Below are 1153433 nucleotides of genomic sequence, written 5' to 3'. Positions count from 1 at the left end.
AAAAACAAATGCCTCTAACCAGCCTAGCGTCGTTTTCGGACTCAAACCCTTCCATACCACATGACTCCTGTTTTAGAAAAGACAGTAGCCATGCCCACCACACCAATGGCCAGCACAGGGGACCAGTGTCCCCTGGGCATGGTCACTGCACTCTGTGGCATGCAGGGGGCACCAAGTTGGGCCCCGATAGCACTTTAATTACAAAAAAATACTTACCCATACTTTCCCCCACTTACTTGGGATGGGGTCCCCCATCATCTGGTGTCCCTCTGGTGTGGGTGGGGGTGTTCCTGGGGCTTGAGGAGGTGGAGGGCATAGTGGTGTTTAACCATGGAAATGGGTCCACAGGTCCCACAAACACCTGGTCTGACCCAGGTGTTAAATAATGGTGCAAAGTAGGCTTTGCACCATTATTTAGCCCCTCCTCCCACCCGTGCATCATTTTAGCACGGGGTATAAATATGGGACTATGGGGTTTGCACCATTTTTTAGATGTGAACGCCTACCTTGAATCTCATTGATGCAAGGTAGGTTCACGCATCTAAAAAATGGTGCAAACTCCAATATTTTGACGTTAGACGGATTTAGGGGGTCATTACAACATTGGCGATAAAAGCCGCTTACCGCCGTGCAGAAGACCGCCAATACACCACCGCGGCCGCGGAATTCCGCCACAGCTATTATGACCCACAGCACGGAATCCGCCGAAATTCAGACACCCACACAAGTCCGCCACACCAAAGGTCAGTGATAAACTGGCGAAAACAATTCCTCCACCGTCACGCCAATAGAAACACGCCCATGCTATCACGACCCACGAATCCACGCAGCGGTTTTTCAAACGCGGTATTCCATTGGCGGTACACACCGCCGCGCTCAAAATACACACACATCTCCAAAACACCGCCACATTGGACAATTCGAATTACACACACCTGATACACATACAAACACCACTCCCACACACCCAACACAATATAAAACACACACCCACATCACCCACAAACCCCTACGACCACTATTACAGAGAGAAGGCCAGAGAGAGACTACAGCAATAGACAACCCCACCACACAGAGGCACACAACACCATCACCCATACAACATCCACGCTCAAAACACCCCACACCACCACACATCACCACACTCATCACCACATACACCACCCCACACATCACCTATACCACCCCATGTCACGCCAAAGACACCCCTGGTTTTCCGAGGAGGAGCTCAGGGTCATGGTGGAGGAAATCCTACAGGTACAGCCACAGCTATTTGGAGCACAGGTGCAGCACACCTCCATAGCCAGGAAGATGGAGCTATGGCAAAAAATCGTCGACAGGGTCAACGCTGTGGGACAGCATCCAAGAAATCAGGAGGACATCAGGAAGAGGTGGAACGACCTACGGGGGAAGGTGCGTTCCGTGGTCTCCAGGCACAACATCGCGATTCAGCGGACTGGCGGCAGAACCCCACCTCCTCCCCCACAACTAACAACATGGGAGGTGCAGGTCTTGACCATCATGCATCCAGAGGGCCTCGGAGGAGTCGGTGGAGGAATGGACACTGGTAAGTCAAATCTTAACTATCATATCCCCCACCCTACCTGCATGTTATCACACACCCCCACCCTCACCCCCTCCCCTCTCTCTCAAACTCCTTACTAATGTACTCATAACACAAACCACACATCCCAACACCAAGCCCTGCATGACACAACTAAGCATGGACACCCAGCACTAAAGCATGCTCACTGCACATACCCATAACAACCCCCAACCATCACCATACAAGCCCCCACACAGGAATGCTTGCACTGGGGTACACGCACACCCACCCATTGCACACCATGACACACACACATGCAATAATCATGCTCTTATACCCCTGCAGGACCACTACGTAATGTCACCACACAGGAGGGTCCAGACATCTCCACTCCACCCACAGAAGAGGCCCACAGTGACGACAGCAGCTCTGGACAACTGGATCCAGATGACCAGCCCGGACCATCGTGGGCCTCGGGACAGTCTGTTCCCCTTGCACAGGCACAGTCCAACACTGACCTTCCACCCTCTGGTAACACCAGCACAGCACCCTCCCAGCGGGCCCATACCTCCGTACCCAGGACATGTCAATCAGCTGTGTGTCCACCACTACAGGGAACCCAGGGTAACCCACCACCCCAACAACAACAGGGACCTGGGGGCAGTGGTAGTGGGCACACGGTCCAGGGGACGGAGGCACAGGAACACAGGGGAACTGGGAGGGCTGCTGGGCGACAGGGGGCGGACAGGCCAAGGGAACCCACCCTCCACGAGGCCCTCTCCTCCATCATGGGAGCATACCACCACTCCCAGGAGACGATGGCTACGGTCCTGGCCAAGTTTCAGGAGACCCAGCGCCTGCAGGACGAACAGTATTTGGGGTTCAGGGAGGAGCTCAGAACCATCAGCTCCGCCCTGGGCACCATCGTAGGGGTGCTGAAGGACATACAAAAGACCATGAGGGACACCGTGGCACTCCAAGGGGCCCCTGAGACTAGCATGGACGAAGAACTGCCCACCACCTCCGCCGGCGCTAGTGGACAGGACGCCCCGCCACAGGACCACCACACCAGCACCCCACCCCCTGCAGATGGAGAACCACCCCGCAAACGGTCCCTGAGATCCAGGAACAGGACAGAGCAAGATGGCAAGACCCCCGCCAAGAAATTAGACCACCCTGATTGTCCTCCCACTGTCCCACTTTGTTACCCTGTCCAGATTGGAACTGCCCCAGCTCCACTTCCTATGCCCATATGGGCAGTGCACCTGTGAGACAAATAGACTGGACTCTGCCATAGACATTCCTCCACCATCACCCATCACCATTTTGCCACCCCCTCCAATAATTAGCACTTCAATAAACACCCTTGAACCACAAAACAATCTGGAGTCAGTCTGTGATTTTAAAAATGTGTATTAGCTATGACAGTGACAAAATGCATTTTCAAATGTAATGCCAACATACCTATGTCACATATCACAAGTCCATGAAGGATTCAAGCAGATGACACACGTTGCTAACCACACCTGTGAAACCGTAATGGAAATGTACAACTCAGTTACCAAATACTGCTACTAAATGACAGACAGGATAGAGGTAGAAGTTTGAAAGTGAATGTGATAGTAAAAAAATTGTTCTCACCTGTGTGTCACTGGAAATATTGCTGTATGACTGACTCCCTGTTGTCTATGTCTTCTTCCTCAGCTTCCTCCTCATCACTGTCCACAGGCTCCACAGCTGCCACAACACCGTCATCTGGACCATCCTCCTGCAGAAAAGGCACCTGGTGTCGCAAAGCAAGATTGTGAAGCATCGAGCAGGCGATGATGATCTGGCACACCTTCCTTGGTGAGTAGAATAGGGAACCACCTGTCATATGGAGGCACCTGAACCTGGCCTTCAGGAGGCCGAAGGTGCGTTGGATCACCCTCCTTGTCCGCCCATGGGCCTCATTGTAGCGTTCCTCTGCCCTGGTCCTGGGATTCCTCACTGGGGTCAGTAGCCATGACAGGTTGGGGTAACCAGAGTCCCCTAATAGCCACACCCAGTGCCTCTGGAGTTGACCCATCACATACGGGATGCTGCTATTCTGCAGGATGTAGGCGTCATGCACTGAGCCAGGGAACATAGCATTCACCTGGGAGATGTACTGGTCTGCCAAACATACCATCTGTACATTCATGGAATGATAACTCTTCCGGTTCCTGTACACCTGTTCACTCCTGCATGGGGGGACCAGAGCTACATGGGTGCCATCAATAGCACCTATGATGTTGGGGATATGTCCCAGGGCATAGAAGTCACCTTTCACTGTAGCCAAATCCTCCACCTGAGGGAAAACGATGTAGCTCCTTACGTGTTTCAGCAGGGCAGACAACACTCTGGACAACACGTTGGAAAACATAGGCTGGGACATCCCTGATGCCATGGCCACTGTTGTTTGAAATGATCCACTTGCAAGGAAATGGAGCACTGATAGCACCTGCACTTCAGCGGGTATTCCTGTGGGATGGCGGATTGGTGAGATCAGGTCTGGCTCCAACTGGGTACACAGTTCCTGGATTGTGGCACGGTCAAACCTGTAGGTGATAATCAAGTGTCGCTCCTCCATTGTTAACAGGTCCACCAGCGGTTGGTACACCGGAGGATTCCCCCATCTCCTCAAATGTCCCAGCTGACAGTGCCTAGGAAGGACAACAGCGACCACAGAGTCAACAAATTCCCAGGTATGTACCCACAGCTACACAAAACACGACACCAAATACAAAACTCTTCCTGTATGTGTGTTGAGTGTAGGCCTAGGTATGTGTGACGCAGTAGTAAATGAAGCCATGTGGGCCCCTGAAATGGCGGCTGCGTGACCTCTAAAGTGGGACAATGGGATGTGAGGTAACTGTGCTGGCGTTGTACACCGTCGCGGTAGGCGGTCGTAGACCACGGCGCAATGCTGCATTGGTTAACATTGGACCCTAAGGGTCCCAGGAGCCAATGATGAAGTGCGCCGGCGGTGATGATACGCACCGCCGCGGACGTGACCGACATTTTCTATCTGTTCAATCACTCAATACCTTATCTTTGACAGGAGAGGACCTACACTGCAAGTGCTGCTGTGACCTCGGTCTGGAAGAGACAATGGCTGCTGCGTCTGGGGAAAGGGCCCCTGCCTTCATTGCTCAGGAGTTGGAGAAGCTAGTCGACGGGGTCCTCCTCCAGTACACGCTACTCTACGTCCTACGTCTGGTCCTCCAGACCAACAGGTAAGTACACAGGGAGCACGTTGTATGGGCTATGCTGGATGGAGAGGGCTGGATGTCAGTAGCAAGGGGGCAGCGACCATGAAGGACTGTGAATGCATGTGCCACATGGCAAGGGTAGGGATGGAGGCCAGTCACTTCGACGATGCAGTTGGTAATGACTTCTCTTCTTCTCCTGTACATGTCATGTAGGTCAACGCCCACCAGAAGAAGGACATTTGGCGTGCCATCGCCAAGGACGTCCGGACCCTGGGGGTCCACCAGAGACGGGGCACCCACTGCCGTAAAAGATGGGAGGACATTCGCCGCTGGAGCAAGAAGAAGGCGGAGGCTCAGCTGGGGATGGCCTCCCAACGTGGGAGGGGTGCCTGTCGCACCATGACCCCCCTGATGTTCCGGATCCTGGCGGTGGCCTACCCTGAGTTGGATGGGCGCATGATGGCATCACAGCAGACACAAGGGGGTGAATACACTCTCATTCTGCGGACTTTGCGTGCAGTGGAGGGGTCTGGGTGGGGGAGGAGGGCTGTGGGTTTCCCTAGGCCAGGGCGAGTTCCATAGGCTAGGCCCCTCCGTAATGCAGGCCATGTGGCACTCCACCCCACCTCTGTAGAGTGTCAAGTACAGGTATACATGCCCCTGTGTCATCTATGTGTGCAGATGTCTACCATAGCCATGTAGGCCAGATCCCAGGAATTGCATCTGTAGAGGCCAAGAGCATGGCGTAGTGCAGGGGGCTGCTGTGTCTGTATTGTCCGCCAACGGTAGCGGTAAGCCATGCACTCAACCTGTCTTTCTTCTGTCATCTCCCCCCCCGCCCCTTTTTGTGCTCTCCCTGATCTTTTATGCATCAGCATCATCAGGTGGAGGTACAGTGGCACCGGAGCACGAGGGAGCTGCATCCCACATGGCCATGGAGGGCCACACCACAGACTCTGAATACACCAGTGGGACGGAGGGCGAGGGGAGCTTCACGTCAGTCACCGGATCACCAAACAGCGACACGGACCCGTCCGCCGATGGGAGCTCCCTTGTGGTGGCGGCACCATCTGTGCCCCCCACTTCTACAGGTACAGCCGCCCCCCCCTACCAGCACCGCCCTCCCAGCAGCCCCTCAGCCTTCACTCCGTGCCCGTTCACCCAGGAGGGTGGGCATCACCTTCGCCCCAGGCACCTCATCCCCTGCCTCAGTCACCCCTGCTACCCTCAGTGAGGAGGCCATTGACCTCCTCAGGTCACTCACTGTTGGGCAGTCTACCATTGTGAATGCCATCCAGGGTGTAGAAAGGGAGTTGCAACACGGTAATGCATTCCTGGAGGGCACTCATTCTGGTCAGGCTGCCCTTCATCGAACCCTGCAATCTCTGGCCTCAGCACTGATGGCAGCCATTGTCTCTGTGTCTAACCTCCCCCCTCCAACTTCCTCCACCCAGACCCAATCCCCTGTACCCCAGCCCATCCCAAGCACACAATCAGACAAGCATGCACACACCCCAACACACAAAAGTAGCTCAGGCAAACATAAGCACCACACAACCCACAGGCACTCACACAAGCATCACCCACATACAGACACAGCAACATCCACTGCCTCCACTGTGTCCCCCTCCTCGTCGTCTCCCTCCTCCCTCCCAGTGTCGTCTACACTCTCACCTGCATGCACTACATCTACTGGCACTAGGACTCGCACCAGAATACCCAGCACCACACCCCGCTCACCTGCACTCACCACCCCCACTACCATTTACACGTCCCCTGTGTCCACTCCCAGTGTGTCTGTGACGCCCCCTCCCAAAGTACACAAACACGGTCACCCACACACCCAACATCCACCCACCTCCAGTACCTGCACCTGCACCCAAATCACCTAAAGTGACACCTCCTACAACCACCTTCTCTTCCTCCACTCCCAGACCCCCTCCAGCTACCCATCCCAGTGTTCATCAGAAACTCTTCCTCAGCGACGTTGACCACTTTCTCACCACCCCCACCCCTCCAATTCATAGGTCCCGTAGTAGCACCTCAGCCAAAAAAAGTCCGGTACCAGTGGTGCGTGTTAAAGGTGTGTGGAGTGCACCGGCCACCAGGGCAGCCAGTGTGACACGGAGCCAAAGCACTGCTAGTCCACCCCCTGTAAAGCACCTTAAGTTGGAAAGTGGCCGATGGGAGAGGGTGAAGACTTCTGACAGCAAAACAGCTCACAAGGGTCCCGGGGGGAGTGCCGAGTCAGCTGTGACTCCTCCCAAGGTGGTGAAGGGGCAGAAGAAGTCTCCAAAGTCTGGGAAGAGCAGCACGGCGGAGAAGGCCGCCATCGTCCCCGCCGGCCGGGACGCCACCGCCAGCAGTATCGTCACTGGTCAGGAGACCACCACCAGAGTCAGTGCCCTGGAGGGCACCAGTATCGTCACTGGTCCGGAGACCACCGCCAGAGTCAGTGCCCCTGGAGGGCAGCAGTATCGTCACTGGTCAGGAGACCACCGCCAGAGTCAGTGCCCTGGAGGGCACCAGTATCGTCACTGGTCTGGAGACCACCGCCAGAGTCAGTGCCCTGGAGGGCAGCAGTATCGTCACTGGTCAGGAGACCACCGCCAGAGTCAGTGCCCTGGAGGGCACCAGTATCGTCACTGGTCCGGAGACTACCGCCAGAGTCAGTGCCCTGGAGGGCAGCAGTATCGTCACTGGTCCGGAGACCACCACCAGAGTCAGTGCCCTGGAGGGCACCAGTATCGTCTCTGATCCGGAGACCACCGGCAGAGTCAGTGCCCTGGAGGGCAGCAGTATCGTCACTGGTCAGGAGACCACCGCCAGCGTCAGTGACCTGGTGGGCCCCGGCAGCCACAGCCCCCCCGGGCACTGAGTGACCGTAATGCCACTCACCGCTGCACAGGTCAGAGGCAGCAAAGGCAAGCACCGCTGAACAGGGCAGAGACCGCCATGGCAGAGCACCGCTGAACAGGCCAAAGACCGACATGGTGAAGACCGCTGAACAGGGCAAAGCACCACTGAACAGGCCAAAGACCGACATGGTGAAGACTGCTGAACAGGGCAAAGACCGCCATGGCAGAGCACCGCTGAACAGGGCAAAGCACCACCATGGTGAAGACCACTGAACAGGGCAAAGCACCGCTGAACAGGCCAAAGACCGACATGGTGAAGACCGCTGAACAGGGCAAAGACCGCCATGGCAGAGCACCGCTGAACAGGGCAAAGCACCGCCATGGTGAAGACCGCTGAACAGGGCAAAGCACCGCCATGGTGAAGACCGCTGAACAGGGCAAAGCACCGCCAAATCAAGCATCGTTAGCCCATGTTCAGCTGGGACAGTGACGGAACTGGGACCGTCACGGGGAGCGTGATGCACTCTGGGCACCAGTCCCCCTCCAGAACCAGTGGAGACCTGCATCTACTCTGTCTGTCCTTCACAGGATGAAGCACTCTGGGCACCAGTCCCCCTCCAGAACCAGTGGAGACCTGCATCCACTTGAGAGACTGTGGCTTTGCACTCCCCTGGATTGAACAGTGGGCAACCCACCCACTGTAGAGACTTGAGAGACTGTGGCTTTGCACTCCCCAGGATGGAACAGTGGGCAACCCACCCACTGTAGAGACTTGAGAGACTGTGGCTTTGCACTCCCCAGGATGGAACAGTGGCCAACCAACCCACTGAAGAGACTTTAGAGACTGTGGCTTTGCACTCCCCAGGATGGAACAGTGGGCAACCCACCCACTGTAGAAACTTGAGAGACTGTGGCTTTGCACTCCCCAGGATTGAACAGTGGGCAACCCACCCACTGTAGAGACTTGAGAGACTGTGGCTTTGCACTCCCCAGGATACATCAGTGGGCATGGACCCCCGTCGTGGATCTGGTGTGGTGCTGTAATCCGGCTGAGGTGCCTGTGTATTTCTATCTGATGCCCCTGCAGTGCTCTCTCCGTTTGTGGACAGGTATCTAGTGTGGGCCTCGCCCATGCATTTTGGGCCCAGTGGTCCACGGACATTGAAATGTGCATGCCTGCACTACTAATCGTGATGTATATATTTTGGAGAGTGTATATATATCTGTATATAGTAGGTTACTGTATTTTGATACATTACAAAGTTTGAACTGATTTCCTTTTGTCTTTGCATTCTTCCGGGGGGGGGGGGGGTTGTGGGTTGTTACTGTGCTGTTTGGAAATGCATTGGTGTGTGTGTTGTAGTGGGTGAGGGTCGGGTTGGGGGTGGGGGTGTTGCATGTGTGTCCCCCTGACTTTTGCCTCCCCCCTCCCCTATGTCGTAGGTGCAGTACTCGCCGTTGTCTTCGGCGCCTACGTTGCTGGTGATCGTAGAGGAGCAGGAAGACAAGCGCAGGGAGTATTTGTAGTTCGGGCTCCATGGTGGCCTCCTTCCTTGTGGAGTGTGTTCAGGTGAGCGTTTTCCCATTGCAAAAGCTGTTTCCGCTGTGTTTTTATCCACGGTGAATCCGCCCCAGAAAAGGTGGCGGATTAGAGGGTTGTGATACTGTGGGCGGTACATTGTCTCCCGTCTGTCTGTTGGCGCTGCTTGTCTGTCCCGCTGTGGCGGTCGGAGTGTTAAAGTGGCTGTCTATGTTGGCGGTTTCCGCCACGGTCATAATTCCCTTTTTTTGTCCGCCGGCCTGTTGCGGTATTACCACAGCTTTAACACCGTCCGCCAGGGTTGTAATGACCCCCTTAATGTCAAAATATAAATATGGAGTTAGTATTGCGCAAAATGTGCATTAAAAAAAAATACGCAAATTCAGCACAACTGGAGTATAAATATGCCCCTCAGATTCTTGTTGTGGTTTACTGGTTTCTGCTATCTTTTGACAATTCTTTTCCAGGCTTTTTTCCATTGCATATGACATGTATCACTTGTTACAATCATAAAATATTTGATCCTCTTCACCCATCAGCTTGCAGCACCTTGAACTCTCTTCTGTCCAGCCGCAGTTGATGTTAGATTTTCTTTTGGATTAGTTTGTCATATGGCACATTTTTCTTTGTTGGAGTCCTCAGATTTTGTACTTAGCAAACCATGTCTGGTGGTAAAGATCCCTGCTACCACCTGCTTCCTTCATGTTTACTAATTTGAATCAATGGAAAACCTGAAACAAAAATAATATTAAAATACATTTCCAATATGATGGCTAAAACACATCATTATAGAGCTGTTATTTTGGAAAATGGCGGATGGGTTGCTCTGAGGATTTTCTTTCTCTATAAGACTACTTGACCCCAAAACCTATGTTTTGACACCAAAATTAAGTATATAGGACTCATGGTTCTTGAAATATTACATCATCACTGCAATACAGCCACCATTTTTAAAAATGACTTCCAGACAAATTGGCCCAGATTAACAATGTAAACCCAAGATAAATTACTTCTAATGATACAAAAAAACACATCTAAAATTAAAATCTCTGGACAACAATTTTTTTAAGGAGGTATATCAAGAGTTCAGGACTAAAAGCCCTTACTAGCCCTCACAAGAGACCGGAGGACGGCTGCCTCAAGCAACTACTGCTAGAAATGCACATGAGCTGAGTGTTGTTTCCACATTGCGACCATGGCGTAACACAGAGTGACGTCCTCCCCACTCCTTTACCCCTTGCAGAATGTGATGAGGGACTGCTGAGTCTTGCACATCTCACAGATATCCATGGACCTTGGGCTGATTAGGGCTCCTTTGGAGAGTTGGGGCCCCCTTTAAGGGTTGCCCCCACATCCCTTGCACAGCAGGGGGTGCCGGGCCCCACTTACACCTCTGCCTTGCGAGCACACTTCCTACCTGCAGAGACTGTTTTGATCTTCAGTTGACTCAGCGTTGATGCAGTGGCCCAGCACCTGTTTGGCCTGCGCCCTTGATTTGACCAGTGTTAGCTCTAACTGACTGTAGGCTAGCGCACCGCTGCACTTGTGAGTCAGACTGCGGTTTTCATAATCAAACTTGGTCCCCTTTGATGGAGCTGGCATTGACCCAGCGTCGCAGGAGCCCCATATCCCTTTTATATGAGACTGACATTTACTAACCAAAAACCGAGAGGTAGGCATGGCCACCTGAATCCAGTTACCACACTCCTAAGAAAATTATTTTATGAGCATAGCACAGTGAGTTACTGCACAAATGTGTGACAAATGTGGTCAAATCTTGGGATTCTTCTGCCAAGAGAATCTGGTGATAAGCTGAGCACAAATCAATAAAAGTGAAAACATTTGCCTGCCCTTTATTAGTGAATAAATCATGAACTTTTGGGAGTGGGTGGCAATCAACCACAATATTCTTATTCAAAGTGTGGAGATCCACACAAAGCTAAATTTCCCCAGATATCTTCTGCTAAATGACAGTGGGACTTACCCATTCTGCAGATTATGTGGGAACAATATCTTTTTTTCAGAAGTCAACTTTGGTAGTAACTTTATAAGATCTTCCCTCACACTTTACAGAACAGGACGCACTTTATGTAAAACTGGTACAAGGTAGAAACATAGTGAAGCACAGTAAGTACAGAATACAGAGATACAGGATATTACAGAGGGCTTGGTCTGAAGAAGGGTAGGGGTTTTTAACCTAACCCTCTTAGTATATCTACTGCCAAGGTCTTTATTAGCTGCCTCACTCTCAACGAGTAGGGCTCACCTTGAAAGGACAGACTGTGCATCCAGTAGATGGAAGCTTGACTGTTCAGGGGTGGAGACTGCCACTAACAGAGAGAACCTTTATCCGCCTGTGCTAATTCAATACCGTCTAATAAATGTGATTTTCACTCTTGTCTGCTGTGGGTCTCTCTGTCACCTGTAGACTGGTGAAGGCCAATTCAGCCTTACAGGTATATTTGACATCACAGTACCTTACCTTGCAGAGCTTGAAATTGTATCCAAGCACATCAGGTATCCTGTCCTTCCAGCAAAGAACTTAACAATAACTAGGAGTGGAGAGAACATTGTCAGCTAGTGAAGGGGGTGGCCAGGATTTGTTTTTGGATGCCTCAGGTTGGGACTTCACTGAGTGGGGTGCAACTGCTGGTCCCAAGTATGTATGGATCCTGAACCCCCCTAGTTTGCTAGAGACGGGATTCCCCTTCCGACCACTCTTGGTTTTCTCACCCCCATGCTACTCCTTCTTGTCCCACTGACAAAACAAGAGGAGATTATGCTGGGATTCAAGCGGCCGCAGTTTATTCAATGTAATCATAATCACAAAACATCTCATCTCATGCAGGTTTTAAGATCAGTAGAACATAATGATAATTAATTCTCCTGTCCTTTCAGTGTCCTTGTGGTAATGTTGCTATTTGCCAGTGTCCCTGCACAGCCTTTCCTCCCGATGGCCCTTGATCAGCGCTACTGCAGCTGGGCTTCTCTTGCTACCAATCACAATGGGTAGCCCCTTGGCCTTGCCTTGGCTCCAAGTGCTGTGTCCACCCGCTGCTGACTCTTGTCTGCTTCCTTGTATCCCTGCCATTAGGCATCCCAAGGACACTACCTGAGCAGCTCTTGTTGTTTTGGCTAATGTACTGTCCATCTGGCTGAGCTCTCTCGGCCCCAACCCCCAGGCAAAAGATTACACAGCTGCGATTGTAGGAAAGTACCATCTTGCCTGGCATGTTACCCCCATATTTCACTGTATATATGTTGTTTTAGTCTATGTGTCACTGGGACCCTGCCAGGCAGGGCCCCAGTGCTCATAAGTATGTGCCCTGTATGTGTTCCCTGTGTGATGCCTAACTGTCTCACTGAGGCTCTGCTAACCAGAACCTCAGTGGTTATGCTCTCTCTGCTTTCCAAATTTGTCACTAACAGGCTAGTGACTATATTTACCAATTCACATTGGCAAATGTCACACCCATATAATTCCCTAGTATATGGTACTGAGGTACCCAGGGTATTGGGGTTCCAGGAGATCCATATGGGCTGCAGCATTTCTTTTGCCACCCATAGGGAGCTCTGACAATTCTTACACAGGCCTGCCAGTGCAGCCTGAGTGAAATAACGTCCACGTTATTTCACAGCCATTTACCACTGCACTTAAGTAACTTATAAGTTACCTATATGTCTAACCTTCACCTAGTGAAGGTTGGGTGCAAAGTTACTTAGTGTGTGGGCACCCTGGCACTAGCCAAGGTGCCCCCACATCATTCAGGGCAAATTCCCCAGACATTGTGAGTGCGGGGACACCATTACACACGTGCACTGTACATAGGTCACTACCTATGTACAGCTTCACAATGGTAACACCGAACATGGCCATGTAACATGTCTAAGATCATGGAATTGTTACCCCAATGCCATTCTAGCATTGATGGGACAATTCCATGATCCCCCGGGTCTCTAGCACAGAACCCGGGTACTGCCAAACTGCCTTTCCAGGGTCTCCACTGCAGCTGCTGCTGCTGCCAAACCCTCAGACAGGTTTCTGCCCTCCTGGGGTCCAGGCAGCCCTGGCCCAGGAAGGCAGAACAAAGGATTTCCTCTGAGAGAGGGTGTAACACCCTCTCCTTATGGAAATAGGTGTGAAGGCTGGGGATGAGTAGCGTACCCCAGCCTCTGGAAATGCTTTGATGGGCACAGATGGTGCCCATCTCTGCATAAGCCAGTCTACATCGGTTTAGGGATCCCCCAGCCCTGCTCTGGTGCGAAACTGGACAAAGGAAAGGGGAGTGACCACTCCCCTGACCTGCACCTCCCAGGGGAGGAGCCCAGAGCTCCTCCAGTGTGTCCCAGACCTCTGCCATCTTGGAAACAGAGGTGTCTGTGCCACACTGGACTCCTCTGAGTGGCCAGGGCCATCAGGTGACATCAGAGGCTCCTTCTGATAGGCTCTTACCTCTCTTGGTAGCCAATCCTCCTTCCTAGGTAGCCAAACCTCCTTTTCTGGCTATTTAGGGTCTCCGCTTTGGGGATCTCACCAGATAACGAATGCAAGAGCTCACCAGAGTTCCTCTGCATCTCCCTCTTCACCATCTGCCAAAGGATCGACTGCTGACTGCTCAGGACGCCTGCAAAACCGCAACAAAGTAGCAAGACGACTACTAGCAACCTTGTATCGCTTCATCCTGCCGCCTTTCTCAAGTGTTTCCAGGTGGTGCATGCTCTGGGGGTAGCCTGCCTCCTCTCTGCACCAGGAGCTCTGATGAAATCTCCCGTGGGTCGACGGAATCTTCCCCCTGCAACCGCAGGCAACAAAAGACTGCATCACCGGTCCGCTGGGTCCCCTCTCAGCACGACGAGCGTGGTCCCTGGAACTCAGCATCTCTGTCCAAGTGACTCCCACAGTCCAGTGACTCTTCAGTCCAAGTTTGGTGGAGGTAAGTCCTTGCCTCCCCACGCTAGACTGCATTGCTGGGTACCACGTGATTTGCAGCTGCTCCAGCTCCTGTGCACTCTTCCAGGATTTCCTTTGTGCACAGCCAAGCCTGGGTCCCCGACACTCTAACCTGCAGTGCACAACCTTCTGAGTTGTCCTCCGGCGTAGTGGGACTCCCTTTTGTGACTTCGGGTGGACTCCAGTTCACTTTTCTTCTAAGTCCCTGTTCAGGTACTTCTTGGGTGCTGCCTGCTTCTGGGAGGGCTCCCTACGTTGCTGGGCGCCCCCTCTGTCTCCTCATCCAAGTGGCGACATCCTGGTCCCTCCTGGGCCACAGCTGCACCCAAAAACCCTAATCGCGATCCTTTTGCAGCTAGCAAGGCTTGTTTGCGGTCTTTCTGCATGGGAACACCTCTGCAAGCTTCTTCACGACGTGGGACATCCATCCTCCAAAGGGGAAGTTTCTAGTCCTCTTCTTTCTTGCAGAGCTCCAAGCTTCTTCCAACCAGTGGCAGCTTCCTTGCACCCTCAGCTGGCATTTCCTGGGCCCCTGCCCACTCTCGACACTGTCGCAACTATTGGATTTGGTCCCCTTGTCTTACAGGTACTCAGGTCCAGAAATCCACTGTTGTTGCATTGATGGTGTTTGTTCTTCTTGCAGAATCCCCCTATCACGACTTCTGTGCTCTCTGGGGGTAGTAGGTGCACTTTACACCTACCTTTCAGGGTCTTGGGGTGGGCTATTTTTCTAACCCTCACTGTTTTCTTACAGTCCCAGCGACCCTCTACAAGCTCACATAGGTTTGGGGTCCATTCATGGTTCGCATTCCACTTTTGGAGTATATGGTTTGTGTTGCCCCTATACCTATGTGCTCCTATTGCAATCTACTGTAACTTTACATTGCTTGCATGACTTCCTTTTGCTATTACCTGCAGAATTTTGGTTTGTGTACATATATCTTGTGTATATAACTTATCCTCATACTGAGGGTACTCACTGAGATACTTTTGGCATATTGTCATAAAAATAAAGTACCTTTATTTTTAGTACTTCTGTGTATTGTGTTTTCTTATGATATTGTGCATATGGCACCAGTGGTATAGTAGAAGCTTTACATGTCTCCTAGTTCAGCCTAAGCTGCTTTGCCATAGCTACCTTCTATCAGTCTAAGCTGCTAGAAACACCTCTTCTACCCTATTAAGGGATAACTGGACCTGGCACAAGGTGTAAGTACCTCTGGTACCCACTACAAGCCAGGCCAGCCTCCTACATTGGCTGTGCAGCGGTGGGATAAGTACTTGTAACTACTTACCACTTTGTCATTGTGTACTTTTCATAAGAGAATAATATACAAAACAAGTTTAGTGTATGGACACCTAACCAAAAAGTTTTGCTTTTCTCCTCTTACACTTTCTACTAAATGCTGAAAAGTACTCTAAAACTTCTAAAAGTTCCAAAAAGTTAGAAAAAGTTTTTTTCTCTGTTCTTTAAAAAGTTCTGAAACTTTTTATTTCTTCTCACTGTCTCTAAACCTTCTTTTATCATGTCTGATGTAGAGTCTGCCCTTAAAATGGTCAATACTACCTATGACAATTTAAATTACTAGAGCCTAAGGAGTCTCTGCTTAGATAGAGGTTTAGTGACAGGAAAGAACCCTACAAAAGAGTTTCTATATAACATGCTGATTGTGAATGGTGAGTCCCAAGCAGGCACTTCAAATGAGAAGTTAATAGATGGCTCCCATTCTGACTCAGGGGATCACCTTGAGGGAGGTGGGGAGGGTTCTGTTTCAAATCTGCCCCTTAGCAGACTACATAGCAATGCTGGGAGTAATAGAAGCTCCCATCATAGTAGGGGTGTTTTTATTCATGGAGGCCAGGTTGTTAGAGTCCAGTCAGTCAGGGACAGATCTCCCTCTGTTGTTTCCAATTTATCTTCTGTGTCCAAACATTCCCAACCCACCCACCCTGAAGACAACATGTTAGAAAGGGAACTCAAAAAGTTGAGAGTGGAAGAGACCAGACTGAAGCTTAAACAGCAACAGCTGGCTCTAGACAGGGAATCTCTAGACCTAGAAAAGGAGAGACAGAGATTGGGCTTTGGACCCCATGGTGGCAGCAACAGCAGCATTCCTGATAGTAATCCTGTTAGAGAGCATGCTTCCAGGAATCTGCACAAGATAGTCCCCCCTTACAAGGAGGGAGATGACATCAACAAGTGGTTTGCTGCACTTGAGAGGGCCTGTATGGTACAGGGGGTCCCTCAAAGGCAGTGGGCTGCTATATTGTGCTTATCTTTCAGTGGAAAGGTTAGGGATAGGCTCCTTACTGTTAGAGAATGTGATGCTAACAATTTTGCAGTTTTGAAGGATGCACTCTTGGATGGATTGGGCTTAACCACTGAACAATACAGGATTAAGTTCAGAGAAACCAGAAAAGAGTCCTCACAAGACTGGGTAGACTTTGTTGACTGTTCAGTGAAGGCCTTGGAAGGGTGGTTACATGGCAGTAAAGTTTCTGACTATGAAAGCCTGTATAATCTTATTCTGAGAGAGCATATTCTGAATAACTGTGTGTCTGACTTATTACACCAATATCTAGTGGACTCAGATCTGACCTCTCCCCAAGAATTGGGAAAGAAGGCAGGCAAATGGGTCAGAACAAAAGTGAACAGAAAAGTTCATACAGGGGGTGACAAGGATGGCAAGAAGAAGGATGGTAAGTCTTCTGACAAGGGTGGGGACAAAAGTTAACATACTGGGTCTTCATCAGCCCCACAAAAATCCTCTGGTGGGGGTGGTGGGTCCAAATCCTCTTCAAATCAAGGTAAAAAGCCTTGGTGTTATTTGTGTAAAGTCAAACACCAAACCTCCCACTACCACAACCCCTACTGCAAATTATAGTGCCCCTAGTAATAGCAGTGGTGGTGGGAGCAAACCTACTAATAGCCAATCCAAGGGAGTAGCTGGGCTCACGTTTGGTAATTAGTTGGGGTTGGGGTTGGTCTTGTTAGGGAGACCACAGAGGCTGTGTTAGTTTCTGAATGTGCCATTGATTTGGCCACCTTGGTTGCTTGTCCCCTGTTGGACTTTTGCTTTTGCAGGGTCATCCCCAGACTTTTTGCCTCCTGCCTCCTATATTTTTCTGACATGTTGCTGTTGGCTTTTCAACTCTGAGCACTGGTTGTGCCACCCACATAAGTAGCTCTGTAATCATGTCTCAGACCTGCCACTGCAGTGTCTGTGTGTGTATTCTTACACTGTAAATTCGACTTGGCAAGTGTACCCACTTGCCAGGCCTAAACCTTCCCTTTCCTTACATGTAAGGCACCCCTAAGGTATGCCCTAGGTAGCCCCAAGGGCAGGGTGCAGTGTATGGATAAGGTAGGACATATAGTAATGTGGTTTATATGTCCTGACAGTGAAATACTGCCAATTTCGTTTTCACTGTTGCAAGGTCTGTCTCTCTCATAGGATAATATGGGGGCTACCTTTAAATATGATTAAAGTGTAGATTCCCCTAGAGAAGAGATGGACAGGTGGAGTTTGGGATCCCTGAACTCACAATTTAAAAATGCATCTTTTAGTAAAGTTGATTTTGAGATTGTGAGTTTGGAAATGCCACTTTTAGAAAGTGAGCATTTTCTTGCTTAAACCATTCTGTGACTCTGCCTTGTTTGTGGATTCCCTGTCTGGGTCAGTTTGACAGTTGGGTTGTTTTTCACCTCACACCAGACAGTGACACAAAGGGAGCTGGGGTGTGATCTGCATTCCTGATTAGCCATCTCTGCTAGGAGGGAGGGGTGGAGTGGTCACTCTCATCTGAAAGGACTGTGCCTGCCTCTGACAATGCTGTCTTCAGCCCCCTGGTGTGTGTCTGAGGCCTTGCCTGGGCAAGGCAGGATTTCACAAGAAGGTGTGAGTCCCCTTTGAAGGAAGGTGACTTCAAAGACTAAAATGGGTATAAGAAGGGCACCCAAACTTACAAACTTCAGAAACACTTCTGGAATCAAGGGGAACCTCTGCCTGGAGAAGAGCTGATCGCTGAGGAACAAGTGCTGCCCTGCCTGTGACTGTGCTTTGTGGAGCTTTCCTGCAGTGCTGCTTCTGCCAGAGTAAGAGGGCAAAGACTGGACTTTGTGTGCCTTCCATCTTGAAGAAGAAATCTCCAAGGGCTTGATGTAGAGCTTGCCTCCTGTTGTTGAAGTCTCAGGGATAGCAAAGACTTCTTCCTGCCAGCACCTGGAGTCTCTGGAGAGACCCCTACTCTGCTCTGTGGTGCCCTTCCAGTTCCTGGGACCCTGAAAGGAGAGGCTGGCAGCCTAAGGACAAAAATACGCGCACCGAGCACCGTGCGGAGAAAAGATCGACGCGAATCCGATCGCGGCTGAGAAAACGACGCGACGCCGGCTCCGCAGCTGAGAAACGACGCCGCAGGAAATGCGACCGGAGAATCGACGCCCGGAGCAGGAGAAACGACGCGCAGCATCGCTGACGAAGGCTGAGAGATCGCAACCTGCGCCGCGGGACTTTCGGACCGTCGCGTGGCTGGCTTTTTCGACGCGCATCGCCGTGCCGAGTTGTTTTCGACGCATATAACCGTGCAGGGTTATTTTCGACGCACACCGCCCGTGCGGGGTTATTTTTGACGCAAACCAGGTACATTTACACGCTAGCAGCGCTAGTGTGTTGTTACAACTACCTAAAGACTCTTTTTATTTTAAACCTTTGAAAAATCATAACTTGACTTGTGTATGCTGGATTTTTGTCGTTTTGGTCTTGTTTTGTCTAGATAAATATTTCCTATTTTTCTAAACTGGTGTTGTGTCATTTTGTAGTGTTTTCACTGAGTTACTGTGTGTGTTGGTACAAATACTTTACGCCCAGCACTCTGAGGTTAAGCCTACTGCTCTGCCAAGCTACCAAGGGGGTAAGCAGGGGTTAGCTGAGGGTGATTCTCTTTTATCCTAACTAGAGTGAGGGTCCTTGCTTGAACAGGGGGTAACCTGACTGTCAACCAAAGACCCCATTTCTAACATTGGTGGCAGCGGTGGGATTGGACTTGTATTTGTACTTGACATACAGTAATTAAGTGTACACTACTGTTTTGATCTCAGACCACTACGTGACCACATACTACTTGTCTTGTGATTCTGCTTTTTGTTCTCTGATGTCCTCCTGGAAGTATTGATGATATTTTTGGACTTTGTTTTTTGGTTGTGAAGCCTTTGCAGAAATGGAAGTCAATTTCTGGCACCTATCTATGTATAAAAAGTGGCAGCTTAAAGCATTCTGCATGGAAAGGGGACTGGCTGTGAACAAGGAATCCAGAAGGGAGGATCTTGAGTCAGCCCTGTTTCAGGATGAATTGAAACGTTGTCAGGCAACACCACCAAATGAGTCTGAGGAGGATAACTACTCTGAGGAGGAGGACTACTCCAAAGAGGAGGGCAGTGGCCCTGAGGAGGGAACAGAAAGAGATGATAGGCTCCTAGCTCGAATCCGGAGTCTGGAAGAGCTTAAGAGGGCCGAGGAGAAGAGAGCCTTAGTCCTGGCAGAAAAGAGGAGGGACTTAGAGATTAAAAAAATGATTTATGCTTACGAGCTTAAATTGAAAGAGCTGGAAGTCATGAGGGCTGAGTCCAGCTGGAATGGTGGCAGCAACAATTGTATATCCAGTGATGCTGCAGAAGTACACATGCCCAGAGAGGTGGTGCCCTACTTGAAGGAGGGAGTTAACACACGCCAGGAGGTTCAGGGGTATGAGGTAGCTCCAGTGATGCACAGGGTCCCTGAGGTGGATTGGGGAACTGGCATGGGGAGTCATATTCCTACTGGTGGGAGGGACACTCTACTGACTCTAGTTGAGAGTGACAGGGAGAGGGGTTCCCCCCAGGTAGAAGTCCTGGTTATGGAGTGTGAAGACCTCCCAGAAGAGTGTGGGTTGAGTGTCAGGGACAGTCAGGTACTGTCTCACCAGTCTCAGGAGGGTGATGTGGGGTGCTTTTTCAAAGCAGAGTCACTGGATGGTTGGGTGAAGGGTACTTTGGTTAATTCATGTGAGGGGCTGAGTGATGTAATTGCTGGAGAGCATATGTCTAGTCCTTATTTTCCAGAGCTATGCCAACACCAGGTGGAGTGTGAGTTCTCTGACCCCAGGGAGCTTACAATGGAGGCAGACTTCTGGGTGAGTACCAGAGAGTCTGAAGAGGCATTTGGGGGTGCTCCTGAGAGGAGTGGTCTAGGTAGTTCCCAACCAGGTGAGGTAGGGAAGGATTGTAGTGTCCCAGGTAGGTCCCAGTGTAGTGGGATGGGTGAGGGACCCCATGTCCAGTCTCAGAGGAGAGGGAATGGGGATGGGTTGAGGCCCAAGGTGCCCGAGATCCGGTCCCAGGTCCTGGAGGGTTCCCTGCGGGAACACCAGGAGGGGAGCCTAGCCTGTACCATAGGGCCATCTGTTGAGGGAGACCCCACAGTGTCAGGAGAACTTGGGGGGGCGGCTGTAGCCAGCGTCCCACCAGTTCTGGTGTCTGGCAGTACCACTCCTAGTGAGGGGGTGCAGAAGTCCAGACAGAGGGTTGAGAGGGGGTTGCGGACCCCAGTGGAGAACCTGGAGGGTCAGGGGTCAGCTCTGAGAGCAGAGCCCCCCATGAATGACCTTGGTGAGACCATTTCTGGGCTGGGGGGAATCCAGACTCTGTCACATGGGCAGAGGTCAGGAGACCTGCGCCAGCCAGACTCTTGTGTGGCCCTTCGGGACAGTGTGTCCCTTGAGGGGGGTAAGTGTGCCCCCCTGGAAGTCCTGGTGTGCCAGGCAATGGTTCAACCGCAGGGTGGTGACTCTGGGTTGAATGATCAGGTTCAGGGGGTAAACTCTGACCTGATGGGGGGTAAGTGTGCTCCCAAGGAAGTCCTGGTGTGCCAGGCAGTGGTTCAACCGCAGGGTGGTGACCCTGGGTTGGATGACCAGGTTCAGAGGGTAAACTCTGACCTGGTAGGGGGTAGGTATGACCCCAGGAAGTCCTGGTTTGCCAGGCAGTGATCCAGTCTGTGGGTACAGACCCTGGATTGGGAGGCCAGGTTAAGGGTGTCCCCCCTGACCTGGAGGAAGGGGCTACTGCTAACAGTGCCCCTACCATGTTGTCTTCTGGGGGGGCCACTCCTAGTTGGGTGGTTCAGGACCCCAGAGGAGAGGGCAGGGGGAGGGAAGCCTCACCCCTGGCCCTGGTCCAACCTGAAGGTACAGACCCCAGGTTGGAGGATCAGTTGCAGGTTAACATCCCTGCACTGATGGAAGAATTGTGCAGGACTGCTTCTACAAGCACCCTGACAGTTTTTGACTCTGGGGGTGCCGCTTCTGTAGGGAGGTTACAGAGCCCCAGAGGGGAGGACCAGGGTCAGGTTGTCATCCCTGACCTGGTGGAAGAGAGAGTGGTCAAAGGGTGCCAGGCACCTGGGGCTACCACCCCCCACTCTCCACAGTCACAGTGGTTAGAGAGGCCTGAGGTCGGGCTCTCATCCCTGACAGTTGTCTGGGGCCACTGTGGCTTGCTGTCCTGGTGGACAGAGTTGCCCCTGGGGGGGGGAGGACGAGAGTCACACCCCGGGGGTGGAGTGGGCAACACCACTGTGTTGGCCCTGGTGGTACTATCTGCCCATTGCAATACATCTGTGAGCAAAGTAAAGTTAGGTGTTGCACAGATGGTGTCTGTAGATGTGGAGAAGGGTTCCCCATGGGTTAGCTTAGTGGGCCCTGAGAGTATGGACAGAGGGATCCAACTGGAGTCAGGAAGGCGTAGAACTGGAACATGCCCCTGCTGTTGTGGGCCTGGGTCCCTGTTCTATCGCCCCAATCAGGGAAGTACATCAAGGTATTGATTGTTCTCCCCTGGCTTTAGGCTGGTAGGGGGTCGTGTTGGACTTTTGCTTTTGCAGGGTCATCCCCAGACTTTTTGCCTCCTGCCTCCTATATTTTTCTGACATGTTGCTGTTGGCTTTTCAACTCTGAGCACTGGTTGTGCCACCCACATAAGTAGCTCTGTAATCATGTCTCAGACCTGCCACTCCTGTGTCTGTGTGTGTATTCTTACACTGTAAATTCGACTTGGCAAGTGTACCCACTTGCCAGGCCTAAACCTTCCCTTTCCTTACATGTAAGGCACCCCTAAGGTATGCCCTAGGTAGCCCCAAGGGCAGGGTGCAGTGTATGGATAAGGTAGGACATATAGTAATGTGGTTTATATGTCCTGACAGTGAAATACTGCCAATTTCGTTTTCACTGTTGCAAGGTCTGTCTCTCTCATAGGATAATATGGGGGCTACCTTTAAATATGATTAAAGTGTAGATTCCCCTAGAGAAGAGATGGACAGGTGGAGTTTGGGATCCCTGAACTCACAATTTAAAAATGCATCTTTTAGTAAAGTTGATTTTGAGATTGTGAGTTTGGAAATGCCACTTTTAGAAAGTGAGCATTTTCTTGCTTAAACCATTCTGTGACTCTGCCTTGTTTGTGGATTCCCTGTCTGGGTCAGTTTGACAGTTGGGTTGTTTTTCACCTCACACCAGACAGTGACACAAAGGGAGCTGGGGTGTGATCTGCATTCCTGATTAGCCATCTCTGCTAGGAGGGAGGGGTGGAGTGGTCACTCTCATCTGAAAGGACTGTGCCTGCCTCTGACAATGCTGTCTCCAGCCCCCTGGTGTGTGTCTGAGGCCTTGCCTGGGCAAGGCAGGATTTCACAAGAAGGTGTGAGTCCCCTTTGAAGGAAGGTGACTTCAAAGACTAAAATGGGTATAAGAAGGGCACCCAAACTTACAAACTTCAGAAACACTTCTGGAATCAAGGGGAACCTCTGCCTGGAGAAGAGCTGATCGCTGAGGAACAAGTGCTGCCCTGCCTGTGACTGTGCTTTGTGGAGCTTTCCTGCAGTGCTGCTTCTGCCAGAGTAAGAGGGCAAAGACTGGACTTTGTGTGCCTTCCATCTTGAAGAAGAAATCTCCAAGGGCTTGATGTAGAGCTTGCCTCCTGTTGTTGAAGTCTCAGGGATAGCAAAGACTTCTTCCTGCCAGCACCTGGAGTCTCTGGAGAGACCCCTACTCTGCTCTGTGGTGCCCTTCCAGTTCCTGGGACCCTGAAAGGAGAGGCTGGCAGCCTAAGGACAAAAATACGCGCACCGAGCACCGTGCGGAGAAAAGATCGTCGCGAATCCGATCGCGGCTGAGAAAACGACGCGACGCCGGCTCCGCAGCTGAGAAACGACGCCGCAGGAAACGCGACCGGAGAATCGACGCCCGGAGCAGGAGAAACGACGCGCAGCATCGCTGACGAAGGCTGAGAGATCGCAACCTGCGCCGCGGGACTTTCGGACCGTCGCGTGGCTGGCTTTTTCGACGCGCATCGCCGTGCCGAGTTGTTTTCGACGCATATAACCGTGCAGGGTTATTTTCGACGCACACCGCCCGTGCGGGGTTATTTTTGACGCAAACCAGGTACATTTACACGCTAGCAGCGCTAGTGTGTTGTTACAACTACCTAAAGACTCTTTTTATTTTAAACCTTTGAAAAATCATAACTTGACTTGTGTATGCTGGATTTTTGTCGTTTTGGTCTTGTTTTGTCTAGATAAATATTTCCTATTTTTCTAAACTGGTGTTGTGTCATTTTGTAGTGTTTTCACTGAGTTACTGTGTGTGTTGGTACAAATACTTTACGCCCAGCACTCTGAGGTTAAGCCTACTGCTCTGCCAAGCTACCAAGGGGGTAAGCAGGGGTTAGCTGAGGGTGATTCTCTTTTATCCTAACTAGAGTGAGGGTCCTTGCTTGAACAGGGGGTAACCTGACTGTCAACCAAAGACCCCATTTCTAACATCCCCTTAATATGGATAAGTACAAGCAACTTCCCCTAATAAATGGTGTTGAGTTTCAGGCCTACAGGGACACAGGTGCCAGTGTTACCATGGTAATAGAGAAACTGGTGCACCCTGAACAACACCTACTTGGTCAGCAGTACCAAGTGACAGACGCTCATAACAACACTCTTAGCCACCCCATGGCTGTTGTGAATCTCGACTGGGGGGGGGGTTAGTGGTCCAAAGAAAGTTGTGGTTGCCTCAGATTTACCTGTAGACCGTCTACTAGGGAATGATTTAGAGATATCAGCTTGGGCAGAAGTGGAGTTGGAGGCTCATGCAGCAATGCTGGGCATTCCTGGGCATATTTTTGCTTTGACAAGGGCTCAGGCCAAAAAGCAAAAAGGACAGGGTAACTTGGATCCTGGAACAATGGACCAAGTGCACCCTAAAGCTAGGGGTAGCAAGGGTAAATTCCTACCCACTATCCCTCCCTCTACAGATGATTCTCCTTCTGAGGAAGAAGAATTTCCTCCCTGTGCAGAACCTTCACCAGATGAGCTGGCAGCAGACACTGCTGAGCTTTTGGGTGGAGGGGGGTCTGCCAGGGAAGAGCTGAGTGTGGCACAGCAATCCTGTCCCACATTAGAGGGTCTCAGACAGCAAGCTGTCAAACAGCAAAAAGGGGATGTCAGTGACTCACATAGAGTTTACTGGGAGGACAACCTCTTGTACACAGAGGCAAGGGGCCCAAAACCTGGAGCAGCCAGGAGATTGGTCATTCCCCTGCAGTACAGAGAGTTCCTCCTAACTCTGGCACATGACATTCCTTTGGCTGGGCATTTGGGCCAGATCAAAACATGGTAAAGGCTTGTCCCCCTGTTTCACTGGCCTAGGATGTCAGAGGACACAAAATATTTTTGTAAGTCTTGTGTGACCTGCCAAGCCAGTGGCAAGACTGGTGGCACACCAAAGGCTCCCCTTCTTCCACTACCTGTGGTTGTGGTCCCCTTTAAAAGGGTAGGGGTTGACATAGTTGGCCCCCTTGACCCTCCTACTGCTTCAGGCAATAGGTTTATCTTGGTGGTTGTGGACCATGCCAAAAGGTATCCTGAAGCAATTCCTCTAAGGACCACTACAGCTCCTGCAGTGGCAAAAGCCCTCTTGGGAATCTTTTCCAGCATGGGTTTCCCAAAAGAGGTTGTATCAGACAGGGGTAGCAACTTTATGTCTGCATACTTGAAAGCTATGTGGAAGGAATGTGGTGTAACCTACAAATTCACCACACCTTATCATCCACAGACTAATGGACTGGTAGAGAGGTTTAATAAAACTCTCAAAGGAATGATAATGGGACTCCCTGAAAAACTCAGGAGGAGATGGGATGTCCTGTTACCTTGCCTCCTTTTTGCTTACAGGGAGGTACCTCAGAAAGGAGTGGGCTTCAGCCCCTTTGAACTCCTATTTGGACACCCTGTAAGAGGTCCACTAACACTTGTGAAGGAGGGTTGGGAACAACCTTTAACAGCTCCCAAACAGGACATAGTGGGCTATGTACTTGGCCTAAGATCCAGAATGGCTGAGTACATGAAAAAGGCCAGTAAAAACCTTCAAGCCAGCCAAGAGCTCCAGAAGCAATGGCATGACCAGAAGTCTGTTCTGATCTAGTACCCACCAGGACAGAAGGTGTGGGTATTGGAGCCTGTGGCCCCAAGAGCACTCCAGGACAAATGGAGTGGACCCCATCTAATTGTTGAATAAAAGGGCGAGGTCACCTACTTAGTTGACTTGGGCACTGCCAGGAGTCCCCTTAGGGTGATTCATGTCAACCGCCTAAAACCCTACTATGACAGGGCTGATCTCACCCTGCTCATGGCAACAGATGAAGGACAAGAAGAAGAGAGTGACCCTCTCCCTGATCTCTTCTCCTCCACTGAAGAGGGAGATGAGGTTTTGTGTAGACTACAGAGGTCTCAATCAGGTAACAAAAACTGATGCTCACCCTATACCCAGGGCAGATGAGCTCATAGATACATTGGCATCTGCCACGTATCTAAGCACCTTTGATTTGACTGCAGGGTATTGGCAGATCAAATTGGCTGAGGATGCTAAACCTAAAACTGCATTTTCAACTATAGGAGGGCACTACCAATTTAAAGTGATGCCCTTTGGGTTCAAAAATGCACCTGCCACTTGTCAGAGGTTGGTGAACACAGTCCTGCAAGGGTTGGAGGCTTTTAGTGCAGCATATCTAGACGATATAGCTGTCTTTATCTGCACCTGGGATGAGCACCTGGTCCACCTTTGGAAAGTTTTGGAGGCCCTGCAAAAGGTAGGCCTCACTATCAAGGCCTCAAAGTGCCAGATAGGGCAGGGAAAGGTGGTTTATCTGGGACACCTGGAGAACAGATTGCACCACTTCAGGGGAAAATCCAGACAATCATGGATTGGGTTCCCCCTACAACTCAGACCCAGGTGAGAGCCTTCCTAGGCCACACTGAGTATTACAGGAGATTCATTAAAATCTATGGCTCCATTGCAGCCCCACTTAATGATCTCACCAGTAAAAAGATGCCTAAAAAGGTATTGTGGACAGCTAGCTGTCAGAAAGCTTTTGAGGAGCTCAAACAGGCCATGTGCACTGCACCTGTCCTAAAAAGCCCATGTTACTCCAAGAAATGCATTGTTCAAACTGATGCATCTGAATTAGGGGTAGGGGCAGTCTTATCACAACTGAATTCTGAGGGCCAGGATCAACCAGTTGCTTTATCAGCAGAAGGTTGACCCCTAGAGAAACGCGTTGGTCTGCCATAGAGAGGGAGGCCTTTGCTGTGGTCTGGGCACTGAAGAAGTTGAGGCCATGCCTGTTTGGCACTCACTTCATTGTTCAGACAGACCACAAACCTCTACTTTGGCTAAAACAAATGAAAGGTGAAAATCCTAAATTGTTGAGGTGGTCCATATCTCTACAGGGAATGGACTATACAGTGGAACATAGACCTGGGAGTACCCACTCCAATGCAGATGGACTCTCCAGATATTTCCACTTAGACAATGAAGACTCATCAGGTCATGGCTAGTCTTATTGTCCTTCGTTTGGGTGGGGGGGGTTGTGTAGGAAAGTACCATCTTGCCTGGCATGTTACCCCCCTATTTCACTGTATATATGTTGATTTAGTCTATGTGTCACTGGGACCCTGACAGGCAGGGCCCCAGTGCTCATAAGTATGTGCCCTGTATGTGTTCCATGTGTGATGCCTGTCTGTCTCACTGAGGCTCTGCTAACCAGAAGCTCAGTGGTTATGCTCTCTCTGCTTTCCAAATTTGTCACTAACAGGCTAGTGACAAAATTTACCAATTCACATTGGCATACTGGTACACCCATATAATTCCCTAGTATATGGTACTGAGGTACCCAGGGTATTGGGGTTCCAGGAGATCCCTATGGGCTGCAGCATTTCTTTTGCCACCCATAGGGAGCTCTGACAATTCTTACACAGGCCTCGTTATTTCACAGCCGTTTACCACTGCACTTAAGTCACATATAAGTCACCTATATGTCTAACCTTCACCTGGTGAAGGTTGGGTGCAAAGTTACTTAGTGTGTGGGCACCCTGGCACTAGCCAAGGTGCCCCCACATCGTTCAGGGCAAATTCCCCAGACTTTGTGAGTGCGGGGACACCATTACACGTGTGCACTATACATAGGTCACTACCTATGTATAACGTCACAATGGTAACTCCGAACATGGCCATGTAACATGTCTAAGATCATGGAATTGTCACCCCAATACCATTCTGGTATTGGGGGGACAATTCCATGATCCACCGGGTCTCTAGCACAGAACCCGGGTACTGCCAAACTGCCTTTCCCGGGTCTCCACTGCAGCTGCTGCCAAACCCTCAGACAGGTTTCTGCCCTCCTGGGGTCCAGGCTTCCTCTGAGAGAGGGTGTAAAACCCTCTCCCTTTGGAAATAGGTGTGAGGGCTGGGGAGGAGTAGCCTCCCCCAGCCCCTGGAAATGTTTTGATGGTCACAGATGGTGCCCATCTCTGCATAAGCCAGTCTACACCGGTTCAGGGATCCCCCAGCCCTGCTCTGGCGTGAAACTGGACAAAGGAAAGGGGAGTGACCACTCCCCTGACCTGCACCTCCCAGGGGGAGGTGCCCAGAGCTCCTCCAGTGTGTCCCAGACCTCTGCCATCTTGGAAACAGAGGTGTTGGGGGCACACTGGACTGCTCTGAGTGGCCAGCCCCAGCAGGTGACGTCAGAGGCTCCTTCTGATAGGCTCTTACCTCTCTTGGTAGCCAATCCTGCTTCCTAGGTAGCCAAACCTTCTTTTCTGGCTATTTAGGGTCTCTGCTTTGGGGATCTCACCAGATAACGAATGCAAGAGCTCATCAGAGTTCCTCTGCATCTCCCCCTTCACCTTCTGCCAAAGGATCGACCGCTGACTGCTCAGGATGCCTGCAAAAACCGCAACAAAGTAGCAAGACGACTACTAGCAACCTTGTATCGCCTCATCCTGATGGCTTTCTCGACTGTTTCCAGGTGGTGCATGCTCTGGGGGTAGCCTGCCTCCTCCTTGCAGCAGGAGCTCTGAAGAAATCTCCTGTGGGTCGACGGAATCTTCCCCCTGCTAACGCAGGCACCAAAAGACTGCATCACTGGTCCTCTGGGTCCCCTCTCATCCCAACGAGTGTGGTCCCTGGAACTCAGCAACTCTGTCCAAGTGACTCCCACAGTCCAGTGACTGTTGTGTCCAAGTTTGGTGGAGGTAAGTCCTTGCCTCCCCACGCTAGGCTGAATTGCTGGGTACGGCGTGATTTGCAGCTGCTCCGGCTCCTGTGCACTCTCCCAGGATTTCCTTCATGCACATCCAAACCTGCGTCCCCGACATTCCTTCCTGCAGTGCACAACCTTCTGAGTTGTCCTCCGGCGTCATGGGACTCCCTTTTGTGACTTTGCATGGACTCTGGTTCACTCTTCTTCCAAGTGCATATTCAGGTACTTCTGCGGGTGCTGCCTGCTTCTGTGAGGGCTCCCTGAGTTGCTGGGCGCCCCCTCTGTCTCCTCCTTTAAGTGGCGACATCCTGGTCCCTCCTGGGCTACAGCAGCACCCAAAAACCTTTACCGCAACCCTTGCAGCTAGCAAGGCTTGTTTGCGGTCTTTCTGTGTGGGAACACCTCTGCAAGCTTCATCGTGACGTGGGACATCCGTCTTCCAAAGGAGAAGTCCCTATCTCTCTTCTTTCTTGTAGAACTCCAAGCTTCATCCAGTGGCAGCTCCCTTGCCCCCTCAGCTGGCATTTCCTGGGCTCCTGCCCACTCTCGACACTGTTGCGACTATTGGACTTGGTCCCCTTATCTTGCAGGTACTCAGGGCTGGAAATCCACTGTTGTTGCATTGCTGGTGTTTGTTCTTCCTGCAGAATCCCCCTACCACGACTTCTGTGCTCTCTGTGGGTAGTAGGTGCACTTTACACCTACCTTTCAGGGTCTTGGGGTGGGCTATTTTTCTAACCCTCACTGTTTTCTTACAGTCCCAGCGACCCGCTACAAGCTCACATAGGTTTGGGGTCCATTTGTGGTTCGCATTCCACTTTTGGAGTATATGGTTTGTGTTGCCCCTATACCAATGTGCTCCTATTGCAATCTACTGTAATTCTACACTGCTTGCATTACTTTTCTTGCTATTACTTACCTAATTTTGGTTTGTGTATATATCTTATCCTCATACTGATGGTACTCACTGAGATACTTTTGGCATATTGCCATAAAAATAAAGTACCTTTATTTTTAGTACTTCTGTGTATTGTGTTTTCTTATGATATTGTGCATATGGCACCAGTGGTATAGTAGGAGCTCTACATATCTCCTAGTTCAGCATAAGCTGCTTTGCCATAGCTACCTTCTATCAGTCTAAGCTGCTAGAAACACCTCTTCTACACTAATAAGGGATAACTGGACCTTGCACAAGGTGTAAGTGGGGACTTATGTCCCCTGGGCATGGCCATTGGGCACAGTGGCATGTAGGGGGGCCCAAGTTAGGCCCCCATATGCCACTTAAAAATAAAAATAAAATACTTACCTCTACTTACCTGTACTTACCTGAGATGGGTCCCCCCATCCATGGGTGTCCTCCAGGGGTGGGCGAGGGTGGTAGGGGGTGTCCCTGGGGGCATGGGAGGGCACCTCTGGGCTCCTACCGAGCCCACAGATCCCTTAACGCCTGCCCTGAGCAGGCGTTAAAAAATTACGCAAATGCGGCTGCACGTCATTTTTTAAGGCCAGCCCCCTCCCGTGCGTCATTTTTGCACAGGAGTTTAAATAAGGCGCAAAGGCCTTAGAGTCATTTTTAGCGTGGAAACGCCTACCCTGCATCTCATTAACGCAAGGTAGGCGTCCACGCTAAAAAATGACGCAAACTCCAAGAATTTTGACGCTAGACGGGTCTAGCGTCAAAGTATAAATATGGAGTTAGCTTTGCGTCGGATTTGCGTAAAAAAAAACGACGCAAATCCAGCGCAAACACAGTATAAATATGCCCCTCAGTGTTACAAAAATCAAGGTACTTTATTTTGGTGCCACAAATACAAAAAATACCATAGAGACTACTCCTTTAGGAGGTAATTAATACACAATTTATATACACTAGTATGCAGAAATAATCATAAAACAGAAAAAAGTGCAATTAGTGAAAATAGAGAATAATGTTCCTGGGGGAGCACAAACCATATACTAAAGAAATGGAATGCGAGAGTCAGTCTCCCACCTAGGTAAGTGTAGTGTGTAGAGGGGAGCTGGGAGTACTAGGAAAGCCCAAAGGTAAGTGCCGCAACCCACCCCAGTGACCAGGAAAGCAGGAGTAAAACACTGTAAATTCCCCAGAATACACAGAGAAGAGAAGAAGAATAATGCAAACCCCAGAGGAGGCTGCAAGACACCAACAGTGGATTCCTGGACAAGAGGACCTGTGGAAGTCTAAGAAGCACAGCAGAGTCCAGGAAGGGCAGGACCCCTTACCCACCAGACTGAAGGTGCAAGAGGTGAGTCGACGGTGAAGAAGGAGAGTCAGCACTGCACCCCAGAAGATGAAGTCACATTCCTGTAGGATGCAGGTAATTGCCCACACCGGAAGGAAGACTGCAGTCCGGTTTGCGTCTTTGGATTCTACCAACAAGCCTTGGCACATGCAAAACTCGTGGTTAGTGGAAAGTGAAGCTGCCTGGGACCAGGAAGGACCAGGTGGACTCTACACACAAGGGGGAGTCAGAGGGGACCCTCAGCAACACAGAGAGCCCACAGAAGCACAGGCAGCACCCACAGGAGTTCCACAGGATGGGGACAGGAAAGTCAAAGAAGGAGTCCACATAGCACTACGACAAAGGGTCCTATGCCGTCGGAGAGCCACTTTGGGAACTATGCGTTGCAGAATGGAGTGCTGGGCGCTGGAGCTTCAGGATGCCTGAAGATGCCTGGTGACTCCTTCACCCCAAGGGAGATTCCTTCTTCTTTCTGCTGAAGGCTGAAGATGGGCTGTCCTCAGAGGATGCACGACCGGGGACATGTTGCAGTGGCTGGAAGGAGCTGTGGATACAATGTTGCAGGAGGCGTCTTGCATCTTTGTTGCAGCTTGTCGGGTCCTGGAGTGTCCATATGCAGTTTCTTCAGTCAGAAGTCGAAGTGGAGCTTGCAGAGGAGCCCTGATGCAGTCTTGCAATCCGAATCTGAGGAACCACCCAAAGGAAAGACCCTAAATAGCCCTGAAAGGGGGATTGGTCACCTAGCTGGGTGACCACCTATCAGGAGGGGCCTCTGACATCACCTGCCTGGCTTGGCCACTCAGATGCTCTCAGAGTTCCCTGCCAATCTTGGATTCAAGATGGCAAATCCCAGGGACCCTCTGGAGAAGCTCTGAGCACCACCTCTGGGGTGGTGATGGACAGGGGAGTGGTCACTCCCTTTTCCTTTGTCCAGCTTTGCACCAGATCAGGGACTGGGGTGCCCTGAACCAGTGTAGACTGGTTTACGCAAGGAGGGCATCAAATGTGCACTTCAAAGCACTACCAGTGTCTTGGGGAGACTACCCATCCCAAGCCTGTAACACCTATTTCGAAAGGGAGAGCGTGTAACACCCTTCTCCCAAAGGAAATCCTTTGTTCTGCCTTCCTGGGCTCGAGGTCCTCTAAGGAGCCCCCAGAGTGCATGGAATCATACAATCAATACTTGCAAAAGTATTTGGGTATGATTCCGACATGTTTGATACCAAACATGCCTAGGTTCGGAGTTACCATTATGGAGCTGGACATAGGTAGTGACCTATGTCCAGTTCACGCAAAAAAAAGGCATCCCTGCACTCACAAAGTCCAGGAGAATGGGTCTGGAGTTTGTGGGGGTACATGTGCTTGTGCCGGGGTGCCCTCACACACAGGTACATGCACCCAGCCCTCTGGGCTGAGAGGGCCTACCATAGGGGTGACTTATAGTGACCTGGTGTAGTGACCTTTAGTGAAAATGGGTGCATGCAGACAGTTCACGCAGAGTGCAATGGCAGACTTGCAGAACCCTTTGCATGGGCTCCCTATGGGTGGCAGAATAACTGCTGTATCCCATAGGGATCCCCTGTGGAGTGAAATGGAGTGATAACAGTTACCAGCAACTAAAGTTAGGGGAGAGAGCATAATCACTGGGGTCCTGGTTAGCATGATCCCAGTGAACACAGTCAAGCATACTGACAAACAGGCCAAAAGTGGGGGTAACCAAGATAGAAAGAGGCTACTTTCGTACATATCACCTTGTATTTTGGTGCTAAAACGGCAATAACCTAACTCCATATAATTATATTTTGACGCTAGAACCGTCTAGCGTCAAAATATTGGAGATGATGCCATGTTTAGGATGCGCGAACCCACCCACCTTGTCAATGGGATGCAAGGCAGGCGTTTCCGTACTAAACACAATGCTAACTACATAGCGTCATATTTACCTCCTGCACAAAAAAGACGCGCAAGGAGGAGGCGGGTCTTAATAATGGTTCTAAGCCTGATTAGCGCTATTATTTCTATTATTTAACGCCTGGGTCAGACCAGGCGTTAGAGTGCAGGTAGGCCCATTTCCATGGCAATACACAATGGAATGGGCAAAAAGATGCCCACCCCAAGCCCCCAGCAACACCACCACCCACACCACAGGGACACTGCAGGAGGAGGGGACCCATCCAGGTAAGTGTATGTGTGTATGTGTGTGTTGTGCCTTAGATGGGGCCCCCTGCCTGGCACTGGGTATGTAGGGCTTGCCCAGGGGACACTGATCCCCTGTGGTGGCCATTGGGGTGTTGGGCATGACTCCTGTCTAAACTTAGACAGGCGTCATTTTTTGGCTGCTTGTGCATCAGAAAATGATGCCAGGCTGATTAGCAGGAGAATCTTTGCCGCTAACCAGCCTAACGTCATTTCTCACCCTCTAGCGCCATTCCCCCTAACGCCATTCCCCCCGACCCCCGGCTAGTGTCTCTTTTTTTAGGACGGTAGCCATTCCTTAGCGCCATCGTGCGTCATTACTTAAATATGGCGCACAGCTGAGGCTATGAAATGGCGCTAGCTTGCGCTAAAGAAAATGAGGCACAACTGAGTTAGCGCAGTTGTGCGCCATTTTCCATAAATATGGGCCTACATCTTTTGTGCTTGATGACAGCATCTTTCAGACATCTTACCATTTCATCCATACAAATTGCACGCCATTATCAGACATCATTTCTGATGGGAAACCCTCTCTTGAGAATATATCTGTCAAAAAGGTGAATACAGTTTTTGTATTAGCATCACTGACATACTTGACCTTAATTCACTTAGACAAATGCTCATTCAGTACAATGGTGAAACTCTTACTACATGGAAATGTCCCAAACGGACGAGACAAAATCCAGACTTACTCTGCTCCAAATATTATCTGGACTGCCAACGTCCCCCATAGGGGGTGTCACACTCTTAAGTTATTTGTCATTTTGAAAACATAGCGAACATTTCTTGACCACATTCTCGATGTTCTTGTCCATACTAGGCCACCAGTAGGTTTCCCTCAATCTTTTCTTATTGAGTCATTCCTAAATGTCCTTCATGATTAAGTTGCATCAATCTTTCTCTAATATTACATGGTGGAATCAGTTTGTTCTCTTTGAACAAAAGACCTGCTTCAAGTGATAACTCAGGCTGTAACTTACTGTAAGGTTGTAAAGTAATGGGTATTTTTTTTCTTTGGGACAACTTCTTATCATGTGTTCCACAACTTTTGTCAGGACACAGTCTTGTTCCAGTTCCTTCCTCAAGACTTCTTCACTGATACTTTTGGTATTTCCCCATACAATGTTTGCTACAAAACAATCTTCATTCTGTATATCAAAATATTGCATCTCTAGATCATTACTAGAATATGGGAGGCATGACAAACAATCAGCTTTTATATTCCTGCCACCAAGAATGTATTGCACTTTCAAATGGTAATCTAAAAGTTTCACATTCAATTTGATCAATCTGGGTGTAGTTCTTGTGGAGTGAACATTACAGCCACTGACGATTGGAACTAAAGGCTAGTGATCAGTTTGTAGCAGAAATTTTGTTCCCCACACATAAGCCTTGAATCTTTCCACTGCCCACACACAATCCAGCATCTCCCTCTCAATTACTGAATAGAGACGCTCCTGTAGTTTGAGTGTGCATGAAGCAAAAGCAAGAATATGTTCATCCGTGCTTTTCCCTTGTGATAGCACTGCTCCGTGACTAACCCCACTAGCATCAACAGTAAGACATAATGACTTCCCAGGTATGTAAGGACACATCAAAGGAGCTTTGGTTAATTCTTTCTTACTCATAAGAAAATATTTCTCTTGACCCTCCTATAGGAAAGTAGCACCTTTCTGACATAGTTACCCCCAATTTGTGCCTGGTGTCAGTGTGTTTAGACTGTTGTACACTGGCATCCTGCTAACCAGGACACCAGTGTCAGTGTTCTCTCCCCTAAATTTAGTTGTTTGGTAATGTTTGCACCCCACAATTGGCATATTGGTGCACCCATGTAAGTCCATAGTACATGGTACATAGGTACCAAGGCCATTGGTAAACCAGGGGTCCCCCATGGACTGCAGCATGCATTATGCCACCCACGGGAGCCCATGCTAACTGAGACTACAAACCTGCCATTGCAGCCTGTGTGAATGGCGCATGCACCTTTCACCAGATATAAGGTTTACCTTATATCATGGTCACTGCACTCTGACCCTGTTAGTCACCCCTAATGAAGGCCCTTCAGCCCAAAGGCAGGGTGCATCGTTCTAAGTGTGAGAGCACCCCTGCATGGGCAGAGGTGCCCCTACAAACCCCAGACTCAATTTTCTGAGCTTTATTAGTGCGGTGAAGCCATCTTAAGGTATGTAGTGGACACTGGTCAACTCGAGATGTCCAACTACCTAATGATTTCACCAAACCTAGGCATGTTTGGTATTAAACATGTTGGAATCATACAACTACACCGTTTCCAGTGTTAGTTGCATGATACCATGTACTCTGGAGGTTCCCAGGGGATCCACCAAGTCTGCCTGTACAGGGTCTGCATGCCAGCCTGTGCTGCTGCCGACCTTAGACAGCGTTCTGTCCTCCTGCCACTGAGCCTAACTCAGGCAGAAGAAGGCAGAACAAAGGATTTCCTGTAGGATAGAGGTGTGGCCAGCTCTTCCTTAGAAATAGGTGTCTCTGGGCTGGGGTGGGGGTGCATCTGAGCGCCACCAGACTGCTTTGAAGGGCACATTTTCATGCACAGTTTCATGTCCAGTTTCATGCACAGTTTAATGCCAGAGCGGTAACCCTGGTTACCGCTCTGGCATGAAACCACACAAAGAAAAGGGGAGTGACCACCACTCTGTCTAGCTCCTCCCCTAGGGAGGTGCACAGAGCTCTGCCAGGTGGCCACTTGATTCTGCTATATTGGAAATAAGATGAGCAGAGGCCCCTGGGAGCATCTGACTGACTAGCCTAGCTAGGTGAGGTATCTGTCCTCCTGTGATGGGTGATAGTCCAACCCCTTCCCTGGGTTACCTAAGGGCTCCCTGGAGGGTGGGACCCTAGATTACTCTGTGGCACCATCAGAAGAATTCTGCAAGACTCTTCTGCAACCTGGACATCGGACCGCTTCTTGACTTCCCCAGGACCCAAGGCAAAGCTGCATCTATTAGGAAGACTCCTGCTGCAACTTCGTTCCTTTGCATTGCAAGGACTTTGCAACCCCCATGGCTGTGCAACCTCCAGAGTCACAAGGACTCTGTTGGCACATAGAAAGCAAGAAGGAATCTTCCTTTGAGTGAAGGAATTACTCCCCTACATCTGCAGGCACTTCAGCGACTGGTGTGTGGATCAGATGGTCCCACAGACTCTTCAAGGCTTTACAACACAGGTGGTGGTTCTGTGGCTCTCCAGAAGTCTGATCTGTCTCCTTTGCATCTAAGAAGTCTGTGGTCTCTTTATGGAGCTGCTTGGCTGGAACCCTGGAACCCTGTGAACAGAGACTGTTTTTTGATGCCAAGGATTCTTGGCTCTTCAGTATAAAGACCTCCTAGTTCCAAGAAGCCCCGGCCTCCAGCACTCTTTAGCTCCAAGAATGACATCCTGTCTGCAACTCCTGCTACATGGGCATCCCTCTTGGCTGTGCTGCTGAGGCCTCCCTGCAACTCCCTGTGCCTGCTGCCAGAGGGTCCTCTTGGGGGCTCCAATGATTCCTCTGTCTCTCCTGCATACTGACGGCTGGCCCTGACCTCCCTGCCAAGGTTGGGTCACCTGGACCTTACAGGTCCCCAAAATCCATGCATTGCTTCCCTGCATTTGCCAAGGCTTGTTGGTGGTCCCGCTGACCACTGACCCTTCTAAAATTCAAAGACTGGCATGGGACAGCTTGTATATGACTTCAGGAGTCTTTCTGCATCGCCTGGACTCCACAGCTGCACTTCTTCATCCACCGTCCATCAGGAAAGCATCTTCTGAAGGGTGGGCATTGCTCTCTTGTACTGCCTGGGCACCTCCGGGTGGTCTGGACTCTGTCCCCTCTTTTCCCACACCTGGGTTCCCCTGATCTGGTCCATGGGTCATGACAGCAGCTGGACAACCGAGGTCTCCATTGACTTCAAAGGGAGGCTAGACACAACTTCACCCCTTTGCACCTGGGCTCCCTGGTATAGGAACTCAACTATTCTGGGTATCCACGGATGGGGGCACTATCCAACCTCCCATGTCCCAATGGGCATCCTCAGGGTCCTCTGAAAAGGGTCCTAAATCCACGAAACTCCAGCCACGACTTCACCACGTTGTCCTATGGACACCTAACCCAGGGTTTCACTTCTGCACATTGGCACCTGGGGAATCCTACTTACTTACCTTGGGTGTTCCTGTGGTTTCCAAGCCCTAAGGGTCCTTGGGTGGTAGTTTGGGTTTGGAGTGATTTCCGCATTCCATTTATTTAGTATATGGTTTGGCCCCCCCCATAGGGGCATATGTTCCTTTGTGCGTGTACATACATGTTTCTAAGTGCATTTTTGTAGGCTCATATTTCCAAGATAGGAGATAAACTAAAGTTAGTTCTATTGTGTGCGTTATAATAAACATTACATATTTTTCTAACACTGGTGTAGTTCTTTCTTGTGTGAACATCACTGGCTGACCTATGGTATTTACATCCACTTTACACCCTTATGGTTAAGCCATAGATGCTCGCCATGGGTTCCCACTGAGTGCTCTGGTTATCTAGAACCTCTAACAGTATCAATAAGGGTTCCTTGGACTCAGTACAAGGTCCCTCGCTTATAGGTACACACAATATACTGAGCCAACCTTCTACACCGCCTCACAAACAAATTTCACGTTCTTTTTCAGTAGGAACTTCCGCAATAGCCTTGAGCAAACCAGGCCGTGGCGCAATGCGCTCTCCAGATACCACATGACCTAGATATTCAACCTTACTCACTCCAAATTCACATTTATCCCGCCTTAATTTCAACCCCCTGGCTCTGCGTGCAAATAAGACTATTTAGTCTCAACTTATGTCCAGTATCATTTTCACCATAGACCAGAATGTTGTCCTGAAAAACCATGACTCCTGTCAAATCCTTCAGAATTCCCCAATTACTCGCTGGAATACAGCCGCCGCAGACTCTAGGCCAAACGGCATCCTGAAAAAATGAAATATTACTGATGGTGTCACAAATGCTGTTGGGTGCCTGGATTTCTTTTCTTTGCTAGTACTACTTGGAGATAAGCTGATTTCATATCTAGGTTCGAAAAGCTTTTAGCACCAGACAAAGTAGTAACAATGTCCTCAGTATGGGGCAACAGATGTCCATCCACTCATATGGCCATATTAGGACTCCTTAGGTTGATACACATCCTAAACGCATAATGTTTTCTGTGTCACTATGATTGGAGACAGCCATAAGGAAGTTTCCACTGGTACTGTCACATCATCATGACTTAATTGTGAAATTAGATCATCCAGTTGGCTTTTAATGCTGAGAGGAACACATCTAAGATTATGTTTAACCGGTATGCTGTCTTCTTTTAGTTTAATGACATGTTCAAATCCACTCAGTTTGCCCAGTTTGTACTAAAGGTTTTCCCCATTCACCACCAACACTAACTCCAAATCATTACCAGTAATAGGTTTTCTGCACTCATTCACCACTAATATCTGATTGTTTTTTCAGGGTTTTAAAACAATCCCCAAACACCTTTGGAGATGCCAACCTAGGATGTCAGGACCATCTTGAGAAACATAAACTTTACCTTGAAGCTCTAGGCCTCTGAATTGTATCACTCCATTGAAAAAAAAAACTTCCAGATCAATTCTTTCACCACTATACCCAAATGGTCTAATATCTGGCATTTCTAATTAGTTCTCAAAGTTCTTACTAGAATACGTATTTTTAGAAATTATCTTTATTTTTTATCCCAAATCAGTAAATAACTATACATGTTTATCATTATTGACAAAACCATCTACAGAATCCTTTGGGAAATCGTTCTCATGCACTCTCACACATAAAAGTAAATGATCAATACTATGGGCTTAATCTTGTTCTCATCCACAATGTTCACATTGTTTTCGCATGTTTGAGAACGACATACTCTAGTAAAATGGCCAGATGTGCCACATTTGAGACACTCTTTACCCACAGCAGGACAATATTTAAATGAATCCACATGAAACTTCGAACCACAACAAAAGGATGCACTGCTTCCACTTAGGGTTTTCCTCTTGTAAGTCACTTTGTTGGGCATAGATTTGGTAGGATTCAATAGACGTACTGTTTCTTCAGTGTACTTACTCAATCCTTTGACTGACTTTTTGGAATCCTCCATATTATTATCAAAGTCGACCACCTCATTAAAAAAAGGATTCTGCAGGTGAGTAAAGATTTCTGTATTTTTATTGTAACATCTAGTTATCAGTTGATCTCTGATGAGCTGGTCAGTGAATGTCCCAAACTCACATTTAGCCTCTAAAACTCGTAGGAAGCCACATAGATGTCAATTGATTCTGCAGCTGACTGTTTACTAGAGAAAAACGTATGTCTTCTGAGAATTAAGTTCGGAGGTTTGCAAAAGTGTTTCTCGAGTTTTGCTACAGCTAATTCATATACATCCATACCTTCTGTTACTTGATCAGGTAGGTGCACAAATATTTCTTGGCCTTCCATGGCCAGGGAATGTTACAAAAGCCACTTCTTCCTTTCTGGTTTAAATTTAAAACCATCAATTATTTCCCAAAATGCATTGAATGCTCTAAACCAAGGGCCTATTCCCTGCATATTTGAGTTTATTGTGCAATAAATGCACTAGTACACTTTGTTCCAATGAAAAAACAAACTCAAACCGTGTTAAAAAATGTCCTTATACATTTAATTATGAGTGTCTCTAGACCTTTTTCTTTTAGAATTTGCTAAAAAAACAAGAAAAGGAGAAAAAAATTAAGTTAAAACACAATCCTTATGCAGTATGTATGCCAGACTCTGAAATGTCCCAAGTCCAGGCAAACAAGATGGCCGCTGTGAAATATTGCTGATCAGACTACCTGCCTGACATTGTATTGTGACATAGAAAAGAAAAACAAGATGTTCGCTGAGTATGTGTATCAGTACGTGCATGCACGCTGTATGGTTGCCCCTAAAATTCTCCAAGCAGCAAGCAAAGGTAACGTATTTCTCACACTATACGCACACTTGTTTTCAATCACCTGAGATCCCACCTGAGAACATCTATGCCCTTCACTGTGGTACACAATGCACGCTAAGCCTCTTGTGCACAAGGTAGGAAAACAGTTCCGACAGAGGTAGTGCACTGCATTCACTCACCTCAGGGTTGCTGACAAGATTGGCTCGATCATCGCCAATATTATAAGGCATGTCCAGGCGAGTTTACTTACAATTGGCTTTATTGCAAGTACATGGTAATGGGGCAACCACCAGCCCCATGAGTGTCCTCCTTTCTCCTCTGTCCCTGAGCTTCAACCATCCTGGAATGCAGTTCAAGATTCCAAACTCCAGTCCGGCTCAAGACGCAGAGTCAGACAAGCACATGATATAGAAGGACATAACAGAGAGACCTGTGGAAAATTCTACATGAAGCCATTTAACTCAGACCATAAGAGTTATGAAAGCTATGGTTCTTAATTAACCTACAAGAGTAGGAAAAGTGCCATCACATGTCCTTTGACCTCCCATGGCATTAAAAACTTGAATGTTTGCCCTATCCATGGCTCCTAAAAAGCCTCTGTTTGAAGCTGAGGGTGTAGGAAATAAGGGCAAGTATTGCAAATGACAAAGGTACAGAGACCTCTCTGAGCCCTATTTACAGTCTGCTCTTGCAGTTGTCTCCTGATCTTTAAGTCAAGGTAAAACGTACAGTAGCAGTAGAATCAATTACCAAGTCTGTTGCAGCACCAGCTACCACCTACTATAAATTATTGACTGTCAGACCCCATTCAGAGGGCATGGGGCAAGCAGGGGCCACTGGGTCTCAAAGGGTGGCAGTAGAGGTTGTTTGTCTTTAATGTCCCTGGGCCATCCTACTATGGTTCTCTAAACTGGGCTGAGTATAACCGCTTCGGCACTTGACTTTCAGAGGTAGCGATGGTGAGCAGTTACAGCTTCCTCAGGGAGATAGTGTGGGGGCGCTTGCTGTAGGCACGCATCAAACACACATTAGCGTAATAAATGATTGTCCACCCCAGGGCTTTAATTTTAAGACGAAAAGTACTTTATTACACACTAGATCTAAATACTACACGTATAACACAAATAAAAGGCAACTTAGTGTCCGGGTCCTTGTGGATATCTGTGCTGTTTCCTGCTATTTCCCCAGTACCACCCTGTAGTCCAGACAGTTCTCTCCCAGTGTCAATATCAAGAATTATTAAGCTCAGGTGCTGATTACCCCCCTAATATGTGAATGCTCACAGTCTCTCTTATAATTCACTTTATCTTACAGAGTGAGGTTTCTCAGTCCATGCACAGGTCGGCACACTAGCAAGCCTGAAAGTCTCCTTCTCCACTCACCTGTTATCCCATTTTTGACAGAGTACAAGCCAGAGGGTTTGTCAAGGCCTCTTCCGGCAATCACATCTGTGACAAGGCAGCTGCTCCACATCATCACATGTCATCCTTGGGTGTCTTCCTGTAGGAAGGGACCAGTGGCATAACGAAACTTGAGGGGGTCCCCTGCAAAGTAGATGTGTGGGCCCCCTCCTCCATCCATATGGACCCATTCAGGAGCTCTCATGCCAGGGGCCTGCCATTCATGCACAGTGCCAGCTGTGCTGAGGAGGCCCCCATGAGGTCAAGGGCCCCCCCCGCTCCACAGGGGCTGCGTGGACTAATGTGACGCCACTGGAAGTGACAGGTGTTCCAGGACTCTGGATCACACATGGGCTGGGTGAGCAGGTCCTCAAAGATTGGAGCAGATCTGATCTGGGATGGTGGGCTGCGCACAGGCCAGTCTCAGGAAAGGAGGGCCACACACAGGGAAATGTCCGTAGGGTGCAAGGACCAGCACAAGCCTCACTCGCTGCAAAATGTTTGTTAGACCTGACAGCCTTACAGTGGTTATCCCCCAACTTTTTGCCTGCCTCCCTCCACTTTTCTGGCACTGTGTTTGCTGGTTTTAGGATTCTGCACACTTTACCACTCTAACCAGTACTAAAGTGCATATGCTCTCTCGGCTCATACCCAATTGGCATATTTAATTCATTTATAAGTCCCCAGTAAAGTGCACTTCATGTGCCCAGGGTCTGTAAATTAAAATGATACTAGTGGGCCTGCAGCACTGATTGTGCCACCCACATAAGTAGCCCCTTAACCATGTCTCAGCCCTGCCATTGCAAGGCCTGTGTGTGCAGTTTCACTGCCACGTCGACTCGCCATTTAAAAGTAATTGCCAAGCCTTAAAACTCCCCTTTTTCTACATATGAGTTACCCCTAAGGTAGACCCTAAGTAACCCATAGGACAGGGTGCTATGTAGGTTACATGTCAGGACATTTACATGTATAGTTTATATGTCCTGGTGGTGGAAAACTCCTAACTTCGTTTTCCACTGCTATGAGGCCTAGTCCTTTCATAGGATAGCATTAGGGCTACCCTCATATACTGTTTGAGTGGTAGATTCTGATGAGAAAGGGGTAACCAGGTCATATTTAGTATGGCCAGAATAGTAATACAAAATTCTGCTCAATGGTGAGGTTGGATTTTTTATTACTATTTTAGAAATGCCACTTTTAAAAATTGAGCATTTCTCTGCACTTAAAATCCATCTGTGCCTTACAGCCTGTCTCCAATCAACGTTGACAGCTTCCTTGTGCATTTCACCCAGACCACCACAAACACAGACACACAGTCAGACCTGCACTCATCTGCATTCTGAATGGGTCTTCCTAGGTTGGAAGGGTGGACGGCCTGACACCTCACACAATGGACTGCCAAACCCCCTACTAGGACCCTGGCAGACAGACCTGTACTAACAGGGGAAGGTCTGCACTTCAAAACCACTCTTTGAATTCTCCCCCACTTCAAAGGCTTCTTTGGGTATATAACTGGGTCTCTGACCCCACCAACTCAGACACTTCTGGACCTGAACCTGCAACCTGTCAAGGGGAACTGCCTGGCTGCCCAAATGACTCATCTGGACTGTTTTGCTGTGAAGGACTGCTGCCCTGCTGTTGCCCTGCTGCCCTCTGACTTTGCTGAGAAGTGCTCTCCAAGGCCTTGGATTGAGCTTGCCTCGTGTTTCCTGAAGTCTCAGGTCCAAAAACACTTCACCTCTTGAGGAAACTCTTTGTGCACTGAAAATCGACACACAGCCTGCCGAAAACAGCGCACAGCCGTGATGCGACCGAGAAATCGCTGCACAGCCGAACCGGAAGGACGCAGCCCGACTTCTCGAGTGAAGAATCAATGCAGTGCCTGCCTTGCGGCTGGAAATTCGAGGCACAGCCCTACCGGATCAACTCACAGCTGTACCAGAACGACGCAGCCCGACTTCCCGAGTGAAGAATTGACGCAGCTCCTGCCGTGCGACAGAAAATTCAACGCATTGCCATACCGGATCAACGCAACGCCTGTGACTTTGTCCAGCACGCCCAGGATTCCACGCATCATCCCTGGGCATCAAAAATATCCCCGCATCACAGTGAGGAACCAAGGCTGCACGCCGGAAATCGACGCAAAGCCCCCTGCAGCGCGGAAAGAAACAACGCATTGTCTGTGCCGTGCCGGAAAATCTGACGCACACCCTATTTTTCCACGCATCTCCTCCTCTGTGGTCTCAGTGTGTGTTATTTTTGACGCAAACCAGGTACTTTGGTTAAACAAGAGACAACTGTTGATTTCTAAGATTTAAGACTCTTTTTAATCTTGCAACAGTCGTATTTGAACTTATTGAATCTTTATTGTTTTGACCTTAATTTATTCAGATAAATATCTTATATTTTTCTAAACCTGTGTGTTTTTTTTTGGGGGGGGTTTCACTGTGTTACTGTATGATTTATTACACAAATACTTTACACATTGCCTTCTAAGTTAAGCCTGATTGCTCAGTGCCAAGCTACCAGAGGGTGGGCACAGGATAATTTGGATTGTGTGTGACTTACCCTGATTAGGGTTGTGGGACCTACTTGGACAAGGGTGTATACCTCTGCCAACTAGAGACCCCATTTCTAACAATGTTGATCAGGTCATACCACAATTTTGTCTTTGGGCGCAGTGTCTCAGGTCGTGACACAACTTCTTTGTTGGCACAGCAGCTCAGTTCAAGCTGGATCTTCTCTTCTGGTGCAGCGGCAATGACCAAGCTGGAATTTCTTTACTGGCACAGTGGCACATGTCATGGCACCGAGGACTACAACCCTGACTGGGCCCGATGATCTTTTGTTGCCCTGCACGGTTTGTACCAAGAAAAATCATCGGGCCATCATATGCGCACATTGGATCATCGCAGTTGGAGCTCATTCATGCATAAGAGTGCATTCCATGTTGTTATGTCAACATAAAGGTCAAATTCTTACCCATCATGGTGTTGTTTTACAAGGCAGGAATCAGTGTTGCTAAAATGGAAAGGAAAAAGTACTGAAGAGCAGTTGTGTAGCAAAGATGCTATGGGCACTAGGGCAAGCAAGGTAAATGGTCCCTTTGACTGCTGTTGCGGTAGTAAAATATAGAAATTATTAGGGTTCAAGCGGCCCCTCATGGCTCTGGGGCCCGATGCGCCGCACTTTTTGCACCAGTGATAGCTACGCCCTTTCTGAAAGGCAAATGTACCCACTTTTAAGGCAGAAGTAATGTGGTACCATATATAACCATTGTTGTGTCTGTTTTACAGATTACAATATACTGATGTAATTAATTTGAAGGGGCCGAAAAGTATTGTCAAACTTTTTGCAACTAGAAGAAAGGAACTTACTGAGAAACGGCCCAGTATGTGGAAGTCTGGGCCCTTTGCACTGATATATATATATATATATATATATATATATATGGTAAATAACAAAGCTTATAATGATATTCAAATGTTAAGCCATGTAGTTACACACAGCATCTAGTGAATCCTTTTGTGGAATAAGGAACAGAACTTTTTGAGCACCTTACCCCCATATGAATCTTGAATAGTGAGAGTTTTTCATTACTATTCAGAACATAAAAAACATGCTTATAACAACAATCAAATGTTGTGCCATGTAGATACGCATGTCTTATGAATGCAGCACCTATTGTGCTAGAATTTCATTATTTTCAATAGTTAATAAATCTACATCCCATATAATAATGCAAAAAAAATTCAGTCTATAGGATGTACTTGTAACAGAGTCCCATAGTGGAAGGTATGAAACTTAACGTATGATATGCATTTAGTAAATCGCACAGCACATAATCAAGTATGTTCAAAAGACTGTGAGTTCCAATGTTCTACTTATTAACCGGGACCATGGTATTTCATCATTTAATCCTACTCTGGGGGCGGTAACCTGAAAATCCTTCTTTGTTCTTTTTCTTACAGCCTTTTGTTCAAGCCAGACATGGGGTGTGGTTGCGGGGGTGAGTTATTTATCTATGTGTTACATTTTACCATAGGGCTTGACAGTGACAGTCACTATGGCTCCCACCCCCAGGAGAGCCTCTTAGATGCTATGTAGGGTTAACTTTCCAAGCATTCTATCTAAGTTATCCCAACTGGTTTGTCTCACTTGTGAGTAAAATAGCTGTGTGTGCATTGAGCACTTGCACAGTTCTTATTTCTAATGAGGTTTTAATTTAATTGTATCCACAACAAATTTGGTCTGTCTAAAGAGAAGGTATATGATAAGTTGTTTTATGTTACTTTTTGAGGTGTCATTGAACACCCAAATGACGGTTTAGAATAACAATATTTTTTTATAAATTTGTTATGATTTTCTTGCACAACCACTTTAATACAGAGCTAACTTTCTTGTTTAGTGTAAGGGGTTAATGTTTTGATAGGGCCCCTGTTTCTGGTCGTGATGAATGCAACTAACCCTTATGGGCAAGTTATGGCAGAAATATATTAACCACATGATAGGACTATAGGCAAAATAGGGACCATTAATGTCCATTTCACATTTTTAAGTCTTGCCTACTAGACAGCGCAAACCGTCCGTTTGCGCTGAACACCAATTGTTTGCTTACAGATGGTTAGAGCCCACCCATTGTTTAGCATTGGTTTACTTTATTGTCACTCTCATTTGCTTCCTTTTTATTTGTTAGTTTGTGTGGTATTTCCTTCCTCTTCTTGTGTATGTTTCTTCCGTGGAGCATGGCCTCATTACTTATGTCCTTCCACTGCTTAATTTTCAAGAACTACTTCTTTCTTTTTGGTTAAGCAATCCATAAGAGTGCATGTGTTTTCCAGCTGTCTCTCTGGTGTACTCGTCTTCCCCCTCCTCCATGCTAAATTTTGCTCTCCCACCCATGTGCTTCTCTCTTCTGACCTCCGGGTTGTACTCACCCTTGTGTGCTTCTAAGCCCAGTGTTGCTTTCTCACCTGTGAGCTTCTCCCCCACCAGTTCCACATTGTTCTCCCGAAGGCCATGTGCTTCTCTTCCCTATGCTCCATGTTGCTCTCCCTTGCCAATGTCATGTACTTTTCCTCCGCCCTCCATGTTGCTTCTGTCCCCCGTCCTCATTGTTGCTTCCCCCTAGCCACACCTTTCATATTACCTGCACCCACCTGCACCCTCCATGTTGCTCCTAGCCTTCTGTCCTCTCTTTTGCTTGAGTCCCCTGTCCTTTGTGTTTCTTCTGCCTTGCATGTTACTTCCCCACCAGTGGCCTCCATGCTGCTTCACTCCAAACTACTTAAAAAAATGCTTTCGTACTACTTTTTACATTGTTTTTACCGCTTCATTTCATATTGATGAATTAAAAGACAAACCGTGCCTGCACCATTTTCCAGGTGTGCACATGCGTGGTCCTTCAAAATGACATGGTTTGACACGCCACAAGCTTTTTTTCTCTTTTCTTTAGCCATGCTGCACAGCATTAGGGATGCGCTACAGCATCACTAAAAACGATTGACAAGGCCAGTAGGTCTACTATTGACTTTGCCAATGCTTTTTAAAATATTCATAGGAAGCTCCAGTTCACATTTCAGGTAATTGCATTTTTCCACAAAGGTCAGCAGTTGTAGCACATTTTTCCACAAATCTTGAGAATGTCCTTCAACAAAAAGATTTCCATTAAGTGCTATAACATACATGAACACCTTGTGGGTAAGAGACTCCATGGTCTTCCCACCAAGGTAGGGAACTTGGGGCCGTATGTACGAACACTTTTTCCCATAGACACAGAATGGGTAAAAACCTTTGCTACATCTGGCCCTTGATGCTTAAGCATGCCACAAAAGAGGCTGAGGGTTCTTGTGACCTACAAATAGCATTCCGTTAAATTTGGAACAACAAATATTCTCTTTCTCTCCCCGTGGAGCAGCGGGCTATCTGCTTGTGTGCTCTCCAGGCACAGCCTTTGTGTAGTGTGATGCTTTGCACGTTCGGGAGGTCTCCTGCCTGGATCATCCAGAGCAGAGGCACCGAGGCGGAGTGAGCCTTCTGCACCTGGCTGTCATCTGCCACACTGAACAGTGACCAGGGACAAACAGAAGGGGGCGTCATCCAGGAGGTGACTTTCACTGTACCAGTCGAAACTGCAGCCCCACCCTTGCCCAAGCATGTATCAAATGGCTCATCTTAGCAAAAGGACTAATTGAATTTTTAAAAGTTGCCTTTTCTTCCCTCACTTCGGTATCTAGTCCTCCTCCAGCCAGCATCAGTAGTGTCAACCGTCTGGGAAAACAATCACCCCCCCTCAGCAGTGCTTAATTTGTAAATAAAAAGGTGCCGGTGCTCAAAGCCCTCCTCTTAAACACGCAGCAGCTGCAATTAAATGTGTGAACATGTAATAGTGAGGCGGCGTAATCCCGATGCCATCTCTGACCTCTTCAATTCATTTAGAGCCACTCCTTGCCCCTTCAGCTCACTCTTGCAGCTTTCTGCTTTCTCTCATCGTGATGTTTTTTCGTTTTTCTCTTCCTCCGCCTTTCCCAAAGTGTCTTTTGCTGGCAGCAAATGCTTGAGGCAGAAGACTTAGCGCCAGCCCTCAAAAATAAGTGCCAGTGCTCAGCACCGGAAACAACAAGCACAAATTAAGCACTGCCCCTCAGCAAATCAGGATTTGGGACATCCAACATGAACATGAACACTAGATGCCTTCAGTACACTGGCTCATTCACACACCATCCATGCATGCACCACGCAGGCCACATACAAATACATGCACCCTTACACTTGGGATGTTCACGCTAAGATGTGGGCCAGCACATAGAAATAGAGCATTACACGAGTGGGCCAGTAGGCCTCCGCCCTAGTCACACAGATAGAAATGACTGGTCACAATTATGGATTCACAAAACACGTACACTGTTAACACCACTCTATGTATGAAACTCATGATAGGGACAGCAGTCCGCTGCTGGTTCAATGAGGGGATGTTTGCTGTGCCCCTTCAGGTCATAGGGCATGTCCAGAATGTCACTCATGTCAAGAGACAGGCCTAGGCCTCTGTGAACACACTACATCAGTGTGAGGCTAGAGCTAAAATCAACAACCCAGAAACCAGAAAACACGCAACTGGGCACTCAAAGCAGCTAAGAGAATTGTACACCATTGGGGGGACTTTTCCGTCCCAAGGACATCTAAGACGAAAATATGCAAAAAAGCAGGAGGACATAGAGGGGACAACACCACACTCATGGTGCCCTCACCTCTCAGTGACTTGGACATTGTTGACGGTAAGGGCAGATATATGAAGGAATGGTTAAGTTGGACATTACACAGAGAGAAAATAGAGGAACATTGTTGATCGACCAAGCTGGTAAATGTGCAGTGAAAACTTGTTTTTGTTTCGTTCTAGGAGCCTTCTGTGCCAACGAAATCTAAATACAGAGGGCGATACTTCGATGGAATTGGGGTCATTGGCACTTGCTGCTGGGAGGCTTTCAGTTCTAAGTGTAGAACCTTAATAAAAGAAACACAGACAACTGTCAAGTTTCATAGGCAAAAGTTTATACATGAATTTATGGGGACAAGTTGCTGGCAGCTGCATGCCCAAGTTGCAGAACTTCCATTCAGTCTCTTCTTCATGAAAACCACAAAAGGCGTAAAAATGCACATCCAATCATGGCACAGAAATAATGATGACTTTATCGCTATAGTTAGATACATGGCATGAAGATGATCTGAAGGTACAGAAATTACACAATCATCAAAATATCCAGCCAATCAAAATGAAAATACAATTCATGATAGAAGCGTGATCTGAGTCGGCTGCGGGTGTGACCTTTGCATGCCCAATAGCGAGGAGTTTCCAATGTGCAAATCCACTGATTCTGCACAATTCCCACCCAATCAAAATGCAGGTCTGTAGGGTTTTGGCTATATGCGGTCATAGATATGTCCAACTATTGGTGTTTCTGGGCAGGAAAGGCAATGCATACCATGGGAGATGTCCTTCTGTGCAAACCTTGCATTACAAGCTGATCAGCAGAGTATATTAGATTATCTGAGGTAATCTGACTTTAAACATGTCTTATAGGCCTTGTCATCACTGACTATCACAAACGTGAACAGGACAAGATGGATTCCACACAAGTAATTCAGAATCTCTCTTATGCTCCCAAAGCTACCGATGGTTGGTAGAACCACACTGGGATAGATTATTGACCACCTACTTACATTGTTAAAAGAGAAACTTCAACTCCCAGAATGCAACGTGCTGCTGGCTTACTAGCTAGAGCTGAGAGAGTAGGCCCGAGGTAAAAAGGAAGCAGTTGTGATTTGTTGATCTGGCACCAGGTGGTCCAACTGACCTTTAATTCCCAGCAGTTTCTCTCGCACGGATCACGCTGTCCCTGTCTAAAGGACAGGGTGTTGGACATTAGACTCTGTTAGAATCACTGCTGGGAAATGGCTCAGTCCTTCTGCTGTGTTGTGGACACAGAAGGCTCCTCACCTGTGGGGCAGAGCCCGCAGGGTACAAAGTACAGGGCAGCGGTCTGAGCCTGCCCAAGGGAATGTGCCTCCTGCCTGACACGAAAAGGGGGCACCTGAGCACTGGCTGCCAGGAACACTCTCCCCTGCTCCCCCAGCACCTCATGGGATTCCCCCTCCTGGTTCCCAGATCTGCCAGTGAAGCAACATGAGCGCTTCCCAGTCAGGTGCGGGAAGGGCTGCCAGGAACCAGAGGTGGCACAAACCCAGAGGGAGGGGCCAGCCTGCTCCATGCCACCTGGCTGCACACAGCGAGCAGGACAGGGAGAGTATTTGGCGAGGAAAAGACCTGATTATGTTAAAAGTGAACATACCTACGGGCACCGACGCTGTAGATCTAAAAATCATTGAGAAACAGGTCAGACCCCTGCAGGATTGCACAATGTTAGCACTGCTGCAGTTTGCACGTGCATGGCTCTGTGGACATATAGGATGTCAAGTTCTTCCTTTACATTTGCATCATACTCTATATGTACTTTCTCTACATATTGCTTAGTCGTTTTTAACTTAATATGAGGCAAACATATTATACAAACATCACAGTCCTGGATGCGGTTCTTCTGTTTTTATAACAATTCGAGTTGTAAAGTGGGCAAGAGGCACGAGCTATGCGTAGCATAACTTCAGCAACTTAAATGAAACGTGTGCACAGTCAAGCAAAAGAGCTGAGCCGGAGATACAGAAAACATGATGCTTTTCTAAAAGGGAGAATCAAGTAAGGGAGAGCAAGGGGAACCTAGGCAAGGAAGGAACACAGAAACTAACGCAAAACTAGCATAGACACTTTTCAAAAGTAAACGTGTTGAAGTGCATGTGCTCTGTGTCTAAAACATGGTAACATTGGCTTCTCCCTGATTGGCATATTTATGATTTACTAGTAAGTCCCCAGTAAAGTGCACTATGTGTGGAGGGCTTGTAAACCAAATGCTACTAGTGGGCCTGCAGCACTGGTTGTGTCACCCTCTACGGTAGCCTTTCAAACATATCTCAGACCTGTCACTGCAGAGCCTTTGTGCTTAGTTTAAACTGCCAGTTCGACCTTGCAAGTGTACCCACTTGTCAGGTCCAAATCTTCCCTTTTACTACATGTATGACACCCCTAACGTAGGCCCTGGCTAGCCCCAAGGGTAGGGTGCAGTGTATTTAAAAAGTTGGAGATGTACTTTTAAGTTTAACATGTCCAAGCAGTGAAAAACTCTTAAATTTGTTTTTCACTGTGGCAAAGACTATCTCTCCCATAGGCTAGTAGGGGGTTGCCTTAGAACATCTTTTAAGTGTAATTTCCAATTGGGAAAAGATAGAAAAATTGAGTTTTGTGTCTCTGGACTCACAATTTGAAAACACAGTTTTTGGTATATGTGATTTTTAAATTGCCGGTCTGCAAATGCCACTTTTAGAAAGTTGGCATTTTCTTACTTTAACGCTTCTGTGCCTTAGCTTGTCTCCAATCCATATCTGGTCTGTGTAAGGTTTAGGTGACAGCTGCATCTGTGCATTCCGTCCAGACAGCCAAAAAACACAGGACACTTCACCTCTGCTGCATTCCATCTGCATACTGGTGGGTATTTCTGGGCAGGAAGGGTGGCAGGGTTTTCACTCACACTTCAAAGGGTAGTAATCTGGCCCTGCACAAAGGACTGATAACCCCCCATAGACCTCCCGGCAGACAGGATTGGGCAGAAAGGGAGCTCGGGCACTTCCAAATCCCTTTTTAAAGTCTCCCCCACTTCAAAGGCACGTTTGGGTATACGTACTGGGCCTCTGACACCATGTATTCAGAACACTTCTGGACTGATGACATTTTACCAGGCAGAAGGACCGTGGGGCTGTCAGAAGGGACTGCTGCTTTGCTGTTTGCTCTGATGTGTTGGCCTGCTGTCTTCTACTTCTTGCCTGGGAGTGAGAGGACTGGATCTAACTCTACATCCTGCAATCTAAAATTTCTCCAAGGGCCTGACTGTGCTTGCCTCCTGTTTCTGAAGTCTGAGGGACATCAGAGACTTCTCCTGCATCTTGCTACCAGCACCTGGACTCCTCTACTGAAAGTTCTGCTCTGCCAATTGGTACCAAATCCAGTCCTGGGCCATTGGAGTTGAGTGTGGTGCTGCAACACAAGAACTGATGCAACAACACTGGCGCGTCACTTGAAACAGATGCATCCCTTTGCAGAAAAGATGCTTTTGCTGCTGCCAGCACCAAAGCCATGGACACCACTCACTGACTGTGCAACGCAATGACCCCGACTTACAACGCAGCTTCGGCTTGGTAGATGTAGCACTGACACATTGGAACCAGCACTTATCGTTTCTGGACCTCAACACATCACCAACGTTGTCCAATCAGGAAACAACACATTGCTTGCAAGGGCGACGCATTCCCTCCTTGGATCAACGCATTGTCACCAAACCTCAACGCAACCAAGGTACTGTCAATTGTTCTGCGTGACTCCTGTACTTGGCCTGCACTCCATCGCGGTCAGACTGGACTTTTGGATTTGCTCAGGCCCAGAGTGACCAAATAGCCCCAGGTGGGAGCTATTGTCTTCCAATCACTGCATTTTGATTTAATCTTTCAAAATTCATAATTTGGTTTCTGTATGTTGGATTTTTGTCATTTAGGTCTTGTTTGACCTAGATAAATATTGGCTATTTGTCTCAGCTGCTTTGGAGTCCTTTTGTGGTGTCTTCACTGTGCTACCGGGTGTGTGTGCAGATACTTTACACATTGCCTCTTTAGTTTAGCCAGACTGCTCTGTGCCAAGCTACCAGATGGTGAGCACAGGTAAACTTTTAGTATGCATCTTACTTGCCCTGACTAGGATTCTAGTCCCTACTGGGCCAGAGTACAAACCTCTGCCAACTAGAGACCCGATTTCTAACAGCTACTCAAAGTTGATGAATTCCATTCTGCTGTTCAGTGTCACATCCAGCGTTCATTTTTCTTGTTGCTGGAAAATAGTATAATGTTTACTTTCAAGCCAGTGGTGGGCTTCATATGTATGACTTTGACATACTCACACCACACCCCTCTGGATAGGCTCGGTAGCTGCGTGCGCTAGAGCCAGCTGCAAATAACTCAGACCACACCACTGTCATAGTCCGGGCATAAGACCCCTTGGCAGGTCTTCCCCATTTATTTATGTCCTCTAGCCCCCTCCTGGCCAGAGGAAGGAATACCTGGTATTCCGGTCATCCGGTCATGACCAGACCCTGGTGTGACACTAGACTGCGGCATGCCATTACATCCCATCTCATCCCAACTTTATTCGAATTCAACAGGGGAGGCAACATGCAAAGTCCTTCAGCCTCTGGACTGGTGTCATGTTTGGTCTGTGGTGGTATTAGCAAACTTTTGACCGCATCCCGTCGTCCCAGGTTTTAGGTGGGGCATCTTCTGGAGTTCTCATCTACTGGTCCTCCTCTCTGGTCATCTCGGGGTTCCGTGGTGCCTTGTTTGGACTCCTGGTGAGGCCAGGTCAGATCCGGCTCTGCAGCTTGGGGCTCCTTAAATGTTACCTTCCGGAACCACAAGATATTCCGGAACACCATCTTGTTCGCTCTCTGAGCTGTCACTATGGTGCTGGCTACTCTGCTGACGACCCATACTACTGGCTCGTGAACTTTCAACCAGGCCTTTGGTCTTTTATGATCACTCGGTCCCCTACCTGCAGGCGCCGGGTGGTTGCACACCGTTTTCTGCTGGCCCGGTCGTTTGTCTCTCTGTGCCTCATTTGTGTCTCTTCGGGGTGGTACCGGGGTGGTTGCCACCCAGGGAAGGTAGACGTAGTGTCTCTTCTGGTTCCTATGAGCTTGAGGGACCACAGGGCTTGTTTAGTGGTGTGGTGGGGCGTTCCTCAATACTCTCTAAGGAAATGGTGGAGAGATAGTTCTGGGTCATGCCCTTCCCATGTGGCAATCTGAAAGACCTTGTTAAGTGTACACATTAAGCATTCGACATCGCCGTTCGCTTGGGGCCACAGCAGTGTGATTCGGCGGTGCCTGATCCCTAGGTTTTCCTTCTCAAGGGCCAGTGAAACATTGCTGAACATGGTAGAGTCGACGATCTCGACTATGGGGTATTTCGAATACCCGTCTATTGGCACCAGTGTAACCCGGCCATCGGGGAAGCTTCCGAAGTCAAGGCTGATTTTGGACCACAGCACCATGCACTGCTCTTCGATTATGATGGGTGATGGCGCTTCCGGGGTGCTTGTTAACTGGCAGGCGGGGCATTGTCTTGCAAAGTCGTCCACTGCAGCTTCTAGGCTTGGGAACCATACTTTCTCCCACATGCGTGCTTTCATCTTGATGGTGCCTTGGTGGCCCCCATTTGCTAATGTGGTTACCTGTTGCTGCAAGCTGGATGGGATGACCAAAGACTGCCCCATAAGATGAGGCCCTTTTGGGTCAGGCTGAGTTCTTTCCGGACTTGCCTTAGTTTTGTGAGCCTCTTATTCTTATTGCTTGCCCACCCATTAGCATTCTTTAGAAAGTCCCTCCATGAGCCCCCTTCCAGGGCTTGTTGTACTTTTAGCAGGACAGCTTCCCCTGCGGTAGCTTCGGAGAGCTCTTTGGCATTGAGGGTTATAGGACAAATGGCATTGGCAAGCGCTCTTATGTGGGCTTTGGTCTCTTCGGTCTCTTCTATCTCCTTTGTTGGTCCTTCTGATGGCTCTGGCAGGTGCCGGGATAGGAAGTCGGCTGGATTCTTCGATCCAGGCTGGTATACCACTTCGATCCCATAATGCTGTAGCTGGTGGCCAACCTGTCGATTCTTGGGGGCGAGTGAGAGGCGGTCCCTTTGAATAGCGTCACGAGTGGTTGGTGGTCTGTGATTACCTTGAATGGTCTTCCTTGGAGATATAGATGGAAGTGGCCATAGGCCCACTTGATTGCCAGGGCCCCTCTCTCTTTTTGTGCATATCGTTGTTCGGTCTGGTTCAGTGCTGGCGTATGCAAGAGTGGCCCACTGGCCAGGTTCTACATCCTGAATTAAGACTGCCCTAGGCCCACGGGGCTGGCATTGACTACCAGCTTGGTACTTTTCTGGGGGTCAAAGTAGGCCACAGTGACTTCACATAGTAGTGCTTCCTTGAGCTTCTGGAACTCCAGCTCTTCATGAGCACCCTACACCCACGGGGCCTCGGCCTTTGTCAATGCTCGGAGTGGTTCAGACAGGGTCGCGAGGTTGGGGATGAACCTGCCACAGTAGGTGGTCATGCCTAAGAAGCTGCATACCTCAGTCACATTTTTTGGCACCGGGGCTTGTTTAATGGCTTGTGATTTTCTGGGGTCGACCTTTACTCCTTGTTGGTTGAGCACGTATCTGAAGAACTCAATCGATGTTTGGAAGAAATAACACTTTTCCTTGTGCAGGGTGAGGCCGTGTTCAGACAGGTGCTGGAGCATTGCCTTCAGATGGTGGTGGTGTTCTTCCACTGTGGTGGAGTGGATGAGGATGTTGTCACTGACATTCATCACCCCTTGTAGCCCTGACAGGGTCTTACGAATGACGTCTTGAAATACATCAGCAGCTAACGAGATTCCGAAACGCGGGCGCTTGTACCTTCGCAGCCCAACATGCGTTGAGAAGGTGATGATGTACCTGCTGTCTTCGGCTAGGTTCAGCTGATGGTATCCAGCGTTCAAGTTGATTTTTGAAAAACATTTAGATCCATTCAGGTGGGTGATGGTGGGTGTTATGTGCCTCTCTCTTTTGATCACTTTGTTGGGGAGGCGCATGTCGATGCACAGCCTGATGTTTCCCAGTTGCTTGGGTTTTTCCACGATCACCATGGGTGACACCCACCCACGGGTTGGGGTCTGAGACCTTCTCTATTACCCCTTGACATTCAAGTTTGTCCAATTCCTGCTCCACCAGTGGGTGGAGATGGAACGAGATGCACCTATGCCTCAGCGCCACTGGTTTGATGGCTTTGTCAATGTGTAGCTGGATGGGAGGGTCCTTCATGCACCCTAGGCCGGTGAATAGTTCTGGAAACTGTCCCAGCAGCTCGTCCACTTGGAACGTCCTGACGCTCCTCGCAAAGGATACTAGGCCGAGTTCTTCAGCGGAGTGGCTGCCAAGAAGGGTATACGTATCTTTGCTGACTACTTGGAATGCAGCCTGGAATTTCTTGTCATTCGATTTGCTGCTTACTGTCATTTTCCCTCTTAGCGGCAGGGGTGTGTGACTGCTGTATGTGAACATTTTGGTGGCTAATGGCATCATTGCTGGACGGGGCCTGAGGTGCATATACTTGTGTAGCCCCATTACGATGACTGAGACGCAAGTGTCAACTAGTGCTTTTACCCGGGAACTGGGCACTTCTACCACACACGTCGGTTGGGGTCACTTGTGCTTCTTGAGGTCATCTGTAAACGATATCAAGAACATGTCTCCTTCTTCCGGGGATGAGTCATCTGCCACCGTGAGTGTGGGTTGGTATCTTGTGGCATATGGTGTTGGTACCTCTGGTGACAACTGTCTGACTGTTCTTTGGGCCATGCCTCTTTCTCGTGCACCTCTCCCTTGTGGGTAGCTTCGGCAGTTGGTTGCAAAATGATTGAGCTTCCCACAGTTGGAGCATGTCTTCCCTTGGGTGGGACATTCTTTTGGACTGTGTCGTTCCCTTTGACAGTATTCGCAGTGCCTTCCTTGCTTGGCCGTGGTGTGTGTCTTTATTTTTCGTCTGGGGTGTTAGCACTGCATCCACTCATTTCACTTTAATCGTTGGGGGTTTCTCTGTTGCTTGGGTCAGGGCTAAGTCCATTTCTGCTGCTCGGGCTGTCGAGAGGTTGTGTGATTGGGCCATTATCAATATATCATCTAGACTGATATTGGGCTGCCTCAGGATGAGGCCTCCTGGTGTCTTGTTTCGGCACCCCTGGATTATTTGGGCCCTTATCTCTTTGGGCTGGTCATCGTCGGTGCTCGTGCTCGCAAGTTCCCTGAGTCGTGTGTAAAATTGGTCAGTGGACTCTCCTTCTTGCTGGTGTGCTTGGCGGAGTTTAAAATGCTCAAAGTCTGGGTTCAACTGTGGGTTGAAGTGTGCGTTCAACGCTGTTACTGCTGCTTCATAGTCATCAGTGGCACCGGTGTTCGGGAGGTGTCCGAACAGCTTGTATAGCTCATTTCCCCCAAAGTGCGGGAGGGGCGAACGTGTGACTGTGCTGTAGTGCTCTTGGGTGGCTACAAAATAGTTCTCCAGCCTGCCAACCCATATCCTCCAGCAAGGCGATGCTGTGGCGGGATCGGCGAGTTCGCTGAATGGTGGGAGGGCACCTGTCATAGTGTGTTGCTGGGGGGGAGGTGCGGTAGGCTGGGGCTTATTCATCAGCCATGGTGTGTTATGACTTGTTGCTGTGTTTGCGGGCTGGCTGATGTCACTGGGCCGCACTGGTAGCACTTTGAGTAAGGTAGGTGACACAGTACCTGTGGGTGATGTCTTGTGGATGGGCACTTGTGACTCCGCTGCTGAGTTGGGCGTCTGATTGTTCTTACGATGTCCTTGGATATTGTTACCAAGACTTGTGATTTGGTGCCCCCAGACGATTTATATACGATTTATATACGCACTGCTGAAATGTTGTCCAGGCAAAGCAGGATACAACAACTCGCTTTGCGAGGGGAGAGAGACTGAATTGCAAAGGCCCCCGCTAGAAGCTCGAGGCAATTGATGTGGAGCGTCTTCTCCTGAGAGGACCATCGTCCCCCCGTTTCCACCAAGCCTCAGTGAGCTCCCCAGCCCCAAAGACTGGCACCCGATTCTATCATTACTTCCGGAGTGGCTGTAAATATTGCCCTGCCATTCCTGGCATCCAAATGGGCTAACCATCAGGTTTTTTCCGCTCTGGCCTTGTCAGATAATAGGATCTGCTCCGAGTACGACAGACCCTTGCATAGATGTAAGATCTTTAGTCGCTGCAGAGCTCGATAATGAAGGGGTCCTGGGAAGATCGCCTTGATGGAGGAGGCTAGAAGACCCACTAGGCGAGCCAGGGTCTTCAAAGATTTAGTCGGAGAGACAAGGGCTCTCCTCAACTTTTTCTTGATAGAGGTCCGCTTCGAAAGGGACAACAACATTTGCACTCTAATAGAATCTACCTGGAAACCTAAAAATGTTATGTTTTGGGACGGAATCAGGATAGCTTTCTCTGGATTGATGAGGAAACCCAGATACTGAAGAAGTTGCATTGTCCATGACAAATGATTGGGCCATGATGAGGATGTCGTCCAGTTAGATAATGAGGCAAATGCCTCTTTCTCTGAGGAATTGAAGCACTGGCTTCAAAAGCTTGGTAAAACACCAAGGGGCTGATGACAGGCCAAAGGGAATAATGGTAAACTCGTTCCATTGACCTCCCCAGAAGAACTGGAGATACCTTTGATGCGGTCCATAAATAAGAAAAGTTAGGTAAGCGTTTTTGAGATCTAGCCGTACCAGAGAATCTTTTTCTTGTAAAAGATCTCTTAGAAGATGGATACCTTCCATCTTGAAGTGACGATAAACAATCCAGGAAATCTTGAAGATTGAGTACTAGACAGGAGCCCCCGCCTTTCTTTTGGACCAGTAAGACTGAACTGACAAAGCCTGAAAGATAATGATTTGTTTTAATCATAGCTTGCTTGCGAAGCAAAGCGAAGATTTCTAGGTCTTTTCTAGGGAAAAATGAATATCTCGAGGGGGAGTGGATTGCTGGGGAGAGGCGTAAAAATCCAGCCTGAACAGTTTGCAAGATCCATGGATCTTGAGAAACCGTCTCCTAAACATGCATATATCCCCGTATCCTGCCCTTCAGAATTACTTCTGAAAACTGAATGATTCTCACCTGTTGCATTTCCATCTGCTCCCGAGAAGCTGCCTTGGTTATTGCCTCTGAAGGTACGGCCACTTCTAGATCTGGAAGGATAGAATTCAGATGCGGTATAGGAACTGTCACGGCTTCTTTGGGAATAACCTCCTAAGATCTTATAATATCCACGGCCTGGTGCCCAACCCCTGAAGTGCCTGGCCTGAACAAAAAGCCCCCCACTGAACATTTTCCTCATTGATTTTTGGGCCTTTGTCTAAGGTCGAGAAGATAGCCACATACTTTCCTAAGTCCTTCACAAATTTCTCACCAAACAACATGCCGTTTGCCATGGTTCTGGGCTCGTTAGATGCCAACTCCACCAACTTAGGATCAATCCTTATCAGAAACCAACATCTCTGCTCAGTAGATATTGCCTAGTTGGCATTGCCCAACAGGCATATGGCCCTCTGAGCCCACTCCAAGATCGCCTCAACATCTAATGGAGAATGGAGAATTAGATTATTTCGGTTGTACAGCTAGGTCTGAGATCTTTGTGATAGTGCCGGAAATGTTGAGCAATTTGTCTTGACAGCCCTTCCATGCTCGGTCCAAGCATTTCTTGGGGTCCTTTGTGATCTTTTTTATGAAGGTCGCTAAATTGGGGTCCAACTCTAGAGTTTCCACCACTTTACCCAGTAATGAGGTGTAAGAAGTTGGCTCTGTATGTACTATTTCAAAGTAAGAAATAGTGTGCACAGAGTCCAAGGGTTCCCCTTAGAGGTAAGATAGTGGCAAAAAGAGATAATTCTAATGCTCTATTTTGTTGTAGTGTTTTCGAGCAGTAGGCTTATCAGAGGGTAGTGTTAAGCATTTGTTGTACACACACAGGCAATAAATGAGGAACACACACTCAAAGACAAATTCCAGGCCAATAGGTTTTTATATAGAAAAATATCTTTTCTTAGTTTATTTTAAGAACCACAGGTTCAAGATTTACAAACAATACTTTAAATGAAAGGTATTTCACTCAGGTATTCTAGGAACTTTGAATTATCACAATAGCATGTACAGTGTTGACAAAAATGGCAATAAGCTATTTTAAAAGTGGACACTGCAAAAATCAACAGTTCCTGGGGGAGGTAAGTAAATGTTAAGTTCACAGGTAAGTAAAACACTTACAGGGTTCAAAGTTGGGTCCAAGGTAGCCCACCGTTGGGGATTCAAGGCAACCCCAAAGACACCACACCAGCAGCTCAGGTCCGGTCAGGTGCAGAGGTCAAAGTGGTGCCCAAAACACATAGGCTTCAATGGAAATAGGGGTGCCCTGGTTCCAGTCTGCCAGCAGGTAAGTACCACTGGCATCAGTGTGGGTTTATTATTCTGAGAAGTTTGATACCAAACTTCCTAGTATTCAGTGTAGCCATTATGGAGCTGTGAACTCCAAGACCATATACTTAATATGGCCACAACTGTACTTACAATGTCTAAGAATTGACTTAGGGCCAGATGTAGCAAGCCGTTTGCATGGCGCAAACTGCGAAAAACACAGTTTGCGCCCTGCAAACGGCCTCACGCAATGCTCATTCACAAATTGCGAGTCGGTTACACTGGTGGTAACTCATTCCAAAAGTGAATGTCGAAATAAATATTTTTTCAGAGCAGGCAGTGGTCCTATGGACCACTGCCTACTCTGAAAAAAACGAGTAGTCAAACGGGCCGCAAAATGAACAAAGAAAACTGCTTTATTTAAAAAGCAGTCACAGACATGGAGGTCTGCTGACTACAGCAGGCCACCATCCCTGTGAGTGCAGGGACTCACTATGGGGTCGCAAAATGCAACCCACCTCATGAATATTGATGAGGTTGGTCTTTGCAACCCCATAGCGAGTCGCAGAAGGTGTCTGAGACACCGTTCTGCATCCGGATTTGCAACTTGCAAATTGCGAGTCGCTCAGACTCGCAATTTGCAAGTCGCAAAATTGGATTTTGCTACATCTGGCCCTTAAACACTGTAGGGGCATATTGCTCATGCAGCTATGCCCTCACCTATGGTATAGTGCACCCTGCCTTAGGGCTGTAAGGCCTGCTAGAGGGGTGACTTACCTATGCCACAGGCAGTATGTTGTGTGCATGGCATCCTGAGTGGGATGCCATGTTGACTTTGCCTTTTTCCCCACATCAACACACACAATCTGCAATGGCAGTGTGCATGTGTTAGGTGAGGGGTCCTTAAGGGTGGCACAACATATGCTGCAGCCCTTAGGGACCTTCCCTGGTCACAGGGTCCTTGGTACCACTGGTACCTTTTACAAGGGAGTTATCTGTGTGCCAGGGGTGTGCCAATTGTGGAAACAATGGTACATTTTAGGTGAAAGAACACTGGTGCTGGGGCCTGGTTAGCAGGGTCCCAGCACACTTCTCAGTCAAGTCAGCATCAGTATCAGGCAAAAAGTGGGAGGTCACTGCAACAGGGAGCCATTTCCTTACACAAGCCCCCCCAGCCCACAGGCCAGGAGACTCAGCCAAAGCTGGGAGAGTCTTCCTAGTCTGCCAGGCGAGGAAGAGTAGAGGAAATAGGCTGGTTTGTTGCAGGGCCTACTCTGCCTTACATCCTCCTGTTCAGGTCATTCCCTCTGGGGAACTGACCCACTTCCAGGGTGATAGGACCTAGTCTGAATTGCCTCATGTCTGTGCTTTTAATGTCTTCACCCATTCTATCTATTTTGGGGTTAGAGGTATCCACCTCTGCTAATCTTATCTTAGCCATGGTCACCCCTAGCCTCCCCAAAGAGGTTACCCAGAGCTGGAGTAACCCCACCATGACCAACAGGGTCAGGGGGCCTAACTTGCTATTTGGCATGGGGTCAGACCACCATGACAAGGATAGTGCAGCCATAAAGGCTAACACCCAGCAGAGGCCACTGACAGCTGTCAGTGCCCAGAACCACACCTTTAGCTCTTCACCTGCAAGGGAAGGAGCTAAGTTACAGGCTTCTTTGGGTTCAGGGTGCCTGTCTGCTGTGTAAGAGTGGGGGGTTACTACATCTTGTAGTAAACACCCTTCTTCCGCTCTTTCTTCTGTTAACTGAGGAGCCACCCACTCAGGTTTAACAGTGACCTGACTAGCCAGGACTTCTTGTGGGTCAGGTTGGACTTCATCAGTGCCATTTTTGGAGTTCTCCCCTACTGGAGCAGAATCTCCTTGGCTTGCGGGAACCTTGGCTAAAGGTTGTCCACCTTTCCTACTCTGTTTTCCTTCATTTTTCATTTGGGGCCTACTTGCAGTTACTGCAGGGGTAGCACCTCCAGAATCCTTGGGAGAGGACTGGCACTGGACCGTTCCTCTCTTGGGCTCTGACTAACCTCTGGGTAGTCATTTCCAAGGAAACAATCAATGGGGAGGTCTGTACTGACTACCAACCTTCTCCAGCTAAAAGTCCCACCCACTTCTATGGGCACAAAAGTCACAGGCCTATCAGTGACCCTGTCTGGGCTAACTCTTACTGTGGCAGTCTCACCTGGGATGTACTGGTTTGAGAACACCAGTCTGTCATGCACAATAGTGTGACTGGCACAAGTGTCTCTCAGGGCGGTGGCTGGGATTCCATTCACCAGTAGGTGGTGGAAGTGTCTACTTCCCTCTGGAATCTCCAACTCACCTGTTGGGCCCTTTTTCCAGTTGAAGGCTATGAAAACCTCCTCATCTGAGGAGTCATCCCCAATGGCTACACTGCTCACCCCTTGGATTTTGCTAGGGGGTTTGTTTTTGGGACAAGAAGTGTCCTTGGTGTGGTGCCCTGTCTGTCTACAGTTTTGGCACCATGCCTTAGTGACATCCCAGTTCTTACCCTGGTACCCACCTTTGTTTTGGGTTGTGTCTTGGCGCCCACCCACCTGGTCTGGTTTTTGGGGGCCTACAGAGGACTCTTTTTCTTTATTTCTCGTGTCACCCACTTTCCCCTGGGGAGGCTTTGTTACCCCTTTCTTTTGATCACCCCCAGTGGAAGTTTTGGTTACCCTAGTCTTGACCCAGTGGTCTGCCGTCTTTCCCAATTCTTGGGGAGAAAGTGGACCTAGGTCTACCAGATACTGAGGCAACTTTTCATTGAAGCAGTTACTTAAAATGTGTTCTTTCATACACAAATTATAAAACCCAACATAGTCATGCACTTCATTTCCAGTTACCCAACCATCCAGTGTTTTAACTGAGCAGTCTACAAAATCAACCTAGGTCTGGCTCGAGGATTTTTGAGCCCCCCTGAACCTAATCCTGTACTCCTCAGTGGAGAATCCAAAGCCCTCAATCAGGGTATCCTTCATGAGGTCATAGGATTCTGCATCTTTTCCAGAGAGTGTGAGGAGTCTATCCCTACACTTTCCAGTGAACATTTCCCAAAGGAGAGCTCCCCAGTGAGATCTGTTTACTTTTCTGGCTGCACAAGCTCTCTCAAAAGCTGTGAACCATTTGGTGAAGTCCTCACCATCTTCATATTTTGTTACAATCCCTTTGGGGAGTTTTAGCATGTCAGTAGTATCTCTGACCCTATTTAAGTTGCTGCCACCATTGATGGGAGCTAAGCCCATCTCTTGTCTTTCCCTTTCTATGGCTAGGAGCTGTTTCTCCAAAGCCAATCTTTGGGCCATCCTGGCTAACAGGAGGTCATCTTCATTGAGGCTGCCCTCAATGCTTCCAGAGTTGCTGGACTCCCCTGTGGGAGAAGCAGCACCTCTGACTATCACTTGTGGAGTCAGGGTTGGAGGAACCCTGGTCTCCCTAACTAGGACTGGAGGTGGGAAATTATCCTCCATGTCACTAGCTTCCTCCTCTGTAAGGTTACCTTCAGAGGGGTTGTCTCTAGCAAACTCTGCCAAGAGCTCCTGGAGCTGTACTTTGGTAGGGTTTGATCCAGTTTTTATCTTTTTGATTTTACAGAGAGTCCTTAACTCTGACATCCTAAGTTGCAGGTAAGGGGTGAGTTTGAGCTCCACCACCATCTCTTCTGTAGTAGACGTTATTTCTCTAAAAGTTGGGATACTTTTTAAGAATCTAAAACTATCTCTAGAACTTAATCCAAACTTTTACAAACCTTTTAAACTCTAAAAGAAATCCCAACAGGGACTAACATAAGGCCCTAGCAGGACTTTTAAACATTTAGAAAAATAGCTCAAATTTCAAAAATCAGTTTCTAATGACAATTTTGGGAATTTAGTTGTGTGGTCAGGTATTGGCTGAGTAGTCCCACAAATGCTAAGTCTTGTACCCCACCGCTGATCCACCAATGTAGGAAGTTGGCTCTGTATGTACTATTTCAAAGTAAGAAATAGTGTGCACAGAGTCCAAGGGTTCCCCTTAGAGGTAAGATAGTGGCAAAAAGAGAAAATTCTAATGCCCTACTTTGTGGTAGTGTGGTTGAGCAGTAGGCTTATCAGAGGGTAGTGTTAAGCATTTGTTGTACACACACAGGCAATAAATGAGGAACACACACTCAAAGACAAATTCCAGGCCAATAGGTTTTTATATAGAAAAATATATTTTCTTAGTTTATTTTAAGAACCACAGGTTCAAGATTTACAAACAATACTTTAAATGAAAGGTATTTCACTCAGGTATTCTAGGAACTTTGAATTATCACAATAGCATGTACAGTGTTGACAAAAATGGCAATAAGCTATTTTAAAAGTGGACACATGCCAAAATCAACAGTTCCTGGGGGAGGTAAGTAAATGTTAAGTTCACAGGTAAGTAAAATACTTACAGGGTTCAAAGTTGGGTCCAAAGTAGCCCACCGTTGGGGATTCAAGGCAACCCCAAAGTTACCACACCAGCAGCTCAGGTCCGGTCAGGTGCAGAGGTCAAAGTGGTGCCCAAAACACCTAGGCTTCAATGGAAATAGGGGTGCCCCGGTTCCAGTCTGCCAGCAAGTAAGTACCTGTGACTTCGGAGGGCAGACCAGGGGGGTTTTGTAGGGCACCGGTGGGGACACAAACAGGCACAGAAAGTACACCCTCAGCGGCACAGGGGCGGCCGGGTGCAGAGTGCAAACAGGCGTCGGGTTTCTAATAGGAATCAATGGGGAGACCTGGGGGTCTCTTCAATGATGCGAGCAGGCACAAGGGGGGGCTCCTCGGGGTAGCCACCACCTGGGCTAGGCAGAGGGTCGCCTGGGGATCGCTCCTGCACTGGAGTTCGGTTCCTTCAGGTCCTGGGGGCTGCGGGTGCAGTGTGGTTTCCAGGCGTCGGGTTCCTTGAAGCAGGCAGTCGCGGTCAGAGGGAGCCTCGGGATTTCCCATGCAGGCATCGCTGTGGGTGCTCAGAGGGGTCAACTCTGGCTACTCACAGGCTCGCAGTCACCGGGGAGTCCTCCCTGTAGTGTTAGTTTTCCGCAGGTCGAGCCGGGGGCGTCGGGTGCAGAGTGGAAAGTCTCACACTTCCGGCGGGAAATGTGTGGTCTTTAAAAGTTGCTTCTTTGTTTCAAAAAGATGCAGTCTCTTAAACAGGGCCGCTGTTCTCTGGAGCGTCTTGGTCCTTTAGATGCAGGGTAGTCCTCTGAGGCTTCAGAGGTTGCTGGACCCTGTTGGGTGCGTCACGGTTGCAGTTTTCTTCGAAGTAGGGAGACAGGCCGGTGGGGCTGGGGCCAAATCAGTTGTTGTCTCCGTCTTCACTGCAGGGCTTCAGGTCAGCAGTCCTTCTTCTTCTTTAGGTTGGAGGAATCTAGTTTCCTAGGTTCTGGGGAGTCCCTAAATACTGAATTTAGGGGTGTGTTTAGGTCTGGGAGGGCAGTAGCCAATGGCTACTGTCCTTGAGGGTGGCTACACCCTCTTTGTGCCTCCTCCCTGAGGGGAGGGGGGCACATCCCTATTCCTATTGGGGGAATCCTCCAAAATCAAGATGGAGGATTTCTAAAGGCAGGGGTCACATCAGCTCAGGACACCTTAGGGGCTGTCCTGACTGGTGGGTGACTCCTCCTTGTTTTTCTCATTATCTCCCCTGGACTTGCCGCCAAAAGTGGGGGCTGTGTCCTGGGGGCAGGGGCATTATAACACGAAGCCTGAGCCTTTGAGGCTCACTGCTAGGTGTTACAGTTCCTGCAGGGGGGAGGTGTGACGCACCCAGAGCAGGCTTTTGTTTCTGTCCTCAGAGGGCACAAAGGCCCTCACCACATGGGGTCAGAAACTCGTCTCTCAGCAGCAGTCTGCCACAGACCAGTCAGTCCTGCACTGAACAATTGGGTAAAATACAGGGGGCATCTCTAAGATGCCCTCTGTGTGCATTTTTTAATAAATCCAACACTGGCATCAGTGTGGGTTTATTATTCTGAGAAGTTTGATACCAAATTTCCCAGTATTCAGTGTAGCCATCATGGGGCTGTGGAGTTTGTTTTTGACAAATTCCCAGACCATATACTTAATATGGCCACAATTGTACTTACAATGTCTAAGAATTGACTTAGACACTGTAGGGGCATATTTCTCATGCAGCTATGCCCTCACCTGTGGTATAGTGCACCCTGCATAGGGCTGTAACGCCTGCTAGAGGGGTGACTTACCTATGCCATAGGCAGTATTTTGTCACTTCCCCCTGCCCGGGACTCGCAAAGCTGTAACACTTTGATTACAGTCAGCTCTTGGGGTTGGGATGGACAACTCCTTCAGCAGCGCCGTAATGCCAGATTGCTTGGCGGGACACCGGCGCAAGGACGCCGTCTGCCATCCAAACACACAAATAAATGTTTCCTTCCCAAACCCTAGAGACGAATTTCTTCTCCAACACCTGGATGGATCGTGAACGGCATGCCGTGAAGACCGGAGTTTGGTTTCAAACCAGCTGCCACAGCCAATGTTTCCATCACTTTGTCCAGTGAAGGATGAGCCGTGATGGGTCTTGCTTATGTGACTCTGTCAGTCTGACTTTATATCGGCCCCCCCACCTTTTTTATAGTTATTCAGGGCCTCAAATATATGGAAACAAGGTTTGCAGCATATTGCTTGGTAAGGCAGTTTGAAACCTCATTTATATGGGTCCCTCAAGACTTGAATAGTACAGCAGTATCATCCCTGATTCATAGCACAGGAGTATCATCCCTGATTCACGGCACAGCAGTATCATCCCTGATTCATAGCACAGAATTATCATCCCTGATTCACAGCGCAGCAGTATCATGCCTGATTCACAGCACAGGAGTATCATCCCTGATTCACAGCACAGCAGTATCATCCCTGATTCATAGCACAGCAGTATCATCTAACAGCAGTATCCTCCCTGATTCATGGCACAGCAGTATCATCCCTGACAGCAGTATCATCCCTGATTCATAGCATAGCAGCATCATCCCTGATTCATAGCGCAGCAGTATCATCCCTGATTCATAGCGCAGCAGTTTCATCCCTGACAGCAGTATCATCCCTGATTCATGGCACAGCAGTATCATCCCTGATTCACGACACAGCAGTATCATCCCTGATTCATAGCACAGCAGTATCATCCCTGATTCACAGTACAGCAGCATCATCCCTGATTCATAGAGCAGCAGTATCATCCCTGATTCATATCGCAGCAGTATCATCCTTGACAGCAGTATCATCCCTATTTCATAGCAGAGCAGTATCATCACTGACAGCAGTATCATCCCTGATTCATAGCACAGCAGCATCATCCCTGATTCATAGCACAGCATTATCATCCCTGATTCATAGCACAGCAGTATCATCCCTGACAGCAGTATCATCCCTGATTCATAGCACAGCAGTATAATCTCTGATTCACAGCAGTATCATCCCTGATTCATGGCACAGCAGTATCATCCCTGATTCACGACACAGCAGTATCATCCCTGATTCATAGCACAGCAGTATCATCCCTGATTCATAGCACAGCAGTATCATCCCTGATTCACAGTACAGCAGTATCATCCCTGATTCATAGCACAGCAGCATCATTCCTGATTCATAGCACAGCAGTATCGTCCCTGATTCATGGCACAGCAGTATCATCCCTGATTCATAGCGCAGCAGTATCATCCCTGATTCATAGCACAACCGTATCATCCCTGATTCATAGCACAGCAGTATCATCCCTGATTCCCAGTCACCAGCTCAAGCTTAAGGGAAGGGCAGAGTGAGTGACAAAGAAGCCACTGCTTGGAACTGCCTGGTGGGATAATTAGAAAAGACACACTGGGCGGAGACTGACAACATCCTCTCAGTCACAACAGTCTTGCCATGATTTTAGAAATGGTATTTATAAAAAATGTGGGGCACCTTCCTGCACAAAAACAATGCAGAGAGGCGTTTTCCTCTTTCTATGTGTGTGTTTTCCTCTTTCTGTGTGTCTGTTTTCCTCGTTCTATGTGTGTGTTCTCCTCATTCTATGTGTGTGTTTTCCTCTTTCTATCTGTGTGTTTTCCTCGTTCTATGTGTGTGTTTTACTCTTTCTATGTGTGTGTTTTCCGCTTTCTATGAGTGTGTTTTCCTCGTTCTATGTGTGTGTTTTCCTTGTTCTATTTGTGTGTTTGTGTGTTTTCCTCTTTCTATGTGTGTGTTTTCCTCGGTCTATGTGTGTGTTTTCCTCGGTCTATGTGTGTGTTTTCCTCAGTCTATGTGTGTGTTTTCCTCGGTCTATGTGTGTGTTTTCCTCGTTCTATGTGTGTGTTTTCCTCGTTCTATATTTGTGTTTTCCTCTTTCTATGTGTGTGTTTTCCTCGTTCTATGTGTGTGTTTTCCTCGTTCTGTGTGTGTGTTTTTCTCTTTCTATACGTGTGTTTTCCTCGTTCTATGTGTGTGTTTTCCTTGTTCTATGTGTGTGTTTTCCTCATTCTATGTGTGTGTTTTCCTCATTCTATGCGTGTGCTTGTGTGTTTTTCTCTTTCTATGTGTGTGTTTTCCTTGTTCTATGTGTGTGTTTTCCTCGTTCTATGTGTGGGTTTTCCTCTTTCTATGTGTGTGTTTTCCTCGGTCTATGTGTGTGTTTTTCTCTTTCTATGTGTGTGTTTTCCTTGTTTTATGTGTGTGTTTTCCTCGTTCTATGTGTGTGTTTTCCTCGTTCTATATTTGTGTTTTCCTCGTTCTATTTGTGTGTTTGTGTGCTTTCCTCTTTCTATGTGTGTGTTTTCATCGGTCTATGTGTGTGTTTTCCTCGTTCTATGTGTGTGTTTTCCTCGGTCTATGTGTGTGTTTTCCTCGTTCTATGTGTGTGTTTTCCTCTTTCTATGTGTGTGTTTTCCTCGTTCTATGTATGTGTTTTCCTCGTTCTATGCTTCTGTTTTCCTCGTTCTATTTGTGTGTTTATGTGCTTTCCTCTTTCTATGTGTGTGTTTTCCTCTGTCTATGTGTGTGTTTTCCTCATTCTATGTGTGTGTTTTCCTCGGTCTATATGTGTGTTTTTCTCATTCTATGTGTGTGTTTTCCTCTTTCTATGTGTGTGTTTTCCTCATTCTATGTGTGTTTTTTCCTCATTCTATGTGTGTGTTTTCCTCTTTCTATGTGTGTGTTTTCCTCTTCCTATGTGTGTGTTTTCCTCGGTCTATGTGTGTGTTTTCCTCGTTCTATGTGTGTGTTTTCCTCTTTCTATGTGTGTGTTTTCCTCGTTCTATGTGTGTGTTTTCCTCGTTCTATGCTTCTGTTTTCCTCGTTCTATTTGTGTGTTTGTGTGCTTTCCTCTTTCTATGTGTGTGTTTTCCTCGGTCTATGTGTGTGTTTTCCTCATTCTATGTGTGTGTTTTCCTCTTTCTATGTGTGTGTTTTCCTCGGTCTATGTGTGTGTTTTCCTCATTCTATGTGTGTGTTTTCCTCTTTCTATGTGTGTGTTTTCCTCGGTCTATGTGTGTGTTTTCTCATTCTAGGTGTGTGTTTTCCTCTTTCTTTGCGTGTGTTTTCCTCATTCTATGTGTGTGTTTTCCTCTTTCTATGTGTGTGTTTTCCTCGTTCGATGTGGGTGTTTTCCTCGTTCTATGTGTGTGTTTACCTCGGTCTATGTGTGTGTTTGTGTGTTTTCCTCCTTCTATGTGTGTGTTTTCCTCGGTCTAAGTATGTGTTTTCCTCATTCTATGTGTGTGTTTTCCTCAGTCTATTTGTGTGTTTTCCTCATTCTAAGTGTGTGTTTTCCTCGGTCTATGTGTGTGTTTTCCTCGTTTTATGTGTGTGTTTTCCTCGTTGTATGTGTGTGTTTTCCTTGTTCTATATTTGTGTTTTCCTCTTTCTATGTGTGTGTTTTCCTCGTTCTGTGTGTGTGTTTACCTCATTCTATGTGTGTGTTTTTCTCTTTCTATGCGTGTGTTTTCCTCGTTCTATGTGTGTGTTTTCCTCGTTCTATTTGTGTGTTTGTGTGTTTTCCTCTTTCTATGTGTGTGTTTTCCTCTTTCTATGTGTGCGTTTTCCTCGTTCTGTGTGCGTTTTCCTATTTCTATGTGTGTGTTTTCCTTGTTCTATGTGTGTGTTTTTCTCTTTTTATGTGTGTGTTTTCCTTGTTCTATGTGTGTGTTTTCCTTGTTCTATGTGTGTGTTTTCCTCGTTCTATGTGTGTGTTTTCCTATTTCTATGTGTGTGTTTTCCTCGTTCTATGTTTATGTTTTCCTCGTTCTATTTGTGTGTTTGTGTGCTTTCCTCTTTCTATGTGTGTGTTTTCTTCGGTCTATGTGTGTGTTTTCCTCTTTCTATGTGTGTGTTTTCCTCGGTTTATGTGAGTGTTTTCCTCGTTCTATGCTTCTGTTTTCCTCGTTCTATTTGTGTGTTAGTGTGCTTTCCTCTTTCTATGTGTGTGTTTTCCTCAGTCTATGTGTGTGTTTTCCTCGTTCTATGTGTGTGTTTTCCTCTTTGTATGTGTGTGTTTTCCTCGGTCTATGTGTGTGTTTTTCTCATTCTATGTGTGTGTTTTCCTCTTTCTATGTGTGTGTTTTCCTCGGTCTATGTGTGTGTTTTCCTCTTTCTATGTGTGTGTTTTCCTCGTTCTATGTGTGTGTTTTCCTATTTCTATGTGTGTGTTTGTGTGTTTTCCTCTTTCTATGTGTGTGTTTTCCTCTTTCTATGTGTGCGTTTTCCTCGTTCTGTGTGCGTTTTCCTCTTTCTATGTGTGTGTTTTCCTTGTTCTATGTGTGTGTTTTTCTCTTTCTATGTGTGTGTTTTCCTTGTTCTATGTGTGTGTTTTCCTCGTTCTATGTGTGTGTTTTCCTATTTCTATGTGTGTGTTTTCCTCGTTCTATGTTTGTGTTTTCCTCGTTCTATTTGTGTGTTTGTATGCTTTCCTCTTTCTATGTGTGTGTTTTCTTCGGTCTATGTGTGTGTTTTCCTCGTTCTATGTGTGTGTTTTCCTCTTTCTATGTGTGTGTTTTCCTCGGTTTATGTGAGTGTTTTCCTCGTTCTATGCTTCTGTTTTCCTCGTTCTATTTGTGTGTTAGTGTGCTTTCCTCTTTCTATGTGTGTGTTTTCCTCGGTCTATATGTGTGTTTTCCTCGTTCTATGTGTGTGTTTTCCTCTTTGTATGTGTGTGTTTTCCTCGGTCTATGTGTGTGTTTTTCTCATTCTATGTGTGTGTTTTCCTCTTTCTATGTGTGTGTTTTCCTCGGTCTATGTGTGTGTTTTCCTCTTTCTATGTGTGTGTTTTCCTTGTTCTATGTGTGTGTTTTCCTCGTTCTATGTGTGTGTTTTCCTCGTTCTATTTGTGTGTTTGTGTGCTTTCCTCTTTCTATGTGTGTGTTTTCATCGGTCTATGTGTGTGTTTTCCTCGTTCTATGTGTGTGTTTTCCTCTTTCTATGTGTGTGTTTTCCTCGTTCTATGCTTCTGTTTTCCTCGTTCTATGCTTCTGTTTTCCTCGTTCTATTTGTGTGTTTGTGTGCTTTCCTCTTTCTATGTGTGTGTTTTCCTCTGTCTATGTGTGTGTTTTCCTCATTCTATGTGTGTGTTTTCCTCTTTCTATGTGTGTGTTTTCCTCGGTCTATGTGTGTGTTTTTCTCATTCTATGTGTGTGTTTTCCTCTTTCTATGTGTGTGTTTTCCTCATTCTATGTGTGTGTTTTCCTCATTCTATGTGTGTGTTTTCCTCTTTCTATGTGTGTGTTTTCCTCGGTCTATGTGTGTGTTTTTCTCATTCTAGGTGTGTGTTTTCCTCGCTCTATGTTTCTGTTTTCCTCGTTCTATTTGTGTGTTTGTGTGCTTTCCTCTTTCTATGTGTGTGTTTTCCTCGGTCTATGTGTGTGTTTTCCTCATTCTATGTGTGTGTTTTCCTCTTTCTATGTGTGTGTTTTCCTCGGTCTATGTGTGTGTTTTTCTCATTCTATGTGTGTGTTTTCCTCAGTCTATGTGTGTGTTTTCCTCATTCTAAGTGTGTGTTTTCCGCGGTCTATGTGTGTCTTTTCCTCGGTCTATGTGTGTGTTTTCCTCGTTCTATATGTGTGTTTACCTCGGTCTATGTGTGTGTTTGTGTGTTTTCCTCCTTCTATGTTTGTGTTTTCCTCGGTCTATGTATGTGTTTTCCTCAGTCTATGTGTGTGTTTTCCTCATTCTAAGTGTGTGTTTTCCTCGGTCTATGTGTGTGTTTTCCTCGGTCTATGTGTGTGTTTTTCTCGTTTTATGTGTGTGTTTTCCTCGTTGTATGTGTGTGTTTTCCTTGTTCTATATTTGTGTTTTCCTCTGCCTATGTGTGTGTTTTCCTTGTTCTGTGTGTGTGTTTACCTCATTCTATGTGTGTGTTTTCTCTTTCTATACGTGTGTTTTCCTCGTTCTATGTGTGTGTTTTCTTCGTTCTATTTGTGTGTTTGTGTGTTTTCCTCTTTCTATGTGTGTGTTTTCCTCTTTCTATGTGTGCGTTTTCCTCGTTCTGTGTGCGTTTTCCTCTTTCTATGTGTGTGTTTTCCTCGGTCCATGTGTGTGTTTTTCTCATTCTATGTGTGTGTTTTCCTCTTTCTATGTGTGTGTTTTCCTCGGTCTATGTGTGTGTTTTCCTCTTTCTATGTGTGTGTTTTCCTCGTTCTATGTGTGTGTTTTCCTATTTCTATGTGTGTGTTTGTGTGTTTTCCTCTTTCTATGTGTGTGTTTTCCTCTTTCTATGTGTGCGTTTTTCTCGTTCTGTGTGCGTTTTCCTCTTTCTATGTGTGTGCTTTCCTTGTTCTATGTGTGTGTTTTTCTCTTTCTATGTGTGTGTTTTCCTTGTTCTATGTGTGTGTTTTCCTTGTTCTATGTGTGTGTTTTCCTCGTTCTATGTGTGTGTTTTCCTATTTCTATGTGTGTGTTTTCCTCGTTCTATGTTTGTGTTTTCCTCGTTCTATTTGTGTGTTTGTATGCTTTCCTCTTTCTATGTGTGTGTTTTCTTTGGTCTATGTGTGTGTTTTCCTCGTTCTATGTGTGTGTTTTCCTCTTTCTATGTGTGTGTTTTCCTCGGTTTATGTGAGTGTTTTCCTCGTTCTATGCTTCTGTTTTCCTCGTTCTATTTGTGTATTAGTGTGCTTTCCTCTTTCTATGTGTGTGTTTTCCTCGGTCTATGTGTGTGTTTTCCTCGTTCTATGTGTGTGTTTTCCTCTTTGTATGTGTGTGTTTTCCTCGGTCTATGTGTGTGTTTTTCTCATTCTATGTGTGTGTTTTCCTCTTTCTATGTGTGTGTTTTCCTCGGTCTATGTGTGTGTTTTCCTCTTTCTATGTGTGTGTTTTCCTCGGTCTACGTGTTTGTTTTTCTCTTTCTATGTGTGTGTTTTCCTTGTTCTATGTGTGTGTTTTCCTCGTTCTATGTGTGTGTTTTCCTCGTTCTATTTGTGTGTTTGTTTGCTTTCCTCTTTCTATGTGTGTGTTTTCATCGGTCTATGTGTGTGTTTTCCTCTTTCTATGTGTGTGTTTTCCTCGTTCTATGCTTCTGTTTTCCTCGTTCTATGCTTCTGTTTTCCTCGTTCTATTTGTGTGTTTGTGTGCTTTCCTCTTTCTATGTGTGTGTTTTCCTCTGTCTATGTGTGTGTTTTCCTCATTCTATGTGTGTGTTTTCCTCTTTCTATGTGTGTGTTTTCCTCGGTCTATGTGTCTGTTTTTCTAATTCTATGTGTGTGTTTTCCTCTTTCTATGTGTGTGTTTTCCTCATTCTATGTGTGTGTTTTCCTCATTCTATGTGTGTGTTTTCCTCTTTCTATGTGTGTGTTTTCCTCGGTCTATGTGTGTGTTTTTCTCATTCTAGGTGTGTGTTTTCCTCGCTCTATGTTTCTGTTTTCCTCGTTCTATTTGTGTGTTTGTGTGCTTTCCTCTTTCTATGTGTGTGTTTTCCTCGGTCTATGTGTGTGTTTTCCTCATTCTATGTGTGTGTTTTCCTCTTTCTATGTGTGTGTTTTCCTCGGTCTATGTGTGTGTTTTTCTCATTCAATGTGTGTGTTTTCCTCAGTTTATGTGTGTGTTTTCCTCATTCTAAGTGTGTGTTTTCCTCGGTCTATGTGTGTCTTTTCCTCGGTCTATGTGTGTGTTTTCCTCGTTCTATATGTGTGTTTACCTCGGTCTATGTGTGTGTTTGTGTGTTTTCCTCCTTCTATGTGTGTGTTTTACTCGGTCTATGTATGTGTTTTCCTCAGTCTATGTGTGTGTTTTCCTCATTCTAAGTGTGTGTTTTCCTCGGTCTATGTGTGTGTTTTCCTCGGTCTATGTGTGTGTTTTCCTCGTTTTATGTGTGTGTTTTCCTCGTTGTATGTGTGTGTTTTCCTTGTTCTATATTTGTGTTTTCCTCTTTCTATGTGTGTGTTTTCCTTGTTCTGTGTGTGTGTTTACCTCATTCTATGTGTGTGTTTTTCTCTTTCTATACGTGTGTTTTCCTCGTTCTATGTGTGTGTTTTCTTCGTTCTATTTGTGTGTTTGTGTGTTTTCCTCTTTCTATGTGTGTGTTTTCCTCTTTCTATGTGTGCGTTTTCCTCGTTCTGTGTGCGTTTTCCTCTTTCTATGTGTGTGTTTTCCTTGTTCTATGTGTGTGTTTTTCTCTTTCTATGTGTGTGTTTTCCTTGTTCTATGTGTGTGTTTTCCTTGTTCTATGTGTGTGTTTTCCGCGTTCTATGTGTGTGTTTTCCTATTTCTATGTGTGTGTTTTCCTCGTTCTATGTTTGTGTTTTCCTCGTTCTATTTGTGTGTTTGTGTGCTTTCCTCTTTCTATGTGTGTGTTTTCCTCGGTCTATGTGTGTGTTTTCTTCGTTCTATGTGTGTGTTTTCCTCTTTGTATGTGTGTGTTTTCCTCGGTCTATGTGTGTGTTTTTCTCATTCTATGTGTGTGTTTTCCTCTTTCTATGTGTGTGTTTTCCTCGGTCTATGTGTGTGTTTTCCTCTTTGTATGTGTGTGTTTTCCTCGTTCGATGTGTGTGTTTTCCTCGTTCTATGTGTGTGTTTTCCTCGGTCTATGTGTGTGTTTGTGTGTTTTCCTTGGTCTATGTTTGTGTTTTCCTCGGTCTATGTGTGTGTTTTCCTCATTCTATGTGTGTGTTTTCCTCGTTCTATGTGTGTGTTTTCCTCGGTCTATGTGTGTTTTCCTCGTTTTATGTGTGTGTTTTCCTCGTACTATGCCTGTGTTTTCCTCCTTCTATATTTGTGTTTTCCTCTTTCTATGTGTGTGTTTTCCTCGTTCTATGTGTGTGTTTTCCTCGTTCTCTGTGTGTGTTTTTCTCTTTCTATACGTGTGTTTTCCTCGTTCTATGTGTGTGTTTTCCTCGTTCTATTTGTGTGTTTGTGTGTTTTCCTCTTTCTATGTGTGTGTTTTCCTTGTTCTATGTGTGTGTTTTCCTCATTCTATGTGTGTGTTTTCCTCATTCTATGCGTGTGTTTGTGTGTTTTTCTCTTTCTATGTGTGTGTTTTCCTTGTTCTATGTGTGTGTTTTCCTCGTTCTATGTGTGGGTTTTCCTCTTTCTATGTGTGTGTTTTCCTCGGTCTGTGTGTGTATTTTTCTCTTTCTATGTGTGTGTTTTCCTTGTTCTATGTTTGTGTTTTCCTCGTTCTATGTGTGTGTTTTCCTCGTTCTATGTTTGTGTTTTCCTCGTTCTATTTGTGTGTTTGTGTGCTTTCCTCTTTCTATGTTTGTGTTTTCATCGATCTATGTGTGTGTTTTCCTCGTTCTATGTGTGTGTTTTCCTCGGTCTATGTGTGTGTTTTCCTCGTTCTATGTGTGTGTTTTCCTCTTTCTATGTGTGTGTTTTCCTCGTTCTATGCTTCTGTTTTCCTCGTTCTATTTGTGTGTTTGTATGCTTTCCTCTTTCTATGTGTGTGTTTTCCTCGGTCTATGTGTGTGTTTTCCTCTTTCTATGTGTGTGTTTTCCTCAGTCTATGTGTGTGTTTTTCTCATTCTATGTGTATGTTTTCCTCTTTCTATGTGTGTGTTTCCCTCATTCTATGTGTGTGTTTTCCTCTTTCTATGTGTGTGTTTTCCTCGGTCTATGTGTGTGTTTTTCTCATTCTATGTGTGTGTTTTCCTCTTTCTATGTGTGTGTTTTCCTCATTCTATGTGTGTGTTTTCCTCTTTCTATGTGTGTGTTTTCCTCGTTCGATGTGTGTGTTTTCCTCGTTCTATGTGTGTGTTTACCTCGGTCTATGTGTGTGCTTGTGTGTTTTCCTCAGTGTTTTCCTCAGTCTATGTGTGTGTTTTCCTCATTCTAAGTGTGTGTTTTCCTCGGTCTATGTGTGTGTTTTCCTCGGGCTATGTGTGTGTTTTCCTCGTTTTATGTGTGTGTTTTCCTCGTTGTAAGTGTGTGTTTTCCTCGTTCTATATTTGTGTTTTCCTCTTTCTATGTGTGTGTTTTCCTCGTTCTGTGTGTGTTCTTCTGGTCTCCTGTTCTTCCGGTCTTCCTTTCTTCTGTTCTTGCGGTCCTCTGTTCTTCTGTTCTTCCGGTCTTCTGTTCTTCTGTTCTTCCGGTCTTCTGCTCTTCTGTCTTCTGTCTTCTATCTTCTGCCTTCAGCTCTTCTGCCTCCTCTGTCTTCTTCTCCCCGCGCCTGCCCTCCTGCTCCTGCCTCATCCCCCTCCCTCACTCGCCTCCCCCCTCTCTATCACCCCTATCTAACCCGTTCGCTATCTACCTCCCTCACTCCTCCTATCTACCTATCTCTCTATCTCTCTATCCCACTATCTAACTTCCTCACTCTCCACCTCCTCCTATCTACCTATCTCTCTATCTATCTATTTCTCTATCTATCGATTTTCTCTATCTATTTCTCTATCTCTACCCCCCTTCCCGCCACCCCCTCTATTACCTATCTTCCTATCCTCTCACTCTACCTCTCACCCTCACCCACCTCTACAACCCCCTCCCCTATCTAAACAACCCTCCTCCTATCTTTCTCCCTAATCTCCTAAACCTCCTAACACTCACCCCCCTCCACCCTTAAACCACCCTCCCCCTGCTCTTCTCACTCTACCTGTCCCCCCCCTCCCTCGCGCTTTCCCGCCGCGACCTTATGCACGCCCCCGCCCCCCAGCTCCCATTCGCCCCCAGCTGACCCCTCCCCCCCTCCTACCTCATATGGCGCCCGCTGCGCGACAGTGGTAGCGACCCTTGACCCAAGGGTAGGTCGCTCCCCCTGCCGCTGCAGCTCCTCCACCTCCTCCAGGTTCCTGAGTTCCTGAGACCCACCTCACAGTAAGTACCCCCCACCTCCCAGCCCCTCGCTCTGCCCCGCGCTACTCACCCTCTCTCCTGCTCCTGCTTCTTTTCTTCTTTTCTTCTTCTCTGTTCTTCCTCCTCGCTCCTCGTCTGTAATCTTCTTCTGTACTCTTCTTTTCCCCGTCTTCTCTCTTCCTCCCCCCAATTCCTTATCTTCTTCTGTGGTCTTCTGCCTTCTTTTCTTCGTTTTCTGTATCTTCTTCTGTGTTCTTCTGTGTTCTTCTGTGGTCTTCTGTTCTTCTGGTCTCCTGTTCTTCCGGTCTTCCTTTCTTCTGTTCTTCCGGTCTTCTGTTCTTCTGTTCTTCCGGTCTTCTGTTCTTCTGTTCTTCTGTTCTTCCGGTCTTCTGCTCTTCTGTCTTCTGTCTTCTGTCTTCTGTCTTCTATCTTCTGCCTTCAGCTCTTCTGCCTGCTCCGTCTTCTTCACCCCACGTCTGCCCTCCTGCTCCTGCCTCATCCCCCTCCCTCACTCGCCTCCCCCCTCTCTATCACCCCTATCTAACCCGTTCGCTATCTACCTCCCTCACTCCTCCTATCTACCTATCTCTCTATCTCTCTATCCCACTCTCTAACTCCCTCACTCTCCACCTCCTCCTATCTACCTATCTCTCTATTTCTCTATCTATCGATTTCTCTATCTATCGATTTCTCTATCTATCGATTTTCTCTGTCTATTTCTCTATCTCTCCCCCCCTTCCCGCCACCCCCTCTATTACCTATCTTCCTATCCTCTCACTCTACCTCTCACCCTCACCCACCTCTACAACCCCCCTCCCCTATCTTCACAACCCTACTCCTATCTTTCTCCCTAATCTCCTAAACCTCCTAACACTCACCCCCCTCCACCCTTAAACCCCCCCCAGCTCTTCTCACTCTACCTGTCCCCCCCTCCCTCGCGCTTTCCCGCTGCGACCTCCTGCACACCACCGCCCCCCAGCTCCCATTCGCCCCCAGCTGACCCCCCCCCCTCCTACCTCATATGACGGCCGCTGCGCGACAGTGGTAGCGACCCTTGACCCAAGGGTAGGTCGCTCCCCCTGCCGCTGCAGCTCCTCCAGGTTCCTGAGTTCCTGAGTTCCTGAGACCCACCTCACAGTAAGTACCCCCCACCTCCCAGCCCCTCGCTCTGCCCCGCGCTACTCACCCTCTCTCCTGCTCCTGCTTCTTTTCTTCTTTTCTTCTTCTCTGTTCTTCCTCCTCGCTCCTCGTCTGTAATCTTCTTCTATATTCTTCTTTTCCCCGTCTTCTCTCTTCTTCTCTTCTTCCTCATCTTCTTCTGTGGTCTTCTGCCTTCTGTTCTTCGTTTTCTGTATCTTCTTCTGTGTTCTTCTGTGTTCTTCTGTTCTTCTTGTCTCCTGTTCTTCCGGTCTTCCTTTCTTCTGTTCTTCCGGTTTTCTGTTCTTCTGTTCTTCTGTTCTTCCGGTCTTCTGCTCTTCTGTCTTTTGTCTTCTATCTTCTGCCTTCGGCTCTTCTGCCTCCTCCGTCTTCTTCTCCCCACGCCTGCCCTCCTGCTCCTGCCTCATCCCCCTCCCTCACTCGCCTCCCCCCTCTCTATCACCCCTATCTAACCCGTTCGCTATCTACCTCCCTCACTCCTCCTATCTACCTATCTCTCTATCCCACTATCTAACTCCCTCACTCTCCACCTCCTCCTATCTACCTATCTCTCTATCTATCTATCTATTTCTCTATCTATCGATTTCTCTATCTATCGATTTTCTCTATCTATTTCTCTATCTCTCCCCCCCTTCCCGCCACCCCCTCTATTACCTATCTTCCTATCCTCTCACTGTACCTCTCACCCTCACCCACCTCTACAACCCCCCCTCCCCTATCTTCACAACCCTACTCCTATCTTTCTCCCTAATCTCCTAAACCTCCTAACACTCACCCCCCTCCACCCTTAAACCCCCCTCCCCCAGCTCTTCTCAATCTACCTGTCCCCCCCCTCCTTCGCGCTTTCCCGCCGTGACCTCCTGCACGCCCCGCCCCCCAGCTCCCATTCGCCCCCAGCTGACCCCTCCCCCCCTCCTACCTCATATGGCGGCCGCTGCGCGACAGTGGTAGCGACCCTTGACCCAAGGGTAGGTCGCTCCCCCTGCCGCTGCAGCTCCTCCAGGTTCCTGAGTTCCTGAGACCCACCTCACAGTAAGTACCCCCCACCTCCCAGCCCCTCGCTCTGCCCCGCACTACTCACCCTCTCTCCTGCTCCTGCTTCTGCTTCTTTTCTTCTTTTCTTCTTCTCTGTTCTTCCTCCTCGCTCCTCGTCTGTAATCTTCTTCTATACTCTTCTTTTCCCCGTCTTCTCTCTTCTTCTCTTCTTCCTCAACTTCTTCTGTGGTCTTCTGCCTTCTGTTCTTCGTTTTCTGTATCTTCTTCTGTGTTCTTCTGTGTTCTTCTGTGTTCTTCTGTTCTTCTGGTCTCCTGTTCTTCCGGTCTTCCTTTCTTCCGGTCTTCCGGTCTCCTGTTCTTCTGTTCTTCCGGTCTTCTGTTCTTCTGTTCTTCTGTTCTTCCGGTCTTCTGCTCTTCTGTCTTCTGTCTTCTATCTTCTGCCTTCGGCTCTTCTGCCTCCTCCGTCTTCTTCTCCCCGCGCCTGCCCTCCTGCTCCTGCCTCATCCCCCTCCCTCACTCGCCTCCCCCCTTTCTATCACCCCTATCTAACCTGTTCGCTATTTACCTACCTCACTCCTCCTATCTACCTATCTCTCTATCTCTCTATCCCACTATCTAACTCCCTCACTCTCCACCTCCTCCTATCTACCTATCTCTCTATCTATCTATTTCTCTATCTATCTATTTCTCTATCTATAGATTTTCTCTATCTATTTCTCTATCTCTCCCCCCCTTCCCGCCACCCCCTCTATTACCTATCTTCCTATCCTCTCACTCTACCTCTCATCCTCACCCACCTCTACAACCCCCCTCCCCTATCTTCACAATCCTACTCCTATCTTTCTCCCTAATCTCCTAAACCTCCTAACACTCACCCCCCTCCACCTTTAAACCCCCCTCCCCCAGCTCTTCTCACTCTACCTGTTCCCCCTCCCTTGCACTTTCCCGCCGCGACCTCCTGCAAGCCCCTGCCCCCCAGCTCCCATTCGCCCCCAGCTGACCCCTCCCCCCCTCCTACCTCATATGGCGGCCGCTGCGCGACAGTGGTAGCGACCCTTGACCCAAGGGTAGGTCGCTCCCCCTGCCGCTGCAGCTCCTCCAGGTTCCTGAGTTCCTGAGACCCACCTCACAGTAAGTACCCCCCACCTCCCAGCCCCTCGCTCTGCCCCGCGCTACTCACCCTCTCTCCTGCTCCTGCTTCTTTTCTTCTTTTCTTCTTCTCTGTTCTTCCTCCTCGCTCCTCGTCTGTAATCTTCTTCTATACTCTTCTTTTCCCCGTCTTCTCTCTTCTTCTCTTCTTCCTCATCTTCTTCTGTGGTCTTCTGCCTTCTGTTCTTCGTTTTCTGTATCTTCTTCTGTGTTCTTCTGTGTTCTTCTGTTCTTCTGGTCTCCTGTTCTTCCGGTCTTCCTTTCTTCCGGTCTTCTGTTCTTCTGTTCTTCCGGTCTTCTGTTCTTCTGTTCTTCTGTTCTTCCGGTCTTCTGCTCTTCTGTCTTCTGTCTTCTATCTTCTGCCTTCGGCTCTTCTGCCTCCTCCGTCTTCTTCTCCCCGCACCTGCCCTCCTGCTCCTGCCTCATCCCCCTCCCTCACTCGCCTCCCCCCTCTCTATCACCCCTATCTAACCCGTTCGCTATCTACCTCCCTCACTCCTCCTATCTACCTATCTCTCTATCTCTCTATCCCACTATCTAACTCCCTCACTCTCCACCTCCTCCTATCTACCTATCTCTCTATCTATCTATTTCTCTATCTATCTATTTCTCTATCTATCGATTTTCTCTATCTATTTCTCTATCTCTCCCCCCTTCCCGCCACCCCCTCCATTACCTATCTTCCTATCCTCTCACTCTACCTCTCACCCTCACCCACCTCTACAACCCCCCTCCCCTATCTTGACAACCCTACTCCTATCTTTCTCCCTAATCTCCTAAACCTCCTAACACTCACCCCCTCCACCATTAAACCCCCCTCCCCCAGCTCTTCTCACTCTACCTGTCCCCCCTCCCTCGCGCTTTCCCGCCGCGACCTCCTGCACGCCCCCGCCCCCCAGCTCCCATTTGCCCCCAGCTGACCCCTCCCCCCCTCCTACCTCATATGGCGGCTGCTGCGCGACTGCGCCGCTGGCGCGCCAGAGGCGTGCCAGAGGCAAGCCCGTCTGCGTCCGTCTGCGCCCGTCCACGCCTGGCCGGCACCCAGCGCCACGACCCCTGGTCCCCAGCTCTCCCAAGCCCCGCTGATCCGCTACGACCCCACCACCCTCCACGCCCTCAACCCAGGACGCTCCAACACCTGCTTCCAAGCTCACCCCAAACGCACCCATGGACCCTTCACCTGCAACTCCTGCAAACGCATCTTCCACCACGCAACTACCACGACCACAAGCCCACGCGCCATCAACCACCTCAAGTGCATCCTGGTCAACGCTCGTTCCGTCCACAAGCACGCCGTTGACCTCTGGGACCTCCTGGACTCCACAGCCCCGGACGTCGCCTTCATCACGAAGACCTGGATGAACGCCTCCTCTGCTCCAGACATTGCCACCCGCCATCCCCGAAGGCTACAAGATCTCCAGAAAAGACCGCACCAACCAAGCAGGAGGAGGTATCGCCATCGTCTTCAAAGACTCCATCAGCGTCACCACCTCCACCGAAGACACCCCTCTCGCCGCTGAACACCTGCATTTTCAGATTCGCACCGACCCGAGGACCACCCTCAGAGGATCCCTCGTCTACCGTCCTCCCGGACCGCGCGCCCCATTCAGCGACGCCATCGCCGACTTCATCTCCCCGCACGCCCCTCGCCTCACCGGACTACATTCTCCTAGGCGACCTCAACTTTCATCTGGAACAAAACAACGACCCCAACACCACCACCCTGCTCGACAACCTCGCCAACCTCGGCCTCAAACAACTGGTGAACACCGCCACCCACATCGCCGGACACACGCTCGACCCTATCTTCTCCGCCAGCAAACACATCTTCTTCAGCCACACCTCCGCTCTACACTGGACCGACCACAGCTGTGTCCACTTTACATTCCGACGCGAGACCCTCCACCTCCGCACTCAACCCATCCCTCGTGGACAGTGGAACAAGATCCCCCGAAGAGCAACTCTTCTCCGCACTCGCCGCCAACCAACCCACCCTCACCACCGACCCCAACGACGCAGCCCTCAGCCTCACAAACTGGATCTCCAACTGCGCAGACAACCTTGCTCCCCTCAAACGCACGCATCGACAGACCAACACCAAAAAACCTCTCTGGTTCTCTGACGCCCTCAAAGAATCAAAGAAAACTTGTCGCGCTCTCGAGAAGGCCTGGCGCAAGGACCACACCGCTGACAACATGACCGCCCTCAAGAACGCTACCCGCGAACACCACCACCTGATCCGCGCTGCTAAAAGGAACTTTTCACCGACAGACTGGACAAAAACAGCCAAAACAGCAGAGAACTCTTCAGCATCGTCAAGGAGTTCTCCAACCCCAACGCCAACGCCAACGCCGTCACGCCCTCACAGGATTTGTGCGAATCCCTCGCCACCTTCTTCCACCGCAAGATCAGCGACCTCCACGACAGCTTCGGACACCAGACCCAACCAAACACCACCGAACCCGCACCCCCGACCATCACCCTCAACAACTGGACCCACATCAACACTGAAGAAACCAAATCCACCATGAACTCTATCCACTCCGGCGCCCCTTCGGACCCCTGCCCCCACTTCATCTTTAACAAAGCCGACGACATCATCGCCCCGCACCTCCAGGCTGTCATCAACTCTTCTTTTTCTTCTGCTACCTTCCCCGAATGCTGGAAACACGCTGAAGTCAACGCCCTACTAAAGAAACCTACGGCTGACCCGAGCGACATGAAAAACTTCTGCCCCATCTCTCTCCTGCCTTTCCCAGCCAAGGTAATAGAGAAGACCGTCAACAAACAGCTGACCACCTTCCTGGAAAACAAGAACCTGCTCGACCCTTCACAAACCGGATTCCGAACCAACCACAGCACTGAAACCGCCCTCATCTCAGTCACAGACGACATCCGAACCCTGATGGACAACGGTGAAACAGTCGCCCTCATTCTCCTCGACCTTTCGGCTGCCTTCGACACCGTCAGTCACCGCACCCTAATCACCCGCCCTCCGCTCCACCGGGATCCAAGGCCAGGCCCTGGACTGGATCACCTCCTTCCTCTCAAACCGTTCCCAAAGAGTTTACCTCCCACCGTTTCGCTCAGTACCCACCGAGATCATCTGCGGCGTACCCCAAGGCTCATCACTCAGCCCGACACTCTTCAATGTCTACATGAGCCCCTCGCCAACATCGTACGCAAGCACAACATCATCATCACCTCCTACGCCGACGGACACCCAACTTATACTCTCCCTCACTAAGGACCCCGCCAGCGCCAAGACCAACCTACAAGAGAGTATGAAGGACATCGCAGATTGGATGAGGCTCAGCCGCCTAAAGCTGAACTCTGAAAAAAACGGAAGTCCTCATCCTCGGCAACACCCCGTCCGCCTGGGACGACTCCTGGTGGCCCACGGCCCTCGGCACCGCACCGGCCCCCGCAGACCACGCCCGCAACCTCGGCTTCATCTTGGACCCTCTTCTCACCATGAACAAGCAAGTCAACGCTGTGTCCTCCGCAAGATCTTCCGCTGGATCCCCGCCGACACTAGAAAAACCGTGACCCACGCCCTCGTCACGAGCCGCCTGGACTACGGCAACACCCTCTACAGCCAAACGCCAAAATCGCCTGCAACGCATTCAAAACGCCTCGGCCCGCCTCATCCTCGACGTACCCCGCAACAGCCACATCTCCGCACACCTGAGACACCTGCATTGGCTCCCAGTCAGCAAAAGGATCACCTTTCGACTTCTCACCCACGCACACAAAGCCCTCCACGACAAGAGACCGGAATACCTCAACCGACGTCCCCTCAACCGCCTCAGCTTCTACGTCCCCACCCGCCTCCTCCGTTCCTCTGGCCTCGCACTCGCTTCCGTCCCTCGCATCCGCCGCTCCACGGCGGGTGGGAGATCTTTCTCCTTCCTGGCGGCCAGGACCTGGAACTCCCTCCCCACCAGCCTCAGGACCACCCAGGACCACTCCGCTTTCTGGAGACTCCGAGCAGCAGTAAGCCCCTCTTTCCCCTAGCGCCTTGAGACCCGCACAGGTGAGTAGCGCGCTTTATAAATGTTAATGATTTGATTTGATTTGATTTTTTGTTTACCTCATTCTATGTGTGTGTTTTTCTCTTTCTATACGTGTGTTTTCCTCGTTCTATGTGTGTGTTTTCCTCGTTCTATCTGTGTGTTTGTGTGTTTTCCTCTTTCTATGTGTGTGTTTTCCTCTTTCTATGTGTGCGTTTTCCTCATTCTGTGTGCGTTTTCCTCTTTCTATGTGTTTTTTTCCTTGTTCTATGTGTGTGTTTTCCTCGTTCTATGTGTGGGTTTTCCTCTTTCTATGTGTGTGTTTTTCTCTTTCTATGTGTGTGTTTTCCTTGTTCTAAGTGTGTGTTTTCCTTGTTCTATGTGTGTGTTTTCCTCGTTCTATGTGTGTGTTTTCCTTTTTCTATGTGTGTGTTTTCCTCGTTCTATGTTTGTGTTTTCCTCGTTCTATTTGTGTGTTTGTGTGCTTTCCTCTTTCTATGTGTGTGTTTTCTTCGGTCTATGTGTGTGTTTTCCTCGTTCTATGTGTGTGTTTTCCTCTTTCTATGTGTGTGTTTTCCTTGGTCTATGTGTGTGTTTTCCTCGTTCTATGCTTCTGTTTTCCTCATTCTATTTGTGTGTTAGTGTGCTTTCCTCTTTCTATGTGTGTGTTTTCCTCGATCTATGCGTGTGTTTTCCTCGTTCTATGTGTGTGTTTTCCTCTTTCTATGTGTGTGTTTTCCTCAGTCTATGTGTGTGTTTTTCTCATTCTATGTGTGTGTTTTCCTCTTTCTATGTGTGTGTTTTCCTCGGTCTATGTGTGTGTTTTCCTGTTTCTATGTGTGTGTTTTCCTCGTTCGATGTGTGTGTTTTCCTCGTTCTATGTGTGTGTTTTCCTCAGTCTATGTGTGTGTTTGTGTGTTTTCCTCGGTCTATGTTTGTGTTTTCCTCGGTCTATGTGTGTGTTTTCCTCATTCTATGTGTGTGTTTTCCTCGTTCTATGTGTGTTTTCCTAGGTCTATGTGTGTTTTCCTCATTTTATGTGTGCGTTTTCCTCGTACTATGCCTGCTTTTTTCTCGTTTTTTATTTGTGTTTTCCTCTTTCTATGTGTGTGTTTTCCTCATTCTATGTGTGTTTTCCTCGTTCTATGTGTGTGTTTTTCTCTTTCTATATGTGTGTTTTCCTCGTTCTATGTGTGTTTTCCTCGTTCTATTCGTGTGTTTGTGTGTTTTCCTCTTTCTATGTGTGTGTTTTTCTCTTTCTATGTATGCGTTTTCCTCGTTCTGTGAGTGTTTTCCTCTTTCTATGTGTGTGTTTTCCTCTTTCTATGTGTGTGTTTTCCTCATTCTATTTGTGTGTTTTCCTCGTTCTATGTGTGTGTTTTTCTCTTTCTATACGTGTGTTTTCCTTGTTCTATGTGTGTGTTTTCCTCGTTCTATTTGTGTGTTTGTGTGTTTTCCTCTTTCTATGTGTGCGTTTTCCTCTTTCTATGTGTTTGTTTTCCTCATTCTGTGTGCGTTTTCCTTGTTCGGTGAGTGCTTTCCTCTTTCTATGTGTGTGTTTTCCTCTTTCTATGTGTGTTTTCTTCTTTCTATGTGTGCGTTTTCCTCTTTCTATGTGGGTGTTTTCCTCTATCTATGTGTGTGTTTTCCTCGGTCTATGTGTGTGTTTTCCGTCTTCTACATGTGTGTTTTCCTCTTTCTATGTGTGCGTTTTCCTCTTTCTATGTGTGCGTTTTCCTTGTTCTGTGTGCGTTTTCCTCGTTCTGTGAGTGTTTTTCCCTTTCTATGTGTGTGTTTTCCTCGTTCTATGTGTGTTTTCCTCTTTCTATGTGTGTGTTTTCCTCGTTCTATGTGTGTTTTCCTCTTTCTATGTGTGCGTTTTCTTCTTTCTAATTGTGTGTTTTCCTCGTTCTGTGTGATTTTCCTCGTTCTGTGAGTGTTTTTCTCTGTCTATGTGTGTGTTTTCCTTGTTCGATGTGTGCTTTTCCCTCTTTCTATGTGTGCGTTTTCCTCTTTCTATGTGTGTGTTTTCCTCATTCTATTTGTGTGTTTTCCTCTTTCTATGTGTGCATTTTCCTATTTCTATGTGTGCGTTTTCTTTGTTTTTTGTGTGTGTTTTCGTCATTCTATGTGTGTGTTTTCCTCTTTCTATGTGTCCGATTTCCACTTTCTATGTATGCGTTTTCCTCGTTCTATGTGTGTGTTTTCCTCTTTCTATGTGTGCGTTTTCCACTTTCTATGTGTGCGTTTTCCTCTTTCTATGTGTGTGTTTTCCTCTTTCTATGTGTGTGTTTTCCTCAGTCTATTTTCCTCAGTCTATGTGTGTGTTTGCCTTGTTCTATGTGTGTTTTCCTCGGTCTATGTGTGTGTTTTCCTCGTTCTATGTGTGTGTTTTCCTCGTTTTATGTGTGTGTTTTCCTCGTTCTATGTGTGTGTTTTCCTCGTTCTATATTTGTGTTTTCCTCTTTCTATGTGTGTGTTTTCCTCGTTCTATGTGTGTGTTTTTCTCTTTCTATACGTGTGTTTTCCTCGTTCTGTGTGTGTTTTCCTCGTTCTATTTGTGTGTTTGTGTGTTTTCCTCTTTCTCCGTGTGTGTTTTCCTCTTTCTATGTGTGTGTTTTCCTTCTTCTACATGTGTGTTTTCCTCTTTCTATGTGTGCGTTTTCATCTTTCTATGTGTGCGTTTTCCTCATTCTGTGTGCGTTTTCCTCATTCTGTGTGTGTTCTCCTCGTTCTATGTGTGTGTTTTCCTCGTTCTATGTGTGTGTTTACCTCTTCCTATGTGTGCGTTTTCCTTGTTCTGTGTGCGTTTTCCTCTTTCTATGTGTGTGTTTTCTTGTTCTATGTGTGTGTTTTCCTCGTTCTATGTGTGGGTTTTCCTCTTTCTATGTGTGTGTTTTTCTCTTTCTATGTGTGTGTTTTCCCTGTTCTATGTGTGTGTTTTCCTTGCTCTATGTGTGTGTTTTCCTCGTTCTATGTATGTGTTTTCCTTTTTCTATGTGTGTGTTCTCCTCGTTCTATGTTTGTGTTTTCCTCGTTCTATTTGTGTGTGTGTGCTTTCCTCTTTCTATGTGTGTGTTTTCCTCGGTCTATGTGTGTGTTTTCCTCTTTCTATGTGTGTGTTTTCCTCGGTCTATGCGTGTGTTTTTCTCATTCTATGTGTGTGTTTTCCTCTTTCTATGTGTGTGTTTTCCTTGGTCTATGTGTGTGTTTTCCTCTTTCTATGTGTGTGTTTTCCTCGTTCGATGTGTGTGTTTTCCTCATTCTATGTGTGTTTTCCTCTTTCTATGTGTGTGTTTTCCTCGTTCTATGTGTGTGTTTACCTCTTCCTATGTGTGCGTTTTCCTTGTTCTGTGTGCGTTTTCCTCTTTCTATGTGTGTGTTTTCTTGTTCTATGTGTGTGTTTTCCTCGTTCTATGTGTGGGTTTTCCTCTTTCTATGTGTGTGTTTTTCTCTTTCTATGTGTGTGTTTTCCCTGTTCTATGTGTGTGTTTTCCTTGCTCTATGTGTGTGTTTTCCTCGTTCTATGTATGTGTTTTCCTTTTTCTATGTGTGTGTTCTCCTCGTTCTATGTTTGTGTTTTCCTCGTTCTATTTGTGTGTGTGTGCTTTCCTCTTTCTATGTGTGTGTTTTCCTCGGTCTATGTGTGTGTTTTCCTCTTTCTATGTGTGTGTTTTCCTCGGTCTATGCGTGTGTTTTTCTCATTCTATGTGTGTGTTTTCCTCTTTCTATGTGTGTGTTTTCCTTGGTCTATGTGTGTGTTTTCCTCTTTCTATGTGTGTGTTTTCCTCGTTCGATGTGTGTGTTTTCCTCGTTCTATGTGTGTGTTTTCCTCGGTCCATGTGTGTGTTTGTGTGTTTTCGTCGGCCTATGTTTGTGTTTTCCTCGGTCTATGTGTGTGTTTTCCTCATTCTATGTGTGTGTTTTCCTCAGTCTATGTGTGTGTTTTCCTCGGTCTATGTGTGTGTTTTCCTAGTTTTATGTGTGTGTTTTCCTCGTTGTAGGTGTGTGTTTTCCTCGTTCTATATTTGTGTTTTCCTCTTTCTATGTGTGTTTTCCTCGTTCTGTGTGTGTGTTTACCTCGTTCTATGTGTGTGTTTTTCTCTTTCTATACGTGTGTTTTCCTTGTTCTATATGTTTGTTTTCCTCGTTCTATTTGTGTGTTTGTGTGTTTTCCTCTTTCTATATGTGTGTTTTCCTCTTTCTATGTGTGTGTTTTCCTTGTTCTATGTGTGTGTTTTCCTCTTTCTATGTGTGCGTTTTCCTGTTTCTATGTGTGTGTTTTCCTTGTTCTATGTGTGTGTTTTCTTCGGTCTATGTGTGTGTTTTCCTCGTTCTATGTGTGTGTTTTCCTCTTTCTATATGTGTGTTTTCCTCTTTCTATGTGTGTGTTTTCCTTGTTCTATGTGTGTGTTTTCCTCTTTCTATGTGTGCGTTTTCCTGTTTCTATGTGTGTGTTTTCCTTGTTCTATGTGTGTGTTTTCTTCGGTCTATGTGTGTGTTTTCCTCGTTCTATGTGTGTGTTTTCCTCTTTCTATGTGTGTGTTTTCCTTGTTCTATGTGTGTGTTTTCCTCTTTCTATGTGTGTGTTTTCCTTGTTCTATGTGTGTGTTTTCCTCATTCTATGTGTGTGTTTTCCTCGTTCTATGGTTCTGTTTTCCTCGTTCTATTTGTGTGTTTGTGTGCTTTCCTCTTTCTATGTATGTGTTTTCATCTTTCTATGTGTGTGTTTTCCTCGGTCTATGTGTGTGTATTTCTCATTCTATGTGTGTGTTTTCCTCTTTCTATGTGTGTGTTTTCCTCGTTCGATGTGTGTGTTTTCCTCATTATATGTGTGTGTTTTCCTCGGTCTATGTGTGTGTTTGTGTGTTTTCCTCGGTCTATGTTTGTGTTTTCCTCGGTCTATGTATGTGTTTTCCTCATTCTATGTGTGTGTTTTCCTCAGTCTATGTGTGTGTTTTCCTCGTTCTATGTGTGTGTTTTCCTCGGTCTATGTGTGTGTTTTCCTCATTTTATATGTGAGTTTTCCTCGTTCTATGTGTGTGTTTTCCTCGTTCTATATTTGTGTTTTCCTCTTTCTATGTGTGTGTTTTCATCTTTCTATGTGTGCATTTTCCTATTTCTATGTGTGCGTTTTCTTTGTTTTATGTGTGTGTTTTCGTCATTCTATGTGTGTGTTTTCCTCTTTCTATGTGTCCGTTTTCCACTTTCTATGTATGCGTTTTCCTCGTTCTATGTGTGTGTTTTCCTCTTTCTATGTGTGCGTTTTCCACTTTCTATGTGTGCGTTTTCCTCTTTCTATGTGTGTGTTTTCCTCTTTCTATGTGTGTGTTTTCCTCAGTCTATTTTCCTCAGTCTATGTGTGTGTTTGCTTTGTTCTATGTGTGTTTTCCTCGGTCTATGTGTGTGTTTTCCTCGTTTTATGTGTGTGTTTTCCTCGTTCTATGTGTGTGTTTTCCTCGTTCTATATTTGTGTTTTCCTCTTTCTATGTGTATGTTTTCCTCGTTCTATGTCTGTGTTTTTCTCTTTCTATACGTGTGTTTTCCTCGTTCTATTTGTGTGTTTGTGTGTTTTCCTCTTTCTCCGTGTGTGTTTTCCTCTTTCTATGTGTGTGTTTTCCTTCTTCTACATGTGTGTTTTCCTCTTTCTATGTGTGCGTTTTCCTCATTCTGTGTGCGTTTTCCTCATTCTGTGTGCGTTCTCCTTGTTCTGTGAATGTTTTCCTCTTTTAAAGTGTGTGTTTTCCTCGTTCTATGTGTGTTTTACTCTTTCTATGTGTGTGTTTTCCTCGTTCTATGTGTGTGTTTACCTCTTTCTATGTGTGCGTTTTCCTTGTTCTGTGTGCGTTTTCCTCTTTCTATGTGTGTGTTTTCCTCGTTCTATGTGTGGGTTTTCCTCTTTCTATGTGTGTGTTTTTCTCTTTCTATGTGTGTGATTTCCCTGTTCTATGTGTGTGTTTTCCTTGTTCTATGTGTGTGTTTTCCTCGTTCTATGTATGTGTTTTCCTCTTTCTATGTGTGTGTTCTCCTCGTTCTATGTTTGTGTTTTCCTCGTTCTATTTGTGTGTTTGTGTGCTTTCCTCTTTCTATGTGTGTGTTTTCCTCGGTCTATGTGTGTGTTTTCCTCTTTCTATATGTGTGTTTTCCTCGGTCTATGTGTGTGTTTTCCTTGGTCTATGTGTGTGTTTTCCTCTTTCTATGTGTGTGTTTTCTTCGTTCGATGTGTGTGTTTTCCTCGTTCTATGTGTGTGTTTTCCTCAGTCCATGTGTGTGTTTGTGTGTTTTCCTCGGCCTCTGTTTGTGTTTTCCTCGGTCTATGTGTGTGTTTTCCTCATTCTATGTGTGTGTTTTCCTCAGTCTATGTGTGTGTTTTCCTCGGTCTATGTGTGTGTTTTCCTAGTTTTATGTGTGTGTTTTCCTCGTTGTAGGTGTGTGTTTTCCTCGTTCTATATTTGTGTTTTCCTCTTTCTATGTGTGTTTTCCTCGTTCTGTGTGTGTGTTTACCTCGTTCTATGTGTGTGTTTTTCTCTTTCTATACGTGTGTTTTCCTTGTTCTATATGTTTGTTTTCCTCGTTCTATTTGTGTGTTTGTGTGTTTTCCTCTTTCTATGTGTGTGTTTTCCTCTTTCTATGTGTGTGTTTTCCTTGTTCTATGTGTGTGTTTTCCTCTTTCTATGTGTGCGTTTTCCTGTTTCTATGTGTTTGTTTTCCTTGTTCTATGTGTGTTTTCTTCGGTCTATGTGTGTGTTTTCCTCATTCTATGTGTATGTTTTCCTCGTTCTATGTGTGTGTTTTTCTCTTTCTATACGTGTGTTTTCCTCGTTCTGTGTGTGTTTTCCTCGTTCTATTTGTGTGTTTGTGTGTTTTCCTCTTTCTCCGTGTGTGTTTTCCTCTTTCTATGTGTGTGTTTTCCTTCTTCTACATCTGTGTTTTCCTCTTTCTATGTGTGCGTTTTCATCTTTCTATGTGTGCGTTTTCCTCATTCTGTGTGCGTTTTCCTCATTCTGTGTGCGTTCTCCTCGTTCTGTGAATGTTTTCCTCTTTTTATGTGTGTGTTTTCCTCGTTCTATGTGTGTTTTCCTCGTTCTATGAGTGTGTTTACCTCTTTCTATGGGTGCGTTTTCCTTGTTCTGTGTGCGTTTTCCTCTTTCTATGTGTGTGTTTTCCTCGTTCTATGTGTGGGTTTTCCTCTTTCTATGTGTGTGTTTTTCTCTTTCTATGTGTGTGTTTTCCCTGTTCTATGTGTGTGTTTTCCTTGTTCTATGTGTGTGTTTTCCTCGTTCTATGTATGTGTTTTCCTCTTTCTATGTGTGTGTTCTCCTCGTTCTATGTTTGTGTTTTCCTCGTTCTATTTGTGTGTTTGTGTGCTTTCCTCTTTCTATGTGTGTGTTTTCCTCGGTCTATGTGTGTGTTTTCCTCTTTCTATATGTGTGTTTTCCTCGGTCTATGTGTGTGTTTTCCTTGGTCTATGTGTGTGTTTTCCTCTTTCTATGTGTGTGTTTTCTTCGTTCGATGTGTGTGTTTTCCTCGTTCTATGTGTGTGTTTTCCTCAGTCCATGTGTGTGTTTGTGTGTTTTCCTCGGCCTCTGTTTGTGTTTTCCTCGGTCTATGTGTGTGTTTTCCTCATTCTATGTGTGTGTTTTCCTCAGTCTATGTGTGTGTTTTCCTCGGTCTATGTGTGTGTTTTCCTAGTTTTATGTGTGTGTTTTCCTCGTTGTAGGTGTGTGTTTTCCTCGTTCTATATTTGTGTTTTCCAATTCTATGTGTGTTTTCCTCGTTCTGTGTGTGTGTTTACCTCGTTCTATGTGTGTGTTTTTCTCTTTCTATACGTGTGTTTTCCTTGTTCTATATGTTTGTTTTCCTCGTTCTATTTGTGTGTTTGTGTGTTTTCCTCTTTCTATGTGTGTGTTTTCCTCTTTCTATGTGTGTGTTTTCCTTGTTCTATGTGTGTGTTTTCCTCTTTCTATGTGTGCGTTTTCCTGTTTCTATGTGTTTGTTTTCCTTGTTCTATGTGTGTGTTTTCTTCGGTCTATGTGTGTGTTTTCCTCATTCTATGTGTGTGTTTTCCTCTTTCTATGTGTGTGTTTTCCTCGGTCTATGTGTGTGTTTTCCTCGTTCTATGTGTGTGTTTTCCTCGTTCTATGCTTCTGTTTTCCTCGTTCTATTTGTGTGTTTTTGTGCTTTCCTCTTTCTATGTATGTGTTTTCATCTTTCTATGTGTGTGTTTTCCTCGGTCTATGTGTGTGTATTTCTCATTCTATGTGTGTGTTTTCCTCTTTCTATGTGTGTGTTTTCCTCGTTCGATGTGTGTGTTTTCCTCATTATATGTGTGTGTTTTCCTCGGTCTATGTGTGTGTTTGTGTGTTTTCCTCGGTCTATGTTTGTGTTTTCCTCGGTCTATGAATGTGTTTTCCTCATTCTATGTGTGTGTTTTCCTCAGTCTATGTGTGTGTTTTCCTCGTTCTATGTGTGTATTTTCCTCGGTCTATGTGTGTTTTCCTCATTTTATATGTGAGTTTTCCTCGTTCTATGTGTGTGTTTTCCTCGATCTATATTTGTGTTTTCCTCTTTCTATGTGTGTGTTTTCCTCATTCTATGTGTGTGTTTTCCTCGTTCTATGTGTGTGTTTTTCTCTTTCTATATGTGTGTTTTCCTCATTCTATGTGTGTGTTTTTCTCGTTTTATTCGTGTGTTTTCCTCTTTCTATGTGTGTGTTTTTCTCTTTCTATGTGTGCGTTTTCCTCGTTCTGTGTGCGTTTTCCTCGTTCTGTGAGTGTTTTCCTCATTCTATGTGTGTGTTTTCCTCATTCTATATGTGTGTTTTCCTCGTTCTATGTATGTGTTTTCCTCTTTCTATGTGTCTGTTTTCCTCGGTCTATGTGTGTGTTTTCCTCATTCTATGTGTGTGTTTTCCTCAGTCTATGTGTGTGTTTTCCTCATTCTAAGTGTGTGTTTTCCTCTGTCTATGTGTGTTTTCCTCGGTCTATGTGTGTGTTTTCCTAGTTTTATGTGTGTGTTTTCCTCGTTGTATGTGTGTGTTTTCCTCGTTCTATTTGTGTGTTTGTGTGTTTTCCTCTTTCTATGTGTGCGTTTTCCTCTTTCTATGTATTCGTTTTCCTCGTTCTGTGAACGTTTTCCTCGTTCGGTGAGTGCTTTCCTCTTTCTATGTGTGTGTTTTCCTCATTCTATGTGTGTTTTCCTCTTTCTATGTGTGCGTTTTCCTCTTTCTATGTCGGCGTTTTCCTCTTTCTATGTGTGTGTTTTCCTCGGTCTATGTGTGTGTTTTCCTTCTTCTACATATGTGTTTTCCTCTTTCTATGTGTGCGTTTTCCTCTTTCTATGTGTGCGTTTTCCTCGTTCTGTGTGCGTTTTCCTCGTTCTGTGAGTGTTTTTCTCTTTCTATGTGTGTGTTTTCCTCGTTCTATGTGTGTTTTCCTCTTTCTATGTGTGTGTTTTCCTCGTTCTATGTGTGTTTTCCTCTTTCTATGTGTGCGTATTCCTCTTTCTAATTCTGCGTTTTCCTCGTTCTGTGTGCATTTTCCTCGTTCTGTGAGTGTTTTTCTCTTTCTATGTGTGTGTTTTCCTTGTTCGATGTGTGTTTTTCCCTCTTTCTATGTGTGTGTTTTTCTCTTTCTATGTGTGTGTTTTCCTTGCTCGATGTGTGCTTTTCCCTCTTTCTATGTGTGCGTTTTCCTCTTTCTATGTGTGTGTTTTCTTCATTCTATTTGTGTGTTTTCCTCTTTCTATGTGTGCATTTTCCTATTTCTATGTGTGCGTTTTCTTTGTTTTATGTGTGTGTTTTCGTCATTCTATGTGTGTGTTTTCCTTTTTCTATGTGTACGTTTTTCACTTTCTATGTGTGCGTTTTCCTCATTCTATGTGTGTGTTTTTCTCTTTCTATGTGTGCGTTTTCCACTTTCTATGTGTGCGTTTTCCTCTTTCTATGTGTGTGTTTTCCTCTTTCTATGTGTGTGTTTTCCTCAGTCTATTTTCCTCAGTCTATGTGTGTGTTTGCCTTGTTCTATGTGTGTTTTCCTCGGTCTATGTGTGTGTTTTCCTCATTCTATGTGTGTGTTTTCCTAGTTTTATGTGTGTGTTTTCCTCGTTGTAGGTGTGTGTTTTCCTCGTTCTATATTTGTGTTTTCCTCTTTCTATGTGTGTTTTCCTCGTTCTGTGTGTGTGTTTACCTCGTTCTATGTGTGTGTTTTTCTCTTTCTATACGTGTGTTTTCCTTGTTCTATATGTTTGTTTTCCTCGTTCTATTTGTGTGTTTGTGTGTTTTCCTCTTTCTATGTGTGTGTTTTCCTCTTTCTATGTGTGTGTTTTCCTTGTTCTATGTGTGTGTTTTCCTCTTTCTATGTGTGCGTTTTCCTGTTTCTATGTGTTTGTTTTCCTTGTTCTATGTGTGTGTTTTCTTCGGTCTATGTGTGTGTTTTCCTCATTCTATGTGTGTGTTTTCCTCTTTCTATGTGTGTGTTTTCCTCGGTCTATGTGTGTGTTTTCCTCGTTCTATGTGTGTGTTTTCCTCGTTCTATGCTTCTGTTTTCCTCGTTCTATTTGTGTGTTTTTGTGCTTTCCTCTTTCTATGTATGTGTTTTCATCTTTGTTAGAAATGGGGTCTTTGGTTGACAGTCAGGTTACCCCCTGTTCAAGCAAGGACCCTCACTCTAGTTAGGATAAAAGAGAATCACCCTCAGCTAACCCCTGCTTACCCCCTTGGTAGCTTGGCAGAGCAGTAGGCTTAACCTCAGAGTGCTGGGCGTAAAGTATTTGTACCAACACACACAGTAACTTAATGAAAACACTACAAAATGACACAACACCAGTTTAGAAAAATAGGAAATATTTATCTAGACAAAACAAGACCAAAACGACAAAAATCCAACATACACAAGTCAAGTTATGATTTTTTTAAGGTTTAAAATAAAAAGAGTCTTTAGGTAGTTGTAACACCACACTAGCGCTGCTAGCGTGAAAATGTACCTGGTTTGCGGCAAAAATAACCCCGCACGGGCGGTGTGCGTCGAAAATAACCCGGCACGGGTATATGCGTCGAAAACAGCTCGGCTCGGCGAGGCGCGTCGAAAAAGCCAGCCACGCGACGGTCCGAAGTCCCGCGGCGCTGGTTGCGATCTCTCAGCCTTCGTCAGCGATGCTGCGCGTCGTTTCTCCTGCTCCGGGCGTCGATTCTCCGGTCGCGTTTCCAGCGGCGTCGTTTCTCAGCTGCGGAGCCGGCGTCGCGTCGTTTTCTCAGCCGCGATCGGATTCGCGTCGATCTTTTCTCCCCACGGTGCTCGGTGCGTGTATTTTTGTCCTTAGGCTGCCAGCCTCTCCTTTCAGGGTCCCAGGAACTGGAAGGGCACCACAGAGCAGAGTAGGGGTCTCTCCAGAGACTCCAGGTGCTGGCAGGAAGAAGTCTTTGCTATCCCTGAGACTTCAATAACAGGAGGCAAGCTCTACATCAAGCCCTTGGAGATTTCTTCTTCAAGATGGAAGGCACACAAAGTCCAGTCTTTGCCCTCTTACTCTGGCAGAAGCAGCACTGCAGGAAAGCTCCACAAAGCACAGTCACAGGCAGGGCAGCACTTGTTCCTCAGCGATCAGCTCTTCTCCAGGCAGAGGTTCCCCTTGATTCCAGAAGTGTTTCTGAAGTTTGTAAGTTTGGGTGCCCTTCTTATACCCATTTTAGTCTTTGAAGTCACCTTCCTTCAAAGGGGACTCACACCTTCTTGTGAAATCCTGCCTTGCCCAGGCAAGGCCTCAGACACACACCAGGGGGCTGGAGACAGCATTGTCAGAGGCAGGCACAGTCCTTTCAGATGAGAGTGACCACTCCACCCCTCCCTCCTAGCAGAGATGGCTAATCAGGAAATGCAGATCACACCCTAGCTCCCTTTGTGTCACTGTCTGGTGTGAGGTGAAAAACAACCCAACTGTCAAACTGACCCAGACAGGGAATCCACAAACAAGGCAGAGTCACAGAATGGTTTAAGCAAGAAAATGCTCACTTTCTAAAAGTGGCATTTCCAAACTCACAATCTTAAAATCAACTTTACTAAAAGATGTATTTCTAAATTGTGAGTTCAGGGGTCCCAAACTCCACCTGTCCATCTACTCTCTAGGGGAATCTACACTTTAATCATATTTAAAGGTAGCCCCCATATTATCCTATGAGAGAGAGACAGACCTTGCAACAGTGAAAACGAAATTGGCAGTATTTCACTGTCAGGACATATAAACCACATTACTATATGTCCTACCTTATCCATACACTGCACCCTGCCCTTGGGGCTACCTAGGGCCTATCTTAGGGGTGCCTTACATGTAAGAAAAGGGAAGGTTTAGGCCTGGCAAGTGGGTACACTTGCCAAGTCGAATTTACAGTGTAAAAATACACATACAGACACTGCAGTGGCAGGTCTGAGACATGATTACAGAGCTACTTATGTGGGTGGCACAACCAGTGCTGCAGGCCCACTAGTAGCATTTGATTTACAGGCCCTGGCACCTCTAGTGCCCCTTACTAGGGACTTACTAGTAAATCAAATATGCCAATCATGGGTAAACCACTTACATACAATTTAAACAGGAGAGCATATGCACTTTAGCACTGGTTAGCAGTGGTAAAGTGCTCAGAGTTGAAAAGCCAACAGCAACAGGTCAGAAAAACATAGGAGGCAGGAGGCGAAAAAGACTGGGGATGACCCTGCATAAGCAAAAGTCCAACACGACCCCCTACCAGCCTAAAGCCAGGGGAGAACAATCAATACCTTGATGTACTTCCCTGATTGGGGCGATAGAACAGGGACCCAGGCCCACAACAGCAGGGGCATGTTCCAGTTCTACGCCATCCTGACTCCAGTTGGATCCCTCTGTCCATACTCTCAGGGCCCACTAAGCTAACCCATGGGGAACCCTTCTCCACATCTACAGACACCATCTGTGCAACACCTAACTTTACTTTGCTCACAGATGTAGTGCAATGGGCAGATAGTACCACCAGGGCCAACACAGTGGTGTTGCCCACTCCACCCCCGGGGTGTGACTCTCGTCCTCCCCCCCCCAGGGGCAACTCTGTCCACCAGGACAGCAAGCCACAGTGACCCCAGACAACTGTCAGGGATGAGAGCCCGACCTCAGGCCTCTCTAACCACTGTGACTGTGGAGAGTGGGGGGTGGTAGCCCCAGGTGCCTGGCACCCTTTGACCACTCTCTCTTCCACCAGGTCAGGGATGACAACCTGACCCTGGTCCTCCCCTCTGGGGCTCTGTACCCTCCCTGCAGAAGCGGCACCCCCAGAGTCAAAAACTGTCAGGGTGCTTGTAGAAGCAGTCCTGCACAATTCTTCCATCAGTGCAGGGATGTTAACCTGCAACTGATCCTCCAACCTGGGGTCTGTACCTTCAGGTTGGACCAGGGCCAGGGGTGAGGCTTCCCTCCCCCTGCCCTCTCTTCTGGGGTCCTGAACCACCCAACTAGGAGTGGCCCCCCCAGAAGACAACATGGTAGGGGCACTGTTAGCAGTAGCCCCTTCCTCCAGGTCAGGGGGGACACCCTTAACCTGGCCTCCCAATCCAGGGTCTGTACCCACAGACTGGATCACTGCCTGGCAAACCAGGACTTCCTGGGGGGCATACCTACCCCCTACCAGGTCAGAGTTTACCCTCTGAACCTGGTCATCCAACCCAGGGTCACCACCCTGCGGTTGAACCACTGCCTGGCACACCAGGACTTCCTTGGGAGCACACTTACCCCCCATCAGGTCAGAGTTTACCCCCTGAACCTGATCATTCAACCCAGAGTCACCACCCTGCGGTTGAACCATTGCCTGGCACACCAGGACTTCCTGGGGGGCACACCTACCCCCCACAAGGGAAACACTTTCCCCAAGGGCCATACAAGAGTCTGGCTGGCGCAGGTCTCCTGACCTCTGCCCATCTGACAGAGTCTGGATTCCCCCCAGCCCAGAAATGGTCTCACCAAGGTCATTCCTGGGGGGCTCTGCACTCAGAGCTGACCCCTGACCCTCCAGGTTCTCCACTGGGGTCCGCAACCCCCTCTCAACCCTCTGTCTGGACTTCTGCACCCCCTCACTAGGAGTGGTACTGCCAGACACCAGAACTGGTGGGACGCTGGCTGCAGCGGCCCCCCCAAGTTCTCCTGACACTGTGGGGTCTCCCTCAACAGATGGCCCTATGGTACAGGCTAGGCTCCCCTCCTGGGGTTCCCGCAGGGAACCCTCCAGGACCTGGGACCGGATCTCGGGCACCTTGGGCCTCAACCCATCCCCATTTCCTCTCCTCTGAGACTGGACATGGGGTCCCTCACCCATCCCACTACACTGGGACCTACCTGGGACACTACAATCCTTCCCTACCTCACCTGGTTGGGAATTACCTAGACCACTCCTCTCAGGAGCACCCCCGAATGCCTCTTCAGACTCTCTGGTACTCACCCAGAAGTCTGCCTCCATTGTAAGCTCCCTGGGGTCAGAGAACTCACACTCCACCTGGTGTTGGCATAGCTCTGGAAAATAAGGACTAGACATATGCTCTCCAGCAATTACATCACTCAGCCCCTCACATGAATTAACCAAAGTACCCTTCACCCAACCATCCAGTGACTCTGCTTTGAAAAAGCACCCCACATCACCCTCCTGAGACTGGTGAGACAGTACCTGACTGTCCCTGACACTCAACCCACACTCTTCTGGGATGTTTTCACACTCCATAACCAGGACTTCTACTTGGGGGGAACCCCTCTCCCTGTCACTCTCACCTAGAGTCAGTAGAGTGTCCCTCCCACCAGTAGGAATATGACTCCCCATGCCAGTTCCCCAATCCACCTCAGGGACCCTGTGCATCACTGGAGCTACCTCATACCCCTGAACCTCCTGGCGTGTGTTAACTCCCTCCTTCAAGTAGGACACCACCTCTCTGGGCATGTGCACTTCTGCAGCATCACTGGATATACAATTGTTGCTGCCACCATTCCAGCTGGACTCAGCCCTCATGACTTCCAGCTCTTTCAATTTAAGCTCGTAAGCATAAATCATTTTTTAAATCTCTAAGTCCCTCCTCCTTTCTTCCAACTCCTTGAATCGGCGAGCCCTGTCTGCCCGTCTGTCCTGTAACTCTTCAGGAGTCAGACCCTTGGGTGACACCCTGCTATCCCTCCTGGGGACCCTCCCCCCAGGCGTAACAGGTACCTCCACTACACCACTGTGTATCCTCTGCACTTCCCCACCCACATTCTCCTCCTCTGTGTGCCCTCCAGCCTTCTTGATTGTCACCCCGGCCCTCTGTGCCTGTTGCAGCTCCCCCTCCCTGGTGGAGCTCTCAGTGGGACAGTCAAGATCTTTAAGGAACTGTTTCAATTGAGCAACTGAGTACTCCTTCAGTTTCTCCATTTCAAACACAGCTCCAGCTGTTGCATCTCCAGATTGAGACATGATGGTCACAAGTGCAAAGTTCCAAAGGCAGAAAAAAAATAATTTCCCAATGAAGTAAAAAGAATCAGTCAAGGGATCAGCAAAATCATGGAAGTAGAATAAAAAGAGTCCTTAAGAGAAAAATCAAAAGATCACCAAACAAGTAGTATGTGGTCGCGTAGTGGTCTGAGATCAAAACAGTAGTGTACACTTAATTACTGTTATGTCAAGCACAAATACAAGTCCAATCCCGACCGCTGGTCACCAATGTTAGAAATGGGGTCTTTGGTTGACAGTCAGGTTACCCCCTGTTCAAGCAAGGACCCTCACTCTAGTTAGGATAAAAGAGAATCACCCTCAGCTAACCCCTGCTTACCCCCTTGGTAGCTTGGCAGAGCAGTAGGCTTAACCTCAGAGTGCTGGGCGTAAAGTATTTGTACCAACACACACAGTAACTTAATGAAAACACTACAAAATGACACAACACCAGTTTAGAAAAATAGGAAATATTTATCTAGACAAAACAAGACCAAAACGACAAAAATCCAACATACACAAGTCAAGTTATGATTTTTTTAAGGTTTAAAATAAAAAGAGTCTTTAGGTAGTTGTAACACCACACTAGCGCTGCTAGCGTGAAAATGTACCTGGTTTGCGGCAAAAATAACCCCGCACGGGCGGTGTGCGTCGAAAATAACCCGGCACGGGTATATGCGTCGAAAACAGCTCGGCTCGGCGAGGCGCGTCGAAAAAGCCAGCCACGCGACGGTCCGAAGTCCCGCGGCGCTGGTTGCGATCTCTCAGCCTTCGTCAGCGATGCTGCGCGTCGTTTCTCCTGCTCCGGGCGTCGATTCTCCGGTCGCGTTTCCAGCGGCGTCGTTTCTCAGCTGCGGAGCCGGCGTCGCGTCGTTTTCTCAGCCGCGATCGGATTCGCGTCGATCTTTTCTCCGCACGGTGCTCGGTGCGTGTATTTTTGTCCTTAGGCTGCCAGCCTCTCCTTTCAGGGTCCCAGGAACTGGAAGGGCACCACAGAGCAGAGTAGGGGTCTCTCCAGAGACTCCAGGTGCTGGCAGGAAGAAGTCTTTGCTATCCCTGAGACTTCAATAACAGGAGGCAAGCTCTACATCAAGCCCTTGGAGATTTCTTCTTCAAGATGGAAGGCACACAAAGTCCAGTCTTTGCCCTCTTACTCTGGCAGAAGCAGCACTGCAGGAAAGCTCCACAAAGCACAGTCACAGGCAGGGCAGCACTTGTTCCTCAGCGATCAGCTCTTCTCCAGGCAGAGGTTCCCCTTGATTCCAGAAGTGTTTCTGAAGTTTGTAAGTTTGGGTGCCCTTCTTATACCCATTTTAGTCTTTGAAGTCACCTTCCTTCAAAGGGGACTCACACCTTCTTGTGAAATCCTGCCTTGCCCAGGCAAGGCCTCAGACACACACCAGGGGGCTGGAGACAGCATTGTCAGAGGCAGGCACAGTCCTTTCAGATGAGAGTGACCACTCCACCCCTCCCTCCTAGCAGAGATGGCTAATCAGGAAATGCAGATCACACCCTAGCTCCCTTTGTGTCACTGTCTGGTGTGAGGTGAAAAACAACCCAACTGTCAAACTGACCCAGACAGGGAATCCACAAACAAGGCAGAGTCACAGAATGGTTTAAGCAAGAAAATGCTCACTTTCTAAAAGTGGCATTTCCAAACTCACAATCTTAAAATCAACTTTACTAAAAGATGTATTTCTAAATTGTGAGTTCAGGGGTCCCAAACTCCACCTGTCCATCTACTCTCTAGGGGAATCTACACTTTAATCATATTTAAAGGTAGCCCCCATATTATCCTATGAGAGAGAGACAGACCTTGCAACAGTGAAAACGAAATTGGCAGTATTTCACTGTCAGGACATATAAACCACATTACTATATGTCCTACCTTATCCATACACTGCACCCTGCCCTTGGGGCTACCTAGGGCCTATCTTAGGGGTGCCTTACATGTAAGAAAAGGGAAGGTTTAGGCCTGGCAAGTGGGTACACTTGCCAAGTCGAATTTACAGTGTAAAAATACACATACAGACACTGCAGTGGCAGGTCTGAGACATGATTACAGAGCTACTTATGTGGGTGGCACAACCAGTGCTGCAGGCCCACTAGTAGCATTTGATTTACAGGCCCTGGCACCTCTAGTGCCCCTTACTAGGGACTTACTAGTAAATCAAATATGCCAATCATGGGTAAACCACTTACATACAATTTAAACAGGAGAGCATATGCACTTTAGCACTGGTTAGCAGTGGTAAAGTGCTCAGAGTTGAAAAGCCAACAGCAACAGGTCAGAAAAACATAGGAGGCAGGAGGCGAAAAAGACTGGGGATGACCCTGCATAAGCAAAAGTCCAACAATCTTTCTATGTGTGTGTTTTCCTCGGTCTATGTGTGTGTATTTCTCATTCTATGTGTGTGTTTTCCTCTTTCTATGTGTGTGTTTTCCTCGTTCGATGTGTGTGTTTTCCTCATTATATGTGTGTGTTTTCCTCGGTCTATGTGTGTGTTTGTGTGTTTTCCTCGGTCTATGTTTGTGGTTTTCCTCGGTCTATGTATGTGTTTTCCTCATTCTATGTGTGTGTTTTCCTCAGTCTATGTGTGTGTTTTCCTCGTTCTATGTGTGTGTTTTCCTCGGTCTATGTGTGTTTTCCTCATTTTATATGTGAGTTTTCCTCGTTCTATGTGTGTGTTTTCCTCGTTCTATATTTGTGTTTTCCTCTTTCTATGTGTGTGTTTTCCTCATTCTATGTGTGTGTTTTCCTCGTTCTATGTGTGTGTTTTTCTCTTTCTATATGTGTGTTTTCCTCATTCTATGTGTGTGTTTTTCTCAGTTTTATTCGTGTGTTTTCCTCTTTCTATGTGTGTGTTTTTTCTCTTTCTATGTGTGCGTTTTCCTCGTTCTGTGTGCGTTTTCCTCGTTCTGTGAGTGTTTTCCTCATTCTATGTGTGTGTTTTCCTCATTCTATATGTGTGTTTTCCTCGTTCTATGTATGTGTTTTCCTCTTTCTATGTGTCTGTTTTCCTCGGTCTATGTGTGTGTTTTCCTCATTCTATGTGTGTGTTTTCCTCAGTCTATGTGTGTGTTTTCCTCATTCTAAGTGTGTGTTTTCCTCTGTCTATGTGTGTTTTCCTCGGTCTATGTGTGTGTTTTCCTAGTTTTATGTGTGTGTTTTCCTCGTTGTATGTGTGTGTTTTCCTCGTTCTATTTGTGTGTTTGTGTGTTTTCCTCTTTCTATGTGTGCGTTTTCCTCTTTCTATGTATTCGTTTTCCTCGTTCTGTGAACGTTTTCCTCGTTCGGTGAGTGCTTTCCTCTTTCTATGTGTGTGTTTTCCTCATTCTATGTGTGTTTTCCTCTTTCTATGTGTGCGTTTTCCTCTTTCTATGTCGGCGTTTTCCTCTTTCTATGTGTGTGTTTTCCTCGGTCTATGTGTGTGTTTTCCTTCTTCTACATATGTGTTTTCCTCTTTCTATGTGTGCGTTTTCCTCTTTCTATGTGTGCGTTTTCCTCGTTCTGTGTGCGTTTTCCTCGTTCTGTGAGTGTTTTTTCTCTTTCTATGTGTGTGTTTTCCTCGTTCTATGTGTGTTTTCCTCTTTCTATGTGTGTGTTTTCCTCGTTCTATGTGTGTTTTCCTCTTTCTATGTGTGCGTATTCCTCTTTCTAATTCTGCGTTTTCCTCGTTCTGTGTGCATTTTCCTCGTTCTGTGAGTGTTTTTCTCTTTCTATGTGTGTGTTTTCCTTGTTCGATGTGTGTTTTTTCCCTCTTTCTATGTGTGTGTTTTTCTCTTTCTATGTGTGTGTTTTCCTTGCTCGATGTGTGCTTTTCCCTCTTTCTATGTGTGCGTTTTCCTCTTTCTATGTGTGTGTTTTCCTCATTCTATTTGTGTGTTTTCCTCTTTCTATGTGTGCATTTTCCTATTTTCTATGTGTGCGTTTTCTTTGTTTTATGTGTGTGTTTTCGTCATTCTATGTGTGTGTTTTCCTTTTTCTATGTGTACGTTTTTCACTTTCTATGTGTGCGTTTTCCTCATTCTATGTGTGTGTTTTTCTCTTTCTATGTGTGCGTTTTCCACTTTCTATGTGTGCGTTTTCCTCTTTCTATGTGTGTGTTTTCCCTCTTTCTATGTGTGTGTTTTCCTCAGTCTATTTTCCTCAGTCTATGTGTGTGTTTGCCTTGTTCTATGTGTGTTTTCCTCGGTCTATGTGTGTGTTTTCCTCATTCTATGTGTGTGTTTTCCTCGTTTTATGTGTGTGTTTTCCTCGTTCTATGTGTGTGTTTTCCTCGTTCTATATTTGTGTTTTCCTCTTTCTGTGTGTGTTTTAATCGTTCTATGTGTGTGTTTTCCTTGTTCTATGTGTGTGTTTTTCTCTTTCTATACGTGTGTTTTCCTCGTTCTATGTGTGTGTTTTCCTCATTCTATTTGTGTGTTTGTGTGTTTTCCTCTTTCTCTGTGTGTGTTTTCCTCTTTCTATGTGTGTGTTTTCCTTCTTCTACATGTGTGTTTTCCTCTTTCTATGTGTGCGTTTTCATCTTTCTATGTGTGCGTTTTCCTCATTCTGTGTGCGTTTTCCTCATTCTGTGTGCGTTCTCCTTGTTCTGCGAGTGTTCTTTCCTCTTTCTATGTGTGTGTTTTCCTCGTTCTATGTGTGTTTTCCTCTTTCTATGTGTGTGTTTTCCTCGTTGTATGTGTGTGTTTTCCTCGTTCTATGCTTCTGTTTTCCTCGTTCTATTTGTGTGTTTGTGTGCTTTCCTCTTTCTATGTGTGTGTTTTCCTCGGTCTATGTGTGTGTTTTCCTCATTCTATGTGTGTGTTTTCTTCTTTCTATGTGTGTGTTTTCCTCGGTCTATGTGTGTGTTTTCCTCTTTCTATGTGTGTGTTTTTTCCTCTTTTCGATGTGTATGTTTACCTCGGTCTATGTGTGTGTTTGTGTGTTTTCCTCTTTCTATGTGTCTGTTTTCCTCGGTCTATGTGTGTGTTTTCCTCATTCTATGTGTGTGTTTTCCTCAGTCTATGTGTATGTTTTCCTCATTCTAAGTGTGTGTTTTCCTCTGGCTATGTGTGTGTTTTCCTCGGTCTATGTGTGTGTTTTCCTAGTTTTATGTGTGTGTTTTCCTCGTTGTATGTGTGTTTTTTCCTCGTTCTATATATGAGTTTTCCTCTTTCTATGTGTGTTTTCCTTGTTCTGTGTGTGTGTTTACCTCGTTCTATGTGTGTGTTTTTCTCTTTCTATACGTGTGTTTTCCTTGTTCTATGTATGTGTTTTCCTCATTCTATGTGTGTGTTTTCCTCTTTCTATGTGTGTGTTTTCCTTGGTCTATATGTGTGTTTTTCTCATTCTATGTGTGTGTTTTCCTCTTTCTATGTGTGTGTTTTCCTCGGTCTATGTGTGTGTTTTCCTCTTTCTATGTGTGTGTTTTTTCCTCTTTTTGATGTGTGTGTTTACCTCGGTCTATGTGTGTGTTTGTGTATTTTCCTCTTTCTATGTGTCTGTTTTCCTCGGTCTATGTGTGTGTTTTCCTCATTCTATGTGTGTGTTTTCCTCAGTCTATATGTGTGTTTTTCCTCATTCTAAGTGTGTGTTTTCCTCTGGCTATGTGTGTGTTTTCCTCGGTCTATGTGTGTGTTTTCCTAGATTTATGTGTGTGTTTTCCTTATTCTAAGTGTGTGTTTTCCTCTGGCTATGTGTGTGTTTTCCTCGGTCTATGTGTGTGTTTTCCTAGTTTTATGTGTGTGTTTTCCTCGTTGTATGTGTGTGTTTTCCTCGTTCTATATATGAGTTTTCCTCTTTCTATGTGTGTTTTCCTTGTTCTGTGTGTGTGTTTACCTCGTTCTATGTGTGTGTTTTTCTCTTTCTATACGTGTGTTTTCCTCGTTCTATGTATGTGTTTTCCTTGTTCTATTTGTGTGTTTTCCTCATTCTATGTGTGTGTTTTCCTCAGTCTATGTGTGTGTTTTCCTCATTCTAAGTGTGTGTTTTCCTCTGGCTATTTGTGTGTTTTCCTCGGTCTATGTGTGTGTTTTCCTAGTTTTATGTGTGTGTTTTCCTCGTTGTATGTGTGTATTCCTCGTCCTATATATGAGTTTTCCTCTTTCTATGTGTGTTTTCCTTGTTCTGTGTGTGTGTTTACCTCGTTCTATGTGTGTGTTTTTCTCTTTCTATACGTGTGTTTTTCCTCGTTCTATGTATGTGTTTTCCTCTTTCTATGTGTGCGATTTCCTCGTTCTGTGTGCGTTTTCCTTGTTCTATGTGTGTGTTTTCCTCATTCTGTGTGTGTGTTTTCCTCTTTCTTTGTGTGTGTTTTCCTCGTTCTATGTTTGTGTTTTCCTCGTTCTATTTGAGTGTTTGCATGCTTTCCTCTTTCTATGTGTGTGTTTTCTTCGGTCTATGTGTGTGTTTTCCTCGTTGTATGTGTGTGTTTTTCTCTTTCTATACGTGTGTTTTCCTCATTCTATGTGTGTGTTTTCCTCGTTCTATGCTTCTGTTTTCCTCGTTCTATTTGTGTGTTTGTGTGCTTTCCTCTTTCTATGTGTGTGTTTTCCTCGGTCTATGTGTGTGTTTTCCTTGTTCTATGTGTGTTTTCCTCTTTCTATGTGTGTGTTTTCCTCATTCTATGTGTGTGTTTTTCTCATTCCATGTGTGTGTTTTCCTCTTTCTATGTGTGTGTTTTCCTCGGTCTATGTGTGTGTTTTCCTCTTTCTTTGTGTGTATTTTCCTCGTTCGATGTGTGCATTTTCCTCATTCTATGTGTGTGTTTTCCTCGGTCTATGTGTGTGTTTGTGTGTTTTCCCCGGTCTAAGTTTGTGTTTTCCTCGGTCTATGTGTGTGTTTTCCTCATTCTCTGTGTGTGTTTTCCTCATTCTATGCGTGTGTTTTCCTCGGTCTATGTCTGTGTTTTCCTAGTTTTATGTGTGTGTTTTCCTCGTTGTATGTGTGTGTTTGCCTCGTTCTATATTTGTGTTTTCCTGTTTCTATGTGTTTTTTCCTCGTTCTGTGTGTGTGTTTACCTTGTTCTATGTGTGTGTTTTTCTCTTTCCATACGTGTGTTTTCCTCGTTCTATGTGTGTGTTTTCCTCGTTCTATTTTTGTGTTTGTGTGTTTTCCTCTTTCTATGTGTGTGTTTATCTCTTTCTATGTGTGCGTTTTCCTCGTTCTGTGTGCGTTTTCCTCTTTCTATGTGTGTTTTTTCCTTGTTCTATGTGTGTGTTTTCCTCGTTTTATGTGTGGGTTATCTTCTTTCTATGTGTGTGTTTTTCTCTTTTTATGTGTGTGTTTTCCTTGTTCTATGTGTGTGTTTTCCTCATTCTATGTGTGTGTTTTCCTCTTTCTATGTGTGTGTTTTCCTCGTTCTATGTTTGTGTTTTCCTCGTTCTATTTGTGTGTTTGTGTGCTTTCCTCTTTCTATGTGTGTGTTTTCTTCGGTCTATGTGTGTGTTTTCCTCGTTCTATGTGTGTGTTTTCCTCTTTCTATGTGTGTGTTTTCCTCGGTCTATGTGTGTGTTTTCCTCATTCTATGTGTGTGTTTTCCTCGTTCTATGCTTCTGTTTTCCTCGTTCTATTTGTGTGTTTGTGTGCTTTCCTCTTTCTATGTTTGTGTTTTCCTCGTTCTATGTGTGTGTTTTCTTCGGTCCATGTGTGTGTTTGTGTGTTTTCCTCGTTCTATGTTTGTGTTTTCCTCAGTCTATGTGTGTGTTTTCCTCATTCTATGTGTGTGTTTTCCTCAGTCTATGTGTGTGTTTTCCTCGGTCTATGTGTATGTTTTCCTAGTTTTATGTGTGTGTTTTCCTCTTTCTATGTGTGCGTTTTCCTCGTTCTGTGTGCGTTTTCCTTGTTCTATGTGTGTGTTTTCCTCGTTCTATGTGTGTGTTTTCCTCTTTCTATGTGTGTGTTTTCCTCGTTCTATGTGTGTGTTTTCCTCGTTCTATTTGTGTGTTTGTGTGTTTTCCTCTTTCTATGTGTGTGTTTTCCTCTTTCTATGTGTGCGTTTTCCTTGTTCTGTGTGCATTTTCCTCTTTCTATGTGTGTGTTTTCCTTGTTCTATGTGTGTGTTTTCCTCTTTCTATGTGTGCGTTTTCCTGTTTCTATGTGTGTGTTTTCCTTGTTCTATGTGTGTGTTTTCTTCCGTCTATGTGTGTGTTTTCCTCGTTCTATGTGTGTGTTTTCCTCTTTCTATGTGTGTGTGTTTCCTTGGTCTAGGTGTGTGTTTTCCTCGTTCTATGTGTGTGTTTTCCTCGTTCTTTATGTGTGTTTTCCTCGTTCTATGCTTCTGTTTTCCTCGTTCTATTTGTGTGTTTTCCTTGTTCTATGTGTGTGTTTTCCTTGTTCTATCTGTGTGTTTTCCTCTTTCTATGTGTGCGTTTTCCTGTTTCTATGTGTGTGTTTTCCTTGTTCTATGTGTGTGTTTTCTTCGGTCTATGTGTGTGTTTTCCTCGTTCTATGTGTGTGTTTTCCTCTTTCTATGTGTGTGTGTTTCCTCGGTCTAGGTGTGTGTTTTCCTCGTTCTATGTGTGTGTTTTCCTTGTTCTATGTGTGTGTTTTCTTTGGTCTATGTGTGTGTTTTCCTTGTTCTATGTGTGTGTTTTCCTCTTTCTATGTGTGTGTTTTCCTGTTTCTATGTGTGTGTTTTCCTTGTTCTATGTGTGTGTTTTCTTCGGTCTATGTGTGTGTTTTCCTCGTTCTATGTGTGTGTTTTCCTCGTTCTATGCTTCTGTTTTCCTCGTTCTATTTGTGTGTTTTCCTCGTTCTATGTGAGTGTTTTCCTTGTTCTATGTGTGTGTTTTCCTCTTTCTATGTGTGCGTTTTCCTGTTTCTATGTGTGTGTTTTCCTTGTTCTATGTGTGTGTTTTCTTCGGTCTATGTGTGTGTTTTCCTCGTTCTATGTGTGTGTTTTCCTCTTTCTATGTGTGTGTGTTTCCTCGGTCTACGTGTGTGTTTTCCTCGTTCTATGTGTGTGTTTTCCTCGTTCTATGTGTGTGTTTTCCTTGTTCTATGTGTGTGTTTTCTTCGGTCTATGTGTGTGTTTTCCTCGTTCTATGTGTGTGTTTTCCTCTTTCTATGTGTGTGTTTTCCTTGTTCTATGTGTGTGTTTTTCCTCTTTCTATGTGTGCGTTTTCCTGTTTCTATGTGTGTGTTTTCCTTGTTCTATGTGTGTGTTTTCTTCGGTCTATGTGTGTGTTTTCCTCGTTCTATGTGTGTGTTTTCCTCTTTCTATGTGTGTGTGTTTCCTCGGTCTAGGTGTGTGTTTTCCTCGTTCTATGTGTGTGTTTTTCTCGTTCTATGTGTGTGCTTTCCTCTTTCTATGTATGTGTTTTCATCTTTCTATGTGTGTGTTTTCCTCGGTCTATGTGTGTGTTTTTCTCATTCTATGTGTGTGTTTTCCTCTTTCTATGTGTGTGTTTTCCTTGGTCTATGTGTGTGTTTTCCTCGGTCTATGTGTGTGTTTTCCTCGTTCAATGTGTGTGTTTTCCTCGGTCCATGTGTGTGTTTGTGTGTTTTCCTCGGTCTATGTTTGTGTTTTCCTCGGTCTTTGTGTGTGTTTTCCTCATTCTATGTGTGTGTTTTCCCAGTCTATGTGTGTGTTTTCCTCGGTCTATGTGTGTGTTTTCCTAGTTTTATGTGTGTGTTTTCCTCGTTGAATGTGTGTGTTTTCCTCGTTCTATATTTGTGTTTTCCTCTTTCTATGTGTGTTTTCCTCGTTCTGTGTGTGTGTTTACCTCGTTCTATATGTGTGTTTTCCTCGTTCTATGTTTGTGTTTTCCTCGGTCTATGTGTGTGTTTTCCTCATTCTATGTGTGTGTTTTCCTCAGTCTATGTGTGTGTTTTCCTCGGTCTATGTGTGTGTTTTCCTAGTTTTATGTGTGTGTTTTCCTCGTTGTATGTGTGTGTTTTCCTCATTCTATATTTGTGTTTTCCTCTTTCTATGTGTGTTTTCCTCGTTCTGTGTGTGTGTTTACCTCGTTCTATTTGTGTGTTTGTGTGTTTTCCTCTTTCTATGTGTGTGTTTTCCTCTTTCTATGTGTGCGTTTTCCTTGTTCTGTGTGCATTTTCCTCTTTCTATGTGTGTGTTTTCCTTGTTTTATGTGTGTGTTTTCCTCTTTCTATGTGTGCGTTTTCCTGTTTCTATGTGTGTGTTTTCCTTGTTCTATGTGTGTGTTTTCTTCGGTCTATGTGTGTGTTTTCCTCGTTCTATGCGTGTGTTTTCCTCTTTCTATGTGTGTGTTTTCCTCGGTCTATGTGTGTGTTTTCCTCCTTCTATGTGTGTGTTTTCCTCGTTCTATGTGTGTGTTTTCCTCGTTCTATGCTTCTGTTTTCCTCGTTCTATTTGTATGTTTGTGTGCTTTCCTCTTTCTATGTATGTGTTTTCATCTTTCTATGTGTGTGTTTTCCTCGGTCTATGTGTGTGTTTTTCTCATTCTATGTGTGTGGTTTCCTCTTTCTATGTGTGTGTTTTCCTTGGTCTATGTGTGTGTTTTCCTCTTTCTATGTGTGTGTTTTCCTCGTTCTATGTGAGTGTTTTCCTCGGTCCATGTGTGTGTTTGTGTGTTTTCCTCGGTCTATGTTTGTGTTTTCCTAAGTCTTTGTGTGTGTTTTTCTCATTCTATGTGTGTGTTTTCCTCAGTCTATGTGTGTGTTTTCCTCGGTCTATATGTGTGTTTTCCTAGTTTTATGTGTGTGTTTTCCTCGTTGTATGTGTGTGTTTTCCTCGTTCTATATTTGTGTTTTCCTCTTTCTATGTGTGTTTTCCTCGTTCTGTGTGTGTGTTTACCTCGTTCTATGTGTGTGTTTTTCTCTTTCTATATGTGTGTTTTCCTCGTTCTATGTGTGTGTTTTCCTCATTCTATTTGTGTGTTTGTGTGTTTTCCTCTTTCTATGTGTGTGTTTTCCTCTTTCTATGTGTGCGTTTTCCTTGTTCTGTGTGCATTTTCCTCTTTCTATGTGTGTGTTTTCCTTGTTGTATGTGTGTGTTTTCCTCTCTCTATGTGTGCGTTTTCCTGTTTCTATGTGTGTGTTTTCCTTGTTCTATGTGTGTGTTTTCTTTGGTCTATGTGTGTGTTTTCCTCGTTCTATGTGTGTGTTTTCCTCTTTCTATGTGTGTGTTTTCCTCGGTCTATGTGTGTGTTTTCCTCGTTCTATGCTTCTTTTTTCCTCGTTCTATTTGTGTGTTTGTGTGCTTTCCTCTTTCTATGTATGTGTTTTCATCTTTCTATGTGTGTGCTTTCCTCAGTCTATGTGTGTATTTTTCTCATTCTATGTGTGTGTTTTCCTCTTTCTATGTGTGTGTTTTCCTCGGTCTATGTGTGTGTTTTCCTCTTTCTATGTGTGTGTTTTCTTCGTTCGATGTGTGTGTTTTCCTCGTTCTATGTGTTTGTTTTCCTCGGTCTATGTGTGTGTTTGTGTGTTTTCCTCGGTCTATGTTTGTGTTTTCCTCGGTGTATTTGTGTGTTTTCCTCATTCTATGTGTGTGTTTTCCTTAGTCTATGTGTGTGTTTTCCTCGTTCTATGTGTATGTTTTTCTCGGTCTATGTGTGTTTTTTCCTCATTTTATATGTGAGTTTTCCTCGTTCTATGTGTGTGTTTTCCTCGTTCTGTATTTGTGTTTTCCTCTTTCTCTGTGTGTGTTTTCCTCCTTCTATGTGTGTGTTTTCCTCGTTCTATGTGTGTGTTTTTCTCTTTCTATACATGTGTTTTCCTCATTCTATGTGTGTGTTTTCCTCGTTCTATTCGTGTGTTTGTGTGTTTTCCTCTTTCTATGTGTGTGTTTTTCTCTTTCTATGTGTGCGTTTTCCTCGTTCTGTGTGCGTTTTCCTCGTTCTGTGAGTGTTTTCCTCTTTCTATGTGTGTGTTTTCCTCATTCTATGTGTGTGTTTTCCTCGTTCTATGTGTGTGTTTTTCTCTTTCTATACATGTGTTTTCCTTGTTCTATGTGTGTGTTTTCCTCGTTCTATTTGTGTGTTTGTGTGTTTTCCTCTTTCCTTGTGTGCGTTTTCCTCTTTCTATGTATTCGTTTTCCTCGTTCTGTGTGCGTTTTCCTCATTTGGTGAGTGCTTTCCTCTTTCTATGTGTGTGTTTTCCTCGTTCTATGTGTGTTTTCCTCTTTCTATGTGTGCGTTTTCCTCTTTCTATGTGGGCGTTTTCCTCTTTCTATGTGTGCGTTTTCCTTGTTCGATGTGTGCTTTTCCTCTGTTTCTATGTGTGTTTTCCTCAGTCTATGTGTGTGTTTTCCTCGTTCTATTTGTGTGTTTGTGTGCTTTCATCTTTCTATGTGTGTGTTTTTCTCGGTCTATGTGTGTATTTTCCTCGGTCTATGTGTGTGTTTGTGTGTTTTCCTCTTTCTATGTGTGTGTTTTCCTCGGTCTATGTGTGTGTTTTCCTCATTCTATGTGTGTGTTTTCCTCACTGTATGTGTGTGTTTTCCTCATTCTATGTGTGTGTTTTCCTCGTTTTATGTGTGTGTTTTCCTCGTTCTATGTGTGTGTTTTCCTCGTTCTATATTTGTGTTTTCCTCTTTCTATGTGTGTGTTTTCCTCGTTGCATGTGTGTGTTTTCCTCGTTCTATGTGTGTGTTTTCCTCGTTCTATGTGTGTGTTTTACTCGTTCTATTTGTGTGTTTGTGTGCTTTCCTCTTTCTATGTGTGTGTTTTCCTCGGTCTACGTGTGTGTTTTCCTCGTTCTATGTGTGTGTTTTCCTCGGTCTATGTGTGTGTTTTTCTCATTCTATGTGTGTGTTTTCCTCTTTCTATGTGTGTGTTTTCCTCGGTCTATGCGTGTGTTTTCCTCTTTCTATGTGTGTGTTTTCCTCGTTCGATGTGTTTGTTTTCCTCGTTCTATGTGTGTGTTTTCCTCGGTCTATGTGTGTGTTTGTGTGTTTTCCTCGGTCTATGTTTGTGTTTTCCTCAGTCTATGTGTGTGTTTTCCTCATTCTATGTGTTTGTTTTCCTCAGTCTATGTGTGTGTTTTCCTCGTTCTATGTGTGTGTTTTCCTCGGTCTATGTGTGTGTTTTCCTCGGTCTATGTGTGGTTTCCTCGTTTTATATGTGAGTTTTCCTCGTTCTATGTGTGTGTTTTCCTCGTTCTATATTTGTGTTTTCCTCTTTCTATGTGTGTGTTTTCCTCATTCTATGTGTGTGTTTTCCTCGTTATATGTGTGTGTTTTTCTTTTTCTATACGTGTGTTTTCCTCGTTCTATGTGTGTGTTTTCCTCGTTCTATTCGTGTGTTTGTGTGTTTTCCTCTTTCTATGTGTGTGTTTTTTCTTTTCTATGTGTGCGTTTTCCTCGTTCTGTGTGCGTTTTCCTCATTCTGTGAGTGTTTTCCTCTTACTATGTGTGTGTTTTCCTCATTCTATGTGTGTGTTTTCCTTGTTCTATGTGTGTGATTTTCTCTTTCTATACGTGTGTTTTCCTTGTTCTATGTGTGTGTTTTCCTCGTTCTATTTGTGTGTTTGTGTGTTTTCCTCTTTCTATGTGTGCATTTTCCTCTTTCTATGTATTTGTTTTCCTCGTTCTGAGTGCGTTTTCCTCGTTCGATGAGTGCTTTCCTCTTTCTATGTGTGTGTTTTCCTCGTTCTATGTGTGTTTTCCTCTTTCTATGTGTGCATTTTCCTTTTTCTATGTGGGCGTTTTCCTTGTTAGATGTGTGCTTTATCCTCGTTCTATGTGTGTTTTCCTCAGTCTATGTGTGTGTTTTCCTCGTTCTATGTGTTTGTTTTCCTCGTTCTATTTGTGTGTTTGTGTGCTTTCCTCTTTCTATGTGTGTGCTTTTCTCAGTCTATGTGTGTGTTTTCCACGGTCTATGTGTGTGTTTGTGTGGTTTTCCTCTTTCTATGTGTGTGTTTTCCTCGTTCTATTTGTGTGTTTGTGTGTTTTCCTCTTTCTATGTGTGTGTTTTCCTCTTTCTATGTGTGTGTTTTCCTCGGTCTATGTGTGTGTTTTCCTCGTTCTATGCTTCTTTTTTCCTCGTTCTATTTGTGTGTTTGTGTGCTTTCCTCTTTCTATGTATGTGTTTTCATCTTTCTATGTGTGTGCTTTCCTCAGTCTATGTGTGTATTTTTCTCATTCTATGTGTGTGTTTTCCTCTTTCTATGTGTGTGTTTTCCTCGGTCTATGTGTGTGTTTTCCTCTTTCTATGTGTGTGTTTTCCTCGTTCGATGTGTGTGTTTTCCTCGTTCTATGTGTTTGTTTTCCTCGGTCTATGTGTGTGTTTGTGTGTTTTCCTCGGTCTATGTTTGTGTTTTCCTCGGTGTATTTGTGTGTTTTCCTCATTCTATGTGTGTGTTTTCCTTAGTCTACGTGTGTGTTTTCCTCGTTCTATGTGTATGTTTTTCTCGGTCTATGTGTGTTTTTTCCTCATTTTAAATGTGAGTTTTCCTCGTTCTATGTGTGTGTTTTCCTCGTTCTGTATTTGTGTTTTCCTCTTTCTCTGTGTGTGTTTTCCTCCTTCTATGTGTGTGTTTTCCTCGTTCTATGTGTGTGTTTTTCTCTTTCTATACATGTGTTTTCCTCATTCTATGTGTGTGTTTTCCTCGTTCTATTCGTGTGTTTGTGTGTTTTCCTCTTTCTATGTGTGTGTTTTTCTCTTTCTATGTGTGCGTTTTCCTCGTTCTGTGTGCGTTTTCCTCGTTCTGTGAGTGTTTTCCTCTTTCTATGTGTGTGTTTTCCTCATTCTATGTGTGTGTTTTCCTCGTTCTATGTGTGTGTTTTTCTCTTTCTATACATGTGTTTTCCTTGTTCTATGTGTGTGTTTTCCTCGTTCTATTTGTGTGTTTGTGTGTTTTCCTCTTTCCTTGTGTGCGTTTTCCTCTTTCTATGTATTCGTTTTCCTCGTTCTGTGTGCGTTTTCCTCATTCGGTGAGTGCTTTCCTCTTTCTATGTGTGTGTTTTCCTCGTTCTATGTGTGTTTTCCTCTTTCTATGTGTGCGTTTTCCTCTTTCTATGTGGGCGTTTTCATCTTTCTATGTGTGCGTTTTCCTTGTTCGATGTGTGCTTTTTCCTCGTTCTATGTGTGTTTTCCTCAGTCTATGTGTGTGTTTTCCTCGTTCTATTTGTGTGTTTGTGTGCTTTCATCTTTCTATGTGTGTGTTTTTCTCGGTCTATGTGTGTATTTTCCTCGGTCTATGTGTGTGTTTGTGTGTTTTCCTCTTTCTATGTGTGTGTTTTCCTCGGTCTATGTGTGTGTTTTCCTCATTCTATGTGTGTGTTTTGCTCACTGTATGTGTGTGTTTTCCTCATTCTATGTGTGTGTTTTCCTCGTTTTATGTGTGTGTTTTCCTCGTTCTATGTGTGTGTTTTCCTCGTTCTATATTTGTGTTTTCCTCTTTCTATGTGTGTGTTTTGCTCGTTGTATGTGTGTGTTTTCCTCGTTCTATGTGTGTGTTTTCCTCGTTCTATGTGTGTGTTTTACTCGTTCTATTTGTGTGTTTGTGTGCTTTCCTCTTTCTATGTGTGTGTTTTCTTCGGTCTACGTGTGTGTTTTCCTCGTTCTGTGTGTGTGTTTTCCTCGGTCTATGTGTGTGTTTTTCTCATTCTATGTGTGTGTTTTCCTCTTTCTATGTGTGTGTTTTCCTCGGTCTATGTGTGTGTTTTCCTCTTTCTATGTGTGTGTTTTCCTCGTTCGATGTGTTTGTTTTCCTCGTTCTATGTGTGTGTTTTCCTCGGTCTATGTGTGTGTTTGTGTGTTTTTTTCTCGGTCTATGTTTGTGTTTTCCTCAGTCTATGTGTGTGTTTTCCTCATTCTATGTGTGTGTTTTCCTCAGACTATGTGTGTGTTTTCCTCGTTCTATGTGTGTGTTTTCCTCGGTCTATGTGTGTGTTTTCCTCGGTCTATGTGTGGTTTCCTCGTTTTATATGTGAGTTTTCCTCGTTCTATGTGTGTGTTTTCCTCGTTCTATATTTGTGTTTTCCTATTTCTATGTGTGTGTTTTCCTCATTCTATGTGTGTGTTTTCCTCGTTATATGTGTGTGTTTTTCTTTTTCTATACGTGTGTTTTCCTCGTTCTATGTGTGTGTTTTCCTCGTTCTATTCGTGTGTTTTGTGTGTTTTCCTCTTTCTATGTGTGTGTTTTTCTTTTCTATGTGTGCGTTTTCCTCGTTCTGTGTGCGTTTTCCTCATTCTGTGAGTGTTTTCCTCTTACTATGTGTATGTTTTCCTCATTCTATGTGTGTGTTTTCCTCGTTCTATGTGTGTGATTTTCTCTTTCTATACGTGTGTTTTCCTTGTTCTATGTGTGTGTTTTCCCTCGTTCTATTTGTGTGTTTGTGTGTTTTCCTCTTTCTATGTATTTGTTTTCCTCGTTCTGAGTGCGTTTTCCTCGTTCGATGAGTGCTTTCCTCTTTCTCTGTGTGTGTTTTCCTCGTTCTATGTGTGTTTTCCTCTTTCTATGTGTGCGTTTTCCTCTTTCTATGTGGGCGTTTTCCTTGTTAGATGTGTGCTTTTTCCTCGTTCTATGTGTGTTTTCCTCAGTCTATGTGTGTGTTTTCCTCGTTCTATGTTTGTGTTTTCCTCGTTCTATTTGTGTGTTTGTGTGCTTTCCTCTTTCTATGTGTGTGTTTTCCTCGTTCTATGTGTGTGTTTTCCTCTTTCTATGTGTGTGTTTTCCTTGTTCTATGTGTGTGTTTTCCTCTTTCTATGTGTGTGTTTTCCTGTTTCTATGTGTGTGTTTTCCTTGTTCTATGTGTGTGTTTTCTTCGGTCTATGTGTGTGTTTTCCTCGTTCTATGTGTGTGTTTTCCTCGTTCTATGTGTGTGTTTTCCTCGTTCTATTTGTGTGTTTTCCTCGTTCTATGTGTGTGTTTTCCTTGTTCTATGTGTGTGTTTTCCTCTTTCTATGTGTGCGTTTTCCAGTTTCTATGTGTGTGTTTTCCTTGTTCTATGTGTGTGTTTTCTTCGGTCTATGTGTGTGTTTTCCTCGTTCTATGTGTGTGTTTTCCTCTTTCTATGTGTGTGTGTTTCCTCGGTCTACGTGTGTGTTTTCCTCGTTCTATGTGTGTGTTTTCCTCGTTCTATGTGTGTGTTTTCCTTGATCTATGTGTGTGTTTTCTTCGGTCTATGTGTGTGTTTTCCTCGTTCTATGTGTGTGTTTTCCTCTTTCTATGTGTGTGTTTTCCTTGTTCTATGTGTGTGTTTTCCTCTTTCTATGTGTGCGTTTTCCTGTTTCTATGTGTGTGTTTTCATTGTTCTATGTGTGTGTTTTCTTCGGTCTATGTGTGTGTTTTCCTCGTTCTATGTGTGTGTTTTCCTCTTTCTATGTGTGTGTGTTTCCTCGGTCTAGGTGTGTGTTTTCCTCGTTCTATGTGTGTGTTTTTCTCGTTCTATGTGTGTGCTTTCCTCTTTCTATGTATGTGTTTTCATCTTTCTATGTGTGTGTTTTCCTCGGTCTATGTGTGTGTTTTTCTCATTCTATGTGTGTGTTTTCCTCTTTCTATGTGTGTGTTTTCCTTGGTCTATGTGTGTGTTTTCCTCTTTCTATGTGTGTGTTTTCCTCGGTCTATGTGTGTGTTTTCCTCGTTCAATGTGTGTGTTTTCCTCGGTCCATGTGTGTGTTTGTGTGTTTTCCTCGGTCTATGTTTGTGTTTTCCTCGGTCTTTGTGTGTGTTTTCCTCATTCTATGTGTGTGTTTTCCTCAGTCTATGTGTGTGTTTTCCTCGGTCTATGTGTGTGTTTTCCTAGTTTTATGTGTGTGTTTTCCTCGTTGTATGTGTGTGTTTTCCTCGTTCTATATTTGTGTTTTCCTCTTTCTATGTGTGTTTTCCTCGTTCTGTGTGTGTGTTTACCTCGTTCTATATGTGTGTTTTCCTCGTTCTATGTTTGTGTTTTCCTCGGTCTATGTGTGTGTTTTCCTCATTCTATGTGTGTGTTTTCCTCAGTCTATGTGTGTGTTTTCCTCGGTCTATGTGTGTGTTTTCCTAGTTTTATGTGTGTGTTTTCCTCGTTGTATGTGTGTGTTTTCCTCATTCTATATTTGTGTTTTCCTCTTTCTATGTGTGTTTTCCTCGTTCTGTGTGTGTGTTTACCTCGTTCTATTTGTGTGTTTGTGTGTTTTCCTCTTTCTATGTGTGTGTTTTCCTCTTTCTATGTGTGCGTTTTCCTTTTTCTGTGTGCATTTTCCTCTTTCTATGTGTGTGTTTTCCTTGTTTTATGTGTGTGTTTTCCTCTTTCTATGTGTGCGTTTTCCTGTTTCTATGTGTGTGTTTTCCTTGTTCTATGTGTGTGTTTTCTTCGGTCTATGTGTGTGTTTTCCTCGTTCTATGTGTGTGTTTTCCTCTTTCTATGTGTGTGTTTTCCTCGGTCTATGTGTGTGTTTTCCTCCTTCTATGTGTGTGTTTTCCTCCTTCTATGTGTGTGTTTTCCTCGTTCTATGCTTCTGTTTTCCTCGTTCTATTTGTATGTTTGTGTGCTTTCCTCTTTCTATGTATGTGTTTTCATCTTTCTATGTGTGTGTTTTCCTCGGTCTATGTGTGTGTTTTTCTCATTCTATGTGTGTGTTTTCCTCTTTCTATGTGTGTGTTTTCCTTGGTCTATGTGTGTGTTTTCCTCTTTCTATGTGTGTGTTTTCCTCGTTCTATGTGAGTGTTTTCCTCGGTCCATGTGTGTGTTTGTGTGTTTTCCTCGGTCTATGTTTGTGTTTTCCTAAGTCTTTGTGTGTGTTTTCCTCATTCTATGTGTGTGTTTTCCTCAGTCTATGTGTGTGTTTTCCTCGGTCTATGTGTGTGTTTTCCTAGTTTTATGTGTGTGTTTTCCTCGTTGTATGTGTGTGTTTTCCTCGTTCTATATTTGTGTTTTCCTCTTTCTATGTGTGTTTTCCTCGTTCTGTGTGTGTGTTTACCTCGTTCTATGTGTGTGTTTTTCTCTTTCTATATGTGTGTTTTCCTCGTTCTATGTGTGTGTTTTCCTCGTTCTATTTGTGTGTTTGTGTGTTTTCCTCTTTCTATGTGTGTGTTTTCCTCTTTCTATGTGTGCGTTTTCCTTGTTCTGTGTGCATTTTCCTCTTTCTATGTGTGTGTTTTCCTTGTTGTATGTGTGTGTTTTCCTCTTTCTATGTGTGCGTTTTCCTGTTTCTATGTGTGTGTTTTCCTTGTTCTATGTGTGTGTTTTCTTTGGTCTATGTGTGTGTTTTCTCGTTCTATGTGTGTGTTTTCCTCTTTCTATGTGTGTGTTTTCCTCGGTCTATGTGTGTGTTTTCCTCGTTCTATGCTTCTGTTTTCCTCGTTCTATTTGTGTTTTTGTGTGCTTTCCTCTTTCTATGTATGTGTTTTCATCTTTCTATGTGTGTGCTTTCCTCAGTCTATGTGTGTATTTTTCTCATTCTATGTGTGTGTTTTCCTCTTTCTATGTGTGTGTTTTCCTCGTTCGATGTGTGTGTTTTCCTCGTTCTATGTGTTTGTTTTCCTCGGTCTATGTGTGTGTTTGTGTGTTTTCCTCAGTCTATGTTTGTGTTTTTCTCGGTGTATTTGTGTGTTTTCCTCATTCTATGTGTGTGTTTTCCTCAGTCTACGTGTGTGTTTTCCTCGTTCTATGTGTGTGTTTTTCTCGGTCTATGTGTGTTTTTTCCTCATTTTATATGTGAGTTTTCCTCGTTCTTATGTGTGTTTTCCTCGTTCTGTATTTGTGTTTTCCTCTTTCTCTGTGTGTGTTTTCCTCCTTCTATGTGTGTGTTTTCCTCGTTCTATGTGTGTGTTTTTCTCTTTCTATACATGTGTTTTCCTCATTCTATGTGTGTGTTTTCCTCGTTCTATTCGTGTGTTTTGTGTGTTTTCCTCTTTCTATGTGTGTGTTTTTCTCTTTCTATGTGTGTGTTTTCCTCGTTCTGTGTGCGTTTTCCTCGTTCTGTGAGTGTTTTCCTCTTTCTATGTGTGTGTTTTCCTCATTCTATGTGTGTGTTTTCCTCGTTCTATGTGTGCGTTTTCCACTTTCTATGTATGCGTTTTCCTTGTTCTATGTGTGTGTTTTCCTCTTTCTATGTGTGTGTTTGTGTGTTTTCCTCTTTCTATGTGTGCGTTTTCCTTGTTCTGTGTGCGTTTTCCTCTTTTTATGTGTGTTTTCCTTGTTCTATGTGTGTGTTTTCCTCTTTCTATGTGGTCGTTTTCCTGATTCTATGTCTGCGTTTTCCTTGTTCTATGTGTGTGTTTTCTTCGGTCTATGTGTGTGTTTTCCTCGTTCTATGTGTGTGTTTTCCTCTTTCTATGTGTGTGTTTTCCTCGTTCTATGTGTGTGTTTTCCTCGTTCTATGCTTCTGTTTTCCTCGTTCTATTTGTGTGTTTGTGTGCTTTCCTCTTTCTATTTGTGTGTTTTCCTCGGTCTATGTGTGTGTTTTCCTCGTTCTATATTTGTGTTTTCCTCTTTCTATGTGTGTGTTTTCCTCATTCTATGTGTGTGTTTTCCTCGTTCTATGTGTGTGTTTTTCTTTTTCTATACGTGTGTTTTCCTCGTTCTATGTGTGTGTTTTTCTTTTCTATGTGTGCGTTTTCCTCGTTCTGTATGCGTTTTCCTCGTTCTGTGAGTGTTTTCCTCTTTCTATGTGTGTGTTTTCCTCATTCTATGTGTGTTTTCCTCGTTCTATGTGTGTGTTTTTCTCTTTCTATACGTGTGTTTTCCTTGTTCTATGTGTGTGTTTTACTCGTTCTATTTGTGTGTTTGTGTGTTTTCCTCTTTCTATGTGTGCGTTTTCCTCTTTCTATGTATTTGTTTTCCTCGTTCTGTCAGCGTTTTCCTCGTTCGATGAGTGCTTTCCTCTTTCTACGTGTGTGTTTTCCTCGTTCTATGTGTGTTTTCCTCTTTCTCTGTGTGCGTTTTCCTCTTTCTCTGTGGGCGTTTTCCTTGTTCGATGTGTGCTTTTTCCTCGTTCTATGTGTGTTTTCCTCCGTCTATGTGTGTGTTTTCCTCGTTCTATGTGTTTGTTTTCCTCGTTCTATTTGTGTGTTTGTGTGCTTTCCTCTTTCTATGTGTGTGCTTTTCTCGGTCTATGTGTGTGTTTTCCTCGGTCTATGTGTGTGTTTGTGTGTTTTCCTCTTTATATGTGTGTGTTTTCCTTGGTCTATGTGTGTGTTTTCCTCATTCTATGTGTGTGTTTTCCTCAGTGTATGTGTGTGTTTTCCTCGTTCTATGTGTGTGTTTTCCTCGTTCTATGTGTGTGTTTTCCTCGTTCTATATTTGTGTTTTCCTCTTTCTATGTGTGTGTTTTCCTTGTTGTATGTGTGTGTTTTCCTCGTTCTGTGTGTGTTTTACTCGTTCTATTTGTGGGTTTGTGTGTTTTCCTCTTTCTATGTGTGTGTTTTCCTCGTTCTATGTGTGTGTTTTCCTTCTTCTACATTTGTGTTTTCCTCTTTCTATGTGTGCGTTTTCCTCTTTCTATGTGTGCGTTTTCCTCGTTCTGTGTGCGTTTTCATCGTTCTGTGAGTGTTTTTGTCTTTCTATGTGTGTGTTTTCCTCATTCTATGTGTGTTTTCCTCTTTCTATGTGTGCGTTTTCCTCATTCTGAGTGCGTTTTCCTCGTTCTGTGAGTGTTTTTCTCTTTCTAAGTGTGTGTTTTCCTCGTTCTATGTGTGTTTTCCTCTTTCTATGTGTGCGTTTTCCTCTTTCTATGTGTGCGTTTTCCTTGTTCGATGTGTGCTTTTCCCTCTTTCTATGTGTGCGTTTTCCTCTTTCTATGTGTGTGTTTTCCTCGTTCTATTTGTGTGTTTTCCTCTTTCTATGTGTGCGTTTTCCTATTTCTATGTGTGCGTTTTCTTCGTTCTATGTGTGTGTTTTCGTCATTCTATGTGTGTGTTTTCCTCTTTCTATGTGTGCGTTTTCCACTTTCTATGTATGCGTTTTCCTTGTTCTATGTGTGTGTTTTCCTCTTTCTATGTGTGTGTTTTCCACTTTCTATGTGTGCGTTTTCCTCTTTCTATGTGTGTGTTTTCCTCAGTCTATGTGTGTGTTTGCCTCGTTCTATGTGTGTTTTCCTCGGTCTATGTGTATGTTTTCCTCATTCTATGTGTGTGTTTTCCTCTTTCTATGTGTGTGTTTTCCTCGTTCTATGTGTGTGTTTTTCTCTTTCTATATGTATGTGTTCCTCGTTCTATGTGTGTGTTTTCCTTCTTCTACATGTGTGTTTTCCTCTTTCTATGTGTGCGTTTTCCTCTTTCTATGTGTGCGTTTTCCTCATTCTTTGTGCGTTTTCCTCATTCTGTGTGCGTTCTCCTCGTTCTTTGAGTGTTTTCCTCTTTCTATGTGTGTGTTTTCCTCGTTGTATGTGTGTTTTCCTCTTACTATGTGTGCGTTTTCCTCTTTCTATGTATGCATTTTCCTTGTTCGATGTGTGCTTTTCCCTCTTTCTATGTGTGCTTTTCCCTCTTTCTATGTGTGGGTTTTCCTCTTTCTATGTGTGTGTTTTCCTCGTTCTATTTGTGTGTTTTCCTCTTTCTATGTGTGCTTTTTCCTATTTCTATGTGTGCGTTTTCCTCGTTCTATGTGTGTGTTTTCGTCGTTTTGTGTCTGTGTTTTCCTCTTTCTACGTGTGTGTTTTCCTCGTTCTATGTGTGTGTTTTCCTCTTTCTATGTGTGCGTTTTCCACTTTTTATGTGTGCGTTTTCCTCTTTCTATGAGTGTGTTTTCCTCGTTCTATGTGTGTGTTTTCATCTTTCTATGTGTGTGTTTTCCACTTTCTACGTGTGCGTTTTCCTCTTTCTATGTGTGTGTTTTCCTCTTTCTATGTGTGCGTTTTCCACTTTCTATGTATGCGTTTTCCTCGTTCTATGTGTGTGTTTTCCTCTTTCTATGTGTGTGTTTTCCACTTTCTATGTGTGAGTTTTCCTCTTTCCATGTGTGTGTTTTCCTCTTTCTATGTGTGTGTTTTCCTAAGTCTATGTGTGTGTTTGCCTCCTTCTATGTGTGTTTTCCGCGGTCTATGTGTGTGTTTTCCTCGTTTTATGTGTGTGTTTTCCTCTTTCTATGTGTGTGTTTTCCTTCACCAGGTGAGGGTTAGACATATAGGTGACTTATAAGTTACTTAAGTGCAGTGTAAAATGGCTGTGAAATAACGTGGACGTTATTTCACTCAGGCTGCATTGGCAGTCCTGTGTAAGAATTGTCTGAGCTCCCTATGGGTGGCAAAAGAAATGCTGCCAAAAGAAATGCAGCCCATAGGGATCTCTTGGATCCCCAATACCCTGGGTACCTAAGTATCATATACTAGGGAATTATAAGGGTGTTCCAGTGTGCCAATTAGAATTGGTGAAAATGGTCACTAGCTTGCAGTGACAAATTTAAAGGCAGAGAGAGCATAAGCACTAAGGTTCTGGTTAGCAGAGCCTCAGAGACACAGTTAGGCACTACACAGATATACACATTAAGGCCACAAACTATGAGCACTGGGGTCCTGGCTAGCAGAATCCCAGTGAGACATATAAAACACACTGACAAATAGGGTTTTCACTATGAGCACTGGGGTCCTGGCTAGCAGGATCCCAGTGAGACAGTAAAAACACCCTGACATATACTCACAAACAGGTCAAAGTGGGGGTGTAGTGCTTTCCTCTTATTTAGTTTCTAAGCACTAACATAACACACCAGAAATGCACTTCTGAGGTCAAAGAAGACTTTTATTGTTGTTAATTCTTCCCCAACCCCAATTTTTATGTATGACGAATTAGTAGCTTTCAAGTCCGCGTTAATCAAACAAAATATATCAGTTTGCAATATACACAGCAGGTTATATTTATAAGATATTGAATGCAAAGCAAAACAAATACTTCACCGTGTGGGAAACTATCTACAGCTTCATCTTTCTAAGGTCTGCAAGCTGATGACCCCTGTCAGCCGCGAGAAAGAGATTCATCTACCCACACGGGATTGCTGGCAGCTGGCGCCAAGCTCCAGCACGAGGTCCGGCAGATTCGAATCTGACTCTCTGCAGCCTGTTACATTTGTTACAACGGTGTGCCCCCTCCTCTCAGACCTGGGAAACTGAGCAAGCCTTTTGGAGACTGGCCAGGTCTCCAAGACTACTCCTGTTCCCAAGCTCAAGCGAAGAAAACAACACCCATGTACTCTCTCTTATCATGTCTAGTCTACTGTGAGAAAAACATCTTGGTTCTCTGGTGCAAAAACACAGCTTGGAAAAATACAGCTTGGATTCTCAACTGCAAGATCTAACTCCACGTTAAAGGCAATAGGCAGCTAACCTAAGTATCAAATGCAATGTCATGTTAAAGGCAATAGGCAGCTAACCTAAATATCAAATGCAATGTCTAGTGTCATGTCAAAGCCAATAGGCAGCTGAGCTGAATACAAAATGCAATGTATAATATCATGTCAAAGCCCATAGGCAGCTGAGCTGAATATAAAATGCAATGTATAATATCATGTCAAAGCCAATAGGCAGTTAAGCTGAATACAAAATGCAATATATAATATCATGTCAAAGCCCATAGGCAGAATATCTAATAGCATGTCAAAGTCAATAGGCAGCTAAATTGAATACATCATGTCAAAGCCAATAGGAATGCAATGTCAAAGCCAATAGGCGGCTAGACTGGATACAGCATGTCAAAGCCAATAGGCAGAATACAGAATGTAATGGCTAATGCAATGTCAAAGCCCATAGGCGGCTCAACTGAATACAGAAAGTAATGGCTAATGCCATGTCAAAGCCAATAGGCAGAATACAGAATGTAATGACTAATGCAATGTCAAAGCCCATAGGCGGCTAAACTGAATACAGAAAGTAATGGCTAATGCCATGTCAAAGCCCATAGGCGGCTCAACTGAACAAAACATACCATGTGCTACTGGTGAACATTGAGCAACTAATATGCGCAGTGGTGAAACACAAAGTCATTGGTCAAAACAAACTCCATCAAATGGCAGCACATTCCGCCCTTTGACCAATGAATTTTTGTTTCACATATCTCCTGTTTTAAACAAAAACACACAAAAAAAAAAACATTATCAGCAAGTCAGATTTGAATGATCAAAGCAATCCCTGTAAAGCAATAGAAGTGAATTAACACATTGATCTCATAACTTTTCACATCAGATACATCTACATAGAAAAGACTGGGCAATTTTTATACTCTGAATGAGTCTCTAACCCAACAGTGTTAGCAATTTGATGTGGCATGAGTTCTGCTCATGTAAAGATGCACGGTCCACCTGAAAGGTTTGCTGGAAGGTAAGCAAAAGTCAGAGTTCCATACGAGAGGGAAAAAAAAAAAAACACAGCTTAGTTCCAGTGGAAGAATGGAATCAAACAAGTTGAACTTGAACTGAAGGCGCAGTTTGCGCAAAATGGATCCATGGTGCTGGCACTTTACTCAGCCAGGTTTAGGTTGGGGATTCGGTCCCTTCCCCGACCCCACACGCACACACCGGAAGGGGGACCACACAGCACACTCAGGGACAGTGGCGAAACGTGGTAGGATCTGCAAAAGAAACAAGTATGACTTTTCTTGCAAATAACATTTTTCATTTAAACTGCACCCATTCTCTTTCTTTCCCTGTTTTATAATCAGCAGGACGTTTTTGGGGCCCTTTGTTATATTTTCTGCAGGTTCTGGAGGGTCACTTGGGGCTTCAGCCCACACATCAGTACTGAGGTTTTTATCTGCTGCGCCACAGCTTCCCTTTTCTTGCACTGTCAGAAGGGGTGGGGCAGACTCATTCTTTACCAAACCTCCATTCACTGCACTTTTGTCAATTTGGGCCATTCTGTCTCCAATTTGTATGAATGAATCAGATTCTTTTCTAGGTATCAGCATAATTTCGATTTTTCCTTGGTAATCTGCAGCAATCACTCTCCCTAAAACCTGATCAATTTGCCATTTCTGTTCTGGTAACTTTCCTCTCCCCAACTGCTCTGTGACTGCTTGCATGACAGATTGCTTTTGTGCGTGCTGCACAGTTTTTATCAAAACTAGGGGAATGTGCATCTCTCTCATCTCTGCCCACCTGTAAGTGGCTTTTTCTCTCAGCTGTTCACATTTCTGGGGCACCCACTTAGCCATCCCCACTAAGGCAGAATTCTGGGTGTACACTTCTCTCTCTGAATTTTTCTCATTAACATCTGCAAGGTAATTGAACCAATTAGGTGCTAAAACATTAGCAATGAACCAAAAATCAGCGTAAAAATGACACATCTCACGTAGCTCTTGCTTTAAAATCTGACACACATTATACAACGCTGTTCCTTCTACTGTGCCAGAAAACAACATTTCAGTCAATGAATCATTAGTAAAACAAACATGCTTTTTATCTTCAGTAGACACGAATTCAAATGGTGCACACAACTTCATTGATAACTCTTTTACCTGTGGTACTCTAGCCCTGTCTTGCAAGTACCAGATCCATTGTATGATTTTAGCTAGGGGCACTATTTTCTTTCCTTGTTCTTGATTTACATGTACATAAGTATTTTCCTCTTGCACTGCGCAAAAACCAAAAGTCTGCATTATTTCATTTGCCAAATCACAAGCGCGCAGCTGCATATAATTTTTCACAGTGACCATATACAAAAGTGTTAGGATTTCACTCAAATGAGAGCTATTCTTTTTCCAAAAATCAAACAAGCTAATGAAAGTCGGCTCTTTCTCTAAAATCTTTGGTTTTACTTGTGCATTTTGCAACGGTAACTCGTAAATCACATTCTGGTCTCTCTCTCGTCCGTGTTATCAGTTAAGGAATGCATTTTGGCTGCCAAAAACCCTGGCTCACACGAAAACTCAGTGCAGCTCGGAGCTGTCTTAACCCCCTCATTACTGGAATGGGACAAGAAAGATTCTTCAAAAACAGCATTTTTATAACTTTCAGAATTATTTTGAATTATTGTATCCTGGCTAATTTGCTCACGTAAATTCCTATTTTCATGTTCCAACTTCCTACATTTCTCCTGCATTTCTCTATAAGCAGATAAAGGTGTCCAGACCTTTCTGTCATCATTACTTCCAAAAGACACTTTTTCTACATATGTACAACAGAAATTATTTCTCAAAACATTATCAGGCATTTTAGCTACACATGCATTTTCAAAAATGGTCTGCTGTGCTTCTGTAATTCTCCAAACAGAAAACAATTCACAGTTTTTCTTAGCACCATCGGGCAGTTTACCAACACATGCATTCTCAGACATGGTCTGCCGTGCTACTGTGATTCTCCAAAAAAACAATTTCTGTAATTCTCCTAACAACAGAAACAATTACACTTTTAAAGTGTGCACTTAGAAATCTACCAACTCGTCAACACCCTCTTAATCACCTCTTAATGACCGACCCCACTCCTGGTACCAATTGTAGTGCTTTCCTCTTATTTAGTTTCTAAGCACTAACATAACACACCAGAAATGCACTTCTGAGGTCAAAGAAGACTTTTATTGTTGTTAATTCTTCCCCAACCCCAATTTTTATGTATGACGAATTAGTAGCTTTCAAGTCTGCGTTAATCAAACAAAATATATCAGTTTGCAATATACACAGCAGGTTATATTTATAAGATATTGAATGCAAAGCAAAACAAATACTTCACCGTGTGGGAAACTATCTACAGCTTCATCTTTCTAAGGTCTGCAAGCTGATGACCCCTGTCAGCCGCGAGAAAGAGATTCATCTACCCACACGGGATTGCTGGCAGCTGGCGCCAAGCTCCAGCACGAGGTCCGGCAGATTCGAATCTGACTCTCTGCAGCCTGTTACATTTGTTACAACGGTGTGCCCCCTCCTCTCAGACCTGGGAAACTGAGCAAGCCTTTTGGAGACTGGCCAGGTCTCCAAGACTACTCCTGTTCTCAAGCTCAAGCGAAGAAAACAACACCCATGTACTCTCTCTTATCATGTCTAGTCTACTGTGAGAAAAACATCTTGGTTCTCTGGTGCAAAAACACAGCTTGGAAAAATACAGTTTGGATTCTCAACTGCAAGATCTAACTCCACGTTAAAGGCAATAGGCAGCTAACCTAAGTATCAAATGCAATGTCATGTTAAAGGCAATAGGCAGCTAACCTAAATATCAAATGCAATGTCTAGTGTCATGTCAAAGCCAATAGGCAGCTGAGCTGAATACAAAATGCAATGTATAATATCATGTCAAAGCCCATAGGCAGCTGAGCTGAATATAAAATGCAATGTATAATATCATGTCAAAGCCAATAGGCAGTTAAGCTGAATACAAAATGCAATATATAATATCATGTCAAAGCCCATAGGCAGAATATCTAATAGCATGTCAAAGTCAATAGGCAGCTAAATTGAATACATCATGTCAAAGCCAATAGGAATGCAATGTCAAAGCCAATAGGCGGCTAGACTGGATACAGCATGTCAAAGCCAATAGGCAGAATACAGAATGTAATGGCTAATGCAATGTCAAAGCCCATAGGCGGCTCAACTGAATACAGAAAATAATGGCTAATGCCATGTCAAAGCCAATAGGCAGAATACAGAATGTAATGACTAATGCAATGTCAAAGCCCATAGGCGGCTAAACTGAATACAGAAAGTAATGGCTAATGCCATGTCAAAGCCCATAGGCGGCTCAACTGAACAAAACATACCATGTGCTACTGGTGAACATTGAGCAACTAATATGCGCAGTGGTGAAACACAAAGTCATTGGTCAAAACAAACTCCATCAAATGGCAGTACAGGGGGTAACAAGGCTAGAAAGAGGCTACCTTACTACAATGATATTACTGAAGTCTATGGGTAACATTTGTCGTGATCCAAGGCGCTTTACTTCATCCGAATAGAACTGAATTCCAGGTTCAGAAGGTGATGCAAGTGAGCATGTACATCCTGTTAAAGGTTGAAGTTAAAAATACTCAACCACTTACATTGCAGAGCCAGGGCAAACTATAAGTTACACTGGCGAAATCTGATTAATTTTGAGAATTTCATGTTATTTTTGTTACACAAAATTATTGAAATTACACCACTTTGTGCAATTATACTGCATTTGAGATTCACTTTAAAAATGTACTAGAAAGCACAGGAAGAACTGAACATGAGTAGCTGCTGTTTGCAGAGCTTTTCTTGGAAGCTTCCTCTTCCTAAAAATTGACTAACATGCAGTATGAAATGACAGATTTGCATTTCATGTAATTATGAGTAACTTTGCCGAAAGTTTCCATGATTATACAATGCATCCCACTGTTAGGGTACTCTAAGGCACTCTAGGGGTCCCCATAACCATGGACGTGGAGTACTGCTTACAATCACTACATGGCGATTTCAGATGGACATGAATGCACCAATTCCCAGTTTTCCATTTTCCATGATGTTAGCTATGATGACAACCTAAGAAATGTCATAGTGATGAAAATGTGATACCAACCCTAACCATAACATTTTGCTTAACACTTAGTCCAATCCCATCCCTAACACAAACAGAATCTTAACCCTAACACAATCTTTAACTCTATCTATAACATTACGCTCATTGCCACTGTAATTAAGCAATTGTGTGGCAGCAGCCTATTTACCATAGTTATAGATTTGCCGAATTTGCCACATAATTGATCATCTGCCACACAGGTGGTCATTACAATCCTGGCAGACGGTGTTAAAGCTGCGGTAATACCGCAAACAGGCCGGCGGACAAAAAAATGGAATTATGACCGTGGCGGAAACCGCCAACAAAGACAGCCACTTTAACACTCCGACCACCACGGCGGTACAGACAAACTGCACGGCGGTCACCGCCAACAGACAGGCGGAAGACAATGTACCGCCCACAGTATCTCAACCCGCCAATCCGCCACCTTTTCTGGGGCGGATTTACCGTGGATAAAAACACGGCGGAAACAGTTTTTGCAATGGGAAAACGCTCACCTTAACACACTCCACGACGAAGGAGCCCACCATTGAGCCCGAACTACAAATACTCCCTGCGCTTGTCTTCCTGCTCCTATACGATCACCAGCAACGTAGGCGCCGAAGACAACAGTGAGTACTGCACCTACAACATAGGGGAGGCAAAAGTCAGGAACACACACACACGCAACACCCCCACCCCCAACCCGACCCTCACCCACTACAACACACACACCAATGCATTTCCGAACATCACAGTAACAACCCCCAACCCCCCTGGATAAATGCTAAGACAAAAGGAAATGAGTTCAAACATTGTAATGTATCAAAAATTAGTAAGCACATATATACATCAATATATACACATTCCAAATATATACATCACGAATAGTAGTACAGGTATGCACATTTCAATGTCCGTGGACCACTGGGCCCAAAATGCATGGGCGAGGCCCACACACGATACCTGTCCTGGAACGGAGAGAACACTGCAGGGGCATCAGATAGAAATACAACAGGCACCTCAGGGGGAGGGGAAGGGGGGGCACCTCAGCCTGATGACAGCACCACTCTAGATCCACGATGGGGCTCCATGCCCATTGATGTATCCTGGGGAGTGCAAAGCCACAGTCTCTAAAGTCTCTACAGTGGGTGGCTTGCCCACTGTACCATCCTGGGGAGTGCAAAGCCACAGTCTCTCAAGTCTCTACAGTGGGTGGCTTGCCCACTGTACCATCCTGGGGAATGCAAAGCCACAGTCTCTCAAGTCTCTACAGTGGGTGGGATGCCCACTGTTCCATCCTGGGGAGTGCAAAGCCACAGTCTCTCAAGTCTCTACAGTGGGTGGGTTGCCCACTGTACCATCCTGGGGAGTGCAAAGCCACAGTCTCTCAAGTCTCTACAGTGGGTGGCTTTCCCACTGTACCATCCTGGGGAGTGCAAAGCCACAGTCTCTCAAGTCTCTACAGTTGGTGGGTTGCCCACTGTTCCATCCTGGGGAGTGCAAAGCCACAGTCTCTCAAGTCTCTACAGTGGGTGGCTTGCCCACTGTTCCATCCTGGGGAGTGCCAAGCCACAGTCTCTCAAGTGGATGCAGGTCTCCACTGGTTCTGGAGGGTGGCTGGTGCCCAGAGTGCTTCATTCTGTGAAGGACAGACAGAGTGGATGCATGTCTCCACTGGTTCTGGAGGGGGACTGGTGCCCAGAGTGCATCACGCTCCCCGTGACGGTCCCAGTTCCGTCACTGTGTCAGCTGCACATGGGCTAACGATGCTTGATTTGGCGGTATTTGCCCTGTTCAGCTGTCTTCACCATGGTGGTGCTTTGCCCTGTTCAGCGGTGCTTTGCCCTGTTCAGCGGTCTTCACCATGGCGGTGCTTTGCCCTGTTCAGCGGTGCTTTGCCCTGTTCAGCGGTCTTCACCATGGCGGTACTTTGCCCTGTTCAGCGGTGCTTGCTTTTGTTGTCTCTGACCTGTTGAGCGGTGCTTTGCCCTGTTCAGCGGTCTTCACCATGGCGGTCTTTGCCCTGTTCAGCGGTGCTTGCCTTTGCTGTCTCTGACCTGTTCAGCGATGCTTTGCCCTGTTTAGCGGTCTTCACCATGGCGGTCATTGCCCTGTTCAGCGGTGTGTGGCATTACGGTCCCTCAGTGCCCAGCGGGGCTGTGGCTGCTGGGGCCCTCCATGTCACTGACACTGGCGGTGGTCTCCGGACCAGTGACGATACTGCTGCCCTCCAGGGCACTGACTCTGGCGATGGTCCCCGGACCAGTGACGATACTGCTGCCCTCCAGGGCACTGACTCTGGCAGTGGTCTCTGGACCAGTGACGATACTGCTGGCGGTGGCGTCCCGGCCGGCAGGGAGGATGGCGGCCTTCTCCGTCGTGCTGCTCTTCCCAGACTTTGGAGACTTCTTCAGCCCCTTCACCACCTTGAGAGGAGTCACAGCTGACTCGGCACTCCCCCCGGGACCCTTGTGAGCTGTTTTGCCGGCAGGAGTCTTCACCCCCTCCCGTCGGCCACTTTCCAACTTAAGGTGCTTTACAGGGGGTGGACTGGCTGTGCTTTGGCTCCATGTCACACTGGCTGCCCTCGGTGGCCGGTGCACTCCACACACCTTTAACACGCACCACTGGTACCTGACTTTTTTTGGCTGAGGTGCTACTAAGGGACCTATGAATTGGAGGGGTGGGAGTGGTGGGAAAGAGGTCAACGTTGCTGAGGAAGAGTTTCTTAGGAACACTGGGATGGGTAGCTGGAGGGGGTCTGGGAGTGGAGGAAGAGGAGGTGGCTGTAGGAGTTGTAACTTTAGGTGATTTTGGTGCAGGTGCAGGTACTGGCGGCTGTCGTGAGGTGGATGGATGTTGGGTGTGTGGGTGCTCGCGTTTGTGTACTTTGGGAGGGGGCATCACAGACACACTGGGAGTGGACACAGAGGACGTGTAAATGATAGTGGGGGTGGTGAGTGCAGGTGAGCGGGGTGTGGTGCTGGGTGTTCTGGTGCGAGTCCTAGTGCCTGTAGATGTAGTGCATGCAGGTGAGAGTGTAGACAACACTGGGAGGGAGGAGGGAGACGACGAGGAGGGGGACACAGTGGAAGCAGTGGATGTTGCTGTGTCTGTATGTGGGTGATGATTGTGTGACTGCCTGTGGGTTGTGTGGTGCTTATGTGTTCCTGAGCTACTTTTGTGTTTTGAGGTGTGTGCATGCTTGTCTGATGGTGTGCTTGGGATAGGCTGGGGTACAGGGGACCGGGTCTGGGAGGAGGAAGTTGGAGGGGGGAGGCTAGACACAGGGACAATGGCTGCAATCAGTGCTGAGGCCAGAGATTGCAGGGTTCGATGAAGGGCAGCCTGACCAGAATGAATGCCCTCCAGGAATGCATTACCATGTTGCAACTCCCTTTCTACACCCTGGATGGCATTCACAATGGTAGACTGCCAAACAGTGAGTGACCTGAGGAGGTCAATGGCCTCCTCACTGAGGGCAGCAGGGGTGACAGGGGCAGGGGTTGAGGTGCCTGGGGCGAAGGTGATGCCCACCCTCCTGGGTGAACGGGCACGGGGCGAAGGCTGAGGGGCTGCTGGGAGGTCGGTGCTGGTAGGGGGGGTGGCGGCTGTACCTGTAGAAGTGGGGGGCACAGATGGTGCCACCACCACAAGGGAGCTCCCATCGGTGGACGAGTCTGTGTCGCTGTTTGGTGATCCGGTGACCGTCGTGAAGCTCCCCTCACCCTCCGTCCCACTGGTGTATTCAGAGTCCGTGGTGTGGCCATCCACGGCCATGTGGGATGCAGCTCCCTCGTGCTCCGGTGCCACTGTACCTCCGCCTGATGATGCTGATGCACAAAAGAACAGGGAGAGCACAAAAAGGGGGGGGGACGACAGAAGAAAGACAGGTTGAGTGCATGGCTTACCGCTACCGTTGGCGGACAATACAGACACAGCAGCCCCCTGCACTACACCGTGCTCTTGGCCTCTACAGATGCAATTCCTGGGATCTGGCCTACATGGGTATGGTGGACATCTGCACACATAGATGACACAGGGGCATGTATACCTGTACTTGGCACTCTACAGAGGTGGGGTGGAGTGCCACATGGCCTGCATTCCGGAGGGGCCTAGCCTACGTAACTCGCCCTGGCCTAGGGAAACCCACAGCCCTCCTCCCCCACCCAGACCCCTCCACTGCGCGCAAAGTCCGCTGAATGATGTTGTACTCACCCCCTTGTGTCTGCTGTGATGCCCTCAAGCGCCCATCCAACTCAGGGTAGGCCACCGCCAGGATCCGGAACATCAGGGGGGTCATGGTTCGACGGGCACCCCTCCCACGTTGGGAGGCCATCCCTAGTTGAGCCTCCGCCGTCTTCTTGCTCCAGCGGCGAATGTCCTCCCATCTTTTACGGCAGTGGGTGCCCCGTCTCTGGTGGACCACCAGGGTCCGGACGTCCTTGGCGATGGCACGCCAAATGTCCTTCTGGTGGGCGCTGACATACATGACATGTACAGGGGAAGTCAATACCAACTGCACCGTCGAAGTGAGTGGCCCCCATCCCTACCCTTGCCATGTGGCACATGCATTCACACTCCTTCATGCCCGTTGAACTCTGCCCCCTTCCTTCTCACAACCAGCCCTCTCCACACAGGCATAGCCCATACAAGGTGCTCCCTGTGTACTTACCTGTTGGTCTGGAGGACCGTAGAGTAGCCTGTACTGGGGGAGGACCCCGTCGACTAGCTTCTCCAACTCCTGAGCAGTGAAGGCAGGGGCCCTTTACCCAGACGCAGCAGCCATTGTCTCTTCCAGACCGAGGTCACAGCAGCACTAGCAGTGTAGGTCCTCTCCTGTCGAAGATCAGGTATCGAGTGATTGAACAGATAGAAAATGCCGGTCACGTCCGCGGCGGTGACGTCCGCGGCGGTGAGTATCATCCCCGCCGGCGCACTTCATCATTGGCTCCTGGGACCCATAGGTTCCAATGTTAACCAATGCAGCATTGCGCAGCGGTCTACGACCGCCTACCGCGACGGTGTACAACGCCAGCGCAAATACCTCACATCCCATTGTCCCAGTTTAGAGGTCAGGCAGCCACCATTTCAGGGGCCCACATGGCTTCATTTACTACTGCGTCACACATACCTAGGCCTACACTCAACACACATACAGGAAGAGTTTTGTATTTGGTATCGTGTTCCGTGTAGCTGTGGGTACATACCTGGGAATTTGTTGACTCTGTGGTCGGTGTTGTCCTTCTTAGGCACCGTCAGCTGGGACATTTGAAGAGATGGCGGAATCCTCCGGTGTACCGACCGCTGGTGGACCTGTTAACAATGGAGAGCGACATTTGATCATCACCTACAGGTTTGACCGTGCCACAATCCAGGAACTGTGTACCCAGTTGGAGCCAGACCTGATCTCACCAATCCGCCATCCCACAGGAATACCCCCTGAAGTGCAGGTGCTATCAGTGCTCCATTTCCTTGCAAGTGGGTCATTTCAGACAACAGTGGCCATGGCATCAGGGATGTCCCAGCCTATGTTTTCCAACATGTTGTCCAGAGTGTTGTCTGCCCTGCTGAAACACGTAAGGAGCTACATCGTTTTCCCTCAGGTGGAGGATTTGGCTACAGTGAAAGGTGACTTCAATGCCCTGGGACATATCCCCAACATCATAGGTGCTATTGATGGCATCCATGTAGCTCTGGTCCCACCACGCAGGAGTGAACAGGTGCACAGGAACCAGAAGAGTTATCATTCCATGAATGTACAGATGGTATGTTTGGCAGACCAGTAAATCTCCCAGGTAAATGCTATGTTCCCTGGCTCAGTGCATGACACCTACATCCTGCGGAATAGCAGCATCCTGTATGTGATGGGTCAACTCCAGAGGCACCGGGTGTGGCTATTAGGGGACTCTGGTTACCCCAACCTGTCCTGGCTATTGACCCCAGTGAGGAATCCCAGGACCAGGGCAGAGGAACGCTACAATGAGGCCCATGGGTGGACTAGGAGGGTGATCGAACGCACCTTCGGCCTCCTGAAGGCCAGGTTCAGGTGCCTCCATATGACAGGTGGTTCCCTATTCTACTCGCCAAGGAAGGTGTGCCAGATCATCATCGCCTGCTCGATGCTTCACAATCTTGCTTTGCGACGCCAGGTGCCTTTTCTGCAGGAGGATGGTCCAGATGACGGAGTTGTGGCAGCTGTGGAGCCTGTGGACAGTGATGAGGAGGAAGCTGAGGCAGAAGACATAGACAACAGGGAGTCAGTCATACAGCAATATTTCCAGTGACACACAGGTGAGAACAATTGTTTTACTATTGTAGTGTGGTTAGTTTTACGTATTCATTGCGCTTTAGCTTCAGGCTTTAGGCCTTTGTGCACTTTGCCCTGAATATATTTTATTCATTTGCTGACAGCTTAGAGCCTCTGTGTACTTTGCTCTACATGCTTTTTATTAGGCTTCGTACTGTTATTTTTCAAATAGCCAGTTCTACGGTGTTGTTTTTTATTCATATCACACTGTTTTGCCTACTTCAGCACTGGAGTTCTCCATAAAATATTTACTCTGTGCTTCAGTCAAGGATACAGTCTGGTAGATTGCCGATAGACGTGGTAAGAGTTTAGACTTGGCATTCCTGCGTAGGGACATTTTGTGATCACGATGACATGTTAGTTATAAAATCACTTCCTTGTCCCAATACACGCAAGAGGGAGATTCCGACCAGGGAACCACAACTTGACGCTGACTGCCTCGTTGCAGATGCTGAACCAAGATCACAGGTCTTTGCTCAGGTATGAGGGCTGATGTCTCCACAGTGATTCTAATAGGCAAGCTAGAAGCTTAACATGCTGTGCTCTAGATAGAACAAGCAGAGGGAGAGTAGAAACTGTTTGACAATATGATAGCTTTGTTTTTATGTTTTACTCTCCTGGTAACTATTACAATCCTACTGTGTTGTATCGTTCTGGTTATTGCGGCTCACGCCTTAATATCTAAAATACAGTCGTTTTATTAAAACATTATATAAAACTTATACTGTCTTTGTCATTTGTATATGAGATCATATTGGAAATAAGAGAGTTGGTTTGGATCTGAGTAACCACGACTTCCCTGAGAAGTTCCCAAGATGTCATGCGCTCGGCTGCCAAATCATTCCTTCCACATGGGAGAAATGAGGCACTGCTAGTTAGCCGGAGCAAAAACCGGATTTAGGGTGACAGAGTTCTTTACACGTGGGTCAGATTCAGTCCCCCACACCGTTATAGATCCTGCTACCTAGAAATCCAGTAGTCTCATTTAGAATAATGAGAGCCCACGCGACATGGCGCCGCCAACGTTTGGTCTGGCTCTAATGATTAGGTCCGACTGACTCTCTTGGTCGCATATATATTTTGACTCCTTGGTTCCGTATACGGAGACGTCCGTGGGGCTGAGGGTTTCCGCCGCCACGGCATAGGTGCTTCCTATTGCTTAGTGGTTGGTTGTTCAAGTTTGAACTTTGAAAGGAAAGACCCCGATATTGGTGTGCCTTTTCTGACCTGAAGCCGTTTTTTATAAAATGGCGAATCCTAATGTAGTGAACATAGCAATTAATATGCGACATCCGCTCACGGGACATCTGTTGACACATGGACTGACAGTCCAGGGGGGTCCAGTCACTTTTGTGGTGGACGCCCATGCAGCCTATAGAACGGAACATTTTTATTCTTGGGTCGCATTTCCAGCAGTGGATGGGGGAACAAATACTTTTCACGAATACACAGTTGCGAATGTCCCTGGACAATACAGGGCTTACGCTTATTTAGAAATACCTCTATCTTATCAAGAACACCATAATTGGCTTGATGGCACCCTCCCACACACAATAGCACAAGTTAGGTTAGGTCCACTGAGTAATGATGGTCCTACCTGGCCTTTATTGGCTACATATACACCACATCCTGCGGTTGCTCAATTGGCAGTGGTTGATGTTCATCGTTTATATACTGAATTAACAGCTACATATAGACGGTTAGTTCAGTTTGTGATGCAGACATTAAATACGAATGCAGCGCGTGCTGCTCCGGCACACCCACAGGCTGTGGTTCCGGGTCTTAATCCGGCCACTGTACACTCAGTTATGGGTAAGGTACCGGCTAAACGAGAGGAGACTCCGTTTTGGCTGACGCAAAAAATTAATACGCTGGAAGCAGTATTTCCCCATACGGGACCTCAGGATAAACATAGAATTTTGACGATGTGTTTGCCGTACGGGATGGTTCCTCCGGTGGACCTTTGTAATACCTGGGGCACGGTGTTTGCCGCGCTCTACACTACAGCACACGGTACACCGACATTAGCTAATTTACCGGATGTACTTAAACAGATTCAGGATGAATATGGGGCTGCCCCTGCCTTGGATTTGGGCATGCAGTTGCTGGGCAATTTTGCCACAGTTTCTTCTATTATTTTGAGTAATCTCAACGGAGAGGCAGTAGCACTAGCAGTGCGTATGCATCTTCGGGATGTACCGCTGCTTAATCAGGAGCGGAAGCTTCCGAGAATAATAGCGGAAACATATTCTAGTATTGGTCGTGATAGCCTAGGGGCTAGACCACAAAAACCCCAGTTACAGGGTAAAAATAATAAAGAAAATGCTAAACAGCAACAACCTGAGGGTTCGAAAAAGCGCTGGGAAAAGAAACAGCAAACACCGAAGAAAGATGGTGGGCAGTCTCCGCAACCGGAGACCCCACAGAATAAGTATAATCTCAGGAATAGGGATACTTTGAAGACGCCTGATAGATATCAATATACTGATACACGCCAATCTCGTTCCTTTCAGGACTCCTCGGAAAAGAGAAGTGAGAGAGGTGGGCGGTCAGAGCGGAGGACGGAGTACGTGAAACCGAGACAGGATTCACAACGCTCAGCGGAGGTTTCTATTAAACAAGAAGAGAAACCGCTGCAACAGAAACAGCAATTTAAAAAGAAGAAAGTGGCAGCTGTCTCAGTTAGACATGCCGCTCAAGAAGAGAGTTCTCTTGACGAACAAGACATGGGCGTTAGCACTGTTAGACAGCGCGGCAGAGGTCACGATAGTTCGCCGGAGTCTTCTAGAGCATCTGGAGGTGAAAGCAACTGATGACTTCATACAAGTCGAGACGGCGGATATGCGTGTCTCTGATCCTGATAGAGTATATGAAGTGACTCTGCGATTGGAAGGGGACATTGACCGTGTTATAAACGCCATTTTTTGGGACCATGTGGTAAAATCATATGATGTTCTGTTGGCCGAACAAGATTGGCCACCTGACTTTGTTCGCGACTGTCCAGTTGGGGAGGAGGTTATTACACCTTCCTTCTCACCACTTGTTCCGAGAGAACTCGCGGAGTCCTATAGTAAATCATGGGCTCTAGCACAGGCTCCCGCCTTGTATAGAAATAACGTGGGGTGGGACAGACAATCACCTTATCATGTAATTCCGATAAAGAGCGAAACTCAGCCACAACCGCAATATCCTATCAAATTTGAAGCTAGAGCATCGGTTAGAAAAATTCTTACACAATTGGAGTATCAGGGTGTAGTTGAGCCCTGTGTCTCGCCGATGAATAATCCCTTGTTTCCGGTTGCTAAACCGGACCATTCATATAGGATAGTGGTGGATTACCGACATTTAAATAGTCATACACGCACATATGCAATACAGAATTCACACAGCTCAGCGCTTATGAATAATATAGTGCGTAAAAAATACAAGACAACATTAGATATCTCGAATGGATTTTTCTGCCAGAATATAGCGCCCGAGAGTCGGGACTATACCTGTTTCAGTGCGTTTGGCTCTCAGAAATTTTTTTGTCGTTTGCCTCAGGGGTATAAGAATAGCCCAGGACTGTTTTCGGCTCGTGTAACTGAAGTGCTGCATGAGTTCGACCCTGAAGCATTATCATATGTTGATGACATATATCTGACAGATGATGAGATTCTGCAACATCTAAGGCGTGTATCGCGCATTGTTGTGGGGTTTGCTGATATTGGCTATAAGTTTAATTTTAAGAAATCAAAGATTGCCTTCCTCGGCGTCATTTTCCTGGGATATGAGTTGTCGAGTGAGGGCAAGAGCCTAGCGCCACATTTTTTGGAGAAATGTGCTTTATTGCAGCCTCCTAATACGGTTCGGAAGCTCCAGTCATTGTTGGGGTTTCTGAATTTTGGCAGAACTTACATTCCTGATTATGCAACGCGTATAAAACCCTTATACGAGTTGATTCGCCTGAATTTTTCGAGTAAATTTTGGACGATTGAACATACACACATACTGCGAGAATTACAGAGTGATCTTTTAGCAGTTAAACACTTACACACATGGGACAATAAGACACATTTAGTGATCAGGGTGATACCTGGGGCTGTTGGGTTTACTTATGTCACCTTTAATGAAGGGGAGACTGTCCCGATTGCATACAAGTCTCACTTGTATTCTGCTGCAGAGCAACGTTTTGCACAAACTGAGAAAATTCTCACTGCAGTACAGATGGCTGTTATTAAAGAAAGCCGGCTGGCCCAGGGTCAACGCATAGTTGTCGTTTCCCCGGTTCCGGCCTTAGAGGCTGTTACAAAAGCGAGTGTTCCTAATTCGAAAGCTTTACACCCGCGATGGATACAATGGGCTACGTCTTTGACAGCCACTGATGTAGATTATGTATTTGACCCTAAACTGCAGACTCAAGAATTTCTTCAATACGAAATAGAATACCCTGTTCCTGCTGGTACATTGCCTATTGACCAATATGAAGTGGTCATGTATACTGATGGCTCTGCGCAACCAGCGGTTGGGACTAAACAGCAGTATTCTGCTGCATGTGCGGTGGTGAGCGGCACTATGGAGGGGGAAGTGTTCTGCCCCCGACATACTTATACTAAAACCTTGGGAGATTGCACGGCACAGCTGGCTGAGCTCAAAGCTCTATTGTTAGCGTTGGGGCACGCGGATCCGGCACTTTTAACCTTACTGGTCTGTGACTCCTACTACTGTGTGCAGTCTTTCAACGAATACTTACACTATTGGAAAATGAATGGGTTCAGAGATTCTAAAGGCAACACCATTAAGCATAAAATGTTGTGGGGTAAGGTTGCGGATCTGAAGGAAACGCTTCCTAAAGTCCATGTTGTGCATACACTTGGACACCAGCGCATTGGAATACACGTTGCTGGAATACTTTGGCTGATGAAGCCGCGAAATCGGCAGTGGCTGTCGCCACTGTGGCCGCAGTGACTCGTTCGAGTTCCAAACCAGACACAGACATTTCAGCTGCCATAAAGGCTACGGCTGATGGTACGCCCTTTCCTAAAGGATTTCCTTCAAAATATAGTTACTGCTTGAATGGTGCGCTAAATGCTACTGTTACAATTCTAGGCATTGGTGTACATGAAATTCCCAATAAAATTGAGAGACCTCGATTAATTTCTGCAGCACATGAGGGGGTGGCTTCTGCACATGCTGGGGTGGCTGCCACGATTTCATTGTTACAGGCTCGTTACTGGTGGCCTGGTCTCTATAAGGAGACGAAGCAATATGTCCTTTGTTGTGACGTTTGTCAACAAATTAAAGCGTCGTCGGCTAGACGCCCGCAGCAGACGCCCCTTCTGATTTCAAATAAACCATTACAGTGTGTGTACTTGGATCTTTGTGGTCCGCTGACGCCAGATAGTGCATACAAATATATATTGGTTGCTGTAGATTCGTGCTCCAGATTTGTATGGGTATGGCCACAACGCTCTGCTGACGCTCGCACTGTTATTAAAGATTTGCGCATCTTTGTCGATATATTTGCAGTTGCAGCTTTTCATTCGGACCAGGGCCCTGCTTTTGCCTCTAAGGCATTCAGGGACACCATGGCTTCGTTGGAGGTCCAACTCCAATTCTCGTCTCCATTTCATCCCGAGGGAAATTCTGTCGTGGAGCGTTTAAATCGTGATTTAAAGCAGTCCTTAACGGCCAGAGTAATAGGTACGGGTCGTGGTTGGCTAGCCCATCTATATGGAGTACAGAGAGCACTTAATAACTTGCCTAGAAGGTCACTGGGGGGTCGTACTTCATATGAGTGCCTGTTTGGAACACAAATGTATGTTCCTGATCTAGATGGTCCTGGTGTGGAGGCGGCAGATACGCCCTTTGACATAAATGATCGTGTCACTGTTTTGCAGGATTTACAACAATTCCGTGAAGATAACTCTTCTGCCAGTGCTGCCTCCTCAGGAATTAAGGATGAGCCAGTAACACCTACTGGTTGGATACCCAGGATTGGGGATCTAGTGCGTGAAAAGGTCGCAGTTAAAAAATAATTTGGTCCTTCTTATTGAGAACCTGTCCCTGTGTTAGGGGTAAGCGGCACGAGAACTGTGATTTTACCGCCGCTGCGAGGGGCCAAAGGAAATCGCTTTGTTTCCATTGATAATGTCAAGTTACAACATGTGGCCGATTCTGCACAGCAGACCAAGAGGGACACCCAGTAATTCCGGAATCCCTCTCACTACTGGGGAAGAGGTCCCGCTGCAGGTGATTTTCACCGACTCTGTTTCCTCTCCGATCTTGGGGAGGGTGGATGATGATCTTGCGATTGTTCCACCGACGGCGATTAATATGGAATCTTGTGATCAAATTGCTGTACGTTCTACTGACGTTTCTGAACATGTGGTTTATAGCGTGCCACGGCGAGAGCCTCCATCTGCTTCTTCGTTCACAGTTGCACCTTTTGCTAGAACCGCTTCTGGCTGCTTCAACGACGCTGATAATGATGGGTCCGGCTCCTCGTCCTCGATGTTTTCTGTCCACGGTCCACGACGGCTGCTGGGATGGCTTAAACGAACATATTTTGTTTTTCCTTGGAACTATTTTTGGCTGTTTTTGGCCGTGATAACTATTTTATTATGGTTGGGATTTGTGGTTACTTTTTTTCTGATAATACATGGTCATTTTCTTCCTGATCGATCTGACATTGAGCACGTGGAGACTGTGTTAAAACCGCATTTTTCGTCTCATATGGTTCGAAGAGACTTGTCCACAGTGAACATTTCTGCTATACCAGTTCCGGATGGAATTGTGTGGGATAAAGTAATGTTTGATATATATGGTCCCACTGAATTGATTCAAATACCGTATGTCCTCAAATTATCAATGAATGATATTGTTATACCTGGCATTGTTTCTGATGATTGGGATGTGAAGACAGTAGATTCTATGCTAACGGATTTGCAATATTATACTGTCTATGACGATGAAGATGCTTACCAGTTTAGAGATAATCATGGTGACATGTTTTGTTACAACTATTATGGACACCACTTTATTCATAAAGCTAGTAGCCCTAAGCCCATGTTTAATTATGTGCAATGGGAACATTGCTCGACTCCTCCACAAGGGAGTTCAAAAACGTATTATGAAAAATTTGCATATTTTGCTGGCCATGATCCACGTAATGCTAGGTCCTACTATTTTAAAGTTACACCGTATTCTAATAAGCAAATGTTATTGACCGATACTAAATTACTGTATTCCAATTTGTTTGTATCTAAACTGTCGGTCGAGGGATATGAATACTGGTTCAAAACTGTTGACTTGAAAAGTGTTTGGGGTACGAAAAATTCGCAAATGCAAGGCAGGGACACGTTATTTAGAGCATGTATTATCCCTGTGCAGATGATTTTCCTCAATGACACAGTACAACAGATTAGCTGTTTGGGCTTAGCGACGATTAGGGAGTTGACTTTGCCTAGTATACCTGTCCCTTCTAAATTAAAGAATTGGCAGCACTATGTGAATGCTACTTTCAGTGACTTTACACATTGGGTCCAGAATGGTACGCTTAACACTTCATCGTTACATCCAGGCGGGTGGTTATTATGGCCTGTAGACACTAATATGTGTCATCAACGTTTTGTCACCTCTTCAGGGGGGTTCAGGACTAGTAGGGCAGACCCTCGTTACGTTTCACCAGAACATGCTGATATTATAACTACATACAGTGTGGGGAAGCTTTGTCAGCAATGGTTGAAGTCATCCACGCTGGATGCAGTTAAGTCACATCTCATGTTACTGTCTAATAATACTGATTTACAAGATTTTTTGTCAGGTCCCAAAGTACCACGGAAGAAAAGGTTCTTATACGAGGTTTATAATGAGATTTGGAAGCTTTCACAACAAGAGGCTGCAGCCCGGTTGAGGCAGATTGATCAAGAAAATCTGATGCAGACTTTGTCTGTTGTTGATAATGGCATGCATACCCTTTCTGAACGTGTTTACACGATTGACAGCATTGTTTCCTCTGCCATTGACATTATTAAATCGGACATGTCTTCTTTATATCATGGGCAGAGTCAGACGCGGTCCATCATGCAGCTGGGTTGGACTCTTCAGACCTTGAAGGCGGGTCGCGTTCCATGGCAGCACGTTCGTGCCAGAGAGATCTTTATCTCTTTTAATTTGACTCGTCAACAACAACTGATGGCTAAAAAGGAAGCGACATATGTTATGTTAAATATTGAGAAGTTAGAGAAACTGCCTTTCACGGTAGCTGAGATTCCGTCAGCTGAATGGTTGATCCATGGGGTTATTAATTTGCCTATCTCTACTTTGCAATTTACTTTGTGTTTGAAGCACATTCCGGTGGGTAGATATGAACTATTGGGAGACAGTTACATACACGAGGTGTGGGACCTTCCCTTTCAGTACAGATGTGTTAATGGTTTGAAGGAGGTTTTTCTTAGCGGCAGCGAATGCGAAGCTTCTGTCAGCTATTCAATGGTTTGTAAACAGCTGTCCTTGCACGGGCGTGTAACGCTTCGATTTCTAACTTAGCTTGTTATCTGAAGGGAGTTCCAGTCCCGGTTATTAAAAACACTTTCCAGGTGCTTTCTAACGGCAGTTACATTGTTCTTAACAGCGAACGCTGCTGTGGCATGCGTGCCGGAATAGTTTACATCGTCGTTGTCAACAAGGCCGTTACGTGCTGCGGGAATGTGTTGTTTCCCCCCACTCAATTTAGGGAGGTAGCGGACATCTGGCCTCATATTGCTACTTCCAAGGTTGATTTCGACAAGTTGAGTCGGCTAAAAGCTTTATTGTTTCAGAAGCATGTGGCCCTTACATCTGCTAGCGAAACCTACGCACTTCAGGTGGCGAGGTCATCGGCGGAGATACAGTCCCTTTTGAATACAAACTTTCCAAATCACTTCGGTGAACTTGTGGGATGTATATTTAATGGATCCAGCACTGCTGGTATTGCACATTTTTTCAAAGTCGTTGGTGTTGGTTTTGCTCATACCTTCTCTTCCATATTTGGTTTGATACCTTCGGCTATACATTCTATTTTCTGAAGCATTTTTGGGGGTTTCCCGATTACTTTGGCTTTATTGGCTGGAGTCTTGCTGTTGTTGCTATTTTTTCGCAATGGCTGTCCCGTCACGACGAGATCCTGTATTGCTGCTCCCATCAGCGCAGCTGTGTCGTGAACGCATGATGCAGCATTTTGGAGCGACACTCCTGGGACATTTGGAGTGCGACTGGTCTCTGTCATTCAGACCGGTTTTGGATTGTGTGCAACCTGTGTTTCAATGCCTTTGGTGCTCGTTTGAACATGCACTGGCTCTCTGTCTCTCATTGCAGCACCCTCCAATGGTCGATACTGATCTGTTGATGTTCCCGATTAGGGCTCATTCCCAGACTTGTGCACTACGGATACGTTTGCTTCGTGAGGCAGTTTATGAGATTCCCTTCCTGGAGGAAGATGGTATTGTCTCTTTCATAGGCCCTGCACGGGGTGCCGCCCTGAATGGTTTTGGGGCTTTGGATCACACCTGCTCCATGGTACTTTGTGGCGTGGATCTTCCGATATTGACATATATCGAAGTGGAGGAACTCCTGCGTTCTATTGCTTCTATCTGACGATTGGATTTTTTACGAAATTGACACTATATTGAATTTGGCTTTATGGTCACATGTTACCTAAATTTATTACTTTGTTGTCTTCTCACCTTGTCGAAATAAGTTTTTTAGGTATTGTTTATATTTAGGGCATCCTTTTATATTATTGGAACCACTTGCTACCGACAAGGGGAGGGTGTAGTGTGGTTAGTTTTACGTATTCATTGCGCTTTAGCTTCAGGCTTTAGGCCTTTGTGCACTTTGCCCTGAATATATTTTATTCATTTGCTGACAGCTTAGAGCCTCTGTGTACTTTGCTCTACATGCTTTTTATTAGGCTTCGTACTGTTATTTTTCAAATAGCCAGTTCTACGGTGTTGTTTTTTATTCATATCACACTGTTTTGCCTACTTCAGCACTGGAGTTCTCCATAACATATTTACTCTGTGCTTCAGTCAAGGATACAGTCTGGTACATTGCCGATAGACGTGGTAAGAGTTTAGACTTGGCATTCCTGCGTAGGGACATTTTGTGATCACGATGACATGTTAGTTATAAAATCACTTCCTTGTCCCAGTACACGCAAGAGGGAGAATCCGACCAGGGAACCACAACTTGACGCTGACTGCCTCGTTGCAGATGCTGAACCAAGATCACAGGTCTTTGCTCAGGTATGAGGGCTGATGTCTCCACAGTGATTCTAATAGGCAAGCTAGAAGCTTAACATGCTGTGCTCTAGATAGAACAAGCAGAGGGAGAGTAGAAACTGTTTGACAATATGATAGCTTTGTTTTTATGTTTTACTCTCCTGGTAACTATTACAATCCTACTGTGTTGTATCGTTCTGGTTATTGCGGCTCACGCCTTAATATCTAAAATACAATCGTTTTATTAAAACATTATATAAAACTTATACTGTCTTTGTCATTTGTATATGAGATCATATTGGAAAGAAGAGAGTTGGTTTGGATCTGAGTAACCACGACTTCCCTGAGAAGTTCCCAAGATGTCATGCGCTCGGCTGCCAAATCATTCCTTCCACATGGGAGAAATGAGGTACTGCTAGTTAGCCGGAGCAAAAACCGGATTTAGGGTGACAGAGTTCTTTACACGTGGGTCAGACTCAGTCCCCCACACCGTTATAGATCCTGCTACCTAGAAATCCAGTAGTCTCATTTAGAATAATGAGAGCCCACGCGATTCTACCTCTATCCTGTCTGTCAATTAGTAGCAGTATTTGGTAACTGAGTTGTACATTTCCCTTACGGTTTCACAGGTGTGGTTACCAACTTGTGTCATCTGCTTGCATCCTTCATGGACTTGTGATGTGTGACATAGGTATGTTGGCATTACATTTGAAAAGGCATATTGTCACTGTCATTGCTAATATACATTTTCAAAATCACAGACTGACTCCAGATTGTTTTGTGGTTCAAGGGTGTTTATTGAAGTGCTAATTATTGGAGGGGGTGGCAAAATGGTGATGGGTGATGGTGGAGGAATGTCCATGGCAGAGTCCAGTCTATAAGTCTCACAGGTGCATTGCCCATGTGGGCATAGGAAGTGGAGCTGGGGCAGTTTAAGGTTGGACAGGGTTACAAAGTGAGACAGTGGGAGGATCTCAGGGACCGCTTGCGGGGTGGTTGTCCGTCTGCAGGGGGTGGGGTGCTGGTCTGGTGGTCCTGTGGCGGGGCGTCCTGTCCACTAGCGCCGGCGGAGGTGGTGGGCAGTTCATCGTCCATGCTAGTGTCAGGGGCCCCTTGGAGTGCCATGGTGTCCCTCATGGTCTTTTGTATGTCCTTCAGCACCCCTACGATGGTGCCCAGGGCAGAGCTGATGGTTCTGAGCTCCTCCCTGAACCCCAAATACTGTTTGTCCTGCAGGCGCTGGGTCTCCTGAAACTTGGCCAGGACCGTAGCCATCGTCTCCTGGGAGTGGTGGTATGCTCCCATGGTGGAGGAGAGGGCCTAGTGGAGAGTGGGTTCCCTTGGCCTGTCCGCCCCCGTCGCACAGCAGCTCTCCCAGTTCCCCTGTGTTCCTGTGCCTCCGTCCCCTGGACCGTGTGCCCACTACCACTGCCCCCAGGTCCCTGTTGTTGTTGGGGTGGTGGGTTACCCTGGGTTCCCTGTAGTGGGGACACACAGCTGATTGACGTGTCCTGGGTACGGAGGTATGGACCCGCTGGGTGGGTGCTGTGCTGGTGTTACCAGAGGGTGGAAGGTCAGAGTTGGGCTGTGCCTGTGCAAGGGGAACCGACTGTCCCGAGGCCCACAATGGTCCGGGCTGGTCATCTGGATCCAGTTGGCCAGAGCTGCTGTCGTCACTGTGGGCCTCTTCTGTGGGTGGAGTGGAGATGTCTGGACCCTCCTGTGTGGTGACGTTACGTAGTGGTCCTGCAGGGGTATAAGAGCATGATTATTGCATATGTGTGTGTCATGGTGTGCAATGGGTGGGTGTGCGTGTACCCCAGTGCAAGCAATCCTGTGTGGGGGCTTGTATGATGATGGTTGGGGGGTTGTTATGGGTATGTGCAGTGAGTATGCTTTAGTGCTGGGTGTCCATGCTTAGTTGTGTCATGCAGGGCTTGGTGTTGGGATGTGTGGTTTGTGTTATTAGTACATTAGTGAGGAGTTGGAGTGATAGGGGAGGGGGTGAGGGTGGGGGTGTGTGATAGCATGCAGGTAGGGTGGGGGATATAATAGTTAAGATTTGACTTACCAGTGTCCATTCCTCCACCGACTCCTCCGAGGCCCTCAGGATGCATGATGGTCAAGACCTGCTCCTCCCATGTTGTTAGTTGTGGGGGAGGAGGTGGGGGTCCTCCGACAGTCCGCTGAATCGCGATGTTGTGCTTGGAGACCACTGAACGCACCTTCCCCCGTAGGTCGTTCCACCTCTTCCGGATATCCTCCCGATTTCTTGGATGCTGTCCCACAGCGTTGACCCTGTCGACGATTCTGCGCCATAGCTCCATCTTCCTGGCTATGGAGGTGTGCTGCACCTGTGCTCCAAATAGATGTGGCTCTACCCGTAGGATTTCCTCCACCATGACCCTGACCTCCTCCTTGGAAAACCTGGGGTGTCTTTGGTGTGACATGGGGTGGTGTAGGTGATGTGTGGGGTGGTGTATGTGTTGATGAGTGTCGTGAAGTGTGGTGGTGTGGGGTGTTTTGAGCGTGGATGTTGTATGGGTGATGGTGTTGTGTGCCTCTGTGTGGTGGGGTTGTCTATTGCTGTAGTCTCTCTCTGGCCTTCTTTCAGAATCTTTGGTCGTAGGGGTTTGTGGGTGATGTGGGTGTGTGTTTTGTATTGTGTTGGGTGTGTGGGAGTGGTGTTTGTATGTGTGTCAGGTGTGTGTGTTTGGAATTGTCCAATGTGGCGGTGTTTCGGAGATGTGTGTGTATTTTGAGCGCGGCGGTGTGTACCGCCAATGGAATACCGCGGTTGAAAGACCGCCACGTGGATTCGTGGGTCGTGATAGCATGGGCGTGTTTCTGTTGGAGTGGCGGTGGAGGTTTTGTTTTCACCAGTTTATCACTGACCTTTGGTGTGGCGGATTTGTGTGGGTGTCTGAATTTCGGCGGATTCCAAGATGTGGGTCATAATAGCTGTGGCGGTATTCTGTGGCCACGGAGGTGTATTGGCGGTCTTCTGCACGGCGGTAAGCGCCTTTTACCGCCAATGTTGTAATGAGTGCCACAATCTGCTGATTTTGACAAAAGAAGTTGTTTCTTGTTCAAATGGTTCAAAAGTTACTAAAAATGCAGAGAGACGTTGCAGCGCAGTGGAAGGCCATTTGCAAAGTTGTGGTGGGTTCCTTTCTGTTGTTTATTGCTATAGTTGGGTGTCAAAGTGATATTAATGAAGTGCAGCCAATGCTTATACAGTATTGCCAAGTTCAAAAATGACGAAATAATGAAATAATACTATTACAAAGTCTCCTGCATTATGCTGCTAATTTAGCTTTTCTTGCTGCATAATATCACCCTCGGCCTAATATAATTAGGCCGATCTGCCCCATGAGGGGCAGAAACCAGTAGACACCAGGGATTTTTTTTTTATGGTTAAGCATAAGGGGAGCCGCTCCTTGGGCAAGGGCCGCTCCCCTACGGGGGCAAAATATTTATAGGACTTTTTTGCCCCCCAGAGGCAGATCAGCCTAATATAATTAGGTTGATCTGCCCTAGACACCAGGCATTGGAAATGGCCTTTCTGCAGGGTTGTCCCCAGAATTTTTGCCTTCCTCTTTCCCTTTTTCTGACCTCATTTTGGTGGCTTTAGGACTCTGCACACTTTACCACTGCTAATCAGTGCTAAAGTGCATATGCTCTCTCCTTAAAACATGGTGACACTGGCTCATATCCAATTGGACTATTTAATGTATTTATAAGTCCCTAGTAGAGTGCACTATATGTGCCCAGGGCCTGTAGATTAACTGCTACTAGTGGGCCTGCAGCACTGGTTGTGCCACCCACTTAAGTAGCTCCTTAACCTTGTCTCGGGCATGCCATTGCAAGGCCTGGGTGTGCAGTTTCACTGCCAATTCGACTTGGCATTTAAAAGTACTTGCCAAGCCCAAAACTCCCCTTTTTCTACGTTTAAAACACCCCTAAGGTATGCCTTACGTAACCCATAGGGTAGGGTGCTGTGTAGGTAAAAGGCAGGACATGTACCTATGTAGTTTACATGTTCTTGTAGTGTAAAACTCCTAAATTCGTCTTTACACTGCTGTGAGGCCTGCTCCTTCATAGGCTAACATTGGGACTGCCCTCATTCATTATTTTGAGTGGTAGCTGCTGATCTGAAAGGAGTAGGAAGGTCATATTTAGTATGGCCAGAATGGTGATACAAAATCCTACTGACTGGTGAAGTTGGATCTTATATTACTATTTTAGAAATACTACTTTTAGAAAGTGGGCATTTCTCTACACTCCTACTGTGCCTTCCAATCCACGTCTGGCTAGGTTTAGTTGACAGCTCCCTTGTGGATTCACTCAGACACACCCCAAACATAGGATACTCAACCTCACTTGCATACATCTGCATTTTGAATAGGTCTTCCTGGGCTGGGAGGGTGGAGGGCCTGCTCTCACACAAAGGACTGCCACACCCCCTACAGGAACCCTGGTAGACAGGATTGAACTGAAAGGGGAGCTGGTGCACTTCTAAGCCACTATTTGAAGTCTCCCCCACGTCAAAGGCGCATTTGGATATATAAACAGGGTCTCTGATTGACCCTACCAACTTAGACACTTCTTGGGGTAGACACTCTACCTCACAGACACTTCCTGGAGAAGAAAACTTGAACCAGAACCTGCATCCTGCCCAGAAGAACTGCCTGGCTGCCCAAAGGACTCACCTGATTGGTTTCTGTGAAGGATTGCTGCCTTGCTGTTGCCCTGCTGCCTTGCTGCTCTCTAGCTGTGGTGAAGACGTGCTCTCCTAGGGCTTGGATAAAGCTTGCCTTCTGTTCCCTGAAGTCTCAGGACCAAAATGACTTCTCTCTTGCAACTGGACTCCTTGTGTGGTGAAAATGTGATGCACAGCTTGCTAAAACCAGCGCACAGCCTGCCCTGCGGTGAGAAATTCACCACACGCCGAACTGAAACGACGCAGTGCGACTTCGCAAGGAGAAGATCGATGCAGCGCCTGTGTTGCGACCGGAACTTCGGCACACAGCCCACCGGATTGACGCACAGCCGACCTCCAGAAGGGAATCGACGCAGCGCCTGCCATGGGGGAGAAATTTCCACACAGCGCCGACCTGAACGACGCAACGCTTGTGACTTTGCTCCGCAAGCCCAGGATTCCACGCACAGACCCAGGGGTGTCTGAAATCCCCACAACCCGAAGAGGACCCACGACTGAGCGCCGGAAATCAACGCACAGCCATCCGGGCATGGAAACTAAACAACGCATCGCCTTGTGCGGCCCGAGAAATCGACGCACACCCCTTTGTTTCCATGCTTCTCCTCTTCTGCGGCCCTTTGCGGAGATTTTTCATGCAAACCAGGTACTTTGTGCTTGAAAGAGACTTTGTTTGCTTTAAAAAGACTTAAGACACTTTGGGCCTGATTCTAACTTTGGAGGACGGTGTTAAACCGTCCCAAAAGTGGCGGATATACCACCTACCGTATTACGAGTCCATTATATCCTATGGAACTCGTAATACGGTAGGTGGTATATCCGCCACTTTTGGGACGGTTTAACACCGTCCTCCAAAGTTAGAATCAGGCCCTTTATATCACTTTTCAGTGATATCTCTACATTTACTTATTGCATCCTTGATCGTTTTGACCTGCAAATATCCAGATAAATATTATATATTTTTCTAAACACTGTGTGGTGTACTTTTGTGGTGCTATATTGTGTTATTGTATGATTTATTGCACAAATACTTTACACATTGCCTTCTAAGTTAAGCCTGACTGCTCAGTGCCAAGCTACCAGAGGGTGGGCACAGGATAATTTGGATTGTGTGTGACTTACCCTGACTAGAGTGAGGGTCCTTGCTTGGGCAGGGGGTAACCTGACTGCCAACCAAAGACCCCATTTCTAACACCAAGGATATATATATTTTTATTTACTTTATGTTTATATGTATGGGGAGCGACCCCTTAGGCAAGGGTTGCTCCCCTGGGGGGCAAATTGTATTTGGGCCATTTGATCTGCCTATTTTTGTTAGGCCAATCTGCCCCCATGGGGGCAGAAACCACTAGTCACCAGGGATTGGTGTGTGTGTATGTGTATGTGTGTGTTTTGTTTGGGGGGGCAGCCCCTTGTGCAAGAGCCGCTCCCCATGGGGGCACATTACTGTTGGCCATATCTGCCCGCCTATTTTTGGAAGGTCTATCTCCCCCCAAGGGGGGCAGAAAGCCCACCAGAGACCAGGGAAGATTTTTGTTTCAAAATAAGAGGGTGGGGGTATGGCCATACCCTCACCCCAAATAAATGGGGCCAAGGTTGTTCTGTCCACCAGTGGGCAGATTGGGCAATTACCCCCGATCCACACCTCGGGGAGCAGAAAGTCTACTAAATGTCAGGGAATTTAAAAAAAAGAAATTGTGGGGTGGTGGCTACCAACAAGTTTGGGCCTGGTTATGCCCCCACCCCAACTGAAGGGGGTAACAGTCTTTCAGCTCTCCCCCACACACTAAAACATCTTATCCCACGGCAAGCAAGAGGACATTTGATTATTTTGGGTTTTGGTTTTACATTTGGGCCATGAGAGCTTGGTAACTCTCAAAATCGTCCCACTTAGAATGGTGAGGGCTGCACTTTTTGGACTTTGGGACACTGCAGTGTAGAAAAATCCACAAGACCTACACACATCTGAAAACTAAACATCTGGTTGATTCCAGGGTGGTGTGCTTCACATGCACCCGCACCATTTTCTTACCCACAATGCCCTGCCCCCCGCAAAAACAGGTAGTTTTGTATTTTATATTTTTGATGTGACCAGATAGTGTTTTGGGGCATTTCCTGTCGCGAGCACTAGGCCTACCCACACAAGTGAGGTACCATTTTTATTGGAGACTTGGGGGAACACTGGGTGGAAGGAAATTTGTGGCTCCTCTCAGATTCTAGAACTTTCTGTCACCGAAATGAGAGGAAAAAGTGTTTTTGGGCCAAATTTTGAGGTTTGCCAAGGATTCTGAGTAACAGAACCTGGTGAGAGCCCCACAAGTCACCCCATCTTGGATTCCTCTAGGTGTCTAGTTTTTAAAAATGCACAGGTTTGGTAGGTTTTCCTAGGTGCTGGCTAAGCGAGAGGCCAAAATCCACAGCTAGGCACTTTGCAAAAAGAAAAGTCAGATTTCAATGTAAAAATGTGATGTGTACATGTTGCGTTTCCTGTCGCGAGCATTAGGCCTACCCACACAAGTGAGGTACCATTTTTATCAAGAGACTTGGGGGAACACAGAACAGAAAAACAAGTGTTATTGCCCCTTGTCTTTCTCTACATTTTTTCCTTCCAAATGTAAGACAGTGTGTAAAAAAACGTCCATTTGAGAAATGCCCTGTAATTCACATGCTAGTATTGGCACCCTGGAATTCAGTGCAAATAACCACTGCTTCTCAACACCTTATCTTGTGCCCATTTTGGAAATACAAAGGTTTTCTTAATACCTGTTTTTCACTCTTTATATTTCAGCAAATGAATTGTATACCCGGTATGGAATAAAAACCCATTGCAAGGTGCAGCTCATTTATTGGCTCTGGGTACCAAGGGTTCATGACGAACCTACAAGCCCTATATATCCCCACAACCAAAAGAGTCCAGCAGACCTAAGAGTATATTGTTTTCAAAAATCTAACAGCGCTGGAAAAAGTTACAGAGTAAAACGTGGAGAAAAATGGCTGTTTTTTTAACCTCAATTTCAATTTTCTTTTATGTCAGCTGTTATTTTCTGTAGGAAACCCTTGTAAGATCTACACAAATGGCCCCTTGCTGAATTCAGACTTTTGTCTACTTTTCAGAAATGTCTAGCTTTCTGGGATCCAGCATTGGTTTCACACCCATTTCTTTCACTAACTAGAAGGAGGCTGAAAGCACAAAAAATAGTAAAAATGGGCTATGTCCCAGTAAAATGCCAAAATTGTGTTGAAAAATTGGGTTTTCTGATTCAAGTCTGCTTGTTCCTGAAAGCTGGGAAGATGGTGATTTTAGCACCGCAAACCCTTTGTTGTTGCCATTTTCAGGGAAAAAAACACAAGCCTTCTTCAGCAGCCCTTTATTCCCATTTTTTTTAAAAAATGATTGTTATGCTGTATTTTGGCCAATGTTTTGGTCTCCTTCAGGAGAATCCACAAAGTCTGGGTACCTCTAGAATCCCTAGGCTGTTGGAAAACAATGACGCAAATTTGGCGTGGGTAGCTTATGTGGACAAAAAGTTATGAGGGCCTAAGCGTGAACTGCCCCAAATAGCCAAAAAAAAGGCCTGGCAGTGAAGAGGTTAAAAATCGTTCTTGGTGGTCAAAAGTCTACCAATTAATGTAATCGTTAGTGAGGTAAAAATAAAATCACAACAACTGCGCAGAAAAAGGATAGCCATTTCTAACCATCCAATAGTGTATGATGTATCTGGATCTGAAATCTGGATGTGTATTCAAAACAACACGTTACTGCTTGCCCGTCTTTTTCTGGCCCAGGTGACCCTTTGTTTGAAATATTTATATCATTCTGTTTCCCAATCATTTTTACACATATTACATCTATTGTTTTGTAGTTTTACACTCCTGTAGGAGTTCTGGCTGATGGGGGGTGAAAGCTCGACATGTTGCCACACACACACACACACACCCACACGCGCAGACACACACATTTATGCTTACCCACATGCAAGCAGACATCCATGCAAACGCTCGGTCACGTATTAATTCACTTACAAATGAAAGCCAGCCATTCATTCATGAAATCACTCAGTCTTATGACATGCTCACTGTGTCACACTCACTCACTAATGCAGTCTCCAGTTACACCTGAAACGCCCTCACTCGCTCCTTGCTCGCTCACAGTAGAAAACAAATACTGGCAAAGCCAATAGGTCTGTCTTTAATGTGCTCAAGAGCAGTACTTTAAATGGAAAAATAGAAATGCAAGTACTCTGTACCAGAGTACCTGCTTGTTTCTGAGAAGTGCCGGTACTCTGCAATTAAAAGTATTACGTTTTTCTTGAGATATGCCGGTACTCTCCCTCTCAAAATAAAAAAGTGCCGGTACTCAGTACCGGAGAGTACTGGCCCATTTAAAGCACTGCTCAAGAGGAAATCACTGCAGGAACCAGGAGAGGGGGTACTTTTCAGGGACCTTGCGGAAAGCAGCAGGGCTTTAGGTGGGCCGGGTCCCACTGGGCCTCAGACCCGGAAGTACTTAAATATGGACTTTGAAGTGGGTCGCTATCAGGGCCTACATTCATGTGGCAAAATACACTGATCGATGTTTGAGCAATAAATGTAAAAAAAAAAAATTTGGTAATCCCTGTCAGCGATTTTGTTTCCATTTATTTTTCAAATTTTACTGAATATTGCATTTCCTAATAGTGTTAGCTACTTCTAGGAAGTTGCATTTCTGTTTTTTATCCCCTGGTTTAACCTATTACTCTTGTATAGCACATTCTTCAACCCAGTCGCCTCCATATATTTATCATCTGCCGCGACTAAGGGCGCTAGAGTTGAGGCTGACGGCAGCACAAGTTCCTCACAGTGGGTCCAAAAGGTGTTCAGAACACATAACCATCCAATCTTTGGCCTCTGTGCAGAGAGCACAGAGCAATAGTCACACATTTCAGTTACAATTGTGATTCTGTACAAATGAGTGTGGTGGAGGTACACAGTTGTAGAAATATTGAGAAGGCGACTGTGAAAGAACATGCAGTGCTTAGAAGCGGATGCGCTGTGTGTTTTTGGGAGGGGGAGTAAAGGAGAAGAGATGGGAGGATGTGCACTCGGGTGGGAGTGAAAAGGAGGTGCTGAAGAGGAAAGAGGAGGTGTATGATATGCGGATGAAAGTGAGGGGGTGAGAAAAAGGCCGAACATGTGCAACAGAGTAAACCTAGCAGCAGTGACTGATACACTCTGTAGGCGACTAACCCTCCCACTGGCCCCCAGTGATGCTTAACTAACAGTCTTATCATCTCAGAATTGACACATTTTCAATAGTAATGATTTAAAACAAAATCACTGTTGTTACTCATTCATCTTAAACAGCTAACAACCATTGACAAAGCCAATAGTCCTGGCTGGTATTAGGTGTATGTTAGTTGTTGCATAATATAAATTTGCAAGCAATAACAGAAAGCACAAATTACCAACATATCAGTTGGGTGGCACACTAAGGTAAATATAGTAATTTGGTGGCACATCTAAGAGTCCCTTTGCCTTTCTCTTGCAGCAGGCAACGTGGTGCAAGAGCGATGCAAATGAAAATGGAGATTTATGAAGCCGCACAAGGCCTCCTTGCTTGGCCCTGCGTGACTTCATCTCAAGTAACGAAATGCAGAGCACATCTCTGCATAGCATTATTCTGTGCCAGGGAGGCGTTTCCATGGGTGTTGCATCGGTGTTCTCACACAAATCAATGGATTTTGATGCATTCCCATGTTTACAAGAGGTTTAGACCTGGGAATATGCCAAAATCCTGCGCCTCCCCTGGTGAGGCGTAATGTGGAGCAATATGTTTATTTTCCTAGTTACTTCTAAGATAAAGCACACACAGAAAGAGGAAAAAGCCTCAGGGGATTGTTTTTGTGCAGGAAGGTGTCCCGTTCTGGGCAGAAACAATCCTGCTTCCAACGAAGGCACCCATGCCCCATGGTGCAAGGGTGCTTGCTTCGATGCTAGGCAGCTCATTGTGCACCAGCGCACGGGAACGGACAGGAGTGCACCGTATGCCATAGATGCAGCACATTCCTGTCCTTTCCCCGTAATGCAGTGCAGCAAGGTGACTTGAGGCTGTGCACCACTTTTTCATAAATATGGGCCTTAGTTTACGTGTTTAAGCCATGCACTTAATTTAGCAGGCCACGCTTCAGAAGGAGGCTCTGCAGGAGGGTGCAGCGAAAGAAATGCTGGTGGTCAGAAGCCTTGAGGAAGCATGGGTGCTGCAGGCTGCTGGCCTGGGCACTGCTGCTAGAGGCGAGCCCAGAGACAACAAAGCACTGCAGGCACCTGAAGTCAGGGAAGCCTCAACCGCAGGAACCTGGAGGAACAGAGTGCAGAGGCACTCCCCTCTCTCTCTTAAGAACGGTGCTTGTCAGGTGAGTGCAGAGGTCGCTGTCATGGGACGTGGCTCTAAAAGAAGCCAAACAAGTGTGTGCCTAGAAAGGGTCCAGACCCACAGGCGCTAGACGACCAGTGTTAGACCTGACAGCCTTGGGGTGCTCATCCCCCAACTTTTTCCCTGCCTCCCTCCACTTTTCTGATGCTGGTTTAGCTGGTTTTAGGACTCTGCACACTTTACCACTGCTAACCAGTGCTAAAGTTCATTTGCTCTCTCCCTTAAACATGGTAACACTGGTTCATCCCCAATTGGTATATCTGATTTACTTATAAGTCCCTAGTAAAGTGCACTACTTGTACCCATGGCCTGTAAATTAAATGCTACTAGTGGGCATGCTGCACTGATGGTTCCACCCACATAAGTAGCCCCTTAACTATTCCTCAGGCCTGCCTCTACAGTGCCTGTGTGTGCAGTTTCACTGCCACTTCAACCTGGCATTTAAACGTACTTGCTAAGACTTAAGCTCCACGTTTCCTACATATACATCACCCCTAAGTTAGGCCCTAGGTAACCCATAGTCCACAATGCCCTGCAAACCTCCAACTTTTCTTGAAATCACACATTTTTCCCACATTTTTGAGATGGAACCTTCTTGAATTTGCAGGAATCCACAAAATTCCTACCACCCAGCATTGTCGCATCTATACCGATAACAACTCTGCCCCACTTGTCAGCCTAAAAACTTTTTTTCTCAAACTGCCCTTTTGGACCCGCTTTGGTTCCCCCTCATTTTTGACATGTTTTTGGCTCTTCCCTGTCACAGGCACTTGGCCCACCTACACAAGTGAGGTATCATTTTTATCAGGAGACTGAGGGGAACATTGGGTGGCAGGAACTTTGTGCCGGTGATCCCACACAGAAATGTTGGAAAAATGTGATTTTATAGCTAAATTTGAGGTTTGCTGAGGATTCTGGGTAATAAAACACTGGGGATCCATGCCAGTCACACATCCCTGGACTCCCTCTGGTGTATAGTTTTAAGAAATGTTTGGGTTTGGTAGGTTTCCCTAGATGGCTGCTGAGCCGAGGACCAAAAACACAGCTGCCCCCCCAAAAACAGGTGGTTTTGTAATTGATAATTTTGATGTGTCCACATAGTGTTTTGGGGCATTTCCTGTCGCAGGCACTAGACCTACCCACACAAGTGAGATACCATTTTTATCAGGAGACCCGCGGCAACGCTGGGTAGCAGGAAGTTTGTGGCTTCTCTCAGATTCCAGAACTTTCTATCAATGAAATGTGAGGAAAAAGTATTTGTTTGCCAAATGTTGAGGTTTACAAAGGATTCTGGGTAGCAGAACCTGGTGAGAGCCCCACAAGTCACCCTATTCTGAGTTCCCCTTTGTGTCTAGTTTTAAAAAATGTATAGGTTTGCTAGGTTCCCTAGGTGCCGGCTGAGCTAGAGGCCAAAATCCACAGCTAGGCACTTTGCAAAAAACAGGTCAGTTTTCTCTAGGAAAATGTGGTGTCCACGTTGTGTTTTGGGGCATTTCCTGTCATAGGCACTAGGCCTACCCACACAAGAGAAGTACCATTTGTATCGGGAGACTTGCGGGAATGCTGGGTGGAAGGAAATTTGTGACTCCTCTCAGATTCAAGAACTTTCTATCACCGAAATGTGAGGAAAGTGTTTTTTTTGCCAAATGTTGAGGTTTGCAAAGGATTCTGGGTAACAGAACCTGGTGCGAGCCCCACAAGTCACCCCATCCTGGATTCCTCTAGGTGTCTAGTTTTGAAAACTGCACAGGTTTGGTAGGTTTCCCTAGATAACGGCTGAGCTAGAGCCTAAATTCCACAGCTAGGCACTTTCCAAAAAACACGTCAGATTTCAATGAAAATAAGTGATGTGTCCACGTTGCGTTTCCTTTCGCTGGCATTAGGCCTACCCAGGCATGTGAGGTTTCATTTTTATCTGGAGACTTGAGGGAACACAGAATAGAAGAACAAGTGTTATTGCCCCTTGTCTTTCTCTACATTTTTTCATCCAAAGGTAAGACAGTGTGTAAAAAAGACGTCTATTTGAGAAATGCCCTGTAATTCACATGCTAGTATGGGGACCCCAGAATTCAGAGATGTGCAAATAACCACTGCTTTTCAACACCTTATCTTGTTCCCATTTTGGAAATACAAAGGTTTCCTTGATACCTAATTTTCATTCTTTATATTTCACCAAATGAATTGCTGTATACCTGGTACACAATGAAAACGTGGACAGAAATGGCTCTTTTTTTCACCTCAATTTCAATATTTTTATTTTATTTTAGCTGTTACTTTCTGTAGGAAAACCTTGAAAGATCTACACAAATGACCCCTTGCTGAATTCAGAATTTTGTCTACTTTTCAGAAATGTTTAGCTGTCCGGGATCCAGCATTGGTTTCACACCCTTTTCTGTCACTAACTGGAAGGAGGCTGAATGCACAAAAAATAGTAAAAATGGGGTATGTCCTAGTAAAATGCCAAAATTCTGCTGAAAAATTTGGTTTTCTGATTCAGGTGCAGGGAAGATGGTGATTTTAGCAACGCAAACCCTTTGTTTATGCCATTTATGATACCACAAGCTTTCTTCTGCAGCCCTTTTTTCCCTTTTTTATTTTTTGTTTAACATTTTCTATGTATTATGGCTAATTTTTTGGTCTGCTCCAGGGGAACCCACAAACTCTGGCTACCTCTAGAATCCCTAGGATGTTGGAAAAAAGGACTCAAATTTAGCATGGGTAGCTTATGTGGACAAAAAGGTATGCGGGCCTAAGCGCAAACTGCCCCAAATAGCCAAAGAAAGGCTTGGCACAGGAGGGGGAAAAGGCTTGGCAGTGAAGGGGGTAAAGGGACACAGCTACTAATTTCTCCAAGAAGGCTAGAGATGGTGAAATCAGCCCCAAAATAATCCACACAGGCCAGGGAGCCATCTGCACAGCACCTGTGAAATCCATACGGGGCGGGACTTCCAGACGTCACGTCCGGGTAGCAGATCCCACTTTACCCATTACTGTCATCTGAGAGGATCCCTGCGCTGAGAGGCCCTGCAGACCATTCTTGGTGCACTCCTGCCCTCCAGCGGCTTTTGTTGATATGACATTTTCTTTTTTCTGCCTGCAAGTGAAATGTGGGTTAACACACATTTCTCCGAGGCCTGTTTGGTGGTCACTCAGTCCAGTGGTTCTCTGAAGGAGTGCCCCATGGTATGGGACCTCGGGCGCCGGGTCTTTCTCTTGCTCCTTCCTCTTTGAACACCGCTTGAGAATAATGCAATCTGGCAGTGCCAGAAGGGCTAGTTTAGCATGTCAGGGGTGGTCTCTGTGTTATGGTCTACTGGGCCGGTTTTATTCTCTGATATGACCACACAAGCAGTCCCTGCAGCGAGCACAAATGCACCCAGTCTCCCATACTTTACAAAGCAGGTATACAGCCTGTCTCTATACCAGTGCTTAATGTGAGCCGGTGGTTTCCGGTGCAGGGCACCGGCACTTATTTTAGAGGGCCGGCACTTATTTTTCCACCTTAATCATTTGCTGCGAGCAAAAGACACTTATGGGAAAGGCGGAGGAAGAGAAACTTGAAAAAGCTTCACAAAGGGAGAAAGCAGAAAGCTGCAAGAGTGAGCCGCAGCTCAGAGGCCTGAGGTGGCTTCAGGATTACCCTGCCTCAGTATGCTGTGCTCACACATTTAATTGCAGCAGCCGCGAGTTTCAGAGGAGAGCTTTGCGCACCGGAACGTTTCTATTTACAAATCAAGCACTGCTCTATATGTTTTTTAGCTGTCTGATTCAATAATGGGGGGCTTGTTTATTTTGGTGTGTTAATGTTTTAAATGGGCAGGTACTATCTGGTGTCGAGTACCGGCACTTATTTAATTTGATATGGAGAGTACCAGCATGTCTCAGCATTGCTGCAATACATTTAATGGGTGAGTACTGTTGCTTCTCAGCGCTGCTGCAGTACATTTAATGAGAGAGTTTCAGCACTTCTTAGCACTGCTGCAATACATTTAATAGGAGAGTACCTGCAATTCTCAGCACTGCTGCAGTACATTTAATGGGAGAGAACCGGCACTTCCAAGCACTGCTGCAATACATTTAATGGGAGACTACCAGCCCTTCTCAGCACTGCTGCAGTATATTTAATGGGAGATTACCAGTACTTCTCAGTGCTGCTGCAATACATTCAATGGGAGAGTACCAGCACTTCTCAGGAACAAACAGGTTCTCTAAATAGGGACTGCCTGCACTTCCCTATTTCCATTTAAAGCACTGGGTGTGCGGGCCTATTTTCTCCCCACTATGACCCTGAGCATGACAGGATTAAAGGATACAATTTTCACCAGCATGGAATATGCTCCTGGAGAATATATTTCATCATCACATGCAGGGGTAGCCCCTCAACATGGGTGGAGAGCATCGGCCTTCCAAACAAAGTGCCCCCATAACGGAAAAATAAAATGGTATTAATAAACTTTGTTTATTACCATTTTATTTTTCAGTACCCCGTCCTGAACTGATAGTCAGGACAGGGCTCGGCAATTGCTGCTGAGTGGCAGGAGGGAGCTGTGCACGGCCAGTCTGACATGCACACTTTAAACATCTCTAACCCAGCTGTTTTAAGACAGCTGGGTTGGAGAAAGCAGAGGCCTCCAGCGCTCTGGTGAGTACTGAAAGAGTCCGCTCCCACCTACCCTGATGCTTCGTTCATGATGGTTACCAGCATGAAAGCAGCATCAGGATTGGCTTGTGCAGTTTCCTGGGTCCTGTGACCATCGCGCATCGGAGCTGGGAGAGATGACGAGACACGAGACGAGAAGATCGTTGACAGGTAGGTGCCTTTTTAGGGTAGGGTAGAGTTCGCAAGCGCACTGCCCCCTGTCATAATCTCTCTGTGGGCTTTTAACCACACCCATGTCTCGCCCAAGCCCATCAGTTTTGTTGGTTCATGGGCTTGCCTTTTAAAATTTGCTTGATTTCATTTGTCAAAGGCATACATACGTCATGCGTTTTCTGGTGTTTAGAACCTCCTCGAGAGCACCCGTAAATTGAAAACATACGAGGCTCCATGTTTTCCGCATGGCTTCTGGACTATTTTTTCTTTTTATTTCCTACACAGCGCGGTGTCACTGGGCAGTAGTCGAGCGCTTTGCATTCCATCGAGCCTGTTACATAAATAATTGCATAACTGCTGATACGTTTGACGGCGAACAAACTTCTGTTTCCTCTTGTGTGCTCCTTCACGCTCTTGGCTTTAAATCGACTTGCTTATGTAAAACTGTATTACTTTTCATTTTCAATATATGTAGCAAGAAAGGTCCAGTTAGGACTTTACAACGCTCATAGCTGTAAGTCAAACAAATGTGAGACCCACTGCATTGCAGCTTTTTATTACCGCCCTTCGCCCTGGCGTAATAAAGTTGTTCAGGTTCAGTGGCAAAGTAGGAGCAATCGGAGTTTTTGAGATCTTCTCTTGGGAAGGTAAGGTTCAGCCTCTGGAGCCTCTACCCATTTCTCCAGTGGACATTTATGCGATATGTCATTTCCCCCCTTCTACTGTGCAGTATGGGGGAGTCTCGGTGTTTTCCCCACAGACACTTAAAATCTCAGGGAGTTCAATGCTCCATAATGAAAATAAAAGGTTCACTCGTAGCTAAGGTACTGTGAATGTGGTAGTCCTCTCTCCACTAGTGGAATAAACTTGTATTAACACTGTCTCTATAATTTAAGATTACGTTTTCGAGTGTAATGACCTCACCTTCCATGCCTGGAAATTGTGGAAGTCACTCCATATTTTAGCAGACTAAGCACTCCCTTCCAGCATGCGTTTTTTTCGAAGTGAGAAATACACTAAAATAATCATCCATAAGTTAGACCAAGTGAGGAATGTTTTTGTCCTTCTTTGCTTTTTACTGGTGTGAGAACAAGGCGAGAGTATGCAAGGCAATGTGGTTTGTGAGAATTTCACTCTGGGTAAAGCAAGTGATTAAAGACAGAACCACTGGAATTATCTGGCAAGGAAGCACTAAATTATGTGGCATGGATGACAAAATTATTTAGCAAGATGAGGCAAATTATGTGGCTGGGTGTGGTAATTATGTACTAGTTATATGGCACAATGCACCACATTTTTTATATTATTACTCACATATTTTGTAATTTTTTAAACTGTAGTACTGTCTGGGCAACATATTTGCCTCATTCGTACCTGTTTAAAAACCAAATAGACAAATGAATGAAAGATGACCTTTGCAAAGGGCCTTCCACTGTGCACAAACACATCACTGCATTTTTGTAATTTGAGACCCGGTTAAGCAAGAAACAATTTTTTCTGAAAATCTGCAGACTATGAAGCGTTGATGAATTATGTGGCAAATCCATAATGAGTGTCAAATAGGCCATAGCTGCAGAATCGAATAATTCCAGTGGCCCTGGTTACAGAGATTAGAGGGGGACGCAATGGGTCACACTGACCCCCATCCTGTTAAGGAATACTTCTAGGATTCCAAACTTCAACTTATGTTTTAAGCAAACATCAGCAGACTGAAGTCTAAGACTGACCGGCTACCACTTTAGACGTGGCCATCTAGATGACAGATCTGTATTCGAAAGAAGTTTTGCAGCATGTTTCCTGGTAGATTTGATCGTCAGCGATTGCATTCTAAAGCTGGAGGTCACATTTTTATTTAAATCGCTCTTAGCATTTTTATCAGTTTGGTGCAAGTCTCCCATCTCACAAATTTTATAATTAGAAAAATTTAGTGAACTACTTCCTCTCCTCATTCTCTTAAGCACACACATGTGCAGTATATTTCATTTGCAAGTTCCTTGTAAAGTTTGGAAAAGTGAGCTCTTTTTCCTATTGAGTGCATGGAAACCTTGAGAACATATATGTTTTTTTCTGCAATGTGGAATTTTTTAATAGGCCGCAATTCCACTGTCCATATCATGTTGTGCTTTAGAATTATTGAGGGTGTGGCGCAATAATATGATAAAGGTGAAAAAAATGTTTTGTGCATATGGAGTTTGAAGCCAGATGTACAAAGGATTTTTCTGCTCACAAACGGCCTGATTCGCAGATTTAAGCCGTTTGTGCCCAGAGAAATGCTTTTTGGCATGTATAAAGCCCTGTTTGTGATTTGGTAACCTGTTGCCACATCCCAATTTGGCTTTGCGATTCGGTATTAGAAAGGGGCGTGTTTAGGGTGCCCCTACCTAATAACGAATCGCAGTGGTATGTGTGAATGTTTTGAAAAAACAATGCAGTTGGAAAACATTTGCATTTTACCACCAACTTTAGGTTGGTGGCAACCCAAATACAAATCAATGTTTGTCAAAACATATTTTGAGAGCAGGCTGTGGTCCCACGGACCATTGCCTATTTTAAAAAAATTAGAAGAAATGTTTTCATTTTTTTTTTTTTAAATTAATCCTGTTGCTGCTTTACAAAAAAAAGGGACAGCTTTATTTAAAAGCAGTCACAGATATAGGTGGTCTGCTGTCCCCAGCAGGCCACCATCCCTGTCATTTTAGCGATTCCCATTGGGTCACAAAGCGTGACCTACCTCATTAATATTCATGAGGTAGTTCTATTTGAGCTCCACTGGGACTCGCACAATGTGTGAGACACACATTTGTAGATCATTATTTGCAATTACCAAAATTCACTATTTGGTAATCGCAAACCACTCCCTATGTGCTGAATCACATCCTCACCTACTATTGGGGATTCTCTCTTCATCATAGGGGATTGTCTCTCTAGTGACAGACTTTGCTAACATTGTGCACGTATACTAGGTTATAGCCCCATTCCAGTTTTCCTGGTCAGAATGAGCCATAACTTGTTTTACTGGAGTCTGCACACCTTATTGCAGCATATTTTGCCTATTTTTGGGAAGTTTGTGCAGGATGAGAGGTCCTGGGGTTCGTAGTCAATTTCTTGTGCTTGTAGGTGCAGGGGCCACTGTCTGTGTGTAGTTTGTGCAAGTAACATTTGGCTTCACACCTGAATTTCAGTAACTCATGGATGGTCCATTATTGATCCATGATGACTCTCAAACATCACCTCTGTTCTTAGTTGCAGAGTATCCATTTGGAAATGTCCCTAAATAAACATGATTTTAGATCCGTTTCAGACAAATGGGCCTGGGATATACACCATTTGCCGCAGTTATTTTTTTCCTTGTGTGGTAACCTGCTAAACTGTTCTTCTGATCCTACAAGGTCTTCACAGATCAGCCTCTGAATATCTGAAAGAAAGATTGCAGATAAATGATCTGTCCTAGAACTATGTTTTGTGAGCCAGTGCTCTTGAGATAACAGACAGACCTTAGGACAGAACAGGGATAGAAGTTTTCATCAGTAGAGAGCGACATGGGGCCAGATGTAGCAATTTCCAAATTTGCGATTCGGAAATTGCGAGTCGGTGCGACTTGTGATTTCCGAATCGCAAATTTGGATCCAGAACGGTGTCTCAGACACCGTCTGCGAATTGCTCTCTAACTGGCTCTTTCGCTCTCTCGCTCTCTCTCTCGCTTTCTTTCTCTCTTTCTCATTCTTTCTCTCTCATTCTTTTTCTTACTATCTCTTTTTCTCTCTATTTTTCTCTTTCTTTGTCTATCTCTTTCTCTCGTCCTATAGCTTGCCCTCATTCTTACTATCTCTCCCTCCTCTAACTCTTTTACTCACTGCTCTCTCTTCTCCTCTACCTCTCTCTTTCATATTATGTTCCTCCATTTCTCTATTCCTCCTTTCTTTCTCTATATATATATTTTTTCTCTCTCTATTTCTGTTTCTTTTGTTCTCTCTCTTTCTCGTTTTCCACTCACTTTCTTTCTCTCTCTTTATCTATTTCTTTCTCTTTCCCCCTCTCTCTCCCTTTCACCATCTCTTTCTCTATGGGTTCCTCTCTTTTTTCTCTTTCTTTTCCTCTATCACTCTCTGATTCTTTCTTTCTCTTTCTCTCTCTCTGTCTCTCTCTCTCTCTCTCTCTCTCTCTCTATTGTTCTCTCTCTTCTCTCTCTATCTTTTTCCTTTTCTCTTCTGTCTTTCTCTCTCTTTCTCTGTTCTCTGCTTATCTTTCTCACTCTCTCTTTTTCTCTCTCCTTCACTTTCTCTTTCTTTTTCTTTGTCCCTCTCCTTCAACTCTCTCTTTATTATTCCTTTTTTGCTCTCCTTTTTTCTATCGTTCTTTCTCTATCTCTGTCTTTTCACTCTTTATTTGTTTCTATCTCTCTCTCTCACACTCTTTTTTTCTCTCTCTCTCTTTGTCTCTATCACTCTCTAAATCTCTCTCCCTTCTATCACACTTTCTCTCTCTTTCCCATTCTTTCTCTCTCTCTTTCTCTATTTCTCTATGTCTTTTTCTATCTTTTCATGTATGTCTTTCTCTCCCTCTCTGTCTCTTTCCCTCCCCTATATCTATCTCTCTCTCCTATCTCTTCTTCTCTTCCTCTCTACTTCCTCTCTCTTTTCTTCCACAGTCTCACTTTTCTCTCTCTTTCTCTCGCTCTCTCACAATTTTTTTTTCTTTATTTCTTTCTCTCTCTTTCCTTATCTATTTCTCTCTCTCTTTAACTTTGTTACTTTCTTTTACTCTCTCTCTTCCTCCATCTCTATTTCTCTCTCTATTTCTTTATCTCTCTCACTCTCTCTTTTACTCCTCTCTCTCTCTTTTCATCCTCCCTTTTCTCCCTCTCTCTCTTTCTCTCTATATATCTTTTTCTCTCTCTCCCTCTATTTCTTTATCTCTTTACACCTTACGGTGCTATGGAAAGCAGCTAAATTGATATGCGAATTGCTTAAACCTTTCATGACCTGTGAGGTATTTTTTCTTGCCACTGCCGTCTCCGTGCTCCCGGCTTTATGAAATATTTCACATGAACCCAAGGCGCTGCAGAGAATGGCCCCTTCAAAAAAATGCATACTATGCCAGCACACTGATGCCGGGGCCTTAAACTCACTTGTTTTCTGCGTTGGCGTCACTAGAACGTGGCACCTTATGTGGCCAGAAGAGGTCTTGGGTGCACATAGGGACAGCCTGTGGTACTGCACCCTTTCCCTGCTTTGTGCACATTAGATTATCTGTTCCAGGGTTTTACAGACAGATTATTATAAGTGTAACAGCGTTAATATAACCATTTTGTTTCTGCTTACATTTCACGTGCTTTACTTATTCTTGCGTTCTATGTGAGTGTTTGCCTATTCCAGGATGTTGTTACTTACTTTTTTTTTCTCAGCCAGCATATTACTCTTGTCTCCCCTCAATCATACCCTATTTTACATTTTCTGGTTCTCCAGTGCCACAAGGTCATACCAATTGCAACAACGCTATGCAAGTTTCATCACTCCACTGCATACAAAAACAAGTTAAAAAAATCCATTTTCAATGCCAAGAGCTTTAACCTTCACAAATGCAAGACCAATTGCATTGCAAATGCTTGTTTTAAAATGAAAGGAGAATAACTGAGTGAAAAGTGATCAGCAGTTTACTGGTAAATAAAGACCGGAAATGGAAATAAAAACAGCAAGGACTACATCTCCCAAGGTGTCTTACTGAGGGCAGTGTTACAGAAGGCCCACATGTGAGGAAAGTGCTTTGCGTCAGTGCTACCAGAATTAGGGCCTCGTTTACAAGCCCTTTTACCACCACTGCATCATTTTTCTTACACGCAGCAGTGGTGATAGCACTGCTCCATATTTACAAACTGACGCATTTGGCCTAATGCGTCAGTTTGTGAAGCCCTGCGTCACATTATACCTGTGCCAAATATAATGCATGCAGAGTACGCACGGGAAAAGCCACACAGAACTGACACGGTGAAATTTACATTTCACTGAGTCCTTCTGCGACTTCACTGCAGCAACATTTTACTGCCTGCTCAGAGCAGGTGTAAAATTGACGTAGGGCTTTTTCCAATGGGAGCATCCTCGCACTGCTGGAGTTGCACCATTTTTACAACACTTCTTCTGCAATGTGTGAGTTTAGTGCCAACAAATGTGTCAGAATTACTGACGCATCTGTGAAACCGTGCACCATGGAGCTCTGTATTGTAAATACAGTGCATCCATGGCACTGTTGACAGATCTTAGGGAAGCGTAAGAAATCGGACGCACCAATACCAACGCCTTAGATTCTTTCCAATGAGGCCTTCAGTTCCTTAGATCCTTTGCAAATTTCACCCTGTATGCTTTAGAAATGTATCAACATAAACAATAGAATACTACCAGCTTGCTTAGAGCCATTATTTAACGCCTGGGTCAGGGAAGGCGTTAGGGGACCTGTGGGAACACCATGGAATGAGTCCACGGGTGCCCTCCCCACGCCCCAGGGACACCCCCACCCACACCAGAGGGACAACAGAGGATGGAGGACCCCATTGCAGGTAAGTACAGGTAAGTAAAGGTAAGTATTTACCTTTTTTTAAAAAACAAAATGCCATTTGGGGCCCAGAAATGGGCCCCCATACATGGCACAGGGTGCAATGGCCATACCCAGGGATCCCTTGTCCCCTGTGCTGGCCATTGGGGTGGTGGGAATGACTCCTGTCTTTTATAAGACAGGAGTCATGTGGTACGGTAGGTTTATGGTCAAGAAATGACCCTAGGCTGGTTAGAGTCATAATTTTTCACTCTAACCAGCCTAACGTCATTTTTTGGTTCAAAACCCCCTTCTCCCATACACCCACCCCCACCCGGCTAACGTAAATTTTTGTTTACGCTAGCCCACCCTTTGCGCCAGATTGCGCCATTCCATAAATATGGCACCCGGCTGGCGTCTTGGAATGGCGCAAGCCGATGCTATACTTTTTGACGTAAAACTGCATTAGCGCAGTTTTGCATCAAAAAGTATGAATATGGGCCTTAGTGCCTCTGCTGTAACGCTACTTGAGGAGTGCTGTCATTTTGTGCGCTCGGTTGAAGTAAAATTATAGTCTCTTTTCTATTTTTATGAAATGCCTCGTTTTTTTACTCTAAAATTCTGTTCACCCTCCCTTCGAACACCTCTATAAAGTGGCCTTTGATTAAACACATTTAACTACTGGTGCTGGCCAATGGACTTTTAAACGCACCTTTCCTCGCACCTTTTGAAAACACTATTTGGGGAGAACTGCCGCTGGGTCTCAGAAGTTATTTTTAAAAGTCCCTGGGAAGGTTCTGACAGAGTCAGCGAGAAGCCTGTGTAAAGAATTAATGGCTGGAAACCCAAGCCTGCTGTCAGCAGGATAAGATGTCCTCTTGTCTCAGAAGAATGCTGATGCTCGCTGAAGGGAGGGCCATGCTCAGCTGTGTCTTGGGTTTAGAAGTGGACTGGGGTGGAAGTCTGGGATTTAGATGTGGTGAGCAGAGCAAACAGCCGACACCAGTGAAAACAAATAGCCCCAGAGGGGGAAAGCAGAGGCACCGAGTTTGCGTGGGAGTTTAGGAGGAAGTCGGGTTTTGCCTCCGTTCAACAAATCTATCTCAAAATAGCAGGAAAGACACGTTCCACGGAGACTGGAGTGTCAAGAGGGGAAATTCATTGCTATTTGTGCACATTTTTAATAATGTGGCGTGTGTGGGTCTCTTTGTGCTTCTGGGGCCCCTGAAGTCAACGGGAAATGCCTGTTCTTATGATAACTGATGGCCACCCTGGTGATAGACAGTGCCTCGGGGGTCTGTGTAGGGTAGGGTGGTCTGTCCAGCTGTTGGTTGAGTGAGTGGAGTGCGACTCACTAGGACACATAGAGCCAGATTTACGAGAAGTTTGCGCAACGCGTTGCGTGGTGCAAACAACTAAGTCAAAATTTTGAACCCACACAGAGACACTTTGCGTGGCTTTGAATGGCCCCAAAAATATGGAGACAGCCAGGACAGTGAAAAAAGCTGCGTTGCCATACTCTGCACCAGAGAGGTGTTCTACGGGCATTGTGTGGGTGTTCCCATGCAACTCCCGTGGTTTTGACACATTTCCAGATTTACCATAGCTGATAAATCTGGGAATGCGTCAAAAAGGTACGCATCTCCCAGAGAGGCGTTACGAGGAGAAATATTTGTATTTCTCTTTGTTACGTTCTCTTTCTAAGCGTGCTGCATTCTGAAATTACCCCCTCCTGCACAACAATAATCCTGCATGCAACAAAGGCACCCTTGCACCATGCCAGCGCAGGGGGGGAAGGACAAGAATGTGTTGAATGCCTTAAATACGGTTCATTTGTGCCCTTTCCCCGTGACGCAGTGCCGGGCAGCAAGGCCACTTGCTGTCCTGCACTGACCCACTTTCCCATAAAAATGGACCATAATGTTCCTATAGAGAGATGCACCAGTGGGTTCCAAAGGAGTTCAGAGACACTTGAAAGGGAAGCCACCAGTCGGCAGGGAACACACCAGTGGATGTAACTCACAGAACAAGGCATTTAGGGCAAATCAAAAGGGAAAAGCTTGTCTGAAATAAACAAGACTTCTTTTCTTCACCTGTGGGGAGACAAAGGTTAGTCATACAGAGCAGCATCCTTAGGAAAAGCCCATCCCTGGGGCCAAGTACTTAGTTCCCTCTCCAGAGATGTCCTCCTTTTCCATCAGTCCAAGAACGCTGGTGATCAGCATTGAGGCCACTGAAGATGCTTAGAGTGTCCCTGAGATATCGGGAGCATCAGAGATAGGTTGTACAGTTTGAGGCCACCAGCAGGGCCTGATACAAAGAATTCTGTGACGGATGAGAGGCTCAGCCTGGTCCAGAGTTTAGCAAGAAGGAGCGGTCAGGGTAAGACAGGGAAGGATGCTGTTGTGTTGCAGATGGTAACCATGTCAAGACCCCAATAAAGGTGCAAGGAATACATCAAGGTGAGGGCCAGCCTTCCAAAAGACCAGTGGCAGCTGCTGGCTTTGAAAGTGATGGGGCAAAGAGGTGTGAATACAATACTGTAGGAGAGTCTGACATGTCGGAATAAAGATTCACACCAGAGAAGTTCTAACAATCAAGACTAGTCTCTTAGCCGGAGACCTGACTCACGCCTGGAAACTCAATCTGACACCCCGTGAACTATGTGAATCTTAGAGTGCAATCTCACACCTTGGAGTGCAATCTCATGTGCAACTCAGGTGCTGTCTCATATCTGGGAGTACAGACTCATGACCGAGGGATTCCTCACACCTGACAGTTCAGAATGAGGTCAGAGAGATCAGTCTCACGCCTGGAGTGCTGTCGTGCCTGGTGGTACAGAATCTCACCTGCAGTGCTGCCTCACACCTGGGAATTCAGTGTCACATTGACTTCTGTTGATGGTCTTGTGGGATTCAGCACTCCAAGTCCCGACATTGCATCCTCCCGCCGCCTGGATGTTAAGATCTTTGCTATCCCGGGAAAAATAAACCAGTGCTCCCCAGCCAATCCAAGCACTGCTCTTATGCAGCTTATAATACTAACAAGCATAACAGCAGCGCCAGGACTGGCTGGGGCATGCAACCACAACGCTCCATAGAAGACTGATGGGTCTTTGGTCCCCCAGCTCCAAGGTAGCCTCGAATCTGGAAGACTGAATTGGGCATGTCAGGTTGGCCACAGCCAACATATCCGGCAATCTGGCACGTGCAGCTCAGTTAGCTGCCCATTCCACCCACCTACAACTTTTGTGGCCATGCCCCATCAGGAAAAGAAACTAGTGGAGGTACGGGGCTATTTCTAATGTCAAAATAATGAGCCTGTGGGTAGTGGCTCACAGCAATAGGGGTCAGTGCCCCTGCGCCCCTTTGAAGGAACCGCCGCTGAGTATCCGCCTCTTTGTCCCACCACTTTCAAAGTCAGCAGCCGCCCGCTTCCGGACACCGCATCCCTACCAGCTCTCCTTGGAACCTCACTCCAGGTGGGAGAGCAGCAGAAAAAGAGGGAGCCTGTGGCAGCAGGGTCTGCATACAGCTCTGTCCTCATGCTCACTGTTAGGAGCAACACCAGACCCAAGGAAAGGCAGGAACTAGAATTCACCGAGGTGGGGAGCTTGGAATCCCTCCTTCTTGTCGGAAGATTACATTGAGGCCTTCAGGGTGGGTAATCCTATGAATGATGGGACGATAGTGGAAGCTTGGTGGGACAAACATGATGCTACTGTTTAAATACAGGGACTGCTAGTGACATTCACAGGACATGTTTATTTAAACATATATACTTAATGCTAACTGATTGGATAAGAGCAGAATGTAGGAGACTGGCCTGGTGTGTGGTGGGTACCTAAAGTACTTACACCTTATACCAGCTCCAGGTATCCCTTATTAGTGAAATGTAGACAGTGTCTAGAAGCCAGGCTCTCTAGGGGTAGTGTGGATGAGCAGCCACGGCCTAACTAGGAGACATGCAAAGCTCATGCAATATCACTACAATCACACAGTACTCACACACATGAAAGTAAATACTCAGTGTTAAAAAAATAAAGGTACTTTATTTTGGTGACACAAATGCCAAAAATACTATAGAGACTATACTCCTTTAGGAGGTAAGTAATACACAAATTATATACACTAGTATGCAGAAATAGCTGTAAAAAAAGTTAGAAAACAGTGCAAATATTGAAAATCACAGCAATTAGAAATGGGCCTGGGTGAATACAAACCATATACTAAGAAAGTGGAATGCGAAGGTCGGTTTCCCACCTAGGCAAGTGTGGTGTGTAGAGGGGCGCTGGTAGTATTAGAAAACACCAAAGGTAAGTAATAGAAACCACCCCAGTGCCCAGGAAAGCAGGAGTAAATCACAGTAACTTTCCTAGAACATGAGAAAGAAGATTATGCAAGAACTTGAAAAGACCGCAAGACACCAACAATGGATTCCTGGACCTGAAGACTTGTGGGAGAAGGGGACCGAGTCCAAGAGGCACAGAAGAGTCCAGGGAGAACAGGAGCCCCTGCTAACCCAGATGAAGGTGCAAAAGAGGAACCAGCAGTGAGGAACAACGGTCAGTACTGCACCCAAGAACATGGATGCGGGTTCCTGGTTGGTGCAGATGATGTCCCACGCCAGATGGATGGTTGCAGTTTGGTTTGCATCACTGGATTCTGCCAACATGCCTTGGCACACGCAAAGCTCAGGGTTAGCAGAAAATGGCGCTGCCTGGGACCAAGAGGGACCTGGTGGACTCTACCCAAAAGGAGAAGTCAGACGGGGCTCTCAGCAACTCAGAGAGCCATCAGAAGACCAGGCAGCACATACAGGAATCCCACAGCATGGGACAAAGGAGGTGCAAAAGGAGATCCATGCAGCACTACAACAAGGGATCCCATGACTCAGGAAGCTATGTGTCGCAGGATAGAGTGCTGGGGGCTGGAGCTTCACGGTGCACAGGGAACTTTGTGGAAGGATGCCAAAAAGCCTTGGCAACTGCTAAACACGCAGTGCATGGGGCTACTGACTTGCATGGGGAGGCAAGCTCTTACCTCCACCAAAGTTGGACATTAGGACATCAAGAACATCGGAACCACTTCAATCCACCACTCGTGATGCTGGATCGATGCAACTCATCAGGAGAGGGGACCCACGCCACTGGTTGTCACTGCAGAGGGGAGCCTGCTGAAGCAGTGGAGTGACTCCTTCACTCCAAGGGAGATTCCTTCGTTTTTATGGTGCAGTTTGAAGACAGGCTGTCCTCTGAGGATGCACAACCTGGAAACAGTTGCAGCTGTTGGCAGGAGCTCAAGATACAATTTTGCAGAAGTCATCTTTGCTTCTTTGTAGCAGTTAATAGAGTTCTTGGAGGGTCCAGATGCAGTTTCTTTGGTAAGAAGGTGAAATAAAGAAAGCAGAGGATTCCTGCTGGAGTCTTGCAATCTGAATTTGAAGAACCACCCATGAGAGAGACCCTAAATAGGCCTGAAAGGGGGATTGGTCAGCTAAACAGGTAAGCACCTATCGGGGAGGGCCCTGATGTCACCTGCTGACACTGGCCACTCAGATGCTTCTAGAGTTCCCTGCCAATTTGGAATCCAAGATGGCAAAATCCAAGGACCCTCTGGAGGAGCTCTGAGCACCACACCTGGGGTGGTGATGGACAGGGGAGTGGTCACTTCCCTTTCCTTTGTCCAGTTTCACTCCAGAGCAGGGACGGGGGTCCCTGAACCAGTGTAGACTGGATTATGCAAGGAGGGCACCAAACCTGTAACACCTATTTCCAAAGGGAGAGGGTGTAACACGTCTCTCTCAAAGGGAATGCTTTGTTCTGCTTTCCTGGGCTCGAGCTGCTTGAGCAACAGGACGGCAAAAACCTGCCTGAGAGGTGGCAGCAGCTGGGGCTGCCTGGAAAACCTCAGAAGGATGGAATGGCAATACTGGGGGTCCTCTAAGGAACCCCCACAGTGCATGGAATCATACAACCAATGCTTGCAAAGGCATGGGGATATGATTCCTACATGTTTGATACCAAACATGCCTATATTCGGAGTTTCCATTATGTAGCTGGACATAGGACCTATGTCCAGTATACACGTAAAATGGCGTCCCCGCACTCACGCTGTCTGGGAAAATGGTCCTGGAGGTCGTGGGGGCACATATGCTAGTGCAGGGGTGCCCTCCCACACAGGTAGTCTGCCCTCTGCCCTCAGGACTGGAGGGCCTGCCATACGGGTGACTTATAAGTGACCTGGCACAGTGTAAATGGCTGTGAAAGGGTGCATGCACCCTTTCACGCAGGCTGCAATGGCAGTCCTGCAGAACCCTTTGCATGGGCTCCCTATTGGTGCCAAAAGATATGCTGCAGCCCATAGGGATTCCCTGGTACCCCAATGCCCTGGGTACCTTATTACCATATACTAGGGACTTACAAGGGGGCACAAGTATAGCAATTTTGGGTGAAATACTGCGTTACTAGTATGCAGTGACAAAATTTAGAGGGGCGAGAGCATAAGCACTGGGGTCCTGGTTAGCATGATCCCAGTGGACAAAGTCAAGCGCACTAACATCAGGCAGAAAATGGGGGTAACCATGGCAAAAAGAGGGTACTTTCCTGTACAGAAGAAGTGAGGTCAATTGTGGACTCTCTTGACAGAGAGGAGGAGTTTACAGCTAGGTTAAATTCTCTGGATCAGGAGATAGTGCCACAGAGCGAGATCAAGCGGGTGTGATTATTGAGTTTTATAATTTTATGCATCATACCGACAAGAAAGAATTAACATGTAATTGAAATGAAAAAGGTTTGTTGGTTGAACGTGCTTATGTTAATATTAGTCAATGTGGGACTCAAATTCAAAATGGCAGCTCTGCTTGCACTCATCTTCTAGAAAACTGTCATCTTTTCATATCTGTCTGTGCACACAGTTTATGCAACAGGAATGTGTAAAGACTACTTTGAGATGTAATGCCACTTTCCCAGGTATGCACTGATGAGCTCTGTTACACGCTGCTCCACTGAGCGGGACTCGCTTGAAGGGTTCACCTCTTGGGAGCGCATCGTGTGATGCTCATGAGAACTTAAGTAGCAACATTTGTACTATTGAGCGTGTCGGGCGCACCATGGATGGCGACTGCGTTATGCTAATTTGTGGGAAGTGCTGAGAATTGTGATTTCAGAAACTGTATCTTTCTTTAATGTGATTGGTCCGAATCGTGTGACTTTAATGTAAGTGTGTTCATGGGGTTTCTTGTGGTTTGCATTATAAAAGAAGCCCACGCTTGAGGGACCAGGGCTCCCGCACCCTTGTCTTATAGGCGACAACCCCACATCAGTCTCTTCTCTGACTTATAACTTTCATTTACTCCTTTGAGCTGAATTGTATTTGCTTCTGTTTGTTCATTTCCTGCCTTTTTTCTGAAAGGCGTAACATTACTGGATTTTAATCTCTAAAAGACTGATTCTAGCCATTTATTTTGCTTTTTGTAATGCCTTTGCCTCTTTTAAAAAATCTCCATGGTTTTCTTTCTAAAATTCCTGTCAGCCTTCATTGTAAAGCGTTATGTGCTTTACACTAATTTCTGAGATGTTATTGGATATTGCATCTAATTGTTGGACAGGTCCAGTTGAGGAGCAAAAAACTCCTAATGGGATTAACAGCATCCGAAGCACTTTAAATGTTACTGATTAGGGAAAGCTCTAGCCGTTGGAAGGATCCGCACCATGGAGGGATGGAGCGCAGAAGGCCTTGGCAGGGTGACCAGGCTCTAGTCTGCTCGGGCAGGGATGTGATGAGATTCCCGGTGAGAAGGTCAGTAGTGGATCCATGAGAGTCCTCGTGAGACACTTACTGACCTCCCTGAGGAGGGGTTGGCACCGGCCTCCATGGATCAGGACCAGAGGAGAACTCAGGGCCGGTTTTAGCGCTGGTGGCACCTGTGCGACAATCTCTCTTGGTACCCTCAGGATCTCCTTCTCCACTAATTCCCTCACTACCAACCTCCTGCAGCGCCCCTCATCTCTCCATAGCTCCTCTCTGACTTACATTTCATTTTTTTATAGCACCACTCACAGTTCACTCACACTCAGTTCTGTACCTGCATGGTAACTGTTCTTGCAGCAGGTGCATTAACCCTCTGCGCTACTCTGTGATGAGCCAAAACTACCACTAGACAAGTTATCTCACCAGTAGGAACATTTATCATCAGAGTTATCTTGACATTGTTTTTGTTGCCTCAAAAATGCTGGACAAGGAAGTTCTCTGCTTTTAAACCTAAAGTTATTTTTAGAGCTAGCGCCCCCCACACCAAATTCAACGCCAGATGTTGCTGCACTGGCCACACGGCAGTGGGTAAGGAAACCTGAGGGGCCCCCCTTGCACCGTCCCTGGAGGGGGACCCCTCCCCCCAGACCCAGTCAGGAGGCCTGCCGCCGGTGTACACTGTACTGTGGGGGCCCTCTGGAACTCCTCCCGCCCCCTCCCACTCAATGCGGGGGCTGCTGGGGCTGCGGGAGCCTTTGTTACGTCCTGGCAGACCTAGAGTACATGGATCGTTTCCAGTGTAGTCGAAAGACTCCTGAGCTCTTCCCTGTTCTGCCGCGTCAGAGGGGAAGGGATCTCAGAATACTGAATGGAGGCTGAGGGCAGCAGCCCCAGCCCCGCCAGCCTGCGCCAAAGCCATGGGTAGGATGACGGACCTTTCTCAGGGAGAGACTCATTCCATAGTTGTGACCGGCCTCTAAGGACCCCTGAGAAGCGCCCATCCTTGGAAGGGATCTCAGAATATAAAATGGAGGCTGAGGGCAGCAGCCCCAGCCCCGCCAGCCTGCTCCAAAGCCTTGGGTAGGATGACGGACCTTTCTCAGGGAGAGACTCATTCCATAGTTGTGACCGGCCTCTAAGGACCCCTGAGAAGCGCCCATCCTTGGAAGGGATCTCAGAATATAGAATGGAGGCTGAGGGCAGCAGCCCCAGCCCCGCCAGCCTGCTCCAAAGCCTTGGGTAGGATGACGGACCTTTCTCAGGGAGAGACTCATTCCATAGTTGTGACCGGCCTCTAAGGACCCCTGAGAAGCGCCCATCCTTGGAAGGGATCTCAGAATATAGAATGGAGGCTGAGGGCAGCAGCCCCAGCCCCGCCAGCCTGCTCCAAAGCCTTGGGTAGGATGACGGACCTTTCTCAGGGAAAGACTCATTCCATAGTTGTGACCGGCCTCTAAGGACCCCTGAGAAGCGCCCATCCTTAGAAGGGCGGCATGTCTTTTTACACAAAAGTGACGTGTAACGTCTGTCCGGGTTTGGACTGGTGCATAGGCTGCCAGAAGGGCTGCTCTCATTGGTCAGTTGTGAGACGGATTTTTGGCTGTTTTTGAGCCTGTTTTATGGTCTGGTGGGCGGGTCTTTAGTACTGATTTCCCTGTTATTACCACAAATATTGCCTGAAGCGAGCACAGAGGCACGCAGTCTGCCGCACCTTGCAAAGTACCCGCACAGCGTGTCTTTAGTATTTAAACGTGTTTTTAATTGATTTTATGAGTAAGTAAAGAAACACAAACTTGAGACACAAGTTGAGGATATCATTGTCCTGAAGAAGTGGTAAACGTAGGTTACACCGTCCAGATAATCACGGAATATTGGCTGCAATGACTCCAGCTTCAGGGATAAGAGTCTGTCCATAAACAACGAAACTGGAAGTTACAGACATCACCTGTACGGCGTGTCTTAAAGTTCAACTCGCCCCCTTTGATTTTCAGACTGGGGGACACCTTCTAGCTATCTGATTCACTAATGGGGGCCACTCCAGGTTGGTGCCCGGGCCTGTGTTCTGTCCCTGTCCGACCCTGGAGGGAGACTCCCAAGAAACCAGTCCGATGCCTAAACCATGTGTCCAGATGTTGGGAAGAATGCATGGAATGCATGGGCTGGGTTTGTGCTGTTAACCTTTACCTGGGGTGAAATTCTGCTTTATAGGGGAACGGTGCAGATAGAAACAGAACGACACTTTCAAAGGTACTTCTTGGAAGACACTCAGAGAAAGGTCAGAGAATAAATACCAAGATTCCTGTTGGGAATACCGGAAATAGGAAAAATAAATCCAATATACGGGAACCCCCCCCTGTGCTACTTAGCAAACGTCCCACATTTCAGAGACATATGTGTTATAGGAATTGAAAAGCCCCCGCTGTGGGATCCCAGAGAAAGAAACTGCGCTCTGAAATTGTGCCAAGATGTACCCCCCCAATCGCTTTCTGGAGTCTACTCACCCTCAGAAATAGAGAGGACGTGTGAGCCTATCCACGGGCTCTGAGAGGGGGTACCCCGAGTCTTCAAACCTTCTGATGCTGGGACCCCCTTCAAGAATCTGTAGGCGTAAGGACCCCCCCCGATAAAAAATTCTAGAACCTGGTACTCCTCATCATCGTCAATCATAAATGTCCCCATTTACCTTCGACAAATCATTTTTAGGGTGAATAAATAATATTAAACGGAGTTTAACAAACCAAAGGCCGGTGAGTGTGGGGGCGTGGTCAAGGGTGCCACTAAAAAAAAAGGTCCTCATTTATGAGGAATTGACGTAGGGCAGCGCCGTGAGTCTTCTTGCTACACTGCCCTACGCCAATATAAAAGGGCAGAAACGGTCCATATTTATGAAATACAGCACATTCCTGTCCTTTCCACCTCGCTAGCTCACACATTGCTGCCAAGCACCAACGTAGGGAGGAAGGGGCTCCTTCCTGCACAAAAGCAATCCATTGAGGCATTTTCCTCTTTCTATATGTGCTGCAGAATGCAACACACATGGAAAGAGGAAAAAACGAGGACCAATTAAAACTTTTCTCCTCATTATGTCTTTGATACATCTCGCCCTACGTCTGCTGTGTGGAGGCGTAAGGTTTTAGTACTGCTCCAGTTTGGGATTTGATGAATCTGCGGCAGCGTCAAAATCTATGGGCTTTGCGTGGGAACAGCCATCGCAACGCCCATGGAAAGCCTCCTTGGTGCAAAGTAAGGTAAAGCAGCGGCTCGCACTGCTTTGTCTCACTCCGTATCTATGAGGCCAGGCAGTCACGTAGGGTGGTTGTGCGTCGCGTCATAGGTGTGATTGAGAGGCTTGTGCCACAGGAACGTCAAATATGGGATGCGCCAGTGACATAAGCCACTTATAAATAAGCCCCAAAATATTGTGTACGTTTTTTAGGTCTTTCACCGTAAGGTAGCTACATATAAAATAACAGCCAGCTTAAATTAAAAATAAATAAAAGAAAGTTGTTACTCAGTGGGAGATGCACTGTAGTGCATTATGAAACCTCTGTTAGTTAATGCACTGCAGAGGTCTGTGTGTAACTGGAGAGGACAGAAAGCACTGTGACTATGTAAGTCATTCTTTTATATTTGCATTACACACAGTATAAAATAGACTGCTACAAAATGGGCAAAATGTTTACGGTAAAATAATACTTCCAAAATATAGATTTTAGCAATACGCAGACTATATGTAATACAATTTTTTTTACATAACTGTCCCTTCAACGCCTCCTTAGCCATAGTAAACTCTATGTAAATACATTTACAATTAAAAGCACACAGTTCACAGTTCAGTTAACTCTTTTTACTATCACTCAAAAAGGATAAACCTTTGTCATCACAAAGCTTCCGGTGACTCGATCAGTACCAGCCCCCAAGCGTCCTTTACATTTGCAGATTAACTGGTAGCGCATATTTGTATTTCTTTCAGGCAAGCAGGCGCTCTGGCAAGAAGGCTTCTTTGATGTCTGCCCCTCCCTCGGATTCACTGAACAGGACACTCGCTGATTGACAATTCAGCTAAAGGTTTTTAAACTATCTACATTAACCGTTCCAGGACGGTTTCCTTTTCCAAAATTGGATTCGAGGCAGAAGTGGCTGAGGAATACGCACCCCCTTCCGATGACTCCACGCCCCCCCCGGGGGTCGCGAACCACAGTTTGAAGACCTCTGGACTAACCTTTAGAGTGTGAATAGCTGGCCATGTTGTGGACTAGGCTCCTTGAAGCATCTGTTTGTAGTTTGGCTGCATTTTAAGGAACTATGGCACAAAGGGTTCTATAGTTACACTGTTATGATCCCTTAAATAGGAGGTTTGGAGCCAGGAAGCAATCCATGTTTTTTGGGAAATAGCAGATGCATTTGCTGGATGAAGAGGAAAATGAGGAATTATTGGTTAAAACAATAGCCCCGCTAATTCCTTACCAGTTAGTGGAACCTGAGGGTCTCACTTATAATACCTCATAACTCTGCATCCTCGTTTTATTAATTCCCGAATATTGGAAACTCTGGGAGTTACCAGATATTACATTGGGCCACTTGTAATACTCGGATTACTTACCGGTAAGCTTTATTACCCTGAGTCATTATCTTTCTCATCACAGTCTTCACCAAGTGAGTGATAGGGGTTCTGATCAGGGTTCCTTTGATTCCTTAGCGACATACTTCCTTAAAAAAATTATTTTACTTCCTGCCTTGGATTTTGCTCCGGTTTTAATTGTTGAAAAGAAAGCCCTTTTGAGCCTCTAAATTCAGTCCCTCTGAATTCCCTAACATATATTTCTTAGTAACTATTTCCCCTGGACAGAGGTGTGAAACATTGATTCCTTAATGTCCCATAAGCCTTTCATAAAACTTTCTGAGAATAAGGCAGTTCTAAAGCTCGGCCCCTTTGTTCTAGGTCTTCTCTGCTGACAGCTAATGCACTGTCGCTGTGATGGGTATTGTTTACTATAAAGGGCTTGGAGCCACCCATTCCTTACCATTTATTAACATCATTGTCTCTCTTGTTTGCTGTCTCCTAATTGGTCAGCGTGTGCAGGGCATCAGTTCCTTTTCTGTCTGTGGAGCATTGACCAAGCACAGATTTATTCCTCTTAACTGGTGTCTGTCCGCTGTTTGTTCTGTGATTGAGGTACTATTTCTTCTTCTCCTCACACCCCCAGTGTCTATGGTGCTTCTTTCCCCTCCAAACCAGTCATCCTCTGTGCTGTTTCCTCCCCTCCTACTCCCATCTCAATATACATCTAAGAGAGTCATCATAGAGCTCCTCAATTTTCAACTCTGGAATATCTTTGGTTAAACCTCCATCAGCCTGTTTTGTTCACCTCTTCTTACTACAAAGTGATTATTACTCACTATTAAGTTCTATCATGATTGAGTACTGAGCACATCCTATACTCCTGTTAGGAAACAGCTTTTAATATACTTAGCTCAACTGCACTCCGCTCCACTAAACTCCATTCCACACAATACTACTCCAGGCCACACGATGCCAATCTACTCCAATGAGTGCCAGTCCACTGCACTCCACACTATACAATGCCACTCCAACCTACTCCACACAATTCCACTCTACTCTGTTCAAAACCACTCCACTCAAGTGCCACTCCACTCTACCTAATGCTACTTCACTCCACTCCATGCCACTCCACTACATTCCACTCCACTCCAATCCACTCCACACTACACAATGCCATCCACCTCCATGCCATACAATGACACTCCACACCATGCCAAACAATACCACTACATTCCATGCCACACAATTCCACTCTGCTCCACACAATGCCACTCCACTCCACATTACACAATGCCACTCCACTCCACTTTACACAATGCCTCTTCACCCCCACTCCACTGACTTCACACCGTATAGTGTCACTTCACTCCATGCCACACTGTGCCACTCCTCTCCACACCACACAATGCCACTTCATACCACACCACACAATGCCGCTCCACTACACGCAACTTTGCACAATGCCACTTTACTCCAATCCACGCCACACAATGCCACTCCACTCCACTCTACTCCACACAATGCCATTCCACTCTGCTCCTCTTCACACAACACCACTCCGCTGTACTCCTCTCCCCTCCACGTAACACAGTGCCACTCTATTACACTAAATGCCACTTCATGCCACACAATGCTACTGTACTCCACTCCATGACACTCTGCTGCATGCCACACAATGCCAGTCCACTACACTTGACACCACACAATGCCAGTCCACTACATGCCACACAATGTTATTTCCTTCCATGCCACCCAATGCCACTTTAATCCACTTTACTTCACACAGTGCCGTTCCACTCTACTTCATGCCATACAATGCCACTGCCCTCCACATAATACCACTCTACTCCAACTCAATGCCTCTCTACTAAGTACCACTCCAATCCACTCCACTCAATGCCACTCCACTTCAGTCAATGCCCCTCAACTTAGCGCCACACAGTGGCACTCCACCCATGCCACACAATTCCAATCAACTCCACTCAATGCCACATCACACTACACAATGCCACTCCACTCCATTCCAGTCCACACAATGCTACTCCATACCAATTCACACAATATCACACCACTACACCCCCCATAATGCCATTCCACTCCACACCACACAATACTACTCCACTTCACGCTACACAACAAAATGCCACTCCACTCTATCTTACTCCACCCAGTCCACTCCACTCCACTCAATGCCATTACTACCAGGACACGGTATGGAAGTGCTTCATGGCTCATTGTCACTTTACTGTACTCCACTCAATGCATCTCCACTTCACTCCACTTTACACACTACCATTCCACTCCACTCCACTCTACACCATACAGTGCCACTCCATTTCACACCATGCAATACCACTTCACTCCTTGCCACACAATGACACTCCAGTAAATCCCACTTCACACAATGCTACTCAACTCCACTCCTCACAATGCCACTCCACTGCACGCCTCTTTACATAATGCCACTCCACTCCATTTTATGCCACACAATGCCTCTCCATCCCACTGCACTCCATACAATGCCACATAACACAATGCCACTCCCCTCTACTCCACTTCACAAAATATCACTACCCTCACCTTCACACCACACAATGCCACTCCACTCAATGCCACTTCACGCCACAATGCCACTGTACTCTATTCCACCACACTCCAATCCACGGCACACAATGCCACTCCACTTAATGCCACATGCCACTCCACTTCACACCACAAAAAGCCACTCCATGCCGCATAATGCCACTCCACTCATCTCCCTTGTAACACAATGGCACTCCACTCCACGCAAAACATACACACAGAGAGGGGCCCTGCCTTGGATCAACCCTCTTCACCATTTGGTTCAGCCTCCTTCAGCCATTGCTTGAAATAAAGTGTCATTCACGCTTTGCATTGGATCAGAGATGTGTTTTACGATCACCATTAGCTATTCTTTTTTAGAAGGAAAATAGAACATCATTTATGTAATCATGGTTTGCTAGAGTTTTGTCTGCTTGCAGAACTCAACTATTTGGAAAACATAAAACTGAACATTATGAAGAGTGGTCGATTTGTGTTTTGAATAGTGATTTAGGGCCAGATGTAGGAAACGATTTGCGACTCGCAAACGGCAAAAATAGCCGTTTGCGAGTCGCAAATGTGAGTTTCCTATGCAGAAATGCATTTTGCGAGTCGGGACTGACTCGCAAAATGCATTTCCGACTCGCAAATAGGAAGGGGTGTTCCCTTCCTATTTGCGACTCGCAGTGGGATGCAATACCATTTGCGACCACCATCCACTTCAAGTGGATGGTAACCCACTCGCAAATTGGAAGGGGTCCCCATGGGACCCCTTCCACTTTGTGACTGGACCCATAAATATTTTTTCAGGGCAGGGAGTGGTCCAAGGGACCACTCCCTGCCCTGAAAAAATACCGAAACTAAAGGTTTCGTTTTTTTTTTTAAGTGCAGCTCGTTTTCCTTTAAGGAAAACGGGCTACACTTAAAAAAAAAACTGCTTTATTTAAAAGCAGTCACGAACATGGAGGTCTGCTGACGTCAGCAGGCCTCCATGTTAGCGAGTGCCTATACTCGCTATGGGGCCGCAATTTGCGACCCACCTCATGAATATTGATGAGGTGGGTCATTGCGACCCCATAGCGAGTCGCAGTCGGTGTCTGAGACACCGTACTGCATACCAATTTGCGACTTGCAAATTGCGAGTCGCAGGGACTCGCAATTTGCAAGTCGCAAATTGGTTATTTGCTACATCTGGCCCATGGTGAGATGCCAGTACCACAGGGAATATAAAGATGATCCTAATGTGCCCCTGGTATGCCAGGTTCGCCGCTGAATTTGAACACAGCTCAGGTCAATCTCCCCTTCTCAGACCCTTTCGGTTCTACACATGGAATATTGTAATTTAAGAGGTACAATATCCACTCCCCAGGCACCATGGCTCACAAAAAGGCAAGAGAGTAACCTCATATCCCGATGTGTTTTTTTATTTATTTGTTATATTATTCACGGCTCTGTGCTGAAATCTTCACAGTAATGAATCATATTGATTTTCATTAACTAGTCCACAAATGTAACTTCTCCTATATTTTATTTTGTGGCAACACATTACCAAAAATATTTAGGGTCTTATTTACAAGCCCCTTGTGCCGCGTAGCGTCACTTGTTTATGATGCTGCGGTGGTGCAAGCAGTCCCCCACATTGTGCCACATTTACAAATATGCACAATGGGACCATTGTGCCATTTTGTAAAGCCCTGCACCACATTATACCTCTGCCAGGTGTAATGTATGCAGGGTGGGCGTTCTCACATTAAAAGCCACTTAGAAACGGTGCAGTGAAATTTACTGCATTTCACTGCGTCAGTCTGCTACTTCACTGCGTCAAAAATGTAACGCCTGCTCAGAGAGGCATTAAACTCATGCAGGGCTTTTTAATGGGAGCCTTCCACGCATTGCTGGAGTAGCATAATTTTAATGCCACAGATGCGTCATAATTTCTGATGCATCTGTGGAAACGTGCGCCATGGAACACTGTATCATAAATACAGCGCTACCATGGGGTCATTAAGCATCGATTCTGAAGCACCAGTTTCTTGTAAATGAGGCCCCAAGTGTGACTGGACCCAAATACACAATTTCATTTCCTTCCTGTACGGTTTAGACTTTCTTGGCATCGATTCCCACAGTAGCATCAGTTCTGAGACAGAGCCCCTCTGTTTTACAACACAACTGAGGGTAAGTGGTAGGGTTCAGTGTCAAGAAAATAGTTTTTCCCCTCCTGGTTGCTTTGTCAGCTCCTTGGACCACCAATGATGAGAAGTCTGGGTGGTGTTCTGAAATTAGTTTTGGACTCCTCGATTATCACTTGGGATGTCCCATAATATGTTTCTCACTCCAGTAAGTGGTTTGCTGGTTATGTGTTTCCATATAGTGGTTCTCACGGTTAGGTCACCTCTGAGAGTGATACAATTACAATTGTTTTTTCGTATGTTCCATCCTTTTCCAATGTTAGCTGTAGGATTTTCTACTTCACAACAATTTGGGTTTGGTCCTCCCACGATTGTCTTTCTTCTGTGATTCATTTTGATTTAAGGGTAATGTAAAGAAGGCATAGCTGATCTCCTGAAAGCATTTCCGCACTCAATGCTGCACCAACATTATATTAACATTGTTGTTCCACTTAAATATATGTTTGCTCCTAAATATAATCAGTGTTCCTAAAAGTCCTGCTGATGTTGTATCAGGGCACTCTGAGGATTTGGGTGCACTGTAGGATATTGCTGGGTATCCTTATTGTGCAGGACACTCACAACTACCATCGTGGGTCCAGTCAGGTAGGTTTAATCAACCTTAAGCTCAACTCTGGGTAGCTGTGACTACAAGCAGTAAGGCTTAGCAAAGGAACAATGTGTAAAGCATTTAACAGCACCAAACAACAAAATAAGAAAGTCACATAACACGAAAGAAACAAGACACCAATTTATAAAAGAAGATTTTATTTTTATGAATTTTTAGAGACCTTAATCATCAAAATCCGCCAGAGGGTTTCAGAGTCACAGATTTTAGAAGCCGAAAATAACTTTTAAATCAACCGCAAACAACCAGTGGGCAACAAAAAGTTTGGAAACTTTAGAAAAGGTTGAAAAAGTTAGTACACCAACTCTGATCCGAGTTGGGTGATCAAGTCAAACAGGACAAAGGTCTAGGAGGCCAGAATTGACACTTTGGACAGTTACCTGGCCACCAGAGCGTTATAAAGCAAGATCCAAACTTTTATAGGACGACCGCCATAGATGACAATGGAGGGGTCCTGAAGCTGAGGGATTGAGGTTTAAAGATGGTCAAGAATACTCCTGATGCTGTATGGCCCACAGGTGTGAAGTACGGTCAAGTCTTGGTTCCACAGGTGAGTGGACGTGACTCTGTCCATGGATCTTGGGGCACCACAAAGTCTTCTTTGCAGAGGTTTCAAGGGCTGCTAATGCAGACCTTGCGTTTTTGCAACACAGCAGACACGGTGCAAATCTTTGCTGGAGGCTGGTGTCCCCCTTGGGTGACGAATCCAGTCACAACCAACAGTCATGGGTCCAACAGACATGAGTGCACCTTTTGTCTATCTCCAAATTTTCCTTTGGGGTGCCCGGAATCCGGTAGCAGCAAAACTTCTTCAATGGCTACCAGGGATGCAACTTGGGCTCTTTTAGCTTTCATGCCCCCAGTGCCGGTCTGGGAGGTCGACCTACTGACATTTGAAGTCACTGTTTTGGACTGGGGCTGGGAATCAACTTTTCCTCAAGCCAGGCATGCAGAACAGGGTCCAAACTCCGGTAGCCCAAACTGCAGCATGTGAAGTCACTGCGACATCGCAGCCTCTCTTTGTGTGATTCCAATGGGTGCAAAGTGGTCATCTTCTTGTCCTCCTTCCAAGTCCAGTGAGTACTGAAGTCTTGGGTGCTGGGTTGGCCATGATATCCCGTCAAAGTGCCCCGAGTGGACAACGCGGTCACTAGCCAATGGGCTACTTGGTCCCCTCCTCTCTGGTGACACAGTTCCGGTGAGACGTGACATCTAGGTATCCCAGAGTGAAATATTCTTGCCACTAAGAACATGACAGAATTCTTCCTTGACTGCAAGGACCTTGGTAGTGCACCCCAAGGGGTGGCTACCATGGGGCTGCACGCTCCTGGAAAACTGGTTTGGGAACTGGTTTTCCCTTCTCTGTCCCTGACTCTACTCTGTCTGCAGGGAACAAAAGGCAACCTGCCCAAGAGTATGGTCACAGCGGCCCTTCAAAGATGGCTTCACTTTTAAATCTCACTTTTTGGGCTAACACCCAGGCAGCCATCCTGTGGGAAGAGGTCACATCTTCCAGTGTGGCAACAGCCTTTGTTCCTGGCCGGGGAGTCATTTACATGCCTCCCCTGGTGGGCAGAAAGCTGTCTGTGTGCCAGTGCCTTTGTGAGGCCACGGGACTAGCTGGGGCACAAAGTGGCAACTTCATAAAAGTTGATCACCTTTAAACGTGACATTAATTTTGACGACTATCAAGTGGCGTTTATTGCCATAGTTAATTTGATACCTTACATGACCCACTTTGGTAGTCCCAGTCAAACGTTTGCCAGTATGGGATGCCACCCGATAACTCTGTATTAGCCAATGGGGCTACGAACTTTACCCACAGCAAAACGACAATTAGGAAGTGTTGCTGCTAAGACATATCATAAAATATAAGTCTTGCTTAACAAAATACAGCTGCCTAAGGACTCCATAAGCTTTCCGTATGGGAGACTTGTATATAATGTTAAGGGATAGGATGGCTTTGCCATTGGTTTAAATGGCAAAGTCGAACTGACAGTCAAAGCACTGACCTTCCAGTCTGTAGTGGCAGGCTGGGGCCATTTTGTACCTTGTTACACGAAGGGTGGCACAAACAGTGCTACAGCCCTGAGTGGACACTCTGCCTTACATGCCCTGGGTACCATATACTAGGGACTTATGAGTAAGTTGGGCCTTGCCACGTGGGTGTATCCAATTCGACCTGCAATTTGTGTAGGGTTAGGACACTGGCACTCAGGTCTGGTTAGCAGGCCTGAGGACGCTCTCAGAGTCGAAAACCAGCAGCTAATAGCCCACATGGTGGGAAAAAGTGAGGGAAATCTGCAAAAAGGCTGTTTCCTTACAGGGCCTTTTCGCACCATAGTGATTTTGCACTTAAATGTAATTCCACAATTTCAATATCACAATGCTGCTTACATTGCACAAACTGTGATTATGCACCAAAAAGTAATTCTATCCCAAAAGGGACTTGAAACCAAAATGTGATTTTCCAAACCCATTCTGATGTTGTAGCAAAGGAGATTTTTCACTAAAGTGTGTAGTTCTATTGGGACACAAGTGTGAGTGCACCCGTCTCTCTAACTCTCTGCCCCAAATCTTACCAATCTAACGGGCAATGCTGGGATATTCATACTTCAACCCTATACGGCGAGATCTGAGAACAAAACAATGCTGGTGTTTGGTGATAGAAGCCTCTCAGGAGTGCCTGCACTCATATGCAAACAAAAGGGAAGCACCCAAGGCATGAAATGTACATGTGATGATGCATGAGTCACAAAGAGTTCAATAGTCATCGTAGAAAACTCTGTTCTTCTTGCTCATGAAAAATGAAATGACACATGGCATTCAATCACTTATGTCTCAATTTAGATCCAACTGTATCTATACACAGATTACTAAAAACTCTGTCAAGCTAAGTTTAACTGTTGAAAAACACTTTTTCAAGACTCCATTGTAGCAATGAAGTTTTACCTTTTCAAACCTTCACGAATTATAATACTTTTCCTATGTAAAAATCTGGCCACATAAACCAATACACCAATGCTTTAATGTCACTGCTGGTGTGTCAGGGGAGCAGAGCAGGCAAAATGAAAAGAATACAACACACAGACCTGCCCAAGGTCACACACAGAGTCAGAGGAGAAAAGGTATTCAGTGGGGAGCTGTTAGAAATTTGGTCTCTAGTTGGCAGAGGCATGTACACAGTCCAAGTAGGGACCACAATCCTAGCCAGGGTAAGTCAGATACACTTAATACAGTAACACAGTGAAAACACCACAAAAAGACTCCACACCAAGTTAGAAAAATAGATTATTTTCTATGAGTAAAACAAGACCAAAACTATAAAAACCCATTAATTATAAGTTAAGATATGAATAGTTAAAGATATAGGGGCACATGTACGTACCATTTTTCCTGTTGCAAACAGCCCGATGCGCAGAATCGGACCGTTTGCAACAAGAAAACAACATTTTGGTAAGTACAGAGCCTATTTTGTGATTCAGTAATCTATTTACCGAATCGCAAAATAGGTTTGCAAGTCGCAATTAGGAAGGGGCATTCCCTTCCTAATTGCGAGTCGCAGTGCGATGTAGCATTGCTTTGTGACCGTGAATGCCGTCAAAAAACAATTGCAGTTAGCATCTGTTTCAAACCGGTGCTAACCCATTCGCAAACGGAAAGGGGTCCCCATGGGATGCCTTCCCTTTTGTGAATGGCAGCGAAAATATTTCTTCAGAGCAGGCAGTGGTCCCAAGGATTCCTGCCTGCTCTGATAAACTGACAAGAAAACTTTTCGTTTTTGAAATGCACCTCGTTTTCCTTTAAGCAAAATGGGTTGCATTTAAAAAAACAAAAAACTGATTTCTTTAAAAACAGTCACAGACATGGTGGTCTGCTGTCTCCAGCAGGCCACCATCCTTGTGATGGTGGCCATTCCCAATGGGGTCGCAAATTGCGACCTGCCTCATGAATACTCATGAGGTAGGTCATTTGCAACCCCATTGTGAATCTCAAACAGTGTAAAGTACACTGTTGTACATAATGTTTTGAGACTCGCAAACCAGTCCCAAATTGCGAGTCGCTAAATTCGGGATTGTACATCTGGCTCTAAATGTAACTGTAGTGCTTAGAATCATAAAACGTCAACCGGGGCTATCTGGTCGTGCTGGACTAGGGTAAATCAAAAAGTTTAGGCTGACCTTGATGGAGCACGGCCTTGCTACAGGGACAGCACCTCTGTGGAGGATGCACTAAGGTTGAGGAGCGATGTGAGGAGCAGTGTGAAGGTGATGCATCATCATCGATCCTGGGGTTATAAGTGATGCGTCAGTTCCAAACCACGCAATCGGGGATTCTTTGATGTTGAGTACTCAAAGATGAAGGTGATGCATCACCGTCGAGTCGCGTAGCCGGCGATGCGAAGTCCTTGATGTATAAGCCCTTGTGATGCGTCAGCATCAAAGGGCGACGTGTCGGTTCCGACTGGAGCAGTGACTGCAATATGTGGGTTTTGATGCAGAACTTCAGCAAACACGCTTGCCAGGGCCCAAGGCTGGATTAGCACCACTTAGCAGGGCAAACTCACAGTTTGCAGAGTCCAGAAGTTGTAGGAGAGTTGATGGAAGTCTTTGATGTCCCTGAGACTTCAAAAACTAGGGGCAAGCCAGCAAGCCCTTGGAATCACTTTGGTTCTGGGGATAATGTGGATCTTGTTCTTTCCAGGCAAGGAAGCCAGCAGGCAGCAGGGCAGGCACAGCCTAGCAGGATTCAAGCAAAGTCCATCAGGATCCAACAGAGTGACAGTACTTTCAACACAGCAATCCTTCTTCCTGGCAGAGTATCCTCAGGTCCAGAAATGTAGTGATTAGGTCCAGTTCTTATACTCAGTGGTGCCATTGAAGTGGGGGTGACTTCAAAGAGGGGCTTTGAAGTGCACACAGGTCCTTCCTATCGTACCCTAGCTCCAGATACACTACAGAGGGGTGTGCAGCTCTTCGTGTGAGGACAGGCACAGCTCTATTTAAGTGCAGGTGTCAGCTCCTCCTTTCCATCCAGCCACGAAGTCCCATCAGCCTAGTGATGGTCCATCAGGATGTAAATGGCACACGTCAGCTTCGTTTTTGTGTGACTGCCTAGAGTGAATGCACAAAGCCCAGCTGTCACCCAACCCAGATGTATATTGGGGGCAGGCAGCAGGCTTAAGAGCAGAAAAATGGCAACTTTCTAAAAGTGGCATGTTTAAAGTTGTAATCATAAACCTATCTTTACCATTAACGTGGATTTATTATTACAAGTCTGTAGGTGCCAAACACGACTGTCTTACTCCTTCTCAATCTGAAATTACACTTAATAAAGGTATTAAGGAATTTCCCATGTTATCCAATGAGAGGGGTAGACTTTTGGGAGTTTTCCACTAACATATAAAACCTAAATGTACATGTCATTCTTTTTAGTTACATAGCATCCTGCCCTATGGGCTACCTAGGACCTCCCTTAGAGGTGACTTATATGTAACAAAAGTGGAGTTTAATGTTTGGCAAGGGGTTTTAAATGCCAAGTCGACATGGCAGAGAAATGGCACATACAGACTCTGCAGTGGCAGGACTGAAGCATGTTCATAGGACTACTTCAGTGGTGGCACAAGCAGAGCTGCAGGCCCACTAAAGCATTTAATTTATAGACCTTGGGCACATATAGTTCACTTTACTAGGGACTCACAAGTACATTAAATAGGCCAACTGTGGATGCACCAATGTTACCATGGGGCAAATTTACAAGGAACTTGAGCTGCTGTTGCGTCATTTTTTTTATGCCCCGGCAGCACTTTCTTTGGTCCATTTTTACAATGTGATGCATTTGGCCCAATGCGTCAGTTGTTTTAGACCTGCATCAGAAAAAACCTGTGCTGAAAAGGGCTGCACCACATAGTTTATAAGGTTTGCAGGGTAGGCGTTCCATCGTAAAATCTTACTTACAAGTGATGCAGTAATATTTACAAGTTTGGCAATGTGTGACGCCTCTTTCAGATGTGTCTTTCTAAGCCTGGAATGCGTCGAAATTCCTATGCCTCTATAACCCATGCATAGGAAATGACGCAGTGGCTGATTAATAGGAATCTGACCATCAGAAGTCACCTAACACTCTGTAATAAGTTATGAAATCACATCCCCTCAACTAGTAGTAGGTTTACACATGTAACAAGCCTGTTGTAGGACCCCTTAAACTGGCACCATGGCACCTATGATATCATCATTCATTGAAACAAGGCAATGTGACGTTGTGTACTCCATGTAAGGGACAGGCCTGAATTGTCACATTTCCATATGGAAATAGGTTCCCAAGTCCAGCCACAACAGGTAAGTACACACATAAGGTAGGTAACACGTGAACTGCCACTTTACATTACAACATATATTTGTATCCACTCATATGCAAGTGTCACTAAATATGTCACACATACTTAGGCCATGAGTCATTCCTTATAAATATGCCCACATGTTTTTAGGGGCATGAGCACATGCACTTTAGGTCTGGTTAGCAGTCGAAAGGGCCCAGCGCCCTAAGGCCAACAAAAACAGATCAGCAAAAGTGAGGCAAAGCAGGCAAAACGCTTGGGGGAAGACCACCTTAAGTCTGTCAGGTCTAACAGGGGTGGTCTGCACAGGGTACAAAGAAATCAAAGCTCAGTGGGAACAGGCACACAAGAAGAGCTTCAGCATTCAGAACAACTAATCTGAGAGTCCCACTTTTAGCCCCTCATAACTCCTGGATTTAATAAATCTGCAGTATTGGTAAGACTGGGAGTTAACAGGCATTACTTTGGGCTACGTGTAATACTCAGATTAGTTACTTGCTGGTAAGCTTTATTACTCTGCATCATTATCTCCCTTCTCACAGTCTTCACCAAGTGAGTGATAGGGGCTATGATCTGAGTTCCTCTGATTCCTTAGCAAAACACCTCTTAAAACGTTTGCTTTAAGAAGACCAGTGGTTCATGGTCCAGTTCATGACAGATGTTTAATGGAAAGCCCCTTTCCTTTGAGCTTCTACATTCAGACCCTCAGTATTCCCTGATATATATATTTATATTGAATTATTACCTAGTGCCAGTCACCACTAGGTAGTAACAGTTAAAGGACATAGGTGGTCATTCTGACCTCGGCGGTAAAAGGCGCCTACCGCCGGTCAGAAATCCTCCATAATCCCGCCGCGGTCGCGGAAACCCGCCACGGTCATTCTGACCCGCAGAAGGCAAACCTCCGAAAATCCGACCGCCACAACAGACCGCCAGACCAGCGGTCGGCGGAAAGGTGGAGGTGACCAAACCTCCACCGCCACGCCAACAGAAATACGCCCATCCCATTACGACCCACGAATCCACGCGGCGGTCATTCAAACGCGGTATTCCATTGGCGGGACACACCGCCGCGGTCAGAATACACACAAACGAACAAAACTCAGCCACATTGGACGATTTGAATCCCACACACCTGATACACATACACACACCACTCCCACACACACAATACAATATAAAACACACACCCACATCACCCACAAACCCCTACGCTAAAAAATTCGTCAAGAAGGCAAGAGCGAGACACCAGCATCCAAAAAATAACAGCCACAGCCACTCAACACCATCACCCACACACTATCCACACACAAAACAACACACACCACCACACTCAACTCACTTAAATACACATACTCCACCCCACACATCATACACACCACCCCATGGCACCCCAAAGACAACCCCGCTTCACAGACGAAGAACTCAGGGTCATGGTGGAGGAAATCGTTCGGGTAGAGCCCCAGCTGTTCGGCACACAGATACAATACACCAGCATTGCCCGGAGGACGGAGCTATGGCAGAGGATTGTCGACAGGGTGAACGCAGTGGGACAGCACCCCAGAAATCGGGAAGACATCAGGAAGCGATGGAACGACCTACGGGGGAAGGTGCGTTCCATGGTATCCAGGCACAACATCGCCGTGCAGAAGACTGGCGGAGGACCCCCACCTCAACCCCCACAATTCACATCATGGGAGGAGGAAGTCTTGAACATCCTGCATCCTGACGGCCTCGCAGGAGTCGGCGGAGGAATGGATACTGGTAAGTTGAAGCTTCAATACTGCTTCCCCCCCCACCTGCATGCCAAATCAGACCCCAACCCTCACCCCCATCCTCGAACCCCACCCTCACCCCCACCCCCATCCTCACCCCCACCCTCACCCCCACCACCATCCTCACCCCCACCACCATCCTCACCCCCACCACCATCCTCACCCCCACCCCCAGCACACCTATTCCCCGCCAATGTCTCACCATCACAACCCACACATCCCAAAACCTAGGCCTGCATGCGTCCACTAAGCATGGACACCCATCACCAAAGCATGCCCAATGCATATACACATCCCCCCCACAAGCCACCCTCACCAAAGCCCCCACACACGAATGCCAGCACTTGGGGACACGAGAACCCACAGATACACCCATATGCCACACATTGAAACTAAACCATACCTCTATACCCCTGCAGGACCCGACCGTCAACACACCGCGGCGGAGGGGCCAGAATTCTCCACACCCCCCACCCAAGAGGCCGTCCGTCAGCGATGACAGCAGCTCTGTCGACCTGGACACCGATGACCAGCCCGGACCATCGGGGACCTCTGGACAGTCGGTTCCCCTCACACAGGCCCAGGCCACTACAGACCCAAACCCCTCTGGGAACACCAGCACAGCTCCCACCCAGCGGGCCCATGCCTCTGTCTCCAGGGCGCGTCAATCTGCGGTGTGTCTACCACTACAGGGCACCCAGGATAACCCACCACCCCAACAACAACAGGGACCTGGGGGCAGTGGTAGTGGGCACACCGGCCAGGGGGCAGAGGCCCAGGGAAACAGGGGAACTCGGAGGGCAGCTGTGCGACAGGGGGGGGAGGAGAGGCCCAGGGAACCCACTCTCCACGAGGTCCTCACCACCATCATGGGAGCATACAACCGCTCCCAGGAGACGATGGCGACGGTACTGGCCCGGTTCCAGGAGATCCAGGTGCTGCAGGAGGAACACTATCGGGGGTACAGGGAGGACATCAGAGCCATCAACACCACCCTGGTTACCATGGTAGGGCTGCTGCAGGACCTCGTCAACAACAGGGCGGACACTGAACAACACCCAAGGGCCCCTGCCACTAGCCTGGACCAAGAACAGCCAACCACCTCCGCCGGCGCTAGTGGACAGGAGGCCCCCGCACAGCAGCAGCCCACCAGACCCCCACCTCCTGCAGGAGAAGAACCACCCCGCAAGAGGGCCCTGAGATCTCACAAGAAGACAGAGTAGGATGTCAAGACCCCCGCCAGCAATGGATACCACCTGATGTCATCCCACTGTCCCACATTGTCACCCTGTCCATCCTTGAACTGCCCATGCTCCATCTCTCCACAGGCCTCTGGACAATGCACCTGTGTGACTGTTACTCTGGACTCTGCCATGGACATTCCTTCACCATAGCCCCCACCCACTTGAAACCACCCATCCCATTTTGAGCACTTAAATAAACACCTATTTTGCACCAAAATATCAGGAGTCTGGCTGTGATTTCAATAGATTGTAATTGACATGACAGTGCAAATATGTCCTTGTACATGGTGAAGTCAACAAACAGCTGCCACAAAGCTGTAGTCCATGGGGAAATGAAGCACAGGACTCGTAGTGGGGACCCCAGATCTGAAATAGGGAGGGAAAAGCCAAAACTCAGTCATCATACACTGGGGCAAATAGACAGGCAGCAGAGATGCTGGAGAGTAGTTAGCATTTACTAAATTATCTTTGAAATGTTACCTGTGTCCTATTGGAAGTACTGTTCAATGATTCTGTCCCTGTTGTCTGTTTCAGCCCCGTCGTCTTCCTCCTCGTCACTCTCCTCAGGTTCCACCGCTGCCACAACACCACCGTCTCGACCATCCTCCTGCAGGAAAGGCACCTGGCGGCGCAAAGCCAGGTTGTGAAGCATGCAGCAGGCCACGATGATGTGACACACCTTCTTAGGTGAGTACATTAGGGATCCACCTGTCATATGCAGGCAGCGAAACCTGGCCTTTAGGAGGCCAAAGGTGCGTTCGATCACCCTCCTAGTACGCCCATGGGCCTCATTGTACCGTTCCTCTGCCCTGGTCCGGGGATTCCTTACTGGGGTCAGTAGCCACGACAGGTTGGGGTACCCAGAGTCCCCCACTAGCCATACACGGTGTCTCTGTAGCTGTTCCATCACGTAAGGGATGCTGCTATTCCTGAGGATGTAGGCGTCATGCACTGACCCTGGGAATTTGGCATTTACATGCGAGATGTACTGGTCAGCCAAACAGACCACCTGGATGTTCATTGAATGGTAATTTTTTCTGTTCCTGTACACCTGCTCCCTGTCTCTTGGGGGAACCAAAGCCACATGGGTCCTATCAATGGCACCAATTACGTTGGGAATATGTCCAAGGGCGTAGAAATCACCCTTCACTGTAGCCAATTCGCCCACCTCAGGGAAAATGATGTAGCTCCTCACGGATTTCATCAGGGCAGACAACACTCTGGATAACACCTTCGAAAACATGGGCTGAGACATCCCAGAAGCAATTCCCACGGTTGTCTGAAATGACCCACTTGCCAAGAAATGGAGTACTGACATGACCTGCACCAGAGGGGGAATCCCTGTGGGTTGGCGGATGGGGGACATCAGGTCGGGCTCCAGCTGGGCACACAGTTCATGGATAGTGGCACGGTTAAGACGGTAGGTCAGGATAATGTGGCGTTCTTCCATTGTCGACAGGTCCACCAGCGGTCGGTACACGGGAGGATTCATCCGTCTCCTCGCCCAACCCAGCGGACGGTTCCTAGGAAGGACAACATGGAGCACACAGTCAAGCAACCCACAGGTACGTACTCACAGCTAGCACAGTAAACGATTCTCTATGCAGTGAATGGCGTGTCTGAGTGGCTATGCAAGGCCTAGGCCTGTGTGACGCTGTTGAAATTGAGCCATGTGGGCCCTGGAAATGGCGGCTGCCTGACCTGTGAAGTGTGACAATGGGATGTGAGGTCAATGCGCTGGCGTGGCACACCGCGGCGGGCGGCGGGCGAAGCCCGCGGCGCAAAGCCGCATTGGTTAACATTGAAGCCTATGGGTTTCAGGAGCCAATGGCGAAGGGCGCCGGTGGTGGCGGGACGCACCGCCGCGGTACGCACCGCCGCGGACGTCACCGCCATTTTCTATCTACTTATCCACTTGCGACTTGAACTTTCACAGGAGAGGACCTATACTGCAAGTGTTGCTGTGACCTCGGTCTGGAAGGGACAATGGCTGCTGCGCCTGGGGAAAGGGCCCCTGCCTTCACTGGAGAGGAGTTGGAGAAACTTGTGGATGGGGTCCTCCCCCAGTATGCCCTACTCTACGGTCCTCCAGACCAACAAGTGAGTTTAATTCAATATGGATTTGGGGCCACTGGCTGGCTTGGGGGCCTGGCGGGGGGCCTGGCGGGGATGGGGGGCATGTTGGGCCTGGCGGGGGGCCTGGCGGGGATGGGGGGCATGTTGGGCCTGGCGGGGGGCATGGCGGGGGTCCTGGCGGGGGGCCTGGTGGGGATGGGGGGCATGTTGGGCCTGGCGGGGGGCATGGCGGGGGGCCTGGCGGGGATGGGGGGCATGTTGGGCCTGGCGGGGGGCATGGCGGGGGGCCTGGCGGGGATGGGGGGCATGTTGGGCCTGGCGGGGGGCATGGCGGGGGGCCTGGCGGGGATGGGGGGCATGTTGGGCCTGGCGGGGGGCATGGCGGGGGGCCTGGCGGGGATGGGGGGCATGTTGGGCCTGGCGGGGGGCATGGCGGGGGGCCTGGCGGGGATGGGGGGCATGTTGGGCCTGGCGGGGGGCCTGGCGGGGGGCCTGGCGGGGATGGGGGGCATGTTGGGCCTGGCGGGGGGCCTGGCGGGGATGGGGGGCATGTTGGGCCTGGCGGGGGGCCTGGCGGGGATGGGGGGCGTTGGGCCACTGGAAAGGAAAATGCTGAGAAACTTGAACGTGGTATTTCTCCCTCCCTGTACGTGTCACATAGGTCCGCGCCCATGAGAAGATCGGGATTTGGCGTGCCATCGCCAAGGAAGTCCGGACCCTGGGGGTCCACCATCGACGGGGCACCCACTGCCGCAAGAGGTGGGAGGACATCCGCCGCGGGACCAAGAAGACCGCCGAGTCTCTGCTGGGGATGGCCTCCCAACGTAGGCGGGGTGCCTGCCGTCAACTGAGCCCCCTGATGTTCCGGATCCTGGCGGTGGCCTACCCTGAATTGGATGGGCGCGTGAGGGCAGCACAGCAGACACAAGGGGGTGAGTACAAGCATTATCTACTCTGTTGTCGCGCAGTGGAGGTGTCTGGGTGGGGGAGGAGGGCTGGGGGGTCCCCTTAGGCCAGGGCGATATCTGTAGGCTGGGCACCCCCGTAAGCCCCTGTGTCCCCAGCCACCACCCTCAGTAGTTTGTCAGTACAGCCATCCCTGGGCCGTGTCATCCATGGGTGCAGTTGTCAACTCTAGGCGTGTAGGGCATGTTCCACGGAATGCGTAGCGGACCCCAAGTGCGCAACTTAGTGCAGGGGGCATCTGTGTCTGTCATGTCCGCTAACTGTACCGGAGATCCATGTACTCAATATCCCTTTATTTCTCTCTCCCCCCCCTTTTTGTTTGTCTTTCTGTGCTTGTGTGCATCAGCATCATCAGGCGGAGGAGAAGTGGCATCGGGGCAGGAGGGAGCTGCATCTCACATGGCCCAGGAGGGCCATGCCACAGAGTCAGACTGGACCAGTGAGACGGAGGGCGAGGGGAGCTCCACGACGGGGACGACTGGACCCTGCAGCGACACGGACACGTCCTCGGAAGGGGGCTCCCTTGCGGGGGTGGCACCATCCGTGCCCCCCGCCATTACAGGTACAGCCGCCACCCAGCGCACCATCTCCGCCCTCCCAGCAGCCCCTCAGCGTTCGCCCCGTGCCCGCTCTGCCAGGAAGCCGGGCATCTCCTTCGCCCCAGGCACCTCAGGCCCTGCCCCTGTTACCCCCGCTGCCCTCAGTGAGGAGGTCATTGACCTCCTCCGAACGCTCATTGTTGGGCAGACTACCCTTTTGAATGCCATCCAGGGGGTGGAGAGGGAGGTTCATCGCAGCAATGCGTACCTGGAGGGCATTCATTTGGGTCAGGATGCCCATCAGCGATCGTTCCAGGCTCTGGCCTCAGCACTGACGGCAGCCATTGTCCCTGTCTCCTGCCTCCCTCTACTAACTCCCTCCTCCCAGTCTCCTGTTCCTCTGCCTGTCCCACCCACACCATCAGACCAGCCTGCACACACCTCAACACCCAAGAGAAGCTCATCCAAACATAAGCACCACAGATCACGCAGACATTCACACACGCAACATTCCGATGCAGACATGCCAACAGTCACTACCACCTCTGTGACCCCCACCTCCTCGTCTCCCTCCTCCCTCCCTGTGACGTCTACACTCACACCTCCATTCACCTCACCATCAGCCAGTGTTTCCATCACCAGCACACCCTCCACTCCAGTCCGCACACGTGCAGTCACCACCCCCACTGCCATTTACACGTCCCCTGTGTCCTCTCCCACTGTGTCTGTCACCCCCTCTTCCACACCACACAAACGCAGCCACCCACCCACCCACCCAACAGCCATCCACCTCACGACAGCCTATCCCTCCTGCACCTGCACCCAAAGACAGCAAACGTGACTCACCTACAACCACATCCTCTCCCTCCACTCCCATTCCCACTGTACCTACCACTCTCCATTGTCCCAAGAAGCTCTTCCTCGCCACTACTAACTTCTTTCCTGACCCTGAGCCCCCCCCTCCTTCTCGTCGGGGTAAGAAGAGCACCTCAGCCACCACCAGCCCTGCAGCCCCCTTGACAAGGGTGCAGGGGTATTGGAGCCCGCCAGTCCGCATGTCTGGATCTTCGCCCAGCAGCAAGGGGACAGCCAGCCCACCCCCTGGGAAGAGGAGCAGAAGGCGGAAGGGTCGCCGCAGGAGCCCGCCTTCTACATCCCCCCCGGACACCACCCAGAGACAGTCACCAGCCACAGCTCCAAAGGGAGGAAAGGGCCACAGGCCCACGACTAAGGAGGGCAAGGGCAGCAAGTCGGAGAGGTCAGGCAGCAGGCCTGCTGCCCAGGAGGAGCCCACAACCCCCATAGCCGCTGCCCCGGGAGGAACCGGCACAGCTGCCCCGGGAGAGCCCACCACCCCCATAGCCGCTGCCCAGGGAGGACCCAGCCCAGCTGGCCAGGAGGGCCCCACCAGGCAATTAGCAGTTGGCCATAGACCGTCCGCCGTCTCAAGAACCGCTGAACTGGGCCCTTCAGGGCAAGGACCGCTGAACTGGGCCCCGCCGTCTCAAGAACCGCTGAACTGGGCCCCGCCGTCTCACGCACCGCTGAACTGGGCCCCGCCGTCTCAAGAACCGCTGAACTGGGCCCTTCAGGGCAAGAACCGCTGAACTGGGCCCCGCCGTCTCAAGAACCGCTGAACTGGGCCCTTCAGGGCAAGAACCGCTGAACTGGGCCCCGCCGTCTCAAGAACCGCTGAACTGGGCCCTTCAGGGCAAGGACCGCTGAACTGGGCCCCGCCGTCTCAAGAACCGCTGAACTGGGCCCCGCCGTCTCACGCACCGCTGAACTGGGCCCCGCCATCTCAAGAACCGCTGAACTGGGCCCTTCAGGGCAAGGACCGCTGAACTGGGCCCTACAAGGCAAGGAGCGCTGAACTGGGCCCTTCAAGGCAAGGAGCGCTGAACTGGGCCCCGCCGTCTCAAGCACCGCTCCGCTGGGCCCCGCCGTCTCACGCACCGCTCCGCTGGGCCCCGCCGTCTCAAGAACCGCTGAACTGGGCCCTTCAGGGCAAGAACCGCTGAACTGGGCCCCGCCGTCTCAAGAACCGCTGAACTGGGCCCTTCAGGGCAAGGACCGCTGAACTGGGCCCGCCGTCTCAAGAACCGCTGAACTGGGCCCCGCCGTCTCACGCACCGCTGAACTGGGCCCCGCCGTCTCAAGAACCGCTGAACTGGGCCCTTCAGGGCAAGGACCGCTGAACTGGGCCCTACAAGGCAAGGAGCGCTGAACTGGGCCCTTCAAGGCAAGGAGCGCTGAACTGGGCCCCGCCGTCTCAAGAACCGCTGAACTGGGCCCTTCAGGGCAAGAACCGCTGAACTGGGCCCCGCCGTCTCAAGAACCGCTGAACTGGGCCCTTCAGGGCAAGGACCGCTGAACTGGGCCCTACAAGGCAAGGAGCGCTGAACTGGGCCCTTCAAGGCAAGGAGCGCTGAACTGGGCCCCGCCGTCTCAAGCACCGCTCCGCTGGGCCCCGCCGTCTCACGCACCGCTCCGCTGGGCCCCGCCGTCTCAAGAACCGCTGAACTGGGCCCTTCAAGGCAAGGAGCGCTGAACTGGGCCCCGCCGTCTCAAGAACCGCTGAACTGGGCCCTTCAGGGCAAGGACCGCTGAACTGGGCCCTACAAGGCAAGGAGCGCTGAACTGGGCCCTTCAAGGCAAGGAGCGCTGAACTGGGCCCCGCCGTCTCAAGCACCGCTCCGCTGGGCCCCGCCGTCTCACGCACCGCTCCGCTGGGCCCCGCCGTCTCAAGAACCGCTGAACTGGGCCCTTCAAGGCAAGGAGCGCTGAACTGGGCCCCGCCGTCTCAAGAACCGCTGAACTGGGCCCTTCAGGGCAAGGACCGCTGAACTGGGCCCTACAAGGCAAGGAGCGCTGAACTGGGCCCTTCAAGGCTAGGAGCGCTGAACTGGGCCCCGCCGTCTCAAGAACCGCTGAACTGGGCCCTTCAGGGCAAGAACCGCTGGCCCTTTGGCAGACGTGGCAGGGCAGGATCTATCTCGGGCAGGGCTGCAGGATGTCCTCTGGCCAACTTGCCTCCTCCAGTGGCAGTGGCGTCTGTTATGGACTGTATGGACTGTGGCTTTGCTCTCCCCAGGATGGCCCAGTGGGCAGGCCACCCACTGTATGGACTGTTTGGACTGTGGCTTTGCTCTCCCCAGGATGGCCCAGTGGGCAGGCCACCCACTGTATGGACTGTATGGACTGTGGCTTTGCTCTCCCCAGGATGGCCCAGTGGGCAGGCCACCCACTGTATGGACTGTATGGACTGTGGCTTTGCTCTCCCCAGGATGGCCCAGTGGGCAGGCCACCCACTGTATGGACTGTTTGGACTGTGGCTTTGCTCTCCCCAGGATGGCCCAGTGGGCAGGCCACCCACTGTATGGACTGTATGGACTGTGGCTTTGCTCTCCCCAGGATGGCCCAGTGGGCAGGCCACCCACTGTATGGACTGTATGGACTGTGGCTTTGCTCTCCCCAGGATGGCCCAGTGGGCAGGCCACCCACTGTATGGACTGTTTGGACTGTGGCTTTGCTCTCCCCAGGATGGCCCAGTGGGCAGGCCACCCACTGTATGGACTGTTTGGACTGTGGCTTTGCTCTCCCCAGGATGGCCCAGTGGGCAGGCCACCCACTGTATGGACTGTTTGGACTGTGGCTTTGCTCTCCCCAGGATGGCCCAGTGGGCAGGCCACCCACTGTATGGACTGTTTGGACTGTGGCTTTGCTCTCCCCAGGATGGCCCAGTGGGCAGGCCACCCACTGTATGGACTGTATGGACTGTGGCTTTGCTCTCCCCAGGATGGGCCAGTGGTCATGGAGTCCCCTCGTGGATCTGGCATTGTGTACTCAAGTGGCTGAGGTGCCCCCCCTTCCCTTCCCCCTGAGGTGCCTGTCCTATTTTCTTTCTGATGCCCCTGCAGTGTTCTCTCCGTGGAGTTCTTGTCGTGGGACTGGGCCTTGCCCCTTTGCACAGGACCCCTGTGATCCACGGACAGTGGTTGGACTACATTTAGTAGCTGTATATATTTTGTACATAGTTTATTTATTTATTGGGATTACTGGTGTACATATTTCAATATATCTGCCCGTTTATGATCTCTTCTTTTGGTCTTTGCATTATTTCGGAGGGGGGTGGTTTGTGGGTTGTGACAGTGATCTGTGGGAATGCATTGATGTGTGTGTTGTAGTGGGTGTGGGTGGGTGGGTGTGTGCCGGTAATCTTTTCCCTCCCCTGTGTCGTAGGTGCAGTACTCACCGATGTCTTCCGCGCCGCCGGGCGTGCTCCTGGTATATGAGCAGGAATAGGAGTGCGGGGATGACCTGCAACTCTGGTTCCATACTGCCGGAATCTCGCGTGGAGTGCGTAGAGGTGAGCGTTTTCCCGTTTGTAGTCTGTTTCCGCCGTGTTCTTATCGGCGGTGCTCCCGCCCCGGAAAAGGTGGCAGATTGGTGGGTCGTAATAGGGTGGGCGGTACATTGTCTGCCGCCGGGCTGTTGGCGGGAACCGCCGCGCTGTTTGTTTGTACCGCTGTGGCGGTCGGAGTGTTAAGTTGGCGGGCTGTGTTGGCGGTTCCCGCCAGGGTCAGAATTGCATATTTTAGACCGCCGGCCTGTTGGCGGCTTGGCCGCCGCTTTATCACCGACCGCCAGGGTCAGAATGAGGGCCATAGTTTCTGTAGAAAAAGCATTTTTTTTTTGCTAATAACTTTATACATATATGTATATATATATATATATATATACATATATATATATATAGTCTTTTTCTTAGTAGCTTTCTTCTCTGGCTGAACGTTGGTAAAAATAGGGTCACTTATATTCCTATGAACCTTTCATAAAATGTTTTGATTATAAAGTGAGGTTACATCCTCCTTTTATTTATCACACGATTTGGTCCTTCCTGTTTCCTTGTCCTCCCCACCTTCAGAACAAGAGAAACTGTGACACAGACTTGGTCACCATAGACCTCGTTCCAATTATTTGGATAGGACTTCTTCTTTCAGACAACTAGACGCCCTGTTTGATACATTTGGTCTTTTCAGTAAAGGCTGTAAGCCCTGTACCTCTTCTTTCTGTAGGTGGGTAAAGAGCTACTCTGAAGCAAGTGTCCCTTTACCTTCCTGTGTTCGGGCTGGACCCACCTGGGGTATTTCCGCAACCTGTCCAGGTTTCAAGGGAGTTTCTCTGAAGGACATTTGGACAGTGGTAACTTCAGCTTCCATTAATTCCTTTATATCCCATTGTAGGCTACAAGTAGGGGAGGTGTTGTCTTCTTTTAGTGTGGCAGTGTTGTCTGCAGTCACTTGATTTTTGTTGTATAGGCTGATAAAGTTCACTGGGTATTACAGTAACTTGTCTATACTTGGTTCCTTCTTTCTGAAGCAATTTGATTTAGGCTTGGGTATGCGCTCACTTGGTGAAGATGGGTACGAGGAAGACTGATGAGGAGGTAATCCTCAGATTACTTACCGGTAAGCTTTATCACTCCAAGTCACTCTCTTCCTCATCACAGGCTTGCTTAGGGTTAGGTGAGGATGAAGTTGCTTGTGTTAAGTCTTCTGCTCATTGGACTTTAGTATTTCAGGAAGTGGAATGGCTCACCCCGCCTTTATAGGCTTGACACAGGAAGTACTTGCATCGCGCATGTTTTAGGGGTGAATCCTTTGTTACTAATATGATGACTGCCGAGGAGCAAACTATCACATACTTGGTGAACGAGGAAGACTGAAGAGAAGGTAATGGGCATCTCAGATTCCTGTTTACTTTGTAAGACTGGCTAAAGGTAGCTTTCGCTGTCAGAACTCATATCATCAGCACTAACAACAAATCCACAGTAGGAATTGGATCAGTGTCTTCATCATAAGGTTTATTTGGGTCAGCCTCCTTCAGCCATTGCTCGAAGAAAGTGCCATTCGCATTTTGGATTGAGCAAGAGGAGTGTTTCAGTATCACCCTTAGCTATTGGTTAATATGTGTCACACCTAATATCCAAACTCTACCTAGACACAATTGTATATATGGAATTCTCTCATAGAAGTAGGACAGAACACCATTTATAAAAGCATGCTTTGGTACAGCTGTGGTGGCTTGCAGAACCCAACCATTTGGATCACACAAAACTCGAGCTTATGAAGAGTGGTAGACTTGTGTTGTAGATGGAATGGTGGTTTAGTGACATGCCACTACTACAGGGAATTCAATCTGAAGATGATCCTAATTTGCCCCTGGAATGCCAGTTTCACCACTGAATTTAAGGGCAGCTCAGATCAATCTCCCCATCTGAGATCCTTTCTGTTCAACAGCTGGAATATTGTAATTTAAGAGATAAAAATGTTCTTTCCAGAGACATCATGCCTCATTAAAGGTGCAGAGAGTAGTCTCCTATTCAGAATTATCATTATGTTTATTTGTTATTAGTACTCATGGCTCTGGGCTCAAATCTTCACAGTAATGAACAAATCAACTTTCAGTAATTAGTTCACATGTGTATCCTCTCTTTTTTAGGTCAAAGCCTACCAAACAGTGCATTTTGCTAAAGACATCTTGGAGACATTCAGAAAGCTTCCCTGGTAACACATTTCACCCATAGCTTACCACTGGCATTGTGATTTGTAACTTACATTTTCTGGCTTTCTATTTGCTGAATTTATTTGTTTTAGGCTGTCCAGGGTGAGTTTGTCCCTCCCAAGAAGCAAAGCCTTTTCACGCTGCCTCTCCTTGTGTTCTTCCAAGAGTGCTCCTTTCTGTAAGCAAGCTTGTAAATCTTATTCTTATCTTGTCACATTTGCAGTGTATCCAAAGATAGAGGTTAAATGTCAATCTCTGTCTTTAAAGTGAGCTTTGGTGTTTACTTTTCTTTCTGTGACTTCAAAGTGAGATGATTTATGTGACAAGCTTGCTGAATACTGGGGATTGAAAAATATGTTTTTCTAGCACACAACAACATTTGAATTTTAAATGAACTGTGCGAGTATTTGTAAACTGTATAGTTTTATTAGTAAAACTGTATGTCTGTGCAAATGTAACAGTCAAATCAATTGAAAGTGTGTTGTCTGTAATGGCAGTGTGATACCACACCGTGCTCACCCCACTCTATGCCACTCCACACTCCTCTGCACCACTTCACTTTACATCACTCCACGCCACTGCTCTCTGCACCACTGCACTCTACTTCACTCTGCATCTGAACCACCCCATGCTGCGACACTGCACTCTGTAACACTTTACATTACAACACTCTACTCTAAACACTGCACTCTACCCTGCACCACTCCACTCTACTCTGAAACAATCTACTCTATGCCACTACACTCTAACCACTCTACTCCACTCTGTGCTGTTCCACCATGTGCCACTGCACTCTGCACCACTCTACTCTAAACCACTGCAATCCACACCATTGCATTCTACGTCACTGCACTCTACTCTGCAACACTGTACTCTACACCACTGCTCTCTGCCATTCTGCCCTACAACAATCCACTCTTCACCACTCTACACCACTGAACTCTACCCCACTCTACTGTGCACTACTGCATTCTATGCCAATGCACTCTATGCAACTCCACGCCACTCTACTCTGCATTACTCCACTCTACGTCTCTGCAGTCTGCAGCACTCCACTCTATGCTACTCTACTCTGTGTCACTCTACTCTATGTGGCTGTACTCTACAACACTGTACTCTACTCCCCTGCACTCTACGCCAGTCCACAGTATGCCACCTAATCTACTCTGCACGACTGCACTCTATGCCACTGCACTGAGCACCACTTTACTCTACATCATTCTGCTCTGTGCACTCTATACTTCACTATTTCATTCTATTCTGGATCAATCTACTCTACACCACTGCACTCGAAGCCACTCTACCCCACTCTGCGCTACTCTGCTCTATACCAATGCATTCTCCACCACTCTACTCTAAACCACTGATATCTATTCTGCTGCACTCTTCTGCTCTCTATGCCACTCTACTCTGCAACACTGCACTCTGTGCCACTGAACTCTATGCCACTCTTTTGTGCACCACTGTACTGTGCACCACTGCACTCTACTCTGCAGCACTGCATCCTGTGCCACAGAACTCTGTGCTACTCTACTCTGTGCTACTGCATTCATTGCCAATGCACTCTGTGCCACTGCACTCTACGCCACTCTACTTTGCATTACTCCACTCTACACCACTGCACCTACAGCACTTCACACTAACCCAGTGCACTCTATGCCACCGCACTCTTCACTACTCTATGCCAATGCACTCTCTGCCTCTCTACTCTACACCAATCTACTCTACACCACTCTACTCTGCCACTCAACTCTTCGCCACTGTACTGTATGCCTCTGCACTCTGTGCCACTGCGCTCTATGCCACTCTACTGTGCACCCCACTACTCTCCACAACTGCACTCTACTTTGCATCACTCAAATCTATGCCACTGCATTCTAAGATGCTGAATGGTACGCTGCTGAATTGTATGCCACTGCAATCTATGCCACTGTACTCTGCAAGACTCTATGCAATGCACTGTACACCATTCCACTCTGCTCTATGCCACACCACTGTATGTCACTCTATGGCACTGCATTCTACTCTGCGCCACTGCACCCTACACCACTCTACTTGCCACCACTCCAATGTATGCCACTGCACTCTATGCCACTCTACAATACTGACTCTACAACACTCTACTCTGCAAAACTGCAGTCTACGCTACTCAACTCTGCACTACTATATTCTATGTGAAGGCACTTTACACACCACTCTACTCTGCCTCACTCCATTCAAAGCCACTACACTCTGTAGCACTCTATTCTACACCACTGTACTCTATGCCACTGCATTCTATGCCACTGTACTCTACACCACTGCACTCTATGCCACTTCACTCTACTATGCAACACTCTTATCTGTGCCACAGCATTACATGATGCTGCATTGTATGACGCTGAATTCTATGCTGCTACACTCTACGCCACTGCACTCCATTCCACTATACTCTGCAACACTGTACGCCAATACACACTACACCAGGCCACTGTACTTTATGCTGATCCACTGTTCGGCACTCAACACAACTCCACTGAATGTCACTCTAATACATGACACTGTATGCCAATCCATTCTATGACACTCTACTCCACTCTTCACCATTCCACTCCACGACACTCCACACCACTCTCCTTTAAGCCACTAACTATTAGCCATGTTGAACAGCAACCACGATGATGAATAACATGGCTAAAACACAATGGCAAAACCAATAGCTCCTGCATGGGCAAGACCTATATGCTTTGCCAGTGCTTGTTTATTTTGTGCCAGAACACTACCAAACATAGTTTCTGTGACTGGACCCACTTTAACAAGTTTATTCTCCTTCTTGTACACTTTAGACTCTTTCTTGGCATTGATTCTCAAAACAGCATCAGTTCTCAGGCGGCGCGCCCCACTGTTTTACAACACAACTGAGGGTAAGTGGTAGGGTTCAGTGTCAAGGAAATTGTTTTTCCCCTCCTGGTTCCTTTGCCAGCTGCTTGGACCACCAATGCTGAGAAGTCCAGGTGGTGTTTTGAAGTTTATCTTGGACTCCTCATTTATACTCACTTGGGGTGTCTCCATGATATTTTTCTCTCTCCAATAAGTGGTTTTGATGTTCCGTGGTCTGATGAAGTAGTTCTCATGGACAGGTCACCTCCGAGGGCTATACAATTACAACTGTTAGGCGTAGGGCTTTCTACCTTACCTACCATAAACAGGCTGCAAGTCGGGCTGTTTCTGACTGCAAAAATGCTTTGTACATCTGGCCCTTAGTACCATTGTGATCCAACACAACATCCTCTGAATACTATGTCCCACTTAATTGGTAGTCGATGACAGTCTTCTAGTAAAGTGGTGTCAAAAGCTTTATTTCTTGCTTTGTGGCTAAGAGATTATCTGATTATACATACCTCCCTGAAACAGCTCTGCATTCTCCTTTCTTGCAACTCTTCATCTTGAAAAAGGACTAGTGCCTCCAGGGTCTTAAATGCAGAGGCTTTTAAAGGCATGGGCAAAGTGAGCAATTGTTCAGGGCCCCCATCTTCCAAAGGGCCCCCTGGGAAAGTAAACATTCTCTTTATCTAGCTCAACTCTGTCTATCTCCATTTCTCAGTCTCTTTCATCTTTTCCTACCTCTACCTCTGACGGGGTGGAGAACTTCACATATAAAAAGACAGGACAGGCTTATCTCTTTATGTGCTAAGTTCTCTGCTCTGACTGCTGAGTCTGGGCCGTTGTAAATTTATTGTTAACTTTATACTTTGTGAATGGCAAAAATAGTGAACTTACACAAAGGTTTAAGCTTAACTTTGAGACTCAGACCCACTTTCTCTCTTGTTTGGCCCGTGGCATCTTAATGATTTCTGGAGGCCCTGAAAAGACATATTTCAGATGTTTATGTTTGAATCCCATTTCCGAAAGTTTTTTGGGTGTTAAGCTGGCTTCGATTTTCAAAAAATGGGAAGTAAACATATGAACTCAGGACTCCATACTATGTCCCCTCATTATGACATTGGCAGTACCAAAGACTGTCGTGGTGGTGGCTGCCAAAAGACCGCAGTGGTGGCAGTAATCTGCCTGCCCAATTACGACACAAAATCAAAATCGCCAGAACACAGCCACAAAACTGACACCGTCAGGCCAAGCGACAGTGGCAGAGACGCGGTCCCACCACCCACACCACCACAACAGAAGAAGACCGCGCCCCCCAATACAACACAAATCAGTACAGCGGTCATAGCGCAGCGGTAATCCATTGGCAGTTGGGACCGTGGAAGCCGAAATAAAACCTCCACTACAACACAACACCATATTGGGCAATTCGAATACCCCACACCTGAAACACATACACAGACCACATCTCCCCCCATGAAATATGCAAAGAACCCATGACCCCTTGCCACAACAAAAAACTGACATATGTTGTATGACCCTGCTGAAGATCGCACTGCACACAGACATCACAGACACCTGCACACCTCTCACCCATCACACTTCACTTAAGATAGTTTATGCTCACACACTCACATCACACTCACCATGTCCCAACAAAAGCACCCCCGTTTCACCGATGATGAATTAAGGACCATGGTGAACGAAATTATAAGGGTCGAGCCACAGCTGCTGGGGCACGAGTCCAGCAAATCTCAATGGCAAATAAGATGGAGTAATGCCGGAGGATCATCAACAAGGTGAACAAGGTGGGAAGCCACCCATGCACAAAGGACGACATACGCAAGAGATGGAACGGCCTGAGGGGGAAGGTCTGGTCCATGGTATCCAGACCCCAAATCGCCCTCATGAAGACTGACGGTGGACCCCCACCTTCTCCCCTGGAGCTCACATCATGGGAGGAGAAGGTCTTGGAGATCCTGCACCTTGAGGGTCTCAGTGGAATCCCCGGAGGGCTGGAAACTGGTAAGTCACCTACAGTTCCCTTGTATGAAGTATACCTGTAATGCATGCATCCCCTGCATGCCCATCCTACAGCACTAACACCAATCCCAAAGTCCACACTCCCAAATGCACGCAATGCATGTACAGTGTGAAGCACTTTGACTCCCACAATGTATCACCCTTTTACCTCATAACAATGCACATTCCCCTCGCATAACTACACCTGAGTCCTGAAGCATGACACATAGCACTCACCTTGCAGGCCCTGAAAAGTACGTCAGGCAGATGTGATTAACAATCCCTGTCATCCACAGGTGCCACTGAGAATGTCGACAGGCAACCAGTGCCATATACAGCCAGTCCCCCAACTGATGAAGACCCCAGCGATGACTGCGACACAGGATGTCTGGAACTGGAAGACCTACCTGGCCCATCCTAGATCTCTGGGCAGTCAACCTCCACCAGCCTCACCCAAGACACCATGGAGCCCCCCACAACCTCTGCCACCACAACACCTGTCGTCCAACACCCCCACACCAGTGTCTCAAGGCCACATCAATCCATAGTGTGCCCATCTGTACAGGGACTTAAGTCAGCACCAACCACACTAGACGATGAAGGTCCTGGTGTAAGAGGGAGTGGGCACACTGTGCCGGAGACACAGGAACATGGAGCTAGGGCCAGTGGGAGTGCACCTCGGGGTCACAGGATGGGGCAACCCAAAGAGCCACCTGCTCATGAGGCTATAGCACAAATCCTAGGAGCATACATCCTATCCCAGGACAAGATGGGCCAGATATTAGACTGGTTGGGGGGAAAACCTGAGCCAGCAGAGAGAGTACCACCAGGAGGTCATGCAGGAGTGCCATGCCCTCCATGCCAGCATGGCCTTCATGAAAGGCTTGATGCAAGAGCTCATCACAGTCCTGCGTGAGTCCTCCACACACCAACAGGCACCTTCCACTGGCCAACTGACTGACCAGCCCTCTACATCTGCTGCAGGTGGGGTGGTGGTCATGCCTGAGGACTCACAAGCCACCACTGAGCCATCCCCTGTTTTTAAGGAACCCCCACTCAAACATGGTCACAGACCCAGACATCCTGCAGGGACAGAAGCCAAGACAAACCCACTGCCAGGAAATGAACCTCTCGAGAACTGTCTCCCTTGTGTGCCACTGAGACACCTTGTTGCGTTCCCAGTGCCATAGTCCCATTTCCAAATGCCACATGGATACTGGGCCTGTGCTCCCAACTGCTGGGCCTTACAGACTGATGGAATCGATCACCATGGTCCCACAGATTGCACCATATCCACCTTTGGTACACACAATAAATGCACTTGTCCACACGTTTTGGTATTATGTGTTTACTCATTGTAATAGTGCAACAAATGTATGACATCACAGAAATTGAGTCATAAAACACAGTGAAGATGTGTATGTAACATCCTGTCATCTGGTTTCCTGCAAAGTCAGTGTGCACACATCCCTGTAGTCCTCAGGTAGCAGATTGGGAAGAGTGGTGAAAAATCATCCATAGTACATCTGCAATTGATAGCACAGAATGTACATCACATATTATTTTCACTGTTGCCAACAATATGTAGCTGCACATCATGATGGTTAAACAATTTACACTGTAGGTTTACACATTGATAGTGTAGGAAAGTAGCCTCTTTCTAGCTTGGTTACCCCCACTTTTGGTCTGTTAGTCAGTGTGTTGGACTGTGTTTGACTGTGTCTACTGGGGTCCCGGTAACCAGGACCCCAGTAGTTTTTGCTCTCTCCTCTAAATTGTGCCTTTTTAGCCCCACAATTGATTGGTATACTGGTCCCCCATGGAAGTCCCTAGTATATGGTACCTCAGTAGCCAGGGCATTGGGGTTCCAGGGGATCCCTATGGGCTGCAGCAGTTATTCTGCCACCCGTAGGAAGCCCATGCAAAGGGTTCAGCTGGCCTACCATTGCAATCTGCGTGAACCGGGTGCATGCACCTGTTTTCACTACAGGTCACTGCACCAGGTCACTATAAGTCACCGCTATGGTAGACCCTCTCATCCCAGAGGGCAGGGGGCAGGTACCTGTGTGTGAGGGTACCCCTGCACTAGCAGAGGTGCCCCCACGAACACCAGCACCAATTTACTGGACTTCGTGAGTGTGGGGACATTATTTTCTATAAGTACTGGACATAGGTCACTACCTATGTCCAGCTACATAATGGTAACTCCGAACCTGGGCATGTTTGGTATCAAACATGTTGGAGTCAGACCCCAATACTGTTGCAAGTATTGGAAGTATGATTCCATGCACTCTGGGGGCTCCATAGAGGACCCCCAGCATGGCTACCACCAGTCTTATAGGGTTTCTCAGGCAGCCCAGCTGCTGCCACCCCTCAGAAAGGTTTAACTGATCAAGCCCAGGAAGGCAGAACAAAGGATTTCCTTTGGGAGAGGGAGGTAACACCCTCTCCCTTTGATAATAGGTGTGACTGACTTGAGAGGGGTAGCCTCCCCAAGCCACTGGTTTGCTTTGAAGGGCACATTTGGTGCCCTCCATGCACAAACCAGTCCTCACCAGTTCAGGGACCCCCAGTCCCTGCTTTGTCACAAAACTGGACAGTGGAAAGGGGAGTGACCACTCCCCTGTCCATCACCACCCCATAGGTGGTGCCCAGAGGTCCTCCAGAGGGTCCCTGGGTTCTGCCATATTGATTCTAAGGTTGGCAGGGAACTCTGGGAGCATCGGAGTGGCCAGGCCAGGCAGGTGACGTCAGAACCATCTCCTGATAGGTGCTAACCTGATTAGGTGACCAATCCACCTTTCAGGGTTATTTAGGGTCTCTCTCTCGGTTGGATCCCCAGATTCGGCTTGCAAGATTCCAGAAGGACTCCATCTGCAATCTTTACTTTGACTTCTGGCCTCCGGAACCGCGACTAGACCCTCCAGGAATCTACAAGCTGCAGATCCACGAGAAAGACTCTTCTGCAACATTGTATCCAAAGTTCCTGCCAGCTTTGCAACAGTTTCCATGCTGTGCATCCTCAGAAGTATTCAACTCTTTATCCTACACAAGATAAAAAAGGAATCTCCCTTGGAGTGAAGGAGTCACTTCCCTGCAACCGCAGGCACCTACAACAAGAGACGACCGTCTGCGTGGATCCCCCTCTCCTGCTGAGCTGCATGGATTCTGCATCATGGCTCATGGTCAGTAGTAGTCCTCTTGGTCCTCTCTGCCAGCTGTCCAACTTTGGTGGAGGTAAGCCTTTGCCTTCCCTCGCAGGACAGCATACCAGTGCACCACATCTCTTGCAGCTTCCAAGGCTTGTTTGTGTCTCCTCCAAGGGATCTTCTGGCAACGTGCAGCTCCCGTCCCCAGCACTCCTTCCTCCAAATCTCAGACTCCTGCGTGGGATCCACTTTTGTAGTGCTGCATGAGCCGTCCTCTGAGACTCCTGTGACTGCTACCTCTGCTCCTGTGGACTCTCTGCGACGCTGAGGGTCCCCTGTGACTCCCCTCCTGGGTTGAGTCCTCCTGGGCCTTGCTGGCCCCCTGCAGCACCTCTTTTCCACTAACCGCACATTTGCCTTTGCCAAGGCTTGTTGGTGGAAATCTTGCACCGACACCCGTCAGCCATCTTCCTTCCAGCGTGGAACATCTTCTGCATCCATCTGTAACTCTTCTCCGGCTCCAGGGCTGCAGTGCTGACCTTTTCTTCAGAACCGTCGACCAACTTCTGCATCCACAGCTGGGTGGGTAGTAGCTCCTACTCCTCCTGTACTCCACTGTGACTCCTGGACTTGGTCACCTCTCCCCACATGTATTTCTTCAGAAATCCAGAGCTGTTTTTCTTGCAGTTCCCTCTGGGTGTCTTCTTTTTCTTCTTTTCCTTCTTTTGGAAAATCTAGAGTTTTACTCCTGCATTCCTAGCCGCTGGGGGTACGTTTGTGGTTTTCTAATATCCCCAGCCCACCTTTACACATCTTACTTACCTAGGTGAGGTATCTTGTTCTCATTCCATTTTCTTTAGTATATCGTTTGTGCTCCCCCTAGGGTCACTATTGGGTATTACTGTTTGCACTGTTTTATAACCTTTTCTATGTCTATTTCTGATTGCTAGTGTATATATTTAGTGTGAGAAAACAGGGCTGATTGCAGAGGCCCCCTAACTTTTTGCCCCCATTTTTCAGTTTTTGCTGGTGTGTTCCTGACTCTGATGATGCCCTAGGTATTGCTAACCAGTCCCAGGGCCTGTGCTCTGTGTAAAAGTAGTATGCAAATTAGGCTAATTATAATTGTCTAAGTCAACCTACCTATAAGTCCCTAGTATATGGTAGGGCATGTAGGTTTAGGGACTCCAGCATATGTAGTGCACCCATAGGAGCACTGCTGAGGTGCCCAGTGTCATTTTAAAGGCAGGCCTGCCTTGCTGGCTGCTTTTAAATTAAAGTTACATGCAAATTGGAATTAAAAGTAGTTCCGAAGCCTTAAGCTACCTTATTTTTACATATAAGTCACCCCTAAGGTGTGCCCTATGTGCCCCTCGGGCTGGGTGCCATGTAACTATAAGCAGGGGCCTTATAAAAATAGTTTTAGAAGCCCTGGTGAGGGAAAACAGCCAAAACTGTTTTTCCCTCCTTGTAGTGAATGGCCTCCATAGGCTAGAATGGGGAGACTTTATGTTTATTTACAAAATCCCCTTAAGTAACAGTTACCAGATGTCTGGTATCAAATTAATTGTTATAATAAATCCCACAACTTCCAGTTGTTGGATTTAATATAACTTGTTCAGGTAAGGAGTTTTAAACTTTACCTGAAAAGTTGCCAACTTCAGACCTGCAGTGTTTTTGCTGCTTTACTCTGATTGGCCAGGCTGTCTTGATGAGGTGTGAAGTGGCCTTGCTCAACACAAAGAGATGTGCCTGGGGGAAGGAATCTCCCCTCAGCAGATGGTGAGGCAGGAAGGGGGAGGGCTGCCAAACTGTCTTCAAAGGCAGGGAAGGACATTTGGAGCAACCCAGTAACACCCTCATATCCTGCAAACCCAGACAATTAGGTGCCCCTTTGATTAGATTAGTAGAGGGCAGGAGAAGGGTGTGTTTAGGATTTTTAGTCACACCAGTGGGTGGGCTCAGCCAGATGTAACCTCCAAAAATCACTTTCAGCCATGATGGATTTTTTAGGAATGTTGCTCCCTGGGATTGATTTTTGCCACACTTCCCAGGAAGTGGTCATCACAGGGGAAAGGACCCTGCCCCTGATTGGAGAACCTGTTTTTCACCCAGGAGCAAGGATAAAACTGGCAGACCTGCACCGACACATCAGTTCCCTACCAGATCCCTATCAGATTCCAACAAGGAAGAACTACAGAAGAAGAAATACTACCCTGCTGGATCCCTGGCCTGCACCTGGACACTGGATTCTGGAGGACTGCACCAGCTGCACAATTGGGCTTCACCACAATAAGGATTTTGCATGGCTTCAACTGGTTCAAGGAGGGACTCCATGTTTGCTGCAGGTGAAAACTTTGTAACCAGAGTCCTCTGCACCAACTCCTGAAGAAACCAAGCAGCTGACCACTGTCCAGTGGCCAAAAAGGAGTTTTCGCCAGGTGCATTCTGGGAGTTGTAGTCCGCACCCCTCAAGGATCACCTCAGAGCTTCTGGAACCTTGGGGTGAACTGTGGACCTCAAAAGAACCTTAAAAGAACATCTGGAAGAAGATCCAGAAGTTTGGAGAACTTTTGGAAAAAAGCTCCATAGAGGCACTGACCCGCTGCGGCAACTGTAGCCGGCTTGCCTCAACCGTGGCCCGGTCTGACTTGCAGGTTCATCCCGGTGAAGAAAATCTCCCAAAAATTGACTAAGTCCGAAAGTAGGAAGTTGACCAGGACCTCCCAGGCAGTGTATCAGGAAAGGGTTCCAAAGACGTCGGATCAAGATTCAGGTTTGCCCCGGTCAAAGGATTTTCACCTCGGAAAAATGACTAAGCCTGAAGGTAAAAATCTCCACCGAGGGCTCCCACGATGCGAATCCGAGGAAGAATTCCAGGAGGTCAGATTGGACTGACAAGTTCATCCCGCTGAAGAAAATCTCCAGAAAAACGACTGAGTCCTAAAGTGAACTTTTGAACGAGGCCTCCCGCGGGCTGTAGCCGAGCCAGGCTCCATCACGGTCAGCCTTAGTGTGGTATTAATGCAATGTGGGTGCCATCTATGGCCCCAATCACCTGAGGGATATGTCCCATTGCATAGAAGTCAGATTTTACACGACACAGCAGCACATTCAGTGGAGGTGTTGATAGCTGGAGAGTCAGGAGTCAAGATACACTAATGTCGGTCACGCCGCAGCGGTCTGCACCGTCACCGCCGGCGGTAGTCGTCATTTTTCCCTGAATGCCATAGATGTCAATGTTAACCAATGAGGAGTTGCACTGCAGTTACGACCGCCTACTGCCATGACGGCATACGCAGGTGGAATGAGTTCACTGACAACTGTCCCCTGCATGCAGGGTAGGCAGAAGCCATTTTGCTCTGCAACTGTCATGAATACATAAATTCATAGTGTCACTACTCATTTCCATCATGGACATGTGATGAGTTATGCCGTGGGACAGTGTAAATAACAATCAGGCAGTATGAACTTGGAGGGTGCACAGATTCAGGAAATTACATCATGACAGTGTGGGAATAAACTTACTTATTGATGGTGACTGTACACTAGCAGTGACAGACAAGCATCTCAATGATGTCATCCATTGTTAATCCCAGATGTATGTGCAACTAACATGGGAATTACAACGGCTCGGCACATTGAGGCCTGCTTTGCATGCAAAAAGTGGTAGCATATGTGATGTTGATTCTCGATTTGTGAGCCTGCAGTAGAATGCACGAATGGTAATTGTTGACATACTTCTGTGATATGCCATGTGTAGGTTGTGACCACTGCAGAGGGTGAGGCATACACCTGTGTACCGGCCCCTGGTTGACTTGGCAACGATGGAAGAACGCCACATCATCTCCCACTATCGACTGAACTGTGCTACAATCAGGGAGCTGTGTACCCAGTTGGAGTCTGATCTGCTACCAGCCATTCGACAACCTACAGCCATTCCTCCAACTGTGCAGGTGGTCTCCGTCCTCCATTCCTTGGCCACTGGCTCATTCAAGGGGATAGTGGGAATGGCAACAGGCATGTCTCAACCAATGTTCAGCAATGTGTTGAGGAATGCCTTGTCTGCCTTAGTCAAACATTCAGTTTCCCAATCCTGTATATTTTGCCAGTGTAAAACCTGATTTCTATGCAACAGGACATTTCCTTCATGTGATTGGGGCCATAGATGGCCCCCACATTGCATTAATACCACCCAGGCTGTTGAGCAAGTGTACGAGAACCATAAAAGCTTTCACTCTATTAATGTGCAGATGGTCTGCTTAGCTGACCAATACATCTCCCAGGTGACTGCAAGGTTTCCAGGGTCTGTCCATGATTCATACATGCTCAGGAATAGCAGTGTCCCACGGTTGATGGCACCTCCACAAAGATTGAGGGCCTACCGCATCGGTAAGTATGATGAGTGTATATGTAATTACTGTTACCCCAGCCTTACTACTCAGTCTGTATGTGACATAGTGGAATGTGAATGTTAGTTTACCCTATCCACAGGTGATTCAGGTTATTCCAATCTCTCCTGGATACAGACGTGAGGAATCCAAGGGCCAGGGCTGCAGAACAGTACAATGAGGCTCATGGGAGGACAAGAAGGGTGATTGAAAATAAGTTCGGCCTGTTGAAGGCAAGGTTCAGATGTCTGCACATCTCTTGGTGGTACCTGCAGTACTCACCACAGAAGGTGTGCCAGATTGTGGTGGCCTGCTGCATGCTCCACAATCTAGCACTAAGGAGAATACCCCATTGTTGGAGGAATTAGGAGTAGGGGACAATCCAGTGGCAGAGGAGGTAGGAAATATGAGTGACGAAGATGAGGAAGATGTAGGCACAAGGACAGATCTCATCCAGTAGTACTTCAGCTAAGCTTCTGGTAGGTATCTCTCTAAGTTTAACACGTCACATGTTGGAGTACAGATTGGATGTACTTCATTATCCATTACTGATATGAGTAGGTGTTGAGCCCATTTGGTTTTCATATGAGTGTATACAAGAGTGGTCTGACAAGTAGGTCAACAGTGCCACTGTGATGTTAGCTAGTCCATCTGTCTGTGTTGCATATGTTAAGACATCCTATCTACTTCTTCACACATTTGTGACTTCTACATTCTGGTATCACGTGTTTGCTGCTGCTTGTGACTTCAAGTGCTGTTAATACTAGGCATTTAAGGGTGTGAGATGTGCAGTACAACTACAATGAGTGTCTATTACTCAGGTCATTACTGTTAGATGCAATGAGTATCTTGTCTCATAGTACCTGAATAGGGTTGTGGTCATGTGTGCAATAGCATTGGATTGTCTATCTGTAGGAATCTGGTCTGGTGTGTGGTGCGTACCCAAGGTACTTACAACTTTAATCAGGTCCAGGTATCCCCTCTTAGTGAAGTGTGGGCAGTGACTAGAAGCCAGGCTCTCTAAGGGTACCTGTGGATAAGCAGACAAAGACTTATCTAGGAGACATGCAAAGCTCATGCAATATCACTTTACTTTGTTTTTTTGGCACAGATTATCACAAATCACTAGACAGGTGACCCACCCTTAGGAGGTAAGTAACACTAAATATATACACTAGCAATCAGAAATAGGCGTAGAAAAGGTTAGAAAACAGTGCAAACAGTAATAACCAATAGTGACCCTAGGGGGAGCACAAATGAAATACTAAAAAAATGGAATGAGAACAAGGTACCCCATACCTAGGTAAGTAAGATGTGTAGAGGGCGGCTGGGGGTATTAGAAAACCACAAAGGTACCCCCAGCAACCAGGAGTGCAGGAGTTAAACACTAGATTTTCGACAAACCACCCAAAAGGAGGAAAAGAAGAAAAAGAAGACACCCAGAGAAAACTGCAAGAAAGCCAGCTGTGGATTCCTGAAGAAAGAAGACCTGTGGGGAGCAGGGACCAAGTCCAGGAGTCACAGTTGAGTCCAGGAGGAGTAGGAGGTACTACCCACTTAGCTGTGGATGCAGGAGTTGGTTGACGGTTCTGAAGAACAGGTTAGCACTGCAGCCCAAGAGCCGGTGAAGAGTTCCATATGGATGCAGAAGATGTCCCACGCTGGAAGGAAGATTGTAGATGGGTGCTGGTGTAGGGTTTCCAACAACAAGCCTTGGCAAAGACAAACGCGCTGTTAGTGGAAAAGGCCCAGAAGGACTCAACCGAGGAGGGGGAGTCACAGTGGACCCTCAGTATCGCAGAGAGTCCACAGGAGCAGAGACAGCACCCACAAGAGTCCCACAGGACGGGGACACAGAAGTCACAGAAGAGGCCCATGCAGTACTACAAAAGTGGATCCCACGCAGGAGGCTTGTATTTGGAGGAAGGAGTGCTGGGGACTGGAGCTGCATGTTGCTTGAAGATCCCTTGGAGGAGACACAAACAAGCTGCTTCTGGTGACTTGAAGTGCTGTTAATACTTGGCATCCAAGGGTGTGAGCTGTGTAGTACAACTACAATGAGTGTCTATTACTCAGGTCATTACTGCTAGATGTAATGATTATCTTGTCTCATAGTACCCGGACAGGCTTGTGGTCATGTGTGCAATAGCATTTGATTGTATATCAATATGTAAACCTACAGTGTAAAACGTTTCACCATCATGATGTGCAGATAAATACTGTTGCCAACAGTGCAATTAATATGTGATGTACATTCTTTGCTATCAATTGCAGATGTACTATGGATGATGTTTCACCACTCTCCCATTCTGCTACCTGAGGACCCAGGGTGTGTGGACACTGACTTTGCTTAAGGAAACTGGATGACAGCATGATACATACACATCTTCACTGTGTTTTATGATTCAATTTCTGTGACGTCACACATTTGTTGCACTATTACAATGAGTAAACACATAACACCAAAACTTGTGTGTAAGTGCATTTATTGTGTATGCCAAAGGATGAATAGGGTGCAAAGCAGTGGGACCATGGTGATCGATTCCATCAGTCTATAAGGCTCAGCAGCTGGTAGCACAGGTCCAGTGTCCATGTGCATTTGGAAATAGGGCTATGCCAATGGGAAGTCAACAAGGTGTCTCAGTGGCACACAAGAGAGACAGTTCTTGAGAGGCTCATTTCCTGGCAGTGGGGTTGGTGTTTGCGTCTGTTCTTGAAGCATGTCTGGGTCTGCAACCACGTTTGAGTGGGGGTTCCTCAGCAATAGAGGCTGGCTCAATGGTGGCTTGTGAGTGCTCAGGCATGACCACCATCCCACTAGTTGCAGCAGATCTAGAGAGCTAGTCAGTTGGTTGGCTAGTGGAAGGGGCCTGGTGGTGTGTGGAGGACTCACGCAGGACTGTGATGAGCTCCTGCATCAAGCCTTTCATGGAGGCTATGGTGGAATGGAGGGCATGCCACTCCTGCATGGCCTCCTGATGGTACTTCCTCTGCTGGCTCAGGTCTTTCCCCAACTGGTCTAATATCTGGCCCATCTTATCCTGGGATAGGCTGTATGCTCCCAGGACTTGTGCTATAGCCTCATGAGCAGGTGGCTCTCTGGGCTGCCCTGCCCTGTGACCCCTAGGTGCACTTCCACTGGCTCTAGCCCCCTGTACCTGTGTCTCTAATCCCACTTACACCAGGACCTTCATCGTCTTGTGTGGTGGGTGCTGACTTAGGGCCCTGTACAGGTGGGCACACTATGGATTGATGTGGCCTTGAGACACTTGTATGGGGGCGTTGGACGGCAGGTGTTGTGGTGGCAGAAGTTGTGGGAGGTTCCATGGTGTCCTGGGTGAGGCTGGTGGAGGTCGACTGCCCAGAGAGCCCCGATGGGCCAGGTAAGTCTTCGAGTTCCAGACATCCTGTGTCGCTGTCATCACTGGGGTCTTCATCAGGTGAGGGGCTGGCTGTATGTGGCACTGGTTGTCTGTTGACATTCTCAGTGGCACCTGTGGGTGACAGGGATTGTTATTCACATCTGCCTGATGTACTTTACAGGGCCTGCGAGGTGAGTGCTACGTGTCATGCTTCAGGACTCTGGTGGGGCATGGTCTTTTTTTGAGTGGCGGTGTGGATGGTGGGACCGCATCTCTGCCGCCATTGTTTGGCCTGATGGTGTCAGTTCTGTGGCTGTGTTCTGCCTATTTTGTTTTTGTGTGTCATAACTGGGCAGGTGGATTACCGCCGCCACTGTGGTCTTTTGGCGGCAACTAGCACAGCGGTCTTCAGGAAAGACCACCAATGTCATAATGAGGGCCAATATTTTTGTAAGACAATATTTAGTCCACTATATTCTGATACCGCACCCCACCGTTTCTTTCATTTTGTACTATGTCTTCATACTTAATGAAGTGACATGATGTACGTGTTCAGTATTTGCAATCTGTTGATATGTGTTGGGCGCCACTCCATGGCAAACACATAAGCTCACAATTTAGGATTGAATTTGCTACACTCTGGGGGTGTTCCTAGTCATCAACTCAGAACATCAGCCCTTTTATATATTTAGAGTTAATATTTTTAGATTGTACCCAGTAAACCAGGTAGTAAAGATAGGCTCTCCCTCAATAATTGTGCAAATGGCGTGCTCAGACTTCTCAATGGGGACTCTGATAGTCCATGTAGACTTTCACCTGGTGATTGGGTTCACAGTTACTTGACATTTTGGAAAGTAACACAACATATGTTATTGGGAACACCCCATCATTCATGCAGAGGTAAATCCCACACTCAAAATTAATCCTGGAGGGTTAATGGTGGTTTCTGTGACTGTGCATGTAGGCAAACACTTGGCAATCAGGCAGGAGAGCTACACGGAGTTATAAATTGCGATAGAAGGGGCTGGCTCAGGTGGTGGGCGCAGTCAGTCACTCAATCATTAGGTAGAAAGCACACAAGGAGTCAACATTTTACAATTGAATATACTGTCTAATGCCTCATACTGGGCACAAACAATTGCTTGGTGATCAGGTGCCAGCCTAAAGTTAAAACTAGAGATCAATACTGTTTGCTGTGTAGAGCTATACTTTGATGATTGGGTAGCGCACACATTCATAGGTACTATCTCTCGGTGTGACCAGCTGCTCACTCACTTGACAATCATGCAACACGCACAGTGGGAACACTTCAATACGGAGTGAGTGGACCCGGGAGACCTCAGTGTCTCTTGACCACTCTGCTTTCCAAACTGCTGTGAGAAGCAGGAAGTTACTCTTGCCACCTGCTTCTGTTTTTGATTGTTGATCAAAAACATCCTGGTGATCATTGAAGGGCTTCCTGGTTTCGATGGTTCTAGCAGCTGTGCTGCTCGCGTTCTGCCAGCTGGAGACCAGAGCTGGAAACCTTCCATCCTATTTGTATGCCAAGTCTCCACTTGGAAGAGGAGAAGAGTTAAATCACTATCAAGTGCTTTCAGTCAGCAGGAAACATGAGTTCACAGAAGACAAGTCGAAGCCGAGTGGAATGCAAGCACCATTGATCTGGAAGAGCATGCAGAGCTAACCTTTTTTCAAATGCGACAAGCCTAGGTTAGCAGTCCCTGCAGACCTATGGGTGTAGGCATTGCAAGCCCGGGTTAGTAGCCTTTGGAATCCTTTGATTCTAGTATCTGGAAGCGTAGGGTAGTAGCCTTTAGAATCCTTTGATTCTTGTATCTGGAAGCCTAGGTTAGTAGCCCTTGGATTCCTTTGATTCTAGTATCTGAAAGCCTAGGTTAGTAGACTTTGAATCCTTTGATTCTAGTATCTGGAAGCCTAGGTTGGTAGCCTTTGAATCCTTTGATTCTAGTATCTGGAAGCCTAGGTCAGTAGTAGCCTTTGAAACCTTTGGTTCTAGCATCTGGAAGCCTAGGTTAGTAGCCCTTGGAATCCTTTGATTCTAGTTTGGCTAGCAATCTTTGCAAATTTACGTTAGTAGCCTGTGGAAACCTAGGAAACTAGCTATGGGGTGCATTAGTAGTCTTGGAAACATGGACTAGGAGTCTCCGGAGGCTTGAAACCATAGTCTTTGGACTGTCTTCTGTATCAATATAAATTGCCTAGTTCCTGTTTCCAGTGCATGTGTTCATATTGTGAAAATACCACCTCATTTTGGTCTGTATTGCTGAATTATGGCATTAGTTTTTTTAAAGATCGAACATTCACGTTCAAGGCACTCCCACAGCATGGATGGTCCTTTTGAGAAAAGGTTAATACTTGGCTGCTTTTCTTCAGCTCTCACCATGGTGCCTGCTCGCCATCACACCACACAGATGATCCTCACACACATAAGCCCCCATTATGACATTGGCAGTAAATTCCACTTGCCCCCATGCCAACTGCCGCCAACATACCACCACCGCGGTGGATATCCGCCAACCATATTATGACACACACATACTAATCCATCACTATACAGCCACACACACAAGTCCGCCAGCCCAAAGTTCAGTGATAAACTGGCGGTATCCAAACCCACACTGTTAAGCCAACAGAACTATGCCCACAACATTATGACCCATGAATAACCGCAGCGGACATTCAATGGTGGTAAACCATTGGCAGTACATACCGCCGCGCTCAAAATACACACACACTAACAAAACAACACCACTTTGGACAATCCAAACTACACACACCTGACACCCATAAGCACACCACACCCACACCCGCACCACTATAAAACACACACACACATTACCCACAACCTTTTACGATTACTAACCATTGCCAACAGAGAGAGAGACAGCAAAAGCACACACACAACCAGAGACACATACCACCATCACCTTTACACTACCCACCCACCTCACAACACACACCCCAACACATCACCCTACACACCTTCACCCACACCACTCACACCACACACATGGCACCACAAAAACACCCCAGGTTCTCTGAGGAGGAGCTAAGGGTCATGGTGGAGGAAATCATCAGGGTAGAGCCACAGCTATTTGGAGCACAGGTGCAGCAGATATCCATTGCTAGGAAGATGGAGCTATGGCGGAGGATCTTGGACAGAGTCAACTCTGTGGAACAGCACCCCAGAACAAGGGATAACATCAGGAAGAGGTGGCACGACCTACGGGGGAAAGTATGTTCGATCCCCGCAGGACATCAACTAGCTGTACAGAGGACTTGCAGTGGACCCCCACCTCCACCCCCACAACTAACAATATGGGAGGAGCTTGTCTTGGTAATACTGCATCCTGAGGGCCTGGGAGGAGTAGCAGGAGGACTGGACTCTGGTGAGTGAACTCTCTATTACTACCACCCCCCTACGTGCATGGCATCACATACCCCACCCTCACCCTCACTCCCATTACTCCACCACCCCGACACACCCCACCATCACAATCCACTTATCCCAATGCCAAGCCCTGCATGCAACACCAATGCATGGACACCCCTCACAGACCTGTATGGACACCTATCACCACAGCATGCACACTAGAGAGAATCACCTAGCACACCACATAATAACTCACACAAGGAAATGCTGCCAGAGAAAATCCAACCGAAGAGGGCAACACACCCATGCACAATATGTCACACACAGAAACAATAACACTTCATTTACATCCCCACAGGTAACCCAGCCTATGTCACCCGCAAAGAGGTGCCAGAAACATCCAGTCCCCCCACAGAAGAGGCCCACAATGATGACAGCAGTTCTGCTTGCCTGGATCTGGATTACCAACCTGGCTCATCAGGGACCTCCGGACAGTCGGTTACCCAGCCACACTCTCACACCACCACAGAGCTTTCCCCCCTCAGGAAACACCACCACAGCACCCACCCAGCGGGCCCATTCCTCCGTCCCCAGGACACGTCAATCAGCAGTGTGTCCACCACTACAGGGACCCCAGGGCACACCACAAACACAGGACAATCAGGGACCTGGGGTCAGTAGCAGTGGGCACACGGTTCAGGGGACAGAGGCACAGGACAACAGGGAAGCTGGGAGGACTGCTGTGCAACAGGGGGAGGACAGGCCCAGGGAACTGACCCTCCAGGAGGCACTCACTACGATCCTGGGAGCATACCAACATTCCCTGGACACGTTTGGCCAGATTCTGGACAAATTGCAGGAGAACATGCAGCTGCAGAAGGGACAGTGCCTGGGGATCAGAGAGGACTTGAAGGACATCAGCACCACCCTGGTCTCCATTGCAGGGGTGCTGACAGACATGGCCAACAGTACGAGGGAGGCAGTGGCACACCACTGGGACCCTGTCACTAGCCAAACCACTGAACAGTCCTCCACCTCCGCTGCCGTAGGTGGACAGGAGGCCCCGCCACAGGACCAACAGGCCTCCAGCACCCCTCCCCTGCAGAAGGAGAACCACCCCGCAAACGTTCCCTGCGATCCAGGCAGAAGCCAGAGACTATTGCCAAGATCACCACCAGGAAATGAGACTCTCATGATTGTCACCCTTGTGTCCCACTCTGTCACCCTGTCCACCTTGAACTGCCATTGCTCCCCTTCCTATGCCCCCTTGGACAATGCACCTGTGCTACAAATAGACTGGACTCTAATCTGGACTTTCCTCCATCATCACCCCAGCTCATTCCACTACCCCCTCTTCTTCAGAGCACTGCAATAAACACACTTTGATAAAATACAATTATGGTGTATGTCAAATGTTTTCAAAATGTATTAGTTTAACCAGGTTCAAACATTGCAATTCAACTGTACAGTAATGTTTACATCGCAAAGACCTGTAGTTGACTGCACTGAACACACCAGGAGTGATAGTGGGGCACCAACATCAACAAAAAGAGATGCCAAAGGGTACAGTGAGTAGGCAAAGAAGTAGGAAAACACAGCCTGCCAGTGACAATGTCACACATCAAACTGTCAATGAAATGTGTACTAACACTGTCTTACCTGAGTGTCACTGGAAGTATTGACGAATGACTGCACTTCTGTTGTCCTCATCCTCTGCCTCCTCATCTTCTCTGTCCACAGGATCCACTGCTGCTATACGGCCATCTCCAGCCTCCTCCTCCTGCAGAAAAGGCATCTGGTGACGCAAGGCAAGGTTGTGCAACATACAGCATGCCATGATGATCTAGCAGACCTTCTTGGGTGAGTAGCACAGGGATCCACCTGTTAGATGGAGGCAACGAAACCTGCCCTTCAGGAGGCCGGAGGTCCTCTCTTCACCCATGTGCCATATTGTAACGTTCCTCTGCCCTTGTCCTGGGATTCCTCACAGGGATCAGTAGCCAAGAGAGGTTGGGGTAACCAGAGTCACCTGCAAATATTGAGGGACAACTGTTAGCCACACACTCACCCTTAGGGCCCACACCATACCCATCCACCAACATCCACTGAGTGGGAACCAGGGTTCACCTATTAGCCACACCCTGTGCCTCTGGAATTGGCCCATCACATTTGGGATGCTGCTATTCCTCAGGATATGCACAGATCCAGGATACTTTGCATTGACGTGGGAGATGTACTTGTCCGCCAGGCATACCATCTGGACATTCATGGAGTGAAAACCCTTTTGATTTATGAACACCTGTTCATTTCACCGGGGGCGGCGGGGGACAAATGCAAAATGTGTTCTATCGATTGCCCCAATGATGTTGGGGATATGTCCCATTCCATAGAATCAGCTTTCTCTTTGGCCAAATCCTTCACCTGGGGGAAAAGGATGTATCTGCACATGTGTTTAATCAGGGCAGACAACACTCTGGTCAGCACTATTGAGAACATTGGCTGTGACATTCCTGCTGCCAAGCCCACTGTCACTTGGAAACAGCCACTTGCCAGGAAATGGAGCACTGATAGGACTTGCACAAAAGGGGGGGTCCCGGTGGCATGACGGATAGCAGATATTAGGTCAGGCTCCCATTGGGCACACAGCTCTGTGATTGTGGCCCTGTCAAGTCTATAGGTGAGGATAATGTGCCTGTCCTCCATTGTTGCCAAGTCCACCAGGGGTATGTACACGGGGGATGTCTCCATATCCTATTCATCTGCAGTGGTTGCAATCTATGGGGCAAAAGAGTGAGCAGCTGCTCATTATCTCTACATTCCAAACTCTACAGTTCAATGCGTATTGTGATCGTAACATTATTTTGTTGGAGATGTCCAAATAATGTATTTGTGCACTGTAATGCAGTTAGGATCCATGGCCTGCACCCCCCCCCCCTTGAAATGGCATCCGCCTGTCCTGTATGAAGGGACAGGTGGAAATGAGGTAATTCCGCTGATGTGGTGCGCCGTTGCGGGAGGCGGTCGAGAACCGCCGTGCAATTCCTCATTGGTTATCATTGGGCCCTATGAGGTCCAGTGACCAATGGTGATGTATGCCTGCAGTGACGGTATGTTCCCTGTGTGTGAGTGTGTTGTGTACGCCAACTGTGGTGTTGGTGCCGCCACTGACCAAGTGTATCCTTTGTCTCTTCCCCCTCTTTTTATTTTGTCACCCTGTCCTTATATGCAGTAGCATCATCTGGCGAAAGAGCAAAGGCACCAGCGACGGAGGGAGCTGCATACTACAGGACCCAGGAGGCAGAGTCCACTGACACTGAGGGTACTAGTGGGACGGAGGGCAAGGGGAGCACCACGGCAGAGACTGGAGGGGACAGTTCGGACACGGATACCTCCTCCAATGGAAACCTCCTGGGGGTGGTGGACACCAGTGTGCCCATACCAGCTATAGGTACAGCTGCCACCCCCGTACCAGAACCGCCCTCCCAGCAGCCCCTCAGCGAGTTGCCCGTGCCCGCTCAACCAGGAGGGTGGGCATCTCCTTCGCCCCAGGCACCTCAGGCCCTGCCCCAGTGAGCCCTGCTGCCCTGAGTGAGGAGGCTCTTGACCTCCTGTGATCCATCTCTGTTGGGCAGTCAACCATTGTGAATGCCTTCTAGGGGCTGGCAGCCCAAATGCAACAGTCCAATGCATTTCTGGAGGGCATTCACACTGTCTTGGCGTCCCAACACATATCAATCCAGGCTCTGGCCTCCTCTCTGATGGCAGCCATTGTCCTTGTTTCCACCCTCCCCCCTCCAGCTTCCTCCACCCAGTCCTATTCCCCTCAACCCTAACCTATCCCAAGCACACAGACAGACGAGCAGGCACCCAGGACAACACACAAGAGTAGACATGGCAAACACAAGCACCACACTTCATCCCACAGGCACTCACACAGACACCATCCAGAATCAGACATACCAACATCCACTGCCTCCACTGTGTCCCCCTTCTCCTCGTCCTCCACCTCCCTCCCAGTTGCGTCTACACTCACACCTGCATGCACTACATCCTCATCCACTACCCCCATCACCAGCACACCTATCAGAACACACACCTCACTGGCAGTCACCACCCCCACATCCATGCACATGTCCCCTGTGTCCTCTCCCACTGTTTCTGTGCCCCCTCCTCACAAAGTACACAAACGCAAGCACTCAGACACCCAAAAGCCATCCACCTCACAACAGCATCCAGCCCATGTACCTGCACGCAAACACAGCAGACTTACACCTCCTACCACCACTCCCTCTTCCTCCACTCCCAAACCATCTCCTTCTTCCCGCCCCAATGTCACTAAGAAGCTTTTCCTCGCCAACATTGACCTCTTCCCTAGCCTTCCCCCCGTCCCGCACGTCAGGCCAGGGTGGTCAAAACCCAGGCAAGCACCTCAGCCACCCATTCCACGGGCACAGTAGTGTCCCCAGCTACTGCAGGTGGCAAAGGATCCCGGCCACCAGCCAGCCAGACAGAAAGGGTGCCTGCCTCAAGTGCTTCAAGGAAGGGCAAGGAGCCAGCCCCAGCTGCAGGAAGGAAGGGCAGGGAGGCAGCCCCAGCTGCAGGAAGGAAGGGGAAGGAGGCAGCCCCAGCTGCAGGAAGGAAGGGCAAGGGGCCTGAAACAGCAGGCAGTAGAGACAAGGGGCCTGGTGCTGGGTCTTGGTCGGAGCCCCCACCACCAACCATGGTGGTGCAGCTGTCCAAGGCTGCAGGAGATGTGCTGGAGCCTCCTCCCACCACTGCCAGCACTGCCACCAGCACCGCCACCAGCAGCAGCAGCCCAAGTGGGCAGCCATCTGAGGCTCCAGGGTATGGGTTGGAGCCTCCCCCCACCACTGCCAGCACAACCACCAGCACCACCACCAGCACTGCCACCAGCAGCAGCAGCCCCAATGGGCAGCCATCCGAGGCTGCAGGGGAATGGCTGGAGCCTCCCTCCACCACTGCCAGCACCACCAGCAGCAGCACCACTGCCACCACTAAACAGCCGTCACCGCCAGCGGACCATGTGTGGTCCAGCGTCCATGGGCTATTGTGCAGCCTGGCCCCTGAAAATCCTGTGGGTATGACACCCAGGTGAGAGACTGTGACCTTGCACTCCCCAAGATCTGCATCACTGGGCATGATGCCCCATCCAGAACCAGTGGAGAAGTCATCCACTTACCCCATCCTCCCCAGGATGGAGCTCACTGGGCACAATGCCCCCTCCAGAACCAGTGTAGAAGCCATCCACTCACCTCATCCTCCCCAGAATGAAGCTCACTGGGCACAATGCCCCCTCCAGAACCAGTGGAAGAAGTCATACACTCACCCTATCCTCCCCAGGATGAAGCTCTCTGGGCACAATGCCCCCTCCAGAACCAGTGGAGAAGCCATCCACTCACCCCATCCTCCCCAGGATGAAGCTCTCGGAGCACAATGCCCCCTCCAGAACCAGTGGAGAAGCCATCTACTCACCCCATCCTCCCCAGGATAAAGCTCACTGTGCACAATGCCCCCTCCAGAACCAGTGGGCAAGTCACCCACTTGGGAGACTGTGGCCTTGCACTCCCCAGGAGAAAGCACAGGGCATGTTGCCCCCTCCAGGACCAGTGGCGTTGTACCATCTTCAGGCTGAGGTACCGCCTCATTCCCAGTCCCCCTGAGGTGCCTGTCTATTTTCGACCTGATGGCCCTACAGTGTTCTCTCCGTGTTGTTGCAGTGAGGTGGGGCCTTGGACTTTGTGATGTGGCCCTGAGACCCACGAACATTGAGGACTGGGCAGTGTTCCTTGATTTGTGAATATGTATCTACTTTTGGATTTGGATGCACGCATTACTAATATATTTATCTTATTACACTCTTTTTACTCTATTTTGGTTGTCCTTGCATTATTCCTGAGAGGTACGGGGTGTATATGTAATGTTAGTGCATCTGCTTGTGGTTATGGTGTATCGTGTTGGGGGTAGGGATGTTGCATGTGTGTGTCACTCTCTTTTTCCTCCCCCCATGTGCTAGGTGGCAGTACTCACCGTGGTCGTCTTAGCCGGCGTTGGTATTCGTAGTGGAGAAGAACATAGAAGAGCATGGGGAACACATGCAACTCCGGCTCCATGGCGGCGTGGTTCTTCCTTGAGTCTCCAGAGGTGGGTTGTTTCCCTTCTGAGTTCTGTTTCTGCCAGGCTTTTGATGTTGTTGGTACCGCCCCGGAAAAGGTGGCGGATTGGTGTGTCATTATACGGTGGGTGGAACATTGTCTTCTGCCTGGCTGTAGGCGGTTACCGTCGTGGTGCATGTCGATTCCGCCATGGCGGTCTGTGTGTTGAAGTGGCTGTCTGTCTGAGCGGTTTCCGCCGTGGTTATGATTTTATATTTATTACCGCCAGCCTGTTGGCAGTATTACTGCCACTATATCACTGACTGCCAGGGTTGTAATGAGGGCCATAGTGTCATGAATTTGCCTACTTCTGGGAAACTTGCCCGATTCGCAGCCAAACTATTGTGTCAAGTTCTCAAGCATAGCTGGCAGAAAGTACAGTTCATGTCATGTTTCCTAAATGTGTTATGGAGTCTGTTGGGGTGTTTAAGGTCCTTGTTCAAACTTTTGGTGAACATTAACCAAGAAGTGCAAACTTTTGCAAGATTTCAACGCAGGTTCCTGCCTCTCCTAGGATTTAGCAGACATCTTGGGCATGGTTTAGTTTGAAATCTGCATCCATCCTGCCTGATTTGCTTTTCCTTGGTTAACTTTCTGAGAGGCATAAACATGAAACTGTAAGTTTCACATAATTTATACCCTGAGTCATTGCATGCGACCCACTTGTCTTCATCTTCATTGGCCATCATCCCTTGTTCATGTGATGAGTGATTGGCAGCTTCAGACATGCATGAACATCTACTAAAACAACACAAGTTAAATTGCACATTTGTTCAGAATTAACTAAAAAACACTTCTGATACAGCAGATGAGAGAATATTCTTGGCAATATTATTCTGCTTAAGATGGGAAAAATCTTCTGAAACGGAACGTTCACCTGTGGTCAAGGTGCTTGCTTTGGACATAGCAAATTACCCCTATCTGTAAGTCTTCTGTGACACGTCCGAGTGAATGGAGAAAGAATGGAAGTACTAGGAAACTGCTAATGACCTGAGGAAAGAAGGAACACCTAAAAACCTTCATGAGGAGCTGGTCTGCTAGAAGTGCCAGGAAGAGAGCCAAAGCCAGCTGACTGGATGGATCCATGATGGTAGAGACTGATAGATACACACATAACTAGTGCTACAGGTTTGCCCAGTGCAGTTTCCCCGGGGAAATACAGTTAACAATAGGACAGTGTACTGCACTAATTACATGATGAATTGAGAAATGTAAGCCTACCCAATCCCTAGACCCCCCCACCTCCAGGTCATGGGTTACCTGTTCTTACCACTTTTGGTTTCCAATAAAATAAGGGACTACTCTGGTTCCAACAGCTGAAACGAGGAGGCAGTGGCCACTGGTTCCTTTATTGCCTGTTTTGTTTGCCCCTGACCCATTGATCCCCGCCACCTTAACATCTTGATTTTAACCAGTGGTTCATGAGATACAGGCCTCTCTCCTAAAACAACACCTAAACAAACGGCTTGCTAGGTACTGTCTTCAAGAGGGGTTTCCTTTCTGCAGAACAAAAAAGTCAATGGTGTTGATACACAGGGAGATTTCTCCCTATGCATGACGACAATTGTTCATTGTTGCCTGTCCTGCATGATGGGCACTGGCATGGAAATACACATTGAAGAGCCACCCTAGATTTGTTGAGCCTTTCACCTCATAAACACTGACAGCCCTGTGGTGGATGGGCTCCGAGAAGAGCTTTCAGATAATGTGCCTTCTGGGACTCCATCATTTCAAACCTGGTGGTCCCCCACCTCTCAACGAGATATGGAAATGTTGTTTAGTTGAAAGAGAGCTCCACCGATTGATAGTGGGGTTCCCACTCCTACAAAGTCTTTCTAAAGCCCTTAGTTGTGAACCCTAACTCATTTTTAGCGAAATGTCATACACAGGAACGGAGATAAAATAACAGGTCCTCCCCTGAGAAAGGGTCTATTTTTGATGGTCTTATTTGCACTCTAGTTCTCCTGATGGCCAATGCACCACCAGTGCCCTGTTCAGCCTCACACCAGGACAAAAGAAGTTGGTAGGGAGATGCCACACAAATGTTAATATCCATACATTTGCAAATGTATGGGGAGCCAAAGATATTTTTTCATCATTTACAGGACTACAATGTCTATTGACAGTCAATACTGTCATGTCTTAACTCACCAGACTGTCTTCTAAGCACTGATTATTGTAGGATTTTCTATTTTTAAAACATTAAGCCCCATTTTTAAACCTTCTCTTATCCTTCTCACTGGAGGATGTGCAACAAACACTGAGTGCTCATTCCCTCTCCGCTTTGGCACTCAAACTCTGGAATGCTTTCCTTGTTTGCATTCAAGGCATCATTGGCCATCTTCTCCTGAGAAAAGCTCTAGAACCTTTCTGTTTTGTTAGCAGCTTCACTTCCTGCCTCACCTTCTTTACTCTGGTCCAAGTGCAATGATGTGATTGGTGAAGATGCACTTATGTGCGCCATAAATTTTCACTGATTTACTAATGAATTCTATCTTTGCTTCACACCAATTCTGAGCTGGGTACTCTCTATGTGGCACTGCTATTTTCCCCTCTCCAGTGGAAAGATCCTGACTGCCATACTTCATCAGACCAAAGACGACCTTTGTCAAAATACCCTCCTCTTTTGCTAAAAAATAAATAATATATATATATATATATATATATATATATATATATATATATATATATATATATACATATATATATGTATATATATATTTTTTTTAACCAGTGGATGTAGTTACACCTGCCTTTTCATCGGAAATGCACTGGCATCAGTGTGGGTTTATTGTGCTGAGAAGTTTGATACCAAACTTCCTAGTATTCAGTGAAGCCATTATGGTGCTGTGGAGTTCGTAATGACAAACTCCCAGACCATATACTTAATATGGCTACACTGCACTTACAACGTCTAAGAATAGATTTAGACACTGTAGGGGCATATTGCTCATGCAGCTATACCCTCACCTGTGGTATAGTGCATCCTGCCTTACGGCTGTAAGGCCTGCTAGAGGGGTAACTTACCTATGCCACAGGAAGTGGTTTGTGGGCATTGCACCCTGAGAGGAAAGCCATGCCAACTTTGCCTTTTTCTCTCCACCAGCACACACAAGCTGCAAGGCACTGTGCATGGGCTGAGTGAGGGGTCCCCCGGAGTGGCATAGTACATGCTGTAGCCTTTAGAGACCTTCCCTGGCCACAAGGCCCTTGGTACCATGGGTACCTTTTAGAAGGGACTTAACTGTGTGCCAGGGCTGTGCCACTTGTAGAAAAAGGGGACAGTTTTAGGGAAAGAACAGTGGTATTGGGGCCTGGTTAGCAGGGTCCCAACACACTTTCAATCAAAGTTGGCATCAACACTAGGCAAAAAGGGTGGGGGTAACCATGCCAACAGTGGCAGTTTCCTACATCTCTGATAAGCCTAACTGCTTGACCACACTACCACAAAAGAAAGCATTAGTATTATCTACTTTAGCCTCTATTAAGCCTCTGGGGAACTCCTGGACTATGCGCACACTATGGCCCTCATTATGACCTTGGTGGGCGGCTACAGCCGCCCACCAAGATCTGACCGCCGGGCGACCGCCAATGCAGCCGCACCTCCGCCGCAGTCATTATGAGATCCCCGCTGGGCCGGCGGAAACCTGGTTTCCGCCCGCCGGCCGAGCTGGGATCTCGGCTGCAACATAGGAGCCGGCTCCAAATGGAGCCGGGAGTGTTGCGGCTGTGCGACGGGTGCAGTTGCACCCGTCACGCTTTTCACTGTCTGCATAGTAGACAGTGAAAAGCTGCATGGGGCCCTGTCAGGGGGCCCCAGCACTGCCCATGCCAGTGACATGGGCAGTGCAGGGGGCCCCAGGGGCCCCGCAACTCCCCGTACCGCCAGCCTTTTCGTGGTGGTTCAAACCGCCAGGAAAAGGCTGGCGGTCGGGGACTCGTAATCACCTGGGCAGCGCTGCCCTGGTGGATTATCACCGCCGGGGCAAATTTGGCGGGAAACCGCCGGCCCCGGCGGTGCGACCGCGGCGCTACTACCGTGGTCATAATCCCCTCTGAAGCACCGCCAGCCTGTTGGCGGTGCTTCATCCAAAACAGCCCTGGCGGTCTTGGACTGCCAGGGTTGTAATGAGGGCCTATTTCTCATGTTGATATCCTATATACAGAATCAGCTTCCTATATTATACAATATGCATTTTTGTAGCAATATTTTAAAAGCAAGATAAGAGTCTAAACAAAAAGTTACAATTTACAAAGACTTGTGAATGAAGTGATAAGCTCATAAAAGACATTGGGAAATTATTTGTAGAAATATTAATAGTAGTGAAGGAGGTGGCAAGATGAGGGGTAATTTATTTTTGAGTTTGGGGTAAATAGAAGCACATCCTGATCTAAATGTGCTGCTTTCAGGAGATCTGCTTTGGCATACAATGGGCTAGAAAAAAGTGATCTTCAGGTGAAAACTGTGTAGCAATTCACAAACTACTGAAACGTGACTGTCTCATGTGTCAAAGTACATAAAAGAACAGAGATTTGATTGACCATCCTTCCAGCCAACCAGAAGAGGTCCCAGTGCTAGGACTATTTTGAAAGGCTGCTTTGAACGAACTTGAATCACTGCGGGTAGACCTCAACTTTCTCCATCACTTTTCGAGTTTAGGGAGGGCCTAGAAGTCGCTATATAGCCAATCGTGTTGTTTAAGTTGGCAGGGGAGGCAGATTTTGGATTTCTTTAAATCCAGTTCCACTGTACAAGTGAATAAAGAAAAGGGCACATTTCCCAATGTTGCTTTTCATCAAAACACATGATTTTACCCACCGTGGTGGCAGTAAAATCAGAATTATAGTCCATGCATGGAGATGAAGACACATCAAGCCAGGGGAATCACCTGTAGACGCTGGTTTGCACCTCGGTATCCCTGGCACCGGGAGGCTTCTGTGCTTAGTATCTAGAGATCCACCTCCTAACCCAACCCTAGCCCCAGTAGATGCTCGGATGCTGGGGTTAAAAATGGGACCAGATGTCAACCCTCAAAACCCAATGGGAGTTGAAAGTATTTTTGTGATTTGACGTCCATGGCTCATGATAGACCTGGATATATACAGAGGAAGGACAGAGCTGGAGACTAGCTACAGAAAAAAGTTACCAACACATCAAACTCCTATGCGTACTATGAGTTTGTGCAGCACCCGCTTTGTATTTCTGGAGCTGTCCTGGACTTGGCTCTGTTTTGCACCATGATGAGGAAGTCGATATGGGCCTCACCTCATTACAAGTGGCTCTGCTTGCTCGTTTTGAGGTTTGCAATCCTCATTAAGCACAATAAGATCTGGACTACAGGTACCAGGATGCACTGGGAATGTCTCTTGTTCCTGTCTCTCATCAGACCCACTGGTCAATCGCCACCAGCTGTGAGACCTCAATATCTGGCGGTGGTCTGGGATCTGGGTCTTTGTTCCAGAGTTTTCCACGTCTCTGGCTCCATCACCCCCTATAAAGCACCAAAGGACCGGTATGGAGGTGTGAACAAGGGTCTCACTGCGGGGATTGGCAGCAGCGCCCTGCATGCGACATCAGCGGAGCGCGGGAAGGCCAGCTCCAGTAATCCCTTCGTCCCGTTCCTTCTGGAAATGTAATAGGTTTAGGATTAAAGCCGTAAAACAGGAGGTGCTTGTAAGCGATGCAGGACAGATTATTGATGTCTCTTCAGGAAGAGGCAGCACGTGGAGCCCGCTCAGGCCTTCTGTTTCCACAACTTGGCAGCCATGTTGGATTCTGCGGGGATAGAGTTTCACGAGCCGGGCTTGGCAGCCGCCTGAGCAGGCCTTGGGGACAGCGGTCTTTGGTTTCAATCAACGAGCTCCAGCGCAGAGAGGGGTCACGGGAGTCTAGCAGCTCCCAGCTGCAAGACTCAAGGTAAAGAGTTTACAGGGTCGCAGTTGTATATTTAGTGAGGCTGGACCTAGCAGCATGGCAAAGTAAAGCTTCCAGGGTGCTGTGGTGACCCGGAAGTAGTGCAGACGAAACAAAAGAGCTTCCTTCCCATCCTGGGAGATATTAAACCATCAAGGGCTTGCACAGCTGTGAACATGCCAGCCTCCAGGCAGTTCCTGGATCTTGCCACAGGACTGTGACATCTGGAACTTAGAGAACCCAAAACAGCAGGTGGAGGTGCTGCAGTCATTCACTGATCACTTCCTTCACTAACAACCCTTTAACACCTTCGAGTTCCTATTGGATGATTTTCCTCTATTAACCACGAAGGCCACCAGAGTCCATCTCACGTCAGCCTCCCTGCACCCACCAAGCATTTGTATATTTATCCTGCGCTCTTTGCTTCACATCAGCTGGTGCCCACTGATGCTCATCACACCATGTGCACTGCTGCAGGCGGTTCTGTATGGCCCGGTATGCGTGTGCAGTGATGCCTGTGTTTATTTAGCTGGGTGCATGATTTATGGTATGTTTGCAGGACTTTGTGAAAATGGGTATCTGCAGGCGTGTTGGTCTGTGTTTATGTGTTCATGTTCTGTACTCATATGTTGTGTGACGTGTATGTATAACCTATACAAAATCCAAACCTATTGGCTTTGGCAGTTCTTCTTGACTCTTTCTTTCAGATATTCTTTCAAAGAACTCATGCAAGTATTTTTAATCATGAGGCTTCCCTTCCTGTACAGCCATGGTAACTATTTGCATTGTACAGTTGGGTAGTTTTACAGCTGCAGGGTGCAAATTCCACTTGCATCTTGGAAATAGTTTCCCATGTCATTATTCGCTTTCTACTTGTGTCCCGCAGTGTCATTCACATTACCTCCATCAGTGTAGTAGCTCGGAGCAGGCTTTAAAAGGAGGCTCCCATTGGTTTCAATGGGCCTCTGGGTGCTTTGCAGAATTAGCGTCAGAATTTTTTAGGCTGATCCTACAAAGCGCCGAACTAGCATCCAAAGGTCTGATGCTAGTTCCCTAACTACCACCATGGTGTGCCGTATATGAAATACGACACACACGTGGTGGTGTTAGGGGGGGTGCTAAGGGGCACAAGAAAACTTTTCATAAATCTGCCCCAATGTGTTTAATGTGTATTGAAGAGATCTTGTGGATTGGAAGATTACAGAGGTAAACTGCAGCCTTGGGGATTTAAAGGTAGCAGCTCAAAACTTCACCAAGGAGGTTCTGAGAGATCTAAGGAGTGTGGTGGAAGCTGACCTCCTCGATGATGTGTTGCTGAACTCAGAAATGGAATATGAAGTTTACATGTGTATTGCAGCCATGCTAGATTTATTGTATATATTGACACTATATATAATAAATCATTTTCGTTCAGCTATATCACAGAAGGGTGTGTCGTAATGTGTTGTAGCTGCATCTTTTAATACCAGTTTAATTTCATCTTCAAAGGTTTGAATGCATGGATGTTCTGGACCAGGCAGGATCATCACTGAGGTCCCTTTGGAAGCAACTTGTCAAATGTGAAGAATAAACCACTCTTTCTTCTCTCTATAGTTTGGGTGGGGCCGGCTTGTCATGTGCCACACCCTAGGTGGTGCACATTAGAGCACGGTTAAAGATCTCTCCCCTTATTTCTTACCCAAAAAGGGATCTCCCCTTGGCAACGCGCGGGTAAGGAATATGCGCTGGCCCAATGGGTATTATAGCAGGGCCTGTACAAGCATCTGAGACCCCTTCCGAAATACAGCAGTGTCCCAGAGGAGCAAACGCTTGAATAAATGCACACTATGGCTCCTTTTAAAAAATCCAAAGTTGCATGAGACTAAGACCGATCAAGACATAGCCCTCCCCTTTGACTGCCCAAAATCTCTGTCCCTCCTGGGTTAGACCCAGCCTGCCTCACCACAGCCTCAAATGAGCTCTTCGTAAACCTTCAACATTTAGAATTCAGGCAAGCCACACCCTGCTCTTTAAATTAGGATAGATTGCCAAAAACAGCATTTCAGGTAATGGAGAGATCAAGATAGAGCCCTCTTTTGGGAGTCAAACACCTTCATGAAGACAACATTTTAACAAGCTTTTACAATGCAACGGGTCTCGCGTTTGCTCATGTTAGAGCAGATCGCGTTGTAAACTCCTAACACGACTTTTCATCTATCGGGCAAAAGTGCATTTATGTACATAACCCGAAAAAGTGAAATCAACTATGTAAAGCGCTCGACTTCTGCAAAGCAAGATCGCGCTCGTAAATTAGAGAAAAAGAAGTCCACGAGCCCGATGGAAAACAGCGAGCCTCGCATGTTTTCAGTACTTGGTCGCTGCTCGAGGAGGGCTAGCCACCGGAAAAGGCATGACGTATGCGTGCCTTCGACTAATGAAAGCAAGCTGATTTTATTAGGGAAGCCCACGAACCAATAAAAAACACTGACGTGAAGTTGACGGGGCTCCGAGCCCTTTTATAAATACAGAAGAGTCTCGCTGCGAAACGCATGCGCGAGCGCCTGCAACGCAGGCTCGACCCTAAAAAGGGAGACCAATCAAGAGTGTTGTCACCATGTAGGGGGTTAGATGAAAAGAATGTTTTTTTTTCTATTGGACACATATGGGTTTATTGCACCCTGATCCTTCCGGTTTTGGTTGGGTGGTGGAAAAGCATCAGGACAGTGCTTGTTCCTTCCATAAAGAACACCTGCTCTATGGCGTCCTAAGTTGTGATGGTGAGTCCAGTGCTGTGGGGGTTTATTTCAAGATCAAATGGTAGAATTCTCATGATCCAATCTCCCAGCAGCCTCCAATGATGCCTCAGACGGAAAGGACCAATGCAGAATCAAACCCCACCCCTATGACATCACACCTGAAAAAGAAGACCAATGATAATCCATAGAGCGGCCTCCAAAGCTAGGAGGTTTTACGACCTGATTCCACATTCATTTACCATTACAACTCAGTTTACGTTACAGAGCCCCAATCCAGCATGGCGCCATGATTTCATGCACTTAAACCCCTTCCACGCTGCAGTAATTGTTCTGAGAAGCTGAGATATTGGTGATGCTTTAATATTGCACATATTCACAAAGTATGTACCTAAAGCCCAATAGCCGCACCCTGACAGTCATGGGTAAGTCCATTCAACCCAGGGCCACTGAGAATCAATCCGGATAGTCTCACAAACCTACGGACAATGCAATACTGACTCCAGGAGCTAGGACTAACTAGTCTGGAAGTGCCCCACACTGGTAACACAGTGCCAACCACTTGTTTGAAACCCCTGATGGTGGTGTGTTTCCATGTTGCCTTTGGACGCGTCCATGGAGGTCTTGGTGTGAGCTGTAAAAAGCGGGCTGGTGAATTTCACTGCTTCCCCAAGTATGATCCTCACCTTGTATGTGCAAACCCCTCATAGAATCCCTATATAAGAAATTAGATTTTGAGTACTCTCTGTCCTGCAGCCATCTGATGTCTGTCCATGCTTCAACGCGCACTTGGTATTAGGGGCTCACCGCAATCCCAAATAATATCTTCCAGGCTGCACTGCTTTCACCGTACAACCCTGCATACCATCACACCCCAAACATCAGGTATGGACCACACTTTACAAAACCCTGCACCCTGAAGAACCTTCGAAGCCCATCCCAATGCATTCAACATTGAGCGAAATACCTTTCTGAGCCCAGTAGCCATCACATGAGCACAGTCAGTGGTTCTCAGAGGACCAGTGTGGGCAGGTTTCTAGCAGCATTCCAACTGTGCAGCAGCTAAGAGAAGAAACATTGCAAAGCCTAGAGGTCTCAGTGGTGGATCCTGACCTTTTGGTTTTGCTAACGCTTTTATCCATGCTGTTCTGCATTCGCATAAAAAAAAGAAAAAACAGAACAGCAGCAGCAAAAACAATCTATGTGTGCATTATTTATTTATTCTTTTTTATAACTTTTCATTTACCTTTCCAAGAAGGCGGATAGAAGTACATCAAAGAGAAAGGAGCTGCATTGTAGCAAACAGCACCTGCTGGAACCTAAAAAACGAAAAGTAAACATTTGTTTTTCAAAAATAAGGTGACAGGAAGGAGCAGGGGGAGCTACAGAGTTGGGGGTAGGGGGTGTATAGGGCCAGTGGTCTGATGTCTACCCCAGAGTGGGGGACAGGGAGTGCTGAGCGATTGGGCGGAGGGGCCCTGGAATACAATGCAGTTTTTTTCGTGAGTTGAAAAATAAAATACAATAAAAAGCTGGGATGTGTTGGGGAAGCAACAAACAAGTCGGGTTATAACATAGACAAAGTTGGGCGTGATTTAAGGGAGGAAGAAACATACAAGGAGGGCACATGGAAACACATGCACTGTCATGGAATGCTGAAAGAAAAAGTAGTTCCCTTAATGTAAGCAGTGGAAGGATACAAGTCTGCCGAAAGAATGGTAAAAAAGATATGCTTCAGGGGAGAGACAAATACAGTAGATGGGTGGAAAGCCATGGAATAAGATGGAAGCAAATAAAATTGACAGGAAATACAGCTAATGATAAGCAATGGCCTGACCCAGAGCCCACTGTTAATACTGGCAGTGCTCTCAATAGGAATGTGATAACAGACATAAAAACAGTTTTCTGTAAGTGAGTTTTCTGTAAGTGAGACCTAAAAATCAGCGGAGCACAAAATTAAATAAAGTTTGAAGAGGAAAATAAAGTCTTTGTGAGAACACATCGAGAGAGGAAGAGAGAGAGAAAAAAAGGGAGATGATTGGATACAGCGAAAAATAAACGCATGAAAACAAATCCAGGCTGCAGATGGTTTGTCAGCAAAACAGGACTTAAAAGAGAGACTTTGCCAAGACTTATATTAAATTTGTCCACAGAGAAGGTAACAAGGGGAGCGTGAAGGAATACAACTTGAGACATACTTCTTGGAAAGACTGCTTGCATTGAAAATTGCTGAAGAAAAACATTTATCATGTGTTGATGTCTATGAGTGAATCGAACATTAAAGATATTTAACCTATCTCCTTGCGGTGAGCCTCGAGGACTCACCAGATGATTCTTGGCATTCTTCTTTTCCTTTTCCATTGAGAGTCCAGGCCAGGGCTTGCCTCGTGGTGTTTGATGTGAGCTTGGGGAGAGTGTGACCTATCCAGCCCCATCATCTTTTGATGATTTTGTCATGAGCAGCGAGTTGGAAAGTCCGCTGCCATAGGTCGATGTTGCTGATGGTGGTTTGCCAGCGGATTTGGAGGATTTTCCTCGGACAGGTGTTGGTGAAGGTCTGCACTTTGCTGGTGGTGGTCACAGTTATCCTCCAAGTTTCTGCTCCATACAGAAGGACCGATTGTATGTTGGTGTTAAAAAGCCTGATCTTGGTTTGCAGTGTTAGGTCCTTGGAGCTCCTAATCTTCTTTAGCTGAATGAAGGCAGCCCTTGCTTTGCCGGTTCTTGCCGTCACATTGGTTTCTGTGCCGTGCTGCTTTTCTGTGAAGCTGCCCGGGTAGGTGAAGGCCTCCACCTCTTCCAGTGCAATGCCTGCAAGAGTGATTGCACTTGTACTAGTCGTTTTAGCATTTATAACCTTATTTTTTCCTTTGTGAATGTTGAGACCAAATTGCGCTCATGTGGCTGCCACATTGTCGGCCTTCTTTTGCATCTGCAGATGGGTATGAGAGAATAGGGCCAGGATATTTGCAAAGTCCAGGTCATCAAGCTGCATCCATCACTTCAAAGGCTTCTGTGAGTTGTCCTCCATTCCCTTGTATGAGTGCCTGTTGACTCTTACGAATTTATCAGGCATACTGTAGTGGTGGAGGAGTTGCCAAAGGGTCTTTCTGTTCATGCTGTTGAATTCCTTCTCTTAGTCGATAAAGTTAACATGGAGGGGGGAGCTACATTCAATTGACTGCTATATGATAATGCACAGTGTTGCAATCTAGTCTGTGTAGGATCTATATTTGGGGAAGCCAGCTTGCTGTTCTCGCAACTGAGCATTGTTCCTTTATTCTGTTCAGGATGACTCTGTTGAACACTTTCCCTGGGGTTGAAAGAATAATTATCCCTTGGGGATTTGTGCAGTTACTCAGGTCACCTTTCTTGGGGATCTTGATGAGATATCCCTCCTTCCAATCTGATGGCACATTTTCCTCTTCCCAGATCCTGCCAAACATGGGTAGAGCATGTCTACTGATGTTTCAATGCCTGCTTTCAGTACCTCTGCAGGAATGTTGTCAAGTCCTGCTACATTGCCATTTCTCAGATGTTTGATGGCTTGCGGTATTTCTTCTCTGGTTGGTCTGCTGCAGTCAACTGGCAAGTCCTTGTCCGGTAGCTGTATGCCTGTGGCATGGGCTGTTTCAGCAGTTCTTCAACGTGCACCACCCATCTTTGTTGTTGGCCTTCGTTATCAATTACTGTCTTCCCAGCTTTGTCTTTAACAGGTGTTTTTGACCTGCAGCATCTGTGGGAGAGTTTCCTTGTTATATCGTAGAGTTCGTTCAAGTTTCCATGGCTTGCTGCTTCCTGGGCTACTGTGGCAAGACCATGATCTGCTCTCAAGCTTCTCTTTGCTTCATTGTTTGTTTTTTGTGTATTCACCTTGAGCATTTGCTTTTTCTGCTCTTGATCGTTTGGTGTTGACGGCAGCTTTCTTTTCCTTTCTCTCTTGGATTTTACAGAGAGTTTCAGTGGAGATCCATTCTTTATGATGGTGTTTCTTGGGACCCAATACCTCCTGGCAGGTTGGTGTCACTGGTTATTTAACCTTCTCCCACTGACCTTCTACTGGGTCTTTGTTGCCCTCTAGTTTTTGCAGGACTTGAAACTTGTTACTGAGGGTGACTGAGTTTCTGTGCATCTTTGAGGAGGGGTGGGTTATAGCGCTGGCGTTGGTTTGTTGGTTTCATCCATGCTTTCTTCAGCTTCTCCTTAGCCTGAACAAGATGATGGTTTGACACCATGTCTGCTTCTGTCATCACTCTCACATCCTGCAGATACCACCGGAGCTTCTTGGTAATGCAGACATGGTCGATCTGGTTCTTGGTTGAATGGTCTGGTGACACTCATGTTGCCTTGTGTATTCTTTTGTGTGGGAAAATTCTCATTCATGTCGACAAGGCCAAAGTTGCCCATGACTTCTTTGCATCCAGTGTTGTTGCTTCTAATCTTAGCATTGAGGTCCCTCATCAGTTTGGTGATGTCTCTCTCAAGGCATTTCTCCAGGATGGACTGGAGTCAGATGTAAAACTGTTCTTTTTCCTCTTCTTTGCTTTCATTAGTAGTTGCATAGCACTGGATAAAATTCACGTTGATCCTCTTTTTCTCTGTGCAGAAGGTTGCTGTGATGATTCTGGGACTGTGGTCTCTCTCCCCAAGGCCCGGATGTCTCTTGGTTGACATTTCTGTAGCTAGGATTTGTTAACATGGTGGGGTATCTAGCCCCATGCATAACCCTCCTCCTTTTGCAGCTGGACTTGGGACTGGCCATGGTGAAGCTTACCATTCCATTGCTCAGTATAAAAACAGAGGGGTACAAACCTGAAGGTCTAATGATGCTGGAGATGCATCTAAACTCTCTTGCGATCTGGGTGCATTGGTGAGAAGGACATTCAGAATTATTGAGGGATGTCTAATTCTGCAAGGCTCCAACATTAAGGGGGTGGTGCCTGCTAACATGCTCTAGAGGTGTGTCTGAGGGGAGTGCTTGTGGCACAAAAGCATGCGCAGCAGGTCAGAGAAGATGCTAATAGTGAGATTATTTCTTATTGAGCTGCTCATGATGACTAGCAGGCAGGATGGACCTGGTATAGGCCTGGGGGACTCCCTTAACACTCCCAGCTCCTCAAGAAGGTCATTAAGAATGATGAATACCTCAGTGAACACTTCCAACTCTCGCACAAACTGGAGGGAGGAGCATCCTTGTGGAAATTGGTTCTTAAAGAAGAAGATGCAATGTTTCATTAACATTTGGTGAAAGATGAGGCGAACAACAAGTCCACCCTCAGAGGTACACAAATCTGCAGACCACCCGGACTACGCCCCGCCTTCTGCGACACCATCGCCGACAGCATCAGCTCGCACGCCCTCACCTCCACAGACTACATCATCCTCGGTGATTTCAACTTTCACTTAGAAAACCCACAAGACCACAACACTACCTCACTCATAGACAACCTCACCAACCTCGGACTCAAAGAACTGGTCACCGCACCCACCCACTCAGCAGGACACACACTCAACGCAATTTTCACCGCAAGCCAACACATAGCCTACACCCACACCACCGAACTCCTCTGGACTGACCACCACTGCGTCCACTTCTCCTTCACCAAACCCCCCACACACTACCATCAACACACCACACCCTACTGCATGTGGGACAAGTTCCCCACAGAACGACTAAACTCCCAAGTGGCCCATAACCCCCCCCCCCACACCAACGACCCCAACACAGGAGCACACAACCTCTCCAAATGGATCACTACCTGCGCAAACACACTAGCCCCCCTCAGAAAACACATCGCCACCCGCAACATCAAGAATGCCCCATGGTTGACCCCTGAACTCCAAGACTGCAAGCGCAAATGCCGCCTAGCTGAGAAAATATGGTGACTAGAACCTTCCACAACCAACTTCTCCACCCTCAAAACCACCATTCGCACCCATCACCAACTCATACGCACCGCCAAAAGAGATCACTACAAGACACGCCTTGACAACAACTCTCAAAACAGCAAAGAACTCTTCACCGTCATCAATGAACTTGCCAAACCCAAAGCCAGCAACATAGACCCCACACACACACACAGCTCCTATGTGATGCCCTTTCCAACCACTTCCTCCACAAAATCCTGGACATCCACAACATCTTCATACCACACACACCCCTCACTCACCCACCAAACACACCCCTCACTCACCCAACCGAACCCCCACTCATGACCCCCCCACCACACTCTCCACATGGACCCCCACCACACACGAAGAAACCAAAAAAAACATGAACTCAATCAACTCCGGTTCCCCCTCTGACCCCTGCCCACACCGCATCTACAACAAAGCTAGCCCAACCATCGCCCCCATACTCTACAACATAATCAACTCCTCTTTCGACTCCGCCACCTACCCAGACCCCTGGAAGCACGCGGAAATCACTGCTCTCCTAAAAAAAACAAGCCGACCCGGAGATCCTCTCCAACTACCGCCCCATCTCCCTCCTCCCTTTCCCCGCCAAAGTTGCAGAGAAATTAGTCAACACCCGCCTATCCCACTTCCTCGAAGCAAACAACACTCTTGACCCCTCACAATACGGGTTCCGCAAAAACCACAGCACGGAAACCGCCCTCATCGCATGCACTGACGACATCAGGACCAAAGTAGACAAAGGAGAGACCGTTGCACTCATCCTCCTAGACCTCTCCGCAGCCTTTGACACCGTCTGCCACCACACACTCCGCACACGCCTCCACAACATAGGAATTCGCCACCAAGCCTTAGACTGGCTCACCTCCTTCCTCACCGACCGGACCCAGAGAGTCCGCCTTCCGCCCTTCCGCCCTTCCACTCCAACACTACCAAGATCACCTGCGGAGTCCCCCAAGGGTCCTCCCTCAGCCCCACACTCTTCAACATCTACATGATCCCCCTAGCCAACATCCTCCAAGCACACGGAATCACTATCCTCTCCTATGCAGATGACACCCAACTCATCCTCTCCCTCACCCGCAACCCCACCACCACCAAAACCAACCTACATGCCGCTCTCCTCGACACCGCCAACTGGATGACCACTAACCACCTCAAGCTCAACTCAAACAAAACCGAGATCATCATCTTCGGCCCCAAAAAAACCACATGGGACGACTCCTGGTGACCCACCGCCCTAGGCCCGCACCCACCCCTGCAAACCACGCACGCAACCTTGGCATCATCCTTGACCCCTCCCTCTCCATGACACAGCAAATCAATGCTCTATCATCCTCCTGCTTCCACACACCCTGCACTCTAAAAAAATCCTTTAAGTGGATTCCCCCAGAAACCAGAAAGACAGTCACCCACGCACTCATCAGCAGCAGACTGGACTACGGTAACGACCTCTACGCCGGCACCACACTCAAACTCAAACGCAAACTCCAGAGTATCCAGAACACAGCCACACGCCTCGTCCTTGGCCTCCCCCGCCACAAACGAATCTCACAACACCTCAAATCCCTTCACTGGCTCCCCATATACAAGAGAATCACATTCAAGATCCTCATCCACGCACACAAATCCCTCCACAACACCGGCCCCTCCTACCTCAACAAAAGAGTTAACTTCCACACTCCCACAAGCAACCTCCGATCAGCCGACCTTGCCCTAGCCACAGTCCCCCGCATCCAACGCACCACCACAGGAGGCAGGTCCTTCTCTGACCTCGCCCCCAAAACCTGGAACTCCCTCCCCACCTACCTTCGCAAAACCAAAGACCTCCTGCTCTTCAGAAAGAGCCCCAAGACATGGCTGTTCGATCAGTGACCCTCCCTGCCCCCCCGCTTGATTCCCCCCTCAGCACCTTGAGACCCTCACAGGTGAGTAGCGCGCTCTACAAATATTTTTGATTGATTGATTGAATCCTGAAGCTTTTAGAGCAGATGTAGCAGCTGCCCATTCGGATGATTCCAAGCTATTTGTCCTCTCACCTTGGGTGCACCATCTGTGGTTACAAAGGTAGGCAAGACTCTAAACTGGCCTGGAATCGAAAGGACGAACTGGCGATGACAGCAGGACCGGCTCAGGGGCTCACTGAGAGATTACCCTTTTACGGTAGATAGCGAAAAAAGCATGGTCAAACCCACAAAGAGACCCAAATGCAGAAAAGAAGTGACATTGGGGAAAGCAGACACAGCTAAAAGTTACATCAGGGATGTGTTGTTTTGTACCCCATAGGAAGGAAGCATGTGGGTATAGGATGTTATTCTGTTGCACTTTTGGAGGTCTCTGAAGAGAGGTGCTACTCCATGAAGGATGCTCTTGGGAGGGGTCTGGAAGATCTCCCTCATGAGCAGGATTGTGCTTCTGTCACAGTGGGAGAGGTCTAATGCAGTTGTGAAGTTGTTTTTTCTGGGGAACATGTTTTCACGTTTCAGAGAAAGGAGTTTGTGTGAGGTGATCTTAGTTTTGTGTGTGATGTGTGTGTTGAAGCTGAGGCTGAAATCTACATGGCATCTATGAGTCTTTTAACTGCTGCAGAGTTGTCGGTAGGTCCTTCCAGGTTCATTTCATCCAGCCATCCTTTGACCTGGTCTTGTTTGATGTACGTAGTAATTAACCTCTGACTGTGCAGTGATCCGTTGCTCTGCAGCTAACTTTCAGCTTTCTAAATCGACATCTGGGTTAGCCTTTTCTAGCTACCTTGTTGTGGTGTCATATTGTGTTTGTTGTGTTCTGTTCAGAGCTACTGGAATTATGCAGCAGGAGAGGGCCAAATTATCAGGGAGGGTTGAGTAAATTATGGGGCAAGAAAAGGAAAAGACAAATTATGCGGCATAACGCAGCACATTTTGTAATAATATTAAATCATTATTTCGTCATTTTTAAACTTGCCAACACTATGGCCCTCATTCTGACGTTGGCGGGCGGCGGAGGCCGCCCGCCAAAGTCCCGCCGTCAGGTTACCGTTCCGCGGTCGAAAGACCGCGGCGGTAATTCTGACTTTCCCGCTGGGCTGGCGGGCGGTCGCCTTCAGGCCGCCCGCCAGCCCAGCGGGAAAGAGGCTTCCACGATGAAGCCGGCTCGGAATCGAGCCGGCGGAGTGGAAGCTGTGCGACGGGTGCAGTTGCACCCGTCGCGTATTTCACTGTCTGCGCAGCAGACAGTGAAATACATTTAGGGGCCCTCTTACGGGGGCCCCTGCAATGCCCATGCCAGTGGCATGGGCACTGCAGGGGCCCCCAGGGGCCCCGCGACCCCCCCTACCGACATCCGGATCCCGGCGGTCGGACCGCCGGGATCTGGATGGCGGTAGGGGGGGTCGGAATCCCCTCGGCGGCGCAGCAAGCTGCGCCGCCTTGGAGGATTCAATGGGGCGGCGGTACACTGGCGGGAGCCCGCCAGTGGTGCCGGTCCGACCGCGGCTTTACCGCCGCGGTCGGAATCCCCATTGGAGCACCGCCGGCCTGTCGGCGGTGCTCCCGCGGTCCTCCGCCCTGGCGGTCTTTGACCGCCAGGGTCAGAATGACTGCCTATATGTTCATTGGTTGCACCTCATCAGAACCAGTTTGACACCCAAATATAGCAGTAAGCAACAGAAACGTTACTAGCCAGGTTTGCAAAAGGCCTTTCACTGTGCAGCAACGTGTGTTGCTACATTTTGGTGGGCTTGTGCACTGTTTGAGCTGGAGACACATTTTTTGGGTGTCAATCTGCAGATCATGCTGCAGATGATGGATAATGTGTCAAATGCAGCAAATATATAACTATGCAAAAATCTCCCCCGCGTACAATCGCATTATTCAAGTTGCCCTTGTTATATTTGTTATGTTAAGTGAGATATTTTATGTCCTTTCATTGTTATATAGTATTCTGCCAATGTCCTTCCTCTTGTCACTGAGGGCTCCCAGTGTTATTTTGCTGTGTGGATGAAGGTGACCTCTAGTTCTTCATGCCTCTTCTAGTGTTGACATCACTTTATCGAAGTCCCCATGGCTTGCCGGCAGTGGCTGTGCCATCTACTTTTTTTCTTATCCAAGTCTGACTTCTCTCTGCCTGATGTCTGAATCCTCGTGCTGCTTGCCCTCTGTGCCAATGCAAGCCTGCCCCAGTGTCTGCGTCTTCGTGTTGTCTGTGGGTACCAGTCCTATAGTATATTTCCCACAGAGCACTCAGAAAGCATTCACCCATTCATTCATTTGCATTGGAGAACCCAGGGCCTGTTTTAGCGCTGATGGTGGCCCAGGGCGACAATCTTTTTTGGCCCATGACCACTTCTTCAGATTCCCTCACTGCCAGCCAGCAAATGTGCCCCTCATCTCTCCATAGCCCTCTCTCACATACATTTCATTTGTTTTAAAGCACTGGTAAAGACTGGCTTTACTAATCCACTCAGCTATTGACATAAAATACAGATATGTTCTTTGTAGAAGGCATGTTAACCCTCTGCGCTACTTTTTAGAGTCAAAACTGAAACTAGAAAAATACTCTTATCTCTCCCTCTCTTGTCCTAGAAGGAACATTAATCACAAGAGTTATTGAGCACACAAGGAACTCTGCAGCTAGTGATTATTGCTTAAAACAGCGTGTGCTCCCTACACCCCCCCCCCCCCCCGGTCAGTGTCCCCCCTCCTGGTCAGCGCCCAGTGCGGCCGCACTGGTCGCACTGGCCCTGGGATAACACTTGCGTTGTGAAAGAAAGTACTCTCAGTAAAACACTTTTGATATTACATCCTCTCAGGGGCGCCCCTTCTGTTATGGCGGAGGAGCGTCACCCCACTGCTAATAAGGCAGCAGAAAAATTTAATTATAATACATTTTTATTATTTTATTTTTCTGCTGTCTAGGGTGGGGAAGGGCGGGGTCAGCATCCTCTGCATCAGGAGGGAGGCGGAGTAGTGGTGCACTCTAAGTGCACATGTCAGCCGGCCAAACTGACATGCGCACTTAGAACTCTCCACCCAAGCTTTATTTCACAGCTGGGTGGAGACCAAGTGCAAACTCCCACTCCCTCCCTGAGCGGCATTTCAGCCCACTCAGGCTAATCCCAGCGCTTCTCTCATGCTGTGTGACTGCCTGAGAGAAGCGCCTGGATTGGGTGGGGATGGGAGCAAAGGAAGCACTGAGGCGGTAGATCGGCAGAGGCAGCAGGTAAGTGCACTGTTTTATTGTCATTATTCCCCCCCCACTACGTGCCTGCTAGCTGCTGCTACTGCTTCTTCCCCACTCCCCCACCCTGTGCGCCCCTTTGAAGTAAGGATGCATGGCCACCTAGTTCCAGCCATCAAGACACAGTGGGCCGGATTCATGAAAAGTTTTCTTGCACCCCATTGCGCACCCCAACGCCATCATCTATATGCCGTATCTACGATATGGCGCACCATGGTGCACGTCGGGGAACAAGCGTCGAAAATGTTGATGCTAGTTTGGCGCTTTGCAGGATTAGCAGCAAAAATGTTGAGGGTAACCCCAAAAAGTAAAAGGAGGCCCATTGAAAACAATGCGAACCTCCTTTTAAAACCTGCCCTAGGCAGGCATTAAAAATGATGCTAAAGATGGCACAGTGGAATCTCTTAGATTCCTCTGCGCCATTTTTCTGGGCCTCCTAACCACGGAACACTTTGTGCCAGGAAAGCTGGAGCATCTGCTCCAGATACAGTTACAGCTGCAGGGAAAAAATTCACATTTCCGCACTCAAATCACTGATTTCATTTCAAAGCAAAAATACAAAGAACATAAATTTGAAGCTCTGATTGGCGTAAGCCATTGGAATTGTATTTTGGCTTTTCTGCGCCATTTTCTGGCATAGAAAGCTTGTAGCTAATCCCAGTTTAAAGCTGTTTACTACATTCATTATTTAGAAAGGACCAAAAAATAGTTCACAATTTATTTTGTCTGATGGAACGTGACAGCGCTGTAATGTATACAACACCAAGGGCCGGCAGAGGGCGCTCCACCACCGCAGAACATGAAATCATATGTTGAATCTAAAATGGCTTTCCCAGGAGCCACCGCCTGTTGTCCAGAACAAAGGCTGTTTGTGGCCGGGGTAGAGTTCCCACACTAAAACCGTGTGCACGTGTGTTGCTGCAGTGTGTGTCTGGGGTGTTGGTTGCTTTCCAGCTCATCTCCAGTTCCAATCATGTCTTTACTTCTTCCTTCAGCTGTATCTTCAGAGGGATGGGTTTTGGGCTAACTTGGTCTAAGCTGTAAACTCCACATCGTGTGGTACTTTCGGGCCCTTCATGGAAACTGTAGCCCTGGCTTCTCACGCTTGTCCTTTGACTCCCTTCCTAAGTAAGTGTATTTCGATTTGTTTCCGATTTTATGCTCCTTTGGGGAGCTTGCTTTTAAGTTTGATGTGTTGCCTGCGGAAGCTTTTCAGAGCTGTTTATAAAATGTGGGCATATTCTGACGCACTCACCCAGAGGGCACAGGGTTGGCTCCTGGTTGGATTTTTACCTGCAAGGCCTGCATTTTTAAGACAGGGCTAGTTTAAATATTGGGAAAAGCAGTGTACTTTGGTATTCATAGCTGCCAAGGTTTCAGGTTGCTATGTGTGACATTTTCATAATTTCAGTGTAATTATGAGTGACATCTCAACAACTATGAGTGACACTTTCTTGCAGGCAATATCAAGCGATGAAGAGTGAACCATATTGATATCGTAATGTAGCAAGCATGCTATACCTCTTGTTGTACACCAGCACCACCTTGTGGCCTTTGATAAACACTACTCGAAGCTTACCTAGCAAAGTGAGAAACTAGAACGAGAAGGTTTAACCACACTTCAGGACTTGTGACAAACTCAGGCATAGCGGTAATGCAGGAAAATGACTGGAAATGCGTTATTCTAATGCGAGATGCGTGACACTTGGCAGGGCTGGATATTTTATCCATTTTGAAACATAAACCGAAAACAACAAACACGGAAAGACAGAAGTATGTAAGAGCTGTCTAAATCATTTCAGAATGACTGTCAGAACAAACAAGGCATATTGCCATGTTCCAAAACAATCCTGATAATTTTACACAAATTCTTTTTTACCCACCAGCTTTTGGCTGTACTATGATAGTAAAACGTAAACAAATGGCCAATATTTTTTTTTAAGAAGGGTGGCTACCCTAGAATGGTCTAGTGACTGTGTGTACCTAACGGAGCCCGGTCTTGCACCTCGGGTTAGCCAGTGTGGAGTACCCTTGGAGGGTCTAGTGACTTTGGGTACCTAACGCAGCCCGGTCTTGTACCTTGGGTTAGCCAGTGTAGAGCACCCTTGGAGGGTCTAGTGACTGTGGGTACCTAACGGAGCCCGGTCTTGCACCTCGGGTTAGCCAGTGTAGAGCACTCTAGGAGGGTGTAGTGACTGTGGGTACCTAACGCAGCCCGGTCTTGTACCTCGGGTTAGCCAGTGTAGAGCACTCTAGGAGGGTCTAGTGACTGTGGGTACCTAACGCAGCCCGGTCTTGTTCCTCGGGTTAGCCAGTGTAGACCACTCTAGGAGGGTCTAGTGACTGTGGGTACCTAACGCAGCCCGGTATTGCACCTCGGGTTAGCCAGTGTAGAGCACCCTTGGAGGGTCTAGTGACTGTGGGTACCTAACGGAGCCCCAGTCTTGTTCCTCGGGTTAGCCAGTGTAGAGCACCCTTGGAGGGTCTAGTGACTGTGGGTACCTAACGCAGCCCGGTCTTGGACCTCGGCTTAGCCAGTGTAGAGCACCCTTGGAGAGTCTAGTGACTGTGGGTACCTAACGCAGCCCCGGTCGCGCACCTCGGGTTAGCCAGTGTAGAGCACTCTAGGAGGGTCTAGTGACTGTGGGTACCTAACGCAGCCCCGGTCTTGTTCCTCGGGTTAGCCAGTGTAGAGCACCCTAGGAGGGTCTAGTGACTGTGCGTACCTAACGGAGCCTGGTCTTGTACCTCGGGTTAGCCAGTGTAGAGCACCCTTGGAGGGTCTAGTGACTGTGGGTACCTAACGCAGGCCCGGTCGCGCACCTCGGGTTAGCCAGTGTAGAGCACTCTAGGAGGGTCTAGTGACTGTGGGTACCTAACGGAGCCTGGTCTTGTACCTCGGGTTAGCCAGTGTAGAGCACTCTAGGAGGGTCTAGTGACTGTGGGTACCTAACGGAACCTGGTCTTATACCTCGGGTTAGCCAGTGTAGAGCATTCTAGTAGGGTCTAGTTACTGTGGATACCTAACGCAGCCTGGTCTTGTACCTCGGGTTAGCCAGTGTAGAGCACTCTAGGAGGGTCTAGTGACTGTGGGTACCTAATGCAGCCCTGGTCGCGCACCTCGGGTTAGCCAGTGTAGAGCACTCTAGGAGGGTCTAGTGACTGTGGGTACCCAACGCAGCCCGGTCTTGCACCTCGGGTTAGCCAGTGTAGAGCATTCTAGTAGGGTCTAGTGACTGTGGATACCTAACGCAGCCTGGTCTTGTACCTCGGGTTAGCCAGTGTAGAGCACTCTAGGAGGGTCTAGTGACTGTGGGTACCTAACGCAGCCCGGTATTGCACCTCGGGTTAGCCATCAGAGAGTACTTTTAGGGATAATAACCTGGTGCTCTATACAGGTATCCTACGGCCAAAATCATGGATAGCTTGATCCCCGCAACTGATTTTTGGTCATGAGTAACCTTGGATCATGTCTGTTTGTCATGAACCAGGCCTGTCTCATGGTAATGTGGTCTTATTGGACCGGGTGGGGCACACAAGGGGTACTGCCCTTCCCTGGAGTTAAGCGCCATGAGCCCTGTTGTGGCAGCATTGCCATTTGTATGTAGTAGTGTTAACAGTTTTTTTTTACCTGTGTCACGGAACTGGTGATTACAGTCCACTCATGTAAAATTCTGCTCCTGTGTACTAAACTAAACCTTGGCCTGCCTGAGTTATATGTGACACCGGACAGTGTATGGTACTTGCGTGTAAGTGCTGGGACATATCTGTGCCTGTACATGATACATAACGTGGTGGCCTGTGTGTTCCATTTTGGAAGCATAGGGCCTGGAAAGGCTAGCGGAGGTAAGGTAAAGACTGCAACCCCAGACAGGAGACATGGATTGCTGACATTGCTGGGGGCTGGGAAGCAGAGCATCCTCTGTGCACACCATAGGTCTGTGATTTCAAGCAGAGTTACTGGTCAGTGAATCCTCGGCTCATTGGAAAATGGTGGGTCTGATCAGGTTGGCACTGTAGGACTTGGGAATCTTAATAGAGGGGAAGACTGAGGCCTTTGAACTTTTTTGAGGCATATTTCAGTGAAAGCTGACAGACAGGTGGCCTATGTTGTGACTCAGTCAGAATTGGAGCCACTCCTGCTCTACCAGACTGTCTCTTTCAGAAAGGAGAGAGCAGAGGAGAGAGCGCTTCAAAGGAGCTGACACCTACAACCCGAAATTCAAAGGTCCAGACACTGAATCACACCTGTGTCTGGACTATAGAGGTAGGAGAATGTGCCCCACAAGTTGTTCAACAGCGCTGTGCAACAGGGTAGAAGATCACCAAGACTTATAGTTGCTGGAACCAGGACTAGGGACCAAGGTCTTCTAGTTTACCTGCTGCATGAGAGACCATCACAGAGGAAGTGAAGACCAGCCTTCTGCCTGCATGCAAAGATCAGTGGACCCTGTGAGGAGGAGGAGGGCACCTGGAGTGAGTGAGACCCAGCAGGAATCCTGCCAAATGGATCACAAAGACGGAAGTGTGCGGCACTTGGTTTGGACAGGGCCTCTGCACAGACGAAATCGGCAACCCCTATGTGCCTGGATGGGTATACTGTGAAGTAAGGCTCATTATCTTTTTGCAGGAGCAGTCAGTGACCCCCTTGTGCCAGGATCGGGCCACTATGAAGTAAGTGCTGTCTTCTATGTGCAGAACCAGTCAATGATCATTGTGTGCCAGGTGGGGCGATTGTGAAGTAACGGCCATAAACCCTTGAGCAGAACCTGTTTGTGACCCCTCATGTGCCAGGTGGTGGCCATGATGAAGTATGAGCCATTACCCTTGTGCGGAGGAGATCGATGACCCCTGTGTGTCATGAGAGGTACACCGAGGAGGCATGGTTGTTTCCCCAGATCGTCATGCCCCTGCTGCTATAGAGAACAGTTACTGATTGCAGTGAGCTACAAAGAAGGATGTCTGACATTGATGCGGGCCATCCAGAGTCTGAGAAGGTGTGATACATCATCAGGGAAAGACCCTGAGAGGTCGCGGTCCCTCAGCATCAGGAAACTAGAACCCGCAAAGATGCACCTCATTCCTCCCGCATTCACTGCATGTGTTGCTGTCTGTGAACTTTGTGACCACTATTACAAACCCTGTAAAGCAGGTGAAATATTTCCTAGTTTTTGTACCTGTAAGGAAATGCCTCCTTGGCATGGTTACCCCCTGACTTTTTGCCTTTGCTGATGCCAAGTTATGATTTGAAAGTGTGCTGAGGCCTGCTAACCAGGCCCCAGCACCAGTGTTCTTTCCCTAAAACTGTACCTTTGTCTCCACAATTGGCACCCCATGGCATCCAGGTAAGTCCCTTGTAACTGGTACCCCTGGTACCAAGGGCCCTGATGCCAGGGAAGGTCTCTAAGGGCTGCAGCATGTCTTATGCCACCCTGGGGACCCCTCACTCAGCACAGACACACTGCTTGCCAGCTTGTGTGTCCTGGTGGGGAGAAAATGACTAAGTTGACATGGCACTCCCCTCAGGGTGACATGCCAACCTCACACTGCCTGTGGCATAGATAAGTCACCCCTCTAGCAGGCCTTACAGCCCTAAGGCAGGGTGCACTATACCACAGGTGAGGGCATAGGTGCATGAGCACTATGCCCCTACAGTGTCTAAGCAAAACCTTAGACATTGTAAGTGCAGGGTAGCCATAAGAGTATATGGTCTGGTAGTCTGTCAAACACGAACTCCACAGCACCATAATGGCTACACTGAAAACTGGGAAGTTTGGTATCAAACTTCTCAGCACAATAAATGCACACTGATGCCAGTGTACATTTTATTGTGAAATACACCCAGAGGGCATCTTAGAGATGCCCCCTGAAAACATGCCCGACTTCCAGTGTGGGCTGACTAGTTTTGCCAGCCTGCCACACACCAGACATGTTGCTGGCCACATGGGGAGAGTGCCTTTGTCACTCTGTGGCTAGTAACAAAGCCTGTACTGGGTGGAGGTGCTTCTCACCTCCTCCTGCAAGAACTGTAACACCTGGCGGTGAGCCTCAAAGGCTCACCCCCTTTGTTACAGCGCCACAGGGCATCCCAGCTAGTGGAGATGCCCGCCCCCTCCGGCCACGGCCCTACTTTTGGCGGCAAGGCCGGAGGAGATAATGAGAAAAACAAGGAGGAGACACTGGCCAGTCAGGACAACCCCTAAGGTGTCCTGAGCTGAGGTGACCCTGACTTTTAGAAATCCTCCATCTTGCAGATGGAGGATTCCCCCAATAGGATTAGGGATGTGCCCCCCTCCCCTCAGGGAGGAGGCACAAAGAGGGTGTAGCCACCCTCAGGGCTAGTAGCCATTGGTTACTAACCCCCCAGACCTAAACACACCCCTAAATTGAGTATTTAGGGTCCCCCAGAACCAAGCAAGACAGATTCCTGCAACCTGAAGATGAAGAAGGACTGCTGACCTGAAGCCCTACAGAGAAGACGGAGACACCAACTGCTTTGGCCCCAGTCCTACCGGCCTGTCTCCCCACTTCAAGAAAAACTGCAACAGCGATGCGTCCCCCAGGGTCCAGCGACCTCTGAAGCCTCAGATGACTACCCTGCATCTAAAAGGACCAAGAGCTCCAGTGGACAGCGGCCCTGTTCCAACGAAACTGCAACTTTGGAACAAAGAAGCAACTTTTAAAGACCACACGTTTCCCGCCGGAAGCGTGAGACTTTTCACTCTGCACCCGACGCCCCGGCTCGACCTGCGGAGAACCAACACTACAGGGAGGCCTCCCCGGCGACTGCGACCCTGTGAGTAGTCAGAGTTGACCCCCCTGAACCCCTCCAGCGACGCCTGCAGAGGGAATCCAGAGGCTCCCCCTGACCGCGACTGCCTGCTTCAAAGAACCCGACGCCTGGGAAACCCACTGCACCCGCAGCCCCCAGGACCTGAAGGATCCGACCTCCAGTGCAGGAGCGACCCCCAGGTGGCCCTCTTCCTAGCCCAGGTGGTGGCTACCCCGAGGAGCCCCCCCCCCTTGTCTGCCTGCATCGCTGAAGAGACCCCTGGGTCTCCCATTGAAACCTATTGCAAACCCGACACCTGTTTGCACTCTGCACCCGGCCGCCCCTGTGCCGCTGAGGGTGTACTTTTTGTGCTGACTTGTGTCCCCCCCCGGTGCCCTACAAAACCCCCCTGGTCTGCCCTCTGAAGTCACGGGTACTTACCTGCTGGCAGACTGGAACCGGGGCACCCCCTTCTCCATTGAAGTCTATGCGTTTTGGGCACCACTTTGACCTCTGCACCTGACCGGCCCTGAGCTGCTGGTGTGGTAACTTTGGGGTTGCCCTGAACCCCCAATGGTGGGCTACCTTACAACCAACTTTGAACCCTGTAAGTGCTTTACTTACCTGAAAAACTAACAAATACTTACCTCCCCCAGGAACTGTTGAATTTTGCACTGTGTCCAATTTTAAAATAGCTTATTGCCATTTCTGCCAAAACTGTACATGATATTGTGATGATTCAAAGTTCCTAAGATACCTGAGTGAAATACCTTTCATTTAAAGTATTGTTTGTAAATCTTGAACCTGTGGTTCTTAAAATAAACTGAGAAAATATATTTTTCTATATAAAAACCTATTGGCCTGGAATTGTCTTTGAGTGTGTGTTCCTCATTTATTGCCTGTGTGTGTACAACAAATGCTTAACACTACCCTCTGATAAGCCTACTGCTCGACCACACTACCACAAAATAGAGCATTAGAATTATCTCTTTTTGCCACTATCTTACCTCTAAGGGGAACCCTTGGACTCTGTGCATGCTATTTCTTACTTTGAAATAGTACATACAGAGCCAACTTCCTACAGTACCCATTTTATTTTTTGTACCTGCTATGAAGATAGTTTATTAACCTGATGAATCTGAGAGTTCTCAGTGCAGATTGTTTATATAAAGCAGATTAAGAAATGTTGTTGCCTGTGAAGTCATTGTTAGGTAAAGAGCATGTGATATCTCTTCCCCTAAGACTTTGTTCATGTGATTCCTATGAAGAAACTTGATGTGCTTTGAACAATTAACAAGAGGGAGTTTCATATTCTGGGCAAATCACTTACTAAGATTTCTCGGTCCAACATTGGGTGAAGCATCAATGGGTGGCTTTAGACTGTTCAAGCTTCTGGTACCCAGCATCCTCATCACAACAGCAGACAAGCCTGTGCACTACTGGAATGACACTTTTAATGATGCAGCACACGTTGCAGAGCCATATCTACAAGGCCAGTTAAAGCCATCCCGCGTAGCTTTTCATGGCCTTGTAGATATGGAGTGAGGCAACGCAAGCCGCTGCAATACCTCACGCTGAGATTGGGAGGTGTGTCATGGGCGTTACAGTGGGTGTTCACATGTAACACTCATGGCATTTGACACATTCCCAGATTTACAACAGGCTGTAAACCTGGGAATGCATCAAAAGCCTACGCCTCCCAGGGGAGGTGAAAGGATGGCACAACGAGGAGAAATAGCATTATTTCTCCTCCTTTTTTCCCTCTTTCTATGTGTGCTGCACTCACCTCCATTGATTGTTTTTGTGCACTAAGGTGTCCCTTCCAGCACAAAAGCAATCATACCTACAATGCAGACACCCTTGCACCACAGTGCAAGGATACCTGCATTGGCAAATGTCAGCCAATTGTGCACCAGCACTGTGGGAGAGGACAGGAATGCGCCTTACCTTGTGACTACAGACCATTCCTGCCCTTTCTTTTTTCAGCGCAGCAACAAGGCTTGCGGCGCTTCCCTGCACCAAAACTTGTAAATATGCCCTAAAGCTACAGAACCATGCCCGACCTTAAAGCCACTGTGGCAACCAGAACACCGCGGTGAAGGGCATAGGTAGGCACTGCTGGTCACACGGGGAGCGAGTGTCTGTGGTTTGGCTCCATTTACCGGTTTGCTGAACAACCCAAGCATCAAGGTTTTACACAGGTGCCGGGGACTGCAGCTTAAGACTAATATTGAAGAGAGTGACAAAAGTTCTGGGAAAAAGTATTGTAAGTGACAGAGAAAAAGGTGATTTAGTTCCATATAGTTTGGTGGCTCACCTAGAGATGTTAGATCTGGGAGACCTTGGCTCTAAATCTCACTTCAGTATGTAACCATTGATTGTAAAAAAAGAGTAACCTCACAAAAAGTTTAGACTTATGCCTATAATAGTCGTACAATGACAGTTCTGTGCATGAGCATTCAGACAAGTTGTAGGTTTCTATGCTTACACCTAATACTACCCGCAGGTACTGCTCATGCATATAAGCCACTTTATGCATATTAGTCTGCTTTTTCTTTTCTTCGCTACATAAAAATAATTGTTTATGTGGATAAATCCCTTTGCGCACATTAAGTGAAAAGATATGAGACCAGGCTTTGCAAACTCATGCTAATTCCAATGTGCAAAACCCATTTTATGAATCACAAATTGTTTTCAAACTATCATAATCGTTTTGCAACTGTTGGACCTGGCCCTTGTGGCAGGTTCCTCCCCTGACTTTTTGCCTCCTTCCTCCTATTTTTTCTGGCCTCTTGCTGGTGGCTCTAGGACTCTGAGCACCTTATCACTGCTGATCAGTGCTAAAGTGCAGGTGCTCTCGTTCTAAAGTTGGTATGATTGGCTTATACCTAATTGGCATATTTAATTTACCTGTAAGTCCCTTGTACAGTGGTACCTCTATACCCAGGGCCTGTAAATTAAATGCTACCAATGGGCCTGCAGCGCTGCTTGCGCCACCCACTGAAGTAGCTTTTCGAATCTGTCTCAGGCCTGCTAGCGCAGGGCCTGCGTGCGCAGTTTAGTGCCACACGGACCTGGCATCTAAATTTATTTGCCTGGCCCAGAACTCCGGATTTACTACATGTAAGTCACCCCTAATGTAGGCCCTAGCTAGCCCTATGGGCAAGGTGCTGTGTATGTAGAAGGCAGGACATGTGCCTAGTAATGTGGCCTGTCCTGGTAGTGACAAACAGCCAATTTGGTTTCTCACTGCTGTGAGTGCTGCCTTCCCATAGGAGTGCATTAGAAATGCCCTGTCTTATTTCTAGGGGGTATTGTCTGATTAATGAGGGGTAGCGTAGGCATGTTTGGTATAGTGAGAAATGCTGCTTACTGGTGTAAGTGGATTTTGTATTACTATTACAGAAATGCCACTTCTGGAAAGTGAGCCTTTCTCTGTGCTTATGACTCTGGTGTTTTGCAGCTTGACACCAATGTTTTCTGTGAGGCGCAAGTGACGCGTTGCCTCTGGGACCACCGGGGCACCTTCAACTGGAGAAAAGGAGTGAAGCGTGCCCCTATCGTGCCCCTGGGGCGAAGCGTGCTCAAGGAAGCGCCCCCGAGGCACAAACTGGCACCTACTTTGGTGCCGCTTCACCGTCGCGGCATGAGGGGGCTCTCTGGTGGTCTCAGAGTAGGGCAGGAAAGGAAGCCTCATTGGAGGCTCCCCGCCTCACCAGGTCCCTTCAGTCTCCTGCTACAGGACTGGCAGGGGGGAAGGAAGCCTCATCGGAGGTTCCCCCCCGGCCCCATCAGAGCCCTAATTGTCATCTGCTGAGACCGCGAGCGGGGCGGAAGCCTCGTCAGAGGCCCCCACACCGCAGGACTCCTTTGGGGCCCCTAATTGTTGGTTGCTGACTTTGGCTACCCCGCCTCTGGAGGACCAGTTGAGGCGGGGGGGCAAATATCGCGGGCCCATTTTGAAAACCAGAGGGGTTGCGTGTCACCTCCCTCCTCCCGAAATTGCCACAAGACCCCTGTTTAGCGTGACGGAGCGCCGGGGGCCTCCTTTGTTCACTTCTTGCTACTGGAAGTGCCTGGCATCATAGAAACAGGTACTTTTAAAGGACATACATATGTCATATGTTCCTTGCATGGGCATTCATGGTTTATATGTTAACCTGCCTATTTTTATGAGGTGTTTCATATATGTTTGCTGATGTTCCTTTTATGGGCATAACATGCCAATATGTTTTCCTGACTTGCCATATGTTTTATAATGTTCCTGATGTGGGCATTTATGATATTTCAATGACAAGTTCATTTGTGTAGTAATGTGATTCCTGACTACTGCTTATAGTGCAGAATAATAGGTAACCTGTGTGTTATATGTGACTACTGCTGGTTCTGCAGAGTAACTAATGTGTAACGTTCGGACAACTGCTTGGGTAGCAGGATAGCACTGAAATGTGATGTTTGGTCTAATAATTGCATTGTGTATAATACAGTATATTTTCATATAACTTGGTGTTGTGTTTCCTTTGTGGTGGAGATAGTGCGTCACGTGTGTTGTGTGTGTTGTGCAAACGCTTTACACATTGCCTCTGGGATAGGCCTGACTGCTCCTGCCAAGCTACCAGGGGGTGAGCAGTGGTTATCTTGGACGTGTAACTCCCTTGCCCAGACTATAGTGGGTGGGTTCTGTCTGGCTTAGGTGCATACCCTAGCCAACCAGAAACCCAATTTTTAACAGCAACCGAAGCTGAATTGCAATGTAGAAAGGGTGTGAAAAGGGCATTTCTTCCAAATTGTAATTTGGTATGGCATGTGTCCATGGTTTGCAACTGCAATTCCATTTGCAAATCAGTCACACAGAGCCCTCAAAGGAGGAGAAATGGAAGGGATATGCTTTGGACTTCTTCCCTTTTGGATATCCTAGTGGCAGCCTCAGGTGGAGTGGACAGTGTTCCGATGGACTACTGACACCCCTCCCTGATGTTGTCCCAAATTGGAAACTATAATATTTTTCAAAGTAGCACTGGTTCCTTTAAGGAAGTGTATTTGCTTTCAAAAAAACTTTCCTGTTTGGGAATGCAAACACAAGGGCGATGATATGTTGTTCCTTGCAGGCCACCATCCATTTCTTGTATCCAATCACAGCCTGTCACAAATTGTGACCAGTCTAATTAATATTCAATAGGCAGGTTGTTCTGCTGTCTCCTGCAAATGGTGATTTTGCAAAACGACCTACGTTCTTTCCATTCTCAAAACGTTTGTGTGCAATTTTCGACCAGTTTTTGTGAATTAACTCTTGGGAATTTTTCTTAGCTGATGTTCACACTTACTTCAGCATTTTTCTTCAGTTAAGTGTGCGATTCAGATGTGGAAAAGCATGGGAAATCTTTGTGAATTTCATTGCTCACAGCATTGCAATTTTGTGGATATTGGCCACGTTTTAATTGCCTGGGTTCCACCCCTCACAATAACCATGTTCTAGCCCTTAAACCTAAGCCTAGTATTCCAGAAAACTGTCGTAATTTAGATTAAAGGTAGGAACAATTCTTACATTTTGATTCTGTGAATTAGGATTTCGAGAGTGTGCTACAAATTAAAGCTTTTCTGTGGTTGTAACTGTAAAATATTTTGTGAATATGGCCCTTAGTCATTTCAATTTATCTTTTTTTATTTTTATTTCAGCTTAAAAGTGGGATATCCTGTGATGAACATAACTGTGTTTCATTTTTATAAGAGTGGTCCTTCTGAGGGTCCGTTGGTGGCTCATAAGGTCCCTGCCTTGCCTGTGACATTTATGGACCTCCCTTCTTTCCACGGACCAGACTGTCATCATGTCGCTGGCTTCAGGCCATGCTGGCGGGGCTCAGGGTGCAGTCCCCCATCAGCCTGGGGTTTGGTTAAAGGATCTCTTCCAGGGACACACGCTCACCGAGTTCACTGGATTGGCTGCAGCTCTAGGAAGGAGACTGGCTCCATGGTGGATCAAGGTCTGGTAAGCCTCACCTGGAGCTCTACATAGACGTAGCAGCAGGAGGACTATCTACTCACTCTGGATTGGAATCTGGGGATGGGTGATTGAGTGGCTTTCTCAAGTCTTCAGAAAAGAGGCTACAGTCCTCACCCTGGAGTCACATGATCTGTTGACCTTCTCTGTAATCTTCTGAAAAGGATGGGAGATCTCAGGTGTGGTCACTCAAACCCAAGTTGAATGAGAAACATTTCTCTGGCTTGGACTAGCTGTTCTTGCTGATGGTCAGGCCTGAGGAGAAGAGGGTAGATGAAGGTCCTGCTTTCAAGAATTCTCTCTCATCTCCTGCTTGTGTACCAGGAGCGAACACAAGAAGGGGGCTGCTGCTGTGCGTTGCCAAGGTCAAACCAGGCATCATTACAAGCAACAGCCCAGATTTCCTTAGGGCTTCACAAGGAGTACAGATCGTTCTAGGCTAAGTAATGTTTAGGGCACTTATGGTCCTTCAACTCAGAAACCAGTGACTCCCTCCCACTTCAAGCAAGTTGCAATTGCTAACTCAGGTCCATCTCATCAGAGGCCCGCTGCGGAAACAAACCATATAGAAAAAGGCTGTTTGCTTTTTTCCTGTTGCAAGTAATGTCCTGCATACCTCAGGCCATTAGCTTTGTTGAGGTTCCCCGGAAACCTCTAAACACTGCATCAGAGATTATCCGTTCGGGTCCCCAGTCCTTATGACTCTAATACATTAGTACCTGGTAACCAATGCAGGAGGGTCATGGTTCTAGCACGCCCTTTTCTCCTGCTCCAAAATGTCCCTATCTCAAATCCCTACTGGAACGGGCTTGCTAATTACTACCTTATCTACCACTTTCCAGACCCGCTGGCAACTCCTCTTGCCCATTGCCTGGACCATTGGCAGTCCGTCACTGAGGCATGCTGTAGCGTCCTCCCCAGCCTAGGTACTTGTAAATGATTATGTCACACACAGAGAGATTAGTCTTACACATCTTTATTGCCTTGCGTGTAACTGCAAAATCAACATTCTAAACATTAAATCTATTCACCACACCGGACACTTACGTCACTTACGTCACTGTTCTACAGAGTCCACCAGGGACCAAAAGGGTTCTGTCATTGCTAACTCACTAGACACTACATCATGCCACGCCTGAATTCTACTCCCTCGCTCCTCCTTCATTGCTGGGCACCAGGCTGCGTGCCGTAACTCTTGCAGCGTTTCATAGACTGCACCACTCATAGTGACCCAAACGGTGTGCCCAGAGAGGGGTTTAAGAGAAACTGTGCTTTAATTCAGGTCCCCAAACGTGGTAACTAATTACCTGAACACTGGGAAAAGGAGAGCAGCCCTGGAGAGGGAACCTATTGTATAGCGCCCTCTGTTGGGGGTTACACATTGTTTACTGCCCTATTGCGCTAAACTTGAACTTTGTACAGATGAAAATACAAAATTAAGTTTGTTTGTCCAAACATGCTTCCTCCATTGTAGTTTGTTGTCCATGACTTGTTCTTTGGGTGTTCCAGAATGTGTCTGCTGATTCCTGGGGTACGGGTAGTTCATTGCTGTCATTGCTCTGTAATGATATTATCTTAGGCAGTGACACACTTTTATGGCACTGCCAACAGTGATGGGGAGACCCTGAGGTCTTTGATTTTTCTGTCCCTTTGGCCACACCCAAGGGCGCCCGCCCTCACTAGGTTCAGGCTACCTGGAAGGTGGATCACAAGTAGAAGCATTTCATTTTAATATCAACGTGCCTGAAAACTATGGAACTGAGTCACAGAGCAGAAGTATTTTGTGGCTTACACTTGAACTTCCCACTCCTAACAATGAAAGGGTCATTGCCTTTGATGTATGTGAATTAATGGAAAAACAAAAACTGTGAAAACGCATTGAAGGGACCCAAATCAAATCAAAACAGCTATAAGGAAAAACTATTTTAAGGAAATAGACATTAAAAAAAATAAAGGAAAGATTTTGAAGGAAAGATAATTGTAAGGAAATCGATTCAAATTGAAAATTACATTAAAATAAAACAACTGAAATAATAACCAAACAATATTATTTCATCAAACTTAGAAATTAGAAAGTAAATTAAATCTGCAACTGACAATTCATAAAAAGGGGATGCTAGAGGGTCTTTCCTCCTCCCAAAAGACTTTCCTCTATAAAAGGGGAGATGCTGATAGACAGGGGGCGTGGTAAAGGATCTATGTGCATCTTGCAGAAAATCAACAAAGAAGATTGTTTTTTCAAGATTGCTGGCACCTTCAAAAATGCATACAAAAGTCAATTTTGTAAAAAGGAATTCCATGCACTGAAAATGATAAATGCCATTCATCATGCACATTTCTGTTAAATGGCTTACTTACTCAGTAACAGAGTTCCATGAAATCTTTTTTCGATGAAATCACATACAACCTGTTGCCTTGCCACAATCCACTGAGCTATCCAGCGCTAGTAATCTAAAAAATGGTGCTAACCCCATAGCCCCATATTTATCCCCCTGCGCTAAAATGATGCACGGATGGGAGGAGGGGCTAAATAATGGTGAAAAGCTTGCTTTGCACCATTATTTAACGCCTGGATCAGACCAGGCATTAAGGGACCTGTGCACCCATTTCCATGGTTAAACACCATGGAATGTGTCCACAGGTGCCCTCCTCAAGTCCCAGGAACACCCCCACCCACACCAGAGGGACACCGGAGGATGGGGGACCACATCCCAGGTAGGTAGGGTAAGTATAGGTAAGTAAATATTTTTTTAAAATTAAAGTGCCATCAGGGGCCCAACTTGGGGCAATAGCCATGCCCAGGGGACACTGGTCCGATGTGCTGGCCATTGGGGTGGTGGGCATGACTCCTGTCTTTTCTAAGACGGGAGTTATGTGGTATGGATGGTTTTGCGTCAGAAAATGATGCTAGGCTAGTTAGAGTCATTTTTTTTACTCTAACCAGCCTAGTATCATTTTTTGGTGCAAAACTCCCTTCTCCCATACTGCCAGCCCCACCCGGCTAACGTTATTTTTTTTAAGCTAGCCCACCCTTTGCACTGGCTTGCACCATTCCATAAATATGATGCTCGGCTGGTGCTCAGGAATGGCGCAAGCTGGTGCTAACCTTTTTGGTGCAAAACTGTGGTAGCGCAGTTTTGCACCAAAAAGTATAAATATGACCCTGCATGTTGCGAATCAAGCCTCGCAGACAGAGGGTGTAAGCAGTCACTGTGTTTGTCTCCATGATAACCCCATTTACAGCTGCTGCCCACTGATGAAGCTGTTCTGCAGCTGGGTTCGACATGACAAGGCGGCTGCAACTGGGCTTAGAAACCAGAGTTTAAAGTCTTCCTGGAGCAGCTGCGACAAGCAGGAAGAACCGCAGAGAGCGGTGGCCAGGCAGGAAACCAACTAGGTTTCAGGAAGATATTTGGAACAGAGCTCGGGCAGATGCGCATTTTTGCTTTCAGAAACATGGCTTTAAAGTTTAAATACCGATATTTTCAAGCACTGAATGTGCATTGAGCAAACCAACTTCTCAGTCTTTCTTCAACCCATGCAGATCTTAGGAGTAGATGCTAATCCTAGCATGTCCTTTGGTACCCCTGGTACTGCCATTTGTACCCCTGCTCTCACGGTCATGAAGGCAGCGGCAGGACCATTAGGACCATTGTGTGCATGGGGCCTTCAGAGCCATACTTACTTTCTGTAGGTTCCGCACTATGCCATGCTTTTACCTCTTTTGCACAAAAGTAGAGACTGTTGAGGGTTTACAGGCATGACAAAAGGTTCGAGTTATGATATCAGAGGGGTGGAAGGGCACATCAATCAATCATTCATGGATTTATATAGCTCACTAATCACCCATGATGGTATCCAGGTGCTGGGTCTGGCTGCTCAGTGTGTCGGGCAAAAAGCCAGGTCTTGAGCCCCTTTCTGAATTCCTGGAGGGAGGGTGCTGTTCTGAGGTGGATGGGGAGGTTGTTCCAGGCTTTTGCAGTGACATAGGAGAATGAACGGCCTCCACTCTTGCAGCCTCATATGTGGGGGGTGTGGGTGAGAGAGATGGGGGTGGTGCTCAGAGGCCTGGACGGAAGGTGGAAGCTGAGGCGGTGGTTGAAGTATACTGGTCCTTGGTTGTGAAGTGCTTTGTAGACGTGGGGCAGCATCTTGAATTGGTATCTTTTGTGTACGGCGAGTCAGTGGAGTTTTCTCAGGTGTGGGGTGATGTGGGTCTGCCTGGGAGGCTCAAGATGAGTCTGGCCACTGAGTTCTTTATGACTTGTAGTCTTTTTGTGAGGTGTGTTGTGATTCTGGTGTACAGAGTGTAAGAAAGTACCCCCTTTTTGCATGGTTACCCCCACTTTTTGCCTGCTGTCAGTGTGTTTTGACTGTGTTCACTGTGGTCCTGCTAACCAGGACACCAATGACTGTGCTCTTGGTTGTTCCTGACTTAGTACACCCCACAATTGGCATACTGGTGCCCCCATGTAAGTCCATAGTATATGGTACCTACGTACCCAGGGCATTGGGGCACCAGGGGTTCCCCATGGGCTGTAGCATGTATTATGCCACCCATGGGAGCCCATGCAAAATGTGTCTGCAGGCCTGCCATTGCAGTCTGTGTGAAAAGGTGCATGCACCCTTTCACTAAAGGTCACTGCACCAGGTCACTGTAAGTCACCCCTATGGCAGGCCCCTCCTAGGCCAGAGGGCAGGGTGCACGTACCTGTGAGTGAGGGCACCCCTGCACTAGCAGAGGTGCCCTTACGAACTCCAGCTCCAATTTCCTGGACTTCATAGGTGCAGGGAAGCCATTGTACCCGATGCCTGGACACAGGTCGCTACCTATGTCCAGCTACATAATGGTAACTCCGAACCTCGGCATGTTTGGTATCAAACATGTTGCAATGAAACCCCAATACTGTTGCCAGTATTGGTTGTATGATTTAATGCATTCTGGGGGATACTTAGAGGACCCCCAGCTTTGCTCCCACCAGTTTTCAGGATTTTCCCAGGCAGCCTGCACTGCTGCCATCCTACAGACACGTTTCTGCCCTTCTGCTGCTTGACCAGCTCAAGCCCTTGAAGGCAAAACAAAGGATTTCCTTTGGGAGTGGGAGGCAACACACTCTCCCTTTGGAAATAGGTGTTACATGGCTTGGGAGGGGTAGCCTCCCCAAGCCACCGGTATGCTTTAAAGGGCACATTTAGTGCCCTCCTTGCATAAACCAGTTTGCACTAGTCCAGGGACCCCCGTCCCTGCTCTGGCATGAAACTGGACAATGGAAAGGGGAGTGATCACTTCCCAGTCTAGCATCACCCCAGGGGTGGTGCCCAGTGCTCCTCCAGGTGGCCACTTGATTCTGCCTCCTTGAATTCAAGATGTGCAAAGGCCCCTGAGAGCTTCTGAGTGGCCAGGTCAGGCAGGTGATGTCACAGCCCCCTCCTGATAGGTGGTCACCCTGCTAAGTGACCAACCTTCCTTTCAGGGTTACTTAGGATCTCCCTCTTGGGTGGGTCCTCAGATTCAACGTGCAAGATTCCAGCAGGACTCCTCTGCATCATTCACTTCAACTTCTGGCCACTGGGACTGTAACTGGACCCTCCAGGAACCGACAATCTGCTACTCCAGCGACAACTCCGCTTTACAACATTGTTTCTCTGGCTCCTTCCAGCAACTGCAACATTTCCCTGGCTATGCATCCTCTGAGGGCAACAGGTCTTCAGCCTGCACCAGAAGCATGAAGGAATCTCCCTTGGAGTGAAGGAGTCCCTCCTCTGCATCTGCAGGCACCAACTGTAATGACGACCAGCTGTGTGGATCCTCTCTCCTGTGGAACTGCGTTGATCCTGCATCACAGGTGGTGGTCTGGAGTGATCCCCTTGGCCCTCTCTACCAGCTATCCAACTTGGGAGACAGTAAGCCCTTGCCTTTTCTTGCAGGATAGTATCCCTGTGCACCGCAACTCTTCAAGCTACCAAGGCTTGTTGGCTCTTCTTCCAAGGGATCTTCAGGTTTTTTGTAGCCCCGGCCTCCAGCACAATTACCTGCAAAGCACAGTCTGCTGCCTGTTGCTCCAGTGACGTGGAACTCCTCTCCAGGTGTGCTGAGTGGGCCTCACTGTGACTCCTGTGCCTGCTGCCTGTGAGTTGCCTGTGGGGGCTGCATCCTTGACTTCTGACTCTCCCCACTGCTGAGGGTCATCTGGGCCTCCCCTTCTTGGGTTGAGGTTGCCCCGGTCCTTCCTGGTACCTGGCAGCTCTGCAACTTTTCATCTGTAACTCTTGCCTTTGCCAAGGCTGGTTTGTGGTTTTTCCACACCACTGACTGACTACAACTCTTCTTCGGATGTGGGACATCAACTGCATCACTCCTGGAACTCTTCTCCTACTCCTGTGCTGCACAGTCGACTCTTTGTCTTCACTGTCAACCTGGTCCTGCAACTACAGAAGGGTGGGTAGTGGCTCCTGCCCCAACCGGACACTACAACTCAAACTGGACTTGGCCCCCTTCATTTTCAGGTCTTCTTCTGTGAGGATCCACCTTTGGTTTCTTCCAATCTTGCTTGGGTCTTGCACAGTCCTTTTCCAAAGTTTACCTGTGGGTTTGGAGAAAAACCAGGTACTTACCTCTTCTCTCCTGGTCGCTGGTGGGCACCCTGGTACTTACCTTTTGGGGTTCCTAGTTCCTCAAGCTCCCCTCTGCAGATTTCACTTCCTTGGGTGTGGGACTGACTTTCGCATTCCACTTACTTAGTATATGGTTTGGTCTCCCACTAGGGTCTCCATTATTTTCTGTAATTTCACTGTTTTCTATTGCTTTCTATTCCACTTCCTGACTTCTAATGTGTATATATTAGTGTGCTTGCTCACCTGCTAGTAGAGTATTGCCTATACAGTATTTTAGTATTTGTGATACCATAATAAAGTACCTTTATTTTCGTAACACTGTGTGGTTTTTTCATGTGTGTAAGTGCTGTGTGACTACAGTGGTATTGCATAATCTTTGCATGTCTCCTAGATAAGTCTTGGCTGCTCATCCACAGCTATCTCTAGGAAGCCCTAGCTTCATAGACACTATCTACACGCCACCAATACCTGTACCTGATATAAGGTGATAACACTATAAGTGCACACCACACACCAGGCCAGCTTCCTACACAGAGCATTACCATAGTCCTGGTGGCTGGTGATGAAGGCTTGTGTGACGGTGCATCTGGTGGACACCGAGATCCACTTTAAGATCTTGTGTAGCATGCGGAGGGTGAGGAAGCAGGCCGAGCAGACTGTGTGGATCTGATTCTTCATGATGAGTTTGTTGTCCAGGATCATGCCTAGGTTCTAGGTCTGTTCGTGGGGGTGGGTCCAAGGGTGGTGGGCCACCATGAGTTGTCCCATTGGCATGACTTCAGTCTTGTCTACGTTGAGTCTGAGGCAGTTGCCTTGTATCCAGTTGGCGATGCTGGTCATGCATAGGTGGAAGTTAGCCTTCGTGGTGGGGGGGCTTTGGATATCAAGAAAATGAGATGGGTGTCGACGGCGTATGAGATGGTGTTGAGCCCCTGGTTCCTGACAATGTTGGCCAACGGGGTCCTGTAGGTGGTGAAGAGGGTGGGGCTGAGGAATGATCCCTGGGGGATGCCACTGATGATGTTCTTGGGTTTTGATGAAAAGCGAGGTAGGAGGACACTTTGAGTTCTGTCGGACAGGAAGGATGCAATACATTTGAGGGCGTCATCTTGGATGCCGATCCGGTGGAGCCTTTTGATTAGGGTGTGGTGGGAGACCGTGTTGAAAGCTGTTGAGAGGTCGAGGGGGATGAGGGCTGCAGATTATCCTTGGTGCAGAAGGGTTCTGATGTTGTCTGTGGTGGCGATGAGGGCGGTTTTGGTGCTGTGGCTGGTGCAGAAACCAGTTTGGGTAGTGTACAGAAGATTGTTGTTCTTTAGGTATTTTGTGAATTGCTGGTTGATAGCTTTCTCAAAGACTTTGGCAAGAAAGGGGAGTATGGAAATCGGCTGGTAGTTTTTGAGCTTGTAGGAGTTGGTAGAATGTTTTGTGAGGAGGGGTTTGATTCTGGCATGTTTCCGTTCATCTGGGTAGATGGCTGAAGTGATGGATGTGTTGTAGATGTTGTTGAGTTTGCTGCTGATGGTGTTGATTTCGAGGTTGAATATGTGGTGAGGGCACAGGTCCAAGGGAGATCCAGAATGGATGGAGCACATGATGTCAGGGGTGTTTTAAGTGGAGAGTTGTTCCATCTAGTGATCATGTGGCTGCCGGGGAAGTCCACAGGGTCAAGGTGGCTGAGTGTGTCAGCGGAGGCAGGTTGGGTTATGAAGTTTCTATAGATGGTGGATATGTTGTTGTGGAAGTAGTCAGCAAGGGTGTCGCAGAGGTCCTGGAAGGGCATGATGCTGTTTTCTGCCACTGTGAGATTTGAGAACTCCTTGACAATGCTGAAGAGTTCCTTGCTGTGGTTGGAGCTGGCTTGGATGTGGTTGGCTAGTGCGTTCCTTTTGGTGTCTTTCAGGAGTCTGTGGTACCAGCTGAGGGAGTTGTTGAAGGCGGTCCGGTCGGTGGTCTCTTTGGTAGTGCTCCATCTCCTTTCTAATTGTTTGCAGTTGCATTTCGAGGTTCTTAGTTCCGGGATGTACCAGCTGGCTTTTGCGGTGTGTCTGTTAGATTTGGAGGTTTTGCTAGGGGTGACTCTGTTGATGCTATTGGGGATCCCAGGAGGTGGCATTGTTGACAGCTTGTTCGATGTACGAGGAGGTGTTGGGGGAGGATTGAAGATGTCGGTCCATTGGCTTTTGGATATTCTGTTCCAGCTGCAGTAAGTGGTGATGATTGGACTAGTGGTGCGGCTGGGGGCCGGTGTGTAGATGAAATGGACAATGGTGTGGTCTGATCAGGTGAGCTCAGTGGTGTGGCTGTATTTGATTCTTTTGCTGCCTGTGAAGATGGGGTCTAGTGTAAGTCCTGCAATGTGCGTTGGTCAGTGACTATCTGAGTTAGGCTAATGTTGTTCATGCTTTTCCTTAGGTTGATGGTGTTGGCGTCGTTGGGGTCATCGCAGTGGAAATTGAGGTCTCAGAGGAAGATGTAGTGTTCAGGGTTGATGGCTTGGGGATCGATGAAATCGGGCATAGTGCCATAGAAACTGAGGCAGGGTCCTGGGGGTCTTTAGGCAAGGGTGCCTTTAATGGTGTTTTTGCCATCTAATCTCAGATGGAAATGGAGGTGTTCCATGACTGATGTGTGTTCGGCCATCATGATAGTGCAGTGGAAGGATTCCTTGTGGATATTGGTGATTCCACCTCCATGTTTGCAGATGAGGTAGTGGTGAACAATCTTGTAGTCAGTGGGCGTATGTGTGGTGATGTCAGGTGCAGAGGTGGCATTGAGACAAGTTTCTGTGAGGAAGATGATGTTGGGGTGAGGGTGGTGATGGTATCCCATATTTCGGGTGCATGCTTGCTGAGGGATCGAACGTTGAGCAGGAGGCAGTGGAGCTGGTGGGGGGACGAGGCCAGAAGGGTGGCAGAGTTAGGGTGCGTTGCTGTGAGGGTCTTGTAGGAGAATGGGAAGTGGCGGCAGGTGGAGGGTCCCGGCTGTGGAGTTAGGAAAGGTTCAGCAGCAGTTCTTGCTTTGGGTATGAGGTTCACGATGGAGAGTTTGGCACTGGAGTAGCGATGGATGGTGGAAGATCTGGGGTTCATGGTGCTGGGCACGGTCCAGGCACGGATAAAATTGCCTTTGGCATGCCCGTTGCACGCATCTGCTGCCCAGCCACACAGCAGCCTCCATAAGTGATCCTGGGAGGTGGGAGGGGCTAGCAGGAAGGAGGGTGGGCGGGGAGTGGGAAGTGAGAAACAGGCTGGAAAATTGGCAGCAAACTGAAAAACTACAGGATTATCTGCAACAAAACAGCAGCAGCAACAACAATAGCAAAGAAGCTCCAGAAACTAGCCACTAGATGACAACAACAATGACCATGACAATGAAATAAACAATAAACGAAAATGACAAATAATAAACGAAAATAGTGCTGGTGAACAGAATACTAGCAGGGAGATCCCAGACGGGTCCCCACGGACTGAACTGGAGGGCTCAGGAACTGCAGCAAGGTCAACCAACCAGGGGAGCAATGGCAGCTCACGAGCGGCAGCAGGGGAGTGGTGAACAAGGCCCTAGGAGGTCCAAGGCTGCTCCAATGTTGTTCATGTCACTCTAGTGTCTTGCGTGATGCACCCACTTGTTGTGGGTGAGGGGCCAGACATAGGCATCCACGTCACCGCGACGCTGGGTGCAACCTCCAGGGATTGGTTAAAGGTAGTTAGCCTCCTTACACACGCGGGCCCAGTTGTGTTGGTGCAGCTCTGTTTTGCCTTCAGTTTGTAGCACACATTGGCAGCCTCTGCACGCGAGGTGAGACTGCACACTGGTGACAAGGATTGTCCTCAATGCAGAGAGACGTCTCTCTGATGAACCCCCAACAAGTGAAAGTGACACCTTGAGTGGAGTTGTAGCAACTCATCCATCGAGCACTCCCAGAACCACTTTTGAGTGTGTGATGTCCAATCAAACACTTCTGTGATCATGATCCCTAGGTATTTGAATATGTGAACTTGCTCCAGAGGGACACCATCCAGAGTCGGGGGGAATGAGCTGAAGAACAGGGGTTAAAAACCATGTACTTGCTTTTGCTGAGATTAACTTCCAGACCTCTCTGTTTGCAGAATGATCCAAATTAGTCCAAAAGCCTCTAAATCCCCATCGGAGATTCTGAAATCAGAAGCATATCATCTGCAAACAAGAGGGCCGGGACTTTCCAACCAGCAAGACACGAGGTGTCATTATCACAAAACCCAAGCTGGGATACTAAGGTGGTCATTCTGACCCTGGCGGTCTTTGACCGCCAGGGCGGAGGACCGCGGGAGCACCGCCGACAGGCCGGCGGTGCTCCAATGGGGATTCCGACCGCGGCGGTAAAGCCGCGGTCGGACCGGCACCACTGGCGGGGTCCCGCCAGTGTACCGCCGCCCCATTGAATCCTCCGCGGCGGCGCAGCTTGCTGCACCGCCGCGGGGATTCCGACCCCCCCTACCGCCATCCAGATCCCGGCGGTCGGACCGCCGAGATCCGGATGGCGGTAGGGGGGGTCGCGGGGCCCCTGGGGGCCCCTGCAGTGCCCATGCCACTGGCATGGGCATTGCAGGGGCCCCCGTAAGAGGGCCCCTACATGTATTTCACTGTCTGCTGTGCAGACAGTGAAATACGCGACGGGTGCAACTGCACCCGTCGCACAGCTTCCACTCCGCCGGCTCGATTCCGAGCCGGCTTCATCGTGGAAGCCTCTTTCCCGCTGGGCTGGCTGGCGGTCTGAAGGCGACCGCCCGCCAGCCCAGCGGGAAAGTCAGAATTACCGCCGCGGTCTTTCGACCGCGGAACGGTAACCTGACGGCGGGACTTTGGCGGGCGGCCTCCGCCGCCCGCCAAGGTCAGAATGAGGGCCTAAGTCATTAATGTATAAGAGAAAGAGGGTTGGAGTGAACAGGCACCCTTACCTCACGCCCCGAGTGACCGGGATGTGGTCGGTCAGTTCACCCCTCGGGCCACATCTAACCTGGCCAAAATTATTGGAGTGGAGCCTGATGAAAACATCGAGGAGGTATTTCCGAACACCCAATTCAGCCATAACCCTCCACAAGGAAGACCTAGGCAGGAGATCAAATGTGGACCGAAGTTTACCAAATACAACATAGAGACGCCCTCCCCCCAGAGTGACATCTTTCTGAAAAACCAGTTGGAGGCAAAGCACCTGCTCTATGGTGCTAAAGGCATCCCTAAAACCAGCTTGAGAAGAGGTCAGCAGTCCTATGACTGCCATCTAGTCCTGCAGTCTTCTCAATAAAACGTGGCTAAAGTTTCTGGTAGCTGTTGATAAGACTAATGGGCCTATAATTGGAAGGAGGGACCCCTGAATATGGAACCACTCATTATAAAATTAAAAACAAAACAAAATCAGGGCTCAAGATGTCCTTCTTGACATTAAAGAGTCCCTGAGAATCTTGTCAAGGCCGGGTGCTCTATTGGGGGAGATCCAATCAATTGCTTTGTTTACCTCCTCGAGGGTAATTGGCCAGGCTTCAGGGGCATCCATCTCTGGATTGATGTTACCTGGGGTAATGCTATCCATACTACTATTCCTATTGGCAAGGAGAGATACGTGGTTCTCACACACAGAGGAATCCATGCTGGTGTCCGAAGAATACAATTTTAAACAAGCATTTGCAATGCAACGGGTCTTGCGTTTGCTCATGTTAGAGGTGATAGCGTTGTAAACTCCTAACCTGACTTTTCACCTATCGGCAAAAGTGCATTTATGTACATAACCCGAAAAAGTGCAATTAACTATGTAAAGCGCTCGACTTCTGCCAAGCGAAATCGCGCTAGTAAATTAGAGAAAAAGTAGTCCACGAGCCGGACAGAAAACAGCGAGCCTCGCATGTTTTCTGTACTTAGTCGATGCGCTCGTGGAGGACTAGCCACCGGAAAAGGCATAACGTATGCATGCCTTCTACTAATGAAAGCAAGCAGATTTTATTAGGCAAGCCCACAAACCAATGAAAACTCTGACGTGACGTCGACAGGGCTCCGAGCCCTTTTCTAAACACTAAAGCGTCTCGCTGCGATACGCATGCGCGGGCTCGACCCTAAAAATGATAAACCCAGGCAACAAATGAAAGATGATTTTTTTCCCTTAGCAGCTGTTAACATAGCATCCCATTTGGCTAACAACCAGTCTCTCCTAGCACATTTTACAATGGCTTTATAAGAAGACCTAGCTGTTTGAATCGAGCATCTGTTCCCAGCAGGGCTAGCTGAAATGGCTGGTGACTGAATCAGTGTACAACCTTCACTATCGTCTGTCAGTAAAGATGTCACCTATGCACAGATGACCCAGTGCAGCCCTTGGTGTGCCAGCTCAGAGGTCCCATCACTCCACCACCTGCCACCAGCTCCAGTATCGCCGTCCAGCTGGTGGTTGCCATGCCCCGCCTGATGGAAAAGGCAAAGACTGCATGTTTCCTTGCCTAAGGCACGAGCGATATCTTGCCATATCTTTGCGCCTCGTGGTAGGCATATCCTTCCACAGACTGTCAAGCATACTAGGCCTACTGCGTCACAGTGGGGATAGGCGGACTATGTCTGTGGCACCTCATTGTGCAGAAGAATGTGAGCACTACACCTTTGCATCACACATGAGTGATGCTGCTCAGGACAGCGGCAAAGCCTGTGTTCCTGCATGCTAGGAGCCTCAACCTGACGCTGGCGAAGAAATATTCTGCCTGTTCCGCAATCTTCAAGACACCGGTGCAGCCTACGAGTATGGCGAGACAGTAACGGCGCCTAACAAGCACTTCCTGTAAATGACTCTGACTTTAGTGATTCAAACTGCACCATGCCCACCAGCAGAAGGGCAAATCCGTTGACACTTCTATGCACGGCTACGCAAGCTTGTTGGCACTTGCACCAACAATGACCTTCAGAAAGAGATGAAGGTCTAACTAATCCAAGGGTACAGACCGAGTGCCTTGAAGTGTCAAATTCTCAGACAACCAGGCATCAACTTTGAGGACATCCTCATGTTTGCAATTGAAAAGTATCCAATGAAAGGGCAGAGGTGATTGCGATGGCACTCACCAGGATCCCGCCTAAGGTGGAACCGAGGAATCCCACGCCCATCAAAGTAGAGGCAGTAGCAGCACTAGGAGCGGAACAGGCTCCATGCAGAGTCACCCAGAGGTCGGACACAGCGGCGACTTAGAGACTCTGAGGGTACTTTGGCTATGCAATGCATGCGCTGCAGGACTGTAGTGCGCGGGGTAAAAGGTGCAACAATTGCCAACACCTGAACCACTTTGCTCGTGTTTGCAGAGGAGGTGGTCTGGCCCAGGCACAGTATGCCAAAGACCCAGCCAGATGCTAGAGGATTCAAGCTATGTCATCCATGCTTACTACTGCATCAGCAGAATGGGACGACTCAGATCCCTTTGACAGTCCACATCTAGATGAGGAACACGGTGTTCCTTGCCTTGTGCATCATAGGGAGCAACAAACTACACGGGTGACCAAGACCAACCTGCCGTGCCACAGTGAATGGCATGCCTGTCACATCCCTGATTGACACAGGGCCATCCGTCAACATTATGCGCAAGAAAGAATTCAACTCCCTGCACCCACGACCTGCCTGCACCCAACCAAAGCCAAGGTATTCCTATATCGGGGTGACTCACCCATTACCATAGAAGGGACATTTAACTGCTCCGTTGACATGGGACTGCAGAACAAGGCTATTTGGTAGGAAAGACATATCACATGGACAATTGATAAATAAATTCAAAATCTTAATGGTGCCCATTGGTTTACCCCCTTGGCCTGATCGGTGGCCATCATTAACTGGAGCTCAGTGAAGACTGTCGCTACATCATGACCTTCTCAACGCATGGGGGCCTCTGATGATGCTGTCGTCTCAACTTCGGAATTTCATCGCAGCAGCAGTTTTCCAGATCACAGTGCTGGAGATGTTGTCAGGCCTTGATGGAATCTTAAATGCCAGTGATAACATTCTGATCCATGCATCCTCCGTCGAAGAACATCAATGGCAACTCACCGCCACGCTCCGGCAGATCACAGACGTGGGTCCGACTCTCATCGAGGACAGATACCATTTCCCACAGCAGGAGGTGAAGTTCTATGGTTACATATTTTCAGGGACGGTATCTGATTTGAATCTAATAAAGTGATTGACAGAAACATGGCAATGGAAAGAAAAAGGAGAGCAGGCATTCCACAGCATAAGAGATGCTCACTTGCATGGCACGACTGTGCCATATTTTGAACTGGCCAAAGAATCCGAACTAATTGTTGACGCCAGCCCTATTGGACAGGGTGCCATGCTAGTGACGGAATGATTTGCAACCTGTAGCTTTCTCTACGAAGCAAGGTTTGGGTTCCTGACATGGACAGTAGTGTTGATGATTTGGTCCCACACTAAGTATGATGCCAAGTGACAAGTTTGCCTGACCAATCGCCACCTGTTCTGACAGATGACCCCAGTGAGGGACTCTGGCAAGACCTCAGTATTGACTTCGGATCACTCATGGACGGTCACCACATGCTTGTGGTGTCGCATACATATTATAAATTTCCACAGGTAGCGGTCCTGGAGTCCATCAATTTCGCATGCACCAGTGAGAAATTAGAAAGGCGTTTGCCATGTTTGTGTTTCCCAGGTCCATAAAGACAGACAATGATCCACCAATCCCTGTCACTCACTTTAAGATCTACCTGGTGACGCTTAACATCACTCATTGATGGGTAACATGATGCTGGCCACAGGACAATGGGGAGCTCGTGAGGCTAATGTACACCCTAAATAAGGTCATCAGAATTGGTCTGTAGCAACATCAAGATATTGAAGACGTACTCAATGACTTGTTAGGGGCATATCAGCGCACACACCTCTTTGTACCCCGAAGAAATCTCCAGCCAAAGTCATGTTCGGGCGAGCCCTAGTAGATGTGACTGGGTGGTAGTTTGTAACCACCATGGAGGGGGGACGTTTGGTTTCCCGTTTGAAAGGCAAGCACTAATGGTCACCTGATGACAGCAGAGAAAGGAAATGATTGAGTGACCAGGAATGTCAGTATTCAGGAAGTGGTGCTCCAGTGTCCCCCTCCAAGGAAAGGTGTGATGGCTGGGATGATGAAATGAGTGAGGTACGTGAACCCCTGGACAGTGGGTGAACCAAGCCACTTCAAACTGAAATCTTATCCAACCAGGAGTCGCACACTAGCTGATAGACCTACCTACTACCTCTGACCTCACACCTGTCTCCCGCAGAGACTCACTGACTATGGGCCTGACTTAGAGTTTGGCGGTGGGGTTACTCCGTAACAAATGTGACGGATATCCCATCCGCTGTATTGCGATCCCATTATATCTCATGACAATCATAATACGTCAGACGGGATATCCGTTACTTTTGTGACAGAGTAACCCAAGGTAACCCATCCTCCAAACTCTAAATCAGGCCCTATGTTTGTGACGGTGTCCCAGGCTGAAGGGGTGAGCCCTCGTGAGCTGATCAGCATTGCATTAGGAAGCTAACACATGTAGTGTTTGTTTGAACTGTGTCTGGGCAAAAGAAAGGTTTTGGGGGAATGCAGTGTGTTGTGTGACACACCCACGTGTAGATGGGGAGGGGTCAAAGACACACACACCCACGTCATCCATGACACATCTCAGGGTTGAATAAAATTAGTTAGGCTCCGTGCTTGTGCGGGCTGGTTGTGTTACTCAGTGCTTAATTTGTAAATAAAAAGGTGCCGGTGCTAAAAGCTATCCTCTTACACACGCGGCTGCTGCAATTAAAAGTGCGAGCACATAATACTGAGGCAGCGTAATCCTGAAGCCACCACGGGCCTCTTCAGTCCATTTACAGCCACTCCCTGCCCCTTCAGCTCACTCTGTCAGCTTCCTGCTTTTCCACTTCCTGAAGCTTTTTTGTTTTTCTCTTTCTCTGTCTTTCCCACGTGTCTTTTGCTTGCAGTAAATGCCTGAGACAGACAACTAAGCGCCGGCCCTCAAAAATAAGTGCTGGTGCTCAGCACCGGAAACAACAAGTACAAATTAAGCACTGGTATTACTGCAGCTTACTCTTGCCTCCAGTTTGTACTGTGCACTGGGGCCTGTGCAAGCGGGGTGAGACTGCACTGTCACTACCGCTGTTTCTCGTATTTGTTGAATCGTCGGCCATACATTTACCCCTCACCCACTTTGTAGTGGCTCACATTTCTTGATATAAAAGAAATCTTGTTCTCAGGACCTGGTTAGTGATATTTACTGTAGGTGTCAGGATCACAGCCAGAGAGCACAGTGAAAGAATACCAGTGAAATACCCCACAAATAAACAGAAGTACTTAGGGGCATATTTACAAGAAACTGACGCTTCAGTGCTGATGCACCAGTTTTCTTGCATCACCTTTCCCCACCTAATGACACTATGGGTGCGCCGTATTTACAATACGGTGCACCATGGCACGTTAGGCCAATAACGTCAACATTGTTTACGCTCTTGTGGCGCTTTGCTGCACTAGCATCAAAAATGTTGACGCTAGTGCAGCAAAGTGCAAGGAGGCCCATGGAATACAATGAGTGCGTCACTTTAAAACCTGACTTGAGCAGGCGTTAACAATGATGCTTAAAATGGCGCAGTGAAATGTTGAAGACTTCACTGAGCCATTTTTGCAGGCCTCCAAATGCCTGAATGTCCCCCTTGCATACATTATGGTTGGCGCAGGCATAATGTGGCGCAAGGGGTCACAAAGTACCGCAATGCATGCATTGTGCCACTTTGTAAATATGGCGCAGCCAAAATTGCCTCCTTGAGTCACATTAGTGTCAAAAAATGACTCTAGTGTCGCACAAGGAGGCGCTCTGGCCTTGAAAATCTGGCTCTTAGTATGTAATGGGGTGGATAATCAGCTTGATGGATCTGCAGTGCCCTAACAGTGCCCCAGTGGTGTAACGAAACTTGAGGAAGCCCCCCCTGCAAACTATATGGACCCCCACCCAGTCAGGAGCTGTCAGGCTTCCCAAGAAAGAGAAGTGTATTCCATCTTTTTGGAACAAACCATTCACTGTATTCTTAATGTCCCAGAGCTTGGTCCTTTGGAAAACCTTAGACACACACAGATCCCTCATCTCAGTTTCAATAGTTCTTCTTTCTTTGTCCCCCGCATACGGCTTCAACACTCCCTCCATGCCTGTCTTGGTACCAGTCCAGAACAGACAAAATAGGCACAATCATCGCCTTTTAATCTCCCTCAAATACCTCTTTATCTGCTTTAGCAACATCTCCCCCATCAGATGTACCAGACATCACTAGCAATTCAGGAGAACCCTCTGCCATTATTGAATTCTACCACTCTGGGGTACAACCATCCACAATCCACTGACCCCTTTTACTTAGAATCTGACTATCCTCCGTTCATCTTAAAATCCAGCTGCCTCCCAAATGGTCTTCTCTCTGCTTGTCCAGCTGCCACTGTGTTAAATGGAAAATATATAAAGCAAGGAGTGAAAAGGGATGGGGGCAAAACAGGCATGTACCATCAGTATGGCAAACAAAAGTGCTATTACAGTTAGACCTTCAACTCCCTAAACCCTTCGCCTGCATAGGTAATAACCCAGTGTTGCTGGCCAAAGTTTAAGTGGATGCCTCGCATACAGTCGACCTGGTAAGCCTACGTTTCTCAAACATGACCTAAAAACCTTTATCCAAAACCTGTTAATGGGTAACTCCATCAGTGTCTTCACAGAGAGACCTACTCATTGCCCCTTAACCTGATGAAATGCCTAAGTGTCTTCTGTACCTCTCCCAAGGACCGTATCCTTAAACAACCTCACTTGGTCCATCTGCAACCTCTTCAGCATAATCTCTAGCTTTTTGCCCCATCAGCCAACATCTTATACCTGCAATCCTTCAGCAATACAAGCTTACAGTTCAGAATTCACAATGGTATCATAAACATCCCTACTTTGTAAAGCATGAAAAGGAAAGATTCCCACTTTGAAATCCAAACCTTTCCTGTACCCCTTGCACCTCCTTTTAAATCTCCAGTGCGGCTGCTCTTTTCTCCAGCTTATGTCTTTTAACCCCAAAACATGTGCTATAGAAAGTATGTTGGACACTCTCATCCCCAGACATTTCAGCTCTGTTGGGTCTGTGGCTTCTCACTCCTTTGCCCTACAATACCTCTCCCCTTTGCCCAAGAGCACAGAGGTGAACAAACCAATATTGCTTCCACCAACATATCTGAAAATTGTCTCGTTGATGTGCCATCTTCTACCTTTCCCTATCTCTTCCGCCAAGGCTAGCAAACCTGAATCCTGAACTTCCCTCAACACAGTAAAACCCTGTGTACCACAAATTACATTCCCTTCTTCATCTCCAACCAAAATAAATACTGCACTATACCCGCCTGCTCTACCAACCACTCACCTTCATGCATTGCCCTGTCCTACCCAAGCTTGGTCAGAATTTCAAAGCCCCCTGGTGCACAGGGATCATGCAAAAGAGGAACCATTTCCCTGCATACTCACATCTCATATATTTATTTGCATTTTATATATCACATAAACCACAGAATACCAAAGTGCATTACGTTGAAACTTGAGCATTTGAGATTCAGTGCAACAGTAACATGACTGGGATCGGAACTATAATGGAGGTAGGACAATAGTAACACATCTGCCAGACAGATACATCTAGAGACAGATCCAGCTAGAAATAGATACAGCAAGTGAGAGATCCAGCAAGTGATAGATCCAGCTAGAGACAGATCCAGCTAAAGATAGATCCAGCAAGTAATAGATCCAGCTAGAGACAGATCCAGCTAGAGATAGATGTAGCTAGAGATAGATAAGCTAGAGATAGATCCAGATAGAGAACAAAACAGCTAGAGGTAGATCCAGTTAGAGATAGATCTATTTAGAGATGGATGCAGCTAGAAACAGACCCAGCTAGAGACAAATACAACTAAATATAGATCCAGCTAGATGTAGATCCAGCTAGAGACAGATCTTGCTCGAGACAGATCCAGCTAGAGGTAGATCCAGATAGAAATAGATCCAGTTAGAGATATATCTATGTAGAGATAGATCCAGCTGGTATAGATCCAGCTAGAGTTAGATGTAGCTTGAAACAGATACAACTAGAGCTAGAGCTAACTAGATATAGATCCAGCTAGAAGTAGATCCAACTAGAGCAGGATCTAACTAGATATAGATCCAGCTAGAAGTAGATTCAGCTAGAGACAGATACAGCTAGAGACAGATCCAGGTCAAGGTAGATCCAGTTAGAGATATATCTATGTAGAGATAGATCCAGATAGGTATAGATCAGCTAGAGATAGATGTAGTTTGAAACAGATACAGCTAGATCTAACTAGATATATATCCAGCAAGAACTAGCTCCAGCAAGAGTTAGAGTAACTAGATATGGATCCAACTAGAAGTGGATCCTGCTAGAGACAGATCTTGCTCGAGACACATCCAGCTAGAGACAGATACAGCTATAGATAGATTTAGCTAGAGATAGATCCAGCTAGAGACAGATACAGCTAGAGACAGATACAGCTAGAGATAGATTCAGCAAGAGAGAGATACAGCTAGAGATAGATCTAGGTAGAGACAGATACAGCGAGAGATAGATCTAGGTAGAGGTAGATGATTCAGCTAGAGATAGATCCTGCTAGAGAGAGATCCAGGTAGAAGTAGCTCGAGCTAGAGACAGATCCGACTAGCGATAGATTCAACTAGATACAGATACAGCTAGAAGTAGATCCAGCTAGAGACAGATCTTAGTAGAGACAGATCCAGCTATGCCACAGATCTTCATCCACAACAGACTGGGAGGGGACTCAATTTATGGATGCACTCAATAATGGCTCCTATTCATTCAAAAGGACTTAATATAAACCAGGGAATACCCAGTAAAGGACAGTTCAAAACAAGCCAGGCATCCATTGCACTTATTGCTACCCTCCTGAGAAACACAGCAGCCAAGGCAAACTTGTCCATAAGTATGACAAGTATGACATCCCCTCCTAAATAGTAGTGACTCAACTAAGTAGTTGCCTTTCTGGAAGAGCTGATGGTTTCTACACGTGCAATTTCACAATTACTAGCGTAGTAATATGACATGATCGTTGAGCCTTCCAAGTAAGGGGATTAAGTGGCTGGCCCAGTAGTCAAATGGAGACACCAAGACCTCAACCCATGCAGATGATGTAACCACTGCTACACCTCACTTGGATGTTTTTCATAATATACTCTTACAAAACTAGGGGCCTGATTTAGAGTTTGGCAGATGGGGTACCTCTATCCCAAACGTGATGGATATCCCATCTGCAGTATTACAATCTCATTATATCCTAAGGGAATCATAAAACGGCGGATGGGATATCCGTCACATTTGTGACGAAGTAACACGTCTGCCAAACTCTCAATCAGGCCCTATTACACAATACATATTGAATTTCACACTTAAAGTGGAGGTCTTACCAAACACATTTTTTTGCATTGTGTAATTTAATATAACGTTATTTCCTGTGGGTTTTGTTTTTAATTCCCTATCTCCATTATTTTTTACTGGGTGGTGTTGCAGTTCCAGTGGTTAGCCACACGAGGTGCTGGACTTACTGCTGTTTTTCATGGTAGCAATACTCCTGTTTGGTGACTGAGGAAAAAATAACAAACATACTCAAAAGTGTAAATTACTCAAAACCGTAAGTTACCTTTGTGATTCAGGACCAGCCTGTTTCTCCTTGTGCTGTTTTTAGATTTTAAGCCTGATTTAGATCTTAACGGTATTACCACTGTCCTGGTGTGGTGGCAGACACAAGTCAATGGAGTTTAAAAAATGTATTGCGTCTAAAGTGCCGACCGCCTCAACGGAGTGTTCTTCCTAGCCGCAAGGCTGGCGGGCTCCCGCCGACTCTCTTTAGATGTTACAGTTCTTTAGGTGTTGTTCTGATGGAGGAAGACCGTCGCGGGGGCCAATGTACATTGTACAATGGCAGTGGCCAGGGCAACAAGGTAAATAACACTCACCCCATTAGCCATATATGTCCACCTGTATCACACAGCATGCTACACACACACACACCATGATCCATTGCCATTCCACTACATCACAACATGTACATACAGAAAACACAGAATGCCATGCGTTCTTAAACATAGCATTCACACACTTTTGATACAATACCCACAGACAACACAACCACAACTACAAACACAAGTACACACTCATCTACACAAACACATTCACACAAAAACACAACTACATACATCACAACAACCACAACAAAACAACAACATTCACCTGAATATTGCACACAGCAACACAACACACAACCAAACATACACAACAAACATCAGACCCACATGCAAGTGGCACACATGCAGACACAACCGCATCACCCACTGCAGCTCCCTCTACCTCAACCAACCAATCCACCCACACACACATACACGTACTGACTCACATACACAACTAGAAGCACAATATGACACTTACTGGTCACACTGCAAAGTGCACACATGGGCATAGTTTATAATTGTGATGTTATTTTTATTTTGGTGCAAGCATTCATTTTGTAATGAATACTTAATACCAAAATAAAATCACATTTGTTTATGTAATTGATTCATGTCATACGCAGATGTGTCTCCATTGATGTCTGACATAGATGTTTTACAGACATATGCATGCCGCAAGCTTTAAAAAAAAAATAATATTACTGTGACATGTCCATTTCTGCAGGGGTCCCAAGCTAGTGTGAAGTGACCAAACATCGCAAGTAATGTGGAAAAATTACCTTCAAGCCAGGAGACAACGGGGTTGTGTGTTCTCTATGGTCCAGTGGCAGCAGCAACTGCAGGTCTCGTCTAGTCGTGTCTAGTCGAAAACTGAAGTGAAAACATGAAAAAAGGTACTTTTTTACCTCATTCCCTTCCAAACCACAAGCTCATATATGTAGGTAACACTGCCACAGTTGCCTTGGCTGAAAGGCACATCGTGATTGGCTTTAACGGAACAGTGGCTGGAGTCCCAGCCACTATTTCCAATGGTGCATTTGACGCGGTTGGAGATTCCTAGCGAAGTTGTCGGGACTCGAGTTGTCTATCGTCTATGGTCCTGCCCACATCTAAATAGAGAGGGTGGACTGCCAAGGTGGCAGGCAAGTTTTCTGATGGAAAACCGACGGTGGGACCATTACCATCAAGATCTAAATCAGGCCCTTTGTTGGGAAGATATATCTATATCTATATATACCTATATCTGTATCTATATATAAATATTGCTGGTTCTATATTAGTTATCTGGAGACTGATGAAATAGTTACAAAATGAACTATTTGTCCGTTGCTGTTGCTGTAATTTCCAAGGTTCTTAGGTGGCATATTGGGTAACTCTAGTGTTTTATAAACTACTATTAAGCCATGGTGGATAAGACATTATTCTCAAGCGTACTTGATTTTTGTACACAGACCAAACCTTTCAAAATTCCAGACCTCCCCCAAATTTTGTGAGATTTCACAGGCAAGAAACCATTTGTGCCTGCAGAACACTGGTCCAGGCAGAAAGTATGTTTCAAGAAAAGTAAAACTGCAGCCAAGAGACCTTTTCTCCTTGAACCAGTCTCATCCCACCTCAGGTGACATTTGAAAGTGTGATATTACATTCTCTCCTTTAAGTGTATTTCATATAATTTTGAGTAATTCCTCATAATTTAGTGTAATTTTCAAAAAGTTTCACAAAAAATGGTAATGTTGGCTACTCCTAGTTAAAGCTGTGTATTCACATAGCACATATCACAAAGTGAAATGCCTTTTAGCACTAAAACAAAAGATGTTGTTACCCAGCTCAGTGGTCCTGGTTTAATCAACAGCTCAAGAAGGAAAGGCTGAGCTATCTCCGCCTTGACTAGCACCTATTACTTGTAGTTAATGAAGAGATATCTGCAACAGTGGCACGACTGGTTAAGTCATCTCAGAGTTGACCGGACTGTGTTTGTGGTCACTAAGGGCCTGATTTGGGACTCGTTGGACGGGTTACTCCATCACAACGGTGACAGATATCCGGTCCGCTGAAATCTAAATCCCATAGGAAATAATGGGATTAAGATTTCGGCGGACGGGATATCAGTCACAGTTGTGACAGAGTAACTCATCCACCAATATATAAATCAGGCCCAAAATCTATGAAAACGAATCCTTTCTTGTATGAGTTCAAATGTATCAGTTATTCTCCCAAGCATCAGCCTCTGTGTTGAACCCCTGCAGAAGGTGGCTGCTTCCTGCGTTGGCACGAAGCCTCTCCAAACAGTATCAGATGTAACTGTGCAGTGATGCCAAGGTTCACATCTGGGGTGATTAATTCGATGCTGTCCGCGCCACCATCTGTTCCCTGGCGCATTCTATTCACTCAGTTCACTTGCATGCTCTGTGTCCAGTCTGTTCGACAAATGCATGGCAGAGGGCCCCCTAGTGCCCATTGTCTGTGCATGTTGTTGGATGCTGAGTTGTTTCTCGAAATGAACTGTTATAAAACCTTATTGACCTAATTTTATTTTTGGAATTTATTCAAGTCAAGTAAACTTAGAGGGTAATTTAGAGGTTGGTGGATAGGGTGCCCTGATACAACTGTGATGGGTATCCTGTGTGACAAAACATTGGTCTGCCAGCCTCATTTAGAGTTGAGTGGACCACCAGCTCTCTGTTGACAGAGCCCCTGTTGGGTCTGATGATGAAAGGCTTCCTCCAACAACCCAACGTCTGTCAGAGTAAGAGCTTACACCACCCTCTCTATATACGGTGTGATGTCCTTTTTTAGTGTCTGACACTACCAGCTGAAACCTGGTGTGAGAAGCAGAAAAAAACAAATAATGATTCCCCCCACCCAGGGAAAAAACTCTCTCGATCTGGGGAGTCATTATTTTGTTTTTTGAAAACAAACTTCTATTTTGGGAGTTTGTTGTTAAAAAGCAAAATGTTTGTACAAGTAATGTGGATGACTGTCCAAACCGATGGCGGCTGTCCACCACACGTTTTGTACCTTGATAGGATCCACCATGACAGCAGTTCCTGTTAAGGTATAGAGATCACCAGCGGGCCAGCAGTGATCTGTAGATTTTGTGGACAGTGGTCCATGAGGATGGCCACCTTGATGCATGGAGTACCCTCCACCAAAACTTAAATGTAGCCCTTAATTTAAAAGTAATATTTGTTCTACAATTACAGGTTCTAGAAAGTAGTTGAAGTGTTCACACTTAAATATGTATATGTGCTCTACATAAAAAGTAACAACTTGTTTATGTGTAAAGGCGTCAATGAGGAAACCATCGATCAGCAAGAATTGAAATTAATAGTATTTTTTTCATACTTTAACAATGGAGCCCCTCATGCTGCCACCACCAGGAAGCCAGCATCTTTCTGCTCATAGCCCAAACCAGGAAAACAAAAAAATACACATTTATAAATGCATTGTACAAAAAATAAATACAGTAGATTTACTAAAAACTCTCTCAGTGCAGCACAGCAACCGAGTAGCTGCACTGCCTTACGTGACAGGGAGAGAGCAAGAAAGGACCAAACTACTAGGATATGGTAGTGTCCAGTTCTCTTCCTAGAGCTAGTGCACGATTAGGCTGCTCAATGCCATCCGTGCAGCTTTGCACCATAATGGAAGGTGTCTGCATCATGTCCATGAGAGGTTTTGTACTGGAAGGGCTCCATTCCAACACAAAATACTAAACCTAGACAAACTTTAACACTTTTCCTGCTTTGGATGTGTGCTGTACAATGCAGCACACATGCAAAGCTGGAAAGGTCCGGAGAAATGCAACCATTTCCCTAAGTTAATGTCATCTCAAAAAGGCATTATTCTTTGGAGCAAAACCCTATCTGTTATTGTTAGTAAATAGAGCTTTGCGTCGGTATCCATGGGAGGTTGCATCGGAACGTCTATGTACCACCCATGAAAAGCCGCCATTATGCAAAGTAATGCAGAACAGCTTGTGTTACTATTAGGCAACTTCTCAAGTTTTGCACCAAAAGGAAAATTCCAAAAGAAACATTTTGCACCATTTTACATCACCCTTGAGACACAAAACCAGCTCAAAATGTTAGTACTTATACGTAAATGGTGACACATTAAAGCATACAATGGATTTGGATGTGGCCAGAGCGAATGCCAGTGACTGAGGTTAATTTAAGCATTCCACCCATAACCTTGATGCTTTAAGTGCAACAGGTATGCCCAGAACTGGGTCCCGTGCTCACTGTGCCCCTGGAATCAAGCTATACCTGGCTGATGAGCTCATATCAGGGCGAAACTGGTCCTGGGTTGCTTGTGTTTTGGTTAAAGAAGGACCTGGCTTGGCAGCTCGAGCTGGACTGTTCCCATTGGAGCAGAGGGTCAGGACTGATTTGCATATGGCTGGGTCTAAACTGAGGTGACATGGTGGGAGAAAAATAATGGATTGGGGTGCGTCTCAAGTGATTGCCAGTGGCTGCGAATTCAAAAATTCCTTCCATCACATTGTTGTTGTATAGGCAGATGGCAGCATCCTTTCCCCCACCAATATCTCCCACCCATGGCTGTCAGCTTCATAGCTGCCATGTTTCCCAGGTCCATGAGTGATGGGCTGCTCCGCTCCAGGTTTTTTTCTTTGCATTGTGGGTTTTGTGGTCCTGTTTTATAATGAAAACAACAAGACTACAAGTCCCAGAATTCAAAGAAAAAAAACCTGGAAAGGAGCAGCACATCACGCATGTACCTGGGAAACTTGGCAGGACTGGTCAACACCTCTACAACTGTCTCAGAGGTTCTGAGACTGTGGCTAATTAAATAAATGGTTTATACCTGAACTTGTCCAACTTGCCTCTGTTAATTTCTTTTATCGGAAATAGTTCTTGTTCGAATGCTTCGAAGAGTTAAATTTGAACAGAAGAGGTAATACCTCAGAACTGGCCCTGCAGCCCAAACCTGCATCTCTGCTAATGTCATCCAGCGCGCGCTTCCAATGAGCACCGGAAGTGGCCAGAGATGTTCTTGGCTGCTTCCTGCACAGTTAGAACGTCGGGTCTCCAGTTACACGAATACTAAAACTGCTCGGCCTGCGCCAATTTCAATGATTGGAAATGAGTCTCTGTATCATGTAACGTGGTCTGGAGGGAATTTGGGAACTTCAGGGAAGGGGTAGAGATTGGTTCAAGGTTTAAAGTTTATGTCTATACCTGGCCGAGAAAACGATTTCTTGGCTACCTTGGTGTGTCGATGAGGACTGTGAAACATCCTTCTGTACTCTCTCCTGCGTATTTACAGTCTCCCTCCTGGGAGGCAAGTGTGTAATTAAAGCAAAGAGAGCCTGATGTGAAGGCTTTCTGGCTCACCCTCTGGTAGCCTGGCTGAGCTTATGGCTTAACCATGCTGATGACATGATGAATCCAAGACAAGGCATGGCATGCCTCAAAAACACTCAAGAAGTGAAGAACAAAGGGCCATATTTAAGGGCCCCTAGAATCACCTTAGTGCCGCCATGTATAATGCATAATGTATGCAAAAGGGACGTTCCCCTGTTGGGGGGGGGGCAAAAAAATGGTGCAAGGAAATCGAATAGATTTCCTTGCGTCATTTTTGGGCACTTTTAACGCCTGCTCGGAGCAGGCGTTAAAAGGGGGCTTCCATTATTTATAATGGGCCCCTATGTACTCTGCAGGAGTAGCGTCCAAATTTGAGCTCTACTCCTGCAGAGTCCATCAATAGCGTGAAATAAAATGACGCTATTGCCCCCTACTCTGCGCCATGGTGCGCTGTGTTTTAAATATGAAGCAGACATGGTGGTGGTAGGGGGGCACCACTTTTCTTAAATCTGCCCCCTAATATTTGCCACTAGTCACAGAACACAGCATAATTGAGAAACCGGGAGAAAATATCATGGCAGCCCATGTGAATTTACAGCAAATACCTTAAAATAAACTTAATTCTAGAAAGCTGCCAATACGTGGTGGAAAACTAGCTGGAAATTGGTTATTGGTCTGATTTAGAGAGGTGGATAATGGTAGCCCACATAAAGGGTCACAGCTTTACCGTTACCACAACCGGTGGGCTATCCAGCTGAGTTATTGCTCAGAAAATAAAAGCTATCCCACTGTCAGTAAATTCTCTTGAGTTGCCACCCTCTCTTCCATGGTAAAAAAGGTAACTTTGCCCAAAATGCCCAAAATATTAGCGTGTGAGCCACCTGATATCAACCACCATTTGTGGCAAAGTTACATCAGTGAAAGACCTGCGACGGAAAAGTGGTTATATTGTATCACACATGCGGAAGAAAAACCTCTGCATGTTGGCGAGATTACATATGTAGCCAACGACAAGGGAGCATCATATATGGACTGGTCCTTGAAAATGCATTGAAAACGCACATATACGCACTCTGTGTTTTTTAATACATTCGCTCGAAACTACCTAAACACACTACAGGGACCGGTCCTCATAATGCACGGCTCCTCACAAGGATGGTGTTTGTCTGAGCCTGTCAGGGTTTACCCATGCCATGAGGACCGGATTGGGTTATGTAGCAAGGGATATATATGCCCACAAACACATGAATATGTGCTCACCAAAACATACATTTATATATGTTTACCAAGCATTTAAAAGTAGTTTTGAGCCTTGAAGAAAGGTGAACCATCTCTCGTGAAGGCAGAAGTCCATCCCTTTCCATGGATGTCGACGGAAGCGCACACACACATATTCCATGGACGTGAAGTTAGTGCTCAATTTGCAAAAAAAATAAGTTCCCGTACCTGAAAGTGTGCAAAAGAACTTACCTACCACACCACTGTCCCCCTAGCCCCCCTGGAGTCTCCAACCACCGCAGCCTATGGCGAGCCTGTCCGCTGAGCGGTCAGCCAGGTCAGCGAGCAGCATCTACACTGGTCAGGTGAGAGAACAACAGTACTGCTTGAAGAACAGATGCCGATCAATCAGGATTTGTAAAGTGTGTCAAATCACCCGTGAGGGTCTCAAAGTGCTGGAGTTGAGAACTGCTTTGCAGTCATTCGAACAACCAGGTCTTGAGTCTTCTCCTAAACTCCGGGAGGGATGGGGGCGCTCCTAAGGTGCAGGGGAAGATCGTCCTAGGCTTTGGCCTCCAAGTGGGAGAAGGAGCATCCTCTGCTGTTGCTTCGGTGGATCCAGAGGGTGTCTGCGAGGAAGAGGGACGCAGAATGCAGGTGTCTGGTTGGTTGGTGGAAGGTCATTCATTTGTTGATGTATGCTGGTCTGCCAGTCAAATAAACTGAAATGGCGAAGGATCACTGTACTAGCTGTCCTTCCACCAGGGTCGACTGGCCTACATCGCACTCTGGTAGTGCCCGAAGGGCTGATGTCACAGATCTGAGTATGGACAGGTTTTTAGCTGTTTGTGGGCATGTGTTATGGTCTTGTGGGCTGATGTTTACTTTTGATTTCTCTTATATCACCACAAATACCTGCAGCAACCACAAGTATACACACTCCCATACCTTGCAAAACAGCTACGTGACGTCTTTTCAAGTTTAAAACTGCTCTAATTCGCAAATGTGGCCTACTTTTTTCACTATCTGATTTGCTAAAGGAGCCACTTTTAAGTTTGTGCCAGGTCTATTTTCCATTCCAGCCCATCCCTCCCCTTCTTTGATTTCCATGCTTGATTCAAACAAAAGAAGGACTAATCCAACATTTATTTTGCTCAAACAAGACAAGGACGGTGCAGAGGGTAGTGACCAGTCCTGGTCTCCTGTAATAAATGCAGTGGATTCCCAACAGCAAACCACCAGGACAAATTAAACACTGGGTGTAGGTGAAGGTTTCTCAGGGGGAATCATTTTACTCCTGTTAGTAGAAGAATAACACAAACATAAAATGTAAAATTCACATTTCAGACATGTACTTATGCATACATGCCAGCAGACCCCATTCGGGTGGGAGATTATTTTTTAAGCTGCTGTCTCCCACCTGAAATTCCCTCTGCTCTGCTTCAATAGAAGTCTATGGGGAAAATAAATTCCTCTTATTTTTTTCTTGTTTTTTTTTCTTGGTCTAAAATGTTGGCATGCATGGTCTTAGGTGTTCACCTATGATGTACAAATTTTTGATTTTCCAGGGGAAGCTTGGCAAATTGGGTCCTTACTAACTTCAGAGCAGTACCGTTGAGCACCGCAGCGCTGAGTTGTGGCACTCGTTTTGGGCTCTGTGGCAGCTTTCAGGCGTTTTTGTTGAGAGTGACAGGTGTTATGTTCTCTCTCATGTGGCTGCTGATTCATCAAGCTAGTTCATCTCTGTTTGGGAACATTGCCTTTGATAGACAGGTGCATTGTCCTCATGCACCAACACTGGAGTAGGGAACCTTGCATAAACTCACCTGGAAGCACTATTGTTTTTGTTCCTCCCACCGTGACACAAGGTGGCATATTTGTGAGGAATTGGCGTAGGGCAGCGTTGCAAGTCTTCTTGATGCGCTGCCCTACGCCAGTGTGAAAGGGCTGGAATGCACCGTATTTATGATACAGTGAAAGTTTCATTAAAAGAGTCAATACTCCCCAAAATCCAACCTTCAACTCCAATTCCGAAACTAAGACGGGCTATTGTTGACCCCAATCACTTGAAATCAAGCACACGTATTGCTCTGGCGGGCTCCAGCAGATTGCTGTTACACACGACACACAAGCTCGTGGCACATCGCCCAGTGCTCATATACACCAGACACATGGTGTCCATTAATATTTGTTATACAAATGCTAATTTCCTTTAATACTAACCATCACCTTCTGCTAAAGAAGAAACAGGTGTTGCTTCTTCACAGAAAACCAGACTACATTGTACCCTGAAAGATTCCCATGTGTGTCAGGATATCACCCGCAGAAATTGGCATAAGAAGATCACAAGTTTCCAAAGCATGATTACTATTGATAAGGCAGTATCTGTGGTCACTACAGTCGGTCGGAGCTAATCCTTGCTTGGCTGAGGGCAGCAGTATTAGTTACTTTCACAAGTCTCAGCCACTTGACTGAACCCTTGCATAAAATAGAGGTGTTTCCTGCCTCGATTGAGGCCTCTACAGATAGTAACAGACACATTTGTAAAGTCATGACAAAGTTCAGAGCAGGGGTGATCCACTGAGTGCTATCCACACCACGATCTCTTCCATGGTGTGATTGCTACTTGTGGTTGACTGTGATGGAATAACAGTTTGTCCAACAAATCCATGGCATTGCTGCCCCGGGTGGCCATTCCTTGTCTGTGCACATGCGCTTCTCTCTCATTCATGCCATGCAATGCGCATGCTCTCAATGAAGAGTGGAAGTGGCGGCTGATGTTTTTGCCAGCTGCCGCCAAATTGGATGGGAGGGCACTCAGTTAAGAACCGGTGAGACAATATAAGTGTGAGAAAGGCCGCTTTAATGAAACAGGTGCAACCTTTAACTTGTACGAGCTGTGGCATCTTGACATACAAATGAAACAAAGCCGGCCTCACTAACACATTTTAACAAATATCTGTCCACCTCCCTCTCCCCTAAGTGAACCTTTAAATTCCCATGCCACTCGTATCTCTCCAAACTCTTCTCACTCAAAACTTCATGCGTCCAACATGTTCAATGTCTTCAAAACCCTTGTCTTCCTGTAGCGTTTCAATTGCCTCTTCCTCCCCCTTCCTTCACTGCATCTCTGAACTGTGTCTTAATCTGATCAACTTCCAACCTGTTGAAACTACCCACCACCAGAAAAATCTCCTGAGTGTTTTCTGCTCCACCCAGCAACATCTTAAGATGGATCCTTCCACAAGTTTGACAAAAGCATCCTCAATTGTATTAAATACAAATCCATGCTTAAAACCGACAAATGCACCCCATCATCTCTAAAAAACAGACTTTCTTTGAACCTGATACCACTATATCCCACTACATACACCCCTTCATCTCTGTAAAATCTTTTTATGTCCCGGTTACACTTCTTCCTGGCTCTCTCAATCACCCCAGGCTTCCTGGTGTGACACCAACTCCACCTCTGCAAAAAAGCTGTCCATACCAATGTTGTTCCTGCCCCTGAATTCTTAATCTCTTGCAGGACCTCTTGGACACATTGTGTAAGGGTCAACCTTTCATCTGCACCAAATCATTCTCACCCAAATGCAATACCATCACATCCGGGCAATGAACGTTTCTCTGCAACTCCTCCAGACTGGGCAACAATTGCCTGCAGTGCATGTCGCCTTTCCCAAATCATTTCAATTGGACCTTCACATAATTAAAACCCAATTGTTTTCCAAACTTTCCAGAATCAGCCTGCTGTTCCGCCCATTTCACAAAGGAATACCCACAAATCCAAGCCTCGATGTTTTCCTGCTCCAGCCCTGCAATGCAACCTCAGTTGCCATTCCAATCCTGAAAGAATGAGTGCCATATTCTTTATCCACTATGCCCAGCCTGCACAAAGCCTATTGCAACACTCCTAAAACCTGTGATGACAGCACTCTATCCCCTGACTCATGTCGAAAAACTGTCCCCACCTATGCACCCCCTTCTGTGTAAATTTGCCACCAGTACACCAGGCACACTGGCCTGCCTCAGTAACTCTTGATATTCACACACTTCCCTCTGCCTTTCTGATCCATCTTCGATTTAGATATCCATACCTTTAGCTCTTCCTGCAACACATGCACATCCTCCCTTCGTAGTCCCTCAATCCCACACCATCAACAATGAAGAGAGCTTGCACTCTTGCAATCCATTACAGACTTGTGAAAGAACCCAATAAATTGCTTCAGTAACTGTACCATCATCTTTCACCCTAACCGTTCCTGCTGGCCTCACTCCCTAGCCCAACCTTCCAACAGTCTCTTCCCTAACTCACCTGCCGATGGTTCACAACCCCAGTGCAGTTTCCCGAAAAAAGCCAATCCTGCCAGCTTACTCGCAATCATCACAGACGACAAACCGTTCTCAATCAAAAATCATAATAAACTTCACCACATTTGCTCTGTGCAATTCCTCACCCTTCTCCGTCTCCCCTGAACACCTATCTTTCTGAACTCATTCCAGGCCTGACTGTATGTACACCTGTTAACAACCTGTACCACTGACAAATTGTCGAAAAGCACTTTTTTGTTGAAAAACTTGCACCCCCATAAGCAAACTGCCACCACCAAAGAAAAGAACTCCAGAAATGCAATGCTGTGGCCTCCATTCTTCCAAAGCTCAGGCCATTCTTCTGCACACCAATGCCCTTGCCAAAAGAACCTAAGCCGGTGCCGGTTGCCGTGTTTGAAAATAAGTCCAATGACCACTCGTGTTCTGCTCCTATACCTTCATTCAAAATAACATTGAAACACTTCAAAAAGGTTTACCAAACCCTCAAATCCTGCTTCCCCCCTGCCTTCAACCAAATTCTATGATGCAGGAGCAAAGCCCCTGACAGCGCTAAATCCAGCCTTCTACAAAAGGTTTGCCTTGCCTTGACTGCTCTGCAAGCAAAGTTGAGGTGTCCTAACAGCACCTGAATGTCGCATACCTTTGCTTTTTCTCTTCTTAGCATCTCACTCAATAAACCCAACACCACCAACTTCTTGTCCTCAGGAAATCTCACATCCATTCTCACCAAGTCCAGCTCCACGCCTAAAATGGTCAACACCTCCACTGGTCCACACGTCTTTTCCAGGGCTATATGCTCCCCTATGTCCTGCCACAAATCCTGAAATCTGTATAACAATTACTCACATTCCAAAGAACTCATGCTCCCACCAAGAACAAATAATCCAAGTTATGTGCCATTGCTTCTGAGCCCGTGACCACTTGAACAAACTCCTGCAATATTGTGCAGAAAGTCTCAAACAATGAACAAGAAACAGAACAGCCCATTGGCAATGCTTTATCCACCAATATGCAACCTGGAAACTGGATTTCCAACAATTCAAAATCCTTTGGATGGACTGCCAAGAGCCTGAAACCAGATTTGATGTCACATTTTGCCATTAGGGCACCCTGTCCCACCCTCCTTATCAACTCAGTCGCCGAGTCCACTGAAGCATAATGCACCCTGCTCTTTCATTCGGGGAGAAAATCATTGATTGACTGCATCTCTGGTCATGAAAGTTGAAGGATCATCTTAAACTCTCCCAGCTCTTTGCTCACTACCTCCCCAATAGGGGATTTAATCAATTGTGGCATTTGCTAATCAGAAAAAGGGCAGGCCATTCTTCTTTTTGCCAACATCTTTCATCAGCTTGAGTCATACCAGCTCATCCTGTTCCTGGATGGAACGCAAATTCTCAGCCCAGCAACACTCTCTTGGACCCTCATAGCCCAGCTTAAAACCTTCGCACAATCACTTTCCCTTATCTGCCAAAGTACAGCAGTTCATGCAGTATCTCAAGGTTTAAGTTTAACTGGTGTATGAGCCTTTTGCTACCCTAGCTCTAAATTTCTCATCATACCTCACCCATGCCCAGCCCCGAAGGTGATCTGAGCCTTACGCACCACATCCAGGTATTTAAATAATACCACGCATCGTTCTGGAAACTTTTCACTGTATATGCTTGCATATATCAAAAAGGCAGCAGTCCAATTTTTTATGTTAACAGGTACCTTAGGGCACCTGGACAGATCATATTCTCTTTCTTTGGACCCTTCTGTGGCTCTCACGTCTCTATTGAGCAATTTACACATCGACATATACTCACCCTTTCAAATTCTTTCCTTAGTGGCCTTGGTCAGATGAGCCCCTTTTTTTGACCTCCTCATCTTTGCTTACGGCTGTGTTACCCAAGTCAGTCCTGGACCCTTTCTCCTCACCCCCTTCAGCACCAGGTCACCCATGGCACGAATCATGAAGCGCAGACCACTATGCTGCTTCGTTGTCAGCATCCTCTTGTAGCTCGTCGTCCTCTAAGTCTTCCTCGTCATAATCCAACATCTTTTCCATTCCAACATCCAGTTTATCATACAAACCAGCACTCGTACCCGTCAGCTCTCCGTCACCCACACCACCATCTCCAAATTGCTCTTCATAACATTTGTCTGGTAGCTCCTTGCAATGAGTGGATACCGCAGAAAGCCTTCCCTGATAGCCAATGTCTTGGTCCCTCACCATCCTAGAACCGGTCACATAGGTGCATGTTCTGTCTTCGGTGCAGGGTCTTTGAGCCAAACCAAACTCTCCCTGCTGTGCGCGTGTAATAGCCAAAAAACTATTGATGTCCTCTACCTGTCCCATCTGGTCAGAAACACTTCTTGCACTCCCTGCACTGCTAAAAATCTCAACCTCATCCTCTGGCACCCACATCACTTACCCCTTTGGGACCTCCAGACACTGCTTACCCCCTCCGAGCTGGGACTACCTGTGTGGAAAGCATGCTGGCAGAAAACCGGCCCCAAAGCCCGAAAAGCCTTATTCCTGGTCTGCCTATCTGTCACTAAGATCCCATCTCCACCCTCCATTTACCTCTCCAGACCTGGCCCCGCCTGGATACCTGCTCTCACCCTTGCCCGACATTGCCCGCCGTAAGTCAGAGTTTCTGGGGCCTGGTCAACCCTATAAACACTGCCCCTGATATCTCTGCATTTGGCCTGTCCGGTAGCTCTCTTTCTTGCCAACTGAGTCTCCTGGCGCTCCCCGCCCCTGTGCGTACTGCATTAGGGGCACACTGCCAAAGGCTGTGCGTAAGGCATTGGGCCTCTCTGACCATGTCCACTGCCACTTGCCCTACTTGTCTCCCCATATCCAGATCACTAGCTGCTGCTGTGCCTGCAGCATTCCCTGCAAAACCCAATTCACACTGGGTGTGCTTGCTTCCTGCCGCGAGGTCGAGGGCAGGTCCAGTGCTATGTTCTCTTCACCCTCTCCTTGTGTTGGTGCTGCCTCACTGAAACGCACTGGCACCATGTTGCTACGTGACTTTTCCTGCTGAAAGGCCTCATCAGGCCTACGTTTCTCAGCTGTCTGTCTTGCCCCACCTAGCTGGCACCCTGCCCGACAAGCGGAATGCCGGCCCATCCACAGGTATGTCTGCCAGTGCTGCCTTCAAACATAAACCTTCGTCCGCCGGCCCTGAACATGCTGCCCCACCCTGTCCTTTCGCTTGCATCTGTTTTTGCAGCATTTGACACTGAGCTGTGGGGCCTCTCAGCCCTGAAGGGCTGGCCCGCTGAGGGTTCCACACTCACCAGCTTCTCTACGTCTTTTTTTAAGGTCGAGCATAGCAGTGCGCAAGCGCCTCTCTTCTGATGTGTTGTTATCTATTTGGGCTTTTAACCTAACTACGCCCACCTCACACCCTTCACTATCACTCGTTTATGGCTTTGCCCTTCAAAAATCCTTTGTTATCATTAGTAAATGCTTTACGTTTGTCCCTCCTTGGGCGGTTTGGTTACCGCCTTGGACATTGACACTGTTACCTGGGTAATTGCACTTTTGCCAATACGTTTGACTGCCAGCAAACTTCTTTTTCCTTCTGTGTGTCCTCTTCACGCTTATGGTGTGGTGCTTTGAATCAGCTCGCTTATCTGAAACTGTATTACTTTTCATTTTCAATTTGTGTGGCAGAAAAAGTAATGTTAGTAGTTTACAACCCTAATAGCTCTAACTCTAGCAAACGCGAGACCCATTGCATTGCAAATGCTTGTCTTAGTTTTCCTTTGGCCGGCAAGCAGGCCAGAATGGCTGCTGCCACACCACCAGCGGATCACTACTGCAGCTGCTGGGAACCCACACCTGGTCCAATACTCCAGGCTGCAGGAAGTCCATTTCCCCCTCTGCTTCCAGAGTCAAAAGTGCCTCATTGACCCTCTTACTCTGTGCGCTCATAATGGGCATGTAGAAACTGCAAAATTAACCTAAGAAAAAGCTACCTGTCTCCTGACCAACACGCCACTCCTACTCCTAAGTGACCTTCCTATTGCACCCTGACTGCCTATGCTACTTCCCTAGCACCACCCCCCCACTATCTTGACTCATACCTGTCTCCTTGGGGGTTCCGGCTTATGCCTACCATCCCCAAGCCCCCATTGTGAAGGCTCAGTTTTCTGTTTTGTGAATATAAGAATCACTGAGGCAATGCCAATGTCAAATGATCAGAAATGGTTCCCTGTATCGTGTAACAGGCTCCTCAGAGGGCCAAAAAGTAGCATGTAGGGGTGAATCTAAGTTCACTCCTGAGTAATCAAGGAATGTTTCTCTTCTGCATGCAGAGAGCCACCACTGGGCTGCGTCGGGGGCTGGATGGGGAGGACTGGAAAATATCCTTCGCTCATCTCTGGCACTGATACGTGCTCCTCACTAAACCAAAGACTACATTCATAACCAGGAATGTAAGACATGAAAAACACAGCACTGAATGATTCTGGTTTCTCCATTGCCATAACCGCTGAGGTCGCCTCCTTCTCTGGAAGAGATTCTTCCAAGCTCCCAGTTGCTTCATCATGCTCACTCATTGGTTATTAGACACATCCGTGTGCAAGGCACTTTTGCCTCATCCCTCTTCTGTGTTATGTCCATACAGCATGTGGATGGCACGATAAACAGTGCCAATACAAACATGTTACGGTATGTTATGTGTATCTCTATAGCACACAACTCACCCGGGAGCGTGTCTCTGAGCTGAAGCAGGAGCTGTATGGGCCCAGCCAGGCCTAGATGAAGAGCCAGTTTCAGGGTCTAGTGGAATTTCACAACTGAGGAGGCAGCTCTGATGTGCAGGAAAGGCCATTCCAGGTTTTAGGAGTGCGGTAGGAGAAGGCATGTTTGCCGGACCTTGGTCTCCATTGTCAACGTGTGTGCGAGTAGGAGTCGAGCTGGGCGAAGGTGTCTGGTACGTTTGTGGAAGTTTATGTGGTTGTTAAGGCATCTACTAGGCGTCTTGTGGCGTGTGTGGGGCTTTCCACTTACTGACTGAGTCTGAAATTGGATAGGACCTCGGGGAGGTTGGTTGTATTAAGATAGGTGAGGTATTCCCGATGGTAGTTGAGGTCACTGATGAAGATGAAGGTGCTGGAGTCCAGGAATCGGTGACAAAGTCCATGATGGTCCTGTTGAAGTTGGTGCGTGGATTAAGATAGTAGTGATGACGAGTTTGAAGGTCAAGTGTTCTATGTTGCTGGTGGTGGTTTCCGAGGTAGTGGAGCACTGGATGGATTCTTTGAAGATGACAGCAGTTGCATACCATTTTCTGCCAGAATCTCATCACAATACCATACTCTTATGCAGGTTTCTTCTAAGAAATCAGTCACAGTATGTGTGCACACATTCTCGACAAACTTGACCTTTGTCCATTTGAATATGTAGCCAACTAAGATCAGGGCAAATCTAGATATACCACCAATGCATCAAAATGATCCAAAATGTCAAAAACAAGATTACTCTAAGGTATTGCTGGGGCTTCTACAGGTGTTATATACAATGCAACAAGATGTTTGTGTTTTGTCACTCAAGACACTCTTCTCCACATGACACCCAGCAGCCTTGTTTGCACCTGACCACCAGAAGTCTTCCCTCACCCTTCGCTTCAGGGTGTAGATACCTCTATGTCAGTCATGCACAGGGTTCAGCACTTTGCTTTGCTGCCCCTCAGGCACCATTTCTCAAATCTCTAGTGACAAGGGTTAACTCCTCTGCTTACTCATTCCCTAAATCCTTCCAATGATGGCCATACCTTCATCACAAACTCCCTCACTCTCTGTAACACCACTTCATCTACCACACTCTCTATATCAGGTATCGCCTTGTGGGGAAAACTGTTTACAACCCTCCCTTGAAAGATGGAAGAAAACACTAGACAAAGCAGCTGCGTGGGAACAGGCAAAATGTATCTGGAGGTATCAAGGTTTGCTGGCCAGCAAGGAAGAAGGCAGTGGGCATAATGACGCTCTCAGACTCCTCCTCCCCAAGCTGCCAGAGTGCAGCATTTTGATACTCGTACAGAAACAGAATCATCAGAAAGCAAAAGATGCTCAGTGCCAAACATGGGCAAACATAAACATGGGACCCCTTCAACTTTGTGAATGCATGCAAAAACATTTTTTCAGAGCAAGCACTGGTCCGACAGACCACTGCCTGCTCTGAAAAAATGAAAATAAACTTTTCATTTTTGTTTTCGAAATGCATTCCGTTTTCCTTTAAGGAAAACGGGCTGCATTTTAAATAAAATACTGCTTTATTTAAAAGCAGCCACAGACATGGTTGTCTGCTGACCCCAGCAGGCCACCATCCCTGTGAGTGCCTCCATACCCAATGGGGTCGCAAATTGCGACCTACCTCGTGAATATTCATGAGGTAGGTCATTTGCAACCCCATTGCGAATTACAAACAGTGTCATTGACACCGTTGTACATCCGGTTTTGCGAGTCGCAAAACCGGATCTTCGTACATGTGCGCTCAGGTCACTTATAAGTCACCCCTATAACAGGCCCGCAGTCCTGAGGGAAGGGTGCACAGTACCTGTGTGTGAGGGCACCCCTGCACTAGCAGATGTGCCACCATGACCTCCAGGACCATTTTCCCAGACACCATTTTACGCATGGACGGGACATAAGTCACTACCTATGTACAGCTACATAATGGTAACTCCGAAGATAGGCATCAAACATGTTGGAGTCATACCCCAAGGCTTTTGCAAGCATTGGTTGTATGATTCCATGCACTCTGTGGGCTCCTTAGAGGACCTCAAGTATTGCCATTTCAGCCTTCTGAGGTTTTCCAGGCAGCCCCCTCTCAGACAGGTTTCTGCCCTCTTGTTGCTTGAGCAGCTTGAGCCCAGGAAGGTAGAACAAAGCATTTCCTTTGGGAGAGGGGTGTTACACCCTCTCCCTTTGGAAATAGGTGTTACAGGCTGGTGAGCGGTAGCCTTCCCAAGCCACCGGAAATGCTTTGAAGGGCACAGATGGTGCCCTCCTTGTATAAACCAGTCTACAGCGGTTCAGGGACCCCTAGTCCCTGCTCTGGTGTGAAACTGGACAAAGGAAAGGGTAGTGACCACTTCCCTTTCCATTACCACCCCAGGGGTGGTACTCAGAGCTCCTCCAGAGGGTCCCTGGGTTTTGCCATCTTGGATTCAAGGTTGGAAGGGAACACTGAGAGCATCTAAGGGGCCAATGCCAGCAAGTGACGTCAGAGCCCTCCCCTGATAGGTGCTTACCTGATTAGGTGACCAATCCCCCTTTCAGGGCTATTTAGGGTCTCTTCTTTGGGTGGGTTCTTAGGATTCGGATTGCAAGACTCCAGCAGGAATCCTCTGCATCCTCCACTTCAACTTCTCACTGAAGAAACTGCATATGGACCCTCCAAGAACTCTACAAACTGCAACAAAGAAGCAAGATGCCTTCTGCAACTTTGTATCTTCAGCTCCTGCCAGCAACTGCAACTGTTCCCAGGTCATGCATCCTCTTAGGATAGCTCATTTTCAGCATGCAGCGGACGAGCAAAGGAATCTCCCTTGGGGTGAAGGAGTTAGTCCTCTGCTTCAGCAGGCACCTACTGCGACGACAACTGGCTGCGTGGATCCCCTTTGTTGCTGTACTGCATGGATCCTTCATCACGGGTGGTGGACTGAAGTGGTCCTGAAGCTCTCGACGTCCTACTGTCCAACTTTGGGGGAGGTAAGAGCTAGCCTCCCCAGGTCTGACAGTACCCCCATGCACTGCGTTTTTTTGAAGTTGCCAAGGCTGGTTGGCATCCTTCCACGTAGTTCTTCATGCATCCTGCAGCTCCGGCCCCCAGCACTCTATCCTGCGAAGCACATCTTCCTAAGCGGTTCCCCGGCGACATGGGAGCCTTTGTTGTAGTGCTCTGTGGGCTTCTTTTTCCACCTCCCTTGTCCCTGTGCTGTGGGACTCCTTTGTGCGCTGCCTGGACTTCTGTGGGCTCTCTGAGCTGGTGAGAGCCCCTTTTGACTCCCCCTCCTGGGTAGAGTCAACCTGGTCCTTCCTGGTCCCGGGCAGCGCCATCATCCGCTAACCGCGAGCTTTGCGGGTGTGAAAACTTGTTGGAGGACTCCATCAATGCAAACCAGACTGCAATCATCCATCCGGCGTGGGACATCATTTGCACCAACCAGGAACCCAACTCCCTCTTCTTGGTTGCAGTCCTGAATGTTCTGCTTCACCGGTGGTTCTTCTTTTGCACCTTCATCCAGGTTAGCAGGGGCTCCTGTTCTCCTGGACTCTTCTGTGCTTCTTGGACTTGGTTCCCTTCTTCCACAGGTCCTCAGGTCCAGGAATCCACTGTTGGTGTCTTGCACTCTCTTCTGGTTCTGGCATAATCCTTCTTGTCATTTCTGTGTGTGTTCTGGGAAAGTTACTGTGTTTTACTCCTGCTTTCCTGGTCACTGGGGAGGGTATTGGTACTTGCCTTTGGGTCTTTCTAGTACTCCCAGCTACCCTCTACAAACTACACTTGCCTAGGTGGGAAACCAACATTCGCATTCCACTTTCTTGGTATATGGTTTGTGCTCCCCTGGGCCCATTTCTAACTATTGTGATTTTCACGGATTGCACTGTTTTCTCACGGTTTCTGTGCCTATTTCTGCATAGTAGTGTATATAATTTGTGTATTACTTACCTCCTACGGGAGTATAGTCTCTATGGTATTTTTTGTATTTGTGTCACCTAAATAAAGTTTATTTTTGTAACACTGAGTATTTTCTTTCATGTGAGTAAGTACTGTGTGACTGCAGTGGTATTGCATGAGCGTTGCATGTCTCCTAGATAAGCCTTGGCTGCTCAGCTACAGCTACCTCTACAGAGCCTGTCTTCTAGACACTGCCTACATTTCACTAATAAGGGATAACTGGACCGGGTATAAGGTGTAAGTACAGTAATGGTGGTACTATGGGCACACATAACGTGTATACTAGTATACACAGTGAATATGTACATATATCTGACCACAGCACACAAGCATACGTCGAGTTAGTGCGGTATACGAAGTAGAATCGATATGGGCTTCCGGAGTCCCAGGAAGCAGGTATCGGGTAACAACCATAGTACCAACATCAAATGTTCATGAAGAATCCAAGAGAACCATGGTAAGTCCGTAATGTAGTGGCGGCGTGTCAATAAATTTTGCCCGGTGGGACTCCGGAAGCCCATATCGATTCTACTACTTTTTTGGATGCACTTACAGCGCAAGTACGCTTGTCATCTCGTTTAGCCAATTCCTGGACTCTCTGAAACTTCATTGCCTTGAAACTGTCACTATGTGACGAAACACATGTTGGCTGTGCTTACGTGCTGCACATATTGGTTTACAACTTTTTGATGCAATTAAAACATCTCTCTGGAACATTAAGAGGAGAACCTTACTATTCATTATCATATGTGTATTACCTAATTCTAACTTCGTATACCGCACAAACTCGACGTATGCTTGTGTGCTGGTGTCATATATATGTACATAAGGTGTAAGTACCTTAGGTACCCACCACAAACCAGGCCAGCCTCCTAAAGTACTTCACAATCTTCCACAAATCTAGAAATGTTTCCTCCAGCTACAGGAATACCTGTTTGCATTGGAGTAATTTATGTGAGAAGCTGAAAACCCCTTGTTTACCTGTCCAAGTACCTGAGGTCTGCAAGAGCGGGAGTGCACAATGTCGCACATGAGACATAAGTGCATGAGGCGAGTGACTTAAAGTGCTATGCCCGAAAACACTCAAAATGGGCAAGTACTTAACATAAATTTCCACACAAAGTGCTGGTCTCCGATAAGTGAACAGTGGACACCTACAGGACGTAGTGAACGAAAGGCATGAACTGTCTGTGTCTGTAGCGGGAGCTTCTGCTCCCATGACTTTGGCATCCTAGAGTCCCTCGTGTAAAGGTCTGTGCAAGAACTCATCGCCCACCAGTACTCATGTTCCTACAGTTATCCATCGTCCAAGACTCACCAAAGTAGTGACCTGAGGGGTAGGATGTCTACTCTTTCCTTCAGAAGAAAGACTTGCTTGACGTGTCGGTGGTTTTGTCCATAATTTAAGCATTTGGCTTTAGGGTCATGATTTTATTTTAATAACTCAATATTCTCAATGTTCAGTGGATTCTTTTTAGGTCTCTCTACTAATACTTTTAGCTAAGTACCAGATATACATTTTATTACTAATTCTTAGAAATATGTACTCACTGGGCTTCAGAGGAGAATCACTCTCTCACCAAATGCTATTGGCTATTTGGTGTATCATTCCGCCTCCAACAGAATGGGTCTATTGGAATGCACAAGGCACTATTTGACATCTCAAACTACAGTGAAGCATCACACATTCTGCCACATTCTTTGCTCAGTGGAAACAAAGGAAAGACTAATCAACTGTCTCTTCTACCCAGATTGGGACAGTGAAGGAGTTGGTAAAGGTGAAGGGGTTCCGGCCCCTGAAAAACGTTCGGTGGGTGCCCACCAGCAAACACCAGAACACACTAACCAATTGGTGCAGGTTTTCTGGAGGGGGAATACAGTTTCTTTGTCAAGAAAAGAGTAATTCTAATACAAAAATGTACAAATGCATGTATATGTCACATGTACTAGTATGGATTTCCACCATGAAGACAACCCCCAGAACAGAAAACTCAGAAAAAGTTGTGTTCATGAAAATCTATGATTAATAGTAGGTTGCTATTTATACTCAAAAGGACTTTTGGGAATCCTTGCAAAAGTTTGCAAATTTAGGCAAATCAAAGCTGTACATCTATGATGCATGAATTTCTGACATTTTAAGGGAAACTTTGCTAATTTGACCCTTAGTCATTTTCAGGCTGGTACCTTCGAATAGCGCAGTGTGAACACGTGACACTTTCCTGGGCTCTGTTTTGGCTTTCGGTCACAGGACATCTAGTGTTATCTCTTATTTTGGTTGGCTTTTGATTCATTTAGCCCCTGCTGGTCCATCTCTGTCTAGAAGCATTACCTTTGGTAGCCAGGCATGCTCTCTTCATTCAATCAACACTAGATTAGGGAACCATGCACCAACTCTCCTGGAAACAGTATTCTTTCTGTGCCTCCCTCCACAAGTCAAAGTGCCTACCAGGGCGTAGCTTAGTCAGAGAGATTTGGGGTGCATGAAGTTCACATTTGGGCTGCATGGTGGAGGGGTGAGATGAGCAATGTTCAGGATGGATTGCATTAGATGGGCCTATGTCTAGATTAGCACAGTGGGCAAAAAATGATGCGCTGGAATGCTACCCAGAGGGATTGCCACTTGTTAAACTTTTTACAAACATTTATCCCATCACCTTTTTGGTGTTTGATTGTGAGTAGTACATCTGTAAACTCGATGCTTGCACACCTTTCCAAGCACACTACTGCCAAAGTTTGTGAATTCCAAAAATTAGAACATTTGCACCCATTCAAGGAACTGTTATATGGGTGCAGATTTGCTATTTTTTTGGTAAAAGGTTACAATACATATTTAGGAGCCTGATCCAAAAAATTAACAAATTAAAACATGTTAGTGAGATGAGAATGACAAGAAAAAGTGGTGCAGACATGGCAGACTCAACTCCAGGGTCTCAAACCCAACTGCTAAACCAAGAACGCATTTGATGGGTGTCACATCCCAAACACCCCCACTGAAACTATGCCTCTGTGCCCTTAAAGTCCCACCCAGGGCTGGTCGTTCTCCCTGGGAACTCGTGACCACTGTCAAGTACAACACAACAGCCTGGAGTCTCTGCCCTGGGATCTCTTATTCTCTCTGCTACAAAGAGCCATGATGGAAGAGTTGTCATATCAATGCATGCAGGCAGCGCTCTATGGGGCATATTTATAAGCCCCTAGCGACCTTGCGTCACATTAGCGCCATTTGTTTATGCTAATGTGGCGTTAAGGTGGCCTTTTTCCACCCCATATTTACAAAGTGGTTCAATGCATGCATTGGGCCACTTTGTAACCCCTTGTGCCACATTATGCCTGCGCCAGGCATAATGAATGCAAGGGGGCGTTCCCATGTTAGGAGGCCCGTAAAAATGTTACAGTGAAATTTACAAGCTTTCGCTATGCTATTTTTACCGTCATTTGTAACGCCTGCCTGAGGCAGGCATTAAAATATTCCCATTGTTTTTAATGGGCCTCACTTTACTTTAGAGGATTAGCAACATCATTGTTGGCGCTAATCCTGCTAAGCGCTACAATAGCGCCAACATTTTTGACACTATTGTCCTAATGACCGCCATGGTGCACCACATTGTTAATACGGCGCAACCATGGTGTCATTAGGTGGCGCCCCTGTGCCTCACAAGTGTGTTTCTAATAGTAAAACCACTAGTGAGTCAGCTGCTCTGTTGCTTTGCAACTAAGTTGGCACTATATGTCCCACACAGATAACCTGCCCTCTATTTCATGCGCTGAACATTTCCTCTGGTGGGATCTTTGGGGATAGATTTATCCCATTTGTAGGAAAGTGGGGTATTATTGAGTGAGTGCGGCAGAGAGCATTCGGGCTTTACCAGACGAACATGTGTTAAGCATTTCAGAGCAGCAACACGGGTGAAGAGTAATCGACACAACTCAAAAGAAATCTGACACTAATTCATAAAAATAAAGCAGATTTTTATATAATTTTAGGCACCAACAAATTAATACATTTGGATGAGTATAACCGGAGGTATGGGTTTTTAAAGGAAAAATAAATTGCATTTCAGTCTTGATAAACGTTTACGTTGCGGTCAATGGGGTGATGCACTCATTACAAACGGTCACTTGCAGGCCGAGTTCAGTGGAAACCTCTGGGTGTGAAGGTGAGTCGGGTCCCAGGACCAGGCTCAGTCAGTTGATTTTTACCCGGCTCCTAGGACCCAGGTGCAGAGTAGGCCTGGCTGTCCCTGGTGCTGAACACGTGAGCCACATGACCTATTTTTGCCATTTAGATGTTGCTGGTGAGGAAGGGGATGCAATCTCTTGACAACAGGGCTACTGGGGAGTCAGGCTGAAGATGCTGCCAGGTTCCCTCGAGGCAGAGCATCAGATAAAGTAGTAGTAGTCCAACTGGCCACCAACAGGCCACAGTAACGGCAAGTTCAGCCTTTGGTCACTTCGATGTCCTGGGGTCCGGGCAAAATAATAGCCTCCTGAAACTTGCTGGAGGTCAAGGCTATGTGTCCCACAATGCACAAGGCCATTTACTTATGGGCGATCCCTCAGTGTGCTCTATGGCCAGTGATTCTTTGGGTCTAGAATTGCGGTTTGCCTGCAGGCTGCAGGGGACTGGTACCTCCAGTCCAAGGGAGTTCTGCAGGTGTCTTTGGCTTGCAGAGGGGTTCCTCTTTCTTTTGGAACTTGTCTCTGGTCCAGAACGAGTCACAGTCGTGCAGGGTGGTTTCCACAGGTCCAGTCTTTGGTGCCTTTTCTTTTGCAGGTCCTGAAGTCAGAGGACCTTTGTTACAAATCAGTCAGATCTGAGTTTTGGGTGTCAGGGGAAACCCTTAAATCCTAGATTTAGGGGTGATACGGGTGTGGGAGCTAGTAGCCAATAGGCCAGGGCACAGGAAAGGGTGGGGAAACCAGGTGGGCAGCCTCTAAGGTAGCCACCTGGGTGCATGGCACATTAAATCCGACTTTGGAAAAAGGTCGGGTTTGATAACACAAGTTGTTTGATACCAAGCATCACACTTTTCAGTGGGATCATAATGAAGCTGGCACCCTTAGAATGCCAAGATGCCAGGCCATGTTATCCTACGGCCCGTGAACACTTATTGTATCCCCTAATGGAAGGAGGCTTCTTTAGGGAGATATAAGCTTGCACTTATATAACTACACTTTTAGTATAATGCACTGTGCATCCCGGGCTCAGGAGGCCTACCTTAGGGGTGACTGGCACATATTACAAATAGTGCTGTGCCTCTGACATTCATGGTGAGGGACAAGTCGAGTTTGAACAATTTCCACTGCTGATGCAGTCTGCAATGGCAGGACTGCTGTCATCATTTTACTTGGGTCACTCAGGGTGGCACAATCAGTGTGTCAGGCTCTGATGACCCCTTTAACTCTTATGCCCTGGGTACCACTGGTACCAATTACTAGGGAATTATATGGGTGTTAAAGTCCTTACCAATTGGGGTTACCAATTCACATGCATCATATTTTAGGGAGAGAACACTGGCACCGGGGCCTGGTTAGGAGGCTCCAATGCACTTTCAGAGTCAAAACCAACAGCCCTGGAGAAAGAAAGTGTTGAGGTGACCATACAAAAAATGCCACTTTCCTACATCATTAAATTTATTTTCAGTAACTACACGTCCCCTGCTTCTTCACTATGGCATAAAACATGGAATATAGTTTGCAAATTATCCAAACCTAGCTGTTCAGAAGAAGTATAAGTCTGCAGCCTAATACAACCCACAAAAGTACAGTGAAAGACAGCGACGAGAGCCAAGTGGTGTAACGCAAAATGATAGGGCAGGCTGCGGAATGCACAGAGAGGTCCTTCGGTCTCCCAAATGTCACAGATATCCATGGGCATTGGGATGAATCGGGGCCCCTGGAGGGGTTCAGACCTCTGAAAGAGAGGGAATCCCACTGCATCGCATGGGCTGCGGGGCTTGCATGAAACCCCTAAATAGACCCTATAATCTCAACTTCAACACTAGGGGCCAGATGTAGGTATATTCCAATTTGCGAGTCGCAATTCAGGATGCAGGATGGTGTCCCTGACACCATCTGCGACTCGCAAGGGGGTCGCAAAGGCCCACCTCATTAATATTAATGAGGTGGGTCGCAATTTGCGACCCCCTTGAGACTCGCGGCACTCACAGGGATGGTGGCCTGCTGGAGACAGCAGACCACCATGTCTGTGACTGCTTTTAAATAAAGCAGTTTTTTTTTTTGTAATGCAGCCCGTTTTCCTTAAAGGAAAACGAGATGCATTACAAAACTAAAAAATGAAACGTTTTCGTTTCATTTTTTCAGAGCAGGCAGTGGTCCATAGGACCAAAGTCTGCTCTGAAAAAATGTTTTTTCACGCCATTCACGGGACCCTTTCATTTTTGCGAATGGGTTAGCACCCATTTGAAATGGGTGCTAACTGCGATTGTTTTGCAACCGCGTTCACGGTCACAAAACAATAAAACATCGCGCTGCGACTCGTAATTAGGAAGGGGAACGCCCCTTCCTAATTGCGAATCGCAGTCCCGTTTGTGAATCGGTAACCAGGTTACCGATTCGCAAAATGGTGATTGGGCATCGCGATGTGCTTTTTGCACGTCGCAAACAGCAAAATTCGCTGTTTGCGGCATGCAAAAAGTTTTGTACATCTGGCCCTAGGTCCCAAACTAAGAATTTGGGGCAATTTTTGAGCCAAAGGCCGAACAGAAGCCCTTGAAACCATGCTCACAGATTGGCTGTGGCAGGCTCCCGCAGATCCCTACTACACATGACACACAAGTTTGTGGCACACCGCCCAGTGCTCATGTATGCCAGACACATGGTGTCCATTAATATTTGTTACATATATGGTCATTTCTTTTAATACTAACCATCGCCTTCTGCTAAAGAAGAAACAGGCTTTGCTTCTTCAGGCTACATTGTGTCCTGAAAGGTTCCCATGTGGGTCAGGATATCACCTGCAGAAGTTGGCGTAAGAAGATCGCGAGTTTCCAAAGCATGATTACTATTGACAAGGCAGTGTCTGTGGTCACTACAGGTGGTGGGAGCTAATCTCTGCTTGGCTGAGGGCAGCAGTATTAATTACGTTCACAAGCATCAGCCACGTGACTGAACCCTTGCAGAAGGCAGAGATGTTTCCTGCCTTGGAATGAGGCCTCTACAAATAGTATCAGAAGCATTTGTAGTCATGACAAAGTTCAGAGCAGGGGTGATTCACTGAGAGCTATCCACACCACCACCGCTTCCATGGTGTGATTGCTCCATGTGGTTGACTGTGATGGAACATCAGCTTGGCCAACAAATCCATGGCAATGCTGCCCCTTGTGGCCGTCTCTTGTCTGTGCTGCTGCACATGCACTCCTCTCTGGTTCACGTCATGCAACGCGCATGCTCTCAATGAATGGCCTAAGTGGCCGTTGATGTTCTTGGCAGCTGCCGACAAATGTCAAATGCTTAGTTTCTTGTTTCATGAATGGTGAGGTAAAGCCAATGTCAAATAATCAGAAATGGTTCCCTGTATCAGGTAACACACTCCTAGGAGAGCCAAGAAGCCACATGTAGGGGTGAATCTGAGTGTACGGAAGAGGAATCAAAGCATGTTTATTCCACATGCGGAGAGCCACCACTGGGCTGCCTTGGAGACTCAATGGGGGGGGCTGGAAAATATCCAACGCACATCCCTGGCACCGATGTGTGCTCCTCACGAAACCGAAGACTTTGCTTATAAACAGGAACGTAAGACAAGAAAAACATAGCAGTGAGGGATGGGAAAATCTTCTGGTTTCTCCATTGCCATGACCGCAGAAGTCACCTCCTTCCTTGGAGGAGATTCTCTCCACCTCACAGTTGCTTTGCGTGCAACCTGGTTGGTTACAGGACATATGCGTGTACACGTCACCTCCACTTCATCACTCTTCAGTGCTATGCCCATTGGGCATGCAAATATACACATCACTACAAACATGCGCACCCGACACTCACCCATGACCCTAAAGAGACCACTCAGTGGAGTTTCTGCCCTTGGGTGAGTTGTGAGTACTTGTCCACATTTGATGCCTGCTGAGTGCCCTCACACCAGCCAACTGCTTGCTCCTGTGTGCACAACCACAGCACATAGCAGTTGTGTCAAATGGATACAGAATTGCCTGATGCACTTTGCACTATCTATTATCATCATATAGATAGTAGATAAAGTTCCATTGCAGGATGTGGGGTGATGTCATCCTCAAGAATAGATGAGGCAATGTGCCCCTAACAACACCTAGATCATCAGAAAATCAGACAGAGTTAGATAGCCATAAGTCTCAATAAGGCACACAACCAGGAAATTCAGAATCCATGAGGATTTATTAAATATATCTAAGGTTCAGTACAGAAGGCAAAAATAATAGTCAAAATGCAAGGGGCATCTATATGGGGAATTAGCACAGGTTTCAACCAAGTACAGCAAAGAGTCTGACATGAAGTAAAGTTCTCAAAGCAAACTTCTTCTAGGTCTCAAGCAAGGGATGGTCTACCGAGGGTCCGCTCGCTAAGACGGGACCAACCAGGCCTGGCTCGCCTCCCGAAAGGAACATTTTAATAGAAAAATACACAGCGAAAGTTGCACTGTCAACCTAAGGTGATTGCATTGACAAATCAGAATACTGAATGTCATGCAGCATCACCTAACACCATCCCCTGAATGAATTTGAATTCATCCCCTTTTGACCTAATGTCATCGGATGTGTCAGTACAAATCTAGTTACACTCAAAACAATGACAGTCTCATACCATGAATAGACCCATAGAAACTCACACAGAAGGGCCTTACGTTTGAAAAATTATGAAGAAAACTTCCACTGGAGTTCTTCGAGAACAACACAACAGCACAAAGATTCGCATTTTGTCACATGCAATGGACAGAGGATTGAAAATACACACCATGGCTGCGTTACAATTTAAGACGAGGACTACACCTAGTTCGGTCCTAGTTTGGTCATGCACAGGAAAATACAGCTCCGCGAAGTGCAGCGTTTTCATTTTAGCGCAATAATGATCCTAATGCTAGGCATACAATTTTAATAATTTGAAATCATCTCTCTCATCACCACTGTTTATGAGGCAGCAATGGTCATGCCTAAATGAAGGCACCAAACGCCTTGCTCGCTGCTTTCAGTACACACATGGCACCACCTTCCTTGACACAATGGTGATAGCTAACAAACTGCTTTGTGGTGGTGAAGATGAAGGGGCGGGCAGCTACTCGCTACTCCTGCTGGAATTGAAGGGCACAAGTTCTTTCTAACGCTCACCCACCAATGATGCCCAGTGCAGACTTTGGGCCTTATGTTATTGTGGATTGTGACAAATCTGTTTTAAGCACACGCAACACAGTTGATAGACACTGTTCATGCAAGACTGAAGGAGCACCCTCAACCTCAGGGCATAACTCAGGTTCCTGCAGCCCCTGCAGCACAGGGGGACCTCAGTTCTTCAGTGGTCCCCATTCAGCCCAAGGCCAATGAATTTGTGTGCGGTATGGGAGACTCAAGGGCCCATCTTCTTATTCTGCAGGAGGACCCATCATTTTGTGTTACACCACTGGCTTGTAGCTTTACCTTGGTAGGCTCTGAAGATGAGAGAAGAGTAGAGGGGACCTTGTACTGCTGGTCACCCCAATCACACCAGCCATATTAAGAAGGTGGAAGATCTCTCTAAACACTTGCTGAAGGCTCTCAGGAGTATTCACGGTCCAGGGCAAACCACATGGAAAATGCAGGGGTCTTTTTCAAGCTGGAGGCACCTGATCCTATAGATAGGTCTGTTGCATGAAAGGAACATGAAGGTGAGAGCAGATGTTGAGGCATTCTTGTGACCTGACCAGGATGTGATCACTTCATGAAGGATCCTGTGCAGCAAAAGGGCACAAATGTTCAGGATGCCACAAGCTGTGCCATGATGAGCTACTAGTGAGGCTACTGCAGGATCTGCATAATGAAGGAAGCCACACCACCCCTTTACACAAGTCAAGAGAAGTTTCATGAGATTGTTGTGATTGCTTTAATTTCCATAATCATTTCTCTGGGTCTCCCTTCAGGATCATCACAAGCTACTATCAACACTTTCCCAGAAATGTGTACTTCTTCTTCTCCCACAAATCTAGACATGTTCCCTCCAGGTACAGGAATATCTGAGCTGGAATAAATACTGCAAGAAACTGGCACCCCTGATCTCTCCTCCAGGTACCCAAGGCCTGCAAGAGCAGCAGAGCACAATGTCGCTGATGATCCGCAAGTCCATGTGAGGCTGGTGAATGAAAGTGCTATGGCAAAGCTATAGAAAGGTACTATCCAGGCAAGTGCGTAAAATAAGTGCCTTCACAAAGTGCTAATTTACCATAAAGTGTACAATAGAAACTTGCAAGTTAGTGAACAATAGGCTAGAGCTGTCTGCAGAAGGGCTGCAGCTCACGTGACGGTGCCATATCAGGGTCTCTTGTGTGATGGACTGTGCAAAGAGCAGATGTCAGCGAGCAGCAGGGACACTCCCATACTACCTGGGCAGGAAGGCATGAGGGCTAGGATTTCTTTTCTTTCCTTCAGAAGAAAGAGTTACTTGGATTTTTTGTTGTTGCTCCACAATTTAGGCATTCAGTTTTCTGGATTCTGATTTTATTTTCATAACTCAATTCTGATGTCAGTTGAGTCTTTTTAAGTGTGGCTATCTGCAGCTCTCACTGTTTCTCACAGAGTCATTTTTATTACAAATGATTAAAATCACATAGTTGGTTGGCTCCAGAGAACAATTACTCTATCACCACAAGACAATCTCCCTGCATACCGACAATTCTGCATTCAACGCAGGCACCCTTGCATTATGGTGCAAGAGTACCTGCATTAGCACTAGGCTGCCAAAATGGTGCCAGCGCAAAGGAAAAGACAAGAATGCTCCACATGGCTTTAAACGCGTTATATCTCTGCCCTTTCCATGTTGCGCAGCGTAGTGCCGCATGGTGACTTGCTGTTGGCATGAGTGGCATATTGGGATAGCTTTACTCCAAAATGTCTGTACCAATGTCCCTAGAGAACCTTGCATCTGCCCTACACTGCCCTCCTTGTCAGCATGGCTGTTAGTGAACTTTGCTTCTACTTCTTGGCATTGCTCTACGTGGTCCTGGTCTATGTAGCCCCCCTTGTTACCGTGGCTCATGGCAGTCCGCGTAGACCCACCATCTGCCTTTGACCGCAGCAGCTCCTTCTATCTGCTTGGCCAGCAGCACATTTATGTTCAGCGCTGAGTGTCCGAAGCTCCTCTGACATGCTTGCAGGGCAGCAAACTGCATTTAAGTGCTGAAAGCCCAAGAGCTTTTCTGATGCTTTTTCTAGGCCACTCATTTGGGGCGCCAAGCATTTGTCAGCCACAGTGAGCCATGCTATCCAATCAGAATGCATAAACATGTGAGATGCTGACAATGTAGTGCCTCACTGTAGGAAAGTACCATCTTGCCTGGCATGTTACCCCCATATTTCACTGTATATATGTTGTTTTAGTGTATGTGTCACCTGGACCCTGCCAGCCAGGGACCCAGTGCTCATAGGTGTGCCCTGAATGTGTTACCTGTGTTATGACTAACTGTCTCACTGAGGCTCTGCTATCCAGAACCTCAGTGGTTATGCTCTCTCATTTCTTTCCAAATTGTCACTAACAGGCTAGTGACCAATTTTACCAATTTACATTGGCATACTGGAACACCCTTATAATTCCCTAGTATATGGTACTGAGGTACCCAGGGTATTGGGGTTCCAGGAGATCCCTATGGGCTGCAGCATTTCTTTTGCCACCCATAGGGAGCTCTGACAATTCTTACACAGGCCTGCCACTGCAGCCTGAGTGAAATAACGTCCACGTTATTTCACAGCCATTTACCACTGCACTTAAGTAACTTATAAGTCACCTATATGTCTAACCTTTACCTGGTAAAGGTTAGGTGCTAAGTTACTTAGTGTGTGGGCACCCTGACACTAGCCAAGGTGCCCCCACATTGTTCAGGGCAAATTCCCCGGACTTTGTGAGTGCGGGGACACTATTACACGCGAGCACTATACATAGGTCACTACCTATGTATAGCTTCACAATGGTGACTCCGAATATGGCCATGTAACATGTCTATGATCATGGAATTGCCCCCTCTATGCCATCCTGGCATTGTTGGCACAATCCCATGATCCCACAGGTCTCTAGCACAGACCCGGGTACTGCCAAACTGCCTTTTCAGGGGTTTCACTGCAGCTGCTGCCAACCCCTCAGACAGGTTTCTGCCCTCCTGGGGTCCAGCCAGGCTTGGCCCAGGAAGGCAGAACAAAGGACTTTTCTCAGATAGAGGGTGTTACACCCTCTCCCTTTGGAAAAAGGTGTTAAGGCAGGGGAGGAGTAGCCTCCCCCAGCCTCTGGAAATGCTTTCATGGGCACAGATGATGCCCATTTCTGCATAAGCCAGTCTACACCGGTTCAGGGACCCCTCAGCCCTGCTCTGGCGCGAAACTGGACAAAGGAAAGGGGAGTGACCACTCCCCTGACCTGCACCTCCCCTGGGAGGTGCCCAGAGCTCCTCCAGTGTGCTCCAGACCTCTGCCATCTTGGAAACAGAGGTGCTGCTGGCACACTGGACTGCTCTGAGTGGCCAGTGCCAGCAGGTGACATCAGAGACTCCTTCGGATAGGCTCCTTCAGGTGTTGCTAGCCTATCCTCTCTCCTAAGTAGCCAAACCCTCTTTTCTGGCTATTTAGGGTCTCTGCTTTGGGGAATTCCTTAGATAACGAATGCAAGAGCTCATCAGAGTTCCTCTGCATCTCTCTCTTCACCTTCTGCCAAGGAATCGACTGCTGACTGCGCTGGAAGCCTGCAAAACTGCAACAAAGTAGCAAAGACGACTACTGCGACACTGTAGCGCTGATCCTGCCGCCTTCTCGACTGTTTTCCTGGTGGTGCATGCTCTGGGGGTAGTCTGCCTCCTCTCTGCACTAGAAGCTCCGAAGAAATCTCCCGTGGGTCGACGGAATCTTCCCCCTGCAACCGCAGGCACCAAAGAACTGCTTCACCGGTCCTCTGGGTCTCCTCTCAGCACGACGAGCGAGGTCCCTTGAACTCAGCAACTCTGTCCAAGTGACTCCCACAGTCCAGTGACTCTTCAGTCCAAGTTTGGTGGAGGTAAGTCCTTGCCTCCCCACGCCAGACTGCATTGCTGGGAACCGCGTGTTTTGCAGCTACTCCGGCTCCTGTGCACTTTTCCAGGATTTCCTTTGTGCACAGCCAAGCCTGGGTCCACGGCACTCTAACCTGCATTGCAGGACCTCCTGAGTTGTCCTCCGGCGGCGTGGGACTCTCTTGTGCAACTTCAGGTGAGCACCATTTCACTCCACTTCGTAGTGCCTGTTCTGGCACTTCTCCGGGTGCTGTTTGCTTCTGAGAGGGCTCCTTGTCTTGCTGGATGCCCCCTCTGTCCCCTCACGCAATTGGCGACATCCTGGTCCCTCCTGGGCCACAGCAGCATCCAAAATCCCTAACCGCAATCTTTGCAGCTGGCAAGGCTTGTTTGTGGTCTTTCTTCAGGAAAACACTTCTGCACGACTCTTCACGACGTGGGACATCCATCTTCCAAAGGGGAAATTTCTAGCCCTTGTCGTTCTTGCAGAATCCTCAGCTTCTACTGTCCAGTAGCAGCTTCTTTGAACCCACAGCTGGCATTTCCTGGGCATCTGCCCACTCTCGACTTGATCGTGACTTTTGGACTTGGTCCCCTTGTCCTACAGGTACTCTTGTCTGGAAATCCATCGTTGTTGCTTTGCTGGTTTTGGTCTTTCCTGCAGAATTCCCCTATCACGACTTCTGTGCTCTTTGGGGAACTTCAGTGCACTTTGCACTCACTTTTCAGGGTCTTGGGGTGGGCTATTTTTCTAACCCTCACTGTTTTCTTACAGTCCCAGCGACCCTCTACAAGGTCACATAGGTTTGGAGTCCATTCGTGGTTCGCATTCCACTTTTGGAGTATATGGTTTGTGTTGCCCCTATCCCTATGTGCCCCCATTGCATCCTATTGTAACTATACATTGTTTGCACTGTTTTCTATTACTATACTGCATATTTTTGGTATTGTGTACAGATATCTTGTGTATATTTGCTATCCTCATACTGAGGGTACTCACTGAGATACTTTGGCATATTGTCATAAAAATAAAGTACCTTTATTTTTAGTATATCTGTGTCTTGTGTTTTCTTATGATATTGTGCAAGTGACACTAGTGGTACTGTAGGAGCTTCACTCGTCTCCTAGTTCAGCCTAAGCTGCTCTGCTAAGCTACCATTTTCTATCAGCCTAAGCTGCTAGACACCCCTATACACTAATAAGGGATACCTGGGCCTGGTGCAAGGTGTAAGTACCCCTTGGTACTCACTACAAGCCAGTCCAGCCTCCTACACTCACTCCTACCACTATTACAGTACCAGCACCACTGCTAGCACCATCACCACAATTACTGCCACCACCACCTTCACCATTGTCACCATTACCACAACCATCATTATCATGAACACCACCACATTTACCACCACCACTGCTAGTGCCACCACCACAATTAGTGCCACCACCACCTTCCCCATTGTCACCATTACCACAACAACCATCATTACCATGAACACCACCACACTTACCACCACCACTGCTAGTGCCACCACCACAATTACTGCCACCACCACCTTCCCCATTGTCACCATTACCACAACAACCATCATTACCATGAACACCACCACTACTATTAGAGCCACCACAATCATTACCACAACCATTACCACCACCACAGTACCATCACTACCATCATTACCATGAACACCACCACATTTACCACCACCACCCTTATTACCCTGAACACCCCCACCATTACCACCACTACTTTTAGAGCCACCACAAGCATTATTACCACCACGAATATCACCACCACACTACCATCATTACAGTGAACATCACCACCATTACCACAACCACTACCATCACTACCATTATCACTACCATTACCATCATCACCACTATCACCACCACCACCATTACTGCCACCACCGCCTTTACCATTGCCCCCATTACCACAACAACCATGAAAATCAACACCATTGCAATCACTACTATTACTACCAAGACCATTCCCACCAATACTAAGGCCTCCAGTGCCACCACCACAATTTCATGACCACTGCCACCACCGTTATCACTGCTACCACAAACACCACCAACGCCACCACCACGTTCCTGTGTGTTGGTTTGTTCAAGAACACTGTGTGCTTGACAGTGCAGTGTATGTAAAAGAAAGGGTGATGCAGGTATATCTGTGAGAATGTGATTGTGTGCAGCAAGGAATAAAACAAACACTGGTAAAGTTAATAGGTTTGGCATTAATGTGGTAAACCCATGCCAACAGCAAGTGAGCGTGCCTTTGTTTGCAGACATTACAACAATTGTGCTGAGAGATATCAGGCTGCAAAATTATTTGTGGCCCACAAAAAGAGAGGGGGGCGTCGATCAGCATAAAATAGGAGACATGCAACTGATTATTTTGAAAAACAGAACACATTCATAGATGCACAGAAACACATTATAGTAATTAGTTTAAGAGGGGTGCTGTAGAGTACACATTTCTATTAAGTATTCCTTTGTTTGCACTTTGGGTGTGCTGTGCCCAGTAGCTGAGTGTCAACAGTACTTTGAATAGGAGAGAAGACCTGCAGAACTCATCAAGCTGTGTGAGGGCTCAGAGTAAGAGGGAAGGCTAGGGAGTAAGGGTCAGGGCGAGGGACTGTCAGGGAGAGCTAGGAGGCAGGATCTGTAATGGGGTTGCCAGATTTTCTAGAAGTGCGCGCTCACTTCTGACGCTCAAGCATGTGGAGCTGTCTTTGGGTCTTTGATTGGCTAAAGGACCAATTTAATATTAATCACTTCCCATCTGTAATGTTTTCACCCGATGAAAAAGAAAAGGTGGTGAGTGGATCCATGGTATTAGTCATTACAACTTGTAGTTTCTCATGCTGCATTCCAATCCATTGTTTTATGCCCATTACCCCACTCCAGACAGAGACAAACCAGATGCAAATCATCATTGGCCCTGCTCCAGCAGAAACAGACCGGCTAGGCCAGGACACTTCATATGGGAACAGAGGAGGTCTGAGCAATTACCATTGGCTGAGATGAGTTCAAACTTTCCAACCATCACTACTTGTTGTCCTCTATCTCCCAGTGAGTGAACCATGGCCAGGCATGGGGCCCACCTCGATGTTGAGGCCCATATAGGACGAACCCGGTGTAAGATGCCTTGTATGCCCATTTAGAGGAGACTTGACCTAGCAGTTTGGGCTGAACAGTTCCCATTGGAGCTGGACCAAGGCTGAAATCAGAGTGAAATCCAGGAATGAACGAGGCTCTGAGGCCAAACATGGCTTGACCTCTGCAGGGAGAAGTTCTGAAGGTTTCTAAAGCCTCCATCTTTGAAGATCAGTGCCTCCTCATCCTTCCTGAGACAACCCACAGCAGGAGGTTTGAGTAACTCATCCTGGTCCCATCTTATTCTTTGCATTTCGGTACCCACAGGCCTGTAGTTATTGGGATAAAACAAAGTTGAGAGTACCAGACTCCAAAGGGGAATCCAGGACTGAGTGGGTTCCTCAGCCTCTGCCCCACCCCACACACAAGCACTGGGACACCCACAGTTTCCAAGAACACTACAGCTCTCAAGGCCACCTTCATACGCCAAACCCCTTGTTCGATGGATTTCTGGAACATGTATGAATCATCCACACAAGGTGCACATTTATCCAGAGTCTCGGTGCAGCCTGGCATCACCTCACTGGCACCTCCACACAAACCCTACAGGGCCCCTGGTGCCTGAGCCCTATCCTGCCCTGCCATGCATCTGCAGGAGAGCACTGCCAGGGGAACCCCCTTCTGGCCTGCAGGGTGCAGTGGGATCTCAGAAGTGGAGCCACCTCAGTTCTGCAGGAGAGCACTGCCAGGGGAACCCTCTTCTGGCCTGCAGGGTGCAGCTGGATCTCAGAAGTGCCAACTTCATGAAACTGCGCCTGGCCCAGAGACGTTTTAGGGCCTGGGCAAAGTGGGCTCTGGCCCAGGGCCCCAGACTTTCAGGGCCCCCCAGATAGAGCCACCTCAGTTCTGCAGGAGAGCACTGCCAAGGGAACCCTCTTCTGGCCTGCAGGGTGCAGTGGGACCTCAGAAGTGGAGCCAGCTCTGTTCTGCAGGAGAGCACTGCCAAGGGAAACCTCTTCTGGCCTGCAGGGTGCAGTGGATCTCAGAAGTGGAGCCAGCTCTGTTCTGCAGGAGAGCACTGCCAGGGGAACCCTCTTCTGGCCTGCAGGGTGCAGTGGGACCTCAGAAGTGGAGCCGGCTCTGTTCTGCAGGAGAGCACTGCCAAGGGAACCCCCTTCTGGCCTGCAGGGTGCAGTGGGACCTCAGAAGTGGAGCCGGCTCTGTTCTGCAGGAGAGCACTGCCAGGGGAACCCCCTTCTGGCCTGCAGGGTGCAGTGGGACCTCAGAAGTGGAGCCGGCTCTGTTCTGCAGGAGAGCACTGCCAGGGGAACCCCCTTCTGGCCTGCAGGGTGCAGTGGATCTCAGAAGTGGAGCCGGCTCTGTTCTGCAGGAGAGCACTGCCAGGGGAACCCTCTTCTGGCCTGCAGGGTGCAGTGGATCTCAGAAGTGGAGCCGGCTCTGTTCTGCAGGAGAGCACTGCCAGGGGAACCCTCTTCTGGCCTGCAGGGTGCAGTGGATCTCAGTAGTAGAGCCGGCTCTGTTCTGCAGGAGAGCACTGCCAGGGGAACCCCCTTCTGGCCTGCAGGGTGCAGTGGGACCTCAGAAGTGGAGCCGGCTCTGTTCTGCAGGAGAGCACTGCCAGGGGAACCCTCTTCTGGCCTCTAGGGTGCAGTGGGACCTCAGAAGTGGAGCCGGCTCTGTTCTGCAGGAGAGCACTGCCAGGGGAACCCTCTTCTGGCCTGCAGGGTGCAGTGGGACCTCAGAAGTGGAGCCGGCTCTGTTCTGCAGGAGAGCACTGCCAGGGGAACCCTCTTCTGGCCTGCAGGGTGCAGTGGGATCTCAGAAGTGGAGCCAGCTCTGTTCTGCAGGAGAGCACTGCCAGGGGAACCCTCTTCTGGCGTGCAGGGTGCAGTGGGACCTCAGAAGTGGAGCCAGCTCTGTTCTGCAGGAGAGCACTGCCAAGGGAACCCTCTTCTGGCCTGCAGGGTGCAGTGGGATCTCAGAAGTGCCAGCTTCATGAAACTGCGCCTAGCCCAGAGACGTTTTAGGGCCTGGGCAAAGTGGGCTCTGGCCCAGGGCCCCAGACTTTCAGGGCCCCCCAGATAGAGCCACCTCAGTTCTGCAGGAGAGCACTGCCAAGGGAACCCTCTTCTGGCCTGCAGGGTGCAGTGGACCTCAGAAGTGGAGCCAGCTCTGTTCTGCAGAGAGGCTTACCCTGATGATTAATTTGAATAATTCTTAAAGAGGAGTTAAAATTACTGTTTTCCTTTCATTTCTTTTTGATGTGAGTGATGTGTGAAAGTCTATTACAGATAGTTTGCAAACAAATGTATGTTTCATGCAACATTCATAAAAAAAGTTTCTTTTAGATCAAAACAGGACCTCACATATGAGAAATGGGAGGGGTCACAGAGATGATTTGCAGTAATGTTACTGAGCTGCTTCTGTGGTACAAATTGAAAACACACGTCACTATCCCTGAATATTAGATGTAAACACAATTAGAGGTGTATTTAAGAAAAGTGGTAGTGCACACTGCGCAGCGCCAATTTTCTTGCGCCCCTTAGTGCCACCATGTGTGCGCGGTATTTAAAATACGGCGCACCATGGCAGTAGTTAGGGGAGTAGCGTAAAACCTTTTGACGCTAGTCTGGCGCTTTGCAGGATTAACATAAAAAATGTTGACTCTAATCCTGCAAAGCACATTGAGGCCCATTGTAAGCACTGGAAGCCTCCTTTTCATACCCTGCTCTGAGCAGGCGTTAAAAGTGCTGAAGAAAATGGCGGAAGGAAATCTGTTAGATTTTCTTGTGCCATTTTTTTGCCCCCCCAAACGTGGGAACGACCACCTTGCATTCATTATGACTGGCACAGGCATATTGTAGCACAAAGGGTTACAAAGTGGCGCAATGCATGCATTGCGCCACTTTGTAAATACGGTGCAGCGGTTTTGGCCTTCTAACGCCACATTGGCATAAAAAATGACTGTAATTTGACGTTAGAATGGTGCTAGGAGCTCTAAATTATGCCACTTAGAATTTTGACGGGTGTACCTGTGCGTTGGCAGTAACTGGCAAATAGGGCATGAAAGAGCTGAAACTGGATCATAAGTCTGCTGCTGAGATCTGCCCAGCCTGCAGTTTTACAGTCTGAAACTCAGAGAAACCAACTCGACTTTTCATTTTTCTGAGGTCTATAAAATGAGCACCTCTGGGTGTAGTAATAACACCTGTTATTAACTGCCTTGACGTCATTCACTAGCAATAAGCCATATGTCTGCGCTTCATGTGACCCGCCTACCCAGAGAGCTCGTATAAACCGGTTTATAATGTGGTTAAAAAGCTATAGAACTGCCTTAAGTGCGCGCACGCTACGCTGTCAGCTAATGATATATGTGAGCACGTGACACATAAAATGAGTCACCTACAGGTTATAAGTTTCAACCCTTATAAAGTAGCTTGGGCGCGGTCTCTGCGGCAGAAATCTGTGTGAAACCTTGACGTCAGTGTCCAATGCCAGTTATGTTGCTGGGTTGGTTCATACACCTGCTACAGAGATGTGTAACCTGAACCTCACATGATCCTAGCATGATAACGTGATTACCAGTGTCAGGGTGGCAGCCGGGTCCACCGCTCACTCAAGAGACTCCCCTTACTTCTTCCAAAGTTGGCTCAATCCATCCTGTCCTCTCAGTATTTCCAATCCCCGCTCCTTACATTTCAGTCCAGCACGTATCTTTAATGGCGTCACCTGCTCTCACCTATCGATGGCAGGCCTGGGGTTCTCTACATGGGGGATGTTTGACAGGACCCTCCCATTTCTCGCTGTGCGGATCTTTACTTCCCCTTTACTCCCCCTTTACTCCCCCCTGTAGCGGCCTCTGCAGCCCGGGAGCATGTAAATGAATACGCCACGCTTGGAGCTCTGTAACAGACGTCTTTATGCCTCAACATACTCTCACGCTCTGCAGGTATTGCGTCATAACTTTCATAACCACAATTTAACAACTCCCATCAGATTACGTAGTTCCTTTCTGAAGCCCACCCAGGACCGTGAGGGCCCTAGCGCGCATGATATCAAAGACACTATACCTCAGCCCCATAATGTATGGCGGTGTCGTAGGTTCTCGCTGGGCTTTGTCCCTGCCTGCGCTACACTGCACATAACAGTTTCCCTCTTACTGTCTCACCCCTGATTGGATTATAGCACCCAGAGGCGGCTTTTGCCCTTCCCGCGCTTTACCTCAGAGAGAAATGAGACTGCCTTGCAGGTCTCACGGGGAGTGCGGAGGGCGTTGAGTGCAGGGAGAGGGACAGGATATCATGTCGGTGCCTCGTGCTGTGGTGCCTGCTGAGTGCATAGTTCATTTATTTATTATTGTGATTTTTATACAGGGCCCACTTGGCCCAGAGTTACAACAGAGTCAAAACAGAGTGGTAATAAGTGGATAATGCAACAGATTACCCTATCAAGGAGTGGGCTGCAGGGTACCACTGACGAGGGGGAAGTACACATAGTTATGACACAAGTAGCAATAAAGAGCAGGTGATATCAGCCAATGGGGCGTGTGCTATCATGTATGGTTTAGTGACAGATCACGCCAGGTGAGGTTATGGTACACCCAAATGTGGCGTGCACAGGTGTAGGTGGTTAACCCAAGTGTCGTTGGACTAGGAGAACTTTAAGGACTCTTTTTTGAAGACGTCGTGAGATGGTCAGCTGTAGATTCGGAGAGAGGCAGTTAGAGATTCTTGTGGCGCTTTCGGAGAAGGATTGGGTCATGTAACGCTCTCCCTTGAAGGTGGGGGGCTCAAGGAGAAGTGACTGAGCGCTTCTTAAATCCTGATTTCTGCCAGAAATTTTCAGTTCCTCAGTAAGGTATGAGGGTGAATAAGATTGAAGTGCTTTATGAGTGATGCTGACTGCTTTAATTTGAGCTCCACCCTCTATGGGAAGCCAGTGAAGGGACAGTAGAATAGGGCTGATGTGAACACATTTCTTGTGTTTGATTGGGGTGGAGGGATTAATTGAATTCCCTGTACAAGTGAGGCAGCTTCACCAAAGCTCCACAATGGAGCATCCTCGTACTCAACAAAGCAGCACCATCCGGGCAACCGATCCAGTCCAGGGGTGAGCCCGATGCAATATCTCTAAGTTTCACCCTTTGCATGTTCTCAGGTCTGCTCCGCTCCACTGAAGACCATGGATCTGCAACCACTGGAAGCTGTCAATAAACACATTGATCCAACTTGTGATCCTGTGGGGACCGCACCTCTGTCCTCCCGCTTGACCCTCTTGGGCTGCTGGCCATGAATTCAGAAAACATCTGTGGTAGCAACGAAGATATACAAACACAATTTACTTCCAACAAGGATACCAACATCCGCGTTGAACTAAAGCATCCCAGTGGTGCAGGGGACGTAACTCAGTAATGTCTTTCCGGGACCACCACTTGCCATGCAGGCTCGCCCTTAGGTGCTGCTGCCTGCCTTGCGTGCTCTGGGACGGTCTTCACTTCTCAAGGAGAAGCAGGTCCATTTAGTCCATCAGAGCAGGACAAAGAAATGAAACAGGCTTCATTATCGGTTGCACCCCGCCACCTTTGCAGAAGCAGAATCATTTGTGATGATGAACAACAAATCATTTGCATCAGGCTGAAAAATAAAATAAAAAAATAAAGGATGTGTCAAAGAGGGATAAACAACTTCTCTTTGTGTGTTTTATCAAATCCAAACCTCCTGGTATGTTGTAGTCACTTGGTATAGCACAACGAATCACACCCAAAGGTGTATCTCGGCGCTGGAATAGCTCGGGACTAACTAGAACAGCCAAGTCTTTAGAAGTTCTTTAAACTTACTCAGCTCAGTACATGGGGGGGTTTGTCCCATCAGTGGGGGAGATTTCACCCTCTATTACAAGACAGTGGGTAATTATGTCAACCATATTCTGAAATAGGTGAGCCACACCTCCATAAAACCATTTGTAAATGGGTTCACAAGACCACTCTAGCGCCGTGAGGCCATCCTCCAACGTCCAGACAAAAATGCTTTGGACTCCATTACTCTCGTGTCTGATTGGACCCCGAAAAACCACAAATATCTACCTCAATCACTCGCATTTAACTCAACCTGCCAAGGTAGCAGCAGAAACAGGCTTCAGATGGTTTTTGAAAGAAATCAGTGTCTGAGATGCTGAAGAAGGCCTGGAAACCGTAGTCGGTGCTTCCTAATGTGGGAGTCACTTGATAAAACATATTTTGGAACAGTCAGGAAAAGCTTGATAAAAAATATTGGTTGAAAATGGCGCGCATCTAGTAATGTAAATAAAAAACGTTTCGGAAGAAGGGCCAATTTTAAACATTGAAGCCCTTAAGGACAGAAATGTTTCTACACAGTATTAAACATAACATCAAACTCGACTTTGAGCACAGTTCTTTCAACAAAAGGCCATTGCATAATGAAATTAACACCCGCCTTAAAATCAAAGGGATTGGATCTCATTGGGCCAGGAGGAACCTTAATGCATATTGAATGCAAAGCTCTTGTCATAAGATAAAGTGTTTATTTTTTAATCTCCTCACACTTGACAAAAATATGACCAGCTGAAATACTAGGGACCAGATTTGCAAGAAGTGTTGCAGCGCGACTGTTGCACCAAAATTGGCTGCACCGCACTGCGTCACTTCTAAAACGCAGGGATGCGCCGTATTTACAATAATGCAGCACACCCCTGTGTTTCCCCATACCATGGCACTACAGTTGCTGCCTAACGCCAACGAGCCACCCTTGCGCCATAGTACGTGGATGGCTGCGTTGAGGGGGGGATTGTTTTTGTGCAAGAAGGAGCACCTCCCTGCACAAAAACAATCTCCTATGGCGATTTGCTCATTTCTATGTGTGCAGCAAAATGCAGCACGCCTAGAAAAAGCAAAAAACGAGGAGAAATGAAAGCATTTCTCCTCGTTGTGCCATCCTAACGCCTCCCCTAGGGTGGCGTAAGATTTTGGCTCTGCCTCAGATTTACGAAATCTCATGGATCTGGGTCAGCATCAAAATGTAAGGGGTGTTGCTGTGGAACATCCACAGCAACACCCATTCCATACCCCTTCTACACAAAGTGGCGAGTGTGAAGGGGCTGTGTTTACAAGGTGGCGTTAAGCCACAAAAAGTAGCTTAAAGCCACCTTGTAAATACAGCGCACTGCACATCGCCACCGGAGCATCACAAAAAGTCGCTAAGCGCTTGTAAATCTGGCCCTAGATTTTTAAGACTGATGGTCTGCATGCCTTCCCATCAGAAAAACAGAAATCAAGAAACTAACCACATCTACTGGAGGGGCAGAAATTGGTTAATGTGCTTGTGGGAAATAGCCCTTTCTGCAGGGTTATCCCCAAACGTTTTGCCTTCTTCCTCCTGTTTTTTCTGATCTGTTTTTGATGGTTTATTGTCTCTGTGCACTTTACCCCTGCAGATCAGTGCTAAAGTGTAAGTGCCTCCGATGTAAATTGTATTGGTGATTGGTTTATCCATGATTTGGATATTTGATTTACTGGTAAGTCCCTAGTAAAGCGCAACAGAGGTGTCCATGGCCTATAAATCAAATGCTACTAGTGGGCCTGCAGCACTGATTGTGCCACCCACATGAGTAGCCCTGTAAACATATCTCAGACCTGCCACTGCAGTGTCTGTGTGGGCAGTCTTGATCTGCCAATTCGACTTGGCAACCAAACCTTCCCTTTTTGTACATGTAAGGCACGCCTACGGTAGGCCCTAAGTAGCCCCATGGGCAGGGTGCAGTGTATTTAAAAGGTAGGACATGTACTGGTTTATTTTACATGTTCTGACAGTGAAATATTGCCAAATTCGGTTTTCACTGGTGCAAGGCTTATTTCTTTCATAGGTTAACATGGGGACTGCCTTTAAATATCATTTAAGTACAGTTTCCCATTGGGAGCAGATAGAGATATGGAGTTTTGGGGTCTCTGAACACACAATTTAAAAAAACACCTTGGGTAAATTTTAGAAAGTGGGCATTTTCTTCCTTAAACCATTCTGTGCCTCTGCCTGCTTGTGTATTCCACGTCTGGGTCACACTGACAGTTGGACTGTTGTGAATTCCCTCTAGACAGTGACACAATGGGAGCTGGGGTGTAGCCTGCATATCCTGATGAGTCTTCTGGGCTAGAGTGGGGAGGAAAGATCTGACACTTACACCTGTAAGGGCTGTGCCTGTCCTCACTCAATGCAGTCTCCAACCCCCTGGAGTGTGACTGGGGCCAGGCCTGGGCAAGGCAGGATCTTGTCAACAACAGAGACTTTCCTTTGAAGTTTGCCTACTTCAAAGGCAGAAAGGGGTACAAGTAGTGGACCCACAACCTCAGACTTCTAGAAAACGTCTGGATCAAAAGGAACCTCTGCCAAGGAGAAGAGCTGAAGAGCTGGAGGAGGAGGAGTACTGCATCTTTGCTGTGTGGGCTTTGCTGGGTTGGCCTGCAGTTGCTGCTTCTGCCTTAAAGAGGGCAAAGAATGTACTTTGCTGTGTATCCTGCTTGTGAAGTTTCTCCAAGGGCTTGGAGTCGAGCTTGCCTCTTGTTGGAAGTCTCAGGGATATCAAAGACTTCAGCTTCATCTGCCTACAGCACTGGGAACTGTGTGTTTTGTGATGCAGCAGAAGAAAAAACCACCACAAGGCCGTCAATGACGCTGCTGACTGCACGGTAACCTAACGACGGAACATGGAGCCATGCCCCACGCCACACCGCAACCGTGGTTTTACCGCCACCAGACTCTGTCAATGAGCCACTGCTTGCACCATGACCTGTCCCTCATGACGCCACTCCACGCTGAAGCCGCTGCCTGCACCATAGCCTGTGGACACCACTCATCAGCTAAACGAAGCACTGTCCCGTCCCACACCGTAGCCCCAGTCCACTGACGCCAGCGCCATCAACTCCAGTGTCGTCAACAGACACCCCTGTCAGCACCGTGACCCGTGGGCGCCGCTCCGCCACCTTAGGCCTACCGATGACAGAGCTTCAGCAACTATGACACTGCTGCCTGCACCGTGGCCTGGTGACACCGCAAGTCGCACTGCCCTGCTTCACACCGCAGCCCTGGTCTCACTGACGCTACAGGACACCATCACAGAGCCACTGCCTGCATCGTGAGCTGTGGGTACCGCACGTCGCATCGTCCCGCTTTGCACTGCAGCCCCGACGCAATCCATGCCAGCGCTCCTGACTTCCTCATCTGCCCGCAGTTGGATCTTCAATGCGTGTGACTTCAAGGGCCCGACAACCCCTGCACCGACCTCCGGAACCGACACCTAGGATGCCAGTGACACCACATTCCGTATCTCATTGCGAGGATCATGACACCCTACATTTCCAAGGTACTATCTGTGGGTCTTCCCGAAACCGTAGTTGACCTGCGACGGTGCGGCGTGCCTGAACTCTTGGATTAGTTGTTCACAACGCCGTGACAGCCCCAGACAGAACTGTCAACTTCAACGAATTGTATTTTTCAGTTAATTCTTGCAAAATTCATATCTTTATTACTGTATGTTAGATTTTTCTTGATCTGGTCTTATTTTGCATAGATAAATATTGGCTATTTTTCCAAAACTGGTGTGGTGTCCTTTTATAGTGTTTTCACTGTATTACTGTGTGTTATGTGCAAACTCTTTACACATTGCTTCTGAGATAAGCCTGACTGCTCATGTGAAGCTACCAAGAGGGTGAGCAGGGGTTTTCTGAGTTGGGTATCCTGACTAGAGTGAGGGTCCCTACTTGGAGAGTGGAGAGTGTGGAAACCGACTGCAAACTGGTAACCCCATTTCCAACAGTGCTGTTCCCTCACAACACGGAGTGACATTTTTGTTATGTGCCTAAGTTGATGGAGCCAAAAAATCTTAATGACTGTCAGATATTCCTTTGAAAGGCCAGAGACTCTCAAAGCTTACCTTAATTCTTCCACACATTCACTAAAGATGGCCTGAACCCCCAGACTAAAAAGAAGATGAAGAAAAGTTCATAATAACCTTGGAAAAAACACAGTTCCAGAGGTTGAAGGCTCATCATCCACTGTGGCCAAAGAGAGCTCTTAAAGCTTATTCCTTGCCTCACCGTCGTCAAAAGCTCTTTTGAGCAACAGAGGAATTTATGCATCAAAGGATCAATATTAGTTGTGGCAGATCAACAGCTTTCTTTGGCTACAGTGCAAGGTGTGCATCAAGAGCTCTCTTTGGATACAGTGTAGGGTGTGCATCAAGAGCTCTCTTTCGCTACTATGGAAGATATGCATCAAGGGCTCTCTTTGGATACAGTGGAAGATTTGCATCAAGAGCTCTCTTTGGCCATTATGGAAGGTGTGCATCAAGAGCTCTCCTTGGCTACAGTGGAGGGTGTACATCAAAAGCTGTCTTTGGCTATTATGGAAGTTGTGCATCAAGAGCTCTCCTTGGCTCCAATGGAAGGTGTGCATCAAGAGCTCTCTTTCGCTGTCTTGTAACGAGTGCATCAAGAGCTCTCTTTGTATACAGTGGTTTCTTTGGCTATTATTGAAGGTGTGCATCAAGAGCTCTATCTGGATACAGTGGTAGGTGTGCATCAATAGGTTTAATTGGCTACAGTGAAGGTGTGCATGAAGAGCATGTTTTGTCTACAGCAGAAGATGTGCATCAAGAGCTCCCTTTGGCCATTATGGAAGGTGTGCATCAAGAGCTCTCTTTGGCCATTATGGAAGGTGTGCATCAAGTGCTCTCCTTGGCTACAGTGGAAGGTATGCATCAAGAGCTGTCTGGCTACAGTGAAGGGTGTGCATCAAGAGCTCTCTTTGGCCACAGTGTAAGCTGTGCATCAAGAGTTCTCTTTGGATACAGTACAAGGTGTGCATCAAGAGCTCTCTTTGGCTATTATGGAAGATATGCATCAAGGGCTCTCTTTGGATACAGTGCAAGGTGTGCATCAAGAGCTCTCTTTGGCTATTATGGAACATATGCATCAAGGACTCTCTTAGGATACAGTGCAAGGTGTGCATCAAGAGCTCTCTGTGGCTATTATGGAAGGTGTGCATCAAGAGCTCTCTTTGTCTACAGTGCAGGTTGTGTATCAAGAGGTTTCTAAGGATATTATTGAAGGTGTGCATCCAGAGCTCTCTCTGGATACCCTCCCACCTGCGCCTTGAGACCCTTATGGGTGAGTAGTGCGCTTTACAAATTCCTTGATTGATTGATTGATTGATTGGTAGGTGTGCATCAAGAGCTCCAATTGGCTACAGTGGAGGTGTGCACGAAGAGCTTGCTTTGTATACAGTGGAAGGTGTGCATCAATAGGTCTCTTTGGCTACAGTGGAAGGTGTGCATCAGTAGGTCGCTTTGGCTACAGTGGAAGGTGTGAATCAAACGCTCTCTTTGGCTATTATGGAAGGTGTACATCAAGAGCTCCAATTGGCTACAGTGGAGGTGTGCATGAAGAGCTTGCTTTATATGCAGTGCAAAGTGTGCATCTATAGGTCTCTTTGGCTACAGTGGAAGGTGTGCTTCCAGAGCTGTCTTTGGCTATTATGGAAGGTGTGCATCAAGAGCTCTCTTTGGATACAGTAGAAGGTGTGCATCAAGAGCTCTCCTTGGCTGCAATGGAAGGTGTGCATCAAGAGCTCTCTTTGCATACAATGAAAGGTGCACACCAAGAGCTCTCTTTGGCTACAGTGGAAGGTGTGCATCAAGAGCTGTGTTTGGCTATTATGGAAGGTGTGCATCAAGAGCTCTCTTTGGATACAGCGCAAGGTGTGCATCAAGAGCACTCCTTGGATACAGTGGAAGATGTGCATCAGGAAATCATTTTGGATACAATGTAAGGTGTGCATCAAGGGATCCCTTTGGAATCCTTGGAAGGTGTACATCAAGAGCTATCTTTGACTATTATGGAAGGTGTGCATCAAGAGCTCTCTTTTTCTGTTCTGGAAGGTATGGATCAAGAGCTCTCTTTGGATACAGTGAAAGGTGTGCATCAAGAACTCTCTTTGGCTATTATGGAAGGTATACATCAAGAGCTTTTTTGGCTACAGTGGAACGTGTGCATCAAGTGCTCTCTTTGGCTACAGTGGAAAGTGTGCATCAAGAGCTATATTTTGTCGCTATATTATGGATATTATGGAAGGTGTGCATCAAGAGCTCTCTTTGGCCATTATGGAAGGTGTGCATCAAGTGCTCTCCTTGGCTACAGTGCAAGGTGTGCATCAAGAGCTCTCTGTGGCTATTATGGAAGGTGTGCATCAAGAGCTCTCTTTGTCTACAGTGCAGGTTGTGTATCAAGAGGTTTCTAAGGATATTATTGAAGGTGTGCATCCAGAGCTCTCTCTGGATACCCTCCCACCTGCGCCTTGAGACCCTTATGGGTGAGTAGTGCGCTTTACAAATTCCTTGATTGATTGATTGATTGATTGGTAGGTGTGCATCAAGAGCTCCAATTGGCTACAGTGGAGGTGTGCACGAAGAGCTTGCTTTGTATACAGTGGAAGGTGTGCATCAATAGGTCTCTTTGGCTACAGTGGAAGGTGTGCATCAGTAGGTCGCTTTGGCTACAGTGGAAGGTGTGCATCAAGCGCTCTCTTTGGCTATTATGGAAGGTGTACATTAAGAGCTCCAATTGGCTACAGTGGAGGTGTGCATGAAGAGCTTGCTTTATATGCAGTGCAAAGTGTGCATCTATAGGTCTCTTTGGCTACAGTGGAAGGTGTGCTTCCAGAGCTGTCTTTGGCTATTATGGAAGGTGTGCATCAAGAGCTCTCTTTGGATACAGTAGAAGGTGTGCATCAAGAGCTCTCCTTGGCTGCAATGGAAGGTGTGCATCAAGAGCTCTCTTTGCATACAATGAAAGGCGCACACCAAGAGCTCTCTTTGGCTACAGTGGAAGGTGTGCATCAAGAGCTGTGTTTGGCTATTATGGAAGGTGTGCATCAAGAGCTCTCTTTGGATACAGCGCAAGGTGTGCATCAAGAGCACTCCTTGGATACAGTGGAAGATGTGCATCAGGAAATCATTTTGGATACAATGTAAGGTGTGCATCAAGGGATCCCTTTGGAATCCTTGGAAGGTGTACATCAAGAGCTATCTTTGACTATTATGGAAGGTGTGCATCAAGAGCTCTCTTTTTCTGTTCTGGAAGGTATGTATCAAGAGCTCTCTTTGGATACAGTGAAAGGTGTGCATCAAGAACTCTCTTTGGCTATTATGGAAGGTGTACATCAAGAGCTTTTTTGGCTACAGTGGAACGTGTGCATCAAGTGCTCTCTTTGGCTACAGTGGAAAGTGTGCATCAAGAGCTATATTTTATTGCTATATTATGGATATTATGGAAGGTGTGCATCAAGAGCTCTCTTTGGCTACAGTGGAAGGTGTGCATCAAGAACTCTTTTGGCTATTATGGAAGCTGTGCATCAAAAGCTTTCCTTGTATACAGTGCAAGGTATGCATCAAGCGCTCTCTTTGGATACAGAGCAAGGTGTGCATCAAGGGATCTCTTGGATACATTGGAAGGTGTGCATCAAGAGTTCTCTTTGGCTAAGGTGGAAGGTATACTTCAAGAGCTCGCTTAGGTTATTATGGAAGGTGTACATCAAGAGCTCTCATTGGCTACAGTTGCAGGTGTGCATCAAGAGCTCTTTTTGGCTGTTATGCAAGGTGTGCGTCAAGAGCTCCTTTAGCTACAGTGGAACGTGTGCAACAAGTGCTCTCTTTGGCTACAGTGGAAGGTGTGCATCAATAAATGCTCTCTTTGGCTACAGTGGAAGGTGTGCATCAATAGCACTATTTGGCTATTATGGAAGGTGTGCATCAAGAGCTCTCTTTGGCTACAGTGGAAGGTGTACATCAAGAAGGCTCTTTGGCTATTGTGTAAGATGTGCATCAAGAGCTCTCCTTGTATACAGTGCAAGGTATGCATCAATGGATCTCTTGGATACACTGGAAGGTGTACATCAAGAGCTCTTGCTGGCTACAGTGGAGGGTGTGCATCAGGAGCTCTCTTTGGATATTATGAAAGGTGTGCATGAATACGTCTCTTTGGCTACAGGGGAAAGTGTAAAGACAGAACTTGATGTGCACCATCTGCTATAGCCAAAGAGAGCGCTTGATGCATTAATAGCAGAGAGAGCATTTAATGCACACTGTCCATCATAGCTGAGAAAGCATTTAATGCACACTGTCCATTATAGCCAGAGAGAGCATTTAATACACACCATCCATCATATCCAAAGAGAGGAGAGTTCTTGAGGTGCACCGTCTACTATTGCCAAAGAGTGCTCTTGATGCACACTCTCCACTGTACCCAAAGAGAGCTCTTCATGCACACCTTCCACTGTAGGCAAAGAAAGCTCCTGAAGCTCATTGTCCACTGTTGGTAAAGACAGCACTTGATGTGCACCATCCACAATAGCCAAAGAGAGCTCTTGGTGCATTAATGGCAGAGAGACCATTTAATGCACCCCGTCCATTATAGCCAGAGAGGAGAGCTGACTGTTGACTGTATCCAAAGATACCTCTTGACGCGTTCTTTCCGTTCCAGCCAAAGATAGCTATATAGGCACACCATCCATCATAGCCAAGAAAGCATTTAGGCAAACGTCCAGTATAGAGCTCTTGATGCATGTACTTCTCTATAGCTAAGTGCACAGTCTACTGTAGCCAACGAATGCTTTTGATGTATACCTTCCCCTGTAGCTAAAGAGAGCTCTTGATGCACACCTTCCACTGTAGGCAGAGATCTATTTTTCCACACCTTCTAGTGTAGCCAAAGAGAGCTCTTGCTGCACACCTTCCACTGTAGCCAAAGAGAGCTCTTGATGCACACCTTCCACTGTAGCCAACAAGAGATAATTTGGCACTCCTTCCACTGTTGCAAAAGACTGCTCTGGATGCATACTTTCCATTATAGCCAAACAGAGCTCTTTTTGCACGCCTTCCACTGTAGCCAAAGAGAGCTTTGGATGCACACCTTCCACTGTATCCAAAGCGAGCTCTGGATGCACACCTTCCACTGTATCCAAAACGTGCTCTTGATGCACACTTTCCACTGCAGCCAAGGAGAGCTCTTGATGCACACCTTCCACTGTAGTCAAAGAGAGCTCTTTTTGCACATCTTCCACTGTATCCAAAGAGAGCTCTAGAAGCACACCTTCTACGGTAGCAAAAGAGAGCTCTGGATGCACACCTTCCACTATAGGCATGAGCTCTTGATGCACACCTTCCACTGTATCCAAAGCGAGCTCTTCATCCACACCTTCCACTTTATCCAAAAAGAGGTCTGGATGTACACCTTCCACTGTAGCCAAAGAGAGCTCTTGATCTTTCCGCAGCCTTCGACACTGTCTGTCACCACACCCTGCGCAGACGCCTCTTGATGCACACCTTTTATAATAGCTAAAGAGAGCTCTCGATGAACACCTTCCACTGTAGCCAAATGGAGGTCAGGATTCACACCTTCCACTAAGACTCAAGAGAGTGCATGGTGCACACCTTCCACTGTAGCCAGAGAGCTCTGAATGTACAGCGCCCACTGTAGCCAGAGACCTCTTGATGCACACCTTCCACTTCATCCAAAGAGAGCTCTGAATGTACGCTTTCCACTGTATCCAAAGAGACCACTTGATGCAGAGCTTCCACTGTATCCAAAGAGAGCTCTTGATATATACTTTGCCCTGTATTGAGAGAGCGCTCTTGCTGTACACCTTCCACTGTATCCAAAGGCAGCATTTGATGCACACCTTCCACTGTGGCTAAAGAGAGGTCATGATGCACACTTTCCACTGTAGAGAAAGAGAGCGCTTAATGCACACCTTCCACTGTAGCAGAAGAGGATTCTTGATGCACACCTTCCACTGTAGCCAAAGAGAGCTTTTGATGCACACATTCCATAATAGCCAAAGAGAGCTCGTGATGCACACCTTCCACTTCTTCCAAAGAAAACTATTGATGCACACCTTGCACTGTATCCAAAGAGACCTACTGCTGTGCATCTTCACCTGTATCGAAAGGGCGCTCTTGATGCACAACTTCCACTGCAGCCAAAGAGAGCTCTGAATGCACTCCTTCCACTGTAGCCAAGGAGAGCTCTTGGTGCAAACCTTCAACTGTAGTAATGAAGTACTCTTGATGCACACTTTTCACTGTAGCCAAAGAGAGCTCTTGATGCACACCTTCCACTCTAGCCAAAGAGAGCTCTGGATGCACACATTCCACCATAGCCAAAGAGAGCTGTGTATGCACGCCTTCCACTGTATCCAAAGAGAGCTCTTGATGTACACCTTGCACTGTATTCAAAGAGAGCTCTTGATACACACCTTGCACTGTATTCAAAGAGATCTCTTGATGTACACCTTGCATAGCAGCCAAAGAGAGCTCTTGATGCACATCTTCCACTGTAGCCAAAGAGAGATCTTGATACACACCCTCCACTGTAGCCAAAGCGACCTACTGATGCACACCTTCCACTGTATAAAAAGCTAAAAAGCAAGCTCTTCATGCACACCTTCCACTGCAGCCAAAGAGAGCTCTTGATGTACGCCTTCCACTGTAGCCAAAGAGAGCACTGGACTCACACCTTCCACTGTATCCAAAGAGAGCTCTTGATGCACACCTTCCGCTGTAGCCAAAGAGAGCTCTTGATGCACAGCTTTCATAATAGCCAAAGAGAGCTCTCGATGCACACCTTCCACTCTAGCCAAAGAGAGCTCTTGATGCACACCTTCCAGTGTGGCTAAAGAGAGGTCATGATGCACACTTTCCACTGTACCCAAACAGAGCTCCTGATGTACACCTTCCATAATAGCCAAATAGAGCTTCGATGCACACCTTCAACTATATCCAAAGAGCGCTCTCAATGAATACCTTCCACTGTAGCCAAAGGAAGCTCTGGATGCACACCTTCCACTATGGCTCAAGAGAGTGCATGATGCACACCTTCCACTGTAGCCAGAGAGCTCTGAATGCACACCGCCCACTGTAGCCAGAGACCTCTTGATGCACACCTTCCACTTCATCCAGAGAGAGCTCTTGATGAACACCTTGTACTGTAACCAAAGAGAACTCAATGTACATCTTACACTGTATTCAAAGAGATCTCTTGATGCACACCTTCCACTGTATCCAAAGAGAGCTCTTGATGCACACCCTCCACTGTAGCCAAATAGAACTATTGACGCACACCTTGCACTGCATCCAAAGAGACCTATTGCTGCGCATCTTAACCTGTATCCAAAGGGCGCTATTGATGCACACCTTACACCTTACCCAAATAGAGCTTTTTGTGCACAACTTCCACTGCAGCCAAAGAGAGCTCTGGATGCACAACTTCCACTGCAGCCAAAGAGAGCTCTGGATGCACACCTTCCACTCTAGCCAAAGAGAGCTCTGGATGCACACATTCCACCATAGCCAAAGAGAGCTGTGTATGCATGCCTTCCACTGTATCCAAAGAGAGCTCTTGATGTACACCTTGCACTGTATTCAAAGAGAGCTCTTGATACACACCTTGCACTGTATTCAAAGAGATCTCTTGATGTACACCTTGCATAGCAGCCAAAGAGAGCTCTTGATGCACATCTTCCACTGTAGCCAAAGAGAGATCTTGATACACACCCTCCACTGTAGCCAAAGCGACCTACTGATGCACACCTTCCACTGTATAAAAAGCTAAAAAGCAAGCTCTTCATGCACACCTTCCACTGCAGCAAAAGAGAGCTCTTGATGTACGCCTTCCACTGTAGCCAAAGAGAGCACTGGACTCACACCTTCCACTGTATCCAAAGAGAGCTCTTGATGCACACCTTCCGCTGTAGCCAAAGAGAGCTCTTGATGCACAGCTTTCATAATAGCCAAAGAGAGCTCTCGATGCACACCTTCCACTCTAGCCAAAGAGAGCTCTTGATGCACACCTTCCAGTGTGGCTAAAGAGAGGTCATGATGCACACTTTCCACTGTACCCAAACAGAGCTCCTGATGCACACCTTCCATAATAGCCAAATAGAGCTTCGATGCACACCTTCAACTATATCCAAAGAGCGCTCTCAATGAATACCTTCCACTGTAGCCAAAGGAAGCTCGGGATGCACACCTTCCACTATGGCTCAAGAGAGTGCATGATGCACACCTTCCACTGTATCCAGAGAGCTCTGAATGCACACCGCCCACTGTAGCCAGAGACCTCTTGATGCACACCTTCCACTTCATCCAGAGAGAGCTCTTGATGAACACCTTGTACTGTAACCAAAGAGAACTCAATGTACATCTTACACTGTATTCAAAGAGATCTCTTGATGCACACCTTCCACTGTATCCAAAGAGAGCTCTTGATGCACACCCTCCACTGTAGCCAAATAGAACTATTGACGCACACCTTGCACTGCATCCAAAGAGACCTATTGCTGCGCATCTTCACCTGTATCCAAAGGGCGCTATTGATGCACACCTTACACCTTACCCAAATAGAGCTTTTTGTGCACAACTTCCACTGCAGCCAAAGAGAGCTCTGGATGCACAACTTCCACTGCAGCCAAAGAGAGCTCTGGATGCACACCTTCCACTATAGCCAGAGAGAGCTGTGTATGCACGCCTTCCACTGTATCCAAAGATAGCTCTTTTTGCACACCTTCCACTGTATGCAAAGAGAGCTCTTGATGCACACCTTCCACTGTATCCAAAGACAGCTCTTGATGCACACCTTCCACTGTATCCAAAGTCAGCTCTTGCTGCACACCTTCCACTGTATGCAAAGAGAGCTCCTGATGCACACCTTCCACTGTAGCCAAAGCGACCTAATGATGCACACCTACCACTGTAGCCAAAGAGAGCTCTTGATGTACAACTTGCACTGTATTCAAAGAGATCTCTCGATGCACACCTTCCACTGTAGCCAAAGAGAGCTCTGGATGCACATCTTCCACTGTAGCCAAAGCGACCTACTGATGCACACCTTCCACTGTATACAAAGCAAGCTCTTCATGCACACCTGCAATGTAGCCAGTTAGAGCTCGTGATGCGCAGCTTCCATAATAGCCAAAGAGAGCTCTTGATGCACACCTTCCACTCTAGCCAAATAGACCTCTGGATGCATACCTTACACTGTATCCAAAGAGAGCTCTTAATGCACACCTTCCACTGTGGCCAAAGAGAGCTCTCGATGAACAACTTCCACTGTAGCCAAAGGGAGCTGGGGATGCACACCCTCCACTATGGCTCAAGAGAGTGCATAATGCACTCCTTCCACTGTAGCTAGAGAGCTCTGAATGCACACCACCCACTGTAGCCAGAGACCTCTTGATGCACACCTTCCACTTAATCCAAAGAGAGCTCTTGATGCACACCTTCCACTCTAGCCAGAGAGAGTCTGGATGCACACATTGCACTGTATCCAAAGAGAACTCTTGATGTACACCTTGCACTGTATTCAAAGAGATCTCTCGATGCACACCTTGCATAATAGTCAAAGAGAGCTCTCGATGCACACCTTCCACTGTAGCCAAAGAGAGCTCTGATGCACACTTTCCACTATATCCAAAGAGAGCTCTTGATGCACACCTTCCACTGTAGCCAAAGAGAGCTCTGGATGCTCACCTGCCACTGTAGCCAAGGAGAGCTCTTGATGCACATCTTCCACTGTAGGCAAAGACAGCTCTTGATGCACACCTTCCACTCTAGCCAAAGAGAGCTCTGGATGCACATATTCCACTATAGCCAACAAGAGCTCTCAATGCACACCTTCCACTGTAGCCAAGGGAGCGCTTGATGCACATCTTCCACCGTATCCAAAACGACCTCTGGGTACACTGTAGCCCAAGAGAGCTCTTTATGAGCCCCTTCCACTGCAGCCAAAGAGAGCTGTTGATGCACACCTTCCATAATAGCCAAATTGAGCTTTTGATGCACACTTTCCACTGTACCCAAAGTGAGCTCTTGATGCACACCTTCCATAAAAGCAAATGCACTTCTTGATCTGCAACAACTTATGTTGAGGTTTTGATGCATAGTGTCCTCTGTAGTTTGCAGTGCTCAGTGTTCGGTGATGCAAGGAAAGCTCCTGAGGTGCCTCATCCAGTAAACATACAGAAAGCTCTTCATTGACATAGTCCTCTGTAGCCAGAGAGAGTTCCTAAAGCACAGAGTTCACTGCAGCCAAAGACAGCACATATTCCACGGTTCAGTGTAGACTTGAAGAACTGCGTCCAATGTGGCTAAAGTGAACTCTACAGATCTTGTTGCAGAGTTTGCTGCAGCCAGAGACATAATGTAAAATGATATGACCCCTGCAGATTGTGAAGAGGGGCTCCTGAGTCTCCCATATTTCACAGATATGCCTTTGCCTTGGGCTAAATGAGGGTCCCCTGAATGGCTGGGTGCCCCCAAATGCCACGGGACCTGCACGGGACTGCGTTATGCCCCTGGCTATAGCCAAAGAATGCCCTTGTCTCACCGCACCTTTCTAATATTGTAGTCCGATCTCCTGACACTGATTTTTCCAACAAAAACGTGGCCATCTCGCATTTTTGCAGGTAACGTGCTCAAGTACCTTACAGGTCAGCATGCTGCTGAGGTTGTTACAGGTTTAGCACCGTGCTGCTGAGGGTGATGTTGATTCGTCACTATGCTGCTAAGGGTGATACAGGTTTGCCACCATGCTGCTGAGGGTGATGTTGGTTCGTCACTATGCTGCTGAGTGTGATACAGGTTTGCCACCAGGCTGCTAGGGTGATACAGTTTTGGCACCAGGCTGATGAGGGTGATACTGGTTCATCTGTGTGTTGCTGAGGGTGATACTGGTTTGTCACTGTGCTGCTGAGGGTGATACTGGTTCGCCACTGTGCTTCTAAGGGTGATACTGGTTCATCATTGTGCTGCTGAGGATGATACTTGTCACTGTGCTGCTGAGGGTGATACTGGTTCATCAGTGTGCTGCTGAGGGTGATACTGGTTTGTCACTGTGCTGCTGAGGGTGATACTGGTTCGGCACTGTGTTCTAAGGGTGATACTGGTTCATCATTGTGCTGCTGAGGGTGATACTTGTCACTGTGCTGCTAGGGTGATACTGGTTTGCCACTGTGCTGCTACAGTAATATAGGTTTGGCATTGTGAGCCTGAGGGTAATACAAGTTCATCACCATGCTGCTGAGAGTGATACTGGTTTGTCACCGTGCTTCTAAGGGTGATACTGGTTCATCATTGTGCTGCTGAGGATGATACTTGTCACTGTGCTGCTGAGGGTGATACTGTTTCATCACTGGGCTGCTGAGGGTGATATTGGTTCAGCACAGTGCTGCTTAGGGTGATACAAATTTGCCTCTGTGTTGCTGAGGGTGATACTTGTTAGTCACTGTGCTGCTGAGGGTGATACACGTTCACCTCTGTGATGCTGAGGGTGATACTGGTTCGCTGCTGTGCTGCTGAGGGTGATACTGGTTTGTCACTGTGCTACTGAGGGTGATACAGGTTCGTCATCGTGCTGTTGATGGTTAGACAGTTTTGTCACCATGCTGCTGAGGGTGATATTGGTTCGTCACTGTGCTGCTGAAGGTGATACAGGTTTGTCACCATAGTGCTGAGAGTGATGCTGGTTTTTCGGTGTGCTGCTAGGGTGTTACTGGTTCATCACCATGCTGCTGAGGGTGATACAGGTTTGCTACTGTGCTTCCGCAGTGATACTAGTTGATCATCATGCTGCTAAGAGTGATACTGGCTTGTCACCATGAAGCTGAGGGTGATACAGGTTCGTCACCATGCTGCTGATGGTGATACAGATTTGCCTCTATGTTGCTGAGGATGATACAGGTTAGTCACTGTGCTGCTGAGGGTGACACAGGTTCAATGTTGTGAGGTTGAGGGTGATACTGGTTCGTCACCATGCTGCTGAAGGTGATACAGGTTACCTGCTGTGCTGCTGAGGGTGATATGGGTTTGCCACCGTGCTGCTGAAGGTGATACACATTTGTCACTGTGCTGCTGAGGATGATACAGGTTTGCTACTGTGCTACTGAGGGTGATACTGGTCCATCACTGTTCTGCTAAGAGTGAGAGTGGCTCATCACCATGCTGCTGTGGGTGATACAGGTTAGTCACTGTGCTGCTGAGGGTGATACAGCTTCGCTGCTGTGCTGCTGAGGGTGATACTGGTACGTCACTGTGCTGCTGAGGGTGATACAGTTCACCTCTGTGATGCTGAGAGTGATACAGGTTCGCTGCTGTGCTGCTGAGGGTGATACTGGTTCGTCTCTGTGCTGCTGAAGGTGATACAGGTTTGTCACCATGCTGCTAGGGAGATACAGATTCGTCACTATGCTGCTGATGGTGATACAGATTTGCCTCTATGTTGCTGAGGGTGATACAGGTTAGTCACTGTGCTGCCGAGGGTGACACAGGTTCACTGTTGTGATGTTGAGGGTGATACTGGTTCATCACCATGCTGCTGAAGGTGATACAGGTTACCTGCTGTGCTGCTGAGGGTGATATGGATTTGCCACTGTGCTGCTGAGGGTGATACACATTTGTCACTGTGCTGCTGAGGATGATACATGTTGGCTACAGTGCTGCTGAGGGTGATACTGGTCCATCACTGTTCTGCTAAGAGTGATAGTGGCTCATCACCATGCTGCTGAGGGTGATACAGGTTAGTCATTGTGCTGCTGAGGGTGATACAGGTTCGCTGCTGTGCTGCTGAGGGTGATACTGGTACGTCACCGTGCTCCTGAGGGTGATACAGGTTCGCTGCTGTGCTGCTGAGGGTGATACTGGTTCGTCACTGTGCTGCTGAGGGTGATACTTGTTTGTCACCGCACTGCTGAGGGTGATACTGGTTCATCACCGTGCTGCTGAGGGTGATACATGTTCACCTCTGTGATTCTGAGGGTGATACTGGTACGTCACCGTGCTGCTGAGGGTGAAACAGGTTTGCTGCTGTGCTGCTGAGGGTGATACTGGTTCGTCACTGTGCTGCTGAGGGTGATACATGTTTTTCTCGCGCTGCTGAGGGTGATACTGGTTCATCACCGTGCTGCTGAGGGTGATACAAGTTCACTGCTGTGCTGCTGAGGGTGATACTGGTTCGTCACTGTGCTGCTGAGGGTGATACACGTTTGTCACCCCGCTGCTGAGGGTGATACGAGTTCACGGTGATCGTAACTAGTGAGAGTCACACAGGCTTCCACAGGTGTTATCCACAGAGGATTTCACCAGGGTCCCAAGAAGCGAAAGCTATGGGAAGAGCTTCCCATCATGGCCTCCTGGGACCCATAAACATCAGTGACAAGAACCAGAAGAGGGGATTTGAGAGAGGAAAACAGAAAGTGGAGGGAGCTGAGGACACCCAGCTGGATGAAGAGTCCACAGGGCAGGAAGTGAGCCCTGCCGAGCTGAGATGAAAAACCAGGAATGGCCTCCAAAGACAGAGCTCAGCAGGCCTGCACCTGGACCCTGCTGAGGAGGGACCTGGGAGGCAAGAGGAAGTCTGGGAGAATAGAAACATGCATGAACAGTGAGGGTGTAACACAACATCATGGCTGCCCCCTGCAGAGTGTGGTGAGGATCCCTGAGACTTGCATATCTCACAGATAGTGTAGACCTCAGGATGACTGTGCACCCCTGAAGGGTGGACCACCCCTCTGCACTGCAGTAGCTTGTGTTACACCCCTGTGAGCAGAGATAAATGAATGTACAGCGTGAGGTGAATTTAGGATTGAGAACATCCTCCATAACAGAGTCAATCAAATCAACAAATTGTAATATATTCTATTATTCTGTGTTATGTGGAAAGGAATTCAGCAAAACTTATGCAAAATTTGCTCTCACCTAGTGGTGAAGAGAAAAAAAAGCCCTCAAAAGGCGAACTGAGTGGTTCAGGTAGTGTGTGAGGTTCTCCCTCATGAACCGAGGTCCAGTGAGAACCACAGGAACTTTCTGGTTCTTTGGAGGATTGTGTACTTCTTAAGAAAGAACCTCACAAAGAGCATGAACAGTGAAATTCATATTTTCTCAGATTCCCCTGCATGTTTCTGTACTCCAATTTCACTCTGCAGGCAAATTTAACAAAATTGTTGATTTTGCATTTCGCAACATAGGTTTAGTCACACCTAGTGGAGACTAAAGGCCATATGTATGAAACTCTATTTTTGCATTTTCAAATAGTGAAACCTAAGAAATCGCTATTTAGGAAATGTAAATCAGAATGTACAAAAATAGAGATTTCCTAATACCGATTCCCTACACAATAGAAATTACTATTAGGAAATCGCAAATTAGGAAATCATAGGCCTCAGCCCCTGGTGTGCATGTATTTACTTATGCCCCTCTGTGTGGTTTATGTAGGTATCACTACAGGCCTCTGCCTCATTGTGTGGCTTATCTCTGCCCCTCGGAGTGGTTTATGTAGGCATCACAGGCCTCTGCCTCATTGTGTGGCTTATCTCTGCCCCTCTGAGTGGTTTATGTAGGCATCACAGGCCTCTGCCCCCGTGTGCATGTATTTACTTATGCCCCTGTGTGGAGTCTGTGTAGGTATTCCAGGCCTCTGCCCCTGGGGTGCATGTATTTATTCATGCCCCTGTGTGTGGTTTATGTAGGTGTCACAGGCCTCTGCCCCCTGTGTTTGGTGAGCAGTGTCTTGCACTTGACGCTTGAGCCCTCCCACAGCAAGGGTGGGTGGTGGAGGTGTTTTAGGGGACTGGTTCCCTTAGGTTCAAACACGTTCTCGTCGCCTGCCTCTGACCTCTACGCCGTCAATCATTGAAGTTTTGAGAGGAGTCCAGGAAAGAGTACATTGTTGCACTCCAGAGAGAAGAGGGATTACACCGTGTTCTCAATCAGGAAATAACACCATGCGAAAGTCCCACTGCTGTATCCAGCGTTATCATCTACAGATAGGACACAAATCCCTCTTCGACCGGTAAGGAAGATAACAAGTGGTGGCCCCTCTGCCCTGGAAAGGGGCCACCACTTGTTATCTTCCTCAACACTCCATCTTCCATTCAACAATTATTGGCAAAGCCAATAGGTCTCACCTTTGCCACCTACTGGCTTTCCCAATACCTTCTGGTGATGCTATATAGCATTGGTAAGATGGATAAATAAAAACAATTACTGGGGGGGCAGGGCAATGTCATTTACACGTGTACGCCTTCAAAAGTAATGTGTGTGTCATATTTTTATGATTTACTGATCCGAGATTGATAGGTAAATGGAAAAATCAAACAGAAGTTTTGTTAGAAATGGGGTCTTTGGTTGGCAGTCAGCTTACCACCTGTCCAAGCAAGGACCCTAACTCTAGTCAGGGTAAAGGAGAATCACCCTCCGTTAACACCAACTCACCCCCTTGGTAGCTTGGCACGAGCAGGCAGGCTTAACTTCAGAAGCAGGGTGTAAAATATTTGTACCAACACACACAGTAACTCAGTGAAAGCACTACAAAATGACACAACACAGGTTTAGAAAAATAGGTACTATTTATCTAGACAAAACAAGACCAAAACAATAAAAATCAGATATACACAAATTGAGTTATGAATTTTAAAACGAATAAGAGTCTTAATCCTAGAAAACGTTGAGGACACTGTTAACGCACTAAAGTACCTGGTAGCGTCAAAATAAAGCTGCATAGGCGAGAGTGCATCAGAAAAGGCCAGCGACCAGTCGATTTCTCACTCGCAAGCGAGAACATGCATCAGGTCAAAGTGCGTCGTTTCTTCTCTCCCGCATGAGAGTGATGCGTCGATCCAGACGGGCACCTCGAATCTGGGCAAGCTTTGCACTGATTTTCTGCGCCCAGCGATGTTGCGTTAAAATACAGTCACACGGTGTCCAGGAACTTGTGGGTGCTTGTGCCGTTAACAGCAACTGCTACGAGTGTTGCGTGTCATTTCTCCAGCCTCGTTGCGTCGATCTCCCAGCCGCGATGCAGGTGGAGTGTCTATTTTAGCCATGAGGCCTGTGGCATGTCATTTAGCAGCTGCAAAGCTGGTGGTGCATCGAACGTTTCCCCCCACGGCGGTCCTTGCATGGATTTTCAGTTATTGGCTGCCATCTTCACCTCTCAAGGGCCCAGGGACTGGACAGGGCACCAATTGCAGGGCAGGAGTCTCAGCAGAGAGTCCAGGTTCTGCCAGGGGAAGTCTTTGATGGCCCTGAGACTTCAACAACAGGAGGCAAGCTCAGTTCAAGCCCTAGGAGATTCTTCACAAGCAGGGATGCACAACAAAGTCAAGTCTTTGTCCACTTTCACAGGCAGAAGCAGCAACTGCAGGATAGCCCGACAATGCACAGTCACAGGCAGAGGCAGCACTTCTCCTCAGCTCTTCAGTTCTCCTTGGCAGACTTTCAGAGGTAATCTAATCTTCAGGGGTTTTGGGTGCTCTTCTTATTTCCCTTTCTGCCTTTGAAGTAGGTCTACTTCAAAGAAAAGTCCCTCTTGTTTGTAAGATCCTGCCTTGCCCAAGCCAGGACCCAGACATACACCAGGGGGTTGGAGACTGCATTGTGTGAGGGCAGGCACAGCCCTTTCAGTTGTGAGTGACCACTTCTCACCTCCCTCCCAGCACAGATGGCTCAGCAGGGTATGCAGGCTATACCCCAGCTCCCTTTGTGTCACTGTCTAGAGACGTGCAAAACAGCCTAACTTTCAAACTGACGCAGACAGGCAATCCACAAACAGGCAGAGCCACAGAATGGTTTAAGCAAGAAAATGCCTACTTTCTAAAAGTGGCATTTTTTAACACACAATCCAAAAACAAACTTTACTAAAATATGTATTTTTAAATTGTGAGTTCAGAGACCCTGAACTCAATATTTCTATCTGCTCCATATTTCTATCTGCTCCCTAAAGGCAGCCCCCATGTTAACCTATGAGAAAGATAGGCCTTGCACAGTGAAAACTGAATTTGGCATTATTTCACTGTCAGGACATATAAAACACATTAGTATATGTCCTACCTTAAACATACCTTGCACCCTGCCCATGGGGCTACCTAGGGCCTACCTTAGGGGTTTCTTAAATGTAAGAAAAGGGAAGGTTTAGACCTGGCAAGTGGGTAAGCTTGCCAAGTCGAATTGGCAGTTTAAAACTGCACACACAAACACTGCAGTGCAGGTCTGAGACATGATTACAGGGCTACTAATGTGGGTGGTACAACCAGTGCTGCAGGCCAACTAGTAGCATTTGATTAACAGGCACCTCAAGTGCACTTTACTAGGGACTTTCTAGTAAATCAAATATGCCAATCATGGATAAACCACTCAACAATACAATTTACACAGAGAGCATATGCACTTTAGCACTGGTTAGCAGTAGTAAAGTACCCCAAGTCCTAAAACCACCATAAACTGGTCAGAGAAAATAGGAGGAAGGAAGCAAAAAGATTGGAGATGACCCTGCAAAGGTAAAAAGCCCAACAAGTATTGTGAAAGCTTTTTTATTCACGCCAACAGGGCAGGCAACTATTTGCTGCCTGGTCTTCCTCAATAATTAAAAAATAACAAAAATAAATAAAAAAACAGAAGGGTGGAGGGCAAGAGAGGAGAGAATGGGGAAAGTAGATGGAGAAGGGAAAAGCAGCACACATGATAGAGCAACACGGGTGAGAGAGTAGCACGAAAAGTAGCACAGTGTGCCAGCGGCGTCTCCACCATTATGAAGGAGGAGAGTCGCTCCCCTACCAGCAGAGACAAATGAAAATGTTATCATTTTATTTGTTATTAGGAGCTGAGTCTTGGCGATGGGGCCATAGGAAGAATGGTCAAGGAGTGTTGGGCACTGCTGTCAGCGTGCATGTCGGTATGGCCGCACGTCTGAGGACAGCCAAACCAACATGCACATTGACATCTCTCCAACCCAGCTGCATTGCTGGGTGGAGAACAACAGCAAGCACAGGCTCCCAGTCCTTGATGGAGCACAAAACCAGCCCGCTTCACCCAATCCCAATGCTGTTCTCATCGGTATTACCAGCATGAGAGCAATGTCTGGATTGGCCATAGGGGAGTCTGGGAACCTCAGCCTGTGCACAGCACAACAGCGGCAGGTAAGTTATTTTTTTTTGTGTGTTTTACTATTGGCCCAATGCTGCCCCACTACTTTTCCCTGACACCAGCCGCTATTGCAGAGTGCATGGGAGGAGAGAGCTCGACGGAGGAGAAGTACGCAAAGCACCATGAACTAGTGTAGGAAAGTGTCCTTGTTGGCATGGTTACCCCCCACACACTTTTTGCTTTTTGATGCTAACTTGACTGAGTGTGTGCTGGGATCCTGCTATCCAGGCCCGAGCACCAGTGTTTTTTCCCTAAACTGTACTATTGTTTTCACAATTTGCACACACCTGGCACACAGCTAAGTCCCTTGTAAAAGGTACCAGTGGTACCAAGGGCCCTGTGACCAGGGAGGGTCCCTAAGGGCTGCAGCATGTATTTTGCCACCCTAAGGGACCCTTCACCAAGCACCAGCACACTGCCATTGCAAATTGTGTGTGCTGGTGGGCAGAAAAAGGCAAAGTCGACATAGCACCCCTTCCAGGGGCCCATACCCACAACCCACTGCCTGTGGCATAGGTAAGTCACCCCTCTAGCAGGCCTTACAGCCTCAAGGCAGGGTGCACTACACCACACGTGAGGGCATAGATGCCTGAGCACTATGTCCCTACAGTGTCTAAGTCCATTCTTAGACATTGTAAGTGCAAGGTAGCCATAGTGAGGACATGGGCTGGGTGTTTTTCATTGCGAACTCCACAGCACCATGATGGCTTCACTGAAGGCTGGGAAGTTTGGTATCAAACTTCTCAGCACAATAAATCCATGCTGATGTCAGTGTTGGATTTATCGTACAATGCACACAGAGGACATCTTAGAGATGCCCCCTTTATTTTACCCAGCTTTTTAGTGTAAGGCTGACCAGTCTGTGCCACCCTGCCACTAATAGACACGTTTCTGACCCCATTGGGGTGATAGCCTTTGTGCTCACTGCGGTCAAGAACAAAGCCAGCTCTGGGTGAAGGTGCTTCACACCTCCCCACTGCAGGAACTGTGACACTTGGCGATGAGCCTGAAAGGCTCAGGCTTCCTGTTACCTGCCCCAGGGCATTCCAACAAGTTGAGATGCGCGCCCCCTGGACCAAGCCCCACTTTTGGTGGCAAGTCTGGCAGGAAAATTATGAAAAAAAGGGGGAGTGACCACTTCAGCTGGGACCACCCCTAAGGTGTCCAGAGCTGAAGTGACCCCCTCCTTGCAGAATTTGCCATCTTGTTTTGGAGGACAGGGGCCAATAAGGTTAGTAATGTACCTCCCTCCCCAAGGGGAGTGGACATAGGAAGAGTGTAGCCACCCTCAGGGACAGTTACCATTGGCTACTGCCCTTTGACCCCTGTAACGCCCCTAAATCTAGTATTTAGGGGCACCCCTGAACCTTACTCACAAGATTCCTGGTGACCCCAAGAGGAAGAAGAAGAAAGAAGAAAGAAGAAAGAAGGACTGCTAAGTCGACCCCAGCAGTGACGACTTCAGACGACACCTGACTTGGCCCCAGCTCTACTGGCCTGTCTGCAGCTTCAAAGACCCCTGCTCCAAAAAGGTGATGCATCATGCAGGTCCAGTGACCTCTACAAACCGCCAGAGGACCGCTTGCCCAACATAGGACCAAGAACTCCTGAAGATAGCAGCCCTGTCCAGAAGAAATCACCAAAGGGGCTCCAGAACCACTCCAGATCTGCGAGCCCTGTCCACTCTTCACCCGACACCTGTGGCCCGAGTCCAGGTGGCCCACTGGTCCAGAGAAAGTCCACAGGTAATTCCAACCTTGAATCCATCCTGGATTGACCCCTCCTGGTCAACACATCAATGCTTGCAGGCTGAATCCAGAGGCTCCCTCTGACCATGACCGGCTCTGACGAAGATACCCGACGCCCAAGGAAACACCTGCACTTGCAGTCCCCTTGCCTTGGGGAATCCGATTGACATTCCAGCAATGTCCAGCGGACACCTCTCCTACCTGTCCAGCCTTTGGCTTCCCAGAACCGTACCCCCTAGTCCCAGCCTGCAGCATCTTTTGTGACCCCCTGAGTCCCCAATTGAAAAGCATTTTGCACCCAGCTCTGTGTTTGCACCCTGCACCCGGCTGCTCCTGTGCCGCTGAGGGTGTGTGTTTGGTGTGATCCTGTGGCCTTCTCGGTACTGACCTCAACCCGCCAGGCCTACCCCAGGCAGTACCATGGATACTTACCTGCAATCTGCTTTTTACTGAGCACCCCCACTCTTTATAGGATTCCATTACAAACCTGACGCCAACTTTGACCGCTGCACCCAGCCGGCCCCGTGTTGCTGGTGGTGCACTAGTGGGTCAGCCTACACTTTGACCTGTGGACATCCTAATTCCTGGAGACTGGAGTTGTAAGTTGTGTACTCACCTGTTTTCTGTGCTAACGCTTTTACCCACTTGGACTCTATGGACTCCTCTGGAAAATTGCACTGTCAACTTTTGAAATAGAAAATTGCTACTTACTTGTAAACTGCTTTATTTACAAAAAAGCAAACAAAGTACATTTGGTACATATGCCCATTACCTATTGACAACTGTACTTACCTGCAACAAAGTTCTTCTGGTTCTAGTAATAAAGTCACAAAATATATTTTTGCTATATCAAAACATTTGGCCTGGAGTTAGTCATTGAGTGTGTGCTTCTTCTATTGTCTGTGTGTGTGTACAACAAATGCTTTGCACTACCCTCTGCTAAGCTGAACTGCTCGACCACACTACCACAAAACAGAGGATTCATATTATCTACTTTAGCCTCTGTTAAGCCTCTGGGAACCCCTGGATTCTGTGCACACTACATCTCATTTTGATATAGTATTTACAGAGACAGCTTCCTACAACTAGGATGTGGGTATTTGTTGGGAGAAGCACATGAGGCAGAGAGATGGAAAAGATATGCACTCTTATGAGCTGCTTAAGCAAAATGAAACAATAATTGACAAAGCCTGTAGGTCTTGCGTATGGGACTGGTTAGGTTTGGCAATGATTTTTAGCCATGCTGTACCACGTTGCACAACATGGACTTTTTGATATAGCGCAAATTTCTTCTTCTTCTTCTCTTTCTGTTGGATCATTCACTTTTCTCGTGTGACTGGCATGCACCCAGTTTGGCAAACCTGCACAGTTCACAGCTTTCATTGTTATAAGTACGATTTGATAAGGACCTTTCCACTGTGGTTCCAGGCAAGACTTTCTCACATGCTTCCGTATGAGCACCCAGTCACCAGCTCTCAAACTGTGGCCTTGACCTTTCGACTGTTGCACTGTTGTTGCTTCCATCTGATGAGAAAAAGACCAAACCACATCAGCTAGGCTTTTGCAATAATCTAGCACCATGTCATCTGTAATATTCACAATTGCATTTGCAGGTATTTCTGGCAATCTCATTGCTCTCCCCATTAGGATCTCGTGTGGAGACAACCCAGTCTTCTTATCAGGAGTGCTTCTCATTGACATTAGCACTAGTGGCAAAGCATCAGGCCATTTTAAATTTGTTGATTCACATACTTTTGCCAGTCATGATTTTAGTGTTCCATTCATTTGCTCTACGAGTCCTGAAGCTTCTGGGCGATAACTAATGTAGTTTCTGCTGAATATTTAATGCTGAGAACAGCAATTTTATCACTTCATTACTGAAGTGGCTTCCCCTATCTGATTCTATAGAGACCGGGAAACCAAAATGTGAAATTAGTTCTCGCAAAAGCAACTTAGCTACTGTAAGACTATCCTTCCTCCTTCTTGGATATGCCTCAATCCAGTAACTAAAAATACACACTATCACCAATACGTATCTCAAACCAGCACACGCAGGCATCTCAATAAAATCCATTTGCATTCTGCTGAATGGACCTCCTGCCATGCCTATATGTCCCATGTTGACAATTGTTCCTTTGCCGACATTCACAGACTACACATCTATGGCAAAGCAGTTCAGCAACTTGCCTGAATTTTGGATTGTACCAAAACTGTTTAAAACATCTGATCATTGCATCTCTCCCTATGTGTGCCTGACCATGATAGTGTCTGGCCATTTGCGTCAACAGACTGTTTGGTAAAACCACTTTTCCCTCTATTGTCATCCAAATTTCGTCCTCTCTTTGAATGCAATGATGTTTTAACCAATCCCTACATTCTTGTTCTGAAACATTGTTCTGTATGCCCTTTCACTCCTCTAATGTCTCAACAATCTACGTTGTAAAATTTGTATACACTTCATCATTTTCAGACATTAATTCCCAAATTCCTTTGAATGAAATTCCATTTAGAGCACAAAAGTTTGCAACCTGGTCTGCATAAGCATTTCCCAATGTTACATAATGTTTTCCTCTCTGGTGTGCACTGCATTTAACCACGGCAATTTTATAAGGTTTCTGTACAGCTTGTAACAAATCATATATCCTTTCACCATTTCTCACAGGTGAACCTGATGAAGTCACAAACCCTCTTTGTGACCACATTTGCCCAAATTCATGTACAATACCAAATCCATATTTACTATCAGTGTAGATCGTTACTTTCATCTGATCTTACAATAGGCATGCTCTAGTAAGAGCCACCAATTCTGCAACGTGGGCAGAAATTACTCCTCTAAGCCACAAGGCTTCTAGTATGCCAGTAACTGTACACACCGCGTAACCTGCTCTCAATGCAGTTCTGTTGTCTCTCAAACCGGAGCCATCAACAAAGAGAATTTGATTGTTGTCTTCCAAACAAGTGTCTTTAATGTCATCTCTTGGTTTTGTGCATAATTCAGTCACTTCCAAGCAATCATGTTCAATGTCATCTATTATGCTTGGATCTTCCCCCTCATTTGGTAACAACGTTGCCGGGTGAAGCACTGTGCACCTTTTGATTATTACATTTGGTGCTCCAAGAATCACTGTCTCATATCATGTCAACCTTGCATTTGTCAGGTATTGTGTTTTTGATTTGGTCAATAGAATTTCTATCGAATGAGGTACCATCACTGTCAGAGGATAACCCATCACAATGTTTTCACTTTGAGTTATACTCTGCTCAACTGCTTCAACTGCTCGCAAGCATCCTGGTAAGGCTGCTGCAACATTATCCAAAGTAGCTGAAAAATATGCTACTGGACGATTGACACCACCATGTGTTTGTGTCAAAGAAAAAAATCACGCTCATGACAAAACAACAAGAAAGATTTTGTGTAATCAGGCATACCTAAAGCTGGATCTTGACACAAACTCTCTCTCAGCTCAGTAAATGCTCTCAAGCATTTCTCGTCCATCATTATGGGATCCAAAACATCCTTACGTGTCAGTCTTTGCAGTGGCTTAGAGTTAACTGACAAATTTTGAATCCACTGGTGACAATGACCTACCATTCCCAGAAACATCCTTAACTCTTTCTGCAAACTAGGTATTTTCATTTTCATTATTGCCGCTACTCTTTCTCTAAAAATTCTCCATGATCTTTTTTCGATCAAATGACCCAAATATTTCACCTCTTGCTGACAATGCTGCAACTTAGTAGGAGATACCTTATGACCATTGTCTCCCAAAAAGTTCAACAATGCAATTGTATCCTCTCTACAACCTTCCTTTGTCTTTGATGCAATCAACAAATCATCAATGTACTGCACTAGTGTCGATTGATAAGGCATTATCAATGCCTCCAGGTTCTTTTTCAAAATTTGATTGAAAATTGATGGTGATTCTGAAAACCCTTGAGGAATTCTATACCAGCAATAGACTCTGGTCAGGAACTTGAAACAAAAGAGATATCTACTGTCCTCATGTAGAGGCACGGAAAAGAAAGCTTGGCACAAATCAATTACTGTGAACCATTCTGTATCACATGGAATCTGAAACATTATCACTGCTGGATTTGGCAAAACTGGACAACATTTCACCACAATACCATTTATTTTCCTCAAATCCTGGACAAGACAAATGTTTCCATTCGGCTTCTTCAAACCCATTATTGGTAAATTACATGGAGTACTCAGCATTTCTTTCAAGACTCCCTGCTCCAAAAACTGTTCTATCAAAGGTCTTATCCCTTCAATTGCCTCATTTGTCATTGGTTATTGTGCTGTTTGCGGAAACACTACATTCTCTTTCACTGTTACTTTGACTCCTTCAACTCCTTCAATCAAACCAATGTCCTTTCCTGATAAATCCCAAACTTTGACTTAACTCTTTCTTGTAAATCGAATGGGCAGATCTTTTATTTAAAAAACTAGAAAGAAATTAATTAAATATACCAAATTGTTATCCTCATTTACCTGCTCATTTTCATCTGTCTGGTCATCGAGATCAATCAAAGGAAATTCTTGAGACACCCTCCTTCTTTTGACAACAACTGACAAATCTTATCCATCACTGTTTGTCTCAATTTCAATCCCCTTCATTGAACACAAGATTGAACAATTTATTTTGCACAGCAAGTCTCTTCCCAATAATAGCACTGGACTAGAATCACAAACCACAAAACTATGGAAATCTCTAAAATGTCCAACTTTCACAAGAACTGGTTCTGTAAGAGTATTAATAAAATGTTCATTTGCAACTCCTACTATCTGTACTGTCTTCTCTGAAACTGGTATGTCTGGTACTTCCACAGTTCTCACTGTTGAGCAAGTTGCTCCTGAATCAACCAGAAAATTAACCTCATGACCATGTACTTCACCCTTCACATAAGGACCCCTCTGATCCACTTCTAATGATGTAGCCATCATATACTCCTCTTCATCTGAACTATCCAATGGTCATTCCGCTTTTATTTCATCCTCACTGTGTAAAGGAAACTGTTCAGCTGTTATTACACTTTTGTTTTTCCTCTGATTTGTGACCACTTGCGAAAGCATTACCTGTTGTTGCTCCATTAGACTCTGTATCATTTGAACCTGCCTCAGCTTGTGCATTTGCTGTACAGGTACCATCTGCACCTGTGGCTGCATTTGTTGTATTTGTGACATTTGTACCTGATGTACCTGTTGTTGTGCTTTCTGTACCTGCTGTATTGGCTGTAAAGGCTGAAAACCTTGCATATTATTCACATTGTTCTGAACATTTTTATTTTGACTTCCCATCCTAGGTCATCTTATGCTCTGATATGGATTGACACCATTTGTCTGTTGCACAATTCCACCTTGATTTAACATTGGACACTGTCTCTTCCAATGTCCAATCACTCCACAAATATGACAAAGTAATACCTTCCTACTTTGTTGCTCATCCTGCATCCCCACTGAAATCAAATCCACATTTCTATTGACCACCAGAAGCATCATTCCACCTCAACCTCTGCCTCAAGCTTGACTCGGAAACAAACCATTTCCCTGTGGCATCTGCTGAAAATGTCCCTGTAATCCTGTCTGTGAAGCCTTAATCTGCATCACCATCGCATTTTTTCAACTTTTTCTGCTTCAACTCAATTTCATCACTACAGTATTTAGCATACTGCAACACTTCTTCAATTGTTTTTTCTTGCCAGCAAATTAAATAATTCTTAATCATCTGATTTATTTCTGGTTTCAATCATTCAACAAACCTGAACACCAAATGATTCATGCTCTCTTTCTCAATTTTTTCCACACCACTGAATTGTTTGAATGCCTTCAACAACCTTTTGTAATATGCATGAACTGATTCCTTTCCTTCCTGTGATGGTCTATCTATGCATTGCCAATCAACATTTTTCGGCGAAACTCTTGTTTTCAAAAACTCAATAACCTATAGTAATATTTCATTACTTCGGGAGGTGGTGCACCTGTTTTCAGATCTCTCTGCATTTCACTCGTTGGCCAATCAACACTCCTTTTGCATTCAATCCACAAATCTGCTGGAACAACAATATCAAAAAGTGTATTCAGGTCTTCCCACAGACACTTTGCAAGTTTCACAAATCTATCTGTCTGCTGGTACCACTCCATTGGCTTCTCTCTTAACTCCGGATAGTCATTTGTAAAACTTAAAATATCACCACTATTCCAAGGTACATGTACAAAATTCCCTCCAGGTGTTTCTCACAATGGCAGCATTTTCACTGAATCTCCTGCCTGTGTCACATCATCTTTCTTTGGACTTTCTCTTTTCTTACCTTCCCATTTATCTAATGTTCTCCAAACCTGCACTTTCTCAAGTAATTCTCTAAGATGCGTTTTCATCCCTGCAGATCTCATGTATATAAAATCTTCTTCGTCTATGTTTAATCTGTAACTTCTTTTCAAAGTTTTCATTTGTGACAAATTAGGGCCAGATGTAGCAAAAAGAAAATTTGCGAGTTGCAAATTGCGAGTCCATGCAACTCGCAATTTGCAACTCACAAATTGGTATGCAGTACGGTGTCTCAGACACCGTCTGCGAGTCGCTATGGGGTCGCAATGACCCACCTCATTAATATTAATGAGGTGGGTCGCAAATTGCGGCCCCATAGCGAGTCTAGGCACTCACAAACATGGAGGCCTGCTGTCGTCAGCAGACCTCCATGTTCGTGACTGCTTTCTCAATAAAGCAGTTTTTTTTGTTTTAAGTGTAGCCAGTTTTCCTTAAAGGAAAACGAGCTGCACTTAAAAAAAAAATTAAACCTTTAGTTTCGGTATTTTTTCAGGGCAGGTAGTTGTCCCTTGGACCACTACCTGCCCTGAAAAAATAGTATTGGGTCCATTCGCAAAGGAGAAGGGGTCCCATGGGGACCCCTTCCAATTTGCGAGTGGGTTACCATCCACTTGAAGTGGATGGTAACTGCGACACCCTTTGCGACCGCATATGCGGTCGCAAATGGTATTGCATGCCACTCCGAATCGCAAATAGGAAGGGAACACCCCTTCCTATTTGCGATTCTGAAATGCATATTGCGACTCGGTCCCGACTCGCAATATGCATTTCTGCATAGCAAAGAGGCATTTGCGTCTCGCAAACGGCGATTTTCGCCGTTTGCGACGCGCAAATCCTTTGCTACATCTGGCCCTTAATATCATAATCATCTGCTATTTCTTGTAACTGCTGGTAAACTTTCTCTGCTCCTCTGGTTATTTTATACAAATATCTCAATTGAGCTTCGGTATAGGACTCAAGTCTATTTATTCCCATTGTCCCTTCTAATAGTTAATTTCCTTCTACTGTCGATCTCACTCTGTTTATTGTGTCTTCCTCTCTGTCTTTTCTTTCTGTTTTTGAATTGCTTAGATCTTCCAACCACTTTGTTGTTTCTTGTGAAGACAAGCCTTTCAAAGAAACTTCATTTTATTGTGCACCTAAATCCTACTCTTGTCCCAAACTTGCACATTGCTGCAGAACCATTAATCGCTGTCCCTGACTATTGTAAGATATAGTCCCAGAATTCTCAACAGGAGACAAATCTATTCAAGAATTAGTCTCATTCAAAGCTCGTCCTTGTCTGGGAATTGATTTTTCTAAAACCCATTCTGAACTTTAATCAGAGAATTCACTCCACTATTGTTTACTCGTGCATATAATGGAGTTACCGGACCCGTCCGTAATAGGTACAGTAATTGCATCCGGATTAGCTAAAGATCCAACCCTCTGCATCTATCCTGCACCCATGCTCTGCATTTATGGAATCTGTATTTGAACAGGCTCTCTTATGCAAATTAGTAGTCATCCTTATAAGCTGAGCCTCTGGCTGTATCTCGGGAATGTTTATTTCTATCTGCTGTCTGTTGTTCAATGAATCATTGAAACTACTCCGTATCTGAATTCTTTCATTGTTCAGGATACCCCTTGATTTTTCTGATGTGGATGGTGCAGTAGGAATCGTATTACTAATTCCACTCCCATTTGATCCACTATAGCTTCTCTGATTCACATTTGGTGAAAGATAAGTCTCTAAAATCTCAGAAACTATCTCATCTTCACCCATCTCATCATCATCACTAAACATGACTCATTTCAAGTCTTTCAATTTTTGTTCTTTAGTCTCTGTTGATCTTTTTTTATTTTTCTTTCCATCTTTTGTTTCATTCTCATCCTCCTCTGTTCTTGCAGGAAATAATCTAATTCCCTGTAGTATTTCTGCTTTCCACCTTTTCTGCTCTTCATCCCATCTAGCCTCCGCTAGCATTTTTCCACTCTTCTCATTTTCTTTTCAAATTTCAATGCCTGTCGCTGTTAGCCACCAGCTCCCAAATCGCTAAAGCTTCGTATTGTGCTGGCCTCGGTGAAGGTTTTAAACTGTACATCTTTAACCTCAAATTCTCCAAAATACTCAAATTAAATGTTCCATTCTCTGGAAAGTCCAAACAACCTTCTTTTCTTGTAATCTTAACTCAATTCTTCAACCAAAGACACGCTCCTGCACCCTTCTCCTCAAACACAATAAATGCCGGAGTATTTTCTGGCAGACAAATTTCTCCTTTGAGTGCCGCAATATACTCATCACCTCTCAGTGCACTTCTCAAAGCCTTGGAAAACTTCATTTTCAACTGAATTTTATTTAAACCTGATGTCCTGAACAAAAGTTATTTACAAACTAAATTAAACTAACCAATACAAATAGTAAATCAAATGTAAAGAAAGAACAACCAATAATGAAAGTGACTACGATACCACAATTCTCTTCGACCCTCTCACCTTCCAATCACATTACTCTACTGTAGGACTGTTTGACGAATCCATGCGCGACCCTTCTCACTAATCAACCAATCCCAGCGCAGCACTACTTACGCCACACAAACACATACACACCTCCTCAGCACACTCGCTGAGACACTGACAAAGCCTATCGTACCGATTTCTTTCACAACCCACACATAAAATCATCGCAATATTAATTCGCGAGCTAAACTCAAACCAAGAAATAAGAAAACAAATTTGCCCGTTTACTACAGGTAGAGTAATAGAATCGCTTCAGGACTTTCCAAAGTAACCGTCAGCTTTTGCCTACTCTTTTTCACAGTTCCCTCAATCACGAGTAAAATCGACCTGCAAATTTCACTTCTCAACTGATCCTTGGACTGTAGTCCTAGTGCACTTATTACTCACCAAGTCTCAGTATAGTGTCAATCGTCAATCGCACTAATTATCTCGCAACCTCGACTTACCAATCACGCCGGATAGGTCTACTAAAAGGACAAATTACAACATATACCAAGCGTCTCACTACACTTGTCTATATACTCCGGAGTCCCAGACTTCTCTCCTTAGGTCTTGCATCAACAACCACGTGCATAATTTTTTTGCCTGCATTAAGCGCCACACTCAAATGAAGAACGCCACTTCCCTGCTCTCATACCTATAGAAGTATACCTACTCCATCTAAATCTACTTGAGTATCTCTACTCCTCTAGACTCATATTCACCTAAATCATCTGCAAATTAGCTCAAGCTGTGCAAGCGCAAATCACTTCAATCAATTCAACCAAACACCTCTAGAAACATACCCTTCAACCTAGAGGGTCTCCAAGAACTGGGGAAAGTCACTGAAGGCAACTAGCAACTCATCTTATCAAATCCATATAACATCTTTGAAAAAAGAAAACCCAACAAACTTTAATTTCAGAAAAGAAGAAAATCTTACATTAACCTCATTATGACATCATCAAACAATGACGTAACCATCCACTCCTATCAAAAACTGCTGCAGCGCCACAAAATCCTAGCTATTACTTAAACTGAATAGTGGATTCTGCACGAGAGGTCAATGGATCGAAGGATTGAGGGGATGTCATCAATGAGGAATGCAAGCATCAACAATAATCAATATAATGAATGATCTTGAACCTCAAACAATAACCACACCAGTTTGTTAAGAAGAATTATAAAATGTATTTCCCTAGATTAACAACGCTAATGTCATGAAAATAACTCTCAAACACAAATGGTAAGCATATCAAATTAATAATGGTTGATTAGAACATCTAATATATCTGAGTTTAATTTCTGACTCGCAAAATGCGACGTGAGCCATTACTGACTCGCAAAATTTGCGACCCCATTTTGCGACTCGCAAATAGGAAGTCGCAATTTGCGAGTCGCAAACCATATGCAATAGCCACTCGCAAATTGCGACTAGTCGCAAAAAGCCCATTTTGCACTTGCAATTTACCACTAACTCAGAGCAGGTGGTAACCATTACCAAAGTATAAAAGGAGACCCAGAAGGCATCTGGGTTACTCAAGATGGCGGAGATATACCTGATAGCAGTGAGGAGGAGAGTCCACGCCGCACAGCAGAGGAGGAGGAGGGGCCACAGACAGGAGAAGATATATAGAACAAGGCAGACTCTTTTTCAGCAAACTGAGGATGAGATTTACGATAAATACCGCCTTAGCAGCTCAGCCATACTAGAATTAATTGATTTACTAAAACCACAGCTAGAACGCCAGACTGTGCGCGGCTGCGCCATCCCTACGCATGTGCAAGTGCTATGCTCACTGCATCTCTTGGCCTCGGGGAGCTATCAGGGGGTCATTGCTGTGGCAGGTGGGGTATCCCAAAGTGCAGTGTCAAGGTTCCTCAGGGCCTTCCTAGATGCCTTACTCACACACATGTCCAGATACATATACCTACCCAGGAATGAGGCAGAAATCAACAGCACCAAGTTGGAATTCTACAGGATTGCCAACTTCCCCCATGTCATAGGGTGTGTGGACGGGACACATGTACAGATCTGCCCTCCTGCAAATCTGGAATATCTGTTCCGCAACAGGAAGTGTACTCACTCACTGAACATCCAGGTGGTATGTGACGCCCATTATGTTATCACTGACATGGTTGCCAAATTTCCAGGGAGTACACATGACTCTTACATTTTCAGGCACAGTGGGATACACCAACGCCTAGAACGTGGGGAGATTGGAGACGGATATCTCCTAGGTATAGCTGAATACACCTTGCAGACATACACACAGGTCAATGTGGAAACCATCTATGCCCAGCTAACATTGTACATTTTGTGCCAAACAGGTGACAGTGCATATGCACTATGACCATGGATACTGACCCTGTACTTAACACCCAGCAATGAGACAGAGAGGCGATACAACAATTCCCATAGGAGGACCCAAAATATCATAGAGAGGACCTTTGGACTGCTGAAGTCAAGATTCCGATGCCTCCACAGAAGTGGAGGTGCCCTCCAGTATAACCCAGTAACAGCTTTCAAGATAGTTGGCTCATGCGCTATCCTGCACAACATTGCAACCAGACGTGGGCTACCTCTCACCCCAGAAGACCCTGATTCGTAGGATGAAGAGCAAGAGCTACCACATCGCCATCATGGGGATAGAAGCACTGCAAATCAAGGCAGACTGAGATGAGACCACATTGCAAACCAATACTTTGGAAGGTACGTGCTAACTGTCACCACACTCACTAATGTCACACACAAAGGGTCCAGGTGTGAAGTGGAACTAACAAGAAATTTTAATAATGTGCACCAAAAAACTATTTACATTAACTACAGTTCAGGGGCTGTAAAAGTCCACCTGGCATGAGGACACATTAACCTCATGTGCCTCTACTCCAGGACAGTGCGGAGCTCACACTCTACGCCGGCCTCGGCCAGCATGGCTGGTTCCTGGTGTGTCTGCAATGCCCTGCCTTGCGCTACCACTGCGCAACACCCTGGTGTCACTGGCTGAGACACTGCTGACGGTGGAGCCCTCCTCGCTGTCCTGCGGCGTGTCAGCCGCGCCCCTAGCCACCTGCCGTGCCTCCATGATATCGACGGCGTGGCTGAGACATCCCAGTCCACGTGCCACATCAATGGCAAAGTGGCCCATGTCTACCTGGAGGCTGACCGTGCGCCGTGAAAGGCCAGTGGTGTTCACAGCCAGCCTGACGATGGAGGCAGACATTCGGTCCAGCCGGTGCATTTGCTGCCTGTCACGGCGCCTTGCACCCTCTCTCTCTGTTATGAGTTCTGAAACCAGTTGTCTCATTGAGAGTGCAAGGTCGCCGACGTGTGTATTGAGCTGTTGCAGCTCTGTGTGTACCAGCTGCATGCCACTGTTCTGGTTTTGCTCCATGCGCCGAATGGCCCCTGATATTCTCCTAATCTCCCGTGTCTGCAGGCGCTGGCCCCGTAGGAGTGCAGCCTCGGCGGCCGACATGGAGGCGTCCCCTGACTCAGCCTGCGGCACTGGATGGACATTTACACGTCGCCTGCGACGCTGTGGAGGCTCTGTGTCATCTACAACGGCACTATGGCTGGGACCAGGTGCTGGCTCACTCACCAGTATGGCAACTGGTGCATCATGAGGGGAATGTGTGTTGGTGGTGCAGGTCCCTGTGGTGGCTTGTCCTGAGTCCTCTGCAGGCTGGTGGCTGACCTGTGGCCCCTGGACGCTTTGGCTAGAGGTGCTGTCGTGTGGGAGACCTGTGGGACATAGGGAACACACTGTCAGTATCTACCATCTGTTATCAACTTCCTAATAAACTGTTGCCTAACAACTGCCTACTTGACTACATTGCCCATAATGCACCATTCTGGTGGTTGCTACTCTGAAATGGAGCTATTTTGGTTGTGCATGCTGCTGTGTACTAGCTGGGTGGGGGTATGGCATATATGGGTGCACATGCATGTCTCATGGCACTCACCGGTTGATGGTCCTGGCTCTGAAGTGTCCAGCTCTCCCATCCCGCACACTGCCTCTGGCTCCAAGGTCTCCTCCACTCTTTCCTCCAGGGGTGTGGGTGGCGGTACAAAGGATGGTCCCCCTCCAGTGCCCCTCATCTCCCGGAGCCGCTCTGCCACCCTCCCCTTGGTCCGGGAGCGCAGGTCATACCACCTTTTTTCTAACTCTTCAATACTCCGGTGGCTGACACCCATGGAGTTCACCTTGTCCTGGATTTCTGTCCAGATTCTTTTCTTCTCCACCTCTGGCACACTGAGGGCTGCCCTACCAAACAGTTCTTCATGGTGCTGACAGCATTCCTCAGTCAGCACCTCCAGCTCTTTTTCTGCAAATTTCAATTTGCGCTTTCTTGGTGTCTCTGCCATGGTAGCTGCTGTTCTCTCTGTTTGCAGTGTAGCAGTTGAAAATGGGTGTGGTCCTCCCTCCTCCCAGGTGTATTTGTAAACTTCCTGGCTGTGATGTCATCATCAGGAGCCAGGAAGTGTTTTCCAGAGTGTTCTGCTGCACCTGCATTCAATTTCCAGCACAGTCGCAATTTGCAACACCCACTCGCAATTTGCGTGTTCGTTTTTAGCGCGGACGCAAAAAGCGACCTCGCAAACAGCAGACTCGCAATCTGCGGTGCGACTTCATTTGCGAGTCGCAAATTGAAGTTGCTTTTTCTTCTTGCATGCCATTTAGCGAGTCGAAAATTGCGAGTCGCAGCAGCTCGCAATTTACAACTCAATAAATTTTTCCTACCTACATCCGGCCCTAATTTCTAATTTCTCTTGCCTCCTCTTGGACCCTCATATTAGGCTGTTTGAAAGTGTGATAAATATGTGGTAATGGAATCCGGACAATTTTCAATTGAGTCATAATGGCAGAAATGCTTTTGCTAACATAAGGCCTGATTTAGGAATTGGCAGATGGGTGACTCCATCACAACGGCGACGGACAGCCTGTCCGCTGAATTCTAAATCTCATAGGATAAAATGGGGATTTTGATTTGCAATAACCCGTCCACCAGTATCTAAATCAAGCCCATAGCATTTTAACACAGTCATAGAGTATTTGAGTTAATACAACTTTGCCTAAAATAGCTCAAGAGGCGTGGGCCATCTGTACAACACATTTTCCCAAGGACACGTACTGGGTAAAACCCTTTGATACATCTGGCCCTTAGTTAAGATTCTTCGTCTGTTTTTTGGAATATGTTGTTCCCTAATGTGCTAAAACAGAATTTACATTTTGTAATTTAGCTTATGAGCATGTTCCCAGTGTTATGAGAACCTCAAATATGAACGGTATGTGTTGCATAAATTAAAATTGTCACCCAGCTGTTTCGCCGCCTCAGTACCCCACGGCTGCCGCTAGATGGCAGTGCGCGCCCGGGGTCCGGACTGCGCCCCTCTTCCATGCAGCGCGCGAGCCCTGGGATGGAATAACTCGGGTGCACCGTTTTGGGGGTCATGTTCCGTCTGCCCAGCAAAATGTAGGGTTGCCGGGAGTTCAGTCGGTGTAAAAGGAGCCGGGGTCGAGGAGGGCCACTCCTGAGTCAGAGCAGGTGCAATGCTAGGCTTGGTTAAGGTCTAATCACTCTAATGTGACGAGTGAAGGTGGAGGTTATTTACGTCACTAGCAGCACCGATTTATGGCAAAGGTGGCAGTCAACGGAAGCAATTGGGCCATACAAGTTCTGGTGGAAGGGTTGCATCTTTCACAGACAAAAATAACGGACGTTTCTTCATGCTAGATTCTGCAAAGGCCCGGGCGTGAGACTCAAATAGGACTTCATGCAAAATCCTCAGTATGAATTCTAACATGGCCTTGCTGTTTTTATTTGGGTTCACTGTGCGCCATGGGCCATTAACACAGCTCCAGAACACGTTCTCCAGGGCCTTCTGCTTATGTATTTTATTTTTATGCATGCGCTGATACGAGGAACACATACCTTTTGGGTGATTTTCCTACTTTTTATTCCAGGAGGGACATGAAAATACTTCTCACTCGGATTAAAAATAGCTCAGCTGGTAGCCCTAGCCTGGGCAGTGAAATTAGGGTTTCACTTTTGCTGCGAGCAGAATCCGTGACATAAACCCGCCCTCACGAGAGCGACAGCCCCTTTGCGGTATTTATTTTCGAAAGCAGGGACATAGTCACTCACGGTTACTTGGGCTTTTTACATGCCACTTGCTGTCACAGTCTGGCTTATTAGTGGCACTGGAAACATACGTTTCCCAGAGGATATCATTGATGACATCACTGATGACATCATACAGTCATTCTGACAGCATCCTATGGGATTTGTGGACTTTAATTCCCACCCAGCACCGGGTGTCAATTTTCATTACCCTCCTAAAGAGATCGCGTGGGCTGCAGTGTCAAGTCTAGAGATTGTCACTGAAAGGAAACCTTCTGCTAGGCACCGTGGGCAGCCCTCCTAGTTTGGGAAATTCAATGCATTCCTGAGAATGGTGCAACAGTAAACAAACTTAGAGTCAGGCTTACAAACCCAGTGTGAGTTACATTACAGCGGGACAGTGGTAATAGCGTAAGCCCGGAAGGTACCACATTCAGCGCGGTCTCTGCCTCTAAAAAAGGTGTCCGTAGTGTACCAATGTTTTACTGTTCCATAATGGGCAAGATGTTGGTTCTAAACATGGTGGTGATGCGGGAATTCTAAACAACAACACACAATGTAATTGCAAGACAGTCACCCGCTGCTATGCCTAATTATGTTATGGCACGCCCATGCCCGCCATGTTCAGGCCTGTTTCTTCTTTTCTGCATAAATTACTTTAATTTATCTTGCATATGTTGTTAAGTTTGTGTTAGTTTTCTTGATTTTGTGTATGTGTTTTATTAGGGTTATATAAGAGGGTGAATGCAAAAATTAGTCAGTGGGTGAATGATGGATGCTTGAGTGACAGACTGTATGAATGATGACTTATTGAGTACCTAAACCCATAGGTGACTGACCTGTCAGTGACCAATTGCGGAAGAGTATCCCTTGATGTGCCAAGTGTGAAGGCACAAGATGTCAGACTCCAGCTGTGGTCACCCATCATTTCACAGACAATCCCTGATTGCCTGTCAAGTGATACAATAGTGAATGGGTTCTCCTTTCTTACAGGGGTCATTACTATTTTGCAGGGTGATGCTCTTTGTAATTCCACAAGGATAGCCTAAATCCAGACAAACGTTCTCACATTTAGGCAACCGCATTCAGCTCTGGAAATACGGCCAGTCTGAGCTAAACATTGACGGTTAGCGACCGTGGTGAAATCTCTGATTCAATTCACGGCTATGCCAATTCTACAAGAGAGTAAATTCCACCCCATGCAAAAAGGCCCTTAATTGAACCAACCACCTGCATAAAAGAAGGCTGCTGAAAACATGCCTCATCTGTTCCCTTTGCTGAAGACTCACGGTAGTAGGGACTGCATCTGAGGAATACCGGGTGTAAGGAAATGCCTCCTTGGCATGGTTACCCCCTAACTTTTTGCCTTTGCTGATGCTAAGTTATGATTTGAAAGTGTGCTGGGACCCTGCTAACCAGGCCCCAGCACCAGTGTTCTTTCCCTAAACTGTACCTTTGTCTCCACAATTGGCACAACCCTGGCACTCAGGTAAGTCCCTTGTAACTAGTACCCCTGGTACCAAGGGCCCTGATGCCAGGGAAGGTCTCTAAGGGTTGCAGCATGTCTTATGCCACCCTGGGGACCCCTCACTCAGCACAGACACACTGCTTGCCAGCTTGTGTGTGCTAGTAGGGATAAAACGACTAAGTCGACATGGCACTCCCCTCAGGGTGCCATGCCAACCTCACACTGCCTATAGGTATAGGTAAGTCACCCCTCTAGCAGGCCTTACAGCCCTAAGGCAGGGTGCACTATACCATAGGTGAGGGCATATGTGCATGAGCACTATGCCCCTACAGTGTCTAAGCAAAACCTTAGACATTGTAAGTGCAGGGTAGCCATAAGAGTATATGGTCTGGGAGTTTGTCAAACACAAACTCCACAGTTCCATAATGGATACACTGGTATCAAACTTCTCAGCACAATAAATGCACACTGATGCCAGTGTGCACTTTATTGTAACATACACCCAGAGGGCATCTTAGAGATGCCCCCTGAATTCCTACACGACTTCTAGTGTAGGCTGACCAGTTTCTGCCAGCCTGCCACACACCAGACATGTTGCTGGCCACATGGGCAGAGTGCCTTTGTCACTCTGTGGCCCGGAACAAAGCCTGTACTGGGTGGAGGTGCTTCTCACCCTTTTTGTTACAGCGCCCCAGGGCATCCCAGCTAGTGGAGATGCCCGCCCCTCCGGCCACTGCCCCCACTTTTGGCAGCAAGGCTGGAGGAGGTAATGAGAAAAACAAGGTGGAGTCACCCACCAGTCAGGACAGCCCCTTAGGTGTCCTGAGCGGAGGTGACCCCCTGCCTTTAGAAATCCTCCATCTTGATTTTGGAGGATTCCCCCATAGGATTAGGGATGTGCCCCCCTCCCCACAGGGAGGGGGTACAAAGAGGGTGTAGACACCCTCAAGGACAGTAGCCATTGGCTACTGCCCTCCCAGACCTAAACACACCCCTAAATTCAGTATTTAGGGGCTCCCCAGATCCCGGGAAATGACATTCCTGCAACCTGAAGAAAGAAGAAGGACTGCTGATCTACAAGCCTGCAGAGAAGGAGGAAGATGACAACTGATTTGGCCCCAGCTCTACCGGCCTGTCTCCAACTTCGAAAACCTGCTCCAGCGATGCATCCGACAGGGACCAGTGACCTCCGAAGCCTCAGAGGACTGCCCTGGACTACAGGACCAAGAAACTCCCATGAACAGCGGCCCTCTTCAAAACCAGCTACTTCTTTGCAACAAAGAAGCAACTTCCAAGGACTTCATGTTTCCCTCCGGAATCGTGAGACTCTACACTCTGCACCCGACGCCCCCCACCTCGACCTGCAGAAAACCAACACCTCAGGGAGGACTCCCCGGCAACTGCGAGTCCGTAAGTAACCAGAGACGACCCCCCTGAGCCCCTACAGCGACGCCTGCAGAGAGAATCCAGAGGCTCCCCCTGACCGCGACTGCCAGTAACAAGGGACCCGACGCCTGGAACCAACACTGCACCAGCAGCCCCCAGCACCTGAAGGAACCGAACTTCGACGCAGGAGTGACCCCCAGGCGACTCTTTGCCTAGCCCAGGTGGTGGCTGTCCCGAGATGCCCCTCCCGTGCCTGCCTGCACTGCTAGAGTGACCCCCGGGTCCCTCCATTGAAACCTATACAAAACCCGACCCCTGCTTTGCACACTGCACCTGGCCGCCCCTGTGCCGCTGAGGGTGTGTTTTGTGTGCCTACTTGTGCCCCCCCACAGCTCTACAAAACCCCGCTGGTCTGCCCCCCAAGGACGCAGGTACTTACCTGCTGGCAGACTGGAACCGGAGCACTCCTGTTCTCCATAGGCGCCTATGTGTTTTGGGCACCTCTTTGACCTCTGCACCTGACCGGCCCTGAGCTGCTGGTGTGGTAACTTTGGGGTTGCCTTGAACCCCCAACGGTGGGCTGCCTATGCCCCAGGACTGAGGCTTGTAAGTGTTTTACTTACCTCCTGATCTAATCTTTACTTACCTCCCCCAGGAACTGTTGATCTTTGCACTGTGTCCATTTTGAAAATAGTTTATTGCCATTTTTACAAAGACTGTACATAATATTGTTTTCATTCAAAGTTACTAAAGTATCTAAGTGAAGTACCTTACATTTAGAGTATTAACTGTAAATCTTGAACCTGTGGTTCTTAAAATAAACTAAGAAAATATATTTTTCAATATAAAAACCTATTGGCCTGGAGTAAGTCTTTGAGTGTGTCTTCCTCATTCATTGCCTGTGTGTGTACAACAAATGCTTAACACTACCCTTTGATAAGCCTACTGCTCGACCACACTACCACAAAATAGAGCATTAGAATGATCTATTTTTGCCACTATCTTACCTCTACGGGGAACCCTTGGACTCTGTGCACACTATTTCTTACTTTGAAATAGTATATACAGAGCCAACTTCGTACACCGGGTATGTCCAGTACCTTGCTTCTGGTCAGATCCTCATCTACACCTGAGGTCTCTCACACAGAGCTGCTTACGGAAGTCCCCAGACATGGATGTTTAGCAACATTGCAGCTGCTGGGACAGAAAAGTCCCTTGCGTGGTGACATGCATGTACCCCAAGTATGATGAGGTCTGAATACCTAAATTAGATTTTTGTTGTCATAGGCGAACACGGATCATGCCTGTGCACCATGACAGAGGCCCAAAGCTCTACCCTCATAGCGGTGAAAGGCTACAGCCTTTGCTGGTAGTTGAGCACCACGAGCACGGAGGAGGTAGCGTACCATGTACTGATTAGCAGTAGTGAAGGGCCTTGTTTACCTCTGTCACTGGACTGAGGTCTTTAAGCTCACTCGTTTAAAGTTCTGCTGCTGTGTGTTTACCTCACCCTTGGCCTACATCTGATTGGTGTGCAGTGCTCTGCAGTGCAAGTGTGTTAAATACATGTGGTGGGTGTATGTGTGCCTGTGAGTGGTACAATACAGGGATGATGCAGTGCTGGGCAGTGCGTGTATGTTATATGCATGTGCTGAGTGTATGTGTGCCTGTGAATGGTATAATACAGGAAAGATGTGCTGTGCAGTGCATGTATGTTATACGCATGTGCTGGGTGCATGTGTGCCTGTGAATGGTATAATACAGGAAAGATGTGCTGTGCAGTGCATGTATGTTATATGCATGTGCTGGGTGTATGTGTGCCTGTGAATGGTATAATACAGGAAAGATGTGCTGTGCAGTGCATGTATGTTATACGCATGTGCTGGGTGTATGTGTGCCTGTGAATGGTATAATACAGGAAAGATGTGCTGTGCAGTGCATGTATGTTATATGCATGTGCTGGGTGCATTTGTGCCTGTGAATGGTATATTACAGGAAAGATGTGCTGTGCAGTGCATGCATGTTATATGCATGTGCTTGGTGTATGTCTGCCTGTGAATGATATAATACAGAAAGGTGTGCAGTGCATGTATATTATATGCATGTGCTGCATGTATGTGTGCCTGTGAATGGTGTAATTCATGGAAGAGTCTGGGTTCCATTTTGGGAGACTCTGGGCTAACTGGAGGAGTGTGAGGAGACAGGGGAATCCTCCCTGACAGATTTGCATATTGCTGCATTCCTGTGAGCTGGGTGGGAAACATTGCAGAAAGGGTGAGCCCGGCTCTTCATTATACTGCACAGGGTGCTCTTTGAATCATAAGGAGGTCACTGGGAAGGGGTGTGAGCACATCTCAGGAAGGAGATGGGGCTGAAAAGAGAATCATAAAGAGTAGGGCTAGAGTCGGCATCCCTTTATGCCAGGTGGAGCCTCCATGAAGATTACAGTTGTGCTGATCAGGCTGTCACCCCTGTGTGTAGTGGAGTTGTGACCCCATATGCTAGGTGAGGTCGAAGGAAAGATTAATGCTGTACCAATCGGACTGTAACCTGTGTGCGGAGTGTAGACAGCAACCCCATATGTCAGCTGGGGTCGCTGTGATGAATGCTGCTGCATCCCTTTGGCCATGGTCAGAGTGAGAACAGTGAACCCTTATGTCAGGTGAAGCCACCAGGAAAGGGTGAAGGTAAGGAGCATGATCCTGTTGATACCGTCACCAGGAGGGTTGAATCCTACAACCCCCACCTGAGGGGAGGAGACTTACCAGCATCCGAGGACCATCGAGGACTCCCTGGATGCCGCCTGTTAAAACAATAGGGTCCTGACTGAGCTGAAAAATGGGAAAATAACCTTTTCTACTCCAGGCATAGTATTATAGATTTGGATTGGTGAACTACCATCCAAACCAACCTGGAATGAATAAAAGCAACCTGTGAGAGTCAAGTGCTGATAGGGTACTTGTTCCAGTTGCTGGGCATCCATAGTAGCTCAGGTTCTGAGATATCAGGAGTAAAAGGCGTCAATACCCACAGTTGGGCCCAGTAGCTCCTGCTTGTCCAGTGGTCTTCTGAATGAGGTACAATAATGCTCTAGTTGTGAGCCCTGTGGTGCTGAAATGCAAGTTCTGGCTAACCATTAACACCTTCTCTGGTAACTCCCCCCCCCCCCATGTGCTAAGCCTAAGCCTTTTTTTTTAGCAATGTGGGATAGTTCGGATCTAGGCCCCCACAATGTTTTGTCCATATAAGCTATCCACGCCAAATGAGCTTCCTTTTTTCCAAACATCCTGAGGATTCTAAAGGTACCCAGGGTTTGTGGATTACCATGGAGGGGACTGATAAATTAGCCAAAACACAGATAGATTTTGGGAAAAATGGGAAAAAAAGTGCTGCAGAAGAAAGCATCTGTTGTTTTCCTGCCAATGGCATCAACAAAGGGTTTGAAGTGCTGAAATCACCACCTTTCCCTCTTTCAGGAACAGGCAGACCCGAAAGAGAAAACTATGGGCCAGATTTACATGCTGATGTGGTGTAAAGGAGGTCATTCTCCTTTGCCATATTTACAAAGTAACCCCTTGCACCACAATATACCAGCACCAGGTATAATGTATGCAAGTGGGTGTTCCTACACAGGGAAGCCGCAAAAAACGGGGCAGTGAAATCTACAAGATCTCACTGCAACATTTTTTTCGTCATTTTTTACGCCTGCTCGGGCAGGCGTTAAAGTGACTGGCCCATAGTAACCTATGGTCCTCCCTAGTGCTTTGCTGCACTTGCGCCGTAATTTATGGCGATAATCCAGCAAAGCGCCACAATAGCCTCATAAATTATGACGCTATTGTGGAAACAAGCGCCTTGGTGTGCTGTGTTGTAAATACGGCACACACATGGTGTTGTTCGGAGGGTGCGGGGGCGCAAGAGAAAGCTGATATGCCACTTTCTTGTAAATCTGGCCCTAAATTTTTGAACACAGTTTTGGCATTTTACTGGGACAAACCCCATTTTTCCTATTATTTGGGCTTTCACTTCCTTCCAGTTGGTAGTAGAAATGGGTGTGAAACCAATGGTAGAACCCTGGAAACCTATACATTTCTGAAAAGTAGACAGCATTCTAAATTCAGCAAGGGGTTATTTGTGTAGATCCTTCAAGGTTTTCCTATAGAATGTAACACTTGAAATAAACAAAATATTGGAATTGAGTTGAAAAAAAAAAGCCATTTGTGTCTAAATTTTCATCTGTAACTATGGCAGATTTTCAAAACCAATATGCCATTACATCCGACGGATCCTCCTGGTTGTGGGGATATATAAGGCTTGTAGGTTCACCAAGACCCCTAGGTACCCAGAGCCAATGAGTGAGCTGCACCCTGCAATGGGTTTTCATTGTATACCGACTATACAGCAAATCATTTGATAAAATATAAAGAGTGAAAAATAGGTATCAAGGAAGCCTTTGTATTTCCGTAATGGGCACAAGACCAGGAGTTTAGAAACAGTGGTTATTCGCACATCTCTGAATTCGGGGTTCCTCAGATTAGCATGTGAATTACAGGGCATTTCTCAAAATTACTTCTTTTCTACACACTGTCTTACATTTGGAAGGCAAAAATGCAGAGAAAGACAATTGGTAATAACATTTGTTCTACTACTCTGTATTCCCCCAAGTCTCCTGATAAAAATTGTACCTCACTTGTGTGGGTAGGCCTGGTGCCTGCAACAGGAAACAGCCCAAAATGCAACATGGACACGTCACATTTTTCCACTGAAAACTGACTTGTTTTTAGCAAAGTGCCTAGCTGTGGATTTTGGGCTCTAGCACAGCCGTCATCTAGGGAAACCTAGCAAACCTGTACACTTTTGAAAACCAGACACCTAGGGGAATCCAGGATGGGGTGACTTGTGTGGCTCTCATCAGATTCTGTTACCCAGAATCCCTTGCAAACCTCATAATCTGTCTAAAAAACACATTTTTATAACGTTCAAACAAGAGACAATGTAGAGACAATGTACACCCTGCCAGAGAAAAACAGAAAAGACAATTATTACTGCACAACCATCTATTCATCAAGGGCACACGCATATTGGTTCGATTTGGCATGAGAGATGGTTCAATATGTAAAATTGTATTAACAAGAGATTTCACAAGAATGAAATGCACTGTTAATAATGGAAAGGTAAAAAAACTGAACCAATAACTCACAGCTCATGAGCTGTAAAGCTGCGTCAAGGCTCCAACTGCATTACAGTCCATTCACACACCTTCTGTACGTGACACACACAAGACCATTCACGTCGCCAGCTGTGGGCCCAGCACATTACAACACTCACATCCACAGACAGCGCCATTCAAGGGCCCACACTTTCATACACCCACATGCCTGACACAGCAACTACACCAGCTGACAGAGTGTGTGGACTGGCGTTTGGCTAGCAGTGGGTGTAGTGACCAGCAGCAAGTCACTACTCACACACTGCCAGCCTGGCACCAGCTCACACACACTGCCAGCCAAGCACCAGTCCACACACTCTGTCATCCAAGCGCCAGTCCATACACACTGCCAGCCAAGTGCCAGTCCATCCACACTGCCAGCCAAGCGCCAGTCCACACACTCTGTCATCCAAGCGCCAGTCCATGGACACTGCCAGCCATGCACCAGTCCACACACACTGCAATCACATTTTTTTAACAAAAAAGAAAACACAAACCAATTGTAAATAAACACAAAACTACAATCACAACAGCTCTAACTAAATAAATCACTCTTATGCCAACCATTAATCTAAACAAGAAACATAAAATGATACAGACCAGGCAACGCTCAAGGGTGCTTCCAAAAACTCTTTTGCATGTGGTACAATCTAAAACATGCGGGAACACACAGCCCAGGTTTAGAAGGGCAGGTTTTGTCACCCTAAGTGGGAAGTGTATGCCCAGTGGTGGGTCTCGTGCCACTGGATTCAAGCTAGCATGGCAGATGAAGGGTGATACCCCAAAACCGGTCTCAGGGTGCTTATTTCTGGTCCAGGGAGGACCTGGCTTGGAAGTTCGGGCTGGGGAGCAGGTTCAAGACTGATTTGCATATGGCTGGGTCCAAACGGGGGAGGCATGGTGGGCGAAAAAACAATGGATTAAACCCAGATCTCTGTGACTGGGGGCGAATGTTTGCATTGTTCAGCATTCCGTCCATCATCTGTTCTTTTTGGTTTTATTGTTAGAAGGACACTCAGGGCAGTGCATAAGACTCCCTTCTGCATCTCTCTTCGCATACAGACTCTACATCTCTTACAGGGATTGTGTTTTTTTGGGCATGGGAGAAATGTAATCCGCAAAGTGTCAATCTTTCAATCTAGCCACATCCTCCACCGTTCCAACATTGAGGAACACTTGCCTGTTCCACTAGAGAAAGGCTGCCTATCACAGGCTCATGAAACTTAACAAATGTCATCTTTGACTCTGGAGAGCAATCCTTGAAGACAACAAAAGCATTGAAGGTTGCAAGATTAGGCAAATGGATAGCCAGCTTCTTATACCAAATGTAAACCTTACGAACAGCAGTGTAAGGGTCCAAGCTCTGATCTACTCTATCTACACCACCCATGATCTTATTGTAGTCTAAAAAGCACACAGGTTAGCACACTTCAGCAACCTGACCCCCAACAGCCACAGGTGAAGTACTTTCATCATGGATAGTAGTCAGCATGTAGACAACTGTCCTGTCTGCAAAATTCATAGCCAGATGTTTATCGTTACACAAGGCACTGCAATGTCCCCTCTCCAGTTTTTTAAAACAAGCTCCTTTGGATAACCTTTACGGTTACTGCGTACTGTGCCACAAGCAAGTGTGTCCACTTTGAACAATTCCCTGAACAACTGCACACTAGTGTGGAAGTTATCTACAAATAAATGGTGACCTTTGTTAAAAAGTCCTCTACCAAGTTCCCACACAATGGTCTCACTAACTCTGAAAATGGATGGACAACCAGCGAGGTCAATAGTGGAATCCCTACCAGTGTACACCCAGAAAGTATAGGCATATCCTGTACTACTCTCAGAAAGCAAATACATCTAAATTCCATAACGTGCCCTCTCGCTAGGAATGTACTGCCTAAAAACCAAACTCCTGAACAGGACCCAAGTCTCATCCACAGCAATTTATTTTCCTGGAACATAGATCTCTTCAAAGTTATCAAGGACATGCTGAACTTTAAAAAGATGGTCACAATCAGGGTGATCTTATGGCAATACTGAAGCATTACCAACAAAATGCAAAATCCTAAGCAGAAGCAAATACCGATCACAACTCATGACTGGAGGAAATATTGCTAGTGCCATCGAGGGAATGGTAGATTAATGTGAAACTAGAGATGGCTTCCTTATCAAGACCATCAAAAAAGTTAAACTCAAGAACTTCTTCAACTCATCCAGATTTGTGGGAGTCCACCTGGTAGCTCTAGAGCGGGTTTAAGTCTGGTCCTGTAGTCCCTCAAATACTGTTCAGCCTACAAATTAGTCTGTTCAACAATCTCATCCAAAAATACATCGTCCATAAACACTGAAAGAATTTTATAGGCAAAAAGTTTTCAGTATTCACTCTACACCTTATGACACCAATAAAGGCAACGCCAGCTGCTCCATGTTTGGGGCAACCCAGAGTAGTGCTCTCCCAATGGGAAGCCTTCCAGCCCCAGCCTGCAATCCAGATGCCTCTGGCCGCACTATTGGCACATCAGTGTCCTCCTCTACAAGAGCCACTTCCGCTGAACTCAGAGTGGCTTCATCACCAGATGATTCCTCACGGACGGAATATTCACTGCCAGAATCTTGCACTGTCTCCTCTGCCTCAGATGCAGAGTCAGTCTCATAATCATGGTCATAAGAAGATTCAAAAAGCACACCACAACCTGCTGAGCAGTAATCCTGCTGCTAGACATAATCCTTACTAATAAAAGTAACATGATAAATAAGTCAACAACACCCAAAATAAATAAGTAATAAACAAAGTGTGGCTTTATCACAAAGACATATATACTCAAAAACTAATACCACTCACTTGCCAGAGACAGCTAGACTCCCCAGCACGTACTCTGCACAGACACAGCAAGCACCAACGATATCCCACTAAAAAATAAAAAATAAAATTGAACCTAAGACAACACAATACACATTGTGCACAAATCCAAAGAAAATATCACACACAATAAAACATAAGCTAAGTATGTTGCTATTATTATTTTTACAAAAAAACTCATTTGTGCATGACAATGATACTCATTTGGAGTAAACAGTACAAAAAGGTTTTTCTTACCAAACACATTCAACTATGCAAACTGCAGATCTTCCACTCCCAGAACCGCAAGCAGGACTCACAGCAAAGGAATAAAAAGCTTTGAACTAGAATAAAAATGAGAAGTAAAACATTCTGATCACAAATGCAAATGATGTGCCAGAACAAACAAACCCCTCCAGGCAAGCACCACTCTACACATACCGCCAGGCGAGTATGAGTCTACGTACACCACCAGGCAAGCACCAGTCCACACACACTGTCAGCCAAACATTCAGGAACTTTCCATCGTGTCCAGTGGTTTTCTGCCCCCGTGGGCAGATGGGTCTAAAAATGGCTGATCTACCCCAAAAGGGGACAGAAACAGCAAAAATAATTGCCCCCCAAAAGGGGAGCAACACTTGCCCAAGGGACCACTTCCTAAAATGTCCAAATTTAAAATCCCCGGTGGCCTACTGGTTTTCTGCTTCCCCAGTGCAGACGGGCCTAAAAAATGGCTGATCTGCCCCCAGGGGGGGCAGAAACGGCCAAAATAAATTGCCCCTAAAGTGGAGCAACCCTTTCCCAAAGGGTTGCTCCACAAAATCACCAAAATGTAAATCCCTAGTGGTCTAGTTTTCTGCCTCCCTGGGTTCAGATCGGCCTAAACAATTTGCTGATCTGCCCCCAAGGTCCCCCAGCACTGTCTTCCCGCCAGCCTTTTCATGGCAGGCCCCCCGCCAGGCGTCCCAATCACCCAGGCGGCGCTAAGTTCAGTGCCACCCTGGCTGGTTACAACCCTAACCGCTGTCACGATCTTTGATCCTGTCGGGGATGGGGGTCTTTAGGCGGGTCTGCCCACCAATCTTGTAATGTGGAGGTCAGACCGCCACAGCCGTGTATGTCCAACCGCCACTGCTGGGCTGGCTGTCCTAGGACTGCCAGCCTCGTAATGAGGCCATGTGTCTTTAAGACCACTCATGCCTGATGCTTCTCCTGTATATAGAGCAGGGCCTGGTAATGTAGGCGCTACCAGTGTAACTTTCACATATATTTCCATCTACAAATATGTGCCAGCCACTTTTCCGAAATTACTCAGATTTGAAAAAGTATTAATGCAACCTTTGTGATATTGCTATTTCCACTCACAGTAATGCAGAAGATGTTTAGAGCAAACATTGTACCATTTTGCAGCATTCTCAACTTCTTAATGAGGGGGTACATCAAATGTGGTGCTTTCTAAGAGCTAGAAGGCCCCATTCTTTTAAATGCAGCTCTCTAGTTGGGCAAAAATTTTAAACTTTGCTCTCCCAAAATTTGTGAAAATTCTGGAGCTTGCCATTTTGGCCTAACTTCTTTTGCAGAAGTTGTTTCCACATACAATATTCATGTAAATTAATGTAATTTTTTGGGAGAGAACACTCCTGCTAAACGCGTTTTAAGCATTTCTTTTGAAAGCCTACATTTATCTAAAATGTTGTCCCATTTTTTTTTGTGAAAAAATTAAGAACTTCTTGTAGATCAAGAAGATTGTTAAGTTTATTCAAAAAAATCATGACATTGCAGCGGAAAAGTTTTTTCAAATTTACATACCCCTATTATGAACAAGCACTGTTATCTATGGAGGGAGTGTGCTCCTAGAACCCCTTGACACAATGTTAAAACCAAGGGCGTGTTATTACGGCTCCTTCATGTCTTACATCAACATGTTTCTGCCTCATAAATCCCCCTAGTCAGAGGCATTCTTCAGGTCCTTTGAAACAGAAAAGTCCTCTGCATGGTAAAGGACCTATTTCCTGCCCTAAGTGCCCAACTGCTCAGTTGTCTGGATTCCTAATGCTGATTTTTTTTGACATACGCAAATGTGGATCATGGGTATGCGCCATGACACAGGCCTGTCTCACAGACTGTGATTTTGATGGACTGAGAGGGGCTCTCAAAGCGCTACCTTCAGAGTGGTGGAATGCTACTTCCTCCACCAGGAGTTTAGCAGCATGAGCGCGGTGGTAGCAGCATAACATGTATTGATCAGTAGAAGTGAACAAATCCTTTTTACCCGGAGTCACTGGAGTGAGGCCTACAGACTCCAAAGTTCGCCTGCTCTGTGCTTAACTTACACTTGGCCTACATCAGTTAGATGTAAAGGATTGGTGATTCTGCGCTGGATGTGTGTGTGCCTGGGAAGGTTACAGTAAAAGGATAGAGCTGTGCTTTTCAGTACCTGCATGGTGAGTGTGTGTACTTGTGTATGTATATCTGCTAGGGTTACATTGCATGAAAGATGTAGTCCTGTGCAGTGCGTTTGCAGTGAATGATCTGCTAGGTGCATGTGTGGGACGAGAAGTACAATACGTAAAGGGTGAAGTATTGTGCAGCACACATGGTGAGTGTGTGTGGTGCCACATGTGTGTGCTTGCAAACAGCACAGTACGGCAATACAAAAAGGCTACAGAATGATTGTGTGAGCTGAATGTATATGTGTCTGTGATGGCACAATGCACAGACGTAACAGTACCGGATAGTGTATACGCCATGGCCCTAAGCTAAGTGCAGATGTGCTTGTAATGGTACATTAGATGGAGGGCACTGGGTTCCATTTTGGGAATCCCGGGCCTGCCTGGCGAAGACATGAGGATGAGAGGAATCACCCATGGAGATTTATGTATTGTTGCATTCCAAGGAGCTGGGTGGGGCACACTGGAGGAAGGGAGACAGGGACTCCCCATGTACACTTCAAAGGGGTGCTCTTTGATTCAGTGATAGATCACAAGGAAAGAGCCTGGACACATCCCAGGAAGGAGATGGGCTGATAAGGGAATCATAAAAGGTACGGCTGGGTGCCCGGAATTAACCTTTTGATGCACATTATCACTGTGGCTGACATCCAAAGTGTGAACTCTGGTCACTCCCATGACCTGTGTTCTGGCCCTATCAGCTTCGGAGTCTCTCCTGCTGTGATGGACAACCTCAAGGGTAAGAAGAGAGATAAGAGTGTACACTTCATAAGAAACAGAACCCCAATATAAAACTTCAAAGACCCAGACCCTAAATCACATTTGATGTCTGGAAATGATCTATATGAAGAGAAGGTTGAGACTCCCAAATTTGTCATCTGCCTAGCAGCCAGATGGGCAGTGATAGGAGGGGAAGCTCTGTAAGAATGCTGCCTGTGACCAGGACTTGGCCGGATAGTCTCCCTGCTGGGTGAGGGGACATCCCCCACGGAAACCAAAACCACCTCCATGAAGCCTGCCTGCTTGTCAAGACAGTTGGGAGCCCTGCCATGAGGACTCCCAGTGCGAGGTGTGAAGAGACAGCTGTGCACTCAATGGATCCACGTGCAGGCTGATTCAACTGAGCAAGACTGTAGCATTGCAAGTGCTCGTGGTCAGGGTACCACCTGAACACTGAATGCTTCTGCGCTGCTGTCTCTGCTGAAGGTGCTGCAGCACCATAGATACTTCTGTCTATTCCCTAAGAGTCAGAATGGACTCTTGAGTAAGGCCTACCAGTGAGCATTCCCAGGATGTGGCCATCAGTGAATGCGAAATAAACCCGAACACATTACAAGGAAGAGAGTGGAACAGGGATTTCCAAGATAAACACCTAAGCCCCGACCTCAAGGGGATTGTGTTATTGTTTACAAATGTTGTAATTCTTCTTTGAATGAGTAGAGTTAGAAATAAAATACTTATTTTAATATATAAACAAAGATTTGACTGGACATTGATTCATTGACATTACTGAGTGCACTTTGAATTATGAGTCGTGTTCACTAACGTGTATCCACACTTGCCCCCGAGGGAGCCATCTGACTGCTCATCCACAGCTACTACGCAGAGTAACGTGAAGAAAGAGTACTTAGCCCAGCTGCTCAGGATCCATCAGGAGTGAAAGGCTTTAGCCACCACAGTTGGGCCCATTATCCCCTGTGACCCTCTGGAAGGGGTTATGACAAGGGCAATGTCAAGGCCAATATGTTTTCCTCCAAGTATGCAAGATAGTATACCACAAGGGCTACACATATGACATACACGTTCACAGCTGGCACTCAAATCTCAACTTTTCTGCTGTCCCACCAAATCTTTTATGAAAAAATTATAAGACAGGGACAGAGCCAGCTAACTAAGAGAAATGCAAACATGTTTCTTTGAAGTTATGTCAAGAAACAAGAGCACCAGCCTGTCAACAAAATGGTACAATTAGTGCCTTTGAAGATAATGGACTCCAGAACCCATTTAAACTCTATGAACTGTGAAGCCTAGGGTTGTCTTTTCAGGTTTAGGTTCCCGGCACACTTAGAACATAGGCCCTCATTCTGACCCTGGCGGTCGGCGGAGAGACGGCGGTCGGACCGCGAACAGACCGGCGGTATTAAAAATGGCATTCTGACCGCGGCGGTCCCCGCCGCGACCGACCGCCACTTCTCCACTCCGACCGCCACGGCGGTCATGACCGCGGGGCTGGAGTTTGCGCACTCCGGCCCGGCGGTCGTCCCAAGACCGCCAAGGGTATTATGACCCTGCCTACCGCCGCGGTTTCTTGCGGGCGGGAACCGCCGTGCGAACCATGGCGGTAAGCACTATCGGGGCCAGGGAATTCCTTCCCTGGCACTGATAGGGGTCTCCCCCACCCCCCACTACCCACCCGAGTCCTCCCCCCACACCCTCCACCCCCCTGCCACCCCCCAGAGGTGGTACGAACCCCCTCCCCACCCCCACCCCGACATGCACATACATGCACCCCGACATGCACACACCCCCAACATGCACATATACACACCCCCTACACACACATACACAACGGGGACACATACCCGCACACATACATGCAGACATGCGCACCTGCCGAACAGCACACATTACCCATAGACACAGCAGCACCCCCCGCCCGCATACACGCACTCACACACCCCCTCTACACACTCACACGCACACCCCCATGCACGCCCACATCACACAACACCCCCCCACCCCCTCCCCTCACGGACGGTCAACTTACCTTGTGCGTTGGTCCTCCGGGAGGCGACGGGAGCCATGGGGAGGTGACCGCCAACAGAAGACCGCCAACAGAAGACCGCCACACAGAAATGTGGGTCGTAATTCTGTGGGCGGTGTTCTGCTGGCGTGGCGGTGGAGGTTGACCAGTCTCCACTTTCCCGCCGACCGCCAGTGTGGCTGCTGGCAGTTTTCCGGCAGAACGCTCCCAGCGGTCAGAATGCGCACAGCGGCATACCGCCGCGGTCGGCGGTCTTCACCGCGGCGGTAACTCGGCGGTCTTGCGAAAAGACCGCCAAGGTCAGAATGAGGGCCATAGTGTCTTTCCAGATCATACTAGCCTTGAATATAAACTACTAGCACAAACACAAACTCACAACACTTACAACACATCCATTACAATGACAACCACTACAATACATACACATTCACTTCAACAACTATAGCTTGTGCCCCCGCCATGCACAATTTTGTCATCAATGATGTCATGTTAAATGTCATTATAATAAATATTACAGAACATGTCATGAGTGATGTAATATGTGGGGTAATTAGCTGTGCATAGCAGGGGTGCAAGTTATAGTTCTCCTATGGTATGAGTTATAGTTACTTAAGATGACTGTAACTGATTTTGGTGATTTTTTTAAAGTTTGAAATGCTATGTTGTCATTAAAATTTTCACCTAACTTTATGCTACTTCAGCCTTTGTTTTTTATCATTTAATTTCTAGGGTTATTTTTTAATGTAAAGTAATACTTTAAAGCCAATCCTCACAGCATACAGCCTTCATCAGGGAAGGTCCAACAGTCAACCTTCCACAGGTAGTCAATTCCCCTCGGTGCATGGCCTTTGGTCATACTCAGCATAGGTTTGGCTGCAGGCAAGCAATCCCACGACACACAAAGCCTTCTGGCATGCACAGGGTGTGATTGTTCTCGCAGGTCCTGTCCATATTCAGGCCGGCTTTGTCAAAGAAGCACAACACCAAAATATAAAAAGTGAGCCTATTGGCTTTCTCAAGGGGTGATCATAACAATATAAAAAAACAGACCTGTCTTCTTTATCCTATCAATTACTAAAATGTTTAAACTAATGTATATTTCAGTAATTCACACAATGCAATGTTTATTAATATTGATTATTATAAAAATGTTTAAATCTATAATGAAAAAAAGCATGTCTGTGAGTCTTTCTTTTAATATAGTTTTTATTATTGCAGTTTGTTGGTATAAAATGTCAAAATGAATATATATTTCTTTAGAAAAATAAAACCAACATGTCTCTGAGTCTTTCTTTTAACATTTTTGGCCCAGAAAATGCAATCATAAAAACAACCACAAGAGGGGCTTGCACTCCAGCTGAAGACAATAGAGTTCCAAATAGGAGAGCTGTAAAAAAACATATGATAAGTTCCTCTCTGGTCAAGGATTTATTGATATGCCAAAGCCTCTTAAAATTATTTCCTCTAACTCCCTCATTTTGTTAGCTTCTGCTGTAAGGGCAATATAGTTGGGTAATTTGGAGTATAATTGGTGTAATTTCTGTATGTGTTGAATTAGCAATAAAACACAGCCATTCCCTCTTTGGGGGATGTGGCATAATAGTCTGGGCTACACTGGTAGATGCAAACTGATCACTGAAGCAAGTCAAAGGATGATTTGCACATGGTATGTAGTTAATTCCTGTCTGCTGTCATTTCACCAGTTTTTTGGAAACATTGATAGGACAGGAACAAATTGGAGGCTTGAATACCAGACCTGGACACGGATGTATCCCATATGATGTACAACCTTACTTACTCAGAGATAGTCATATCCACTTCAACCCCATACTGAAGAATGTCTCACACTATCTAAGAATATTGAGGTAGAAACATGTTGACATAAGACTTGAAGGAGTCCTAATAAAACCCTCCCGTTTTCAGTGGGACAGTGAACATAAAAATGTGCGGACTGAGATGTTGCACAGCATAATTGCCAGTCGCTGTAATCAGGCCTTGATAACCTTACAGAGATTGCCATCACAATCAGTTTCAGAGAGGGAAACCAGAAACTGATTCCAGAATTGTGGAGCCAGAACAGAAGAAGACCTGCCCCCATGGCAAGTCCACTTAAAACAGGGAACCATCAATAACTTATAGGATTCAGAAAATGAAAAATGAACAGGATGCAAACTGATAAATCCTTGAGCTAGGCAGACGTTCAAAACAGACAAAAACAAGTGCCTTCAACTGAAATTGTTAGGTGAGAGGAACCCAGCGAAGATCCTGCAGAGGCTCCAGCAAGTGATTGTAAACTCACAAAAATCGTCACTGCCTTACTTTGGACAACCTACAGTGTCTACACTAACCTGACTGGCAGTCCAGAAAGCAGATGCTAATTTTGACTAATCTTGAAAGGATGCTGGCTCCTACCACTGAGGTTCACTGAGATCATTGCAGGAAAAGAAGGATCATTTTCAGAAGCCTCATTTGATGAAACCAGGCGCAGACCACCAATATTACGTGTTCCCCCCAGTCTAGTTCCTTCTGCAAATAGAATTGAAGGCTTCAACCTTAGATATAGGATATGGTAGGATTCCTATCTACATAAAAAAAAGCAGATTCCACAAATTGTCCTGGCCAAGAATGATGGCACTGAGTTTCAGCATATTTTCACCCAGCCATTCATAGATGGCAGAAAGGCAGGACTGGAGAGTGGGCCGAAGCGCAGAGGGAAGTCACTGAGACCAAAGGATCTCTTAGGCCTTGTCCACTTAAGAGGGTAAGATCTTGTGAGGAAAGCTTGTGGTTGCAGATGAGTATCAAAAAGGACAGAGGACAAGGAAGACCCCTGTGGAACTGTGTCGGGCCACAGGTTGGCTCTGTACAAACAGGAAGGAGGAATAAACACAATGGGGCCAGTCCCTGCAGGCCACATGCTGCTGAACGTTGGCTCAAGATATTGCCATCCACCATATCAAGCCAGCAGAAAGGTCTAATATTCAAAAGGCTTGTGTGGCAACCCGAATGCGGGCCCATCCATGAGTAATCTTGTGCGGTTGCCAATGATATTTCCATTGTAATGCTGGAGTAGAAGTCCATCTGCAAAAGTACAAAACGTCATGCGATTCAAGGTGCTGGGACAGCCATTCTGCAAGTTATCACTCCCCAATCTTTGAATGGTGGGAGTTAGAGAGATGGGTGAGTAACTTGACTGAGTGTAGATGTCTGGTTAGGCTTCTTAAGCAGAATCATAATGATGCCTTTCACTGTTAAGCAACTACCTCTGCAGAGAAATAGAAATTCAGCCTGGTGGTCAACACCAGGATCATGGGAGGACCCAAGCCTTGTAGTATAGACCCCCGGCAAAGCTCATCCGGCCTGCTCCATTTGAACAAAGACAGCAGAGTTTGGACCTCAATTCCCTGGGGTTTTGGAATATGCCCCAGTCAAACCCCCACCTAGCCCCACTCTACATCTACCACTGTACTGTAAAGTGAACAAGGTGAAGATTACCATACAACTGCAGATTGTGGTCCTTGAGGAAGGTCTATGAATGAACAGTGGCTCCATCAGTGTCCGGCTGGTGCCTTGTTCACATGTTAGACTAGGAATGTACCTCCCAAAGTGTGGAAGAAGAGTTGGGGGGTCCACGCTTGCTCTCTCATGGCCAATGGCTACGAAGGTCATTAGCTAACCGCTGGTTCTGTGTTCATGGGCTAGTCCAGCAGAATTGCTGACTCTGACATTTACCTGTAAATCAAACCACACTAGAGTTTGCTCTGTTTTTAGCAAACACCGGGCACTGTGTGCAGCACCACTTTTCTTAAATGTGCCTCAAAGAGTCTTCTAGGGGTACAGAAAAGCATCTAATATAAGGATAGAACATGATATTTTTCTATGATACATGTTGAAAGTTTTTTATTTGCCTTTTTAGTTTAGATGATACAAAGTATTATCTGCTGCCTTTCTTTTAAGAACATCAGACAGAAACAGCAATTTTGAATCAATAAGGTTGTAAACTAATCATTGTATGGAAAGTGGCTGAATTCCTTTTCAGATACAACCACAGACTGTTTGAAGTGCTGACCCTGGAATTAGTACTGAAGCGGGGGGTAAGTGAAACATGTGCTGAGGCTCCTTACCGGCTACTAGCAGAAGTCACTCTACCGCCTGAGGTTGTTGCAGGGTGATTACCTCATTTTATTACTTTTTTATATTTTTGGAAGTGTTTTGAGGGTTTTTAAATTTGTGTCTTGTATGGAAATTGTCTGCAAGGGAAAACATTGGTGGGGGAAAAGCTGTTGTCCATTGAGCACACGCACTTTAGCGATCAGGCCTGCCCATTTGTACACTACGAGCCACCATTTTAGTACAGATGCGCTGTGGTGTTTTTTGGCCTGTTTCCTTCAAAAATGAAGGACACATCGCAGACGCACAGTGGACGGGCCGATGGTGCACCAAAGGCAAGCTCGTCTGCGCTCCTCCGCACCCTTACGGGCCCAGGCACTCTGCCTGTTTTACAAAAGATAGATTAGTTTATTCTACCAGCCAATTGCGAGCACTGAAAAATCCTGACTCATGCCTTTGCTGTCCTTTGACTGACCTTAAGGTATCCCCCATGCAGTGTGAAAGTTGTAGCTGGTAGCCTCAGCCAATCTGTATAGGTACATCTTGTCTTGCCGTGCATAAATTAGATATTGATGATCTCCTAATAGATCGGGAACCTGAGGCACTTTTTCTTACGGAAACATAGTTGCACCTTGACTCAGGCCATGAATTGATTGAAGCCATATCCCCAAATTCTGCATCTATAGGCTAGACTGCACAGGTAAAACAGGGAGAGGGACAGCTATTGTCTACAAAGAATCTCTGAAGGGTTAGACCATTATCTGCTTTATTTTACTGTTTCTGATGCCTCTTCTGTGTGTCCCTTGCAACAGCTGCCCGGAGGGGCTGTTGTTGGTCTAAGTTGAATATGGGGGAGTGGTTCAGGCTTTTGGATACTACACGGTCTATTCAGGTTAGTCAAGTTGCCTCATTTTCAAGGAGCTTTAATGACTGCATCACTAATTCACTAATTCTTTGGATACAGACCTTCAGATGAAGCAGCTCAAGAATGGGCGACTAGGTAAAAAATTCCCTTGGTTTAGTCCCCACTTACTCAGTCTGAAAAATGAGTGTACGAAAAATGTGTTGGCTGTCGATGAGCAAATTGATACGAAAGACTGTTTTAACGCAAATAAAATTGTTGGCATCGCAATCTTACAATAAAGAAGAAAGTGTTTTTCAAGAAAGATTGATCCAGAATTTTCATGACTTCAAAGACATTCAAACTACATCTATTGTGATTGAGACAAAGTGCTGTGGTTAGATTTCGGTACTTGTATGCCATGTATCCTATTGAATACATGTTTTTGCCTGAGGGGAGTAAGGCATGTAACAACTTTGCACCACTTGTATGAATACATGAATACGTTTGTTTTACTGTTGGACACACATAGGAAGTGCATTCAATTTACCATTACTACCCTTGTTTTGTTCACTTCTAGAAAAACATGTCAATACGCACCTCTCTGCCTTTTTGGAGTCCCATCAGATTCTTTACCCTACCCAAATGGGATTTCGCCCACAGCAGAGCACGGAAACAGCCCTTTTGGCTGCATCGTAGGAAGCTAGACGGCTTCTGGATCAAGGAGGCTCAGCTGCAATTATTTTGTTAGATCTTAGTGCGGCCTTTGATACGGTGGCCCATGCTGCTCTTCTTCTCTGTATAGCAAAAGCTGGCGTTTAAGGCGTAGCTTAGAGTGGTTCTCTTTATTTTTGGACAATAGAACCTTGCCATTTCTTGATCGTACCTTTTACTCCAATATTCTTTTGATGAGGTGTGGGGTTCCCCAGGGGACTTCCCTGAGCCCCACTCTCTTTAACCTTTATATGCGCCCACTGGCAGAGACTGTTCGCTCGTATGGGCTGGCTATAATTTCTTACGCGGATGATACTCAGCTGGTGACTTCAGTTCCCCCCTCCTCTAGCCCCTCCCAGCGTAGTCTCTCCCCCGGTCTCCAGGAAGTAGCTAGCTGGATGGCTAACTTTATACTTAAACTGAATGAAGATAAAAAAGAGGTGATGATACTGGGTAATAATTTGAGTAGGTGGCTCCCCGCTGCGAGTTCTGCTCTGCTGCAAACCTACCTAGTCTCAGCATGTGGCTTGATAACAGGCTCACAATGAATCATCTGGCAAAGTATCTCGCTGCCAGATGTTTCGGTATCCTGAGACTATTAAGGAAGGAAATGAATCTTTTGCCTTTTCTGGCAAAAATGACTTATCATTCTGGCCCTCATCATCTCTCGGATTGATTATGGAAATTCCTTGTATCTGGGTTCCCCTCAATTTGTTACCAAAAAATTACAGGTCATTCAAAACACTGCGGTGCGTCTTCTTATGAACCTTCCGAGGCAAGCTTCAGTAAACACTGCCTTGAAAAAGCTTCATTGGCTTCCTGTGAAGCAGTGGGTGCAATTCAAAGCCTTGTGTATTTTACCCGGAGCCTTGCATGAAAGAGGCCCTTTACTGTTAGATCCTTTTACCATCCCCCATTTGCCTGGCAGGTTAAGACCCTCCTCAGCCTCTCTGCTTCAGGTCCCCAGGATTAAGAGATCTTCTTGGGGTGGCCGTTCTTTTTCCTATCTAGCCCCAAAACTATGGAACACTCTTCCTTTGAAATTGCGGCACATGACCAATGAGTGTCGCTTTTGTAAGGCCCTGAAAACCTGGCTGTTTAGCCTCTAGTCCCCTGGTGCATGTTCCTTACAGTACTGTTGACTGCCCAGCGCTGGGAGGCCTACAGGTAGCCATGCGCTTTATAAATCCCATAGAATATGATAGAATGCTGGAAACCAGGCTGTGGTGCAACTGTACAATAGCAGAGACTTTCTTGAGAACTGAGAGCTGCAACTGAGCTCTGGAGGAACCTGCACCTAAGCCTGACACATGCCCGAGGGACACTAAACCCCCGGGGGGAGATCTACCTAGATCTACAGAAATGGGGGGGCTTTTTCAGAGATGGGCGAGGTGGGGCAGAATTACAAGGCACAAAAGGCCAAGTGCCAGCAGGAGACCTGTGACTGTCCTGTGTGCTGTGAAGTTTTATGTTTAAGTATAGAGATGAAAGCACTTTTCTTTTACCAAAGTAAAACACTGAGTGGACATTCAGTTATCACACTGTTGAGTGATTGTTGAGTTCTGTGTTTGTGCACCCTCAGACTACCTCCCTGAGAAGCCCGTGGCAGCTCTCCATCGTGACCACTAAGAGTCAAGTGCTAAAGGGGTTGCACTTGGCCCAGTTTGCAGAGCCATAGTAGGATAGACCCCGGGACATCAACAAAAGAGCACAGACCAATTGCATAGCCCAGTGGCTTCTGCTGTCATGTGATTTACCGAATGGGGGTCTGACACCCTACTTCAGGTGGGTGTTCCTGCATTGCAGAGACCTCTACTATAGTGCCCTGTCAATTCTTGCTCAGGGGTTGCAATAGCAAGTGGTGTGATATTTGTCACACCTACAGCTACTGGGCGCGATAAGGATCATATAGCCAAATCCCTCTTCCCTCTTAGTAGCAATGTGCAAATGTGGCACAACCTCCAGTGCTCGCTGGACTCTTTTGGATGGACCTTCTTCTTGAACTGAGGTTTACAGTCATCTGAGCATTTCAATCACAGTGAAGCATATTTTACCCCCACAGTAATGAGAGAGAGGAATGGGGTCTCAAGCCATAAAGCTGTATTAGCACATTAACAGAATCAATCTCAGATCAGTAACTCAATCATGAATTGATAATCACCTGGTTACAACATGATTGTAAATCCATCACGCACGTCAAATAAACAGAGTCAAGTGTGGTGATTGAAAGGAAGAATCAGTCACATGAAGGTTCTGTTCCCATTGAGGGAAATTCCCTCTCCTATTCTAAGGGACAGTTAAAGCCGTGGAACTTCATAAGCATCAAGTGTCAGCGGAAGTAGAATCTTAAAAAGAACCAAATGAAGGTGATCATCAGGGAAAGGAGAATTGTACTTGCTCTGGAAGGTAACTCGATGAGCAGAATTATAATGAGCGGTGAGCTTCGGGGGGGAGAGATTCTTCCACCTGCAAAGGTGGACGAGGCAAGGGATGTCTGACTAACTAACATCAGTTTCACACAGTTAAACATGAAATTTAATCCTGAAAGGTTACATCGTGGATCCTCAGTAACCAAGGACCAATCAAAAACCAGCGTGCAACTTTTCTTGTGCCCCTTAGCGCTCCACTAACATCACCATGTGTGCACCATATGTAAGATACGGCGCACCATGGCGGTAGTTAGGGAACAAGCGTCAAACTTTTTGACGCTAGTTCACAGCTTGGCAGGATTAGTGTATAAAATGCTGACACTATCCTGCAAAGCTCATTCACGCCCATTGTAAACAATCTTGTGCTTCCTTCTAACGCCATCTCTGAGCAGGCATTGAAAGTGCTGAAAAAATGATGCAAAGAAATCTCTTAGAAAGTGTTATGTACAATAAGCGTACAACTTCTAACTTTATCGTGGAGTAGGCCCCAGGTCAACTCATGCTACTGTTAAGACACACATCCTATCTAAAGTTCATCAAACTCATGTGATCCATTTGATTAATCAAGCCTAGATATAAAATAATGTGTGAAATAATATGTAAATAATGTAGGCACAAATGTAAACAATGATTTTACATGTTACAAGTTAGCATGTTTTTAAGCAAAATTAAAGGGGAGACTTTGCATCACCATTCTCGGCCCCATACATTTCAGCAGATCAAAACTGTGGAAATTTAACAGGGGAAAAGTCTGGTGCTCCATGTTATGCCCCATTATTGAGGTCTCCATGTGTAATGGGTGATGTTTATTTCACCCAGTAAAGCTGAATGAACGCTCGACTATGGTTTTTCAGTGGGTGTGATAAATAGTGCATCCCTCCCAGAGGCACTCATAATGCAGCCTGAAGTACAGAATCTCTACCACTCCATGCAGCACTTGCTCTCCAATCTTATGCGTTGTTGTAGATGTTACAGGTGATAAAATTCATATTTGTCATCAGTTGCAATGACCACTCTGGTCTTTAATCCAAATCCTTACTTTGTTTTGTCCCCCAACTCCATTCCTTGTGTTTTTTCATTAGGAAGCTGACATTTATGCCATTTACTTCTATATCTCTCAGCGGAGGCTTCTCCGCAATGACGAGGGATCGTCGCCCCAATGGCTAAGAGCTAGCACCAGAAAAATAAAAAAATATTTCATTATTGTTTTATTTTTCTGCTGCTGGCTTAGCCAGCATGTGAAGAGAGGGCGGGGATGGGCCATGGGAGGGGGGAGGAGGGAAGTGGAGTGGAGTGCACTAAGTGCGCATGTGTGTTTGGCCGGCCATCTTAGGCTGGCCAAACACAAATGCGCACTTAGGTTTCTCCAACCTGGCTGGAGAAACAGCACAAACTAATCCTGATGCTGCTTTCATGCTAGATATAGCATGAGAGCAGCACCAGGATTGCCGGGGAGCCTGTGCCGGTGTCCCAATGAATGCTGGGGTACCAGAAGAGCAAAGGAGCGAGGGGGCAGGATGCGGCGATGGGAACGGTAAGTGTTGTTTTTTTATTTTTTGTTTCCCTTGTCCTCGTCTTCCTCCCCCCTTTGACATTCGCGGCGGTCGCCCCTGTTATCTTTTCTCAGTCTGTGTTGGGGGTTATTACTTCTTGTGCTCTCCTGTGAACTTTGACTCTACAGCTAGCACTGGGGATTTTATCAGTGTTGCGTTGCAACACAGTTTCTTTGTTGCTCACTCCGAACAGTTCCTGTATGGCTTTTTGTTTGTTACCTTGTACACTTCTGTTCAGGATACCTGCTTGGGTTCACCTGCTTCTTGCCTCCTCCCAGATTTGTTTTTATCTACCAAAACTTTTTTCCTCTGTAAACTAGTTGTTACCAGTTAGCTTTACAGTTTTTTCTGACTCTAGTATAGCTTGTTCGGCCTGGAGTTTGAACAGGCAGAAGAGAGCCCCAGGCCAAAGACATACTGTTTTACCAGCTGGAAGTCCAGCTGTAGGCAGCTGTCTGATATAACATCCACCTGCTAACCTGTACTGAGTAACACCTCACCTCAACGTCCCACTAGTGCTTCTTCACTCCAGCAACATTCCATGACGTCAGTAAAAGGTATGAGGACCTATATACCCCTGGTGGGAAGCGGCCTAAACTACGCAGGCACAGGCACGTGTAGTGGAAGGCCACAAGCTAAACAACGCTTGCCTGAACAATGCATATGTCTGAACTACGCATATGCTGGGGGCTGGGGGGCTGGGGGAGGAGAGTCGGGGTAGATTAAAGGGCAGGGGGGCTGAGGGGGTCAGGGTAGTTTGGTGGATATCAGGGAAGGGCCTAGGGGTGTTGGGGTAGATTAAAGAGCAGGGGGATTGGGAGAGGCTTTTAGGGTGTGCATGGGAGCGTTAGGGCTGAGGGAGCAGGAGGATGGGCGGGCAGGCAGGAAGAAGGATCAGTCGAGGTAAGTGAGGCTGAGGTTGTTTTTAGGGGTGGGGGATTTTATTTTTATTTTAGGGGTGTGTGTGGGGGGGGGGTGTTTAGGGCTCAGGGCCGGAGGGGAGGTTGGGGTTGATTTAAGGGTAGGCGGGCCAGGAGGGTCAGGGTCGTTTGTTGAATTTTGGTCTCAGGGGAGGGGGCTGGGGGTAGTTTGGGGAGGGCCGGTTTTTAAGGGTGCAGGGGGGTTTGAGAGCTCAGGGCAGGGTAGTTTTGGGAATTTAGGCCCCAGGGTTGGGTGGGGGGGTTGGGGTAGTTTTGGGAGGAATTGAGGGGTGCATGGGGGAGTTTTAAGGCAGAGGGTGGGGGTTGGGTAGTTTTTGGAATTTAGGGCTCAGTGCCAAGGGAGGGGTTGGGATAGATTTAGGGGCCGGGTAGGGGTAGTTTTGTGGATATGGGCCTCAGGGCAGGGGGTGCAGGGTAGTTTTATGGGCAGTGGCAGGGTGGATGGCTGGTGTGTTTTAGGGATCAGGGAGTTGGGGTGGGTACATTTTAAGGGTAGGAGGGCCGGGGCAGGGTAGTTTTAAGTACAGGGTCGTGTTAGGTGCAGGGCAAGGGGGGAATTTACCACGCATACTTTTTTAACACATGCTTTTACAACAAAAATCGTTGTAAAGGCATGCGGGGTAAAGGTATGCGTGGTAAAGACGTAGTCGTGGTTCTGACAGCGTTGTTCAGGCATGCTTTGTTTTGTTGTGTCATACAACCACCCTTGGTATGTTTCTTATGTCTTCCACCTTCATAACTGCTAAACTCCCAGGTGTAACCTCAAGAAGGGACAGAAGTTTAGGAAAGCGCCAATCCCAGCCTTTATGGAGTAACATTGGGCTGGTTGAGTGGTCCTTGGTATAAATGATCGCCGATTGTCTTTCATTCTTGATAAATTTGACAAATACATCCTTAATTCCTGTAAGTAAAGGTGGCATCCTTGGTAAGATCTCTGTTTAATTGCTAAATTTCTCCCTCATTGATCTCCAGGGAGTGACTTTACCCGGTTGCCTACGTGAGCGCTCACGATATAATGCTTTTAGTTGCTGGGTGTACGAGGAAAGGGCAGGACAAAGCCCAGATCAAGCCTTAATTGATGACCATTTGCAAGAAAACGTTTACTCGTTAAATCCCCATTGGAATATTTCAAGTGAATTAAATCTAACAACTGAACATCCATTTTGTGGGCATTCCTTAGCCACAATACATTCAATCTATTTTATGTCACATGGGATTAAGGGACTAATTTAGATATTCAAGGATGGATTACTCCGTCACAGCGATGTTGGATATCCCATCCACCAAAACCTAAGTCCTATTATAGCCTGACGGGATATCCCTCACCGTTATGAAGGAGTAACATGTCCGCCACTATCTAATTCAGGCCCTAAATCTTTAAGGGACAGTGTAGGCTTAAAAGGCTGAAAAATCTTGGTCAAGTTTCTCCTAATCAGATAGCTTTGAGGTTTTGCCTAGATTTACAATGTGGTAAATATCACTTTATCTGAACAATTATTTCTGTGTGTCCTTATTTCATAAGAGGCCTTATTATTGTCAATGTTCAGGATTCCACAGAAAGACACTAGACATGGGATCCAGAAAGTAAGCTTTTGCTGCACGAATGTCACATGTCCCGCCTACATTAGCCTGATATTCCTCACCTGAATTACTCTCCCCTAAGGACGGGTAGCTCTTGGTAGTGGTGGGTACCACACTTTTTGTGTCTCCATTTCCTTCTGCACTATGCGAAGGTCATTCTTCTAATTCAAGCCACCACTCACCCGCAATGGTAACCCCAAGCAGTGATGTTAGAACTTGCATTACTTCCACAATCTCTATACACAGCTGCTGCAAGCACCCCATCTGGATTGCTGTCTCTTGCGACAGGGTAACCTGATCACCCCCATGGAGGACTGAGAACCCAATGTTGTCACCATAGTAGCCAAAGTGAAGAAATATTGTCTAAGAGTGGGAGGAACGAACCCGTGATGTCATCATTACGCTGCCGTACAGCTTGGTCTACAAGATTACCACTTGTAATTACTGCTTGGACTGCACTGAAAGATTTGTAGTTTTTCTCCACTGGCTAACCCATGGTCCACTGGCTATGTGTCGTTCCTGCACAGAGGGTCATCTGTGACAAATAACCCTAATTGTTCTAGTTGAGGTGCCTCAGCCAAGGTATCATCTAAAATGGCACCCAGATCAAAATGTATTTTGTCAGTTTTAATCAAGTAAGCACAGAATTATTAAAACTACTATTGGAGACTGGCAGGATATGTGATCATTGAACTTGAAAGATCATCAAGCAATGTTGTCTTGATAGGAAGTTTTTCTTAATTGTTACACGAGGGCCCGTAGCGCTTTGCATCGTCTTTGATCTGAAGCCATTTCGTACCTTCACCTCTTCCTCTATTTCACTTACTTCTTGTCCTCTCTCACATCTCACTGGTCTTTTATCAATACTCACAAATATAATAAGCTCTCTTCTTTAAAGCCTTCTGAGCCTCTCTGCTCAAACAGAGAGGCATAAATATGAGCCCCTTGCACCACCGTTGTGTCACTTTTTGAGATACAACAGCGGCGCAAACCTTAAACTCATATATATGCGGCCACGCAAAGCCACTCTGTGTGGCTTGGAATGGCCTCATAGAAATGGAGTAAGGCAAGGCAGCGCCTCCCTGTACTGCCTTACTCTGTGCCAGGGAGGCATTCCGTGGGCGTTGCGGTGGGTGCTCCCATGCACCACCCATAGATTATGACACATCCCTAAATTTAGAAGAGCTTGTAAACCTAGGGATGCACCAAAACCTTACTGCAGCCCACGTAGAAAGAGGTGAAAGACTCCCGGGATTGTTGTTGTGTAGGAAGATGCTGCAAGGCTGCCTGAGTTGGCACTAGGCTGCCAAAATGATGCCCGCACAGTGGAAAAGTACAGGATGGTGCCATATACCATAGATACGGTGCATTCCTGCCCTTTCACTTTGACGCAGGGCAGCGCAGCCAGGCGACTTGCTGCGCTGAATTCCACCAAAAGACCATAAATCTAGACGTAATTTTACTGGTCTAATACTCTTTGCACTTCCCTGCTGACTCCCCGCATCAGTGCTTGGGTGAGTGTGGCCAGCGGTGGTGAGGTGCCCCAGCAGTGTCCTAGGATCCAAGGGTGAGTGACTCATGGTCTCCAAGCACTGATGTGACCACTTCTCGAGGTATCCCCCCCTCTGGCTGAAGTGCAAGTGCAGCGTGCGAAAAGTAAGACACTGGGGCTGATTCACAAAAGCATTTATGAGAACGGGAAGTAATACTTCAGGAGTACTCTCTTACATATTCTTACATGCCTTCATGAATCAGCCCTGATCCTCCCAGCTCCCATTACTAAAAGTGCAGCCTGGGCAGTGTCCTTTCTATGTGTGCTTATTGTATATGAATATTTCTGTGTATTTCCATTTTGTTCCTATCTTAGATGTTTATGGCCAATTCACAAGTGATTGTAAGAGTATGTAAAAGAGTACTAGTGGAGTAATATTCTACACTTTCCAATACTCTTTTGTAAATATGCCCTACAGTCTTTCTCAGATCTCAGCGCATAAGGTGCAGCCACAGTAAGGACAAACCAGTTACCAGTTAGAAGACATATGATTGGCGCCGGATTACGTCTGCCCTCTTGGCTTCCTGGTTTGCCATTGAAAGGCCAATGTTGAGATGGAAAAGACCCTTACATGGCAGTAGATCCGAACTCTTTTCCTGTGCGCCCCAAGTGTTGTAAATCCGGATCCTTGGTAATGATTTCTGGTCATGAACAAACACGGATCATGTGTGTGCATCATGTTGTAGGTCTGTCTCATGGATTGCGGTCTGGTTAGATCAGGAGGCGCGTGCCACGTGCTACCCGCATAGTGGTCGAGGGCTACTGTCCTGGGAGCTGAGTAGCACGAGTGCGGTGGTGTCAGCGTACCGTCTAATGGAGAGTGATTACGCATTATGTTCAGGCCTGCTGACCTGTGAATGGCCCACTCAAAGATGTTCTGCTGCTGTGTTCTCAGCTCAACCTTAGCCTACATCAGGGAACATGTAAAGACCAGGCGTACGTGTGTGAGTGCAACACGCTGATATGTGCTTCAGCCAGTAAGTGCAACAGTTTATGAGGACAGTGCCTGCATGTGTGACTGCACCATGCTTGTATGTGTGTGAGCGTAAGTGATACCGTGCATGGGGGCTGTGTCTGCATGTGTGAGTGCACTGCACTGTCATATGTGTGAGAGTGTGAGAGCTACAGCAGGTGGAGACAGTGCATGCAGCTGTAAATGTGTCGTTCTGGTATGTGCCTGCGTGTAGTTCTGCAAATGGAGGGCTTCATGTGTGTTGCCTGCACTTCTAATGATGCTTAGGTGACTGTGAGGGGTACAGTGCTTGAGGGCCTGTGGTTTCACTGTTGGGAGCCCCACTGCCTGCTGGAGGACTTGTGGATCACTGTATTCCTGTGTGCTGGGGGAACAAACACACACAGGAGGAAGGAAGAGCCATGAGTTTCAGTACACTTCAGCTGGGCTCTTTGCTTTGGTCCTGAAAGAGTTCACTGATGAAAGGGGCCTGGGCACATCTGGGTGATGTTAAGAGAGTCATAAAGAATAGAACTTTCTAACCTTGTGATACACATATCACTGAGGCCGACATCCAGGCGTGATCCTCTATGCACTCCCGTGGCCTGTGTTTGGAGCTTTCGAGTATGGAGACACTCCTGCTGTGATAGACAATTCTCTGAAGAAAACACACAACAGTGGAGTGGGCACTCCAAAGTGGGCAACCTCAAGAACACGACCTTCAAAGGCACAGATATTAAATCACCTTAGTGTCTGGAAATGGAGTATAAAAAGAGGAGATTCAGTCTCTCAAATTGTCAAACTCAAGCTATACATCAGTGTGGAGAGGCTCAGCACCAGTTCTGCCTGTTGTGCCAGGACTGGGGACTAAGGGTCTGGCAGTCTCCCAGGCATCACTCTGGAGAATCAAGAGCTCCCGCATGGAGCCTGGATCACTAGCTTCTGCTTGACGTGCTACTGTAGGACCCTGTGAGGAGAAGGAGATTGCACGCATGGAGCCTGGATCACAAGCTTCTGCTTGACGTGCTACCAGAGGACCCTGTGAGGAGAAGGAGATTGCACGCATGGAGCCTGGATCACAAGCTTCTGCTTGACGTGCTACTATAGGACCCTGTGAGGAGAAGGAGATTGCCTAATGGGAGTGAGAACCAGTGAAGATCCTGCGAGCGGATTCTGGGAGAGGACTGTGAGATGCTGGTCTGCTGGGCCTGCCGCACAGGTAGGGCCATTCTCCCATGTGCATGGAACGCAACCCCCTTTTGCCTGTAGGGACCACAGTGAATTTTAAGAACCATCGCACTGGTGCAACTCTGTGCTCAAAATAGGGCCATTGCCCTGTCCAGTTTTGTGACTCTAAGAAGGATGCTCCCTTAGTGTGTGGAGCGTGATGCTCATATACTCTGGTGAGGGCCATTGTCCTGGTGCAGTGCTGTGACCCTAAGAAGGATGCTCCCTTAGTGTGTGGAGCGTGATGCTCATATACTCTGGTGAGGGCCATTGTCCTGGTGCAGTGCTGTGACCCTAAGAAGGATGCTCCCTTAGTGTGTGGAGCGTGATTCTCATATACTCTGGTGAGGGCCATTGTCCTGGTGCAGTGCTGTGACCCTAAGAAGGATGCTCCCTTAGTGTGTGGCGCGTGATGCTCATATACTCTGGTGAGGGCCATTGTCCTGGTGCAGTGCTGTGACCCTAAGAAGGATGCTCCCTTAGTGTGTGGAGCGTGATGCTCATATACTCTGGTGAGGGCCATTGTCCTGGTGCAGTGCTGTGACCCTAAGAAGGATGCTCCCTTAGTGTGTGGAGCGTGATGCTCATATACTCTGGTGAGGGCCATTGCCCTGTGCAGTTTTGTGACTCTAAGAAGGATGCTCCCTTAGTGTGTGGATCGCGATGCTCATATACTGTGGTGAGGGCCATTGTCCTGGTGCAGTGCTGTGGTGAGGGCCATTGTCCTGGTGCAGTGCTGTGGTGAGGGCCATTGTCCTGGTGCAGTGCTGTGGTGAGGGCCATTGTCCTGGTGCAGTGCTGTGGTGAAGACAGGGCCGTTGCCCTGGTCAGTGTGTGGCTCGGAGAGGGATGTCACCTTGAGTGAACATAGCATAGGTGGGGTCCAGAGAAGGAGCTGTGGGCCATTGCCCGCGGACAGTGTGTAGCTGTGAACTCGGGGCTACTCAGCTGGCGTCCGAGCTGGAGTAGTAACCCCAGTCCTGCCCTCAGAGACAGACTGTACTTACAGCTACAGTGAAGGAGTGCCAGTAGGTCCACACCCGTGTCATCTGCAGTAAGACTCCTGCTCATGGCGGGCACCACCTGGGCGTCCACACCCCAGGACTGCCGAACGCTCCCGGGCCTTAAATGTCATTTCTAGCGTGAGTGGTGAGACTGCACTTCGACTGGCAGAGCATTTGTGGGGGAACCTGAGCAGTCTGACGAGCCGAATGTGCTGGGACACGGTGGACTTTGAATAGCCATTGTGGGACTTCTAGGAGCTGTAATTCAGACCAGCAGGACCCTGGTGCCCGTGCAGGCAGAGCAAAAATGCAGACCTTCTGCAGAGTGTGTTATTATTTTAGTGTGCTCCGTATTGCACTTTGTGTGTATACTGTATAAATGCTACTTTTTATAAAAGTGAATATTTGGCTGGACATTCATATACGGGGGTTGCTGAATGTACATTGAATTATGAGCCCGTGTTCGATCTGCACGTATCTCCTCCCCGAGAAGCGCTGGGCTGCTCGACTCATTCTACTGCGAGTGCTAAGCGCACAAGAGGTTCCTGGCCTGCATGGGCTCGTCTATAAGAGGTCAGGCCCCAGGACATCAGGAGTAAAGGACCTCCACCCCAGTGTTGGGCACAGTAACTGCCCTTGCCCCGTGCCCCTCTGGAAGGGATTCTCAGTCATCCAAATGACTGCACTGAAGAATTCTAGGAAAGACCTTTCCTAATGTTCATCTGAGAATTTTTAAGTGTTTGTGGAAAATACTCCCTAGGAATTCAGAATGAGTCACATTAGGATACCCACAGATAAAAGACATACTGGTGGCTCTGCCCCCCTGGACTGTGCTTTATTAGTTCTGCCTGGCACCCCTTCTCCTCTCTGTGGCCTACCACAAATGAATGGTTCCTCAAATTTCCATATAAAAATGAGTGATCACCTTCGGAATGTTTCTTTGAACAGCATCTGCTTAAAGTCCACATTTTAAGAGGAGGCTTCGGACCACTCATTAATTGGAAACTGATTGTTTATAAACATTTTCCCCTCTAATGCTTTGGCTCATTGCTCGGTACACTCGGCCCTGTAAGACGTTTGTAAACATCAACCATAAAAATATCTAATACTGGGCAACACAAGATGGACCTCACACTAACATTCTCCGAGACCACTCCAGGGTGACCCTAAAGGTGCAGACTCGACAGGCTGACACAGATTCCCACCCACAAGGAGCATCTCTTGGTGAAGAGGGAGAGTGCAAGTTGAAGAATTTGTCCAAGGTGAGGGAAGGCATTTGGGTGGATTCGTGGATCTTGAATATTCTGAAACTGACCCCTGCGCTGGGCTTGCTTAGCTCAGCCCAGCCCTCCAACCATTCCCAGCCCCCAATCTCTATGCCTTAGCCCGCTATCAAAAGCTTGAAAAGAATATATGTCCTCATTTCCAAAATAACCCAACGTGCAAGGCGGCGCGAACTATTTTGTGCAAGCTGGTTCCAATTTGCGAATCCGTGTGCCGTGCGAGCGAGTCCTGCATGGATGGTGTCTGGGAGGGCGCTGATGCTTAATGGAAACAAGGACTTGGAAGCCACAAGAGTTCCAGGTCTAACTTTGGGTCCTGCTGAGTGCCGCAAAGGCCGGTGTGTCCTCATGGTGACACCGCACTGACGTCAGCAGCATGGCTTGCCTGCAGACACTGGAGGGTGGGAACAACCTGTGTTACTGGATCTTTATTGTACACACATGTGGCAGAAAGTAGCTCACAAGATGCCAGAAATAGTACTCTGTGGTGCCCTGGCCGACATGCGCATGAGGCCAGCAGCTGTGGTGGTGGTGGAGGGCGCGGGGGGAATAGAGGAAGGAGTGCCCTTCAGGCACTTGCTCATTGGCCTAGAATAGCACATGGCATGTTGCCAGTGTTGATATAGCGCATTTCTACTATGTGTACGGTTTTGTCGCACTTTCAGTCTTAGCGCCCTCCCATAAGGTTCTGTGCCTTCCCATTAGCCAGAGTCCTGGTGATCTCATGTGGTTTACCCTGAACCTGCAAGTAATTTAAAATCTTCACTTGTAGGTTTACACCTGCTTGTGGGTGTAGATGTGTACATTTTTAGGACGCACTACGTTTTTTGACAATCACCTGGGGATCTGCGATTGTGGTAGGTCTCCTGGAGGGACCCTGAAAAATGTTTGTGAAATTCACACTTATGTTCTTGCAAAGCTATCTTAGCAGGAGAAGCCACACTTTGGGCCTTATTTATGAACGAGTTGCGTCACTCTTGCACCACGCAATGGGGTGCAAGTGCAATGTAACTACAAAATGCGACCTATCAAGCCACCCAAGGCCACTTTGCGTGGTCCTATGTGGCTTCATAAATCTGTAGTAACACAGCGCAAATCACTGAGTTGCCTTAATCTGCTCTCGGGAAGCGTTCCATGGGTGGTGCGTGGGTGTTCCTCTTGGATTTTGACACATTTTCAGACTTGCCATAAATGGTAGACCTGGAAATGCGCCAAATCTGCTTCGCCTATCTAGGTGAGGCATAACGAAGAGAATATTTATTTCTCCTTGTCTGTTCCTCTTTGTATGTGTGGTGCGGAGCTCAGCACACATGGAAAGAGGAAAATTCCTCAGGGGGGTTGTTTTAGTGCATAAACGTGCCCCTTCCTCCACAAAAACAATCCTGCAAGCAACGCAGTCACCCTTGCACCATGGTGCAAAGGTGCCTGCGTGGGCGCTAGGCAGCACACTGTGCACCAGGGCTGGGAAAAGGCAGCAGAGCACTGTATTCTTTTAAATATGGCACATTCCTGTCCTTTCCCTGTCACGCAGCTCAGCAAGGCGGCTTGCTGCATCACAAGCTCATAAATAAGCCTCTAAGTGTACACTGGTGCGTCTAAAAACAGATTTGCGTAAGTGTAACTTATTTATTTATTTATTTCTTCACAGGAAAAATATTCCCCCAAACAGAAACAACCTCCACCACATTCCCACCAGTCTCTTGGGTGTTGTAACAGGAGTCAATTTCAGACCATATTGTGGCAAGAAAATGGTTGAGCCAGTGCTTAATTTGTAGAATAATACGTGCTGGTGCTCAAATCGCTGCTCAGAAACTGGTGGCGCTCCCGGCGCGCTGAGTACCATGTTGCGTGGTCTACGAAGAGTCGCTTGCTAATGACGTCACTGGCTGCAACACAGAACAGGACAGCCCAACAGCCCCAGGGAAGCTGGGACTAGAATGATAATGCAACACTATGCTTCCAAAGGAACCTTGTGTATCAATTAAACATCATATACAATCAGCACATAGACATGGCTTGGGTAATACAGACAAGGACGTAAAGGCGGAAAGAGGTCCAACAACTAGAAACCAATTTTACTATAAACAAAATGTAATCCAACAGGCGTAGAGAAGCCCAAACGCACATTAAACAGATACATTTTGATATACATAGATACATAAAATGTCTTAAGGAGGCTGCTCTCGATACAAAGCACTTCTACATCAACTAAGCAGAACACATTTCATACCAGAGAGAAGTATACCAGTCATAGCATAGCGTAGCCAAATTTGTTAATGTTTCGGCCTTCAACTGGATGCACAAGGCCATCATCAGGACAGGCATACATGACAATAAGGTTCCACTGAAACAATAGCTCCAAAAATGTATGTATATTGTCAGTTTAATGTGTGCTTGGGTTTCGTGCTCCTCTTTTTCAACCCTTAATGTTTCTTTGATGCATGATATTCTATCATAAAGGTGTTAATTGGCGGCACATGATTTGTGTGGCGTACGACCTTGCTTCACAGTGCAAAGCTGGATCTGCACAGCCAAGCACTGCGTTGCCAGGTTGGAGAGAGCCTAATGTGCATGTATGCTTAGCCCGCCCTCTGTCCCTGTCACCGCCAATGGCCCTGTCCCTTTTGCAATAAAAATGTAATAAACATAGTTTATCAAACTTTTACTGTAAAGGTTTTGCAGCTGCTGCTGGCGGGGGGCAACGCTCTTCCGCCATAGCAGAAGAGCCTGAGTAGCATAGGCAGCAACTGTGGTCGTCCGAATACCATAATTGGAAGCAGCATATGCCCATTTCAAAGTGGACTGAACTTGCTTATCCACTGGATCAGAGAGAACAGCATCCTCTGAGGCTAAGGACGATGAAGACGACATGGAGGCCAGAATAGTATTCACCTTTGGTGCCTAAGGGACCTGCTCATCAAACCCCTCCAACAAGTAACGTTTGGAAAAGGAAACAGGGGACAGCAGTCTTCTCAATGTCCTTCCATTCCGTCTGCAGCAAGGACTGAATTACATCATGATGGGGTAGGACATCCTGGGACACTGTATGATGTTGGGCCAGAAAGTCCTCTTCCACCACATCTGGAGAAGCAAACTCCAAAAGGTCCCTAGTATGGGCCAAAACCTCCATGAGCTGGCCACTCTGAATGTATCTGCCCGTGGCATCATCAGGCTCATAAGTATCTTCATGAAAACGAGGACGTTGAGCTGGAGGTTCCCCTCCTACATGCAAGCTATCGCATGGAGGCCAGACATGTAAGATGTGTGTGCTAGGAAAAAGTTCACATGTTACAGGTAGCTATATCGATCAATGTACCTCTTGATGCCGCAACCAATAGCATGGGGGCCAGACGTAAAATGTGCACTCCAGGGTAAAGCTCACATGTTACAGGTAGGTATATCGATCATTGTATCTTTTGATGCTGCAACCAATAGCATGGAGGCCAGACATGTAAGATGTCTGCTCTAGGGTAAAGCTCACATGCTACAGGTAGGTATATCGATCAATGTGCCTCTTGATGCCGCAACCAATAGCATGGAGGCCAGACATGTAAGATGTGTGCTCCAGGGTAAAGCTCACATGTTACAGGTAGGGATATCGATCATTGTACTTCTTGATGCCGCAACCAATAGCATGGAGGCCAGACATGTAAGATGTGTGCACGAGGGTAAAGCTCACGTTACAGGTCGGTATATCGATCAGTGTACCTCTTGATGCCGCAACCAATGGCATGGAGGCCAGACATGTAAGATGTGTGCGCGAGGGTAAAGCTCATGTTACAGGTCGGTATATCGATCAATGTACCTCTTGATGCCGCAACCAATGGCACGGAGGCCAGACATGTAAGATGTGTGCGCTAGGGTAAAGCTCACATGTTACAGGTAGGTATATCGTTCAATGTACCTCTTGATGCCGCAACCAATAGCATGGAGGCCAGACATGTAAGATGTGTGCGCGAGGGTAAAGCTCACGTTACAGGTCGGTATATCAATCAATGTACCTCTTGATGCCGCAACCAATGGCATGGAGGCCAGACATGTAAGATGTGTGCGCGAGGGTAAAGCTCACATGTTACAGGTGGGTATATCGATCAGTGTACCTCTTGATGCCGCAACCAATAGCATGGAGGCCAGACATGTAAGATGTGTGCATGAGGGTAAAGCTCACATGTTACAGGTCGGTATATCTATCAGTGTACCTCTTGATGCCGCAACCAATGGCATGGGGGCCAGACATGTAAGATGTGTGCGTAAGGGTAAAGCTCACATGTTACAGGTTGGTATATCGATCAATGTACCTCTTGATGCCACAGCCAATGACATGGAGGCCAGACATGTAAGATGTGTGCACGAGAGTAAAGCTCACATGTTACAGGTCGGTATATCTATCATTGTACCTCTTGATGCCGCAACCAATGGCATGGGGGCCAGACGTAAGATGTGTGCTCTAGGGTAAAGCTCACATGTTACAGGTAGGTATATCGATCAATGTACCTCTTGATGCCGCAACCAATGGCACGGAGGCCAGACATGTAAGATGTGTGCGCTAGGGTAAAGCTCACATGTTACAGGTAGGTATATCGTTCAATGTACCTCTTGATGCCGCAACCAATAGCATGGAGGCCAGACATGTAAGATGTGTGCGCGAGGGTAAAGCTCACGTTACAGGTCGGTATATCAATCAATGTACCTCTTGATGCCGCAACCAATGGCATGGAGGCCAGACATGTAAGATGTGTGCGCGAGGGTAAAGCTCACATGTTACAGGTGGGTATATCGATCAGTGTACCTCTTGATGCCGCAACCAATAGCATGGAGGCCAGACATGTAAGATGTGTGCATGAGGGTAAAGCTCACATGTTACAGGTCGGTATATCTATCAGTGTACCTCTTGATGCCGCAACCAATGGCATGGGGGCCAGACATGTAAGATGTGTGCGTAAGGGTAAAGCTCACATGTTACAGGTTGGTATATCGATCAATGTACCTCTTGATGCCACAGCCAATGACATGGAGGCCAGACATGTAAGATGTGTGCACGAGAGTAAAGCTCACATGTTACAGGTCGGTATATCTATCAATGTACCTCTTGATGCCGCAACCAATGGCATGGAGGCCAGACATGTAAGATGTGTGCGTGAGAGTAAAGCTCACGTTACAGGTCTGTATATCGATCAGTGTACCTCTTGATGCCGCAACCAATAGCATGGAGGCCAGACATATAAGATGTGTGCGCAAGGGTAAAGCTCATGTTACAGGTCGGTATATCTATCAGTGTACCTCTTGATGCCGCAACCAATGGCATGGAGGCCAGACATGTAAGATGTGTGCACGAGGGTAAAGCTCACATGTTACAGGTCGGTATATCTATCAGTGTACCTCTTGATGCCACAACCAATGACATGGAGGCCAGACATGTAAGATGTGTGCTCTAGGTTAAAGCTCACATGTTACAGGTAGGTATATTGATCACTGTACCTCTTGATGCCGCAACCAATGGCATGGGGGCCAGACATGTAAGATGTGTGCGCGAGGGAAAAGCTCACATGTTACAGGCAGGTATATCGTTCATTGTACCTCTTGATGCGGCAACCAATAGCATGGAGGTCAGACATGTAAGATGTGTGCGCTAGGGTAAAGCTCACATGTTACAGGTAGGTATATCGTTCATTGTACCTCTTGATGCGGCAACCAATAGCATGGAGGCCAGACATGTAAGATGTGTGCTCTAGGGTAAAGCTCACATGTTACAGATAGGTATATCGATCAATGTACCTCTTGATGCCGCAACCAATAGCATGGAGGCCAGACATGTAAGATGTGTGCTCTAGGGTAAAGCTCACATGTTACAGGTAGGTATATCGATCAATGTACCTCTTGATGCCGCAACCAATAGCATGGAGGCCAGACATGTAAGATGTGCGCTCCAGGGTAAAGCTCACATGTTACAGGTAGGTATATCGATCAGTGTACCTCTTGATGCCGCAACCAATAGCATGGGGGCCAGGCGTTAGATGTGCGCTCCAGGGTAAAGCTCACATTACAGGTAGGTATATCGATCATTGTACCTCTTGATGCCGCAACCAATAGCATGGAGGCCAGACATGTCAGATGTCTGCTCTAGGGTAAAGCTCACATGTTACAGATAGGTATATCGATCAATGTACCTCTTGATGCCGCAGCCAATAGCATGGAGGCCAGACATGTAAGATGTGTGCTCTAGGGTAAAGCTCACATGTTACAGGTAGGTATATCGATCAATGTACCTCTTGATGCCGCAACCAATAGCATGGAGGCCAGACATGTAAGATGTGCGCTCCAGGGTAAAGCTCACATGTTACAGGTAGGTATATCGATCAATGTACCTCTTGATGCCGCAACCAATAGCATGGGGGCCAGGCGTAAGATGTGCGCTCCAGGGTAAAGCTCACATGTTACAGGTAGGTATATCGATCATTGTACCTCTTGATGCCGCAACCAATAGCATGGAGGCCAGACATGTAAGATGTCTGCTCTAGGGTACAGCTCACATGCTACAGGTAGGTATATCGATCAGTGTACCTCTTGATGCCGCAGCCAATAGCATGGAGGCCAGACATGTAAGATGTGTGCTCCAGGGTAAAGCTCACATGTTACAGGTAGGGATATCGATCATTGTACCTCTTGATGCCGCAACCAATAGCATGGAGGCCAGACATGTAAGATGTGTGCACAAGGGTAAAGCTCACGTTACAGGTCGGTATATCGATCAGTGTACCTCTTGATGCCGCAACCAATGGCATGGAGGCCAGACATGTAAGATGTGTGCGCGAGGGTAAAGCTCACGTTACAGGTCTGTATATCAATCAATGTACCTCTTGATGCCGCAACCAATGGCATGGATGCCAGACATGTAAGATGTGTGCGCTAGGGTAAAGCTCACATGTTACAGGTAGGTATATCGATCAATGTATCACTTGATGCCGCAACCAATAGCATGGAGGCCAGACATGTACGATGGGTGCACGAGGGTAAAGCTCAAATGTTACAGGTCGGTATATCTATCAGTGTACCTCTTGATGCCACAACCAATGGCATGGAGGCCAGACATGTAAGATGTGTGCGCGAGGGTAATGCTCACATGTTACAGGTAGGTATATCGATCAGTCTACCTCTTGATGCCGCAACCAATAGCATGGAGGCCAGACATGTAAGATGTGTGCGTGAGGGTAAGGCTCACATGTTACAGGTCGGTATATATATCAGTGTACCTCTTGATGCCGCAACCAATGGCATGGGGGCCAGGCGTAAGATGTGCGCTCCATGGTAAAGCTCACATGTTACAGGTCGGTATATCTATCAGTGTACCTCTTGATGCCGCAACCAATGGCATGGGGGCCAGACATGTAAGATGTGTGCGTGAGGGTAAAGCTCACATGTTACAGGTTGGTATATCGATCAATGTACCTCTTGATGCCACAGCCAATGGCATGGAGGCCAGACATGTAAGATTCGTGCGCGAGGGTAAAGCTCACATGTTACAGGTCGGTATATCTATCAGTGTACCTCTTGATGCCGCAACCAATGGCATGGGGGCCAGACGTAAGATGTGTGCTCTAGGGTAAAGCTCACATGTTACAGGTAGGTATATCGATCAATGTACCTCTTGATGCCGCAACCAATGGCATGGAGGCCAGAAATGTAAGATGTGTGCACGAGGGTAAAGCTCACATGTTACAGGTTGGTATATCGATCAGTGTACCTCTTGATGCCGCAACCAATAGCATGGAGGCCAGACATGTAAGATGTGTGCTCTAGGGTAAAGCTCACATGTTACAGGTAGGGATATCGATCAATGTACCTCTTGATGCCGCAACCAATGGCATGGAGGCCAGACATGTAAGATGTGTGCGTGAGGGTAAAGCTCACATGTTACAGGTCGGTATATCGATCAATGTACCTCTTGATGCCGCAACCAATAGCATGGAGGCCAGACATGTAAGATGTGTGCGCTAGGGTAAAGCTCACGTTACAGGTCTGTATATCGATCAGTGTATCTCTTGATGCCGTGGTTGTTTCTGCTTTTATTTGTCCCTAGGATGTAGTGAAAGCCACATCACACCAGTGTACTGTATTTGGGTTTGCACCAAATCTGATGTTTTTGCACAGGCCAGCCCCAGATATCCCTCCTGTGAAGTGCAAAGGTCAGCTTTCTGCATTAAATCACTTTTCTGAGTGAGCGTAGACCCATTGCTGTGGCATACGCAGCATTGAGGCACTTTACGTCACTTTGAGTTCTACAAATGCCTTCGCACACCTTTAGTAAATCTAATTATGTCACTTTGAGCTCTACAAATGCCTTCGCACACCTTTAGTAAATCTAATTACATCACTTTGAGTTCTACAAATGCCTTTGCACACCTTTAGTAATACTAATTACGTCACTTTGAGCTCTACAAATGCCTTTCCAAACCTTTAGTAAATCTAATTACATCACTTTGAGCTCTTCAAATGCCTTTGCTCACCTTTAGTAAATCTAATTACGTCACTCTTAGTTCTACAAATGCCTTCGCACACCTTTAATAAATCGAAGCCCTAGTGTCAGCTAGGTGATATTCATTCACATCTCTTCCTAACCTTAAAATTCACCAAGGTCTGTCCCAACAAAACCTCCAGTATCTGATAGGCCCACGTAAGACATCAGAGCATCTGTGTTCAGCTGATCTAGACGTCAGGGCCCATTGGTCCTTCAAGTTCTCGTCCATGGGGGTCTTTTGATGTGCCTTCACTAATCAATCTTCAGCTCATATGAGAAGGCTGGAGTCTGAAGGAGCTCTGAAGAACATTTAAATCTCAGCTCTTGTAACTCTCACGAACTTTGCAGACAACCAGCAGAACAGCGCCTAAAAGCTGCCTCGGTTGCAAAGAGCGCTATGTAACAGTTTTTACTTCTTTTACTGCTAGTAATGCCTGCAGCCCCTCTCAGGTGTCCGTACGTCTTACGTCCCTTTGTCTCACCAAATGGCCATGAATGATCCTTTTCCATTCAAAGCTCTGCAAACTAATATTCACTAGTCTAGCTTTTTGGGCCAAAATGCAGATTTCTTTCCACCTTAGACTGAAACGCAATACTCTTTTTTCCGAACAAAGTACAGCAAAACGAATTCAGCGAATTCCTGGCAAAATAAGCGCTGACAAATAACTAGAAAGGAGGCGCAGTGGGTTAAAAACCTGGGTGCTGCCTATCACGTGTTCTTACAGCTTTCACTCCCTGGGTTAATATCGTACGTGAACCTGATTTTTCTGCAAAATGTCTCATGTAGTTACTTCCACAAGACATGACTTCTGTTCAGGGCATTAACAGGGGTTAAGTGCCCTTTAACTATGCACCTGATCCTAAGCCCCGTAAGGATAGGAAAGCCAATAATCAGTTGTAAACATCTGGGCAATATGGTTATTAAGTAGACAGGACTAGGCCATTTCACTAGCAGGAGTTGGACATTTCAGGGCTAATTCATACGGCATATATGAGAATGTGAATTAGTACTGCAGAAGTACTACTTCGGGTACTCAAGAATGCCTTTTGTGAATTGCCCCCACCCCGTCTGCCTACTTCATGTGCCTGCTGAGAGCCTAGTGCAGGTAAACAGCAGTAGGTCATGTCAGCGTCCTAATGTTCTGATTGGCTGAGCCACTATCGGCCTTTATATATGGGCTGCTGATATTTACGTATAGTGCAATCGGAAATGACATCATAGTTGTGTGAATGTCTGGGTCGCCACTGCTGTAGAGTGATTATTTAGACCGATTTCTAGTGCTAAGGTGGCACGGTATTTGCACATCTTTAGCACTTGCGCCCATGAGGAACGGAGGCCGGGGTCTATCCATCTGGAAACCTAGGATATGAGATTTGCGTAATATCTGGTTTGCAAATGGGAAAGCAATTTGCGATGCGACCTATGTATTAATATGTAAATACACGGATGGAGGCCTGCTAGGGACAGCAGACTTCCGACCCTGAATTTGCGTTCCAAACCGAGAAACATGCAGCCTGTATCTATGAAAGCACTGGTGCTAGTTTAAATAAAGTTTTCCGTTTGGGAAGGCACTGGGGAGGAGGTTCTGAACATCAGACCCAAAGTGCCGCTCATGCACTTTACATGATCTTGCAGCTGCTGGAAACTGCTCGCGCAAAACGTAAAACAATTATGCAGAAATGACACCTGCGTAAAGGAGGGCCCGGGGTTTGCATTTGTATCTAGTGTAAAGTCGTGTTTTACACACAGGGGTGCGTGCATCAGGCACAAAGCCCCCACCGCCCCCATATTACCCGTGCTGGGCTGCGTCTGCAGCATCGAGGCCTGGGACGCCGGCTGATTCTGGGCTCAGTTTCCATAAGGATTCGCAAGGACATTGTAAGGATTTGGGGGGCCCTGGGCCAAATGCATTTTGGGGTCCCCTGTTCAGAACAGCTTTGAATTCATGATCCAATTTCAGCTCTTCCATGCCCTTTTTGAAAGGTCACTGTCAGTGCACATGCACAGTGGTTTAAATTCTAAATGTGTTTCCATCTAATATTCAGGGATATTGACGTGTTTTCAATAATGTAACCCAGGAGCGGCTCACCAATATTACTGCAAATAATCTCTTCGACACCCTCTCATTTCTCATGCGTTAGGTCCTGTTTTGATCTAAAAGAAACTTTTTATGGATGTTGCATTAAACGTAAACACACCATTTCTCTGAAAAATGTAATATACTGTCACACATCACCCACAATACAAATAAATTAAAGGAAAATAGTATTTTAAACAATCTGTTTAAGAAATGTTCAGGGTCATCAGGGCAAGACTGCAGAACAGAGATGGCTCTATCTGGGGGGCCCTGAAAGGCTGGGGCCCTGGGCCAGACTCCGCTATGCCCAGGCCTTAAAACGTCTCTGAGAATTTGGACTGCTGAGACCCGTAAACCACCCAACACTTTTTACTAAACCTGGGCAGGAACTTTTGCGCCCCCCCCCCCATGTAGGTTTTAGTGCCGTCGTTGGGTGGTGCCATCTGAGCTGTGATGTTTCACCTGGGCCTGCCTGGCACCCACAGCTCAGAGTGCCTGTCTGTGTGTGTTTAGATAGCAGCTCTCACACAGCGCCCTAACACCTGCTATCGCAGCGCTATCTCTCTAAGTGCATTCCACCTGTCGAGCCCTGAGTGCATCTCACACTGTACCCAGATGGTACCAAGCACATGAATACAACCTGTTTTACAAAGTTTGATTATATTTTGTACGGATTCTATCAGGCAATTATGTTTTTAAAGTACCACATTCGTTTATAGTGTTCTTGGTTCCCTGGCACAAAATATTGGAAAAGTCAAATATAAACCCCCTCTACATCAAATACACTACATTGTTATGTTGACTTGCAACAGGGGTCATTACGTACATTTTACCACGGCATCTACATTCCCCTGCATCCACACCAGAGTGACCTCTATAGCGATCTAGGCTTCAAGTGCTGGGGGGCGGGGGTGACAATAGCTTCAGTGCTAAGGAAAGGTTTAGAGCAAGGGATATGTTTAGTGTTCAAATGATGTCACGTTTGAGGATTGCCCGTATGTAAACCTCTCTACTTCTTTAAGACATCTTTAGACTTGAGCCTGTTGTTGCCGGGTAACCCTGGATGGAGCTGGTCGCAGCAGTAGCCCCTCCATTGTTTCCCGGTCGGTCTCATCAGAGTGTGCTTCACTGCTCTAGTCCTTCTTCAGTTTCACCTCCCCTGGGTGCCGCCCGCTGGTCACGTGACTATCTGGTTGCCTTGTCTTCCTTCACCCTCCCTATGCATCTTCCCTAGGCTTCCAGACAAAAGCTGGGTGGTTGTGGGCATCATCTTGTGGTACCTTCTGTATGTCTGGGAAACTAGGGCCTAGGGCCAGGTCAGCGCCATTCATAGCCTTTCCTTTGAATCGCTCCCTCTCATCTTTCCAACATAGTAATCACTCATTGATGTCTTCTTGTGTTGAGTCCTTATTAGCACCCCATCCTGCGGGCTGTACCATCTCTACTTCACAGTGTACAAAGAAGATCGATATACTGCGGTGTCTCTTGATCTCCTTGGGTTGAACACCCATACATCTGATAGGACCCAGTAGGTCTATATGCTATGATATCTCTTGATTTCCTTGTGATGAACCATCAACGCTTCTGGGTGAATTAGGTAGATCCATATATTCTGGCATCTATTGTTTGACTTGGGTTGAACCTTCCTTGTTTCTGTGTGGACACAGTAGATACATATGCTGTGGCGTCTCTTGATTCGTTGGGTTCAACAATACATGCTTGTGGGTAGACCCAGTAGATGTTTATACTCTGGTGTCTCTTGATTTCCTTGGAGTTGATGATCCATTATTGTGGGTGGATGAGAGCGTTTTATAGTCTGGCCGATTATCTTTGGCTTGAACTCATCCAAGACCTCCCTGGCCAGAGTCATCCTAGACCTCTCTAAACAAACCCACATCACCCCCGCCTTACGAACCTCCACTGGCTCCCCATCTAGAAGAGATGCCAGTTCAAGATTCTCATGCACGCCTACAAAGCCTTACATGCCCAGTGACTGGCATACATCAACCACCGTGTGAACTTCCGCAAATCCTTCATACACCTAGGGTCTGCCTCCCTGCCCCTCACACACATCCCTCGCACCCGTTGCAGCCACAGTGGAGGTTGCTCCTTCTCCTACACCACCTCCAAGACCTGGAATGACCTGCCCCTCCACCTACGAACCTCACCCTCCCTGACTGACTTCAGGAAAAAGTTCAAGAAATGTCTCTTCTATTTAGATCCTGCAACCTCAGTGCTCAGATACCCTCAGGGTTTACAGTTTTGCTTTATACAAATGCGTATTGATTGATTGATCCATGTGGACCTAGTATATCCATATGCTGTGGGTCCCCTTATTAACTTGATGTTTAACTATTCAAGCTTCTGAGTGGACCACATAGAGCAACAACTGTGGTGTTCCTGTGGTAGATACCTATAGCGTTGTTGGTTCTTTTCAGTTGCACCAAAACAACAAACTATGAGGGGGTAGCACAACTACCTTGCAATGATTTTTCGATCAAGTATGTGAATGAATATCGCCTCAAGTGCACGTTGTTCCTTTCACATAAGTCTATTAACACTGGTGTGTAAACGGACAATGTCAGGTTTGAAGTGACACAACCACAGCACTTGTCAGGCCCTCAAAGCATCATACACAACTGTTCCCAAATACTACATGAAAACATTCTCCATCCAAACTTTCCGCTCTGCCAGTAAGTGCTCCAGGCAGTTCAACACAACAGGGCCACTGTTCCAGCACTGCTTTCTATATACATGCCACATGATATGACATGGCCTTTTCATGTACGGTACCCATACTATTATCGCTAACATGTGTAGATGGAACATGTGAGATTTCTTTTGTTACAGACATTGACTTACTAGAGCCTTCGAGTCTTAAGATGACCAGTGTATGTGGCCCAGGAGTAAGTGTAATGTCACTGATGACTAGGAGTATTGAAGTCCAGTATGAGATTAATTAAAGTCCAGTTGTAGGTGTACTGTGCTCCAGTAATAGAAGTTTTGTGGTTCTGTAGTGGAGTTGGTGGGCTCTAGTACTAGGTGTATTGTTGTCCAGTAGTAGGCTCGTAGGAGACTTGGGGTCCAGTAACAGATGTCCTGGGGTCCAGTAATAGAAGTGTTGTGGTTCTGTAGTAGACATGGTGGGCCCTAGTACTAGGTGTACTGTTGTCCAGTAGTAGGCTCGTAGGAGACTTGGGGTCCAGTAACAGATGTCCTAGGGTCCAGTAATAGAAGTGTTGTGATTCTGTAGTAGAGGGGGTGGGCCCTAGTACTAGGTTTATTGTTGGCCAGTAGTAGGCTCAGAGGAAACTTGGGGTCCAGTAACAGATGTCCTTGGGTCCAGTATTGGAAGTGTTGTGATTCTGTAGTAGAGGTGGTGGGCACTAGTACTAGGTGTATTGTTGGCCAGTAGTAGGCTCAGAGGAAACTTGGGGTCCAGTGACAGATGTCCTGGGGTCCAGTATTAGAAGTGTTGTGGCTCTGTAGTAGAGGTGGTGGGCACTAGTACTAGGTGTATTGTTGGCCAGTAGTAGGCTCAGAGGAAACTTGGGGACCAGTAACAGATGTCCTAGGGTCCAGTATTAGAAGTATTGTGGCTCTGTAGTAGAGATGGTGGGCCCTAGTACTAGGTGTACTGTTGTCCAGTAGTAGGCTCGTAGGAGACTTGGGGTCCAGTGACAGATGTCCTGTGGTCCAGTATTAGAAGTGTTGTGGCTCTGTAGTAGACGTGGTGGGCCCTAGTACTAGGTGTATTGTTGTCCAGAAGTAGGCTCGTAGGAGACTTGGGGTCCAGTGACAGATGTCATAGGGTCCAGTATTAGAAGTGTTGTGGCTCTGTAGTAGACGTGGTGGGCCCTAGTACTAGGTGTATTGTTGTCCAGAAGTAGGCTCGTAGGAGACTTGGGGTCCAGTGACAGATGTCCTGGGGTCCAGTATTAGAAGTGTTGTGGCTCTGTAGTAGAGATGGTGGGCACTAGTACTAGGTTTATTGTTGTCCAGTAGTAGGCTCGTAGGAGACTTGGGGTCCATTAGCAGGGGCTTAGGTTTCTAGTAGTTGGCATAGTTTGGTACTACAGGTGATGTATTAACATCCAGCAGAAGACGTACTGAGGTTGATGAGTAGATGTGTTGTGCTCTAATAATGGGTACATCGGGGTCCAGTAGTAGAAGTATAATGGCCCAAAGGTAGGTGGATTGTGGAAAAACAGAGCAGTAGTAGAGTCTAGTAAGAGATGCATTCACATATGTTGTAGGGTACAGTAGTAGCTGTATTGGTCTTTGCATTGGCTGCATCAGGGTCAAGGAGTAGGTGAACTGTTGTTCAATAGAATGTGCACTGGAGGTGAGTAATAGGCACATCAGAGTCCTGTCCTATCTGTACTGAGGTCCAGTGTTAGGTACTATACCCCAGTAGAAGACTTATTGTGCATCTTTAGTAGTTGCATCGAAGTCTAGTGGAAGGTCTATTCTGCCCTTGAAGTAGTTATGATGGGGTCCAGTTGTAGGCATATATGGGCTCTGTAGCAGTTACAGAGAGGGTGTAGTAGTAGGTGTATTATGGTCTAGTAAAGGAATACAAGGTTCCCATATTAGTAGGTGTAGAAAAGCCGAGTTGTAGCTTCAGTAAGTCCAGTACTAGATGTACTGTGATCCAGTTGCAGATATACTTGGGCCCACTAGTAGGTTATTGCGGTCTCCTGTTGTAGCTGTATAGTACAGGAGTCCAATAAAAGGAGCATTGTGGCCGTTGAGTTGGAGTATTCAAGTCTACTAATATCTGCGTTGGCTCAAGTAGTAGCTGCATTGGGGTCCAGTTATAGCTGCATTGGGGCCCAGTAATAATTGTATTGGGGTGCAGTATTAGATGTATTGGGGTGCAGTAGTAGGCATATTGTGGCCTTGTACTAGGTGTGCAATGGATTTACAGTAGTCCAGCAGTAGGTGTATTGAGGTACAAAGTGGACGGTGTTCTCCAGTAGTAGGTTTTTGAAGTCTAGTTGTAGGTTCTCAGGGTTTGAGTGGTGGCTGTAGTGTGGTCCAGTACAGGGTGTATAGGAATCCAGTTGAAGGTGGTTTGTGGTCCAGGAGTAGGCATGTAGAGGTTTAGTGATTGGTGTATTGGGGTGGAGTAGTAGGTGTTTAGGGGAGTAGTTGTAGGTCCTTAGGGTTTGAGTAGTGGCTGTATGTGGTCCAGTACAGGGTGTCTAGGTATCCAGTTGAAGGGGTTTGGGGTCCAGCAGTAGGCACATAGAGGCTCACCGATTGGTGTATTGGGGTGGAGTAGTAGGTGTTTAGGGGAGTAGTTGTAGGTCCTTAGGGTTTGAGTAGTGGCTGTAGTGTGGTCCAGTACAGGGTGTATAGGAATCCAGTTGAAGGTGGTTTGTGGTCCAGGAGTAGGCATATAGAGGCTCAGTGATTGGTGTACTGGGGTGGAGTAGTAGGTGTTTTGGGGAGTAGTTGTAGGTCCTAAGGGTTTGAGTAGTGGTTGTAGTGTAGTCCAGAACAGGTTGTATAGGAATCCAGTTGAAGGTGGTTTGGGGTCCAGGAGTAGGTATATAGAGGCTCAGTGATTGGTATATTGGGGTGGAGTAGTAGGTTTTTGAAGTCTAGTTGTAGGTTCTCAGGGTTTGAGTGGTGGCTGTAGTGTGGTCCAGTACAGGGTGTATAGGAATCCAGTTGAAGGTGGTTTGGGGTCCAGGAGTAGGCATATAGAGACTCAGTGATTGGTGTATTGGGGTGGAGTAGTAGGCTTTTGAAGTCTAGTTGTAGGTTCTCAGGGTTTGAGTAGTGGCTGTAGTGTAGTCCAGTACAGGGTGTATAGGAATCCAGTTGAAGGTGGTTTGGGGTCTAAGAGTAGGTATATAGAGGCTCAGTGATTGATGTGTTGGGGTGTAACAGTAGGTGTTATGTGGTCTAACAGAAGGTATGTCGGGTTCAGGTAGTAGAGCTAGTGTAGAGAGGTCTAGGTATAGGTGTTGGCTGACCGAGTATTGATATTTGTATAGAGGTTTAGTTGTAGGTGTATTGGGGCTCAGTAGTAACTAGTCACTGGGGTCCAGCTAAAGGTGTATAATGCTTGAATAAAATGGGAATTAGGTATGATATTAGGTGTGTAGGAGCCCAGTTTTAAGCGTTTAGGTTTCTGATAGTGGGTATATTGTGGTTCTATAGGAGGAGTATGCAAGGCTTGTAGCAGGTGCTTTTGTTGATTAATAGTAGGTGTAGTAGGGTCAGAGAGTAAATGTAGACATACAATTTCTGCTCTTGAGGGGTACAGTACTACAACTATAGGGGTCCAGCATCAGATGTTTAGGGGCCCAGCTTTAGGTATCTAGGAGTCTAATACGAGGTGAGTAAAGATCTAGTTGTTGAGGTGTTGGGACATTGCAATAGGTGTTTTGTGGTGCACTGCCAGATGTACATTGTTCAAAGAATGTGTGGATTATGGTGCACTCACAGGTGTTTTGGGGTCCAGTTGTAGGTGCACAGGGATCTAATAGATGGTGATGCACATGCTGGTGTGGTGAGCCCAGTAGAAAGCGCATATGTCCAGTAGCTTCAGTCTTTGGGTCTAGTAGTTGATGATGGGGTCCAGCAGTAGATGTGTTGGGTTTTCATACTGGATTTATTGTTGTCCAGAACTAGGCAAATTAGGCTCTAGTGGAAGGTCCATTGGCTTACAGTGGAAGGCATGTAGTGGTGCATTAGTAGGTGCTGAACGGTCTAGTAGTAGATGTATTGGGATCCAGTAGTAGGTATATGGTTCACATAATAGTGTCTGCATAGATTTTCACTTGTAGGCATAACGGCCCAAGCAGTAAGTGTGGGCAGGTTCCAGTAGGGTATATGCTGACCTCTTGCATGGATATTGGAGGCCGGTAGTAGGTGTATTGTAATCAAACAGAAGACATGTGTGTAGATGTCTAGTTGTAACTGCTGTTGACCCAGTAGTAGTACTGTATTGTATGGTATTGCAACATTTATGTAGCACTTACTATCCATAAGTGGGATGCTGAATGGGAGGTCTTTGGTAATATTGTCCCACATCTGGTTGTCATTGTGAGATGTCACAAAGTTGTCATTGTATGTAGCTTGCTGGAACCTGCAGTGGTGAACTAAATTAAAGTCCTCCATTGGCGTGCAGCATGTGGCAGAACTCTTCAGTTATTCCATGCCTGTTCAGTGCCTGTGGGCTGGTATAGGGTGGTGCCCAGGACCCTAAGCAGTTTTGTCTTTTGTCTCATCTGAATGTGGGAGTGCCATGCAGTGTAAGGAAATTATTATATAGTCTGTATGAACTACAAACTACTGTCTGACCCCTAAGTGCTATTGTATCAGACTTAGTGTGGGCCAGGAGAAATATATATTGTATTGTAATTGCGTTTATAGAGTGTTCACAATCCCTGATGACGGACTGAAGTGCTATACACCGGGCCACACACTGGTGCAGAGCCCAAGGTTAGAACTGTTTTAGTAGTTATTGTAGGTTATTGAGATCAGTCCTGTGCTCTTACTCCATTGTCTACATGGTAAATTACATTAATAGGAGTTGGGTGTGATCTTTAGCATGAGGTGATATGTGAATTCATGCAAATGACTGGCTGTATCAATAGATGAGCAATAGGAGATTAGCTATTGTTAGGTTGCAGGGGTGTGACTTTTAAAGTAGAGGTTGTGATCTTTGGGGTGAGATGTGGGCAATTTGAAGAAATACAATAATAGGGCTTAGGGTGCACATGCTGTGACTTAGGCTTTGCTTAGAGAGAGGAGACAGGCAGAGGATGAAAGTAGGGCGCGAGGTTCATTTGAAAGAAACAGTGCAGCAGCAATCAGAATTTTTAAGTCAGTGTTCATGGGAACACAGAGGAGGCTTTCTTGAGATTGCAAGCTATTTTAGGATGCAACACAGTAGAAAGAAACACCTTCATTAGCCTGTGAGATATTGCTATATTAGGTACTTTTGATGAGAGCAATAATCAGTTAAAGAGTCTGTCTTCTGAAAGGCCACAGCTAGACCACTGCTTTGCAAGAATAGTTGATCATCTGTAAGTAAGAAGTAATGGCTGGACCTATGTACAGGGAAATATCTATAGGTTCAGGCTTCACTAAAAGGCAGCAGTAAGTTCATATCACTACACTATGAGAAGATATATGGAGTAAATGATGCAAACATCAAACAAGAGATTCTGCAAATTCTGGAGCAGATGTCTACAGATGTTCACCCACAACTCTGGCTCACAGTATTAACTACGAAAGCAAAGTGGGGTCCATTTCAGATGCCCCTGGTCGTAGCTTGGCACACGATGGGGTGAGGATAGCTTCCCAGAAGTGTATTGTCTGCATTTATGGAGCTAGAGTGTGAAGATCCGGCCAGTGAAGAAGGAGGATGTAGGCAGGGCTTCTTTTAGCGATGCTGTTAACTTAGTTCTCAAGGTGCTGCTAATTGGTCCTTCCTTAGGATTGCTATCCGGTAGTTAGGAGGGGTGGTGTGCACTCTGAGTATCAAAACCACAATATCTACGGGTTAGGATATCGAGGAAAATATGGCAACAAATATTGAGAAGTAAGTCTGGATTTTCTATACCTAACTCGGCATATATGTATGTATGCATTACATATATCTTCAAGGCTGGTAGATGTGGAGTTAGCAATACTACATCTATACTTCACTATATGCATTTACCTTTTGATATTCTGTCCCTCAATATTCTGTCCTTGATCTTCTGGTACCAGCATATCATTGGCGTCAATAATCAGTAGTACAGTAGGTAGTGGTGAAGGATGGGACTGTAGTTTTTGTTGTTAAAGATGAGAACGGTTCTAGGGCAGGAATGCCCTCAGTCTGTCTCTAATTGCTGCTTCAGAAATGTTAATGACAGGCAATTACGGAGACCTCACACTTAGTTGTGCTCATGTTGTGAGTACTCCTGCCTGGAGTTAGCCCCAGTGCTGGATGGTGCAAGAAGCACGACGCTACACAAAGGCAGGGAGCCTGTGAAGGACAATTGAAAAGAACCAAACCATTCTCCTTCCACACCATGAGAGAGTCACAAACCTTTGGAAATGCAGCATATTTTCTAATGTTGCATACAAGACTAAAATTATAAGTTCTACTCTCATGTCCTCCAGGTTACTAAATGAAATGACATTAGTGAATATCAAATTAAGAAAAGTGGGGAGGGCGAGCCAAGATCCTACATACAATGGCGTCAAAATCTGGAAATCGTGAAAACAAGGAGGAAGATGAACTAAAAGCCATGTAGAGAAGAAAGCGCAGCTTTAATTTCACTGAGTTAATTCCACATCATGCCTACACCTTGACGTCATGTGCAGTCCCACATGGAAGTTTGCAAGGCAGTGCAAGGGATCTGCAATGTATTCAAACCTGCATGCCCTTCTCCTGCATCGAGGGTGCACACTAGTTCTGTACAGCTCAAACTCCAAAGTTGCTTAGATGTATAGAGATTTGTTAGTTGCTGGTGTATCGGTTCCACTTCCATCAGGTGCATCGAGGCCCAGTTTGTAAGGGTGTTGTGGCCCAGTAGTAGGTGTACAGGAGCACAGCTGTGGTAGGTGTACACAGATGCAGATGGTGCTTTGTTTCCACCCTCTAGTAGGCATGCTGTGATCCAGTGGTCGCTATAGTTTACTCGAATGATACTTGTATTATGACCCAGTCGCAGGGGTCTATGTGTCCAGTTGCATCTGTATAGGGAATCAGTAGTAGGTGAATGGAAGTGATGTATGCGTAGAAGGGTCACAGTGATATGTGTAGGGGTACAGGTGTACAATTAATGATGTCTCGTGGTAGGTGTATTTTGATACAGTAGTAGCAGTAGTAGTAAGCGGTGCAAGATTGAGTCAAGTAGTAGGCATACATATGTGTCTAGGTGTATTAGAATCCAGTAATAGGTGCATAGGGGTTCAGTAGTAGTGTAAATGGAACAGAAGGTGTACTGATGTCCAGTAGTGGAAGTCCAGAGGTCCAGTCTGATGGGTGTACAGAGGTCCAGTTGAATGCGTATTGGTTCCCAGTAGTAGGAGTATAAACGGGTCAAGTTGACAATGTATTGGGATCAGGTAATTAGTGTAAAAGAGTTGTGTAGCAGAGTGCATAGGGGACCTGTAATAGATGTGCTGAGGTTCAGGAGTGAATATAAAGGAATCTAGGGCCAGATGTAGTAAAATCCAATTTTGCGAATCGGAAATTGCGAGTCGGTGCAACTCGCAATTTCCGATTCGCAAAATCGGATGCAGAATGGTGTCTCAGACACTGTCTGCGAATCTCAATGGGGTCGCAAAGACCTTCCTCATTAATATTAATGAGGTGGGTCGCATTTTGCGACCCCATTGAGATTCCCTGCACTCACAGGGATGGTGGCCTGCTGGAGACAGCAGACCTCCATGTCTGTGACTGCTTTTTAAATAAAGCAGTTTTTTTTTTTTTTGTATTGCAGCCCGTTTTCCTTAAAGGAAAACAAGTTGCAATCCAAATAAATAATGAAACCATTTGGTTTCGTTTTTTCAGAGTAGGCAGTGGTCCACTGGACCACTGCCTGCTCTGAAAAAACATTAATGGCGACATTCACAATTTGCGAATGGGTTACCACCAGTGTAACACCGGTGGTAACTGCGAATTGCTTTGTGACCGCGAACGCCCCTTCCTATTTGCGAGTCGCATTCCCATTTTGCGAGTCAGTACCGACTCGCAAAATGGGAATGTGCATCGCGATGCGCGTTTTGCCTGGCGCAAACTGCGATTTTCGCAGTTTGTGCCATGCAAAACGCTTCCTACATCTGGCCCCTAGTTCTAGCAGTTGAATAGAGGTCCAGTTGTAGGTGCACTGAAGCCCAGTAGTGATCTAACAGTGGGTGTGTTGGTGTCCAGTATAAGGTGTAAAAGGGTCAGATAGTAGGTGTGTTGGGGCCCAGTGGTAGGATTTCAGGGTCCAGCTATAAGTGTATTGGGGCCCGGTGGTAGGATATCAGGGTCCAGCTGTAGGTGTAAACGGCGCAGCAGCAGGTAAATAGCTATCGAGTTGTACCTGTATTAGAATCTAGTAGTAGGTGTGTTGTGGCCCAGTAGTAGCTGTACAGGGGTCTGGTGGGTGGTGTGTACGGCTTCAGTTTACATGTGCAGGGCTTGTAGTAGGAGTATAGCGGTTCAGTAACAGGTGTATCGGGTCCCCGTAATAGGCATATACATGGCCAGTTGTGAGTGTATTCGATTTTTGTAGGAGTTGTATAGAAGTGGAGTAGTAGACATTAGGTGTATACAAGTGCTGTAGTGGACAGCTGTATAGAAGTGCAGTAGTAGACATTAGTTGTATAGAAGTGGAGTAGCAGACATTAGTTATATAGATGTGGAGTAGTAGACATTAGTTGTGTAGAAGTGGAGTAGCAGAGATTAGTTGTATAAAAGTGGTGTAGTAGACAGTTGTATAAAAGTGCAGTAGTAGACAATAGTTGTACAAAAGTGGAGTAGTAGACACTTGTTGTGTATAAAGTGGAGTAGAAGACATTAGTTGTATAGAAGTGGAGTAGTAGACAGTAGTATAGAAGTGCAGTAGTAGACATTAGTTGTATAGAAGTGGATAGTTGTATAGAAGTGGAGTGGTAGACATTAGTTGGATAGAAGTGAATTAGTAGACATTAATTGTATAAAAGTGGCATACTAGACATTAGTTGAATAGAAGTGGAGTAGTAAACATTAGTTGTATGGAAGTGGAGCAGTAGACATTAGATGTATGGAAGTGGAGTAGAAGACATTAGTTGTATAGAAGTGGAGTAGTAGGCATTAGTTGTATAGAAGTGGAGTAGTAGACATTAGTTGTATGGAAGTGGAGTAGTAGACATTAGATGTATGGAAGTGGAGTAGTAGACAGTTGAACGGAAGTGGAGTAGTAGACATTAGTTGTGTAGAAGTGGAGTAGTAAACATTTGTTGTGTAGAAGTGAAGCAGTAGACATTAGTTGTATGGAAGTGGAGGGGTAGACATAGGTTGTATGGAAGTGGGTAGTTGTATAGAAGTGGAGTAGTAGACATTAGTTGTATAGAAGTGGAGTAGTAGTATAGAAGTGCAGTAGTAGACATTAGTTGTATAGAAGTGGAGTCGTAGACATTAGTTATATAGATGTGGAGTAGTAGACATTAGTTGTATGGAAGTGGATAGTTGTATAGAAGTGGAGTGGTGGACATTAGTTGGATAGAAGTGAATTAGTAGACATTAGTTGTATACAAGTGGCATAATAGACATCAGTTGTATAGTAGTGCAGTAGTAGACATAAGTTGTATAGAAGTGGAGTAATATACATTAGTTGTGTAGAAGTGGAGTAGTAGACCTTAGTTGTACAAAAGTGGAGAACTAGACATTAGTTGTGTAGAAGTGGAGTAGTACACATTTGTTGTGTAGAAGTGGAGTAGTAGACATTAGTTGTATAAAAGTGGAGTAGTAGACATACAGCGGTCCCATTGTAGGTGTTTGGGGACACATTGTAGGTGTTTTATTGTTCTGTGGTTGTACTGCATTCTTCTGATAGGTGTATTGGGGTCCAGTAATGGACAGAAAGACATCCAATATGAGGTGCATTAGAGTCTACTAGGACATGTATTACAGTCCACTAGTGTGTGTATTGGGATACGTAGTGCAGACATGAATTTATAGGTATATTTAAATCTTCTGGTAGAGAGAGGTCAGCTAATTTAGAAGGGTATGGAAGGTCATGCCACTGAAGTTAAGGGATGTAAATAAATGCTTGGTGGATGAAGGCTGTTTGAAGATTGAAGAGGTGGTTCCAATTGTTTGGAGTGGGAGTGTGATTTGAGACCACACTGAAGTCAATGTAGGCTGATCATGTTGTTAGCGGACAGGGGAAGCTTGCAGGTAGATTGGTTCCATGGAATTCAATGAAGGTCAATAATTGATTAAAGGGTGAGGGATCTTAGCAGGTAAGGAAGTCCCTCTGAAGTCAACCAGGTCTCCAGTTGCTTGGATGGAGGTGTGGTTTGCAGGTTCAGTTGGTCCTCTAAGGTTACTGGAGTTCAGTCGTTTTTTGGAGTAGGGTTGGTGTGATCGTAGGATAGATTGATTGACATCAATGGAGCTCACAGGCGATTTGAGGGGGGCCTCCTGTTAGGAGGATCCACAGAAGTCAATGGAGTTCGCTAATTCTTTGGAGGGAGGCATGGTGTGCATGTAGGGTGAAATCATTGTGTCAACTTACTACAAACTTGGAGAAGGGTGGTGTGCAGGTAAGGTTGTTTCATTGACATAACAAAAATTCAGCTGGGAGGGTGGTGAGCAGGTAGTGACCATGTTTATGACAATGGAGCTCAACAATTGTTTGGAGGGTTGGCTTGGACAGCAGGATCTTGTTGAAGTCCACATATGGCTTAGCCATGTTGCGCAGATGCTGCCATCGCCAAAATTAGCCTACATCGAGGTAGTGTGAAGTCCAGCTGTGTGCCAGAGGGCTCCAGACAAGGCCACACTGGCTGTACTAGGCATCAGGCGTTTCCCTGGGAGGCTGGAAGGGTGGGAGGGCTGCTTTTCTTACTGGGGTGGTCGTTTTGTAGCAGTGCAGCAGTTTCAAAAGCACTGCAGAGTTCCTCGTATATATCTAACAGTTTTTAGGCAACAACAAAAGTGCCAAGATAACTCTGTTGAATAATGTATCTGCTGGAGAGAAATCAGTGTTTTGTCTAGTGGCAGCTTTTACTCATCTAAGGTAGCGCAGAAGGCTAATATGCTGGCTGCAAAGAACGTGTACTATGTGCATAGCTCGGTGGGTTATTGTTTTTGACATAGAGATCCTTTTGCTACTGTGCACTTCATAAATTACAATCATAATCTAGCACAGTGAGCTATGAACTGTCATCAAAGTACTGGATACAAACTGCATGGTACATTTTGATTTTTACCCGGTCTTTGATTATCTTAATTTTGCTAAAAAGGGTTTGTTTGGATAGAAATAAGTGGTTATCAGTATCGTCAACCCTAACTACCGTGTTACGTTCAGAGTCCTGAGTTAATGCTTCCTCAAACCAAGCACTCTTAAGCTCCGCCTACCAGGATGGATGACCAGTGTGAATCCTACACCTTTTAGTCCCCTTTGTCTTATGTAACATTTTGTATACACTGATTTACGTACGTATGACTCATTGTTCCTGTATGTACGTGTGAAGTAAAGTGCTCCAGCACCCTATGCTGGAAGGGGGGCTACAGGCAAATGAAATACAAGAGCGAAGAGCTATGGAGGGATGAGAAGCACTCTTAGAGAGTGATAACTAGAGAATCTTTAAAGAGCCCCAAAAAGATTGCCCTATCCTGGTGCGCTATAAAGTCATCATTTACTATGCTTTAAAAACTAATGCAATTGAATATATAATACAAAATGTGTTGCAGAATGCACTGTTTTTTGCCTTTTTTTTCAAATTCCTTTTTGGAGAGAACTCCCCAAAGCCGATTGTAGAGGGCAGGCTCGCTCGCCACGACCCACATGAGGACTGGTCTGACAAAATTTGCCAGGGCTGCTTTGGGTTTGGGCTATTGTGCAAGAAGCAGGTGCTGCAGCGCCCCCTTCAGAAGAATAAGCTGCAACGCAACCACCAGAGCACAATCAGAAGTCACTGGAACTGGAAGAGGCCAGAAGTGGAAGGAATGGTAATAGGGCAGGCCGAGACGTCTCGCTTGCTTCCCTCTCTTTCTTAAGGTGGCCGAGTGGTAACAGCTTGAAACTTTTAGCGAGAAATGTCAAATGGAAAGGAAACTATAACAAAACAACTGAAAACAAGTGAATTGAAACCACGTGTGGGATGTTAGAGGAAAGTGTTGGTGAGTACATGGCACCCTGCAGCAATTTGGGATGGGAATCACCATTCAAATTGTGCGAAAGGCCACTTTATTGGTAGCAAGCTGGTAAGAGCTATATAAATGCAATTACAATGAAATACAATATTGATGAGAGATTGGGCATGACTATCAAAGAACAGACATTGCATTTGATGCAAGAGAGTACGTGTCATGTCAGAAGCCATGAATTAATGTGCGTTATTACAGACATGAGAGTTGATACAGAAGTTTTGCGGTGCACTGGCTTCACATGACTGATTCTGGAATGCTAGCCCTTCCTTAAGCTCATAAATGCAAGGTGCAGAGCTGTTCTGGGGGTACAGCCCAAGGAATGTAATTTTCACATTGCACTTTATGTTCTAGGAGACAACTTTGTATAGTGCTCCTGGAGCAGTTGCATTGAAATTCTGGAGTAGGTGTGTTGTGGATCTTGAGTAGATGTGTTGTGAACTGTATTTGGCATTTGTGCTCCTAGATATGGTGTATTGTGCACCTGGAGCTAGTGCACTATGCATCTGAAGTAGGTGTAGTGTGGGTCTGATGTGGTGTATTCCATGTGTAAGTGTATTTTGCTCTTGAAGTAGGCATGTGATGCCCCTAGATTAGTAGACTGTGATCCTGGACTCGGTGTACTGTGGATTAGAAATAGATGTGTTGTGCCCCTGGTATAGGTGCATTCTACATTCGTAGCAGGTGCATGGAAGTTCTGTAGAAGTTGTGTTGTGCATCTAGAGTACATATGTTGTGACCTGGACTCAGCATATTGTGCTCCTGAAACTGATGCTTTGTACTCATGGAGTTGGAGTATTGTGTCCTGCAGCTGATGCACTATACATCAGAAGCAGGTGTATTGTGCACCTAGAAGTGGTGTATTGTATACCTGAAGGTGGTGTATTGTGCATCTGCAAGTGGTGTATTGTGCACCTGGAGGTGGTGTATTAAGCATTTGGAGTTGATGCCAAGTTGGTTTGCTAAGAAGATTGTACAAGATAGATAATAGACCTGTTTTAATGACATGAATCTTGACAGCTTCAAACCCCAACTTTCACTGAATTCCAAGCCACTTAGATTCCCCGTGGGCACCGCCCTCACCCTCAAGGAGCATATTGCCAACAATCAAAGATGGGCTTCTATCAGCTCTTGCTACTAAAGAAAATATAATTTTTTCTTCCATAAAGCAACTCCAGAACTGCTGTTCATGTCCTTGTACTCTCGTATCTAAATGGTGGTAAAGCCCTGCTCCATGTTCCTTCCAGACTCCACACTAGCACCCCTTAAGGGCATCCTAAATGCCACAGCACGTCTCATCCATGGTCTGAAGAAATATGATCACATCATCCCCACCCTGATGAAACTCCATTGTCTCCCGTGGCTGGCCTGCACCATCTTCAAAAACAGCTACATCATTTACAAAGCAATCCCAACCAGAACCGATGCTTATCTTGAAGACATGCTCCCCTTCTCTGGTGGTTCTCGGCATAGTCAGGACACCATCGGACTGCAGACTAAGAAGTGTAAAAAAGAAAAAGGCACCAAGCCTTTTCCATCTACACACCAAGGATCTGGAACAACACCACCATATACATCAGGACACCCTCGGCACTGCTCCAATTTAGAAAAGAGTTGAACAGTCACCTCTTAAAAGAACACTTCATCAGAATGCATTAGCCGCCCACAACCCAGGTACATCACCTATCACTAGTCTAGGTTCGCACTATTATGTACATAATACATGTATATACAGGAATAAATGAGGGAAGGAGGGAAATAGAAGCACATTTCTTTACAAATACTGAAAAACATGGACCATATGAATTTGTGTGGCACGAAAAATAAGAAAAGTGTTAATCAATGGGTCCTATGAATTTTGAAAATAGAAACTGAAAACAGGAAAGCCTATGCATATGCTTGGGGGAAAAAATAAATCAAAATAAAAAACTTTGAACGCTTCCCAAGGCAAAATCATTGGCCTTTACCACAGCTTGTTTAAAGATATTGCTATGACTAGATGCTAAGTTTAATGTATGTGATCAGTATGTCAAAATGTATGAGTTCCAAACACACTGTCACTTACTTGAGTAATCCTTGATGGCACAAACAAGGTAACTTTAGAAAGTCAAGCCTTGAAAAGGAGAAAACTGGTTATGCAGTTGGAGACCCTTGAGACTTGAGACTATGAGCAGTGGCACAGGACGTGTGGTATAAGATGCATGTCATATGAGGTTATCTCTATAAAGGGTATCACATCCAACTGTTCCTTGTATCTAACCTCATATTTACTGCTAACCCCCACTGTGCATGGCTTGGTTGCAGGGCCTGGCCTGTGGCCGGACACAGCATTCAACCAGCTGTAGGTGGCCAACCCCCACAGCTCCTCATTTTCAGCCATGCGCAAAGGAGGACCTGCACAGAGGCTGACCTTGGCCCCGCCCGTGCCCAACCAGCAATGGGTGGGCACTCAACTTTACACGCAGCCTTGGACAGTGCGCAGCTGGAGTTGGAGGGCTGACCAGACTTACAGACAGGTCATGTGCCCAAACCACCATGGGTGCCCAACCCCTTGTATACATGGTCTTCTGCTGAGACAAATGAATTTTGGCCTGGAGGGATTAGCCCATAAATACATTGCGGACACCTAGCCTCCACAGCAGACAGCCTTTGGGCACGTGCAGTAGCTGTAGACCGCAGTACCTGGCCTATTGCCATGCCCTGTTTTCAACCCACCACAGGCATCAATCCCTCATTCCAAGCAACTGAAGGCCAAGGGCAGCAGGAGTTGTTTAAGTACTTCTGAAGTGCATCAATTTTTTTAATTTTTTTTTTTCAGGTGTCACAAACCTCATGGTAATTTTTTTCCAACAACTTTAATGTTGGGGAGGTTCATCTGGGGCTTTCCCACATGGGTTTGGGCACACGGTAGGCTCACCTTGTCCCCATTAAACTCTTCTAGTTTTTATTTACCCAACACAGAGCTCAATGCACTGTGTTGGATGCTGGTGGCACTAACAGAACTTTTTCCGTGACAGACAGCCAATCAGAGCATGTCGGATTCACAAATTCACAATGGGCAATGAGCAGAAAAGGTCCAATTTCAATAATATATCTTTATATTTCGAATCACATGATCTTCAACCCCTCTAGACATCACATAAAGTATCACTAAAATTAGTTTAAATTCCACAAATAAATATAAAATTGAGGCTAACTAAAAGAAGCTGATGTGCTGATGACCAGCATCTCTCATCTATAGACCTTTTATCTTTCCTGGTGTTTCTCTTGTCTGATTGAGTCTCAATTTCTTTGCATCACCGGGGTGCTCCATTGCGGGTGGCAGCGCGCTTTACAGGTTTCAAACTCATTCATTCATTCATTCATCTCCATACAGTGCCCAACCCTGACAGGAATTCATAAAATGTAAGAGACAATTACCTTTTCAAACCACTCTATGGCACTAAAAGGAAACTGTGCATGGAATAGCTATATGCAACTGTTGTGTAGCCATTTTAGTTACAGCTCCATGCACGCTATTTTAGCATACTAGGCCTGCCACTGTGCACTTTAACCTAGATATATTTTATTCAGCTTTGTTTATTATTCTTACATTAGCCACTTTTGCGTCTTGTTTTATTTATTTCTATCTAGCTGTTTTTGCTTAGGCCAGCACTATGGGCCATATGTACGAACAAATTTTCCCATTGACACAGAATGGGAAAAACCCTTTGCTACATCTGGCCCTATGTTCTTAAACAAGACATTCTTGTTCGCTCTGTGCTTCTTTCAAGGCTGCAGTAAGGTAGGTTGCCGGTGAACGTGGTATAAAGTTTTGTCTCTGATATTCATAGAAAACACACATCCTTACGTAGGGACTTTTTCTCAGAACATCAGCTGTTTTATTATACAAACACTTCCCTGTCCCATACATGTTAGAGGGAGATTCCAGCCAGATGACCACGACTGTATGCTGATTGCTGAACGCTTCGCTACAGCTGCTTATGCAGACATCAGGCCTTTGCTCAGGTATGGGGGATGATGTCTTCTCAGGGGAACCTGAAGGGCAGAATTATAGCCTAACATGCTGAGCTCTATCATAGCATAGGTAGGAATTAGTCTATTGACTCTACTGACAATATGGTAGCGTTATTTCTATGCTTCACTCTCCTTGTCACAATTCTAATCTTGTCATGCTGTATCATCCTGGTTATTGCAGTACATGCTTTGCTATCTAAGATGCAGTCGCTTCATTAAAACCTTATTGAAACATATACTGCCTCTGTTTGTCATTGTGTATGTGAAACTAATGTAACTGAGAGAAACGGATGCGATCTGAGTGACCACGATTTCCCTGAGAAATCAATTATGTCATGCGCTCGGCTGCCCAATCATCCCTGCTCTCAGGTAGAGATGAGGCACTGCTAGATAGCCAGAGCAAAACCTGGATTAGGGCGACAGGTGTCACCTGTAGTAGGTTAAGACTCAGTCTCCCACTCCACAGGCGATTCTGCCATTCAAAATCCAGTAGTCTCATTAGAATAGTGAGAGCCTACGCGACACAACCAATTTTGAAATGTGCCAGACGCGTGCATATTTAAATCTCCAGAGTGGCTTGCACAGGCCCATGAATAACGTCAGTGCTTTAAATGGTGCAAAAGCTAATGTACTCACCACTGGGTTTTCTGAAAAAAATATGAGAGTGACAGGCAGTGCCCCTGGCCGAGGTGAGACAGATGCATGTGAGATAGTCGGGGAAATAAAAATAGAAGAGGCTCAGAGAAAAAAGGACTGAAAAGTGGAGGAGAGGTGAGAAAGGGTAAGAGGATGAGAGAGAAAGTGGAAATCAGGAGTGAATGCTAATGAGAAGAGAAAGGTAGGAGATAAAGATTCCAGAATAGCAGTAAGATTCAGCGAAACCAAGTGGGTGTAGCAGAAAGAGAAAAAGACAGATACATCGGGTGTATGGAGGGAAGAGACATGTAAGTGACATTCAGTAGGGAGACAGAAAGTGGCGCAAACCTGCCCATGGAGAGGGAGAGAGAAGAAGCGATTGGTCCAATGGTAAGTGAAGAGTAGCAGAAGAGAAGAGGAGGATGTTGTGGGAGTAGAGTGTCACTTGGGCAAAGGGAGACATCAGGTAAAGGGACACTCAAGGGTGGAATGGCCAAATGCAATCTCAATATGTGTCTTTATGACTCCTACAGTTGTTTCCTACAAGTCCTCAGTGCAAAGCTGCTAGACATTTTTAAGTTCATGGTGGATTGCAGTGCATGTGCAAGATACCTGTGATCAAAGCATAGATACAGGGCAGCCACCATAGAAGCCACTGATTCAGGAAAAAAATAACTCTTGCATTGTATTCAGCAGACAACCATTCAGGGCGTCTTCGAGCTGTGCGGAAGGCCAGGGTCCACACCTCGGCTTGAGACATCATTCTACAGTGTCTTTTGCATTAGCAGTCCCAGCAAGTGTGTCTTCCAGGATCTGAAGCAGCTCACGTCTTAGGCACAGACATAGCAACACAACAAGATGATGGACGGAGTGTTGAAACTTTTCTCCCCAGTCACAAATCTGGGTTGAATCCATCATTCTTTTGCTCACCATGACACCTCAGTTTGGACCCAGCCAGACAATGCAAATCAGTCTTGACCCTGTTCTCCTTGGGAACAGTGCAACCCGACCTGCCACGTCAGGTCCTTCCTGGACCGGAAACAAGCATCCTGGGCGCCGGTTTCGGGGTATCACCCCTCATCAGCCAGGCTACCTTCTGGCACGTAGACAGGACGTAAACCAGACTGTGTTTAATTTTGTGATTTCATTTTCCTATATACTTTTTGCTCTTCTCCCTTTCTCTATAGTGATTTTTTCCCTTTCCCTTTTCTTCTTCAATTTTTATTCCATTATCTATTCATTTTTTGGCTTTCTTGTACTTTTACCTCGAGTGTTAATTTTAAGATTTGTTGTTTCTGTTGAACAGTGCCCTGACGCTGTTGGGCAGAGAGAGCGATAGAAATCTTTATTAATAAATACAGAAAATTCTAGTGGATGTGCCCAGAATGTTGTGCACATGAACTATCAATGAAAAGCTGTATCCAAAATTACTATGACTGAAAAAAATGTTATTGAAGAAGTGTTGAGTATTGAAACCCTCTGACATACACAATATGGCTGCCACATATTTTTTGACTCATCAATTGTACTCTTAAACTTGCACTCTTAAACCTGATATCAAATAATCTTTTAAATATTTCATTTGTTTATTTTTTTAATAGACGTGTTGTGTAATGACTATTGACATCCTTAATATTACAACAGGTTTATGAGGCCCCAGGAGAAACTATAGAGCTATAAATATTTTGCATTTGCCTAACGACTGAGTAGATGTTTGGATTTAATTTTGCAGGCTAGAGGTTGTTGTACAATTGCATCAGCAGTTAAAATATGCATTGAAGACGAAATGAATAGAGAAATGAGAAGTGTTGTCAGATTTATACAGATGAAAATGAATCTTAGGAAAGAACCAGATATTGGCATTAAACTACAATATATTATTAATTGGAGAGTATTCTAACATCACTAAAAGCTGCAATTGACCAGTTTTATAGTTTCTGTAAAATGTCCGCCTGCCAACATAGACACATGTTTTTAAAGTGTTGCTTTTATGTCAAGATGTTGTACTCATAACATCATATTTTAAGTAATGTTATTATCGGCACAATATTTTCATTAATTTCAAATATGTTAATTGAGTTTTAATACAACTAGTGACAGTGGTATGAGACCACATAGTCAAGTCCATAAGGTAGGCACTTTACCAGTATTTGGGTACCAAATAATGTTGGATAACAGATACGTTTATGCTACAGAGGTCAAGAGGCCAACATATGTCTCACTAGTTGTATACTTTTACAAGAATCAAGAGAATAGCAAGGCCATTGGGGGGAGATAAAAAGATGAGGGGAGGGATGGAGTGTGGTGGGAAGGCTTGGATTATCAACCTTGAGATCAGAGATATGAACAAAGGTGATCCTTAGGGGTCAAGGAGGATTGTTGTTAGGGAATCTTATTATTTAATGGGGCTTCTGAAAATCAATATATTGATAAGTTTTGCCTATTTAGTTTTTTTTTGGGGGGGTATTGCCTAGCATGGAGTAATTTGACTTGCGACCAGATAACCTTAACGATCTCCCAGAATTTTATGCTGCTCAAAGAAAACTATAAAATGAATTAAAATAAATTCCACTGTATGCTTTTTGGGTATAGTACTTAAACAACAGACAGTTAAGTCTAAAATATAATCAGGTATCCATTGGCGTTTAATCAATCAGTTTATAAGGCTGGACACCATTACTGGATCTCGAAGGCCCACAAAGAGGCGGGATCAGTACGCAAGATGATCACATGAAAAGAACTGGTGTGACATCACTATGACAAAATATTCTTTATGGACGTGGCTTTCCTTTGCTCATATATTTCTTGGACAGAAGTTCATTATCACTTCTGTAGGGAGATGTTCAGTAATTGCCATTAGTTTGCTTCTTCCATCTGCTCTGATATTTATCGTAGCCAAGATTGAGTGGATGTTAAAATTCCCACCCCAATCCAAGGGTTGGATGACATAAAATAAATTCTGCGTAAGACTCTATTGTCCATCAGTCTTGTTGGTCTATGCATCACACCATGGGTTCCAACAGAATCCTAGCTGAAGCCTCTCTCCCTCTCCATCAAGTTTTTGATTTTTAGTGCCTAAAGCATTTTTACTCATTTTCAAGTACTAAAACTCAACATCTTCACCATAGACAAACACTGGTGCTGAAGCACTATCACCAGAATCATTGGTTTGTAATAACTTTCCTGAAGGATGATACAAAACATGCTTCCAACAACAAATATCTACACTCCATTCTAGAGTGAAGGAAGGAGATGAGACTCCTATACTCTAACTCACAGTCCACTGTCATTGTCCGCTCGGCATAAGCCCACGGAGGAGGACATGGACGTAGCACACATGGACATTGAAGGAAGCTGCTCTTAAGCAGGTGTTTCCGTCACATAAGTGGTCTACTCTACCCGGGTAGGTTCAGCAATAGATGCATTCGCTCCCGAAAAAGTTTATACGAACGAACCGGAGAAGCAAACCCTCAGAACCTTGGTACTCATAAATCTTAGATTACAAAAACAGAACTGTAGGAGATTTGAATGAAAGTGGAGAAAAAAATATGCTCCACTAGATAAAGAAATATATAAACAACGGATTGCCAAATACAAAATATTGATTTTTGAAGACAAATGTCATTATTTCACTGCCAAAATAGGGGAAACATCCTGAACAACTAGGTGTAAACCACTACTTGCCTGAACCACTACTGCTAAACAACTAAAAAGTCTCTACAACTAAGTACTGAACAACTACTGTCTGAACAACTACTATGTCTGAATAACAATTGCCTGAACAACTAATTTTAAGGTAAGGTTTTCCTTTTGGTTTTTATGGTTTATTAGTTGTTTAGAATATATATATATATTAGTTGTTCAGGCAATTGTTATTCAGACACAGTAGTTGTTCAGACAGTAGTTGTTCAGTACTTAGTGGTAGAGACTTTTTAGTTGTTTAGCAGTAGTGGTTTAGGCTATAGTTGTTTAGGACCTAGTTGTTCTGTCACATATTCACAAAATAGTACATTCTATAGATTCTCCAAAGGAACTTTTCAGTGCATTGAATAAGTTGGTAAGCCCACCTGAAAGAAACCATGATCAAGGTACCCAAAGCTCTGTAATGTATTGGATGGTTTTTGTCAAGTAATGTTTTCAATACCTGTGGGGCAGATAAACATCAAACTTTGAGTTTTCAGGAGGACAGTGGGTTAGACACAAATCTGGCAATTCTAAATATTTTTACCCCTCTAACCACAGAGCAAGTATTAAGCCTAATTAAATCTACCAAGTCTGGTTCTCCCTTGGTTCCTTGCCCTCCAAAGATTCTCCATCGTGCCCCAGGAATTTTTACTGCATCTAACTAAGCTCCTTACTGAGATAATGAATTCTAGGTATTTTCCTTTAGGATGGAAAAAACCTCTATTCTCCTGCTCCTAAAGAAACCCTAGCTCAATCAACAGGACCCTGGTAGCTACAGACCTATCTCTCATTTGCCCTTTACAGCAAAAATTGTGGAGAAGGTAATTAACTTGGAATTAACTTCCGTTATAGATGCTCACAACCTTCTTGATGCCACGCGGTGTGGTTTCAGAGGAGGTCTTAGTACTGAAACTGTATTAATCATGTCTTCAGAAGAATTAAGGGCCATTCTAGATCAGGGAGGAAAAGCTGCTTTGATCCTGATGGATCTTTTCTGTGGCCTTTAATACAGTCAACCATGAGGTTCGGATTGACCATCTCTTTATCCTAGGTATCAGGGCACAGGTCTCTTCCTTTTAAAACTTTTCCTTTCTGATAGGGGACAATTTGCAGCCTTGAGTGACTCTGTCTCTGATATTTTTCAGCTGCCATGTGGGGTCCTTGAGCCCTACTCTTTTTAATCACCGCATTGGCCAGGCTTATCAAATCATTTGGGTTCACAATCGTCTCTTATGCTGGCTATACCCAAGTAGTGGTATCATAGTCTGTAAACACTTGGAACACAACTTCCCAATTTAACAGATGCATCAAACACATAAATAATTGCACAAGAAGAAATTGTTGTAAATTAAACTCTGGGAAGACAGGGGTCCTTATACCGGGAGGCGATACCCCCTTCCTGGCACCTAACTGGTGGTCTCAAGACCTAGGTCCTTTACCATCTCCAGTGAACAAAGTTAGAAAGCTAAGCATCATTTGTGATAGCATGCTGACTCTTGGAAACCAGGTACATGCTTTGACCTCTGCTGTATTTTTATCCTTAGAATTATCAGGAAAATGATCCTTTCATTCCGATGGATCTTGAAAATGATGTGGTGATTGCTCTGGCCATATCCAAATTAGATTACTGCAATGCCCTTTTCTTGAATGATCAACATAAAGTCATTTGCACACTACAAATATTGCAAAATGCTTCTGCTCGCCTGCCATTTGGGAGCTCTAAGTTTAAATCTGCATCTCAGACTTTAGTTAAGCTTCATGGCTGCCAATGAATAAGCGTATAGGATTCAAGGTGCTTTGCATGGCCTACAAAGCATTGCATAATTCTGGCCCAGAGTTTCTGAGACACAGGATTGTCTGGTATACCCTGCCTAGAACTCTTTGTTCCTCTTCTGACAAACTTAAGGTTGTCCCAAGGTTTGAAAGAGCCTCCTGGGGAGGTAGAAGTTTTATAGTGGGGACTGCTAAACTGTGGAACTCCCTTCCTCGAGAACTGAGGGAAAGCCACAGTCTCCTGTCTTTCAGGAAACCTCTCAAAACTTGGCTATTTAACCAATAATCTTGTTTTAGCCTCTCCTTTCATGCTGTAGCAGCTTTTTCTTTTGAACGGTGGTAGTGCCTAGATGCCTTTGGGCAGTAGAGTGCTTTATAAATTCTCAAATTAAATCAAATCTCAACTCGAGGCACCTTAGATTGAAGCGGCAGAGGCTGGGGTCTACAAGGAGGACATGATTACTTGATTGCAAACTTCTACTCTGGGTCTTCACAAGAGATTTGCACAATTGAAGCTTCACTGGTGAAGTATTTTGAAGTTGACAGAAAGCCTGATTTAGAACTCGGCGGACGGGTTACTCCGTCAGAATAGTGACAGACATCCTGTCCGCCGAATCTAAATCCCTTACGACATAATGGGATTTAGATTCTGGCAGCCGGATATCTGTCACCATTGTGACGGAGTTACCCGTCCGCTGAGTTCTAAATCAGACCCATAGTGCTCAACTTCCTGTAGTTGTGAATTGTGACACACAGCTTAGTACATGGAGGAAATTTTTTAGCATAAATACTTTTTACTCTTCAATTTTTCCAGCAAAAACATTATTTTTTGTGGTGAATTGCCCAGCTGGCTGACGTTTGGCAAAATCAAATTTTCATGCAGGAACTGCTCCATAGCATGTTTTACAAGCGAAGCAGACAATTTAAGGGTAACACGTCTGTCTATTGGTAACCAGTCTATCTTATGTTTAGCAACAAGAAATATTATTTGAAAAGTGTTTTGTTGAACCTTCTTTCGGACCCTGCTAAATGTAATATCCCAGGAGCTGATCTTACTCTTTATCAGGACTCTGACTACATTCCTCTTACTTCTAGTACAGAAAAGGGTTGGAAGTGGCTGAGGAGATCCAATCAAAATAGGACCTTCCTAGAGGAAGAGAAGATGTGAGGGGTGAGGGTTGGTGGGTTTTCCAATCAAACTCCCCAGTCTTTGCAAGAGATGGGACAGAATGCAGAACTGTTTTGCACAGGCCACTTTGAAATTGACCTGTAGACACTGACCCCAGCTTGATCTCTCAAATCAGATCAATTCTGAGAAGGATGTCTGTCACGACTTTGACCAATTGAGAAACCATAAAAAAGAGCACTAATCTTGAGAAAGCTATAAGCCCACAAGCCACCTATGACGAAAAATGTGTCGGCTGGTGAATTGAAGAAAGTGCTGTATGTCCAAAGACGAATAAACCACCCGCAACATTCATTGGATCTCATGGAGACTCCATGTGTAATAGTTATGTTCTTAGAATACCTGGAATATTCCTCAGAAACGTTATGGGATCTTTAACTCAATTAATTCAAAACTGCTTTGCCTTGACCTGGTGAGGCCTAAGTCTCTTGGCCTGATGATTTTACAATAAGGCGCTAGTGATCATCTTGACTTAAAACAACTGAGCTATTATCAGAGGACAACTGGACCTAAGGACTCCTAATACTTTAGAAACTCCCACGTCTTTATCTGTTTCTTTGAGAGGGATGCTTTGCCCAAAGAATAGGGACCCTAAAAATGTTGGCATTCATTTTGTCTCTTTTCACCTGGCAACAGCGCACGGTCATCCAAAGAAATAGTACCTCAGACATATCCACCTGAACTGTTGACTCATTTATAAAATGCAAAATTGGATGTCACCTGCATAAGATTGACATCTCTCTTTAAGCACAGAAACAGCACGGAAGAGAGCTGCGTTAGGTGGCAGCGGGAGGAAGACGACTGGTTGTTGCTGTTTGGGAAGGATTGGCAAAACACAGACAGACTGCAGGGCAGGCCTACCACTTTCACTGCCCTCTCCCGCCTTTTAGAGGGCCACCTGACTATGCACTCAAAACAGTGCTTCAAATGGAAATATAGAAGTGTTGTGCTCAGAGTACCTACTTGCTCCCGAGAAGTGTCTGTACTCTCCCATTAGGTGTACTGCAGCACTGCTGAGAAGTGCAGGTACTCCCCCATTAAATGTACTGCAGCACTGCTGAGAAGTGCTGGTACTCTCCAATTAAATGTACTGCAGCAGTGCAGAGAAGTGCTGGTACTCTCCAATTACATGTACTGCAGCAGTGCTGAGAAGTGCTTGCACTCTCCCATTAAATGTTTTGCAGCAGTGCTGAGTAGTGCCAGTACTCTCCCAGTAAGTGTATTGCAGCAGTGCTGAGAAGTGCAGGTACTTGCCCAGTAAATGTATTGCAGCAGTGCTGAGAAGTGCTGGTACTCTCCCATTAAATGTTTTGCAGCAGTGCCGAGAAGTGCCCGTACTCTCCCATTAAATGTTTTGCAGCAGTGCCGAGAAGTGCCCGTACCCTTCCATTAAATGCACACCAGCAGTGCTGAGAAGTGCCTGTACCCTTCCATTAAATGCACTGCAGCAGTGCTGAGAAGTGCCCGTACTCTCACATTAGATGTACAGCAGCAGTGCTGCGAAGTGCCTGTACCCTTCCATTAAATGCACAGCAGCAGTGCTGAGAAGTGCCTGTACCCTTCCATTAAATGCACACCAGCAGTGCTGAGAAGTGCCTGTATCCTTCCATTAAATGCACTGCAGCAGTGCTGAGAAGTGCCCATACTCTCACATTAGATGTACAGCAGCAGTGCTGCGAAGTGCCTGTACCCTTCCATTAAATGCACACCAGCAGTGCTGAGAAGTGCCTGTACCCTTCCATTAAATGCACTGCAGCAGTGCTGAACAGTACTGGTACTCTCCCATTAAATGTATTGCAGCAGTGCTGAGAAGTGCAGGTACTCGCCCTTTCAAGTGAAAGAAGTGCTGAGCACAGGACAGTAAATGCCCATTTAAAGCCTGGACTGAATGAAAACATAGATGCTGAAATAATGGCAATTTCCAAGGCATAATTGTATTCCTGAATCACACAATCAGGAGTGGTAGGAGTTTGTTCTCATGGTGGGATTATTAACCAGGATAATTCTGGTAACAGGATTTCCGAGCTGACAAATGCTTTTTTAGGGGGGGTGGGCTTTGTAGGGCGAGTCTTCCTGCAAGATTGATGTTATACTTTTTGCAAGTAGTTGCTGCTCGTAGGTTTACTCCTATCAGGGCAAGAGTAAATTCATATTTAGGGTGTAAATTGTGAGGAAATATCCTCAAAAATGTACATGAGTGTAGGGAAAGGGCTTTGCCATTGGGAAAACCATGGCCCATATTTATGAAAAATGGAGCACAACTGCACTAGCGCGGTTGTGCGTCATTTTTTTTAACAAGAGCTAGCGCCATCCATGTGCCATATTTCTAAAATGATGCACGATGGCGCTAAAGAAGGTTTAGCAGCCAAAAAATGACTCCTGTCTTGCAGACAGGAGTCATTACCACCACTCCAGTGCCTGCCACAGGGGGCCATTGTCCCCAGTGCCAGGCAGGGGGCTCTATGTAAGGGGCCCCCAATGGCACACCACACACAGACACAAACGCTTACCTGCAATTTTCCTGGGATGGGCACCCTCGTCCTGTAGTGTCCTCTGGTGTGAGTGGTGGTGATGCTGGGGTTTGGGATGCGGGGACATTTGTGTCCATTCCATGGTGTTTCCCCATGGAAATGGGCCTACCTGCACATTAACACCTGGTCTGACCAGACGGTAATAATGGCGCTAATCTGGCTTAGCGACATTATTTAGGCCCACCTCCTAGATTCGCGTGAGCTGTTAAATATGTCGCTGGGGTGCCTAGCGTCATTTTTAGGAATGGAATGCCTGCCTTGGATCTCATTGACGCAAAGTGTGTTGGCACTTCCTAGAAATGGCGCTAACTCCAATATTTTGATGCTAGACAGGTTTAGCATCAAAATATAAATATGGAGTTAAGTTAGGACCACTTTAGCATAAAAATAAATGACTCTAAGTCAACGCTAACCTTCCATAAATATGGGCCCATGTCCTTTTGGAGAAACAAACAGTGTTTACACGTGTTCCATTTCTGTATGTCTAAACGGTTACATGTGTGGGGAAGCCTGGAATTCTTTTTGAAAGTTATGAAGGATGCAAATTCACTCCAAGCTTAGCATTTACGCGCGCGCCTATCTGAATGACGGTTGGAATTTTACTCCAAATGTAGCATTTACGCACGCGAGTATCTGAATGACGGTTGGAATTTTATTCCAAATGTAGCCTCTAACCACACCGATCTGAATCAAGGTTGGAATTTTTACTCCAACCTTAGCAGCCTTTACGCGCGCGCCTACCTGAATGAAGGTTGGAATTTTACTCCAAATGTAGCCTTTACACACGCCGATCTGAATGAAGGTTGGAAATTTACTCCAGCCTTACCCTTTACGCGCGCGATTATCTGAATGAAGGTTGGATTTTTTCTCCAAACGTAGCCTTTTCGCACGCGAGTATCTGAATGGATTGGAATTTTTACTCCAAACATAGCCTTTACGCACGCGCCGATCTGATTTTAGCTCTGTGAGTTTTGAGAATGCGGTTGTAAGTGTGTGTGTTGTTCATGAGTAGAGCCCCCCTCCCTTCCCCGTTCTTCCCAGAGTGACGTCAGCAGGGGCAGGTCAGATGTCAGTCTCGTCTGCCGTCTTTCCTCCAATTCGCCACGGATGACGTCAAACTTCAATTAACGCACAGAAATAACACAAATGTTTATCCCCTCCGAGAATCATTCCTTCCACGCACAAGGGCTAAGTTTAGCTACCTTTGTAATCAGATCAATGCGCGAAGCGCCTGCTGCAGCGTAACCTACAGGGCACAGACCGTGGTCTGCTGACTCAGCCGTTCATCCTACCAAAGCTGATGAGAAGAAAACATCGTTACCCGGCCCTGCATCGGATTACAAACTCTGCGTGTTTCTTGCTACCACTGCAGGCTCCCCTGAAGTGTTCCTGTTTCTGGGACCCTCATAAATGTTACTGAAACAGAATTGCAGGCCATGTTGCGTTACAATTTATAGAGAAATAAAGGTTACTTCACCGCCCGACCACCCTCAGGGCTGGGGGGGCTGGGGCAAAGAGGGCGAGGTCAGTTCGAAAGTGCTTGAAAAAGTTTTGGCTTTTAGCACATTTATTTGAAGATTGTCCTGTAAAAAGTACTACAACTTGTCCCTGCATTTTAAGGCAGCATTTGTTGCCCCAGGGGTTTCAGAACTCAGGGCCACTAGTACCCTAGCGCTTTAACTTTCCATCACATTTCATGAACTCATTGGTTCACTGTGGCGCTATGTTTTATATTCTGCGCTGCACCTTAAATATGCAGTAATAAACATAGGACCAATTGCATGCTTCGGGAAGTCTGACACTCAGTATCCAGCAGTACAGGGACCTGAGCGCAGGGCTACATCGCTGGGAGCATCTGGAAAGGCTCAGGGAAGAAGCAACATGTAAATAAGATGTGATTTTACTTTATCAACATGTATGATTACATGTATATAAAGCATTAGTGGTGAACAGAAATGGTTTCTATCTATGGCACTGTGCTTTGTAATTTAGTTTTAATAATCCTTCCTGATAGCCAAACAACCTTCCTAACCCTGAGGTGAAATCTACGATTGACTATATTCTCCCTGAGATTAAATCTCTCTCATTGACTAACAATCTCCCTGATTCTGAGATGACATCCCTCTTAGTACAATCTTCCTGATCCTGTGATGAAATCTCTCTGATGTTTATAAAATCTCCCCAATCCTGAGATTCTACTCACCCATTAGGGTCTCAAGGCGCTGTACGCATACCACTGTGGAACCCCTCCTGGCTTTTCCCTGTGAGGCGCCCACTCCTGGATAGCCCCGGGGTGAAGCCAGGCATCCAAGCACTGTGAGGGCCATTGTGAAGACTAAGTAAGTTATTGCCCAGAGTGGGACCCATTAATTAGATTAAGCACCAAGGCGAGAATGATCTGGTCCAAGGAAATTGAGCCGAAGACCCGCTGAGGTGGGAATTGAACCCTGGTCCTGGGCCAGATCTCTGCATCAGGGTCTGCCGCTCTAACCATTGTGCCACAGTTCTCCAATTGTCTAGAAATCTCCCTGATCCTGAGATGACATGCCTCAGATTGACTACAATCTTCCTGATCCTGAAATGAAATCTCTCTGATTTCTAAAGAAATCTCCCTGATCCTGAGATAAAATCTCTCTGGTTGACTAAAATCTCCCTGATCCTGAAATGAATTCTCTCTAGATTGACCAATAATCTCCCTGATCCTGACGTGAAATCTCGCTGATTGACTAAAAAGTCCCTGATCTTGAGATTAAATCTCTCTGATTGACTAACAATCTCCCCGATTTTGAGATTAAATCTCTCTGATTGACTAACAAGCTCCCTGATCCTGAGATGAAATCTCTCTGATTGTCTTTCAATCTCCATGATCATGGGATTTAATCACTCTGATTGACTATTAACTCACTGATCTTGGAATGAAATCTCTCTGAGGAAATCTCTCTGATTGACTAACAATTTCCCTGATCCTGAGATGACATCTCGCGTTTGGCTAAAAGTCTCCTTGATTCTAAGATAAACTCTCCTTGATTGATTAACATTGCCCCTGATTGGAGATTACCTCCCTCTGAGTGATTACCAATCAATTTGATTCTAAAATGAGCTCTCCCTGATTGACTAACATTGCCCCTGAGATGAAATCTCTCTAACAATCTCCCTGACTCTATGATAAACTCTCCTTGATTGACTAATACTGTCCCTGATGTGGGAATGACCTGTCTCTGACTGACTAACAAACTCCCTGATTCCAACATGAGCTCTTTCTAAGAGTCTTTCTAACTTAGACTCACATATGGAAGACAAGTTATTATTGAGAAACAACACCCCAGCACATTTTTACAAAATTGAACAAATATCCATTTCTCCACTTGCCTATCTCAATTCTACGGAATACAAGATTTTGGTAAATTTGAGCAGCACCACGTAGAAGCCCTCTGGAAATTGCATCAGTCAATTGTTATTTTAGAGTGACTGGCGCAGTTATTCCCTGGGGATAATGCATACATCACACATCTGATAACACTTTACAAGCCTCAGGGAAAAGTGACCTAGTTGCAGCCTATGGTATCAATAAAACATTCTCAGACAATGTCCTCTTGGCGTTGCAATTACTAAGGGTCTGATTTAGACTTCAACACGCGGGTTACTTCATCACAGCAGAGACGGATATCCCCTCCGCCGAAATATATATCCCGTAGGATATGAGGGGATTTATATTTCAGTGGACGGGGTATCCGTCACTGTTGTGATGAAGTAACCCATCAATTTAGATCTTTGTGGATGGAATACTTCGTCACAAACATTATATAGGATATAATGGGATCATAATACGGCGGACGGGATATCCGTAACCTTTAAGACAGAGTGTTCACCTCCGTCAAGATATAAATCAGGCCCTAAGTCTTTCCTGGAGCTGCATGTCATCAGGTGAGTCTCGTTCTGCCCTGCAGGGTCCCTAAAGCTAGTTTTAAAGGAGGCCATGTCTACTGTTCAATAATTTAATTATAGAAAGCAGTGGTATTCTTAAACAATCATTTGTAATGCAATAGGTTTCACATTTTCTTGAGTTAGATCTATTGGCATTGTAAATTCACAACAAAAATTTTCTTGCCACATAAATTGGTCAAACCTGCCTCATAATGTCGTCTTTTCCTGCCATATAATTTTAGTAGCCCAGCATTGAACTAAAGCTCTTCCATTTACCTTCTACCTCTACCTTAAAACATATCCAATTATCATGTAAACCTTTATCAGAAATAAACTTCTGGCATGAGAGTGTAACGCTCAAAACACCATAATAAAAATATCATTTGGGACAGATTAGAGGGTGAAAGGAAAGAGGGAGCAGGGAGTAAAGATGGAGAGGACAAGCAGCGTAGTAACGGTGTCATGGGGCCTGGAGTAAGAAAGGAAAATGGTTGACTAGAATTTCTGTAAGAAAATAGAGCAGTAATTAGGGTTGAGTGGGGTCAGTCAGTCTCTGGGCCCTGGTCCACATACAGACGGGGAAAAGAGGGATTTATAGTAAAACATGAACTGACAGATAAAGATAAAAAAAACACGAGAGAAAGGAAGGAAGAAAGATAAAAAATAAAATAAAGTGAAAGTATGCATACAGAGTCAAAGGAAAGAGCAAAATAACCCTGTTTTTGCAAGTTTGAAAGAGGAGGTAGGAAGAGGAAAATAAAAAAAGGAAGAGGATTAGAAATAAACAGTTGACAGAAAGAGCAAAACTGTTAACATGTGGAGTTTAAGAGCTGGAAAGATAAAAGTGGTGTAGAAAGAAAACATTGAGAGTAAACAGAGTAAAGGAAAGACCGGAGTGACATAAGTGAAACAGACCCTCCCAAATAAATATAGCAGCTAAGAATAGATTTAATTGGCCTCCACACGTCCTGAAACAGAAGTCAGGGTGCGGAACAGCAGGGGGCCCTGCAGAACAGCAGGAGGTACATTAGCAGAGTTGTATGTGGACCTCAACACAGCAATATTGGGGCACTTCGGATCAGGATTGGGGGTATAGACAGAGCTGTGTTCTGGCCCAGTGCGGGAATAACAGAAAGGCAGTGGGTGAGGAGTGAGAAGTGGAGGGCCGTGTAATTCCTGGTATTGGAATAATGGGGCGCTGCAGGTTAGGGCTGAGGTGCACTGACAGAGTTGTTTGTGGGCTGCAGTACTAGAATAGTAACGGGCACACAAAGTCAGAAATGAGGTATATTAATGGAGCTATGAGTGGAACCTAGTACTGGCATGCCAGTGTAGCCGAGTGTTAGCATGGAGGTGCCCTGGTGAAGCTACGAGTCGGGCCCAGCATGGGAGTGGCATTGCTCTGAACCTTAGAAGCGACAAGGTGTGTGTGAGCCTTAGTACTGAGAAGAAATCTGCACTGAATGTTAGAATTGATGGATTCTGGCAGAGTTTTGGTGGTTCTCATCAACAGTGGTGTTGGATGTTAGACATGAGGTGCACTACCTGAGCTGTGTTTTGCTCTTTTGGGTCCAGTATTGGCTTAGCAGTGGGAATAAATAGTAGAACTGAGTTGCTGTAACAGAAGTATATGTGAGTGGGGTCCCAGTATAGGAAAGGAGGTGACGTCATCGGGGTAGAACTGAGGTGCACTGATGGAGCTGCACCCGAGGTCCCAGTCAGTGCTTAATTTGTAAATAAAAAGGTGCCGGTGCCCAAAGTCCTCCTCTCAAACATGCGGCTGCTGCAATTAAATGTGCGAGCACAGAATACTGAGGCAGGGTAATCCCGAAGCCATCTCAGACCTTTTCAGTCCATTTAAAGCCACTCCCTGCCCCTTCTGCTCACACCTGCAGCCTTCTGCTTTCTCTCATTCTGACCTTTTTCGTTTTTATCTTCCTCTGTCTTTCCCAAGCGTGTCTTTTGCTCGCAGCAAATGCTTGAGGCAGAAGAATAAGCGCAGGCCCACAAAAACAGGTGCCGGTGCTCAGCACCGGAAACAACAAGCACAAATTAAGCACTGGTCCCAGTACTGGAACAGCAGAGTGTACTGACTGTAAGAACTGAGGTGCTCTGCCTGACAGTGTGTGTGGGGTTCTGGCACGGGCACAGCGGAAGGGCTTGGAGTGTGTGAACTGAGGTGCACTGATGGAGCTGCACCCGAGGTCCCAGTACTGAAGCAGCGGAGTGTACTGACTGTAAGAACTGAGGTGCTCTGCCTGACAGCCTGTGTGGGGGTCTGGCAAGGGCATGGCAGAATGGCTTGGAGTATGTGAACTGAGGTGCACTGATGGAGCTGCGCCCGAGATCCCAGTACTGGAAAAGCAGTGTGTACTGACTGTAGGAACTGAGGTGCCCTGGCAAACAGCGTGTGTGGGGTTCTGGTACGGGCACGGCGGAAGGGCTTGAAATGTGTGAACTGAGGTGCACTGATGGAGCTGCGCCCAAGGTCCCAGTACTGGAACAGCAGAGTGTACTGACTGTAAGAACTGCGGTTCTCTGGTAGACAGCGTGTGTGGGGTTCTGGCATTCCTGAAGGGCTTGGAGTGTGTGAACTGAGGTGCACTGATGGAGCAGTGCCCACGGTCCCAGTACTGGAACAGCAGTGTGTACTGACTGTAAGAACTGATGTACTCTGGCAGACACCGTGTGTGGGGTTCTGGCACAAGCACGGCTGAAGGGCTTGGAGTGTGTGAACTGAGGTGCACTGATGGAGCTGCGAGTGGGATCCCAGTATGAAGCAGAAGTGGGCACAGTCTCTAAGGATTGTGGAGCCCTGCTAGAGCTCGGTGCCAATGCTATAAGAATTGTAAGCAATTCTCTGCCCTGGGGGCCACAGGCAGGCACACTTGGTAAAGAAAATACAAGTCCAGGAAGGGAAGAAGCAAGGCAGCTGAGAGAGAGTGCAGAGAGCCCACAAAGACCAAATGTGAACAAGATAACAGCCTGACTTAGAGCCTTGTTTACAGCTCAGCTCAGGGCAAGAATGCTCTGCAAATGAAAAGAGAATCTTCCCTGGACAGGAAACAAAGTTAAAAAAAGTGTAATTATACAGTAGTTGCTCCCTGCTCCCACACTGGGACAACGAGGTATGACTGACCACTAGCAAGCAAGGATTTTTAAATTACACTGAAACTATCAAATGAAATAGCTGGAAGCCCACAGAAGTATACTTAAAAGTATACAAGAGGTCATATGCTTATGCTCAACTGCTATGTTTCAGTGTGTTGCTTATTGGTAACATTCCCTCCTCTCTTGGGTGTTTTTCATCTATCTAGACACTGTGGTGGTCATTACAACCCTGGCGGATGGCGTTAAGGCTGCGGTAAGACCGCCAACAGGCTGGCTGTAAAAATTTGGGAATTGCGACCGTGGCGGAAACCGCCAACAAAGACAGCCACTTTAACACTCCGTCTGCCACGGCGGTACAAACAAACACCGTGACGGTAACCGCCAACAGACAGGCGGGAGACAATGTACAGCCCACACTATTATGACAGGCCGATCCGCCACCTTTTCCGGGACGGATTCACCGTGGATAAAAACACGGCGGAAACAGGAATTTTGAAGGGAAAACGCTCACCTCTACACACTCCACGAGGAAGGAGGGCACCATGGAGCCTGAACTTCATATTCTCCCAGCGCTAGTCTTCCTGCTCTTCTACGAGGAGCATCAACGCCGGCGGCGAAGACCACGGTGAGTACTGCACCTACGACATAGGGGAGGGGGAAGGCAAAAACACAGGGACACACAGACTCAACACCCCAACCCCCACCCTGACCCTCACCCACTACAACACACACACACCAATGCTTATCTATACATTACAGTAACACCCCCCAACCCCACCGGAAGAATGCAAAGACAAAAGGAAATGAGTGTAACCATTGTAATATATCAAAATACAGTAAGCAAATATATACATATATATATATATACACAATAAACAAAATATACACCACGATTAGTAGTTCAGGTTTTGCACCATTCATAGTCCGTGGACCACTGGTCCCAAAATGCATGGGCGAGGCCCACACAAGATACCCGAACATGACGGAGAGAACACTGCTGGGGCATCAGATAGAAATGCAACAGGCACCTCAGGGGGAAGGGAAGGGGGGGGGCACCTCAGCCGGATGAGTGCACCACGCCACATCCACGAGGGGGCTCAATGCCCATTGATGTATCCTGGGGAGTGCAAAGCCACAGTCTCTCAAGTCTCTACAGTGGGTGGGTTGCCCCCTGTACCATCCTGAGGAGTGCAAAGGCACAGTCTCTCAAGTCTCTACAGTGGGTGGTTTGCCCACTGTACCATCCTGGGGAGTGCCAAGTCACAGTCTCTCAAGTCTCTACAGTGGGTGGGTTGCCCACTGTTCCATCCTGGGTAGTGCAAAGCCACAGTCTCTCAAGTCTCTACAGTGGGTGGGTTGCCCACTGTTTCATCCTGGGGAGTGCAAAGCCACAGTCTCTCAAGTCTCTACAGTGGGTGGGTTGCCCACTGTACCATCCTGGGGAGTGCAAAGCCACAGTCTCTCAAATCTCTACAGTGGGTGGTTTGCCCACTGTACCATCCTGGGGAGTACAAAGCCACAGTCTCTCAAGTCTCTACAGTGGGTGGGTTGCCCACTGCACCATCCTGGGGAGTGCAAAGCCACAGTCTCACAAGTGGATGCATGTCTCCACTGGTTCTGGAGGGAGACTGGTGCCCAGAGTGCTTCATCCTGTGCAGGACAGACGGAGTGGACGCAGGTCTCCACTGGTTCTGGAGGGGGACTGGTGCCCAGAGTGCAGCACACACCCCGTGACGGTCCCAATTGCGTCATTGCCCCTGCCGCAAATGGGCTAGCGGTGCTTTCCATGGCGGTCTTTGCCCTGTTCAGCAGTGCTTGCCATAGTGGTCTTTGCCCTGTTCAGCGGTCCTTGGCCTGTTCAGCGGTACTTGAGTTGCCAGTTTCTGACCTGTTCAGCGGTGCTTGCCATGGCGGTCTTTGCCCTGTTCAGTGGTCCTTGGCCTGTTCAGCAGCGCTTGAGTTGCCAGTTTCTGACCTGTTCAGAGGTCCTTCCCATGGCGGTCCGTCATTGCCCAGCTGGGCTGTGGCTGGAGGTCCTTCATAGGTCAGCTGGGCTGTGGCTTGCAGGGCCCTCCTTGCCAGCTGGGCTGTGGCTTGCGGGGCCCTCCTGGGCAGTGACGATGGGGCTTGCGGTGGCCTCCTGGGCAGTGACGATGGGGCTGGCGGTGGCCTCCTGGGCAGTGACGATGGGGCTGGCGGTGGTCTCCTGGACAGCGGGCTTGATGGCGGTCTTCTCCGCCGTGCTGCTCCTCCCAGACATTGGAGATTTCTTCTGCCCCTTCCCCACCTTGGGAGGAGTCACAGCTTAGTCCACACTCCCCCCGGAACCCCTGTGAGCGGCTTGGCTGGATGGAGTCTTCCCCCTCTCCTGCCGGGCACTGTCCAACTTCTGGTGCTTCACAGGGGGGGGACTGGCTGTGCTGTGGCTCCATTCCACACTGGCTGCCCTGGTGGCCGGTGCACTCCACATACCTGTAACAACAGGCACCACTGGTCCCGGAGATTTTTTGGCTGAGGTGCTAGTACGGGACCTATGAGTTGGACGGGAGGGGTGGTGGGAAATAGGTTAAGGGTGGACAGGAAAAGTTGTTTGGACACATTGGGACGGGTAGCTGGAGGGGGTTTGGGAGTGGAGGAAGAGGTGGTGGTTGTAGGAGGTGTAACTTTTGTGGATCTCGGTGCAGGTGCATGGGCTGGAGGCTGTCGTGAGGTGGATGGCTGTTGGGTGGGTGTGTGCCTGCCTTTGTGTATCTTCGGAGGGGGCGTCACAGACACACTGGGAGAGGACACAGGGGACGTGTAAATGGTAGTGGGGGTGGTGAATGCACGTGAGCGGGGTGTGGTGGTGGGTGTGCTGGTGCGGGACGTAGTGGCTGTAGAGGTAGTGCATGCAGGTGTGAGTGTAGACAAGACTGGGAGGGAGGAGGGAAACGAGGAGGAGAGGAACACAGTGGAGGCAGTGGATGTTGGTGTGTCTGTATGTGTGTGATGCTTGCGTGAGTGCCTGTGGGATGTGTGGTGCTTATGTTTGCCTGAGCTTCCCTTGTGTGTTGAGGTGTGTGCAGGCTGGTCTGATGGTGTGCTTGGGATAGGCAGAGGTACAGGGGATTGGGTCTGGGTGGAGGAAGTTGGAGGTTGGAGGCTAGACACAGGGACAATAGCTGCCATCATTGCTGAGGCCAGAGTCTGAACGGTTCGATGAAGGGCAGCCTGATCAGAATGAATGCCCTCCAGGAATGCATTTGTGTGTTGCAACTCCCTTTCTACACCCTGGATGGCATTCAAAATGGTAGACTGCCCAACAGTGAGTGACCTGAGGAGGTCAATGGCCTCCTCACTGAGGGCAGCAGAGGTGACAGGGGCAGGGGCTGAGGTGCCTGGGGCGAAGGTGATGCCCACCCTCCTGGGTGAGCGGGCATGGGGCAAAGGCAGAGGGGCTGCTGGGAGGGGGGTACAGGTAGGGGGGGTGGCGGCTGTACCTGTAGAAGTGGGGGGCACAGATGTTGCCGCCACCACAAGGGAGCTCCCATCGGAGGATGAGTCCGTGTCGCTGGTTGCAGATCCTGTGAGCGCCGTGGTGATCCCCTCGCCCTCCGTCCCACTGGTGTATTCTGAGTCCGTAGTGTGGGTCTCCATGCCCATGTGGGATGCAGCTCCCTCGTGCTCCGGTGCCACTGTACCTCCGCCTGATGATGCTAATGCACACAAGAACAGGGAGACCACAAAAAGGGGACAGGTTGAGTGCATGGCTTACCGCTACCGTTGGCGGACAATACAGACATAGCAGCCCCCTGCACTACGTCGCGCTGTTGGGCTCTACAGTGCAATTCCTGGGAAATGGCCTAAAAGGCTATGGACAACATCTGCACACATAGATGACACAGATGCATGAATAGCTGTACTTGGCACTCTACAGAGTTGGGGTGGGGGGCCAAAGGGCCATGCCTTACGAATGGGCATAGCCTACGGAGCTCGCCCTGGCCTAGGGGAACCCACAGCCCTCCTCCCCCACCCAGACATCTTCACTGCGCGCAAAGTCCGCTGAATGATAGTGTACTCACCCCCTTGTGTCTGCTGTGATGCCCTCAAGCGCCCATCCAACTGCAGGTAGGCCACCGCCAGGATCCGGAACATCAGGGGGGTCATGGTTCGACGGGCACCCATCCCACGTTGGGAGGCCATCCCCAGCTGAGCCTCCGCCGTCTTCTTGCTCCAGCGGTGAATGTCCTCCCATCTTTTCCGGCAGTGGGTGCTCCGTATGTGGTGGACCCCCAGGGTCCTGACGTCCTTGGCGATGGCATGCCAAATATTCTTCTTCTGGTGGGCGCTGACCTACATGAAATGTACAGGGGAAGAAGAGAAGTCATTACCAACTGCACCGTCAAAGTGAGTGGCCCACATCCCTACCCTTGCCATGTGGCACATGCATTCACAGTCTTTCATGCACGCAGAACTGTGCCCCCTTCCTTCTTACAACCAGCCCTCTCCACACAGGCATAGCCCGTACAACATGCTCCCTGTGTACTTACCTGTTGGTCTGGAGGACCGTAGAGTAGCGTGTCCTGGGGGAGGACCCCGTCGACGAGCTTCTCCTACTCCTCTGCAGTGAAGGCAGGGGCCCTTTCCCCAGACGCACGAGCCAGTGTCACTTCCAGACCGAGGTCACAGCAGCACTTGCAGTGTAGGTCCTCTCCTGTCGAAGATCAGGTATCGAGTGATTGAACAGTTAGAAAATGGCGGTCACGTCCGCGGCGGTGATGGTACCATCACCGCTGCCGTACATCGTCATTGGCTCCTGGGATCCATAGGGTCCAATGTTAACCAATGCAGCTTTGCGCCGCGGTCTTCGACCGCCTACAGCAAAGGTGTACAACGCCAGCGCAGTTACCTCACATCCCAATGTCCCACTTCACAGGTCAGGCAGCCACCATTTCAGGGGCCCACATGGCCTAATTACCTACTGCGTCACACATACCTAGGCCTAGTCTCACAACACACATACAGGCCAGATTTTGTGTATGAATGGTGTTCTGTGTAGACTGAGGGTACATACCTCTGAGTTGTTTGACTCTGTGCTCGCTGTTGTCCTTCCTAGGCACCGTCCGCTGGGACATGTGAGGAGGTGGCGGAATCCTCTGGTGTACCGACCGCTGGTGGACCTGTCGACAATGGAGGAAAGACATTTGATCATCACCTACAGGTTTGACCGTGCCACAATCAAGGAACTGTGTACACAGTTGGAGCCTGACCTGATGTCAGCAATCCGCCATCCCACTGGAATCCCCCCTCAAGTGCAGGTGCTATCAGTGCTCCACTTCCTTGCAAGTGGGTCATTTCAAACAACTGTGGCCATGGCATCAGGGATGTTCCAGCCTATGTTTTCCAACGTGTTGTCCAGAGTGTTGTCTGCCCTGCTGAAACACATGCAGAGCTACATCGTTTTCCCTCAGGTGGAGGACTTGCCTACAGTGAAAGGTGACTTCTATGCCCAGGGACATATCCCCAACATCATAGGTGCCATTGATGGAATCCATGTAGCTTTGGTCCCCCCCCACAGGAGTGAACAGGTGTACAGGAACCAGAAGAGTTATCACTCCATGAATGTACCGATGGTATGTTTGGCAGACCAGTACATCTCCCATGTGAATGCCATGTTCCCTGGCTCAGTGCATGACGCCTACATCCTGCGGAATAGCAGCATCCCTTATGTGATGGGTCAACTCCAGAGGCACCGGGTGTGGCTATTAGGGGACTGTGGTTACCCCAACCTGTCATGGCTACTGACCCCAGTGAGGAATCCCAGGACCAGGGCAGAGGAACGCTACAATGAGGCCCATGGACAGACTAGGAGGGTGATCGAAAGCACCTTCGGCCTCCTGAAGGCCAGGTTTAGGTGCCTCCATATGACAGGTGGATCCCTATTCTACTCACCAAAAAAGGTGTGTCAGATCATCGTAGCCTGCTGTATGCTTCACAACTTGGCTTTGCAACGCCAGGTGCCTTTTCTGCAGGAGGGTGGTCCAGATGGCGGTGTTGTGGCAGCTGTGGAGCCTGTGGACAGTGATGAGGAGGAAGCAGAGGAAGAAGACATTGACAACACAGACTCAGTCATCCAGTAATATTTCCAGTGAAACACAGGTGAGAATACATTCTTGTCTACTACAAGTACTTTTACACTTCTACCTCTATCCTGTCTGTCGATTTCACCCAGTGTATGGTCACTGAGTTGTCACTTTCCCTTACGGTTTCACAGGTGTGGTTTCCAACGTGTGTCATCTGCTTAGATTCCTCATGGACTAGAGCTGTGTGACATTGGTATGTTGACATTACTATTTCGTGGAAATTTTGTCACTGTAATTGCAAATACACTATTTCTAAATCACAGACAGACTCCAGATCATTTTGTGCTTTAGGTGTATTTATTTACATAAAAAATATTGGTGGGGGGAGTGAAATGGTGAGGGGTGATGGCGGAGGAGTGTCCATGGCAGAGTTCAGTCTATTTGTCTCATAGGTGCATTGCCCATATGGGCATGGGAAGTGGGGCTGGGGCAGTGCCAATATGGACAGGGTGACAAAGTGGGACAGTGGGTTGACAATCGGGGTGGTCTCATTTCTTGGTGGGGGTCTTGGCATCATGCTCTGTCTTGTTCCTGGATCTCAGGGACTGCTTGCGGGGTGGTTCTCCATCTGCAGGGGGTGGGGTGCTGGTGTGGTGGTCCTGTGGCGGTGCCTCCTGTCCAGTAGCGCCGGCGGAGGTGGTGGGCAGTTCATCGTCCATGCTAGTGTCAGGGGCCCCTTGGAATGCCACAGTGTCCCTCCTGGTGTTGAGAATTTCCTTCAGCACCCCTACGATGGTGCCCAGGGCGGAGCTGATGGTTCTGAGTTCCTCCCTGAACCCCAAATACTGTTCCTCCTGCATGCGCTGGGTCTCCTGAAACTTGGCCAGGACCGTTGCCATCGTCTCCTGGGAGTGGTGGTATGCTCCCATGATGGGGGAGAGGGCCTCGTGGAGAGGGGGTTCCCTTGGCCTGTCCGCCCCCTGTCGCACAGCAGCCCTCCCAGTTCCCCTGTGTTCCTGTGCCTCTGTCCCCTGGACTGTGCGCCCACTGCCACTGCCCCCAGGTCCCTGTTGTTGTTGGGGTGGTGGGTTATCCTGGGTTCCCTGTAGTGGTGGACACACAGCTGATTGACGTGTCCTGGGGACGGAGGTATGGGCCCGCTGGGTGGGTGCTGTTCTGGTATTACCAGAGGGTGGAATGTCTGTGGTGGCCTGTGCCTGTGTGAGGGGAACCGACTGTCCCGAGGCCCACGATGGTCCGGGCTGGTCATCTGGATCCAGTTGGACAGAGCTGCTGTCATCACTGTGGGCCTCTTCTGTGGATGGGGTGGAGATGTCTGGACCCTCCTGTCTGGTGACGTTGGGTAGTGGTCCTGCAGGGGTGGAAAAGCATAATTATTGCATCTGTGTGTGTCATGGTGTGCAATGGGTGGGTGACCGTGTACCCTAGTGCTGGTATTCCTGTGTGGGGGCTTGTGTGATAATGGTTTAGGGGAGTGTATGGGTATGTGCAGTGTGCATGCTTTAGTGATGGGTGTCCATGCGTTGGTGTTGCATGCAGAGCTTGGTGTTGGGATGTATGGTTTGTGATATTAGTACATTTGTGAGGAGTTGGAGTGATAGGGGAGGGGGCGAGGGTGGGGGTCTGTGATAGCATGCAGGTAGGGTGGGGGATATGGTAGTTAAATGTTTGACTTACCAGAGTCCATTCCTCCACCCTCTCCTGCGAGGCCTTCAGGATGAAGAATCGCCAAGACCTGCTCCTCCCATGTTGTTAGTTGTGGGGGTCTGCCGCCAGTCCTCTGTACCACTAGGCGGTGTCTTGAGACCACGGAACACACCTTACCCCGTAGGTCGTTCCACCTCTTCCTGATGTCGTCCTGATTTCTTGGGTGTTGTCCCACTGCGTTGACCCTGTCGACTATTCTTCGCCATAGCTCCATCTTCCTTGCAATGGAGGTGTGCTGCACCTGTGCTCCAAATAGCTGTGGCTCTACCCGGATGATTTCCTCCACCATGACCCTGAGCTCCTCCTCCGAGAACCTGGGGTGTCTTTGCCGTGCCATTGGGTGGTGTAGGTGATGTGTGGGGTGGTGTGTGTGGTGATAGGTGTGGTGATATGTAGTGGTGTGTGGTGTTTTGTGCGTGGAAGTTGTGTGGGTGATGGTGTTGAGTGCCTGTGGATGGTAGTTTGTGGATGCTGGTGTCTCTCTTTGGCTTTCTCTCCGTGATTTTGGTCGTAGGGGTTTGTGGGTGATGTGGGTGTGTGTTTTATATTGTTTTGGGTGTGTGGGAGTGGTGTGTGTATGTGTATCAGGAGTGTGTATTTGGAATTGTCCAATGTGGCTGTGTTTTGTATGTGTGTGTGTATTTTGAGCACGGCGGTGTGTACCGCCAATGGAATACCGCGGTTGAAAGACCGCCGCGTGGATTTGTGTGTCGTGATATTGTGGGCGTATTTATGTTGGCGTGACGGTGGACGTTTTGTTTTCGCCAGTTTATCACTGACCTTTGGTGTGGCGGACTTGTGTGGGTGTCTGAATTTTGTCAGATTCAGAGATGTGGGTCATAATAGCTGTGGCGGAATTCCACGGTCGCGGCGGTGTTTTGGCGGTCTTCTGCACTGCGGTAATCGGTTTTTACCACCAATGTTGTAATGACCCCCTGTGTGTCCAATTTATGTGGCAATAAAAGTCCAGTTAGGAATTTAGAACGCCAATAGCTCTAAATTGAGTATTGTGAGTCCCATTGCATTGCAAATGCTTGTTTGTTAATATAATGTATTCTTTCATAAATATTGTTTGTTTCTAGGTCGTATTACGTTTAACATAATACATGTACTCTTTAAAACTTTAAAAAATGTCAAAACAAGTTTTAACCACACCTTCTCCCCCTAAGATGAGATGCTTGTTGGAGTCTCCTCACTGGAGTGGGTTTGCTTGTGCCGGCCTGGTCCAGGGCTGTGCCAAGCTGTGGGTTTAGAAGGACGCCCTCATCCCCCACTGCTGCCCCCACTGGCCGGAGCTGGGACAGGGCAGGGACTGCTCTGGAGAGAGACAGATGAAAGGGCAGACTCCTCCAGCAGGCTTGCACCCTGGGTCGGGGAGGGCTTTGGATGGGATGGCCTGGTCCAGGGTTGAGCCAAGCTGTGGATTCACAAGGGCGCCCTCATCCCCCACTGCTGCCCCCACTGGCCGGAGCTGGGAGAGGGCAGGGGCTGCTCTGGACAGAGGCAGAGATGAAAGGGCAGGCTCCTCCAGCAGGCTTGCGCCCTGGGTCGGGGAGGGCTTTGGATGGGACGGCCTCTGGGCAGACATCAAGCAGGCCCTCGGCAGGCCCGGGGCTCCTCTGCCCGCACTGGTAATTGTGGGATCGCGTTGCCTGCCTCGGAGCTGGTGATCTGAGCCCTGTTTGCTTTCAGTGATGCAGGCAGCAGGTGACTTTAATTACCCGACTCCAAGGAAACACAAATAACCCAAACAGGCCCAAAATACTTCAAATACGCACAAGTTATAATTAGTTTTTTTTGCATAAATCGGGAAAACAAACTTTCGACAGCATCAGCAATCATTGTATTCTTGTTTTCTAAATGTTTTGGATTATGAGAACCAGGCAGTGAGTCACGAGTCTGTGAGAGGGGCTCTGTAACGAGAGGCAGCTCCTGCGGAGGAGAGACAGGGCACGAGGGGCCAAGAAAGGGATGGTCAGACATGGGCTCTGTAATGAGAGGCCGCTCATGCCGAGGAGAGACAGGGTGAGTGTCCAGGGCAGGAGAGCCAGGGCACGAGGGGCCAAGGAAGGGATGGTCAGGGGTTCCATAATGAGAGACAGCTCCTGCGGAAGAGAGACGGGGTGGGTGCACATGGTAGGAGACACAGGGCACGAGGGGCCAAGGAAGGGATGATCAGGGGTTCTATAATGAGAGACAGCTCCTGCGGAAGAGAGACAGGGTGGGTGTCATAGGAAGGAGAGACAGGAGCTCTCTCAGAATTGGTACTGCAGGCACTTGATGGATTAAACCAAGATCTTTGTGGCTGGGGATGAATGTTTGCATTGTTCTGCATTCCGTCCATCATCTGTTCTTTTTGCTTTTGTCTCCCTACCTGGGGAGGGTATGCCCAGACGTGGGTCGCATGCTCTCTGCGGCACTGGAATCATGCTAGCTTGGCTGATGAAGGGTGAAACCCTGAAACCGGTTCCAGGATGCTTGTTTCCAGTCCAGGGAGGACCTGGCTTGGCAGTTCGGGCTGGACAGTTCCCATGAGGAACAGGGTCAAAACTGATTTGCATATGGCTGGGTCCAAACTGGGGTGGTGAGCAAAAAAATGATGGATTAAACCCAGATCTGTGACTCGGGGTGAATGTTTGCATTGTTCAGCACTCCGTCCATCATCTGCTCTTTTTGCTGCTGCCACACGAGGTAGGGACCCCTAGAGCACAGCCCTTCTACGCACAGCAAGTCTGTGCACGGGAGAGGTCTGGCATGGATGTTCTGAGCTTACACCATTGCTTTGTCGCTGTCCCTACGCTGTCTTCATCAGTGGCCAGGTCTTTCAGCTCCTCAGTGACACAGCTGCATTAGTTACCACCACGTCAGTGTCCTTCCATCTCCCCACCCATCCTATAAAGATGTTAACAGTGGCCGTATAGCGCTGCTCCCCCCCAAAAGGGGGTGTCAGAGCGCTTTACACCACATGCACACACTATACATTGACAATAAATCATACAAGTGTGTAAATCAGTGTACAGGATGTTACATGAGACAATGAGGGTTTCAAGGTGTAGGAGTCACACATCATCTTTACCGGTTTAGGCACAACTCGTGTAATTCAGTGCAGTGTAATCACACAGAAGTACCTAAACATTACACAAAATTATACAGAAGGATGCAAGAAGATTAATCTGGCATTTACCGCTAGTTCTGAGCAAAACAAGTGCCCCTTTGAGTCCAAAATGGATGCAGGAATACATTTTGCGCTAAGAAAATAGTGCTAAATGCAACAGAACATTAACAGCAGGCCGTGCAGCTAATCAAATGCCCCCAATGTGCCCCAGCGGTAGGATTTTTCCCCAAATAACTCTTAATTAGGTGAGCAGGCGTAATTGCATTATTATTGGTAATTCCACATCAAAGAGTAGCACAGAATTACTGAAATCACTTTGTTTATTTTGGGGTATTTAAAATCACGTCTAGGCCTAGTCTTTACTGGTAGGGATTATATGTTAAGAGCACAAGGGTGGAAGAAACAGAAAGTCCGGATTTAAAACCTAATACAACGCTTGAGATTGTCTGTACTAATAAGATTTTATTACTACCCAAAGAAAACCTTTTTAGCAATCTTATAATAACAACAGAAAAACAGATTGAGAAAAAAATACAAAGTTCTAAATCCATGCCTTGCAGTTTCATGCAGCACCTTGAAGCTGGTTTATAGCTAACAGTGCTAAATTAGAAGGAATGAAATATATGAACTGCAAGTAGTAAAAGGATCTCTGTGTCAAAAGCAGTAACACAGTTACCTGAAGTTCCTGGAAGACGCTTGACGCCGAATGGCCATCCCGCACACACCCGCCTAGTTTCTTGAACGCAACGCCATGCTGCATTTCAGCCAGTCTGGTCACAGTCCCTCAGACTACTCTGAAGGATTGCTCGGCAACCCTCAATATCAGATTAGATAAAAATGAATAAAATGTCCTGCAGCCTTCTGAGACTGGCTTTCTGAACCAGTAGACAACTCAACACCTACCATCCCGAGCAGAAGATGTCGTAGGTCGCTCGCTGCAAATGTAATATCTGTACAGTAGGCCTGCCCGACAAAGCAGAGGGACCAAGCCCTGCGCTGTTCCTGGAGGAATAGCTGATATTGAACATATATGATGAGAATCCCTTCAAACTCATCTTTGTCGAACAAGCACACAGGCTCATGGTACAACGGCCATCTTGGGCACACCTTGAAGTACTATGGTAGAGTGATGCTTAGCTACAGAGATACTGATAGGATACTGCAAACTGCTGAAAACAGGGTCCCTGGAAGACAGGTGGAAGTGAGATCCATATATTCCCGGACTATACTTGAAGTGTGCAAAAAAAAAGGTACTAGCTCCTGACTATAGAATGGAAGCTACGTCAACTAGATATCCAACAGGCTCTGATCTTTCTGGCCAAACTGCAAATAACAAAATACACCTTTACATATTTTAACAACCACCTGACAATGTATGTATCTGGTTAGAATTGTAGGGGGTTCCAAAAGAGCATCCCCAAGACAGGACAAGAAAAGCCCACCAGAATCCAGGTACAATGGAAGCCATCTAAGGAAAAAACAGCACTAGAAAGAGCTCAAGTACTTGACAATATATCCCAACAGGACTCCTCAGTAGCACCACCAAGGCGCAGCTCTGGATCGACTAAGGGAGACGAAGACATAGGCAAAGAGGACAATGTATTGAACTTCAACCCAAAGATCACCCCTGTGACAACAGATGAACTGGTTCATGTATTACATCTGAGATATTGTCATACAGAAGGCCATCATATTTTGCTATGCCCGCTGTGTACCATGAGCCGACATGAGCCATGAGGAGTGAGGGGCTTATTTTTCATATTATTTTTTTTGCATTATATTGATGTTAATATGTAGACATGGAAAAGCTGTTACCTGGGTCTTTTTTCCTGTTTAGATTGACTATGGCTAATGTAGGCCTGTGTTTAGTATGGCTATCGTTTGGGAACCATCTTGTGTCATGTCGCATGTATATGAAGTGCCTTTGCTTACTTTCTCATATGAAATGTTTTCGTTTGTGTGATAACTGCAGATTGTTTTCATGAGTTGCTCCTGCACACCTGCAGAGACCAGGCTGGTCCAATGGACCTTGTTTGCTGCAGGTAATTGTAAGTTTGAAGGAGGTTCAAGGAAGCTTCATTGTGTAGGATCCCACAAAACTAATGCACTGAGGTTGCATCTCTAAGCCTTAACCTGACTGGAGCATTTTATTGGAACTATGTGTAGAGGTAACAAATGTTAGATTTGTGGAATTTAAGCCAGAGCAGAGCAGAAGTTTTCCAAAACATGTAGAAGATGCTTTTGTCTACTTTCTAGACAACTTAGACCAGAATAGGGTGCTTTCTTTATGGGAGAACTGATTTATTTATCTTTTTAGGTTGAGCATAGCAGTGCACAAGTGCTGCTCTTTTCAACATGTCGTAATCTATTCTGTGGGCTTTAACCACACTCATCTCACACCCATCATTTGTTCCTGGCTCTGCCTTTCAAAAATCCCTTTATTTGTTTGGTAGATGCTTTAAGTTTGTCCCGCCTTGAGTCTGATTTGTTACGCCTTGCAGAGTGACCCTGTTACATGGATTATTGCACGATCAACCATATACTTAAGTGTGGGAGCACTACTTTTGTCTTTTGTCTGTGCCCTTGGCGCTCCATAGCAGCCGTGTCGCTTTGAAGTTTCATATAGGGCAAACACGATCAGAGGTATTCTCAATTCTGGTAGAAAGAGGCCTCGCTCTGAGGGAAGCCTCTTTCTGTGATCTCTTCCATGCTGGTGCCTCACCGTGGGCAGTGCCGAAAGGAAATTTGAGCGCCCCCCCCGTTCCCTCCTGGGGTGAAGCCCCTGGAGAGGGGTCCCCTCCCCCTGGACTCAGTCAGGGGCCGACCCCCCATGGACAGTGTACTGTGCTGAGGAGCCCCCTGGATCTCGGATCCCCCCACACACTGGTTAGCTCCAAGATACAGAAAGTACAGCTTCTGTAAAACAGATATTAAACCAAGCCATGCTCCTGGGTGGCAGGGGCATGTCTGCTGCAAGAAGGGGGTAAGTACCTGAATGTTAATATTATGTACTTCCTGTTATGCAAGACGTGGGAACGAGGCGGGATGTAACTACTTACAAAAGGAAGGCAGTTTTCTATGGTGCTTTGCACTGTGTTTCATTTCTTGTCCAGTTCTGCTTTGAAACACTTCTTGTGGTAGAAGCTAGGACTGACCTCGATCTCAGGGTTAAAATCTTATTTAATTTGGTGAAAAAGAAATCCGCGAAGTGCAAAGTGAGAGGAGGGTTACTTGTCCCACCTGCACAGGCCCTACATAGCAGCTCGTTTGTGCCCCGTTAGAGCTGTTTCGAAGCTGTGACTGTTACAGAGCTGTAGTTTGACAGCAGTGGGATTGCAGATATACTTCAGCGCAGGTGAACTACTTTTTTCTTTAGTATGAGCTTCGTGGCTGCCATGGTGCCCAGAGCACTCAAAGCGCAAACTCGATTGGCGAAATCGTTTTTACATTATATGCACTCTGATCTGCTGAACATCTTCTTTGCAGCATGTTCTTTGCAGCAGGCATATTAACCCTGTGCGCTACCTTATGATGACGCCAAGCTTCTACTCAACAAAAGTACATTCTCTCTCCAGAAAGAACATTATCCCTCTGCGCTACTTTATAATGAGTTCAAACTTCCACTAGACAAAAGTACATACTCTCTTCAAAAAGAACAGTAATCGCCAGAGTTATTTTGAAATTTTTACATTCTATGCACTCTGATCTGCTTAGTACACGTTTTTCTCAGCACACATATTCATTCTGGGACTAGTAGTTTTATTTTTATAACATGATATAAGCCAGTCCTTGGAGTAGTATTCGTAAAGTGGTTCAGCTCCCTAGTTCGATGCGTGATTCGCTCATTTAGATTACGTTTCGGCTTTGCATTCTGGGGCTTGTAGTTTTATTTTTATAATGTGATACAAGCTGGAAACCAACCCTTGGATTAGTATTCGTAGAGTTGTTCAGCTTCCTAGTTCGATGCGTGATTCGCTCACTTAGATTATGTTTCGGCTTTGCATTCTGGGACTTGTAGTTTTATTTTTATAACATGATACAAACTGGAAACCAACCCTTGGAGTAGTATTTGTAGAGTTGTTCCGCTCCCTAGTTCAATGCCTGATTCACTCATTTAGATTACATTTTTGGCTTTGCATTCTGGGACTTGTAGTTTTATTTTAAATAATGCGATACAAGCTGCAAATATAAAGCAGAAACCTGACTAGATGAACTACACACGTTGAGTCTGTGAAACTTGAGCTATGTGTGCATGTATTTATAAAACTAACCTCGAGGAAAGCTTACAGTTGATTATGCTGTACAATGCTCAATATTTTATACTAATATTTCAGTTCAAGACTGACTGAGGATCATTAATATCATGTGAGGTGGCTCTCCTCAAGTGTGTGAAAATCTTTGGTGTTTTGTTTGACTCCCCAGATGTTTTGCACCTGGAAGTAGTTTGTGTTTCAAGGGCCTTGTTTAAAAAACAACATACCAGTAGGCCTACCAGCCCTTTAGTTATATGCAGGCCCACTGTAGGCCAATTTTGAGGCAGAAAGGAACAAAATATGCAGCAGGGTTGACCAATTAATGTGGCAAAAAAGTCCAGTTATGCATTTACAATGCCAATAGCGCGAACTGAAATACATGCAAGACCTATTGCATTGCAAAAGCTTGTCTGAGCCCTGCGATGAGGGCTGCAGTACAGAGCTGTTAGGTGAAGGCTGGATTGCTTGAAACCACTATGAAAGGGGCAGCCTGGAAGTTGTAAAACACATTGACAGCTGGCACAAAGGATGTTTGGCTGAGCTGGTGAAAACTGTGGCATGCTGCTTCCTGTGTGAACTGGCTTTAATATCCATCATTGCTCTGCATGTTATGAGTGGAGGCGTATTTAAACCGGGCCCGCCCATATTTAAATTGGTTCTGCCCATGTCAGATCTCTGAAACTGCATTGTGCACACTTCTTATTTCTGGGCCTCAGTTAGCAGCGATTGTGTTTAATTTGTGAACAAAGCTTTGTGTTTACCAGCACCTCGGATGGGGGCGGTGAAAGTGGTATTCTATTGGAATTAGCACGGCAGATTAAATTAGGATGCTCATTTCTTGCTGCAGATCGAGGAAGAAGGAAAATGGACGTGCTTTAGTTATATGCAGGGCCACTAGAATTTTGTGCTAGGAAAGGACCAAATTATGAGGCAGGGTTAACCAATTTATGTGGCAAGAAAAGTTCAATTAGACATTTACAACGCCAATAGCTCCAAGTCAAGTAAATGCAAGACCTACTGCATGGCGAATACTTGTTTCCTGTGAGATAACTTTGTACTAATGTGTCCTCATATGATTTGGATTGATTTGAACTTCATTACTGAATGCATTAATGTCAAGTTTGACACTAATTTGATGATTTTGAACCTGTAAAGCGTGTAGACCTTTACGGTTTGAAATGTAACCGCCCTCTGCCTTCCTTGAGGAGCCTAATGCTCTTGTACTTTAATGTACTGAGCTCATGACTAGGCTCAGTTAGATTGTGAATTTCGATTCACAGCGCTTTATGGGCCCTGAACTTGCACAAAGAGAAGCGCTAGCAGGAGGCTGGAAGCAATGGGGGTGAGTGGAGGGGGGGAGGGAAGTGACAATGAGGCACAGGAGTACTGTGCTGGGGCACCCTGGGGGGCAGCCACAACATTCCGACCCCATCATGAACACACAATATTTTGGGTTCCAGATGGGCAAATCTCACATTTAAGTTCAGTTAAGGTTATATTGGGCCTTAGGGGTTTTGACACTTCAGCTGGGAGGGGTAGCTGTAAAAAAAACAAATCTTTAGTAACATTGTAATGAGACCCAGAGAGTAACAGATTATGCTGTAAACCAGCTATTTAATCTACAGTTTCAGATGACATGCTACTCCTGAGTGTAAAAGGACCAATGCATGTTAGATGCCTCCTATGAGATAGGGCATTATTCCATCAATGACAACATGAATGTCTGTTGTAATTGCCGATTGAATGTTCCATCCATCCATCCATTCATCTGTCCGTCCATCCGTCTGTCTGTCTGTCTAATAGACCTAAGTGACAGAGGGTCTACACCTTCATGAAACGTAGCCAGATACATATTGCATGTCTGCAAGAATCTCACTTTGTGATAAAAGAACTATATCAGCTGCAGAAGAAATGGTACAGTCAGCTTTGTCGCCCTCGATGCTCAGCATTTCCAAAAGACAAATTGGTTAGGATATCTCCAGGACCCTTGGTTCCAGGAGATATCACGTAGATGGGCCAGGAAGGTACGGGATAGCTGAAGGGACATTGCATGGAACAGCTCTTACTCCGGCCAGTATTCAGTTCCAAATTCTAATCAAATACAGTTTTGGAGAAGTGCACGTGCTGTCCTGCTTAAAACATGGGATACTCCTGGTTTGAGGGGAGGGCTTTATAATACTGTGGTTGACTGCATCAAAGACGCGTCTACCCCATCTGTGTAAGGAACGCAAGGTATTGCAACTGCCATAAAGTTTGAGATTTGGACCCAAGAATGGCTGCTATCAGATACAGGGTGCGGCCTGCACCCCGAAGAACGAGATTACTCCTTTTACTCCCCGGTCCATGACGTACACTGCAGAGTAGACATGTACCTTGAGGGGACCCGGATAGGAGCAAGGGTGACTGGCACAGAGAACCTGGGCCGCCCAGAGTCTGACCATAGCTCGCTTCTGCTCTCCGCGTCCAGGGGCAGAGCCCCCTTAGCGAACACTACCTGGTGTCTGCAGGTACAGGCGATGTCTGACGCGCCATTCCATCATAAAATAAGTCAACACATAGCTAACTATTTACGAGAAAATTGGGGTACAGTAAATGTCACTGATGTAGAATGGGGTGCTTTCAAAGTAGTAACATGTGGGATATGTATTAAAACCGCAAACAGCATGAATATAGCATTAAATAGGGGCGTTTTGACTGCGTAGAAAAAAATAGACATCTGGGAAAAGACCATGTCTGGACGCACATAGTACTACTGACCTAGCGACAGCCAGGGAGAATTACGACATTTTACTAGAAAGATTAAAAGCAATTAATTACTTGGAATATGTGGCCAAACAACACGATGAAGGAAATATAGAGCAGGGCGACTGCTTGCCAGGCTGTTGGGAACGGAATGCGCTTTGAAGCCCATATGTGCTATACATGCTGTTTCTGGTGAGAGGGTTAACACACAGACTAGCATTAACAATGCATTCTTCGCATACTATAAGAATTGATATAAGGCCCTCCTTAGGCAGTCTGAGGCAGACATTAGAAACTTCCTGGCAGACATCCGCACCCTGACTCACGAGGGAACAGACATCCATCCACATTGTGGAGTCCATCGCCACAAGTGAAGGAATGAGTACACTGGAACAGCTGGCTAGAGGCAAGACACCTGGGCTGATCGGTGGCCACCAGCATTTTATGTTACGTTTACATGGAAGTTGTCTCTAAAGCTTATGGAAATGTACACTGAGTCATGTGATGGAGAGGGTATTGGTAGGGTGACCAGGTTCTTAACCCCAAAAACAGGGACATTTCGCAAAAAAAATAGGACTACAAATTTATATCAACCGAGTGGTACAGAATGATAGCCCTCATCAACCTCAAATCACAGAAGAGGGCCTGAAAAAATAAATAAAATGCACTTTTTAAAACCCAGCAAGATATATTTTAAATAAATTGCTTCTTATAATAGGGGCTAACTCGCGCTGCTTTGTAACATTCAAACACATGCCTCCCTCTGTTTTCAGTAGACTCTCTCCAAAAACCAGGACACAAGCTACATTTGCGTTAAAGTGCCAGGACAGTTGGTGAAAAACCGGGACTGTCCCGGACAGTCTGGGACGCCTGATCACCCTCGGTGTCAGTCTCAACAACCAGGGACGTCGTGACTGTCCTCTAACGCAAGAAAGGGCGGGATCTCATGAATGTTGGATCTTACAGGCCATGGTCTCTGTTGGAGGCTACCTGCAAAAGCTTAGGTAAATCAATATCAGACGCAACGCAGGCAGCGATGAGGACTTGACACACCAGGATCAGGGAGGCTTCCTGCCAGGACACAACACTCACTCCTGTCCTAGACATTTGCTCCACTCAGTGGATGAACTGCACCTAAGTGATGGGGCAAGTGATGCAGCTTCAATAGACATAGAAAAGGGCTTTGCTTTGGCCACATGTACTCCAGATACTTTCAAAGATGGGGAGGGGCATGGCCATGCTACAATTGACAAAACTGCTGTGAACTCAGCCGTTGTCAAATGCAGAAACTTAGCAACCACCAACAAATCCACAGATATGGAGAAAGAGGTTTTCACAGAAAATCTGCTGTGGCCATCATTAATCACAATACAGAAATATACATCTGCAGAAATTCATGAAGGTGATCCTCCACACCTGGGCCCCTATCTATGGGCTTTGTGGCACACAGCAGCACACCTGCAGCACACGTAGAAACAGGAAAAAACAAGGATATATAAACGTATTACTCCTCGATATGCCTCTCCTGTGACGCGTATCTTTTTGGCGCATTCCCAGCTTTGCAGATTTTTTTTTAAATTTGGACTGCATCAAAATCCATGGGTGTTTCATGGGAAAACCCAACGCAACACCAATGGAAACGCCTCCCTGGCGCAGGGTAATGTACTGCAGTGCAAATATGAAGCCACGTATGGCCACGCAAGATGGCTTTGAGTGACTTCATAACTCTCACTTACGTTTTGCATCCTCTTGCACCACATTGCGTGGTGCAAGAGTGATGCAAAATGGCTCATAAATATGGCCCCAGGGGCCTCATTTAGAAGAAACTGGTGCATTGGCTCTGATGCGCCAGATTTCATGTGCTGCTTTAAAAAATGACGCTACCCCAGCAATGCCAGGAGGCCCGCATTGAAAAACGTCCTGCATCAGTTTTACACCTGCTCTGAGCAGGAGGTAACATTCTGAGACAGTGAAGTTACTGAATGACTTGAAATGCTGTAGATTTCATTGCATCCGTTCTGCATGGCTTTTCCCATGGGAACATTGCATACATTATACCTGGTGCAGGTAAAATGTGATGCAAGGCTTTACAAACTGACGCATTGAGCCCAATGTGTCAGTTTGTAAATGTGGAGCAGTGTAGAGCAATGCTAGCGCCAGCATTGCATCAAAACAAAATGAGGTAAGAGTGGCGCAGTGGCCTTGTAAATGAGGCCCCCAGTGTGGGAAATACACCATGATATTGTCAGGTTTACATCCGAATGCCTGTTCAATGAAAACAGCAAATTGGCAGAAATATTTGATCATATGAAAGTAATCATACAATGAAACCCTCAGACAATGTGGATACTGACAAAGCACATTGGAATTATATGTGCATTTACATAGATCTTACTACCCCTAACATGGTGCTGAAGCGTTTTACAATGAGTAGCATGCTACTCCAGAACCCAAGATTAGTGGTGAAATCAGTGGTTAAGTGCACATGATGGTTCTAGGCCCACATCTAGAGCTGCCATAAATGTTGGAAATTCCGTCAACCGCTCTGAGCAGTACCAGAAAATCAGCCAGACCATCTACCCCTGCCTGCAAATCACCCTGCCAAATCAGCCATTTTAGTTGGAGACCTAACGGAGAGTTTATTTTCCCTCTAGTGGTGGAGAACTGAACATCTGCCTGTTTTACTACCACTGTCAGTGTGCCTGAGGCAAATATTCTGCTGGTGGAAACAGAATTTCTGCATGCTAAACTCCAAACTGGGCAATTTGCCTTAGCACGGCAGTGTTAGTCAGAATAACATGTTGAGACTTTAGGGCTCCTGGAAAACCACTCATGTTTTGTACTGTTGCTGTTCCTGAGCTACGTAGACTAATGAGTTTGTTGGATGCAGAAGTCCATAGTGAACTGAACACCATCCATCCGACCGCAGGCAAGTGGAACAGTGGCCAAGCAGCAGGCCACAAAGGCATCCATGTTGTTTGCTATTTTCACAAGGAGTCGTGCCACTAAGTTGTCAGTTTCCCTTTTGAATTAATCGCCAAAGTATTTGAATGACGTGCACCAAGGGCGCTGACGGTTATGTTTGTTGCATCTGTGTTGCGAGAGGGCACTTGTTTCCGTTTACTTGTTGTTCATATTGTCTGAACTTTATTTTGCAGGCCTGATCAGAAAAGGATAAACATGAGCACTGGACCACCTTTTTAAAGGGGAATATATTCTTTAAAAGCCAAGAACAATTTAAGGACTCTAGAGCAACTCAAGGGCTTCCACCCCCAGGGCCTCATTGAGATGGTTGAAACCCGAGGCAACTCAACTTTTTATGTGCTTCCACACCCCCATGGACAGCACACAGTAATAAATGTGTGAAACTGCTAGCGCGTTTTCATCCTTCGCAGGACCAGAACGCATCACTGAGGTCAAAGGACCTTTTGATCGAGTAAAGAGTGTGGTGAACTGTAGGAAAGTACCATCTTCCTTGGCATGTTACCCCCAAATTCTTCCTGATTGTCAGTGTGTTTGACTGTGACACTGGGATCCTGCTAGCCTGTGCTTATGGTTTGTGGCCTGCTTGCCAGTGTGTTTCACTGTTTACTAAATTGTCACTGGAGTCATGCTAATCAGAACTCCAGTGCTCATGCTCTCTCTGTTTTTAAATTTATCCATACATACTGGTAACTCAGTATTTCACTCTGAATTGGCATACTGGACCCCCTTATAAGTCCCTAGTATATGGTACCTAGGTACCCAGGGCATTGGGGTTCCAGGTGATCCTTATGGGCTGCAGCATTTATTTTGCCACCCATAGTGATCTCAGCGAAACACTTCTTCGGGACTGCCATTGCAGCCTGAGTGAAATAGTGTAAGTTCTATTTCACAGACATTTTCACTGCACCAGCTCACTTATAAGTCACCTATATGTCTAATCTTCAGACTCTGAAGGCTAGGTGCATAGCACCTGTGTGTGAGGGCACCCTTGCACTAGCAGATGTGCTCCCACCTCGTCCAGGCCCATTTTCCCGGACTTCGTGAGTATGGGGATGCCATTATAAGTGTGCACTACATATAGGTCAATATGTAGCTTCACAATGGTAACTCTGAATATGGCCATGTGAGGTGTCTAACAACTGGGAATTGTACCCCAATACTAATTCTGGTATTAGGGGGGGGGGGGGGGCAATTCCATACACCCTGGGGGCTCCACCATGGACCCCCAGTACTGCCATACCAGCCTTCTGAGGTTTTCACTGCAGCCCCAGCTGCTGCCACCTCCTCACAGACAGGCTTCTGCCCTCCTGGGGCTTCAGCAGCTCAATTTCAGGAAGGCAGAAGAATGCATTTCCTTTAGGAGAGGGGTGTTACATCCTCGCCCTTTGGAAATAGGTGTTGCATGCATGGAAGGGGTATCCTCTGTGAGCCTCTGGAAAAGCTTTGAAGGGCACAGATGGTGCCCTTCTTGCATAATCCAGTCTACACCGGTTCAGGGACCCCTCCCCCCCAGTCCCTGCTCTGGCACGAAACTAGGCAAAGGAAAGGGAAGTGACCACTCCCGTGTCCATCACCACCCCAGGGGTGGTGGTGCTCAGAGCTCCTCCAGAGTGTCCCTGGGTTTTGCCATCTTGAATTCCAAGGTGGTGGGATACTCTGGGAGCATCTAATTGGCCTATGCCAGCAGATGACATCAGAGACCACTCCTGATAGGTCCATACCTAGCCCATTCCCCTCTGAGGGCTATTTAGGGTCTCTCCTCTGGGTGTTTCCTCAGATTCGGATTGCAAGACTCTAGTAGGAATCCTCTGCATCCTTTGCTTCACCTTCTACTGTCAGATCAACCGCAGACCTGCTCCAGGAACTCTACAACTTGCAACAAAGTATCCAAGAAGGCTACTGCAACTCTGTAATTTCAGCTCCTGCCAGCAACTGCAACAGTTTCCAGGTTGTGCACGCTCCAAGGACTGCCTGTCTTCCTTCTGCACCAGAAGAACTGAAGGAATCTCCTGTGGAGTGATGGAGTCACGTCCTTGCTTCAGCAGGCACCTCTCTGCAGCGACAACCGGTACTCTGGGTCACCACTCCTGGTGACAACCATGGATCCTGGAACACAGGTGGTGGACCAAAGTGACCCAGACTGTCCAAAGGTCCAACTGTCCATATTTGGTGGAGGAAAGAGCTTGCTTCCCCGAGCCAGACAATACCCCTGTGCACCATGTGTTTTGCAGCTCCCAGGGTTTCTATGCACTTTTTCAAGAACTCCTTTGTGCACAGCCTTGCCCAGATCCCCAGCACTCTATCCTGCGATGCTCGGCTTCCTGAGTCGTTCTCCGGCAGCGTGGGATCCCTTTGTGTAGTGCTGTGACAACCATCATTTGCAACTCCTTTGTGCCCATGTCGTGGGACTCCTGTGGGTGCTGCCTGGTCCTGCGAAGGCTCTCTGAAGTGCTGAGAACCCCCTCTCTCTCCTCATCCTGAGTTGAGACTGCCAGGTCACTCTTGGGTCTGTGCAGCGCCTTTTCCTGCCAAATGCGTTTGTTGTGGACCCCTCAGCTGTCTTCTTAGGTGCATTTCTGACTTTTTCTTTCAACCGGAGTTTCACTTTTACACCTTCATCCAGGTTAGTAGGGGCTCCTGTTCTTCCTGGACTCTTCAGCAGTTCTTGGACTTGGTTTCCTCTCTCTGCAGGTCTTCAGGTCCAGGAATCCATTGGTGGTGTCTTGCAGTCTTGCTTGGTTTTTGCATTACTCTTTATCACACCTTCTAGTGTGTTTTTAGGAAACTTGCTGTACTTTACTCCTGCTTTCCTGGGCTCTGGGGTGGAGTAGTTTCCTTACCTTTGGTGTTTTCTTACACTCTCCCATTGCCCCTCTACACACTACCCTTGCCTAGGTGGGAAACCGACATTCACATTCAACTATTTTAGTATATGGTTTGTGTTCCCCCTAGGCCCATTGCAAACCTATGGTGATTTTCACTGTTTGCACTATTTTCTGACTGTTTACTTACCTGTTTTTGGTTACTAGTATATATGTTGTGTATAATACTTACCTCCTTAGGGAGTATACCCTGTAAGATATATTTGGCCTTGTGTCACTAAAATAAAGTACCTTTATTTTTGGTAACACTGAGTATTGTCTTTCATGCGTGTGAGTACTGTGGTACTACAGTGGTACTGCAAGAGCTTTGCATGCCTCCTAGTTCAGCCTTGGCTGCTCTGCGTACAGCTACCTCTAGACAGCCTGGCTAGGACTGGGAACACAGGGAGCAGGCTCTGGCTGACGGAAGCATGAACAGGACTGGAAAAAAGGGAGCAGGTTCAGGCTGAAGCAAGCAGGAACAGGACTGGGAAACAGGGAGCAGACTCTGACTGAAGCAAGCAGGAACAGGACTGGAAAAAAAGGAGCAGTTTCAGGCTGAAGCAAGCAGGAACAGGACTGGGAAACAGGGAGCAGACTCTGACTGAAGCAAGCAGGAACAGGACAGGAATACAGGGAGCAGGCTCTGGCTGAAGCAAGCAGGAACAGGACAGGAATACAGGGAGCAGGCTCTGGCTGAAGTAAGCAGGAACAGAACTGGGAAACAGGGCGCAGGCTCTGGCTAAAGCAACAGGAACAGGACTGGAACACAGGGAGCAGACTCTGGCAGGAGCAAGCAGGAACAGGGCTGAAACATAAGCCAACAAGAGGTCCGGTACACAAAGGAAACAAACTCCAATGCACGGAGCGTCAGGAAATGGCATCTTATGAGCAGTTCTAGGCAGCTGCAAGCCCAGGGCGGAGTCACATGGCTGGGCTGCACAAGAGTGGTCACAGGTGTGTGCAGTTCCAGTCTCTCATAAGTCCTGGAGGAGAGAATCCAGTACAAAGGAACAGCAGGACTATTCCCATAGGAAAGAATGGACAGAAGATTCCAGGTCTTACTGACTACCAGGCAGTGCATTATGGGACATGAAGTCTATGGAAGCAAATGTAGGTCGTTAATAGCATACCATATCGAAAAAGGAAGCAAACAGGAGTCAGAAAGGGACACTGGATGAGTGTTAATTGTGATTTGCAGGCTGCAGATAGTCCGTTTACAGCACCTCCCAGAGATGAGACGACAGAGTCGTAACAGATTCGCTCATTTAGTTTATGTTTCAGCTGTGCATCCTGGGACTTGTAGTTTGATTTTTATAATGTGATACATGCTGCAAATACAAAGCAGAAACCTGACAAGATGAACTACACATATTTGACTCTGTGAAACTTGAGCTGTGTGGGGTATTTATAAGACTAACCTTGAGGAGAGCTTATAGTTGATTATGCTGTACAATGGTCAATATTTTATAACTAATATTTCAGTTCTATACTGACTGAGAATCATTAATATAATGTGAGGTGGCTCTCCTCAAGCATGTGAAAATCATGGGCATTTTGTTCGACACTCCAGACTGCAGTAAAAGGTCCGTGATCCAGTAAGCATACATTGTTGGAGTACAATTATGTATTCATTGCCCGTGGGAAAATATCGCCTGTACCAACTGGCAAGTAAATATGTTTTGCACCTAGGAGTAGTTTGTGTTTTAAGGGCCTTGTTTATAAAGTGATTCCAGTATGCCTACTAACCCTTTTGTTATATGCAGGGCCACTGGAATTATGTGGCAGAAAGGAACAACATATGCAGTAGGGTTGACCAATAAATGTGACAAAAAAAATTCAGTTATGCATTTACAATGCCAATAGCTCCAACTCAATTAAATTCAAGACCTATTGCATTGCAAATGCTTGTTTAGTATTTTTGTTTTCTAGAAACACTATACTTAAGGCTGCCTCGCCTTCAATGCCATCCTCTATTTTATTTATTTTGTAGTCAAAAGAAGTTCAGGTGGGAAGGGAGTCTTCTTTATAGTCCTTTCTTTCCTTACATGCGCTGGAAACAAAAGAAGGACTCTAATTAAATCTCTCTTCCCACTTTATTTGTAATAGAAACAAAAACAGGACTGTATTGAAGGCTAGGATCATTCAATACAGACCGACTTTCGTTTCTTGTCAGGTCTGGCTTTAATGTGCTTACTCTGCATGTGTAAACACATTCAACTAACACCTGTTGGCTTCTTACAAATGACAGCCATGTAATGTGCTTGCAAAGTGACTTTCTTGTCCTGCTGTCCATGACCCAGAATGTTGTATTGCAGTTGCATTGAAATAGCACACAGGCCGGGGAGGCGCAGCCAGACCGCTGAGGGGCCCGCGACAAACCCCTACTGGGCGGGGAGGGGGAGTGGAACCTGCGAGCTGGAAGGCGATGAAGCCCGCAAAAAGCCTGACGGGTGATTGGTCAGTGTTGTTTAAAGGGGCCAATCGGCAGGGGACTCCCCGGGTCGCCACCTGTTTGTGGGGGCTGGAGAACCCCCAGAAGATGTTAGGAGCCTTATCTACTTATTTTGCAATTTTATATAGCGCGGACATGGCCCAAAGGCATCAGAGTGCTTTCCAACTCACAGAATACTGAACTCGGACGTTCACATCAGTATATGTATACAGGAATTACCACAGGAGACAGTTACAAGAATAGGGCGGAGGACAAGAACAGCTAAACGAAGCAGATCAGGACGGATTGGAGAAAATAAATAAGTCTGATTGGGGGTGAATTAACCAAGATGCTTTCAAATAGGGGGAGCCTGAGTTCCTTGCTGAAGGTTGCTAGGCAAGTGGTTAGACGGATTGAGGGAGGCAGAGAGAGCCTTCGCCAATGAGATGCCAAAGTGCGTTCGAGGACAGCATGTTAATATATTACTCTGAGGAAGTGTGATGCTGGAAGAGTGTGTGTGTTTGTCATGTGGTCGGTATGTGTAGTATTTTGCTGTTGAGTATGAGGGCTTTTGTTGCTGCGCATTGGTGTGAAGGTTTAAAGTTTGCAGATGAACAATGTTTTTTGACAAATCAGTGTGCAAAGAGTTTAAAAAAAGTTGGAAGGACTTCTCCCCTCAGCTCGACATCTCATAATACTATAAAAATACAGAATGGTCCCTCAAAGGCCGCTCGGCTCTGATCTTGTTGGAATGCATCCCCTATAATCTGCAGCTCCCCCCCCTTGAACAAGGATGCGTGCAGAGCGGGTGCTCCTGGATAGAGTCTTAATTACAAACAGCTCCACTGCAGCTGGTCCCACTTGAGCCAATGTTTGGCTTCTAGAAGCCCAAAGGAGCCGTCTTGAGACCTCTTCTACAAGTGCAGCATGACCCGCTCGTGGCCGGGCACCATCCAGGGGCGGCTCCTCCATAGGGGCGGAGGAGTGTCAGCCCCTGCTAGCAGCGGCAGCTGCAAACCTTTTCCCAAAACACGATCATAAACTGTGCTTATGATCATGTTTTGGGAAAAGGGGCGGGGCAATGGGGGTGATGTGCCCTGAGGGGGAGTGAACTCCCCCTCAGAGTGCATGTGTGTTTGGCTGGCCGTCTCGGGCCGGCCAAACACACATGCGCAACATGCTCTCTCCAGCCCAACAACACAGTTGCCAGGATGGAGAGAGCCTGCACAGGCTCCCAGTCTGCTTGGGAGCGCCCTGGCTGGGCGCTCCCAGCCAATCCTGACGCTGCTGTTAGCAGCGTCAGGATTGGCCACAGGGCAGGCTGGGAGCCCGTGCCTGCACCTATGAGGAGACGGAACAGAGTGGATGGAGTGGCGCGCAGTGGAGGAGGTGTTTTTTAAAAAAAATATTATTTTTTATTTAATATGTCTTCCCACGCGCGCGCACGCGTGTCTCCCCGCCCGTTTAGTGCGAGCCGCGACTGGCGCCATCTCCCCACAGGGCTCAGTCACACCCACAGCAGGACAGGCTGCGCACACTCACCATGCTCCTTCCAGTGCAGGGACAGCACAGAGCAGTGACGCTGAGTGATGGGGCCTCCCTGCAGCATGCGCTGAGGGCCCCTTCAGTCTTCCATATGTAGCAGAGACCCGTTGACTTTGGGCTAAATGGTGAAGGTTTCGGGGGCCCCTGTATAGCTGGGGTTCCGCCTGCACTGCACAGGTTTCAGGGGCCTGGCACAAGCACTCACACCTTCCTCGCACCTTAGCCAAATGTCATAGTGGAAGTGACATCACAGTTTCACTAACAGACTAACATCCCAAGAAGGGGCACTGGACGGCTGCTGACGTCAAAGGAAGTGACATCAGCTAACGCTTACTTGCTTCAAGTGAACATTGCTAGTGTTTCATACTGTAGGATGGCTCAGCGAGTTGACCACTTGATGCTGAATGTTTGAACCCTTACAAGGTGAGCTCAGCCTGTCACCATCTGTGGTAAGTAAACTAAGTGGTATTACTTGGGCGGGAATCACATGTTAAGTAGCAATAACGTATATTTCGGAGATATTCCCTTTGTACTTAAAACAAAGTTTAAAAAAATGCATAATACAAAATACATAATAAAAACCTTTAACGTTTCACAATTCATATTTAAAAGGAACAGTTGACTGCAGTGTGCTTTGGACAGAGTGCTTTGGTATGGGTCATGCCCATAAGAGGTAGCAGTTAGGGTCCCAGTTTACAAAACTGAATGCAACAAGATGGGGGACTGGGCCACGTAACGACCCTTTTAAACCTCAATCAGGGCGTATCAGTCCTTAAGTGGTCCTCTTTGGAGGAGATTATGACCCTCAGTCCACCAATTCTCTACCCTCATACCATTTAAATGTGGTAGATTTGTTGTTGTCCAGTGGATTTTAGTAGAAGTTCAAATTGATCCACCATTTGAAAGAAGACCCTTAGGGACAGATTTAGGACAATGCAAATTGGCAGTTCAATCCACATGTATGAAACAATAGCTCAACCAAGGGTGTAGCCAGAAAATTATAATCCCCCTTCGATCCATACCTCGAATGTAATTGGGTCAACTACGTGAGTACGACCTACTCACCCTAGAAGAGGTCCCTCCATGCCTCCTTCGTGGATCTATCTTTCCATCCTTTAAGCCTTCCATACCTTCATCCATTCAACCACCTATCCATCTTTTCATTCTTCCATCCTCCCTTTAACATTCTATCCATCCGCCTTTTCAAAATTAGGATCTCATATTCCTCCTGCCATTCATAGTTCCCAGCATTCAACCATCCTTTTACCCATCCAGTCATCCTTTCTTCATCATCCATCCGTCACTTCAGGCTCCTCTTATCCATCCATCACTTCTTCAAGCTCCTTTTATCAGTCCTCCCATCATTCTTCCACTTTCAGTCCAGGGTTCCACACTACCACCCATTCATCCCATTTTTCATCAGTGCATGCACTCTTTCTTTCGCCCAGCCATGTCGATGCTCTTGTACCCTTCCGCTGCTCTATCCTTCCACCCTGGCACTGGTCATTCTGGCCCTTTCTTTCCCTGTGCCCCTCACTTCCCTCTTCCTTTCGGCTCTGTCCCTCTTTCTGGACTTCCCTTGCTGTGATTTACTTGGCTTCCTTCACCTCTGCCATGTGTCAACCAGTCTTTATTTTTTATTTGCTTTTGTCTACAGAGCTGCAGACAGAACTAACTCATAAATAACAGAGCTTTCTAGTGTCAACACCGCCCCCACCTAATCTGCTAAAGCGGGGGGAGAGGGTTCATGAGCACAACCATGTATATGAGAATGGCGCCTCTGATGCACACCAGTATCAACATTACTACACACATACACTGTTCGTTCAGAGGTACACAACGCCTTCATCATCAGATCACTGCCATTTATTATGTACGTTTCCGATCCTCTACAGCAGTGGTGCCCAACCTTCTGACTTCTGTGGACCTCCACTTTATCATTACTGGAACCGGGGACCCCCCACTGAATCATTATTGGAATTCAGGGACCCCCACTGAGTCATTAATGGATGACGGGGACATGGCCTATACATTGTCAATGATTTGAACCGTAAAATAATACGCAAAAGTACAGAAACAAGCATTCCATTTGCAAACAAATAAAGAAAAATCTAATTTTAAATGAAATAGGAAGGCTGGAGCTTTTCTAAGTTTTATTGAAGCCATACATAGTCCATAGCATATTCTGTTTGATGCTCCTGCACGGCTCCCACGAATCAATTTGAGCATACTAATTTAATTTTTTGCCTCCAATTTCGAATTTTTTGACTTTACAGTATGTTTTACATTTTTCAATTGTACATTTAGCCACTTTATTTATATACGTTTTATTGATCTGTTAATATTAGTTAATTTTCTAAGGAGTCGCGGACCCCCTGAGGAGGCTTTGCGGACCCCCAATGGGTCCCCGGACCACAGGTTGGGAACCACTGCTCTACAAAGATGCACATTTGTGGTCATTCCCAAACTGAGACCCAAGCCTTCCCACAAAGGAAATGGTCGGACATTGGAAGGGGAAGGGATCACACCCAGATTTGCTGGGGCTATAGGAGAAGCTTTTTTCCGTGGGGAATATATGCTCCCAGCGGAGAAATGTGGAGTTATGGTAAGCTTACCCATAGAAACTTACCTTCACAATACTTTTATCCTTGATATTCTTGACACAATATTTTGTCCACACAATATTTTTTCTCTGATATTTTGTCTGAACACCGCACATTTTGCTGCAGTTCCCACTGTGTGGAATTGTGTGATTTGTTGTGTCTAGCCATTCAGGGATTAGAGAGTCCTGGAAGAGTCACATGACTTGTGCAGTCACTGCTTGGATGCCTGGGTCTGGTGCATATCTTACCTGAAAGCAGCCTCAAGGAGGACACTTCTTTTCATGTCCTCTCCTCAACTTCCTCTGTCCAGCAGTGTTTACAGTTTTCTGGGCCTCCTCTGTCGTCACATCCGCAGGGTGCAGGAAGTCCTTTATCCACCTGGGTACTGACTGAAACTTTCACTTAGAAATAAAACAAGCAGGGACTTCCGCTGAAGCTGTTTTCTCTGTAATCGGAGCCGAACCACAGCCAATATGGAAATTGATAAAATTGTTTAATAATCTTTGCAACTTTTGCCGAAAATTTCGTGTTTGGCCCAAGCAGGTGCTCCGATGCTGTTGACTTTAAACTTTTGTTTAGATTCTGTTGAAAATGTGCCAATTAAACAAAGGACAAACATTTTAATGTTTATTTTGTTTTATTAGTTGAATTAAGCTACACTGTGATATAAATCTTTACCTCCTGCCACTCACTACTCGCATTCAGTCAAAATAATGCAGTTATAAGCAGGCTGAAAAATAATATGTAGAAGGAACCCTGGCACAATATGGAGGTAAGCAATATCATTTGACACAAATGTTGTGTCAAAAGTATTGTTTAGCAAGCTATTGTGTCCCTGAACTTATAATAGTAAGTACAAAAATATAAGAAATAAAATACCATCCAAAAGCATACAAAAATATAATATATATATATATATATATATATATGCATATATATATATATGTATGTTTTTAAATATATTGATATATACATAAATATAAATCTGTATATATATATATATATACATATATAAATATAAATATAATTAAAAACGATATTTTTCACAGCTTTGTTACTGAAAATATTAAAAACAATATTATTCTTAAAAATTATATTACTTAAAAAAGCTATCTTAAGAACTGTATTCTTGCACAACAGTATTGTATTTCTAATATTGCTGTCTCCCCATATTTGCAGCTCGATATTGTGTCCAAGCACTGAGTAGAAATGAGATGTAAGATTCTCACAAACTAAGCTGCGCTCGGTGATAACACCTTACATGACTCCCTTAAGCATGAAGCTAATAGATACCCTACCCTACCCTTTCCCCAGCTCCAAAAACATCCCTTCCATGGTCCTAGGAGCTCCCCCACCTGTGGACGCAGTAATTGTTTCTACTTAACCCGTCTGTTTAGAAAATAAAGCATATTTGTTAAAAGAAAATAGAATTAAGCGTTCTCTTAATGTTGATAGAAAAAAGAAACTAGTGGTCCAACTTCAGGTTTTACTAACTGCTTCAAATCTGTCTTGACAATCTGATTGGATATGATTTTGAGATCCTGGGAAAAGTTGACGAGAAATGGTATAGCATGGGGAGGATCCCCGCAGTACTAAAAACAGCAATAAAAGCAGACAACAAGAAAATATGTGCGATCCGTGGTGATGGAAGGGTGCACTCACCGGAAAGGGGTGGGCAGGATGCGCTGGGACAAGCTCCATCATAGGTCTTGGTCCTTGGGTCAGGAGTAGACCAAATGGTTTCTTGATGGTCACCCATTGGCGAGAGTACTTGTTATCAGGCGAAAAACGCGCTGGTTGGGCAGAAGCGGTCGGGCTCCCATTAGGGTCGGTTTTCATCGGGGTATAGACTCTCTCCCAAGTCTCGTTCAAGTAGCACTGCAAAAATATGACGTCAGTTCCTTCACTGCTACTGTTTAGTTTCTACTTACCTCGTCTAGTTGTCCACTACTGGAAATGCAAGCTCTTAGGCCAACCCTGATCTCTGAGCCTCCTCTTTTCTATCTGCAGCCTGTTGTTCTCCTACAGTCGGCGACCTATCGACTCGTTTTTGTTGCCTACTATCCCGATTTGTATACCTGTTCTGACCAGTCCTCTACGACTTTCTTTACCTAATGGTCCCACACCCCTCTAGTCCTACGTCTCTTTGAGATGTACATGACCCCGATGGCGCCAGCAGCTCAGGATGGAACATCCACTCAGAAACAAGAACTAACCTTCTGTAGCATTGCTGCCTGAAACAACACAAACTAAAAACAAGCATTGGCAAAACCAATAGGTCTGGCATTCGATGCCAGTGTTTTGACTTTGATAATGCTTGTTTTGTTTTGTCATAGTTTTTGTAAAATGTTATTGTTGAGGAGCTACTGGACCCAACATAAAAATATTAACATTGGCTAAAAGCTAAACGTTTGTTGTCCCCACAAAGCCATAGCAATACCAGATACTAAACATGTGTAAATGTTCTTTTTGTAAAGAGTAGAACACTGTAATTCATATTGAAGTTGGCCTATAGCAGAAGTGGGTGACATATTGTCCTGCGCGTTATTCTGTTACTGTGTGGGAGGAAGAAAATATCAATAACATGATAACAGGACAATTGTTGAATATAGCTTGATTAAGCCAGTATGCAAGTGGTCTTCAAACCTTTTAATGCGGCGCCCCCTCAGTGACAAAAACAGAATCATCGGGGCCCTCCTATGAATTTTCCACAAGTATCCTAATGAACTGTCAATTTTTAAATATGTCTAGACATACTTAAACATTGCAGTTACGTTCTGTTACTGTTTTAAAAATGCATTAAAATGCATGATGCCAAACATACTATTCTGGCCAGGCAGGGCTTAGTAATGTGTAAGAGTGTCCACAGTGTGCTTAGTGGTATTGGGGGTTGAAGAGCATTTGTAGTCACTTCCGTTTTGACACACTCCCAGCTTGGATGTAAATGAGAAAACATGTCAGTGATGGCCCAATACAGAACAGTTTACAGCTGCTCATTTTTTCAGTTTAAAACAAATCCCTGTTATGGGCATAATGCTTCTCTTGGCCGGAGCCTGGTGCCCCTCCCAGACCATTTGAGGCCCCCTTGGGCGGGGGGGGGGAGGGAGCAGCCCCCAGTTTGAAGAAAACTGCTTTATACTTAAGTATATTTTATATTCAAGTAGTTTTAGTAAAAATCTAAGGGTCTTGGGTATCACCAGACCTTATAAATGCTAAAACAGTATTCCACAGGACACCTTCCACGCAAAATATTCATATTATATATCACTGCATATGTATTACACATTATACAGACAACTGGTTTGTCTAAATACTTGGATATGTTCATTCTCCTATGCAAAGCGCACATCGAAAAGCTCATAAAACTCATTATTTAAATTGCAACTTCTTTGTCATATGAAGTGCATGCGATGTGTGCATTCTAGACAGGGCAGTGGACATGTGAAAAACTTCACACATCCCATGTATGTGGAAACCCAGATCAGGTAGTCAAGCCTTCTGCATCGCCACTAAAGCGTGGAACCCCCTGTTGGTACACACTACAGCCCCCTCCTCACTTCTTGGAGGCCGCAAGCAGCTGAGACCTGGCTTCTGACACTCCCACTAGGCCCTAAGTGTGGCTGGACTCCACCTGCTCAGCGCCAGGAGGCCCCCCAGGTGATAGTGCGCTCTACACATCGGGGTAACGTAGCATCTTCAAAGTACACACTATGGCACCTTTCCTTTGGCAACCTGCTTTTCAAGGTTGTAAAAACTAATATAACATAAACAGTAAAGAATATGCCATGTATTTGATAAAGATCATGTCCACGACCATAACAACTATACATATATGTTATGATCTCAGTTTTCGCATTCATTACCTACACTATTCAGCCCCAGTACTGGTCAGAGTATGGATTTACCTACTTATAAATTAACTGTGCGTCTGAATACTACAATATTTTATGGCTAATTATTATTTTTATTTCTGTTTCTTTGTGCTACAGCAGACATATATATTTTCTGCAATCAGTTTTCTGCAATGGTTAGGATTCTCAACAACTTTCCGTGACATTACATGTGCTGTGTACACATAGTTACTGGTACACATCCGTCTCTTGCTTCCGTTCTGTTGGGTACCTTCTGCAGGGCTATATCCATACCTGGTACAACACACGGTGTTAACACACTCACATGTTTACTGATGAGAGCATGGCGCTCTGTAACTGTACATTCTCCTCCCCACACCTGGCAGTCAGCAGATGTTGGGTCACAGGAGATGTACACTTTCCACATCTCGCACGTGCTGGCTGGCGAGAGGCACGGCGCGTGGATGCCAATCACTGCTCTCAGCCACAGACATGCTAGCTGAGCCAGCACTTGTTCGAATGTTCACAGTAGTTTATTTATTAAATTAGTTTCATGGTTATTATTTAAAGGGCTAGCTGAGTAGTCAGAACATGTTTGAATTTTCCCAGTAGTTTATTTATTAAATTCATTTCATGGTTATTATTTATAGGTATTAAATGAGGGGCTTACCATTCAATAAGTTGCAGCCGCCTTCAGATCGTGACACAACTACTTTCGTTTTCACAGACTCGTCTAATGCCATATTCAGATGTGGCCGTCATTTAGGGGTCGCCAGGGGTCGCAACTGTGACCCCTGTCTTGCTCTTTGCGACCTCTGGCTACAGAGGTCGCAAATTCAATGCCTTAAACACAATGGCAGCTCGTCCAGTTGGGGCTCCGCCCTGTTTTCTGTAAATTGTATTACATTAATAGTGAATAATAAAATGTTATTCATTATGAGTGTAATAAAAACGCAAGTATGCCTTTCTATGGCGGCCGAGGTTAGTAAAAATGTATTTGTAAGTATGTTGTGAGCGAGCTTACAGGTGAGAGTGTGTTTATGTGAGAGAGAGTGTGTGAAAGAGTGAATCTGGATGTATCAATCAATCAGGGGATTTGTAAAGCACACTACTCACCCGTGAGGGTATCAAGGCGCTGTATGTGTAAGTATGTGTCTGTGAGTGAAAGCGGAGGTCAAAGGGCGTGTGATGTCACTTCCGCTACCCCTGGCATTTTGGTGAATTGACGCCCATGCCTGTAAGGCATGCGGGTGCGCGCACCTTATATTTTCCCAGCGCCTCTGCGGGAGCGCGCACCGCATTCCAAGCATCAAGCGAGAGACTTCCCCAGCGGCTCATTAAAGAACGCAGCGACGAAGGCAGCTTTCCCTTCCTGTGGGAGGTGCCGAAGGGGATCCAGTTGCCGAAAGATCCTTTGGGGCTCCCATGAGTATTTGATGGGGCCCCTCAGGGCGACAGTGTGACGAGGAATCTCTTATATGCTAATGTACTTAACACCTTTACAAGCATCTATGTTTATTTTCGGGGTAGACCCCATAAAATGTATGCATCACATGAATAAAAACATATATTTACAGCTAAAAGAATAAGTACAAAAATGCGGATTAAAAAGTAGAGATCATGAATTAATAAGACTGAAAAACCATAAGATTTTGTCAATATCGCAATTCATAAGGCGTTTCCTCCTCCCTCTACACTGTGCAAATAATTGCTGACTTCCAAGACCGTTCACTCAGAAGTATTGGTTTTTAAGATGTCACCTGTTGTCTCACGCCTCAGTACCTACAGACGGAACCAATGATAGGTAGGGCAAAGAAATGACAAATGGTCCTCTCGTTCCACAGCAAGACCACAAGCGGGGCACAAATCAGCGTTCCCCCTAACCCCATCCCGCTTTCAGTTAACATCGTTGATAGGTGAATCACCAAACCAAGGGTCTGATTACGTTCTGGGCGGATGGGGTTCCTTCGTCACAAACGTGACGGATATCCCGCCCATCATATTATGATTCCATGATATCCTACGGAGCTTGTATTACAGCGGACAGGATATCCATCACGCTTGTGACAGAGTATTCCATCCGCCAAGATCGTAATCGGGTCCTAAATCTAGGATATAAACTTTTTGCATATGGTGGCATTAAATTAGCTAAAACACCTCAAATTTGTGAATACTTAAAATCAAGCAATTTATTATTAACCAGACCACCACTGTTGTCACCAGATTGCCAGCTTTCATAACGTTTACCCATTATTTATTTCCAACAGATCTCTTGATTATCTTGTGCTGCTCGTGGTGTGCTTCCACAGTTCGTACATACCACGTTATATGACCAGGTGGGTACATGTTTCATACAGGAACACGTGCAAGCATCTTCAAGAGACAATACTGTGTGAAGACCATTCCTGATGGGTCTGTTTCGGTGGTAATCCAGATTCTCATCCAGTACAATGGAGGCTTTGCAGTGAGTGTGCACTTCCTTTTGAGTCCATGCTTAAACAGAGGGGTAATAGTGGAGTTCCTGCAGGTAAGCTTACCAATGATATTGTACATTTCTTTTTTGCTATGGCGACTTTGTGTAACTTGCAGAATTTCCATAGAGAGCAGCACCCTGCGTCTTCACTCTATATACCTGTAGAGTTGGGGCCTCCGCTCTGGAGTGAGAACCTTTGTATGTTTTTAAAATGGCAGCAGATCTTTGCGGAACCATCGAGCTGCTCTTCATGAGCTGTAGGACCCAAACAAGCGTCAGAACTATGGATATGTCCATATAATCAAACAATGGATTCATTCTAATACATTACCCCCCAAACAAATCCTACCCTTGAAGCCTCGATGTGGCTTGCCGGCCATATATTTTGTCTTTGGACTGTTAATCACTAGTCCCCGCTCTTTGCAGAATTCTGAAAACCTATTGAGTAAAATTTCAAAACCCATGGGGTTTTGTGATATTAACAAACTAGCATCAACAAACAGAAGGGACGGAATCTTGATGCCATTCAATTTAAGGGGATTTGTTATCACAATCTATTAGATAGTTCATTGCATCCTTGAGATGCAAACAAAATAATGTGGGCTCTAACAAGCCAAACTTGTGAATTCCTCTTTTGATCAACATGTACTCAGTCATTTACCCCAAGGTGCCATACCTGGGCAGAAGTATTTGGGTGTAACCGTATCAAAATAAACACTAAGGGCCTGATTTAGATCTTGGTGGATGGGGTTACGCTGTCACAAACATGACGGATATCTCATCCGCGGTATTGTGATTCCATTATATCCTATTTGAAATCATATTATGGCGTACGGAATAATCGTCACGTTTGTTACGGAGTAACCTGTCTGCCAAGATCTAAAACAGGCCCTTAGTTATCAGGAACCTCCATACTTTTAAGTGGCTTCCAGAGACACTCTCGAGGGACTAGAACGAAGGCGGCCCTAAAATCTTCAAAGGCCAATAAATGTGTTCCTTGCATAGAAATGCAAACTTCCAACAGATTAGAAAAAAAGAAATAGCTGGTCTGTGGTATTGATCTTAATATGGAACTCTGCTTGGAGGAAGACAGAATCTGATTCTCTGCCATCCACGCATATAGTCTCTGAAGCAACTGTCTAGCAAAGGTCTTTTAGAGATTTTCTATTAAACTATTTGGTCTGTAATTAATTGGATTGTCTCTGTTCCCCTTCTTATTTATGAGTATAAATCCTGCCCCTTTCCACCTATCAAGGACTTTGGCACCAAATAGTGTGAACATTTGTTAAAAGATTAATGTACAGAGCTCATATTGTAGGTTATGTTTGAAAACCATCACCAGGGATCTATTCAGGCATTGGAGCCTTTCCACACTTCAAGGATTAGATTGCGTTGAGGGTATCAAGTAGTGAAAACAGTGCCAAATCAAAATTATTTGTGTCTGGGTGTCTTTATAGTCAAATGATGCTGAAACTGGGTCTTAATCTACTATCTGTGTTAGAAGGGAGTAAAGATCAGTGAAGTATTAAACCCAAACATGGCGGTTCATAGAGTGTAGAGTGTTTGTTCGCATACTCCCTTGTGCCACTATATGCCAAAAAGATTTGCGTCATTTGCCTTGGTTGCATGTATGAGGTCTCACCAATTTCTTACCTCCCGGTTCCTCTTGGAGAAATATGCATTACTCATTTTTACTGATTTCTGGTCTTTTGAATGGCTTTCTGACTATGCGTATTAAGTGTGGACAGAAGATTTGTTTTTGCCAGGCTGTAGTCTCTCATTCACTAGGGTGGAGTTTTTTTTCTGAAAACTGAAGCAATATTCCTTATTAAAGAAATCCCTTAAGACGTTATAGAAAGAGTTATGTACTTCTAAGGATAGGAATCTTATTCACATGAGTATGCATGTGTGGACTAAAAACAGAAGCAAATGCACTGTAAGATTTGCCTGTAATCTGGGGCTTAGCTTATATTTTAGGTCATTTACCAGATCTGTGGCTGTCGGTGAACATGGATATGGGACCATTTGTGTTAGTCTGATGGCCTGGATGTACTAGTGTACAAGTAGAAGACTGTTCAGTGTTAGGACCATAGGATCAGGATTACAATCTTGTCGAGGAGTTATGCCCATGTCATCAAGAAATGACCATAGTCTAAGATCAAGAATGATGCAAGTAATCGTACTTCTGCAGTTACCCTTCCTGAACGTGAATTCCCCTTCCTATCTGATTTAGTCAGTCCATTACAAGATCTCAAACCACGCTTGACGGTCATCGAAACTAACTGGCAGGCCGCTACTGAGTAGCTATTTATCGGTTTAGCCTCCAAACTTGGGATTGCCCAAATCTCATATTCCACCCCGGATAAAGTATGCATACATTCCAAGGGCTCAAGCATCACATTAAAATCAACAGTGATTAAAAGAGAAAATGTATTGCAACTAGATTCAATTTGTTTCTGCAGGGTACGTAAAGCAGAAGAATCTTCCTGGGGGTGGAGCAGTTGCACACATGATATATTTTTAGTAAAACTTTTCTCTGAAACCCTTACTTGTATGGCTAAAATGTCTATGGAGTCTATATCCAACCTCCTTAATTTGTATGCTATGGAATTGTTGATGAAGATCAGTTGTCTCCTGGGAGCACCTACTGGTCCCAAGATTTTGAAAAATACTCTTCAAAACTGTTTCCTAATGGCAGTTAAAAATGCCTCTGATTGTTCCTCGTACGCCCTAAACGGCTTCTAAAACAACCGGTTTCCCTGATCTCACTTTTCGGCCTTCAAGCGTTAAATATTGCCATGACCGCGCTTCGTACCACCTTGTTTTGGATACTTTGTTACGACGCACAGGGGAACACATGCGGCGTGGTAGGTGCTACCAGCATAGATCAATTTTCAGTCCTGATGATGACCCGTTATTGATTCATGCTTATACATGGGGTTGAAACGTCAACATTATTTGGTGTTGATTATTGTAGAAAAATATAGGGTGACTTCAAGACCCCTGGAATTAAGGAGTCTTTTTGAAGATCACTGATCTCCTTTTTTGACCACACTCGGTATATATTGTACATAACACTTTGGCACTTTGCATATCACACTCTTCACTGCGCCGCCACTACAGGAGCACCTGAATCCGTTCTAAATGATGAATCTGCTCTGAATGGTAAATATATGAAACTGTTGAAAAAATAAAAAGTATGAATTGATTTAAGAATACCATCTTGAGACAAAACGGTTCTTTTCCTGATAAATTGCCTAGATTTGCTGTGGAAGTCAAGGCACAAACCCCCCCCCTTGGGGCCAAGTTTCTGTTTGATATTTACTTACCCAGGTCTAAGGCTTATTGGTTTTTGCCTCATTTTGCTAAGTAAGTATTTAGAATATGGCGCACCATGGAGCAGGGTAGGGGGAACTAGCACCAGACTTTTTGACGCTATTGATGTACTGTTCAAGGTTAGCATCAAAATTGTGGTGCTAACCCTGAACCGTACATAGGGGCCCAATGAAACCAATGGTGTGCCCCCTTTTAACTCCTGCTCTGAGCAGGCATTAAAAATGCCGAAAAAAGTGGCACAAAGAAATCTCTTTGATTTCTTGCACCATTATTTCAGCCCCTTTAGCGGGGGAACGCCTCACCTGCATACATTATGCCTGGTGCAGGCATAATGTGGTGCAAAGAATTACAAAGTGTTGCAATGCATGCATTGCGCCACTTTGAAAATATGGTATGCCGTTTTTGCCATAATATCGCCACATTCGTGTGACAAAAATGCCGCTAATGAAGCAATATAAAGCACAAGGGGCTCATAAATCTGCCCCTTAGTGTTTTGCCACTGTGTTCTGCACAAGGCGGGATCTGACTTTGCCTTCTAGTTTAGTAAGTAATTGAGGCAAACGATTCACCTATGAGGGCAATATTACGTACATAGGACATGTATACGTCTGAGAACAGTTACCACTGTGATCATAGAAACCGCCTCTCTTTGTTAAGAATAGCAAACAAACAATTCAAAATCAAATTGATAAATATAATTGGAAGTGGATAATTTAAAACTCTGTAGCTTACAACGTAGAGTGTCTTTTAGGTAGTGATACCTGGACTCAACCACAGCAGGTCTATGAATAATAAAGTGCCTGGACATTTGAAGTAAAGCACTAGAAACCTTGGATAATAATATGTGTATCTTTTGGTCACTGACTTGTTCATTATCACATGTGTGGTAGATTAATTACTATTGATGCTGTGTTACTTTTACACCCCTGAAAAGATGTGTTTTCCTGAGAAACATGCGACAAATGCACTGTATATGTTAAAGAAATCAAAAGTGCTGTGCAGGTTGAAGGTCTTGGGTGTACTTCACATTATGTAGAAGTTGTGAGATGAAATAATGAATATTTTCTGTGCTTTTGAACATGTATTATGCACAGAAGAATTTAGGACCCTAATTTTAACTGGACAAAGTCGTAGTCAGTCTAATTTGTAAGATATATGAAGTACAATATAATGTGAATATTTTTGCAGAAGGTGCTGCTGAGAAATATTGTTTTGTATTGATGAACTGGTCACAGCAGTTGGTGTCTCGATGGAACACTCGTTAAACTGGGCCTAACACCTACCTACCCCTACATTTTAAAAATAAAGGCCTTTAAACCTCATGCCCTGAAAAAGTCCTCCTCTGAGGAGTTTATGCACAGCTCCTCGGTCTATCACTCTCGACATCCAAGTTTTTTTTTAGCAACTCCTGTGTGCCAATCAGTAGATTATAGGCCTGATTACAACTTTGGAGGAGGTGTTAATCCGTCCCAAATGTGACTGATATACCACCAGCCGTATTACGAGTTCCATAGGATATAATGGACTCGTAATACGGCTGGTGGTATATCCGTCACTTTACCGTCACTTTTGGGACGGATTAACACCTCCTCCAAAGTTGTAATCAGGCCCTATATTCCCAAAAATGGATAAATAAACTCTAGCTTCTCAAACATTGCTATTGCTTCATAATCGATTCCATTCTGTGCCAAAAAGTGTCTTAATTTCTCTGTTTAGTGTTTCAGGGTCCTTCTCTCTTCCTAGGCAATAACTTTTCCCACTCTATGCATGTTTGTTGACAACAGAATAATATGTCCTATAAGTCCTTCAGTGCCAGCACAAGGGCTTTCTTGACCACATAGACAACCATGAGCCGTGGGAAAGATTTGCCATTTTTATTTCCACTGTAATAAGGATTATATGCGCCCACCATGTGCCAGGTTTCACTAGCTGGTGTCCTAAAACCCATTAAACGACCCAGCATGGTCCAGGTAGCCCTTGATCACCCCCCGTACCTTTGCGTTCATACCCCGTCCCTCAGGAAGGACAATCAGCGATTAGACAGCAGGATATCTTTCCAAAACCAATATGTTCTCTTTTCCTTAAATGGCATGATGATTATCTTCAGCCACTAACACATGACCAGAAGCAGTCTATATACTCCTAATTATCTACAGATCAGAAGCTCAAAGAATGCCACAAAATAGACCTGACAATTCTTCAAAACTTACAAAGTTCTGCAAAGACACACCGGGCATTTCCTAAGATCCTAAATTAATCTCTGTCCCACTCTCCATCCAAGGTCACATCATAGATTTCCCAATGTCCCTAAGCAAATCTCTCTTCCTCCTACTCTCCCTCCAAGTAGTATCTGTCAATGTTGCTAACCTAGATACTTCCAAACCTAGATACTAACCAAGTACTATCTGTCAATGTTACTAACCTAATATCTCTTCCATCTACTCTTCCTCCAATGACTCTTCAGGCAGTTCCTAAGTTCAGAATGTAATATCCCGTCCACATGTCTAAGAAGCATCTGCAGTTTCCTTACCCTGATACACAGTCTACTCATTTATATATCAATATCTTCCCTCAGTCAACCTTTATAGCTTCTCTGATCACAGCAGCTCAGATGCCCCTCAAGCTCAGGAAAGCCTACAGTACAAACCTAGCACAACCTATCATCCAATGTTATAAAATAAAGTCCCCCTAATTCTTCCTTTCAAATCCCATCCTTCCTTCCTCCCTTGACCATCCCTCCACATGTTTTCACCTTATCGCACATGTCAAAGATCATACCTGAGAATGTTTGCCGTAAAAGGCAGTTTCTGCAAACTTACCTGCAATAGTGATCAATAATAAGCCATTCAATGTTAGCTATGAAATGTATTGGGCCACATCCGGTGTCATCTGAAGAAAACTCACCCAACCTTTTGACTTCCACTACTCAGGAACTCCCAGCTTACCTTGCCCATAGGATCGCCTCGTAGAAGCCCCAAAGATCTTTAATTACTTGGAGAGTTTTGCTGAGTGCGAGTACTATGGTAAATTGACTGTGCTCCTGTAATGACTAAGGGGGTCATTCTGACTCCCGCCGGACGCGGTCACCGCGCACCCGGCGGGAGCCGCCAAAATACCGTACCGCGGTCGGAAGACCGCAGCGGGTATTTTGAGTTTTCCCCTGGGCTGGCGGGCGGCCGCCGAAAGGCCGCCCGCCAGCCCAGGGGAAAACGACCTTCCCACCATGAAGCCGGCTCGTAATCGAGCCGGCGGAGTGGGAAGGTGCGACGGGTGCTACTGCACCCGTCGCGTATTTCACTGTCTGCTATGCAGACAGTGAAATACAAGCGGGGCCCTCTTACGGGGGCCCCTGCAGTGCCCATGCCATTGGCATGGGCACTGCAGGGGCCCCCAGGGGCCCTGCGACACCCCCTACCGCCATCCTGTTCCTGGCGGGCGAACCGCCAGGAACAGGATGGCGGTAGGGGGTGTCAGAATCCCCAAGGCGGCGCAGCATGCTGCGCCGCCTTGGAGGTTTCTGACGGGCAGCGGAAAACCGGCGGGAGACCGCCGGTTTTCCTGCACTGACCGCGGCCAAAGCGCCGCGGTCAGAATGCCCTAAGGGGCACCGCCAGACTGTTGGCGGTGCTCCCGTGGTCATTCGCCCTGGCGGTTTTTACCGCCAGGGTTAGAATGACCACCTAAATGTGGTTCCTCCATTCTGTTTAGAGTTGATGGAAGTGTTATGTTGTGCTTACATAAAATTTTGACTTCATGGCCAATCCACCACAGGTCCGCCATGTCAAAAATATAGTCACCCCACTTTGGAAGATGGTTTCTTAAAAAGAAAAATCTTTGTTCAGTAGGCACGTCAAACATGGCGCTCACTTGGGAAAGCGTTGGTGCCTTGGATTGCATGGCTTCGCTGAAGGCACAAAGATCATAGCCAGACAGGCTGGTATTGATAAATATGGGGCAGTCCTTTGCCAGAGAAACAGATCATTTTAGCCTCTGTTGAATTGGTGGTCTGGTGGCTCGCCTGGTTTCGGGCCACACCTGCAACATGTTTTAGCATTCGCAAACGGCCTGATTCACAGAATTGGAACTTTACAAATGCAAAAAAAATATTTTACATGTACCAAACCTAACTTGTGATTCGGTAACCTGTTACCGAATCGCAATTTGGGTTTGTGATTTGGGAATTAGGAAGGGGCATGTTTAGTCCCTTCCTAATACCAAACTGCAGTGGTATGTATGAACATTTTGTGACCAAAATGTGGTTGAAAAACATTCGCATTTTACCACCTACTTCAAGTAGGTGGTAACCCCAAAGGGCACCTTCCCCTTTGAGAATGGTTGGAAAAATATTTTCTAAGAGTACTGACCGCTGCCTACTCTTAAAAAATGAAAAGAAAACTTTAAAATTTTGTTTTTGAAATGCATCCTATTTTCCTTTAAGAAAAAGGGGCTGCGTTAAAAAAAAAGAAAAGCAATCACAGACATGGTGTTCTGCTGACCCTAGCAGGCCACCATCCTTGTGATTTTTGACATTCCCAATGGGTCGCAAACCAAGACTTACCTTATTAATAGTCATGAGGTAGGTCTATTTGCGACCCACTGGGAATCACAAAATGTGTAAAACACACATTTGTACATACCAAATCACAAAAACGTACTATTTGGTAATCGCATACACTTACCTTCATACATTTGGCCCTCAGCCTCCTATTTTTTATTTCCTCCCTGGCAGGTGTGGCCGATAGCCATATGCTCTCGGTGGCAGCCTACGGAACCTCTGCCATTGTGAACGAGATCATGAATTCATACAGTGTGTCACACCCACAATGTGCCTCTCCCTAGATATAACACTGAGGATCATACGCCCCACTAGAAAAAACATCAAGAACTTCACAGTTTGTTATACTTGATTGCCTGTCCTTTCACCAATCAAATCACTCTTTCATGTTCGCTAAGTCTTGACATTAAGGCTACCACTAATGGCAAGAACTCCGTGGCAGCATTATAATGCCCTCCCCTCCACCACTCTGAATGCACTGCCAAAGCATCAGTTTTCATGAGGATGGCCACCTCCGTGTAAACCCACAGGGCCACATGCATCAAGCATTCTCACAGTTGGAAACAGCCGATTGGGCTGTTTCTGACCTTTAAAATGCTTTTAGGTATGTACAAAACACAATTTGCCCTTTGCTAACACATTGCTGAATCACAATTTGTGTTTGTGATTCGGTATTTGGAAGGGGAGTGTTTAGGGCGTCCCTCTGAAATACTGTCTCTGAATGGGACGTATGAATGTTTTGCAGCCGACTTGCAGCTGCAAAACATTTATATTTTACCGACTCTTTGAAGGAGGTGGTAACCCATTCGTAAATGGGAAGGGGTCCCAAGAACACCTCTTCCTGTTTGAGAATGGAAAACAAATATTTTTTTAAGAGCAGGCAGTGGTCCCACTGACCACTGTCTAATCTTAAAAAAATGAAACTTCAAGGTTTCATTATTTTTCTTTTTAAATGCAGCCCGGTTTCCTTTCAGGAAAACGGTCTGCATTTAAAAAAAAAAGATTGCTTTATTAAAAGCAATCACAGAGATGGTGGTCTACTGACTCCAGCGGGCCACCATCCCTGTGATGGCTGCGATCCCTATTGGATTGCAAATTGCGATCTACCTCATTAATATGCATGAAGAAGGTCTATTTGTGACCCATCAGGAATCGCTAATGAAACTCAAAAAAGTTTCATTCATTAGGAATACGGATTTCTCAATTGCGATTCGGAGAGAATTGCAATTAGGAAATCTGTATTCCTAATGTTAGTACATATGGCCTATAGTTTTTGCACGAATTACATGTGCTATGCAAGAAAAGCAATGTGACTTTCCCCACCCTTGACCTGAGGTTGTGATTTAGGAGGTGAGCTGTTCTGAACAGGGGCCCCCAAAATACGTCTGGACCAGGGTCCCCAAAATCCATAAGACGCCTTGGGGCAACCGGCCACATCCAGTGAGCTAAGACCTTGGATGAAGAAGGAAAACCTATTTGCATCTCTTGGCTTCCAACTGAAACTGAAGACATTCTAATGACCACAAGCTCAAAGGCCTGTGGAGATCACTTTACAACACCCTCGACCCAGCTTTAACTTCCAGCATTCCTGTCTTTGTAGGAGCCTAAGATGAGGGTCTGGATGAGGGGGGCACCAACTCCATAGAGATAATATGCAGGTGTGAAAGCTCACTTAAAGGATGGATGATGGTTGGGGTGATAATGCTAATACAAATGCTGCCCGTCTGGACTTGATATTAAAAGACCATCCGGCCTGCAGCAGGTACGTGGGAAGATGGGACCTGGTGAAACAACTGGGCAGGATAATAATATAATGTCATAAGCCCAAAAGGAGATATTTGAGACTAATATTTATTATTTATTGGGGTATGTATTCTATTTGTTGTAATAATATTCATTATTGTTGAATTACCTATAATTATGATAATAATCCTAATATATAGGGCATACCTTAGACGAGCACATGATAAACATTGTTAAAAAAATACAGGTGTGTGTATATTGATTTGTGGCATCCAGCTCCTCGTTTATACCACACAAGAGAGCAACAGTGCTTACCTACGTTTGTGATTCTGGGGCCTCAGGATATCTACCTAGCAGTAACCCCCAAAAGAGAAGATGCTCTACAGGGGATCCACCTGCCAATACGAACAACTTCTTATGCATGGGGTAAGAAATGCTCAACTGGCATTAAAAAAGGTGTGCATACATCTGCAGAGGACATGATACTGTGTGAGGAGTGCGCTAGGTGTCCCTCAGACATGACACTGTATGAAAGGTATGCTAGGTGTCCCTCGGAGATGACACTGTGTAAAGGGTACGCTAGGTGTCCCTCAGACATGACACTGTGTGAAGGGTACGCTAGGTGTCCCTCAGAGATGACACTGTGTGAAGGGTACGCTAGGTGTCCCTCAGAAATCACACTGTGTGAAGGGTACACTAGGTGTCCCTCAGAGATGACACTGTGTGAAGGGTACGCTAAGTGTGTCTCTCAGACATGACACTGTGTGAGGGGTACGATAGGTGTCCCTCAGACATGACACTGTGTGAGGGGTACGCTAGGTGTTCCTCAGAGATGGCACTGTGTGAGGGGTACGCTAGGTATCCCTCAGAGATGACACTGTGTGAAGGGTACGCTAGGTGTCCCTCAGAGATGACACTGTGTGAGGGGTATGCTAGGTATCCCTCAGACATCACACTGTGTGAGGGGTACACTAGGCGTCCCTCAGACATGACACTGTGTGAAGGGTACGCTAGGTGTCCCTCAGAGATGACACTGTGTGAGGGGTACGCTAGGTGTTCCTCAGAGATGACACTGTGTAAAGGGCATGCTAGGCGTCCCTCAGATATGACACTGTGTGAAGGGTACGCTAGGTGTCCCTCAGACATCACACTGTGTGAGGGGTACGCTAGGTGTCCCTCAGACATGACACTGTGTGAAGGGTACGCTAGGTGTCCCCCAGAGATGACACTGTGTGAAGGGTACTCTAGGTGTCCCTCAGACGTGATACTGTGTGAAGGGTACGCTAGGCGTCCCTCAGACATGACACTGTGTGAGGGGTATGCTAGGTGTTCCTCAGACATGACATTGTGTGAAGGGTACGCTAGGCGTCCCTCAGACATGACACTGTGTGAGGGGTACGCTAGTTGTCCCTCAGACATGACACTGTATGAAAGGTACGCTAGTTGTTCCTCAGACATGACACTGTGTGAGGGGTATGCTAGGCGTCCCTCAGAGATGACACGGTATGAAGGGTACGCTAGCCGTCCCTCAGACATGACACTGTGTGAAGGGTATGCTAGGTGTTTCTCAGAGATGACACTGTGTGAGGGGTATGCTAGGTGTCCCTCAGACATCACACTGTGTGAAGGGTACACTAGGTGTCCCTCAGAGATGACACTGTGTGAAGGGTACGCTAGGTGTCCATCAGACATGACACTGTGTGAGGGGTACGCTAGGTGTTCCTCAGAGATGACACTGTGTAAAGGGCATGCTAGGCGTCCCTCAGAGATGGCACTGTGTGAGGGGTACGCTAGGTATCCCTCAGAGATGACACTGTGTGAAGGGTACGCTAGGTGTCCCTCAAAGATGACACTGTGTGAGGGGTATGCTAGGTGTCCCTCAGACATCACACTGTGTGCGGGGTACACTAGGCGTCACTCAGACATGACACTGTGTGAAGGGTACGCTAGGTGTCCCTCAGAGATGACACTGTGTGAGGGGTACGCTAGGTGTTCCTCAGAGATGACACTGTGTAAAGGGCATGCTAGGCGTCCCTCAGACATGACACTGTGTGAAGGGTACGCTAGGTGTCCCTCAGACATCACACTGTGTGAGGGGTACGCTAGGTGTCCCTCAGACATGACACTGTGTGAAGGGTACGCTAGGTGTCCCCCAGAGATGACACTGTGTGAAGGGTACTTTAGGTGTCCCTCAGACGTGATACTGTGTGAAGGGTACGCTAGGCGTCCCTCAGACATGACACTGTGTGAGGGGTATGCTAGGTGTTCAGCAGACATGACATTGTGTGAAGGGTACGCTAGGCGTCCCTCAGACATGACACTGTGTGAGGGGTACGCTAGGTGTCCCTCAGACATGACACTGTATGAAAGGTACGCTAGTTGTTCCTCAGACATGACTCTGTGTGAGGGGTACGCTAGGCGTCCCTCAGAGATGACACGGTATGAAGGGTAAGCTAGGCGTCCCTCAGACATGACACTGTGTGAAGGGTATGCTAGGTGTTCCTCAGAGATGACACTGTGTGAGGGGTATGCTAGGTGTCCCTCAGACATCACACTGTGTGAAGGGTACACTAGGTGTCCCTCAGAGATGACACTGTGTGAAGGGTACGCTAGGTGTCCCTCAGACATGACACTGTGTGAGGGGTACGCTAGGTGTTCCTCAGAGATGACACTGTGTAAAGGGCATGCTAGGCGTCCCTCAGAGATGGCACTGTGTGAGGGGTACGCTAGGTATCCCTCAGAGATGACACTGTGTGAAGGGTACGCTAGGTGTCCCTCAGAGATGACACTGTGTGAGGGGTATGCTAGGTGTCCCTCAGACATCACACTGTGTGAGGGGTACACTAGGCGTCCCTCAGACATGACACTGTGTGAAGGGTACGCTAGGTGTCCCTCAGAGATGACACTGTGTGAGGGGTACGCTAGGTGTTCCTCAGAGATGACACTGTGTAAAGGGCATGCTAGGCGTCCCTCAGACATGACACTGTGTGAAGGGTACGCTAGGTGTCCCTCAGACATCACACTGTGTGAGGGGTACGCTAGGTGTCCCTCAGACATGACACTGTGTGAAGGGTACGCTAGGTGTCCCCCAGAGATGACACTGTGTGAAGGGTACTCTAGGTGTCCCTCAGACGTGATACTGTGTGAAGGGTACGTTAGGCGTCCCTCAGACATGACACTGTGTGAGGGGTATGCTAGGTGTTCCTCAGACATGACATTGTGTGAAGGGTACGCTAGGCGTCCCTCAGACATGACACTGTGTGAGGGGTACGCTAGGTGTCCCTCAGACATGACACTGTATGAAAGGTACGCTAGTTGTTCCTCAGACATGACACTGTGTGAGGGGTACGCTAGGCGTCCCTCAGAGATGACACGGTATGAAGGGTACGCTAGGCGTCCCTCAGACATGACACTGTGTGAAGGGTATGCTAGGTGTTCCTCAGAGATGACACTGTGTGAGGGGTATGCTAGGTGTCCCTCAGACATCACACTGTGTGAAGGGTACACTAGGTGTCCCTCAGAGATGACACTGTGTGAAGGGTACGCTAGGTGTCCCTCAGACATGACACTGTGTGAGGGGTACGCTAGGTGTTCCTCAGAGATGACACTGTGTAAAGGGCATGCTAGGCGTCCCTCAGAGATGGCACTGTGTAAGGGGTACGCTAGGTATCCCTCAGAGATGACACTGTGTGAAGGGTACGCTAGGTGTCCCTCAGAGATGACACTGCGTGAGGGGTATGCTAGGTGTCCCTCAGACATCACACTGTGTGAGGGGTACACTAGGCGTCCCTCAGACATGACACTGTGTGAAGGGTACGCTAGGTGTCCCTCAGAGATGACACTGTGTGAGGGGTACGCTAGGTGTTCCTCAGAGATGACACCGTGTAAAGGGCATGCTAGGCGTCCCTCAGACATGACACTGTGTGAAGGGTACGCTAGGTGTCCCTCAGACATCACACTGTGTGAGGGGTACGCTAGGTGTCCCTCAGACATGACACTGTGTGAAGGGTACGCTAGGTGTCCCCCAGAGATGACACTGTGTGAAGGGTACTCTAGGTGTCCCTCAGACGTGATACTGTGTGAAGGGTACGCTAGGCGTCCCTCAGACATGACACTGTGTGAGGGGTATGCTAGGTGTTCCTCAGACATGACATTGTGTGAAGGGTACGCTAGGCGTCCCTCAGACATGACACTGTGTGAGGGGTACGCTAGGTGTCCCTCAGACATGACACTGTATGAAAGGTACGCTAGTTATTCCTCAGACATGACACTGTGTGAGGGGTACGCTAGGCGTCCCTCAGAGATGACACGGTATGAAGGGTACGCTAGGCGTCCCTCAGACATGACACTGTGTGAAGGGTATGCTAGGTGTTCCTCAGAGATGACACTGTGTGAGGGGTATGCTAGGTGTCCCTCAGACATGACACTGTGTGAAGGGTACACTAGGTGTCCCTCAGAGATGACACTGTGTGAAGGGTACGCTAGGTGTCCCTCAGACATGACACTGTGTGAGGGGTACGCTAGGTGTTCCTCAGAGATGACACTGTGTAAAGGGCATGCTAGGCGTCCCTCAGAGATGGCACTGTGTGAGGGGTACGCTAGGTATCCCTCAGAGATGACACTGTGTGAAGGGTACGCTAGGTGTTCCTCAGAGATGACACTGTGTGAGGGGTATGCTAGGTGTCCCTCAGACATCACACTGTGTGAGGGGTACACTAGGCATCCCTCAGACATGACACTGTGTGAAGGGTACGCTAGGTGTCTCTCAGAGATGACACTGTGTGAGGGGTACGCTAGGTGTTCCTCAGAGATGACACTGTGTAAAGGGCATGCTAGGCGTCCCTCAGACATGACACTGTGTGAAGGGTACGCTAGGTGTCCCTCAGACATCACACTGTGTGAGGGGTACGCTAGGTGTCCCTCAGACATGACACTGTGTGAAGGGTACGCTAGGTGTCCCCCAGAGATGACACTGTGTGAAGGGTACTCTAGGTGTCCCTCAGACGTGATACTGTGTGAAGGGTACGCTAGGCGTCCCTCAGACATGACACTGTGTGAGGGGTATGCTATGTGTTCCTCAGACATGACATTGTGTGAAGGGTACGCTAGGCGTCCCTCAGACATGACACTGTGTGAGGGGTACGCTAGGTGTCCCTCAGACATGACACTGTATGAAAGGTACGCTAGTTGTTCCTCAGACATGACACTGTGTGAGGGGTACGCTAGGCGTCCCTCAGAGATGACACGGTATGAAGGGTACGTTAGGCGTCCCTCAGACATGACACTGTGTGAAGGGTACGCTAGGTGTTCCTCAGAGATGACACTGTGTAAAGGGCATGCTAGGCGTCCCTCAGAGATGGCACTGTGTGAGGGGTACGCTAGGTATCCCTCAGAGATGACACTGTGTGAAGGGTACGCTAGGTGTCCCTCAGAGATGACACTGTGTGAGGGGTATGGTAGGTGTCCCTCAGACATCACACTGTGTGAGGGGTACACTAGGTGTCCCTCAGACATGACACTGTGTGAAGGGTACGCTAGGTGTCTCTCAGAGATGACACTGTGTGAGGGGTACGCTAGGTGTTCCTCAGAGATGACACTGTGTAAAGGGCATGCTAGGCGTCCCTCAGACATGACACTGTGTGAAGGGTACGCTAGGTGTCCCTCAGACATCACACTGTGTGAGGGGTACGCTAGGTGTCCCTCAGACATGACACTGTGTGAAGGGTACGCTAGGTGTCCCCCAGAGATGACACTGTGTGAAGGGTACTCTAGGTGTCCCTCAGACGTGATACTGTGTGAAGGGTACGCTAGGCGTCCCTCAGACATGACACTGTGTGAGGGGTATGCTAGGTGTTCCTCAGACATGACATTGTGTGAAGGGTACGCTAGGTGTCCCTCAGACATGACACTGTGTGAGGGGTACGCTAGGTGTCCCTCAGACATGACACTGTATGAAAGGTACGCTAGTTGTTTCTCAGACATGACACTGTGTGAGGGGTACGCTAGGCGTCCCTCAGAGAAGACATGGTATGAAGGGTACGCTTGGCGTCCCTCAGACATGACACTGTGTGAAGGGTATGCTAGGTGTTCCTCAGAGATGACACTCTGTGAGGGGTATGCTAGGTGTCCTTCAGACATGACACTGTGTGAAGGGTACGCTAGGTGTCCCTCAGAGATGACACTGTGTGAAGGGTACGCTAGGCATCCCTCAGACATGTCACTGTGTGAAAGGTATGCTAGGTGTCCCTCAGACATGACACTGTGTGAATGGTACGCCAGGTGTCCCTCAGAGGACACTGTATGAAAGGTACTCTAGGTGTCCCTCAGACATGACACTGTGTGAGGGGTACGCTAGGTGTCCCTCAGACATGACACTGTATGAAAGGTACGCTAGTTGTTCCTCAGACATGACACTGTATGAAAGGTATGCTAGGTGTCCCTCATACATGACACTGTGTGAAGGGCACGCTAGGTGTCCCTCAGACATGACACTGTGTGAAAGGTATGCTAGGTGTTCCTCAGACATGACACTGTGTGAAGGGTACGCTATGCGTCCCTCAGACATGACACTGTGTGAGGGGTACGCTAGGTGTCCCTCAGACATGACACTGTATGAAAGGTACGCTAGTTGTTCCTCAGACATGACACTGTGTGAGGAGTATGCTAGGTGTTCCTCAGAGATGACACTGTGTGAGGGGTATGCTAGGTGTCCCTCAGACATCACACTGTGTGAGGGGTACGCTAGGTATCCCTCAGAGATGACACTGTGTGAGGGGTATGCTAGGTGTCCCTCAGACATGACACTGTGTGAAGGGTACGCTAGGTGTCCCTCAGAGATGACACTGTGTGAAGGGTACGCTAGGCATCCCTCAGACATGTCACTGTGTGAAAGGTATGCTAGGTGTCCCTCAGACATGACACTGTGCGAAAGGTATGCTAGGTGTCCCTCAGACATGACACTGTGTAAGGGTATGCTAGGTGTCCCTCAGACATGGTACTGTGTGAAGGGTATGCTAGGTGTCCCTCATACATGACACTGTATGAAGGGTACGCTAGGTGTCCCTCAGAGATGACACTGTATGAAAGGTATGCTAGGTGTCCCTCAGACATCACACTGTGTGGGGGGGATGCTAGGTGTCCCTCAGAAATGACATTGTATGAAGTGTATGCTAGGTGTCCCTCAGACATGACACTGTGTGAAGGTACACTAGGTGTCCGTCAGATGTGCCACTGTGTGAGGGATAATGTTGGAAATGGCCCTTTTTGAATGGTTATCACCAAGCTTTTTACCTTCTTGCGCCTTATGACCTGTTTTTTGTTGGCTTTAGGACTCTGGGCACTTTACCACTGCTGACCAGCGCTAAAGTGCAAGTGCTCTCTGTCTAAATTATATTGCTGATTAGTTTATCCATGATTGGCATATTTGATTTGCTAGTAAGTCCCTAGTATAGTGCATCCTTTGTGCTTAGGGTCTGTAAAGCAAAAAAACAAATGTTACTAGTAGGCCTGCGGTACTGGAGTAGCCCTGTAAACATGTCTCAAACCTACCACTGCAGTGTCTGTGTGGGCAGTTTTAACTGCCAGTTCGACCTGGCATGTATACCCACTTGCCAGGCCTAAACCTTCCCTTTTACTACATGTAAATCACCACTGATGTAGGCCCAAGGGAGGACATGTACTGGCGTGTTTTACATGTCCTGATAGTGAGATATTGCTAATATCGCTTTTCACTATAACAAGGCCTATCTCTCCCATAGGTTAACTTAGGGATTGCCTTGAAATATATTTTAAGTGTAATTTCCAATTGGAAGCAGAAGGAGATATAGAGTTTGAGGTCTCTGTAATCACGATTTAAAAATACATCTTTTGCTGAAGTTGGTTTTTAGATTGTAATGTTTGAAAATGCCACTTTTAGAAAGTGGGCATTTTCTTGCTTAACCATTCTGTGCCTCTGCCTGTCTGCTAGAATGCACTTCTGGGTTAGGATGACAGTTGGGCGGTTTGTGGATTCACTCTAGACCGTCACATAAAGGGAGATGAGGTGTGCCCTGAATATCCTGATGGGTCTTGCTGGGCTTCAGTGGTGGGAGGAGCTGACACTTGCACCTGAATAGAGCTGTGCCTGCCCTCACACAAAGTAGTCTCCAACCCCCTATAGCAGAGGTCTTCAAACTGGGGGTGGGCCCCCCTAGGGGGGCATCAAGTGATCCCAAGGGGGCACCAGACACTGGCCAAAAGAAGCATTATACGGATAACATGCCTTTGTTCTAAGCAGAAACATGTTATTGCATTTTTAAAAAGGTAACAGTACTTAACTGCAATGTTTAAATAGGTCTAGACATATTTAAACATTGCCATCTTTATAAAACAATTGTGAATAATTCTGAGGGGGGGCCAATGATTTTTATTTTTCAACGGGGGCGCGGCATTAAAAAGTTTGGAGACCACTGCCCTAGAGTGTGTTCATGGGCCAAGGCAGGAAAGGACTGGGTCTTTTGCACTGCAAAGACTTTCCTTTGAAGTTTGCCTACTTCAAAGGCAGAAATTCGTATAAGTATTACACCCCCTGCCCCCACAACTGTGCTGGCCTGCTGCTTGCTGCTTCTGTCCTGGGAGCGAAAGGAGTGGACCTTGCTTTCTACATCCTGCTTCCAAAAGTTCTCCAAGGGCTTGGACTGAGCTTGCCTCCCGTTAGAAGTCTCAGAGACATCAAAGACGTCATCTGCCAGCACCTGGGCTCTCTTGCTGAGAGTCCTGACTCACCAAGTGGCGCCAAAACCAGTTCCTGGGCCTTTGGGAGTAAGTTCGGGTGAACACAAGAAGAAACCAAGTACATCGACTCCAGAGTGACTTCAGACCGGTGCCGCTGTCTGACTCCAGGCCGCTGCCTGCACCAGGGCCGTGGTCCCTGCTGAGTGCAACGACTGCGACCGATGCCGCAGGTCCAACACAGCTGCAGAGCACCTCTGAAGTCCTGACACAGCATGAGTCCTCAGTACCATGTTCCCGATATCCGGGACACCCGAATCCAACTCTGCCACAGCACATGTGGCCCTGTGGTGTGATCACAACACTGCGAAGTTGATGCCTCATGCCTTGACCTGCTGGATTCATCTACCCTACCGGATCGTAAGGAATCAACGCCTCATCACTAATGCCGCATCATCTCCACAGCGAAACCAACGCATCATCTCCCCTGCCTAGCAGTAAGGAACTGATGCCACACCGGCTCCAGTGATGCCTAACCTCACCGACTCCATGCAGCGTCTTTGTTTCATCATTTTCAAAGGTACTGTACCTGGAGCCTGTGCAACTCCGTGATAGGTCTGCAGTCCCTCACAAGTGGCGTCAGACTGTTGGGAACAATTCTGTCGTGATATCCTCAGTTGGAGCTATTGTGTTTCTAAGAGCTATTCTAAAGTTTAATCTGTGAAAGTTTGTATCTTTGCTTGTGTATGTTGGATTTTTGTTGTTTTGGTCTTGTTTTATTCAGATAGATATTGGCTATGTTTCTAAAACTGGTGTGGAGTACTTTGTGGTGTTTTCACTGTGTTACTGTGTGTGTATACGAAGAATTTACCCATTGCCTCTGAGATACGCCTGACTGCTTGAGCCAAGCTACCAAGGGGGTGTGCAGGGGTTATCTTAGGTGTGTAAGTCACTTACCCTGACTACAATGAGGGTCCCTAGTTGGACAGGGTGCAAACCACTGCCAACTAGAGACCCCATTTCTAACAGGTAGTCTGCGTGTCCCTCAGACGTGACACTGCATGAAGGGTACGCTAGGAGTCCCTCAGACGTCACACTGCATGAAGAGTACGTTAGGTGTCCCTCAGTCATGACACTGCATGAAGGGTACGCTAGGAGTCCCTCAGAAGTGACACTGCGTGAAGGGTACGCTAGAAGTCCCGATATTGTTCTGCTGCCTGTTTCAAAAATGTGCAAGACAGGACATCAGCATTCCCTTCCTGGATGTCGCTAGTGCCTCTTCAGCAGAGAGGACTCTACCCATCCTCTCTCATATCAACCCAGGAAGGGTGCATAATTATACAGAGTTGACTCCACACATGATGAAGTGACCGAAGCCAAGGCTGTCCCATGGAGACTGCATTAGGATAATCCACATTGTAGTGGTCAGAAACACATTCAGCTAAGGGAAATGCAAAGTGGACCAGGAGAGAATCCAGCAACTCCTCTAGCTCACTTCATTTTTCAGAAAATCGAAAAGTCCTTGGGCCAGTCACAGGAAGATCAGGAGCAGCCAGAGTGAGTTTGAGGGCATACTTGCTTCTCAATTGTTGCAGTTCTTGAGCTTGTTGTTGCGAGGTCCCTGCATGAGATCCGTCTTGATATAGATTTCAGGAAGTCATTTGTGTCACTGTCTGGCAATAGCTGAATGCAACATTTGCACCACGCTCATTGAAACTGCCAAAAGTAAGGGTGAGTCCTTCCTGTAGCCACTGTGTTGCTTAACACTTAGGAGTATTAGGTGGATGCAACAGGTGACTCCTAGAAGGTTCACGGGTTGAGTATCTTGTCTGCTTGAATGTTTTGATGCTGCGTGGCTTTGTCCTCCAGTGTAGAGAATTGTTCATGAACCAGGTACGCACAAAACCTGGACCAGAGTCGATGGAGCTTGGCTTCAGGAGAAGCGGGGTTCCAGGACATGGAGAATTAGAAGGGTTCCAGAATATAAATCAAGAATTCCAGGAGATGGAACAGAATTCCAGGAGAAGAAGCAGTAAAACACAGGAAGGGAGAAGAGAGTGACCATGAGGGAGACCCACGTCCACATTTACTGAAGCATTTGCAACCTGTTCTAGTGAGAGTTCCAGAACCTTTTAAAAGGGGAAAGAGTAAATAGGTAAAAGAGGAAGTGGGAAGTACATACAGGAAGTAGTGCCACCATGATAGGTTGGGATCTGACAATATTAGAGGTGGCAGAAGTAACCATGAAAGCTTGTGATGAACCAAACGTCACTTCCTGTTTCTTTGTAAAAGGTTTGAACAGGTGCCATCTCGTGAAAGAAGGATTTTAGAGACATAAACTGAAAGGAAAATTCAGGGAAGGTGTTGGAAAACCGATTAGTTGTAAAGGAACAGCTAAAGTGGTAGGATATGCTGAAAGTGTCCAGACTGTTGCCAAAGAGAGCGTTGTGCATGTGCTGTGACAAGGTTAGGAGTCAGCCACCTAGGCGATGCCAAGGACAGGACGACTGCTGCAATCTGTGGACCAGGGCCCTCACTGGCTGTGCAGTGGCTGTGTGACAGTTACTCCACTGTTGGCAGTCAAGGAGTTAGATCTGGATTACACACATAGGGGATCATTCTGACCTCGGCGGTAAAAGTCGCTTACCGCCGGCCAGAAAGCAGCCATAACACCGCCGCGGCCGCAGTAAACCGCCACGGTCATTCTGACCCACAACTGGCAAACCGCCAAAAACCCGACATCCACAAAAATCCGCCACACCAAAGGTCAGCGAAAAAATGGCGCTGACCAAACCTCCACCGTCATGCCAACAGAAAAACGCCCATACCATTCCGACCCACAAATCCACGCAGCGGTCTTTCAAACGCGGTATTCCATTGGCGGTACACACTGCCGCGGTCAAAATACACACACACATAGAAAACTCAGCAACATTGGTCAGTTCGAAATACGCACACCTGATACACATACTAACACCACTCCCACACACCCAACACAATATAAAGCACACACCCACATCACCCACAAGCCCCTACGACCCAAAATCATTGATGAAGGCGAGAGACAGAGCACAGAATAGAGAATCCCACAACACAGAGGCACACAACACCATCACCCACACAGAATCCACGCACCAAACACCACACACCACCACACGCACCACACTCATCACCACAAACGCCACCCCACACCTCAACCACACCACCCCATGGCACCCCAAAGACACCCCAGGTTCAGTGACTCCGAACTCAGGGTCATGGTGGAGGAAATAGTCCGTGTAGAGCCCCAGCTCTTCGGGGCACAGGTGCAGCACACCACAATTGCCAGGAAGATGGAGCTATGGCAAAGGATAGTGGACAAGGTTAACGCGGTGGGACAGCATCCACGCAATCGGGAGGACATCAGGAAGAGATGGAACGACCTACGGGGAAGGTGCGTTCCATGGTATCAAGGCACAACATTGCGGTGCAGAAGACTGGCGGCAGACCCCCACCTACTCCCCCAGAATTTACCGCGTGGCAGGAGGAAGTCTTGCACATCCTGCATCCTGAGGGCCTCGCAGGAGTAGGCGGAGGAATGGACTCTGGTAAGGCAAATCTTCACTACTGCTTCCCACCCCCACCCCACCTGCATGCCAAATCATACCCCCACCCTCACCCCCTCCCCCATCACACCAACCCCTAGCAAAAGGCTCACCATCACAACCCACCCATCCCAACACCAAGCCCTGCATGCGACCACAAAGCATGGACACCCATCACCAAAGCATGCCCACTGCACACACACATCACCCCCACAAGCCACCCTCACAAAAGCCCCCACAAGGAAATGCCTGCACATGGGTACACGGACACCCACCCATCACACGAAATGCCACACACAGAAGCAATAACCATACCTTTATACCCCTGCAGGACCCGAACGCCACCACACCGCCACGGAGGGTCCAGAGATGTCCATCCCACCCCCAGAAGCGGCCCCCAGCGATGACAGCAGCTCTGTCTCCCTGGAGCCAGACGACCAGCCCGGCCCATCGGGGACCTCTGGACAGTCGGTTCCCCACAGACAGCCACAGGCTACACCAGACCCAACCCCCTCTGGGAACACCAGCACAGCTCCCACCCAGCGGGCCCATGCCTCTGTCTCCAGGACACGTAAATCAGCGGTGTGTCCACCACTACAGGGTACCCAGGTTGACCCACCACCCCAACAACAACAGGGACCTGGGGGCAGTGGTAGTGGGCACACCGTCCAGGGGACAGAAGCCCAGGAACACAGGGGAACTGGGAGGGCTGCTCTGCGACAGGGGGGGGACAGGCCCAGGGAACCGACTCTCCAAGAGGCCCTCTCCACCATCATGGGAGCATACCACCGCTCCCAGGAGACAATGGCGACGGTACTGGCCCGGTTCCAGGAGATCCAGGAACTGCAGGAGGAACGGTATATGGGGTTCAGGGAGGAACTGAGGAACATCGGTTCCACAATGGGGACCATCGTCCTGGCCCTTACCCAGATCGTCACCACATTGCGGGACCATGTGGCACCCCAAAGGGCCCCTGTCACTAGCCCAGGCCAGGAACAGCCTACCACCTCCGCCGGCGCTAGTGGACAGGAGGCCCCCACACAACGACAGGCCACCAGAACCCCACCTCCTGCAGAAGAAGAACCACCCCGCAAGCGGAACCTGAGATCTCACAAGAAGACAGAGTAGGATTGCAAGACCCCAGCCAGCCTAAGATACCCCCTGAAAGTCATCCCACTGTCCCACATTGTCACCCTGTCCAACCTTGAACTGCCCTTGCTCCATCCTTCCACAGGCATATGGACAATGCACCTGTGCGACTGAGAACTGGACTCTGCCATGGACATTACTCCACCCCCACCCATCCCCGCTTCCCAATCATTTACCTATATGTAGCACTTAAAATAAATCACTTATTCCACTTAAAAAAACAGGAGTCTGCTTGTATTCTTAACAAATGTATTACACATAACGGTGCAATAATGGCCAGTTACTTTGTGATGACAATATACCAATTTCAATAAGCTTTAGTCCATGGGCAAACAAAGCTGAAGTCAGGCAGTGGGTCATACAGCTCTGAAAAGGGAAGGGAAGGTCACAAATCAGTTAACAGGAACTGGGGGGAAACACAGACAGTGGAGACACATGAGGCCTCAAGTAAATGTAAATTGGGGTGGCTGTTTCTTACCTGTGTGCTACTGAAAGTATTGTTGTATGACTGTATCCCTGTTGTCCGTGTCGTCCCCGTCGTCTTCCTCCTCTTCACTCTCCACAGGCTCCACAGCTGCAACAACATCACCATCTGGACCATCCTCCTGCAGAAAAGGCACCTGGCGTTGCAATGCAAGATTGTGAAGCATACAGCAGGCCACGATGATCTGGCACACCTTCTTTGGTGAGTACATGAGGGATCCCCCTGTCATATGCAGGCACCTAAACCTGGCCTTCAGGACCCCAAAGGTCCTTTCTATGATCCTCCTAGATCGCCCATGGGCCTCATTGTACCGTTCCTCTGCCCTGGTCCGGGGATTCCTCACTGGGGTCAGTAGCCACGACAGGTTGGGGTAACCAGAGTCACCAATTAGCCACACACGGTGTCTCTGTAGCTGTTCCATCACATAAGGGATGCTGCTATTTCGCATGACATACGCGTCATGCACTGACCCAGGGAACTTGGCATTTACATGGGAGATGTACTGGTCTGCCAAACAGACCACCTGGACATTCATCGAATGATAACTTTTTCTGTTTCTGTACACCTGCTCACTGTCTTTGGGGGGAGCCAAAGCCACATGGGTCCCATCAATGGCACCAATGATGTTGGGGATATGTCCAAGGGCATAGAAATCACCCTTCACTGTAGCCAATTCACCCACCTCAGGGAAAATAATGTAGCTCCGCATGTATTTCATCAGGGCAGACAACACTCTGGACAAAAGCTTAGAAAACATAGGCTGAGACATCCCAGATGACATGGCCACTGTTGTCTGAAAAGACCCACTTGCCAAAAAATGGAGTACTGACAGAACCTGCACCAGAGGGGGAATCCCCGTGGGTTGGCGGATGGGGGACATCAGGTCTGGCTCCAGCTGGGCACATAGTTCATGTATAGTTGCTCTGTCAAGCCGGTATGTAAGTATGATATGTCGTTCTTCCATTGTCGACAGGTCCACCAGCGGTCGGTACACGGGCGGATTCATCCTTCTCCTCGCAAGTCCCAGTGGACGGTGCCTAGGAAGGACAACATGGAGCACAGAGTCAAGCAACCCACAGGTTAATTCACACAGCTTGCACAGTACACGAATCGCTATGAATGGAACGGCTTGTATGAGTGGTTATGCAAGGCCTAGGCCTGTGTGACGCAGTAGAAATCATGCCATGTGGGCCCTTGAAATGGCGGCTGCCTGACCTGTGAAGTGTGACAGTGGGATGTGAGGTCACTGCGCTGGCGTGGCACACCGTGGCGGTAGGCGGTCGAAGACCGCGGCGCAAAGCAGCATTGGTTAACATTGAACCCTATGGGTCTCAGGAGCCAATGACGATGTGCACCGGTGGTCGCGGTACGTACCTCCGCGGTACGCACCGCCGCGGGCGTGACTGCCATTTTCTATCTGATTAATCACTCGAGACCTGATCATCCACAGGAGAGGACCTATACTGCAAGTGCTGCTGTGACCTCGGTCTGGGAGATACAATGGTTGCTGTGACTGGGGAAAGGGCCCCTGCCTTCACTGCCGAAGAATTGGAGGAACTTGTTGATGGGGTCCTCCCCCAGTATGCGCTACTCTACGGTCCTCCAGACCGACAGGTTAGTACACAGGGTGCACGTTGAATGGGCTATGCCTGTGTTGAGTGGGGTGTATGTAAGATGGTGGGGAGGGGAGCGAATGAGGAGTGCAACACACGAAAGATGAGAGTATGTGCCACATGGCAAGGTTGGGGAGGGGGGGGCCACTCACATTGACCAGGCAGAAAACTGATGCGATTTCTTTTACCACCCTGTACATGTCACATAGGTCAGCGCCCATCAGAAGATCGACATTTGGCGTGCCATCGCCAAGGACGTCCGGGCCCTGGGGGTCCACAACAGACGGGGCACCCACTGCCGAAAGAGGTGGGAGGACATCTGCGGCGGGACCAGAAAGACCGCCGAGTCTCTGCTGGGGATGGCCTCCCAACGTAGGAGGGGTGCCAGCCGCCAATTGACCCCCCTGATGTCCCGGATCCTGGCGGTGGCCTACCCCGATTTGGATGGGCGCGTGAGGACATCACAGCAGACACAAGGGGGTGAGTATCAGCACATTCTGCTATCTTTGCGCGCAGTGAAGGTGTCTGGGTGGGGTAGGAGGGCTGTGGCTATCTCCAGGCCAGGGCGCATTCTGTAGGCAAGGCCCCTCCGTTAGACACGGCCCTGTGCCCCGCCCCCCTCCTCTGTAGGGTGCCAAGTACAGCTATCCATGGTCCGGCCTCACCCATGTGTGCATTTGTCGTCCATAGACCCGTAGGACTAGTCACAATAACTGAGTAGTGTACCCCCATTGCGCGGCCTAGTTCAGGGGGCTTCTGTGTCTGTCCTCTCCGACAATGGTGTTGCCAATGCATGCACTCAACCTGTCTTCATTTCTCCACCCCCCCCATTTTCTTTGTCTTCCTGTTCATGTGTGCATTAGCATCATCTGGCGGAGGAGAAGTGGCATTGGAGCACAAGGGAGCTGCATCTCACATGGCCCCGGAGGGCCATACAACAGACTCCGAGTATACCAGTGAGACGGAGGGCGAGTGGAGCTCCACAACGGGGACCCGTGGAGACGTCAGCGACACCGACACGTCCTCGGAAGGGAGCTCCCTAGCGGTGGCGGCAACATCCGTGCCCACCGCCACAACAGGTACAGCCGCCACCCTGCGCACCAGCCCCGCCCTCCCAGCAGCCCCTCAGCCTTCGCTCCGTGCCCGCTCGCCCAGGAAGGCGGGCATCTCCTTCGCCCCAGGCACCTCAGGCCCTGCCCCAGTTACCCCTGCTGCCCTCAGTGAGGAGGTCATTGACCTCCTCAGGATACTCATTGTTGGGCAGTCTACCCTTTTGAATGCCATCCAGGGTGTAGAAAGGGAGGTGCATCGGAGCAATGCATACCTGGAGGGCATTCATTCGGGTCAGGCTGCCCATCAGCGATCGTTCAACGCTCTGGCCTCAGCACTGACGGCAGCCATTGTCCCTTTCTCCAGCCTCCCTCTTCTGACTCCCTCAACCCAGTCCCAGTCTCCTGTTCCTCTGCCTATCCCATCCACACCATCAGACCAGCCTGCACACACCTCTACACCCAAGGGCAGCTCATCCAGACATAAGCACCACAGATCCCACAAGCATTCACCCAAGCAACATCCAGATGCAGACATGCCAACAGTCACTACCACCTCTGTGTCCCCCACCTCCTCATCTCCCTCCTCCCTCCCTGTGACGTCTCCACTCACACCTGCATGCACACCACCATCAGCCAGTACTTCCATCACCAGCACACCCTCCATTACAGTCCGCACACGTGCAGTCACCACCCCCACTGCCATTTACACGTCCCCTGTGTCCTCTCCCAGTGTGTCTGTCACCCCCTCTTCCAAAGCACACAAACGCAGGCAGCCACCCACCCAACAGCCATCCACCTCACGACAGTCTCCGTCACAAGCACCTGCACCCAAAGACAGCACACTTGACTCTCCTACAACCACATCCTCTTCCTCCACTCCCAAACCCACTACACCTACCCGTCCCTGTCCTCCCCAAGTCCTTTTCCTTTCCAACCTTGAGCTCGTTCCAATCACTGACCCACCCCCTCCATCTGGTAAGACCAAAAACAGCACCTCAGCCACCACCAGCCCTGCATCTACTGTGACCATAGTGCAGGGCTATTGGAGTCCACCAGATCCTAGGGCAGGAACATCGGCCAGCAGCAAGGGGACAGCCAGCCCCCCCCCCTGGGAAGAGGACAAAAAAGAAAAAGGCCCGGCGCGACAAGCCTGAGACGGCTGCCACCAAGGACAGTAGCCTTGCCCCGTCACCTGCCACATCATCCAAGGGAGGCAAGGGCCACAAAGCTCCAGCGAAGGAGGGCAAGGGCAGCAGGGCGGAGAAGTCAGGCAGCAGGCGAGCTGCCCAGGAGGGCCCCACCAGCCCCATTCCGGGTGTGACGGACGACACCCACGGGCCCAGGACTCCATCACAGGAGGGCGCCGCGACCGCAAGTTCGGATGGTGAATGAGCGGGAAGTCTTGCCCAGGTCTGGCTCCTTAGACACCCAGGACAAGCACCGCTGAACGGGCCCCGCCGGGACAAGAACCGCTGAACGGGCCCCGCCGGGACAAGAACCGCTGAACGGGCCCCGCCGGGACAAGAACCGCTGAACGGGCCCCGCCGGGAGGAGCACCGCTGAACAGGGCCCCGCCGGGAGGAGCACCGCTGAACAGGGCCCCACCGGGAGGAGCAGCGCAGAACAGGGCCCCGCCGGGAGGAGCACCGCAGAACAGGGCCCCGCCGGGACAAGAACCGCTGAACAGGCCCCGCCGGGACAAGAACCGCTGAACAGGGCCCCGCCGGGAGGAGCACCGCTGAACAGGGCCCCGCCGGGAGGAGCACCGCTGAACAGGGCCCCGCCGGGACAAGAACCGCTGAACAGGCCCCGCCGGGACAAGAACCGCTGAACGGGCCCCGCCGGGACAAGAACCGCTGAACAGGGCCCCGCCATCTCAAGCACCGCTCCGCTGGGCCCTTCCTGTCAAGCACCGCTCCGCTGGGCCCTTCCTGTCAAGCACCGCTCCGCTGGGCCCTTCATCTCAAGCACCGCTCCGCTGGGCCCCGCCGTCTCAAGCATCGCTCCGCTGGGCCCTTCCTGTCAAGCACCGCTCCGCTGGGCCCCGCCGTCTCAAGCACCGCTCCGCTGGGCCCTTCCTGTCAAGCACCGCTCCGCTGGGCCCTTCATCTCAAGCACCGCTCCGCTGGGCCCTTCATCTCAAGCACCGCTCCGCTGGGCCCTTCATCTCAAGCACCGCTCCGCTGGGCCCCGCCGTCTCAAGCACCACTCCGCTGGGCCCTTCCTGTCAAGCACCGCTACGCTGGGCCCCGCCGTCTCAAGCACCGCTCTGCTGGACCCTTCCTGTCAAGCACCGCTCCGCTCGGCCCTTCATCTCAAGCACCGCTCCGCTGGGCCCTTCATCTCAAGCACCGCTCCGCTGGACCCCGCCGTCTCAAGCACCGCTGGGCCCTTCCTGTCAAGCACCGCTCCGCTGGGCCCTTCATCTCAAGCACCGCTCCGCTGGGCCCCGCCGTCTCAAGCACCGCTCCGCTGGGCCCTTCCTGTCAAACACCGCTCCGCTGGGCCCTTCCTGTCAAGCACCGCTCCACTGGGCCCTTCCTGTCAAGCACCGCTCCGCTGGGCCCTTCATCTCAAGCACCGCTCCGCTGGGCCCCGCCGTCTCAAGCACCGCTCCGCTGGGCCCTTCCTGTCAAGCACCGCTCCGCTGGGCCCTTCATCTCAAGCACCGCTCCGCTGGGCCCTTCCTGTCAAGCACCGCTCCGCTGGGCCCTTCATCTCAAGCACCGCTCTGCTGGGCCCCACCGTCTCAAGCACCGCTCCGCTGGGCCCTTCATCTCAAGCACCGCTCCGCTGGGCCCTTCATCTCAAGCACCGCTGGCCCATTGACAGTGCCGGTTCTGTGTCGAGCAGGGCTTCAGGAAGCACTCGGGGCACCATGCCTCCTCCAATAACAGTGGAGTCGGTAATCCATCTGATGGACTGTGGCTTTGCACCCCCCAGGATGGGACAGTGGGCATGGAGGCCCCTCGTGGATCTGGCGTTGTGGACTCATGTGGCTGAGGTGCCCCCCCTTCCGTTCCCCCTGAGGTGCCTGTAGTTTTATCATCTGATGCCCCTGCAGTGTTCTCTCCAATGGTATCTGGTCTCCTGTGTGGGCTTTGCCCATGTGTTTGTGCACATTGGCCCACGGACTATGGAACTTTGACGGAATGTGCAGGACTTTTTTCCTATGGATATCTTGTTGACTATGTTCATTCCTTATTTTTGTATCTTTTATATGGCATATTTGCCATTCCTTCAATGGAGCTATTTATACATATATTTTATCGAAAATTTAAATTGTGTCTTTGCATTATTCCGGGGGGTTTGTGTGGTGTCACTCTGACTTGTTGCTCGGCATTGGGGTGTAGGTATTTGTGGTGGGGGGGTGGGTGTATGGCGCATGTGTGTGCCCGTAAGCTTTTCTCCTCCCCCTCCCCTGTGTCGTAGGTGCAGTACTCACTGTTGTCGTCTGCGCCGGCGTTCGTACTCCTGGTAGATGAGCAGGTAGACAATAGCTGGTAGGATGTGTAATTCGGGCTCCATGCTGTCCTCCGTCCTCGTGGAGTGTGTATAGGTGAGCGTTTTCCCGTTCGTAGTCTGTTTCCGCCGTGTTTTTATCGGCGGGGCTCCCGCCCCGGAAAAGGTGGCGGATTGGTGAGTTGTGATAGGGTGGGCGGTACATTGTCTGCCGCCTGCCTGTTGGCGGTGACCGCCACGCTGTTTGTCGGTCCCGCCGTCGCGGTCGGAGTGTTAATGTGGCGGCCTGTGTTGGCGGTTCCCGCCAGAGTTAGAATACCATTTTTTTGACCGCCGGCCTGTTTGCGGGTTGGCCGCCGCTTTATCACCGACCGTCAGGGTCAGAATGACCGTCATAGGGTGTTCTAAGCCTTATTGCACGTTCTTTCATAACACCCTCTCATTTCAAAATTAGAAAATGCCTTTCAGGAACTCAGTGGCCATTTAGGATTAGATTCAATGGACTCGCCAAGAAAGTAAATGCAGAGCCTTGAAGAATGACGTATGACTAATTCTACCCATATATTTATAGCGTGCAAATTACATGTCCTAGTGTCTAGGCACTTTATACCTTTAAAAAACATGATTTACAATGAGCTGACTGACTCCCTATAGATTCCTCGGTTAGATAGTTGCATCTGTAATTCAAACCTGTAATTCCTCATGTACATGGCACAAGGCGCAGTAAGTCTGAATGTGTCAGTGAATAAAATCAGCAGCCAAGCCATTCCACCTGGCAGCTAATTGCTTAAGTTTCTCATCCCTTTGAACCTACATTCAGGATAATTTAAATGGAAAAATTATGGAGCCAACCTGCATTCTGCAAAAGAGATGAAGGGAGCTTCTGTATCGAATACCAGCGGTATTACAACTACTCCAAAAATCACAAGGGAAGGAACGTTTAAATCACGATTTAAAAATAGCAAAGTTCATCTCAAGCCTTGTGGTTTCAAGTTTAAAAAGTTAAAAAAATATTTGAGATCCAAACGCATTGTATTTTGTACTTGTGTGTGAGTGATTTACTGCAGTTGGGAGTAGATGTGTTTGGTCCACGCCAAGTCGGTGTTTTTTATTTGTGCGCTGGGAGGAGGTGCAGCTTCTCGAGCAATTAAGCGGACATATGACGCAGACGTGAAGAATGAAGACTTGGGGCCCCATTCACAAAGGTAAACTTAGGCCAAAAGTCTCAGCTTAGACCTAAAGTCTAATTTCACTAGTAGTAAATTTAGACGTTCCGTCTAAGTTTAGACTAAAAGTCTAACTTTGCCCAAAAGTCTAACTTTACTGTTAGTAAAGTTAGAATTTAGGTCTATGAGCCTGATCTAGATTTCGTTGGAGGGGGTTACTCAGTCACAAATGTGACGGATATCCTGTCCGCCATGTTACGAGTCCGTTACATCCTATGGAAGTTGTAATACGTGGATGGGATATCTGTCATGTTTGTGACGAGTATTCCCTCCGTCGAAATCTAAATTGGGCTCTAAGTTAGACGTTTAGTGCTAGTAAAGTTAGAGTTTTGACCTAAGTTAGACTTTTAGTCTAAACTTAGCCCAAAAGTCCAACTTTACTAGTAGTATAGGTAGACTTTTGGTCTAAATTTACACCTTTGGTCTAAGGTCATCTGTGTAAATCTGGCCCATAGTAAGTGGGGGGAGTAGAGACTCCGTGACTGAGAGATGAGAGGTGGGTAGGAGGAGACAGAGAGGGAGTATGACAGAAAAGAGGGGAATATTTAGTGGTAAAAGAGAGAGGAACAGAGAGTGAGAAGTAGGAAAAGGCACAAATAGGAAGCTCTCAAAAACAAGCATTGGCAAAGCCAATAAGCCTGTCTATTTCACTAGTGAAAGTGCTTGGGAAGACATTTTGTTTCAGTTACGCCGGTACTGCGGAGTGTGTAAAGGAATGACATATTTTCATGGGTGGTGTGACCTGCGTCTCTCATTGCGTCATCTGCACTTCTCACGTTTCCTTGAGAGAAGTGAGGTAAAGTCTGCATTTTCCCTGCCCCTCCTCCGCCAATGTTCAGAGAGATCTGAAGGTGAATGAATGTCAGTATGAGAGCGACTGATGAACGGGGCGCCTTTTAATGCATACAGACCCTCTTCTGTGATGTCATCTGTCTACCTTGGAGTTTGTACGTTTGCAAGTCCAGGGGGCACGGCACTCACCCCTCACACAGCACAGAGGAGCTTTTCTTGCAGGGAAGCTCTGCTGTGTAAGAAATGAGCCATATCTCAACCCCCCCGCCCCAGCTCCCACCTCCCCCAGTCACCCCCGACAGCATGCAGAGACACTTCATCACATATAGAATGTACGCCTGCTGGGGTACATTACATATGCCACTCTGGACAGTGAACATTTGCACTGAGCTTTACACAGACTGAAGAGTACATATTTAACTGACTACCAGGGCAACACATCTCCCCTAATTGCCGGCTGTAAAGCGACGCACGCGTGTCACAGTTTACGGTGTATTAATGTTATTCCTTCAGTGCAAGCATCGGCCTTGCACTAGTGTGGTGAAACTTCTGCGGTAGTCGATCTGCGCGTGCACAGTAGGGTGACCACCTGGCATTGAGGCAAGTTCTGGACAGGGCTGTAAAAAATTCAGGACAAAGGGTCAAAATTCAGGACAAAAATTCAGGAGAAAGGGTCAAAATTCAGGACAAAAATTCAAGAACAAACGTCAGTTTTACAGACACACGCAAGAGAGGCCATGCCTCAGTATGTTGTCAGTGCATTTATGTACTCTTTTTTAACATAGCACTATTTATTCACTGTGGACCTTTTGTGATTGCCTCCTGGTGTGCTACATTCAGGTTTCACATTACGTCCTTGTTCAGTAGTAAATTAATGCCCTTCACGGCAAGGCCATCACCCCTACCCAAATCTACCCGATATTTCCTAAAGAGAAAGTAACAGCAAAATTTTGAGTATGTTTCTGAACATTTCAAAACCCCTGGCAAACAGTTTGGGAAACATTAAGGTAATTAACCTTATGCAATTTTAAACAAATTGAACAAAAACATCTGGCTTACCCCAACCGCCCATGGACTTTCAACCTATTTATAAAGAGGCAGGGCAGATGGTGTGGGTGACAGTCTCACACCTAATGACAGGATGTGAGGTACCCATAACTTGTCTGTAGTCTCACTGCACTCTGCGCCAATGCACTCTAAACAACTGCACTGTACGCCACTGCCCTCTACTCTGTACCACTGTACTCTACTCCACTGCGCTCTGTGCCACTCTACTCCACTCTACATCACTGCACTGACACTCTACTCTGCAGTGTTGCACTCTCCACCACCGTACTATACACCAATGTACTATGTACTACTGCATTCTATGCCACTGCACTCTATGCCACTCTACTCTGCATCACTCCACTCTACAGCACTTTGCCCTACTCTGCACCACTCTACACTACATCACTGCACTCCCTGCAACGTGAGTCTACTCTGCAATCTATGCCACTGCACCACTCTACACTACTGCTCTCTCTGCTGCTCCATTGTATGCCACTCTACTCCACTGCACTCTATGCCACTCTACTCTGTCCCATGCCACTGCACTCTAAACCACTGCACTCTAAACCACTGCACTCTACGCTAATGCACTCTCTGCTACTCTATTGTATGCCACTCTACTCCACTGCACTCTATGCCACTCTACTCTGTCCCATGCCACTCCATGCCACTGCACTCTAAACCACTGCACTCTACGCTAACGCACTCAAAATAACTGCACTGTACCCCACTGCCCTCTACTCTGTACCACTGCACTCTGCGCCAATGGCACTCTAAACAACTGCACTCTACGCCACTGCCCTCTACTCTGTACCACTGTACTCTACGCCACTGCTCTGTGCCACTCTACTCCACTCTACATCACTGCACTGACACTCTACTCTGCAGTGTTGCACTCTCCACCACCGTACTATACACCAATGTACTATGTACTACTGCATTCTATGCCACTGAACTCTATGCCACTCTACTCTGCATCACTCCACTCTACAGCACTTTGCTCCACTCTGCACCACTCTACACTACGCCACCGCACTCCCTGCAATGTGAGTCTACTCTGCAATCTATGCCACTGCACCACTCTACACTACTGCTCTCTCTGCCACTCTATTGTATGCCACTCTACTCCACTGCACTCTATGGCACTCTACTGTGTCCCACGCCACTGCACTCTAAACCACTGCACTCTACGCTAACGCACTCTAAACAACTGCACTGTACCCCACTGCACTGGACTTTGCACCTCTGGGCTTTACACCACTGCTCCTAAGCTACTCTACTCCACTCCACACCACTATGCCACTAGCTTTAAGTCATGCTGAACAGCAGCTACTCTGGTGTGTAACATGGCTAATGGCTAAAACACATTAGCAAAGCCAATAATTCTTTCGTAGATGAGACCTATTGGCTTTGCCAATGTTTGTTAGTACTATGAGGTACCGAGGTACCTGAAAGAACTGTGAAAAATACAATTACATCATAATAAAGGCTGCTACAAAATGCGCAAATACATTTCGGTTAAATTAAAAAAAAGTGCTTCTCAAATACAGATTTGAATAATATACAGTTTATACCTAGTGATAAAAAAATGTATAACACTCCATTAAAACCACACACTCCACAGCTTACCTTGGAACACCATTACAATACCTCTCTGAAAGAAATATCTCTGCCACCAGAAAGCTTCAAGTGACTCCTTTTAGTAAAGTCAATGCAGGTTTTCAAGCCCCTTTGTATTTGCAGATTTACCAGTTGCCCACATTTGCATGTCTTTAGGGAAGGAGACCCCCTGGCAAGAAGGTCTGATTCTTATCTGTCTGCCCCTCCCTCAGAGCACAGGAGACCCCCTGCCTCCAGCCCGGCTGGGGAAACTCCTCTGCCCCTAATTTCGCCCTGCATCCGTTGCCCTTTAGGTGAAAGGCTAAAATTACGGACAAATGCCGTCCGTTAAAGCTTTCATCACGGACAACGGAAGGCAGGGCGAAATTACGGACAGTCCGTGAAATTTACGGACGGGTGGTCACCCTAGTGCACAGATGTTTGTGGAATGATCGCCCTGTGAACGTGTCTGCACAAAAGTAATGGGACTTCCCCTAGGTAGCCTCCCCCATACAGAGAGACGGAGCTCCCTGCAGCGCCAAGAAGCGCACTCACCATTCACATGCGCTAACCGCGTGCTTAGAATAACTCACTCGTGTGACAGGACTCCTCGGTAACACAGGACGAAGCCACTTCCACCACGTCAACAACTTTTGTTTTGCAGTTTTATACAGACCGGAGTTGACCCCGGGGCAAAGCAGCGCCTGAAATGAAAAACCAGATCTCACACATTTTAGGCACAGGAGAGTACATGATTGGCTAAGAATGAAAGACATTGAGCCAAGGTCCTCTGTCTACCTGGCTGTGAGAAAGCAGCCTCTTTCTAGCCTTGTTACCCCCACTTTTGGCCTGTTAGTGAGTATATGTCAGGGTGTTTTTACTGTCTCACTGGGATCCTGCTAGCCAGGGCCCAGTGCTCATAGTGAAAACCCTATGTTTTCAGTATGTTTGTTATGTATCACTGGGACCCTGCTAGCCAGGACCCCACTGCTCATAAGTTTGTGGCCTATATGTGTGTGTTCCCTGTGTGATGCCTGTCTCACTGAGGTTCTGCTAACCAGAACCTCAGTGGTTATGCTCTCTCTTTACAAATTGTCACTAACAGGCTAGTGACCAATTTCACCAATTCACATTGGCATACTGGAACAGCCTTATAATTCCCTAGTATATGGTACTGAGGTACCCAGGGTATTGGGGTTCCAGGAGATCCCTATGGGCTGCAGCATTTCTTTTGCCACCCATAGGGAGCTCTGACAATTCTTACACAGGCCTGCCACTGCAGCCTGAGTGAAATAATGCCCACATTATTTCACAGCCATTTTACACTGCACTTAAGTAACTTATAAGTCACCTATATGTCTAACCTCCACCTGGTGAAGGTTGGGTGCCAAGTTACTTAGTGTGTGGGCACCCTGGCACTAGCCAAGGTGCCCCCACATCGTTCAGGGCAAATTCGCCGGACTTTGTGAGTGCGGGGACACCATTACACGCGTGCACTATACATAGGTCACTACCTATGTGTAGCGTCACAATGGTAACGCCGAACATGGCCATGTAACATGTCTAAGATCATGGAATTGTCACCCCAATGCCATCCTGGCTTTGGGGAGACAATTCCATGATCCCCCTGGTCTCTAGCACAGACCCGGGTACTGCCAAACTACCTTTCCCGGGGTTTCACTGCAGCTGCTGCTACTGCCAACCCCTCAGACAGGTTTCTGCCCTCCTGGGGTCCAGCCAGGCTTGGACCAGGAAGGCAGAACAAAGGACTTCCTCAGAGAGAGGGTGTTACATCCTCTCCCTTTGGAAATAGGTGTCAGGGCTAGGGAGGAGTAGCCTCCCCCAGCCTCTGGAAATGCTTTGATGGGCACAGATGGTGCCCATCTCTGCATAAGCCAGTCTACACCGGTTCAGGGATCACCCAGCCATGCTCTGGCGCGAAACTGGACAAAGGAAAGGGGAGTGACCACTTCCCTGACCTGCACCTCCCAGGGGAGTTGCCCAGAGCTCCTCCAGTGTGCTCCAGCCCTCTGCCATCTTGGAAACAGAGGTGCTGCTGGCACACTGGACTGCTCTGAGTGGCCAGTGCCAGCAGGTGACGTCAGAGACTCCTCCTGATAGGCTCTTACCTGTGTTACTAGCCTATCCTCCTTCCTAAGTAGCCAAACCTCCTTTTCTGGCTATTTAGGGTCTCTGCTTTGGGGAATTCTTTAGATAACGAATGCAAGAGCTCATCAGATTTCCTCTGCATCTCTCTCTTCACCTTCTGCCAAGGAATCGACCGCTGACTGCTCAGGACGCCTGCAAAACCGCAACAAAGTAGCAAAGACGACTACTGCAACCTTGTATCGCTGATCCTGCCACCTTCTCGACTGTTTTCCTGGTGGTGCATGCTGTGGGGGTAGTCTGCCTCCTCTCTGCACTAGAAGCTCCGAAGAAATCTCCCGTGGGACGACGGAATCCTCCCCCTGCAACCGCAGGCACCAAAAGAACTGCATCACCGGTCCTCTGGGTCCCCTCTCAGCACAACGAGCGTGGTCCCTGGAACTCAGCAACTCTGTCCAAGTGACTCCCACAGTCCAGTGACTCTTCAGTCCAAGTTTGGTGGAGGTAAGTACTTGCCTCCCCACGCTAGACTGCATTGCTGGGTACCGCGTGATTTGCAGCTGCTCCGGCTCCTGTGCACTCTTCCAAGATTTCCTTTGTGCACAGCCAAGCCTGGGTCCCCGACACTCTAACCTGCAGTGCACAACCTCCTGAATTGTCCTCCGGCGTCGTGGGATCTCCTTTTGTGACTTCGGGTGAGCTCCGGTTCACTCCTCTTCGTAGTGCCTGTTCTGGCACTTCTGCGGGTGCTGCCTGCTTCTGTGAGGGCTCCCTGTCTTGCTGGGCACCCCCTCTGTCTCTTCACACAAGTGGCGACATCCTGGTCCCTCCTGGGCCACAGCAGCATCCAAAAACCCTAACCGCGACCCTTACAGCTAGCAAGGCTTGTTTGCCATCTTTCTGCGTGGGAACACCTCTGCAAGCTTCTTCACGACGTGGGACATCCATCCTCCAAAGGGGAAGTTTCTAGCCTTCTTCGTTTTTGCAGAATCCACAGCTTCTACCATCCGGTGGCAGCTTCTTTGCACCCTCAGCTGGCATTTCCTGGGCATCTTCCCAATCTCAACTTTGTCGCGACTCTTGGACTTGGTCCCCTTGTTCCACAGGTACTCTCATCCGGAAATCCACTTTGGTTGCATTGCTGGTGTTGGTCTTCCTTGCGGAATTCCCCTATCACGACTTCTGTGCTCTCTGGGGAATATAGGTGCACTTTACACCTACTTTTCAGGGTCTTGGGGTGGGCTATTTTTCTAACCCTCACTGTTTTCTTACAGTCCCAGCGACCCTCTACAAGCTCACATAGGTTTGGGGTGCATACGTTATTCGCATTCCACTTTTGGAGTATATGGTTTGTGTTGCCCCTATACCTATGTGCTCCTATTGCAATCTATTGTAACTATACTGTACACTGCTTGCATTACTTCCTTTTGCTATTACTGCATATTTTTGGTATTGTGTACATATATCTTGTGTATATTTGGCATCCTCATACTGAGGGTACTCACTGAGATACTTTTGGCATATTGTCATAAAAACAAAGTACCTTTATTTTTAGTATAACTGTGTATTGTGTTTTCTTATGATATTGTGCATATGACACCAGTGGTATAGTAGGAGCTTTGTAGGTCTCCTAGTTCAGCCTAAGCTGCTCTGCTATAGCTACCTTCTATCAGCCTAAGCTGCTAGAAACACCTCTTCTACACTAATAAGGGATAACTGGACCTGGCACAGAGTGTAAGTACCCCTTGGTACCCACTACAAGCCAGGCCAGCCTCCTACACTGGCCACATCCCCTGCTAACAGCTGTGATGAGGCAGGACACCCACCCTCTGTCCACATCTAAAACACTTCCACGGAACCTGCCTATGAGCGCCTTGAGGCCATTCAGTGGTAACTATAGGAGCTACATGGACAATCAATGTTACTGTTATTTTCCGGAGCCAAAACGCGCCCTGAAAATGTCACCATCTGATGTGCTACCACTTTGCACCTATGTAACAAGCTCTCTATGCGTTGGAATTAATTTATATGTAGGAAAGAAAAATAGATTTAAAAAAGAACTGAAAACTTTCTTGTTCAAGGGATGGGGGGTGAGCCTCGGCTACCTTCGCTTTGCCGCATGTCAGTACTGTCAGCGCCAATCGATCCATCAATCAATCATGGAGTTGTAGAGCCCGGCTAATTACCCGTAGGGTCTCAAGGCGCTGAATGTAGGTCTTGAGGTCCTTCCTGAACTGCTTCAGTGATGCGATCTGCCTGAGCTTGAGAGGTAGCGCGTTCCACGTCCGGGCTGCGAGGGAGGAGAAGGATCTTCCTCCTGTTGTGCTTTTCCGGTTCTTGGGGACGGCTGCGAGGGCGAGCTGGGAGGAGCAGAGATGTCTGTTGGGTACCTAGAAGGTGAGGCAGGGTTGCGGTATGCTGGTCCTCTTTTGTGTAGTGCCTTGTATGTGGGGATCAGGAGTTTGTATGTGATGCGCTTGTTGACTGGGAGCCAGTGTAGGTCTCTGAGGTGGGAGGAGACTCAGCTGTGTCGGGGATGTCCAAGATGAGTCTGGCTGCTGCATTCTGGAATCTTTGTAATCTTGATTAAAGTTTCTTGGTAATGTCGGCATAGGATGCTTCACCGTCGCCCAGTTTGCTTGTGATGAGCGCGTGGGTGACTGTCTTCCTCATGTCGGGGGGAATCCATTTGAAAATCTTCTGCAGGAGATGGAGGGTGTGGCAGCTTGATGAGGAGATGGTGTTAACTTGGCGGGTCATCGATGGAGAGGAGTCCAGGATGACGCCCAGGTTGTCTGCATGGTCAGTGAGTGCAGGGGCATTTCCCAGAACGGTGGGCCACCAGGAGTCATTCCAGGCAGAAGGGGTCCATGGGTGCTCCTGGGGTCGGCTTGGTGGCAGGCTAATAATCTTCGCGGGTTGAGGGAGCGTAGAGTGTTGGTGTCGAGCCAGCAGACAGGGCGAGAATCAGGGTCTGTGGCGCTGAGTGGGGTCCAGGCACAGACGGTCACAAACGAGCTTGCCTTTGGGGTGCCTTCAGCGCACCAGTGGCACACACACTGTGTGCGGCCACCATTAAGAAGGGGAGGGAGGTGGGGGGTCTGGTCAGCTGGGAGGGCAGAAAAAGTGCTTCATGGGAGGGAGGGGACAGGGCCACAGGGGCAGCAGTGCTGGGAAAACACGGGAGGCAAGAGGGAAAAAATAAGAGACAGAAAAATAGAACCGAAGTAAAAAAGAAGAAAGGCAGAAGTAAAAGACAGGAGTAAATAGAGACAGAGGATACGTACTTGCAGATGGCCACTAGGCCAGAAGGGATGAGGTGCAGGAAGGAACCTGCGGGTGGAGATGGGCCAAGAGTCAGACAGGATCTCAGTTCGTCCAAAGCAGAGGCAGCAGCTGGAGCTGCACTGGGTGGGCAACAGACACTTACCAGGAGGTCAGAGTGAGCCCCGGGACACTCAGGGGCATATTTATACCCTGTTTGCACTGAAGTTGCATCATTTTTTAGCACAAATTCAGTGCAAACATAACTCCATATCTATATATTGACGCTAGACCCGCCTAAATATAGAAGTTAACATAATTTTTGGGATGCAAGAAACCTCCCTGCGTCAATGAGACGCAAGGTAGGCAGGCGTTCCTGTCCATAAAATGACTCTAAGCCCCTAGTGCCTTATTTATTCTTCGGTGCAAAAATGGTGCGCGGGGAGGCGGGCCTAAATAATGGCGCTAACCCTGCTTAGTGCCATTATTTAATGCCTGGGTCAGGGCAGGCGTTAGGGGATCTGTGGACCCATTTCCATGGTCAAACACCATGGAAAGAGCCCACAGGTGCCCACCACAAGCCCCAGGAACACTCTCACCCAAACCAGAAGGACACCCAAGGATGGGGGGACCCCATCCCAGGTAAGTAGGGTAAGTAGAGGTAAGTACTTAAAAAAAATGTTTAAAGTGCCAGTGGGTGCAATGGCCCTGCCCAAAGGACCCTTGTCCTCTGTGCTGGCCATTGGGGTGGTGGGCATGACTCCTGTCTTTTAGAAGACAGGAGTCATGTGGTATGGATGGTTTTGCATCAGGAAATGACGCTAGGATGGTAAAAAGCATTTTTTTTGCCTCTAACCAGCCTAGCGTCATTTTTTGGTGCAAAACCCCCTTCCCCCATGCTGCCACCCCCACCCGGCTAACGTCATTTTCCCATACCCTAGCCCACAGTTTGCCCTGGCTTGCGGGATTCCATAAATGTGGCATCTGGCTGGCGCTCTTGGAATGACTCAAGCCGACACTATACTTTTTGATGCAAAACTGCATTTGCGCAGTTTTGCGTCAAAAAGTATAAATATGGGCCTCAGTTTGAGTAGCTGTGCGCTATATAAGCAGAGTTCATTCATTTATGTAGAACACATACAATACATTATAACAATCATTTAATTAATAACATGAATATATAAAGTGAATAAAGTGCTTTATATCGCAGCTCCTCCATTTCTAGGGTTTGTAAATAAGAGCGCCCCCCAGGGTGTCAATGAAGCAAGTGCAAGATTTTAGCCAGTGTGTCTGTCTCAAGGTTTGTAATTCTATTCAGCTGGACTCAGGGTGTTGGCTTCATCTCATACATAGCGGCTGGAGATTATTCGCTCCATGAGTTGGCGCTACCTCAATGAACACTCTATGCTGATTACTGAGTTTACAGAGTTACGTCGGGTGCAGGCTCCTCACTCACTCCTGCTATGCGAGGGGCTGGGTCAGCAGTATCATGAATAAAGCTATAAACACTTTGTGAAAATAGCTTGTGTTGTGTCCTTTTGCATAGAGAATACTCTGCCAGTTCTAAACAGTGACAGTACACCAATAGGCAGCAGGGCTGTTCATGTTACAGTCCATACACCCTTTAATCATGCATGGAGAACAGTGTTGCACAGAGCAGAAGTTATGAGATGCAGACACTCAGGTATCAGTACAATTACAAACATAAGCCCACATGCACCTATACATGCAGGCCTTGTGCATCAATACCTTTCCAGACACAGGCCCTGTGCATCATCGCTTTCCCAGACACAGGTCCTTGTGCTTTAATACTTCTCCAAACACGGGCTCTTGTGCATTAATACATCTCCAGACACAGCCCTGTGCATCAATGCATTCCCAGACACAGGCCCAGTGCATCAATGCATTCTCAGACATAGGACCAGTGCATCAATGCATTCCCAGACACAGGCCCAGTGCATCAATGCATTCTCAGACATAGGACCAGTGCATCAATGCATTCCCAGACACAGGCCCAGTCCATCAATGCATTCCCAAACACAGGCCCTGTGCATCAGTGCATTCCGAGACACAAGCCATGTGCATCGATGCATTCTCAGACACAGGCCATGTGCATCAATGCATTCTCAGACACAGGCCCTTGTGCATCGATGCATTCCCAGGTACAGGCCCTGTGCATCAATGCATTCTCAGACACAGGCCCAGCGCATCAATGCATTCTCAGACACCGGCCTAGCGCATCAATGCATTCTCAGGCACAGGCCCAGTCCATCAATGCATTCTCAGACACAGGCCCTTGTGCATCAATGCTTTCTCAGACACAGGCCCTTGTGCATCAATGCTTTCTCAGACACAGGCCCTGTACATCAATGCATTCTCAGACACAGGCCCTGTGCATCAATGCATTCCAAGACACAGGCCCTTGTGCATCGATGCTTTCTCAGACACAGGCCCTTGTGCATCGATGTATTCCTAGACACAGGCCCTGTGCATCAATGCATTCTCAGACACAGACACCTGTGCAATATTCTGGAGTTCATGATCTGAGCCCGAGCAGATGAAAGCGAAAATCCACATGGTCGGATAGGGACACAAATATTGGTCCGGGCTCCCAAATAAAAGTGCCCCCATAAGTAATCCACATAGCCAAAAAGTGGCCCACATTTTCAAATTAGGCCATCTCTGAACTTGTAAAGACATGATGCATGGGTAGTGGGTAGTTTGCTAGGCATTGCAAACTGCATGTATTTGCTGCAGGCCATGCTTGTGGTAATAACATGGAAACCAGCAGTAAACGCCAGCCTACCTGGCCATAAACAGGCCAACAAACAGCCAAAAAGCTGTCACACACGCTGACCTGTCAGACCAGCCCAACAGGCACTACGTAACTGCCCTAAAGGCAAGTTGAATGGTGGCTGATTTGGGGGCTAAACTGAGTGCATTGTGGTACTTGTGGTTTGAAATGTTCCTATCACTCACCGGATGGGAGACATGCTCTGTCCAATCCTGAGCCAGCTCCGTCCAATCCTGAGCCTGCACTCTACAGTCATAGAAACTGAGCCAATGCACTGCCACGATCCGGGGCGCTGCATCCACCGATTCTGAGCCAATCTGAAACCAGGGGCCATCCAGAACTGATCCCATTGGCCACAACAGTCATCATCACACTACACAGAGGCTCACTGAGGCAGATGTTTTCAATTCAAATGAGCTACTGATAGACAATCTGCAGTTCTGACGTGGGGGAAGAAGCCTGCCCCTGTTCAAGAACTGAAGAACTGAGGACCGTACGAACTGTTACATGTGCGTCGACTGAGTACAGCATACAGCACTGTCTTACTGCAAACTGAGCTTCAGGTACAGCCACACCACAGGACTCATGTTAACTCCAGTCTTTTCAAAAGGTGTCCAGGTGGTTTGGTTTACAGAGGGCTGCTGCTGACTGTAAAGTGCAGCACTTATCTAGCGAAACATTGTATTTCTGTCTGAAAACAAGCTGGCGGTTTTACTTCTGTTCATGGCGTGCCGGAGCCTGCCGCGAGCTCTGCGGGGTATCAGCAGTTCGTGCACTGGTAGAGATGCACCAGTGGATAGAGTACAAGTCAACAAGGGCAACAAAACACAAACTGTACTAAAGCACGCCCTGCATGTCATACAGTCGTGGACCCCTGTCCTGAGTGCCCTAATGCAGTGGTTCCCAACCTTTTGACTTCTGTGGACCCCCACTTTATCATTACTGGAACCGGGGGACCCCCACTGAATCATTATTGGAATCCAGGGACCCCCCACTGAGTCATTACTGAAAGCTGGGGACCTAATCTGTTAATATTTTTTTATTTTCTGAGCAGTCACGGACCCCTGAGAAGGCTTCACAGACCCCCAGGGGTCCCCTGACCACAGGTTAGGAACCACTGCCTTAATGCATGTGAATGTAGTATCTTTACTTCTGTTTGGCCCAGAAGGCACGTTCGTCTAACCTGTGCACTGAGGCCTAGCCTGTCCATGGTAAAGCCAAGGTCCAGAACCAGCTCTGTGACCAAGGAGGGTGCACCAAGCGTACCCCCTGTAGCGTCACAGGGCTACGGTTCACGTCTTGAGTTACTGGCACACAGCAGGGGTGGTAGTGTGCCCATTCATAAGGATTTATAGTTCTAGACAATGCTTTTTTTGTCTTACTCAGAGGAGTGCGGTCTCCCAACTCACTTGTGTATATTCCGCTAGGATGTGACAATGCACCCATAGGACTAATGTGTGTGGGCAGGGCACAAGTCAGGGGTACACACGGGTGGACAGCGCCTACCCACTATTTTCACAGGGTGGACGCCGTCCCACCTGACAAGAAGTTGGGCCGCACTGTAAAATATTCTGAACACGTCCCGGTGTAATTTTCAACATTCAGCAGCGCCCGCGCGTTGTCTGCGTTGGATCTGAGCAACAACATATAGGCGGCGAGGGGACTTCCCTGTTTCAGTCTCTAAGCCCATAACAAAGGCCGCAGGGGCCCTCGGACCCCCTTTTGTTGGAGTGTCCTGGCTGGGAGATATGTGGGGTCTGGCACAAAAATGCAAATGCAATGGAGTGGAAACGAAGGCACACAGCTTGTTAGCACTTCACACCTATGTGACTGTGTTCAGTCCCTGTATATAAGAGCTATGCATGCACTTTAACAATGTCAGATGTGTTGGTCTCCCTCACTGTTTACACAAAATAATTTACATACCAACATTGTTTAATTTCTTATATGAAGCTAGTAATCCCCACGCAGGGCGTCAGAGCACTTTACGTCACAATAAATCATGCATGCTTGTAAATCAACGTACAGAATGTGTTACATAAGACAGTGAGGGTTACAAGGTGTAGGAGTCACTTATCATTCATCATAGCTCACTGTGCTATATTAGAAGGATTGCAGTTTACCAACTGCAAGTAACAAAAGGATCTCTGTTTTAAAAGCAGTAACCCACTTACCTTTCTGCACAAAATAATCAGTGTGTGGCAGTTAAAGGTGTCAGTAGCCAGACCTAATCAGTAAATTAATAAATACAGAGAGTGAGAAAAGGAGACACAGGACCACGCTGGATGTAAGGATGGGGGAGCCCAGACGCTAGAAGGTGTGAGCCATCAGTCGGTGCGCGCGCAGGACCCCCGCTGACAGCGCGCGCACCGGCTGAGCTCTGCAGGCTATCCCCCCCATGCATAGCTTGCTTTATGGCACCTCCGCCCCCCCTTGCTGCGTCCAACTTCCATAAATTAGGAAGCAGGAAGGCCAGACATCCAGGATATATTTATTTTTAGCTATTTTTTTAGATTGATAAAGCCCCCTCCCTCGCCTGGGCTTGGCTCCTGCACAAGCCCGGCAGCCCCCTCTCCCCCCCACAGCTCGTCCCAGGACAGATGTAAGAGTGGAAGAAATGATGCATATTAATGTTTGTGTCAGAGGGGGAGCTACAGAGACCGGGGGTGTAGGAAGAACAGAGGGTCCTGGCATGTGACTGCAGCCTGAGAGGTCCTGCCTGACCCCCAGCAGGGTGTGTTTTACTGCAGTTTCCACAGCTTCACGGGCTGCCTGCTCTTACCCTGGCGTGTCTGACACCCAGCGGTGCAAAATAACTGCCCTGGACACGAATAAAAGCAGCCCCCGGCCCTGCTGCAGCTCGGTTTGTGCTAATAGGTGGTTTGGCCTCTAGGACCAGGGCGGGTGGGCCCTGAAGGAAAGCGGCGCCGGATTAAACACCTGGGAGGCCCCAGGACCCCCTCGCAAGTTATCTCCTAATACCTGTTTAATTTTACCAACAAACAATTTTACTAAACCATTGTTATTACTCAAACTTACACGTAGGAAGCTTGCACCAACTTTTTTTTACAAACTGACAGCGGACAGAAGAAGGACTTTTAAGAGACAAACAGTTCTGTGACTCTGATGTCTACGGTTTATGTACTTTAAGTTGTTAATGGGTACATTACATTAATACAGTATTTTCCCAATAGAGTCAATAATGTAAAGTTTTCGTTTCTTTAAGTTGATTCTTTTTTTTTTTATCTTTTGGAAACAATTTAAGAAAGCTTGATTGACATTTTTCATTTAAGATCAAATCAATTTTATTTTGATCCGTTGTCGTGGGGCCCCTAAAAGGAGTGGGGCCCATAGACCGGTGCCTACTTTGCCTATTTGGTAATCCAGCACTGCAGGAAAGTGAGAAAATGAGAGGAACCCATCATAGTGTATACTACTCTGCTGTACCAGAGGCGGAGCTGACCTAGGAGGGACGGCGGCTAAACCCTCCCCACTAGTGTGGCAATCATAGGGGGCACGGCAGCAGATAGAAGGGAAAAGCCCCCCCAAAAAGGAAAAGGGAGTGAGTGGTCACCTAGTGACCATCAGGAAATGGAGGCTTTAAATGGCCAAATCACAAGGGGGTGCGTGGTCACATGCAGGGACAAAAGGCGATTGGGACAAGCATGTCCACAACACGGTAGCCAGGGGGAAATCGGATACGTCACCAGTCGCCGGAGGATTTCCTCATCGCCAAGGACCTGCAAGGCTCAGCACTTTCACAGCAACCATTGATGGGTGGGTAGGGTGACCAGATTTTTAGGAGCAAAAACCGGGACAGGTCAGACATAAAAGAAGGACTAAAGACTTTACTCTTACTTTTATATCTGGACTGTCCTGGCTGTTTTTTTTTTTTTTTTGCGTAGCTTTGTGAATGTATGCCTATACCTATGTTTGTGTTATATATATATATACATACACACACACACGCACACACAAAACACACACATGCACACATTTACAAGACTCCATATATAAAATTAGCTATGGCTTGACCTCCCACCCTGCAGCCCCAACCCGCCCCACCCATCGCTCTCTGCTCCCCACTCCATCTCTCTGCTGGGAGCAGAGAGGGGACTGTGTTGCCTGACAGTAACAGATAAATTACTTTAACTATTTCTTACTTTACGTATGCTTCCCTACATGATCTGCCCTTTGTCCCAAAAAACAGGACATTTATTTAATAATCTGACCTTTGTCCCAGAAACCGGGACATTTATTTAAAATTAAGAAAAGCGTCGGGACACTGGGACAGTCCTCTAAAAACCGGGACTGTCCGGGGAAATCCGAGACGTCTGGTCACCCTATGGGTGGGGGCAGCGGCGTGGTTGAAGCACGCTGCCCGAGCAGAGACTGCAGTGGGCAGCGGCCTACCTGGAGTGCGCTGCCCAATGGGCTGGTTGGCGGGGCAGTGGTGTGGCCGGAGCGTGATGCACTCTTTCAGCAGTAGCAGCCCTGAAGGGATCCATCAGGGGCGACAATGGTCTAAGACAGCTGAGCGGCATGGGGGGTGCCCAGTACCAGCAGGAGGTCAAGGGGCAGTGCCTGAAAGGCAAAGCGACGATGGAGAAGCCACAAGAAAAGACATTCCAGGAGCACCAGCAGCACCACAAGCTCAGGAGACACCCCCTAGGGGGCATGCAGCCAGGTCGGCAGCCCCCTGCAGTCACCGGCGACCAGGACTTGTCTCGGAGAGGGAAGAGGGACCCAGTAGCAGCAGGGAGTCGCCCCCGCCAGCGACCAGCAGGCACATGCAGCCAGTACGGTGGTGCCCATAACGCATTGAGCAACACAAAGAGACACTCCTCCCCTGGCAGATGGTAGGGCATGCAGCAAGGGGCATGGCGCACAGGTGCAGGAACGCTGTGCGTAGCAGAGGAACTCAGGAGCTAGCCCCCAACCCAGGTTGGCGTGACCTTCTAGCGCAGTGTATGGTAATGCCAATTATTGGATTCAAGTGGGGGTGGTCAAGTCAGTGAGCTCGGTGCCAGGACATGCTCTAGGGCAAGTGGAACACTTACACTCACCTCTATTTCACCCAGCATGGTGGCCTTGGCAAGGGGTGGGTGTTCTGGGTCATCTACCCCCACCATTACAGTGGTCAGCCAACTATTACTGGCCGGGCCCCCCACGAGGCCCAGGTTACAGGAGAGCATCACCTACACATATCGGCAGGGTGACCACATGCAGAACAGGCACCCACATAGGCCGAGCAGCAAGGGGGCAACATGCAGGGTGCGGGCAGCAGGGCAAGCAAGGGGAGAAGTCCAGTTGGATCAAGGACGTAGAGCCTACAGCAGCATGGGGAGGGTGCCGGGCAGAGCTAATAGCGAGCCGTCCAGCGAGTATATCACGCGTGCCATCGACTGTGATCACCATGATGTGGCTGGTTTTACAGAACACATGGTGGCAGCACGAGGAGGGGTGTCTTCACATGAGCAGTCCTTTCAAGCATATGGGGGCAAGAGAAGGGCAGACTGGTACCAACCGGGCAGTAAAGGGAAGCAGTATTCAGGGAGCAGACAGGCCTAATCACAACCGGCCGCCTGCTGGAAATTCAAGAAGGGTGACTGCAAGTGGGGGGTCTGCATGCAAATTCAAGCATGCCTGCCGCCATTGCGGGGGCATTCAGCCAGTGACTGCAAAAGAAAGGGAGCAAAAAGAAAGAGGCCCCCTTCAAGAAATAGCTGCATGATGCAAAAACGGGGTGCTGGGACGTGGGGACTGGCACCTACACCCATAAAATACTTGGTACAAATGCAGAATCACTACCACAACAAGGCCGACAACTATTAGAAGAAGGCTTTGGGAGAGGTTTCCACAAAAGCACTGCGATCGGGGGCCAGGAAACACTTTGAAAAGGCCTCGTAAGAAAGGGGAGAGTCTCCCCTTTCTTACGAGGCCTTCTCAAAGTGTTTCCTGGCCCCCGATCGCAGCACAGCTGCGATCGGGGGCCAGGAAACACCACTAGACGCAGGGATTTCACTTTGGGGGGGCGGCCCCCTCGGAAAACGGGCTGCCCCCCCCCCGGGGGCATAATTAATAAAAAAAAAAAAGGTAGGTGCCCCCTGGGGGGGGGGGGGGGGGGGGCGCGATCGCGCCACCCCCCAGGGGATTGTTTTTTTTTCATAAAAATAAAAAATAAATAAAATGACAGGGGGTCGCCCGTGGGCAGGGTGACCCCCTGTGGGGGCAATTTTTTTTTTAGATGTTGTAGGGTTTCCCTGGGGGCCATTTTGGCCCCCAAGGAAACCATACAACAACTAAAAAAAATAGATCTATATATAGATCTATATTTATATATCTATGTAGATAGATATATCTATGTACATGGATATATCTATAGATATATCTATGTACATAGATATATATATATATATATATAGAGGTAGATCTATATATACCAAAGAGATTTATAAAGTGTGCTACTCACCTGTGAGGGTCTCAAGGCGCTTGGGGGGGGGCGGGGGGAGGGAAAGGGGCTGGGAGGTTCACTGTTCGAAAAGCCAGGTTTTGAGGCCCTTCCTGAAAAGAAGTAGGTTTTGGGTCTTGCGAAGGTGGGTTGTGAGGGCGTTCCAGGTTTTGGGTGCAAGGTAGGAGAAGGATCTGCCCCCGGTGGTGGTGTGTTTGATGCGGGGGACAGAGGCGAGAGAGAGGTCAGCTGAGCGGACGTTTCGTGTGGGGGTGTGGAAGGTGACTCTCGTTGAGGTAGGCAGGGCCTGTGTTGTGGAGTGATTTGTGTGCGAGGATGAGGATCTTGAAGGTGATCCTTTTGTCAATGGGGAGCCAGTGGAGGGATTTGAGGTGTGGAGAGATGTGTTCGTGTCGGCGGAGGTCGAGGATGAGTCGTGCTGCTGAGTTCTAGATGCGTGTAGTTTGCGCTTGAGTTTTAGAGTGGTGCCGGCGTAGAGGGCGTTTCCGTAATCAAGCCTGCTGCTGATGTGTGCGTGAGTGACAGTTTTTCTGGTCTCTGTGGGGATCCATTTGAATGTTTTTCAGTATACGGAGTGTGTTGAAGCATGAGGAGGTGAGAGCGTTGATTTGTTGGGTCATCGAGAGGGAGGAGTCTAGGATGATGCTGAGGTTGCGTGCGTGGTTGGCGGGGGTGGGTGCAGGGCCTAGCGTGGTGGGCCACCATGAGGGGTCCCAGGTGTTTTTGTGTGGGCCAAAGAGGATTATTTCGGTTTTGCTTGAGTTGAGTTTCAAGTGATTGGCTGTCATATATATATCACTTTTGTCAATATGTGTGTGGTTTCCCTGGGGGGAAAAGGGTCCGACTTGTCTAGTGGCAGTTTTAGTGCCATAAAGAAGCGCAGAAGGTTTATATGCCTACTGCAAAGAGCAAATCTGTATTTTATGTAAATAGCTGAGTACATTAGCAAAGTCTATGGAGAGATGAAGGGCACTTTTGCTGGGTGGTAATGAGGGAATCCGAGGAGGAGGGAGTGGGAGCACCAATAATGATTGTTGGACTGGGCGCAGGAGGTGCTAAAGACTGTGACGAATGGTATGTGACAAGGTGTTTTTTGAGTGTCTTGAAAGAACTTGCTGATTGAGGGAAGAAGCGCAGGTAAGGTGGCCTCTACTGTTGCACGTATCTCACACACCATCGATTTTGTGACTGTCTACGTAGGCTAGTGTTTTAGAGCAACAGTTTAGCCAATAGCAGAGATGGCATCTTGATGGATGACTGCTGCCTGCACTCGGGTTATAGAGGACCGCTCTGACATAGGATCAGAGACTGAGACATCAGATACTGAGACAGCATCTGAGGGATAGGACAATGGCGCAGACTCTGGGAGTGATTTTTCAGTCAGAGGAGTCCCATTCGATAACTCCTCTTCCAGTAAATTATGAGGGAGGTGATGAGGACAGTCCTGCTGTCCCTTCGCAAGCTGTTTGTGCAACTGGGTAATAGTGGGTTAGGCCAACCCAGAGAGCAGGTGAATGCGGCGGCAAGCAGAGAGAGAGTGCTCTCTTGGGAGCTCACCAATTTAGTTCAGCCCCAAATTCCATCACCCAAATCATATTGTGGAGACATCAAAATTATCCATGGCAAAACAAACTGGTTTTGTAAGGCAGGCACCTGTGTTTTTGGTCCTGGATTCGGCGGCCATATAGAGAAACACACTAAACCCAAACATTTCTGGAAACTAGACATTCGGGGGAGTCCACAGAGGTGTGACTTGTGTGGCTTCCCCAAAGTTTTCTTACCCAGAATACCCTGCAAAGCTGAAATGTTGAAAAAAAACTCAATTTTTCTCGCATTTCTGTCACACAAACTACATGAATATGCTGGGATCCACAATATTCCTACCACCCAGTGACTCCTCACCTGTCCTGATAAAAACACTACCCCACTTGAGTGCCTACACCTAGTGTCTGTGTCAGGAATGGATCACCCCAGGGTCAACAGCTGCCTCACGTAAGGACCAACATTGACCGTTGTGTGATCTATTCCTGTCGCAGGCACCAGGCCTAACCACACAAGTGAGGTATCATTTTTATCGGGAGGCTTGGGGGAACGCTGGGTGGAAGGAAATTTGTGGCTCCTCTCAGATTCCAGAACTTTCTGTCACCGAAATGTGAGGAAAACTTGTTTTTTTAGCCACTTTTTGAGGTTTGCAAAGGATTCTGGGTAACAGAACCTGGTCCGAGCCCCGCAAGTCACCCCTCCTTGGATTCCCCTAGGTCTCTAGTTTTCAGAAATGCACAGGTTTGGTAGGTTTCCCTAGGTGCCGGCTGAGCTAGAGGCCAAAATCTACAGGTAGGCACTTTGCAAAAAACAGCTCTGTTTTCTGTGATGTGTCCACGTTGTGTTTTGGGGCATTTCCTGTCGCGGGCGCTAGGCCTACCCACACAAGTGAGGTATAATTTTTATCGGGAGACTTGGGGGGACGCTGGGTGGAAGGAAATTTGAGGCTCCTCTCAGATTCCAGAACTTTCTGTCACCGAAATGTGAGGAAAACTTGTTTTTTAGCCACTTTTTGAGGTTTGCAAAGGATTCTGGGTAACAGAACCTGGTCAGAGCCCCGCGAGTCACCCCATCTTGGATTCCCCTAGGTCTCTAGTTTTCAAAAATGTACAGGTTTGGTAGGTTTCCCTAGGTGCCGGCTGAGCTAGAGGCCAAAATCTACAGGTAGGCACTTTGCAAAAAACAGCTCTGTTTTCTGTGATGTGTCCACGTTGTGTTTTGGGGCATTTCCTGTCGCGGCCGCTAGGCCTACCCACACAAGTGAGGTATCATTTTTATCGGGAGACTTGGGGGGACGCTGGGTGGAAGGAAATTTGAGGCTCCTCTCCGATTCCAGAACTTTCTGTCACCGAAATGTGAGGAAAACTTGTTTTTTTAGCCACTTTTTGAGGTTTGCAAAGGATTCTGGGTAACAGAACCTGGTCAGAGCCCCGCGAGTCACCCCATCTTGGATTCCCCTAGGTCTCTAGTTTTCAAAAATGTACAGGTTTGGTAGGTTTCCCTAGGTGCCGGCTGAGCTAGAGGCCAAAATCTACAGGTAGGCACTTTGCAAAAAACAGCTCTGTTTTCTGTGATGTGTCCACGTTGTGTTTTGGGGCATTTCCTGTCGCGGGCGCTAGGCCTACCCACACAAGTGAGGTATAATTTTTATCGGGAGACTTGGGGGGACGCTGGGTGGAAGGAAATTTGAGGCTCCTCTCAGATTCCAGAACTTTCTGTCACCGAAATGTGAGGAAAACTTGTTTTTTTAGCCACTTTTTGAGGTTTGCAAAGGATTCTGGGTAACAGAACCTGGTCAGAGCCCCGCGAGTCACCCCATCTTGGATTCCCCTAGGTCTCTAGTTTTCAAAAATGTACAGGTTTGGTAGGTTTCCCTATGTGCCGGCTGAGCTAGAGGCCATAATCTACAGGTAGGCACTTTGCAAAAAAACAGCTCTGTATTTTGTGAAAAAATGGGATGTGTCCACGTTGTGTTTTGGGGCATTTCCTGTCGCGGGCGCTAGGCCTACCCACACAAGTGAGGTATCATTTTTATCGGGAGACTTGGGGGAACATAGAATAGCAAAACAAGTGTTATTGCCCCTTATCTTTCTCTACATTTTTTCCTTCCAAATATAAGAGAGTGTGTAAAAAAGACGTCTATTTGAGAAATGCCCTGCAATTCACATGCTAGTATGGGCACCTCGGAATTCAAAGATGTGCAAATAACCACTGCTCCTCAAAACCTTATCTTGATCCCATTTTGGAAATGCAAAGGTTTTCTTGATACCTCTTTTTCACTCCTCATATTTCAGCAAATGAATTGCTGTATACCCAGTATAGAATGAAAACCAACTGCAGGGTGCACCTCATTTATTGGCTCTGGGTACCTAGGGTTCTTGATGAACCTATAAGCCCTTTATATCCCCGCAACCAGAAGAGTCCAGCAGACAAAACGGTATATTGCTTTCAGAAATCTGACATCGCAGGAAAAAGTTACAGAGTAAAACATAAAGAAAAATGGTTGTTGTTTTCAGCTCAATTTCAATATTTTTTTATTTCAGCTGTTATTTTCTGTAGGAAAACCTTGTAGGATCTACACAAATGACCCCTTGCTGAATTCAGAATTTTGTCTAGTTTTCAGAAATGTTTAGCTTTCCGGGATCCAGCATTGGTTTCACACCCATTCCTGTCACTAACTGGAAGGAGCTTGAAAGCACCAAAAATAGTAAAAATGGGGTATGTCCCAGTAAAATGCCAAATTTGTGTTGGAAAATGTGGTTTTCTGATTCAAGTCTGCCCATTCCTGAAAGGTGGGAAGATAGTGATTTCAGCACCAGAAACCCTTTGTTGATGGCGTTTTCAGGGAAAAAACCACAAGCCTTCTTCAGCGGCCCTTTTTTCCCATTTTTTTGGAAAAAACTAAATTTTCACTGTATTTTGGCTATTTTCTTGGTCTCCTCCAGGGTAAACCACAAACTCTGGGTACCATTAGAATCCCTAGGATGTTGGAAAAAAAGGACGCAAATTTGGCGTGGTTAGCTTATGTGGACAAAAGTTATGAAGCCCTAAGCGCGAACTACCCCAAATAGCCAAAAAAGGGCTCAGCACTGGGGGGGAAAAGGCCCAGCAGCTAAGGGGCTAAATGGGACTTTAGTATGGCGTCAACCATGGGTAACGGAGGAGCAGTGATGCCTTTACATGGATACAGCAGATAGGGAAGGATTTGGAGCCATTCTAGGCTCAGCGTGGGGCACCACCAGGTGGCCCACCAGTTTGCATAAATCAAGAATGTGCCACTGTTAGAGGTATCCCCAATAGTCTTAGCCTTCACGTTGTGGAGGGAGCGACTGGCGAACAAACAAGTGAGACTGTGGCCTGAGAACCATGCAGCAGTGCAGGCAATAAACCTTTGGACAGCAAGCTGCCCGAGGGTGTCAAAGCTGCAGCAGCGATGGGTGGCCTCTCAGCTGGGGAACACCATAGCAGTTCGGGCTCGACAAGTGCTGGGATGTAACAATGCTATCCCTGACTCTCTCTCTTCCTTTCCATGGGAAAGGTTCTGCCAACTGGCTCCGTGGTCAGACGAGCAGATGACACCCCTACCAGCAGATCCGTGGGAGGCAGTGGAGCTGACCTCGCAGTGCTTGTCGACAAGGCATTGGCTCCAAAAACCACGACCACCTATCGTAAGTATCTAGAGCGGTTCAGGAAGGTGACCAGGGAGGGACACAAGGGACTGTACCCAGGTGGAGGAATTCATACGCTGGGCTTTTGAGGAGGGCAAATTTAAATCTTGGGGGCAAACACACCAGAGCGCAGTGGCATATTACTCAAAGCTAAATAGTGGACGGTGGATCTCACCAACACATTTACTGACACACGGTGATGAAGGACTTGGGCCGCATGCAACCGGGGGGCCTCAAAAGCCGGCTGCCGATTGATTTTGAGCAGTGAAAGGGAATATTAGATACCTTGCCTGGGATATGTAGGTCCACCGAAGAAACTCATCTGTTTAAGACTGCCTTTGCGGCTGCATTCTTTGTGGCTTTTAGAGTCAGTAAAGTAGTGGCACCAGCTAGGTGGAGCCCGGGCTCAGCATTTTTGTGGCGGGAAGACCAACAGATGGGGGACAAACACTTGGGGGTATATTTACAAGAAAGTGGCCCATCAGCTCTGATGTGCCACTTTGCTTGCATTGCCCTGTGTCCCCCTAGCATCGCCATGGTAGCGCTGTATTTACTATATAGCGCTCCATGGTGCACATTAGCACAATGGTGCCACAATGATGCTACTGTGGCGCTTTGCTGGATTAGCGCCATAAATGATGGCGCTAGTCCAGCAAAGCACAAAGGAGGCCCATAGGTTATTATGGGAACATCAGTTTAAAGCCTGCCCTGAACAGGCGTTGAAAATGATGGAAAAAACGGCGCAGTGAAATCCTGTACATTTCTCTGCACCATTCTTTGGACCTCTCTGTGTGGGAATGCCCTCCTTGCATACATTATACCTGGCGCAGGTATACTGTGTCACAAGGGGTTACAAAGTGCCGCAATTCATGCATTGCACCACTTTGTAAATGTGGTGCACAGTGGGGGCCTCCTTAACGCCTCCTTAGCGTAAAAAAACTAGGGTGGCGCAAGGAGATGCAAGGGGGCTTACAAATATGCCCATAGGTGTGGTACCTGAGAAGGTCAAAAACCAACCAGGAGGGGAAAGGCCAGGTTACGCGGCTGTATCGCCTTGCGACCCGCGAACATCGTCCCGTATGCATAAACCGCAGCTACATACAGATCAGAGTAGGGGTGGCCCCCCATTGTTTATACGAATCAATGGCAGCTTTGTTAGCAGGTTTCAGTTCATAACAGTCCTGCACCTAGCATTGCCAAGGGCAGAATTACTTCCAGACCACTTTAGGAGGCACTCCTTCTGCATTGGGGTGGCCACAACAGCAGCTGCACCTGGCATGGCTTAGGAGGGGATTCAGCATTTAGGGAGATGAATGTCTTCTGCATATAAATCCTACATTAGGCTGGCAGCTTTTTAACTTAGGCATACTCTTTTGTTGCAGTGAATGGGGCCAATGGGTGGTTGTTCTGGATAATAGGACATTTGTACATCGCAAGAGCATGCCGGTGGGCCAGCAGCAAGAACTTTGGCGGCACCTTAGGGCTGCACAACACCAAAGTAAAATGGCTGGGGAGACCAGGCACAGATTGGAAAGAACTTCTCCCAGTGTTATAGGAGGGGCAGCGGGGACACAACAAGAACACAACCCGGATGCGATCGTCATCCATTTGGGGGACAACGACCTGGCTTCAATGCGTCTCAAGGCGTTACTGGAAGCTATCCAGGCAGATTTAGTCCTCTTATCCAGACTGATCTGCTGAGCCGGAATCGTTTGGTAGGAAATTATAGTGAGATTTGAGTGGCGAGGGGTGGAGAATCAAGGAACGGTAGACAGATCAAGAAGGAAGTTAAACATAGCCAACAAGTTCTGCAAAGCAATGGGCTGGGGCTTTGCAAAGCACGGTCTCATCAACATGAGGACACCGGATCTTTATGCTGTGGATGGTGTTTACCTAGGTGACATTGGGCTGGATATGTTCATACTAAACATCGTTGGGGCACTTGAATTATTGGAATTTTCCTAATCTTTGGGGGGAGCTGTCAGGGGTCGTAAAACCACGGCTAGTGTGGCAGGATTTGCAAGGTGGTAACAACAACAAATATCCTCACAATAATGGTAAAAAGTGGCAGTGGCCCAGGGCGAGGTCCTTGGGATGCCTCAAGGCAGGGACGCACAATTACCCGGACAGGATCCTTGGGATGCCTCATGGCAGGGACGCACAACTACCCGGACAGGATCCTTGGGATGCCTTATGGCAGGGACGCACAATTACCCGGACAGGATCCTTGGGATGCCTCACGGCAGGGACACCTGAAGGCAAACAAAGAGTGTGGAGTGGTCAGCTCTGGGTGGTAACGGCACCTGGGCCCAGCGCTATACATATGATAGAAGGTGAAGCCTCAAAATTGCAAACCGCTGTCCCAAGTAGCAGCAGAAGGAGAGCTGTCACAGCAAGAGAATGATTTATGACTGTTCGAATGAGATGTGACATATTGAACTGATTTGAATGCTACTATGCAATAAAGTCAAATAGTTACACATAGCATTAGAAGTGGATGAGTCTATTACTGTGCAAGACAATCATGCTGTACATGCTAATGACTGTATACACACTGTGATGATCGATGTACCAGCTTGTGATGTTAATAAACTGTGGCTGTTCTATCACCATAACCAATCTGGTCCCTTCGAATCCTTGCGTGATGAGTAATGGAATGGCCAGAGGGTCTCCGGTCCGGTGATTGGCTGTGCAGCTGGGGGGCGTTCTTGTTCTCTTTTGTAAGTGACCATGTATGAATGCCCTGTCGTGTAACTGCCAGAGCTGTCGACTTTGGAGCTGGGGAACCAGGTTGAAGTCTTGTTGTCGGCTCAGGATCCTGTGATTCTGAGCAAATCACTAAGGGCCTGATGTAGATCTTGGCGGAGGTTTACTCCGTCACAAACACAACGGATATCCTGTCCACCGTATTACGATCCCCATAGGATATTATGGGATTGTAATATGGGGGACGGGATATCATTCACTTTTGTGATGGAGTATTCCCTTCCACCAAGATCTAAATCAGGCCCTCTAGCTCCCCGTGCCTACCAAAAAATGAATGTGTACTTGTGTAACGCAGTTGGTGCTCGTGGAAAGGGGTCCAATACCTTTGGTTCGAGTTTGCGTTAAATAAAACTGCAAAAATGAAAAAAAACTACTCCTGGCCTTCAGTACCGCCTCATTTAGTAACTATAGTAAGACAATGGAGAACAGCGAGATTATAGTGATGACACTTTACTATCCATCATCCCACTTCACAAAGTGCTTGGGAACTTCCACGAAAACATAAAAATGCATCAAATGTAATGGGTAGTTTTAAGTGTAACCACCACCGTGAGAAAAAAGTGTTCAAAGCAAAACAGGGATTCGCCTCACGCCCAGTGAAGCCCCCTCAGGAGGCAGCAGGACGATGTAGGCAAAGCCAGTTTCCATGTTGTTGGGTAACTGGCCAGACATGACAGCCTGGACAGGAAATGGAGCAGAGTCTGAGCGCCAACAGTATGCGGTGCATGTTGCTGGGCGCTGAGCGTGTATCAGGGTGCGTCACTAGTCGCGTGCGTGTGACAAAGTGACAGCAGCCACGCAGTCACAGTAGCGCCTTGTCTCAGGCAGTCTCTGCTGCCTCTAGCTCAGTAGAGGCAGCTCCCTCTAGGAGGTTTCATCCACCAAGTAGCATTCACTCCTCAGCACTCAGTCTCTTCTCAGCAGCCTAGCTCACACTCACTACTTCCACCTTTCCACGGGTGTTGATGCAACCATGGGGAGCTCTTGGGTGACCTGGCGCTGGAAGGAATACTTGTGTATGCGTTCGTGAGACAGCTGAGGAGGTGCTCGCAAGGTCACTCTTTGGAAATCAGTCTGAGTCCTTCTCATTCTTATACATGTGTACGCTCTCCATATACTTATGTTTCTATATATTTATTATTTTACTCCTACTGTAGAAAAAAAACCTTCGACTCTCTCCAATGCACTACTCTGTGTCACACAGCATACATCTCTCAATATATCCTTCACCTCCACTCTCTGTCTCATCCCAGACCTTAATCTACTACTCACTCTATTATTCTCCGAAACAAACCTTTCTAAACCCTTCCCTCCTCTATCCCTCCTTCGATCACTCCAAACCTCACTTTAGTACTACAATCTCCCAAGCATCCCTTACTAATTTCTCTCTCATGTATCTCTCCTTTGACTCATCCCAAACCTCATTTTACTACTATGGTCTCCCAGATCCCTTTCTACAGACTCTTCTATCCTCCACCATCTCTCCTTTTACTCATCCCACACCTCATTTTACTACTGTGATCTCCCAAAAACACTTTCTAGACTTTTCCCTCTTCTATACCCCCATTATCCGATTCAATCCAATGAACAGACTCACGTCCATTGCTCAAATTAACTCATATTTCCCTCTACTAATCCAAGAGTAATGCTTTTTTGTGTTCCGGAGTAATGTGCTACTTTCCAAAACAACTCGTCAGGGGTAGTAAGCGCTATATAAATACGGGTACAATAAACTGAGCCTGCCCAGGGGTACTTTGCACATTGACCGCCCTCCTTTCCTTAAAGCCTGCAGACTGGTAACATGAATGGGAACGAGCTCTGGCCTGCTGCTGTGGGCATGAAGTCCTGGTTTTATGCATCAAGTCGAGCGATCAGTGAACATAAGCCATATTTCTGAATGGTACTAGATTGCGACAGGTGCACGGTTAAAGAGAAAGCCTTTCTGTGGAAATGAGCCAAATATTTCCAAACATTTAATAAGACCTGCTTTGGCCCCGGTCACTGGGGGGCACCTCAGGACCCTACATTGGCACCGTGGGACCCCCACAGGACCCTTCCACTGCTGAGTCCTCACTACCCCCAAGGCCGCTGTAGTGAACACTGTCAAGGAAGCTTGGGGTGTCCCTGCCCCTAAGACACATAGCATTCTACAAATCCCATATGAATAGACGGTCTTTATGTTCTAGGGTGAGACAGTCATAGAGTGATCATTCACCAAAGCTTCTTGGCGCTAACGCATAAGAACGTGATAAGTGAGACAATGCTGAAGAGCTGTGGTTTCAGATGTTTGACTTGAAACCAATCAATTTGAGAAGTAGTCGGAGTAGGTAGGGAAATGCAGGTTTTTGCTGCTTCCATGGAAAATGTTCTGTCACTGCAGGTGACACTGTGGCTTTTGGTGACCGTTGGAGGCCAGTGACGTGCAAAGCGTAGACATTTCGAGGACAAGACATCAGATGTATATCAGGCCTTGAGGACAACTACCATGGCTCTGAACACTACTGAGCTTTAAGTAGGTAGTCTCTGACGCGGGTGTAATGGTGGTGAACTTTGGGTGGGTAGCCTCTGACGCGGGTGTAATAGTGGTGAACTTTGGGTGGGTAGCCTCTGATGCAGGTGTAATGGTGGTGAACTTTGGGTGGGTAGCCTCTGACGCGGGTGTAATGGTGGTGAACTTTGGGTGGGTACCCTCTGACGCGGGTGTAATGGTGGTGAAGTTTGGGTGGGTAGCCTCTGACGCGGGTGTAATGGTGGTGAACTTTGGGTGGGTAGCCTCTGACGCGGGTGTAATGGTGGTGAACTTTGGGTGGGTAGCCTCTGACGCGGGTGTAATGGTGGTGAACTTTGGGTGGGTAGCCTCTGACGCGGGTGTAATGGTGGTGAACTTTGGGTGGGTAGCCTCTGACGCGGATGTAATGGTGGGGAACTTTGGGTGTATTTAACTCTGTTGGTACTAAGGCCGGCCACTGTATTTTGGACCAGCTGAAGCTGAGACAGAGAGGACCAAGATGAGTTGGATTCCATGGTCCTATCTTGATTGGAGTAAGGAAACATGAAGATCTTTACTTAAGAAAGGAAGACGAGATCTTATTGCACAGCTCTAAATACAGGTTAACTTTACTGTTTGGGTCACACAGAGAGGTCAGATTCAATATGAGTGTTGATATAGTGCAGAGGGGTAACAGAAGAGGGTGCAGACCCTTGGTAGTGGACCCATCCAAAAGTTTGATGGACAAAAAATTAGGGGGGATATGAAGATATAAGACAGAATCAATGATAAGCCATCCACCAACAGATAGGGCTTAGGCATCATAACACTGCTGCATAACTAGGGCCAGAGTCTGTCGGATGATTCCAAAAAAACGAAAATCAATTGGATGTTATCCATGTACTGATGAAAGTGCACCCCTTCTTGATGAAGTAATCCTGGCGAACGAAGAATATAGAAGTTAAAAAGGGGGGGGGTAAAAAGATGCAACTCTGCGGAACACCATAAATCAAAGTTTTGGGCTCAGATCAACAGCTTGATGACTGTTCTCCAAGTATGATGTTAGTTACTTAAGGTCAGAATCTGAGATATTGATATCGATGCGCCCGGGAATCAGAATGTGATGATCGATGGTGTCAAAGGTCGGGGAGGGATCCAGGCCATCATCAATTATTCTCTGGAGATCGGCGGGGGCAAAGATATCAAGAGGCTCATTCCGTCTTCAGCGATGGAAGCCTACTGCCAAAAGTTTAGGATGCCACGGTGCTCGACATAGGGCCTGATTTCGATTTCGGCGGAAGGGTTACTTTGTCACAATGGTGACGGATATCCCATCCCCCAAAAGCTAAATCCCGTTACTTCCTATTATTTCCTATGGGATTTGTATTTTGTCGGACTGGATATCTGTCACCATTGTGATGCAGTAACACGTCCAGCAAAATCAAAATCACGCCCTAAGTCTTGAAGTTTCCAGGCTTTCACTTAAAAAAGGGAGCAAGGAAATTGGCCTGGAATGGCTCATATTGTCAGGGCCTGGAGACACATGTTCAGGAGGGTTTTAAATAGGGCCGTTCCCATAAAGCCACTACTAAGCGCGTTTCAGGTGAAACATTAAAGATGCTGGTGACGCTTTGGAAGGGCGAGACTAAAGCTTTCCTCAATTTAGCAAGTGTGGGATCATGGGGCAGTCCTAAGTGCCTCATGGAATCTGTTACTTCCAGAAGAGATTCCTCCATAACCAGGTTGAATTGGTTAAAGGACAAACCAGTGAAGGTGCCTAACTGTGACAATACAGGTTCCAAATGATATTTCTGTACGTATTATTACAATATTTTGTCTGATACATTAAAAAAACGTATAAATATGAGGTTGAAAGTAGGTCGTGATAGGTCACGATGGCCCAGCCTTGGCTTGAAGATGTTTTAATCAAAGGAATATTTGGAGGCCTGGTCCTGGCACTGCCATAGGGACTGTTGAATTCCCATGTAGGGGGTGAGATAAACTCTGCCTTGAATGCAGAGAGCACTGAGAGCAGAGGGAAAGGGACCTCAGATCAGAAGGAAGGAGTGCACTCGCCTCCATGTTGGACTTCCAGGAACCCCCCACAGAGAGTTTCTTGACCTCTGTACATTTGCTGAAGTCATAGAGCTGTATATGTGTACCTGGCCCTCGCAAGAACAATCTAAAACAGATTAAGAATAGTACATTGCACCAATGTTATCCCTGTATTCAGCTTTCAGTGTCTCTCCATGAAGCCAATGTAAAACCTTTAACTGTATCCTGAACCCCAAGAGAGGAACCAGAGGCTGTTTTGGGGTCTCAATGTCATGCTAGACTGATCTCCAGGTGTATGACCCTCTGGGGCGGTGCTGCTCTCTCCTTTGCCTAAGTCCTTGCCTCCCTTAAGAGGTAAGTAAAATACACAAAATATACACAACAGACCAAATCAGGTAAGTAAAACAGTCAGAAAGTCGTGCAAACACTGTAGAATACAATAGGATGCAATAGGCCTAGGGGCAACACAAACCATATACTAAGAAAGTGGAATGCAAACCACGAGTGGACCCCTAGGCTAGTGTAGTGTCTAGAGGGTCACCGGGAGTGTAAGAAAACACTAGGAGTGTCCAAGATACCCCACCCCAAGACCCTGGAAAGTAGGAGTAAAGTACTACTATTACCCCAAAAACATACTAAAGTCGTGATAGAGGATTTTGCAAAGACCACAACAGACTGCAAAGCACTGAAGGCGGATTCCTAGACCTGAGGACCTCCAAAGGAAGGAGACCAAGTCTAAGAGTCGTGAAAGTGTCCGGTGTCGCAGGAGCCAACTAAACCCCGGATAAAGGTGCAAAATGGCTGCCTCTGGATGGAAGAAGCTGAAGATTCTGCAACAATGAAAGGTTCCAGGAACTTTTCCTTCATGCAGAAGATGTCCCACGGAGTGCTGGAGGACGCAGAGTTGTTTCTTTGGCAAAAGACTGCAAACAAGCCTTGCTAGCTGCAAGAGTCGTGGTTGAAGAAAAAGGGTGCTGTCCGGGCCCTGAAAGGACCAGGATGTCACCACTTGGGAGAAGTGACAGAGGGGGCCCTCAGCAACGTAGAGAGCCCATGCACAAGAATGTAGCACCTACTGAAGTTCTTGAACATGGGTTCAAGAAGTCTAAACATAGCGGTCATCTCAACACTGCAAAAGAGGGTCCCACGAAGCCGGAGATCAACTCAGGGAGTTGAGCAATGCAGGACAGAGTGCTGGGGACCTAGGCTTGGCTGTGCATGAAGGATGTTGTGGAAATTTGCACAGAAGCCCTAGCAGCTGCAGTTCACGCGGTGCACAGGATTACTGTCTGGAGAGGGGAGACAAGGACTTACCTCCTCCAAATTTGGATAGTTGGACCACTGGACAGTCTGGGTCACTTGGGTCCACCACCTGTGTTCCAGGGGCCACGCTTGTCAGGATGAGAGGGGTCCCAGAGTACCGGTGACGCTGAAGTCTGTGCCTGCGGAAGCAGGGGAAGATTCCGTCGACCCACGGGAGAGTTCTTCGTGGCTTCCAGTACAGGATGAAGGCAGACAGCCCCCAGACCATGCACCACCAGGAAACAGTCAAGAAAGCTGGCAGGATTTGGCGCTACAATGTCACTGGTAGTCTTCTTGCTACTTTGTTGAAGTTTTGCAGGTGTTCTGGAGCAGTCAGCGGTCGATTCTTGGCGAAGTTGAAGAGAGAGGTGCAGAGGAACTCTGGTGAATTCTTACAAGTCGTTATCTGAGGAAAAGCCCACAGGAGAGACCCTAAATAGCCCTCAGAGGAGGATTGGCCTTCTAGTCACATAAGCACCTATCAGGAGGGGTCTCTGACGTCACCTGCTGGCACTGGCCACTCAGAGGCCTCCAGAGTGCCCTCACACCTCTGGATCCAAGATGGCAGAGGTCTGGGACACACTGGAGGAGCTCCGGGCACCACCCTTGGGGTGGTGATGGACAGGGGAATGGTCACTCCCCTTTCCATTGTCCAGTTTCACGCCAGAGCAGGGACTGTGGGTTCCCTGAACCGGTGTAGACTGGCTTATGCAAGGAGGGCATCATCTGTGCCCTTCAAACATTTCCAGAGGCTGGGAGAGGCTCCCCAGTCTTTAACACCTATTTCCAAAGGGAGAGGGTGTAACACCCTCTCTCAGAGGAAATTCTTTGTACTGCCTTCCTGGGACTGGGCTGCCCAGACCCCAGGAGGGAAGAACCCTGTCTGTGTGGTGGCAGCAGCGGTAGCTGCAGAGAAAACCCCAGAGAGCTGGTTTGGCAGTGCCCGGGGTCCATAGTGGAGCAACGGGGATGCATGAGATTGGCACCCCAATACCAGATTTGGCATGGGGGACACTTCCATGATCCTAGACATGTTACATGGCCATATTCAGAGTTACCATTGTGAAGCTACATATAGGTATTGACCAATATGTAGTGCATGCTTGTAATGGTGTCCCCACACTCACAAAGTCCGGGGAAATGGCCCTGAACTATGTGGGGGCACCTTGGCTAGTGCCAGGGTGCCCTCACACTTAGTAACTTTGCACCTAACCCTCAGCAAGTGGAGGTAGGACATGTAGGTGACTTATAAGTTACTTAAGTGCAGTGTAAAATGGCTGTGAAATAACATGGATGTTATTTCACTCAGGCTTCAGTGGCAGTCCTGTGTAAGAATTGTCTGAGCTCCATATGGGTGGCAAAGGAAATGCTGCAGCCCATAGGGATCTCCTGGAACCCCAATACCCTGGGTACCTAGGTACCATATACTAGGGAATTATAAGGGTGTTCCAGTATGCCAGTTGAAATTGGTAAAAGTGGTCACTAGCCTATAGTGACAAATTTAAAGGCAGAGAGAGCATAAGCACTGCGGTTCTGGTTAGCAGAGCCTCAGTGACACAGTTAGTCACTACACAGGGTTACACATTCATGCCACAAACTATGAACACTGGGATCCTGGCTAGCAGGATCCCAGTGAGACAGGCCAAAACAAACTTACATACATGTAAAAATGGGGTTAACATGCCAGGCAAGATGGTACTTTCCTACTCTCAGTACCTGGATGTCCCTGTGACCTGGAGACATTGAACAGAAGGACCACAGATCAATCACAGAGTGCAAGGGACTCTTTTGTGGATCTGCAGCTCTTTCACACTTTGCCTTGTTGGGTGCAAAAGAAGTTAAGAGACCTGGAGAAACCCTCTGGACCTACTCTGTGCCTGTAGCTGGCACGCTGGTGCCCATCTTGAGATAGTCTGATGCCCAAATGCTGACCAAACGCTGTGCCAATGCCCCCGGGGAACTGAAGACACACTAGACCCAAGGGCTCTGTCTAGAAATGACACAGCTGCTGTGTGTCTAGGCTGAAGTGTCAGAATACAGATTCTAAACCCTGCAACACCGAAGAACCTGTGTGCACCAAAGACACTCTAGGCCTGATTTATCCTTTTTTAGCGCTGCATTTGTGTAATTTTTTTACGAAAAAGCGGCACAAATTTACAAAATATAATTGAATGTTGTAAATTTGTGCCGCCTCTAGTGAGTAATCCTGCTGCACTGAACTGTGCTTGTGAATAATCTTGGTGCACTCAGGCACGCTAGTTAGTAGTCTGGTGCACTGAGGGTGCTAGTGAATTACCGTGGTGCACTCAGGTACGCTAGTGAGTAATCGTGGTGCAATGAAGTGTGCTAGTGAACACTCTCAGTGCACTCAGGCATGCTAGTGAGTAATCCTGGTGCACTAAAGTATGTTTGTGATTAATAATGGAGGGACTCAGGCACACTATTGAGTAATCCTGGTGCACTGACATGTGCAAATGAATACTCTTGGTGCACCCAGAGGCACTAGTGAATAATCCTGGTGCACTGAGGTGTGCAAGTGAATACCCTTGGTGCATTCAGGCACGCCAGTGAGTAATCCTGGTGCACTGAAGTGTTCTAGTGAATAGTCTTGGTGAACTCATGTACGCTAGTGAGTAATTCTGGTGCACTGAAGGATGCTAGGGAATAATTCTGGTGCACTCAGGGACATTAGTGAATAATCCTGGTGCACTGAACTGTGCTAGTGAACTGTGCTAGTGAATAATCTTGGTGCACTCAGGGATGCTATTGGGTAATCCTGGTTCCCTGAAGTGTGCTAGTGAATAATCTTGGTACACTCAGGTACGCTAGTGAGTAATCCTGGTGCAGTGAAGTGTTCTAGTGAATAGTTTTGATGAACTCAGGTATGCTAGTGAGTAATCCTGTTGCACTGAAGGATGCCAGTGAATACTCTTGGTGGAGCAAGTATGCTAGTGAGTAACCCTGATGCACTGGAGTGTACCAGTGAATACTCTTGACTCACTCAAGCCTGCTAGTGCGTAATCCTGGTGCACTGAAGTGTGCCAGTGAATACTCTTGGCACACTCAAGCACGCTAGTGAGTAATTCTGGTGCACTGAAGGGTGCTAGTGAATAATCTTAGTGCAAACAAGCACGCTAGTGAGTAATCCTTCTGCACTGAAGGGTGCTAGTGAGTAAACTTGGCGCACTCAAGCACACTAGTGAGTAATCCAGGTGCACTGAAGTGTGCTTGTGAATACTCTTGGTGCACTGAGGCACATTAGTGAGTAATCCTGGTGCACTGAGGTGTACCAGTGAATACTCTGGGCACATTCAGTCACGCTAGTGAGTAATCCTGGTGCACTAAAGTGTGCCTGTGAAAACTCTTGGTGCAATCAAGCATGTTAGTGAGTACACCTGGTGCACTGAAGGGTGTCAGTGAATACTCTTGGCACACTCAAGCAATGTTAGTGAATAATGCTGGTGCACTGAAGAGAGCCAGTGAATACTCTTGGTGCACTCAAGCACGCTAGTGAGTAATCCTGGTGCACTGAAGTGCGCTAGTAAATTCTCTTGGTGCACTCAAGCACGCTAGTGAGTAAACCTGGTGTACTGAAGTGTGCTTATGAATACTTGTTGCACTCAGGGACGCTAGTGTGAGAAACGGCCTCTTTTGACATGGTAAATGATGTGGTTTCAAACTGTGTGTGCCCTGGGCCCCTGCTAAACAGGTTACCAGGGCAAGATCTCTTTCCCCCAAACTGTACTATGTATTGGTGCTTCAGCCACCCTTGTAAGTCCCTAGTAAATGGTACCCATGGTGCCTAGGGCATGGGTACTGAAGAGAGCCTCCCAGAGTTGCAGTACCAATTGTGCCAATCTGAAAGCCCCCACACCAGCCCCATGCAGACTGCCATTGCAAGTATCACAACAAGGTGTATTTAAAAGTTGCAAACTTACTAACCAAGAGTGAGTAATGCTGCATACAATGTAGGTAAGCCACCCCTCTGGTAGGTCTTACAGCCCTAAGGCAGGGTGCACTATAATGCATGTGAGGGCATGTGTTTGCATGAGCAAATATGCCCCTACTGAGTCTTTACAAAACCTTAAGACATAGTAAGTGTACAGGGAAGCCATAGCAAATACATGTGCAGGACACCGGTCATTACAAATTCCGTAACTACATGATGGCCTCTTTGAATACTGGGTTGTTTGGTATCAAACAACTCAGAATAATGACCTCACACTGATGCCAGTGGTGGGTTTATTATACCACGTACCCTGAGGGCACATGGAGGTTCCCCCTGTAAAACCTAAGAGTCCTGGCATGGCTGCTGACTGTTTTTTACCAGCCTGCCACCACCAGACAAAAGTATGGACTCTTGGGACAAGAGCCTCTGCTTTCAAGAGCCAGAACACAAAGCCTTTCCTATATGATGTTTCACCTCCTCCCACAGGGATGCACCCAGGCCCAGAGGTCAGCTTGAATGGCTTTACTGCCTTTGAAATCTGACCTCTGGCTCTGCTGCTAGCAGCAGATGGAAGCCCAATGGTTCCCCCACTTTGAGCAGGGGAAGTGTCAAGAAAACATAGCCAGAGCAGAAGGAGTGGCCACCCCCATCCTGCACCACCCTCCAGGTGTGACAGGCGAGGTTACCACTCCATTTCATTTTCCTCCATCATGGATGGTAGGAAAGCAGTCAATTACGGTTAGGGATGTGACCCTTCCCACAGGAAGTGATCACATTGTGGGTGCAGTCACCCTAAGGTAGGTAGCCCATTGGCCACTACCAGGAACTCACCCTTATGCCCACTAAATGCTGTATTTAGTGGGCATACCTAAACCTACAGATCAGATTCGATGGACACAAGATGGCCAGTGACAAGGAAGACCCAAGCGTTGAGAACAGAAGTCCTGCTGCGAGAAGAAAAAGGTGCAAACGCTGCCTGCTGCACCCAGGGCATGACAATCGCCACTGAGGGGTTGACTGGACATTGGACAGACTCTAAGTAACCTCAGATGACCGTCAACCTTCTACAAATCACCAAGAACCTCCCTCTGAGTGAAGGCATCACTCACTGCACCCTGCAGGCAAGAAACCAGTGAAATCCAGTTCTCTGACCGGCTGCTGACCAATGAACCAGACAAAGCAGCCTGACCAAATTCCACCCGATGGACCCAGAGGATAAACCCTGCCAGCGTGCCAAGTTTGGTGACATTGCGACCTCCAGTGGCTGAGATGTTCCATAGCCCGCGTGGTCCTGGACCCCCAGCATTGGACACCCATGAGGAAAGTCCACTCCAGACTCTCCAAGGACCAGAAGCAAGCTCAAGTCAAAGGACACCTAAAAGCTACCCCCAGAATGGCCCTGCTGACCTGCAACTTACCCTCAAAGTGACTTGCATCTGTCTCCAAGGACCCTAGGACACATAACCTTTGGCTGACCAGTCTATGCTGCACCCGGCCTCCCTGGCCTCTGCATAGTCAAACCAGCTGTGCTCTAGGGGTCCCCAACCCCTTGCTACCTCTACTCTCCAAGGGGACCCAGCAGACTTACCTTTAAGTCCATCTGTGTAGTGTCTTCCCAAGTGGTCCCCTTCACTATTCTGCACCAGCTCCAAGACTTTCAGACGCAGCTCCCACCAAATCCAGGAATCGCCCAAACTTCTCCGGCTGGCCCACAGGACATTTCAATGACCTCAACCTAAAAACAGAAGATGACACTTGTGAGAACATTGCCTGATTTTTATATGCATTTATAAAAATTTCTCTTATTGAGTTCCATGGTGCGTAATTACGCACAGAAACAGAACATTTTCTCAACTTTGAAAAATCATACGTACTTATCTGATTTTGATGATCTTGGTCTTAAAAATGTTATATAAATCTGAAGTATTTTTGTAAATTGGTCTTGAGTTATTCTTCCCAGTGAGTATCCACATTTATTGATACTGTGAGTACCACAAATGCTTAGCACATCTCCACGAAAAGCCTAACTGCTTGTCCCCACTACCAGAAAAACAAAGCATTAGGTGGTCTGCTTTTACCTCTGGAAATCAAGGCGTGGTTGCTTGGATTCTCTACACAGTGCACATAATTTTTGTGCACTATAAAGAGAGCCAGCATCCTGCAGCTAGTGAGTAATTCTGGTGCATTGAAGTGTGCTAGTGAATAATCTTGGTGCAAACAGGCATGCTAGTGAGTATTCCTAGTGTACTGAAGTGTGCTAGTGGATAAATACTATTCGTACACTCAAGCACACTACTGAGTAATCCTGATCCACTGAAGAGTGCTAGGAATAAATACTTTTGATGCACTTAGATATGCTAGTGAGTAATCCTGGTGCACTTAAGTGTGCTAGTGAATACTCTTGGGCACTCAGGTATGCGAATGAGTAATCCTGGTGCCCTGAAGGGTTCTTGTGAGTAATCTTGGTGCACTCTGGCATGCTGGTAAGTAATCCTAGTGCACTGAAATGTGCTTGTGAATACTCTTGGTGCACTCTGGCAGGCTAGTGAGTAAACCTTGTGCACTGAAGTAGGCTAGTGAATAGTTTTGGTGCATGCAGGTATGCTAGTGAGTAATCCTGGTGTACTGAAGGGTGCTAGTGAAAACACGTGGAGCACACAGGCAGGCTACTGAGTAACCCTGGTGCACAGAAGTGTGCTAGTGAACACTCTTAGTGCACTCAGGCTTACAAGTAAATAATCCTGGTGCATTTAAGAGTGCTAGAGAATAATGTTTGTGCACTCAGGCATCCTAGTGAGTAATCCTAGTGCACTGAAATGTGCTAGTGAATAATATTGGTGCATGCAGACATGCTAGTGAATAATCTTGGTGCACTGCAGGGCGCTAATGAATAACATTGGTGCACTGAAGGGTGCTAGTGAATAAACTTGGTGCACTCAGGTACCCTAGTGAGCAAAACTAGTGTATTGAGGTGTGCTAGTGAATTATCTTGGTGCACTCAGGCATGCTAGTAAGTAATTCTGGTGTACTGATGTGCGCTAGTGAATAATCTTGGTGCACTCAGGCAAGCTGGTGAGTAATCCTGGTGCACTGAAATGTGCTAGTGGATCATCTTGGTGCACGCAGACAAACTAGTGAATAATCCTGGTGCACTAAGGGTGCTAGTGAATAGTTTTGGTGCACGGCAGGGCACTAATGAATAACCTTGGTGCACTGAAGGGTGCTAGTGAATAACTCTGGTGTACCGAAGGGTGCTAGTGAATAATCTTGGTGCACTCAAGCATGCTAGTGAGCAATCAAGGTGCATTGAGGTGTGCTACTGAATAATCTTGGCGCATTCAAGAATGCTCGTGAGTAGTCCTGGTGCACTGAAATGTGCTGGTGAATAATTCTGCATTATTCTGGTGAATAAATATGGTGCACTGAAGGGTGCTAGTGAATAATATTGGTGCACTCAGGCATGCTAGTGAGTAATTCTGGTGTACTGAAGGGTGCTGGTGAATAATCTTGGTGCATTCAAGCACACTAGTGAGTAATCCTGTTGCACTGATGTGTGCTAGTGAATAATCTTGGTGCACTCAGGCACGCTACTGGGTAATCTGGGTGCACTGAAGGGTGCTAGTGAATAATCTTGGTGCACTGCAATAGTCAAGTGATATTTGGTGCTGAATTGTTCTCTCCTCCTAACTAACTGATGAAGGTATTTATACAGCAAAGACACTTGTTATGGTTGCTTCTGAACATGTTTATTTTATATTTAAGCCATTGAGAGCCGAAAGGGAACGGAATCTCTTTGGTGCTCTGCATGTTTCTGCCAGCCTTTCATTGCACAAGGAGTGTTGTTTGTGCAATAGTATTAACTAGTGTTATTTTTCCATTCTTCCCCTGGGATGCTTGTTTCCGGTCCAGGGAAAGCCTAGCCTGGCAGTTCGGGCTCAATGTGGGGAACAGGGGCAAGACTGATTTGCATATGGCTGGGTCCAAACTGGGGTAGCATGATGAGAAAAAAAAAAAATTGATGGATGTAACTGAGGGTGAATGTTTGATTGGTTCCGCATTCCATTCATCATTTGTGTTTGTTTGCTTGTGACCCTGTAGGCACCAAAGACCGCTGGAATTACAGGTAAATGGGAGAGCAGCGTTAGATGGTCTGAGTTGTTTGAAAGTTGACCAGGTTGGGCTCAGAGAAGTACAGTGAGGGGAAGTGAGTGCTGCTGGAAGGAGGGTGTCTTTGATGCCCAAGGAGCTGCCAGGATGGGCCATTTATCCTCTAGGGTCTGGTCCTTCTTAAGTCTCTCAAGCACCCAGGGGTTAATTGCAGCAGGCACTATCTCTTTGTATAAAACACCTGGGGGACCACACACCTTCACACCTTTCCAAGTGCCTGGATACCTTCTAGGGGCATTGGTACACTATAAAATCAACATAACATAACTGTGGGAATGGGGGAGCAGAGAGTGACAAAGAGAGAGAAAGAAAGGCAGACAGGTGGGGGACTGCTCAGAACATGTCCCCACTCCGCCCTGACGAGGAGGGTGACTGGTGTGTACTGCAGTGTGTTGTGTGCATGAATACATCTTGCACTCAGTTTGCAATGCACAGTGTTTCATGGTTATCTCATGGGAGAGGTGGAGTGTGAGGTGTTATGTAAATGGAGGTAGGAGTTTGTCTGCATTTGGAGTATGACTGCTGTGCAGGGTGTGGGGTGTTGTCTGTAGAAATGTGACTGGTGTTCTGTAAAGTTTATCTAAATTAGGTGGCAGCTGTGTATGGAGCATCTCTGGTGTGGGTGATGAAATGCCTAGCTTTAGAAGCAAGAATGGATTCAATTATGTTGCATACTTGGGGGCATGTTTACTAAGATTTCACACAATACAGCACAGTAAGGGAAGGTGCTGTGCTATGAATGTTATGTGGAAGGGAGAGAGCAGAACAGCGACATATTTACAACTACGATGCACTTCTCCTCTCAGCTGGCACTGGCTCATGTGTGGCTGCCTAGTAAAAATGTAGGCACCCTTGGGCCACAACGAACGAGTGCCTCCATTGTGATCATAATAGTTTTTTTTCTCCTCTTAGAGGCTTTTTCCTTTTTGTATGTGTGCTGCAGAATGCAGCGCACATTCAAAGAGGAACTACCAAGGTGGGATAAAGATGTTTCTCCTCGTTGTGCCAGGCTTGAGTTGGCACACCATTCTGGTGCAAACCAATGTTTCCTGACTTTAGTAAATATAGCTTTGCGTCAAAATACATGGGTGGATGCAGGGGGGCACCCATGCACCACCCATTCAATGCCTCTGCAATGCAAGGAAAGGCCCTGCCTTGCTTTCTTCTTTTTTTAATTTTGTTTTACAAAGTCATGCAAATGGGCTTTCTGTAGCTTTGTAAATCCCATAATAGATTTTGCATCCGGTTTGCATCAAATACCTGACTCAGTAAATGTGGGTCTTAATGTGTTTGCAATGCCTGACAGTGTTGGTGGCGCTGGTGACATCTTGCCTGTGGATAGGGGGAGTCTCTGGTTTGTGATATCTGAAAAGTGCCTGGGGTCTAATGTATGGTGTGCTAAGCAAAGTGGAAAGTGTAAGATGAGGGCCAGATTTATCAAGGTTTTGTGTCACCCTTGTGACACGCATGGGAGCGCAAGGGAGATGCAGACCCTAAGTTTGGTTGATCGAGCCATGCAAGGCCACATTGCCAGGTCCCGCATAACTTGATAAATCTGGAGTAACGCAAGGAACTGCAAATCACTGCCACTTGTCACTGTGCCCCAGGGAGGCGTTCCATGGGTGGAGTGTGGGTGTTTCCACGCACCCACTCAAGGATTTTGACGCATTCCCAGATTTACCATTAGTGGTAGACCTGGGAATGCGTCAAAATGCTACGCATCACCAGGCTATGCCTAACGAGGAGAAATATCTTTATCTCTCCTCTTTTTTTTCCAGAGAAAGAGGAAAATGCCTCTGAGGATTGTTTTTGTGCAGGATGGTGTCCCTTCCTGCACAAAAACAAACGTGCCTATACCGCAGGCACTCTTGCGTCATAACGCAAGGGCACTTGCGTTTACGCTAGCCAGCCAAAAGTGCAGCAGCGGTAGGAAAGGACAGCAATGTGCCATATAATGTTAAATACAGTGCATTCATGCCCCTTCACGCAGCGCAGCAAGGTGGCTTGCTGCGTTGCACTGCATGAAAAAAATAATGAATATGGGCCTGAGTGTCTAGTGTGGGTGTCTGAGGTGCGGTGAGCACTCCCTACCTATCACAGTTGTTGCTTTTTCCAGGTTAGTTTAGCATTGATGTTTTCAGTGGATTTAAATGACTGAAAGAAAGGAAACAGTTCTTCCCCAGCTTTGTTCCTGTCTCCTAGAAGTGAATGGCAAATGAATCAAAATCTGTCCTGTTTCTGGTCTCCTTCTAACATTTCTTCTTATTCTGAGGTTACTAGCAAGGGAGGGGCTTTATGGGGCTCAGATGGCTGTGCCTGGTCTCTATTACCCAGTTCTAGATGGTTTCCTGTTCTCCAGATACTGCCAGTGCACACCATATGTATCCTCCCTGTGTGTACTTGTCTCTTCAGCTCACTGACTCTCTTGGTGCAGCCCCCCCCCACTGCCTGCCGTGGCAAATTTGCAGGTGTGTTGATGCTAAGACATGCTGGGATGACTTTATGTCAGGCTGTGCTCTTTGAATCTGCTCTGACAGTTTGAGCCTTACACTGTGGACCTCCTATTGTATCTCCTTCCCACCAGGAGCAGGAAGTTCTTCTTCCTCCTTTCTTTTCCTAGTCACCCCTGCCCTAGGAAGTTCTTCCACCAGTACCTAGAAGTCCAGAGAATGATGTTAGTTTAACATTCCAGGGTGGTGGGTGTCAGACAATAAGTTTCTCTTTAGATGGCCATTTTGGGGTCTTCTTCAGCGGGTGAGGTGTCTCTGCTTACCATAGTGCATGGTGGTCCACCATGGCCGTAGCACCCTGTGGGGCAGCAGTTCAACTGCTACCCTGGTGGAAATGTACATGCAGACTACCTGGGTCATGTAGCTGAATTCACCCAACCTGAAGAGTCTAAGGCAAGGATTTTTAGGATGATGGGTTATTTTGATATTTATGCATGATTTTTTGTACACATTTACCAATAGATTGTGCCGGTAGGGCATTTCTTTCGGTGTTTGTGTCATTTTGTCAGAAGTAATCTCCATTACGTTGAGTCACGTCTTCCTTATTGTAGTGATTAAAGCTGTACCCATCACGTTGGCATGCGCACTGTTCCCGTCTGTTTTTTTCCAGCTTGTTGACATGTCAAGATGTCTTTTCAGTAGATGGTAGTTTCTGGACTTCTTTTGGAAATGCATGAGAGGGACAACTCCAAAAATAACAGGGTCCTAGTTCAGGTGCGAGTGGTTCACGATGAAGAGGCAGCTTTGAGTAAAGGAGATTGCCGGTAAGTAATCGCACTGTTAGATTCCGTGCCCTACTGGAAGAATTCTATCCCAGTGAGTCTTGTTGCTGTCCATGTGTTCTGAATCATTTACCTTTGATACCATTTCAAGCCTCTTCTTTAAGTTATGACTAATGTCTTTATCAGCAGCTGAGCCATCATCTCCTGCTTGACTCACACACTGACGCTTCCGGTCTCAGTCAGTTGCACAATCCACCATCTCATGGAAGGATTCCCACCAAGTCTGGTTTGTCATCTGCCCATGAGCTATTTTAATGTGTACCATGTGCAGGTCCAGCTTTTAGGGGATAGCTCTGCTGTAACATTGCGCAGCGAAGACTAAAGCTGAATACAGTGTGGATCAAATATCTTCAAAGTACACATGCCCAAAAACGTCAGTTGCTTGTTTTCATTCTTGTAACTACCTTAGATGCTCTAAATGTAATTGTGTGTAGGCTCAGACTCTGCGAGAAGATCCCAAATGACCGTGCAGTGCTGTGTGCATCCACATGTATGTCCTTGGAGTGGACTGGGCTGCCTTTCGAGGGGTGGGGGTGGAAGGCTTCACGTTGCAGGGACAGGAAGACTTTGAGACTCTCAGAAGATGATGTGACACTCCTTGATGTTGTATCTTTTACTGTGTTTAGTGCTTTCTGAAATTGGAAGCGGTTGCCAATTTTTCTTATTCCAGCAGGCATTGAGTCTCATAGTTTTCTTGTGTCGGTGAAGAAGGAGTTTATGCCAGTTAATTAATTTTTAAGGGTGGCCCAATCAACAGAGGGTCTAGCCATTATCGCAGAATCATTGATTGATGCAAAATGTAGAGTTTTTGTTGTAGGGACCGTGGCTCAGTCCGGTGGAATGCTCGATGAGCCATGCACATTGCTTTGACAGTGGGCTGTCTAGCTACTGACAGCCGGCACACGGGTACGAGTCCCGGAGCAATAAGGGTCCGAATAAATAGAGTGAGTGTGCATGATGCCTACTTCTCCAGGCACAGTATCATCAACAAGCCCTTCCAGGATGGCTGATATGGGAATGGCCTACTTGTTGGTAAGGAAATCTGAAGTACACAACATACCAAGAGAGAAGTAGAAACTTATGACATAACAGCCATCTCTGTGTTTGTAGCTGGAGCTAGGGGCATATGTACAAGAGCTGTGCCTCATACCTGCACAGTGCATTGTGATACATGTTTTTGGCAGCTATATTTTGGACTCTATGCAGTGTCAGAAGAACTACAAAATTTGCACCAAGAAGATCCCATTTGCATAGTCAGGTTGGGGGAATACTAACGTGATGAATCTTTTGTGCGGCTACAAAATATCTGTACACATGCTAATGCGAATGCTGAAAACGCCGAAATATGTGAGCACAGGAACTTGTAACAAGGGGACTCCAAGCACCCCAAAGGAGTATAGGCTGCACAAGCAGAGGAAAGACATACATTTATAGGTTTACGTATACAGGGTTTTAATGAAGATCCTATGATGAGACTAAAACAAAGGAGTTACACGGTTGCAGGGTTCTGAACTCATGAGAAAGTAAGCATACAACTAGATCCAGAAATGTAAACTTTTACCACTGAGCAAGCTAATCAGATATTTCTTGCCTCAAATGCCAGGCATGGAAATGAGGCTTTACCCTTCACAGAAATGCACAACTTAAAGGTATAGCATGAGCACAAACATGGCTGCAACAGTCAGAGTTACAATAAGACAAACATTTAAATCTCACAGTGCGAAGCCACGGTACAGGAAAATTGGTCAACAGGATCTCATCATGTGACATCTACATTGGGCCACTGGATTTACTTCTGGTAGAAGGGGTGGATTGGAGTCCATAACCATGCCTAGGTTCTTCAAATGCGGGTGAAGGTGCTGGTCCTTGTTCTTGAGGCTAAATCTTTGAAGGATGCTGGCCCGTCCCTTTTGCACATGGAAGAGTGTCCGTTTTGTGGTGTTGAGCTTGAGGTGGCTGATACACACTCAGTGGTCAATTTCTTGTAATCATTGCTGAGATCATATTAAGTTTTGAGCTTTAGGTTGATTTGTGTGTCATTAGTGTCAACACGGAAACCCACACCTTTCTTTTACCCCTGAGCGCTCTGATTTTCTTGGACCGAGGGCGGTGTAGTCCCTATACAGACTTTGGTGTTCCCTGATTGACCTGTCTCTCCAGTAATGGAAATTCAATAGTGCATTGTCTCCTAGTCGTATTAGAGTCTTTAAGAGTGATGGGCACAAAAGTCGTAAGTTTAAAGATTTACTTCACAAATGTCCAAAGTAGAAAGGCAGAAACTCCAGTAAATCAAGAGAAATTCAATGAAAGTGCTAAGCCCAAATTGCAAAGAATCCTGAACTCCGGAGAGACAATGCTGGCAGAGATTTGTCTTTTAAGAGTGGGGTAAGAACTCCTTCCTACATCGCAAAATCACAAACTTTTATAGGATTTTAAATAAGTGGTTCATAGATCCACTACATTAGTACGTGGGTCTCAGGTTCATGGTCTGGGACAGGAAAACTCAACCTTGAGAAAATTACATTTCATTCAGAACATTGAGCAAAGACCTCAGCATGCTCAGTGGTGCCTGGTCATTTGTTATTCTAGCAGAGAATGAAACATCAAAGTCAGTCACATGGTGCAGTACAAAACCATTTCAAAGATGGACGACAAAGGGTAAGTTAGCCTGGTTCCCTCAAAGCATAATTTCTGAGGTTACCAACATTAAACTTCTGAGAATTAGTCTTCTCAACAGTTTAGTAATAACAGTGAAGACTGACTGAGGAGAGTAGATCAGGGTAGTGGACTGGTGTAGAAGTTGAACAGGAGGGTAGCAACATTGAACCCACATGGTGCGCCAGCTGGGGGGGCGCAAAGTGACACAATGGACATTCTTTCAGCAAGCTGAGATGTCAACCAGTTCAAGACAGTTCCTTAAAATTTGATCTCACAGAACCTCTCTCAGAGTGAGGGGTACAAGGTCAGTGAGAGGTCTTGTGGGAGACGTCCTTACTCCAGTTGAGTCAACAGTTATTTTGATATCACACCATGTCACGGTCATCACTGCCTCAGCGCCAAAACAGGTCAGAACACATGTTGGTAGTTGGAGGGCAGACTGTTGTATTCACTCAATGCAGATATTTGATTACATATAGTTCTTTTCACGAGTTTGCCTACAGAGCGCCACTCGCTATAGGTCAGTACTGTATACGATCAATAGGACCAGAATCCAGTTTTTGTATTATAGCTTTAGGGCCCCATTATGACCCTGGCAGCCGGCGGTAAGCTGGCGGTAACACCGCCAACAGGCTGGCGGTGGTCCACCAGCTATTATGACCGTGATGCAATAGCCACGGCCACACCGCCGGCCCCTCCACTATACCACCAGGCTTCTGTAGGAAAGTACCATCTTGCCTGGCATGTTACCCCCATTTTTCACTGTATATATGTTGTTTTAGTTGTATGTGTCACTGGGACCCTGGTAACCCAGGGCCCCAGTGCTCATAAGTGTGCCTGAATGTGTTACCTGTGTAGTGACTAACTGTCTCACTGAGGCTCTGCTAATCAGAACCTCAGTGGTTATGCTCTCTCATTTCTTTCCAAATTGTCACTGACAGGCTAGTGACCATTTTTACCAATTTACATTGGCTTACTGGAACACCCTTATAATTCCCTAGTATATGGTACTGAGGTACCCAGGGTATTGGGGTTCCAGGAGATCCCTATGGGCTGCAGCATTTCTTTTGCCACCCATAGGGAGCTCTGACAATTCTTACACAGGCCTGCCACTGCAGCCTGAGTGAAATAACGTCCACGTTATTTCACAGCCATTTTACACTGCACTTAAGTAACTTATAAGTCACCTATATGTCTAACCTTTACCTGGTAAAGGTTAGGTGCAAAGTTACTTAGTGTGAGGGCACCCTGGCACTAGCCAAGGTGCCCCCACATTGTTCAGAGCCAATTCCCTGAACTTTGTGAGTGCGGGGACACCATTACACGCGTGCACTACATATAGGTCACTACCTATATGTAGCTTCACAATGGTAACTCCGAATATGGCCATGTAACATGTCTATGATCATGGAATTGCCCCCTCTATGCCATCCTGGCATAGTTGTCACAATCCCATGATCCCAGTGGTCTGTAGCACAGACCCTGGTACTGCCAAACTGCCCTTCCTGGGGTTTCACTGCAGCTGCTGCTGCTGCCAACCCCTCAGACAGGCATCTGCCCTCCTGGGGTCCAGCCAGGCCTGGCCCAGGATGGCAGAACAAAGAACTTCCTCTGAGAGAGGGTGTGACACCCTCTCCCTTTGGAAAATGGTGTGAAGGCAGGGGAGGAGTAGCCTCCCCCAGCCTCTGGAAATGCTTTCTTGGGCACAGATGTGCCCAATTCTGCATAAGCCAGTCTACACCGGTTCAGGGACCCCTTAGCCCCTGCTCTGGCGCGAAACTGGACAAAGGAAAGGGGAGTGACCACTCCCCTGACCTGCACCTCCCCTGGGAGGTGTCCAGAGCTCCTCCAGTGTGCTCCAGACCTCTGCCATCTTGGAAACAGAGGTGCTGCTGGCACACTGGACTGCTCTGAGTGGCCATTGCCACCAGGTGACGTCAGAGACTCCTGCTGATAGGCTCCTTCAGGTGTTAGTAGCCTATCCTCTCTCCTAAGTAGCCAAACCCTCTTTTCTGGCTATTTAGGGTCTCTGTCTCTGGGGAAACTTTAGATAACGAATGCATGAGCTCAGCCGAGTTCCTCTGCATCTCTCTCTTCACCTTCTGATAAGGAATCGACTGCTGACCGCGCTGGAAGCCTGCAAACCTGCAACATAGTAGCAAAGACGACTACTGCAACTCTGTAACGCTGATCCTGCCGCCTTCTCGACTGTTTTCCTGTTTGTGCATGCTGTGGGGGTAGCCTGCCTCCTCTCTGCACCAGAAGCTCCGAAGAAATCTCCCGTGGGTCGATGGAATCTTCCCCCTGCAACCGCAGGCACCAAAAAGCTGCATTACTGGTCCCTTGGGTCTCCTCTCAGCACGACGAGCGAGGTCCCTCGAATACAGCGACTCTGTCCAAGTGACCCCCACAGTCCAGTGACTCTTCAGCCCAAGTTTGGTGGAGGTAAGTCCTTGCCTCACCTTGCTGGGCTGCATTGCTGGGAACCGCGACTTTGCAGCTACTCCGGCCCCTGCGCACTTCCGGCGGAAATCCTTTGTGCACAGCCAAGCCTGGGTCCATGGCACTCTAACCTGCATTGCACGACTTTCTAAGTTGGTCTCCGGCGACGTGGGACTCCTTTGTGCAACTTCGGCAAGCACCGTTTCACGCATCCTCGTAGTGCCTGTTTCTGGCACTTCTCCAGGTGTTACCTGCTTCAGTGAGGATTCTTTGTCTTGCTCGACGTCCCCTCTCTCTTCAGGTCCAATTTGCGACCTCCTGGTCCCTCCTGGGCCCCAGCAGCGTCCAAAAACTTCAAACGCACAATTTGCAGCTAGCAAGGCTTGTTGGCGTTCTTTCAGCGGGAAAACACTTCTGCACAACTCTCCAAGGCGAGAGGGATCCGTCCACCAAAGGGGAAGTCTCTAGCCCTTTTTGTTCCTGCAGAAACCTCAGCATCTTCTGTCCAGTCGAAGCTTCTTTGCACCCGCAGCTGGCATTTCCTGGGCATCTGCCCATCTCCGACTTGCTTGTGACTTTTGGACTTGGTCCCCTTGTTCCACAGGTACCCTAGATTGGAAATCCACAGTTGTTGCATTGCTGGTTTGTGTCTTTCCTGCATTATTCCTCTAACACGACTACTTTGTCCTTAGGGGAACTTTAGTGCACTTTGCACTCACTTTTCAGGGTCTTGGGGAGGGTTATTTTCCTAACTCTCACTATTTTCTAATAGTCCCAGCGACCCTCTACAAGGTCACATAGGTTTGGGGTCCATTCGTGGTTCGCATTCCACTTTTGGAGTATATGGTTTGTGTTGCCCCTATCCCTATGTTTCCCCATTGCATCCTATTGTAACTATACATTGTTTGCACTGTTTTCTAAGACTATACTGCATATTTTTGCTATTGTGTATATATATCTTGTGTATATTTCCTCTCCTCTCACTGAGGGTACACTCTAAGATACTTTGGCATATTGTCATAAAAATAAAGTACCTTTATTTTTAGTATAACTGTGTATTGTGTTTTCTTATGATATTGTGCATATGACACTAAGTGGTACTGTGGTAGCTTCACACGTCTCCTAGTTCAGCCTAAGCTGCTCTGCTAAGCTACCATTATCTATCAGCCTAAGCTGCTAGACACCCTATACACTAATAAGGGATAACTGGGCCTGGTGCAAGGTGCAAGTACCCCTTGGTACTCACTACAAGCCAGTCCAGCCTCCTACATTGATTGTGCAGTGGTGGGATAAGTGCTTGAGACTACTTACCACTCTTGTCATTGTACTTTTCATAAGAGAAAAATATACAAAACAAGGTCAGTGTATATACACATAGCCAAAAAGTTTTGCATTTCCTCTTTTCACTCTTTTCTAAGTGCTGAAAAGTACTTCTAAACTTTCAAAAAAGTTCTTAAAAGTTTAAAAAGTTTTTCTGTCTTTCCAAAAAGTTCTGAAAACTTTTTTCTCTTTTTCTATCACTTTAACTCTCTCTAAAAATGTCTGGCACAGGCCAAAGTGTTGATCTGTCCAAACTTGCATATGACAACCTTAGCTGGAAAAGAGCAAGGAGTCTCTGAATAGAGAGAGGTTTGAGTGTAGGGAAAAATCCTTCCTTGGAACTGTTACTTAACATGCTTAGAGAACAGGATAAGGCCATAGGTGCCCCATCTGTTGAAAAAGTACCTAATAGTTCCCAATCTGATTCAGGGACTCCCCCAGGAAAAGATTCAGGAAAGAAACTTCCTAGCCTGCCCATTACTAGACAATCTAGCATAGATGGTAATGATGATGAGCCACACCAAATAAATAGTGTTGTCTCACATCATAGCAAAAGCATTTATTCTCACCATACTGGTAGTAATGTTTCTGTAAACCAAGCTGTTAGGGTGGCTTCTGTAGGGGACAGGTCTCCTTCTGTTCATTCCCATCATAGCTCTGTTTCTAGAAATGTCCCTCCCACCAACCCTGATGACAGAATGTTAGAGAGGGAACTCAATAAGTTGAGGGTGGAACAAACCAGACTGAAGCTTAAAAAGCAACAGCTGGATTTGGATAGACAGTCTTTTGAATTAGAGAAGGAAAGACAGAAGTTGGGTTTAGATACCCATGGTGGCAGCAGCAGTATTCCCCATAGTCATCCTGCAAAAGAGCATGATTCCAGGAATCTGCACAAGATAGTTCCCCCTTATAAGGAGGGGGATGACATTAACAAGTGGTTTGCTGCACTTGAGAGGGCCTGTGTTGTACAGGATGTCCCTCAAAGGCAGTGGGCTGCTATCCAATGGCTATCATTTAGTGGAAAAGGTAGGGATAGGCTCCTTACTGTGAAAGAAAATGATGCTAATAATTTCCAAGTTCTTAAGAATGCACTCCTGGATGGTTATGGCTTAACCACTGAACAGTACAGGATAAAGTTCAGAGAGACCAAAAAGGAGTCTTCACAAGACTGGGTTGATTTCATTGACCATTCAGTGAAGGCCTTGGAGGGGTGGTTACATGGCAGTAAAGTTACTGATTATGACAGACTGTATAACTTGATCCTGAGAGAGCATATTCTTAATAATTGTGTGTCTGATTTGTTGCACCAGTACTTGGTGGACTCTGATCTGACCTCTCCCCAAGAATTGGGAAAGAAGGCAGACAAATGGGTCAGAACAAGAGTGAACAGAAAAGTTCATACAGGGGGTGACAAAGATGGCAACAAAAAGAAGGATGGTAAGTCTTCTGACAAGGGTGGGGACAAATCTAAAAATGAGTCTTCATCAGGCCCACAAAAACACTCTGGTGGGGGTGGTGGGTCCAAATCCTCCTTTAATCAGAACAAGGAAAAGAAACCATGGTGCTATTTATGTAAAATAAAAGGCCATTGGACAACAGATCCCAGTTGTCCAAAGAAAGGCACCGCAGCTCCTACCACTACAACCCCTACTGCTACACCTAGTGTCCCTACTAATAGCAGTGGTGGTGGGAGCAAACCTACTAATAGCCAATCCAAGGGAGTAGCTGGGCTCACTTTTGGTAATTTAGTTGGGGTTGGTCTGATTAGGGAGACCACAGAGGCTACTTTAGTCTCTGAAGGGGCTATTGATTTAGCCACTTTGGTTGCTTGCCCCCATAACTTGGAGAAGTACAAGCAACTAACCCTAATAAATGGTGTTGAGGTCCAGGCCTACAGGGACACAGGTGCCAGTGTCACAATGGTGATTGAGAAACTGGTGCACCCTGAACAACACATACTTGGACACCAGTACCAAGTAACCGATGCTCACAACATAACACAAAGCCACCCCATGGCTGTTGTAAATCTCAACTGAGGGGGGGTAACTGGTCCAAAGAAAGTTGTGGTAGCTTCAGATTTACCTGTAGACTGTCTATTAGGGAATGATTTGGAGACATCAGCTTGGTCAGATGTGGAGTTGGAGGCCCATGCAGCAATGCTGGGCATCCCAGGGCATATTTTTGCTTTGACAAGGGCTCAGGCCAAAAAGCAAAAAGGACAGGGAAGCTTGGATCCTGGAACAATGGACCAAGTGCTCCCTAAAGCTAGGGCTAGTAGAAGCAAACCACTTCCTACTATCCCTCCCTCTACAGTGGATTCTACTTCTGAGGAAGAAGAATTCCCTCCCTGTGCAGAACCTACACCAGAGGAGCTGGAAGCAGACACTGCTGAGCTTTTGGGTGAAGGGGGGCCTGCCAGAGAGGAGCTGAGTGTGGCACAGCAAACCTGTCCCACATTAGAAGGTCTCAGACAGCAAGCTGTCAAACAGGCTAATGGGGATGTCAGTGACTCTCACAGAGTTTACTGGGAGGACAACCTCTTGTACACTGAGCATAGGGATCCTAAACCTGGAGCTGCCAGGAGATTAGTGATTCCTCAGGAGTACAGAAAGTTCCTCCTAACACTGGCACATGACATTCCCTTAGCTGGGCACCTAGGACAAATGAAAACTTGGGACAGGCTTGTTCCCCTGTTTCATTGGCCTAGGATGTCTGAGGACACAAAAGAATTTTGTAAGTCCTGTGAAACCTGTCAAGCCAGTGGCAAGACAGGTGGCACACCAAAGGCACCCCTTATTCCACTGCCTGTGGTTGGGGTTCCCTTTGAAAGGGTAGGGGTTGACATAGTTGGCCCCCTTGACCCTCCTACTGCTTCAGGCAATAGGTTTATCTTGGTGGTAGTGGACCATGCCACAAGATATCCTGAACCAATTCCTTTAAGGACCACTACAGCTCCTGCAGTGGCAAAGGCCCTCCTGGGAATATTTTCCAGGGTGGGCTTCCCAAAGGAAGTAGTATCAGACAGAGGAAGCAATTTCATGTCTGCATACTTAAAGGCCACGTGGAAGGAGTGTGGTGTAACCTAAAAGTTCACAACACCCTATCATCCACAAACAAATGGACTGGTGGAGAGATTTAATAAAACTCTCAAAGGCATGATTATGGGACTCCCTGAAAAACTCCGCAGGAGATGGGATATCCTTCTACCATGCCTCCTTTTTGCCTACAGGGAGGTACCCCAGAAAGGAGTGGGCTTCAGCCCCTTTGAACTTCTTTTTGGACACCCTGTTAGGGGTCCACTCACACTTGTAAAGGAGGGTTGGGAACAACCTTTAAAAGCTCCTAAGCAGGATATTGTGGATTATGTACTTGGCCTCAGATCAAGGATGGCTGAGTACATGAAAAAGGCCAGTAAAAACCTTCAGGCCAGCCAAGAGCTCCAGAAGCAATGGCATGATCAGAAGGCTGTTTTGGTTCAGTACCAACCTGGGCAGAAAGTGTGGGTCTTGGAGCCTGTGGCCCCAAGAGCACTCCAAGATAAATGGAGTGGACCCCACACAATTGTTGAAAAGAAGGGTGAAGTCACCTACTTGGTTGACTTAGGCACTGCCAGGAGTCCCCTTAGGGTGCTCCATGTCAACCGCCTGAAACCCTACTATGACAGGGCTGATCTCACCCTGCTCATGGCAACTGATGAGGGACAGGAAGAAGACAGTGATCCTCTACCTGATCTCTTCTCTTCCACAGAACAAGATGCTCTTGTGGAAGGTGTAGTTTTGGCAGATTGTCTTACTGCTGAGCAGAAAGACCATTGCATAAATCTCCTAGGACAATTTTCAGAACTCTTCTCTACTGTGCCAGGCACCACTTCTTGGTGTGAGCACACTATAGATACTGGAGACAGTTTACCTGTCAAAAGTAAGATCTATAGGCAGCCTGACCATGTCAGGGACTGCATAAAGCAAGAAGTTCAGAAAATGTTGGAACTAGGAGTGGTTGAGCACTCTGACAGTCCATGGGCTTCTCCTGTGGTACTGGTACCAAAACCCAATTCTAAAGATGGAAAGAAGGAAATGCGGTTTTGTGTAGACTATAGAGGTCTCAACTTGGTAACCAAAACTGATGCTCACCCTATACCCAGGGCAGGTGAGCTCATAGATACACTGGCATCTGCCAAGTATCTAAGCACTTTTGATTTGACTGCAGGGTATTGGCAGATCAAATTATCAGAAGATGCTAAATCTAAGACTGCATTTTCTACCATTGGAGGACATTACCAGTTTACTGTAATGCCTTTTGGTTTGAAAAATGCACCTGCCACTTTTCAAAGGTTGGTGAACACAGTCCTGCAAGGGCTGGAAGCTTTCAGTGCAGCATATTTGGACGATATAGCTGTCTTTAGCTCCAGCTGGGATGATCACCTGGTCCACCTATGGAAAGTTTTGGAGGCCCTGCAAAAGGCAGGCCTCACTATCAAGGCTTCAAAGTGCCAGATAGGGCAGGGTAAGGTGGTTTATCTGGGACACCTTGTTGGTGGGGAACAGATTGCACCACTTCAGGGGAAAATCCAAACTATTATTGATTGGGTTCCCCCTACCACACAGACTCAGGTGAGAGCCTTCCTAGGCCTCACTGGGTACTACAGGAGGTTCATTGAGAACTATGGCTCCATTGCAGCCCCTCCTAATGACCTCACATCCAAGAAAATGCCTAAAAAGGTATTATGGACAGCAAACTGTCAGAAAGCTTTTGAGGAGCTGAAGCAGGCCATGTGCTCTGCACCTGTCCTGAAAAGCCCTTGTTACTCTAAAAAATTCTATGTCCAAACTGATGCATCTGAATTAGGAGTAGGGGCAGTCCTATCACAACTTAATTCTGAGGGCCAGGATCAACCTGTTGCTTTTATTAGTAGAAGGTTGACCCCTAGAGAAAAGCGTTGGTCTGCCATTGAGAGGGAGGCCTTTGCTGTGGTCTGGGCTCTGAAGAAGTTGAGGCCATACCTGTTTGGCACTCACTTCATTGTTCAGACAGACCACAAACCTCTACTTTGGCTAAAACAAATGAAAGGTGAAAATCCTAAATTGTTGAGGTGGTCCATATCCCTACAGGGAATGGACTATACAGTGGAACATAGACCTGGGAGTAGCCACTCCAATGCAGATGGACTCTCCAGATATTTCCACTTAGACAATGAAGACTCATCAGGTCATGGCTAGTCTTATTGTCCTTCGTTTGGGGGGGGGGGGGGTTGTGTAGGAAAGTACCATCTTGCCTGGCATGTTACCCCCATTTTTCACTGTATATATGTTGTTTTAGTTGTATGTGTCACTGGGACCCTGGTAACCCAGGGCCCCAGTGCTCATAAGTGTGCCTGAATGTGTTACCTGTGTAGTGACTAACTGTCTCACTGAGGCTCTGCTAATCAGAACCTCAGTGGGTATGCTCTCTCATTTCTTTCCAAATTGTCACTGACAGGCTAGTGACCATTTTTACCAATTTACATTGGCTTACTGGAACACCCTTATAATTCCCTAGTATATGGTACTGAGGTACCCAGGGTATTGGGGTTCCAGGAGATCCCTATGGGCTGCAGCATTTCTTTTGCCACCCATAGGGAGCTCTGACAATTCTTACACAGGCCTGCCACTGCAGCCTGAGTGAAATAACGTCCACGTTATTTCACAGCCATTTTACACTGCACTTAAGTAACTTATAAGTCACCTATATGTCTAACCTTTACCTGGTAAAGGTTAGGTGCAAAGTTACTTAGTGTGAGGGCACCCTGGCACTAGCCAAGGTGCCCCCACATTGTTCAGAGCCAATTCCCTGAACTTTGTGAGTGCGGGGACACCATTACACTCGTGCACTACATATAGGTCACTACCTATATGTAGCTTCACAATGGTAACTCCGAATATGGCCATGTAACATGTCTATGATCATGGAATTGCCCCCTCTATGCCATCCTGGCATAGTTGGCACAATCCCATGATCCCAGTGGTCTGTAGCACAGACCCTGGTACTGCCAAACTGCCCTTCCTGGGGTTTCACTGCAGCTGCTGCTGCTGCCAACCCATCAGACAGGCATCTGCCCTCCTGGGGTCCAGCCAGGCCTGGCCCAGGATGGCAGAACAAAGAACTTCCTCTGAGAGAGGGTGTGACACCCTCTCCCTTTGGAAAATGGTGTGAAGGCAGGGGAGGAGTAGCCTCCCCCAGCCTCTGGAAATGCTTTCTTGGGCACAGATGTGCCCAATTCTGCATAAGCCAGTCTACACCGGTTCAGGGACCCCTTAGCCCCTGCTCTGGCGCGAAACTGGACAAAGGAAAGGGGAGTGACCACTCCCCTGACCTGCACCTCCCCTGGGAGGTGTCCAGAGCTCCTCCAGTGTGCTCCAGACCTCTGCCATCTTGGAAACAGAGGTGCTGCTGGCACACTGGACTGCTCTGAGTGGCCAGTGCCACCAGGTGACGTCAGAGACTCCTGCTGATAGGCTCCTTCAGGTGTTAGTAGCCTATCCTCTCTCCTAAGTAGCCAAACCCTCTTTTCTGGCTATTTAGGGTCTCTGTCTCTGGGGAAACTTTAGATAACGAATGCATGAGCTCAGCCGAGTTCCTCTGCATCTCTCTCTTCACCTTCTGATAAGGAATCGACTGCTGACCGCGCTGGAAGCCTGCAAACCTGCAACATAGTAGCAAAGACGACTACTGCAACTCTGTAACGCTGAACCTGCCGCCTTCTCGACTGTTTTCCTGCTTGTGCATGCTGTGGGGGTAGCCTGCCTCCTCTCTGCACCAGAAGCTCTGAAGAAATCTCCCGTGGGTCGACGGAATCTTCCCCCTGCAACCGCAGGCACCAAAAAGCTGCATTACCGGTCCCTTGGGTCTCCTCTCAGCACGACGAGTGAGGTCCCTCGAATACAGCGACTCTGTCCAAGTGACCCCCACAGTCCAGTGACTCTTCAGCCCAAGTTTGGTGGAGGTAAGTCCTTGCCTCACCTCGCTGGGCTGCATTGCTGGGAACCGCGACTTTGCAGCTACTCCGGCCCCTGCGCACTTCCGGCGGAAATCCTTTGTGCACAGCCAAGCCTGGGTCCACGGCACTCTAACCTGCATTGCACGACTTTCTAAGTTGGTCTCCGGCGACGTGGGACTCCTTTGTGCAAGCACCGTTTCACACATCCTTGTAGTGCCTGTTTCTGGCACTTCTCCGGGAGCTACCTGCTTCAGTGAGGGCTCTTTGTCTTGCTCGACGTCCCCTCTCTCTTCAGGTCCAATTTGCGACCTCCTGGTCCCTCCTGGGCCCCACCAGCGTCCAAAAACGCCAAACGCAGGATTTGCAGCTAGCAAGGCTTGTTGGCGTTCTTTCAGCGGGAAAACACTTCTGCACGACTCTCCAAGGCGAGAGGGATCCGTCCACCAAAGGGGAAATCTCTAGCCCTTTTCGTTCCTGCAGAAACCTCAGCTTCTTCTGTCCAGTCGAAGCTTCTTTGAACCCGCAGCTGGCATTTCCTGGGCATCTGCCCATCTCCGACTTGCTTGTGACTTTTGGACTTGGTCCCCTTGTTCCACTCGTACCCTAGATTGGAAATCCACAGTTGTTGCATTGCTGGTTTGTGTCTTTCCTGCATTATTCCTCTAACACAACTACTTTGTCCTTAGGGGAACTTTAGTGCACTTTGCACTCACTTTTCAGGGTCTTGGGGAGGGTTATTTTCCTAACTCTCACTATTTTCTAATAGTCCCAGCGACCCTCTACAAGGTCACATAGGTTTGGGGTCCATTCGTAGTTCGCATTCCACTTTTGGAGTATATGGTTTGTGTTGCCCCTATCCCTATGTTTCCCCATTGCATCCTATTGTAACTATACATTGTTTGCACTGTTTTCTAAGACTATACTGCATATTTTTGCTATTGTGTATATATATCTTGTGTATATTTCCTCTCCTCTCACTGAGGGTACACTCTAAGATACTTTGGCATATTGTCATAAAAATAAAGTACCTTTATTTTTAGTATAACTGTGTATTGTGTTTTCTTATGATATTGTGCATATGACACTAAGTGGTACTGTGGTAGCTTCACACGTCTCCTAGTTCAGCCTAAGCTGCTCTGCTAAGCTACCATTATCTATCAGCCTAAGCTGCTAGACACCCTATACACTAATAAGGGATAACTGGGCCTGGTGCAAGGTGCAAGTACCCCTTGGTACTCACTACAAGCCAGTCCAGCCTCCTACAGCTTCCACCTGGTGGTCATAATCCCCAGGGCAGCGGGGATTATGAGTCCCCGACCGCCAGCCTGGTCACAGCGGTAAACACCGCCATGGAAAGGCTGGCAGTAAGGGGGATTTGGGGAGCCCCTGGGGGCCCCTGCACTTCCCATGCACTTGGCATGGGCAGTGCAGGGGCCCCAGGCATAGCCCCGTCGCGCATTTCACTGCCCGAATTTTGGGCAGTGAAATGCACGACAGGTGCTACTGCACCCGCTGCACATCAACATTGCCGCCGGCTCTATTACCAGCAGCAATGTTACCGTTCGCTGGCCCAGCCGAAAAGTCAGTATTCTGGCGCCCGCAGCCTCGGCGGTCTTGGAAAAGACCGCCAAGGTTGTAATGAGGGCCTTAATGTCTATGTTTTTTCACTTTTTTCCAGGTTGCGGCTTCTGGGCAGTACATGATTCCGTCTCTGGCTTGGGTGACAGCAGAGCATCTATGTAGGCTGGGACAGGACCTGCTGGCGTTCCAGATGAACACACAGTTTTATGGTGCTGGTTATGTTATATTATATTATACTTATGACGCGCACTGCCACCCGGGGTCTGCCGGTGCATAAAATGAAGCATGCTGCAGACCAACACCTAAAAATTAAGAGAAGGTTTCACGAAAGAAACAAGTTTTTCAACCTCATCTAAATCTATTTAGAGATACTCCAAAGCGAAGATGCAAGGACAAGGGCTCCATAACTTAGGAGAGCAGACGGAAAATCATCCGCCATTTACTCGGCTCCTCCAAACTCTAGGAACCTCCAAGAAGTGCCTTTGGAGCACCCAAGCTTTCTCATTGGGCAATATTTCAATATACGCTTTTTGAAAAATGAATGGTGCACCGCCATAAAGAACCTTGGCCCATATTTATACTCGGTTTGCGCTGAATTAGGATCATTTTTTTTTAATGCTAATTTAGCGCAAGCCTAACTCCATATTTATGCTTTGGCGATAGACACGTCTAGCGCCAAAGTTATGGAGTTTACGTCATTTTCTGGAGGGGAAAACCTATCTTGCATCAATGTGATGCAAGATAGGCGTTCCTATCCAGAAAAGGACGATATGGCCTTTGCGTCATATTTATCCCCTGTGCTAAAATCCAGCACGGTGTGATGGGGGCCCTAAATAATGGCGCTAAGCCTGCTTAGCGCCATTATTTAACGCCTGGGTCTGGGCAGGCATAAGGGGACCTGTAGGCAGATTTCCATGGTCGGAGACCATGGAAATTGCCCACAGGTGCCCTTCCCTGTCCCCAGGGACACCCCCACCCACCCCTACCCACACCAGGAGGTCACCTAAGGATGGGGGACTCATCCAGTCCGGGTGTATATTTTCTTTTTTTTTCCAACACCGCTTGGGGTCCCTGACTTGGGCCATGCCCAGGGGACATTTGTCCCCTGGGCATGACCATTGGGATGGTGGGCATGGTTCCTGTCTTTACTAAGACAGGAGCCATGTCCATGGGGCTTGTGCACCAGAATATGGCGCTATACTGCCTAGAGGCAATATTTTTGCCTCTAAACAGTGTAGCGCCATAATTTGGCGCACAAGCCCCGTTTCCCCCTACGCCTCCCCGGCCCTGTTAGCATCCTTTCTTAGGACACTAACAGGGCCTTACCGCCATTCCATAAATATGGTGCCCAGCCAGCGTCTAGGAATGGCGCCAGCCGGCGCTATACTTTTTGACGCAAACCTGCATTAGCGCAGGTTTATGCCAAAAAGTATAATTATGGGCCCTTATCTGGGCCCTTATAGCACCTTGAAACCAGTTCTTTCCTTGATGGCTAGCCAGTATGGTTTCTGCAGAATAGGCCTGGGTGCTGTATCCTCAAGCACCCTGTGATAAAAAAAAGACACAGAATTTTCTACAATCCTGAACTATTTAACTAAAGTGAGAAGCAATTTTAAGTAAACTATGTTAGCATGGTCTAGGGGGGTTGGTGAAGTCTTCAAGTGTTAGTTGCTGAAAGAGAATTGTTTTAAGCCAATGTTTGGTTTGTGCATAGAAGGGGGTTATGCAGCAGGAGTCAAATGTACTCCTTTTTCTTTGTAAGGTATGTTTCAAGGTCTTTTACTTTTTAACAAAAGGATCCTGGCAGAGGATCTCTATCCAGAGGGCTGAGGAACTAATTGCCTAATTTAAGTAGTTTCCTTGGTGGAAAGAGGTTGTGTGGTTGTAGTAGTGAGATGTCTATTGCTTTCTTCAGTGGTTATACAGATTCTGTAGTGCCACTGAAGTGCCAACTTCTCATTATTTCTTCTCTTCTTTGCTGTAAAGTTTCTTTCAGTCTTTCAAGTGTCCTTCTTTTCGATTCTAGTGCCCTTAATTCTGGTGTCAGCCAGCCTGGTCTCATAGACTGTTTATTGTCTGAGACAGATTAGTTCTCGGTGCCCTATAACTGTGAAGAAGGTAGCTGTCAGTGTGTGAAAGAAGTGTTGACCTGTTATTGTCAAGATGGTGGTGGGTGAAGGGGGCAGCGTTGGGTATAAGTAGGATATATGCAGTTACGCCCAAGTTGTAACTCTAATAGGTTTTGGGCAATTCACTTTCTGTGATGATATTGTGGAGAGCTGGAATGTGACTATATGATGGTGAGTCCAGGTGATAGGACCTTCTCAGTTACTGATCACGTTAGGGTGTCAATTTTCACATCACGTGTATGGCCGCCAGCTGTACGGATGGGCACCGGGGACATGTTGCAGGAATGCCATTGATTGAAGGTTAGAGGCTAGTCATAGGGCTTGATAGTCATCTGTTTTTACCAAACCGTGTGTTAAGAAATACTCCATACGTTTGTAGATTAAAGGTTTTTCTTTGCATCCACCTCAGCCCACCTTTGTAACACAGCTCACAGATCAAACCCCTTTCACTGACTGCCATTGAAGTAGTCTTGGTTACCCAAAGGTCTACCTGAAGACACTCTGTGGTTAAATGAGCAGCATGTCAGATTACAACACCATGTTTCAGGTTTGAAAAGGCTGAGATGCTTTAAGTTCATCTGAGCATTGAAGGCCACGTAGGGATCGGCAACTGCCCCACCCACATCCACGCCCTAAAATATGGAGTCTTAACACTCTTCACTGGTTCTGATGCTACTTAGCCAGCCAATCCGTGTTCATAATGCTACTTAGCCAGCCAATCCCAGTTCATCATGCTACTTAGCCAGCCAATCCCTGTTCATCATGCTACTTAGCCAGCCAATCCATGTTCATAATGCTACTTAGCCAGTTAATCCCAGTTCATCATGCTACTTAGCCAGCCAATCCTTGCTCATCAGTTCATCATGCTACTTAGCCAGCCAATCCCTGTTCATCCACTCGCCCCAGTTTGGATCATAGAAGCTCCCCCTTACCTCTAATTCATACAGCAGCCACTTCCTTCCTTGCACTAGGGCTCAGGACCCACTGGCTATGCCATGGAATGAGTCTATCCATCATAAAGAACAGATGCTTGGGTGAATGAATAAAGGAGTGATTAAAAGACCTCTCAGTATTTTGGTGATTCACACAAAAAAAAAAATGTAGTGTTTGAAAGTGAGTTACCAGGATGCAAACATTGAACACACCTGGGTATCATTGGATAATGAGTTCTTACCCACACTGGGTACACTAAGGAGCACCGTTCTGTTCATTTTAGTTCAGACACCTGGGAGAGTCTAGGGGTCATATTTACTAATATTTGGCACGATGCAATGCAGCGGTACACTTGATGTGCTGCGTCAAATGGAGGGGGCAGGAATGCGCCATGTTTCCTTACATCTGGTGCGTTTCTGCTCTCTCTCTGTGCTGGTGCACTTGTGGCTGCCAGGTGCAAAGCAGACACTGTTGCACCCTGGTGCAAGGGTGCCTGTGTTACAGGCAGGATTGTTTTGTGCAGGGAGGGGCACCTTCCTGCACAAAAACAGTCCTCATAGGCATTTTTCTCTTTCTACGCATAGTGCAGAATGCAGCACACATGGAAAGAGGAAAGTAAAGGAGAAATAAAGATATTTCTGCTCGTTACACCTCACTTGGGAAGGCGTACCGTTTTGACACATTCCCAGGTAAATCTGGGAATGCACTAAAAAAACATGGGTGGATGCGCGGGACACCCACACTTCACCCATGGAACGCCTTCCCAGTGCAGAGTAACACAAGGCAATGACTTGCGCTGCCTTGCATTTCTCCAGATTTACTAGGTGGCCCAGTATGGCAGAGTAACACAAGGCAGTGACGGGTGTGCGTTGCGTTGCGTTCCCATACGTGATGCATTGGTGGTGACGCAAACTCTTAGTAAATCTGGGTCTAGGTGTCAAGAGATGAGTTCTGAGTAAATCTCCGCTTTGCATCTAAGGTTGAAACTGGACACACTTCTTTTTTTGACAATTAGCATTAAAATCCATATTATAAAAGAGCTGTCATACTCCAAACTGTAATCATGATTATGAACTGATTCTAAGCCTCTCAGGTGGCTTCCAGCAGTGATTTCTGCTGGTTTCAAGGCATCCGGATGTCATCTACTTGGTACTGATGCTGTGAGGGAAATCTGCTAAAAGGCCCACAGCATCCCACTTACAAAATGTAAAGAGGAGACAAGGGTCCTTGCCTCTCAGGAAGGGATATGCACCTTCTCTAGCCACTAACACATAAAATACCTTACTGGGGTATCACCTGGGCAGCACCCCCACTTACAAAAGGGTCCCAGCAGCACCACTGCACAAGTGGCAACAAAATGTTGAACAGCAGGACTGCAAGGAAACGTTTTGCAAATGCACAGCTGTTTACTGAATAAACCTTCAATGCAAGGAGACATGCGTTCCCACTTAGTGGCAGTATTTCGCCAACATTCCTTTGGAAACCTCGACAGTAGTTCCCAGTTTCACAGAATAATATTTCACTATTTTTAATGCGGCCACAAGCCATAATTAAAATCTCCTTTGAACTGGTGTCTTCCCCTAGCTGTGCCATCTGAAGGGAATGTCACTATTTTTGTACTCAAAAAGCATTTCTATTTCTTCCAAAACATCTGCACAGAGTTTCCGTGCTCCGTGACAGTCCCGCAGCACATGGTGCGATGTTCCGGAATTGTTCTTACATTTGCAACACATGTCGCTTCTAAGAAGCACTTTTATGCCTTTTGTATGGGGTCCAGTAAACTGTAAATCTGATTTTCGACTGACTCCATCTGAGCGATCGTCAAGTTGAGTTTTGTTTAAAAAGTATTAAACAAAATGTTCGAGCAATAATCCGCGTCTAATGCCTGCCTCAAACCCGCTTCCCGCATTTGTTTATCTCCACAAATTCAGATTTCTATTTAAAACTTTTATAAACCATGTTTGCTTTAGAGCACTCTTGAAAACATAACTTGTCAGCCTTTTTCCTGCCAGTGGGGGGCAGCATTTTCTGACTGTTCCATAGCAGGCCCATTTAAGTCCTGTTATTTGGGAAAGTGTCGGATCTGTTCCAAGGGTATTTCCAAGTTTGTGCAGAGATTGAAGTGTGTTTAAGCAGACACGAGTCACTGACGTCACAAACCCCCCCCACATCACAATGTAATGTAGCAGTATTAATATGTGCAATGACTCAACCCCCCCCCATCACGATGTAATGTAGCAGTATTAATATGTGCAAAGAATCAACCCCCCCACATCACGATGTAATGTAGCAGTATTTATATGTGCAATGAATCAACCCCCCCACATCACGATGTAATGTAGCAGTATTAATATCTGCAATTAATCAAACCCCCACACATCACAATGTAATGTGGCAGTATTAATATGTGCAATGACTCAACCCCCCCCATCACAATGTAATGTAGCAGTATTAATATGTGCAATGAATCAACCCCCCCCACATCACAATGTTAATGTAGCAGTATTAATATGTGCAATGACTCAACCCCCCCACATCACGATGTAATGTAGCAGTATTTATATGTGCAATGAATCAACCCCCCCACATCACAATGTTAATGTAGCAGTATTAATATGTGCAATGACTCAACCCCCCCACATCACGATGTAATGTAGCAGTATTTATATGTGCAATGAATCAACCCCCCCACATCACAATGTTAATGTAGCAGTATTAATATGTGCAATGAATCAACCCCCCCCACATCACAATGTTAATGTAGCAGTATTAATATGTGCAATGACTCAACCCCCCCCATCACGATGTAATGTAGCAGTATTAATATGTGCAAAGAATCAACCCCCCCACATCACGATGTAATGTAGCAGTATTTATATGTGCAATGAATCAACCCCCCCACATCACGATGTAATGTAGCAGTATTAATATGTGCAATTAATCAAACCCCCACACATCACAATGTAATGTGGCAGTATTAATATGTGCAATGAATCAACCATCCACATCACAATGTAATGTAGCAGTATTAATATGTGCAATGACTCAACCCCCCCCCATCACGATGTAATGTAGCAGTATTAATATGTGCAAAGAATCAACCCCCCCACATCACGATGTAATGTAGCAGTATTAATATGTGCAATGACTCAACCCCCCCATCACGATGTAATGTGGCAGTATTAATATGTGCAATGAATCAACCCCCCCCCATCACGATGTAATGTGGCAGTATTAATATGTGCAATGAATCAACCCCCCCACATCACAATGTTAATGTAGCAGTATTAATATGTGCAATGACTCAACCCCCCACATCACGATGTAATGTAGCAGTATTAATATGTGCAATTAATCAAACCCCCACACATCACAATGTAATGTGGCAGTATTAATATGTGCAATGAATCAACCACCCACATCACAATGTAATGTGGCAGTATTAATATGTGCAATGAATCAACCACCCACATCACAATGTAATGGAGCAGTATTAATATGTGCAATGAATCAACCCCTCCCACATCACAATGTAATGTAGCAGTATTAATATGTGCAATGACTCAACCCCCCCACATCACGATGTAATGTAGCAGTATTAATATGTGCAATGACTCAACCCCCCATCACGATGTAATGTAGCAGTATTAATATGTGCAATGAATCAACCACCCACATCACAATGTAATGTAGCAGTATTAATATGTGCAATGAATCAACCACCCACATCACAATGTAATGTGGCAGTATTAATATGTGCAATGAATCAACCACCCACATCACAATGTAATGTGGCAGTATTAATATGTGCAATGAATCAACCCCTCCCACATCACAATGTAATGTAGCAGTATTAATATGTGCAATGACTCAACCCCCCCCATCACGATGTAATGTAGCAGTATTAATATGTGCAAAGAATCAACCCCCCCACATCACGATGTAATGTAGCAGTATTAATATGTGCAATGACTCAACCCCCCCCATCACGATGTAATGTGGCAGTATTAATATGTGCAATGAATCAACCCCTCCCACATCACAATGTAATGTAGCAGTATTAATATGTGCAATGACTCAACCCCCCCACATCACGATGTAATGTAGCAGTATTAATATGTGCAATGACTCAACCCCCCCATCACGATGTAATGTAGCAGTATTAATATGTGCAATGAATCAACCACCCACATCACAATGTAATGTAGCAGTATTAATATGTGCAATGAATCAACCACCCACATCACAATGTAATGTGGCAGTATTAATATGTGCAATGAATCAACCACCCACATCACAATGTAATGTGGCAGTATTAATATGTGCAATGAATCAACCCCTCCCACATCACAATGTAATGTAGCAGTATTAATATGTGCAATGACTCAACCCCCCCATCACGATGTAATGTAGCAGTATTAATATGTGCAATGAATCAACCCCCCCCACATCACGATGTAATGTAGCAGTATTAATATGTGCAATGACTCAACCCCCCCATCACGATGTAATGTGGCAGTATTAATATGTGCAATGAATCAACCCCCCCCATCACGATGTAATGTGGCAGTATTAATATGTGCAATGAATCAACCCCCCCACATCACAATGTTAATGTAGCAGTATTAATATGTGCAATGACTCAACCCCCCCACATCACGATGTAATGTAGCAGTATTAATATGTGCAATTAATCAAACCCCCACACATCACAATGTAATGTGTCAGTATTAATATGTGCAATGAATCAACCACCCACATCACAATGTAATGTAGCAGTATTAATATGTGCAATGAATCAACCCCTCCCACATCACAATGTAATGTAGCAGTATTAATATGTGCAATGACTCAACCCCCCCACATCACGATGTAATGTAGCAGTATTAATATGTGCAATGACTCAACCCCCCCATCACGATGTAATGTAGCAGTATTAATATGTGCAATGAATCAACCACCCACATCACAATGTAATGTAGCAGTATTAATATGTGCAATGAATCAACCACCCACATCACAATGTAATGTGGCAGTATTAATATGTGCAATGAATCAACCCCCCCACATCACGATGTAATGTGGCAGTATTAATATGTGCAATGAATCAACCCCCCCACATCACGATGTAATGTGTCAGTATTAATATGTGCAATGAATCAACCACCCACATCACAATGTAATGTAGCAGTATTAATATGTGCAATGAATCAACCACCCACATCACAATGTAATGGAGCAGTATTAATATGTGCAATGAATCAACCACCCACATCACAATGTAATGGAGCAGTATTAATATGTGCAATGAATCAACCACCCCCATCACAATGTAATGTGGCAGTATTAATATGTGCAATGACTCAACCACCCACATCACGATGTAATGTGGCAGTATTAATATGTGCAATGAATCAACCCCCCCACATCACAATGTTAATGTGGCAGTATTAATATGTGCAATGAATCAAACCCCCACACATCACGATGTAATGTAGCAGTATTAATATGTGCAATGAATCAACCACCCACACATCACGATGTAATGGAGCAGTATTAATATGTGCAATGAATCAAACCCCCACACATCACGATGTAATGGAGCAGTATTAATATGTGAAATGAATCAACCACCCACATCACAATGTAATGTAGCAGTATTAATATGTGCAATGAATCAACCACCCACACATCATGATGTAATGGAGCAGTATTAATATGTGCAATGAATCAAACCCCCACACATCACGATGTAATGTAGCAGTATTAATATGTGCAATGAATCAAACCCCCCCATCACGATGTAATGGAGCAGTATTAATATGTGCAATGAATCAAGCCTCCCACATCACAATGTAATGTGGCAGTATTAATATGTGCAATGAATCAAGCCTCCCACATCACAATGTAATGTGGCAGTATTAATATGTGCAATGAATCAACCCCCCCACATCACAATGTAATGTAGCAGTATTAATATGTGCAATGAATCAACCCCCCATCACGATGTAATGTAGCAGTATTAATATGTGCAATGACTCAACCTCCCCACATCACGATGTAATGTAGCAGTATTAATATGTGCAATGACTCAACCCCCCCATCACAATGTAATGTGGCAGTATTAATATGTGCATTGAATCAACCCCCCCACATCACAATGTAATGTAGCAGTATTAATATGTGCAATGACTCAACCACCCACATCACAATGTAATGTGGCAGTATTAATATGTGCAATGACTCAACCACCCACATCACAATGTAATGTGGCAGTATTAATATGTGCAATGAATCAAGCCTCCCACATCACAATGTAATGTAGCAGTATTAATATGTGCAATGACTCAACCCCCCCCATCACGATGTAATGTAGCAGTATTAATATGTGCAATGACTCAACCACCCACATCACAATGTAATGTAGCAGTATTAATATGTGCAATGAATCAACCACCCACATCACAATGTAATGTGGCAGTATTAATATGTGCAATGAATCAACCACCCACATCACAATGTAATGTGGCAGTATTAATATGTGCAATGAATCAACCCCTCCCACATCACAATGTAATGTAGCAGTATTAATATGTGCAATGAATCAACCCCCACACATCACAATGTAATGTGGCAGTATTAATATGTGCAATGAATCAACCACCCACATCACAATGTAATGTAGCAGTATTAATATGTGCAATGAATCAACCCCCCCACATCACAATGTAATGTGGCAGTATTAATATGTGCAATGACTCAACCACCCACATCACAATGTAATGTGGCAGTATTAATATGTGCAATTAATCAACCACCCACATCACGATGTAATGTAGCAGTATTAATATGTGCAATGAATCAACCCCCCCACATCACGATGTAATGTGGCAGTATTAATATGTGCAATGAATCAACCCCCCCACATCACAATGTAATGTAGCAGTATTAATATGTGCAATGAATCAACCACCCACATCACGATGTAATGTAGCAGTATTAATATGTGCAATGAATCAACCCCCCCCATCACAATGTAATGTGGCAGTATTAATATGTGCAATGAACCCTCTGCAGATAGGTTTCGGCGCCAATCATATTTGTGGTTCTGCTTCAGGCCAGTGAGTGGGGCTGGTACAATAGTTGTCTTGTATGCGTTTGAGTCTTTTTGTGAAGCTGTTAGTGTGACAGCACAGACAACAACCTGCAAAAAAAAGTCACAGTATGAGGAGGAGCGGTGCTTTCTGGGGGATGGGGCCTCATGCCTCCAGTTACCTGAGGCACACTGTGCCCTCCACAAATCCCCCTGTGCCCTCTCCCCGCCAATATAAAACAGAGTCACTGAGGCTGTCGCTTATGTCCACGGGTGTATTTAAACCCCTTTCTGGCAATCGCCTGCTTACAGCCTCCAAAAAAGAGCTGGAAAGTTGCTCTGAGCAGTGCTTTCCAGCCACCGTGTGATTTTAGCTCTTCGCTGTGTGACCGTCAGAAGGGATCCGAAATCGTGTGACACACGGAGGCACCGTGTGAGTTGGCAGCTCTGTTTAACTCCTACCTGGGAAAGAGATAGGTTGTCTAGCCTGGGCAGTAATAGTGGACAGAGAGATACCAGGCAAATATATTTTAGGTCCTTCATGGGCTGTGGACAGTTTTACTGCCCAAAGGTGTGATTGCCAATGGCCCTGCCGCAGGGCACCTGCAGGAATCAGAGAACACAACGGTGCGGTGGCTCTGTTTCTCATGGGGGGCCGGCAACCACTTGTGGGGAGTGGATTGCATGTAATGACCCTGATTTCAAGGGTTCAGTCTCTTCATTTGGACTGAGTACCACAAGAAAGCTGCTGGGTCTGTAAGGCCTGGCATGGACCCACCACATTGCAACAGATGAGGTTGCCAGAGGTGTGCTGCTCAGCAGGGTAGACTCTGAGAGTGGTTTCATTCAACACTCACTCTCCCACTCAGTACCTGTGAGTAATGCGCTATCTGGACTCACAGACCATGTATCATCTCAACACAGGCTCATTGCTGAGATCTGTTAGACAAGTATGACAGGTCTGCTTTTCCTTCTGCTGCCAGGGTGGGTGAGTTTGGATGGGGATGCCAAAAGCCGCAAGGCTTAGCTCATGGGGCTGGGACCCAGGTGAAGCCTCCATTTCTAAGAGACTTTTGTCTCCCACAAACCTCCAACTCTTGCAGCCAACATGTTTGTGTTCCTGTTCAGTCATGCCACAGTGACTTGGCCTGCATTCGCAGCTCCTTGTCGTCTGTCGTTGAAAGTAAAGTAAATATGGTCTTGCTACCAAAATGCACTTTAGGGAAGCGTTGAGTTTTCAAGGCAACTTGCTGTTTGACTTTGAGCCAGGAGAAGGCTTTGAGGCCTGGACTGGTGAGACAACATCACCCTCTATGAGCTTAGCTGCTTTTTCTAGTAGGTTCTTTGCTTCTTCTGGTCTTTCGTTGATGCTGTAGGGTGTGAGGTGCTCCAGTAGGCTTTCCATAACACATCTTGCTTTCATTACCATACAGTAGACAAATCTGTTCTTCCAAATGATGGACACATTTGACTTTTGTAATTGTTGTGTTACTGGTGACAATGAAGGGCATAGCAGAAAACATTTTCAATATCTCGTCCATGGCAACTTATTTCATATTATATTTAGTGCTCACTTTACCATGCTCCTGGTTCTCCCTGCCAACTCTAAAAAACAAATGCCACGGATAACATGTTGGCCTGTGATTACTGGTAGTTGGCACCACAGTTCTGAAGCCAGACAGTGAGGATGCTGCAGTACCTGGTCACTGCAAGCATATGGCATGGCAACCCTTGGGTGCTCAAGTGGAGCCCGCCTCCATGGGTGGAAAACACCAGCTCCAATGGGGAGACATGCCTGGAGTTTTACTGGCCTTACGAGAAGATAGCGTGCCACTTGGTGGTGCCTTACTACATCATCACCAGAGATGAAGGAACAGCAAGTGAAGAGGAAGGTTTACGTATCACCTGAGGAATAGCAGGTAGGAAGAAAGAATTAGCACTCGGTATGGAAGGTAGAGATGGGCTTAGCCATCTGGAAAACTGGTGCTAATACATCCTGTTCTCGTGAAAAGTAGGTTAAGCAGGGGGGATATGGAGGTGGTCGATTTAATGGATACGTTTATTTCCCTGTGTTGTGTCAGTTAAGGAGATGGGTGCTAATAACTTTATTGTCCACATGCCATCATACTGAAGGAATTATTCATTGCATTTTCCAGCATTATGTGCTCCACATTTGGCCAGACCCATAACAGTGAGGCAGGCAATTAATAGTTATTAATGCATTCTACAGAGGGAGCTAACATCTCTTAATGGCCAAGATGAACTCGGAAATGCGTAACTATCACACTTACAGCATAGCATAATGTAGAACCTGAATTATTTCTTTCATGGCTTTGATAACAGAGGTTATTATTACCCAACTGGTTAATTTTGGAAAAATATGCGACAGAGTTGGGACTCTGTTGGAAATCATGCATGCTATCATCATGTTACACACAGAGCTCTTCAGCCCATGCATTGCTTCAGTGAGCTGTCATGAGAGCTTGGTATCTGGTGCACGAGGTCCTCCGACTAAATATGTCAAATTACAGAACACAACCCTATGTGTGAGAGGTACTCTTTGATGTCTTCCAGCACTTGTAGTATATGTCAGCCAAAGAAACACTAAGGCTTAGTGTCTGAAGGCAGGCAAGGATGGGCATCCCCCCTCTGCCTGTCCATTTCAGCTCTATTCTTGGTATCAGTGCCCAAGTTGCTCCCAGCTTTTTGGCTGGTGATTCTTGCTCTGCTGCTCCAGACCTTCTGGCATATAGTCCAGCTTCTGCAGTGACACTCTGCCTCCTCCAGGCCTCTGTGATTTCAGCGTTCTGCTGTGACCTTCAAACATTTGCACCCTTAAACTGTACACACACAAATTAGATACTATTTGTCACCCATAATCAGATGTTATGATTTGGACATTCCTACGTGCATACCAGCTGTCATAATCAAGGTTGCACGGAGAATATAAAGGTAATATGAATTGTTTAACAAAGTTCATTTTTTAAATTGTTTTCTCACAGTTGTAGTTCTAATTTATAGATCCTCCCCTGGAGTTTTGTTGGTTTAATTATCCCAGTTTGGGCAAAGAGGTTTCTTTCGACTTCTTGGCCAATCTGAAAGACAGACAAGGAGGTGCTTTTCACTTCCTTCATAAGCTCCTGAGTCACTGACTGAGGGACAGCTATCATTGAGGCTCACAACTGCACAAGGAGTCTGAAAAGTCATTCATGACCTGGTAGAAGTGGTGGGATGATGGGAGATGAGCATTTAGGATGCAGGACCTTGGTGTCTAATTCTTCTCACACCAGGATTCGGAGTAAGCCTCCCTTCTCCCTTCGGTAGAGGATAAAAACCTTTTTCTTTACAAGGAGAAAAGATTCAGCAATAAGGGGGCACACACCCTGTTAAAAAAAAAGAACAAATGTGGGTGCACAGTTTGTACTCTCCTATGTAAAATACTGAAAAAAAATAATGAAGCAAAACAAGGATGTGGACTGTGGAAGACACTGAAGGATTCCTTTGTGGGTTGCAGTCCACTCCCATTCAGCCCTTATGTGATGTTGCTCTTGCATGGAAAAGCAAAATGGCCGGGGAAGGGCGCACATGACAAGAGGTACGCATGGGCCAATGGGACTACCCATAAAAAAGGTTAGGGGAGAAATTCACTGCATGAAGTTCACCAGCGTATTCCATGCCCAAGAGAACTTTCCACAGTGTAAAGCGCTAGCACTTGGAGTGCTGACCTGTCAGCACAAGGCACTGGACTGTGCCCTTGAGCTGCAGGGTCCTGCTCCCAGGAACACCTGCACAAGGCACATCTGACTAGAGAATCTGAATGGAGATCACATTGATTGGTCGAGATCTTCCAGGAACTTCAAGATTCCCACAGACAAGACTCATAAACTCCATCTTAGGTGAGGAGCTGCAGTGCCATGTGTTTTAATGAGTTGAGGACCATCCTCAACTCACCTCTATAATCAACGTTACCCTATCACACTTTTCTCAGACCATAAGGACAACAATGTTGTGTGCCTTCAAACCCCCAGCATGGAGTCTGATCCATCGCTTGGAGGTGGATGTCCTGGATACAACGCTGTTTGATGCATCCTTATAACTTTGTGGAACAAAGAAGGGACATAAAATTTAGCAAGAACCTTCTCCGGTTCAGGAAAGCATTTAAAACTTGGCTACTTCCTATTTAACTGACCAACCCAGGAAGGGTCCATTGACTAAATAGCGTTTTTTTTCTGAGACTAGCACCAGGAAATCTTTGAGGTGAAAGATGCGCTCTATAAATGTTTTATTATAATAATAATAATTGTTCAACCCTAGCCCTAAAGCCTACTCTCCAATGAGGAGTATTAAGGCCATTGGGTTCACAAAGTTACCACAAAAAGAGAAACTGTTGCCTGCGGCTAGTAAAACTAGACATGAGCTGCTAAACAAAGGCACCTCACGGTAAAGCCATAGTAGGTGCCCACTGCCACTTCTGCCCCGTGTGTCTTAATTGGTTATTAAACATGAAGGAACTGTCTCCTGGGTGCCACCTGTGTCCAGAGCCCTTGTCACCAATGACTGGTTGCACCAGGACTCAGGTGACACGGTACTTCACCAGTGACTTCATAGGGTGGAATCCTTGATGCTTCAATTAGTGGGATTTTGAATCTTTGAAGTGTTGGTCCATTTTTTTTATTTTTGTAGCTAAGAACTCGACAAGAACTAGACACAGACCTTTGTCCAGAATGTGTGACATGATAGCCAAGCCTTGTGTGTGCACTCAAATGTCAGAACGCAACTGGAAGTCTGACATATGTCAGGAAGACAAGTCAACGTAAAATGTACATGGTGCAGAACTTGGAAGCAGGTGAAAGACAGCTAGAACTGTTGGAGAGGGTTGTGATAGCACCAACCAAGAACTTTGTCTGTTTCTAGAAGTCTGACTGGTTATAAGTGGCCTTGCACTGGCCTTTGTGATGGTTATTTTGCTGGAATTTGGAAGTGAGTGATGACCCAACTTACCCTGATAGTAAGCTGGTATCTGGAAGGGGAACTCTCCAATGGAAAGGTAAGACTCTCATGTTGGCGCTCTGTTTAGTGTTCAGCTGCTTTTTGGCCAGATTTGCGCTATAGAAATATCATATATAGCCAGTATAAAACCACAGAAATTCAGCAGTCGTAGAGTTGTTTCAAGTAACTATAACTCGCGCCTTCGCCATGCACAGTTTTTTCATCAATAATTTTACTGCAAATATTACATTGATATTACCAGTGATGTTATCAAAGATGTCATGACTGCCGTAATTTGTGGGGTAATTAGCAGGGCATGGCGGGGCATGAGTTACAGTTACTTGAGATAACTCTAACTATAAGTGGCCTATACCTCTTTGTACATTTAAAATGTGAGCCCAACTTCAACGCCCCTGCAACCTTTGTTTTTTTCAGTAAATTGCTTTGTTTTTTTATTCTACTTCTTAACTATAATGTCCCTGTAATCTTAGTTTTTTTCAGTGAATTCCTATGGTTTTGTTAACGTATAGTAATTTTCATTACTATACATTAATCCAGTCACAGACAGTGGGCCACAGTGAGTGGATGCATAAGGGTGTCAGTGGGTTTGTGAGTGGGTGTGTGGGAGTCTGAGTGGGTCTGTGAGTGGGTGTGTGAGTGGGTGTGTGAATGTCTGAGTGTGCCTGTGAGTGGGTGTGTGAGGGGCTGTGTGCTGCTGTGAGTGGGTGAATGAGGGTATGAGTGGGTGTGTGAGTGTCTGAGCGGGTCTGTGAGTGGTCGAGTAAGGGACTGAGTGGGTGTGTGAGTGTCTGAGTGGGTCTGTGAGTGGTCGAGTAAGGGACTGAGTGGGTGTGTGAGTGGGAGAAAGAGATTGAGAGAGAGAAAAAGAGAGTGAGAGGGAGAGAGATAGAGAGTTTTTTAGGCTTTGATGGATGATATACTTATAATGAGATATCTCTGCACTAATTGAAAAGAAAAAATTATTTGTCAGTTAAAAAGTGTAAGATCACCTTTCAGTATGAGCCTTAAACATTTGCAGTTGAAAAAAAATAAAAGGAGAAAAATGACCACGGATACACCTGCAGTCAAACCCTCAACTCTCAGGGCTATAAATATTTTTTTTCTTCATCTTTTTCTTTCCTTTTACAGGGTATCTGGGACTGTGGGGGAGTCTCAAGCCCCCCCCACATCCCACCCAATTGTTTTACTTTTGTTAATTTTTTTGTTGCCCTTTACAGGCTATTTGGGACTGCACGGGGAGCTTCAAGGCCTCCGCCGCGGTCCCAGCCAGCTCCAGTCTCCTTTCTCGTGCATGAGCTGGCATTGCTCCAGCAACCAAGGAGCTTCTTTTAATAGCAGCTTCCTGCTTGCTGGAGCAATTTTTTCATCTGTCTTCCCTGCACGCATATCTGCGTGCAGGGAAGACAGATGAAAACTCCCCTTTCTGGCAGTGAGACCTGTTTGACAGGTTCCGCTGTCAGAAAGCGAAGTTATGTTTGCTTTTGCTTGGTGGGAGCAATCAGCTCCCACCAAGCAAAATTAATCACTATTGAAGCAAAATTATTGAACCATTATTGAATAAAATATTACCCAATTTCCTAAAATAGCATTCGTTGTACTCCAAAAAGAATTCATCAAATTACCACCACCTGATCGCAGACTGAAAGTGTATGAAATTGTATTACTACAAAAAACTGCCCAGGTACACCACAGAATCACAATCAACAAAATTAAACAAGTGAAGAGGAATGCATGCAATATAGTTGACTGCATATCCCCTGATTGGACAGAAATATAAATCCAGCAGTCTATAGGAAGGAAATATATGTGCTCAGGATAAATGAGTGTGAAGAAAGTTTAATGGTTTACCTCCACACAAACCAAGTAATATCAAAAATGAGTCATTATGCGAGTCGGATTTCGACCATGAGTCCATAAAAAGCATCAATTCAAAGTTAAATCAGAGCAGCTAGAAGGACAGTATAAAATACATAGGCTCAGTATCAAATATCAGAAGAAATGTACACCCCACATCAAATATCAGCCCGAGATGGAAGTCACTCATCATTCCACTAAACTTCAAAATCCGGTGCTTGTTTGTCATGGTAGAACCTTTCACAAACGATCCCCAAATTACTCTGATGATCCACATAGGATCTGGTTTTGATGTCCCATGTTTGAACTTTGCAGTCAAAACAAAAAACTAGCCGCCAAGATCTGGAAATATGATACCAATCGGACTATAATATTGTAATGGGTAGTAGATCTTGTTACGTCTTCTATTAAAAATAGATCTGTAAACAGAAATACGTTGAATATTGTGTTACCAATATATCATACAAATTGACTACTATGTCTATTTTATGTTGCAGATATATAGGACCAATAGAGATTCATTAAGGTATTTAATAGCTGCAACCCTTACAACATTAATCGCCCCAGGGACCACCACCTCCCTGGGGCATTGAGGAAGTAATATGTGGGGGGGGGGTGGCCCCCTGCGCCCCATAGACCACTAACCACGGGGCAAAATGTAATTAATTTGCGGGAGGCCATGCATGCAGCCCTCCTCTGTCTTGGGGCCACCACCCCCTCGGGCAAATATTTAAAAAAAGAAAAGGGGGTCCAAAGGGGCCCTGGGCCCCATGGACCACCACCCCCTGGGGCACATATTTAATAATGTAAAGGTCTTCCGTTTCAGACCCCCTTTAGTCCTGGGGGCCACCTGCAATGTTGGAGGGGGGCCTCGCGGCCCCCCTCGTGGAGCCAGTGATGGCCCTGGGGACCGCCACCCCCAGGACTGGCTCCTGCTATGTCAAACACTTTGGGTTTTGACAGCGGGACCTGTAAAGCAGGTCCCACTGTCAATATCCAAAGCTTTCAAGTCCAAAGCTTTCATCTCTGTCCCCTGCACCTGTGCAGGGAACAGAGGTGAAATGCTTCAGCAACCACAGAGCTGCTGTCAAAGCAGTTCACTGCTTGCTGATGCAATGGCACTCCGAGGGAAGCCTTAAGGCTTCCCCTGCAGTGCCTTATAGCTCGTAAGGGCATTTTTGTAAAAAAAAAAAAAAAAAAAAAAAAAATTGAACACAAATATCTAATTCTAAGTATATCAGACATCAAAACTTGAAAAACTCTATCTCTCCCTCTCACTTTCTTTCTCGCTTTTTGCCTCTCTTTCAATCAATTTCTCCCACTCATACACCCACTCATACACTTACACACCCACTCACAGACCCACTCAGATACTCACACACCCACTCACAGACTTACTGACACCCTCATGCACCCACTCACAGACCCACTCAGATACTCACACACCCACTCACAGACTTACTGACACCCTCATGCACCCACTCACAGACCCGCGCACACACTGACGCACCCACTAAAACACTGATGTACGCACTCTCACACCCAGACAGACTATCTTACAGCCACTCTCACCAACAGATACACCCTCTCACACCTATTCTCACACCCAGAGAGACTGCAACCAACTGCCGCCACACATGACCAAAGGCCTGTGCACAGCATGGGGTTGGGTGGTTAGGGGGTGCTGGCCGCAGACCAGGTCTTGTGGGCAACCTCCCCTATGCACGGGTGAAGGACATGCAAGGTTGGGTCCTTATGGGGGTTGGCCTCAGGGTCTGGCTGGAGGCCAGGCTCTGTGGCCAACCACCACCCCGCATGGCTAAGGGCTGTACCCGGCAGTGGTTGGATTAACATGTAGTAATGAAAATTACTAAACGTTAAAAAACAACATAGAAATTCACTGAAAAAACAAAGGTTACAGGGACGTTAAAGTTAGGAAATAGAGTTTAAAAACCATAGAAATTCACTGAAAAAAACAAAGGTTACAGGGGCATTATAGTTAGGAAATAGAGTTTAAAAAAACATAGAAATTCACTGAAAATAACAAAGGTTAGAGGGACGTTATAGTTAGGTTTTGTAGGTTTCAAATTTGAGCCTAACTATAACGTCTCTGTAACCTTTGGTTTTATCAATGAATATATATGCGTGTGTGTGTGTGTATATATATATATATATGTATGTATATATATATATATATATATATATATGCATATGTATATATAGATAGATAGATAGATAGATACATAGATAGATAGATAGATAGATAGATAGATAGATAGATAGATAGATAGATAGATAGATAGATAGATAGATAGATAGATAGATAGATAGATAGATGCAGCACCCACAACTAAACATGTAACTGATGTAACTGGGAAGGTGGGCCTGGAAAGATCGGAAAAAAGACTTCCTGCAGGTGAGGCGCAGTCCAGAGAGACCCTCAAAGGAACTCTGTGAAGTTGAAAGCTGTGAACTGTACCCGCCTGTATAAGGCAACTGACTTTCATCCTCCCCTTGGTGCTGGGAGCTGTGTGCTCCTGGAGCAGGAAGACGCAAACAGTGGCCACTTGTGAGTAACAAGCAGAAACTTTCACTGGCTGCCCATGCAGAATGCAGAGGTCATGCGGAATGGAAGGGAACTGTCACTGTACAATACCTTGTAATGTTATTGAGTTGGTCTTAGAGCTTTATTGAGTGACTTCTGAATTGTGTTAGTATTAATGACTCTTAATGACATTCTTCAATCTCGGTCTTGTGCTGCTCAGTAGATGAGGCTGGCTACAGAAATCGTGTTTGCCTTACTGGCTGCTAGGTTTGCATTGTGGTGAGATAATCTGCTCCACCTGGCTATCTAGTTACCTGCAGGATATATTATTCACAACTACTTTTCACTAGTGGTGTTCTGGCCATCCCATCACCCCCTGCGACTGATGAATTGTGTCTAGACAGGAGCAATGTGTATCCTGCAGCCAGTGCTTAATTTGTGCCGGTGTTTTTAGGTGGTGGGCTCCAGCTCTCATTCAGGATTGATTTATTTGTTGTCATCAGTCTTTACGCGAGACTAGGAGAGAGAAAAGCAGAAACAGGGAGACAAACGGAGGAAGGGAAAGATAGAAAAACTGTGACAAAGAAGATGGAAAAAGCCCAAGAGAGAGCCAAAGGAAGTGTTGATGTTGACCCTAGAAAGAGTCAACATCAGTAGCCGGACAAGAAAGAAGGACAGAAAGAAGGGGTACAAAAATAAAAGAATGAAGCACAACGAAACAAAAAAACGGCAATAGGTGTGGCGTTTTTAGGGGGTTGGTACTAGTTGAGCACATTTGTGTGTGTTGCCACTAGGTGTCCTAGATTAAAAATCCCATGAAGAAGCACAATGTTGGTTTCTAAGAATATTGAAGGTGGGGGTGGAAACTCTTTGCAGAAAAGACTGCATTAGCAGAGATAAAGTACACCATTAAAGAAGAGTGGTATTAAACAAAAAGGCAGAATAACACATTTGTGTTGCAGCGGAGAACTGTAGAGGGATGCACAGGAGACTATGGCACACTAGATACTTTAGGCAAAGACCAGACTGTGTTGTCTCTTTAAGAAAGGCTGTGGGTGTCCATGTCCTTGGGAACAAAAAAAACACACCATATTCCAAAACATGTTATCATGTCAGCATAGCATAGCATAAGAACAGTCAAGAGTGAACAGCACATGTGTCTTCGTGAAAGGTAACAAATCAGCACACATTTCCTAAAAAAAAACATACATCTTCACTTGTAATGTTGAGGAACGTCAACACATCAAATACCACACACTGGCTCTGAGTCAGAATCTGCATGTCACATCACTTCTGCAGTCCAGCCATAGGTATGTGTGAAGCCCAACCACCAAAGCATGGAGGTAACCTGTAGCAGGGTGGACGCGCCCACATGGAGGCACTTGAGATGGACCCCAGGGACAAAGGTACGGTGATGTATCTCAGATGAATACACCAAGCTGTGGGGTGACACCAGCCACAGCAAACCTCCAGCCACCAACCACATCCTGTGCCAGTCCACCTCCGACTCCTCACATTCTGTCACTCACCCACCTCGTCCATTCCTGTATCATCTTCCACTCACCCCTCCAACACACTCGTGCAACACTCACCACACCACACAAATGGGTTAGTGTAGCTATCCACACAATGCCTTGATGTGAAGCCCAGCCAAGCAATGACCAGCCACGAAGGGGCTGCCTAAGTCCCACTCCATCGCTGATTGTTTATTATCACTTTTTAAAGAATAGAAGCGATGGCCTTTCCCAGGCTTAAAGCAGGGGCCACACCTATAATTGAAGCGAGGGAGGGAAAGGCTGGGACAGATGCAATGGAAGGGATGATGAGATGGAAAGAAGTGGGAGAGAGAGGGTTAGCAGGAAGAAGAGCAAGAGATACAGGCAGGTGACAGAAGCCAGCATCCATATCCAGCCCCATCTCACCCCGGGGTGGCTGCCTCCAGCTCTCAAGGACACCACACAACTACCACACTCCCATCTCTCTCACATTGGCTGCTGTCTCCAGCTCTCAGGAACACCACACAGCTACCACAGTCCCATCTCTCTCACATTGGCTGCTGTCTCCAGCTCTCAAGAACACCACACAGCTACCACAGTCCCATCTCTCTCACATTGGCTGCTGTCTCCAGCTCTCAAGAACACCACACAGCTACCACAGTCCCATCTCACCCCGGGGTTGCTGTTTTCAGCTCTCAAGAACACCACACAGCTACCACAGTCCCATCTCACTCACTGGCTGCTGCCCCCAGCTCTCAAGAACACCACACAGCTACCACAGTCCCATCTCTCTCACTGGCTGCTGCCTCCAACTCTCAAGAACACCACACAGCTACCACAGTCCCGTCTCACCCCGGGGTTGCTGTTTCCAGCTCTCAAGAACACCACACAGCTACCACAGTCCCATCTCTCTCACTGGCTGCTGCCTCCAGCTCTCAAGGACACCACACAGCTACCACAGTTCCCTCTACCACTGGCTGCTGCCTCCAGATCTCAAGAACACCACACAGCTACCACATTCCCATCTCTCTCACTGGCTGCTGCCTCCAGCTCTCAAGAACACCACACAGCTACCACAGTCCCATCTCACCCCGGGGTGGCTGCCTCCAGCTCTCAAGGACACCACACAGCTACCACACTCCCATCTCACCCCGGGGTTGCTGTTTCCAGCTTTCAAGAACACCACACAGCTACCACAGTCCCATCTCTCTCACTGGCTGCTGCCCCCAGCTCTCAAGAACACCACACAACTACCACAGTCCTATCTCTCTCACTGGCTGCTGCCTCCAGCTCTCAAGAACACCACACAGCTACCACAGTCCCGTCTCACCCCGGGGTTGCTGTTTCCAGCTCTCAAGAACACCACACAGCTACCACAGTCCCATCTCTCTCACTGGCTGCTGCCTCCAGCACTCAAGGACACCACACAGCTACCACAGTTCCCTCTACCACTGGCTGCTGCCTCCAGCACTCAAGAACACCACACAGCTACCACAGTCCCATCTCACCCCGGGGTGGCTGCCTCCAGCTCTCAAGGACACCACACAGCTACCACAGTCCCGTCTCTCCCACTGCCTGCTGCCTCCAGCTCTCAAGAACACCACACAATTACCACAGTCCCATCTCTCTCACTGCCTGCTGCCTCCAGCTCTCAAGAACACCACACAGCTACCACAGTTCCCTCTACCACTGACTGATGCCTCCAGCTCTCAAGGACACCACACAGCTACCACAGTCCCATCTCTCCCACTGCCTGCTGCCTCCAGCTCTCAAGAACACCACACAGCTACCACAGTCCCATCTCTCTCACTGGCTGCTGCCTCCAGCTCTCAAGAACACCACACAGCTACCACAGTCCCGTCTCACCCCGGGGTTGCTGTTTCCAGCTCTCAAGAACACCACACAGCTACCACAGTCCCATCTCTCTCACTGGCTGCTGCCTCCAGCTCTCAAGGACACCACACAGCTACCACAGTCCCGTCTCACCCCGGGGTTGCTGTTTCCAGCTCTCAAGAACACCACACAGCTACCACAGTCCCATCTCTCTCACTGGCTGCTGCCTCCAGCTCTCAAGGACACCACACAGCTACCACAGTTCCCTCTACCACTGGCTGCTGCCTCCAGCTCTCAAGAACACCACACAGCTACCACAGTCCCGTCTCACCCCGGGGTTGCTGTTTCCAGCTCTCAAGAACACCACACAGCTACCACAGTCCCATCTCTCTCAATGGCTGCTGCCTCCAGCTCTCAAGGACACCACACAGCTACCACAGTTCCCTCTACCACTGGCTGCTGCCTCCAGCTCTCAAGAACACCACACAGCTACCACATTCCCATCTCTCTCACTGGCTGCTGCCTCCAGCTCTCAAGAACACCACACAGCTATTACAGTCCCATCTCACCCCGGGTGGCTGCCTCCAGCTCTCAAGGACACCACACAGCTACCACACTCCCATCTCTCTCACTGGCTGCTGCCTCCAGCTCTCAAGAACACCACACAGCTACCACAGTTCCCTCTACCACTGGCTGCTGCCTCCAGCTTTCAAGAACACCACACAGCTACCACACTCCCATCTCTCTCACTGGCTGCTGCCTCCAGCTCTCAAGAACACCACACAATTACCACAGTCCCATCTCTCTCACTGCCTGCTGCCTCCAGCTCTCAAGAACACCACACAGCTACCACAGTTCCCTTTACCACTGACTGATGCCTCCAGCTCTCAAGGACACCACACAGCTACCACAGTCCCATCTCTCCCACTGCCTGCTGCCTCCAGCTCTCAAGAACACTACCAGCTACCACAGTCCCATCTCTCTCACTGGCTGCTGCCTCCAGCTCTCAAGAACACCACACAGCTACCACAGTTCCCTCTACCACTGACTGATGCCTCCAGCTCTCAAGGACACCACACAGCTACCACAGTCCCGTCTCTCACATTGGCTGCTGTCTCCGGATCTCAGGCCCACCACACAGCTACCACAGTCCCATCTCACCCTGGGGTGGCTGCCTCCAGCTCTCAAGGACACCACACAGCTACCACACTCCCATCTCTCTCACTGGCTGCTGCCTCCAGCTCTCAAGAACACCACACAGCAACCACAGTTCCCTCTCACCCCGGGGTTGCTGTCTCCAGCTCTCAAGAACACCACACAGCTACCACAGTCCCATCTCTCTCACTGGCTGCTGCCTCCAGCTCTCAAGGACACCACACAGCTACCACAGTTCCCTCTACCACTGGCTATTGCCTCCAGCTCTCAAGAACACCACACAGCTACCACACTCCCATCTCTCTCACTGGCTGCTGCCTCCAGCTCTCAAGAACACCACACAGGTACCACAGTCCCATCTCACCCCGGGCTGGCTGCCTCCAGCTCTCAAGGATGCCACACAGCTACCACACTCCCATCCCTCTCACTGGCTGCTGCCTCCAGCTCTCAAGAACACCACACAGCTACCACAGTTCCCTCTACCACTGGCTGCTGCCTCCAACTTTCAAGAACACAACACAACTACCACACTCCCATCTCTCTCACTGGCTGCTGCCTCCAGCTCTCAAGAACACCACACAGCTACCACAGTCCCATCTCTCTCACTGCCTGCTGCCTCCAGCTCTCAAGAACACCACACAGCTACCACAGTTCCCTCGTCCACTGAATGATGCCTCCAGCTCTCAAGGACACCACACAGCTACCACAGTCCCATCTCTCCCACTGCCTGCTGCCTCCAGCTCTCAAGAACACTACACAGCTACAACAGTCCCATCTCTCTCACTGGCTGCTGCCTACAGCTCTCAAGAACACCACACAGCTATCACAGTTCCCTCCACCACTGACTGATGCCTCCAGCTCTCAAGGACACCACACAGCTACCACAGTCCCGTCTCTCACATTGGCTGCTGTCTCCGGATCTCAGGCCCACCACACAGCTACCACACTCCCATCTCACCCCGGGGTTGTTGCCTCCAGCTCTCAAGGACACCAAACAGCTACCACAGCCCCGTCTCTCACATTGGCTTCTGTCTCCCGATCTCAGGCCCACCACACAGCTACCACACTCCCATCTCACCCCGGGGTTGCTGCCTCCAGCTCTCAAGGACACCAAACAGCTACCACAGTCCCGTCTCTCACATTGGCTGCTGTCTCCGGATCTCAGGCCCACCACACAGCTACCACACTCCCATCTCACCCCGGGGTTGTTGCCTCCAGCTCTCAAGGACACCAAACAGCTACCACAGCCCCGTCTCTCACATTGGCTTCTGTCTCCGGATCTCAGGCCCACCACACAGCTACCACACTCCCATCTCACCCCGGGGTTGCTGCCTCCAGCTCTCAAGAACACCACACAGCTAACACAGCCCTATCTCTCCCACATGTTCTGCTGTCTCTAGCTCTCAGGCCCACCACACAGCTACCACAGTCCCACCTCTCACATTGGCTGCTGTCTCTAGGTTTCAGGCCCACCACAGCCATCTCTCACATTGGCTGCTGTCTCTAGCTCTAAGGCACACCACTGTACCATCTCTCCCACTGGCCGGCTGTTTACAACTCTCAGGTCCACCACACAGCTACTACAGTCCCACTTCCTGCTGTCTCCGGATCTCAGGCCCACCACACAGCTACCACAGCCCTATCTCTCCCACTGGCCGGCTGCTTACAGCTCTCAGGCCCACCACACAGCTACCACAGTTCCCTCTCCCACTGGCTGCTGTCTCCAGCTCTCAAGAACACCACACAGCTACCACAGTCCCATCTCTCCCACGGGCTGCTGCCTCCAGCTCTCATGGACATCACACAGCTACCACAGTTCCCTCTCCCACTGACTGCTGTCTCTAGCTCTCAGGTAAACCACACAGCTACCACAGTCCCATCTCGCCCACTGGCTGCTGTTTCTAGCTCTCAGATAAACCACACCGCTACCACCGTTCCATCTCTCACATTGGCTGCTGTATCTAGCTCTAAGGCCCACCACAGTCCAATATCTCCCACTGGCCGGCTGTTTACAGCTCTCAGGCCCACCACATAGCTACCAGAGCCCCATCTCTCCCACTGGCCGGCTGTCTATAGCTCTGAAGCCCAACACACAACTACCACAGTCCCATCTCTCCCTTTGGCTGCTGTCTGCAGCTCTCAGGCCCACCACAGTCCCATCTCCCTACTGGCTGCTGTCTCCAGCTCTCACCTTCACCACACAGCTAGCTACCAAAGTCCCATCTCTCCCACTGGCTGCTGTCTCCAGCTCGCAGGCACACCACACAAGTACCACAGTTCCAGCTCTTCCATTGGCCAGCTTTCTCCATCTCTAAGGCCCAGCACACAACTACCTCAGCCCCATCTCTCCCTTTGGCTGCCGTCTGCAGCTCTCAGGCCCACCATAGTCCCATCTCTCCCACTGGCTCCCGTCTGAAGCTCTCAGGCCCACCACAGTCCCATCTCTCCCACTGGCTGCTGTCTCCACCTCTCAGGACCACCACACAGTTACCACAGCCCCATCTCTCCCATTGGCTGCTGTCTCCAGGTTTCATGCCCACAGCTACCACAGTCCCATCTCTCCCACTGGCTGCTGTCTTCACCTCTCGGGACCACCACACCGCTGCCACAGTCCCATCTCCCTATTGGCAGCTGTCTCAAACTCTCATGCTCACCACACAACTACCACAGTCCCATCTCTCCCACTGGCTGCTGTCTCCAGCTCTCAGGTCCAACACACAACTACCACAGACAACTCTCCCCACTGTCTGCTGTCTCGGGACCCAGACCCACCACTGTCCCGAGCACTCAACTGCATGCACACAGCCCACTGTATGACATGTCCCTCCCTGATCTGCTGTCTCCTGCACTCAGCTGCATGCACACAGCCCACAGTTTGACATGTCCCTCCCTGATCTGCTGTCTCCTGCACTCAGCTGCATGCACACAGCCCACAGTTTGACATGTCCCTCCCTGATCTGCTGTCTCCTGCACTCAGCTGCATTCACACAGCCCACAGTTTGACATGTCCCTCCCTGATCTGCTGTATCCTGCACTCAGCTGCATGCACACAGACCACTGTTTGACATGTCCCTCTCTGATCTGCTGACTCCTGTACTCAGCTGCATGCACACAGCCCACAGTTTGACATGTCCCTCCCTGATCTGCTGTCTCCTGCACTCAGCTGCATGCACACAGCCCACAGTTTGACATGTCTCTCACTGGTCTGCTGACTCCTGCACTCAGCTGCATGCACACAGACCACTGTTTGACATGTCCCTCCCTGATCTGCTGACTCCTGCACTCTGCTGCATGCACACAGCCTAAAGTTTGACATGTCTTCCACTGGTCTGCTGTCCCACTGGTCTGCTGTCACCTGCATGCAGCTGCAAGAATGTAGTCCACAGCCTGATATGTCTTTCACTGGCCATGCAACTGAGTGCAAAAGACAGGAGACCAGGGAGAGACATGTCAAACCTGCACTCATCTGCATGGGTCTCTTGTCTCCTGCACTCAGCTGCGTGTGCACAGCCCACGGTGTCTCTTCCTGGTCTGCTGTCTCTTGCACTCAGTTGCATGTGTGTAGTCCACAGTTTGATATGCCTGCCACTAGTCTGCTGTCTCATGCACTCAGCTGCATGCCTGCAGCCCACAGTTTGACCCCGCAGGCCTATACTAGGGGTGGGGATGAACTCTGCTCTGCTTGTGGAGTTTTCAGAGCTTTTTCCACTCAGAGCGCGGAGTTCCTAAAATCTCCTCATAGCGGAATGGAGTTTCTTTCCTCATTAGCGCTCGCCAACGTGCGTGACGTTGGCGAGCATGGAAAATCTTACTGAGGCCACCTCCCAGCGAGATTTCTCAACGTGGGTGGTTGCAAGTGGTCGCTACCACTCGCACTGAGAAACCTTCGGTTCACGTTGAGGAAGGTGCTGCTCGAGTAGAAAATCTACTCGAGTGGCAGAAAAGAAGTAGCGCCCTCTTGTGATGCGTGTGGTGTCGTTCACGCGGATTTTTCAGTGCGGGACAAACACCTGGCGCTAAAAATCAGCACGAAGGGCATGACCTAACCCACTCTGCCACTTGTGGAACTCCGCGTAGAGTGGCGCAGATTTTTGGTCACTTTGCAGAGTTCTGCATAGCCGAACTCGGCAAACTCCACCCACACCTAGCCTATTCCTCTCAGTGGGGCTCCTCTGGCCCCTGCTATAGGCTCCTTAGCACTGACCCACAGGCCTATACCTCTCGGTGGCCTCATCTGCCCCCTGCTATTGGCCTCTTAGCACAGCCCCACAGGCCTGTACCTCTCGGTGGCCTCCTCTGCCCCCTGCTATCGGACCCTTAGCACAACCCCACAGGCCTATACCTCTCAGTGGCCTCCTCTGCCCCCTGCTGTAGGCTCCTTAGCACAGCCCCACAGGCCTATACCTCTCAGTGGCCTCCTCTGCCCCCTGCTGTAGGCTCCTTAGCACAGCCCCACAGGCCTATTCCTCTCAGTGGCCTCTTCTTCCCCCTGCTATCGCCCCCCCTAGCACAGCCCCACAGGCCTATTCCTCTCAGTGGCCTCTTCTTCCCCCTGCTATCGCCCCCCTAGCACAGCCCCACAGGCCTATTCCTCTCAGTGGCCTCTTCTGCCCCCTGCTGGCGGCCCCTTACCAGCTCTCAACCTTCTTCCCAAACAGGGTCCCCTGCATTCCACAGCCGAAAAGGCCACATTGTGAAAGGATGCTTTATTCATAAAAGAATGAAACATGCAGTATAAGAATAAAACAAAACCGTCTCTGACAAAGAGGGTCGCTTTGTAAATTCCTCGGACGCCCCTGGGCCCCCGGAGGCCTCCTCAGATGGCGCTTGGGGTCGGAGGGGTGGGCGCTCGCCCCTGCGCCCCAGGCCATGACTTTGATTTACTGCAAGGAAGTTTTAAGCCGGCTTTGTGTCGAGCCCCTGACATCCTGCGCGCTACGCCCTCCCGCCCTTTGAAGTCAGAATGTTGTCTTTAATTTTTTTTTTAATTTCTTTTTTTTTGCTTTCGCCATGTGTCGGTATTTTTGGAAACATTCCGTGCAGAGCGGAGTCTGGTTGACGCTCTTTGTAATCCCCACCCCCCTTCTCAGGCACACGGCTGGTCTTTGTATGGAATGGATCGAACATGGGGGTGGAATGAAGCCGTGCAGGGAAGCTGTGTGACACCGCCATGGCTCTGCAGCGGCCTACAAGTCCCAGAATGCAAAGCGTTGCGAGCTGTGGCTTAGATGTCATGGATGCAGGTGGATGGATGAATATCATGGATGCAGGTGAGTGACGGTCATGCATGCAGGACGGATGGGTGAATATCGTGGATGCAGGTGGGTGACTGTCATGGATGCAGGACGGATGAGTGAATATCATGGATGCAGGTGGATGACTGTCATGGAATCGGGATGGACGGATGAATGTCATGGATGCAGGTGGATGACTGTCATGGATACGGGATGGATGGGTGAATGTCATGGATGCAGGACGGATGGGTGGATGCCACTGATGCAGGGTGGGTGAATGAGATGCATTGGAGTTAGGGTAGATGGATGAATGTCATGGATGCAGGATGAATGGGTGAATGTCATGGATGAAGGATGGATGACTGCCACGGAGGCAGGATGGATGGATGGGTGAATGTCATGGATGAAGGATGGGACTGCCACAGATGCAGGATGGATGGGTGTAGGAGGCTGGCCTGGCTTGTAGTGGGTACCAGAGGTACTTACACCATGTGCCAGGTCTAGTTATCCCTTACTAGTGTAGAAGAGGGGATTCTAGCAGTTTAGGCTGATGGCAAAGCAGCTTCGGCTGAACTAGAAGACATGTAAAGCTCCTACTATACCACCGGTGTCATATGCACAATATCATAAGAAAACACAATACACAGAGTTCCTAAAAATAAAGGTACTTTATTTTTATGACAATATGCCAAAAGTATATCAGTGAGTACCCTCAGTATGAGGATAAGATATATACACAAGATATATGTACACAAACCAAAATTAGGCAAGTAATAGCAAGAAAAGTAATGCAAGCAGTGTAGAATTACAGTAGATTGCAATAGGAGCACATAGGTATAGGGGCAACACAAACCATATACTCCAAAAGTGGAATGCGAACCACGAATGGACCCCAAACCTATGTGAGCTTGTAGAGGGTCGCTGGGACTGTAAGAAAACAGTGAGGGTTAGAAAAATAGCCCACCCCAAGACCCTGAAAAGTAGGTGTAAAGTGCACCTACTACCCCCAGAGAGCACAGAAGTCGTGATAGGGGGATTCTGCAGGAAGAACAAACACCAGCAATGTAACAACAGTGGATTTCCGGACCTGAGTACCTGTAAGACAAGGGGACCAAGTCCAATAGTCGGGACAGTGTCGAGAGTGGGCAGGAGCCCAGGAAATGCCAGCTGAGGGTGCAAGGAAGCTGCCAATGGATGGAAGAAGCTTGGAGTTCTGCAAGAAAGAAGAGAGCTAGGGACTTCTCCTTTGGAAGACGGATGTCCCACGTCGCGATGAAGCTTGCAGAGGTGTTCCCAGGCAGAAAGACTGCAAACAAGCCTTTCTAGCTGCAAGGGTCACAGTAGAGGTTTTTGGGTGCTGCTGTAGCCCAGGAGGGACCAGGATGTCGCCACTTAGAGGAGGAGACAGAGGGGGTGCCCAGCAACTCAGGGAGCCCTCACAGAAGCAGGCAGCACCCGCAGAAGTACCTGAACAGGCACTTAGAAGAAGAGTGAACCGGAGTCCACGCAAAGTCACAAAAGGGAGTCCCACGACGCCGGAGGACAACTCAGGAGGTTGTGCACTGCAGGAAGGAGTGTCGGGGACCCAGGCTTGGCTGTGCATGAAGGAAATCCTGGAAGAGTGCACAGGAGCCGGAGCAACTGCAAATCAAGCGGTACCCAGCAATGCAGTCTAGCTTGGGGAGGCAAGGACTTACCTCCACCAAACTTGGACTGAAGAGTCACTGCACTGTGGGAGTCACTTGGACAGATTTGCTGAGTTCCAGGGACCATGCTCGTTGGGCAGAGAGGGGACCCAGAGGACCAGTGATGCAGTCTTTTGGTGCCTGTGTTAGCAGGGGGAAGATTCCGTCGACCCACGGGAGATTTCTTCAGAGCTCCTGGTGCAGGGAGGAGGCAGGCTACCCCCAGAGCATGCACCACCTGGAAACAGTCGAGAAAGCTGGCAGGATGAGGCGATACAAGGTTGCTAGTAGTCATCTTGCAACTTTGTTGCGGTTTTGCAAGTGTCCTGAGCAGTCAGAAGGTGAAGAGGGAGATGCAGAGGAACTCTGATGAGCTCTTGCATTTGTTATCTGGTGAATTCCCCAAAGCAGAGACCCTAAATAGCCAGAAAAGGAGGTTTGGCTACCTAGGAATGAGGATTGGCTACCAAGAGAGGTAAGAGCCTATCAGAAGGAGCCTCTGACGTCACCTGCTGGCACTGGCCACTCAGAACAGTCCAGTGTGTCCCCAACACCTCTGTTTTCAAGATGGCAGAGGTCTGGGACACACTGGAGGAGCTCTGGGCACCTCCCCTGGGAGGTGCAGGTCAGGGGAATGGTCACTCCCCTTTCCTTTGTCCAGTTTCGTGCCAGAGCAGGGCTGGGGGATCCCTGAACCGGTGTAGACTGGCTTATGCAGAGATGGGCACCATCTGTGCCCATCAAAGCATTTCCAGAGGCTGGGGGAGGCTACTCCTTCCCAGCCCTCACACCTATTTCCAAAGGGAGAGGGTGTTAAACCCTCTCTCAGAGGAAGTCCTTTGTTCTGCCTTCCTGGGCCGGGGCTGCCTGGACCCCAGGAGGGCAGAAACCTATGTGAGGGGTTGGCAGCAGCAGCAGCTGCAGTGGAGACCCTGGATAGGCAGTTTGGCAGTACCCGGGTCCTGTGCTAGAGACCCGGGGGATCATGGAATTGTCCCTCCAATACCAGAATGGTATTGGGGTGACAATTCCATGATCTTAGACATGTTACATGGCAATGTTCGGAGTTACCATTGTGACGCTATACATAGGTAGTGACCAATGTATAGTGCACGCGTGTAATGGTGTCCCCGCACTCACAAAGTCTGGGGAATTTGCCCTGAACGATGTGGGGGCACCTTGGCTAGTGCCAGGGTGCCCACACACTAAGTAACTTTGCACCCAACCTTCGCCAGGTGAAGGTTAGACATATAGGTAACTTATAAGTTACTTAAGTGCAGTGGTAAATGGCTGTGAAATAACGTGGACGTTTTTTCACGCAGGCTGCAGTGGCAGGCCGGTGTAAGAATTGTCAGAGCTCCCGATGGGTGGCAACAGAAATGCTGCAGCCCATAGGGATCTCCTGGAACCCCAATACCCTGGGTATCTCAGTACCATATACTAGGGAATTATATGGGTGTACCAGTATGCCAATGTGAATTCGTAAATTTAGTCACTAGCCTGTTAGTGACAAATTTGGAAAGCAGAGAGAGCATTACCACTGAGGTTCTGGTTAGCAGAGCCTCAGTGAGACAGTTAGGCATCACACAGGGAACACATACAGGGCTCATACCTATGAGCACTGGGGCCCTGCCTGGCAGGGTCCCAGTGACACATAGACTAAAACAACATATATACAGTGAAATATGGGGGTAACATGCCAGGCAAGATGGTACTTTCCTACAATGGGTGAATGTCATGGATGAAGGATGGATGACGGTCATGGCTGTGGGATGGATGGGTGAATGTCGTGGATGCAGGTGGATGACTGTCATGGATACGGGATGGATGAGTGAATGTCATGGAAGCAGGATGGATAAATGTCATGGATGCAGGATGGATTGATGAATGTCATGGATGGAGGTGGATGACTGTTATGGATGCAGGATGGATGGGTGAATGTCGTGGATGAAGGATGGATGACTGTCATGGATGCGGGATGGACGGGTGAATCTCATGGAAGCAGGATGGATGAATGTCATGGATGCACAATGGATGGGTGGATGCCACTGACGCAGGGTGGGTGAATGGGATGCCTTGGATTTAGGGTAGATGGATGAATGTCATGGAAGCAGGATAGGTGGATGAATGTCATGGATGAAGTATGGATGACTGCCACGGATGCAGGATGGATGGGTGAATTTCGTTGATGCAGGTGGATGACTGTCATGGATGCAGGATAGATGGGTGAGTGTCATGGATGAAGGAGGGATGACTGTCATGGATGCAAGATGAATGGGTGACTGTCACGGATGCCGGACGGATGGTGGATGCCACTAATGCAGGGTTCGTGGCTGGAATGCCACGGAGGTAGAGTGGATGGGTGGAAGGGGTGTTGCAGAGAGGGTTCAGTGGAGCTGTAATGAAGGGTGAAGAACATGTTACTCTGTTAAATGGCGGGTTCTCCCTGACCAGGGACAAGAAGTGAAAATGTTCGGGAGGGACCGGGTTGTTGGAAAATTCACTTGTATAGATACAGTCAAAGCACAGTCAACAAATGGAGAACCTTTACAATTTAGACATTCTCCTCTTAAGACAGTTAGTTATTCAACCTGTGTTCTCAGACCCTGGAGGAGGCAGACATTATTCCGCTTCTAACGTGTCATGACTTTGTATGTGTGCAGCGTGATTCAAAGGCAACATTTGAGAACTACGTTTATCAGTAGTACAATACGGAGAGCAGAAGGGGGAGCTGAAACACGTTCCTAGGTGTTTCTGAAGAATGTTGCTGTTAAAACTAGTAATTTAGATTTCGTGAATTAAGTATCTTCAAAATCTAGAAAGTTGGGGCAATTGACTACTAATAACATTTTGACCAACATTAGAGAAGAGACCACGTGTGCGTGTAAGGTTCACCCCACCCAGATAGCAGTGAGTAGTAGCTGTCGATAGACCTGTCTTTCGGGCAGTTTTGGGCAGTGCTCTAATGGGTGGATTACTTACCAGTAATCTTCATTACTCCATTTCTTCCTTCCTTGCCCCATTCCTTAGAACAATGAGCTGAAGGTCACAGGTGTATTGCAGGCCCCTGCATCCCCTGCATCCCCTGCTGTCAGTGCTTAATATGAGCCAGTGGTTTCTGGTGCTCGGCCCCAGCAATTAATTGTCAACACCTGCGGTTATGACAGTCTGCCACAAGGTGGTGCTGTCTGGCTAATTTAGAGATTACCTCAACAACAGGTAATTATTAATTCAGTATACATTAAAAATGACTATTACCTGCCGCCCAAGCGATTCTTATAGCTTTGAAGGCGTGTGAGGGTTAGTAGTTGTGTTGTTACTGTCATTCACTGCGCTGGCAGGGGCAACGCGTGACACAAGCTGCAGTGGCCTCCTGAAGAGGGCCCTGGCACTTATTTTTTTTACAAATTAAGCACTGCCTGCTGTACAAGGGACCCCATCCTGAACGGACCATACGCAGAGCCTCTGGAGTATAAATATCTGTGACCCACGGGAGTCAAAAGGGGCCTTCAGCAAATTTGACTGGGGAGGGCCCTTCATTTTGTGTCACCCCACTGCTGAAGTTGCTACCCCAGCTCCCAGCAGTGCTTCTCCAAGCCTCTTTCTTTGTTTACTTGCTCCCTCAAAGAATCACCCATCCTCTATAAACACTAATCCCGCCCTTCAACTTCCTGTCCAAGAGGGCGGGAGGGAGAGCATAAGGAATAGGACGAGGGAGGAAGTATCGGAGTAATGAAAACTATCAGTAATTGATTCAGGCGTTACCCCCTCTTCGCCTTTGTCGCCCCATTTCTTACAACAATGAGGATATCTTGAAACAGTTTCACCTCATCACTGTCCGCAACACAAAGATGACACGCCCACACAGCCACAGAAATGGCGCTTTTTCACTCTTTAAACTTAAAGAGTAACCTCTGTAAACAAGAAATATAGCAGACATACCCGTTGCTTCCTGTAACTGATGTAAACATTTCTAATTTCGATGTGATGCCTAAACCAAATTGCAAAATTATTTTTTCTGAACTAGGTTCAATTTTATCCATAGTTTTATGTATTTTTTAAATTATTAATTTTATTTAAAAATTAAAAGTGGAAGGAGAAGCCCATGTTGCCGCTCTACAAATGTCAATTAATGACACACTGTTAGCAGGAGGCAGGCCTTCCCTTGGATCACCTGGTTAAGGTGAAGAAACCATTGACTAAATCCAACAGGCCAATGTGGACTTGGCTGACTGACCTCTTGCTTTGCCAGATCAAAGTTTACAACCTGTCAGGCTGTCTCTGATCAGCTGATCTCTGAGTGGGTATTTTAATTTCTCTCAACACATCCAAAAGCAGTGAACAAGAATCCTCCTCGTTATCTACATTATGGGAGAGAGTGTGAACTACTGCCTCTTGGTCCCTGTGAAAGGAAGAATTGACCATGGCGATGAACTTTAGATCCAAACTTAACACAATTCTGTCCTCACAATCTCTTAAATGAGGATATCTACCTACAGAAAAGACAGCCCAGCTTGTCTAGCACCCAAAGATTGTGATTGAAAAACCTTCAGGGAAAGAAACTTTTCATCAACTCCTCCAAGGGTTTGCAAGAGGGTTCTCAATTAGAGGTAACACCTGGGGTAAGATCCCAAAGAATGTATAACATCCTCACCTTAGGTCTCAACAAATCAAACCCTTTTAACAAAGAAGGGACCAGAGGCTCCATAATAGGAAAATCACCGTCTGGTGACCCACATGTCCTAATTACTGACCATTGTAGCCTTAACATGGCTACTGAAAAGTTCTCAAATCCCTCCTGTAAAAAGTGATCAATACTTTCCAGGGCCCAACTAACAAGGGAAGGCCATTGAGTAGATACCACCTGCTGAAAGAAGACTTCTGATGGTTGTGTGATCCTTCAATAGATTCCTTTCTAGAAGCCTGAATGGAAAGGGAGGCAGGCAAGGTTAAGCCAATGTTCATTAGGCGTGACCTTTCAACTTCTACAGCGACAGTCTGAGGAAATGGTATGTGGCCACTGGAAGTAGAAGCTGACATAGACGGACAAGAGATAGAGGAATCAACCATTCCCTCTCTGCAGTCATCAGATAAAGAAGGGGATACCAATATCTGTTTGGCCCAGATGGGACAGTTGAATTTACTTCTGTATTCACTTTCTGAATCCAGGCTAGTACCCTAGCAATGAAGGGTATTGTGGCAAAGGTATAAGCAAAGAGTTCTTTGCAATGGTAAAGCAGAGCATATGTCCATCATTCTTGAGGCTGCAGGGATCTTGAGTAGAATGTGGACAGAACAGCATTATTGTGATTTACAGGTCCCTATCTAGGACTCCTCCCAGATGACATGTCTGCTAAAAGACAGTGAGACTCAGAGTACTCTTGAGAAGAAGGGAATATCCGACACTGGTGATCTGGTTTGAGATTGTCCTCCCTTGGATGAGAACCATCTTGAAAGACATGAGGTTTACTTCTTTCCAACAGTAAGTCTAAAACACCGAAAGATTCAAGGCCATGGACCAGGTCCCTGACCTACAGTTCAGATAAACCTCAGTCACCATGTTGTCTGTCTCTATTGCCCCAGCCAAACCCTTCTGGCTGCTTAGAGGATGCTGAAGTGGTACCCGGTCTTCAATTTGTTTCCAGTTGGAGGACCGAGAAATGTCTTCCCAGGACCAATGCCACTGAATTGGATTGCATACCAGTGTTGCCCGCTGTAAGGAAATGCATCTTTTTGCATGTTTACCCCACTTTGTGGGTCCGATGCTGCTGGGTATTTGACTTTGAGAGTGCAGTGAGGCCCACTAACCAGACCTCAGTGCCAGTGTTTAATCCTGCACAAAAGTATGTTTAATTGATGCCCCCAATTGGCAAGCGTTTCCTTACTTAAAGTCCCTACTATATTGCTATATTGCATGTAGGTCAGAGGGTCCACACAGGACTGCAGCACTGCATGTGGCTTCCAGCATGTACAAAACGTGACATGCACTCCAGCCTGCCACTGTAGACTGAGAGGGCAGTGTTCCACACTGCTAACTCGACTTGATTGTTAACCCCAAGTGGCAAAGGGGACACTTCCCTTAAGTATATACGTATCAAACTCCCCTGAAGCAGGCCTACTAAGTCCTATGACAGGGAGCAATATATTCTTAAGTGAGACATATGTATTTATATGTCTTTCCAGCAACACTTCCAAATTGTTGTTTTGATGGGGAAGGTGAGGAGCCCCTTTGGCTAACAAAGGGTTATACAATCTACACTTAAGTGCGTCTAACTCCTAAATGGGACCACCTAACAAGGTCAAGTAAGGTATGAAATTAATGGGAAAATTAATCCTGATCTGATGGTCAGACTGGATTTAACGTCACTATTAATTAAATGCATCTTTTAGAAAGGTGCTACCCTGCACTCCAGCTAGTACAATGGACTAACAAAAGCCATCCACACCTAGACGGGTTTCTGACTGCCTGGGGAGATGCGAAAATGACTCCCAGTCCCAGGAACAAAGGCATTAGCCGTGGAGGGAGGTGTGATCTCCTCCCCCAGGAAGGCTGCAAAGGGTGTTAGCCCGAAAGGCGAGCTTCAAAGGTGAAGAAACCTTTGAAGGGTGCTGGTAACAGCACTCCTGGGCTGGATGCATTTTGTTCCTGCAGACATTTAGGAGACAGGGCCAAGAGGGGGAAACCAGTGTTAGAACAGATTTTCCATGGTGTGTAGCCAACTGGTAGCCACACCCTGGGGTGGGCCACCTTGCTCCTCGCGACAAAGGAAGGGTCATGCCATTTTGAAAGGAGCAAGAATAGGGCACTTTCAGGTGCCACACATCATAGGAAATGCATCACTGGGGAGGAGGTGACCCAGTAGCCCATTGGCTAGCGACTGCATGCTCCCCTCATGGTATATGAGATAAAGGGGGCACCCCTGGCACCCTTACCCTTAGTTCATGTTGGAGAAGAAGAGAGGACTGTAGAAGGTTTGTCCTAGTGGCTTTTAATTGCACAGAGAAATGCTGCACCATGCTGAGGACTGCACCTGCTGCACTTTTGAGGTAGTGAGCTGGGACTCTGCCTGTAGCGCCTGAACTGGAGAAAACTTGATTTCCCAGCTTCAACAACTCCAGTGACTCCAAGGATCAAGTAGTTGACCCCTGGAACCTACTCTGGAGACTCGAGAGAGGAAAGAACCTAAATCAACAAAGTGGTAGCCCCTGCTGAAGTTTCGCTGCTTCTAGTCACCGGGCACAGCAACAAAGGAATCTGAGATACCTAGAGTCTGCCGGACCAAGGAGAGCTGTCAGAGACTGGAGAGTAGTACAGCCGCTGCTGTGCAACCACTGCACAAAGAGAACTTTGAGAGACATCAATCTAAGTGACCAGCTTCGCCCCACATCACATGTGGACCGAGGAACCACCACTGAGACACCCCGTCGACCCCACCACTACCAGAGCATCCTTGTGAGCATCTTTGCCTGTATTCCTCTGCATCAGGACCACTCCATTGTTTCCTATGGCGGTCTTGTTCTAAAGTTGGGAACTTGCATTAAAAACTCTCAGGTGGCCACATAACTGTGCAAAGTATCCTTTCTGAACCTCTAGATGTTGTGCTTGTCAGATTTGGGCATCCAAGCTGAGCAGGAATACTCAAACTAACTTTTCCAAACTTATAAAACTTTATGTTTGCCATGCTTGTTTGCAGTTGCATTTAAAAGTATTTACAAATTCTAAAATATGTAACTCCGGAACTCTCAGGCTGATTCTGATGATCAAAGACTCTATAACTTCATAAAAATACACTCTGTTTTTATAAATTGTTGTTGTGTCTTTTTATTGGTGTGTGATTTCATTTTGCTAAATGGGGCTGTTAAATGCTTTATACTAAGTGCCTTTGCTAAGCCTTACTGCTCGCAGCCACAGCCACCCAAGGGTGAGCGAGAGGTTGATTAAACAATATTGTTCTTATCCCAAAGTGTACTCCATGATAAGGCTGCCCAACCTTATCATTTAGTACATTCATGTCCTCACACCTGGCAACACAGAGTGCTGGCGTATATTGTTAGGACCACTGGAAGGAAAAAATCATTTAGGTCTTCAATGTCAATAGTATTGAACACCAGTGAAGACGATTTAGAATATTCTTATAGATCGGGATCAGAGAGCATCTGTGACCATGTGGTTATAAATTCAGATGATGCCTAGAAAAGAAGAACAAGGAGGAACAAACAAATAAACCCTACACAAGGCAAGCAAGTTTGGCAAAAACCTTCACATGACTTAAAGCGCTCCGTGAATCAGAAGTCATTCCCTTGCTGATGTTCTGCCCTTTTCCAGTAGTTGGTGAAGACGAAGCAGCAGTTGGTTTCTGGTTTGTCTCCTTGTCTCTGGAATAAAAGTCTTGCTGGGTTATCCTGAACCAGTGATGGCTGACACATTTTAAAGATAGTGGGGTGGCGGTGGGGCACGGGGGAGAACGCAGGGGGAGAATAATAAAAAAAAAAATACCATGTGCTGCTGGCTGCCTCGCGCTTCTCTTCCTGGTCCCAGCAGCTTCAGAGATTCCCTGTGCAATCCCCACACTGCTCTCATGCTATTACCAAGCATGAGAGCAGTGCAGGGATTGGCCTGAGCAGGCTGGTTCCATGGCCCGGCCCGCCCCGCACAGGCTGGCTCAGCCAGCAGCTGAAAAATAAAACAATAGTAAAATATTGTTTTATTTTTCAGCTGCTGGTTCTTTGACAGTGGATGACGCTCATCCGCCATTTCGGAGGAGCTGTGGCTGTCCTGAACAAGGCTCTGATATATTCTAGGCTCTGTGTGGCCTGAAGATGGGACCTGGAAAGGTTGATCAGGAAGCCCAGATGTAGAAGAATGTGCTTCACTAAGTCCTTTGAGCTCTGTCCAGGAGAAGATGACTGATTTAAAAGATGTCCCAAGTAAGAATAAACTCTGATTGATTTGTTATGAAGAAAGACCGTTATTGAAGCATAAATGTTCATAAAGATTCTTGGAGCCATCTTCAGTCCAAATGAGAGGATGCTGAAATTCAAATCAATAACTCCCACAGCAAATCTCACACCTTTGTCTGTTAGATGTACCTGTGGGGGATTTCACTATGACCTGAAGCGATCATCGATTTCAAGGTAGAGAGAAATGACCTGTGGCGACTTCTCCTGAGCGGCTGCTTATGGTCCTCCTGGGAGGAGGATAAGGAGAAGAGAGATGCTTCTTCTGCAAATGTTTCTCCACGCCTCTTGGTAAAGACCATCAGCGCAATGATTCAGGAGCTGATGTGGAGTTTGGATAAATAAGGCAACAAGGTCTTAGGCTGGGAGGACCACAATGATTCCTGTTCCTTCGAAAACCTAAAGCACTAATAGCACCATAAGGGCAAAAACCCAAAATCAGTGAAAAAAGTTCATCATTATTGCAAAGATTTTCCATCTAGTTTCATTTCTGTAAATGATGCTCTTAGAGACAGTAGGTGATGTACCTTGAGATCATAAAACACTGATACGATAAGTATGTCAGTGTCAATCCCGATCACTTACCCCCTCGCTCACCAGGCAAGGACCCTGACACCCAAGTGGAGGAGGCACTCACTAACAGATATCTAGTCACAACCTTTGATGATCCTGAGAGGGAAAGATGAGCAGGATCTTGTGGCTTTCCCTGGGAAAAAGAAGTGTTCATTGGGCGGGCCACAGCAAGGCCTAAATAACTACTGAAAGCAAAACCCTGGACTAGATGAGCTTCTCACACAAGGACCTGGGGCACTTGACTGTTCGCGGCAAGGTTGCCATGGGCTGTATTCAGAAGCATAGCTACCATTGGTGCAGGAGGTGCAGTGGCACCCGGGCCCAGAGGAGCCCATTGAACCCTGATAATTGCTGTATTTTACTACCCCAAGAAGAGTCAAAGCACTTGCACCAGGTCCCATGGCATCCTTGCGACACTGCTGACAGTGTTGCCTGCAAGGTAAATGTCCTTTGAGTGGCTGGGGACAGCCATCATTGAGATGCCAGAGGCCCCTCACACCCATGGGCCCCAGCGTCCCTGCACCAATGACCCTGATTCTTTGTCATGGCTTCCACTAGCTGCAGCAGTCCTGCTCAAGACAAACAGGTCTCTCTTGGGTTGAACCAAGGGCACGTAGATGCCACGTCACTCAGCATCTTTATTCTGTGCCCGCGGTTTGGGACTTGTGCTGAAGTTGTCTCTGCGTGCTGTGCCATCCCCTAATGTACTTCCAGTGCATTCAGGACCACTCATCAAAAGCATATTGGAAGCAGCTGTTTAGATCCATAATCTTTGTGTTGAGGGGGGAAGGATGCATGAAAGGTTGACCTAGGTTCCTATGAGAGAGGCGGTGGGTGGTATGATGAACAGCTATAGTATGTCTATCAGGGTGCTTGAGGAAGGTTGTGGTCCACTTGTAACTGTTGTACTGTGGGGACAAACATTCATCATAAGTATGCGATGGCCTAATGAAAAGATAAATAGTGATGCCTTGATGGGTGCTAAGTAAGTGCGAATATGCCAAGTCTCACCACCAGGAGAAATTCACTAAACATATTGGGATTGTGCTGAGAGTCCAAACTGTAGGGCAAGCTTAGATTAACATTTCCTTGTTTGTAACTAAATTCTCCAGGACATGTCAAGAAAACATCCTTTTTAGGGTGGGCCTAGCAGACAGTGCCTCTGGTTTTAGGACACATAATGCGGGCTTACCAAGAATATACAAGACCTTGAAGCCCACCCGTTGCTTACCATTGTCTGGCTTTGCTGTCACTCTGATTTGTCTACTTCTTTTTCATTGGCTTGCCGAGCCCACTTGTGCCTTGTCCCTCCCCTGGAGCATTACCAAGTTACTTGTGTCTTTGTGCCCTTTCGCTGCTCACTGTTAAATAACTGCTTTTATCTTTTGCCTTAAGCACTCCACAAGAGTGCATGTGTGTGTATTGGGCTTCCCTTACCCTGGTGCTCCTTGTTGCTCTCTCCAGCCCCTCTGCTTCTCCCTCACCCGCTCTGTGATGCACTTTCTTGCTTCGCCCACCCCTGGCATCACTTCCTGGTCCATCTGCTTATCCCCCCGCTCTGTGCTGCTCTCTCTCTCGCCCGTTTGCTTTTATCCCACCCTTGGGCTCCTCTCTCTCTCTCTCTCTCTCTCTCTTTCTCTCTCTCCCTCTCTCTCCTTTTCTACACCCCCCCATTACTCCTACTGTTTTGCTTCCACCCCCTTCCCTTGCCACCAATATTGCTTCCGCTGCCGCAGTGCTCTTTCTGCCTCCCGTGGTGGTTCCTGACCACCAGCTTATTACATAACACAACACATTTGTCCATTTTTCCTTTTTATTTACAAATCTTAACCGTGTTGGTAAATAGCCGGAAAAAAGTGCCTGCGTTATGTTACGGGTGCCCACATGCCATGGTACCTGCCTTCAAAGTGATGCAGATGCCGCATCACGGGCTGTATTTTTTATTCTTCCTTAGCCATGCTGCACAGCTTCGTGGGTGCTGCCCTGCGTCCCTAAAACCATTGCAAAGTCAATAGAGCCAAACGGCTACACTTACTGGTTTTGACAATGCTTGTTTTGCTCTCCTCTGAATCACCGCAACCACTCTGTCCATATTTCCCGCAAAAAGAAGTTGAACCGACCAGACCATTTGTTGTGGCCCGACTTTGTTAGCTAAGTGACTTCTAATTTGTAGGTGTCTCACTCTGAGTGCTCTCTGTGTCACCGATACTGGCAGAAGCAATGGATAGTGACCAAAGGGCCCTGACCATCAGCTCTGATGCCAGCTCTGATGGCTCTGAAGCCAGTAAGCCATAACCAAGGAACTAGTATCCAAAGTGTCCGATCATCAGTGACCAGAGATCTCTAACCACCAGTGAACAAAAGGACCTGAGTACAAATGACACATAAACAGAAAGCCCTTATATCCAGTGAGCAGTGCCCATACAACACTGACCACAACTGACCAGTGCTCAAAGGGTCTGGACCCCCAATGTCCAAAGGGACTTAGATACCAGCTATCAGTGACCAGAGAGCTCCAACCACCAGTGAACAGTGAACTAAGGGAACTGAGCACAAATGGCACATGATCATAAGGTCCTTGTCTCCAGTGAGCAGTGCCCATACAACACTGACCACAACTGACCAGTACTCAAAGGGTCTGGACCACCAATGTCCAAAGGGACTTAGGGCCAGATGTAGCAAAGGTTTAGCGAGTCTCAAACGGTGAAAATCGTCGTTTGCGAGTCGCTTAAGCCTCATTGCTATGTAGAAATGCATTTTGCGAGTCGGATCCGACTCGCAAAATGCATTTCCGACTCGCAAATAGGAAGGGGTGTTCCCTTCCTAATTACGACTCGCAATGCTATGCATTTTCATTTGCGACCGCGATTGCGGTCACAAATGAAAGCGCAGTTACCATCCACTTGAAGTGGATGGTAACCCAGGCGCAAACGGGAAGGGGTCCCCAAGGGACCCCTTCCCCTTTGTGTCTGGAAAAAATAATAATTTTTCAGGGCAGGCAGTGGTCCAATGGACCACTACCTGCCCTGAAAAATACCGAAACTAAAGGTTTCGTTTTTTTTTCAAAGTGCAGCTCGTCTTCCTTTAAGGAAAAACAGGTTGCACTTTGAAAAAAAAAACTGCTTTATTTAAAAGCAGTCACAGACATGGTGGTCTGCTGTCTCCAGCAGGCCACCATCCCCGTGAGTGCCCTGAATCGCTATGGGGTCGCAAATTGTGACCCACCTCATTAATATTAATGAGATGGGTCTTTGCGACCCCATAGCGACTCGCAGAAGGTGTCTGAGACACCATTCTGCATTCCAAATTGCGAGTTGCAATTTGCGAGTCGCTGGGACTCGCAAATTGCAACTCGCAATTTTGAACTTTGCTACATCTGGCCCTTAGATACCAGTTATCAGTGACCAGAGAGCTCCAACCACCAGTGAACAGTGAACAAAGGGACCTGAGCACAAATGACACATGATCATAAGGTCCTTGTCTCCAGTGAGCAGTGCCCATACAACACTGACCACAACTGACCAGTACTCAAAGGGTCTGTACCACCAATGTCCAAAGGGACTTAGATACCAGCTATCAGTGACCAGATAGCTCCAACCACCACTGACCAGTGCTCAAAGGGTCTGGACCACCAATGACCAACTATCAGTGACCAGCATGTTCTAACTACCAGTAAGTAGTGGACAAACCCCTGATCACCAGTGACCAAAGGGTCCTGACATTAGTAATCTGAAAGCATTGACCAAAGACACTGAACTGCCCGGACCTGTGTTCTAAGAGTTCTTTTTAATTATTTCAATTAATTAAAACCGTAACTTTATAAGTCACATTACAACAAATTAAAACATTCACAAATATTACAATAATAAAAATAATGAAACTCATTACACAGGGGCTCATGATAACCTAAAACGTTAGCGTAAAAACCAGGGAAGGGCTAAGCCAAGGGTAGGATACTAGTTTTCTGAGTTTAATTGTGTTGTTGAACCATCCACCCCGAAGCTCCTGGATTCCTCTGCCACAGCACAGAGAACTGGTGCTAACCTGCCAATATAAAGGGGGTGATTCTAACTTCGCCGCCCGCCGAAGTTCCCCCACCAAAATACCGCTCCGCGGTCGAAAGACCGCTGAGGGTATTTTGGGATTTGCCCTGGGCTGGCGGGCGGCCGCCAAAAGGCCGCCCGCCAGCCCAGGGCAAATCAACCTTCCCACTAAGATGCCGGCTCAGAATTGAGCCGGCGGAGTGGGAAGGTGCGACGGGTGCAGTTGCACCCGTCGCGTATTTCAGTGTCTGCTAGGCAGACACTGAAATACTTTGTGGGGCCCTCTTACGGGGGCCCCTGCCGTGCCCATGCCATTGGCATGGGCAGGCAGGGGCCCCCAGGGGCCCCGCGGCACCCCCTACCGCCATCCTGTTCCTGGCGGGCGAACCGCCAGGAACAGGATGGCGGTAGGGGGTGTCAGAATCCCCCATGGCGGCGCAGCAAGCTGCGCCGCCATGGGGGATTCTAAGGGCAGCGGTAAACCGGCGGGAGACCGCCGGTTTACCCTTTCTGACCGCGGCCAAACCGCCGCGGTCAGAATGCCCTGCGGGGCACCGCCGGTCTGTCGGCGGTGCTCCCGCCGACCCTGGCCCCGGCGGTCTGAGACCGCCGGGGTTAGAATGAGGGCCAAAGTGTTCACATCAAGAACTGGTGCTAACCTGCCCATATAAAGTGCTCACACAGAGAACTGGTGCTAACCTGTCCATATAAAGTGCTCACACAGAGAACTGGTGCTAACCTGCCCCTATAAAGTGCTCTTACAGAGAACTGGTTCTAACCTGCCCGTATAAAGTGCTCTTACAGAGAACTGGTGCTAACCTGCCCATATAAAGTGCTCACATCAAGAACCGGCGCTAACACGCCCATATAAAGTGCTCACACAGAGAACTGGTGCTATCCTGCCCATATAAAGTGCTCACATCAAGAACCGGTGCTAATCTGCCCATATAAAGTGCTCACACAGATAACTGGTGCTAACCCGCCCATATAATGTACTCACACAGAGAACTGGTGCTAACCTGCCCATATAAAGTGCTCACACAGAGAACTGGTGCTAGCCCACCCATATAATGTACTCACACAGAGAACTGGTGCTAACCTGCCCATATAAAGTGCTCACACAGTGAACCGGTGCTAACCGACCCATATAAAGTGCTCACACAGAGAACTGGTGCTAACCCGCCTACATAATGTACTCACACAAAGAACTGGTGCTATCCTGCCCATATAAAGGGCTCACACAGAGATCTGGTGCTAACTCGCCCATATAATGTACTCACACAGAGAACTGGTGCTATCCTGCCCATATAAAGTGCTCACATCAAGAACCAGTGCTAACCCGCCCATATAAAGTGCTCACACAGATAACTGGTGCTTACCCGCCCATATAATGTACTCACACAGAGAACTGGTGCTATCCTGCCCATATAAAGTGCTCACACAGAGAACTGGTGCTAACCTGCCCATATAAAGTGCTCACACAGAGAACTGGTGCTATCCTGCCCATATAAAGTGCTCACACAGAGAACTGGTGCTATCCTGCCCATATAAAGTGCTCACACAGAGAACTGGTGCTAACCCGCCCATATAATGTACTCACACAAAGAACTGGTGCTATCCTGCCCATATAAAGGGCTCACACAGAGATCTGGTGCTAACTCGCCCATATAATGTACTCACACAGAGAACTGGTGCTATCCTGCCCATATAAAGTGCTCAGATCAAGAACCAGTGCTAACCCGCCCATATAAAGTGCTCACACAGATAACTGGTGCTTACCCGCCCATATAATGTACTCACACAGAGAACTGGTGCTATCCTGCCCATATAAAGTGCTCAAACAGAGAACTGGTGCTAACCTGCCCATATAAAGTGCTCACACAGAGAACCGGTGCTATCCTGCCCATATAAAGTGCTCACACAGAGAACTTGTGCTAACCAGCCCATATAAAGTGCTCACATCAAGAACCGGTGCTAACCCACCCATATAAAGTGCTCACACAGAGAACTGGTAGTATCCTGCCCATACGTTCGCTTTTTAACAAATGTTATGAAAGCAGCAATCACTTGGGGGCTTTCACCCTTTAAACTCTTTCAGGGTCCAATGATAAAGGCAGTGACCAAAAGGACCTGACTACCAATGACATATGATGAAAGAGCCCTGACCTCCTGTGAGCAGTGGCCATACAGCTCTGTAAAACCACAAAATAAAATGATGGTCACGGATCTAGGTTCAATCCATTGTTATTTTGCTCACCACGTCACCCCAGTTTGGACCCAGCCATATGCAAATCAGTCTCGACCCTGCTCCCCATGGGAACAGTCCAGCCCGAACTGCCAAGCCAGGTCCTCCCTGGACCAGAAACAAGCATCCTGGGATGGGTTTCGAGGTATCACCCCTCACCCAGCTCTGGCCACCACTGACCAGTGGCCCAAGGCCCTGGTGACTGTTAATCAGTAGCCAAAGGTCCCTGACCACCAGTGAACAAAGTATCCTAACCAACCAAAACCAGTGACCAAAATGCACTTGCCAATAATGAGAGTGGGTTGACCAAGGATCCCTCATCACCACTGACAGCAGTGGCCAAGTCATCACTAAACTGTGACTAAGGAGTCCTGACCATCAGCGACTGGTGCCCAAAGTGCCCAGACCACCAGTAATCACTAGTCAAGGCGCCCTTATCGTCAGCGACATTGAGTCCTGACCAACAACCAACGGCCAAGGTCATCACCAGTGAGCAGTGGGCAGGCCAAACATCCTTGCCCACCAGTAACCTGTGACTAATGTCTCTGACCTCTAGTGAACAAAGGACCCTGACCATCACCAAAGTGATTCACCACCAGTACGAGGCATAGAGACAAAAGGGTCCTGACCATCTTTAAATAGAAACCAAATTCTTTTCACCACCAGTGATGAGTGGTCAGGGTCCCTTCAACAGAGGTCACAGTTGATCAGAGCTCTTTGTGTGTTCATTGAGTATGATTTTGATGAAAATAGGCAGCAGTGTGTGCCTCTTGACCTGGGGCACTGGCCAGCAGGCAGGCCTCACCTGTTGATCTTTGTCTTATCTCCTGTGTTGTGACAACTGACCAATGACAGACCAGACATCATATACTTAACAATGCCATTGACATATGTAAGGGAACAGGGAGTTACAATCAGTCCTAGCGAAAGCCTGGGACCCTGTATGGGCCATACGGAAGGGCTCAAAGATGATGACATAGGATGAGGGGATGGGGTTTGTATCCCTCTCCTTAATTCACCCAAGTAATTCACTCGTATTTCAAGCACAGCAGTGGCACCCAAAATAAAGGGAAACCAGGGTGACTACTAGGTCTTTTTAATGTTTATATCCCCCGTCAGTGCTCCCTGGAATATACTTGAGCCCACCCTGTTTTTTAGGGACCGAGGATGACGCATGACACCAATAAGGTGTGTGAGGGTCCACAAGAAAAATATTGAATATTCCTTTATGGACAGTAGGAGAAGATCACTACTATACCATTTCCTCTCGGTGGTAGGATACCCCTGGTGAAGTGAATTCTAGATAGGGAGACAGTATCCTACAGTTCCTGATATGTAATTTTCTCTCTCCTTTCCTCAGCTCAGTGTGAATTTTGGTTATAAGCGTCAAAGGGACTTGACGGATGACCATACATCTCTGAATGTCAGTAAACAATGACCAAACAGAGCTGACCACCACTGAACAATGACCAAAGAGCCTTGACCAGCAACTAACAGTGACTAAATTGCCCTTACCACCAGTAAAAAGTGTGCAAAGACCCTGACCGCCAGTGCCTAGTGTCCAAATGCTCCAGATCACCAGTGACCTGTGATCAAAGGGATCTAACCATCTTTGATGAGTGACCAAATGGCCCTAACTGTGACCAAAGTGTCTTTAACACCAGCGGTCACTAACCAAACAACCCTTACCGCGAGTGACCTGCGGCCAGTTTACCTTCACTACCAGTGACTAAAGTGCCCTGACCCAGGTCACCAAAGGTCCCTGACCACTGATGGGCAAACGGTGTTTACCAGCTATGACGAGCGACCAAAGAGCCCTCCGCAGAAGTCTCCAGTGACCCACAGTCCCTGACCACCAGTGTCCAAAGAGTGCTGACTGTTAGTGAGAAGCATGGACTCTCTCCTGCCCCCACCCTTCCAGCCCTCAGGCATCTCACCCCCTCCCCCTCCTCCCTTTTGCGCCTTTTTGGCGGCCATCTTGGCCAGCAATCAGAGATCACTTTTACAGGCACTTGTTGTACAACTAGATAAACATTTTAAAAGAAAGCTGCTTTTCAAGCAGTTTCTCTTGTCTTGGATTCTCAAAGCTCCTTTCCAAAACTTGTCAAAAAAATGTCGCTGAAACTCAGTACACACAGAGTGAATGCACATGGTACCCCATGAAACAAAAACAGCAACAGGACAACTCTGCACTCCCATGGCGCCAGCGCCTTGACCTGGTTCCTGCGCTGCAGAAGCACCTTCTTCATATTGCCTGGACGTTGGCTCACTCAAGCTCACGGGTGGTTGGTAACCGACGAAGGCGTTTTCGGGCTCATGTACCAGCCAATCAGTGAAGACCAGCCACACCCTGTGACTAGGGGTGTAACAGCCCTTGCAGCTCCTCGGGTCTCCAGCCTACAGGGGAAACCCCTCCCCAAGACTTCTGGGGCCCCCATTCAACCCAAGGCCAGAGAATATGGTGGTCATTCTGACCCTGGCGGTCTTTGACCGCCAGGGCGGAGGACCGCGGGAGCACCGCCGACAGGCCGGCGGTGCTCCAATGGGGATTCCGACCGCGGCGGTAAAGCCGCGGTCGGACCGGCACCACTGGCGGGGTCCCGCCAGTGTACCGCGGCCCCATTGAATCCTCCGCGGCGGCACAGCTTGCTGCACCGCCGCGGGGATTCCGACCCCCCCTACCGCCATCCAGATCCCGGCGGTCGGACCGCCGAGATCCGGATGGCGGTAGGGGGGGTCGCGGGGCCCCTGGGGGCCCCTGCAGTGCCCATGCCACTGGCATGGGCATTGCAGGGGCCCCCGTAAGAGGGCCCCTACATGTATTTCACTGTCTGCTGCGCAGACAGTGAAATGCGCGACGGGTGCAACTGCACCCGTCGCACAGCTTCCACTCCGCCGGCTCGATTCCGAGCCGGCTTCATCATGGAAGCCTCTTTCCCGCTGGGCTGGCTGGCGGTCTGAAGGAGACCGCCCGCCAGCCCAGCGGGAAAGTCAGAATTACCGCCGCGGTCTTTCGACCGCGGAACGGTAACCTGACGGCGGGACTTTGGCGGGCGGCCTCCGCCGCCCGCCAAGGTCAGAATGAGGGCCTATCTGTCAGATATGAGAGACTCAAGGGCCCCTGTTCACCTTCTGCAGCGGACCCCATCGTTTTGCACTACGCCAGTGTCAGTAGTATCCTTCGTTCATTTTCACTGCAGTCCATGCTGTCACCCATTTCCTTTGAGTTCTGCTCCCACAGCCACAGGGTCTGGTTACTGAGAGCATGTGGCCTCTCCTCGTTCATATCACTCTGAGGTAAACACAGGACAACATTCGGATCTGAACAGCCCATGATGAGGCCTCATTTGTGGGACAAAACTATGGATTTGTGCTCAGTCAGGATCCAGACCCTTCTCGCTACATCTGATTGGGATCTCCTGCCACTGATGTCCTGTGGTTTGGCCCAAGCTCACTCACTTCCCTTCACGGTTTAATCTTTTTATGTCTCACCTAAGACAGCACATGCGCTGTCTGTTGCAAGAAATCATGTTAGCTGCCCCGTCCATTCGTCTCCATCCTCCATTGGCAGCTTGCTGCCCCGTTGCATCCCGCTTCCCCATCCATTCGTCTCCATCCTCCATTGGCAGCTTGCTGCCCGTTGCACCCCGCTTCCCCATCCATTCGTCTCCATCCTCCATTGGCAGCTTGCTGCCCCGTTGCATCCCGCTTCCCCATCCATTCGTCTCCATCCTCCATTGGCAGCTTGCTGCCCCGTTGCATCCCGCTTCCCCATCCATTCGTCTCCATCCTCCATTGGCAGCTTGCTGCCCCGTTGCATCCTGCTTCCCCATCCCCTCGTCTCCATCCTCCATTGGCAGCTTGCTGCCCCGTTGCACCCCGCTTCCCCATCCCCTCGTCTCCATCCTCCATTGGCAGCTTGCTGCCCCGTTGCATCCCGCTTCCCCATCCCCTCGTCTCCATCCTCCATTGGCAGCTTGCTGCCCCGTTGCACCCCGCTTCCCCATCCCCTCGTCCCCATCCTCCATTGGCAGCTTGCTGCCCCGTTGCACCCCGCTTCCCCATCCCCTCGTCTCCATCCTCCATTGGCAGCTTGCTGCCCCGTTGCATCCTGCTTCCCCATCCCCTCGTCTCCATCCTCCATTGGCAGCTTGCTGCCCCGTTGCACCCCGCTTCCCCATCCCCTCGTCTCCATCCTCCATTGGCAGCTTGCTGCCCCGTTGCATCCCGCTTCCCCATCCCCTCGTCTCCATCCTCCATTGGCAGCTTGCTGCCCCGTTGCACCCCGCTTCCCCATCCCCTCGTCCCCATCCTCCATTGGCAGCTTGCTGCCCTGTTGCATCCCGCTTCCCCATCCCCTTATCGCCTTCCTCCATTGGCAGCTTACTCTCTCAGCATCTCATGCCCGCTCTCCATTGTGCTTTCCAACTGTCTCTTCTGTGGTGTCCTCTCCTGACACCCACATCCTTCTCTAATGCGCTCTCCCCCTCCCTGTTGGCTCGCCCCAGACCCACTCCTCCATTTGATTTTTGTTGTTGTTTTTTTTACTGCATAATAGTGCATTTGTCCTGGCCTTATTATAGCACTTTTAAAACAAATATTTTTAGCCATGCTGTGTAGCATGTTATGTGGATTTGTAAAGCGCAGCTAATCATCTGCAAAGGTAGTGTGGTGCTGAGAAGAGTGAGGGCCTGAGAAAGGTAGTGTGGTGCTGAGAAGAGTGAGGGCCTGGGAAAGGTAGTGTGGTGCTGAGAAGAGTGAGGGCCTGAGAAAGGTAGTGTGGTGCTGAGAAGAGTGAGGGCCTGGGAAAGGTAGTGTGGTGCTGAGAAGAGTGAGGGCCTGGGAAAGGTAGGCGGGTGCTGTGTAGAGTGAGGGCCTGGGAAAGGTAGGCGGGTGCTGTGTAGAGTGAGGGCCTGGGAAAGGTAGGCGGGTGCTGTGTAGAGTGAGGGCCTGAGAAAGGTAGGCGGGTGCTGTGTAGAGTGAGGGCCTGGGAAAGGTAGGCGGGTGCTGTGTAGAGTGAGGGCCTGGGAAAGGTAGGCGGGTGCTGTGTAGAGTGAGGGCCTGAGAAAGGTAGGCGGGTGCTGTGTAGAGTGAGGGCCTGGGAAAGATAGGCGGGTGCTGAGAAGAGTGAGGGCCTGGGAAAGGTAGTGTGGTGCTGAGAAGAGTGAGGGCCTGGGAAAGGTAGGCGGGTGCTGTGTAGAGGGAGGGCCTGAGAAAGGTAGTGTGGTGCTGAGAAGAGTGAGGGCCTGGGAAAGGTAGGCGGGTGCTGTGTAGAGTGAGGGCCTGGGAAAGGTAGGCGGGTGCTGTGTAGAGTGAGGGCCTGGCAAAGGTAGGTGGGTGCTGAGAAGAGTGAGGGCCTGGGAAAGGTAGGCGGGTGCTGTGTAGAGTGAGGGCCTGGGAAAGGTAGGCGGGTGCTGTGTAGTGTGAGGGCATGGGAAAGGTAGGCGGGTGCTGTGTAGAGTGAGGGCCTGAGAAAGGTAGGCGGGTGCTGTGTAGAGTGAGGGCCTGGGAAAGGTAGGCGGGTGCTGTGTAGAGTGAGGGCCTGGGAAAGGTAGGCGGGTGCTGTGTAGAGTGAGGGCCTGAGAAAGGTAGGCGGGTGCTGTGTAGAGTGAGGGCCTGGGAAAGGTAGGCGGGTGCTGAGAAGAGTGAGGGCCTGGGAAAGGTAGTGTGGTGCTGAGAAGAGTGAGGGCCTGGGAAAGGTAGGCGGGTGCTGTGTAGAGGGAGGGCCTGAGAAAGGTAGTGTGGTGCTGAGAAGAGTGAGGGCCTGGGAAAGGTAGGCGGGTGCTGTGTAGAGTGAGGGCCTGGGAAAGGTAGGCGGGTGCTGTGTAGAGTGAGGGCCTGGGAAAGGTAGGCGGGTGCTGTGTAGAGTGAGGGCCTGGGAAAGGTAGGCGGGTGCTGAGAAGAGCGAGGGCCTGGGAAAGGTAGGCGGGTGCTGTGTAGAGTGAGGGCCTGGGAAAGGTAGGTGGGTGCTGTGTAGAGTGAGGGCCTGGGAAAGGTAGTGTGGTGCTGAGAAGAGTGAGGGCCTGGGAAAGGTAGTGTGGTGCTGAGAAGAGTGAGGGCCTGGGAAAGGTAGTGTGGTGCTGAGAAGAGTGAGGGTCTGAGAAAGGTAGGCGGGTGCTGTGTAGAGTGAGGGCCTGGGAAAGGTAGTGTGGTGCTGAGAAGATTGAGGGCCTGGGAAAGGTAGGCGGTGGAATCACGACTGTCTTCTCTGGAAGAGCCAGGTCTTGAGCTTCTTTAGGAAGCACCTGAGGGATGCGGCGGGTCTGATGTGTAGCAAGAGGTCATTACAGGCGTCGTCTGAAATGTGTGACAAGGATTGTCCCCCTCATCTTGTCTTTTTGATGTGAGGGGTACATGCAGTAGCCTGGGAGTCTGACCAAAGGTGTCTGGTGGGTTGGTAGACATTGAGGCGTAGTTGAGGTATGCTGGTCCAGTTTTGTGGATCGCTTTGTAAGCGCACATGAGCAGCCTGAACTCTCATATTTCTTGGACTGGGAGCCAGTGGAGAGCCTCGAGGTGTTGTGAGATATGGGTGGCTCGTGGGATGTCCAAGAAGAGTCTGGAAGAGGCCTTCTAAGTGGTTTAGAGTTGGCATAGAATGCTGGCCCTGATTTCGCTGTAGAAGACGTTTCCGTAGTCGAGTCTGCTTGCGATAAAAGCCCGGGTGACTGTCCGGTGTTCAAAGAGATCCATTTGAAGATCGTGCATAGCTTTTGCAGGATGTGGAACCATGATGAGAAGACAGTTGATCTGTTTATTCATGGTGAGGCTGGTGTCGAGGATGATCCCAAGGTTGTTGCTATGATGGATGGGGGTGGATGTGGAGGCCAGTTCGGAGGGCGCAAAGCCTAGTTCGGAGGGCCAACCTGAGGCATCCCAGGGAGAGTGGTTGTTTCCGAAAATCAGGACTTTCGTTTTTTCAGAGCTTAGCTGGAGGCAGTTGTTACTCATCCATGATGCAACGTTGCTCATGCAGTTGGCCAAGTTAGTTTTGGCGGCGTTGGATTGTTAGGAATCATTGCCAAAGCCAGCAGCTGCCATAGGCAAGACATGTTGAGTTTGTCAATGCTTATTTTAAACTGCTGTGCGGCGATGGAGCTTGTTTTCAGCCCTCTGTGCAGCAAATGGTACAGCTGGAAACTCATGGCCGCTTGGAGGGAAAGCAGGTCATTTTCTTCACCATTCATTGGGTTTGGAGGGCTTTAAAGGTAGCAGACGTGAAAGTGGAGGCGCAGGGGTTCAGGGGCGCAATGGACAGTGCCCTCTTTGGCACAGTTGGTGGTATTCCTAGTCTTTCCTGGTTGCTAGTTTTCTGCACTGAACTGAGCCCTCAGGGCAGGACTTTCTGCAATTCAAAATTACTACTTTTTAACAATTTCTAAACATAATTGGGAAAGTTATACCTTCCCAAAAATATTCCAGGACTGGAGTTAAAATGGTACATTTGACCTTCCAGTGTCCGCTGCGCCCTCGGGGGCTCAGTACACCGCAGGAGGCACGTGATCTGCAAGGGGGGGTACGTGGAGGGGAAGAGGGCAGTCAACTGCTAATAGCCTTAATACCTTAGAAGCGGCATCATGATTATGTTAATTGTCTGCTCACTGTTTTATGGGAGCGGCTTTCAGCTTTGACCCATAATTGCAGCAGCGGGTAATTATCAGCCATTATTGTCCAGAATTGTAGGCAATAACACAGGTCTCTCGGTGGGAAGTGGCAACCCTCCACGTGCCGGCCCGGATGCACAGTCCCTATTCACAGGGACATAGCCTGGACCCCAGGGCGCCCCACCCTGAGAGGGGGGTCCCTGTGGATACAGGTTCTCCCCTACCATGGAAGTGCCGCGCATCCTGTGGGGATGGTTGCCCTTTTCTGCAGTCCACATGCAGTCAGTGCTCTGTGGATGTCGGATATGTTTTCAGTACCCCATGAATAAAGCTTCCTTTGATGTGCCCACAACGCACGTGCTACAAACGGCGGCAGCTTCCGACCGCAGCCGAAATAAAAAGTCCCCTGGGATTTCACTGCAGAATATTCTGTCTGTATGAGCATCTCTCAGAGAGTTACTCCGCAGGAATCTACTGACAGTAGAGCACACTTATCTATGCTACAGCTGTCTCACTTGTGAACGAGAGAGCTGGGGGGTTGTTTCTGGTGAACCCAGACCATTATTTATTTCGTTTACAGATTTGTTACTCTGGCACTGGGGCGCTTTGAGAACTGCAGCACTAATTTATTATATCTTAGTTTTATAGTTTAAGGACCCGAAAGTTCCAAAGCAGCAGAGCTATTTATCTAGTAAGTAGTTTTGTTACTCAGGGACCAGGCCAGTTAGGGAGCTGGCTCTCTATTAATTTATGTTACTGTTTTGTTAGTCAGGTACCAGGACATCCCGCAAGCCAGATCGTTTATAGTTCTGTTTCTCCTGAACCAGGACAATTCGGGAGCTGGAGCACTATAGCCCTCATTATGACATTGGCGGTAAATCCTGCTTACTGCCGCAATGACGGCCGCCAATATACCGTCGCGGAGGCGAACATCCGTTCGCCATATTATGACACATACCAAACCGACAGAATACTTCCACAAACACATATCCAGCAGAACAAAGGATAGTGTCAGTACGAACACTCATACTGTTACGCCAACAAAACAACGCTGTCCACATTATGACCCACGAATCACCACAGCAGACCTTCAACTGTGGTAAACCATTGGCGGTATACACCAGGGCGGTCAGAATGGGCACCCAAATACAAAACAACAATATTGGCCAGTACCAAAAACACACACCTGACACTAATACAGACACCACACCCACCCACCAATAGCACTATAAAACAAACACCCACATTACCCACAACCCTTTCCTAACACGAAAAACCACACAACACCCATGTCCCCACAAAGGCACTCCTGTTTCATTAATGAGGGGTTGCGGGTCATAGTGGAGGAAATAGTCAGGGTAGAGCCACAGGTGTTTGGAGCACAGGTACAGCAAATCTCCATTGCCTGGAAGATGGAGTTATGGCCGAGAATCTTGAACTGGGTGAATGCCGTGGGACAGCATCCACGAACAAGGGACGACATCAGGAAGAGGTGGAACGACCTACGGGGGAAGGCATGTTCCATAGCAGTAAGGCACCAGCTCGCTATCCAGAGGACTGGCAGTGGACCCCCACCTTCTCCCTCACAGCTGACAGCATGGGAGGAGCAAGTCTTGTCAATACTGCACCCTGAAGGACTCACTGGAGTTGTCGGAGGACTACACACTGGTGAGTCAATTTTACTACCTATCCCCCCATACCTGCATGCCAACACCACCACCACCCCTCACCCTGACACCCATCCCTCCACTTCATCCCACATAGTGCACCACCACAGTTAACTAACCTGAATGCCAAGCCCTCCATGCCATATCCACTGTATGAAAATCTGACCCAGCCCTGCATGTACACCCACAACCAATGCTTGCACAGCATGGAGAACTAACAATCCCACAATACATCACCATACACAAACAAAGGTGGCAGGGCAACAGCAACAATATAGGGAAAGCTAGGGATGCAGAATATGTCATAGATATGTAGCATAATACACCACTTACATCCCCACAGGTGCCCCAGCCAATGTCAGCGGTGAGGAGGTGCCACGGCTACCCAGTGTCCCACCAGAAGATGCCCCCAGTGATGACAGCAACTCTGGACTTCTGAATCTGAATGAACTCCCTAGCCCATCAGGGACCACTGGTCAGTCGGATACCCCAGCCCACACCCACTCCACCACAGAGCCTCCTCCCTCAGTATCCAACACCACGGCAGCCACCTAACGTCCCCAAGCCTCTGTCCCCAGGACACGTCGATCAGCAGTGTGCTCACCTGTACAGGGACCCCAGTCCACACCTCACAGGCAAGACAATGAGGGTCCGAGGTCAGTGGCAGTGGGCACACCGTTCAGGGGACACAGGCACAGGGGGCCAGGGACACACGAGGGACAGCAGTGCGCCAGGGCGAGGACAGGTCCAGGGAACCAACTGTCCAGGAGGCACTCACTAATGTCCTGGGGGCTTACAAACAATCCCAGGACAAGATGGGTCAGATGATAGACATCATGCAGGAGAACCAGCGGCTGCAGGAGGAACACCACCAGGAGATCAGGAAAGAATTGCAGGCCCTCAACTCCACCATGGTCTCCATAGGAAAGGGTGCAGGGTGAATGGCTAACATCATGAGGGACTACACAGCACACCAGCGGGCCCCTTCCACTAGATAGTCAACTGACCAGCCCTCCACATCTGCTGCAACTAGTGGACAGGAGGCCCTGCCACAGGACCCACAGGCCACCAGCACTCCTCCCCCTGCAGAAGATGAACCACCCTGCAAACGGTTCCTGCGACCCAGACAGACACCAGAGACACTCGCCAAGACCAAGACCACCAACAGGAAATGAGCTCTTCCTGAATGTCCCCTTGGGTTCCACTCTGTCACCTTGTCCACTTTCAACTGTCATTGCTCCCCTTCCTATGGCCCCTTGGATACTGGACCTATGCTACGAACAGACCGGACCACTACCCTTGACGTTCCTCTACCATCACCCCATTCCATTGCACTATTCCTTCATAATTTGCACTTCAATAAACACCCATTAGCCCTGCTGCCCTCAGTGAGGAGGCTATGACCTCCTGAGATCCATCTCTGTAGGGTAGTCAACCATAGTGAATGCCATCTAGGGGCTGGCATCCCAGATGCAGCACTGCACTGCCTTTCTGGAGGGCATTCACAGTGGCTTGGCGGCCCAACAGAGATCGTTTCAGGCTCTGGCCTGCTCACTGATGACAGCCAGTGTCCGTGGTCCTACCGTCCCCCCTCCAACTACCACTTCCCAGTCCAAGTCTCCTCAAACCCAACCCATCCCAATCACACATAGAGACAAGCATGCACACAAACATCACACAAGAGTGGCACAGACAAACACAGGCACCAAACGTCAAGCCACAAGCACTCACACAAACAACAGACAGTTGCACACACAACATCCACTTCCTCCACTGTCTCCCCCTCCTCCTTCTCCCTCACAGTCACATCCGCCCTCACACCTGCATGCACTGCATCAACAGCCACCACCACCATCACCACCCCATGCAGCACACCCACCTCACTTGCAGACACCTCCACAACATCCATCCACACGTCCAGTTTGTCCTCTCCCACCCTTTCTGCCCCCTTAAGAAACACCAACGCTCACACTCAGAACCCAACAGCCATCCACCTTACACATGCACATTGTCTATGCACTATACCCAAGTCCTGCAGACGTACACCCCCTAAAACCACTCCCTTTACCTCCACTCCCATCCCTCCTCCGACATCCCACCCCAAAGTCATTAAGAAGCTTCTCCTTGCCCATCTTGACCTCTGCCCTCCCCCTTCGTCCTGCCTGTAAGTGCAGGGCCCCAACCACCCAGCCCAGCACCTCAGCCAACCAGTCTGCCACTGCTCCCACCAAGAAATCTGCTGTTGGCACTAAGGGGCCCTTAGCGGGAAGGCAGCCACTCCCAATAAGACCACACCTCTGCCTCAGAAACGGAGGTCTAGGGTGGCGAAACCTAAAGGACAGAGGACGGGATCAGTGGAGGCACCTCCTAGACCTGGAGGCAAGGACACAAGTCACATGACAAATGCCAATAGAGCCCGTCACAAGAAAGAACCCAAGGATCCCCCTCCACCACCTGAGGTCAAGGAGCCCCCTCCACCACCTGAGGGCAAGGAGCCCCCTCTACCACCTGAGGGCAAGGAGCCCCCTCCACCATCTGAGGACAAGGATCCCCCTCCACCATCTGAAAACAAGGAGTCCCCTACACCACCTGAGGGCAAGGAGCCTCCTCAACCACCTGAAAGCAAGGAGCCCCCTCCACCACCTGAAAGCAAGGAGCCCCCTCCACCACCTGAGGGCATGTAGCCCACCCCCCAGAGTCTGTGGCCTAATACTCCCCTCCAGAGACTATTGGGCAAGGAAACCCCTCCACCACCTGAGGACATGTAGCCCACCCTCCAGAGACTGTGGCCTAACACTCCCCTCCAGAAACTATTGGACAAGGAGCCCCCTCCTGAACCAGTGAACATGATACCCACTCCAGAGACTGGTCTTCACTCCCCTCCAGAGAATATTGGGCAAGGAGCCCCCTCCAGAACCAGTGGACATGATACCCACTCCAGAGACTGTGGCCTTACACTCCCCTCCAGAGACTACTGGGCAAGGAGCCCCTTCCAGGACTAGTGTGCATGATAACCACTCTAGCTGAGGTGCTCCCCCAACTCCCCTTCCCCCTGAGGTGCCTGCCCATTTCCAGCATGATGCCCCCGAACAGTGGAGTCCGGATGATGTCAGGAGTCAAGTTGGGGCTTCGACGATGCCCTATGGCCATGTGGCCCTTTGGTACTTTGGACAGGCCATTGGCCCAATCTGTACATTGATGTCTACATTTTGATTTCATTATTCATTACGGTGGCTGTTGGCAGCAAATTACAGTGTTCGTACTTCAGATTTTTGTACTTGTATTATTTGCTCGTGTGTCCTGTAACAGTCGATTTACTCTGCAGCTGGCTATGTGTGTGTAGTGTGTTGTGTGTGTGTGTGTCACTCTCCTTTTCCTCCCTCCCTCACTTGTGTGCTCGGCGGCTGTACTCACCGTCGTCGTCTTCGTCAGTGTGGGTGCTCCAGGACGGCCATGGCGTAGTAGAGCATGGGGAAGACTTGGAGTTTCGGTTCCATGTCGGCCGCGGAGTCCTCTGTGTCCCTGAAGGTGAGTCTTTCGTTTTCTGTGACGTGTTTCCGCCAGGCTTTCGATGGCATTGCTACCGCCCCAGAAATCCTGGTGGATTGCCATGTCATAATATGGTGGGTGGTACCTTGACTTCTGCTTGGCTGTAAGAGGCTACCGCCGTGGTCGCTGGTGTTAATGCCCTGGCGGTTGGTGTGGTACATTGGCTGTCTATGGGAGGTCTCACCACCAAGGTCATAATTTGGCAGTAATTACCACCAGCCTGTTAGCGGTATCATTGCCACTTTAACATTGGCGGTCATTACCCCGCCAATGTCATAATGACCACCTATTTGTCTATTTATTGTATAGTTTTGATACTCGTGAGTCAGGCCTGGGAGGGATCTGGAGGACCCTTTACATGTCTTGTGTAATTTTACTCGTGATTCAGAGCAGCCTGCGCGCTGGGACACTAGTTGTATATGTCACAGCCTTGTTACTCACACACCAGGCCTATTCCACAGCATCATTTATTCATTCTTTTCTTTTGTTACTCCTGACCCAGGACAGCTGGTTCACTGTTTGCTTTTACTGCTTTGTTAACAATGAACCAGGCACACTCCAGCGCTGGGGGCTATGTCTGTATGTATTTTATAGTTAGGTTACTGTGGAACTAGGGCAGCTCAAGAGCAAGAAGACTGTTTATGTACTGATTCTATAGGTTCCTTATCATCCAACCAGGACAGTTTCGGGGCCGGAGTAATTATTTGTTTGATATTTGTGTTACCTGTCAACCCGGACAGGTCATTATGTATTTATGAACAATAAAATAAACATACTGCTTTCAAAATGCCCTTGTTCACGGGTAACACAACTAGTAAATTAATTAAATATGTCTGCTGTTCTTAAATTGCACTGGTTCGTGAGTAACAAAACGAATACATAAATTATTCCTAAACTAGGATAGTTCGACAGCCACAGAGCTGTTTATTTATTTTTATTTGTATGTCTTTTGTTACTCGGAAACCGGGGCAGTTTGAAAGCCAGAGCACTATTAATTCATATCATAGTTATTGTACTCATGAAACAGAAAAGTTCTGCACTCCTTGCCACTGCACTCCACGCCACTGCACTCCACGCCACTGCACTGCATGCCACTGTGCTCCACGCCTCTGTGCTCCACCTCACCCCACAGCACTCCATGTCACTGCTCTCTATGCCACTGCACTCCACGCTACTGCACTCCACGCCACTGTGCTGCACTCCACTCAACACCACTCCACAACACTGAACTCCATGCCACTGCACTCCATGCCACTGCATTCCACACCACCGCACTGCACGTCATGCCACTGTACTCCATGCCACTGTGCTCCACTCCACGTCACTGCACTCCACGCCACAGTGCTCCACACCACTGCAGTCCACGCCACTGTGCTCCATGCCACAGTGCTCCATGCCACTGCACTCCACGCCACTGTGCTCCACTCCACACCACAGTGCTCCACAACACTGTACTCCATGCCATTGTGCTCCACGCCACTGAATTCCACACCACTGCACTGCACACCACGCCACTGTACTCCATGCCATTGTGCTCCACTCCAAGCCACTGCGCTCTATACCACAGCGCTCCACGCCACAGTGCTCCACGCCACTGCATTCTATGCCACTGTACTCCACACCACTGCATTCCACAACGCACTTCACACCACTTCACTCCATGCCACTACACTTCACGCCACTGAACTCCACGCCACTGCACTCCATGCCACTGTACTCCATGCCACTGAACTCCATGTCACTGCACTCCATGCCACTGCACACTTCACACCACTGAACTCCACGCCACTGCACTCCATGCCACTGCACTCCACGCCACTGCACTCCATGTCACTGCACTCCATACCACTGAAGTCCTCGCAACTGCGCTCCACACCACTGCACTCCACACCATTGCGCTCCATGCTACTGCACTCCATGAACTGCACTCCACGCTACTGCACTGCACAACACTGTACTCCATGCCATTGTGCCTCACGCTACTGCACTCTGTGACCTGCACTCCACGCCACTGCACTCCATGTCACTGTGTTCCACGCTACTGCACTCTATGACCTGCACTCCACGCCACTGCACTCCATGCCACTATACCCCACACCTCTGGTCTCCACGCAACTGTACTCCATGACCTGCATTCCACGCCACTGCCCTCTACGCCACTGTACTCCACGTCTCTACATTCCACGCCACTGTACTCCAAGCCACTGCACTCCACGCAACTGCGCTCCACACAACTGTACTCCACGCCACTGTACTCCATGTCACTGCACTCTATGCCACTGCACTCCATGCCACTGTACTCCATGCCACAGTACTCCATGCCACTGTACTCCACTCTACGCCACTGTACTCCATGCCACTCAGCTCTTCTTTGCACCACTCTTTGTCACTAAACTCTACGCTACTGCACTCTACGCCACACCACTCTGCACTGCTGCACCACTCTAAGCCTCTGCACCACTCTACTATTCACCACTCTACTCTGCACCACTGTACTCTACGCTACTGCACTCTATGCCACTGTACTCTACACCACTCTGCTCCAGTACACTCGACCGAAGTGCTGTATACGGCACTCTAATCTGCACCACTGCACTCTACACCATTGCACTCTATGCCACTCCACTCTATGCTCCTCTACTCTATGCCACTCCACTCTATGTCCCTCTACTCTATCCCCCTCCACTCTATGCCACTCAAGCCACACTACTCCATTCTACACCAATCAATACCACTCTATGCCAAGCCACTCCACTGCATTGTAGTCTTCCCACTCCACTCTAGGTCACTCTACTCTACTCAACACTATGGCAATCCACTCTATGCCACTCAACTGTATGCCATGCCACTCCAAGCCTCTCTATTCCACTCCAGGCCACTGCTCTCCACCCTAATCCACCCTACTCCTCTAGCCTTCCTCACTCCACACTGCTGTACAACATGGTGAAAAGACATTGTCAAAGCCAATAACTCTTGCATAGGCAAAACCAATTGGCTTTGTCGATGCTTCTTTAAAGCGTTGCCACTTTTTGGAATGTTGCTGAGCGTGCATCTTTACATTCGTGCACATGCTTGATTCTACTTAATAGACAATTCACTGAAAAAAATCATGGATAGAAAGTTATGGTGTTGCATCTATTTATCATCAGCTCAGCAACTGCTCAGCCTCTGATGCTGCTCCATGTAACTTCAGTGTAAGTCTTATGGACACATGTGCTATGTTGTGCAAGTAGATGTTACAAGTACCTACCAACTGATCAATCCATATGTTCACACTTGCCCACCACCCATAAATCTCAGTGGCGGCCCGTCCTTAAGGGTGGAGGGGCCACGCCCCCCACCTTTTGCCCCCCATAAAGAGTGTCTGTCAGCCTGAACAAAGGTCAGCCTGACAGACACTCTTCATGTTCAGCTCAGGCAGCCAGGAGCGAGACATGCACGATTTGCGCAGACTCCTGGCTGCCTGAGCTGAACTTTGCTGGGCTGAAGAGGTCACAGCTCCTATGGGGGTGACCGCCTCGGTTCAGCAAAGGTGCCTCGAGGCCCTCCTCTGGGTGACGAGGAAAGCGTCACCCATTGACACTCGCCCTGGGCGCTTCAGGTTTAAGCCCTGAAGTGCCCAGGGAGACTGTCAATCAGTGACACTTCGTCACAGAGGGGGGTGGGGTCAGCAGTCTCACTGACCCCATCCCACTCTGTGACGAGGCTGGGACTGCTGCCTTCCCTCATTGGGCAGCCCCAACCCTCCTGGGAGCTGGAGGCTGAAGGTAAGTGTGTGTGTGTTTGTGTGATGTTTTAAATTGAATGTTTGGTGCGCGCGTGCATGTTTGAGTGTTATGAGTGTTGTTAATGGATGTGTGTGCGTTTGTGTGAAAGAATGAGTGTGTGTGATGTTTTAAAATGAATGTTTGGTGCATGCGTGCATTTTTGAATGGTATGAGTGTTGTTAATGGATGTGCGTGCGTGAATGCGTGTCTGTGTGTGAAAGAATGAGTGTGTGTGTGTGTGTGCTTCCTGCCCGCCCCCCTCCCTCCTAAAGCTGCCGGTCGCCACTGATAAATCTGCTACATTGTGTGACAATATCTACCTTTTATTCAATAGCTGCATCAGTCAATGTGCAGTACATATACTATGTGGGCCTGTTTCTTATGGTCACTGTAGGTCCCAGGCAGTATTTACATATCTAAAGGGAGTCCTACATCTCGACCACAGACCTCTGCTAAGATGGATTGTGTCCATTTTGATTTAATACTGAATTTCAAAGGTTTGCCCCATATTTTTTTTTTTTTAGCTGCTCCCAGAGGCTGATTTTGAAACCGGATTGAGGTGCATACGGCAAACCCTGGAGTAAGGGTGGATGAATGAAAGGTGGAGTAAAACACTATGTAAGTACTCCCAGAGTGTCTAATACACAGGGCCTGCTGCAGGAACATTGCAAGTGGCTTCCAGAACAATATGAGGTGAACTACTAATGTGTCTTTGTCCTCTAAATGTCTGTCTGCCTAAAGGTCACCTTGCTGCCCTGCCCTATGTCAAAGTGAAAGGGCAGGAATGCACTGGATCTATGACATACAACACATTCCTGTCCTTTTGCACCGCACTGGTGACATTTTGGCAGCCTAGCACTAACGTACGCACCCTTGCACCCTGGTGCAAGGGGCCAGCATTGCATGCAGGAATCCTGGGAGCCTTTTCCTCTTTCTTTGTGTGCTGCAGAATGCAGCACACATCAACAGAGGAAGACACAAGTAAAAATAATAGTATTTCTTCTCTTTGCACCTCCCCTGTGGAGGCGTAAGGTTTTGGCTCATCCCCAGGTTTACAAACTTGTGTAAATCTGGTAATGTGTCAAAATCCATGTGTGTTGCTTGAGAACACCCACCTCAACGCCCATGGAACGCCTCCTTAATGCAGAGTAAGTCAACATATCAATTTGTTCTGCATTGCCTTACACCATATCTGCAAGACCATTTAAAGCCACGCAAACTAGCTTTGCATGGCCTCAAAGGTATGATTTCAAGGTTTGAGCCGCAGTTGCGTCACACAAAAGTGATGCAACAGCGGCATAAGGGACTCATAAAGATTCCCCTTTGTGCGCATGTGTTTTTGTTTGCTTGTGCGTCGGTGTTTGTAGCATAGAAAGTAACACGTTTTTTTCTTTATCAAACAGTAGTGTGGTAGATTGCCCTTTTTCAGTGGGCGTTTCGCTACAGATTTCCCCTCACTCTCTGAGCACACACTCAATAAGTGAATATATATTTTATGACTATCAACCCAAAGGGTCACGTAGTGCGTTTGAATCGGAATACTGCATAGGAGTACAAACTGCACCAAACAGAAGGAGGCGCTTTGAAGCACAAGGATTTTTTTATCTGACAGTTTCTTAGTTATCTCCTCAGATCAACACGACAGCTATGCTTGTGACCTTGGGCAAGAGTTCTATGTTATCATGAGAACATTTTCAGCCACCCCCTGAAAGAAGATGAGGGTGAATTGATGGAGGAGGGCAAGGTCTCCTCCTATGTTACAATTATGATGAGATACAGTTAGCATAGAGGGATAAATGAGACTGTGACAGCCTCTGCAAGCATCCGTTCTGCATCTCAAAGAACTTAGCGCCACATGAACTAAAAACGTGGTGGCGAAAGCGGTTGCAAATGCGCACCAACTTTTTGCAACCAGTAGTTTATTTTGCAAACAAACCTGTATATTAATAGGTTGATTCACAAAATAAGGAACTTTAGCAGGTCAGAGCCTGACCTGCCTAAGGAACATTGGTTAGGGAGGTTGCATTGTAAGACCGTCCATGACTGGCTGTAGGTGTAGCAAACAGTAAAATGCATTGACAGGAACCGCAGTGACGGCGGTCCCTGATACTAGCAAGATAAATGACTGCCTGCTAGGTGGTCATTTATAAATTTGGCGATTTATATGGTCATTTATAAATTAGTTTCGGCCTGGCAAACTTAAAGTTCTCCGCCAAGCAAATGGTGACTACTCTGTCCACCGATAATTAATTCGAGCCCTGTGTCTTTAGCAATTATGTTAACCATGCACCCCAATTTATCAGAACATTTATTATTTACAGCCCTTCAAAATAACACAATATGGACACTATAAGAACGAATCATTGGGATTCTAATACTACTTCCGTAAATCGCAACGGCTTGCGCTGCTATTCTTACAGTAGATATGGAGCCACCATGAACACTGGCCAAGTGATCCATTGTCCTACGGCAGAGTCTAACGGACGTGGGTGCTGCACCTCTGCGGGCTTGAAACTGGTGAAAGTGAACAAAGCTGGAGTTTGTTAGGATCCGTCACTGCATTCAGATCCAATGTCTGGTGCTTCTCAAATACTCAACGAGGCTCAGGTAGAGGAAAATGGATGCTGCAGTGGGGAACACACAAGGTTAGCCAAATTCAGTTGCTGAAGCAAGTGTCGAAGCACCACACATGAGAATTTAGGGGTGCATAAAAGACAAGTAAGTGAGGAGCATAAAAGGTGAGATAGGGCCTGACTTACATATTTGCGGACAGACTACGCAACAGTGAGGGCTGTCCCATTCACTGAAATGTAAAGCTTGTAGGAAATAATGGGATTTAGATTTCGGCGGACGGGATATCCATCACTGCTGTAATAGAGTAAGCCGCCTGCCAATGTCTAAATCAGGCCCTTAGTTTCCAACAGAGTAAGTTGATGCGTTGATCAGACCACTCTGGTCCTCATCCCCGGTGCCAGTACTTAAAGTGGGATGAAAAATGTGGGATGTCTCTAGAAAGAACATCACCAAAAAGTGTAACTAGAATCCTTTCCAAGAAGTAAGCCCTAGGTAATCCAGAATGTTGCCTAAAACAATAAAACTAAAATCCTGTGCTTTACAAAGCATGCAGTATTTGGGTACCTGCTGTGAGTTTTATGTTATTGCACCTAGATGTATAAGACAAAGTAACAACAATGATTTAGTTTTTTTGAATACTTAAAATTGAAAGTGTTTCAATTCTAGACATTTGAGAGTGAATTAAACAGTACTAAGATCTCTGACAGGGGGTGGTCTTCGGGGTGTTTCAATCACTTCTATCCCCTTTACGCCACTTTCTTCTGCTATCTCTCCCTTTGTTAGACACTTACCTTTGTCTCCCCATAACTTTCAGACATCCTCCTCCCGCATATCTTACACATCATCATTTGCTTCTTCTATCTGTGTTGCCGCTCTTTTCTTCTGCATCTGTTCACTCATCACTTCACATCTCCCCTCACACACAACCTCCATCTCAGCTTTAAGCCCTGCATTTTAGTTTCCTTTGCCACTGTCAATATTTTGATGGCTGTGTACCTCTTTCACACACTTTCACATAAATGCACAACTACAATTGCCACTTATGTGACCATCACTCTCTGCGCTCTGCAGAGAGGCCAAGGACTGCATGTGCATGAAGTCAGAGCACTTTTTGACCTGCTGACAGTCTGTGTGAGAAATTCACAATACCTTCCAACTCATCTCCATAGCTCTAGCCTAGAGGTGAGTCAGTTCACATAAAACAACCATATGCTGCCTGAGAAAACTACAGAAACACCCCATATGGAATGAACCAAATACTCTTAGGGATTGCAGCATGTTAAAAGGAAATGTAAACAGGGACTGCATTGCTGTTGTGAATTATCCCAAGGCTTTGTACAGTCGTTGTGGGGGAATCAATCATTGTTTCTGCCTGTAAAGGACTTGAAGTGAGGACCCAGTGGGGACTCATTTCAAAGACAGTGTTCAATTACTGCTGCATGTGAGACCTGCCAGGACCTGCCCCCTTAATGCCCTGCAGGCGACACACTGACGTGGAGTGAGTGAGAGGCAGACCCCATCAGATCCGTGCCCTTGGTTGTGCCAATGCATCAGACACACATCTCCTTAGATCACTCTCCCATCCCAGACTCAGAGCCTGATTTAGATATTGGTGGATGAGTTAGTCTGTCATAACGGTGACGGATATACCACCGTCCGCAGAAATCTAAATCCCATTATACTCTATGGGATTTATATTTTGGCAGATGGGATATCTGTCGCCATTGTGAGAGAGTAACTCATGCACCAGTGTCTAAATCAGGCCAAAGTCTTAGAGGTGGACAGGCCATTTAAAGCTGAGACTGGCTAAAACTCATCTCAATGTCCTCTTGGACCCTCAAGCCCAAAACGAGACAAGCTTTCATGGGCCTACTGCCTGCCCTCACATTCTAACTTCATATTCCAAGAATTAATCAGAAAGCAGGGACCTTTGATCTAAAACAGGTGGCAGAAAAGGAAGGCCATCTATCAGCTGAATTTTACAATTTGAACCCGAAGGTCGGGTGGGGGTAAATCCCACCTTCCCCACTTTAACAATTTGTGTGAGTCTAGGGGAGTATTTTATTCCACTGAACCTCCTCTTTCTCCATCATCACACATGAGAGTATCTTCAAAAGCATTAGTTCATAAAGTGCACTGTACAAGCACGCCTTGTGTTTGATTTAACAAATCATGATCGTGATGGATTTTTGATATAACAAGAATCTAGGCCACCTATAGGGCACATATGACAACTGACTTCCCTCTGAGTTCAGTAGTGCCATTGTCCTCAGGGTAAGAGGAGATATGAATATTTCTAAGCTCATTTTTCAGTACAATTACTTTCCATAAATGCTTCTCAATGCAGTGATTTTAGTCTGATGCACAAAGGTGAAATGCTCCAGCATGTTAAAAAAATAGGCTTTTTAAAAATTTTGATGTGACCTGGTCATATTTCAAGATGATTTTTGTTGCATGATTTCCATTTCAAATATTTTCATGGCTTGCTTTGTGCATGAACCTTGTCTCATTCTGGCGCTTCGCTCCCTGTTACTCTGTTGGCTCACACACCTCTACCCAGGTGGCACCAACAGGGACATCATGTCACAGCTGTTGCACATGACAGATACCACTGCACTGCCAGGCCATACCCGACTGAGAAATTATTATGGGGGTACCGCACCCCATAGACCACCCCTGAAGCTGCATCCCTGCCAGAAAAGCCTTGACTGCACCAAGGTGATGGATGGAATACTTGATTTAATCTCAGCCTCTGGTAATTGCTCGACGTTGTTTCTCAGTCCATCGTTCTCTGCCCACCAGGCCACCTTAATTTGGACCCAGCCATATGCAAATCAATCTTAACCCTGTTCCAATGGGAACAGTCCAGTCCGAAATGCCAGGCCAGATCCTCCCTGAACCAAAACACAAGCGATCCATGATCGGTTTCACTCTGATTAGAGCTCATCGGTGGGACATATCTTGGATCCAGTGCCACAGTGAGGTGGGTCCCGCATCTGGGCACACCCATTGCACTTAAGGCATCATCTGCAAGTACAACAAGGTGATGCATGGAATGGTTGAATCAATATCAGCCACCGGCAATCACTTAGGTCTGGCAATTCAGGCTTGACTGTTCCTATTGGAGCAGGACCAAGAATGATTTGCATAAAGTGGGACCCTGTCTATACATCAAAATGGGTGAAAAACATTGTTCTGGAATGTTGCTCATAGCATTTTTCAAGGATGAGATTAATTCAGGCATTCCTTGCATTACCTTGTGGTTTTTGTAGTAGATGCCCGAAGTGCAAGAAGTATACCCAGATATGGATTCCGTGTTCACTGTGCCATAGGACTCAAGCTCTACCTCACTGATGAGACCTAAGTAGGTCAAAACTGGGCAGAACTTGTTAGTGTTTCCATCTGGAAGGGACCTGGTCTGGTGGGTTGGGCTGGGCTGTTCCTATTGGAGCAGGACCACAACTGATTTGCAGGAGGCGAGTCTCTGTCTAGAGTGGTACAGTGGGCAAAAAAACAAAGGTCTGGAGTGCGGGCCAGTGCGACTGCCAGTGACTGATATTAATTCAAGCATTCCTTCCATCACCTTGTTGTTTTTTAAATTAATGGCCCTGAGGCAGGGGAGAAGGGGTACTTCTGCTTAAGCTAAGATCTAGTCTGGCGGCAGCACTTTGAATTTCCTGCACTTTGTTGATTAGATGCTTAGCATGTGTAGAGTACATTGGATTAGTGATGGTGTGATAGCACCAGTATTGCTGAGGCCTGGATCCTAAGGGGAGAAATCAGGGAGGAGAGCATTCTCATAGAGTTGAAGTTGCTTTTTGTCTAATGTTTACCTGATTATCGAGTGGGAGTCTGGAGTCCATGATGACTCCCAATTCCTTCATATCTAGCAGTCTGCTTAGAGGAAATCCAGACTCTGTGATTTGGTCATACATTGTCTATAATGCGCTGTCTGCGGGCATTGGTCCATATATTCCAAGGTCTGCTGGTTTAAATATATATGGATGTTGTTGGTGTAACCATAACAGTTTAAAGGATTTCATAATTTCTGGGAGGGGTTCTTGAGCACTGGGAGATATCTAACTTTGTGTGCTAATCGGAATCAGTGAGTTAGGACTGAGGCCAAGATTTACAAACATTTTGGAGAATATTTATGAAAGAGATGTGTTGCACTTGCACCTCGCAATGGGGTGCAACAGCGACATATCTCTTAAGTTAGATTTACCAAGCCATGCAAGGCCACCTTGCATGGCCTTTTGTGGCTTGAAAAATCGACAGTAATGCAATGATGCACAAATCGTTGCGTTGCATTCCGTTACTCTGCTCTGGGTAGGCTTTCCAATGGGTGGAGAATGGGTGTTCCAATGCATCCACTCATAGATTTTGGAGCATTCTCAGATTTTCCATCATTGGTAGATCTGTGAAATGTCAAAAACGTACGCCTCCCCGGTGAGGCAGAACAAGAAGAAATATGTTTATATCTCCCTGTTACTTCCTTTTTCAATGAGTGCTGCATACGGAAGCACACATAGAAAGAGGAATATGCCTGAGGGGATGTATTTTGTGAAGGAAGGTGCCCCTTCCTGCACAACGTGCCGGCGTTGGGGCTAGGCAGCACATTGTATGCAGGTGCAGGGAAGAGCCAGGAATGTGCCTTACAATGTTAAGTACAGTGCATTCCTGCCCTTTCCCTATCACGCAATGCAGGAAGGTGACTTGTTGCGCTGCATGATTATTTGATAAATAAGTTGTTGAATTCATGTATCTTTTAGGATGCAGACTGATGCAAAATTCATTTGGTATTTACAAAGCAATGCAAATCTTGATTTGCATTGTGTTTTTACAAAAATGTAACAGAACACAGTACATTGTTGCTTTGCATTACTTTGGATGAGGGAGGCACTCCTCGGGTGGTGCATGGGCATTCCTATGCATCCACCTATGCATTTGATGCAAACACATATTTAAAAAAAATAAAAAATTAATGTTCATTACAGAGAAAAAAACATTCAACATAGTACACAGGCGACTGAAATACATGAGTACAACAGAACTTCAGAACACAATTATCTCAGTTGAATGTGAAGGGGATATTCCACGCCATGAGGGACTCTGTACATGCATTAATCACAGTCACATGCCCATTTATAGAGTGAGATCCCAATTAAGTAAAGTTCTAACTCTCATATTGACAAATTGCATTTAGTGGAGAAGTGTGGCATAATGGTTAGAGCAGCAGACCCTGATGCAGAGATCTGGTCTGGGACCAGGGTTCAATTCCTTTGGACTGGATGATTCTCACCTCGGTGCCTAATCTAATTAATGGGTCCCACTCTGTAACTCTGGGCAATAGCTTGCTTAATCTCCACAATGGCCCACACAGCGCTTGGATGCCTGGCTTCACCCTGGGGCTGTCCAGGAGTGGGCACCTCACAGGGAGAAGCCAGGAGGGGTTCCACAGCAGTATGTGTACAGAGCCTTGAGACCCTAATGGGTGAGTAGTGCACTATACAAGTGCGAAGTTTACAGTTTAAGATTTTTTTTATTTACTCCCGCAACACCACAACATCATGTACAGGAGAACAAATTCTTTGCTGGAATAACATAACTAAGCAGTTCAGTGTATGAAGCATCACATGGCATTGCACCTTCAAGATATTGCCTAAGGAGGGCCCATATGTCTTTTGGTCAGGCCATAGGAACCTGCAAGTCAGCATATGTTTCTGCCGTTTCATCGCAATAATGCAAACCAATATTTGCAAACACCTGTTGTCATGGGTTTGCCCCAAAGTAAGGACCTGTCTGAGGCCGGCATAACAAGGAGAAACATCTTTATCCCTCCTTTGTTATTTCCTCTTTGCATGTGTGATGCAATCAGCAGGTAGCACTTCCTGCACAAAAACTATCCGGAACTAAATGCAGACAGTTCGCACTTCAGCTTAAGGGTGCCAGCATTGGCGCTAAGTAGCCCAAAGTGCACCAGTGCAGGGAGAGAGCAGGACTGTGCAATGTCTTTATATATATATGGCACAGTTCTACTTTTTCCCACTCATGCAGTGCAGCAATTCAATGCTTCATTTGTGCTTGTGATTTCCGGTGCGGAGCACCAGCCCTTATTTTGGAGGGCCGGCACTTCTTTTTCTCCATCAAGCATTTACTGCGAGCAAGAGACACATATGGTAAAGACGGAGGATGAGAAAAAAAATGTGAAAACGTCACAATAGGAGAAAGCAGAAAGCTGCAAGAGTGAACTGAAGAGGCAGAGAGTGGCTGCAAATGCGTTGAAGAGGCCCAGTGCAGGGGCCCCCAGGCACAGCCCCATCGCGCAATCCACTGCCTGAATTACGGGCAGTGGATTCCGCGATGGGTGCTGCTGCACCCGCCGCACCGCCACATTGCCGCCGGCTCCATTCGGAGCTGGCTGTAACGTTACGGCCCAGCGTGGATGTCGAAATGCAGCCGGCGGGTTTCAGGCCGCATAGGCGGCCTGATGGCGGTTCAATATTGGGGAGCGGCCTCCACCGCCTGCCAATGTTGAAATGACTGAGCCCCTTTGAGGGTTGTACCCTGTATTCCAGTGTCATTCAGTCTTTCAAGAAGGAGCTGGTGGTCCACAGTGGTTAAGGTGTCAGTCTCTATTGAGGTGTCAGGTGCAAGGGGCACAGGGGTGTGTACTGTGCTACTGAAGTCATCCCAACTTGCAATTCATGCTGAGTCAAGCCCCTCCAGTCAAACACCTATGTGCTGCTCAGAAAGGCCTTCTTCACCAAGAAATCTGAGACTTGAAGCGATGGAGCTCTTTGGCCAGTTTACCCGGAAATGGTCTGTTTGATATAGGTCTGAAGTTTCTTGGGTCCTCGGGGTCCAGAGCTCGCCTCTTCAGAATTGGCTTGATACAGGATGTTTTCAACTCACTGGCAATCCTGTGGGTGATGGTGACTCAGTGGTGATCTGCTATGCCTCAGCGGTAGCTCCAAGAATGATCTTAAATCTATGTGGGAGCCCGTCAGCAGGTGACCCTGCGGTCCTGCCAGCGGTGATCAGCTCAGGGGTTTCTTTTACTGATTACACAGAGTTCAATGTGGTCATCAGCCAGTCCAATATTTAGCGTAGTCGGGTTAGACACTGTGGCACATATTTATGGGCTTTGTGGTGCAGCGCAGGGCAGCGCAGGGCAGCACAGGGCAGCGCAGTGCAACGCAGCAAATCTTCTTGCTGCGCTGCCCTCTGTCAAAGGGAAAGGGCAGGAAAGCGCTGTATTTAAGACACTCCGGCACATTCCTGTCCTCTTCCCTGCACTGGTGCACAATGGGCAGACTAGTGGGACGCACGCACCCTTGTGCTGTGGTGCAAGTGTGGCTGCGTTGTAAGCAGGGTTGTTTTTATGGAGGAAGGGACACTTTCCTGCACAAAAACAACCCTGTGAGGCTTTTTCCTCTTTCTATGTGTGCTGCAGAATGCAGCACGCATAGAAAGACGGAAAACGAGGAGAAATAAATATGTTTCCTAAAAGTGACGCAACGGCGGCACAAGCCTCTCATAAATATGCCCCTGTACTTGTTACTAAGAGAGATCTGTAACATTTTTTATCATATGTTGTACGATACAATCTAGATTTTAGGATTGAGTGGCATGACCTGAAATGCACTCTGGTTTTTGATGTTCAGCAATAATTTTAAATAGTTGCTGGGTACGTGGGAAGTGTCTAATATGCTTTACAATAGTGTCATTCTGTAACTTTTTAAATGGTTGCATTTTAAATTCTGTACTGTTTTTCTACCATGTTTTTCATTCTAGTAATTTGTTTTTCTCTACTGTTCTATAATTCTGATTTTCTTTTTACGTATATTATGATTTGAATTCAGCCAACCAGATTTCTGTTGTGTTTTGTCTGTGTCTTGAAGCTTCAACAGGAGTCAGTTTGTCAAGACCTTTTTGTCTGCTGGTGTTGGAATTGCTTGATGGACATCAATGGGTTCGGTGACCCGGACTGCGTCCATGTTGAAATTCCTCCATGATGTACCAAGGTACACATTCACTGAGGGAACCAGGCTAAATAAGCCAGCCTATGGCACAACTGCTTCCCACAGTGAGTATGAGGTATACACTCAGTCCCAAACATGAACCTGTCCTCAGTTTATGGGAGAAGAAAGGAGAGAGTTAGCACACAAGGGGCCACATGTAGCAAAGTCCAAGATTGCGACTCTGAAATTGCGAGTCTGTCTGACTCGCAATTTGCGAGTCGCAATCCCGGATGCAGAACGGTGTCTCAGACACCGTCTGCGACTCGCTATGGGGTTGCAAAGACCCACCTCATCAATATTCATGAGGTGGGTCGCATTTTGCGACCCCATAGCGAGTCCCTGCACTCCCAGGGATGGTGGCCTGCTGAAGTCAGCAGACCTCCATGTCTGTGACTGCTTTTGAAATGAAGCAGTTTTTTTTTTCATTTTGCAGCCCGTTTTCCATAAAGGAAAACGAGTTGCAAAATGAAAAAAATACCGAAACCATTTGGTTTCGTTTTTTCAGAGTAGGCAGTGGTCCATAGCACCACTGCCTGCTCTGAAAAAATATGTTTGTCGATATTCACAAAGGGGAAGGGGTCTCATGGGGACCCCTTCCCTTTTGCGAATGAGTTACCACCAGCGTGACACTGGTGGTAACTGCGAGTTGCTTTGCGACCGCATTCTTGGTCACAAAGCAATTCTGAATTGCGATGCGAGTCGCAAATAGGAAGGGAACACCCCTTCCCATTTGTGAATGAGCATCGCGTTAGGCTGTTTGCATGGCGCAAACTGTGATTTTCGCAGTTTGCACCATGCAAACGGCTACCTACATCTGGCCCAAGGAACCTTACACCAAAAATGTAATAAGTCACACCAGGTATGGCTTCTCAAGTGTTGTATGCACTGCTTAACTTGAGCCGGTGGTAGCCCGTGGGGGCCACCGGCATCTTCCTTGATTTTAGCTCATTGCTCATACAATGTGGCTTTGAAAGAAAAACATGGAAAATTGTCACAAAGGGCGAAAGCAGGAATTTGCAAGAGAGAGATGAGGGGGCAGTAAGTGTCTGGCAATGGATTAAAGAGTCCTGATGTGAGTCAACACTACGCAGCGTTGGTGTTCGGAGCGCTGATTTTCAGTAGCACCGCCAGGGCAGAGCTTTGAGCACTGGCACTCATCTTTTACCACTTAAGCAATGGTTGAATGAGAGTGTTTCTTGCGGTTAACCTATTCATCCCCATATATGTACAGTACAAATGCAAGTCAAGTGGTAAAAATCATGCAAATCACAATACATATGAGATGCAGCACAACACAGAGAACAAAACCAGAGCTTCTAGATCTAAACAATGGGCCTGATCTACAACCTGACCTTCGTAGCACATTTAGTAGTACTAAAAAACCTGCTCGAAAATGCTGTTCAGAAACTACGTGTGGAGTTTACACCTGTGAACTTACCTATTACTAGGTGTACGAAGTTCTCTGTCCTGATTGCGGAGTCTCCTCACACTTAAGTATATGTTTTAGTAGTAAATGCAGCTGGGACACAGTGGAGTGGCCTTTGAAAGGGACATATTTATTTACTATAAAAGTGGATCTGACAAGGGAGGAATTAGAGGGCTTTAAAGAGGATCAGAGATTGGCTAGTGGTAATGTCACCCACCCACACAAGAGTAAACCAGTTGCTGTATTCTGGAGATGGAGACATGCAACTTACACTTTTGAAGTAAATTTAGACGTGTGTGACCACTGAAAAGTACCAAAGTCCATGCCACGAGGGACTATGCACTACTATGAAGTACTATGTATTACTCCAAAGTGTAACTGTACTACTATGTAATACTCCAAAGAGTAAGTTACTCAAAAGTGTAAGTCACCTTGGTGAAACAGGCCCAACAACAGATCCACAACTAGTGCTCGGGGGGCTAGAGCTTCCTTCCAGTTGTTGCATCCTTTTCTCAGACATTTTATAACCAAAGTGGGTGCTCCCTTCTGAGCCCTCAGAGGTGTCTTTTCCCAGTCAAAGAAATGGCTGAGATGCGCATGAGTGCAACTCCAAGCAGGAGTGATGGCAGCCAGAAGAGATATAAAAAAGCAGCTGTGCAGATGTTGCTCATCTTTTTAGTGGCTGTGACACAGCTGGATCCAGATCTGCTTGAAGCTTCACCAGTAAACATATAAATCTGGAACATTGGCAAACACACCCTTACAAGAATAATACAGATCTATTAGCAGTCTCGTCAAGCCCGTCATGCTTCGCCGCCCTCCCCGCTGTGTCGCTGAGGGGTCCTCGGCACCCCACCATCCCACGGTGGCTGTGGCATGTGTGCTGCACATGGACCACAACTCTTCTTCTCCATAGGAGTGAGGGGGTTGTGGTTGGGTGCTGGAGAGCCCCAAAGGTACTTGGATCTGTTGTGTTTTTAATATCTGCATTGAGATGATTTTGAGGTGTAAATATACCCCTCCACCACATCCATCCCTTTTCATGTTTCAGAAAGTTAACAAGCTGAAGACAGTGATGAAACAGCTATTTTCATCTCTTATGAAATCTGAGGCTGAGGCCAAACACGTTTTTAACAGATCCCACAATGGCCGTAATATGGACCTTCTCCAGTAAAAGGGATGTTGTGAAAACACAGAAGACAAGAGCCCAGAGCCCAAATTTATTGAGAATTGGCGTACGGCAGCGCCACAATTCTTCTTTGTGCACTGCCCTACGCCAATGTGAAAGGGCAGGAATGCAGTGTATTTATCAAATGACGTGCATTCCTGTCCTTTCCCCCTGCGCTGGCGCACAACTGGCTGCCTAGTAGCACCAACGCAGGCACCCTTGCAGTATGGTGCAAGGGCATCTGTTTTGCATGCAGGATTGTATTTGTGCAGGAAGGGGCACCTTCCTGCACAAAAACAATCCAGAGAGGTGTTTTACTCTTCAAGAACGAACACACATGGAAAGACGAAAAAATGAGGAGAAATTAAGATATTTCTCCTCGTTACGCCTGCTCTGGGGAGGCGTAATGTTTTGGAGCTGCCCCAAGTTTACGTGATTGAGTAAATCAGGGGCAGTGTTAAAATCCATGGGTGTTGCATGGGAAAACCACTGAAAAAGCCCATGGAATACCTCCCTGATGCAGAGTGAATCAATGCAGTGACTTGCACTGATTTGTCTTACTCCATATCTTTGAGACCATTTATAGCCACGCATGTCTACTTCATATCTATGACATCATTCAAAGCCACGCATGCCTACTCCATTTCTATGAGACCATTTAAAGCCACGCATGTCTACTTCATATCTTGGACACCATTCAAAGCCATGCATGTCCACTCCATTTCTATGAGACCATTTAAAGCCACGCATCTCTACTCCATATCTATGAGACCATTTAAAGCCACGCATGTCTACTTCATATCTATGACACCATTCAAAGCCACGCATGCCTACTCCATTTCTATGAGACCATTTAAAGCCACGCATGTCTACTTCATATCTTGGACACCATTCAAAGCCACGCATGTCCACTCCATTTCTATGAGACCATTTAAAGCCATGCATGTCTACTTCATATCTTGGACACCATTCAAAGCCACGCATGTCCACTCCATTTCTATGAGACCATTTAAAGCCACGCATCTCTACTCCATATCTATGAGACCATTTAAAGCCACGCATGTCTACTCCATATCTATGACATCATTCAAAGCCACGCATGCCTACTCCATTTCTATGAGACCTTTTAAAGCCACGCATGTCTACTTCATATCTATAAGACCATTCAAAGCCACGCATGTCTACTCCATATCTATGAGACCATTCAAAGCCACGCATGTTTACTCCATATCTATGAGACCATTCAAAGCCATGCATGTCTACTTCATATCTATGACACCATTCAAAGCCACGCATGTTTACTCCATATCTATGAGACCATTCAAAGCCATGCATGTCTACTTCATATCTATGACACCATTCAAAGCCACGCATGTCTACTTCATATCTATGACACCATTCAAAGCCACGCATGTCTACTTCATATCTATGAAACCATTCAAAGCCACGCATGTCTACTCCATATCTATGAGACCATTCAAAGTTACGCATGTCTACTTCATATCTATGAGAACATTAAAAGCCACACATGTCTACTTCACATCTATGAGAACATTAAAAGCCACGCATGTCTACATCCTATCTATGAGACCATTAAACTATGAGACCATTAAAAGCCACGCATGTCTACTTCATATCTATGAGACCATTAAAAGCCACGCATGTCTACTTCATATCTACGAGACCATTAAAAGCCACGCATGTCTACTTTATATCTATGAGACCTCACAAAGCCACGCAAAGTGACTTTGCTTGGCCTCATAGATATGGGTAAGCCGCCGGAGTATCAAAAAAGTCAGGGTTGGGCAGTGCAAGCCTCTCATAAATATGCTGCTAGAATTACTAAAAACTGCTCAGTGTAGAGATCTGTGAAAATTAGCAGTGGTGCAATGTACAAATGATGAAAATTGCGCAGTACCATATTTACAGAGTCATGCGCTAAAGATGGTGTTTTGCATGTCACCAAAGGAGAATTTATCTCCTTCAGAAATGTCTTGGGAGCCTGTGGAATGTGGGGCTCTCCCTTGTTCCCATATGGGTGTCTAGAAATGTGAATATAAGGAAAAAAGTGTTTTGAGTGCAGATTACAAGCTTCTTTTTTGTATATATATTATTGTGTTATAAGAATGAGACAAAGTAGTCTGAAATTCAGTTCTAGTTAGTGGCTTGGGACGAAATATGATTTAATTATTGATTAATTGAAATATTGAGTTAATGGGAGGAGATTGCACTTGTAATTGATGGGTTGAGGTCGGTTAAGAAACAGTCATGTTAGGAATTCCTCAGAATAATGAACCACATTACTGCAGTATTGAAATGTAGGTTTCCCTTGAGTAAATATTTTTATGAAGTATTATGTATTAACATCAGTTATCAATTTCTGAAACAGTATACCTGTAAATATTGAGCTATAGTAAGCGATTGATTACATGTAAATTATTGCATTGTTTAAAAGTAAAAATGACATACAAAAATGTTCTTTGACTGTGAATTCACTGTTGTATGATAGGCCTAGAAATGACAAAGTGAAAAAGTGAGTTGGCACCTGATGATGAACCAAGTTGAATTGACCTAGACCACCGAAACATATACATATATGCACTGATCAGCTTTTATTATGTGTTACTGTGATATTCTATGCCTTTGGGTTACTCTTTCATGTCCAACAGTTTCTTTGTTTTCTGTTTGTGGTAAACTGTGCCTTTCATGGGCTGCTGTGTGTGCTAATCTGTCTGCATCCTCTTATGTTCATATTGTGAAAAACTTGAATAACTCAGATTTTATATTTTTGCAATATCTGCTAAGAGTCCTCCTTCCACTATTTGTGCATCTTGCTTCTGAGAATATTGACCAGGCACCTGGGGAACTGAGTAGTCGTGTGTTGTGGATTGGTATGTTAATGTCCCAACACTTCATGCAGGGCCTGGATCACCACATGCATTAAACTTGTTCTCCAGGAGACACCAGTAGATGGGGTTATGTCAAGGCCAGACAATCTGTCTGAAGGATGTCAAGGTGATGTATGTGAGGTATCACATATATACAAAGTCATGAGGGACTCATTCAATCAAGGAACCCTCTATCCAATCCTAATCAAGTTCTCACCACCCGTGTTGATGGTTGAATATTCAAAACGACTTGTAAATATATATAGCAAACAATATGAAGCTAGTTGGATGTTCAAGCATGAATCATAAAATACATCTATATAGAGATGATAATATGAAGCTGGACAAAGGAGGTTTTCTGTCATTCATGTATTATATTCATACATATGTACACAGAAGGCGTGATCTAGTGAATAAATAGTGCAGACGACGCAGTGCGCATAATGTAGTTCAACAAACAACACTTGTTTCACAAAAACACTGTGTATTCCCAGTGGGTGTGTACATATCCTTGTTGACAAAGGTCAAGGGAAGCTTCTTGCAATAGCCAACCCTATACATTACTTCCAGACAACAACCAATTGGGAGATATGTTGACTTTCGACCCCACAATGATTTTTAAGAGGTCTTCTCAGGACATGGTCATCAGACTCACATCTATACAGAAAAGGAGAGAGAGAAAACAATCCTAAGTACCAGCCCAGATTTCCATTCTCATCTAAAAGTGGAAACACAGTAGGTGGTGGTTTCCACTGTGTAATAACTCCTCACTGCAATAGTTTCTTCATAGTCAAACAGTCAATGTGTAAGTAATCAGCTTGCGAGGGGCTGGCGCCTAGTAAAAGCAAGGCGGCCCAGTCTGATGCTGTTCAGCCAGGCACATCAAAAGTGTCTTCCGGTACCATGCTAAATCAGATACAACAAAAATACAATCATTCAATATAAAACAATTCCCATAAAAGAACCCCCGCTCCCACCTCCATGCAAAAACTAACATCTATACCTTTACTACTCAAACCACTCCCCAATTGTTGAAGCAATGCAGAAGCACAAGGAAGGGCCCCATTGCACACAGCCAGCAAACAGCAGCATTATCATCCCTAACTGTGTTTGCTAGAAAGAAGGGTATTTACTTGACCTATCAAAACACTACAGAATAAGATAAAGTGCTCTGTTTTGAGGTATCATCGCACTGGCAAAGAACCATATCACTGGGTCGCCGATTCATAAGGCAACCAGGAAATGTATTCTGCCCAGCTGCATCCTAGTTAAAACGAATCAATGCTGGGGGATTGATGCTATGGATAAGTACCGCTGAAAACCAGCGGCTGCTCATCAGCTACGGTGGAGGAGTGTCACCCTCCAGCAGCAGCAGCTGCAAATTGAAAATAAATATGACAATAAACAATGTTTATTATTGTTTTTATTTATCAAGGGGCGGGGCCATGGGAGTTGACAGGGACGGAGGGGAGTGGTGTGCACTCCCCTCAGTGTGCATGTGTGTTTGGCTGGCCGTCTCAGGACAGCCAAACACACATGCGCACTGAGCTGTGTCCAACCGGACACTGTGTTGCTGGGTTGGAGAGAGCAGGCCAGGCTCCCAGCCTGCCTCGGGGTGCAAAGCCAGGGCACTCAGACCAATCCAAACGCTGCTCTCAGGCTCCAGCAGCATGAGAGCAGCATTAGGATTGGCCACAGGGCAGGCTGGGAGCCTGTGCCTGCACTGAATGGAGCCGGAGGAGTGGCGCGGCAGTGCCGGTGGTAATGCAGCGGGTCAGGTAAGTTAATTTTTTTTATTATTTTCATTTGTAATGTTGTTGTCTTTGTTTTGTGCCCCCACCCTGCCACTTTGCCCCGACAGGAGCCACTCCTGTTGAAAACCATCCCGAGAAGCCGCAGTAGGTTTCCCGAACTCGATAAGGGCCCTGTTTTCAGATCTAGCGCCTAGATAGTGTGCCTTGATCTCGCTCTTGTGCAAGGTCAACACACTAAGGATTTCATTAGGTTGGGGACGCCAAGGGAAGTTAAAAACATGATCAAGTGTGAGACAATCCATAATGACAGATTTCGTAAAGGCCGTTTCAGGTGCAGCCCAGACTGAGCACCAAGGCAAAAGAAAATCTTCCAAATGAGTTCACCCGATCTCTTTCTGAGTGATGCGGGCTGAAACGAAGCCAGGGGGTGCACAGCCGGTGCCTAAGGAAGGCATTCTCCTCATCCTGGAAAGGACCAGGCGCAGAGCCCCATAGCCCCCTCCATATAGCAGCTGCCAGGGCTTTGCCTTTAGAGATGTTGACCATCCCTGAGAGGAGGTCTGCCTCGTTTACTGGACACCTCACAGACTTTGCTTGTTTTCGATCTGGCGTTTTGTGTGAGTTGGAGCTACGAGCCATTACTGGTGAACAGAACACCCGAATAATGAAATGTGTTAACCCTCGCAATAGGGGGCCCTTGATATAGAAAGTCCTGGGTCTTTTCGCACTTAGCATTGCAGCACTCAAATATCCACTGATTGTGTACCTGTCTATGACTAGTTGTTTTACAGTTTTTGTATTCGAATGAATTCAGTGTTAGACATGTGCCTTTGAAATGTGCTCTGTTCGAGATGTTTGGGCTGTACGAAGGATGAATGAACTGGTTGCAGGGATGTTGGGATTCTAATGAATAGGAATTGATGGTGTTTTTTTTGTTTGTTATAATTAACACATTTTTAAGAGATTCAATAATGCTCTCAGCTCCTTTTATAGACCCACTCAGTACAAGACAATCTGTTCACTTGCTTATCAATGTAGTCACCATCTTGGATTGGGTGAAGCCAAACAGACAGCCAATAAAGTCTCATATATTGCATGTCATTACTTCACCATTTCTCTCTCCGACTTATGGCTGCTCAGGACCATAAACTTTAATCAAAATATGTTAGAATGGACAACCCAGTGAATTAAACATAAAACTGGACTATGAACAAAAACACACCATAAAGGGATCTGCAGAGCAGTTCAAAGCTGCCAGCTTCCTGAAAACCATAAACCATATTTACAAGAAATGACGCATCACTATGTTGTGGCAGTGATGCATCAAAAATACGTCTGATGCGCAGAAATCTGTTACAACACCATGGATGATCCATATTTACAATATGGGGCACCATGGCGTAAGGACCCAAGGTCCACCAGAAATTCTGACACATCTGTGGGAACTATGCCGTAACGGATTAGCCCCAAAAGTTGTGCATCACTGAAGTTGGCCTCAGAACTGCTGCAACTTCAGCGATGCGTCGAAATTAAGAGGTGCAGCGTTCAGTTTTAAATTACACTGGTAGCCTAATGCTTTAGGACCAATGTAAAACACTGTAAAATGATGGAATATCACCCTATACATTGGTCCTGGATGGAAGACGTAATGTATGCAGAATGGCAATGTGTCACCTTGCAGTGGGTATAGTCTACTTATGTGTATGTATAGACCTGAGTATGTGTGACATAGTGAGAGACAATACAATGTAAATGAATTGCAAGTATGTTTTGGAATGTGAAGAGGCAATACATGTACTACCTACCTTTTGTATGTACTTTGCTGGACTTGGAGACCACTTCCTCTATGGTGAAGTGACAATCCAGGCCTGCCCCTTGCAAAATGTACACAACGTCATGTTGTCTTGCTGCAGAGGATGACAGAATCATAGGTGCCAAGGTCCAAGCTTGGTCAAGGGGGTCCTACAACATGATCCTCATATGTGTAGACCCACTACTAGTAGTGGGGACTTGAAATACAGACATATTCCAGTCGGTAAAATGACTTCAGCTAGTCAGATTCCTATTGCAAAGCCAATGCATCATTTTTATGCCTGGGTTAAGGAGGAGTATGAATTTTGATGCATTTTAGATCCGGTGCGTCAATTTCCAACAATGCGTCACTTCCCTAAAAACTTGTAAATATGGATGCGTCAGTTCTGCGTGGGATTTTATGAAAGATCACCTACCTTGCATATGATTAGCCGGTTGCAGAGCAGGTAAAAAATGACGCACAGGAGAGTAAAGTGCCAAATGTTTCCTAATTCATCACTTTCTAAATATGGAGCGCTGAGTGCCCCAGTGCTGCGTCAAAAAAAATTTACACAGCAGTGGCACACGCTTCTTGAAAATATGGCCCTATGTGCCTCTTTCTTACACTTCTTCGCCTGTCACAGTGGTAGTGCTGTGCACCATAACACAATAACCACACCTCAGTGGTCATCATGTACAACATAGAAACACTTCCACATAGGATCGAAACAAAGACACCCTTCCAACCAAACACCTGCACATTGTAGCATGCTACCCGATTAAGGCTTCAATGCAACACACAGGGGTAGTACGTACTATTTAAATATTGTAATACAACACAAGATTTCAGTGGCTGATAGGTCAAAGTTCTTGTATAATGCTTGTGCCTTATAGCATTGTCATCCTGCCTGTATATCGAGGGGGAGGAGAGAGGCATATTCAATAGATAGAGGACTGTTTTGAATCTGATAGGCTAACAGTTGACATTGGGAAGAAGGAGCTGTCCTACCAATCTGCATGGTGTCACTTTGTGACACGACACGGTCACCCGGTGAGGAGCCGATATCAAACGGTGGCAGGGAAACAAGCTGAAAACCCCTGAAAACTTTGGATTTCTTTGGATTACAGCTTCTTTTCAGAGGCTTTGAACTTCTGAAGTCAATTGAGGAGTGTGAAAACATCCTAGGACATCAGCAGCAGCCTCAAAAAGCTTTTTTTGTATTTTTGGAGGAGGAGGTTTTGGGTGCAGTGGGGGCAAAGGTGCCTTTTAGGTCCTTCTCAGCACAATACCCCGCCCCCTCCTCACATGGTGGAATTTTTGTTTTAATTGGCAGGTCTGTGAGAGCCATGCACTGAATGTCTTCTGCAGTCCTGAGTGCAAGGTGTTGTGTGCGGGACCTGATAACGGGCCCTGAGATGCTCTGATGTTGTGACCCATCTCCCAGGGACCATCACACCAACAGAATGAGCTGATTATAGCCCTTCACCATCACTGAATGTATTTCCCTCATGATTTAACAAACCCCACAGGAATGGTGGTATTCTCCCATTGGGGTGGAGGGGGGCATGATTTCTGCTATTGGACTAGACACTTCTGCATTATATCTGTCTCCTTGAATAAATTCTCTTAATATCATAGGTGATGCTACTCCAGATTCCTAACGTGGTCTCAAATGGCCCCCACTGATCAGGAAGCGTGTGGCTCCATACTCCCCCAGCAGAACAGTAAGATCTTCAAAATCACATTTATTAAAGGTGCCCCGAATCCAAAGGACCAGATGGGGGGGGGTCGATCTTTCGGTACCTCACCCAGAAGCTCTGGAATTCAAGAAAAGAAAAGAAGGAGCTCAGGTTCAGTAAAATGTTACAAACCCGGCTCTATCCTCATTCACTGAGTAGCTGTCACGCTTCTTTACGCATCTGCTCGCTTGCGCTCAGCTAGCGCTGGGATGCCTTCGGGTTGCTATGCGCTTTATAAATTTGCATCGCATCGTCTGGTCCTCTCAAACATTGGCAAGCACCATTGCGCTGAGGACTTTATCGAGAACGCATGCTGTGCTCCCTCCTAGGGAAGGATGGGAATGGAGATGGTGGAGCGAAGGTTTGTGCTCCTGGGGCCCCAAAGGGGCCCTCTTCACACCTAAGGGCCCTTTCTCCCCTTCATTTTCCTATAATGATTATTATAAGGAGACCTTCTACAACCGGTTGTTATAAAGTACTGTGGCGTGCTATAATTAATTTTTACACATAAATACAGACAGAAAATAATGTGCTTCCCTGTCTGTAATTATTTTCAGAGACAGAAGAAAAGCAGAGATTGGCCCACATTTAAGTTTCTCTCCGTTTATCACAACTGCTTGGCCAATAGCTGTGCATTTCAACAGTATATGAAGTTTACACATATTGCCTGCAGTGGCTTTAATAGCCGCAGATGTGTACATGTGCTGGTGCTACAAAGCTGAACCTTTCATGAGAATGTAGAACCTCCTGCGATGCCAAGGAAGTATGTTAAGGAGTGTAGGAAAATTCCACTGTTGGCATGGTTACCCCCTAACTCTTTGCCTTTTGTTGATGCTAGTTATGAATGAAAGTGTGCTGGGACCCTGCTAATCAGGCCCCTGCACCAGTGTTCTTTCCCTAAAACTGTACCTTTGTCTCCACAATTGGCACAGCCTTGGCACACAGATAAGTCCCTTGTAAAAGGTACCCCTGGTACCAAGGGCCCTGTGGCCAGGGAAGGTCTCTAAGGGCTGCAGCATGCATTATGCCTCCCTTGGGGCCCCTCCCTCAGCACATGCACACTGCCTCACGGCTTGTGTGTGCTGGTGGGGCGAGTGCCATGCCCACAACCCACTACCTGTGGCATAGGTAAGTCACCCCTCTAGCCGGCCTTACAGCCCGAAGACAGGGTGCACTATACCAGAGGTGAGGGCATAGCTGCATGAGCACTATGCCCCTACAGTGTCTAAGCCAATTCTTAGACATTGTAAGTGCAGGATAGCTAAAAAGTGTATATGGTCTGGGAGTTTGTCAAACACGAACTCCACAGTTCCATAATGGCTACACTGAATACTGGGAAGTTTGGTATCAAACTTCTCAGCACAATAAATCCACACTGATGCCAGTGTGGGATTTATTGAGAAATGCACACGGAGGGCAACTTAGAGATGCCTCCTGCATGCCAGCCCAACTGCTAGTGCTAGGCTGACCGGTCTCTGCCAGCCTGCCACTTCTAGACCAGTTTCTGGCCACATGGGGTGAGTGCCTTAGTGCACTCTGTGACCCGGAACAAAGCCTGTCCTGGGTGGAGGTGCTTCACACCTCCTCCCTGCAGGAACTGTAACACCTGGCGGTGAGCCTCAAAGACTCAAGCCTGGTGTTACAACGCCCCAGGGCACTCAAGCTAGTGGAGATGCCCACCCCCCGGACACAGCCCCCACTTTTGGTGGCATGTCCGGGGAGATAATGAGAAAAACAAGGAGTCACTCCCTCAGCCAGGTCCACCCCTAAGGTGACCAGAGCTGATGTGACCCCCTCCTTAGAAAATCCTCCATCTTGCTTTGGAAGATTTAGCCCAATGGATGTGCACCCCTCTCCAAAGGGAGGAGGCACAAGGAGGGTGTAGCCACCCTCAGGGGCAGTAGCCATTGGCAACTGCCCACCAGCCCTAAACACCCCCCTAAATTTAGTATTTAGGGGCGACCCTCAACCCAGGAAATCAGATTCCTGATGACCTAACAAGAAGGACTGCTGACCTGAAAACCCCGCAGAGAAGAAGGAAGACGACAACTGCTTTGGCCCCAGCCCTACCAGTCTGTCTCCTGATTCAAAGAACCTGCACCAGCGACGCACCCTGTGGGCCCAGCGACCTCTGCCGACTCAGAGGACTGCCGTGCAACTCCAAAGGACCAAGAAACTCCTGTGGACAGTGGCCCTGTCTAAAGCAACAAGAAGAAACCATTTTTAAAGGGACTCTCACCTCACTCCAGAAGCGTGAGTCCCCACCACTCTGCACACAACGCCCCTGGCCCGTGTCCAGAGAAACCAACACCGCAGAGGGGAGCCCCAGGCGACTCCAACGACATGTCCACCCTGAGCCGACCTCTCTGCACTCCCACGATGATACCTGCAGAGGGAATCCAGAGGACCCCCCTGACTGCGACTGCACGGTAACAAAGAAACCCGACGCCTGGAACAAGCACTGCACCCGCAGCCCCCAGGCCTGTGAAGAACCAACCACCGGTCCAGTAGTGAGCAGCAGGCGGCCCTCATCCTTGCCCAGTCGGTGGCTGGCCGAGAAGCCCCCCTGTGCCCTGTCTGCATCGTCTGAGTGGCCCCCGGGTCCCGCCATTGATTTCTATACAAAACCTGACGCCTTGTGTGCCCACTGCACCCGGCCGCCCCTGTGCCGCTGAGGGTGTATTTTGTGTGCCTGCTTGGGACCTCCCCAGTGCTCCACAAAACCCGCCTGGTCTGCTCCCCAAAGACGCAGGTACTTACCTGCTACCAGACTGGAACCGGAGCACCCCTGGTCTCCATAGGCACCTTTGTTATTTGGGCCCCTCTTTGACCTCTGCACCTGACCGGCCCTGTGTTGCTGGTGCTGGGTGTTTGGGGTTGACTTGAACCCTCAATGGTGGGCTGCCTATGCCCCGGAGACTGAACTTGTAAGTGCTTTACTTACCTCAAAAACTAAACTGTACTTACCTTCCCCAGGAACTGTTGATTTTTGCCCTGTGTCCACTTTTAAAATAGCTTATTGCCATTTTATGCCAAACTGTGTACATTACTGTTTTGATTCAAAGTTTTATCTATAGCTATGCAAAGTACCTTACATTTAATGTACTTACCTGCAATTTGGCTCTTGCGGTTCTAAAGTAAATTAAGAAAATAATATTTTTCTATATAAAAACCTATAGGCCTGGAGTTAAGTCATTGAGTGTGTGTTCTCATTTATTGCCTGTGTGTGTACAACAAATGCTTAACACTGCCCTCTGATAAGCCTAACTGCTCGACCACACTACCACAAATAGAGCATTAGTATTACCTATTATTGCCTCTGTCAAGCCTCTTGGGGAACCCCTGGACTCTGTGCACACTATCTCTCACTTTGAGATAGTATATACAGAGCCAGCTTCCTACATTGGTGGATCAGCGGTGGGGTCTAAGACTTTGCATTTGCTGGACTACTCAGCCAATACCTGATCCCAGGTCTAATTCCGAAATTGTCATTAGAAAATTGATTTTTGAATTTTGACTATTTTTCAAAAATTTTAAAAGTCCTGCTAGGGCCTTGTGTAAGTCCCTGTTAGCACTTCTTTTTAAGTTTAAACATTTTGTAAAAGTTAGGATTTAAGTACTAGAGGTAGTTTTTAGTTTCTTAAAAAGTAATCCCAACTTTTAGAGATATAATGAATAACTGATGGAGATGGTGATGGAACTCAACCTCACCCCTTACCTCCATGTAGGGATGTCAGAGCTAAGGTCCCTCTGCAAGTTAAAAAAGGTCAAAACTGGGTCCAACCCTACCAAGGTCAAGTTCCAGGACCTTATGGCAGAGTATACAAGGGACCATCCCACTGAGCTGGAAGACCCTCCCTCATATGGGGAAGAAATTAGTGAACAGGAGGAAGAACTCCCCCCTCCCACTTTCCTAATTATGGAGACCAGGGCTCAAAGAGCCCTGTCTCCACAAATCATAGTCAGAGAGCCTGGTTTTTCAACAGGGGAGTCCAGTCCCTCTGTAAGCATTGACAACAGCCTCAATGAAGAGGACATCCTTCTAGCAAGGATGGCCAAAAGTTTAGCTTTGGAGAAACAGCTAGCTATAGAAAGGGAAAGAATAGAAATGGGTTTAACACCCATAAATGGTGGCAGCAATATAAATAGGGTCAGAGAGAATACTGACATCCTAAAAATCCCCAAAGAGATTGTAACTAAATATGAAGAAGGTGATGATATCACCAAATGGTTCACAGCCTTTGAGAGGGATTGTGCAACCAGAAAAGTAAGCAGATCTCACTGGGGAGCTTTCCTGTGGGAAATGTTCACTGGTAATTGTAGGGATAGACTCCTCACACTCTCTGGTAAGAATGCAGAATCCTATGACCCCATGAAGGCTACCCCGACTGAGGGCTTTGGATTCTCAACTGAGGAGTATAGAATTAGGTTCAGGGGGGCTCACAAAACCTCGAGCCAGTCCTGGGTTGATTTTGTTGACTTCTCAGTCAAATCACTAGATGGTTGGATAACTGGCAGTGTAAGTGACTATGATGGGCTGTATAATTTCTTTAATAAAGAACATCTGTTAAGTAATTGCTTCAATGATAAGTTGCATCAACATCTGGTAGACCTAGGTTCAATTTCTCCCCAATAATTGGGAAAGAAGGCAGACCACTGGGTCAAGACAAGGGTGACCAAGACTTCCACAGGGGGTGACCAAATGAAAGAGGTCACAAAGCCTCCCTAGGGGAAGGGTGGTGTGGCATCCAAGGACAAAAACAAAGAGTCTTCCTAAGGGCCCCAAAACCCTGCTCAGGAGGGTGGGCCTCAAGCCTCTTCACAGTCCACAAATGGGTACAAGGGTAAAAACTTTGATCCCAAGAAGGCCTGGTGTCACAACTGTAGACAGCATGGACACCAAACTGGTGACAAGGCCTGTCCCAAGAAAAGTCCCACAACTACTGCTCCAGTTAGCACTGGACTAGCCAGTCTCCAGGTGGGATCAACAGTGTGCCCAAAGCAAATCAGGGTTCACACTAAAGCTACTTTAGTCTCTGAGGATGGGGTGGATGTAGCCACTCTGGCCTGGCCGCCCAACATGCAAAAATACAGGCAGCAGCTCTTGATCTATGGGAATAAGGTAGAAGCCCTGAGGGATACAGGTGCCAGTGTCACCATGGTAGTGCCTCCTCCTCAATTCCAGTAGAGTGTTTTCTAGGGAATGATCTGGAGTCCTCAGCATGGGCTGAGGTAGAGCTCAAGACCCACGCAGTCATGCTGGGTATCCCTGAACTGGTGTGTGTTAAGATAAGGGCACAGAGCAGAGCACAGGGTGAACAAGAAGAGTTGGAGTCTGGAATAATGACCCAACCTTCCAAGAGAAAAGGTAAGAGGACTGGGGGACCAGCCTCTACACAGCAAAAGAAACAGGACCTCTCTTCCCAGGAAGATGTCCTATCCCCGGAGGGAACTGAGTCCATGGAGCTGGAGCCTTATCAGGCAGAGCTCTTGGGCCCAGGGGGAACCTCAAGGGAACAGTTGTGCCAGGGACAAAGTCTTGTCCCACTCTTGAAGGCCTGAGACAGCAAGCAGCTGAGCAGGAAAAAGGAAGTGTCAGTGGATCTCACAGGGTCTGTTGGGAGGATGGACTCCTTTACACTGAGGCAAGAGATCCCAAACCTGGTGCCACTAGGAGAGTGGTAGTGCCTCATGAGTTTAGAGAGTTCATCCTCACCTTAGCCCATGACATTCCCCTTGCTGGGCATTTGGGACAAACCAAATCAAATCAAATCAAATAATTTCTTAAGCGCACTACTCACCTGGTCGGGTCTCAAGGCGATGGGGGGGAGTTGCCGGTTACTGCTCAAAAAGCCAGGTTTTAAGGTGCTTTCTGAAGGTTAAGAGGTCCTGGGTCTGGGGAGGGAGTTCCAGGTCTTGGCGGCGAGGTGGGAGAAAGATCTGCCACCGGAGGTGGTGCGTTGGATGCGCGGGGGACTGTAGCGAGGGCGAGGTCTGCGGAGCAGAGCTGTCGAGTTGGTATGTGGAAGTTTACTCGTTCGTTGAGGTAGGACGGTCCAATGTCATGGAGGGCTTTGTGAGCGTGGACGAGGACTTTGAAAATGATCCTTTTGTTGGTGGGCAGCCAGTGTAGGGATCTGAGGTGGGTGGATATGTGTTCGTGGCGAGGGAGGTTGAGGAGGAGACGTGCGGCTGTGTTCTGGATTCGCTGGAGTTTTCTTTGAAGCTTGGCTGTGGTGCCTGCGTAGAGGGCGTTGCCGTAGTCCAGTCTGCTGCTAATGAGGGCGTGGGTGACTGTTCTTCTTGTTCCTAAGGGAATCCATTTGAAAGTCTTGTGTAGCATGCAAAGGGTGTTGAAGCAGGAGGATGATATGGCGTTGATTTGCTGGGTCATGGAGAGAGATGAGTCCAGAACGATGCCAAGGTTGCGTGCGTGGGTGGTGGGTGTTGGGGGTGGTCCGAGGGTGGTGGGCCACCAGGAGTCGTTCCATGCTGTCTTGTTGGGGCCGAAGATGATGATCTCTGTTTTTTTGGAGTTTAGTTTGAGGTGGCTTGCTGTCATCCATTTGGGGATGTCGAGGAGTCCGGAGTGCAGGTTAATCTTGGCGGTGGGTGGGTTCCTAGTGAGGGAGATGATGAGCTGGGTCTCGTCGGCGTATGATATGATGGTGATGCCGTGGGGGCGGAGGATGTTGGCGAGAGGAGCCATGTAGATGTTGAAGAGGGTGGGCCTGAGGGAGGATCCTTGGGGGACCCCACAGATGATCTTGGTGGCTGTAGACCGGAAAGGAGGGAGGCAAACTCTTTGAGTTCTTTCGGAGAGGAAGGAGGTGAGCCAGTCCAGGGCCTTGTGGCGAATTCCAGCATCAAAAAGGCGTGCGCGGAGGGTTTGGTGGCATACAGTGTCGAAAGCTGCAGAGAGGTCTAGGAGGATGAGGGCGATGGTCTCACCCTTGTCCACTCTGGTCCTGATGTCGTCTGTGCAGGCGATGAGGGCGGTCTCAGTGCTGTAGTTCTTGCGGAATCCAGACTGGGAGGCGTCTAGTATGTTGTTTTCTTCTAAGAAGCGAGACAGTTGTGCGTTTACTATCTTCTCAGCGACCTTTGTGGGGAAGGGGGAGAAGAGAAATGGGTCGGTAGTTTTTTTGGTCTTCCGGGTCTGCTTTGGGTTTTTTGAGAAGAGCGTTGACTTCGGCGTGCTTCCAAACGTCTGGGAAGGTTGCGGTGTCAAAGGAACTGTTGATGACGGCACGGAGCTGGGGAGCGATGATTTGGCTGGCCTTGTTGAAAATGTGGTGGGAGCAAGGGTCTGTTGGGGAGCCTGAGTGGATGGAGTTCATGACTTGGGAAAGATTAGTTAACAATTTCTATTGGCCCAATATGTCCCAGAAGGTAAGCTCCTGTGTCACCTGTCAAGCAAGTGGCAAGACAGGTGGCCATCCAAAGGCCCCCCTCATTCCACTTCCAGTAGTGGGGCTCCCCTTTGAAAGGGTTGGTGTGGACATTGTGGGTCCACTTGAACCTCCCACAGCATCAGGGAACCAATGCATACTGGCAGTAGTGGATCATGTTACCAGGTACCCTGAGGCAATTCCCCCTAGATCGACTACTGCCCCTGCAGTAGCCAAGACCCTAATCAGTGTCTTTACCAGTGTGGGCTTCCCTAAGGAGGTGGTTTCTGACAGAGGTACCAACTTCATGTCAGCTTGCCTGAAACACATATGGAATGAGTGTGGGTTGACTTAGAAAGTCACCACACCTTATCATCCACAAACCAATGGTCTTGTGGAAAGATGTAACAAGACATTGAAGGGCATTTTCATGGGGCTCCCTGAAAAACTCAAACGGAGATGGGATGTCCTCCTGCCATGCCTGATTTTTGCCTACAGAACGGTGCCACAGGAGGGAGTAGGGTTTTCCCCCTTTGAGCTTCTGTTTGGACATCTTGTAAGGGGACCACTGGCACTTGTAAAAGAAGGCTGGGAGAGACCTCTCAATGACCCTAAACAATATGTGGTGGACTATGTCCTAGGCCTCCGCTCCAGGATGGCAGAGTACGTGGAAAAGTCAAGCAAAAACCTTGAGGCCAGCCAGCAACTCCAGAAGTTGTGGTATGACCAAAAGGCTGCAATGGTTGAATTCCAGCCAGGTCAGAAAGTCTGGGTCTGGAGCCTGTTGCTCCCAGGGCACTCCAGGACAGATGGAGTGGCCCTTACCCAGTGCTAGAAAAGAAGAGTCAGGTCACTTACCTAGTGGACCTGGGCACTACCAGGACACCCAAGAGGGTGATCCATGTTAACCGCCTTAAACTCTACAATGACAGGGCAGACATAACCATGTTGATGGTTACTGATGAGGATCAGAAAGCAGAGAGTGAACCTCTCCCTGACCTCCTCTCAACTGACCCTAAAGATGGATCAGTAGATGGAGTTGTCTATTCAGACACCCTCTCAGGCCAACAGCAAGCTGACTGCAGGCAAGCCCTACAGCAGTTTGCTGAGCTCTTTTCCTTTGACCCCTGGACAGACACATCTGCGTACCCATGATGTGGACACAGGAGACACTTTACCTGTCAAAAACAAAATATTCAGACAGTCTGACCAAGTCAAGGAAAGCATCAAAGTCGAAGTCCACAAGATGCTGGAGTTGGGAGTGATAGAGCTCTCTGACAGTCCCTGGGCTAGCCCAGTGGTCTTGGTACCCAAACCTCACACAAAAGATGGCAAGAGAGAGATGAGGTTTTGTGTGGACTACAGAGGGCTTAACTCTGTCACCAAGACAGAAGCTCACCCCATTCCAAGGGCAGATGAGCTCATAGATAAATTAGGTGCTGCCAAATACTTGAGTACCTTTGACTTGACAGCAGGGTACTGGCAAATAAAAATGGCACCTGGAGCAAAAGAGAAAACAGCATTCTCTACACCTGATGGGCACTACCAGTTTACTGTGATGCCCTTTGGCTTAAAGAATGCCCCTGCCACTGTCCAAAGGTTGGTGAATCAAGTTCTTGCTGGCTTGGAGTCCTTTAGTGCAACTTATCTTGATGATATTGCTGTCTTTAGCTCCAACTGGCAGGATCACCTGTACACCTGAAGAAGGTTTTGCAGGCCCTGAAAGCAGCAGGTATCTCTATCAAGGCATCCAAATGTCAGCTAGGGCAGGTACAGTGGTTTACTTGGTACACCTTGTAGGTGGAGGCCAAGTGTAGCCATTACAACCCAAGATCCAGACGATTCTGGACTGGGAAGCTCTAAAAACCCAGACTCAAGTCAGGGCATTCCTTGGCTTGACTGGATGCTATATGAGGTTTGTGAAGGGATCTGGATCCATAGTGACTCCCCTCACAGAACCTACCTCCAAGAAAATGCCCAAGAAGGTTAATTGGACCTTGGACTGTCAAAAGGCCTTTGACACCCTAAAAGAAGCTATGTGCTCAGCACCAGTTCTGAAAGCTCCAGATTATTCTAAGCAATTAATTGTGCAGACAGATACCTCTGAACATGGGATAAGAGCAGTCCTATCCCAAACCAATGATGATGGCCTTGACCAGCCTCTTGCTTTTATTAGCAGGAGGTTACTCCCCAGGGAGCAGCGTTGGAGTGCCATTGAGAGGGATGCCTTTGCTGTGGTTTGGTCACTGAAAAAGTTGAAATCACACCTGTTTGGTACTCATTTTATAGTTCAGACTGACCACAGGCCTCTCAGATGGCTCATGCAGATGAAAGGAGAGAACCCTAAACTGTTGAGGTGGTCCATATCCCTACAGGGAATGGACGTTGTAGTGGAACACAGACATGGGACTGCCCATGCCAAAGCAGATGGCCTTTCCAGGTTCTTCCACTTAGAAAATCAAGACTCTCTTGGGAAAGGTTAGTCTCATCCTCTTTTGTTTGGGGGGGGGGGCTGTGTAGGAAAATGCCACTGTTGGCATGGTTAACCCCTAACATTTTGCCTTTTGTTCATGCCAGCTTTGATTGAAAGTGTGCTAGGACCCTGCTAACCAGGCACCAGCGTTCTTTACCTAAAACTGTACCTTTGTCTCCACAATTGTCACAGTCCTGGCACACAGATAAGTCCCTTGTAAAAGGTACCCCTGGTACCAAGGGCCCTGTTGCCAGGGAAGGTCTCTAAGGGCTGCAGCATGTATTATGCCACCCTGTGGACCCCTCACTCAGCACATGCACACTGCCTCACAGCTTGTGTGTGTGGTGTGGAGAAAAAGACTAAGTCAACATGGCACTCCCCTCAGATTGCCATGCCCACAACCCGCTACCTGTGGAATAGGTAAGTCACCCGTCTTACAGCCCTAAGGAAGGGTGCACTATACCACAGGTGAGGGCATAGCTGCATGAGCACTATGCCCCTACAGTGTCTAAGCCAATTCTTAGACATTGTAAGTGCAGGGTAGCCATAAAGAGTATACGGTCTGGGAGTTTGTCAAACACGAACTCCATAGTTCCATTATGGCTACACTGAATACTGGGAAGTTTGGTATCAAACTTCTCAGCACAATAAATCCACACTGATGCCAGTGTGGGATTTATTGAGAAATGCACAGAGAGGGCATCTTAGAGATGCCCCCTGCATGCCAGCCCAACTACTAGTGCTAGGCTGATCGGCTCTGCCAGCCTGCCACTTCCAGACCAGTTTCTGGCTACATGGGGTGAGTGCCTTTGTGCACTCTGTGACCAGGAACAAAGCCTGTCCTGGGTGGAGGTGCTTCACACCTCCTCCCTGCAGGAACTTTAACACCTGTGGTGAGCCTTAAAGGCTTAAGCCTGGTGTTACAACACCCCAGGGCACTCCAGCTAGTGGAGATGCCCGCCCCCCGGACACAGCCCACACTTTTGGTGGCATGTCCGACTCAGAGGACTGCCCTGCAACTCCAAAGGACCAAGAAACTCCAGTGGACAGCGGCCCTGTCTAAAGCAACAAGAATAAACCATCTTTAAAGGGACTCTCACCTCACTCCAGAAGCGTGAGTCCCCACCACTCTGCACCCGACGCCCCTGGCCCGTGTCCAGAGAAACCAACACCACAGAGAGGAGCCCCAGGTGACTCCAACAACATGTCCACCCTGAGCCGACCTCTCTGCACTCCCACGATGACGCCTGCAGAGGGAATCCAGAGGTACCCCCTGACTGCGACTGCACGGTAACAAAGAAACCCGACGCCTGGAAGAAGCACTGCACCCGCAGCCCCCAGTCCCGTGAAGAACCAACCACAGGTGCAGTAGTGAGCAGCATGCGGCCCTCGCCCTTGCCCAGTCGGTGGCTGGCCCGAGAAGCACCCCGTGTCCTGTATGCATCATCTGAGTGACGCCCCGGTCCCTCCATTGATTTCTATACAAAATCCGATGCCTTGTGTACCCACTGCACCTGGCCGCCCCCGTGCCACTGAGGGTGTATTTTGTGTGCCTGCTTGGGACCCCCCCAGTGCTCCACAAAACGCCCCTGGTCTGCACCCCGAGAACGCAGGTACTTACCTGCTAGCAGACTGAAACCGGAGCACCCGTAGTCTCCATAGGCAACTATGTTATTTGGGCCCCTCTTTGACCTGTGCACCTGACCTGGCATTGTGTTGCTGGTGCTGGGTGTTTGGGGTTGACCTGAAACCCCAACGGTGGGTTGCCTATGCCCCCGTGACTGAACTTGTAAGTGCTTTACTTACCTCAAAAACTAACCTGTACTTAACAGGAACTGTTGATTTTTGCAGTGTCCACTTTTAAAATAGTTTATTGCCATTTTATGCCAAACTGTGTACATTACTGTTTTGATTCAAAGTTCTATCTATAGCTATGCAAAGCACCTTACATTTAATGTACTTACCTGCAATTTGGCTCTTGTGGTTCTAAAATAAATTAAGAAAATAATATTTTTCTACATAAAAACCTATTGGCCTGGAGTAAATTTATTGAGTGTGTGTTCTCATTTATTGCCTGTGTGTGTACAACAAATGCTTAACACTACCTTCTGATAAGCCTACTGCTCGACCACCCTAGGGTTGGACGAGTGAATATATTTAAAGCTGGTAAGAGATGAGGGTCCCTGCTCTCACAAAATGGTGGCGGTCCCCGCAGCATTCCTCGGGATTCTTCGACGTGTTTGGTCTCCAGTGCTTGTTGAAAGGAAGGTGAGTTGGACAAGGCTTGGAGGAGGTGGGGGGTGTTCAAAGCAGGTTTGAGAACAGCACCAAGGGCCAGATTTACAAGTGACGCATCAGCTGTGATGCGCCCCTAACGCCACCATGTGTGCGCTGTATTTACAATATGCCGCACCATGGTGCACGTTAGTAAAATAGCATCCAAATTTATGACGGTATTGTGGTACTTTGCAGGATTAGCTCCATAAATTGTGGTGTTAATCCTGCAAAGTAAAGGGAGGCCCATTGAAAGTAACGGGCGTGTCATTTTATTGCCTGCTCAGAGCAGGCGTTAAAAATGCTGCCAAAAATGGCGCAGAGAAATGTAAATTTCACTGTGCCATTGTTACGGGCCTCCCTGTGGGGGGACGCCCCCTTGCATACATTATGCCTGGCGCAAGCACAATGAGGCGCAAAGGGCTACATAGTGGCGCAATGCATGCATTGCACCACTTTGTAAATAAGGACAAGGAGAATGGCCTTAGCACCACATTAGCGTAAAAGAAAGTTAGGCTAGTGTGGCGCTAAAAGGCGCCAGGGCCTTGTAAATCCATGAACTTTCACCTTTGCCCCCATGTTTCTTTCTTCTGTATTTGGAACATGGGCCACGCCGGCGCTCTATTCTGTATAGCGCTTCCTAGCAGCACGTGGGGCGCTGCAGCGCTCGTTGTGCCCTGGTTTGCAGTGAGGGGTCAGTTTGCAGAGACAGAGGGGATTATCTGCTCAGAGGTACATAATAGTGCATGAGAAAAAAAGATATAAATAGGTACAGAAATGTCTAAAATATAATAGAAAACCCGGAGCCTTAGGGGCAATGCACTGTAATTCACCGTAATGTGCAGTAATGCCCCGTAATTTACAGCAATGAGGCCTTGCACTATTATGTAACATCCAGACTAGAGATGAAAGATGAGCCCGGGCCCGGGAAGGGCTCCGAGAGCCGACGTGTGAATGGAAATGTTTGTCAGAGAGGTAAACACAGTGGTGAAATCTCAATAAACCGCCGGGGCTGCATGAAAGATACCCGGAGGGCGGTGCGGGGGTCAGAGGTGAACCCCAGGGGGCTGAGGATGGAGTATCCCACCTGTAACAAGCCCACAGCGCCCACATACTGACCACCCCGTCTCCAAAGTCTCAGACACCCCTTGTCCTATTTAAAGGGGATGATGCAACCACCGGAGGGAGAGGTCCAAAGGGTGAATGCAGCCAGACACAAAGCTTTACCAGGAATCTGGCCTTCCACTGTCAGAGCCTGAGAGAAGTCTCTGCTTGTGTCCATCCTGCCCCGTCCTCCACTCTTTGTTACCCCGCGCCAAGGGAGCGTTGCATGGGTGATGCATGGGTGTTGCATGGGTGTTCCCGTGAACCACCCACGGTTTTTGACACAAAATCCTATCTATTAACAGTCGGAGACAGGGTTTTGCACCCAAAAAATAATGGCCCTTGAAACCAGGCGTTAAAAAGAAGAGATGCTTTTATTTTTCCTAACTTTTTCGTTATTTTAGGCCGCACATTGGAACCAAAAATGTCCTGAGACAAAATATCGCGTCAAGAATACCGAGGACAAAATTATCGTGAAGGTAAGTTTCTATAGGTAGGTATTGTCTGATTGTACATAACTCCACATATATGCACCTTGACTATATATATATACATATATTTATATGTTCAAGGCTCGTAGATGTGGAGTTAAGAATAGCAAATCTGTACTTACCTATTTTTACTTACCTTCTCGATATTCTGGTCCTCGATATCTTTGACACGATATTCCATCCACACGATATTTCTGGTTAGAATATTCTGTCAGTGACCCAACTTTTCCCACTTTGCATGCGTGCTGGACTGTACAACATACATCCAATGGGGGAGAAGTTTTGAAGTTGGTCTAGGCATAGAATTTTGTACTGGAATGGTGTCCTATGTTAGACTCATGCACACACCTTTGCACTATGGCTCGACGGAGGTTGCGTGGCGCTCGGCAGCCTAATTGTGCCATCGCTAGGGAGAAGGCAGGATAGAGTCACACCATATACTTAGTGTTTTCCTGCTCTCTTCCTGTCCCTGCGCTCTCTCTTGCACACATAGCAGCGCAGCATCTCTGGGCGCCGGACTGCGTTGTGTGACAGTTTTGACAGCCCAAGCATTGACCGCTGGTGTAAAAACTAGAGACAAATAGATATTCATTTAGTGGATGAATTGCACAAAGTGAAAGGAGAAAACCTGTGACCAATCTCGACTTCCCGGCTCCTAGGTAAATATTTTATTTCACCCATCTTCCCTTTCGTTCATTTGCACACATTAAAGAGCCTTTAACTATGTGAGTTCAGGATGTGTGCAGTCTTTTATGTAATTCACGGTAATGCAGCTCTACAGGAAGACTCTAGATCACAAATATGCGCACATGACAAGGGACGCGTGCCTTTTATTTCACTAATGGCATTGTACTCTGGGTGGGGGCATCTCACTTTTAATACATTCCCCTCAATGAAAAGATATAAACTGATGAACTAAGTTGAAACTGTCTGTATGTTACAGAAATACACTTTTTCATATTTAAATATGGTGTTTATGTGCCAAATATTTTTACGACTCAGCTCGTGCATGGGCTCTTAGAGCCAAGCCAGAAGCTTGACTTGGCTTTGGCTCAGTGCTCTTGTGTAATTTGTTGGTTTGCCCACTTCTAATTCATATAAGAAGTTTCCTTCGCTGCTCCCATGAGTGCCGTGGGCACTGCCACCCCATAATACCATCCCTTCCACATTTGTGAGCTTTGAGAATCCTTCCACTTGCTACCAACCATGTTCCTTATGCCTTTAGCTCCAGACTAACTCAAAAGCTTGGCACCCTCCGACTAAAGTCTTGATTTATTATTCCAAGACTTTGGTAACATACCCCCTCCCGCAAACCTCGGATACCAGTCCATACATGCCCACAAAACACAGCCCTGTGTCTACATGCACCACGAGCATCTCTCAGAAGTTACATGTAAAGAGCACGGGCCCGATTCACAAAGGTAAAGTGAGACCAAAAACCTGACTTAGACGTTTGGTCTAAGTAAGACTTTTGACATAACTTTACATTTGTAAATACTGAATAATAGCAAAGTTAGACTTTTGGTCTAAGTTAGATTTTTGGTCTAAGTTAGATGTTGGTCTAACTTTACCTTTGTGAATCAGGCCCCACGTCTTTAGTCGCCTTGTCAATCATAGCCCCTCTTGCCAACCACACGACCTCCACACTCACTCCATGTCCTCCGGAGGTGAGGGAAGGATGTACAGCCCGCCTCCTCATGGAGATGTGCCACTCGCTGCTGGCCCCATCACTGAAGTCCTAGGTTTAGACAGCAGTATTAGTGTCATATGCAGAACTATAAAACAGAAAACTAGGATGCGCCAAGCAGTACATGACAAACAGCTATTCTGATAAAAATTACTGGCATGACTTTGCTCTGGCATTGGCAGAATAGCTCTCATAGCAGTGTACGGATGGGCCGGAGACTGACAGGCATATTCCCATACTGGGAACCTAACCTTGTCTGCTATTGGCCAATACTGGGATTGACAGTGGCAAATAATGACCTTCCTAAGACAATGGCAGCTTCCGAAGCCACCAATAGCTGGTCAGGCGAGGACTTCGTGAGAGGCTGTCGGTGCTACCAGGAGTATGTGGGATGATCATGTGACTTCAAAGGAGGTTGCGATAGTGACAGTTCCAGAAGAGACAGCATCAAACGATGAAAGGAAAACACTTAGGACAGCATCAGTGAAGGCGGCCAGCTCCCTGCTGCTTCTAGGTGTATGTAGTGTATTAGTAAATAAACTGGCCAGGGCCAGAGATGCCTTCAAGCCCTGGTGCCTCTGTCACTTTCTTCAGCTCCCTCAGGAGAATTGCATAAAACACACATAGGGTGATGGGATGATGCTCGCAACGAGTCTCATCACTGGCAGTCGCTGGAGGTCACATTCCGTCTCACCATGCCATCTCAGTCCGACCCAGCCGTATGGAAATCAGTCCTGACCGTACTCCAGTTGGAACAGTCCAACCCAAACTGCCACCAGGCCCTCCCTGAAGCAAAATACAAGCGGCCCGCGGCTGGCTTCACCCTGATTGGGTTCTTCAGGCTGCTGCAGCTTGGGTCATTGCAGCAGGGAGGGGGAGGCTTCAAGAGAGAGTACAAGGGGGGAGAGGGGAAGGTAGTGAGGAAGCTATCAGAGAGGGAGAAGAGAGAGAGGAGAGAAGGCGAGAGAGTGGATGGACGGATGGATGGACGGATGGATGGAAAAAGAGCGAGGAGACAAAGGAAGTAAGATGGTATGAGCGTTTTCACCAGAACTGCTTTTGGTCCCCAGTAGGCCCTGAAACTGGCTGTGTTCCACAGACATCCCCGTTGAATTTCTCAGGTTACGTAGGTTACAGCATGACTGGTGAGGCCCTTGGGCTGGTAGGTACAGCAGAGAGTAGCAGAAAACCAAAGAAGGTTTACAACACAGCAACGAGGCACAAGGTCCGCGTGACAGGTGGCAGAGGTTTGGTCTGGAGGGTTTACCAGTGTCTGAGGTAGGCCTCTAACTGTGAGGGTAATGCTGCATCCTTTATGAGAGGGGGTTTGATGTATGCATGCATGACTGACATGGAATATAGGCTTCAAGACATGATGTAATCTTGTGATCAGCAGACCTACATGAAGTAGGGGTGTTAGATGCATGTGCTGTGTTGCCCTAGAGGCACAGGAGTGCACTGTTCCTCCAATCTCTGCACAAGAGAGGCCTGAGTGGAGGGGTCAGGCTTGTATCTAAAATCAGACTTTCTGTAAGGGATGACAGGGGCATTCTATTCCCATTCTCAGGGGTGGGGGTGGATTTTAGGCTATTGACTGGAACCCCACCTACGTATTCTGTTTGGACCTGAATAAAATAAAAAATGTTTAAAAGTGTAATGTAGTGTTACATTTACACATGCATGAGTGCTACACGTGTGGAACATGGAATATAGGTTAATTACCTAACTCCACCTCCGACTGTCAGAAATTAGGATGGGTCGCGTAATCCTTTGTGATGTCCATAGTAGACGAATGTATTCTACAATCATGGTACGAAATATGGGTGGGTGAAAAATTTCGCTCTGTCGCTTTGTGGAGTTTTGCACACTCCGTGTGCCCCTTGGAGCGCATAGTTCTGTCAAAACTCATCCAACTGCCGTGAGACAGAGTTTTTTTCACACGCTTCTCGTTGGCGAGCCCCAGAGAGAATTTGCATTCCCTAGTGCAAATTTCTGGTGCTAAATTTTCCCTGCAGGAGTTCTTACTGCAGGTAGCTACAGCAGGCCATGACTGTTCACACTGAGAAAGCTGCCACTTGAGTAGAAAATCTACTTGAATAGCAGAAAGGAGCAGGGTCCTCTGACATGTCACGTGGTGCCACTGATTTTTCCAGTGCAGAACAAGCTCCCAGTGCTAAAAATCAGCACGAGCAGTGCGACACGCCCAAATTCCACCCGTTGGTGGAACTCAGTGGAATCTCACAGAGTTTTTATGTAACTCCACAGAACTCCGTAAGCTCCACCCAGACCTAGTAAGAAACCCACGCGAGAACACTTCCAAGGACTTTTGTAATTCAGGCGTTTGATGTCTTTTATCAGCTCTTTTATGAAGGTTTTTAAAGTTTTGTCTCTTTCAAGTCCTGTGAGGACTTCCAGTACCGTGTGACTGTTACTGAAGAGGCTGTGTTGCTACAGCCAGACAGGAAGGGTCCCAGCCTTTGAGGGGGGCCCCTGACAGTGCCAGCTCTGTTCTCCAAAGAGTCTTTGCCTGATGAACTTGAATAATTCTTAAACAGATTGCTTTAAGTACGCTTTAATTTAATTTATTTTAATGTGGATAATGTCTGGTGCTTATTACAGGCATTTTGCAGAGAAATGTTTGTTTTCCCACACCATGCAACATCCATAAACAAAGTTTCCTTTAAAATGGGACCTCACGTATAAGAAATGGGAGAGTGTCTTCTAATTTGCATGTAGAGATCACCGAATTGATTTTGGTGAATCTTTTCAGCACAACACAACCCCACCATGTCACTATATCCCCTTTTACCACCAAACCCCAGCTTGACTGAATTCACATACATCTACTATACACCTGCCCTAGCCAATATCATAACTGCAAACCAGGCCCCGGTGTTGACTGATATCACACGGCCCACAAGAGGCCCACCTTGGCCGATATCAACTCTACCCACCATATTCAACCGTGTCACTATCACATCTCCCCACCAAACCTTACCTTGGCTGATATCACATGTGCCCAAAAACCCCACCTTGAATAATCTCACATGCCCCACCATAATCCCAAAGTTGGACGATATCATATGTGCTCACCAAATGCCCGCCTTAGCCAATATCACTTTACCCAATAAACCCCACCTAGGCTGATATCACATGTGCCAGTGATACCCATACTTTGGCTGATAACACATGCAACCACATACCCCCATTTTGGCCAACATCACATGCACCCACTCTGCCCCCATGTTGGCTGATATCCCAGGCACCCATCATACCCCTGCCTTGGCCAGCATCACATACACCCACAGTGCCCCCGGGCCCATGTTAGAGACAGGGCACACTTTCTATATTTGCACCGTGGCGCACCTTAAAGCAGGTGCTCCGGGTACAAACATGGAAAGCACCCTACCAGGAACAATGCGCTGCCCTCGAAGGTAGCTGCAAACTTGGGCTGCCCGGGCAGCGTATTCAAGAGAAATACGGACCATCTGTTTAAAACCTTTTCTGTGTTTCTCTGGGCAGGCGGCAACCTGCCTGCACTTTGAAACAGGATTAGAGATCTCCTTGTAGGCAGGTGCAGTGAGTGACTGCAAACCGCCTGAAAGAAGATATCTGGGGGGGTCCCTGGGAACCCCTTTCATCACTTTAGAAGGCTGCATTTAGAAGGCACACTGAAAGTGCACTACTTTTTTGTGTTTTTGTGGTGAACTTTCAATGCACCTTCTAAAGGCATGTTTGCCTCTGCGCCCACGTCAGTAATACGGCGCAGGTGCCACGCCCCCTTGCAAATAAGGGACGCCCTCTAATGATAGCGCTGGTGCCGTATGTGTGCTAGTGCTATTTATTTTATGTAAGGGGCAGCACAAACATTTCCGGCCCCTTCCGTAATACCAGAGTGCCCCGGGAGAGCACAAAGAGGGTGCAAATGCCTGTTGCATCCCCAGGGGCACTTGTGTAGTATGGCCCCAGGTTGGCTGATATCCCATGCACCCACCATTCCCCGCCTTGGCCAATGTCACATGGGCCACTAGCCTCTCCATTCCCTCCACCCCTACTTGTTGATGTCTTATGTTACCTTGGTTGAAACATAAACACAGATGCCGATGCCACATGGGGCTGTAATGTCATGTCCCTCTCATGCGCTCTCTTTTAAGTACCGCCTGTTGTCCCCGCCCTCTATTTACACGTAGCTTAAGAAAACCTCCATAAAGAGTTTCAGATCGAGATGTTCACCAAATAAACACACACAGGCACAAACACAGACAAAAAGTTCAGACTTTCTTGCCAAAAAGTCAAAGAAAGTCTTCCATGAACGCTGGCACCGGTGGCGGGGGTGGTCTCCTATGCTGTGACTTTACCACATTCATAGTCAAAGGGCAATATTTTAGCCGCTGGCTCCATGTTTTATGAACAAAATTATAATTTAGAATATACAGCTCCTCTCTGCCTCCTGAATCCGACTGAAGGTCTTGTATTGTATTGTACGACGTATGTAGTACTTAGGACTGCCGACAAGGCCACGGGTGCCCTTGTTTGCATCTGGCCCCCGGAGTCCCTTTGGCTTGTGTGGTTGGTGTGGTGTTGAGTGTAGTTTGCCGACAGGTGAGATGTTCAGACAGTTATAGAATGCACAGAGTGCATAGCATGAGGATAGGTGGAGTCTACCAGGGAGTACGTCATATGGAGTGTGCCCGGACATAATAAAGGTGCAACCCCAGGAGGCGTGGCTACACATCCAGGGTGTATGGTGTGCAGGTCCCACCCAGAAGCATTGAGAGGCAAAACTACTGGAGGCACTGTTAAACAACCAGCATATCTACCAAGCAATGTCCACCCAGAAGTGAAGGTGACACAACCCCAGGGGACACTGTTTTACAACCAACATATATACCATGGAAGGTCCACCCAGAAGTGACGGCGGCACAACCAGTGGTGGCTCTATTATACAACCAACATATATATCATGCAATGCCCACCTAGAAGTGAAGGTGGCACAACCCCGGAAGGCACTATCAAACAACTACCAGTTATACCATACACGGTCCACTCAGAAGTGATGGTGGCACAACTCCAGGGGGTGCTGTTACACAAGTAGAATATATACCCTGCAGGGTCCTCCCAGAAGTGACAGCACATAACCCCAATGGGCACTGTTATACAACCAGCATACATACCAAGCAGGGTCCACCCAGAAGAGACGGCAGCACAACCCCAGGGGCACTGTTATACAACCAGAGTATATACCATGCAATGTCCACCCAGAGGTGACGGCGGCACAACCCCAGGGGGCACTGTTACACAACCAGTGTATATACCATGCAATGTCCACCCAGAGGTGACGGCGGCACAACCCCAGGGGGCACTGTTACACAACCAGTGTATATACCATGCAATGTCCACCCAGAGGTGACGGCGGCACAACCCCAGGGGGCACTGTTACACAACCAGTGTATATACCATGCAATGTCCACCCAGAGGTGACAGCGGCACAACCCCAGGGGGCACTGTTACACAACCAGTGTATAAACCATGCAATGTCCACCCAGAGGTGACAGCGGCACAACCCCAGGGGGCACTGTTACACAACCAGTGTATATACCATGCAATGTCCACCCAGAGGTGACAGCGGCACAACCCCAGGGGGCACTGTTACACAACCAGTGTATATACCATGCAATGTCCACCCAGAGGTGACAGCGGCACAACCCCAGGGGGCACTGTTACACAACCAGCGTATATACCCTGCAGTGTCCATCCGAAAGTGACAGCTGCACAATACCTGGAAGCACTGTTAAACAACCAGTGAATACCCCATGCAATGTTCACCAGAAGTGACTACTGCACAACCCCTGGGGGCACAGTTATACAACCAGCATACATACCATGCAGGGCCCACCCAGAAGTGATGGCGGCGCAACCCCAGGCGGTACTGTTATACAACCAGAATATATACCCTGCAGGGTCCTCCCAGAAGTGACGGTGGAACAACTCTTGTGGGCACTGTTATACAGCCAGTGTATATACCATGCAGGGTCCACCTAGGAGTGACTGCGACGCAACCCCAAGGGGTACTGTTATAGTACAAGCATATATAAACTGCAGAGTCCACCCAAAAATGATGGAGGCACAACCGCTGGGGGCACTGTTATACAACCAGTGTATATACCATGAAGGGTCCACCCAGGAGTGACGGCGGCGCAACCCTGGGGGGCACTGTTAATCAAGCAGCGTATATACCATGCAAGGTTCACCCAGGAGTGACTGTGGAACAATCCTTGGGGGCACTGTTAATCAAGCAGCGTATATACCATGCAGGGTCCGCCCATACATGACAGCGGCGCAACCCCTGGGGCCGCTGTTCAACGACCAACTTATATACCATGCAAGGTCCACCCAGGAGTGACTGTGGAACAATCCATGGTGGCACTGTTTATCAAGCAGCGTATATACCATGCAAGGTCCACCCAGGAGTGACTGTGGAACAATCCATGGTGGCACTGTTTATCAAGCAGCGTATATACCATGCAGGGTCCACCCAGGAGTGATTGTGGAACAATCCTTGGGGGCACTGTTAATCAAGCAGCGTATATACCATGCAGGGTCTGCCCATACATGACAGCGGCGCAACCCCTGGGGTCGCTGTTCAACGACCAACTTATATACCATGCAAGGTCCACCCAGGAGTGACGGCGCACAACCCCAGGGGGCACTGTTCAACAACCAGCATATAAACCATGCAAGGTCCACCCAGGAGTGACTGTGGAACAATCCTTGGGGGCACTGTTTATCAAGCAGCGTATATACCATGCAAGGTCCACCCAGGAGTGACTGTGGAACAATCCTTGGGGGCACTGTTAATAAAGCAGCGTATATACCATGCAGGGTCCACCCGGAATTGACAGCGGCACAATTCCTGGGTGCATGTCTAAACAAGTCACTTAATGATCAGGAGACATATACTCAGGGAACATTACTTAAAGGAGAATATGGATGAATAAGACAGCAATGACTGCGAACCTAACATCACCAGAAAATATAATGAGTTGAATATACCAGAGTTAATCAATTCACAGTAAAGGGAGACCTTTATCAAGAACTTCCTCCAATAAGAAGTTGAGTATGTCCTGGCAGTGCTGCCTAGTCAGGAAAGAAAGGGTTACCTATAGCGAAGAAGAGTACGTAGTGATTAGCTAGAGAGGTTAGGGGTGTTCACCTGAATTAATTTCGCCCCCTAAATTTCCAAACAATTATCCCAAAAATGACGAAGATGATACAAATCAAAACAATGTATTTATCACCTTCAAAAATTAAGTCAATGTGCTCAAATAGACCAGGTATATGTTTAAACATAATTCAAGATACACACGGGCATATTCATGAGCCCCTTGCACTGCTGTTTCATCACTTTTTGTGACACAACGGTGGCGCAAACCTTTCAATCATATCTATGAGGCCACGCAAAGGCACTTTGAGTGGCTTTGAATAGTCTCATAGATATGGAGTGAGTCAAAGCAGCGCAGTGCCTTAACCTGCATTAAGTAGGTGTTCCATAGACTTTGCGGCTGGTGCTCCCACACAACACCCTGAACTTTAATGCATCCCCAGATTTACAAGGCTATGTAAACCTGGGGATGTGTAAAAACCTTACACCTCCCGGGGAGGAGCAACGGGAGCAATATCTTTATTTCCCCTCGTTTTTTCCTCTTTCTATGTGCACATATAGAAAGAGGATAACGCCTCCCCGGATTGTGATAGCCCAGTACGGTGCCCCTTTCTGCACAGAAACAATATCGCATGCAACACAGACAGCCTTGCACCCTGGTGCAAGGGTGCCTGCGTTGGTGCTAGGCAGCCAAAAAGGATGCCAGCGCAGGAGGAGAGGCCAAGGAATGCGCTGTATACAGTGCTTGATTTATGCTTGTTGTTTCCGGTGCTGAGCACTGGTACTTATTTTTGAGGGCCGGCGCTTAGTCTTCTGCCTCAAGCATTTACTGCGAGCAAAAGACACATATGGGAGAGACGGAGGAAGAGAAATACAAAAAAGCATCACAAAGGCAGAAAGCAGAAAGGTGCAAGAGTGAGCTGAAGGGGCAGGGAGTGGCTGTAAATGGATTGAAGATGCCTGAGATGGCTTCAGGATTACCCTGCTTCTGTATTCCGTGCTCAGACATTTAAATGCAGCAGCCTCATGTTTAAGGGTAGGGCTTTGGGCACCACACGTTTTTATTTACAAATTAAGCACTGGCTGTATACCATACCTACAACACATTCCTGCTCTTTCGCTTTGACGCAGGATAGTGCAGCTAGGTGACTTGCTACTCTGCCCTGCACCAAAACCCCATAAATATACCCCAGAGGAACCAGCCAATCATTTTTGGAGAGGCCATAAATTGGTCAAATACTGGCCAATGGTAAATAAAGTTGTAACATAGATCGCAGGGTGGCCATTATCAGTTAATTTTCAAATTTGTGTCCTTCACTATGTTGAGTTATCAGGCAGCTCTCAAGGAAGGCGTTGCTCATTCATCAAGTCTTGCCTACTCAAGTAAGGGCCTCTACTCTCCTAGGAAACATGCGTCCAACGCATGGTGTATTGTATTATATGGTATCACTGCATTTATACAGTGCTTACTACCCCTATGTGGGGCGCTGAAGCGCTTCACTACATGGGTAGCATGCTATACCATGTAGGGAGTGTGCTTAGAAGGATGTTGTCTTTGTTTTGATTCTCTATGGGAAGTGTTTCCATGTCATGCGTGATGACCACCAAAGTTAAGCTATCGTGTTCTGGGATGCAGCACGTAGCAGTGTGGTGGATGGTGAAATGTGAGAGACAGAGGGAGCCTTTCATCTCGAAATGCTACAAGGTTCCCGGTCTGCTTCCTTCCGAAAGCATCTATGAACATGCAATGTGGGCTTTGGTGAGATCTGATAGATAGATAGATAGATAGATAGATAGATAGATAGATAGATAGATAGATAGATAGATAGATTCTTTATTGTGCAATTATTTAAAATCGTTACAATAAAACATAAATACATTAATTTTCTTTTTGGACCACAATAAAATAGTGCTTGCATTGGCCAAGATGGGCCACAACCTATGCCAATTGTGTTAATAGAAAATAGCTTTAAAAGTGCTTGAATGTTAAAAACAAACGTTAAAAAACAAAGGAAGTCTAAAGTGCAGCTCTTTGTCCCTAAATAGGTCCCAAACTAATCTCAGTATGAGCTTAAGGTCTCTATGAGATCCCGGAGTGTCTAATGCATTTAATGATAGGGCCCAGACCACTCTCAGGAACTTTGTAAATGTAGCTGCCAACTGTGAACACTCACTTTTCAAGCATGCTCCCACGGCCCGCTGTAAGTGTGTATATGTAAAGTGCGCCACATTGGGCGAAGCCAGAATATACTGGGAGCAGCTTCTCGCATACACAAAAAATATGGAATAGTGATTCCTACTGCCTGGAACAGAATCTACAATGTATGTCTTGGGCATCAAAATTCTCCGGCCATACCCGTATGTTTTTGCGGAATTAGCCCCAGACGCAATCTCATGAACTCCTGTTTGAAGGCCAAACTGAAAGGCAGGGAAAGATAAATTGGCAAAACTCCTGGCTCATAAAGAGTGGACGCCCACCTACCATGATCGAGTTTCTTAATTGTCTCGGAGTCCTGCTCCCTGGTAAGTAAGGGCCAGATGTAGCAAAGGGTTTTTACCATTCTGTGTCAATGGGAAAATGTGTCCCTACATATGGCCCTAACTTTGCTTGCTTGGTTTCTAATCTAAAGACTGTTGCCACTGGGAGACCACTTACCCAGATCTCCCTAAGCTCAAGAGCATCCAGTTTTTCTTACTTATGCCAATTAGTCTGATGGTTTTTCATTGTTTCCCAGATTATGCTTTTTATTATGCCTTCTTTTGCCTGTTTAGCTTTCGTGCAGTATATTAAAAATGTGTTTTTAAGAGCTCAGTGCTGGGAAGTCAGACAAAACTCCTGACGAATTTGGGCATGCGCTGTGCAATTATGCAGAGAGAATACACTGTGGTAGCAGATTGATTGAATCCTGTCAAGCCAATTTTCTATTTTCTATCTAAATATGATTGTGCCGTGTAGTATAGTTGGAAGTAGTTTACAACCCGTCACCTTTAGGAATGGTCTTAAGTCAGGGTTAACCAATCACTTCTGTAGTTTACAAAAGGCTCCCTCCAATGAATTTGCAGCTGCTTGCTGGACGCGGATATGAGTTGAAGTGCATCCCATATGGTCCAACCAAACCCCCAGATATTTGTAGGATTCCACCACTTCCACAGAGCTTCTCCCAATAAACCAGGATCCATGCTTTTTCAATTTAGGTGGTCCATCTTGTGCTGACCTCTATTTTTAACCACGTATCCATATAAAGCGCAATGATGGTGTTTAGTAGGTTAGTTGGAATTGCCCAGGCCTGAAATGTTTCCCACAGCCTCGACCTTGAAACACTGTCAAAAGCCGTTTGGAAGTCTATACAGCGTGCATATAAAGCCCTTCCCTCTGTAGCCATAATTACTTCACTCAGGTGGACCGAGCAGAAAAGATGATCCTCAATATGGCATCCCCTTTGAAAGTTCAAAGCACTTCCTTTTTGTGTCAAGTAGCGCAATCAACCTATAATTTGCGGGAGATGACCAGGATCCCTTTTTGTGTATTGGTACAAATAGTGAGCCTCTTCATGACTCAGGGATGGCTGACCCCAGCAGGTATTGTTGAAAAAGAGGGGCCATACCTGAGGCCCACCTGGTTGGGGCCCATTTATATCCTGCAGCTGGGATGCCGCTTGGACCAGGGGTGCCACTTGGGCGCATTGCTTTAATCGTTACTTGCTCTGGTTTGATTGTTGTCGGGTCGCCAGCCACATGGCTTGATAGTCTCAGAGGCAAATGCAAAGTCTTGCTGGGGCCCACACTTTCATTTCCCTTTGTGGTAATGGCTGCCACCTGTTCCCTATGTAAACTTGAAGCATATAATTTTCAGTCATATCTAACGACATTGCTGCCCGTCACCTGAGGCTTTGAGGTAAGTGTTTTGTTGATCCACCTCCAGAATTTTCTTTGATCCTTTGAGTTTATTATTTGCTGTGAGTCGACCCATTTTTTTGTTTCCTCCTCCTTTCTTTGGATATAGAGGGCCTTTCTGCATTTATTCCTTAGCGTGGAGATCTGGAATCGCAGCCACTTATTCTCCTCCTTGTTGTGACTTCTAATTTTCAGGGCTTTATTTAGTTGTTGTTTTAGGGCCCGTATTTGGCTTGAGCTGGTTCTCACTGAAGTGAGTTGGGATGGTTCTTGGCAGCCAATATTTTTTTTGTGAGAGAGCCATTCGTATCCTTTAAAAATGCAGCAAGGCTCCCCAAAAGATTGAGACGGGGTGTTCCTCACCCTCGATTAGAATCATCTTGAGGAACTCATCAACACATGTTCCATACTCCTCTTGATATTCCATATTCCACCTCACCCTATTGAACGGTTCAAGATCATCTTGCTTTCAATGAGGAGCGCATTAAGGTGGCTGGGTCCCAGAATTATGACTTCACAACTGAGAATAGCATAATCACTAGTCAAAGTCATACGCACTTCAAATTTACAGATAAGATGAAAATGGACCCTAGACACCCAGATGTGGTCAAGGGTGGCCATTCTGAAAGCAGATGAGTGTGTGTAGGCCACTGGGATATCCGGAACTAGTCTACCATTTATAATACGAAGACCCAGTTGATTTAATTGCACTGCCAGCTCTTCACCTTGCTTGTCGCTCCATTGATATTGCACAGTGAGTGGCTGGATGTCCCAGATCTCATCCTTGAGACCCACCAAGCTGTTATTCAGATCCTCTTGCATTACATTGCTAGTGAACTCACCCATGGTTATCCACATATCATCTGGTTATGAGATGCTGAGATCCCGCAGGATTGGAAGCAGTAACGTCAGGACTGAGTCTCTTCTTAGCCTGGAGGGGTGTAGATATATACTCCCTACAACGAGGGATTTACTAAACCTCAGGTGCCCGCTGCCAGTAAGAGTTATTTTCACAATAATATACTCGCCCTTTCCTGTGTTTCGTACCTTAGTTGCTGCTGCTAGCTCGTTCTCTGCATATATTGACACCCCACTAGAGGCATGTACCCCTGTTTGTGAGACCATTGCAGGAGATTCATCTACAGTAAAATCTGGCCAGGAAGAGGTGTTTATTGCCCATGTTTCTTGAAGAGCAATAATATCATGATCCACAACTCATCTGTAATTTCTTTCTTGACTGTGCAGTCAGTTAGCCCTCTTATGTTCCACAGGCTTATTTTCAAGCCAGGCGCTCTTGTAAAGGTGGGAATGCAATGTGCTTGATAGCCATGCCAACTCCATTGGGGTGTGCTATATAGCCGTGCCTCACCCGATCTCTTTGCCATGATTATTAGCTTCTTATCCATGAATTCCCGGGACAGCTCCTACTTGTGGTGCCCTTTAATGCTGAACCAGTTTTAAAGTTACACTCCCGGCCAGCTACTGTATTTGAACGGGGGTCCGGCTCTAAAAATCATGCGGGCTACTTGTTTACCGTGGGCTCGACGAGTTTTATGCTCCATTGTTCAAACTGCCTTTTACTTTTCCAAGTGCATTAACTAAGTTTGGACTTTAAAGGTAATTTTGGTGTGCTCACTAGTCTCGCCCATCCATCGGGGAAGGAAGGATACCCCTTCAATGTCAGAGGAGCAGATTTGTTCCTGACACATTTGCGCATAGTTTCAGAAAATATCCCCAATTGATGATGTCCCAGGTGCCCCTTGATGCATATTCTGAGTAAAGGATTATTGTTTGATCTATTCCAGCTTTGATTTTCTCTACTTCTGGGATATGAGCATTGCTGATCAAGCTTTCCTTAAATTTCCCTGCCAATGTGATCACTCTATTTGTGGGCGAGGCCCACTCCTTGGTAGGTGTGCCATCCCCCCAGTTCTCGATCTTGCCTGTTTGAGCCCTCCGGCCTACTGATGGACCGGGTTGTGGTAGCTGGTGGGAGGCTGATTCAGCTACACTTCCAGGGCAGCCTTCATCTCCCTGGTCTTCAAACATTGGCATTAACTGCACTGTTTGGGACCCTACTGAGGGCCTTGCGAGGGCCGTCGGACTCGTTTCCCTCAGATGTATTGCCTGAGTTGGTTTCCTGTAAGTAAGATTCAAGAACTTTTACTGGGAGATTCATTATAGCACTGGCTTCTCCTGAAGTTGTGAGCCCTTTTGATATTTCTGTAGACTCCAATGCTTGTGTTTGATATCTGTTGAGTTTCAGGACCATGTCCATTTCCATGTTACCTTAAAGGCAGCCACTTGGGCTACAAGTCATGCATTCTATAAGCATTGTGCCAGTTAACTTCAGACTGAAATCTGATACTCCCTTTGACTGAACCCCGCTGCAAACTTGTTTGGCTAGGGTCTTGCTCATAATAAGCTCACAAAACCTAATTAGGAATTAAGCATGAATTGAGTTTAACTAAAACTTTTATTTTCCATCAAGCTGAAGCAAGGGGAATAAGAATACACCAACAAGTACACGTTACACAAAAGAAGGACTGTCCATAAACTGCCCTTTCTTCAGACACTCCACCCAGGTTCAACTCTAAGGGCCTCATTATGACCCTGGCGGCCGGCGGTAATCTGGCTGTAACACCACCAACAGGCTGGCGGTGTTCCGCCAGCTATTATGACCGTGGTGCAATAGCCACGGCCATACCGCCGGCCCTTCCTCTATATTACCAGGCGGAAATCCCCAGGGCAGCAGTGCAAGCACCGCTGCCCTGGGGATTATGAGTCCCCAACCGCCAGCCTGGCCTTGGCAGTAAACACCGCCATGGAAAGGGTGGCGGTGATGGGGACTTGAGGTGCCCCTGGGGGCCCTTGCACTGCCCATGCACTTGGCCCAGCCCCAGGCATAGCCCGTCGCGCATTTCACTGCCCGAATTTCGGGCAGTGAAATGCGCGACAGGTGCTACTGCTCCCGCTGCACATCAGCATTGCCACCGGCACTATTACGAGCCGGCAGCAATGTTGATGTGACTTTTCCGCTGGCCAGCGGACGGTAACACTGTTACCGTCCGCTGGCACAGCGGAAAAGTCGTAATAGGGAGCCAGAAATACCGCCAGCGCTGGTGGTATTCTGGCACCCGCAGCCTCGGCAGTCTTTGGAAAAGACAGCTGAGGTTGTAATGAGGGCCTAAGTCTAAATTGTAGGCCTAGAGGACGAGAAATAGGCTAAGATGTGAGAGCAGACACAAAGATACACCCATGTCCCAGTTCCCAAGAATTTTTTTCGTACTGTACAAAAGATCTCCAAACATTGAAATAACACCCCTGTTAGAACAGCTCTTCCCATTAGAGGAAGTTGCTTCAGGAATTAAAGGGATCTCAGTAGAGCCGCTTTTTCCATCCAAACAGCCAAACCTACTGTGCACGTGCCATGACTCCTTACGAAGACAAGCTCTTACCAAAAGCCAAAAAGCAAAGGACGGGTGCGGCTACACATCGGCTCTCAAAATTGAAAGCTGCCAATTTACTGAAAAAGAGCACTTACCATTTACCCATCTGTGAATGCCCCAGGCCAGTAGCAGGAGTTGGTCTCACAGATTGTGGGCTGGCATGGCGTCCTCTGCAACTCCCTGGGTCCTTGTAATTCAGTTAGCTCTGGCGCAATCGCACATCCTACGTCTGAGCTTCTCGCGTCGGGGTAAGGCACCCAGCCATGAGTCCTTCTTCCCCTGCCACAGGAGTGCCTCAAGAAACCCTTCCCTTAGGGAAGAGGGTCACATCACTCCCTACCTTACCGTGGAGGTTGCTGTGCCCTAAGGACCATATTTATGGGCTTTGCGACGCAGGGCAGCACAGCAAGCCACCATGCTGCCATGCATCACAGGGAAAGGGCAGGAATGTGCCGTATTCATTCATTCGCCTGTGCTGGTGCCCTTTTGGCAGCCTAGCGCCAAAGCAGGAACCCTTGAACCATGGTGCAAGGGTGCCTCTGTTGCATGCAGGAATGTTTTTGTGCAGGAAGGGAAACCTTCCTGCACAAAAACAATCCCGAGAGGCTTTCTCCTCTTTCTAACGAGGAGAAATACAAGTATTCCTCCTTGTTACGCCTCTCCTAGGGAGGCATATCTTATTGGCACATTTCCAGGTTTACAAGGGAACACCCACGCAACACCCACAGAATTGCTTCCCTGATGCAGAATAAGGTAACACAGTGATTTGCGCTGTATCACGTTACTGGAGATTTATGAAGCCACACAGGGCCACGCATGGTGGCCTTGTGTGGCTTTATAAATCTCACTTAAGGTTTTCGTCATTCTTGCACCACATTGTGTGGTGCAAGAGCGACGCAAACCAGGTCACAAATATGGCTCTCAGTGTGCACTCTCAGGCCAAATACTGCTCCATGAGACCCCCTATTCTCAAGTAAGGCCCCACTAGTACCTCTGCAGTGCCATGACTCACAGCTCATGCCATGTACTCCTCTGGGTGTCAATCCCAATGAGACAACCCCCTGCAGCAATGTTCTTCCCCCCCTCTTAAAGGTGAGGGTCCAGTGTTCCTACTTACAGACTACTGAGGGCAGCGCTTAATTTGAGCTGGTGGTTTCTGGTGCTCGACACCAGCACTTTATTGTCAACAGAGGCTCTTATGACAGCCAGACTCATGGTGGCGCTGTTTGTCCTATTTCTGAGGAGCACAACACTTGTTGTTTAATAATTAAATATACATTAAAATCACTAATACATGCCACCAAAGTTGTAAGAATATCTTGGGAAGCATGTATGAGTCATTTAATGTATATCTAAAGTCTGAATTGTGACACTTGTCTGAGTGTGATGGCTAGTACTGATAGTACTGTCGTGGGCAATACTAGTGGGAGCAATGGGTGGTGCAACCTGCAGGAGCTTCATGACAAGGGTCCTCTGACTTCTTTTTTTTTTTGTTTACAAATGAGGCGGTGAGTGGGGTTACCTTTTTCTCCCCAAAAACATCCCCACAGGGCCATGCAAGGATGGCCTGACAGCTCTCCAATGGGTAGAGTTTTCCTGCCTCTAGGGGATTGCCACGGACTCCCCGGGGACCTCTGTGGCTTCCTGGTGCTCTCAGGGTGAGGGGCTGCAGCCGTGAGTTGTAGGCACCCTTCCCTCACCCACACCTCTGCTGCCTCATGGGTTGTACCCTCAGACTGGCACTTCCGCTCAGGGTCTGTACCAAGAGACTGACAACTTGTCGGAAAGTCCAGGAAGTACAGTGTGGATATGCAGACAACATTAAGGGTGGCATATTCTGTGCCACGCGGGGGCCACTTGGTGCTGTCTGTGGGTAGCACAAACAGAGCGTCCTGTGCAGAGACGCTAACGTTAGTGACAGACATTCACCTGCTGAGGAATATATGTTCAAAGAGCTCTTATCACCTAACAATCAGTTTTCAATCATGGTTCAAGCAGTGGCGGCACCTCCGTTTGGGCGGAGGAACGTTGCCCCCTGCCAGCAGCGGCAGCTGCAAAACCTTTACCAGAAAACAATCATAAACTTTGTTTTTGAGCGTTTATATTAAAGGGGCGGGGCCACAGGGGTGAAGTGCAGCGAAGGGGAGTGCTCAGCACTCCCCCTCACTGTGCATGTATGGTTGGCCTGCCGTCTCAGGACGGCCAAACACACATGCGCAGTAGGGTCTCTAAAGCCCTGCCACAGTTGCCGGGCTGGAGAGAGCAGGCACAGGCTTCCAGTCTGCCTGGATTGGCGCAGGGCAGGCTGGGAGTCTGTGCCTGCAGCATCTGGCGACGGAGAGGAGCGGCGAGGCAGCGAGGAAAGTTATTTTTTTAATAAAAATAAAATAAATGTTTATTCCCTCCCTACCAACCCCCTTGCACACACCGCACGGGCCACCCCACCCCTTCAGAGCCCCTCTAGACGCTATTGATATCCAGGACCACAAACATTAAGTGATTCGGCACCTGCTGTATTGTCTCCATTATTTTGTGTTTGAGGCACCTGTCACACAATCCACATACTGTATAGTTTGCAAAATGCAACAAAAAATATGCAGCACAAATGGATCTAAAGTTACCACAACGTTGCATATAGAATTCAATACCCTAATGGATGGGGGGGCTGCTTTTGCCTGCAGCAGGAAACACAATCCCTACATATTGAAGCGCCTTTTAAACCGTGGAAAGAATGATTCATTCTTCGTCGTTAAAATATTGTTTACAGTTAATGCCAATTCATGTTTATATCATGGTCTTTTCAAAGCAGTCATTATTTCAAAGTGCACTCTAAATTTAGCAGCGCAGCAAACATTTGGCATCTATTTTAAGACCCCATGTTTTGAATTCTGAAGTGCTCTAACCTGAGAAATTCACACAATAAATCTGTAATGTACCAAACCTTACTGATGGCAATGCTGCTTCCAGTAGCCCCATCCTTGTGCAAAGAAACAACTTACAATGAGCCTCGAGATCACAACATTCAATTCAGTTTATGCTCATATCAATTCCTCACTCATCTCTCACTCATCCTCACATCTCATCGGTCACTTCTTATCATTCACTCGCTTATCACTCGATCCTCATTTCTCAGGCATAATCCCTCAGGCTAAAATCTTCATTCCACACCTCTCATCTCTCATCCATCATTTATTATCAGTTGTTTATCGCCCATCACTCTTTGTCCCATTTGTCTCGTTTCTAATCTCTTGCATCTCACCCCTCACTTCTAATCCCTCACTACTCACCATCACTTTTCATCCCTCATTCCTCATCGTTCACTTATCATTCCTCACTTTTCATCCTCCAATTATTGTGCGTGATCCCTCACTCCTTATACTTCAACCCTCATCCCACATTCCTCACTCCTCAGCACTCACTCTTACATCTGCCCTTTTCCCTCAGTCCCCTCGCCTCAGTCCCCTCCCCTCACTCTCCATGTTTGCTTCTCAAGACTCACTCCTCAACCTTCAGTCTTCACCTCCAAATGCCTTACACCTCACCTTTCACCTCCAATCCCTCACTTTACATCCCTCACACTTGCATTGATCACTCCTCATCCTTTATCCCTCATCCCTGGGAAGGCATAAGGTTTTGGCTCATCCCCAGGTTTATGTGATTTTGTAAGTCTGGGAATGCATAAAAATCCATGTGTGTTGCGTGGGAACACCCACTGCAATGCCCGTGGAACGCCTCCCTGGGGCAGAGTAATGCAACGCAGCGACTTGCGCTGCTTTTTCTTGTTCCGTATATATATATATGAGCCCATGAAAGCCACGCAAAGTGGCTTCGCATGGCCTCATAGATGTGGTTGAACGTTTTTTACCGCCGTTGCAATGCCAGGGGAAGCCTCTCATAAATATGCCACTCAGTGTTTACAAAGAGAAGAGGCTGCAGAGGTGGACAACCCTTTCTAACATGAATATATCCGTTCAGAAATTACATCTGCTTTCTTCCTTCCATCACTGCGATTCCTGTGGAAGGCTTTTATCTGGGTTGGATTGCAGTTGTAACACATGCTTTAGAAACAGTTTACTGTTATAAAGGACCAGTGCCATTAAGAAAAAATATCTTATGTTCGAAATGATTTCCACTGTCATGAATACAATTTAAATACCCTTTAATAATGTTGTTTGAAAGTACCCTCTTTCTGGCATGGTTACCCCCCACTTTCTGCCTGCTGTCAGTGTGTTTTTGATTGTGTTCACTGAGATCCTGCTAACCAGGACCCTAGTGACTGTGCTCTCTCCCTCTAAAATTTGGTTGTCCCTGACTTTCTGCACCCCACAATTGCAATACTGGTGCCCCTATGTAAGCCCTTAGCATAGGGTACCTAGGTACCAAGGGCATTGTGGAACCAGGGGTTCCCCCCTGGGCTGCAGCATGTGTTATGCCACCCATAGGGAGCCCATGCAAAATGTGTCGGCAGGCCTGCCATTGCAGCCAGCGTGAAAAGGCGTATGCACCCTTTCACTACAGGTCACTACACCAGGTCACCCCTATGCAGGCCCTCCTAGCCCAGAGGGCAGGGTCGGCATGAACTCCAGCTCCATTTTCCTGGATTTTGTGAGTGTGAGGATGCCATTTTACCCATGTACTGGACATAGGCGGCTACCTTTGTCCAGCTACATAATGGTAACCCTGAACCTAGGCATGTTTGGTATCAAACATGTTGAAATCATACCTGAATACTGATGCCAATATTGGCTGTGTGGATTCATGCACTCTGGGGGCTCCTTAGAGGACCCCCAGCTTTGCTCCTCACAGTTTGCGGGGTTTTCCCAGGCAGCCTGCACTGCTTCCATCCTACAGCTTGAACAGCTCAAGCTCAGGAAGGCAGAAAAAAGGATTACTTGGGGAAAGGGAGGCAACACCATCTCCCTTTGGCAATAGGTGTTACATGGCTTAGGAGGAGTAGCCTCCCCAAGCCACTGGTATGCTTTGAAGGGCACATTTGGTGCCTTCCTTGCATAAACCGGTTTGCACCAGTCCAGGGACCCCCTGTCTCTGCTCTGGCATGAAACTGGACAATGGAAAGAGGAGTTGCCACTCCCTTGTCCATCACCACCCCAGCGGGAGTGCCCAGAGCTCCTCCAGGAGGCCACTTGATTCTGCCATCTTGAATCCAAGGTGGGCAGAGGCCCCTGGGAGCATCTGACTGTCCAGGTCAGGCAGGTGACGTCACAGCCTCCTCCTGATAGGTGGTCAACCCGCTAGGTGACCAATCCCCCTTTTAGGGCTGTATAGGGTCTCCCTCTTGGGTGGGTCCTCAGATTCGACATGCAAGATTCCAGTAGAACTCCTCTGCAATGTTTACTCGACTTCTGCCCATTGGAACCGCAGCTAGACTTGAAAGGAACCTACAATCTGCAGCTCCAGCGATGACTCTGCTCTGCAACATTGTTACTCCTGCTCCTTCCAGCAACTGCAACATTTCCCCAGCTGTGCATCCTCTGAAGGTGGCAAGTCTTCAGTCTGCACCAAGAAACAAGAAGGACTCTCCCTTGGAGTGAGGGAGTCACTCCCCTACATCCGCAGGCACCAACTACAATGACGACTGGTTGCATGGATCTCCTCTCCTGCAACTCTGCATGGATCCTGCAACAAAGGTATTGGTCTGGAGTGGTCCCCTTAGTCCTTTCTACCAGCTTTCCAACTTGGGAGGTGGTGAGTCCTTGGCTCTTCTTGTAGGACGGTACCCCTATGCACTGCAACTCTTGCAGCTACCAAGGCTTTTTGGCTCTTCTTTCAAGGGATCTTCAAGCCCCATGTAGCCCCTGCCTTCAGCACTCTTCCCTGCAATGCACAGTCTCCTGCCTGCTGCTGCAGGAACGTGGGACTCCTTTCTAGGTGTGCTGAGTGGGCCTCACTGCAACTCCTGTGCCTGCTCCGTGTGAGTTGCTTGTGGGGGCTGCATCCTTGACTTCTGGCTCTCCTCACTGATGAGGGTTGCCTGGGACTCCCTCCTTGGGTTGAGTCCCCTCAGACCATCCTGGTCCCCAGTAGCTCTGCAACTCTTCATCTGTGATTCTTGCCTTTGCCAAGGCTTGTTGGTGGTTTTTACACACCACTGATGGACTACAACTCTTCTTCCAAAGTGGGACATCGACTGCATCACTCCTGGTTCTCTTCTTCTGCTCCTGTACTGCATAGCCAACTCCTGGTCTTCACCATCGACCTGGTCCTGCATCACCAGAAGGGTGGGTAGTGTCTCCTGCCCCAACCGGACACTCCAACTGGACCTGGACCTGGTCCCTTCATTTGCAGGTCCTCTTCTGTCATGATCCATGTTCTGTTTCTTCCAGTCTTGCTTGGGTCTTGCACAGTCCTTTTACAAAGTTTACCTGTGGGTTTAGGGAAAAACAGTAGTTACCTCTTCTCTCCTGGTCACTGGGGGCAGTCTGGTACTTATCTTTTGGGGTTCTTAGTTCCTCTAAACTCCCCTCTACAGATTCCACTTACCTGGGTGGGGATCTGACTTTTGCATTTCATTTTTTAAGTATGTAGTTGGGGTTCTATTGTTCACTATTATTTCACTGTTTTCTATTGCTTTCTATGCCCATTCCTGGTTACTAAGGTGTATATAATAGTGTGTTTACTCACCTGCCAGTAGAGTATTGCCTAAACAGTATTTTAGTACTTGTGTCACTAGAATAAAGTACCTTTATATTTGTAACACTGTGTGGTTCTTTCATGTGTGTAAGTGTTGTGTGACTATAAGTGGTTTTGCATATGATGTGCATGTCTCCTAAGTCTTGGCTGCTCATCCACAGATACCTCTAGAGAGCCCGGCTTCCTAGACCCTGCCTACACCTCACTAGTAGGGGATACCTGGACCTGGTGTAAGGTGATAACACCATAGGTGCTCACCACACACCAGACCAGCTTCCTACAAATATAATATACTTTAAATCTATTTTCTATAAAAGAATATGGTGTATTTTCCTGTAAAATTTTCTTTTTCATTGACTAAACTGCAAATATCCTTCAAATAACTAAATGACTATGCTCAAGATAGTACTTTTTAATTGAGAATCTTGGGAGCATATTTACAAGTTTTTGGCGCAGGGCAGTGCTGCAAACCTTCTTGTGGCGCTGCCCTGAATCAAAAGAAAAGGGCACAAATGCGCCATATCTATAAGATACGGCGCATCCCTGTCCTTTTCTCCTGCGCTGGCACACAAGGCCTAGCGCCAAAGCTGGCACCCTTGCACCATGGTGCAAGGGCGTCTGAGTTGTATGCAGGATTGTTCTTGTGCAGGAAGGGGCACCTTCCTGCACAAAAACCATCACAAGAGGTTCTTCCCTCTTTGTATGTGTTCCGCAAAATGCAGGACACATAGAAGGAGTTAAAAATGAGAAGACAAATATGTTTCTCCTCATGCGCCTCCCTTATGCGTCCCCTCGGGAGACGTAGGCTTTTGACGCATTCCCTGCCATAAGGAATCTTGTGAATATGGGACTGTGTCAAATGTTAAGGGTGTTACGTGGGAACACCTACCGTAACGCCCATGGGACACTCCCCTGTCTCAGGGTGAGTCAACGCAGCGCCCTGCACTGCGTTGTCTTAGTCCACATTTAAAAGGCCATGAAAAGCCATGCAGGGTGTCTTTACGTGGCCTTGATAATATACCTCTGCATTGTGCGCTGCTGGATCGTCACTAATAGTGGCGTCCTGGCGGCGGAAAGCGGCTTGTAAATATGCCTCTAGGTTTACTTTTTTTGGAGAGTTTCCCAGCGATGTTTGGTACATCTCAAACACTCCCATGTGTGATAACTCAAAGTCATGTGCCAAACTAACCGCGTCCAGTTAAGGTGTTTGTTATTAGAAGTGTTAAACCAAATTAATTTGATTCGTTCATTCATCACGTGTGTCTTAAACCAAACTGTTCTGATTGTGGCATTCATCAAGTGTGTATCCTCCAGTCACTTGTATACAGGGTACAGTGGCTACTTAGGGGTTTCTAATTCATCACAGTGCAATTCCTGCCCTCACCCTTTGGTAGCTGCACTGTTATCAGACTGGTTTTGAGGTTTACTGGACAGCTTATTCAGCTTATGTTGCTCAAAGTCACAGTGTGTACCATCCACAAAGATCCCTTTCTCTCTGGCACATTTAATAGTATATTTGTCACTTCTGATTTACCCCAAGCCCTTCCCATATTGTTGTCTCACACACCTGTAAAACACACAACAGTCTGTCCTATCAGTCTCAAAGGAAGGACTCACACTAAAGATCTGAAAACACAATTTGCTCACTCATTTGGATACCCCCTTTGGTCTGGATAATTATAGGGCTAGTGCTGCTGCCCTACCTATAGCAAGATTTTGGACCCATCGCACATCCTCTACTGATAGTAAGATTCTGGACCCATTGCTGATCTCTGTGTCTATAGCATGATTCTGGGAACATTTCTGCTTCAGATATTAATAGCAAACGTTTGGACCCATTGCCGGTCCTCTTTTGATAGCAAGATTTTGGACCCATTGCCAATCACTATATCAGCAAGATTCTGCACCCAATGTCTGTCCCCTTTTAATAGGAAGATTCTGGACCCAGTGCTGATCCCTGTATCTATATCAAGACTCTGTACCCAGTGTTGATCCCTGCATCTGTAGCAAGGTTCTGGAATCATTGCTGATCCCTGTATCTATAGCAAGATTCTGGACCCATTGCTCATCCCTGTATCTATAGCAAGATTCTGGACCCAGATCTGGTCTTGCTAAAAAAATAGCAAGATTCCGAAAATGTGGTGAATAAACAGCTTCAAAGTTACTTTGACATCAACTGATCTGAGTTCCAGTTGAGAAAAAAACTGCAATTCTCAGTGTTTTAGATAAATTTCCCAAAAAGATGAATGATGGAAGATTGGACTTGTTGATCTTTTTGGATCTATTGGTGACCACTGACCAGGTTCATCTGTTTACAGGAAGTCACATGAATTGATTCTATTTCATTACAATGGTTCTACCTCTTCGTGGATGACGGAAACCATCAAATCCAACTCGTCCCTGTACAGTCTCCAGCTCAAGGACCCCAGAATCCCCATGCTTGTTGGTCCTGTACATATCACCAATGGCAGTCACCCATACTCTTTTCTTGGTGCTTCAGTCCTATGTTGATGATTCACAAAAGTGTTTAAGAAGATGATGCTCAAACTATGCCTGTTACCATGATTTTACAATATCACAGTTGCTCAAGCTCACTGGCATTATGACAGAGGCTGCCATATTTGGGACAGGCGCCAGTCTTAAAAAGCCAGGTTTGAGTGTTGATCGCCATTATACCAGTAGGATATCAGAATAAAAATCCTTTACAGTCTTACTGAGTCACAACCTTGCTTTTGGAAACTTAAGTTTATTTTGTGACACAAAGCAGCACATTAAAACTTTCTTGCTTTAACCATATTTTGCACCTTCTGCTATCACATATCACATATCATAGGCTGGAGAAGCTCCTCACCGAGCCAAGATCCCTTGTAAGTGCACGTGTTCACTCATTAATCCGCACCTTTCAACCAGGCTAATCACTATGGTTTGAAAACCATACTCTACTCTACTGGAGACCAGAAGCTGTGGATTATCAAGTCCGGGGGTGAAATGGACTAAACTATCACTCGTTCTCCTCTTCTTGGTGGCTCCTTGAAAACAAGGTTAGCCATGGCCAGGGCCTATAGTCAAAAATGTTCTATTTATTTCACCTTGTACTTATTCTTACCCGCGTGATGCTCACATACATCCAAAGTGTTCTCTTCATTGTGACGTCCTGATACTTTGCATTGTCCCTGAGTGAGAAGTAGAATATCTGATAGTGAGGACAAATGTGCACACTTTCTGGTCATTCCTCATGTCATTAGTTAGTGATCAACACACTCCAACCTCAACAACCAATCTAGGAGGAACAACATTTAAACAATTTGTATCTCAAGGGAAGTGGAGGAAGAGAACTTGGAGCTGTTGTAAAAAATGGTCTACCCCCAATGCAAGGTCCACGGCAGGTCACAATTTCTGATCCCTATGTTATTGGCATATTTCTGCCGAAAGACAGTGACTCAGGCCCTCCACAATACCGCCAGTGATGGCAGTCATCCGACCGCCATATTATGACTGTTGGCGGGTCTCCGCTATAATTTGGGTGGAGAGCCGCCAGCAGCCATACTGGCGGTTGGCGGTGCAGTGGAGGTTGCTCTGCTGGCACCGCCACATCATCACAACACCGCCACATCTATTACGACTTAGTAGTAGGTGTGGCGGTGTTGTGTTGGCGGGTGCTGGCAGCAGAGCAAGCAACATGGACCCCGTTCCCTCCCGGACGACCACCACGACCACCAGGTAAGGTGATCGACCGACGGGGGGGAGTGTTGAGTGTTGTGTGCGTGAATGGGGGTGTGTGTTTGTGTGAATGGAGGGAGGGTGGGGGTGTCATGTGTGTTTGTGTGCGTGTGTATGCAAGTGTATGTGTGCGTGTGTGAATGCGTGTATGTGGGGGTGGAGGGTGTTGGAATGGGGAGCGGGGGTGGGAGGTGTTGGAATGGGGATCGGGTGGGGAGTGTCACGGCTTGGGGGCTTCAGATGGGGTCAGGGTGGGGGGAGGGTCCTAGATAGGGTGGGGTTTGGGGAGTCATGTAGCATTCCTGTTGCCAGTATCATTACCGCCAGGTCTTTTGTGATGGGGCCACTGCTACAGAATGCCTAGCAGTAAGGATCAACAAAATACCGCGGATTGAAGGTGGTCTACCTTCGGCCAGGCGGTCCTACCACCCTGGCGGGACAGGTGTTGAACTGGCTGCAATACAGCCAGTTCACTACCATTGTCAAAATTTGGCATTCCTGCACCACCATGCTGTTGGTGGAATGGCCTCCAATGCCGGCATGGCAGTGCAGGACCGCCAGGGTCATAATGACCCCCTTAGTGCTTACAGTTCAAATCTGTTTGTCTACCAATGGACTTCCTAACTACAATTCTAATGGATCCATTGCTGAGCGCAGTAGATCAGTATAGCCACAAATATACTGCTTTGTGTTAAGAGCTTAGTTACAACTCTCTACTTTCCGACTACTCACTGCAGGTCACAACTTGCATTGCCCATCATTGCAAATCTGACTGCTTGATAAAGATCTCATTTGCCATAAGACCTTAAAATATGGTCATGAGCACTCTTGAGAAGACATGGATGTTTGTTGCATGAAAGAAGTCCCCAGTCTCTTTATACCATGGAAAGCAGGTAAATGTCACACATCAGTGTGTACTGTGATGTGTCATGAGCGAGGTACGGTCACAGCCACTGTTGACGTTAGATGGAAATGACTTCTTATAGAGTCACTGGTGAACTCTACTTTTCAGCGGTCTCAGAAGGGCATCTGCAGGGAACAACTCCAGAGTCTCATGCAATCTGGACTTTGGCATGGGCCAAACCTATTTTTTGAGGACTTCGGTGAATGCTGCTGCATTACTCAAGTGGTTCCACCAAGTATGTCACAATTGCACAAATAGATTTGAGCTCTTTGCATAACCTTTACTTCAAAACTCAAAATGCAAATAGCACTCCTAACCAATTAAGGACTACTTTTCATTAATAATCCAGCTTCTGTTAATGATCTTTTGATGAGGGAAAAGGGTTGCACCCTGCAGCGATTGAACTTCAAGCTGTGCTCTAAATATAGTTACTGTGATCATTGTGATGCCCGGAACCCCTGTGGATGTCATCTGCAGCAATAACAAGGCCGTGGATGGAATCTTGAATTCATCTCTGTGATTGGCCCTTGATCAGGCTGCTTTTCAGTCCATCTGTTTTGTCCACTCTATACACGACCCACATTTTGCAAATCAGTAGATACCCTGCTCCTCCCGGGACAGTGTGTCCTGAACTACCAGGCAAGACTCCTCCAGAAGGGAACAAAAGCTACCTCAGACCAGTTTCAGCCTCTTTATGCCTCACCAGGAAGGTGTAGCTTGAGTCCGAAGACACATCTGGCCATACTCATCGCACCTATAATGTCAACTGCTCAGGATTCAATAAGAATACAGGCAGGTTGGGCAATAAAAGCCATTGTTATTCCAAGTACAAATGAAAAAATGGGCTTTTAAATGCCTTCATAAGAACCTAATAGAAGGTTTGGTCCACAGATGGTCCTCAGATCAACCAAAAAAGAGTTGAAGAAAGCAATTGTGGTCCTGAAACTTGGTACTCCAGAGTACAAAGACTGATGCCGTTGGCATCACTGTCTAATCCATGTACACTTGTCAAGATTGGGTGATATGGTTGAACTTCATGATGAAAAGATTCTAGAGAAGGAAATTAACCTAGTGTTGAGTGGGTAGATTGCAGGATAGGGCACACCTGCCAGTATGACACTGACAAACTCCAATCTGAGGATCATCAAACAGTGGGCAACTTTTGTTAGGTGGGCAGACAACATCAACAGGTTTAATTATTTTTAGAGTGGAGGGCGAAATTTGACAGCTTTTGCTGTTTTGTAATGTGGGAAAGCAGTGATAAAGAGAAAGCAAATGTAAATCCTTAGAAATTCTCTGTAGGTAAGATGGAAGGGGGAGAAGTCTTTTAGTTTGACTTTTTCAAACATTACTGGAGAAAATGTATTTTCATGTTAAGGGGTAATAAGTAGAAGCTTATTGAGACAAATCAGCAAAGTGAGTGACTTATTTATAGAAGTTTTTTTTAACTACTGTTAGTGACATTCCTATGTTGGTCAACAGAGGTCTCTGATCATTAAAAACAGCCACCACATTCATAACATTCCACAAGAAACTGAAGACCTGGCTCCTCGTCTGATGCTCCTGACCTACTCAGCACCTGGAGACCCTGACGGGTGATTAGCTTGCGCTCTACAAGTACTTTCACATTACATTACATGCTTTGTACACCAAACTCAAGCTGCAAGTTAATCAAAATAGATATTAAGTAGACAAAATGTGATGCGTAACAGGCCATTGTGGCACAATCAGAGGAGTTTATAATCTTTGCTCACTGGGTCCCATGGGCTAGAAAAGAAAAGAGAAGCTCAGAACTTGGCTGCAGGTGCACAAGGGGTGTTTTAGGGCTTAGATAAGTCTGCTTTGATTGGCTGTATCACAAGTTACAAAGAGATCAAGTAAAACATCGAGACAGGAATTACTTGTCCAAAATGAGCTGCACATCATTTAAGAGTTTTAGGTCCTGATGGAGGGGTTACCTTGTCACATGGGTGAAGAATACCCCCCCCACCAAAATATAAATCTCATAGTATTTAATAGGATTTATATTTTGGCGATGGGCTAGCGGTCACCATTGTGAGAGAGTAATCGGTCTGCCAAATTCTTAATCAGGCCCTTAGTGTCAATACTAATATAGGATCAGAAGTCACATAAGTGGAATGTATGGAGATGATCTTTGTTAATGTCAGTCTTGAGTTGTTTGGACAAGCGCTATATGGGATTTGCAAGCTAATGAAGGTTAGAGATGTGTCTATCATTGGACAGTAAACAGGGGTTGAGGTTCTGCTGATTAAAGAATGGAGTAATTTGACCAACTTTCAAGAGAATTGGAAGACTTCTTGGATGCAAAAGATGTTAATCCCACTAGGGTGTTTCCAACAGAGGGAAATTGGCTTTCATTGCGAGTTTGGGTGCAACACGTGTGGATGAAATTGCAAAGGTTGACATTGATTACATGCGATGCCAGGGGATTGAGGAATGATAGAAATGGGAGCTGAGCAGGTTGGATTTACATGCTAAGGCAACGTCGCTGCAAGAGTTAAGGTCACAAGATGCAGGCACCCAAAGAAGTGCAAGCCTAGAAGAGTGTCTCTTTGGCGGCAGATGGCACAATCAGTACAAGAAAAAGTCATCAGGTGAAGAGCAATACTATGCCATAGTCAATAGGCGAAAGGCCAGATACAACAGCCAGCGAGGCAGAGACAGTCCATAAAAATTCTGACGGTGTTTCTACAGGCCTCCTGGGGTCAGACACAATATAAGACCGTCACAATAGTTTGGTAATTGCTGGGTAAGCCTGACAAATGGTCCTGAGGAGCATCCTTTCGGACCACGGTCGACAGCAGGCACATGGAATTATACAGAGGCCCAAGAAGGCATATTTTGGGGTTACAGACCTGCCAATCTCAGGGACAGGGCAAGGTGGGGAATCCAAGGAGAGGAGGAGACAAGGCATTATCAACTGACTCCTAGCTGAATGATTGGGATGGGGTCCGAGAGACCAAAAAAAGCAGAAGAGAGGACAGGAGTTGGGAGGTCACGCAGGATTCCAGAGTTGCAGTGAAAGCAGTGAGACAGCGCACTGAGGTATTGGAAAGGTTGGATTAAGAAGCTCAAGAAGATTTAAAAAGGCTATGAGTGTGATATTGAGTCTCTCGGATATGATGAGGGCAGTCCAGGCATCAGTGGGGTACCAATTTCAAGGCATGGGGTGCAAAGTGGACAGATGCTGAAGGGTATCAGGCTCCTTACCAATCACCAGGCTGAATTATCATCTGTGGGGGGATCTGCTGATTTGGTAGGCTGTTAGGACAAAGTAGACAACATTGCTGAAATCTAGAATCCATTGTCTAGGGCTCCAAAGTTATATCAGCTCAAGGGAGGAGTTGGAGGAGCATTCAGCACATGGGACACGGAAACGCTACATATGGCGGTTTGACAATGTACAACCCTACGCGCACTCGCATTGGGTTGTAGACAACTGGATATGCTGCACGTTTATTAACGAGACATCTCAGAATAGGAGCTACTTGGACATGATAATAAGGAACACCTAAGATATGTATCTTGGACCTATATAATATTGCCCTGATGAAGTCATTGGGAAATTCCCAGACGAAACACGTGTTGGCTGGCTGTGAATCTGAACAAGGAGTGGAATTAACACAAACTGCAAGATACCGTTGAGGAATATGATTTATTTGGATTGAAGAAATCTAAACTTTGACCTTGGAATATATAAGAAGCTGGGAGCAACGAAATTTGATTACTCTGTCTTTTTGGATTTGGACATTGATTGTATATTAAGGACACTGACATACAGGATGAATATCATTCTTTTTTCTTTTTTCTTGTAGTAATACATAAACTCATTTATGATTGATTGATTATCTGATTATGAGTACTGTCTTATTCGAATCTATAACAAATTAAAAAGTATTGACTTTAGAATACTGTTTATGAGTGCCTCTTGTAGTCAATGGTATTTACGAGTGTTTTTGCACATATTAAGGCCCAGGGGTGGGGTCTTTCAATGGTGCACCATCAAAGGATATAACTTTTTGTGATTTTTTTACCTGATTACCCAGAGCGCCTAATGTTCTCCCAGTTAAGTACACCCACACATAATTAGAATTTCCGCATTGAAGGGTATCAGGCCCCTTACCAATCACCAGGCTGAATTATCATCTGTGGGGGGATCTGCTGATTTGGTGGGCTGTTAGGACAAAGTAGACAACATTGTTGAAATCTAGAATCCATTCTCTAGGGCTCCAAAGTTATATCAGCTCAAGGGAGGAGTTGGAGAAGCATTCAGCACATGGGAGGATCTGAAGTAGAGAAAAAATTCCATGACCAATGGAATGTTTCAGCATTTTAGATGGCCTACGTTTGAGATTGTGAGAGGATGAGAGCAAAGATGGGAGGTATTTTTGTGCAAGAGTACTGTAATGAAGGCATGGAAGAGCCAATAGCAAACTTTATGCCTTTTGGCGACCAGCTTGAATTCTGAGGGCAGTGGAAGAGTGTCTGTGTCCTCCTGGACACAGTGAGAGATAGATGTTTTTGTTCCAGTAGTTTGTTGAATGGACAGCGTGTCTGACACCTGATACTGTTGTACAGCCAGCTGCCTAATCCTGCCTTGTCCTGTAGTCGATCCTTATGGCCATTTTGTGACAAATTGAATCAGGGATATTTCTTGTATATCAGGCTTGTGAGATGAGCCCTCAATGTGGTTCAGGGCTTCTCTCCGGTAGAATCCCTACACACACTCACGCACTCCCTCTTTTCTGCCCCTCTCCCTCCCTCTCTCCCTCTCTTTCTTTCTTGAGTCCAACTTTTTCAGATTAGGATGTAATGTGGATTTTTTCCTTGTTGCTATTTGACTTTTTTGCCTGCCCGGTCCTGCCAACGCTCACTGAGAACTACCCACAACATGGCGGTTGAACACGCCATCCTTTGGGAAGAAGAGTCCTTCGATGTCGCATGTCCACCTCTTCATCCGTGTTTTAAATTGACAAGCACTGTCCAGTACTGAGTACCTGCACTTCTTCAATTTGATGGAGAGAGTACCTGTACTTCTCAACCCTGCTGCAGTACATTTAATGGGAGAGTACCAGCACTTCTCAAACTCAAGCAGGTACTCTAAAGAGTGAGTACCTGCACTTCTATATTTCCATTTTATGCACTGCTCTCCACAATCACTAAGGAGGTTGTCATTCCATAATTGAGCATATGGGACCTAAGATAGAAGGAGAGCAGAGGGAGAGGGGGCAGCTGGAAAGGGAAGGACACAGAGAGAGGAGGCAGTGGGGAAAGGAGCGGCGGCCTGGGCTCAGCTGCCTCCCTCAAGACACACACAGAGCCCTGGATTCCACTAGAGGTTGCCAAGAAGCCACATCATTTGTTTCAATTGCAGCAATTTACAGCTTTCACTGTCTGTGCAGACATTACTCACACAGCTCCAGGGTACACCCAGAGGAGAGCTGCTCTAAAAATAAGACTAGCCCATGCGCGGCCTCTGTCCCCTGGATCAAGTTCAATCTTCATGGGCAGGAGCCAAAGCTGAGGTAAAGTTGGAGTACCAGTGGTCTCACAGGTGCACCGGAAGACCCTTGGTACCCAGCAATGGAGTTAAGGTGGCAGAGGTTTCAGGTCTCTTTCATGATTACGTGTGTGTCACTAGTCTGTAGCGCTACTCTGCGTGTGGCACTTGTAGGTGTACTCTTTCTGTGCGAGGGAGGTTTCTGGTGTCTAGTTGGACACTGTATGTGAGGGAGAAAGTATGCGAGAGTGTTTGAGGAGGAAAAGTGGACCACCTGGAGACAGCTGAAAACTTCAGTTGGGTCTTGGAAGAACAACAGTGCCGGCTGTAATGACTCTGGGCCTGATTTAGATATTGATGGAGAGGTTACTCCATCACAGCAGGTATAGATATCCCCTTGCCGAAATCCAAATCCCTTAGGATATAATGAGATTTTGGCGGATGGGATATCCGTCAACGTTGTGACGAAGTAACTCGTCCGCCAAAATCTATATCAGACCCTTTATCTGAGAACTACAAAAGACATCTATGTACCTGTAAATAGTCATTCGAGCAACATGAAGGTTACATGTGGACTTTACAGGCGAAGCCGCTGTTTCCTCTAAGGTTCCCTGAGCGTTGAGTGATGTCAGTGGTTTACGAGTTATCCACATCTTTCGTCAATATAGAGGAACCAATTGAGTCATACGCATTTATTTGTGCAGCACCTCTGAAGTTCATGAGTAGTCCAGGAGTACTGCAAGAGTAAGTCACACCTACTCATGCACCAGTCTTTGTGGTTCAATGTGTCTGTGGTTTGTGGTGTTAGTTTCAAGTGTTCTTCACTGTTGGGGTTTTAAGTTCTGAGTGGTGTGTGGTGGTGCTTGGAGATTCCCTTCTGTGGTAGACTTTTAAAGCATCAGTGATTGGCCGTGTTATTCTGTGGTTTCATTTATTGCTGATCATTTGGAGTGTCAGTAGTTTGTTGTGTTATGGATGCTCTTTCCGTCATTAGTATTAGTGAGTCAGTGCTTTGTGGTTTTGTGGTGTTACTCTGAACTGTATTCAGTGTGGTGTACTGAAAGTGTTATCCTGAGGCTTCTTTCATTGCTGTTCATTCATCAGTGATTTGTTGCTTTATTCAATTATTTCTTGCTGTATTCGTAGGTGTCGTCAGTTCTGAGTATTTACCTTCTTAGTGGTTTGTCACATTATTTCGAGTTTCTTCGTGTGTTAAGTTTTTAGTGTGAATGGTTTGTGGTATTAGTCACAAATGCACTTTAATTCCTGAGTTGTGAAGATGTCAGTGGTTGAAATTGTTATCTTGGGGTTTCTTTCAGTGATGAGCATTTAAAGTGGCAGAGGATTGCTGTGATAATCTGAGATTTAGGGCCAGATGTAGCAAGCTTTTTGCATGGCGCAAACAGCGAATTTTGCTGTTTGCCCCATGCAAAAAGCACATTGCGATGCTCATTCCCATTTTACAAGTCGGTAACCTGGTTACCGACTCACAAAATGGGAATGCGACTCGCAAATAGGAAGGGGTGTTCCCCTTCCTATTTGCGATTCGCATCGCGATGTAGAATCGCTTTGTGACCGGGAATGCGGTTGCAAAGCAATTCGCAGTTACCACCAGTGTCACACTGGTGGTAACCCATTCGCAAAAGGGAAGGGGTCCCCATGGGACCCCTTCCCCTTTGTGAATGGCCCTGAAAACATGAAACAAAAACGTTTCATTTGTTTGTTTGTATTGCAACTCGTTTTCCTTAAAGGAAAACGCACTGCAATACAAAAAAAAAAACTGCTTTATTTAAAAGCAGTCACAGGCATGGTGGTCTGCTGTCTCCAGCAGGCCTCCATCCCTGTGAGTGCTGCAAATCGGAAGGGGGTTGCAAATTGTGACCCACCTCATTAATATTAATGAGGTGGGTCTTTGCGCCCCCCTTGCGATTCGCAGATGGTGTCAGGGACACCATCCTGCATCCGGGTTTGCGACTCGCAATTTGCGAGTCACAAACTCGGAATTTGCTATATCTGGCCCTTAATTCCTTGTTGAGTCCTTCTAGTGACTTGTTTGCAGCATTCGGATGTTTCTTTCAGTATTGTGTCAGTGGTTTGTGGCACTAGTCTGAGCTCCTTTGACTGTTGAGTATTTCCATGCCAGTGGCTTGTGGCATTGTTAGGAGAGTCCCTATTTTTGAAGGTTTAAGGGGTTCTTGACAAAAAGGTGTGATTTGATGCTGAAAAATCACCTTACAACAAATGGCATTTGAGGGATTATCGGTTGTATTTTGTATCTAGATAACTAAAGTGTCAAACAGCAGGGTTTAATGCTGGCAAAGAAACCTTGCACCCATTTTGCATACATTTGGGGCCAGATGTAGAAACCATTTTGCATGGCGCAAACTGTGAAAATCGCAGTTTGCGCCATGCAAAACGGCCATCGCGATGCACATTACCATTTTGCGAGTCGGTACCGACTCGCAAAATGGGAATGCGACTCGCAAATAGGAAGGGGTGTTCCCTTCCTATTTGCGACTCGCACCGCGATGCAGAATTGCTTTGTGACCGCGAAAGCGGTCGCAAAGCAATTCGCAGTTAGCATCCACTTGAAGTGGGTGCTAACTCATTCGTAAAAGGGAAGGGGCCCCCATGGGAACCCTTCCCCTTTGTGAATGTCGCTATAAATGTTTTTTCAGAGCAGGCAGTGGTCCAATGGACCACTGCCTGCTCTGAAAAAACGAAACCAAATGGTTTAATTTTTTTTTGTATTGCAACTCGTTTTCCTTTAAGGAAAACGGGCTGCAATACAAAAAAAAACTGCTTTATTGAAAAAGCAGTCACAGACATGAAGGTCTGCTGTCTCCAGCAGGCCACCATCCCTGTGAGTGCAGGGAATCTCAAGGGGGTCGCAAATTGCGACCCACCTCATTAATATTAATGAGTTGGTTCTTTGCGACCCCCATGGGATTCGCAGAAGGTGTCTGAGACACCATTCTGCATACGATTTTTGCGAATAGAAATTGCGAGTCGCACTGACTCGCAATTTCCGATTCGCAAAATCGCTTTTTGCTACATCTGGCCCTTGATCTCTAGTTTTGAACAGATAGTGGCGTTCAGTGCCTGCACAATATGTACTCTGTTAGTGTATGCAAGTGCTACAGTGGAATCACATTAGGGTAGCGCTATTTTAGCTCCAGCTGACAGGCCTGCATGATGCATTAGTGTCTGTGGTTTGTGGTCTCATTTCGAGGTTCCTTTTCTCATGCAGTATGAACGTGTCAGTGGTTTGAGTTCTATGATTGTTCTTTGCTTCTTATGATGTGCACTGTCAGTTGCTTGTAGTGTTCTTCCCAGGATGTCTTCAGTACTAGTTAGTTCATTCTTATCGTATTCTAGGCGCCTTACAAACAGGGTACAGCGTGTAACAAACCAAGGGTGAACGGCAGAAGTAGTACATGTTTTCATACCCAGTCAGACACAATCACAGAGTTCAGTAGTGTCAGACTTGGCTGTATACAACCCACGATTCACTGCCTGTGGTGGATCAAGGATGAATTGATTTATATTAAGAGACTTTAATACCTCGTCAAGCGTTTGTCCTGAACAAATATCAAATAGTGTCATAAATACATGTATAAGTGAGACAACGGTACCACATGTAACAGTAACAATGGATCACCACCGCATTGGATACAGTATATTAACAAGGCCAGTACGCTCCGGTGCGTCACTTTTCGTGACGTTCCTCCGGCGCGTAGTGGAGACCCATATCTACAAAGCCACCCAAAGGCGCTTTGCACGTCTTTTCATGGCCTGCATTATGGTGAAAGGCGACGGAGCGCAAGTCGCTCCGTTGACTTTGTGAGAGAGGCGTACCATGGGTGTTGGCGTGGGTGTTCCCAACAACACCCAGGGGTTTTGACGCACTCCCATATTTTTAAGAATCTGCAAACCTGTGAATGCATCAAAGCTGTACGCCTCCCCCTGGGAGGTGCAACGAGGAGACATATCTTTATTTCTCTATATTGTTTCTTCTTTCTATGTGTGCTGCGTTTTGCAGCACACATTGAAAGAGGAAAATGCCTCTCTGGATTAGTTTTTGTGCAGGAAGGTGCCCTTTCATCCACAAAAACAAACCTGCCGATAACAGACACCCTTGCACCATGGTGGAAGGGCCCCTGCGTTGTGCTAGGCAGCCATTGTGCACCAGCGAAGCAGAAGGGTTTGCGGCGCTGACCCACACCAACTCCTTGTAGATGCGTCTCCATATTTAACCTCTCGTGCCTTTCGCAAAAACATGACTCCATCCATGTTTCGATCCACAGTGGGTTATGATCTGGGTCCTCTTCAGGACAAAGGAAAATTTTACAACAAATAGTGATAGAGATATGACATCGAAATACATATACTTATAAAGGTGGTTTCACAAATATTCAAATTATGACACTAAATATGATGAATAATTTAATTCAATATTATCACATATGGCAATCTGTAATAATAGCAAGAAAGAGATGATTTGCAGCCATTCCATACTAAAAAGGTATGCTTATAGTGGTAAGTAATTCCTACACACTTCCTACTAAAAACACCAGATTCAATGCCCCCAAAGGCAAGAGACAAAGACACACAAAATAGACATTTTAGGATTCCTAAACCCAGCTCAGGTTTCAAGATGTAAGGGGTAAAGATGGTCAGAACTATAGTGCAGGCATCACCCAGACACCACAGTGTGCAGTGTCGGATTCCAGCCACACTTCAGATAAATCCCTTTTATTGTTGCTGAAATGCCCACGCCTGGTAAGAGCCTGAGTGGAGATAAGCAACCCTGCAGCCATCCCTCATGTCTACAGTCTCAGGGCCTTGTGCAGCATGTGTAGATGCTCTTATCAAGCACACCATAATCCTGTGGTGAAATGACCGAGGGATCCCCACAGTGCCACACTCTGGGGTTTGGTAAGTTGTACAGAGAGTATTCAGTAAAGCTCCTACCTCAACATTAAGAATGTAAATTAAAAATGTAAGTTATTTCATACTACTGGGGAGTGTCCTGTTCAAATACTGCCCACCCCCATATAGGGGGCGTTGATTTAATCCAATCCTCACCAATACATTGCATGCTATATATACACGTCTAGCCTTATCTATATATATCTATATATATGTATATATTTTCCTTAGCCCTGACCTATGTTTGTAAAGTATAACATTCTTCTGTCTGTGAAACGTGTGCTTCGTTTCCTGTACCTCCTGGATCCTGAACATAGCATTCTTCAGACGAAGATCCAAGAAGGTTTTGTGGGTGGTTGGCCGGATACAGCACGAACTTTGAACTGTTGCTCAGTGCTCAGTGCCTCTGAGTTGGCCTTCCCCTCAGTGATGAGCACTGAAAGCATTTCTGGTGCTCGCCAGTTCTGGGTAATCTTAGTGGTATTAGTGTTGGTGATTGATGGCTTTTGTCTTGTGTTACCTTCAGTACTGGGTAGTCACGGTATTGGTGGTTTGTGGCATTGTCCTGAGCTGCCCTTCAGTGCTGGGCAGTCACAGTGTCAGTGGTTTGTGGCATTATTCTGAGGTGCTCTTGACTACTAGGTAGTCATACTGTTGGTGGGTTGTGGTTTCTTCTAAGGAGCCCTTCAGTGCTGGGTAGTCACAGTATTGGTGGTTTGTGGCATTGTCCTGAGGTGCCCCCAGTGCTGGGTAGTCACAGGGTCAGTGGTGTGTGGCATTGTACTGAGCTGCCCTTCAGTGCTGGGCAGTCACAGTATTGGTGGTTTGTGGCATTGTCCTGAGCTGCCCTTCAGTGCTGGGTAGTCACAGGGTCAGTAGTTTGTGCCATTATCCTGAGGTGCTCTTGACTACTAGGTAGTTATACTGTTGGTGGGTTGTGGCTTCTTCTAAGGAGCCCTTCAGTGCTGGGTAGTCACAGTATTGGTGGTTTGTGGCATTGTCCTGAGGTGCCCCCAGTGCTGGGTAGTCACAGGGTCAGTGGTGTGTGGCATTGTACTGAGCTGCCCTTCAGTGCTGGGCAGTCACAGTATTGGTGGTTTGTGGCATTGTCCTGAGCTGCCCTTCAGTGCTGGGTAGTCACAGGGTCAGTAGTTTGTGGCATTATCCTGAGCTGCCCTTCAGTGCTGGGTAGTCACAGTGTCAGTGGTTTGTGGCATTATCCTGAGGTGCTCTTGACTACAAGGTAGTCATACTGTTGGAGGGTTGTGGCTTCTTCTCAGGAGCCCTTCAGTGCTGGGTAGTCACAGGGTCAGTGGTGTGTGGCATTGTACTGAGCTGCCCTTCAGTGCTGGGCAGTCACAGTATTGGTGGTTTGTGGCATTGTCCTGAGCTGCCCTTCAGTGCTGGGTAGTCACAGGGTCAGTAGTTTGTGGCATTATCCTGAGCTGCCCTTCAGTGCTGGGTAGTCACAGTGTCAGTGGCTTGTGGCATTATCCTGAGGTGCTCTTGACTACAAGGTAGTCATACTGTTGGAGGGTTGTGGCTTCTTCTCAGGAGCCCTTCAGTGCTGGGTAGTCACAGGGTCAGTGGTGTGTGGCATTATCCTAAGCTGCCCTTCAGTGCTGGGTAGTCACAGTGTCAGTGGTGTGTGGTATTATCCTGAGGTGCTCTTGACTACTAGGTAGTTATACTGTTGGTGGGTTGTGGCTTCTTCTAAGGAGCCCTTCAGTGCTGGGTAGTCACAGTATTGGTGGTTTGTGGCATTGTCCTGAGGTGCCCCCAGTGCTGGGTAGTCACAGGGTCAGTGGTGTGTGGCATTGTACTGAGCTGCCCTTCAGTGCTGGGCAGTCACAGTATTGGTGGTTTGTGGCATTGTCCTGAGCTGCCCTTCAGTGCTGGGTAGTCACAGGGTCAGTAGTTTGTGGCATTATCCTGAGCTGCCCTTCAGTGCTGGGTAGTCACAGTGTCAGTGGTGTGTGGCATTATCCTGAGGTGCTCTTGACTACTAGGTAGTCATACTGTTGGAGGGTTGTGGCTTCTTCTCAGGAGCCCTTCAGTGCTGGGTAGTCACAGGGTCAGTGGTGTGTGGCATTATCCTAAGCTGCCCTTCAGTGCTGGGTAGTCACAGTATTGGTGGTTTGTGGCATTGTCCTGAGGTGCCCCCAGTGCTGGGTAGTCACAGGGTCAGTGGTGTGTGGCATTATCCTGAGCTGCCCTTCAGTGCTGGGTAGTCACAGTGTCAGTGGTGTGTGGCATTATCCTGAGGTGCTCTTGACTACTAGGCAGTCATACTGTTGGAGGGTTGTGGCTTCTTCTAAGGAGCCCTTCAGTGCTGGGTAGTCACAGGGTCAGTGGTGTGTGGCATTGTCCTGAGGTGCTCTTGACTACTAGGCAGTCACACTGTTGGTGGGTTGTGGCTTCTTCTAAGGAGCCCTTCAGTGTTGGGAAGTGCTGGGAAGCCACAGTGTATGTGTTTGTGGCATTATTCTGAGGTGCTCTTCACTGCTGAGCAGCCAGTGGCAGTAGTAATAATTTAAACTTTCTGACTATCCCAATTATTGGTGGTTTGTGTGAGTTGTCTTTCAGTGCTCACTATCAGACGTGGCAGTGGCCTACGGTGTTACGCTGAGCTGCATGTCACTGCGGAGCATCAGAAGCGCCCCTGGCTTGTGACGTCATGTTAAGGTGCCATTCATTTCTTGGGATGAAAAGTGGCAGTGGTCTGTGGTGTTATTTAGAGCTGCTCTTCGGTGCTGTCTACTGAAAGTGTTATGGGTTGTGGTGTGCTTGTGGCGTTGTCCATCAGTGCTTAGTAGATGTGTGACATTAGGCTGGGGTGTGTCAGGTTAGGGTGCCCGCCCTCTCATTCAAACGAGACAATGACATTATTATAGCTCCATATTGTGGAGTAAGGGTTAACAAGGGCTGTCTTTATTAAAGGCATGTCACACGTAACACGTTTGTAATGTTGTTAACAACAAAGATTCTTCATATTAAATACCACCAACAATCGCAGTAGATCAGGTTGCCAATTGCACAACACTAAGGGTTTAATACTCCTGTTCTATGCTATCCATCCTCACAAAGGCAAAACACCCTTAAGACAATCATTGGGGGGGGCGTGATTGCAAACGATTGCCCAACTGGACGCGAGTACCAGAAAAGCTTTCCCCATCCAACCAGTAAATGTCTGGTCCATAATCCCTGAAATGGGACCAGAGGCTAAACCCCTTCTCCAAAATGTGCCTATCCTGCTTCGACTCCACCCCTGGGGAAAAACCACAGAATGAAATTGCACCACCAAATCCTCAGTGTTATCAAGTAATGATCACTTGCAAAACGTTTTCTGCAACAATATATTACAGAGTTCCTTTTCCACCCCAGGGGTGACTGGCGCAATTAAGGTCCTTTGTTCTACGCACCCAAAAGGAGAGATATTTCAAGCCCCTCAGTTCACTTGTGAAAAGTTAAAGGATCCGTTTCTCACCCTGGCATCCTCTTGATGGAACATGTCATGGCCCCTGATGGGTTTCAGTGCGCCATGTCTCACGCACCGGGCACCAGCACTGACCTTCACAGCTCTGCATTTACGCAACTATCCAAACGTTCGTGGCTCTTGGTAATATCTCTGCTCTCTAATTTTCCCTTGCGACCATATGGGACTTTACAGTACTAGAATCGGGGAATAGTTTCCCAATCCAGGGAAATATTTCAGGATGAGTTCCTGAGGTCCCTTTTGACCTAATGATGTCCAGTCATAACCATTCAGTTGAGGGAGGAATGAACCTGCAGGATGGTGGCCCCACAGCTTCCTGCTTTGGTCACATCTCCCACAGATCTGTGCCACTGAACCACTTGGAGATACCTCAAGACAGTACCCTTGGTTTCTCTTTCTAAATTTAGTGTAATCTGAAAGTGGCTTGTTGGACAAAAGTGTAGCTCCTCCCCCAGCCGCACACACACAATTGGACATCATAGTCCTCTAGAAGGAAAGAAGACACAACTATCTAAGCAACACTTTCATGGTCAGTTAAAGCAATCTGTGGTGTATACAGAATTTGTTACAGCTTTAGGACCACGCTCCCACTCATTCAGCTGGCTCCAACTAAAACACGCATCCACCAAAATGGTTGCAATCACAATACTGAAGGAATGAAGAGAGTAATTAATCAAATCAATTCCCGACGCTGCTAATGCTGACACAATTACTGTTGAAAACGAATAACGTGACAATTGCCCCATCTGTGCCCGCTATTGGGGCAGTAGAGAAGGGCATCAGCCACATGTCGAAATACTGCTTCAGGCGTGCCATCATTACTCACCTGGAGACCTTCTTTATAACCAGTCTAGACCTCCCTCCAGATTCCCCAACAAAAAAGACCCAAGAAGGCCAACCTATGTCATACCACAAACAATTTTTCATCCTATCTCGAGGAGCAGATATCAGGTATCTGAGCAGGTTCGATGGGCATGATCTGGATAGCCTATGGATGAGAGGTATTTATTGATCTACTTTCCCACCATCCACGACCAACCTTTTAGAGCTCTCTTAATGAGGAGGTGGGGTGAGTTTTCGATGCCCCCCTAGGTTTTAAGGAATCTCTGAAGATTGCAGGGGCATCAGGTCTGGGTAGGGTCGCAGGCAGAAAAGATTGAGTCAGTTCAGTATTTGTGTTCAGCTACTTTTCGAACCATAAAAGAGTAGAAAAGATAAAACACATTAAATAAAATACAGAAAGTCCAATAAAAATGAGATGAAACAGAGACCAATTTAAGCTCTCTCAGTCTTTCCGTGAATTCCTTAATACCATGATAGATCTTAAACAAGCATTTGCAATGCAACGAGTCTCGCGTTTGCTTGAGCTAGAGCAATTAGCATTGTAAACTCCTAACCGGACTTTTCTTGACACATAAATTGAAAATGAAAATAAAACAGTTTCACAAAACTAACTGGACTTTTCTTGCCATATAAACTGAAAAGTAAAAGTTTCACATAAGCAAGCTGACGGTCGCTATCAGTGCAAAGCAGACACACAAAGGGAAATAAAAGTTCACTCGTAGTGAAACGTATCGGCAAAAGTGCAATTATCCATGTAACCGGCAAAAGTGCAATTATCTACTTAACCGGCAAAAGTGCAATTAACTATGTAACATGGTCGATGTCATGCAAAGCTTCGACTTCTGCCAAGCGAGATCGTGCTGCAAAAAAAGATAAAAAGCAGTCCAGAACCCGGATGGAAAACGTGGAGCCTTGTATGTTTTCAGTACTTGATTGCTGTGCTCGAGGAGGGCTAAACACCAGAAAAGGCGTGACTTATGAGTGCCTTCCACTAATGAAAGCAAGCAGCTTTTAAAAGGCAAGCTCACGAACCAATGAAAGACACTGACGTGAAATGGGTGTGGTTTGAAGCCGAAAGAGAGATTACAACACGGGCCGGAGCGCTATGCGCTTGCCCCTAAAAAGCAGGTTACACTAAAAATGTTAAATGGATTGGGTAAAATCTGGAGCTATATTAGAGCCGGGTGGACTTGGGGTAAAATCCCTGCCCTTCCACAATGGAAAGATAAAGGTTCTTCTAGGTTCATGATAAAATGTACAGAACATCAGAAAGTGTAGAGTGTCCTGTGTGAAGGTTGAGTGACAGTGCTCTGACCTGAAATAAGTACCTGCTCTTGCCGTTGGACTGACTCTGATGTTACCACTCATGGTCTCCACTTCCTCTCAACCGCCTGCACAGCCAGAGCTCGAAGCTGCCCTCCTGGGGCCTGTAGACCCCAGGCCCAACCCCTGCGGAGCTTCTGGTAAGAGACTCAGGCACCCCTTCCCTTTCCAGTGAAAGTTGAGCCAACATTTCAGTGAGGTGGAGGGAGCGTCAGTGACCCCACGCGCGGAAAGCTAATGGAGGCCTCGCAGAAAGCCAATGAAAAGCCAGGCCTAAAGTTTTGTTAGGTCAGCTCCCAACCAGTGATGATATGACTCTGGTAATATGCTGTGTTCATTAAAGAGCCAAAAAGTATGATCTTACTAAACAGGGTAACTTTTACTATTCTTAAAATAAAAAGTCAAAAGTTGACAACGTCTATTCACAATAAAGACATCAGGCCTATAGCCTTTGACAACCACCATTAAATTAATAAAGACCACACATCTCAGAGACTAAGCAAGACATCATTTGCCATTCACAATAACCCAGCCGAACCTACTTACTTTGACAAAGCAGACAATCGTACTTAAAATATCTTTTTTTTTAAAGGATGCTAAGCGGTCCACACTCCCTGCACCTCCACACAAGACCAGCTGCTCATGTAACAGACACCAGATTCTCCGGGTCACTAATCCTGGGCCAGGAGAGACTTGATGTTCTGCTTCCTCCATACCCATGGGGAAGTTTGAGCGGGTCTGGGCTGCTCAAGGTGGCCCCAGAACACAAGAGTTGCCTCCTTGATGCTTCTTCTCACCTAATGGCACCACAATCACCAACCTTCCCATGGCTCTTCAATCACAGTGGCTTCTGGGATGCTCCTTTGCCCCTACTGCTTTCGTGGGCACCTCAGCCAGGAAATATTCACCTTTTTCTCTCTTTTGAATCGCCAGCTTCGATGGGCCTTTCTATTTATTGTGGGTGCCCATGCCCATTCTGAGGGCACCCACACATCTGCAGGTTGGGGCTTCATAGATGCAATGCTGTGGCTTCCCGCCACTATATATACACTTAGTCAAGGACACAGAGGCGTGCACAACCAGAGGTTCAAAAGAATTAGTTATATTGTCTATGATCGAAACAAGTCAGACTTGTAGGGCATTGATTGACCCAACATACCTTAATTATGTACAGTAAAACAAAAGACCTCATTGGCGCATCATAGATTAATGTATGTAAAGTCTAGTCACTTGATAAGTGGAATCAGCGCTTTGTACGCATCGGTGGACCCCGAGATCCAGTGATTACTGTGTGAGAGGCGGGGCAGACCCCGACGTCTCAGTCTCTTGTGTCACAGGTACAGTAGGCCATCACCAGGACATGAATGTAAAAGGAGTTCCCAGTGGCCCACAAGAATCAATTGTAACTGGTACTATGGGCTTCCCACCAGCCTGCACTTGTTTTGGGAGGCAGGTCGGGGGCCTCTACTCATGCTCTGGCCAGGTTCTCATTCTTCATCAGGGGGAGTAGGGACAATGGGGTGTTCGCCTGAGCCCCATACCCCTTACTCTCTAAAGGCCTGCTCAACCAGGAGCCAGGGGTTTCCCAGGCACTGATGCCACGGGTGAGTTCCCGGGCTTCCAAAAAGATTGTAAATTAAAAATCAGCACAGCTATGCACAAGTTCCCTTGTGGGGACCACAGGCCACACAGGCATCGCAGCAGGGGATGATTAATACTGCTTTGGATTTCCTGACATGGGGCATGCCTGGTACTTCCTGGGCACCCGCTGCAGCAGTGACACACACTGCACACAAAGAGATACATCGTTCGGCAATTAGAGATGCCCCATTTGGCCAACTTTGAGGATGTTTGCGAGCCTGTACTCCAGACCGTGTGCGGCAGGCACCAGGCATATATTCCAGGGCCTTCCTGGTTTGGTTCTTTGTCTTTCCTACACAGAAGTGCTCTCCTTTTCTTGAAAATATCCCTCTGTATTGCTCACTTTAAGCACCTGTTTCCACAGTCGGTTTAGCCTCTTTCTTTCAGGCAAATGCAGTTCCTCCAGCAGCGTTAGTAACCGAGTCCCTTGCACAGCAGCACAGTGACCAGGCAGCTGGGCAGGGGGCTCCGAGGGCAGGCTGCTCCCGGGGGCGTGGGGGGGTGGGGGGGTGTCAAGTATTACACAAGTGGAAAAGGTAAGTATGATGTTTATTGCACCACTCCAGAGAAGCGTCCCACTCCTGGATCAGCAGAGAACGACTGCCGGACCGAGAGTTTAACGTTACCTACATACACATCATAACAATGCACGCGTTGCCATGAACACAAAGTGGCAACCACGCGCGCACAACATAACACATCTCCCTTTTCTTAATAACCAAAATATATAAACATTCAAAGAAAAACAATAAAAATAAAAATAATGAAATCTAAAGAACAGTCAACGAAAATAATGCAGATCTAATTAACATAGTCATCTAGCCATTTTGGTTTACATCTATTCCTTTTACATTTGGTAACATAGTTATCATCAAGTATATTTGGAGATGAAGACTTAGCTCCGGACTCTTTGAATAACATGTTACTGTTCAAGGAATTATTCTCCTCAAGTCTATGAGGCTCGAAATCTACGTCATTTTGTTCTACTACTAAATCTTGAGCCTCATGACCCCCACTCTCCTCATTGCAATTTGACCTACTCGATTCAATTACTGGGTCAAAGTCCAGAAAAGTCCCACGCTCACCTTGGCTATTAGTAGGATACACCCACTCATTACCTTTTAATATGGCAATGCGTCTGAAATTCCAGACTCTACCATCAGATAACCTGACCGCATTTCTTAACACTTCAATTACCCTGAAAGGTTTGGAATATTGACTTTCTCCCTTCCTGACCTTCCAAGGTTTCTTAGTTTTAACTAGCATCCCTACCTTTACACTATGGGTGTGCTTGTTACTACAGTTTTGCTCAAATTTAGTTTGATAACGCTCATGAGTGTTACTTAATTTGTTTCTTACAACATCTAAGTCCATGGTAACTACAGGATCCTCAAACAACCAAGAAGGATTAACTTTAGTTCTAGCAATTCTCCCTCTCATAATCTCGAAGGGAGTACATCCAGTCATTTCATTTAACGTAATACGATACATCCACACTGTTTTAAGGACTTGTAATTCCCATTTCTCATCCGCTATACCTTCAGATTGAATTGCCCCTTTAAGCACTCTGTTAAATCGTTCGATAAAACCATTGCCACTGGGATTGTATAAAGAGGTAGTACAATGTCTAATTCCAACTCTACTGAAATATTCCTTAGCTTTTTTTGATGTAAATTGTACTCCATTGTCTGTGATAATCCTGGAGGGAATACCTTCATCAGTAAAAATCCTGTCTAAAAATTTTAGAACAGCATCAGAGTCTACCCTATTTACAATTTCAACCACCGGCCATTTTGAAAAAACATCTATAGCTGCGATGATATATTTACTATTAATGCCAATGGGGCCCATAATATCCAATGCAATGACTTCCCAAGGATTCTTGGGGTTACAAGAAAAGTACTCATTGGGTTTCAAAGATTTTAAAGATTTGTCGGCATTAGCACATATTTCACAATCTCTAACACACCTTTCAATGAAGATATCGTAACCAGGCCACCAAAATCATTTTTTAACAGATTGTTTGGTTCTAACGATGCCTCCATGACCCTCATGGCATTGTAAAGTAATAGATTTCCTAAGGTTAGTCGGTGGAATAGCTCTATCACCCCTCCATAGTATACTTTTGAAATGAGACAATTAATTCCTAACTTCCCAAACATTCCTCAAATTAGGGCTCAGATCTTTCTTCTCTGGCCATCCCTCAACCATGTACTTCAAAACTTCTTGAACTATAGCATCCTTGGAATACTCCTCAATCCACGACTGTTGGTTGATAAAAGGAATATCTTCATCGTGTAACCAGGCAATATGGTAGTCATCCCACTCAGATTCAGTTTCATGTTTACCACTTAAAGGCATTCTGGAAAGGAAATCAGCTGACACATTATCCTTACCAGGAACATAAGTTACATTGTAAAGAAAATCTTGGAGTCTCATGGATAACCTGGCAATACGTGCTGAAGCCTTGGCCATCCCTTTAGTGGTGAGTAATTTAACCAAAGGTTTGTGATCACTACGAATTTCATAATGTTTGCCCCAGACAAATGCTCTAAAATGCTCCAAAGCCCACACGCACGCCAATGTTTCTCTTTCTATCACAGAATATTTAACTTCTGCGTCAGTCAGAGACCTAGAAGCATAGGCAATTAAATTTTCACTGCCATCACTCTTTCTCTGAGACAATATTGCACTAAACCTTTCGAGCTGGCATCGGTGGAAACAATGCTGGGCAAATTGGGATCAAAACCTGACAGAGGAACAGCATTAGCAATAGCTGTTTTAATGTTTCTGAATTCATAATCACACTCCTTACACCAATTAAATTTGCTACCGTTCTTGAGTAACTGTCTTATGTGGAATGTTTTGCAGGAAAAATTCATAATGTATTTGGAGTAAAACTCTGTGAGACCAAGAAAAGACTTTACATCATCTTTACAACTGGGTTCCGGCGCTAAACGTATTGCATCAATTAAATCAGGTTTGGGCCTTATTCCCTCCTCACTCAACACGTGACCCAAATACGTAACACTCCTGACAGCGAATTTGCACTTCGAAAATTTGACTGTCAAACCTCTTTCATTTAGGATACTTAATACACAATCCAACAAGTGATCATGTTCGATTTTATCTCTGCCATGGATTAGGATGTCATCTTGAAAGCAATGTACGTTGGGCATGTTTCCAAATAATGAATGCATGAGTCTCTGAAAAACAGCAGCAGCAGAGGCCAAACCAAAAGGCATCCTCTTGTATTGGAAACATCCAAAAGGAGTAATGAATGCTGTATAGTTTTTTGAATCTTGGTGTAACACAATCTGATGGTAAGCGGCCGAAAGATCTATGGTGGAAAACAGTTTTGCGTCTTTAATTGTGGAAAGCATTTCTGGAATGCGTGGTAAAGGAAACTGGTCAACAAGAATGTTGTCCTTAAGATGACGTAAATCAATACACAATCAAATTTTGCCATCGGAACGTCTAGCAACCACAATGGGAGAAACCCACTCAGAAGATTCAATCTTTTCTATAATGTCTGCACTCACTAAAGCATTTAATTCCTTCTCAACTTCACATCTAACAGTTAAGGGTATGTTCCTTACTTTGAAAATCTTGGGTGAAGCATTATCCTTGAGCACAATTTTGTGTACAAAATCAGTTAACTTGCCAATACTTTCATTAAAGACTTTAGGGATTTTTTTTTTAAGGGAACTAGATCCAGATTCGCACACATCGACTACCATCACTGGTTCAGGACTATTGGGATTCAATATGATATCTAAACTGCCTTGATCTTGCCAACCTAAAATTGCAGGACCTCTCTTCGCAACATACAATTTGCATAAACTAGATCTATCTTTGAATTCAAACAAACAAGTGGTAAATCCTACTAAATCACTTTTCTCACCCGAAAATCCTTCAGGAGCAATATCAGGAAGGACTAGAATATCCCCTAATTTCTTTTGAAATTTATCAAACCACAACTGTTCATTAATAATAGTGTAAGGTGAGCCAGAATCTACATACATTTGGACTTCAATTCCACCAATAGTCATCATACAAATAGGTTTCTTCCTGACTTTCACAGAATCAACATTTAGGACTAATTTGTTATTACTTCTGATGTTTAGAACAAACTTATTGTCATCATTTTTTTCCCATGGTAAAGTATCATCACACTCTTTCTCTACAAATTTGACTTAATTGAAGAGTTTCTTCCTACACACCTTAGAAAAATGTCCAACCACCCCGCATGAAGAACATTTCTGTTTTAATGCAGGACACGATTTGTTATTTGCTAAATGTGAGCTGCTGCCACAACGGAAACATTTAAGGTGTTCACTAGAAGTGCCCTTAACTACTTCTGGTTTTTTGCATGTATTCTGCCCTCAAATTTTAGAATGAACTTTATTTACACTCTCATCCAACTTAGATTCTTTGAGTATGACTTTAGCACTCCTAGAAGACATTTCAGCTTTCCTCACAATGTCAAGAATTTGTTGTAAGCTAGCATCTCCATTAACCCATAACCTTTCTTGAACAGAAGAATCATTAACATGCGTAACAATTTGATCTTCTTGTAATTGTCCAAAATTGCAATCTAACGATAACGTTCTAAGAGCAGCAAGATAATCATCAATAGTCTCATAAATTTCTTGTTTCCTGTGGAAAAATTTGTATCTTAGAATACCAATACATACTTTAGGGGAAAAATAATGGTCAAAAACACTGATAGCACTATCAAATGCATTTTGATCCCCTTCTCCGCCCCCAGCTTTAGTTGCTTGGTTGTATGCCTTTAAACCTTCCGGGCCAACCCAATGCAAGAAAATCCTTTTCTTTTGTTCGGGAGGCATGTCACCTTGGATATCAATAGTATCAATGTAATTGAGAAAGAAAGCTTTCCATTCTGGCCACTTTATGCAAGGAACGCCACCTGCAGGCCAGAACGATTGTGGAGGAGGAAGAGAAAAACTCTGGGCACATATATTGCTAATGCGTGCTTCGAAGGTTGATCAGATAAGTTAAGTGAAGTAGCAATGACTACAATGGCACAGCGCGTGCACGCAGCTGAGTCAAGGTGTTCCTCCGTAGTTAACCGTCCTGCTGTCACTGGTTGAACTGCTTTAGAACGAAAGTAAATGGATGTAATAAATGTGGCGTAAAACGCCAGATGATAGAGAAAAAAATAAATAAATAATAATAAATCCTCTGAGATTGTAGTAGCACGAATGAAGAGTTCAATGAAATGCACAGGACGTCCAACGACGGCATTCAGTTGACAGGCATCCACTGTTGCTAAATGATGTGCAACAAGGGCACACGTCACTAGGTATCCAAACAACTGGAAGAACGCAATGAAAACTTTCAACAGCGGCAAATTCGCACTATACAGCGCGAGCCATAAGTCTCTAAAAAAAAACAAGTAAAAGAGAAAATGCCGCTAAACTTACGGCACAGTAAACTTGAAGAGAAGGAGCCGTCAGCAGGAACAACGATGAAGGAGTGATGGAAAAGAAATCCAGGAGGAAGAAAAAAAAACAAAAAAACAGAAGACACTGTAAAAAAAAACGCTGGAGGAGAACGAAGAGAGAACCTGGAATGTGGGTTCGGGGAGTGGTGCAGCTCGTCGCCACTTGTCAAGTAATACACAAGTGGAAAAGGTAAGTATGATGTTTATTGCACCACTCCAGAAAAGCGTCCCACTCCTGGATCAGCAGAGAACAACTGCCGGACCGAGAGTGGAACGTTACCTAATTACACATCAGAACAATGCACGCGTTGCCATGAACACAAAGTGGCAACCACGCGCGCACAACATAACAGGGGGTCCAACAGTCCACCTCCTGCAGCAGGGAGTTTCTTATTACTCTGGGGAGCCTGCAGCAGCCAGGGACTCAGGTCACTTATCTCTGACATTTCTTTGGTTCTAGTGCAGCTACGACTGACATTCTGCTGTCAAGTGTGTGACATCTCGAGTGACAGTTTCTCCTAATTCAATCAAAGCAATGGCCAGTGTTTGAGTGTCTTTAAGAGGTTCCAGGGAACCGCATTTCTTCCAGATTTTCAGCCACTAGATGGCTATGTCTTCCTCACATCAAAGGTTCATGCTTTGCCATTAACTCTTTCAGGATAAGACTAGAGCTTGGGTGAAAGGCAGAAAATACAGTTTATCTTTGATATCTTCAGACAGCTCAAACTCAGCCCAAGAGCACAGGCGCGTTTCCTGATAGATAGAGACTGTGTTACACTTGTTTGTCGACCCAGAGAGATTTTTTTATTAGTTACCGTTTCCAAACAAACCACGTTGTCATCAGCATTTGAGAGAATTTATACCACAGCATAAAAGTAAAAGCAAAAATACTACTCAGGAAAGTAATTGGAATACAATCGATGGTGAGTGCAGAGTCCTCATGAAGGATGCAGGACATGGTGCAGTTGTGTCGAGCAGGCCCTGGGAGGCACAGAGGGCTCAGAGGCTGCAGCTATTTATTGTTTTCAGTACCTTGTGGTCGCCCAGAGAGCCTGGGGCCGCCTGAGTTGATCAAAGCGAAGCTGGAACACTTGTCTATTACTGTAACAAAAACACACATCAGCGGAGAGCTCACAGCTCCTCCCTGCCATGGTCACAGAGTCAACGAAGCACTTCATTTGCTCTGCTCAGCCATTGACAAAAAGCCAATTTAAAGCTCAATGACTACTTTTCTATGTGGGCTTGTTAGCACCTCGTGAGGCGTCCAGGAGGTGTAAGTGACATGCGTTTTGGCGCACTGATTCGGACACCAGATTCAAAATGTGTAAGTCTAACCCCTGATGCGTGGTACTTGGCAGGGCTGCTTCACCTCTGTTGGCATCAGTCTTCCCAGGTCATCCCAAAGTGAAAGGATCCAGCGACCAGACCTCCTAGTGCCGGCACTCAAGTAATTCCCGCTCCCCTCCTTAGTGCGTCCTGTCACTGGGTCATGAGTATACTGGCACAAAGACTCAGGGGCAGATTTAAGAGCCCCTAGCGCCACCTTAGCGCCCCGTAGCGCCATTTTGTTTTATGCTAAGGAGGCGGTAAAGTGGCATTTTCCCCACTCCATAGTTACAAAGTGGCGCAATGCATGCATTGCGTTACTTTGTAAACCCTTGCGCCACATTATGCCTGCGCCAGGCATAAGGTATGCAAGGGGGCGTTCCCACTTTAGGGGGGCCGAAAAAATGGTGCAAGGAAACCTAACAGATTTCCTTGCCTAATTTTTTCAGAACTTTTAATGCCCGCTCAGAGCAGACGTTGAAAGAAGGCATGCCATTGAATACGATGGGCCCCTACGTACTCTGCAGGAGTAGCGCCAAAATATTGGTGCTACTTCTGCAGAGTACATCAATCGCATACAAAAAAATTACGCCATTGCCCCCTACCGTGCTCCATGGTGCGCTGTATTTTAAAAACAGCGCACACATGGAGGCGGTAGGAGGGCACTAAGGGGCAGAAGCAAAGTGGTCCTGCACTGGGTGAAGAGCCACATTCCTTAAAACTGCCTCTATGTGTTTCTAGCCCATACTCACATCAGGGTTGCAGACAGAGATTGTGAATTCCACTGCTCCAGTTCTAGGATGCATTTCAGACAGTTCCTACTTTTTTGTGTGTCCCTCTCAGACTGGTCAAGTCACAGTCACAAACCGTCTAGACACATAAGAGAGGGCTACTGGGCTGAGAACCTCTTGTCAGGAAGAACCAAAACATAGGCACAAAGGAGGGAGAAGCTTCCTTAACTAGATCCTAGTTTGTTGAAGGTAAGACCACTGGGGGAAAATAGAGACGGAGGAGGTCCACCTGTAACTCAAAGATGCCCGGCGTCTCCCATCCTTCCTCACGCTAAAGCTGGGGGCTGTGCACAGGACCTTCTCTTCGGTGGAGCTCTGCTAGTCACATCCCTCACACACAGGAGATCCAACATAGACTCATGTCCTATATCGCAAAGCACTATAGATATACCCCATTGTCATCAAAACCTCCATATGCAACATGTATCCTTCACATGCTCTCTTCATATATGTTCCCAACAAAAGTCACAGATTTCTTGTTCACAGATTCCCGCTCTTAGGCTGCATCTCATGATCCAATTTAAACAAAGCTTCATGCAAGTAAAACACCACCGGGGAGGCTTACCACACAGCGGAGATCCAGAAACCAGAGGTCGGGAAGTGAAAAACTGGAAGTTTTAACTGATTACAGCTAATTTTCCTAAAAAGCAGCCAGAAAAAATCAGATTTCCAGTAATAGAGAAAGTACTGGAAAGGTCACGTAAAAATGTTGTTTGAAAGAAAAACAAATCTAAAATGTTAGACCTTACGTCGAGGAATTAACATCTTCAGCAGTGTTTGGAGTGTAGGGATCTTTACTGCTGCAGAAACCTAAGGGACACACAGCAAGAGATAAACAGAGTGGAGCAGCAGCCATCTGCCGCCTTCCTCTCAGGACTACTGTTCAGCTTAAGCTCTTCTGAGCTGCTTCTGTCCCTTTCAAGTCTTTCCTTCTTTCCTTTTAAAAGGAATTTTTGGGAGAGGCTGATCTGGCCATTTTTCCAGTTTTCTGAATATAAATGGTCTTTGTTTCTGAAAAAAGGAAATTAATTAAATTCAATTAATATTGCCACCTTAAAGGAGATTCATAAAAGATTTATTCTTAGAGACGTTCGTCTTTATAAAACCGTGTTGGGATGCCACCAATGGGCAGAGGTATTCTCTGCTTACTACTATCATTGATAATGAAAAAAGATGTGCATCCACCATTAGATGGCAGGTGATGAGGTCCAACCTTCACCACACAAAAGGTGATGGGAGGAATGCTTACAATAAGTCTAACCACTGGCAATCGCATGAGGTAGCCCTCCAACTCATCATTCTTTTCTCCACCATAACACCTCAGTTTGGACCCAGCCAAATGTGAATCAATCTTCACCCTGCTCCAATTGGAAAAGTCCAGCCTGAATTGCCACGCCGTGTCTTCCCTTCACCAGAACACAAGCAACCCAAGCCAGTTTCACCCCAAATCGAGCTGTCGTGTCAGCGCGGGCTGGCCACGCTTCTGTTGGGCTACAGGAGCGCGGGTTGGGGGCCATCTTGGGAGTGGGGTTGCTCTGACTCTAAAGCCATGGCTGCCCTGCAGGAACTTGCTTGCCGTCCCAGCTGTGTTTTTTCCTGGCTCGCATGCTTCCATATTACATCCACGTACCTTGTCGGCATCCTTGTCTCCCTGCTTCAGGAATTCTTCAGCGTCGCTGGTGTTCTCATTTCCTCAGGGCCCTTTGGTAGCAGTAGCGGCATCCTGGAATTGCGTTGCTCGGATCTTCATTTGTTTCATCATTGGACTACATTCTGCCAATGAAAAAGATGGCACATGAGAAACCAGACATTAATCCAACAAGTGGTAAAATGCAGAACGCTTGCAATTAACAATATTTATCTGACTACTGGGCACTTGATCAGTACACAGGGGATTAGGAGTCCTCCTTTATTTAACAACATGCTAAGGCAAAAGAAAGCAGGGAACTTATTACCAGTGTAGTTCCAATGTTTTTTTCTATTGTTGGCAATGGACTTTCAAGCAAAAGACTGATATATATGTTTATGTTATGGCGCAATTGTTCTTGGCCTGATGCAATGCTTACCCAATGCTGTGGGGGATATTGTTTATTTAACTTCTGTATTAGTTAGCTTGTTTTCTCTATCTTTCTTATCATGTGCATATTCTAGTAGTAATAATAATCTACTGGTTGCAAGTTACGCCGCAATTTAGTCTCCTGTTCCATTACGCATCTTCATGCACACAGGTAGGTGTGCAGCACGTAGACTCACGCACATATATGTTTGTGGATGTCAACAAAAAGAAATAGTAAGGAGAGATTTGTAATCTTTGCTGTTCTTATATTTCATGAGCTGCACCATCAATTCCAGACATCTTCTCTCCTCCCCTTTTTGGAACTCTGCATAGCTGCCATTATTCACAGCAGACATCAGCGGCAGAAGGAATATTCAGATAGGGTAGTTTTGTAGGCTCTGTACTTAAAGCACACTGGTCTATTTCAGAGTAGGATTGGCTTACATGACTTCCTTTCTCTCATAGGTAGAGACACAAAGGCAGTTCCTCTTGCTGACATACATCAGGGAGATCACTAAAGATGGAACCAGTGTTTGTCTTATCCCTTCCCCTCTTCCCTGTTGGTCTAGTGAGGCTTTGACTATTGTTAGACCCACTGTGTTGGTGGGGGGGGGGGGGGGTTGGGACATATCATCGCTTCCTCCGCTCACTCTATAGAAATCCAGCTGAGACTCTGAAAGGAGCTTGTTAGTCAGATGCAGCTTGGTTCCAGTGACACAGTAAGGGTGGGACTCTTGTCTGGGCATAGCCTTGGCCACGTAGGTGTCACATCAAATAAACAAAACGTGAAGGGAGGAATGCTTGCAATAAGTAGAACCACTGGCGGTCCCTGGAGGTAGCATTCAATAGAGTTATTGCAAGTATTCCTCCCATCACTGTTTAGGTACCCGAGGAACAAGCTTAGACATCTATCTGACTGGCTGTGGGCAGGAAGAGTGCGTCTAGAGAGGCTCGTGCATCAGGAGGGTGGTCTGGTCATTAAACTGAAAAGTCACCGGTCCCTCGGAAGTCAAGGTTCTTTGACACAGAAATTGAGGAGGATTCATATTGCTTTCAAATGTGCAATCAGAAGGGCCTAGAGTACACTGTCCGCAGCATGAAGGGATGAGTGCCCCAACATGGCGTTTTTGGATTGGTGGATGATGAGCGGATTGCTGGTGAAGCTCCAACTCCAATCAAATGAGGGATCCTTTTATATTTGAAAACCTTTGGTTTTCAAAAAGAACCTGACAAGCATCTGACTTTAGCATTCGCTTGTAGAGGGCAAACTGATGAGCAATCATCGCTCAAATGTAGTTCCTGAGTGCGACGTCCTTATGTCTTCGATGGTATCGTGTTAAAATTTGATGTATCGCTGAGTTAACAATCGGGAACTGTGTTTTTTCCTCTGCTTGGGCTCCAGGGTTCAGATGCTTGTTCTAGGGTTGAAGGTGCCTAGATCCGCATCCCTGTTTGACCCTTCGGCTGATTTCATGATTTCTGTCCGACTAGGTTAGTCTCACTTTTTAGGGGTCCTCATGCTGGTCCCTAAAAGGTGCTTTATGTCAGTCAGAACACTTTGACCCAGCAGAGAGTGCTTGCCTCAGCTGGAGATGAAGGTGATCCCCCACATGCACCTTCCCTTCAACGGGGCGACAACAGTTCCCTTTCCAAAGTTTGACACAACTGGTACCTAGGGGCAGCTCAGTGTACTTGGGGTACACACAGACCTTTTCACCTGCTCCCTAGGTGCCCATTTATTTCTGAGGCCAGGCAAAGCCTTATCTGTAATTTCTTTGTCTTGTGCATTATGCGGTGAAACAATGTTTCACGCAAATATGTTTATTATTGACAGCAGTCATTACAGGTCAAGAGCATCTACATTCACAAACCTCACACTGGCTGGATGTTATAGAACTATTATTTAATATAATAATAACCAATATATAATAATATATAATAGCCATCTAATATTAGAGCTCAATGTTTGGCCGACTGGACCATCTTCCAGCTGTTACCAAATCATTATCATGAATATGTCTAAATTATAATCCATAGAGATCATACATGTGCAGGTAGTATGGGAACATGGGCTGATGCTGTCATTCTGACTTTAGCAGCCCCGTCACTTTCCTTGGGGTCCAGATTCAGCTATTGGCATCATTGAAGGTGGCCTCCTCTTGGTCGTGATTGATTGTTCGGTCAACCAACTCTCACCTTCTCCATCTTCAGAAAATCAAGAAATTCCTCATGCTCGCTCAACTACAAACTGAAGCACATGCAATAATCCCTGGTGTTTGCACTTTGGAAATGCCATGGTTACCTGCATCTGAAATCCACTCTCACCTCCATGAAAGTATTTATTTCACTCCATGACTCGTCTTCTGGCCCACCAGAAAATTTGAGCCTGACCTGCATCCTTCAGGGACTCAACCAGCTCTCAATCTAGGCAAGAATTAAATTGAAATTAGAATGCCTAGAGGATAAAGCTAGTACTGAAATGTTATACTTATCACTACCATATGCACTCAGACTTGACATATGCAGTCAGTTTTGAAAATTGTCGAGGTGGACAGAATCTGCCCAATGAAAATCTATGCATGTTTTTTATGCAGTCTGATTGGCCGAAATGTTCTACAGTTGATTTGTGATTCAGTAGTTCATCCAATGAAATTGGCTAGATTGACCAGAGCCTGCCTTTGATTGGTTCATATGCCATGAGAAATGAATCCAAGTAGAATGCAGGCTCTTGAGTGAATCCCCTTGGGATTCTTTCCTTTCTGCCCACCCCTCAAAGCGTCTACTGGTGCTTCTGTTTTTTGTACAGTAAAATCAAATGCCTGGAAAAATAACTTTTAGACTTTTAGCAGTCAGAAAACTAGATTGTTTACCCTTAGCTAAGGATTCAGGGGAACACATCTAACTCTTTTTATTCAGAGTTTAAGAGATATTTACCAGTCCAGTTCCGGGAAGGGTAACAGTGAATCTTGTCCTAAATACACCAGATCCATCTTTACTTGTTACATGGCCTTAGCTTGCTCTGGTACTAGTGGCTCCAAGTAAATCTGTGACCGGTCTAGAGTTGCACCTTTTTGAAAAAGGGCAATAGGAGGAACCTATTTTGCCCTTGGATGCTGTTTCCAAATTCCCAAAGAAATTCTTCGATGAAGCACAGGACACTCACCATCAATCAATATTGTGCTACCCACAGCAGAAGCCAAGTTTTGGAAGCTTTGGAACAATTGTTTTATCTTTGTTTGGTAGCAACCATGGGAGTTAAATATTATTTCTTCTGTTTAAGGCTGTACAAGCCACTTGTTGCACTAATAAGGATGGAATGTGTGTCCACTCCTGGCTGAAGCATGGTTAGGACCTAACATTACTAAAAGTAACATTAAACTAAGGTTATGCTGTGGATAAGCCCTTGGGCCCCATTCACACAACTTTTTCCGAAACTTGTTGGATTTCGCCATTGCTATTCAGTCCTCGTGGCTCAACTAAGTTAGGGTCTCTAGGAGACTGAGGCAGCTATGGCCATAAACAGGATGCTGTAGTGAAGGCCCATCTGTCAGAAATATAGGCTCATTTTGGCTTGGAGAGACACAGACAGCGAATAGAGGTTTGTATCTAAATCTATCTTGAGAAACCCTAGGATAACCAGAGAAGCACCTACTTGGCGATGAAACCTTAATTTTTCCAGTAAGACCAGGAAAACGTGATTCATGAGGCTTCTATCCATTCACACAAATTTCCAGTAGATTCGCTGTGTGTGTGTGTATGTCAAGTCAAGGACTTCGGCTGGTAGAGCTACACTTCTGATATCTTCTGATGTACTATTCTGATGGTGTTTGTTTGAACAGCAAACGTAGCCGAAACGCAGTGCAGTGCTGTCAAAGGTCAAAGGCAAAGATACAGTCAACGACCAATTGGCATGATAGCAGGGTTCTGATAATGGAATTGGACCTTTACCTATGATGTAGTGTTGTAGAAAGAGCCATATCTTCAGCAATTCCATAAATTGAAGCTGCTTGGCGCAGTCCTGATGGATACACGGATGGCCTGTTGCCTTGGTCTTCTCCTCTCGCTCTGATGCTATCCTGGTTACTGGTGTTTTGAGAGCCACAGGATATGGTGAGCTTGTTAACCAGACAGAGATGTTGGACGTGATAACTGGTTGTGAAAATAGTGCAAGCTGGCAATGGCAGACAGTGGAGTTCCGTCTGGATGGGAGTGGTCTTCATGTTTCTCCCAGTCCTGGATAACACATGTGCTGCATGTAGAATGCTTGTAAGGGTGACCCGTGTGGAGTTTTGGAGGCCATCTAGCAGTATTACGTTCATTCAAATCCAGGAGTACAGGGCTTGAATAGCAGGTCTAAAGTTGCATTCTGGGAGGAATAGTTTCACTTTGGTTGTTTGTTGAAACAACGCATGCCTTTGCCACGTGTGCCGTTACTCCGCAGTCTTTACCACGAATGCGTCTTTACCACGCATACCATTACCTCGCATATTGTTACAATGACATGCCTTAGGGAATGCTCTGGCCTTCAGAACAGTATAATTTACTATTGAAACTCCTGGCATGTCATTGTACTGAAATGCGTGGTAAAGGAATATGTGGTAAAGATGAATTTGTAGTAATGGCAGCATTGTAACTGCAGCGTGTGGTTCGACCGTGGTGGTAAAGGATGTTTCCCTTCACCCTCTTCAGTTGGTAGAGCCGGTACCAGACAGTCTTGGTTGTATTGGTAGTGTGCCCCTTGTAGTGAGATCGATGTCTAGGGCAGGCTTCTCCAATGAGTAGCTTGTGAGGTACTGGTAGGTCTACAGCTACCTGTAAGTAGCTCTCCTACGTGCAGTCCAGTCTAACACATTTAGGGGGTCATTACAACATTGGCGGTAAATCCCGCTTCCCGCCGTGGAGAAGACCACCAACACACCGCCGCGGAATTCCGCCACAGCTATTATGACCCATAGCTCGGAATCCGCCAAAATTTAGACACCCACACAAGTCCGCCACACCAAAGGTCAGTGATAAACTGGCAATAACAAACCCTCCACCGTCACGCCAACAGGAATACACCCACACTATCACGACCCACAAATCCACGCAGCGGTCTTTCAACCGCAGTATTCCATTGGCGGTACACACCGCCGCGCTCAAAATACACACACATTTACAAAACACTACCACATTGGACAAATCGAAATACACACACCTGATACACATAAACACACCACTCCCACACATCCAATACAATATAAAACACACACCCACATCGCCCACAAACCCTTACGACCACAATTGCAACTGAAGGCCAGAGAGAGACACCACCATATACAAACTAGCATCCAAAGGCACTCAACACCATCACTCACACAACATTCACGCACAAAACACCACACACCCCTAAACATCACCCCACACATCACAACACACACCACCCCACACATCACCCACACTACCCCATGGCACCGCAAAGACACCCCAGGTTCTCTGAGGAGGAGCTCTGGGTCATGGTGGAGGAAATCATCCTGGTAGAGCCACAGCTATTCGAATCACAGGTGCAGCACACCACCATAGCTAGGAAGATGGAGCTATGGCGCAGAATTTTGGACAGGGTCAATGCAGTGGGACAGCATCCAAGAACACGGGATGACATCAGGAAGAGGTGGAACGACCTACAGGGGAAGGTACGTTCCGTGGTCTCAAGACACCACACCGCGGTTCAGAGGACTGGCGGCGGACCCCTACCTCCTCCCCCACAACTAACAACATGGGAGGAGCAGGTCTTGGCTATACTGCATCCTGAGGGCCTCGCAGGAGTAGCTGGAGGAATGGACTCTGGTAAGTCAAATCTTAACTATTACATCCCCAACCCTACCTGCATGCTATCACATACCCCCACCCTCGCCCTCACCCCCATCACTCCAACTCCTCACATATGTCCCACTATCACAAGCCACACATCCCAACACCAAGCCCTGCATGCAACAACAAAGCATGGACACCGATCACCAATGCATGGCCACTACACATACCCACACACACCCCTAAACAATTATCACACAAGGTCCCACACAAGAATGCAAGCACTGGGGTACAGGGTCACCCACCCATTGCACACCATGCCACACACAGATGCAATAATCATGCCTTTACACCCCTGCAGGACCCCTACCCAACGTCACCGGACAGGGGGGTTCAGACATGTCCACTCCACCCACAGAAGAAGCCCAGAGTGATGACAGCAGCTCTGTCCAACTGGATCTGGATGACCAGCCCGGCCAATATGGGACCTCGGGACAGTCGGTTCCCCTCACACTGGCACAAGCCACAACAGAGCCTCTCCCCTCTGGAAACACCAGCACAGCACCCAGCCAGCGGGCCCATACCTCTGTCCCCAGGACACGTCAAGCAGCAGTGTGTCCACCACTACAGGGAACCCAGGCTAACCCACCACCCCAACAACACCAAGCACCTGGGGACAGTGGTAGTGGGCACACGGTTCAGGGGACAGAGGCTCAGGAACACAGGGGAACTGGGAGGGCTGCTGTGTGACAGGGGGAGGACAGGCCCAGGGAACCCACTCTCCACGAGGCCCTCTCCAACATCATGGGAGCCTACCACCATTCCCAGGAGACGATGGCAACGGTACTGGCCAAGTTTCAGGAGACCCAGCGACTGCAGGAGGAACAGTATTTGGGGTTCAGGGAGGAACTCAAATCCATCAACACCACCCTGGGCACCATTGTAGGGGTGCTGAAGGAACTCGTCAACACCAGGAGGGACACTGTGGCACAACAAGGGGCCCCTGACACTAGCCTCGATGATGGAATGCCCACCACCTCCACCGGCGCTAGTGGACAGGAGGCACCGCCACAGAACCACGACACCAGCACCCCACCCCCTGCAGATGGAGAACCACCCCGCAAGCGGTCCCTGAGATCCAGGACAAAGACAGAGAACAATGCCAAGACCCCCGCCAAGAAATGAGACCACCCTGATTGTCATCCTTCTGTCCCACTTTGTGACACTGTCCATCCTTAAACTGCCCTAGCTCCACTTCCTATGGCCCTTTGGGCAATGCACCTGTGAGACTAATGGACTGGACTCTGCCATGGACATTCCTCCACCATCACCCCTGAACATTTTACCAACCCCTCTAATATTTATCACTTAAATAAACACCCTTAAAGCACAAAAAAATCTGGAGTCAGTCTGTGCTTTCACAAATGTGTATTTGCAATAACTGTGTAAAAATTATAAATCCATTGTATTGTCAACATACCTACGTCACACAGCTCTATTCCATGAGGAAACAAAGCAGATGTCACACAGTGGGACCAACATCTGTGAAATTGAAAGGGAAAGTGACAACTCAGGGTCCATACACTGGGTGAAGGTGACAGACAGATGAGAGGTAGAACAATTATATCAGATGTAGCAGGCAGTGATGTCTTCTTACCTGTGTCTCACTGGAAGTATTGTTGGATCACCGTGTTTCTCTTGTCGATGTCCTCTGCTTCTGCGTCCTCTTCTTCACTGTCCACAGGCTCCACAGCTGCCACAACACCTCCATCTGGACCATCCTCCTGCAGAAAAGGCACCTGTTGTCGCAAAGCCAAGTTCTGAAGCATACAGCAGGCCACGATGATCTGGCACACCTTTGTTGGTGAGTAGAATAGGGAACCACCTGTCAGATGGAGACACCTGAACCTGGCCTTCAGGAGGCCAAAGGTCCTCTCTATAACCCTCCTAGTTCACCCATGGGCCTCATTGTAGCGTTCCTCTGCCCTTGTCCTGGGATTCCTCACTGGGGTCAGTAGCCATGACAGGTTGGTGTAGCCAGAGTCACCTGCAAATGTCGAGGGAGATCTGTTAGAAACACACACTAACTCTTAGGGACATCCCCAGACCAGACACCTAGTCACACTGTATAGGCTCCATGTCCTCACCTAATAGCCACACACGGTGCCTCTGGAGTTGCCCCATCACATAAGGGATGCTGCTATTCCTCAAAATGTAAGCGTCATGCACTGAGCCAGGAAACTTGGCATTCACATGGGAGATGTACTGGTCAGCCAAACACACCATCTGCACATTCATCGAATGGTAACTCTTACGGTTTCTGTACACCTGTTCACTCCTGCGGGGGGGGACCAAGGCCTCATGTGTCCCATCAATGGCACCTTTGATGTTGGGGATATGTCCCAGGGCATAGAAGTCACCTTTCACTGTAGGAAAATCCTCCACCTGAGGGAACATGATGTAGCTGCGCATGTGTTTCAGCAGGGCAGACAACACTCTGGACAACACGTTGGAGAACATAGGCTGGGACATCCCTGATGCTATGGCCACTGTCGTTCGAAAAGACCCACTTGCCAGGAAATGGAGTACTGACAGGACCTGCACTAGAGGGGGATTCCTGTGGGGTGGCAGATAGCTGACATCAGGTCTTGCTCCAACTGGGGACACAGTTCCAGGATTGTGGCACGATCAAGTCTGTAGGTGACAATTACATGTCGCTCCTCCATTGTCGACAGGTCCACCAGTGGTCTGTACACCGGAGGATGCCGCCACCTCCTCATCTGCCCCAGCGGACGTGCTCTATGGTGGAGAAGAGCGAGCAGAGAGTTAACCAACACTGAGGTACGTTAACACAACTTTATTCCTCAATTTTTTTAAACCGCTATGTGCCTGTATTAGTGTGTATGGAAGGCCTAGATATGTGTGACGCATAAAAAAATAATGCGATGTGGCCCCCTGAAATGCGGCTGCCTGACCTGTAAGGTGGGACAAGGGGATATGATGTAACTGCGCTGGCGTTGTACACCGTCGCGGTAGGCGGTTGTGGACCGCGGCGCAATCCTGCATTGGTTAACATTGGACCCTATGGGTCCGAGGAGCCAATGACGATGTACGCCGGCGGTGACGGTACACACCACTGCAGACGTGACCGCCATTTTCTCTCTGTTCAATCACTTGATACCTGATCTTCGACAGGAGAGGACCTACACTGCAAGTGCTGCTGTTACCTCAGTCTGGAAGAGACAATGGCTCATGTGTCTGGGGAAAGGGCCCCTGCCTTCAGCACGGAGGAGTTGTAGAAACTAGTGGATGGGGTCCTCCCCAGTACACGTTATTCTATGGACCTCCAGACAAACGGGTAAGAACACTGTGAGCATGCCGAATGGGCAATGCCTTTGTGAATAGAGGATGGGTGGGGGGGAGAATGAGGCGTGCATGAAACGACTGTGAGTGCATGTGCATCATGGCAAGGGTAGGGATGCGGGCCAATGACTGTGACGGTGCGGACGGTTATATCTTCTCCTTTTCCCTGTACTAATCGTTTAGGTCAGCGCACACCAGAAGAAGGATATTTGACGTGCCATCGCCAAGGAAGTCCGGGCCCTGGGGGTACACCACAGACGGAGCACCGACTGCCGGAAAAGATGGGAGGACATTCGCCGCTGGAGCAAGAAGACGGCGGAGGCCCAGCTGGGGATGGCCTCCCAACGTGGGAGGGGTGCCCATCACACCATGACCCCCCTGATGTTCCGGATCCTGGCGGTGGCGTATCCGGAGTTGGATGGGCGCTTGAGGGTATCACAGCAGCCACAAGGGGGTGAGTACAGTCACATTCAGCTGATTCTGCGTGCAGTGGAGGTGTCTGGTTGGGGGAGGTGGGCTGTGAGTTCCCCTAGGCCAGGGCGAGTTTAGTAGGCAAGGTCCCGTCAGAAGGCAGGCCATGTGGCACCCCACCCCACCTGTGTTCAGAGCCAAGTACACCTAGTCAGGCTCCTGTGACTTCCATGTGTGCAGCAATCTGGCATAGGCCTTGTAACCCATGTCCCTGTGATTAATTAGGGAACTCAAAGTGCACGGCGTAGTGCAGGGGGATTCTGTGTCCGTAGTGTCCGCCAACGGTATCGGTATTGCATGCACTCAACATGTCTTTCTTCGGTCTCCCCCCCCTTTTTGTGGTCTCCCTGTTCTTGTGTGCATTAGCATCATCAGGCGGAGGAGCAGTGGCACTGGAGCAGGAGGGAGCTGCATCCCACATGGCCCTGGAGGGCGAGACAACGGAGTCTGAAGGCACCAGTGGGACGGAGGGCGAGGGGAGCTCCACGGCGTGGACAGGAGCTGAGACCAGTGACACGGACTCCTCCTCTGATGGGAGCTCCCTTGCGGTGGCGGGCCCCTCTGTGGCCACCGCATCTACAGGTACAGCCGCCACCCCCCTTATCAGCACCGCCCTCCCAGCAGCCCCTCAGCGTGTGCCCCCTGGCCACTCACCCAGGAGGGTGGGCATCTCCTTCGCCCCAGGCACCTCAGCCCCTGCCCCAGTCAGCCCTGCTGCCCTCAGTGAGGAGGCCATTGACCTCCTCAGGTCCCTCACTGTTGGGCAGTCTACTATTCTGAATGCCATCCAGGGTGTAGAGAGGCAGTTGCAATAGACTAATGCATACCTGGAGGTCATTCATTCTGGTCAGGCAGCCCAACAGCGAGCTTTTCAGACTCTGGCCTCAGCACTGATGGCAGCCATTGTCCCTGTGTCCAGCCTCCCCCCTCCGACTTCCTCTACCCAGACCCAAACCCCTGTACCTCAGCCTATCCCAAGCACACCATCAGACCAGCATGCACACACCTCAACACACAAGGGAAGCTCTGGCAAACATAAGCACCACACATCCCACAGGCACTCACACAAGCATCATACCCATGCACACATTCCAACATCTACTGACTCCACTGTATCCCCCTCCTCCACGTCTCCCTCCTCCCTCCCAATCTCGTCTCCACTCACACCTGCATGCACTACATCTTCATCCACTACGTCCATCACCAGCACACCCATCACCACACCCGCTCACGTGCACTCACCACCCCCACTACCATTCACACATCCCCTGTGTCCTCTCCCAGTGTGTCTGTGAGCCCACCTCCCAAGGTACACAAACGCAGCCACACACCTACCCAACAGCCATCCACCTCACAACAGCCTCCAGCCCATGCACCTTCACCCAAAGTCAGCAAACGGACACCTCCTACAACCACTACCTCTTCCTCCACTCCCAAACCCCCTACATCTACCCGTCCCAGTGTGTCCCAAAAACTTTTCATGTCCAACTTTGACCTCTTCCCGTCACCTCCCCCACCCCTTCAGTCCCCTAGGGCCCGCCTTTCCAGGTCCCAACCCAGCACCTCAGCCACCACATCACCGGGCACAGTGGTGCCAGCAGTAACTGGCTTCTGGAGTGTGCCAAGCAGCAGGGCAGCCAGTGTGCCAAGGAGCCAGACCACGGACAGTCCCCCACCTCAAAAGCATAAAAAGTTGGCCAGTGCCCGGCGGGAGAAAGGCAAAACATCTACCACCAAAGCCTCTCCCAGGAGTACAGTTGGGAGTGGGAAGACAGCTGCGCCAGCATCCAAGGTGGGGAAGGGGCACAGAAAGACAGGCAAGTCGCAGAAAACCTGCATGGCGGACAAGACCGCCACAAGCACCGCTGCCAAGGACACCGCCGCCACAAGCACTGCTGCCAAGGATACCGCCGCCACAAGCACCACTTCAGAGGACACCGCCGCCACAAGCACCGCTGCCAAGGACACCGCTGGCACAAGCACCACTTCATAGGACACCTCCGCCACAAGCACTGCTGCCAAGGACACGGCCGCCACAAGCACCGCTTCAGAGGACACCGCCGGCACAAGCACCACTTCAGAGGACACCGGCGCCACAAGCACTGCTGCCAAGGACACCGCCGCCACAAGCACCGCTTCAGAGGACACCATCGCCACAAGCACCGCTGCCAAGGACACCGGCGCCACAAATACTGCTGCCAAGGACACCGCCGCCACAAGCACTGCAGGCCAATGAGCGCCAAAAGCTCCGACTCTACTGGGGCCGCCACGAGCAGGATGACACAATCTGGGCACAAAGCCCCCTCTAGAATCAGTGGAGTATCCCATCCACTACCTCTGTCCTTGGCAGGATGAAGCACTCTGAGCACAAAGCCCCCTCCAGAACCCATGGAGTATTACATCCACTACCTCTGTCCCTGGCAGGATGAAGCACTCTGGGCACAAAGCCCCCTCCAGAACCAGTGGAGTATCCCATCCACTACCTCTGTCCTTGGCAGGATGAAGCACTCTGGGCGCAAAGCCTCCTCCAGAACCAGTGGAGACAGTTATCCACTTGAGAGACTGTGGCTTTGCACTCCCCAGGATACAGCAGTGGGAAACCACCCACTGTAGAGACTTGTGAGACTGTGGCTTTGCACTCCCCAGGATAAGGCAGTGGGCAAACCACCCTCTTGAGAGACTTGTGAGATTGTGGCTTTGCACTCCCCAGGATAAGGCAGTGGGCAAACCAACCACTGTAGAGACTTGTGAGACTGTGGCTTTGCACTCCCCGACAATAAGGCAGTGGGCAAACCACCCACTGTAGAGACTTGTGAGACTGTGGCTTTGCACTCCCCAGGATAAGGCAGTGGGCAAACCACCCACTGTGGAGAATTGTGAGACTGTGGCTTTGCACTCACCAGGATAAGGCAGTGGGCAAACCACCCACTTGAGAGACTTGTGAGACTGTGGCTTTGCACTCCCCAGGATACATCAATGGGCATGGAGCCCCCTCGTGGATCTGGCGTCATGCACTCATCCGGCTGAGGTGCCCCCCCTTCCTTTCCCTCTGAGGTGCCTGTTGTGTTTCGAACTGATGCCCCAGCAGTGTTCTCTCCATTTTGATCGGGTATCTTGTGTGGGCCTCGCCCATGCATTTTGGGCCCAGTGGTCCACGGACTTTAATGGTGGAATACCTTTGACTTGTATTACTAGTGTATATATTTGTTAATAGTGTATATATATTTTTTGAATACTGAATTTTAATCGATTACAAACGTTCAACTCATTTCCTTTTGTCTTTGCATTCTTCCGGGGGGGTTTGGGGGTGTAACTGTAATGTATTATGATGTATTGGTGTGTGTGTTGTCATGGGTGAGGGTGGGGGTGTTTCGCGTTGCGTGTGTGTGTCACTCTCTTTTCCCTCCCCCCTCTCCTGCGTCGTAGGTGCAGTACTCACTGTGGTCTTCGCCGCCGGCGTTCGTGCTCCTGGTAGAGGAGCAGGAAGACAAAGGCAAGGAGTATGTGGAGTTCGGGTTTCAATGGCGTCCTGGTTCCTCGTGGGGTGTGTAGAGGTGAGCGTTTTCCCTTCCAAGTCCTGTTTCCACCGTGTTTTTGTTTGCGGTGAATCCGCCTCGGAAAATGTGGCGGATTGGACTGTTGTAATACTGTGGGTGGTACTTTGTCCTCCGCCTGTCTGTTGGCGGTTAAAGCCGCAGTGTTTTTTTGTACCGCCGTGGCGGTCGGAGTTTTAAAGTGACTGTCTATGTTGGCGGTTTCCGCCACAGTCGTGATTACATTTTTTTTTTCGCCGGCCTGTTGGTGGTTTTACCACCACTTTAACACCGACCACCAGGGTTGTAATGACCACCTTAATGTGTTTGCTTTGCTGAATTAACAAATGCATACATAATTGAAAAGAGTGTATTTAATCACAAACGTGTGTATTTCAGACGTTCAAGCTGATACTTGGTGAAAAATGTAATCTTGTGTTATATAATCACTATTACAACACTAATAATATTAGTAGCCTGAGATGATTTTCTTTGAAAATGAGTAGCTCTTATTACAGAAAAGGTTGTAGGCCCCTGGTCTAGGGCATGTCTGAGTGCCTTTGCATTCGGTGGAAGTTGGGTTCATACAGTGCTTAATTTGTAAATAAAAATGTGCCGGTGCCCATTGTTCTCCTGTGAAACACACGGCTGCTGCAATTAAACATGCAAACACAGAACATCAAGGCAGCCTAATCCTAAAGCCTTCTCGGGCCTCTTTAATGCATTCCCAGGCACTCCCTGCCTCTTCAGCTCACTCTTGCAGCCTTCTGCTCCCTCCCTTTGAACGCTTTTTCAAATTTTCTCTTTCTCCGCCTTTCCCATGTGTGTCTTTTGCCCGCAGTAAATGCTTGATGCAGAAAACTAAGCTCCGGGACTAAAAAAAAAAGCACTGGTGCTGCGCACCAGGAAAAACAAGCACAAATTAAGCCCTGGGTTCATATCACTGAGATAGACTTTGGGCCTGCTTGAGATCTTGGCGGATGAGTTACCCCATCACAGCGGTGATGGATAGCCAGGACGCCGAAAACTAAATCCCATTGTATCCTATGGGATTTAGGTTTCGGCAGACGGGAAATCCGTCATGGTTGTGACGGAGTAACTCGTCCGCCAAGATCTCAATCAGTCCCTTGCAGTAGTTGTTGCGTGTTCCTGGTGAAGAGCAGGAACTCTGGTTTAGTGGGGGTTCAGCTTCAAACAGGGGCTGGGTGTCCAGACCTGGGTCAGTTGCACTGCATGTCGGGAGTGCCCTTTCACCCTTATGTACCCTGGACCCATCACTCTGCCTCCTTGGCTCCTCCTGGCCTCGCAGCACTACCACGGGTCAGGTGACCTGATCTTTCTACTTAGATTTTTTTTTTAGTTTGTTGATTATCAAATGATTTGTAATTTCTTGAAGTAAATATCGCTCTATTTTTAATGTCTTTTAACTATTTTTATGTCTTTGCCGCAATGTTACCTTACTTTTAATGCTTTGATCGTGCCGATAAATTGATGTAAATTCGAACTGACAAATAAATAAATAAATGACGCCAGCGGTCACTCTGGTCTCAAACACTGAGCTGTCCACCAGTTATGCTTCAAGCTGCATACATTTAATATGATTTTTTTTAATGGAATTTTTCAAACTATGTAGTAGATGTTGACATTTACCACCGTTGGCACTTTGACGCCGCCTGAGTGGACTTGACTCGAGCGCCTGCGGAGTGCCAGTGTTGATCTGGGCGCTCTGCAGGGCTTGTGGTGTGTGTGGTGTTATTTTGTCTCTCTCCTGTGTTGAACATTTAAAGTGCCCGAGGTGTGCCATGTTATTCTGAGGCTGTTTCCAGTGCTGAGGGTACAGAGTCCTTCTGGTGTTTTGGTGGGTTTCCCTACAGAGTTGAGTGTATAAGGTGTCTGTAGTGAGTGGTATTTTGGGGGGATTCTATCTGTGCTGAGTGTGTGAAGTTTCTAAGTGGTGCAGTGTGATCGTGGTCGCTTTCAGTGCTCGGTGCACAGCAGAGGTTTGTGGTCTCACTCGCAGACTGCCTCCAGTTTGGGGTTTAGAAGGTGAGAAGGGGTCTGTTATTGAATTGTAGGTTTTGTGACATTCACAGCTGATGTTTAAGGGCGGACTGGGGCAGTGACACATCCCACAGTTTGTGATTTTCTGCTTATTTCTATAGATTTTGTATCACTCCTGCCAACACACCAGAGAGGTGTTTGGGGTAACTGAGAGGTTTTGATGTTTGCCTTCTGAGGCTTTGGTCTGAGGCTTGGCTCATACATTCCTTTCTGTATTTTCGCTCCAACTTTCACAGATCACTTTTTCTGAAATTCCATCTTTCTCTTATTTGACATATTCCCCGAAGACAAACATTTTTTAAGAGTTGGTTCTTTAGCTGGCCAGCTCCATCAGTGGGAGAGAGATGTCAGCATGTCCTACCTGCCAGAGGCTCGAACCCTGGTCCTGATGACACGGCCAATCATCCTTTTGAGGTTGATGAAATGAGTACCAGTCCTTTGTTGTCCTAAGTTCAGATAAAATACAGATATTGATTATGTCCTTGCCTGCCCCTTCTGTGAGGACAGCATGGCTCTCAGTGAGTCTTTATGTGTCCCATCACAGGCTGGTCCTCCTGGCTCTGCACACACAAGCTGCCATGCTGCCAGGACCAGGGCTCTGCAACAATTGCATGCATTAGTTTTGCAACTTTAGTGCAAGCACTCAGTTGTTAGAAGTGCTCATGACAGGAACCAGAGCAGAACTTTGAGGTGAATATCATGGAAGGTTTTTGCTTTCTGTGCAGTTTTGTGGGTTTATGGGGTACGCTTCGTGGGATAACTTCAATAAATGCAAAGCACTTTATAGGTAAAATTCTGGAGCTGAATGGCCACCACTTTATGGCCACTCTATAGAGAATGGAAACAAGTGCAGAACTTTACATTTGGGATGTAGGATATAATACTTCCTATTACATTGCTTGCTAACTCATAGAAAGATAAAGCACCTACATATCCTCTTACTACGGTGAACATGGGACCTAGCGCTATGATTTAGAGGGGATCGGTAACAGGTACTTCCACAAAATAACACCACACACTCCTTGGTGTACTCATGCCACAGAAAGAGGGCAGGGGAGGAAGGCCTTGCCATTGGTGGGGCCTCCACCTCTTTCAGTAAGATCATATGGTCATTCTTATTGCCACCAAAAATGGCGTTGGGTAGTCCACCGAAGGAATACCTCTTAGTCAGCCACTATTTCCTCAGTGTCTACTCAGTGAAAGATCATAGCGTAAACCATGATGGCGCCCCTGATGTGCTTGAAGGTTTAGCGTCTTCCCCAGCATGGGTACCCACCTATGACTACGCCACACACGGAGCTATGTATTACACGTCTTTAATCGTCTCTACATTCTAAACCTGCACTCACTTCACCACGCTCTAACGCTCACGTCACAGTTTTACGGAGTCCATCAGGAGCCAAAAGGGTTCCGTCATTGATAGCTCACACAACACTACAGAAGGAACTCCCATTTCTTAAGCATACCCCGTACCCAAACAGGACAAACGCACTATCATGCACCTCAGATACGGATACCTGTTTGATTTTATGGATGTTCTGTTGGTATTTGTAGAGCACGAACCTAACTCAAGAAGGTTTGAACACCCCCCAAGGGGACATGGAGAACGAGAATTAATCAGAACCTTATACCATAAATTGCTGGCAATAAATCTTTTGTGTTTTTTAACATCCATTGAAGTGGTGCACCAGAGTCAGGCAATTGTAATTTCATCGCAGTATTTATTACAAAATAATTTACAAATATTTCTTTAATTAAATGTTTTCGTTTGTTGTGTATGCAGACCCCAGTGATTCAATGCACAGCATAACTTTGACTTGTTGTTCTAATTGTTTACAGAAGAACAGCAGAATATTATTCACATGCGTCGATGCAACGCCTTAGTTTCTTCTTCTTGCTTCCATTTTAGAATAGGACCAGGGAGTGTTGGATATGATGGGTCTGCAGCAGGGCAGGCAGGTGGAAGTGTGGAGAAGCAGGAACTCTGTTTTTAGGAGGTTGAGCTTTAGGTGTTAGTGTGACAACGAGACCTGAAAGCCCTCAAGAACTTTGTTAATAAATTACATTTCTTTAAAAGAGGACTTTTTAGAAAGAGCTGTGTATTGTCTGCATAGAAATAGTATTAGATGCTAGTTTTACAGGATGTGGGGGCTCTCAATAAAGGATGAAGAGGTCAGGAGTTGCGGCAGGGTTACCAAGACAGTTGGCCATTTTTATATGTTGATACCAGTTTTCCAAGTATGATGGGGACCGGCTGAGATCTGCACAACTCGGCTCCTTGCTGTCTTTGAGGATTTTTAGGGAAGTTTACAACAGCTTAAAATATTGTTTTTATGTTCATGATGTTCTTAGTTGGTAGCTTGTGAAAGGTCAGAGGAGTATCAGAACTGTGGCCTGCAGGCACTGGTCACCTGTTGTGGCTGGTAAATAGGCAAATGATGGAAGTAACCAAGGGCCATATGTACGAACACATTTTCCCATAGACACAGAATGGGTAAAACCGTTTGCTACATCTGGCCCTAAGCGCCCTACTAGCAACTCCCCTCTAGGCCACTCCACTGTCTAATGTCTTTCTGACCTTTCACCAACCCACTCCTTTCTCCGATCCCTTGTTCTCACTAGCTCCCCGTCACCTTTATGCTCCTCTTTCCTGTCCAATACCCCTTGACAAACCACCACAAGCCAGATTATGACTTCCAGAGGCTCTAATGGGATCGTAATACTGCGGGCCGAATATCCGTCACGTCTGTGACAGAGTAACACCCTCCACCAAACGCTAACCCAGACCCTTCGTTCCCATTGCTGGTCTACCAGGCACTCGTCGGCAGCCCAAGGCTCACTCACTCTCACTTCGCTCTCACCAGTTGGTGCCACCGCAACTGACCTTTCACTTACACATTGGAGCATTCTAAGAAGATGGAATGGGTGAGGGTAAAATTAGGGCACAGTAAGTGGGATTTCAGTGGCTTTGGTGTCAGTGCATTCTGAAGAAGGGCAGTTTTGTCTAGGTTGACAGATTTTGTGGTGGCTGACCAGGGGAGCCCTCAAGGTCACACTAGGAAGGGATCGTTAGATAATGGTCATGTTAGCTGGCAGTATGCAGGATACCCGGGATATACTTTCTCTAGTGCTATTTGGAAGACATATCTTCATAATAGTTTCTTCCTCTATGTGTAGATGAGACCTGGGAGAAATTGTAACTATGCCAGAATAATCAAAGTCATTTTGGAAATTACATGTTACTCTTCTTGAAAGTACTTAAATTCCACAATTACGCCAGTGTGACAAACTAGGTTGTTGGTTGACTAGGGTGAGAGCCCTGGCCAAGCAACAGCCACAATCCCTGGCAGGGTGAACCATAAAAAAAGTCACTAAAATGACTTGTGCTTAACCCATGGTAGCCTGGCACAAAAAAGCAGTCAGGCTTAACTTAGAGGCAAAGTGTTAAGTATTTATGCAGCACACAAACAGCAATAAAGGGAAAACACAACACACAAAAAAATCCCAACCAATTTAGAAAAATAGAGTACATTTTAATAAATTATTTAACATGAAAAACAACAAAAATCCAATCTGTAGAACTAGAGTTATAATTTTTTAGTGAAAACTAGCACCTACAATTATCAAAGTGCCAACCCTGGACATCTAATCGTGCAAGATCAGGTCAAAGTCGAAAGTTAAGGCTGACAGAGAAGGAGTGCAGTTTGGATACAAGAAGTGGATTCGGCCCGGTCAGCGCTTGTCCTTGGGACTTAGAAAAATTCTTGAAGAAATATGTCTGAGAAGGTAAAGTTCAGCGAGACAAGGCTGCAGGAGTTGTCAGAAGAGGGAACTTCATTGTCGGATGGCCTTGGGTCAAAGCCGCAGTGAAGATTTCTACGTTCAAACATTGTCGCTGAATTGGAAATTGGAAAACTCCAGTGGGATGAAGCAGAAAGCTGTAGCCAAAGACAATCCCACAAAGTCAGATCACCCCTTTGGCAAAAGGACTGCTGAAATGGATTTGCTGCTGCAGAGAAGAACATAGCAGGTGAAGCCGCAAAGTCAGTCCGACTGGCGATGCACCTCGGGCTGATAGGCAAGCAGGTAGCTCCCAGTCTCCTCCTGGTTCTCAGAGCACTGTCTGGCCAAATTTTATTGAAGTACTCAGTTTTGGAAATTAGCCATCTGGGCACCTTTAGCACAACAACCAAGGGTCCAGGACTAGTGGGACACCTCTTCGGGGTTCAGGGCTCGCGCAGGCTAGGTCCAGGTCCACGGTCAAGAGGTGGGAGGCCTTATGACCATGTGGCTCTGAATAGGAGGCCAGCAAACTAGCCTTTGGAGTCATCAATGTAGTGTGGGGTGCAGGTGAAGAAGCAGTGCTCAACAGCAGGGCTGGTTTCTGAGGGTTATAGTAAGGCTGCAGGCAGCAAAGCAGTCCTTCCAGGTACAGCATCAGTCTGGCAGAATGCACAACAAACCACAGCAGCAGGCAGTCCTATGAGAGTTCTTCTGCAGGTCCAGTAGTGAACTGAAAAGTAGGTCAGAAGGTCCTCTTTTCATACTCTAATGCCCTTCTTCTGGAATGTGGGAGATGCTTCTGGAAAAGATCTTTGAAGTGCATGGAATTTCCTGACTTCCCTGGTCTGGCTCCAAGCTGGCTGCAGTGACAATGCACAGTCGTTAGTCCCTTTGTGTGAAGGCAGAGCACAGGCTATGCAGGTGTAACTATGACTTTGCATAGCTCCCCTTCCAACATCCTGCCAAAAGATGGCCCATTGAGGCATACCTAATCCCTCTGCTGTGCGACTGTCTGGGGGAATTCACAAAGTCTGTCAGCTACACCCAGTCATGTGACCCAAGACAGGATGCAGGCACAAAGGACTAATGGCAGGAAAATGCCAATTTTCTAAAAGTGGCATTTTCAAAATTGTAAAGAAAAATCCGGCTTTACCATTAAAGAGGGTTTATCATTGCAATTTCATAAGTAACAAACACGACATATCTACCTGTTCCCAATTAGGAATTACAGCTTATTAAATGTAGTGAGGAATCCCCAGTGTTGTCCTATCGGAAGGGTAGGCCTCACAGTAGTGAAAACAAATTTAGGAGTTTTTCACTACCAGGACACGTAAAACTTAAACGTAGAAGCCCAACCTTTTCATTACATAGCATCGTGCCCTTTGGGCTACCTAGGGCCTACCATAGGGGTGACTTGGCTTGGCAAGGGGCTTTTAATGCCAAGTCAATATGCAAGTTTAAAACTGCATTCAGGCTGCAATGGCCTTCCTAGGACTTGTCTAGACAACTACTTAAGTGCTGCCGGCACACTGGTAGCATTTAATTTACAGGCCCTGGATACATGGTATGCCACTCTACAAGGGACTTATAAGTACATTAAATATGCAAATTAGGTAAATGATAATCGAATCATGTTTAGGGGAGTTAGCACAAGCACTTAGCACTGGTTAGCAGTTGTAAAGTGCACAGAGTCCTAATGCCAACTAAAAAAGAATTCAGGAAAAAAGTGGAGGGCAAAGGGAAATAGGTTTGGGGGTGACCCTTCAGAGAGGACCAGGTCCAACAGCAAGCTTGAGTAAATAACTGTAATTTGGAGTAATAATCCTACCCCGGGATCACAGGAACAACAAACTAAGAGATAGCGAGCAGCTGCTGGCTGTTTGTGTGCTTTAGCATTTAGTGCTATTTTCTTAGCGCAGAAAGTATCCTCAGGCCTAATTTGTGCATGAAGGTGTATTTTGCACTAAGAAAATAGTGCTATACGCTGGACTACACTTCTTACACAATTACGCATAATGAGAGTAATTTGGTGTAATTACAAGTAATTATTATAGGGAGAATTACACCAGATTTGCCCACCCCTAGTGTAGATATGAGGAATTTGACTCCAACTGTGAATTATTTTTCTTTTATTGTAGGGCGGGGCTTTAAGTAGTCCCTCTGTGGCCATGTAATGCGGCCACAAAAGTCATTCATTTTTTTGCTGTTTATTGTGTGATCCCCTTTCCCCACCCCCTCACCAGGTGCAGGCTCTGGCCCTGCTGCTGTCTGTCACCACCCTCTGCCAAGCTGTTGGCTTTTCCAGTGCTTGTTAAATTGTGTTGCAAGAATTGGCAAAGCCAATAGCTTCCCAGTATTGGTGTTACAGAAGAAAATCCACCTTGTAATGGTTTTCAAAAAAACATAAGAACATCAATTGGAAGATGGCCTTGCGCATGGCTACGGAATGTGGCCTTTCTTCTAAACTCTTAAATAATATGTTCACTTTTTCACACCTCCATTTAATTAAATCAGCAACATTTATTGTGATGACTTTTCTGTACTCAGGATGGTAACTGATTTATGCTTCTAATGTTTTAAGCCTTAGATTTTAATATACAAGGAGGTGGACAGTTGTTTGAAAATAAAGTTGTGATATTTCCATCCCATAAAATTAGAAAAAGGAAGTTACAATGAACTCTGTGCTGAGGAAGGACCCTGAGAGGAGCTGACCTCTCTGTGCAATAAATGTATATACTTGTGAAGCAAGCTTCAGATCCCATAGGTGGTAAGGATGGCTTTTGGACCTCAGATTAAAGTCAAAAAGGCTGGTGAAGGAGCGGCTGACGATGTCCCTCGACTAAATATTAGATATTTCAAATCATGAACTGAATTAGCCACCTGGGGAGCCGAAATAACAAGACAAAAACTCTGAAAAAATTAGATATCTGATGTCAGCATTAGAGAGGTGAGAGCCACAGCACAGCCACGTGTTCAATGTGCCACGCCTGCTTCCATACCTACACCTTTGGTGGTTTGTATTTCATAATAGTTCACAATAATTTCTACACTGCTCTGTCACCAGTGTAGCACACGCACACGGTATTTAGACAGAAATATCGTGGGAACAAAATATTGTGTATTGTGTTGACGGTAAGTTTCTGTAGGTAAGTCAAGTTTTACTGTATATAACTAGGGGAGGGAGGCGAGCTCTGCTGGCGAAGCTAACAGAGTTTTTGGTCTTCCGCGCTCCGCTTGGAGTGCGGAGTTCAACCCAAAACTGCGTGTGCACTGCAGACCAGGTATAGGCCACGCAGCGCAAACACAGACAGTCTGCACGTGCTCTGTGCGGCCCATAACTGTGCTGCAGTCCGCACTCTCGGCCCGTCGTCGGCACAGCAGCATGGAACTGCTGCTGGTGCCAGCTCCAGAATGGATCCTCCAGGCCTCCCTCTGCCAGCAGCCTGGGAGCAGGGGGCAGAAGGAGGCAGAGAGCCAGGCCGTGGCAACAGGGACCCTGGAGTCGACCTGCACCCAGGTAAGACCCTTGGTTCAGATTCTCTTCTGTTTGCACATGGCCGGGGCAGGCCAGAGAACAAAAGACTTGAAACGACCCTGGCCTGAACTCAGGCCAGGGCTGTAGGCAGCGAAAGCTGCCATTTCTGGCTTCTTGTGCACCTGCGTGCCCCGTGTGCACTGCACTTAGGGCAGGCTGGTGCACAAGAGGCGTGAAACAGCCCTTTCGCTGCCTACAGCCCTGTCCTGAATGCACCCGATCTCAGAAGCACTTAGCAGGGTCGGGCCTGGCTAACCCTGCTTAGAGCTTCCAAGATCGGGCGCATTCAGGACAGGGTACCACTACGGCACTGAAGGGCAGGCCACAGTGTCACTTCGCCACTGATGGAACTCCACCTCTGCAGAATTCCACTGAGTTTTAAATCAACTCTGCGGAATTCTGCAGAGTGGAACTCTGTGAGCTCCACCCAGGCCTATATATAATTCCACATAAATGTTCTTTGACAATCTATATACATCTTCAAGCTATGTAAATGTGGAGCTAAGCATAGTAAATCCAGCAGCGTTTCTTCTCAAGGATGGGAGAGCGTCGCCCGTACCCCCTCTCCCGCTGCGAGCCACACAGACTAGAAGGAAATACCAATGAAAAGATTTCATTGTCATTTTATTTTTACTGGCGCAACGTGCACCAGCCCAGAGACTTGCTGGGCATGTCCTCTGTTGATGGCAGCAGAGGGCTGGAGAAGTGCCTTGACTGGACGCTATAAAGTGCGCATATCACTTTGGCTGGCTGTTTTGCACCGGCCAAAGTGACATGCACACTTTGAAGCTCTCCATTCAGCTGTCTTAAGACATCTGGGTGGAGACCAAGCACAGGCCTCTAGGGCCTGAAGGAGCATTCAGCCAGGCCATGCTATCCAATCCAGGCTCTGCTCTTATGCTGGTTAGCTGGAAATACAAAGGGGTCTACCCAATTCACCCTACTAGACTGGGTAAAGCGAAACCATTATCCAAAACAGGTGGTCAAATAGTAGGAAAAAATCTCCCCATATAATTCGCCTTCAATGAGACAATGAATCTATCATTGGCAACGCAATTTCATTGCTCTTAATCCAATCCTATTTGTCACTCCCAACAGTTAGGACAATCGTATAGTTTACAACAATGTATGACAAACAGATATATCAACATTATACAACACATACATTCATTTTTTAACATTAAACATAGATTAATGGTCCAACGTTCCTCTCCTTGTTCAGAAAACCATGTGGTAATCACTGATTACTAAACCAAAAACCACATATAAGAGATGGTTGTCTAATTTGTAGGAGTCCTGAATCATACTTGTTTACATCCCTATTTTGGGGGAAGAAAACAGGACTGTGAAACCAAAAATCCTTAAAAGGCGAATTACATTTTCCTTGCAACCTCTCAATATATCAGAAGTCGACGCGTTTCGGCCCCTTTACATATGGGCCTCTTCAGGACTATTGGAGAGAGCCAAACCATGTGTTGTTGGATACTTATATGCATCCCTGGCCACTTTAGTTTAAAGTTGTTCGATCATTGCTACGCTTTCTTAGTTGTAGGTACAGTCAATGTACTGGTTGTTCCATATCGGCTGCAAATACACCAATTCCTCGAGTAACCTGGTTAGCAGCATGAGAGCAGCGGCTGGATTGGTGAGGGGAGCTCTTCCTCTATCGGAGAGCAGAAGAATGCAGAGGAGGACGTGCAGCCTGTGGGTGTGTTGTTTTTTATTTAAAATGGGTAACATGTGTGTGTAATGTATGTGCATGTAATGCATGTGTGTGTGATGCATGTAAGTGTGTAATGCATGTAAGTGTAGTGGTTGTGTTTATTTTATAGTTAGTGTCATGGTGCTATTTGGGCTTTTTTAAGGAGGGGTGATTTACTTTGCGGTTTTTGAGGGAGGGTGTGTGTTTTTTTTAATGAAGTGTTGGGGCACTTCATTCGTCCCACCACTATCAAAGGGTACAAGATGCCGCTGAGTAAATCTATACTTACCTACTTGCACTTACCTTCTCAATATTTTTTGCCTCAATATTTTTGGCACAACATTATGTCCACACAATATTTCTGTTTCCAATATTCTGTCAGTGATCCATAGCAAACTGTTGGAGTGTTGTTTTAGGGACTAAACAGAGGTTTGAGGGAACTACAGTACATTTGAGTGCCTAATGATAGAAAGGCCATTAAGAGTCAGAAACATCAACAAACGTGTTAATGTGACATTTCTCTCTCATATATAAAGGTAAAGATTCAAACCTTAGAGCACTTACACGTGCTCTGGAGGGACATCTCGAGAGTGGGAAACAATGAGTAAGGAAGGTGTCAGCGCGTATCCAGGTGAATCCCCAGTCGGTGGTTGTGCTTCCTGCATCACTGAAGAAGACTGAGGACACCCAACCTAAGTTATGAGCACCTCATGACCCCGACGTTTGCCAACCTCAAGGGATCCGTTATGACGCCATCTTGCTAATATATCTCCTGTAATTCTGCCTAAAATGAGGACCTAAGTTTACTTCCAGCATGTGGTACGTCACTTCACACCATACAGAAACATTACCTTATTCAAAATGTAATTATTTAAGATACATAATGAAAAATTTGATGTACAAGTAGATGTATGCGGTCAAAAACAGTCTAGACGATCTTAACAGAAAGCATCATGATGAAATGAGACAGGTCTACGTGGACAATACGGTAACCCGGCAATCTCTTACAGGATAAAACAGAAAACATCGCTAAGACACATGAACAATGCATACTCAATTTACTGAGCCATCCGACCCCACATATCTTTCAAATACTGTCGTTGTGAGGGGATCACAGCTCAACTCAACCCACCCCCAACACGAATGGTCTCGTCCATTCAAGGATCCACCCAACCCGCCTGAAATGCCTCATTTATATTATCTTGGGAAACTCTTCGAAGGACTCCCTCCCCTAAATCCTTCAACAACAAGCCGAAATATAGATCCCATTATATCCTATCAGATTTATATTTTGGCGGACGGGTAGTAACCCTCCACTAAAATCTAAATCAAGTTCTTAGTCCTGTGGATTGCTTTCATCAATTCACCTTTCTCAAATGGAAGATTGATTTTTAATCAACATAGTCTTTACTCAAGATGACATTTCGGCTTTAGGCACAGTTTCTTTGACTTTGGAAGCCATTAGGACAGTAATTTCCATGTGAACAGAGAAGACTAAAGTCTATAGTTGGAAAGTGCTAAGGCCGCAGTCTGATGCATGGTTCGATATGTGACCTCCCTCCACCCAAACCACAAAAGTACAAGGCACAACTTTTAAGACTGATCAATCTTCACTACTATCTCCATCTGTAGTCTAAGACATTCTTTCTACCCACTAGATTGGCTGAATCCAGACAAGAGGCCAGATCTGGGATCTACTTTCACTTTCACATTCACAAACTGCTGAGAAGTGGCCTCAAATATTTAGGTATTGTGTACATGCTGTATTCAATACATAAATATGTTTATAAAAATACAAATCTAAGTAAATTACCTCTCATCCTGAGCTGATTGTCAATTTCCAGTGTTCAGAACCCACGTAAAGCTCTGAAGTCCTCTGATTTGGCAGGAAAAGACAGAAAGATGTCCAGCTATGTAGCACTCCAGTAACTCTAAATTACTGGTACTGGGTATAATATCCCAAAGATAGCCCTGTGTACTTGTAATCTTTGATCCATTCATTCTACATTTTCTGATTCATTTTATGCTTTCAACACTAAAACTTCACCACAAATCAGTTGTGGGACCTGTTCAATCTTGACAACACTTATTTGCTAGAGCTTCCAATATATTACTGCAAAGTGTATCTGTAGTTGTGGAAATATCAGTGAATTCTAGGGTTGAATTTGTCTACTTGTAAGCCTTGCACAAAGTCCTCTACCAGTCGTGTTCAAAAAGTTCAAAATGATCCACGTGGCTCCTGTCCTATAAAAACACAAGGAGTCTTTAATTGAATTCCAGTTGGATTCCAGTTGGATTTACATAAGCTATTTCTTGATGCTAAGGTAATGAGAGTCAGTTCTGGTGAAAAGCTATTTTGGCAATAGACATTCTGACGAAAAAAGGTAGAAAACAGTTTGGACCCAGTTCAAAACCTTTGCAGTGCTTAATTAGTAAAACAGTAAGAGCCAGGGCTCTTCTCAGGAGAACACTGCAAGCTGCACCGCACATTTCCCCTGCCAGCATTGCCAGTGACCTTGCCAACACAGCTACAAATCATTGCATTCCTACAAATGTGACAATTTAGACTAGTGCAGGCCCCCAAAACTATAAGAATAACATGAAACAGTCTCAATTGTCATTTTAATGTATATTGTGTGTTGTGCTTATCTCAAAGTTAGACAGACAGCACCACCTTGTGGTGGTCTGTCATTAGTGTCGGTGTTAAGAATTGAGTGTCGGTACCGAGCACTGGAAACCACCGGCTCAAATTAAGCCCTGAACCCATGTCCAGAGTAAAAGATATATCGCAATAATGACTAGGGATCTTTAAAAATATATATTCCTTGTTGTGTTTCTTCTATTTCTACAGAGAACAGAGTTGTCCTAAAGAGAAACCAGGGAAGCTGGACAGGGACCATGGACACTCAAAAAATAATAAAAAAAGAAGAGCTAAAAATTGTGAGGAGCAGGAGTAGCATAAAGCATACACAGGTGGATGTCAAGGTAGCAAATGTAGTTAAAAAGAAGGGAAACAGGTAAATAACAGCACTACAAGATGGACACCTCTCAACCAGTGAGTCTGCAGAAACATGAAATTTGGTGGATTTGGAAGCTGACCTCAGCAGAGTTCTTTCTTTCTCTATAGGAACATGAAGGATATTTTCATTAGTGTAAAGTAATAATGTGGAATTACTCAAGATTATGCTTGAATTACGCAAGAAGAGTAATTCTACGTGTAGCACTGTTTCCTAGTGCAAAAAATACCCCCTCACATCCAAAATGGATGCAAGGATGCATTTTGCGCAAAAAAATAATGCTAAATGCTACAGAACATGAAAAGTGAACGCGAGCGGCCACTCATGCTCCCTAAATATTAGGGTAGGATTTTCCCCCAAATTACTACCAGCATTTAGCACTATTTTCTTAACACAAAATATACCTTTGCATCTAAAATGGACGTGAGGATGCATTTTACAATAAGAGACAGCACTAAATGCAGCTGAACATGAATAGCGAGCACGAGAGGCTGCTCGCACTCGCTAAATGTGCACTTGCAGTTCGATTTTTCCCACAAATTGCTATTATTACATAAGCAGGAGTACTCACATAATTATCCGTAATTCTGTGTAGAGCGTAACACAGAATTACCAAAATTACTCAGGCTATTCTGGCATAATCAAAATTATGCCCAGGTCTAAATTTCATTGAAGCCTATGGGAAACATGGAGGTGAGAGCAGGATTTGGCGCCCTCCAAATGTAAGTGACATTTTGGGTCTCATTACGACCCAGGCGGCACCATCAGTTTTCCTCCACAGGAGGTGCTGGCGGTGCTGTTGGTGCTGGCGGTGCTGGCGGTCCTAATCCCCAAGGGCAGGGGGGATTACGAGTCCCTTCTCAGCCGGCGATTACATGGCGGTAGGCCCACCATGTAAAGGCTCGTGGAAATGGGGCGCAGGGGGTCCCAGAGGGGCCCCTGCACTGCCCATGCACTTGGCCCCCCTGGCCAGCCTTGTCGCGATGTTCAAACATCCCACTCATCACCTCAGAACCTAGGAGCAACATATGCAGTGCCACCCTGGGATCATCTATCAGCCCCACACACTTCAACGTCTAAGTGACACCATTGGCCAAATTTGTTCGTTCCCATGGACTCAAAATCATCTCTTACGTCTACAACACCCAAGGTATAGTCTCCCTTTCCGAAGACCATGCCACCTCCAGAGACAACTTCAGACCGCCATGGCACATGTCGCCGAATGGATGAAATACAACAGCTTGAAACTGAAAACGGACATGACGGAAGCGATCATCTTCGAAGGTAACCCCTCCCCTTGGAATGACTCCTGGTGGCCCAACACGCTTGGTCAGCCCCGACACCCACTGACCACGCCCGCAACCTCGGTATCATCATCAACAGCAGACTCATCTTCAAACAGCAGATAAACACAGTGGCCCCCTCCAACTTCCACAACCTCTGCATGCTACGGAAGATCTTCAGATGGATCCTCATCAAAACCAGGAAGAAAGTCACCCAAGCTATCATCACCAGCAGACTAGACTATGGAAACTCCCTCTAAATCTGACTCCTCGCCCAGCTCCTCCACCGCCTCCAGACCATCCAGAATGCAGCAACAAGACTCGTCCTAGACCTCCCCAGAAGAACCCACATCACCCACCACCTCAGAGGACTACACTGGCTGCCTGTGCACAAGAGGTGCAAATTCAAGGCTCTCACCATTGCATGCAAAGCCCTCCACATCAGACCCAAGATAATCAACCGCAGCCTTTTCTTCCACCAGCCAACCAGGGAGCTCCGTTCAACAATTCTCGTCCTCATGCATGTCCTGAGGGTCCAAAGGAGCCACAGCAGAGGGCGTTCCTTCTCCTACCTAGCGGCCAAGACCTGGAACGACCCCACCCCACTACCTGCGCACATCACACACCCTCCTTAATTTTAGGAAAAAGCTCAAGACATGGGTCTTTGCGGAGTAGCTCTGATGCAGAGCAACAACCCTGAGCATCTGGATACCCCCCGGGGTGATAAGCTGTGCTGTACAAATCCAATGATTGATTAATTGATTGAAGGCAACACAGTGACTTGCGTTGCTTCTTCTTACTCCATATCTATGAGGCCATTCAAAGCCACACATAGATATGAGTTTGTAGTCTGCGACACTCCGGCGGTGCACGGAGCTCATAAGTACGCCCCTCGAAGATCTTCGAGGGATGAGATTGGATCTAGAAACTGATTCCAGATCTGTGCTGCCCATTTTCACTTTCTGTAACATCCTAACAGATTCCTCTTCCTCATTTCCATCTCCTGGTCTCTCTGCCGCTGATACCTAGTCTTGAAAGTTTTCAAAAAACACTTATTTTCATCCTTAGAGTCGGTCAGTCACTCCCTAGCTAACTCACTCCTAACAGGCGCTTTCCCTTCCCAGTGGACTGACTTGTTGACCCACTGCCTAACAGAGTAGTGCACTCCCTCGCTCCTTCACAGGCCTACACCCTAAAAAACAATCATGCCTCATTAATGCACGCACTTGCTCCCTCACAGAGTACATGGACATACTCACTCATTCTCGGCCGAATTCATTCACATCTCACTTAATGACAGGCTTATGCACTTATTCACTCCCTGATATATTCATTCCCTCACATCCCAAAAGACTCATTCCCTAATGCAGGTAATGGTTTTACACACTGGCTCACTAATGGACTCTTTCCTTCAAAAGTGACTCACTGCCTCCCTAACCTACTCATTCATTCAGTCTATAATAGACTTGCTCACTCCCTAACTCTGTCAGTCTCTAACAGACCTTCTTACTCACTATCTGTCACTCGCTCCTTTACAGAGCTACCCACTGCTTAGCATACTCATTCTCTCCCTCCCTGACGAACTCATTCACTCTCTCTTTTATTCACTCCCTCATATTCTTAAACAAGTAGCTCACGTTTCTATCAAACGGTGGGTGCGGTGGCAACATAGGGTCCTCTGAGCGCCAGGTGGCAGGGGCTGTGTGCAGGCGGAATATCTATTCTGGGTATTCTACTTGTGTTTTACTCATTCTTGCAAAAGTTTTGCCATGTTGTATGTTATTGAAACAGTTCAAGAAATCTAGGGGAATGCATTAATTTCTTGCTTTCTTTTTTGCCTTTTTACACAGTCATGTTTCACACACACACACCACCCCCCGGTGTGATTTCATTCACATTACATTGATGATACCAGTGGAACTGACATCACATGCTCCGCCAGTGGAAGTGACGTCACATGCTCTTTGCCCTGGGACATTTTTAAAGCATCCCTTTGACAACTTTAGGAGAGCCTGCTAATAAACTGAGACTGAAAACAGGCACTAACAGCTGCCACTGAAACCAGCGAGAACTAAAACCACAGAGGCCAAAGGTCAGCAGTCAGATGTGTGAATTCACAGGCGTTGAAATCAGTAAGTTAAACAGTCTGGGCGTGAAAGCCAAGCACATGCTGGAGCCAGGGACCTCCAGGGATTAGCAACCTGGGACGAGTCTGAATGTCTCGGGAGAATCCGCTGTCAGTGCATGGCCCTTCCCTGTTGGATCAGGTAAGGAGAACCTCCTCTCAGTGCATGGTCCTTCCCTGCATGCTCAGTCCTCTCAGTGCATGGCCCTTCCCTCCATGCTCAGTCCTCTCAGTGCAAGGCCCTTCCCTGCTGGCTCAGGTAAGGAGAACCTCCTCTCAGTGCATGAGACTTCCCTGCATGCTCAGTCCTCTCAGTGCATGGCCCCTCCCTGCTGGCTCAGGTAAGGAGAACCTCCTCTCAGTGCATGAGCCTTCCCTGCATGCTCAGTCCTCTCAGTGCATGGCCCCTCCCTGCTGGCTCAGGTAAGGAGAACCTCCTCTCAGTGCATGAGCCTTCCCTGCATGCTCAGTCCTCTCAGTGCATGGCCCCTCCCTGCTGGCTCAGGTAAGGAGAACCCCCTCTCAGTGCATGTGCCTTCCCTGCATGCTCAGTCCTCTCAGTGTATGGCCCTTCCCTGCTGGCTCAGTCCTCTCAGTGTATGGCTCTTCCCTGCATGCTCATTCCTCTCAGTGCATGGCCCCTCCATGCTGGCTCAGGTAAAGAGAACCCCCTCTCAGTGCATGGCTCTTCCCTGTATGCTCAGTCCTCTCAGTGCATGGCCCTTCCCTGCATGCTCAGTCCTCTCAGTGCCTGGCCCCTCCCTGCTGGCTCAGGTAAAGAGAACCCCCTCTCAGTGCATGGCCCTTCCCTGTATGCTCAGTCCTCTCAGTGCATGGCCCTTCCCTGCATGCTCAGTCCTCTCAGTGCATGGCTCTTGCCTGCATGCTCAGTCCTCTCAGTGCATGGCCCTTCCCTGCTGGCTCAGGTAAGGAGAACCTCCTCTCAGTGGATGGCCCTTGACTGTGGGCTCAGGTAAGGAGAACCTCCTCTCAGTGTGTTGCCCTTCCCTGCATGCTCAGTCCTCTCAGTGCATGGCCCTTCCCTGCTGGCTCAGGTAGGGAGCACGTCCTCTCAGTGCATGCCCGTTCCCTGCATGCTGAGTCCTGTCAATGCATGGCCCTTTCCTGCATACTCTGTCCTCTCAGTGCATGGCCCTTCCCTGCTGGCTCAGGTAATGAGAACCTCCTCTCAGTGGATGGCCCTTGACTGTGGGCTCAGGTAAGGAGAACCTCCTTTCAGTGGATGGCCCTTCCCTCCATGCTCAGTCCTCTCAGTGCATGGCCCTTCCCTGCTGGCTCAGTCCTCTCAGTGCATGGCCCTTCCCTGCATGCTGTGTCCTCTCGGTGCATGGCCCTTCCCTGCATACTCAGTCCTCTCAGTGTATGGCCCTTCCCTCCTGGATCAGGTAAGGAGAACCTCCTCTCAGTGCACGGCCCTTCCCTGCTGGCTCAGGTAAGGAGAACGTCCTCTCAGTGCATGGCCCTTCCCTGCATGCTCTGTCCTCTCAGTGCATGGCCCTTCCCTGCATGCTCAGTCCTCTCAGTGCATGACCCTTCCCTGCTGGCTCAAGTAAGGAGAACCTCCTCCCAGTGGATGGCCCTTGACTGTGGGCTCAGGTAAGGAGAACCTCCTCTCAGTGCATGGCCCTTCCCTGCATGATCAGTCCTCTCAGTGCATGGATCTTTCCTGTTGGCTCAGGTAAGGAGAACATCCTCTCAGTGCATGGCCCTTCCCTGCATGCTCAGTCCTCTCAGTGCATGGCCCTTCCCTGCATGCTCAGTCCTCTCAGTGCATGGCCCTTGCCTGCTGGCTCAGGTAAGGAGAACCTCCTCCCAGTGAATGGCCCTTGACTGTGGGCTCAGGTAAGCAGAACCTCGTTTCAGTGCATGGCCCTTCCCTGCTGGCTCAGTCCTCTCAGTGCATGGCCCTTACCCGCATACTCAGTCCTCTCAGTGTATGGCCCTTCCCTCCTGGCTCAGGTAAGGAGAACCCTGTCTCAGTGCATGCCCCTTCCCTGCTGGCTCAGTTAAGGAGAACCTCCTCTCAGTGCATGGCCCTTCCCTGCATGCTCAGTCCTCTCAGTGCATGGCCCCTCCCTGCTGGCTCAGGTAAGGAGAACCTCGTCTCAGTGCATGACCCCTCCCTGCTGGCTCAGGTAAGGAGAACCTCGTCTCAGTGCATGGCCCTTCCCTGCATGCTCAGTCCTCTCAGTGCATGGCCCTTCCCTGCTGGCTCAGGTAGGGAGAACGTCCTCTCAGTGCATGCCGGTTCCCTGCATGCTCAGTCCTGTCAATGCATGGCCCTTTCCTGCATACTCTGTCCTCTCAGTGCATGGCCCTTCCCTGCTGGCTCAGGTAAGGAGAACCTCCTCTCAGTGGATGGCCCTTGACTGTGGGCTCAGGTAAGGAGAACCTCTTTTCAGTGGATGGCCCTTCCCTCCATGCTCAGTCCTCTCAGTGCATGGCCCTTCCCTGCTGGCTCAGTCCTCTCAGTGCATGGCCCTTCCCTGCATGCTGTGTCCTCTCGGTGCATGGCCCTTCCCTGCATACTCAGTCCTCTCAGTGTATGGCCCTTCTCTCCTGGATCAGGTAAGGAGAACCTCCTCTCAGTGCACGGCCCTTCCCTGCTGGCTCAGGTAAGGAGAACGTCCTCTCAGTGCATGGCCCTTCCCTGCATGCTCTGTCCTCTCAGTGCATGGCCCTTCCCTGCATGCTCAGTCCTCTCAGTGCATGACCCTTCCCTGCTGGCTCAAGTAAGGAGAACCTCCTCCCAGTGGATGGCCCTTGACTGTGGGCTCAGGTAAGGAGAACCTCCTCTCAGTGCATGGCCCTTCCCTGCATGATCAGTCCTCTCAGTGCATGGATCTTTCCTGTTGGCTCAGGTAAGGAGAACATCCTCTCAGTGCATGGCCCTTCCCTGCATGCTCAGTCCTCTCAGTGCATGGCCCTTCCCTGCATGCTCAGTCCTCTCAGTGCATGGCCCTTGCCTGCTGGCTCAGGTAAGGTGAACCTCCTCCCAGTGAATGGCCCTTGACTGTGGGCTCAGGTAAGCAGAACCTCGTTTCAGTGCATGGCCCTTCCCTGCTGGCTCAGTCCTCTCAGTGCATGGCCCTTACCCGCATACTCAGTCCTCTCAGTGTATGGCCCTTCCCTGCTGGCTCAGGTAAGGAGAACCTCGTCTCAGTGCATGACCCCTCCCTGCTGGCTCAGGTAAGGAGAACCTCGTCTCAGTGCATGGCCCTTCCCTGCATGCTCAGTCCTCTCAGTGCATGGCCCTTCCCTGCTGGCTCAGGTAGGGAGAACGTCCTCTCAGTGCATGCCGGTTCCCTGCATGCTCAGTCCTGTCAATGCATGGCCCTTTCCTGCATACTCTGTCCTCTCAGTGCATGGCCCTTCCCTGCTGGCTCAGGTAAGGAGAACCTCCTCTCAGTGGATGGCCCTTGACTGTGGGCTCAGGTAAGGAGAACCTCCTTTCAGTGGATGGCCCTTCCCTCCATGCTCAGTCCTCTCAGTGCATGGCCCTTCCCTGCTGGCTCAGTCCTCTCAGTGCATGGCCCTTCCCTGCATGCTGTGTCCTCTCGGTGCATGGCCCTTCCCTGCATACTCAGTCCTCTCAGTGTATGGCCCTTCCCTCCTGGATCAGGTAAGGAGAACCTCCTCTCAGTGCACGGCCCTTCCCTGCTGGCTCAGGTAAGGAGAACGTCCTCTCAGTGCATGGCCCTTCCCTGCATGCTCTGTCCTCTCAGTGCATGGCCCTTCCCTGCATGCTCAGTCCTCTCAGTGCATGACCCTTCCCTGCTGGCTCAAGTAAGGAGAACCTCCTCCCAGTGGATGGCCCTTGACTGTGGGCTCAGGTAAGGAGAACCTCCTCTCAGTGCATGGCCCTTCCCTGCATGATCAGTCCTCTCAGTGCATGGATCTTTCCTGTTGGCTCAGGTAAGGAGAACATCCTCTCAGTGCATGGCCCTTCCCTGCATGCTCAGTCCTCTCAGTGCATGGCCCTTCCCTGCATGCTCAGTCCTCTCAGTGCATGGCCCTTGCCTGCTGGCTCAGGTAAGGAGAACCTCCTCCCAGTGAATGGCCCTTGACTGTGGGCTCAGGTAAGCAGAACCTCGTTTCAGTGCATGGCCCTTCCCTGCTGGCTCAGTCCTCTCAGTGCATGGCCCTTACCCGCATACTCAGTCCTCTCAGTGTATGGCCCTTCCCTCCTGGCTCAGGTAAGGAGAACCCTGTCTCAGTGCATGCCCCTTCCCTGCTGGCTCAGTTAAGGAGAACCTCCTCTCAGTGCATGGCCCTTCCCTGCATGCTCAGTCCTCTCAGTGCATGGCCCCTCCCTGCTGGCTCAGGTAAGGAGAACCTCGTCTCAGTGCATGACCCCTCCCTGCTGGCTCAGGTAAGGAGAACCTCGTCTCAGTGCATGGCCCTTCCCTGCATGCTCAGTCCTCTCAGTGCATGGCCATGCTGAATTACATTTGAGGTAAAGGACCTCTGAGATTAAGAAAGTACTTCATTGCTGAAAGCATAACAGGGGCGGCACAGAAGTGTGCATACAGTGCATACTACAATTATACTGAGGTCTGTGCTGCACATGTAGGGTATGCAAGCTGTGCATATAGTGCGTACTACAGGTTAATAGAGATCTGTGCTGTGTAGGGCGCACAACCTGTGAATGTAATGTGTACTGCTCGTCTCTATATATCTGTGCTGCAAAGGTAGGGCACACAACCTGTGCATACAGTGAGTACTGCAGGTCTAGAGGGATCTGCGCTGCATATGTAGGGCACACAACCTGTGCATACAGTGCATACTGCAGATCTGTAGAGATCTGTGCTGCGTACTTAAGGCAACCAACCTGTGCATACAATATGTACTGCAGGTCTATAGAGATCTGTCTTGCATATATAGGGCACGCAACCTGTGCATACAGTGTGTACTGCAGGCCCATAGAGATCTGTCCAGCATATATAGGGCACACAACTTGTGTATGTAATGTGTACTTCTTGTCTATATATAGCTGTGATGCATAGGTACGGCACACAACCTGTGCATACAATATGTACTGCAGGTCTATTGAGATCTGTCCTGCATATATAGGGCACACAACCTGTGCATACGCTGAGTCTGTAGACATCTGCACTGCATACGTAAGGCACACAATGTGTTCATACAGTGCATACTGCAGGTCTATAGAGCACCCTCTGTGCTGCATATGTAGAGCACTCAACCTGTGCATACAGTGCGTACTGAAGGCCTATAGAGCTCCCTCTGTGCTGCATATGTATGGCACTGAACCTGCGCATATAGTGCGTACTGCAGGCCTAGATGGATCGGTGCAGCATATGTAGGGCACTCAACCTGAGCATACAATACATACTGCGGGTCTATAGATATCTGTGCTGCATAGGTAGGGCACAGATCCTGTGCATACAGTGAGTACTGCAGGTCTAGAGGGATCTGCGCTGCATATGTAGGGCACAGATCCTGTGCATACAGTGCGTACTGCAGATCTGTAGAGATCTGTGCTGCATACATAAGGCATGCAACCTGTGCATACAATGTATACTGCAGGTCTATAGAGATCTGTCCTGCTAATATAGGGCACGCAACCTGTGCATACAGTGTGAACTGCAGGCCCATAGAGATCTGTGCTGCATATATAGGGCACACAACCTGTGTATGTAATGTGTACTTCTTGTCTATATATAGCTGTGATGCATAGTTAGGGCACACAACCTGTGCATACAGTGAGTACTGCAGGTCTAGAGGGATCTGCGCTGCATATGTAGGGCACACAACCTGTGCATACAGTGCATACTGCAGATCTGTAGAGATCTGTGCTGCATAGGTAAGGCATACAACCTGTGCATACAATGTATACTGCAGGTCTATAGAGATCTGTCCTGCTAATATAGGGCACGCAACCTGTGCATACAGTGTGTACTGCAGGCCCATAGAGATCTGTGCTGCATATATAGGGCACACAACCTGTGTATGTAATGTGTACTTGTTGTCTATATATAGCTGTGATGCATAGTTAGGGCACACAACCTGTGCATACAGTGAGTAATGCAGGTCTAGAGGGATCTGCGTTGCATATGTAGGGCACACAACCTGTGCATACAGTGCATACTGCAGATCTGTAGAGATCTGTGCTGCGTACTTAAGGCAACCAACCTGTGCATACAATATGTACTGCAGGTTTATAGAGATCTGTCCTGCATATATAGGGCACACAACCTGTGCATACGCTGAGTCTGTAGACAACTGCACTGCATATGTAAGGCACACAATGTGTTCATGCAGTGCATACTGCAGGTCTATAGAGCTCCCTCTGTGCTGCATACGTATGGCACTCAACCTGTGCATACAGTTCTTACTGCAGGTCTGTAGAGCTCCCTCTGTGCTGTATACGTAGGGCAGACAACCTGTGCATATGGTGCATATTGCAGGTCTGTAGAGCTCCCTCTGTGCTGCATACGCAGGGCACACGACCTGTGCATACGGTTTGTAATGTAGGTCTGTAGAGCTCTCTCTGTCCTGCATATGTAGAGCACACAATCTGTGCATACGGTGCGTACTGCAGGTCTGTAGAGCTCCCTTTGTGCTGCATATGGAGGGCAACACAACATGTGCCTACGGTGGGTACTGCAGGCCTGTAGAGCTCCCTCTGTGCTGCATATGGAGGGCACACAATCTGTGCATACGGCGCGTACTGCAGGTCTGTAGAGCACCCTCTGTGCTTCATACATAGGGCACACAATCTGTGCATACAGTGCGTACTGCAGGTCTGTAGAGCTCCCTCTGTGCTGCATACGTATGGCACTCAACCTGTGCATACAGTTCTTACTGCAGGTCTGTAGAGCTCCCTCTGTGCTGTATACGTAGGGCACACAACCTGTGCATATGGTGCATATTGCAGGTCTGTAGAGCTCCCTCTGTGCTGCATACGCAGGGCACACGACCTGTGCATACGGTTTGTACTGTAGGTCTGTAGAGCTCTCTCTGTCCTGCATATGTAGAGCACACAATCTGTGCATACGGTGCGTACTGCAGGTCTGTAGAGCTCCCTTTGTGCTGCATATGGAGGGCAACACAACCTGTGCCTAAGGTGCGTACTGCAGGTCTGTAGAGCACCCTCTGTGCTTCATACATAGGGCACACAATCTGTTTATACGGTGCGTACTGCAGGTCTGTAGAGCTCCCTCTGTGCTGCATAGGTAGGGCACACAACCTGTGCATTCGGTGCGTACTGCAGGTCTGTAGAGCTCCCTCTGTGCTGCATAGGTAGGGCACACAACCTGTGCATGCGGTGCGTACTTCAGGTCTGTAGAGCTCCCTCTGTCCTGCATATGTAGAGCACACAATCTGTGCATGTGGTTGCTACTGCAGGTCTGTAGAGCTCCCTTTGTGCTGCACATGAAGGGCAACACAACCTGTGCCTACGGTGCGTACTGCAGGTCTGTAGAGCTCCCTCTGTGCTGCATACGTAGAGCACACAATCTGTGCATATGGTGCGTACCACAGGTCTGTAGAACTCCCTCTGTCCTGCATACGTAGGGCACACAATCTGTGCATGCGGTGCGTACTGCAGGTCTGTAGAACTCCCTCTGTGCTGCATAGGTAGGGCACTCAATCTGTGCATGCAGTGCATACCGCAGGTCTGTAAAGCTCCCTTTGTGCTGCATAAGTAGGGCATACAACCATTGCATTCGGTGCGTACTGCAGGTCTGTAGAGCTCCCTCTGTGCTGCATATGTAGGGCACACAACCCGTGCATGCAGTGCGTACTGCCCGTCCGTAGAGTTCCTTCTGTGCTGCATAGGTAGGGCAAACAACCCGTGCATACAGTGCGTACTGCAGGTCTGTAGAGCAGGGCACACAACCTGTGCATATCGTGCGTACTGCAGGTCTGTATATATCCCTCTGTGCTGCATATTAGGGCACTCGATCTGTGCATACAGTGCGTACTGCAGGTCTGTAGAGCTCCCTCTGTGCTGCATATGTAGGGCATACAACCCGTGCATGCAGTGCGTACTGCAGGTCTGTAGAGCTCCCTCTGTGCTGCATATGTAGGGCACACAACCTGTGCATACAGTGCGTACTGCAGGTCTGTAGAGCTCCCTCTGTGCTGCATATGTAGGGCGCACAATCTGTGCATACAGTGCGTACTGCAGGTCTGTAGAGCTCCCTCTGTGCTGCATACGGTGCACATAAGGGTCCTCGCATGGAACACACGGAATAGATCATGGACCCGTATGTTATAACAGGCAGCTGTCAGATGTAGCCGTGCTCTTTCCATCAAGTAAAAATCTCATGTTTTACTATTTAACTTATAGCACGTGCAACTGACAAGATACGGAAGTGCAGCTCCTGCGTTTATAAAAGAGAAGTACATTTTCCGAGTTCTATTTGGTGATGTTTTGTTTTTCTGTCAGCGTGATAAGAACTCAGCCTTAAATATAACATCCTTATTAACACAATGTGCCTTAGAAATGTAAAGACCATCGAAGCCCAATCCAAGCTAAACACGGACGTCATGTAAAGCGCCTTGTTCTCTGCTCTCGTGGCACCTCCTGGGGAGAATCCGACAGTTTCGGAGGCATCTCTGCTCTGGGCTCCCTGGGAGGCTCCCTCTGGAAACAGTGCGTGCCTCGGATGAATGCTGTAAACTCCCAAATCACAGCCATCTGAGCCCTGACATCTCCTGGCTTCCAACTCACTACTGCAAAAGTGGGGTTCCAGAGAAGGGGCCACATGTAGGAAGCCTAGAATCCGCTCATTTGTGAACACAAAAAGGCATTTTGACATGTGTCAAAGCCAAACAGTGATTCGGAAACCTGTTACTGTACCCCAATTTAGGTTTGCGAGTTGATATTAGGAAGGGGGGGTGGGGAGCGTCCTTTCCTAATACAGAATCGCACTGGTGTGTGTGACTGTTTTGCGACCGAAATGCAGTCACAAAACACTTGCATTTTACCACCAATTTTGAACTGGTGGTAGCCCATTCACAAATGGAAAGGGGGTCCACAAGGGCCGCTCCCCCCATGTGAATGTGTGGAAAAGCATTTTTATGAGAACTGCCTACTCTTAAAAAATTAAAAGCAAACTTCACTTTTTTGTTTTTAAACGCATACGTTTTCCTTGACAGAAAACAGGCTGCTTTAAAAAAAAAAAGATTGCTTAATAATCACAAGCTCGGTGGTCTGCTGACCCCAGCATACCACCACCCCTGTAATTTCGGTGATTCCCACCTCATTAATATTCATGAGGCAGGTCTATTTGCGAACCACTGCAAATCGCAAATGAAATTCAAAAGACTTTCATACATTTGAAATAACAATTTCCTAATTATGATTGACAGGAAATTGAATTTAGGAACTCGCTATTTCTAACTTTTGCACACATGGCCCAAGGTTTCTTACTAGCAGGATCGAATCATACACACTCAGCTGAGTAAAGGAGGTTTCCGGCGGCCTCTGCCTATTCCAATAGCTGCCACCTCAGCGAGGTGAAGGCCTGATTACTTACTAGCAATGGTCTGATTACTTAATGGTAATCTTCACTACACTGAGTCCAGGTCTTCCTCGTCACAATCCCTACTTTTTGTACTGAGTTATCAACTTGGAGACATGCAGCTCACTTGCTGCTATGAAAAGAGTATTCAATTTCCCTAAAAGGCAGAACTGTATTTTCCCTTAGTTTATTGTAAACAAGCTCCTCCCATTACTAGAAAAAACAATCTGCTCTCACTGAAAATTTGTATTCTCGAAAGCAGTGAGTCTCACAGGAGAAACTGCAGCAGGTTTGGTGGGGGGGGCGACTCTGGAGAGTGACTGGAAGTTAAAAAGGTTATCGGTAAGTACTCTGGCCCTTAGCACCTCGCCTGAGGACTGACTGGGAGTAATAAAGATTACCGGTAAGTACTCTGGGCGCCATCACCGCGTCGGTCTGCCTTCTGATAGGCCTTACTCTCTGAGGATGTACCAACCAGTGGTAGATACACTTCTGCGTAATGGAAGGAAAGAAAGGCCCACACCACTGACCTGTGACTGCCTGGGAACCAGGGCTGTGGCTCCCCCAGTCCGCCAAGCACTGGTGCTGTGGTGCAGCTGGAAGGATGCCAAAGAGGGAGTGGGAACAGGAGACGTGATGCCGAGAGGAGGGCCCAGGAGAGGAAGTGATCCTGGATGTAGGAAGTTAGCTCTGTATGCACTATTTTAAAGTAAGAAATAGCATGCACAGAGTCCAAGGGTTCCCCTTAGAGGTAAGATAGTGGCAAAAAGAGATAATTCCAATGCTCTATTTTGTGGTAGTGTGGTCGAGCAGTAGGCTTATCAGAGGGTAGTGTTAAGCATTTGTTGTACACACACAGGCAATAAATGAGGAACACACACTCAAAGACAATTCCAGGCCAATAGGCTTTTATATAGAAAAATAACTTTTCTTAGTTTATTTTAAGAACTACAGGTTCAAAATTTACAATCAGTACTTCAAATGAAAGGTACTTCTCTCAGGTATCATAGGAACTTTGAATCAGCAAAATAGCATGTACAGTTTTGGCAAAAATGGCAATAAGCTATTTTAAAACTAGACAGTGCAAATTTCAACAGTTCCTGGGAGAGGTAAGTATTGGTTAGTTTTGCAGGTAAGTAAACCACCTACAGGGTTCAAAGTTGGGTCCAAGGTAGCCCACCGTTGGGGGTTCAGGGCAACCCCAAAGTTACCACACCAGCAGCTCAGGGCCGGTCAGGTGCAGAGGTCAAAGTGGTGCCCAAAACGCATAGGCTTCAATGGAGAAGGGGGTGCCCCGGTTCCAGTCTGCCAGCAGGTAGGTACCCGCAACTTCGGAGGGCAGACCACGGGGGTTTTGTAGGGCACCGGGGGGGACACAAGTCAGCACAAAAAGTACACCCTCAGCGGCACGGGGAGGCTGGGTGCAGAGTGCAAACAGGCGTTGGGTTTGTAATAGGTTTCAAAGGGAGACCCAGGGGTCTCTTCAGCGAAGCAGGCAGGCAAGGGGGGGGCTCCTCGGGGTAGCCACCACCTGGGCAAGGGAGAGGGCCACCTGGGGGTCGCTTCTGCACTGGAGGTCGGATCCTTCAGGTCCTGGGGGCTGCGGGTGCAGTGTCTTTACCAGGCGTCGGGTTCTTGGAAGCAGGCAGTCGCGGTAAGGGGGATCCTCTGGATTCCCTCTGCAGGCGTCGCTGGGAGGGCTCAGGGGGGTCAACTCTGGCTACTCACAGGGTCGCAGTCGCCGGGGAGTCCTCCCTGTAGTGTTGTTTCTCCGCAGGTCGAGCCAGGGGCGTCGGGTGCAGAGTGAAAAGTCTCACGCTTCCGGCGGGAAACGTGCAGTCCTTTAAAAGTTGTTTCTTTGTAGCAAAGTTGTATCTTCTTTGCAGCAGAGCCGCTGTCCTCAGGAGTTCTTGGTCCTTTTAGATGCAGGGTAGTCCTCTGAGGCTTCAGAGGTCGCTGGACCCTGGGGGACGTGTCGCTGTTGCAATTTTTCTTGAAGTGGGGAGACAGGCCGGTAGGGCTGGGGCCAAAGCAGTTGGTGTCTCCGTCTTCTCTGCAGGGCTTTCAGGTCAGCAGTCCTTCTTCGTCTTCAGGTTGCAGGAATCTGTTTTCCTAGGTTCTGGGGGCCCCTGAATACTCAATTTAGGGGTGTTTTTAGGTCTGGGGGGTTAGTAGCCAATGGCTACTAGCCCTGAGGGTGGCTACACCCTCTTTGTGCCTCCTCCCTGAGGGGGGCACATCCCTAATCCTATTGGGGGACTCCTCCATCTGCAAGATGGAGGATTTCTAAAAGTCAGAGTCACCTCAGCTCAGGACACCTTAGGGGTTGTCCTGACTGGCCAGTGACTCCTCCTTGTTTTTCTCATTATCTCCGGCCTTGCCGCCAAAAGTGGGGCTGTGGCCGGAGGACATCTCCACTAGCTGGAGTGCCCTGTGGCGTTGTAACAAAGGGGGTGAGCCTTTGAGGCTCACCGCTAGGTGTTACAGTTCCTGCAGGGGGAGGTGAGAAGCACCTCCACCCAGTACAGGCCTTGTTACTAGCCACAGAGTGACAAAGGCACTCTCCCCATGTGGCCAGCAACATGTCTGGTGTGTGGCATGCTGGTAAAACTAGTCAGCCCACACTGGAAGTCAGGTATATTTTCAGGGGGCATCTCTAAGATGCCCTCTGGGGTGTATTTCACAATAAAATGTACACTGGCATCAGTGTGCATTTATTGTGCTGAGAAGTTTGATACCAAACTTCCCAGTTTTCAGTGTAGCCATTATGGTGCTGTGGAGTTAGTGTATGACAGACTCCCAGACCATATACTCTTATGGCTACCCTGTACTTACAATGTCTAAGGTTTTGCTTCGACACTATAGGGGCATAGTGCTCATGCACCTATGCCCTCACCTATGGTATAGTGCCCCCTGCCTTAGAGCTGTAAGGCCTGCTAGAGGGGTGGCTTATCTATGCCATGGGCAGTGTGAGGTTGGCATGGCACCCTGAGGGGAGTGCCATGTCGACTTAGTCATTTTTCTCCCCACCAGCACACACAAGCTGGCAAGCAGTGTGTCTGTGCTGAGTGAGCGGTCCCCAGGGTGGCATAAGACATGCTGCAGCCCTTAGAGACCTTCCCTGGCATCAGGGCCCTTAGTACCAGGGGTACCAGTTACAAGGGACTTACCTGGATGCCAGGGTGTGCCAATTGTGATAACAAAGGTTATAGGGAAAGAACACTGGTGCTGGGGCCTGGTTAGCAGGCCTCAGCACACTTTCAAATCATAACTTGGCATCAGCAAAGGCAAAAAATCAGGGGGTAACCATGCCAAGGAGGCATTTCCTTACACAACCCCCTCCCCAAACGAAAGAGGATGAGACTAACCTTTCCCAAGAGAGTCTTCATTTTCTAAGTGGAAGAACCTGGAAAGGCCATCTGCATTGGCATGGGCAGTCCCAGGTCTGTGTTCCACTATAAAGTCCATTCCCTGTAGGGAGATGGACCACCTCAACAGTTTTGGATTTTCACCTTTCATTTGCATTAGCCATCTGAGAGGTCTGTGGTCAGTTTGAACTACAAAGTGAGTACCCAAGAGGTATGGTCTCAGCTTCTTCAGGGACCAAACCACAGCAAAGGCCTCCCTCTCAATGGCACTCCAACGCTGCTCCCTGGGTAGTGACCTCCTGCTAATGAAAGCAACAGGCTGGTCAAGGCCATCATCATTTGTTTGGGACAAAACTGCCCCTATCTCATGTTCAGAGGCATCAGTCTGCACAATGAACTGCTTGCAGCAATCTGGAGCTTTTAGAACTGGTGCTGTGCACATAGCTTGTTTCAGGGTGTCAAAGGCCTGTTGGCATTCTACAGTCTAGTTTACCTTCTTGGGCATTTTCTTGGAGGTAAGTTCTGTGAGGGGTGTCACTATTGATCCATATCCCTTCACAAACCTCCTGTAGTACCCAGTCAAGACAAGGAATGCCCTGACTTGAGTCAGGGTTTTTGGAGCTACCCAGTCCAGAATAGTCTGGATCTTGGGCTGGAGTGGCTGAACTTGGCCTCCACCTACAAGGTGTCCCAAGTAAACCACAGTTCCCTGCCCTATCTGACATTTGGATGCCTTGATAGAGAGGCCTGCTGCTTGCAGGGCCTTCAAAACCTTCTTCAGGTGGACCAGGTGATCCTGCCAGCTGGAGCTAAAGACAGCAATATCATCAAGATAAGCTGCACTGAAGGACTCCAAGCCAGCAAGGACTTGATTCACCAACCTTTGGAAGGTGGCAGGGGCAGACTTTAAACCAAAGGGCATAACAGTGAACTGATAGTGCCCATCAAGTGTGGAGAATGCTGTCTTTTCTTTTGCTCCTGGTGCCATTTTGATTTGCCAGTACCCTGCTGTCAAGTCAAAGGTACTTCAGTATCTGGCAGCACCTAGTCGGCCAATTAATTCATCCGCCCTTGGAATGGGATGGGCATCTGTCTTGGTGACAGAATTAAGTCCTCTGTAGTCCACACAAAACCTAATCTCTCTCTTTCCATCTTTGGTGTGAGGTTTGGGGAGTAAGACCATCAGAGTGCTCAATGACTCCCAATTCCAGCATCTTGTGGACTTCCACCTTGATGCTTTACTTAACTTGGTCAGACTGTCTGAAAATTTTGTTTTTGACATGCATGCTGTCTCCTGTGTCCACATCATGGGTACACAGGTGTGTCTGACCAGGGGTTAGGGAAAAGAGCTCAGCAAACTGTTGTAAGACTTTCTTACAGTCAGATTTCTGTTGGCCAGAGAGGGTGTCTGAATAGATCACTCCATCTACTGAGCCATCTTTAGGGTCTGTGGAGAGGAGATGAGGGAGAGGTTCACTCTCAGCTTCCTGGTCCTCATCTGTTACCATCAACAGATTCACATCTGCCCTGTCATGAAAGGGTTTGAGGCGGTTCAGATGGATCACCCTTTTGGGGGTCCTGCTAGTGCCTAGGTCTACCAGGTAGGTGACCTGACTCTTTCTTTCTAGCACTGGGTAAGGGCCACTCCATCTGTCCTGAAGTGCCGTGGGAGCCACAGGCTCCAGAACCCAGACTTTCTGCCCTGGCTGAAACTCAACCACAGCAGCCTTTTGGTCATACCACATCTTCTGGAGTTGTTGGCTGGCCTCAAGGTTTTTGCTTGCCTTTTCCATGTACTCTGCCGTCCTGGAACATAGGCCTAGTACATAGTCCACTGTATCTTGTTTAGGCTCATGAAGAGGTCTCTCCCAGCCTTCTTTTACAAGAGCTAGTGGTACCCTGACAGGATGGCCAAACAGAAGTTCAAAGGGGGAAAACCCTACTCCCTTCTGAGGCACCTCTCTGTAGGCGAAAAGCAGACATGGCAAGAGGACATCCCATCTCCTTTTGAGCTTTTCAGGGAGCCCCATGATCATGCCTTTCAATGTCTTGTTAAATCTTTCTACAAGGCCATTGGTTTGTGGATGGTATGGTGTGGTGAATTTGCAAGTCACCTCACACTCATTCCACATACGATTCAGGTATGCTGACATGAAATTGGTACCCCTGTCAGACACCACCTCCTTAGGAAATACCACTCTGGTAAAGATACCAATGAGTGCTTTAGCTACTGCAGGGGCAGTAGTTGACCTAAGGGGAATTGCTTCAGGGTACCTAGTGGCATGATCCACTACCACTAGGATATACTGGTTCCCTGAGGCTGTGGGAGGTTCAAGTGGACTGACTATGTCCACACCCACTCTTTCAAAGGGGACCCCCACCACTGGAAGTAGAATGAGGGGGGCCTTTGGGTGTCCACCTGTCTTACCACTGGCTTGACAGGTGGCACAGGAGACACAAAACTCCTTTACCTTCTGGGACATGTTGGGCCAATAGAAATGGTTAACTAACCTTTCCCAAGTCTTGGTTTGTCCCAAATGCCCAGCAAGTGGAATATCATGAGTTAGGGTTAGAATGATCTCCCTAAACTCCTGAGGCACTACCACTCTCCTAGTGGCGCCAGGTTTGGGATCTCTTGCCTCAGTGTAGAGGAGTCCATCTTCCCAATAGAATCTATGTGTTCCAGTGATTTTTCCTTTGGTCTCTTCAGCAGCTTGCTGCCTAAGGCCTTCAAGAGAGGGACATGTTTCTTGCCCCTTACACAACTGTTCCCTTGTAAGTCCCCCTGGGCCTAAGAGTTCAACCTGATAAGGTTCCAACTCCATGGGCTCAGTTCCCTCAGAGGGTAGAACTTCTTCCTGGGAAGAGAGGTTCTCTTTCTCTTGTTGTGTTGAAGCTGGTTCCCCAGTCATCTTTCCTTTTCTCTTGGAGGGTTGGGCCCTTTTTCCAGGCTCCAACACCACTTTTTCACCCTGAGCCTTGCACTGTGCCCTTGTCTTGACACACACCAATTCAGGGATACCCAGCATGGCTGCATGGGTTTTGAGTTCTACCTCAGTCCATGCTGAGGACTCCAGGTCATTTCCAAACAAACAGTCTACAGGGATATTTAAGGAGACCACCGCCTGTTTCAGTCCATTGACCCCTCCCCACTCTAAAGTTACCATAGCCATGGGATGCACTTTAGTCTGATTGTCAGCGTTGGTGACTGGATAAGTTTATCCAGCCAGGTATTGACCTTGGGAAACCAGTTTCTCTGTCACCATAGTGACACTGGCACCTGTATCCCTTAGGCCTTCTACACTAGTCCCATTAATTAAGAGTTGCTGCCTGTATTTTTGCATATTGGGGGGCCAGGCAGCCAGTGTGGCTAAGTCCACCCCACCCTCAGAAACTAATGTAACTTCAGTGTGGACGCTGATTTGCTCTGGGCACACTGTTGATCCCACCTGGAGACTGGCTATTCCAGTGCTAACTGGAGTAGAGTTTGAAGTGGAACCTTTCTTGGGACAGGCCTTGTCTCCAGTTTGGTGTCCCTGCTGATTACAGCTACAACACCAGGCCTTCTTGGAATCAACGTTTTTACCCTTGTACCCAAAATTGGATTGTGAAGAGGCTGTGGACCCACCCTCCTGAGCTGGTTTTTGGGGCCCTGTAGAAGACTCTTTACTTTTTCCCTTGGATGTCTCAACACTCTTCCCCTGGGGAGTCTTTGTGACCGCTTTCTTTTGGTCACCCCCTGTGGAAGTCTTGGTCACCCTAGTCTTGACCCAATGGTCCGCCTTCTTTCCCAATTCTTGGGGAGAAATTGTTCCTAGGTCTACCAGATGCTGATGCAGTTTATCATTGAAACAATTACTTAACAGGTGTTCTTTCACAAATAAATTGTACAGCCCATCATAATCATTTACACCACTGCCATGAATCCAACCATCCAGTGTTTTGACTGAGAAGTCAACAAAATCAATCCAGGCCTGGCTCGAGGATTTTTGAGCCCCCCCGAACCTAATCCTGTACTCCTCAGTTGAGAATCCAAAGCCCTCAATCAGGGTAGCCTTCATGAGGTCATAGAATTCTGCATCTTTTCCAGAGAGTGTGAGGAGTCTATCCCTACACTTTCCAGTGAACATTGCCCAAAGGAGAGCACCCCAGTGAGACTTGTTTACTTTTCTGGTTGCACAAGCACTCTCAAAAGCTGTGAACCATTTGGTGATGTCATCACCATCTTCGTATTTAGTTACAATCCCTTTAGGGATTTTTAGCATGTCAGGAGAATCGCTGACCCTATTTATGTTGCTGCCTCCATTGATGGGACCTAAGCCTATCTCTTGTCTTTCCCTTTCTATGGCTAGGATCTGTCTTTCCAAAGCCAATCTTTTGGCCAACCTGGCTAGCAGGAGGTCATCTTCATTGAGGCTGCCCTCAATGTTTGCAGAGCTGTTGGACTCTCCTGTGAGAGAAGCAACATCTCTGACTATCACTTCTGGAGTCAGGGTTGGAGAAACCCTGGGCTCCCTAACTAGGAGAGGGGGTGGGAGATTTACCTCCTCATCACTAGCTTCCCCCTCTGTGAAGATATCCTCAGAGAGGTTGTTTTTAGCAAACTCTGCCAAAAGCTCCTGGAGCTGTACTTTGGTAGGGTTTGAACCAGTCTTTATCGTTTTGATTTTGCAGAGAGACCTTAACTCTGACATCCTAAGATGCAGGTAAGGGGTGAGGTTGAGTTCCATCACTATCTCTTCTGCAACATACATTATGTTTCTAAAAGTTGGAATACTTTTTAAGAATCTAAAACTATCTCTAGAACTTAATTCAAACTTTTACAAAACATTTAAACTCTAAAAGAAATGCTAACAGGGACTAACACAAGGCCCTAGCAGGACTTTTAAATTTTTTGTAAAATAGCTCAAATTTCAAAAATCAGTTTCTAATGACAATTTTTGGAATTTAGTCATGTGATCAGGTATTGGCTGAGTAGTCCAGCAAATGCAAAGTCTTGTACCCCACCGCTGATCCACCAATGTAGGAAGTTAGCTCTGTATGTACTATTTCAAAGTAAGAAATAGCATGCACAGAGTCCAAGAGTTCCCCTTAGAGGTAAGATAGTGACAAAAAGAGATAATTCTAATGCTCTATTTTGTGGTAGTGTGGTCGAGCAGTAGGCTTATCAGAGGGTAGTGTTAAGCATTTGTTGTACACACACAGCCAATAAATGAGGAACACACACTCAAAGACAATTCCAGGCCAATAGGTTTTTATATAGAAAAATATCTTTCCTTAGTTTATTTTAAGAACCATAGGTTCAAGATTTACAATCAATACTTCAAATGAAAGGTACTTCACTCAGGTATCATAGGAACTTTGAATCAGCAAAATAGCATGTACAGTTTTGGCAAAAATGCAAATAAGCTATTTTAAAACTAGACAGTGCAAATTTCAACAGTTCCTGGGGGAGGTAAGGATTGCTTAGTTTTGCAGGTAAGTAAACCACCTACAGGGTTCAAAGTTGGGTCCAAGGTAGCCCACCGTTGGGGGGTTCAGGGCAACCCCAAAGTTACCTCACCAGCAGCTCAGGGCCGGTCAGGTGCAGAGGTCAAAGTGGTGCCCAAAACGCATAGGCTTCAATGGAGAAGGGGGTGCCCCCGTTCCAGTCTGCCAGCAGGTAGGTACCCTCGACTACGGAGGGCAGACCAGGGGGGTTTTGTAGGGCACCGGGGGGGACACATGTCAGCACAAAAAGTACACCCTCAGCGGCACGGGGCGGCCAGGTGCAGAGTGCAAACAGGCGTCTGGTTTGTAATAGGTTTCAATTGGAGACCCAGGGGTCTCTTCAGCGAAGCAGGCAGGCAAGGGGGGAGCTCCTCTGGGTAGCCACCACCTGGGCAAGGGAGAAGGCCACCTGGGGGCCGCTTCTGCACTGGAGGTCGGATCCTTCAGGTCCTGGGGGCTGCGGGTGCAGTGTCTTTACCAGGCGTCGGGTTCTTGGAAGCAGGCAGTCGCGGTCAGGGGGAGCCTCTGGATTCCCTCTGCAGGCGTCGCTGGGGGGGCTCAGAGGGGTCAACTCTGGCTACTCACAGGGTCGCAGTCGCCGGGGAGTCCTCCCTGTAGTGTTGTTTCTCTGCAGGTCGAGCCGGGGGCGTCGGGTGCAGAGTGAAAAGTCTCACGCTTCCGAAGGGAAACGTGCAGTCCTTTAAAAGTTGTTTCTTTGTTGCAAAGTTGTATCTTCTTTGGAGCAGAGCCGCTGTCCTCAGGAGTTCCTGGTCCTTTTAGATGCAGGGTAGTCCTCTGTGGCTTCAAAGGTCACTGGACCTAGGGCTGGGGCCAAAGCAGTTGGTGTCTCCGTCTTCTCTGCAGGGCTTTCAGGTCAGCAGTCCTTCTTCGTCTTCAGGTTGCAGGAATCTGTTTTCCTAGGTTCTGGGGGCCCCTAAATACTCAATTTAGGGGTGTGTTTAGGTCTGGGTGGTTAGTAGCCAATGGCTACTAGCCCTGAGGATGGCTACACCCTCTTTGTGCCTCCTCCCTGAGGGGAGGGGGGCACATCCCTAATCCTATTCGGGGAATCCTCCATCTGCAAGATGGAGGATTTCTAAAAGTCAGAGTCACCTCAGCTCAGGACACCTTAGGGGTTGTCCTGACTGGCCAGTGACTCCTCCTTGTTTTTCTCATTATCTCATCCGGCCTTGCAGCCAAAAGTGGGGCCGTGGCCGGGGGGGCATCTCCACTAGCTGGAGTGCCCTGTGGCGCTGTAACAAAGGGGGTGAGCCTTTGAGGCTCACCGCCAGGTGTTACAGTTCCTGCAGGGGAGGCGAGAAGCACCTCCACCCTGTACAGGCTTTGTTACTAGCCACAGAGTGACAAAGGCACTCTCCCCATGTGGCCAGCAACATGTCTGGTGTGTGGCAGGCTGGTAAAACTAGTCAGCCCACACTGGAAGTCGGGTATGTTTTCAGGGGGCATCTCTAAGATGCCCTCTGGGGTGTATTTCACAATAAAATGTACACTGGCATCAGTGTGCATTTATTGTGCTGAGAAGTTTGATACCAAACTTCCCAGTATTCAGTGTAGCCATTATGGTGCTGTGGAGTTCGTGTATGACAGACTCCCAGACCATATGCTCTTATGGCTACCCTGCACTTACAATGTCTAAGGTTTTGCTTAGACACTGTAGGGGCATAGTGCTCATGCACCTATGCCCTCACCTATGGTATAGTGCCCCCTGCCTTAGGGCTGTAAGGCCTGCTAGAGGGGTGACTTATCTATGCCATGGGCAGTGTGAGGTTGGCATGGCACTCTGAGGGGAGTGCCATGTCGACTTAGTCATTTTCTCCCCACCAGCACACACAAGCTGTGAGGCAGTATGCATGTGCTGAATGAGGGGTCACCAGGGTGGCATAAGATATTTTGCAGCCCTTAGAGACCTTCCCTGGCATCAGGGCCCTTGGTACCAGGGGTACCAGTTACAAGGGACTTGCCAATTGTGGAGACAAAGGTACAGTTTAGGGAAAGAACACTGGTGCTGGGGCCTGGTTAGCAGGTCCCAGCACAATTTCAAATCTTAACTTGGCATCAGCAAAGGCAAAAAGTCAGGGGGTAACCATGCCAAGGAGGCATTTCCTTACACTGGACCAACCTGTTCCGTAATAACTATAAACACAGAAACCCTGCAATGGACCACAGCAAACACTACTCTTCTAGTAGCAAAATACCAGGCGTGCACAGCCTTCGGATCTGAACAGAGGCCATAGAGAGACAGACTGGAGAACCGTGAGGACCCCCGGGGGTGAAACAATCCTCCTTGAATCCTGGAAGTATTACAGCTTACATGGAATACCTCACAAGCTGCAAGTAGGAAGACACGTTCCCCTACTTTTCTCAAGCCACAGCCAAGCACACTGATTATCAATGATCACCCTGGTGGTCTTGACAGGAGATGCAGCTTTCTCTATTCTTACGTACTTCCCACGCCTCAAAAGGTGGCTTCCCTCGTTAGAACCGGGAACACACTATGTCCTTGTGAGGTCAGCAAGAGGCTACTTCTATGTCAAGAAAGGAGGCCAGGATTATGCATAAACCTTTTATTCACTCCTTCTGAGCAGCACCTTTAAAGGTTCCAACATAGAACTTTGAAATATCACAATAAACTAGAACTCTCGGTCCCATAAATACCCCTCGACCTCCATCTTACTCCTTTTTTGTTTGCTGCTTCTGGGTAGATAAGATGCCTGTGTTATGTGTAATGGAACTGGTTTACAATTTTGAGAAGTTATTGAGGAGTATGTTGGAATTACCCAATTTATGGGTATAAACGTTTAGTTCAATTAAATGTTTATTTGTATTTAAGTTTATTTTCTACTGTGACGTCAGCAGAGCCTAATTCCTTTGCCCTTGTAGAAGAGAAGCCTTCTAGTTCCAGGGGTTGGATACAAAGCAGCAGACGCCGCTCCTCATCCTTTCCCAGGCAGAGAGAGTTCTTTGAACATGGCGCAGGCAGACATCTATCGTCTTCAGTTCCGGTCACCTTCTGGCTTGAGAGGTCAGTGCAACAGCTCTGGAAAAGTATCTCAGTTCTAGGTGGTAGAAATGCTTGAATGAGTCCAACTAGATTTCCTAGAAACTCTTCACCTGTCTTTCACTGAACCGTTACCTTTCCCAGCTAAGCATGTTAGTTAAACTGTATCCCAGAGTTCTCTGCGTGGTAAAAAAAAAAAAAAAAAAATATGGATCTGTGCATCACTGAGATTTCTCTTCCTCTCAATCCAAGCTCCTCCTGAAGCCAGCCCATCCCAGAGGAAAAGCCCACACTTCTTGGACACGTGCTCCAACCTAATGTGGTGAGAAGTTATTTGCCTTGTTGACCAACTTTCTTCAAAGCAGACAAATTTCATGAGTGTCCACTGACAAATATGATAAGAAAGGATGTGTTTAGAGAAGGATTTAATGTGTCCATTAGCTTCCTCCCTTCAGGAGTAGAAGAGAGGCGCATATAGCTCTAGCGTCTTCTGACACCATGGGACTCTGCGACAGTAACAGGATTAAAGTTACCAGCAAAGTGGGGCTGTTTTGGTTCTTATGTCCCCTCACAAATCATGCCCCTTCTAGCATTACCTCAGATCCCACAGGTCTTCTATAGACGTTTACCACACAGAGTCCAGAATCCTTAGCCGTCATTCTGCAGATCTGGTGTGGTCCTCAAAGGGTGGTGTGAGTGGCGGACGTCTGTCCTGTGCTATCAGGACCTTCAGTGCTCTTCCTGGTTTGTGAAGGACAGGTCTCACCAGCATTTCACTGGTCTGGGTTGTGCTCTTGTGGGAATAGAGGATATGTTGCGCAACGCTCGGGTATGCTTGAGAGGACCCAGATCCACCTCTGGCAAAGACCTCATGTGTTGCTGCTTCAATCCCAAAGTCTGAAAACTATCACCTCAAGCCTCACATCCCAACTCTCATAGCATACATTCTCCCATAGAGGTTCCACAGCAAACCCACTGCCTCTGACCACCACCTGCAACTGAAGCAAAAACAGATAAGTGCAAAGAGAAATTCTGTGAGAAGTAACTTTCCTGGTAGAGCTACCAGCAAAGAAGATTGAAAGACTACTAAATAATAAGTGCACTTAAAACAATTGAGTATATTCTATGTTGTATTAAAAGGCCACATATCACATTAATCGAATTGGAAGACAATACTAATAACTATTCGTCCCAAACCAGATAGCTTGACTCCAATCTTCACTAGCTGCTAGGATTCAAATTCTGAGATAGATGTGCCCCGGGCATAGATAGTTCTGGAATATGATTGCCCCCATGCACCCATTCAGGGCATGTAGCACAAAGATTTGTGCACCAAAAAGATTGAACGCACACTAATCACAGTGCGAGCTAGCCTGACCTTTGTGAAAGAAGGCAATCAGGTCACTTTGTAAGCAAAAACGGGATGTAGAGAAACACAGCACAGACACAGTAACAAATAGGTGGCAGAGCCTTGCACAAAGGGGGCATCAGGATTAAAACAAGCATTTGTGACAGGTCTCACATTTGCTTGAGTTAAAGCTATTGGCGTTGTAAATGCATAACTGGACTTTTCATGCCACATAAATTGGTCAACACTGCTGCATAATTTAGTCCTCTCTGCCACATAATTCCAGTGGCTCTGCATATAACTAAAGCACTTCCATTTACCTTTGGCCATTATTTATTTTATTTATTTATATTATTATGTTGGGGTCGCCCGAACCCAGTGTCTGGACCCAGAGATGTCCAAGACAGAAAGAGTGCATTGTGCTGAATATTTCATGGTGGTTCCATTTCTATGTTGTGTAAAAGGAATGCCCTGCAAAGCATTATGGGGCGAGTTTCCACATGCAGCGAATAGTTAGTAACGGCTGTGCCAATATTACATTACGCCTATCATTCAATTCAGGACTGAGGAAGCCATTTCAGAATTGGCAGGGCGGCCACCACAAGGAGAGTGCCTTCACCTGTCTGCAGTCTTTACCTCGCAGGTAAGTACCTTTACCTGCCCTGGTGAGGCTGGCCCCTATATTAAGAGTTCCCTGACAGGCTAATGTTTGCTAAATTGTTTCCTACTGTCATGGAAGGAACTGCTTTGGCAAAACCCATCAGTGGTGGCCCATTCCAAGGCATTATGGTGAACTTGTTAGCCAAACTTTTGATTTTCAAAAACATACCTCCAAAAAAGTGTTTTGTCTTTGGAAAACAAAGAAAAACAAATATCCCTAACTTGCTGAGAATGTGAACATGGGATGTGATGGATTTTGTGTTTTGGTATGATATTGTCTGTACTGCTTAACAAATGATCCATTACAACTTTATTCCTGAAACTTTGAGTACTTTGTATTGCTTTGACAGATGAAGAAAGATGGTCATTTTACAGAGCTGATCTCCACCCAAAATATTTAAATTCTAACGTGAGTGAAGAATAGAAACAGCAATTTTTACTCTTCTTTTCATAATATTTAAATATTTTGCTGGAACAGCAGTGACCACAAATAAACCAAAACAATAAAAAAATAACGTGGTCAGGCCAATATCCACACTTTCCCATTAAGCTAAGAATGAATCCCCCTGTGGGGGGACCAGGCTTCGCTGAAAAAATTCTGGTCAGTCACTGCAGAGATTCTGGACAAAGGGGCAATTGAGAATTATTCTGCTCCAAGTGGCAATTCTACAGACACAATCCAATAATACAATTAATTAAAAATGAAAATCTGACTGAAGAATTTGTGTTGAATGTAAACTTTATGTTCTGGTTGTATCCATTCAAATTGTAAGGATGCAGGAGACAAGGCAATTATATTTTTGAGATTGTAGTTTCCTCACATTATCTAAAGGTCTGGATGGACCAGGAATTATTTACTCTGTTGATTACATCATAAGCAGAGGACTGGCAAATTTTTAAATCAAATTACATGAATCCTTGAAAATTAGAAACCATCAAATGAGCGTCTTTGCTCGATGAAGCTCTGCCCGCCACTGTCTTGTAAGTTACTTCCTGCGCACATCTCAGATACGCAAACACATTCGATGGTGTCACCGGTGGGATGAAGACGGCACCTAAACACCACAGTGTGCTGCTGATAGTTCAGTGGTCCAATACACAGATTACCGAGACCTTTAAAGTGCAGATGGTAAGGATGCCCGCATGTCTACACAAACTCTACTGGCTCTAGCCTCACGCTCCACTGGTGACAAAAATCAGAAGCCCACGTATATTGGGCAAAGATTTGAAACATCTGCGGCAAAGAAATGGAAATTTTGTGGCACCAAAATGGAAAGTTTGCAGCATTATTGCAGCACTTTATTTTACTTCTAATCATTCATTTTCAGCTTTAAATCAATGAAACTGATTTACCGAGTATTGCACTTTGAAATAGGCAGGTTTAGAGTGTCTGAGAGTGTTTGTTTGCTATATTCTCCTTTGTGCTAACAATCTGCCTCATAGGTTAAGCCAAGCACAGGGTTGCAAGTCATCCTGTTCTCGGTGGCATTGTGCTGACTTGGGGCTAGTGGTTCCAGAGCCATCTGCCATAGGACACCATGGGCCAGATGTAGCAAAGTCCGAGTTTGCGACTCGCAAATTGCGAGTCTGAGCGACTTGCAATTTGCGAGTCGCAAATCTGGATGCAGGATGGTGGTCCTGACACCATCTGCGAATCCCAAGGGGGTCGCAAAGACCCACCTCATTAATATTAATGAGGTGGGTCGCAATTTGCGACCCCCTTCCGATTCGCAGCACTCACAGGGATGGAGGCCTGCTGGAGACAGCAGACCACCATGCCTGTGACTGCTTTTCAATAAAGCAGTTTTTTTTTTTGTATTGAAACCCGTTTTCCTTAAAGGAAAACGAGTTGCAACACAAACGAAAAATTGAAACGTTTGTGTTTCATTTTTTCAGGCCAATCAGTGGTCCATAGGACCACTGCCTGCTCTGAAAAAATGTTTTCAGGGCCATTCACAAAGCGGAAGGGGTCCCATGGGGACCCCTTCCCTTTTTACAAACAAATGGGTTAGCAACCATTTGAAGTGGTTGATAACTGTGAATTGCTTTGCGACCGCGTTCGCGGTCACAAAGCAATTCTACATCGCGATGCGAATCGCAAATAGGAAGGCGAACACCCCTTCCTATTTGCGAGTTGCATTCCCATTTTGCGAGTCGGTAACCAGGTTACCGACTCTCAAAATGGGAATGAGCATCGCAATGTGCTTTTTTCATGGCGCAAACAGCGAATTTCGCTGTTTATGCCATGCAAAAAGCTTCGTACATCTGGCCCTAAGTTTGTTATTCCCACTATGTGCAGATGCCAAACTCAGGGTTTTCCAGCAGCTGCCCTGCAAGGACCTTCAATTATCCTTCCACTTCTCCCCCTGGCCTGTTACTTGTTACATTTCACAAATAGACCCATTCCTGTTTTCACTTGTAGTATGCCAGGGGGTTGGGGCTCCAGGACAGCTGTTTTTTAAAATGACATCTTCACTGTATTGTTGATGCTTTATTTTTTGTATAAGAATTCTTGTTTAGCTCTCCATGAGAGATTCGGCAGGGGTCACACAAAATGAAATATAATATAAATAAATGCAAACACCAGAAAAGGTGAAATTGCAACAGGGTCTCTAAGATGCACCCGGGAGCTGCTCCGGGGACTGATAGCTGTCAGGGGCCACCATTGTGTGCTGCATGAAAGAGCCTTGAAGAACCTAAAAGAGATACAACACCCAGTTACCAGGAACAGCAGTGATGGACCCACACATGACACATAGAGAGGTTACTCAAAGGAACCCATGTACCAGGTGCTTGGCAGGCGTTAGGGGGCTGTAGACTTTCTTCTCACTAGTGGCATGTAAAGGGTATGTGAGTTACTTCACACCAGCATCACCCACTAAGAACAGATACATCAGCACGTGTCCTTCGGAGAATGCAGTGAATAAAGCAAAATCCGTTCTGAAGTTTGGAAACAGCTCGGCCAACCTCAAAGACAGCAATGCTTCTTCTGACACCTCGTTTAACCAATCAGACCTAAATGTTTGCGGTCGCCAGGCTTTCGCTGGCGTGTGCATTTTATGTGTTCCATGCTAAGGCATTGCATGTGTGCGTGTGATCATGTCACGCAGCGCAGTTTGTTTCAAACGCCTGCCGGGTGATGGCTGCGGACGAGGGGCGGCGCTTCTGCCGACTGCGGTGACCCGACTGGCTCTCCGGCAGCTCTCCCTGGCAGGTAAGTATGACCCGTGGATGCTGGGGTAGGACTCCGTGTGCAGGTGGAGGGCGAGCCTCTCCCCAAAAACAAGGGCTTTCTAAATTGCAGGAACAACTTTTTGGGACAAGGAATTTTTTCTCACAGTTTGCGTTTGTCACTGAGGCCTCTGGCATATCTCTCTCTCTTTATCTCCTCTCCCTCTCTCTCTCTCTCTCTCTTTCTGTGTCTATCTCTCTCTTCTCTCTCTCTCTCTCTCTCTCTCTCTCTCTCTCTCTCTCTCTTTCTGTCTGTCTGTCTCTCTCTCTCTCTCTCTCTCTTTCTCTCTTCTCTCTCTCTCTCTCTCTCTCTCTTTCTGTGTCTATCTCTCTCTTCTCTCTCTCTCTCTCTCTCTCTCTCCTCTCTCTCTCTTTCTGTCTGTCTGTCTCTCTCTCTGTCTCTCTCTCTTTCTCTCTTCTCTCTCTCTCTCTCTCTCTCTCTTTCTGTGTCTATCTCTCTCTCTTTATCTCCTCTCCCTCTCTCTCTCTCTCTCTCTCTCTCTCTCTTTCTGTGTCTATCTCTCTCTTCTCTCTCTCTCTCTCTCTTCTCTCTTTCTCTCTTCTCTCTCTCTCCTCTCTCTCTCTTTCTGTCTGTCTGTCTCTCTCTCTCTCTCTCTTCTATCTCTCTCTCTCTCTCTCTCCTCCTCTCTGTTGCTCTCTCTCACCTCTATATCTCTCTCTCCCTGCTCTCTCCTTCTCTCCTTCTCTTTCTGTCCCTGCTCAATCTGATGTCTCCCTCTCTCTCTCTCTCTCTCTCTCTCTTTCTGTCTCTATCTCTCTCTTCTCTCTCTGTCTCTCTCTTCTCTCTTTCTCTCATCTCTCTCTCTCCCTCACTCTGTCCCTCTCTTCTCTCTCTATCTCTTCTTTCTCTCTTCTCTCTCTCTCTCGTTCTCTCTTTCGCTCTCTCTCTCTGTCCCTCTCGCTCCCTCTATCTCCTCCTTCTTTCCCTGCTCTCTCACTCCCTCTCTCTTCCCTCTCTCTCTCACTCTCTCCCTCTATTGCTCTCTCCACCACCCTCCCTCTCTCTATCTTTCTCTCTCTCGCTCTCCCTTTCTTCTCTCTCTCTCCTTCTCTCTCCTCCTTCTTTCCCTGCTCTCTCACTCCCTCTCTCTCTCTCTCTCTCTCTCTCTCTCTCCCTCTATCGCTCTCTGCCTCACTGTCCCCCTCCCTCTCTCTTTCTCTTTCTCTCTCTCTTGCACAGACTTTCCTCAGTCACTGATTACGTCAGTGCAGCGAGACGGGGGCGTCAGTGGGACTCTTTCCCTGCTCTCTCAGTCTCTCGCTCTTCCTCCCTATCTCTCCCTCTATCGATCTCTCCCTCACGCTCTCTGTTGAAATTGTCCTCTTTTTCGGGCATTTTTCCCTTTCAAGGTCCAGACGCGAGACTGAGAAAAAAATGTTCAAACTCCGGCAAAATAAATAAAACAAGGCAAAGTGGCCAATTACCAACTTACCAGTTTCTGAAAATACAAACTTCGTTCCTCAATACCACCTTTCTATGTGAAGTGAATTCATCAAACACCCCAACCAAAAATGACTTTTGTAAGTTACTCACCCCGAGGACCATCTTTCCATCTAGTAAGTCTAGTTTGCCCTCCAGTACCAGCTTGCCAATTTCTTTGAGCCTGCAGCTGTGCTACTGCCCACACAGGCAGAATGTGCGTCCCATGCCCATGTTATACTACCCATCATAAAACATGATAGCCACCAAATACTGGTGATGCTCAGCTTATGCCAAACTGCCCGTCAGCAGACCAGGGTGGCACCATATGCCGGTGCATAGTGCCCTGGACGCACATGGTGTCCCAGTGAGGGCCAAGATATGCCCAGCCCGACATGACAAATGACCATGATAATGTCCAAAATGGACACAATATGCACACAAGGCTAGTTCTTGGAACCAGCCTAAGGCCTAGAAGTACTAAAATATTTAAAATATTCCAATGCGGGCTATTTTATGCCAGAGCTACCATAATGCAAAGAAGGGCCATTGTAATGCCTGCTATGTCTTAAGAGGAGCTCTGTCTCATTGTGGGGCCACATTAATGCCTAGGATGGCTACAAAAAAAAATCAAAAAAACTGACCTAAATAATAATGTCTACAATGACCATAATATGCTGGGTAAGGTCACCTTGTGACTAGGGCAGCAAAATCCCCAAAGAAGGGCCCCAAATGCCATGGGTTGACCACCAATAAATCACATGGGAAGGTACCTTAGGCAAGTACCACTGGGAGATCTTTACCCAATGGAGAGGGTCTCACTATGGTAAAGTATAGGTAAAAATAAGAAAGTTTATAGAACTTGAAAGAATTAAGGAAAAAATTGTTCATGTGAAATATTAGTGTAAATTAATGTTGTATATTTAATATAACTGTAAAAAATTAAATTCATGCAGCACTATTAGCACTATTTTGAATTACATATTTCATTTATTTAAATATATCAAATTAAATTAAATGAATATTAGTTTTCTTAAATGTAATAAAATAATCCTACCTACAGTAAAATGTTTACAATTGTTTATCATTTATTAAAATCATACAAAGTTATGTATATAATTAATTTAAAATGTTGTAATTATTTTTATGCTCACCCCCTTGGTAGCTTGGCACAAGCAGTCAGGCTTATCTCAAAGGCAATGTGTAAAGTATTTGTACTAACACACACAGTAATACAGTGAAAACACTACAAAATGGACACCACACCAGAAAAATATCCAATATTTATCTAAATCGAACAAGACCAAAACAACAAAAATCCAACATACACAAGTCAAGATATTAATTTTTAACATAAAAAGACTCTTACTCCAAAGAAAACAATGGATGCGTTGATGTTACACAAAGTACCTGGTTTGTGTCAAAAATAAAGCCGCACGGGGGAGCGTGCATCGGAAAAGTCAACAATGCATCGATTTCATACTCACAAGTGAGGCTGTGCGTCGTTTCTTCTCTGTCGGGTAGGCGATGTGTCATTTTTCTCTCCTGCAATAGAACAAATGCGTCGATTTCCAGATGGGCACCTCAGATCTGGGCAGGTTCACGTCGATTTTGACACCCAGGGATGATGCGTGTGAAATCCAGTCGCACAGTGATGAGGAACCGCGCTGCGTAGGGCTTGTGTCGATTTCAGCAGCCGCAATTGGGTGTTGCGCCGTTTCTCCAGCCGCAATTCAGGTGATGAATCAATTTCCCAGCCGCGATGCAGGTGGTGCATCGATATTTTCCCCACACGGCTGCTGTGCGTGGATTTTCACCTTGGTTTCACCAGCTACACCTTTCAAGGGCTCAGGGACTGGATAGGGTACCACTTGGCAGGGCAGGAGTCTCAGCAGAGAGTCCAGGTGCTGGCAGAGGAAGTCTTTGATGACCCTGAGACTTCAAAACGAGAGGCATGCTCAGTCCAAGCCCTTGAAGACACTTCACAAGCAGGAATATACCACAATTTCCAGTTTTTGCCCTCTTTCAGGCAAAAGCAGCAACTGCAGGCCAACCCAGTAAAGCACAGTCACAGGCAAAGGTGCAGTACTCCTCCTCCAGCTCTTCATCTCTTCTCCTTGGCAAAGCTTCCTCTTGGTTCCAGAAGTAATCTGAAAATGTGGGGTATTGGGTCCACTACTTATACCCCTTTTTGCCTTTGAAGTAGGCAAACTTCAAAGGAAAGTCTCTGTTGTTCACAAGATCCTGCCTTGCACACTCCATGGAGGTTGGAGACTGCATTGTGTGAGGACAGGTACAGCCCATTCAGGTGTAAGTGACAGCTCCTCCCTCCACTCTAGCCCAGAAGACCCATCAGGTTATGCAGGGTAGACCCCAGCTCCCTTTGTGTCACTATCTAGTGGAGATTCAAAAACAGCCCAGCTGTCAGTCTGACCCAGACAGGGAATACACAAGCAGGCCAAGTCACAGAATGGTTTAAGCAAGAAAATGCCCACTTTCTAAAAGTTTCATATTCAAACTGACAATCCAAAAAACAACTTTACCAAAAGATGTATTTTAAAATTTTGAGTTCAGAGACCCCTACTCCATATCTGCATCTGCTCCTAATGGGAAACTGCACTTAAAATATATTTAAAGGCAGCCCCTATGTTAACCTATGAGAGATAGGCCTGGCAACAGTGAGAACCGAATTTGCAGTATTTCACTGTAGGGACACGTAAAACACATCAGTACATGTCCTACCTTTAACATACACTGCACCATGTCCATAGGGCTACCTAGGGCCTAGCTTAGGGGTACTTTACATGTATAACAAGCATTTACAATGCATCGGGTCTCACGTTTGCTCATGTTAGAGCCGATCGCGTTGTAAATTCCTAACCCGACTTTTCACCTATCGGGCAAAAGTGCATTTATGCACGTAACCCGAAAAAGTGAAATCAAGTAGGTAAAGCGCTCGACTTCTGCCAAGCGAGATCGGGGTCGTAAATTAGTTTTTTTAAAAAGTCCACGAGCCCGATGGAAAACAGCGAGCCTCGCATGTTTTCTGTACTTGGTCGCTGCGCTCGAGGAGGGCCTGCCACCGGAAAAGGCATGCCATATGCGTGCCTCGACTAATGAAAGCAAGCCGATTTAATTAGGGAAGCCCACGAACCAATAAAAAGCACTGACGTGAAGTTGACAGGGCTCGGAGCCCTTTTCTAAATACATAAGAGTCTCCCTGCTATACGCATGCGCGAGCGCATGCAAAGCAGGCTCGACCCTCAAAAGGGAAGGTTGTGGCCTGGCAAGTGGGTACACTTGCCAGGTTGAATTGGCAGTACAAGACTGCCCACACAGACACTGCAGTGGCAGGTCTGAGACATGTTTACAGGGCTACTCATGTGGGTGGCACAACCAGTGCTGCAGGCCCACTAGTATCATTTGATTTATGTGCCCTGGGTACACATAGTACACTTTGCTAGGGACTTACAAGTAAATCAAATATGCCAGTCATGAGAAAGACTTGCACTTAGCACTCGTCAGCAGTGGTAAAGTATCCAAAAAACTGCAAATACAGAGTCCATCACACAGTCAAAACATAGGAAGCAGAAGCAAAAAAGACAGGGAAGACGCGCCAAGAATACCAGGCCTAACATTTATTTTAAAATGAAAAATGTTATTAGGATATTTTGTCATAAATTAATATTCACTTTTTGATATTCTTTACATTTTGTACCAATGACTTAATTCTATATATATTTAAAAATCCTAAATATATTATTTCCTATGGTGTTCTATTGTAAGTCCTTCTAGAGTAGATCTCACTATGGTAAAGTGCCGGGAAAAGTAAAAACATTTCTTACACTTGCCTTGAAAACAAATATATAAAATTACTTTTAGGTTAAATCTTAATGTAAAATTATTTAATGGTTGGCAGGCTTTTCCTATAGGTAGTCTCTTCATGGCGTTAGTTGATGTAGGATTCTTGTTCCTCAGCTCCTCTGTTCCAAGTTGCTGGTCTGTGGATTCCTTTTCTATCTAGTTAACCCCAAGACCACCTTCTCTGGTCAGCAATCAGGCGCCTTCCTTCAAATATCTTTCAAGTCGCACTTCCAGTAGGATGCATGGATTTAGGTCTCTTCCCAAGATGGCAAGATAGCTGGGTGTGAAGGAAACTAGTCTTGGAACTCAGTAAACCTTCCTTTACATCTGGCACAAAAGGGACGTGGTCATCCCTGTCTGACAACTGCACAAACTGCCCGCAGCGCACAGGTGGTGAAGAATGAAATAGGAAAGGGACAAAGGCTGTCTATGCACTTCAAAATGGTAATCTGCCCCCCAGCCTCCTCTCTTCAGAAGGGTGTAGCAATGTCCCGGCCTTCGACCACATCACATCACTATGTGGCTGGTTCTTCTTCAGCCTCCTTCTTATCCACCATGCACACACTGGAGATCCAAAATGGACTCCTGTCTCCAGGTAGAAAAGGACAACACCATACGCCCTGTTCACTCTGCCTCCTAGAGAAAGCGAAGGTACACGTGCACCATAAATGTGGTCAACCGATGGAGTGAAGGAGCCGGCTGAATGGGACATGCAGATCTTTTTAAAAAGTTGAGAACATTGGCACCCCCCACTGAAGGCATCAGGTGAGAAGGCCTGCTCCTTCTCCTGTAGTCATTTCCTGCCACCACTGGCAGTTCTGCTCAGCCTGGGGAGATGACAGTAGTCCCTCTCAGAGAAGCAGCAGAGAGGAAACCCCTAATAAGGAATCGAAAGGGGCCACGCCCATTATGGAATGTTTGGAAAATGTTTATAAGGTCAACCTTTTCCCTGGGCTTCTCCATGGGAGAAAATCCCATATCCCTAGGACACAGTGAGGCTATCTCTTTATGGGTTAGGGAAGATGCTGGACCACCACTGAGTTTCATCCAGACTTAGGGAGTGAGAAAAGTTCGGATGGAGGGAATTAAAAAAAAAGAAAAAGTGATCGTACGCAGCTGGCATTTTAGAGCCACAGGCCTGGGCAGATACCTTGGGGTGTGAGAGGTCACTGGTCCCCACAGGTATCAGGATGAGAAGGATCTGTCTATGCCTGAAACAAAATGCCAGGGAAGAAGTCTGCCCAAAACAGTGCACTGAAGGTCAAAGTAGGCCATGCATTCTTTAGGAATTCTCCACATGTGGTAAAGCAGTCAGTGATGTAAATGCCACAGGGTTAGGGCCTGTTTAGCGCCGCCGTAGCATAAAAAAATGATGCTATGGTGGCACTAAGGGGTACATATGCCCTCTAGTGTCCTGGGGTACAACAGGCTTTTGTGCACTCCAGGGCACTTTGGTATTACAGAAGTGGGCGCAGACACTTGTGCCTCCCCTTCCGTAATACGGATAGTGCTGGCGCACATGTGCACCGGTGCTATAGTGTTACCTCATTTGCATGGGGGTGTGACCCCAAGCAAATGAGAGAATCTTTCTGCCCCTGAGCTCGTGCCTTATTATGGACACAGGCGCAAAGGCAAGGAAGCTGTCGGGAGGCGCTCTGAAGGCAGCCCTCTGGAGGAGAGGAAAGGGGTCTCTTGGATTCCCCACCCAGACTCCCTCTTGCAGGGAAATGCAGTCACTCACTGCAGTCACCTGCAAAGGGATTGCTCTCCCCTCTTGAATGTGCGGGTGGTTGCTGCCTGCACAGTGAAACGCAGAGCGGATTTCAAGCAGCTGCGTCTTTTCACCTAAATGCGCTGCTCCCTTTTAAAAGTTGCTTTGTGGCGCAAACAGGGAAAGAGTGAGTAGTAAGTCCCACGGTGCAGCACTTCTCTCTCGCTTGGATCCAACAAAGTGCAGCTGCTTTCCTTCCTGCGTTGCCTCAGAGGTTAGTAAATCTGGGCCGAAATTCCCACCCTGAAGCCAGTAATGGTGTCTGCCCGGTTGCTCTTTTTTGTGATCTGAATTATGCCTTAAACATTTGGGGCCATATGTATCATTTTTTCAAATAGCAATTACCTAATTGCAATTATCTGCGAATCACAATTACGTTATCGCTATTTGAATGTATGAAACTCCAGGAGTTTCATTTAGTGATTCCCAATGGCTCGCAAATTGACCTACCTCATTAATATTCATGAGGTAGGTCGCAATTTGTGACCCATTGTGAATGGCTACAATCACAGGGATGGTGGACTGCTGGGGTCAGCAGACTATCATGTCTGTGATTGCTTTTAAATAAAGCATTTTTTTTTTTAATGCTGTCCGTTTTCCTTAAAGGAAAATGGGATGCGTTTAAAAAAGTTTTCTTTTAATTTGTTAAGAGTAGGCAGTGGTAGGTGGGACCACTGCCTGCTGCTAAAAATGTTTTCCCATGCATTCACAAAGGGGAAGGGGTCCCTTTGGGACCCCTTCCGCTTTGCAAATGGGTTACCACCAACTTGAAGTAGGTGGTAAAATGTGTATGTTTTACAATTGCAGTTCGGTCACAAAACATTCTTACATCCCGCTGCGATTGGTATTGGGAAGGGATGCCCTTGACACGCCCCGTCCTAATACCCAATCGGTGCGTAGCCGCAATTCCTTTGTCTCTTTTTGGAATCAGCAGAGTTGTTCCCAACCAACACCTAATACAACCTTGTCATTTATCTAACATTTATCCAGCTGTGGCCCATCCTTTAGGGCGGAGGGGCCATGCCCCCCCACCTTTTGCCCCCCATGAAGAGTGTCTGTCAGGCTGAGCAAAGGTCAGCCTGGCAGACACTCTTCATGTTCAGTTCAGCCAGCCAGGAGTGAGACCTGAGATTTACGCAGACTCCTGGCTGCCTGAGCTGAACTTTACTGAGAAGAGGTCACAGCTCCTATGGGCGTGACTGCCTCGGCTCAGCTCAGCAAAGGTGCCTCAAGGCCCTTCCCCTCGGTGACGAGAGGAAGCGTCACCCATCGACTTCGACCTGGGAGCTTCAGGTACGAGCCCGGAAGCACCCAGGGCGAGTGTCAATCAGTGACACCTCGTCACAGAGTCTGGTGGGGTCAGCAGTCTCACTGACCCCTGATAACGCGTCCAGCCCTTATAAATTACCTGTACCTGGACACGTTGGAGGTCGGTGAATCTTTTAACCGAGTCGGGCTCTCCTCATCCTCAATAGTCGAGTCACTCAGATCAATAATCAATAACTGTTGTAATCGGTAATCAGTACTCAATTAATAGATCAGTATAACACATCAGAAATCAATAACAGTTGATATTTCTGCGCACCATGACCTTTCAGTCATGAATAACCACACCAGTTTATTAAAAGTTAGTGAATTTATTTCCCTATATTAACAAAGCTAGCACGATATATATGTGTCTCAAAACCAATTGATATATGTATATGAACATTACTAGCTGTCCATAACGGCGGAAGAAACGCAATCTACGTAAAATCTGAATAATGATACACTCTGTTATAGCAATGCAAATCACCAATGTGACTAACTGTATTTGACTAATTGCATACATTCGGTCAGCATAACAAGATTTCAATTCTTCATGGTACATTGAATGAATACCTCGACTAACCTCTAATTAGCATTGGCATGTGGGACTTCATGCAAAAACAAATTTAGTCAACACAAATTTGGAAAACTTCTAGTTAGGATCCTATCAAAATAGCAGTTGGTACCTAAAAGGAAAAACACAATGCATAATACATTTATCCTTTCATATTTACCAAATACAATCAGCATTCAAGAAAAGTCTTCGTCCTTCAGGTACCGGTTGATCAGCATGGGGCAAGTTTCAAAAGGGGGCAAAGTTAAGGGCAAGCTCCCTTGCAGCGGCAAGGAGAATGGGGCAAAGTTACTGCATGGGCAAGACGGGGACAAATCAAAGTTAAAGTCTCTAGGGTGAGAATTCTCAAAGTCTCTTTCTCTCAGATAGAGAAAAGGGCATCAGGGTGTCGTCCAAAATGGAGTCTGGCATCAGGCTTCAAACTGGCATCGAGGAAAATGGCTGACTTCTCTTTGTCCGGTGGGTTTAAGTAAGAAACATTCCAAATTCTGTAGGGTCTTCCATTGGAGGGTTCATAGGTTGGCTTCAAATTGTCCAATCAAAATTGTCTTTTACTAGCGCCCATTTATGCATACACTGTCCTTGGCGCCTTGGAACACAAATTGTATCATGGTTTGCCAATTATTTTACTATCTGTACCTTCATTGTCCGCACCTGCAGAGACTGACCTTGTATCAAAAGGGATGTAACCGGCCTAGCACGAAACCTTGGAGATAAGTGTACCAGCCAGTTTCTACTGGAAAAATACAACTTCAAGCAAGAATATATTTCATTAATTCAAGGAAAAAGAATCACGCAGTTAGAATTTGAAACCAAGCAACTAGGCCAAAGCCTGTACTAAATTTAAGCTAAGCAAAACAGTTTTCAAACAAGAAATCATGGCATACATTTGCGATTATGACGGATTAGTAAATTTTTAATACTTCATGATTAATAAAGCTCGTTTATAATGATGGCGAACTACCCCGAGGGCACAATTTCCCTCGTACATTATTTCTTTTACTTAAAATCACACTTCAATATATATGTCGGTTACACAGTGTACATGAATATATGTCGAACCCTCTTTTTCTGCATCATCAATCCCTCCTCTGATGACTAATTATGTCATCACATCAAATCTACCCACAAATTTTATTCCATTAAAATTCTGTATAATAATTTGGCACTTCAGTCAATTCCCTTTTTCTTTTAGTCCCTTTTGACTTCTCCCTATAAATTTCCACCATTTTGTTCTCTATTTTCTCTTCTCTTTTTCTTTTGTTCCTTGCTTTTAACATTTTGAAAGCTTTCCATATTCCCCAAGAACCTAATAGACAAATTAATATTATTAATATTCCCTTTACTATTTTTAGTAACAATCCGTTCCAAACGTTGCTGAGCCAATTTCCCACAGAAGCAAATCCTTTTCCAATTTTCTCCCAAACTCCGGGTTCTTTCAATTCCTTTAAATCTACACTTTCTCTAGTTAAATTTGTAAGCATTGTTCTAATTTTTCCACTGTTGTCGGGTATATAGGTACAACAGTGACGCGTGCCAAGCATTTTGCAAACGCCGCCATCCTTTGCTAAAAGAATGTCTAAGGCAAGCCGATTTTGAAGAGTCATAGCTCTTTCTGCAGCGAGTTCAGCATCCATCAGGATTATAGCTCCCGAAAACTTTGTCAACATGTTATCCACAATAGTAGACAACTTTCGTATTTTGATTGAATTCAATATGACTCCTACTGAAGGAATCATAGCTCCAAATATATCTCCTACCACACCAGCAGCTGTCTCCCTTTTCTGAACACGATGTGATTCAGACAGCCTTGGAAATTTCTTTAAGTCATCTAACTGGTAAACCTTTGGGAACAATATTCTCAAATAACACCTCCCATACCATCCTTTAGGAAGACGATAATAGGCGTTGAGTCCACAAATATAATATATTCCAGGAATAACTGGGTCTTGTCCATTCAGCATGAACGTCCACTTTTGTTGAAATGCGTATGTGTGTTTACATTCACTCGTTCCCACAAAAACTGTGTCATAATATGATGGAAATCTATGTATACAAAATCTTCCCACATGCAATGTATCTAAGGCTATTTTCCCTTGTGTCTTTATTGCGGCAAAAGCATAATTATCTACAGACGTCCTTTCGTGCAATTCCTTCTCTAATTTCTCCCTCATTTCGTGCTTTCTGTCGTCAGTGCGGTCTAAAAATTCTATTTCTACTGGTGAAAGCAAACATGTAAGATTCTCCCTATGTGCGTGAGCTGTGTGGAAAGGTGACATTGGTTCGAAAAATTCCCTCATTAATTTGGCAGACCAATCTCTAGCTATCTTACTTAGGTGCCCTATTATGGGGACATATACAAAAGTAACATCGTAATTAGTATAGAAATAATAAATGTCTCTTTGAGCATAAAATCTAGAAGCTACTATACTACTTGTAATTCCATACGTAAGAGGCATGCTGTGATACGTTACCCCTTCCACTACTGAGGTAGGTATTTGTGTACACACATAACAATCTTTCGCATCCATGGTCTCAACATACTCACTCAGTAAGCGATAGAAAACGTTAGATGAAAGTTCCTTCTTATCATGCAAGTGTCTCTCGTCTTGCTCGAGTCTCTTCAGAGCTGTTAGTTCAGTAACGATAATAGGTTTAGAAGTAGAAGCATCATTCGTCTCACTCTCGCCTTTACCATGCATTCCAAGAACTATTGCTACAATTATTAGTACGCATGCGATCAGTAAGCCTATACACATGTATTTACAACACTTCATTTTACGCCCCTGTGTAGTGAAGCTAGTCATGATCTGTATAGAATCAGAAAGCTGAAGACACTTTATCAAAGCGTATTTGCAGGGTTTTTATTTATTATTATTATTTTTTTTTAAGTTGCAGGTATTTACAAAGCTGAACGAGTTCAATGTTCACACAGTTTCTTTAGCAGCTTAGTCTCTTATCGGTTAGCAGCGTTGTCTCAAAATCGGTTTCAAAGTCAATCAAGTTAGCAATGTCTTAGCCGGTTGAAAAGTCAATCAGGTTAGCAATGTCAAGTTAGCAATGTCTTAGCCGGTAAAAGAAAATCAATCAAGTGATCAATGGTTTCAATAAACAGAGTCCATAAAGTTTTTATTTCCAAAATGAAGTTCTGCCTCTTCGTTCTCAAGGCTGAGGGATACGAATTCGTCTGACCAATCGTTATTGGCTACGTATGCCCACTCCGGACCGGAATACCTCCTGCTCGGTATCCTTTTTCTTTTCAGTTTTGCATCTCTCTTTGATTCTTTCTCACTGGTACTTTCCTCTTTGGCCAAGTCCTTTTCTTCACTTGATGTTGGTACCACGACAGACACTTCCTTTCTTTTCTCTTTCACTCTTGGCCCTTCACTGTCGTTCAGCGTTTCTCTAGTTCTCAGTTTCACTGGTGATATACTTGGTCTTCTTTTTGCACTAGGTCCACTTGATGGACCTGCGATCTCTTCTGAAGAAGTTTGAGCAGTTTTGTTCTGTTCTGCCTTGTCCCCTCCTTCTGGGGAGTCAATCAGATTTTCCTTTTCTTTTTCTGTACCGTCTGCTTCTGGGAAAGCCCTCCTCTGATCAGGCTCTCCTGCTTCTTCACCTCTTTCGAGCCCTTTGTCACCGTTACTTTCTTCAGGCTCTTTGTCACTTTCAGCTGCTTTAGGCTCTTTGTTACCTTCAGCTGCTTCGTCGCTGTCTGAGGCTCCTCCTTGGTCTTCCCCAAGCGAATCAGTTGCTTCGTCCTCAGAGAATATTTCTCCCTCCTCTATTTCTGCCTGTTCGCTTCTAGTTCTGTTTTGCTCTGCCTCAGCGCTCGGCACTTTGTTATCAGGTACTGGCAGTTTCAGCGCTTCAACTTCTTCATCTGTGGGACACAACACCCTCTTTGTGTGACTGGCGTGAATCCAGTTGGGAACTCCCGCACACTTCACAGCGGTGGTAGTCGTCAAAATCACTTGGAAAGGTCCTTTCCAACGGGGTTCCAAACACGACTTCCTCACGTGCTTCTTTATCACGACCCAGTCACCTGCTTTCAGGGTGTGTCCTGGACCTTGGATCGGTGGCAAGGTGGTTGCCTCCACCTGGTGAGAGAAAGATCGAACCACATCAGCTAGACCTTTGCAGTAGTCTAACACCATATCATCTGTAATATTCAAAAGCGCATTTGCAGGAACTGCTGGAAGTCTCATAGCTCTGCCCATGAGAATCTCGTGTGGGGACAGTCCAGTCTTTCTGTCAGGGGTGTTTCTCATTGACATTAGTACCAAAGGCAATGCGTCAGGCCATTTCAAGTTTGTTGATGCACATATTTTCGCCATTCTCGATTTCAATGTGCCATTCATTTGCTCCACTAGACCTGATGCTTCAGGGCGGTAGCTACAATGCAGCTTTTGCTCAATGTTCAGTGCTGCACAAAGCAATTTTATTACTTCATTATTGAAGTGACTTCCCCTATCTGATTCTAAAGAGATCGGGAATCCGAAACGTGGTATTAACTCTCTCAAGAGTAATTTTGCAACTGTGAGACTGTCATTTCTGCGTGTAGGGTATGCTTCAATCCAGTGACTAAAAATGCACACAACCACCAACACATACTTCAAGCCTCCATGCACAGGCATCTCAATGAAGTCCATTTGCATCCTGCTGAATGGACCCCCTGCTCTTCCAATGTGGCTCAAATTTACTACTGTTCCCTTCCCTGCGTTCATCTGTTGGCAAATGACGCAACGGTGGCAAACTGCTTCAGCAACTTGACGGAATTTAGGGTTAAACCAATCAGTTTTGAACAACCTAATCATGGCATCCCTCCCAAGATGAGCTTGTCCATGGTAAAACCTGGCTATCTGTGTCAAAAGGCTGTTTGGAAGAACGAATTTCCCTTCACTTGAAACCCATAATTCATCTAGTCTCTTTACACATTGTGATTTGGTCCAAGAAAGTTTCTCATCCTCACTAACATCATTCTGTAGGGATTTCAATTTGTCCATCGTATCTATCACCTTTAGAGCAAATATTTCGCTTGGTTCGAGTTCTGGTTCACTTATCAAATTCCATTCATCCCTAAGCAATATACAGTTCAATGCGCAAAACCTTGCGACTTGATCCGCATATCCATTTCCCAGAGAAACATAATCCTGTCCCTTCGAGTGTGCACTGCATTTTACCACTGCTACTTCTCCTGGTAGTTGGATGGCATGTAACAATTCTTTTATTCTTTCGCCATTTTTCACTGGCGATCCTGAAGAGGTCATGAAGCCTCTCTGTGACCACAATTGTCCGAAATCATGCACTATTCCAAACCCGTACTGGCTGTCAGTATAAATGGTAACTTTCATCAATGCAGAAAGTTGGCAAGCTCTAGTAAGGGCTACCAATTCTGCTACCTGTGCAGAGTAAACTCCTTGAAGCCAAGATGCTTCCAAAACACCTGTTACTGTGCATACAGCATACCCTGCTTTCAATACACCCAGTGCATCTCTTAAACATGAACCATCAACAAAAATAATTTGATCATTTTCTTCCAATCGGGTATCTTTGATATCAGGTCTTGGTTTGGTGCAAAATTCAGTCACCTGAAGACAGTCGTGCTCGATGTCTTCAGCGTTCTCAATTTCAGCATTTTCACTGGGAAACAAGGTTGCTGGATTCAACGTAGTGCACCTTTTCAGCTGCACATTTGGTGATCCCAGAATTATTGTTTCGTACCTTGTGAGTCTAGCACCAGTCATGTGCTGTGTTCGGGAACGTGTCAAAAGTATCTCAACTGAGTGAGGGACCATGACTGTTAAAGGGTGTCCCATCACTATTCCTTCACTCTGAGTGAGGCTGATACCAACTGCGGCTACGGCGCGCAAGCACCCTGGTAGTGCTGCTGCGACCGGATCTAAAGTAGCTGAAAAATATGCTACTGGTCTGTTTATGCCACCATGAGCTTGGGTCAAGACAGACAAGGAACATGCATCACGTTCATGACAAAACAATGTGAAAGGCTTTGTGTAGTCAGGCATACCTAAAGCTGGAGCCCTGCACATGCATTCTTTCAATTCAATAAAAGCATCCATTTCTTCTCCTTTCAGCTCAATTTCATCCAATGCATCCTTCTGGGTCAGTTTCAGCAAAGGTTTTGCTAGGGTTGAGAAGTTGGGAATCCATTGGCGACAGTAGCTCACCATTCCCAAAAACTTCCTCACCTCCCTCCTCGTCTTTGGGGGACTCATTTGAAGTACACTTGTTATTCTTTCCTTCATAATTTTTCGTGACCCTTTTTCTATTTGGTGACCCAAATATTTCACTTTCTTCTGACAGAACTGTAATTTTGAAGGAGACACTTTGTGTCCGTTCCTTCCCAAATGGTTCAATAGAGCAATGGTGTCGGCTGTGCAGTCACTTTCTGTCTTGGATGCAATCAGTAAGTCGTCAATGTACTGTACTAGGGTTGACTCGAATGGCAATTTTAACGCTTCCAAGTCTTTCTTTAGAATCTGATTGAAAATTGACAGTGACTCCGAAAACCCTTGAGGAATTCGACACCAACTATAAACTCTGCCTAAGAATTTGAAACAAAAGAGAAATTGGCTGTCCTCATGAAGAGGCACCGAAAAGAATGCTTGTGACAAGTCGATGACTGAGAACCACTCGGCATCGCAAGGGACTTGAAACATTATCACAGCTGGATTTGGTACTACAGGGCAGCATTTAATTATGATGTCATTTATTTTCCTCAAGTCCTGCACAATTCGGACCTTTCCACTTGGCTTTATTAGTCCCATGTTTGGTGAATTACATGGACTGCTTAACACTTCTTTCAGTACTCCCTGTTTTACAAACTCGTCAACGAGTTGGGCGACTTTCATGAGGGTGTCTTGTGCCATATGGTATTGTGGGGTCTGGGGAAAGGTTACATTGGGTTTTACGGTCACTTTCACTGGTTCCACTCCTTTCACCAATCCCACCTCTTTTCCTGTCATATCCCACACTTCTTTTCCGACTGTTTCCCGTAATTCAGCTGGAATATCTGCTTCAGTGATCATCGGAAAAAGGGTAATCAGAGGATATTCTTCATCAACAGTTTCCATCTCATCCCCTTCTACACTGTCCTCTTCTTCCCCATCACTGCTCGTCTGAATTCTAATTCCATCGTTCGAACACATAATCGAACATCCCAATTTGCACAATAGGTCTCTCCCTAACAGTGATATCGGGCTTGAGTCACATACCACAAAATGATGTGACCCTTGATAGTTACCAATTCTGACTTGTACTGGATCTGTGATTGGGTTCGTCAGGTACCTGTTTGCTACTCCCACTACTTGAACTGTTCTCCCTGAAAGTGGCAGATTTGGTACTTCAATGCTCCTAACAGTGGAACGTGTAGCTCCTGTGTCAACCAAGAATGAAACACGATGGCCCATAACTCTTCCCTCCACATACGGGCCCTTTTGATCAACTTCCAAGGATGCTGCAAGCACACAATTTCCCTCCTCATCTGAACTTTCACTCTCCCATGCATCGTTTATTCCATTTTCATTGTGTAATGGGAACTGATGTACTGTGTCATTTTGATTCATTCCTTGACCCGTGACCTGTTGAGGAAGCATTGCTTGCTGCTGATTCATTGGTGCTAAGGGTATTTGCATTTGCTGATTAGGTACCATAGGAAACTGCTGTTGCATTGGCTGCAATTGTGTCATTTGCACACGAGGCATTTGCACCTGTTGCGGTTGCATGGGTTGTAGACCCTGCATCTGGTTCATAATGTTTTGAAAATTTGGATTCGGACCTCTCAGTTTCGGTCCTCTCATAGTCTGAAATGCATTGACATCATTGTTTTGCTGACCTACACCTTCCTGCACCATCATTGGGCACTCCCGTTTCCAATGCCCGACAATTCCGCACGTGTGACATGGCATCACCTTCTTCATTGCCTGTATACCATTTGGAATCATAACGGTATTCAAATCTGGACCATTATTCACAAAACCTCCTCGACCTCTGCCTCTCATCTGTGGTTGAAACATAACATTTCCCTGTTGCTGCTGCTGCGGCATCTGTTGTTGAAACCCTTGCAAACCTTGTAAACCTGTCTGAGCTGCTCTGAGCTGCATCACCATCACCTTTTCCTTCAATCTTTTCTGCTTTGTCTCAATCTCATCACTGCAGTATTTTGCATAATTCAACACTTCATCGATCGACTTTGACTGCCAACAAATCAAATGCGATTTAATCATCTGGCTAATTTCGGGTCTCAGCCCTTCCACAAACCTGAACACAAAATGGAGCATGTCTTTTGGTTCAATCGTTTCCGTGCCACTGTAATTTTTAAACGCTTTCAACAACCTCTCATAATACGCGTGTATAGATTCTTTAACCTCTTGAGCAGTCCTGTCAATCCTTTGCCAATCCACATTTTTCGACGCAACCTTGGTTTTCAAGTGCTCGATCACCTTGTGGTACAAACTCATTACCATAGGTGATGGCGCACCCAGGGGTGTGGAATTTATTAAAATATCTACTTGTCCAGGGGACAGGTTGCTTCTCAAATCTACTTGTCCTGTAAAAAGATCTACTTGTCCCTTTGGTGCCATGTAGTGTGGCGCCAAATTATGGCAGCAATCTCATTATGTAAGAGCTCTGATAATAGCCCCTCTGATTATGCCAGGGCTACTACCATAGTAGGGCTTGAATACTTGCAGTTTCAATCCCTACTGTAGCAATTTCCTTATTTTGCCACCTTTCTGCAGATCTGCATACTGGGGCTGGAGGAAGCAGTAAGCAATAGTTCCAGGGCTGGAATGCCTTTGAGTCTGCAAACCTACTAACCTGCATGTTTTAAAGATTTTCACCAGCTTCTCTCTAATATTTTCCCATAATAAGAAAGGTTGGACATTTACTCCTGACAATGGCAGAATTAGAACTTCTTCCAGGGTTGGAAAGAAAGTGGCTGGAGGGAAAATGAACTTGCAAATGCTCAATAGATTTTCACATGAGCAAATCTACACATGCGTATTTACCCATGCTAAAATACAGTTCACAAATATTTTATAGGGGTACGACATATACCATGGGTGCACTTTTGTGACTTTCGTTAAGTATTTGGGGCCACATGTAGGTAGGTTCAGATTTGCGACCCGCAAATTGCGAGTCGCAAATCCGAATGTAGGATGGTGTCCCTGACACCATCTGTGATTCGCAAGGGCTTTGCAAATGCCCACCTCATGAATAATCATGAGGTGGACCCCCTTGCGAATGGCGGCCCTCACAGGGATGGTGGCCTGCTGGAGACAGCAGACCACCATGTCTGTGACTGCTTTTCAATAAAGCTGTTTTTTTTTTTTTTTTTCGTAATGCAGCCCGTTTTCCTTAAAGGAAAATGAGATGCATTACAAAAACGAAAAATGAAACGTTTTCGTTTCATTTTTTCAGAGCAGGCAGTGGTCCGCAGGACCACTGCCTGCTCAGAAAAAATGTTTACAGTGACATTCACAATGGGGAAGGGGTCCCATGGGGACCCCTTCCCTTTTGCGAAAGTGTTAGCACCCATTTGAAATGGGTGCAAATTGCGATTGGTTTGCGTTCGCAAAACAATCCTACATTGCACTGCGAGTCGCAATTAGGAAGGGAACACCCCTTCCTAATTGCGAGTTGCAAACCCGTTTTGCGATTCGGTAACCAGGTTACCGAATCGCAAAACTGGGTTTGTGCATCGCAATGTGCTTTTTGCACGTCGCAAACAGCGAAAGTCCCTGTTTGCGACATGCAAAAAGCTACCTACATGTGGGTCTTGGTCCCTAATTAGGTCTGGTGTTAACAAAGACATTTTGTTTTTATTTAACTTCTATTTCTCTCTCTTTCGGCTGGCTTTACTGTGAGTGATCGCATTCTGCTCTTCAACAAGGAGCATATTGGCACACAAAGTAGTTTTGTTCAGTGTCAGGAACTACATTGGCAATCAGTGACGTGACGAAACTGGAGGGTGTCCCTTTGCAAAGAACATGGAGGAGCCCCCTCTCCAGACTCACTCAGGGCAGGTGCTGTGCTGAAGGGGCCCCCTGGAGGGCGGCTGCAGGGCCTTTGATATGCCACTGGTGGCAACGTGTGCTTTTAGAGTTCAAAAACGTTTTTTTTTTTTTTTTTGCCAATGTTTGTTACAATGTTGAGGGCCTGGTAGCTCCCACAGCAATAAAGTGTTACAAAAGCCATGTCAAAACAAGACACGCATTGATGAAACTAAAAGACTTATAAAAATATGACAGATCAGTTGGCTTTGTCAGTATTTGTTTATTTTCATGCTTCCCAAAATCGTGTTGAAAATGGTTACACTGATTTTCCATTAGAAATATTTTTGGGAAATACTAGCATGCATCAAAACATTTTACTATATGACACTTCATTTGCATCTAATCAGAGAGCATTCTGGGAGCATTATACTTAGCCTCATAGCCTAAACTTTTCAAACGTGCATACACATTTTATATTTTTTGTACTGGAACCAACGTCAGTAGTGAAGTGTGACCTTAAAACATTTATTTACAGCACTCACCCTAATAATGAAGGCTTTCAAATAATGAACCATAAATACAACTTCGAACAGCATTATCTTTTGGAAACACATTACCTCAACTGCGGAGAGTTCCACTCTCTGTAAACAAGCAGCCAAAGGGTTTGTGCTGCAGAGGGTAGGGCCTACTTGTCCCAAGGACAAAGTAAACATAAATACTTGTTGCCCTTGACCCCAAACAAGATGTCCCGGGCATTGGGCGATAGGAATTCCACATCCCTGCGCACCTGTGTCCCTATCTCTCTCTGGTTCACTCGTCGGCCAACCTACAGCCCTTTTACAATCTTCCCACAAATCAGCCGGAACCACAATTTCAAATAAGGTATTCAGGTCTTCCCAGAGACACTTCGCGAGTTTCACAAATCTATCCGTTTGTTGATACCACTCTATCGGCTTCTCTCTCAATTTGGGAAAGTCATCCGTAAAGGATTGAATATCGCACCTGTGCCATGGTACATGCACAAGTTTTCCCCCTGCTGTCTCTCTCATTGGTAACATGGTTATCAGATCGTCATTCTGTTGTTTTTTCTCACTTCGTTCTGAAGTGTTTTCCTTCTTTTTATCCTTTTTCTTGACCCACCTGCTTTCCCACTTGTCTAAACATCTCCAAACCTGTGCACTCTGCAGTATCTCTTTAAGGTGTGTTTTCATCCCTGCGGATCTCATGTGTTCAAAATCTTTTGTCTCAAAGTCTAACCTGTAACTTCTGCTCAGGTGTTTGGTCTTACCTATATCGATCTTGTTTCTGTCTGCAATTTCTTGTAACTTCTTATGTATGTTGCTCACTTCTCTTGTAATCCTAGGGCACATGTATCTTAGTTCTTCCTCTGTGTATGATTCTAATCTGTTCAAACCCATTGTTCCCTCTACCAGTTCGTCTGCCTCCATACCCAACCTTATTTTATTCAGGTATTCTTCTCCCTTCCCGCTTGATGTACTCTGTGGGGAGTTCAGGCTGTTGAACCATTGTGTCAACTGTTGCGCGTTCAGTCCCATCAATGTAGCAGTTACATCAACTGCCATCAACGGTTTCTGTAATGTTTCAGTCTGTGAGGTTAACAGTACTAATAGTGGTGGATGTGACCTTACCACGGTTGACGGAGCACAAATTGGAATTGGACTAAACTCCGACAAGGACCCAGATCCATTTGGCAGTGCCGCTATCGGAGTTGTCTCTGGAGTGGTTTCTATGCATCTTCTCCCTGTCCCATTCTGTATCATTAACCCTTGGTCGCTGGTGCTTGAATTTGCCTGTATGTACAGTGGTACTGGTGGACCTACAGTGATAGGTAGAGATATTGCATCTGGATTCTGTCTGTTCCCCGAATTCTGTGGCATGTTAATCCCCACATTGTGGTTCATCATTGCTGGCATACCTAACTGGCTTTCTACCACTCGCACTTCTGGTGTCTGCTTTTGGGGCATCGAGAACTGTGTTGATTCAGCTTGAATCAATGTCGGTCTCTGATAGTTTTGTCCTCCCTGCGCCATTGAATCGGAAGTCATTCCCACATTATGCTCATCGCAATAGTGCCTTTGAACCTGTGGCTGATAGTTATCAGCAGGTTTCAATGTTGGCACGTCTGGGTACATTCTCTGAATCCGTGGTATTCGTGGTGAGAAAGGCATGTCAGAGCTGCTCGGTCTCTGAGATACCCTCAAATTTGGTGTTACATTACCCTGTATTAGCTCTGGAGGGGCAGTACTAATGCTCGAGCCTTTTTCGCTTTCCACATATGGTGGTGGGCGATCATTCAGCAATTGTATAATGAACTCCTCATCATCTGACTCGTCTCCCCTTTTTGAGTTCCTATTGCTCTCTCCCTCCCTGGACTGACTCCTGTTTGTCTTACAGGTGGCTTTCCTTCCTTCCGTCTCCGCTTCCTCGGTAATCGCTGGAAACAATTTAATTCCCTGTAATACGTCTGATCTCCAAACCTTTTGTGTGCTGTCCCATCTAGCATCCGCTAGTGTCTTTTCTACTTTTCTTATTCTTGTCTCAAATTTCTTTTGTTGTTGGTTTCTAGCTATTAGCTCCCAAATTGCTAATGCCTCAAACTGTGCCGGCCTTGGAGGTACTTTCATGTCGTATAGCGCAAATCTCAGGTTTTCTAAAACCCTTAGGTTAAACGACCCATGGATAGGGAACGCTACACTTCCATGTTTTTCTGTTAATTTGCACCATTGTTTTAGCCAAAGACATGGCGCTACACCCTTCTCCTCAATGATGATGTAAGCTGGTGTACCCTCAGGCGGTGTTTCTTCTCCTACATTTGCTTTAATATAAACATCTCCCCTCATGGCACTCTTAAATGCTTTGAAAAATTTCATCTTTCCGTCTTTTGTTTTTCTAAAATATGTAATCAATAAGTGATTTTAATTCCCGGAATACTCTTTGCTTGCCTTTCCCCTTCCAATAGCGCTTCACGGACTGCGTCCAATCCGTGCGCGACCCTTCTCACCAACCGACCTATCCCAGCGCGGCTCCTAGTGACGTCACACTCACACACTGCGGCTTACAAAGTCCTGCGGCTTGTCCTCTTTTCATTCGGCTTCACTCATAAACTAATTTCTGCAATATAACGCGAGCACTTAACCAAAAGAACAAAACAAATCTGTCGGTTTACTACAGGAAAGGTAATACAATCGCTTCAGAAACCTTAGGGATTTTTCACTAGCCTCGGCAGTTATTCCATCTTTCTCGGTTTCCCACTTTCGCAAGCAAAATTTGACCTGCAAACTTTACTCTCAACTGATCAATGAACTATTCTAGTGCACTTTAGAATTCGTCAAATCTCAAAGTCGAAATTTTCTTTCACTCTGCAACATTCATACCGACTTGTTGACCACGCCCGATCAACCTATTAAACCGACCAGATCACAACATCAAACAAGTGTCACATACACTTTTCAACATACTCCGGAGTCTCTTGACCTCGCAGGGCCCGTCTCAACATCAACAACCACGTGGACAATTTTTCTGCTCAAAGCGCTACACACACGTGAAGTTCGACGACTTCCCTACTCTCACACCTTTGGAGTAACACTCCTCTAATATCTTTTAACCCCCCTTAAAATCCCCACAAACTTCTCAATTAATCTGCGGCGATAAGCTGTGCAAGCGCGAAACCCTAACTTCACTCATACCGTCACTAGAAATGCTGAGACCATTCTCATACCTCCATGTTCCTCATTCGCAAGCTCCGAGATCCCGGGAAAGTCATCGGGGACTTAGGGCATCATCATCTCTCCAACTTGTTTTATCAAAGAAAATTCTAACCTGACTCTGTCTATTGTTCGGATGGGGTCCCAAAGGGCTAAACCATCAATCTCTGCTACCATCTACTGATAACGCGTCCAGCCCTTATAAATTACCTGTACCTGGACACGTTGGAGGTCGGTGAATCTTTTAACCGAGTCGGGCTCTCCTCATCCTCAATAGTCGAGTCACTCAGATCAATAATCAATAACTGTTGTAATCGGTAATCAGTACTCAATTAATAGATCAGTATAACACATCAGAAATCAATAACAGTTGATATTTCTGCGCACCATGACCTTTCAGTCATGAATAACCACACCAGTTTATTAAAAGTTAGTGAATTTATTTCCCTATATTAACAAAGCTAGCACGATATATATGTGTCTCAAAACCAATTGATATATGTATATGAACACTACTAGCTGTCCATAACGGCGGAAGAAACGCAATCTACGTAAAATCTGAATAATGATACACTCTGTTATAGCAATGCAAATCACCAATGTGACTAACTGTATTTGACTAATTGCATACATTCGGTCAGCATAACAAGATTTCAATTCTTCATGGTACATTGAATGAATACCTCGACTAACCTCTAATTAGCATTGGCATGTGGGACTTCATGCAAAACGAATTTAGTCAACACAAATTTGGAAAACTTCTAGCTAGGATCCTATCAAAATAGCAGTTGGTACCTAAAAGGAAAAACACAATGCATAATACATTTATCCTTTCATATTTACCAAATACAATCAGCATTCAAGAAAAGTCTTCGTCCTTCAGGTACCGGTTGATCAGCATGGGGCAAGTTTCAAAAGGGGGCAAAGTTAAGGGCAAGCTCCCTTGCAGCGGCAAGGAGAATGGGGCAAAGTTACTGCATGGGCAAGACGGGGACAAATCAAAGTTAAAGTCTCTAGGGTGAGAATTCTCAAAGTCTCTTTCTCTCAGATAGAGAAAAGGGCATCAGGGTGTCGTCCAAAATGGAGTCTGGCATCAGGCTTCAAACTGGCATCGAGGAAAATGGCTGACTTCTCTTTGTCCGGTGGGTTTAAGTAAGAAACATTCCAAATTCTGTAGGGTCTTCCATTGGAGGGTTCATAGGTTGGCTTCAAATTGTCCAATCAAAATTGTCTTTTACTAGCGCCCATTTATGCATACACTGTCCTTGGCGCCTTGGAACACAAATTGTATCATGGTTTGCCAATTATTTTACTATCTGTACCTTCATTGTCCGCACCTGCAGAGACTGACCTTGTATCAAAAGGGATGTAACCGGCCTAGCACGAAACCTTGGAGATAAGTGTACCAGCCAGTTTCTACTGGAAAAATACAACTTCAAGCAAGAATATATTTCATTAATTCAAGGAAAAAGAATCACGCAGTTAGAATTTGAAACCAAGCAACTAGGCCAAAGCCTGTACTAAATTTAAGCTAAGCAAAACAGTTTTCAAACAAGAAATCATGGCATACATTTGCGATTATGACGGATTAGTACATTTTTAATACTTCATGATTAATAAAGCTTGTTTATAATGATGGCGAACTACCCCGAGGGCACAATTTCCCTCGTACATTATTTCTTTTACTTAAAATCACACTTCAATATATATGTCGGTTACACAGTGTACATGAATATATGTCGAACCCTCTTTTTCTGCGTCATCACCCCATCCCACTCTATGACGAGGCTGGGACTGTTGCCTTCCCTCATTGGCTGACCTAAGGTCAGCCAGTGAGGGTAGGCAGCAGTCCCAACCCTCCTGGGACCTGGAGTCTGAAGGTAAGTGTGTGTGTGTGTGTGTCTTTTAAATGAATTTTTGGTGCGTGCGTGTATGTTTGAATGTTGATGAGTGTTGCAAATGGATGTGCATGCATGTGTGAATGAATGAGTGTGAGTGTGCTTCCCACCCGCCCCTCCCTCCTAAAATTACCGGCCTCCACTGCATTTATCAATGCGTATTTCTCATGGGTTTTCTTGGGAGACAACAAAGTTTCATCTCCATTGGCCTCTATCCTGCTTCCCTTCCCCTTGGGTAAATCTGGGACCAATTCACCGTGACCTGGAATATGAAAAGATTTTACAGCACGTGAACAGCAGGTCCAGTTTGTGAACTGTGTAATGGCCGGAAGTGAGACACCATCTCATGCCGCCTTGTCCAGTTAGATCAGGTTTGGTTCGTAAACCAGAAATGTCAGTTTCTAAACAGAAAGTCTTCTGAGTAGGGGGACGACATTTTAATTATGTAGCAAAATTAGCCTCTTTCCCGATTTTTGTTTTATGAAAACATCTTGATATTATTTGGAATTTCGCGTTAGATACTCTCAAGTGTATTTTTTTCATGTGAGAGACTCGTTCACACAGAAGATACCTCACCAAGAGACGTTCTTTGCTCGAACTGGTCTCCTGCCGGTGTCTCAAGACTTTTTACCCAAAGTGTGAGCTTGTGTAAACCAGCATTTGCAATGCAATGGGTCTCGCATTACGTCGAGTTAGAGCTATTAGCGCTGTAAACTCCTAACCGGACTTTTCTTGCCACATTAAATGAAAAAAAAAAAGTGCGCAATTGCGCTGTGTAAAACACAGCGAGATCACGCTGCGAAATAAAGAGAAAAAGTGGTCCAGAAACCATATGGAAAACATGCAGCCTCGTATGTTTCCAGTAGTTCACTGATGCTCTCGAGGAGGGCTAAGCACCAGAAAAGGCATGAGGTATGCATGCCTTTCACGAATAAAAGTAAGCGGATTTTAAAAGGCAAGCCTACAAACCAATGAAAGTGACTGACGTAACAGGGGCGTGATTAAAATCCCCCTAAAGAGAGATTAGAAAAGGGATGGAGCGCTTAGATATCACAAGATATCGGCAAATCATACTTCATACTAAAAGGAGCCACCCTCACATCTAAGTGAATCAGTTAACTTGTTTCTTCAATTCAAAGTGGATGAACCAGCTCACAAGCTTAAAGAAAGCTATGAGCAACAAATGTCCTTGTAAAATACTTAGGGCCAGATGTATGAAAGCATTTTGCATTCGCAAACGGTGCGAATGCCCGTTTGCGAATGCAAATTGCCATTTCAGAATGTATGGAATACATTCTGAACGCAATTTTAAGGAATCACTAAAATTGCGATTTCTTAAAATTGCGACCCTGTTTAGAGAGCCGCAAATTGCGACTCTCTAAATTAGAAATCGCAAATAAGGATTCCTTAGCACATGTATGAAGCAATTCCTAAATGCGATTTTGGCATTTAGGAATCGCTAATTACCACCAAGTTGAACTTGGTGGTAACCATGTGCAAAATTTAAAAATGCATTTAAAATGCATTTTTAAATTGTACATGTAAAGCACACATGCCCTTTTGGCATGTGTGCACCTTACATGTCCCCCCAAAAAAATTTGGGGTGCAGCAGAGGGCCTTAGGCCCCCAGCACCCTGGGGTTTTGCATTTCCAAAATTGCGATTTCTGGTTCAGAAATCGCAATTTAGGAAATGCAAAATATTCGCAGATATGGGCCAACAGGCCCATAGGTGCGAATGGGGCCGGTATCGCAATTTACGATTCGGTAATAGCATTTGCGATTTTTAAGAAATCGCTATTACCGATTCGCAAATGTGATACATGGCACTTTGCGAGTCGGAAAGGGCGGTTTCTTAAAAATCTCTATTTCCGAATTGCAAAAGGCCGTGATGATACATCTGGCCCTTAGTTCGATGTTTTAATTGCAAATATTTGAAAACGTACAAATCAGATCTACATCAAATTTGAAATACTCTGTCCTGGTACATGCTCTGCCTTCCTGCCAATCACGATGTGAGAATTTCCTTTAATTCTGCTGTTGAAGAAACCTGGGGCCAGATTTTCCAACATTAAGCACCGTGTTTGCGTCCCAAAATTGACGCAAACCAGCACAAAATCATTTTTTACTATTTACTTTCCCGCATAAAACTTTTTTACGCTGGAAATTGCCTAAAAGTAGGTCAAAGCACTTAGCAGCAAGGGGCCATTGCATGGGCGTTCCCATGCAGCCACCCATGCCTTTTGATGTAAAACAAACCCTACCTGCTAAAAATAGTAGACATGATTTTGCATGAAAAAGTAACGCCATTTCAAAACAGGGATCAAAAGAAAAAAAATTACAGGAAGGGCATTCTTCCAGTAAAAAAAACTATGCTAGACTCACACACACACACCCTTGCACTATGGTGCAGAGGCGTGTGCTTGGCGCTCAGCAGCAGAATTCTGTACCAGCACTCTGTAGATATAGCGCTTTCCTGCTCGCTCCATGTCACGTGACGCAGTGCAACATTTTTGGCTGCTGCACTGCGTTGGGTGACAGTTGATAAATCTGCCCTTTCATGCCAAGTTTGATGCAAACTGCCCATTAATTTTGGCTGCTGGCACACAAAGTGCTCCTAGGGATTTTTTATGCAGTCCCTCCTCTATGTGTGGGTTTCCAAAATAATATTTAAACCTCTTAAACATTTTGTGTCAAATTTGAAATGTAAAAACAGGTTACCAGACCTGAGCCAAATTTGATGCAGAATCTTCAAAGTTTATTAGAGATCCTACAAATGTCTATAATCCGGATTACCAAATGGCAGTCGCCACCATTTAGTTATAGGTAGGATTACGATTCTATACAAAAAGCGTTTTTTACTTACCTATATCTTTGGCACCGCTTGACGAATCTTCACAAAACTTTCCCCAAAAAATTGCCAGTTCCGTCAGCTGCTGCCTGGAAAGTTTCAGGTTGATCCACCCAGGGAGAACTGAGAAAAAAGGGGGGTCCCAAAACATGTTTTCCCCATTTATTTTTCCATAGGGATTTTGAACAGCGATAGCGCAAAAACTACTGAATGGAATTACACCAAATTTGGCAGGAAGGTAGGTCCTGGTCCAGAAGGAGTGCTTTTTTTGTTTGGGTGTAATCCCGCTTAGTAGTTTCTGAGAAATTATGGGGAAAACAAATTTGTATATCTCAGGACGCAAAGGATTCGCAACTCCTAACGATCTCGTGCTGAGATCTGTTTATCTCATAATACTTCAACAAGAGAAGCTGTTGAAGTGTTGACAGCCATCTTGGGACTCGGCTTCAGCCGAGTCCCAATAAAAAAGTTTTTAAAAAACAAAAGGGGCCATGGTACGAACACCCTGACTCTCTAGCTCTGGCCCCAGGGCTAAAAAGCATTTGTTTTGTTGATTTTATGAGTGGAGAAGTGTTGGATCTGCAAATTCGATCATAAAATCACCAAAAAAATAAGCACAGGCTCCTGCGCTTCGTTAGTCTAATGTCCACGGGGACCACCACCTCCATAGAGCAATCGTGTACTAACTGGGGGGCCCTACGGCCCTCCGCTGCCGCGTGGACCACCACCCCACTGGGCATATGTTTTAAAAAATGAAGAGGGTCCCTATGGGACTCCTGCACCCTGTGGACCACCACCCCCCCGGGCTAGGATCCAGTTGGAGGGGGGCCACGCATCCCACCTCGAGGAGGCTCTGATGTCCGTGGGAACCGCCACCCCCCAGGGCCGGCTCCTGCTATGTCCCAGGCAGCCAAGCCACAGCAAACACTTTGGGTTTTGACAGCGGGACCATTAAAGCAGGTCCCGCTGTCAAAATTCAAAGTTTCAATGTAAGGGCATTGGTTGAAAAAAAAATAATAAGTAGGGACCGCGGGGAGCCCTTGAGGGCTCCCTTGCAGTCCCCCATAGCCCGTAAAGAGCTTTATAATAAAGATTGAATACGTTTAAAAATTATTTTTAAAAGTAGGGGCCACAAGAGAGCCCTTAAGGGCTCCATCCACGGTCCCAAGCACAGACGGACACACCCTCTAAAACTCTGATGTACGCACTCTCACACCCAGACAGACAATCTGACAGCCACTCTCGCCCCCAGATACACCCTCTCAAATCTACTCTCTCACCCAGAGAAGCTGCGGCTAAATCCTGCTGCGCACAGCGAAAGGGCTGTGCACAGCGTGGTTTTGGGTGGTTGGGGAGTGTTGGCCGCAGGATCTGGCTGCAGGCCAGGTCTTGTGGGCAACCTCCTCTGTGCATGGGTGAAGGACATGCATGGGTGGGTGCTTATAGGGGGTTGGCCTCCGGCCAGGCCCTGTGGCCAACCTCCGCCACACACAGGCAAAGGCCGTGCGCTGCAGTGGTTGAATTAAGGTATTGTAATTAAAATTACTAGTCGTTAAAAAAAACATAGAAATTCACTGAAAAAAACAAAGGTTACAGGGACGTTATAGTTAGGTTCTGAATTTACTCGTACAAAACTGTAGAAATTCAGCAGTTATAGGTACCTCAGCTAACTATAACTGGCGCTCTCGTAATGCACTGCGTATGACCTCACATATTACATCACTCATGACATGTTCAGTGATGTCAACAAGAGAATCACGTTCAAGCTCCTCAACCGCACTCACAAAGCACTGCACAACACCAGACCAGAATACTTCAACAGATGACTCTCCTTCTACACCCCAACCTGCCAGCTTTGCTCCACTGACCTTGCCCTCGCCACCGTTCCACGTGTCCACAAAACAACCGCCGGTGGCAGATCCTTCTCCCACCTCACCACCAAGACTTGGAACACTCTTCCTATCCACCTGTGAAAGACACAGGACCTGTTAACCTTCAGGAGACACCTCAAGACCTGGCTGTTCGAGCTGTAGCACCCCCCCTCAGTGCCTTGAGACCCTCATAGGTGAGCAGTGCGCTTTACAGTGTTTTTACTATAAAATATACACAATATAAATCTAGAAATGGATGTATAGTGCTACTGCAGTGATTAAACCCCCAGATATTCAGGGGTATCACCGTTCGCGGTCTTGGGGTTCGCTCTCACAAATGGTTTCGATAGAGCTTCTGTACCACTTTTTCTCCCAGTGGTCCTTGACAGTGCTTCTGCAGCATATTGCTTCTGTAGAGCTTTCTGATAGTCCCTCTGTAGCGTTATGTATGCATGTATGCATGTATGTATGTATGTATGTGTATGTGTATGTGAGTGTGTATATGTATGTATGTATGTGTGTATGTATGTATGTGTGTGTGTATGTGTATATGTATGTATGTGTGTATGCATGTATGAATGTATGTGTGTATGTATGTATGTGTGTATGTATGTGTGTTTGTGTATATGTATGTATGTGTGTGTATGTATGTATGTATGAATGTATGTGTGTGTGTATGTATGTGTGTATGTGGTATTTTTATTGCTCAAACCCAACCACAAGGTAGCAGAGTGTTGAATGGTTTTCTTTAAAGAGGTTAGTCTTCATCTGTTTCCTAAACTGGAGTAGCGTTGGGGCGGTCCTGCAGGAAACAGGGATGGAATGATGTTCCAGATTCCTGGTGCATAGACCAAAAAGGTGTGCTGTCTTGTTTTTTTATTTTTCTCTCTTCTTGCTCTCCAGTCTAATAATGCCCAGGCTGCAGATGTGCCGAGAGCCATCGTAGATGGTGAGCTTGTCTACAAGATAAGCGGGGCACTGGTTGTGATGGCTTTGTAAAAGATGCAGCTAGTTTTGAAGATGGTGCAGGCCAGCAAGGGGACCCATTGCAGGTCCATTAGGATGGGGGTGATGCGATCATATTTCTTCAGGCCCTTTTGCAAGTTTATTGCTCCTTAACACACAGTGTAGTTTCCGATATCGCCTACACAGCGTTTGCTTCAGCAGTGGTTCTTATACTCCTTGTGCAACATTACTCCGCAGTGATCCTTGACAGCACTTATGCAGCACTTTGCTTTTTCAGTATCCCCTAAAATATGTTTTCCTTAGTGGTTTTCATAGCATGTCTGAAGCTTTGTGCTTTCTTAGTGGTTCTTTTTTAAGTAAGTAAGTAATTTTATTTAGTTTGATATCATGCCAAAAAGGCAATACAAACCATTCTTATCTCAACATATCCATAAAATTAAGATAGAGCAAAGTTCATAAAGTCATCTATCGAGACATACATTGTTTTCATGAATACATATACTGCCAAAATTGGCCATCTGTAAGGCCCTAACCCTTAACCGTTGTGCAAAATGGCATAAACCGAATGCTAAAAAAAATTATAACAAGGGCTTCAAATGCTTGTTAAAAGGGGCAAGGCAAGTGGTTCTTGATACCACCAATGCAGCGTTTCGCAAAACACCCTAGTCCACTTCAGCGTTTATGGCTGCAAATTTTTCAGACAATACAATGAGGAAATTATACAGGAAAAATGTACCTAAATGTGGATACCCTGCTTTAAAGACTATTGTTGTGCATTAGTTCCATTTTCAGTGGTTAAAGTTGGGGTTGGAGTAAAAACTGGGAGGGTGGTCCTGTGTGGTACCATAGTTACCACCACCAGCTTTTATTTTAGACTTTACCACCCTATGCTTGTTTTAGACATTACCACCCCACCCGCTTTTTTTAGACTTTACCACCCTGACCGCTTGTTTTACACATTACCACCCTACCTGCTTGTTTTAGAAATTACCACCGACCCGCTTGTTTTACACATTACCACCCTGCCTGCTTGTTTTACACATTACCACCCTGCCTGCTTGTTTTAGACATCACAACCCGGGCCCTTGTTTTAAACTTCACCACCTCACACGCTTGTTTTAGACTTTACCACCCCACCTGCTTGTTAAGTTTCCTAAATTACGTGAATTCCGAAAGACGTAGAAGCAGAGTTTACGTCTAGAGAGCAGGGAGGTTAGTTGCTAATGTATTCCCTCTCATACCAAGTATGAGGAAACCCATTGTAATAGGAGGATTACAACGGGTAATCTCTCAGGCTAGCTGAAACTTCTACCAACATTACACCATGATTGGCCTTGCATTGACTTTCATGCCTGTGGCCACCAGTTCCATCACAAAAAGGCAGGTTTTCAATTTTTGGCTTAACCTAGGTAAAGCTGTTGGTTCCCACAAGAATGTAAGTAGCCAAGAGCTTTCTGTTGACAGTTTCCAAACTCAGACTGGTTTAATGTTTTGTGGCAGGCTTTATTTCTGATTGGAAGCAGGCTTCAGGTGGAATGACATGTAAAGTTAGATCCTTCAGTGACAGGTGCTGTTCCATGTGTTTCAGTTTATTAACAGAGTCCCTCTGAGAAAATGATTTACTCTCCAGTGTATTCTTCCGCTGCTGACCCCAGGGCACTATTTTAGTTTTTGCATTTTTCTGCGCAATCTGAAGTTTAGCGTTCAAAGGGAGTGCATGTCTTGCACTCTCTCCACTACAGGTCTCACTCTCCTGCCCACCCCCGGCTCTCTCAGTCCCCACAGCTGCCTCCCTGGTCATCATTACCTACTCCCTGTTACCCCACCCCCCCTTCCCTATTGGGTGTGTGTGCAAAATATTGGAAACACAAATATCATGGGACAGATTATCATGGCAAAAACCTTGAGGACAAGAATATTGTGAAGGTCATTTTCTATGGGTAAGCCAGGGTTTACTATATATAACTCCACATATACGTACCTTGACAATATACATATCTTCAGGGTTGCATAGATCTGGTGCTAAGAATAGTAAATTTATACTTACCCATTTGCACTTACCTTCTCTATACTCTTGTCCTCGATATTTTTGACACAATATTCTGTCCACACGATACTTGTGTTTCCGATATTCTGTCCCTGATCCTCGCTATTGCGATTTCCTTTCCAACTCTGCCAGCTCTGAGCACTCAGTAGCTTTCTCATATCTCCCCACCTCTTCCTCCCTCGTCGACCCTCCAGCTCACTGCTGCAACCATTAGCTTTACCAGTGCTTTCCACACAATTGTAGAAGCATTGGCTAAGGAATCACCGACAGTGCAAAATGAGACTGAGTGTAAGATGAGCTTTGCCAATGCTTCGCTTGTTACTTCAGTGTTGGGATTTTTCTCATACCTGTAGTTCCTTCCTAAAGATATTAATCAATCATATCATTTTTAAAGCGCAGCACTATCACCCATAAGGGTATCTGGACGCTGAGGGTACCATGTCTGTCACAAAGCCACGTCTTGAGTCGCCTTCTGAAGTCCGCCAGGGAGGGAGCTGTCCGGAGGTGGAGGGTCAGGCTGTTCCAGGACTTGGCTGCTGTGCAGGAGAAGGAGCGGCGTCCGCTGTGGCTGCGATGGATGGGGGGGGGGTGAGGTTTAGCAAGGCGGAGTGTAGTTGTCTTGCAGGGTTTCATATATTTGAATTACCGATTTCCTAATTGTGGTTCGAAGGAAATCTCAATTAGAAAATCAGTAATTCAAACATTCGTACATGTGGCCTTTAATCCCATTGTTGCTTTCAGTTCCACTGTGTTTACAGAATATGACCATGCAATTAGCAGACCGTAACCCTTATTTCAAGCTGTGAGGTAATCCTCAGTTGTACGCAGAATCCCATTTGCACCAACAAAGGTTTGCAGAGCAAGTGCCAATTACACTGAGGGGGTTGTGCTTGGACGATTTTCATCAGCTCTGCCACAAATCGGTTGTGGTGATACCGCAGATAAACTTTTTGCACAACTCTGAACAGGGAGAACTTGGAAGTTGTGCAATGTGTATTGCCTCAATCAATCAATCATAGATTTGTATAGCGCAGCACTATCACCCCTAAGGGTACCTGGCACTGAGCGTGCCATGTCTCCATTGAAAAGCCACGTCTTGAGTCTCCTTCTGAAGTCCACCAGGAAGGGAGCTGTTCGGAGGTGGAGGAGCAGGCTGTTCCGGGAACTGGTTGCACATAGGAGAAAGAGCGGCCCCTGTTGCAGGTGCGATGGAGGTGGTGCGTGTGTGCAAGACTGAGTGCAACGGAGCATAGTTCTCTTGCTGGGACATAGAAGCTCAATCGGTGGTTGACGTAGGACAGCCCTAGGTTGTGGAGAGCCTTGTCTGCGAGTGTGAGGATTATGAATTGGCGTCTCTTCTGGACGGGGAGCCAGTGGAGATTCCTGAGGTGTGGGGTGATGCTTGAGTGCTTGGGGAGGTTGCGGATAAGCCTGGCTGCGGTGTTCTGTAGAGTCTGAAGTACTTTCAGTAGATGGGAGGACACTCCAGCATAGAGAGCGTTGCCATAGTTGAGGTAACCAGAGCGTGCGTGACAGTCTTTCTGGTGTCAGCAGGGATTCATTTGAAGAATCGGTTGAGCATACGGATGATGGAGAAGAAGGAGGAGGCGACTGAGTTTACTTGTCGATTCATGGGTAGTTGGTACTCGAGGACGATGCAGAGGTTTTGTGCGTGGTCTGATGGAGAGGTCGTTGGTCTGAGTTCTGCTGGCCACCAGCTATGGTCGCACACGGAGCTGTTCTTCCCGAAGATCAGGACTTCAGTTTTGTTGGTATTTAGTTTGAGGCAGCTGTTGCTACTTTGCTCATGGTGTTGCAGAAGTTGGCTTTGGCGCTGTGGGGGTTTTCGGTGAGTGAGAGGATTAGTTGAGTGTCTTCGGCGTAGGAGACTATTTTGAGTACAGAGGATCTGACAATGTCTGCAATGAGGGTCATGTAGATGTTAAATACGGTTGGGCTGAGGGAGGATCCTTGGGGTATGCCGCAGGTGATGTTCTTGGGTGTAGAAGTGAAGGGAGGAAGGTGGATGCTCCGCGTGCAGCCTGAGAGGAAAGAGGTGACCCACTTAGGGGTATTTTGTTGAATGCCTATGTTGTGGAGTCTGTTGAGGAGAGTGTAGTGATATACTGTATTGAAGGCTGCGGGGAGGTCCAAAAGGATCAGAGCTGCCAACTCTTCTCGGCCAAGGAGGGTCCTGATGTGCATGGCGGCAATCAGTGAAGTCTCTGTGATGTGGTTGGCCCAGAATCTTGATTGTGAGGTGTTGAGAAAATGGTTTCGTTTGATGTAGTCGGTGAGCTGTTGGTTGATGGCTTTCACAAGCACTTTGGCCGGGAAAGGGAGCAAAGAAATCAGTTTTTGAGGTTGCTGGGGTTGGCAGAGGGTTTCTTTGGAGGGGGTCTGACCTCTGCATGCTTCCATTCGTCCGGGACCGTTGCCATGGAAATGAAGGTGTTGAGGATGCAGGTTAGTTCTGTGCTAATAGTGTTGGCTGCAAGATTGAAAAGCCGGTGGGGGCAGGGGTTGTTGGGTGCCCCAGAGTGTATGAATGACATGATGGCTGCAGTGGTCTGTGTGGTAATCAGGGACCAGGAGGTAATCATGTGGCTGGTGTTTGCTGCTTAAGAGATGTTGTCTAGGCTGGAGGTGGAGGGTTGGAGGGTGGAAATTGTTGTATATGGTGGAGATCTTGCTGTGGAAGTAATCTGAGAAGTTGACTCAGAGTTCCTGGGATAGGTGGATGGTGGTCTTTGTGGCTATTGAGTTATAGAATTCCTTGATGATTTTGCAGAGATATACTTTCAATACTTTGCTGGTTTACGCTCTTTGCTTCTCTTTTTCATTTCTTGTACCTGGACATTCCTTTGGTAAGTGAGATGGTCGGGCAAGTGCATTTCTCAAGGCTTGTGAGGGTCTCGGAAGTGCCTGAGTTTGTGATGTGAACAAAGCCGGCTTCCGCACTGGTGGCACCCAGTGGAACAGCCTTTTTTTGCCCCCTATGATCTACTGCTCTATGAATTCCCTCACCACCACTCTCCAGCAGTGAACCTCATTTCTCCATAGCCTCTCTCTGACATACATTTCTTTTTTAATAGCACTACTCACACCCACACTCAGTTCTGTGATCTGCATGGTAAATGTTCTTTACAGCAGGCACATTAACCCTTCGCGCTACTTTATCATGAGTCAGAACTGCCATTAGACAGAATTCCCATCTCTCACCAGTAAAAACATTAATAACCAGAGTTATCTTGACATTTATATTGCTGCCTGAAAACTGCTGGACACACAAGTACGTTCCCATGCTTTTTAATGCAATAGTTATTTTTAAACTCAGCGCCCCCTTCCTTAGTCAACGCCATGTGCAGCTGCACCGATCGCACCGCCCTGAAGCCGGCCCTGAACGTGAAGAGCACCGGCACTGCATGCCCTTGACACTTCTGTGACGGCTCCTTTCTTCTTAGGTGAGGCCCTTACAAAGCCCTCCTCTGGATACATAAGCACCCTCTATCTATCAATCAATCAATCAATCAGTATTTATAAAGCACAGCTACTCATCTGTGAGGGTCTCAAGGCGCTGGTGCCATAGGTTATGCACACCTACCTTTGAAGCATCTGGCTTTGTTAATCGTGTACTTTAACCATGAGTAACTTCAGACTTTCTCCAGCTGCAGATATATTTCAACCAAGACAACAGCGACCGTCAATCAGGCCCCAGTGCCCTCCTCCTCTGTAAGAAGGCGGTGAAAGCAGGTAACTGGACAAGCTCCTTCCAGTTACAGGACAGAGTTCCTTTTACTTCAGTCCCTGCACCACCTGCCGCACACCGAGCATGCCCTGATCCTACAGTGTGCACAACACTACATCTGAGGCCACTGGAATTAGAAGGCAAGAGAGGGCCAAATTATGCAGCAGGGATGAGTACATTCTGCGGCCTGAAAAGGCGAATTATGTGGCATAATGCAGCACATTTTGTAATAGTATTACTTCATTATTTCCTCATTTCTAAACTTAGTAACACTGTCTGGGTATTGGTTAAAGCTTTGCTAGAGGGTCTTTCACTGCCCTGCAACATATGCAGTGCATTTTTATTAACTTTTGAACTGTTTCAGCTTGAAATACATTTTTTTAAATTAAAATCTGAAGATTATGTGGCAGATGATGGATTATGTGACAAATGTGGCAAATCTATATTTATGCAAAAAATCGCCACAGCCGCATAATCGCATAATTCCAGTGGCCCGGCCTACATTTTCATAAACTCAAGGCCTCAAGGGCGGTATTTTATAGGAAGGTCTGCAAACTGCTGTGCCTATAAAACGTGCTGCCTGATTGCCACTAACAGGGTTACATTACTGGGGTTACCGCACCAGGCTACAGTGTAGCAAAAGTTCTTCCGTTGAGAAGTAATAGTCATGTCTATTACAGCTCACTTAAAAAAACTTTTAGAGGTACACACCACAAAAGTGTGCACAGGTTATCGAGTTTTGCTTTGAATAAAGCTGAATGTGGTCAGTGTAATTTTAATGATTTTTGGGACCCTGGGCCACACGTTTTCAGGTCCCTTTACTGGGAAAGGCTTTCAGCTTTAATGCATATTCTCAACTAACTCACGCCTGCGTGGTGCGAAGCAATCTTCAATTACACATATACTGGGGGCCCAAAAATCCTATCACACTAGAGAGATTACCTTGAATAGAAAAATCAACAAAGATTAAGTCATTTTACCAAGGGGCCTCTTGGAAGTTTGAGGCCCTGGGAAATTGCCAACTTTGCCCATGCCTTTCTGCGCAGTGATATACACAGGGCTCCTGTAATTATGCGATTCTGTGGCTGCACGAATTTCCCATAGTTATGGAATTGCCACATTTGCCACATAATTAATCTGCCGCATTATCTGTGATTTTAACATAAACATGTTTCTAGCTCAAACGGGTCAAATGTTACAAAGAACATGGTGACTTGCATTTCTACGCAAAGAAGGCTTTTTGCAAAGGTTGACTGGTCACCTTTCAGTTGCTAATTGCTATATTTGAGTATTAAATTTGTACTAATTAAGGTGAACATTTTTCCCAGAAACTATCAGGTGTAAAAATGACAAAATAATGAAGCAATAATACTACAAAATGTGCTGCATTATGCCGCATTATTAGCTTTTTCTTGCCTCATAATTTAGTGCACCTTGTCGCATAATTTGGTCCTCCTCTGCCGCATATTATACTGGAGGCAGGGGCCCTTCCTTTCCAGGAGCCGGCAGCCCTGCAGTAGGAAGAGGGCGTGGGCGCCACGTGGCGGGCCTGGCCTCCCCAGGCACGTGCCCCGAGCTCTCGTGTGAACTCACCGGGAGGGAATGTGCTTCCAGCCTCTGGGGCCTACCTCAGCCAACTTTAATAAAGCCTTACATTAGCCATGTGCGTAGCGGCTCTGCACGTAAGACTGCAAGAATGCGGCCTCGCAGCGCCTACACACTGCACCGACATCAAAGGCGGCCCCATTAAAGCGCTGTCACTCACTGACTGCAGCGAGAGGAGCACTTATTGAACACACATGCTGCTGACCGGTGAAGTCCATGCACTGTGACATGAAAATAGTTTCCAGCACCTCACATGATACATGCAGTGCAACACACAACACGACATGACACATGCAATGGAACACACACCACGTCTTGATAGATGTGGTGCAACACACCACACTGCGTCATAATACCTGCAGTGCAGCACACACCATGTCATGATACATGCGGTGCAACACACCACACTGCGCCATGATGCATGTGGTGCAACACACCACGTCATGATACATGTGGTGCAACACACCACACTGCGCCATGATACATGCCGTGCAACAAGCACACACCACGTCATGGTACATGTGGTGAAACACACAACACTTCATGACATGCAGTGCAACACACACAACGTCATGAGACATGTGGTGCAACACACAACACTTCATGAGACATGCGGTGCAACACACAACACATGATACATGCAGTGCAACACACACCACGTCATGAGAGATTCAGTGCAACACACCACACTGCATCATGATACATGCTGTGAAACACACAACACGACATGATACATGCAGTGCAACACACACCAAGTCATGATACATGCGGTGCAACACATACCACTTCGTGACACATGCAGTCAGTGCTTAATTTGTCAATAAAAGGTGCCGGTGCCCAAAGCTCTCTTCTCAAACACACGACTGCTGCAATTTAATGTGCGAACACGGAATACTGAGGCAGCGTAATCCTGAAGCCATCTCGGGCTTCTTCAATCCATATAAAGGCACTCCATGCCCCTTCAGCTCACTCTTGCAGCCTTCTACTTTTCCCGTTGTGACGCTTTTTCGTTTTTCCCTTCCTCTGTCTTTCCCATGTGTGTCTCTTGCTCGCAGTAAATGCTTGAGGCAGAAGAATAAGCCCTCACAAATAAGTGCCGGTGCTCAGCACCGGGAACAACAAGCACAACTTAAGCACTGCATGCAGTGCAACACACAACACTACGTCATGATACATACAGTGCAACACACAACATTTATTGGAACATGTGGTGAACACACACCACTTCATGACACATGAAGTGCAACACATGACATGATGCATGCGGTGCAACACACCACTTCATGATAAATGTGGTGTAACACACATCATGATACATATGGTGCAACACACAATACATCATGATTCATGCGGTTCAACACACACCACGTCATGATACAGGGGGTGCAACACACAACACATCATGATACATACGGTGCAACATAAGGACGTTTTGATACATACAGTGCTACACACACCACCTCATGAAACGTGGTGCAACACACACCACTGCGACATGAAACATTTAGTGCAGCACACACCACGTCATGATACATGGTGAAACACACCACACTGCGCAATCATCCACATGGTACAAAACACACCACGTCATAATACATGCGGTGCAACACACACCTCATTCTTGACGTGCACCACTAGGTCCTGCAGATTCCGAGGAAGATGTTGTGTTCCAACTTGTACCTAAGACATTTACAAACACATAACTTGGTGGCAGGTGAAGGCCTCCCAGACTGCCCCACGCGCACACCCTATCACGCTCTCAGGTGTGTCACTCTCTTGTGTCTGACTTCTGTCTGTGGAGTTCATGTATTGATGACAGTCCAGTTTGTCTGGGTCAATGCAGTTTCCAAAGTCATTGGGGTTCTTTCACAAGAACTTAGGCAAAGTCAATAGGTTTCACCTATACTCACTTAGGTGCTAAGCTATTGTTCGGGCCACTGGAATTATGCTGCAGGAGAGGGCCAAATTATGTGGCAGTGTTCAGTAAAATATCTGTTGAGAAAAGGCAGATTATGCAACATAATGCAGCAGATTTTGTAATAGTATTACTTCATTATATTGTCATTTTTAAACTTGGTAACACTGTCTGGGCGTTGATTGCAATCAGCAGCGGTGCCTCCATGAGGGCAAAGGAGCCCTGCTGAAAGTGAAGGGAATCATGAACAAGAAAAATGGTAATAAAATTAATTTATTATCATTTTATTTTCATTCTGGCAAGCAGCCATGTCTGAGAGGGCGGGGCCGGCGGCAGGGAGTAACAGTGGGCGCAGTGCACTTCAGTTTAAAGTGCGCATGTCTCTTTGGCCGTCTGTCTTGCAACGGCCAGCCTGACATGCGCACTTTAAACCCCTTAATCCAAGCAGTCATAGAGAGGTGGGTGGAGAGCATGCATCTCGGACCAGGCATCTTGAACCAGGGCCCTCCAGCCAATCCTGGCGCGGCTCTCATGGTGCCTGAGCAGCACAACAGCAGCACCAGGATTGATAGAGGCAGTGCTTTAAATGGGCCGGTACTGAGTACCGGCACTTCTTTATTTTGAGAGGGAGAGTACCGGCACATCTCAAGAAAAACGTAATACTTTTAATTGGAGAGTACCGGCACTTCTCAGAAACAAGCAGGTACTCTATTACAGAGTACCTGCACTTATATTTTTCCATTTAAAGCACTGGATAGAGGGGACTTGGACGAGGCTTTTAGAGCTTGCTGCATGTACTGGGGGGGGGGGGGGGGGCAGCAGGCACAGAGACAGGCAAGTAAATGTTAATTTCCATATTTGAAGTTAAATGAAGTCACTGACAGGCACTGTGAGAAACTCACAGTGCCTTCAGCCTCAGCTCCAGAGCTCTCAGTCGTGGCTCGTTATAAACACTGTTTGAAACGGACCACAATTGAGAGCTTCGGCACTGACCCTAAGGGCACTGCTGTTTTTTTAACCAGTGCCTGTCAGTGGGTTACATATTCGCCCCTCCAGTTTTGTTTGCCGCTGGCGGCCACTGATTGCACCTCATTAGTGCCAGTTTAATACCCAAAAATAGCAAAAAGCAACAGAAAGGTGCGCAGTCCAGACTTGCAACGGGCCCTCCCCTGCGCTGCAACACGTGTCGCTGCACTTAGGCGCTTGTATGTCACCACGATGCATTCTGGGTAGACTGTACGCTTTGTGTGCACCTCAGCCAGGAGAGACCCATCGACAAGAGTATTGTATCCATGACTGAAAATAATAGTGCGCCGAATGAGGTAGCAAGACACATAAGCGGTTCGCCTGCCAAACACAGTTTGTGTAAAGTTGCCTCGGCTCACCGTGCCCACTCTCGTTGTCTCTGAGGAAGAGAATTATAGTGCAGCCCTCCTTTGATAGAAAGGCAATAGGCGCTATGATAAATGTTGCACGGTGTTATTGTCATAACTCAATACTATCCCTCGCAAGCAGCGCAGAGGATAGCGCCATGATCGGGGTATTCCAAGCGCTCTCTTGTGCCGAGCCACTGTTTATAGCTCTGATGAAACAAAGATCCTGGAGCACTTATTAGCAGTTCCCCCAGGGAGGTAATGGGAGGGCTGTCCTCAGCGCCTCACTGCGGGAGCCCCGACCTCCCCCCGCCGACCCCGGTGCGCCATGTCCTTTCATAATGCCACTGGCACTCGTGTAAAGCGCCATGATACCTTCCGTTGGAGTTCGCCCTGTATAATAGTGCAACCAAACTAAAACGAGTTTGCGCTGTCTCACAGTGCAAACAAAGTGAAACAAGCATTTACAATGCAACGGGTCTCGCGTTTGCTCGTGTTAGAGCTGATCGCGTTGTAAACTCCTAACCCGACTTTTCACCTATTGGGCAAAAGTGCATTTATGTACGTAACCCGAAAAAGTGAAATTAACTATGTAAAGCGCTCGACTTCAGCCAAGCAAGATCGCGCTCGTAAATTAGAGAAAAAGAAGTCCACGAGCCCGATGGAAAACAGCGAGCCTCGCATGTTTTCTGTACTTGGTCGCTGCGCTCGAGGAGGGCTAGCCACCGGAAAAGGCATGACGTATGCGTGCCTTCGACTAATGAAAGCAAGCAGATTTTATTAGGGAAGCCCACAAACCAATGAAAACTCTGACGTGAAGTTGACAGGGCTCCGAGCCCTTTTCTAAATACTAAAGCGTCTCGCTGCGATACGCATGTGCGAGCGCATGCAACGCAGGCTCGACCCTAAAAAAGAACAAACAGCGGGAGGGGGCGAGAGGGGAAAGTAAGTATGGAGTGCATGTCTCGAGCTCGCTCTAGTTTGCCAAAATAACTGAAAAAAGACAACAAACAGAGAAACAACAGCGGGAAGACGGAACAACTTTTTGACATGTATCAAACACAAATAGCGATTGGGTAACCTGTTATTGATTTGCAACTGGGGGTTGCCATTCGGTATTAGGAAGGGGGTGTGGAAGGCGTCCCTTCCTAACAGCGAATTGCAGACGTATGTCTGAATGTTTTGGGACCGAAATGAGGTTCCAAACATTTGCATTTTATCACCAATTTGAAAGTGATGGAAACCCATTCGCAAATGGGAAGGTGTTCACAGGGGACACCTTCCCCTTTATGAATGTTTGTAAAAAGATTTTTTAAGAGCAGAAAAGTTTTCTTTTTTTTTTTAAAGCATCCCGTTTTTCTTTAAGGACAATGTGCTGCATTAAAAAATTGCTTTATTTAAAAGCAACCACAAACATGGTGGCCTGCTGACCCCAGCAGGCCACCATCACTCTGATATTTGCGATTCCTAATAGGTCACAAAGCAAGACATACCTTATCAATATTCATTAGGTAGCTCTATTTGCAACCCTCTGGGAATCGCAAATGAAACTCAGAAGAGATTCATACATTTGAATTAGCGATTTCCTAATTTGATTCACAGGTAATTGCAATTAGCAAATTGCTATTTCGAACTTTTGTGCATGTGGCCCTTTGTTACTACATCTTGCAGTGGCCTTTGAAACACATACAATTAAAACATTGTGGATTAAACAGACCTACATGGATGTGGACATGCGATTGAAGAACATTATCAGGTCTTTACTTTCATCTCCAACACCACACGTGAGGGTTGCACACCGTGGAATGATGAAGCAGTCATTCCGAACACTGAAAGGTGTCAGGTGATGTGACTACTGGCATAAATGATAGTCTTTTAGGCGCTTCAAGGTGTTTCACCTCCTGGCGACTGTAGGGAACTCCTGCTGTCCTAGGCACATGAAGAAACTGATGTGATAAGTCATGATTCCAAATCCAAAGTCCTACCTTGCATGGTGTCAACCAAGAAGAGAGAAGGTGCAAAAGTTTTGGCTTGTAAGGGAGCCTCTGGACAAAGTTAACCCGTTCCCATTATTTCAGGACAGCTAAGAGACTCTACATAATGAAAGTGATGGCAAAAACTGATGTAGCAGTCAATGTAATTAAATAATCTGTAGGTGTACAAAGGAAATGTCTTTGTGACACAGGTCAAGGCCAGTGCTTAATTTGTGCTTGTTGTTTCCGGTGCTGAGCACCGGCACTTATTTTTGAGGGCTGGGGCTTATTCTTCTGCCTCAAGCATTTGCTGCGAGCAAAAGGCACATATGGGAAAGAAGGAGGAAGGGGAAAACGAAAAAGCGTCACAAAGGGAGAAAGTAGAAAGCTGCAAGAGTGAGCTGAAGGGGGCAGGGAGTGGCTTCATATGGATTTAAGAGGCCCGAGATGGCTTCAGGATTCTGCCGCCTCAGTATTCCATGTTCCGAATTTAATTGCCGCAGCCGCGTGTAAGAGGAGGGCTTTGGGCACCGGCACGTTTTTATTTACAAATTAAGCACTGGTCAAGGCCAATATGCAGGCTAACAAAGGGGATATACTGCACAGGCCAAGACCATTATGTTGTGAAGACCTCTTGGATCCGAGTTGGTTCCCCCATTTCTTAGCTTCTTTTTACGTTTCTTATTTTACATGTTTTGGCTAAATCGCTTTTGGCAATGACATTTTACATATTTCATTCCACTTTGCCTGCAAAATATTTTTCTAGGAATATATTGTACGAGTTGCTTGTATTAATTAGCCATTCCTTGACATGTATGTTTGCCCGTTCAGCAGACAGCTTCTAACATTGAGACACAGCATTGCATCAGAGCTGTGCTTCTAACACAGTGTGGATTTTACTATATAAATGGTGCACTGATCAGGAAGGGGCAGGCGTACATTTCAGTCGCGACCATCCTGGGACGAATGCTGTGTTCGACCTTCAGCTCTCTTGGTGTAATCTACCAGCTTCCCAAGGGGATTGCCCCCCACAACAGGCTGATTCCTGATGCCATTTTCAGGTATGGCACTAAGGCTAGTCCCTTAGATCGGGTCAGGCAGAAGGGTCACCCACAATGCTCTCAATATAGTCTCTGGGTTAGGTAGGAACCTCTAGAACTACTAGAACTTCTAAAACTCATTCACCATGGTTGGACTGTGTATTACCTTTACCATGTTCATAATGTTGGTAACTTTGCTTTGTTTTGTCTGACTAATTATCGCAGCTCATGCTCTATATGCAAGATTACGATTGTTTCAATAAATGTGTTGAAAACATATTTTGTACTTCTCTTGTGTTTTGCCTGGGCATGCATGAGTAATACAATGAAAGGGTGAGATCTGGTTCCACGACTTCCCTGGGAAGTCAGTGTCATGTCCAGGTTGCTACAATCACCTACCACCTCAAAAGGGTTAGGGGTTTACTTGGAGCACTGTGAGCAAGCTGGGAATCAGGCTGGTGGTTTCCGATGCTGTGGAAGTACTTAGTCCTCACCAGTGCTTAATTTGTAAATGAAAAGGTGCCGGTGCCCAAAGCCCTCCTCTTAAACATGCGGCTGGTGCAATTAAATGTTCAAACACTGAATACTGAGGCGGCGTAATCCTGAAGTCTTCTCGGGCCTCTTCAATCCATATAAAGCCACTCCCTGCACCTTTAGCGCACTCTAGCAGCTTTCTACTTTTTCCCTTTGTGACGCTTTTTCGTTTTTCTCTCCCTCCGTCTTTCTCATATGTGTCTTTTGCTCGCAGCAAATGCTTGAGGCAGAAGAATAAACGCCGGCCCTCAAAAATAAGTGCCGGTGCTGAGCATCGGAAACAACAAGCACAAATTAAGCACTGGTCCTCACATTCTGAAGTTCCATCAGCCCAATACACGGCCCTATTACCATAGTAGGAACCGTGTATCAATTATGCCGGCTAGCAAGAGGAATATGCTGACCAGGCCAAGACCATTATGCAGGCTAACAAGAGGAATTTGTTGCATATGCCAGGACCTTTAGGCAGGCTAACAAGGGGAATATGCTGGCACACCTTGCCTAAGTCTGGGGTTTGGGTGGAGGGACTGATCGTGGAAGTTCCAAGCACTTGCCTTCAGTTGCCCACGCGATAGACACAGAACACAAATGAGTAATGGGAACAGGAATATGTGCCCTGGTGGGACCTGCAGCAAAACAAAGGGAAGACTCAACTAATAATCTGAGGGACAAGGCTTGATTAATACCACTTACATCTCACTCTTCCTTCCTTACTGATCAGTACCCGGCCTGAATCCCTTCTCATCAGCCCTTCATTCCTCATCCTTCCTTTTTCAATTCACTCCTAAGCCCTCAACCATCATGTCCCACTCATCATCCCTTATTCCTTACCCTCCACCCTCATCTTCCGCCTTCCCGCTTCACCCCTTATTCATCAACCTTCATCCTTCACTGCTTTTCCCTCATTTATCATTCCATATTAGTCACTCCTTTAACCTATCCCTCACTTATAATCCCTCACTGTTCACTCATTCATTCTTTACACCTCACTGCTCGTCTCTCACAGCTCATCACTCACTCCTGGTCCCTCGCTGTTCATCCTTTATTCCTCTCTCTTTATACCTCACTTCCCATCTCTCACTTCTCAACACTCACTCCTGGTCCCTCACTGTTCATCCTTTATTCCTCACTTTTTATACCTCACTCCCCATCTTTGACTCCTCATCACTCACTCCTGGTCCCTCGCTGTTCATCCTTTATTCCTCACTTTTTAAACCTCCCTACCCATCTCTCACTCCTCAACACTCACTCCTGGTCCCTCTCTCTTTATTATTTATTCCTCACTCTTTATACCTCACTCCACATCACTCACACCTCATCACTCACTTCTGGCCCCTTGCACTTCATCCTTTATTCCTCACTCTTTATACTTCACTCCCATCTCTCACGCCTCTTCACTCACTAACGGTCCCTCGTGTTTCATCCTTTATTCCTCACTTTTTATACCTCATTCCCCCATCTCTCACTCATCATTCACTCCGGTCCCATGTTCTTCATCTTTTGATCCTTACTCTTTATCCCTCACTCCCCATCTCTCATTCCTCATCACTCACTCCTGGCTCTTCGCTCATCATTCTTTATTCCTCACTCTTTATACCTCACTCCCCATCTCTCACTCCTCATCACTGACTCCTGGTCCCTCCTTCTTTATTCCTCTCTCTTTATACCTCACCCCCATCACTCACTCCTCATCACTCACTCCTGGCTCTTCACTCTTCATTCTTTATTCCTCACTCTTTATACCTCACTCCCCCATCTCTCACTCCTCCTCACTCACTCCTGGTCCCTCCTTCTTTATTCCTCTCTCTTTATACCTCACCCCATCACTCACTCCTCATCACTCACTCCTCATCACTTCCTCCTGGTTCTTCGCTCTTCATTCTTTATTCCTCTCTCTTTATACCTCACTCCCCCATCTCTCACTCCTCCTCACTGACTCCTGGTCCCTCCTTCTTTTTTCCTCTCTCTTTATACCTCACCCCCATCACTCACTCCTCATCACTCACTCCTCATCACTCACTCCTGGCTCTTCGCTCTTCATTCTTTATTCCTCACTCTTTATACCTCACTCCCTCATCACTCACTCCTCATCACTGACTCCTGGTCCCTTCTTCTTTATTCCTCTCTCTTTATACCTCACCCCCATCACTCACTCCTCATCACTCACTCCTGGCTCTTCACTCTTCATTCTTTATTCCTCACTCTTTATACCTCACTCCCCCATCTCTCACTCCTCCTCACTCACTCCTGGTCCCTCCTTCTTTATTCCTCTCTCTTTATACCTCACCCCATCACTCACTCCTCATCACTCACTCCTCATCACTTCCTCCTGGTTCTTCGCTCTTCATTCTTTATTCCTCTCTCTTTATACCTCACTCCCCCATCTCTCACTCCTCCTCACTGACTCCTGGTCCCTCCTTCTTTTTTCCTCTCTCTTTATACCTCACCCCCATCACTCACTCCTCATCACTCACTCCTGGCTCTTCCCTCTTCATTCTTTATTCCTCTCTCTTTATACCTCAGCCCCATCACTCACTCCTCACCACTCACTCGTGGCTCTTTCCTCTTCATTCTTTATTCCTCACTCTTTATACCTCACTCCCCCATGTCTCACTCCTCATCACTGACTCCTGGTCCCTCCTTCTTTATTTCTCTCTCTTTATACCTCACTCCCCCATCACTCACTCCTCATCACTCACTCCTGGCCCTTCGCTCTTCATTCCTTATTCCTCACTCTTTATACCTCACTCCCCAATTTCTCACTCCTCATCACTGACTCCTGGTCCCTCCTTTTTTATTTCTCTCTCTTTATACCTCACCCCCATCACTCACTCCTCATCACTCACTCCTCATCACTCACTCCTGGCTCTTCGCTCTTCATTCTTTATTCCTCACTCTTTATACCTCAATCCTCATCACTCACTCCTCATCACTCATTCCTGGCTCTTCGCTCTTCATTCTTTATTCCTCACTCTTTATACCTCATTCCTCATCACTCACTCCTCATCACTCACTCCTGGCTCTTCGCTCTTCATTCTTTCTTCCTCACTCTTTATACCTCACTCCCCCATCTCTCACTCCTCAACACTGACTGCTGTCCCTCCTTCTTTATTCCTCTCTCTTTATACCTCACCCCCCTCACTCACTCCTCATCACTCACTCCTAATCACTCACTCCTGGCTCTTCGCTCTTCATTCTTTATTTGTCACTCTGTACACCTCACTCCCCCAGCTCTCACTCCTCCTCACTCACTCCTGGTCCCTGCTTCTTTATTCCTCTCTCTTTATACCTCAACCCCATCACTCACTCCTCATCACACACTCCTGGCTCTTCGCTCTTCATTCTTTATTCCTCACTGTTTATACCTCATTCCCTCATCTCTCACTCCTCATCACTGACTCCTTGTCCCTCCTTCTTTATTCCTCTCTCTTTATACCTCACCCCATCACTCACTCCTCATCACTCACTCCTGGCTCTTCGCTCTTCATTCTTTATTCCTCACTCTTTATACCTCACTCCCCCATCACTCACTCCTCATCACTGACTCCTGGTCCCTCCTGCTTTATTCCTCACTCTTTATATCTCACCTCCATCACTCACTCCTCATCACTCACTCCTGGCTCTTCGCTCTTCATTCTTTATTCCTCACTCTTTATACCTCACTCCCCCATCTCTCACTCCTCCTCACTCACTCCTGGTCCCTCCTTCTTTATTCCTCTCTCTTTATACCTCACCCCATCACTCACTCCTCATCACTCACTCCTGGCTCTTCACTCTTCATTCTTTATTCCTCTCTCTTTATACCTCACTCCCCCATCTCTCACTCCTCCTCACTGACTCCTGGTCCCTCCTTCTTTTTTCCTCTCTCTTTATACCTCACCCCCATCACTCACTCCTCATCACTCACTCCTGGTCCCTCCTTCTTTATTCCTCTCTCTATATACCTCACCCCATCACTCACTCCTCATCACTCACTCCTCATCACTTACTCCTGGTTCTTCGCTCTTCATTCTTTATTCCTCTCTCTTTATACCTCACTCCCCCATCTCTCACTCCTGCTCACTGACTCCTGGCCCCTCCTTCTTTTTTCCTCTCTCTTTATACCTCACCCCCATCACTCACTCCTCGTCACTCACTCCTGGTTGCTCGCTCTTCATTCTTTATTCCGCTCTCTTCATACCTCACTCCCCATCATTTTGCAGCAGACACAAAAAAAGGAAAACTCCTCCCTGGATTGCCTTTGTGCAGGAAGATGTTCCTTCCTGCATGCAAAGCAGACATGGTGCCAGGGTGCATTTGTTGGCGTAAGGCAGCCCAGTGTGCGTCGATGCAGAGGGAAAGGAGAGGAATGCACCGTGTCCCATAAATATGGTGCATTCCTGCCCTTTCTAATTGGCACAGGGCAGCTCCACAAAAAAACCTGCAGCACTGCCCTACTTCAATTGTTTTGTAAACAAGCCTCAACAAAGCCTGTAGGTCTGGCATTCTACTAAGTGTCAAGAGGTGTATTGCCCTGAAGTGCAGAGTTCAGTTTCATTCGCTGAGGGTGAATGCAGTGGTGCTGGACTTGACAATGCAGTGTGCTGACAGGTGCAGTGAAGTGTATGCAGGGATGCTGACCATGGCTTACACCGGCCAGCACAGGTGTTTGCAAGGCTGCAACTTGGGACCAATGGCAGATGTTTGGATTGACATCTGCAATAGGGCCAGACATGGGATTTAGTGAACGTGTTTTCTTCAGTACATCAGATGCTACTAGACTTGTGAACATATTATATGCACACTGCTGTGGCACATGGATGGTGTAAGACACCAATGAGTGGCAGAATAGTGACACTTCCTCTGAATAGTGACGCGGGTCCCTTGGTGCAAGGGTTGGATATTGGACATGTAGTACGAGGATGCACCTAGTTCTTAGTAATGCTTCAATTTTTTCATTAATTTTTGGTACCTACACTGCTACAGTTAACATTCTCTCTCTCTCTCTCTCTCTCTCTCTCTCTCTCTCTCTCTATATATATATATATATATATATATATATATATATATATATATATATATATATATATATATATTATATAATAGGCATGTCTGCATATATGTGTGTGTCTATATCTATATAGGCACACACACACATATATATATATATATATATATATATATATATATATATACTGTATATTAAAAATAGGGGGATTACTTTACAATAAACTGTAGCATTTCCTTATTCAGTGATTCAATTATTTCCATATATGCTCACATCACACCAGACAGAGCAATGCATCTGGCTGTGGAAATTACTCACTGGGGGAAACACCAGTTGTAAAAATGAAATCGTGCTGTAAATGCAAAGCAGTGTGTACAGGAATGTAGGGCTGGGCCTATCTGAGGAATACAGGGTTTCTGGCACAAATACAACCAATTCATATTGAGAAAGAGCCCTCCGCCCCCCCTCTGGATTACGCAAGGATGTGAATTACAGCAAGAAACACTGGTCAGTCCTGGCCTTACTGTGTCTACACCACGCTGCACTTCTTTGAAAAAATAATGTTCATATTAAATCACTTTATACACAGAAATGTGTTTGTCAACGCGCTGTTGCAAGATCCATTTAGTATTGAACATTTGTTTCTTCCCAATCACGGGGAAGAACTGTGACCTCACAGACATTTTTTTATTTTCATACAAAATGTTCCTTCGAAAAGGATGTTGTAAAATGTTGAAAAAAACTTTTATGTGTATAAAGTTAGTTAACCAGAAACAGAGGGGCATATTTAAGAGCCCCTAGTGCCTCCCTGCACCATATTAGTGTAATTTTTTGTACGATAATGTGGCCCAATGAGGCCAAAATCCTCGCGCCATACTTACAAAGTGATGCATGCATTGCGCCACTTTGTAACACTTTGCGCTACATTATGCCTGCACCAGGCATAACGGATCTAGGGGTGCGTTCCCCCATCAAGGGGGCTGAAAAAATAGTGCAAGAAAATCCAAGCGATTTCTTTGCGTCATTTTTTTTCGGCACTTTTAACGCCTGCTCAGCGCAGGCGTTAAAAGGAGGTTTTCATTGGTTACAATGGGCCTCAATGTGCTTTGCAGGATTAGCGTCACAATTTTTTATGCTAATCTTGCAAAGCTCCGGACTAGCGTCAAAATTTCTGATGCTAGTTCTCTAAATGCTGCCAAGCTGCGGCATATCTTTGATACGGTGCACACGTGGTGACGTTAGGGGGCGCTAAGGGGCACAAGGAAAGTGGTGCTAAACTGTGTGCCTCAGCACTTTATTAAATATGCCGCAGACTTGACTGCAGCGCTTGTGGTGGCCACACCCGGGGTGCAGCGCTTTATAGAGGGTGCTAAAGACACAGGGAACGCAAAGCTCCTGGAACACATGTGGGAGGAGTTAGGCACGTCTGGGGCACCTCAGATGTACATTCCTTAGGCAGAGTCACAGACGTCATCTTCCCATTGGCTTACATCGTAGTGACGTTTACTGACGTGGGCCAAACATAAACGTCAACACGCAACTTTGCTTTTAAGTGTCTCCCCTTAGAATTGAGAGCGGAAATGTATGAAAGGAGCTGTGCTTGACTTTCCCATCAAATAACCTGCACATATCAAAGCCTTAAATGCACGTGGCCTAAAAACGTCACACCCACTCGACACCTGCTGGTGGGCTCGGGTGTCCTGTGCATTTCTAGGGCGCTGCACGGCAAGGCTGGGCTTCAGGGCGCTGTTGGCAGTCAAGGTCTGTCCCTCTAGAGGCAGAAGACCGGCCGGGAGGTACCCCAAGCCCAGGGAGCTCCGGCCTGAGAGACGTCTGCAGAGTACAGAACGGAGAAAACTCGTGTTTATTCTTTGCCCGTCCTCACCAGAAGCAGCTCTCTGTATAAAGCGATCCGAAGAGAGCCGGTTTATTTTAATATTTAGAATGCTAGTGTCAGTAGCTGCTATGAGGTGCACAGGGCAGTTTCTGCTGCTCAGGGTGACCAGGTTTCATGGCCATGTGAAGAGAGCGAGACACATGTGGGCACCAAAGGGACGTGTGTTCAAATCTTAACCCCAAGAGACAGAAAAAAACAGATTTATTCTTCCAAACTGCAGGAACTTGAGGGGTGTGGAGCAAAGCTGGAGACCCTGGGCGACAAATGCAGAATCTTGTTACACACCTGGAAAGCTGCTCTCTTAGAGTCAGATAGTTTCATGGCGCTTTTAGAAAGAGCAGAGACCAATGACTTTCAAACACTAAGCCATGAAATGCATCAGTGAACGTTCAGCTTCACTTGAGTCTGTTGCACTCCACTGTTCCACCCCTTGTTTCCAAGGCAGCAAAACCCATCAATAAGTCACATATCTAAATGATGGCAATGCATAGTAAGGAAGTAACAATGTTTCACTCGGGCGGGGTGTATGTATGTCTTCATTCATAAGGCACTATGGACCCAAGTAGCCTACAGCTGAAGGAGTCTGTGTCTACACACATCCTACGCCCAGATGTCCCTGAATGCCTTCCTCCTTTGCTTCTCTCTCGTCTGCTGAATGTGTGTCTGCTTCCACAATAATCTGTCTTTAAATCATTGAAAATATATAAATTAGGCAAAGAGGGGCTTTGATTTACAAGCCAATCAAAGCCCTGGGGGCCTATTTACAAGCCAATATGCGTCACCTTTGCAACATGGTACATATGTGATACAAACTTAAACTGTGATTTATGAAGCCATGCAGGGCCACTTTGTGTCGCCCTGTGTAGCTCTATAAATCTGGAGCAATGTAACGCAGTACCTGGGAATGCGCCAAAAAGATAGACCTTCCCTGGAGAGGCATATCGAGGCATAATATCTTTTTTCTCCTCATTACGTCATCTTTCTCCAGCACACATGGATAGGGTAAAATGCCTCTTAGGTTAGACTTTGTGCAATCCCTGTCTGCAACGCAGCCACCCTTGCCCCACGGTGGAACGGTGCCTGCGTTGGTGCTAGGCTGCCAAAAAGGCACCAGCGCAGAGGGAAAGGCAGGAATGCACCATATTCTCTCAAACACAGCACTTTGCTGCCCTTTCTCGGTCACACAGCACAGAAAGGTGACTTGCACAGCGTGACAGGCTCATAGATAGGCCCCCTTACTGTCCAGCATTCAATGCTTGTCTATTGTAGGTGCAAGTAACAACATCAGCTGTTATAATTCTCACTGAGTAAGGGGGTTGGAAGAGAAGAAAGGAATGAGGGGCTGCCTGAAACAGACAGGGTAGTGTACAGTTTATATCATCATAGTTTGTCCATTTCACTTACCACTCAGGGTGAAGAGGAGAGCTGATCAGCAAGGGGCCAGGACTAACAGATGGAAGGTCAGGATGAGAGATGAAGCGTGAACAATAAGAGGTGAGAAGTGAGGAATGAGTCAAAGATGAGGGTTGAAGAGCAACGGATGAGTGTCAAGGTTAGAGGACTGAGAGGTGAGAAAATAAGTAGGGGTGGGCAGAACTCACTGAGTTTCACTCTGTGGATTTCTGCAGTTACATGAAAACTCTGCAAGATTCTGCAGAGTTAGGTAAGCAGGCAGAAATTGGTACTTCACGCTGATTTTTAGCACCAGGAGCGTGTTCCGCACTGAGAAATCAGTGCAAACTGCAATGCCTGTGCGCCAGAGGGTGTAGCTGCTCGAGTTGGTTTTACTGCCGCTCCAGTAGATTTTTTTACTCGAGCAGCCGCTTTCCCAACGTAAATGACTGCTCGCGACCTCCCACGTTGGGAAAATCTTGCTCAGTGCCCTCCTAGTGCTCAAAAATCATGCGAGGGGATACAAATTCTTGCTCATGTTCACCAAGTTACTACGCTTGAGAGAAAAAGTCCGCCACATGGCAGCCGGCGGAATTTGTCCAGAACTCTGTGTTACATGCAAAACACGTATTGGTCAAAAATCTGCAAACACTACTGGCAGAGCAGAGTTTATTGCCCACCCTTAGAAATAAAGATCAGGACTGGCAGGAGAGAGATGAGGAGTGGTGGATAAACAGTTAGCAATGAAGAGGGCAGAAAGAGGGTTCCGAAATGAGTAAACATAAGGCATGATCGGTAAGGAGTAAGGGATGAGGAACGAGGGATGATGAGTCATGGATGATGTGTGAGAGATGAAGAGTGAAGCATGCAGAGTGAGGCATGATGAGTGATTCATGAGGGCTAAGCGATGAGGGACGGATGAGTAAAGAATAAAAGCGAGCCATTATGAGTGATGAATGAAAAGTCAGGAATGAAAAGTGATGGATCAAGGATGATTGATAAGTAGTGAGGAATGATAAGTGAAAGATGAAGAGTCATGGATGAGGAGTGAGGGATGAAACATGTAGCGTGAGGCATGATGAGTGAGGCAGCAGGGGTAGCGATGAGGCCCAGATGAGGAATGAGGGATGATGAGTCCTGGATGATGGTTGAGGAGTGAAGTATATGCAGAGTAAGGCACAATGAGTGACGCATGAGGGGTAAGCGATGAGGGACAGATGAGTAAGGAATGAGAGCGAGCCATAATGAGAGAAGAATGAAAAGTCAGGGATGAAGAGTGATGGAGAAGGAGTGAGGAGTGATGAGTGGAGGATGAAGAGTCTGGGATGAGGAACAAGGGATACAGAGTCAAGGATGAAGAGCCAGAGATGAGGAGTCAGTGATAAGGAGTGGGGGGTGAAGAGTGAGTGTTAGACCTGGCATCTTTTGGCGTGTCTCCCCAGTCTTTTTGCATTCTGACCTCCTGTTTTTATGGTATGCTGGAGGCTGATTTTGCTGGTTTATTGTCTCTGTGCACTTTACCACTGCTGATCAGTGCTGAAATGCAAGTGCTCCCTATGTAAATTGTATTGGTGATTGGTTTATCCATGACTGGCATATTTGATTTACTTGTAAGTCCCTAGTAAAGTCCACTAGAGGTGCCCGAGGCCTGTAAGTCAAATGCTACTAGTGTGCCTGCCGCACTGCTTGTGCCACCCACATGAGTAGCCCTGTAAACATTTCTCACACCTGCCACTGCAGTGTCTGTGCGTGCAGTCTTGCACTACCAATTCGACCTGGCAAGTGTACCCACTTGCCAGGCCCAAACCTTCCCTTTTTGTACATGTAAGGCACCCCGAAGGTAGGCCCTAGTGAGCCACAGGGGCAGGATTCAGTGTATGTTAAAGGTGGAACATGTACTGATGTGTTTTACATGTCCTGACAGTGACATACTGCCAAATTCGGTTTTCACTGTTGCAAGGCCTATCCCTCTCATAGGTTAACATGAGGACTGCCTTTAAATAGCTTTTAAGTGCAGTTCCCATTGGGAGCAGATAGAGATCTGGAGTTTGGGATCTCTAAACTCACAATTTAAAAATTTATCTTTTAGTACAGTTGGTTTTTAGATTGTCAGTTTCAAAATGCCCCTTTTAGAAAGTGGGTATTTTCTTGCTTAACCATTCTGTGACCCTGCCTGCTTGTGTATTCCCTGTCTAGGTCAGACTGACAGTTGGGCTGTTGTGAATTCCCTCTAGACAGTGACACACAGGGAGCTGGGCGTAGCCTCATATCCTGATGAGTCTCCTGGGCTAGAGTAGGGAGGGAGGAGCTGACATTTACATCTGAAAGGGCTGTGCCTGTCCTCACACAGTGCAGTCTATGGCCCCCTGGAGTGTGTCTGGGGCCAGGCCTGGGCAAGGCATGATGTTGTGTTCAACAGAGACTTTGCTTTGAATTTTGTCTACTTCATAGGTAGAAAGGAGTATAAGTAGTGGACCCAAAACCCCAGATTTTTAGAACACGTCTGGATCAAGAGGAACCTCTGCCAAGGAGAAGAGCTGAAGAGCTGGAGGAGGAGTACTGCCCCTTTGCTGTGGGTGCTTCGCTGGGTTGTCCAGCAGTTGCTGCTTCTGCCTTGATGAGGGCAAAGACTGTACTTTGCTGGGTATCCTGCTTGTGAAGTTTCTTCAAGAGTTTGGAGTACAGCTTGCCTCCTGTTGGAAGTCTCAGGGATATCAAAGACCTCAGCTTCATCTGCCTACAGTACTTGGAACTGTGTGTTTTGTATTGTATTGTATTGTAATAGTATTTATATAGCGCTTACTACCCCTGACGAGGCGTCAAAGCGCTTTTCGGCGAGTAGGATGTTACTCCGGAACCCAACAAGAATTAGTGATGAATTAGTATCGGGAAATATGAGTACAGTTTTAGTATTATTATGAGTTAATTTGAGCCGCGGATATGAGAGTTTGTTAGTTAGATTGACTGGAGTAATGGAGAGGTGGAGGAGGAAAGAATCCAGAAGTGTTAATTGGGAGTTTATGTTAATAGGATTTAGGCTTGGGATGAGTAAAGGAGGATGGAGGAGGGAAGAGTCTGTGGAAGGGGTTATGGAGATCATAGTAGCAGGGTGAGATAAATGAGGGCGAATTTAGTAGGGCTGTTTGGGAGTTCATGGTAGTAAAGTGAGGTTTGGTGAGTTAGATGTGGAAGCGGAGGGAAGAGCTTAGGCAGAGTTATTTAGGAGATGAAAGTAGTAGAATGGATTTGGGATGAGTCAGAGTCGAAATGGAGGATAGATTGATAGAGACATGACATATGATGATGGGTAGATAAGTGTGATATAAGATGAGACCAGGATTCGTAGATATCTACTATATATACAACCCACCCAGGAGCCATGCAATGACCCACGAACATGGCAAGCACAGAACAACATACACACATACATATATATATATGTATATACACACACACACACACATACACACATGAGTACACACACATATGCAACATATATGTACATACAATACATATTTAAAACCATGGGTAAAAATACTTAGTTAAACAGGTTTAAAGAGTGTGTGTGTAGTTTATTGTTATGTCATAGTAGCAATACATATTTTCTAAAGAACTATACATAACTAGAAATATACAGATAATCAGAAAAAATATTTATCAACATAGGCATATGCAGTCCATAGCTGTTGAATGGTGGTTATGAAGGAAAGAGCCAACTCTTGAGTAGTTTTCTGAAGACAAGAAAGTTATCTGTGGCTCTTATAGTTGGGGGTAATGAATTCCATAGTTTGGCTGCTTGAACGGAGAAGGATGTACCACCTATAGTCTTTTTCTTGTATGGTGGTGTTCTAAGGCGGGGTGCCAATCTTGAGCGGAGGTTTCTTTGTTGAATGTATTTGGTTATTTTGTTTCTGATAAAAAGCGGTCCTGTTCCATGTATAGCTTTGTGGGTGATACAAAGCAGCTTGAAAGTGCATCTTCTGGCAACGGGTAACCAGTGTAGTGCTCTCAAGGCAGGGGAGATGTGGGCTTGTGTCTTTACATGTAACAGTAGCCTGGCAGCGGAGTTCTGAATATGTTGTAGTTTTTTCATAATAGATAGAGATGATCCATGGTAGAGGCCATTGGCATAATCCAGTTTGGATAGCACAAGCGAGATAGTAGCTTGTACCTTGTGTGGAGATCGAGGTGGGTGAAGATGCGTCGTAGAGTCTTCAAAGTGATGAAGCTTGTTTGTGCTAATTTGTCTACTTGGGCATTGGGGTTAAAATACTGCTTCAATGATGGCTTGCTAGAAATAATATTCCAAACTTTTTACAATGGCCCAAGTGATAAAGTTCACAGTTTCAACTCAAAGACTTATTAGCCTTACTGCACAATGTATTTAACTAAGAAAACGTGTCAGAAATGAAGGCTAAACTTTCATCTGAAAGTGGCACCTTATCAATATAAGGGTGAAAATGTTAACCATTTTGTAAAGTTGGGTGGCGGTATGAAGTTTTGAATTTGTGGAGGTGAATGACTGAATTGTGAAATGCTCAGGACTGATGTAATTACATTGGCATACTCTCACTATATTGCATGTTTGATATCAGATGACAATAGTAATGCATTGTAAGGAAATGCCTCCTTGGCATGGTTGCCCCCTGACTTTTTGCCTTTGCTGATGCTATGTTTACAATTGAAAGTGTGCTGAGGCCTGCTAACCAGGCCCCAGCACTAGTGTTCTTTCCCTAACCTGTACTTTTGTATCCACAATTGGCAGACCCTGGCATCCAGATAAGTCCCTTGTAACTGGTACTTCTAGTACCAAGGGCCCTGATGCCAAGGAAGGTCTCTAAGGGCTGCAGCATGTCTTATGCCACCCTGGAGACCTCTCACTCAGCACAGACACACTGCTACCAGCTTGTGTGTGCTAGTGAGGACAAAACGAGTAAGTCGACATGGCACTCCCCTCAGGGTGCCATGCCAGCCTCTCACTGCCTATGCAGTATAGGTAAGACACCCCTCTAGCAGGCCTTACAGCCCTAAGGCAGGGTGCACTATACCATAGGTGAGGGTACCAGTGCATGAGCATGGTACCCCTACAGTGTCTAAACAAAACCTTAGACATTGTAAGTGCAGGGTAGCCATAAGAGTATATGGTCTGGGAGTCTGTCAAACACGAACTCCACAGCACCATAATGGCTACACTGAAAACTGGGAAGTTTGGTATCAAACTTCTCAGCACAATAAATGCACACTGATGCCAGTGTACATTTTATTGTAAAATACACCACAGAGGGCACCTTAGAGGTGCCCCCTGAAACTTAACCGACTATCTGTGTAGGCTGACTAGTTTTAGCAGCCTGCCACGAACCGAGACATGTTGCTGGCCCCATGGGGAGAGTGCCTTTGTCACTCTGAGGCCAGTAACAAAGCCTGCACTGGGTGGAGATGCTAACACCTCTCCCAGGCAGGAATTGTCACACCTGGCGGTGAGCCTCAAAGGCTCACCTCCTTTGTGCCAACCCAGCAGGACACTCCAGCTAGTGGAGTTGCCCGCCCCCTCCGGCCAGGCCCCACTTTTGGCGGCAAGGCCGGAGAAGATAATGAGAAAAACAAGGAGGAGTCACTGGCCAGTCAGGACAGCCCCTAAGGTGTCCTGAGCTGAGGTGACTCTGACTTTTAGAAATCCTCCATCTTGCAGATGGAGGATTCCCCCAATAGGGTTAGGCTTGTGACCCCCTCCCCTTGGGAGGAGGCACAAAGAGGGTGTACCCACCCTCAGGGCTAGTAGCCATTGGCTACTAACCCCCCAGACCTAAACACGCCCTTAAATTTAGTATTTAAGGGCTACCCTGAACCCTAGAAAATTAGATTCCTGCAACTACAAGAAGAAGGACTGCCCAGCTGAAAACCCCTGCAGCGGAAGACCAGAAGACGACAACTGCCTTGGCTCCAGAAACTCACCGGCCTGTCTCCTGCCTTCCAAAGATCCTGCTCCAGCGACGCCTTCCAAAGGGACCAGCGACCTCGACATCCTCTGAGGACTGCCCCTGCTTCGAAAAGACAAGAAACTCCCGAGGACAGCGGACCTGCTCCAAGAAAAGCTGCAACTTTGTTTCCAGCAGCTTTAAAGAACCCTGCAAGCTCCCCGCAAGAAGCGTGAGACTTGCAACACTGCACCCGGCGACCCCGACTCGGCTGGTGGCGATCCAACACCTCAGGAGGGACCCCAGGACTACTCTGATACTGTGAGTACCAAAACCTGTCCCCCCTGAGCCCCCACAGCGCCGCCTGCAGAGGGAATCCCGAGGCTTCCCCTGACCGCGACTCTTTGAACCTAAAGTCCCGACGCCTGGGGGAGACCCTGCACCCGCAGCCCCCAGGACCTGAAGGACCGGACTTTCACTGGAGAAGTGACCCCCAGGAGTCCCTCTCCCTTAACCAAGTGGAGGTTTCCCAGAGGAATCCCCCCCTTGCCTGCCTGCAGCGCTGAAGAGATCCCGAGATCTCTCATAGACTAACATTGCGAACCCGACGCCTGTTCCTACACTGCACCCGGCCGCCCCCGCGCTGCTGAGGGTGAAAATTCTGTGTGGACTTGTGTCCCCCCCGGTGCCCTACAAAACCCCCCTGGTCTGCCCTCCGAAGACGCGGGTACTTACCTGCAAGCAGACCGGAACCGGGGCACCCCCTTCTCTCCATTCTAGCCTATGTGTTTTGGGCACCACTTTGAACTCTGCACCTGACCGGCCCTGAGCTGCTGGTGTGGTGACTTTGGGGTTGCTCTGAACCCCCAACGGTGGGCTACCTTGGACCAAGAACTAAGCCCTGTAAGTGTCTTACTTACCTGGTTAACCTAACAAATACTTACCTCCCCTAGGAACTGTGAAAATTGCACTAAGTGTCCACTTTTAAAACAGCTATTTGTGAATAACTGGAAAAGTATACATGCAATTTTGATGATTTGAAGTTCCTAAAGTACTTACCTGCAATACCTTTCGAATGAGATATTACATGTAGAATTTGAACCTGTGGTTCTTAAAATAAACTAAGAAAATATATTTTTCTATACAAAAACCTATTGGCTGGATTTGTCTCTGAGTGTGTGTACCTCATTTATTGTCTATGTGTATGTACAACAAATGCTTAACACTACTCCTTGGATAAGCCTACTGCTCGACCACACTACCACAAAATAGAGCATTAGTATTATCTATTTTTACCACTATTTTACCTCTAAGGGGAACCCTTGGACTCTGTGCATGCTATTCCTTACTTTGAAATAGCACATACAGAGCCAACTTCCTACATTGGTGGATCAGCGGTGGGGTACAAGACTTTGCATTTGCTGGACTACTCAGCCAATACCTGATCACACGACAAATTCCAAAATTGTCATTAGAAATTGATTTTTGCAATTTGAAAAGTTTTCTAAATTCTTAAAAGTCCTGCTAGGGCCTTGTGTGTTAAGTCCCTGTTTAGCATTTCTTTTAGAGTTTAAAAGTTTGTAAAAGTTTGAATTAGATTCTAGAACCAGTTGTAGATTCTTAAAAAGTATTCCAACTTTTAGAAGCAAAATGTCTAGCACAGATGTGACTGTGGTGGAACTCGACACCACACCTTACCTCCATCTTAAGATGAGGGAGCTAAGGTCACTCTGTAAAATAAAGAAAATAACAATGGGCCCCAAACCTACCAAAATACAGCTCCAGGAGCTTTTGGCAGAGTTTGAAAAGGCCAACCCCTCTGAGGGTGGCAACTCAGAGGAAGAGGATAGTGACTTGGAGGACAATTCCCCCCTACCAGTCCTATCTAAGGAGAACAGGGTCCCTCAAACCCTGACTCCAAAAATAATAGTCAGAGATGCTGGTTCCCTCACAGGAGAGACCAACACCTCTGAAATCACTGAGGATAGCCCCAGTGAAGAGGACATCCAGTTAGCCAGGATGGCCAAAAGGTTGGCTTTGGAAAGACAGATCCTAGCCATAGAGAGGGAAAGACAAGAGATGGGCCTAGGACCCATCAATGGTGGCAGCAACATAAATAGGGTCAGAGATTCTCCTGACATGTTGAAAATCCCTAAAGGGATTGTAACTAAATATGAAGATGGTGATGACATCACCAAATGGTTCACAGCTTTTGAGAGGGCTTGTGTAACCAGAAAAGTGAACAGATCTCACTGGGGTGCTCTCCTTTGGGAAATGTTCACAGGAAAGTGTAGGGATAGACTCCTCACACTCTCTGGACCAGATGCAGAATCTTATGACCTCATGAAGGGTACCCTGATTGAGGGCTTTGGATTCTCCACTGAGGAGTATAGGATTAGATTCAGGGGGGCTCAAAAATCCTCGAGCCAGACCTGGGTTGACTTTGTAGACTACTCAGTGAAAACACTAGATGGTTGGATTCAAGGCAGTGGTGTAAGTAATTATGATGGGCTGTACAATTTATTTGTGAAAGAACACCTGTTAAGTAATTGTTTCAATGATAAACTGCATCAGCATCTGGTAGACCTAGGACCAATTTCTCCCCAAGAATTGGGAAAGAAGGCGGACCATTGGGTCAAGACAAGGGTGTCCAAGACTTCAACAGGGGGTGACCAAAAGAAAGGGGTCACAAAGACTCCCCAGGGGAAGGGTGATGAGACAACCAAAACTAAAAATAGTAAAGAGTCTTCTACAGGCCCCCAAAAACCTGCACAGGAGGGTGGGCCCAGAGCCTCTTCACAAAACAATGGGTACAAGGGTAAAAACTTTGATCCCAAAAAGGCCTGGTGTCATAGCTGTAAACAGCATGGACACCAAACTGGAGACAAGGCCTGTCCCAAGAAAGATTCCACTCCAAACTCCCATCCAGGTAACACTGGTATGGCTAGTCTCCAAGTGGGATCAACAGTGTGCCCAGAGCAAATCAGGGTCCACACTGAAGCTACTCTAGTTTCTGAGGGTGGGGTGGATTTAGCCACACTAGCTGTCTGGCCGCCTAACATGCAAAAATACAGACAGCAACTCTTAATTAATGGGACTAGAATAGAGGGCCTGAGGGATACAGGTGCCAGTGTCACCATGGTGACAGAGAAACTGGTTTCCCCTGGCCAATACCTGACTGGAAAAACTTACACAGTCACCAACGCTGACAATCAGAGAAAAGTACATCCCATGGCAATGGTTACTTTAGAATGGGGAGGGGTCAATGGCCTGAAACAGGTGGTGGTCTCCTCAAATATCCCAGTGGACTGTCTGCTTGGAAATGACCTGGAGTCCTCAGCATGGGCTGAGGTAGAACTAAAAACCCATGCAGCAATGCTGGGTATCCCTGAACTGGTGTGTGTGAAAACAAGAGCACAGTGCAAGGCACAGGGTGAAAAAGTAGAGCTGGAGTCTGGAAAAATGGCCCGGCCTACCAAGAGAACAGGAAAGTCAGTTGGGAAACCAACTGCAACACAGCAAAAGAAAGGGAACCTCTCTTCTCAGGAAGAAGTTCTGCCCTCTGAGGGAACTGAGCCTTTGGAGCTTGAACCTTACCAGGTTGAGCTCTTAGGCCCAGGGGGACCCTCAAGGGAGGAGCTGTGTAAGGGACAAGAAACCTGTCCCTCTCTTGAAGGCCTTAGGCAGCAAGCTGCTGAAGAGTCCAAAGGCAAGAAAAATGGAACGCATAGGGTCTATTGGGAAGATGGACTCCTGTACACTGAGGCCAGAGACCCCAAACCTGGTGCCACTAGGAGAGTGGTAGTGCCTCAGCTGTTCAGGAAGTTCATCCTAACATTGGCCCATGACATTCCCCTTGCTGGACATTTGGGACAAACCAAGACGTGGGAGAGGTTAGTCAACCACTTCTACTGGCCCAATATGTCCAACATGGTTAAGGAGTTTTGCCTCTCCTGCCCCACCTGTCAAGCCAGTGGTAAGACAGGTGGGCATCCAAAGGCCCCCCTCATTCCACTTCCAGTGGTGGGGGTTCCCTTTGAAAGAGTGGGTGTGGACATAGTTGGTCCACTGGAACCTCCCACAGCCTCAGGAAATATGTATATCCTGGTAGTAGTGGATCATGCTACCAGGTATCCTGAAGCTATTCCCCTTAGGTCGACTACTGCCCCTGCAGTAGCCAAGGCCCTCATTGGTATCTTTACCAGAGTGGGTTTCCCTAAGGAGGTGGTGTCTGACAGAGGTACCAACTTCATGTCAGCATACCTAAAGCACATGTGGAATGAGTGTGGAGTGACTTATAAATTCACTACACCATACCATCCACAAACTAATGGCTTGGTTGAGAGATTCAACAAGACATTAAAAGGCATGATCATGGGGCTCCCAGAAAAGCTCAAAAGGAGATGGGATGTCCTCTTGCCATGTCTGCTTTTCGCTTACAGAGAGGTGCCACAGAAGGGAGTAGGATTCTCACCCTTTGAACTTCTGTTTGGTCATCCTGTAAGGGGACCACTTGCCCTTGTTAAAGAAGGCTGGGAGAGACCTCTCCATGAGCCTAAACAGGACATAGTGGACTATGTACTTGGCCTTCGCTCTAGAATGGCAGAGTACATGGAAAAGGCAACCAAAAACCTTGAGGCCAACCAACAGCTCCAGAAGTTTTGGTATGACCAAAAGGCTGCACTGGTTGAGTTCCAACCAGGGCAGAAAGTCTGGGTTCTGGAGCCTGTGGCTCCCAGGGCACTCCAGGACAAATGGAGTGGCCCTTACCCAGTGCTAGAAAGGAAGAGTCAGGTCACCTACCTGGTGGACCTGGGCACAAGCAGGAGCCCCAAGAGGGTGATCCATGTGAACCGCCTTAAGCTCTTCCATGACAGGGCTGATGTGAATCTGTTGATGGTAACAGATGAGGATCAGGAGGCAGAGAGTGAACCTCTCCCTGATCTTCTGTCATCAGACCCAAAAGATGGCACAGTAGATGGAGTGATCTACTCAGACACCCTCTCTGGCCAACAGCAAGCTGATTGTAGGAGAGTCCTACAACAGTTTCCTGAACTCTTCTCCTTAACCCCTGGTCAGACACACCTGTGTACCCATGATGTGGACACAGGAGACAGCATGCCTGTCAAAAACAAAATCTTTAGACAGTCTGACCATGTTAAGGAAAGCATCAAGGTGGAAGTCCACAAGATGCTGGAATTGGGAGTAATTGAGCGCTCTGACAGCCCCTGGGCTAGCCCAGTGGTCTTAGTCCCCAAACCTCACACCAAAGATGGAAAGAAAGAGATGAGGTTTTGTGTGGACTACAGAGGGCTCAATTCTGTCACCAAGACAGATGCCCATCCAATTCCAAGAGCTGATGAGCTCATTGATAAATTAGGTGCTGCCAAATTTCTAAGTACCTTTGACTTGACAGCAGGGTACTGGCAAATAAAAATGGCACCTGGAGCAAAAGAAAAGACAGCATTCTCCACACCTGATGGGCATTATCAGTTTACTGTTATGCCCTTTGGTTTAAAGAATGCCCCTGCCACCTTCCAAAGGTTGGTGAATCAAGTCCTTGCTGGCTTGGAGTCCTTTAGCACAGCTTATCTTGATGATATTGCTGTCTTTAGCTCCACCTGGCAGGATCACCTGGTCCACCTGAAGAAGGTTTTGAAGGCTCTGCAATCTGCAGGCCTCTCTATCAAGGCATCCAAATGCCAGATAGGGCAGGGAACTGTGGTTTACTTGGGCCACCTTGTAGGTGGAGGCCAAGTTCAGCCACTCCAACCCAAGATCCAGACTATTCTGGACTGGGTAGCTCCAAAAACCCAGACTCAAGTCAGGGCATTCCTTGGCTTGACTGGGTATTACAGGAGGTTTGTGAAGGGATATGGATCCATTGTGACAGCCCTCACTGAACTCACCTCCAAGAAAATGCCCAAGAAAGTGAACTGGACTGTGGAATGCCAACAGGCCTTTGACACCCTGAAACAGGCAATGTGCTCAGCACCAGTTCTAAAAGCTCCAGATTATTCTAAGCAGTTCATTGTGCAGACTGATGCCTCTGAACATGGGATAGGGGCAGTTTTGTCCCAAACAAATGATGATGGCCTTGACCAGCCTGTTGCTTTCATTAGCAGGAGGTTACTCCCCAGGGAGCAGCGTTGGAGTGCCATTGAGAGGGAGGCCTTTGCTGTGGTTTGGTCCCTGAAGAAGCTGAGACCATACCTCTTTGGGACTCACTTCCTAGTTCAAACTGACCACAGACCTCTCAAATGGCTGATGCAAATGAAAGGTGAAAATCCTAAACTGTTGAGGTGGTCCATCTCCCTACAGGGAATGGACTTTATAGTGGAACACAGACCTGGGACTGCCCATGCCAATGCAGATGGCCTTTCCAGGTTCTTCCACTTAGAAAATGAAGACTCTCTTGGGAAAGGTTAGTCTCATCCTCTTTCGTTTGGGGGGGGGTTGTGTAAGGAAATGCCTCCTTGGCATGGTTGCCCCCTGACTTTTTGCCTTTGCTGATGCTATGTTTACAATTGAAAGTGTGCTGAGGCCTGCTAACCAGGCCCCAGCACCAGTGTTCTTTCCCTAACCTGTACTTTTGTATCCACAATTGGCAGACCCTGGCATCCAGATAAGTCCCTTGTAACTGGTACTTCTAGTACCAAGGGCCCTGATGCCAAGGAAGGTCTCTAAGGGCTGCAGCATGTCTTATGCCACCCTGGAGACCTCTCACTCAGCACAGACACACTGCTACCAGCTTGTGTGTGCTAGTGAGGACAAAACGAGTAAGTCGACATGGCACTCCCCTCAGGGTGCCATGCCAGCCTCTCACTGCCTATGCAGTATAGGTAAGACACCCCTCTAGCAGGCCTTACAGCCCTAAGGCAGGGTGCACTATACCATAGGTGAGGGTACCAGTGCATGAGCATGGTACCCCTACAGTGTCTAAACAAAACCTTAGACATTGTAAGTGCAGGGTAGCCATAAGAGTATATGGTCTGGGAGTCTGTCAAACACGAACTCCACAGCACCATAATGGCTACACTGAAAACTGGGAAGTTTGGTATCAAACTTCTCAGCACAATAAATGCACACTGATGCCAGTGTACATTTTATTGTAAAATACACCACAGAGGGCACCTTAGAGGTGCCCCCTGAAACTTAACCGACTATCTGTGTAGGCTGACTAGTTTTAGCAGCCTGCCACGAACCGAGACATGTTGCTGGCCCCATGGGGAGAGTGCCTTTGTCACTCTGAGGCCAGTAACAAAGCCTGCACTGGGTGGAGATGCTAACACCTCTCCCAGGCAGGAATTGTCACACCTGGCGGTGAGCCTCAAAGGCTCACCTCCTTTGTGCCAACCCAGCAGGACACTCCAGCTAGTGGAGTTGCCCGCCCCCTCCGGCCAGGCCCCACTTTTGGCGGCAAGGCCGGAGAAGATAATGAGAAAAACAAGGAGGAGTCACTGGCCAGTCAGGACAGCCCCTAAGGTGTCCTGAGCTGAGGTGACTCTGACTTTTAGAAATCCTCCATCTTGCAGATGGAGGATTCCCCCAATAGGGTTAGGCTTGTGACCCCCTCCCCTTGGGAGGAGGCACAAAGAGGGTGTACCCACCCTCAGGGCTAGTAGCCATTGGCTACTAACCCCCCAGACCTAAACACGCCCTTAAATTTAGTATTTAAGGGCTACCCTGAACCCTAGAAAATTAGATTCCTGCAACTACAAGAAGAAGGACTGCCCAGCTGAAAACCCCTGCAGCGGAAGACCAGAAGACGACAACTGCCTTGGCTCCAGAAACTCACCGGCCTGTCTCCTGCCTTCCAAAGATCCTGCTCCAGCGACGCCTTCCAAAGGGACCAGCGACCTCGACATCCTCTGAGGACTGCCCCTGCTTCGAAAAGACAAGAAACTCCCGAGGACAGCGGACCTGCTCCAAGAAAAGCTGCAACTTTGTTTCCAGCAGCTTTAAAGAACCCTGCAAGCTCCCCGCAAGAAGCGTGAGACTTGCAACACTGCACCCGGCGACCCCGACTCGGCTGGTGGCGATCCAACACCTCAGGAGGGACCCCAGGACTACTCTGATACTGTGAGTACCAAAACCTGTCCCCCCTGAGCCCCCACAGCGCCGCCTGCAGAGGGAATCCCGAGGCTTCCCCTGACCGCGACTCTTTGAACCTAAAGTCCCGACGCCTGGGAGAGACCCTGCACCCGCAGCCCCCAGGACCTGAAGGACCGGACTTTCACTGGAGAAGTGACCCCCAGGAGTCCCTCTCCCTTAACCAAGTGGAGGTTTCCCAGAGGAATCCCCCCCTTGCCTGCCTGCAGCGCTGAAGAGATCCCGAGATCTCTCATAGACTAACATTGCGAACCCGACGCCTGTTCCTACACTGCACCCGGCCGCCCCCGCGCTGCTGAGGGTGAAAATTCTGTGTGGACTTGTGTCCCCCCCGGTGCCCTACAAAACCCCCCTGGTCTGCCCTCCGAAGACGCGGGTACTTACCTGCAAGCAGACCGGAACCGGGGCACCCCCTTCTCTCCATTCTAGCCTATGTGTTTTGGGCACCACTTTGAACTCTGCACCTGACCGGCCCTGAGCTGCTGGTGTGGTGACTTTGGGGTTGCTCTGAACCCCCAACGGTGGGCTACCTTGGACCAAGAACTAAGCCCTGTAAGTGTCTTACTTACCTGGTTAACCTAACAAATACTTACCTCCCCTAGGAACTGTGAAAATTGCACTAAGTGTCCACTTTTAAAACAGCTATTTGTGAATAACTGGAAAAGTATACATGCAATTTTGATGATTTGAAGTTCCTAAAGTACTTACCTGCAATACCTTTCGAATGAGATATTACATGTAGAATTTGAACCTGTGGTTCTTAAAATAAACTAAGAAAATATATTTTTCTATACAAAAACCTATTGGCTGGATTTGTCTCTGAGTGTGTGTACCTCATTTATTGTCTATGTGTATGTACAACAAATGCTTAACACTACTCCTTGGATAAGCCTACTGCTCGACCACACTACCACAAAATAGAGCATTAGTATTATCTATTTTTACCACTATTTTACCTCTAAGGGGAACCCTTGGACTCTGTGCATGCTATTCCTTACTTTGAAATAGCACATACAGAGCCAACTTCCTACATGCATCCACTACATTGACTTTACCACTCCACTGCAGGTAAGTAGATGTAGAGGTAAGAATTGTGATGACATTGAATACACTGACCTCCATTTTGAGTTCACCACTTTGTGCTGCAACAGAAGAAAAACCTCTGCGCCGCCCTCAATGCCGCCGCTGACTGCACCGTGACTTGATGACGCTACACGGAGCCGTACTCCACGTCGCACCGTAACCCTGGTCTCACCGACGCCACCACCTGATGCCGTCACTGAACAACTGTTTGCACAGTGACCTATGGGTCCTCACTCAGCATTGCATTGCTCACACTGCAGCCTTGGCATCCCCCACGACGACGCTCCACGCTGACACCAATGCTGCTGCCTGCACCGTGGCCTGAGGACACTGCTCGTGAGGTACACGATGCACCGTCCCACACTGCAGCCTCGGTCCACTGATGCCAGTGCCATTGACTCCAGTGTCATCAACAGACGTCCCTGTCTGCACCACTGCTTATTGTGCTGCCCGGAGCACGTCCTGCACCGCATCCCCTCCTGAGCCTACCGACGACTGCACTCCAGCAACGAGCTGCTGCCTGCACCGTGACCTGTGGGCACTGCACGTTGAACCACTCCGCTTCGCACCGCAGCCCCGACGCCATCCACGCCAGCACTCCTGATTTCGTCATCAGCCTGGAGTTCGATCTGTAACGCGTGTGACTTCAAGAGCCGACAACCCCCGCACTGACCTCCGGAACCGACGTCTGCGACGCCAGCGACGCCACACTCGGAACTCATTGCGAAGATCACGACGCCCTACATTTCCAAGGTACTGTTTGCGGGTCTTCCCGACACCGTAGCTGGCCCACGACGCTACGGCCGGCCTGAACTGTAGGATTTGTTGTTCACAATGCCATGATAGCCCCAGACGGAGCTATTGACTTCAAGGAACTGTATTTTTAAGTTAATTCTTGCAAAATTCATATCTTTATTACTGCATGTTGGATTTTTCTTGTTTTGGTCTTGTTTTACACAGATAAATATTGGCTATTTCTCTAAAACCGGTGTAGTGTTTTCACTGTGTTACTGTGTGTTATGTGCAAATGCTTTACACATTGCTTCGGAGATAAGCCTGACTGCTCGTGCCAAGCTACCAAGGGGGTGAGCAGGGGTTATCTGAGCGGGTATCTCCCTTATCCTGACTAGAGTGAGGGTCCCTACTTGGACAGGGTGCAAACCGGCTGCCAGCTAGAGACCACATTTCTAACAGTCAGGAATGAGAAGCGAAGGATCAAGTGTGATGGATGGGGGTTAAGGAACTATGAGTGAAAGATGAAGGGTGAAGGATGAGGAGTGACGGATGAAGGTTGAGAAACAAGGACTGATGGATGAGGAGGGAGACATGAGGAGAGAGGAGTGAAGAATGAGGGCATGAGGAGAGGTGGATGAGAGTTGATTAAGGAGGACAGAAGGACGAGGAGCGAGGGGTGAGGAGTGAGGAGTGAGGAATTATAACCGAAGGATGAAGAGTCAGGGATGAGGAATGGGAGATGAAGGCTGATGATGGAGGAGTGAGGAATGATGAGTGATCGATAAGGGAGAATAGAGTGTACAAGAATGAGGGATAAGGAGTGAGGGCTGGCAGCTGAGCTGTAACAAATGAGGGGTTGGAAGTGAAGGATGAGGTCCTTAGAGAAGGTCTGGGGCACGTTGCACGTGTCAATGCAGGGATTCGTGGTTGGTTATCCGTGGTACATTTTATAAGACGAGAAGTGGCAGCCGTGACCCAGAAGTGGAAGGAGTTAAAAAGACGACACTCTTAAAATAGAAGCACTATATACTGCCCCCTGTGGTGACGTGTCTTAAAGCTCCTGTGTCCCTCAACCATAACAATCTCTGTTATCAGTTCCCAGGGAGTGAATTGTGCTCTCTATGGTCAGCATCACGTCTCTCTCTACAGCAGCTGTCCTTGAACAGGAAGGTGCTCTCTGGCCAATGACAAATGCAAGGGTGGAGGTGGGGTGGCGCCCTCCCCTTCGCTGCCATTGACAATAAAATTTACCCTTGGTTCGTGAAAGAAAAGCTCCCCCCCCTCCGTGATTCGAGTGCATCCCAGCGTTGGAACTTTGGGCGTCAAAGACTCTTGTGACTCGCAATGTCACTTTAATACATTGTGATTTAGGTTTTCACCCTCACACTTTGTGCACGGGAGACTTTGTGAGGGTGGGAAACATTCAATACACCTGGCCCCAGTGGCGTTTGTAAGGTCGAGGCTGATGGGTGAACCGATGCTGCCCAGGGAGCTCTGAGACTCCACTGATGCAGGCACGGGTTGTGATGTACAGACACACAGGGACATAGCGCCGTGATCGAGGGGGGAGGGGCGCAAAGAGCCTCAGAGGACAGGCAGGGACAGAGGCACAGAGAGGGACAGACAGAGAAAGGGAGAGAAAGATAGGCGAAGAGAGGAGACAGATAGGACGGACAGACAGAGGGACAGACAGAGGGACAGATAGATAGATAGATAGATAGATAGATAGATAGATAGATAGATAGATAGATAGATAGATAGATAGATAGATAGATAGATAGATAGATAGATAGATAGATAGATAGATAGATAGATAGATGGCTGGACGCATGGACATAGATAGATGATGATGTTGCCAGTATATTTTGGCGTCACGTGATGTGTTCGGCCTCATCCACCTGAGAGGTCTTTTTTCAGTGTCTTCTTTCCCTCATCTGCGAGGACACCAGACTCGTTTTGCAGGGGTAGTGATGGACTGCAGGCATGGCCAATGGGAGGAGGCCTCAGAGGCGTTTCGAGGCGTGGGCAAAGTGGACAATTGCCCAGGGCCCTCATCTTCCAAGTGGCCCCCTCAGCAAGTAAACCTTGTTTCACCGTAGCTCACCTCGGTCTCTTTCTATAGCGCACCCCCTCTTTCTCTCCATCCTCTACCCTCGGTTCCATCTCTCTTTACTCAGAAACATGTTTGGGAGGCCCTGGAAAGATATTTCAACTTTACTTCTTTCTGAAAGTTTGTTTGCGTCTATGCTGGCTTCAGAAAGCAGATAATGGGTGATAAAATTCAAAGTTGTTATGAACAGGGGGCCCCAAAATATGTTTTGCCCAGGGCCCCAAAAATTCATAAGACGACATTGGGAGATCTCTGTGTGCCTAGAAGGGAGCAGCACGTGCCTGCCTGCCACCCCTCCTGCCATTGTTGAATGGTCATCCAGGTGTGCTGCATCTGGAAGGGAGCATTTTACAGGGTGATTAAATGGTGTTTGTCTCAAATGTCCCATTAACTCTGTGACACCGGGTCCCAGGAGGGGCCTGGCCCCAGGTGAGGGCTCCGACTGCTGCTGGCTGCATGTGCACATGCGCTGAGGTTAAAGGCCACATGTTTGGATTGTCTTTCCACTATGGCCGCAGTTGGATTCTGGGGACCTGGTAAACTGTCTCCCCCTTACCATCCCAAAGCCACCATCCCTATTAATACTCTGCACAGCATCTGTTTGGCCGCAGTGGCTCAGCTCATGCTGTGGCCTGGAGGCTCCGGAAGCCGGGGCCTGAGGTCTGGGGTCTGTTTTTCCAGGACAGCCTGTCTGTTCCACAGATCCCAGCTCCTAATTAAAACCTTCCCAAAGCTCCACTACTTGCCCCTCAGCAGCCTTCAGGGGAGAGAGGGAGGGTAGAGAGGGAAGGACGGAAAGAGAAGGGAGAGAGGCAGCTCCAGAGACTTTTATCACTCCTGACCGAGTTTAGACAACCATGTGTCTCTGTGGAAGGGATGTGGGTCCCGCCTACACTCAAGGCTGCACCAAGAAGGACAGAGAGGTTTTAAGGCTGGGAAAAGTGGGCTATAGGCCGGGGCCCAGCCTTCCAGGTGGGTCCTGATACAGCCAGCTCTGCTCTGCAAAGAGTCCTGCCCTGATCATCTGGAATAATTCTTAAACAGATTGTTTTAACTTATTTTTAATGTGTGTGATGTATGGGTGTCTATTACAGACAATATGCAGAAAAACGTGTTCATGTGTCATGCAACATCCATAAATAAAAGTTCATATATAAGAAATTGGAGGGTGTCAGAGACATTATTTGCAGTGATAATATTAAGATGCTGCCGAGTTACAGTACTGAAAACACATCACTATAGCTGAATATTATCTGTAAACACATTTAGGATTTGGACAAGGTGCACCTGTGCACTGTCAGTGACCTGGCCAAAGAGGGCAAGAAAGAGCTGAAACTAGATCATAAATTCAAAGCTGTTCCGAACAGGGGACACCAAAATGCGTTTGGCCCATGACCCCCCAAAATCTTTAAAATGTCCCTGAAGCAGGGTAGTAGTCAACAAGAAACAAGCTGTTCTGTAAACAAGCACTGAAGTTCATCAGATGCGCCCACAACAATGGCTGACGGAACTGGAGTGACACCCAGCACCTCCCAACACAGACAACCAAGTGTCTCTCTGGTAATGATTTTGGGTTCAGCCTACATTCAAGGCTACACCAAGCAGGACAGTACCCAAGAAGAAACACGCACCTGCTGTTCTGTAAACAAGCACTGAAGTTCATCAGATGCGCCCCAAACAATGTCTGCCAGAACTGGAGGGACGCCCACCACCCCGACATAGAAAACCAAACCAGCAACAATGTGAATACACCTCTAGAGAAGCAATGACAAACCTTTTTCATTAAAAACCCTACAAGCCTACAAAACAATACTCCAAACCTCCTAGTGTACACTGTACTGCAGCGGAAGCTGAGGCCCACCCCTCCCAAAGGAATAGGTAAAATGTAAACCACGCATCCTCCATCTCGTATGTATGTATGTGGTATTTGTATAATGCAAACCTAGCCAAAAGGCACCGAAGGATGTACAGGGGCAGAGGCAGAGATACCGTCAGGGGGTGATTGATGGGAAAGCTGGGTTCTGAGAGCGAGGTGGACTTCTACTGCATCAAGATGTGGTGTTTTTTTAACAAGCATGCCTTAAATGCTCTAATTCATTCTAGAAGTGTCGGAACGCCTTGATGGAAACAGGGATGTCATTCCAGATGGGGGAAGCATAGATGGAGGACATTTGTTGCTTTGTTTTTTTCTTTTATGCACTGGGTTGTCTCCAGTCTGTTGATGTGTTGTCTGCGGGTATGCTGAGCATGGGGAAGGTGGGCTTGTCAAAGAGACACACGGGCTAGCGAGATAGGCAGGTGATTGTGAAGTGACAAACATCTACTAGAAGAAAGTGAACAAAGATATATAACATATTGCACGAAAACACAACAACAGGCACAAAGCAAACTACAAACAGCCCTGATGGAATATCTACTCACAGTGAGGGATCAAAACCTAGGAGACAAATGCAGAAGACAAAGTTTGTGATCAGAGATCAGAGAATGACAGAGACAGTAGAGAGTCTTCAGTCACAGATCTGAGACTGAAAGAGATAGTGATTGTAGGAAAGTACCATCTTGCCTGGCATGTTACCCCCATATTTCACTGTATGTATGTTGTTTTAGCCCTTGTGTCACTGGGATCCTGCCAGGCAGGACCCCAGTGCTCATAGTATGTGCCCTGTATGTGTTCCCTGTGTGGTGCCTAACTGTATCACTGAGGCTCTGCTAACCAGAACCTCAGTGTTTATGCTCTCTCTGATTTCTAAATTTGTCACTGCAGGCGAGTGACTACATTTACCAATTCTCATTGGCACACTGGTACACCCATATAATTCCCTTGTATATGGTACTTAGTTACCCAGGGTATTGGGGTTCCAGGAGATCCCTATGGGCTGCAGCATTTCTTTTGCCACCCATAGGGAGCTCAGACAATTCTTACACAGGCCTGCCACTGCAGCCTGCGTGAAATAACGTCCACGTTATTTCACAGCCATTTTTCACTGCACATAAGTAACTTATAAGTCACCTATATGTCTAACTTTCACCTGGTGAAGGTTAGGTGCCAAGTTACTTAGTGTGTGGGCACCCTGGCACTAGCTAAGGTACCCCCACATTGTTCAGGGCAAATTCCCCGGACTTTGTGAGTGCGGGGACACCATTACACGCGTCCACTATACATAGGTCACTACCTATGTATAGCATCACAATGGTAACCCCCGAACATGGCCATGTAACATGTTTAAGATCATGGAATTGTCACCCCCAATACCATTGTGGTATTGGGGGTGACAATTCCATGATCCCCCGGGTCTCTAGCACAGAACCTGGGTACTGCCAAACTGCCTTTCCGGGGTTTCCACTGCAGCTGCTGCTGCTGCCAACCCCTCAGAAAGGATTCTGCCCTCCTGGGGTCCAGGCAGCCCTGGCCCAGGAAGGCAGAACAAAGGATTTCCTCTGAGAGAGAGTAGCCTCCCCCAGCCTCTGGAAATGCTTTGATGGGCACAGATGGTGCCCACCTTTGCATAAGCCAGTCTACACCGGTTCAGGGATCCCCCAGCCCTGCTCTGGCGCAAAACTGGACAAAGGAAAGGGGAGTGACCACTCCCCTGACCAGTACCTCCAAGGGAAGGTGCCCATAGCTCCTCCAGTGTGTCCCAGACCTCTGCCATCTTGGAAACAGAGGTGTTGGGGGCACACTGGAATGCTCTGAGTGACCAGTGCCAGCAGGTGACATCAGAGACCCCCTCTGATAGGTTCTTACCTTTCTTGGTAGCCAATCCTCCTTCCTTGGTAGTCAAACCTCCTTTTCTGGCTATTTAGGGTCTCTGCTTTGGGGAATTCTGCAGATAACGAATGCAAGAGCTCACCAGAGTTCCTCTGGATCTACCTCTTTGACTTCTACCAAGGATCGACCGCTGACTGCTCCAGGACGCCTGCAAAACCGCAACACAGTAGCAAGACGACTACCAGCAACATTGTAGCGCCTCATCCTGCCGGCTTTCTCGACTGTTTTCTGGTGGTGCATGCTCCGGGGGTCCCCTGCCTTCACCCTGCACCAGAAGCCAAGAAGAAATCTCCTGTGGGTCGACGGAATCTTCCCCCTGCTAACGCAGGCACCAAAAGACTGCATCACCGGTCCTCTGGGTCCCCTCTCATGCTGACGAGCGTGGTCTCTGGAACACAGGAACTCTATCCAAGTGACTCCCACAGTCCAGTGATCCTTCAGTCCACGCTAGACTGCAAACCTGTGTACTGCGTGATTTGCAGCTGCTCCGGCTTCTGTGCACTCTTCCAGGATTTCCTTCATGCACAGCCTAGCCTGGGTCCCCAGCACTCTGTCCTGCAGTGCTCAACCCGCTGAGTTGGCCTCCGACGTTGTGGGACCCTCTTTTGTAACTCTGCATGGACTCCAGTTCACAGATCTTCCAAGTGCCTGTTCAGGTACTTTTGCGGGTGCTACCTGATTCTGCGAGGGCTCTCTGAGTTGCTGAGCGCCCCCTCTTTCTCCTCCTCCAAGGGGCGACATCCTGGTCCTTCCTGGTCCTCAGCAGCACCCAAAAACCTCTACTGCAACCCTTGCAGCTAGCAAGGCTTGTTTTCAGTATTTCTGCATGGGAACACTTCTGCAACCTTTATCACAACGTGGGACATCTTCCATCCAAAGCAGAAGTTCCTAATCCTCTTCGTTCTTGCAGAATTCCAAGCTTCTTCCACCCAGAGGCAGCTTCCTTGCACCTTCATCCAGGGTTTCCTGGGCTCCTGCCCCCCCCGGACACTGTTGCGACTATTGGACTTGGTCCCCTTGCTTTGCAGGTCCTCAGGTATCCATTTTCAGTGCAGTGCTGGTGTTTGTTGTTCTTGCAGAATCCCCCTATCACGACTATTGTGCTCTTTTGGGGTAGTAAGTGTACTTTTCTCCTACTTTTCAGGGTCTTGGGGTGGGGTATCTTGGACACCCTGATTGTTTTCTTACAATCCCAGCGACCCTCTACAAGCTCCCATAGGTCTGGGGTCCATTCGTGATTCGCATTCCACTTTTGGAGTATATGGTTTGTGTTGCCCCTAGACCTATGTTCACCTATTGCAACCTATTGTGATTTTACACTGTTTGCATTACTCTTACTTACCTGTTTTGGGTTTGTGTACATATAACTTATGTATATTACTTACCTTCTTACTGAGGGTACTCAATGAGATACTTGTGGCATATTGTCATAAAAATAAAGTACCTTTATTTTTAGTACTTCTGTGTATTGTGTTTTCCTATGATATTGTGCATATGACACCAGTGGTATAGTAGGAGCTTTGCATGTCTCCTAGTTCAGCCTAAGCTGTTTTGCCGTAGCTGCCTCTAACAGCCTAAGCTGCTAGAAACACCTCTTCTACACTAATAAGGGATAACTGGACCTGGTACAGGGTGTAAGTACTACAAGGTACCCACTACTAGCCAGGCCAGCCTCCTACAGTGATGGTCTGGACATCCGAGATTGAATGAGGCAGTACATGGTCAATGATCAGAGGCTGAAAGAAGTATTGCTAGGTCAGACATCAGATACTACACGGTCAGACGAGAGAGACTGAAAGAGATACTACAGGCTCAGAGATCAGGTAGTGGGAGAGACAGCACAGAGTCAGAGCCAAAAGACTGGAAGAGGCAGCACAGGGTACATCATAGTAGAGGGAAGGCAAGTGAGAGTAGAGGCTCAATCAGAGACGGTGAGAGATAATACAGAAATAAAGGTTCAAAGAAAAAGCACAGGGTCAGAGATCTGAGACTGAAAGAGATAGCACAGGGTCAGAGATCTGAGAGTGAAAGAGACAGCACAGGGTCAGAGATCAGAGACTGAAAGAGATACCACAGGGACAGAGATCTGAGACCTAAAGAGATAGCACAGGGTCAGAGATCTGAGGCTGAAAGAGATAGCACAGGGTCAGAGATCAGAGACTGAAAGAGACAGCACAGGGTCAGAGATCAGAGACTGAAAGAGGTAGCACAGGGTCAGAGATCAGAGACTAAAAGAGGTAGCACAGGGTCAGAGATCAGAGACTAAAAGAGATAGCACAGGGTCAGAGATCAGAGTCTGAAAGAGATAGCACAGGGTCAGACATCAGAGTCTGGAAGAGACAGCACCAGGTCAGAGATCAGAGTCTGAAAGAGACAACATAGGGTCAGAGATAAGTGACTGAAAGAGATAGCACAGGGTCAGAAATAAGTGACTGAAAGAGACAGCACAGGGTCAGAGATAAGAGACTGACAGGGATAGCACAGGGTCAGAGATCTGAGACTGAAAGAGAAAGCACAGGGTCAGAGATAAGTGACTGAAAGAGATAGCACAGGGTCAGAGATCTGAGACTGAAAGAGACAGCACAGGGTCAGAGATAAGTGACTGAAAGAGATAGCACAGGGTCAGAGATCTGAGACTGAAAGAGATAGCACAGGGTCAGAGATCTGAGGCTGAAAGAGACAGCACAGAGTCAGAGATCTGAGACTGAAAGAGATAGCACAGGGTCAGAGATCAGAGACTGAAAGAGATACCACAGGGACAGAGATCTGAAACCTAAAGAGACAGCACAGGGTCAGAGATCAGAGACTGAAAGAGATAGCACAGGGTCAGAGATCAGAGACTGAAAGAGATAGCACAGGGTCTGAGATCAGAGACTGAAAGAGACAGCACAGGGTCAAAGATAAGAGACTGACAGGGATAGCACAGAGTCAGAGATCTGAGACTGACAGGGATAGCACAGGGTCAGAGATCTGAGGCTGAAAGAGATACCACAGAGTCAGAGATCTGAGACCTAAAGAGATACCACAGGGTCAGAGATCTGAGGCTGAAAGAGACACCACAGGGTCAGAGATCAGAGACTGAAAGAGATAGCACAGGATCAGAGATCTGTGGCTGAAAGAGATACCACAGGGTCAGAGATCAGAGACTGAAAGAGACAGCACAGGGTCAGAGATCAGAGACTGAAAGAGATAGCACAGGATTCAGAGATCAGAGTCTGAAAGAGATAGCACAGGGTCAGAGATCTGAGACCGAAAGAGATAGCACAGGGTCAGAGATCAGAGACTGAAAGAGACAGCACAGACTCAGATAACAGAGGACAGAGTATCTAAGATGAGATACTGAAAGAGATAACCAAAGGCCAGGGATCAGATACTTAACCTGAAATTGCGGGTCAGACATCAGTGATCAGAGAGTGAAAGCGATAGTACTGAATCAGGGACTGAAAGAGCTAGTACTGGGTTAGAGGTCAGAGACAGAAAGAGTACAGGTCAGTGATGAGAGATTTGATGTTTGATATTTCTTTCAATCTCTGATGTCTGGCTATGCCAGACATCAGAGATTGAAAGTGTCTGGCACGGTCTGAAATGGAGTGTGTTTTATAGTGTGGTATACAGGTGAAAACAATTAGCCAAAACACATCAGGTGTGTGATGATAGAATGCATCCAATAGCCACAGGCACAGTACAATGTAGAACGTGTCCCGCAACAGAATCCCTCTGTCAGGAAACCGCTGCTTGGACACTGCCAGTACAACTGTGATATTCAAATATGTTTGGCGCAATCCTGCCTCCCTGGCAGCACCAGAGTACTATTCGCCAACATAGGAGTCTACCACATTGGCAGCAGTAAGCGGCCGATGCAACGGGAAACACTCCGTCAACGCGGACAGAGATTGAGCCGTCAGACATCTATATACGGCAGGTGGGAATCCGTCAGCTTGACAGAGTACTTGAAACCGCCGCCACGGAGAAACAACGGTAGCGCATAGCTGCTAAGCATACCACTCTTTGTCAAATTTGCAATGGTTATGTACTTTGTTACTGCTGATCTGCTTAATTTGTTGCATTTGTGTGAACGTTTACTATGGTGATACACACACCTTTTTCATTGGTATTATTTAGCAAACTTGCCAGCGCCATCTTAGATGGGGCAGCATTTTGCTCTGTTTTGGTGTGAGTGCATGTGCACAATTGTGCCACCACCAGCATTCATTCTTAGCCCCACTGCTGCACATACTGATTGGTAATAATGCAGAGAAGGTTTTGAAGCACAGCTCAGTGCTATGGATGGTGATTCATTTGCATAAAAGAAAGCTTGCGCTTTTACGCCATCGCTAGCATCTGAAGGTCAGAAGCTTTTAGAGAACTCACCAACTGAAGGCGTGTTAGATGGTGGAGGTAATATTGAGAAGAATGCTTCAAATCAAAAGTGAATGTTACAATGGAACGTCATAAATTTGATAAAAGAGCTCAAATTCCGGGTGAGGCAGTTGCAAGCTTTGTGGGTGCTTAAGAATTCCAGCTCTAGTTTGTGAATATAAACAGTTTGAAGAGGAAATGATTATGGATCATTTGGTTGAAGAAACCAATAACAAAAAAATCCAAGTGGCATGACTATCAACACCTAATTTAACGCTTGACTGATCTTTGGAGATTGCTGCCAGCATTGAAAGTACCACATCACTCTTGGAACAAATGAGCATCACCAATGTGAAACTTCATAACCAAGGAACTTTACCAGTCAGTGTATACAAAGAGAAAATAGAAAAAAGAAAACCGCCGATAGGAATTCTAAGGAAATAGAAGGTTAATAGTGCGGCAGTCCACCCCTTTTTTGAAATACTCAGCCTTGCCCTGCTATGGACTGCATTTGCCCCAAGTGCAAAACAAGCATTTGCAATGCAATGGGTCTCATGATTGCTCGATTTACGTTGTAAATTCCTAACTGGACTTTTCTGGCCACTTAACTTGAAACTGAAAAATAAAACAGTTTACATACACAGCCCATTCAAAGTTTTACAGCCACCATGCAAAAAGAACAGATGATGGACGGAATGCAGAGCAAATCAAACATTCACCCCCAGTCACAAAGATCTGGGTTTAATCCATCATTTTTTTGCTCACCACGCCAACCCAGTTTGGACCCAGCCATATGCAAATCAGTCTTGACCCTGTTCCGCATGGGAACAGTCCAGCCCAAACTGCCAAGCCACATCCTCTCTGGACCGGAAACAAGCATCCTAGGACCGGTTTCAGGGTATCACCCTTTATCAGCTAGGCTAGCTTGAATCCAGTGGCGCAGAGAGTACGGACCCATGTCTGGGCATACCCTTCAGACTTGGGGCGACAAATGCAAAAAGAACAGATGATGGACGGAATACAGAGCAAATCAAACATTCACCCCCAGTCACAAAGATCTGGGTTTAATCCATTGTTTTTTTGCTCACCACACCACCCCAGTTTGGACCCAGCCATATGCAAATCAGTCTTGACCCTGTTCCTCATGGGAACAGTCCAGCCCGAACTGCCAAGCCAGGTCCCCTCTGGACCGGAAACAAGCATCCTGGGACCAGTTTCAGGGTATCACCCTTCATCAGCCAGGCTAGCTTGAATCCAGTGGTGCAGCAGGCAAGGGACCCACATCTGGGCATACCCTTCCCACTTGGGGCGACAAATGCAAAAAGAACAGATGATGGACGGAATGCACAGCAAATCAAACATTCACCCCCAGTCACAAAGAACTGTGTTTAATCCATCGTTTTTTTGCTCACCACGCCACCAAGACTGATTTGCATATGGCTAGGTCCAAACTGGAATGGCATGGCACATGAGGGCACATTGGCTGGAGAACAATGCAAACAATGTTAAGGGGAATCTTTTGGTGGCCACGATTGGACAAAGATGTGGAGTGTTTTGTACGCATTTGCCCTTCCTACACTGTGAGTGACGAGCCTCAGGTAACTGTATCAAGTTCCACAGAGGTGGTGCCTGTTCCAGAGAAAGCCTGGAGTAAATTGGTTCTTAATGTCATTTTTTTTTTTTTTTTTTTTTTTTTTTAGTAGTAAAACAAGTTTATTAGTTAATTAAAACCATAAAACTTTTCCTTCCAAGTAAACATTTAACAGAACAATTTTAGTGCAAAAAGACAATTACAGTTCTTTGGCTTAGGGTGAAATGGTAAGTAAAATTTCCTTCCACATAAAAATTTTAAGAAAAAAACATACTAGTGCTATAAGGCATTAATAATAGGGCAACAGAACAAACTTATTGAAGGTAAGAAAAATACAACGCAAAATAAAATCTTGTGTTTAAAATGAAATGGTATATAAAGTTTCCTTCCACAAAGAAATATAAAGAAAACAGTGACAGCCCAATGAGGTATTGGTAAAAATGGGACAAAGTGGGACAAGGCCTTCTATCGATTTTATTTACCCCTACTTAAGTCTGGTTGTTGGTACCAGACTTTATTATGACACAAGCTAAACAACCCAATGGACTACCTAGGAGCCTTCCCTTCTTTAAGATGTTCAAAGTGGGTTATAGGGATTTCGCTATCGTTTCCGCCCTCCCTCTGAGTTGGTTATTTCGAGGGGCTGTGGTTTTTAGAGTGAAAATTTCCAAAAATGGAATCAGCCTAATGTTCAATATTGTATTTCGAGGGTTAAAGGCTGCAATTAATGCTTGTCTGCATGATCTAATTGTTAAACTGGTAAATTCTTTTTTTAGTAGGAGTCTCCTTTCGGCCGCCAGGGCTGGGCAAATGCAGACCACATGCATCAAGTTTTCATCTGCTAGATGGCAGAGACGGCACTCCCGGGAGCCTACTTGCCGCTCCTTCTTCCATTTTGGCATGAGGTCTAAAGTAGGGACTTCACCCAGCCTAAGTCTGAGAAAGGATTGCTTGATTTTCCGTGAGTAGGAGCCAGCCATCAGTGGTGATTCTTTAAATGTTTTGTAGGAGTTAAGGATCAACCAACTATGCTCCCTTTTGGCCAATGAGATCTTATCTTCTAACAAGCTCTGTAATTTACTTGCTTTATTCACTGCTTTATTGAAAACGGAGATGGGTAGAGACCGGTTCCATACCTCATCTAAGCTCAAAAGATTCTTACTTTTTTCTAGATACCTTATGTAGTTGGGGTTCCCTCTTTCTAGGATAATTTCCTGCCAGACTAGATTGGCTAAAGACCCTTTGAAGCGCGGCTCAGTTTGTAGCAGCATTTAATGTATGCTGCCGGTCGGGCTAACGACTGTTTGACCAGCATAAATTCCAGTCTGACCTGGGCTGGCGATGCACGTCCGGGCAGCCGAAAAACGCGCTTATATGTTTTTATCAGAAGCTTATCCAGAAGATCTACTTCCATCCCCCTCATTATTTCGATCCCATAGGTGATAGTTGGAAGTAGCTTTGCTCTCATTACTGCTGTTAATGGGTTCAGAGCATGACCACAGATTGAATTTGCTAGCTTGCAAAAGGCGTAAGTAAGGGCCTGCGTCTTGTTTTTTATAGCCTCTTTTTGTGTCATGTAATTACCTCTAGCATCCACCACCAATCCTAGGTATCTGTATGATGTTACTTCCTCTAGGGTTTTCCCATTCATATACCATTTACCTTGGGTGGATGGCCTGCGGTTTAAGGTAATCATTTTAGATTTTTTATGATTAATTTCTAAATCATTAGAACCTGAGTATTCTTCTAATGCCTTTAACAATTTCTGCATGCCTATTCTGGTATTACTGATCAGTAGTAGGTCATCTGCATATAGTAGGTTGGATACTTGTTGACTGCCCAGTGATGGAGAGTGGGATGAGTGACCATTTAACTTGGCGGGGAGATCTGCTATGTACAGGTTGAAGAGTGTTGGAGCCAATACACAGCCTTGCTTCACCCCCACTGTTGTTTTGACTGCCCTGGATAGGTGAGAGCCTTCCCCCAATTTAACCTTTACCCAAGTATCAGAGTATATCATTTTGATGGCATTTAAAATAGAGTGTGGCAGCCCCCACTGTAGTAATTTGGCCCACATTATGCCGCGGGAGACACAGTCAAAAGCAGCTTTAAAGTCAACAAAACATAAATAAGTTGGAGTCCCCTTTGCTTTTGCTCTGTTTATGATCAAGCCTAGCCCCATAAGATTTGTTAATGTTCCTTGGTGCTTTGTGAACCCGGTTTGATTAAAGGGTAGAATATTGTTCTCTGTAATCCAGGCTTCTAGATGTTTTAGCACACAGCAGGAAAAGTACTTGAGGTCAACGTCTAAAAGAGCGATTAGTCTGTAGTTGCTTGGGGAGAGCGCGCTCCCACCCTTATATATGGGGTGGATTATTGAGCCTTTCCAGGATGCCGGGACAATGCCTGTTGTGATCACGTCATTAAACATTGCTGCCAGTAAATTGGCCCATCTTTCTGTGTCTTGTTTAAATAGTGCTTGCGGTAAGCCATTGGGGCCAGGGGCACAGTCCATTCGTGGCTTTCCAATGATTTTTAATAGTTCTGGTGCCGTAAATTTCAAAGGTTCAGGGATGTTGGGATCCCCACCAATCATATGTGACTGCATTTGGGGGCCTTCTTCGATGGTCAATTCTTTTAGATGTGACTTTAAATGGGATACCCATACTTCCTCTGTTATGTTTGCGTTATTGCCTGCTTTTGCACCATTGTCTATTGTATTGATGATTTTCCAGAATCTTTTGGAGTCAGATGTTTTGGTCGCAAAATGTAGTTTGGCCCACAGGGCCTCCTGTTGGCCTTTTTTAAAGGTCCATAGGTCCCTTTTATACAATTTCCTTTGCTCTCTAAGGGCGGTCAATATTGATCCATTATCTGGGCATTTACGCAGTGACCTTAATAATTTACCTACTGCTGCTTTCCTTTTGCGCACTGGCAGCGGTAAAAGTGAACTTTGGCGGTGATTCAATTGTGCTCCCTTTCTCGTGTTACTTAAGGAATCTTTTTTTATGAGGTTGAGGGCAAAGTTCTCCCAGACTGTTGTCAACTTTGCCCCACTTGTGATAGTTGATTCTAGCTTCCATAGGGCCTCTTCTGCCTGCCTTTCAATGGTGTCAGAGGACCATTTGAGTCGCTTTAGATTTTCGGTGCCTAGTGTCCCGTTTAGGGCTGCCACTTTCTCCGGTTTTTGAGGTGATGCACAGATCCCAAATACCTGTGGTTTGTGGTCGCTTTCCGTGCGGTCCATGATGGTAAAGGTGTTTACTAATTTATATAAAGCAGGGGACACCAAAGTGTAGTCTAGATAGGAGACCGACTTCCCGGAGAATCTTGTCCATGCCGGTGGAATATCCGGGCACTTCCGTCCGTTTAGCACGAAGAGGCCCACTAATTCACAGGTGCGTATGAAACTCTCCCCAATTTTGTCTTTCCTAAGTTTTTTTGGGAGGGTTTGGCTGGGCATTCTTACAACTGTTTGGATGTGATCCTCACTGGGGTTGTGGAATAAGCCGAGATTGAAATCGCCGGACATTAGCCAGAATGCTGATTTTATTGTACCTTTTATTCTTAATAGTTGAGTTGAAAGTTTGTTTGCTTCAATTTTTTATTTTTAGGATTGATGTATGTGTTGACCAGAATCAATGGCTCCTGAGTGTTTTTTCCCCAATCGTCTAGCTGGAGAAATTGGAAAGGTTGGTCTTCCTCCTTATACTCAGATATTTTTACCAAAAGGCTGGTGCTAACGTAAATGGCAAGGCCTCCCTTTGGCCTTCCAAGCCTATTTGTTTTCGTTGCTGGGCTGAGATATTCCATGAATCCGATTATCGGTATTGATTCCATTGCCCAGGATTCCTGTATGAGTAAAATGTCGAAGGAGCTGAAAAAATTTATTACTGCAGGATCCTCTAGTTTTGACCGTAGGCCACCGACGTTCCAGGAGCAAATGGATAAAATGCTGTGTGCGGGTTGATCCTTACCAATTCAATTGTTGCCCATCGGTCTTGGGGGTAAAACCGTCGCTACCCGTTCCCTTTCTGGATACTTTTGTTGCTCCAAGACCACTCTTTCCCTCCCTTCTTCTCTCCATACTTGGACTGTCAGCGGGTGCTTAGGTGGATTCTCCTCACTACACCTTTCTTCAATGGGTCTGCCGGCCTGATGTACTCCTTTCAGAACCGACCATGTGCCTTTGGGAGTTTCCAGGTATTGTGAGGCTAGTAACGGAGTTGGGTAGCGGTCTCCTTTGTAGGTGGTTACCTCAATGCCCCAGGCTTTCAATAGGTCCTTTCTTTTCAAGATCCGCTTTGGGATATCTGGTGCCGAGAAGATGGTGAGTGTTGGATCCGTGTGTTGGTTGCCTCTTGCTTGGATACATTTTATAGCTGCCAGGTCCTCCGAGGCTACAAACTGAAGATCCGGTAAGGCTTTTATGATTCTTAAGATCGAAGAGCGATTAAGAACATCTGTGGGGGACCTGGAGGTGAATTCTGGAATCCAGAGTAACTGGAGGGTATTCGTGTCTGTTATACGTGACTGATTTTGCTCTATGCGCGGGTCTTGCTCCATATAGCCGTCTTCCCTCTGACTAATGGCAGACTTGCTGCCCATATTGACCAGTGTTAGTTGGGGAGGCAGCGCAGGCGTAATGGGTTTTGGTTTTGTGCTCTGCTGGTCCCTTGTGGGGCTTGGTCTTAAGTTCGTTATAGTGCCAATCGCTTCGGGAGGTCTCAGGGGGGACCTTGTTGAGTGGGTGATGTCTGCTGTGGCGGGGAGTGTTGTCACATCTATTATTGTGTTAGGGCTTGTACTTGTGTGGGTAGTAATGTCTCTATTATACCCTCCATTTGACGTCGCCTGGTCTTTAGATGGATCCTTTGATGAGTTGAGTTGATGGGGTTGGGCGGACTTCCTTCCCTTCCTTGCCCGCTTTCGTTCTCTTTTAGAGAGGGTCCGGGTTGTGGGAAACTCAGAGTTCCCAGGCTTATTGATGGACTGTAGCGGAGGGTGATTCATCATGGGTTCCCTATGGGCACTTGCTAGTTGGCGGCTGTCAGTCAATATTCTCTCCTCACTAAAAATCGATGCGGCGGGCGCTAGGGAAGAAAGGGGCTGATGCTCTTTTTGTTTCTGCTCCCTCAGAGTAGATTTTAGCATGGTGGCGAGTGGTTTAGGCCATGTATGTTCATCCTTCCGGGTGGAGCGGATTTCTTGAAGTATTCCCTCTAAGATTTGCGGCAGTTGAGATATCTTTTCTACTACCTCTTTACAGGAACAAATTGTAAAGTCATTAGAGTGAGTGACTTGCGCCCTTGTTATAAGTGCGTTTAATTTTTCCAACTTACTGTCAATCCCGGAGACAAATACTGCCAGGGTGTTTAGCAAGTCAACTTGAATGTCCATTTTATTTGAATGAAATTGCAGCGCCATGACCGTTGCTTGCATTGAATTTAGGATTGCAGCCCACATTTCTTCTGACCTGACTGCCACAGGGGCTTGTGACTTTAAGTCGGGCTCTTGGTTACCACTTGATAGTACTTTGTTTATTGTTGTTTTATGGGGGACTTTATGTGCGGCTGTCACTATTTCTGCTTCTACTGACCCATTTGTGATGACCTGTTCTATACCCCAGAGGTCCTGTTCTTCTTTTTCACAGTTATACATTGGGAATGAGTGAAGTTTTGGACTTTGACAGAATGGGCCACCTTCCTGAGATTCTTGTTCTAAATGTTCTGCGATTCCTACCAATTCTGAGTCCAGGATGGGTAGTTTCGCTGGACTAGATGTCCATTGGTACTTAGTGGCGTCTAGGGGTTTATTACATAGAGTTAAGTCTTGCCTAGGATTGTAGAGGGATCCTGGTGAAGGGGTAGCTGGCATCGCATTGTCCTGAACTATACTTGATGCGTCTACTTTCGTAGGGTGATTTTTCCTGATCACTACTGTTGGCGATAGGGGGGGGGGGAGGAGGAGAATTCATTCTGAGTTTCTTTTCGCTGCTTCCTTGCTGTTGCCGGTCTTGGCTGGGTGAGGTTATTTCCCCAAAACTTGTTTGGGTTGGAGCCAGGGAGTCGATCCTTTTTCTGGTGGCGATGGTACCAGCAGTAGGGAAATAATCAGTTATCCTGTGATGCTTGGGAGAGGCTACGGTCTCTGGAACCCCCTCCGGCGGGGTCGCCGCTTTCCAAAAGCCGGGCTCTCCCCAGATCGTTTCTTCCATGCTGGAATTTTGGTCGCCTCCCCCGCGTGTGCCCTTTGTTAGGTTTTGCCTCCTGCATGGGAGGGGGTGGGGGAGATCCTGTTCGCTGCTTGCTCTCCTTTTTGGGGTTGCTTCATCCAGAACCAGGTCTCCCTTCCTTTTTCTCTTTCCTTGTTGGTAGTACTGCCTCGTGCTTTGCCTGATCTCATGATCGGTATGTTTTGCTGCCTTAGAGCAGGATGATTTTGGGAGGGCTGTTGGAGTGAGGGAGAAGGGCCTTGTTGGGCCTTGTTGAGCCTTGTTGTGCCTTTTGTTGTTCTTGAGGCAGTTAGGAGTGCCGTCCTCCTAAAAGAGGCTCTAATCGGATGTTGATATCTGAGTGTATGATCACCCTCAGGGGAATTTGGAGCTGTTGAGGGCCTGGGTCCTGGTGTCCGGAGATGCTGGACCGTGCCAGTCCTTTTTGGGCCGTGTTGGTCCCTTCCGCTCCTGGCCCTTGCTGCCCTGGGCAAGGTGCAAGGGTGGGTGGAGGAGCAGGGCAAAGGGGGCGGGGTGAGGGGGGGGTGAGGCCACGAACTGCCTGGTGGATCTACCAGGGTGGGTCGGGATGGGGGGTGCTGTGCACCCTGGCAGTGGGACCAATACCAGAACCTGGACCAGCTTCCCTCCGCCCTCTTGCCCTCCTTGCCCCTCTTGGCCCCTTCGCCCTCTGTTGCTCACTTGCCTCACTTGTCTCACTTGCCTCTTGGCTCTTGCTGGGGGTTACGTCACGGGCAGCACCTGGAGCACCTGGAGCAGAGGGCCGGTAGCCTGTGTCCTGAAGCCTGATGCCTGACGCCCGGTATGCCGTCCTTGAGGGGTCCTTACTTGCCACCCAAAGATTTGTAGGAAAAGGAGCCCCTGTGCCCCTATGCCCCCCCGCAAGCCGCACCCGCGATCGGGCCGCTTCCGCGGGGTCCGCAGAGGGGGGGGAGGTGAGAGGGGGGTGCTGTCTTCTGATTTTGTGAGAGTGAAGGCATTGCACATTAGGCCCAAAGATCATTCCAAGTTCTTTGTTCCCAAAAGAATGATTGAAGTGAGGAGGTGTGTGGTAAAGTTGGAGGATGGGAAGTGGTGGAACAAGGATAAATGATCAATTCTACCATATATTTCTAAAAGAAACAAAAGTGACAACATGGATGGGAAGGAATGTGGTTCCAGTGGGGGAGAAGATGTGGCGTAATGGCCAGAGCTGCTGAGCTTGGAACTGGGGAACCAGGCTTAAGTCTCGGCGTCGGCTCAGCATCCTGTGATTCTGGGCAAATCACTTAAGGCCTGATTTATGGTTTGGCAGATGCGGATACTCCATCACAAACATGACAGATATCCCATCTGCTGTATTACGATTCCATTATATCCTATGAAGTGTCATATGGTGGTCAGCACATTCAGGGCGAGTTCACGCTATAGAAAAAAACTACAAAAATATAAATACGTGTTATATAGATTTGTACATGTGCGGCAAGAGATGGAGAAGGAGAGATACTTAGGTGAGTGAGCCATAAATGAGGGCGGAGAGAGTAGAGCCTGGTGTGTGTGTGTATATATATACTATATATATTTACATATATATATATATATATATATATATATTTATATATATATATATATATATATATATATATATATATATATATATATATATAAATATACATTTGTATATGTGCAGCGAGAGAGAAGTGAGTGAGCCGTGAGAGAGGGAGGAGACAGCACTCTTCTCACTCCATTTAAAAACAACCTACCGTGCCACCCCGTCGCATTCCTGTCCCAAGCCATGTGGTTCTGCACAGTGGGTGCTGGACCACAAGAAACAGTTATACTTCAGCTCCGCTCCATCCCCAGCGACTGGTTTTATAGGTTGTTCTTCATTTTATTACCACATCTGGGCCTTTGGTATGCCTTTCTTCAGCTAATCCCCAACGTGGAAGTTTCCTCTCCCCACTATGTCCTCCCAGCCCTTGCAAGTGTTGATGTTGTTTTAAATGTGCCCAGTGCTGTTTAAATGTCAAAGAGGCAAGGAATATCCCTAAAGCAGACACCAGATTAGGGGGACACCATGCCAACCAGCAGGCAGGAAAACACTACCACACTGTGGCATGAAATAGAACTGTGTGACCTTTGCTAAGCACTACTTGTGAAGTAACAAGTCACCTGTAGGCTACTTTTTAAGTGATAAAACAATGGCACAACACATGCTCAGCACCATCTGTATGGGTGCGCGTTACTCTGAGCAGTCAATACCTGGTGGAGCATCACACACACACAAATACCCTAACTCAAAAACAGTAGCACTTGAACTCAAATGGGATCCAGTGTAATGAAGCATTAACTTTAAACAGACCTGTATTGGTGGGGGCCGAAAGATATACACGGACTACTGGGCTAGATCCCCGGAGGGGGTTGAAGGACAGATGGCAGCCACTGGCCCCAGTGGTGGTGGATGAGGTCATTTGTTATCTGTGTCCTGAGGTCCTTCTATGACTCTGCTAACTGGGACACCTGCAACCTTTTCTGCACTTGACTTTGAAGGTAGGGAGTTGTTACAGGGAGAGGGTGAGGCCTGACGGCCTGAGCTGGCGATTTAGGAGCTGGAGGAACCAAGTACGAGTCTTGATGTCATCTCAACATCCTGTGATTCTGGCCAAGTAACTTATTCTTCCTGTGCCTACAATTCAGCACCTTGAGATCCTCATGGGTGATTTGCCACACTTCACAAATCCTGTTTTTATTTATTTATATTGACTGCATCATGTTTTTATCCCTTTCTGTTGCAATATTTCCTGGTGTGCATGTTGTCCCTTGAGCTCTCATACGCGCCCTTGTTTCCCCTGTGCCTGAGTGTCAGTGTCTCACGTCCTCAGTGTTGTCTGTCTTGTGTTTTCCTTGTTGTTTGCTTATGATTCGAGCTTCTGAGCCATTTGGAAATTGCAGAGGTTGACTCGCTTTGCTGTCTCCTGACTGGGGCTCAATAAAGGATGCACTAAAGTCTTTTGGTGCTGCTCTTTCACTTTAACACGAGGGCAAGCAGTCCAAGGTTTCTCAGGGCGGTAATGTGTGGTCCACGGCTCAGAACTCAAACCACAGAACACTAATGGAATGTCCAGCTCAGTACTTTTCTTTTAAGTACTTTTAATCTCACCGCACAACTTACGGCTACATAAATCGATGAGAACATAATATAGGCTTGTAACCCAAGATGTGCTTTATAGTAAGATGCTGTGGGCTCACTCTGCTGGTGCCTTTTTTCGTGCTAGGGTCACAACTCTATTTCCACAGTCTCGAACATTCCAGGGGCAGCATCCTATGTTTACAATCCCCAACATTCCAGGGTCGGGATTCTATGTCTACAGTCATGAACATTCCATATTCCGGATTCTATGTCTACAGTCCCACACATTCCAGGGTTGGGATTCTATGTCTACAGTCCCGAACATTCCAAGGTCGGGATTCTAAGTCTATAGTCCCAAACATTCCAGGGTCGGGATTCTATGTCTACAGTACCGTACATTCCAGGGTCAGGATTCTATGTCTACAGTCCCGAACATTCCATGGTCAAGATTCTATGTCTACAGTCCCGAACATTTCATGGCCAGGATTCTATGTCTACAGTCCCCAACATTCCAAGGTCGGGATTCTAAGTCTATAGTCCCAAACATTCCAGTGTTGCGATTCTATGTCTACAGTGCCGAACATTCCAGGGTCGGGATTCTATGTCTACAGTTCCGAACATTCCAGGGTCAGGATTCTATGTCTACAGTCCTGAACATTCCATGTTCGTGATTCTATGTCCACAGTCCCAAACATTCCAGGGTCAAGATTCTATGTCTACAGTCGCCAAAATTCCAAGGTCGGGATTCTAAGTCCATAGTCCCAAAAATTCCAGGCTTGGGATTCTATGTGTACAGTCACAAACATTCCAGGGTTGGGATTTTATGTCTACAGTCCCCAACATTCCAGGGTCAGGATTCTCTGTCTACAGTCCCCAACATGCCACAGTCCAGGCATAGATGGGACACAGGTTAAATGCATCTCAGTTCAATGTCTTTTATCCCTCTTGCAAAGCTTCACATGTGTGGCAGACTCATCTGCACCCATTGGCCTCTTGCGCTAAGTTCGGTGTGAGCCCAGTGTTTGCCTGCTGGCTATCAGTGCAGCCTCAGCATTGTTGTGGCTCCTATCCTCGGGGGCTGTAATGGCAGCTTTACATTTGGAAGATGTTTGTATAATGTCTTCAGTGAGGTAGTTCTTTGTTCCAATCCACGTCTTCAGCAGCAGTGGCCTTCCCAGCGAGTTACAGGACAGAGTTTAGATTCAACAACTGATGCCTTGAGGCCGAGTCATCTGTAGTGATGAACCTTCGAAAGTTGTGGTCTCCAGGATGATCAGGGCTTCCCACTCTGCCAGTGCCATGGCTTCCCTTTCCTTCATGTTGGCAGCAGCAGCACTAGCACCAGTCTTTTCAGCCCTCAGCAGATTGCCAGACATCATTCCTATTGTGGCTCACACGGGAACCTCACAGATCGATCGGGCAATCCCTTACCAGCACGAGTCACTCTTGGCTTCACTTTCTGCAAAAGATGGCTTTCTCTTACTGCTCCTCACACCTGAAACATGATGGGCTTCTTCGCTGGAAAGACTCTCATGAGGAAGGGTTAAACATGCTCCTTCCCTCTCTCGGCAGGAAGGCAGGCTTCTAAGCACTTCAGTCAGACACTCAGATCTTCCGGCAGAATAGATGATGTTCCCTCACCTCTGGGAGACTGGCAGTCATGCAGGCACCAGCCCTGGTTGCACAGCAGCTCTTTGAATACTCTGTGGAGCACTCCATCCTTGGTCAAGAAGAATTTCAGACTGGAACAAAGTGGAGTGCTTTAGATTCCTCTTATACACATAATAAATCGAGAGAATGTGGATCCACTTTCTAAAGAGTGAAAAATGGCTTGGGGTTGGTCCTCTTTCAAGTGTCATTTTCAGGTTCCTCTTTGGACAGTCTTTGCTCCTCGTGGTGGTTCACACAGCAGCAGGGTCATACTCGCCTATAGGCAATCAGGCAGTGCCGATGGGCTGGTCTGAGAGATCAGTGCGTGGGCCATTTTGTATTGCAGTTTGTGGGCTTGTTTCACTTTTTATTTCCCCGATAATGCCACAAATACTTCCTGCAGCAAGACGTCTTCCATAGCTTGCACAGCCTTTCTTTACAAGTCCAAAACAGGCTGATTTGCAAATGTGGGACACTTTTTTTAAGCTGTCGGTGGGGCAACCTTTATGTTGGTGCCCGCACTTATTTTTTGTCCCAGTCCGACCTGTAGCAATGGGGCTGGCTCCAAGCCAGAGTATTCAACACATTGGTGCAATCAAGTGAGATCTTTGCAGCCTTTGTAAGGCAGTAATTAGGTATAGAAAAAAGGGAAGCACCTGCTTAGAAATGTCCTCACCTTTAACAACAGAAACTTTAGTCCTGCACTTCACCCCCAACTACCAATCAGTACGCCTGTGCTAACAAGGCACTCAGGGCCATATGTACCAACACTTTTTCCCATAGACACAGAATGGGTAAAAACCTTTGCTACATCTGGCCCTCAATGAATTCGTAAAGCTTCCATCCTCTCTCCCCTCAGTGTCTGGGTCAGCAGTGAAACCTTCCAGCCACAGGAATGCAGACCATACACTTCCATTGTTTTGTAATGTTGTCCCCACCCTTCCTCTTGTGTTCTGCTAAAGCCGTGACGTAGTGGCCCAGTACTCAGACACACGCAGCGCACAGAGATCTACTACCACACACACACATAAACTACACACTCATTGCACTTATACTCCCTTGACAGGCGCACAGAGTGTCATAGCAAGGTTTGGGGTCTCATATAACAGCTGAAACTCTACTTAGAGGAGTCAGTAGGCTACATACCCATGACACAGAGAAAAAGATCTGGGGCCAGATGTATCGAGCTCCCGGTTTGCATTTCTTAAATAGCGAATTTTAAGAAATTGCTATTTAAGAAATGCAAAATGGGATGTATGAAATTTGCGATTCGGTAGTAGCGATTTCTGAAAATTCGCAATCGCTATTACTGAATTGCAGTTAGAGAATTGGACTCCATTCACCCCTATGGGCTTGTAGGCCCATAGGTGCGAATGGTTTTGCATTTCCCAATTTGCGAATTCCGGTTAGGAATTCGCAAATTAGGTAATGCAATCCCCAGGGTGCTGGGGGCCTAAGGACCCCTCTGATGCACCCCAAAAAAATATTTGCAGACATGTGAAGCACACACATGCCCTAGGGACATGTGTGCGCTACATGTCATTTTTAAAAATGCATTTATAATGCATTTTTAAAAATTGCACATGCTTACCACCAAAGTGGATTTGGTGGTAATTGCATTTCCTAAATGCCCAATTCGCATTTAGGAAATGCTTGATACATGTGCTTTGGAAAACGTAAATAAGGATTCCCTAATTGTGATTTCCTATTTAGAGAATCGCAATTTGTGATTCTCTAAATGGGGGTCGCAATTTTAAGGAATCGCTATTTTTGGGATTCCTTAAAATTGCACAGCGAATGCCTTTCATACATCGTGAAAGGCATTTTTGCATTCGCAAACGGCCGAATTTTGCAATTTGCACCGTTTGCGAATGCAAAATTGCTTGATACATCTGGCCCCTGGTCTCACTGACTCACAAAACACGGCACGCCGCCATCGCCACTTTATGTGATACACCTGTGGCCTGATGGCTGCTATCAGGGCTCCAGTTGTGCTACTGTCCAGACACAAAATAGGTTCTGGGCATTTCTTTACCAATGGATAGGCCTAGGTCTCAGTGCAAGCGCTATAGTAGTGTAATGCAGGCCAAACTAGGGGCCAGATGTAGCAAAAAAGCAATTTGCGACTTGCAAATTGCGAGTCCCTGCGACTCGCAATTTGCAAGTCGCAAATTGCTATTCAGTACGGTGTCTCAGACACCGACTGCAACTCGCAATGGGGTCGCAATGACCCACCTCATGAATATTCATGAGGTGGGTCGCAAATTGCGGCCCCATTGCGAGTATAGGCACTCGCTAACATGGAGGCCTGCTGACGTCAGCAGACCTCCATGTTAGCGACCTGCTTTTAAATAAAGCAGTTTTTTTTTTTTGAAATGTAGCCCGTTTTCCCTAAGGGAAAACGAGCTGCATTTCAAAAAAATCCGAAACCTTTTGTTTCGGTTTTTTCAGGGCAGGGAGTGGTCCCTTGGACCACTCCCTGCCCTGAAAAATTTTTTTGGGGTCCAGTCTCAAACTGGAAGGGGTCCCATGGGGACCCCTTCCAATTTGCGAGTGGGTTACCATCCACTTGAAGTGGATGGTAACTGCGACTCCATTTGCGACCGCATACGCGGTCGCAAATGGAGTTGCATACCACTGCGACTCGCAAATAGGAAGGGAACACCCCTTCCTATTTGTGATTCGGAAATGCATTTTGCGAGTCGGTAACGACTCGCAAAATGCATTTCTGCATAGGAAACACGCATTTGCGAGTCGGAAACGGCAGATTTTGCCGTTTGCGACTCGCAAAGTGTTTCCTACATCTGGCCCTAGGAGTCAGGATACCAGGTCCACATGCGGCCGAGCGCTCATGGCAGCGGCGCACGCCTGTTTCCTATGCAGGGGGCACGCCTGGCCCAACACCCAGGGTCTTTCAGAGAGGAAACGTAATTACACCTCATGCCCTCAGACCACAGGATAATGGATTAAAGAGTTTCACCATCAGGGCAGCAGAGTGTGTTACACAAATTCTGGCAACATGAAATGGATGTTTCTAAAGTTGTGTGACAGAGAAGAAAAACTGCTTGGAGAGGTCAGTTCCCCCTGCTGTCCTTGTCACCTGCGCAGATGGTAGCGCCCACCTCGAGACACCAGGCTCATGACACCGGTTCTTACCACATAGAAGGAAGCCATGTCTGGTGAGGACGCCTCTCCTTCTGTCATTTCTTTCCGATTGTTTCAATGACTTTAACATTGTTAGTTCTTGTTTATTAATATCTTCTCTCGCTGACAGTTACCCAATGTCATTGTTTTCTGACGCACAAGCAGGCATGGAGTGTGAGATGTGTGACGCTTGAAGGTAAGTTTAGACTCTCACCTTTCCCTTGCACGGGGGCTTGTGTGAAGAGAGGTGTCATGAGCTTGTGAGCGTTAGAGAAAGCGCTGAAGGTGCGACCCCCCTCTGTCCTGGTGTCATGTGGTCCTATTGTTAGCTCAGGGACAGTGGCTCGTCTCTTTCCCAACTATCTGTTTCACTACTCAGTACAAGTTCCTTCAGCAACTACTATCACATTTGAACAATCAGTCCCTTTACACAACTGTCAGTCTTCCGAGATATATGGCACAACTTGACATCTTGCTGGTCGCTAAAGGAAGTTCTCAAGAAGTCTCTCCATTTTGGACATGACAATGCACCTCCTTCCTTTGAAGCAACCCCCCTCCTCACACACGTCCAATGTTCAATGCCTAAGGCTGTAAATTATCCGAAGATTTTTCAAGGGCATAAAATGTGTTGGAAAACGTACACAATTACTCACATGTTTCACTTTTGTGGTCCGTAGCACTAATCTCTCAGTGCCACCATTGTCTAGAGATTACACCCTCATCTGCCACACAGCTGAAGGGGGAACCTGTTGTAGGAAAGTACCCTCTTACCCCCATTTTCTGCCTGATGTCAGTGTGCTTGACTGTGTTCACTGGGATCCTGCTAACCAGGACCCCATGGATTATGCTCTCTCTCCTCTAAATGTGGTTGTTGCATACTGGTAACCCAGTATTTCACCCACAATTGGCATACTGGTGCCCCCTTATAAGTCCCTAGTACAGTGGTTCCCAAACGTTTTCGGCCTGCGGTTCCCTTGACTTATTGGCCATTGGCTGTGGCTCCCAGTTACGTCATTTTTTTTCTTCTTTTTATTTTTTACGGGTGAGGGGATGTAAGCCAGGCCTCTGGGGCACTTCCATTTTTCTCCCGCAAAATAACTGGGATGAAGCCAATAAAGGGCTTCTGCGACAGGTGTGTCTTCCATAACTCCCCCACAGGGCATTCCCACATGGGTTACTTGGGGCCACAAATGCACATTACAAAATCCTAACAAGCTTAGTTTAATTGCACTGACATTCTTTATTTTTCATACTACCGTACAGCTTTGTTCTAAACGTAACGTCTTTTGGATGGAGCCGTATGGTAGTATGAAAGAGAAACAATCGCAGTGCAAATAAATCAAACTTGTAAGGTTTTTGAGGTGTTACAATGTAAATTGTAAAACCCATAATGTTTGTTTTGTTTCCATGGCAAGTCTTTCTCTTTCATACTACCATGCGGCTTCGTTAGCTGTACGGTAGTATGAAAGAGAAATACTCGCAGTGAAAGCGGTGCTTAATTTGAGACCGTGGTTTCCAGTGGAGAGCAGCATCACTTATTTTTGAGTGTCAGCACTTAGTTTTCTGCATCAGACATTTACTGTGATCAAAAGACACATATGGGAAAGACGAAGGAAGAGAAGGAGGGAAGAGCTCTACATTGGGTGACATCTGAAAGCTGCAAGAGTGAGCTGAAAGGGCAGGGAGAGGCTGTAAATGAATTAAAAAGGCCCAAGATTGCTTTAGGATTACGGTGCCTCAGTATTCTGTGCTTGCACATTTAATTGCAGCATATATTTCAGAGGAGAGCTTTCAGCACTGGCATGTTTTTATTTACAAATTAAGCACTGACTTGATGGGTTTTATAATTTACAACAGAACATTCCACAAACCTAACAAGTTTGATTTATTTGCACTGTAATTCTTTCTTTTTCATACTAACTACCGTATGGCTCCGTTCTAAACAGAAGATAGCTTTAGAATTGAGCCGTGCAGTAGTATGAAAGAGAAAGAATAGCAGTGCAAATAAATCAAAGTTGATAGGTTTTTGAAATGTTACGATGTAAATTGTAAAACCCATCAAGTTTGATTTGTTTACACTGCGAGTCTTGCTTTCACACTGTGAAATCATTTCCAATGTTCCCAAAGTGTGTACGGCGCCCCTGGTGAGTTCTGACGGCGCACTGGGGTGCCGCGGCGCACACTTTGGGAAACACTGCCCTAGTATATGGTACCTAGATACCCAGAGCATTGGGGTTCCAGGGGATCCCTATTGGCTGTAGCATTTATTTTGCCATCCATAGGGAGCCCGTGGAAAGGGTTCTGCAGGACTGTCATTGCAGCCTGTGTGAAATGGTGCATGCACTGTTTCACAGCCATTTACACAGCACCAGGTAACTTACAAGTCACCCCTATAGCAGGCCCTCAATCCCTGAGAGTAGGGTGTATAGTACCTGTGTGTGAGGGTACCCCTGCACTAGCAGAGGTACCCCCACAACCTCCAGAATCATTTTCTCAGACTTCGTGAGTGCCAGGACGCCATTTTACACGTATACCGGACATAGGTCACTACCTATGTCCAGCTACATAATGGTAACTCCGAAGATAGGCATCAAACATGTTGGAATCATGCCCCAAGGCTTTTGCAAGCACTGTTTGTATGATTCCATGCACCCTGGGGGCTCCTTAGAGGACCCTCAGCATTGCCATTCCAGCCTTCTGAGGTTTTCCAGGCAGCCCCAGCTGCTGCCACCTCTCAGACAGGTTTCTGCCCTCCTGTTGCTGGAGAAGCTCAAGCCCAGGTAGGCAGAACAAGGGATTTCCTTTGGGAGAGGGGTGTTACACCCCCCCCCCCTTTGAAAATAGGTGTTACAGGCTTGGGAGGGGTAGCCTCCCCATGCCACTGGAAATGCTTTGAAGGGCACATTTGGTGCCCTCCTTGCATAATCCAGTCTACACTCGTCCAGGGACCCCCAGTCCCTGCTCTGGAGCAAAACTGGACAAAGGAAAGGGGAGTGACCTCTCCCCTGTCCATCACCACCCCCAGCGTGGTGCTCAGAGCTCCTCCAAAGGGTCCCTGGGTTTTGCCATCTTGGATTCCAAGTTGGTAGGGAACTCTGGGAGCATCTGAGTGGCCAGTGCTAGTAGGTGATGTCAGAACCCTCCCCTGATAGGTACTTACTTGTTTAGCTGACCAATCCCCATTTCAGGACTATTAGGGTCTCTCCTTTGGGTGGTTCTTCAGATTGAGATTGCAAGGCTCCAGGAGGAATCCTCTGCATCCTCTGTTCACCTTATCACCAAAGAAACTGCATCTGGACTGTTCAGGAACTCTACAAACTGCAAAAACGAAGATGACTTCTGCAACATTGTATCTTCAGCTCCAGTCAGCAACTGCAACTGTTTTCCCGGTTGTGTATCCTCAGAGGACAGCCTGTCTTCAGCCTGCACCAGAAGAGCGAAGGAATCTCCCTTGGAGTGAAGGAGTCACTCCCCTGCTTCAGCAGGCACCTCACTGCATTGACGACCGGCTGTGTGGATCCGCTCTCCTGAAAAGCTGCATGAATCCTGCATCATGGGTGGCAGACTGAAGTGGTCACGATGGTCCTGACGTCCTACTGTCCAACTTTGGTAGAGGTAAGAGCGTGCCTTCCCACACAAGACAGTACCCCTGTGCACCACATTTTTTTTTGCAGTTGCCAAGGCTTTTTTGCATCCTTCCACAAAGTTCTTCATGCACTGTGCAGCTCCAGCCCTCAGCACTCTATCCTGTGATGCACATCTTCCTGAGTGGTTCTCCGGCTGCGTGGGAGCGTGGGAGCCTTTGTCATAATTCTGCAATCGCCTCCTTTTGCACCTCCTTTGTCCCTGTGCTGTGGGACTTGTCGAGTAGGGCTCGGATAGCATCTGTTGTGGCGATCAGGCCTGTCTTGGTGATGTGGTTAATTCTGATGCTGGATTGGGACGAGTCCAGCAATTTGTTACTTGCCAGATGATTGGTGAGTTGGTGGTTGATGGCTTTCCCCAGGACTTTGGAGGGGAACGGGAGAAGGGAGATGGGGCGGGAGTTCTGCAGCTCGCTGGGGTCTGCAAAAGGTGTCTTGACGAGGGGGTATAACCTCTGCATATTTCCACATGTCGGGAAAGATGGCTGTAGTTATGGAGGCGGTGAAGATGGTGGTAAGCTCGAGTCGATGGGGGCCCGAGTCGGTGGGTGCTCCTGAGTGGATGGAGTTCATCAGGGCGGCTGTTGTCGGTGTGCTAAGTTGTTCCCATGCAATGAGCGAGTGTCCCTGGTGTTGGTTGAAGGGTTGAAGGGTTGCTGAAGAGGTCAGAGGGTTGAGGATCGTAGTTTCTGTAGATGGTTGCTATCTTGTTGTGGAAGTGGTCGGCAAGGGCGTTTCAGAGTTCCTGTGAGGAAGGCATCGAGTTTTCTGTGGCTGACGAGCAGGTGAACTCTCTGATGATGGTGGAGAGTTCTTTGGTTTGGTTGGTGCTGGTCTCGATCTGGTGTGTCAGGGCCTCCTTTTTTGTGGCTTTGAGCTAGCAGTGGTAGTTATTGAGGACTGATTTGTAGATGGCTTGGTCGGTGTGGTTCCTGCTGGTTCGTCATCTTCTTTCAAGTTGCTTACACCTGTGTTTTGATGCACTGAACTCAGGGGTATACTATCTCGCTCGTGTGGTGGGGTTGTGCATTTTGGTTGGTTTGGTGGGGGCAACTTGGTTGGTAGCACTGGTGATCCAGGCATTGAAGTTCCGTACTGTCTGGCCATGTCGCACCTCCGTGCGCGTCTCAAGCCGAACATTCGGCTCGGGACGCGGCACGCGGCCACAAGACGTGCCACGCCCCTAGACTACTCTGCATTGTCCGAGGCCCCAAATTTGGCATGGGGCCTCGTTTTCCTTTCCTTCACCGCACTTGCAGGCAGGTCTGACCCCCCCACTCACCTGTTCTTTTCTTTTCTGCTTTTTCTGGCTATCTGGTAGTGCCTTCCTTTATGTTTTTTCTTCCTTCCCATATCTCCCTTCTTTTCCCAACATTCCTTGTTCCCTGCTCTCTATGGCTCCTAGTTCATTCTATTCTATGTATCTTTTCCCTATCTAAGATGGTGTCCTTGTACTTCCTGTTGGTCGCTTCCTGTTTGTAGGTATTTAAGGGCTGTGATTCTTTCTCTCCTTGCGCTGCAACACTTTCTGTTTGGATGGTGTCTTCACTCCTGTTTCTTTGCCTTCCTCTGCAGATTCTCGTCGGTTCAGTGCATTTCCTGTATTTTTGCCTATATTGATTCCTGTTCTTTTGTTCCTGTTTCAGGAATCTATCTGTTTGGAGGTTTTTTCCCCTTTTCGGGTTTTTTTCCCTCTGGCGCTATTTCTGAAGGGCACGGTCTGTTCTTGGCGTTTCCATTGCCTACAGCACCGTGGCTACCAGAAAGAGTCACCCCTACCTGGGCCAAGGCCGAACATTCAAGACCCACGCCACTCGATCTGCGGATTCCAGGTGTAAGCAGCACGTGAGTCGTGACAGGCCAAGGTTGGTGGAGATGTTGGGCTGTGCAGTGCTGAGGGTGTTGTTCCATTGCTGCCAAGTTACCTTGGCCTACCTCTGGTAGGGAGAGCTGTGTCATGTAGGGGCAGTGCGAGGCGGACTGATGAGGGTGAAGTGCATGATGAAGTGGTCTATCCAGGTGAGTTCCAGTGTATGACTGCATATTAGTCTGTTACTGGACGTGAAGATGGGTTCCTGCTTTGTAAGTGAGATCGGTGACTATCTGTTTGAGGCCTATGTTGTTTACTCTTTCCAGGAGGTTGGTGGAGTTGGTGTCGGTGGGGTAATCCAGTTGGAAGTTGAGGTCTCCCAGGAAGATGTACCCTTCACATTTAACGGTGAGTGGGGTGATGAATTTGGTGATGGCATCGCTGAAACCGGTTCTTTGTCCTGGTGGTCTGGATGCCAGGGTGCTTTTGAAGGTGTTTTTGGTGTCGGTGCAAAGCTGGAAATTCATGTGTGCCATGATCGGCGTGGTGCTGTCATTGGTGATGGTGCAGGTTCCTTGTGAAAGATGGTGATGCCCCCTCTGTGTCTCTTGATGTGGTTGCAGTGTTTCATGCTGTAACCGCGTGGAGTTACTGTGGTGATGACTATGGCCGATGTGGGGTGAGCCAGGTCTCTGTGATGAAGGTCACGTTGGTGGAGATAGTGACCCAAATTTCAGTGGTGTGCTTGTAAAGTGATCTGGCATTGATCAGGAGGCAGCTTATTGTTTCTGGGGAGGTGTTGGCATCCGGGGTTGGCGTGGTGTTCTTTGAAGTGGTGGAGATAGGTTTTGGGGTGGCAGTGAATCGGCAGTGAATGCAGGTGAAAGGTCCCACTGTGGAGAGTGGTGATGTGAGGGAGCAGTTGTTGTTGCGTGCTGTGTCCAGGGGGGCAGCATTCTGCGTCTGAGTACCTGTGGGAGTCCAGAGGGCCAGGGTTCCTGGTGCAGTCGAGGCACAGACAGGTGCAGACGGGCTTGCCTTTGGCGCACCGGCGGCGCACACACTGCACACGTCCGCTGGACATCGGCGCTGGACATCTGCACTGTGGCCTCCATTAAGTAGCCCTGGAAGGTGGGTGGGGCTGTGCAGGAGTTGGAGGGCAGGGGGCTTGGGTGTCGGGAAAACGGCACACTGTGCAGACGGGAGGAAACAGGAAGAAAACCAACACAACAGCAAGCAAGCACAACAACAATCTAGGAAGGAGGAGGAAGGAGATACTGCTGAGCAGTATTTACAGAGGGGCAGACAACAGTTAACAAAAACTCAGTATCAATGCAATTCCAGGCACCTGTACTCAACATAAAATATTATTTCACCCACACGTTATGTTCACAGCATCAGAAGCACTCTTACCAAAGAAGAAGCAAAAATCCAACGGAAGAGCCATGGCTTGAACAGCAGAGGGTTTGAGCCTCGCTAAAGGACCAGGACAATGCCTCTGCGCTATGTGGCTCAGCATCAGGGGAGCGGCGCGCAAGACCTCAGAGGTCGAGGGCTACTCATTGGAACCGCGCTGCGGCCTCCATTAAGTCTCCCTGGGAGGTGGGAGGGGCTGTCCAGGAGGTGGGATGGCAGGGAGCTTGGGTGGCAGAAAAATGGCACAGTGGGCAGACCGGATGAAACAGGAAAAAAAAACAACAGAACAGCAAGCAAGCAAGCAGCAAGCAAGCAATCTAGGAAGGAGGGGCAAGGAGAACTTGTAATTCAGATGTGTGGCATGGTGGTGCTTGGATAAAGAACTATCCACCTGAATTTCCGACACAAAACAGCTGCTTATGCAGACACACCGGCTTGAAAACCTAGAATGAATGGTGCCACTCAAACCTCATTAACGGCCCTCACATTTTGCTGATGCCAGGATGTGGCTGATTTCAGTTTAAGTCTACAGCTGGGGCATTCCATGGACAGGTAATCTCTCATGGACAATAAGCTGTGGTTGATGGATCTAGAGGTTGCAGACTGTTCAGTGGCTCTTGAGAGCAACCCAATTTGATGCAGTTGGTGAGCGTGATTTTGCTGGACCGCACATTAATTGTTTTTCTGTTTCCCACTCTCAACTTGGAGTCCATCGGTGAAGGTGGCATATTCATGAATGTGGGTTTCGTAGGTCTGATTATCTGGAACTGTCATACAGTATGATTGTGAAGTTGCTCATTTCTGCACATCTCTCTTTTTAAGACACTAGGCACCATAATGTCTTAAAAAAAGAAATCTATTTGTCGCCCTAGCCCTAAGTCTAACTTAGACCAAAAGTCTAACTTTACTACTTTTCGGTATTCACAAAGGTAAAGTTAGACTAAAAGTCTAACTTAGACAAAAAGTCTAACTTCACTATGAGTAAAATTAAACTTTTGGTCTAACTTTACCTTTCTGAATACCCAAAAAATATTAAAGTTAGACTTTTGGTCTAAGTTAGACTTTTGGTCTAACTTTACTTTTGTGACTGAGAAACAGTAGTAAAATTAGACTTTTGGTGTAAGTTAGACTTTTGGTCTACCTTTAGCTTTGTGACTCCAGCCCTAGATTTTGTTGATGTATGGTTTGACCCCAGACTCTGCCTTCTGTTTTCTTAAATCATCTGGAGTCAACAGCAAAGGAATTCAGGTTTCAGTCACTTGCTTGGGTCCTGAATGTTTCTTTTTGTAAATATTTGTTGCACATGTCCTGTAACGGAGACCTTTTCCAGATATGACGGTTCTTGGCCCCCACTTGCACCCCTGGCGTCCTTTGCAGATGCCCCGAAGGTCTCCCTCAGTGCCACCATGTCAGATGTGAGATCCAGAGGAGGGCTTATGTTTGTGCTCTCCTCATAATGTGACCTGTTGCTTCTTACTAACTGTTGTGTTTGGGATCACTTTGTGTCAATATTTGTGCTGTTTATTGAAAACAATAACACAACATGGAAGTGTATTCCAAAGTGATGAGGCCTATCCCTGGCAGCCTCCTCACAGAAAACCCTTTAAGAACAATCGATGTACTATGTGTGGAATGCGGCAATAACATTCCGCAGGCAACGTTTAAACCTGATGTTATTAATTACAGATTAGCGGCTAAAGGATAACTTCAAACGCCACTGCAACTCTGAACGAACAGTTGGGGGAAATCCAGAGCTTTCGAATTTTGTACAATTGCAAACTTCTTGAACTTTGCAAAGTCCTGCTGGGAAATTATCCAGCCACAATTTTAGTGCAAATCAATTTCTAGAGCTTGGCCTGATTCGATCTACTCAACAGAATTGACACTCAAAGAAACAACTGATCTCACAAATTCGATCGCTTTCGGATGTAGCATGTGGGGGGTGCGTCGTTGCACTAAATGTTAATATGATGTATACTTTGCTTTCATGAAACATTTGTAGATGTGACAAAAAATAAAATGCAAACGATCTTGTTCCCAAAACCTGGGAGGTGATGAGCACTTGTTCTTAGACAGAGGTCTTTGAGGCAGAATTCACTGTACAAGGGTAATGATCATTTCAGTTATCTGTGACTGATATATGTTGCCCCTCCACCCCCCACAGGAAAGTCTAAACAGACCGATGACCCATGTGGTGTGAGTGGGAGCCGAGGCTCAGAGAGGAACCAGTTATCTCTATGGGCCCAGCTCGTGTCTAAGTTTCACATCCATTCGTTGTGTCATCTCAGGGTACCCTAAAATAGCTAAAGGGGGAACCCATCCTCTGATGCATCACCAGAAGGAAGCACAGAAGAAAAAGCCGTCTGAAGTAGCCCGGAGCATGGTTCTCGTTTCCATGACAACGCCTGTCTGGTGCTGGAGTAACAGAGTGGTACCCTGGTTTGCAGCAGCATCTCTTCCACTGGGCGCCTGCCCTTCCGCCCCCTACTGTGGTGATGGAGGCACCACGATGCGGCAAACCAGCGAAGGAGGAGCCGGGACAGTGAACAAAGGAGGGGAAAAGGTGACGACAGAGGATCATTAAGAGATCACAAACATTGCCTGGGGAGTGGAGGGTGAATCTTTTAAAAGAAAGAAGTGTGATAATAATTCCAAGATATCACACTAGGGGGCGCCATTTCTAGCACTGAGTACATTTGGCACATCTTTAACAACTAACTGAGATGAGAATACTGAAGAGTGCAACGAACAAAGATTCAGATGAAAATAACCTTTCAGGTGATTGTGGACAGTTTGGGGGTATGTGATTGTGACTGTGCGGTTGAATGATGGTGGGTGGGTGCCCTTATCGTGATGAGGCTCTGGCCGCCTCATGGTGGGTCTGTTGGTGTATACTATTGCTTGTACGGTGGTACATGAGGGTGAATGAGTGGCTGAATGATGGTAAGTGTGTTTGCCTATGTCTGGAAGCATGATGAAGGTGTGTTGACATATGATGGTGGTTGTGTAATGGTTGGATGGTGGCTGTGTGTCTGTGGTTGTGAGATGATGGCAGTAAGTGCTATCTCTGTGATTACAGAATGGTGAGTGGGTGTAATTATAGGACAGAAGCTAGGCGAAAATTGTTACTTAATAGGAAACATTAAAAAATGGAAAATTGAGCGCATTGGTAATATCATTTTTAATGAAACTGGTAATGCCATATGTGATGTCATTAGCGACTTGATGCATGAGTGTGTAAGGTAGGAGATCATGGATAATGCATCGCAGAGGTCAAGGGGAGATTGTGATTTGTGTATCATACAATAACTGGTGAAATTCAAGAGTTTGTAGGTGTTTAATGGCATCATAATGTTACTTTTACTGTGGGTTATGCAGGTGAAGAGGCAAATGTGCTTGAACTACATGAGAAATACCGTATGTTAGTCTTTTTTGATTGAATTCCAAAGGTTTTCTGTAAAAAGGAACATCCTTATGAGTTTCCTCTGGTGTTTTTCTGGGGTTTTTCTGGATATGTGGTGGGCGTGTGGTGGTCAGTGATAATGACCATGTGATGTTATAGCTGACCACCTTCCAGCTAACTATTGCTGCGCGTACACTGCTGTCCTGAAGGAAGGGAACTTTCAGCAGTCAACCAACCTCCCGTAAGACCAACCGCAAGGTGCACAAGCACTTCACAGGATAACCCCAATGTTGGTATCTCAACCGCTGTCTATGTCTGTCAAATGGCACCAAAGTTATCAGCAAATTAAATCTTATTTTGGAACCCAGGTGTTTCACCTTTGCCCTCTTTTGTTGAATCTACATGAATCCTGGCATTCATGCACTTGGCCCACCAACAGGAAATTGAACCTGGAGGTTCCTGCCAAATAGTGTAGAGTGTTGTCAAAGGGTGCCAAAGGTATTAGTCTATTAACAGCTTTTTGGTCCACTCTTATCTATACCCCTCAACAAATCTTCATGAAAGTCAACACATTAGAAGTGAAACATGCTATGTCCCAGATTTACAAGGATCTGGTGCATCAGTACTGATGCGCCAGATTTCTTACGCCCCTCCACCGCCACATAACGACACCATGGGTGCACCGTGTTTACAATACGGGGCACCATGGCGCACGTTAAGCCAATAGCGTCAACATTTTTTATGCTATTGTGGCACTTTGCTCCCCTAGCATCAAAAATGTTGACACTAGTTGAGCAAAGTGCAAGGAGGCACATTGATTCCAAAAGGTGTGTCTTTTTGATGCCTGCTTTAAGCAGGCGTTGAAAAGTATGCCAAAAATGGTGCAATGAAATCTTGTAGATTTCATTGTGCCATTTTGTGGGCCTCTTAACGCCGAAACACGCTTTTGCATACATTATGCCTGGTGCAGGCATAACGTGGCGCATAGGGTCGCAAAGTGGCACCACTTTGCAAATATGGCACAGAGATTTTTGCCTCGTTAAGCAAAATTAGCGTAAACAAATGAAACCAATGTGGTACAAGGAGGCACTAGGGCCTTGTAAATATGGCCCTAAGTGTCTGCAAAATGTCTTGCAGATTGATTAAACAGTACACGTTATTGGTACATGAAAATGTTTTCCCTCACTTTCTTTCCCTCCCTTAGATATACACCCCTTTGATGAATCTACTGTAAAGTTGCCGCATCAACAGAATAGTTGAAGATAACTATACAAGTTAAACGTCGACCAAATTTCATGTGGATACATCAATGGCAGCCACAACTATTAGCAAACGGCCACTTTTCCCCTTTTAACAGGTCTATCCCTTTAAAGACCTGCACAAATTGAAATACACCAACAGTAAGTGGCAGTAAAGCGGTAGGCAAATCAAAAACACCCTTTCAACTGCCAAGATAGATCTGGTTTCTAACTCTTCAATTCCCGCTTGACACGTTTTTTTATTGGTGATATCTCTAAAACTACTTAATGGATTTACACCAAACCACAAACAGCACTCCTTCTGGGAGAAGCTTTCCTTTCCTGCCATTGGTGGTACGTCTCTTCAGCAGTTTACCGTTGAAGGTCAGAGTTACATTTCTGGAGGAGCTAAATGGAGAAATGCATCTTATCCGAATGCAAAAGTATGGGAAATGTACCTTAGAGCAAATGATGAAATTCATCACATCTGCCTCTCTCCAACACTATCTTTCAACCTTCTTCCGGGTCTTTACATTGCTCGGTGACTCCAGCATCAAAACCATGAAGGAAGCCTTCAACACTCTACTCAACTCTCTGGAAATAAAGTAACACATCACTAACCCAACACTCCATAGGCAACCCATTTGACCTCATCCTCTCAGCATCCCCCAACATCCACTGCCAAACCCTATAGCTCTGCTCTTGACAGATCCTCTTGCCATCATCTTCTCCAGCATACATACCACCCCAGACAGACCAGGAGAAGAAAAAAATAATAACCTTTTTCTCCTTCAGAGAGATCATTCGGCATAAACTCCAAGAAGAGCGACTCAATCTGCCCAAATACTTCCAGCACTCAACAGGCACCACTTCTCACAACGTGTAGAACACCACTACGAGAGAATACTATGCTCTTCTGAAATCTCCAGGCATAATCTGTCAGCACCCTGGTATTTTCAATAACTTACCAATAGAAGGTGTGCCATACAAAGACAAGAGAAGAAATGGAGAAGGACATAACCTTTCTCAAAGCACTTCACTTTAATCGTTGATCCATCATTACCATGCTAACAGCTACCTACTACAAAACTACCATCTAAGGGTAATCAATACAAACAAAGCTCTTTCTAAAACCATCAAATAGCTTTCCAATCCCAAACCAGAACTCTCAGTCCTATCATCGACTGACAAATGTAACACTATTAGCCCCTTCTTCCTGGACAAAATCATAAAAATTAGATCCAACATTGCCAACACATCATCAACAGTTCCACCATTAAGTATCTCCAGTCATCATAAAACGAATTGGATCTACTTCACCCTCTCTAACATCCTGAAGTTCCTCAAGGCAAACTCTCACTGAGACAATGTGCTGTCCTTCTTCACCCTCAAGTCATGTTATCCCTTTTCATCATCGTCTATACTTCACTAGCAGAGACACCTTTCCAGACAGCCTCAACTCCAAACAAATTCTCTCCTTGCTAAAGAAGCCTAAACTAGTGACGTCACAAACTTCTGATCTATATCCCACCTCCCATTTGTTCGGATAATCAATCAGAAGGCAAGCATCACTTGGCTACTGGAGAACATCGGCAAGGATAACCCACTTTAGGACTACCAATCTGAGTTTAGACCATGGACTCACACTGTAACAGCCACGCTCCAAGTAGTTGACAGTGCCCTTCCCCTCAACCTCAAAAATGAACCCCGACTCCTGGTCTTGTTCAACCTCTTCACAGACATCAAGACAGTTGACCACGCATGATCACACCCTGAAAACTTGCAGGGGTTTCACTTGCACAGTCCTAAATAGTATCACGTACTACCTTACCAAATGACAGAAACTTGTTCAGATAGGAACCACTAGATTCCGGATGCTCCTGCCCACCTGCGAAGTCCACCCAGGGCTCTGTCCACTTCTCTGTGATTTTAAACCTTTTTATGGGAAGACTTGAAGCCATTCTTGCACACAGGAACATAAAAATCCACCTATCTTCTGAAGATACTGAGATCTAGCTCAATGCATACAAGGACTGAAAATGGACTCAAATGTGTTGAATAGTGGATGCCAATATTTATCCAGGTCATACTTCAAAAACAAGGTGTTGACCATTAACATTTGCAGAGGAATTGCTTCAGTTGGATGAAATGTAGAAATGTATCAACAAAGGTGCATGAGTACAGCATTTACTTTAAACAGTGCATGCCGGTGAAAAAAGCATACTTTGAATTTGTTGAGTTGGGCTGTGTAATCCAGGGTGGGTGTGCAAACGGAAGTCAGTATACACAGATCCATGAGTAGTTTGCAGGGTTGGGACAAAAGATGTTGCTTTGGACAATATGTCCAGATGGAATGAGTGTAGGATGGTGAAGTGGGGATGGGATAAGAAGAGTGATCCTGTGGGGCCTTGAAGAACAGAGATGAGGGATATTTAGGCGTAGTGTCATGCAAGAGGAATCAATAGGGGGCACTCAAACAACCAGTGGTCATTCCACTAAAGTAAAAGGAGCACAGTCTTTAATACAGATGCGTCTACTGATTACTTCTTTGTGTAGGTACTTAGTATTCACTCACTTACCCATTAAAAGTTACAAAACGTAAATGTGCAGAAATATGGGTATGTTGTGACACTTTGCAAAATGGTGATCGCATATGATAAAGATTATATATTGGACTGAGCGGGGACTGAAAGGCCAGTTGGATGGGGAAGCTGGACTGAAGAATTATTTATAGAGGGTCTTTATCGAACAACAAATCATTTCATGCTATTGTGTTTGCTGCATCTTGTAGCTCTATACGCCATACCCAACGTGTGCACAATGAGGCAGACCTGATATGTGGTCATGGAGGCAGGGATGTCCCGGGCAGGGTCCATGGGGTGACCACAAGCGGTGCCTGGTGCCAACAGCGGCAGTAGTGTGAATGATTTCCCAGCCAGCTCTATGGCCGGTGGGGACTACTAGCCTCTTGCCCTGTTGGCCTGTGCACTTGCCTCACCAGCCTTCATGGGAGCCTTATTATGGTCAAGTACCTGCAGTTGCAGTGATGATGTGCAGACTATCTGCATCAACCCAGCTCTGTCTGCCCGTTAACACCCAAATCATGTCTAAGGGTTGCACAGCAGTGTCTCACCTGGTGCAAAGTGCCCCCTGCCTTCTGCGAACAGGAACATGGCGCTGTGCCAAATGTGGCAGCAGAGCTGTGCTGCCCAAGCCACAGGTTGTAGGAGAGCCTTCTCCTCCCAGGATTGCAGCTGAGAAAGACAGTCCAGGCCTCTTTCCCAACTGAAGCAGGGAGGTGGAGGTCAAGTTATGGATGAGGTTGGCAAATGGAGGTGGCACTCCCCTTGCAAGGTACTGGTCTCCCTCTCTGTTTGTAAAGGAACAATTCTCTAACACGTACAATTACAAATATATCCATGTCCAGCCTTTGACTGACATTGTAGATGTTCATGGCTTGACCTTCTTCTCATACGCTGATGATACAGAGATTGTTGTGTCTTTCTATGCACGGGAAGGCATGAGCTCACTCAGTCATAGTCTCTGCTTTGTTGAGGTCACTGGTTGCATGAGGAACAATTGTCTTAAGCTGAATGGAAATACGATGAGGTGCTTGTGGTGGGCAACCGTCCTTAACTGTTTGGTCTATAATGGTGGGCAGACAAAATGGGGCCATTTCCCACCCCTGGCACTGTGGTCAGGAAGTTGGGCTTTTGGCTGGACTCTAAGCTCACCAATGACCACCAGATTAATAAAATTGCCGCTTGCTGCTTTGGTCTACTGAATGTTTGAGAAAAGCTTTCTGGCTTCTCCCTTTCTCAGCCCAAAGAACCATTGTGCAGTCTTTGGTCATTTCTAGTCTGGACTGTGGGTAAATTTTGTATTTGAGTGCCAAAAAAAAGTCAGTGAACAGGCTTCAGATTATGCAAAACGCGCCAGCTCGCCTTCTCTGCCATATTCCTAAATCTGCTTCTGTCTCTTCTCGTTTACGCACTATCCATAGGCTTCCCCTCAATGAGCGCATTCAGTTCAAAGAGCTGTGCACAAGGCGCTGGTCCTTTCTGTTTAAGGTTGATGGTTCCTCTGTAGTGGATCCTATTTATTTTTAATGGGAATCAGGAGTTTAGCTTAGCCTTCTGGCTTCCAGGCCGGTGCCCCATCACCTAATGACTTTTAATCTAGTTAGCTTGTTCTGTTTTAGCGCATTTATTTAATAATTTCTTCCAAGATGGCTGCCATGTTTATAGTTAAGAAGATGTTTTGATTTCACGTTATCAGTGCCACTCTGTGAAGACATCACTATCAGCGTCAATGGAAAATAGGATAAATAGAGATTCACATCATGTACTTTCCCACTTATGAATGACAGTAACATAATGTACCTTTTTCAGGGAATTATTTATATAATTGCCGTCCCAAGCTTGCCTTTTTATCTATTTTTTGGGAACATACCTGCGTCAGGGGTCCTACAATATCTGTATAAATACATCTCACGCAGACAGGGTTATAAGAGGGCTTCCTACCAGATGCCATTAACGCTATCTATGCTACACGTCGCATTGATGCAGACCCAGCCTTCGTGTCACCATGGAGTCTGATCTAGAGACCTCAATCCAAGGTAACAGTGGTTGGAAGGCACTTCTCATGGACACGGTACTGGCAGATTAGTTTTATCACACCTAGCTCTCTTTAGGTTAGAGATTAAGGGCCATATGTACGAACACTTTTTCCCATAGACACAGAATGGGTAAAAACCTTTGCTACATCTGGCCCTAAGTTCGTCATGCTAGGGTATTAGGGCCCATTTCCCATCCCATGTTATTGCAAGATGGTGAGGGTCTTTGTATTCATGACTCTAGTTTTCACAATTCTGTTTCTTGGACTGTTCATTATACAAATCATTACAGCCCATGCAATTTACAGTAGATTGCAGTCTTGTTAATAAAACCTTTTGAAAACGTTACTACATCTACTTCATTGCCTGTCTGTGACTGAGACTTGTTGCTCATGTTAGAAAAGGGTAACTTTCAACCACAACTCCCCTGAGATGCCGCACTCTTGAGTCCATGCATAAAGGCTACCACAAATCACCTTTTACTGTTTGAGTTTTTGGTGAGGTACTGCTTGTGATCTGGGAGGGTTGGGCCAACAGTTGCAACTTGTTGTAGGATTGGCCTAGTCGCCAACAAACAAAAGTGCTGTCATCCCTAAACCAGCAGTCTTGTCTAGAGCAAGAGTCCAACCACGATACCTCCCTATGTAACTAAGCACTCTCTTCGTTCAAGCAGTCAAACTCTCTAGACGAGGTAGGAGGTTTATTCTAATTGGGCTACATGCCACACGCTGCTCACTTAGCGCTGGGAAACTCCGCTAGGGTGGCCAGGTGCTTTACAAATATTATTATAGAAATCTTATATAGCGTTTAGCTATCCAAATAGGGTTTCCCAGCGCTTAGGCGGCAGTTAGGGCAGACAGCACAATCAGAATTAGAACTTCCAGGTCTTCAGGTTCTTGTGAAAGATGAGCAGTGAAGAGCAGCTGCTCAAAGACCCTGGTATGGTATTCCACAGCTTGGGGCTGAGGAATGAAAAAGAACAGCCTTCCATTCGAGCCAATTTGACTCTGGGAATCGTACACAGGGATCCGTTGCCCAACCACAGCAAATGGATGGACTTGTAGGGTTCCAGCAGATCTTGTAGGTACTGTGGACCTATGCCCGGCTTAGCCTTCTGCCTATAGCATAATGCTTTCAACCCTATTTGTGTTTCCACAGTGAGCCGGTAAACCTTGTGAAGGACACATGACACAGAGGCACCTTGTGGGAGTCAGTATAGAAGTATGGCGGCAGATTTCTGGGCTACTTGTTGACATCTAATAGACGCCTTGCCTACCCCTAAATAAAGGATGTTTCCTTTATATGAATACATTTGTTTTAATAGATAGAAGTGCCCCCACCTCCCTTCAAGAAGTCCCATTGGCAGTGTTTAGAGACTTCCAACCAATCAAATAATGATTTCCAAGTGGCGGTCGAGAGAATGCTGTACAATCCATAAAAATGGGACCACGAGAGGGGAGTAAGAGGGACCAGGGCCTACGTAATAGGTTTAAATAGCAACCATAAATATCCTTCTCTGGGTTGGCCTGGTGACCATTGCACGCATGCAGCCATGCGTCGAGTAAGCCTCTTTGAGACCCATGTGCGCTAAAAGCAAACTGGGGTCACGTTAAGTTTGAGCTGAAGTTGTTTATTCTCCATTTCCAGTCCTGGCAAAGTGTCAAAAGCAGCAAATGTTTCCATTAGAAAGTAATCCATGTAACTAATTGTTCTGCCACTGATAAAAGCCTCTTCCAGGGATATGAACAGATGAAAGGTCTCCTATAGTTGACGGGATAGATGCTGGTGAGTGATTTCACTTATTGTGGGCCCGCGGGTGTCTGCAACCCATGACAACTCCACAATAGAACATCCCACATATGGATTTGAGCGTCCATGGTCTTTCCAGTTCCCCTATCTAACTGCCCAATGAGGCATCTTAGTCTCTGGCTCTAATTAATAGATGTCTGGGATAAGCACACTCCAGCTCAGTAACTGCAGGGTCCAGAGGGGGCCAGGCTGCCTGGCTGGGGCATCTGGCAGCCAGAGGTGGATACACATTAAGGACAATTAGCCTAATCTGCCCACAGATCTGTTCTAACTTTAACCCGCTGTAGCACTGGAAGAGGTCGCCCCCCATTAACTATGGACCTCTCAACTTATTTACAGTGACGGCGGCTAAGCTGCCATTTGGAAGCTGTCAGTGGCCATCATGACAGGACCGAGGAACCCTTGAAGGGATGTTCATGCTAGTTGTCTACCAGGTCCTATGGCACGCTAACATCGTCACCCTGCAGTCACTTCATAGTGCTACAACCAAAGAGAGTTTAGGTTAGAATAGTGCAGGTAATGGTCACTGTGAATGGGGAGTTATAAGGTAACTGGAAGCAGGAAACTTGAACTCAAGTCATATCAATCCCAGACTTTGAAAGTGTAAGGACAGTCCAGTTTCCAGGAGTTTTCTGAAGCACGGATGGTTGAGTCCTGCTCTGAAAAGGGGATTCACTTTGTTCCACAGACGGGTTCTTGAACTCTCAGTATCTCCCTCCTTTATTTCTGAATGTAATAAAAAAATGAAAAGCACACTCACCTGTATCTGAATGCCGCAAAGGCATATACAACTCAAAGCCACAAAGACCAAACTATCCTTATGACTCCAAGTCAAAATAACTTCTCTCGTCATACTTGGCCATAAGCACTTAAACACTGCTTAGGTACCACCTACTGAAAGCCCCCTTGTTACAAAGAAGCACTACTTTGCATTTCGTTAGGGCTAATTTAAAGTGCAAAACACGTTTTGTGCTGGAAAGTAGATCTCAATGCAACACTTTCCATGGTTTGTGTCACTAGTGTTCTCTCATATATGTGTTTATGTTATGTTCAATGGTATGTTAAATAGGCTTGTAGAGCAAACAAATCACCTCTAGTTCTCTCAACACTCAGAAGGGTGAGTAAGAGATTCAACAGTGAAAACATGAAAGTTGGTTACATTTTTAGAAGACTAACATGTTCCCACCAATCAAGGGTATCATGGCCCGCGAGGGATCTTGGCGCTGCAGAGTTTTCAAAATATCCACAATTCCCTGACCGGTGTATAATTTGAGATATTCAGTTTGGCTCTACCATCATTATTACTTTGGAAAAATCTGTGACGCCACCAGAAGAAATATTTCCTGATCAAGGAAGGTCATGGGATACGGAGAAGCGTCTTGAGTGTCTAGAGCTCCAGTGTCCGGCTTGGATGTAGGGCAACTCTTCTGTAGTGTTATAAGCATATGAGTAACTTGTGGGGCATGTTATCTTCTATACAAAAATGCTCCTTCATCCCTTCTCCCTAAACCTTCTTGGAGCTGAAAGAGAACTAGAATGATAAGGTGCAGAAACAGAGCATCCAGGACAACAATCTAGGGTCAGTTGGAATGGGAGACGAAGACAAAAACCTTTACCTGTGATTCAAACTTTGGATATAATGAACATTAAACACTGGGTGTAGGAGTTGGAAAGGTAGTTGTCAATTCTTGGTGTATTTGAGTTGATTTCTTGTTCTTCAATATTGAATCCCTATGTTGACATTGAAGCCCATGAAGGATAATGCCTCAGTGAAGAGACCCTCTATGCCATAGGGGACAACAACACCACAGAAGGTGTCAATATCACATAATCATAGCGATTGTCAACTGTGGTGGTGGGGATACTGCGTGCTCTCGCAGGAGTGCTTGTGCCACAGAGGGGAACCATGAACTGTGCTTGTTTCTGCCACTATTCTGTATTTTACATTGTAGTTTGCTAAGAAGTGTTACTTACCTTTTGTTGGATTGTTGTCTTGGCATCTTCCAGCTCTTCTCTGTGTTGAGGAACCTACACTGTTTGGAAAGATAGTTGGTGGTTGACACAGGACAAGACAGGATGCTGGCTGGTGGGCTCACCTACATTGCTAACTCTACAATAAAGAAGTTTTCTCTTTTCCACATATAATAGTGGCTGTTGATCTTTTTTTGAGCACCACACCAGTGTGGTGCATTGTGGGCTACAGATGATAAACAGCTGCCTTAAATTGGCAATGCCCTTTTGTTTACCAAAAGTTAGCAACCTATCACCTTTTTTATTTTGCAATGAGGTCTTCTTACGAAAACATTTACAGCTGTAGTATTCACTTCAAAACTCTATTTTGTTCCCATTGGCTATTTGAAAAATAAAATTGAACCTAGGTGGACTGCCACTTCATTACATAAAAAGAGAGCTTCCTGTCTCTTGAAAAGGTGTTCCTAGGCCAGGCAGGTGGGCAAAGAAATAAACAGTAGTGTGTATATGTCATGAATGGCTTAAGGGTTTTCCTGTTTAAGCATTTTATTTTTAGTTAGTCTAATAAATCATGTCAAATCTCAAGCATTTCAGTTGAAGGGATGTTAAGGTTCCTCAATCAAACGTAAAAAGACCTTGAATTTCCAGGTGAAGATTTGCTATGCTTCTTACACCCCGGCCGATCTCACCTATCTCAGCATGAAAAGGGATCTCAAGACCTTAGCATAAAAAGAGCACAGATGTGCCAGCCGAGTTCAGGTATTCTTCTGTTGCCAGCGCTCGTTCAAGGAAGTTTCTTCATTCAACAAGTTATAAGTTGTACAATGAAGCAGCACGCGTCTCCCATCATCTCATCCACCTTACAACCGCCACCCAAACCCTTCCCTAGAATCCCAAAACTCATTCACATTCTATTGCATTCCCATGTATTACCTACTCAGTGTTCTGTTGTCAGGTAACATATGACACATCCTCCCCTTTACACACTAAAAAATTACTAAATAAAAACTTAATGATAATAAACATAAGACAACACAAATTTACGTTAGCCAACACTTATAATTCCAAAATAATTGTGCAAATACAATATGCTGTTCTTTGATCCCTTAAGATCACCTGTTCTATGAGTTGTTCTGAAGATAGTCTTCTACCCATTTTGGTGGTTTCCTTGATTGCTTAATATCACAAAACATTGCACTTTCTGCATTAATTTCTCCTTCCACACCCTCTGCATTCAGATCAATTTTTATGCTTTCCTCAACTTTGTCCCCTGAGTCCGGTAAGTCAGATGAACCTCCAACTGCCCCACCGTTTTTCCCAGGCAGTAACCACGGGGACTCAAGTATAGGAGAGGAAATGATAACTTCAGATGTAATATCCTATGTACTTATCACAATATCACTTTTTCTTAGATTGGAAAAATCTTCAATAGGATTTTGATTGTTAACTTGCAATTCATCATGCATGTTCTTCCACAACCTTGAAGGCCTATGAGCAATTCTGTTGAGATTCCACACTTTACCGTTTCTTAACCTTACAGAATTCTTCAAGACTTCAATCACTCCTTCTGGTTCATAGAATTTACTTCCACTTTTTACCACACAACCAGGTTTCCTGACTCAAACCCAGTCACCAACTTTCACATTCACAAATTTAGTGCCTTTTTTTAAAATCTAATATATTTTGCTCTTTTCTTGACTACAATCTATCTTGTCCGGAAAAGCCATCCAGGATTGTCGTTAGATATAGGATTTCTCCCTCTCATCATCACAAAGGGAGATACTCCTGTAATTTCATTAATCGTAACTCTGTATGCCCACACAGTTTTGCTTAGTTGTCTAACCCAATCTTTGTTTGTTGCTCGCAATAGCTAATTGAGTAGCTACTTTAATTACACGTTGAACCTTTCAACCATTCCATTCCCACTAGGATTGTAAAGTGAAGTAGGTTTGTGTTGTATGCCTACTCTATCAAACTATAGTTTGGCTTTTTTGGACAAAAATCTGTGCCATTATCACTCAATATAGTGAAAGGAATAGCTTCTGAAATAAAGGTCTGGTCTAAAAATTCCAATACAGAGTCAGTGTCTGCTTGATCTATAACTTTAAATACAAGCCATCTGAAAAACAAGTGAATAAGGACTAAAATATATTTTTGAGGCAAACCAATGGGACCCATGGCATCTACAGCCATGGATTCCCATGGATTCTAAGGTTTGGACCAATGCACAATGGAGGTCTGAGAGTTTAAAGTGATTTGTAAACTTTCAACACATGATCTCACAAATTTCTCCATTTGAAGGTCAATGCCAAGCCGCCAAACTAACCCTATTGCAGCAGATTGTGTCCTGGTGATCCCAAAATGTCCTTCATGAGCAAGATTAATGACCACACCAAGTTGTGGAACTACTTTGTCACCTCTTAGAAGCGTACCATTGTCTTTAGAAAGTTCAGACTGGATTTCCCAATATGGTTTAAAATCTTCATCAATCTCATTCTTTTTTGGCCAACAACACATTAGATAGTTCAATATATTTTGTAATGTATTATCTGTATTCGACATTCCACACATCTATTTTCACAGCATGTGTACCACAATCATGCACCAAGGCCACCTGGAACACATTCCAAACTTCAGCCTCACACTCGTCTATTTCTATAGCCATTCTTGAGAGGAAACCTGCCATAACATTTTCCTTTCCATGTACATATGTTATTTTGTGGTCAAAGTCTTGCATTTGTATTGAAAATCTACCAATTCTGGCACACGCTTTAATAGTGCCTTCAGTTGTCAAGATTTTTACTAGTGGTTTATGATCACACCGTTTTATACATGGTTTTCCACACACAAAAGTTCTACCATGTTTCAATGCTCATGCACATGCTTACGTTTCACATTCAAGGGTAGGTTAGTTTTCCTCCGAAGGTGATCTGGATGCATACGCTATAATGTACTCCTTCCCATTTTTAGCAGTTTCAGTCAGTACAGCACGTATGCCCTTGCTGATAGCTTCAGTGATAATAATGCTTTCAGCAGATGGATTGAAACTTTTCAAGTAAGAAATGTTTGCAATAGCAAGTTTAATATTGCAGAAAACCTTCTCACATTGTTGTGACCATTCAATTTTTTTTTGTTTTTTGATAATTGATGAATATGAAAGGTTTCTTCTGTGAATCTGGGAATGAATTGGGCCAATATTCAGCTAAACCCATGAAAGAGCAAACGTCGTCTTTATGAGTAGGTGTGGAAGCTTCTACTATGGCTCTGATCAAGGAAGGTTTTGGTTTGATTCCATTCTCATTAATTACGTGTCCTAGGTAATTTGCTTCTTTATCAACAAAGGTGCACTTAGAGTATTCCACAGTCAAAACTCTGGTTTCTAAAAATTGTAGGACATTCATCAGTCTATCATCATGGTCTGTCTTGGTGTTACCAAATACTAAAATGTCATCCTGGAAAAGATTTACGCCAATATGTTTTGAAAACAGTTCAAACATCAGCCATTGAAAAACGGCTGATGCTAACCCAAATGGCATTCGCTTGAATTGAAAAGAACCATCAGGAGTAACAAACGCCGCATATATCGTACACTCTCTAGACAATGGGATTTGATGGTATGCCAACAAAAGGTCGATTGTAGAAAATCACTTAGCACCATCAAGGGATGCAACCATTTCATTAATTTTAGACAGGGGAAATAGATCCACTATAATGTTGTTATTAAAGTGATGTTAATCCACCATAATGTGATCTTCCAGTTTTTCCGCCTGGCTATAACTAACAGAGATACCCAATCAGAGGCCTCCAGAGGTTCAACAACACCTGATGCTACCAGTGGTTCAATTCCTTTGAAACTTCCTTTCGGATCATGAATGGCATGTTTCTTGCTTTACGATTTTTGGGCGCTGTATTTTCTTCTAACAAGATTCTACGTTAAAATCCTCTGAGTTTCTCTAAATTGTCACTAAATATACTAGGAGATGTAGCTAATATTTTGTTGCTAAGACTCATGCCTTCATATATAATTAGTACTTGCTCCTTACTATTGGGATCAATTTTCTTGTCCAAACCACCCGAGTACAGGGGGTCTTTTTTTGCCACATATAATTTCCCACGTGCTGATCTGTTAACCATCTAAAACCTAGGCATCTAAACGTTAACCATCAAAAACCTAGTATACCTATGCTCTCGCCACTGTATCCTTCAGGATCTGTGGGAAGTAACTGTTCACCAACCTTATTTACAAATGTAGTTTTCCATAACTTGGTTAATGACAGTGTAAGGTGATCCAGAATCAGCATACGTAGTCGAAGGCACGCCAATAGTCATGCTACACACAGGTCTGGGTTTGGAACATTCACTTCGCACATTCAAAATCAAATTGCCGCACAGGCTTGCCACTTCTCCCAGCATCCTCTTCATCGCTAATGGTTGGTTCATTATTATCAACCTCACAAACACATCTAATACATTTCTTCTTTTTCTTTCACGCTTTTGCATGTTGGCCAATAATACCGAAGTTGCTACATTTTTGTTTGGCTGCTGGGTAATTTTTGCTACTGGCTAGATGTTCCTTGCTGTCACAACCTTAACACTTAAGCTGCTCTCTCGTTTTTTTTCCTTATCAAATTTGTTGAACGTGTTTTTAAACATTTTGTGAGAAATCTCTGCTTTGTGCACTATAGCTAACACATCTTTGAGAGTAGAATTTTCATGAATCCCTAAGCGCTCTTGAATCCCTGGATTACAAGTGTTCATAACCACTTGATCCTGTATGAGTTCATCCTGTAATACACCAAACCTGCAGTCCATTGCAAATTTCTTTAAATCAGCAACGTAATCATCTATAGATTAATCTTTTTCCTGTTTACGTTGTAACATCTGAATCGCAATGAATTTGAGTGTAGAACCGTTGAACTTCCTCGCGCTGGTAATTAGTCTGAATGTTGCACTTTGCTATGCTAATTCTCTGTGTGCCTGTTAATTAAAGTCTTATTGGTAACTTCATTATGTTCTTGTATACGTGTGCTGCCTGAACGCGACAAAAGCTTAGTACTCATGGCCGTGTAGTCTGTAATTCTTCCTTTGCCTTTTTTCTTTTAAAATAAATAAGGGCATGAAATAGCTCGGCGGTTCCTTCCGCTCGTCACCACTTGGTTGAAGCAGACGCGTATCCAGCGCTCGCTCGTTCAAGGAAGTTTGGGCCAGATGTAGGTAGCTTTTTGCGCCTCGCAAACGGAGAAAAACGCAGTTTGTGAGGCGCAAAAGGCCTTCCGCAATGCAGTCACATTTTGCGAGTCGGTACCGACTCGCAAAATGTGATTCCGACTCGCAAATAGGAAGGGGTGTTCCCTTCCTATTTGCGACCGCATCGCAATGTAGAGTTGATTTGTGACCGCGAAAGCGGTCGCAAATCAACTCGCAGTTACCATCCACTTGAAGTGGATGGTAACTCATTCGCAAAAGGGAAGGGGTCCCCATGGACCCCTTCCCCTTTGTGAATGCCCACAAAATTATTTTTTCTGAGTATACTCTGAAAAAACCGAAACCAAATGGTTTTGGAATTTTTTCTTTTTGCAGCTCGTTTTCCTTTAATGAAAACAGGCTGCAAGGAGAAAAAAAAAAATCTGCTTTATCAAAAAAGCAGTCACGGACATGGAGTTCTGCTGTCTCCAGCAGGCCACCATCCACGTGAGTGCCTAGACTCGTTATGGGGTCGCAAACTGCGACCCACCTCATGAATATTCATGAGGTGGGTGTTTGCGACCCCATAGCGAGTCGCAGAAGGTGTCTGAGACACCTTTCTGCATCTCAGATTGCGAGTTGCAATTTGCGAGTCGCTATGACTCGCAAATTGCAACTCGCAACTCGCAATCTGATACCTACCTACATCTGGCCCTTTATTCGTTCAAGCAAGTTATACATTGTACACTGAAGCAGCACACGTCTCGCATCATCTCATCCACCTTACAACCGCCACCCAAGCTCTTCCCTGGAATCCCAGCACTCATTCACATTCTATTGCATTCCCATGTATCACCTACTCAGTATTCTGTTGTTAAGGTAACATATAACAGCTTCTGTTACTCACACTTATTGGATTTCAGCTGGGTAATACTGGGGCCGTTAAAAGGACCGTTGGTGAATGATGTCACAGTACACCTCGGATGTGACGTCATAGAATGTAGTAACATTCTAGAACGCCTGTTATTGGTGATTGTTAGAGATGCTCGACCAGGTAAAGCGAACTGATTCTCTGGATACATGGACGGCCCCTTTAAGGATTTGGAGCAGAACATTATCACTCCATCTGAATATTTTCCAGTGACAGTGTTTTTTATGAACAAGAGACAGTCTTTGTGCTTTTGTGCCCAAAGATTCCTCCTTTTGCTAGAAGTAAAGCACACAGACACACTTGTGTTAGGCAGGGGTGTGCTACTGTGCGGACAATCCTTCATACACTTCATGCACTGTACAGCAGCCATCTCACATAGAGGCAGTGCTCCTAAAAGTGGCCCTTTTGTCTGACAAATCATAGCCTGAGTGAACACAAGGACACTCTGCAGGGACATTGTTTGCTTTGAATGGCTGAGAAGGTGCTCATTACCCGAAGCTGCCACTAAAACATAAACCTCTGTCTGCATTCCTAGAACTTTGGGTTTCCTTTTGCAAAAATGTGATCTCTGCCTTGGAATTAAATGCATCGGGAGAGAGCACGTTCAGTGCCCGCAGACAGTCCACGGGCTGTGCTGTGTCTGCAGAGGAGGTGTGATGTTTCCTAAGTTTACACTACAAGCTTTCTCCTGCTTGGCTCTTCCGCGTACCACTGGGATCTAGAATATTCACACCGGATCAGATATGAGAGGGAAATTTGGAGCTGAGAGGTGGCTGAGGTGGTAATTTGGGGCCTGATTAAGAGTTTGGTGGGCGTTTGGTGGACTTGTTACTCTGTCACAAAGTTTCCATAGGGTGTAATGAGATCACAATACGGTGGACGGGCTATCTGTCATGTTTGTGACGCAGTAACCACATTCGGCAAACTCTCTAGATTGTCTGCGTGTGATCCTTGATCATTTCACTGGTGGCAATCTACCCTCCTTTGATCGACTGGATCAGTACACTTAGCAGCACATCAGTAGTCGGGTGCTAGATGAGCAATCATTTAGTCAGCGTGCGTTCAATATCTTAAAGCGAGGGACAATCCTGAAGCTAGCAATAGAATACGGGCTTCGGAGTACGTCACATCTGCACAGCTGCTTGCAACATATTGTAAATCCCACCCCTTGCAAAGGAACAGGAAAGCAACTTTAGCAACATGGGCCTCAAGTGAACTAGCACAAAAGGTGGAGCAACAGGACATCTTTTTTCAATGGGAGTGGGCCTACGTCAGACAGAGCCAGTGCGTTGCCCAGGCCTCCTATTACTTAATGCCAAATGCGTCAAAATCAGCAACCACATGTGGAAAACAGGCTTACGGTATTAAGAGAAGCAATGGGAGCTGACTTTCCACTGAATAACCTACAAAAAATAACAATTACGCAATTCCTGACTAGTGGTTGTCACAGACAGGCTCAGCTGGCTGCATTTGTAGAATCCAAGCACGAATGGGACTGGATTCCCAGTGCTTTTGATTTAAATCTCTCCTGATGCCAACAGGTTATTATGCAAGGGTGACAACTTAAGTATTTGCTCTTGGAACATACATGGTTTTGGGAAGATGCAGAGGGCAGCAACACAATGAACTTTTTACAAATGTTTGTCCTACTGTTATTACAGGAAACGTGGAGCATAAATCCCACACCAATCGCTAGTTACACTGAATAACAAATACTGGCTGAAAAGATCTCTAAGTATGGGCACCCAAAGGGGGGGCCTATCTACATATATCTCAATCAACTATAAGTGATCACAAGAAACTAAGGGCCATATGTACGAACACATTTTCCCATAGACACAGAATGATAAAAACTGCTTGATACATCTGGCCATAAAAGTCCAGCACACGCAGTAATGCACTGCTCATTATAAATACATACGTACACCCATGCAAAGAAGCGAAGCAGGAAAAGATGGCAATACTGATCATATTAATAAAGTCACTGCAAAACGTATACCAGTATGTACAATTCATCATCTCAGGCGACTTCAACACAAACTTCAAAAACCATGCTCATCAAAGTAAATCTGATATCACGATAAGACTCAGGAAACAGCAGGAGGAACATGGGTTAAAGTTTTTGAATGGAAAAAAAAAGAGGACTCCCCAGCGGCAGTGACTTTCTTGAGTGGAAGAATATCTTCAATTATCAATTGCAGTCTTATAGTTGAAGATGTATGGTCTCTGGTGAACTCCTTCCTCAAATGCTCAGATTAGACATAAATTTTGCTAAAACAAGTACAGCAAATTACCTAATATTGACACCTGCAGCTTCCAGCTTAAAAAAGCTAAAATTATATCCAGATGGGCTTGGACCAAGTAATGATGGCGGTGCATCTCCATTTGGGAATGCAAGAGGCGGCCAACAAGGGTGTAGCCTCCCAAGAAGAGGCGTGGACAAACCTCATTACGACTTTTCTGGCAAAATCCTCAACCAAACCCGCACCCTGTAAATCAACTGAAGGAAACTTGGTCAGACAGGGTATACAGGGTGCACTACTGGTACACCACTGGGCTGCAGGAACTGAAGAAACAAACTGCTAGAGAAACTGGAATATTAGTGGTGGAAGCAAACTATGGGAAAAGGTCAGATAAATCACAACTGAAAACAATGAGGTTACTATATCATAAAGAATGTTGTAAGGCAAAAAAGTGGTACCAAGAGGAAATCTGGAACAAACTCCTCTGGTCCAGCAAACATCCAAACAGGAAATAATTTTGGGCAGAGATAAATAGGTTGGTTAAGGGGCAGGCACGCCATCAAAATGCGGGGATCACTGAGGGTAACTGGAAAGAGAATATCCTAGAAATGTATGCCCAGCCAGGTAATCCAAGAACGTAAGCTAAAATATGCAGAAGGAGTTCCCGGCAGGGGCAGCGGGAGCATTGTGGAATCAAACCGAAGTGGCTCAAGTACATCTATGGAGTCAGGGTATGTTGGACAGTAAATCTAATTGACCCAAAGCGACTAGGCGCACTCATGAAAAACTTGAAGACAGAAGGAGGGCAGGTCCGCATGGACTCCCTAACACACTCTTTAAGCATGATGAGGTTTCTTGGGCTCAGTATTTAACCCCGCCTTTCAATCAGATCTATGAGAAGAATGTCATTCCACTGTCATGAAAAGGAAACGTATTTCATCCAATTTCCAAAAAGGAAGTCTTTCATCTCGAAGTAGCTTTAACTTAATAGCATTGATCGATATGGAAGCCAAATTGTACACATCCTGTATGCTACAAGACCTGCAAACCTGGGCTAATGGGAAAACATGATTTCAAATACCCAAAAAGGGTTTAGGCAGGGCATGGGAAGAAGAACAAATTTACTGGCACTTACCATCCTGACAGAAAAGCCATAAGGAGTAAAAACTCACCTTCTTGCATGCGTCATAGACCTCAAATCCACTTTTGATCGTGTACCTTGTAACTAACTCTGGGCTAAGCTGGCAGACGGGGACTACATGGGAACATTTTAAATACAATCATCGCACTATATAGTGAGACATGGGCACAGGTTAAACTAGGAGACGGCCGCCAAGTCACCTCAAGAATTTACACCAAGAACGACATGAAACAGAGGTGCGTTCTAGCACCATGCTTGTTGAACTTATATCTGGCAGACCTAAATGACCACTTGAGGCAAGTGGCGAGTCACCCACCTATCCCGGCGGCAGTACAGTCGCATGATTGCAGTACACAGACGATATTGTGGTATTGAGTCAACACCCATTGGCTTCAAAGATCTATAAATGTGCTCGCCGCTTACATCTAACAGCAAGGATTGGAGGTGAATTAAGACAAAACAAAAGTAGTGCATCTAGTGGATTCCAAGCTCATCATTCACCTGGAACCTCAGGGGCAGGTATGTGCAGGAAGTTCACCCTTATAATTACTTGGGCATCCACATTGGGCACCGGCTGTGCTTTAAGAAACACCTGGCCACACTGCAAGCAAAAGGCATCTCCTTAACGTTTGCATTGAAGCTCTTGAAAAAGAAATTAAACTGTCTTCATATGGAAGCACAACTCATCCTAACAGTGGCATATGGTCTGGAAATTATGTGCGGTAAGAAAGCAGACTTTTTTAAACCAGCTGCAAACAAACATTTATAAAGTGTTTATAAAACGTTTTACTTTGCCAAATTCAACTTCTCCAGCACAAGTGTGGCTTGATTTTGGAGTGAAAAATAAAAAAATACAAAGAATGAATATCTTGATTAAACTGTGCCGCAGACTTCAGACGGATGAGAGTTGGTGTTTGAATAACTTATGCTGGTGTGAAATTGAGTCCCAAGTGGGGAAAAAAAGCTAATTCATGGGGTGATTATCTAAGCAAGGCTGTAGAAGAACTAGGCGTTCAGGACCCATGGGGCAGGAACATCAAAAGAGCAACCCTAAGCCACATAACAAATTCTTCAGCAAAACATCAGTCTCTCCTACAAGATAAGAACTTTTTAGTAAGGAGGAGGCATGCCTGGTCGGTGATCAACTCATGTAGAAGATTAAAGCTACAGGCATTAATATCAGCCCATCTCCTCCCTCTCTAAAAAGGTCCTTTATGCTATATCGACTTGCTCACTGGGACACTAAAGATCTCATCCCAACATGGAAGGGCGGATTTACAGATCCAGGTTGTCGGTTATACGGATATAAAAGTGAGTCGATATTGCACATCTTATGTACATGTCCGACAGTTTTGGAAGCCAGCAAAGAAACTTCTAAAATCACCATTTCGCAAGCTCAGCATCCGTTCCTGCAGGCAAGCCGTCATCACATGGCTGTGTGGAGACTCCATCACCATAGCTTGCCAAGGTATTACATTTTTAAACCTGATGATGAAACATTTGAATAACACCATGATGAAGGACAGTTAAGGATCGACATTATGGGCCTGATTCTGACCCTGGCGGTCTATGACCGCCAGGGTGGAGGCCGGGGGTAGCACCGCCAACAGGCTGGCGGTGCAACATGGGCAATTCTGACCGCGGCGGTACAGCCGCGGTCAGATACGGGAAACCGGCGGTGTACCGCCGGTTTCCCGCTACCCAAGGGAATCCTCCATGGCGGCGCTGCAAGCAGCGCCGCCAGGGGGATTCCGACACCCTTACCGCCAGCCTGGTTCTGGCGGTTTTGACCGCCAGAACCTGGCTGGCGGTAATGGGTGTCTTGGGGCCCCTGGGGGCCCCTGCAGTGCCCATGCCAATGGCATGGGCACTGCAGGGGCCCCGTAACAGGGCCCCACCAAGATTTTCAGTGTCTGCCACGCAGACACTGAAAATCGCGACGGGTGCAACTGCACCCGTCGCACCCCTTCCACTCCGCCGGCTCCATTCGGAGACGGCATCCTCATGGAAGGGTGTTTCCCGCTGGGCGGGCAGGCGGCCTTCTGGCGGTCGCCCACCCGCCCAGCGGGAACCTCAGAATACCTGCGGCGTCTTTTGACCGCGCAGCGGTATTCTGGAGGTTCCAGCCAGGCCGGCGGCTTCCGCCGCCGGCCGGGGTCAGAATGACCCCCTATACCTTGTATCAACTCTGTAAAGGACTTAAGTTGACTGTTGCAAGAGCAAACAGTGAGTTATGGTTTGGTAGAGCTTATGGTGTACACGCAGCAGGGGTAGAGGATGACTTGTAGCTAATCATACAGCGACTCACAGCTGGTTCGAAAATGCTCATGTAATGTTAGTGTCATCAATTATGGAGTAGGACAAAAGCCATACAGAGTTAGTGGCCGATTAGTGAAGCAAAATACGTCTTAGCAAACTGTATCTTCTAGGGCTGTACTACGTCTAGCTCTTAAGAGCCGAGGTAGGGTCAAAGAGACACAGTGTAAGTGACCAATTAGAGTTGTACAATATATTTTTTTAATGTACTATGCAGATTTTGCACGATATCAAGCACTTAAGTGCTTAGGTAGTATTTTAATGTGGCATCTTCATGGACAGACAGTCCCCGTGGTGTAGGTACCTGAAGGAGAAATCTGTCATGTTTTTTGGAAGCAGACGTGATAATTGCACACATGACAATTGCTAAGGCAAATTGACCTTATATGTATGCAATGGTTTTAATTAACTGAGCAATACATTAAACTTGAACTTGAACTTGAACAGTGTGTTACCGTCACAAGCTGTAATCTGAAAGGAGACACGCGATTGATAGAAGGAAAAGATGTGTGGCAAGAATTCAATTGTTTTTCCCGTAAGAGTGATAGAATAAGAAATGGGAGATGTGGTTGAAGGACGAACCACCTTTGGAGGATGTTCTTGCCACTGTTTAGGGAATTGAACGCACGTTAAATTGTTTTGAAGAGTTAACCAAAAAATGTGGTCAAGGATTTAGTAGAGGTAACAATAGCTAAAAGTGTAAACACAACTATGGGAAAAATCAAAGGAAAGTGCTTCAGGTGGGGTCAAGTTGTCACAATGCTGACAACAGTAGTTGCCCAGCATTAATGGGTGTTTGTAATCAATGTGTTTGAAAGGGGAACTTCTCCAATTGCTGTAGTACTCTGGACAAATTGGCAAAACCTACAGAGAAATCTAGTAAAAGAAGTGATATGAAAGAAGTTGTGGAAGAGTTTGCCCTACCAGTGAGTAATGTATTAGAGAGTGAAGAAGAAAGGTGTGTCTTACAGGTAGATGAGAGGGTTATGAGTTACCCAGAAGACAAAGATTTGGTGAATGATGTGGAAGTCAAAATATTATTTGATTCTTGTTCTAAACTCACAATCATTTCATAATCAGTTTATGAAAAATAGTTTCAGGAAAATATCCCTTACCTCGCATGGACATCCGGTTAGGTGCTTATGGTGGGCAAGTGGTTAGGACAAGAGGATATTTAATGGATGGTGTAGAGTACGGTGGACATTTTAATCCTGGCAAAGTATATGTAGCCATTAAGGGAGATAATATCTTTGGCTGGCCACATCAGAAAGAAGCAGGGGACTATCTTAATCCCAAAGTGAAACCAGAGATCGTACTAAGACAGATCAAGAGGTCTTGTGCCAACTTTGCAAAAAACAATTCTGACGTCTTTACTGATAAATTGGGTTGTGTTCAAAAATACATCCACTGCATAAAGCTAAAACCTGGGGCTATTCCCTATATGCCTACAGTAAAGAAAATCCCCTTGAGTGTGCAAGAAGATGCACATAAAGAATTGGTTGGGTTTGAGACTTATAAAGTTATTACAGCTGTAAAGGCCACAGAGTGGTTGACACCAATTGTAATGGCTTGTAAACTCACTGGAGCCGTTAGTTTATACATTGATCTTAGAGGGTAGGCATCAGCAGACTCTGTTTTTCAAAGGGTCATTAATTCCATTTTGGGTCCTCTGGATGGGATATGGTGTTTCCAGGACGATGTATTAATTTATGGTGAAATCTTGAAGCAGCATTATAGCCAAGTTGTTGGTGTTCTTGAAAGATTAAAAAAATTGGTCTCATTCCCATTTTGGAGAAATGTAAATTTAGCAAGACAGAAGACCTCATATTTCTGTGCACGCCTTGACAAGTTTAGGAGTTGAACCAAAAGAAGATTTAGGGCCTGATTTAGAGTTTAGCTGAGGGGTTTACTCTGTCACAAACGTGACAGATATCCCGTCTCCTGTATTACTATTCTATTATAGCCTATGGAACTTGTACTACTGCTGATATGATATCTGTCATGTTTTTGATGGAGTAACCCCTCTGTCAAACTCTAAGTCAGATCCTTAGTCAATACAATTTGCAATCAAAGCTCTCCTAGGAATAAGGAAGAGGTTGTGTCATTTCTATATATGGTTGAATTTTGTAGTAACTTCATAGCCAATCCTTCAAGTAGGATTAAAGAAATGTGTAGTTTGTGTAAAAGAGGCATTGAAATCTTGTAGAGGTCTGAGTGTCAGATGGAATCTGAACATGTGAAACAAGATTTGAGAAAGGCGCCAGGTCTTTGAGAAAGGCATCTGTTGCAGGCACATAGCGTGAAGGTGTCACCGATGGTAGCAGCAAAGAATTAGGTGCTGTACTGTCACAAATTGCATGATGGAGTAGAAAACACCATTGCCTGTGCCTCACTTGCTCTTTGTATGTGGCAGCGGACCCGTGACCCCCAAGTCTTCAGCTGAGAAGGAGTCCACACCCTTTCCTGTGGAAAGCCGGGAGGTAGAGGTGAAAGTGTGGCTCAGGATGGCTGGTGGATGTAGAATTACCCTTGCAAGGGACATGTCTCCCTCTCTGTTTGTAAAGGAAGAATTCTCTTACATTAATCATTAGATAAAAGACAGTAGGAGCCTTAGAATTGTTGTTGTGGTTGGCTGAAGAGATGGTAAGGGACATGCCATCTTTATGTTTTGAGTCTAGTTGACATGTGTGCTCACCTCTGTCCCATTGACAGCTTAGAGACAAGGATTTTAGAGGCTTCCAACCAACACACACAGGACCTAATGATTTCTGAGATGAGGTCAAGAAGGCTTTACAGTCTCACAAGCCATAAAGATGGGACCAAGACAGTGGACTAAGTGGGGCCAGGGGTGAGTTAATTGCTTTAAACAGCAACAATAAATCCATTCTCGGGGATGGCCTGGTGGCCATTATACACATGCAGCTATGCGTTGAATAAGCCTCATTTAGACCCATGTGCGCTAAAGCACCTGGGGTCAACTTAAGTTTGGCTAGAAGTTATTTATTCTCAATTTCCAGTTCTGGCAAAGTTTCAAAAGCTGCAAATGTTTCCATAAGAAATCAATCCATGTAACTAATTGTTCTGCCCCTGATAAAAGCCTCTTCCAGGGATGTGAACAGATGAAAGGTCTCCTATAGTTGTCGGGATAGATGCTAGTGAGTGATTTCACTTATTGTGAGCCCGCGGTGTCTGCAACCCATGACAACTCCACAATAGAATATCCCACATATGGATTTGAGCTTCCATGGTCTTTCCAGTTCCCCTATCTTACTGCCCAATGAGGCATCTTAGTCTCTGGCTTCAATTAATAGATGTCTGGGATAAGCACACTCCAGCTCAGCAACTGCAGGGTCCAGAGGGGGCCAGGCTGCCTGGCTGGGGCATCTGGCAGTCAGAGGTGGATACACATTAAGTGCAATTAGCCTAATCCATCCACAGATCTGTTCTAACTTTAACCCGCTGTAGCACTGGAAGAGGTCGCCCCACCATTAACTATGGACCTCTCAACTTATTTACAGTGACGGCGGCTAAGCTGCCATTTGGAAGCTGTCAGTGGCCATCATGACAGGACCGAGGAACCCTTGAAGGGATGTTCATGTTAGTTATCTACCAGGTCCTATAGCACGCTAACATCGTCACCCTGCAGTCACTTCATAGTGCTACGGCCATTGCGAGTTTTGTTGGAATATTGCAGCTTATAGTGGCTGTGAAAGAGGAGTAATGAGGCAACCGGAAACAAAGAACATGTAATCGGTACTCATCAATCATGGACTTTGAAAGTGTAAGGACAGTCCAATTTTCATGAGAGTTTTGAAGCACAGATGGTTGACTCATGCTCTGAAAAGGAGGTTCCACAGGTGGGTTCTTGAACCCCCAGTATCTTCCCCCATTATTTCTGAATGTAATAAAAAATTAAAAGCAAACTCAACCACATCAGGATGACACAAAGACATGCACAACTCAAACCCACAAAGACAAAAAAAATTCCTTATGACCCCAAGTCAAAATAAGTCCCCTGTTCATAGTTGACCATAAACACTAAAAGAACACCCATGTGTCGCCTACACTACGCCCCCTAGGTACCTTGATACGAAGTAGTGCAACATTGTATTACTTTAACGCTATGATCCAGTACAAAACAAGTTTGGTAACAAGTTTGTTAACTTTTAGTAACGCTAGAACCTTCAATAAACAACAAAGTAGTGTAAAGACATAAATGAAAAAATGGCTTCTTGGGCAGTCAGGTATTCACATGGAGATGCGCCCCATGTGCCTGGATGCCACAATCCCACATTTTCTCTTTCTTCATTGGGCAAATAAGTGTGCATGTTAAGTTTAAAGTTACTTTAGATAATTTTCTAGAGCACAAAGATCCCTCCCACACTTCCTCACAACTCTAGAGGGTGACTAAGTGATAGAACAGTGAAAAGTAGAATTTTGGCTAAAATTTGTTAAAACAGTAGCATTTTTCCCTCCAATCAAGGATATCATGGGCAAGAGCCATATTGCCATTGCAGTCATTTCAAAACACCCACACTTTTTTCAGTTTGGCGACTGTCATTACTTTGGCGAAATCCATGAGGCCGTCAAAAGGAATATCTCCTGACAGAGGACAGTCGAGGGACATTGAGAAGCATCATAGAGTGAGCTCTGGTGTCTTTGCTGAAGATAGAGGAAATCCTGTGTAGTATTGCAAGCATATGGGTAACTGGGCCATTTCCTGGGTGTGGTGTCTTCCATAAAAACTGCTCCTTCATCTCTTCCCATGGATCTTCTTAGAGCTGAAGGATAGCTACAATGAGGACCTGTAGAAACTGCGGCATCCAGAACAGCAGTGTAGGATGGGGCAGGAGGCAAGGACAAAGGTTGGACATAATGCACATTCAACACCCTGAGGACTGTGTGCAGGAACTGGAACATAGACGTCAATTCTTGGTGCATTTGTTGTTCTTCAACACTGAATCTAAAGTTTAACATTGAAGCCTGTAATGGCAGTGGCGGCTCGTCGTTTAGGGCGGAGAGACCACACCCCCCACCTTTTGCCCCCCATGAAGAGTGTCTGTCAGGCTCAACAAAGGTCAGCCTGACAGACACTCTTCATGTTCAGGTCAGGCAGCCAGGAGCAGACATGTGCAATTTGCGCAGACTCCTGGCTGCCTGAGCTGAACTTTGCTGGGCTGAGGAGATCACAGCTCCTATGGGCGTGACCTCCTTAGCCCAGCAAAGGTGCCTCGAGGCCCTCCCCTGGGTGACGAGGAAAGCGTCACCCATTGACACTCGCCCTGGGCACTTCAGTTTAAGCCCTGAAGCGCCCAGGGCGAGTGTCAATCAGTGACACTTCGTCACAGAGTGGGGTGGGGTCAGCAGTCTTACTGACCCCATCACACTCTGTGACGAGGCTGGGACTGCTGCCTTCCCTCATTGGCTGACCTAAGGTCAGCCAGCGAGGAAAGGCAGCAGCCCCAACCCTCCTGGGACCTGGAGGCTGAAGGTAAGTGTGTGTTTGTGTGATGTTTTAAATTGAATGTTTGGTGCGTGCGTGCATGTTTGAATGGTATGAGTGTTGTTAATGGATGTGCGTGCGTGTGTGTCTGTGTGTGAAAGAATGAGTGTGTGTGTGCCCCGCCCTCCCTCCTAAAGCTGCCGGCCGCCACTGTGTAATGGGCAATTCATCAAGGATGAGACCCTCTATGCCAAGTGGGACCACGACTCTACAGAAGATGTCACCACTGAACACCTGACAACGACTACCAACTGTGGTGGTGAGGATAGTGAGTGCTCTCTCGTGAGTCTGTGCTCCACAAAGAAGCAAAATGAACTGAAGTGGTATATGGTAGTGCAGTGCATTGTGGGATGTTGGTGGTTCACAGCTGCCTTAAAATGGCCGTTCCCTTTTGTTTACAAAAATGACCAGCCCATCTGTTTCTCCTTTGTTTACTTTACGATGGGGCTGGTTAAGAAAACATGTATAGCTGTAGCATTCACTTCTGAACTCTATTTTGTTTGCAGTGGCGATTTTAAAAAATAAATTAGAGCCTGAAGGCTGCCTCTTTATTGCATAAATGAGAGCTTCCTGTGTCTTCAAAGCGCTTTCCTCGCTCAGAGGGATAGAGTACTTGTGAGTATACGCCAGGTATTGCTTAAGCACTGTTCCACTTTGGCTTTTATACTTAAATACTCTAATAAATGATGTATACATGTAAACACCTCAGTTGCGGGGTGGTAAGGTTCTGCAATGAAACATAAAAAGAGCAGAGATGCTCCAGCCGAGTTCAGCTATGCTTCTTTCAGTCACGCGAACTAGGCTCTCAGCTGGGGAGTACTGGGCTTTTTAAAGGGCCCCCCGGTGAAAGATGTCACAGAGCATCGTGAAACTCCAAGGTGACGTCATCAAACACCGCAACATCCTACAACAACAAAAAGTGACAAAAAAAATCAACCTTCCAGAGAAGCAGTTTTCTCAAGATAAACAAAAAGAGCTGTTAGCAAATCTACAGAATGTGAAGGAATATCCTCATCTGCAGAAAAGAGGAGGAAAAAGGCCACAAAACTGATATTTTCCAGCCAAAGGAACCTTGGGTGAAAAAGAACGGTCGGGACGAAAAATGACTTTGTCCTGAAAGAACCTCAAATATGAAGAGTATCACGCAAAGTGCCCAACTCACCCAACCTCCTGCCAGAAATGACAACCAGAAAAATACTTTAAGGATCACAAATTTCAGTGAGGCCAATGAAAAGAGTTCAAAGGGGCTCTCTGCAAAGCATAAAGGACTAGAGGCAAATCCCAGGAAGGGACCAGAGAATGTACCACTGGGCTCTTCAAATAGAAACTCGTGTGTAAACAAGCCAAGGAATCAAAGTGCAGAATGGAAGGACCTCTAATAGTTTCACTGTTTCCCACTCACTATATAGTGAGGAAACAGATCATCCCCCAAAAAAAACATCTCTGAGAAATTCCAGCACCTTCCTCCTTCACACGAGGAGGCAAACACCCTAGAAGAATACCAGGAAGAAAAGTTCTTCCAATGCCTCTCATAAATTCCAAGAGTGCTCACTCTAGAATTCTGTATAGAAAGTGGAGCTTAAGAGGAACATCCTAACGCCTCTAATCTTTTCCTTTTAATCTGCAAACCTCCAGTGACAGTTGTTTGTGAGTTATGAGATAGGAGAGCAAACCTGAGTGTTAGAAGACTCAAAAGAATTAGTCATGAAGGCCCCATGGCCAGATGGCAAAGCATGGCTGGCGGTACTAGAATGGAACCACCAAAAGGACTTCTACCCTTTCTCTTCTGATCTTGGCTGGGACCATGCTGATTAGATCAAAGGTAGGAAATGCAAAAAGAAGACTCTGAGGCTGAGAAAAAACAATTGCATCCATCATGTATGCCTCCGTGTAGGAGGCTGGCCTGGCTTGTAGTGGGTACCAAGGGGTACTTACACTCTATGCCAGGTCCAGTTATCCCTTATTAGTGTAGAAGAGGTGTTTCTAGCACCTAAGGCTGATAGAAGGTAGCTATGGCAAAGCAGCTTAGGCTGAACTAGGAGACATGTAAAGCTCCTACTATACCACTGGTGTCATATGCACAATATCATAAGAAAACACAATACACAGATATACTAAAAATAAAGGTACTTTATTTTTATGACAATATGCCAAAAGTATCTCAGTGAGTACCCTCAGTATGAGGATAAGTTATATACACAAGATATATGTACACAAACCAAAATTATGCAGAAAATAGCAAAAGGAAGTAATGCAAGCAATGTAAAGTTGCAGTAGATTGCAATAGGAGCACATAGATATAGGGGCAACACAAACCATATACTCCAAAAGTGGAATGCGAAACACGAATGGACACCAAACCTATGTGAGCTTGTAGAGGGTCGCTGGGACTGTAAGAAAACAGTGAGGGTTAGAAAAATAGCCCACCCCAAGACCCTGAAAGGTAGGTGTAAATTGCACCTACTACCCCCAGAGAGCACAGAAGTCGTGATAGGGGGATTCTGCAAGGAGAACAAACACCAGCAATGCAACAACAGTGAATTTCCAGACCTGAGTACCTGTAAGACAAGGGGACCAAGTCCAAGAGTCGCGATAGTGTCGAGAGTGAGCAGGAGCCCAAGAAATGCCAGCTGAGGGTGCAAGGAAGCTGCCACCTGTTGGAAGAAGCTTGGTGTTCTGCAAGACCGAAGAGGACTAGGAAATTCCCCTTTGAAGGACGATTGTCGCACGTCGTGAAGAAGCTTGCAGAGGTGTTCCCATGCAGAAAGACCGCAAACAAGCCTTGCTAGCTGCAAAGGTCGCGGTTAGGGTTTTTGGATGCTGCTGTGGCCCAGGAGGGACCAGGATGTCGCCACTTGGATGAGGAGACAGAGGGGGCGCCCAGCAAGTCAGAGAGCCCTCACAGAAGCAGGCAGCACCCGAAGAAGTACCTGAACAGGCACTTGGAAGAAGAGTGAACTGGAGTCCACGCGAAGTCACAAAAGGGAGTCCCACAACGCCGGAGGACAACTCAGAAGGCTGTGCACTGCAGGTTAGAGTGTCGGGGACCCAGGCTTGGCTGTGCACAAAGGAAATCCTGGAAGAGTGCACAGGAGCCGGAGCAGCTGCAAATCACGTGGTACCCAGCAATGCAGTCTAGCATGGGGAGGCAAGGACTTACCTCCACCAAACTTGGACTGAAGAGTCACTGGACTGTGGGAGTCACTTGGACAGAGTTGCTGAGTTCCAGGGACCACGCTCGTCGTGCTGAGAGGGGACCCAGAGGACCGGTGATGCAGTCTTTTGTTGCCTGCGGTTGCAGGGGGAAGATTCCGTCGACCCACGGGAGATTTCTTCAGAGCTCCTGGTGCAGAGAGGAGGCAGGCTACCCCCAGAGCATGCACCACCTGGAAACAGTCGAGAAAGCCGGCAGGATGAAGCGATACAAGGTTGCTAGTAGTTGTCTTGCTACTTTGTTGCGGTTTTGCAGGCGTCCTGAGCAGTCAGCGGTCGATCCTTTGGCAGAAGGTGAAGAGGGAGATGCAGAGGAACTCTGGTGAGCTCTTGCATTCGTTATCTGGTGAGATCCCCAAAGGAGAGACCCTAAATAGCCAGAAAAGGAGGTTTGGCTACATAGGAAGGAGGATTGGCTACCAAGAGAGGTAAGAGCCTATCAGAAGGAGCCTCTGACGTCACCTGTTGGCACTGGCCACTCAGAGCAGTCCAGTGTGCCACAAACACCTCTGTTTCCAAGATGGCAGAGGTCTGGGACACACTGGAGGAGCTCTGGGCACCTTCCCTGGGAGGTGCAGGTCAGGGGAGTGGTCATTCCTCTTTCCTTTGTCCAGTTTCGCGCCACAGCAGGGCTGGGGGATCCCTGAACCGGTGTAGACTGGCTTATGCAGAGATGGGCACCATCTGTGCCCATCAAAGCATTTCCAGAGGCTGGGGGAGGCTACTCCTCCCCAGCCTTCACACCTATTTCCAAAGGGAGAGGGTGTTACACCCTCTCTCAGAGGAAGTCCTTTGTTCTGCCTTCCTGGGCCAGGGCTGCCTGGACCCCAGGAGGGCAGAAACCTGTCTGAGGGGTTGGCAGCAGCAGCAGCTGCAGTGGAGACCCCGGAAAGGCAGTTTGGCAGTATCCGCGTTCTGTGCTAGAGACCCGGGGATCATGGAAATGTCACCCCAATGCCAGAATGGCATTGGGGTGACAATTCCATGATCTTAGACATGTTACATGGCCATGTTCGGTGTTACCATTGTGACGCTGTACATAGGTAGTGACCTATGTACAGTACACGCGTGTAATGGTGTCCCCGCACTCACAAAAAGTCCGGGGAATTTGCCCTGAACGATGTGGGGGTACCTTGGCTAGTGCCAGGGTGCCCTCACACCAAGTAACTTTGCACCCAACCTTCAACAGGTGAAGGTTAGACATATAGGTGACTTATAAGTTACTTAAGTGCAGTGGTAAATGGCTGTGAAATAACGTGGACGTTATTTCACTCAGGCTGCACTGGCAGGCCTGTGTAAGAATTGTCAGAGCTCCCTATGGGTGGCAAAAGAAATGCTGCAGCCCATAGGGATCTCCTGGAACCCCAATACCCTGGGTACCTCAGTACCATATACTAGGGAATTATATGGGTGTACCAGTATGCCAATGTGAATTGGTAAATTTAGTCACTAGCCTGTTAGTGACAAATTTGGAAAGCAGAGAGAGCATAACCACTGAGGTTCTGGTTAGCAGAGCCTCAGTGAGACAGTTAGTCATCACACAGGGAACACATACAGGGCACATACTTATGAGCACTGGGGCCCTGGCTGGCAGGGTCCCAGTGACACATAGACTAAAACAACATATATATATAGTGAAATATGGGGGTAACATGCCAGGCAAGATGGTACATTCCTACACTCCGGACATGGGAGGAGAGAACACAATTTGGGCAGAAGCACATTCACAGGAGAAGTGAAGAGTTCCAACCATGGATCTCCAAACCTCACCGCACTCTCCTGGAACACCTGAGGAGAAAGGCACATTGATACCGAGGAAGGAAGGTGTAATTAAGTTGGTCTGCACTCCCATCCCATTCTCCCTGTCTGGAAGATAGATCGCCATCAGATCCAACAGGTTGTCCACTGCCCAGGCTCCTATCTGATCCACTAGCACAGCCATAAGAGGAGACCGAATTCCCCCTAATAATTCAGATAGGCCCTGGTTACCTGATTGCTTGTCCTGAGTGCACTGATTTGTTCTTGAGTAGAGTAGCAAAAGCTGTAAGTGCCTTGTAGACAGCTGCTAGTTCTTTCCAGTTCGAGATCATCATGCCTATGTGGCTGTCCAGAAACCCTGGGTTTGCTACTCCTCCAGAGTCACTTCCCAACCCCATGGACTTGCATCCATTATCAATGTCAACAAGAGAGGTGACTCCAAGGGCACTCATTTGGTCAGATTCATGGGCTGTAGCCAGAACTGGAGTTTCAGGATGGTCTCATTTGAAATTGGAACCAATGTATCCTATGCTTGAGACCTTGGGCTCCAGCAGGACAGAAGATGGTAGACCAGGTGGAATAGGTGCCTTCGAGCCCAAGGAACAAGAAGACGTAAGCTGCTATGTCCCCATGCACTCCTGGCTAGTCTTGCCGGAGCCTCCTGAGCCTGGAGTAGATTCCATAGCCAAGATATGTCATTTTTTGTTGCAGAGGGAGAAGGAATACCTTCCCCAACTGTGTGCTAAACAGGGCCCTGATGAACTGAAGCTGTTGAGTTGGGGTGAGATGAGACTTGTAAAGGTTGAAGAAAAAACTATGGTCCTGCAGACATTATCCTGACTGCCTCTAGGCCCTTATGGAAAGATGAGGCAGATATTAGCAAATCATCCAAGAAGGGGAACACCAATACACCCCAAGAATGCAGGGGTCTCAGTAGAGGTGCTAGGGTTTTAGTAAGGACCCTCGAGCAGAGGCAAGAACAAAAGTGAGAGCACAGAATTGGAACTGCTTGCCCCAGTGCAAAGAATCTTAAATATCTTTGGGAAAATGGATGAATGGAAATATGAAAGTAAGCATCCAAAGGTTCCAAAGGAGACAGGAGAAATAAGAGGCAAAATCCTCTGTAAATTCACCATTTTGAATCTCTGATGAGAGGCATAAAGTTTCATAGTCTTCTGTTCCAGAACATATTCTCCTGTCTTTTTTTGTACTAGAATAGCGCTGCACCAATTTCCTCCTCCAGAACTGGAATTATAGCTCTTTTTTGAGAAGGTTGTGAATCCCTTTCTGGAGACCTTAGAATTTCTAACGATTTCAAGAATTAAGAGTCGTGATGAAGGCATCTGGTGGAAGGGCAGAAAATTCAATGGTATTCCAGTCTCTTACGTAATGGAGAACCCAAACATCGAAGACATCTCTTTCCTAGATGGAGAAAAATTCTCTGTTTCAACCTCCCACTCTCAGATAGTCATGCTTTAGGGCTATTTGAGGAGGATGAAGGAGTGGAAGGTTGTTTCCTGGACTTGCAGTTTGAGGGACTGCCGCTGCCATGTCCCCTCCCATGAAAGCAATGGACCACCCCCTTAACAGCTGAGGAAGATTGCCCAAAAGCTCGCTTGAATGGAAAACCTCTGCCCCTAGAAGGAGGACTCATAGGCAGAAAGAGTGCACAATCCTTCACATATTTCTTCAAAAGCTCTTCCCACTGAGGTCCATTGAGTTTTGAACCATTGATTGGTAGATGACTGAGGAGAGTCTTCTGAGAGCTATCTGCTCTGCAAGAATGCATCCAAATGCAAATGTGGTGTCTCGCTAAATATGTTGGAGCCACAAACTGCAGCAGTTGCTGATAAAGAATCAGAAGTGGTAACAGAGAGGAAGCACACTTGCTGCTCCATAATTGATAGACTTGCGCTGATGTCCTTTCCCTGCAGCAAAGCATGGAAATCAAGGAGCAGAGACTTTCAGTGGAGGTAGCATATGATTGGGGTGGTCTGCAGTGGAGTGGAATGGATTGCACTGAGGTGGGGTGGATTGGATTGGAGTGGGGTGAATTTGATTGGAGTGGGGTGAATTTGATTGAGTGGGATCAATTAGATGGGGTGGCTTAGATTGGAATTGCTTGGATTGGAGTTGAGTTGTTTGGATTGGAGTGGGGTGGACTGGAGTGGAGTGGACTGGACTGGATTGGAGTGGGGTGGATTGGAGTGGGGTATTCGATGGGGTAGATTGTGTTGTATTGGAGTGGGGTGGATTGGAGTCTGGTGGACTGGTGTGGGTGGAATGGAGGGAGGTGGACTGGATTGGAGTGGCATGAGGTGGATTTGACAGGAATGGGGTGGATGGGATTGCAGTGGGATGGACTGATTTAGAGTGAGGTGGATTGGATTGAGTGTGGTAGATTGGGTGGGATAGATTGGATTGGAGTGGGGTGGATTGGGTGGAGTGGATTGGATTGGGCTGGATTGTATTTGGGTGGGTGGATTCGATTGGGAGTGGATTGGAGTGGGGTGGGTTGGATTGGATCAGGTGGGTGAATTGGATTGGGGTGGATTGCATTGGGTGGGGTGGATTGGTGTGTGGTGGAATGGATTAGGGGTAGTGGTTTGGATTGGATTGTTTTGGACTGGCCTGGAGTGGGCGGATATTTGGACTGGAGTTGATTGGAGTGAGGTGGATGTGATTGAGGTGAATTGGATTGGATAGGGGTGGATTGGATTGGAGTGCAGCGGACTGGATTTGAGTGGAATGGATTGTGGTGGATTGTAGTGGAGTGGACTGGACTGGAGTGGGTTGGGTTGGGTTGGATTGCATTAGAGTGGGGTGGATTGAATTGGATTGGATTGGAGTGCTGTGATTTGGATTGGTGTGGGTGGATTGGATTGGAGTGGGGTGAATTAGACTAGAGTGGGTGGATTTAGGTGGTTTGGAGTGGAGGGACTGGATTAGAGTGGGGTGGATTAAGGTGGGCTGGATTAGACTGCAGTGGGGTGGATTGGACTGAACTGGAGTTGGGTGGAGTAAAGTGGATTAGATTGGAGTGGGATGGATTGGAGTTAGGTGGGTGCATTGGAGTGGGGTGGATTGGGTTGCAGTGCATTGGAGTGGGGTGGTTTGTGTTGGAATGGGGTGGAATGGATTTGAGTGGGTGGTTTGGAGTAGGCTGGATTGCATTTGAGTGGGGTGGACTGCTCAGGACGGGAATGTGGTAAATTGGAGTTGAGGGGTTGGGTTGGATTGGAGTGAGGAGGATTGGATTGGAATGGGGTGGGTTGAATTTTTAGTGGGTGGCTTGAAGTGGGGTGGATTAGATTGGATTGGGTGGATTGGACTGGATTGGGATGGGGTGGACTGGATTGGGATGGGTGGACTGGACTGGAGTGGGGTAAATTGGACTGGGCTGGATTGGAGTGGGGTGGACTGGAAAGTGGGGAGGATTAAAGTTGAGATGTCTGGATTGAGGTGGATTGTGTTGTATTCAATTGGAGTTGGGTGGTTTGGGATGGAGTGGGCGGGGTGGGGTGGATTGGACTGGAGTGAGGTAGATTGGATTGGAGTGGGATTGATTGGTTTGGGCTTGGCTGGACTTGGGTAGTTTGGAGTGAAGTGGATTGTTTTGAATTGGAGTGGGGTGGATTGGAATTGTGTGGGAAGGATTGGATCGGGGTGGATTGGATTGAGTAGGTTGATTGGATTGGAGTAGAATATATTGACTGGAGTGGGTGGATTGGTGGGGTGGGATGAGGTGGGTTTGACTGGATTGGAGTGGGATGTATTGGATTGGGGCCTATTGAATTGTAGTAGATGGTAGTTGGGTAGATTAGATTGGAGTGGGTTGGATTAGGGTGGGTTGGGAGGACTGGTGTGTGGTGAATTGGAGTAGATTGATTTGGGGTAAGAGGTTTGGATCGGAGTGGGTTGGAGTGGACTAGTCTAGGATGGATTGGATTAGTGTAGAGTGGATTGGATTGAGTGTGGTGGATTAAGGTGGGGCGAAAGTGGGGTGGATTTACATGGATTGGAGAGGGGCAGATTGGGTTGTAGTGGGTGGGTGTGGTGGATTTGGTGTACAGCGCGATTATGTGTTAAAACATATTTTTGGAAATTACACATAAGAAAGAAACAAAGTTACTTTTCAATATTTAGAACAAGATAATCGTCATCTTTTGAGAACACTGCTCACAAGCAAAGATTTGGTAAAATAAAAGATAGTTAACTGTAGAAAATAAAAGTTTACAATTCTGTTTGTTCAGCTAGGCACGTTTTTGCCAGTAACACACCTCGTGTTTGGAGAGCATCAGAAGTTAAAAAGAACAAAATAGTACCTCAGTCACTTCAGGAGTAGTGGACGGAACTGATTAAGTTGAATGAATGCACACAAATCCCTCTACAACACCGGCCCGACCTACCTCAACGAAAGAGTGAACTTCCACACTCCAACCCGCAAACTCCGATCAGCCAACCTCGCACTAGCTACAGTCCCCCGCATCCAATGAACCACCACAGGAGGCAGAGCCTTCTCTTACCTCGCCCCCACAACCTGGAACTCCCTCCCCACCAACCTCCGCAAAACCAAAGACCTACTCTTCAGAAAAAACCTCAAGACATGGTTGTTCGAACAGTAACCCCTCCCTCACCCGCCCCCCCCCACAAGCGCCTTGAGACCCTCACGGGTGAGTAGCTCGCTCTATAAATTTTTTTGATTGATTGAATGAATCAATGCCTGGTCCATGCTCCACTGAAAGGAATGGAAATTAGGCTAGGCCTGCGGTGACCAATTACAAGGCTGTAAAGAAGAGTGCCAAGCAGGCCAACAAATGGTAAGCAAGGGGCGGGCTCAAAGGCCTTTTTATTAACAACAGTTTCTCGCAAGCGAGTTGCATGCGCTAACGCATGCTATCAAAGACTCGACCCTAAAAGCAGGAAGAACTAGGGATTCAGCCCAGCTTTATGGATCATGTCACAGGAAGTTACTTTAAAGGCCATATTGGATGGGGACATTGTTTTGTTTACCTGTATGGCTGAAATATGCAGACTGAACACAGAGTGCTCCCTGGAGGGGGCTGTGACGAGGAAGATGGAGGAGGGAGGTAAGGGGAATAGACTTTATTTTGTGGAAATAAATGTTGATAGTAAAATATTTTCTCTTCGGCCAGAGGACGATGGAGTTAGTCAGAGTGGCTAACGCTGGTGTTGTGTTTAAGTGACAGACAGGGTGGTTATTGTGCTAACAATCAGTGTAAACACCCTGTCGCACAGTGGCCATCTCACATAAAGACAGTGCCACTTGTGTCTGATGAATTACAGTCTGAGTCAACACAAGGACACTTTACGGGCACATTGTTTGCATCTGAATAGCTGAGAAGGTGCTCATTGCCTATAAAACATAAACTTCTGTCTGCATCCCTGGAACTTCGGATGCCCTTTTGCTGAAACGCGTGGCTGCCTTGGGATTACATGCACCCGGAGGGAGCGCTTCCGGTGCCGGCCGACAGCGCACGGGCTCTGCCACGTCCACAGAGGCTGGGTGACCTCCCATGATGCCACAGCTCCTCCTTGGCCACGGTGGTCTACCTGTGGACAGCCAAGGGACGCCCTACGCCTCTTACTGGATCCAGGTGAGTTTTTAATGGGCGGAGCTGGTCTGTTCGTGTATTAACTGAATTACACACCTTGAAATCAGTCAATAACTGTAGTTATTGGCCCATCGGTCTCCTTATGCATTCCCGCCTCTGCAACTGACATGAAAACCGGGCGAGGGGCAATATGTGGGCACTGCAGTCAGCACTGTTGCAAGTTCTCAGCCTGCACCGGCATGCCACCGCCAATCAATATAAACCCCAAGTTCACAAAACTTTTCTGCAACTGTTTGTCAATTACACCTGGAAAAGTGTCACATTTCACAAGTACATTGCTCTTCCAGAAGTGTGTTTTCATAGGTGGTCAGTGACTAAACAGTTTGAAGATATTTACAAAACTTTTAGCATGGATGTATTACAAATAGCCACGCACCCAGCCTGTTCTCAAATAAGTCAGGTGTACAGGGCCGCATGGTGCCCTGAAACTCACCTGTCTGTGAAGGTTTTGCAAAGCATGTGCGGGAATGGGCAGCATATAATGGGACTGATTTTATTTTGTGGGAGTAAATGTTAATAGTAAAAGATTGTTAGTGTACAACGTTCTTAATCCGGGAAGTGCACAGTGCACACAAGACCCTTTTCCAGGGCAGTCACTAGTGCTTAACTTGTAAATAAAAGCGTGCCGGTGCTCAAAGCTCTGATCTGAAACACGCAGCTGCTGCAATTAAATGTGTAGGGCAGAATACTGAGGCAGCGTCATCCTGAAGCCATATCGGGCCTCTTAAACCATTTACAGCCACTCCCTGCCCCTTCAGCTCACTCTTGGAGCTTTCTGCTTTCTCCCTTTGTAACTTTTTTTTTGCTTTTTTCTCTTCCTCTTTTTTACCCATGTGTGTCTTTTTTATTTCGCAGTAAATGCTTGCGGCAGAGAAATAAGTGCCGGTTCTCAAAAATAAGTGCCGTGCCCCGCACCGGAAACCACCGGCTCAAATTAAGCACTGGAAGCACAGTTAAGGTTTATGAACCATAATGTCAGACCAATACAGAACACAACATACTGAGGGTGGAGGGGTGGAAGGTGTCACCGTGGGGCTCTCTATGCTGGGTCACGGTGGGGTGGGCACCTCTCATGGCACCCACACCATGATGCCGTCCTGCTGTGCTGGGTCTCAATGTTGTGTGGCACATTGAAGTGGCAGAGCCAATGTTGGACACAAAAAGTAGGCCTGGGAGACATCTCTGTTAACTGCAGCATCATTTTGTGCATTTCAGGTTATGCTTGTAAGCAAAGTTTGCAAAGTTAGGTCATTATGCCACACCCAAGGATCACGGGAGCAACACAAGTAACCGTAATGCAGGTGGCTGCCGTTCACGGTACTTGAAATGCGTCCTGACATGGAAAACGATGCAACAACACATTCCATGCTAAAATATAGTGTTAAATTACATTTTTGAATTTCACATACTTTCAGATCATTTTTGCATAAATATGTGAAACTAAATGAAGTGAATTTTGCACATGTGTAACAATAATTTCTACACAAAGACCCCGTCACCTGGGGCACACCATTGTTGGCAGCAGAGGCAGGTGCCCTATGAAGCAGGAGAGCCATGCTTGGCACACCAGTGTTGGCAGCTGTAGGAAAGTACCATCTTGCCTGGCATGTTACCCCCATATTTCACTGTATATATGTTTAGTTGTATGTGTCACTGGGACCCTGCCAGCCAGGGCCCCAGTGCTCATAAGTGTGCCCTGTATGTGTTACCTGTGTTATGACTAACTGTCTCACTGAGGCTCTGCTATCCAGAACCTCAGTGGTTATGCTCTCTCATTTCTTTCCAAATTGTCACTAACAGGCTAGTGACCAATTTCACCAATTTACATTGGCATACTGGAACACCCTTATAATTCCCTAGTATATGGTACTCAGGTACCCAGGGTATTGGGGTTCCAGGAGATCCCTATGGGCTGCAGCATTTCTTTTGCCACCCATAGGGAGCTCTGACAATTCTTACACAGGCCTGCCACTGCAGCCTGAGTGAAATAACGTCCACGTTATTTCACAGCCATTTACCACTGCACTTAAGTAACTTATAAGTCACCTATATGTCTAACCTTTACCTGGTAAAGGTTGGGTACTAAGTTACTTAGTGTGTGGGCACCCTGGCACTAGCCAAGGTGCCCCCACATTGTTCAGGGCCAATTCCCCGGACTTTGTGAGTGCGGGGACACCATTACACACGTGCACTACATATAGGTCACTACCTATGTGTAGCTTCACAATGGTAACTCCGAATATGGCCATGTAACATGTCTAAGATCATGGAATTGCCCCCTCTATGCCATCCTGGCATTGTTGGCACAATCCCATGATCCCACGGGTCTCTAGCACAGACCCGGGTACTGCCAAACTGCCTTTTCAGGGGTTTCACTGCAGCTGCTGCTGCTGCCAACCCCTCAGACAGGTTTCTGCCCTCCTGGGGTCCAGCCAGGCTTGGCCCAGGAAGGCAGAACAAAGGACTTCCTCAGAGAGAGGGTGTTACACCCTCTCCCTTTGGAATAAGGTGTTAAGGCAGGGGAGGAGTAGCCTCCCCCAGCCTCTGGAAATGCTTTCATGGGCACAGATGGTGCCCATTTCTGCATAAGCCAGTCTACACTGGTTCAGGGACCCCTCAGCCCTGCTCTGGCGCGAAACTGGACAAAGGAAAGGGGAGTTACCACTCCCCTGACCTGCACCTCCCCTGGGAGGTGCCCAGAGCTCCTCCAGTGTGCTCCAGACCTCTGCCATCTTGGAAACAGAGGTGCTGCTGGCACACTGGACTGCTCTGAGTGGCCAGGGCCAGCAGGTGACGTCAGAGACTCCTTCTGATAGGCTCCTTCAGGTGTTGCTAGCCTATACTCTCTCCTAAGTAGCCAAACCCTCTTTTCTGGCTATTTAGGGTCTCTGCTTTGGGGAATTCCTTAGATAACGAATGCAAGAGCTCATCTGAGTTCCTCTGCATCTCTCTCTTCACCTTCTGCCAAGGAATCGACTGCTGACTGCGCTGGAAGCCTGCAAAACTGCAACAAAGTAGCGAAGACGACTACTGCAACTCTGTAACGCTGATCCTGCCGCCTTCTCGACTGTTTTCCTGGTGGTGCATGCTGTGGGGGTAGTCTGCCTCCTCTCTGCACTCGAAGCTCCGAAGAAATCTCCTGTGGGTCGACGGAATCGTCCCCCTGCAACCGCAGGCACCAAAGAACTGCATCACCGGTCCTCTGGGTCTCCTCTCAGCACAATGAGCGAGGTCCCTTGAATCCAGCAACTCTGTCCAAGCGACTCCCACAGTTCAGTGACTCTTCAGTCCAAGTTTGGTGGAGGTAAGTCCTTGCCTCCCCACGCCAGACTGCATTGCTGGGAACCGCGTGTTTTGCAGCTACTCCGGCTCCTGTGCACTTTCCGAGGGAATCCTTTGTGCACAGCCAAGCCTGGGTCCACGGCACTCTAACCTGCATTGCACGACCTCCTGAGTTGTCCTCCGGCGTCGTGGGACTCCTTTGTGCAACTTTGGGTGAGCACCGTTTCACTCCACTTTGTAGTGCCTGTTCCGGCACTTCTGCGGGTGCTGCCTGCTTCTGAGAGGGCTCCTTGTCTTGCTGGGTGCCCCCTCTGTCCCCTGATGCAATTGGCGACATCCTGGTCCCTCCTGGGCCACAGCAGCACCCAAAAACCCCAACCGCAAGCTTTGCAGCTAGCAAGGCTTGTTTGCAGTCTTTCTTCAGGAAAACACTTCTGCACGACTCTCCACGGCGTGGGACATCCATCCTCCAAAGGGGAAGTTTCTAGCCCTTGTCGTTCTTGCAGAATCCTCACCTTCTACAGTCCAGTAGCAGCTTCTTTGCACCCACAGCTGGCATTTCCTGGGCATCTGCCCACTCCCGACTTGATCGTGACTTTTGGACTTGGTCCCCTTGTTCCACAGGTACTCTCGTCTGGAAATCCATTGTTGTTGCATTGCTGGTTTTGGTCTTTCCTGCAGAATTCCCCTATCACGACTTCTGTGCTCTTTGGGGAACTTTAATGCACTTTGCACTCACTTTTCAGGGTCTTGGGGTGGGCTATTTTTCTAACCCTCACTGTTTTCTTACAGTCCCAGCGACCCTCTACAAGGTCACATAGGTTTGGGGTCCATTCGTGGTTCGCATTCCACTTTTGGAGTATATGGTTTGTGTTGCCCCTATCCCTATGTGCCCCCATTGCATCCTATTGTAACTATACATTGTTTGCACTGTTTTCTATTGCTATACTGCATATTTTTGGTATTGTGTACATATATCTTGTGTATATTTGCTATCCTCATACTGAGGGTACTCACTGAGATACTTTGGCATATTGTCATAAAAATAATGTACCTTTATTTTTAGTATATCTGTGTATTGTGTTTTCTTATGATATTGTGCATATGACACTAGTGGTACTGTAGGAGCTTCACTCGTCTCCTAGTTCAGCCTAAGCTGCTCTGCTAAGCTACCATTATCTCTCAGCCTAAGCTGCTAGACACCCTATACACTAATAAGGGATACCTGGGCCTGGTGCAAGGTGTAAGTACCCCTTGGTACTCACTACAAGCCAGTCCAGCCTCCTACAGCAGCAGAGGCAGGTGCCCCATGAAGCAGGAGAGCCACGCTTGGCACACCAGTGTTGGCAGCACGGGCAGGTGCCCTATGAAGCGGGAGAGCCACGCTTGGCACACCAGTGTTGGCAGCACGGGCAGGTGCTCTATGAAGCGGGAGAGCCACGCTTGGCACACCAGTGTTGGCAGCAGAGGCAGGTGCCCTATGAAGCAGGAGAGTCACGCTTGGCACATCAGTGTTGGCAGCACAGGCAGGTGCCCTATGAAGCTGGAGAGCCACGCTTGCCACACCAGTGTTGGCAGCACAGGCAGGTGCCCTATGAAGCAGGAGAGCCACGCTTGCCACACCAGTGTTGGCAGCAGAGGCAGGTGCCCTATGAAGCAGGAGAGCCACGCTTGCCACACCAGTGTTGGCAGCACGGGCAGGTGCCCTATGAAGCAGGAGAGCCACGCTTGCCACACCAGTGTTGGCAGCACGGGCAGGTGCCCTATGAAGCAGGAGAGCCACGCTTGCCACACCAGTGTTGGCAGCACGAGCAGGTGCCCTATGAAGCAGGAGAGCCACGCTTGCCACACCAGTGTTGGCAGCACGGGCAGGTGCCCTATGAAGCAGGAGAGCCACGCTTGCCACACAAGTGTTGGCAGCACAGGCAGGTGCCCCAAGAAGCAGGAGAGCCACACTTGCCACACCAGTGTTGGCAGCACAGGCAGGTGCCCTATGAAGCAGGAGAGCCACGCTTGGCACACCAGTGTTGGCAGCACAGGCAGGTGCCCTATGAAGCAGGAGAGCCACGCTTGGCACACCAGTGTTGGCAGCACAGGCAGGTGCCCTATGAAGCAGGAGAGCCACGCTTGGCACACCAGTGTTGGCAGCAGAGGCAGGGTTGCCCATGCCAATGGCATAGCAGTTGCACAACTGGCCTCCTCAAGGCAGTCTCCTTCTGGGGTGGCATCTCCAGCTCTCCACAGCACATTTTGTAGGCCGACTGGGTTTCTCCTCCGAACAGAAGATGGGCAGGGACACCTTCTCTCAGCACAGCAGTCCCTATTCCAGGGCAGACACTCAGCAGGTTACAGTCTTGTGTGGTTTTGAGACTTCACAGTGTTGGGACACTGACAAAGACTCTACCCCTGGATCACAGAAGTCATCCTACATCCTGGTGGATGGAGCCTCCCTTGGTTATGAGAAAACTTGGAACCCTGGATGCAGGCTTTGACCACTCCTTGTACAGTCCTCCCAGACATCCTTTGTTGATTATGGGCTTCTGCCCACCAAAGATTTCTAGAGAGTGCCACCATGAGGTGCATTGGCTCCAGCCACGTCAGGCAGGGATATAACACAGGATCCTCCCCAACCACCCTTCAGGGGGCCACATAAATCACAAGGTCAATGAATAGCTGTCAGATGGGAAAGACTGAGGGATCACTCTCACATCCTGCAGAGGGGACCAGCATTTTGCATTATGTTACTGAAGTCAGACAAAATCTTTATTCTTTAGGTGATAGCAGGAAGGATGGTGGATCAGGGATGCCCTCTCTCATGGCTAACAAAGACAACGGGCCCGCAAAGGAGGGGACAACCTTCACCCTTGTCAATCAGCTAACATCTCTGGTGGAACAAAAGTCAGGACATGCCCAAGGAACACCCTAGCACTTCAAGAGCCTGCCGTCTCCTGCCCTCCCACACCCACTGATTCCATTAGCTACCACAAGTCTACGCCTGAGTCACAGTCCTGCAAATCACATCTGGATCTGAAGTCCCAGAATGTACATATGGAAGGTGACCTCAATCCTCCATCTTGTATACAGCACCCACGTGCTGGAATCGGATGCATTCTGCAGTGCCCCTATGTAAACATGGCACTCATGCTCCCTGCTGCCTTCTGCCGTGCATTGAAGGTATGCCCACGTGCATGCACACGGACCTTGCACTCCCACACAAAGGGATATTGTGTAGCATTCACAGTACTGAACTAAACTGAACAGTTGTACTGAACTGAACACACAATTTATGCAGTTTTGGGAGGCGATTGGCTTGGTGGTTAGAGCTGCCGACCTTGGATTCTGAGGATCCAGTTTCAAATCCTCGCCTCAGCGCGAGGCTCGGCATCATGTGGTTCTGGAGAAGTCACTTAGGGCCTGCTTTAGATTTCAGCAGATGGGTTACTCCGTTACAACAGTGACAGATATCCCGTCCCACAAAATATAAATCCCATTATATCATATTGGATTTATATTTCATGCCCTTAATCTCAATGTGCCTGAAGAAAATGAAATGTATTGTTTGAAATGTCTTTGTGTAATTCCCATTTGATGTACATGATCTAAGATTGTCTCCCAACCTCCACATGTAATGTACAGTGGTCCGTTTGCGCTAGATAAATACCTACACATGCACACAAACATACATAGCGCTTCTGGGAGGCCATTTGCCTCTGGATAATCAACAAAAGGCCTGTCCTACTACTAACAATTCACGCTGCCACCTCTCAGCGTCTTACAATCTGTTGAGGGGTCGATAGACCCACCCTCTATGGAAGAGGCTCTTGGTGCATCTCTCCAGACCACAGATCCACCCTCTGAGTCACAGCACTTTACAGAACCTAACTACAGCAGCTCTCAGCACACAAACATGATTGTGTTTGCTGAGACCAAACTAAAAATGCCAACTCAGCAGAAACTCGCATGTGGGTTCACTCAAGCCAGAGACTCCTGCTCGCAAATGATGCAGGGGTTATTCTTGTCCCAGCACTTACAATAATGCATCAAACTACAACAGGCATACGTTTATCAGAAGTTTGATGAACAATTGTGTGAATACTTAGTAGGCGCAAATTTCCATGTACAAGCGGCATCTTCTACAAAGTGATCACAACTGGCACCTCCTCCTGTCAGGTAAGAGGCTGACCAATCCCAGTGTCTCTCGGCACACCTGCAGCCAGGACACAATCACACTGAACACAAAAGACTGCTGAAAAAGAAAGAGCAAGGCAGGACATCTTCTCCATCCGTGCACCTAGGAGCAGGAGGGACATCTCCACCAGGACCGCCCAACGCTGCTCCAGCTGTGTAAACTGCTGAAGACACACCTCTTTAAAGAGTAACACATCACGATGCAGTAGAAGTGCTCTTTCAAACACCCCCCAACCACACATTGGCTGTGTCTTTGACCATGTACAGAGCTTTGCAGACTTTTAGCCAGATTTCTGTCCATAATAATACATATATACGAAAATACTTAACAAATGCAAACATAAATGGGTAGACAAAGGAAACACGTTACAGTTTACCCAGCTTTATGTGAATGAGGCGAGATGTGTGTGCCTGTCTTTTATCTGTCTCGGTGTGAATGAACTACTGAGCATCACAACCCCAAGCCAAGATGCAGTGTGGATGGTACTCTACACAGCAATGCATTGTGCCACGATCCCTACACAATAATGATGCAAGAATTTTCTGTCCTGGCCTAGTAGCCTTTTAGAAATAGAATTGTCCCTTTACCTTTTTGTGTTTAATACACTTTATTTAAATAACCAGGTAAATAAATAGGATTTAGCAATATAATTAGGCAAGCATCTATCACATCAAAGAGAATCCAATGAACAACAAGAGTCTTTATGATTTTAAGGAGGGAAAAAGTGGGGGAGAGAAAGTTGGAAGTGAAAGTTCACATATTGTAATAGAAGAAAAAGTATACTCATAAATTGTAAGCTGGTAAGAATTAATTAAAAGACTCTAATAATAACAATATATAACAATATCTTGTAAAAAATAGAAACAACTGAGAGATAACGGGTTCATGGTTGATGGACATTTCCAGACAAGGTACATCTGGTGGGTGATACACAACTCACTGTATTATTGAGGATAATGGTAACAATAACAATGGAACATTGTGATAAGCTGAGCACTGAGAGAGCTACATAGTCTCCAATGTATGACAAGAACAAATGCAATTCCTCCAAGCCTTGTATGATAATTTAGATGAACATTTCCAATTAAAAGCAACTTGCCGAAAGGCGTTTGCTAAAAAAATGCCAAATAATTTACAGTCAGGGAAAAATTGGGAAAAATCAGCAGTTAAGGTTCCAAAAAATCCGATTCAGATACAGCCAAACATCGGAACTCACAGGGTCAGATCACTCCATCATACACTTCACCTTCACTGGGCCACCACGCACCACCCCCATGCAACACAGCACCCCATACCGCCGCTGGACCAGGGTAACTCACAGCAATGGACAGATGCCCTCAGTACCACTCAGCCCAGCATAACCACCAACCTAGATCAAACAGTAGAGAATTTCAACACCAGGATCACCAACGCAGTCAATCAAGTCGTCCCCACCAAACCTCCCAAGATGCACAGGCCCACCAAGCAAGCCAGTTGGTACACACCTGAACTCAGAGCATCAAAACACAAGTGTAAACAACTGGAAAGAAGTTGGCGAACCAGCAGAAACAATACTGACAGAGTCATCTACAAAGCAGCCCTCAATGACTACCACCACCAGCTCAAAGCCACAAACAAGAAAGCCCTGACACACAGAATCAAGAACAGCTCCACCCAAACCAAAGAACTCTTCTCTATCATAAGAGAATTCACCTGCCCGTCAGCCACACAGAACTCAATCCCTCCCTCACAGGAACTCTGTGACACCCTCACTGACCACTTACAACAAAATATCAACCATCTACAGAAACTTCGATCCTCAACCCTACAACCTTCTCAGCAACCCATCAACCAACACCACCAACCACCCGCTCACCACATGGGAACAACTAAGCACACCACAGACAACCACCTTAATGAACTCCATCCACTTAGGAGCACCCGCCGACCCATGCCGTCATTGACTCTTCAACCTTGGAAGCACCAACATCAGCCACCAGCTCACTGCCAACCTTCACGCCTCCATAACTACTGCCACCTTCTCCAGTGCATGGAGACACATGGAAGTGGGACCCTTCTGAAGAAACCTTTGGCCAACCCCAGCGAGCTCCAAAACTACTACATCCTCCTGTTCCCCGTCAAAGTCCTAGAGAAGGCCATTTATCTCCAACTGACCGACAAGCTAGAAAAAAATAAACTGCTGGACCCATCCTAGTCATGCTTCAGAACTAATCACAGTATCGAGACAGCCCTCATTGATGCAACAGATGATTTCTGAGCCCTCCTTGACAGAGGAGAATCAGCCACGGTTTTCCTCCTGGACCTCCCTGCAGCCTTCAATACTGTCTCCCACCACACCCTCATCAATCGACTATGCCAGATTGGAATCATAGAGGATGCGCTCAGATAGATGGCATCCTTCTTCACTGGATGCACTCAGAGAGTCTGCCTCCCCCCTTCACCTCACAACCCAAGCACACCATCTGCGGGTACCCCAAGGCTCATCCCTCAACCCAACCCTCTTCAACATCTACATGACACCACTCACAGACATTGTCAGATCCCACAACATCTACATCGTCTTTTAAGCCAACGACACACAGCTCATCCTCTCTCAGAGAACCCAACATCAGCAAAGGCCAGCTTCCACAACTGCATGGATGAAAGACAACTGCTTGAAGCTCAACACAGACAAAACAGAAGTTCTGATCTTCGGCAGACACACCACCCTCTGGAATGAATCCTGGTGGCCAGCACAGCTTGGACCGACCCCCACACCGAAATACCACACCTGCAACCTCGGTATCATCCTGGACGTCGAACTCATCCATGGAAAGGCAGGTCAATGCCATCTCCTCAGCCTGTTTTCACATGATCTGCATACTCCACAAGATCTTCGGATGGCTCCAGATCAGCACTACGAAAACAATGAAGCAGGCCCTCATCACCAGCCGACTTGACTACGGCAATACCCTCTATACCAGTACCGCCACCAAACTCAGGAAAAGACTCCAGACCCCCCAGAACACAGCTGCTGGACAGATCCTCAACCTGCCCAAGAGAACACACATCACCCAGCATCTAAAAGACCTCCACTGGCTCCCCGTCCAGGAAAAATGCCATTTCAAGCTCCTCACCCATGCCTACAAAGCCCTCTGCCACCAAGGACCAGCCTACCTGAACCTCCGCCTGACTTTCCACCTACCCACCAGAACCCTCCACTCCACACACCTCGCCCTCGCCCAGAAACTATGCATCCATTGCAGCCGCTTCAGAGGATGCTTCTTCACCCACCTCGCCACCAAAGCCTGGAGCAGCCTCCCCCCCGCACTGCACCCTCGCTGAACCAGTTCAGGAAAGGACTCAAGACCTGGCTTTTCAACTGATACCTGCAGCACAGTGCCTGGATACCCCCGGGGTGATTAGCCGCGCTATATACATAAGACTTGATTGATTGATTGATTAAAAGAGATGGAGAATGTTAAAAGGATGTTGTATCGTAAACATTCATCGGATTTGTGACCAAACTTTATGCCAAAGGGAAAGTGTATTGGCACATCTAAATGTCATATGCATAATATCGCTGTTGGGAGACTTACAAGACCAGCATTGAGACAAGGCATCCTTTGAAAGCTTTGAGCATTGTATGGATTGTATGGCAGCAAAGGAAAGTCTGTGATAAAGAACAAAGAGAACTTGGAGTAATACTAACTGATCTAGAAATGTGATAGATGTGAGACCAAATCCTGTTCCAGAAGGAAATATGCCAGTTCACGCCAAAGTCTTTTTCCCAAAGAAGTTCAGCTTTGGACTTGGTTCGGGAAGTAGTTGAGGGTGGAATCGGTTTTTGAATAACAGTTGTCTCAAGACAAACAGTGCGAAACCTGGTAAGATCTGAAGTATGTGGTATGGAGGGAGGGGAAAACAACATCTAGGAGAAAAAAGCATCTAGGACGGAATTAATAAGTAATGAAAAATACGTTTTAAAAAATTGGGGACCTTGGAATGTGTCCTTCAATTTGGGAAAGGAGAGAGGGGCTTTATTTACAAATAATTTTGCAACCCACATAATACCTTTAGACCTCCAGGAATGCCAACAAATTGGTTTGCTGTGAATTTTAAAAAGCTCATTATGCCATATGCATAAAGGCAGCTTGATGTAGACCAAAAGCTTTATGATATCGATTAAAGCGGGGAAAATTCACTCCTCAGTCAAGTTTTGATTTTTGAAGGAGAGAGAGAGATTCTTACTTTTCTACTATTCAACAAAAAGTTGGTAAGCATAAAGTTTATTTTCTTAAGGGTAGTCTTGGGAATTGAGACTGGCATTATAGAAATAAGATATAGTGTGAGAGGAGAAATCATGGGTTTACTGGAGTGTAGACGGCCCCACCAAGACAAAAATAAGGGATGCCAAGCAAAAAGCATGTTTTCAATTTTAGTAAATAGTTCCTTAAAGTTAATGGAAATGGATGCTTGCACTGAATTTGAAAACCAAATACAGAGATATTTAATTTTGGAAGTTGACGCCCACTGAAAACCTGCCTCTGGAAAGGAATATTTGATGCTGTATTTGTTTAGGGGAAGAATTTCAATTTTATAACCTGAAACTTCAGAGAAGAGGGCTATTTAAATAACTAATGACGGTAAGGACGTTTCTAGGGACAAAACAAAGAGGAGAACATCATCCTCGCCAGCTATTGGTTTCAAATGACGCTCTCCATATCGAAAACCAGATATGGATGAATTAGGATGGATACGGGAACGGAAAAATTTGAAAGCAAGAACAAATAATAATGAGGAAAGAGGACAACCAGGTTGAAAACTGTGTTGCAGGGTAAAGTATGGGGAAACTACATCATTAACAAGGACAGACACGCGTGGGGAACGATATAGAAGAGAGATTAGAGCAATGATTTTAGGGCCAAAACCATGCCAGGCTAAAGATTTTATCATAAAATCCCGAGTGATCCTATCAAATATTTTCTCTGCATCTATTGTTATCACTGCAATAGGGGTTTTGAAGAGAGGAGAGTTACTGAGTACATTAAGAAATAATCTAGAGTTATCTGCCACTAATCTACCCTTTATGAATCCGGACTGCTCTTGTCCAGTAAAATGCAGAAGAAAAGATTCTAAAAAGGTTGCAAAGAGTTTTGCAAAATTCTTGTAATCTACATTTACTTATAAGATATGCCTATAATATTTACATAAAGTTGGATCCGTGCCCTCTTTGTATCAGACAGATTGTGTTTTCTTGAAAAGTACCAGAAGTAGGACCAGAATCAATTAAGTGGCTGAACAAAAGTGATAGATGGGGAAGGATAATATTGGAAACATGTAGAAAACGTTTTCACAGTAAAACCACGTGGTCTGGAAAATGTCCTGTGGGGTAAGATCCATCTCTAAAAAGCACAATCTAAATGTGAACAAACAGAGTTAGGTGTTAGTGTAAATAGTCCTCAGTTTGAGAATGTGGCACTGTATTTTCGAGAGTGTATATAGTTTTATAGAAATTGACAAATTAATTTAGTATATCTTTGTGCTCAGTTATTGAGACTTCTTGTGAGTTGTGCAATGAATCTATCTGAAGCCTCTGTTTTTTCACTTTCAGATAATTAGCTAGCAATTTACCAACTTTATTTCTCCCAGCGTAGTATCGAGCATTACTTCTTATCAAAATGGAGGCGGTATCAGTGGTGAATAAAGGGTTAAAGTGTAATTTGGCACTAAGTAACTTTTAAAGATCGTTATTTGATTTAGAGGAGAAACACTTTTGTTCTAAGGTCTTAATGGTGGAAAGTAACTATATACATTCTTTGTTTTAAACTTTCTTTTTCTTGGATACATAATCAGTCATAAAACTGCATGCGGCTGCTATAAATGTATCCCATATTAAAGGGGAGAGGTGGTTGGGGAGTCATTCATCCAGAAGAATTCAGAAGCAAATGAAAGGAGGTGGCGAATAGTGCATCCTTTAGCAATGAGTTGTTAAATCTCCATCTGTGAGAATCAGGTTGGGGGGAACCACGTGTAATCTGAGAGTATTACAAGACTAATTGAGGATTGCACTGTAGGTCGTGATCGAGTTTTAGAAACGAAAATGTGGTCTAATCTTGTAAGAGTACCATGTGTAGCAGAATAAAAGTGTAATCTCTGGAAGTGGGACTAGAGAGGCTCCAAGAATCAACCAAAGCACCATGAGAGTCAGCGGTATGCAACTGTTTGGGCATTTTGTGTGGAAAAAACTGGACCAGGGATTGTTAATCTACAAATGGAGCCATAAATTGGTTACAATCTCCTCCTAGAATAATGTAAGTGTCATTATATTGCATACATGTTTGTGCTACTGCGGGCCAAAAAGTGTAAGGTTGTTTTGGGGCATAATTATTAAAAACAGTTAAAGGAATTTTATTGATTAAAAGTTTAATAATAATCCATCTGCCCAAGTCGTCCTTCCCTTGTGAGAGTACTATAGCATCTAAGGATTTCTTACATAGAGCAATAACACCAATAGTTAAATACTAACAGACATCTGCAATGTATAATGAAGAAATTGATGTGAAACTGGCCCAACTGTCATTGATACGGGAGAAATAGCGCTTTCAATAGCATTTAACTGCAGAGAAGATCGCGGCGGAAAATAGCTAAACGCCTGGGGCTCCTTGGACGTGGTCATCTTTGGGAGAGATTCCATGAAAAGGAAAGTGCATTTTAATCTCAAAATGTGATAGAAGTGGAGCATGAAAGCAGAAGTAAACTGCTCCAAATAAGCGTGTGAGGCATAATACCAGGAGGGAAGAGCGGATACTTCGTCGTGAGAAAGGACACGCTTGCGCGCAGCGTGGTATGAATGAGGAGCAGCCATTCAAATTGGCGGCTGAGAGCATCTTGTCAGCAACCAAACAGTAGGCAGAAAGGGCTTCAACTGGCCTTCACACACCAACAGTGCTCCTGGTGTTCTGACCACAGGAGAATCCAGTTTATCCCCTCAAATCATCATGTGTGTTAGAAAAAACGAGCTCCGGGATCAGGCGGCCATCTCAGGTGGCATCTAAGCCATGTCCCCGTCACCTTACCTTCTCAAATAGCACTTTTCCAGGCCTTGTAAAATGGTTCCTTCTGGGGGTAGTGGCATAAGGCTGCCACCTTATGTCAGAGCAGCTTAACAGTGTATGAAAGACATTGGTTTGCACGGCTTGCCGTGTTATGACACCATGCTCTCTGGTACCTTATGAGAATTACTATGCTTAGCTGTTCAATGCGAGTGGCCCAACACTAAAAATGCCAAAAGTGGGAGGGTTATGTGCTCTTCCTCAACAAAAATCCACCCAGCACTGCAAACCTGGTTGTCCAATTGGTAAGAGCACAGACAGGGGGAGTCGAGGGTGCGAAGCATCTGAGAAGTCCTTCGACTGGTCAGGGAAAGTGGGCACAAGGTGGACCTCCTGTTGCCTCTGCTTATAGATTAAAGGCAGGTAGAGGCGTACAAAACCCGCTAATGCCTAGGGGAGAGCAATCTGATGCAAGATTTAGAGGTGATGACGAAACAGATCAAAGGAACAAGCAAAGAGTATGGAGAATATTCGATAAACAATGGGGCAGTATGGACTGCGCTTGTTCCCTGGAAAGTATGGAAGGAATGGAGACCCCAGCACCACTAGATTAGTGCCTGGAGGAAGACGAAAAATATAGGAGAAGACTGAGTCAATATCAGGTGTGATGGACTTGCTTTTAGAGGCCCTGGTGTGTTCGTGTCAAGTGGGGTGCAAATTTCGTGTGCCACTTACATGGTTTACAGCATGTGCAGATCTTCCAACTCACAAGGCCCCATCGTGTGCCACATGATATCGGCTCCCATCACACGGTCACCGGTGAAGAGCACAAACAGCTGGAAACGCCTGCACTGAGCATGTTTTCAGGTATTTGTTTGGATGCTCTGAGCAGCCGATGTCCATTGTGTGGTGTAAAACCTCCCCAGGCCATCGACGGCAGCCTCCAAGGCTGTGTTTTTTTGGGGGGTTTGGAGGGTGGGTTGGCTTTAACTAGCACTAAGCCACACCCATTTGAGGCCCCGCCCTCTCCTCACAGGTGAAAACGATTCATAATTTGGCAGCTCTGCACGTGTGGGGGAAAGAACGGTGAATAAATGTCCGTTGGGGGTCCACACTGAGGGGCCTCAGTGCCAGGAACGCTCAGCTCAGACGTTTTACGTTAGTTTTGTTTACATGGATACAAGATTGGTAGGGGTGGGCAGCGAGGCCTATGGAAAGAGAACTTTGCAGCCCCACCAAAGGGCACCCTAGGGGAGCACCCTAAATATCTGGTGTCCCAGGTGGTGGGCATTACTAGGCTCACGTAGACTCATACGCAAGTGCTGAAATTGGTGCAAGTGCATTTACACACAGTGGCGCTGGAACAAGTTTCGGGGCGCTTCATCAACGCTCCATCACTGAAGTAATAGAGACATTCCAAGCGTCACACAGAGAATAAGTAGAGCAGATATACCCAGCAGGACAGTGGTATTAGCTGGTGGTGCTTTCTGGAGAACACCCACTTATATCACTAAAGCGCGGTGTGGTAGCCACGTCATTCACGACGGAACATTTTGCATTGAATTGGCCGCTGATTTTACTCAGACATACAGTGTTTCACTAATGAAAAGAGCACGAGAGATAATGTGTAGAAAACGGATTTCAGGAAAATAACGACGTCTTGATTTATTTATGTTGATCTTATTAAAAACGTTGTTTCCATCACACTTCAGAACTACTCAGAAATTGTATTTCATGTGTGCTTTCCAACTGCTGGTATACTCTGAAACATGTACACAGTTCATTGCCAAATAGTTCACTTTACAAAATCAAGTCGCTTTGCAGACAGAGAAAGTAAACACAAACCTCCATGTTAAAAGAATAAAGAGCCGTTGTCCAGAAGTTATTGCCTGGCGTTTAACCTCTATCTTTGAAGCACAACAGTTGTTCCCAGATAAAAACGAAAAATGAAAGGCATCTTTAGCACTCATTCATAGTCTGAACTCCAGCATGGTTATTTTTTGGGTGCTGCAGGACCCCCAGCACCCCTGCTCCCTAAGCAGATGTTTGCACCAGTTTCAGAGCTGGCTTCCACTAGGAGTGAAGCTGATATTGTACTTGGTCTGGTTCTTGCACAGACTGTTACCAGCCGGTGGAGACTGTCATGCAAAACAGTGTTAATTACACTGGAAAGAGGGGAGAAAACATTCTGCTCCTCATATTGGGCATTGTGCACTATCAGTGCAGAGACACCCCATCCTCAGACCTAGCCAAGCAAAAGAGTGACCCACTCGTGGCACCATTCGGAAGATGAGCCTAAGCAACCGGGCTGTGGCTTGGTCCCCTGGTAGAAACACCAACTCCAAAATATTTCCAAGGCTGTGCTTTACAGTGCCCTGAAGGGCTAGGGACAACTGCTGTAGTGCCCAACCTCAATATCAACTTAGGCGGCGATAGGCAGCGGGCACATTGGTGGACTGCACAGTGCCAAGCTGGTAACGCTAAGGGCCAATTGCTTGAAGCCCATGCCGCAGTCTGTGGCGACCCCGCTGCTCCTGCCAACCAGTTACGTCATGGGATTGCTTTGTGGGCTTTCTGCAGCGCCAAAAACAAATTCAAACAACAACACTGGTCCGTTGGGAGCCCCCCCCCCCGGGGGCACCTACACGCCAGAGACTGCCATGGCAGGAGCCCCATTTGTTGATTTCCACTAGGCTACCTATGCACCTATTATTGGCTCACTGGACTGGGGATATTTCGCCATGGGAAGGAGGGAATTCCTCAAATAAAACACCACCCCTTCCCCGTTCCACCCGGCTCCACCACCCGCGTGTGTTGACGCACAAGGCTGTCTTCCATAGTCTCGCCAAGAGCACGCCGACGGCTCGGACTGGGGGTGTAGACCCTGTGTGGACTTTGGTGTACCCCCAGTGGACCTGTCTCTCCTCTCATGCAGACCCAAGTCAAGGATTAGAACTGCACCATTCTCAGTAGGAGTGAGAGACACGGGTGAGTATGTTAAAGGTTTATCTAGTGAATTACCACACAAGTACATGGTTCTCACGATATGCACCAATGAGAAGCAGGAAGAAACAAGTTACAACAGAATACATTCGAGGTTTCTCTCATAATACTATTGAACTGAGTTTTCTCAGTTCATTCAAACATAATTGACACTGTATGGACCACAGTCTGCACAGGAAGGTGTCCGTGGTTAGGTACAGCGGGGTGAGGAGCTCCCGAGGCGCTCCGGAGGTCACAATTCTTTATGTAGAACAGAGAAGCAACAGCAGTCGTCATCATGTATGTACTACGACGTCATTTCAAGGTGGAGGACTGCGTAAACACAGAACAGATGAGCGTAAACTCGGCTTCTAATGCATTTTAAGCTGTAAAAAAAGTGGAAAAAATCTTACACCCTCAACTGATCTGATGCTCAGTGTTACCCAAGAGGCGCTGTAGTCCCTTATGTCATATGAAAATCCATTGCTATAAAATAAAGCGCGGCCCCTGGAGGGCCTGTGCCCTGTCTGTCCAGTGAGTACACCCCCCTTCAGTGGTCGCAGGTCATCAAGGCCCTGAGAGCACCACCCTCGCCCTGTCCCTTGCTGTGGCACGTGCCTGGGTCACCCAGATGGTTGTGCTTTGTTTTAAAGGCGATGGGGCTGGTTGTCCCTGGGGTTTGCCTTTTGCTCGCCTGCGGCTTGTACCCCGCACACCCCGCAGCGCGCCACAGCACAAGCCACGCCAGGACCCCTGCCTGGTCAGCACACGTTTCCCACGGAGAGGCAGAAACTGCAGAACAACCCATGCACACACATGGCAACAAACAAAGTTGTGTTTATTTTGAGCAAGTAACAGGCGCGTCATGTGTTGAGAACTCCCTTCAAACAAAAGAAGCGGATGGACGTGCATTAATGAGTGGAACCAGCGCAGAAAAAAGAAACGTAGCGCCGGCCAACGGAGCACAGAAGGCCTCAAGGAGCGAAGAAAAACATGTTTATGCAATTAAGCTATGCCAAGGTATGCGCGAGTATAAATAACAACATATCTCAACAAACCGGGGGAGAGGCATGCAGGCCACATGCAGAGAGGCCTGCTTGCCAGAAGGTTCTGGCAGCCTCTGTGCTCTACAGCTGCTGATGCGCCTTGAAGTGTGGCCAGGGAGTCCAGGCGCTAGGCAGGTTCTTAACCTGAGATGCCAGTATCCAGACACCGGTCAGGAATGTCTGCCGAGGGTCAGGCTAAGAAGGACATGGCAGACACACGACCCAGCACAGCTGAGTCTGGCTACCCAGCTAGGAGGCAGGTTTAGAAGCGACCTGATGTTAATGTGTCCCTCTGCGTCGATTACACAGTCTGCCGCAGTAGGTTCTGGGGTACAACCTATGCAGTAGCGGGAACTCCACAACAGATTCGGATTCTGCTGCACAGCACATTCTTAACGTGTCACTGGCACGTGGCATGACCTTGAGAACCACATATGTAATGGAAAAACTTACTGATGCGGGCGCATTTTTCATCCTTTGCAGGAATCAAACAAAATTGATGAATCTTTTGACCCAGTAAGATGTGTGTTGAACCATACACAATTACACCAACACCATCCCAATAATTAAAACAAAACCATGACCAATCAACTGGTTCCCCTGCGCTCTCAGATGGTGCAATCAGACAACGCCCCCCCCCCCCTAAAAAACTGGTCTCGCCAATGAGTGTGAGGAGTGGTTCAAGCCATGACACCCCCGGGGGACTCAGAGCCAGTGCCAGGCACTGAAGTGACACATGGTGCAGAGCCAGTGTATATAGAAAGTCAGTGTAAGTCAGTGGGAGGACCGCGTGCACCACCACTGCCATCCACACTCAGGGCAAGCCCTGCACCACCCAAGGTGATCTTTATGTTCTGTAAACAATCTGAAAGGCTATTGAAGAATAGCTCAAAATGTCCTATTCTAGCCCTACTGACGACCAAGGAGGCAGAAACCCAGCACAATGGGAAGGGTGTGTGTGCATCTGTGTGTGTCGCTGTATGTGTAAAGCAATGACAAGTTGAAAACAATGGACTGCTGATAAACTTACCAGGCACACTGGTTCAGTTTGCTCCGCACCACGTCCTTTACTGAGTGCACCCACCACACACTGGGCGAGTGAGCCTGATTACAGAAAAAATAACTCTCACTGTGGACGCCTGCACTACACGGACACCAATTCGCTAAAATGCCACAGGTAGCGGAAATTGCGTCATATACGGTTTGACCTTAATGATGTCACAGGAAGTGACATCATGTGACCTTTGCTCCTAGTCTTCCCAGGAAGTGTGGTCATAGGACCTTAATCCTGATGAAACCACAATAATTAACCTTGCTGAAGGTCTGTAACAATTGCATGATTAATATAACAACACAACAGAAACAAATGTCTATTTTGGATATCATCTCTATAAAGATGTGGACATGATATGTCTAGGGAACAGCTACCTGAATTATAGAAAGCAACATCTTCTAGTGGGAGTTGGAGGTTGGGAGTTCCTCTCTTCTGAGAACATTTTTACTAAATTGAGCAGTAATCGTGACATTTTACACACACTGTCCACATACATTTGCTAAAATGTCCTACATTCTGAAAAGACAAGCTAATGAAACCTGACAGTCCCCACAAGTTGACCCAATTATGCTTTTAAACTGTACTATGTGTTCCCATATGTCAAACATTACTTCCATTGCTAGGGCCAACGTTTTGGCCTATGCGCCTCTTATCCCCAAACATTACATACAATATCGCGGTGCCAGAATTTTGCACATATTCCTGTCCCTGTGCTATGGGGGCCCTTCTGTGAAAATGTACATTTAGTATGTCGAGGACCACATTTTGTCATGGATGCCCCCTCAGATGGGCCATGTTTGTCCTCCCATATGCCAACAATGTCCTCCTATGTGCCATCACCGGCATTTTGCAGCAGGTGCCACCTATGGCAAGCATTTCCACAGTATTCAAGTGCTAGAATTTGTCCATAGGTGCCCCATTCCAACATTCACTTACAGTGTGCCAGTGATAGCATTTTGCAGTGGGTATCCCACATGTAAGCATTGCCTCCAGTATGCCAGTGCCAGGATTTTGGCAAGGATGCTTCTATAAGCCATGAAGCATAGCAGGTCCAACAGCAGACCTGCAAGCATAACAACACATTCTCACTCAAGCTCACTTACATTCACTTACTCATGCTCATTCTGATTCTCTCACACGCTCACTCATTAGCACATGCTTGCACTCCTTCATTTTCACTCACAGCCGCATTACAAAGCTGGCAGCCCAAGGACTGCTGCAACTGTAGTGGTCCAACTGCCACATTACAACCCTGGTGGTTCCCGATGGGTACACAGCAGCCGAAGTTCTACTCAGCCACGGTGGCCCTGAAATCAGCTCCGCTATGCTGATTACAACTCTGCTTTCCACCAGCCTTGCCATGGCGGGGACCCAGCCATGGAAATGCTGGTGGAAAGCCAGTTCTGGGGACCACAGGGGGGCACCTGCTCTGCCCATGGACATCAGCAGTGCAGGTGTCCCTCTGCCCAGCACCATCGGAAGGCGCACTGTCTGCTTGTCAGACAGTGCGCCTTCCGATGGTGCTGGTGTGCTACAGTATTGGCCTCGGTTCCCTTAAGGGAGCCGAGACAATATAGTAGCACTGTTACGTCAGCCCGGCGCAAACATTGTAATACGGTCGGGAGGGACACCACTGCCATAATGAGGCCCTTAGTCTCTTGCACTCACTCTTACCCTGACTCACGTATTCACACTCTCACTCACCCTTATTCTGACTCACTTATACCTACTGATTCACTTTCACACACACACACAAAATCCCATAATACAAGCATACATGCTCACACTTACACACGCTATCTCACAAGATCTCACTATCACAAACATGCATGCACACAACATACATTTAAAGCCATTTTATTTGTCTTACCTAAGATTGCAGTGAAGGTCTGTTCCAATTCTTGCTGCCTTACCTTTTAGTACACCAACAGCGAATAATAGATGATTGTAGGAAGCTGGCCTGGTGTGTGGTGGGTACCTATGATACTTACACCTTATGCCAAGTATCCCTTATTAGTGTAGTGTAGTCTAGAAGCCAGGCTGTCTGGCGGTAGCTGTAGGCAGAGCAGCCAAGGCTTATCTAGGAGACATGCAAAGCTCATGCAACACCACTGTTGTCACACAGCACTTACGCACATGAAAAAAACCACTCAGTGTTACAAAACTAAAGGTACTTTATTTTAGTGACACAATACCAAAACATACTAGAGAGGCAACACACCAGTAACGCACCAAATATATACATTGGTTATCAGCAATAGGCATAGAAAGTGATAGAAAACAGTGCAAGTACAGTTAATCAATAGTGACCCTAGCGGTAGCTCAAACCATGCACTAAAAAAATGGAATGCAAACACAGGACCCTCACTTAGGTAAGTGGAATGTGTGGAGGGGAGGTGGGGGTACTAAGAAACCCCAAAGGTAAGTACTACAGCCCCCCCTAGTGACCAGGAGGAAAGGAGTAAATTACTGGATTTTTCCCAAACCACCCAGAAGGAAAGAAAATAAGAAAATGAAACACCCAGACAAGACTGCAAGAAACCAGCAGTGGATTCCTGAAGCAGTAGACCTGTGGAAGAAGGGGACCAAGTCCAGAAGTCACAGAAGAGTCCAGAAGGAGTAGTAGCTACTACCCACCCAGCTGTGGATGCAAGAGTTGGTCGACAGTGATGTGAAGAAGGTCAGCACTGCAGCCCTGGAGTAGGTGAAGAGTTCCTGAGAGATGCAGACAACGTCCCACACTGGAAGAAGAATTGCAGTTGGGTTGGTGCAGGAATTCCACCAACAAGCCTTGGCAAAGGCAAATGTTGCGGTTGGCAGAAAGTGGACCAGCTGAGGAACAGCAAGGACCAGGAGGACTCTACCCAGGAGGGGGTGCTAGAAGGGACCCTAAGCAACACAGAGAGCCCATAGGAATGGAAGAAGCACCCACAGGAGTCCCACAGAATGGGGACACAGGAGTCACAGAAGAGCCCACACAGCACAACTGTAGAAGGGTCCCATGTCGCAGGAGTACCATGCAGAGGACTATGCTTCGCAGGAAGGAGTGCGCTACATGTAGCCTGAAGATCCCTTGGATAAGATGCAAAGAAACCTTGGCAGCTGCAAGAGATGCTGTGCACGGGGGTACTGTCCTGCTTGGGAAGGCAAGGGCTTACCTCCACCAAAGTTGGGCAGCTGGCAGAGAGGACCAAGAGGACTGCCCCAGACTACCACCTGGGATGTAGGATCCATGCAGTTCAGGATGAGAGGAGATCCACGCACCCGGTTGTTGTTGCAGTAGGTGCCTGTGGATACAGGGGAGTGACTCCTTCACTCAAAAGGAGATTCCTTTTTCCTTCTCATGCAGACTGAAGACTTGCCACCCTCAGAGGATGCACAGTCAGTCAGGGAAATGTTGCAGAAGCTGTAAGGAGCCGTGGAAACACTGTTGGAAGAAAAGTCTTCTTTCTGGATGCAGATTGTCGGATCCTGGAGGGTCCAGTCGTGGTTCCAGTGGCTAGAAGTTGAAGTAAGGTTGCAGAGGAGTCCTGCTGGAATCTTGCAAGCCGAATCTGAGGACCCACCCATGAGGGATACCCTGAATAGCCCTCTAAGGGGGATTGGTCACCTATCAGGAGGGGGCTCTGACATCACCTGCCTAGCCTGGCCACTCAGATTCTCCCAGAGGTCCCTGCCAACCTTTGGTTCAAGATGGCAGAACCCAGGGACCCTCTGGAGGAGCTCTGGGCACCACCCCTGGGGTGGTGATGGACAGGGGAATGGTCACTCCACTTTTCATTGTCCAGTTTCACGCCAAAGCAGGGACTGGAGGTCCTTGAACCGGTGTAGACTGGTTTATGCATGGAGGGTGCCAAATGTGCACTTCAAAGCATACCAGTGGCCTGTGGAGGCTACCCCTCCCAAGCCATGTAACACCAATTTCCAAAGGGAGAGGGTGTTTCTCCCCTCTCTCAAAGGAAATCATTTGTTCTGCCATCCTGGGCTTGAGATGTTCAAGCAACAGGAGGGCAGAAACATCTCTGAGGGATGGCAGCAGCTTGGGCTGCCTGGAAAACCTGGAAGACTGTCCTCTAGGGAGCCCCCAGAGTGTATGAAATCATACTTCCAATACTAGCAAGAGTATTGGGGTATGGTTCCGACATGTTTGATACCAAACATGCCTAGGTTCGGAGTTACCATTATGTAGCTGGACATATGTAGTGACCTATGTCCAGTACATGCATAAAATGGCGTGCCCGCACTCACAAAGTCCATAAAAATGGCACTAGAGTTCGTAGGGGCACCTCTGCTAGTGCAGTGGTGCCCTCACACACAGGTACTTGCACCCTGCCCTCTGGGGTAGGAAGGTCTGCCATAGGGGTGACTTGTCACCTTTGGTGAAAAGGAGTGCATGCCCCCTTTCACTCAGGCTGAAATGGCAGGCTTGCAGAACACTTTGCACGGGCTCCCCAGGTGTGGTATAATACATGCTGCAGCCTATGGGGATCCCCTGGTACCCGAATGCCCTGGGTACCTGCGTACCATATACTAGGAACTTACATGGGGGCACCAGTATGCCAAATGTGGGGTGAAAATGGTACAAGTTATCAAGTTAGAAGGGAGAGAGCATAATCACTGGGGTCCTGGTTAGCAGGATCCCAGTGAACACAGTCAAACATACTGACAACAGGCATACAATGGGGGTAACCATGCCAAGAAAGAGGGTACTTTCCTACAATGATTATTCACTATTAATGTAATAAAATGAGCAGAAAATGAGGCTGGAGCCTGATGCTGATAATGCAAGATACCCTGTGTTCTTGGCACTTCTTTGGCCACCTCTGAGGCTAGTGGCCGCAAAGGCAGTACTAGGGGTCACAAGGGGCAAGCCAGAGGGCGCGGCTGGGACTCCTGGCAACACTGAAATTACATCCATGCTGCACTAGGGGAAGTGCGACTGTGAAAGTTGCTTTGAAACTGCATCTCCATCTTTCACTAGAAGCAGACCCATCCTCATGGTAAGAGGGGGCAAGGATTCCTCCAGAGATGGTTGCAGTGAGTGGCTACACCTACCTAGAGCAGGGTGCCTAAGGGGTCCCTGGGGCTCCCAAGCTCCCTTCCTGGGCCATTTTCAGAGATAAGCGGGCCCACCGATTGTGTGCGATCTCCTATGTTGGGCACAATCAATGTGCCCCGGGCAGCTTCTTTGCCATAAGATGGTGCAAGTGCAATAGAAAAATGTACCCTCACCTATAGAGAATCACATCCTCATACAAATGAGGAAATACCCCCGAAGATCCCATTGGTGCACATATTACACCAGCATGGTCCATATTATGGGCCACACAAGTGTCTGCGGTCCCTTCCAAGGTGCCTCAGCAGTGCAAAACGCAAGCATAAACTCTCGTTATGCTCTTCATCATTATAAAAACATCTTATCCATTTCTCTACGTTAAGAAATGTGCCAGAGGCACATCAGTTCAAGCCAGGAAGGGGACAAGGGTTGCACATTATGTGGCATTGCAATAGGGGGCATGCAATGCTGATACTTTTAATGTGCCTAACCTGTAACATGCCAGGGTATACTGCACGTCTGCATGTCGGGTCAGAAGCGAAAGCACTAGACAAACGAGACAACTAAAGGTCGTATGGCAGATTCCATACAACCACCACCACAGGTGGGTGTCCGTCTCACACGCAGCCCCTTCATCGCTGCATGCTGCGTGCTGACCTCTGGCTCGAAGTGTGAGCAACTGGTTTTTTCTTTGATAAATGAAAGATGGGCTTCTTTATTGTGACTTTGCCTGACAAGTTGCCTCACGTTGTCTCTTTCTTGGAGGTGAATTTTAATAGAGGTTAGTGTGATAGGGTCCAGGTTAATCCATCCACAGCAGTGGTGCTTGGACAGAGGACATCCTGCCACCTCTCACAGCTTGCGTTGATGGTGTTGTTGGTGGGTGATTTTCCTGCCTCCACTGTGGTTTATCAGATACTAATTATACTGATGACATGTCCTGTGGAGACCTATGGGTACAGTAGTTGTCAAAATCTTTGAAACAAGTCTAAATTTTTGCTTACACCAAAAATGTTCCCATTACTGGTGACCGCTTTTTTGTGAATTCATTTTATTAGGTGTCACACAAGAGAGCACTGCAAGACCATACCCATGACAATACAATGAGATAAGATAAAATAAGATAAGATAAGATGAGATAACATAACATAACAGAGTATAACCGAGAATGCTCTTGTTTTCACACAGACCCGTTCAGGAATACCTAGTACAGCTGCATGGGTCTTCCTTCCTACCTCAGCCCAGGCTGAGGACTCCAGATCATTCCCTAGCAGACACTGGACAGGTATAGCAGGAGATACCACCACCTTCGTTTGGCCAGTAACCCCTCCCCATTCTAAGGACACCATTGCCATTGGATGGACCTTAGCCTTATTGTCAGTGTTGAGGACAGTATATGTCTCTCCAGGAAGCTACTGGTCTGACAACAACAGTTACTCAGTCACCTTGGTGACACTGGCACCAGTGTCTCTCAGTGCTTCAACCTGAATCCCATTGATATGCAGCTGTTGTCTGTATTTTTCCAGACTACTGGCCCAGAAAGTCAGGGCAGCCACATCTACCCCACCTTCTGAGACTAAAGTTGCTTCAGTGGGCTCACTGACATTGTCAGGGCCCACCTGGAATCCTATCCGGAGACTTACCACTGCATTTACTGTAGGTGGACTAGAGGCATTCTTTTTGTTAGGACAGTTAAGATCTCCAGTCAGACGTCCATGAGCTTTACAGTCAGGGAACCAAGCCTTCTTGGAATCCCAATCTTTCCCTTTGTGCCCACCGTTGGGCTTGGAAGAGTTGCAGGGTCCACCCTCCTGTGCAGGTGTTTAGGGGCCTTTAAAAGACTCTTTGTTTTTGTCCTTGTTTTACGTGACCCTATGTCCCTTGTGGGGGCTTTTGGCCTCTTTCACGTGGTCCATCCCACTGGTGGAAGTTTTGGTCACCCTTGTCTTGACTGAGTGGTCTTCCTTCAACCCCAATTCTTGAGGAGAAAGTGGACCTAGGTCTACCAGGAACTGGTGCATCTGTTCTTTTGCACAATTACTCATCAGATGCTCTTTCATCACTAGATTGTACAGCCCCTCACAATCCTGCACATTGTTACCTTTTAACCAGCCTCTTGGAGGTTTCACTGAGGAGAATACAAAATCAACCCAGGACTGACTCTGGGTTTTTCAAGTCTTCCTGATATTGATTCTGGTCTCCTTAGGAGTCACCCAAAATCCCTCAATCAAAGTAGCCTGTTCAGATGAGGTTGCATCTTCCTTATTCAGTGTCAGGAGTCTATCCCCACACTTTCCTGAGAACAGTTCCCAAAGGAGAGTTCCCTAGTACTCTTCCTTATGTTTTCTGGCAACACAAGCCCTCTCATAGGCTGTGAACCTCTTGGCACTTTCCCTCTCTGTAGCTAAGCTCCTGTGTTCCAGGTCCAGTCTCTTAGCTAACCTCTCTAAGAGGGAATCTTCCTCAGAGATTCTATCTCTGGATCTTGAGGAACATGAACCATCCTCACTAGAGGAAGGTGTCCCTGACACCTGGGCTACACGTACCTCTACTTCAAGTCGAGGAGGGCCTCTTTCTTTCTCCTCACCTGAGCTGTCTTGATCTTGAGCTACAAGATTAGTGGCCTCATCAGAAGGATGGGCCAGGTCATATTCTGTCAGAAAATCCTAGAGTTGTGCACTGGAAGGGTTTGAGCCTGTTTTGATCTTTTTTATTTTGAGCAAGAAAAAAACCAACACATTTTGCATTCCTAACTGAAGTATGTTTTTAAGCTTTTACCTTTAACCAAAACAGGGCACTAACAGTCACTTTTAGGAATTTAGAAAAATACCCAATTCAAAAATGTAATTTAACTAAAGGCAATTTTTGGATTTACTCATGACCAGGTGGTATCAGCAAATGCAAAGTCGCAGACCCCACCGCTGTTCCCGCAATGTAGGACGCTGGCTCACTATATACTGTACTAAAGTGAAGTACACTGTGCAGATGGAGGATCCCCAAAGATGTGCAGAGGTAGAAATAGATAGGTCTAGAACTCTATTTGTGCTAGTGTAGGTGAGCAGCTAGGCTTATCAAGGAGTCGTGTTAAGCATTTGTTGTACTCACAAAGGCAATAAATAAGGCACACACTCAAAGAATAAATCCGAGACCAATTTAGAAAAATAACAGATGCTTTTATATATGCTTTGAACAAAATAACTTAATTATAAGGTAAGCAGTTTTTAAATTGAAAATACTTTACTGTTTCAAAAATCAACACAGTGCAATGTTCAGAGTTCTTCAATGTTAATCTACAGAGGGAAACAATGATGCTATTTCACAGATAAGTATACGACTTACGGTCCCAGTCTTCAGAACTTTAGGCTAGCACCGGGCAAGTTCAAACCGCTGGAAATCAACGGCGGTAAGCCGGCTCCAAATACTGCCGGCGGTATAGTGATGGCCGTTGTGCTGGAGACCCAGGTCTCCAGCCCAGAGGGCGGAACGGAAAACCGGCGGATGACCGCCATGGTCATAATTCCCCAAAGTAAGACCGCCAGCCTGTTGGCGGTCTTACCGCCGGTTTAACACCGACCGCCAGGGTTGTAATGACCCCCTATGTCTGAGAATCGACAAAGACATAGCAGGGGCATATCTGCTCATGCAGGTATGTCCTCACATGTAATATAATACACCCTGCCTTTGGGGCTGGAAGGCCTGCCATAGGGGTGACTTGCATATATTGCATGCAGTGTAAGGGGACAGGGCACACAGGCTGTGTACCATGTTGTCTTTTTATTTTGAATCTTCACCAAGATGTGCAGCCTGCAAAAGCAGCACTGTGAGCACTTAGGTGAGATGGTCCCTGAGGGTGGCACAATCTCTGCTGCAACCCTCGGGGGCCTTCCCTATATATAGAGTAAAAGGTCCTATCCTTCTGTACTTTCTGATGCTCCGCTTGACCCCAACTATCCGGAGGTTGTGCTAAGTTCCTTGCCCATCCTAAGCCCCATCTGCACAATATTCAATATGGCCGAGTCCCTCTTTGCTCTCAAAACACCTCTCTAAGGCCTGATTTAGAGTTTGATGAATGAGGTTACTTCATCACAAATGTGACAGATATCCCGTCCGCCGTATAATGATCCCATTATACCCTATGGAAATCGTAATTCTAGGATGGGATATATGTCATTTTGATATATGTCATGTTTGTGACGGAGTAACCGGTCCGCCAAATTCTATATCAGGCCCTAAATTGTAAGAAACACCTTTAAAACCATCCATCCCTCAATCTATCCAATTATTCAGGAAAACCTCAAACATAAGATTCGTAATATTCTTAAGAGAATTCCCAGAAATATAATAGTCGACCAATATCATTGTACTCAGAAGGCGTCCCTGAAAAACAGTCTTCTTCTTTACACACACAACACAGATTAATGACCCAACTGTCTATACAGGAAACTAGAAATCTCTTCAGCTGATACCAACTGACACCATCTGTGAACAAAAGCTTAAGGTTTCACCTCCTCACACTTCAATGGCATCCTGTCTGTCTCCATTCTCAACAACGTTAAGATTAGGTGCCAAACGGCCAATGCAAACGTCCTCATTTGATCACCTTTCTCTCTACTCAAACTCTGCCAGCAATCTATGGCCTCCCTTTGTGTCAGGATTCCCCATTGAGTAACAAGGTTTCTGTTTTTGTGCAATGGCAAAGACTTCATTGATTGGAGGGAATTAAAGTGCTTAGGTCTCCAAGTGCAATGTGGGCGTGGTACAAGCACCAACAGAGTGTGGTGAGCTCTTAAGAAAATGTGGCATGGACAGCTGTTGCGGTTGTATGGAAGCTCTATATGCATAGATGACAACATTTTAGAGGAGGAAAGTGGGAGATGTAAAAAAAATCATCAGAATGAATTCCTGCCATTGGCTTCTATTTCATGCGGGAGACAGACAAAATAAAGCCATTTTTAAATTGTGAGTCTCCTGCGTGAATCAGGTTTATGTATGTACGTGTGACTGGTACTTTTTGAGGAAAGACCTAAGGGAGTTTGACCCAAGATATAGTGTAAGAGGGAAAGAAAATAGATTCCAGGAGGGACGGCGGCCATCTTGGGTGTGGCAACTGTATTTAAGCCATGCCCGGCCTGCTAAACCTTGCTTGATATGGAGGCTACAGAGGGTGCAGGGATTCCATGCTTTTCACTAAATCAGTCGTTCCCAACTTTTTGACTTTTGTGGACCCCACACTTTATCATTACCTGAACCCGGGGACCCCCACTGCATCATTACTGGAATCTGGGGACCTCACCAATGAGTCAAGCCAAGGACCCTGGCCTTACCATTGTCCCTCGACCACATGTTTGGAACCACTGCTCTAAATGATTTCACTTCATTCCATAAAGATTACTTACCTTTTGAGTTCTAGCTGCAGCGTTCCAGTGCAGCAGTGTGGTAAGCCACAGAGCCTGCTGAAAACACAAGAAGAAAGCAATCTTGAAGTAACGTTTACAGCAGAAATACAGAAAATAAGGTAAAGCACCATTGTTCACTTATTTGGGAGCTCCTGGCAATGCTAGAACTCAGCCTAATGATAATCTGTGAGGAAGAACAATGATTTATTTAAAACGTAAATAGAAATTTAGCAGCATGGCTGGTGGATATGGGTTGTGGGAGGCATTTCAGGGCTTTTTTTGGTTTTGTGTTTGCTGAACCAAAACTGAGCACCTCCTCAGGTGCAAAACAAAGTTGACTGGGAGTGATGGTTAAGAAGTTCTGTGCCTTTGACCATCTGGGCACTAAAAAAACACAACGAAGTTCAGCTGCTGTGAAGTTACGCTGCACTGCTCTAGAAAAATATTACCAGACGATCCTGGTGCATGGGTCCCAGAGAATTGTAGTTTCACCATGACTTCTGTGACTTTCACCTGCACTGATCCCATGACCTCACCCGTATTGCAGAGGATCAGAGGGTTGCAGTGATAGTGAGCTTCAGTCCCTTTTAGGGCGGCCGTCGGATCACCATCAAGTCCAAGCACTGTATGTATTTGGTTATTTGTAGAGTATAAGCCTAGTCGAAAATCAAAGAGTGATTGGATGAGAAGCTGAGCTCTCAGCATTTTAATTCGTTGTGATCTGTATGTCTTCTGGTCTTTCCTAAATTGAAGCTGTTGGGGGGTGTTCCTGATGGATATCAAGTCCTACTGAGACTGGGAGGCCGTGGAGCAAAGCATTGTCTCCATTTAGGTTTCAAGAATACAAGGATATGAACAGAGGTTCTGAAGTTGTTTTGTACTAGGAATTGTTTCACTTTCTTGAGTACAAAAAGCTGGTTCCACGCCATTTTAGTTTTCTTGGTGATGAATTCCTTGAGTGTGAAGTCAGTGTCCAGGGTGAATCTAAGTGACTTCACAATGGGTGTAAGTTGGGACTCGGATCGGTCCAGGTTCATGTGGCTGTGCTAGGTTTGGACCAGTCATTGCCTTTTATGGCAAATAGTAGAAATTCTGTCTTCGTGATGTTGCATTTTATGAAGTTACTGGACATCCTAGTGTTCATGAAGAGCAGGCATTGTTTGAGGTGTTGGATAGTAGGAGCAGAAAAGACATTGAACTGCAGTTGTTTTTCATCAACATACTGGTAGATAACAATGCTGATATCAGTAAATGTTGTTTTAATAGCCTTCATATAGAGGTTGAAGTTGATGGGGTACAAAATGGAACCCCAGGGGACTTCGAAGGTGATGGGAATCTTCTAGGACCTGGATGTGTTCATTTGAATAAGCTGCTAATGGTTGGATGACTATAAGGAGAACCAGGGAAAACGTTGCTAGTCGATCCCATTTGAGACTTCAGGGTGGGGATGAAGTACATATCAGGAAGCATTGGCTTGCATAATATGGTCAGGAGGACAGTGTCTCTTATAATGTAACTGTCTCTGTACTGGAACTTGAACTGCAGCAGTATTGGTAGTTGTGCAAGAGATGGTTGGCACTGATGTAATCTTGGAATTATGTAATGACTACTTTTTCAATGATCTTTCCAATGAAGGGTAGGTGAGTAATGGGGCAATAGTTGGTGAGGTCATCAGCATCTCATGTTGGTTTCCTCCGGAATGAGAGGGTCTGACCTGCTTTGAGAGCTTCTGGGAAGATGACTTGAGTGAAAGAGGCATAGTGGCTGGTGTGATGTGAGGACTTTTCCACAAAGGACTTTGAAGAAGGATGAGGGGGGCATCACCTTAATACGGGCAGCTTCGAAGGTGAGGTTGGTGAGGTCTGAGAGAGACAGAGGTTTGAAGGATGACCACTGTGGGTTGCAGCGTGAAGGGTGCCAGAGAGGAAGCAGGTATAGTTATAGTGTGGTTGATGTGCTTTACCATCTTCTGTATTATGCTACTGAAGAAGCTGAGGCTGATGGCATTGCACATCTGTGAAGTGTTGGAGTGGGGGATTGGAGGGTCAGGCTGGGAGTTAATGAGTGCTTGATTGTCTTGAAGAGTGTGCTGCTTCTCTTTGCAGCGTCATTGATGGTGTGGGTGGAGTACTTGTTTTTTGGCTCGTATGATGAGTTGTCTATGTGCAGCACAAAGGGAGTTCAGTAGCATAAGGTCATACAGAGTTGTTTTTGTTTGAAGGCGGAGGGTTTGTTGTTGGCAAGTTCTTTGGATAACAAGGGTATTTAATGGTTTGGCGTTCACTTGCATGTTTTAATTAGTGCATAAGTATTCACAGGATTTTCCAGAACTGCATTGAAAGTGTTGACTTCTGAAGTGGAAGCATCAGGGTGAGAGATGAGTTATAATTTTAGGTTGGTGATGGAGAAATCTTTGAAGAATGTTATGGTGAATTGATCACTTTTGGGATAGCCCGGAATGTTGGTTGGATGCTGGGCATGGTGATGGGGATGGCGAGGTGATCGGCCCAGTGCAGGGGCTGGTATTGGATGGTTGGTGTGGATTCAGAGGTTTCTTGGAAAATAGAACTAAATGCAACAGAACGTGAACAGCAACAGCCAGTATCTGCTTATGCTCACGAAGTCCATCGTTCCTGTGGTAGGATTTTTGGGACAAATTACTCATAATTATGCAAACCTGTAATTGTGTAATTTTCTGTAATTTTGCATCAAAAGAGTAACACAAAATCACCAAACTTACTCAAATTACTACAGCATGATTCCAATTTTGCCCAGACCCAATACTAAACCCCATCCCTAAACTATAAGCTACTAATAAGAAATAAGTTAAAGGAAAACTTAACTTTTCTCACGAACCATCATCTTCTTCAGTTCATCTTGACAACCACTGGATAATGGAGAAAAAAAGAAAAGACCACTGTATTTGTTTAAACATATAACAAAATTGTGGTTTTATTGAAATTAAAATAACACTTTTAATACATGATCTTATTAAAACCAATTACTATACATTTAATAACCTGTAAAAATGTCCATTTATATGTTTATTTGATATTACATTAAAATTGTTTAATAATTATTATTCATTGTTTTTTACACTAAAACTCTTGTTACTTTTTGAAAAAATGCATTTTCTTGCATTAAAACTATGTTATATCTAAAAAGTTTCATTGTCTTTTTTAAGTGTGTTTTATTAACTTATCAAACATACACTACAAATGTATTATGTTGTTTAAATGACCATAAAAGAATAGGTAACAACTACTGCTTTCGCAAATAAAGTGCCATTTCTTATTATGATATTCAATAAATGTTTATTAAAATGAAAAGGCATGTTGATTTTTCCTAATATAGTGAAGTAATTTTAAATATTTAATTCTCTACATTAATGATAAATAAGGTTTTGAAGCTATTGCACCAGTATTTTTTTTACTTTAATATTAGTAAAACTGTATTATCTTTTAAAATTACATTCAAAGGTATTTTTGTGGGATATTCATTTCATATTCTGAATTCAATCCCACTAACTTTGGAAAAGTGCATGCTTTTGTTGGTTGCCATATTTAATACAATATCTCCAAACATATGGGAAATGCATACATTGAGGAAGGAGGCCATTTACTATTCTAACTCCAAATTCAAAAAACATTAGGATAGGTGCATCTATGTGGTGGGGGGAGGCATGATTACTATTCCAACATCAAGAACTATAAACATTGGGTATAGTACATAGATTGTAGGAGCTCATTTACTATTATAGCTCGAAGCCTTACAAACATTGGGATTAATGCATCTGTTCGGGGGGGGGGGCGGTATTTATTTGTCTAACTGTTCAAACTGTTCTAACTTCAAAGTTTATAAACAGTGGGGTACGTTTATATTATTATGGTTGGAGGGGCAATTTTACTATTGTAACTCCTATTCCTCCTGACATTAATGTAAGTGCTTATATTGGTGGTGGTGGGGGGTGAGTCATATTTACCGTTCTAATAACTGGGTTTACAAACACTGGCATAAGTGCATCTATTGGGATGGACCCTGTTTAATATTATCACTCCAAGCTCTACAAATATAGCTTAAGTGCAGAGATTGTGGAGTCATATTTACTAGGCTAACTCCAAGGCCTGTGTGGATGGGGGGAAGTGCATGTTTGTGTAGTGGCATATTTACTAGTCAATCTCCAAGACTACAAACATTTACCTATGTGCTTATATTGTTGTGCACATATTTACTATGCTTATTATGAGATCTATACAAATTGAGATAAATGAATATCTTAAGGGGAGGCACATTTATGAGTCTAACTCCAAGACTTAAAACATTGGGGTTGATGTATCTATTGGTGTGAGACTTACTCGCGATTCTAACTCCAAGCCTTGCAAACATTGGAGTAAGTGCATGTACTGTTGAGAGGGATAATAACTATTATAAGTCTAAGGCCTTCTAACATTGGAAGATGTTCATATGTTGGAGGAGGAAAAGGGAACATTTATTATTCTTTCTTTAAGATCTACCAACTTTGGGGCATGTGGATGTATTGTAGGGATGCTAATTTTTATCATGCCAGCTTCAAGGTCTACAAACACTGCAATAAGCACATGTGTTGTCAAGGTGGGGCATATTTAGTATTCAAACTCCAAGGTCTATCAAAAACATTGGGGTAAGTGAGTACAGGCGCGTGGCACACTAACCATTCTAAATCCATTCCTATAAACATTGTAGAAAGTGCAAATCATTTGGAGGCACATTTAATATTCATTCTCCACTCATACCAACATACGGGCACCACATATATTACAGAGGGGAGTGACATTTTTATTAAAACTCAAAAGTCTGCACACATTGGGGAAAGTGCATTCATTTGCTGTGAGCCCTAACAAAATGCTGGGGGCATCTGTTCTATTCTAACTCTGGTGCTGCAAACAACAAGGAAAGGATAAATATTAGTGGGGGCATATTTACTATTCAAACTCCAAGATCTGCAAATTTTGGGTTAAGTGCATATACTCAGTGCATATTAACTATTCTAACTCCAGTTCTACAAACATTATAAAAAGTGAAAATAATTAGAAGGAGTATATTTACGGTCCTAAATTCACACACACAAACATAGAGGAATGTATATTTATAGGGGGAGGGTCTTATTTACTATTGCAGGTGTCTCCAACCAGTGTTGATCGGGAGCTACCTGTAGCTGGAAGACGCCTTCAGAGTAGCTCACAGCCTTGAGTTCATTTAAAAAAAAAACAGAGTATGACATTTCCCTTTTAAAGTTAACAGAAGGCTGTGTTTATTTTACAATATTATTGTCAAGCTTCAGATAGCAAGGCCTGATAATGAGCAGTGCTGGAGCCAGATTTACGACAGAGGGCACAAAGGTGAAGAACTGAAGCACTGAGGTATTTAAATCGTATATCCTGTCTACTAGTGTGAGAACAAAACATGTTTCTGAATGCTTTTAAATTGGAGAAAAATAATATGAAGTGGTAATTTAATGAATAAGTTAACTCTTCATTTTAGTTTTCTCCAATTTCACAGTGTCACATTTACAAACAGCAAGCCTCTTGCTCCCAGTGGCCAGTACTCACGGTGCCGTACTTATAGCTGAAAAGGACAGTCATTTTTTTAAATGGGAGAAATACTTATATGAAATATTGAGTCAATTGTGTCTTAATATTTTATGAAGCATGTTTCTTAACTCTACATTTCTCCCATTTAAAGAAAATGGCTCTATTTTTCTGTTATAAATATGGCACTGTGTCCGTAGGCCACTGGGTGCAAGAAACCTGCTGTTTGTAAATGTGACAAGTTGAAATGGGAGAAAATGTAAATGATGAGTTTTATGGAATCCACATAAACATAAAGCTAACTGTTCAGTTTAAATTTCTCCCATTTCAAAGTGTAACATTTACCCAGAGCGGGCATCTTGCCCCCAGTGGCTGGTAGGCATAGTGTCATATTTATAACTGAAAAATACAGCCATTTTCTTTTAAGCGGGAGGAACTTAAAGTGTGGAAAAATGTTCCATATTATAAAAATCTTTGCAGAACATTAATATGCACTTTAAATTCCTCCCATTTAAAAACATGGTTGTATGTTCATGGTATACCTGTAACAGTTCCACATACAGGGAAAGGTGTGTCCTGAGCCATAGGTACATATGACACAGGCTCTCTTTCACCTATACACATATATATCCCATTCATGCACACACAAGACCACGCTCTCACTTGCACGCATGGCAGCCATGCCATAGCACCCCTAGTCAAAAAGTATTTTGTTCAAACCATAGTTTCTGGCTGAAGTAGCTCTCATTACAGAAAAGGTTGGAGACCCTAGTACTATTGTAAAGTCTGCAAACTTTGGGGTAACTGTATACATTTGTGAGGGTGCATATTTGCTTTTCTAATTCCAATTTTACAAACACTAGAGAAAGGCTAAATATTATCGAGGCACATATTTCCTAGTCAAACTCCAAGGCCTAAAGTTTTGGGGTAAGTACATACATTTGGGGTATACTGGCTATTCTATCTCCATCCTACAAATATGTTGATGCCATGATCTGGGGGATCCCCCGGAGCCGCAAGGGTTGGATTTCTAAACCCCTGTTGAAGGACTTAGTTCAGTTCACCAACATGAATTAGAAATCCAGCTGGACTGTGACCCGTACACAACCCCCTGAGCAATACTGTGTGGGTGCTGCTCTCTGGTCAGGATTAGTCCATCTATATGAGTTCAGGAAAACAGCGGAACTCCAAATCCTCTTTTGTTAATGAATAACTCACTCAAAACAGAACTAAGAATCACAAGATAAAATTGTAAAATTTTATTTTCTAAAACCCAAGTCCAGTGCAAAAAATATGAATGGTAACCGCACGGAATGTGAAAATAATTGCAGCAATGCGTGGCATGGCCAGCAAAAACAATATGAACATGCTTAACTTGGTTAGCAAGTTCCTACTATCCTAACTCTCCATCACTACTTGTAAGTGCTATGATAGAAGCATAGAATAGCACCCCTACAAACTGGCGTTCCTAAGATGAATTGCAGAGCATACCTTTTTCGGTTAGAAAACAGCCTGTTAGCCAGTGCTTAATTTGTAAATAAAAAAGTGTTGGTGCCCAAAGCCCTTCTCCTAAACACGCAGCTCCTGCATTTAAATGTGCTGATATGATGATAGGGGCTGGAATACATGGGCCACATGACTTGGGCAGACAGTATTAATGAATTAATCCTCTATAAGCACAATGCATGCTGCACGGTTAGACACATTCACATTGGGTCAGTTTCTGACTTTTTGACCACAGAGGACACACCGGGTGAATTAGCATGTGATTTCTAATTTAATTAATTTGTTCCTGAATATTATAAGTTCATTGATTTGGGCTTGTTTAGATTTATTATGTAGGCAAGGTTGTCCCATTGCAGTCCTGATGAGGCCCAGAATAGAAGGGGCCGAAACGCGTCGACACCTTGTGGATTGCGGCAGGGTTGGGTAGAAAGCACAATTGATTCTCCAGAAGGATATCGGATAGTGCAAGAAACCCTAGGAAGTAATTTATCTGGGTTTAGCATTTGTTGTCATAACTAACCACAACCACCACGTTTGAGTGGATTACGTCTTTAAGTATTTTACGTACCACTACCTCCAATGGAGGAGACTGAGTTGGGACAATTTCCAGAAGTTCCATTGCTAGTTATTATTTTTTTATATTTTTTGATATGTTTATATTTATTTATATGTGAATAATTGGCATTGTGGTGTAAATGTTAGTCCTGATGTAATTGTTCAGTTTAATTGTGATAATTTGCGGTGTTTATGATTCTTTTCGTCCTATATAATTATAGATGAATACATTTGACAAAGAAATAATGTTCCCAAGAGAGTATTTGTTACTTCTCTTGTCAGAAAATTTAGTAATCTAGCCCAGCCTTTTGACCAATTGTTTATGCATACACGCATTTAAATGTGCGAGCACTGAATACTGATGCAGCGTAATCCTGAAGCCATCTCGGGCCTCTTCATCCATTTACAGCCACTCCCTGCCCCTTCAGCTCACTCTTGCAGCTTTCTGCTTTCTACCTTTGTGACGCTTTTTCATTTTTCTCTTCCTCCATCTCTCCTGTATGTGTCTTTTGCTCTCAGCAAATGCTTGAGGCAGAAGACTAAGCGCCGGCCCTCAAAAATAAGTGCTGGTGCTCAGCACCGGAAACAACAAGCACAAATTAGGCACTGCTGTTAGCTATTCTCTATCACAGCCATTGCCATGGAATGACATGCAGTTCTGGGCTGAAGGACACTTCTCTATGCTGCTTTTAGAGTCCAGAGCACCCCTGGACTGGGGCTGGTGTGTTGCAATCTGGCCTGACCTCTAGCTTGTTAGTTCGGACACAAAGCCTCTCCAAACTACGGCCAAATACAGGGTTTGTCTTAGCACCTGATCGCTGTTTTTTTATCTTATGTTCACAAGTTTTGTGACATTAAAGTACCAGCAAGACAAATAAGTATGGCGACAAATGCATCATCGCAATTCGCATGTAGACATTTTAGCCTCCACTGTAATCATGCACATTAACATGGCAAGTGACCATACATAAGCAATGAAAGTATGTCAGCCTAGTTAGGAGATAGACAGAATGCTAAGACGGCTGCAGATGTATAAATGTCACACTTTCTAATAGAAAAAGATAAAACAAACTGCAGGTGAGCACTTTATAAAAACAGGAGGATTAAATAGGCCTAGTTCAAGTGTTTATGACAGTAAAAACTGCAATTGATGGGGGGAAACGTGTTTAATACTTAACTCTACTCCTACAAACATAGGGAAACGTGCGTATACTAAAGATAGATCCAAAATTACTAATATAACTCCAAAGTCTAAAAAATGGGTTGTGTCTTTTTTATGGGAGGCATAATTACTTTTCCAAATCCAGTTCTACAAACATTAAGGAAGAAATAAATATGGTTGGGGAGGGTAGAGTTGCTATTAACTCCTAAACCAACAGACATAGGGATAAGTGCACTAAATATAGGCCACAGAATTATTAAAATTACCTCAAATATTATTTATTTTTACACTTTGAAACGTTTTTTTAATAAGAATCCTTCCAACATACAATTGAAATAACAAAAGTAAAAATGTATTAAATAGCTAACATGTTGATGCTATTGTTTAAAATTGATCAATATGTACATCTTATTTATTATTTGTGAATACAATTAAATATGTTTACATTTTGTAAATTTTACAGATAAATTAAAATAAGTTTTTAAATGATATCATATTTACAATTTTCTAATTAAATATATGTTTTGAATTGTGAATCCTCATAAATTTGAGAAAGTATTCAATAACTATAATTGTTTTTTCTTATTCGAAAAGTCTAATAATTTATTATAATTTACATTTTATTTTAAAATGCTATTGACAGCTATAACACTGTTACCAAATCATTATACAAGTAAATACAGTTACTAAATAAATTATTAAATAATTACCAATTAACATAATGCATATTTTTTATAAAACTCTACCCATCCAATACTCCAATATAACTAAGCAACCCCAAAGAATAATTGTTACCTTTTTATAAATTAATTAATATAACTATTAACAAACTTAATAAATACTATCCAGAAACAATAATACAGCCAAATGTTAGTAAATAATATTTAAAATGCTATTATTGCTAAAAAAACTAAATACTTACTGTCTATATTCTATTACTCAATATTATTGGTCTCACAATATTTTGACCTTAATATTAAGGTCCAATAAAACTCTAGAGTCGATATTCATGTTCTGCACCACTGTCAATGAGCATAAGTGAGAGAGCGTGTTCAGTAGTTTGAGGGTCTGCAGTGGTACGTGGGATGTCTATGAGAGTGTGTTGTGAGGATATGGGAATGTGTTTGTGTGGTCAAGGAATGGTTGTGGTCCTGTATAATGAGGAGTTTGCACTTCATGTACATGATGGGATCTTACATGCTGGTGGTTTCTGAGGTTCCAGGGGAGCAGACCTTTGTTGGACATAACATGTCCATTCAGGTAATGCCCTTGTTGGTCTCTGCCCTTAACTGGGGAGGACCAGGTAGTGGGATGCCCAGTGGAGTAGACTGATTAAAGGGAACCTGAGCTATCTCTTCCAGAAAACAAGTACATGTAGTGATGTCATTTCTTGCAGAGGTGGATTCTGGGAAATTCAGTGATGTCACATGCTTTAGAGAGGAATGCCTAGGAATATTTTTAGTTGTCTGGCCTCTTTTAAAGATGATTTTGGTGGGCAACCAGTCATGTTGCATCCTGTAGAGAGCGAGATATTACAGTGATATCTCTTCATTTAGAGATGGATGGTGTAGGCTTTCAAATCTCAAGCATAGTGCACAGAGATAACCCATCTGCACATTATACTGACTTTAGCAGGAGGTTGAGAGGCTGAATTTATAAGACCAGTGCATGCATGTGCAGTGAATTCTCAGGACAGTGGGCTGAGATTGTGAATAACGTAGTGTCTGTGACTACCATAGAAGTACATTGTAAAAATGGAGTGCCCACGGATACCATAGAAGTATATTGTAATAACATAGTGCTAGTGGATACATCTGTGGTATCTATGGGCACTACGTTACCACAGTACACTGGATTAACTTTGTGTCCATGGATACCATAGAAGTACATTGTAATAATGTAGTGCCCATGGATGCCATAGAAGCACACTGTAATATCGTAGTGTCCATGAATACCATAGAAGTACACTGAATTAAAGTAGTGCCCATGGAAATAACGTAATACCCTTAGATGCCACAGAAGTGCATTGAGATATCGTAGTGTCCATGGATACCAGAGAAGTACATTGTAAACAAAAGTGCAACATTATATCCAAATCTTGAGTGTAAAAGTTCAGCTTGTTTTTAAAAAACAATCAGTTTGACATAGTGAACGTACTGAAGAATGCAGTACGAATGGACTTTCTATTGTGACGACTCCATAGAACTTTTTATAGTCAATGACTCTAATTCACAATGGTATAACAACATGTGATTTTTATTGTGGCCATTTGCAATTTCTGTGCAGTATTTAGCTGTGTGTCACATAAAGTATTTCTCCTTTTTTCAAAGTAAAAGCAATGGCTGGATTTGTACCTTTGTTGAGTGATATCACTCAGTTAACAGAGGTCTTAGTTTCTACCTTGCACCACTTTTCTGAGTAATCTTTTGCCCACTCTACCTCATTACTCTGAAGGTCATGTCCTAAGGGGCAGTACATGGAGCTCAGATTTGGGTCCAATGGTACGGTGGCCCAGGGCACCAAAGGTAGATGACTGCACTTGTCAATATTTGGAGCCCCGTAACCCTTATTGCCCCTGTTTGCCCACATACTAGTTCCCTCGCATGCAGACCACGACCAAAGCAGGTTGCAAATGCTTGTCTGCATCCTGATGGTTGAACATGGGATACTTTGATACAACATTAGATCACTTTATAGCTGAGGATATGGAACCCAGGCATATTATGGAACAGTCACATGGTCTGTTACCGCTGGCATGAAATTTAAGTAAATAATGTGCAAGGATAGCACAGAGCAGGGCCCAGGGCGAAAGAGTAGAGTTGGAGCATTGGATAATCACAGAACAGAATCTCTCTCCTCAGGGAGAAGACGTAACAGCCCCAGAGGGTTACATGACAGAGCTCCTAGGACCAAGGGGACCCTCCAGGAAAGATCTGAGCCAGGGACAGCAGACCTGTCCCACTCTTGAAGGTCTGGGCCAGCTGCTACACAGGAAAAAGGTGATGTTAGTGGTACCTACAGGACCTATTAGGAGGAAGGGCTCCTTTATACTGAGGCAAGAGACCTTAAACCTGGTGCCACCAGGAGACTGGTAGTGCCTCAACAATTCAGAGAGTTTCTCCTAACGTTGGCCAATGCCATCCTCTTAGCTGGGCATCCTAGCTAGACAAAAAACATGGAGTCGGTTGGTTAACCACTTCTACTGGCCAGGTGTATCCCCAAAAGTAAAGGAGATTTATAACTCCTGTGTCACCTGTCAGCCCAGTGGCAAGACAGGTGGAAAACCAAAGCCCCCCTTAATTCCACTTCCAGTGGTTGGTGCTCCCTTTGAAAGGGTTGGGATTGGCATTGTTGGTCCCCTTGCTCCTCCAACAGTATCAGGGAACAGATTTATACTGGTGGCAGTGGATCACGCCACCAGGTACCCTGAAGCAATCCCCCTAAGGACTACTACTGCCCTTGCAGTACCTAGGGCCCTCAACGGTGTAATCACCAGAGTGGGTTTTCCAAAGGAGGTGGTGTCAGACAGAGGTACCGACTTCATGTCTGTCTACCTGAAGCACATGTGGGCTGAGTGTGGTGTGACCTACAAGTTCACTACCCCATATCACCCCGAGTGCAATGGTCTTTTAGGAAGATTAAACAAGACTCTCAAGGGCATGATAGGTGGGCTCCCTGAAAAACTCAGAAGGAGATGGGATGACCTACTTCCTTGCCTGCTTTTCACCTACAGGGAACTGCTAAGAAGGGAGTGGGTTTCTCTCCATTTGAATATTGGTTTGAGCATCCTGTTAGGGGACCACTTTGCCTTGTGAAGGAAGGATGGGTAGAGACCTACCAGAGATTCTAAGCAGGACATAGTAGATTATGTGCTCAGCCTTCTTTCAAGAATGGCTGAGTTCATGAAAAAAGCAAACAAAAACCGTGAGGCCAGCCAAGAGCTCCAGAAGCTCTGGTTAGACCAAAAGCTGCACTGGTGATTTACCAACCTGGGCAGAAGGTATGGGTGTTGGAGCCTGTGGCCCCTCCAAGATAAGTGGAGTGGACCCTACCCCATCCTAGAAAACAAAGGGGAAGCCACCTATCTGGTGGACTTTGGTAGTTGCAGGCACCCCAATAGGGTGATCCATGTAAACCGCCTGAAACCCTACCATTACAGAGCTGAGCTGTCATAGATGAGGGACAGGAAATTGAGAGTGAGCCTCTCCCTGATCTCCTCTCCAGCAATCCCAAAGAGGGCTCAGTTGAGGGAGTAGCCTTTTCAGACACCCTCTCTGACCAACAGCAGACTAACTGCAGGCAGGTCTTGCACCAGTTTGCTGAACTCCTCTCCTTGACCACTGGCAGAACTACCTTGTGTACCCATAATGTGGAGACTGGGGACATTTTACCTGTCAAGAACAACATATAAAGGCAATCTGACCATGTCAAGGAAAGCATCAAAGCCAAAGTCAGATAGATGCTGGAATTGGGAGTCCCCAGTTGTGCTAGTCCCCAAACCTCATTCCCAGGGGGTAAGAAAGAGATGAGGTTTGGTGTGGACTATAGGAGTCCTAATGCAGTGACCAAGACAGATGCCAACCCAATTCCAAGAACAGATGAAATTATTGACAGATTGGGAGCAGCCAAATATCTGACTACTTTTGATCTCACATCAGGGTACTGGCAGATAGGCCTGACGCCAGGAGCAAAAGAATGATCTGCATTCTCTACTCCTGATGGGCATTATCAGTTCACTGTTATATCCTTTGGTCTGAAGAATACCCCTGCCATCTTCCAGAGGGTGGCCAGCAAAGTTCTTGCTGGGATAGAAGACTTTAGTGCAGCATATCTAGCTGATATTGCTGTCTTTAGCTCTACCTGGCATGATCACCTGATCCACCTCAGAAAGGTCCTTGAGACTCTGAAAAGTGCAGCTTTCACTATCGAGGCAAGCAAGTGCCTGATAGTGCAGGGTCAGGTAGAATACTTGGGAAACCTTATTCGTGTAAGCCAAGTTCAACCACTACAACCCAGGATCCAGAACATTCTGGACTGGGTAGCTCCCACAACCCAGACCCACGTCAGGGCATTCCTTGGCTTGACTGGGTATTGCAGAAGAATTGTAAAGGGCTATGGCACCATTGTGGTACCAATCACAGAACTCACATCCAAAAAGATGCCCAAAAAGGTAAACTGGACAGTTAGCTGTCAACAGGACTTTGACATCCTGAAAGAAGTAATGTGCTCTCCACCTTTTCTAAGGGCTGCAGAATACTCTAAGCAGTCCTGTCCCAAATCAATGATGATGGCCATGACCAACCTGTTGCTTTCATTAGCAGGTTACTCCCCAGGAGCAGCGTTGGAGTGGCATTAGGAGGGAAGCCTTTGCTGTGGTTTGGTCCCTGAAGAAGCTGAGACCATACTTGTTTTGTTCTCACTTCCTAGTTCAAAATGACCACAGCCCTTTCAGATGGATAATGCAAATGAAAGGTGAAAATCCCAAATGATTAAGGTGTTAAGCTCCACACCTATCTATTTCTGCCTCTGCACATCTTTGGGGATCCACTGGACTCTCTGCACAGTGTACTTCACTTAAGTACACTATATAGAGAGCCAGTGTCCTACAGACATGACATTCTCTAGCATCAGCAAAAAGGATGGTAAGGGAAGCTGGAGGAGATGAGATGGTGGCTCTGAAGAAAGTGGTCTGTATCTGGTGACTTCAAGAAGCACGATTAGATATCAGAGTTGTCAAATTATCCCTAAAAGTAGAACAGACAACAGATACTGGAAAGGTGGTTATGACGGGCTGTGGTGAAGTTAGCCACTTGTGAGAGCGGTTGTGAAGTTGGTGGACTCAAGATTGTAGGAGGTTGTATGAGGTGTGGCATGGGGCAGAAGGTGAACTAGATGATCAAAAGGAGGTGAGCGGCACTTCACAGAGGATTGACAGTCCACACATCAGCTGGGAGGAGATAAGGGTTCAGCTGTCAGTTCCGTGAGCAGTGAGATCACCTCAGCAGTTTCGAAGCATTGTGGGAAGGTGCCAGAAACAAGAAAGGTTTGAAGAGACAAGAAAGTAAGTTGGATCAGAGTGACAGGGTTTTAAAGATTTGCGACCGAAAGGGATTAAATGGGTCTGTTGTTGGCAGGTCCCGAATAAAGAACGACAGGATTCAGTTTGGCAAGTAATATGAGCATTTATGAATAACGGCCGGGAGGACAGCACAGCTCTAAGTCTGAAACTGTTCTCAAAATCATCAACTCAAGCAGCCCTTTTTATATACTTTTGCTACCTTGAATGCATCTTATCACTTGTCATGCATTTTGATTTAAGCGCTCACGTGGTACATTGTGTCACTGCTTTCGTCAGCATAAAGCCGCATTTCTCATGAGAAAGCGTCTAATTACACATTTGCAGAAAAGCGAAGGTTACATATCTATCACGTGCACATTTATTGAAAAACAGCAATACCTTTATCTCACGTTCTAAAGGCTGTCTGTAGCTCCTCCTTTCCTAACTCCATGCTTGGAGCCCTCCCCGACTGTCTGACCTCCCTCACACAGCTGCTGACCTTCTAGCATCAAAGCTTTTACATTCCTGTCCAGAAACTCCCTTTCCTCATTAACGTGGATTTGAAATGCGTGCCTTTCCTGTAACTATATTATTGCAAGCTTCTAGGCCTTTCTACGTGTAGCTGCTTTGTGGATAACTATGCCTTTGTCTCTCTTCTCTGTCTCCTGCACTGGCCTTTTACTTGGATGCCATGAGCACTCGGGGCCTGTATTCCTCTCTGAGCATATATGATTCTGCACATTTTCCTCCCAACTCTTGCTTTAGCAAAAATGGGCCCTCTCTTTCTATATTTTCAGTAACATTCCCCCCTTTAGTTGAACTTTCAACTACTATTACACCCTCTCTACTACATTCATTCATTTGGATATATACGTGATCCTCATCCTCCTTTACGTCCCTGGCTACCCTAATAGTGAACATCCCACCTATCTTCTGGCTAACCTTCTTGCAGCATCCTACCACTAACTGAAAGGTACAGAACATTAATAACATCACCACAAGTATCGGGAATAACCCCTTAATCAGTCCTGATAACCAGGATGGTATCCATGCAAACCATCCTGAAAACCATCCATCGGGGGCACCCTCCTCGTCTGCCATCTTCTTCCGCAAGTTATGTAGAGTCTGTATGGCCTCTGTGATTGTTCCATTGTCTGCATCGTTGGCATGTAAAACAGGCAGTTCTGATCTTGGCACAGACCCCACCCTCCATGGCCGTCATCAAGTCTAGCACATACCTATGTTTCATAAGCATCACTCTCACAGCCCGCATCTCTTCCTTGACTGCATTGAATTCATTCTCGGTTGCATTAATTGTCTTCATCAGTTCCCATCGTGTTATCTGCAGCCAGCGGGCCGTGGCCTTTGTTTGAACAAAGGGAAAGATGCTCCCAAAGAACAATTGGGCATCATTAAACAACCTGTGCTCTTGTGAAATGTCTTCCCAGGTTGTAGTACCCATATACTCGGCATACCTCTTTTCCGATGACGCAATAAAGTCGTTGGACGGCTCATGGGGTGATCATATAACTTTGAGATGTCCACCCCTGGAATCACCAGGGAGGGGGTGTGCACAGTTACTAAGGAACAGAGACCTTTCCATCCGGAAGGAAGTCGCGAATACAGCCATTCTCTGCATTGCCAATAATAGTCCATCAGACTGGAGGTGCCCCATTGCATATCAGCATTGTACTCTGTGGTGATGCAATTGATGTTCCTTCCCACAGGGACTGTTCCATTCCCTCTGAAACATAAAAAGAAAACAATTGGTGTTCTGCCTGCTTGGAGAGTTGTTGGTGTCTCCACCCAAGTTAATCTAGATATATTTTCATCCCATATAGCCTGACACTTCTTCTGGGTGCTATTATCAGTCTGATTTCCCTTCCAGAGAGAGAGAGCTCTACATCCAAATGTTGCACCGTGGTACCACTGACCATGAACATACACTGATCCATTTACTCGAAAATATGGTCTTTCCTGACAATCTTGGGACATGGGTGAAGCTGAATAATTCTTAGATGTGTAGATCTTGATATTCCCAGGAATCCCTGTTCTATTATTTTATTCTTCCAATTCCTACTTTTATATTTCATTATTCCCGTCTCAGCCATCCTCCCTAATTTCACCACTAATTCCTTGCAATCCGTCAAGACATTTGTTATATCGGCTAATTCCTCCTCATATTGTGTGGTGTTTACTAGAAATGCTCCCTGTCTTATCTGTAAGGGCTGCATCCGTGCTCTCATCCTACAAAGGTACAAGTGCAATAAACATCGAGTAATATTTGGAAATACTTCTTTTGATGAATGTAGCCTATCTGTGTCACTAGCATGTGGAATCAAAGAACAAACGAAACATGATTCATTAGTAGTCTGCATGCCTATCTCTGTCATGTGCTGATACCATACATTGTCTAATAAGCTAGTATGAATATTGTGAGATATATTTTCATATTTATATACTTCTCTCTGTAAGCGCTTAGTATACTGACACATTGCCATGCGTGGACTAAGATACCATTGAAAGGTAATTGCTAACATAACAAAGCATGAACAGAAAAACAAAATCGAAATACATAACTGTCGACTAGTAGTGTCGAGTAGAAGTTCTGCTGGCCTCTTTAGGAAGGACGCTGTCCTTCGTCTTTGTCTTTGTCTTGCTGTAAATGTGCCTGTGAAGATGGTGATGTATGACATGAAGCCGGGGACAATCGAACGTCTGATAGGTGTATCCATGGCTTCCTGCCCTCCACCTTTACCGCTGTGGGGGTGCTCTGGGTCACTAAGTAAGGGCCCTCGAACTTGCTGACTTTCCATCGTCGCACAAAATTGCGGATGTACACTTGCTGGCCCACGGATATTGGACTGATATGCTGGGCTGCGTTGGTGCACTTCTCTTGTCGTGCCACCTGTTTAGAGAAGAACTTGACAGACTTCAATAACTGAGATAGATAGCTACTCATCTCCTGTCCTAGGACCTCAGCTGTCTTTTGAGCATCTGTTCGGTGTCGAGCTATTGTTAAGGGAGTTGGCATAGGCCGTCCTGTTCGTAATCATTTCAGATAACTGCGGAATGAACCAGTCTGTCTGTAATGTGGCAAGAAGGTATTCTTTGGCAGTGTGTGCAGGGAGGTGTAGTTGTTCAAGGGCAATATACAGCAGGGCTTGAGGCATCACTGGCTTGCCTGTACTTTCTTGCCTATAGATAAAATCTGTTGGTGACTGTATACACCCTCGCTACTCCCACAGCTCCCTTTCATAAGGTAGTGCTTGTTCTTGCAATTCGCGTAAATGCAATCGTGCCCCATAGATGTCTTTTGAGTCAGTACTGCTGTCATTGTTATTCCATTACAATGACAAAAGAGGTAGAAAGGTTTTTTGTAATCAGGTGTGGCTAACACTGGAGCATTTGTAATTACTTCTTTTAGCTCCAGAAAGGCTGTTTCCCTGTCATCGGTCCAGTCTACTTTATTTGCGTTTGCGTGGGACTCTTTTAAGGCAGTGAGAAGTGGTGCAGTTAGGGTGGCATAATCAAATATCCACTGTCTCACATAATTGCAGAGTCCTAAAAACTTCTGCATCTGTTTAGTGGTTGTGGGCTTAGACATATTCCTAATACTCTGTACTCTGTCTGGTGTCATCCTCCTCCCTGTCCTTTCTTTATGTCACTTACTGGTTGTCCCCCTGGTGTCTGCACCTTTACTGGCATAGTGACGGACATTGGTGGTACAGTCACGAGTGCCCCTTCTGTGCTTGGCTTCTTAAGCTTCTGTTGCACCAACTTCGCTGCGGCCCTTTCTGCTTGCTCTGTCCTCTCCTTATCTTTTTCTTGTATGTTGAACGAATGTAAGTTAATGTGTGTTCAACTATATCGTGGTCAAATGTCCCTTCTTTTGGCCATGGTTGAGCGAGGCCCTCAGTGCCTTTATGCCACTGTTTGCAATATTTTTGTATTCTTCCCTTGTCTGAAGGGAAAGTTTTCATCAAATGGTCCAAAGGGGTATCCATGATCCCCATAGGACGAATGTTTTCCTATGCGTACCTCTAGCAGCGTAACTGATGCGCTCTTTTTCCCCTCCCCGTTATCTTGTGCGTATTTTAACTATGCCACTGTCACTAACTCACAACAGTATTGTGTAAAGTCAGTCCTACTCAGTATTACCAGACTTCACATATATTGTTGTAAGACCGTATCTGCGGACATCAGTCATGCTTATCGCTAGCCTGTGTAACACTTCTTCTATGGTGATGTCTGGGGCAGGTGAATTTATGGGTGGTCTAAGTGGATTAGTAGCTGAAGCAATGCGTGTTATCACGTTGTCATGTATGTAGATGAGTATTTGTGGAGCTCGGGGGTGCGTTGAGCCATTCATTATTTAAAGTAGTGAAGGTACGAATATCTGTGAGGAATGCATCAAGAAGAGCCTCTAATACAAGGGGTGATTGAGTTATTATTTCAAACCTCGGGGTGTTACATGGGCATGGGGGTTGACCGTGAGCCCACTTAAATACTAATTTTAGCTCAAGTGTATCTGTTTCTTGCCACAGAGAATTATTAGCCTCACTCATAGGGATTTTTTATCAAGTTTTACTTGCTTTGGTGTTATTTATTCGGGCCTCCTGCGTTTTATTTTCACTAATTACTGCCCCTTCACAGAACTCTTTAAGGGTGTCTGTTGGGATGTCAAAAATATGGCAGAGATCTCGCACCCTCTCTTCTTCACTTATATCTGACTGCGTGACAACTGGCGGGGACACCTGCCACTTCTCTATAACCTGACCTTTATAATTGTAAAACGCAGTATTATTTTTATCCTCCTTTTTTACTCATTACTCATAAAACGCATTCACTAGTCCCTATTGCGCTTTGCAGGTCTGCAACCAGGGGTCTGACTGTACTCAGACTCTCACTAATATTTCAGCCCTGGTCGCTTCCCCTCAAAGACGCCTTCCAGAGGTTAGTAAATCTGGGAATCTGGTGAACTGGGCGTGTGACTCAAAATGTGCACACTTGTTACTTGGTCCACTTCACTATTTCCTACTCTAACCCCTCTGTCTTAACCGAAATATCTGTTAGGCATTCCCAAATGAATGTCTCTTCCAGGGGCTGTCCCCTAGGTAATGCACTACTGTCGTCCAGGGCTGCCCCCTGAGTAATACACTGTTGTCATCCAGGGGCTACCCCCTGGGTAATGCACTGTTGTCGTCCAGGGGCTACCCCCCTGGGTAATACACTACTGTCATCCAGGGGCTACCCCCCTGGGTAATACTCCGGTGTCGTCCAGGGGCTACCCCCCTGGGTAATACTCTGATGTCATCCAGGGGCTACCCCCCTGGGTAATACTCTGATGCCGTCCAGGGGCTACCCCCCTGGGTAATACTCTGATGTCCTCCAGGGGCTACCCCCCTGGGTAATACTCTACTGTCATCCAGGGGCTACCCCCCTGGGTAATACTCTGGTGTCATCCATAGGCTACCCCCCTGGGTAATACTCTGATGTGTTCCAGGGGCTACCCCCCTGGGTAATGCTCTAATGTCTTCCAGGGGCTACCCCCCTGGGTAATACTCTGATGTCTTCCAGGGGCTACCCCCCCTGGGTAATACTCTAAAGTCTTCCAGGGGCTACCCCCCTGGGTAATACTCCAATGTCTTCCAGGGGCTACCCCCCTGGGTAATACTCTAATGTCTTCCAGGGGCTACCCCCCTGGGTAATACTCCAATGTCTTCCAGGGGCTACCGCCCTGGGTAATACTCTAAAGTCTTCCAGGGGCTACCCCCCTGGGTAATACTCCAATGTCTTCCAGGGGCTACCCCCCCTGGGTAATACTCTAATGTCTTCCAGGGGCTACCCCCCTGGGTAATACTCCAATGTCTTCCAGGGGCTACCCCCCTGGGTAATACTCTAATGTCTTCCAGGGGCTACCCCCCCTGGGTAATACTCTAAAGTCTTTCAGGGGCTACCCCCCTGGGTAATACTCTAATGTCTTCCAGGGGCTACCCCCCTGGGTAATACAAAGCTCTCATCCAGGGGCTGCCCCCTGGGTAATGCACAACTGTCGTCCAGGGGCTGCCCCCTGGGTAATGCAGTGCTATCTATTACACCAGCTATTCTTCTGGTCTGACCAGGGAATCACAGTGTAGTAATAACATACCATCAAAACATTGCTTTAACCCCCTGGCTAGTCTTCCGGTCTAACCGGGAAATCACAATTTATTTTTTAGCACACAGCATAATATTGCATTAAAACATTTAAACCCCACATAAATCATGCACACATTTTGTCATATTATAGTTGCCAAAAAGAATCATGCAATTAAAAATAATAAGGTACAAGCCCGACCTCTCTTTACCCCTTTAGGACTGCAACACCTGGTTGAATAGGCAGGTGTAATCTCACCTGTTTATGTTGCGCGCAGTGTTCTATTCAAGCAGTACAGACAGATTTTCCTTCAGCTGCGTCCGGAGAAGAGAAGGAGGGCTCCTGGCTCGGCTGCACCAAATGTTGTTGGCAGGTCACAAATAAAGAACGACAGGATTCAGTTTGGCAAGTAATATGAGCATTTATGAATAACGGCTGGGAGGACAGCACAGCTCTAAGTCTGAAACTGTTCTCAAAATCATCAACTCAAGCAGCCCTTTTTATATACTTTTGCTACCTTGAATGCATCTTATCACTTGTCATGCATTTTGATTTAAGCGCTCACGTGGTACATTGTGTCACTGCTTTCGTCAGCATAAAGCCGCATTTCTCATGAGAAAGCGTCTAATTACACATTTGCAGAAAAGCGAAGGTTACATATCTATCACGTGCACATTTATTGAAAAACAGCAATACCTTTATCTCACGTTCTAAAGGCTGTCTGTAGCTCCTCCTTTCCTAACTCCAGGCTTGGAGCCCTCCCCGACTGTCTGACCTCCCTCACACAGCTGCTGACCTTCTAGCATCAAAGCTTTTACATTCCTGTCCAGAAACTCCCTTTCCTCATTAATGTGGATTTGAAATGCGTGCCTTTCCTGTAACTATATTATTGCAAGCTTCTAGGCCTTTCTACGTGTAGCTGCTTTGAGGATAACTATGCCTTTGTCTCTCTTCTCTTTCTTCTGCTCTGGCCTTTTACTTGGATGCCATGAGCACTCGGGCCTGTATTCCTCTCTGAGCATATATGATTCTTCACATTTTCCTCCCAACTCTTGCATTAGCAAAAATGGGCCCTCTCTTTCTATATTTTCAGTAACAGGTCATAGATAGCTGTATGCAAATAAGTCCAGCTAGGGAGGATGCAAGGTGGGCACAGTAGCTTGGAGGTTGAGAGCAGGATGGTGTTTCAGGTTGTTTTTGATAAGGTTGATCTTGGAGCAGTGTTTGAAAACGTAGGACCTGATGTAGACTTTGGCGGAGGGCGTTACTCCGTCACAGACATAATGGATATCCGTTCCGCCATTTTACGATCCCATTATAGCCTATGGAGCTTGTAATACGGAGCATGGAATATCCATAACCCCATCTGCCAAACTCTAAATCAGACCCTAACACACTTGCCACATTCTCATTTAGCACACCCCTTCATTCTCATTTAGCACACCGCTTCATTCTCATTTAGCACACCCCTTCATTCTCATTTAGCACACCCCTTCATTCTCATTTAGCACACCCCTTCACACTCTCAGAACCACCAAACTATTGTCTCTGAGGGTGTGTCCTAGATCCTAAAGTAGGCACAGCAGACCATCTCTGATTCAGTAACTCCTGCCTGTAGGAGGCTGGACTGGCTTGTAGTGAGTACCAAGGGGTACTTGCACCTTGCACCAGGCCCAGTTATCCCTTATTAGTGTATAGGGTGTCTAGCAGCTTAGGCTGATAGATAATGGTAGCTTAGCAGAGCAGCTTAGGCTGAACTAGGAGACGAGTGAAGCTCCTACAGTACCACTAGTGTCACTTGCACAATATCATAAGAAAACACAATACACAGATATACTAAAAATAAAGGTACTTTATTTTTATGACAATATGCCAATGTATCTCAGAGTGTACCCTCAGTATGAGGATAGCAAATATACACAAGATATATGTACACAATACCAAAATATGCAGTAATAGTGTTAGAAAACAGTGCAAACAATGTATAGTTACAATAGGATGCAATGGGGACACATAGGGATAGGGGCAACACAAACCATATACTCCAAAAGTGGAATGCGAACCACGAATGGACCCCAAACCTATGTGACCTTGTAGAGGGTCGCTGGGACTATTAGAAAATAGTAAGGGTTAGAAAAATAGCCCACCCCAAGACCCTGAAAAGTGAGTGCAAAGTGCACTAAAGTTCCCCAAAGGACAAAGAAGTCGTGATAGGGGAATTCTGCAGGAAAGACACAAACCAGCAATGCAACAACGATGGATTTCCAGTTGAGGGTACCTGTGGAACAAGGGGACCAAGTCCAAAAGTCATAAGCAAGTCGGAGATGGGCAGATGCCCAGGAAATGCCAGCTGTGGGTGCAAAGAAGCTGCTACTGGACAGTAGAAGCTGAGGATTCTGCAGGGACGACAAGGGCTAGAGACTTCCCCTTTGGAGGATGGTTCCCCCACGCCGTGGAGAGTTGTGCAGAAGTGTTTTCCCGCCGAAAGACCGCCAACAAGCCTTGCTAGCTGCAAATCGTGCGGTTAGGGTTTTTGGATGCTGCTGTGGCCCAGGAGAGACCAGGATGTCGCCAATTGCGTCTGGGGACAGAGGGGGCGTCGAGCAAGACAAGGAGCCCTCTCAGAAGCAGGCAGCACCCGCAGAAGTGCCAGAACAGGCACTACGAAGATGCGTGAAACGTGCTCACCCGAAGTTCCACAAAGGAGTCCCACGTCGCCGGAGACCAACTTAGAAAGTCGTGCAATGCAGGTTAGAGTGCCATGGACCCAGGCTTGGCTGTGCACAAAGGATTTCCACCGGAAGTGCACAGAAGCCGGAGTAGCTGCAAAAGTCGCGGTTCCCAGCAATGCAGTCTGGCGTGGCGAGGCAAGGACTTACCTCAACCAAACTTGGACTGAAGAGTCACTGGACTGTGGGAGTCACTTGGACACAGTTGCTGGATTCAAGGGACTTCGCTCGTTGTGCTGAGAGGAGACCCAGGGAACCGGTCATGCAGTTCTTTGGTGCCTGCAGTAGCAGGGGGACGATTCCGTCGGCCCACAGGAGATTTCTTCGGAGCTTCTAGTGCAGAGAGGAGGCAGACTACCCCCACAGCATGCACCACCAGGAAAACAGTCGAGAAGGCGGCAGAATCAGCATTACAGAGTTGCAGTAGTCGTCTTAGCTACTTTGTTGCAGTTTTGCAGGCTTCCAGCGCGGTCAGCAGTCGATTCCTTGGCAGAAGGTGAAGAGAGAGATGCAGAGGAACTCTGATGAGCTCTTGCATTCGTTATCTAAGGAATTCCCCAAAGCAGAGACCCTAAATAGCCAGAAAAGAGGGTTTGGCTACCTAGGAGAGAGGATAGGCTAGCAACACCTGAAGGAGCCTATCAGAAGGAGTCTCTGACGTCACCTGGTGGCACTGGCCACTCAGAGCAGTCCAGTGTGCCAGCAGCATCTCTGTTTCCAAGATGGCAGAGGTCTGGAGCACACTGGAGGAGCTCTGGGCACCTCTCAGGGGAGGTGCAGGTCAGGGGAGTGGTCACTCCCCTTTCCTTTGTCCAGTTTCGCGCCAGAGCAGGGCTAAGGGGTCCCTGAACCGGTGTAGACTGGCTTATGCAGAAATGGGCACCATGTGTGCCCATGAAAGCATTTCCAGAGGCTGGGGGAGGCTACTCCTCCCCTGCCTTCACACCATTTTCCAAAGGGAGAGGGTGTAACACCCTCTCTCAGAGGAAGTCCTTTGTTCTGCCATCCTGGGACAAGCCTGGCTGGACCCCAGGAGGGCAGAAACCTGTCTGAGGGGTTGGCAGCAGCAGCAGCTGCAGTGAAACCCCTGAAAAGGCCGTTTGGCAGTACCAGGGTCTGTGCTACAGACCACTGGGATCATGGGTTTGTGCCAACTATGCCAGGATGGCATAGAGGGGGCAATTCCATGATCATTGACATGTTACATGGCCATATTCGGAGTTACCATTGTGAAGCTACACATAGGTAGTGACCTATGTGTAGTGCACGCGTGTAATGGTGTCCCCGCACTCACAAAGTCCGGGGAATTTGCCCTGAACAATGTGGGGGCACCTTGGCTAGTGCCAGGGTGCCCTCACACTAAGTAACTTTGCACCTAACCTTTACAAGGTAAAGGTTAGACATATAGGTGACTTATAAGTTACTTAAGTGCAGTGGTAAATGGCTGTGAAATAACGTGGACGTTATTTCACTCAGGCTGCAGTGGCAGGCCTGTGTAAGAATTGTCAGAGCTCCCTATGGGTGGCAAAAGAAATGCTGCAGCCCATAGGGATCTCCTGGAACCCCAATACCCTGGGTACCTTAGTACCATATACTAGGGAATTAAAAGGGTGTTCCAGTAAGCCAATGTAAATTGGTAAAATTGGTCACTAGCCTGTTAGTGACAATTTGAAAGAAATGAGAGAGCATAACCACTGAGGTTCTGGATAGCAGAGCCTCAGTGAGACAGTTAGTCACTACACAGGTAACACATTCAGGCATACTTATGAGCACTGGGGCCCTGGCTGGCAGGGTCCCAGTGACACATACAACTAAAACAACATATATACAGTGAAAAATGGGGGTAACATGCCAGGCAAGATGGTACTTTCCTACACAACCCCCCCCCCAAACGAAGGACAATAAGACTAGTCATTCCCTGATGGGTCTTCATTGTCTAAGTGGAAATATCTGGAGAGTCCATCTGCATTGGAGTGGCTACTCCCAGGTCTATGTTCCACTGTATAGTCCATTCCCTGTAGGGATATGGACCACCTCAACAATTTAGGATTTTCACCTTTCATTTGTTTTAGCCAAAGTAGAGGTTTGTGGTCTGTCTGAACAATGAAGTGAGTGCCAAACCGGTATGGCCTCAACTTCTTCAGTGCCCAGACCACAGCAAAGGCCTCCCTCTCTATGGCAGACCAACGCTTTTCTCTAGGGGTCAACCTCCTACTAATAAAAGCAACAGGTTGATCCTGGCCCTCAGAATTAAGTTGTGATAGGACTGCCCCTACTCCTTATTCAGATGCATCAGTTTGGACATAGAATTTTTTAGAGTAACAAGGGCTTTTCAGGACAGGTGCAGAGCACATGGCCTGCTTCAGCTCCTCAAAAGCTTTCTGACAGTTTGCTGTCCATAATACCTTTTTAGGCATTTTCTTGAATGTGAGGTCATTAAGAGGGGCTGCAATGGAGCCATAGTTCTTAATGAACCTCCTGTAATACCCAGTGAGGCCTAGGAAGGCTCTCATCTGAGTCTGAGTAGTAGGGGGAATCCAATCTATAATAGTTTGGATTTTCCCCTGAAGTGGTGCAATCTGTTCCCCACCAACAAGGTGTCCCAGATAAACCACCTTTCCCTGCCCTATCTGGCACTTTGAAGCCTTGATAGTGAGGCCTGCCTTTTGCAGGGCCTCCAAAACTTTCCATAGGTGGACCAGGTGATCACCCCAGCTGGAGCTAAAGACAGCTATATCGTCCAAATATGCTGCACTGAAAGCTTCCAGCCCTTGCAGGACTGTGTTCACCAACCTCTGAAAAGTGGCAGGTGCATTTTTCAATCCAAAAGGCATTACTGTGAACTGGTAATGGCCTCCAATGGTTGAAGATGCAGTTTTAGGTTTAGCATCTTCTGATAATTTGATCTGCCAATACCCTGCAGTCAAATCAAAAGTGCTTAGATACTTGGCAGATGCCAGTGTATCTATGAGCTCATCTGCCCTGGGTATAGGGTGAGCATCAGTTTTGGTTACCTGGTTGAGACCTCTGTAGTCTACACAAAACCGCATTTCCTTCTTTCCATCCTTGGAATGAGGTTTTGGTACAAGTATCACAGGAGAAGCCCATGGACTTTCAGAGTGCTCAACCACTCCCAGTTCTAACATTTTCAGCACCTCTTGCTTTATGCAGTCCCTGACATGGTCAGGCTGCCTATAGATCTTACTTTTGACAGGCAAGCTGTCTCCAGTATCTATAGTGTGCTCACACCAAGAAGTGGTACCTGGCACAGTAGAGAAGAGTTCAGAAAACTGACCCAGGAGATTTATGCAATGGTCTTTCTGCTCAGCAGTTAGACAATCAGCCAAAACTACACCTTCCACTAGAGCATCTTGTTCTGTGGAAGAGAAGAGATCAGGTAGAGGATCACTGTCTTCTTCCTGTCCCTCATCAGTTGCCATGAGTAGGGTGAGATCAGCCCTGTCATAGTAGGGTTTCAGGCGATTGACATGGAGCACCCTAAGGGGACTCCTGGCAGTGCCTAAGTCAACTAGATAGGTGACTTCACCCTTTTTCTCAACAATTGTGTGGGGTCCACTCCATTTATCTTGGAGTGCTCTTGGGGCCACAGGCTCCAAGACCCACACTTTCTGCCCTGGTTGGTACTGAACCAAAACAGCCTTCTGGTCATGCCATTGCTTCTGGAGCTCTTGGCTGGCCTGAAGGTTTTTACTGGCCTTTTTCATGTACTCAGCCATCCTTGATCTGAGGCCAAGTACATAATCCACAATATCTTGCTTTGGAGCTTTTAAAGGTTGTTCCCAACCCTCCTTGACAAGTGTTAGTGGACCCCTAACAGGGTGTCCAAAGAGGAGTTCAAAGGGGCTGAAGCCCACTCCTTTCTGGGGTACCTCCCTGTAGGCAAAAAAGAGGCATGGTAAAAGGATATCCCATCTCCTGCGGAGTTTTTCAGGGAGACCCATAATCATGCCTTTGAGAGTTTTGTTAAATCTCTCCACCAGTCCATTTGTTTGTGGATGATAAGGTGTGGTGAACTTGTATGTCACCCCACACTCCTTCCACATGGCCTTCAAGTAAGCAGACATGAAATTGCTTCCTCTGTCTGAAACTACCTCTTTTGGGAAGCCCACCCTGGAAAATATTCCCAGGAGGGCCTTTGCCACTGCAGGAGCTGTAGTGGTCCTTAGAGGAATTGCTTCAGGATATCTGGTGGCATGGTCCACTACCACCAAGATAAACCTATTGCCTGAAGCAGTAGGAGGGTCAAGGGGGCCAACTATGTCAACCCCTACCCTTTCAAAGGGAACCCCAACCACAGGCAGTGGAATAAGGGGTGCCTTTGGAGTGCCACCTGTCTTGCCACTGGCTTGACAGGTTTCACAGGACTTACAAAAATCTTTTGTGTCCTCAGACATTCTAGGCCAATGAAACAAGGGAACAAGCCTGTCCCAAGTTTTCATTTGCCCCAGATGTCCAGCTAGGGGAATGTCGTGAGCAAGAGTTAGGAGGAACTTTCTGTACTCCTGAGGAATCACTAATCTCCTGGCAGCTCCAGGTTTAGGATCCCTTGCCTCAGTGTACAAGAGGTTGTCCTCCCAGTAAACTCTGTGAGAGTCACTGACATCCCCATTAGCTTGTTTGACAGCTTGCTGTCTTAGACCCTCTAGTGTGGGACAGGTCTGCTGTGCCACTCTCAGCTCCTCCCTGGCAGGCCCCCCTTCACCCAAAAGCTCAGCAGTGTCTGCTTCCAGCTCCTCTGGTGTAGGTTCTGCACAGGGTGGACATTCTTCTTCCTCAGAACAAGAATCCACTGTAGAGGGAGGGATAGTAGGTAGTGCTTTACTTCTACTAACCCTAGCTTTAGGGAGCACTTGGTCCATTGTTCCAGGATCCAAGTTTCCCTGTCCTTTTTGCTTTTTGGCCTGAGCCCTTGTCAAAGCAAAAATATGCCCTGGAATGCCCAGCATTGCTGCATGAGCCTCCAACTCCACTTCTGCCCAAGCTGATGTCTCTAAATCATTCCCTAATAGACAGTCTACAGGTAAATCTGAGGCAACCACAACTTTCTTTGGGCCAGTAACCCCCCCCCAGTTGAGATTTACAACAGCCATGGGGTGGCTAAGGGTGTTGTTGTGAGCATCGGTTACTTGGTACTGGTGACCAAGTAGGTGTTGTTCAGGGTGGACCAGTTTCTCTATCACCATTGTGACACTGGCACCTGTGTCCCTGTAGGCCTGAACCTCAACACCATTTATTAGGGGTAGTTGCTTGTACTTATCCATGTTAAGGGGACAAGCAACCAAGGTGGCTAAATCAATAGCCCCCTCAGAGACTAACACAGCCTCTGTGGTCTCCCTAATCAGACCAACCCCAACTAAGTTACCAAAAGTGAGCCCAGCTACTCCCTTGGATTGGCTATTAGTAGGTTTGCTCCCACCACCACTGCTATTAGTAGGGACACTAGGTGTAGCAGTAGGGGCTGTAGTGGTAGGAGGCTTGGTGCTTTTCTTTGGACAACTGGGATCTGTTGTCCAATGGCCTTTTATTTTACATAAATAGCACCATGGTTTCTTTTCTTTGTTTTGATTAGAAGAGGATTTGGGCCCACCACCCCCACCAGAGTGTTTTTGTGGGCCTGATGAAGACTCATTTTTAGATTTGTCCCCACCCTTGTCAGAAGACTTACCATCCTTCTTCTTGTTGCCATCTTTGTCACCCCCTGTATGAACTTTTCTGTTCACCCTTGTTCTGACCCATTTGTCTGCCTTCTTTCCCAATTCTTGGGGAGAGGTCAGATCAGAGTCCACCAAGTACTGGTGCAACAAATCAGACACACAATTATTAAGAATATGCTCTCTCAGGATCAAGTTATACAGGTTGTCATAATCAGTAACTTTACTGCCATGTAACCACCCCTCCAAGGCCTTCACTGAATGGTCAATGAAATCAACCCAGTCTTGTGAAGACTTCTTTTTGGTCTCTCTGAACTTTATCCTGTACTGTTCAGTGGTTAAGCCATAACCATCCAGGAGTGCATTCTTAAGAACTTTGTAATCATTGGCTTCACTTTCTTTCACAGTAAGGAGCCTATCCCTACCTTTTCCACTAAATGATAGCCATAGGATAGCAGCCCACTGCCTTTGAGGGACATCCTGTACAGCACAGGCCCTCTCAAGTGCAGCAAACCACTTATTAATGTCATCCCCCTCCTTATAAGGGGGAACTATCTTGTGCAGATTCCTGGAATCATGCTCTTTTGCAGGATGACTATGGGGAATACTGCTGCTGCCACCATGGGTTTCTAAACACAGTTTCTGTCTCTCCTTCTCTACTTCTAAGGTCTGTCTATCCAAATCCAGCTGTTGCTTCTTGAGCTTCAGTCTGGTTTGTTCCACTCTCAATCTATTGAGCTCCCTTTCTAACAATCTGTCATCAGGGTGGGTGGGAGGGACATGTCTTGAAACAGAAGTATGGTGAGAATGGACAGAAGGAGACCTATCCCTTACAGAAGGCACCCTAACAGCTTGGTTAACAGAAACCTCACTTCTACTGTGGTGAGAAGGAATGCTCTTGTTATGATGTGAGACAACACTATCTGTATGGTGTGACTCTACATCAGTACCAACTATGCTAGACTGTCAAGTAATGGGCAGGCTAGGAAGTTTCTTTCCTGACTCTTTTCCTAGGGGAGTCCCTGGATCAGATTGGGAACCATTAGCTACTTTTTCAACAGATGGGGCCCTTCTGGCCTTATCTTGTTCTCTAAGCATGTTAAGTAATAATTCCAAAGAAGGATTCTTCCCTACACTCAAACCTCTTTCTATGCAGAGACTCCTTGCTCCTTTCCAGCTAAGGTGATCATATGCAAGTTTGGGCAGATCAACATTTTGGCCTGTGCCAGACATTTTTAGAAGAGTTTAAGTGACAGAAAAAGTGAGAAAAACTTTTTCAGAACTTTTAGGAAGACAGAAAAAAAAACTTTTAAAACTTTTTAAGAACTTTTACAAAGTTTAGAAGTACTTTTCAGCACTTAGAAAAGAGTGAAAAGAGGAAATGCAAAACTTTTTAGTTATGTGTACACACACTGAACTTGTTTTGTATATTTTTCTCTTATGAAAAGTACAATGACAAGAGTGGTAAGTAGTCTCAAAGCACTTATCCCACCGCTGCACAACCAATGTAGGAGGCTGGACTGGCTTGTAGTGAGTACCAAGGGGTACTTGCACCTTGCACCAGGCCCAGTTATCCCTTATTAGTGTATAGGGTGTCTAGCAGCTTAGGCTGATAGATAATGGTAGCTTAGCAGAGCAGCTTAGGCTGAACTAGGAGACGAGTGAAGCTCCTACAGTACCACTAGTGTCACTTGCACAATATCATAAGAAAATACAATACACAGATATACTAAAAATAAAGGTACTTTATTTTTATGACAATATGCCAAAGTATCTCAGAGTGTACCCTCAGTATGAGGATAGCAAATATACACAAGATATATGTACACAATACCAAAATATGCAGTAATAGTATTAGAAAACAGTGCAAACAATGTATAGTTACAATAGGATGCAATGGGGACACATAGGGATAGGGGCAACACAAACCATATACTCCAAAAGTGGAATGCGAACCACGAATGGACCCCAAACCTATGTGACCTTGTAGAGGGTCGCTGGGACTATTAGAAAATAGTAAAGGTTAGAAAAATAGCCCACCCCAAGACCCTGAAAAGTGAGTGCAAAGTGCACTAAAGTTCCCCAAAGGAAGAAAGACACAAACCAGCAATGCAACAACGATGGATTTCCAGTCGAGGGTACCTGTGGAACAAGGGGACCAAGTCCAAAAGTCACAAGCAAGTCGGAGATGGGCAGATGCCCAGGAAATGTCAGCTGTGGGTGCAAAGAAGCTGCTACTGGACAGTAGAAGCTGAGGATTCTGCGGTGACGACAAGGGCTAGAGACTTCCCCTTTGGAGGATGGATCCCCCCGCCGTGGAGAGTCGCGCAGAAGTGTTTTCCCGCCGAAAGACCGCCAACAAGCCTTGCTAGCTGCAAATCGTGCGGTTAGGGTTTTTGGATGCTGCTGTGGCCCAGGAGGGACCAGGATGTCGCCAATTACGTCTGGGGACAGAGGGGGCATCGAGCAAGACAAGGAGCCCTCTCAGAAGCAGGCAGCACCCGCAGAAGTGCCGGAACAGGCACTACGAAGATGCGTGAAACGGTGCTCACCCGAAGTTGCACAAAGGAGTCCCACATCGCTGGAGACCAACTTAGAAAGTCGTGCAATGCAGGTTAGAGTGCCGTGGACCCAGGCTTGGCTGTGCACAAAGGATTTCCGCCGGAAGTGCACAGAGGCCGGAGTAGCTGCAAAAGTCGCGGTTCCCAGCAATGCAGACTGGCGTGGGGAGGCAAGGACTTACCTCCACCAAACTTGGACTGAAGAGTCACTGGACAGTGGGAGTCACTTGGACACAGTTGCTGGATTCAAGGGACCTCGCTCGTTGTGCTGAGAGGAGACCCAGGAAACCGGTGATGCAGTTCTTTGGTGCCTGCGGTAGCAGGGGGACGATTCCGTCGGCCCACGGGAGATTTCTTCGGTGCTTCTAGTGCAGAGAGGAAGCAGACTACCCCCACAGCATGCACCACCAGGAAAACAGTCGAGAAGGCGGCAGGATCAGCGTTACAGAGTTGCAGTAGGCGTCTTAGCTACTTTGTTGCAGTTTTGCAGGCTTCCAGGGCGGTCAGCAGTCAATTCCTTGACAGAAGGTGAAGAGAGAGATGCAGAGGAACTCTGATGAGCTCTTGCATTCGTTATCTAAGGAATTCCCCAAAGCAGAGACCCTAAATAGCCAGAAAAGAGGGTTTGGCTACCTAGGAGAGAGGATAGGCTAGCAACACCTGAAGGAGCCTATCAGAAGGAGTCTCTGACGTCACCTGGTGGCACTGGCCACTCAGAGCAGTCCAGTGTGCCAGCAGCACCTCTGTTTCCAAGATGGCAGAGGTCTGGAGCACAATGGAGGAGCTCTGGGCACCTCCCAGGGGAGGTGCAGGTCAGGGGAGTGGTCACTCCCCTTTCCTTTGTCCAGTTTCGTGCCAGAGCAGGGCTAAGGGGTCCCTGAACCGGTGTAGACTGGCTTATGCAGAAATGGGCACCATGTGTGCCCATGAAAGCATTTCCAGAGGCTGGGGGAGGCTACTCCTCCCCTGCCCTGACACCATTTTCCAAAGGGAGAGGGTGTAACACCCTCTATCAGAGGAAGTCCTTTGTTCTGCCATCCTGGGACAAGCCTGGCTGGACCCCAGGAGGGCAGAAACCTGTCTGAGGGGTTGGCAGCAGCAGCAGCTGCAGTGAAACCCCTGAAAAGGCCGTTTGGCAGTACCAGGGTCTGTGCTACAGACTACTGGGATCATGGGATTGTGCCAACTATGCCAGGATGGCATAGAGGGGGCAATTCCATGATCATAGACATGTTACATGGCCATATTCGGAGTTACCATTGTGAAGCTACACATAGGTAGTGACCTATGTGTAGTGCACGCGTGTAATGGTGTCCCCGCACTCACAAATTCCGGGGAATTTGCCCTGAACAATGTGGGGGCACCTTGGCTAGTGCCAGGGTGCCCTCACACTAAGTAACTTTGCACCTAACCTTTACCAGGTAAAGGTTAGACCTATAGGTGACGTATAAGTTACTTAAGTGCAGTGGTAAATGGCTGTGAAATAACGTGGACGTTATTTCACTCAGACTGCAGTTGCAGGCCTGTGTAAGAATTGTCAGAGCTCCCTATGGGTGGCAAAAGAAATGCTGCAGCCCATAGTGATCTCCTGGAACCCCAATACCCTGGGTACCTTAGTACCATATACTAGGGAATTATAAGGGTATTCCAGTAAGCAATGTAAATTGGTAAAATTGGTCACTAGCCTGTTAGTGACAATTTGAAAGAAATGAGAGAGCATAACCACTGAGGTTCTGGATAGCAGAGCCTCAGTGAGACAGTTAGTCACTATACAGGTAACACATTCAGGCATACTTATGAGCACTGGGGCCCTGGCTGGCAGGGTCCCGGTGACACATACAACTAAAACAACATATATACAGTGAAAAATGGGGGTAACATGCCAGGCAAGATGGTACTTTCCTACACTGCCCCAGTGCACTCTGGGTATGTGGTCTTCTTTGTAAACAGGAACGCAGAAAAGGCTACATCTGGATGTACTGAAATAAGTCGAAACTGACCCCCAGGTGACTGGTATTTCAGCTCTAAACTTCCCTCATGTCCCCTCCTCCCTGGCCCAAGCTGTTTCTCTTCTTTGTACTGAGGTGAACCAGATTCTTTCTCATGAGATCTGTGCACGAGCATCAGCCCGCTGCAGACCTGTGCACGCTCATCAATCAGGCTGCTGTAGACCTGTGCACATGCATCAGCCAGCCTGCTGCAGACCTGTGCACGCTCATCAATCAGGCTGCTGCAGACCTGTGCACGTGCATCAGTCAGCCAGCTGCAGACCTGTGCACACACATCAATCAGGCTGCTGCAGACCTTGCACGTTCATCAATCAGACTGCTGCAGACCTGTGCACGTGCATCAGTCAGGCTGCTGTAGACCTGTGCACATGCATCAATCAGGCTGCTGCAGACTTGTGCACGTGCATCACTCAGGCTGCTGCAGACCTGTGAACGTGCATCAGTCAGGCTGCTGCAGACCTGTGAATGCTGATCAATCAGACCTGCATGTGCATCAATCAGGCTGCTGCATACTTGTGCACGTGCAGCACTCGGGCTGCTGCAGACCTGTGCAGGCTGATCACTCAGGCTGCTGCAGACCTGTGAACGTGCATCAATCAGGCTGCTGCAGACCTGTGAACGCTGATCAATCAGACCTGCATGTGCATCAATCAGGCTGCTGCAGACCTGTGCACGTGCATCAGCCTGCTGCAGACCTGTGCATGTGCATCAATCAGGCTGCAGCAGACCTGTCCATGCACATCAATCAAGTTGCAGACTTGTGCAGACCTGCATGTGCATCAATCAGGCTGCTGCAGACCTGTGCACGTGCATCAGCCTGCTGCAGACCTGTGCATGTGCATCAATCAGGCTGCAGCAGACCTGTCCATGCACATCAATCAAGTTGCTGCAGCTCTGTTCATGCACATCAGGCTCCTACAGATCTGTGCATGCACATCAGACTCCTACAGACCTGCGCATACGTATCAATGAGGCTGTTTCAGGTCTGTGCACGTGTTTCAGACCCTTGCAGACCTGTGAATGTTCATCAATGTGGCTGTTTCAGATCTGTGCACGCGCATCAGACCCCTGCAGACCTGTGTATGCCCATCAGTCTGGCCGATGCAGACCTGTGCACGCACATCTGACTCCTGCAGACCTTTGCACACGCATCAGACTCCTGCAGTTCTGTTCACGCACATCAGTGAGGCTGCTGCAGACCTGTGCACGCGCATCAGACTCCTGCAGACCTGTGCACGTGCACCAGACTCCTGCATGCCCTGTGGGGCTGTGGTAAGAAGGTGCACGGTGACCCCTGGCCAGTTGGCCAGTGGCGGGGCCTTCCTGTTTTGAGCTCTCAGGCCTGCGGAATGCAGCTCCGAGCCCCACTGTTCCTCATCAAGGAGAGATTTAGGGTCTCCTGCAGCCAAAGCCCGTGGTAAGACTGAAGCCGCCGTCTCATAAAGCGAGGTAGAGAGGGGGGAGTTGATTAGCAACAGCTGCTCTGGGGGGGGGGGGGCGGGGGGGGGGCAGTGACCGTAGCACGGGATGAACCGAGACAGGGAGCCGGGCCCATGAAGCAGTGCAGGAGAGGGCCAGGACTGCTGTGCACAGCCAGGTCCTGCTACGTAGCTCAGTCGGTTGAGCGCCTGCTACGGCGGGTGGTCGCGGGGTGTATGAGGTGAGCGGCATTTACACATGTAATGTTACAGCTTGTTAATGATTGATACAGTGGATAACATTTTCTGGGCACGTGTTTAAAAGGGAGGTGATGTTTGAGGAGGGACAGAAGGTGGAAGATAAAAAACAAACAGGAGGGGGAAGGAAGGTCTGTCAGAGAAAAAGACAAAGGCAGCGATCCGGTGGATCAACTGGGATCAGAAACCAGAAGGGGCTCAAGGGAGAATGGCGGACTCCAGGACAGGGAGGAGAAGCTGACAGGAGGGCTCGTGGATAACTGGGGAGGAGTGACATCGGAGCAGAGAGCACTTACAAGAGGCCTTGTCATTCCCCCCCCCCCCCCCCCCCCCCCACTTCAGATCTAGATCCTGGCACCTGTGCTTCCGTTCTGCTTCACACGCCCCTCCTTCACAGCATTCATGGAACGTGGTGCTGGGGGGGACCACTGGCTGGTGACGCCACGCATGCCCCGGGTAGCATGGCCTACACCCCACACAGGAAGAGGAAACACGAGCAGAGGGCTAGACACAGCAGGAAGAGACAGTATGAGCTTTAGAGGTTTCAGAAGGGCACAGACAGAGAGGTAATACCTGACCTGAGGGAGTAGAGAAAGTGCCCTGGGGCAGCAGGGTACCACACCCCGCACCCCATGGGGCTACTAGGGAGCGAGCAGCGACCTCAGGCCACACCCCAGGGGGCTACTGGGGCAAAGGGAGAGATGCCACGTGCGACTGGGAGATTGTGGGTGCAGCGACCTCAGGCCACACCCCAGGGGGTTACTGGGGCAAAGGGAGAGACGCCACGTGTGACTGGAAGATTGGATGGAGCAGCGACCTCAGGCCACACCCCAGGGGGCTACTGGGGCAAAGGGAGAGACGCCACGTGGGACTGGGAGATTGGGGGAGCAGCGACCTCAGCCAACACCCCAGGGGGCTACTGGGGCAAAGGGAGAGATGCCACGTGCGACTGGGAGATTGTGGGTGCAGCGACCTCAGGCCACACCCCAGGGGGTTACTGGGGCAAAGGGAGAGACGCCACGTGCGACTGGGAGATTGGATGGAGCAGCGACCTCAGGCCACACCCCAGGGGGCTACTGGGGCAAAGGGAGAGACGCCACGTGGGACTGGGAGATTGGGGGAGCAGCGACCTCAGCCAACACCCCAGGGGGCTACTGGGGCAAAGGGAGAGACGCCACGTGCGACTGGGAGATTGGATGGAGCAGCGACCTCAGGCCACACCCCAGGGGGTACTGGGGCAAAGGGAGAGACGCCACGTGCGACTGGGAGATTGGGGGAGCAGCAACCTCAGGCCACACCACAGGGGGTACTGGGGCAAAGGGATAGACGCCACGTGCGACTGGGAGATTGTGGGTGCAGCGACCTCAGGCCACACCACAGGGGGTACTGGGGCAAAGGGAGAGACGCAAAGGGAGAGATGCCACGTGCGACTGGGAGATTGTGGGTGCAGCGACCTCAGGCCACACCCCAGGGGGCTACTGGGGCAAAGGGAGAGACGCCACGTGCGACTGGGAGATTGGACGGAGCACTGCAAGATTCCCTCCCTCAGAGCGCTTGTGATCCACCCAGGCGCCCCTTTCTCTTTGGGGTGATGGGCTGGAGTGCAGTAACATGAAAGGTTAAGCCAGGGTTGAGTTGTGAAGATTGTGAGGATTATGTTGACGTCACTAGATCAAAAAGCTCCAAAAGGAAGGAACACTTTGAAGTGTAAATAGTTGGGATCTCTTTAAGAAGACATAATAGTCGAGTGTAGCTATCAGTAGTGAAAAATGCACATGAATTATGATAGTGTTTGGAGTCTTACTAGTTTGTATGAAGTTAGAAATGGGGTTTCTGGCTGGCTAGGGTGTACACCTCAGCCAGGTAGAAAGCATCACTCTAGTCAGGCTGGACTGAGGATCCAGTCTCTTCGGGGCATGGGTGCAAATCCCACCGCTGCCACCAAAGTTAGAAATGGGGTTTCTGGCTGGCTAGGGTGTACACCTCAGCCAGGTAGAAAGCACCACTCTAGTCAGGCTGGATTTAGGATCCAGTTTCTTCGTGCAATGGTTTGAATCCCAGAGCTGCCACCAAAGTCAGAAATTGGGTTTCTAGTTGGCTAGGGTGTACACCTCAGCCAGATAGAAATCACCACTCTAGTCAGGCTGGATTGAGGATCCAGTCTCTTCGGGGCATGGGTGCAAATCCCACCGCTGCTACCAAAGTTAGAAATGGGGTTTCTGGTTGCCCAGGGTATGCACCTCAGCCAGGCAGAAAGCACCCCTCTTGTCAGGGTGAATAAGTTACACACCAAAGATAACCCAAGCTCACCCCCAGTAGCTTGGCACAGAGCAGTCAGGCTTATCCCCAGAGGTCATGTGGAAAGCGTTTGCACAACACACTCACACCAGTGACACAGTAAATACACCACAAGAGACTCCGTGCAGGATTATATAAAAATAGATTTCTTTATTGTATATATTCCAAATGATATAATTCCTGAATGCTGTGCATGGCATCCCATCACCGAAATAACATTTGTTATCCCTAACAAATGAAATACATCATAGATACTGTGCATAATATGGAGTACTCGGTATACGGACATCGTGTAGGTATTCTGAGATAACATTCAGTATCACAAATGATATACATCATAAACACTGTGCCTATTATGTAGTACTCGTTATACTGAGATCATGGAGGTATTCAGAGCAACTAAATTATTAGGGCATGAAATGTAATAGTTAGGTTAGGGATGCACCACATAAATCACCAAGACCTCACTGTGGTACACAAATCCCCCTCATATCCCCATAAGTCCCTCCAGTCCAGGAAATCCCCATACGTGCGGTAACCCTTGTACCTCTACTAGCAGGGTTATGGTATCCTCCTGAGACTAATTAGCAATGAGTGCACTAGGAGGGAGCCTAGGATGCAGGAACACCTGCGCACGTATTATAGTTGATATGGTATTCTTTGTTGGATAGTTTCCTAGATCCACAAAGAGGATGGGTGGGGATGTGAGCACGTCTGGCCTTATTTGGTCTTTTATACTTTATTGATAAGGGGACGCGTTAGAGGTTCGATGAGCCTTTGGACTACGCTTAGAGTGATTCCACCATGGTTCAACTTCAACAGCAATAGAACAACATAATCAATAAATCACAATCAATCTTTTGGAGTCAATGATCTTTACGCACGATGACCCATTCGACCATGAATAACCACACCTTTTACAAAAACTTAAAATGTTTATTTCCCTTTATTAACAATGCTAATATTGCTAAATTTGTCTAAAAAACAAACGGAATGCGTATACAAACAACACAGGCCGACCAAAACGACGGAACAATCTCAATTATCCCTATTTTCTACTTCTAACACTAAGGCGGTCATTATGAACACAGCGGTAAAGACCGCACTGCCAGCGGTGGCGGTAACTACCGCCTACAGGCCGGCGGTGCAGACGGCCAAATAAAGAAGCACAGGAGAAACAGCCAGCTGGTCAGCCACTTACTGCCAGTTTGCAGGGCCGCCGCCGATGACGGTAGGCCATTTCAGGGCCATTTCCAGGCCCGTGCAGCTGCTGGTATAATGATGCATGGACCGCCATGTCTACCGCGGCAGTCAACACCGCCACGTAAGACATGGCGGTCCCCATTGTAAGTATAGGGGGGACTGGGTGGCAACACCAGAAGTACCTCCCAGTCACACCCATGACACATATATTGACCCCCAACCACATGCCCCCACACACTCACACAGCGAAATAAAACTTTTTTTTTTTTAGACACTGGACCCCAAAAGCAACCCAGCCCCCCCCAGGCGACACCCCAGACACACATAGGGACACCCACACTCACCCATGGACCCCACTTGCCTTACGGTCTTTGGGGTCCGCGATGACGGCTGCTGGGTTCCCATGTTGTGTATGGGCAGTCCCACACCGCTGACATCATCCCGCTGTCGCCCACACCGCCGCACTGAATTGTGCATCATTATCTGGTGGGCGGGGGGATTGTCTGGATAGCGGTGGCGGGGTGCCTTTCTGCCGTAGTTAGCCCTGGCGGTGTGTGGTGATAGTGAGTTTGTTGGCAGAATGTGTTTTTGGCATCATTATTCGGCGGTGTGCAGTTCACCGCCACTGGTGGACTTTTGTTCACTGTCACCGCGGCGGTCAGCGGTCTTTACTACCGTGTTCATAATGACCACCTAAGTCAGTGTGAAGTGTAGAGCTGTCAGAAAAAAAGACTCTTGCCTTTACAAACCAGAAAAGGATGATTCTAGGAAATGAACACTCCATTGGCTGGAAGGAGGTGGTGTCCTCTATAGTCAAACATTCATCAAGAGTTGTACTGGCAGATTAACCTAATTGCCTTTGTTACTAAACCGCTTGTTAGGCCGAAATTTGTCCAACACTTTATAGCTATCGTACTTTGGTGTTTTGATCTTGAGTACCATAATTCCAGCCATGCTTTGATTAAAGTGGCCTTGTACAATCTGGACATGTGTTGCTGGGTGCCTGGCTATATTCCAGAAAGGTACGTTCTCTCTCCTGCTAAAAAGTTTTACTTGGTTCCAGGGAGACATGACTGCTGTAGGAACTCTGGCACTGGAGTAACGAAACTTGAGGAGGCCCCCCTGCAAAGTACATGGCGGGGTGCTCTGTCCCAGGCTCACCACCTACACTTTTGCTGAGGGGGTTCCCTGGAGTTTGGGCCCCCTTCCCCGCAACGCAGGGGCTGTAAAGGCTTATGTTACTCCACTGAACCCCCGCTGTTTAACTTATGAACCTCTCCTAATGGTGGGGTAAAGACTGAATTTACACTGTAGCCTCACTTTACCTTTAGAGCAAAAACACAAAGACACAGCCCCCACTGGTTTCACCAAGGACCTCTTCTGCGTGCTGGAAAGTAGGAGCAGACCGATGAAGATGATCGCCCCAGAGTCACAAGTCAGTGCGACGGAAAGTGTAAGCTGGCTAGAAGAGAGTCGTTCCAGCAGCAACGAGGAAAGAGGGAAGGCTTGGGGTATAGATCAGGCAGAAGAGCAGCGAAGAAGCAGGGAGAGAAAAGTTTTCATTCTGAGGGGGCAGCCATATCGCTTTCATGTACACATCGGTGCATTCAGATTGTTCCAGGTTGCTCCCAAGTTGATCTTAGACCAGAGTCAATGTCACAAAATCTTCTTAGAGTTTTAGGATAAAGGAGCCAGGTGGTGGCCATTGTTGAATATTGTGGATGACTTATTATTTACCTATCTTAGGGCCTGATCTTGGTGGGCAGGGTTACTCTGTCACGGATATCCCATCCGCCATATCATGATCCCATTATTTCCTATAGAAATTGTAATACGGCGGACGGAATAACCATCACTTTGTGACAAAGTAACTTGTCCGCAAGGATCTAAACCAGGCCTTTTGTTTTTTGTGTTGCACCGACATGTCACCTGGCAGTCGCTTGACAGTGCAAGTCCGCTGGGCGGACAATGAGCAGACTGCAGTTCTTTACTGAGCAGGGGGTGGAGTAACCCGTAACCATGTTGCAATCTAGCAGGGCACGTAAGATCTCCAGACTGCATACATGAGGGGGTAGCAGTAACCCTAAATTTCACAGCCCCTCCCACCACACATGATACTTTTTCAAGCAACCACACACAAGAACATCTTTCTTCAATTCGACCTAAGCTTGTTGCATCACTCAAGGTGGAAGTCTTCTGTTCAGAGCATTGTATGAGCTCCATCGTCCACCATGGTGCATTGTAATCTACACCCTAGGGCTGTGCCTTCTGTAATCCGCGGAAACTGCATTTCACAGAAGGCTACTTCCACTAAACAAGACCACCAGATGAAGGAAAGTGTGTTATTGTCCAAATTCAAGTTGTTGTTTTTACAGATGGTGGTGAACGGTGTTCAGCCTGTCCAGTTCTCATCCTGATTTGTTCTTGAAGGAACATAATTGAATTCTGTTAGGTTCACTTGTAATTTTGGTGAGAATGTGGTCACGTGGTTGATACTAGAAACTGTGCATAGTAGGATACATATTTGGTTCCGCCTTCCCTCACGAAGCTTTTTTTCACTATTAGTTTTAAGGATCCCCCTGTCTGCATTCACTGTCTCACAATGACACTTTACAGACTGAACCAAAATGTGAGAGGAATATATATTTGTTTAACACAGGTCTAGGCAAACTATATTCCAAACAATGTTGTGTCAGCCTGGTAAAATTACCAACATCTGGGCCTGGTTTTTGGGGTGTGAGTTAGTTCCGGCTAAACACAGAACACCTTAATCTTTTGATTATGTAACCTCCCCATCTCAATAAATTGCTAAAAAAGGAAAGAGGAAATAGATGATTGTGAAGAGAATTGTGAAAGAGGAGGCTCCACTGTCTATACACAGTGCTCATGGTGAAGATGTATCATGCGCGTCTTGGGGGCGTTGGCAGGTGCCTTCCTGTTTTCCATGTATGAGTGAAAAGGATGCAATGGGGATGGAAAAATCTAAGCACAACAACCCCCCACTGAACGGCCTGGGTAGATGTTTGAGACAGTGGGTGGGACTCACCAATGAGGATGGTAAGAAATCCTTTCCTCATGGTATCTTTGATGTAGATTGTTTGAAGAAGTTGAAGAACAAACCCCGTGATCCTAAAAATAAAAGAGATGCCGCATGAGAGACAGCATGTATCCCAAATTCATGGTATGAAACAGGCTAGTGAGACACAGAAACACTAAGTAAATCACCTTTGGGATAGGGTTAGGGCTTGTGCTCCTATTGCCATGCTTCCTCCCTTTTCCCCAGATCCAGGAACCGCACGAAAAAGAAAAAGTGAGTGAGGACAGTGTGGTGGGGGAATTTACAGGATGTTTAAACTACTGCTTAATTTGAGCTGTTGGTTGATGGTGGAGCCCCTGGCACTCATTTTTGGGGCGTTAGGGCTGACTGGCACTTATTTTTCCTTGTCAGACATTCCCTGAGAGCAAGAGAGGGAAAACACACAAACGGGAAAGAAGAAGGAAGAGAAGACAGAAAAAACATCAGCAAGGGGGAAAGCACAAGCCTGCAAGAGTGAGATGAAGGGGCAGGAAATGTCTGGTGGAGGATTAAAGTGGCATGAGTTGGCTGCAGGACTATGCAGCTTTGGTATTCAGTGCAGGGACATTTAATAGCACTGGCCACTGTCTATTATATTACAAATATAACTATACTGTCCAAAGAAGCTGGAGGTGCACCATTGGATGCACCCTAAAACAATGCACCACCAGCGAGACCACCAGTGGAAGAAGCTGAAGGAGGTAACGTGCAAGTGAGTGCTGTGATGTGAGCAACTGACAGCGAGACGTTAGAAAGAAGAATGGAATTATCAAGGCAAGACGCAGACTTCACAACCATAGAACAGACCAGACCCAGGCTTTGTTCAGCATTCAGACTCCTGATTTGATGAGCATTAAGAAACAATTCCCTAATATTTGAGAAAACTCTACTCAGTTCAGTAAGGAATAAAGAGAATATACATAAGAGTTTTGCGGCTTAAGGATAAATCAGCTTCTCTGGCAGGAGGATCAGCAAGGTCATTTCCATGAGAGACTTCATCATTTGCGCTTTGATGAGCAGCACATTTAAAGGTGGTAGAAGAAAGGGGCTGAGCAGCTTCTTCACATGTAGGTCATTTTTGATTGGGGTGCCTGGCCTTTTGCACCTAAAGAAACCCAAAAGTCATGTGTGACATTTGATGTATACTTTGAGTCCATGAATAAAGTTACAGTACTTTTCTCAGCACTAATACAAACTCTAGTAAGGGGAAATAGCTTGGCAACCTGGGCAGATCTCTCATTAGATACACAACAGCTCTCAATAACATGATACACAGTGCGTACAGAGTATTCAGCCACAAGCTTGTCTTTATTAATTCTAAGACTGGATTCATCCATGAAGTAGATTCATAGAAAATTTGGTGTGAGAGCATCTGTAAAGTCAATACAGGGTTGGACAAATGCTCAGATACTACAAGACAATCACGGGGTTCGCCCTTCTCCCTGGGGGGCATTAGAGATGCAGGGTTTAGGGTGGAGCAGCAAATCAAGGTCATATGGGTACAGATTACAATAAGATCTCTTACTGAGGCAAACTGGTAGTGGAAAGATTTTGCATCTTGGTGATGAGGAGGAGAGCAACAATTGAGTGAGGAACAAATACAACAATAGCAGAACTTAATGCAGTATTTTTAGAGGCTTCAGAAATGTGGGCTGCAGCAGTGACAGAGCAAAGACATGGCGTGGAACCTGCCACTATGTGGTCTATAGCAGAATACTAGTATGAAACAGGTTTTTTTTTAACAGTTCCAAGTTCAGCTCCTTGAGACTATGGCAAGTGTTCAGTGGTGTCCTTTATACCATAATTCTGCATAGGTTTTGCCAAAGCAGCATGCCCAAGGATTTCCTGTGAACAATACCCAGCGTTATTCAAGTAAGGTTGTACCCGGGGGACAGTTACCCAACGTGGTAACTTACAGATGAATTTAATCTATTCTGTTGATAGATGACACTTTCCTGCGGATATCTTCTGAGTTAGACACCATATGTGGGAAATGCAAGATTGCAGGGTTTTTTTCAAAGCACTATGCCCTTTCTTAGCCAATTCATTCAGGAGGTAAACAGAGTCACTTTTGCACTGTTCTAAAGTAATAGAGGCAAGAAGGAAATCATCAACCTATTGAACCAAAAAGCTTCAGGAAAGACTATTGAGTATAAATATTTCTTTCAAGTTTGGGCAAAGATTGACGTGGATTCTGTAAAGCCTTGAGGGAGCCTTCTCCACGCCAGTACTATCTGCTAAATGTCAAAGCGAAGAGAATCTGCCTCTTCTTCAAAGGATAGGGCAAAGAAGGCGGAACACAACTCTACTACGGTGAACCATTGGGCACTTGCAGGGATACAGGAAAGGATGGCAGGGGGGCTTGTGGGCCAAGGGTAAGTTACCGATAGCCACATTATTGATAGCTCTCAAGTACTGAATGAATCTTTACCCATTGGTCTTTGCCACCATTTTGATAGAGAGAATAGTTTATCACATCTACTAACGATTAGCACCAAAACCCCATGTTTGATAAGGTTGCAGTGAGTGGCTGCATTCTTCTCAGCATCAGGCTTTAGACTAGGGTATATCGTGGAATATGTCCTTAATGTTTCATGGGATTTACCGTTATTTTTACAGGGTCAATAGCAAGATGTAGCCTGCATCATTAGCATGATAGACAATAAAGCAGAAGGCACTTGCTTGTGTAATTCAGATAGAACTTCAAACATTTTAAAAGTTTCCTCAGGAGGCTGACAATCTGCCTCATACAACAGGGCAAGGACCTTCTCTTCCTTGCGCTGTGGCACACTGAGGTCAACTCTCTCTGGTCTGGTGTGAAAAACAGTGCAATTCAATTTTCAGAAAATATTGCTGCTGAACAGATTTGCAGGGGAAGTAGGGCTCAAAAGAAATGCATTCTTGTCAGTGATGTGACCCAGAGGTATAGAAACAGAATTGGAGATGTGATGTGGAACTATTTGATTTGAAATACCGACAGTGTCTATGAGCAAGCCAAAGAGAGACAGTGAAAGAAATGCAAAGAAATTCCGAGGATTGTAGGGCAGATCCGTATTACACCATTATCAAGGAGACAGGTAATGGGTTTTCTGTTTATCATTCATTCAACATAAGAACATTTCTGATCTGGGGGAAAATTATCAACCATACAAATTATCAACCATACAAATAAATCAACAACAAAATACAATACACTCTCAAAAATCATTATCCAAAATAAACATTTCTACACCTACCATACCCATTAAATACTTAAAACAGGATATTAAGAACAGTTCATTAACCAGTTTCAATGTCCTATTAGCCATTTTACACATTTAAGAATTACATTTCAAAATTCACAAAAAAATATAAAATATTACAATAAAATTACAGATTAAGGCTCAATTGAAAAAGCCTCTATATTATTCTGCCAAGTTATGACTCCCTTTAGAAAAGACCCCACCACCCCACACCAATGCATCCGAGGCCATACGCAGCCACAGGAAGGCTGGGCGGTATTGCACAAAACCCCTAGCCTTCAGTATGTGAAGTAAATATCGACGCCTAAAGGGGGCATAAAAACCACAAAACAGAGTAAAATGAATTAAGGTCTGTAAAGACACTCCATCGCAAGGGCATGGTTTTATAGCTTTTTCATCAAACTGACCTAGCGGAAAACACAGATTGCTTCTAATAATCCCTAAACGGAATCGCAGGATAAGAATCCTTTCCCTCACATTTCTTATCTCCAGGAGATAGGCATCAGGGCCCACCCCTATCTTTAGCATTATAAAATCCCTAACTGATTTTTTCCTTAGTTCCTCCGCCTCCCTCTTAGCCCCAAAAATTTTGGAGAAATTCTCCTTAACCCAGCATTTATCAGATTTGGTGAGACTCTCTGGAGCCTCGTACATATCCGGCCACCCCAATACAGAAGATACTTTTCTAATATACATCAGCCAGGGAATATCCTTCACACGCTCACTTGACATACAATCCCGCAAAATCTCTCTATTAAAAGCGGCAAACTCATTAGTCCAGATAGAGATCCATAATATAAGGGGAGCAATCTTAATGGTATCTTCTATAAAATCTAGGGTCAATTCGGCATGCAGGCAGCAGAAGCTGGAAACGTTTTGACCAAATCCTAACAACCTCCTGCAGAAGCGATTTTCCTCTATAGCAGGGGCCCTACTTTCTGTATGCCCCAACAATGACGCCCCATACAGCAAAACTGGGAGACACTTTTGCCTATATATTTCAAGCAGGGCCTTAACAGGTTTAGTACCCACCCTGGCAGCAAACTAAAAAGTGGCACCTACTGTTGCATTAAAAAGTGCCCCTCTCCTGGCAATACAAGATTTCCAGGAACCCTTGTCATCGAAATTAACCCCTAAATAGGGGAATTCCTGAACCTTAATGATTGCTTGCTCATTGATCTTCAGCAGCCCCCACCCTACTGAGTGGCTTCCCATACACCATAAAGTGCGATTTATAGCAATTTATCTCTAAATCCAGGGCTGTCATAAAAATTTCATAAGCTCTGACCGCCTCTCAAAGGCCATTCATAGTGCGAGCCGTAAGTACTGCGTCATCCGCATAAATCAATACCGGGACGTTCCTTCCATTAATTTTAGAGCATCCTTACAGCGTTCCACCAAAAAGTCAAACAGCCCATTTGTGTACAGAAGAAAAAGGGTAGGAGCCAGGACACATCCCTGGTGCACCCCCCTACCAAGCTCAAAAGCATCCGAGCATTCCCCATTTACCCCAACCCTCACATTAGCATACGTTCTTAAATGGAGGTACCGAAGCAACTCCACAATTGAGGGGTCCATTCCCAGCCGGGTAAGCTTCTCCCACAGCTTAGACCGATTGACCTTATCAAAGGCACAGCTGAGATCCATAAATGCTAGATATAAAGTGCCTTTCCTAGCTTGAGTATACTTCTCTCAATCACCATCAGCAAATTTAGGCACTGTTCCTGGGTACCAAGCCCTTCCCTAAAACCATATTGTACCTGGCTCAGAATTGCATTTTCGGCCATCCAAGCCTCAATACGCCTCAAAATGATCCGGCCCAAAATTTTGGCAGAAGAATCAAGAAGAGAAATCGGACGATACGACTTGGGGTCATTCCGATCTCCCCTTTTATAGACAGGAATAATGCACGCCGATCTCCAGGTATCCGGGATACCCACACTCACTGCGCATTAAGGACATTTAGCAAGATTAGCACCCATAGCTGAGGGCAAGATTTGTAAAGATCCATTGGGATTGAGTCTGGACCAGGAGCTTTATTAATAGCACTGTCATGCAACGCCTCCTTAACCTCCTCGAGTGTAAACCTAATAGCTAAATTAGGGTGACCTACATATTTTCTCTCCCCATTCCCTCCCAGAGAACTCCACTGAAAAATGCTATAAAAATGGCTGACCCAAGCCTCGGAGGCAATATTGCAGCCCAGTCCCTCATATGTTACAGATTCAATGAGACCCCTATTAACAACCTTCCAAAACAGGGCAGGGATTTTACACTCTACTGCACATTCCAGTCTCTCCCAGGCTAGCTCCTTAAGTTTTAGCTTTCTTGCCCTCAGAATAGATTTATACTGAGCCCTAGCTACTCTAACATGGGCCTTATCTCTAGGGTGCTCTTTTAAGGCCTTCCTCAGAAATTCCTTAGCCTCATAACAGGGCTTATACTTACTAGAGGACTGAGCGGCTACAGTTAGACAATCTTTAAAGGCTTTATTCACTCTAAGCATAGCATCCATAACTTCCACTGGGCTGGGGGTTTCTGCCAGAAGCGTACCCGTGAACAAATTTAGGTTGTCACCCACCATCCTTTCTACTACTTGCTGGATATTTACCTGCCCCTAGCCAGGTCTCCTACCCTGATCCTTTGTCTTTACCGAAACTGGCCCTCCCCTTCCTGATTTAAGTAAAATCTCTGGGAAGCTAAAATGGACAGTGAGGAGGTTATGATCACTAAAATACTTCTCACCTCCCCATACTTAACTAAATTCTTTAAAGATGAAGAAACAAAAATATAACCAATTGTTGTGCCTACCCCTCTACCTACAAAAGTTGGAACCTGATAAGTACCCACAACTTCGATATCGCAGAAGTTCATAAGGCCCAAACTACGTAAGCCCTTGATCAAACTTCTGCCCCTGGGGTCCTGTGATCCATCGGCTATATATACCTTCTGATCCCCCTCAAAAGGATTCACCACTTTACTATACCACCCTATCTTCGTATTGAAATCTCCTGCCACAACAGCACAGAATTCCACACCAACCTCCTCCATTCTGCACCTCAGTGTCTGGAGAAACGAAAAGAGGACACTAATTTGACAACCAGAGTCCCAAACAGCGTTGTAAAAATTTATCAACAGAACATTAAATTTGTTAGGAAAGACTACCGGTATACCCTGATGGTTACAATTGATTTGAAACGCTCTCGCTGTTTTAGAAAATCGGATCAAAGTAACTAAACCTCCTTTGGGGCGGTCTCTTTGGGGCTGAATAGCCGGGACTGCAAACCTATGAAAACCATCCCAGGCAGCTTGCCCATCCGACCAGGTTTCTTGTAGTAGAATAAAATCATACTGAGCCAGGCACTTGGGGCCAGATGTATGAAGAAATGGCCTTGCGAATCGCAAATAGCGATTTTAAAAAAATCACTATTTCCGAGTCACAATAGGCCATGTATCATAATTGCGATTCGGAATTAGCGATTTCTTAAAAATCGCTATTTGTGGTTTGCGAGGCAGATTTACTGAATCACAATTTGCATTTTCGCAAATTGCGATTCGGTAATTGAAAATCACAAAATTGAGAGAAATTTCGAGAAAGCACACCTGGAGGAGCCTGATGACATCACAAGCAGGAAGTGAGTCATCCCAGGCAGTTTCAGGTGCCACACCCAAACCAGCATCCAGAGAGAGGAGCCCAGCCACACAGAGCAGCACTCTGAAGGAGTCAGCACACCTGAGCAAGGATGGACACCTCAGCCCAAGGAAAGGAGAAGGGAGAGAGAAAGAGGAAGCTCAAATTCAGCGAGCAAGAGCTTGAGGTGCTGACAGAGGAGGTGGTCAGGAGCCATGACCGCCTTTTTGGCAAAAGCTCACTCCAGGTGCCGGAGAGTGAGAAAAGGAGACTCTGGGCAGATATACAAACCAAGATCTGCGCAATTGGAGTGGCACAGCAATCGGTTGATGAAATTAAGAATAGGTGGTATGACCTGCGGTCCCGTGCGGAGGAGAGGGTGGCAAGAAGACTGCAGGAGGCCAGGGGCACAGGAGGCGGTCCACCCACAGAGGCACCATCCACCCCATTAGAGGACCTAGTGGAGTCCACACTCCTCCCTAAAGCAGTGACTGGGGTCACAGAGATAGACTCCTCCGGCACACCAAGTACCAGCCAAGGTAAGTGCAATATTGATTTGTAACCCCATATGTGTATGCACAAAAGCCCCTTAGGAATTAGCAAGTAATGTTAAACATTGTGAGAAGGAGTCCATTCCACATCTTAGTAGCAGCACAACAATGCATTATGGGAGTGGCAGTCCACAACCCAGAGCTGAAAGTAGCACATACAATGTAATTAAGTAGAGCAACACCCAGAGGAACACAACACCCACAACACAGTGAAGAGAAGTACCTGTACCTTTATTACCATTGTGTGCCCTTACTTGCAACAAACATAACCTACATGCTGCATATTGTCGTTGCAGGTGGGCCAGGCCTAGCAGCCACAGTATCAGCTAGCGTAGGCGAGACTGACACCCATCCAGCCTCTGATTCAAACACAAGTGGGTCTCTCACCATTGCGCCAGTCCGACGCAGGCCCAGGGCACTGCCACTGCCTGAGCTCAGTCAGGACTTGGATGAGCAACAGGAAGGGCCACATACACCATCCCCAACTGGCAGGCGCACACAGATGCAGGAGGGCAGTTTTCAGCAGAACACAGCACCACGCAGGATGGCGACAAATGTGGATGCACAGGCGACTGAGGCAGGTGAGGGTCCCTCCTTCTTTGGTGGGCTGGAAGCAGCTCTGTTGCATCAGCAGCGCCTACAGATCAAAAGGATAACTGGCTTACAAAAACAAATGCAGAAACATAACACCAACATGGGGGGCCTGCATCGCCAGCTTGAGTGCCTGAATGCGAATATAGAACAGCTGCATGAGAAACAGATGCAGGCATCGCAGGACACTAGGGAGCTCACTTCTGCTGTGCGTGAACTATGCCAGGAGCTGCGCCATGAGAGGGTGAGCCACCGCAGACAGGAGCGCAGATTCATGAACATGTTCGGGGGATTCTGTCGCTCTGTCAACAGGCTAGCTACTTCAACCTCACTGATTGCACGTCGTGCAGTGGCTGCACAGGTGGAGGCAGCACACAGCAGCAGGGATGTGGCTAACGGACTTGTCCAAATCACAAATGTGATTGACAACATCATGGGACACAGGTCAGCCACACCTAGTGAGCTTGCACTGGGGGACACAGGGGACACTTCCAGCCTCAGCAGTCTAGCTGTACCCGCAATGGACACCAGACGGTGCAGTGCCAGGCACAGCACTGCCAGTGAGGCGGACAATCGAGGTGCCAGTGAGGCAACTGGGCACCAGAGTGGTGTGCGTGGCCGCAAAAAGTAACTGTAGCGGCCAGAGGGGTAATGAGTTCACTACGAAGTAATAGTGCATTACTCTGAACTTCTATTGTTTCTAGTTTTTTTTAACTCAATTCTTTTGCTATTCGTTGGACTAACATTACCTGACAATAAGGTAATACATTTATTTCACTACAGGTACAGTTGTCAGTGGATTTGTGTTATTCATACTTATGTCTGAAATGGTTGTGTGTGATGTCAGCACGCCTTTGCCTTCCCTCTGCTGCACTGCTCCTGTCTGCTGGATGTAGAGGTGGTATGGGATCATCATCCTCATCAGATTCACATATTTCTACAGGTATGCCCCTGGTGGTAGCTATATTGTGCAGGATTGCACAAGTAGCCACCATTCTACATGTGGTCTCTGGGCTGTACTGTAGTGCCCCTCCACTTTTGTGGAGGCACCGGAAGCGACTCTTCAGCAGTCCAAAGGTGCGCTCCACCACGTTGCTAGTCACCCTGTGTGCTGCTTTGTATCTCCGTTCAGCTGGTGTTGCAGGATTGAGGTAGGGCATCATCATGTAGGTGCGCACTGCGTAGGCACTGTCTCCTGGAAGGGACAGAGTGTATGATGAGTAAGTGAGCCATCTGACATCAGCACGCCATCAATGCGCCAGTGTATAGAGGGACAATACCTAGTAGATATCCTTCTCCAAACTCCCCAGCTAGCAGTCTTGTGTGAATCCCGCTGTGGCGAAAGATGTATGAATCATATGTGCTCCCTGGGTACTTGGCCACGAGATCAGTAATGATGTATGAGGCATTGCAAATCACCTGTATATTCATCTAATGTTGGTATTTACGGTTGCGGTACACATACTCTGTGGCTGATGGTGGACAGATTGCCACATGTGTCCCATCTATGGCACCTAGGATGGGGGGAACTGTGCTATCTGGTAAAAATCTATTTTTGACTGCTGTATTTCCTGTGGGATGTGGGGGAATCTGATGTACTGGTGTATCCTGCTCAGCATGGCTTTAATAAATGCATTGAAAAATCTGGAGAGGGCACTCTGTGATACCCCTCCAGCTGCTGCCATAACCCCTTGATAGCTCCCTGAGGCGAGTAGGTGTAGGGAGCATAATACCTGCACATGGGTGGGTATGCTGTGAGTCCTAAGTGTTCTGCGCTGCAGTATGGGTTGTAGCTCAGCTATCAGATCAAGTATCATGGCTGAGTTCAACCTATACCTCTCATATATTTCCTCCTCTGTCAAGTTAAAAAGTGTAATGCGCACTCTGAAAATGCGCTCCTGTCTCCTCCTCCCTCTCCTCAAACCTGCCAAGATCCTCATTCTCCTCGCCAGGAGGTAGAGTGCAGCCATTGTGGAAAATAGTCTGGGGCATTCTGGGCCTCTTTATATAGGTTGCACCTAGTTACCACCTTGTTTCACTTAGTGGTATTTTGCATGTGAAAAATGCCATTCTGCGAAAAATTGCAATTTGCGATTTTTTGATGCATCGATTTGCGACTCGGATTTTGCGAATCGCAATTTGTGCCTCGCAATTTCCTACTGGAAATACTGAATCACAAAATGCGACTCGCACAACCAGGTCGCAATGCAAAAAATCGCAATTTTTGCAATTTCTTATTTTTGGTCTGCGAATGCCTTTCATGCATCGCAGACCACGTTTTTGCATTCGCAAACGGCCGAATTTTGCAATTCGCCCTGTTTGCGAGTGCAAAAAAGTTTCATACATCTGGCCCCTAGTCCATTCATGGTCTAATAACTTAGCATTGTACTCAGCTAAATTCCAAGAAATAAGACCACAATATGTAGACTTTCCACCCTGGACCTCCATGGTCACAGTAGCATTTGAGGGATCTGATAAACGCTCACTGTATTTCCCTACATAGCATCAATCCACCCCCTCCAAATCCAGGGTACTAGTGATATCATTCCTTATTCTGATTCTCTGTGCAGCATCTTGTCCTTGATGTAGATTCTAAGATTTCCAGACAAGATCTCACCAGACTCATCAGGCTGTTGTATATGAACATAAAAAAACCTCAAATGGACCATGCCAATTTTGCCCTTTCTCTGGGAAGCAGAACTTTGTGTAGAGAGGGGTCGCTGGGCCAGACCAGCATACCTGCAATTTATAATAACACAATCCCTGTTTCCCACTTTCACTCGCAGCCCAACCCAATCAATTCTTCTAACAAAGAGGATATCACTAAGATCCCAACAAGCAAAGTCACAATTTTTGCACAGCCAATAACCAGTTTTGTTTTTTAGTTGATCCGTAGATTCACTGATACCCGGAGCAAGAGCCGGGACTTCTATCAGTACCACCACATAGGGGGCACATGCCGGTGGGAGCTCCAAACAGACAAGGGGAGGATTTATTTTCAGATACGAATCTTGTACTTCCATAGGCCCACTCCCTGATAGCTTTCCACCTCATAACCTATTTTTCCCTCCTGCGCTTCTTGGCAAATCGGCAAGGGCAATCGAGGGCGAGGCAAACTCCACAGAAATACCATGAGCCCCTGAATTTACAAATTTTGCAGCTTGTCGTATGGCTCCATCCTGTTTCCTGGGGTAGCCCTCGCAAGGAAACGCCCTCTCGGGCGGTTGAATTTGATGTCTAAAGTCCTGACTGCCCTCAGCTATCACTGGACTGGGCCTCTCCTGCCCACATATCTGGGAAACTGCTTTCTCAAGCACCAGCAGTTTCTCCAAGACCGGGGCCAGACTTGCCTCGACCATCTCCTCAAACTTCATCAGTAAGCTGTTTGCATCCCAACCCAGGGACTGTATGGGATCAATACCATCTATCGAGCCTGTAGGATTCAAAATTACTGACGTAGGCGGTTGAAATCTACTCCCAACTTTCTTCAGCGCCTTTTTCTTTTTCGGGGGGACTGCTACTCTCTAAAGGGGAAGCTGGAGGGGACCTCCTCAAAAACATCTTACTTTTCCTTAAAGTCCCAGTCAAGCCATTTGCCCCCATCTCCTCAGGGAGCAAATTTTCAGACACAACATCTTGCCCTTTCCGTGAGGGACCCACCTGATCGTCCAGCAACCCCAGAACCTCACTTTCAGTGGAGATTTGGCGCCAGTCACTCATCTCCAGAGAAAGCCTCCTCTCTGTCAAATCAATCTCTTTAGTGACCACCCCGACAGCTCATGCAAGAAAAGAGTTCAAAGTTGTATTTGTACTTCCCTTCTCTCCACCAGCCTGGTCCACACTTTGAAGGGCCCTTCTCCTGCCCATCCTCACAGTATATCAAGGGAGGCTTATCTAGGAGGCAGCTAGTCTGCTGCAGTCACAGTAAAACAATAAAACAATGGGATACTGACAAAATACTGATTTGTTTTGCTGGAGAGGCAGGCATATAACGGTTAAACTCTGGGGCAGATGTCTAACGGAGGGCAGGATAATGTCAGAAACACTCACCCACCAAGCAGGATTAAAGAGTGCTGGCCCAGCCTGGCCTCTGTCGGTCAATGACGGGCGAAGGATGGGCCCGGGCGCGATCCGCGCGCGGCCCGTGCGGCCAACTGGTGGTCGTGCTTATTAGCACTCGGGAAATGAGGCTCCTCCCCCGCCTTGCAGCTCCTTGGGACTCGGAGTCCCAGAACCCAAGTCTCTGTTTACATGTGCGTCCCGCGCGGCAAAGTGGTGGTCGCGCTTATTAGCGCTTGGAAAATGAGGCTCCTCCCCTGCCTTGCAGCTCCTTGGGACTCGGAGTCCCAGCACCCAGGTCTCTGTTTACACGTGTGTGTCCACAAAACTGTTATATGTGTTGTACAGACCAATCTATTTCCTGGTTCCTTCTTTACATAATTTGTCTTTGTTAGAGGAGCAAGCCCCAGAAGTCGAAAATAAATACTGGAAAAAGCAAAATTGTGCCAGAGACCCATAAGGAGTGTGGAGGGACAGCTCAGGGCATGTGGTTGCATCAGATTTTGTGCTCCCCAACTGCACATGGTTGTATCATGGAGCTGCCCATGTTGCTCCAGCAACCCACTGGTATGTGCCCTTCTTTCCTTCTGTCGTCCAGAACTGTTGACACTCTTGTGCCATCTGCCAGTCCCATCACATTGGTAAGGGAATCAAGACTCCTGCTACCCATCCACCTCCTTGGAGCCTCTTCATTCATCTATCGATGGACTTCATACAGGTGCCAAAACATGTTCCCTACTCTTTACATGCTTGTGATTGTATTTTTTTTTGGGTGGGTGGAAGCTTATCCATGTGCAAGAGCAAATGCTATAACCATCACTAAGCGCCTATCCATGGAATTCATTCCACGCTTAAATATTCCATAGCGCATTGAAGCAACCACGGAACACACTTCAATTCAGCAGGGGACCAGAAGTTCTGCAAAGCTTTAGAGATCAAGCAACATCCCAATATGCCTATCAACCCCAGGCAGCAGAAAGATTTGAGCACAGCAATACCACACTTCAGAATAAGATAGCAAAAGTCTTTTCAATACCCAAATCAAATAGCTTGACGCCTTATACTTGGCTTTGTGGTCTATTTGGGGCATTTCCACCTAAATGATTAAACTGAGCTTCTCCAAGTTAGTTATGGGACGCCATGGGATGTTGCCTTCAAATCCACCTGTTCCTGCTGATCAGATAAACTTGCAATTGAATGATGATGCAGTTCCACAGTACTCCCAAAGTCTTATTCACTGTGTTTATTTTCCATTCTCATGTTCAAGCTGCTTTACCTGATTGCCCATCTGAGGTCTGTCACACACTCCAGCCCGGTGACATGGTCTTCGTCAAAGTGCACCAGAGCAAATCCCCTGGCAGACCCAGTGAGACACAACCGTGAAGCGCTGCAAATTGAAAACATGGGTCCACTTCTCCCAGTGCAGGTGTAGAGCACACCAGCCGGATGTCTGCGCACTAGTGCCCATCTCCAGACCTGCATCTGCCCCCAGCTGGGTCTACCTGCTGAAGCTGCTTCTGCCTTGCACCTTCTCCTGACCACATATCCGAGCCAACCTGCCCCACCTGTTCTTGAGGTGTGTCAGCCCTATGCCACAGCGGCTGTGCCACAGTTCACCCCTCTCCTCTTCTGTGGGTCTGGTCTTCCTTTTTGTTTTTGGTTTGATTGTTTGGCTGTCTGTGTGGTATTTGTTGCAGGACAGAATCATTAAGCTGGTCACAGACAATGGGACGGTCCTCTCATGAATGCTTCAGGTCTAATGAGGAAACAAATACTTGTACCTTCTTGAAAAGTACTGCTGGACTGTGACTCTTTCACCTTTCTTGGTCTGCACGCATATACACATTGATCGTAAAGGAGGGGCTCTTCTGTGTACCTCTTAGTACATGAGACAGAGTATGACACAGTCTATGTAGGTGATAGTATGTGTGACACTTTGTTTACTCCTAATCCAGGTGGAGAGGAGCCCACCAATCCGTGTCACCCTAGTGGGACCCCTACTATCTATATCAGCCTGAGGAAAAGTTTGTGGCAAGAAAGTTTACCCCAGGCTGCAATCTAATTGGTCTGGAACTTGCTATATGCTTATGAGGCCACTGCAATTCCTCACACGCCAAACAGTTTCCACAACGCCTTAGGAGGCTCAGAGCTGTTCCTGAGTCTATCTCTTCTCCAATCATTTTCCTATGTATGGGTTAGGACAGGCCACCCATGAAACCAGCACCAATACCCGAGTTTTAGAAGAAGTTGCAAATGCCTCTGCCATTTCATTAACTCTAATGACTAACCAGCTGGAACACCAAGGAGGTGTCATATTACAAAACAGAATTACTTTTCATTTTTTCCACACTACCATAGGGGGTGTCTGCGCCATAGCTAGGTCAGAATGTTGCACATACATAAGCTTTACTGTGTCTCCCCATCACCCTATGTCTCTATCAATCTATCCTCCATCCCCACTCTGACTCATCCCAAACCCATTCTACTACTTTCATCTCCAAAATAACCCTGCCTAAGCTCTTCCCTCCTCTTCCACATCTAGCTCACCCAAACCTCAGTTTACTACTGTTATCTCCCAAACAGCCATTCTAAATTCTCCAGCATTTATCTCACCTTTGACTCATCCAAAACCCCTCCTGCTACTATGATCTCCCTAACCCTTTCCACAGACTCTTCCCTCCTCAATCTCTCCTTTACTCATCCCAAGCCTCATCCTATTACTATTAACTCTCAATTAACACTTCTGGATTCTTCCCTCCTCTATCCCTCCATTACTCTAGTCAATCCAACTAACAAACTCACATATCATCTGCTAAGAATAACTCATACTAATACTAATACTGAACTCATATTTCCCTATACTAATCCACCACTAATTCCTATTGCGTTCCGTAGTAGCAAGCTACTCACCAAAAAGCACTTTGCGCTTCGTCAACGGTAGTAAGCACTATATAAATACTATTACAATTACAATTATGCGATTATGCAGCTGATGCGATTTTCACATAATTATAGGTTTGCCGCATTTGCTACATAATCCATAATCTGCCACATAATTTCAGATTTGAACAAAAAAATAGTTTCTAGCTCAAACGGTTCAAAAGTGACTAAAAATGCAACAACACGTGTTGCCTCATAGTGGAAGCCCCTTTGCAAAGGTCAACTTTATGTTGCTTATGGCTACATTTGGGTGTTAAACTGGTACTAATGTGGTACAACCAGTGCCCACAGAGTGTTTCCAAGTTTAACAGGCATTTTCAATGCAACGGGTCTTGCATTTCTTCGAGTTAGAGCTATTAGCGTTGAAAAGCAAAAAAAAACACAGCGCAATTGCACTATGTAAAATGCAGCGTGATCGCACTGCGTGGAAAATAAACAGATAAAGTAGTCCAGACTCCAGGCTGAAAACATCGAGCCTCGTATGTTTTTGGTACTTTACCGGTGCTGTGTAGGTGGGCTAAACACCGGAAAGGGCATGACGTATGCATGCCTTTCACAAATGAAAGCAAGCGGATTTTAAAAGGCAAGCCCACAAATCACTGTAAGTGACTGACGTGGCATGGGCGTGGTTTCAAGCCCAAAGAGAGATTACAGAATGGACGGAGCACTTTGTGCTCGCCCCCCAAAAAATGATGAAATAATGAAGTAATAGTATTATAAAAGGTGCTGCATTATGTCACACAATTTGCCTTTTTGCCGCATAATTTGCTCAGAGCAGCTGCATAATTTTGCCCTCTCCTGCTGCATAGTTCCAGTGACCCTGCTTATTTCACAGACATGCATTGGCCTTGGGCTGAAAGGATGGAGAGTTGGGCGCCCTCTTGAGGGGTGGTTGCTTCCTGCTTCTCAGAGGCTGCAGGGACCTCTGTTACTCCCCTGCACCGCTGCCCTATCTCTCAGTGGAAAGCCCACAGTACCCCAGGGTGGTGGACGTGGGTAGCTGAAAGTGAAGTCCAGTGCATGTAGATGAAACACATTACTGTACAAATGAATGTGCAGTTTAGGAACTGCCAGTTTAAAACATTTAGGTCTGGTGACTGTGGAGGGCTTGTGAAACGTTATTTGTTGGCCCCAAGCAGAGGTGCAGCTCAGCCCCCTGCTTCCCCTGCAGCGCAGGTGGGTCCCCAAATCTCCAGAGGGCCTACAACCCTTCAAGGGCCCTCCAAATCCAGCCCAAGGCCAATGAATATATGTGAGATGCGGAAGACTCAGGGGTCCCTCATCACATTCTGCCCGGGGCCCATTGTTTTACAGTATGTCACTGGCTCCAGTCACCCCCATAATTACACCACGGCTAGAGAGACGCGGTGTTTCGTTTTAAGAACACAACTGTGAGTTTTCCAGGTGTCTACAAGCTAATGTAGCGGCTCAGTACCTGTGTAAAATTGTAAGCCAAGATTTCAACAGGTTTCATAAACAAATCCACCCTAGACCAGTGGTTCTTAACCTTTCCATTTATGTGGACCCCTTCTTAATCATTACGGGAATCTGGCGACCCCCACTGATTCGTTATTGGTATGTGGGGACTCCCACAGATTCATTAATGGTATGTGGGGACCCCCACTGATTCATAAATGGTATGTGGGGACCCCTATTGATTCGTTATTGGTATGTGGGGAACCCCACTGATTCATTATTGGTATGTGGGGACCACCTACTGAGTCATTATTGAAATATGTGCTCCTCTGCCTATCCAATTTTGATGATTTGAACCACAAAACATTACACAAAAATACATTTATCAAACAAATACACAAATGATGAAATACCTGTATTTAATTAAAAAAATATAAAACAACAAATGTAATTTTAATGGGAAGGTTGGAGCTCATCTAAATTCAATGGAGGCCACTCACCATCCGCCCTGTATTTTGTTTGATTCTCTCCACTGCTCCATCTATTCAATCCAAGGACACCAAGTACATGTTTGGTCACCTGTTTCAAATTCCTTCACATTTTAAGAAGGTTTTACCAATTTCAGTTTCACATGTTGCTCCTTTATTCACTTACAATTTATTAATCTGTTATTGTCATTTAATTCTGTAAGCAGTCGCGACCCCCTGAGTATGTGGCCCCCCAAGGGTCACTGGATCACAGGTTAAGAACCACTTTCCTGGTGAACTTAGGTAGGGGAAAGAGGATATGTATTAGTTAATTTATAGTCAAATTATCTTTATGGCATGGATGGAAAAGATCTTCGTGATCACTGGGGATCCTCACTGAGAGTTCAATGACCTTAAGGCGCCTTTTGACTCAAGGCACTTGCTCTGAGCAAAGATAAATGCTGCTGGTCTGAAAAGGGATTTACTGATTCTTGGTATTACCTTTCACACAGCATCTGGGCTGGGATTACAAGAGCAAAGGGACCACTTACTAAAAAAATCAACAGAATCCTAAAAATTCCGAAGACCTGGCTCCAACAAATCCCCCAAGATGCTTTTATCTGCCGTAGTCTGTTTCCACGCAGCATGGTCTGTATTGCAAAAGATTGTGTAAAACACACATGTAGGAGGCTGGACTGGCTTGTAGTGAGTACCAAGGGGTACTTACACCTTGCAACAGGCCCAGTTATCCCTTATTAGTGTATATAGTGTCTAGCAGCATAGGCTGATAGATAATGGTAGCTTAGCAGAGCAGCTTAGGCTGAACTAGGAGACGAGTGAAGCTCCTACAGTACCACAAGTGTCATATGCACAATATCATAAGAAAACACAATACACAGATATACTAAAAATAAAGGTACTCTATTTTTATGACAATATGCCAAAAGTATCTCAGTGAGTACCCTCAGTATGAGGATAGCAAATATACACAAGATATATGTACACAATACCAAAATATGCAGTAATAGTATTAGAAAACAGTGCAAACAATGTATAGTTACAATAGGATGCAATGGAGACACATAGGGATAGGGGCAACACAAACCATATACTCCAAAAGTGGAATGCGAACCACGAATGGACCCCAAACCTATGTGACCTTGTAGAGGGTCGCTGGGACTATTAGAAAATAGTAAGGGTTAGAAAAATAGCCCACCCCAAGACCCTGAAAAGTGAGTGCAAAGTGCACTAAAGTTCCCCAAAGGACATAGAAGTCGTGATAGGGGAATTCTGCAGGAAAGACACAAACCAGCAATGCAACAACAATGGATTTCCAGTCGAGGGTACCTGTGGAACAAGGGGACCAAGTCCAAAAGTCACAAGCAAGTCGGAGATGGGCAGATGCCCAGGAAATGCCAGCTGTGGGTGCAAAGATGCTGCTACTGGACAGTAGAAGCGTAGGTTTCTGCAAGAGCAACAAGGGCTAGAGACTTCCCCTTTGGAGGACGGATCCCCCACGCCGTGGAGAGTCGTGGAGAAGTGTTTTCCCGCCGAAAGACCGCCAACAAGCCTTGCTAGCTGCAAATCGTGCGGTTAGTGTTTTTGGATGCTGCTGTGGCCCAGGAGAGACCAGGATGTCGCCAATTGCGTCAGGCAACAGAGGGGGCGTCGAGCAAGACAAGGAGCCCTCTCAGCAGCAGGCAGCACCCGCAGAAGTGCCAGAAACAGGCACTACGAGGATGCGTGAAACGGTGCTCACCCGAAGTCGCACAAAGGAGTCCCACGTCGCCGGAGAACATCTTAGGAGGTCGTGCAATGCAGGTTAGAGTGCCGTGGACCCAGGCTGGACTGTGCACAAAGGATTTCCGCCGGAAGTGCACGGAGGCCGGAGTAGCTGCAAAAGTCGCGGTTCCCAGCAATGCAGTCTGGCGTGGGGAGGCAAGGACTTACCTCCACCAAACTTGGACTGAAGTGTCACTGGACTGTGGGAGTCACTTGGACAGAGTTGCTGGATTCAAGGGACCTCGCTCGTCGTGCTGTGAGGAGACCCAAGGTACCGGTGATGCAGTTCTTTGGTGCCTGCGGTTGCAGGGGGACGATTCCGCCGACCCACGGGAGATTTCTTCGGAGCTTCTAGTGCAGAGAGGAGGCAGACTACCCCCACAGCATGCACCACCAGGAAAGCAGTCGAGAAGGCAGCTGGATCAGCGTTACAGAATTGCAGTAGTTGTCTTTGCTACTATGTTGCAGTTTTGCAGGCTTCCAGCGCGGTCAGCAGTCGATTCCTTGGCAGAAGGTGAAGAGAGAGATGCAGAGGAACTCGGATGAGCTCTTGCATTCGTTATCTAAGGAATCCCAAGAGACAGAGACCCTAAATAGCCAGAAAAGATGGTTTGGCTACCTAGGAGAGAGGATAGGCTAGCAACACCTGAAGGAGCCTATCAGAAGGAGTCTCTGACTAGTGCCAGGGTGCCCACACACTAAGTAACTTAGCACCCAACCTTTACCAGGTAAAGGTTAGACATATAGGTGACTTATAAGTTACTTAAGTGCAGTGTAAAATGGCTGTGAAATAACGTGGACGTTATTTCACTCAGGCTGCAGTGGCAGGCCTGTGTAAGAATTGTCAGTGCTCCCTATGGGTGGCAAAAGAAATGCTGCAGCCCATAGGGATCTCCTGGAACCCCAATACCCTGGGTGCCTCAGTACCATATACTAGGGAATTATAAGGGTGTTCCAGTAAGCCAATATAAATTGGTAAAATTGGTCACTAGCCTGTTAGTGACAATTTGAAAGAAATGAGAGAGCATAACCACTGAGGTTCTGGTTAGCAGAGCCTCAGTGAGACAGTTAGGCACAACACAGGGAACACATACATATAGGCCACAAACTTATGAGCACTGGGGTCCTGACTAGCAGGGTCCCAGTGACACATAACAAACATACTGAAAACATAGGGTTTTCAGTATGAGCACTGGGCCCTGGCTAGGAGGATACCAGTGAGACAGTGAAAACACCCTGGCATACACTCACAAACAGGCTAAAAGTGGGGGTAACAAGGCTAGAAAGAGGCTACTTTCTCACAACACATCAAAAGACATACAAATGCATAAAAATGTAATTAATGTAATGAAAAAATTGTGAAAAAAGAAACAGAATGAAAAAACTAAAACACAATACAAGAAAAACAAAAGAGTTGAAAATAAAACTATATGCTACTCGCAAAGCTGAAGCTGATCCTTTAGGTTTTAATAGTGTTTCACTTTTATGCTGACGTCCATAAAGGCCAAGAAACATCAGTCCATGCAGTAACCCTGAGCTCACAGAGAGGCAGTGTGGGCCTCTGTCTCATGAGTGCTGCGACTCCCATGGGTGAGACTCTGTTGAAGTGACTGGGGTCCTTGTGACGGCCCCTGCCTCCTTGTGGCCCTTCGTCATGTGAGACCGCATCAGACAGTCCTGGCTCTGCAGCCAACAGCACTTTGCACTCTGGGACACATGCATCCTATGACACTTTCCCACTTTAATTAGAACAGCTCTTTCCATTCTAGGAAATGCAGACTTGTCTCAATCTAATTAAAGACATTCTGATGGAAAGCGATGCTGGTGGAAAGCAGGGGCGGCTCCTCTGCTATGGTGGAGGAGCGTCGCCCCCCTGCCAGCAGCAGCAGCTGCAAAACCTTTACAGTAAACTTACTGCAAAAGGGGTGGGGCCACTGGCGTGACAGGGACAGAGTAAGTATGTTTCGCCAGCCGTCTCGGGCTGGCCAAACACACATGCGCAGTAGGCTCTGTCCAACCTGACAAAGCAGTGCCGCATTGGAGAGAGCAGGCAGAGGCTCCCACTCTGCCTCGGAGCGCCCTGGCTGGGTGCTCCGTCCAGTCCCACAGCTGCTTTCATGCTGCTGGTAGCATGAAAGCAGTGGTAGGACTGGACTGTGGGCAGGTTTGGAGCCTGAGCCTGTCCCTGCAGATGAGGAGCAGTTCGGATGTGTTGCAGCAAAACAGGGTTTTTTTTTAAAACTTATTTTCGGTCATGCTTCCGGCTCCCCCTCCCACGCCGCGCCGCCTTGTGCCTTCTCCCTCCCGCGAGCCGCGACTGGTGAAAAGCCAAGGCCGAGGTCTCTGTGCTCACACGCTTCCTAAGGTGAATACCAGGAGAGCCAGCCATGGCCCTCACTGAAGGGCTGCACCTCTGTTGGCACATCAGACCTTGATAAGTAAACTTACAACCATGAACCTTTTGACTGCGCCTAAGACGTTCCCAGAATAACTCCAGTACATGCAGATCAATAATCACTAATTAATCATTGGCATCAATAATCAATAACAATCAATAACATTAGTAATCAGTAGGAGTCAGTAATTGTCACACACCATGACCTTGCAGTCATGAATAACAACACCTTTAGGTAAAGTTAGAATGTTTATTTACCGATATTAACAATGCTGATGTCACATAAGATATTCTCAAAATCAAATGATAAACTTACAGAAACATCACTGAAAGGACGAAAGAATCGCAATCTCATCAAGGTTTGAGCGACTACACATTCTAAAGTTACAGTGCAAATTAAGAGCAAGAATAATTGTGCAAACGATATCACATACATTTAGATTCAGCAAAGAAAGACTTCAAATGTTACTTTATGTATCAGTTTTCATTAGTAAGGATTCTAACACCAGATTAGAATAGCATGTTGGGCTTCATGCAAAACAATTTAGTCAACACCAATTTGGAGAAACATCTAACTATGGCTCTTATCAAAATAGTGCAGTGTAGGAGGCTGGCCTGGCTTATAGTGGGTACCTTGTGGTACTTACACCTTGTGCCAGGTCCAGTTGTTCCTTATTAGTAGATTAGAGGTGTTTTTAGCAGCTTAGGCTGATAGAGGTAGCTATGGCAGAGCAGCTTAGGCTGAACTAGGAGACATGCAAAGCTCCTACTATACCACTTATGTCATATAGCACTATATCATAAGAAAACACAATACTCAGAGTTACTCAAAATAAAGGTGCTTTATTTTAGTGACAATATGCCAAAAGTATCTCAGAGGATATACTCCCTTAGGAGGTAAGTAATATACACAAATTATATGTACACAAACCAAAACAGGTACGTGAACAGTTAGAAAAGTAGTGCAAACAATGTAGAATACAATGGGATGCAATAGGAGACAATAGGCCTAGGAGCAACACAAACCATATATTCCAAAAGTGGAATGCGAACCACAAATGGAACCCAGGCCTAGTGTAGTGTGTAGAGGGTCGCTGGGTGTGTAAGAAAACACTAAGGGGGTGATTCCGACCCCGGCGGTCCTTGACCGCCGGGGCCGGGGTCGGCGGGAGCACCGCCAACAGGCTGGCGGTGCTCCGCAGGGCATTATGACCGCAGCGGAATGGCCGCGGTCAGAAAAGGAAAACCGGCAGTGTCCCGCCGGTTTTCCGCTGCCCTGAGGAATCCCCCATGGCGGCGCAGCTTGCTGCGCCGCCATGGGGGATTCCGAACCCCTCACCGCCATCCTGTTCCTGGCGGTTTCGACCGCCAGGAACAGGATGGCGGTGAGGGGTGTCGTGGGGCCCCCATAAGAGGGCCCCACTTTGAATTTCAGTGTCTGCTTAGCAGACACTGAAATTTGCGACGGGTGCTACTGCACCCGTCGCACCCTTCCCACTCCGCCGGCTCCATTCGGAGCCGGCTTCCTCGTGGGAAGGGGTTTCCCGCTGGGCTGGCGGGCGGCCTTCTGGCGGTCGCCTGCCAGCCCAGCGGGAAACACAGAATAACCGTGGCGGTCTTCTGACCGCGTAGCGGTATTCTGTTGGGGGAAATTTGGCGGGCGGCCTCCGCCGCCCGTCAAAGTTGGAATCACCCCCTAAGGGTGTCCAAGATACCCCACCCCAAGACCCTGACAAGTAGGAGTAAAGTTACCCTACTACCCCAGAAAGACAGTAAAGTCGAGATAGGGGATTCTGCAAGGACAACAACTGACAGCAAAGCACTGAAGACGGATTCCTGGACCTGAGGACCTGTAAAGGAAGGGGACTAAGTCCAAGAGTCACCCAAGTGTCCGGGGGGGGGGGCAGGAGCTCACTAAACCCTGGGTGGAAGAAGCGAAAGATTCTGCAACAATGGAAGATGCCAGGAACTTCTCCTTTGGTCAGAAGATGTCCCACGGTTTGTTGGAGGATTCAGAGTTGTTTCCACGCAGAAGGACTGCAAACAAGCCTTGCTAGCTGCAAGGGTGGCGGTCGAGGATTTTGGGTGCTGCCAGGGCCCAGGAAGGACCAGGAGGTCGCCCCTTGGAGGGGGAGACAGACGGGGCTCTCAGCAACACAGAAAGCCCACGCAGAAGCAGGCAGCACCTGCAGAAGCACCTGAACAGGCACTTAGAAGATCTGAGGACGACCGTCGACTCGGAACAACAAAAGAGGGTCCGATGACGTCGGAGTCCAACTCAACGAGTTGGGCAATGCAGGACGAAGTGCTGAGGACCACTGTCTGGCGTGGGAAGGCAAGGACTTACCTCCACCAAATTAGGACATAAGGGCCACTGGACTGTCAAAGACTCTTGGACCCAGCTCCTGTGTTCCAGGGACCACGCTCGTCAGGATGAGAGGGGACCCAGAGGACCGGTGATGCAGAAGTTTGGTGCCTGCGTTGGCAGGGGGAAGATTCCGTCGACCCACAGGAGATTTCTTCTCGGCTTCCAGTGCAGGGTGAAGGCAGACAGACCTCAGAGCATGCACCACCAGGAAACAGTCGAGAAAGCCGGCAGGATGAGGCGCTACAATGTTGCTGGTAGTCTTCTAGCTACTTTGTTGCAGTTATGCAGGCGTCCTGGAGCAGTCAGCAGTCGATCCTTGGCAGAAGTCGAAGATGGAAGTGCAGAGGAACTCTGGTGAGCTCTTGCATTCGTTATCTAGTGAGATACCCACAGGAGAGACCCTAACTAGCTCTCAGAGGAGGATTGGCTACAGAGAATTGTAAGCACCTATCAGGAGGGGTCTCTGATGTCACCTGCTGGCACTGGCCACTCAGAGCTGTCCATTGTGCCCTCACACCTCTGCATCCAAAATGGCAGAGGTCTGGGACACACTGGAGGAGCTTGGGCACCTCCCCTGGGAGGTGCTAGTCAGGGGAGTGGTCACTCCCCTTTCCTTTGTCCAGTTTCGCACCAGAGCAAGGCTTGGGGGATCCCTGAACCGGTGTAGACTGGCTTATGCAAGGAGGGCACCATCTGTGCCCTTCAAAGCATTTCCAGAGGCCAGGAGAGGCTACTCCTCCCAGGCCCTTCACACCTATTTCCAAAGGGAGAGGGTGTGACACCCTCTCTCAGTGGAAATCCTTTGTTCTGCCTTTCTGGGACTGGGCTGCCCAGGCCCCAGGGGGGCAGAAACCTCTCTGAGGGTTGGCAGCAGCGGTAGCTGCAGAGAAAACCCCAGAAAGTTAGTTTGGCAGTACCCGGGCTCTATGCTGGAGACCCGGGGATGCATGGAATTGTCCCCCAATACCACAATGGTATTTGGGTGACAATTCCATGATCCTAGACATGTTACATGGCCATGTTCAGAGTTACCATGGTGACGCTACATATAGGTATTGACCTATATGTGGTGCACGTGTGTAATGGTGTTCCTGCACTCACAAAGTCTGAGGGAATTTGCCCTGAACAATGTGGGGGTGCCTTGGCTAGTGCCAGGGTGCCACACACTAAGTAACTTCGCACCTAACCTTCACCAAGTGTGGGTTAGACATATAGGTGACTTATAAGTTACTTAAGTGCAGTGTAAAATGGCTGTGAAATAACATGGACGTTATTTCACGGAGGCTGCAGTGGCAGTCCTGTGTAAGATTTGTCTGAGCTCCCTATGGGTGGCAAAAGAAATGCTGTAGCCCATAGGGATCTCCTGGAACCCCAATACCCTGAGTACCTAGGTACCATATACTAGGGAATTATAAGGGTGTTCCAGTGTGCCAATCAGAATTGGTAAAATGAATTCTCTAGCCTGCAGTGACAATTTTAAAAGCAGAGAGAGCATAAACACTGAGGTTCTGGTTTGCAGAGCCTCAGTGATACAGTTAGGCACCACACAGGGAACACATACAGGGCATACTTTATGAGCACTGGGGTCCTGGCTAGCAGGATTCCAGTGACACATAGGCAAAAAACAAACATACATACAGTAAAAATGGGGGTAACATGCCAGACAAGATGGTACTTTCCTACACGCAGTTGGTATATAGAAACAAAAGCAAATAGACATAGCAAACAATCTCATCGTCAATATACCTATCCTCAGTATGGCTGTGAGAGTCTTCGTCCTCAGGGCATCAGTCTGATCAGCAAGGCCTTAGGATTCAGCATCAATGTTCAGAAAAGGCAAAGAAAGTAATGGCTTTTCAGCAAGAGATAAAAATGGGAAAATGTGTTGTCTTTTCTCAGTACCGTCCGGCTAAGTTAGATTTCCTAAAACTACTTACCAAGTCCCTATTGGTCAAGGGATCGTATGTTCACAGTTTATCCAATAAAACTAAAACTTCAAATCTACATTTCAACTAGTACACGTTTCACATGTCGATGACTGGTTCCTTCCGTACAGTTCTCATCATCCGGCTCTTCAGGTAACAATATTGTTGCAGTTTATACTCCAGGCAGTGTCTTTGTTGTACTCTCTTGGGAAAGTCAGTCTTACACACATTACATTTACAATGTTACATTTAGTAAGAACAGCGTCTTCTAGCAAGCAGGTCTCATGAGAAAGACTTTTAGCTACGAATACATTAGGTCAGCACAGTGGAAAATCACAATTTAATTCACTAAGCAGACATTTTATTAAATGCCTAAGAAATACAGCTTGACATGAGGCCGTGCAACTAGGCCAAGACCCCCACTAAGTTAAGGCATACAGTTAATAAAGATAAGATATAATGCATAACCCTTAATATGACATATTATTACATTAATCAAACAAATGCTCCACATTTCATATTAGTAAGCCATTAACAAGTACACTTCGTGAATATTGGCAGCCACTCGCGTGTTACATTTTCAAATGCGTGCATTATGTTTCTCTAAATTATTACAATTTCTACACAAATCCAAAACTCAAAATACATGAATTTTAATTAGTAATTTCATTAAAAGTTCTGCGTTAGCACCGCTAGTTTTACAGATTTCGGTGTTACCTTACTGACAAGTTCTGGTATCAGGAGAGGCGGAGAGTGGCGCAGGGCAGAGCATGGCACAGCAGAACCTATCAGGAGAGCCGGAGAGCGGTGCAGGGCAGAGCATGGCACGGCATAACCTAGCAGGAGAGCGGCGCAGGACAGAGCATTGCGCGGCAGAACCTAGCAGGAGAGCACGAGAGAGGCGCCGGGCAGAGCATGGCACGGCAGAACCTAGCAGGAGAGCCGGAGAGTGGTGCAGGGCAGAGCATGGCACGGCAGAACCTAGGAGGAGAGCCGGAGAGTGGCGCAGGGCAGAGCATGGCACGACAGAACCTAGGAGGAGAGCCGGAGAGTGGCGCAGGGCAGAGCATGGCACGGCAGAACCTAGGAGGAGAGCCGGAGAGTGGTGCAGGGCAGAGCATAGCACAGCAGAATCTAGGAGGAGAGCACAAGAGAGGCGCCGGGCAGAGCATGGCACGGCAGAACCTAGCAGGAGAGCTGGAGAGTGGTGCAGGGCAGAGCATGGCACGGCAGAACCTAGGAGGAGAGCCGGAGAGTGGTGCAGGGCAGAGCATGGCACGGCAGAACCTAGGAGGAGAGCCGGAGAGTGGCGCAGGGCAGAGCATGGCACGGCAGAACCTAGGAGGAGAGCCGGAGAGCGGCGCAGGGCAGAGCATGGCGTGGCAGAACCTAGCAGGAGAGCCGGAGAGTGGTGCAGGGCAGAGCATAGCACAGCAGAACCTAGCAGGAGAGCATGAGAGCGGCGCAGGGCAGAGCATGGCACAGCAGAACCTAGCAGGAGAGCGGCGCAGGGCAGAGCATGGCACAGCAGAACCTAGCAGGAGAGCGGCGCAGGGCAGAGCATGGCATGGCAGAACCTAGCAGGAGAGCAGGAGAGCAGCCCAGGGCAGAGCATAGCACAGCAGAACCTAGCAGGAGAGCCGGAGAGCAGCCCAGGGCAGAGCATAGCACAGCAGAACCTAGCAGGTGAGTGGCGCAGGGCAGAGCATGGCACGGCAAAACCTAGCAGGGGAGCAGCGCAGGGCAGAGCATGGCACGGTAGAACCTAGCAGGAGAGCAGGAGAGCGGCGCAGGGCAGAGCATGGCACGGCAGAACCTAGGAGGAGAGCCGGAGAGTGGTGCAGGGTAGAGCATGGCACTGCAGAACCTAGCAGGAGAGCCGGAGAGTGGCGCAGGGCAGAGCATGGGGCGGCAGAACCTAGGAGGAGAGCTGGAGAGTGGTGCAGGGTAGAGCATGGCACTGCAGAACCTAGCAGGAGAGCCGGAGAGTGGCACAGGGCAGAGCATGGCACGGCAGAACCTAGCAGGAGAGCCGGAGAGTGGCGCAGGGCAGAGCATGGCACGGCAGAACCTAGCAGGAGAGCCGGAGAGTGGCGCAGGGCAGAGCATGGCGTGGCAGAACCTAGCAGGAGAGCCGGAGAGTGGCGCAGGGCAGAGCATGGCGTGGCAGAACCTAGCAGGAGAGCTGGAGAGTGGTGTAGGGCAGAGCATGGCACGGCAGACCCTAGCAGGAGAGCCGGAGAGTGGCGCAGGGCAGAGCATGGCGTGGCAGAACCTAGCAGGAGAGCCGGAGAGTGGTGCAGGGCAGAGCATAGCACAGCAGAACCTAGCAGGAGAGCATGAGAGCGGCGCAGGGCAGAGCATGGCACAGCAGAACCTAGCAGGAGAGCGGCGCAGGGCAGAGCATGGCACAGCAGAACCTAGCAGGAGAGCGGCGCAGGGCAGAGCATGGCATGGCAGAACCTAGCAGGAGAGCCGGAGAGCAGCCCAGGGCAGAGCATAGCACAGCAGAACCTAGCAGGAGAGCCGGAGAGCAGCCCAGGGCAGAGCATAGCACAGCAGAACCTAGCAGGTGAGTGGCGCAGGGCAGAGCATGGCACGGCAAAACCTAGCAGGAGAGCAGCGCAGGGCAGAGCATGGCACGGTAGAACCTAGCAGGAGAGCAGGAGAGCGGCGCAGGGCAGAGCATGGCACGGCAGAACCTAGGAGGAGAGCCGGAGAGTGGTGCAGGGTAGAGCATGGCACTGCAGAACCTAGCAGGAGAGCCGGAGAGTGGCGCAGGGCAGAGCATGGGGCGGCAGAACCTAGGAGGAGAGCCGGAGAGTGGTGCAGGGTAGAGCATGGCACTGCAGAACCTAGCAGGAGAGCCGGAGAGTGGCACAGGGCAGAGCATGGCACGGCAGAACCTAGCAGGAGAGCCGGAGAGTGGCGCAGGGCAGAGCATGGCACGGCAGAACCTAGCAGGAGAGCCGGAGAGTGGCGCAGGGCAGAGCATGGCGTGGCAGAACCTAGCAGGAGAGCCGGAGAGTGGCGCAGGGCAGAGCATGGCGTGGCAGAACTTAGCAGGAGAGCTGGAGAGTGGTGTAGGGCAGAGCATGGCACGGCAGAACCTAGCAGGAGAGCCGGAGAGTGGCGCAGGGCAGAGCATGGCGTGGCAGAACCTAGCAGGAGAGCTGGAGAGTGGTGTAGGGCAGGGCACGGCAGAACCTAGCAGGAGAGCCGGAGAGCGGTGCAGGGCAGAGCATAGCACAGCAGAACCATGTGGAGATTTGCAACGTGTCAGGGAGCGTAAAGATACAGAGGTCTTCCCCACCCCACAAGTTTCCTGAAGCTACTCTCAACAGCTTGCATGTTCTGAAAGGAATGAACATTTTAAAATACGAGAAAATATTTAACAAAGTTAGAAAACAGAAAACACCATTTTTAGCTGGAGAATTGTCTTTCACATACGTTTTTGCAACAGAATTATCCAGCAGAAACTTTCTGTGCAACACCTTTTGCCAATTAGTGAACACTGCAACTTTGAAAACTTTGTGAAATGCAATGTTTGTAAAGGTTGCAAACTTTGAGGACAAAAAGAAAATCTCGAGCATCCCCAGGTAGGTGGCAGTGGTGCACTCACAGAGCACAAGAGTGCAATTTTACTTTATACCCCGCCCCCCAAACACCCCACACAATTCCACTCGTTGGCGAAGGATCCCATACACCCAACTGTACGACTCACTTCGACCACGTGGTTTAAATCTCCTCCAACCACAGAGACTCAAGCCAAGACCTCATGGTCATCTTCAAAATCCTAGTCCTCCTTGTCATACCTTTTCTTGACCAAACTGGTCCACTGGTCCAGGGGCCGAAGGGTCTGAATCCTACCTCATTTCTCCTTACCCTAATGATGTAACCCAAGTAACTGTAGCCCCATCACCTCACATCTTATATATCCCATAAATAGCTCACTACTGCGAAACTGGAGCGATATCTGCCTGTACCCCTAAACATCTCAACCTATCCACTTTTGACTTCACCTTTTCCCTATGACTTCAGACCCCTCTGTGCCTGCATCCAGAATAATGGAAGTTAATCATTTATTTGCAGATCTCCCAGCTTCCAGCTACTGCCTGTGCTCCTTGTTCCCCTTCTTATGTTCTCCTTGCCATTCCTTTCCTTAACTAAACTGCTCCATTTCTGAGGCCTAGGCTTGCCTGAGTAATTCAAGCCATCCACGTATCTCGGTGCGATGGGTATGCCTAGGCGTGGGTCTCATGCTCTCTGCACCACAGTGCTGTAAAGTGCTCCCTTTGGATGGTCATTCTCCACTTTCTGCTGCTTGACGCTGTTACCTCAAACCCCTTTACCTGAATTTTCTGAGGAATTGCATCTCTCTTATAAGGTAATTGTTAATATTAGTAAAAGGGTGCTCAGAGGACGTTCTTCACACTTGAAGTAATAATTTAATTTTGTTGAATTTTGCTGACTCCTTTCAGGTATATGTAATCAGTTTGTTTTGCCTTCACATCCTCTGTTTAGAATTGTTACTATACTCCACGGAGCTGTGCTGTCTGGTGACTCCTGGTTCGAGGCCAACTCCAAGCTTAAGAATCAAAGGGCTTCACTGAACTCGACTTGCAAGTCACCTTTTACTTAGGTGCCCACTCCAAGACTGCAAATCTCACTCATCGCCAAGGACAGCCAGCACACCTCTGAACCCCGGCCCCCAGGCCAGGTAAATTTGTAATGACTATTGAGACTTGGTCTGTGGGCCCGCAAGACCTTGACTCCCAGTGGGTTCCACGGAACTCACTGCACACGTGTCTGATTGCATACTGTGTTTTCTCCCACTCATTAAATTTGACAGCTCTGCAAAGTACTGATTTACTGAATGCTTTAAATTCGTAACTCCGGTTATCCTTTATGTATCGGCTTCATTTTGGTATCTAATATGATATTAAACTCAGCTTTACTTTTATAAATTGGTGTTGGAATTCTCTTGAGTCGTGTGAATTACTTATCGTCCATCTTGGTGCTGTGAAATGCTTAGCACATGTTCCTCTAAGTAGCCTGACTGCTCCTTGCCACTCTCCCAGGACTGAGCTAAGGTTTACGAAGTGTGAATCCAAGGTCCACTTTTGAGTATTGTGTTAGTATTATATGGTAAAACTCCCCAGTCATACAACATAATACTTCCACCTTGCTGTTCACAGTATCCAAGCTGCACCCTGCCGATGAGGTTCCAGATAGACTGGAGCTGCCCTGGGTGCTTCTGCTCCTGCTTAGAGGTGTCCTGTCCTGGCAGTTCAGGCTGGACTGTTCCTAATCTATCAAGGCCAGGGCTGCTATGGCTAGTTCCTGTCTAAGATGGCATAGTGGGTAAAAATCTATAGACTGGATTGTAATTACCGGTAGCTGAGAATAATTCAGGCAATCCATCCTTCACTTTTTGTATTCCTAAGTGTCCCATTTTAAGTGTGATGGGTATGCCTAAACATGGGTCCTGTGGACCTGTACAACATGACTCAGACTGCACCCTACTGACGAGGCCCAAATAGACAACAGATCAGAGTTTACTTGTGCTCTCGCTCGGATGGTACCTGGCCAGGCAGTTTGGGCTGAGCTGCTCTCCGTTGGAGCAGGATGAAGGTTGATTTGCACGTGGCTGGTCCTTTCTGGGGTGGTGTGGTGGGCAAAAATAAACTGTGGACTAGATTGCAGCCCAGAGTAATGACTAGTGACTGACATGCATTCAAGGAATCCACCGTTCATTCTTTTACCTCAGTGAGACATTATAAGAGAGATGAGAAAGTCCAGACATGACACCCTCGCTCACGTGGTCCCATGCCATAGGATCTAAGTTCAACCCAGTCTGAGGTTACTAGTATTCCTGCTGAGACAGGGCTGTTCACACTGGACAGGGACCAGGGTTGCTTTGCTTATGGTGGGTTCCTGTCTGAGGTGGAAATGATGGACTGCAATGCAACCCAAAGTCATTACTAGTGGTTGAGTTCAATTCGAGCAAATTACCCATCACCTCATCCTCAGTGTGGTCACATGTCTACACTGAAGGATATTGTCTTGATGTGTACTGGGACCACATCTTTTACGTACGCCGACCATACACAGTCTGTCTTGAGTTTAAAAGAACCGTGTACGGAGCTTGCTGGGTTCTCCTTTAATTCTTGTCTGTCAATGAACAGGATGTGAATGCCACTAACTTTAGGGTCACCAGATGTCGTGAATTTACTGGGACATCTGTCCCTCCAAATGTTTGTAAATGTAGCAGCACATGTCCTAGTTTTCAAAGATGGTCAACTAAACACAGATGGAGGCAAGTCTTCAAGTGTACAAGTGAGGATTTAGCAGCCCTCATCAGAAAACAACTCAACACAGATGATACTGTGTGGAAAATGTGCTATTCGTTTCCCAACGGTGCCTCATTTTTGAGGGTTTCTGTGGTGGTGATATTGCCTATTGAGTACTTCAGTGTCCTGGCATTGCTGTAAAACTGTATTCTTACTTCTATGGTTGTTGCATGTCCCAGTTTGTTCCTCAAAATCTGGCCAACCTAACTAAAATCCAAAAGTTAAATCTTTGCTAAACAGGAGTACTGTTTACGCTCTTCGCCTACCCTCTCAGGGTCCTAGGAGTATGGCTGGGAGCAACGGGCATCTGCCCACAGCTGGTTCGGGCACTGAGAAAACCTAGAGTAAATTGGTGTACAAAGCATACCCCAGATGCACAAAAAAGTGCAGCATCTAACAGATGTTTCTATCAACAGAGACTTTTAAAACACTCTGTGCTCTGTTTACTCTCCTCACTTTGCATACAATAAAAATACAGGTGACACTGGAATACGGCAAGCGCATGTACATAGTAACCGATCAGAGACACATAGGGGCCTATTCACACATGAGTACATTTATAGAAGTAGATTTAATCATATATAAGTTTACTCTTACACTTCGGAGTAAATTTAATGCTTTTGGCTGTTCACCATTTCCAAGTGTAAAATTACTCCAAAGTAGAGACTTAGATGTCCCAGCGTACTCAAACCAGGGGCCGTGGCTAACTTTATGAGTGTAAAGTTACTACTTGTAACTTTCCAAACCCAAGCGGAAGTCTCCCCGAACTAGGCTGAGATCTCCCTATGGTAAATTATAGGGAAAAGTGAAAACGTCTATTAAACTTTAAAATAATGTCGAAAACATATTTTAATACTAAATGTTTACGTAAAGTAATTGCATACAGTTTTAAACCTAAAACAAATGTAAAAGGTACACCACTATCATCCTGAAGGTGTACTAATAATTTATTATAAATATATTTGATTAATGAATAATTATTTATCTAAAGATGTACCTAAAATTATCCCATCTATTGTATTTTGTTTAATTTAATATGTATTACCAAATACTAAAATGTATTCACAGAGTACATTTCAATTAATTTACTAAAACGTATTTATTAAAAAAATAAAGGCTAAATGTACTTTTAGGTTTTAAAGGTGTATTACAAATTGTAATTCAATAATATTTATTTTATACTTTTATTTTGTTTACACTAAACAACATTTGTATATAATTTTAAAAGGGAAAATAAGTTAACCTTTTTAAGGTGACTCCCTATGAGTTTTTTAAAGTATGTATCTATTTTTTAGGCTTGTAGTTCTAGTGGTTGGCTGTGTGTGGAGGTGGACCTACTCCAGGCTTGAGCTGAAGTACATTTATGACTCCTTTGGGGCCTTGCCGGCTGCCCAGCAACATGCATAGGGATGTTCTGGGAGACCTCCTTCAGCACTGCACCAGAGGGCTCATTGGCAGTGAAGCTGTAGCCTTTAACATTGTTTTCTATTCACTGCTTCAGTTCAATGGCAGTGTGGTTGTGCCCTGAGGTCCTCTCCACAAAGTTCACCCAGAGTACTTGCACTGCCCAAGCAGTGGCCAGTGAAATTTTTGATAGCACTTCCAATGAGCCCTAGGTTCACTGTATCTCTCCCTAAAATAAAGGACCCATTGTGCTTGAAAAGTTGGCTCTGCCTCTTCGACAGAACATAGGTCGCTAAGGCCATGTTTTCCATTTTTACTGTTCTATTTTTTAGAAAGAAAGTGCAGTTTTTTGTAAATATTTTCATATTGATCCTTTGACTGTTTTCATTTTGTTTGCTACTTGCATAATTTTTTTCGCTCTGAGGCTTGAGAAGAACAATTTATTTTGGTGCCTGTATTTTGAATTGGTGCATTTCCTCTGTTTTCTTTAATTTTGGGGAAATTTCAGATTAAAAATAAGAAAACTGGAATGAGAGGTCTATGTAACTATTCATTTTGTATAGCGCACAACTCACCCGGGAAGGTATCCTGTTGCTGAAGTAGGAGCTGTATGGGCCGAGCCTTGGTCGGAGCTATGTGAAGAACCAGATCTTCAGTTCAGGAGGAGGTGGCTCTGATGTGCAGGGGACATCACTCCAGGCTTTAGGAACAAGGTAGAGGAGATGACCGCCAGATCTGGTTCAGGGTGTGTGTGCGAGTAGGGGTCTGGCTGAGAGGAGGTGTCAGGTAGGTTTGTGGAAGTGTATGCTGTTGTTTAGGTACATAGGTTCAATGTTGTATAACACTTTGTATGTGTGTGTGAGGAGTTTGAAGAGTGCTAGTTTGTGGACTAGAACCCAGTGGAGCTCCTTGAGGTGTGGGATGATGTGAGTCAAGGGTGGGAGGTTGAGGATGAGCCTGAACGCTGAATTTTGTATGGCCTCGCGTCTTCTGTCAGTTGTGTTTATTCCAGCATAGAGTGTTCTCCCGTAGTCCAGGTTGCTGGTAATGAGGGCTTGAGTGACTGTTCTGCGAGTGTTGGCCGGGAGTCATTTGAAGATCTTCTTCAGCATGAGTATGTCTAAGAAGGAGACAGAGACTGGGTTCACTTGGCTGGTCGTGGTGAGGTGGCTGTCGATTCTGAGGTTCTTTGCCTGGGTTGCTGGGGGAGGGGGTGTTGATCCGAGTTAAGCTTGCCACCAGGTGGAGTCCTAGAGCGAGGTTTCTCACGAAGGGATTTCGTCTGCATTCAGTAGACAAAATCTCCTTGTGAAACATCACAACTTATAATTAGGATGAACCAGACCCATCAGAACTACCTTGTAATGAGGGTGTAAATCAACTCCCTCTACAAGAGATTTACAATTTACCAAATCAGCAGACTCAAAAAAGCTTGATATGCAGAAGTTCTTATCATCTTTGGGTTGGACAAAAAGTTCACTTGCTGAGAGTGAGAGAATCATCCTCAAAATATTCAGTCTCACCTTCAGATGCTGGCTGCTTTAGCAGGACAAAATCACAAGATATACCCCTCTCCACCATAAGGACCTCAGCCTCCTCATAGTCACAAAATCAAACAGCTATACCTGAGGAGCCACTCGCCTGTCAGCGGCAAGTCATCGGATGTGGAAGATAGTCTCCCAGCACACAAACAGTGCCCACAACCTCTTTGCATCATGAAAAAATTCATAACCCACATGTTCTAATTCCTCTATGGCACCGTCTTCTTTTCAAAATCTCATGCACAGTGCATTATAGAAAATGCAGCTGTAAATAAAAAATAAATGTTAACTTAAAAATAACACTAGCATTATTTATCACCCTGGTGTCAGTGGATGGCATATTCCCAAGTGGCTGATAAAATGCACCTTCACACGTATGGAAATGTGGCAATAATTCTCCTATTCACTGAATGCGTTCTGGATGGATTGTCTTGCAGTGAGGCACAGACTTCGGTCCAGTGTTATTTTTGCAATATGTGACATTGAATTTCAAGGTGGTGACATTAATTATTTTGTATAGATCAGAGGTGTCCAAGCTTTGTTAGGTCGAAGCCTACCAGACAGCAGAGCTGTCTGGTTGTGAAAAGACATCTTGTGGGCATTCTGGAACCTTCCCTGGGAATGCATTCCGCCCAGTGCTTACCAGTGGCTTTGCAGTTTGTAACTAGCATTTTGTGGCTATTTTTTGCCTTTATTTGTTTTAGGCTATCCAGCATGTCTTCGTCGCTCCTGTGGAGCAAACCTTGTTCACCATCGCTCCATGTATTCTTCCATGAGCCCTTGCTTCCTGTGAAAGGGCCTCTAAATTTTGTTCTTATCTTGTCACATTTGCAGTTTGTTCAAAGACAGTGGTCAAATGTCAGGCTCTTTCTCCTGAGGGAGCTTGGTGTTTACTTTTCTTTCTCTGACCTCAAAGTGAGAGAATTTAAGTACTAATCTTGTTGGGTACTTTGAAAGAGAAGGTTTTTTTCCAGCACACAACAACATTTAAATGTCTATAAATGAACCGTGCAAATATTTCATAATACAACACAATTACAAAAGCACCAATGAAGCACTTTTTTTGTAATTCAGAAGTGTGGTGGAAACAAATATTTTAATACGATCAAAATAAATCAATACGATAGGTGATGCCATTTCTACACATTATTGTTTGTGCGCTGTATAGTTTTATCAGTAAAACCGTCTGTGCAAATGTAATTGTCATTTCAATTGTAAATGTGTTCTCTAATGACAGTGTGCTACCACACCACACATACTCAACACTACGCCACTCCACTCTACAGCAATGCACGCTTCAACACTGTACTCCACCCTATGCCCCCCACTCGAAGTCACTCCACTCTACGACACTCTACTCCATGACACAGTACTCCACTCCAGCACATTCCACTCCACTCTATGCCACTCAATGCCACTTCACAATAGGCGACTCTACAACACTCCATTCTATGACACCCCATGCCACTTTCCTCCACTCTATGACACACTAATCTACTCTATGACACCTTACTCCACTCTACGCTATGCCACTCAACTCTACTCCAGTATATGCCACTCCACTCTATTCCATTCCAGTATCGGGCACTCCAGTCTGTGGCACTCCAAACTACTCCACTCTACGACCCTCAATTCTATGCCCCTCCACAATACACCCCTCCACTCTACGATACTCTACTCTTCTCCATCCTATGCCACTCCACCCTACGCCACTCCACTCTACGCTACTCCACTCTGTGTCACTATACGCCTCTCCACTGTACACCACTTCACTCTAGCCCACGCCACTCCACTCGATGCCACTCCGCTCCACCCGACGACTCTACGCCACTCCACTCTACGATTCTACTCCACTCTATGCCACTTCACAACACTCTACTCTGCGCCACTCCACTCTACAACACTCTATCCCACTTGACACCCCTCCACTCTACTCCACCACACTCTATACTCTCTACGCAACAACACTCTTCGCCACTCAACTCTGCGTGACTCCACTCTACGTTAATCCACTCTACGCAACTCCACTCTACACCACTAAATTTTAGCCATGCTGAACAGCAGCCACACTGGTGTAAAACATGCCTAAAACACATTGACAACGCCAATAACTCTTGCATAGGCGATACCTATTGGCTTTGCCAATGCTTGTTTATTGTGGGTCCTGGTTACAAACTTATGTTAGCCAGTGGCGCATGTGACGAAGCAAAGGAAGCAAGCGCAAGCCCATTACTTAGTCATCCTTCAGTGTTTCAAGAAAGCATTCAGGTCACGGAAATTCAAAACCATGGAACACATTCTTTACACAAATAATAATTTTCCTGAGATGTGCATTAAAACTAAAAAGGGTTGAATACTTCTTCTATGTACACCTGCCTGGCAGGAAGGTCTTGTACTGTTCTATTAAAATTATATCTGATGGTTAAATATTTTTTTAGTGGTTAAAATTTTATTACAAGCATATGCCTACCACGTTTGGGCAGCAGCGTGCTTTTTGTTCCCTTCTTTTAATATTTCTGTGCATATCATGGCAATAAAAATATTTAACATTTTAACCAGTGCGCTCACTTTGCATGCTCACCTTTATTGCTGTTGCCAATGCTTAGTTTACATTAACTTGCTTATACAGTCCTGCAGTTCAATGAAAAGGGTTATGTGTCTGGTGCACAACCGTGCATGTAATCTGCAGGTCACGGGTTGAAATCCAAGTGAAATAGCTCAGTCGGTTCATGCAGCTACTGTAGAGATCCTTCTGTAAACAACAGGTCACAAGATCAAATAATGTGTGCTAGTTCAGTGGGTTATGTGCCTGCTGCAAACATGTGCATTCTTTGAAATCTTGCCTGCTTCAATTTTCAGATGTTCAGAGAATAAGGGGGTTATTACAACTTTGGAGGAGGTGTTAATCCGTCCCAAATGTGACGGATATACCACCAGCCGTATTACGAGTTCCATAGGATATAATGGACTTGTAATACAGCTGGTGGTATATCCGTCACTTTACCATCACTTTTAGGACGGATTAACACCTCCTCCAAAGTTGTAATAACACCCTAAATGCCATCTGGGCATCTGATCTGGGAAGTACAAATATTAAATGTAAAAAAAATGCATCCCGAATCAAATCCTTGCCACTGACTGGCGTTCAGTTCAAATCCATTGTTTTTTAATAACAGTGCTTGTTTTTTTAAAGGTAGTGTAACTTTTCACAGGCTTGGAAGGCTGGAAAGAGACAGCTGCGGACCACAGAGCGCATGGACATCTTCTGTTCAAAGTGTGAGCTTGTGCCTCTTTGAATGGCATTCAGAGGAGGGGGTAGGTGTGACTATCCTTCTAACACCTAGTCCGACTGCAATCTACAAGGGGGCTCTCTCTTGTGTTTGCCTTCCTTTACTGTCCTGTGCAGAGCTGTTGCAGGAGCTGGTTGAAAGCCTGAAGGGATCTTCTGTCCTTGCTTAATGGGACAAGTCATCTAACTGAACAAGCACCGGCAAAACACATAGGCCCTCATTATGAGTTTGGCAGGCAGCTGAGGCCGCCCGCCAACCTCTTACTGCTACATGACCGCCAGTGCGGCCAGAACACCGCTGGCCCTATTTTGAGTCTCGCGCTGGGCCGGCAGGCGGTAACAGCATTTCCGTCCGCCAGCCCAGCGGAACACAGGGCCTTTACATTTCCGCCGCCTCATAGTCGTGCCGGCAACAATGTGGCAGTGCGTCGTGCGTAATTAGGACAGTGGAAAGCGTGAAGGGGCTGTCCATGGGGGTCCCTGCAATGCCCATGCCAAATGCATGGGCAGTGCAAGGGACCCCATGGGGCCCCTGACACCCCCATTCCGCCAGTCTTTCCATGAAAAGGCTGACAGTATAGGAAGTCGTAATCCCCACCCTGACAGATTATGGCCGCTGAGACCGCTAGGCTGTCGACTGGCAGCAACCTGCTGGTGTCGGCGGTCGGACTGTGGCGGCTCCGCCACGGTCATAATGTGGCCGTCGGACTGTCACTACTATGGCGGTCTGACCGCCACCGCGAGTGTGGGGGTCATAAGACCGCCACCCTCATAATGGGGGCCATAGTGTGGGTTTCATGTCCTAATGCACTATTAGAACATTAGAATGAGACACACATAAGAGAATAGTAGGAGCAGACAGAGAGCTTTAGTTGTAAATTAGTCCATCATGAATCTCAATGCAAGAGCTCAAGTGGGCGGGGAAGGATTCATCCACACAACCACTAGCATTAGGTGAGACATGCATACTCCACTGGGCAGAGCCAAGACATGATTGACAAAGCCTCAAGCCAGTGGCTGAAGGAGACTGATCAAAAACATCCAATGGTTGGGAGGGTTGAACCAGACCTCCAATCCATGATTATTAACAGCAAGTCTTTGTGACTCCTAAATTGTCATAACCTAGACCTAAAAACACAAGACCTCTTGTCCACAAGCGGGCACATAAAAGACCTTGGCACATGGGCCGTATGTTGGACCTACCATGTATTGGCCATTGATGGCACCACTGTGCTCAATCATCTTAGACAGTGCTTAATGTGTAAAAAACATAAGTGGCAGGGCCGTGTCAGGAGGAAACTGTCTCTGACAACACCCATTGCCACTGCCAGCACAGACAAGGACACTATCAAAACAATTAAAAACCATCATACTCGTACAAGTGTGACACTTGAGACCATTCCATGCCCTCAAAGCTTGAGCGGCAGGTATCAGTCATTCTTAAATCTATATTGAACTAATAAAAATGTGTTCTTTGTGCTTATCTCCATATTAGACATACAATGCCACCATGTGGCAGAATTTCATAAGTGCTGGTGTTGTCAATATAGTACCGGTGCTGAGCACCAGAAACCACGGCTGAACTTAAGCACTGGTCCTGTATGGCTCTGACATGGAGACAGCCTGACAAGGTCCTAAAATCATAAAAAAACAAAGTTTTAAGTTTCCAAACTCTGACTCCTGATCCTTAGAGAGCCTAGCTTGTCCATACGTAGGATCCTAGACTTGGCTAGCTCCAGGGTGGCATCAGTAGAAAGTATCTCACCCTGTTGACAGATGAGACATGGAAGGACAGGTAGTCTGTGCTTGCGCTGGTGGGAAAGCTCGTGACATGCATTCTGTAGCTTGCTGTCCTGAATATGGTGACCATACAGAGAATGGTGTATCCTTGGGCTTCATGTCAAGTGACCGGCACCACTGCATCTGCCCTAGGGAGGGCATTTCCATGAAGATAGTCTCTTTGATGGAACTTTTTGAGGGGCGATTTCTGGACTGAGTGACCCTCTCTTCCTGTGTCACAGTGGTGGGCATTGAGGTCCTCCTTGGCAGCAGGGCATCATTTGGTGATGTGGGCACGGCTTCACTGCTTGGCACACCACCTGGATGGAGTGAGTGCCATTCTGTGTGACTACCATGGCATCTTTAATGGTGCTGGCTGGCTCAAAGTCAGGCAGACCATACAGCAGGAGTCTGTGGGCACGGGGTGTTTCTATAGCGCAAACATAGACAGAAGGCAGGCAACTTTGTACCATGATGTGCACGACAAACCACTTGTGCAACGTCGGGACGGGACGTTCTGAGTGTCAGGGCAAAGTGGGCGCTGGCCCAGGAATCCAGCCTTTCAGGGGGCCCTTGATACGGCCAACTCTGTTCTGCAGAGAGTCTTGCACTGATGACTTTGAAAAATTGTTAAACCGATTGTTTTAAATACTGTTTTTCTTTAATTTATTTTTAATGTGGGTGATGTTTAAGTCTATTACAGACATTTTGCAGAGAAATTATGGGGGTGATTCCGAGTGAGGCGGGCGGCAGTAGCTGCCCGCCTCGCGGGAACCGCCATATGGCCGCTCCGCGGTCGAAAGACCGCGGAGGCCATTCAGGCTTTCCCGCTGGGCTGGCGGGCGACCGCCAGGAGGCCGCCCGCCAGCCCAGCGGGAAACCCCACCCCACGAGGAAGCCGGCTCCGAATGGAGCCGGCGGAGTGGGTATGTGCGACGGGTGCAGTTTGCACCCGTCGCGTATTTCAGTGTCTGCATTGCAGACACTGAAATACACAGTGGGGCCCTCTTACGGGGGCCCCTGCAGTGCCCATGCCATTGGCATGGGCACTGCAGGGGCCCCCAGGGGCCCCGCGGCACCCCCTACCGCCATCCTGTTCCTGGCGGGAGACCCGCCAGGAACAGGATGGCGGTAGGGGGTGTCAGAATCCCCATGGCGGCGGAGCGCGCTCCGCCGCCATGGAGGTTTCTGTAGGGCAGTGGTAAACCAGCGGGAGACCGCCGGTTTACCCTTTCTGGCCGCGGCTGAACCGCTGCGGTCAGAATGCCCTTGGGAGCACCGCCAGCCTGTTGGCGGTGCTCCCGTGGTCGGTGACCCTGGCGGTCACCGGCCGCCAGGGTCAGAATGACCCCCTATGTGTTAATGTTTCACGCAACATACATAAAAGGGCTTCTTTGAGATCAAAACAGGACTTCACGAATGAAAAATGGGAAGGGGTCGGAGAGATTCTTTGCAGTAATAGAGAGCTGCTGCTGTGTTACAATTTTGAAGACACACGTCACTGTCCCTGAATACTAGATATAAACACATTTAGAATTTGGAGGAGTGTGCCTATGCAGTCAGTCACCTGGCCAAGGAGGGCTTGAAAGAGCTGAAACTGAATCATTAATTCAAAGGTGCTCCAAACTGGGGTCCCCAAAACATGTTTGGCCCATGCACCCCAAAATCCTCAAAATGTCCCTGCTGAGCGTGACTGACTTGTAGCACCTTTTGCACTAATGCACGTGTGTGGTGAGTTTTACTCAAGCCTCCGGGAGTGCTATTTCATGTTCACCTAGACAAGCGTCACCACCGTCCTTGAGATTGTTGTGTTCGTCATGGGCCCGTGGTGACGTGTAACCGGCATTAATAAAAAGGCCAGGGAACATTTTCCTGGGGCTAATGACAAGAGTATTCTTCTCTGTGTGCGCCGCACGCCGCAGACCGGCTCCACCGGCTCCAATGGATTCCGCTTCCGCTTGCCAGGTCTCACGTAATCTACCTCACGAGAGCTGTGCGTTTTCCAATCTTGGATACCAATAGAATAGCGGGTCGCGGGGCTATACGACAGTCTCTGCCTCTGTTGGGGCAGGAAACAAGAACACGCAAAACACTAAGGGGGTCATTCTGACCTCGGCGGTAAAAGCCGCTTACCGCCGGTCGGAAGACCGCCACAATACCGCCGCGGCCGCGGTCAGCCGCCACAGTCATTCTGACCCACAACTGCCAAACCTCCAAAAATCCGCCCTCCATTGCAGTCCGCCACATCAGCAGCCAGCGATAAACTGGAGATGACCAAACCTCCACCGCCACGCCAACAGAAATACGCCCATGCCATTACGATCCACAAATCCACGCGGCGGTCTTTCAAACGCGGTAGTCTATTGGCGGTACACACCGCCGCGGTCAAAATACACACACCATTACAAAACACTACCACATTGGGCAATTTGAAAGACACACACCTGATACACATACAAACAACACTCCCACACATCCAATACAATATAAAACACACACCCACATCACCCCCAAACCCCTACAACCAAAAATCAGAGACGAAGGAGAGAGAGACACATCAGAGAATAGAGACCCAGACACACAGAGGCACACTACAACATCACACACACCACATAGTAGCACAAAGCACCACACACCAACACACTCATCACCACATACACCACCCCACACCTCATCCACACCACCCCATGGCACCACAAAGACACCCTCGCTTTACGGACCAAGAACTCAGGGTGATGGTGGAGGAAATCATAAGAGTGGAACCCCAGCTCTTCGGCTCACAGGTTCAGCACACAACCATAGCAAGGAAGGCGGAGCTATGGCAGCGGATCGTGGACAGGGTCAACGCGGTGGGACAGCATCCCAGAAATAGGGACGACATCCGCAAACGATGGAACGACCTACGGGGGAAGGTGCGCTCGATGGTGTCGCGACACAACATCGCGGTGCAGAAGACTGGCGGAGGACCCCCACCCACCCCACCAGAATTCACAGCATGGGAGCAAGAAGTATTAAACATCCTGCATCCTGAGGGCCTCGCTGGAGTACCCGGAGGAATGGACTCTGGTAAGTCCTATCTCATATACTTCATCCCCCCCACCCCACCAGCATGCCAACTCACACCCCCACCCTCACCCCCAACCCACCATCACACATCATCCCTGAGAATGTTTCCCTAGCACAACCCACCCAACCCCTCACCAACCCTTGCATGCCACCACAAACATTGGACACCCATTACCTAAGTATGACCACTGCACATACCCATCCCCCCCATAAACCACCCTCACAACACCACCCACAAGGGAATGCCTGCACTGGGGGACAAGGGCACCCATAAATCGCACGCTATTTCACACACAGAAACAATAACCATACTCTCTCACCCCATGCAGGACCCGAACGCCAACACACCGGTCAGGAGGGTTCTCAAATGTCCATCCCACCCCCGGAACAGGCCCCCAGTGAGGACAGCAGCTCGGTCGACCTGGAACCTGATGACCAGCCCGGACCATCGGGGACCTCTGGGCAGTGGGTTCCCCAAACACAGACACAGGCCACAGCAGACCCAAACCCCCCTGGGAACAACAGCACAGCTCCCACCCAGCGGGCCCATGCCTCTGTCTCTAGGACAGGTCAAGCAGCGGTGTGTCTGCCACTACAGGGCACCCAGGCTAACCCAACACCCCAACAACAACAGGGACCTGGGGGCAGTGGGAGTGGGCACACCATCCAGGGGACAGAGGCCCAGGCAAACAGGGCAACTCAGAGGGCTGCCGTGCGACAGGGGGGGGAGGAGAGGCCCAGGGAACCCACTCTCCAAGAGGCCCTCACTACCATCATGGGAGCATACCACCACTCCCAAGAGATGATGGCGACGGTACTGGCCAGGTTCACCGAGATACAGGCACAGCAGGAAGAACGCTACATGGGGTTCAGCAACCAACTCACCACCATCACTACCGCCATGGGGAGCATGGTCCAGGCCCTCAACAGGATAGAAGACACATTGCGGGACCATGTGGCACCACACAGGGCCACTGTCACTAGCCAGGAACAGCCTACCACCTCCGCCGGCGCTAGTGGACAGGAGGCCCACACACAACGACAGGCCACAAGAACCCCACCTACTGCTGAAGAACAACCACCCTGCAAGAGGAGCCTAAGACCCCAAAAAAACCCAGAGTAGCATGCCAAGACCACCGCCAGCATGAGATACCCCCATAAGTCATCCCACTGTCCCACATTGCCACCCTGTCCAAACTCAAACAGCCCCTGCTCCATCCTTCCACAGGCATATGGACAATAGACCTGTCAGACTGAGATCTGGACTCTGCCATGGACATCACTCCACCCCCACCCATCACCGTTTTCATATAATGTACCATTATCTATGCACACAAAATAAAACTATTATTGCACAGGAAACTGTTTGGAGTCATGCTGTATTCTCAAAAAATCGTACAACACATAACAGTTCACAATATGGGATGTCAGTTAGTGATGACAACATACCAATGTCAATACGCTGTAGTACATGGCCAAACCAAGCAGAAGTCGGGCTATGAGTCATTAAGCACTGAGAAGGGAAGGGAAAAAGAATATGTTATTTAAAAGAGCTGGGGGGAAATACATAAAGTTGAGATGCATGAGGCTCTAAGGAAATGGGAAATGGCGTGGATGAACCTTACCTGTGTGCTACTGAAAATACTGTTGTATGACAGCTTCCCTGTTGTCTGTTTCCTCACCGTCGTCTTCCTCCTCTTCACTCTCCACAGGCTCCACGGCTTCTACGGCACCACCATCTGGACCATCCTCCTGCAGGAAAGGCACCTGGCATCGCAAAGCCAGGTTGTGAAGCATACAGCAGGCCACGATGATGTGGCACACCTTCTTTGGTGAGTACATTAGGGATCCACCTGTCATATGCAGGCACCTAAACCTGGCCTTCAGGAGGCCGAAGGTCCTTTCTATGACCCTCCTAGTACGCCCATGGGCCTCATTATACCGTTCCTCTGCCCTGGTCCTGGGATTCCTCACTGGGGTCAATAGCCACGGCAGGTTGGGGTAACCAGAGTCACCTATTAGCCACACACGCTGTCTCTGTAGCTGTTCCATCACATAGGGGACACTGCTATTACGCATAACATACGCGTCATGCACTGACCCAGGGAACATGGCATTAACATGGGAGATGTACTTGTCTGCCAAACAGACAACCTGCACATTCATAGAATGGTAATTTTTCCTATTTCTGTACACCTGTTCATCGTCATTTGGGGGGACTAATGCCACATGGGTCCCATCAATGGCACCAATGATGTTGGGGATATGTCCAAGGGCATAGAAATCACCCTTCACTGTGGGCAAATCAGCCTCTTCTGGGAATATGATGTAGCTCCTCATGAGTTTCATCAGGGCAGACAACACTCTGGACAGAATCTTTGAAAACATAGGCTGAGACATTCCAGATGACATGGCCACTGTTGTCTGGAATGAGCCACTTGCAAAAAAATGGAGGACTGATAGAACCTGCACTAGAGGGGGAATTCCTGTGGGTTGGCGGATGGGTGACATCAGGTCTGGCTCCAGCTGGGCACACAGTTCATGTATAGTGGCTTGGTCAAGTCGGTATCGGAGTATTATATGGCGTTCTTCCATTGTCGACAGGTCAACCAGCGGCCGGTACACGGGAGGATTCCTCCTTCTCCTCGCAAGTCCCTGCGGACGGTGCCTAGGAAGGACAACATGGAGCACTGAGTCAATCAACTCACAGGTACGTACAACACAGCTTGCACAGTACACAAAAATGTATTGACTGCTATGTTTGTATGTGTGCAAATGCAAGGCCTAGGCCTGTGTGACGCAGTAGAATTTAAGCCATGTGGGCCCTTGAAATGGCGGCTGCCTGACCTCTAAACTGGGACAATGGGATGTGAGGTCAATGCGCTGGCGTGGCACACCGTGGCGGTAGGCGGTCGAAGACCGCAGTGCAAAGCCGCATTGGTTAACATTGAACCCTATGGGATTCAGGAGCCAATGACGATGTGCGCCGGCGGTCGCGGTACGCACCGTCGCGGTACGCACTGCCGCGGGCGTGACCGCCATTTTCTATCTGCTTAATCACTCGAGACCTGATCATCCACAGGAGAGGACCTATACTGCAAGTGCTGCTGTGAACTCGGTCTGGAAGTGACAATGGCTGCTGCGACTGGGGAAAGGGCCCCTGCCTTCACGTCTGAAGAGTTGGAGAAACTTGTGGACGGGGTCCTCCCCCAGTATGCGCTACTCTACGGTCCTCCAGACCAACAGGTGAGTACACTGAGTGCACATTGAATGGGTAATGCCTGTGTGGAGTGGGGTGGCTGTCAGTTGGTGGGGTGGGGAGAAAATGAGGAATGCAACGCACGACTGATGAGAGTATGGGCCACATGGCAAGGGTGGGGAGGGGGGGCATGTACTCCAAACATGCAGATATTTGACGTTTTCTTTTTCCCACCCTGTACATGTCAAACAGGTGAGCGCCCATCAGAAAATCGATATTTGGCGTGCCATCGCCAAGGAAGTCCGGGACCTGGGGGTCTACACCAGACGGGGCACCCACTGTCAGAAGAGGTGGGAGGACATCCGCCGCGGAACCCGAAAGACCGCTGAGTCACTGCTGGGGATGGCCTTCCGACCTAGGAGGGGTGCCAGTCGTACCCTGACCCCCCTGATGTCCCGGATCCTGGCGGTGGCCTACCCTGATTTGGATGGGCGCTTGAGGACATCACAGCAGACACAAGGGGGTGAGTATCAGCACATTCTCCTATCTATACGCGCAGTGGAGGCGTCTGGGTGGGGGAGGAGGGCTGTGGGTGACACTAGGCCAGGGCGCTTTCTGTAGTGTAGTCCCCTCCCTTAGACATGGCCCTGTGCCCCCGCCCACCACCTCTGTAGGGTGCCAAGTGCAGCTATCCATGGTCCAACATCACCCATGAGCGCGTCTGTTGTCCCTAGACCTGTTGGCCTAGTCAGAAGTACAGAGTAGTGTACCCCAAGTTCGCAGCTTAGTGCATGAGGCACCTGTGTCTGTCCTCTCCGCCAAGGCTATTGACAAGGCATGCACTCAACTTTGTTTTATTTCTCCCCCCACCCTTATTCTTTGTCTCTTGTGCATTAGCATCATCAGGCGGAGGAGAATTGGCGTCGGAGCACGAGGGAGCTGCAGGTCACCAGGCCCCGGTGGGCACTGACACAGACACCGAGGACACCAGTGATCCGGAGGGCGAGGGGAGCACCACAACGGGGGCCGGTGGAGACACCAGCGACACGGACACGTCCTCGTTTGGGAGCTCCCTAGCGGGGGCGGCAACATCTGTGCCCCCCGCAACAACAGGTACAGCCGCCACCCAGCGCACCAGCACCGCCCTCCCAGCAGCCCCTCAGTCTTCGCTCCGTGCCCGTTCGCCCAGGAAGGCGCGCGTCTCCTTCGCCCCAGGCACCTCAGCCCCTGCCTCTGTTACCCCTGCTGCCCTCAGTGCGGAGCTCATTGACCTCGTGAGGACGCTCATTGTTGGGCAGACTACCCTTTTGAATGCCATCCGGGGGTGCAAAGGGAGGTGCAACAGAGCAATGCCTACCTGGAGGGCATTCATTCGGGTCAGGCTGCCCATCAACGAGCGTTCACTTCTCTGGCCTCAGCACTGACGGCAGCCATTGTCCCTGTCTCCAGTCTCCCTCTTCTAACTGCCTCCAGCCTTTCTCTGTCTCCTGTTCCTCAGCCTATCCCATCCACACCATCTGACCAGCCTGCACACACCTCAACACCCAAGGCCAGCTCATCCAAACATAAGCACCACCGAACACACAAGCATTCACCCAAGCAACACCCAGTTGCAGACATACCAACAGTCACTACCACCTCTGTGTCCCCCTCCTCCTCGTCTCCCTCCTCCCTCCCTGTGACGTCTACACTCACACCTGCATGCACACCAACATCAGCCAGTTCTTCCATCACCAGCACACCCTCCACTACAGTCCTCACACGTGCAGTCACCACCCCAACTGCCATGTACACGTCCCCTGTGTCCTCTCCCACTGTGTCTGTCACCCCCTCTTCCAAGACACATAAACGCAGGCAGACACCCAAACAGCAGCCAACCACCTCACGACAGCCTACGTCTCAGTCACCTGCACCCAAGGACAGCACACCTGACTCTCCTACAACCACATCCTCTTCCTCCACTTCTATCTCCACTCCTCCTACCCTTTACCCTGGTCCAAAGAAATATTACCTCACAAATGTTGACCTCTTTCCCTCCCCTGACCCACCCCCTCCATCTGGGAAAAGTCCCAAAGGCACCTCAGCCACCACCAGCCCAGCTTCCAAGGTACAAGTGGTGCATGGAATATGGAGTCCACCCTTTGGCGGCAGTGACACTTCACTGAGCAGCAAGGGGACTGGCAGCCCCCCCCCGGCAAGAGGACCCGGAAAGTGAAGGGCCGCCGTGAGCGGACTGAGACGGCTGCCCCCAAGAAGGTGACTCCAGCCACTTCACCTGCCCCAACAGCCAGGGGAGGCAAGGGCCCGAGAGCCCCATCTAAGGAACGGAAGGGCAGCAGGGCGGAGAGGCCAGCCAGCAGGTGCGCGGAGCAGGAGGGCCCCACACGCCCCATCCCGGCTGCAAGGGACGACACCAAAGGGCCCGGGACTCCGTCTCCGAAGGGGCCTGACACTGCACGTTCGGAGGGCGAGTGAGCAGGTTGTCCAGGCCAGGTCTGACTCCCTACACTGACTGGAAGAGCACCGCTGAAGAGGGCCCCGCCGTGCAGAAGAGCACCGCTGAACAGTGCCCCGCCGTGAAGACAAGCACCGCTGAACAGGGCCCCGCCGTGAAGACAAGCACCGCTGAACAGGGCCCCGCCGTGAAGACAAGCACTGCTGAACAGGGCCCCGCCGTGCAGAAGAGCACCGCTGAACAGGGCCCCGCCGTGAAGACAAGCACCGCTGAACAGGGCCCCGCCGTGCAGAAGAGCACCGCTGAACAGGGCCCCGCCGTGAAGACAAGCACCGCTGAACAGGGCCCCGCCGTCTCAAGCACCGCTGAACAGGGCCCCGCCGTCTCAAGCACCGCTCCGCTGGGCCCCGCCGTCTCAAGCACCGCTCCGCTGGGCCCTTCCTGTCAAGCACCGCTCCGCTGGGCCCCGCCGTCTCAAGCACCGCTCCGCTGGGCCCTTCCTGTCAAGCACCGCTCCGCTGGGCCCCGCCGTCTCAAGCACCGCTCCGCTGGGCCCCGCTGTCTCAAGCACCGCTCCGCTGGGCCCCGCCGTCTCAAGCACCGCTCCGCTGGGCCCCGCCCTGTCAAGCACCGCTCCGCTGGGCCCCGCCGTCTCAAGCACCGCTCCGCTGGGCCCTTCCTGTCAAGCACCGCTCCGCTGGGCCCCGCCGTCTCAAGCACCGCTCCGCTGGGCCCTTCCTGTCAAGCACCGCTCCGCTGGGCCCTTCCTGTCAAGCACCGCTCCGCTGGACCCCGCCGTCTCAAGCACCGCTCCGCTGGGCCCTTCCAGTCAAGCACCGCTCCGCTGGGCCCCGCCGTCTCAAGCACCGCTCCGCTGGGCCCTTCCTGTCAAGCACCGCTCCGCTGGGCCCCGCCGTCTCAAGCACCGCTCCGCTGGGCCCCGCCGTCTCAAGCACCGCTCCGCTGGGCCCTTCCTGTCAGGCACTGTTCAGGGTTCACTGTGCCCACCATGCATCCTCCTTGTCCAGTGGGGACATTTATCCACCCGATGGACTGTGGCTTTGCACACCCCAGGATGGCACAGTGGGCACCCACCCACTGTAGAGACTTGAGAGACTGGCTTTGCACTCCCCAGGATGGCACAGTGGGCACCCACCCACTGTAGAGACTTGAGAGACTGTGGCTTTGCACTCCCCAGGATGGCACAGTGGGCACACACCCACTGTAGAGACTTGAGAGACTGTGGCTTTGCACTCCCCAGGATGGCACAGTGGGCACCCACCCACTGTAGAGACTTGAGAGACTGTGGCTTTGCACTCCCCAGGATGGCACAGTGGGCATGGTGGCCCCATCGTGGATCTGGCGTCGTGGACTCATGTGGCTGTGGTGCCCCCCCTTCCCTTCCCCCTGAGGTGCCTGTAGTTTTGTCACCAGATGCCCCTGCAGTGTTCTCTCCAAAGGACTCAGGTCTCCTGTGTGGGCTTTGCCCTTGTTTCGCTACACTTTGGCCCACGGACATGATGGATTCGTAAGATGTGCAGGACTACTTGCTTCAGTTATCCACTGCTGTGTATATAATTTGTTTATCCGAAGAAAGTTTTGATGGTTGAAAAATACTTTTCTGAGACTATTTTGTTCATAAATATTTATTCTCAATTTGGTTATGTGATTGTATTTTTTACGGGTGTTTGGGTGGTGTCACTGTGACTTGTTGCTCTGCATTGGTGTGTACATCTTGGGGGGGGGTGGGGGTCGCATATGTGTGTGCCCGTAACCTTTCCTCCTCCCCCCTCCCGTGTGTCGTAGGTGCAGTACTCACCGTTGACGTCTGCGGCGGAGTTCGTACTCGTGGTAGATGAGCAGGTAGACGAGAGCAGGTATGATGTTCAATTCGGGTTCCATGCTGTCCTCCTTCCTCGTGGAGTGCGTAGAGGTGAGCGTTTTCCCGTTCGTAGTCTGTTTCCGCCGTGTTTTTATCGGCGGTGCTCCCGCCCCGGAAGAGGTGGCGGATTGGTGAGTTGTGATAGGGTGGGCGGTACATTGTCTGCCGCCTGCCTGTTGGCGGTGACCGCCGCCCTGTTTGTTTGTCCCGCCGTGGCGGTCGGAGTGTTAAAGTGGCGGTCTCTGTTGGCGGTTCCCGCCAGGGTCAGAATTCCATTTTTCGGACCGCCAGCCTGTTGGCGGGTTGGCCGCCGCTTTATCACCGACCGCCAGGGTCAGAATCACCCCCTAAGTCATTGGTCAACATCTCTGTAGAACCGCAGAGCCATGTTGTCAGAACCGTTCATCGTGGATCCTTAATGCCATCCTTCTGCCCAAGCCGCTCGCTGGAAGGAATTGGAGGATAGGTTGGAAACCTATTTTGTGGCACCGGCATTGGACAATGAGAGACGCCGCCCCATGCTCCTACACCTAGGGGGTGCAACTATTCATAAATTGGGCAAGTCTGTGGTAGAAGAAGGCCCACCCTTCACTTACCAGTCATTAAAAAATGCTCTGACGGCTCATTCAGAACCTTTATCGAATCCAGACTATGAGTGGTTCTTAATAAGGCAAGCTAGACAACTCCCCGATGAATCGGTTGACACATTCTATGCCAGGTTAAAAGATCTAGCCCGCACCTGTACATTGCCGGATGCAGACGACGAAATTTGTGTGCAATTCATACAGGATTGTGCATCTGTAAAGCTGTGACAGAACTTTGTAAATGTGCCTGGTATGTCTATGGCGAATATTCTCACAATGGGCCGCTCCAAAGAACTGTCAAAAGTACGTGCAGCCCATATGGAAGCTGCATTGCAGACTCAGGTTAAGGTAGAACCTGTAAATGCCGTCACCACGGCAGTCACGGACAAAAAGAAAAACTGGCAAAAGTTTGCCACCAGCTCACAAACTTGCTTCCTATGTGGCAGCCCATTCCCTCATCAAGGTTCGTGTCCTGCTCAAGGCAAGAAATGCTGGAATTGCAATAAAATGAATAATTTTGCCAAGGTTTGCCAGTCATCGGTACATCCAAAGTCGCAGAAACCCAAAACTGTCAATTTAGTGCAGCCACCTGTAGTCATCGGGGAAGATGACAATCTGGACGATGAAGAAGAAGAAGGGACTGTTCATGTGGTGCATGCTCTGCAGCCTGGAGGGTACCCTCTGAAACTATTACCACAATGCCCCGTCTTTCTTGCAGGTCAAATGATTCATGCTTTAATTGATACTGGTGCATCCATTAACATCTTGGCGCAGTCACTATTAAAAACTCTTCCCATCCAACCCCAACTGCGGCCGACATCGACTCAGGTATATGTGTTTGGGTCTTCACAACAGCTGCCACTGGCAGGAGTCTTCACCACTGACTTATCTCATGAGGAGAGTTCAGTGTGCACCAGGATATTTGTGACAAAGACTGGGTCTGATATGCCACTAAGCTGCAGAACGGCTGAGCAACTCAACCTTATCTAATTTGCTTTCAGTGTACACCATGGAACTGTTGAGAGTCTTTTAGCTGAGTTTGGGAAGCTTTTTGAAGGGATTGGTTGCCTGAAAGACCCCATGATACATTTGCATATTGACAAATCTATACAGCCTGTGGCATTAAAGCATCGCCGGGTGGCATTCCATCTGCAGCCAATGGTGGAAGAAGAGCTCAGGAAGCTTGAACATGCTGACATAATCGAGAAGGTAGAAGGTCCACACCACGGGAATCACCAATCGTGATTGCACAGAAACCCAAACAGCCTGGTGAGGTGAGGATCTGTGTCGACATGTGATTGCCAAACGTCGCCATTAAGCGAGAACGTCATTTGACACCTACTGTAGATGACAATGTTGCGGAGGTTGCGAGATCACAGTGGTTCTCGAAAATGGAACTGTGTGCTGGATACTACAGCCAATGTTAGATCCTGACTCTCGAGGCATAACAACTTTTTCCACTCATGTTGGTCTCAGAAGGTATAAATGTTTGAATTTTGGGATCCCCAGCGCCGTTGAGGTTTTTCAAGACACTATTCGTGGGGTGCTTGCTCGTCTACTAGGAGTCATCAATGTCAGTGATGGCATCCTAGTGCACACTCCCACCACAGAGTCACATCTTCATCGTCTCAGAGCAACCATCCAGAGACTTCAAGAAAGTGGTCTTACACTTCACAGAGAAAAGTGCGCCTTTTTGCAGACTGAGGTAGCATTTTGTGGCTACCGTTTCTCTGGAGAAGGAGTCATGCCTGATCCTGCCAAGGTAAAAGACATACAGTCAGCCTCAGCCCCTACCACTGTATCTGTTGTTCGCAGCCATTTGGGCATGAGGAATTACTGTGGGCATTTTATCAAGAGCTTAACAGCCATAACAACCCCCCTCAATGACCTAATAAACGCCAATGCGGTATGGGAGTGGGCACCTGAACAAGATGCTTCATTCCAAGCCAACAAGTCAGCATTGTCAGAGGACACCACGCTGCTTTATTTCGATCCCGATAAAGAGTCGGAGTTATCAGTTGATGCCAGCCCCACTGGTTTGGGAGCTGTGTTGGCGCAGAAACAACTGGATGGGGAGTGGGCTCCTGTGGCGTATGCCAGCGGTTCATTGACAGAGACTGAGCAATGCTATTCTCAAATTGAAAAGGAGGCCATTGCGGTGCATTGGGGCTGCAGGCATTTCCACCTTTGTTTGTATGGCTAGCCATTCGTGGTACACACGGATCACAAACCCTTAATACCTCTGTTTAAAGGATCCTCCTCCAAACCTCCACCACGAATCAAAAAGTGGATTCTAAGGTTGCAATATTATCGTTTTCAAGTGGTCTACAGGCCTGGTTCTCCCAATCCTGCAGATTACCTGTAACGACATGCCCGGCCTGCTACTCCTCGAGAGGTTGCTGATGCGGATGAAGTAGAGGAGTGTGTGAGGTTGGTGATACAAAGATCACGACCATTGCCTATTTCAATTGACAAAATCCAAATAGCCACGGGCGGTGATGAGTGTCTGCAGCTGGTGCTGTCGGCAGTTGGTTCTGGCAAGTGGCATAGTGTTCTTCAACATGTGACTCGAAGGACTGAGGAGGCCCGGATGATGTTGTCTTCATTGCATAACGTCAGACATGACCTGGCTGTGTCTCCTGAAGGATGTTTGCTGAGAGGCCCAAGGCTTGTGATTCCTGCTTCCTTGCAGAACCAGGTAGTGGAGCTGGCACACTCCTCACACCACGGGATGGTCAAGACGAAGTCAAGGTTGAGGAGTAAGGTTTGGTTCCCAGGACTAGATGACCAAGTAGAAAGAGTAGTGCGTCAATGTTTGACGTGTCAAGCAGTTGGCCCAGTCGAAACTCCCCCACCCATTATCACTGAGACAATTCATCCTGTCCTGTGGTTCCGTGCCAGTGCAGATTTGGGGAGTTTGCCAGATGGTCGTCACATGTTTGTAGTGATCGACGATTTCTCTAAATACCCAGAATTTGAAATTGTGGAGTCCATCATTGCTTCTCAGACCATCCCTCGTTTAGAAAAGATCATGGCCACGCATGGGCTAGTCCAGGAGATTAGAACAGACAATGGACCGCCGTTCTCCAGCCAAGAGTTTGCTGAGTATCTGCAGTCTTGAGGAATCATTCACAAAAAAATCACTCCTCGCTGGCCTCAGGCTAACGTAGAAGTGGAACGTTTCATGAGAACCCTCAACAAGGTGCTACGAATTGCAGGAGCGGGTGGTCACAATGTGACTGTGCTATATATGCTTTCTTGCGTGAGTACCGCCTCACTCCTCATGCTGGAGAAACGCCTAGTTCGTTGTGTATGAATCGGAGAGTAAGAGACACCATCCCTCATGTGCATGAACCCTCTGAAATCCATGACAGAGTAAGTGAGGCACTGTCAAAGAGAAAGGACAAATGATAAGGCATCGAGGAAACAGAGAGTGAAGAAGAGAGATGTCAATGTAGGGGATCATGTTCTTGTACGAAACAGATGGGGCGGAAGTAAGTTTATGCTGCCTTTTGAGCAAGATCCTTGGGTGGTGAACGCCATCGAGGGCACCGTGATAACTGCTAAAAGGAACCAGGAGACCATCACGAGGAACATCTCCTTATTCAAAGTAGTTTGTATGTCAGACTGTGAGGTGGGGATGGAACAGAGATCCCCATTGGCCAGTTCATTTGAGGATGATGATGGAGGAAGGGTGGATCATCATGACAGCGGGTCGATGTCTCAGAGTCCTGTGGTGGCTGATAATAACCCTCCGTCATCTGCTCGAGGGGGTGCAGATGTGCCAAATTCGGAGCCTCCTCAAGTTTCAGATCTGGAGGCGCCTAACTCAATGCCAGTCAACTCACTGCCTCCAAGACTAGGGCTGGTACAGTTTACGCCCTCCACCACTACGTTCAATGCGGCTGTAAGGTTTGTAGTGGACTGATTACATGTGCTATTGATTGGATGTGCATCGTTATGGTGTACTGCCTTTAGTACCGTATTTACGTTTGATATATTTTTGTGTTTGTTTCGGTTAAGGAGGAATGTTGTGTTCGTGGACACAGATAGAGGGAGATGATGTCAATCTCCCCCGTATGTGTACCAGAAGTGGTACAGCCGGTGACGTGTAACCAGCATTAATAAAACGGCCAGGGAGCGTTTTCCTGGGGCTAATGACAGAGTATCCGTCTCCTTGTGCTGCTTTACTGAAACTGCGTGGGTGAGTACACGACACAACAGAGATCATCGAGGCCACGACTTGAAGCCAGGTACCCAGTACTCACAGCGCTGGAGGCCATATACATTTCAATACGGCGCTATAAAAGAACTCTGAAGGTTACAAGGTGCGAGACAGGCATCTCTTGTAGAGAGGGGGTGCTTCAGGAACTTGGGGAGACGTCGCTCTGCCATGAGTGCACCAGACCGTGCACGTGAGGAACGTGAACTTGGGCAACAAGAAATGGATTTTCGTGCCAGTCTGAGAGTTCAGGGCGTTGTATCAACTTGGGGTACATTACTGTCTGTCAGTGTGACTGGGAGAGAAGTATTCTATTCAGGGGCCGAAAGCGCTAGATACAATAACATACTAAAACACACATACAGAGACTCTTCGAAGAAACTCTTCTTAAAGTTCCACCTCGTTCCCACTTGAAACCCAAACTGCACCCAAGCGTCTGGTATTCGTTTCTTAAAAATGCGCCCCTCCTCCGGGGGCCCTTGATAAACACGGCTTCTTTTGAAACTCATCTCTAACACTAACAATCTAGGATAAAAACGAGACCATTAAGATAAGTGAATCTGGGGGGCAGGTGAGAGGCTATAAATCCCAGGTGCCGCGAGGCAGAGGGTGAGCGCGGGGAGGCGCTGAGATCTCCCCCATGTGCAGGCTGATACCGTGCCTCGCGGCCTCAGCTCGCTTTATCTCCCGGTCCCACCGATAACTGGCGGGAGCTGGAGCCAATTAGGGCGAGATTAGGCCCAAGTGGGTCCACCGCAGCTTGCTGTGACGTCAGGGTGGGGAGGCACGCACCCAGGGGCCTGGGCACGCACGCCTGGCCTCTCACGCAGGGCTTTGGCACACTATACAAGCACAGTTTGCATCACTGCACCCTCCTCCAAAGCAGAGGCGCTTCAAGGCCTGGGCAAAGTGGGCCCTGGGGCCCAGCCTTTCAGGGGGGACTGGCAGATGGGCACTGTTTTCCACACAGACCTACCTTGTATGATTCTTAAACAAAGCTTGTTTTAAACACTATGGGGGTCATTCTGACCCTGGCGGTCCATGACCGCCATGGCGGAGGGCGGCGGATGCACCGCCAACAGGCTGGCGGTGCTTCCTGGGCGATTCTGACCGCGGCGGTAAAGCCGCGGTCAGAAAAGGGAAGCCGGCGGTTTCCCGCCGGTTTCCCGCTGGCCCAGGGAATCCGCCATGGCGGCGCTGCTTGCAGCACCGCCATGGGGATTCCGACCGCCTTCCCGCCAGCCTGTTTCTGGCGGTGTCCACAGCCAGAACCAGGATGGCGGGAACGGGTGCTGTGGGGCCCCTGGGGGCCCCTGCACTGCCCATGCCACTGGCATGGGCAGTGCAGGGGCCCACTAACAGGGCCCCACAAAGATTTTCACTGTCTGCTTTGCAGACAGTGAAAATCGCGACGGGTGCCACTGCACCCGTCGCACCCCTGCATCTCCGCTGGCTCCATTCCGAGCCGCCTTCATTGTTGAAGGGGCTTTCCCGCTGGGCTGGCCAGCGGTCTTCTGGCGGTCGCCCGCCGGCCCAGCGGGAAAGCCGGAATGGCCGCCGCGGTCTTTTGACCACGGAGCGGTCTTTCGGCGGGAACCGCTTGGCGGGCGGCAATCGCCGACCGCCGCGGTCAGAATGACCGCCCATATCCTTTAATTTATTATTAATATGGGTAATGTGTTGGAGTCTGCTACAGAAGTTTTGCAGAGAAAAGTTGTGTTTATGTATTTCAACACCATGCAACATTCATAAAAAAGCTCCTTTTAGATCAAAACAAGACCTCACATATGAGAAATGTCAGTGGATTGCAGAGATCATTTGAAATATTATTAGTGAGCTGCTGCTAATGTAGGATATTATCTGCTATGGATTACATCAGTGGTCCCCAATTTGTGATCCAGGGACCCCTAGGGGGTCAGCGGAGCCTCTTCAAGGGGTCTGTGACTGCTTAGAAAATGAAGGGGGTCATTATGACCTCGGCGGTCTTTTCGCAAGACCGCCGAGGTACCACCGTGCTGAAGACCGTGGTGGCGGTCTTCCGCGCCGCGTATTATGACCGCTGGCAGGCAGCCGTCCTTTTTCGTACAGAAAGCCGCCAGCAGCCATACTGGCGGACAGCGGGAAAGTGGATGTTGCTCAACCTCCACCGCCACGTCAACAGAACACCGCCCACTGAATCACGTCCCATGATTCGGTGTGGCGGTGTTCTGGTGATGGTGTTCTGGTGGCGGAGCTGCCCCCATGGATCCCGTCCCCTCCCGGAGGATCAACAGACAAGGTAAGTTGATCGTCCGTTAGGGAAGGGGGCGGGGGGTGTTGTGTGTTGTGTGCGTGCATTGGGGTGTGCATGTGAGAGTGTAGAGGGGGTGAGTGAGTGTATGCATGCGGGGGTGTTGTGTGTATGGGAAATGTGTGCGGGTCGGACGGTGTGCTTTTATGTTTGTATGTATGCGAGTATGTGTTGTCGGGGTGTATGTGTGCGTGTAGGGGTGTGTATATGTGCATGTTCAGGGTCGGGGTGGGGAGGGGGGTTGTGCCACCTTTGGTGTGTGGCAGGGGTGTGGGGGGTGTTGGGGGAGGATTCGTGGGGGATAGCGGGGTGGGGGAGACCCCTATCAGTGCCAGGGAAAGAATTCCCTGGCACTGATAGTGCCTACTGCCATGGATCGAGATCCATGGCGGTATGCAGGGTCCTGTTCCCTTCGGCGGTCTAGTGACGACCGCCGGGCTGGAGACCGCAATCTCCAGCCCAGCGGTTCTCACCGCTGTGGCAGTCGGAATGGTGAAGTGGCGGATGACCGCGGCGGGTCATAATTCAATTTTTTTTCCGCCGACCTGTTTGCGGTCTTACCGCCGCTTTACCACCATCCGCCAAGGTCGTAATGAGGGCCTAAATAATATTATCAGATTAATAAAGTTTATATAAAGAAAGTGGGTAAAAGTACAATTGAATTTTTAAAGCACACTGTATTTGCCAAGGAGTTTCAAATTGGAGGCTAAAAATTAAATGAGTGTCCTCGGATTGATGAGTGGGAGGGATGCAGGTGCATCATACAGAATGTAGTGTAGATGATGTGTGGCTTCAGATGAATTTAGAAAAGCTTCAACCTTTCTATTCAAATTCTTTTTTTATTTATATTTGCAAATTAAATAAAATGTATTATCATGTATGTGTTTGATGAATGCTTGTTTCTGTATTTTTTTGTGCGTTTTGCGTTCCAAATCATCAACAATGTTTAGGTTGGGATCCCCAGCTTCCATTAATGACTCATTGAGGGGTCTCTGGATTCCAATAATGATTCAGTGGGGATCCCCGGGTTCCAGTAATGAGAAAGTGGGGGTCCACAGAAATCAAAAGGCCGGGGACCACTGGATTAGATAATTTTCTAAGGAGATCATTATACAGCAGATGGGATATCCATCATGTTTGTGAGGGAGTATTCCATCCACCAAGATTTAAATCAGGCCCAACATTGAAAACACACATCACTGTCCCTGAATATTAGATGCAAACAGATTTAGAATTTGGACCTCCTTTCCTGTGCAGTGTCGGTGACGTGGCCAAAGAAGGCATGAAAAAACCCTGACATTGGATCATAAATTCAAAGCTTTTTCAAACAGGAGCCCCCAAAATATGTTTGGCCCAAGGCCCCCAAAATCCTTAAGTTTACCTATCCAAAACACTGCACATGCTCCTAGTGACAGATACATCCCCTGTGCATGCCAACACCCCCGATTCAGGCAGGTGACTCTCTTTTTGAAGCAAACAGTTTCATTATTTTGGCTGTCTCCCGCCTGAAATGGCCTCTGCTTTAGACAAAAATAATAGGGAAAATATGTTTCCCCGATTTTGTTTTCAAAATCTCCCACTTTCCTGTTATAAAATGTTGGCATGTATGACCTAAACATGTACCTCTTGCCTCAAAAAGTGTGGGTGAATTTAGGTGTTCAAGGATGATCCCATAGAGGCAAATGTGGAATAATATTTTTTTGGTGAGGCCCCTAGGTTTGAAACGATGTGGCTCATTAGATTTTATGGCGTCATTTTGTTTGTCAGGCAGGTGAATACAAGTAAAAACTTGGGTGATACCCACCAAATGAGGGTGAGTTGACAGGTGTGAAAGCGGGTTTTGCACGGAAAGGAGTCTGCGAAACGCAAAGATGGCAAATGTTTGGAGCTTTTGTCCTGCTGTAGCCCTGCTGTTCGAGCATGCATAGAGAGGGGAATTTTATTAAATTCCCTGTCCCTTAAAGAGTCTGCCACCCTCCCTGGTACATTCAGGGGTCTCAGTTTCATTAACAGGATAGGTGTAGTTAAGTTTGGATATAAAATAGTCTGTGTTTCTGGAATCAAATGGAAGGGGGAGCACAGGGTAAGGAGGGGTGAGAGCAGTGGAGCGGAGTAGCGAAGACGTGGGGCAAAAGCACATAATCAAGGAGTGAACCATGATGCCGCCTGGGCCTAGTTCAGACAGGTTGGACAAGAATTCAGAGGTATTCAGTAAAAAACAATAGGGTTCTGGAACGTAAGAATTAAACATTTAGGCCCTCATTACAACCCTGGCGGTCGGTGATAAAGCGGCGGTAATACCGCCAACAGGTCGGCGGTAACAAAAATGGAATTATGACCACGGCGCAAACCGCTCAGACAGACAGCCACTTTAACACACCGACTGCTACAGCGGTAGCAACAAGCACCACAGCGGTAACCACCAACAGCCAGGCGGAAGGCAATGTACTGCCCACTTCATTATGACCAGCCTATCTGCCAGCCTTTCCGGGGCGGTACCAATGACATCAAAAGCACAGCAGAAACAGAACACAGAATTTAAAGGACTCACCTCTTGAGACACAGGGAACAACCACGACGCCATGGAGCCCAAGTTGCACATATTTCCCATGCTCGTCTACCTTTTCCTGCATTACGAACACCAACGCTGGCGAAGACGATCACGGTGAGTACTGCCGCCTAGCACACAAGGGAGGGGTAAGGAAAGAGACAGTGACACACACACGTAACACCCCCATCACCATACACACAAACAGATGCAGTAACATTACATATCCACCCCATACCCCTCAGGAATAATGCAAGGACAAAATGATTGGAAGAAAGTGAGTGTAATACGATAAAATAGCATGAATAAGTGCATTAAATTACAAACGTATATACATATTTACAAATGGAGGGACACTGCGCAGTCCTCAATGTCCGTGGGCCACAGGGCCACAACACATAGGCCAAGGCCCCACCTCACTCCTGCAACAACACGGAGAGAACACTGCAGGGACATCAGGTCAAAAATACACAGGCACCTCAGGGGGACGGGGAATGGGGGGCACCTCAGCCGGAAGATGGTACAACACCACTGATCCTGGAGGGGGCTACATGCCCTGTGCGATGTCCTGGGTAGTGTAAGGCCACAGTCTCTCAAGTGGGCGGTTTGCCCACTGCTTGGTCCTGGGGAGTGCAAGGCCACAGCCTCTCAAGTGGGTGGTTTGCCCACTGCTTGGTCCTGGGGAGTGCAAGGCCACAGTCTCAAGTGGGTGGTTTGCCCACTGCTTGGTCCTGGGGAGTGCAAGGCCACAGTCTCTCAGTTGGGTGGTTTGCCCACTGCTTGGTCCTGGGGAGTGCAAGGCCACAGTCTCTCAAGTGGGTGGTTTGCCCACTGCATGGTCCTGGGGAGTGCAAAGCCACAGTCTCTCTAGTGTATGGCTTCTCCACTGGTTCTGGAGGGGGCATTGTGCCCAGTGTGCTTCATCCTGGGTAGGATGGGGTGAGTGGTTGGCTTATTCCACTAGTTCTGGAGGGGGCATTGTGCCCAATGTGCTTCATCCTTGGAACGATATAGTGAGTGGATGGCTTCTTCCACTCATTCTGGAGGGGGCATTGTGCCCTGTGAGCAGATCTTGGGGAGTGCAAGGTCACAGTCTCTCACCTGGGTGTCAGACCCCACTGGATTTGCAGGGGCCAGGACGCACAACAGGCCATGGAGGCAGGACTACAAACTGTCCGCCGGCGGTGCTGGCTGCGCAGTGGAGGCAGTGGTGGGGGGAGGCTCCAGCCCATCCCTTGCAGCCTTGGATGGCTGAACCACCAGGGTTGGTGGTCGGGGCTCAAAATGAGTCCCAGCACCAGGCCTGCTGTCCTTCCTTCCTGCTGAGGCAGGCCCCTTGCCCTTCACACCTGCAGCTGGTGGTGCCGCCTTGCCCTTCCTAGTTGCAGCTGGTGGTGCCTCCCTGCCCTTCCTTGATGCACCTCGTGCAGGCACCCTGTCAGTGTTGCTGCCTGGTGCCTGGGATCCTCTCCCACCTGCAGTAGCTGTTGACACTACTGGGTCCCTGGACTGGGTGGCTGAGGTGCTTGCCAGGGTTTCTTCACCGGGGGGGGAGGGGTAGGGAAGAGGTCAGTGGTGGAGAGGAAAAGCTTATAAGGGACATTGGGGGGGGAAGAGGGTGAAGGTTGGGAGTGGAGGAAGAAGAAGTGGTTGTAGGAGGTGTCTGTCTGCTGTGTTTGGGTGCAGGTGCATGAGCTGGATGCTGTTGTGAGGTGGATGGCTGTTGGGTATCTGAGTGCCTGCGTTTGTGTACCTTGGGACGAGGGGGCATAGACAGAGTGGGAGAGGACACAGGGGACGTGTGCATGGAAATGAGGTTGGTGACTGCCAGTGAGGGGCTTGTAGTGATAGGAGTGATGGTGGTAGTGGATGAGGATGTAGTGCATGCAGGTGTGAGTGTAGGCATTAATGGGAGGGAGGTGGAGGACGAGGGGGAGGGGACACAGTGGAGGCAGTGGATGTTGGTATGTCTGCACCTGGATGGTGTTTGTGTGAGTGCCTGTGGGATGATGTGTGGTGCTTGTGTTTGTTTGCCTGAACCACTTGTGTGTGTTGTCCTGGGTGCATGCTGGTCTGCCTGTGTGCTTGGGATAGGTTGGGGTTGAGGGGAATGGGATTAGGCAGAGGAGGTTGTAGTGGGGAGGCTAGAAACAGGGACAGTGGCTGCCATCAGGGAGGAGGCTAGAGCCTGGATTGATCTCTGTTGGGCTGCCATGCCAGAGTGAATGCCCTCCAGGAATGCATTTGTTTGTTGCAAATGGGCTGCCAACCCCTGGATAGCATTCACAATGGTTGACTGCCCAACAGAGATGGATCGCAGGAGGTCAATAGCCTCCTTACTCAGGGCAGCAGGTCTAAGTGGGGCAGGGCCTGAGGTGCCTAGGGCGAAGGAGATGCCCACCCTCTTGGGTTAGCGGGCACGGGAAACATGCTGAGGGGCTGCTGGGAGGGCGGTGCTGGTAAGGGGGGGTGGCGGCTGTACCTGTAGTAGGGGTGGGCACAGAGGTGTCCGCCACCACCAGGGAGTTTCCGTCGGAGGAGGTTTCACTGTCAGAACTGTCCCCTCCAGTCTCTGCCGTGGTGTTCCCCTCACCCTCTGTCCCACTGGTGCCCTCACCGTCGGTGGATTCGGCCTCCAGGGCACTGTGGGATGCAGCTCTCCCCATCGCCGGTGCCTCTGCTCCTCCGCCAGATGATGCTAATGCACATAAGGACAGGGTGACAAGGGGACGAGACAAAGGATACCCTTGGTCAATGGCGGCAACAACACCACCGTTGGCGTACACAACACACTCACACACAGGGAACAACCCTACGCACTAGGCAATGCACTACCAGTCACAATGCTAGTCACAGACCCATGGACATGGATACCTAACGCCAACTGCAGCATACCTGAGACCCGCAGACCCTTGCCCAGTAGTAGATGCCTACTAGCTTGTTAAGAGGAGGTTGACATCAGACCCTGCCCAACCTGGGCCCTACCCTGCACTGGCCAGCCTGGCCTAGGGGCACCCATAGGCCCACATTCACAACCCACATGCCACCCCACCACACGCAAGTTGTATATTTGAGAACTGTACTCACCCCCTTGTGGCTGCTGTGATGCCACCAAGTGCCCATCCAGCTCCGGATAGGCCACCGCCAGTATGCGGGCCATCAGGGGGGACAGGCTTTGACGGGCACCCCTTCTTCGTTGGGAGGCCATCCCCAGCTGGGCCTCTGCTGTCTTCCGTTCCCAGGGTCTCAGGTCCTCCCAGCGTTTGCAACAGTGGGTGCTCCACCTGCCGTAGACCCCCAGGGTCCGCACGTCCTTGGCGATGGCACGCCATATACCCTTTTTTTGATGGGCGCTGACCTGCAGAGAAATACACATTGGAAAAGGTATCAGTCAGACTGTCCTGCCTGGCCCACCATAGCCCTCACACCCCCTAATGCACAGACATTGCCCACCATACATGCAGCACACTGCCCAGGGCCCTTACCCCAAACCCCCCTACACAAGGCCCTCACATACAGCATTCCATGCATTCATGCTCCATGCATCATGCTCACAGTGTACTCACCTGTTGGTCTGGAGGCCCATAAAGCATTCGGTACTGGGGTAGGACCCCATCCACCAGTCTCTCCTATTCTGCAGTGGTGAAGGCAGGGGCCCTTTCCCCAGTGACGCAAGCCATGGTTGGTTCCAGACACAGGTCATAGCAGCACTTGCAGTGTAGGTACTCTCCTGTTGAAGGTCAGGTAGCAAGTGAGTGAACAGATAGAAAATGGTGGTCACGTCCACGGCGGTGCATACCATCACCGCCGGCGTACATCACCATTGGCCACAGTAACCCATAGGGCCCAATGGGATCCAATTACTATTTGCATGGCGGTTTCCGAGCGCCTCCCGCAACTGCGCACAACGTCAGCGGAATGACCTCATTTCCACCTGTCCCTCCATACAGGACAGGCGGACGCCATTTCAGGGGGGGGCAGGCCATGGCACCTAACTGCGTCACAGTACACATAGGCACCATTTGGGCCTATACAACAATATTGTGTTACAGTCACAACATGCAATGCAGTGTAGTGTTTGGAAATATGGAATACTGACCAGCAACTCACCATTTGCCCCCTAGATTGCAACCGCTGCAGATGAATAGCAGATAGAGACATCTCCCCGTGTACAGTCCCTTGGTGGACTTGGCAACAATGGAGGGCAGGCACATTATCCTCACCTATAGACTGGACAGGGCCACAATCACAGGGCTGTGTGCCCAATTGGAATATCTGATATCTGCTATCCGTCAGCCCACCGGGATCCCCCTCTTGTGCAAGTCCTATATGTGCTCCATTTCCTGGCAAGTGGCTCCTTCCAAGTGACAGTGGCCTTGGCAGCAGGAATGTCTCAGCCAATGTTCTCAATAGTGCTGACCAGAGTGTTGTCTGCCCTGATTAAACACATGCACAGCTACATCGTTTTCCCCCAGGTGGAGTATTTGGCCACAGTGATAGCTGATTTCAATGCAATGGGACATATACCCAACATAATTGGGGCTATTGATGGTACGCGTATTGCATTTGCACCCCCCTGGAGAAATGAACAAGTGTTCAGAAATCAAAAGAGCTTTCACTCCATGAATGGCGGACCAGTACATCTCCCAGATCAATGCAAAGTATCCTGGGTCTGTGTATGATGCCTTTATCCTGAGGAATAGCAGCATCCCATATGTGATGGCTAACTCCAGAGGCACCGGGTGTGGCTAATAGGTGAGTCCTGGTTCCCACCCAGGGGTTGTTGGTGTATGGGTATGGTGTGGGCCCCAAGGGTTAGTGTGGGTCTAACAGTTGTCCCATGATATTTGCCGGTAACTCTGGTTACCCCAACCTCTCATGGCTACTGACCCCTGTGAGGAATCCCAGGACAAGGGCAGAGGAATGTTACAATGAGGCACATGGACGAACAAGAATAATAATAGAAAGGACATTCGGTCTCCTGAAGGCCAGGTTTCGTTGCCTCCATCTAACAGGTGGATCCCTGTACTACTCACTCAAGAAGGTCTGCCAGATCATTGTGGCATGCTGTATGTTGGACAACCTTGCCTTACATCACCAGGTGCCTATTCTGCAGGAGGATGAGGCTGGAGATCGGCGTGTGGCAGCAGTGGACTCTGTGGAAAGTGAAGATGAGGAGGCAGAGGATGAGGACAACAGAAGTGCAATAATACGACAGTACTTCCAATGACACACAGGTAAGACACTGTAATTACACTTTACATTGACAGTTTTGTATTTGATTTTCCCACTTCTATGGCCACTTACTGTACCCTTTGGCATCTCTATTTGCAGATATTAGTGCCCCACTATCGCGCCTGGTGTGTTGACTGCAGCCAACTACAGGTCATTCCTATGTATACATTACTGTACAGTTGTATTGCAGTGTTTAAAGCTTGTTAAATAAATACATGGTTAAATGATTTGACAGGCTCCATACTTGTATTTATTTGAATGGTGTTTATTTAAGTGCTAATGATTAGAGGGGGATGTGCAATGGGCTGGGGTGATGATGGAGGAATGTCCAGGAAAGAGTCCAGTCTATTTGTATCACAGGTGCATTGTCCCAGGGGGTATAGGAAAGGGAGCAATGGTAGTTCAAGGTGAACAGGGTGACAGAGTGGGACACAAGGGTGACATTCAGGAGAGTCTTATTTCCTGGCAGGGGTCTTGGCAATGTTCCCTGGATCGCAGGGACCATTTGTGGGGTGGTTCTCCTTCTGCAGGGGGTGGGTCGCTGATGGCCTGTTGTTCCTGTGGCAGGGCCTCCTGTCCACTAGCAGCAGCGGAGGTGGAAGGCTGTACATCCCTTTGGTTAGTGTCAGGGGCTCGGTGGTATGCCACTACCTCCCTCATGGTGTTGGCCATGTCTACCAGCACCCCTGCAATGGAGACCAGGGTGGTGTTGATGTCCTTCAAGTCCCATCGTCTCCTGGGAATGGTGGTATGCTTCCAGGCTGTTGGTGAGTGCCTATTGGAGAGTCAGTTCCCTGGGCCTGTCCTCCTCCTGTCGCACACCAGTCCTCCCAGCTTCCCTGTTGTCCTGTGCCTCTGTCCCCTGAACCGTGTGCCCACTGCCACTGACCCCAAGTCCCTGATTGTCCTGTGTTTGTGGGGTGGTCTGGGGTCCCTGTAGTGGTGGACACACTGCTGATTGACGTGTCCTGGGGACAGAGGTATGTGCCCGCTGGGTGGGTACTGTGCTGGTGTTTCCTGAGGGGGGAGGCTCTGTGGTGGTATGGGACTGTGCCTGGGTTACTGACTGTCCGGGGATCCCTGATGGGCCAGGTTGGTCATCCAGATCCTGGCGTCCAGAGCTGCTGTCATCACTGTGGGCCTTTTCTGGGGGTGGACTGGAAGTTGCTGGCACCTCCTCTCCAGTGACGTTGGGTGGGGGACCTGTGGGGATGTAAATGCAGTGTTATTGTTTGTGTGTGTCATCTTGTACATGGGTGTGATGCCCTGTATGGTTGTTATTGTCCTGGCATCTTTGCCTTGTGTGAGTAGTGATTTTGTGAGCTAGGTCAGGGTTCTGCAAAGTCGGTCCTGGAGAGCTGGGTCCATGCCAGATTTTTAGCATATCCACATTTAAAAAAAAGATGTTTCAGAAATCTACAGTTTTCTAAATGTGGATATACTAAAAATCTGGCATGGACACGGCTCTCGAGGAACGACTTTGCATGACCCTGGGCTAGGTGATTCTCTCTAATGTGCATGCTTTAGTGATGGGTGTCCATGCAAGTCTGTGAGGGGTCCATGCATTGGTGTTGCATGCAGGGCTTGGTATTAGGATGAGTGGGTTGTGATGGTGGGGTATGTGGGAGGTGGTGAAGTGATGGGAGTGAGGGTGAGGGTGGGGGTTTGTGATGACATGCAGGAAGGGGGGGTAATAGTAATAGAGATTTGACTTACCAGAGTCCAGTCCTCCTCCTACTCCTTCCAGGCCCTCAGGATGCATGATTGTCAAAACTTGCTCCTCCCATGTTGTTAGTTGTGGGGGAGGAGGTGGGGGTCCTCTGACAGTCCCCTGCACAGCTATTTGGTGTCTTGCTGCTGTGGAACGTACCTTCCCCCATAGGTCGTTCCACCTCTTCCTCATGTCATCCTTTGTTCTGGGGTGTTGTCCCACGGCGTTGACCCTGTCCACGATTCTCTGCCATAGCTCCATCTTCCTAGCAATGGACGTCTGCTGCACCTGTGATCCGAATAGCTGTGGCTCTACCCAGATGATTTCCTCCACCATGACCCTTAGCTCCTCCTCAGAGAACCTGGGGTGTTGTTGCGGTGCCATGGGTGTATTGTGAGTGGTGTGGGTGAGGGTGTGTGGGGTGCTGTGTTGGGGTGTGTGATGTAGGGTGCGTGGATGGTGTATAGGTGATGGTGGTGTGTGTCTGTGGTCTTTTCTGTGGTCTTGCTATCTCTCTTGTGGCACTTGTTTGTTTTGGTAAAGGGTTGTGGGTAATGTGGGTTTGTGTTTTATAGTGGTATGGGTGTGTGGGTGTGGTGTGTGTATGTGTGTCAGGTGTGTGTAGTTTGAATTGTCCAGTGTGGTGTAGTTTTGTTAGGTTGTGTGTATTTTGAGCGTGGCGGTATGTACAGCTAATAGTTTACCACCATTGAATGTTTGCCGTGGTGATTCTTGGGTCATAATGCTGTGGGAGTAGTTCTGTTGGCGTAACTGTGTGGGTTTTGCTACCGCCAGTTTATCACTGACCTTTGGTCTGGTGGACGTGTGTGTGTGGTTGTATAGTGACGGATTGCTATGTGTGGGTCATAATATGGGTGGCAGTAATCCGCTGTGGCAGCGTTATGTTGGCGGCAATCAGCATATTTGTTATCGGTACTTACCGCCAATGTCATAATAAGGGCCCTAGTTTTTGATGTTTAAAGTAGGGGTGGGAGGTGAACTCTGCTCGCAGAGTTTTTCCAACTCTGCGCTCCGCTTAGAGCGCGGAGTACCGAAAAACTCCGCATAGCAGATTTTTTCCTCATTTGCGCTCGCCAACATTAAGTTGACGGGCGAGAAAAATTATACTCAGATAACCTCCAGCCAGATTTCTCAACGCGGACAGTCGCTAATGGTCGCTACCGCTCGCGTTGAGAAAGCTTCCATTCGGGTTGAGGAAGGTGCCACTCGAGTAGAAAAGAAGCCGCGCCCTCTTGCCCTTCGTGTGGTGCCATTCGTGCTGATTTGTCAGTGCGAGTCAAACACTAGGCACTAAAAATCAGCACGGACGGTGTGACCTAACACACTCCTCTGCTTGTAGAACTCCTCGTAGCTCAGCAGAGTTTTTGGTCACAACTCCACCCAGACCTAGTTTGAAGGTGGAAGCATGGTGTTTTTACAGTCATCACCACGAGGTAGAGCCTAGGGGAGAGAGCCAGGGTAGTGATAAATGTTAGTATGATGACAGGAAAGTTACATCTGTACTGTTATGGCAAATAATGAACTATTTTGTGAGCTTAGCTTGCTTCTAAATGAACAAATTACTTAGTTTCAATAATGATTTTCCTGGTGGATACTCTACCTATGCACAGATGCCTCACCTTGTGAATATTCCCCTGGTGTCAGACTGGATCTGAAACTTTAATGCTTTAAAGTGCGGAACTCCTGTGTGCCAGTTGGTGGTGTTCTGCAACTTTGCATCAATGTCACTCTGCTCCGGAAGTGACAAGCAGAGACACATCTAAATACCACCCATGAACTCTCACATCAATTGCTTTCTTAGGATATCCGTGCCCTCAAACACAGAGCCCATCAACACATTGTCATGACCAGTGTGCAGATCTCTAGATTATAGCTTTGAGGTCGAGGAGGGCAGACATAGTGCACCCCAATTTCTACTGCCCTCTCTACCAAGGCGGTTATAGACCGACAGTGATGGCAGCAATAAATCTATAGTTGGGGATACCTGTATCCTTGTACCCGTGGTGGGTGGGGGGCCACTAGCCACCCTCCCGACCAAGTCTGTGCAGTCTTCTTTGCTTGTGGTCCTGTTGCCTTTGTTTACCTGGGATGTGTGTTTGAGAGCCAGTAGTTTCCCTAGGGAAGAATGGTGAGGTGAGCCATTGTGTTTAATGTGAGCTGAGCTTTTCTGCTTGACATTCCAGATCCCCGTGCCCCTCCCTATTCCTTGGAGAAGCTTGGTGGGCTGGGGTAGACACTTGCTCTTATTTGTGATTAGCTGCACTAACTCTGCTAGGAGGGATGATGGTCAATGCCTCCTGGTCTGGAGTTAATTAAAATTCCTCTCTGGGGAATAGCTCAGGCTGATAACAAGAGCCTGTCCGGAAGCACAGGAACTCATCATATGCATGCCTTATACATGCAGTAAGCATGACACAGATAGGCCTCGTGATTGGAGGGGCACCCAGGATTCAAAAGTAGTAGACCCTCTGATTGGATCAGCCTGTCAATCAGAGGTGATGAAAGTCTGGCCTCAGTGGTCAGTGGTTGTTCAAGACTGGTCTTTGGTTGTAACAAGCATCTACAGAAGCTAGCTGTGGGCTCGCAATGTAAAGGGAAGGAAGCTTGCTCACCGCGTCTGAACTTGAGAGTGTTCTCTGTGTTGGATGGATTCTGCTGTGAAGGAATTTGCCAGCTATGAAAGAACAAAAGGGTCAATCAGCAACCTGAATGCAGATGCAGAGGACCAGCTGTTTGTGGGACTTGTCAGGCCGAGCAGCATCAGCTTGGAGGACAAGGAAATTGCAAACAGCTGCTCAAGATAAGGAAGCTTGCAGCACATCAACAGAGGGAGACGAGGAAGCTTGATTCCACCAAGCCTTTGCAGGTGAGGTCACTTCTGCTCAGACCCCTCCGCTGTGCTGTTGGAGCCTCGGATACTTACAGTTGCAATATGTAGCTGTGAAGAGTGTCCTGTGGTATAGGGCCCCTACCTTTCTCTTTGTGATACATTGGGTGTACTAGCACTCTGGCCAGCTAATACCCTCCTACAGCAAGCCAGTGGCTACTGGTCTAGTGGGACTACAGTAAAGTGTGCCAAGACATCAGGCACCTGTGACCAGATCCCTGACACCACCAGAGCGTGTCCTTGCTAAGGATGGGAGGGCACTTCTGTTCTTTGGGTGGTGGGTTCTGGGGTTGATCTGGAACATTTGACTTCACCTCGTATGCTGAAACTACACTATTGCCATACAAGGATTAGTATCATCCTCTAGCGAATGAGAGCAACCCTGTGCAACACGGTCTATAAAATGCAATGATAATTGTGTGTCTACATGCTAACTGTGTTTGTATAGTGCTTCGTGTCTAGGCACTATAATACTGTTTGGGGTCACAACTCTGGCCCAGAGGGTTGTAGAGATGTCTGGGTTTCACTGTTTATCCTAGTTTTATGTGTAGTATATTTCCCTTATGTGTATTAAAGTACTTTTCATTTTAAAAAGTAAAGCACTGGCTGGACATTGATCTTAATAGCTGGTAGTATAGTGAAGCCTGTATTTTGAACGTCTGAACCCACCTCACCTCCTTGAGTAAGCCTTGGACTGCTCTGCCTCGCTAACATGAGAGAGTCAAGTGATGGAGAGGAGTATTTGGTTATCCATTTTTGGGTTTACTAGTACTGAGGCCCAAGACACCAGTGAGGGACACTCCATTTGATGCGATTGGAGTGGGGCAGCCCCTGAGTGCACTGGTGCCCAGGAAACCGGGTTTAAGAGGGAGGCAGGAGGGCGTGTGAGGAAACTGATACTATATAGAGTATCCACAAGGAAGTTCTTCCCGAAGATAAGTAACTTCTTGTGAGAGATACTTCCAACCACAGAATACCTACCTTATGGATATATACAATAGCTGTACCTCTCCAGTTGGTGGGTCTGTGAAATGGCACAGACCGAATCGTCTGGCAGGACCAATGGGGCAGAATGACCCTTTCAACCGACCAGGCTGCCGAAGCAGTAGTGTTTCGTGTATGGTTGTACCGATACTCGCGTAGCCGCCTGACAAATGTCCAGGATAGGCATGCCGCTCGATAATGCAAAGGTAGCAGCTACGGAGCTCGTGAGCCACCAAGCCTTCTGGACGCTGCGTCTCTGCCTGGGCATAGCAGATCTTTATGCAGAGAACAACCCATCAGGGGGGGTTCCTTTGGCTGTGCGTGGTGTGGGGCTGGCTGCAGGGCCTGGTCTTCAGCTAGAAATTGGGGTCTGCGTCTGATGCCCAAACTCCCATTCACCACATGGGGTTGGCAGCAGGAACTGGTGAACAAACCCCGTGGGCACTCACGTTTGACTACATGATTGTACAAGATAATAGGTGTCATTTTGAGTATGGCAGACCTAATTACTTTGTAAAACCAAAACATAAAAAGTGAGCCAGCTGGCTTTACAAAGCGGTCAGCATAGCAACACCTATTTTCTTTGTCAAAAATCACCAATAATTATTATCAAATACATATTTCATTAATTCACACAGTGTAATATCTAATAAAATTGATTGTAATAAAAAATCAAATACATTTTTATTTAAAAAGATCATCAACATATCTTGGAGTCTTTCTTTTAAAAAATATGGGAAGCTCTCATGGGATCATGATTTCAAGGACCTAAGAGACCTACTGTTTTTTGTTAATGTTCCTATAGCCCCCCACAACACTAAAAAAGGTTTGGTGGTATCTCTGACCCTTCTAGAAACAACACCAAGCTAAAAAACATTAAAAGCCCTCGATTGAAGCAGTGAATAATGAATGAGCGGCCCCTGACTTATAGCTCACCATAGCAGAACTTAAAGTGTCAAACCATCTTTAAGCCAGGATTGAAAGGCAGGGCCTATAAAGGTGGGGCGGGGACTTCAGTGACCGGTAGGGTTTGCTATGGTGGGTACAAGGCTATGAGATCATTTAACCAGGGTGGAACATCCAAACTAAAATAAGAGCCACACAGGAGACACAGAGGGTTTAAAATCTATCAGATGCTTCTGAGACTTTCTCAGCTTCTACTGAGCAGGTTTAACAGCTGTTGTCATATGCATTGTGTGAGAAAGTAGCCTCTTTCTAACCTTGTTACCCCCACTTTAGGCCTGTTTGTGAGTGTATGTCAGGGTGTTTTCACTGTCTCACTGGGATCCTGCCAACCAGGGCCCAGTGCTCATAGTGAAAACCCTATGTTTTCAGTATGTTTGTTATGTGTCACTGGGACCCTGCTAGTCAGGACCCCAGTGCTCATAAGTTTGTGGCCTATATGTGTGTGTTCCCTGTGTAGTGCCTAACTGTCACACTGAGGCTCTGCTAATCAGAACCTCAGTGGTTATGCTCTCTCATTTCTTTCAAATTGTCACTAACAGGCTAGTGACCAATTTTACCAATTTACATTGGCTTACTGGAACACCCTTATAATTCCCTAGTATATGGTACTGAGGTACCCAAGGTATTGGGGTTCCAGGAGATCCCTATGGGCTGCAGCATTTCTTTTGCCACCCATAGGGAGCTCTGACAATTCTTACACAGGCCTGCCACTGCAGCCTGAGTGAAATAACGTCCACGTTATTTCACAGCCATTTTACACTGCACTTAAGTAACTTATAAGTCACCTATATGTCTAACCTTTACCTGGTAAAGGTTAGGTGCAAAGTTACTTAGTGTGAGGGCACCCTGGCACTAGCCAAGGTGCCCCCACATTGTTCAGAGCCAATTCCCTGAAGTTTGTGAGTGCGGGGACACCATTACACGCGTGCACTACATATAGGTCACTACCTATATGTAGCTTCACAATGGTAACTCCGAATATGGCCATGTAACATGTCTATGATCATGGAATTGCCCCCTCTATGCCATCCTGGCATAGTTGGCACAATCCCATGATCCCAGTGGTCTGTAGCACAGACCCTGGTACTGCCAAACTGCCCTTCCTGGGGTTTCACTGCAGCTGCTGCTGCTGCCAACCCCTCAGACAGGCATCTGCCCTCCTGGGGTCGAGCCAGGCCTGGCTCAGGATGGCAGAACAAAGGACTTCCTCTGAGAGAGGGTGTTACACCCTCTCCCTTTGGAAAATGGTGTGAAGGCAGGGGAGGAGTAGCCTCCCCCAGCCTCTGGAAATGCTTTGTCGGGCACAGATGTGCCCAATTCTGCATAAGCCAGTCTACACCGGTTCAGGGGACCCCTTAGCCCTGCTCTGGCGCGAAACTGGACAAAGGAAAGGGGAGTGACCACTCCCCTGACCTGCACCTCCCCTGGGAGGTGTCCAGAGCTCCTCCAGTGTGCTCCAGACCTCTGCCATCTTGGAAACAGAGGTGCTGCTGGCACACTGGACTGCTCTGAGTGGCCAGTGCCACCAGGTGACGTCGGAGACTCCTTGTGATAGGCTCCTTCAGGTGTTGCTAGCCTATCCTCTCTCCTAGGTAGCCAAACCCTCTTTTCTGGCTATTTAGGGTCTCTGTCTCTGGGGAAACTTTAGATAACGAATGCAAGAGCTCAGCCGAGTTCCTCTGCATCTCTCTCTTCACCTTCTGATAAGGAATCGACTGCTGACCGCGCTGGAAGCCTGCAAAACTGCAACAAAGTACCTAAGACGACTACTGCAACTCTGTAACGCTGATCCTGCCACCTTTTCGACTGTTTTCCTGTTTGTGCATGCTGTGGGGGTAGTCTGCCTCCTCTCTGCACCAGAAGCTCCGAAGAAATCTCCCGTGGGTCGACGGAATCTTCCCCCTGCAACCGCAGGCACCAAAAAGCTGCATTACCGGTCCCTTGGGTCTCCTCTCAGCACGACGAGCGAGGTCCCTCGAATCCAGCAACTCTGTCCAAGTGGCCCCCACAGTCCAGTGACTCTTCAGTCCAAGTTTGGTGGAGGTAAGTCCTTGCCTCACCTCGCTGGGCTGCATTGCTGGGAACCGCGACTTTTGCAGCTACTCCGGCCCCTGTGCATTTCCGGCGGAAATCCTTTGTGCACAGCCAAGCCTGGGTCCACGGCACTCTAACCTGCATTGCACGACTTTCTAAGTTGGTCTCCGGCGACGTGGGACTCCTTTGTGTAACTTCGGGTGAGCACCGTTTCACGCATCCTCGTAGTGCCTGTTTCTGGCACTTCTCCGGGTGCTACCTGCTGCTGAGAGGGCTCCTTGTCTTGCTCGACGTCCCCTCTCTCTCCTGGTCCAATTTGCGACCTCCTGGTCCCTCCAGGGCCACAGCAGCATCCAAAAACGCTAACCGCACGATTTGCAGCTAGCAATGCTTGTTGGCGTTCTTTCGGCAGGAAAACACTTCTGCACGACTCTCCACGGCGAGAGGGATCCGTCCACCAAAGGGGAAGTCTCTAGCCCTTTTCGTTCCTGCAGAAACCTCTGCTTCTTCTGTGCAGTAGAAGCTTCTTTGCACCCGCAGCTGGCATTTCCTGGGCATCTGCCCATCTCCGACTTGCTTGTGACTTTTGGACTTGGTCCCCTTGTTCCACAGGTACCCTAGATTGGAAATCCACAGTTGTTGCATTGTTGGTTTGTGTCTTTCCTGCATTATTCCTCTAACACGACTTCTTTGTCCTTAGGGGAACTTTAGTGCACTTTGCACTCACTTTTCAGGGTCTTGGGGAGGGTTATTTTTCTAACTCTCACTATTTTCTAATAGTCCCAGCGACCCTCTACAAGGTCACATAGGTTTGGGGTCCATTCGTGGTTCGCATTCCACTTTTGGAGTATATGGTTTGTGTTGCCCCTATCCCTATGTTTCCCCATTGCATCCTATTGTAACTATACATTGTTTGCACTGTTTTCTAAGACTATACTGCATATTTTTGCTATTGTGTATATATATCTTGTGTATATTTCCTATCCTCTCACTGAGGGTACACTCTAAGATACTTTGGCATATTGTCATAAAAATAAAGTACCTTTATTTTTAGTATAACTGTGTATTGTGTTTTCTTATGATATTGTGCATATGACACTAAGTGGTACTGTAGTAACTTCACACGTCTCCTAGTTCAGCCTAAGCTGCTCTGCTAAGCTACCATTATCTATCAGCCTAAGCTGCTAGACACCCTATACACTAATAAGGGATAACTGGGCCTGGTGCAAGGTGCAAGTACCCCTTGGTACTCACTACAAGCCAGCCCAGCCTCCTACACATTGTCGCAGAAGCCACCAGCAAACTTCAAGATAAACACATAAGACTGAGCAATAGAAACAGAGTGAACATTTAGTACAACATAGAAGATAATCAATGAAATAAGGAAAATCTTGATGATTATAAGGGAGAAGGAGGAGGGAGAGAAATAGAGAGGAGGAATATCACTTGGGCCAATAGAAGAAAACGTGTCTTCATAAACTGTAAACTGATACAAACAACTAAAAGACTCTAATAATTAGGCAGTAATAACAATATACAAGTAAACCTTAAAAAATAAGAAACAACAGATAGATAATAAATTGGATGGAGGTGGATGGAGGGTTTCAGACAAAGTACCTTTGGTAGGCGAGGGAGAAGTCACAGTATTATTGAGAACAGAGGACAAAGCTAACCACCTCAATCGAGCATCACGAAAAGGAGAACATTGAGAGAGAGAAATAGTATCCAATGTATGATGAGAACAAATGCAATTCCACCAAGTCCTATATGATAGTGTAGATGAACGTTTCCAATTAAAAGCAATTTGTTGAAAAGCATTTGCTAAAAAATATCAAGTCATTTACAATCGAGGGAGGAGGGGGATTTGCCCTCAGCCCTCACAAACTGCTTTTCTTCATTTTTCAGAGACACAGGAGATGACGAGAATGTCTCCCTTCCTCCTTGACCTGCTCCAGAGAGACAGCTCTGCCCAGCCTTACCTTTTAATCCTCATATCTTCCAGAGGCAGGAGAGGGAGTATGAGGCTCTACATTAGAGCATTGCAATGTTGACAGCATCAGGCTCTTACCAATGTTGATGGCCTGCAGCTGCTCCATTGTCTTCAACGAACCTTTCTACATTCCAGTGTTTTCATTATCTGTATGTTCTTACATTGACAATACTGTAATATTTTTGATAAAACGTTTTTATTGATTTTATATAGAACAGTACAAACAAAACCCAACAGGTCACTGGTACAGTTGGCGCAATTACAATGACACAATAGCACATCGGGTAGGCCCCACTCGCTGGACTATACATCCCCATCCCTGTGATAAGACTAGATTCCTGGCCCCATCCCAGCTTCCCCACACCTTTGTATACTTGGCTGTGCGCCCCCGTGTTTCATTGACCAGTTTCTCCTGCTGAGCACACCAGTCCACCCCACGACGCCACGTGGTAATCGCCGGGCGATCTTCGCCTTCCAGTTCGCTGCAATGTCTCTCTTGGCCACCAAGCAGGCCACCCCCACAAATGTCTGGAGTGCTCTGCTGGGGCCCACCCCATCAAGCACCTCCAAAAGAACTGGCAACGGAGCGACCTGGACCTCCATTTGTATAACTCCTGAGATCTCACTGAGTGCTGCTCTCCAGTAACTGGCTAACTGAGGACCGGAACACACCATGTGAAAGAAGTCTGCACTGGGGCCTGCACAACGGGGACAATCCGCCTGGGGCCATAGGCCAGCTCTATGCAACCTTTCGGGTGTGCGGTATGCTACATGTAGAAAGTATGTCTGCACCACTCGGAGCCGGGTGGTCATGGTCAGAGACCGCGGGGCCATCAATGCCTCTCTCCGCTCGCCATCATCGATCGGGTCCGCCCACCCACCCTCTCCCGGAGCTTGGCAAGCGTTTGGGTTGTGTTAGCGATTCGTGACACCCCTCCCTTACCCAGAGCGCCCATCATAACTTTGGCCTCTATGGGGCTGAATTCAGGGAGATCTGTCCCCGCCTGAATATGCCTCTGTAATGCATGCCTGAGCTGAAGGTATTTGTGAAATTGGGATTCATTAAGCTCAAACTGCTCCTGAAGCTCCTGAAACGATCTCATGTGGGAGCCAGCCCAAACATCCCCTAACTGGGAGATACCTATGAGGTCCCATTTGTGGAAACCCTGAAGTGCTGAGACCTCCACCAGCCACAGACCCTGCCACAGTGGTGTCTGCTGGGTGAGACGGCGTCACCACCCTGTCATCCGCATTGCATCTCCCGACCCCGCCAACACCACCCGAGTCACTTCCGGAACGCTACGCGGCAGGGGGTCACCATACAACATCCCCAACAGGCCAGGAAGGTCCATCTTCGAGAGTTCTAACTGGATTGCGGGATCCGACCAGCCCCCCCCCAACCAGTCGTGAGAGACCAATAGGTGCATCACCAAGTGGTGAAGGCGTAGGTTGGGCATCCCCAATCCCCCTTCGAAGACATCTCCTTGACAGGTACGGAGTGAGAGCCGGGGGCACGAACCGTGCCAGAGGAACCGCCGCACCACGCCTCCATCTAATTAAACCACCTCTTAGGAATATGGTGGGGAAAGTTTTGAAGCATATAGAAGAGCCGAGGAAGCACCATCATTTTATACAATGCAATTTGGCCCAGAATATTGAGGGGTAGTGACCGCCAGCGCTGGAGGTCCTCTTTTACTCTCTTAGTCAAGGGTGCCACATTAAAGGACCAAACTAGCTCAGGTAAGAGTGCTACGTGTACTCCAAGGTACCGGAAACTATTGCGGCGAAAGGGGATATCATGCTGCCAATCATAACTGTCCCTGGTCAGACTCAGTGGGTCCAGGAGAGACTTACTGGGCTTTACTACCAGACCTGACGCCTCTGCGAACAGGCCTAAAAGCTGCAACACCCGAGGCCCGCTGCTAGCTGGATTTGCCAAGAACACAAGCACGTCATCTGCATACAACGCTATGCGGTCCTCCTGCCCAGTGGGCCAGACTCACTCATCAATCAAAGGATCCTCCTCTATCAGCCTCGCCAGCAACTCCATCGCCAGCACAAATAAAAGCAGGGAGAGAGGGCATCCCTGACGAGTCCCCCTCCGGATGGGAAACAGATTCAACACCACCCATTCACCTGCACTCGGGCCGTGGGGTTAGAGTAGAGGAGCCTCAACAATGCCCGAAACCGCAGTCCAAACTTGGCCCTCTCCAGCAGCCCACGGAGATAAGACCAATCCACTTATCAAACACCTTCTTGAAATCGATGAGGAGTGCCAGTGGGGGGGCCAATACAGCCCTGTTAGCCAGAGCTACATGCAGTCGTCTGATACAATGCCTAGTACTCCGAATCGTCATGAAGCCACACTGGTCTGGATGTATTAGTGAGTTGAACGCTTTCCTCAGCCTGGCAGCCAGAATTGTGGAGAAAATCTTAACCTCCGTGTTAAGAAGTGAGATAGGGCAGTACTCCGCGCAACTCCGTGAAAGGGTATTCGTCTTAGGAATTACTACAATAGTTGCCTGATCGAGTCCCGATTAGAATCCCCTGGCCTTCTCTGCCTCCTCAAACATGGCTAGTAAATGAGGGCAAGCACATCCCGGAACTTGCTATAGAACTCAGCCGGGAACCCATCCAGGCCTGGAGTCTTACCCGCCGCCAGTTCAGATATGGCCGCTCCGACTTCCTCCACCCCAATAGGCTCATCCAACTCCTGCCTGTCCGCCACCAAAATTCTCAGGAAGGATACCTCATATAAAAGGGGGTCATTCCTCTCCGCTATGGGACTGGGGCGCTCCTCATACAGTTTCGCATAATAGGAGGCAAAGCTCAGCGCAATCTCGCAGGGTGATCGCGAGACCGCTCCCAATTTGTCAATGACTTCCGGAACAACTCTTCCCGCCATTGGGCCAGTTGCTAGCCAGTGTAGAAGCTCGCCATTTTTGTCTCCCCACCCATAAACCCGGGCCACGGAGGCCCGCCACATGTGCTTCACCGTCTCGAGAGTAACATGTTTAATCTCTTGCCGAGGCAGGATAATCTACCTCGTGATCGCTTCACTTTCGGCCTCAGCAAGGTGGCCCTCCAAGCGCAAATACCCGGGCCTCCAACACTGACACCGCCTGACTGCACGCCCATTCCCAAACACAAAGAAGGTGCTTGGCGTGCCCCTGAAGGGTGGCCTTACATGTAGCCCGAAGCATACCGGGGATGACACCAAGCAGAGGTTAATAGAGAAATATTCTGACAAGCAGCCCTCTGTGGCCTGGGCATATTCACTATCTTGAAGTAACCAGGCGTTGAGCCGCCACACTGGGTGCCGAACTGCATCAGCATCATCCAACCAAAGCAAGAGCAGCGCATTATCCGAGACCCCGTGTGGGAGTAGTTCTACCCCTGAGACCCGGGGTACATCGAGGGCTGGAACCAGAAAGAGATCTATCCTGGCATGGGTGTGGTGCACTGCCGATGTGTGGGTGTACCGCTGCAAACGGAGATGCAATACCCAACAGACATCACAGAGCCCAAGGCCCTCCACCCAGTTAAGCAGCCCTGACAGCTTGAGCCGATGACAAAGGTCCCATGAAGTCAAACTCTGGATTCAGTACAGAATTGAAGACTCCCCTCAAGACAGCCATCCCCGGGAGAAGCCCCGCCACCACACTCCTAAGGGCCGTCAGGAAATTCTGCAGTGCCCCCGGTGGGGCATAAACGCTAAGGATATTGATGGGGTGCCCTCCCACCAGCTCGGAGATCACCACATATTGGCCCTGTGGATCTGAGTGAGAGGTAGTCACCACCATGGGTAATGAACGGTGCAGTAAAATGGCAGTCCCTTTTGAGCCTCTACAAAAGCCTGAATTATAGACCCTATCGTACCCTCCCCTCAGCAGCATGGGACATCTAGTACCAAGCAGATGGGTGTCCTGCACAGGACCACAGACGGAGCAAAGCGGCGGAGGGTGCTGAACACCGATGACCGTTTGATTTTATCGAAGAGCCCATTTACGTTCCAGGATAATACCCGCTTAGCAGATTTGGACATAAGCAAGAGTTAAAGGACCATGTGCCCCACGTACCCACCCGGCATTTCCATTGTGACCTGTCAAGCCCATCCTGAAAAGAAAAACATTGAGTCAACCGCAGTAAAAAAACGCTAAACAACCCCTGAACTCCCCTCAACTGCCCCCTCCCCATACTTCCACCCCAGAAGCATCTGTCACCCCAAACAATAAGTACAAAGTGTCTACAGTAGTTGTGGAGTGGTGGACCCCTCCATTTAGGTCGGAGTTCTGCAATTTGGCCAACCGCCGTCCTTCGCCTCATCCCCAGGAAGGGGCATTCCCCCACACACTCCCAAGTGTACACAGTATAAAGGATCAGAATCAGGAGAGCAAGGGAGATTGGTTTGGGCGCTCCCCCTCAACATCTCAGGTCGTCCTCTTCCCTTTAGGGTCACCCAGTGCAATTTCTCCTCCAGAGGGAGCTAGATCCAGCTGAACATCTTCTGCTGAGTCCCCACAAGGACCACATCTCCTTCTCCGACGGGACCGTGCGTGTCCAAGGCACCCCCACGTCCCCGGCGGCCCGCCCGACCTGCCGCCGACATTGGGTCAAAGATCAGTGGTGCAGTCATCCGCCGGCCCGGCACCGATGGGGGCTCCCATTCAGCCCCTCCAAGTATACAGAGAGTATACAGTCCAGCATCAGGAGAGCAAGAAAGATTGGCTCAAGCGCTCCCCCCCATCATCCGGAACAGATCGTTTTTCCACCAGGCCATCTGACACAGTCTCTCCACCGGTGGGAGTCAGGTCCGACTGTGCGTCCTCCAATGAACCACTGCAGGGGCCGCTCCTTTGCCTTCGACGGGGAGCCAGCCAACCCAGACGTTGGACGACCACCCCCCGGATGGGGGGAACTCCCCCGGTTCACACGGTGTTCCTCTGTGAGCCACTCCCACGCCGCCTCCGGCGAGTCAAAGAAGAAGGTTTTCCCCGCCATCAAAACCTTGAGGCGCACGGGAAAGAGGAGCATGTATGTCAACTGCAGTGCCCGCAGCTTCTGCTTGACTCCTTCGTACGAGCGCCGCCTGGCCTGCACCTCCCTGGTGTAGTCTGAGAATACCACGATCCTGTGGTTATCCCAGTGGAGGTCCGACTGGGCCCTGGCCTCCCGAAGAACAGCATCCCAGTCTCTGAAGCTAAGGAATCTTGCGATCACCGGCCGCCGAGGCCGCCCAGGCGGCGGTCGGGCACCAGGGCCCTGTGGACACACTCAATGGTGAATCCGGGGGACAACCGCAGTTCCGGGACCCACTTCCGAATCCAATGCCCCAGAAAGTCGACCGCCGAGTTTGCCTCTACTCCCTCCGGGAATCCCACGAATCGTAGATTGTTGCACCTGGAGCGATTTTCGGCATCCTCCGCCCTATGGTGTAACCCGCCTGTGCGTGTCTGCAGCTGGGCAACTTGAATTTTGAGTTCTGCAATCTTATCTTCAGCCTGGGAAACCCGGTCCTCAACCTCTTTGATGCGTCCCACTGCCTTCCGGAGGTCCTTACGCAGCAAGCCCACATCTTCTCTCACCTCACTGACCTTGGTCTCAACAGCCAGCTGCGAAGATTGGACGGCCTGAAGGATTGTATTCACCCCATCTGCCGCTCAGGCCTGGGGTCCTGCTTCTCCTGCCGCTCGAGGGGCAGCCTGTCTGGCAAACTGGTCGATGCGCTGCTGTGACGCCGGAGGCTGCTTAGTTGTTTTGTCCTTCCCCATGGCACGCATGGACCCAGGGATGAGGGAACGCCACCAGTTTTTTCTACTATTTCCAACACAAAGGGGGCCTACAGGACCCCCCAGAAGGGCACTCCGGGGGGGGTGTTAGGAACGAAGGCATGCCGGGGTCCACCAGTCTGTTCTCAACAGTCCGCTAGGGCCTCCCTCAGGGCATCTTCAGCCCCTGTAGTCCATCACATCCAGGGCCCCCCAGGCCAACCATCAGCTCCTGAGCACCAGTCGCCGGCTGTCTCCCCTGCCACCGTCGGCCTCAGCGTGGAACTGGTCCTCCGCTGCCTTTCTGGCCTCTCCTCCTGACCTGGGCTGCGGCGCGGGTCCCCAGCCGCAGTCCCGACGGCCTCCGCGCCACTCTTCCTCCTCACCTTCGGGGGGAAAGGGCCCCATCTCCGAGTCACCACCGGGGTCCCCGCCCTGGCCCCAGGCCACAGCGCGGCCACAGTCTGCAGCCCCAAGGGATGCCCCCCGTTGCCAGAAACCACCATTGGCAACCCTCAGGGAGGCGTGGGAGGGAAGGCGGCAGCACCCCAGCCCGGCTACGCAGCTGGCAGATCCGAGCCCCACCCACGGCGGGGACCGGCTCACTCTTCCGAGTTAGGTCCTCCGTTGGTGGCCACAGGGTTGGGGGGCACCGACTCAGTCCACGCCCCACCGGCCCTCGCCAGGCCCTGGGCCGCGACACAGACCTCAGGCCGCAGCCCGGGGGGCCGCAACACCCCTCTTGTTCCTTGCTGCGGGACGTGGTGCAAACCTGGCACGGCGGGCGACGCCCCCAATCTGGGACGCGCCCTCATCTGTGCAGCTGATCGTCTTTCGCCGCTGCTCAAGCCCAGCCGTGGCCCGCCTTCTTCTCCTAGGCCACGCGCGGCTGCCCGCACCAGCCACTGTCGCCGGAACCCGTTCACGGCTCTTCTGCGGGGTCCTGGGGAAAAGTAGGGCCCCCGCCGCTGCACCGCACCTCCTCACAGGCGGGGCCCCCCGCCTGGAGCGAAGTAGGCACCAGGACGGCTTGGCTTATTGGGGCGGATGACGGAAGGATCTGGAGTACTCTTAGAGTGCGACCGCCATCTTGACGCCCTTCATAACGTCCCACAATATTGTAATATTTAATACTCATGTTTTTGCTAAAATACTTTTGTAGAGCAATATTTTTTCCACTGTCTTCTGGTACCACACGAGAAAGGAGGCCCAAATGCACAGTGACAGTACAAACATTTGGTGAAACAGGACACAGGCTCTGATTGTGAGTTGGGGTGTTTAACCCAAGCAATAACTCTGGGTCACATACTCCAAACTGCAATTACGAGTCGCTGGGCTCAGAATTATCTGAGCCTGAAAAGTCAGACCCAATAATTCTGGGCCTACAGGCACAGAGCCTGTTACTTAAGCTGTAGGGGCAGTCCCGGGAGGTGGGGCAGACAGTCTTACCCCTGGACCGGCACAAGCCTGCCTTGCAACCCTCCAGCCTCTATTCTACCAGCACTCTGCGGACACTTGGCGCCTAAAATGTCAACCTTTTCCTTGCCTAAATGTAGGAGAAAACGGAGTATAAAAGCATCTGGTAAATCCGGGTCCTAGTTATACCCCATTTATTTCTGCAAGAAAACTTATAATGATTGAAATCTGGCCCCCAGTATCTTCACACCTTACTCCGGCCAACTCATAATGATGTCCATGGTGTTTTTCGATGTGCAGGGGGGCGGGCAGTTCATTTTGAAGTGTAGAGTTCCTCCACAACCCTTGCCTGCACCCTACACAAAGGTAAACTTAGACTTTTGGTCTAACCTTAGACCAAAAGTCTAAGTTTACAACTTAGGGAATTCACAAAGGGCATTTACGAGTACTATCTTTACGTACGCAATCCTAGCAGATCTCCGCCTCTTTACGGATGTACTCGGGGCTGATCTCTGCCCCGAGTGTGTACGGTAAGATAGTACTTGTAAATGCCCTTTGTGAATTCCCAAAGTCATAAACTTGGACTTTCCGTCTAAGGTTAGAGCAAAACTCTGCCTTTGTGAATCGGGCCCTACGTATCTAACTTTTGGCATGTAAGAGATAGGCCTGGCACAAGCGGCGAGAACAGAGATTGTCGAAATAGCTGTTTGTGGTTAGGAAAAGGAAAACCATTGCTTAATGAATTAAAAAAAAAGAAAAAAAATCCAATTTCCTCTGCTATATTGTTATCACAGTTGGAGGGACTACACTCATTTAAAAAAATATATAATTTCAAATTATTTATACAGTGTAAAGAGAAATTTTATTTGTACAATCTTCCGCTTATGTTGTTATCACAGTTGGAAAATTTTGGTTCATTTAAGGTTTTAACCATTAAATTAAGATCTGGACAAAAATAGCATTTGTTCAGCTGGGCTATTGCCATGCCCTTGGAACACTATAAAAAATAACCATAGTTTTACACAATTTCCAGAACCTAATGATAACATCATGCTTTGCAAAAATACATTGGAAGCTTTAACTGCTGAAGTAATACCCCTGCTCACTGACATCATTAAACATTATTCTTTGGGCGACCCATCTGCAGTAACCCTAATGCAATTGTGATAATTTACTTTTTAAATATTTTATACTTTTTTTTAAATTGTTTTTTGCAAATTTTTAAAACATTCCCTCCACTACAATATTTGATTTAAATACACTAGGCAGCAGTGTAAGAAAAAGCTGTAAATTTGCACTCTAAGAGACCATTTTTGGCAACTGACAAAACCTTCCCTCAGTCCACCTTGACAGCCGGGCCACTCACAGGCTTCCATGCATGCTTTCGCACACCTTTGTGTACTGTTGTATATGTTATCATATTACACCTGAGTGAATGTTATCGTTTTGTGCAATGCCAAACTTTCTCTACTCGTGGAAAATATTTTTTCTGGAGAGGAATCCCTTCCCCTACACCCTGACCACTTTTCTGTGTGTTACCTTCCTGTTATGTCCCTGGAAGGGGAATTACGTTTGCCTCTAGCTAGTGGTTTAACACAAAATGATGGGGTACCCCTACTCAATGTGGTGATGGCCCCTGAAACTGATAGCTTTCTGTAGGTTTTAGAATGAAATGGGGGCCCCGGAGGAGTGGTGGGTGAAGAGGCCTGCACATGCCTTTGGCAGGAGTAAATATCTGAACATTTCCAGACTTTGAGAATACACTCCCCACCACCAGAAACTTTGTTGGTGTCCGAAAGCCCTACCCTAGGACACCCACTCCCGTGCCTCGAGTGGTTCAACGGGATTTACTCAGGCGTAACACATACTACACCGTAGTGGGTTAATGTTGCAAGTGAGTAAACGGCTTACCTCGTGCACGGTCACCTTTTGTGAAAGCTTTCCTCTTGTAAATCCAACCACTTCTGCATGAAAACTTGATTTACGCACGCGCATGGCTGTGTGAATGGGGCCAATTCATTTTTATGAAGTGTTAACTCAGACATTTTCGTTGTGGTTGGACAAATAACATTTGGTTTAATTCTCTAACCACCGTATCGGTTTTAGTTGTGGGGAACTGGCTTTTGTGACTGTAATAATATTCTGGTTTGACTTTTATTAATGCGCATAGTTTTATTTTTATCACCTAACAGCAAATGGCGTTTGTTTTAAGAAGCCGAAGAATATACTAATGGTTGTTAGGATGGAAGGAGCCAAAGTCTTGCAGCCGAGACCAAGGTCTGAGCTGTGAAAATGTTCTCACTGCACCTCTGTGCTGCCATCATGCCCCCTGGGCAGAGCCTGACAAGCCAGTCCTGGGCACTGGCATCAAACCAGTCAAGTTAGGTCAAGCCAGTGAAGGAAATCTGGCAAGCCACGCAGCCACCCACAAAGCACCACATCTGGACACTGGGGTACCAACAAAAACAACACAACCAGCCACGAAGAAACTACAGTAAAGAACACAAGGGCCGGCTTTAGGGGGCTGCGACCCGTACCACCGGGAAAGATTCCTGGTACCACCCATGCCTACAAAGCCCTCCACAACCTTGGACCTGCCTACCTGAACCACCGCCGGAATTTCCACCGTTCCTCCAGGAACCTCCCCTCCTCCCACCAAGCACCCGCCCAGATACCTCACGTCCGACGCTACCGCACAGCGGGTCGATCCTTCTCCTACCGCCAAGTCCTGGAACACCCTCCCCCTCCATCTCCGCACCGCACCCTCTCTGACCCTCTTCAGGAACGGACTCGAGTAACCCAGCAGCACAGCGCCTGCAGACCCGCTAGGGTGAGAAGCAGCACTATATAAATACGAACTTATCTGACTGACCACTGCACCTAAGGCCCTGTTGGGGGGGCTATTTTAACTGACTTACTCAGGCAATACTAAAAATGTCAAGATACCTCTGGTGATTCATGTGCTTGCTGTCAAAGAGATGGAGTTTTGTGTGGACCAGTATGGGCTCACCTTAAAGTAGCACACAGGGTTAATGTGCTTGCTGCAAAGCACATTTACTAAGCAAATTGCAGAATTGTATTTTATGTAGGTAGCTCAGTAGATTACTGCTTTTTTCACAGAGATAATTTTGAAACTTGCATTTCATATGTTTCAACCCTTCTAATATAGCGCAGTGAGCTATGAACTGTTATCCAAGAGCTGCATGCAAACTGCATAGTTTAGTTTAGAAATGTACATTTTTTCCCAGTCTTTCACTAGTGTAAGGTTGCTAAAAAAAGGTTTGTTGTGCAGAAATAAATTCTTATTAGTAAGGCCAACCCCAACCAGTGTGTTACGCTTAAAATCTTGAGTGTTCGCTTCTCCAGGACCAACACTCTGAAAATACATTACCTACCAGTGTGGATGGCATGTGATTCCTACACCTTGGCATACACACGTATGATTCATTGTCAGTGTGTAAGGTGTGTGTGACACCATACACTTGTATGAATAGCTCAATTAAAGAAATGAAATGCACGTGAGAAAGGGGCTATGGAGAGATGTGGGGCACTTTTGGAGGGTGGTAATGAGGGAATCAGTGGGGAAGGACGTCATGGGGGGGGACACTGACAGAGATTACCACACAGGGTGCCACCAGCGCTAAAGCTGCGCCTCAAACACACATATAAGACCACTGTGAACCAAATCTGGTGATATTAATCTATCCCCCTCCAGCCCGGCTACAGTGCCACTGATAGAACCCTCACCCACGTCACCCCACATGTGGACCGTGCAGGTGCACAAAAGCCACTGAAAACCTAGACAGCTGCAAGTGACATCCAAACAAGCCAGATATTGCACACAAGGCCGGGCTAACATTCAGCCAATGCAACATTCACTCCACAAGACTAGAAAAAAGTTTAAAAGATCCCTTTAGGCAGTGCCACTGGAATTATAAGATTGTGAGGCTACTGTGATTTTTACACAACTATAGTTTCGCTGCATTTCCCACATAATCCATCATCTGTCACATAGGGCCTGATTACAACTTTGGAGGACGGTGTTAAACCGTCCCAAAAGTGGAGGATATACCACCTACCGTATTACGAGTCCATTATATCCTATGGAACTCGTAATACGGTAGGTGGTATATCCGCCACTTTTGGGACGGTTTAACACCGTCCTCCAAAGTTGTAATCAGGCCCATAGTCTGCAGATTTTAACAACAAAAATGATTCTAGCTCAAGTGGTACAAAAGTTACTAAAATTCAGCGGCAGATGTTGCTGCCTTGTGGACGGCCCTTTGCAAAGCTTGGCTGGTCACCTTTATGTTTCTTATAGCTGTATTTGGGTTTTAAATTGGTACTAATGAGGTGCAACCAATTTCCAGACAGTATTACCAAGGTAAAAAATGATGAAATAACGAAGTAATACTATCACAAAATGGGCTGCATTATGCTGCTTAGTTTTCTGTTTCTTGCCGCATAATTTACTCAATCCTACCACATAATTTTGCCTTCACCTGCCGCATAATTCCAGTGGCCCTGCCTTTAGCTACAGTTAGCTCTTCAGCCGTCACATCTAGATCACAAAAGGATTCGGGGTCCTGGGATCGCATGCTCCAGTGTGACAGGCGTGCACGGACAGGCTGTGGTTGAAGCAAGCAGTAGCACAGAAGGCGATCCAGCAACTACACACATTGTGGTGCATGTTACAAAAATCACCCTCATAGCTGCCCTTCTGATCATCCGACGTCATGTTCCACACACCTGCCGATCACCATCATGTCCCCTTTGCACACAAGTTGGAATTGGCTACAACTCACTGACTAACAACTGAAGTCCCCAGCACCCAAGCGGGGAGAATCACTAGAGAAGGCCTCTCCAACGAGTAGCTCGTGAGCTGCTGGTAGCTCTCCAGCTCCCTGTCAGTAGCTCTGCTCTGTGCATCCCAGCCTTCTAAATTTGAACCTTTTGCATGGCTGAATTAACATATATATTGCAAAACTGTATATTCCAAAATGGAAATGCATGTACTTTCAGAACTCATAAAGTTGATGTTTGAAGGAAAATGGCTGAATTATAAAAAGATATTTAAAAGCTGATTTTGGGGTGATAAATAATGTGTGGAGACATATGATTACTTTCATGTAAGGGGCACCGCAGCTGTGGCTGGCATGTATGTTACCTACATATAGGCATTCTGAATTGATAAAGCCATTTTTACATAACGGCTGGCACCCCTCCTGATGCCCTGGGGTGGTCACGGCTGGTAATCTTGGCTGTGGCAGCCACTAATGTAATCTTGTCTGACGTGGTCACTATTGCAACACTAATAATATTGGTAGCTCGCAGTGGTTTGTATTGAACATACGTAGCTCTTATTACACAAAAGGTTGGCGATCCCTGCACTAGAGTGAGGTACAACATCATGTGGATACCATTCAAGCACTGAACCTCAACTTCCAAAAGAAGGAGCCTACACTGTGTCACAGGCCACACCCACTCCACACTCAGGTCCACAGGGGGACACAAGCCCCCATCATCTCCAGCTTTCTAATACCTACTGTTAGTCCTGTACAGCTCCCCCCAGGGCAGCTCATCAGGTTATCAGACGTGAGGGCCCCTCAGACCTGGAGTACACCTTCATCCCTTCTGTGCCCAAACCTAGCCATGTGATTCCAGGGCTTCCACCCAAGCACAGGATGCTTGCATTTCTGTTCACAAGAGAGCACACCTCAGAAGGCCAACACTATACTGCATTTAAACATGCCACGAACAATGACACTGTTAAGCATAGACTCTAAGGTTATCCAAGACTTTTTGACCTTTGAGCCCACAGTGGCATCATCAGCTGGCCCTAAGATGCCAAGACTGTACTCCTCAAGCACTGCCTCCCATGATGGGCACTCAGCTGCTACCTGCAAACAAGCCTGTGGGACACAGGGGGTAACCATGATTGCCACAGCAAACACCGCCCGCGACATCAGCCCCACAAGTGCCAAACAGGTGATTGCAGCGATAAACACTACAAGAACTTGACAGATGGCAGCTGGAAAGGTCCCAGACTCCAGAAAGGCACAGTGGACATCCTTGCAGAGAAGACACAGCCTCCTGTAAAACTGTTCTTTGACTACAAAGCTGCAGGGGGCACCAGCTACAAGATGCTGCCCAGCTGCACACATCTGCACAGAGACAGCTCAATATGAGATGCCAATTAACATGAGTTCCTGTTAAGAAACATTCATAAAGAGTTGGTGTTTGATGCAATCCTGCTTGGAGGCGCCTTGGGTCCAGCACCCCGGACCGAGAAGGAGTTCATTCATCTACAGTTTCTGGGTTACAATTACAGCTCCTGGTTTTATGGTATTATTTTTTATATATTTCCATCTATATTTATCCATTTTATGTTTTGGCCATCTTATGGGTAGTTATACATATTTATTTTGTGCTTTGGGAATCAAAGGAGTTGTAAAATGGTCTCTTTCCACATTTATTTAAGTGACAAGCATCCACTCCTACTTTGATGCCTGTCTCCTTTAGCAAATTAGGAAGCCAAATGTAACACAACACTGCACCCTCAGATACATATGTGCACTGTTTACAAATATATGCTACTATATATTTGTATTTAAGGAAATCTCATTCTGCTTTTTTAACTCCTCGAGCTCAGCTGTGGGCCAGGGATTCATGAAGGACAGCATGGGAGTTACTCAAAAGAATCACAATTTTCTGTATTTTCCACTTTTAAAAATAAAAACACGCAGAAACACATCCGTACTTATCTGTAAAAATCAGTAAAAACGGAAAACTGGGAGCCTTAGTTAACAATCCATATTAAGTTACAATCCACATTGAGGGCCAGATGTAGCAATCTACAATTTTGCGAGTTGCAAATTGCGAGTCGGACCGACTCGCAATTTGCAACTCGCAAAATTGTATGCAGAAAGGTGTCTCAGACACCTTCTGCAACTCGCTATGGGGTCGCAAAGACCCACTTCATGAATTTTAATGAGGTGGGTCGCTTTTTGCGATCCCATAGCGAGTCCCTGCACTCACAGGGATGGTGGCCTGCTGGAGACAGCAGACCTCCATGTCTGTGACTGCTTTTTTAATAAAGCAGTTTTTTTTTTCTTTTTGCAGCCCGTTTTCCTTAAAGGAAAACGAGTTGCAAAAAGAAAAACTTCCGAAACCATTTGTTTTTGTTTTTTTCAGAGTAGGCAGTGGTCCATTAGACCACTGCCTCCTCTGAAAAAAAATTTTTCGGCATTCACAAAGGGGAAGGGGTCCCATGGGGACCCCTTCCCTTTTGCGAATGAGTTACCACCCACTTCAAGTGGGTGTTAACTGCGAGTTGGTTTGCGACCGCATTCGCTGTCACAAAGCAACTCAGCATGGCAATGCGGTCGCAAATAGGAAGGGAACACCCCTTCCTATTTGCGAGTCGCATCCTCAAATTGCGAATGGGTACCAACTCGCAATTTGAGGTTGTGCATCGTGTTCGGCCTTTTGCATGCCGCAAACTGCGTATTTTGCAGTTTGCGACATGCAAAAGGCTTCCTACATCTGGCCCTTTGTCCAGAGAGCAGCCTTGTGCCAATGATTGGCTGAAGACTGGTTACCTGGGAGACCAGGTGACTTCTCCCATCAGCATCCCAGCCACACTTTGGATGTTTCACTGATGGCTTCTCAACCACCGCCCAGTGACCATTTGCAGCTGTACTGCCCTCCCCCAGCCTTCCAGCCCGACCACCTCCCTCCACCATGGGAAGGAGCCCGCAGAGGCGCTTCCTGCCCCCGCGGCTGGGGATTGGATATTTAACAATGATATCTTGTTTCTACACATGGTGCCACACCGCTCTTCTGCCGGTTCTAAGCGCTGTAACAGGTGTTACTAGTCCGGTGTTTAATGGTACCCTTATGATTCAAGGTCCAAACTTTACTGCTGAATTTATTCAAATCATTACAATAAAAGAACCGCAAAACATCACCAAGCACATCATAAAAGGAGCCTAAAATACAGTACGTAGTTCTAATAATAAACATTTAAAATGATGTGCCAGATGTCGCTTTACAATTAGTGTGAGCGTAAAATTACACTACAGGGACACTGAGGGAGATACATGAATTAAACCTTAGTAATAAGTCGGAGCTGGTTCTTGCTATTCATATTCCTAGCTAACTGGGAGAAGCTTTCACGTTTTTGTTCTATAAATTTAACAAAGTGGAATCTTAAGCCAAGACATTTATGATCGGAAGTATATTTGAACTGCGTGAGCGGAAATAGGACTGGACCATTCCTGGGAATATGATGGAAGGTCGCGATTGGATTTTTGTTGCAAAGTATTAAAAATCTTTTTTAAAACTCTTCACCTCAAGTCTGTCCCTTAACATCTCTTTAGAAGGACAGGGTACGTCGTATCCTGACGTTTAGAGCTCATGGCTCTCCAAATTAACCTTATCGTGTATTCCTGGCTGGGAAAACCAATAACACATTTTCAGAAGCTGTACATCCTTGGATAGAGTTTTTATCTGACTTGACTACATTCTAAGCAAACCTGCAACTAAACAGTTATTACTGGGAGGTCAAACAACCGTGGACAGGCCATACTTGGTTCCAGATCAGACAACTGGAAAAATGCACGGCTGAGTCTACATTGGCAGAATTCGGGCAAGTGAGACCTTTAGCAGCGAGGGTTCAACTCACTGAGCCACCTGGATGTGGTGCACCCTCTGATTCAGCTCTGGATTCTGGTGAGAGAACATTGAAATTAAATGAAAAGAAAATAGATATATAAAGCGCTCAAATACCTACTGGCGTCAAGGCGCTACAAACCGTGTATGCAATCTGGAGGCAGGGGAATTAAAGCAATCTGATGGAAATAAGGTCAGTCTGGAGAGACAATAGCCCAGTTTTTAATGCCTTTTCAAAGGCCAGGTGACTTTCCATTGCACTGAGGTAAGGAAGAGCATTGCACGGTCTCCCCCCACCTTGCCTTCTGAACTTTAGGAATGGCCTCCAGTTTATTCTCAGTGAAGGGGAGTGGGCGTGCTGGTTGGTGCCTCTGACATGTAGCCCTCATAGCCCGGGGTCCTGAGACACATTGGGGGTGATTCTGAGCTTGACGGGCGGCGGGAGCCGCCCGCCAAGCGGGAACCGCCAGAATACCGCTGCGCGGTCAAAAGACCGCCGCGGTTATTCTGTGTTTCCCGCTGGGCTGGCGGGCGACCGCCAGAAGGCCGCCCGCCAGCCCAGCGGGAAACCCCTTCCCACGAGGAAGCCGGCTCCGAATGGAGCCGGCGGAGTGGGAAGGGTGCGACGGGTGCAGTAGCACCCGTCGCGATTTTCAGTGTCTGTATGGCAGACACTGAAAATCTTTTAGGGGCCCTCTTACGGGGGCCCCTGCAGTGCCCATGCCATTGGCATGGGCACTGCAGGGGCCCCCAGGGGCCCCACGACACCCCTCACCGCCATCCTGTTCCTGGTGGTCAAAACCGCCAGGAACAGGATGGCGGTGAGGGGGTCGGAATCCCCATGGCGGCGCAGCAAGCTGCGCCGCCATGGAGGATTCCTCAGGGCAGCGGAAAACCGGGGGTAAACCGCCGGTTTTCCGTTTCTGACCGCGGCCATACCGCCGCGGTCAGAATGCCCTTGGGAGCACCGCCAGCCTGTTGGCGGTGCTCCCGCGGTCGTTGACCCTGGCGGTCATTAGAATGACCCCCATAATGCCTTGTGCGCAGCACCCAAGGCTTTAAAGGTGGCTCCCTTACTAACCAGCAACCAGAGAGCTTGGCCAGTCCAGCATCCACGGAGTGATGCCTGCGGAGGTCTAAGATGAGCTTTGCACCTGGATCCCCTGCAGTTTGCAGCTTCTTGGCATTGCAACAATCAAACCTAGACAGAGTTGGCGCTGCGGCTGCTGCTTTGCGCTCAGATTGTGGAATATAGCGAAAGACTTTACGCAATATTCTGACCAAGATGAAACAGGAGGGCGCTGTGCTCTTTTCCTGTGAGTCAAAGGTGAGTCGGTCGTCCAGAAAGGAGTAGCCAGAAAACTAAAATTCCCCCCTCTTCGACCAAAGTCGTGACGGCACCAAGCACGTGAGTAAGTGAGCCGGAGCCCTCCCAGAACTGCTCTGCGTTTCCATCCACGCATCTGTCCGTTATCCTTTCAAGCTTCATCTTCTTGCTTACATCCACCATTGCACCTTCACATTCTGTCATCTATTCATTGTTTCATCCATCATTCATTCAATATTTCCCTGTTACATCCATCCACTGGCCGTTCCATCTTTTCACACATCCAGTATCTATGCATACATCAACCCATACACCCATACAGCCATCGTTTGACTTACCCTTAAATCAATAAAGCCTTTCAGCCAACAGTTGTTCCTTTTGTCCATCCATTCATTCATCTATACTCTCAGATTTCTATTTACTATGCCATCCTTTCCCCCACCCACCCAACCATCCCCTCAGACTTCCATTTCCTGTTATACCTTCCCCCACACATCCATCCTCTCAGATTTCCATTTACTCTGCCATCCTTTAATCTACATATCCACACATCGTTGCACCCACTCATCCACCCACCCATGCTCTCGCCCGAACATCTGTACACCCACTCATCCACCCATTCTTTCACCCAATCATCTAGTATTTCACCTACTCACTCATCCATCCATCCTTTTATCCACCCATACTTTCACCCACTCACCCATCCATCCTTTAATCCACCCATTCTTTCACCCATTCATCCTTTCATCCACCCATACTTTCACCCACTCACCATCCATCCTTTCATCCACCCATACTTTCACCCACTCACCCATCCATCCTTTCTTCCACCCATCCTTTCACCCATTCACCCATCCATCCTTTTATTCACCATACTTTCACCCACTCACCCATCCATCCTTTCATCCACCCATACTTTCAGCCAGTGCTTAATTTGTGAATAAAAAGGTGCCGGTGCCCAAAGCCCTCCTCTTAAACACGCGGCTGCTGCAATTAAATGTGTGAACATGTAATAGTGAGGCGGCGTAATCCTGAAGCCATCTCGGGCCTCTTCAATACATATAAAGCCACTCCCTGCCCCTTCAGCTCACTCTTGCAGCTTTCTAATTTCTCCCTTTGCAAAGCTTTTTCGTTTTTTTCCTTCCTCCGTCTTTCCCATATGTCTTTTGCTCGCAGCAAATGCTTGAGGCAGAAGAATAAGCCCCGGCCCTCAAAATAAGTGTTGGTGCTCAGCACCGGAAACAACAAGCACAAATTAAGCACTGCTTTCAGCCACTCACCCATCCATCTTTTCATCCACCCATACTTTCAACTAGTCACCCATCCATCCTTTCATCCACTCATACTTTCACCCACTCATCCATCCATCCTTTCATCCACCCATACTTTAACCCACTCACCCATCCATCCTTTCATCCACTCATATTTTCAGCCACTCACCCATCCATCCTTTCATCCACCCGTACTTTCAGCTAGTCACCCATCCATCCTTTCATCCACTTATACTTTCACCCACTCATCCATCCATCCTTTCTTCCACCCATCCTTTCACCCACTCACCCATCCATCCTTTCATCCACCCATACTTTCACCCACTCACCCATCCATCCTTTCATCCACCTATACTTTCAGCCACTCACCCATCCATCCTTTCACCCACCCATACTTTCACCCACTCACCCATCCATCCATTCATCCACCCATACTTTCACCCCCTCAACCATCCATTCATTCATCCACCCATACTTTCACCCACTCACCTATCCATCCTTTCATCCACCCGTACTTTCAGCCACTCACCCATCCATCCATTCATCCACCCATACTTTCAGCTAGTCACCCATCCATCCTTTCATCCACCCATACTTCCACCCACTCATCTATGCTTTCACCCACTCATCCATCCATCCTTTCATCCTCTTATGCATCTGCTCTTCTACCCTTCTCTCCCTTTGATAGCAACCCACCTGTCTTTTTTCGTTTTAGTTCATTATAGTTTCTTATCTGTGAATTTGCAGATAAGAACCTTATAAAATCTCACCCCCCCCGTAGCTGTTAAAGTGTGTGTGTCTGTGTATGGGGGGGGGGGCTTACTGCGCCCCTGGTCATACACTATGACCCCACCTTTTTGCAGCTTTTACTGCTAGAGGCAGACTTCCCCGGGATTCGGGTCACCAATTTCAATTCCAAATAAAAGATTGACTTCCAAAGATGATCAGTGTTAAGCTTAAGACAATTCTCCCTCATCCAGGTGAAAATTGCTTCCATACAATTGCTAAGTTTGATATCCCTAGCATCCATCCTCTGACATGGCCACGATGACCTGGGTATCGCCAGCATAGGAGAAGACCTGAAGAGCAAATGATTCAATGAGTTTAGCTAAAGGGGAAGAGTCAAGATTGAATAGCTCAGGACTTATCGAGTAGTCCTGAGGAACCCCACGAGGAAAAGCAGGCTTTGAGCAGACCAATATCCACTATCCTTTTAGGCACATCATACTGTAACCTCTCTGTCTCTACTACGGCCATGAGAATGCTCATGATCTTTGATTTCCATAAATTCATTATGGATGGTAAGGGTTTTTGACTAAACGTACAAGGCCACATCATCACAGAAGGTTTACGTGCCTTCTGGGTGATTAGGAGTGTAAAAAGAGGACAAGGTATTCATGATTTTAAATAACTCTCTAGAAGTTGAGAGCATTAGCGATTTTCTCGGTGCAGAATTTAGACTTCTCCTCAAAGATAGCCTGTTTATACTCTGTAATCAGGGATCTATATTTACTTTTCTCCTGCGGTTTGTAATCTCTGCACCAGACCCATTCTTGTCTCCAACAGATTAGCCTCAATGATTTAAGTTGGTCATTGAACCAAGGTGCGGAAGCTGATCCCCTCTGGACGTCTACAATCTTTATGGGGCAACTTCATCAAAGGCCGTACCGAGCCACTCTTAAAAAACTTCACTGGCCAGATTAACATCCCCCTGGGCAGTAAAGGTTTCACTGTTTAGGGCATTAGAGAACGCCATCTGTGACATATTCTTCCAGTCACGATTTAAAAAATGTTTTTCAGATCTTTGTACGTGCCTCCCTAGGGGGATTCCTGCGTGAGTTGGACCACCATCGGCATTGGTTTCAATGTTGGTAAAGGTCTTGTCTTGACTTTGTAAATGGCCGAGTTATTTCTGTGGATGAAAAGCGGAACCCCCCTATTTTTTGATGATTTTCAGCTGGTTCATGATGAAGAATATATTGTGTACCGAGATCGAATAAAGGTGAGGATTAATCTTTCATCCAAAATTGTTATAAATAAGATGTCCACTTTTTGTGAGTTTATAAGGCCTGCAATTTCAGTGCAGCTGGGCTGAATGACTTCATCTTAATAAGTTTTCGAGCGACTTGCATCTGATAGGGTTTGGTGGCAAAGGGTTCAGGGCCTTCTTGTATGTCTTTGTGCGATAGATCTGATATTTCATACATAGCAAATTTCAATCTCTTTCCTGTATTTTCTTTCTAATTCTCACCCGATTGTTAAGCAGGTGAGATGACTGATGTGCGGCTCGTACTTTCAGATGGACCTAGTGCTAATATGTATTTGTTTGCTTTTGCAACTTCCTATGGCCCTTGGATAGACAGGTCTTAGATACTCAGGATTCAGGCTGGAGAACTGGAAGCACTGTCATAGGGATGTGTGTCGGGGTAGCACCAGTCTGGTGTAGGTAGCCTGTAGGTCTTATCTCTCCGTACAATATATCAGCCTGCATCCCTGCATCAATTAATAAGATCTTAGGTAGCCATTAGCTCTTAGTCAGTAGCTCTCCTTCTCACCACGACCCCATGCTCTGTAGTCTTCTCTCTATGTGTGCTTCTCCCCCAACCCCAAGCTGCACTCTAACTTGTGTGAAACTTTTTCCCCTTCTCACCCTCACATGCTCCCAACATGGTTCCTCTGACATCCCCTGAAACACTGATTTTTTATTTATTTATGCTTTTGCACAAAATAAATCTTAATTTTTGTTTACCAATCCAAGTGGTATACTCCAGAATGAAAGCAATAGGTTCCCTGTCACTCCGCTGGTTAGCATTCTGATTTATGCACGCAAAAACATCATCACGCATATGAGAGTGATGTGACTGCCAGCAATACTCATGTCAAAGAGCCATTTTCTAAATGCATTTAATTTTTTGATGATGGGAAAATGCATATGCTATAGAATGTTTCTAACAAGCATCGGCAACAAACTACGATGAGACCCATTTGGTTTCCCAATGCTTGTTGTAAATTGTGAGCTTTCAGTGCCCACAGAGTACTGCTGCCAAATGCCTCAGGGTAGTGAAACCATCACAAATATCTGTGTTCCTGCAGTGTAATTACCCTTCTGTAGTATGAGCTGACTTTGCGCACATATATGTTGGAAATTAGTTCTATGTATAGCTTGCCTGTTAAAAGTCTACCCTAAGTATTCCCTTGGAGATTCTGCTAGGCTTCCAAGTTTTCTTCTAGATTTATAGCCATCTGCTGTCTCCCAGCCCGATCTATAATTTTTAGGTCGAGCGTAAGCGTCTGACCTCTTGTATACTTCTAAGTATACTTCTTCTGTGGGCTTCCAGCTATTTCATTTGTTAGTTTCAGTGTCATTTGAAAATCCTTGCTTGTTAGTGGTCAGTCATGCCTCTTTGTCCCTCCTTCTTCTGTGTGGGAGCAGGGATCAACTACTGTATGATTACACTTTGTCCTGTTTATCTGGTCTGTAGGGGACATTTTTTTACACTGTTTCCGGCTCCTGTTCAGGGAAGCTTCCTTTTTCATTTGCAGGGTATTCTTCCTCTGAGCTTAGCTGTAAACAAGGCTATACATCAGTCTGATATCTTTGTCACATTTAGTCTTTGTGGGCTCTCTGCACCCTCTCTCAGCTGCCTGGCTCCCGCCCTTCATGGCTTGGATTTTCTTTACCAAGTGTGCCTGCCTGCGGCCCCCAGGACAGAGGATCGCTTACAATTCTTATAGCCTTGGCACCGAGCTCTACCAGGGCTCCACAATCCTTAGAGACAGTGCTCACTTCTGCTTCATACTGGGATCCCACTTGCAGCTCCATCAGTGCACCTCAGTTCATACACTCAAAGTCCTCAGTTCTCACAGTCAGTACCCTCTGCTAATCCAGTATCGGGACCTCAGACGCAGCTCCATCAGTGCACCTCAGTTCTAACCCGGCGAGGTCACTTCCTTTCCTATACTGAGACCCCGCTCACATACAGTTCCATTACAGCAGCTCAGTTCTAATATTCAGTCTCACTGCCAAGCCTGGACCCAAATGAGCAACACACAGCTCAGCCAGTGCACCTCAAGTCTAACATCCAACACTACTATTGATGGGAACCACCACAGCTCCGCCAGGATCCATCAATTCCAACATTCAGTGCACATTTCTTCTCAGTACTAAGACTCACACACACGCCCGTCAGGACTCCTCACTTCTGTGGTTCAGAGGCAATGCCACTCCCTTGCTGGGCCCACTCGCAGCTTCACCAAGGCACCTCCAGACAAACACTCGGCTACACTGGCACGCCAACACTAGGTTCTACAAATGGCTCAATTAACATACCTCACTTCTGGCCTTGTGTGCCCGTTACTATTCTAGTACTGCAGCCCACATATAACTCTGTCAGTGCACCTCAATCCTAACCTGCAGCGCCCCATTATTCTAATACCAGGAATTACACAGCCCTCCACTTCTCACTCCTCACCACTGCCTTTCTGTTATACCAGCACAGGGCCGGGACACAGCTCTGTACCCCCAATCCTGATCTGAAGTGCCTCAATATTGCTGTACTGGGGATCACATACAACTCTGCTAATGCACCTCCTGCTGTTCTGCAGCGCCCCCTGCTGTTCCACACTCTGACTTCTGTTTGAGATTTGTGGGGCAGTCAATTAAATCTGTTTTTAGCTGCCATCTTTATTTAGGAGGGTCTGTTTCACCTATCTCACTCCGTTCTTTTCTTTACTCTGTTTACTCTCAATTTTTTTCATTGTCTCCCACTTTTCTTTTTTCAGCTCTCAAAATCCACATGTTAACAGTTTTGCTCTTTCTTTCAACTGTTTATTTCTACTCCTCTCCTTTTTTTTTCTTTCCCTGTTCCTCTAGCTACCTCCTCCTCCAAACTCCCAAAAACTTGGTTATTTCTTGCCTTGTTTCGTACCTCTCTATTTTCCTTCATCAGGCGTTCATTCCTTCACTTTTTTTTTTCTCTTCCCTTCATTCTTTCTTCGTCATTTTTATTTGCTCTTTCCTTTGACTCGGTATGCGTCCTTTCACTTTTTTTTAGATCTTTCTTCCTTCCTTTCTCTGATGTTTTTCTTATCTTTATCTGTCAATTCATGTTTTTCCTGTCTGTATGTGGAAGCCACAAGTTACTTATTGGGACTTGAAGTGTCAAAGTGGTTTTCCCATTCTGTGTCTGAGGAAACTGTGTCAGTACATACATGCCCTGGTTCATTCACTGCTTGTCTGTCTCACCATCTCTCTTGTTTTCTCTAATGTTCATTTTTCTCTTTCTTTTCACACTTCTTTCATTATTTTTTCCTCTTTGTCTTCCGTTTGCTAGATTCCTTCCCTTTTTGCTTTTGACTCACATGTTTGCTCTATTTCTTCTCTTAGTTGTGTTTTCATTTTCTTGTTCTTTCTTTTTTTCTCTCTTTTATTTCTTTGTGACCCCTTCTCTTTCTTCCTTTTATCTGTTGTATTCCCTTCGCTTCTTTTTGTTTTGCCCCATCCACTTTCTCTCCTGAGGCCTAGTTATAAATGGAGCAACAGGTGCAGTGGCACCGGGGCCCAGACACTAACTGACCCCACTCAACTCTAATTACTGCTGTATTTTCCTAACAAAATTCCAGTCAACCATTTTCCTTTCTTGCTCCAGGGCCCGTGACACCGTTACTACGCTGCTTGTCCTCTCCATCTTTACTCCCTGCTCCCTCTTTCCTTTCACCCTCCATCCGCCGCAAATTATATTTTTGTTATGGTGTTTTGAGCATTGCACTCTAATGCCAAAAGTTTATTTCTGATAAAGGTTTATATGATAATTGTATGTGTTTTAAGAAAGAGGAAGAAGGTAACTAGAAGTGCCTTAGTTAAATGCTGGGCCACTGGAATTATGTGGCAAGAAAAGTCCAGTTATGAATTTACAAAGCAAATAGCTCTAACTCAAGAAAATGTGAGACTTATTGCATTGCAAATGCTTGTTGCTTTGCTGCAGGGCATAGTGATCATATTGTATACATGACAACATTTTAAAAGATAAGTGAGAGATTTAAAAAAAATAATCTGGAGAATGTATTTCCCCCATTAAATTCTATTGAAGCAGAGGCGACTTCAGACGGAAGGCAGCTGCAATAAAGCAATTTTTGCCTCTGAAAATCAGGAGTCTCCTGCCTGAATCTGTTCTATTGGCATGTATGGTATTGTGGGCCATGCCGCAATCGCTCAATCAGTGCGTGATGTTTCTTATATCTATTCTTCTTTCCGACTAATCTCCGGTTCCTCAGACCAAAGAGAGCTTTTCATTGAGTCCATGTTACAGTCAGCGATGGAAGCTAGGGGTGGTAGGCAGTAGTCTAGATGGAGATGTAATTGCAAAGCTCCACCTAAGATGGCTTCCTTTAGAGATACAGCTCTGGGATCGGATACGTCGGTTAGCAGTTTAGTTTACTAGCACTGAAGCCTGGTAGACAGAAGTGTATTTTGATACCTGCAGAGATAGAATGTTGCTGGATAAATGTCTACCAACATATTCCTCCATGAAATTCACTTTAATGAATCTTAAATCCATTACTGGGCTGGTATCTAAAAGTAAGCACATTCGTTACTTATTTTTCTCTGCAGTTTGCAATAACTGCCCGTGCAGCTCGAAATCTGGATTTGTTGAGTGAGATTATCAAAGTGCCCCAGGAGCTCCTTGTCCCCATACTAGCCACGGAGAAAGTGGAGAGTCCACTCTGATGAGCTGCCGCAAACGTTCACGGATTGAAAAACAAACGTCCATCAAAATTCAAAACTATGCAAAAAGTGATGACAGTCAATAAATCAACATGCCACAAAAATGTTGCAAAAAATGCAATTGTGTGCTCCACAATTTCCATTTTGGTGTCGCTGAAATTTCAGTCGCTCAAAGGCAGACTTGTTGCCCACCCCTTATAATTTGGTCTGAGCACCAAGGTGAAGTCTGTCCTGCAGGGGTCTCACTTTTCAATAGCAATACATTTAAAAATCATACAATACCTAAAGATCATAAAAATGTGCAATTAGATAAAAAAGAGGGAAATCCTTAGGATTATGCAGAGAAGACAGGAACATGGATCAGATATATCAAGGGCCCTCAATATAAGAAGGGTCCCCACACAACTAGCAAGGAGCTCAACAAAAGAAGAAAGATAATTGGACAAATACACAACGACAAAGCCAAAAAGTCTGGATTGTTATACATCTCAGACTGCTTATTCTTTGGAAGTTTGCAAGTGGGTTTGTATGGAGTTGTTTGCATGGGGGAGTGGGTGAATATGAGTATAAATCAGTGGAGTATTGAATGGACGGATGAGTGAATTATTGGAAGGATGAATGGGGTATATTTAAGTGAGTGGAGTGATTAATGAGTGAAATTGTGGGCCATGGATGAATGAGTGCATTTTGAGTGGGAAAGTGATCAGCAATGTCAGGACAGGAGAGTAGCCTACTACCAGTGGAACAACAGTCGCCGTTAGCACCCTGTCTTCTGTCGAAAATGGACCGAGTTATCTCAGCCCATTCATCCATCCATGCACTGACACACACATTCATCTGTTTATTCAGTTAGGCACCAACTGACCTACTCAGCCATGCGATCAGTCATTCATTCAACAATGCACTCCCTCTCTCCCAATAATTCATATAAACACTCATTTATGTGATCAAACATGAGCTTTCAGGAGTACTAGAGAGAGGCACTGTGGCTCCACTGAGATGCTGGTTCATCTCAGTACAGCTTTTGATTTGTCTAAAGCTGTATGCTTCCACAGAAAGAGTGCTCACCTTCCAAATAACTGTGATCATTTGTTTATTCTGCAGTTTGAACCAGGCTCTTTCAGCAAAGCTATTGCTTTTGTCCTTTTAGCAGTGCTTAATTTGTGCTTATTGTTTCTGGTGCTGAGCACTGGCACTTATTTTTGAGGGCCTGAGCTTAATCTTCTCCCTCAAGCATTTACTGCAGCAAAAGACACATCTGGGAAAGATGGAGGAAGCAGAAAACGAAAAAGCGTCACAATGGGAGAAAGCAGAAAGCTGCAAGAGTGAGCTGAGGGGGCGAGTAGTGGTTGTAAATGGATTGAAGAGGCGTGAGATGGCTTCAGGATTACGCTGCCTTAGTATTCCGTGCTCCCACATTTAATTGTAGGAGCCACATGTTTAAGAGAGGGCTTTGGGCACTGGCACATTTTTATTTACAAATTAAGCACTGCCTTTTAGTCCCACAAATGCCACTGTGATGGATGTAAATTACCCCGTAAGGTCACACTGCCACTGATGCTACTAAACAACTTCTCTTAGATATGAGGGACAATGCAGCCCCTCTCGTACCTTATAAGGATATTGCAATTCACCAAAGAGTTCCATGATGACATAGAGGAACGAGGCCGATCATACATAGTACATGCTCACACCGTCACCTTTCCCACAAACCACTTAAAACCTTGGAGCGCAGCTCTTTCATATTAGAGAGCGAGCATCTCTGCAAAAATGAATAGCAAAACTAAAAGCTCCAGTGCAAAATTAAACACATCAAAAACCTGTTAGATGTTTGTTGCAAACAGATATTAGAAACAGTTCAATACAAGTCGGTGTAAAAAAAAACGCAGTAGCTCAGAACGTGTAGAAACGTGGTGAAAGATTCTAGCTTTTATTTATTTAAGGAGTGCAAAAATAAACACCTTCTCTCTGCTTGTCATTGTAAGCTAATAAAATAGAGCAGAAGAAAGAAAAACAACTTTTGTTGCTTTAAACAGTTGCTTTAATTATGTTCTGCGACCTGACCTGCCTTTCACCTCAGCTGCTGACTCTGGCAGCAGACATTGTGACGTCAGAACTTGAGTGTAATAACATATAATAATTGAGTTCTGATATCTTTTCTTTTTTTTCTTTTGGTGTGTTACAAGTCGCCAATTATATAGAAATTAGTATACAAGGATTCCAGAATCCCATGTATTATAATTTGATAATTGGTCTTCTCTGGTTGCCATGCGTGAAGCTTATCTTCATTATATTAGGACGATGTTGATTACGTGGCAAGCCAATGATCAAGGATACATGCTACATCTGTTTGTTAGGACTTATGTATTGTAAGGATATTCTATCCTATTCATGGGGATTTGTAAAGCACATGGCTACCCATACGGGCCTCCCAGCGCTAAGATAGCTTACAGATAGCATTCCCATCCAGCCATTTAGTTCAGTAAAACTGTAGCAATTTTCTAAAGTCATTAGGCATTTATGGGTAGATTGATATTCCTCTGTACTGCAGCCTGCAGAGAGGTATGTTGTTACGTGGAATCTCACAGTTCACTGTAGTAGGCAAGAGTTTCACTGCGGGTCCCCCCTCTGACAAACCATGGGGATACACTACTTTCACTGTGATGAACTTTGTTAGGGTTAGGCCATCTTAAGAGACCTAGGGGCCTATTTATAGGCCAATAGCGCCACCGTGTGCCACATCAACGTCATTTATTCTGACGGTAATGTGGCCCAACTAGGCCAAAATCCCCGCGCCGTATTTACAGGGTTGTGCAATGCATGCATTGCGCAATCATGTAGCCCTTTGCGCTACATTATGCTGAGCCAGGCATAATGTATGCAAAGGGGGCGTTCCCCTGCTAGGGGAGCCAGAAAAATGCATAAATCTCATAAATTTCCTTGCGCCACACAGTGCAGCACCACTTTCCTTTAATCTGACCCCTAATATTTATTTTGACAGCTTTAATGTTGTTTACATTTTTAATTTTGTATTTTTTTCTCACTCATGGTTGCCTTGGTGGAAGCTTTGCTCAATATAGTGGGCCAAAGTTATGTTTGAAGACATAGGCCTGATCTCTATGATAGACCTTTAATAGAAAGGTAGTAGGGTTCACTTATAAGTGGTGAAAAGGATTTTTGAAAGCCAATAGGCCTTTAAGGTTGGACTGTTACTACCCTGTTACTAGCAGTACACAGGTATTTGGTTACATGAAACTTTCAGATCTCCATAACAGGCAGGGGTTTGGGTGTTTGCTGTCAGTGGGTAGAGGAGTATTGTGACAGTCCTTGCAGGTCCTTTCTGAGAGGGGCTGTATACTGCTCTGAAAACTAGAATTTCACTCATATTTGTAAGTTTATACCTATGCCTGATTGATGAACGCTAGCTTATGCCCTCTTTAGTATGCCTGTGCTGGTTATGGTGTAGAACAGCGGTTCTTAACCTTTTGGCATCTGTGGACCCCCACGTAAGTATTACTGGAGACCGGGGACCTCCAATGAATCATTATTGAAATCTGGGGACCCCCAATGAGTCATTGCTGGAATCCAGGGACCACTGCGTAAGCACATTTGATGATCTGAAACAGAAAACAATGCACAAAAATACAGAAACATGCATTTATTGGACAAATACACAAGTGATCAAATATTTTATTGAATTCACAAACAAATATAAAAAAATCAAGATTTTAATTTAAAGATTGTAGCTTGTCTAAATTCAGTTGAGGCCCTATCATCCCTACTACAGGTTATTTGATGCACTTGCACGCTCCCACAAATCGACCAGAGGACACCGAGTTAAACTTTAGTCTCCAAGTTCAAATGTCTACACTTACAGAACGTTTTTTAGAAAATGACAGTTTTATAATTTACTCCTTTTTTACATGTACTTTATAAATCTGTTAATGTTATTTAATTTTCTAAGCTGTCGCGGATCTCCTGAGTAGGTGTCACGGACCCCCTGGGGTCTTCGGATCACAGGTTAGGAACCACTGGTGTAGAATCTCTAAGGAAAGTGTGGCAGGCTCACTTCTCTGCCAGGATCTTCAAAAGGGAGGAAATGAAACCAGAAAAATGCTGTGTCCCTCAGGGCAATAGAGCCTCCCTCTGGGCAATAGAGCCTCCCTCTGGACAATAGAACCTCCCTCTGGGCAATAGAACCTCCCTCTGGGCAATAGAGCCTCTGTCCAGGCAATAGAGCCTCTGTCCGGCAATAGAACCTCCCTCTGGGCAATAGAGCCTCCCTCTGGGCAATAGAACCTCCCTCTGGGCAATAGAGCCCCTGTCTGGGCAATAGAACCTCCCTCTGGGCAATAGAGCCTCCCTCTGGGCAATAGAACCTCCCTCTAGGCAATAGAGCCTCTGTCCGGGCAATAGAGCCCATGCGTTAGAGCTCGTAGCTGACGTGCCTGCGTCCATGGTAACATTCAGCATAAGGCAATGGATCAGCACCTTCCGACATTGGCTCCATTGCCCTATGAGTGACAGCATATTTCTGATCACATGCACAACCACCTACAATTAGTGCGCTTCTGTGTCAGGGCTAGTAGACCAGTCTGTCAGTTTTCCATTTTTCCTCTCAGCTATTTCCTTCTGACACTTTTATTCTCGTTATGAGTATACTGCACCTCCCCGGACAGTTCTAGCAGGCTTCTTGCTTGCTTGCTGCTGTCTTGAATGGTACTGTCTCTGGTTTCTCTGTTTTATCATTCCAAGATGGCCAACACAATCGTTCTAAACATGGAGGCCATGCTGGGATTCCACAACAACACCACATGCAGTTCCATCGCGAGACAGCCATCTGCTGCTCTGTTTAATTGTATTTGTTACTGCATGCACATGGCTTCCATTTTTAGGTGGCGGCAAGGTTTCTTCTTCTATTTTTATTCCTTTCATTTATCTACATGTGTTTCTGAGTACATGTGTGCGCTTTATGTGGGTCTGTAAGTGGTTGAATACAGGAAAGAGTGAATGGGTGGATGAAGAGATGCATGAGTGCTAAGAGTGACAGGGTGCCATGTATGATGACATTGAATGCCAATGGTGGAGGCATATGCATCTAAAAGTTACACCTATTGTCATTGGCAGTACAATGCACAGCATTTACTTTGTACAGAAGTCATCACATATATGTTTTTACATGACCTCCATCCTGAAGGAACTCTGCTGAATCCATCATCTACAAAGCCATCACACCTGGCACCCTTGCCTCGGTTGACAAACTCACCATCTCTGGTGGCTCTGGCCACGCCCGTAGCCACGATAGAATCACACAGGAGACAAAAAAGTGCAAAACTGAGAAAACAAGGCAACAGGTCTTCATCTCTGCACCTAGGATCTGGAATGACATCTCTGAACCCGTTAGAACTGCCTCAGCCATGCTCCAATTTAGTAGGCCTGGGAGGAGCTCACGGAGTTCCACTCCGTGTAATTCCGCAGAGCTGATTTAAAACTTTATGAAATTCCGTGGAGGTGGAGTTCCGTGAGCCACGGAGTGGCAGCTGTCCTGAATGTGGTTAGCGCTTCCAATCGCATTCAGGAGAGGTCCGTAGGCAGTGAAAGCGGCTGTTTCAGGCCTCTTGTGCAATGGCCTGCCCCGTGTATGCTGCGCACGGAGCATGCCAGTGCACAAGAGGTCTGGGCAGGCCGGTGCACAAGAGGCCTGAAATGGCACCTTTTGTTGCCTACGGCCCTGGCCTGATTTCAGGCCAGGGCCATTTCAGGACTCTTGTGCAACAGTGTGCACAATTAAGTTTTTTTTTAAATGAGGACTCATCTGGGTCCTCGTTGCCAGTGGCCTGGCGCTCTGCCTCCCTCGGCCCCCTGCTCCCGGGCCCGGCCTTGGCTGCTGGCAGAGAGAGGCCTGGTTGATCCTCCTGCTGGTGCCAGCTCCATCGCGACAAGACTGCGCACTGTAGCCCAATTATGGGCCACACAGCGCAAGCGTAGACAACGTGCGCATACGCTTTGTGGCCCGTAACTGGGCTGCAGTGCGCACGTGGCGAGCTCTGCTCCAATGGCGGGGCTAGTGGAGTTTTTGGCCGAAGTTCACGCAAAAACTCTGTTAGCTCCACCAACGTAGCGGAGCTCGCCACCTACCCCTACAATTTAGGGAAAAGTTGAAGAACCACCTCTTTAAAGACTGGCACATCATGATAAACCAGCTCCCCTCCAATCAACTAACTAGTACACATTCTTCATACCGTATTCAATGCCTTGTAAGCCCATCTTCACTAACACTAACGGATGTGCTTTCTCATGGTCACTCACTCACTGTCGGTTCTGACATTTGTTCAATCAAACAGTCACTCATTGACGCACACACTCATTCATTTGTTAACTCACATACATGTCACAAATCACATGTTCACTATCATGCTTACTCACTATCTGTTCTGACATTTCTTCACTCACATTCACTTATTGACTCACACACTCATTAATTTGTTAACTCACATGCTCGCTCACATGCTCACTAACATGCTCGCTCAGTCACTGATTCTTGTTTATTCACACACATGTCCAGGTTAACACTCTAATGTGTTAATTTACTTACTTGTTCGCTCACTCACATGCTCACTCATTCCTTAAGACACATACACTTGTTCACTCATTTGTTCGCCCGCTCACTCATTCATTCACTTGATTACTCACATGCTTGCCTACTTAAACACAGTTGTCCACTCATTCACATATTTGTTCACTATAAACGTACTTGCACATTCACGCTACACTTTTGACTGATCATTCATATGCTCACTTATTAGCACACTCTCTCGCTCACACAGTCACTCAAATACATTCGCTTGTTCACGTATTCATTCATTCACACACTCACATTCACTTATTCACACATTTGTTTATTCCCACACTTGTTCATACACACTCACACACTTGTTCACTCACACACTCGCTCGCTCAAACACTCGCTCACATTCACTTGTTCACACATTTGTTCATTCACACACTCGATCACTCACACGCTCACTCAGTCACATTCGCTCCCCTATTCATAGAACTCGGAGACCAACAGTAGGCCCTCCCCCAACACCGGCCATACACAGTCCGACAAATTTGTCTTTCGTTGGAAGAAGGTTTTTATTTAACTTTCTCATTGCAAAATTAAAAACATACATTTCTAGATATAAATCACTTCAAGAAAAATTCAAAGCATATTTCCAAATCTTAACTGACTTCATAGCATTGATTATGTAACCATAAATCATTTTTGACAGGATCCCTTCCTGTCCTGAACCTCCCTTGGACCACACAGGTGAACTGTCCACCACCTGTCTCCGTAGGGGGGGCGTCTCCCCTGACTTCACCGTTCCTTGCCCACACACTCAGGGTTCCGACCCCTCTCCTAAACACCAATCTGTCAAGGGGTGTAACGGGGCGGCCAGGGGCAGGACCCCTGTGCCCACCCCAGCGATCTGGGCTCCCTACCCCTTAATCTGGTGTGTACATCCGCAGGTTGGTCCAGGACTTCAGGATCCTATCTCTGGTGTTATCCCGGGGCCCCAGCCTTGGGAACCCCTCTGTTGCTTCAGGTTACTTTAATACCTCTTCACCAACATAAAATTAAGGAGAGGGTGGGTGGGACAACGACGAGCCGATTCCCGCCGCGCTGCCAGAAGCCCCCACTGGCGCACGGCGGTTCCAGCCGGATCGGCGATCGCCGCCACAATGTACATCTCTCGTAAGGCATTTCCGCCCCCACACCTCGCGAGGCGTGAGGGCGGAAATACAAAGGCCAGCCCGACGCACAACTAGTGCGGGTGGTCGGCCCCAGCAGCCCCGACCTCTAAGGGGCCGCGCTCCCCCCATATTGGGGGGGCGCTTTTCCACACTCGCTTATTCACACATTCGTTCATTCACCCACTTGGTCACTCACACACTCAAAGCCTTGCTCATTTACCCACGCACTCGCTCGCTCAAACACTCACTCACTTAAACACTTGCAGATTCACACACCCAGTGACACACAAAGGCTGACATTTACTCACTGAAACACTCGCAGATTCACCCACTCAGTGACACACAAAGGCAGACACTTACTCACTTAAGCACTCGTTGATTCACAGACTCAGTGACACACAAAGGCAGACACTTACTCACTTAAACACTCGCAGATTCACACACTCAGTGACACACAAAGGCAGACACTTACTCACTTAAACATTGCCAGATTCACACACTCAGTGACACACAAAGGTAGACACTTACTCACTTAAACACTCGCAGATTCACACACTCAGTGACACACAAAGGCAGACACTTACTCACTTAAACACTCGTAGTTTCACAGACTCAGTGACACACAAAGGCAGACACTTACTCACTTAAACACTCGTAGTTTCACAGACTCAGTGACACACAAAGGCAGACACTTACTCACTTAAACACTCGCAGATTCACACACTCAGTGACACACAAAGCCAAACACTCACTCACTTAAACATTCCCAGATTCACACACTCAGTGACACACAAAGGCAGACACTTACTCACTTAAACACTCGTAGATTCACAGACTCAGTGACACACAAAGGCAGACACCCACTTAAACACTCGCAGATTCACACACTGAATGGCACAGAAAGTTAAACACGTGCTCATTCACTCCCATACGCTCAGTCACTCGTCCGTTCTCACTCTGGTGGTGCCTGTGGTATGTCTATGTAGCGCAGAGAAGCCCCACGTCTTTCGTCCCTGCTAGATACCGCCCACTGCAGCAAAGGGATACTGGGGGCATGACATGTCCCTCTGGTGACTTCGTGGCACTAGGCCGCTATTTACCAGTGAGAGGAGTCTATTGCCTCAAAGTGCCTTTTGATGGCGATTAATGGCCCGAGACCGGCGGTGCCCCAGGCCTGGGAGCTGCGGCTTCGCAGTAATTCGGAATATCAAAGCCTTCACTTCAAACCCAGCAGCAGGGACGGCTCTTTGCACGCACAGCCCCTCCCCGAGCCACAATCAGGCGGCTCACGCACAATGTGTGATGCACTAATGAGTTCGGAGTGGAATTTAAGAGCATTCCTCAGTCACACATCTGTATGTCATTGCGAGGCAGGGAAATCGAGCATGACTGCCTTTAATTGCCTGTTGTTTTTGCTCTGAGAGGCCCTGGCTGGGCCGGGCTGCGCACTGGACATTTGGTCCCAATCACTGGTCCTGATGGACAGATATGTGCCAGGGGGCGGTAAATACCACATTGGCCGTGCATTGTTGCACCGACGGGCCCGTGGGCTTCTGATGGTCAGGCTAGCACAGCGCACTGCGTGCTCGAGCTGTATAAAGCGCCGAGAGGCCGGCCAATGGAAGTGTTCTGCTCTGCAAATGCCACCTGACGTCACGGAATACCCATTAAAGTAAATGGGCTGTCCAGTGGATGAAAAGCAGTCTCAGTGTATGCCAAAACCCAATCTCATGTACCCAAGAAAAGCACAGACTGGAATGGAAACACAAACAAACAGGGATCAATGTCAAGTCAGGAACATGACAAGATATCAATAACAAGCATTAGCAAAGCCAATAGCTCTCCACTTTGGGACCTATTTCCGTTGCCAATGGTTTTTACCCATGCTGCACAGCATCAACACAAACCCAGCTCTCTACGTTAGAACATATGTCAAACAAATTGAAAAAAGTGTCTCCATGGCTGATGATAGTCTGCAAAGAAGACTTCATGAAAGAACCATGGGAAAAATAAAAAGGCGTGGTTTGATATTAATGCACAGGAGACAAGGCTGAACTGTTCTTTACTCTAGGGGAAAAGACACATCAAATGTGAACAAATCAGAATAGGGTGCGAATTCAAACAAGCATTAGCAATGCACTGGGTCTCGCATTTGTTCGACTTACAGCTATTAGCGTTGTAAAGTCCTAACCGGACGTTTCTTGCCACATAAATTGAAAATTAAAAGCAATACAGTTTTACCTATGCGAGCCGATTTAAGGCGCCACGCCATGAGCGTGAAGAAGCACACAAAAGGAAACAGAAGTTCGCTCGCAGTCAAACTTATCAGCAGATATGCAATTATCCATGTAACTGGGTCGATGTTATTCAAAGCGCTCGACTACTGCCCAGCGAGATCGCGCTGCGTAGGAAATAAAAAGAAAAGGTCGTCCAGAAGCCATGCGGAAAACATGGAGCCTCGTATGTTTTCAGTAGTTTACTTGTGCTCTCAAGGAGGGTTAAACACAGAAAAAGGCATGACGTATGCATTCCTTTCAGAAATGAAATCAAGTGAATTTTAAAAGGCAAGCCCACAAAAAACAAAAGTGATGGGCGTGACAGGGGTGTGGTTTAAAGCCCACAGAGAGATTACAACAGGTTAATGCGCTTGCGCACACGACCCTAAAAGTGGGAATTTGAGAAGTCACAATGGCTCCTTCTCATATAAGCATCTGTGACCAAGGATTTTAAACAATTCTGGAGGTTGTCTGGAAATGACACATGGAACTCTCAAAACAACACGAATGCCCGCATTCATGCAATTTTTCTGTGATGATGAGTCTACTCAGTAACAGGACTGCACCTATGCAGCTAAACAGCTTAACTGACCGGGACACCCTGGAAAGTGTCTTAGAAGCAGTTACAGGATTGAAAGCCAACAAAGCCCCAGGCCCAAAATTCATTTCACAGGAGTGCTTCATATATTTCACTGATTGGTGAGCTCAAAGCCAATCAGAAGCCTTGACTTTCTTTGCCCACAAAGGATGCTTCCCAGAAGGCTGGAAAACAAGTGTGATTGCACCACTGTACAACAAAAGGGCAAAACATCTGAGCCAGGCGCCTATAGGGTTTTAAGCCTAAGTGACATTAAAGGAAACATAATTGCAAAAATAACTATCAAACATCTGAGTGAATGTGCAGAAGAACTTATGCTCAGGGGCGGCTCCTCCATTAGGGTGGAGGAGCGTCGCCCCCGCCAGCAGCAGAAGCTGCAAACCTTTCAAAACAAAAGGATAATAAACTATGTTTATTATCCTTTTGTTATGAAAGGGGCGGGGCCATGGGGGTGATGAGCAGTGAGGGGAAGCGCACAGCACTACCCCTCAGACCGCATGTCTGTTTGGCCAGCCATCTTGGGACGGCCAAACACACTTCGCACTAGTCTCTGTCCAGCCCAGCAACACATTTGCTGAGCTGGAGAGGCCCTGCACAGGCTCCCGATCTGCCTGGGAGAACCCTGGCTGGGCGCTCCCAGCCAATCCTAATGCTGCTCTGAGCAGCATCAGGATTGGCCGCAGGGCAGGCTGGGAGCCTGTGTCTGCAGCGACAATGGAAATGAGAGCGGCACAGGTTGGTGGATCAGGTAAGTTAAAAACATTTTTTATAGAATTAAATGTAACCCCTGCTTCTCCTCTCCCCCCTCGTGCTGCACCCGCTTCACCCCTTTTTATCGATCTGAGCCGTGACTGCGTATGCTGGGCAGTTACAGGGGCAGTCTTTCTACTATAGACCAGATCTTCAGTTTCTGTCACATCTTCCTCACAGTCACCATTAAAAAGATAGATACCACTGTTTTCTACATTCTACTCACGCCTTTAATCCGCTCATTGGCAACTACTCTGGCCCAAGCCAGAAAGCATGGGCATTCCCTCATCATCTTAACCCCTGATAGCTAGGGCACAGAGCGCACAGGCTTAACGTAAGGGAAATGTGTGAAGCATTTAAAAGTACAAAAACAGGTAAAAAGTCAAAAACATAACATCATGAAAATCTCACTGCAAATTATAAAAATAGACAAAAAAACTAATAAGCAAAATACACCAAAACAACAAAGATCCATTAGGGGAACTGAAGATACGATTTATTAAAGATTTAAGTGAAAAAAAAGCACCACAGAGTGCAAACCACCAACTGTAACCAATGTTTCTGGTAAACCGGGACCTACCCAAGATTTGAGCCCTGCCGCGATGGAGCACGGCTTGAACACAACAAGTATATTGGCCCTACTATGGCCTGAAGTAGGAAGTTTGAATAAAGTTTTTAAGTCCCAATCTGAAAAGAGACTATCATTCGTCTGAGGGAAAAACAATCTGCACCGAGGACAGCCACAGAAATTCAGTTCAATGCCATGGTACCGCCAGTTGGATAGCTTTTGTAGTCGGTCATCTTTAAGCTCTGAAGCAAAAGTTTTGAAAATGTTTCTAGACTTCTTTTGGTGCCCAAACAACCACAGGCCACACTTCTAAGGCCCCAGGACCTCAGGGAGATTACTTTAGAGACTCTTTGGGAGCCAGACAGAGAGCAAAAGAGAAGTGCAGCCCAGGTCTGATTGCCACAGGTCATCTGTGATTCTTCACAGGAATGTCCTCTTCAGCTTCTGTTTATGTACCTGGAACCATCCAGGGGATGAGCCTTATGGTCCTTAAAGAGCTTCTGTCCTTGGATTTCAAGTGGAAGGTGTTCCAACCTCCTCAGGTCCTTCTCACGTGTCTCAGATGCCAAGCCAAGTGCAGCAGGTTCAGTGTGCCTTGTATCCTTTTGCAAGCCCAGCAGTGTTCTGACAAAGGCTGGGTGACGTTCCTCCTTTGTAGGGTTCACTAGCCTGTGGGTAGGGGGGTACCCTAAGACACTCCTAGTTCCTCACTGACCAATGGAGTAGAGGTTCCTAGGCACTGAACTACATATTGCTGCAGTAGCTTCAGTTTGCCTTACTGGAAACAGGTCCAAAATGCGTACGCCAGGGATTATCAAGATGGTGGAAGTCTTCAAGCAGACTAAACTTGGGCTCTTAGGGATGTGTGTGGGAGTGTATGAGGGAAATCCCCAGTGTCCCTCAAATCTAACACTAAAATAAATTTTGAAGCAGGCATCGTACCCACAACAAACCCAGGAACAGAAGTCTGGCAGGGGAAAAACAAGGTTCTTCAGCAGCCAGGGAGGGAATATAAAAGAATTGTCTTGCCATTCTGTTATTCCCCCTCCTAAGTGTTACATTTGGCTCAGCAAATCTGTCAAGGAGATTTTGATAGCCTGGTGTCAACAGAATGGGCACAGTCCTCACTACGAATATTCTATGGAGTTCAGAGTAGTTATCGCTGCCCATTCAGAACAGCCTATTGTTTGCTCCTGGAAAGTAGTTCCCACCTTTTTCTCACCTGTTCCTGGGCTTGAGCATCAGCTGGAAGTTGGCAAAGAGTATTAGTCTTCTGAGAGTTCAGATCGGCAAAAGGTAACATTCTAAAATGTACATTTCCTGTGAGGAACCAGGAAAGATTAGACCCCCACCCAGGGTCTTCTTCCCAGCGGTGGAGGGACACCCTTGTCCTCAGGGTCAGTTTAGCAGAGAGTTCACAAATCAGACGGAGTCACCAACTGGAGGAATAAAGAGAAGTTTATTACATGAATTATAGCTCGAGCTAATACAGAGTCCCAGGACAGTCAAGTGACTATCTTACGGAGGCTGTCCCTTCCCTCTGGGGCACCCAACCTTATATACACACAAAACTGCTTAGTCAGAGGACAACTCCACCCCTAGCGTATTCAAGGTCCTCTACGGCCTTAAGAATATTTCAGGGATAAACGTGTGGTGGGAGAAGGTACAGATGCAGCTGGCAGGAGGTGGCAACGACCTGTACAAACCTGTTCTGGCAGTTACTGATTAAGCACAACATTTCTCGGAACTGTAATTGGAAAAAGTAAATGGCAGCGTTAAGCAGATTGCAGCCCAAGGCTGCGAGCACAAGGTCAATCATCAAAGTTCAGGAGGTTTGTCCACCACATGGCAACATAATAAAGATAAACAGATGCCTAGCAGCTATGGTGTATGATTAACTTTATGTACATTTTCTCAATCCCTCCTTTTGCCATTGTGAGGCAAGTTTGAACGTCATTCAGTGTCTATGTTAATGGACATAAGGTCTTTTATCTCCTGCTCAAGGGACAGCATAGCCGTGTGTTGAGGAGGGCGAACAGGCCAGGGGGCAAGGGATGCCATACAGCAACCGCACAAAGCAGGTAGGCACTGTACACAAAGACAACAGGTGAGGAATACAGCAGCGAACACAAAAAGGAATATTAGTATCTTCCAGCCCCATTGGGAAATCAAGCCCCAAAACCAGTCGGTCAAGGACCATGTTCCTTCGTCTTGGTGTATTGTGGAAGCTATCGTATGCAACCTTTGAATAGCTTTATACACTGAAGGGGCATTGTCTGGAATATAAACGCAGCAGCTCGATCCGATCAAAGTACAAACTCCACCACGGTCTGCCAAGAGAATGTCAAGAACCATTCTGTTTTGAAGAGTAAGCAGCGAGCTCTGCAGTGATGTTACTCGGAGCTCCTGCTGTTTCATTTATTGTTGCTTCCACGACTCGTGTGAGATGTCTGATATCCCTACTGTTCATCATAGGGCCCCAAAATGGAAGGATTCCTTTAAAGTAGTCCAATGCTTCTTGTGCTGAGGTATCTTCTGCAGATATTACCCCTCTCCGAGTCCTGTGGTATTGAGGACCAGCTGTGTAGGTTGGTGGTAGTAACCAAGCAATGTAACACGTGCCGGTCCAGGTGGGTACCAAGGAGGTGTAGGCATTATTACCACAAACAAAATACGAGTTTTGTGATGGTATCATAGTAGGCCAATTAGTTCCATTCAATATTACTGTAGCATTACAGTTACTGACACCTACACTTCTATTACCACTTTTCTGAAAACAAAGTGGAGCCTTGACCTGTGTTACAAAAAATCTTCAGCCAATCCGGGGTGTGGTATTAAAGGATAAAAAATATATGTCAGTAGACCTATTTCGTCGGTCAGCATATTCTGACTTTTCTTCCTTTGTTCCATAAACTCTTGTTCCAGTGGGCCAGCATAGCCGGTATAGGTGGGTGACCAATAGTCCGGAATTAGTAGCATCCATTGAGGTAGCCCAAATGGCTGATAGTTCATACCAGGCGCTGCAGGAGCCATCAAAAGAAAAAGGGAATGCAATATATGGCAACCTTCTTTGCACAGAACTCGGTAGCAAGCCACATATCCAACAATTTGTTCTATTTACAGCCAGCTGATGTTGATGTAACATAGATATGAAGGTATTATTTTCATATTCCTTACGTCGTCCTTCCTCATGGGACGGTAAGGAAACATGGCTGTGTTCTGGAGGCAGTGGCGTAGTTGGTGAGACCTCTGAGTCAAAATCATGTATTACCCACCCAATGCAAGACAGAAGTACCAAAAATAGTATTGTTATGGTGAGACAAGCGATATGTGGGCCTAATAGTCTTTTTAAATTACTTATTTTCTTCTTTGTCCTCTTGTCTTCTTGTATAACATCCATTTCTCTTTATTGCTTGTCCCACTAGCAGTTCAGTCCAACCTAGGTGCTGCCCGTGACTAGTGGTTGCTTCACTGTGGGGTGATTCCAGCAGTCCTATTGACACACTCTGGTCCGCCCGACAGTCAAAATCACGGCCCTGCAGCTATCGTCAGACTTAATACAGGGGACAAGCAATCAGTTTATTGTTCATATTCTCCTTTTTTCGTGGGCGGAAATCGTATCTTGTGGACTGTGGTATGGTATGGTCAGGAAACAATTGTTGAGTGTGACAAAAATCTGAGGGAACCTCCTGCAGCACACTGTCGTTCTGTTTTTTTATCACTCCGCATAGTGTTGCTGAAATGGTCCTCAGTCGTCGGGTGGTCACCACTTTTTATTTCATCAGAGGGTACGAGTAGGGGTACTTTCTTACAGTGGGATGCATGTATCCAATTCTTAGCTCCCTCGACTTTAACTGCTGTTCGAGTAGCAAGGAGGACCTGTCGCGGACCTTTCCACTGAGGTTCGAGACGCTTTTTCCACTGGAAATTCTTTGTGAGGACCCAGTCTCCAGGTAGTATCTTGTGGCCTGGATCAGTGGATACAGATGAGAGTGATTCACGCACCTGTTGGTGAATAGAACGCAAAGAATTAGTGAGTTCATTTAAATAGTCCATCAAAACAGGATGTTCTAGTTCTGAGTATTTGTGAGGTCGAGGGACCCCCCAGACATTTGCTGGCCTTCCCATCACTATCTCATGGGTTGACAACCCTGATCTAGAGTGAGGCATCATCCTGACAGACATTAAAGCCAGGGGCAACGCGTCCAGCCACCGTATACCGCGTTCTGCGCATATTTTTGACATCTTCAATTTAAGTGTGCCATTATATTTTTCAACTAGTCCTGCTAACTGGGGGTGGTTAGCTGCATGAAACTTCTGGCGGAGGCCCAACCCTTCACACACCCTTTTCATCACCTGCCCTACAAAATGACTCCCATTATCTGACCAGACATACCTTGGGACCCCAAACCGTGGGAAGAACTCCTTCAGAAGTACCTTTGCAGTGGTAAGGGCAGTATTATCTTTAGTAGGGTAAGCTTCTACCCACTTACTAAACATACAGACCACAACTAGGACATATTTCAAGTTGTTACACCTTTCCATCTCAAAATAATCCATTTGTAGTACTTCAAAGGGATACGTTGATGGGGAAAAATGCCCAGCGGGGACTGAGGCACCCTTCCCTATGTTATGTTGTAAACAAATCATGCAGGATTGAACCATTTGGTCAGCTACTCTTCTGATATTTTTATTAGACCAAACCGGATCAAGCAAATCACAGATGCTTTTCGCACTAACTTTCGCACTAACGTGTGCAGGACCATGGGCCATAGTCACTACTGGCAGCACGAATGCATCGGGTAACATCCATCTTTCCCTCTGTGACAGATCTGTCCAGCACAGCGTATTTTCATCTAACTTGGCCTTCCCTACTTCCCATTCCTTTCTCTCCTGTTCAGTTGCCTCATCCTGTATCTCCTGACACTCTCTACCGTGTTCCCAAATATTTCATGGGGATGAACCTTCTCTGTACTATCTACCACATACATGTGTCCTGTCTTTGCATACGCTGTATCTTTTGCTGTCTGATCGGCTAGGGCGTTGCCCTGTCCAGTTTCATCTGTCACCTTTTTGTGTGCACTACACTTCATGATAGCCATTGTTTTGGGCAACGCCAGGGCAGAAAGTAAGTTAGTTATAAGGGTCCCATGTTGAATACGTGTCCCATGTGAAGTGAGGAATCCTCGTTCTGCCCTCAAGCGACCAAAATTGTGTGCTACGCCAAATGCATACTGACTGTCCATGTAAACATTCACATTAAGTCCTTTACTTAACTCACAGGCTCGTGGTAGAGCTATTAATTCTGCAGCCTGAGCAGAGTTATGTGGTATTCTAGCTGTTTCAACTACAGTGGTAGCTGTTGTAACTGCATAGGCTGCAGAGGTAGTGCCATCGGGTAGCTTGATGCATGAGCCATCTACGTATAATATGCCATCAGGGTCTCTCAGTGGAGTGTCCTGTAAGTCCACTCTCCCTTTTGTTTCATCCTCCGTCCGGAGAATGCAATCATGTATGTCACCATAAGAATCTTCTGTTTTTTCAGTAATTGGCAATAAAGTGGCAGGATTGAGCGTGTTGCACCTTTTTAATGTTATATGACTAGCTCATAAGTAGTTAATCGTGCATTAGTTAGATGCTGTGTTTTTGTTTTGTTTAATAGTGCGTCAACAGTGTGTGGCACCAACAGGGTGAGGGGTGAATCCATGACTACCCCGGCCGACTAGCGCACTGCGACTGCTGCAGCGGCTACTGCCCGTAGACAGCTCGGGAGTGCACGGGCCACTGGATCCAGTAGGGCCGAAAAATAAGCACAGGGGCGTTGTTTGCCGCCATGCTCTTGGGTTAACACTGATAGTGAACATCCATTTCTCTCGCTCACATATAACTGAAAATCTTTACGATAATCAGGCGTACCCAGTACAGGTGCTGTGCAGAGTGTATTTTTCAATTCATCAAAACCAGACTGAAAATCATCATTCCATTCAATCTTTTCAGGACAATCTTTGTGGGTGAGATGCAAAAATGGTTTTATCAAAAGAGAATAATTAGGAATCCATTGACGACAGAAGGAGGTAATACCTATAAAGGCCCTAACGTCTCTATGTGTCCTTGGAACCGGTTTGTCTCGTATAGATTGTATTCTCTCAGCCATTAACGTACTCCCTCCTTAGATAGGAGGTGTCCTAGGGATATAACCTCCTGTCTACAATATTGCAATTTGGAGAGGGAGACCTTATGGTGATGGTGTGCTAGATGTTTCAATAAGGCTACAGTATCTGTTTTACAATTTTGTTCTGAAGTGGATGCTATTAAAAGGTCATCCACATATTGAACCAGCGTCGAGGAGCAAGGAAAAACAAGGGCATCTAATTGACCCTTGAGGGCCTGGCTAAAAATGCTAGGTGATTCAGTATAGCCTTGTGGAGCGCGACAGAACCGGAAACTGCGACCACCCAGTGAAAACCCAAAGATGTGTCTACTATCTGGATGAATGGGAATGCTAAAGAATGCATTCTTAAGATCGATAACAGAGAACCAAGTAGCGGAGGCAGGTATCATTGTTAATAATGTCGTAATGTCAGGAACAACAGGGAACTGGGGTATTACAATCTTATTGACCGCCCGTAAATCAATAACAAATTGGAGTCCTGGAGACGCGGTGCGATCAGATAATTTTTATGAACAGGAAGGACAGGACTGTTACAATCATTACCATGCGTTTCTTCAATGACACCCAAATCAATCAACTGGGTCACAATATTTTTGAGATGTTGTTCAATGTGTTGGGATAATTTGTATTGGGGAAGTCGAGGCAATTTGGCATTGGTTTTCAAGCGTATGACATACGGTGGTATGTCCAGACATCCAACATCGTCCTTATGTGTGGCCCATAAACTGTCTGGCAAATCTCGAAGTTCGGGTGAAAGTGGTTTTGACAAAAATTGTGACGGGTAAATATTTGGACTTAAAGTGACATGAACTCCATCCAGAGAGCAATAAATGGTGGCGTACAATTTCTTTAATAAGTCCAAACCCAATAAATTCTCACTACAGGCCGAAGTAAGAATGAGAGGGGAGCTAATGGTGTAAGGACCTATAGCAAAATGCAGTGGCTGGGAGACTGGGTTAGCCACCGGAACACCAGAAAAACCCATAGAGACGTTAATATTGCCAGACAGAGGGACCCCTCGGACCTCTTCCTGTTTAACAGAACTTTTGGTGGCCCCCGTATCTACCAAAAAATCATGTGGAGTACCGTTTAATTGTACCTCAACGTGAGGGCCATTCTGCCTAACAGGAATAGAAACTGGTCCCACCCCCTCTGTCGAAGGCTGTCCTAATCAAAGGAGGACCCCTGACCTTCATACGCATCATAATCGTCATTAAAATATTGACGCTGGGATGAAGCATCAAAATAATTCGGGCGGGGGGTACTGTGGGACCGTGAAGGGGCCTGCTGGCGGGGTCTGTCTGCAGGACCAGACCTACTGCGTGGTCTGTAGTCCTGTTGCGTTGGGGGCATGGGGCGACCTGTGGAGTTGTCCTTATTGGGGCAGTCATTCTTCCAGTGGCCCTCCTGCTTGCAATAGGCGCACTGATTGTAGGAGAGGGAAGAACGGGGAGGGCGTTGGGACTACCTTCTGTCATTGGGAGGTCCTTGTGACCTTGATCTGGACTGCTGTTGACGGGGCTGAGGGTAGGCCTGCTGAAATAACACCTTTGTTTTCAACTCCTTCGTTTTTTTCTCATTCTTTTCTTGTTCTTCTATCTCCCTGTTCTCATAATATTGGGCCATTGTCAGTATTCCAGTGGCAGTAGAGACTGGCCACGTACTTTCACACAATTTCAATTTTCCCTTTATGTCTGGTAATAAATTGTCCACGAATTTGTCAACAAAGTGTCTTATCCCCCCTTCAGTAGTCATGTCTTGGCCGCTGTAATCAGAAAAGACACCCTCAAACCTTGTATAAAAGTCTGAAACACCCTCGTCCTTTTTCTGTTTACAGGCGGCCAATTTATCCCAATTTATCCTGTGTGGTGCAAGTATGGTCTTCATTAAATCCAAAATACGCAGTGGGAGAGCCAATATAAGTGGGTCTGGTTTCGCTCCCCCAACCCTGTCTCTTTCTGCTGCTTGCAATTGGTCCCACGTGCCCCCTAGTACAGCATGGTCGTGCCTCCGTATTTTTGACCATACTTCCTGCGGGACTACTTCTGCCATTAACATGTCAATATCGGACAACGTCATAGTACATGATTCAAGAATTTGTTGCAATTCTTTATAATATCCTGCAGGGTTCTTACGGGGGTGAGGTAAGGCAGCTTTTAGGGTATATGTTTCAGATCTTTTCCATGGGGTGTGTACTCACATTTGTTGAAAATGCCCTGCGGTAATAACTTGGCCAGCGTCATCCGTCACCGGTTCTCGCCAAACCGGCGGAACCTCTCTCATGGGAAACATGGATGCCCTTATAGAAGGGCTACATGTCCACAGGCGGTCCCTATATACGAGAAGAGTAACAACATAATCATGTAGACCAGAACTAAACAGCAGCCCAGTAGAGGTGTGTTTTCGGAGGTCCACCAGTCCCGTGGGAGCTGAGGAACCATCATCCTCATATTCTTGTATTATAATGTTGCACATAAGGGTGGCTGCATGTAACTGAACTAAACTATCCCATTGTTTCATAGTGTGGACAATGTCCCTGACCCCATAGTCATTCCAATTAGTCATCCACCTCCGTGTCATTTCTTCAATGACATCTTCCTCTTGTGAATTAGAGAACAAGTGTCCGCGCAGGGTGCGCTTTCGCGGGGTCATGGGACGGGGGGTATGTGTGGTGTCTAAACAGGAGTCAGGGGTGGGCCAAACAGGGGCCAGTCGAGGGGTGGGTACAGTCGGGCGGGATGTATCCTCTATAAGTCTGGTGACAGGAGGGGTGGTGGTGGGTGGCGGAGCGCTCGCCTGAGATCCAACCGGGGGTGCCACAATAGGGTCACCTGGTGCAGGTTGAGGATGTAGTGTAGGATATATTGGTGGAGTATATAATCGGGGTTTATCTAACATATCGTTTAAAAGGGGGTCTTCCTCTTGTGGCTTATTTACTACTGTCCTGGAAGGGTAACACTTATCAGTTTTTAAGTGAAGCCTTCGGTCATGTTCTAAAATTTTCTGTTGATGTTCAGCTAAGTCAGAGTCATATACCTTTTCAGTCACCATCCTGGTCTTATGTCTCTGTAATTCTTTCTCTGCCTTCCTACGTCTTTGGTCTGCTTCTTTCTGCCAAGTCCGTAGTGAATCAAACATCCCTGGTCTACTTTTTGTCACAAACAAACGTTCCTGTAAATAGTCTAATTTATCTTTATCAAATGTCCCGTGAATAGGCCATTGTAAATCAGAACTACCTTTGGTTTTTTTTCTCCATATATCAGACCAGATAATCGGACCTATGCCATATTTAACATATATATCATGATTCGGAGTCCCGGCCGGAGGAGTGGGGCATGTTTCCTCCAGGCAGGAGTCCCTACTGCAAAGACAACAACACAATTTCCTGAAACAACAGAACGCTGGCAATCTTCCAGTATATATTTTTTTCAAAAAAAAAAAAATCTTACACCAGTGGTTTGAATATACCAAATGAGTGGCAAATATGCCTTTTGCTTCCTATATACTTAAATGACAACTGAGGTCAGTCTTACCACTGACGTCGATCTTTGCAAAGAGCGATAGAAACCGTACAATACTCACAGACCTATTTTTAGACAGGAATCTTTCAATTCCCATCCTTACCTGACACTTCTGTTATAGTCCAACATTTGGGGACTCCAGTAGTTCACGGAAAACAGAGACCCGAATTCAGACAGCACCAGGAGAAGTCGAACCGGCTGGAAGACACACAGTGGAGATCCGCAGGTCCACGACAGAGAACGAAGCTCAGAATCTGGTGTGGGGCGCTTCCCTTGGAAATCCAATTGTGAGTCCTCCGTCACCTGGTAGGTCCCCTGGATGCCTGACTCGGGTCCCTGTTTGGGCGCCAACTGAGGAACCAGGAAAGATTAGACCCCCACCGACGGTCTCCTTCCCAGTGGTGGAGGGACACCCTTGTCCTCAGGGTCAGTTTAGCAGAGAGTTCACAAATCAGACGGAGTCACCAACTGGAGGAATAAAGAGAAGTTTATTACATGGATTATAGCTCGAGCTAATACAGAGTCCCAGGACAGTCAAGTGACTATCCTACGGAGGCTGCCCCTTCACTCTGGGGCACCCAACCTTATATACATACAAAACTGCTTAGTCAGAGGACAACTCCACCCCTAGCGTATTCAAGGTCCTCTACGGCCTTCAGAATATTTCAGGGATACACGTGTGGTGGGAGAAGGTACAGATGCAGCTGGCAGGAGGTGGCAACGACCTGTACAAACCTGTTCTGGCAGTTACTGATTGAGCACGACAATTCTTGGAACTGTAATTGGAAAAAGTAAATGGCAGCGATAAGCAGACTGCAGCCCAAGGCTGCGAGCACAAGGTCAATCATCAAAGTTCAGGAGGTTTGTCGAGCACATGGAAACATAATAAAGATAAACAGATGCCTAGCAGCTATGGTGTATGATTAACTTTATGTACATTTTCTCACCTGAACACTTATTAAAAAACTGACTTCACCATTGAATTGTGTTTTTAATAATGAATATAAATAGTGGTTTAAATATTTTTCTAACTTTCCTTATTCCTGAGATACCACTTTAATACTTTAATCTGTATTCTCAGTTTCTACATAGCACAACTAGGCCTGCCACAGTGAAAATATCGTGCCAGGCCTTGTCACTGTAGGGACATGGTAACATTCCTTTTCTACATGTCTGACTTTTAAATACCTTGCACCCTTTCGCGTAGGCTACAAGGTTCACACTGGAATGACTTACTAATATTTAAAAGAGATGTTTTTACCTGTAAAAGGGATTATTTTAACAGGGTTTACACAGGCTGTGATGTTAGGTCTGAAGCCTTGTATTTCTTTCTCATTCTGCAGTCCACAGGTCACATTTACCTTTCCATGCAAGGGATGCTGTTTCAACACCGTTTACTATGGCCTTATACACAAGTTAAATTATATAAATAAGGCATTAACCAATTTGTACATGTTTTAGGGGTCAGAAAACAAATTCTGGGCACAGACAGAAATGCCTGAGTGTGCAAAGTCTAAAAAATAACAATACAATTCAGTTAAAACTGGGGAGGGTAACCATGTAAAAATGTTATTTTCTTACAATTCTGTAATTCCTTAATCCAAGCCAATCATCAAGAAATAAAGGGACATCACAGCATCCTATAAATAACAAGACATTATGGCATTCTGGAATCTAATTAGTCACCATCCTTCAAAGGGGCTTTCTGAAATGCAAAACACAATCAGCCTTGCACCATCTAACAAAGGGGATTCTGGGTTCTAGAACTCAAGTGGACATCATCAAACCCAGATGGATTCTGGATTCTAAATTCAAATACTACCTCTTTGAACAGAGGGGCATTCCAGGACCCAACACATAACCAAAAGTTCATTCTGGAAAATAAAACCCAACCCAACATCCTCAAACAAAGGAAAATTGTGGAATCTAAATCCCAGACAGATGTCATCAAACTTTAAAACGGTTAAAACATAATAGGCTTCATCAAATGGAGAAACATTCTGGATTCCCAAGTCTTTGACCACCATGTTTGTTTGCTTTCATTAGATAGAAGATGTGAATTGAATGTAATTTTTTCTTATTCCTTTACATGGGGGGGTTAATTAATTCCTCCTTTCTTCCTGACCGCGAGTGCGTGTTCCTGTTTTCCTTTCCTTTTCCCTTCTCCTTCTCTCCCCTTTTGATTGTGGTGTTCCTTTTTCCCTCATTTTATTTGATTTCAGTTATCTATTGTTAATTGTTGTAGAGAAGATATGATCTTCAGTTGAAATTTGGGATTAACATTTTACTTTATTGAGTTTCTTGCCCTGTTTGGCAACTGGTTCGTACATTTGTATTGTACAATATTTGTTGTAGTAATGAGAAAAACTCAAAAAAGAATTGAAATAAGATCTTCTGGAATCTAAAACTGGACCTGGTTCCAATAAAGAATGGACCGGCCTGTGCCGTACAAACACCCAGACTTTATATTTCAAAGGGACTTTCTGTGATTCCAAACTCCACCCAGTCATCACCAAACAAAGGGATTTTTCAAATCAGGAAGAAGAGCAACATCCTGAAATTGAAAACCCAATCATCCATCATCCAAGAAAGGAACATCCTGGAAACCAAAACCCAAACAGACAGCACCAATCAAAAATCGAAGGAGCAATGTGGAAAACAATCAGGCACTCGTTAAGCAACATCCTGAAATTTGAAACACAATTAGCCATGGTCAAAAAATAACATTCTGAAAGTCAGACCTCAACCAGACATCATCAGAGGAACCATTTTGAATCCACAAAGCTTACGTCAGACAGAGTTAGACTACGAAATCTTTCCTATTGGTGATGCAGGATAAGGAAAGAAAACTAGTTCTTTCTTTGCAATACATGCTCCCTGTAACCCATCTAAAGTTTCTATTGGAGTCAATGGGACAACATCATAGGAGGAATTGACTGGCATGGACCTTTCCCTATTCAAAATCTTAATTGTCAGCTTTCCTAAAAGACTTAACATGATGACCATGTTCACATACAGCAATAGGCATCAATTAGGCCATATTAGAACATTAGACTGTTGCGCGCTTCATTGAAGACAATGGATTAGAATATTGTAATGTTGAGCACTCCATTGAAGACAATGATTTAGAACATTGAAATGTTGGGAGCTCCATTGAAGACAATGTATTAGAACATTGGGATGTTGAGCACTCCATTGAAGATAATGTATTAGAACATTGGAATGTTGAGCACTCCTGTGAAGACAATGCTTTAAAACATTGGAATGTTGGGAGCTCCATTGAAGATAATGTATTAGAACATTGGAATGTTGAGCTCTCCATTATTAAAGATAATGTATTAGAATATTGGAATGTTGAGCACTTCTGTGAAGACAATGCTTTAGAACATTGGAATGTTGGAAGCTCCATTGCAGACAATGTATTAGAACATTGGAATGTTGAGCTCTCCATTGAAGACAGTGTATCAGAACATTGAAATTTTGAGTGCTCCATTGAAGACAATTGAGTGTTGGACTACTAATGACTGGTAAAACCTGGAGCTTCAACATTCCAATGTTTTCCTGTCACAGCTGCTGTAGTGAACAAAGGCCTCTGGAGCTTGTTGAGATTTCAAACCCCTCGGGCTCCGTGAAGCCTTTATTTGCCTAATTAGAAGATTATGCCCTCTAAGGGGGAATGTTTGAATACCCTTAAAGCCCTCTGTAGTGGTCTATTCCAGCCATTAAAAGCCCACTCTCTTGTTAAAGACCCTTGCCTTCAGCTCGGGCCTTTAACGCTGGAGCTGGAGAAATATGAAAAAAAAACAAATACATTCACAATAAAAAAGCACAAAGGTACCATTTTAACAGAATTACAAAAAGTGCAATTTAAATCACAATAAAACCAATACCAAGACTTTTAGCTCCTGGAGTATAGTCTATTTAAACAGGCTTGAGGCGTAACAAAATCCCTCCTCGTCGCCAGCCTGTAAACTGGAAACTAAGCATAATTCAACTGATCCAGGGCCACAAAAGGTTAACAGTAAGAGAGAGAGAAATTTTGAGAAGGTGTTTGAAATCAGTTCACAACAGTTTGCTAGTAAAATAAAAATCCCAAACACCCTTAACACATTCAATCCCCCCCCACCCCATTTTCAGGACACCTCCAGGAAGGAAAACCCTCTCCACACCCCTCTCTTTTTTTCCTGTCCCATTTTCCCATTCATTCTCCTAGTTTTCTTTAAAATGACCTTCTTTCATGTCTTTCCTGCTCTGGCTGCAGCACTCCGCTGTAGGGGGTGTCCACTCATAGAGGTGAAGAACGCGGCTCCCTGTGCAACAAGTTAGGTGGGACCCCACAGTGCTTAATTTGTGCAAGAATGAGTGCTGGTGCTCAAAGCTTGCCTAGCACTATTAAATGTGGGCACACCAAAAACCAAGGCTTTGTGGTCTTAAATCCAACTCATGGCACTTGAATCTACCACCAGACACACCCTGTCCCTTTATCTCACTCATGCAGGTTCCTGCTTTCTACTTTTGTGATGGTTTTTCCGCCTTTCTCTCCCTTCTTCTTTTCCCTTTGTGTTTTTTTATTCCTCTTGTTCTTAACGTTTGGTGAGGAAGAATAAGTGCTGATTCCTAACAACCACCAGCAACCCCACCTCAAATTAAGCACTGGGGCCCCAGCAGAGGGCGGTGACACTTTGCTACCAATCCTGGATCTGTTTTTCATATTTCATTGGTGTCCTGTGTGGGCCAACTGCAGAGCCCTGTCTATGAGACTTGATGCAGTACCAGGTGCACAGCTCTTAAGAGGATTCTGGCACTTCATGGTGAACTGGATCTAGGGCTGAGACATGGCACAGGTTTATTGAGTGCAGACTGCTAGGCCCTGCATCATAGTCTTACAGGTGTTTTGAGATGTGGCCTCCAGTACTCTCTTGAGACATTCATCTCTTGTTGCTTCCTGAGCTACTTTTTCCAAGAACATTGAGAGACAGTGAGAGCCTTACATCATGATCCTTACAAAGGCTTATTTTTCTTGGACATATGATTCTTCTTTGCTACCGGTTGATCAAAAATTCCTTGAAAGGTTATCAGCCACGTGTTGAGTGCCACAATGGTGTGCAATGTGAAAAGAGTATTACCTAAATTGTCAAATCTGGATATCTGGAGGTCTTTACGGGGATCCTTGAAATAGTGTGACAAGAGGTTCAAGGTCCATGGTGACGGTGAATAAACTACCAAGTAAATAGAAAAGGCTAGTATCCACAGAGTATGCAAATGGATTCTTATTTTATCAATGCGTGAGTACCTTTCCTATCTGTCATTTAATGACAGGCTCCTTTAAACCCCTGACCCCACATCACTATCTTGTTCTTTTAAGATGGATGCTTCTAGCTTTTCCGGGCTGTTGTCAACTGCGTCAATCTTGTTTCTAATCAACGCTTCTCATGGTGGTTGATGTCAGTAGAGCATCATAGACTAGTGGAATGCTTGGTTGTATGCTACATCCCATTTCCAGTCTGTGTCTTTCCTTAGTTCTCACAGGCGATCACTGAGGGCTGTCAGATATTTATTGAAGAAGCTGCAGTCATTGGCCGTGTGAGAAAGCTTTATACCTCTGACACAGCGGGTGGTTCTTTGACGGCGGTACTCCTGCATCTGAGAAGCCATGTCCGAAGAATCTGATCTCTGAATTCAGGAACTCACATTCCTACATATGTAGGGTTTCTATAGGTTTAGGCCCCTTCAAGACAGCTCTCAGCCAATCATTGTGCTCACTGATTGAATGTGCTGTACCAGGATACTGTCACCGACATTTACGACACCACCTAGACCTATGAGGTCTCCCCAATGTAGTTGGACAGTTCTAGATATGGCAAAGTTGTATCACATATCTTTGGAGTGCCACATGCATCAGGTGATATTGAGTTGGTGGTGTCCTGAGTTTTGGTAATTTTGGAGAAGCAATTTGAGCTGTTGACCTCTGCAACCAGGTCATCCATGGTAGAAGGGAGATGTCTTGGACTTTTAATTACTTTGTTTAGTAAATGGATCTCAATGCAGAGGTGCATTTTTATCCATTTCCCGATGACTACTATTGGCGACATTCAAGAAGTGTGCCACATCACTTTTTTCAATTATGCTAGTCTTTTTGATATGATAGAGTTCTTCTTCAGCCTACAGTCTCATGTCCAAGGCTGCTCTTCAGTGCTTAAGAACACTGGTTGATTCGTGTTGGAAATATAGAGTTTGACCATCTTAATTTTGAGAGCTTTGATGCCACATTAGAGGCTCTCAGCATCTAGAAAGATCTCATCTGGCACCCATTTGTGGATACTTATCCCTAACTGGATTAATTGTAGGTGCTCTGTTCTCCAGCAGCTAAGGAGAATGCCCGATCCTAGCAGTCACAAATACTTGCTTCATTCCCCTGGCGTGGACTCAAAGTGCTCCAACTTGACCTGAAATACTGAGCGCCCTTTTGGAGTGAAGGACTGAGCAGTGTTTTGGTTGTAGATTGACCTTCGTGGGAGGTGTTGAGTGAGGGAGTGTGAGGTGGGGACACATGCTTTAAACATTGCACGGCTGCGTTAAAGAGCTGAAGCACGAAGTGTTGAAAAATAGTGTAAGAATACATGCATTCACTACTGTGGATGCCTAACCAATTTACAGTTTAATTATATCATAGTAGTTATAAACATGGGAAGGGCCAGGTTTTTAGTGTTCTCTGGAATTACTCAAATTACTATTATCGTAGTAGAGCTTGAGTTCAATACCTTAGAGAAGGAGTTTACTAGAGTGCAAGATGTATTGAAGGACATTATAAATAGCACTGGAACCAGCCTAGACTGAAGACGTCCAGTGGTAGAAACAGATTTTTGCTGAAGGAACTTGGGACGTGAGCCATGTGTGGTGTGATGAGGTATGCACACTGCTTTGAACATGATCTGTCTGTCCACCAGCAACTAATGTAGAAACTGTAGAAGAACTTTCCAACCTAATGTTAAGAAATTGTCTCACGGATGTGTTTTGGATTCTCTGTAGCATCCCCTTAGTGGGATCACTGAGGAAGCTCAGAGGTATATAATGTTGGCTTAGTCTAGCTGGGAGAGTACTTGGTTGATAGCGGCTTGCACCTTTCAAAGGAATCGTAAGAGAAAATTCAATACAGGGATCTCATCTGAGCATAACATGATTTACTTGAATAATTGGGTGTTTTGTGTCTGTGATCCTTCCTAGGTTGCTACCACAGTGGTGGGTCAGGAAGTAAAGCAACCTCTATTGGTCAGATGGTGGTTGGGTGGTAGGAGGCCATTTACCACAGATTCCTGTCTGACATGTTGATGTGTTTAGTTTGACCAATTTCATTTGCATCCATCTACCAGACGTAGGAATATAACTCCAAAGGACTTTGGACTTTTATTCTATTTGGTGTGTCACCCATGCAGTTGTAGCAGCTCATGATGGATGAGGAGCTCAGCTCTAGTGGTCCATATTAAGGAAGTGTGAAGTGATCACTGAGGAAGACGCCTGAGTATGTGCTAGGAAAGGAAGGCATCCAGTGAACGGCAGCATAGATATCCCTGTGGATCAGAGTATCCACAGTAAGGTGGGGTTGTGGCCAGTATCAGAGGTCGCAGAAAGATCCCATAGCAGACACACTGCACGTCGGTGGAGTCCACTGTATCCTTAAAATCATCCCATGGGACAGTCAGTTTTAATCCTGTGCTCCTTGCTGTGCGAAATCCTCTTTGGGTTTTGATGAGAATAGTTTTCTCTTCCACGTGAGCTGATGGTAATGCCCTGGTATCTCTTTCAGTCAGTTTGCCTAGGAAAGGACCTTTGAAGTTTGGGAAATAGTTAGATTCGTTAAGTTCCTGGATCTGGATATTATTGCATTAGTTTGATGTAGACTGTTTTGAGGTCTTCTGACAACAGGCCAGACTTCAAGCCATTGTTCATGATAGCTGTGATGGGGTGGAAGATGAACAGTCGACAAGAATGTAATGACTATATGGACAATATGGACTACATATGGACTACTCTGGGGTTAGTACCCCAGGCTTTTATGAGATTTGGGAAGTCATTACTCCATAGAGGGTTGAACAAAAGTAGATTGTGTTGATCGGATATGGGAACTGAACTGAAGCCCTCATTAGTTTCAGCCTCAAAATATTTTTCAATTTTTTGAGTTTTAGGGGTGAAGTGCCACGAAAAGGTGTCACATAGTTCTTGTGTGTGGGAAGTTTTCGAGGTTGAACATTCTGGCTTCAAGAACCCGGTGATCGTCTTGTAAGGTTGCTTGGTGGGGCATGTTGCTTCAGAAATTCTATGCTAGTAGTGGAGCCTTTTTGCATTTGTGACTGCAACTTTGTAGATTCACGAGTGGTCTTGAAGAGTCAATTTGCTCTTAGTGTTGTTTGTGTTTTTCTAAAGCATTTTCAGAGGCCTTTAGTTAGATTTCAGCGATTTCAGCTCTGATGACATCCAAACAGCTTTCTGACACTGATGCGACCTCAGAGTCGTGATGCAGCCCACGAATGACATCAACTTGGCATGCAACCGTAGAACTGAGAAATATGAGTTGTTAGGCGATTATGTTCTAAGCTGATACCAGGAGGTGAGACAGTCCACTCAGGTCATTCTCCTAGTAGATGTTTTGGCAACTGTTTCTTTAGATTTGGCCAGGGGGCGGAAAGTAAAGGATGAATAGCATTAGAGTATGGTCAGTTTAGATAACATACTTGCCGGGGACAGAGATTAAGAGGGGCCTGCTTTTGAATTAGGTAGAAGGATTACTCTGTAACAAAGTTGATGGATATTCCATCCACCCTATTAGCCGTGCATTATATATCCTGTCGACCTTATTACAATTGCCATAGAATATGTAACCCATCTACCAAACTCTGAATCAGGCCCTAAGTTATCTATGGGCAAAAACTGTATCCAGGTTGTTATGTTATTACATATATCAGTATCTCTGTATCAGTTAAGACTTATGGGCCTGATTTAGTTCTTCGTGGAGGGGAATACTATGTCACAAACGTGAAGGATATCTCATCTGCCGTATCACCATTATATTCTATGGAGATCTGAATACGGAGGGTGGGATGTCAGTCACATTCTTGATATCACAAGTGGATGTTAATGGTACTTAGGTATGTAGAGAGCATAAAGAAGCCATATTTCTCGACATCATCATCACATTTGTGACGGAGTAGTCCATCCGCCAAGAACAAAATCAGGCCCTCAGTGTCTTGCCTCTGTGTTCCGTTGCGTTGATGAGGTGTTTCATGTACTTTCATAGGAATGTTGCCCTGTTGTGTGGCTCTCCATCTACCTCGGTGATTTGATTGAATTACACTGGCAGCATTTCACTGAGGGGGATGCAGGAGAGGAGAATAAGGTACAGCGGATTTTTCAGATCCATGGGGATTATCATGTTTGTAGAGCATAGACAAGATGGAATTCTGGCTCTTGGAGGCTGGAGCACACACAGAGAATGACAAAGACATGTACTCCCGGGGCAGCTGAGTCAGGAAAGCACACGTACTGCTTCTGGGGGCTATAAGTAAAGACAGAACTGGAGAGGTGGGCCCTGATAATTTTGTTTATTTTCCGGCTGCCATTTGACGCTATAGTTAGTTTCAGATTTTACACGCACAAAACCATTGAAACGTAGCTTTTATAGTTATTTCAAATAATTATAACTCGTGCCCTAAGGTAACTATAACTCGCACCCACGCCATGCATTGCTAATTACCCCAGATATTACATCAGTCATGACCTCTTCTATGACATCATTAATAATATCACTGTAACATTTTCAGTAAACTTGTTGATGAGAAAACTGTGCTTGGTGAGAGTGTGTGTTATAATTACCTTAGGGTGTGAGTTATAATTACTTGAAATTACTTTAACTATAACAGCTACATTTCTATGGTTTGTGTGCGAAAGATCAGAACCTAACTATAATACTCCTGAAACCTTTGGTTCTTCAGTGAATTCCTAAGGTTTTTTTAATTCTAATTCCTAACTATAATATTCGTGTAACCTTTGTTTTTTTCAGTGAGTAATATATATATATATGTATAAACATATACATATATAAACACACACACACACATACATATAACACTCTCAGAATGTCTAATCAGGGATCAATCTCTGACAACATAGCGCTCGATACTCAGCGGGACAGGGGCACCCACGACAGCCCCGTGGAGGGCTCTTTTCCCCTGTCGCTCTACACTTCCTGGTGTGGGGGTCGGAGTTCCCTCAGAAGGAGCTGTGTGTCAATTTGTCTTATTCATGTCCCTGGTGACTGTCTCATTTACCCCTTCCCCTGGTCTTGACTTGATTGTTGTTTTAACAATGTTGGATTCCATGGCTGAGATCTGGGGTGACAGTTCCATGGTCAACATGTTCTGAGGTGCAAGGTTCTCTTAGATCTCTCTGGGTTTATTGTATGAGTTGGGCTCAGATTTCATCTGCTTCACTGGAAACTCTACACTTGCTGGCTCAGCTCTACTTGGAAAACATCCTTGTTTTCCTCTGGGCTGCTTGCCTAACAGGGGTTCGACGCATGTCTTGAGCCTTGCAACTGTGGTGTTTGGCAGTGATGTGATTAATCTCTGCATGTCCCTACTTGTGTGATGCACCAGGAACCTTTTTACTCCCTCATCTTTTTTTGGATGGTCTTCATATAGTTCTCTACCCTTGCTCCAGAGTCTCCATCCACAAGCCCGGGCAACGTGCCCTATTACCATGTGGAAGTGGTTGATTTGCAGTAGATCTGAGTTCAATGACCTGATGCGTACTCTAGTTTTCACAGGTTGGAGGGCTTCCTTTTCTTTACCCTATCTGGGTGCATGTTGAGTATGTGTTGGCGTGAGTGGTTATGTTGCTTTTGCTCACCTCCTTTCATGTTCCTCATTTGCACACATTTGCTGTTAAGCCTTCACTGTTTGGGCATCTATCCAGCAGTGGGTCCTCCTTTAAGGGCAGAGGAGCGTCGCCCCTCTGCCTAAAATGCCCCCCAGGGATGACAAATAAAATGGAAATAAAGCTAATTAGCTACCATTATATTTTCCCTCCTCCCATCCTGAACTGAGCGTCAGGACGGTGCGGGGCCACTGCTGTTGAGTGGCATTAGTGAGCTTTCACAGTTTAAAGTGCGCATGTCCCTTTGGTCTGCTGTCTTGCGACGACCAGCCAGACATGTGCACTTCAAACTTCTCTAACCTAGCTGTCATAAGACAGCTGGGTTAGAGAAAGCACAGGCCTCCAGTACTCTTAAGAGCGCTGAGAGAGGCCTCTCCCTCTAATCCTGAAGCTTTGTTTATGCTGGTTACAGGATTGCTTCAAGGGATTTGCTGGAGCCCAAGGAGACCAGAGTGAGGAGGACATCAGATGTCGTGCAGCAAGCACGGCAAGTGTTTTTATTCACACACACCACTCACCTTGCATGCATGCACCCATGCAGCAACACCACACTTGCCCACCCCACGCCCCACTCTGCCTCCATGCCAGCCGCTGCTGCACCTATGTTTTGTTTTGGGCTTGAACTACATCTCTGCTTCTACTTTTCTTACAGGGTTTTGTCACTTTTAATCAGTCAATCAATCAGGATTTGTAAATCGTGGCTAATCACGTGACAGGGTATCCAGGCGCTTGCAGGTCCTGGAGGCTTATTCGAACAGCCAGGTCTTGAGGGCCCTACAGAACTCTGGAAATGAGGTGATGGTCCATAGTTGTACGGGAAGGCTGCTCAAAAAACAGAGAGAGAAAAAAAAGGAAACAGCAGTGAAAGTGAGGGAAAAGCAAGGAGAAAGCACACAAAACGGGGGAAAAACATGAGAAGGCAGTGATAACAAGGGAAAAGCAAGGAGAAGGAACTCAAAAAATGGGGGAAAAGGCATTTGTTGGTGTTTGTGTTCGGGGATCATGTGCCATCTAATCTCCAGTCATGTTCCTTTTTTGGTGTGAAGTCTGGGCTACAGAAGAGGGCATCCCTCTGCAGCGTCACTCGGGTATCTGTTTGCATCAGCAGGCTGTTAATTCCACACTCCAGTGAGATGGTGCATTCCAGTAACTGCTGACACCTGGCTGTGTGAAAAAGCAGCTTCAATGAGACAGGTGCGCATCACATCTCAACCTTAGGAATGCCAAAGAAATTATAAGAGCTTCACTAACACATCCTTCTGTCCTGACCATCAACCTGTCTGTCCCCCCTTCCCTAAACACGCCACACTATACCCAGCAACCAAACCTTCTTTCCATTCGGAACAAACATCTAACACCTCACTTCATGTGTTAACTTGTAAACCCTTAGCTCTCCCCCCCTGAGCTGATCCACCGGTACAGCAACGCAGTCAGCCTTATTTGTGTCCGTACCTAATGTCTAAAACCTGCCATCCAGAAAAATTCTGAAAGAATTTTGTCTTTGCCACTTCTGGTACCTACCTATCCATTTTAATCCAACAAGTTTGACAACCACTCCCTCATCTGCAATAAAGAGAGTTCCATCCCCACAAAAGACAAATAGACATCGTCGTCCATGAAAAAAGGCTTGAACTCATACCCAATACGTACATATCTCCACCAGCAATCGGACCTCCACCCCACCAGCCTTTTATTCACACCTTACATGCAGCCCCTCCTTTCAGTGTCTGTGGCAACTCCAGTCCTAAATACATGCATCCCAAACTCCCCCACTGAGCAGTCTTAAGGCCTTACTCAGAACATACATTTGTGCCACCAAACAAGCTGGCAAACATCTCCCACTGGGTATCTCCCCAATAGCACCCTACTTACTTGTGCAACCTTTGGTCTCTCTTACATGTTCTAATAAGCACGTCAATCTTGTCATCACATACCCATGCTCTGTCCTCCCCAGCCCTCCCCAAGTAGTTCTAAAATGAGGAACCCACTGAAAAATAGCCACACTATGGTCACTGAAAACAAAATCACCTGCAGCCAGCACACCATGTCCAACACCTGCAGCAATCTCCCCAACAATTCAATGAATTGTGTCTCCGTATTTTGCTTGACGCTCCTCTCTCCCAACATTCCGGAATCAGCTTCCCCATGTCTCCCCCCGAAGGTTCGTATCCCCAAAACAACTCACCGTGAAATGCAACACCGGACAACTTCCCTGGAAGTGAAATGGGTGACAATCCTTTTTCAATAACACATAAAGAAATTGATGGCGTCATTTCTTCTGTCTACCATACCAACTTCGTCGCTTGTTCTGCTGTTTGCTCCAGATTGTACAAACTCTTGCCAAACTCGAACGTACGTTCTCTGTGTAGACTTCCCCAGTGACCCTGCAATCATCTCATCAGTCTCTGCCTCCTACATCCCAGAGCTCCACCAGTACCGCTGTCTATAGCAAGACTGCTCCCAGTGCTAGACCAGGGGACCTCCTCCACTGAGAACGAGACAGAGCATCCGCAATGTCACTGACAGCCCCAGGCACATGCGTTGCACAAAATTGAATATTGTAAGTGAAAGAGCCCGGCACAAAATCTTCGATTTGTGCCCTTATGCCTGTTGATGATAGTGACCACGGCCATATTGTCCACATTGAAGGACACTTTGCTGTTCCGGAGTACTCCTTCCTCTACACTTACAGGACTCCGGCCACTCCTCTGCGCACCTTTTGTCATATCAGAACAAACCAGGATTCCCCCTGGCTGCATCTGAGAACATTTTAATGAATCACTCCTCGCCCACACGTTCAGAGGGTTTGCCATTAAATCTGCTCATGAACACCTTCCAAACCCTCAAATCTGCCTTTACACTTGCAGTCTTACATACCCTATAGTAAAGCACATTATATCCTCACAAACTCAATCCCAATCGTGTGCAAAAGTGTGCCCTGCTTTTACCACACTACAGGCAAAACTGATCTGACCCAATATAACCTGAATATCACAGCCTTCCGCCTTCTTTCACCCCAACATTTCCTCTAGGAACTTTAAAAAAGAACTTGCTTTTCTTCAGGAAACTTGGCCTCCAAATCAGTTTCAGTCCCCAAATAGGGCAGTACCCTTTTGGGCACCATCGTCTTCTCCTGTGCCAGATGAACCGTGATGTCTTGGATCATGTCTTGAAAGGTAGCCAACATCTGTGCACACTGCACTGGGTTTGCTGACCTACTGGAGGAAAATCATCCAAATAATGAGTAACTGAGTTAACCCCGGACTTAACTCAAAAACCCACTGGAAAAAGGTGCTGAACCTCTCGAACAGTGCACATGAAACCGAGCAGCCCACAGGCAAAACTTAATCTACTAAAAACAACTCCCAAGCCGTATACTTAGCAACTCGTAATCCTCAGGGTGCACCAGCAGTAGCTAAAAGGAAGACTTGATGTCACTATTTACCAGGTGTGCTCACACCCCTGTCTTCCACACCAGTGTAAAAGCCACACCACCATGGAATAAGACACTGACGTCAATTCTTCCTAAATGTAGTCACTCCCTGAGTTCCCGTCTGGCCGGGCCAAATGTTGTATGAGTTGAAAATCACCTTGTGCCGTTTGGGCACCACGTCAATGAGAGATGTGATCAGGTTGTCCTTCAAAGGCCAATTGGCAAATAGTCCTTCCACCCTGCCCTCACTTACCTCTTTTATTAACTTGGCCCATACCACCTCTGGCAATGCTTTTCTAAACACGGATTCTTCGCCCCTCCTTCACCAGTAGCGACCTCGAAAGCTCAAATTAAACCCAAGTAAAAACCCATCACCCAAAATCTCTTTATCCCGCTTGTCACCATACACCTACAGCCAAAACTGCAGCCAGTCCAACTTAATTGAAATACATACCTTTATTCCACTGAGCCAGGAGCATTTCTCAGTGGCCCACTTCCCCTCCTCTGAATGGATGTTTGTCAAGACACCCTTGTGCCTACCCTAGAAACCATGTAGGACCTAGCAGCGTGTAGTAGGGTGTTTGCAGCTGCATTCAAAGTATTCATCCCTAAATCAACAATACTAATTGGTACAAAATCCTCTGTTGTATCCCTAAAACATCCCCAACCGCACAGGACATATTGTTTGGGGTCAAGGAAAGCAAGTTTTCATGTTTATTTTGTCTGTGGGACAAGTAGGCCCAGCCCCCTGCAGCACAAACCCTTTGGCTGCTAGTTTATAGTTCATTATGGATCAAGGAAGGGCACTGTCTGAGTGGATGCATGCTACAACTGTTCAAACTTGTATTTATGTTTCATGAATGCGAAGTCTTTATTATTAGGGTGGCCGTTCTGAGGAAATAATGCAAGTTCAGACTGCACTACTGACAGTGTTTCCAGTACAAAAATATGTTCACACGTTTGCAAAGTTTAACATTATGAAGCTATGTATAATGCTCTCAGAATTCTCTCTGTTTCAATGCAAATATTTGAAGGAGCTTGAAATAAAGACTGATGATTTGTTGCTTTCAAAGTAAAATGCTCTCAAAAATTCAACTGGGAAAAAAACATTTTGCTAAACTACTGTGAAATTTTAGTTATTATTTCTTTGAAGCATCATTTAGTAAAGTGTTGGTGCATGCTAGTATACGCAATAAATATTCATAATGGAAAATCAATGTAACCAGTTTCAACAAGATTATGGGAAGCATGAAAAAAACAAGCACTGGCAAAGCCAATATGTCGACATTGGTGGTCAGCCTTTTGTTTTGTAAATCTATGTCTTGTTTGACATGATTTTTGTAAATCTTTATTGTTGTGAGAGCTGCCGGGCCCTAACAAACATAACAAACATTGGCAAAAAGCACAAATATTTTTTTGTCTCAAAAATTACACATTTTCACTTTCGGTCCTAGTACTGAACAAATTTACTTTGTGTGCTTTCACTCACAGTGAAGCCTGCCGACAGATAGAATTTTAATAAACACCAAACATCTTGGTAAATGCCAGACCTAAATAGGGGCTCATTTCTTAATGACAATCACAAAAGTGCACACAGGGTATATGTCCTTACATTAGTGCAGAATTACACCTTACATGAATTCACAAGAATTTACAAATGTTTGCAAGGAAATTGTACTCCTAGAAAATATTGATGAACTGTATTTTAGCCTGAGCAAATATAGATGGGTAACTTTGCTCATACAAAAATCTGTTGATCGTTTACAAGTTCACTTTCCCTTCAACCACTTTTTCCCAACCCTGGAAGAAGTTTTACTTCTTCACTTGTCAGGAGTCAATTTCCAACCCTTCTCAGTACTGGAAAGGATTAGAGAAGAGCTGGTGAAAACCCCTAAAACATGCAAGTTAGGCTTCACACTGCACAAGAACAACTGCTCGTTGTTGTGAGTCGCTCGTCAATTTCCCTGGATCCCGCTTACCTGCTGCTTGCCATCTGCTCCAGTTGCCAATGCTCCTGGATTGCACTTACTTGCTGCTTGGCATCCGCTCCAGTTGCCAATGCTCCTGGATTCCACTTACCTGCTAGCTGGTATCCACTCCTGTTTTCAAAGTTCCTGGCTTCCGTTCAGTCGTCTCTTCATCTCGTGTAGGGTCACCTGCTTCCGAACTTCTGGTTTCGGTCCTCAGCACTTCTTCCGTCATTGTAACTTTTTGGGACATATAGCGCTGACGTGGAGCGTCTGGCCCATCAACCTTTTCCTGCTTCACGGCGCTGACTCGAGCTCTTCAACCTCCTGAAATATGTGGAAAGACAAGTAAGCAATATTGCTGTTGCCCAGGGCAGTGAATGATATTGTAATGCCTTTAGTAATTATTGAGGAAGTTATCTGAGGTTTTCTGGATTTCTTCTTGAATTACGACAAGTATTCATTGAACTCTTTTGGAGACAGAGCCACAAACCTTCCTGAAAGGAAAATAGAACACGAGTTGTTCTAATTGGTTATAGTATGTAACATCAACAGACAGTCCAAACAAACTATTATTCATTTATTACTGAGAAACAGATGATGAATTAAAGCAAACGTTTAGTGACACATTCTTCTTTACAAGGTAAGAGGAAGGGACAATAGGTATGTAGAATCCCGTATTGCACTTTGTGTTTACGTACATCTCCATTATTTGGAGCCCTAATAGTTTGTTGTCTGTTTTAGGAACACAGAAGGCCAGGAATTGAAGTCATGAGGTGTCAGTCTGGGGTTTGCACTATTCTATCCTTGTCCCTTCATAAGGGTGAGCCAGGTGAGATCGTTATAGCGATCTGTCGGACTTGCTGGGAGGTAGGGAACATTACCTCATGCCCATTTTGTTTCTGTGAAAAGATAGATGCCTGACAGGTTTACACGGATTCCAAAGGGCATTCCAAACCTGGAACTAGTGCTTACTCCAACATCCAGCCCCATTATGTAGATTTTCTCAAAGGTGGCAAATAAGGGAATTTCTAGTATTCAAACCTCACTATATTATGAGCCTTGGCATAATCGGCGAGGCTATTATCAGAGCTCTTACATAATGAAATTGCAGCCATAATTTGTCGCCGTACTACGTGGCACCATAAGGACAATTGGATTTTTTTACAGGACAAGTAGATTTATGAGGCAACCTGTCCCATGGACAAGTAGGTATTTTGTTAAATTCCACATCCCTGACAAATCGTTGTTCAATTCCACCCATTACCCTTCTGCATCTACTGACAACCTTGCCCTGAATTCTTCATTGTAACGTACCTAGGCAAGTCACCCAAATGTTATTTGGGCTTTCCTTATGAGATCCATATATTTAAAGACATCTCCCAAGGTACTTCTGCAATACATGCTGGCATAGATTAAAAATGCTGCGGTCCATTTTTCTATAGTCGCCAGTACCCTTGATCAGCACACAAGCATATACGCCTCCTCCTGGGACCCCCAATTTGCATGAACCTCCCTGTGCAGCAATTTTAAAACATCAATATAATTCCCTTTCCAAACGGATTCCAAATAGTTTCCCTCATTGCCACCATGAGGTGGGCCCCCAAAGGCTTTGTAAGGCCCATGTACAGTAAATTCTTGTGCTTCAGTTCCTTACTATCTTTTGGTCTTTACCATCTTGCCCACCCATACTCCTTTGGACCTCTGCTGTTTTTTTCTCCTTCCCTTCCTCCTTCATTCCAATCCCCTTATCTCCCACATACCGTGTGCAAGCACAGCCCCCGTCACGCAAGCCACTATGTGCCCCACCCCAGTACAGCATACACCTGCCTTTGATAAATGGTACTTGCTGCTCTTACCAGGACACAGGGGCCTGCTCAGAAGCAGTCCGTCCAGCCATTGAGTTTCTCCACTTCTCACTTCTGGTCCTTCATTTTGTTTTTTCATTGGCCCTTGTGCCTGCAAAACACCAATGTTTTGCCCGACATTAACTGCCCGACGCCGATTTGACCTATCCATGTCTTCTCTTCCGCCATCTCCACTCCTTTGCCTGCATTTCATCCTGCTGCTGTGTCTCTGTTACCTCCCTCTCTTCCACCTCCTGCATCACTTATCATAGTTCAAATCTGTGGTATCCCTACACTCCCTCTTCTCCCCAAACCACTTGTACACGGCCTTTCTCCATCTCCTACACAACCATTTCCTTGGTCATCCAGCCATGTTTCCTCTGGCAACCATGAATTCTGTCCTGCTCAGTCCTGAAGGGGTCCACCGTGGGTGTCGGGCTTGCTTCACCCGACCGTGCCCTTGCTTCTTGCCAGGGTGGCCGAGACACACTAGACTCTCCTGGTTCAGCATTCTTCAGTCTGCGAATGCTGTGTGCAAATCGTGACGTCTACTACAGCTGCATGACCACAACTTTGCTGTAATCCCTGACCACAAACCTACCCTATGGGCCCCTCCTGGGGCACCCACACGTGCATGCCCCGATGTACCATCATCTTCATCCTGAGAAACAGGAGCTCCCATTGGTGATCCCAGCTTGTGGTGTGTCTTTTTCACCCTCTTAATTCCTGGTAAGTTAACTTTTTCCCACTCATCCTCCTGCATGTCTCCTCTGACTCCCAACCTTGTTGAAACCACCCTCCCTGCTCTGTCTCCTGAGCGCCAGGTTGAGCCTTCTTTGCCAGTGCCACCCCTATGCACACACTGCCCAAGGAATGCTCCCTGTGCTGCATTACTACTGCTTTCTCTGTTTCTGCAGGGGGAGTGCACTCGCACGCCAACCTCATCCTGCACTGGGGTTGTTCTGCTGCCACCTCTGCAGACAGTGGCAACGCCCCCTGGTGGATGACACAGTCACTGGACATCGAAGGCCTAGTTTGGCAGACAAGACAGGCAGTGGTTGACGATGAGCATCAATGGGAGAAGCTACAAGTAAGTCCACCAGGCCCCTCCCGACTCACTCTCCCGCTTAACAGCTATTGTTTGAGACGTCAGAGACCCACCCGCCTTGGAAGGATGTAATGAGCTTCTACTCTTGCAGCTCATCCCACCTGCTAGGCCCTTGATCCAAGCATTGCCCTTGGCTTGCCCCACATCTCCACTTTTCTTAACCTTATGTTTGGGGACTGCAGAACCACCACTCCTCTGCTGCTTGCCTCACAGGCCGTAATGGCTTTGGCACGCACATTTGCTTGAGAAGCCATAGCTCCTTCAGTGCTGCAAGCTCTTCCATCAATTTATTATTAGTAATCACATTTCTTTTTTAGATTCTACCTCAATGAACGAGGCTGCATATTCGCACAGCCACTAACTAGCACCTTGTGGCCAGCGTGCACTTACTCAGCAATAACCCCCTGCTCACTTACCGCCTCAAAACCCCAACTAATGGCCCAGTCTCTCAGCTGATCTTCACCAGCTTCACTCACCCAAAGAACCGGGGGGAAGGTTCCTTAGTTGTCTCCACCCAAGATCTCCTTGTTGGTGTTGAGTAGTGGCCGGTCTAGGAAAGTGGAGTATTATGCAGTGATGCCTGTTAGGCTTCACTATGCAATACTCTAACAATACCCCAAATATGGTCCTTGGATTCACATTAATAAATCCTTAGCTTAGACCTGGTAGTGAGACAAAGAGCAGTCAGGCTACTTAAACATGAGAAATATATGTAATGTGTTAAGCATTTCAGAGTACCAATGTGCACAATAAATAATTGTCACAACTCAAAAGAAATCTGACGGCAATTTATAAAAAATAAAGCAGATTTTTATATAAATTCAGACTCCAAAATGAAATAAATCAGTTCTGCATAACCGGAGTTATAGATTTTAGAGTGAAAATAAAATCGGTACTTTTATAAGCTGTCAAACTTTACCATTGCCGTCAATGGGAAAAATCACTAGTGACACTCAGCCACTTGTGACACTCAGCCACTTGTGGGGTGAGTTCAGGGGAACCCACTGATAGTTAAGGTTGTGCTGGTCCCAGGACCCAGCTGCGACAGCCAGACCAATTTAACCTGGCTTGTGGCGCCCAGGTACCAAGGTGCCCTGGCTGTCCTTGTTGCTGAACATGGAAGACGCTGGTGCTGAAAAAGGGTACGTTTGAGACTTGGTCACTTGCAGGTCGAGTTCGTGGGAGTCCACTGGGGGTTAAGCTGGTGTGTGCCCCTGGACCAGGATGCACCAGGAAGAACAATTTCACCTGCCTGGGCGTCTCAGGTGTAGAGTTGTGCTTGGCTTTCCTTGGTGCTGAACAGGAGCTGCGTAGCTAATTTTACCACTGGGATGGTACAGGTGAGGAAATGAATGCAAAAACTTGACAACGGAGCTACAGGTGACATCAGATGAAGGTGTTTAGATGTCCCCTTAAGTTGCAGCATAGAGTAAGGGTGGTGATGACCAGATTGGGCACCAACAAGCCTTGGCAGGGGTAAGGTGGAGAGGAAGATATCGCCCTCTTCTGGAGGTCCAGTGGAAAATGGTAGTCTGCTGACACTTGGAGGAAAGCTGGAGTACACTTCCCACAGTGCACTGGACCAATTATCTTTGGGTGATCCATCTGAGGGCCCGATCGCCAGGGCTTCTTTGGATCCAGTAAGTGCTTTTTACCTGCTGTGGGAAGGGGACTAGTGCCACAAGTCCAAGGGAGTCTGGTCTTGCCTTTGGCTCACAAAAGGTTCCCTCTTGCTGGGGAAGCAGTCTTGGGTCCAGGACAAGCTACTGCCAAACAGTTCCATGAAGGTTGCCACAGGTCCAAGGTATCATGCCTTTTGTTAGTGCAGGATCCTGTTGTCATTGATGCAGGTCTCTTCTTGTCTTGTCTTCGCAAGTTGTTGCATATCTGAAGTTCTGATGCCAGGGAAGCCCCTTAAATCCTAGATTTAGGGGCATGAGGGGTGTGGGTGCAAGTAGCTAATGGGCTACTAGCCCCAGCAGCTAATCCTTCTCTGAAGTCTGAAGTGACCACGTCCGGTGGGTTTTGGCACCATTTCTACCCAGAACCCTCAATTTTGTCACTTTTCAAAGTGGCAGAAGTCTTCCTCGGCTGTACAGGCCAGGCTGCCCACCCTAGAGGTGTGGCTAGCCTTCTGAAGGTGTACGCCCAGGTCTTTGCCCTGACTCCTGAGAGCGTTCACACCTCTGCCCATGGGGTCAGAATCCTGTCTTGATGGTAGCAGCTGTGGGCTGGCAGCCAGAGCACTGGAAAACTGGGGTAACTTGGTGGGCCCAGCCCTTTCGGAGTCCATGCCACATTGCTCTTGGTACAAGACTCATGTCAGGGGTGAGAAGGCATGTTGTTTGATACCAAACATGACCCACTTCAGCGGTGCCATAAAGGAGTTGGTGACCTCGGGTTTGCAAGGGAGGCAGCCCATTCTCTCCTATGGACTGACATTCACTTGTAGTAGCCTTTAATAGAAAAGGCCACTATAGGGAGATATAAGCTTACACTTATATGTCCATACCTTTAATATAATGCACCGTGCTTTCTGGGCTCCAGAGCCCTACCTTAGGGGTGACTGACATATATTAAAGCAGTGCTTGGTGTGGGCACAGTTGAGTTTGAGCGGTCTGCTCTGCTCCTGCAGTCTGCGGTGGCAGGCCTGCTGTCAGTAGTTTACTTGAGTCACTCAGGCTGGCACAAACAGTGCTTCAGGCCCTCGTGACCCCTTTAACACCCATGCCATACCATCTACTAGGGACTGATAAGGGGACTAAAGTGCTTGCCAATTTGGGATGCCAATTCACAGTTACCAATTTAGGGAGAGAGCACTGGGGCGTGATTAGAAAGCTCCAGCGCCCTTTCAGAATCATAAGCAACAGCATGTAGAGCAAAACGTTGGGGTGACCATCCAGAAAGGGCACTATCCTACAACAAGGATTACTGTGTTGGGCCTTTGTCTCAGGCTCACGTGGCAGGAAAATGTTGGACACCGCCAATACTGACACGCACACCCACTGCTTTATGTTGAGCAACCCATAAGGACTGGGTCTCGCCCTATTTAATAACTACCCCCTGCACGTGACGGGCCATAGCTTAACCTCGCCTCTGCAAAGGGGGAGTCGACAGCGGGATCAAACCGGCCCCAGCATAACATAGATGGCTCAAAATGCAAAGTCATGGGGGTCCTCCTGCAATAAATGACACAGACTCATTGGAGGTGATCTGCCGCTGGCCGTATGCGTCTGACGAGGGCTTTGGTACCATCCTGCCGATTGTACCAAGATGGCTGGGAGAGTGGGGGTGGTCAGAAATAGGCCAAACTAAGGGAAGGCGACTGTCGACTCCTTAAAAAGACAGGAGTGACTGAGCAGTGCTAAAACAACATTTTGTTGTTTTCATGTATATAGCTGATCAGGATTGGTGCAAAATTACTTACTACTTGTGCAGCTTTGCAATGACCTGTTCCCAAGTGTCACCGGGAGACAGCAGCAATGACCACTGTGTGTAAACAAAAAGCAAATACAAAACAGAAGAAAACATAGAACATAAATAGATTTTTTAAATAGTTTTTCTTGTACATCTAGAAGGAACTGCAGCTAAAATCGAGATGTCATATCTTCACACAACCCTCTTAAGAGAACACCGTTGTCACAGCTGTATGGGAAGAAGGAACCACCTGTGAACACTGCTCTCACCAGTGTATGGAAGGAAAGAAACACGTGTGACCACAGTTCTCACAGGTGTATGGAGGAAAGAAGTGCATGGTAACACTGTTCTCACAGGTGTATGGAGGAAAGAAGAATGTGTGAACACCGTGTATGGAGGAAAGAAGCGTGTGTGAACACTGTTCTCACAGGTGTATAGGAGGAAAGAAACACGTGTGACCACTGTTCTCACAGGTGTATAGGAGGAAAGAAACACGTGTGACCACTGTTTTCACAGGTGTATGGAGGAAAGAAGAATGTGTGAACACTGTTCTCACAGGTGTATGGAGGAAAGAAGCATGTGTGAACACCGTGTATGGAGGAAAGAAGCGTGTGTGAACACTGTTCTCACAGGTGTATGGAGGAAAGAAACATGCGTCAACACTGCTCTCACAGGTGTATGGGAGGAAAGAAGCGTGTGTGGACACTGTTCTCACAAGTGTATGGAGGAAAGAAACATGTGTGGACACTGTTCTCACAGGTGTATGGAGGAAAGAAGCGTGTGTGGACACTGCTCTCACAGGTGTATGGAGGAAAGAAACAGGTGTGAACACTGTTCTCACAGGTGTATGGGGAAAGAAGCATGTGTGAACACTGTTCTCACAGGTGTATGGAGGAAAGAAGCGTGTGTGGACACTGTTCTCACAGGTGTATGGAGGAAAGAAACACATGTGAACACAGCTCTCACAGGTGTATGGGAGGAAAGAAGCACGTGTGAACACTGCAGGTGTATGGGAGGAAAGAACCATGTGTGAGCATTGCTCTCACAGGTGTGTGGGAGGAAAGAAGCGCATGTGAACACTGCTCTAGTAGGTGCATGGGAGGAAAGAAGCACGTGTGAACACTGCCCTTGCAGGTGTGTGCAAGGAAGGAAGCACGTGTGAACACTGCTCTCGTACGTGCATGGGAGAAAAGAAGCTCATGTGAACACTGCTCTCATTGGTGTATGGGAGCTGCTCTCCCAGGTGTGTGGAAGGAAGGGCGTGTGAAAACTGCTCTCACAGGTGTATGAAAGGAAAGAGGCACGTGTGAACACTGCTCTTGCAGGTGTTTGCGAGGAAAAAAGCATGTGTGAACACTGCTCTCGCAGGATTATGGGAGGAAAGAAGCTCATGCGAACACTGCTCTCACAGGTGGTGCGTGTGAACACTGCTCTTGCAGATGTCTGGGAGGAAAGAAGCACGTGTGAACACTATTTTCACAAGTGTATGGGAGGAAAGAAGCATGTATGAACACTGCTCTTGCAGGATTATGGGAGGAAAGAAGCATGTCTGAACACTGCTCTTGCAGGTGTGTGGGAGGAAAGAAGTGCATGTGAACACTGCTCTAGTAGGTGTATGGGAGGAAAGAAGCACATGTGAACACTGCTCTCACAGGTGTGTGGGAGGAAGGAAATGCATCTGAACACTGTTCTCACAGGTGTGTGGAAGGACTGAAGCTCGTGTGAACACGGTTCTCACAGGTGTATGGGAGGAAAGAAGAGTGTGAACACTGCTCTTGTAGGTGTGTGGGAGGAAAGAAGAGTGTGAACGCTGCTCTTGTAGGTGTGTGGGAGGAAAGCAGCATGTGTGAACACTGCTCTTACAGGTGTAGGGGAGGAAAGAAGCGTGTGTGGACACTGTTCTCACAAGTGTATAGAGGAAAGAAACATGTGTGGACACTGTTCTCACAGGTGTATGGAGGAAAGAAGCGTGTGTGGACACTGCTTTCACAGGTGTATGGAGGAAAGAAACAGGTGTGAACACTGTTCTCACAGGTGTATGGGGAAAGAAGCATGTGTGAACACTGTTCTCACAGGTGTATGGAGGAAAGAAGCGTGTGTGGACACTGTTCTCACAGGTGTATGGAGGAAAGAAACACATGTGAACACAGCTCTCACAGGTGTATGGGAGGAAAGAAGCATGTGTGAACACTGCAGGTGTATGGGAGGAAAGAACCATGTGTGAGCATTGCTCTCACAGGTGTGTGGGAGGAAAGAAGCGCATGTGAACACTGCTCTAGTAGGTGCATGGGAGGAAAGAAGCACGTGTGAACACTGCCCTTGCAGGTGTGTGCAAGGAAGGAAGCACGTGTGAACACTGCTCTCGTACGTGCATGGGAGAAAAGAAGCTCATGTGAACACTGCTCTCATTGGTGTATGGGAGCTGCTCTCCCAGGTGTGTGGAAGGAAGGGCGTGTGAAAACTGCTCTCACAGGTGTATGAAAGGAAAGAGGCACGTGTGAACACTGCTCTTGCAGGTGTTTGCGAGGAAAAAAGCATGTGTGAACACTGCTCTCGCAGGATTATGGGAGGAAAGAAGCTCATGCGAACACTGCTCTCACAGGTGGTGCGTGTGAACACTGCTCTTGCAGATGTCTGGGAGGAAAGAAGCACGTGTGAACACTATTTTCACAAGTGTATGGGAGGAAAGAAGCATGTATGAACACTGCTCTTGCAGGATTATGGGAGGAAAGAAGCATGTCTGAACACTGCTCTTGCAGGTGTGTGGGAGGAAAGAAGTGCATGTGAACACTGCTCTAGTAGGTGTATGGGAGGAAAGAAGCACATGTGAACACTGCTCTCACAGGTGTGTGGGAGGAAGGAAATGCATCTGAACACTGTTCTCACAGGTGTGTGGAAGGACTGAAGCTCGTGTGAACACGGTTCTCACAGGTGTATGGGAGGAAAGAAGAGTGTGAACACTGCTCTTGTAGGTGTGTGGGAGGAAAGAAGAGTGTGAACACTGCTCTTGTAGGTGTGTGGGAGGAAAGCAGCATGTGTGAACACTGCTCTCACAGGTGTAGGGGAGGAAAGAAGCATATGTGAGCACTGCTCTCGTAGGTGCATGGTAGGAAAGAAGCATGTGTGAACACTGCTCTTGCAGGTGTGTGGGAGGAAAGAAGCACGTGTGAACACTGCTCTCACAGGTGTATGGGAGGAAAGAAGCACGTGTGACACTGCTCTTGCAGGTGTATGGGAGGAAAGAAGTGCATGTGAACACTGCTCTAGTAGGTGTATGGGAGGAAAGAAGCACATGTGAACACTGCTCTCACAGGTGTGTGGGAGGAAGGAAGCGCATGTGTGTATGTGAGGAAAGAAGCTTTTGTGAACACAGCTCTCACAGGTGTATGGGAGGAAAGAAGCATGTGTGAACACTGCTCTCACAGGTGTATGGGAGGAAAGAAGCATGTGTGAACACTGCTCTCACAGGTGTATGGGAGGAAAGAAGCACGTGTGAACACTGCTCTTGCAGGTGTATGGGAGGAAAGAAGCACGTGTGAACACTGCTCTCACAGGTGTGTGGGAGGAAAGAAGCATGTGTGAACACTGCTCTTGCAGGTGTGTGGGAGGAAAGAAGCATGTGTGAACACTGCTCTTGCAGGTGCATGGGAGGAAAGAAGCGTGTGTGGACACTGCTCTCACAGGTGTATGAGATGAAAGAAGCGCATGTGTGTATGTGAGGAAAGAAGCTGTTGTGAACACAGCTCTCACAGGTGTATGGGAGGAAAGAAGCACGTGTGAACACTGCTCTCACAGGTGTATGGGAGGAAAGAAGTGCATGTGAACACTTCTCTAGTAGGTGTATGGGAGGAAAGAAGCACATGTGAACACTGCTCTCACAGGTGTGTGGGAGGAAGGAAGTGCATGTGAACACTGTTCTCACAGGTGTGTTGAAGGAATGAAGCTCGTGTGAACACGGTTCTCACAGGTGTATGGGAGGAAAGAAGAGTGTGAACACTGCTCTTGCAGGTGTGTGGGAGGAAAGAAGCACGTGTGACACTGCTCTTGCAGGTGTATGGGAGGAAAGAAGTGCATGTGAACACTGCTCTAGTAGGTGTATGGGAGGAAAGAAGCACATGTGAACACTGCTCTCACAGGTGTGTGGGAGGAAGGAAGCGCATGTGTGTATGTGAGGAAAGAAGCTTTTGTGAACACAGCTCTCACAGGTGTATGGGAGGAAAGAAGCATGTGTGAACACTGCTCTCACAGGTGTATGGGAGGAAAGAAGCATGTGTGAACACTGCTCTCACAGGTGTATGGGAGGAAAGAAGCACGTGTGAACACTGCTCTTGCAGGTGTATGGGAGGAAAGAAGCACGTGTGAACACTGCTCTCACAGGTGTGTGGGAGGAAAGAAGCATGTGTGAACACTGCTCTTGCAGGTGTGTGGGAGGAAAGAAGCATGTGTGAACACTGCTCTTGCAGGTGCATGGGAGGAAAGAAGCGTGTGTGGACACTGCTCTCACAGGTGTATGAGATGAAAGAAGCGCATGTGTGTATGTGAGGAAAGAAGCTGTTGTGAACACAGCTCTCACAGGTGTATGGGAGGAAAGAAGCACGTGTGAACACTGCTCTCACAGGTGTATGGGAGGAAAGAAGTGCATGTGAACACTTCTCTAGTAGGTGTATGGGAGGAAAGAAGCACATGTGAACACTGCTCTCACAGGTGTGTGGGAGGAAGGAAGTGCATGTGAACACTGTTCTCACAGGTGTGTTGAAGGAATGAAGCTCGTGTGAACACGGTTCTCACAGGTGTATGGGAGGAAAGAAGAGTGTGAACACTGCTCTTGCAGGTGTGTGGGAGGAAAGAAGCACGTGTGAACACTGCTGTCAGGTGTAGGGGAGGAAAGAAGCATATGTGAGCACTGCTCTCGTAGGTGCATGGTAGGAAAGAAGCATGTGTGAACACTGCTCTTGCAGGTGTATGGGAGGAAAGAAGCACGTGTGAACACTGCTCTTGCAGGTGTATGGGAGGAAAGAAGCACGTGTGAACACTGCTCTCACAGGTGTGTGGGAGGAAAGAAGCGTGTGTGAACACTGCTCTTGCAGGTGCATGGGAGGAAAGAAGCGTGTGTGGACACTGCTCTCACAGGTGTATGGGAGGAAAGAAGCACGTGTGAACACTGCTCTCACTGGTGTATGGGAGGAAAGAAGTGCATGTGAACACTGCTCTAGTAGGTGTATGGGAGGAAAGAAGCACATGTGAACACTGCTCTCACAGGTGTGTGGGAGGAAGGAAGCGCATGTGTGTATGTGAGGAAAGAAGCTTTTGTGAACACAGCTCTCACAGGTGTATGGGAGGAAAGAAGCATATGTGAGCACTGCTCTCGTAGGTGCATGGTAGGAAAGAAGCACGTGTGAACACTGCTCTTGCAGGTGCATGGGAGGAAAGAAGCGTGTGTGGACACTGCTCTCACAGGTGTATGGGAGGAAAGAAGCACGTGTGACACTGCTCTTGCAGGTGTATGGGAGGAAAGAAGCATGTATGAACACTGCTCTTGCAGGATTATGGGAGGAAAGAAGCATGTGTGAACACTGCTCTCACAGGTGTGTGGGAGGAAAGAAGCATGTGTGAACACTGCTCTCACAGGTGTGTGGGAGGAAAGAAGCATGTGTGAACACTGCTCTTGCAGGTGTGTGGGAGGAAAGAAGCATGTGTGAACACTGCTCTTGCAGGAGGAAAGAAGCGTGTGTGGACACTGCTCTCACAGGTGTATGAGATGAAAGAAGCGCATGTGTGTATGTGAGGAAAGAAGCTGTTGTGAACACAGCTCTCACAGGTGTATGGGAGGAAAGAAGCACGTGTGAACACTGCTCTAGTAGGTGTATGGGAGGAAAGAAGCACATGTGAACACTGCTCTCACAGGTGTATGGGAGGAAGGAAGTGCATGTGAACACTGTTCTCACAGGTGTGTTGAAGGAATGAAGTTTGTGTGAACATGGTTCTCACAGGTATATGGGAGGAAAGAAGAGTGTGAACACTGCTCTTGCAAGTGTGTGGGAGGAAAGAAGCGCGTGTGAACACTGCTGTCACAGGTGTATGGGAGGAAAGAATCATGTGTGAACACTGCTCTCGCAGGTGTGTGGGAGGAAAGAAGCGCATATGAACACTGCTCTTGCAGGTGTGTGGGAGGAAAGAAGCACGTGTGAACACTGCTCTTGCAGGTGTGTGGGAGGAAAGAAGCGCATGTGAACACTGCTCTTGCAGGTGTATGGGAGGACAGAAGCGCATGTGAACACTGCTCTTGCAGGTGTATGGGATGAAAGAAGCGCATGTGTGTATGTGAGGAAAGAAGCTGTTGTGAACACAGCTCTCACAGGTGTATGGGAGGAAAGAAGCACGTGTGAACACTGCTCTCACAGGTGTATGGGAGGAAAGAAGCATGTGTGAACACTGCTCTCACAGGTGTATGGGAGGAAAGAAGCACGTGTGAACACTGCTCTCACAGGTGTATGGGAGGACAGAAGCGCGTGTGAACACTGCTTTTGCAGGTGCGTGGGCGGGATGAAGTGCTTGTGAACACTGCTCTCGCAGGTGTATGGGAGGGATGAAGCACGTGTGAACACTGCTCTCGCAGGTGTATGGGAGGAAAGAAGTGCTTGTGAACACTGCTCTCGTAGGTGCATGGGAGGGATGAAGCACGTGTGAACACTGCTCTCGCAGGTGTATGGGAGGGATGAAGCACGTGTGAACACTGCTCTCGCAGGTGTATGGGAGGGATGAAGCACGTGTGAACACTGCTCTCGCAGGTGTATGGGAGGGATGAAGCACGTGTGAACACTGCTCTCGCAGGTGTATGGGAGGGATGAAGCACGTGTGAACACTGCTCTCGCAGGTGTGTGGGAGGGATGAAGCACGTGTGAACACTGCTCTCGCAGGTGTATGGGAGGGATGAAGCACGTGTGAACACTGCTCTCGCAGGTGTATGGGAGGGATGAAGCACGTGTGAACACTGCTCTCGCAGGTGTATGGGAGGGATGAAGCACGTGTGAACACTGCTCTCGCAGGTGTAGGGGAGAGATGAAGTGCGTGTCAACACTGCAGTCACCGGTGTTTGGGAGAAGAGAAGCACGTGTGGAATTCTCCGCTACCCTCAAACAGTGACTCAAAAAAGTGTTGATCATTTTAACAGCTCATCCCATAAAAGTTGTCAGAGCTCTACACCACAGACCGCAGATAGAACTAACTGGAATACACAGGGGATCCCACAAGCACCCCAACTATGCCTGACTAATTTACAGAAACTCCAACTGCCTGGCATAGAATTCCAGAGAGGTCACAGGTCAGGTATGGTCCCACTTTTATGGGAATAGCTTCTAGTGAAGGCATTTTCTCCGCTCTCGTTTCCTCAAACTACAACTCACCAAAGGATTTCTTTAGACAGAACTACTGTACAACTGCACGCAAGGGAAACCAGCAGAACGGTGGCTCTCTTCACACCAGTGCTTAATTTATAAACAAGTATGTGCCAGGGCCCAAGGTGTTTCATACGCGTCCTCTGCAGTTGGCTCCACCCACAACTCCTGTAAATACTAAGAAATACCACAGCCAGCTTTACCTACTACAGGTACACTCCAACAAGTGTGACATTTTGGACTATTCCAGGTTACCTCACACCGTAGGAATGGCCAGGACGTCGTAGCTTTATCATTTTTGTAAACAGTTAAACTCTCCACTGATGTGCTCTTCTATAAATGTACACACAGTGCCACCACTGAGGGGGACTCTGGAAAATAGTTGTGTATCACTGGAGAACAACAGCACAAATTAAGCTCGATTTCAGCTCCAAATTGGTGTTTAGCAGAAACGGTACTTAAGTTTGTGTTTGTATGGGCATCTGCCTCGTGGTACTGCCTTAGTGGTACTGCTAGGTCCTACCTAAGTGGTACTGCCAGGTCCTACCTGGTACCACCAGGTCCTACCTAGTGGTATCTGCCAGGTCTTACCTAGTGGTACCGCCAGGTCTTCCTAGTGGTACCACCAGGTCTTACCTAGTGGTACTGCCAGGTCTTACCTAGTGGTACCGCCAGGTCTTCCTAGTGGTACTGCCAGGTCTTACCTAGTGGTACCACCAGGTCTTACCTAGAGGTACCGCCAGGTCCTACCTAGCGGTACTGCCAGGTCCTACCTAATGGTACTGCTAGTTGTTACCTAGTGGTACCACCAGGTCTTACCTAGCGGTACCGCCAGGTCCTACCTAGTGGTACTGCCAGGTCTTACATAGTGGTACCGCCAGGTCCTACCTAGTGGTACTTCTAGGTCACAGTGGTAGTGCCAGGTCCTACCTAGTGGTACTTCCAGGACCTACCTAGTGGTACCGCCAGGTCTTACCTAGTGGTACTGTCAGGTCCTATCTAGTGGTACCACCAGGTCCTACCATGTGGTACCGCCAGGCCATAGCTAGTGGTACTGCTAGGTCACAGTGGTAGTGCCAGGTCCTACCTAATGGTACTGCCTAGTCCTACCTAGTGGTACTTCCAGGTCCTACCAAATGGTACTGCCAGGTCCTAGCTAGTGGTACTGCCAGGTTCTACCTAATGGTACCACCAGGTCATAGCTAGTGGCATTGCTAGGTCTCAGTAGTAGTGCCAGGTCCTACCTAATGGTACTGCCAGGTCCTACCTAATGGTACTGCCAGGTCCTAGCTAGTGGTACCACCAGGCCCTACCTAGTGGTACTGCCAGGTCTTATCTAGTGGTACCACTAGGTCCTACCCTACCTAGTGGTACTGCCAGGTCCTACCTAGTGGTACTGCCAGGTCGTAGCTAGTGGTACTTCTAGGTCACAGTGGTAGTGCCAGGTCCTACCTAATGGACCTGCCAGGTCCTACCTAATGGTACTGCCAGGGCCTAGCTAGTGGTACCACCAGGCCCTACCTAGTGGTACTGTCAGGTCCTATCTAGTGGTACCACCAGGTCCTACCATGTGGTACCGCCAGGTCATAGCTAGTGGTACTGCTAGGTCACAGTGTTAGTGCCAGGTCCTACCTAATGGTACTGCCAGGTCCTAGCTAGTGGTACCACCAGGCCCTACCTAGTGGTACTGCCAGGTCCTATCTAGTGGTACCACTAGGTCCTACCCTACCTAGTGGTACTGCCAGGTCTTACCTAGGGGTACTGCCGGATCCTATCTAGTGGTACTGCCAGGTCCTACCTAGTGGTACTGCCAGGTCCTACCTAGTGTTACCGCCAGGTCGTAGCTAGTGGTGCTGCTAGGTCACAGTGGTAGTGCCAGGTCCTACCTAGTGGTACTGCCAGGTCTTACCTAGTGGTGCTGCCAGGTCCTATCTAGTGGTACCGCCAGGTCTTACCTAGTGGCATCTGCCCTAGTGGCTTCTATGGTGAAATACATAGCGTTTTTTTAACACATCAGTGCTCATTTTCGTCCCTCTGTAATCTGTTGCAGGTACGCTGAGGGCACTGAGCACATCTCATGACCCTTTGGTTCAGGTATAAATGACCCTGTAAGTCAGTGCTGCCTCCAGGACATGCCTGTGCTCGTTGCCCTTGCTCCATGGCTGTCAGGTTCACAGATAATCTGCTCTCTATGGTTAGATTCTGCAGTTTGGGAGCCACCGGTTAAGGTTGTTCAGGTTTTGGGGGGAACAATATTCTTTGAGCTAAAAACAGTTTTGGATAAAAACAACCTGTTTCTGTGGGAGTGAGACTTAGAAATAGAGAAGACTTATGGGAATTTGCAAATAATAGACAAGTTCAGTTATACTCCATCCCACTGATGTTTTATATTTCCCTGAGTACAGTACTGGCACATGTTCATATACAGGAAATTAATACACAATGCTACTGATTACTGACCCGTTAGGAGCTGAAATACTCGGAGCAGAGGTTTCATGGCGCAGTTTCTTGGTCACTGCTTCTAGTGCGCTGCAAAGTTTCTTCAGACCCCCTTATTAATTTATGCGGGTTCCTCTAATAAACTGTAGTTGTTATGAAAAGTTGTAGATGAAATGATCAACTAGACCAGTGGCTCCCCCACCTGTGGTCTGGGGACTCGTGTCGGTCCGCGAAGGCTTCTCCGGGGGTCCGCAACTGCTTGGAAACTTAAATATAATTATCAGATTATTAAAGTGTACATAAATAAAGTGCCTAAATGTACAGTTATTTTTTTAGATGTACTGTAAATTTCAAGGAATTTGAAATTAGAGGCTAAAAATTAAATTGGTGTCCTCAGATAGATTTGTGGGAGCAGTGCAGGTGCATCAAACAGAATATAGTGTGCACGATGTGTGGCTTGAACTGAATTTAGAAAAACTCCAACCTTCCTATTAAAAGTTTTTTTTTGTATTTGTTTGCAAAATAAATAAAATGTGTTATCATTTCTGTATACGTTTGGTGGAATGCTTTTTTCTGTATTTTTTTGTGCATTGTTTTGCAGTTCGAATCATCAACAATGTTTAGGCAGGGGTCCCCGGCTTCCAGTAATGACTC

This window comes from Pleurodeles waltl, chromosome 8, assembly GCF_031143425.1.
Source record: "Pleurodeles waltl isolate 20211129_DDA chromosome 8, aPleWal1.hap1.20221129, whole genome shotgun sequence".
Lineage (NCBI taxonomy): Eukaryota > Metazoa > Chordata > Amphibia > Caudata > Salamandridae > Pleurodeles > Pleurodeles waltl.
Note: the sequence above shows the minus strand (reverse complement) of the source record.